The sequence below is a fragment of the Heptranchias perlo genome, chromosome 4, assembly GCF_035084215.1.
Source record: "Heptranchias perlo isolate sHepPer1 chromosome 4, sHepPer1.hap1, whole genome shotgun sequence".
NCBI classification, from domain to species: Eukaryota; Metazoa; Chordata; class Chondrichthyes; order Hexanchiformes; family Hexanchidae; genus Heptranchias; species Heptranchias perlo.
This window is the reverse complement of record NC_090328.1, coordinates 46965667-48119099: the sequence shown is the minus strand read 5'-3', so window position 1 is coordinate 48119099 and position 1153433 is coordinate 46965667. Positions and strand designations below refer to the sequence as shown.

The 1153433-nt window shown below is 43.2% G+C and overlaps 8 protein-coding genes and 1 long non-coding RNA gene across 33 annotated transcripts; 4 read left to right on the top strand and 5 right to left on the bottom strand.

The window, feature by feature from the left end:
* Nucleotides 1-190650: 190650 nt before the first annotated feature.
* On the bottom strand, nucleotides 190651-536938 carry LOC137320906 (centromere protein F-like). 5 transcript variants are annotated; one of them, XM_067982890.1, is made up of 12 exons: nucleotides 536906-536938; nucleotides 361390-361545; nucleotides 360974-361023; nucleotides 330738-330837; nucleotides 328921-329009; nucleotides 323577-323691; nucleotides 285310-285432; nucleotides 260529-260759; nucleotides 228050-228208; nucleotides 214546-214693; nucleotides 198435-198578; nucleotides 190651-191826 (listed from the first exon to the last, which is right to left on the bottom strand). In XM_067982890.1, exons 2-12 carry the CDS (start codon nucleotides 361498-361500, stop codon nucleotides 191306-191308), a joined length of 1791 nt encoding a protein of 596 aa, XP_067838991.1. In that variant the 5' UTR covers nucleotides 361501-361545; nucleotides 536906-536938; the 3' UTR covers nucleotides 190651-191305. The 5 variants fall into 5 exon arrangements, with proteins under 5 accessions (XP_067838991.1, XP_067838989.1, XP_067838990.1 ...); XM_067982888.1 differs by lacking the exon at nucleotides 536906-536938 and adding an exon at nucleotides 465963-466061; XM_067982889.1 differs by lacking the exon at nucleotides 536906-536938 and adding an exon at nucleotides 431138-431244.
* On the top strand, nucleotides 430994-472295 carry riok2 (RIO kinase 2 (yeast)). Of its 5 annotated transcripts, XM_067982894.1 has the most exons (11): nucleotides 431158-431310; nucleotides 431503-431621; nucleotides 438607-438745; nucleotides 446448-446564; nucleotides 447122-447297; nucleotides 453496-453584; nucleotides 454488-454679; nucleotides 457802-457894; nucleotides 459258-459767; nucleotides 463515-463611; nucleotides 471435-472295. In XM_067982894.1, exons 2-11 carry the CDS (start codon nucleotides 431556-431558, stop codon nucleotides 471594-471596), a joined length of 1641 nt encoding a protein of 546 aa, XP_067838995.1. In that variant the 5' UTR covers nucleotides 431158-431310; nucleotides 431503-431555; the 3' UTR covers nucleotides 471597-472295. The 5 variants fall into 5 exon arrangements, with proteins under 5 accessions (XP_067838996.1, XP_067838995.1, XP_067838994.1 ...); XM_067982893.1 differs by lacking the exon at nucleotides 431158-431310 and having other exon boundaries at nucleotides 431438-431621; XM_067982895.1 differs by lacking the exons at nucleotides 463515-463611; nucleotides 471435-472295 and having other exon boundaries at nucleotides 430994-431310; nucleotides 431434-431621; nucleotides 459258-459774.
* On the top strand, nucleotides 493255-554310 carry LOC137320909 (protein limb expression 1 homolog). The gene is made up of 6 exons (XM_067982898.1): nucleotides 493255-493336; nucleotides 512230-512393; nucleotides 537236-537376; nucleotides 544572-544667; nucleotides 552673-552750; nucleotides 553639-554310. Exons 1-6 carry the CDS (start codon nucleotides 493255-493257, stop codon nucleotides 553939-553941), a joined length of 864 nt encoding a protein of 287 aa, XP_067838999.1. The 3' UTR covers nucleotides 553942-554310.
* A 6392-nt stretch (nucleotides 554311-560702) lies between these two features.
* Nucleotides 560703-605852, bottom strand: LOC137320904 (2'-5'-oligoadenylate synthase 1A-like). The gene is made up of 9 exons (XM_067982886.1): nucleotides 605713-605852; nucleotides 603603-603806; nucleotides 597036-597228; nucleotides 581673-581863; nucleotides 575851-576011; nucleotides 572494-572618; nucleotides 569781-569970; nucleotides 567578-567787; nucleotides 560703-565240 (listed from the first exon to the last, which is right to left on the bottom strand). Exons 2-9 carry the CDS (start codon nucleotides 603759-603761, stop codon nucleotides 565084-565086), a joined length of 1386 nt encoding a protein of 461 aa, XP_067838987.1. The 5' UTR covers nucleotides 603762-603806; nucleotides 605713-605852; the 3' UTR covers nucleotides 560703-565083.
* LOC137320905 (uncharacterized) lies at nucleotides 605770-637712 on the top strand. The gene is made up of 3 exons (XR_010962672.1): nucleotides 605770-605896; nucleotides 620844-620918; nucleotides 637536-637712. It is a non-coding gene; the product is annotated as an uncharacterized lncRNA (long non-coding RNA).
* lnpep (leucyl/cystinyl aminopeptidase) lies at nucleotides 610884-718367 on the bottom strand. Of its 4 annotated transcripts, none has more exons than XM_067982882.1 (18): nucleotides 717753-718367; nucleotides 687738-688581; nucleotides 685533-685671; nucleotides 675480-675614; nucleotides 672450-672570; nucleotides 666505-666659; nucleotides 655868-655981; nucleotides 652610-652741; nucleotides 640129-640260; nucleotides 637554-637726; nucleotides 632088-632185; nucleotides 629929-630115; nucleotides 625045-625201; nucleotides 624211-624395; nucleotides 619951-620112; nucleotides 619020-619160; nucleotides 614461-614542; nucleotides 610884-613086 (listed from the first exon to the last, which is right to left on the bottom strand). In XM_067982882.1, the coding sequence occupies exons 1-18, from the start codon at nucleotides 717772-717774 to the stop codon at nucleotides 612955-612957; spliced, it is 3111 nt and encodes a 1036-aa protein (XP_067838983.1). In that variant the 5' UTR covers nucleotides 717775-718367; the 3' UTR covers nucleotides 610884-612954. The 4 variants fall into 4 exon arrangements, with proteins under 4 accessions (XP_067838983.1, XP_067838984.1, XP_067838985.1 ...); XM_067982883.1 differs by having other exon boundaries at nucleotides 718228-718367; XM_067982884.1 differs by lacking the exon at nucleotides 717753-718367 and adding an exon at nucleotides 716120-716137.
* A 15734-nt stretch (nucleotides 718368-734101) lies between these two features.
* Nucleotides 734102-786640, bottom strand: erap2 (endoplasmic reticulum aminopeptidase 2). Of its 3 annotated transcripts, none has more exons than XM_067982880.1 (19): nucleotides 786373-786634; nucleotides 781248-781770; nucleotides 778348-778486; nucleotides 777209-777343; nucleotides 769961-770081; nucleotides 769283-769437; nucleotides 764386-764499; nucleotides 764167-764298; nucleotides 762442-762573; nucleotides 760216-760284; nucleotides 759331-759506; nucleotides 759112-759191; nucleotides 758119-758302; nucleotides 753181-753337; nucleotides 751158-751342; nucleotides 750470-750631; nucleotides 746922-747062; nucleotides 738140-738221; nucleotides 734102-735992 (listed from the first exon to the last, which is right to left on the bottom strand). In XM_067982880.1, exons 2-19 carry the CDS (start codon nucleotides 781748-781750, stop codon nucleotides 735840-735842), a joined length of 2820 nt encoding a protein of 939 aa, XP_067838981.1. In that variant the 5' UTR covers nucleotides 781751-781770; nucleotides 786373-786634; the 3' UTR covers nucleotides 734102-735839. The 3 variants fall into 3 exon arrangements, 2 of the variants coding, with proteins under 2 accessions (XP_067838981.1, XP_067838982.1); XM_067982881.1 differs by having other exon boundaries at nucleotides 786382-786634; XR_010962670.1 differs by lacking the exons at nucleotides 734102-735992; nucleotides 738140-738221 and having other exon boundaries at nucleotides 746981-747062; nucleotides 750332-750631; nucleotides 786373-786640.
* Nucleotides 786609-883516, top strand: LOC137320900 (endoplasmic reticulum aminopeptidase 1-like). 3 transcript variants are annotated; one of them, XM_067982878.1, is made up of 20 exons: nucleotides 786609-786755; nucleotides 803147-803208; nucleotides 809027-809738; nucleotides 812730-812868; nucleotides 816372-816506; nucleotides 817682-817802; nucleotides 823015-823169; nucleotides 832214-832327; nucleotides 837454-837585; nucleotides 840347-840478; nucleotides 842907-842990; nucleotides 845449-845618; nucleotides 849126-849205; nucleotides 852812-852995; nucleotides 857001-857157; nucleotides 863603-863787; nucleotides 866486-866647; nucleotides 870187-870327; nucleotides 874823-874904; nucleotides 875839-883516. In XM_067982878.1, the coding sequence occupies exons 3-20, from the start codon at nucleotides 809212-809214 to the stop codon at nucleotides 875989-875991; spliced, it is 2853 nt and encodes a 950-aa protein (XP_067838979.1). In that variant the 5' UTR covers nucleotides 786609-786755; nucleotides 803147-803208; nucleotides 809027-809211; the 3' UTR covers nucleotides 875992-883516. The 3 variants fall into 3 exon arrangements, with proteins under 3 accessions (XP_067838979.1, XP_067838980.1, XP_067838978.1); XM_067982879.1 differs by lacking the exons at nucleotides 786609-786755; nucleotides 803147-803208 and adding an exon at nucleotides 806625-806728 and having other exon boundaries at nucleotides 845452-845618; XM_067982877.1 differs by lacking the exons at nucleotides 786609-786755; nucleotides 803147-803208 and adding an exon at nucleotides 806625-806728.
* Nucleotides 883517-884435: 919 nt separating this feature from the next.
* On the bottom strand, nucleotides 884436-1084110 carry cast (calpastatin). Of its 10 annotated transcripts, none has more exons than XM_067982868.1 (50): nucleotides 1083937-1084109; nucleotides 1065102-1065161; nucleotides 1016073-1016138; nucleotides 998054-998107; nucleotides 996006-996062; nucleotides 992591-992716; nucleotides 989997-990080; nucleotides 972293-972382; nucleotides 969824-969919; nucleotides 969405-969467; nucleotides 968317-968442; nucleotides 965722-965778; nucleotides 963032-963121; nucleotides 958967-959062; nucleotides 958547-958609; nucleotides 957471-957596; nucleotides 955298-955354; nucleotides 950658-950747; nucleotides 949145-949240; nucleotides 948741-948803; nucleotides 947697-947822; nucleotides 945226-945282; nucleotides 936200-936289; nucleotides 932124-932219; nucleotides 929868-929930; nucleotides 928784-928909; nucleotides 926476-926532; nucleotides 924127-924216; nucleotides 922604-922699; nucleotides 922181-922243; nucleotides 921097-921222; nucleotides 918974-919099; nucleotides 916252-916308; nucleotides 911752-911841; nucleotides 910065-910160; nucleotides 909567-909617; nucleotides 908483-908608; nucleotides 904821-904877; nucleotides 903351-903440; nucleotides 900085-900180; nucleotides 899573-899635; nucleotides 898522-898647; nucleotides 897005-897061; nucleotides 896189-896278; nucleotides 892040-892135; nucleotides 891534-891584; nucleotides 890573-890671; nucleotides 888695-888781; nucleotides 887375-887442; nucleotides 884436-885060 (listed from the first exon to the last, which is right to left on the bottom strand). In XM_067982868.1, the coding sequence occupies exons 1-49, from the start codon at nucleotides 1083976-1083978 to the stop codon at nucleotides 887389-887391; spliced, it is 4104 nt and encodes a 1367-aa protein (XP_067838969.1). In that variant the 5' UTR covers nucleotides 1083979-1084109; the 3' UTR covers nucleotides 884436-885060; nucleotides 887375-887388. The 10 variants fall into 10 exon arrangements, with proteins under 10 accessions (XP_067838969.1, XP_067838967.1, XP_067838968.1 ...); XM_067982866.1 differs by having other exon boundaries at nucleotides 891522-891584; nucleotides 1083937-1084108; XM_067982867.1 differs by having other exon boundaries at nucleotides 891522-891584; nucleotides 948753-948803; nucleotides 1083937-1084108.
* Nucleotides 1084111-1153433: the final 69323 nt, after the last annotated feature.

Below are 1153433 nucleotides of genomic sequence, written 5' to 3'. Positions count from 1 at the left end.
ATGTATGCAGTTATTCAGGAGAACAAAAAACTTTAAAACAGTGCAAATATCACTAAGTAGAAAAATGTCAACAAAATAATTTGTAGAATTTTGTCTAATTTTATGCTGTTCAAAAAAATTGCAAGAAACAAATGACTTGTTTGAAAATATTAGCTCTAACATATTGGCTGCAAAACTCCCAATTTTCATGACAAGAGTAGAGCAAATGTAAGCATGGATATTCATTTATGAAATCTGTACTATAATCATCTTCAGAAATCCATACAAGCATTAGGAGCAGGTCTCAGGATGTAACTGTAATTAAATAACAGATTACTGAGCTCACTGTTTATATTGATAAGGCTGCTTGAACATACATCAGAACCCCTAAGGATCAGATTCTCATAAAAAAATAATTAATGTGGTTGTCCCGCACTGTTTGTTGTAAAGACTATAAAATGAAAGCCTAACAAAAAAACTAAGAATACTAATAAGGATAAAGCCTCTGCACTTATCAAGAAATGAACATGATAAGTGGAATAAATGAAGCATGTCATGGGAAGATGGGATCAAAAAGATTAGGGAGGTGCGTACCTGGTACTGTCTGTCGTGCTGAAGAAGAAAGGGTGAAGAGAACTGGTCTCACATGTTTTTGGATGATATATTGTATTATGGACAGCCTGAGGGAGGGACAGACAACCCAGGAATTTCCTGCATAGGCCATCATTTTTTTTTCTACTTTATAACAGAAACTGAATGTATGAATAAAAAAAAAGTCACGTTTCCAAATTAATCAACCAATTATTGTTCATATGATTCAATTAAACTTGTCATTTAAAATCTCCTGAAAGAAAAGAACATTTTTTTGGTGGGGGTGGGGGGGTGCAGGTGAGGAAAATATAGCCCACGTAAAAGAGCAAATGGAGACATGGGCCTAAATTTTAACCCCACAAATGGGTGGGTTAGGGGGGGTGGAAAGGGAAAAATTGTAAAAAACTGATATACAACTGATATACTCACCTCCAACCTGCCCACTTCCGGATTTAACGGAGGCGGGTCGAGGGTCAGGCGACCAACCCGTTCTTAGGAGGCGGGTCGGTCAGCGAAAGCTTTTAAGGAGGTTGCAGGCCTCCATTTTGACAGGTTTTTTATTTTTAACTCCTGGGTCCAGGATTCCAGGCCTTCTACTTCATGCCACGTAACAGGAGGCGAGAAGGTCCAGATCAACAGGTAAGTGCCTTTATTGTACAGCATGTGGGCCCGGAGGAGCAGGAGTGCTTCCCCCAGGCCCAACAAGCCTACCTGCAGCGATCCCACACACCCGATGGACCAATCTCCCCATGATCTCCGACCCTGCCACAATCTCCAACACCCCCCCCCCCCCCGGTGATCCCCAACCCCGATGACCGACATCACCGATGGCCCATGACGGACCCCCCGATGATCGCCGATGACTCCCCCCATGATCCCTGATCCCCTGATAACTTCCCCAATGACCCCCAACCCCACTATGAACGACCTCCCCGATAACTCTGCCTGATGACCGACTCCCTCAATGACTCCCGACCAGCCGATGACCCCCAACCTGCCCAGATGACAGATCCCCCTGATGACTCCCAACCATCTGATGACCCCCAACCCCCCGATGTCTGACCCCCTCGATAACCCCCTCCCCCTCCCTCCATGACCCCCCGACCCCGATCTCACCCCCCATAACCGACCCCCCCCCCCATTTAAGACTTACCTGCTAGGATCTGCTTTCTGGCTCTTCTCCCGTCCGACTGACGGCCAGCCTTTCAATCTGGCTAGCCTGTCGGGCGGGAAACTGAAAAAAATAAATTAAAGACGTCCTAATGTCAAAATCGTAAGGACACCTGGGAAACACATACTTCCCATTTTCCACCCCCACCTCCCCCCAGCCCTCTTCCCAGTTCTGGGTTAAAATTCACTCCATGGTAACTTTTTGGTGACAAATACAATGTTCACAAGCTGAAAAGAAAAAACATAAATGCTATAAATCTCCAATAAAAACAAAAACACGCTGGAAACACACCGCGGGTCAGTTGGCATCGGAAAGAGAAAGAACAGTTAATGCTGCAGGTGGAACCTTCCATCAGAACTGATATTGCTTATAGAGTAAAGAGTTTGTGAGCTTCATAACAGAAAGTTAAAATTATGACACACACACAAGAAATTGCTTCCAAGAAAGATTTTGTGAAAATATTGGGGGTAATTTTCACTTTGGGCACGGGTGGAAAGCTGGTGGTTGCAGATCAGCCGCCCATTGTACAACCTTTAATGAAAGGAAGATCGGGTGAAATGTATAACAGACAGCCCATCTGTAACTGCCAGTTTTCCGCCCGTGGCAAATGTGAAAATTGAACCCCCCCCCCCCCCCCGCACTGTATTTCATTTCGGGGTTTTTAACTACAGATACCCTCCTCGGGTTCAGTGTTACTTATAAATACATTTGCCATCCAGTACAAACCAGAATGTGCCTTTACCCGCTCAGTATCCAGGTAAATATAGAGAAGCCTTGCCACTGTGCTCCATATCCATATCATTTGCTGCCATAAGATTGCTTCAACTTCGGTAGATGGAAGAATAACACTCTATCAGACCATAGCTCAGGCTACAAAGTACTAAATAAATGTATTGATCATAAGACAGGTAAAAGAACATTACTCAGTACAAATAGTATATTCATAGTAATTACAAGCTTTTACCAATCTCCTTGAAATGTCAAAAATATCAAACACTGCATGTTGTGCTAACTCTCAACATAAAATCCTCGTAGCACAGTTGCTTACTTATTACATGTTACTCAGCATCAAACAGACTTAGGCAACCAAATATGAATCTATAACCTGTAGCTTCTGACCATAGAGTGATGTGTTAAGGTTCTACAAAGCATCATGGCCCCCTCTCACAAGCCTGACTCAAGTCTTTGACACAACATTGCTGTCAAACAAATTTATTATATTAAACAGATCCCCAGGATGTCAATCACATAAGACGTTTGAATTGAATTGAATGGCTTGACCCACTGATCATTTCCAAATGCTTTAAATGATCTGTGAGAAGGCTCTGTACCCAAGGACAATGGCAGCAATCAACCTACACATCTCAAGGCTTTGTCCTGAGGTGTGTATATTAGCTAGTTTGTGATGTGTATTCTCTGCAACCTGAGAAACACATATCAGTGACTAATTTTGACCCTGTGTATACTCTGACCAGCAAAAAAGAATCCAGTAAATAGTCAACATAGACAAAATGTTATTTTTGTCACAGAATGCAAGATAAAAGTTCTGCAACTCAGGCTTCTTAATTCTAACAAATTATATATTTACTCATTTTTGATTTGTAGATATAAATTCTAGTTTTGGTCTACCTTCAACCGAAAAATCAATACAATCCTTCATTTAAAATTTGAAAAATTCATTTACTGTTCCTCCATTCTTCTCTTTCACTTTTGAAAAGGGAATTAAGACAAAGTAATGAAACAACTCTATTTCTCGCATCTCAACTTATAAACGTTACATCAAAAGCATCAGTCTTCAATAATCATAATACCCAAAATTATCAATAGGAAGGAAGTATTATGGCAACCCAGGAGGCTTACATAAGTAACTGCAGAACACTCTAATTAACAGGATTAGAAGAAGCAAAAAGAAAAGTCCTATAAAAAGGTCAAAAGAGAGTATGCAAGGGAACGGTGGAATGTCAAGCTTATTTCAAAAATGAAGAATAACTAATGACATTGTCAATCATGAGTTATAAAGGTCACCTTTACTCAAGGAATAATTAGAATTATATTGTAGCCCAGCTTGTATCCTGTTTAAGTGCCAACTTGGCCAGTGGTGGCACTCTTGCCTCCGAGTCCGAAGTTGTCAGTTAAATCCCCACTCCAGGGACTTGAGCATGTAATCTAGGCTGATACAACAGTGCAGTACTGAGGGAATGCTACAGTATCGGAGATGTCATCTTTCAGATGAAACATTGAACCGAGAACTTGTCTGCTGTTCAGGTAGAGAAGAACAGAGGAGTGAGTTCTCTTGGTGTCCTAGCCAACATTTATCCCTCGGTCAAAACCTCCAAAAACCGATTAATTGGTCATTTATCTCGTTGTTGTCTGTGGAACTTTGTAGTCCACAAATTGACTGTTGCGTTTGCCCACAAAACAACAGTGACTGCACTTCAAAAGCAATTCATTGGGTGAAAAGTATTTAGGGATGTTTTGAAAATGTGAAAGGCAGTTTATAAATGCAAGTTTTTTTTTCTATATAATGATATAGGATAATTACATTGGACATACAATATATTTTGTTGAACCTTTATGTTGGGAGGGGGAGGGATCAGTCATCGGTGGGGGGGGGGGGTCAGTCATTGGGGGAGGGGGGTCAGTCATCGGGGGTGGGGGGAATTGGGATCGGGGGTCATTGCAGGATGGATCAGAGGTCAGTCACAGGGGGAGGGGGGGGTTTAGTCACCGAGGGGGGAGTTCGGGATTTGGGGTCATGATCATTGGGGGAGGGTCAATAGCGATCGTTGGAGGGGGGAAGTCGCTGCAAGTAGGCTTGTTGGGCCTGGGGGAAGCACTCCTGCTCCTCCAGGCCCACAAGCTGTGCCAGAAAGGCACTTACCTGCAGTTTCGGGCCTCCTTGCCTCCTCTCACGTGGCGTGAAGGAGGAGGCCTGGGAATCCTGGACCCCAGAGGCTAAAATCACAAAACCTGAAAAGATGGAGGCCCGCAGCCTCCTTGAAAGGTTTTAGTGGACCAACCTACCTCCTGAGAGCGGGTTGGTCACCCGCCCCTTGTCCCGTCCCCGTGAAAACCAGAAATGGGCGGGTTGGAGGCGGGTTTGAAATAATTGCAATTTTTAATGCCCCCAACCCACCCATTTTTCGGGGTTAAAATCATGTCCTTAATCTTACAGGACGATCACTGCAAAAATAAAGTTACTTTGCCTGTGAGGTGCTGAAGCACAATAAACATTGAGCTTGAAATATTGCTTTCTGCTTTGGATACTGACTGGCCTGCTGTGCATTTCCCACATTTTCTATTTGTGTTTCAGATTTCCAGCATTCAGAGTTTTGCCTTTTATCTCTAAATATTTAGCCCCAAGAGTCAGAAAAAGAATCAAAATCCCGTCCTTTGAACAGAGGGAAAAGCTGCCATTGCCTTCTTAGTTCTGTGGAGCAGGTTATAAATGTGGCATTACTGCTGTTAAGGAGGCTGATTGTGGCAGGTTAATGGCAGCACCTGGGGAGAGAGGAGCTCTGGTCACAAATCTCATGCTATGTGATTAATTTTATAATGTAACTAGCGAGTGATGTGAAGAGCAAATTAACTGTTCGCTTGAAGTTAGTTTCCTTTTAATAATTACAAATGCTGCACTTTCCTTCTTCAGCTGGCCAGCCATCCTGCTGATTCCTCTAATAGTTGAATCCGTCATCATGAGGACCGAGATCATGAGATGGATAGAGTGTCAGTTTACAGGAGGTGGTAACTTTGAATCAAGCCTGAGTCTGATTTACTGAGCCTGCTCGATATTCTCTGTTTAAATGACTGAGTTCAACAATGTTTAAACATTTAAAGAAAAAAACCTGCAATTGCGTAGTGCCTCATCATGTTTCTGAGAAACAATGCAAAGTGCTTCACATAAAGTGCAATCACTGTTTAATTAGCACATTAAATAAAAAATAATAGCTCTATACATTGGGATATCATAATATGCTGTCAACTCTATAGTGAACAGTGAAACCTAACATGACACTTTCACCTTGGTAGATGTAATACAATTGGCATCAGTGCCCCAATGCAAAGGAGGGGAAATATCAACCAGGGTTCCCACTGCTGATCTCCTCCAGTGACCCTAATTGGAAATATTTGCGTGAAAGTTGGAGAAGATCTGGATCATTCCCGTCTGTGATGCCTCCCACAGGAATGGCCTGCCAAGACTCAATGTGCAGGCTCAGATGTAATGAATGATGACGTGGGTAAGGTACCAGAGGGCAGCTGGTATCTATAAAACTGTACCTCAACAAGAGTCAAGTATGAATTATTGCCTATTACAAGAGAGAACAAAATTTGAGGAATACTAACATTGGGAATAATAGAAAAAACCTCTACATTTAAGCCAGCACTAACTGAAACAAGGAGGCTGGCAAAGAGCTAGCATCGCATCTTGTGGCATGGTACCAGCTTTGAAGAAAGTATTTGGACTGCAAACTGCAGGCAGTAAGGTGCTGTAATATTATCACTATAAAAATATATACAGATTTATTACCCATGAATAGTGCAAAGCTTTGATGTGAAATACAACACTGGCTGGCATAACATTACTGTAGAGTAAAAATAACAGCATGATATACATATTTTTTTGAACAGACCCTGACTTGTAGCTAGGACAACGAATGTTACATGATGCCACCTGAGTTGTGTTTTTGCAGAGCGACCTATTTTTGCGAATGGTTAAGAAAGGACAAAGTTGAGTAAATGTGAAAATGAGGTTACTGAACCATGAAGCAGGATGCTGCACCCTTCTATTGTGTTACTCGTTGGAACAGCGCCAGGAATCAACTAATTATGATACACAGCAGAGACCTGGGTTCATAGAGAAAGAAATCATTCCTGCAATGATGTCAAAAGAACAAAAACCTTATTAAAAAAGATTAACGTAATTATTTTAAAATTCTACTCAGTTAAACAAAGCGAATCCCTAAACGTTAAATTTTAAAGCAGTACAATGATATTACTTCGGGAGATAATGTTAATGCTCTAGCCTTTATTACAGACGGCCCTTGTCATCTTAACAAGGTAATGAACTTAATAGACACAGCAGTTGTGAATGAAAGACGCCTCAGGCGAGCTGACAGCTTATCCTGTTTTATTCAGTGGCTTCATTAAAACAGAAAATCATGCTGCCGATATTATAGAATATAAAAGAGCTACTAGGAAAAGCTGAGAATGGGTTTCTTTATTCTAGGCTTCTAATTATCTGTATGATCTCTCTGTTAAAATGTAATTTAATTTGGCTGGAAAACACATCTGTAACTAGCTCTGAGTTTGACAAATGAACACCCTGGGCTTGATTGACAATCTATACCTAAGTCTTTAGAGTTTTATGTAGAGTCAAAGATAAACTAAAAATATTTGCAATTAAAGTGTATGCAACATAATCATCATAAACACCATCATCCTATTGCATTGTTATATTTTTGACTGGCAGTTGGTTTATATCCATTGAGTTGGAATACTATTTGAAAAACCTAAATATGCGTTTTCAAGACTATGTTAAAATATAATGAAAAATCCAGGGACACGAATAGCAATGTGATGAAGATGCGAGGACTATGCCCTGAGTTCAACACCACTCAAGGGATTTGCTGAATGCTTGCTCAACTGTAAGGAGTAAATAATTCATTTACTTCATGCTGTGTACAAGCAGAGTACAGTGTCTTTGAAAGTTCACAAATTGGTGAATAATGAAAGAGTGCTTACAGATGGGATGTATGGCATAACTTATTTAAAAGACATCTAAAGTTAGAAAAAGACATTCAACCTCATTCCTCTTTGCATACTGTTCGAGTTATTAATTTTGTGTCGCTGAGGCCAATAATCTTACAATATATTCTACTCACAGCTATTTTAAATCATCATAATGATCTATAAGTAGAGTGAAAAATACAAATGAACATGACTGTGGACTTGCAAAAGTATAAATAAAAAGCCAATAAAAACAGAAAATGTTGTCAGTGCACAGCATCTGAAAGAGAAAATAGTTTTTTTAATGTTTCAGGTCTGACATTTCAGGTCAGACTGGAGAAGCTCCTTTAAATGACTGATCAAATCAAAGAGGTGAAAGGAGAGCAACGAGAGGTCAAGAGTTTAAATCTACTAACTAATTTCACAAAGGAACACGAGTAGGTTTAATAAGCTGTTCTCTGCCTTTTTGTGAAAATAATTAGCATATTTGAACTCTTTGGGCGCTAAATTGGGCTGCGTAGTGCCTGTTGTAGGCGCTACACGGATACCTAAGCCCCGAAAATGGCGTCCGAGATGCGCGCACACACTTCTGTCGCGTGAGGTGTGCAGGATGCCATTTTGGTATAGGTGGTTGCATACGTACACCTAATGAATGCCGGCAGCATGTAGGGTAGGGGGATTTTGATGTAAATCAGTGTACAACGCTGATTTAAAGGGACCGCTGTTCTTTTGGAACTCCACACTCCAGCCAAAGTACTGTCTTAACCTCTCACAGCTGAACAGGTCTTAAACGGCATGGAGGACCCTCCACCAGCACTATGTAAAGGGATCATGCAGGAGTTGCAGGTTAGTTGGTGGATTATTGCTTTTGGCTGCTGATGCATATATATCTGTTTTTAGAGGTCTCCTACACTTGAATACTAGGACTAGGGGACATAGCCTAAAATTTAGAGCCGGGAGTTTCAGGAGTGAAGTTAGGAAACACTTCTACATGCAAAGGGTGGTCGAAGTTTGGAACTCTCTTCCGCAAATGGCAGTTGATGCTAGCTCAGTTATTAATTTTAAATCTGAGATTGATAGATTTTTGTTAACCAAAGATATTAAGGGATATTGGGCTAAGATGGGTATATGGAGTTAGGTCGCAGATCAACCATGATCTCATTGAATGGCAGAACAGGCTCAAGGGGCTAAATGACTTTCTCCTGTTCCTATAATAAAGTTTCAATACTCGACAGTAAGTGGGCTGGCTAGCTGACAGACAATAGTAAGGGCACTGGCGGAGTGGCAGGGGTGGGACAGGAATGCTGTCATCCTGAGAGAGGACAGCAGGTTCATGTTCCATGGAGCCACTGCCACTTGCTGCCTCCAGATATGCGCCACCTTCTCCTGGAAGCGGGACGTGTGTCAGTGAGTGTCCTGCAAAATATTCGGGTGATGTGACTGTCATGGTTGAATAGCTGCCAGTGTGTGTGACGTGTGAGTTGTGGGTGTGTGGCTTGCAACAGTGGCAATGTGTGAGGGCGAGAGGAAGCATCTGTTTGGAAGAGTTGAGTACTGATTGAAATAGTCTGTTGGTAGGTAGGATATGTCACTTGAAACTTGAACTCACACACCTTGACAACTCATGTTAAATCTTTGAACTTCTTCCTGCACTGCATCCATATTCGTGGTGCTATGCTCCTTGTTTTGACCTTGTTCGCTACTACCTCCCACTGCCTTGGGAGCATATGCCTGGGGGGACCTCTTGCCTCCCCCATTAGGATATGGGATGCCCGTCCTTCTGTCCATCTCTCGTGCATCATCAGAGAACCTTGGTGCACGCTCTCTCACAGGCCCAGTACAAACTCAGATCAACAGATTGGTGGGCTCTGTCGTGCAGATTGGAGGATGTGGGATGTAGTTTTGTGAAACCTTTATTCAATATTTTAAAATAAAACAACAGTTTTTAAACGTATGGACGAGACTTGCATTTGTATTTTACGTGTGCGATTTCTGACCTCCATTTGGACTCCGTTCAGACCTATATCTTATATTTTGAAAAATATAAGGGTCCTACAAACTTTGAGCGGCCAAGTTGTTGCTTATTAAAAATTCCAGAGTTCCCATTATCACCATTCTTCACTATAGTCCAGCGTAGAATTACTTCCCAATGGACTTAAAGCACTTCCTGTCGCCACAGTGTCCCTCCCCTTTAAGAGGTGCAGGCTGCCTTTATGTGGTGCTAGCCACTCCCGATATCAGGGCCCCCTGCTGGTGGGAAGCACAGGAAGCACTGGCTGCACGCAGCAATCATAGAAATCATCAGGCAGCACGACTGTTACGTGCTGCCTGCTTCGCAACCAACGGGCGCTGGTTAATCACGCACCGCGATCCCAGCGCCTGTTTTCGGGGGTTACCCAATATAACCCCCATCAACTCTACCTGTTTCCCCTTCCCCTCTTTTTATTGGTAAATCCTATAAAGATTCTTGAATGTTGAGCTATCTTTGTCTTTCAGATGTATTTCTATGATTTTGTATTTCAGATTTCCAGTATTTGTGGTTTTCTTTTTATCTTTAAGTAAAAAGGCAATGGCCTTAAATTTCCTCAAGGACTGGGGCAAACTGCCAGCTTAATTGAGGCAGGTGGGCCCTAGTGGGGGTAGGAAATGTGGTAGGATGCAGTAACCAGGTCGTTGCTCCGAAGAAACTGACAATGGGACTTCCTATGGGAGCGGGGCAGGCGGTAATTGGGTGTGGTCCCTTGAAGGCTGAAGTAGAAAAAGAGGTGGGACCAGGGGGAGGGTGGCATACGCCAAAATTCCCATTAGTCCCGCCTCTGGTGGCCCCATTGAACCGTACACCTGCAAGAAGCTAGTGTACAGGATTTTTCTGTGGCAGAAGTGAGACCCGCAAAGCATCCAGTCCAGTTTCATGGCCTGGAACACTTAAGAAGGACAGATTTGGCCCTAGAGAAATCAGCCTATATGTAAAGGGACTCATGCATAATATAAAAATATTTTGATAGCCAGACCAGCCACCTTTGCAGGCATGTAGCTGCTTGAACCATACATTCCCATTCCCAGTACCTAGTTGTCACTCCAGCAGTGCCGATACTGGGCCAGTTGCCCACTAAAAATACATAAATTGCTTGACCACGGAAAATTCCAATGAGGTTAGGGTGAAAGGTCACCAGCAGATCAGAACTCCCGCTCTGCCCTAGTTACGGTGGTGGAGTGGGACTGTAGGTTCCCAGGGACGAATCTTTTGTTATTATTTGATGAATGAGTGGGTGCCCTCTAAGGTAACTGATGTCTGCCCTTGGAAATGGAGTATATTTTTTAATCCAATGACATTATTCAGTACTCATAAATTTGACATTTGAGCAGGTCCGTGTTGACGATGCAATCCTTATACACACCAGCAGAATCTTTACCTCATTCTTCAGATGAAAGGTTCCTCTTCGTATCACAAGGCACATTCATTCTGCCCTTTACTTTCATGGGTTTTTAGAGCTCAGGCTGCAAATTGAAGTAATTCTGTAGAAACAGTAGTAAAATCAATGATCCTTAACAAGATTCTTCCAGTCTGGATTTGAACATCTGCATGTAGAGGTAAAGATAATGCACAATATTGCTGTTTTAACTAACAGTTCTATCTAAAAAGTAATACTTGATATCCATAATAATTTCTAATGTACTTTTTAATTTTTATGTTGCAGGTAGAGAGTTTGTGTGATATTTGCATCCAAATGTTACTTGCACTCAGGTCAATACATTTAAATTGACTATAGAACTATTGGTAGCATCTGGGAATATATTAGGAAATTTAACTTTTCAAGGCTCTAGAGTGTCCTGTACTGTTTCCTTTCAAAATCATGTACCTATTTTTACATCAATTCTATACAGTGAACTGTTGTTTGGCAAAACTACAAGATAGTATAGAAATAAACATAAGAAAGTATCCACTTAACTACACTCCAGGTAGTTTTTGATTGCACAGAAGAATTGAAGATGGTACAAAAACTGCATACAAACCACTGAGATTTTTTGAAAGATTAAGGTCTATACACATTGGGGTCAATTTTCATTGCCTTCGCCTTATGTTAACCGCCTCAAAATGGGGTTGGTGACCTTACCACCCTGTTAACACCAGCGATGCGGCTAGCTCCATTTTGAAAGGGACCTACCACCGTGTGTCCAAAATACCCGCCTGTTTCAGGCAATGGGCCCCTTTTAATATGGAAATGGGGATCTTATGACATAAATAGGATCCCGATTGCCATTTTAGGTCAGAACTGGTCAGAGCCTATGCTGTGCACACTCTGACCAGTTCCATGGGCGATGGGACGAGTAGGCCTGACAAAGGTAAGTGTCGAATTATTTATGCGGGCCCTGGAGGAGCAGGTCGGTCACTCAAAAGTCAAAATGAATCCCATTGTCTTCATTTTGATGTGATGATGTAATGTAAGCATCAGGTTTCCTGTTATAATAAGTTTTTCAGCAGTTTTGGCTGGCAGCTTCCAGTCCTGGAAATACTTCCAACAGGAAGTTCCTATCCAAACAAACAGTGGTAAAATAATATGCATTTTCAAAGAATGTTATAAGCCTGTGTGTCCATTTGAACATAGAACGAAAACAAAGGAAAAATAATTAACTTAACGCCATGTCAAAAAAGTGGACTTTGCCCTTCATTTCAAACTCTGTTCAGGTTGAACAAATGTACCATACAGTTTTTAGTCAGCCATGAGTTGAAGCTTTTGAGGTTTGTTGCTTTGCAGTCATTGGTCAGTGTTAATGTTGTGTTTGAAATTACGCAACAATGAATAACGCGGTGTGTTTTGTTCATTAATATTGCATGCAGGGTAAGCTTGGGTAGAGGAGAAGTCAAATGTCCAAATTTGACACAATGCCCAAGACCATTGAAACTTCACATCGTGTCTCTGACCAGTCAAATTGCTAAACTTGACACAATGCCTGTCAATTTATGATTGAAGTTCACTAAAAGTTTGCAAAATATAACTGACCCAGTATTGCATTGTTGTAATTCCACCATATATAGTTCTTTGAATCTTGTGGCCTAACTTCATTGGGAATTGCAGTGCAATGTGCACAGACTTAGCTTTTCAGTGATGCTTTGTGTAGAGCACCACAGTTCATTATGCTGCAAAAGCAGTAAATCAGCAGTGCCAGAGATTTGTTTATGCTAGGCATCTTGTGTTTGTGCCAATGATTTTATGATCAATGACTCATGCTTCCAGTAAACTGCTGCTGTGTCTATGACCTCATAATAAGGAGTGAGGAAGCAAGCTCAGAATTTACAGCAGAATCTGGGTTTGACTTGGCGAATTTAAGGAAATAAAACTGTATTTGATGATACGGTTATTTGGAAATCAAAAATGAAGCTAAGTATAAATAAATAGAAGAAATGATGGAATATCGATGGCTTATGAAACATTAACCACACGTGACACAAGGGTTCTGAATTCATTTGTGTCAATGACACTCATCAGCAATATTACTTAACATCATTCAATTGCTTATTTTCTGTAATCCACAGTTATCTCTCATGTATCATCTATTTATCATGGGGTATGCTTTCTGCTACTAATACCCATGGAGGTTGGTGTTAAATAGGAGTGAAAAATTAGGAAGAAACACTAGTAGTGTCACTTATGGTTTTAACACTATATTCCAAGTTTTCTAACCTGTGGAAAAAAATGTATTAGCACTGATATTTTGGCATTAATTACTGCCCACTGCTTAATAATGCCAATTCAGGGTTTGTGAAAGACTTTTAATGCTGATTGGTGCCGTTTTCCTTTGGGGACAATAAATAGTTCAATGGTGCCAGTTGTTTCAGTCTGAGTTGGAGTTATTGTGTCTCCAGGATAGAAAACATGATGATGCAATATGTGTTGTCCTGCATCACTGCAGGAGTCAGAGGGCATAATGGGTGCAAAGACTTCGTAAAACACTCACAACTATTTGCACCAATTATCCCAGGACAATGCATTGAAGCCAGGAAGTGGTTACTTGTCCGTATTTGAGGAGCATTGCAAGTCAAGGCTGAGGCTATCCAACCTGTGCCACCTACCGAACAATACGATGCAGAAACAGTCTTCAGTCAGGTCCCCTTCCCTTCCATATACAGCAATGGAGAGAGAGTGGGGCAGTGGGATTAGTTTTAGATTCCTCTAGTAAAGAGCTGGTACAGAGCAGATGGGCTGAATGGCCCTTTGTGCTGTAAACTTCTATGGTTCTATTTTCAGAGAGTCACCTATCTCTATCTGGCAGTCTGTGCTTTCCTTCCAAAATGAATTTACAATGAAGGTCAGACTGAGTTTTCTCCATATGCAGAGATCGTCATCATTTATTGCCCATTTGCATATTTCAGTTGTCACACCATAATTGTATCTTGTCATATCGGCAACAAGATGCTTAAATTATACTGCGGGCAGTTTGTCATAGATAGCAATCCATATCTATTCTTTGACCCTCTATGTATTAATGTTGGATTACCTTTGCTTTTTTGGACAGCTGCTGGAACTTCTTCTAAAATTTATTCCCAGTCTGTGGTCAGGAGCACAAAATTCACTAATCCCACACTTCTAGTAGACAGTTGCACTTGAAGGAAGCACAGATTGGAGAGAGGGGGCTTCAAAATTGTAGCTCTGATTATCTGACCCACGCTCCTTTCAAGTTCAGTTCCTTGGTAGGAGGATTGGTGAACTCATCCTGCAGTGTTCACCCTGTTGGCACCTTCATACCAAACTTGCTGACACCAAGCCTTGTAGGTGTTTAAGGCAAAAAGATCCTTTTTTCTCTCCAGGCCTACGTCAATAAGCTAGGATAGAGAGCTGCCCATAAAGAGAGCTTTCCTTGCAGGTGACTGAAACATACTAACCCTGAAAATTCACTCTCCACAGCTGGCTTGATTTTACTGAGTGTTACATGTACTAATTCATTTCAGAACACACATCATCAATGGTAAGTTGGGATTGGTAAGATTTCCCATATTAACACTAATGCCAAAATAGTAAAAGATTGTTCCCAGCAGATTATCTGTAGCATTTCACGTGGAAGAAAATTAGCCCTATTAAACCCAAAAAATAGGGATATTAATGCTACGAGAACTGAAAGCAGAAAATATCTGAGGTGAAGGCAGGTATTTTTAATCAAAGTTCTTCTTCACTTTGGCTAATTGATGTACTTCAGCACGTTCAGCTGCTTTGATTCAGTGAACAGCTCAAAACCCCCACCCCCTCTTTTAATAACACAATTGAAAATTGATGGAGCCTTTTATCATTCAAAAAAATACTATGAAGAATAAAAATGTTCCCCTGCTGTTTCATTCATCTCAAATATAAAAATGGTGTGCCTTGGCCTATTCCACACACTTTTTGAATCTTAGTGAATTTATCAGCTGAAAATGTTCCTTATGTTTGCACTGAAACTGGGTGAAAATTTATTATCTGAATCAAGACCGTATAAGCAAAATCTATCTGAGCATGTTGTAAAATTATTCATGACCTTTTACTATAAAAGTCAATGAACAAGACAAATTTATATACAGAACTACAATACCATTTGATTAAGTTTACTGAAGACTGGATGTGCTTGGACAGCTGCTAATGTTGGAGCAACTACTCAGTGTTTTAGTCACAGGAGATATACAAACATTAGGCAAAATATCAACGACAAGACGACATACATATAGTGGAAAATCTTCAATAGTTGCAGTCATTGTGTTTGTCATGAATATGGATTGTGGGTGATAGTAGCCTATAAGTATCTTAGTCAAAGCAACACTATCAATATCATTAAAATGCCAGTTTCTTTGAGGACTGAGCTGTGTACAGATGTTAGAAACAGATAATAGATACTACATAGTAGATTCCTGGGGAATTTATTGTGAAATATATTGCAATTATGCTTCTTTGTGAATCACATGACAATATTACTTTGTCATTAAGAACTCACAGAAAATGATTATCACCTTCTGAAAAAAATGATCGGAATTATTTCTAATTGCTGCTACTTCAAGCAAGCAGCAGACAATGTGTAAACACCCGGCTGTCTCCTAAGTCCAGGACATATTACAACTATCCAGAACTCCACATTATTGGTAAAGAATCAGCTTAAAAATCTTATTGTAAAAGTAACTTAAATATATTTTATTAAACAAAAACAACGGACACTAAGGAGGGAATTAATGGCTGCAACTTAGTCTTGGGGGTCTGCCGACATCCACTTTTTGAATTTCATTCTTATGGTTTATGGCATCGTTAGAACTGTTCAATTGAATTATACTGACATAATTCCTGACCAAGCATCAATCATTCTCTGTTTGTCATCTTCTGATGGTTAGTGCAATGGCCTGGACCTAAGCACAAGTAGATTGGAGTTTATAGAAGAGATAAGTTACTTTGCTTCAACATCTTTTTGATAAAGATGGACCATAAGATAGGAACGAGGTATCATTTTATAACCTTTTTGGGCTTGGTCTGTCTTGGAAACCCAACAGGAGCTCTTTAAAAATTAATTATTTTTCAGAATTGTGAAATCAATATCGAAAATTGAATGATTTTTCTCTCTATTGATCCCATTTGGATAGCACTGCATATGTCAGAAGATATTGGCTCAGAATTTCCTGGAGATTTTCACCAGTGTAATGGGGCATCAACGTCACAGAACCCAATTTACGGCTAAAATGTCCCACAAAATTATGGCGTTACTTACTTACATTACTCCATAAATTCCTGAGACTTTTGCACCACTCTGCCGTTTCCTTTGCCAAAACCGTTGAACGGCCAATTATCATAGCCCCACCCCTGTACTAAAATTAATGGCGAGATCAAGTTTGCTGAATTAATGCTAGTGAGATTGCCACTGTTACGTAGATTGTTGCAGAATGGCGCTAGTCTGATGATTATACAGGAATCATAACAGGAACATCTTTAAAAGAGGCAACATCGTTTCTGGGCATTGTAATACAGTTGATATCTAAATTCTATATTTTCTTGATCAGATTGATTAAAGCACAGCCCATATCATTGAAGGTTTAATGTAATGTAAACGCAAATGTTATTTATATTTATTTCTCGCACTGCTAGATACTGTAATAAAGAAAAAACTAGGTCCATCTTTGAAACACTGAGATTGCCTCTAGGGATGACTATTTTCTGCATTGCTTCTGAAATCACTTTCTGATGTCAATCAGGGATAAAGTACAGCACTTTTTAAAAAAAAAATCCACAGCTCCCAAACATAGCCTCATAGTACAGTGTGAGAGTTACAGAAGAACTGCTATTTTCCAAATAATATTTGTTCTTCTAATTTATAGTAAATATTTATTACTCTATTCAGTAATTTGCGGCTGGATTTTTTTTTATTCTCAGGATAAATTAACAAATAAATTAGGATGAAATTCCCACAGAAATCAACAAGCAAAATGAGTTCTCAACTATCTATTAGCCGTGCTGCTCCTGATTCACGGCTATGCTCGCTGCAGTGTATTCTAATTATTTCCTAGCAAATTCGCCACGGGAGGACTGGACAGCAAATGGTCTAACTTAGAGCATTTGTCGCCAATATCACCATTGCAGTAAATTCCAGGCCATTTGAACCTAAAGCAAATAAGATTAGTTGCTTTATTTCTATTTATGTAATGTTTCTTTTTTGTTTCTTTGGTACATTTGCAAAAAAAAACAAGCATCAAAAATTGATTGGGATTTAGATATTATTCATCCAGATTAGTTGATCAGAACATACGGGATGCAGGATATCTAATAGTATTCTGTTAGGTGTCTCGGTGTCACAAGACTTCAACACATGTATGGGGGCAATTTCACTACCTGGTCATAAATTCTGATTAATAAAGTATTTTTCATGCTTTTCTCAAACTAAGGAGCAATATGTTTTACAGAAACTGAGATATTTCACATTGTTTGAGAGTGTCAGTGATTGAGTTCGTAGAAACAAGAGTGAAATTGTTTTTAGTTTGAAGTGCAAAAAGTTTATAATAAATACAGGTACCTTGTAATGCTACTTTGTAAACCATCATAATCATATTTTTACCTCATATGCTTTTAATGTTGAAATAATGTCTATAATAGTTAATTGCTTAAGGAAGGCATAGATGACATTTTTGACATCGTTGATGAACATTGTGGAATAATTTGGTAACAAAAAGAAAGAAATACCGCAAGTAAAAAGTAGTGTCGACATGGACCTTGATTCTAGCCCTAGGCTATTCAGCATATTGGGAGCAGCTAGACCTTGTTTCAGCTGTTCAAGCTTTTGTCTACTGGCAAATAAGAAGTTCACATGGATTAGTAGCAACTCAAGTTATAGTCTATGTGCACGTTAGGCTTAGCATTTGTCATCATTAATAAAATAACAGACTGATAAATATCTTCTTCAGAACATTAACTGAAAATTACTGAGCAAGCAGACATCACAGCAACATAACATTAAATATCAGCATTTCACGAAGCACCCAAACTTTATTATAATCTAAATTTTTCATTCACACAGTTTGATCTCAACGGTTTAGTTCTTCCAGTGCAGTTCTTTATGCATCAATGGCTAAAATTTAATACCAGCTTAAATTTTTGAGGGCATAAACTGTCAGAGTTCTCCCATATAAGTGAGTTATTATAGTTCTTATCAAACTCAATTACACTCACACATTATATCACTTTGTAGTGGTGAGTTTTTTTTAGGCATCACTAAGAAGAGGCCTACCATATAAATAATCAGTAGGTGGTTTGTATAGTTTGCAGCTCCAACAACACTCAAGAAGCTCGACACCATCCAGGACAAAGCAGCCCGCTTGATTGGCACCCCATCCACCACCCTAAACATTCACTCCCTTCACCACCGGTGCACTGTGGCTGCAGTGTGTACCATCCACAGGATGCACTGCAGCAACTCACCAAGGCTTCTTCGACAGCACCTCCCAAACCCGCAACCTCTAGCACCTAGAAGGACAAGAGCAGCAGGCACATGGAAACAACACCACATGCACGTTCCCCTCCAAGTCACACACCATCCCGACTTGGAAATATATCGCCGTTCCTTCATCGTCGCTGAGTCAAAATCCTGGAACTCCCTTCCTAACAGCACTGTGGGAGAACCTTCACCACACGGACTGCAGCGGTTCAAGAAGGCGGCTCACCACCACCTTCTCAAGGGCAATTAGGGATGGGCAATAAATGCTGGCCTTGCCAGCGACGCCCACATCCCATGAACGAATAAAAAAAAAGATAATATCAATTTTATTACCACGCAAGCCTCTAAACCTGTTGCAAAAAGTAATTTGTACAAATTTTACAGCACCACTGCTCCATACAGTCAATACTATCACAGGACTATTTTAAATGACTGACAGATTGAGAGTCATTAATAATCACTGTGAGTCATTGAACCCAGTACACCATAAAGAGCAGCTGCTCTCAGTGCTACATTACAATGACATGATCTGCTCAACTCTGTGCAGTTGTTCTCCCTTTCATCATTACTACACGACCAGGCAGATTGTAAATCTTCCATTGTTGTACTCCTTTCCTACTAAATATCCTTACTAATTCAAATCCTGAGCCTTTAAATGTTGAATATGTGATTTGATCATATGTACATGCACAAATCCCAGTAATAATATGGAGTACAATTATGTCCAATGAAAAAAAAAGCACATTAAAAATTACTCATTTTAATGAAGCTAAAGATAAAAATAAAGATTTAAACACATTTTTTTTAAAAAGTTATTCTTAAATGTTACTCTACCTTTAACAATGGTTCAGTGTTTTCCCAATAGTTGCTGTACATAGGGTTGCCAACCATCCAGGATTGTTCTGGAGTTTTCAGCAATAAAAGATTAATCTCCTAAACACTCTTGCGAGCAAGCTGGGAGAATAATCAAAGAGGCATTAAAAATGGGTGTTTTTTTCATTTTCTTTTCTTGATTAGTTATAAAAATATTGGAGATGGGAAAAAAGGCTGTTTGACTGGGCGGGACAGTTGGAGGGGGGAGGTCATGTGATGAAACCTCTAGGAATATGTCCAACCAGAGTTGGTAACCCTAGGTATACGAGGTCATAACAACAAATTTTCTTGCATTGGTTGTCATCTTCCAAAATTCTATAGATTATGGAACAGTTCGTGCAGATTGGAGGGTGGCAAATGTAACCCCACTATTTAAAAAAGGAGGGAGAGAGAAAACAGGGAACTACAGACCAGTTAGCCTAACATCAGTAGTAGGGAAAATGCTAGAGTATATATAAAGGATGTGATAACAGGACACTTAGAAAATATCAACAGGATTAGACAAAGTCAACATGGATTTATGAAAGGGAAATCATGTTTGACAAACCTACTGGAGTTTTTGAGGATGTAACTGGTAGAATAGATAAGGGAGAACCAGTGGATGTGGTTTATTTGGATTTTCAGAAGGCCTGTGATAAAGTCCCACATAAGAGGTTAGTGTGCAAAATTAAAGCACATGGGATTGGGGGTAATATACTGGCATGGATTGAAAATTGGTTAACAGACAGGAAACAGAGAGTAGGAATAAATGGGTCTTTTTCGGGGTGGCAGGCAGTGACTAGTGGGGTACCGCAGGGATCAGAGCTTGGGCCCCAGCTATTCACAACATATATCAATGATTTGGATGAGGGAACCAAATATACTATTTCTGAGTTTGCACAAAACTAGGTGGGATTGTGAGTTGTGAGGAGGATGCAAAGAGGCTTCAAGGCGACTTAGACAAGTTGAGTCAGTGGGCAAATACATGGCAGATGCAGTATAACATGGATTGAGATGAGGAGAAATTTCTTTACTCAGAGGGTGGGAACCTGTGGAATTCTCCACCACAGAATGCTGTGGAGGCCAAGTCACTGAATATATTTAAGAAGGAGCTAGATAGATTTCTAGACACAAAAGGCATCAAGGGTATGGAGAGAGAGCAGGAATATGGTATTGAGATAGAGGATCAGACATGATCATATTGAATGGCGGAGCAGGCTCGAAGGGCCGAATGGCCTACTCCTGCTCCTATTTCCTATGTTTCTATGAACGTGTCTCCTGTGGCTTCTGCTACACGCCATTGAAACGGAGGCAAGTTGCAGCAGAAGCTCATTTGGTCCTTTAAACCAGTGATTGACAGATCTCAATAAAAGGTGAGGTATTGCGGCTGGGCACTCAGTTCTCTCAGACAAACGTTTGGCTAGGAGTTCTGTGTGTTTAGACTGAGATTTCTTTGTTGAGACTGAGAATTCTTGTGTTCAGACAAATTTACCTACATATTGGAGCCCCTCAAACTGTCAAGATCAGGATGGGGTTGCAATGGATCTATTCCACAGTACATCTGAGGAGGAGGAAAATGAAGATGGGGAATCCATCGCCAGAGCAGCCGCGCATACATTGCTGCCCGTGATGCCAGGTATTCCCTCATCTCTAACAAGTTCTCATAATAAGATGTACAAATTGAAAACTTTGAAATACTCATGCCGCCGGGAACAACCACCACCACCAACCCCCTCTTTGTACAAAACAGTCCTTCACCCTCGCATACACCAATTGCACATACGCCCAGTGGGTGGCATTATGCCTTGGCATTCATGATGAAGCACATGAAAGGGCGAATTCACAAAAGGGACTCAATAATGGCTAAGACGTGGCAATGGTGGTGACAACGATTAAATTTAATGTGCCATAACAAAAAAAAATAAATTAACAACACGACAGCTCATCAAACACCCTTGTGCCTACCCTCTGTGAATTACAATTACTTAGCCTTTCTCTTCCTACCACTTCTACGTGGTACATCCCCTGTGGCTTCAGCAGAGCTATTGGCAGATTGCTCAGATCCCTGCCCTGACTGCTGAGATGCTCTCGGCCTATTCCCTCTGGGCTTTGGAGCCGTGAGGGCCCCGCCAAATTATGCTCCACCTGCACCTGTGTAGCGGCAGACTCGGCCATTGGGAGAGAAGGCAGCATGTTTGGTACTGGTTGAGGAGGGGGCAACGGGTGAGGCGTAGGAATGCTTTGAGTGGAGTCCCCACTTCCATGTCCCCTTTTGCCATCATCCCTCTCCCAGGCCAGCCCAACATCACTCCCACCACTCTGCTGACCAGCAGGTTGGTGAGCAAATGTGCCATGTTGTAAGGCCACGGCTAAAGTATCTGTCTGACTGTTTAAGGCGGCAGACATGTTGACATCTAGAGTCTGCACAGCTGTTGTCACGGCCTGCATAGACTCATTTGAGACCTGTGCTTGAATCTCAATGGAGGCGACCATTCTCTCCATCGCAGACATTCTCGCACTTACCTGCGGCACCAATCCACTAGTTGGACCCCACCATCCTCTTCGCTATTGTGGAGAGTGTTACGTTGCCTTTTTCCATTACCTCGCAAAGTTTCTGCTGCACCTCTATCATTCTCCTTCTCAACGATGGCCCCTGGGGTTCAGCATCTATATCCAGCTGAGCAGAGCTTGGAGAGGAGCGTGCCCCCCACCGTGGACTCTCCACCAGTGTCAGCTCATGCTCACCTGTGAGTGGTGAATCACCAGGTGAAAACCCAACTAACTGTCTAACAGGACCCACCGAAGTACGAATATCTGCGCTGGTTCATGGCTGTATGCCCTGTGACGGTGTACCCTCAGAAGGAATGAGCTCCTCTGAGGAATCGATTTTTTTCATTTCTGCTGATTCCTCGCAAAGGCATGAAGGTCTTGGAAGACAGCAGAAAGCAATATTAACGATTCATCGCAAATGTGACAATCTTTCCAATGACCATACTGAGGTCTGGCACAGTTACATCATTGATAAAATCATTTCATCATGTGTGTGAAAGATGTTAAAGTTCTGTCACCAACCATCTGCAGATTGCCAGTCTCTCCATCTCCGATAGATAGGCGTGCGGCGGTCCGACTTATTTCCATGGTCTGCTCCACATCTGCCACCTCCATTATGTGGTAGGCCACCTTGAGTTCTGCTCCTCTCCCTTGTGTTTTGTGCTTTCTTCTCCGACAAAGGGAGAAAGAACAGACCTGCAAGTGACTGAAGGTGATGTATTCACCCAATGGATGCATTGCTTTGGGTGAGGCTGAACATGAAAGAGATGCATCAGAGGGTGACTATCAGACAGATACATCACATTGCATCAGGATTGGGGTGAGTGGCAGTGATGGGTGAATAAATGGGCAGTTGAGGAATTGCATAGAAAGTGAAGGATGGTTGCTGCTGCTGACACTTAAGTGGGTGCGAGGAGTTATGTGATGGGATGGACGTGCCAACACAGAGTGACAGGTGGATGTTGTTGAACAACACAGGATGTGGATAAATCAGCAACTGTACTCACTTTTCCTGACCTAATTAGGTCATTAAAACGCTTCCCGCACTGAACCCAAGATCTGGGCACCGTGCTCCTGCTGCTCACCTCTTCTGCCACCTCCAGCCAAGCATTTTTGGTTACAGAACCAGGTTTCTTCCTGCCATCCATTGGAAACATTACCTCCCTCCTGGCTCTCACTGCAGCCAGCAGTACATCCAGGAAGGCATCACTGAATCTAAGGGCAGCCTTTGCATTCCTGGACTCCATTACTCCTGTTTCCTTCAAAATCCATTCTTGGACTGGCTCTTTAAATAGTGGTCTTTAAATCAAGTCATTCGGGTGCGCAGTAGGCCTGCTGCGCAGCTTGGAGACGCGAAACCCGGAAGCAAAGATAATTGCCTGCAATAGAGTTGCGATTGCAGATTTAAATGCACACACTTGACTTCTGGGTTCACCACGCGCAAATCCACCCACCCGCTAAATTCCCGGCTCCAAGTTAAAATCCAGGTTTGTTGTCCAAATCCACAAGCAGTCTGCAGGAGCCTTTGGTGTTCAACACAGGCTGCTCTCCACACTGCTTCTCATCACTACGATCACTCTAATCACTCATCAGTATTGCAGGTCTAGTTGGTCCTGCCTCTATGCTAGTAGTGGCTTGTCCTAATGGAAGCCCGGATACCTTGGGTACTTCTTGCCTACAGGGGAAGTCTGTCATATTTCAAATCAAAAGAAAGACTATATTTTAATTTCTATTTATAGGATCCTGGTCTTCACTTTTAAGTACTATGACAGCTGGTCTAGCTAAAATATACAAACATCATCAGGAAATTACCATTTTTCTTATGCAAATACCTTTTTATTGCAAAGATCATTAAGTGTCGATGTAACTCAATTAGAAACCACTGAACACAACTTCTTTCCTTACTCTGTGAATAATTAATTGAGTAACGGCTTTGCAACTAGGGACATTTTAAAAATATTTGTTCTCAGGATCTGGGTAATGCTGGCAAGGCTACATTTCTTTCAGAAAATAACATTTTGGGATACAGTATATGGGTAATTGGAGACATGACATGTGGCAAGTGTAGCATGCTTGAAAGGAACAGGTGACTTTGGACCTATGGTTCCCAATGCTTTCCACCACTGGAGTTTTCCTCACCTCATTTCTGATCTGTTGTAGACTAATTGATGGAGATTGATTGCCATGATTGGTCAACAACTCCATTATTGTTGTATCATGTGACCACCAATATGGTAGAAGGTGAACTAGCTGAACATTGGTCTCTTTGTTGTCTAGCAATTCCTATGACCCTACCGTTATTGCCCATCCCAAGTTGTCTTGAGAAGGTAGTGGTGGGATTTCTGTTTGAACCACTGACGTCCTTGTGTAGCTGATGTTCCTACGGTGATGATAGGAAGAAAATTCCAGCTTCGTTATCAAAGGAGTTGTGATTGGAGCTGAATGCTGTGGAATCATCAGTAAACATCGCCATTCTTGACCTCACGATGAAGGGAAGCTCATTGATAAAGCAGCCGAAGATGGTTGCACCAAGGATGCTTCCCTGAGGAACTCCTGCAGTGATGTCTTGGGAATGTAATGACTGGCCTCTGACAACCACAACCAACTTCCTTTTAGTTAGCTATGACTCCGACCATTGGAGGGTTTTCCCTTTGACCCCCATTAACTTCAGTTTTTCCAGGGATTCTTGGTACCATACTCAGTTGAATGCTGCTTTCATGATGAAGGCAGCTACTCTCACCTCACCTCTGGTATTGAGCTCTTGCATCCATGTATGGGTCAAGGCTGTGATGAGGTCTGGAGCCATGTGGTCTGGCAGAACCCTAACTGAGCATCAGTCAGCAGGCTGTTGGTGAGTAAATGTTGTTTGATGGTGCTATTGATGACTCCTTCCATCATTTTACTGATGATTGGGAGGAAACTGATAAGGTGGTAATTGGCCAGTTTAGATTTATCCTATTTTTTTGTGGATAGGAAATATCTGGGCAATTTTCAACATTGTTGGGTAGATGCTAATGTCATAGTTGTATTGGAACAGCTTGGTTAGGGGAGCAGCTAGCTCTGTTATGCAGGTCTTTAGCACTACAGTCGAGTTGTTGTCAGGCCCCATAGCTTTTGCTGTGTCCAGTGCATTCAGCCACTTAATGTAATGTGGAATGAACTGAATTGGCTGGACACTGGTATCTATGATGGTAGGGACCTTGAGAGGAGGCTGAGTAAGATTAGTCACTTGGAACCTTTGGCTTGTCTCTTGCACTCACGTGCTGGCCTTCGCCATAGTTGAAGATGAGGATGCTGATGGAGCTTCCTTCTCTTGTTAATTGTCTGGTTATCTACCACCATTCTCAACTGCAAATGGTAACAGAAAAAGCTTTTGCTTTGAGCTGTTGGTTGTGGGACTGCTTAGCTCTGTCTATAGCCTGTTGCATTTTAGGGTTTAGCATACATGTACCCCAGTGTAGTAGCTTCATTAGGTTTGTGCCTCATTCTGAAGTATGCCTGTTTCTGCTCCTGGTATGCCCTTCGACACTCCACATTGAGCCAGGGTTGGTCTCCTGGCTTGATGACGATCAAGGAGTGAGGGGTGTGCCGGGCCCACAGCCCTTCATGCCTAGTTTTAGGCTGCTAGATCTGTCTCACATAGCACGGTGGTAGTACCAAATGATACATTGTCCTCACATTGGAGATAAGACTGGCTTCACAAGAACTGTGCAGTGGTCACTTCCAACACTGTTGTGGGCTTATATTTGTGTCTAGCATCTATCGATGGGCTCCAACATGATTTTTACTTTTGAATACTGTTCCTTCCCATTTGAAATAAAAACAGAAAAAATCTGGAAAGTCCATCAAGCACTTGTAAAGAGAAAAGACAAATCAATGTTTAAGATGTAGACCCTTCGTCAGGATTGAGAAATGAAAGATAAACAACCCTGGAAAATACACAGTCACAAAGAAGAAGGGAAAGAGATAGCAATGATAGTAAACAGAATAAAAGAGACAAATGAAAATCATGATTAAAAGAGGAGAAGAATGTCTTCAAGACTGCCATTCTGAGAAGTAGCAATAGATCAAACAGCTCAGATAAAAAGAGGAAAACTGAAAATGCTGGAAAGCTGAAATAAAAACAGAAAAAAAATGGAAATAAATAACAGGTCAGTCAGCATCTGTAAATAGAAAAGACTGGTAAACATTTTGGGTGTAGGCCCTTCATCACAACTGAAAACAGTTTTACGTCTTGTTTTAACCTGTTTTTTCCTCTTTACAGGTGCAGATAGACCTGCTATTTTCAGTTTTTTCTGCTTTTATTTGAAATTTCCAACAATTGTACATTTTTCTTTTTATCAATTTATTCTTGCTATCTGTTTTGAAATTTGTATGATATCTATCTTTTTAATTACCCTTTAGTCTTTGGAGATCAAAGAGGGAAGGCAAGGTTCTAATCAGAAAGGAATCAATGCTCGCTGGTTCTTCTGTTCCATTGATGTAGAGGTGATTCCCCAAAGGCTCCGTGAGAGTAAACTACACCTTACACATCAGTTTTGTATTATAGAACTGGTTCAGGCTCAATATTATTAGGGAAGTTTATTATTTGTGTATTGAAGGAGGTGTAATTTATAGTTTCTGCAATCAAGTGCAATCTGCTACATTGATTTTCTACTACTACTTCTCCATTAACTTTTTGTCTGTATCCATTGCTCGTTGTACCATAATATTTTCATACTGCATCAAATCAAGTTTCACTTCCCGACCTACATAGGACAACTCTGTTTCAAATAAAACAGCTGTTTCTGGTGTTTACCAAATAAAGACAGGATAGAACTAGAGCTATTGATTTTTACTTATTTTTAAATTTGAATAAACCAGATTTGTAGTTTATAGCCCGTCTGATGGTCTGATAGAATGTAGTATTCTTGCACTAGCTAAAGGCTAGGAGAACGCGAAGGGACTTGTGTTAATTCCAGTGAATAAAGTCCAGTAACAAGGGTGTTTTAATGAACAAGGGCACAAAATATCTGGTGAAGCCCTAAAATGGTAACAGGAGGAACTGGTAGGAACACGTGGTGACTTTGAAGCTGCCCAGCCATTCATGGGCTTCTGCATATATGCTGTCACTGGAGTGTGAGTCCTCGCTTTAAACCACTGATATCTGTGTGAAGTCACCATTGAGAGGTATCTGAATCCGTTCTTAATGGCTGTTCCTGGTACATTTCCAAACAAGTCAAAAGCAAATTTTATCACATCTTGGACCCCAACAGTGGAAATGCAAGGAATCTTACAACACCAGGTTATAGTCCAACAGTTTTATTTGAAAATCACAAGCTTTCGGAGGCTTTCTCCTTCGTCAGGTGACGAAGGAGAAAGCCTCCGAAAGCTTGTGATTTTCAAATAAAACTGTTGGACTATAACCTGGTGTTGTAAGATTCCTTACATTTGTACACCCCAGTCCATCACCGGCATCTCCACATCATGCCCAACAGTGGAAGCATTCCTGAGAGATGCTTCAACTGTGCTCACAGGAAGTTCACCCAGTGTTCTGGCCAACATTACTCCCTTAACCAACACTACCAAAAAACAGATTAACTGATCATTCATCTCAATGCTGTTTGTGGCATCTTTCTGTATGCAAAATGGTTGCTGTGTTTGCCTACATAATACTACATTTCAAAGTAATTCATTCTATGTGAAGCACTTTGAGATGTTTCTAAGATGCGATAAGCCATTATATAAATGTAAGTCTTTCCTTTCACTGTCTGTGTGTCTGATGTGTCCCCTGTAAATGTCACGGATGCTGTACACTGCTCAGTGGCAATTTGCAGAGCAGATATCCTTTGCTTCATGGCATAGCCCAACCGACTGGTAGAATCGGCATATCCATCCAGATCAGCTTGCATTATCTTATGCAATAAGGCAAGTTATGCTCACAAGTAAATGCTTGTGAAGAATCCTCTATTCCATCGGTGGCCCAGTGAATCTTGAAACAGGCATGCGCTCCAGCCACCCTTCTCAGGACCCTACCCAAGATGGCAGGGACCACAGCGCCAGAGTAAAAGGGGCGGTAGGTGACCTGGCCTCATTTTCAGGCTGCTACTGTCCTATTTATGCCAGAAGGAGGCACTTACAATTGGCCCTACTGTTTGTTATTTATAGCACTTACGTACATAGGAAAGGGGTCAATGGGTGATTCAACACCATTAGAGCAGCTTTTTTTTCTGATTTGCCCCTCAGTTGTGGATTAATTGTAACCTATCCTAATACATCTAAGCTCCAGGGATAAACTAATTCCATAATCCTACACTCCCAGTGGAGTAACCACGCTTACTGGGAGAATGGGTCAGAGAAAGGGCAACAACACTGTAGCCCTGATTTGGACCAAAACATCTTCTGATCATGGTTCCCCATTGGAGTGCTAGATCATAGAATCACCCCTTCTATGTAAACCACCATGGGAAAAAATTTACTCTCAGTGAAATAAGAGTGAATTAAACCTCCTGAGGTTAGAATGTGTAAATCTATGAAACCATCAGCACAGTGCTTAGCTGCTGTAAAAACAAAAGTGAAATAATCTCGAGGTTTTGCAGAGGATAAAGTACAAATCACAAGAGACTTAGGCTATAAACTACAAATCAGGTTTATTCAAATTAAAAAAATAAACAGTAGTAGAAAATCAATGTAGTAGATTGCACTTGGTTACAGAACCTATAAATATTGTTGCTATATGAGGCATTGGTCAGACCACGCCTGGAATAGTGTATGTAGTTCTGGTCACCTAATTACAGGAAGGATGCTGTTGCTTTTGAGAGGGTACAGTGGCAGACAAGATGATCATTCCAGAAGCTACCATTAGGAGTGGTTGGCATGTCCCCCAAATCTTTTATTGTGGAGATGCCGGTGATGGACTGGGGTTAACAATTGTAAACAATTTTACAACACCAAGTTATAGTCCAACGATTTTATTTTTAATCCCACAAGCTTTCGGGGGCTTTCCCCTTCCTCAGGCGGTGTGGAAATGAAAATTTCGAATCCTTCGCATTTTAAGATCACATAACAAAGCCTGGTGATTACTGCCCGTTGCCAAGGCAATCACAGTGAGCAGACAGAAAGGTGTCATCTAAAAGGCCACTGAATATACAACCCCCCCAAAAAAAAAAGAGAGACAGAACGAAGACAGTCAATGACCCGTTATATTAAAAACAGATAACATTTGTTCGCTGGTGGGGTTACGTGTAGTGTGACATGAACCCACGATCCCGGTTGAGGCCATCCTCATGGGTGCGGAACTTGGCTATTAATTTCTGCTCGACGATTTTGCGTTGTCGTGTGTCTCGAAGGCCGCCTTGGAGTATGTTTACCCAAAGGTTGGTGGCTGAATGTCCATGACTGCTGAAGTGTTCCCCGACAGGGAGAGAACCCTCCTGTTTGGCGATTGTTGCGCGGTGTCCGTTCATCCGTTGTCGCAGCGTCTGCATGGTCTCGCCAATGTACCATGCTCTGGGGCATCCTTTCCTGCAACGTATGAGGTAGACAACGTTGGCCGAGTCACAGGAGTATGAACCGTGCACCTGGTGGGTGGTGTCCTCTCGTGTGATGGTGGTATCTGTGTCGATGATCTGGCATGTCTTGCAAAGGTTACCGTGGCAGGGTTGTGTGGTGTCGTGGACGCTGTTCTCCTGAAGGCTGGGTAATTTGCTGCGAACGATGGTTTGTTTGAGGTTGGGTGGCTGTTTAAAGGCGAGTAGTGGAGGTGTGGGAATGGCCATAGCGAGGTGTTCGTCATCATTGATGACATGTTGAAGGCCGCGGAGAACATGGCGTAGTTTCTCCGCTCCGGGGAAGTACTGGACGACGAAGGGTACTCTGTTGGTTGCGTCCCGTGTTAGTCTTCTGAGGAGGTCTACGCGATTTTTACGCTGAAAGACGCCCTAGTAAGAACGGGATATGATGCTCGACTCATCGATCGACAGTTCCGACGGGCCACCGCGAAAAATCGCGTAGACCTCCTCAGAAGACTAACACGGGACGCAACCAACAGAGTACCCTTCGTCGTCCAGTACTTCCCCGGAGCGGAGAAACTACGCCATGTTCTCCGCAGCCTTCAACATGTCATCAATGATGACGAACACCTCGCTATGGCCATTCCCACACCTCCACTACTCGCCTTTAAACAGCCACCCAACCTCAAACAAACCATCGTTCGCAGCAAATTACCCAGCCTTCAGGAGAACAGCGTCCACGACACCACACAACCCTGCCACGGTAACCTTTGCAAGACATGCCAGATCATCGACACAGATACCACCATCACACGAGAGGACACCACCCACCAGGTGCATGGTTCATACTCCTGTGACTCGGCCAACGTTGTCTACCTCATACGTTGCAGGAAAGGATGCCCCAGAGCATGGTACATTGGCGAGACCATGCAGACGCTGTGACAACGGATGAACGGACACCGCGCAACAATCGCCAAACAGGAGGGTTCCCTCCCAGTCGGGGAACACTTCAGCAGTCATGGACATTCAGCCACCGACCTTCGGGTAAACATACTCCAAGGCGGCCTTCGAGACACACGACAACGCAAAATCGTCGAGCAGAAATTAATAGCCAAGTTCCGCACCCATGAGGACGGCCTCAACCGGGATCTTGGGTTCATGTCACACTACACGTAACCCCACCAGCGAACAAATGTTATCTGTTTTTAATATAACGGGTCATTGACTGTCTTCGTTCTGTCTCTCTCTTTTTTTTTTGGGGGGTTGTATATTCAGTGGCCTTTTAGATGACACCTTTCTGTCTGCTCACTGTGATTGCCTTGGCAACGGGCAGTAATCACCAGGCTTTGTTATGTGATCTTAACATGCGAAGGATTCGAAATTTTCATTTCCACACCGCCTGAGGAAGGGGAAAGCCCCCGAAAGCTTGTGGGGTTAAAAATAAAATCATTGGAGTATAACTTGGTGTTGTAAAATTGTTTACAAATCTTTTATTGGCATGGATTATATCTCGCTCTCTTCCCCCCGACTCCAAATGCTGGAATTGGCCCCAGCTTCCCATTGCCCCCACCCTCTGCCCGCCTAGCCAACTATATTTATGTGATTATGTCTGTGATTTCAGTTATCTAGAATTTAAATTTCGAGAGAAGGTTAAGGCTTTCTTTGGAAAAGTAAAGATTTCAAGGTGCCCTAATTAAAGTTTTCCAGATTATGAAGGCAACTGACAAAGATTGATCCAGATAACTTGTTCACTATGATGAAGGTTCAAATACCCGGGGACACAAGTTAAAAATGACATAGAATTACATCAAATCTACCACACAGAACAGGACATTTGACTCAACTGGTCTATGTCGGTGTTTATTCTCCACACGTGCCATATCTCACCCTAATCACCCATTCCCTCTATTCCCTTTTCCCTCATCTATGCAGAATTTATTTTTGCACACCTGAATACTATTTGTAACAATGTGGTCCTGTTCACAATTTAATTTATGGCATTATTTCAGATGTTTTCTGCTCTTATCCCAGCTGCAGTTCATCAAGGTGTAATTTTGCTTCTCTTCCTTTCATTGTATTTAGGACATTATATCAGAATCTCTCCATTTGCATCTAATCTGTACTGCAGCGGTACAACCAATCTAATCAGTGAGTTTAGGGTTGTTAATTGTTAATTCCTTTGTTATACTAATATTTGGATGCATAAATTTACAACTAAACTGATAAATTCAATGATTTTAAAATTCTTGTACTTGAGTTTAAATCCCTCCATGGCCTCGTCCCTCTCTATCTCTATAACCTTCTCCTGCCCTAAAACCCCCCTTACCCTCCATTCTAAGACTCTAGCATTTTGCGCATCTCCCTCTCTTCACCCCATCATTGGCAGCTGTGCCTTCAGCCGCCTAGGTCCCACTCTCCGCGATTCCATCTCTAAACTCCTTTACCTCTCCACCTCCCTGTCCCCCTTTAAGACCCTAATTAAAACATAGCACTTCGATCACCTCTTCTAATCTCTCCTTATTTGGCTCAGTGTTCATTTTCCTCACAGCTTAGTGAGCTGCATTGGGATGTTTTTCGATTTTAAAGATATGGCTAGTTGTTGTTGTTAACTAATGTACTCCATAGAAAATCTTTTATGATTTTTCTCTACCTCATTTCTTGAGCATTTGCAATAAAACATTATGCATCTCTTGGACAGGATGGTCAGGAGGTGAAATTTACATAAGTACAAATAACTGCAGATTTGCCTTTGCAGATCAGTGACTTCAAAACATTGCATTTAATGCTTGGAAGATAGCTTATTAATTCAGTTAAACTGAAGAATTTTTATTCTTGGTCAAAATGCTGAATTTGCCAGTATTCTTAAAAACCCTAGGGAGTTTCTGTTGCTGAAATTCTCACCTTAATTAGACTAGATAATCTTCCTTCTCATAAGTCATACATTAGACTAGATAATATGTGTTAGCTTTGTGAATATATAAAAAAAGGAAATGTACATGATATAAATCATTAATGATTATATCCTGTATATCATTTATGGAAACAAAGTTTCTTTCCAATTACACTGATTTAATTAGTTTCCAGGGGACCAACTATATTTAACCATTGAATATTTCCAAGCACACAGGATAAAAATTCTCAGTGATCAATTTCTTGAAATTCAAATGAATAACAAAAATGATATGACACTGAAAACTTATTCCATTAATTCTGCAAGATATGAAAGGTCGCCAAAGCCAACTACAAATGCTTTCAGAAATTAGATGGAACTGAAATGCATCATGCATGTAACTGACTTATTGAATAGCTTTATTACTTTCTTTCACGGGTAACATTTAATTTTAAGCATTTTTCCAAATCGGTAATTTAACAAAGGAGAACTCCTTCACTAAATTTATATTCAAACAGATTGAGCAGGTTGAATGCTGAAATATTTCTTTATTGTACATGAATTCCATTAATATCTATATGTCTAGAAAGATGGCAATCGGCTAAATAAGCATTTTATCGACAAATAATTATTCAGCACCTCCCTGTTTATTCCATTAAATTAACCTCCTGCAGTGCTGGGCAGAACACGTTTGTTTTTCATTGTCCAGCAAGGATTTTATTTGCTAATATTTGAATGCTGGGTGAACAGAAATGAATCTACAAGACAAAACCTAAAGAGTTGGTTCAGTAAAGGAAAAACATGTCTCCCAATAAAAATATCATGAAATAAAAATAGAAAATACAGGAAATGCACAGTAGTTTGCCTTTATTAGGAGACCTGTATCGATTTTTGACTGCGTGATGGACAGAGAACCAAATTAAAGTTAGAAATCCATGTCCAATAGAAAACAACTTGACAATGCTCATTTTACCCCATTTATATTTTAGTGTTTTCTAGCTGATAATGGAGGGATCTACGGGTAGATTTTTTTAACCCTTGGGCAGTCAACTGACGTAACACGCCAGCCGACTGCCTGTTCCGGGGGCAAAGAGGGTAGAGACGTTTTGAGGCCCGGGCCTCATTTAAATGGAACCCGTAAGCTGTGGGTGCCAAACGGTCATCCCGATACAGATGGCCGGTTTTGGGCCTGAGGAATTTCAGTAGGCCTGGGGGGGGTGGGGATGCAAAGTGGAGGAGACAAGCCCAGACTGGCAGCACTCCTGATCATTCTGGCTCCACATAAATATGATGTTGAAAAAGGGGCTGTGTTTGGACCAGCCAGAAGGAGTTCCTTTAAGATCCGCTGCTTCGAGCATGCAACACCAGGATACAAGGTGGAATGTGCAGTGCGAAGGCTCTGTCCATATAGCCCTTAAATTTGCAATCAGGGTCCTGACTATGTCATAGGACGCTGATTTGTATAATCAAGAGTCATACCATCCAAAACAGGCAGGTGCTCTGGTCGCCTGGGGGAAAGATCTTTTCAAAATGGTAGCTGCTGGAGCATCGGCATTAACGGGGCAGTAAGTCTACTTATCCCATTTTGAGGCCTCTACCGCCAATTATAATGGGACCGATTGACCTTGATTCAAGGCTAACATTGCCCCACTCTGCTGGCTGGATTGGAATGTTTGATGGCCTGGCAAAAGGAGAGAATCGTGTTAAATAAAGGGTAATGAAGTTTGCATTTCTGTGTAAATCTTTAAAAAGGGAGAGGTGAACATTTTAAAAAGATAAAAGCCATGAACCTTTGGATTTTGATGTGACTGCTGTACAGAATGTTATCTGAGGCTGTCTATTTCTGTTGAAAAGATGCATAAATTATACCATGGCACTACATGCAAAGAGCTGAACTTGTGAGAAATAAAAGCTGGCAAGCTGCAGTGTGCAGTAAATAATACATTAAAGATACTGCTGTTCACCTGCAGGTCTGCGCCAGATTTCCACAAGCAAATTTAAAGAAGAAGCAGTTTTCATTTTCAAGCTGAATTCAGGAATTCTCTGAACAGAGAAATGTTAAGAGAAAAACTGGAACAGCTCCAGAAAGAAATATCTGATATGCTAATTCAGAAGAGACATGTTGACAATCCAACAAAATCACAATGATTATCGTCACAATTACTTCAAATTATAAATGTTAAAAGCCTATCTTCCCACCCTGATGTAACTGGGATGAAAACCGACAAGTTCAAATGGCATTTCTGGTTACAATTTCGCTTGTCCAAAGATGTGATCTCATTAGGCGGAACTTTCATCTTCAGCGGTGGTGTAAAACGGGGGATATCGGATCGCCCATCTGTTATTTTACTACATTAAAGGTGCTATATGAATGCAAGTTGTTGTTGTTATACAACCCGCCTGATTTTCCTTCCCATTGACTTCAATGGAAAACAAAAATCGAGCATGGTGTTTAACGGATGGCCGATCTTCCCATTATGTTTTCATTGTGTTTTGTGCTACGATTATACTAAATCTGATGCACAGAACTAGTGGTGCAAGGTATCACCTCTACCAATGCCAAACTGTCAATTTTTGAGAAATTGGCAAAATTACTCTGCACTTTTGACATCAGTGCAGTGCAAAAGATTATGCTGCATCAACATTTGACTTGCAGTATGACTGGAGCATTAAGGGTTGCTTAAGTTTATCTACTTAATGGACATTGACGTCAGTGTTTTCAAGTGGGAAAACAATAATTTAGGCAGTAGATTGGTCTAACCCATAGAATTTCATCTGTAGAGACATCATTTATATCCTGACTCAGTCTCAGTCTCAGACAGATTCATCTGGACATATGCATTTATTGCTGTTTGGTTCGACAATCTCAGCTGTGAGGTGTGCTTACTTAACCACATGGAATGTGAAAACAGCATTGGTTTGGAGGTTGCAGCCTCTAGTCAATATGTGACTGATGTTACTAATGGGTAGTTTACAGTTACTAAATTTACAAACACTGTCCATACATACAGCAATACACAGAAATGCGTATTAATTTTGCATGAGCTTTTTTTTTATTTGCTTGAGTTCTGAAAACAAAATAATTGGGCAGAACAATTTAATAAGTTTCTTGAAATTAACCCCAAAAATAAAGGCAGTGATAAGTATTTTCTGTATTTGTTTTGTCAATGGATATTTGGCTGCATCTTTTTCCTTTACCTTTCTGATATTTTCAGACTCTAACATTTTACTTCTTAATTAGTTCTGATCAGCAAGAAATGCTTAAAAAATTACAGCTGTATTTATGCTAAATTTGGATTGGTGGTGCTGGATTCTCCTCCCATTGGCAGGTTAGCGACGGAGCAGGACGAACAGTCACCCAGGAAGCCCCATGAGAGGGTGGTTCAAGTTGTATGGATAAGGTTGCAGAGACAGTCAGTTCTATCTCGACCACCCAAGAACCACCACAAAGTGCTGGAAAAAGTTCAATGATCTCACAAGGGTAGTTAAGGTAATCTGGGCACTGGCGGCAATGCACATCTTCTACCACTTGAACTACCTTCACTCACCTTCTTAACTATCATACTCCTTTCTTGCTCAGCATCTGGGTATCAAGAAAACTCATTAATGCAAAGGACAACCTCTCAAAACATTCAGGCACCATGTGAAGCAACAACCACTCTGTCAACTCATATAGTCTGCCACAGTCTTCAAGCATACTTAATTTAAAGCAACAATGCACCTTCAGCTCTCAATCATGGCACACACATATGCTCATATGGGGCAAGTGTCCATTTCACTTACATTCCTTTAATATTCTCTTCTCCCCCTCCAAAGGATAAGTGTATCCATAACTATCAAATGAAAATACAATCAGAAGAGGAACACCGTCATTCAAAACTCCACAGGAAGAGGAAGCTTTGGAGATCTTAAGCAAACAGGCAGGAGAAGCTATGGAAGATGTCAATGTTAGAGGTGAGGTAGCTACAAAAGGCTGGGCATGGCTCATCATACGTAGTTCCAGCTACATGTAGTTTGTCAAAGTACTTACATGTCCTTACACTTAGCAATGATTACTTAAAGGGGAAATGTCATTTATTGACGATCATTAGGCTACCATTGTGCTCTTCTTTTGCTGCTGCCTGTCCAGTCCCACATCCCCTCCTTCCTGTGCACCATCCTCTTCATCATCATCATCATTGCCTACAGCTTCTGGGCACAGCAAGCCTTTCTTCATCGCAATGTTATGTAGTATGAAGCATTATACAATGATTCTTGAGACTCTTACTGGGCTGTACTGCAGGACTTCACTAGATTTATCCAGGCATCTAAAATGAGACTTGAGAGTTCTTACAGCCTGCTCTATGACACTTCTTGTAGTGGCATGGGCCTCATAATATCTATTGTCCTCCTATGTCTGCAGAAGCCTTACTGGAGTCATAAGCTGTGTTTGCAGGGGGTAGCCCTGATCACCGAGCATCTATCCTGATATATGGCTCCAAGTCGTGAGGGCTGGTATGTTGGATTGTTGCGTGATGAAAGCTTTATGCCAGCTTTCTGGGTATCTGATATTGATGTGCAGGATAAGGTGATTGACATTGCACACTAGCTGTACATTAATTGAATGAAAGCCATTCATGTTCATGAAATTGAGAGAGTTGTAATTTGGGGTTTGGAGTGGCATGTGCATTCTGTTAATTGCTCCTCATACTTATCGGAACCTCGCCAGCCTGTAGAACTGGATGCCTCTATCTTTTTGTTTGTATCCTTCCCAAAGGAAGCAGACAAACTGTACAGCCCTCCTGAATGGAGCATCAGTGACCTTCTTGATGCATTGCCTAACGTGACAAAAGTCATCCGATGATGCCTGAAAACATCCAGTAGCAAAAGGAATTCAAGGCAATGGTGACTTTGACTGCAGAGAACCTATGGCCCCAGTGCAAAAGCGTACTGACTACAGAGCTGACTAAGGATGCCAGTCAAAGTCCTGACAGACCCTCCAGGGCACCAAACAACTTAAATTGATAGGCAGACAAAGTAGAATCAACATTCAGCTGCAGTAATCAAAATGATCTCCTCGGCTCATACTGCAACTTATATAGTAGCAATAATAATTTGGGCTGGGTTTGGTGCAGAAGTTGGGCAAAATTGAGTGGGAGGTTGAATGTGATGGGATAGCTTATCAACGGGCATTAAAGGGGAATGGCAGGATTTTCAAGGTAACTTGGGGCAGTTTTTTAGTGGTTGATTTCAGGCAGTAGCCGTTAATCCCCTACTTTACTTAGTTTCATGCCCCAAAATGGCCAGTAAATTAAAGGAAAATCCCAGTGTGTCTTTCTTCATTTCACGAAAAAAAAATCAGTTGAATTTTGAAACCAACAAATTATCTTACCTGACAGTTAGAAAAGGTTAATGTTAATCACATCCACCTGTGAGATAAATTTTAATTTAGTTAGATCTATAAGACAGAGAGAGACAGAGAAAAAAAGAACAAAAAGAGAGAAAGGCAGACTGATTTTTTTACAAAAAACAAGTTGAATGTTTCTTTGAGAGAAACAGATATGAAGAGAGGGAATGAGGGGAATGAAGGAAGGTAACTAATTGAATTGAGGGGACTTCTGGCCTCTCGGCACACACACTTGAGGGAATGAGTGGGAGTGAGGTGTGAGTGAATGGAAAATTAAAGGTGAGGTGAGAGACAGTGAAGCAGGAGGGAAGGAAGGATACGGGGGTTAAGTGGGTAATTCAAAGATGAAGAGGTAGGGTAGTGATGGCAGTGAGGGGTAGTAGGAAAGGGAATGGGTAACGGGAAGGTGAAGGATTAGGGGTCACAATGGGACCAATGGGTTGGAAGGAAGCATGAGCAATTGAAGGATGGAATGGTAAGGGAGTCGCTGAGAGCCACATTTTCCCATAGTCCTCCCCCCAAATTTAGCCTGCAGCTGTTGGTGGCTCCTTCCCCTGCCATATCATGACATACCACCCACCACCTCCACCTGAAAGAAGAAAAAGAAAAGAAAAAGACCAAGAGAAGCAGAAGAGAACAGAGAGAAGCAAAAACAGCAGAAAGAGACAAGCCGAAAAGGAAAGACAGAAAGAATCAGCAACACAGGCATCAGAGACAGCTAAGAGAGTGACTATGTTCTGCAACTTACCATGTGCAATGCTATGGGATATATATATACTGTTCTATTTGCAGTGTGAAGTTCGCAGTGTAGCAGATGCATCTTAAGAATAAGGCAGAAAAGATGTATTCATTTTTTGTCTAAGAGTAAGTATAAAATGTAGTTGCCTTAAATCAGCTTTTTGCTTTTATTAGACCAGGAATTTCCTCAGAGCTCATCCCGCTCACCACCGTAACTTCACTGGAAATGTGGCTGAGAAACAGGGGTTCCACTACACTTCTGGCAAAGTTATGGCAGTGGAGCGGGAACAGCTCGCAAAAAATTCCCAGCCTATGTTTGTTGTTCATACCATTATTCTGAGGAAAAATTATTTTGAAAAATGGTGTTACACATGGCTGCGGAAAGGAATTGGGAACATTAGGATTGGGCCTTTGCGTTACATGCAACAAAATGGCTGAAAAACAATACGAATAGAAAGAGTTACCTTCACCTAAACATCCACATTTACTTTATTAACTATTATGTTTGAATGAAGAAAGTTTCTTTTCAAAAGATTGATTGAGTAGAAGCTCCCAAAAATCAATGGATGCTTTCTCCAAAGACTCAATTTGTATTTGTTTTAGCCTTGAGGATTAAAACGGCAGATCCTCAGCTTGTTGCTATCCCTTTTATGTGGCCTTGAGCAGCGAGTGCTTAGAATTTAAAACATCCCTCTCCAGATAAGCCAAAAAGCAAGGTGAAGCTGGGTCAGCATAGCTGCAGATAAACCAGTTAATTGAACATGAACCCTTAGCAGCAATGATTCCCTCAAGCGAAACCTTTAGATGCTGGTTGGATCTTTAGCTTAATACATAAGAACTAGGGTCTGAGATAGCACAATTTAGTGATAAAGGCTAAATCTGTGGAGGACACAAAAAAGGACTTTACATATATATGGCGTGAAATGCTTAGTTACAACCAAAATCAAATTGGTAAAGTCAGGTTAAATATAATCCCAGTGGAATCTTTATTAGCTATGACTAGGACAAAAATGTAATTTATTTTGCATTGTTTTATATCTGGTGAATTTATACTTCCATTTAACACTGGATCTCCAAGAATAGCAGCAGCTGACAATAAATGACAATGAGGTTCTCAATGAGGTGATGTAAACCCCAATTTTGCAAAGCCCTCAAGCGAGCATTCCAAAATCAAAGAAAGGACCCCAAGCACCTCATACACTTCACACCACAATCGTAAATCATGAATGAAGCTTATCAGGTGCTCAAGGTCACACACCAGTTCTTGTGTTCATGATTCTGGTGCCTTTCAGGTGTCATAAACATATGCTCAAAGGTCCTGAGGGGTCTCAGCTGAATTTTACACAGATCGGCAACGCTCTGCCCCCCAACGCGAACCTTGCTTGTAAAAAACAAACAGGTGCCGTAGGTCAGGAAACGGCAAAACTAATTTAGTAGGTCTCTTTAAACAGCAGTTTGCAAACTTTATTTTTAGTAGCAATGTATGAAGGTCTCTACATTTAGAAGTTTGCGAGTTTATTTTCTTTCCCTGGTGCACTTGGTCATTTTTTCCAGTGTAGCAGCTGCAGTTAAAGGAGCAAATAGCTGTTGTTTTGCAGGTAGAACTCACTGACGTAGCGACGATAAGGCTGGCTCTGTCTAAACAACCTCTGCTGCATGATCTGGATGAAGAATATCATTTCTCTATGATCTACGGATCTGAAGACACATCTGCTAGGATTCTCCTCTTCAGGGTAGAGTTAAAGCTGGGTGGGACTTCCACCTGATCCTTCGGATCCACCCAAGTTGATCCATTTTCCTGGGTTGGGGTTCCTTCCGTATCCACGGCAGGCGCCTGGAAAATTCCTGCTGCCGAGAGGTAGCCCACCAGTGCGAAGGTCCAAAACTTCCAAAACCCCTGTGCTGTCCCTGCAGCATCAGAAGAGGCGGCGAGGGACCTTAAAATGCCCCAAAGGTTGGATCAAGGCTCCCTCTGAAGGCGTCGACTGAGACCAAGGCCTTCACCAGGTAATTGGTGACTGGAGGGAGCAGAGGACATTAAAAGGCCCTCTCCCTCCTCGGAGGAACCTCAATGCTTACTGCCGCTTCCAACTGACTACCGTCATCTTCTGTATGGCAGCTCTGGTAAGCGGTAGTAAGGCAGACAGGTGGCAAACACAGAAATAGATTTAATTGATGGAGATTAATCCGATACAGCCCGAGACTGAAAATGTGCGGGTCCTCGACTCCCAGTGTAACTGTTGTGATGCGTCCACTGGGAACCTCCGCTGCTGACCTTGCCAGACTTTCCAGGGTCAGGGAGAGCTTTTCGAATATGTATATTTATGGCAAATGCCTATGCCCTATGTCTCAGCTTCGCAACCATATTCCCCCCGGAACCCAAAGACTTCTTGGGTGCCCACCAGAAGAAGGGAGGTGGTAAATGTGGGCCTATCAGCACCACCAGCCAGAAGATGCAGAAGTGAGCCGCCATCAACCTCCTTTATAAGAAGTCCAACAAAATAAAAAAGGGAGCAAAATCTTAAAGGATCCAGCTACGCCACCTTAAACTGGATTACTGGCTGCCCAGTGGCTATCAGGTCAGGGCTGAGGCAATTCCTGGCTTGGAATCTCCTCCCCCCAGCCATGTCCCCTCTGATACAGGTGATCCTGTTTGGGGTGGATGGAGGTTCTGTCTCAAACAATAACCGCCCCCCAGGAATCTGGTGAAGTCTATGATCTGGTGTATCAGTCCCAGATAATTCCTGGGCCTTACACCAAACTCCTGATCTTCTACAGAGAATGTGCCGATCAGGCCCATGTAAATCCGGGGCCAGAATCTGTATCTATCATCTTGCTCAGTGAATTGGTGCTCTGCTCCATGTCCAGGCCTGCTGCTGGTGCTCCTTGGCCTCCCATTCCAACGATAACAATTTGCATTTATATAGCACCTTTAGCATAGTAAAATGTCCCAAGGCGCTTCACAGGAGCGATTATCAAACAAAATTTGACACCTAGCCACATAAGGAGATATTAGGACAGTGACCAAACGCTTGCTCAAAGAGGTAGGTTTTAAGGAGCATCTTAAAGGAGGAGAGAGAGGTAGAGAGCTTTAGGGAGGGAATTCCAGCGCTTATGGCTTAGGCAGCTGAAGGCGCTGCCGCATTGGTGGAGTGATCAAAATGGGGTATGCGCACGAGGCAAGAATTGGAGGTGCACAAAGATCTTGGAGGATTGTAGGGCTGGAGGAGGTTACAGAGATAGGGAGGGGCGGGCCATGGAGTAATTTGAAAACAAGGATCAGAATTTTAAAATCGAGGCGTTGCTGGACTGGGAGCCAAGGTAGGTCAGTGATGATGGGTGAACAGGACTTGGTGCGAGTCAGGACACGGACAGAAGAGTTTTGGATGAGCTCAAGTTTATGGAGGGTAGAAGATGGGAGGTTGGACAGGAGAGCATTGGAATAGTCAAGTCTGGAGGTAACAAAGGTATGGCTGAGGCTTTCAGCAGCAGATGAGCTGAGGCAGGGGTGGAGACGGGCGATGTTATGGAGGTGGAAGCAGGCGGTCTTGGTGATGAAGCAGATATGTGAGCGGAAGCTCATCTCAGGGTCAAATAGAACGCCATGGTTGCGAACGGTTCCTGACCTTGATCCCTTATTCCAGATCCTCATCTCTCTGCTCCCAACTTTGGCTTGTCCGCTCCTGGCCTGGGAATCTCTGCTCCCACACCCATCCTTCTCTTTCGTAACCAATCTTTGCCCCCTCTCAATCTCTGGCTTCGATCCTGAACCCAGCCTCCTATTTCCCGAGCTTCCCCATTCCCAGTGCTCGCCTTGCCATTACCAATCTCAGCCTTTCAGCTGAGTATGTTTTAGCTATTGCCAACTTTTTCTTCTCTGATGTTTGGTAAAAAAATAACTTTCTGCACCTGCTAAGCAGACGATCCCACAACAGAAGACTAGCCCATGCCAGCAGACCTAGTCCCCACAATCACACACACTTGTGCATGCCAGCGGGCACTCCTCCCAAACACACACATACAGACAGGATCTCTCACAACAGCACAGTCCTTGGAACAGTACCTCTCATTCCCTTCCAGCTGCTGCAAATCCTCATGGCCTCCCAACCTGCTCTAATCTCCCCTTTGTTTTCTGGCCATAGGCCCTGGCCCTGCTTTCCCAGCTTTCTCCCATTACCAGCATCCCCACTGCTTTCCAGCCCAACCCTGATCTGCTGCTTCCACCCAGGGCGGAGGGACATCACCGCTCACACTCAACCCAACTATTTCTTCCCACCTCTCCATTGAGATCAGTCTTCCACTCCCATTTAGTCACAAATCCAACTTTGCATCCCCTGCCGCATCTCCCCCTCCCGCTGCATCCCAGTTGCAGGCTATGCCTCCTTTCTAGGCTCCAAGTTTCCCTCTCATTCCTGAGTGTTACAGTGTGTCAGTATGTGTCAGTGTGTCAGTCAGAATCTGTAGAGAGATAAAACATTTCAGACCGTGTCCTTTTTCAGAACAGAACTGGGGGGATTTTCCGTCGGGATTCTCCTGCTTGTCTATGTAATAAATCCTGGAAAAATGGCATAAATGCCGTTTCTCTGAGATTCCACGGATCTTCTGCTGAAGTTATAGTAGACGATCGGGAAAACCACCGCGGAAATTCAGCCCCCTTTATGATTCAAAAGGCCAGTTTCTCCGAAGCAATCAAGTACAGGACGATTGATTACTTTAAGGAACTGGCTTTCAGTTAAAGTGGCCATGTTTTTAATGTTTTAAATTTAGCTCCCTATTCTCCCTGGGCCCACTAATGATGCGGCAAAATGAATTTCCAGCTTCTCACCGGAGGAGGATGCCCCATTGGCACCAAAAATGGCATGGGCACCCGCCAGGAGTATTCGAATGTCTGTAACCATTGGATTTGGGTCAGAGGGGCAACTATAGAGCAGCCGGAAGTTCCATCGCACCTCTGATCTGCCCCCAACAGACCTTCACTTGAATTTCTGGGCCTTAATTTCTAATCGCAAGCATGTGTTGAAAACTGTCTAGTTGAAATGTGTGAACACCACTGAGAAGAGCCATGGACTAGATTTTCCTCTAAGGATGAGCAGTAATCTCGTTTGCAATTCCCAGGACATCTGCATAAATTCTATTCATGAAGGCTGCTGCCTTAAAGGGTTCCAGTGCATATAGCCCATTTTTCTGTTATATCCACACACCAGTCGGCAGCATATCGGAAATTCAGACAGCACGCCAGCAATTTTCTGATCCTTAAAAAGAATGGTTGGAAAATCACAGCTTGTGAGTGCACATTTATATTTTTGAATAGTGCTGCCAGGAAGCAAGGCTCCCAATCAACACCACAGGTTCATAAAATTACCCCATAGTGCCTCATCACATCCTGAGGAGGTCCTGAAGCGGTTCACAACCAATTAAATACTTTTGAATTGCAGTCACTGTTCTTATGTTATACGCGAGGATGATATGAAGGGGAATAGAGCTCCATAAACAGAGTTATGCACATACTGCCAGATGCTGTAGACTCCAATTTTCCTACCCCTGCCCCAATCACCCCAGGACCTGCATCTGACTACAAAGTTATTGAATCCAGTTGTAATTTCTGGGTTCAGTTCATTACCATCTGGTGGGCAAGCACCAGGCACGTCTAACGCCTCGTATTTGGTGTTCACCCAGTAGGAAGTGGGAGAGGTGCGGCAGGCCTTAAAGTGAAACTAGCTTTTGGAATAGTGGCTGCATCAACTGACTTATCATTGGAAGAAAATGACAGGTGGAAGTCGGGGAAGCTGTATGGCCCTGAGATTTGAAAACAAAGCTGTTGAGATTATGCTGCAGGAATCCCAGCAATGGAGCAAAGTTCTTATCCCATAAGATAACCAGCAAGCCTGGAAAACAATTTTATGTGTTCACTAATTTCATCATTTCCTCAGGGCAGTGTCCTAGGCCCAACCATCTTCAGCTGCTTCATCAATGACCTTCCCTCCATCATAAGGTCAGAAATGGGGATGTTCGCTGATGATTGCACAGTGTTCAGTTCTATTCGCAACCCCTCAGATAATGAAGCAGTCCGTGCCCGCATGCAGCAAGACCTGGACAACATCCAGGCTTGGGCTGATAAGTGGCAAGTAATATTTGCGCAAGACAAGTGCCAGGCAATGACCATCTCCAACAAGAGAGAGTCTAACCACCTCCCCTTGACATTCAACAGCATTACCATCGCCGAATCCCCCACCATCAACATCCTTAGGGGTCACCATTGACCAGAAACTTAACTGGACCAGCCATATAAATACTGTGGCTACAAGAGCAGGTCAGAGGCTGGGTCTTCTGCGGTGAGTGACTCACCTCCTGACTCCCCAAAGCCTTTCCACCATCTACAAGGCACAAGTCAGGAGTGTGGTGGAATACTCTCTGCTTGCCTGCATGAGTGCAGCTCCAACAACACTCAAGAAGCTCGACACTATGCAGGACAAAGGAGCCAGCTTAATTGACACCCCATCCACCACCCTAAACATTCACTCCCTTCACCACTGGCGCACTGTGGTTTCCAAGGTTTCTTCGCCAAGGTTTCTTCGACAGCACCTCCCAAACCCACGACCGTGACAAGGGCAGAAGGTGCATGGGAACACCACCACCTGCACGTTCCCCTCCAAGTCACACACCATCCCGACTTAGAAATATATTGTCGTTGCTTCATCGGCGCTGGGTCAAAATCCTGGAACTCCCTTCCTAACAGCACTGTGGGAGAACCTTCACCACACAGACTGCAGCGGTTCAAGAAGGCGGCTCACCACCACCTTCTCAAGGGCAATTAGGGATGGGCAATAAATGCTGGCCTTGCCAGCAACGCCGAAATCCCATGAACGAATAAAAACAAAATTCCTATGGATTCTAGGGCTTTGGAGGCTTATGAGGCATTAAACCACATCATAAGCCTCCAATATGGCAGGTAAGGAAATGCACACTCATTGTGAGCCAAGAGTGCGCCACCTATACTGGCCAAAAATCAATGCTTGAAACCTTTTGCATATGCAAATAAGGGGCCTAATGCCTGTTTGAGGCCCCCACTGCCAGATTGCTTTGCTCTGAGGTAGCCAGCACCGCTACTCTCAGGAACACCAGGCCTATGTGCCGCAAGCAACAAGGTAAGTTTTTAAAATTTACTTACCTGAATGTGGAGCCAGAAGGCGCAGGAATGCTCTTCTAGACCCCTCATTAAAAGAACATGGTCTGCCCCACCCCCTTTCTAACCACCAACCGCCCTTCCCGGCTCCCAATCCGCTCTCCCCCAGGCAACTGATCGCTCCACCCCCCGGTCGCCCGCTCTTCCTCACTTACCTGTGGGCCACTGCCAGCCAGGAGAGACAAATTAATTGTTTGCATTCTAAAAGTACACAGAAACAAGCAAAACAAAAACTATAAAAAAGTCACTTTCAGTTGGACAAAACTGGTTTATTCAACACATATCATTTACTGCATTGATTTTATTCCAGTTGTAAGGCTCCAATGCTGCCTCCTTTACTGACCCCAAATATGAATCTTCTCACTTTCCATGATCCAGACCTTAATATATCATATACTGGCCCAGGTACATATTTTTTTGCCTTGGCATGGCTATGTCATTTAAGCCCATAGAACATATCAAGGAAGTCAGCATTTTTCACAGATGCATTAAATGCTTTAAGAAATAACTAAATTCTCAGCCGATTAACCAATTATTTAACGCATGAGGCGATGCAGTAGTCTTATTAAAATAAGGAAATTATGTTTCTCAGCAGAAAAAAATGTGGTTGAAAGAAAATAGTCTCACATATCCTCTGAAATGAATAATGATGTTCTTTATATAAAAACTATACTTCAATGACAACCAAGATGGATGCATTATCATGGAGATATGAAATTACTTGGGTGTATTCAAGGAGATGTGGATCACAGTGATAAAAAAGGTCATTAAGTACAAAGACCAAAAAGAATGAAAGTGTTATTAAACACTTTGAGAAGCTGATATCAAATTATCCTTCTAATGAATGGTCAGATTCATGATAGGAAGTTTCCATCTTCAGTAACTGATGGTGCTTAAGTTGACAAAAAATAACCATCTAGGAGCAAACGATGTTAAATCTAGGATATCAATTATCCTCTGCCCATTACAATCACTCCAGCAGAGCACCAGATTGAGAAAATTTCTCAGACGATTTCTCCATGTGTCTGAGTGGAATGGAAGGCATTTTCATGATAGCAAAATGTTTGAACAATTTCCTGCCACAGTAATGACTGATGAGAATGAAGCCAAGATAACAAGCACTGCAAATGGCTCCATAACAACTGCACTGCAGTGTATGGTGTAAATTAGCATAGGATTTAAAGAGACAGCAGACTTCTCTTCCGTATATATATTATGTTGTCTTTTCTCACTCTCTTCTTTGACACCCTTGCCTTAAATTAGCCCCTCGGGTCCATAGGATCTTCCCTGGTCAGCAGAATGGGATGTACTAGCCCATGGACATTTTTATGGATGCCATTGATCCTGCTCCACTGTTAACATATAAGGATTGTAAACAATTTTACAACACCAAGTTATAGTCCAGCAATTTTATTTTAAATTCACAAGCTTTCGGAGACTTCCTCCTTCCTCAGGTAAATGTTCAGGATCTCCTTGAAGCCTACGCATTTATACATATAGAACAATACATGGTGTTTACAGACTGCCCCTGCAACTGCCCGTTGCCAAGGCAATCACCGTGTTCAGACAGAGAGGTGTCACCTGCAGAACCCCCGAATACACATTCAACAAAAAAACAAACAGGGAAAAAAAACAGAGAAGAAAAACAGAGAGAGGCAGAAACATCCGGAAGGCAGAGAGAGCCAGCAAATGACCCATTATATTAAAAACAGATAACATTTGTTCGCTGGTGGGGTAACGTGTAGCGTGACATGAACCCAAGATCCCGGTTGAGGCCGTCCTCATGGGTGCGGAACTTGGCTATCAATTTCTGCTCGACGATTTTGCGTTGTCGTGTGTCTCGAAGGCCGCCTTGGAGTACGCTTACCCGAAGGTCGGTGGATGAATGTCCATGACTGCTGAAGTGTTCCCCGACTGGGAGGGAACCCTCCTGTTTGGCGATTGTTGCGCGGTGTCCGTTCATCCGTTGTCGCAGCGTCTGCATGGTCTCGCCAATGTACCATGCTCTGGGGCATCCTTTCCTGCAACGTATGAGGTAGACAACGTTGGCCGAGTCACAGGAGTATGAACCGTGCACCTGGTGGGTGGTGTCCTCTCGTGTGATGGTGGTATCTGTGTCGATGATCTGGCATGTCTTGCAGAGGTTACCGTGGCAGGGTTGTGTGGCGTCGTGGACGCTGTTCTCTTGAAAGCTAGGTAATTTGCTGTGAACGATGGTCTGTTTGAGGTTGGGTGGCTGTTTAAAGGCGAGTAGTGGAGGTGTGGGGCTGGCCATAGCGAGGTGTTTGTCCTCATTGATGACATGTTGAAGGCTGCGGAGAACATGGCGTAGTTTCTCCGCTCCGGGGAAGTACTGGACGACAAAGGGTACTCTGTTGGTTGCGTCCCGTGTTAGTCTCCTGAGGAGGTCTATGCGATTTTTTGCAGCCACCCAACCTCAAACAGACCATCGTTCACAGCAAATTACCTAGCTTTCAAGAGAACAGCGTCCACGACGCCACACAACCCTGCCACGGTAACCTCTGCAAGACATGCCAGATCATCGACACAGATACCACCATCACACGAGAGGACACCACCCACCAGGTGCACGGTTCATACTCCTGTGACTCGGCCAACGTTGTCTACCTCATACGTTGCAGGAAAGGATGCCCCAGAGCATGGTACATTGGCGAGACCATGCAGACGCTGCGACAACGGATGAACGGACACCGCGCAACAATCGCCAAACAGGAGGGTTCCCTCCCAGTCGGGGAACACTTCAGCAGTCATGGACATTCATCCACCGACCTTCGGGTAAGCGTACTCCAAGGCGGCCTTCGAGACACACGACAACGCAAAATCGTCGAGCAGAAATTGATAGCCAAGTTCCGCACCCATGAGGACGGCCTCAACCGGGATCTTGGGTTCATGTCACGCTACACGTTACCCCACCAGCGAACAAATGTTATCTGTTTTTAATATAATGGGTCATTTGCTGGCTCTCTCTGCCTTCCGGATGTTTCTGCCTCTCTCTGTTTTTCTTCTCTGTTTTTTTTCCCTGTTTGTTTTTTTGTTGAATGTGTATTCGGGGGTTCTGCAGGTGACACCTCTCTGTCTGAACACGGTGATTGCCTTGGCAACGGGCAGTTGCAGGGGCAGTCTGTAAACACCATGTATTGTTCTATATGTATAAATGCGTAGGCTTCAAGGAGATCCTGAACATTTACCTGAGGAAGGAGGAAGTCTCCGAAAGCTTGTGAATTTAAAATAAAATTGCTGGACTATAACTTGGTGTTGTAAAATTGTTTACAATTGTCAACCCCAGTCCATCACCGGCATCTCCACATCATGACTAACATATAAGGAGGCACATGTTGGCTACAGATAAAAGGAACCTTGCATCCCATCCAGTTTCTCCCAGATGATCCATACAATAATGGTGAAATTGACCCCATAGAGGAGGTCAGAATGTATATTTCAACTGTGATTGAGGTTTGAACTCAGGTCTCCAGTACTGTAACTATTGGGCCATCCAAATACAGCAATCAGTTGCACAAAAACTTTTTTTTTATTCTCATGCCTCAGTAGTGAAAATGTTTGAACATTTGCCTCCAGGCCAGAAGGTTGTAAGTTCAATTTCAATTCAAGTCTAAGTTGTCGATCATCTAAATTTTCCTACAAGTATTAGATAAGGTTTGTTGGTTCATAGGCTGTTAGAAAGCTTAGTAAACGATAGTGAGGATGAAGAGAATACTGACAAAGCCTCCTTTACCCTGATTGAATCAAATCTCCTGCAGGATAATCATAAAATAGCATTGAGAATTCTCTGGTGAAGAATTTTCACCAAATTTGAAGGCGAAGGATGCAAGTTGGCAATTGTGCAATGAGGGGGCGGGGGGAAACAGAGATGAATTGCAAGAGTATTCAAATTGTATTCTAGATTAATCTAGCTATCGGGCAGGCCTTTTAGCCAGAAAACAAAATCAAAAACCATGTAAACTTTGTTCCGATGCCATGGAAACTGCCTTATAATATAAAAGTAATCTGGGGGGAAAATTGGATAAGGGTCCGTTCTGGGCGATGGTAGTGCGATGCGCTAACACCCCGTGCCCGACGGATCCTGGGCAGGCAAGACGCAAGTCTGGACCCAAGGGAGCACTTACCTGCAATCGGCGTTCCTTTCCAGGCTTTGTATGTGGAATCAATGCAATTTGCACTTTCCACCAACAGAGGGAGCTCAATCTCTTAAAGGGAGGATGTTTCTTAGAAATCTCTTAAAGGTAGCTGGTACGAGTTATTTGCTGAAATTAACAGTCTACTGTTTGCATGGAGTCTGAACAGAGGATCAGACATCGCAAACGTAAAATACAGATGCAGATCCCATCCCTATGTTTACACACTGATGAGTTATATTAAAATATTCAATAAAGGTTGCACACTATTAAATCCCACATCCTCCAATCTGCACGCCAGACCTCACCAATCTGCTGATCTGAGTTGGTATCAGGCCTGCGAGAGTGCATGCACCCAAGGTCTCTAATGCATCAGCAAGGTTCTCTGCTCAAAAGACAGTGGGAGGCAGCGGGGGACGATGTCAATGCCAGGCGCACAGCATCAAGAACATGGATGCAGTGCAGGAAGAAGTTCAATGCTTTGACATGAGTGGTCAAGTGGCGTCTCCTACCAACTGCACCAGGCACAACAGCCCCCATCCCCCACATACCAATAAACTCTTTCCATCAGTACTCAACTCTTCCAATCAGATGCTTCCTCTCACCCTTACACATTACCACTGTTTCAAGCCGCCACCCACAACTCACAGGCCACACACACTGGCAGCTACTCAACCATGACAGGCATATCACCTAGGCATATGTCCCGCTTTCTTGCAGGAGAAGGTGGCAGATATCAAGAGGCTGCAAATGGCCATTGCATTTAGCCCCTCGAGCCAGTTCCACCATTCAATGAGATCATGGTGGACCTGTGACCTAACTCCATATACCCGTCTTAGCCCCATATCCCTTAATACCCTTGGTTCACAGAAATCTATCAATCTCAGATTTAACATTCACTAGTAAGCTAGCATCAACTGCTGTCTTCAGAAGAGTGTTCCAAATGTCTCCCACCCTTTGCATGTAGAAGCATTTCCTAACTTCACTCCTGCATGTCCTGGCTTTAAATGTTAGGCTATGTCCCCACGTCCTAGTATTACAGACCGGGAGACCTCCAAAAACAGTTACAAATGTCTCGGCAGCCAAAAGCAATAATCCAGCAACTAACCTGTAAATCCTGCATGGTCCCTTTAAATAGCGGCGGTGGGGGGTCCTCCAGACACTCTAAGACATGTTCAGATGGTCGGGGTTAAGACTGTGCGTTGAGTTGAGCGTTATGTCCCAAAATGGGGTCTATCACTTTAAATCAGCGTTGCACACTGATTGAAGCCATTTTCTCCCTACTTTACATGATTCCAGCATTCGTTATCTGCGCCTACGCAAACACCTATACCAAGATGGCGTCTGGCGCACATCACACAGGAAACATGCGTGCGCATCCAAGACGCCATCTTGGATGTTGGAGAGGCCATGTAGCGCTGAAACAACAGGCATTACACGGCCCAATTTAGCGCCCTCTGTACCTTCAATAGTCCGGAGGGTCCTTGGAGCATAAATCTGAGTAAAGTCCATTATTTTTACAAAGCTGAAAATCTAGCTGAGATGCAAATCATTCTGCATTACATCAATATCTATTAGGGAGATACACAAACACATTTATCAGCATATTTTTTTTTATTATTCGTTCATGGGATGTGGGCGTCGCTGGCAAGGCCAGGATTTATTGCCCATCCCTAATTGCCCTTGCTTGGTTCAGCAATGCCATAAACAAAATATGATAACCATTAAGATTTTTGGAGGTCTGCAAAAAGTTTTGTGGTCTTGATTTGGATCCAAGTCTTCCATTTGTGTATCCCTATTTCAGACTGACTACACTAAATATTATTTGGTTCAGTATGAGCAAACATGAGGCTACAATATGATCTTATCAGAAAAATGAGATGATGTAATATAACATTGTGACATAGATTTGTGTCAAGATCTTCCATTCATTCGGTTTTATTATTTTCATATTATGTGAAATATTTGCTTTGAAAAATATGATCAAAATGTTTCATCAAAAAACACAACCATAAGGAGAAGTCTGTCACCCATCACCGGTGCTTAGTAATTACCTGTTCGCATGAAAATATTAGCAATTTGTGGCTCTAATGAAGTCTTTGTCAGTTTATTCCAATACAGATCAGGGTTCTTATATTATTCTGCTTAACTTTAATGTGCAGGTTCAGCTGATTATCGGCAGAGTTTTGGTTACTGCTTTGAAGTTAAGCTTCCCAGATCTGATTAGTGAACACCTGAGAAGTCTTCAATTTAAAAAAAAACTGTAGTCAGTTAATTGGTCTGCTGGGGATTGAGTAAGCTCCCTGACCTCCCTGTGCAATAAACTAGTAAAAGTCCTCCAGGCTAGTGTTGAAGTGCAGACAGCACCATATCTTTGTGCTTCTGCACCATTGACACAAATTGCTGTATAAGAGACATGGGCACAATCAGTGCTGTTCAATTGACAGCAGTGGAATTACAGGATAAAACCTTGTCCCTCTTAATCCTGGATTGCAGATAATTTTTACCATCTCACAGTTAGTGAGTGGCAATGCTGCCTGGAGCTGTCATTCAAGTACTGCACAAGAGCGTGTTATCTGTAACTTTTCAGAAAAAGCATTTGCAGCTGACACTTGAAGAGAATGAACACATTTTAGAGAAGATCATTATTGCTCAAAAGCAAGCCCTTAACAAGTAGCTACCAATTTGTTTCCATATAACATTTTAGTGTTGTAACATGAAGGATAGACCCTGGGATTTACAGAATAACCTTTTTCTTTAAATAGGCAAGGACAAGTTCTTTCTGCCCACTCCTAAAAAGAGAAAAATAAAGTAAAAGATTACACAAGGTCAGAGCGCAGTTTACACCTTGGGAAAGTACATGACAAATTATAGGGATTTAGTATATTATAATCCTGTGCATTAATACGTTAGTGATGTAGCATGAAGAACAATTCACAAGATTTACAGATTTTTTTTTTTAAATTGAGAGTACAATTACTCCCTCAACTAGAAAAAATAACAGTTATTACACAAGATATATTGGGGTTGATTCTAACTGGTCCCACTGGGCGGGAAACGGGCAGCAGCAGATTGGTTGCCTGTTTTAACTTGAACTTTCTTTTCAATTGAACGAAAACCAAAATCAAGCAGGATGTAAAGCAGGCAGCCGACCAGCTTCCGCCCATTTCCTGCCCGGTGGGACCAGTTAGAATCGACTCCATTGTTGCAGAATAGTTAGAATCCTTCAGTGGTTTTTTGCTTTAGTCCACCAGAAATATATGGCTATGCAAGTAGGTTGTCGCATACACTGAGAATATTTCAAAAGAATTGTTCCATGACTCTTTCCATTTATCTTCTGCTTTATAAATTTATTTTAAAATCTTGTATTTGTTCAAGGGTTTTTAACTGAAAACCCATGTAACTGCTTTGTTCTACAACAGAATTGGGTTGCATGCAGCCTTAATGCAACATGCCTCAGGCTTAATATTGCCTCAATAAATTATAAATAATAACACCTTTTCTTAGACAAACACAATTGCATCAGATTAGAAGTTACATCCACCTAAAAAATTACATGTTTCCTTTGTGATGTTGTATCTCTCATATCACATCGCCAAAGAACTTCAAATCATGTTATTTTTAAATCACAATTTTATGATAATGTTCAATATAATTGCAAAGTCTTAACAAATTGCCCTTTTATACCTCATTTTACCTGCATTCTCCTCCCAAGAAGAATAGATAAGGTCCATTTCTTACAGTGCTCATGATGGCTCAGTCCTGCGTATGCTGTCATCCCTTGCGCAGTAAAGCAGCTTCACCCTTCTTACAGTATAACCTGGTGGTATATCACTGCACATAATGATGATATATTGTGCAATCTGTGTAATATATACACACACTCTGGAAATATTTTGCTTTGGGTTCTGTAAATAACAGTGGAATTATAATATTAGTTGATAGCAATGGTTTTGCTACTACAAAGTAATACTTTCGTAGCCTTCAACTTGCTGTATTACAAACGTACAGTACTTTATTGATTACAATGTAAATGGTAGTAATATTTATTATTACATATCACTGCACTGTAATTTCAAAGATAACAATGTAATTACAGTACATGTTAGTAGATGGATAACTGCAAATAATTTGGTTGGCTAAGAGTGTCATTAATGCATGATAAAAAGCCCATGTCCATTGCCACAACTAAATAATTTCATATGTTTTAATTTGATCCATCCAAACATGGTAATAATGATCTTTCCAGTCTGTTTTATGCTGTATAGGGGAGGGACCTTGAATAGAACGAGGTTTCAGTCTATGATTCCAGTACAGACTTTGCTGCACTATTTATAAAACCATACTATAAGATACATTATCAGACTCAAGTAATCCAATTGGCTAACAAAGCAGTTTTTAATAGGAGCTAAAAGATCTCATTCCAAGAACAAGCTTGACACTCAAAAGGAAAATATAATAATTTCTAGATTACCACATTTGAGTCATGTTGGATTTTGTTTAAAATACTAATGGTTAGAATGAACATTTCAACGTGTTTTATGCTGGAATGGAGATCTTGAGATTTTTTAAAAATCGGCTGCAGGTTGATCATAATCCATTTTTTGTCCCCTATGGAACATCCACTTGAATCATAATAACTTTGTAAATATGATATTAGAACAAAATGTTAGCAAAATCCTTTTTCTTGACTGGTGTTTCTGAAAATAAGGTGTTTCTAATCCACATGGTTTTCAATCAGAACTCACAGATTTTCCTGTAATTTTATGTTCTTGTATGGCAGGTGATGTTTGTGATACTACATCTTTCATATCAAACAGCTACTGTTCCTCCCTAATAATGACCTTCTCAGCTGTGTGATGAACTCTCACTGATATTAACCCAGTCAACGTTTATGAACAGAGGCAAGGATAAAACAAACTGATATGTTGCATATAAAAGTATAGATGTTCTCTAGGTACTTTGCAGGTTCTTATTGTTTAAGCCTTGTTTGTGCACTTATAGAACCAAAATGGAATCATGTAAATAATTGTGTGCACCTCAAAACTACCTATTATTTTTAGCCCACTGAATTCACCCCCCTCTCCGCCTTAAGGGGATGTACCCTGAACTCCATTATACATCCTCGCTCCCCTACATAGCCTGGGTAAAATTAGGAATTTGCCAAATAGGATATCCTAAGTATAAACCCCCTCTCCCTGTCATGTGAAGTGTGAGCCATTGCTACACTGGCCAACTTCATCCTCAGGCTTCTTTTAGTACCAAACCTTACAGCCTCACAAAACATCCGTTGATCTTCACCTATCCCAGTAAAAATTCTACTGATCAACATTCTGCAGTATTGCGAATAGCATGTCAATCCATGGGTAAGTCAATCTCAGCAAGAATAATAATATTAGAGTCTGACCTTGCACTAGGCACAGTTCAGAAAGTGCATATTTATTTCATGACATATGCTCATCAAAAAAAATTTACAATCATGCCACCTTTTTTAAGCAGCAAAAAAATCTAATCATTCTGCCTGCAGCACATTCCATGAAGTCCGCAGAGTCTATATTACAATTAGTTAAATAGCAATCACCCTGAGCTGAAATTCAAATTATCACTTATTAACACTTGGAACAGTCAATCCCACTGAGATCCAACTGTATTACAGTATATTCATACACACTGTGCAATATGATAAATGGATTGGTAAGGAAGACTTAATAATTCTCACAATTGCACCCGTGCCACAGAGTACAAAGACGCAGATGTGTTCGTGATTACACTGGTAGACAGTAAGTTCCCATCTCATCAGTGTTTTTAGAACAGATGCAAAGTGAAATCAAGAAGCTTGTCCAGAGGAATAATCAGATGATGTGCTGACAAAAAAATAGCAACAGGTTTCACAACAACACAGACAGGGACCTCTGGAGGTCCATTCTTTGGCTGAGGTATAGTACATAGAGCAAGGAATCTCAAGAAAGGAGAGAAAATGTAAAATAACTTACAAGAAAAATAAAATAAAACCTGTTATCTTCCGGAGAAGGGGCTTTACTGTTAAAAGGATGTTGGATCCTGAATCTGGCTGGTGGAGCACTGCCTCCATCCAGATTTCTGTTCAACAGATGTTCACAAGTCTGCAACTAAGAATGTCAGAAATCAGATCACTTGGAAAACTAGTAAGGGAGATAAGATTGCGAAAGAACAAAAAACTTCCCTAATAACATTCATAATGGGTTCATTGATACATAGAAGCATCTCACGGAGGTCAAGAAACCACAAGTGGTCAGCTGATTAAGGGACTAGGGAAATGTTGCTGCTTCCTGTTCTATTCTGGTTGAAGTTACCTTACTGTCCAGCAGAAAGAAGTTGCTGACTGAGGCTGCCTGCACAAATTGCTGGGACATTCTATCTGAGCTCAGTTCACTGAAAGCTGCATGTCTATCTGAGATGATAGAGCATGGAGTGGTGGGAGATTACTGTAGAATGATTACAAGACAGAAAATATTGAACCAGTTCAGTAATCTTTTTTGTTGTGGAATGTGAGATGGCATGCTTAGTGGTGTTTGCTGCCTTTGTGCTTCAAGTAAATGTTTTAGCAGTCTAGAACTCATTGTTGGGGAAATCTTCCTTCTATTATAGATATTGTAGACATCCAGTCAGATAATGGACAGGGAGCTGGTATCAATTCTAATCTTCTTTGTGTTATACACCTTCTGACAATACAAAGAAGATAATAAGATAATAGTGAAGCACTTTGTGAAATTTAAAAGTTGAATTTAATCTTCTCCCTGTATCCTGCTGCCAACATCAATACACAGTGCAGTCGTTTGTGCCAGGGAACAAAACTGTAATCTATTCAGTGGGATGAAGAGCAGCTTTGGGCAGCAAATTAATATTCATCAGCTAACTTAAATGGGTTTCTGGCACTCATTCATGTAGGCATGCCAAAATTATGGGAGTACACCAGTAAAGAACTAGCTTGATGTATAGTGAAGAAAGGTTAAAGAGAACATTTCTTCTATGGTTGTACAGTAGAGACTGTTGGATAAATTGAGTTAAGAAACACTAGGCCCATTAGCAAACCTTGAATCATTGGAGTAAGTATTTTTGTTTAATTGTGAAACATTCTGTAAGAAGATGGTTTAAAACAAGCATGGAAAATACTGGTTCACATAGTGCCATGCATCTTAGCAAGAGGGCCGGTGTACAGAGGAGGGCAAAGGTCCACATCTCTGTGAGGAAAATAACTTACAGAAACCCAAGAGGTCATTGGAAGAGTGCTGAAACATTAGAATAATGAAAAACAGTAAGATTCAAGAGACAGGTAAGTATACAGGTAAGCTAAGCTAGTATAAACATACTAAGACCTGATAATGGTGAAAGGCTGCATAAACACTAAGTCATTAAACAATCCATGGTGGTTTTTGGAGAGTCAGCACAGTAGGATGGTTTACGACCATGAAATAAGACCAGCGGTGCTTACGTACAGAACAACTCAACGGAATAGTAAAGATAAGGAATGCTCCCTCCCAAAAGTTAGAGCTCTCAAGAGGGAATGGTCAGAAGTCCATTGCCACAGGCAGTCCGCAAAGGTCAGGTCTGATCTACCTGGATTTGCGGACAGATCAGGTTGTATTGATTGCTTGTCATTAATATAATCCGTAGACAGTTGTATTATAACTATAATAACTGTTGAATGTAATGTTGAAGACGGCTGTAGTGCAACTCTGTTTTAAGTCAATCTATTAAACTTACTATTTTATAACCACTCGGGCTAGAATCAAGTGGAAGTTATTGTTGATGGATTAACAATTCATAGTTGTGACAGTAACGGGAGAAATCGGCTAACATTCTTTTGACTCAACAGTGAGATTATTTTGCTGTTATAAATATGTTTCAGAAGCTTACCAATTATAATTCGGCCACAAGTGCCGATTGGTGTGTGTGTGTTTTTTTTTGGGGGGGCGCATCAGCATGAGGCCTGGGCCATTTTAATCCCCGAGCCTCATTTGCATTCTGGAGCAGCGTCTCCTGCCCAAACCCGGCTGGAATTACTACCTGACCGTGGGGCAAGAGCTGGATTCCCCGCTGCTGATCTGCGCGTCGGGTGGGCTGCGCATGCGCAGTAAGATCTGTCAGCTGGAGGCGCTCTATTTAAAGGGGCAGTCCTCCACTGACAGATGCTGCAACCAATAGCAAAGATGACTGCATGGAGCAGCCCAGCGGGAAGGCTGCTCCCAGTTTAATGATGCCTCACCCCAGGTATCAATACATGGGGTGAGGAGGAGGGGGAGGACAGAGATCTTCCACCCGGCGGGCGGGAGGAAGCGGCCCGCCTCCGCCACCAGGAAGGCCTGGCTCGAGGTGGCAGAGGGGGTCACCTGCGCCACCAACATATCGCCCACCTGCACACAGTGCAGGAGGCGGTCCAATGACCTCAGTAGGTCAGCCACAGTGAGTACACGTAGTCTTTCCCCTAAACTCCGTCTGCCACATCACTGCCCCCACCCCACATCTCCTTCGGCACTGCCAACACTACTCTGTCACATGACCCCTCATACCCACTCAAACCTCATCCTCATCTTACCTGCACCTACTCACCTCGCCAGTACTCATCCCGCCACTACCACGCAACCCAATCCTCATACAATCTCATGGCTCTATCCCATACTCACCCTCTCGTGTATCTCTCTCATGGCCAGCCTCACTCAACCTGCCACCATCTGGGTGTTTGAGGGTTCGTCATGGTTGTTACTTATATTGAATTTCAGAACAACTCACATCACACATTATATTGGCACCACTACTGCCATGTCTTCATGAATCCTGTCCGGTTTGTGCAATAATGCCCGCTCCTGGGTATCACTATGAGGACCCACCACTGATGCCACCCATTGTGTCACTGCAGAGTGGGTGCAGGTGTATTTGCAGGGCTCTTCTGCGCAGACGACGGAGAGACATCGGCGATGTCCCCGGTTGCACCCTGGAAGGCTGCGGAGGAGAAGTTCGGGAGGGCAGTGGTGACTTTGACAGCGACATGTAGGAAGATGGTGCATGGGCCAGCCAGGAGCAGCTCAGCATGAAAGAGGCTGCAGATGTCCACGGCGACATGTCGAGTGACTCTGAGCCTCCGTGTGCACTGCTGCTCAGAGAGGTCCAGGAGGCTGAGCCTCGGTCTGTGGAACCTGTGGCGAGGGTAGTGCCCTCCGCGACGCATCTCTCTCTGCGGTAGCCCTCCCTCCTGCTGTACAGGTGGATGTGGCACAGCACTCTGTTGTGGAGCTCCACGTGTCAGAGGTGGACGGCATGGATGGCGAGGCTGGTGATGCTGTTCGCCCTCCGAGGGGGTCATGACTTTTTTTTTCATTCGTTCACGGGATGTGGGCGTTGATGGCGAGGCCAGCATTTATTGCCCATCCCTAATTGCCCTCGAGAAGGTGGTGGTGAGCCGCCTTCTTGAACCGCTGCAGTCCGTGTGGTGACGGTTCTCCCACAGTGCTGTTAGGAAGGGAGTTCCAGGATTTTGACCCAACGACAATGAAGGAACGGCGATATATTTCCAAGTCGGGATGGTGTGTGACTTGGAGGGGAACGTGCAGGTGGTGTTGTTCCCATGTGCCTGCTGCTCTTGTCCTTCTAGGTGGTAGAGGTCGCGGGTTTGGGAGGTGCTGTCGAAGAAGCCTTGGTGAGTTGCTGCAGTGCATCCTGTGGATGGTACACACTGCAGCCACAGTGCGCCGGTGGTGAAGGGAGTGAATGTTTATTGTGGTGGATGGGGTGCCAATCAAGCGGGCTGCTTTATCTTGGATGGTGTCGAGCTTCTTGAGTGTTGTTGGAGCTGCACTCATCCAAGCAAGTGGAGAGTATTCCATCACACTCCTGACTTGTGCCTTGTAGATGGTGGAAAGGCTTTAGGGAGTCAGGAGGTGAGTCACTCGCCGCAGAATACCCAGCCTCTGACCTGCTCTCGTAGCCACAGTATTTATATGGCTGGTCCAGTTAAGTTTCTGGTCAATGGTGACCCCCAGGATGTTGATGGTGGGGGATTCGGTGATGGTAATGCCGTTGAATGTCAAGGGGAGGTGGTTAGACTCTCTCTTGTTGGAGATGGTCATTGCCTGGCACTTGTCTGGCGCGAATGTTACTTGCCACTTATCAGCCCAAGCCTGGATGTTGTCCAGGTCTTGCTGCATGCGGGCTCGGACTGCTTCATTATTTGAGGGGTTGCGAATGGAACTGAACACTGTGCAGTCATCAGTGAACATCCCCATTTCTGACCTTATGATGGAGGGAAGGTCATTGATGAAGCAGCTGAAGATGGTTGGGCCTAGGACACTGCCCTGAGGAACTCCTGCAGCAATGTCCTGGGGCTGAGATGATTGGCCTCCAACAACCACTACCATCTTCCTTTGTGCTAGGTATGACTCCAGCCACTGGAGAGTTTTCCCCCTGATTCCCATTGACTTCAATTTTACTCGGGCTCCTTGGTGCCACACTCGGTCAAATGCTGCCTTGATGTCAAGGGCAGTCACTCTCACCTCACCTCTGGAATTCAGCTCTTTTGTCCATGTTTGGACCAACGCTGTAATGAGGTCTGGAGCCGAGTGGTCCTGGCGGAACCCAAACTGAGCATCGGTGAGCAGGTTATTGGTGAGTAAGTGCCGCTTGGTAGCACTGTCGATGACACCTTCCATCACTTTGCTGATGATTGAGAGTAGACTGATGGGGCGGTAATTGGCCGGATTGGATTTGTCCTGCTTTTTGTGGACAGGACATACCTGGGCAATTTTCCACATTGTCGGGTAGATGCCAGTGTTGTAGCTGTACTGGAACAGCTTGGCTAGAGGCGCAGCTAGTTCTGGAGCACAAGTCTTCAGCACTACAGCTGGGATGTTGTCGGGGCCCATAGCCTTTGCTGTATCCAGTGCACTCAGCCGTTTCCTGATATCACGTGGAGTGAATTGAATTGGCCGAAGACTGGCTTCTGTGATGGTGGGAAATATCGGGAGGAGGCCGAGATGGATCATCCACTCGGCACTTCTGGCTGAAGATGGTTGCAAATGCTTCAGCCTTGTCTTTTGCACTCACGTGCTGGACTCCGCCATCATTGAGGATGGGGATGTTTGCAGAGCCTCCTCCTCCCGTTAGTTGTTTAATTGTCCACCACCATTCACGACTGGATGTGGCAGGACTGCAGAGCTTTGATCTGATCCGTTGGTTGTGGAATCGCTTAGCTCTGTCTTTTGCATGTTGCTTCCGCTGTTTAGCATGCATGTAGTCCTGAGTTGTAGCTTCACCAGGTTGGCACCTCATTTTTAGGTACGCCTGGTGCTGCTCCTGGCATGCTCTTCTACACTCCTCATTGAACCAGGGTTGATCCCCTGGCTTGTTGGTAATGGTAGAGTGAGGAATATGCCAGGCCATGAGGTTACAGATTGTGGTGGAATACAATTCTGCTGCTGCTGATGGCCCACAGCGCCTCATGGATGCCCAGTTTTGAGCTGCTAGATCTGTTCTGGATCTATCCCATTTAGCACGGTGGTCGTGCCACACAACACGTTGGATGGTGTCCTCAGTGCGAAGACGGGACTTCATCTCCACGAGGACTGTGCAGTGGTCACTCCTACCAATACTGTCATGGACAGATGCATTTGCGACAGGTAGATTGGTGAGGATGAGGTCAAGTAAGTTTTTCCCCTCGTGTTGGTTCGCTCACCACCTGCCGCAGGCCCAGTCTAGCAGCTATGTCGTTCAGGACTCGGCCAGCTCGGTCAGTAGTGGTGCTACCGAGCCACTCTTGGTGATGGACGTTGAAGTCCCCCACCCAGAGTACATTTTGTGCCCTTGCTACCCTCAGTGCTTCCTCCAAGTGGTGCTCAACATGGAGGAGGACTGATTCATCAGCTGAGGGAGGACGGTAGGTGGTAATCAGCAGGAGGTTTCCTTGCCCATGTTTGACCTGATGCCATGAGATTTCATGGGGTCCAGAGTCAATGTTGAGGACTCCCAGGGCTGCTCCCTCCTGACTGTATATCACTGTACCGCCACCTCTGGTGGGTCTGTCCTGCCGGTGGGACAGGACATACCCAGGGATGGTGATGGAAGAGTCTGGGACGTTGGCTGAAAGGTATGATTCTGTGAGTATGGCTGTGTCAGGCTGTTGCTTGACTAGTCTGTGGGACAGCTCTCCCAATTTTGGCACAAGTCCCCAGATGTTAGTAAGGAGGACCTTGCAGGGTCGACTGGGCTTGGTGTTTTGCCGTTGTCGTGTCCGGTGCCTAGTGGTCCGATGCCGGGTGGTCCGTCCGGTTTTATTCTTATTATGACTTTTCGTAGTGAGATTTTACAACTGAGTGGCTTGCTCGGCTATTTCAGAGGGCAATTAAGAATCAACCACATTGCTGTGGGTCTGGAGTCACATATAGGCCAGACCGGGTAAGGATGGCAGGTTTCCTTCCCTGAAGGACATTAGTGAACCAGATGGGTTTTTACGACAATCCGGTAGTTTCGTGGCCATCATTACTGATACTAGTATTTTAATTCCAGATTTTTATTTAATTAATTTAATTTAATTAATTAACTGAATTTAATTAATTAATTGAATTTAAATTCGCCAGCTGCCGTGGCGGGATTTGAACTCATGACTCTGGATTTTAGTCCAGGCCTCTGGATTACTAGTCCAGTAACATAACCACTATGCTACGGTGGCCCCCATCCGCAAGATGTACATCTGAGGGGGTCCGCAAGGTAGGTACATGTCTCCGGACCCCCGGGTAAGTGTGCAGGTTGGTGACTTTGACCGTCAGGAGGAGGGTGGTGGAGGCCAAACTTTGTCCCAAGTGACAGAGTGGCCTCCTGCAATGGGTGAGGGTCTCCCTCCCCCCACCTGTCAAATGGACCTTTGCAGCTGCCACAGGCTGAGAACGCACCCGATAGCGGGTGGTAAAATCGAGCCCAAAATGTTCACTTGGGTGAGTTAATGGAGATCTGATAGCTCCTTTACCCCAGTAAGAGTCAACACCTTCTGAAGAGAAGAGAAAACTGGGAAAGAATTAAACAAAATGCCTTCTGATGTTGGGATTCTACTCCACTGGCAGTAAACAAACAGTGCAAGGTCTAAGGTAGCACTTCAGCATTTTAATATCTCTCCTGCATCCCCATAGCAAACATCACATTACTGGGGGGGGGGGGGCGGCGGGAAAGAGAATGAAAATCTACTCAATGCAAAATGGGAAAATACCTGTATTTCTTTGTAACAATGAAGGAAGGTGCAACATTAAAATATCCAATTTTTGAGATGTGATTTTAGCAGGTTGTTAATTACAGAGTAAAACAGGAAGTTACTGCTTTTTTTTGTTAAGAGAATTTCAACCCAATTATTTTTCTGTTGCAAAAATTGTCACCATATGGATCATAATTGAATGCAATATTTTGTTTCATAAAGGTAATAAAATCTAACCCTAATTAAATTATACATTTTTAAATATTTGCATTTGGAAATGTTAAACAATGAGAAAAAATTGCATTTTCAAGCACATTTACTAAAGATCAACACAACGTATGCTACCTCTTTAAAATTCAATGTGATTCCAGGTAAGTCTCAGACCTTGTTTTCATGTGTGGTTCATCCTGCACTGCAAACAATTCTACTAAAGAATGATTTATATTGGGTAATAAATATCAATCACCATTTTATTTTCACAGTGTCATTGTTTCTACAAGTACCCAGACCCATTAATCACAGTAGTTTGATTTCTGTTCAGTCTTGGACTGTTGAGCACCCTGTTATGTTGAGAGTAAACAATGGCAACAATCAATGCTTTTCTGAGTCCTGGATCTGAGGGATGGATGCTTTTGTTATTTTTCTTTAACCTAGAGCCTTAGATTGAGGAATTTTGGTGGTATTACTCCCACTGTGCGTCATTCCTCAGGCCCCTGCCACAGTATCCAAACCGCACAGCGATCAGAGGGAGAATCTTTTGAAGATGCCTTTTGCACCCTCCTCTCATCTTTAGCTTTGAAACAGCAGTTGGGTTTGCCGTGAAAAGAAGATGCCCTCCTGCAGCTGCATGACCCTAGTTCTAGGTTTTGAAAATCTCTTTTTAACTTCCTCCCTCCCCCACTCTAAACATGACCTATTGATAAAATGCAGCTTCATTCTAATTGACACAGTTGGAAGATTTTAGATGAACACTGGTGTGAACAATTTGGCATTTTGATGCACTAGCAGCATCAAAATGAGTCTACTGAGCATCCTTTCTTTGATATAGTAAGCTTCTTAGGGACTAAGTAGATTGATTAAAATCCATGTTATATAACATTGATAGAATACTGCTTCAACAAAACCATGAGAATAATTACAAAAAGGATTAAGACAATGTTAAAAAGCAGATGTAATTCAATGACCTTCCTAAAAATAAAATTACTCTATATCCCTATTTACCTTTCCCACAAAGAATTTTCACTCAGTCTTTTTGAAGAGTGGGTCATTTCCGTTGCAAGGTGCAAACTTGATGATATATTTATGTATGATTTTGGCTGTATGGTGATGGTTCGACACTGGAAAACATTTTTATTTTGTAAATGATTTTTCTCCCTGTCCTTCAAAGTAAATCTTACCATACTACACATTGTTCCAAGATAAGAAGGGGCAGTGGATCTGCTCCAACGCCTCTGCCAATACTGCTCTGTGTCTAGCCAATCAAGAGGTCTTTAAACTGGCCTCTGATTATTAGTCCCAAGAACTGACAAAATATAAGCCTCAAGTGTTAGCTACTGCAAACACTTGTCCTGGCTAATATTCATCCCTCAACTAACATCACTAAATAAAACAGATTATCTGGTCATTATCACATTGCTGTTTGCGGGACCTTGCTGTGCTCAAATTGGCTGCCGCATTTCCTACATTGTAACTACACACCAAAATACTTAATTGGCTGTAAAGTGCTTTGCGACGTCCTGAGGATGTGAAAGGCACTTTAAAATGCAAGAGCTTCTTTCTTTCTTTCAAAGCACCCAGATATGGGACTACAACTTTCTTCATTTATAGTTAACCTCCCAACATAGAAAGCAACTAACGTATTGATTTAATAGAATATCGAAGTGAAAGGAAATCAGGCAGCTTGACAGTCATTTGATGCTCTGTTACCATATTTTGGCTTGGAATATCTAATTTACTAAATATATTGGTTGAAACAGCCCATATTGCATGTTTTTTCCTGGAGCACTAAAACCATCATTTTGTTTTATACCTGTGTGAATGAGCATTTACATCAGGAGAAAAGTTTCATTAGGTTACCTGAGAATCCTTGGATGAGCAAGGAATCAGCACCTTCAATTTATCTTGTGTGAACATACTATACTATCTGCCATCGAAAATAATGACCGCCTTATTTTTTGCTCGGTGTGGGCAAACCTCAAGACATGTTTTTTCACCTTTAAGGAGCTGAGTTCTCATTGAACTTGGGGCTGATTAATGAGTATGGTTTCTCACAGATGGCTGTTTAAGAGCCACAAGTGAAATGAGTTACATATAATCTGGTCCTTGGTGCACAAACAAATCTGCAGCACATATTTTTCCACTATTCAGTCATCAGAGCTTATATCTAAGTGAGTTTATATCTAAAATTGAGAGTGGACATAGAAAACATTCACCAAACTTTGCTTTTCTCTTTAAAAACAATCCATTAAATATCAGGGTATTCTCTCCAATTGGCCCAGTATGAGACAAATTCCTAACGGAACAAAAGATCCCAGTTTCAATCCTAGGGTTGTGCTGAGTTAGATTATCTCAGCCAGGGTAGCAGTAATATCCAACTGAGCTCAGCATCCCTGAGCTAGGGAGGAGAAAAATCAGCCAGACTTCCAAGCCCTGATTGCTATCCATTGACTCCTGTTGGAAAATGTGCATTAGATGAGGACAGGATTGGGCTTAGCTGTGATACATCCCATGGTCAAATAACCTCCTGAAAGATTGCTCAGGTCAGGAACTCAACGTACCAGGGAATCCTGGTTTCAAACTGCCACTGTATACACTGTGGCACTGCTTTACCCTTTCCCTTGTTTGTAATGAAAGTCCTGGAATTGTTGGCATCAGTTTTAAAAAGCTATCATTTTAATAACTGCTATTGTTTCTCGTTCGCATGAATACAGCTAACATTGACTGCATTCCTAACCAAGAACATGTCCAGTGTCCTCTCACATTCCTCCACACTGTACACTATTGAAATTTGACTAATGTCCAAATGTCTGAACTTACCACCAGTCATACGTGAAAAAGTTAATTAGAAATGATCAGACAGTCAGCAGTATGTTGTACAAGACTGATGGCAGTTACAAAGCCTTTAAACCCTTTCCCACAGCACAGCCAAATCACTTTGCACAATGCCTCTGATCAAATATTTACTAAAGCCATTCATCCAGAAAGTCAGCTTAGCATATTTTCCAATGTTCTTGACATATTTTCCACATGGGCGAAAAAGCTATGGATAGCTGGCCATAATGTGTAACCAAAAATGTTTCACTTTAACCCATGACCAATGAAAGAACAAATGTTTGAGGTAATCTGAGCACCTTTAAGAGCATAGGCTAAGCTTAAAAAACCAAAGGCACAATGGGTTAGCTCATTGCCCTTCAATTTCTGTGACCTGGCACAAAATGATGGGATAAAAGTCTCCTTGTTGACTGTATGGTGCTTGAAAAGGTATAACCCAGTTCAAAGTGAGTCTAGATCCATAGCACAAAACTGCTCCTAATTTGGCACGGATCGGCACTAAAATTGGCAGCCTTGGATACCCTAAAAGGATGGCTGGTGTAGGGAATAGGAAGGTCACATTAGTGAAGTGGGGAGGGGGTTCAGAGATGGGGCACTTTGTTGGAGTAGCACAGAGGGAGCTTTACCCTGCAGCTTGCCATGGGATATGTGAACTTGGACTGCTTGATGCTGATACTGGGTAGCTGAAATAGGAAAATGTTCCTTTCCCCAGCATGATTATCTGTCTCTTTGATGAGCACAAAATTCACCAAAATAATTTTTTTTTAGGCAGCACAGATCTGGTGCATTATTTTAGCTCCGAGCCGGATATCCAGAGCATTCGCGGATATTCGCGTGGGGAACCCTGAAGCCAAATGAGTGCGTTGCAATCTGTAATCGCAAATCAATTGATGTTGAATATTTGTGCTTTCGGGTTTCCCACATGCCAGGCAGCCAGATTGACAGGCTGGCTGCCTGTCGGAAGGGAAAGGAACCACAAATCGGAGAGGGGGGAGGGAGGGAGAGAGATCATGGGCCGTGGAAGAAATTGGAGGTGTGGTGGGAGCTGGACAATATTGGGTGGGCCTTGGAAAAGATCGGGGTGGGGGGGGGGGTGGTGGTGGTGTCCAGCATTGGTGGGGTGGTGGGGGGGTGGGGTTGGCTGATCTCAGGGACCCTGCCAGCCAGTTGAGCTTATTGGACCTGGGATGAAGCACGCCTGCTCCTCTGGGCCCACAAGCAGTGCAATAAAGGCACACACCTCATGGATCCGACCCTTCCCACCTGCTTTCACCTGACATGAATCGGAAGCGACGAGAAACCCGAACAGGTAAGGTTAATTTGTTTCACATTTCTAATACACAAAAATTAAGTACCTCAACTGTTGCAGTGAGATACATTGCCCTTTTAAGTATTGGCCCGCCGGCTTTAAGTGGGGACGGGACTTCTGGGTTTCTGTTGCGGCGCACACATCCAAACACAACTAGGTTAAACCCGGAAGTGGGCATGTTGGAGCCAGGATGCGGTCCCGTTCCAAAAACCAACCATTTTTACTGCCCAACCGCCCCAACCCACCCATTCTTGGTGGTTAAAATTATTCCCCTTATCTTTCAAACAGTCTGATATCCCTAATTTCTTCTTAAAGGACATACAGGGTCAAATTATACTTATTTTAATCACATTCTCAGTTATTGTTTGATCAATTGTTCTGTTCTTCTGGTTCTTTTTTACTTTAAAAAATCATCCCTGAGACCGCAGTCTGTGCCTGAGAATTCTCCATTGCCATCAGCATACAAAAGGGGCCGATTGGTTGATACATTGTTGTGTAGACCACATGCACCCGCCTCCATAACATCGCTCGTCTCCACCCCTGCCTCAGTTCATCTGCTGCTGAAACCCTCATCCATGCCTTTGTTACCTTTAGACTCACCATTCCAAAGCTCTCCTGGCCGGTCTCTCACCTTGCACCCTCCCCAAACTTGAGTTCATTCAAACTCTGCTGCCTGTGATCCTAACTTGCACCAAGTCCCATTCACCCATCATCCCTGTGCTCGCTGACCTACATTGGCTCCCAGTCCGGCAACACCTCGATTTTTAAATTCTCATCCTTGTTTACAAATCCCTCCATGGCTTCGCCCCTTCCTATCTCTGTAATCTGCTCCAGCCCTACAATCCTTCGAGATCTCTGTGCTTCTCCAATTCTGGCCTCTTGCGCATCCCTGATTTTCATCATTCCACCATTGACAGCTGTGCCTTCAGCTGCCCAGGCCCTAAACTCTGGAATTCCCTTCCTAAACCTCTACCTCTCGCTCTTCCTTTAAGACGCTCCTTAAAACCTACCTCTTTGACCAAGCAATTAGTCACCTGTCCTAATATCTCCTTATGTGGCTCAGTGTCAAATTTTGTTTGATAATGCTCCTGTGAAGCGTCTTGTTTTACTACGTTAAAGGCACTACATAAATGCAAGTTGTTGTTGGTAGAGCGTATTACAAGTGTTAGTTTCAATTTGTCCTGATTGGTCAACCATCATAGATTCAAACAAAATACTGCACTTTCATTGTGACTGAATTAGAAAATGAAATATCTTTCAATAATTGGGAACGTTTTTGTTTTTAATTCATTCATGGGATGTGGGCGTCACTGGCAAGGCCAGCATTTATTTCCCATCCCTAATTGCCCTAGAGAAGGTGGTGGTAAGCCGCCTTCTTGAACCGCTGCAGTCCGTGTGGTGAAGGTTCTTTCATGGTGCTGTTAGGTGGGGAGTTCCAGGATTTTGACCCAGCAACGATGAAGGAACAGTGATATATTTCCAAGTCGGGATGGTGTGTCACTTGGAGGGGAACATTCAGGTGGTGGTGTTCCCATGCACCTGCTGCCCTTGTCCTGCTAGGTGGTAGAGGTCGCAGATTTAGGAGGTGCTGTGAAGAAGCTTTGGCGAGTTGCTGCAATGCATCTTGTAGATGGTACACCCTATAGCCACAGTGCGCCGGTGGTGAAGGGAGTGAATGTTTAGGGTGGTGGCTGGGGTGCCAAACAAGCAGGCTGCTTTGTCCTGGATGGTGTCGAGCTTCTTGAGTGTTGTTGGAGCTGCACTCATCCAGGCAAGTGGAGTGTAATCCATCACACTCCTGACTTGTGCCTTGTAGGTGGTGGAAAGGCTCTGGGGAGTCAGGAAGTGAGTCACTCGCTGCAGAATACCCAACCTCTGACCTGCTCTTGTAGCCACAGTATTTGTGTGGCTGGTCCAGTTAAGTTTCTGGTCAATGGTGACCCCCAGGATGTTGATGGTGGGGGATTTGATGATGGTAATGCCGTTGAATGTCAAGGGGAGGTGTGGTTAGACTCTCTCTGCTTGCCTAAGGAATGTATCAATGGTATCAAAATGGACATGTCCAATGTCATGGGAGACTTTTTTTTAAAAAATAGCTGTCATAGCTATAAAAGTGGAAAAAGAGGATGGAGCAATAACTTTTAGTATATGATTGTAATGGTCTTACGGGGAAGGGAAAGAGTCGGAAGAACTGTACATCATTTCATCATTGTTGGCACACAAAACGGATGTATTGATACAGCCATAAATTATGTCAAACTGTAAGAAAAGTTTGCCTTTTCCATGAAGATGCTGTCCCTTTAGTGTGGGCAAAATTTTAAAACATCATACTTGAAAATTCCTGCCAATATAGAAGGTAGATTAAAACAATAATGGATAACTCAGCACATTAGTGCACCAACTGAATGGTAGGCTGCAGGTTATCATCTGACATTTCCTACACAGGAGGTTGGTGATCTTGATTGAGCCATCATGGGAGGCCCAGAAAGCAAGCTAAAAATATACCTCCAAGAAGATTAAAATGAGAGGCCAAGTCATTTTAGGTCACTTTTTTACACCTCTTCGCATCCACGTACAGCGTAGCATTAGCAGAGTGCTGGGATAAGGCCTTCTGCTCATTATATAAATCAAAGAATGGGGCGTGCTATGGAGAAGGGAGGCCTTAAGAGAGAGAGAATAAATTAAAAGATAAATGTTTTAAAAATCAATGACAAACTATCTGTAACACCTAACAATCCACTAAATGTGCAACTATAACTGAAACATTTCATGCATAAATGAATTTAATTTTGATGTGATTTGTTCTATGTTGTATGCCAATCACAACACTGAAACTGTCACGTTACTCCTGATCACTGTGATCTTATGTCACGTCACCTATAATCCCAAGGGACCATTTGACAGAGAGTATGGGAAATAAAAGTGTCACACAGCTATAATATTTCAAGTCTTCTGTGCTTGAGATACATTATTAGAATAATATCGGAGAGCAGAATTACAACTGATTCATTGCCATCCTGAGCAGGAATTGCCTGGTGTTGTCAGTGGGTGTAAAAAGGAATGGCTGCTTTGTTCTCCAGCATTGTCATCCATTATCTTGGATGAACACATGCATAAATTTATTGAAAATAGTATCAGACTTTTCAGAACCTTGTTCCAAACAGTTACTTTACAAGGAGCAAACTGCTAACTCGCTCTGTGTGCAGTAATGTTACCACTTAATGCGATATCGCTGGCAGTAAAGTATCACCTTTAGTAATTACAGCCTCTCCATTATACTAATAAATACAGCTTTAATAGAATTAAAAGTAAAACCAGTTATGAGAGACAGACCTCATTTGAATAAGCAAGACTGGTATTGTCCCACTTTTTTGGCCTATTTAGGTCAGATTGAAAGTGAAGTTTAATTTCGGATTTACCCCAACGTGTGCATGCTGAGGTAGGTTTTATGGCTGTCCACTCCCAGCGCAGCTTTCCATGATGGGAATGCATATCGGGAAATTGGGGACACAGGTCAGCGTCCCCTGTACAACAGACGGACCAAACCATAAAATCTATTCTATAGTATTGTTTACAAAAACATTTTTTCTTAAATATTAATTTGTTGTTGGACAATAAGCATCATCACCCTTTAGTCTGGTGAAACATTGGATGTACTTTAATTCTATTAAGGATTTTTTGCAAGTGCTGTCCTTTTGATTATGTTGTATAACTATAAAATATTTGTATTAAAGGGCATGTGTGTTTACGATAATTGGTTTTTCATACTATGCCACACCTATGTACAAATTAATTGGTATCAAGCAAACTATCTCTTACATAAACTTTTAAAATGAGGACTTATAGGGTCAAAGACTGTAACATATGCCAGAACACTGAGGAAAGTGGAAATTCTTCACATGGAACACCAGCTTTTTTTTAAAAGGAGAAGTATAATCAGCTAAATTGCACCATAATTCATAAATGTTATAAAAAGGGAGATATTTAAAAAGTGCATTATCACCACATTTATAGATTAGAACTGCTGGTCTGAGGTAACATGGGAGCCCACATTTTGTGCAACACTCCACTTGAAATGACAAGGCGGAGCCAAAATACCTTGGCTTCAGCATCGGTCCAGTGGAGGGAGTCGGTCCTGTGGAGGGAGTCAGCCACAGGCAGGTCCGGGGATGTTGGGTTTCTACTCAGAATCTGCCAGCTGGTAATTTGTGCAGGAGCATGGGGCAGGTGGAAATTCCTCAGCCACGGTCTCCCTCCAGCCCAGTGACCAGGATGTAGGGATGAAATGGTGTACAGATCGATTCAGTGGCACAAGTGGAGGCCACCTGAGGGCCCTGGCCCAGAGCCCCCCAAAAATTGTGGCATCCTTATTTCAAGGATTATAGGGAAATTCGGTGAAATAGAAATAATTTAAAAGGGACTTCTATGTATTAACAACGAGTAAAATGTGGACTGAATGCAGAAACAAAGAAAACAGTATTTATAAACGAGACCAATTAGAATCATAGAATAGTTATAGCATAGAAGGAGGCCATTTGGCCCATCGAGCCCATGCCGGCTCTCTGCAAGAGCAATCCAGTTAGTCCCACTCGCCCGCCCTGTCCCTGTAGCCCTTCAAGTACTTATCCAATTCCCTTTTGAAAGCCGCGTTTGAATCCGCTTCCACCACCCTTTCAGGCAATGCATTCCAGATCATAACCACCCGCTGCGTAAAAAAAGTTTTTAAACGTGTCGCCTTTGATTCTTTTGCCAATCACCTTAAATCTGTGTCCTCTGGTTCTCGACCCTTCCACCAATGGGAACAGTTTTTCTGTGTCTACTCTGTCTAGACCCCTCCTGATTTTGTACACCTCTATCAAATCTCCTCTCAACCTTCCCTGCTCTAAAGAGAACAACCCCAGCTTCTCCAGTCTATCCACGAAACTGAAGCGTGCAGAAAACAGACAGGATTTTCCGCTGCAGCGATTCTGGCACAGGCCAGGAGCCTATACTGGGAAATTCTACATCTTTAGTTTGTGAATATCTAACCATTCATTTTCATGGTTGGAAATCATGGGGTAGGGATGTGCGCTCCCAGCCTGCATCAGTGACACTGAAGTGGAAAATCTCGGCCACTGAATGGTGAGTGAAGATCTCGTGCTTTCAGTGTTGGAACTGAGAATGGTGTATAGATTGCTTCAATTACATATTATATCATCAATATTACCAACAAGGAATTACTATTCCTTTCATAGTTTCAAGTTATTTTTTTAATGCTTTATGTAAGTTATCAGCCAACAGCACTCTGCTAAGACATAAACTGTGTACTGTTCTGATAGGACAATTTGTAGCCTGCAGACAAGACCATTCTCATCCCTTTGCCTAATGCTAAGAGTAAGCATGTTATGTTCTGCGTTATCAACCACTATTCCCAAATGATCGCAAGCAAAAGAAAGATATGCAAGAGAGAGGAGAGGAAACAATATATCAATCTCACATTTTGGCTCTATATTCAAAGAAGCAGGTGCCACATCTTCACTGCTACTCATACTGCTGTGAAGCTGGATAAGTAGGAGCTGCACACTGTTTACTGCCCCCACTGCCTACGTGCTGCTTCCCACTGTCACCATGAGATATGACTGAGTCACTCTAACAGTCAATTGGAGAACGCCAGTGTTTTATTGTAGTTGCATCATCTCCTAAGGCCCATATAATGGATGCAGTTTGCCACTTTTATCCATACTTATGTTTTTGGCACAAGTCAATGCTTCAAGTATGCAGCTTGCCATTGAAAATTTCACATCTACTTTGCCCTACACTATTAATATAGCCTGTGCACCCGGTCCTCAAAATGCTCCTTGCTCCTGTTGGTTCCAGAGGAAAGGATTGAAGGGAGACGTCTTGCCCATTGTGGCTGATGTGTCCCTTCATGTATTTTAGGTGGTCCTTTTATAGTCACAGCTTTTTGTGCTATGACCCAGATAAGAATGCTGGAATGGATCTGGAGATTAAAAAGATGCACTTCACTGTGTCTGTGCCTTCCCACTGTTTTGCATAGGCTGGTTCCAATAGAGGAACCTACCCCTGCCCATATTTGGGCAGCTGCATGATAAAGAGACGCAAACAAGGGAAACATGGCTGAATGCCCTGTTAAGCCCTGGTACCTAGCATTCAGAGATTGGCACAGGGGACCTCAGAACAAAAACCAAAGAGAGGCCTGTGTAGGCAAGATTGAGAGCTCTGCCATGTAGTGAACCCATTAATACAATTTAAATTTCATTTTTTATAAATAAGACTTTTTTTTGGATCAGGCAGCTCGCTGGCTGCCTCTTTCTCCCAAGACCTGCCACAACAATTATTTCTCCCAGACTTGTGTGACTCCCCAAGGAGGCCAGAGAGCCCACCTGCCAAAAGTTTAAGACTCTAGGGTCAAAAATAAGGCTGGGGTTAGGGAGGGCATCCCTGGACCGGTTAGAAGTCCCACCCCACTGGGAATGCGCCCCAAACAAGATGGGGCAGAATGCCTAGGCTGATATCTTACCTGAACTTCTTTCTGTCTATGTTATTCCCCTGGGATGCTTGATCTTCAGCACTGGCAGATTAAAACCCCTTCATTTAAACATCCATGTTATCTTCCTCTTCAGATAGGAGAATAGGTCTTCATCCAAAGCATCATTAAAATATAAGATTAGCAATTCTGAATATTTAACTTTATATTGTAATCATATGAACATACATAAGGGCATGGATAAACCAACAGGTCCACTGATGCTAACCCTTTCCATTAGACAATGCACAACCTTCTCTAACCACTCATAATGTTAACCACTGGGGAGGCAAAGAAAATACATGGCCAATTTCAGGAAAAAAAGAGAAATTCCTCCCTAAGGCACTCAATCAAGCTCCAGGAAACCATGGTTACCTATAGACATACTTCATTAAGCCCACCTCCCCCATTCCTTATATGTCCCAGTGACTTTAGGAACGTAGGAATATAGGACTGCACAATCTCTAATGCGGACATTAGACTAGTGCAGAGGACGTTGAACTCTATTTGCTTTGAAAACCATCAGGAATTCATTTACACAAGAACATCTGACGAAGTGTCATGAAATCTGAAATGTTAGCCCTACCTTCGTCTCTTTGCATTTGCTGCCTGACCTGCTGAGTGTTTCCAGCATTTTCTGTTTTTATGGCAAAACTAATATACTAGCATATGCTAACACTATACGATGACCTACCCGAGTAACATTGTAGAGATAAAACAAAAATTTCATTGCAACAAAATCAATGGTGCGTGCATATTGTGAATTATGATTCATTTGTCAATTTGGCACTGGCAAAAGATCTTAACATGAAGATGGAATATGAACGATGAAATGTCTCAAACATTAAGTATTTTACACAGTGTAACCAGGGAAACACAGATTAGGGTAGTTGAAGATTATGCTGAGCATCTGGTATACCAGTATCATAAGAATAATGAAATTGTCATAATTTCTACAGTAACCAAATCAGGTGCCATCATATTGTCCCCAAGACGTGACTATTTCCTTTCCCTATCCTGTGATTTTTCTGCACTATTTATGAAAGAAAAGAAAGAACTTGCATTTATATAGCACTTTTCATGTCCTCAGGGTGTCCAAAAGCACATTATAGCCAATGAATTACATAGAAGTGTAGTCACTGTTGTAATGTAGGGTAACATAGCAGCCAAATTGGTCACAGCAAGGTCCCACAAACAGCAACAAGATAAATGACCAGGTAATCTGTTTAAGTGATGTTGGTTGAGGGATAAATATTGGTCGGGACACCAAGGAGAACTGCTTTTCTTTGAATAGGATCTTATGTCCACCTGAGAGGGCAGACTAATGTCTCATTCAAAAGACGGCACCTTTGAAAGTGCAGCACTCCCTCAGTACTGCACTGAAGCGTTAGCCTAGATTGCCTACTCAAATCCTGAAGTGGAGCTTGACCCCACACCCTTCTGACTTAGAGGCAAGAGTGGAACCATTGAGTCAAGTCTGACACTTTAACACAAATGAAAATTATTATGTATGGGTGGCATAGCAAGCAATGTGTTGATCTTAAATATGTTGGCATTTTATTTGTGTAGAATTTAAATACGAAAGCGCCATCCCATCCGTTCTTAAAGGTACCTGACTCTTGTCTATTGATGGCGATGGTGGATCAGGGAACTTGTAGATCAACTCCCTGTCCCCTAGTCAAGCACAGGCCCCACACATTCACATAGCTAGATCAAACATTACTTATTGTAATGTAACTGCAAAACACGTCATTTTTTTAAAGATACAGCTCAAGGGGTTCTCTATTGCTTTTCATCTAACAGTACACTGAATTCTCACTGATACTGATACTCCCAATCTATTTATTTTCTGTCTGCAATACTTATTTAAAATAGATTTTTTTTAAATTAATTTTTTGTGCAATAAATAAAGCCCTAAGATTTAATATAGTAACACCAAAATGTCAAATATTACTTTATTTGGAGTTCTAAATTGTGTTTAAATCTATTTGAAGTAATTAGTGAGTCTAATTGTTGATGAAACATATTGATTGAAAGTTATTAAAACTATATAGAATCTGAAATTCTAAGCTTATTCTACACACTGAATTATTGATAATCTAATATTGACCACATAATCTTATTTCTGTTCAATATATATGGTGAACTGAAATAACAGATTCCTAACTTAATACAATCACTTTCACTATATATTCTTGTACAAAATTAAATCTCACAGGAACCATTGCAATCTTCTTTATTACAGTAAAACCAATAACATTTTATTTAAAAATTGATTGCAGAGAGACAGAAGAGGATACAAAGTGTATCCTACACGGAAAATGAAGGTAAAACATTTATGATGTGACATGGAATGAATAGCTGAGCAGGAGGGGATGCCACGAATAAGAATCAGATATGTTTCTGTCCACAGACAGTAATTAAGTGTCATTTCAAATTTAAAATGAAAAATTCAGCATTAAAACTGTAAGACTGGGTGTAAAATCAAAAGCAGCTGTTGAAAGAATATCATAGTGTAATAGCTGTTACTGAAACAATTAACACAAAGAATTGGATTCAAACATTTTTAATTTAATGCTGATTTTTGTATAAGCCTGTGGAAAAGAAATTGTATTTTTATTAATTGATAGAATGACTCCTCAGTACTGACCATTAAATACAATGAAGCCTCCTTTGAGAAACAAAGAACAAACTTTAACCCACCAAGCCCTGTAGCAAGATATGTACCACATCCAAAAAATAATGCATAATTTAATGTTCAGTTTTCTTCAGGGTGCACCCTTTGTGGTATTATGTTTCCTTATATGTACTTTCATTGTATTCTATAATATCCGTATTATGTTTTTGGCTAATATTTAAAGAAGAAAAGTGTACTACTGACCTACTATGCCCCGTTTGGGTACTTTCCAAAGCAATCATTGGAACAGTCTCACACTCAGAACAGTGGCCTGGATTAAACATGGCAACTGCTTGATGGTGACCAAAAATACAACTCAAGCTTAAACCACTTGCTCAGTAAAGCTGGTGCAGGAGTTTGCTTAGAATAAGTACTGACTATGATTTAGGTGTGTCTGTGTTAATAGGAAACATTCCCCCTTCAGGGTGAATACAGAAGGATTTTCTCTATTTGAAAATTACTTCTTTCTTCTCCCCTCAAGCTTGCCACAAACACACATCCCCAAGGAAATGTGGGTGAAACTTTCAAAGCAGAGGGCAAGCTGCTAGATGGTGTCAAGGCAGTTATATGGTGTACTCACCCTAAATCATGTTTGAATAGAATTTTCTTGACATAGGTAGAATTTCACCTGCTGATACTTTTTGAACTCTCGTCACATAAAGGAGTAAATATCTTCTGCTTTCCTTTCTGTACTGCAAATTCCCCCTTTCACTGTAAATACGGAGGGATTCCTTAGACATCCAAGTAAATTGGCATCAACATTAGTTGTATATTAAAAAAAACTGTTTTCCTGGAATACAATATTCCAAACAATATAAATATCTGTATCACTCCCCTATTTATTTCATTTGCTTTTTTTTTTAAAAACAGCTATTTGCGTTTATACATCTTTTCTTCAAATGGCTGGTTAAGGAGCTGTGAACAACTCTGCAGCTTCTGACTCTGATGCTACTGCAGGAAACAGCCATCAGGAGGTGCCTGACTATAGAAGGAGATGGATGGGGTGTCATCTACAAAAATAAAGCTTCCAGTGCAGCACACAAAGGGCAGCAGTCTTTTCCCCTCCTCCAATTTTTCCCCTCTCTTCTAAAGTTGCTAGGGTAGTTCATTATATATTTCAGCTAAATCGGATGGGCGGTGGGGGGCACATGCTCTGCCCTTCCTGGTGATGTCGGCGGGAGGCCTCATCCATTTTAATGGTTGTGTCTCATTATAATAAAATCGCCGAGCTGCCAGCGCTCATTGGGAGGATGGGAAATCCGATGGGGTTGCCATAATTTAAAGGCAACTGCACATCTTAAAGGGGAGGTGTACCTTTCATATGCTGGTTACTGGGACTCGTTTTTCAGAACCTGTTGGCAACATGACTAAATCCAGGTCCTCAGATTTTCGGATGATGACATGAAGATGCTAATTGAGCACGTGAGCAGAAGGAAGGAGGCCCAGGAAAATGTCTCATCAGGAGGAGAGCTCACCTCGGTGCTCGCATTAATGTAGGAGGCCGCCATCAACATAATTGGCAGGGGGAGGGCACACAGCGTTGGCGGTGGCAAGGCTGGAGGCCACGCACAGCAGGGTGTTTGGGCATCTTCCCTTCCTTCTCTCTTGATACCTAACTCTCTCACTCACACACGCATGACAACCTGGTTATGCATAGCATTACCAATTATCTGCTACTGCTTATCCTTACCACTACACGTCAACCCTTGTTCCTCTCCTCTCTTTCTAGGTCAATCAGAAATCTCCAGCCTTACTGCACCACATGCTGAGGAGGAGAAATCTCTCGAAGATTCACCATCACTCGCTCTCACCCTTTCAAGCACCAGCACAGAAACTGGCACTGGGTGATTCACTAAGCACAAGCGAGCAGGAGCTGAAGAGGACAGAGATCCAGACTTCAGGGGCCCAGGCTTTAAAAGAAGGATGATTTTTGTGCACACTAATTGCCGAATGCATTAAACTGCCTGTCAGGGAGCTTCCGCAGAATGCCGGCCAGAACGGAGGAGTCCACTACCACCTTGTCTGGGGTTCTTGTGCATGGCATCAACATTCTGCAATCATCCATGGAGCGTGTGGTCACAACGGACGCTGCATCTGGGCCCTCCATGCAGAAGTCTCTGGCACCTGTAATAGAATCTCTGAAGGATGCTCATAGTGGGACCATGAAGGCACTGGGCTCATCTGAAGGAGCCTGCAGAATGCCATGGTGCAGGCAGTAATACCCTGGACTTGGGACAATCCTGAAATCTGAGAAAATCCATTTTCTCTTGGTCAGCAGGTGCTGGTAATTTAGGTTGGGTGCACAAGCACTTGCGGGAATGGGGGCGGTTGTGGGCTGGTGCGTGCAATGGGGTCTCCCCATCGGTACACGGCCAGCAGGGTGGTCTGCACTTCTGATGTCTATTTGTCTTTTTCTTCCACCATGCTCCAGGGCCACTGGAGTCTTCTCCGCTTTGCCAGATTTTTCATGCTGCCCTCCTACTCTGCTATTCTGCTGTAACTGTTCACACATCCTCTGGGTTTTGATATATCTTTTATTTCTCTAAATTCTCTCATTATCGCCTCCTTTTGTCACACCATTATCACTCCTGCCATTCAATCATCTCCTGTCCTCCATCTAATCACAGACCTTTTTTTTTCTCCTTCCCGCTCCCTTTCCCTGGCTCTGTTCCTCCTAAAACGTAGTTCATCTGGAAAATAGATTCCGATTCTAATGAAGGGTCACGATACCTGAAACGTTAATCCTAACTTCCTGTCTCCACAGATGCTGCCTACTGGAGATGGTCACCTGTCCTAATATCTCCTTATATGGCTCGTTGTCAATTTTTGCCTGATTAAACTCCTGTGAAGCATCTTGGGATGTTTTACTATATAAAGGCACGTTGTTGTTGCCTGAGCTTCTTAAGTGTTTCCAGCCTTTTCTGTTTTTATTTGTGTCTTAAGATTCTAATTTACATATATGTATTAGGCTCCCACCTGTTTCGGGCAGGATTGCTGGCGGCCTACATTGAAATCTGTTTATAAGTCACATCGAGCGGGCCTCAGGCAGTAGTTTTTTTAAAGAAAATGTCAGTGATGTATGAAAGAGCTAGAACTAGGAGGTCTCGCTGAACAATCAAAAATACTGCGCAAGCCATTGAAGTGAGTGTTTAGAACAATGATTGATTGGTAAAGAACATTAATATAATTTAAATTTCAAGTAGTACTGTATATATTGTGAAGGGGGCAACAAAATATAACCATATAGTTTCATTATTTAAATAAGATGATATCATGGGGAGGGGGTTGGTTTTTGTGAGTCTGCTACAGCATTATATAGACTGTATTCCTAGCAGGAAAGAGATGTACTGGTAACTCAGATGGCCTAAATAAGGGGGTGCAGTGTGCTCGGACCAGAGGAATGAAATACAGCTGAGAAATCTTCAGAATGAATGGAGAGGAAAGGAAAGAGAGTCATGTAATAAAATGAATCGTTTCACCACTGGAAGTTAGTTGCCCTTTAAATATGGTCATTCTTTCAGTATTCAAAAACTATTAAAAATCATGCATTGTTATATACAATTTTACATCCAATCTGTAAGTAATATAATTGTTAAATATCTTATCTTAATAACAATCTTCAATTCAGCCCTTCAGCTGTCAATTTAACTCTTTACAAGTCTCTAATTGATAATTAACAGTATTTATGGAAAAGCTCCATAACATGTTGGCTTTCACTTAAATCTTCCATCAAAGTCTGTTAAAATTTCACAAAATGCTGGTGGCTGTCACTATCAGTTACTACTAACTTCTATCAAACTCAACACAGTATTGTATGGGTCTGGGTGTTGGCCAGAACAGTTGAAAAAAAAACACTGAGGTATGTTCTGTTCTTTTTTTCCCCCTTACAGATGTCTAAAGAAATTTGTACTCTCTCCTATCAAGAATGCAGAGCTGTAAAATACATGTGTATTGGACACATGTGTGAACTCGGCAATTAGCTGGCCAATTGAAGGATGCCATGGTGCCCTGAGGCGTTTTGTCCAGTATTGCTACAGAGGATATACAGATGATACAAAAAGTGCGTCTACCTGTCTTCCAACCTATGCTTAATTTGCTAAGATAACACACACACACAGTCTATTATTACTATTGAATCGAGAAGATTTGTGGTCTGTTTAGGAAATAATATATTACAAAGAATAATAAATAAATGGCAGAGTTTAAGTGAGTTGCAATTTTGGTGTATTCATACACTGCTTGAACTCCATTTATGGTTTACAACATCGCAAGAACTGCTTGATTGAATTATAGCCTTGTAGCTCGTGGCCAGTTATTTATTACCCTGCATATGTTTTCACATGTATGATCCCAGAGACAATATAAGTATCTAGCATCCCCATATACCACATTTTGTTTCTTCGCAAGTATGGGAAGAAACAACAGGATTCTTGTGAGGGAGCACCATTTTAGCAAAGTAACTCCAGTGGCACATATCACCTTATCATTCTTATCCAGGATGAAAGTATTACCAATAGCTTTAGTATTTGCATACTTTGTTAGCCATTGTTAGCTTATTGCATTTATGTGTTGCAAAGCTATGTCTGTATCCACTTCAAAAAGGGTAGGTTAATATTTCAATATGAGACTACAAAAAGAAAATATAAGCAAGACTGGAACCTCCCTCTGCATCCCCCCGCCCCACCCCACCCCTCCCCAACGTTCCTCAAACTCATTCACAAAATTCTCACTTCCCCCTCATTTCACCTTCCACCAGTCATGATACTTCTGCCGCAATTAATCTGCTTAACTGCTCCCTTGCCTCTAGCTTTAATGCCCTTATTCCCAGCAAATGATTTGTTGCTTACTCTCTTGTCACTTCCCATGGTATGTCCCCATCATCACTCCCTTATTGTGAGAATGGCAGAAACTCGAGTGTACCTGGTGCACAGCTGGCCAAGGTCAACAATCAGCTTGGCCATGTCAAGCGTTACAATGTTTCATTCCCTTCAGCCCAAACCATCTATTACTCTCGAGGATTATTTCCCAGCCTCCCCCTCCCCCCAAATGGACAACCACCTCCTTAAGCCCCTCTCCCCCCCTACCTCTTACATTCTCACCCAAACACCAAATGCAAGGAGTTCATGGATTTCTTTGTCCCTAAGATTGGGACCATCCTTGCAGCTCCCTCTGCCACTTCCTCCCCTCCTCTCCTGTCAGTCTTCAACCCACTCTAGCTGAGGGCTACCATGTTTTTGCAGTTTCTTGCCCATCTGCCCCACAAACTCAATTTTCATAATGCCCACCTCCTTCTCCCTTGATTCTCATCCCACTTAATTCTCCTTCGTGGCCTCCTTGCAGGCTGACATTGTCAATGGTTCCTTTTCTTCAGACGCTGTCCTCCTTCCCTTTAAGACCATTATCATCAACTCCCTTCTCAAAAAAACTATCCTCAATTCATACTCACTGTTCCATTTCCAAACAGCTTTTCATCTCAAGACACTCAAATGTGTCAACAACTCCCATCTCCATGACCATCCCTCCTAAACATCATGTTTGAATCCTTCCAGCTTTCATCCTTCTTACAGCACCAAAACAGCCCTAGCCAAAGATATAAATGACATCCTCTGTCACTGTACTATCACTCCTTATCCTCCGCAATCATTTCACAATGTTTGGTATGATTGACCATGCCATCCTCCTCCAACACCTCACTGCCGTCGTCTAGCTGCAGCTCTGTGGGACTGCCCTTACATGGTTCCACGCGCACTTAAAAGCCAATGTATCTTCAGTAATGTCTGAGCTTTAAAGCCCACATTCTATCCATCAGCAAGAATGCTTACTTCCATATCTGCAATTTTGCCCATTCACTGCTAAGACCCTTATCCATCTTCACTCCCTCTCTGTCAGAAGGGCAGAAACTCAAGTGTACACTGGCCAAGTCAACAATAAGTAGACCTGGCTTGACCATGTCAGGCATTACCATGTCCCCTCCAGATTTTACTACTCTAAAACTCTGCTTGCTGGCCTCCCTTCCTCTAACTACCATAAACTCCAACTTGTCCAAAACTCTGCTGCATATACCTTGTCCTGCTCACCTATCACCATTGTGCTTGTTGAACTACACTGATTCTTCATTCTCCAAAGCACTCAATTCAAAATCCTTGTCCTCATCTACAAATCCCAATGGCCTTGTCCCACCCTATTTCTGCAATCTCCTCCAGCCCTTCAACCACTCCCAAATACACCAGTATGAAAATCATCCATTAATCGCTACTCCCTGTTTTCTTCCTCTAATCAAATTCCTATCCATGCTGCCACATTCCCATCAATACCACGTTCCTTAATTTTATCAACTAATCTCCTATTTCCTAAAGTAGAACTTTATCAAACACCTTTGAAAATCTATATAGACAACATTCACTTTATTTCCTTTATCAACATACTCCATTATTTTCTCAAAGACCTCAATTAAATCTGTCAGACATGACTTGTGTTTTCACAAATCCGTGCTAACTGGCTTCTTACCTACTACTATAATTATCTATTTTAAAAAAATATATATATTTTTCTGCCTTTTTGAACACTGGTTTTATATTATCGACCCTCCTCTGAAACAACTGCCATATCCAAGGATGTTTGAAGGATTGTGGTCAGAGCCTCTGCAATTTCTTCTCTCACTTCCCTCAATATTCTAGGATGCATGCCATCAGGGCTGGATTCTTTTCCCACTTTGAGTTGCACCAAAGGTTTTAGTACCATTTCCTTATCCAATTGCTCCACCTCCTCCTCTTGTACCTTTACATTCAAACTACCACACTCTTGTAAAATCTGAGGTAAAGTACTCATTTTGTCTCTGCCATTCCTTTATCCTCCATGAAATTTCCTTCCTTGTCTCTAATGGGTTCTACCCTTTCTTTAGCCTTTTATTTGTCTATAAAATCCTTTACTATATCCCTGTTGCCAACCAGTCTTTCTTTATACTCTCTCTTTCTTATCATTTTTGCTTCCCCTTTATATTGTCTCCACCCTGTTTGATTTTCTTTTACATTATTAGCCCTAAATTTGTCACATGCCTTTCTTTAAGACCCATTTTAATTTTAATTTCTCTGCTTATCCAAGGAACTCTATCTTTCACTGCACCCCTTTAATTCTTGTGGGAATATATCTAATCTCTACCCTAACCATTGCTTGTTTGAAAGTTTCCCATTGTTTGTTCACTCTTAGCTGCCAATTTGTCTTTCCAATTCATCTGAGTAAGTTCCTTTATTGATGAATTTATTTTCTAGCCTAGTGCCTATTTCTTTGTCTGCTCACTCTCCTTTTTATTTTTTATATTGAACTTAATTACTGATCCTAATTATGTTATGATAACTATTTCCTAAATGTTCTCCTATCCTTACCTTATCTATTTCATTTCCAAGAATTAGATCTAGCACTGCCTCCTTCTTTGTTGGACTAAAGAAAGACTTGCATTTATATAGCGCTTTTTACAAACTCAGGATGTCCCAAAGTGCTTTACAGCAAATTAAGTATTTTTGAAGTGTAGGCACTGTTGTAATGTTCGGAACGCGGCAGCCAATTTGCGTACTGCAAGGTCCCGCAAACAGTAATGTAATAATGACCAGATAATCTGTTTTTAGTGATGTTGGTTGAGGGATAAATATTGGCCAGGACACCAGGGATAATTCCTCTGCTCTTCTCTGAAATAATGCTATGGGATCTTTTACATCCACCTGAGGGGGCATACAAGGCCTCTGTTTAACATCTCATCTGAAAGATAGCACCTCCTTCAATGCAGCACTCCCTCAGTACTGCACTGGAGTGTCAGCCTAGATTTTGTGCTCAAATCTCTGGAGTAGGACTTGAACCCACGACCTTTCCGCTGGTTGAGGATTCTAGGAGTAGGGGGGCACAGTCTAAAAATTAGAGACAGACCTTTCAGGAGTGAGATTAGAAAACATTTCTACACACAAAGGGTGGTAGAAGTTTGGAACTCTCTTCCGCAAATGGCAATTAATACTAGCTCAATTGCTAAATTTAAATCTGAGATTGATTGCCAAAAAGCTATCAAAGGTATTAAGGGATATGGGCCAAAGGCAGGTATATGGAATTAGATCACAGATCAGTCTTATCAAATGGCGGAGCAGGCACGAGGGGCTGAAAGGCCTACTCCTGTTCCTATGTTTCTAACTCAGAGGTGAGGGTGCTACCCACTGAGCCACGGCTGACACTAAAAACTTACACTAATCTAGAAAACAATGGAGGTGAAATTCAATCTTGGCAGGGACACAAAACAGGCAGTAGCAGATCGTCCCCCCGTTATACAACCCATTCAATTATCCTTTCCATTGGCTTAAGGAAAGGAAAATCAATTGGGGTGTGAAATGGGCGGCCGATCTGTTACCCCTGTTTTGCAGCCAAGCCGAAGTTGAATTTCACCCCCAATGTAGAAAGCCTTCTCCTCTTTCACTGCTTACACTACTTGTAGCCTGATCTATTTTTATATAATTAAAGTCATCCATTATTATGACCATTTCTTTAAGCATTTTTCTTTAATTGTCTACATGTCTCTTCCTCTCTCTCCTTTCTACTGTTCGGCAGTCTATAATAAACTTCCAACATAATAACCATTCCTTTCTTATTCATTGGGCTCAATTTTAGGGGGATATTGTGGGTGCATTGGGGGCGGGGGAGCTCCGAAAATTGCGGAAATCCCATTTGGGTTCGGAAGCCAGCTCCAACCCGCCGACTTCCGAGTTTCCCAGGGCCCCACCTGTGTACGCACGGGTGACCCGAAACTGGAAGTCCCGCCGGCATTTAAAGCTGGTGGGATGGCAGTTAAAGAGCAAAATGTACCTCACTGAGGTACTTAAGGCACTTTACCTATGACAGATTAAGTGATTATAACGATTTTTAACTTACCTGGGCGGCTTGCCTACTGCTTCTAATTCACGCCTGGTGAAACTAGATGTGAAGGGCCATATCAGGGAAAAAGAAACAAAATAAATTAAATAAAAAACCTTGGAAGGAAGTTAAAACACAAAATGAACCTACCTTTGCACCCTGCTCCGATGTCTGATGTCCAATGCCTCCCTCTCTGGTCTGCCCCTCATCACCCACCTCCCCCCCACCGATGTCCCCCTCTTCACCCACCTCCCCCCCACTGACGTCCCCCTCTTCACCCACCTCCCCCCCACTGACGTCCCCCTCTTCACCCACCTCCCCCCCACTGACGTCCCCCTCTTCACCCCCCCCGATGTCCTGATGTCCCCCTCTTCACCCCACCCCCGATGTCCCGATGTCCCCATCTCCCCTCTCCCCCCACCCCGATCTTCCCCTCTCCCCCCACCCCGATCTTCCCCTCTCCCCCCACCCCTCCCCTATCTTCCCCTCTCCCCCCACTCCCCTCCCGATCTTCCCCTCTCGCCCCACCCCCCTCCCGATCTTCCCCTCTCCCCCCACCCCCCTCCCGATCTTCCCCTCTCCCCCCACCCGATCTTCCCCTCTCCCCCCACCCGATCTTCCCCTCTCCCCCCTTTACCTACTGTAGCCCCCCCCAGAATATTTTGTAACCAGGAATGTTTAGCTCACAGTCCTGATGTAGCCTAACCTCTATTAATGCTAAGGTATCATATTCCCCAGAAAAATTTGTAATTATAGCTCAGTGCTGTTTGAGAAGACGACAGCTCTTTAGATATACCCAGGTCGATTTGCCTAGGATGAAACAACATGCAGCTGCTGGGACAAAGGTAAGCAGGTGTCAGATGCCTCAGCCATAATTGCAGATGCGTGTGTTTTCTCTACATAAGTTTCTCATCCTTTTCAAAATTTAGAGCTGCCATAGGAAAGCCAGAATCAATTCCCATGCTGAAAAATTTGTTTGTTACCAATGAAATAACTGTCAAAAAAAAACTATTGTGGGGAAAGGATTGTGCAAAAACAGTCTTGCAATCCCAAACAACAAGCAAAAGCCACAATTAATGCGCTAAGGACAAACAATAGGAAATGTTTAAACAAGAAGTGGCTCCTTATGGTACCTGATTTTTATTTCTATTGGCTTCCAGGCTGCTGCTGGTCAGTCTGGGTCTCAAGAGATAGAGATGGCCCTGTACATTGGAGTGCAGGGTGGTGAGATGGCCCTGCTGTAGCCACAGCCACACCTGGGAAGGTAATGCCTGCCCAGCAACTGGCACTTTTCCAATCCTTTGAGGGAGCAAACTGCATTGGATGGAGCAGACATGTTTGGATGGATGTGTGGTTACCCTGAGAGGAAGCTAGTTCATCTGTTCTTTTTCCTACCATGCCCCAGGCACTAGGCACACCTGCAGGATACCCAACATTATATATGAGAACAGACTGTGGGTTCCACTGAACAGGATGAAACCCAGCATCATGGTTCTCATCTCCACAACCTGTCAAATTCAACACTGACTATCTCTTGTATGTTGCAGCTCAAGGCTTCAATAGCTGCAGTCACAGCATTCAGGAGAGAAACTGTCTGGACTTGATCCCTCTGCCCTCGGGGACTCCCTTGCAGGTGTCCATGAAGTTGCTACATGCTTTAGGGGGTGCATGGCAGTTGTAAAAATCCGTGACTTATTGCTGTTGAGAAGTTAAATGTACTCCTGCATGTCATCTGACAACCACTGCAGGACATTCATCATGGTCTCAAAAGGTGTCATAGTTATTGATTAACTTCCTCTGAAGATTCAGTAGAGTATCAGTCGTTTGCTGTACCGCAGTGGAATGCTGTTCCGAGACTCCCACTTTCATTTGCTCCTTTTTACTTGTGACAGGTGCTTCACAAGGTGATTCTTTCCGCACCTTCCTATCTAGGCGGCCCAAGGTACTTGGATCTGCAATGCTGCCTATGCCAGGTGGAGTGTGTAATGTTTCTGCTGTAAAATGCTCGGGCTTGGCAGCTACCAGATGATGATGCCTCATCTTGGAAGATTCATTAGGAAGAGAAAAGGAAGATGTGTTACAAGGGTTTCAGAATGGAATGCTTCCCAAGAGAGATGCTGTTATGTACAGCAGTACTGAGTGAGAAAGTAAGAATAACAATGAGACTAATAAGCAGCATACCTCCAAACACTCCCCCTGCCCCTTACTGCTGTCCAAAAAAAAAGGTATGCAGACAGCTGTTTAACAATGCAAAGTTTTCAACCGGTGCACATCTGCTTGCTATGATTTTGATCGGCCTTCTAGAAGTGTACACCAGACATCTTGATGTTCGAAATTGGATGATCACTCTTGTCCACATCCCTTCTTGTGTGAGTGCATTCCAATGCAGCATGTATTGTTGGTTCTGGTGGCAGTGGTAGTTCTTGGCACCCCTTCCAACATTTACGTGTCACAATGAAAGTTATTTACGTGGCCCGCAAAAAATGTGCTGATAAATGTAACAAATCATGTGCCAAAAAGTCAACATTCTCAGGAGAGAGAGGATGCCCCCAGTAGAAAATAAATCTCATGCCTTCAGCACTCACATAGCACTTCCTTTAATTTCTATATCACCACTGCTACAAACTATGATTTTTGTGCACTGTAATAAGTGATAAAAGTATATCCGCAGTTTAAGCTCTGACAGACCCGTGTCCCACTGAACTTTCAGTGCAACTTTACGTATCATGTGATCAATATTCAAGATGTGGCGATGCCGGTGATGGACTGGGGTTGACAATTGTAAACAATTTTATAACACCAAGTTATAGTCCAGCAATTTTATTTTAAATTCACAAGCTTTCGGAGGCTTCCTCCTTCCTCAGGTGAATGTTGTGGAAATGAAATCCTCGAAATGAAATCGCATTTATAAAACATAGAACAATGCTTGGTGATTACAGACAGTTTTTTCAACTGCCCGTTGCCAAGGCAATCAGTGTGCAGACAGACAGGTGTTACCTACAAGGTCTCCGAATATACAAATCACCAAAAAAAAGAGATAGAGAGGTAGAAACATAGAAAAAAGACAGCAACTGACCCGTTATATTAAAAACAGATAACATTTGTTCGCTGGTGGGGTAACGTGTAGCGTGACATGAACCCAAGATCCCGGTTGAGGCCGTCCTCATGGGTGCGGAACTTGGCTATCAATTTCTGCTCGACGATTTTGCGTTGTCGTGTGTCTCGAAGGCCGCCTTGGAGTACGCTTACCCGAAGGTCGGTGGCTGAATGTCCTTGACTGCTGAAGTGTTCCCCGACTGGGAGGGAACCCTCCTGTTTGCTAATTGTTGCGCGGTGTCCATTCATCTGTTGTCGCAGCGTCTGCATGGCCTCGCCAATGTACCATGCTCTGGGGCATCCTTTCCTGCAACGTATGAGGTAGACAATGTTGGCCGAGTCACAGGAGTATGAACCATGCACCTGGTGGGTGGTGTCCTCTCGTGTGATGGTGGTATCTGTGTCGATGATCTGGCATGTCTTGCAGAGGTTACCGTGGCAGGGTTGTGTGGTGTCGTGGACGCTGTTCTCCTGAAGGCTGGGTAATTTGCTGCGAACGATGGTCTGTTTGAGGTTGGGTGGCTGTTTAAAGGCGAGTAGTGGAGGTGTGGGGATGGCCATAGCGAGGTGTTCGTCGTCATTGATGACATGTTGAAGGCTGCGGAGAACATGGCATAGTTTCTCCGCTCCGGGGAAGTACTGGACGACAAAGGGTACTCTGTTGGTTGCGTCCCATGTTAGTCTCCTGAGGAGGTCTATGCGATTTTTCGCTGTGGCCCGTCGGAACTTTCGATCGATGAGTCGAGCGTCATATCCCGTTCTTACTAGGGCGTCTCAGCCGAGGGCTCAATTTCTGCCCCACTACCAAAATGGACCCCACTAGTCTCGCGGCGGACACAGAGGAATTCATCAGGAGAATGAGGCTCCGGGAATACTTCCACAAACCCCAAGATTTCAGCAGCGAACCCAATGAGACAATCAACGATCTGGAACAGCAGACAGAGGGATCCGCGGTACAGCAACCGAAGAGGAAAGAGTCACACTGGACTCCTCCGGAGGGTCGCTGCCCTCAGCTTGACATGTATGCTCAAGCTGTCAGGAAATGCGTCAATGCCAGATTCATCAGCCGCACTCAGAAGACAGTCCAGAATGTCACCCGAGCACAACACAACGCCATCAACGCTCTCAAGACCAACCACAACATCGTCATCAAACCAGCGGACAAAGGAGGAGCCATCGTCATACAGAACAGAACGGACTATTGCAAAGAAGCATACTGACAACTGGACAACCAGGAACACTACAGACGGTTACCCGCAGATCCGACCAAAGAACACACCCACCAGCTCAACAAACTGATCAAGACCTTCGATCCAGACCTTCAAAGCATCCTACGTACTCTCATCCCACGTACTCCCCGCGTGGGAGACTTCTACTGCCTCCCAAAGATACACAAAGCCAACACACCCGGACGTCCTATCGTATCAGGCAACGGAACCCTGTGTGAGAACCTCTCTGGATACATCGAGGGCATCCTGAAACCCATCGTACAGGGAACACCCAGCTTCTGTCGCGACACTACAGACTTCCTACAAAAACTCAGTACCCATGGACCAGTTGAACTAGGAACACTTCTCACCATGATGGACATCTCAGCACTCTACACCAGTATCCCCCACGATGACGGCATCGCTACGACAGCATCAATACTCAACACCAACAAGAGCCAATCTCCAGACGCCATCCTACAACTCATCCGCTTCATCCTGGATCACAATGTCTTCACCTTCGATAACCAGTTCTTTACCCAAACACACGGAACAGCCATGGGGACCAAATTCGCACCTCAATACGCCAACATTTTCATGTACAAGTTCGAGCAGGACTTCTTCACTGCACAGGACCTCCAACCAACACTATACACCAGATATATCGACGACATTTTCTTTCTATGGACCCACGGCGAGGAATCACTAAAGAGACTACACGATAACATCAACAAGTTCCATCCCACCATCAAGCTCACCATGGACTACTCCTCAGAATCAGTTTCTTTCTTGGACACACGAATCTCCATCAAAGACGGGCACCTCAGCACCTCACTCTACCGCAAGCCCACGGACAACCTCACGATGCTCCACTTTTCCAGCTTCCACCCTAACCACGTCAAAGAGGCCATCCCCTATGGACAGGCCCTGCGAATACACAGGGTCTGCTCAGACGAGGAGGAACGCGATGGACACCTACAGACGCTGAAAGACGCCCTAGTAAGAACGGGATATGATGCTCGACTCATCGATCGACAGTTCCGACGGGCCACAGCAAAAAAATCACATAGACCTCCTCAGGAGACTAACACGGGACGCAACCAACAGAGTACCCTTTGTCGTCCAGTACTTCCCCGGAGCGGAGAAACTATGCCATGTTCTCCGCAGCCTTCAACATGTCATCAATGACGACGAACGCCTCGCTATGGCCATCCCCACACCTCCACTACTCGCCTTTAAACAGCCACCCAACCTCAAACAGACCATCGCTCGCAGCAAATTACCCAGCTTTCAGGAGAACAGCGTCCACGACACCACACAACCCTGCCACGGTAACCTCTGCAAGACATGCCAGATCATCGACACAGATACCACCATCACACGAGAGGACACCACCCACCAGGTGCATGGTTCATACTCCTGTGACTCGGCCAACGTTGTCTACCTCATACGTTGCAGGAAAGGATGCCCCAGAGCATGGTACATTGGCGAGACCATGCAGACACTGCGACAACAGATGAATGGACACCGCGCAACAATTAGCAGACAGGAGGGTTCCCTCCCAGTCGGGGAACACTTCAGCAGTCAAGGACATTCAGCCACCGACCTTCGGGTAAGCGTACTCCAAGGCAGCCTTCGAGACACACGACAACGCAAAATCGTCGAGCAGAAATTGATAGCCAAGTTCCGCACCCATGAGGACGGCCTCAACCGGGATCTTGGGTTCATGTCACGCTACACGTTACCCCACCAGCGAACAAATGTTATCTGTTTTTAATATAACGGATCAGTTGCTGTCTTTTCTATGTTTCTACCTCTCTATCTCTGTGTTTTTTTTGGTGATTTGTATATTCGGAGACCTTGTAGGTAACACCTGTCTGTCTGCACACTGATTGCCTTGGCAACGGGCAGTTGAAAAAACTGTCTGTAATCACCAAGCATTGTTCTATGTTTTATAAATGTGATTTCATTTCGAGGATTTCATTTCCACAACATTCACCTGAGGAAGGAGGAAGCCTCCGAAAGCTTGTGAATTTAAAATAAAATCAATATTCAAGGCTGTTTAACTGTCAACTTTTTTGTTTCTAAGTTGGCATGTTAGAGTTTATTTTAAAAAATCAATTCCCCAATTTTCCTTTCAAACTCCTTAGATATAACAAAATACATCTTATAAAAAATAGTTGCTCCTTGTTATAAGTCAGATGTGTCTAACATCAATCTTAAGTCTAACCACCAAGTAAATATACTCTTGGAAGGATCACATTACACCTTACTGTTGACAATAACATGAAAATGTAAGAATTTGTATCAGGAGCTTGTATATGAGGACAAAAAAAGGAAGACTTGAAATGCCCTGTACAGATCTTTTGTATCTTAATTTCAAGCAGCTTCACTAGTAGAATTCAGTGAGAAAACACAGATAATTAAAAAATGGTGAGAGTAAATATTCTTTTTTTGTTCATGGTTGCTTTCCATAGATAGATGTCTCACTCTTTTGGAGACTATTTTTGGTGTATATGGCTAGACATTTCAATAGGTCAGAAAACCTGTCCCATTCTTAACATCTTGCGATTAGTAACGCACTGAGATAGACAGCTGTGGATTAACAGAGTCCATAGCAAATAAAAGAATGCAGAACTACTGTTGCTGCAATGAAAAAATTATCTTTTAAAACAAATTTGAAATAGAATCTCATACACGTTGGTATACTGGGGCCAGGATCTGTAAAAGTATATTACACTTGGTAATAGTTACAGACATAGCAAGTTATTTTACTCCATATGCACTTGAAAGTTGCAGAGCAGTTAGTAAATTGTCTGCAGGTGGTCTAGAGCTTTAATTGGTCTGTTGACATAGGTCCGTCTAGCCAATATATCTAAGCTTCTGCCAATCAAGAATCGTGGGTGAGGTTTTACAGTAACATTGTAAACCACTTCAGTGAAAACTTCGGCATTTGATTAAACCATTTTTTATCTTAGACCTTTGTTTTCAAAAATATCACTTATTATTCCACAGCTGCTGGTGAGCCAGGTCACAGTGCAAGATAACAAAATCTTATGTTGTTGAGAAGGATATTGGGCGCTGAATTGGGCCTTGTAGCGCCTGTTGTTTCGCTGGTACGCGGCCTTCTGGCCTCCCGCCTCCAAGATGGCGTCTTGGCTGCGCATGCACGTTTCCAGCATGACATGCGCCGGCCGCCATATTGGCATAGGAGTTAGCGCAGACGCAGATAATGAACACCGGAAGCATTTAAACTAAGGAGAAAATGCATTCAATCTGTGTGCAATGCTGATTTAGTGATAGACACCATTTTGGGACTTAACACTCAACTTAACACACGGTCCTAACCCCGACCATCTGAATGTGTCTTAAGAGTGCCTGGAGGACCCCCAACCCCAAAGGGACCATGCAGGATTTACAGGGTAGTGGCTGGATTATTGCTTCTGGCTGCCGAGATATTTGTAACTGTTTTTGGAGGTCTCTTATACTTGAACACTAGGACACGGGGACATAGCCTAACATTTAGAGCCAGGACGTGCAGGAGTGAAGTTAGGAAACGCTGCTGCATGCAAAGGGTGGGAGAAGTTTGGAACTCTCTTCTGCAAATGGCAGCTGATGCTAGCTCAATTGTGAATTCTAAATCTGAGATTGATTGATTTCTGTGAACCAAGCGTATTAAGGGATATGGGGCTAAGGCAGGCATATGGAGTTAGGTCACAGGTCCACCATGATTTCATTGAATGGAGGAACAGACTTGAGGGGCTAAATGCCACTGCCACTTGCTGCCTTCTGATTTGCGCCACCTTCTCCTGCAAGAAAGTGGGACGTGTGCCTGGGTGATGTGCCTGTAATGATTGAATAGCTGCCAGTGTGTGTGGCCTGTGAGTTGTGAGTGGGCAGCTTGCAACAGTGGTAATGTGTAAGGGTGAGAGGAAGCATCTGATTGGAAGAGTTGAGTACTGATGGAAAGAGTTTGTTGGTCTGTGGGGGATGGGGGGGTGTAGTGCGTGGAGCAGTGGATGCGGCTAGTGGTGCAGTTGGTAGGAGACGCCACTTGACAGTTGACCTCACTCATGTCAAAACATTGTACTTCTTCCTGCACTGCATCCATGTTCATGATGCTGTGCGCCTGGCATTGACTTCATCCCCCGCTGCCTCCCACTGCCTTTTGGGTATATGTCTGGAGGGCCTCTTGCCGCCAAGCCCCCCCCCACAAATATAGGATGTCTCTCCTTCTGTCCACCTCTTGCGCCAAGGCCTCAAATGTAGAGAACCTGAGTGGACGCACTCTCGCAGGCCTGGTACAAACTCAGATTGGCAGATTAGTGAGGTCTGGCATGCAAATTGGAGGATGTGGGATTTAGTAGTGCGCAATCTTTATTCAATGTTTTAAAATAACTCATCAGTGTGTAAACAGAGGGACGGGACCTGCATCTGTGTTTTATGTGTACGATGTCTGATCTCCGTTCAGACTCCGTGCAGACAGCAGACTGTTATTTTTAGCAAATAACAGGTACCAGCTACCTTTAAGAGATTTCTAACAGACAGCCTATCTAATTTTTCCCCCGTTGTTTTTGAACTAGACATTCTACAGGTCAACCTGAAAACAAAGACACTAATCGCTAGACTGCAACCTTCAGATCTATTCAGAATCCGGACAGTTCTACAGACCATAGAGTCACCATACCAATGTTAGAAGAATCGCATTTTGTACCAATAAAGTGTATCATTTTACCTGCTGCTCTTATGATATACTTATTTAAGGACAATTGTGAGGGTCTATGGGCCAATAAAGCAGTTCAAGTGCAATGGCGCCAGGACTATTGCTGAGTGCATTGGCCATTACATTCTTCCATCCTCCTACAACTCAAACAGCTATGCAACAGTATACCATTGTGTTCATGCCCAGATCAGGCATTTTGCCTAACCCTAGCTTTGTCATGGACTCCAAATTTTCTTTCAACTTTCTATGTATTTATTTTGACCCAGTTATTGTGATTGTAAGTTTAAATAGAATACACAGCACAAAACAGGCCATTTGACCCAACTGATCAATGTCGGTGTTTATAAGCCACACGTGCCTCCTCCCACTCTAATTTCTTAAAGAGCTTGCACTATAATGGAGCATCTGTTCATTTAAATAAATGTTCAGTGCACCCACCGCAGCATATGGAGTTAGAAGTTTGCAAAAATTGGGATGGATTATCAAGTGTCAGCAACTCTTAAAGGGTTGCTGGACACCTTTAAAGAGGAACTGGCTACAAACGTACAACATGGCAGAAGCGAAGGTGCAGAGGCAGAACAGCATCATTCCAAGATGTTGCTTTGTAGATGCTACTGCAAGAGGTTCTACAGAGAGGGGTGGATTTTTTTTGGTGTAGACAGGAACTTTCCAGGCAACACTACTGCTACAGCAGTCTGAATGGAGGAGATGACAGCGAGCATTTAAGCTGTCCCAGCTATGGCCCTAACCTGGCAGCAAGTGAGGAAGAAATTTGCTGTGCTTCATGAGGTTACCAAGGCAAGTCTGCTCACATTTTGCAAAATGTAGCAGCGTTATCTTGATAGCACTTCAATATGGGTGTAGTGCAGCATCACAGAGGGTCAATGCCCAGGTCTATTCATCCACGTTCCAAGTGGATAGCTATGCCTTTGTGGGCATTGTGCTTGGTGTTTGTTGCTTGCTATACTTCAAGGGGTAATATGACCACTTTTGTGCCATCAATATTGCCCTGCACTCTGGGGCTTTCAGCCAGATGGTAAAAGTGCTGGGCACTCTTGTATTCCTTATGTGTGTTTTCCATGGGCAAGTTGATGAATTAAGAAACATGGGAAAACATAGCCTGTGTCCTGCATGTGCACTGAGTTTAGGTAATTTGGCAGATATTTTAAAATAGCCCTATTGCATAAAAGTTCAAGTCTGCAGTTATCTTGACTGAGGTTGACAACTGACCCTGCTGCTGAAGTGCTCTCGTGTCTGGCTGCTGGGGTGTGTATTTTTTAGAGATGACAGCTTTAGGGAAATGTAATCTCTGCATATACGTTTTGCCTGTACAAGTACAAATGTCTGGGCCTGTATATGTGACTGGTGGCCTAAGGGTGGGTCCTCATTGCTCTTCTGAGTTCAAACTCACCTACAAATAGAGAGATAAGTCCATAGAGATACACATAGCACTCCCAAAGCAGCAATGATCATTATCTGGGGAAACAGGCACAGTTAACAATATGGTGCAGCTTTAGGAAACTATCAGTTAGGACTCTAATAAGTTTCACTAACATCCTCTTCCCCACAATAATAACATAGCTCAGAAACAGTGAATGATAAACAGCTAAACAGCAATCTAAAAATCAGCAACATACCTTTTAACAGCAAGAACCTTTTTGAAGGGAAGAGGTGTCCCCAGCAGTGCTCATTTTACTTGGCTGTTATTCAGGCACTCCAAACACATTATGGAGACATCAACTAACTAATATAAAATTCAAGCTTTAATGAGCCAAGCATACAACAGATGCTCAGATTTTAACTGCTATCTTAGATGTTTGCCTTCAAAATTATTTACATAGTATTATAATACTGCAACTTTAATAAAAGCCATTTGTTTCTAGTTTTAACTAAAGTTTAATTATTTAATCAAGTCTGATCAGGTTTTTAAATCACTTAATTGGTTCACACTGCTCATTGGACCTTAGCATCCCATAATGCAGGGAATGGGCACCTGATCTGCAGGAATGCGATGAGTGCAAAGGATTATAGTATTGGCTCATAAGCCTTTAAAACTTCTGGTAAAGTCAGGGAAATTTCAGGCTCCTTGACGGTCACATTTAATTTTTTAATCTTTAGTTTGCACACTTTGATGCTGAAACAAACCTTAATATAACAGTAAAAATGCTATTAAATGTCAGGAACAGTTTTATTACTATAATAACGTTTTAACTATCAAATTAAACATTTACAATACAGTTTTGACACTTCATTTATGCTTGTCCTGTCTTTGAGATTCATCCCATTTCAATCTTGGGTCTTGGGTGTACAGGGCACAATTTCAAAATTTGCAGATGGCAAAGATTTGGAAGGGTGGTAAACAGTGAGGAGGATAGTGATAGACTTCAAGAAGATATAGACAGGCTGGTGGCATAGGCGGACACGTGGCAGATGAAATTTAAAGCAGAAAAATACGAAGTGAGACATTTCGGTAGGAAGAACGAGGAGAGGCAATATAAACTAGAGGGCACAACTCTGAAAGGGGTACAGGAAGAGAGAGATCTGTGGGTATATGTGCACAAATCATTGAAGGTGGCAGGGCAGGTTGAGAAAGCGGTTAAGAAAGCATACAGGATCCTGGGCTTTATAAATAGAGGCATCGAGTACAAAAGTATGGAAGTCATGATGAAACTTTATAAATGATTCGGCCACATGGAGTATTGTATCCAGTTCTAGGCATCGCACTTTAGGAAAGATGTGAAGGCCTTAGAGAGGGTGCAGAAGAGATTTACTAGAGTGATTCCAGGGATGAGGGACTTTAGTTATGTGAATAGACTGGAGAAGCTGGGATTGTTCTCCTTGGAACAGAGACGGTTGTGAGGAAATTTGATAGAGGTATTCAAAATCATGAAGGGTCCAGACAGAGTAGATAGAGAGAAACTGTTCCCATTGGCAGAAGGGTCAAGAACCAGAGGATATAGATTTAAGGTGCTTGGCAAAAGAACCAAAGGTGACATGAGGAAAAACTTTTACACAGCGAGTGGTTGTGACCTGGAATGCACTGCCCAAGGGGGTGGTGGAGGCAAATTCAATCATGGCCTTCAAAAGGGAACTGGATAAGTACTTGAAAGGAAAAAATTTGCAGGGCTACAGGGAAACAGCGGGCGAGTGGGACTAGCTGGATTGGTCTTGCATAGAGCTGGCGTGGACTCGATGGGCCGAATGGCCTCCTTCTGTGCTGTAACCTTTCTATGATTCTATGATTTGCTTTTTTCCCCATCTACTCGCTTTTTCCCTATTCTCTCATCGTCCCGGTTATCTATCTTTTCCTGTCCATCAGTTTTGTATATCTCTCTCTTCTATTTTTATTATTTAATGGTTATGTTTAAAATCTAATATGATCTAATCTATCCATTATACACACTTTATCTAAAAGGATAATTGGTTCTAAAAATTCTCCTTCCCATTTTCCTGAGTATCTGAGATTCTACCTTCCATTTCAAAGGTGGGAGATACATAAAAATAAATAGTTTGTGATTATATAAGAACATAAGAAATAGGAGCAGGAGTAGGCCATACGGACCCTTGAGCCTGCTCCCCCATTCAATAAAATCATGACTGATCTTCGACCTCAACTCCACTTTCCCACCCGATCCCCATATCCCTTGATTCCCTTAAAGTCCAAAAATCTATCAATCTCAGTCTTGAATATACTCAACGACTGAGCAGCCACAGACCTCTGGGGTAGAGAATTCCAAATATTCGCAGCCTGTGAGTGAAGAAATTCCTCCTCATCTCAGTCCTAAATGTCAGACCCCTTATCCTGAGACTATGTCCCCTAGTTCTCGACTCTCCAGCCAGGGGAAGCAGCTTCTCAGCAGCTGCGCTGTCAAGCCCTCTTAGAATCTTATATGTTTCAATGAGATCAACTCCTATTCTTCTAAACTCCAGAGAGTACAGGCCCATTCAACTAAATCTTTCCTCATAGGACCACCCTCTCATCCCAGAAATTAATCTAGTGAACCTTTGTCACACCGCCTCTAAGGCAAGTGTATCCTTCCTTAGGTAAGGAGACCAAAACTGTACACAATACTCCAGGTGTGGTCTCACCAAAGCCCTATACAATTGCAGCAAGACTTCCTTACTCTTGTACTCCAACCACCTTGCAACGAAGGCCATTTGCCTTCCTAATTGCTTGCAGTACCTGCATGCTAACTTTCTGTGTTTTTTGTACAAGGGCACCCAAATCCGTCTGAACATCAACATTTAATAGTTCCTCACCATTTAAAAAATATTCATTTTTTCTATTCTTCCTACCAAAGCGAATAACCTTATATTTTCCCACATTATACTCCATCTGCCACCTTCTTGCCCACTCACTTAACCTGTCTATATCCTTTTGCAGACTCTTTGCATCCTCCTCATAGTTTACTTTCCCACCTAGCTTTGTATCATCAGCAAACTTGGATACATTACACTCGGTCCCTTCATCCAAGTCATTAATATAGATTGTAAATAGCTGAGGCCCAAGCACCGATCCTTGGCACCCCACTAAGTTACAACCTGCCAACCCGAAAATAACCCATTTATTCCTACTCTCTGTTTTCTGTCCATTAACCAATCCTCAATCCATGCTAATATATTACCCCCAATCCCATGAGCCCTAATCTTGTGTAACAACCTCTTTTTTTTATTCGTTCATGGGATGTGGGCGTCACTGGCGAGGCCAGCATTTATTGCCCATCCCTAATTGCCCTTGAGAAGGTGGTGGTGAGCCGCCTTCTTGAACCGCTGCAGTCTGTGTGGTGAAGGTTCTTCCACAGTGCTGTTAGGAAGGGAGTTCCAGGATTTTGACCCAGCAATGATGAAGGAACGGCGATATATTTCCAAGTCGGGATGGTGTGTGACTTGGAGGGGAACGTGCAGGTGGTGTTGTTCCCATGTGCCTGCTGCTCTTGTCCTTCTAGGTGGTAGAGGTCACGGGTTTGGGAGGTGCTGTCGAAGAAGCCTTGGCGAGTTGCTGCAGTGCATCCTGTGGATGGTACACACTGCAGCCACAGTGCGCCGGTGGTGAAGCGAGTGAATGTTTAGGGTGATAGATGGGGTGCCAATCAAGCGGGCTGCTTTGTCCTGGATGGTGTCCAGCTTCTTGAGTGTTGTTGGAGCTGCACTCATCCAGGCAAATGGAGAGTATTCCATCACACTCCTGACTTGTGCCTTGTAGATGGTGGAAAGGCTTTGGGGAGTCAGGAGGTGAGTCACTCGCCGCAGAATACCCAGCTTCTGACCTGCTCTAGTAGCCACAGTATTTATATGGCTGGTCCAGTTAAGTTTCCGGTCAATGGTAACCCCCAGGATGTTGATGGTGGGGGATTTGGCGATGGTAATGCCATTGAATGTCAAGGAGAAATGTTAGACTCTCTCTTGTTGGAGATGGTCATTGCCTGGCACTTGTCTGGCGCGAATGTTACTTGCCACTTATCAGCCCAAGCCTGGATGTTGTCCAGGTCTTGCTGCATGTGGGCATGGACTGCTTCATTATCTGAGGGGTTGCGAATGGAACTGAACACTGTGCAATCATGAGCGAACATCCCCATTTCTGACCTTGTGATGGAGGGAAAGTCATTGATGAAGCAGCTGAAGATGGTTGGCCCTAGGACACTGCCCTGAGGAACTCCTGCAGCAATGTCTTGGGGCTGAGATGATTGGCCTCCAACAACTACTACCATCTTCCATTGTGCTTGGTATGACTCCAGCCACTGGAGAGTTTTCCCCCTGATTCCCATTGACTTCAATTTTACTCGGGCTCCTTGGTGCCACACTCGGTCAAATGCTGCCTTGATGTCCAGGGCAGTCACTCTCACCTCACCTCTGGAATTCAACTCTTTTGTCCATGTTTGGACCAAGGCTGTAATGAGGTCTGGAGCCGAGTGATCCTGGCAGAACCCAAACTGAGCATCGGTGAGCATGTTATTGGTGAGTAAGTGTCGCTTGATAGCACTGTCGACGACACCTTCCACCACTTTGCTGATATTTGAGAGTAGACTAGATGGGGTGTAATTGTGTGGCACCTTATCGATTGCCTTTTGAAAATCCAAATATACTACATCCACTGGTCCCCCCCTTATCTACCCTGCTAGTTATACCCTCCAAAAACTCTAATAGATTTTTCAAACACGATTTCCCTGAGATTGCTAAATCTCAGTTCCCGGTGAACCAGCTGGTTAGGACTTGGCATTCTGGAGAATAGTATAGCTACATCTGGCCAGATCAATCTGATGCAATTTTCAAACATTAAATGGAAAGCTGCTGCCTCAAGATAAGTTACCTCATCTGATGAAGCCACAGTTTGATGGATAATCTGTCTTGGTTGCATCAAGGGGTTAAATATTTTAAAAGACACTGATTACATTGGATTAAATAATTAAATCTTAGCTAAAAATGGAAACAAATGGCTTTTATTAAAGTTGCAGTGTTATAATACTGTGTAAAGAATTTTGAAAGCTAAGCTATGCAAATGCATAAATAAATGAAAAACAGTTCAAAGGAATGAACAGATGGCTTGCAAACAATAGTGCCGTGGATCACAAGCTGAATGGAGTGTGGAAATAATTTTATTCAAAAACAGTCAGAAAGCCTGTCAAAACTGCTGAAAATTAAAGGGGGCATAGTGCAACAAAGCAGTGGGATGTGGTTCTATCGCCTATCCTACTGAGTTCTTGATCAGAGCCACAGAGGTGTCAGATACTGCCAAGCAGAAATGCCTCCATACAGTAAAGAGTGAAGGTTGGAGGGCTGTCCTCATCCACCTCCTACCTCAGAGGGGAATTGGTGAACGTCTGGGAGCAAGTTGCCTTCTAGCCTGACCTCACTCGGGCACTGTCAGCAAGTAGACTAGAAGGGTGCTTGAGAAGAAAATAAAAAATGTGAGTCCCTCAAAAAAAATTTCTGTTGAAAAATTCATTTCTTGTTTGCTACTGTAAAGAATGCAAGTGAGCTTTCAGGTTGCTTCCAGATTAGAGAAAGGCATTAAAAACGTAGCCTTGGACATGGTACACTTTGGAGTAATCCAGGCATGATTAGAGTAACATGGTCACCGTTACTCCAGTAGCTCCCACCCATCTGTGCATTTATTTGAGTTACGATGTCTGCTACCACCATTATAAACATATACCTAAAAGAAAGTCACCAGTTGAATTGAATGGTCTAATCAGATTTACAACATTGCCCATTCATCTCGGAAATCAGTTGATATCCAACCTGTACCAATGGGTAGAAAGTGTTTTTCCCCCTCTCCCTTTCTCATCCCCTCACACCTGCTGGATAGTCCCAACCCAATTCCTAGTGTGCGTACTTCCACAATCCAGAAGGCTCCATTATTCCAGTATTCTGGTTGGCAATTGTCTTCAGAGAGGCTGTAATAATGGTTGGTATCAGGGATCGAAAAAAATCACATGGGAGCAATAGGTAGTGCTTTTCTGCAGTTGGAATCAAGGTAAATTATTAAGGTAAAGTGGAGGAATATTTATCTAAGATTTTTGAAATTATTTTTCCAATTTTCACTCTTTTCCCCTTTGGTGCAGAAGACAGCGGGGCCAATTTTGTTTCCTCTCTTCCTCCCTCTGCCTGGGCACCAGGTAGACAGAATGTACTCAAACTGCACACCACCTGCAACGACCTGAAGTATTTATGGGTTCAGATCATTGTCCTGCCCCAAGTGCCCTCGTTGCAGGCCCAACCCCTTTGTAGATCCTTGCACCTACAAATGTGGGTGGAAATGGAAATACAGGCACTGCCACAAACCTGGAAGGCCTGCAGCAGCGGGAATGGCTACTGCGCCTTCTGACAGCTGTCTGAAAATTGTAGCCAGCAGGTCTGCGGGCCAAAAATCTCTTGGGGGGGGGTGCGGAGCGGCTGTTTTTTTTAAATAAAAGGTTGTATTTATATTTTTAGGTCCCACTGGCCTTGCTGCCTGCCCCCTTCTGGATTCTCTGATCCACGTATGCCAGGGACAAGGTCGAGCATCAACTTCTTCTGGTGCCCCTGCATTTGACCAGCCACCTAGTGTACTTGGAAGAAAATGAGGCCGAAAGCAACATGTTCCTCCCACCTCATTTCTATGGTTGCCCCTTGTTTGCACTTAATCCAGGCACAAGCACTCCACACCACCAGGGGGGATGCCCTGGAAATGTTGGGACAATGTAAAAGGGACAGACCCAGCATCACTGGTCTCCGCTCCCTTTACCTTTCCTTTGTAACTGAGAACCGAGCATTCGCAAGACACATTGGACAGGAAATTTGGCCACAGTGCGTACAGTTCCATGGTCAGATGTAACGTTCCGATACTTTGGCTTTAGACCATTCTTCACGTGTGAACTTGGACAGTGAGCATAAACATTGTATGAAATAACAGACTTAGTTGCACAAATATAGTTCAGTATCAAAATAAAAAAATGCTGTTTTAAAAAGTATTTGTAAGTTGCAGCAAGGAAAGTGCACAAATGAGAGAAAGGAAGAGACTATTGAAATATGTTGCTGAAAAATGCTGTTTTCTTCTTTACTGACCATGTTTTTTCAGTCAAATGATGGCAGATATATGTAGGAACAGCTACAATAATTGTATATTAAATCTTGTACCGTTAAATGCACAGATTGTACAATATATAATTACAAAATTTACCAAAAAATAACATATCTTTTACAAAATGCTTTGAATGCTCTGGACCCTGCGTATTGTTCTAACAATGCTTCCCCTTTCCAGCCTTGCAATAGTCAGCTATGAGGCATTTCTGTGCCATCAATTTTCTACTCGTGTTGTCTGTCAGAGTGAGATTGCCAATTAATGATGAATGTGGGGCAGTTTTATGCACTGAGAACAGCTCAGTAGGCTGGCCAGGCTCTTTTCATATATAGCCAGCAGAGAGGGTGGGTGGGGATCTCATTCTGGGCTAGATTCAAACCTGGATCACAGGAATAAAGAGAGTGAAATTGTAGCATGGATTTCACATAGGCACACATACAATGAATTAACATTTGAGTGGCACTTCCTTTGAAAAATCCTCTGCTGTGAAGATAGGTGCCTTTGGATTGCAATGCTGCTTTACAATCTTTGTACAGTCTTCAAATGTTTAGTCTTGCTGATCAAATGCAAAGTTAGATCTGCTTTTGAAGTTATTTGTCAGACACCAAGTGACAAACTCCACAGATGGAATGGTTTCAGCTATTTGCAGTCAACACTGCCAGCAGATCTTGACAGCAACAAAGCACTCCGTCAGTCAATCGCACTAACAACATGAAAAAAGAAGCCTGTTTTAGACTGGAGGCTGAATAAGCTCAGAATATTGTAAGCAAAACATTAGACAAAATGAACACAGACAATAATGTAGACCCCTGAGGGAGCACAGGCTTGGCAAGCTTGCCTCTGTGTTGCATCTACAAACACCTTGGATCTGATATGGCGAATCAATATGGCACTTTTGGATGGGGACATTTTATGCAAGGACCTAGCTGAGATCAAAAATTAGATCTAACATACATAACATGTGCATAACTGCAAGTCTGTGCAAGAAATGTCACTGCTATGTGAAACACAGGTTAATATGCAAAATCACAAAATCCTCCCCAAATAATGACTGATAAATAAATAATCAATTATTTAAAGAAAGAACTAAGTCCAAGTAACAACATTTTACTTTTGTGATTATTTGCTTTTCTCTTCATTTGCTTTTTTGTGATTTGTCCCTTCAGTTGCTCATTTACTCTATGGTTGTATCCAAAGATTGTCATTTTCTAAGAGTTATAGGAAATATAATAATATTGAAATCTGCTATTTGAAGTCTACTGATTAATTTGGATTTTGTTTACATATCCTTAAGGTAAAAATCTTGTTAATATTTTACATTTCGGTAATTAAAAATTCTTTGTTGCAAAATCCTTGATATTTGTGGGGGAAGATAAAGAACTATTGTATTTCTCACAAAAGCACAGTATAGACTTCTCTTTTGGTTGTGATTTAGTAAAATGAAAGCTCTAGGCGATCTTACTCTGGGTTAGCCTTATGCATTGTGTCACACAATAGAAGGAGATGGTTCTTACCTAATACAGCCCCATACCGTGAGGTATCAATGATGCCGTCGTGTGGATGTGACAAGCTGTACTTTCAAATGTGGCGACAGGGAAAAGCAGAGGTTGCATCACTGTAACCGCCTAGCAGCCAGTTGCAGAAGAGTAGTGTGAGGCACACAAGCTGGTCAGTTGACTCTCTCAGCTGGGGATGATGTGCAGTACTGAAATGAACACTAATGGAGTTAGATTATTTTGCTTTTAGAATTCCAATCCTCTGTCACAACAGAATTGAATGTTTTAAAGGTCGCTTACAATTTATTGTGTGGAAAAGTTGGACACTGAGTGCAGTTAAATTTCTTTCTGAGAAGTTGTTACGTTCTCAGAAGTTATGATATAACAATGTATTGTAGCACAGATGTTGCTATATTGCAGTGAGTTGACAGAATTGTAACTACAGGTTCTTCAACTGCACCAGACATATAAAAGCTGTTTCCCCAATGCAGTAATATTATAGTAGTTTGTACCAATCTAAAACTCATATTTGCTTGGGCCATCCTGTGCTTATTCAGAAATCTGCAGTGCACCTAATAACACCACATGATCCAGCAACATGAACAAGATTTCCTGATCAAGTTTGTAAGAAACTTAATCTTTTTAAATTCAGAAATATTATCCCCCTACTAGAATAAAGTCCATATACAGGTTTAAGTAAAACACTTCAATGGGAATGTGAACCAATATTTAAGTTTACACTGTTTCTTTTTAAATTATTACCATTTCACACAACTACATGAAAAATTTTGTGAAAGTACAACGTGGAGCAGATACATACGAACATATGAAAATGACAGACAGGACAAGACCCATTGGTCCATCTAGCCTGTCCCATAAATAGATGCAATGCAATAAATACTTTAAAACAACTGCTGAAATGTTCAGTTAAAAGCACACTTCAAAGTTAGTATCAGCTAGAACCTTCTGCCCACAATGAGATTTCATTAAAATTTAATACATTTAAAACAAATGAACAGACTACATGCTATCCAGATAAGAGATAGCGTTTACTTTCCTTGTGAGTGAGGCCTTGATGAAGCCACGAGTGACTATCAATGCCAGTAATATTATGTATCTTCACAGTATTAGCACCTTCTACACTGCATTGCATTATGGTGATTGCATTTCTGGACAAATCTCCCAGCACTGACTAAATTTGAATAATTAATTTGTTCACCTATAATTAAGATATTTATATTGTTTAATATCCCATAATGCTATTGGATTAACACCCTACTTACATGGAATGGTGTAGTTATCACAATCATCACCCATGATCTGGAATAATTTATGTTTTGTTGCTTTTACTGTGGGATGACTTCCAAAGTATTTTACTTCACTGCAATTATTTTTAGTATTACCAGACCAGTTTTAAAATAATGGAAATCAAATCAACTACTTGAATCCCTGAGTGCTGAGGCCAACATAAGTAGAGGTACGTGTTAATCATGTATTATTTTATTTAGACATTTGAATTGAATATTAATTTTGCTGAGCAATGGGCTCGATTTTACCACCCGCTATCGGGTGCGTTCTCGGCGGGGGGGCCCCCGAAAATCGGGAAATCCAGGAGCGGGACCGGATCCCGCCTCGATCCCGCCCACTTCCGGGTTCCCCGCTGACGCGCCAGCGTGCGCGCGCAGCCCCCGCTGGTGGGAATCCCGCAGGCAATTAAAGCCAGCGGGATGCCACTTGACAATATTTACTTTGCTATTTCAGGTCATTAACTGACCTGATTAAGGGACTATGTGGGATTTTTGAACAACATGGGACTGTTTCCCACACTGGGGGAAACACTCCCAGCTCGAATGGACGTGTTGCAGCTGTCAGCCTGTGGCAGCTGCAAAGATCCATTTGACAGGTGGGGGGGGGGGAGACCCTCACCCATTGCAGGAGGCCACTCTGTCACTTGGGACAAAGTTTGACCTCCACCACCCTCCTCCTGACAGTCAAAGTCACCAACCTGCACACTTACCCCGGGGTCCGGAGACATGTACCTACCTTGCGGACCCCCTCAAATGTACATCTTGCGGATGGGGGCTGCCGTAGCTGCATTCATGACCTCCTCGGAGGGCGAACAGCATCACCAGCCTCACCAGCCTCACCAGCCTCGCCATCCACGCCGTCCACCTCTGACACGTGGAGCTCCACAACAGAGTGCTGTGACACATCCACCTGTACAGCAGGAGGGAGGGCTACCGCAGAGAGAGATGCGTCGCAGAAGGCACTACCCTCGCCACAGGTTCCACAGACCGAGGCTCAGCCTCCTGGACCTCTCTGAGCAGCAGTGCACACGGAGGCTCAGAGTCACTCGACATGTAGCCGTGGACATCTGCAGCCTCTTTCATGCTGAGCTGCTCCTGGCTGGCCCGTGCACCATCTTCCTACATGTCGCTGTCAAAGTCACCACTGCCCTCCCGAACTTCTCCTCCGCAGCCTTCCAGGGTGCAACCGGGGACATCCCCGATGTCTCTCAGTCGTCTGTGCAGAAGAGCCCTGCAAATACACCTACACCCACTCTGCAGTGACACAATGGGTGGCATCAGTGGTGGGTCCTCATAGTGATACCCAGGAGCGGGCATTATTGCACAAACCAGACAGGATTCGCGAAGACATAGCAGTAGTGGTGCCAATATAATGTGTGATGTGAGTTGTTCTGAAATTCAATACAGGTAACAACCATGACAAACCCTCAAACACCCTTGTGCATCCCCTTCATGCTCACGACACGTTTGCCTTACGCTGCCTACTGCACATATGTGATGCATGCCCTGTGGCTGCAGCACAGGTGGTGGCAGGTTGAGTGAGGCTGGCCGTGAGAGAGGTGCACGAGAGGGTGAGTATGGGATAGAGCCATGTGATTGTATGAGGATTGGGTTGTGTGGTAGTGGCGGGGTGAGTACTGGTGAGGTGAGTAAGTGCAGGTAAGAAGAGGATGGGGTTTGAGTGGGTATGAGGGGTGATGTGACAGAGTAGTGTTGGCAGTGCCGAAGGAGATGTGGGGTGGGGGCAGTGATGTGGCAGACGGAGTGTAGGGGAAAGACTACGTGTACTCACTGTGGCTGACCTACTGAGGTCATTGGACCGCCTCCTGCACTGTGTGCAGGTGGGCGATATGTTGGTGGCACAGGTGACCCCCTCTGCCACCTCGAGCCAGGCCTTCCTGGTGGCGGAGGCGGGCCGCTTCCTCCCGCCCGCTGGGTGGAAGATCTCTGTCCTCCCCCTCCTCCTCACCCCATGTATTGATACCTGGGGTGAGGCATCATTAAACTGGGAGCAGCCGTCCCCCTGGGCTGCTCCATGCAGTCATCTTTGCTATTGGTTGCAGCATCTGTCAGTGGAGAACTGCCCCTTTAAATAGAGCGCCTCCAGCTGACAGATCTTACTGCGCATGTGCAGCCCGCCCGACACGCAGATCAGCAGCGGGGAACCCGGAGGAGCAGGTAAGTGGATCCAATTAGTGGTTTGCCTGCTACGATCGCGCGGGAAACCCACTAATTTCACCGGGCACGTTACCCACGCGCCCGCTAGCCCATCCGCCGAGAACCCGCAGCCCTGCTAAAATCGGGCCCAAAGTCTCACATTTTTATTAAAGTTAAATAAATCAGGTTATATGGTGATGAAACTATTTGATTGTGTAATAGGTCAGCAAAGTACACCCATTTCATTGTGAATACAACTTCTAGAGATGGTGCTCCTCTGCTAATGTGATTTATAACTTGCACAGTGAAACAAATTAAAATCAAACCAAGGAGCCGTGTAATTGTGGGCTATTGCAGAGCTAATCTAGGCACCCCACTGAAAGGAAGGAAAAATCAAGGAATGAGTCACCTCCGCTCCCTCACACACTTCCTGGAGCTTAGAGACCAGTCGTAGAGCAGACCTAGCTGAGGCCTGGGTATAGATCGAGTCTGCTTTCTTGGTCAATGTCACAGAGAGGAAAAGGGAGAGAAAATAAATAAAATTCCTACATGCAAGTACAAAATGTGATCTCTGAAACAAAGCATTAAATAGAGATAAGAACATTTTTATATAAACACAGTAACCTTGACTCATTCATATTCCTCAGTCGCCTTTCGCCTTCTAGTTTTCATATTCTTTCTTTCACTATCCGTCTCCTTAACCTCTCTGCTATTTTCCCCAAGATTTGTCTGTCCATAAGCTTTCCATTTTAAAATGCTTTGCCTCCTTCATTATACTTATTACTAATCCCTCCCCATGTGCTCTAAGATTTCCCCTCCAGCCGTATAAGTTTAAATCCTCTCTCGAAGGACATTGGTACCAATTCATTAGCTAAAACACATCACATTTGTAAAGCCTTCCCAGTACTGTACGTCATAATGTGTATCTTGAGCCTGATTCTCACTTAGGTATCAACCTTGGCTCAGTGGTAGCACTCTCACCTAAGTCCGAACACTTTGGGTTAAAGTCCCACTCCCAAAACTTCAGCACTGTATCTCGGCTGATACTTCAGTGCAGTACTGAGGGAGTGCTGCACTCTCAGAAGTGCCATCTTTCAGATAAGATGTTCAACCAATCTCTTGTCTGTCCTCTTAGGTGAATATAAAAGATCCTATGGCACTATTTGAAGAAGAGCTGGGGAATTCACCCGGCGCCCTGACCAAAATCTATCCCTCAACCAACACCACCAAAAATAGTTTAATTGGTCATTTATCTCATTGCTGTTTGTGGGACCTTGCTGCCATGTTTTCCTTAATGACAACAGTGATTACACCTAGGGTTGCCAACCCTTCAGGGTTGTCCTGGAGTTTCCAGGAATTACAGATTAACTTCCTGGACACTGCTGTGAGCAACCCAGGAGAAAGGTCATAGGGGAATTAAAAACAATAGTGCATTTTTTCCATTTTCTTTGAACACTTTTGTTTATTAGTTATAAAAATATTGGAGGTGGAAAAAAAGGCTGTTTGATTGGATGGGGAGGTTGGAGATGGGAGATCATACGATGAAACTGCCAGGAATATATCCAACCAGAGTTGGCAACCCTACACTAATTAGCTGTGAAGCACTTTGGGATATCTTGAACATAAGAACATAAGAACATAAGAAATAGGAGCAGGAGTAGGCCAATCGGCCCCTCGAGCCTGCTCCGCCATTCAATAAAATCATGGCTGATCTGATCCTAATCTCAAATTTAAATTCATGTCCAATTTCCTGCCCGCTCCCCATAACCCCTAATTCCCTTTACTTCTAGGAAACTGTCGATTTCTGTTTTAAATTTATTTAATGATGTAGCTTCCACAGCTTCCTGGGGCAGCAAATTCCACAGACCTACTACCCTCTGAGTGAAGAAGTTTCTCCTCATCTCAGTTTTGAAAGAGCAACCCCTTATTCTAAGATTATGCCCCCTAGTTCTAGTTTCACCCATCCTTGGGAACATCCTTACCGCATCCACCCGATCAAGCCCCTTCAAATTGAGGTTGTGAAAGTCACTATATAAATGCAAGTTCTTTCTTTCTTTCTGAATCTGTGCATTTGTGAGGTCATGATTCTTTGCTATATCGAGAAACAATATTCAAATGTAAATTCTTTTGATTTCCTGGTTTATTACCTTTTAAAGTGGTATCCTTATCAAATATTCCAATTTATTTTGACATGTTAATATAACATATTGTAGAATAAAATACCGTGTTTAATTCAAAAAGATACTTTAGACACATCAGAATATACAAACTTCACAGGTAGTTCATTAGCAGTGCAGTATTTTCAAAGAAGAGTATTCGAAATAGATCTACTTTAGAACTGAATTAATTGCTTAGGTTTAAGTATAAATGAGGGGAGACCTCAAAGGGAGTTGAACAGATGTAATGTATTATGGATGCCCACAGGATACACATTTAAGCCAGTTTCTGAAATTTACTAACTGGTTAGCATCAAGTTCATTTGTACTTATTTGAGGTGTTTGTAATCATTCCAGAGTGAAACATTTCTGTCTGACTCATGGCTGTCACCCTGCTGTTTAACGTGCTGCTGAAGCCCTACCCTGTTCTTTTGTATCACAAAAAATTGTAAAACAATGTGTTGAAACAATGCTGGATTTATATGTAACTACTAATCAGAAGTCTGGCACTTGCACGATCCGTTATCTTGAATACACCGGAGAAGGCAAGGATTTTCAGACAAAAATGTATTGAAATTAGGTTTGTTCCACCGTTTACGCAGTGCATCTAAATACAAATCTGAAATGAGAACATTCATTAAACAGGGAACAAAAAGGTGCAGCTTAATATCTAGTATCAACATTCTCAAGCTTACCCTATTTGTTTTTGAGTAACTCCATTTAGTTGTGTAAATGCCTGTTCTCTGCCTGACTAGATATTTCAACTTTTGCTGACAGTCTAATCCACACCTGATAAATTATATGCACTACCAAATCACTGATAAAAGCAGTAAAAGCCAGCATTATAATAATATCAGGGATGAAGAAATTTTCACTATAAACTGAAACAGCTGGATTAGCAAGTGAATACATTCCCGGTAATGCTAATCTTCCCGCCTCTCTGCTTATCTCTGCTAGCCTCTATTCACCCAAATGACCTAGTTTATTTAGTATTGAACACTCTGTTTGCATAAGAAATGTGTTAATGAAAAGATGGAGGTCTATACTTAAAAAGAATTCTGAAATCCTGATAGTTTTAAATTAAAAAATGGATAAGAAATTATTGACAATATTAAATCCATCATGTGTGGAAAATCTTAAATTGCTGTATTTAAAAGCTTGAGATAAGAAGACTGTAGAAAATTGTATAATAAACCTATTAAAATGTGTGATTGGCATTTTGAAGAACAGTGTAAAAAGTATGCTAAATAGTATTTAAACAATAGATTAGAGGAAAGGCTAATTAAACACTGTGTATTCTCTTGTTTTAAAATTAAAATTCACCAGAACGGTAAAATTAGGGCTCAGACTAGATGGGGAAAGAATGCATGATTAAGAAAAAACAGTTTCTTCCCCAGACCATGAACAATCTTATTCATTGCAGACTATCCAACTTGTTTAAACATGGAAATTGTTGTTTGCGTGCTATTGAGGAGTTAACCTTGGGTTTTGTGACCAACCAATGAGAAGGAAGAAGCACTAATCTTCTTAATCAGCAATTAGGAGACATTCAAACAGCTAAACTAGTAGTGTGAAGGCCAAAGACAGTTGTTTACTGAGCAAAATTACTGTAGAATTCGGAACTGCCGAGGGAGCAAAGCCCTACTGTGAGGAGTCAGAAAGTGAAAGCACACACTTTACGGGATTGATGGTCACTGCTTTCTACTCAGCAGCACCTGAGGCACCAAGCCTAGGAGAAAGTGGCAGAAAGCAGGCAGTTCCAGTCAGCAACTATAGTACGGGATAGGCTGACTTATATGATGGGCTCTCGTATTCCACAGCCCAAGAATGTCTATAGTCATTGGAATCCTAGAAGGCTGTCAGTGAAATCCTGCAGCCAGCTGGCATGTGTACTCCTTCCACTAGGGAATCAATTAGAAGCGGTGGTTAGGTATTAAAGGTAATAAAAAATCCACTGGTATAAAGGGGAAAAACTGAGGCAAATCGCACGAACGTGATTCATACAACACACAATCTATTAATGATCTTACATTTGCCATTATAAATTCCCATGTCCACATTTATAATGTAAACAGCTTATGTTGCAGCACCATCACTGGTGGGAGGATGTAATTACAGTGTAATAACTTTCCATACTGTTCATTCTAAATGTGGACATAGGAATTTATAATGGAAATATAAAAATAAGAACACAATGTTTAACTTTAAAATAGGAACTGTACACTCTGGTCAAATTACTCCACCCTCTAACTCTGCTTCATCTGAAGACCACACTTGGTCTTGACTCCCTGGGGTTGATTTTCACTGTCTTCGCCTGGAGTTTAAACGACAGTAATGGTCTCAAAATGAGGTTGATAGCCTTACCACCCCATTAACATCGGCGATTTGGCGGCTTCATCTTGAAAGGGGCCTACCTCCGGGTGTCCAAAGTGCCTGCCTGTTTCAAGCGATAGGTCCCTTTTAATATGGAAATCGGGGTCCTATGACCCAATTAGGACCCCGATTGCCATTTTTTGTCAGAAGTGGTTGGAGTCTGCACCGTGCACACTCGATCAGTTCCATAGGCAATGGAACCAAAGAGCCCCTTCAAAGATAAGTCTAGAATTAAGTTTGTTACCCTTAGGACTCCCACCCTCCACGATTGTGACCTCTCCACACAACTTATCTTGCTGGCAGATTCCCCGGCCCAAACTTGAGGCCTCAATCTGACAAGCTGCATTGGCACCCCGCAGCTTGCCTGCCAAATTTAAATTGCGGGGGCCTCTTCACTGCCTGGATGGGCAGCCAGCCAGCAAGCCGGTCGGTCGCCCAAAAGGCAATACATTTTATTGATGCACTAAGGTGCTGACTCAGATTTAGCATTCGATTTTTGCAGAAAGAACATATGACATTTTTTTAAAATTTCAAAATATACTTTATTCCATAAAATTTAAAGATACACACGGTTTACACACAGTTCAAATAAAGGGCACAAAATGCAACACAGCAGTTCAAAGCAATGCAGTACAGATCGTATACACCATGATCTCATTGTAACAATTTTTAAAACACAGTGAATATTTTCTAATACATTCTGTGCAATACAGGGTGGAGTGGCCTTACACAGTCCACCCTCTCTGTCCCTTGCAGAACTCTTAGAACGTTTTGTGTTGACCACTGTCTGACGGCCTCGTGGTCGAAGGGGTTCCTCCTCAGGAACTTCTCCACCTGGGACAGGTTGGGGGGGATGGTCCAGCTGGATGGGGCCTCCTGCGCCTGCTCGGCCAGCGTGGCCAGACCCAGTCTTTTCAGTGTGTTGGACAGGTAGAAACTCAGCACGTAGATATTTGGTGTTTGCTTACTGGAGCTCTACACATATCCAGAGGCAGCCACACACAAAGGTGGCCATCAGGGTCAGAGCGGCATTGGGGATGCTCTTCCCCCCTTTGTCTAGGGTCTTGTACATGATGGCCCTGCAGATGCATTCTACCTTGGACTTCCAGACAAAGTAGAAGATAACTCGGGTGACTGTGATGGCAGCCAGCAAGCCGGTCGGTCGCCCAAAAGTCAATAAATTTTATTGATGCACTAAGATGCTGACTCAGATTTAGCATTCAATTTTTGCAGAAAGGACATATGACTTTTTAAAATTTCAAAATATACTTTATTTCATAGAATTTAAGGATATACACAGTTCAAGGTAAATATCACAGTTCCAAACCAGTACAATTCAAACCAAAACACCACAGATCGTACACAAAGCGATCTCATTATTACAATTCAAACACAGTATTTCTTTTGAGTCATGGTGTACAATACAAGATGGGGTGGCCTTACACGCTGGCCTTTCCCCATAGAGCCTTTGCATAGGTCGCACCTCGCCTCACAGCGTCCCGCAGCACGTATTCCTGCACCTTGGAGTGTGCCATTTGGCAACACTCGGTCGTTGACAGCTCCTTCAGCTGGAAGACCAGCATGTTTTGGGTGGACCAAAGAGCCTCCTTCACCAAGTTGATGGTCTTCCAGCCTCAGGTGATATCTGTCTTGGTGTGCGTCCCAGGGAACAGTCCATAGAATGCAGCGTCCTGTGTTACCAAGCTGTTGGGGATGAACCGGGACAGATACCAACGCATCTCTCTCCACACCCTCTGCGCAAAGGGGAAGCCCATCAGGAGGTGGAAGACGGTTTTCCCCTGCCACAGACTCAGGGGCAGCTCACGGTGGTGCTGAGGTTCTGTGCATGTTGGAAGGACCGCACTGGGAAGGCCTTTCTCGCCACCATTCAGGCTACATTCTGGTGCCTGTTGGTCAATTCCTGCCATGAGACGTTCTGCCAAATGGCATTGGCCGTCTGGTCGGGGAAGAAACCGATCAAGTCCACCCCTCTCTGTTCCTTGCAGGACTCTTAGAAAGTTTTGTGTCGACCACTGTCTGACGGCTTTGAGGTCAAAGGGGTTCCTCCTCAGGAACTTCTCCACCTGGGACAGGTGGTGGGGGGTTGTCCAGCTGGATGGGACTTCCTGCACCTGCTTGGCCAGCGTGACCAGATCCAGCCTTCCCTGTGTGTTGGACAGGTAGAAATCCAGCACGTAGTGTCACTTGGTGTTTGCATACACACATCTACACACATCCTGAGGCAGCCACACACAAAGGTGGTCATCAGGATCAGAACGGCATTGAGGACGCTGTTCCCCCCTTCGTCTGGGGTCTTGTACATGGTGGCCCTGCGGACGCTTTCTACCTTGGACCTCCAGACAAAGTGGAAGATAGCTTGGGTGACTGTGACAGCGGAGTTGTGGGGAATGGGCCAGACCCTGGCTACGTAGAGCAACACCACGAGTACCTCACATCTTATCACCAGGTTCCTGCCGGTTATGGAGAGAGATTGTCCCACCCACATACCAAGTTTTTGTTTGGCCTTGGTGATCCACTCCTCCCAGTTTTTTGTGCAGGCCAGGGGCCCACCGAACCAGGTACCCAGTATCTTCAGGTAGTCGGACCTGACGGTGAAGGGGTCAAGGGACCGGGCCTCCCACCTGCCAAAGAACATGGCCTCGCTTTTATTTCGCTTCACTCTGGCCCCCGAGACCAGCTCGGAATGGTCACAGATGCCCAACAGTGTGTAGACCGACCACTGATCGCAGCAGAAGACAGTGATGTCGCCACGTGCAGGGAGGCCTTAACCAGGGAGCCTTCGCTGTCTGGGATCGTCACCCCCCTGATACCTGTTTCCTTCCTGATGGACGCGGCAAATCGCTCAATACAACATATGAACAAGGCCGCAGAGGACAGCCCTGCCTGACTCCAGATCTGATCGGAAAGCTCTGACTCCCACCCATTGATTAGGACTGCACTACAGATGTCCATGAAAAGCAGTTGGATCCAATTGCAGATTCCCTCCCCAAAACCAATTTTGGAGAGCACGTCCATCTTATATGTATGGGATATTCTGCCAAAGGCCTTCTCCTGGTCCAGGCTGATGAGGCAGGTGTTCACCGTCACCCCCCCCCCCACCCTTTCCTGCACGTAGGCGATAGTATCCCTGAGCAGCGCAAGGCTATCAGAGTGTGGAACTGCTGGGTACAGTACAAGTCTAATCTGGGTGCATCACCCGCTCCAGAGCAGACTTGAGCCTGTTGGCGATGGCTTTAGGCAGAATCTTGTAGTTGACATTTGGCAAGAAAATAGGTTGCCAACTTTTGATTTCTTCCCTCTCCCTCTTCCTCTTGTAGATGAGGGTGATGATGCCTTTCCTCATGGACTCTGACATGCTGCCTACCAGAAGCACACCCCCATACACTTCCAGTAGGTCTGGGCCTATCCAGTCCCACAGAGCCGAGTACAACTCCACTGGTAAGCTGTCGCTTCCGGGAGTTCTGCTCTTCTCGAAGGACTGGACGGCCTTTGTCAGCTTGTCCAAGGTCAGTGGCCGATCCATGCTCTCCCGCTCGCTGTCCTTTAAGACTTCTGTGATAGAGGACAGGAAGGACTGGGAGGCCATGCTGCCTGTGGGCTTTGCGTCCTACAGCCCGGCGAAAAGGATTTGCTGATCCTCAGTATGTCGGCCTGCGAGGACATCAGTGAGCCATCTTCCCCTTTCAGGCCGCTGATCACAGATGTCTCTCTGTGCAGCTTTTGGAAGAAGCAGCCCGAGCATGTCTCGCCCTGCTCCATGGAGTGGACTCTGGACCGGTCTTTGAGGCCTCAGAGGCAAAGAACGAGGCTTGATGGCCCTTCACCTCTCGGAGTTCCTCCCTGACATCGACCCCCATCGACTGCAGCTGGAGCAGATCCTGCATGCTTTTCTGGAGTTGTGACACTTAACTCTCTCTCTCTCTTGCCTTCTGAACACCTTTGAGGATGAAGAACCTCTTGATGTTGGCCTTGTTCGCTTCCCACCAGTGCACCATGGAGTCGAAGAGGGGTTTCACGGTTCTCCAACCTGCGTAATCCCTCTTTAGTTCCTTGATGTTCTCCGGGGTCAACAGTCTCACGTTCAGCTTCCATAGCCCCCTGCTCGCCCTCTGGTCCTCCTGTGATTGACAGTTGGCCAGTAGGAGGCAGTGGTCCGGCTGGACATTGGTAGATCTGACCTTGAGCATTGGAGACACAAAAGGGAAGTCTATCCTGGAAAGGACGAATCTGTCTGGCCTGGACCACGTGTATCTCTGCAGTGCTCCGTCTGCAAGGTTGCTGAAGACGTCGCGAAGCTTTGCGTCTTTCACCGTCTCTATCAGGAGCGAACGTATGACATGTGTGGTTTGGATGTCAGCTTGGCTCAGCTGGTAACACTCTTGCCTTTGAGTCTGGTTGTGGGTGCTGCAGCTGATCCCACATCTTAGTTGTGGCGATTGACGAACAAACAATAGCTTTCAGCAGTTTCCGTTTACACAATGTGTATATAATATAATAGAATATAAAAACAAGGAGGTATTGCTGCAGTTATATAAGGTATTGGTGAGACCGCACCTGGAATACTGCATACAGTTTTGGTCTCCATACTTAAGAAAAGACATACTTGCTCTCGAGGCAGTACAAAGAAGGTTCACTCGGTTAATCCCGGGGATGAGGGGGCGGACATATGAGGAGAGGTTGAGTAGATTGGGACTCTACTCATTGGAGTTCAGAAGAATGAGAGGCGATCTTATTGAAACATATAAGATTGTGAAGGGTCTTGATCGGGTGGATGCAGTAAGGATGTTCCCAAAGATGGGTGAAACTAGAACTAGGGGGCATAATCTTAGAATAAGGGGCTGCTCTTTCAAAACTGAGATGAGGAGAAACTTCTTCACTCAGAGGGTGGTAGGTCTGTGGAATTTGCTGCCCCAGGAAGCTGTGGAAGCTACATCATTAGATAAATTTAAAACAGAAATAGACAGTTTCCTAGAAGTAAAGGGAATTAGGGGTTATGGGGAGCGGGCAGGAAATTGGACATGAAGCTGAGTTCGGATCGGTCAATGCCCTGTGGGTGGCGGAGAGGGCCCAGGGGCTATGTGGCCGGGTCCTGCCCCGACTTCTTGTGTTCTTTAGATTTGTGGTTGGGATCAGATCAGCCATGATCTTATTGAATGGCGGAGCAGGCTCGAGGGGCCGATTGGCCTACTCCTGCTCCAATTTCTTATGTTCTTATGTTCTTATGTTCTTAGTGGGGATTACTGAAATTGGCTGAGGAAGATCAAAACAAGTTCTGTGTAGGTTCTCCCGATCTTCCACCGTAACTTTGGCGGAAAATCAGTGGAGATCCTGGAGAAACATAAATGGCCACTTACCCCGTTTCTCTAGGGTTTTTGCTGATCTTCCACTGAAGTCATGGATGGAGATGGGGGATCTCGCATGAAGATTGTGTTCAATACTGTCTGATGTGGAGATGCCGGTGATGGACTGGGGTTGACAATTGTAAACAATTTTACAACACCAAGTTATAGTCCAGCAATTTTATTTTAAATTCACAAGCTTTCGGAGATTTTCTCCTTCCTTTGCCTGAGGAAGGAGAAAATCTCCGAAAGCTTGTGAATTTAAAATAAAATTGCTGGACTATAACTTGGTGTTGTAAAATTGTTTACAATACTGTCTGGACCCACCACTGTGCTACGTATCATCACAGGCACAGCTACTTGGGTTTGACTGAAGAATATTGCCTTTGCAGACTAAAGTTTAACAGGAAGGCAGTGACTGATCTGTGCCATTTCCCACAGGAGGACCCCCTGTATCTAGGTCGAGACTCCGGTCCATTGCGGTGCAGCCCAGAAGTTTCTGTCAGTGTAAGTTGTTACATTAGCAACAATTGTGTGATACTGTCTGGCAATTTCAGGGGATTGCCCACTGAATGCTTGTCATGAAATTGCTGTAGGGTTTTTGAGTTGGCAGAGTGCTGTAGCACACAGACTAAGTGTCAGGCTTGTTCTGCATGTAAACAGAGGATTACTGCTCATTAAGGGGGAGTCCACAAAATTGCTGTCTTCACAACTGCAAATGTGATAATCTTACCCTTGGGCATTAAGGCTCAGGCAGATTCTTGCATGTCAGGAATCTAAAGGCAACTGCAGCAGTGTCCATTAGTTTCTGTAGTTGGAAGGTTCAAATTTATGAGGATTGCTTTCAATGCTTCCCTGTCACTTGATTTAGTGAAGGAGGATTAGCAGGAGAAGGGATGTCAGAAGGAACCAGAGGCATACTGTCCACGGCAGCTGTTCTGCCGCCCATCTCAACTAGAGCACCAGGCATGGATAACTGGCAACGAGTGAGGAGCATTACCTCTGAAGGCTCAGGTTTAGTTACCATCCTTGAAAATGCGCTGTAGCCACTTCCAGACTACCACAGGGGGCATCAGCAGCGTCAGCCAATTTGCTGCCAAACATATATCAAGGAAGTCATAGATGCATTATTCAGCAGGGCTAACGCTTCATCTCTTTCACCACTGACCAACAACAGAATTCCCACATTTTATCCCGCAAAACTGAAAACATATATTATCGAGTAGGCAGAAATTCTCTCATGAACCTTTAAGACCTGATTTTAAACCGGCCTCCTCCCACACCCGCCCAGCAGCAACAGTGCGGGTGGGGGGGGGTTAAGATGGCGTTCCCGCACTCCACCCCCACCCCCGCATATTAACTTGCCAGAATTCAGGCATGGGGAGCCGCCCACCCCAAAGAAGCAGATTCCTAATTTTTACGGCAAAGTTGAGCCCCGCACTCCATTTTCACTGCAGGCCCAACTAAATGCCACAGTCTCAAACTCGACAGTGAAAAGTAGCAGCAGGCAGGATCCTGGGCACAGGAGACCAGGTAAGTTAATTTTTTTTACTTTATAAAGGTTCCTTGTGGGCCAAGCCCGGGCTTCCCACTCCCCCTCCCCTCCCCATTCCCACCATTCCTGACTTACCTTGCCAGGGACTGTTTACATGGTTCACAGTGGTGGCTTGACCGTCCCCCACCTCATAAATATTGACTCCCGCCTGCCAGCGGTGACACCATTCCCGCCGGGCAGGAGTCAGTATCGGAGCACGCTAATGGGGCCTGGGAGTTAAAATCACCTGGTCCTCATTCTCCAGGGGGCCGGACATGCTTCCCGGTTCAGCCCCCGCACGCCTGATTCCCGGCCCCAGTTACAATTGGGGCTTTAGTAACCCACAGTAATTCTCTGAATCACAGAACAACTTTGATTTTTGAATTTTTTAAATAATGCAATGTTTAAATCCGAAGACATGAAGATCAATTTATTTAAACGTTAAAAAAAATTGTTGGGAAAAAGAATTGTGACATGTTTATGGTCTAGTGCCACATTGGATAGCGCCACAGGTACTGGTAGCAGCATAGGGTGCTCTAAGTTGTTACTTTAATGTAATTGCCTGATGGGATGACAATTGGCCTTTAAGCTCCCAACTCATAAATCTTGTAGTTATTTATATCCACATCTCCCATTTATTTCATGCAATCTAGCACAGTTTGTGAATTTATGATCAACTTTCCTCTGGATGTTGTGACAAGCACATCAACCACTATGGCATTTTAAGACAAGCAAAAATGATTTACATTAACGTTTTCTCTAAGAAGAGACAAGTGAGAACCCCATCCTTCTTTATTCTGGCACTGGTGCCTTGTTGTCGCAATTTCTAGTGCTAACGCTTTTGAGATGGAGTTGTTCCATAAAGAATGTAATTATACTGCTATTTATATATTGGTTCAAAAAGTGTTTGTCCTCAAAGAATAATCAACCCCGAAAATACTTGTCCATCTTAAAAAAGTACACCATAGTCTTTATTGGTGTGAATGGTGTGGATCAAAATACATTTGTTTCCTGCTGTGACTTTTTAATGGAATTTGTATGGCCTTTACTGAATCCAAATTATCTAGTTCTTCATTCCAACCAAGACTTTGTTGATGGATGAGATATTAACTTTAGCAATGCATCACATTTTTGTTTTCAGAGTCTCTCAGCAATATAAAGTAACTGAAATCAGACCTACTAATTTAAACTCAAGCAGATTGTTGACTGGTGAGAATGGATCTGTTAACACTATTTACACTCATTCCACCTGAAGCCACTAACAACTATCAGAGAGGAAGCCCATTCATCCATTTGTCCCTCCTGTCAAGGATAGCTTTAGCACCCACCCTCAGGGCAAAAGAAAGTGTTGCATCATCCTTCAACTGTACTGCCCCAAACTGATATTAATCAAAAATATTGAATTCTACATGAACAATCTTCAATAGGTCACAATCCAGCTTAATTCTGTTCTCTTGATTTCTTTTAATATGTATATGAATGTGCTCTTATAGGCTTGTCCTTATAACATTCCTGTTGTTTTTTAAAGAAAGAAAACACCTTTCACATTTTCAGAATATCTCAAAATGCTTCACAGCCAATTACGTACTTTGAAAGTGTAGTCATTGTTGCAATGTAGGAAAACGTGGTAAGGTCCCACAAACAGCAATGAGATAGAAGAGTAGTTTTAGTGGTGTTGGTTGAAGAATAAAGGCTGGCCAGGATATTAGAAGAACGCCCCTGCTGTTTTCAAGTAGTGCTATGAGATGCTTTATGCCCACCGGAGCGGGCAAACAGAGCCTCTGTTTAAAAATGGCACCTCTGACAGTTCAGCACTCCCTCAGTGTCACACCCAAGTGTCAGCCTAGATTACGTGTTCAGCATCCTTCTGGAATGGCGCTTGAACCCACGAGCTTCTGACTCAGAGGCGATGGTGGATTTCAGCAGGACCTTTCAGCACAATGTGTTTTATTAGATTTAAAGCATGATTGAAAAGTGAGGTGTGAGAGTGGTCGAATAGTTCAATTGACAGTGAACCACTGGACCAGTTCTTAAAATAGACGTCTGCTATTTGAAGTTGATTTTTCTATCACAAAACATGGATAGTACTTGAAGTCAGCTGCTTCTTTTAAATGGGAAGAATTTAAAGGACCCAGCAGCTGATACCAGGTATTGTTCCAAAATGTTTTTTTCCTCTGCAGCAAGTGACTAACCAATCATTAGAGAAAGAAGTTTGCAGAAGAATTTTAGTGGGATCATTGTAGAAAGTAGCCTAGCCCTTTGCTCCATGGAGGTCATCCCTTGGAATCCCTTTATATTTGGCCGAGTTAGAGGAAGAGAAGGAGGAGGAGGAGGAAGGAAACATGGATAGTGCTGGAGGGCGAGAACGTGAAGGAGGGTTGTTTGCAATTGCCCTAAGTCTCTCAATTAAGTGTAGAGGTCATAAACAACATTCCTGAACTTAACTATAGAGCAATGCATGAGGAGGCCACGCTCTTCCAGGGAAGAATCATAGAATCATAGAAGCAGTGACATACTTATTTTGTCCGCTCCAAGAAGGCGTGCAGCCAATCTCCAGGACAAGTATGGCACTACCTATTACAGTAAGGATCACTGCAGCCCTGATTTAGTTTTGCCTCCAGTTCCTTCCACATTGCCATGGGGTACATCGTAATATCAGCCAATCTGCAGCTCATACAAATATCAAACAGGTGACTGATGCCTTGTTTTCAAAGCCAAACACCTTCATCAGTGTCCCATTTGACATCTAAAGCAGCAGGATAAGGTAGGATTTCCCCAAGTTCAGGGCATCAAAGATTTCACACATATAACCCTGTGTGCTGCTGCCCACAGTGCTGTAGCCTTCATGATTTGAAATGAGCTATCAGTCTTGGCTCAGTGGTAGCACTCTCGCCTCTGAATCAGAAGCTTGTGGGTTGAAGCCCCACTATAGACATTTGAGCAGCTATTCTAGGCTGACACTTCAGTGCAGTACTGAGGGATGCTGCACCATCGGAGGTGCCATCTTTCAGATGAGATGTTAAACCAAAGCCCTGTCTGCCCTCTCAGGTAGACATAAAAGATCCCACAACACTATGCTAAGAAGAGGTGAGTTCTCCTGGTGTCCTGACCAACATTTATCCCTTAACCAACACCACTAAAACTGATCTCTTTGCTGTTTGTGGGATCTTGCTGTGTGCAAATTGACTGCTGTGTTTCCTTACATTACAACAGTTACCACAATTCAAAAGTATTTCATTGTCTGTGAAGAGCTTTGGGATGCCCTGAGGTCATGAAAGATGCTATATACTTGCAAGTTCCTTCTTTGTGCATCTGATTCCATTCTGCCAACATGCAGCTAGTCTGTGACCATCTGCAATAGATGCTGTAGATCACTGCCCACTTTGACAGCAGCTGGCGTGAAGCCTTTATTTTAGGCCAATTATCCATTCTCCCATTGTTTGAGCCTATGCACACAAGATAACACACTACTATCAGCACACCTGGTGAGGTAATTGAATTTCTTTTGGCACTATCACTAGGTGCTGGTGTATATGCTGCTGGCATTAACATGATTGGCAACCTCCTGTCAAGCATGTTCTCCAATTCATAGTGAGACACCGCAGTCATCCAAGGAAAACAGGATGTCCCTCCTCTCTCCAACTTGCTTCACCTAGATATCCAGAGTTCCATCTAAAAACTGAAGCACTTTGCCTCTCCCTCAACTGCTGAAAGACACGTCAGTTCACCCCAAGAAAAATGCATTGCCCCTTTAAACTGCTGCAGACCTTTAAGACCTGCAGCAACACCCAATTTCTCACTCTCTAATGGATGAGCTGCTTATCCCAAGCTCTTTTAATGCTCGCGGCTTACCCACAAAATGCTAAGGAGTGCGAACCTGGAAACTCTGTCTCATTCAACTCTGCTTCAGAGTGACACTCCTGTAATGCTCGCCTGCTCACCTCCCACTGGTCCCAATCAGTTTAGCTTCAGTTCTACATAAACTGATTTGTCTAGTCAAAATTGACAGCTACAAAGCAGGAAGGCTGAAAACAAGTATAATGACAAATAATGAAGTCAAGCAAATGCAATTGCCTCCCAGTGAGAAGTTAATATATAAGAATAAGATGCGAGCAGCATCAATGTTTCTGTTATGGTTATTTTGTATCAGGTTTTCTATTTCTGTGTGAAGTATGTAGCATGAGTCTGATATTTTATCTCTGCAACATACTGTTGAGAAGTAAATTTTGTAAAAATAAGAAATGGCAAATAGAGCAACTGATGAGACCGTTAAAAGGAATTACTCGAGCATAAATTCATCTTGGGCGATAGAGCAAAAAGGACAATAGCGAATCGGCCACCCAATTTTCCACTGAAGTCAAAAGAAAATTGGGTGGAGTGTAAAGTGGGCTATCAATTTACATTACCACCCAAGGCGAACTTATACTCCATTGTCTCTGGTGGTGTGTGTGTGTTTCCATGTGTATTTCTCTGTGTGTGTGTGTGTGTGTGTTTCTGTGTGTGTTTGAGTGTTTCTGTGTGTATGTGTTTCTGTGTGTGTGTTTGTGTGTGTGTGTGTGCGTGTTTCTGTGTGTGTGTTTGAGTGTTTCTGTGTGTATGTGTTTCTGTGTGTGTGTTTGTGTTTACGTGTGTGTGTTTCTCTGTGTGTGTGTGTGTGTGTGCGTGTTTCTGTGTGTGTGTTTGAGTGTTTCTGTGTGTGCGTGTTTCTGTGTGTGTGTTTGTGTTTACGTGTGTGTGTTTTTAAAAAATTCGTTCACGGGATGTGGGCGTCGCTGGCAAGGCCAGCATTTATTGCCCATCCCTAATTGCCCTTGAGAAGGTGGTGGTGAGCCGCCTTCTTGAACCGCTGCAGTCCGTGTGGTGACGGTTCTCCCACAGTGCTGTTAGGAAGGGAGTTCCAGGATTTTGACCCAGCGACAATGAAGGAACGGCGATATATTTCCAAGTCGGGATGGTGTGTGACTTGGAGGGGAACGTGCAGGTGGTGTTCTTCCCATGTACCTGCTGCTCTTGTCCTTCTAGGTGGTAGAGGTCGCGGGTTTGGGAGGTGCTGTCGAAGAAGCCTTGGCGAGTTGCTGCAGTGCATCCTGTGGATGGTGCACACTGCAGCCACAGTGCGCCGGTGGTGAAGGGAGTGAATGTTTAGGGTGGTGGATGGGGTGCCAATCAAGCGGGCTGCTTTATCTTGGATGGTGTCGAGCTTCTTGAGTGTTGTTGGAGCTGCACTCATCCAGGCAAGTGGAGAGTATTCCATCACACTCCTGACTTGTGCCTTGTAGATGGTGGAAAGGCTTTGGGGAGTCAGGAGGTGAGTCACTCGCCGCAGAATACCCAGCCTCTGACCTGCTCTCGTAGCCACAGTATTTATATGGCTGGTCCAGTTAAGTTTCTGGTCAATGGTGACCCCCAGGATGTTGATGGTGGGGGATTCGGCGATGGTAATGCCGTTGAATGTCAAGGGGAGGTGGTTAGACTCTCTCTTGTTGGAGATGGTCATTGCCTGGCACTTGTCTGGCGCGAATGTTACTTGCCACTTATCAGCCCAAGCCTGGATGTTGTCCAGGTCTTGCTGCATGCGGGCTCGGACTGCTTCATTATTTGAGGGGTTGCGAATGGAACTGAACACTGTGCAGTCATCAGCGAACATCCCCATTTCTGACCTTATGATGGAGGGAAGGTCATTGATGAAGCAGCTGAAGATGGTTGGGCCTAGGACACTGCCCTGAGGAACTCCTGCAGCAATGTCCTGGGGCTGAGATGATTGGCCTCCAACAACCACTACCATCTTCCTTTGTGCTAGGTATGACTCCAGCCACTGGAGAGTTTTCCCCCTGATTCCCATTGACTTCAATTTTACTCGGGCTCCTTGGTGCCACACTCGGTCAAATGCTGCCTTGATGTCAAGGGCAGTCACTCTCACCTCACCTCTGGAATTCAGCTCTTTTGTCCATGTTTGGACCAACGCTGTAATGAGGTCTGGAGCCGAGTGGTCCTGGCGGAACCCAAACTGAGCATCGGTGAGCAGGTTATTGGTGAGTAAGTGCCGCTTGATAGCACTGTCGACGACACCTTCCATCACTTTGCTGATGATTGAGAATAGACTGATGGGGCGGTAATTGGCTGGATTGGATTTGTCCTGCTTTTTGTGGACAGGACATACCTGGGCAATTTTCCACATTGTCGGGTAGATGCCAGTGTTGTAGCTGTACTGGAACAGCTTGGCTAGAGGCGCAGCTAGTTCTGGAGCACAAGTCTTCAGCACTACAGCTGGGATGTTGTCGGGGCCCATAGCCTTTGCTGTATCCAGTGCACTCAGCCGTTTCTTGATATCACGTGGAGTGAATCGAATTGGCCGAAGACTGGCTTCCGTGATGATGGGGATATCGGGAGGAGGCCGAGATGGATCATCCACTCGGCACTTCTGGCTGAAGATGGTTGCAAATGCTTCAGCCTTGTCTTTTGCACTCACGTGCTGGACTCCGCCATCATTGAGGATGGGGATGTTTGCAGAGCCTCCTCCTCCCGTTAGTTGTTTAATTGTCCACCACCATTCACGACTGGATGTGGCAGGACTGCAGAGCTTTGATCTGATCCGTTGGTTGTGGAATCGCTTAGCTCTGTCTTTTGCATGTTGCTTCCGCTGTTTAGCATGCATGTAGTCCTGAGTTGTAGCTTCACCAGGTTGGCACCTCATTTTTAGGTACGCCTGGTGCTGCTCCTGGCATGCTCTTCTACACTCCTCACTGAACCAGGGTTGATCCCCTGGCTTGTTGGTAATGGTAGAGTGAGGAATATGCCGGGCCATGAGGTTACAGATTGTGCTGGAATACAATTCTGCTGCTGCTGATGACCCACAGCGCCTCATGGATGCCCAGTTTTGAGCTGCTAGATCTGTTCTGAATCTATCCCATTTAGCACGGTGGTAGTGCCACCCAACACGTTGGATGGTGTCCTCAGTGCGAAGACGGGACTTCATCTCCACGAGGACTGTGCGGTGGTCACTCCTACCAATACTGTCATGGACAGATGCATTTGCGACAGGTAGATTGGTGAGGACGAGGTCAAGTAAGTTTTTCCCTCGTGTTGGTTCGCTCACCACCTGCCGCAGGCCCAGTCTGGCAGCTATGTCCTTCAGGACTCGGCCAGCTCGGTCAGTGGTGGTGCTACCGAGCCACTCTTGGTGATGGACATTGAAGTCCCCCACCCAGAGTACATTTTGTGCCCTTGCTACCCTCAGTGCTTCCTCCAAGTGGTGCTCAACATGGAGGACTGATTCATCAGCTGAGGGAGGACGGTAGGTGGTAATCAGCAGGAGGTTTCCTTGCCCATGTTTGACCTGATGCCATGAGATTTCATGGGGTCCAGAATCAATGTTGAGGACTCCCAGGGCCACTCCCTCCTCTGACTGTATATCACTGTACCGCCACCTCTGGTGGGTCTGTCCTGCCGGTGGGACAGGACATACCCAGGGATGGTGATGGAAGAGTCTGGGACGTTGGCTGAAAGGTATGATTCTGTGAGTATGGCTATGTCAGGCTGTTGCTTGACTAGTCTGTGGGACAGCTCTCCCAATTTTGGCACAAGTCCCCAGATGTTAGTAAGGAGGACCTTGCAGGGTCGACTGGGCTTGGTGTTTTGCCGTTGTCGTGTCCGGTGCCTAGTGGTCCGATGCCGGGTGGTCAGTCCGGTTTTATTCTTATTATGACTTTTCGTAGCGAGATTTTACAACTGAGTGGCTTGCTAGGCCATTTCAGAGGGCAATTAAGAATCAACCACATTGCTGTGGGTCTGGAGTCACATATAGGCCAGACCGGGTAAGGACAGCAGGTATCCTTCCCTGAAGGACATTAGTGAACCAGATGGGTTTTTACGACAATCCGGTTGTTTCATGGCCATCATTACTGATACTAGTATTTTAATTCCAGATTTTTATTTAATTAATTGAATTTAATTAATTAATTGAATTTAAATTCACCAGCTGCCGTGGCGGGATTTGAACTCATGACTCTGGATTTTAGTCCAGGTCTCTGGATTACTAGTCCAGTAACATAACCACTATGCTACCGTTCTCTGTCTGTGTGTGTGTGTGTGTGTGTGCGTGTTTCTGTGTGTGTGTTTGAGTGTTTCTGTGTGTGTGTGTTTTTGTGCGCGTGTGTGTGTATTTGTGTCTATGTGTTTCTATATGTTGTGTGTGTGTATGTGGTGCAGCTGCTTAAACTCATGCAGAACTGAGCTACTGGTCGTGCCACTGATTTTCCTAGCACCAGCAGCCACAACACTGACAATACCAGAGAGAAAACTGAATCAGCGATGCTTAACGTTACAGGCTGGCCAAAATGGAGCTACACTATTATGAAATGTCTTTCACAACTTACAGCATGTGTTAACCCATAGGGAAAATATACAATAGTTTAGAAATCACTGGTGCTGATATTAATGGATGAATTCTTAATGCATTTGTACAACATTGCTTTGTCCACTCATTGAAAATAAGCATGATGAATATCTGCACAAAAATACAGGCCTGTCATATGAATATAGTGTCACAGTGACCGCTGTGGCTCAGTGGTAGCACTCTTGCCTCTGAGTCAGAAGGTTGTGGTTCAAGTGTAACTCCAGAGACTAATCTCGGCTGACACTGCAGTGCAGTACTGAGGGAGGACTGTACTGTCAGAGGTGGCATCATTTACATCTTTCGGATGAAACATGTAAATGAAGTTCCCGTCTGCTGTCTCAGGTGGTCGTAAAAGATCCCATGGCACTTTTCGCATGCTGCAGTCAGCTGTGAACCAAATTTGTAAAAGGGCGTTAGGCATCCGATTTGCATAGCAATAGACCTAATGGCAGTTTCAGGCTAGCGCCCTGGGCAACTACAGGGCACCCTAACCAATATGGCGTGCGGCACATACCTTGCACTGAATGAGCGCCTGCATGCCATACTGGACCCTTCAGTGTCAGTTTCTTGCCTCAAAAACAGATGCTGTGGGATCCAATTTCTAGGATTTAGAGTTTTCATAGCATCTTCTTTTTATGTGGGCAGCTTGCACACGGCCTGTGACCGGCACTGCACCACGTTGATTAACGTATGATGATGCAGTGCAGAGGGAACCTTGAAGAAATGCAACTGGAAGTTCTTGGACAGCATTATGGGAGCTGAGACCTGACATTGTAAATCCCTGTCCACATTTCTGATTGATTGCACTTTGCATTTGGCCGTTCCTGGGAGACGAGGGCCAGAAAATCAGCCCTATAATTTTCACTTCAAGGTTACACAAGAACAATAAAATAGGAGATGAGAACATATGACATAATCTATTAGTGTCAGCTTTGGCTCAGTGGTAGCATTCTTACCTCTAAGTTAGAAGGTTTTGGGTTCAGAGGCTTGAGCACATAATCTCGGCTGATATCCCAGTTTAGTACTGAGGGGATGCTGACTGTTGAAGGTGTAGTCTTTCGGATGAAATGTTAAACCAAGGTCCCGTCTCCTCTCCAGGATGTCATAAAAGATCCTATGAGTTCTCCTGGTATCCTGGTCAACATTTATCCCTCAACCAACACCACTAAAAACAAAGTATCTGGTAACTTATGCTATTTGTGGGGCTTTGCTGTGCCCAAATTGGCTATTGCATTTCCCCATATCATAACAGTAACAATATGTCAAAAGTACTTCATTGACTGTGAAGCACTTAAGGGCAGTCTGAGGTCATGAAAGATGCTATATAAACGCAAGTTCTTTCTTTACTATAAAATGCAGTGTCTGATCAGTAAGTACTTCAAATACAATGAATTACTTTGAAGTGCAGTCATTGTAGATTTGTAGGCAAACACAGTCATTTGGCATAGAGTAAGGTCCCACAACCCACAATGAGATGAATAAGTAGTTAATCTTTTTTGGTGATGTTGGTTAGTTGAATATAGAATAGTTTAATTTTTAACAACTCTTTGCGTTGGACTACTCACAACATTGTATAACCATCAGCATCTTCTGTCTATGTGGATCAGTCCACATTCATGAAGGAATAATTTATATCTGCATCTACCCAACTATGTTTTTTAATCAAAATAAAAATGCTTTGATCGGCATGCCAAAGAATATTTGAAGGGCTCACATTGTCTCCCTGCTTTCATTTAATTTTCCTAAGAGAATACTGTGAAAAATGAATTCTCTTTGACATTTAATCTGATTTTCTCAACACTCAAAATGAATCCTCCAGGGAATGGATGTCCCTGAGCATTCTGGTTTCATTAGCCAATTCCAGGTTTCATAGTTTATGCTTCCTTGCTCATGCCTTTAACCTAAGGCAGACTGATATAATTCTGATACCCAGCTTTTCAAGTCTTTTGGGAATTTTTTCGACACAGTTAAGATACATCCAATATGGCCTAATATTTCATGAATTACTTCTAAATATTGTAACGATATGCATTCGCAAGCAACTGTTTGGAATAATTATAGGCATCAAAGTTGAAAGATGAAATTCTGCAAGGATGGAAAGTATTTTAAATCCAACCACATTTTGTGAATAAAATAATTTTGAGTCTCAAACCTTATATTCATCATAAAAAGGTTATAAAAACCAAAAGTGCAAGATTAATACTGTTTATTAAACATTAATTAAAATGAAAGAACTGTTAATTAAAGTATACAATGGGAAAGAGAAGATATTGAAAACTTGAGAGGCAAGTTTAATACAGTCTAATCCAGTTTAATACTTTAAAAAAATATTTTTCTCCAACACAGGTGCTACTTGTGCCTGTGAATTCCTTAAGATGAGAGGCTGGGATGGACTCTGCCACAAACAATACAATAGGGTAGATTTTGGTCTGGGCCAATCAATGGGGATTGATTTTACCATCATAGAATTTTGCACAAAAGGATAGAACAAAAAAGGCATACCAATGAGATCAGGTAGTACCAGAGCTGGATGGTCACACTTGCTATTATGCCACCAACCATATCTACAGGACAAGGCACAACTACCTGACAATGATAGCTGCCTCTGAAAGCTCAAATTCAGTAGAGAGGCAGTTGCAGAACTATGCCATCTGACACAAGGAGACCTGCTGCCAACCTCCTCTATAGAAATGATACTAACATCAGTAGCCAAGGTCAACTCTGCCCTCAATATTAGTATCACTGCCTCCTTTCGGGCTAGCAGTGGGGAGATGTGCAATATCAACCAATTTGCTGAACCAAGATGTATCGAACAGCTGAATGATACATTATTAAATAGAACCAACACTTTTATCTTCTGTCACACTAAATACCATCGGGGTGTGACATGGCTGACCAATTTAACTGCACTTCTGAATTTCTCAAAGCACAGAATGTCATTGATGCATCCATGTTGCTTTCTGGGCTGATTCCTGCTCCTACTCTGGCACCACCACTTCTTTCTCCTCATCTGTGCATTGAGACAAACCCAGTGTAATCTTCTCAAGCTGTTTTGGTGTTTGTAAAAATTGGTGAGAGAGATGCAGGATGCTGAGAGATGCCGACTTGCTCCAGGCCATTGGCAGTGCTGGCAATTTGTTCCTTCAGGCATACAATAACACAAGAGTCAATTATGTTACAATGCTGGCTCCAAGAGATACCGTCAAACAGTGCATGCATCGCACTATATTGTGTGTGATGATTTGTGGTTGTTTGCATGTGAGTAAGGAAAACAAGACATAACAAGAATAGGAGGTTCTAGTCATGAGCTTGAGGGACGCCTTCAGCCTCATCTTCGTCTAGTCCCTCAATGCTCACACAGTCAACAATGCTTAAAATGGCCTCCTCATTGGAGGCCGAGAAGGATCATCCATTCGGCACTGCTGGCTGAAAATGGTTGCAAATGCTTCAGCCTTGTCTTTTGCACTCATGTGCTGGGCTCCGCCATCACTGAGAATGGGGACATCCCTCCCGTTGGTTGCTTAATCGTCCACCACCATTTATGACTGACTGTGACAGGACTGCAGAGCTTCAACCTGATCCGATGGTTGTGGGATTGCTTAGCTCTGTCCACTGTTTAGCTTACCTGTACTCCTGTGTCGTAGCTTCATCAAGTTAGCATGTCATTTTCACTACACCTGGTACTGCTTCCGGCATGCTCTTCTACACTCTTCATTGAACCAGGGTTGGTCATCTGGCTTGATGGTGATGGAGGAATAAGGGATATGCCGGGCCATGAGGTTACAGATTGTGATGGAATACAATGCTGCTGCTGCTGATAGTCCACAGCACCTGGGTGTCTAGTTTTGGGCTGCTAGATCTATTATTAATCTATCTCACTTAGCACGTTGGTAGTGCTATACGACATGATGGAGGGTGTCCTCAGTGTGACGACAGGACTTGGTCTCCACAAGAACTGTGCGGTGGCCACTTCTATCAATACCATATTGAATAGATGCATTTGTGACAGATAGATTGGTGAGGATGAGGTCAAGTAGGTTATTACCTTGTGTTCGTTTTCTCACCACCTGCGGCAAGCAGTGTTTGGTAGCCATGTCCTTCAGGATTACCAATCCATTATAGGTGATTGACATTGAAGTCCCCCACCCAAAGTACATTTGGTGCCCTTGCTACCCTCAGTGCTTCCTCCAAGTGGTGTACAACATGGAGGAGTACTGATTACTTAGCCAAGGGAATCAGCAGGAGGTTTCCTTGTCCATGCTTGACCTGAAACCATGAGACTTCATGGGGCCTGGAGTCAACGTTGAGGACTCCCAGGGCCACTCCCACCTGACTGTATAGCACTGTGCCCCCACCTCTTGTGGGTCTGTCTTGATGGTGGGACAGGACGTACCTAGGGATGATGATGGAGAAGTCTGAGACATTGGCTGATAGGTATGATTCTGTGAGTATGACTATGTTAGGCAGTTGCTTGATTAGTCTTTGTGACAGCTCTCCCAACCTTGGCACCAGTCCCCAGGTGTTAGTGAGGAGGACCTTGCAGGGTCAACTGAGCCTTCTCGACTAGGTTGCAGCTGAGTAGTATGCCCAGTTTTATCGTTTTTATTATTTGTAGCAGTTTGATACAACTGAGTGGCTTGTTAGGCAACTTCAGAGGGCAGTTAAAAGTCAACCATGTTGGTGTGGGTCTGCAGCTGGACTGGGTAAGGACGGCAGGTTTCGCTCCCTAAAGGACATTAGTGAACAAGTTGGGTTTTTACAACAACATAACAGCTTTATGATCACTTTTACTGATACCAGCTCTTTATTCCAGATTTATTTTTATTTTTCGTAAACAGAATTCAAATTCTCAAACTGCCATGGCGGGATTTGAACTCAGGTTCTCTGGATCATTAGGGACATTAGGAACAGGAGTAGTCCATTCAGCCCCATTCAATTAGATCATGGTTTATTTGTACCTCAACTCCATTTACTCACCTTTGCTTCATATCCCATGACACCCTTACCTAACAAAAATCTCTCTATGTGAATCTTGAAAGGTCTGATTGTCCTAGCATCCACAGCCTTTTGAGGGAGAGAGTTCCAGATTTCTACTAACCTTTGTGTGAAAAAGTGCTTCCTGATTTCGCTCCTGAGTAGTCTAGCTCTAATTTTATGTCCCCATGTTCTTGATTCCCCCACCAGAGAAAATAATTTCTCCATATCTATCCTATCAAATCTTTTTAACATTTTAAACACCTCGATAGGATCACCCCTCAACCATCTAAACTCAAGGGAATACAAGCCAATTTTATGCAACCTGTCCTTACAATTTAACATCTCTAAGCCCTGGTATCATTCTGGTGAATCAGCACTGCACCCCCTCCCAGGCCATTATATTCTTCTTGAGATGCGGTGCCCAAATGCCGCTATACTCCAGATGAGGTCTGACCAAGGCTTTATACAACTGAAGCATAACTTTCTCCCTTTGTATTTCAACCCCCTGAGATAAAGGCCAACAATTCATTAACCTTTTTGATTGCTTTTTGTACCTGTCTACTAACTTTTAATGATTTGTGTACTTGGACTCCCACATCTCTTTGCTCCTCTACAGTTCCTAGTTTCTGACCATTTAGAAAATTCTCTGATTTATCTTTCTTGGGTCCAAACATTTGTCCACATCAAACTCCATTTGCCACAGTTTTGTCCACTCACTTAATCTGTCTATGTCCCTCTGCAATTTCCTGCACTATTCACAGTCCTTCCTTACTTAGTGTCATCTGCAAACTTGGATATACAAATGCTCTTTTCCTTCATCCAAGTCATTAATAAATATGGTGAAAAGCTGAGATCCCCGGAGAACACCCCTTTTCACATCCCGCCAATCAGAGTACCTACCCTTTGTCCCCCTTCTCTGTCTCCTACCTCACAACCAATTTCCAATCCAAGTCAAAAGGCTACCCCCAATTCGATGCGCTCTCATTTTTGCTATTAATCTTTTATTGAATGCCTTCTGGAAGTGCATATAGATAACATCCATAGACACTCCCTTATCTACCTTATTAGTGACCTCTTCAAAAAATTCACCTCGATTAGTCAGATATGACTTACCCTTAGCAAAGCCTTGTTGGCTATCTCTGATCATCTCATATTTGTACAAGCGCTCAGTCACTCTATCCCTAATGAAAGATTCTAGTAGCTTCCCCACAACTGATGCTAAACTGAGAGGCCTGTTGTTAACTAGTTTCTCTCTCCCACCCATCTTAAATAATATTAGGACATTTCCAATCTAATAATATTAGGACATTTCCAATCTAATAATATTAGGACATTTCCAATCTAATAATATTAGGACATTTCCAATCTAATGGCACAATTCCTAAATCAAGAGAACTTTGAATGTTTATGATTAATGCTTCTGCAATTTTCTCATCTACTTCTTTTAATATTCTGAGATGGAAACCATTAGATCCTGGAGATTTAGCTATCCTGTCCCATTACTTTCTCCGTTACCATTATTTTTACTTGTATTGAATCTAATTAGTTCCTCCCCTTGATTTATTTTCAGTTTCACTTCTATCACTGGTATTTTATCCCCTTCTTCTACTGTGAAAACAGATACAAAGGACTAATTTAATAAATCTGCCATTTCCTGTTGTCCTCTTCACCTTTCTTTCCTCCTTTTAAAGTGCTCCTTAAAACCTAGGTCTTTGGCCAAGCTTTTGGTCACCTGTCCTAATATCTCCATACGTCGCTCGGTGTCAAATTTTGATGATAATGCTCCTGTGAAGCACTTTGGGACATTTTACTATGTTAAAGGTGCTATACAAATGCAAGTTGTTGTTGTTGTCTATTACAGTATCACCTGCATCTATCTTTAATGGGCCCACATTTCCCTTAGCCACTCTCTTACTCTTAATGTATTTATTAAAACTTTTACTATTAGCCTTTATGTTACATGCAAGTTTTTTTATTCCTTTTTGCAGCACATAATATTTTCTTTGTGTCACTTAGTTGCTTTCTATATTTTTCCCAGTCTGCTGGATTACCACTTTTCTTGACATTTGTACAAGTCACTTATACTGTATCTTACCTCATATGTTGATTATGGCTGATTGACTATACAAGTGGAACCTTTGCTCTTTAGGGGTATGTATTGTCTTGTATTGTACTAAATACCGCTTTGAATACCTCCTACTGATTCTCTGTAGGTTTACCTGTTAACAACTCAGCCCAGTTTAAAGTGTTCAGCTTACGTATCATTCCTTCAAAGTCAGCCTTAAGGTTAATACTTTTGTTTGTGTGTGATCGTTCTCCTTCTCAAACTTAATGACAAGTTCTATCATGTTATGGTCACTGTTTGCAAGATGCTCCCTTACTGTCAGTTTATTAATTAATTCTAGCTCATTACTCATTACTAAATCTAATTTGGCCTGGTCCCTTGTCGGTTCTAAAACATATTATTATAGAAAACTGTCCTGGATACACACTAGAAATTCATTGCCTTTACGACTTGAGCTGTTTTGCATCTCCTAGTCTTTGTGAAAATTAAAATCTCCCATTATAACCGCATTGCCTTTTTTAACTGCTTCTCTGATCTCCATATTTATGAATCCCGCTGCTGCATCACTGCTGTCAGGAGGTCTGTAGACAACTCCCACCAGAATCTTGCATCCTTTGCTGTTTCTTAATTCTACCCAGAGTGTTTCCACTGTCTGCTCACCCTTACTGATATCCTTTCAACTGCTGTAATGTTGTCTTTTAGCAATATTGCTACTTCTCCTCCTTTCCCTATCCTTTCTAAAGACCGATGGCATATGGGATACTTGCCTTTATTAGCCGAGGCATAGAATATAAGAGCAAGGAGGTTATGATGGAGCTGTATAAAACACTGGTTAGGCCTCAGCTGGAGTACTGTGTGCAGTTCTGGTCGCCACACTACAGGAAGGATGTGATCGCTTTGGAGAGGGTGCAGAGGAGATTCACCAGGATGTTACCAGGGCTGGTGCACTTCAGCTATGAAGAGAGACTGGGAAGATTGGTTTGTTTTCCTTGGAGCAGAGGAGGCTGAGGGGGGACATGATTGAGGTGTACAAAATTATGAGGGGCACAGATAGGATGGATACTAAGGAGCTTTTTCCCTTCGTTGAGGGTTCTATAACAAGGGGGCATAGATTCAAGGTAAAAGGCGGGAGGTTTAGAGGGGATTTGAGAAAGAACTTTTTCACCCAGAGGGTGGTTGGAGTCTGGAACTCACTGCCTGAAAGATTTGTGGAGGCAGGAACCCTCACAACATTCAAGAAGCATTTGGATGAGCACTTGAAATGCCATAGCATACAAGGCTACGGACCAAATGCTGGAATATGGGATTAGATTTTTTTTTTTTAAATTCGTTCACGGGATGTGGGCGTCGCTGGCGAGGCCAGCATTTATTGCCCATCCCTAATTGCCCTCGAGAAGGTGGTGGTGAGCCGCCTTCTTGAACCGCTGCAGTCCGTGTGGTGATGGTTCTCCCACAGTGCTGTTAGGAAGGGAGTTCCAGGATTTTGACCCAGCGACAATGAAGGAACGGCGATATATTTCCAAGTCGGGATGGTGTGTGACTTGGAGGGGAACGTGCAGGTGGTGTTGTTCCCACGTGCCTGCTGCTCTTGTCCTTCTAGGTGGTAGAGGTCGCGGGTTTGGGAGGTGCTGTCGAAGAAGCCTTGGCGAGTTGCTGCAGTGCATCCTGTGGATAGTGCACACTGCAGCCACGGTGCGCCGGTGGTGAAGGGAGTGAATGTTTAGGGTGGTGGATGGGGTGCCAATCAAGCGGGCTGCTTTATCTTGGATGGTGTTGAGCTTCTTGAGTGTTGTTGGAGCTGCACTCATCCAGGCAAGTGGGGAGTATTCCATCACGCTCCTGACTTGTGCCTTGTAGATGGTGGAAAGGCTTTGGGGAGTCAGGAGGTGAGTCTCTCGCCGCAGAATACCCAGCCTCTGACCTGCTCTAGTAGCCACAGTATTTATATGGCTGGTCCAGTTAAGTTTCTGGTCAATGGTGACCCCCAGGATGTTGATGGTGGAGGATTCGGCGATGGTAATGCCGTTGAATGTCAGGGGGAGGTGGTTAGACTCTCTCTTGTTGGAGATGGTCATTGCCTGGCACTTATCTGGCGCGAATGTTACTTGCCACTTGTGAGCCCAAGCCTAGATGTTGTCCAGGTCTTGCTGCATGCGGGCTCGGACTGCTTCATTATTTGAGGGGTTGCGAATGGAACTGAACACTGTGCAGTCATCAGCGAACATCCCCATTTCTCACCTTATGATGGAGGGAAGGTCATTGATGAAGCAGCTGAAGATGGTTGGGCCTAGGACACTGCCCTGAGGAACTCCTGCAGCAATGTCCTGGGGCTGAGATGATTGGCCTCCAACAACCACTACCATCTTCCTTTGTGCTAGGTATGACTCCAGCCACTGGAGAGTTTTTCCCCTCATTCCCATTGACTTCAATTTTACCAGGGCTCCTTGGTGCCACACTCGGTCAAATGCTGCCTTGATGTCAAGGGCAGTCACTCTCACCTCACCTCTGGAATTCAGCTCTTTTGTCCATGTTTGGACCAAGGCTGTAATGAGGTTTGGAGCCGAGTGGTCCTGGTGGAACCCAAACTGAGCATCGGTGAGCAGGTTATTGGTGAGTAAGTGCCACTTGATAGCATTGTCGATGACACCTTCCATCACTTTGCTGATGATTGTGAGTAGACTGATGGGGCGGTAATTGGCCGGATTGGATTTGTCCTGCTTTTTGTGGACAGGACATACCTGGGCAATTTTCCACATTGTCAGGTAGATGCCAGTGTTGTAGCTGTACTGGAACAGCTGGGCTAGAGGCGCAGCTAGTTCTGGAGCACAAGTCTTCAGCACTACAGCTGGGATGTTGTCGGGGCCCATAGCCTTTGCTGTATCCAGTGCACTCAGCCGTTTCTTGATATCACGTGGAGTGAATCAAATTGGCCGAAGACTGGCTTCTGTGATGGTGGGGCTATCGGGAGGAGGCCGAGGTGGATCATCCACTCGGCACTTCTGGCTGAAGATGGTTGCAAATGCTTCAGCCTTGTCTTTTGCACTCACGTGCTGGACTCTGCCATCATTGAGGATGGGGATGTTTGCAGAGCCTCCTCCTCCCGTTAGTTGTTTGATTGTCCACCACCATTCACGACTGGATGTGGCAGGACTGCAGAGCTTTGATCTGATGCGTTGGTTGTGGAATCGCTTAGCTCTGTCTATAGCATGTTGCTTCCGCTGTTTAGCCTGCATGTAGTCCTGAGTTGCAGCTTCACCAGGTTGGCACCTCATTTTTAGGTACGCCTGGTGCTGCTCCTGGCATGCTCTTCTACACTCCTCATTGAACCAGGGTTGATCCCCTGGCTTGTTGGTAATGGTAGAGTGAGGAATATGCCGGGCCATGAGGTTACAGATTGTGCTGGAATACAATTCTGCTGCTGCTGATGGCCCACAGCGCCTCATGGATGCCCAGTTTTGAGCTGCTAGATCTGTTCTGAATCTATCTCATTTAGTACGGTGGTAGTGCCACACAACACGTTGGATGGTGTCCTCAATGCGAAGACGGGACTTCATCTCCACGAGGACTGTGCGGTGGTCACTCCTACCAATACTGTCATGGACAGATGCATTTGCGACAGGTAGATTGGTGAGGATGAGGTCAAGTAAGTTTTTCCCTCGTGTTGGTTCGCTCACCACCTGCCGCAGGCCCAGTCTAGCAGCTATGTCCTTCAGGACTCGGCCAGCTCGGTCAGTAGTAGTGCTACCGAGCCACTCTTGGTGATGGACATTGAAGTCCCCCACCCAGAGTACATTTTGTGCCCTTGCTACCCTCAGTGCTTCCTCCAAGTAGTGCTCAACATGGAGGAGGACTGATTCATCAGCTGAGGGAGGACGGTAGGTGGTAATCAGCAGGAGGTTTCCTTGCCCATGTTTGACCTGATGCCATGAGATTTCATGGGGTCCAGAGTCAATGTTGAGGACTCCCAGGGCCACTCCCTCCTGACTGTATATCACTGTACCGCCACCTCTGGTGGGTCTGTCCTGCCAGTGGGACAGGACATACCCAGGGATGGTGATGGAAGAGTCTGGGACGTTGGCTGAAAGGTATGATTCTGTGAGTATGGCTATGTCAGGCTGTTGTTTGACCAGTCTGTGGGACAGCTCTCCCAATTTTGGCACAAGTCCCCAGATGTTAGTAAGGAGGACCTTGCAGGGTCGACTGGGCTTGGTGTTTTGCCGTTGTCGTGTCCGGTGCCTAGTGGTCCGATGCCGGGTGGTCAGTCCGGTTTTATTCTTATTCTGACTTTTCGTAGCGAGATTTTACAACTGAGTGGCTTGCTCGGCCATTTCAGAGGGCAATTAAGAATCAACCACATTGCTGTGGGTCTGGAGTCACATATAGGCCAGACCGGGTAAGGACGGCAGGTTTCCTTCCCTAAAGGACATTAGTGAACCAGATGGGTTTTTACGACAATCCGGTAGTTTCATGGCCATCATTACTGATACTAGTATTTTAATTCCAGATTTTTATTTAATTAATTGAATTTAATTAATTAATTGAATTTAAATTCGCCAGCTGCCGTGGCGGGATTTGAACTCATGACTCTGGATTTTTAGTCCAGGCCTCTAGATTACTAGTCCAATAACATAACCACTATGCTACCGTACCCCGTCAGGGCTTGATGGCCGGCGCGGACACGATGGGCCGAAGGGCCTCTATCCGTGCTGTATAACTCTATGACTCTATGGGCTTGATTTTGGCATCGTGTTTCCGGCGGGTTCCCAGCGGGGTGGCCCCGAAAATCCCGATATCCGGTCACGTGACCGGATCGCGACGAAATCCCGGCCACTTCCGTGTACCGCGCTGACGTGCGGGGCTGCGCGCGCAATTAAAGCCAGCGGGGTTCCACTTGAGAGTATTTACCTTGCTTGTTGTGGTCAGTTAATGAGCTGAAGCAGCTGTCAAAAGAGGAAGTGTGGGATTTTAGGTTCAAGGCAGTGAGTTTCCCACACTGGGGGAAACAGTCCCTCCTCAACCAGGCGTTTTGCAGCCAGCAGCCTGTGGCAGGTGCCAAGGTGCGCTCCACGGGGGAGACCCCTCACCCACGCAGGAGGCCACCGCGTCACATAGGGCAACCCCTGCCCTCCACCACCCCCCGCCAAGCCAGAGGACAGACCGACACGAAACCGCAGCCCCAGTCCGAGGACCCACCCACCTACCCTGCACAACCCCTCAGACCAACACCTGCCAGATGGGTGGTGCGTTGACATCGTCGGAGGACGAACAGGATGACCAGCCCCAGCAGCCTCGCAGTCCACGCCGTTCGCCTCGGAGACGTGGGGCCCCCCAACACGGTGCGGTGGCAAACCCACCTGCACAGCAGGAGGGAGGGCAACCGCAGAGAGAGATGCGTCGCAGGAGGCACTACCCTCCGCACAGGGTGTACAGAGCGAGGCTCAGCTTCATGGACCTCTCCGAGGAGCAGTGCATACGTCGGCTCAGAGTCAATCGCCAGGTAGTCGCCGACATCTGCAGCCTCCTTAACGACGAGCTGCTCCCTGATGGACCAAGCAGCATCTTCTTACCTGTCGCCGTCAAAGTCACCACTGCCCTCAACTTCTTCGCATCCGGTTCCTTCCAGGGTGCCACCGGGGACATCACCGGGGTCTGTCAGTCCTCTGCACACAAGTGCATAAGGCAGGTCACCGATGGGTTGTTCCGCAGGGCCTCGCACTACATCAACTTCGCCATGGACGAGCGCAGCCAGATGGAGAGGGCGGTTGGATTCCATGCCATGGCTGGCTTACCACAGGTACAGGGTGTAATCGACTGCACCCACATCGCAATACGGGCACCTCCGCATGAGCCAGGGCTGTTCATCAACAGGAAGGGGTATCACTCCATGAACGCCCAGCTCATCTGTGACCACTGCCAGAGATTCCTACACGTGTGCGCCAGATACCCCGGCAGCTGCCACGATGCCTTCGTCCTCAGGGAGTCCGCCGTCCCGCCCATCCTGCAGGCACCCAACGCCGGCAACGGCTGGCTCCTCGGCGACAAGGGGTATCCCCTCCACACGTGGCTCATGACACCTCTGAGGAACCCCATCACCGAGCCGGAGCGTCGGTACAATGACAGCCACACTGCTACCAGGTCTACAATTGAGCAGACCATAGGGCTTCTCAAGATGCGCTTCAGGTGCCTTGATCGTTCTGGGGGAGCGCTGCAATACACACCATTCAGAGTGGGACGAATCATAGTTGTCTGCTGTGCCCTGCACAACATGGCCCAACAGAGAGGGGTGCCGCTGGAGGAGGCCCCATCCACACCCGCCACCCACATTGAGGAAGGCGAGGGCGAGGAGGAGGAGGAGGAGGAGGAGGAGGCGGAGGAGGAGGACACGCCAGAGGATGGTGGACGACCCATGCGCCGAACCACGACTCACCGGGATGGTCGCCGGGCCAGGGAGGCACTCATACGTCAACGGTTCTCCTAGAGTCAGACACTGCGAGGCGCTCGCATCTCCTCACCTGCACATGCGAGCGGCCATACCAGCCCCCTCCACTGAAGAGTGTTGCCAGTAATCCTGCACCCACAGCAGTGTGCCCAATGGGCGGCAGCAGGTGTTCGCCGTCATGATGGCCTCCACGGAACGCACCTATTGCACAGGCCGCGGAAGAATGGACGAGAGGTGGCAGGAGTGGTGAGAATAGAGTATTTAATATCTCCAATGTGACATGATATAAAAAAAATGTACAAATTAATAGACACCCTTGTGTATTCCCTTTGTGATTATAACGCCTTTGCATTTCTTTTCCGGGTACCCCTACGTGGTGCTACCCCTGTGGCTCCAGCAGAGGTGGTGGCAGGTTGCTCGTGTTCTCGCCTTGACCGGGTAGATGCTTTTGGCGGACGGCCCCTGGGTTTTGGTGCCCGTGAGGGCACCTCCACAGACTGCTCTTCCTGCACCGGGGCAGGGGCAGACTCGGCCACCTGGAGAGGAGGCACCATTGCGGGTACTGGTTGAGAGGTGGGCGACGGGTGGGACGTGGGGGCGCCTTGAGAAGCGTCCCCGCTTCCATGTCCCCGGTCACCATCATCCCTCTCGTGGCCTCGGTCCACATCACCCCTTCCACCCTGCTGGACGGCAGTTTGGATGGCATGTGTGAGGCCTTGCAAGGCCACCCCTAGTGTATCCGTCAGCCTGTTGATGGCGGCGGAATGTTGCTCACCCTGAATCCGTACAGACGTTGTCAGGGCCTGCAAGGACTCGATCTGGAGCTGTGCGTGACGCTCGAGGGAGGCCAGCCTGTCCTCCACCGCAGACAGTTCCGCACCTACCCGCGACACTGTGTCGCCGGTACCCTCCTGTGCCTGCGCCACCAATGCCCGCATGCAGGAGTTGGACTCCTCCATCGCCTGCGCTATTGTGGACAATGCGCGCGGCACCTCTCACAGTACCTCAGCAATTAGCTGGTGCCCCTCGACGACTCTCCTTTTCACTGGTGGCCCCCTGGGTTCAGCATCTGGGTCCGGCTGAGCAGAGCCTGGAGATGAGTGCTCCCTCTGTCGCGGACCCTCCGCGGCTGCCCCTGCCACCAGGGTCTGCTCATGCTCACTCGTGCGCGGTGACTCACCAGGTGCTACCCCAACTAGTTGGCGAGGGGGACCCACCGAGGTGTGTGTCTCTGCGCTGGTGGATGGTTGGCTCTGATGTGACGATGCACCCTCAGAGACCGCCATGTCCTCTGAGGAATCGCCCTCCTCGATTGCTTCACACACAGACGGACCTGCAAGAGAACAGAGGGCACTTTGAGGCATGTGGACCAACTTGACAGTGTGCCTGATGGCAGGTGATGATACGGTCACTCGCGATCATGGGTGTTGAGTGTCAGCTTTCCCTTACCGGCCGTTTCGGCAGCGACACACTCGCCATCAGCCACCGACAGGCAATGTCGCGTGCGGGCGAGGTCGAGCACCTCCACCTCGGCGTCGGTGAGCTCCACCACTTGCGGCGGGCCACCTCCGGTGCGTGCCCTTTCGCGGTTGTTCTTGCTCCTCTTCTCCTGTGAAGGCAAAACACAGATGTGTGAGTGGGTGCGTATTGCATCGTGAGACGCATCGAGCATCGGTGTGGTGGCGCAGATGGATGGGAGGATGCGTGGGCCACGTGCCCATCCCATTGCATGGGGATTGGGGTGTGTGGTAGTGTTCGGGTGGGGTCAGGGACGGTGGGTACTTGCGTGCACGGCGAGGATGGTGAATGAGTGGCTGTGAGGATTGCTGATGGAGCGCAGTGGTGGCTGTGCAGGAGGGGGTTGTGATCTGTTTGGCGTGATGGTGGGGATGGGATGTGGGAGGGTGCGTTGGTGTACTCACCTTGCCAGACCTAGTCAGGTCATTGAAGCGCTTGCGGCACTGCTCCCAAGTCCTTGGGGTGTTGCCCCTGCTGCTCACCTCCGCCGCCACCTCTGCCCATGCCTTCCTGGTGGCGGTGGCAGGGAACTTGCGTCCATCTTCTGGGAAGAGCGTGTCCCTCCTCCTCCTCACGCCCTCCAGCATCAGCTGCAGTGCTAGGTCTGAAAAACGGGGCGCAGCCTTTCCCCTTGGCTGAGCCATCGTCAGAAACCTATTGACTGCAGTAGGAGGGGCTTTGGGAGACTGCCCCTTTAAGTGGAGCTCCTACATCGCGTCGACGGCACTGCGCATGCGCAGCCGGCCGGCACGCAGCTGGGGAGCGGAGAACCCGGAAGCACGGCTTAATCGGTCCAATTATCCTGCGATCGCGTGGGGGACGCACACGATTAGCCGTCCGCGTTTTCCACGCTCCCGGAGGACCACCCGCTGGGAACCCGCAGGCCTGCTAAATTCGAGCCCTATGACTCTATGACCTTGTACCCTGGAATATTAAGTTTGCATTCATGCCCAACTTGTAGCCATGTCTCTGTGATGGCTACTACATCGTGCTCTTTGAGCTGAATTTGTGCTTCTTATTAGTCCAGTGCTGTGGATTACTAGTCAAGTAACATAACCACTACACTACCGTACCCTCACAGATCAATCAGTATTTGAAAGAGAAAGATGGGTTAATGTTTTGAGCGAGACCCTTCGTCTGATAAAGAAGGGTCCCAACTGACATGTTGACCTACTTTATTCTTTCAGATTATGACTGACCTGCTGTACATTTCTAGGATTTTTTGTTTTGATAGAAACAACAATATTACCAGCTCAACAATAATACCACATTAATAATTGTTGAATATTTGCTTAATTTGTGATAAATAAAAAAATGTGTCCAGTCCTTGTTTATGTCAGAGTTAGATTGATTTGCTAAACATCAACTAACACTGTTTCCTTCCATGAGTGTATTGCCAATCAGAGTCCACTAACATGCAGTATAATGCAGGTACGCAAATTATGTAGACTAAAAATAAAATACCCGTTAAAAGTCCAATCGTTTTCGTTAAGATGGGGTTCCAGACTTTCTGGCATGATTTCATTGAGGTACACAGAGAAATTTATTGAAAATAATTATAAATTTTATCAGCACTAAATGAGTTTACAAAATGAGTTTTCATCAATAATCCTATAATTGTGGTTCTGGGAGTTAATGTATTCATTGAGAGATAAAATTGGCAAGGTGCTCAATGTTTATCATCCACAGGTTCAGGTGCTTTTAAATATTCATATTTTTCTTCATTAAGCATTCATCTGTCATTTTGTTGTCTGATTTCCATTTCACTGCACGTAAGTAAAAGTAAATGCCATTGTTGTCTAAAGCAATTTTGCTCAGATGCAATTACGATAGTTGTATTTACTGCAGTTTTGCCCAGAGTTCTTTCAGATAAATGTGGCACCTACGAGCTGGGGATCATACTCCCCATGTCACTGCACAGAATAGCTCAGGCATTACAAAGATCACTTTGATATATCAGTTTATGGCCTATGCCTGGCACGTTTTAGATTAATGAAAGTGTTTTGAAGATGGTAATTACGTGGTGTTAACATCAATAGTTTGTTTTGCAGACTGTGGTGCTGTAATTTCTGTGCACGTTTTTGTTCTGCTTGATTAAAGGTCTTAATAGTGTTAAAAGTGACTGGAAAAGCAGCTTGAAAGTTACTTTTATAAGAAATAGTTTTGGAGAAACCATAAAAACCTAACGAGCGACATCTTTCTTGATACTTTAATCATATGTATAAAACTGCTAAACTTCCATCTTGGTGTCCCTGCAGCCTTTGGTCTCATGTCCCCCTTGCAAGCTCATGAAGAATTTTTAAATGCTGGGATCACACAAGATTGAAGTGGACAGACGTACAGTGAAAGGTTCATATTACAGTGACGATACAATGCGCACTATCGATCAGAATGGACAAAACATTTGATTTTACCGGACCTGCATATGAGAAAGCTGGTGACATGTTGCTGTAAAGGAACTGTGACATCGGGAAAATCTGCTCACAACAGGGTATATGCACATCAGAATCTTATATAAGCAAGTTTCCACGTATTTGAAAAAGAAAGCTACACGTTACAAGGAATGCTAATTATAGGACCAATGCCGACATTGTGTTTCATTATTCATGTATTATTTGCATAATTTAAGAGGATAATATCAGGTTTGGTGCACTTCCAAAGCATTTCCAAAACCAACATACTGCGGATGCTGGAAATCTGAAATAAAAAACAGAAAATGCTGGAGAAGCTCAGCAAGTCAGGCAGCATCTGTGGAGAAAGAAACAGAGTTAACGTTTCAGGTCAAAGACCTTTCGTCAGAACTGGAAGATGTTAAAGAGTTAAAGTATTTAAGCAAGTACAGAGCCAGGGAAAGTGAAGGGTGGGGGAGGGAAGGAAAGAACAAAGGGGAATGTCTGTGATAGGGTGGAGGGCAAGAGTGATTAAATGACAAAAGGGATGATGGTGCAAGGCAAGGAAAGTGGTAATAGGACAAGTTAAGAAACAAAAGATGGGTCTAGAGTAGCTGTAAACGGCAACAGCAGAACCATAACCAGCAGCTGCAGTCCAATTAAAAAAACAGCATTCCCAGCTTGGTACAGTGTAGTCCCCTTTGAAGCAAGGCCATAAAGTACTCCCTGCTAGTATTCCCCTGTCCATCTGTTTGTGTACCACTGTGTTTGTAATGGAGATTGATAAGAAATGTAACTTCTCATCTAAGTTAGTTATATTTGGGAAATGGTTAGATTGATAGAAACAAAAAGTTGAGCTTAAATTTCAGAGAATTCAAGTGATGATAATAGCCTAAAATGTCACCATGAACTTTCACACCATTTTTCCTGCATCATTACCAACCAGATTACATTTATAAAAAATCTATGAAATTTAATTCGCCCTAGTGCAATGATTGTGTTAAATTAGTGTTAATTTTTTGACACATAAGTTTACTCAATGCCCTTTCCTGCAGGTCGGAACCATTACAACTAATGCACAATTGAAAAGCCAATCAGAAAATATCTGCAATAATGGTGCTGAACCATTTATTAACCATCATAATGGACATGTAAATGCTAAAAATAACCCTCAGTAGATCAATCCAGCTGTGGAGTGCACAATTTTGCTCACTCATAGAGGGAACAAGGAAATTCCAAAAAGCATTCTTCATGCAAGATTCAGATTACAGCGAAATGGCCTTGATACATTGGAATCTGTAATAGGTGTGGTAGGCTGTCACATGGGAGATAAATACAGCATCTATTATCTGATGTACTTGGAAAGATATCTGGAAGACGAACAAGTTGAAATAAAGTGCCACGGTAAACAATGATCTTTATCTTGCACTGCTAAGTATAGCTGTCAATTGTTTTACATTGCTATATATGGTTATGTAGTAATTATATGACACTGGTAAAAATGGCTATCCAAGGAGGTTGCAAATTTCAGATATATATAGATGCCAGCCTTGGCTCAGTAATTGCACTCTTGTCTCTGAGTCAGAAGGTTCAAGCCTCATCCCAGAGCATATAAACTAGGCTGACACTTCAATGCAATACCGAGGAAGTGCCTGTACTGTCAGAGATGGTGTATTGTTAGATGATATGTTAAACCAAGGACCTGGCTGCCCTCTCAGGTGGATGTGAAAGATACCATAGCACAACTTGCACATAACTCCATGGATATATTGAGGAATGATCTTCCAGGATTATGCACCCTGGTGGCTGGATATCTGTAGGAGGGTCCAGATCTCCTGTGCTGCTGCCTTATGCGCCCAGCATCCCAGACTGCATGCTGTTCCTCCTCCACCTATTCCAACAAATAAATCAAAAAGAGGAGAACCCTCAAAGGGAAAAAAAATATTTTGTAGCCTTCGCCTAAATTTTAGGGAAATTCCCAAAGCAAGAAACAATCTCAAGGGATATTTTGAAATAAAGATAGGAGCCTCAAAAATAAAGTGAAAAAAAGACCACCTCACGGTAAAGTAATGACTCTCTAAATAACACCACAATGAAACGCAGAAATTCACCTTTAGGATTCCAGCATCAATCTTCCTCAGCTGCTGTTCTAAGTTAGTACAAAAGCACTTTATATTTATATGATCACTTTAATGTAGAAAAATGTCCCAAGGTACTTCATAGAGGTGTAAGAAAAATGAAATGCCAAGCCAAAGAAGGAGGAATTAGGAATGGTGACCAAACGCTTGGTCAAAGAGGATCTTAAAAGAAGAGAGGGAAGTGCAGAAACAGAGGAGTTTAGGGAGGGAATTCCAGAGTGTGATCTAGGTCGCTGCAGGTGTGGCCACCAATTGTGGGATGAAGGGAGGAAGGATGAACAAAAGGCCAGAGTCAGAGGATTGGAGACTTCGGAGGGTGGGGGCTGTAGGCTTGTAGGAGGTTATGGAGATAGGGAGGGGTAAGTTCATGGAGGGATTTATAATGGCATATCTTAAATTGGCAGATCCTGGGGCACTTCTTGGGAATTTAGGATGGATGATGTTATGCTGGCCTAAAGTAATTATTTGCATGGCTGTACTCTTGCTATAGAGCTCAACTTACACCCTCCTGATAAAATTTAGAGTGGAACTTAAAGGAGTTATTAAACTGATGAATCCTCTCTCCTACTCAAATATCAACTGCCCCAAATAGGTTGGAAAGATTTATGCCTTACCAATCTATCAGAATTTCGGGGCCACAGGTAGTAACGAATGCAGAAGGTCCATCTCCTATTACCTTAAGCCTCTCAGGCCAACATTTCCTCTTCTCCTGATCCTCCCCCTCCAAAGCGTCTAGCAAGGAAACCCTTGATGCTACACCAATGCTACTACTATGTTCACTAAAAGACTTCTTTTTGATTAGTTCTGTAAGCTGTCACCTGCTTTACTCATCTTTCCAACTCTGCTTGCTCCCTCTGGTTGATTTTATGTCAAATTTAATTGTACAGAATTAAAACTATGTGTGAATTATCATGGTATCATAATAGGCACAGTGCAGGAGGAGGCCATTCAGCCCATCGTGCCTGTGCCGGCTCTTTGAAGGAACTATCCAATTAGTCCCATTCCCCTGCTCTTTCCTCATAGCCCTGTAAATTTTTCCCTTCAACTATTTATCCAATTCTCTTTTGAAAGTTACTGTTGAATCTGCTTCCACCACCCTTTCAGCAGTGCATTCCAGATCTGGAATGAAGTAATTCCTGTGTAAATTTGCACATTTTCTGTTAATTGCTGCTTAACAAGCAAAAAATATGTTAGCACTGGGTCAGTGTGTTAATGTGTATTACTCCTAAGAGAAAAATTATGAGTCTGGGTAAAACCTGCTCAGCTAACTCTAATCTACAAAATGACTACCTTAATACACATTGAGCACATGTGCTGGTTCTAATGCTCAGACCAAATTAAACCTGACTGTAATAGCTTGGCAATGATGAATTTTAAGACATCATAATTTCAGATTAAGATTTGCTTCAACAGTGTGAGCTCAATGCAAGTGTTCATAGGTCCTTCTTATTTAGAAATCCTTATGACTGCTTGGAGACATAAACAAATGGATGCTGCGAGCTGGACTGCTGGCTTCCTTCGAATAGAATAAGGCTTCCCATAACGACCCCATGGAGAACTGACAACTCTCACTGCTCCAACGTGAGGCAAATTGGAACCCTGATTGCTACAAAACCGCTTGGATGTAAGCCTTAAAATTAAAGTTGCAGGAGCATTACACAGGAGAACAAAAGTTGCTGGTTCGCAGTAAAAGCCTGGGGTCTAACAACGTAACAGAAACTAGTTTTACTTCTTTGTTCCTTTCACTAAAATGTTTGTTGAGTTTTTGTGTTCATCAAGATGGGGGATGCTGGTGTTGGAGAATGAAATAGTTTCCCATTTCGGGCACCAAATATTAGCATCAATAATCAGGTTAGATAAAGTAGGATAGATCCTTTTACATTACTCCAACAACGTATCTTAGCCTCAGAGCAGCACCAATATGACATTTGCATTTTCCACATCAATCATCATCGTCTCTATGAGTGAGGGTATATCTTCTGCTCCCATGCAACAATGACACAGGCACTGAATCCAAAGTCTGCAGAGTTGAATGGACAGCGTACTAACTCTCTGTACTGCTGTGTCTCTCATTCTATTTACCTTTCACACAGAATAGCTAAGCAACATAGACTGGAAAGGTCTCTGTTTGGTCCTAGTCTGTGCTGATTTAACTTTAGCTTTTAAGTGAGTTTCTGTAGCAATGTTCAGCTAGTAAAAGGGATTCTAGTCAGACAATGGGGTTGATATTAATGCAGAGGTGGGATCTGAGCGGGGTGGGGGGGGGGGGGCGATAGCGGGCACGAAACACAGAAGATCATGGGATGGGAGGGAATGTCCGATTTCAACAGGGATGCCTCATTATCATTTTACTTCCAGATTTCGTGACTCCAATGTGCGTGAGCGGGTGTGCTGTGCACCTGCATGATGCGATTTCACCTCGACTATTTAGAGGGCCAGTGCACAGATGGAATTTGGAGGAGTTGGGTGCATTGTAGGGAAGACAAGAATTTTGAGATAGAGTCAGGAAGAGCAAAGGCTGCACCCTGGTTTAATGAAGCGTCACTTGATATACTGCTGGGTGCAGTGAGGGCGAGGAAGGAGGTCCTATTCGTAATGGCAAGAAAAAATCTGTTGTGAAGAAGGCGTGACTAGAGGTGGCTGAAGAGGTCAGCAGCAGAAATGTAGTGCTCCGTACCTGGATTCAGTGCAGGAAGCGGTTTAATGACTTAACCAGGTCAGGAAACGTGAGCACAGTTGCAGATTCACTTACATCCTGCAGTGCCAACCCTCCCCGCCCCCCCCACCCCCCAACTCTGTCTTGTCAAGCGTACTCATCACATCACTCTTCACCCCCACATAAGTTTCAGCAACGTCCATCATTCTGTTTCAATGCACTTCCTCACCTTCCCCTTTTTCCGCCACTGCAACTCGCCCCAATCCTTATGTAATGTGATACCACTCAGTCAGCTCATCCAATTCTCAGCACACATCCTCAAACGGCACTGTCAACACATTCCTCAAATGCATACCAGTGTCACTCTGATGTATCTGCCTGATAGTCACCCTCACCGAATGCACTGCATCCATCGGATGCACACATGCCTTATAGACACTTATAGGTCTGACATGCCCTCTTGTAGGAGAAGAGAGCTCAAAATATATGGGAGAGGGAGAGGACCGGAGGTGGGCCACCACAGATCATCCAGTTGACATCTGCAGAGCAGGAGGCCAGGGAGATAAGCGGGATCTCAGCATCCCTGAGCATCGGAGATGGCGAGACTTGGACTTCACTGCTGCATGGTGACAGCATTAAATATCTCTGACCCACATCTCATACCAGACTAAGTCATATTGACTTGATTTCAGCACCAAATGAAATAGGATCATCTTAATCATGTGAATTTCAACATTTTTACACTTCCATGACTAAATCATATCTGTCTCTTCTCGCCTCCAGGGTCATCACGCGAAGAACAGCAGCCGATGCCCTTTGCGGAAGGCGTTTCCTCAGAGGAGCTGATTCCTTTTGAGGGAGCATCATCGCAGGCTTACCAGGCGGCAACAACAACAACAACGTGCATTTATATAGCGTCTTTAACATAGTAAAACGTCCCAATGCGCTTCACAGGAGCGATTTTCAAACAAAATTTGATACCGAGCCATATAAGGAGATATTAGGACAGGGAGCTTGGTCAAGGAGGTAGGTTTAAGGAAGATCTTAAAGGAGGAGAGAGAGGTAGAGAGGGAGAGAGATTTAGGGAGGGAATTCCAGAGCTTAGGGCCTAGGCAGCTGAAGCACGGCTGCCAATCGTGGAGCGATTAAAATCAGGGCTGCACAAGAGGCAAGAATTGGAGGAGCGCAGAGTTCTCGGAGGGTTGTAGGGCTTGAGGAGGTTACAGAGATAGGGAGGAGTGAGGCCATGGAGGGGTTTGAAAACAAGGATGAGAATTTTAAAATTGAGATGTTCTCAGACCAGGAGCCAATGTAGGTCACCGAGCACAAGGGTGATGGGTGAAGTACAGATACGAGCACTTGGATGGGTCCTGTTAGACAGTTAGGTGGGATCTCACCTGCTGAATCACAGTTCACAAGTGGACATGAACAGAGAGTGGTGATAGGAACAGCTGTGGAGAATTCACGTCAGAAGGCACACTCCTTTCCAAGCTCAGCTCAGCTGGATAGAGATGCTGAACCCTGGGGGCCATCAATGAAAAGGAGAATGATAGAGGGACTGCAGCAAAAGTGCGAGGTATCGGCAGTCCTGCCAGGCAGAATTTCCACAATATCAGAGAGGATGGATGAGTCCAGCTCAAGAATTTGTGGATTGTTGTCGCAGGCCATTGCGAAGATGTCTTCCATGGATAGAGTGGCCTCCTCCATGGAACTTGAATCATGGCAATCTAATCAGTCCCTGCAGACCCTGGCCATGGCCGTGCAAACCACGGATGTCAACATTTCTGCCACCTCAAACAGGATGACAGATACATTAGCTGTGGTCTTCCACGCGTCACTGATCTGCACCAAGCTGCTCTCCCGCAGAGTGGTAGGAGTGATGTGCCGCTGGCCCAGGAAAGGGATGATGGCGAAAGGGGACGTGGACGTGGGGATTCCACTCAAAGCGTTTCCATGTCTCACCCATTGCCCCCCCCCGCCCCCCCCACAAATCAGTACCCTTAATGCTGCCTCCTCTCCCAATGGCCGAGCCTGCCCCAGCACAGATGCAGGTGCAGCAGTCTTTGGCGGGGCCCTCATGGGCTCCAATATTCAGAGGTCATTGGCTATGAGCATCTCAGAAGTCAAAGCAGGAATCTGAGCAGCCTGCCTCTACCTTTGACGCAGCCACAGAGGTTGCACCACATAGGAGCAGTAGGCAAAGAAAAATAAAAGTTTTGTAGTGAACATGGGTGTTTATGAAAATGTTGTATTAGGAAATTTCATTTATTTATTCACATAAAATTTATTAATTTGCATTACTTTCCCGTGTTCACCATTCTTGCCTGGCGAATGCCAATTTGGGTTTTCAGTTGCTTGGTGATGAATGTGAAGATATGAATTGACTGAGACCAATTGGTGCATGTGCAACGGGTGAATGGTTGGTTACAGGACTGCTTTGTGTCAATGGGGTGGGGGCAGGGGATGTGATAGCTACTTTGGCCCAGTGTGAACCTAACTGAACCTTCGATCTATTAGCTATAAGCAGCAATGTGATCGGCTGGTCTGGGGTTGGGGGCCCCATCTTCATCTTCGTCGTTCTCCTCCTCCTGCTTGTTCTCCTCCTCTCTTTTGGAATAATCATCAGATGATGAGTGCTGAGCGGCTTGTTCCTCGTGCACCTCTAGTCCTTGCTGCGGAACGTTGTGCAGAACGCAGCACACCACGATTATCCTAGAGACCCTCGCTGCTCGATGATACATCTGATTGTCATATGGTTTGCGTTGTTTATTGGTGGGGTTCCTCAGAGGTGTCATCAACCAGGTTTGAAGGGGGTATTGTTTGTTGCCTAGCAGGGTGATTCCAGGTACAAACAGGTTGGGGATATTGGACTGCCGCAGTATGAAAGCATCATGGCAGCTCCCAGGGAATCTGGCACAGATCTGCATGAACCTTTTCTTGTGGTTACACACCAGCCGAACATTGATGGAATTAAATCCCTTGCATTTGACGAATACTCCTGGTTGATCTGATGGTCCCTGGATTGCCATGTGTCTTCAATCGAGGTCACCCTGTACCCGTGGGAAGCCAGCCAGAGATGACACGAATCTGAGTGCCCTTTCATTCTGTCTATTGTCATCACAGGGGAAGTTTACAGTCCTCCCAGCCCTGGCAAACAATCCATCCACTGCCAGCCTTACGCATTTATGTGCAGCTGACTGGAAGACCCTTGATATGTCTCCAATAGCTCCCTGGAAGGAACCAGAGGCAACAAAATTGAGGACGGTGGTAACTTTCACAGTCACCGGTAATGCATGGCCACCAGGTCCAGCAGGGAGCAGGTCGTCTTCTAGAAGGCTGCAGGTATCTGCAACCACCTGACGTGACAATCTCATCCTCCAGAAGCACTGCTTTTCCGAGAGGTCAAGGAAGCTGAGCCTCTGTCTGTACACCCTGTTACATGGATAGCGTCACCTGCAAACTTGACCCCTTTGATCCTCCCCTCTCTGTTGCTCTACCTCAGGCTTATCCACCTGCAGCACCCTCCACAGCACGCCCTTGCTGCTGTGGATACTGATTGTCTTCCTTGTCCAAGGTCCAATCTAAAGCAGCCATGATGCCACCCACCCTGATGTTCTCTGTGTGAACACCTCCAAACTGTACAAATATGTCTCTCACAACAAGTACTCTCACCAAATCATTTACCAGAGGAAACTGAGAAAACAGCTGTGTGCACTGAGACTTCATTCATATCGGGACTGCTGACCTTTATTGATCCCCATGAAGTGCCGCTCAATCTCGCCTCCATTTCACTGACGAGTTTCCCAGGAAACCCGTGCACGAGGCATTAATTTCAAATCGCTGCCAAAATCTCAAGAAAGGAGCCTCATTTAAATATTATAATGATGGACCCGCCTCTCCAGAGCGGGTTACTTGGACGCCTCGATATCCACTGCGGTTAAAATGGAAACAGGTGCGTTCGCAGTGGGTTTCGCGAATTTGACGATTTAAAAACCTCCCTCTTCCCCCGACCCTCTCCTGCCCGTCGTGCGGGGATTAAAATTCTCTCCCAATGTTTTAGCTGATAAGGAAGCCACAAAAATGTCTCTGTTAGCTCTAGCCTCAAAAAGGCATCCGCCATAGATCTGAAAAATTACGGAGTATGTCAAGTTATGGGGAATTATTCTTGTTAAAATTGAAGTCCAGCATATTGGATGAGGTAATACTTTGAAACATGCGGTTTCTCATGTAGCTAGAGTGAAAGAAAGGTATAAAAAGAGGGGTGTTAGAACAGCACTTCAGAATTCGACAAGGCTTGGCCAGCCAATTCCCTCAAGCTCGAAACCTGTGACGCCGTGAATTCTCCAGTATTTGGTACTGTAAGTGTCTCAAGTACATGTGTAATTACTATTAGTAATGATTATCATTGTATATGTGTAATTGTTGGTAATGATGGTTATCATTGTATGCTTAATTCCTATGAAAGCCAATAAATGCCTTTGAGCCCTATTATCTTGTGGAATAACTTATAAATTTATAAGTAAGAACATCCGTTCTCTAACAGTCCCATATGTGTGGTCTGTGAAGAAAGGACTGGGCTTGGCAATGATCCCTCTCCTGTTCAAACAGGCTGCAAACATGCACTGCCTAGGCCCACATACGAAGAATGGCCACTTGGTCAAGTGCCAGAGGGACATATTGGGCTCGATTTTACCAGGCCTGCGGGTTTCCGGCGGGTTGGGTTTCGGGAGCGTGGTCAACACGCTCGGTGAAATTAGTGGGTTGCCCGCGCGATCGTAGCAGGCAACACATTAATAGGAATCAATTACCTGCTCCTCCGGGGTCCACGCTGCTGGTCTGCGCGTCGGGCGGGCTGCGCATGCGCAGTACGATCTGTCAGCTGGAGGCTCTCCAGTTAAAGGGGCAGTCCTCCACTGACAGATGCTGCAACCAATGGAACAAATTTCAGCATGGAGCAGCCCAGGGGGAAGGCTGCTCCCAGTTTAATGATGTCTCACCCCAGGTATCATCAGATGGGGTGAGGAGGAGGGCGAAGACAGAGATCTTCCACCCGGCGGGCGGGAGGAAGCGGCCAGCCTCTGCCACCAAGAAGGCCTGGCTCGAGGTGGCAGAGGGGGTCACCTGCGCAACCAACATATCGCCCACCTGCATACAGTGCAGGAGGCGCTGCAATGACCGCAGTAGGTCAGCCACAGTGAGAACACGAAGTCTTTCCCCTACACTCCATCTGCCACAACACTGCCCCAACCCCACATCTCCTTCGGCACCGCCAATACTACTCTGTCACATCACCCCTCATACCCACTCAAACCCCATCCTCATCTTACCTCCACCTACTCACCTCGCCAGTACTCATCCTGCCACTAACACACGACCCAATCCTCATACAATCTCATGGCTCTATCCCATACTCACCCTCTCGTGCATCTCCCTCACGGCCAGCCTCACTCAACCAGCCACCACCTGTGCTGCAGCCACAGGGCATGCATCACATATGTGCAGTAGGCAGCATAAGGCAAATGTTTCGTGAGCATGAAGGGGGTGCACAAGGGTGTCGGAGGGTTTGCCATGGGTGGTACCTATATTGAATTTCAGAGCAACAAACAGCACACATTATATTGGCACCACCACTGCCATGTCTCCGCGAATACTGTCTGTTGTGTCCAATAATGCCCGCTCCTGGGTATCACTATGAGGACCCACCACTGATGCCACCCATCGTGTTACTGCAGAGTAGGTGCAGGTATATTTGCAGGGCTCTTCCGCGCAGACCACTGAGAGACATCGGCGGTGTAGCCGGCTGCAACCTGGAAGGATGCGGAGGAGAAGTTGTGGAGGGCAGTGGTGACTTTGGCAGCGACAGGTAAGCACTTGTTGCTGGGGCCAGGCAGGAGCAGCTCGGCATGAAAGAGCCTGCAGATCTCCACGACTACATGTCGAGCGAATCTGCGCCTCCGTGTGCACTGCTGCTCGGAGAGGTCCAGGGAGCTTCGCCTCGGTCTGTGGACCATGTGGCGAGGGTAGTGCCCTCTGCGATGCGTCTCTCTCTGCGGTAGCCCTCCCTCCTGCTGTGCAGGTGGGCGTGCAACAACCCCGTGTTGGGGGGCTCCACATCTCTGCGGCGGACGGCGTGGACTGCGAGGCTGCTGGGGCTGGTCATGCTGTTCGTCCTCTGAGGGTGTCCACGCACCACCCATCTGGCCGTTGTTGTTCTGAGGGGTTGTGCAGGGTAGGTGGGTGGTTCCTCGGACTGGGGCTGCAGTTTCGTGTCGGTCTGTCCTCTGGCTTGGCGGGGGGTGGTGGGGGGCAGGGGTTGCCCTCTGTGACGCGGTGGCCTCCTGCGTGGGTGAGGGCTCTCCCCCGTGGGGTGCACCTTGGCACCTGCCACAGGCTGCTGGCTGCAACACGCCTGGTTGGAGAGAGACTGTTTCCCCCAGTGTGGGAAACACGCTGCGATGCAGGTGAAATCCCACACTTCCTCTTTTGACAGCTGATTCAGCTCATTAAATGACCTCAACAAGCAAGGTAAGTACTCTCAAGTGGAACCCCGCTGGCTTTAATTGCCTGCGGGATTCCCACCAGCGGGGGCTACGCACGCAGCCCCGCACGTCATCGGGGAACCCGGAAGTGGTCGGGATCGCGGCGCGATCCGGTCACGTGACCTCATATCGGGATTTTCGGGGCCCCCCCGCTGGAAACCCGCAGGAAACCCGACCCTAAAATCGAGCCCATTGGGTCCATTATTGTTGTAACATGTGACTACCAAGATGGTAGAAGACGAATTAGATGGACCTTGGTCTTTTTTCAATTAGCAATTCCTATCTTCTGTAAGTTAAAAGTGTGGAAAATCAATTGGGCTCTGTTAAGAGTATGCAATTCTCCTTGTTCAATTTTCCTCCATGTGTTCCACCTAGGTGATTATTTAAGGCCCAGACTCCAAGAAGAAGAGGGGAGAAAATTACCAGAAAGAAAACTTAGAGAAGAAAAATAAATCTCTTCTCTAATGCATATTTCCATGTCATTACCTCTATAGAAAGTGTTGGGTTATCCCTACTGTGCAAATAACCCCAATGGTACATCTGAGATTTGATGTGGAAACATTCCTAGCCCTAAGCAGCTATAGAACGGTAAACAAATTACAGCTAGGAGGCTTTATTCTGACTATAATTTCATAAGAAAGTAAGAACTGTCATCTTAGGTTCTAACTATAAACTGAAAATACACACATGGTCATTTGTTTTCCAATACCCCAAGCACACAATGATTTAAGTGACGGTGCCCCCTCCTCACCTCTCCCATTTTTTACATTTATTTTTAAAATAAACTTTAGCCTGCTAAAGAAATAAATAGGGAAAAGTGTTTATGACTTACACTTTCCATCTTTTGAATATAATCATAGCCTGCAGCTAGCCTTCACTTTGAATGATATTCAGGGGCTCTGAGAATTGAAGTGGCTTTACCTCAAATTTAACGATACTCACACAGACATTATTGTCTCATACAATTCACGAATGTCAAGTTTTATTGCTGTTGTATTTCCAGTAAGCTGTTTATAGCATGGTAGCCCCTCAGTACAAGTTTCTGATATATCATGACCTCGAATAAAACAAACATTGTTTATGGCACTGTCATTAATATAGAAATGATATAAAACATCCTCTCTAACAAGCTCTTAGGCTGTAACATACCTTTTTTTATAACTCCCAAAGAAAGCAATGAGAGTCACTACCGTACATCACCAAGTACAAAAGTAAACAACTCTGCAACTTATCATTTTAAAGCACCAGTGTTGACAGGAATTTTTTTTGTTTGCAGCAAGAATATCCCTTTCAAAAATAGTTGTTTTGGCCAATCAAAGATGGCAACAGAATTTGAGTCCAACACTGTCTTTGCAATAATTGTGATATTGATAGGTTTAAATGGCAGCACCAGGAATTTCCTTGGTGGTTCTCCTGATCATAGAAGCATAGAATGGAATCATAGAATGGGGTTACCGCACAGAAGGAGGCCATTCGGCCCATCGAGCCTGCACTGACTCTCTGCAAGAGCAATCTAGCTAGTCCCACTCCCCCGCTCTTTCCCCGTAGCCCTGCAAATTTTTCTCCTTTAGGTACCAATCTAATTTCTTTTTGAAAGCCATAAATGACCCTGCTTCCACCACCCTTTCAGGTAGTGCATTCCAGATCCTAACCTCTCGCTGCGTAAAAAAGTTTTTCCTCATGTCATCTTTGGTTCTTTTGCCAATCCACTTAAACCTGTGTACCCTGGTTCGCGACGCTTCTGCCAGTGGGAGCTGTTTTTCTTTATCTAGTCTATCTAGACCCTTTATGATTTTGAACACCTCTATCAAATCTCCTCTCAACCTTCTCTGCTCTAAGGAGAACAATCCCAGCTTCTCCAGTCTATCCACGTTACGGAGGTCCCTCATCCCTGGAATATTCTAGTAAATCTTTTCTGCACCCTCTCTAAGGCCTTCACATCCTTCCTAAAGTGCCGTGCCCAGAATTGGACACAATGGGCCCGATGTTAGCAGGGCTGCGGGTTCTCGGCGGGGGGGCTATCGGGCGCGTGGGTAACGCGCCCGGTGAAATTAGTCAGTTTCCCGCGCGATTGTAGGATCCAATCCACTAATTGGATCCACTTACCTGCTCCTCCGGGTTCCCCGCTGCTGATCTGCACGTCGGGCGGGCTGCGCAAGTGCAGTAAGATCTGTCAGCTGGAGGCGCTCTATTTAAAGGGGCAGTCCTCCACTGACAGATGCTGCAACAAATAGCAAAAATTACAGCATGGAGCAGCCCAGGGGGAAGGCTGCTCCCAGTTTTATGATGCCTCACTCCAGGTATCAATACATGGGGTGAGGAGGAGGGGGTGGACAGAGATCTTCCTCCCGCACGCCTCTGCCACCAGGAAGGCCTGGCTCGAGGTGGCAGAGGAGGTCACCAGCGCAACCAACATATCGCCCACCTGCATACAGTGCAGGAGGCGCTCCAATGACCTCAGTAGGTCAGCCAAAGTGAGTACACGTAGTCTTTCCCCTACACTCCGTCTGCCACATCACTGCCCACATCTCCTTCTGCACTGCCAACACTACTCTGTCACATCACCCCTCATACCCACTCAAACCTCATCCTCGTCTTACCTGCACCTACTCACCTCGCCAGTACTCATCCCGCCACTACCACTCAACCTAATCCTCATACAATCTCATGGCTCTCTCTCATACTCACTCTCTCGTGCATCTCTTTCACGGCCAGCCTCACTCAACCTGCCACTACCTGTGCTGCAGCCACAGGGCATGCATCACATATGTGCAGTAGGCAGCGTAAGGCAAACGTGTCGTGAGCATGAAGGGGATGCACAAAGGTGTCTGAGGGTTTGTCATGGGTGTTACTTATATTGACTTTCTGACCAACGCACATTACATATTATATTGGCACCACTACTGCCATGCCTTCGCGAATCCTGTCTGGTTTGTGCAATAATGCCCGCTCCTGAGGATCACTGTGAGGACCCACAACTGCTGCCACCCATTGTGTCACTGCAGAGTGGGTGTAGGTGTATTTGCAGGGCTCTTCTGCGCAGACGACTGGGAGACATCGGCGATGTCCCCGGTTGCACCCTGGAAGGATGCGGATGAGAAGTTGTTGAGGGCAGTGGTGACTGTGACAGCGACAGGTAAGAAGATGGTGCTCGGGCCAGCCAGGAGCAGCTCGGCATGAAAGAGGCTGCAAATGTCCACGACTACATGTCGAGTGACTCTGAGCCTCCGTGCTGCTCAGAGAGGTCCAGGAGGCTGAGCCTCGGTCTGTGGACCCTGTGGCGAGGGTAGTGCCCTCTGCGACGCATCTCTCATTGCGCTAGCCCTCCCTCCTGCTGTACAGGTGGATGTGTCACAACACTCTGTTGTGGAGCTTCACGTGTCAGAGGTGGACGGCGTGGATGGCGAGGCTGGTGAGGCTGTTCGCCCTCCGAGGAGGTCATGACTGCAGCTACGGCGGCCCCAATCCGCAAGATGTACATCTGAGGGGGTCCGCAAGGTAGGTACATGTCTCTGGACCCCGGGGTAAGTGTGCAGGTTGGTGACTTTGACTGTCAGGAGGAGGGTGGTGGAGGCCAAACTTTGTCCCAAGTGACAGAGTGGCCTCCTGCAATGGGTGAGGGTCTCCCCCCCTCCCCCACCTATCAAATGGACCTTTGCAGCTGCCACAGGCTGACTGCTGCAACACGTCCATTTGACCTGGGAGTGTTTCCCTCAGTGTGGGAAACAGTCCCACTTTGTTCTAAAATCCCACATAATCCCTTAATCAGGTCAGTTAATGACCTGAAATATCTAAATAAATACTGTCAAGTGGCATCCCGCTGGCTTTAATTGCCTGTGGGATTCCCACCAGCGGGGAACCTGGAAGTGCGCGGGTTCGGGGCGGGCTCCGGTACCGCGCCGGAATTCTCCGATTTTCGGAGCCCCCCCGCCAGGAACGCACCCGGTAGCGGGTGCTAAAATAGAGCCCCATGCTTCAATTGTGGCTGAACCAGTGTTTTATAAAGGTTCAACATAACTTCCTTGCTTTTGTACTCTATGCCTCTATTTATTAAGCCCAGGATCCTGTATGCTTTCTTAACCGCTTTCTCAACCTGTCCTGCCACCTTCAATGACCTGTGTACATATACCCCCAGGTCTCTCTGTTCCTGCACCAGCTTTAGAGTTGTACCTTTTAGTTTATATTGCCTCTCCTCGTTCTTCCTACCAAAATGTATCACTTTGCAATTTTCAGCGTTAAATTTCATCTGCCATTTGTCTGCCCATTCCACAGTCTGTCTATGTCCTCGTGAAATTTATCACTAACCTCCTCACTGTTTACTACTGTTGAACATGTTAACCGGATACTCTATTTTTAATTTTTAATTTTAGGAAAGACAAATGCTAAAAATCAATGTGATGTTGTCTCTGAGCAATGCTATGAGAAATCTCAGCAGGAACTCAGCAGAGTCAGTGCATGTTTTGCATAAAATCAGGGAAAATGGGATGCAACTGGACCTGCAGGAAAGCCACTCACAGGGCAAGTGGAAAGCCAAGGCAGATTTCAAGTCCATTACTAGACTGCTTTGTTTGGGTAGTAAGGTGGTGCCAGAGTTTTAGAAAAACAGTCATTTAAGGAAGGGTACTCTTAATGAAAAATCCCTCCCCCAATTAGGGAATAGATCATTACGTTTCATTCAATTCTATTAAGCAACTTCTTTCCATCCCCCACCAATAGTTACGAACATACAAACAATGACGGACAGGTATAGACCCTCTGGTCCATCCAGCCTGTCCCACACAATTGAATCAAAATGTATACACTCCCCACCCCACCCAAAATGGGCTGCTGTAACTTTGGCAGAAGATCAGCAGAAACCCCATTTACATGTCCCTCCTGGATTTCACCAATCTTTCGCTGAAGTTACAGTGGTCGATTGGGAGAACCCCGAGGAAATTCCTGTCTCTAGTTTTTAGTTTGAATAGGTGTGAACTTTGAAAATGATCCATGCACGTTTTAGATAGAATAAGAATTACTATGCCTTGTTTTTCTGCTGCCATCTTTATACTAATATGTCCCTCCCCCCAAGCCCAGGTACAGGCTCAGGTTGTTCTAAGTTGGCATCAAAGTCATGTTGCCTGCGGGATGCTGGCTATAATCAAATGTGAATCAATTCTGTTTCAGTATTTTTTTTAATCAATACATGTGGAGAAGTCAGTCACCTGAAGCTGTGACAAATCAAGTTAATGACAATTCTCAGTGCCGTAAAGCTAGCAGAGGTTAGTTTGAAGAGTTGTGCCTGGAACTGAATCAAATGGTCTCCTGAGAGAATTAAGTCAAACAATAGGCCACCTGGACCCCTCCAATACAAAACTAAAGAACTAGGTTTGCACTTTTCAGTATTTGCAATGTAATAGGTAGACCTAGGTTAAGCCTCCAATCTGAAAATTATAAATGCTTCAAACAGCTGCTTGTCTAGTGCTGTTTCAGCACATGAACATTTACACAGCATTTTTCTCTTCTCTCTAGTAGGTGCTAACACATGTTAATGTATTAACAGCACAAGTGCCCATTCTTCATACTGGAGTCTCAACAGTTTTAGCAGGCTATTTGACTGTGGAGAACATCACAGCCAAGCCCAATCTGTCCTCACCCAACAGCCATGCATACACACTTTGTAGCAGGGATCCCTGGATAGCAATCAGGAGTGCAAAATGTGGGTGCTGAGCTCAGCTGCAGCACCCCTACTGACAACCTGGCTGAGATCATTTATCTCAGCACAGACTAGGGATTGAACTTTACTGGTCAGTATCTGATCAGGTAGCATTTACTCACTAAGCCATTGGGAGAGTTTATACAAACAATTATGTCAAAGTTCCCACTGTATGTTGAGCAGTCAGGTACAAAAAAGATCTTGGGCCAGATTTTGCTGTGAGCGGCGAACAAAAGGGAGAGCCAAACAGTGTGGCGCCCTCTACAGGGCATCTTGGATCTGTGTGAACAGGACAAGCAACTGTGTATCTCCTTCACCAATCAGATTGAAGAACCATTAATAACAGCGCAGAGTCAGAACCAGGAAGTGTAAGTTAGAATAGTGAATTCAATGTCAAATCAGGTACAGAAAGAGAAATAGAGAGGGTAAGAAAGATTAGGTTAAGAGACAGAGATAAAAAAGACAGAAAAAAGTTAAAAGAGGTATTTAAGTTTTTTTTAAATGTCCAATAATAATTAAAAGCTGAAGGAATGAGACTCCACACTTGTAAAAGTTAATTTTCAGTGCCAGAGAGGTTGTTTGGCAGTAATTAAGTCTTACCACACCGTTAAAAGGGTACTTACACTTGAAATGACTTGAATTAACATTTTCTGGCAAGTTTAGTCCTTATCTATGATGTCAGTACAGGAACTTCACGCTGTTCAATACATTTGAACAGAGAGCCAGCCGTGAGATGCCGTTTTCGCGCAGCTTTTGGAGAAGCATCATATCTTGAACAGCAACTTCCCGATTTCTGCATTTAACTGCGCATGTGCAGTCGGCGGAAGTTACTGTTCGATTTGCACAGAAATAACGGAGAGCGCTGTTAGCCTCACCGTTATTTTTACAGCAAAATCTAGCCCATTGTATATTGGGGTTAAAGCCTACGATCAAAAATCATATAAATTTCTCTGTAAGGCCAGGTCAATCACTCCCCACATACTGACCTATCAATTGAATCAAACTTCATTTTTACAGAGCCCTCCTGTCAGGCATGCAATTTAAGTTAAAAATAAATCATTTACTAATATTTTGTAATTTCATGTGAATAAAATTCAATTGTGTTGGAAGTTTTAATCCATAATAATAATTTGGACAAATCGCCATTGTATTGCTGTAAATGCAAGGTTCAGCTGTCTTAACTACTGTTCATTGATAAACTTATCTCATTCAGATGAAAATGCTAGGAATAGAGTAGAGCTAGGGCATTTAGCTGCAGCTTGACTAGCAAACATTTTTCATTTCATTGCTCCTCATTTTTTGACAAATTTCTGCAGATTTTTCCCTCTAGCCCAGCTGCTATTAAATACCAATGGGTTCCCTACTTTCAGAGCTGTCAATGTTGGAAAAATGTTAGGAGTGAGATTTATGATCAAGAGTGAGATAGGTTGCAAACCCATTTAAACATATGAAGCTATGTTTATTTTTCAGAATTAGACATATCTAACTAAATCATATTTTAAACCAAAATACATGAGTCTCATTCCCAATGTGTGAGACTTGGCTGGGCTGCACTTTTCACAGATTTAGTTTGTTGTGCATGAACACATCTATTCACTCTAGGATCTGTGACAGAAATGCAATGGATTTTTCCTAGGATATTCTTGAAAAAAAATCTTCTCAGTTGGGTCTAATCCAAATATAACCAATCTGCAGTAAATGGTTAATTTGTGTAAGTTTATAATTAACGGTACAGAACAGCTCACTGTGGAATCCGTTTCTAGGAGCACAATACTTTTCAAACATCTGTTTGTGTGTAAGCTACAGATCCAGCCAAATTCACTGATGTAACCACCTCAAGTGATGCCTAATGAATCAGAGTTTGATACCAGCAGCTAACAAACCAAAGGTTTCTGTTAGGATTTGCAAAAGTGAGAGTATCTAAAAAAATAACTGTTTTCCAAAAAATAAACCCTGTAGCTTCTCGCTATAATACTTTTGCACAGCCCAGACAATGTTCTGACAATGCTTGTATTGCATTTCAGAGGTAGGATTACATGCATAAAATGTCTTTTTTTTTATTTGTTCACGGGATGTGGGCGTCGCTGGCGAGGCCGGCATTTATTGCCCATCCCTAATTGCCCTTGAGAAGGTGGTGGTGAGCCGCCTTCTTGAACCGCTGCAGTCCGTGTGGTGATGGTTCTCCCACAGTGCTGTTAGGAAGGGAGTTCCAGGATTTTGACCCAGCGACAATGAAGGAACGGCGATATATTTCCAAGTCTGGATGGTGTGTGACTTGGAGGGGAACGTGCAGGTGGTGTTGTTCCCATGCGCCTGCTGCTCTTGTCCTTCTAGGTGGTAGAGGTCGCGGGTTTGGGAGGTGCTGTCGAAGAAGCCTTGGCGAGTTGCTGCAGTGCATCCTCTGGATGGTGCACACTGCAGCCACAGTGCGCCGGTGGTGAAGGGAGTGAATGTTTAGGGTGGTGGATGGGGTGCCAATCAAGCGGGCTGCTTTATCTTGGATGGTGTCGAGCTTCTTGAGTGTTGTTGGAGCTGCACTCATCCAGGCAAGTGAAGAGTATTCCATCACACTCCTGACTTGTGCCTTGTAGATGGTGGAAAGGCTTTGGGGAGTCAGGAGGTGAGTCACTCGCCGCAGAATACCCAGCCTCTGACCTGCTCTCGTAGCCACAGTATTTATATGGCTGGTCCAGTTAAGTTTCTGGTCAATGGTGACCCCCAGGATGTTGATGGTGGGGGATTCGGCGATGGTAATGCCGTTGAATGTCAAGGGGAGGTGGTTAGACTCTCTCTTGTTGGAGATGGTCATTGCCTGGCACTTATCTGGCGCGAATGTTACTTGCCACTTATGAGCCCAAGCCTGGATATTGTCCAGGTCTTGCTGCATGCGGGCTCGGACTGCTTCATTATCTGAGGGGTTGCGAATGGAACTGAACACTGTGCAGTCATCAGCGAACATCCCCATTTCTGACCTTATGATGGAGGGAAGGTCATTGATGAAGCAGCTGAAGATGGTTGGGCCTAGGACACTGCCCTGAGGAACTCCTGCAGCAATGCCCTGGGGCTGAGATGATTGGCCTCCAACAACCACTACCATCTTCCTTTGTGCTAGGTATGACTCCAGCCACTGGAGAGTTTTCCCCCTGATTCCCATTGACTTCAATTTTACCAGGGCTCCTTGGTGCCACACTCGGTCAAATGCTGCCTTGATGTCAAGGGCAGTCACTCTCACCTCACCTCTGGAATTCAGCTCTTTTGTCCATGTTTGGACCAAGGCTGTAATGAGGTCTGGAGCCGAGTGGTCCTGGCGGAACCCAAACTGAGCATCGGTGAGCAGGTTATTGGTGAGTAAGTGCCGCTTGATAGCACTGTCGACGACACCTTCCATCACTTTGCTGATGATTGAGAATAGACTGATGGGGCGGTAATTGGCCGGATTGGATTTGTCCTGCGTTTTGTGGACAGGACATACCTGGGCAATTTTCCACATTGTCGGGTGGATGCCAGTGTTGTAGCTGTACTGGAACAGCTTGGCTAGAGGCGCAGCTAGTTCTGGAGCACAAGCCTTCAGCACTACAGCTGGGATGTTGTCGGGGCCCATAGCCTTTGCTGTATCCAGTGCACTCAGCCGTTTCTTGATATCACGTGGAGTGAATCGAATTGGCCGAAGACTGGCTTCCGTGATGGTGGGGATATCGGGAGGAGGCTGAGATGGATTATCCACTCGGCACTTCTGGCTGAAGATGGTTGCAAATGCTTCAGCCTTGTCTTTTGCACTCACGTGCTGGACTCCGCCATCATTGAGAATGGGGATGTTTGTAGAGCCTCCTCCTCCCGTTAGTTGTTTAATTGTCCACCACCATTCACGACTGGATGTGGCAGGACTGCAGAGCTTTGATCTGATCTGTTGGTTGTGGAATCGCTTAGCTCTGTCTATGGCATGTTGCTTCCGCTGTTTAGCATGCATGTAGTCCTGAGTTGTAGCTTCACCAGGTTGGCACCTCATTTTTAGGTACGCCTGGTGCTGCTCCTGGCATGCTCTTCTACACTCCTCATTGAACCAGGGTTGATCCCCTGGCTTGTTGGTAATAATATAACCATTGTTATGTAGTACATCATAACCAATTTATGCATGCTGATTTGGTGTCAGTGCAAATTAGGCCCATCTAAGAGGTTAGAATAATGATGGTGGAGATATGGATGCAGGCTGGGTCACTCCACGCAGATATAGACAGAACTGAACAGCAAGTGGACAAGTGATGTGGTGTCTTCAATCCCAAGAAGACCAAATCAATAACTATGTCAAGAAAGATTGACTGTGATATTGTCTGGCCACCTCTACTCTATAAAGATTGCAGACTCTCTTAGTAACATGTGTTCAATGATTTGGCTTATATACAGAAACAAACAAGTGGTGTAGATGGATGAAAGAAATGGTGAAGGAGTAGAAATCCTCAAGAAAGTTAAACCCTACTTGTGACGATCAGCAACTTGATATTTTGGATTAGATTTTCCTACTTGATGTTTGGTGGTATTAGGCAGAGGAGGATGGGAAATGAGGTGGGAAGACCTATTGCCGGATCCTCACCTCTGAAAAACAATACTTAAAATTTTCATCCCCCACCTGCAGCAGGAATTTCGGTGCTTGATCCTTGACTACTCCATTGCCCTTAAAAGATGGCAAGTAGGTGGACGAGGGAAACCGGCCAATTTCCCTACCTTTCTACTGCAGTACTGCCAACCTCTGTAAGACCTGTACAGGGGTGGCAGTACCTGCTTTGGCAATGGCAAAAGACCACTGAAGAGCCCGGTACCGGCCACTCCTCCCTCTCTGCTACCCCCATGACTGTGGGAACGTGGCCAGTGACTCATTCAGAATCGTTGTAAAAATTTGAATGAAAATCTTCGGGATGCTTTCTTTTTGTTCATTCATGGAATGTGGGCTTCGCTGGCAAGGCCAGCATTTATTGCCCATCCCTAATTGCCCTTGAGAAGGTGGTGATGAACCGCCTTCTTGAACCGCTGCAGTTCATATGGTGAAGGTACTCCCACAGTGCTGTTAGGTAGGGAGTTCCAGGATTTTGACCCAGCCATGATGAAGGAACACTGATATTCTGCAGTTTTAATGACGGCTCCTCCTCTTTCTTGCACTGCAGTGCCACCAAATTTCGCTGTTTAGCAGTGGTGGGCTCCTTCTCCATGACAAGAATCCCACTGGGAGCCTGCCCCACATATTTAATGAGCTCTGACCCAGGGAAATGGGTCTGGATTGAAGGCAGGGTCGGGCAATGGCTGGAAGGTTCTCTCTCAAAGGAAAATCCAGCCCTTTTCTATACTCTCACGAGCTTTCATGAGACATCTGTTCGCTTTACAGTTGTCTGAGTACACCTTGATAGGGTACCTAACATACAAGAAACTAATAGTAACCTAGAGACTGAATTCTATTTGAACCCTTCCCTCTGTTTCAACTGTCCTGTCCCCAATTCTGCCCCTTGCAGCCTTCAGTACTACACACAATACGAATCCCATTCTACCTGTTGTTGCATAATTTTGTTTTAAATCTAAAAAAGTTGTTTGCCCATGCATTAAAAACAAAAACATGACTCTAAGTCAGAACTTGACCACTGAGCAGCTGCTCTTCTACAGACTTGTGGTATAACTGGAGCAGTTCCACTCAATCTGCCTTTGTTGTTTACAAGTATTGAGTTAGGTATAGCCTATCAGATCTCGGGATTACCATGGCAATACTAAAAAAAAATCTGAATAAAATTTTCATGCACCGGTGTAAATGTTTCTTATTTGCGTTTTAAATCACAATAAATTCAGATTGAGCTGAAATGCTGCTTTGTTTTTCTTAAATACTTCCCCATACCATTTAGAAGGTCAATTTACACAGTTTGTAAGGGTTTCATCTTTTCCCCTTGTTGCTGGTTTGGAAATTGTTCCCTAGAACCAGAGGAGAAACTGAAAACAACGGAAATAGTTTTATGTTACACTACAAAACTCATTAGTTTCTCCATTTTCAACAGAATCGCGAACAAACAAAGCACCTCCTCTACATTCCAACCCTCCCAAAGACAGCATTATAAAGACAATCTACTGGTTTTAATTTAAAATCAAATACTACCATCATTGTTACAAAACAGCCCTTATGTATACTTAATAAAAATCCTGTTTGTTTAAAAATGCTTTTACATGTTGTAAATTCATTTTCTATTACAATGATATTATTACCTTTCATAATTATATTTTATTGAAACTGGTGAATCCTGTAGAAAACACAGAGGTGTAAGAAAATGTTTGTAGATTTTCTTACAATTTTAATATACAACTTGCGTAGGACTGCATAAGGAATTTTACTGCTTTAATTTGGAGCTTTGCCAACACATTTATCTTTCTACAAGGACCAACATGATTTATACTGCCTGACAAAACACGTGGAGATTGTTCCTTTTACATGCGTATAGATAGAAAATAAAACTTTAAAATATGGTTGACTGTGTTTATATTTTAGGAAGTCATTAGCAGATTATATTCCTGTAAGTAAACAACTTTCAGGATATTATATTAAAAAAGAAAATGAGAATAATCAACATCAATTGGATTCAGAGGAAATGGTTGGAAGAAAGCCATCTACACGTGAAAGCAGCTAATAAATTAGGTTTATAAATTATTCACAGCTAACCATGGAATTTCAGGAACAAAGTCTTTAAAAAATTAAGAGCCCCTGGCAGAAAGACTCAAAAGAGGTTTTTTGAGCTGCCAAAAAGAAGAATGCACCAATCACATCATAATGAATTTCAGTTGCGCAGCTGTCTGTGAAAGGAGGCCCATATAACTCAAAAGCAAATCAGTGACAAATCACACTGCCATTTGTTTCAGCTCAAGCTGTCCTGCTGATGAGCCTGCTGTTTTTATTGTCTCCTGAGCCTAGGGATACAGTGAACAGGAGGAAGGATACGCTCAGGGAAAAATAACAGGCTGTGCTAAGCATCTTTCTTAAGACTTCCAACATTATTTGTGTTTCACATTTCCTAAAGATTGCAAGAACTAAGGCTACACCTGTGCACTAGAAGCAGAAGTATGAAAAATTCTTCGTTAAAATATCTTTGCTTGCCAATTTTAATGTGTGCAATGGTTTACTATCTGCCTGAAGATCTGAATGGCCTAATGTTGTTGAACGGGTATGAGTGCAGATAGATTGCTCACATTATTAATTTGGATTTTGTGCCTTGCAAGGTTGGCCTTGCACATATGTAGACACATGAGGCTCACGCAAGTAAAAACATTCACATGAATGCCATAAAGCACTTCTACCTAACTGAAGAGTCCCCTTATTCTTCATTTACCTTTCTGGGAACAATCTCCTTTGAAGAAATAAGACTGAATCTTTTCCTTTTATAACTACTTGTTATTCCACACAAATACTTGGGAATGCTTTTCAAATCAGTAACAGTTAGGGAAGATAAAATCTTGGAGACTTAAAAAAAATACTTTTTAAAGTCAATCTTTAGACTATATAAAGAAGGGCAAGTAGCCATTTTATAGGTTTTATTTGGCAGGATTTAGCTAAAACAAAGCGCTACAGACTAGCCAATAATCCTTTCACTTGAAAGGCAAAAAAAAAGACCCTACAGAGTGAAAAGGCCCTCTCACTCTTTAGCAAGGCATCTTTCATTTGTATTAGGAGGAAAAAAATGAATGAAGAATCATAGCCAACATGACATGATTAAGGATCATCTACCAGATTAATCATAAAAAAGGGTCCTCTGTAGTTTCATGGTCACTCATAAGAACTGCTCTCAGATTAGCTAGCTCTCTTGTGAGAAAAAGACTGACAAATGTGAGTTCAAACCTATTAGCAGCAACAGTGTTGGACAAATGTGGCACTTTCTTTTGGTCCAAGGGCATCTTGGAGGAGAAAGAGGGATCCCCAGGTCATATTGTGAAGGATGAGGTATGCGTTTGGTGCCACATTACGACAGAGATAAAGTGGTTGAGAATGGGTTGTACATGAACTTCTGGCAGCCCAAATGAGCTTTTCTTGAGCTACCAATGACCGTTGTAGAAAAGTGGTCTTGGAGGTTAGAATAACAAATGAGAGTTTAAAAAAAGGTAAAGGAGGAAGGCCAAGTAAAGAATCCACAGAGGGAACAGGCTCAATTATCTCATGCTGAAAGAAAATTGACCACAGCCATAAAGAGGCAACTTCATGGCCATCATCAGTGTGAACATTACAACAGCTGAAGTAACTGAAAGAAAAATAAATGAGCTTAGAAAACACTTTTAACATGCTTAAATTAGGGCGTTTTTAGGAGCTAAACAATATTCTCTTTAACTTTAGGAAATCATAAACTAACATTTGGAAGTACAAAGCTGTTAAGTTCCTTAAGCGAAGAATTATCTCACCTAATCATCAAGCACTACAGCTGTCAATTCTGGATGAAATGGCTACGAGAAACCTGGTGCTGGGTAATACTTCAACATCTGTGCATATACCTCCTTTATTGTCAAAGGAAAATATGAGGTTTACTGTGGTACATCAATGGTGTGTGTAAATAATACTGTGTAAAAAGATGTATATAATTGCACTGAAGCATCACAGTGCACCATAGAATGATAGAAGTTTACAACATGGAAACAGGCCCTTCGGCCCAACATGTCCATGTCGCCCAGTTTATACCACTAAGCTAGTCCCAATTGCCTGCACTTGGCCCATATCCCTCTATACCCATCTTACCCATGTAACTGTCCAAATGCTTTTTAAAAGACAAAATTGTACCCGCCACTCACCACCCTTTGAGTGAAAAAATTGCCCCTCTGGACCCTTTTGTATCTCTCCCCTCTCACCTTAAATCTATGCCCCCTCGTTATAGACTCCCCTACCTTTGGGAAAAGATTTTGACTATCGACCTTATCTATGCCCCTCATTATTTTATAGACTTCTATAAGGTCACCCCTTAACCTCCTACTCTCCAGGGAAAAAAGTCCCAGTCTATCTAACCTCTCCCTATAAGTCAAACCATCAAGTCCCGGTAGCATCCTAGTAAATCTTTTCTGCACTCTTTCTAGTTTAATAATATCCTTTCTATAATAGGGTGACCAGAACTGTACACAGTATTCCAAGTGTGGCCTTACTAATGTCTTGTACAACTTCAACAAGACATCCCAACTCCTGTATTCAATGTTCTGACCAATGAAACCAAGCATGCCGAATGCCTTCTTCACCACCCTATCCACCTGTGACTCCACTTACAAGGAGCTATGAACCTATAGTCCTAGATCTCTTTGTTCTATAACTCTCCCCAACGCCCTACCATTAATGGAGTAGGTCCTGGTCCGATTCGATCTACCAAAATGCATCACCTCACATTTATCTAAATTAAACTCCATCTGCCATTCATCGGCCCACTGGCCCAATTTATCAAGATCCCGTTGCAATCCTAGATAACCTTCTTCACTGTCCACAATGCCACCAATCTTGGTGTCATCTGCAAACTTACTAACCATTCCTCCTAAATTCTCATCCAAATCATTAATATAAATAACAAATAACAGCGGACCCAGCACCGATCCCTGAGGCACACCTCTGGTCACAGGCCTCCAGTCTGAAAAACAACCCTCAACAACCACCCTTTGTCTTCTGTCGTCAAGCCAATTTTGTATCCAATTGGCTACCTCACCTTGGATCCCGTGAGATTTAACCTTATGCAACAACCTACCATGCGGTACATTGTCAAAGGCTTTGCTAAAGTCCATGTAGACCACGTCTACTGCACAGCCCTCATCTATCTTCTTGGTTACCCCTTCAAAAAACTCAATCAAATTTGTGAGACATGATTTTCCTCTCACAAAACCATGCTGACTGTTCCTAATCAGTCCCTGCCTCTCCAAATGCCTGTAGATCCTGTCTCTCAGAATACCCTCTAACAACTTACAGATGTCAGGCTTTTCCCTGCTGCCCTTCTTAAACAAAGGCACATTTGCTACCCTCCAATCTTCAGGCACCTCACCTGTAGCTGTCGATGATTCAAATATCTCTGCTAGGGGACCCGCAATTTCCTCCCTAACCTCCCATAACGTCCTGGGATACATTTCATCAGGTCCCGGAGATTTATCTACCTTGATGCGCGTTAAGACTTCCAGCACCTCCCTCTCTGTAATATGTACACTCCTCAAGACATCACTATTTATTTCCCCAAGTTCCCTAACATCCATGCCTTTCTCAACCGTAAATACCGATGTGAAATATTCATTCAGGATCTCACCCATCTCTTGTGGTTCCGCACATAGATGACCTTGTTGATCCTTAAGAGGCCCTACTCTCTCCCTCGTTACTCTTTTGCCCTTTATGTACTTGTAGAAGCTCTTTGGATTCTCCTTTGCCTTATCTGCCAAAGCAATCTCATGTCCCCTTTTTGCCCTCCTGATTTCTCTCTTAACTCTACTCCGGCAATCTCTATACTCTTCAAGGGATCCACTTGATCCCAGCTGTCTATGCATGTCATATGCCTCCTTCTTCTTTTTGACTAGGGCCTCAATCTCCCGAGTCATCCAAGGTTCCCTACTTCTACCAGCCTTGCCCTTCACTTTATAAGGAATGTGCTTACCCTGATCCCTGGTTAACACACTTTTGAAAGCCTCCCATTGCTCAGCAGAAATCGAAAAGTTCCAGGCACAGACTTTGGTGCCGATTTTCAGAAGCGGAGTAAGTGTGTTGGGGGTGGGGGGGCTCCTAAAATGGTAGAAATCCGGAGCGGGTTTGGCAATTAAAGCCGGCAGGATGATGATTTACTTAGTTTGTCAGATAGTTGAGGTACTTCAGAGACCTCATTGAGTGGACATTTTGGCAGGGGTGCAATTTTGAAGGATCCTCAGCACGTTTCCCGTGCTGTGGGAAACACTCCCTGTTGAAGCAGATGTGTTTCCACCAGCAGCCAGTGGGAGATGCAAATGATTATTTGACAGGTCGGGTGAAAACCTTATTATTGCAGCAGGGCACTCTGTCACTTCAGACAAATGTAAGGAATCTTACAACACCAGGTTATAGTCCAACAAATTTATTTTAAAATCACAAGCTTTCGGAGATTATCCCCTTCTGACGAAGGGGATAATCTCCGAAAGCTTGTGATTTTAAAATAAATTTGTTGGACTATAACCCGGTGTTGTAAGATTCCTTACATTTGTCCACCCCAGTCCATCACCGGCATCTCCACATCACTTCAGACAAAGGTTTGGCTGCAAGACCTTTGTCTTTTCACTCAAAATTCTTACTTTACACCGAAAACTCTGCTGTGCAAACACACTTACCTACTTTGCGGACCCCCTCAAACTCACACAATCAGGATGGGGGGAATTATGGCTGCATTCATCACTTCACCCGAGGACGAGCAACATCACCAGCCTCGCCAGGCACTGCGTCCACCTCCGCCACTTGGAGCTCCACAACACAGTGCTGCGCCACAGGCACCTGCACAACAGCACGATGGCAACAACAGAGAAAGCAACGTCGCAGGAGGCACTACCCTCACAACAGAGTCTACAGACCAAGGCTCAGCTTCCTGGACCTCTCTGAGGAGCAGTGCATACGGAGGCTCAGAGTCAGTCGCCAGGTAGTCACGGACATCTGCAGCCTCCTTCATGCCGAGCTGCTCCCGGCTGGGCCGAGCAGCATCTGGATCATTCCAGGGTGCCACCAGGGACAGTGTCGGGGTCTCTCAGTCATCTGCACATAAATGCATAAGGCAGATCACCGATGGCTTGTTTCGCAGGGCCTCGCACTACGTCAACTTCCCCATGGATGACCTCAGCCAGACGGAGAGGGCAGTGGGATTCCATGCTGTGACTGGCTTCCCACGGGTGAAGGGTGTAATTGATTGCACCCATATAGCAATACAAGCACCTCCACACGAGCCAGGACTGTTCATCAACAGGAAGGGCTATCGTTCCATCAACACTCAGCTCATCTGTGACCACTGCAAGAGATTCCTTCACGTGTGCACCAGATACCCTGGCAGCTGCCACGATTCCCTCATCCTCCAGGAGTCAAACATCCTGCCCCTCTTCCACGCACCAAAAACCCGCAAGGGCTGGCTCCTCGGGGACAAGGGGTACCCCCCTGCACACATGGCTCATGACACCTCCGAGGAACCCCACCACCGAGCAACAGCGTCGATATAACAACAGCCACATTGTTACTAGGTCTACAATTGAGCATGCTGTAGGGCTGCTTAAGATGCGCTTCAGGTGCCTTGATCGTTTTGGAGGAGTGCTTCAATACGCACCAGACAGAGTGGGACACATTATAGTCGTGTGTTGTGCCCTGCACAACAGAGCACAACAGAGAGGGTTGCCGCTTGAGGAGGCCCCATCCACATCTGCCACCCACATTGAGGAGGAGGAGGCGGAGGGGGAGGCAGAGGAGGAGGAGCGACCCATGGGCAGAACAGCGGCTCACCTAGCTGCTCGTGAGGCCAGGGAGTCACTGATATGTGAACGGTTCTCCTAACATCAACAGTGTGAAGATTCCAGTCCTCACCACCTGGACAGAGCAGCGACCAAACCAGCAGCCCCCCTCACCACCCTGCACAAAACGGACCCGCAACTACACATACACCCAATGTAGAGTGACCCAATGGGTGGTATCAAGCGTGGGTATTCATGGTGAACCTCATGAAAGGGCCTTATTACAGAAGCCAGTCAAGAATGGCCAAGACGTGGCAGTAGTGGTGACAATAATAATATTTAATGTGCATTTACAAAAAGCAAATATAAATAAAAAGCATGACCAATCATCGAACACACTTGTGCAGTCCCTTCGTGCTCACCAAACCATTGCCTTTCGCTTCAGACTACTGGTGCATCCCCTGTGGCTGCAGCAGAGGTAGTGGCAGGTTGCTCTTGTTCATGCCCTGATCAATTAGATGCTTTGGGCCTACGCCATCTAGGTTTCGGTGCTCGTGAGGGCCCCTCCAAAGACTGCTCCACCTGCACCTGTACAGGGGCAGACTCGGCCACCTGGTGAGGAGGCAGCATTGCGGGTATTGGTTGAGAGGGGGGCAACGGGTGAGATGTGCGGGCGCTTTGAGTGGCGTCCCCAATTCCACGTCTCCTTTCGCCATCATCCCTCCCCTGGGCCCGACCCACACCACTCCTACCACTCTGCTGGACGACAGTTTGGAGGACATGTGTGAAGTCTTGTAAGGCCAGTGCTAGTGTATCTGCCCGCCTGTTTAAGGTGGCAGAATGTTGTTCACCCTGAGTCCATCGGGCTGTTGTCAGGGCCTGAATAGACTCATTTGTGAGCCGTGCTTGAAGCTCCATGGAGGTTAGCCTTCCCTCCATCGCAGACATTCCCACACTTACCCGCGACACTATTTCAGAGATGCCCTCACGTCCCTGTGATAGTATCTCAGAGATTCCCTCCTGTACCTGTGCCACCATTCCACTCATGCAGGAGTTGGACTCCTCCATCCTCTGCGCGATTGTGGAAAGTGCGCGTGGCACCTGTTCCAGTACCTCGAAAATGTGCTGCTGCCCCTCGATCATTCTCCTTTTAATGGATGGCCCCCAGGGTTCAACATCTGTGTCCAGCTGAGCAGAGCCTGGAGAAGAGTCCTCCCATCGATACAGACTCTCCACAACTGCCCCTGCCACCAGTGTCTGCTCGTGCTCACGTGTGTGGTGCAACCCCAACTAAGTGAGGATGGGGACCCACCGAGGTGTGTGTATCTGCGCTGGTGGATGGCTCGCTCAGATGTGACGGTGCCAACTTAGAGGCCGGCAGGTACTCTGAGGAATTGCCCTCCCCCGTCACAGCGGTCGCTGAAGGCCCTGTAAGAGAACAAAAGGCAATATTAAGCATGATGACAGATGTTAAGGTGCTGAAGATGGCAAGGCATGTTAACATCAATTGATATTGTGTGTGCTGAATGTTAAAATTCTGTCACCAGATGTTTGTCGGGTGCCAGTCTCGGTGTCCCCGACGGACAGGCACTCGAGGGTGCGGCTCAGCTCCAGCGCCTCCTGCTCCGCGTCTGTGAGGACGACTATCTGTTGCGGCCCCCCTCCGGTCCTCGCCCTCTCCCGTACATTCTGGGCTCTCTTCTCCTATAAGGGGAGAAAGTAGAGAGGCGTGAGTGAGTGATGATGACGTGGCCAACTGCTGGATGCATTGGTTAGGGTGCGGCTGACCGTGAAAGAGATGCTTCAGAGAGTGAGTATGAGACAGAGACATGACAATGTATGAGGATTGGGTTGAGTGGTAGTGGTGGGGTGAGTACTGGGGAGGTGAGGAAGTGGTGAGTAGGTGCAGTTGAGTTGAGGATGAGCTTTGAGTGGGTGTGAGGAGTGATGTGATAGAGTAGGTTGGCTGTGCAGAATGAGTTGTGATGTGGAAGACGGAATGTGGGAGAATGAGCCGTGCATGTTTCCGACGGCAAACCCGGAAACCACGTTAAGTGGCTCCAATTTACCCGCGATCGCATGGGGAACGGACGGATTTTACTGGGTGGGTTACCCACGCACCCAAATGCCCCCCTGCTGCCATCCCACCTCCCTGTTAATATCGGGGCCTTTGTGTCCCTCTAAGTCAGGGAAAAGCAGAGTTGTGAGGAAAACTAGAGCTTAGTTGTTAATCTGTCATGAAGCTGAGGCAAAATAGATTTTCTTAGCAGTACTTGAACTTAGTAACATGGAAAATTGAATTTAAATTGCTATGCAATGTCTGCACTACCAGCTGTTCAATTTGGATTCTGAGATGTACTGCCTTATATAATTGCAGTTAAACAGTAGTCTGAGGAGCTTGTATTGAGTTTGAGAAATTATATAAAGTGAAATGTAAAATTGATAAATAGCCATAAGTTCAGTTCTTCTTAATTTAGAAGGCCTTATGTTTTTATTTTATTTTAAATTTAAGCTCTATTGTTAAGCTACACTAGACATAAGTTTGTGATGAGGATTTGTAACAATTAGTTATAAAAGAATTTAGTAGAAAAAGTGTCCCTGAACAAGACATCAAGGAAATAAATAATCATCAGTATAAATACTGAATAAATACTCAGAATTTGCAATTTAAAAAGTCTTTGTTTTGAAATGACCATCGTTTTTACTGAATTTGATTTGACTTTACAGAAGCAAAGCTAGGCTGTGAATATTGTATTTGTAATGCATCCACCTCAATGAGGGTAAAATTCAACTTCGTTGGGGTCACAAATCAGCCGTCCATTATGCACTCTGCCCGACTTTCCATCAAAATCAATGGAAAGGAAGAACGGGCGTAGTGTATAATGGGCCTCCGATTCACTACTGCCCATTTTGTGCCCCCACCAAAATTGAATTTCACCCCAAATTTCTGCTTCAAGTGATTATGCGTGACAAAGACATCAGCTGAATGTCTCAGAGGTATGGAAACCCATCTCTGTGCTTAAGAGTCTCTCAACTAAACCAAACCAGTGAGAAATTCACAGAGGTAGAATTTCTGTTTGCTGATATGGTGCACATTCTGTGCCTACCAGTGCATTTTAATCAGCTCAAACTCCATAGTTTGCCACCACAGAGCACTCTAAAGCTTCCTAGTGTGTGTCCAGCTAGGTCTACTCTAACCATTAGGGCATTGGCTTTTAGGGTTATCTGGAACCAAGTGGGATGAATTCCACTCCCCAGTGACAGGCCCACCTCTAAAGGGCCACTCATGAGCTAGGATCACCGATCAATCAATAGTGCACAGGAGTACTACAGACCTGCGTAGCTCAGATTTCAAAATACTGGTCTGTAATAGAAGATCAACTTGGTTCCAATTTCCCATTGCAAAGCATGTCATCTTGCAATGAACTTGACCCTAAAGAGACCCCATTTACCTTCCCCATTCTCCAACAGGCTAGATATTAGAGTAAACAACAAACAACAATAACAATTTCTATTTATATAGTGCATTTAATGTAAAAAAACAGGATGCTTCTTTGAAGGGGTATGAGAAATAGATGCTGAACCAAAGACAGAACTGGAAGAGTAACCAAAAGATTGATCAAGAAGATGGGTTTTGAGGAGGTTTTGAAAGGAGGAGAGGGAGCTGGAGAGGCAGAAGCATTTCAGGAGGGAATTCCAAAAAGCAGGACCCATATGGCTGAAAGCTGTGATACAAATGGTGGGACAAAAGGATGGACATACACAAGAGGCTGGAGGTGAAAGAACGCACAATCTAGGGGATATACAGGGCTGAAGGAGATTACAGAGATACAGTAGTGTACAGCCATGGAGGAACTTAAAGAGGAGGATTTTAAAATTAAGCAATGAGAGATGGGGAGCCAATGTAGGTAAACAAGGACTGGAGTGATGGGTGAGTGGAACTCTGGAGGGTATAAAGATGGGTTTTAGTGGTGGAGTAGCAGATGTAGGGTGAACAGCTGGTACCAAAGACTCTTCTTGAGCAACATAGAGAGCTGCACAACTCACCATAAGAGGGACACTGTTCTTCTGAGCATTGCATGGACACACCCCATCGACCGTCGGTGTCACCATTTTGAAGTGTGGAGGTTCAGAAGAAACTGCTTACTTCTTTATAATCCAATCAAGGCAGGCACTGAACCCCAGAAAAATGAATGCCTATTCACATACCCAGACTCAGTGATGCCTTCCAGCAGAGTTTCCTCATCAATCAGAGATATGTGAGGAATTTTAACTCCCAGGCCAGAAAACGACCGAACGAGCGGCTGGCCAGTTCAGTAGCAGCAGCAGGAGATCCAAGGCAGAATTTTCACTTCCAGCCAGAAAGGGAGCAGGGGGGATGATTTTCGGGTGCGAAATCCTGGAAGGTAAATGGGCAGCTCATGATCTGCGATCATGACCTTAATAAGGCCAATAAATTTTACTTCTGGGTTTCGTGCCCGGCAGCCAGCCTGATTGACAGGCTGGCTGCCGGACTGCTGAGGCTCAGAGCGGGCGGCCAGTTTCGACCTGTACAGTGTCTATGATTATGTGATCCTTACTCAAGATAAAGTTGTTGTGAAGACTGATATTCAGATTGGAGTTCCTTCTGGATTCCATGTCAGAGTGGCTCCAAGGTCTGGATTGGTAGCAAAACACTTCATTGATGTTGGAGCTGGTGTTATTGATAAAGACTACAGAGGAAATGTTGGTGTGGTTCTGTTCAACTTTGGCAAGGAAAATTTTGAAGTTAAAAAGGGTGATCAAAGAAGATCGGAGGACGCTGGAGGTCAGGTGAAGAGTCAGAGGTAGGTGGGGGTCCACCATGGTGGGGGGGACTGCCGATCGTGGTGTTCCTGACGGCCAGGTGAGTTTGTTGGGCCTGGATGAAGCAGTCCTGCTCCTCCAGGCCCACAAGCAGTGCAATGAATCCGGATCATGGATCCAGCCCTTCCTGCCTGCTTTCACCTTCGGAAGCGATGGGAAACCCGAACAGGTAAGGTTAAATTCATTTTATTATTCCAATATACAAAATATTAAGTACCTCAAGTATCGACCCCCCCCCACCCCCGGCTTTAAGTGGGGGCAGGACTTCCTGGTGTCTGCTCTCCACACGCAGACAAATCTGCCTGGGTTAAACCCAGAAGTGGATGAGTTGGAGCCGAGATGTGGTCCCGCTCCAAAAAGCTGTTATTTTAACCTCTCACCCACCCCCAGCTCACCCGTACCTGGGGGTTAAAATTTAGCCCCCAGTCGATTATAACAGTTGGGCCTCATTAATATTTCCCAGGCCAACTTCCTGACCAAAATGGCCGGAAGTTGGCAGAAAGAAGCTGCCTAGCTGTTAAAATCAGGCACCTCGGAGGCTTCCGGCCGGGCCCAAGGTAAGTGTGGGGATGGGGGGAGGTGGAGAAATGGGGGTTCCAGGGCGGTCCTGCTCCTCCTGGCCCCACAAAGGAAATAAATAAGCTTACATGGAGGGGCCTCTTCTCCTGCGAATGCTTCTCCCAGTAGCTTCAGCCTGTCAGGAAAGCCACAGCTGCTTCTCCATTCAGATCAAGGTTAAAATGGCAGTCGAGTCCTGATGGCGGTATTAGGGCCCGATCTGCATATTTAATGAAGAACTCTGCCGGTTTTGGGCGGGTGTCTTTGGCACCTACATTTAAAATTGCAATTGGCAGGATTGGGGCGGGAGACCAGCGGGTAAGTCTCCTGCTCCATTTTAACTGCCCCCCCACCCCGGTTTCTGCTGGGCGGGGGGTTAAAATTTCCCCATGATTTCAGCGTACTGGAAGGACCTCTGCAGTATATGTTTGCCATGGAGCTGCTTAGCGACAAATTAGTGTAGGCCAGAACTTTCTCTGCAGCCCTTTCACCTCTTTTTATCCACAAATCTATTTCTCATATGGTCTGAAGGAAGTCATTTGTTGCACATTTTTGGACACATATTTTATATGCCAGAAGATTAATGTGCATTGGGATTTGGCTGTCATTTAAGAAAATCAAGAAAAAACAGAATGCACTTTACCACTTCTTATTGCGGTCATGGCATCCACCAGTATTCGCAGTCACTGATACAGGAACTAATTGGGAAAGATGCACTTGTACCTTCCACTCGGTACCTTTGACATCCCCTCTTGAGTTGTGCAGAGTCACTGCATCTACTATCATATCCCACTGGTTAACCCATTGTTCGGCACAATGCTCTCTCCAGTCGCCATGGTACCAACATAGGTTTGTTGAAGAGTGCAGGACTTGTCAATCATGGCATGAATCCAGAGGAATCCTTTTGTCCATAATTGACAACAGATTGTAGCCAACTGAAAAATTATTTAGAATCATATTTATGCAATCATGAGCCCTTACAGATAAAAATAACCCACTGATCCAGTTTCATCTCCCTAATGATCCTCACAATGTGCTACATCATAATCTACCTTCATTGAGGATACTGACTGTTCCAAAGAGAGTTCAAGTATTACTTTAAAGGTCCTCTGCCTTTGACTAAAATCTGAGCTTACCTACAGTTATCTTAGTGGCTGAATTGCTAGCAATCTGTAGTTTAAGTTTCTTTTTGACTTTGGCTGCAGAGGCAAGAAAATCATTGGTCACATCACCTGCCATCAAGTTTACCCTACCGGCAGCCACATAGTCCTGGTGCCAGACTTTCTGGTCAGTAATATCTTTGAAACTATTGAAGCATAACTAGACTGTGGCTGCTACAGTTCTGTTTTGGAAATATTCTATTTGCAACATTTTAAATCCAATGGCTTTACTTTAAATGATTACACATAACAAAGACAACAACTGTGGTCACAGCCCAGAATCCATAAAGATTAAAGATTTTGAAATTCACAGTAATGCTTCTGTTTAAGCTCAGAAGCTTGGGCTTGTATTTTGATGCACTGATTATTGGTTCTGCGATACTTAGGCAATGGTGTCAATGAAGGTTAAAGTGGATAAACCACACATCTCACAGGATTTCATTCTGATTAAGACATCATCTTCAATTTGACTCTGTACATAACCCATTAATTGCTCCTTAGTCATTTCACTCAAAGGTTAATTGTTATGCAAAGTAATTTTAAAAATGTAAACAATAAATGACATGTAGGAACCAATTTTAATTCACTAAAACCAGATTACAGACATCACAGTATTCTGAGAAATATATTTATCTTCTGTAACAACTGCCTCATTGTAGGAGTGCACACAGCACAATTACTCACCAATACTTCTGCTGAAGGTCTCATAATTGTGAAAAGCAAACCCTGCATATAGACAGTGTACAAGTTAAAACTTAAATGAACGGTGGCTCAGAAATCACACTGAAAACTAAAAAAGGACAAAACACAAATCACAAGTTTTAAATGAACTTAAAATTGGAGACAGTTGATTAATCTAGCCCCAATAGAAGTGACTAAGGTTTTCCTTCTGTTGGTTACAATTGAATTTGGGTAGTTTTCACTAAGGACCAGTTCAAAACACACAACTATTGTCTACTTACTAATTCATTGTCATTTTAAATTAATTTTACTCTGTTAGGCCATAAGGACAGAGAGAGTGTGTGAAGAATGGAAATATCACAATGTACAGTCGAAGATATGGTACTGAGGCTGAAGTTGAAATACAATTTGACCCCACCCATATTTGATTTAAGAAAATAGGATACTGTCACTAGAGTCAAAGTGGAAAGATATTTAATTATCTATTAGCAATAATAGCAGCTTTGTTGCAATTCAATGTAATAATTATTCTTCACTTTGAAACATATACTAAATATTCTGCCCGGACAGCTGGGCTTCTGAGAATAAAGAAATATATTTTGTTGCAGAACATTTGAAATGAGATAAAACATTGTACTGGCAACTCAAGTAAAATGAGAAATATAAATTCCATTGTAAAATGAAAACGCATTGAAAACCATGCGCTGATTTCCCTGAGCCTGCTGGAAACGGTGCAGAGTGGTGCTTCTGCCCACCCACGTGACACCGCCAGAAACCCATCTCATTTTCCTGCGGCACGCCCAGTTAGTTATTCAGGGTGGGCTTGGGGCAGCATTCCTGCTCTTAGCAGACCTACTGCCACTGGGAGGGACGGAAATGTTGTGCAGCTGCAGTGTTTAAAATGCTGCAGCTGCTTAAAAGGAAGGCACTTTGTCAAACCAGGACTCATGAGCCAGAAGGTAAAGAATTGAAGGATGGCAGAAGGAGGAGCAGCCTCAAGGGGAGAGGGTTCAGCTGCTGGAGAAGCCCCCAGATTCTCAGATATCTTGGTGGATGTCTTAGTGGGGTAAAGGGAGGAGGGATGCACAAGAGGCTGGAGTAAGAGGAATGGAGAGTTTGGGCTGAAGGAGGTTACAAAGAAAGGTTTTAAACACAACAATGAGACTTTTAAATGTGAGACACTGGGGAACTGGAAGCCAATGTAGGTCAGTGAGCACAGGAGTGATATGAAAGCAGGACTTGGTGTGGGATAGCATTCAGGCAGCAGAGCTTTGGATGAGCTGAAGTTTATAGAGGATGGAAGTATGGTCAGGAGAACATTGGAATAACTGAGTCTCTTTATAGTGCCATACCCTAGACCTTTAGGCACAAGGGGTAGACACGGTGGTAAGAAATTGTAGTAGTTAGCACCGATATTATGTAGAAAGTAAAATATACATTTCTCAGCCAGAAGTGTTTTTTTTTAGCTGTAGTACATGGATATCTGTTGTTTGTGGTTGTACAGCAAGAGAAAGATTTATCCCCGAAAAGGACAAAGTTCAGAAGCATTGGGGAATAGTGTTCATAATTGGGCAATGAGGTGGTCATGGTCTTAGATGTTTTACATGAGTTAGCTTAATTAAAATCAGTTAGAAATAGTTTCCTGTCGCCCTTCTTAGGCTGCAGGTAATGTTTTTTTTTGTTCCATCTCATCTCTTTTGCACGTAACTGCCTCATATTCTGATGATGGTGGCACTGTTCCTTCTTCATCATCCTCATCTGCAACTGAAAGAACTAAAACTTTTTGAAATGCATAGCAGTGCAGCATGCAGCTGGCCATAATCATTCCTCATAGCCTTGCTAGGCTGCATTTCTGGGCTCCACCAGGCACCTGAAACGACAGTTCAGTAGTCCGATCATCTGCTCAATTGCAATTTGAGTTGTTCCAAGAGCCTCATTATACCTGTTCTTCCCTGCTGAGCATGGATGCCTTAGAGGTGTCACCAGCCAGGGCTGTAGAAGGTATGATACAAAAACAGAAAATGCTGGAAACATTCAGCAGGTCTGTCAGCAAATGGCTAAGAGAATAGATAGGATAACAGTTTAGGTGTAGACCCTCCAACAGAACTGGAAGAAATTACAGATGAACAGCATTTGAAAAGGAACAGAACAAAGGGATGGGGGAGGAAAACACACCCACAAATAGAGCTTGCTGATTGATGTGACTGAGGTCACCCGAGGCAGTCTCAAAGGACAGGGTTGAATAAAAATTCACAGTTGTGGTCATTTCTGTAGCTAACGATAAAGCTGTGCTCTTGGTGATGTGAGGTTCAAGTCTTCAGCCAACAGCTGGTGACACTCCCCAGTGGCCTTGAAGAGAAGCGCAGCCTTCTGAACAATTGCTGGTGTGTGAATTTGAGGTAAGGGGCATGATTTTTACTCGGAGCCGGGAATAGAGCGGGGTGGGAAAATTTTTGCGCGTGAAACCCAGAAGTTAAGTGACCTTGTTGGAATCTGTGATCGCAACTTAACTGAAGTCAAAAAATTTTCCTTCCAGGTTTCACGTCTCCAAGCTATGCAGTGGGCATATTGCACGAGAGCAAGGCCTCCACCCAGATTTAGAGATGGTTCCCTTGAAGTACTGCTGGGTGCAGTGAGGACCAGGAGGGAAATAATTTGCCCCATCATGGGGAGGAGGAAACCCGGTTCTGCCACCAAGAAGGTGTGGCTGGAGGTGGGTGAGGAGATGAGCAGCAGGAGCATTGTGGCCCATTCTTGGATGCAGTGCAGGAAGTTCTTTAATGACCTAAGCAGGTCAGGAAAAGTGAGTACAGGTGTTTACTCACCTATATCCAGTGGTGTCCAGCACTCTCTCTCACTCTGCCTTGCCAAGCGTACTCCATCTCATCACTCCTCACACCCACTTAAGTTTCAGCAACACCCATCCTTCACTTTCTACGCACTGTCTCACCTCGTCATGTATCCATCCACTGCTGACACTCACTCCAATCCTTATGCAATGTGATGCATCAGTCTCAGTCACCCTCACTCAATGCACTGCATCCATCAGGTGAATACGTCACCTTCAGTCACTCACAGGTCTATTCTTTTGCCCTTTGTAGGAGAAGAGAGCACAAAACACAAGGGAGAGGGAGAGAACTGGAGGTGGCTCTCCACAAACAGTCCAGCTCACAGATGCAGAGGAGGATGCCATGGAGATTAGTGGCATATCTGCATCCCTCTCCATCAAAGATGGAGAGATTGGGTACTCACAGACGCCTAGTGACAGAATTTAAACATCTTTCATACACATGATGACTTTATTTCAACAATGACTGACTGAACTATGAGAAGACTGAGTATAGCCAAGATTGTTACATTGACATGACTAATTCATGTCACTTTATTTTGTCTTCCAGGGCCTTCACGCATACAAGAACAATCATCGGAGATTGAAGACAATGATTCCTCAGAGGAGCTCATTCCTTGTGAGGGTGCATTGTCACAGGACATACAGCTATGCACCAGCACAAATACTACCACTTCGGTGAAACATGTTACACAGTTAGTTGGGTTGTCACCTGGTGATTCACAATTCACAAGTGAGCATGAACAGACACCGGTGGCAGGGTCAGCTGTGGAGACTCCACGTCAGAGGGTGCGCTCCTCTCCAAGCTCTGCTCAGCTGGACACAGATGCTGAACTCCGGGGGCCATCGTTGAGAAGGAGAATGATTGAGGTACAGCTGCAACTTTGCGAGTTACTGGCAAACGTGCCACGCACACTCTCCACAATAGCGGAGAGGATGGAGGAGTCCAACTCCAACACTAATGGATTGTCATCACAGGTAATTGTGAGAATGTCTGCCATGGAGAGCGTGGCTGCCTCCATGGAGGTTCAAGCACAGCTCATAAATGAGTCTATGGCCATGACCACGGCCGTGCAGGAGATGTCTGCCACCTTCAACAGGGTGACAGATACCTTATCTGTGGCCTTACAAGGCGTCACTGATCTGCGCCAAGCTGCTGTCCAGCAGAGTGGTAAGAGAGATGTGGCGCTGGCCCAGGAGAGGAAATCGGGACTCCACTCAAAACGTTCCCTCGTCTCACCTGTTGCCCACCCCTCAACCAGTACCTGGAATACTGCCTCCTCTCCCGATGGCCAGCTCTACCTCTGCACAGGTGGAGGTGAAGCATTCTTTGGTGGGGCCTCACGGGCTCCAAAACCCAAAGGTCGTAGGCTGAAAGCATCTCATCAGTCAGGGCAGGGATCTGAGCAGCCTCCTCTACCTCTGCTGAAGCCACAGGGAATGCATCACGTAGAAGCGGTAGGAAGGTAAGTTCAAGCAATTGTAGTTCACCAAGAGTATGCACATGGGTGTTTGAAGAAGTGTTATGTTGTGAAGTTTCCTTTTTTTTAATATTGGCGCATAAAATTTATTGATTGGCACCACTTCTATGTCTTGCCCATTATTGCGTCCTGAATGAGAACTCGTCCTTTCATTTGCTTCATGATGAATGCCAATACATGACGGTACCCATTGGCTGGATGTGAAATGGGTGTTTGTGTGGTTACAGGACTGTTTTGTGCAAAGTGTGGGGGGCGGGGGGGGGGGGGAAGGGGGTCGTTGGTGGGTGTGCCAGCTGGCCTGAGTAATTCAATTTTTTTTTCCCGTTCTGACTAACAGAACTTGTGAGAGATGAGGGCATCCCGAGCAGCAATATGCACGGCTGATCTGGTGATCGGTGCCCCATCTTCATATTCCTCCTCCTCCTCTTCTTCTTCAATGTTGTCGCCATCAGAGGATGATTGATGAGTGCCTTTCTCCTCCTCCATCTCTAAACCTCATTGCTATGCTACGTTGTGCAGGATGCAGCACGCCACAATGATGCTGGTGACCCTCACTGGCGAGTACTGAAAGGTGCCTGAAGTGCATCTTCAACATGCCTATGGCTTGCTCAATGACACACCTAGTGGTCATGTGGCTCTGGTTGTAGCGCTCTTGTGCCTCGTTGGTGGGGTTCCTCACAGGTGTTGTGAGCCAAGTTTGAAGGGTGCATCCCTTGTCTCCGAGTCTGTCTCCTGTTTGGAAGAGGTCTGGAATGTTGGACTGGCACAGTATAAATGCATCATGACAGCTGCCAGGGAACCTGGGGCACACCTGCAAGAATCTTTTCTTGTGGTTGCACAACAGCTGTGCATTGATGGAATAAAGACCCTATCGGTTGATGAAAACTCTTGATTCATGTGGTGGTCCTCGGATTACACTTGTGTGCAATCGATTGCACCATGCACCCATGGGAAGCCAGCCAAAGAGGCGAAACCCACTGTCTGTTCCTTCTGGCTGATGCCGTCACGGGGGAAGTTCACGTAAGTGGACACCCTGGCAAACAATCCATCTGTTACTTGCCTTATACACTTATGTGCAGGCGACTGACAAACCCTGGAGATGTCACCGGTGGTCCACTGGAAGGAGCAAGAGGCAAAGAAATTGAGGGCTGTGGTGACTTGGACAATGACGGGCAATGCATGGCCACCAGGTCCTGCAAGGAGCAGCTCTTCTTCAGGGAGGCTGCAGATGTCTGTAATCACCTGCCGGCTCAATCTGAACCTGCGTAGGCACTGCTCCTCAGATCAGTCCGGGAAGCTCAGCCTCTGTCTGGATACCCTCTCACGTAGGTAGTACCTCCTGCAACCTCAGCCCCTCTGTTGCTCCACTCTTTGCTGTTCTCCACTCAACACTTCTCTCTGCTGCTCTCCAGATCTGTGTTGTGCACTTCTCTCTTGTGCGCCTGCAGATCCCAACACAGTATGACATGGCTGCCATGGATAGTCATTTTTTCTCCTCAGATGTCCTCTCGAATACATCCATTGCGCCCCTCAGCCTGATCTTGTCAGTTTGAAAGGCTCCAACGTTTTGTAAAAGCTGTCTCAATAACGAAGTTAATTGCTCCGCTAACGACCTGCCTGCTAGGACTAATTGGGGACGCGACCTCGGCGAGTACGTTGCGCACACGCATCCAAACGCGCCCATGTTAAACTGGGCGCGTTGGAGCCAGGTTGCGGTCGCAATCCATAAAGCTGTGATTTTCACCTTCTCCGCGTCCCCAACCCACCCGTTCTTGAGGGTTAAAATTCCTCCAATGACCTCTGAGATTGGTAAACTTTGTTGAGAAGGCATCTACGTGTTGGGTGTAGTCACCTTCTGGAGTGCCTCATTCTCCTAGTCTTTTACACATTATCATCATCCTACTGTCATAGAAAAATCCAGTATTTCCAAGAAAGATTGACATAAATTTTTGGGGGGGTGGGGGGCACAGGAAGGGGGTACTCGAGCCCTGTAATGGGCGGCTCACCCAGCCAGGTCGGGGACATGGAGGCCATGCCAATCATAAATAAAATTTCCCGGACTCCCACCTGTCACCCTGCCATATTCACTACCTGGCTGGTGGGTGGGACCAGGAATTTAGCTGCAACAGGCTGCAGCTGGGAACGGTCCCTGGCAGTCAATGGGCCTAATAATTAGGAGGGCTAGGGATTCCTTCTTTGTGATCACATTGGAGGTCGGTAAGGGGTGGGGATTCCTTCTTTGCGATGTGTGATGGGGGATGGATGCCAGGGCTAAGGCGCGGGACTCCCCCTGCATTGACGTTACAATTGTATCGCGGTGCTGATGACATCATCGGGAGGCAACTTTTGAATCTTAAGTAGGCCCCCGCCTGCTTATAGCAGGAGCCTTGTCCAGGGCTTGAATCACTGCCATAAATATGATGGTAGCCGGGAACGTGGTGGGTTGAAGGCGGATTTCGATTTTTAGGATGTTAACCCCTTGCCCGACTCTTTCCTGCTCATCGTGGGGTAGTTAAAATCGAGGCCAGTCTATCTGTACAGCGCTAATTGACTGTAAAGCGCTTTGGGAAGTCCTGAGGTCATGAAAGACGCTATAGAAATGCCAGTATTTTTTATTTCTAATTTTATGTTGGGGACCGTTCCCTTGGGTCCTTGGGCTCCCGACCTGATTTTTGCTCCTGCCAGTCGGCATTGATGTGACTCCCATCAGTTTCGGTTCTCGATTATTTAAGTGAAGCCCAGGAGTTAAAATGACCCGGGCCTCATGCTGAGCTCCCCGTGGGAGTATTCCTCCTACTCTGCACCTCTGAACGTTTCCCCAGTTAAAATCGACCCCTTAATTTAAGGAGTAATATTAAATGCGCAAAATAAGTAAAAATGCTCTGAAAATTGCAATCCTTTCTCAGTCCCTGAAAGATTTGCAGGTAAGAAAGAATTCCAGAAATAATGGCTTCCTCTGGTCCTACCGCCTCTGGGAAAACCGTACTTGCCTTCACAACGGAAAATTTGTTGTGATGTTGTTTTCTGAGGAATGTGTAGCCGCAGAAACAAAGTGAAATAGCAGGGTCCATTAAACTACACTCACCTGCTGGCATTTATACAGGGCAGGGCGGACTCAGCACGGGGACACAGTCACTGGCAGGAAAATACGGACAGGTTGTTTTTTGGGTTGGAGTTGCTGCAGAACGCCTCACTGCACTGTTTTCCTTTATTTACCTCTGTGAAACAGCCCAAATGTTTTTCCATAGTTTTACTATGTTAAGCACTGCCTGTTTGTTAAAACAACTCCAGCATAAGGCAGCTTCCAGATTTTCAAATTAAATGTAAGGCAACATAAAAATCTTCATGAAGTTGGTTGGAACTTCTCAGTTCTTTAGATTTTATTATTTTAATTTTAAATTATAGCTGTAAAGAGCTTTTTGATGTTCTAGGGTGCATTTTTCATAAGAAATGTATTTGATGTCATTACAATATTATCCAAACTTTACAGACTATGATTTATTTACAATGGCATAAACTGCAGGGCAGACGGTAGGAAGAAACAATATAAAGGGTTAAAGAACTGAATCTCAAATTATGCTTCTGAGGATCCCTTTGAAATAAGGGCAGTTATTATCGTTGTAAAAACAAAACACTTTAAATTTGAATATTAAAAATCTATACTGCACCCCTAAATTGAGTTTACATTCTAACTTCTAGAAATAAATAAAGCTAACTTCCACAAGGAATATAATTTATATTTGAATTTGTCTTGCTGATATTAAAAAAAATTGTGTTTGATAGGAAGTAGTGACTGCACTGTTAATAATTATTGGTCCAGAATTTGCTGGAGCAGGTCCCATTAGTTAGACTTTTTCCCTCACCCTTCAGCTCGAAATATTTTTGCACTGAAAATTGCTGGAAGTGCGAGCTGATAATGAGGGCAACCTTGGTGAACTACGGGTCCAACAGTCTAATTCCTTAACCAATGAGACTTAAGGATTGAAAAAGAAAGACAGGAATGACGGAGAAGGAAATAGGGTGAATTAGAGTTAATTCAGATACAGAAAGAGAAATAAAGAGAGGGAAAGATTGGACTAAAAGATAAAAAAAGGGACAGAAAGTAAAAGTAAGAAAAAAGTTTTAAAATTTAAAATGTGAAAAATCTCTAACAACAATTTACGACCTGTAGGACTGAGACTCCACAGTTTCAATTGTTCCCTTTCTGGGCCGGAGAGGTTGAGTGGCATTGTAGGAACATAAATCTCGTCGTTAAAAAGGTACTTACATTGTTAAGTACCAGCCCTAACTTTCTGCGGCAAGTTTAATTGGTAATTAATGCACAAACGCAGCAATTTATTGAAACTCATGGGGAGGTTGAGGGTGAGCTGCCATTTTCACAAGGCTACGGCGGAACAGCGCAAATCTTCCAGCAACTTGTGGCGATTCGCAACTCATGGGGTATTCTCTGGACGAGTTACATGCTAAATTAAACATTAACGCATTAAACGTGCCGTTATTTTAAGAGTATATATCTTTTGGATTTGTTACAATAATTGGCCTACAATTTATTAAAAAATTCTTTGCAATTATCTTTAATTTAAATACATGCTTATTTTTCTTGAACTTTTACATTAGCTTTATAATAGTTTCACATTTTGAAGTAATACTTCATATTCTGGAAATTTCATACTAAAACCACTATAATCAATACTGATTTGTGCTATAAAATTTAATTTTCTTTATGTGCATTTCTATTTTCAAATCCACTCGTCTCATGGTTTTTTTATAATTGCCATGTAGAATATTAACACACAAAATAGATCCTGATTTTATGTAAAATCTATGTATTCGCAAAAGAATACAAAATAATTCTAACATTTGCAATAATCCAGTCTATCAGAATCCAAGTAATAACGGTGACATGAAGTAAAACTTACACTTATTTTATGGATAGGCATTTTGAACACTGAATGCAAAAATTTACTCTATTAAGGATGCAAGCATTCTTGTTCACATGTGTGGTCTTTTGTAGTGTAATACAAAAATGATGAAAATACCAGAATTATAAAAATAGATATGAACTCTGAATGACACCAGAAAAACAAGTTTCTAAGTGCTCTCCATTTCCTGAGGAAGCTCCAGTACACTTGCTGCCCAGGGAGACATTCCAGTAAGCCATTAACCCAGGTCTCTTGATTTTTTTTTACTCATGAACTGTTACTAATTTCCAAATATCAGTGTGCTATGTGCAGGAGATCTATTGCCTAGTCCTGCCAAGGTGGCCTTTGTTGTATCATTTTGGTCTTGCTTTTCTGGGCCGGCTTGGCTCTTCTTTGACTGATGTGTCTCTCGGAGCTGCACTGCTTAGAGGGATCATCTTGTGAATCGAAAGCTGTATTTACGCTCTTGTTAGTGAAGTTAGACATCCTTAGTGCCCCAGATCTCTGTTTTAAAGAAGAAGCTGTTGTAGCTGCAGTTGTTTCAGCTGTTAAGCTGTTAAGTTCTTCCCTCGTCTCGTCTCGTGGTGAGCTTGCAGCCTCATCTACTTTTACTTTTTCATCTGGTCTTTCGGACTGGGAGGCACATTGTGATGAATGTCCACCATCAGTTCTTTTCTCCATCTTCTCTTTTCTCAGATTTTGAAGAGTTTTTAAGGCATGATTGAATTCTTCCTTCAATGTTTCATGTTTACTGGTCAATGAGTCTCGTTGATCTGTGCAATCTTTGAGACAGCATTCCAAGGAAAGAAAGAATTCCTTTCCAAACCTGGATAGAGCTTCATCACCTTTAAAAAGAAGAAAATAGAAAAATAGCAATCTAGGTTTAAATTGGAACAGACATTCCATCCCAAGTGGAACAGTGAGAGAGATTTACTAATTTCAAATTATCACAAAGAAAAAAGACATAAAACAGCTATAACTTTGACAGGAATAGGTATGTAGTTGTATGTTTTTAAATCTCTGGTTCTCAACAAACCTTTATAGACACTGATAAGCTGCACAGAACAAAATTGGGAATTGAATGCAAAACTACAACAAAATTACATTAAAAATGTAACTCCTACACTGTTCATTAAATGAAAGAAAACAAACAGTTTGATGGCACTATTACCAAGGTGGTGTGCATGGTAAGCTGCATCATTAAAACTTATAAATACAAGTCCTATTAAGTGAACAGTAGCTCTTTGGCATTGCACCAAACCATTAACATGACAAGTTTTCTGTTAATTTAAAGGAATACTAGTATGTGGAATAATACTGGATTATCCCTGATGATAAAAAGAATATAAACAAAGTTATAAAGAAGACTGAAGGGGGTATTAAAAGGGGCGTTCTCCAGGTGCTAGGCGGCCTCCTAAGGTAGCCTCCTAAGGCCCCAAAATGGCGGGCATGAAGCACGTGCACACTTATGATGGGAAGTGCACCACCCACCATATTGGGTAAGGACAAACAAGTGGCGTCCTTTACATGTGCCTGAAGCAGGCGTTAGGCCCTTTGCATATGCAAATAAGGGGCCCAACACCTGTTTCAGGAACCCACTTCAACAATGGTTTGCTCTGAGGCGGCAACCCTAAACATTGCCTACATAGAGAAAAAGGTAAGTACCTACCACCACCATCCCAATCGCCGCTGATCCCGGCCCCGAGTTGCCCAACCTCCAGGTCCTGGCTCCAACTTCCGAAGACAACCCCCGGCCCTGACCTCCACCCCCCACAACCACCAATAGCGATCCCTGCGATGCCTGCCTCCCTGGCTCCAGATGCCTGCCCGACCCCTGATGCCAGCATCCCCGGCCCACAATGCCTGCCCGACACACGATTGCTCATTCCCCGGTCCCCAAGGCTGCCAGACATCCGATGCCTACCCGACATCCGAATGCTCATTCCCTGGCCCCCGATGCATTCCCAGCCCCCTGATTCCTCACTCCCCGAGCCACACGATGCCTTCCCAACCCCCCCATTGTCTCCCTCCTTGAGCCACCCGATGCCTGCCTGACCCTTTTCTCACCCAACATCCATATATGTACAGATAGCAATCAGGTTGCGAACTTTTTTTTTTATTCGTTCATGGGATGTGAGCATCGCAAGCAAGGCCAGCCTTTATTGCCCATTCCGAACTGCCCTTGAGAAGGTGATGGTGAGCCGCCTTCTTGAACCGCTGCAATCCGTGAGGTGAAGGTTCTCCCACAGTGCTGTTAGGAAGGGAGTTCCAGGATTTTGACCCAGCAACGACAAAGGAACGGTGATATATTTCCAAGTCGGGATGGTGTGTGACTTGGAGGGGAACGTGCAGGTAGTGTTGTTCCCATGTGCCTGCTGCCCTTGTCCTTCTAGATGGTAGAGGTCGCAGGTTTGGGAGGTGCTGTCAAAGAAGCCTTGTTGAGTTGCTACAGTGCATTCTGTAGATGGAACACATTGCAGCCACAGTGCGCTGGTGGTGAAGGGAGTGAATGTTTAGAGTGGTGGATGGGGTGCCAATCAAACGGGCTGCTTTGTCCTGGATGGTGTCAAGCTTCTTGAGTGTTGTTGGAGCTGCACTCATCCAGGCAAGTGGAGAGTATTCCATCACACTCCTGACTTGTGCCTTGTAGATGGTGGAAAGGCTTTGGGGATTCAGGAGGTGAGTCACTCGCCGCAGAGTACCCAGCCTCTGACCTGCTCTTGTAGCCACAGTATTTATGTGGCTGGTCCAGTTAAGTTTCTGGTCAATGGTGACCCCCAGGATGTTGATGGTGGGGGATTCCGCGATGGTAATTCCATTGAATGTCAAAGGGAGGTGGTTAGACTCTCTCTTGTTGGGGATGAACATTGCCTGGCACTTGTCTGGCACGAACGTTACTTGCCACTTATGAGCCCAAGCCTGGATGTTGTCCAGGTCTTGCTGCATGCGGGCATGGACTGCTTCATTATCTGAGGGGTTGCGAATGGAACTGAACATTGTTCGCTGAGGATTGCACATCGCCATTTCTGATCTTATGATGGAGGGAAGGTCATTGATGAAGCAGCTGAAGATGGTTGGGCCTAGGACACTGCCCTGAGGAACTCCTGCAGCAATGTCCTGGGGCTGAGATGATTGGCTTCCAACAACCACTACCATCTTCCTTTGTGCTAGGTATGACTCCAGCCACTGGAGAGTTTTCCCCCTGATCCCCATTGACTTCAATTTTACTAGGGCTCCTTGGTGCTACAATCGGTCAAATGCGGCCTTGATGTCAAGTGCAGTTACTCTCACCTCACCTCTGGAATTCAGCTCTTTTGTCTATGTTTGGACCAAGGCTGTAATGAGGTCTGAAGCCGAGTGGTCCTGGCGGAACCCAAACTGAGCATCGGTCAGAGCATTGGTGAGTAAGTGCCGCTTGATAGCACTATCGACGACATCTTCCATCACTTTGCTGATGATTGAGAGTAGACTGATGGGGTGGTAATTGGCCGGATTGGATTTGTCCTGTTTTTTGTGGACAGGACATACCTGGGCAATTTTCCACATTGTCGGGTGGATGCCAGTATTGTAGCCGTACTGGAACAGTTTGGCTAGAGCCGTACTGGAACAGTTTGGCTAGTTCTGGAGCACAAGCCTTCAGCACTACAGCTGGGATGTTGTCGGGGCCCATAGCCTTTGTTGTATCCAGTACACTCATCTGTTTCTTGATAAAACGTGGAGTGAGTTGAATTGGCTGAAGACTGGCTTCTGTGATGGTGGGGATATTGGGAGAAGGCCGAGATGGATCATCTACTCGGCACTTCTGGCTGAAGATGGTTGCAAACGCTTCAGCCTTGTCTTTTGCACTCATGTGCTGGACTCTGCCATCATTGATGATGGGGATGTTTACAGAGCCGCCTCCTCCCATTAGTTGTTTAATTGTCCACCACCATTCACGACTGGATGTGGCAGGACTGCAGAGCTTTGATCTGATCCGTTGGTTGTGGAATCGCTTAGCTCTGTCTATAGCATGTTGCTTTTGTTGTTTTAGCATGCATGTAGTCCTGTGTTGTAGCTTCACCAGGTTGGCACATGATTTTTAGGTATGCCTGGTGCTGCTCCTGGCATGCTCTTCTACACTCCTCATTGAACCAGGGTTGATCCCCTGGTTTGTTGGTAATGGTAGAGTGAGGACTATGCCAGGCCATGAGATTACAGATTGTGCTGGAATACAAATCTGCTGCTGCTGATGGCCCATGCGCCTCAAAGATGCCCAGTTTTGAGCTGCTAGATCTGTTCTGAATCTATCCCATTTAGCACGGTAGTAGTGCTACACAACACGTTGGATAGTGTCCTCAGTGTGAAGATGGGTCTTCATCTCCACAAGGACTGTGCGGTGGTCACTCCTACCAATACTATCATGGACAGATGCATCTGCGACAGGTAGATTTGATGAGGACGAGGTCAAGTAGGTTTTTCGCTCGTGTTGGTTCCTTCACCACCTGCTGCAGGCCCAGTCTGGCAACTACGTCCTTCAGGACTCAGCCAACTTGGTCAGTAGTGGTGCTACCGAGCCACTCTTGGTGATGGACATTGAAGTTTCCCACCCAGAGTACATTCTGTGCCCTTGCTACCCTCAGTGCTTCCTCCAAGTGGTGGAGAACTGATTCATCAGCTGAGGGAGGGCTGTAGGTGGTAATCAGCAGGAGGTTTCCTTGCCCATGTTTGACCTGATGCCATGAGATTTCATGGGGTCCAGAGTCAATGTTGAGGACTCCCAGGGCCACTCCCTCCTGACTGTATATCACTGTACCGCCACCTCTGGTGGGTCTGTCCTGCCGGTGGGACAGGACATACCCAGGGATGGTGATGGAAGAGTCTGGGACATTGGCTGAAAGGTATGATTCTGTAAGTATGGCTATGTCAGGCTGTTGCTTGACTAGTCTGCGGGACAGCTCTCCTAATTTTGGCACAAGTCCCCAGATGTTGGTGAGGAGGACTTTGCAGGGTCGACTGGGCTTGGTTTGCCTTTGTCGTGTCCGGTGCCTCATGGTACGGTGCCAGGTGGTCCATCCGGTTTTATTTTTATTATAACTTCTCGTAACAAGATTGTACAACTGAGTGGCTTGCGAGGCCATTTCAGAGGGTGATTAAGAATCAACCACTTTGCTGTGGGTCTGGAATCACATATAGGCCAGACCGGGTAAGGACGGCAAGTTTCCTTCCCTAAAAGACATTAGTGAACCAGATGGGTTTTTACGACAATCTGGTGGTTTCATGGCCACCATTACTAATACTGTTTTTTTATTCCCCATTTTATTTAATTAATTGAATTTAAATTCCCCAGCTGCCGTGGCGAGATTTGAACTCATGACTCTGGATTATTAGTCCAGGTCTCTGGATTACTAGTCCAGTAACATAACCACTATGCTACCGTACCCATAAGTACTGTAATCCAAATGAACAATTTTTCCCTCTTTAATCCAAGGACACTGAGGCTAGCTGTATCAGCCCTACTGCTGCTGCAGCTAGAATCAGTTAACCCAGCACAGATCCGGGGATGAAACTGAACGTAGAACCTTTCTGGTTTGTATGACTCAGCTATTTATTCACTGCCTCAGTCCAATTGAGCCATTTTCAATGGTGAAATTGTTGTTGAAGGTCTAACATGTTGCCACTATCTATTGAAATTTCAAGATTGTCACCCCTGCAAATAGTTAATTGCAATCAAAAAGAACACTTAAAAATATGTAAATGCAGCCCTCTTCTCAAAAAAGGGTAATAAAAATGATGATAAGAAATTATCAAAATTATATTTAAATTTCTCAAACAGGCACAAACTTTCACAAACATATAATTAGTTTGACAAGCAATGTCAAATCTTATTAACAAAATACTTATTATTAATTGTAAGATTGAATCTCACATCACTTGGTTCATCCTAAAAGGATGGGATCTTTAGTCAGAGCCCTCCAAGCAAATCTGTTTAAAGTTCTATTTAATTTTCTCCATTTATAAATTCTCATTCATTTACCGTGCTGCTCATTTGCACTGCTGGAGACATAAATATACTCTTGATCAAATCAATTAAAATTTACAGCCTTTTTTCAATGCATCAAACTATAAAATCTTGGATGAAATTCTACACTGGCAAAACCAACACCACAGTGGCAATTTTCCAAGTTTGCAATCCCAGCAGGGAGCCTGCTTGGCAGAAGTTAGAATTTGGGAAATTACCCCCAGATGTTAGATGTTGATCTTAGTGAGCAATAGATGATTTTTAGTAGTGAGAATGCAGAAAATTTGAATAATTATCTTGAGTACCATAGAGCAATATTGCACAATTTTGCACAATGTTCAACTGGGTTAATGTGCAATTAATTTTTCTCAGAAGAGGCAAAATACAATTAAAATAAAACATAGTAACATGATGTAATTACAATAACTATGTAACAATAACAATGTTGCTTTACAATGCATGTTTATAGAATACTGTAAGCTTGCTACAATATCACAAGAGAAGAATGACCACCACTCTGGCAATACCTACTTTCAAATGCACAGACAAGCCAATGTTTTTGCTGTGTACTTTGCGTTGCTGCCATGCCAAGATACTTTCTCTGTCACCCATGAAATGTAGAAAGATGCAAACAGCAAGCATGCTGCCAACAGACATCATATGCATGCTGCAGGTTCGGAGACTCACATGAGAAAGGCGTTGGGCTATGCACCTGGATGACACATTTTTTCTCATAATCCTTATTTTAACATACATCCCATTTCTATGTACTTGCAGGAGAAATCATACATAACAGGTGCCAGCAACCGGAGATGGGAGGGTGTACAGGAAGCATAAAACTCTGCAGATTGTGGGCCTGTAGGCAATCAAGGGCCTCCCCCAGGATCTGGGCTAATACCATGCTTTGTTCATCATTCTTTCTCTCCAAACTCAGTTATTAATTCATTGAAATACAGACAGACTGTGGCTTGCAGCAGCATCACACACAGGCTTTTTGCAAACATGTGACTTGACCTCTGTTGAACCCAGTTGTTGTTCTCATTGCAGCTAATTTAAATGGGCTGGGCAAGCACCAGGAAGGCCTACCAACTCCAATTTAATGCTTGCTCCAAATAGGGGTGTGAAGTTATGTGCTGAAGGCCTGCAATAGGGCAAAATTGAAGCAAAATATTGTGCCCATGGCTATTGTCAAAACAACAACCAAACTGCCAACACCACACAATGCAGCCCTGTTGCACTAAAAAATGGTTCTACCTGTATGCTTCTGGCTGCCCTGTCACAGATTCTCTGGTCTGAAGATACAGCTTAGAATGGCTGATGTCTACTTTCAATGGACGTTCTGTTACTCAGGCATCTGCCCAGTGTTGCAAATATTATTTTCAGAATGATTTAAGGGACAATACATATAGTGCTTATGAAATCGTGATGTAATTGGTAAAATATGTAATTTCTTACCATCACTCTGTTGATTGTGGAATGGTGTCAGTGCATTCACCGCATCTTGCATTTGTTCAGCATTGTTTTCAAAAACTGTTAAAAAATCTCTCAGTGCTGCTTCGGAGGCTGTCTCCTTAAGATTCGCATATGAAGTTAGCACTTCTGCAAATAAAAAGATGCTCTTAATAACTGTTATGACTATACAGGATAAACAAAAATAACTTTTTAAATAAAGATTTGAAAAATATGAAGCCTTTAAATGATTATAATTGTCTCACTATTCTGTGCTGTCGATGCTTATGAAAATAGCTGTAAAACACAGCTTTGCAGTGATCCTAAGGATAGTGTATGAATGCAAATTAAGATATTAACAGTATAGAAATGGTAAATCCAGCACACTACTTCAAACTAAACTGATAGAGTAGGGCAAGGATGTGGTAAAAGATAAATTTAGGATTGATGTCAGGAAGTTTTGTTCCACCCAAGGAATGATCAACACATAGAATCGTAGAAAAGTTACAGCACAGAAGGAGGCCATTCGGCCCATCGAGTCCGTGCCGGCTCTATGCAAGAGCAATCCAGCTAGTCCCACTCCTCCGCCCTATCACCATAGCCCTGCAATTTTTTTACTTTCAAGTACTTATCCAATTCCCTTTAGAAAGCCATGATTGAATCTGCCTCCACCACCCCCTCGGAAAGTGCATTTAAGATCCTACCCACTCGCTGTGTGAAAAAGTTTTTCCTCATGTCACCTTTGGTTCTTTTGCCAATCACCTTAAATCTATATCCTCTGGTTCTTGACCCTCCAATGGGAACAGTTTCTCTCTATCTACTCTGTCTAGACCCTTCATGATTTTGAATACCTCTATTAAATCTCCTCTTAACTTTCTCTGTTCCAACCCCAGCTTCTCCAGTCTATCCACGTAACTAAAGTCCCTCATCCCTGGAATAATTCTAATAAATCTCTTCTGCACCCTCTATAAGGCCTTCAAATCTTTCTTAAAGTGCGGTGTCCAGAATTGGATACAATACTTCAGTTGTGGCCGAACCAGTGTTTTATAAAGGTTCATCAGGGCTTCCTTGCTTTTGTACTCTATGCCTCTATTTATAAAGCCCAGGATCCAGTATGCTTTTTTAACCGCTTTCTCAACCTGCCCTGCTACCTTCAACGATTTGCTGTACCCCTTTTAGAATTGTGCCCTTCAGTTTATATTGCTTCTCCTCATTCTTCCTACCGAAATGTATCACCTTGCATTTTTCTCTGTTAAATTTTATCTGCCACATGTCCACCCATGTCACCAGTCTGTCTCTATCCTCTTGAAGTCTATCACTATCCTCCTCACTGTTCACTACACTTCCAAGTTTTGAGTCATCTGCAAATTTGGAAATTGTGCCTTGTGCACCCAAGTTTAAGTCATTAATATATATCAAGAAAAGCAGTGGTCCTAGAACCGAACCCTGGGGAACACCACTGTACACCTCCCTCCAGTCTGAAAAACAGCCTTTCACCACTACTCTCTGTTTCCTGTTACTTAGCCAATTCTGTATCCATGCTGCTGCTGCCCCTTTATTCCATGGGCTTCAATCTTGAAGACAAGCCTATTATGCGGCACTTTATCAAACGCCTTTTGAAAGTCCATTTACACCGCATCAACTGCATTGCCCTCATCGATCCACTCTGTTGCCTCATCAAAAAACTCTATCAAGTTAGAATGGACTTATAGGGCAAAATTTTCCTGCACCAGTGGTGGAGCATCAAACGTAGCAGGCGACTTATGAGAAAATCATAGGTGCATTGCCCATCCACTGATTTAAATGGATCATAATTTAAATCAATCAGCTATACACATGACCCTGCTGATGGCACAGGATCTCAGAAAATTTCACTCACTGAGCCATAGAGGTTTATAGCATGGGAGGAGGCCATTTAGTACATGCCAGTTTTTTTTTTAAGAGCAATCCAAAACTAATCCCATTGCTCTGCTCTCTGCCCATAGCCCTTGATCTTGCTCTGCTTTAAATGATTATCTACTCTTTTCTTGAATAATGGAATTGTCTTTGCCTCAACTACTCCCTGTAGCAAAGCATTCCATGGGCTAATAAATAACTGTGTATAGACATGTTTCCTAATTTGTCTCCTCACTCTCTTAGTGACAATTTTAAATCGATGGTTACTCGTCACTGACTGCCCAACCAGAGGAAATAGTCTCTGCCTGTTCATTCTATCAACACCATTTATAATTTTTAAAAGTTCTATTAAAGGGCTGATTCTGCAGTTGGGGCCAGCACAAGGAGCACAGGGAAATTAAAGAAAATTTCTACAGCGACCTTCACAAACTCAGGACGTCCCAAAGTGCTTTACAGCCTCCCTCAGTACTGCACTGAAGTATCAGCCTAGATTATGGAATGAGACTTGAACCCACGACCTTCTGTCTCAAAGGCAAGTATGCTACCACTGACACTTGAGTGTGGGAGCGCACAGCAAAAATAATTCTAATACAGTCTTCGTTCAGATTTTTAATGTTGTACTCATATTCTTTTGTTAAGTGTTCATAATCCATCTTTCTTGTGTTAGCACTGTCCACTACTCTTGATATTTTAAAAATCTGGATTATGCTTCCTTTCAATATTCTTTCCTTCCACGAAAACAAATTGAGCACTCTGGATTTCGCTTCATAAATGAAAGCTCCATAATCATTCTTGTCATTCAATCTTCTAAATGTGCCTTGCCAATGGTCTATTTAGAGTTTGAATAATATTTCAATAGATAGTACACAATTTGACTTGCTGATAACAATTTCACTTTGACTGGATACTTTAAGTGGATAGCCACTAATCCCAGCCAAATTTTTTCTGTCAATCGACATTACTTTATTAGACACACTTTTCATGCTTCCTGTTCCAATGTGTATAACTGTATATTTATGTATATTAGTTTTGTTTTCTATTTCTTGTCCTATCCATTTAATCAGTCTGGATCCCTTTTAATGCTACCACTCTCAACATGAGTGTTATTCCATTTTACTGTATATGCTTTCATTGTAAATGTGTTCCATTCTGTCTGAAAAACTACCGTAAAGCTGCACTGTTGTTTGAAGGAAAGGAATCCTGGTTCACATTAAAGAATATGTGTAGTTTAGATCCAGATAAGCCTTTTTTAGAAACACAAGAAGTCCTGAAAGGTTGATTAACTCTTGAAAGTCTGTAGGTACATTTTATTGAAACTATAATGACACCCTTAAAGGTAGCCCAAATCGAAGGGATGAAGGTCTGCTGCTGACTGTTAGAATCTAATCTAAGGTTGGACCATCTCAAACGATAAAAATGACCATAATTTGGCAAAAAATGACCAGAAGCACAATAAGGATGTTGATGAAGGAAGTGGAAGTGTCACGTTGCTGAGGCAGGAGGTGGTCTTCTGTGTTTATGGGCTAGGCGCATTGTTAGGCCGAAGCACAGGGAGCTTTACTGACTTCTGACCTGTGGCATACTTGACGTGACAGTGCTTGCTGGATGCCAAAAGCGGAAAATTACTCCATCTCCTTGCACTGTCCTTACTCATCTGGATGAGAACAAAACCCATCACAACTAAAAAGCTAAAAAAGTACGTGCGGGTAGCACAACCTCAGATTACGAATCACACCGGCCTCTGTGCTCATTTGGGGTCAGGTATGGGGACAAGTTCAGTAGAAAGCCCAACACATCTTGTTTCAGAACAAAATGTTACCAGTAAAATAGGGTCAGACAACAAGGTCATCTCATATGACTGGCTTAACTCCACAGTGGCAGGTCTAAAGCAGAGACAAGCAGCACTCTGTTCATTATATTGTTTTAAAGAAATTATTTTCAACACTATGTAAAGTTCATGCCTGCAAATTGTTGGTGACAGAGTCTTTATTAGTGATTTTACTGCTAATAATGGCAATGAATTTTTGGCAAGGAATTTAATATGGAGTTCCTGTGCTGATAAAAAAAAAAGAAACAGTCAAAATAAAATGTCCACTAATTAAGACACTTTACTGCCATTAAAAACTAACTCTGTAGCTGCCATAATTCCAAACTAAGATCAGAAATCAGCTGACAACACTATGTAATATTCACTTTCCATAACAAAAAAAAAGTTTAAACACAGCTGTAAAAGGCACACTTTCATTGATAAAGACCACCTGCACACCACACAGAGAGACGATCGTTTTCAGAATATCTTTTAACTTAATTTGTGAAAAAAGTAAGATTTTTCACTTGCATCTGTATTGCTCACAAGTTTCAGTCTTACAACCAAACTACTGATCGTCTTTTATGCTTCCAATTGTTTAACAATTATTGTTCATTATTGATAATAACTTCATTATTTTAATAGCTTCCAGCTTTTGACTATCAATATGAGATTAGAAAGTTAGAATGGAACAATGGCTGCTAAAATGTAGATCCTCATTTGCTCATGGGAGGAAAATTAGTTTGCTACTGAAAAAGAAGAGAAAATATTCTGGAGAGGTCTTTACTACTTAAATAATAATCTTTAATTCTGTCATCTTTGCACTATTCAAAAATCTATCATTGTTTCCTTAGATACACATTCAAGTGTCCTTTCATTATTTCATAGAAGTGTTTTCAGATGTGTAATGGAGTGCTAGTTGCAAACTAGTTAAGACTGGACATTTCCTTACTCAAGGGAACCATAAAACTAAAAAGAGTGTTATACAGGAAAGCCTTGTTCACTGAGCGATAAATTATAGTGGTGTTCTATGTTATGAGGATATAATGCAGAACCAACTGCATTTTTGATCGCGGGTGGGGGTTTCCTTTCTCCTTTTTAAAAAAAAATCTCCCTTTCCTCTTTTGTGATTTCTCTGTGCTGAGCACCCTCTGCAGGTGAGAGGTCAGATGCAAATCCTCTGCCAACTCTGCTCTCTGAAATCAATTGCTAGGAGGTGAATGAGCATGACTTTGGAATAACTGTCCTTCCGGCTTCCCTCCCTTCCTGTGTTTGGTCTTTGTTTAGCACCGAAGTTCCCACAGTGGCACAGCTAAGATTAGGAACTCAGTGTAGGGACCATGGTAGTGAACCAACACTTCACCAATCCATTAAGTTTGCTGGTGTTTCAATGTGCAGTGGCACCGTGGTGCCTACAATGCAAAGGGAATTGTTATTGGTTCATAATTTACTTTTTATTCCTTCTGAAGCATTCAGTTATAAGCATTCAGTGTAAACAATGAGTAAACCACTGCTGAAAACCAACAATAAGTCACCGCTAAATAGATTACTTCACAGTTAGCTACTCAGAACAACTAAATGCCTATGGACATTTGCACACAACAAATTGAATATTTTCATATGTATAGAATGGATTTATAAGATGCTTGGCTACTGAACTGCTGTAATACTGCTAAAGTAGTTCCGTGAGTAATTATGTGTCTCCATCTCAGCTCCCTTTGCTCTCTGTCCTCTGAATTCACAACCCCTCTTTTCTTTAGTAGTGCTGAGACAATGCTGCCTTGTAAGGTGCCTGTTAAGGTAGACATAAAAGACCTTCTAGCCAACATTCTTATCTCAACTAACACCACCACTTCGGGTAAGCGTTCTCCAAGGCGGCCTTTGAGACACACAACGCAAAATCGTCGAGCAGAAATTGATAGCCAAGTTCCACACCCATGAGGACGGCCTCAACCGGGATCTTGGGTTCATGTCATGCTACACGTAACCTCACCAGCAGAAAAAAAAAGTTATCTGTTTTTAATACAACTGGACATTCTCTCTCTCTGCCTTGCGGGTCTCTTTCTCTCTGTCTGTGTAATTTGACCCATTGTGTATTCAGTATACTGGGACCTACTGTTTTCCGTGGCTAACCTGTCTGAACACCAACGACACCTTTGATTGGTGTGATGGTGTCCCAGCCTAATATAAGATATGCGATTTGAGAACCTCTCATTCACTCACTCACCTGACGAAGGAGATAATCTCCGAAAGCTTGTGATTTTAAAATAAAATTGTTGGACTATAACCTGGTGTTGTAAGATTCCTTACATTTGAACACCACCAAAAACAGATTAACTGGTCATTCATTCAACTGATGTTTGTGGGACCTTGTTGTGTGAAAATTGGCTGTTGCATGTGCCTACATAACAACAACAACTTGCAATTTATATAGCACCTTTAATGTAGTAACACGCCCCAAGGTGCTTTACAGGGGCGTTTTCAAACAAAGTTTGACTAGGAGAATACACTTCAAAAGTAATTAATTGGCTGCAAAGTGTTTTAAGACAGCCTGGGGACATGACAGACTCTATATAAAAGTAAGTCTTTATGTTCTTTACGACATATCAAGAAGAAGGGCTAGATACAACCAAAGTTAAAAAAACTAAAAAAGAAAATAAGGGGGACATTTTCTCTCTCCCCACTGGGCAGGAACAGACTGGTTAAAAATGGAGCGGCTTTGGTGATATCTAAGGAAATGATAGATGATTCACTGAAGTATTCAAGAGCAGAATTTCAAAGGCGCTTAACATCAGGAAAATCAGAGGTGGAACAACAATGCTGAAAATCAAACTAGTAATCACGGATTAGGCTAGCCATTCAAGGTGACGGATAATTTGAAAGTTAACAGCAGCTTCCATAATTTTAGAAAGTATTCAGATGAGAGCAGTAGGGCAGTATTTGGAAGAGTAACAGAGATTATTACCCTTCTAAGAGATAAGTTTAACAGGAGTAAATTTTTAGCAAACAAGAAGACAGCAGTTGATACTACTTGTCAATAAAGTTACATTTATCAGTACAAATAGTGGATTCACAGAAGTTATGAGCATAGGGTTGGTTTGGGGTGAGATATGCAGAACGTCTGCAAAAAAACAACAGAACGCAGGCAATCAGTTACTTTCTTTACCAGACATCCTGTTTGCTATCTGATGTTCAGAAAAGAAGCCATCTTGCCAAAAGAACCATTTTTCCCAAGTGAGGGTGTGACTGATAGATTAGGACTTCAAACATTTTGTTTGTCAGAATTGGTATCAATCAGGGATCTCATGTTTAGTGCATGTACCTTGCAACCCTATGTTGTACAGTTTAAACTATCTCCAGTCTTCCACACCAGAGTTCATTCTTGCTGATTAAATGGTTTTACAATCTGTTAGGTTACTTTTACTATGCAGCTGCACCATAAAACTATCCACAGCATTTTGACTCAGGTGCTTGAATGGGAAAGCACCACGGGAAGGAGAGCAGGTGGTGGAAGAGTGAATCAGGGTGTCATGAAGGAAACAATGGAAGTTGGGAGGCAGGGCTAGATACCATTTGGTGGTGGGATCATGCTAGAGGTGGTAGAAATGGCAGAAGATGATTTGTAGAATGCAGAGGCTAGTTGGAAGATAAGGATAAGGTTCATAGTTCTCGGGGGGGGGGGGGGGAGGGGAGAAGGGGTGGGGGCAGAACCATGGAAAATGGTTCTGACCCGGTGAAGGATTTTGTCCACCATGGTGGATGAGAATCCTTGGCTGGGGCAAAAGGAGAACATTTCGGAGGCTCTGGTGTAAAAGGTGGCATCATTAAAGCAGATATTGGGAGACAGAGAAACTGGGTGAAGGGAATGCAGTCCTAACAGGAGTCGAAGTGGGAAGGAATGAATCAGTGGGCTTATAATAGATGTCAGTTGAAAGCCCATTCTCAGAGATAGAGGTCCAGGAAAGGAAGAGTCAGAGATGAACCACATAAAGGTAAGGAAGGGTAGGAATCAGAATCAAAATTAATGAAATTCTCTAAATCAGGGTGAAAACATGAAGCAGCCCCGACTCAGTCATCAATGAAATGGAAAGAAAGCTCAGAGAGAGGACCTGACCAGGCTAGAATAACATATCTTACAAAAAGACAAGTATAGCTAGGACCCATGAATGTTCCCATATCAGCACCTTTTATCTGGAGGAACTGAGTGGAGCTAAGGGAAAAATTGTTGACTGTAAGAGGAGGTTCATCAGGTGGTAGATGGAGACTGGTTGGGCTATTATTCAAGGAAGAAGCATAGGGCCCAAAGGCTGTTCTGGTGAGGGGTGGAGATGTAGAGGGACTGTATATCCATAATAAAAAGAGGACAATTAGGGCCCGAAAACCAGAAATCATTAGAATGGCAGGGGGTATAGGTGGATAGGGACTGGACAAGGGGGAAAAAATAGTCAAGATAAGAGGAAATAAGTTCATTGGGACAGGAGCCAGTTGAAATAATTGGTCTACCGTGACAGTGCCGTTTGGCACTTTGGGGAAGAGGTAGAAACGGGCTGTGTAGGAATGGGGAACTCTGAGGCTGCAGGTGCTTTGGGGAAGATTTCTAAAGGAAAGGATATCAGTAATGGTCTGGGAAATGATAGCTTGGTGTTCAGTAGTGGGGTCATGGTTCAGGGGAGGTAGAAGGAGTTGTCAGAGAATTGGCATTCAGCCTCAGCAAAGTAGAGGTCCTTCTACTATACAACAACAGCACCCTCTTTTTCATTGGGTTTAATAATGATGCCAGGATTGGATCTGCGAGAATGGAGAGTTGCCAGTTCAGTGGGAGATAGATTAGAGCGAGTGAGGCAAGTGGAGAAACTGACACAACTGATATCACACTGACAGTTCTTGATAAAAAAAATCATGAGAGGGTAGGAGACTAGAAGGAGGGGTCCTGGTTAATCAGGGAGACTGAAGAGAGGAGAAAGGGTCAAATGTACAGGGGAATGCCTCCTGACCAAAAAGGTAGGCATGGAAGCAAAGGTGATGGAAGACAAGCTTGATCAAATTCGTTAAGTTGGAAGGGTAGGGGGATGAAGCTGAGCACAATCATTCAGGGTCAGAGAAGATCATGAAACTATGGCAAGGGGTGAGATTGGAAGGAGAATGGAGTCAGAAGAAAGTGGAGGAAGAGAGATCAGAAGATAGGTAGGCATCCAAGAGTAGTTGAAGCTTGTGGTCCTTGCTACCTGAAAGAAAGAAAAAAGTTCTAATGCTGGTCTATTAAAGTGTTTAGTCTACCATCTTCCAAAGTTGAGGACGTGAAGGCAAACAACATAACAAGTGGCCAAAATACAGTAACAAGGGTTTTCTGATCAATCCATGATTTGCTAAAAATTACCTAAATATTGGGCAGGTAACTTTATTGAGACCTTTGATGAAATAATGGAGAGGATTGATGAGTGTAGTGCAGTTGATATTGTGTATATGGACTTTCAAAAGGCATTTGATAAAGTACCACATAATAGACTTGTTAGCAAAATTAAAGCCCATGGGATTAAAGAGACAGCGGCTGTATGGATATGAAATTGGCTAAGGGACAGAAAGCAGAAAGTAGTGGTGAACAGTTGTTTTTCAGACTGGAGGGAAGTATACAGTTGTGTTCCCCAGGGTCAGTATTAGACCACTGCTCTTTTTGATATATATTAATGATCTGGACTTGGGTGTACAGGGCATAATTTCAAATTTTGCAGATGACACGAAACTCGGGAATGTTCTAAACAGTGAGGAGGATAGTAACAGACTTCTAGAGGACATAGACTGGTGAAATGGGCAGACACATGGCAGATGAAATTTGACGCGGAGAAGTATGAAGTGATTCATTTTGGTAGGAAGAATGAGGAGAGGCAATATAAACTAAATTATACAATTTTAAAGGGAGTGCAGGAACAGAGAGGCCTAGGGGTGTATGTACAGAAATTTTTGAAGGTGGCAGGGCAACTTGAGACAACTATTATAAAAGCATATGGGATCTTTGGCTTTATTAATAGAGGCATAGGCCCCGATATTTACTCGGAGCCGGGAAGATAGCGGGGGGGGGGGGGGGGGGGGGAGCAGGAGGATTTTAGGACGGGACCCGCACGTCGTGACGATTTTGAAGGTAGAGCGTTGTTTAAATTTTTGCAACAGGTTTCTCACCCAACAGCCAGCCAGATTGACAGGCTGGTTGCATGTCGGGTGGGCGGGAAAACAGCTGGGGAGAGATTGGAGTCTTCGAGGTTTGGATGGTGGGATGGGGTGGGGTGTTGGTTGAGCAGGGATCGGGGTCTTCGGGATTTGGATAGGGAGCCGATCGCTGCTGGGGGGGGAGGGTAGTTAGACATGTTTGGGGGAGGAAGTCGGACATCGTTGGGGGGGTGAAGTCGGACATCGTGGGGGGGGGGAGTCGGACATCGTGGGGGGGGGGAAGTCGGACATCGTGGGGGGGGAAGTCGGACATCGTGGGGGGGGGGGGAAGTCGGACATCGTGGGGGGGGAAGTCGGACATCGTGGGGGGGGATGGGGCGTATCGGATATCATGGCGGGGAGTCAGCCAATCGCGGGGTGCGTAAAAGGTAAGTTTGGTATACCGTGGGGCAGCACCCCTACTCCTCCTAGCCCACAAGCAGTGCAATAAAGGCACTTACCTCATGGATCCGGCCCTTCTCGCCTCCTTTTACCTGCTGGGATTTCCCCCGCGGCCCGGGAAACCCATACTGGAGGCGTTAAATTCTAATGCCTAATGAATTCAGTTTAAAATCGCCACATCAACATCTGCTAATCATCTAAATTGCTCTGATAATTACTGACCCGCCTGTACTAATTATCGACCCGCCTCTGGCAAGTAGGTTACTCACATGCATCCAAATGTGCCTCTGTTAAACCCGGAAGTTGGAGCCCAGTTGTGGTCGCGCTTCAAATTTCTATTATTTTAACTTTCCACCTGCCCCCAAACCCACCCATTCTTGGGGGTTAAAATTCCCCCATAGAGTATAAAACTAAGGAAGTTATATTAACATATGATTGGCACCTGTTATAGACCTCCACAAATTGCTACGGCTTCTAGCCTGGGCCCAATTTGCATTATGGGAGACTTCAACTTTCCTTATATTAAATGATCCGATGGTGAACCATTTACAGAGTAGCTGAGACTTTTGTAGACACCACGAATGACTGTTTCCTTACACAGCTTGTTGGTGAGGCAACTAGGGATAAACAAATTCTAGATCTGGTTTTTAGCAGTGATCCTAGTGCTGTATCAAACCTCTATGTGGGGGAACACCTGGCCAGCTTTGATCATAAAATCATTAGGTTTAATCTTATTGGCCAATCCAAGGCTGCAGCCAATATAATGCTGGCCCTGATCTTAAGAGGAATAACTTTACAAAAATGGCTGAAGATCTGGCAAAAGTTGACTGGGCAACCCTACTAGATAGACAATCAAGTACCGAGGACAATCGGGTCTATTTAAAACCATTCTCAAACAGAATGAAGCCATATATGTCACAGTGTTTAAAAGAGTCTCAACGGCAATTAGGGATGGGCAATAAATGCTGGTCTTGCCAGCGATGTCCATATCCCAAGAACGAATAAAAAAAAGGCACATGGTAAAACAAAATCATTATGGTTGATGAGGAATGTTCCGAGGTAAATTCGATTGAAACAGAAGGCATTCTACACACTTAAGGCATTTAACCCACAGGAGAACAGGGAAAAGTATCACCATGCAATTAAGGGAGACAAAAACAGCCATAAAATTAGCCAAGAGATCTCTGGAAAAAATGATGGTGCGTAATTGCGGCAATAATAGCAAAAGCTTTTTCAGCTATGTCAGAAGTCAGAAGGCCATAAAGTAACATATAGGGCCACTAAAGGATATTGTAGGGCAGATTCAAACAGATTCTCAGGTTATGGCAGAGCTGTTACATGACTATTATGCATCAGTCTATACTCATTTAGATGATGCTTTTGTTCCAGATGAGAGGTGCTCAGTATTGAACAGCATTATTAATATTAAAATAGATAGTAATGTCATCTTGGATAGATTAGGAAAGCTCAATATTGATAGGGCTCCAGGTCCAGATAATATCTGTCCAAGGGTGATTAAGGAGATGGTGTAGGTACTCTGAGAGCCCTTTGCCCATATCTTTAATAGTTCAATAGAGTCAGGGATAGTTCCCTTAGACTGGAAGCTAGCTCATGTAGTTCCTATTTTCAAAAAAGGACACAAATCAGAGTCAGGGAACTGCAGGCCTATCAGCCTGACATCAATCATTGGGAGGATGCTAGAAGGGATTGTAAGGGATGCCCTCTACGATCACTGGGAAAGGGAAGGGGTCATTAGAAATTCACAACACGGCTTCCGAAGAAATAGGTCGTGCCTAACAAATTTGATAGGGTTTTTTGAGGAAGTCATTAGGGTAGTGGATGAGGGAAATACAGTAGATATTATCCACCTGGACTTTCAGAAAGCCTTTGATAAGGTACCTCACACTAGGTTATTTCACAAGATAGAATCTTGTGGTATCAATAGAAATTTGAAAAGCTGGATTAGGAATTGGCTCCAATCCCGCAGCCAAAAAGTTGTTGTTAACGGATGTGGTTCAGCTTGGAGACATATTACTCGTGGTGTCCCCCGGTGATCGGTTCTGGGCCTGCCACTCTTCACGGTCTTTATTAATGACCTGGTGTTGGGAATATGGTAAGTAAGTAAGTTTACAGATGACACCAAAATCTGTGCAAGGGTTAAGACGGTAGTGCAGTGCAATCAAATCCAAAAAGATTTAAATATGCAAGGGGAGTGGGCCACACAATAACAAATTGCATTTAATTTAGATAAATGTAGTGTCATGCATGTTCGTAGGGCCAACACAGAATACACGTATCAATTGCAGGGAACGATACTGAAAGAGGTTGAGAGAGAAAACGATCTTGGTGTTATTGTGCACAGATCACTAAAGGTTCATGACCAATGTTGAGAAACTGTAGCTAAAGCTTACAGGGTATTGGGTTGTATTGATAGAACCATTCAGTCTAAATCAAAGGACACCATTTTCAAAATATATAGATCGCTGGTCAGACTGCATCTAGAGTACTGTGCCCAGTTTTGGTCCTCACACATAGCGGGTGATATAGTGGCCTTGGAAAAGATCCAGGTGAGTGCTACAAGAATCATTCTGAGCTTAAAGAACCTCAGCTACTTAGATAGGCTCAAGGACCTTGGTCTATTTACTTTAGAGCAGCATAGACTTAGAGGTGACCTGATAGAAGTCTATAAAATAATTAAAGAGCTTGATAGTGTCCCTATTGATAGATTATTCCAGTTTACCAGATTGGGGAGGACCACGGGACATGAGTTTAAACTTTGTAAGAGTAGGAATAGACTGGATGTTCGGAGGTTCTTCTTTTCCCAGAGAATTGTGAGCCTCTGGAATACACTGCCGGCTGGCGTGGTGAGTGCTGACTCTCTGCATGCCTTCAAGAGGGAGCTAGACCGGTTCCTGACTGGGGCAGAGATCGCATCATATAAAAGGTAAGTGTTTTTACAGATAACACTTGGTCAATGTCATCTTCTGGACTGGTTTTGATCGCCTGAGGGGCTCAGACAGGAATTTTCCAGAGTATTTTTTCCCTTATTGGTCCTGGGTTTTTTCACTTTGTTTTTGCCTCTCCCAAGAGATTACATGGAGGTAGGAAGAATTGTTGGCCATGATAGTCTAGCCATCGTGATGTGGGACAGACTTGATGGACCAACTGGTCTTTTCCTGCCCATCAATTTCGTATGTAAACACTGGTTGGGCCTCAGCTGAAGAATTGTGTTCAATTCTGGGCACCACACTTTAGGAAGGATGTCAAGGCCTTAGAGAGGATGCAGAAGAGGTTTACTAGAATGGTACAAGGGATGAGGGACTTCAGTTATGTGGAGAGACTGGAGAAGCTGGGTCGATGTCCTTAGAGCAGAGAAGATTAAGAGGAGATTTGATAGAGATGTTCAAAATCATGACCGGTTTTGATAGAGTAAATAAGGAGAAATTGTTTCCAGTGGCAGAAGGGTCGGTAACCAGAGGACACAGATTTAAGGGGCATGATTTTTATCTGGAGCGAGGAAGAGAGCACGGGGGGAAGATTTTCAGGCGCGAGACCTGGAAGTAAAGTTGGTGGGTCGGAATGTGCGATTGCAACCTAATTGAAAGATTACAATTTTACTTCCGGGTTTCCCGCACAACAGCCAGCCAGATTGACAGGCGGAAAAGCAGCCGGGGAGCAAATGCCAGGTAAGTTAGACATCGCGGGAGGTGGAAAATGGGGGGGCTGGAGACATCGGGGGCTGGAGACATCGGAGGAAGACTGGAGACATTGGAGGAGGGCTTATCGAAGGCTGGAGAGATTGGAGGAAGACTGAAGACATTGAAGGCTGGAGATATCGGAGGCTGGAGACATCAGGGGCTGGAAAAATCAGAGGAAGGCCGGAGACATCGCAGGGGGTCGGACATCGGGGGGAGGTCTTGGACGATCGCGGGGGTCTGATCATGGCAGGTAAGCTTGTGGGCCTGGAGAAAACACTCCTGTTCTTCCGGGCCCACAAGCAATGCAATAAAGGCATTTACATGATGAACCGGCCCTCCTCACCTCCTTTTACCTGGCGAGGTTCACGAGCCCTGGGAAAGCCGTCCTGGAGGCGATAAATTTAAAGCTTAATTACATTCAACTAAAAAACTCTACTTAACATCTCGTAACGAAGTTAAGTGCCCCACTACATACCCGCCCACTGGCACTAATTGGTGACACGACTTCTGCAATTCGGCTCCGCGCGCGCATCCAAACATGCCTACGTTAAACCCAGAAGTGGACGCGTTGGAGCCAGGTTGCAGTCGCGATTGCAAAATCTAGTATTTTCACCTCCCACGTGACTCAAACCCACCCCCCCTCGAGGTGGTTGGCAAAAGAACCAGAGGCGACATGAGGAATTTTTTTTTACACAGTGAGCTGGAATTCACGCCTGAAATGGTGGTGGAAGCAGATTCATTAGTGACTTTCAAAAGGGAATTGGATAAATACTTGAAGAGAAAAAAATTTACAGGGCTATGGGAAAGAGCAGGGCTGTGGGACTAATTGGATAGCTCTACCAAACAGCTGATACAGGCATGATGGGCTGAATGGCCTCCTTCTGTGCTGCATCATTCAATGATTCCATGATTCTGTTGGTAAAGACATGCTCCACAACATAGGGAGCAAAGGCTCAGATATGGGAGACAACAAGCTCAAGAAAAATATTCAGAGTAAAAACCCAAAAATGTAACAACCAGCCAAAACTGTTTATGAACACAAACAAAAGTCATGAATAGTAAGTCACCCAACATTATGACATTAATTAAAGTTTCTTTGAAGCATAGTTGGGTCAGCAAAATACTTTAGTATCTGTGTAAAAGATATTAGTATCTATATGAAAGACATTTAGATGCTCCTTAAAGCTTACCTCTTTGACCAAGCTTTTGGTCACCTGTCCTAATATCTCCTTATCTGGCTCGGTGTCAAATTTTGTTTGAAAATCGCTCCTGTGACATGCCTTGGGACATTTTACTATGTTAAAGGCGCTATATAAATGCAAGTTGTTGTTGTATCTGTATAAAAGACATTAGTATCTGTACAAAAGACCTTAGTATCTGCACAGGAGGCCTTAGTGTCTATGCAAAAATGAAAATGGGGGATTTGCTAGTGCTTAGGACCCAAATACTTCAATTTATGGTCAAAGCAGTTTAGTATCCATCATTTGTCAGTAACCTACATTTTATCCCATCTTTTAATTTGCAAAAATATTTAACTAAAATCTTACTCTACAATAACTAGTGCATTTCATTGAAAAAGTCACCTTTGATCCTGAGAAGTTATTTTGTACAATTGTTTTTATTTTTTAAAAGAATTGTATTGATGTTTTTAAAAATACAAAGATGATACACATCAGAAACCAATAGGTAACCAAAAATAACCACCAAGAGACATCTGCCAACATAACATTTGTGGTGCTTGTCAGTTTAGAAGATGACAAGCACCACAAATGTTATGTTGGCAGTGACATAAGAAGATCATTTCACATCAGCCACCATTCTCCAACATTTACTCAAGTTATATAAAAACAATAAAAAGTAATCTTTTAGAGGACTAAAAATTATCTTATGCAAGTTTGTAGCTATGTTCAGGTGCATTTACTGCTTATGTATGGAACAAGATAACATACTGCATCATTATGTTCACAATGTATTTTGGGCAGGCATATATATTTTGTGTGAAGGTAATCTGTTAAGAAAAATAGTTCTGGTAGCAGCTCATTGTACGTTTATCCTCACCAATCAGCACTGAAATCTAGTGAAATTGTTCATAGTTATATAAACATGTACCTACCTTGCAGTGGTAAACATAGGACCTTTGCCACATTGTCTTGAAAAGCACGGTATGCCTCCTTGATTCCTTGGAAAAGTGCCTCTGTGTATTTCACCTGAATGTCATACATGGATTTGTGGAAATCCAATTCGACTTGCTGAGCTTTAACCTACATGACAGGAAAGTGTTAATATGAAATTTAGAGTAAATGCTTGCTTTGTGAATCATCTGTTCTGACTGCAACAAATGACGAAGCATAGTGTTGTAAAACCAGGGTATTAAAGTCAGCTATGTTTTAAACCTCCATGTAATATTCGAACATCATTTATATAGTATGATATTTGTTAAGACTAATAACTAAAAAATTAAATTATTTGTGTGACAGGATACATTATAGACATGGGAAAGAAGTGTTGGACTAAACGATTCAAATTTACACGATTAAAAATAAGCCTTCCCTGCAAATTGGAAACGGCCCATTTGTACCAACATGCTGCTCCATGATTGGGATTACACAGTTCAGGATTCCCCACCTGGTCAATTTCACAAACCTCATTTGTCCAGCAAAGTGAGACACTTGCCACAGGGAGGAAGAGGAAATCAGAGGGCATGTCAAACCAGACTGCTCTCAAGCATCTTAAAGCAGCCAGTTAAAATGTTGCCATCCATATGGGTATTGCCACATTTTGTTACAATCTACATAGGGATTGGTACATTTTACATGATTTTAAACAAGCATGGACACAGGAAAGAATTTACAAAATTTAGAGTATTTTGCACCCAACTATCTAAATGTCAAGGCTGCAATAAGGAGACCCAGGAGAATGGGAGTGGGGATTGACAAATTCAAAGTGGCAGATGCAATGGATCAATTTGTGCTTTGTAGAGCAGAGAGTTTATGTTTTTAATCCGAAAAACTCAGAGGGCATGAGGCATCAACATCAGTTGATTTCCAACTGACAAGCAGCAAACTGATGCAAATGCAAGCAAACAACACAGCCAATAAATATCTTGAGTAATCTCCTGGATAGGACAGTAGAAAAAAAAACTTTATGGGCTGTCAGAATGTAGTTGGATGCTATGCTGGGAGAACCAGGGTACTAAAGGAATGAGCTTTGGTGGACCAAACAGCCTTTTCTCATCCCAAACCTTTTTGATGTCTTATGTGAGTGAGAAAAAAGGATGTAAAAAAAATTAGAAAAATAGCAAACAGGGACAAAAACAGAACAAAGAGAAAACCAAGGAAGAGTGCCAGAAAAACAACAAAGAGCATGAAAATAGAAACAAGAGACAAACAAAGGAGACTGAGAAGAAAAGTGAAAGGGGAGGATAGTTGGAATAAAAACATTAAAAAAACAGCAAAGCGAACTAGATGAGAAACCAAAGTAAAGGCAAACAATAAGTTAAATAATTGAATAACGTCATAATCTTCATTTAATATTTTCCTGTATACAAGAGAGAAGTAAACCAGCTATTACCTTATTTTTACACTCATGTTTATACAGGGAAACCAACAAAAGGCACAGAGAAGGCAAAAATGATTGTATACAAGCAAAATCTGATCATACAAGAGATAAAAATACAAATGATGGAAATTAGAAGTAGAAAGAAAATTCTGGCAATGCACAGCGGGTCAGTTAGCATCTGGAAGAAAAAGACAGCTTAATATTTCAAGTGGTACTTTTCATCAGAACATGACATGGTCAAAAAGTAAGCTCCTTTGAATGGACTGAGCAAAAGAGGCAGCTAATGGATTTAATAGTCTGTAAGCAGATCTTAAATGGCAGGATAGATATGAAAATGGCAGTATATATTCTATAAAAAGGATCACCTCAAACATCCATGCAAAAAGGCATTAGAAAGCCAAAAGGCAAGTTAAACATGACTACAATGGAAAGGAAAGCAGCGAGATGTGAGTGGGAAAATCCAGCAGACAAATGAGAGAGGCAAGTGATTGATCGTTGGTTGCCTTGATGGCTGTATAACACCTTGCACTTGTGGGAAGCCAGCTACTGCAGTAAATCCCACAGACCCTTTCATTCTGACTGCTGGCATCCATTGGGAAAGTGATCTCGTCATTACCCTGGCAAGAAGGGCATTAGTGAACCATTTTAGGCATTTATGGACTGCAGGTTGACTAATGCAAGAACTATCACCAGCCTGGAAGGAGCCCAAAGCAAGTTAAGGGCACTGCTGCTGAAGCTCCTGTTGCTCCTCTTCCTGCAACCAAATTAAAGAGGCAAGAATGACACCAGTCATAACATTTGTGCATATTGAGGGTGTAGAAGCAGAATAAAACCAATCTCCAGGCAAACTCTTCTATGGAAATCCAAAAAACGCTATAGCAAACAGAAACAGCAGCAATAGGAGGGAGAGAGAAAACAGAGAACTATAGACCGGTTAGCCTAACATCAGTAGTAGGGAAAATGCTTGAGTCTATTATAAAGGATGTGATAACAGGACACTTAGAAAATATCAACGGGATTAGACAAAGTCAACATGGATTTATGAAAGGGAAATCATGTTTGACAAACCTACTGGAGTTTTTTGAAGATGTAACTGGTAGGATAAGGGAGAACCAGTGGATGTGGTTTATTTGGATTTTCTGAAGGCCTTTGATAAAGTCCCACATAAGAGGTTAGTGTGCAAAATTAAAGCACATGGGATTGGTGGTAAAACACTGGCATGGATTGAAAATTGGTTAACAGACAGGAAACAGAGAGTAGGAAGAAATGGGTCTTTTTCAGCGTGGCAGGCAGTGACTAATGGGGCACCGCAGGGATCAGTGCTCGGGCCCCAGCTATTCACAATATATATCAATGATTTGGATTAGGAAACAAATGTAATATTTCCAAGTTTGCTGATGACACAAAACTAGGTGGGATCATGAGTTGTGAGGAGGATGCAAAGAGGCTTCAAGGTGATTTAGACAAGTTGAGTGAGTGGGCAAATACATGGCAGATGCAGTATAACATGGATAAATGTGAAGTTATCCACTTCAGAAGGAAAAACAGAAAGGCAGAGTATTATTTAAATGCTGATAGATTGGCGAATGTTGATGTAGAAAGGGACCTGGGTGTCCTTGTACACCAGTCACTGAAAGCACACATGCAGGTGCAGCAAGCAGTTAGGAAGGCAAATGGTATGTTGGCCTTCATTGCAAGAGGATTTGAGTATAGGAGCAAGGATGTCTTACTGCAGTTATGCAGGGCCTTGGTGAGACCACACCTGGAGTATTGTGTGCAATTTTGGTCTCCTTACCTAAGAAAGAATATACTTGCCATAGAGGGAGTGCAGCGAAGGTTCACCAGACTGATCCTTGGGTTGGCAGGACTGTCGTATGAGGAGAGATTGGGTCGACTCGGCCTGTATTCACTCGAGTTTAGAAGAATGAGAGGGGATCTCATTGAAACATATAAAATTCTGACATGGCTAGACAGACTGGATGCAAGGAGGATGTTTCCCCTGGCTGGGGGGCCCAGAACGAGGGGTCACAGTCTCAGGATACGGGGTAGGATATTTAGGACTGAGATGAGGAGAAATTTCTTCACTCAGAACCTGTGGAATTCTCTACCACAGAAGGCTGTGGAGGCCAAGTCACTGAATATGTTTAAGAAGGAGCTAGATAGATTTCTAGACACAAAAGGCATCAAGGGGTATGGGGAGAGAGCGGAAATGTGGTATTGAGATAGAGGATCACCCATGATCATATTGAATGGCGGAGCAGGCTCGAAGGGCCGAATGGCCTACTCCTGCTCCTATTTTCTATGTTTCTTTACCAATGATCTGAATGCTTGCAGGTGAGTGCCCCTTTAAATATCGCTTCCATTTGTCGTTTGGAAACTAATCCTGCTAGATTTTACTCACTGAGTTCAACACCGGGTAGGACTTCAGTTTCTGCTGTTAAAATTTCATCGGGATCCTAATGACATCATAGAATCCTGATTTGCATGCAGTAATGAGGTTGCTTTAGGCAGGCACCTTAGGTGCATAAAAAACTGTGTGGTTAAGATGTCGGCGGCAGGTGGCAATCAAGCAGAAATAGGGCAGTAAGTTCTCTGATACAATTTGAAAAGAGATTAATGATGCAATTAGGAAAGAGATTGACAAGCAGGACCTCAAAGGTATTAATCTCCAGATTACTCCCGGAGCCACGCGCTAGCGAGTATAGAAATAGGAGGATAGAGCAGATGAATGCGTGGCTGGAGAGATGGTGCAGGAGGGAGGGCCTTAGATTCCTGGGGCATTGGAACTAGTTTTGGGGGAGGTGGGACCTGTACAGGCCGGATGGGTTGCACCTCAACGGAGCTGGGACCAATGTCCTCGCGGGGAGGTTCACTAGAGCTGTGGGGGGGATTTAAACTAATTTGGCAGGGGGTTTGGGCACCAGGATGTAGCATTGGAAAGGAGAATCAAGGTGCACAAAAGATTGGGAGAGACAGATAGCGCTAGAGTAAGAAATAGTACGGTATTAGTTGAGATCAGACTGAGAGAGAGTACAAGAAAGTCTAAGATTGGTTTACAATACATGTGTGTAAACGCATGAAGCGTGGTAAACAAGGTTGGTGAGCTGCAGGCACAAATAGCCACATGGGAATATGATGTTGTGGCAGAGACCTGGCTCAAAAAAGGGCAGGATTGGGTACTAAATATTCCTGGATATAAGGTGTTCAGGAAAGATAGGGAAGGAAAGAAAGGAGGAAGGGTGGCAGTATTGATTAAGGGGAATATTGCAGTGCTGGGGAGAAAGGATGTCCTGGAGGGGTCAAGGACAGAATCTATTTGGTTAGAGTTAAGAAACAAAAAAGGTGCCATTACATTACTGGGTGTATTCTATAGGCCACCAACTAGGGGGAAGGATATAGGGGAGCAAGTTTGCAGGGAAATTACAGAGAGTTGCAAAAGCCATAGAGCAGTGATAACAGGGGACTTGAACTATCCTAATATAGACTGAGATAGTAATAATATGAGGGGCAAAGAGGGGGAGGAATTTTTGAAGTGTGTTCAGGATAACTTTCTTGGCCGGTACGTTTCCAGCCCAATGAGGAAGGAGGCATTGCTGTATTTGGTTTTGGGGAATGAGGCAGGCCAAGTGGAGCAAGTGTCAGTGGGGGGACATTTAGGGAACAGCGATTATAGTATCATAAGGTTTAGAATCGCTTTGGACAAGGACACGGACCACAGTAAAGTAAAAATACTCAATTGGAGGAAGGCCAATTTCTGTGGGATGAGAACAGATCTGGCCTGGGTAAATTGGAATCAAAGATTGGCAGGCAAAACTGTAATTGAACAATGGGTAACCTTTAAGGAGGAGGTGATTCAGGTACAGTCTAGGTACATTCTCATGAGGGAGAAAGGTAGGGCAACTAAAGCCAGAGCTCCCTGGATGACAAAGAAGATAGAGAGCATGATAAAGCAGGAAAAAGAGGCATATGACAGATGTCAGGTTGATAACTGAAGTGAGAACCAGGCTGAATATAGAAAGTTCAGAGGGGAAGTGAAGAAGAAAATAAGAGGGGCAAAGACAGAGTATGAGAATAGAATGGCGGCCAACATAAAAGGGAATCCAAAAGCTTTCTATAGGCATGTAAACAGTAAATGGCTAGTAAGAGCAGGGATGGGACCAAAGGAGAACTATGCATGGAGGCAGAGGGCATGGCCGAGGTACTAAATAAGTACTTTGCATCTGTCTTTACCAAGGAAGAAGATGCTGCCTGAGTCGCAGTTAAGGAAGATGTAGCGGAGATACTGGATGAGCTAAAAATTGATAAAGAGCAGGTACGAGAAAGGCTAGCTGTACTTAAAGTAGATAAGTCACTTGGTCCGGATGGGATGCATCCTTGGTTGCTGAGGTACTGGCCATAATCTTCCAAACATCGATAGATACGGGGGTGGTGCCAGAGAACTGGAGAATTGCAAATGTTACATCCTTGTTCAAAAAAGGGTGTAAGGATAAACCCAGCAACTAGAGGCCAGTCAGTTTAACCTCGGTGGTGGGAAACTTTTAGAAACAATGGGGGTAATTTTACCACCCGCTATCGGGTGCGTTCTCGGCGGGGGGGGGGCCCTGAAAATCGGGGAATCCCGGAGCGGGACCGGATCCCGTCTCGATCCCGCCCACTTCCGGGTTCCCCACGGACACGCCAGCGTGCGCGCGCAGCCCCCGCTGGTGGGAATCCCGCAGGCAATTAAAGCCAGCGGGATGCCACTTGACAGTATTTGTTTAGCTATTTCAGGTCATTAACTGACCTGATTAAGGGATTATGTGGGATTTTAGAACAAAGTGGGACTGTTTCCCACACTGGGGGAAACACTCCCAGGTCAAATGGACGTGTTGCAGCTGTCAGCCTGTGGCAGCTGCAAAGGTCCATTTGACAGGTTGGGGGGGGGGGGGGGAGACCCTCACCCATTGCAGGAGGCCACTCTGTCACTTGGGACAAAGTATGGCCTCCACCACCCTCCTCCTGACAGTCAAAGTCACCAACTTGCACACTTACCCCGGGGTCCAGAGACATGTACCTACCTTGCGGACCCCCTCAGATGTACATCTTCCGGATGGGGGCCGCCGTAGCTGCAATCATGACCTCCTCGGAGGGCAAACAGCATCACCAGCCTTGCCGGCCACGCCGTCCACCTCTGACACGTGGAGCTGCACAACACAGTGCTGTGACACATCCACCTGCACAGCAGGAGGGAGGGCAACCGCAGAGAGAGATGCGTCACAGAGGGCACTACCCTCGCCACAGGGTCCACAGACCGAGGCTCAGCTTCCTGGACCTCTCTGAGCAGCAGTGCACACGGAGGCTCAGAGTCACTCAACATGTAGTCGTGGACATCTGCAGCCTCCTTCATGCCGAGCTGCTCCTGCTGGCCCGAGCACCATCTTCTTACCTGTCGCTGTCAACGTCACCACTGCCCTCAACAACTTCTCCTCCGCATCCTTCCAGGGTGCCACCGGGGACATCACCGACGTCTCTCAGTCGTCTGCACAAAAGAGCCCTGCAAATACACCTGCACCCACTCTGCAGTGACACAATGGGTGTCATCAGTTGTGGGTCTTCATTGTGATCCTCAGGAAAGGGTATTATTGCTCAAACCAGACAAGATTCGCAAAGACGTGACAGTAGTGCTGCCAATTTAATATGTAATGTGAGTTGCTCAGAAATTAAATATAAGTAAAAACCATGACAAACCCTCAAACACCCTTGTGCATCCCCTTCATGCTCACGACACGTTTGCCTTACGTTGCCTACTGCACGTATGTGATACATGCCCTGTGGCTGCAGCACAGGTAGTGGCAGGTTGAGTGAGGCTGACTGTGAAAGAGATGCATGAGATGGTGAGTATGAGATAGAGCCAAGAGATTGTATGAGGATTGGATTGAGTGGTAGTGGCGGGATGAGTACTGGCGAAGTGAGTAAGTGCAGTTAAGATGAGGATGAGCTTTGAGTGGGTATGAGGGGTGATGTGACAGAGTAGTGTTGGCAGTGCAGAAGGAGATGTGGGGTGGTGGCGGTGATGTGGCAGACGGAGTGTAGGGGAATGAGTAAGTGTAGTCACTGTGGCTGACCTACTGAGGTCATTGGAGCGCCTCCTGCACTGTATGCAGGTGCGCGATATGTTGGTGGTGCAGGTGACCTCCTCTGCCACCTCGAGCCAGGCCTTCTTGGTGGCAGGGGCAGGCCGTTTCCTCCCGCCCGCCGGGGGGAAGATCTCTGTCCTCCCCCTCCTCCTCACCCCATCCAATGCTACCTGGAGTGAGGCATCATTAAACCTGGGAGCAGCCTTCCCCCTGGGCTGCTCCATGCTGTAATTTTTCCTATTTTTTGCAGCATCAGTCAGTGGAGGACTGCCCCTTTAAATAGAGCTCCTCCAGCTGACAGATCTTACTGCGCATGCGCAGTCCGCCCGCCGCGCAGCTTAGCAGCGGGGAACCCGGAACAACAGGTAAGTGGATCCAATCAGCCTGTGATTGCGCGCGGGGCAGACTGATTTCACCGGGCGCGTTACCCACGCGCCCAATCGACCCCCCGCCGCGAACCCACCGCCATGGTTATATCGTGCCCATAGAGTACAAAAGCAAAGAAGTCATGATGAACCTTTATAAAAAACTGGTTCAGCCACAACTGGAGTGTTGTGTCCAGTTTTGGGCACCGCACTTTAGGAAAGATGTGAAAGCCTTGGAGAGGGTGCAGAAGAGATTTATTGGAATGATTCCAGGGATGAGGGACTTTAGTTATGTGGATAGACTGGAGAAACTGAGGTTGTTCTCCTTGGAACAGAGAAGGTTGAGAGGAGATTTGATAGGGATATTCAAAATCATGAAGGGTCCAGACAGAGTAGATAGAGAGAAACTGTTCCCATTGGCGGATGCGTCAAGAACCAGAGGACATGGATTTAGGGTGATTGGCAAAAGAACCAAAGGTGAGATGAGGAAAAACTTTTTCACACATTTAGGATCTAGAATGCACTGCCAGAGGGGATGGTGGAGGCAGATTCAATTATGGCTTTCAAACGGGAACTGGATAAGTACTTGAAAGGAAAAATTTTTGCAGGGCTACGGGGATAGGGCGGGGGAGTGAGACTAGCTGGATTGCTCTTGCATAGAGCCGGCAGGAACTCGATGGGCTGAATGGCCTCGTTCCGTGCAATAACCTTTCTATGATTTTAATTTTATCTCCACTACCATCCCGTTCCTATCTGGTCGGGGGAGTTAAAATCGCCACTAAATTTTCAAAATAAGCCTAGAAAGTATTACTACAGGACATAAATGGAAATTAGTGCAAAGTAAATTTTATTATCAGGAAGACCTTCTTTACTCAAAGACCGTTAAATGTTTGGAATAATCCACCAGACAGGGTAATAAAGACAAACACATTAGGATTGTTCAAAATACAACTGGGTGCTGTGAGAGGGGTTTTAGGATACTGCATCCCTGACTTTTCCTTATGTTCTTCTGTAATCTCTTACATACATACGAAAATAGCGGAGAGGAAAAAACCCACTAGTCCATCTAGCCTGTCCAACATAGGTGCAGATACTCTCTACTCAACCAGAGCCATGTAATCTCCTGGAAGGGGCAAAAGATAAAAATCCAGGCCAATTGGGAAAGAAAACTGGAAAATTCCTGTCCGACTCTTTCAGGCGATCAAAACTATCCAGGACATCACATTGACCCTGATTTATATTACAGGGTACGAGGTGATCTCCGCCCCCACCAGAAATGGGTCCAGCTCTCTCTTGACAGAATATAGCTAATCAGCATTCACCACACAAGCAGGCAACCTGTTCCACAGGTCCACCATTCTCTGGGAAAGGAACAGTGAATTTGATTAAATTTTTTGAAGAAGTCAACAGGATAGTGGATGAGGATAACCCAGTAGACATTGTCTACCTGGACTTTCAGAAAGCTTTTGATAAGAAACCTCTCAAGAGGCTTCTACACAAGATAGAATCTTGTGGTATTAGTGGTAATCTGCTACGGTGGATTGAGAATTGGCTGAATGCCTGTAGGCAGAAAGTTGTTATAAATGCATTTGGATTTCTTAAAGACCAATTACCAGTGGTGTCTAGCAGGGATCAGTGTTAGGACCGTTGCTATTTACGTTGATGACCTAGATGTAGTTGTTGGGGGAATGATCCTCAAGTTTATGGAACAGGCTGGATGGAGCAGTAAGTCTTTTCCTGTCTGTTATTTTTCATATGTTCATAAGACATAATTATAAGAATGTACAAAATATCCTAAACCGTCTGTCCTCATCTTTTATTAAATTAAATTAAAAATTTTATCATATGCTATAACACCATTCAGATATTTTAACAGCATTTAATCTGCTAGTATAGATAGGTAGCTAGAATTAATTTAAAAATAACAGGGTCAGAAGGCTTTTCTAAATCATAAAAGCAAGCAAAATGATAAGATTTCAGAGAATGAGAATGATTTAAAATGCATTATTCCTTTTTGGTGGTTTTATAATTTTATGATACAAACCATAGGATATAAGAATGCTTGAATAACATTTGGCCATTTTAATAATGTCCCAAGATTCATCTCTATTTAAAAATGTTCTCAGCTCAAGTGGTACATTGTGTTCGTCAATGAACTTGAAAGAAAAATGCCAACTTTAACAGCATAATTTCTATTATCTCTTAATGAATTTTGAGTTAAACATACATCAGTAAATATAATACTCATATTAAACTGCCATAGGAAAAAGCCCTAGACTTTACTCAATCAGCAGAAACAATATATAAAATCAATAATGTCAACAAATAGTCTTGACCTACCTGTATGTTTAAAGCACCAATTAGAGCATTTGCTGCACTGATCGCAAATAACTTCTCTTTATTAAGAAAGTAGAGTTAAGAAAACTAGTAATATCCACCTCAGCCAAGCAGTCAATGGGACATGCCTTTTAGCAGCTGGGTGCTTCACCAAAGAAACAGAGATAGCTAAATTTATTCTTGTGCATCTCATTACGGCTATGTACAAAACAGTGTCAGTATCTTTGTCCAGTTAATGTTATCCAGCAAAGGGCTGAAGGGGACTTAACAGGCACAGGGAGAGGAAAAAAAGACCCACTTACACAAAAAAGTAAACTTCAGGAAGTGCTTAAAAAGGGTCTACAGTCTCGTCACTGCATTTCAGCCCTAGACTTTACTGAATCAGCAGAAACAATATATAAAATCAATAATGTCAACGAATAGTCTACTTGACCTACCTGTATGTTTAAAGCACCAATTAGAGCATTTTAAAAAATTCATTCATGAGATATGGGCATCGCTGGCAAGGCCAGCATTTATTGCCCATCCCTAACTGCCCTTGAGAAGGTGGTAGTGAAAACTGACCACGTAGGGATTCTCAGTGAGCCGCCTTCTTTAACCGCTACAGTCTGTGTGGTGAAGGTACTCCCACGGTGCTGATAGGTAGGGAGTTCCAGGATTTTGACCCAGCGACGATGAAGGAACGGCGATATATTTCCAAGTCAGGACGGTGTGTGACTTGGAAGGGGACGTGCAGGTGGTGGTGTTCCCATGCACCTGCTGCCCTTGTCCTTCCAGGTGGTAGAGGTTGCGGGTTTGGGAGGTGCTGTTGAAGAAACCTTGGCAAGTTGCTGCAGTGCATCTTGTAGATGGTACACACTGCAGCCACGGTGCGCGGTGGTGGAGGGAGTGAATGCTGCACTGATCGCAAAGAACTCTTCTTTATTAAAACTAGTTAAGAAAACTAGTAATATCCACCTCAGTCAAGCAGTCAATGGAATATGCCTTTTAGCAGCTGGGGGTACTTCACCACAGAAACAGAGATAGCTGGATCACTCGGTTTGTTCCAGTGTATTTCATTATGAAATTGATGGCTTCAAAGTCTCAGGCCACAGCAAGATCTCACAAACAGCAATGAGATAATGACCAGATAATCTGTTTTAGTGATGTTGGTTGAGGGATAAATATTGGCCAGAACACGAGGGTGAACTCCGCTGCTCTTCTTCGAATAGTGTCATGAGGTCTTTTACCTCCACCTGATTAAAGGAGTGGTGAAAGATGTAACAAGCACCATTAACGCAGAGGAGCTCTGTGTAAGTTTTTAGGGCAGGGGAATGAGCAGGTCACTGGAATCACTGAGTAATTAACTCATTCCTCAAATTTCTTGCTGCAGGGTGTTAAGTTGGCCCTCCTTCTTTTGCTGCTTTCTTGTCTGATCAGGACTGCTGCTGCTGCACCTCCTCAAAATGCAGGCCTCTCTGCATGGCTTTGTGGCATAGGAAGCAGCGCACCACTATGATGCAGGAAATTCTTTGTAGAGGAGCCCCCAGACCTGAACCTATGCTTCACAGCTCAATGGTGTGCTCAATAATTATCCTAGTGAACCCCTGGTTTTGATTATACTTGTGTTGCTCAGGCATGGTGGGGTTGCGAAGGGATGTCATGAGCTATGTGTGCAGGGAATATCCTTTCCTCCCAGCAGCCATCCTGCTGGAAGGGTTGAATATTAGGGGAACGGTTGACTGTCGCAGGATAATACATCCTGACATCTGCTTGGGTATCTTGCACAAACTTGCATGATCCTATTTCAGTGTTTGGAGACTACCTGGACATTAACTGAGTGGCAGCCTTTCTTATTCACGAAGGCTGTTGACTGGTGTAATGGTGCCCTGATGACAACATGTGTGCAGTCAATGATGCCCTGGTTGTAGGGGAAACCAGCCACTGCTGCAAATTCCCGAGCTCTCTTGTGGTGACTGTTGAGGTCAATGATGTACTGGTCAGTCCTGGTGAACAGGGCGTCTGTGACCTGCTTAATTTGGCTGTGTACTGCAGACTGGAAGATGCGGCTGATATCCCCTATAGCAGACTAGCAGGAACCAGTGGCAAATATGTTGAAAGCTGTGGTAACTTTGAGAGCCACTGGCAAAGCACGGCCCCCTGATCCAGCAGCCAGCAGGTTCTGTTGCAAGGGACTGGAATAGCCTGCCTAGAGAAGCGCAGCCTCCTGATGCACTGTTCTTTGGTTAGATCCAAGAAAGTGAATCTTGGCCTGTATGCTGTGTGCTGGGTATGGCCTCCCATGAGCAGCCCCCCATATCTTTTGTCTTCTAATAGGCCCAGCTGCTGCTCTTGCTGGTTGCTGAGGCTGCTGCAGCAACTGTTTCTCCATCCAAATGAAACAGCCAATAATAGCACCCATAATAAGCAGATAAAGCCTACTGAGGGTAAGTAAAGCAAAAAATACCAGAAAGAAGTGATCTGGAAGCTGGAAACTCTCCTGGCAATCCAAACAGCACAATAGCACTCAAATCTTATGGTCCACTTACCTTCCTTTAGATTGGAAAATTGCATGTCACTCCGCTATTTAAGAAAGGTGAGAGAGGGAAACCAGGGAGTTATAGACCAGTTAGCCTAACATCTGTTGTCGGGAAATTACTAGAGTCTATACACCGGTAAGTTCTATACTGTTAATGTAACCACCCAACGCCCTGTTCCTCTTGGATTCAAATCGGCTGGCTCTAAAGACTTACATTTATATATGTTTCTCAGAAACACCCAAAGTGCTTCACAACTGTTATATACGCAAATGGTGCAGAAATTTCCCATAAAGATCCCATAAAGAGCATTAATATGTATTTGGGAAGTAAATTGGCCAGGACACCAGAGAACTTCCTGCTCTTCTTCAAATAGTGCCATGGGAATTTTAACATCCACCTGACAGGACCTTATTTTAACATCTCATCCAAAGGATGGCACCTCGAACAATCTAGCATTCCCTCAGTATTGCACTTTAATGTCAGCCTAGATTACATGCCTAGGTCCAGGAGTGGGACCTGAACCCTCAGCCTTCTAACTCAGAAAAGAGGGCGATAATAACTGAGCCAAGTTAACACAGAAGCAAGCACTGGAGAGTGAGGTTATCAAAGCAGAAAATTAAGACTCTCGGTTCTAAAGTTTAAATATGTCAGTGCATTTTTAGGATATTACAATTTTAAATCTATTTCTGGCACTATATTCTCACAATTTTTAGTTTGATCACCTGCTGCATAACCATTAGCCTGGAGTAGTTTGCTGCTTTCACCAAGGCCTCAGCAGCCCTCTTCACCTGACGTTGAATGGTACCTTTAGGAAAAGTAGGCAATGCTGATAGCATATTCTCCACAGTAAATTCCTGGCAGACTGCATGTTCCAATTTTACCTGTAAAAAATTACATGGTCAATCATTAAGAATGCCTTGCACCATCATCCCTTTTGTCATTTAATCACTCTTGCCCTCTACCCTATCACAGACCTTCCCTTTTGTTCTTTCCTCCCCTCCTTCCCACCTTTCCCTGGCTCTGTAATTGCTTAAAAACTGTTAACTTTTTAACATCTTCCAGTTCTGACGAGAGATCATCGACCTGTTTCTTTCTCCACAGATGCTGCCTAACTTGCTGAGCATCTCCAGCATTTTTGTTTCTTTAAGAATACAGACAGTGTTTGGGTGTTAGAACAATTCATACTAAAATTAAACAAAACATAAGTGAAAGCAAATACATTTTATACTGTGCAGAATAAATTATTCACATAGGTAGTGAACATCTGTTTAAGAAATGATTCTTTTTCTAGGCTGCGAGTCCATTATCTAGATGTGGCGTAGGTAATGCAAACAGCATTTTCAAACACATCAGCTCAACCACTCTGAATAATCAAATTAATATCCCTCCAATAAAAAGGGCAAATAAACCGGTAAAACAGATGAGGAAATGTTCACAAAAAGATGATCACTTTTAAAATATGACGAAAAGGCTTAAGGTTAAAAGCTTTCTCATCTTGTTGCTTACTGTTAAAGGTATTACATCTGTGTGTCTACATAGCAAGATTGTGAATGATCTGGTGAAAATTTGTAACTGAATTACAGTGACACAATGAAACATAATGTAACCTCATTTTGATTCACAATAGAAAGCAATTAAATTATTTGTTGGTGTTGAAATAACATCAGAAAATTCTTTACATTTACTCCATGGGTAATAAATTCACAGTAAGGTACAGTGTTGAAGGAATAAATTATTATATGTAGGATCTGTAATAACATCTGTAAAGAAATGCAACAAAATTTGGTGGTATGTTGCACATACTCTGTACATTTTCCTCCTATTGCAGCACTAATCCTGGAAAAGATGGCTCCTGACCAGTCTTGTACATTTTTCTAGCCATTTTTTCTTCAAGTATGATACATATTCAGCACCCTTATTTAAAAGGTTTATATGTTTAAATTTCCTAAGTAACTTTCACCATCACTACCTGTCTTCTATTTGTACCCATTTACATGCTCTGATTTGCTGTTTAGCTGTCTGCCAATTAACTGCAAATTAATTGGTTGAACTCAAGTTAGAAATCCTTGGTTCCTCTTTGAGGCAGAACTTTGATCCTCTTTGATAGATTAGGCATTTATATCTTAGTCTTGAATCGGTCAATTAACTTTTAGTTACATTTAAAGACAGTATTATCTTGTGCATATGCATAAAATAAAAACATTTAGCACAAAAACTATTCTGTACAGAATGGAAATTGAATGTTTCTTTGGGTACAGGTCATTTATTATCCTTATGACACTCTTGTATGTGAGTATAGATAATGTCAGTAAGAAAGATCAAACTTTGAAATAGGTGGAACTGAAAATGTACATAAAAGATTTATTACTAAAAATATCGACTGAGGTGTACAAATGGTTAAGTAGGTGCCCCTGCCATTGTGCAATTAACAACCCCTCCATCACCGGTGCACTCTGGCTGCAGTATGTACAATCTACAGGATACACTGCAGTAACTCACTAAGGTTACGTCGACAGCACTTGTCTTCCCTATGATCTCTACCACTGAGAACAATATGAGCAGAAATGTTATGGAAACACCATCCTGACTTGAACATATATCGCTGTTCCTTCATCGTCACAGGGTCAATATCCTTGAATTTCCTACCTAATTTCACTGGGGGAGCACCATCACCACAACGACTGCAGCGGCTCAAGGAGAAAACCCACCATCACCTTCTCAGGGCATCTTGGGATGGACAATAAATGCAGCTTTGCCAACATCGTCCATATCCCAAGAGCAGTTTTTTTTAAAAAAAATTACTATTTCATGTCTCAATTATTATTTTTGATATATTTCATATGGAATCCTGATAGAACGTGAAATAGGTGGAGGGAAGCAGTGCACTTACTAAGAGGATGCAACATAAGAAGGTGATGAGCTGTCATTCAGCAAGATAAAGAGTAAAATAAACATGAACCAGTGCTCAGTGGGGTAAATGAAGGAATAGGGAGGAAGATAGTATAGTTTTAGCTGATGAAAGTCACCTGATCTTTTCTAAATTAAATAGTCAACTCAATATTGAATCTCTAGCAAGAATGAATTGAAAAAAATAAAACACTGTATGAGTTTCACTCACTGTTCCAAATGCTGAGGTGTTTGATTCTGCTGCTAGATTATTTGAGGAATCTTACAACACCAGGTTATAGTCCAACAGTTTTATTTGAAAATCACAAGCTTTCGGAGGCTTTCTCCTTCGTCAGGTGAGTTTTTTTTGGGTTATATACATAAATAGGTGATTAATTTTGCAAACATCATGTAAGTTTTGGACATTTAAAAAAATACATTATTTTATTTTAATTTGTCAACTAAGCATAGGAAGCTTATGATTAAATAGTAATAATAGAATACCCTGGAAATACATAGCACGGGTGAGTTGAAGTCAGGTGGGAGGTGAAAATTGTATTTTTATTGATCGCAACTGCAACCCGGCTCCAAAGCACCCACTTCCAGGTTTAAAGTGGGCATGTTTGGATGCGTGCACGGAACCGAATCGCCGAGGTCGAGTCCCCAATTAATGCTGGTGGGCAGATCATTAGCGGGGCAATTAAGGTAGTTAGGAGCTGCCAACTACTTTATTTTAAATTGATTTTAACACATCAAATTTAACGTCTCCAGCAATGGGTTTCCCGTTTCTCAATCTCGCCAGTGAAACGGAGGCGAGATTGAGCCACAGTTCACGTGGGTATTTAAACTTTTAATTGCCCCATCTGAATAAAAGCTCGGTTAATGCAGCTGGTCTCTCAGTTCCATCTGGCAAACATTTGTCAGAGAGTTCTTGTGTTGAGACAGCTTTTGCAAAACTTTGGAGCCTTTCAAACTGACAAAATCGGAATGGGGGGGAACGCAATGGATGTATTTGAGAAGACATTTAAGGAGGAAAAAAATGAACATCCACGGCAGCCACGTCATGTTGTGTTGGGATCTGCAGGTGCACAAGAGCAAGGTGCACAACAAATATCTGGAGAACAGCAGAGAGTAGTACTACGGCTGTAGTGCTGAGGACTTGATATACAGCCTTGGTCCAAACATGGACAAAAGAGCTGAATTTCAGAGGTGAGGTGAGAGTGACTGCCCTTGATAGCAAGGTAGCATTTGACCGAGTGTGGCACCAAGGAGCCCTAGTGAAATTGATGTCAATGGGAATCAGGGGTAAAACTCTCCAGTGGCTGGAGTCATACCTAGCACAAAGGAAGATGGTAGTGGTTGTTGGAGGCCAATCACTTCAGCCCCAGGACATTGATGCAGGAGTTCCTCAGGGCAGATGTCCATCTTCAGCTGCTTCATCAATGACCTTCCCTCCATCATAAGGTCAGAAATGGGGATATTCGCTGAGGATTGCACAGTGTTCAGTTCCATTCGCAACCCCTCAAATAATGAAGCAGTCCGTGCCCACATGCAGCAAGACCTGGACAACATCCAGGCTTGGGCTGATAAGTGGCAAGTAACATTCATGCCAGACAAGTGCCAGGCAATGACTATCGCCAAGAGAGTCTAACCACCTCCCAATGACATTCAATGGCTTTACCATTGCCGAATCCCCCACCATCAACATTCTGGGGGTCATCATTGACCAGAAACTTAACTGGACCAGCCACATAAATACTGTGGCTACACGAGCAGGTCAGAGGCTGGGTATTCTGTGGTGAGTGACTCACCTCCTGGCTCCCCAAAGCCTTTCTACCATCTACAAGGCACAAGTCAGGATTATGATAGAATACTCTCCACTTGCCTGGATGAGTGCAGCTCCAACAACACTCAAGAAGCTCGACACCATCCAGGACAAAGCAGCCCACTTGATTGGTACCCCATCCACCACCCTAAACATTCTCTCCCTTCACCACCGGCACACTGCGGCTGCAGTGTGTACCATCCACAGGATGCACTACAGCAACTCGCCAAGGCTTCTTTGACAGCACCTCCCAAACCCGTGACCTCCACCACCTAGAAGGACAAGGGCAGCAGGCACATGGCACTACACCACCTGAACGATCCCCTCCAAGTCACACACCATCCCGACTTGGAAATATATCACCGTTCCTTCATTGTCGCTTGGTCAAAATCCTGGAACTCCCTTCCTAACAGCACTGTGGGAGAACCTTCACCACACGGACTGCAGCGATACAAGAAGGCGGTTCACCACCACCTTCTCAAGGGCAATTAGGGATGGGCAATAAGTGCTGGCCTTGCCAGCGACGCCCACATGCCATGAACGAATAAAAAATAAAAGAGAGGGGAGATGAGTGGAGAACAGCAGAGAGGGGAGCAACAGAGGGGCCGAGGTGGCAGGAGGCATTACCTACGTGAGAGGGTATAAAGGCAGAGGCTGAGCTTCCCGGACCTCTCTGAGAAGCAGTGTCTACACAAGCTCAGATTGAGCTGGCAGGTGGTCGCAGACATCTGCAGCCTCCTTGAAGAAAAGCTACTCCCTGCTGGACTTGGTGGCTACGCATTGCAGTAAAAGTCACCACTGCCTTCAATTTCTTTGCCTCTGGCTCCTTCCAGTGCGCCATCAGTGACATATTCAAGGTGTTTCAGTTGTCTGCACAACTGTATAAGGCAGATAACGGATGGGTTGTTTGCCAGGGTGTCCGCTTAAGTGAACTTCCCCGCGATGACAATTGCAAAAATGAGCAGGCAGTAAGTGGGTTTCGCCTCTCTGACTGGCTTCCCACAGGTGCAGGGTGCAATCTATTGCACACACGTGGCAACCCGAGGACCAGCACATGAGCCAGGAGTCTTCATCAACCGAAAGGAGTTTCATTCTATCAATGCACAGCTGGTATGCAACCACAAGAGATTCATGCAGGTGTGCGCCAGATTCCCTGGCAGTTGTCATGATGTGGTAACACTGCGCCAGTCCAACATACCAGACCTCTTCCAAACAGGAGACAGACTTAACGGCTGGTTCGTTGGAGACAAGGGATGCTCTTTTCAAACTTGGCTCATGACACTTGTGAGGAACCCCACCAATGAGGCGCAAGAGCGCTACAACCAGAGCCACATGACCACCAGGTGTGTCATTGAGCAAATCATCAGCATGTTGAAGATGTGCTCTAGGTGCCTGGATAGGTCTGGAAGCGCTCTTCAGTACTCACCACAGAGGATCTCCAGAATCATCGTGGTGTGCTGCGTCCTGCACAACATTGCGCAGCAGAGGTTTAGAGGTGGAGGAGGATGAAGGCCCTCGTCAATCTTCCTCTGTTGGCGACAACATTAAAGAAGAGGAATAGGAAGAGGTGGCCGGGGACGAGGAGTAGGAAGAATATGAAGTTGGGGCACCTATCGCCAGACCAGCCATGCACTTTGCTGCCAGGGATGCCCTCATCTGTCACAGTTCTGTTAGAGTGGGAAAAAAGAGACATTGAAATACTCAGGCCGGCTCCTACCACCACTACCAAGCCCCGTCCCACCAACAGTCCTTCAACTACGCAAACACCCATTGCACATCCGCCCAATGACGCGCGTCATGTATTGGCATTCATCGGGAAGTAAATGAAACGACGACTTCACACACGGGACGCAATAATGGGCAAGTCGTGGAAGTGGTGCTAATGAATAAACTTTATGGGGGAAAATTCGATAGGTCCTATTTTCAGGCACGGATAGCGTGATCCGCTATTACCCCGCGCCCGATGTCCCCTACGCAGGCAGCACGTGAATTTCGAGCTGCCTGCTACTTGCCATGATATCTCCATGCAGCCAGCGCTACCCGCGCAACTGAGAGACTGCACGGAGAATGAGGAGGTCGGAAATGCAGTGCACATTTTAAATGGGATATGTGCAGTCCACTAAGAGGAGCGAAAGATGGCTAAGAGGATGGCAGGACAAGTCCGAGAGAGGGCCCCTCGCTTCTCCAATGATGCACTGGAGGGCCTGGTGGAAGGGGTGGACGAAAGGAGGGGCAACATGTACACGCAGGGTGGCTGGAGACACTCCAGACTGTACCTCCACAGGCATTGGCAGGCTGTGGCGCAGGAAGTGAACACCAGGAGCATTGCACCACTCATGTGGGTGCAGTGCCGAAAGAAGTTCAATGATTTGACACGAGTGGTCAAGGTGAGTGAATGCAAGTATCAAGTGGCACATCCTAACAACTGCACCACTGCTCCACACATCACACTCCCCATCACCCACCCACATGCAATGCTGCACTTGGCATGCTGCATCTCACCCACACTTGCAGGCCACACAACCACCATTCATAGGTCACACACACTAGCAGCTATTCGACCAGAACAGGCACATCACGCACACACCTTGCAGGATACTCACTGACACACTGTCCTCTGTCTTGCAGGAGAAGGTGATACATAACAGCCGGCAGCAGGAGAGACCTGAGGGTAGACGGGGACGCTTATATGTCCTCACCCCCCAGAGGAGACAGTGCTTCGGATCATTGGGTGGGCCGTCGCTGCAGCCGTGACAACATGCCATGTTGGAGGACCCGATGAAGGGGGTCTCTGCATATCTAATGCTACTTCTCCTTTCCCACATCTTCCTCCTCCCATAATCTTTTCTGACACACGTGCTGCAGATGCTGTCGGCACGCACGTCTTACTTGCTCCTCTCCCCGCTCCACAACCCAACCTGTTTCCCTTCGTCATTGCAGACACCCAACAACACATGGCGGCATGGTCCAAACAGGAGGAGGAGGAGGGGGACACTGAAGCCACACTGTAACTCGATCTGACACTTGCATCCACCAGTTCAGAGACTGACACTGCATGTTGTTTAGAGGCTAGTTTTGAGGAGGGATCTGCACATGGTGAGAGACCAGGCACAAGTGCGCAGAAGCCGGGGGAGGGGGAAGCGGATACTGCAGGTGCCAGCTCGCCTGAGGGTGAGGTTGCTCACTAGTTCTGCTGCAGAGGAGTCACATGAGGACTTCAATGGGCCAGGCTACAGGAGATGGCTGATGGGCGTACACCACCAAATGCTTGGAGCACTGGAAAGCCTGCCAGAAAGCCTGCGCACAATGAGAAGGGGCATGAAGGAGTCCAGCTCCAACTTGGCACAGGGCTTTGCGCAGAGCTTGGAGTCCATCCTTTCCAACATGGAACGGTTGCTACTTAGACTGCTGCACTGTAAGCTCAGGCTGCTCCAATGGAAGCTCAGACTGCTGCTATTGTGGCTCTGGGGATCACTGTGGAACGGGGCTTCCAGGACGTCACAGCACTCCAGCAATCCGTTCTCCAGCTGATCAGGATTGCTGGGGCACCGCTCCAGGAGAGTGGCAGTGGCACCATGGCAGTCGGACCTGCTGTCCTCTTTCAGGATGACAGCATTCCTGCTCCCACCCCTGCCACTCCACCAGTGCTTTTGTTGTTGCCTATTGGCCAGCCAGACCACACTGCTGCAGCCCATGTTGACATGGTGCAGTCTGAAGCCAGGCCCTCCTGACCCAGAGCTGCTCAAGGTCATCCTCCAAGGCCATCTGCACGCTCATTGAAGGCCAGCTGCCTCCCACCATCTATGCTCCAGCCACTGGCAAAACATCTCGTAAGAGCACTAGGATAGGTAAAGGCACATGAACAAAAGGCACTAAGGGAATGCACAGGGTGAATAGTTCTGTTCTGTTTCCATAATTTCATTTATTCATTGATAAATGTGACTTTGTATTTGCATTTGGTGGTGGCTTTTATTTGTGCGATAAGCAGAAGGGGAAATCAAGGTGCAATCAGTTGGAAGGCCATTTGATTGTCTTGTGAGAGCTGAAAGGTGGGGAGTCATAGAGTCATAGAGTTATACAGCACGGATAGAGGCCCTTCGGCCCATCGTGTCCGCGCCGGCCATCAAGCCCTGTCTACTCTAATCCCATATTCCAGCATTTGGTCCGTAGCCTTGTATGCTATGGCATTTCAAGTGCTCATCCAAATGCTTCTTGAATGTTGTGAGGGTTCCTGCCTCCACAACCCTTTCAGGCAGTGAGTTCCAGACTCCAACCACCCTCTGGGTGAAAAAGTTCTTTCTCAAATCCCCTCTAAACCTCCCGCCTTTTACCTTGAATCTATGTCCCCTTGTTATAGAACCCTCAACGAAGGGAAAAAGCTCCTTAGTATCTATCCTATCTGTGCCCCTCATAATTTTGTACACCTCAATCATGTCCCCCCTCAGCCTCCTCTGCTCCAAGGAAAACAAACCCAATCTTCCCAGTCTCTCTTCATAGCTGAAGCGCTCCAGCCCTGGTAACATCCTGGTGAATCTCCTCTGCACCCTCTCCAAAGCGATCACATCCTTCCTGTAGTGTGGCGACCAGAACTGCACACAGTACTCCAGCTGTGGCCTAACCAGTGTTTTATACAGCTCCATCATAACCTCCTTGCCCTTATATTCTATGCCTCGGCTAATAAAGGCAAGTATCCCATATGCCTTCTTTACCACCTTATCTACCTGTTCCGCCGCCTTCAGGGATCTGTGAACTTGCACACCAAGATCCCTCTGACCCTCTGTCTTGCCTAGGGTCCTCCCATTCATTGTGTATTCCCTTGCCTTGTTAGTCCCTCCAAAGTGCATCACCTCGCACTTTTCCGGGTTAAATTCCATTTGCCACTGTTCCGCCCATCTGACCAACCCATCTATATCGTCCTGCAGACTGAGGCTATCCTCCTCGCTATTTACCACCCTACCAATTTTTGTATCATCAGCGAACTTACTGATCATACCTTTTGCATTCATATCCAAGTCATTAATGTAGACCACAAACAGCAAGGGACCCAGCACCGATCCCTGTGGTACCCCACTGGCCACAGGCTTCCAGTCACAAAAACAACCTTTGACCATCACCCTCTGCCTTCTGCCACTAAGCCAGTTTTGTATCCAAAGTGCCAAGGCACCCTGGATTCCATGGGCTCGTACCTTCTTGACCAGTCTCCTGTGGGGGACTTTATCGAAGGCCTTACTGAAATCCATGTATACCACATCCACTGCGTTACCCTCATCCACACGCCTAGTCACCCCCTCAAAAAATTCAATCAAATTAGTCAGACATGATCTTCCCTTGACAAAGCCATGTTGACTATCCCTGATTAATCCTTGCTTCTCCAAGTGGAGACTAATTTTGTCCTTCAGAATTTTTTCCAATAATTTTCCTACCACTGATGTTAGGCTCACTGGCCTGTAGTTCCCCGGTTTTTCCCTACTCCCCTTCTTGAATAGGACTGTTGGTGAGTAGGGTGATGTAGTTGACATTATTGATTGTGGGCGTGCATCAGGCGAGCACCTAGAGCCCTTGCAGACAAGGCGTGTGGTCCCTGTTGCACCTTTGCGTCTTCCTCCACTTTCTCTTCCGGCTCCTCCCCCTCCTACTCCTCAGCCTCTTTCTCCTCCTCCTCCTCAGCCTCCTTCTCCTCCACCTTTGGCTCAGGGTCTTCTCGGATCTTTGGTGGTAAAGGCTGGTCCCTCATGATGGCGAAGTTGCATGCAGCATACCACCACGAATCTGCCCACTTGTTCAGAGGAGTACTGCAGGGCTCCTCCAGGCTGGTCCAGGCAGCGGAAGCGTTGTTTGAGGAGGCCTATGGTGTGCTCCATGTGTTGCATGTGGCAGCATGGCTCTCATTTTAGGCCTGCTGTGCACTGTGCATGGGTTCGTGACTGGAGTCATGAGCTACGGCATGAGGGGATAGCCTTTGTCGCCCTGTAGCCAGCCTTTGACTTGCCGAGGCAGTTGAAAGATAGCTGGCACATTGGACTGCCACATGATGATGGCGTCATGACTGCTCCCAGGGTAGCGGGCATCGACCTCCATGATTCGATGCATGTGGTCGCACACCAGCTGCACATTTAGGGAGTGGAAGCCCTTTTGGTTGACGAAGACGGCCGAGTTGATATGCGGGGCATGCAGGGCAATGTGCGCGCAGTCAATGGCACCCTGCACCTTGGGGAAGCCAGCAATGCGAGCGAACCCTCGTGCTCGCTCATTCTGCTTGTCTCTGTCAAGAGGGAAGGTGATGAACCTGTTCCTCATCTGGTACAGTGCGTCTGTGACCTCCCTTACACAGCAGTGCTCTGCATACTGCGAGATGTTGCACGTGTTGCCATGAGAGGCCTGAAATGATCCTGAGCCGTAGAAATTCAGCACCACGGTGACCTTCACAGCCACAGGCAATGCTGTCCCTGCCCTGCTTTGAAGCTGCAGTTGTAGCCGCACCAGTTGACAGATCTTAGTCATGGCTTCCTTGGTGAACCTCAGGCGTCGGATACAATCCTCCTCGGTCATGTTGAGGTAATAGAAGTGGTCCTAGAAGGTCCTCATTGGATACGGCCTCCCGCTCAGTGCCCTGCGCCTCCTCGTCCTCCCTTTCCTCACAGCTTGACCTGCTGTGCATGCTCCCAGTCGTGCTCAATGCCCAGCGGGAGCCTCAGGGTACTGAGTTAGAAGATCAGCCATGATCATTTTGAATGGCGGAGCAGGCCCGAAGGGCCGAATGGCCTACTCCTGCTCCTATTTTCTATGTTTCTAACAGACCACCCATGGTTGCCAGGGATGTTGTTCAACCATGGTTGTAACTTTCCGAACCGTAAGGCAGTACCTGCCAAACTACTCTCAAATGTATTCTAGGAACTCTCAGTAAGTATAGGGAGCTTCAAAAAACACTTCCTATTCCACCAGCAGCCAGAAGCAATAATTCAGCGACTAACCTGTAAATCCTGCATGGAACCTTTAAATAGCGCTGGTGGAGGGTCCTCCAAGCATTCTAAGACACGTTCAGGTGTGCGTGGTTAAGACTGTGCGTTGAGTTGAGCGTTAAGGTCCAAAATGGAGTCTATCACTTTAAATCAGTGATGCATACTAATTGCATGCATTTTCTCCCTATTTTACATGCTTCCGGCGTTCGCAAACTCCTATACCAAGATGGCATCTGGCGCATATTACGCTGGAGAAGTGCGTGCGCAGCCGAGACACCATCATGGATGCTCGCGAGGCTGCGTAGTGCCGTAACAACGGGCGTTATACGCCCCAATTTAGCGGCCACAGTGTTAATATTAAAAAAGGGAAACTTCACAACATAACACTTCTTCAAACACACGTGCATACCCTTGCTAAACTACAATTTCTTGAAGTTATACTTCCTACCGCTTCTATGTGGTGCATCCCCTGTGGCTTCAGCAAGGTTAGAGGCAGGATGCTCAGATCCTTGCCCTGACTGCTGAGGCCTACGATCTCAGTGTTTTGGAGCCCACGGGGGCCCCGCCAAAGACTGCTCCACCTGGGAGCGCTTTGAGTGGAATTCTCCTTCCATGTCCCCTTTCACCATTGTCCCCTTTCGCCATCGCCCCTCTCCTGGGCCACAGCCACATCACTTCTACCACTCTGCTGGAAAGCAACTTAGTGCAGATCAGTGATGCACTGTAAGGCCACAGATAAGGTATCTGTCATCCTGTTTAAGGCGGAAGACATGCTGGCTTCCAAAGTCTGCACGGCCGTGGTCATGGCCTGCACAGACTCATTTGAGAGCACCACTTCAAGCTCCTCGGAGTCGGCCTTGTTCTCCATGGCAGACATTCTTGCAATTATCTGGGACAACAATCCACTGGTGTTGGAGTTGGTCTTCTCCATCCTCTCTGCTATTGTGGCGAGTGTACGTGGCACATTTTCCAGTGCCTCGCAAAGTTGCAGCTGTACCTCAATCATTCTCATTCTCAATGATAGCCAGGGTTCAGCATCTGTGTCAGCTGAGCGGAGCTTGGAGAGGAGTGCACCCGCCGACGAGGACTCTCCACAGCTGCCCCTGCCACCAGAGTCTGCTTATGCTCACTTGTGAGTTGTGAATCACCAGGTTAAAACCCAACTAACTGTGTAAGAGGACCCACCGAAGAGCCAGTATCTGCGCTGTACGGCTGTATGTCCTGTGACGGTGCACCCTCAGAAGAATTGAGGTCCTCTGAGGAATCGATGTCATGCATCTCCGCACATTCTCCTTGTACGTGTGAAGGTTTGGAAGACAAAAGAAAGCAATATGAATTAGTCATGGCAAAGTAACAATCTTGAGAATCACCATACTCAGGTTTCTCATAGTTCAGTCATTGATGAAATTAAGTCATTAAGTGTGTGAAAGATGTTTAAGTTCTGTCACCAGCCATTGGTTCCCAGTCTTTCCAACTCCGATGGAGAGGGATGCAGGTGTGCCACTTATTTCCATGGCATCCTCAACAACAACAACAACAATAACTACTTGCGTTTGTCTAGCACCTTTAACGTCTCAAGGCACTTCATAGAAGCGATTATGAAACAAAATTTGACACCGAGCTACAAAAGGAGATATTAGGAAAGGTTGGACAAACAGGTAGGTTTTAAGGAGCATCTTAAAGGAGGAGAGAGAGGTAGAGAGGCAGAGAGGTTTAGGGAGGGAATTCCAGAGTTTAGGGCCTAAGCAGCTGAAGGCACGGCTGCCAATGGTGGAGCGATTAAAATCGGGGATGCACAAGAGGCAAGAATTGGAGGAGCACAGAGATCTTGGAGGGTTGTAGGGCTGGATGAGGTGACAGAGATGGGGAGGGGCGAGGCCATGGAGGGATTTGAAAACAAGGATGAGAATTTTAAAATTGAGGCGTTCCCGGACTGCGAGCCAATGTAGGCCAGTGAGCACAGGGTGATGGGCGAACGGGACTTGGTTAGGATACAGAGTTTTGGATGAGCTCCCTCCATGGCCTCGCCCCTCCCTATCTACCTCACCACCACTTCCCTCGACCCCTCCACCGTCTCTGATTTGTCACACTGCTTGTCTGACATGTAGCACTGGATGAGCTAAAATTTCCTCCAACAAAACATAGGGAGGTCTAAAGCCATTGCCTTTGGACCCCGTGCAGTCCTCCTCTGCATCTGTCAGCTGGACTATTTGTGGCGAGCCATCTCCAGTCCTCACCTGTCCCTTGTGTTTTGTGCTCACTTCTCCTACAAGGTGCGAAAGAACAGACCTGTGAGTGACTGAAGGTGACGTATTCACCTGATTAATGCATTGGGTGAGAGTGACTATCAGACAGATGCATCACATTGCATTAGGATTGGGGTGAGTGGCAGCAGTGGATGGATACATGGGGAGGTGAGGAAGTGCATAGAAAGTGAAGGATGGGTGTTGCTGAAACTTAAGTGGGTGCGAGGAGTGATGAGATGGAGTACACTTGGCAAGACACAGTGAGAGGGGATGCTGGACACCACTGAATGTCAGCAACTATACTCACTTTTCATGACCTGGTTAGGTCATTAAAGCGCTTCCTGCACTGCAGCCAATACTGGGGCACAATGCTTCTGCTGCTCACCTCCTCAGCCACACCTTCTTGGTGACAGAACCAGGCTTCTTCCTCCCATTGCTGGGGTAAATTATTTCCCTCCTGGTCCTCACTGCACCCAGCAGTACTTCAAGGGAACCATCTGTAAATCTGGGTGTAGGCCTTGCTTTCTTTGAATCCATTGCTTCATTTCCACCTTTCTCCTCCAAAATCCATTTTTCCATTGTCCCTTTAAATAGTGAACTTCAGGTCGCGTCACGCGGGTGCGCAGTACGCCCGCTGCTTAGCTTGGAGACGCGAAACCCAGAAGCAAAAACTACTGGCTTCAATTAAGCTGCGATCACAGATACTGACACACTCACCTCACTTCCGGGTTTCAAGCGTACATATCTCCTCTTCCCGGCTCCAGGTAAAAATCATGCCCCTTGTCTCAGAATACTTTCTGTTAACATAGGTCACCACTCTATGCTCATGCTCACATCTTTACTTGGGGCTGGCAGAAACCTACTTTAAGATCAATAATTTCTGATTTTTAAAACTACAAATGGAACAAGGGGCACAGACATTTCTTCTTCTGCCAAGTTACTACAAACCAGATTAGCACTATAGTACAAAAGGAAGTTCTAACTTTCATAGCTAGCAAATTGAATGATTAATGACTTAATATGAAGAAAGATAAATAAATGTTCAGTTGTTTTTAGTGTTAATAGAGCTGGCCAAACAATTTTGTGTCCTGCTGCAAAGTAATTTCTAACACTGACTTCAACCGTTCTGCCTTTTGAAGTGAGGAGGAGAGCTTTGAGCTGAGGCAAGGATGACTAACATTACAGATATTTCTTTATCAAAAGTAAACTGGGGGTGTGTCCTGCTGTACAATCATTTATCTTTTTATTTTCCCTCCTTTTTGGTACATTTTCCTTTTCAAAATAATTGATTTGTTCAGAGAAAAGAAAGTACTGTATCATAATGTGTCAATATTACAATAATCTCTACCTGAGGAACCACCTTATGTACTGAATAGGCTGCGTTTCAAGTTTATTTGTTAAAGGCACAGTTCCGATGTAGTTTATCATCATTATATTTATTTACCAGAGTTAAAGTGTTATCACATGTTTTGACAAACACACAAGGAAGAAAAAAGTCAAAACAGAAAGCATTAATCTAGAGATTAGATATAAAATCAGAATGGATCAAGGCAGTCAAATGTAATCTTAATGTACTCCATAAAATATCTCTTACAGAAGCTAATAAAGATAGATTAATTAACAAATTCACCTTCCATTTTGATAAATATATACAGAAAATAGTTTCTTTGTATTACTAAACACTTCCAGTTTAAGTGCTGCTACAAATGAAGACAGTGGTAAGATTTTAAGGGATGTTAAAATGAAATGTTAGGGGAGGAAATGGGGAAATAGTCCTGCACTGCTCCTGACCCTCTTCAATTTTAAATGCTAGCTCAAGTTTTCTCAGCTCTTGGCTCTGCACTTTGCAGATCTGCCATGCTTTTTGGCATGTTGCATTTGAAATGCTATCCCTGGCAGCCAGCTGTGTTCCTGGCTTTCTCACGCTCCCATGTCTGCCAAATGCCTATGGACATCCCCTAGCTAAAGAAATGCCCTGGTACTCGACCCCACTCACAAAAAAATGTCCTGAATCATAGCTTCACTCCCTACCAGGCCCATGTAGCTGTTTCTTTAGCCCTACCCTTGCTCTCTTCCCAGATACCATTCTGGCCCTTGCCTTGCTGCGGCCTCTCTGTTCTTGCAGCATCTGCATCAAGAGGTGAGTCTTCTCCCTGCCCTTGCAGCCATTTCTTTAGGCCTAGTCTTACTCCCACCCAGCCCCTGCCCTGCTGTGATATAATAATACATCTTATATTATACAGTATAACATACCTATTGTTACACATCAGTATATTATCCGACACACCGTAAGCAACGCTAAGGAAGATATAAACAGCGCGGAGAGAGCGAGAGTTCAGTCGGTGAGCGGCGGGAGAGAGCGAGACCAGAGCGGAGATATAAACAGCGCGGAGAGAGCGAGAGTTCAGTCGGTGAGCGGCGGGAGAGAGCGAGACCAGAGCGGGGATATAAACAGCGCGGAGAGAGCGAGACCAGAGCTTACTCTGAGAGCGAGACTCTGAGACCAGCGGCAGTTCGGGGTGACGTCACCAGTCAGAAAGTGACGCGGCACAGGGGAGGCAGCTGATTGGTGAGTAGGTTCAGGTGAGTATTTCTACCATTTTACTGTAAGTAAAGTAATAAGAAAGGGAAGATCTGCAGGTTTTATAGCAGATAGTGTTTTTTTTTAGTGAACCTAGGTCCCTAGTATAGTTAACATTTTCTAATTTCAACGTAATTTAAAAGGGGTAACTAAGCTAAGGCAAGTCATGGCAGCAGACCTCGCACCCGTGATATGCTCCTCCTGCAAGATGTGGGAAGTCATGGACACTACCAGTGTCCCTGCCGACCATGTGTGCGGGAAGTGTGTCCACCTGCAGCTACTGACCGATCGTATCTCGGAGCTGGAGCTGCGGGTGGACTCACTGTGGAGCATCCGCGATGCAGAGAAACTCGTGGATAGCACGTTTAGCGAGTTGGTCACACCGCAGGTAAAGGGTATACAGGCAGGAAGTGAATGGGTGACCACCAGGAAGAGTAAGAGATGCAGGCAGGTAGTGCAGGGGTCCCCTGTGGCCATCCCCCTCTCAAACAGATATGCCACTTTGGATGCTGTTGGGGGGGATGACTTATCAGAGGAAGGCAGCAGCAGCCAACTTCCTGGCACCACGGGTAGCTCTGCTGCACAGGCTGGGAGGAAAAAGAGTGGCAGAGCTATAGTGATAGGGGACTCAATTGTAAGGGGAATAGACAGGCGTTTCTGCGGCCGCAACCGAGACTCCAGGATGGTGTGTTGCCTCCCTGGTGCAAGGATCAAGGATGTCTCGGAGCGGCTACAGAACATTTTGGAGGGGGAGGGCGAACAGCCAGCTGTCGTGGTGCACATAGGCACCAACGATATAGGTAAAAAAGGGGATGAGGTCCTAAAAGCAGAATATAGGGAGTTAGGAGGTAAATTAAAAAATAGGACCTCAAAGGTAGTAATCTCAGGATTGCTGCCAGTGCCACGTGCTAGTCAGAGTAGAAATAGGAGGATATTTCAAATGAATACGTGGCTAGAGGAATGGTGCAAGGGGGAGGGATTCAAATTCCTGGGACACTGGAAACGGTTCTGGGGGAGGTGGGACCAGTACAAACCGGATGGTCTGCACCTGGGCAGGGCCGGGACCGCTGTCCTAGGAGGAGTGTTTGCTAGTGCTGTTGGGGAGGGTTTAAACTAAAGTGGCAGGGGGTTGGGAACCTGAGCAGGGAGAGAGAGGAAAGCGTAACAGGAAGGGACAGAAGGTATGGAGTAATAGGTAAAGTGTTAAAAAAGGAAAAAGCAGGAACTAAGCATCACAAAACAGATTTGAAAGTTCTTTATCTGAATGCACGTAGCATTCGTAATAAAATGGACGAGTTAACGGCACAAATAACTACGTATGGGTATGATCTTGTGGCCATTACAGAAACATGGCTGCAGGGTGACAACGACTGGGAATTAAATATGCCAGGGTATTTAACAATCAGGAAGGACAGGCAGGAAGGAAGGGGAGGTGGGGTGGCTATGTTAATAAAGGAAGGAATCACTGTAATACAGAGAAATGATATTGGGACAAAGCATCAAGATAATGAAACAGTTTGGGTGGAGATAAGGAATAATAAGGGAAAAAAAACATTAGTGGGCGTAGTATATAGGCCTCCTAATAGTTGCAACTCTGCTGGAAGAAGTATTAATCAGGAGATAGTCGGGGCATGTAATAAGGGAACAGCCATAATTATGGGGGATTTTAATTATCATATTAACTGGACAAATCAAATTGGGCAGAGCAGCCTTGAGGACGAGTTCATTGAGTGCATCAGGGATGGATTTCTTGAGCAGTATGTAACTGATCCTACAAGGGGGCAGGCAACCTTGGACCTGGTCCTGTGTAATGAGTCAGGATTAATTAATAATGTCCTAGTTAAGGATCCCCTTGGAACGAGCGACCACAACATGGTTGAATTCCATATCCAATTAGAGGGTGAGAAGGTTGATTCTCAAACAAGCGTACTGAGCTTGAATAAAGGAGACTATGATGGTATGAGAGCGGAATTGATTAAAGTGGACTGGGAAAATAGATTAAAGGGTAAGACGGTACATGAGCAGTGGTGTTCATTTAGGGAGTTATTTTACAACTTTCAAAATAAATATATTCCACTGAGGAAAAAAGGGTGTAAAAGAAATGACAGCCATCCGTGGCTAAGTAAAGAAATCAAGGATAGTATCCGACTAAAAACAAGGACATATAAGGTAGCCAAACTTAGTGGGAGGATAGAAGATTGGGAATTCTTCAAAAGACAGCAAAAAGTAACTAAAGGATTGATTAAGAAAGGGAAGTTAGATTATGAAAAGAAATTAGCAAAAAATATAAAAACAGATAGCAAGAGTTTCTATAGTTATATAAAAAGAAAAAGGGTGGCTAAGGCAAACATAGGTCCCTTAGAGAATGAGACCGGGAAATTAATGGTGGGAAACATGGAGATGGCAAAAATGCTGAACAAATATTTTGTTTCAGTCTTTACAGTAGAGGACACTAAGAATATCCCAACACTGGACAAACAGGGGACTCTCGGGGGGGAGGAGCTAAATACGATTAAAATCACTCAGGAGATGGTACTCAGTAAAATAATGGGACTCAAGGCGGATAAATCCCCTGGACCTGATGGCTTCCATCCTAGGGTCTTGAGGGAAGTGGCAGTAGGGATTGTGGATGCTTTGGTGATAGTTTTCCAAAATTCCCTGGACTCAGGAGAGGTCCCGGCAGATTGGAAAACTGCTAATGTAACACCGTTATTTAAAAAGGGTAGTAGGCAGAAGGCTGGAAATTATAGGCCAGTTAGCTTAACATCTGTGGTGGGTAAAATTTTGGAGTCTATTATTAAGGAGACAGTAACGGAACATTTAGATAAGCATAATTTAATAGGACAAAGTCAGCATGGCTTTATGAAGGGGAAGTCATGTCTGACAAATTTGCTTGAGTTCTTCGAGGATATAACGTATAGGGTGGATAAAGGGGAACCAGTGGACATAGTGTATTTAGACTTCCAGAAGGCATTCGACAAGGTGCCACATAAAAGATTATTACTTAAGATAAAAAATCACGGGATTGGGGGGTAATATTCTGGCATGGGTGGAGGATTGGTTATCGAACAGGAAGCAGAGAGTTGGGATAAATGGTTCATTTTCGGACTGGCAACCAGTAACCAGTGGTGTTCCACAGGGGTCGGTGCTGGGTCCCCAACTCTTTACAATCTATATTAACGATTTGGAGGAGGGGACCGAGTGCAACATATCAAAATTTGCAGATGATACAAAGATGGGAGGGAAAGTAGAGAGTGAGGAGGACATAAAAAACCTGCAAGGGGATATAGACAGGCTGGGTGAGTGGGCGGAGATTTGGCAGATGCAATATAATATTGGAAAATGTGAGGTTATGCACTTTGGCAGGAAAAATCAGAGAGCAAGTTATTTTCTTAATGGCGAGAGACTGGAAAGTACTGCAGTACAAAGGGATCTGGGGGTCCTAGTGCAAGAAAATCAAAAAGTTGGTATGCAGGTGCAGCAGGTGATCAAGAAAGCCAACGGAATGTTGGCTTTTATTGCTAGGGGGATAGAATATAAAAACAAGGAGGTATTGCTGCAGTTATATAAGGTATTGGTGAGACCGCACCTGGAATACTGCATACAGTTTTGGTCTCCATACTTAAGAAAAGACATACTTGCTCTCGAGGCAGTACAAAGAAGGTTCACTCGGTTAATCCCGGGGATGAGGGGGCGGACATATGAGGAGAGGTTGAGTAGATTGGGACTCTACTCATTGGAGTTCAGAAGAATGAGAGGCGATCTTATTGAAACATATAAGATTGTGAAGGGTCTTGATCGGGTGGATGCAGTAAGGATGTTCCCAAAGATGGGTGAAACTAGAACTAGGGGGCATAATCTTAGAATAAGGGGCTGCTCTTTCAAAACTGAGATGAGGAGAAACTTCTTCACTCAGAGGGTGGTAGGTCTGTGGAATTTGCTGCCCCAGGAAGCTGTGGAAGCTACATCATTAGATAAATTTAAAACAGAAATAGACAGTTTCCTAGAAGTAAAGGGAATTAGGGGTTATGGGGAGCGGGCAGGAAATTGGACATGAAGCTGAGTTCGGATCGGTCAATGCCCTGTGGGTGGCGGAGAGGGCCCAGGGGCTGTGTGGCCGGGTCCTGCTCCGACTTCTTGTGTTCTTTAGATTTGTGGTTGGGATCAGATCAGCCATGATCTTATTGAATGGCGGAGGAGGCTCGAGGGGCTGATTGGCCTACTCCTGCTCCAATTTCTTATGTTCTTATGTTCTTACTAATTCTTTAAAAGTCTTGTGTATTGCATGCAGTCCTGTAAAAGTGTCACAATTACTTCCCGTCAAACTTTTGTTTCATGCTTTGTTGATAACACCTGTATTATTATTTAATTGCACATTCTGCAACTTATTGTGAGTAACAGCATGGGAGATCTGCTAGTTATATATATTAAGCTATATTTATCATGTAGGATTACCCAGAAAGAGCAATGCTTTACTTGGAAGAGCTGAGTAGAATTATCACTTCTTCCTAAGAGGCAACTGATGGGTTTTCCAGAATTTTGAAACCATAAAAATTTAATGTAATTTGTCATCCTCACTCAACTGAAAGCAATATCCCTTTTCACTTCATCTATGCATCCAAGCTTTTCCCATTGCGTTCCTCTGACATACTTCCATTCACTCCATGTTTCCAGGATATCCCTGCCTTCCATGTCTGAGAAATCTTTTCTCTGGGATCCTGCCCACCTTGGCCTAAATTTTAACCCCACGAACGGGGGGTTGGGGGCAGATGGGAAGGTAAAAATTGTAAAAAACTAAAACCTGACCTCAACTTGCCTCCGACCCGCCCACTTCCGGTTTAACAGAGGCGGGACGAGGGTCGGTCGTTCATTTTGACAAGTTTTTTATTTTTAACTCCTGGGGACCGGAATTCCCGGGCCTTCTGCTTCATGCCATCTAAGAGGAGGCCAGAAGACCCAGCTCAGCAGGTAAGTGCCTTTATTGCACAGCTTGTGGGCCTGAAGGAGAAGGAGTACTTCCCCCAGGCCCAACAAGCCTACCTGCAGCATTCCCATACACGCGATTGACCGACCTCAACCCCCCCCATCTCCACCATCCCCCCCACGATCTCCGACACCCCCCCCCCATGATCTACGCCGTCACCCCCCCCCGATGACTTCGACTCCCCCGATGACCCCCGAACCCCCCCCCCCCCCCACAATCAAAGACTTACCTGCTGGTATCCACTTCCTGGCTCTTCTCCCGTCCGACTGACGGCCAGCCTGAAAATCTGGCTGGCCTGTCGGACAGGAAACCGACAAACAACAAATGAAAAGTCATCCTTACGTCAAAATCGTAAGGATGGCCATGAAACCCGTAAATCCGGGTTTCCCGTTACGAATTCACCTCTTCCCGGCTCCGGGTTAAGATTTACCCCCTTGTGTCACTTGCTGACAACACACGACATTTTTAGGTCCACTTACACATCAAGATGTGCATCTTACTAACAACAAAAATCCAGTACAGTGCTTCTATGCAGTCTAACCTTGGTTATAGCAACCTAAGTGAGACCAGCTGAAAGTGGTGGTCTAGCATTGTTTTTTTTCAGCTGGCAATAGTGTGAATGCTATTAATACAAAACCTATATGATATAATCACTGATTTAAACAATCGGCATGCTTCACTTTTAAAGTTTTGAAAGGCAAGCATGACTACTATATCATCTTTAGGTTTTGGTAACGAAATAAATATATTAATAAACATTACTGTTTCTGCATATTTACATTTTACAGACAATGCAGCCAAACTTCAAATGTTTTGTATTGCAATATCCAAGCCTTCACTGTTTGGAAAAAAAATACGCTAAGCTAATTCTAACTCTTGTAGAAGCAAAAACAACATAAAATCCAAGTGCATGCATAGGTTACAGCAGAGCTCTAATTCGTTACTTCCCTTGTTAGTGGTACAAATAACCAGGATAAATTGGTGTTCTTATTGAACCACTACTTTACGTCAGTAAGCTTGGTATAACAGATAGCTGACACCTGCCCGTTGCTTATTTTCCCTTCGAGGTTGTTGCTCTTGCAGAAACAAGGGCCCCGATATTAGCGGGGAGGTGGGGTGGCAGTGGGGGGGGGGGGCCGATTGGGTGCGTGGGTAACCCACCCAATAAAATCTGTCCGTTTCCCACGTGATCGCGGGTCAATTGGAGCCACTTAACGTGGCTTCTGGGTTTGCCATCCAAAAGCTGCACAGCGGGCGGACTGCACACCCGCATCACAGGCTGTCAGCTGGAGGAGCTCTATTTAAAGGGGCAGTCCTCCAATGGCTGCTCCTGGAGCAAACACCCATCCACTACAATGAAGCAGCACAGGGGAAAGGCTGCTCCAAGATTTAGCGATGCCTCACTCCAGGTGCTACTGGATGGGGTGAGGAGGAGGAGGGATGTCTTCTACCCAGCGGACGGGAGGAAGTGGCCTGCCTCTGCCACCAAGAAGGCCTGGCTCGAGGTGGCAAAGGAGGTCACCAGCAGGAGCAACATCTCCTACACCTGGATCCAGTGCTGGAAACACTTCAATGACCTAACTAGGTCAGCCAAAGTAAGGACACTTACTCATTCTCCTACACTCCGTCTTCCACATCACCGCCCCATCCCCCGGCTCATTCTGCACTGCCTACATTATATCACATCACTCCTCACACCCACTTAAGGCTGATCCTCAACTTACCTGCACTCCCTCACCTCCCCATTAGTCACCCCAGCACTACCACTCAACCCAATCCTCATACAATGTCATGGCTCTGTCTCATACTCACGCTCTGATGCATCTCTTTCATGGTCAGCCATACCCAAGCCAATGCATTCATCAGTTGGCCACGTCATCATCACTCACTCATGCATCTGTACTTTCTCCCCTTATAAGAGAAGAGAGCCCAGAATGCACGGGAGAGGGCGAGGACTGGAGGGGGGCCACAACAAATCATCGTCCTCACAGATGCGGAGCAGGAGGCGCTGGAGCTGAGCCGTACCCTCGAGTGCTTGTCCATCGGGGACGCCGAGACTGGCACCCGACAAACGTCTAGTGACAGAACTTTAACATTCAGCACACACAATATGAATTGATGTTAACATGCCTTGCCATCTTCAGCACTTCAGTATGCTCATCGCAACATGACACATCTGTGATCATGCTTAATAGCGACCACTGTGACGGCAGAGGGCGATTCCTCAGAGGTCTTGCTGGCCTCTGAGAGTGCACTGTCACATCTGAGCGGCCATCCACCAGCGCAGATACTCAAACCTCGGTGGGTCCTAGTCCGTAGTTAGTTGGGGTCGCACATGGTGAGTACAAGCAGATACTGGTGGCAGGGGCAGCTGTGGAGAGTCCGCGTCGGTAGGAGCACTCCTCTCCAGGCTCTGCTCAGCTGGACACAGATGCTGAACCCTGGGGGCTATCCTTTAGAAGGAGAATGCTTGAGGGGCAGCAGCACATTTGCAAGGTGCTGGAACAGGTGCGCTCTCCACAATAGCGCAGAGGATGAGGAGTCCAACTCCTGCATGAGTGGAATGGTGGCACAGGTACGGGAGGGAATTTCTGAGATACTGTCACAGGAACGTGAGTTCATCTCTGAGATAGTGTCACAGGGATGTGTGGCCATCTCTGACATACTGTCGTGGGTAAGTGCAGGAATGTCTGCGATGGAGGGAAGGCTAGCCTCCATCAAGCTTCAAGCACGGCTCACAAATGAGTCCATTCAGGCCCTTACAATGGCCGTTCGGACTCAGGGTGAACAACATTCTGCCGCCTTAAACAGGCAGTCAGATACACTAGCACTGGCCTTAGAAGGGTTCACACACGTCCTCCAAACTGTCTTCCAGCAGGGTGGTAAGAGTGGTGTGGGCCTGGCCCAGGGGAGGGATGATGGCGAAAGGGGACATGGAAGTGGGGACGTCACTCAAAGAGCTCCCACGTCTCATCCGTTGTCCCCCTTTCAACCAGTACCTGCAATGCTGCCTCCTCTCCAGGTGGCTGAGTCTGCCCCTGAACAGATACAGGTGGAGCAGTCTTTGGAGGGGCTCTCATGGGCACCAAAACCCAGAGGGCGTAGGCCCAAAGCATCTAATCGGTCAGGGCATGAACAAGAACAACCTGCCACTACCTCTGCCGCAGCCACAGGGGATGCACCATGTAGAAGTAGTCGGAAGCGAAAGGCGAAGGTTTTGTAAGCACATAGGGGATGCACAAGGGTGTTTGACGGCTGGTCATGTTTTTTATATATTTTGTTTTTTGTTAAATGCACATTAAATATCATTATTGTCACCACTACTGCCACATCTTGGCCATTCTTGACTGGCTTCTGTAATAAGGCCCTTTCATGAGGTTCACCATGAACGCCCACACTTGATGCCACCCATTGGGTCACTTTACGGTGGGTGTATGTGTAGTTGCAGGACTGTTTTGTGCAGGGAGGTGGGTGGGGGAGGGCTGGTGTGGGCGCTGCTCTATCCAGGTGGTGTGAAGACTGGACTCTTCACACTGTCTGACGAGAACCGTTCACATATCAGTGACTCCCGGCGTCACGCGCAGCCAGGTGAGCCGCTGTTCTGCCCATGGGTTGCTCCTGCTCCTCCTCCTCCTTCTCAGCCTCCTCCTCAATGTGGGTGGCAGATGTGGATGGGGCCTCCTCAAGTAGCGCCCCTCTCTGTTGTGCCATGTTGTGCAGGGCACAACACACAACAATAATGCGTCCCGCTCTGTCTGATGCGTATTGAAGCACTCCCCCAGAACGATCAAGGCACCTGAAGTGCATCTTGAGCAGCCCTATAGCATGCTTAATTGTACTCCTGGTAGCGATGTGGCTGTCGTTATATCGACGCTGTTGCTCAGTGGTGAGGTTCCTCAGGGATGTCATGAGCCACGTGTGCAGGGGGTATGCCTTGTCCCCGAGGAGCCAGCCCTTACAGGTGTTCAGTGCATGGAAGAGGGGCGGGATGTTGGATTCCTGGAGGATGAAAGAATCGTGGCAGCTGCCAGGGTATCTGGTGCACACGTGAACGAATCGCTTGCGGTGGTCACAAACGAGCTGAGTGTTGATGGTGTGATATCCCTTCCTGTTGATGAACAGTCCTGGCTCGTGTGGAGGTGCTCGTATTGCTATATGGGTGCAATCGGTTACACCCTGCACTCATGGGAAGCAAGCCACTGCGTGGAATCCCACTGCCCTCTCCGGCTGGCTGAGGTCATTCATGGGGAAGTTGACGTAGTGTGAGACCCTGCAAAACAAACCGTCAGTGACCTGCCTTATGAACTTGTATGCAGACGACTAAGCGACCTCGGCGATATCCCCGGTAGCACCCTGGAATGATCCAGAGGCGAAGAAGTTGAGGGCAGTGGTGACTTTGTTAGCGACAGTTAAGGAGATGCCGCTCGGGCCATTCGGGAGCAGCTCGGCATGAAGGAGGCTGCAGATGTCTGCGACTACCTGGTGACTCACTCTGAGCCTCCATATGCACTGCTCCTCAGAGAGTTCCAGGAAGCTGAGCCTCGGTCTGTAGCCTCTGTTGCGAGGGTAGTGCCTCCTACGACATTGTTCTCTCTGTTGTTGCCCTCCCCGCTCTTGTGCAGGTGCCTGTCGTGTAGCACTGTGTTGTGGAGCTCCACGTGGCAGAGGTGGACGCCGTGCAAGGCGAGGCTGGTGATGTTGCTCGTCCTTGGATGTTGCGGTGAATGCAGCCATGGCGCCCCCTATCCTGACGGTGTGAGTTTGAAGGGGTCCACAAAGTAGAGTTTTGGGTGGAAAGTAAGAATTTTGATTGAAAACACAAATTCTTGCAGCCAAAACTTTGTCTGAAGTGACAGAGAGCCCTGCTGCAGTAAATGAGGTTTTCTCCCCACCTGTCAAATAAGTATTTGCATCTCCCACTGGCTGCTGGCTGAAACATGTCTGTTGCAACAGGGAGTGTTTCCCACAGCACGGGAAACACGCTGAGGATGCTTCAAAATCGCACCCCTGCCAAAATGTCGAGTCAATCAAGTAGTTCAAGTGCTTCAACTAGCTGACAAACTATGCAAAGTATCATCCCGCATGCTTTAATTGCTGGCGGGACTTCCACACTCGGGAGGCGCGTACGCACCCGGACGCATCACTGGGGAACCCGGAAGTTGGCGGGTTGGAGCCGGGCTCTGAACCCGCTGGGGATTTCAGCAATTTTCGGAGCCCCCCGGCCCCAACGCACCCACTCCTTCACCCGAAAATCGAGCCCAAGATGTGCAATGGGGTCTTTGCATTCTCGGTGCTTGTGAAAGGAATAACTATTTGCATTGCTACTAAGGATATTTGGAGAATGCCCCCACCCCACTATATGCTGCCTATTGCTGTAAGAGCAACGAATGAAAGATATAATGTAGGTGGGAGACTCTCTTCAAGTTGACATGGTGCAGTCAGGAGGGGTTTTCAAGGTGCCATGGAAGGAAAAGAGAATATGAAGTGGACAAAGCACCAACCAGTTTCCTTCCTCTATTAGCCATTATGGGACTTTTGACCTTGATTATGAGTGAAGAGAACTTTCACCTCTTATCTGGGTCAGGAGTGGATGGTCATTATAATTAATGGGAAGTAGAGAGTGTCAGCCTCCTGAGGTTTGGTTGTAATGGCAGAAAATGGGGGATTTTCCAAATAGGGATCAGCTGGGGCTCGGGTCAGGAGCACAACTCAATCATTAATTGAGGAATCCCAAGCTGCTTAATAAAATTGTTCTAGAAAAGAAACATATTGGGCAGAACTACTTTCTCCAAGCATGGTTTGTGAGCAGATACCCATTAACAAAGTCCAGCAAACAAACTGTACAGGTAGAACTAGGTGGCAGGGGGGAGATTTTCCTTGCACTATTGGGGTGATTCCATGGTCCAGCGGAAAGCAGATTTGCAGGGAACACATCTCAAGAAATTGCTAGCATGAAACCTGTAGTTTTCTGCTTGTTAGAATTAATGAACCCATGATTGCCACTCCCTGCTGACAGCATTGTGTGGAATCACCATGATAGGTTGTAAATGTGCTCTTTATTCTTATATTTACAATTTTACTACAACCTTCCCCTATTGTGTAAACTTTTTACAAGAAACTATAAAATAAAAAGTGGCCAATATTTTTTGCTTAAATTACTACGGCTTATTACTAAAGGTATGCTGGTCTTGTTTAACACATATTATGTGATAAATGGAAAAATAGGTCCTTTTATCATTACAATAAATCTCTTGGCTTTCATGCAAAAACATCTGATTCTATTATGTGATGTAGGAAACCAGTCTGCAGTATTTTTTCTAGGAAATCAAGAAGGTAGTTTTCAGTGACAGTAGTAGTAAGCCCCTATTCGATGTGAAAATATAAAAGAGTAATCTGGTTAGGGCTTTGACATTGTTGCAAGTCTCAATTGTCAATATTTCCAAATTCAGCTTTCTCCTTCAAAATGGATGATGGCACCTGAAAAGTTCAGAGAGAAAGGTAAATAAAGTGTTTTAAAGTTGTGTTTTTAAATTAAAAAAGGATTAGATTATACAGTTTGGGTATATTAACAATAAAGTAAAAGTAAAGTTAAAATAATAAAATTAGGAGTAAGAAACGGGGAAAGGTGTCAGACTTTGCTCAGTGGTAGCACGTTCGTCTCTGAGTCAGCAAACATGCAGGTGCAGCAAGCAGTTAGGAAGGCAAATGGTATGTTGGCCTTCATTGCAAGAGGATTTGAGTACAGGAGCAAGGATGTCTTACTGCAGTTATACAGGGCCTTGGTGAAACCACACCTAGAATTTTGTGTGCAGTTTTGGTCTCCTTACCTAAGAAAGAATATACTTGCCATAGAGGGAGTGCAGCGAAGGTTCACCAGACTGATTCCTGGGATAGCAGGACTGTTGTATGAGGAGAGATTGGGTCGACTCGGCCTGTATTCATTCAAGTTTAGAAGAATGAGAGGGGATCTCATTGAAATATATAAAATTCTGACAGGGCTAGACAGACTGGATGCAGGGAGGATGTTTCCCCTGGCTGGGGGGACCCAGAGCGAGGGGTCACAGTCTCAGGGTACGGGGTAGGACATTTAGGACTGAGATGAGGAGAAATTTCTTCACTCAGAGGGTGGTGAACCTGTGGAATTCTCTACCACAGAAGGCTGTGGAGGCCAAGTCACTGAATATATTTAAGAAGGAGCTAGATAGATTTCTAGAAACAAAAGGCATCAAGGGGTATGGGGAGAGAGCAGGAATATGATAATGAGAAAGAGGATCAGCCATGATCATACTGAATGGCGGAGCAGGCTCGAAGGGCCAAATGGCCTACTCCTGCTCCTATTTTCTATGTTTCTAGAAGATCGTAAGATCAAGCCCCACTGCAGGACTTGAGCACATAATCTAGGCTGGCACTTTACTGCAGCACTGAGGGAGTGCTGCACTGTCAGAGGTTCCAGGTACGAACAGATTTGGGATGTTGGACTGCCGCAGTATGAAAGGATCATGGTAGCTCCCAGGGGATCTGGTGCAGACCGGCATGAACCTTTTCTTGTGGTTGCACACCAGCTGAACATTGATGGAATGAAATCCCTTGCGGTTGACGAATACTCATGGTTGTTCTGGCGGTCCCTGAATTGCCCGCTCATTCTGGCTACTGTCATCATAGGGGAAGCTTACATACCTCCCAGTCCTGGCAAACAATCTATCAGTCACCTGCCATATGCATTTATGTGCAATCGACTGCGAGACCCGCGATATGTTTCCAGTAGCGCCCTGGAAGGAACTAGAGGCAAAAAAACTGAGGCTGGTGTTGACTTTCACATGGCCACCAGGTCTGGCAGGTAGCAGGCCTTCTTCTGGGAGGCTGCAGATGTCTGCGACCACCTGACATGACAACCTCAGCTTTTAGGAGCACTGCTCTTCCAAGAGGTCAAGGAAGCTGAGCTTCTGTACACCCTGTTACATGGGTAGCATCTCATGCAAACTCGATCCCTCTGTTGCTCCCCTCTCTGTTGTCCACCTGCAGCACCCTCCACAGCATGCCCTTGCTGCTGTGGATACTGATTGTCTTCCTTGTCCAAAGTCCAATCTAAAGCAGATGACACCACCCATCCTGATGTTCTCTGTGTGAACACCTCCAAACTGTACAAATACGTCTCTCACAACAAGTACTCTCACCAAACCATTTCCCAGAGGGAACTGGGAAAGCAGCTGTGAACACTGAGCCTTTATTCACATCGGGACTGCTGACTTTTATTATTGGCTGATCTCCTGTGGCAATGCCCATGGGTAGCCTAGAGCCTGCAGCACAGTTATAATGTCCACTTTTCTAATTAAGGTGACTACTCAGGTACTCCCGATGGGGAAATGGTCAAAATCAGGCCTGAGGTCAGTTACAGTCCATTTTTTGATGTTGGAAATTTCTCCAGATTGACAGCTATGTGGCTTCTCCTTTTGGGGAGAGGCCAGTTTATCTCCAGTCAAAAAAACCAGCACAAAATGATTTAGCTTCTGACATTTTTTGTATACTTTTTAAGAGTATTCACTTGTGACCTGTTAGTATTTCAAAGAAAGTTTGACATCTAAAATGCAATATCTAGAGTTTGATGAACTCTCTCAAAACTTTTATATGGAAAATGCTGATAATGTGGTTCCGGTGGAAATGATGCTCTTTGGGTGCTGTATGTGCCTTCAGTTCTGAGAGCTGATTTCTTGCTATAGTAGGAGCACAGCCCATTTACATGATATTATGGCGATCTCAGAACACAGCACATGATGCACTGAGAACACATCAGGATCAAGGTGGGGTTATCTAGTGCAAGGAGATCTAAAAAGGCTGCTGGATACCCTTAAAGCTGTTCAGTTGCTGAAGGGAATAAATAGGTGGAACAAGCAGAACAGTTCCATTCCAGCATGCATCTTTGGAAGGGCTGTCCTTTTTGAGCTAAGGGACATCCACTAGTGAAGAGCAGTGTTGGATGAAGGTGAGTGAAAGAGTCAATGCTGTCTCACGTATGCACCAAACCTGAGAGCAGGTGATGAAGAAATTTGCTGGCCTCTGAAAGATTGTCATGGCTCACATTTTGATTAATGTTACAATCTCTTTGGACAATGCATCCTAACAACACTGCACTGTAACTTGGTGGAACATCACAAAGGGAGAATGCACAGCACTCTAGCAACTCTTTCCAAATGCACAGTCCATGTTTAAATAGAGCACCCCACAATGTTGCCATGCTAATGCGTTTGTCCTGTGATCCACTGAATATGGCAAGCAATGAACATCAAGCATACTGGTAACACAAAGTTTATGCATGCTGCATGTTCACAGACTCACATAAAATGGCTGCTCTGCTGGACACTTGGATGATATATATCTTCCCTCAGATTCTTCACTCCTTCTCTCTGGGCCTTCTTTTTGTCAGAGTGATACGGTCCTACTAAAGCCTGAAAATATTCTGAGTTAGAGTTGGGCTTGTATATCTCTGTGATGAAATCCTCACAACTCCTTGCGTCATCCATTGATGTAATTGAAGGTACCAGCACAGATACATCCAATCTGGAGGGATCAGTAAGTGAGCTGCAGGAGGGAGCTTGGCGACGTATAGAATACGAGTCAGGAGGAGCAAATGTAGGTGGAACTGGAAAAGCCGCAACCTGCTGGACAAGGGGTCAGCTCAAAGGCAGTGTCAGCTTCTGAAATTCGGGATTTGGACAGCGCCTGCCTACAAATCGAGTTTGGGAGATCAGCAGTTTATATAATTTGGCCAAACAGCCGGTACAATTTGGGGTTCTATGAAGGATGCCCACAAGACATATTTGAACAGTGCTGCATGACCACTTGATGAGCAGTAAACCACCATAGAGAACATGGTCACTCCAGGGTCCTCTACAGCAAAGCCTCCCTTAGCTGAGGTCCTATGCTCGAGCATAGTTTCCATCACAAATTCTCTGACTGAGGCTGTATTCTTGATTTTCAATTGCCCAATTGCCAAATTGCCCGTTTCTCAGGCCAAGAACAGGTGGGCGGCAAATTAAACACCTCAACAACAACAACAACAACTTGCATTTATATAGTGCCTTTAACATAGTTAACAAAATTTGTCACTGAGCCACATAAAGAGATATTAGGACAGGTGACCAAAAGCTTGGTCGAAGAAGTAGGTTTTAAAGAGCATCTTAAAGGAGGACAGAAAGGTAGAAAGGCAGAGAAGTTTAGGGAGGAAATTTCAGAACTTAGGGCCTAGGCAGCTGAAGGCACAGCCACCAATGATGGGGCGATGGAAAGAAGGGATGCACAAGCGACAAGAATGGAGCAGTGCAGGGATCTCGAGGGGTTGTAGGTCTGGAGGAGGTTACAGAGATAGGGAGGGACCAGGCAATGGAGGGATTTGAAAACAAGGATGAAAATTTAAAATTGAGGTGCTGCCGGACCCGGAACCAATGTAGGTCAACAAGCAAAAGGGTGATGGGTGAACGGGACTTGGTGCGAGTTATGATATGGACAGCAGAGATTTTGAAGAGCTGAAGTTTAAGGAGGGTGGAAGGTCGGCCAAGAGAACATTAGAATAGTCGAGTCTGGAGGTAACAAAGGCACAGATGAAGGTTTCAGCAGCCGATGGGTTGAGGCAGGGTCAGAGATGGGCGATATTACAGAGGTGGAAGTAGACATCTCCTCCATGCTCTACTGTTTTTTAAAAATCATCAAATTTTCTCCCCTAATGGAGACCTATGGTGATAACACTGATGGAAAAGAGCTTTCTGCATCCCAGAATGCACCCATTTAGTTTAATGGGGCGGGTTTGCAACTTTTGAATGGGCCTGGTAACTGATCTGGAATTGTGCCCAGGCAAAACACACTAACAGCAAAGTATGCAGAATTTTCAGTCAGTAGTGTATTTTCCTGTGGTTGGGTGGCTCCAAGTTGGCTCCCATTTTGACTGGGCATTCCAACCTTTATTAAAATGAATGGAGTTGCCACTAGATGGAGGCAGCTCCTCCCCATCAGTAATATCACAGGAGTGGCCTGGAAGGAAGGAAATCTGAAAAGGTGAGTCTTCAGCAGGAAATTTGCCTATTTTTAAAAATTGGTGTTGAATATTATAATTCTTACAAAGATATGGGGGGAGTACTTTGAAGAAAATATATTTCCCCCAGACTTTCTTTCCCTCTTAATACATACCAACAGTAACTGGACTTCAAAAGTAATTCATTGGTTGTGAAGTGCTTTGGTACATCCTGAGGACTTGATAAGACACCATATAAATTCTAGTTTAGTTTTTCTTTAAGGCACATTGTAGAGGGAGCTTGTAGTGTATCTAATTGATGCTGCACCACATTTGGAAGAGCTTGATGGTGGCACCAGTTACAGAAATTGAGAAAAGATTTTATTCCTCAACCCTGACCTCCCTCAATTGTACAATTCAGCAAAAACAGATTTCCCCCCTTACCCAAGTTGTTTTAGTTATTTCCAAAATAACTTTGGTTTTAATTCAATTTCAGAAAGTTATTTTCAAAAAATGACTAAAAGGACCTTGCTGTGTTCAAAGGGCAACCGGGTACTGCTTAAAAAGAAGTCTGGCTGCAAATACATTGTCAAGGATAGACCAAACCCTATTTCAGAAAAATATGGTATTCTAAATCATCTATTATTTTCTGCAACCCTTAAACAACTAGACTAGACTTCTGTAATTATTATATAGAAAAGGTGACAAACACACTCACCCAAGGGGCAGAAGGCACAATCAGTGTGAGGGTCAACAGATCCATGCAGCACTCTTCCAGTGATTGGTTGCATGTGGTCACATGATTTAGCAACCTGGCATAGACAACGCCAGGAAGGATATGACAAACCTGCTCATGAAATTCTTGGCCTGGTGCAAGAATAAGACTCAGTGTATGTTTGATTGCATTCAGATGTCTGTAAAGCTTGCATAGTTTTGATTCCAGGTTGCCCTACAACACATGGAATTAAAAACAGGTTAAGTAATTTACTGAAATTCAAAATATAAAAATTGTTGACAAGAGGCATAAATATTTACTCAGCTCTGATGAGCTCGTTTACGCAGGTTAAATGAAGGGAACTGAAAATATAACAAAAATGAAAGGTCTTCGACCTGAAACTTTAACTCTGTTTCTTTCTCCACAGATGCTGCCTGACTTGCTGAGCTTCTCCAGCATTTTCTGTTTTTATTTCAGATTTCCAGCATCCGCAGTATTTTGCTTTTAATCAAATATTCTGGACAGCTGAGAGGAGCCGAGCCGAGCGGAGGGAGCGTCCGATAAAAGGCGGGATTTCAGAGCGCTGAGAGGAGCCGAGCCGAGCGGAGGGAGCGTCCGATAAAAGGCGGGATTTCAGAGCGCTGAGAACAGCTGAGAGGAGCCGAGCCGAGCGGAGGGAGCGTCCGATAAAAGGCGGGATTTCAGAGCGCTGAGAACAGCCGAGCCGAGCGGAGCCGAGCGGAGCTGCGACCGAGTTCGAAGTGACGTCAGGAATCAGATCGGGACGCGACACAGGGGAGGCACCTGATTGGTGAGTAGGTTCAGGTGAGTATTTCTCCTTATCTACAGTAACTGAAGTAAAAGGAAAGGGAAGGTCTGCAGGTCTTATAGGAAGTAGCGTTTATTTTTTAGTGAATCAAGGTCCCTAGTGTAGTTAACATTCTCTAAATTGAGAACAATTTAAAGGAGTAAACTCCTTAAAGGGAGTGGTAAGTAGTTTTTCTTTCCTTTTTTTTTCTCTTGACATTGTAGTTGTTCTTAAGCTAATTTAAGGGTTAAGTCATGGCAGGAGATCCCAGCGCCGTGTCATGTTCCTCTTGTGGGATGTGGGAATTCAGGGCTCCTTCCTGTATCCCTGATTCCTTCACCTGCGGGAAGTGTGTCCAGCTGCAGCTATTGTTTGACCGCTTGACGGCTCTGGAGCTGCGGATGGACTCACTTTGGAGCATCCGCGATGCTGAGAAAGTCGTGGATAGCACGTTCAGTGAGTTGGTCACACCGCAGATAAAAATTACTGAGGGAGATAGTGAATGGGTGACCAACAGACAGAGGAAGAGTAGGAAGGCAGTGCAGGGGTCCCCTGCGGTCATCTCCCTCCAAAACAGGTATACCGTTTTGGATACTGTTGGCGGAGATGGCTCACCAGGGGAAGGTGGCAGTGGCCAGGTTCATGGCACCGTGGCTGGCTCTGCTGCACAGGAGGGCAGGAAAAAGAGTGGCAGAGCTATAGTGATAGGGGACTCGATTGTAAGGGGAATAGACAGGCGTTTCTGCGGACGCAACCGAGACTCCAGGATGGTATGTTGCCTCCCTGGTGCAAGGGTCAAGGATGTCTCGGAGCGGCTGCAGGACATTCTGGAGGGGGAGGGTGAACAGCCAGTTGTCGTGGTGCATATAGGCACCAACGATATAGGTAAAAAACAGGATGAGGTCCTACAAGCTGAATTTAGGGAGTTAGGAGTTAAACTAAAGAGTAGGACCTCAAAGGTAGTAATCTCAGGATTGCTACCAGTGCCACGGGTTAGTCAGAGTAGGAATGACAGGATAGCTAAGATGAATACGTGGCTTGAGAGATGGTGCAAGCTGGAGGGATTCAAATTCCTGGGCCATTGGAACCGGTTCTGGGGGAGGTGGGACCAGTACAAATTGGACGGTCTGCATCTGGGCAGGACTGGAACCAATGTCCTAGGGGGAGTGTTTGCCAGTGCTGTTGGGGAGGGTTTAAACTAATGTGGCAGGGGGATGGGAACCGATGCAGGAAGTCAGTGGGAAATAAAGTGGTGACAGAAACAAAAGGCAGTAAGGGAGAGTGTACAGAACATGACCGGACAGATGGTCTGAGAAAGCAGGGCAAAGACCAAGGGAAGTCTAGATTAAACTGCATTTATTTCAATGCAAGAAGTCTGATGGGCAAGGCAGATGAACTCAGGGCATGGATGGGTACATGGGACTGGGATGTTATAGCTATTACTGAAACATGGCTAAGGGAGGGGCAGGACTGGCAGCTCAATGTTCCAGGGTACAGATGCTATAGGAAAGATAGAGCAGGAGGTAAGAGAGGAGGGGGAGTTGCGTTCTTGATTAGGGAGAATATCACGGCAGTAGTGAGAGGGGATATATCCGAGGGTTCGCCCACTGAGTCCATATGGGTAGAACTGAAAAATAAGAAGGGAGAGATCACTTTGATAGGATTGTACTACAGACCCCCAAATAGTCAACGGGAAATTGAGGAGCAAATATGTAAGGAGATTACAGACAGCTGCAAGAAAAATAGGGTGGTAATAGTAGGGGACTTTAACTTTCCCAACATTGACTGGGACAGCCATAGCATTAGGGGCTTGGATGGAGAGAAATTTGTTGAGTGTATTCAGGAGGAATTTCTCATTCAGTATGTGGATGGCCCGACTAGAGAGGGGGCAAAACTTGACCTCCTCTTGGGAAATAAGGAAGGGCAGGTGACAGAAGTGTTAGTGAGGGATCACTTTGGGACCAGTGATCATAATTCCATTAGTTTTAAGATAGCTATGGAGAAGGATAGGTCTGGCCCAAAAGTTAAAATTCTAAATTGGGGAAAGGCCAATTTTGATGGTATTAGACAGGAACTTTCAGAAGTTGATTGGGAGAGTCTGTTGGCAGGCAAAGGGACGTCTGGTAAGTGGGAGGCTTTCAAAAGTGTGTTAACCAGGGTTCAAGGTAAGCACATTCCTTATAAAGTGAAGGGCAAGGCTGGTAGAAGTAGGGAACCTTGGATGACTCGGGAGATTGAGGCACTAGTCAAAAATAAGAAGGAGGCATATGACATGCATAGGCAGCTGGGATCAAGTGGATCCCTTGAAGAGTATAGAGATTGCCGGAGTAGAGTTAAGAGAGAAATCAGGAGGGCAAAAAGGGGATATGAGATTGCTTTGGCAGATCAGGCAAAGGTGAATCCAAAGAGCTTCTACAAATACATAAAGGGCAAAAGGGTAACTAGGGAGAGAGTAGGGCCTCTTAAGGATCAACAAGGTCATCTATGTGCGGAACCACAAGAGATGGGTGAGATCCTGAATGAATATTTCACATCGGTATTTACGGTTGAGAAAGGCATGGATGTTAGGGAACTTGGGGAAATAAATAGTGATGTCTTGAGGAGTGTACATATTACAGAGAGGGAGGTGCTGGAAGTCTTAACGCGCATCAAGGTAGATAAATCTCCGGGACCTGATGAAATGTATCCCAGGACGTTATGGGAGGTTAGGGAGGAAATTGCGGGTCCCCTAGCAGAGATATTTGAATCATCCACCGCTACAGGTGAGGTGCCTGAAGATTGGAGGGTAGCAAATGTTGTGCCTTTGTTTAAGAAGGGAGGCAGGGAAAAGCCTGGGAACTATAGACCAGTGAGCCTGACATCTGTAGTGGGTAAGTTGTTAGAGGGTATTCTGAGGGACAGAATCTACAGGCATTTGGAGAGGCAGGGACTAATTAGGAACAGTCAGCATGGTTTTGTGAGAGGAAAATCATGTCTCACGAATTTGATTGAGTTTTTTGAAGGGGTAACCAAGAAGATAGATGAGGGCTGTGCAGTAGACGTGGTCTACATGGACTTCAGCAAAGCATTTGACAAGGTACCGCATGGTAGGTTGTTACATAAGGTTAAATCTCATGGGATCCAAGGTGAGGTAGCCAATTGGATACAAAATTGGCTTGACGACAGAAGACAGAGGGTGGTTGTCGAGGGTTGTTTTTCAAACTGGATGCCTGTGTCCAGCGGTGTGCCTCAGGGATCGGTGCTGGGTCCGCTGTTATTTGTTATTTATATTAATGATTTGGATGAGAATTTAGGAGGCATGGTTAGTAAGTTTGCAGATGACACCAAGATTGGTGGCATTGTGGACAGTGAAGAAGGTTATCTAGGATTGCAACGGGATCTTGATAAATTGGGCCAGTGGGCCGATGAATGGCAGATGGAGTTTAATTTAGATAAATGTGAGGTGATGCATTTTGGTAGATCGAATCGGGCCAGGACCTACTCCGTTAATGGTAGGGCGTTGGGGAGAGTTATAGAACAAAGAGATCTAGGAGTACAGATTCATAGCTCCTTGAAAGTGGAGTCACAGGTGGATAGGGTGGTGAAGAAGGCATTCAGCATGCTTGGTTTCATTGGTCAGAACATTGAATGCAGGAGTTGGGATGTCTTGTTGAAGTTGTACAGGGCATTGGTGAGGCCACACTTGGAGTACTGTGTACAGTTCTGGTCACCCTATTATAGAAAGGATATTATTAAACTAGAAAGAGTGCAGAAAAGATTTACTAGGATGCTACCGGGACTTGATGGTTTGACTTACAGGGAGAGGTTAGACAGACTGGGACTTTATTCCCTGGAGAGTAGGAGGTTAAGGGGTGATCTTATAGAAGTCTATAAAATAATGAGGGGCATAGATCAGGTCGATAGTCAAAATCTTTTCCCAAATGTAGGGGAGTCTATAACGAGGGGGCACAGATTTAAGGTGAGAGGGGAGAGATACAAAAGGATCCAGAGGGGCAATTTTTTCACTCAAAGGGTGGTGAGTGTCTGGAACGAGCTGCCAGAGGCAGTAGTAGAGGCGGGTACAATTTTGTCTTTTAAAAAGCATTTGGACAGTTACATGGGGAAGATGGGCATCGAGGGATATGGGCCAAGTGCAGGCAATTGGGACTAGCTTAGTGGTATAAACTGGGCGACATGGACATGTTGGGCCGAAGGGCCTGTTTCCATGTTGTAACTTCTATGATTCTATGATTCTATGATTCTATGAAAAGTTGAAAACTGCATATGCTAGAAATCTGTAACAAAACCAGAAAATGCTTTAAAAACACAGCAAGTCAGTCAGCATTTGTGGAGAGAACAAATAAGTTAACTGGCCGGAAATTGCTTGAAAAAGAACAGTGAGCTCAACAGCGCTCTCCATTGTTAGTGGCCAAATGAAAGTGCAAGTTCCGGCTTTCGCACATGCGCAGACAAATGCAGAAATCCGGAACTTGCTCTTCCTGGTTTTCCGGCGATCTGTCAGCTTCACCTTAAAGGGCTATTGCCGGTCTCAATCGACAGAATCAACGCATCAGCACCAATTAACTCTTCTCCCCAGCTGGAAACTAACTAATTTCGCCACAAAACAGGTAAAATATACCAGGGGTGAAATTGGGCCATTTAGCACTCATTTTGTGGGCTAAATACCCCTGGTAAAGGGGTTTGCGAGTTAACAACCACCAGCAGCATGTAGAATAGAGAGACGATGACATGAATCAGTGTGCAATACTGATTTGAAGCAACCAGTGAAATTTTGGAACACCACACTCCAGCCAACTCTCTATTGAATATTGAAACTTTAGCCTAGTTTCCTATACTAGGCTAAAGTTTCAATATTCAATAGAGAGTGGTCTGGCTGGTCTTGCAGTACTTTTAGTGGCATTTAAAAAAATTGCTTCCAGACATGGGTAGCCTGGTAGGGCTTTCTCTGGGAATTGAACATGACTGGGAGAAGGAAGAGAGGTCACACAGAGCAGGACAAGCTGCTGAAGGAGGGAGGAGGAGGAGCAGGACACTCAGCAGGAGGCCATATCTGCAGAGGGTCTTCAGGGAGCAATTCTCTTACCTCAACTTCAGCGCTGACCTGTTCATCAGATGCCTTCGGTTCACTAAAGAGGTTGTGACTAAAAGTTGTCAACTGCTGCAGCCACAACTGCAGCCTCAAAGTGAGGCAAGGACAGCATTGCTTGTGGCTGTCAAGGTAACTATGGCTCTTAATTTTTATGGCTCTGGCTCCTTTCATGCTGCTGCTGGAGATATAAGCAATATCTCACAGTTTGCAGTGCACTGCTGTATAAGGGAGGTCACTGAGGCTCTCTACGCAATGAGAAACAGATTCATCTCATTCCCTCTTGCCAGGGACAAGCAGAAGGAGTGAGTACGAGGTTTTGCTTGCATTACAGGTTTCCCGCATTTTGCCAAGCTTTCTCCTCATCTGAACTCGGCGATATTCATGAACAGAAAGGGATTCCACTCCCTCAATGTGCAGCTGGTGTGCGACTACATGCAGCACATCACACAAGTGAATGCCCGTTATCCTCACAGCAGTCATGATTCCTTCATCCTGCGGCAATCCTCTGTTCCACATGTATTTCAACCAGTACAGCAAGTAAAAGGCTAGCTACTATGCGACTAGGGTTATCCCCTCATGACATGGCTCATGACTCCGGTCAGGAACCCACGCACACATGCACAGCAGGCCTACAATGAGAGCCATGTTGCCACAAGGAACATCATAGAACACACCATAGGCATCCTCAAACAACGCTTCTGCTGCCTGGATGGCTCTGGAGGAGCCCTGCAGTACTCAGCTGAGTGGGTAGCAAGATTTCTCGTTGTATGCTGCATGCTGCACAAGCTGGCCATTATGAGTGAATAGCCCTTGCCACCGCTTATCAGGCGAGAATCTGAGCAAGAGGAAGAGGCAAAGGAAGAGGAGAAAGAGGCAGAGGAAGAGGCGGAGGAGTATGTGGCGGAGAAGGAGGAAGTGCAACAGGAAGTGGAGGAAGAGGAAGGGAGGCTACAACGTAGACAGGCCCTTTCTGCCAGGGCTCTGCGTGATCAGATTATTAATGAGCGATACCAGTAACCTCAACGACAACTCCCCATTCACCGACAGTCCCACACTCCTTACCTTTCCTCTCTCGCATGACCATCAAATCGTCCTCCTTATAATTACACTACTTTCTCCCTCAGCTCATCGCAGAAATAAAAACCACCACCGAATGCAAATTCAAATACAAATTTATCAATCCAATCATTAAAAAAAGCATACAAAATGAAACTAATCACCCTAGTGCATTCCCTTAGTGCCTGATTTTGGTGTGCCTTTACCTTTCCTAGTGCTCCTACAAGGTGCTTCTCCAGTAGCTAAAGCATGGGGTGGTGGAAGGCTGCTGAACTTCAATTGAGGAGGCTGCAAATGGGCTTGGAGGATGACCTTGACCAGCTGTGGGCTAAGAGGGCCCAGCTTCAAACTGCACTATCTTGGCCCGGGCTGCAGTAGTCTGGTCTGGCTAGCTGACAGGCAACGGCAAGGGTACTGGCGGAGTAGCAGGGGTGGGAGCAGGAATGCTGTCATCCTGAGAGAGGACAGCAGGTTCATCTTCCAAGGCGCCACTGCACTCTCCCTGGGCTGCGTCTCAGCAATCCTGGTGGTCTGTTGGAGAACAGATTGCTGGACTGCTATGATGCCCTGAAAGCCCCTTTCAACAGTAGTATCCAGAGCCACAGTAGCAGCAGTCTGAGCTCCCAATACAACAGTCAGACCTTTGATGGAAGATGTTTGTGCTGCAATGGAAACTGTGACGTCGGTCATCAGACGCTGCATCATGGTGGGTTCTCCAGGTGTGCTGATGGAGGTAGCTGGAGCTGGACTCCTCCATGTTTCTTGACATTGTGTGCAGGTTTCCTGGTCAGGCTTTTTAATGCACCAAGCATTTGGTTGTGTACACCTTCTTCTGTAGCCTGGCCCATCGAAGTCATCATCTGAATCCTCTGCAGCAGAACTAGTGTGCGGCCTTCCCCACCAGCGAGCTGGCACCTGCAGTATCCTTTCCCCCCGCCCTTGCTCCCGTGCACTTGTGCCCGGTGTCTCACCACGTGCAGATCCCTCCTTTATCCTAGCCTCTAAAGTATGCGCAGTGTCAGTCTCTGAGCTGGAGACTGCGAGTGTAAGATCAAGTGACGGTGTCTCTTCATCATCACTGTCTTCTTCCACTGTCTCCTCTGACTGGGAAGGTTTCAGTTCTTGGGTATTTGAAATGACATAGGGACACGGGTTGCGTTGTGGTGAGGGAAGAGGAGAAAGTAAGAAGTGCTTACACCATCTGCAGCGCGTGAGACAGAAAAGATTGTGGGATGAGGGAGAAGTACGAAGAGAGAAGGAGGATTAGGTATGCAGAGACCCTCATCACCGATCCATCCAGCACCACCAGTAGCCATGGCCTCAGCGATGGCCCTTCCCATGATATCGCCTCCATGGGAGTTAAGACGTGTAGGCGCGCTTGTCCTCCTCCAGTTCTTTCTTGCTACCTCCTGTTATGCGCCACTTTCTCCTGCAAGAAAGAGGGAATTGTGTCAGTGAGTGACCTGCAAGATGTTTAAGTGATGTGGCTGCCACGGTTGAATTGCTGCTAGTGTGTGTGAACTGTGAGTTGTGGGTGTGAGGCTTGCAACAGTGGTAATGTGTGAGGGTGAGATAAAACATCTGATTTGGACGGTTGAATACTAATTGAATAAGATTGTTGGTAGGTGGGTAATGAGGGGTGTAGTGCATTGAGCAGTGGATGATGCTAGTGGTGCAGTTGGTACGATATGCTACTTGAAACTTGAACTCACTCACCTTGACAACTCGTGTTAAATCTTTGAACTTCTTTCTGCACTTTATCCATGTTCTTGGAGCTATGATCCTGGCATTTACCTCCTCCACTACTTCCTTTTACTGCCTCTTGAACATATATCTGGGGGGGGGCCTCTTGCCCCCCTGCAGATACAGGATGCCCCTCCTTCTCTCCACCTCTTGCACCAAGACCTCTAGTGCATCATCTGGGAACCTTGGTGCACGCTCTCTCGCAGGCGCAGCCATTCTTCAAAATATCACAGCACAGATTCAGTTTTGAAATGACTCCTACCACTTCTTGCAGCCACCATGCACCTCCCCTTTATCATGTGCAGGCTGCCTTTAAGAAGCACGAGCCACTCGAGATAGGGACGCCCCCTGCTGATGCATGTAGCCAATCAACAGCGCAGGTAGCACTGGCTGCACGCAACAATCATTTAAAACAGCAGACAGCACGAATGTTACATGTTGCCTGCATCGCAACAAACGGGCATGGGTTCACTATGTACCGGGATCCCAGCGCACATTTTTGGGGGTTATCCTATTTAAGCCCCATTAGGTCTAAACCACGACTTAATGACTGCCAAACAACTAAAAATTAACTTTTAAAAACGTGGAGTCTCATTACTCCTTATTTTAATAGTTTTTGGTCATTAAAAAAAAATTAATTGTCTCTTTTGTTTAATTCATTATTTCTTACCCTCTCTTTTTCTCGCTGACTAAACCTGTTTTTACAAATGATTTTATTGTTGTAGCTTTCACTTCCTGGTTTTTACACTGCAGGGGAGGGGAGAGAGTGATCCTCTCGCTTCTCCCAGGGTTCTAGCTTCGCTGGAGTTAATGCTGGGCTCTTCTCAACTTCCTATTAGAGGAAGTACCCGCAGTAAAGATCGTGGTAAGTTAGTGGGTTAGTATAAATCTATGGAGCGTTCGTCGCTCAGAGCAACTTACAGGCCAACATTTCAGGCATACAGCCCTTCATCAGATGCTGAATGACCTGCTGTGTGTTTCCAGAATTTTCTGTTTTTGTTGCAAAAATAAAGACATCTATTTCAGATGTATTAAAAAGAGGTTCACAGCATGATGTAATGATGATCCTAGGCAGCGGTCACACTAATCCCTTAAGTGAATAAACAAGTGAATTCAAAGAGCAAAATGTCATGGCTACACATTTTTCATTCAACCTTAAAGAACAATTGTCAGACCTAAATGAGATGTACAAAAATGACATTTAAAAGCACATATGGACCTGGGTAGTTCTGAACACTCACCAGTATTATTCAACTTTTGAATAATGTTAAATATCCCGGGCAAAATACAAAGAGGAGCAGGAATTCTCCGAGGGCATGATTTTAGCACCTGTAATCAGGTGCGTTCCTGGCGGGGGGGCTCCGAAAATCGGGGATGCCCGGGGCGGGTCGCGAGCCCGGCTCCAACCCGCCCACTTCCGGGTTTCCCACAGACGCGCTGACATGCGCGCGCAGCCCCCGCATATGGGACTCCCGCCGGCAATTAAAGCCGGCGGGATGCCACTTAAGCTATTTATTTTGGTGTTTCAGGTCGTTTACAGACCTGATTAACGTGATATTTTAGGAGGGTTGGGGTTTTACATACAACTGGGACTGTTTCCCGTATTGGGGGAAACACTCCCAGTTCAAATGGACGTGTTGCAGCCATCAGCTTGTGGCAGCTGCAAAGGTCCATTTGACAGGTTGGGGGGGGGGGGGGAGACCCTCACTCATTGCAGGAGGCCACTCTGTCACTTTGGACAAAGTTTGGCCTCCACTACCCTCCTCCTAACAAGAAAATTCACCAACTTGCACACTTACCCAGGTGTCCAGACACATGTACCTACCTTGCGGACCCCCTCAGATGTACATCTTCCGGATGGGGGCCGCCGTAGCTGCAGTCATGACCTCCTCGGAGGGCGAACAGCATAACCAGCCTCGCCGGCCACGCCGTCCACCTCTGACACGTGGAGCTCCACAACACAGTGCTTTGACACATCCATCTGCACAGCAGGAGGGAGGGCAACCGCAGAGAGAGATGCGTCGCAGAGGGCACTATCCTCGCCACAGGGTCCACAGACCGAGGCTCAGATTCCTGGACCTCTCTGAGCAGCAGTGCACACGGAGGCTCAGAGTCACTCGAAATGTAGTCGTCAACATCTGCAGCCTCCTTCATGCCGAGCTGCTCCCGGCTGGCCCGAGCACCATCTTCTTACATGTCGCTGTCAACGTCACCACTGCCCTCAACAACTTCTCCGCATCCTTCCAGGGTGCCACCAGGTACATCGCCGAGGTCTCTCAGTCGTCTGCACAAAAGTGCCCTGCAAATACATCTCCACCCACTCTGCAGTGACACAATGGGTGGCATCAGGTGTGGGTCTTCATAGTGATCCTCAGGAAATGGTATTATTGCACAAACCAGACAAGATTCGCAAAGATGTGGCAGTAGTGATGCCAATATAATATGTGATGTGAGTTGCTCAGAAATTAAATATAAGTAAAAACCATAACAAACCCTCAAACACCTTTGTGCATCCCCTTCATGGTCACGACACGTTTGCCTTACGCTGCCTACTGCACATATGTGATGCATGCCCTGTGGCTGCAGCACAGGTAGTGGCAGGTTGAGTGAGGCTGACTGTGAAAGAGATGCATGAGAGGGTGAGTATGAGATAGAGCCATGAGATTGTATGAAGATTGGGTTGAGTGGTAGTGGCGGGATGAGCACAGGTGAGGTGAGTAAGTGCAGGTAAGTTGAGGATGAGGTTTGAGTGGGTGTGAGGGGTGATGTGACAGAGTAGTGTTGGCAGTGCAGAAGGAGATGTGGGGTGGGGGCGGTGATGTGGCAGACAGAGTGTAGGGGAATGAGTAAGTGTACTCACTTTGGCTGACTTACATCGGTCATTGCAGCGCCTCCTGCACTGTATGCAGGTGCACGATATGTTGGTGGTGCAGGTGACCTCCTCTGCCACCTCGAGCCAGGCCTTCTTGGTGGCAGAGGCAGGCCGCTTCTTCCCACCCGCCGGGGGGAAGATCTCTGTCCTCCCCCTCCTCCTCCTCACCCCATCCAATGATACCTGGAGTGAGGCATCATTAAACCTGGGAGCAGCCTTCCCCCTGGGCTGCTCCATGCTGTAATTTTTCCTATTTCTTGCAGCATCAGTCAATGGAGGACTGCCCCATTAAATAGAGCTCCTCCAGCTGACAGACCTTACTGCGCATGTGCAGTCCGCCCGCCGCGCAGCTCAGCAGCGGGGAACCCGGAACAAGAGGTAAGTGGATCCAATCAGCCTGCGATTGCGTTCGGGGCAGACTGATTTCACCGGGCGCGTTACCCACGCGCCCAATCGCGCCCCCCGCCGCGAACCCGCCACCCTGGTAATATCGGGCCCCTAGTATCCCAGCCAACATTCCTCGTGAATAAAATCTACCATTACTGTTTTATTTTTATTTCAATGGAAATAATGGGCTGCTGATTCACCATCAACCGTTTTACATTATCGCAAAATGTCTAAATTACCCGGTGTGACTCCACTTCGTGTCAGCTACCTTATTTATTTTAGCTGCTAACCTTAGTCCCGTGAGGTGCTTCCTGAATGAGATGAGGCTGGGTGTAAGTGGCTGGGATGGTTCCCCTTTGGAGCCTTGGAGAGCTGAGCTGATTCTTGTCTTGGGAAGCTGTTACGAAGTGCTCAGAAGTATTTTTAGATGGGGAGAATAGATTTTTGTGGTACTTCCTTGTAAATATTGTTGTTTAAAGTAAAAATGACTTGAAAACATAGAATTTTGAGTTCATTTTTGTGTATGTGTTCAACTTTTGGAAGTTGGATGATGGCAGGGGAAATGAAGACTTCTGTATGATGAATGAACTTGGCAAAAGTCTTGGACAGTGATGGACTTTGAGAAGGTGTGGGGGATGAACATGCCGGTGTGAAGTGACTTTATTTTGATGAGTCAACCTTCATTTTCTGAAGGAACTAGGCTATCAATTGTGCTCTCCTGTTCCACTTCCTTTCATTCCTGCGCCCTTCCTCATGCTGTGGGGTTGCAGGTGTTGCCTCTCCCTCGTTGTCATCGTCATCATTATCTTCAGGTTCCAAAAGCAAGAAGTCTTTCTTCATGGCAATGTTTTAAAGCACACAACATGCCACAATGATTCCGGAGACTGTGGCTGGGCTGTACTGCAGTGCTCCACCGAATTTATCCAGGCACCTAAAATGAGATTTCCGAACACTCTATGACACTTCTTGTGGTCGCATGGCCTTATCATATCAATTCGCCCCAGGTATCTGTGGAAGCCTCACTGGAGTCATCAGCCATGAGTAGAGGGGATAGCCTTGGTCAGCAATTAACCACCCTGATACACGGCCTTGAGAATGGTAGATTGTCACATGATCAAAGAGTCATGGCATCACCCGGGGTATTCGCATGATCAAGTAGGATCAGGTGATTAGCATTGCACACTAGCTGCACATTGATGGAATGGAAGTCCTTTCTGTTCATAAAATAGATGAGTTTTCATAGGGGGCTTTGAGTGCACGAGTTCCATCAATTGCCTGTAGCCAGCTAGCCTATAGGTTTGGATTGCTCTTCCTCTTTCCTTTTCGATTTTTATTGGAAGCAAATGAATTGTACAGAGCTTATGAAGAGAGCATTTTATGCCTTTCTTGAGGCAGCAATGAGTTGCTGGCTAATGCGACATAGGTCACCTGATATTGCCTTGAACGATCCTGATGCAAAGATGTTTAAAGCAATGGTGATCTTGACTGAGACAGACAATGCTGTTCTCCTGCTGGAAATAGGCTGCAGGACATCAGCCAGCATATTTCCCCAATAGCTCAGAAAGCCCCAGTAGTGCAGCTTTGTAAATTTTGGTGACTGAGTGTTCACATGTAGGGAAGAGATACTTTCTACGATGCCTCATGCAAAGGGTCTCTAATCTGGTCACTTGGGTGTCCTCCTCCTCATAACACAAAAATAAAAGTATTCCCAAAGTGAAATCTATGTCTAGAGTGCTAAGCAGTACTTTGAGCAGAGCTGAGTAAAGGTAGCAGCAAATATTCAGTATGACCATTCAAAATGGCTGCCTCCAAACGGTACATGCCACAGGGATATCTCCTGCAGCTATTACTGCCACATTTAGAGTGACATTAATTATTGGGGGTGTTTTGGGACATAAAGGGGAATGGGTCAGAGAGGTTGGCCACACCCCCTTGACCTTATTTACATGGGGCAGTAAGCACTTCCGGTGGGTCATAAAGGGGACTGGTGGTTTTTTGGAAGAAGAATGCAGGTGCAGTGTTTGGGGGGCAGATTTGAGGCAGTTGCCTTAAATAACCGATTCTGCTCTTTCTATTGGCCCAAAATGAGTGTTAGCTCTGAGGAAAGTCCCTCCCAAGGTGTCACTAATATGGCCACAGAGAAAACTGAGGCTCAGACCATCGCTCTCCATTGGCTGAGTGAAGAAGCATGATAATAAGAGTCAGCAGAAGGCTCCCAAAGGGGGATAGAATGACTTTGTAATTGTATGAGTTGGCATAATATATCTTAATTTAGTTATAAAGATTTCTCTACTTCACAATCTATCTATCTATATTTAAGCATTTGCATAACTATACTCAGAAAGAGAAACGGTAACCAAAAAGACTTATATTGTCTTTGCAATTCCTCGCTTTACCCTATGGGAAACACATGTATTTGTGTGTGAATGTGCTTAAAAGCTTAAAAAAGAGATTTTTTGTTTATTCATGTAAGTGAAAATATTAACACAAATTTCTTTGCAGGTACATTTTGCTCTGATGATTTGCAATTTTAGATTAACTTTGATAAGTATCTTACACATAGCAGTATTCTATCTTGTTCACAGCTAATATTTCCTTTCAAGATGTTGTTGATGATATGATGCTAAGCCACTAGAGTTGCCACTTTTGAATTAGGTTCTTAGTTTAAGCTCTAGAAGACAGGTTACTTTCGGGAAGATCAAATACTATGTGCATTAGGAATCATCTCCCGTACAGATTTGGGATGAATTATCTTTACAGATGTAAAAGAATATGGGACATATAACTGAAAGTATAAAAACTCACTACTGAAAAGCATAAAGCATTTGTGGGACTACTATGATTTAATATTTTGAGCAGGGAAGAACAATGCAGAGATTTTGATCTCATGTATTCATTATCAAGACTTGTAAAAGGTTTACAATTTAGGGTCATCATTCAGTGACCTCAGTGATTGGGTGGCTGATCTTTTATCACTGGAATGACTTTAACTGTGTAATTCTCACACATGGCATTAAAGTCTGTTTAACCTTTGCACTTAAATTTATACTATAATATGCTCAAACATTTTAAGAACACCAACATTTTAAAATTATAAACAGGCAGATTGTTATTACTCCACTTTCAGGGCATTGTTTGAGGTATAGTGGAATTTTCTTTTCTTGTTTTTACACAACAGAGAAATTTTAAAATGTCCTTTAAACAATATATAATTAGACTAGTTTTGCAAAAGAAACTTTGTTTGTACAGCAAAATAAAGTATTAAATACATGTGTTATATTAAAAAGTATATAAAAACTACATGGTCCATTGCTTTGTAGTGTTGTTGATATGGTTCAGCACTGAAGAAATACACCTTATGATAAAATCCTACAATGGCCTTATCCTCATGTATTCATCTGACAAAAATACTCCCCATGACTAATTTTAAAACAAAATACTTAAAACAAATTTTTAAAAACATACCATGAGGCAGTTGTCATTATTACTATGCTCTTCCAAAGCTTTGCACAGAAAGATGGTGTTCTGCCTCTAAGCTCCCAATATGGTTCATTGCTTTCAATGGGCAGTGGGACAGCCAGTAATTTTCCTAGTTGGCACTGCCAGTACGGAAACTCACCTGCCGGCCACGCATATTGGAAATCATGGGTGTGCTGCCTCTGATCCCCCAATATGAGCAGCTGGTAGGCAAGACTCCTCACTGGCAGCACAAACTTGGGAAATTAGCCCTGGCAAACTTCTATGATGCTAGAGCTTTGGAAATGAAAAGAGGGCTGGAGCCTCAACCAGGTAGCCTTGCCATCAGTTTACTTTTTTTCATAAATATACATACTTGTAAATAAGTATTTTGTTTTAAAGGTTAATCATGTGGGTGTATTTGTCACATTAACATCCAATGATAAAGCCAGTTGGGGCTTATTCTATGGTATTCCTTAAATATCTCTTTACTGTACAAATTCCAAAAATAACTGTTAGTAGAGATAATAGACATTTATATTTGAGGGTTAGATAAAAATGCAAACATTTAAAAAAATTGAAATGTATCTTTCTTAATCTGTAATTATGCCTGCTAGATAAAACTATAATCTCTTCATTCACTGTGAAGATTCATATAATTATACTGCTTTCTATACCACAATGTTATCGTTTACTAGTCACTGATGATGTGCTACCATTAGCACATAATCCACATAATCCACCATGAGACCACAGAGAGTAGGAAATGGCAATAGCAATAAGCTGAATCTTTAAAAATACAGTACAAATATAAAATAATACATTATGTACAATGATTTTTTAATGTTTCTGTTGCAGTATTACAAAAAATGCCAAGTTCATTTGAAATTCTAAAACCAGGAGAGGGTCAGTTAAGTCTGCTTTATGATGAAGGAGAGAGTTTTCAAGAGGGCAATGACTTTACATCAATCACTTTTGGCTCTGCTCCCTTTCTCCTTCCCTTTGGAGGAAACTAACTCCTGTCATTTGTTGAATGTGTCAAACAGAGATGCAGGAATTTAATGAACTCAACATCTGTTCTTACTGGTTGTAGAATGTTTTAGGTTATAAAATGGGCATCAGTCCCAATCAAACACACCAATGAAGTATGCTGATATACAGCAACATATGTTTCATTGTGGCGTTTGTACACAATAACCATGATTTCCCATGACGTTGACACAGTGAGACAAGATCAAGTGTAACCTTCAGGTGAAGTGGGGTTAGAGGGTGGAGGATAATTGGACCAGGGCATTCAGATGTAATGCAGATAAAATTCCCATTTTAAAGTCAAACATTCCTTCCTTATTTTACTTTGATTTTATATTATTAATTATAAGTTAAATAGCAAAACTTAGTGCAATTTGAAAAGCAAAAAAAGTAGATTTGGTTGGAGCTTAGGAGTACAGACTGAGGAGCTGGGAGATGTAAAACTAATGTACTGCAGCATCACCACTGGTGGGAGGGTGTAAATATATTGTAGCAAGTTTACAGGGGCAGTTTCCATTATAAATGTAGACACAGGAATTTGTGAGGAAGTGCGCACAAACATATATGTATTACTAGTCGATTTCCCATGGTGATACACACAGGGAGATGATACCAAGTGCCACCTTCAGATGAAACAGGATATAGGGCAGGAAGATAGTTGGACCTGGACACAGACATAATTCAGTCCCCATTTTAAACACATGTATTCTATCCTTAGTTTATATTTCAATTATAAATTACTATGCCCACATTTATAATGGAAGCTGCCCAAGTAACGTGCCATGCTGTAATTACACACTCCTGCTAGTGATGCTGTTGCAGCTCCTCCACTGATGGGAGGGTGTAATTATAGTGTGGCAAGTTTACATAGGCAGTTTCCATTATAAATATGGATATAGGAATTTATAATGGAAAAAATTGACAGGAAGTGCACAGACATAAGAATTTTAATGTATTACTTGTCAATCTTCCGCAGCGCTGCATACGCTAAGCCGGAGAATATGGTCATTCTCTTATCTTCTCTTGACGTTTCTATGTCTCAAGCTAGCAAAAGATCACATTTATTTTTACATTATATCTTGAATTTTGCAAACTTTAAATTAAACACAAGTCTTTGGAAGAACGATCTTTAGTGCTCAGCTTGGCTACGGAACTGGCAGGGGTGCTGTATGCTCACAGTCATGCTGATTGGGGTACTTCTTTTCCCCTGTATATGGGTGGCTGGCTGTACTTGGGGGCAGTGAGGGGGTTGTGCTGAGTGAGCTGAATGAGCTGCACACTGCTTGGTATTTCCTCAGCTCCAGACGGACACAACAACTAAATTGCTTTGGCCCGTAAAGCCATATTGATCCCAGCCGAGCACAACCATGTTAAGAAGCTTTATTGTATTCCTCCTGTAAGCATTATATATTCAAAATGTACAACCGACTTCAAAAATAAATCTAAATTTAAACTCTTGAAGATTTAATATTAGGTTTCACAAAATTAAAAAAGCTATCTCTAAGTCATTTATTGCTCTACATTATGAACACCAGAACCTTGTGTAAAAGTTTATACTGATAGGAACATGGGAAGATAAGAGCAGGAGTAGGCCATTTAGCCCCTTGAGCCTATTCCACCATTCAATGAGATCATGGCTAATCTATGACCTAACTCCATATACCCACCATGGCCCCATATCACTTAATAACAACTTGTCCACTCTTTCCACCTACTAATAATTTGCACATTTCAAACAAAATATACGAGTATAAATAGTGCAAGAGTAATAAATGTATTCAAACCTAAGGAAAACTAAATTAACTATAAAGCTTTTATGAATAAAAGTTTTGCACAGTTCCCTCCACAAATTCGTAATTTTATTTTCTCCCCCTTTTAGGGTCCTTGTAACACTTTCAGCTGAGATGGCAGGATACAACTTGTCCACAGGCCTCTGTCAAATGGCTGCTCTTGAACCAGGCGTTAATAGGTGGATGAGAATAGTGAGGGCTAATCTTCCCTCCTGTCCTTTGGAGAAGCAGCTCCAAAATGACCAGAATGGCCACAGCCACTTATATCCTACTGCTTCATCATGTGTTACTTTAACACACCAATGCACTGTACAAAGGCAGCTCTTGTATTGCTTCTTTAATTTATAGATGTTAGATAGAGATGGCAGTGCAGGTGGTGTGCCGCAATTGCAGTATGTGGGAGTTTGTGGAGAGCAGCATGATCCCCAGGCAACCATATCTGCAGTAAGTATCTACAATTCGAGGATCTGCGGCTCATAGTTGTTGAGTTGGAGTCCAAGGTGCAGACATCACAATGCATCAGGGAGGGAGAGAGTTACACGGACACTTTGAGCCAGGAGGCAGTCACACCCCTTAGATTAGGTAGAGGTTTAGATTTGGTTAACGGTCAAGGACAGGAGGATGTGACTGCGAGTCAGGCAGGTAAGGGGAGTCCAGATGCAGTGGTGGAGGAGCCTCAGCCTTTGCCCTTGTCCAACAGGTAAGAGATACTTGCTACCTGGTACAGGAGGCCATTCAAGTGGGGGGAGCGAAAAGGTGGTAGTGTTAGGGGATAGTATAGTCAGGGGGATAGATCCTGTTCTCTGCAGCCTCGGCAGGAGTCCCGAAGGCTGTGTTGCCTGCCCAGTGCCAGGGTTAAGGATATCTTTGATACCCGGAGGAGAACTTGAAGCAGGAGGGGGAGGATCCAGTTGTCGGGGTCCATGTAGGAACCAACGACATAGGTAGAACTGGAAATGAGGTTCTGCTGAGGGAGTTTTGAGGAGCTAGGGTCACAATTTAAAAGCAGAATCTCAAAGGTAATAATCTCTGGATTACTACCTGAGCCATGCGCAAATTGTCATAGGATCAAACAGATTAGATGGTTAAATGCGTGGCTGAAAGAGTGGTGTGGGAAGCAGGGGTTTCGATTCATGGGGCACTGGCACCAATACTGGGGAAAGAGGGAGCTGTTCCGTTTGGACGAGTTCGACTTAAACCGGGCTGGGACCAGTGTCCTGGCGAATCGAGTAAATAGGGCGTTAGATAGGGCTTTGAACTAATAAGAGGGGGGGAGGGTTCAGGTAAGAGTAAATTTATAAGTCGAAAGAGAAAAGTCAAGGCTGTAGAGCAGAGTAACAATTTGGGTAAAAACAAGCAGGTTGTGTCAGGAAGGGACAGAGAGTTTAACAAAGATAATAGGGCATTAGTGACTGAGGTCACATCAGGGAAAAAATAGTAAAAAGTTAAAATTAAAGGTACTATATCTGAATGCACGAAGCATTTGTAACAAGATAGATGAATTAATGGCACAAATAGAGATAAATGGGTTTGATCTAGTAGCCATTACTGAGACATGGTTGCAGGGTGACCAAGGTTGGGAGCTAAATATCACAGGGTACTTGACTTTTAGAAAAGATAGGCAAAATGGAAAAGGAGGGGGGTAGCCCTGATAATAAAGGATGAGATAAAGGCAGTAGTGAAAAAGTATCTTGGCTGAGAAAATCAGGATGTAGAATCAGTATGGGTGGAGCCAAGAAATAACAAGGGGCAGAAAACACTGGTGGGAGTAGTTTATAGGCCCCCTAATAGTTGTGATAGTGTTGGACATGGTCTAAATCAGGAAATTAGAACAGCATGTAACAAGGTTAATGCAATAATTATGGGGGACTTTAATCTTCATATAGACTGGGCATATCAAATTGGCAAAAGTAGTTTGGAGGACGAGTTCATGGAATGCATTCGAGACAGTTTCTAGAACAATATGTTGAGGAACCAACTAGTAAATAGGATATTTTAAATCTAGTATTGTGTAATGAGACAGGGTTAATTAGTAATCGTATAGTTAAGGATCTTCTGGGGCAGAGTGATCATAATATTGAGTGATTATAGAATTTCATATTGAGTTTGAGAGTGATGTAGTTAAGTCCGAAACTAGGGTCTTAAATTTAAACAAAGCCAATTATGTAGGTATGAGGGGCAAGTTGGCTAAGGTAGATTGGGAAATTAAATAAAAGATATGACGGTAGATAAGCAATGGTGAACATTTATAGAAATAATTCCTAATTCTCAATGAACATACATTCCTTTGAGGAATAAAAACTCCATGGGAAATGTGATCCAACCATGGCTAACTAGAGAGGTTAAGGATAGTAGCAGATTAAAAGAAGAGGCTTACAATGTTTCCAAAAAGAGTAGTAAGCCTGAGGATTGGGAGGGTTTTAGAAATCAGCAAAGGATGACCAAGAATTTGATGAAGTAGGAGAAAATTGAACATGAGAGTAAGCTAACAAGAAATATAAAAACAGATTGTAAGAGCTTCGTCAAGTATGTAAAAAGGAAGAGATTAGCAAAAGTAGACGTGGTACCCTTAGAGGCAGAGACAGGAGAAAACATGATGGGAAATAGGGAAATGGCAGAGACATTAAACAAATATTTTGTCTCTGTCTTCACAGTAGAAGACACAAAAAAAATACCAGAAATAGTGGGGAACCAAGGGTCTAATAAGAATAAGGAACTTAAAGTAATTAATATTAGTAAAGAAAAAGTACTGGAGAAATTAACAGAACTAAAAGCCGACAATTTCCCTGGACCTGATGGCCTTTGTCCTAGGGTTTTAAAAGAGGTTGCAGAGATAATAGATGCATTGGTTTGCATCTTCCAGAAATCCACAGATTCTAGAACTGTCCCCGTGGAATGGAAAGCAGCAAAGGTAACCCTGCTATTCAAGAAAGGATGGAGAGAGAAAACAGGGAGCTATAGGCCAGTTAGCCTGACATCAGTAGTAGGGGAAATGCTAGGATCTATTATTAAGGACGTAGTAACAGAGCACTTAGAAAATCATAATATGATTATGTGGAATCAACACGGTTTTATGAAAGGGAAATCATGTTTGACAAATCCATTTGAGTTTTTTGAGGGTGTAACTAGCAGGGTAGATAAGGGGGAACCAGTGGATGTAGTACATTTGGATTTTCAAAAGGCATTCGATAAGGTGCCACACAAGAGGTTATTACACAAGATTAGGGCTCATGGGATTGGGGGTAATATATTAGCATGGATTGAGGATTGATTAATGGACAGAAACCAGAGAGTTGGAATTTTCGGGTTGGCAGGTTGCAGGTTGCTGGATCAGTGCTTGGGCCTCAGATGAGGGGACCGAATGTAATGTATCCAAGTTCGCTGACAATAGAAAGCTAGGTGGGAAAATAAGCTGTGAAGGAGGATGCAAAGAGGCTGTAAAGGGATATAGACAGGTCAAGTGTGTGGGCGAGAAGGTGGCAAATGGAGCATAATGTGGTGAAATGTGAAATTATCCACTTTGGTAGGAAGAATAGAAAAGCAGAATATTTTTTAAAAGGTGAGAGACTAAGAAATGTTGGTATTCAGAGGGATTTGGGTGTTCTTATACATGAATCACAGAAAGTTAACATGCAGGTACAGCAAGCAATTAGGAAGGCAAATGGAAGGTTAGCCTTTATTGAAAGGGGGTTGGGGTATAAGAGTAAGGAGGTTTTGCTGCAATTATATACGGCTCTGGTGAGACAACACCTGGAGTACTGTGAACAGTTTTAGTCTCCTTACCTAAGGAAGGATATTCTTGCCTTAGAGGGGGTGCAATGAAGATTCACTTGACTGATTCCTGGGATGAGAGGATTTTCCAATGAGGAGAGATTGAGTAAAATGGGCCCATACTCTTTAGAGTTTAGAAGAATGAGAGGTGATCTCATTGAAATGTATAAAATTATTAGAGGGCTTGACAGGGTAGATGCTGACAGGCTGTTTCCCCTGGCTGGAGAGTCCAGAACCAAGGATCATAGTCTCAAGATAAGGAGTCGGCCATTATATCGGCCAAAATAAGGACCTAGATGAGGAAAAATTTCTTCGCTCAGAGGGTTGTGAATCTTTGGAATTTTCTACCCCAGTGGACTGTGAATGCTCGGTCGTTGAGTATATTCAAGACTGAAATCGATGTATATTTGGACACTAAGGGAATCAGGGATATGGAGATAGGGCGGAAAAGTGGACTTGAGGTAGAAGATCAGCCATGATCTTATTGAATGGCGGAGCAGGCTCGAGGGGCCAAATGGCCTACTCTGCTCCGAGTTCTTATATTCTTACTCGGTAAAACACACATACTGCTGGAGCCTTCAGCAAAGAATTTATGGGGATCATGTTTGTACTTACTGCAAAATAATACAAAATCTACAGAATCTTAAGCCACAATTATTAATTAAAATATCTTAGCAACCACCAGAATGTAATTTATTGCCTTAGTAAACTTATGAAATGCATATTCGTATTTTCACACGAGAACATAAGGGTTTCATTTTCTACAGCTACTAGCTTGAATTCAAGGGCTAACCTATTATTTCACATATTTTAGCTTCGCAAAGATTAGCAATGCCATTTATATACTAATATCAATGCATGCTATGACTTCTGACCCACAAGTGTTCAAGCCACCATTTAATGCTATAGTGCTAGGGGAGAACAGCTGCCCACAGCTGAATTAAGTCCATGACCATTCCCCAAGGTATTTTTGATTTTTTATTAAGCTGCAGACTAGTTGGAATCTGGTAGGGTGAATTCCGAGACTCATAACGTCACGGACAAGACTCCTTTTCCAGTAAAAGAACATAAATAAAATAACTCCCTCATACAAAGAATTTGGTGGGATCTTCCAGCTGTTGTTGGGCTATTACGTTGGAATATTAAAAACTGGCACAAATTTATAAAACTATTATGCAATTGTGAGTAGCACCATTCTACCCTCTTTTTACAATGCTTCACTCCCTCCAAAGCTGAATCTTTCAACAGTTGCTAAAATAAGAAAATCTGCATCATTGGCAAAAACAAATCTTAGCTCCCGGGGTAATGATATAAAGTAAGGACTCAAATCAATTATAATTAGACACTGCAGACACTTTTATATTTAAAGCACAATGCATTATTTTTCAAGCATCATCAAGCATATTACAGAAGTATTGGAAGCATCCAGGGCTGAACTTTGAAGTCTGTTACATTTAGTCATTAACCAGGTGTATTGCATGATGGAGTGCACTTCATGAATAATTTAGCATGAAAATAATTTATAACCAACCAGATAGTCAAGATAGTCAGGTTGGAATAGTGTACTCAAAAGTACAATCTAAGAAAACTGGAAACTGTCACTGCAAATTTGTTCCAGTTGGAAACTGATAGGTCAGGTCCTTGACACAGGAAAAAAAACGCAATATGCCCTTTCCCCAGTTTCTTTGACATACAGCAAATTTTTCCATCAGACACTTCAAAGTCACTGCCTCTGCAGTTAGTGGTGAATACAGTAGGGCTGAAAAAATTGGATTCTATAAAAATCAACAGCTATAAAGGTCACAGACACAGCTGCACAATTTCAGCTGCATCTCCAGCATTCAATTGTGATTACTGTCATCAGTTCAGGTCTACACTTACTAATATTGGTCCAGTAAACTCTTGTGCTGTGAAACTCACATGCAGGTGTGTTCATGAGGGTAATTCATAAAATTTAGATTATCATAGTTATTTGTATTCTGTGGAGTTTAGTGAAACAGCTGCATGGAAATCATAGATTCCAAAGAAAAACTTAAAGACCCGTATGATTTTAATGTTTGTATTCATGAGCAAGGTTGCGCAGTGATTCCAGTGGAAAACAATTGGTTGGCCTTTCTTACAATGCATAAACTAAAAATGCAACTCTATTTCTTACAATGAAGAAATATTTGTGTGGCACTGTAATTTAAATACTGTACTAAGTTTAGTATCATATCACATTAAATGTGCCAACTAGCCATGAAGATAAACAATAACAACTTGCATTTATATAGCACCTTTAATGCAGAAAAACTTCCCCAGGTGCTTAATCAGACAAAAATGGATGCCAAGTCAAAGAAGGAGATATTAGGAGGAAAGCCCAAAAGCTTGGATAAAAAAGTGGGTTTTAAGGAGGGTCCAAACAGAGATAAGGAGGGATGAGGCCATGAAGGGATTGAAACACGAGGATGAGAATTTTAAATTGGAGAGATCGGGGGCTGGGTACCAAGATAAGTCAGCAAGGACAGAAGTGATGGGTGAACGGGCCTTGGTATGAGATAGGATACGGACCGCAGAGCTGAATTTAGAACTGAATTTACAGACTGTGGAGGATAGTAGGCTGACCAGGAGAGCATTGAAGTAGTTGAGACTGGAGATGACAAAGATAAATATTAATTGTAGTGCTGTTTTTATTTTTATCCAGCTCAATAGTTATCTTATTTCTCTAATTCATTCAAGATTAAACTACCATCTCAACATTGACTGTCTAGACTAATGTTTCTTACATTTTCACTTATACTTACCACATGCTGAAGGTTCAGGTTATCCATCCTGCCATAGCAAAGATCTAGGAGAGTCACAGGTTGTTTAGTCAGATTCCTTCCTGACATCAGCCACTGCAAGGAAAGGTTCTCTACACTTGTTGCCTATAAGAATTAAAAAAATATTTGTTTGAATAATCAAGTTGATTGGATTTTATTTCCACATAGAATGAAACACAAAAGTTGCAAGCACTGCTAAGTACTTTCAATAAATAGCATAATAAAATGGACTTTAAATGTCCAAATTTGACAACCTATGGCTGTGAGAGCTCATTTTAAATGTACCATCAGTAAGCAGTACCTTTGTAAGCATCTTTGCTAATCAGTCTTTCATAAAAGTCAAATTCTTTTGAGAGGTGATCCAACATTTTATTCACTGTGCCATTTAATTAATATCAAATTACAGATAAATAATTTTAAATCAAACTGATGAATGGTTTTGTTACTTGAGCTTTTATAGACAGAATGACAACAGCAGTTAAACAAACCAGTCCGATGCTGTCCATCAAAATTTCACAGAATAAAATGCAAAAATCTGCTGAATCTGTATCTGTTCTCCCTGTAGAATGCAAAAGGAGATTCTGGTATTGTCTGCATGCTGGGAAGGCAGCCGGGGTTACAAGGAGCAATGAATTTCTCAAATTTGAACTTCATGCGATGTGAATAAAAATGCAAAAAAAACAAAAGAGGTGACATCTTGGGGATTCCACAATACTTCCTTAGGGGGTTGGTTACTAAAATGACCTAAAATATTCAGTGCTGAAAGAATACAAACAAAACTATTTACCATATTCTAGTGAAAATTTACAAACCTAATACTCATTTTAATAGCTTATCAGCAATTAAAATAGCAAACCCTCCTGGCACTCACAGTATTTGGTTTAGAGGGGGGATTTTCTTGAAGCAATTTTTCAAAGGACTTGTTCAAACCACCACAGGACAAAAATAAGAATGATCAATGTCTTTTAAAAAAAAGAAAATCAACACATGCACTCAGTTATACACTTAAAAGTAACTATGCAATTAATCATGTTTTTTCCACTTAATGCAGACTGTGACTAACGTGGTATGCTGAGATTTGAATTTGGAAATGAAGGTTAACCTCTTCATTAGAAAATTATTCATGGTGCTTGAAGTAGCGTGATAAATTCTGCCACAGTCAGGGTTTGAGATGACATATTTGGGATGAAATAAAGGAAATTACTTTTTAATGTGATTTTTCTACTTTCCTTTTACCCCTTGAAAAAGAAGGTTCACCCTTCAGCCTTCTCAAAGCACCATGTCAAAATACCAATATGTTGAACTAAAATCCAGTAAAAAGGCTATTCATTCCTGGAGAGCATACTCCAGAATGCTTATTTAAAACTTGTTTCCATTTATTCACTCAGCATTAGCAATAGATTTTATGGGGGTAATTTTAACCCCCAAGAACAGGTGGGTTGGGGGCGGGTGGGAGTTGAAAATAGTTGTTTTTTGGGTCGCGACCGCTACCCGGCTTCACTTCCGGGTTTAGCGTGGGCGCGTAGAAGTACAGGCTTCCCACTGGGAATGCAAAATCCGAAAATTTTTCAGGTGCGACCCAAAAAAACAACTATTTTCACCTCCTACCCGCCGCCAACCCTCCCGTTCTTGGGGGGTAAAATCACCCCCAATGTCTTTTTCTTTTAAATTTTATGACCTATGTAGTTTAAAAGGCAGATAACAAGAAAGGTATATTTCACTTTGGGGTGGTAACAATAACATAAAAATTCAATGTGATTAAACTGCTGAGCAAAAGCAATAACAAATGTTTTTTCATTAATCACTTCTAGTCCCAGTTTTGTTCACAGACTCAAATATGAATCAGTAGAATCGCAGGGGTGAAGGGGGAGCCTGCTTGATAAGTGCTTGCTAATGATTGTGAAAACTTTTACAAAGGCCTAAGAAACACGGGGCCATTTTCCATCATTTTAATGCTACATGCATGCCAGTTTTCCAGGTGTTAGTGTGAAGGACCTTTTATAAAGGTACATCATAACCTCCTTGCTTTTGTACTCTATCCCTCTATTTATAAAGCTCAGGATCCCATATACTTTCCTAACTGCTTTCTCAACCTGCCCTGCCACCTTCAACAATTTGTGCATTATACCCCCAGATCTCTCTGTTCCTGCACCTCTTTCAGAATTGTTTATTTAGTTTATATTGCCTGTCTTCATTCTTCCTATCGAAATGTATTACTTCACATTTTTCTGCTTTAAATTTCACCTGTCACTGTCCGCTCATTCCACCAGCCTGTCTATGTCCTCTTGAAGTCCATCACTATCTTTTAGAAAAGATAATCCGGGACAGAATTAACAATCACTTAGACGAGGGTGGATTGATTAGGGAAAGCCAGCACAGATTTGTTATAAAGGCAAATAGTGTTTAACTAACCTGATAAGAGTTTTTTGATGAGGTAACAGAGAGGATAGATGAGGGCAATGCAGCTGATGTGGTGTATATGGACTTTGATAAAGTGCCGCACGGTAGGCTTATCATCAAGATTGCGGCTCATGGAATAAAGGGAGCAGTAGCAACACGGATATATAATTGGCTAAGGGACAGGAAACAGAGAGTAGTGGTGAATGGTTGTTTTTTGGACTGGAGGGAGGTGTACAGTGGTGTTCCCCAGGGGTCAGTTTTGAGACCACTGCTTTTCTTGATATATATTAAAAGACTTGGACTTGGGTGTACAGGGCACAATTTCAAAATTTGCAGATGACACAAAACTTGGAAAACACAAAACAATGAGGAGGATCGTGATAGACTTCAAGAGGATATAGATAGGCTGGTGGCATGGGCGGACATATTGCAGATGAAATTTAACACAGAAAAATGCAAAGTGATGCATTTCGGTAGGAAGAACGAGGAGAGGCAATATAAACTAGAGGACACAACTCTAAAAGGGGTACAGGAACAGGGAACAATTTCAAAATTTGCAGATGACACAAAACTTGGAAGGGTAGTGAACATTGAGGAGGGTAGTCATAGAATCACAGAAATCACAGAAAGGTTACAGCACAGAAGGAGGCCATTTGGCCCATCGTGTCCACGCCGGCTCCATGCAAGAGTAATCCAGCTAGTTCCACTCCCCAGTCCTTTCCCCGTAGCCCTGCAAATTTTTCCTTTTGAGTATTTATCCAGTTCCCTTTTGAAGGCCATGATTGATCTGACTCCACCACTCCCTCAGGCAGAGCATTCCAGATCCTAACCACTCGCTGTGTAAAAAAGGTATTACACAAGAAAGATGTGAAGGTGTTAGAAAGGGTGCAGAAGAGATTTACTAGAATGATTCCAGAGATGAGGGACTTTAGTTACATGGATAAACTGGAGAAGCTGGGGTTGTTCTCCTTGGAACAGCGACAGTTGCGAGGAGATTTGATAGAGGTATTCAAAATCATGAAGGGTGTAGACAGAGTAGATAGAGACAAACTGTTCCCATTGGCGGAAGGGTCAAGGAACAGAGGACACAGATTTAAGGTGATTGGCAAAAGAACCAAAAGGTGATATGAGGAAAAACGTTTTTACACAGCGAGTGGTTATGATCTGGAATGCACTGCTTGAGGGGGTGGTGGTGGCAGATTCAATTGTGGCCTTCAAAAGGGAACTGGATAAGTACTTGAAGGGAAAAAATTTGCAGGGCTACAGGGAAAGGGCGGGGGAGTGCGACTAGCTGGATTGCTCTTGCATAGAGCTGGCGCAGACTCGATAGGCCGAATGGCCTCCTTCCATGCTGTAACCTTTCTATGATTCTATGACTATCCTCCTCACTGTTTACTACCCTTCCAAGTTTTGTGACATCTGCAAATTTTGAAATTGTGCCCTGTACATCCAAGTCCAAGTCATTAATATATATCAAAAAAAGCAACGGTCTTAGTACCAAACCCTGGGGAACACCACTGTATACCTCCCTCCAGTCCGAAAAACAACCGTTCACCACTTAGAAACATAGAAAATAGGAGCAAGAATAGGCCATTTGGCCTTTCGGGCCTGCTCCGCCATTCAAAATGATCATGGCTGATCATCTAACTCAGTACCCTGTTCCCGCTTTTTCCCCATATCCCTTGATCCCTTTAGCATTAAGAAATATATCTATCTCTACTCTCTGTTTCCTATTACTTAGCCAATTTCGTATCCATGCTGCCACTGCCCCTTTTGTTCCATGGGCTTCAACTTTGATGACAAGCCTATTATGCGGCACTTTATCGAACGCCTTTTGGAAATCCACATACACCACGTCAACCATCTCTGTTATCTCATCAAAAAAGTCAATCAAGTCGGTTAAACAGGATTTTAAACAATCTGTGCTGGCTTTCCTTAATTAATCCACACTTGTCCAAGCGACTGTTAATTTTGTTCCGGTTTATCGTTTCTAAAAATTTCCCCAGTTTAGAGTTTAAACTGACTGGCCGGTTGTTGCTGGGTTTATCCTTATACCCTTTTTTGAACCAGTCCTCTCGCACCACCCCTGTATCTAAGGATGATTGGAAGATTATGGCCAGTACCTCTGCAATTTCCATCCTTACTTCCCTCAGCAACCTAGGATGCATCCAATCAGGACCGGGTGACTTATCTACTTTAAGTACAGCTAGCCTTTCTAGTACCTTCTTTATCAATTTTCAGCCCATCCAATATTTCAACTATCTCTTCATTTACTGTGACTTTGGCATCATCTTTTTCCTTGGTAAAGACAGATGCAAAATACTCATTTAGTACTTCAGCCATGCCCTCTGCCTCCATGCATAGATCTCCTTTTTGGTCCCTAATCGGTTCCACCCCTCCTCTTACAACCCGTTTACTGTTTCCACGCCTACAGAAGACTTCTGGATTCTCTTCTATGTTAGCCGCCAGTCTATTTTCATTATCTCTCTTTGCCCCTCTTATTTCCTTTCTCGTGTCCCCTCTGAACTTTCTATATTCGGCCTGGTTCTCACTTGTATTATCAAAGTGACATCTGTCATACACCCCTTTTTTTTCTGCTTCATCTTACTCTCTACCTCTTTTGTCATCCAGGGAGCTCTGGTTTTAGTTGCCCTACCTTTCTCCCTCATGGGAATATATCTAGACTGCACCCGAACCATCTTCTCTTTAAAGGCCGCCCATTGTTCAATTACAGTTTTGCCTGCCAATCTTTGATTCCAATTTACCCGGGCCATATCCATTCTCATCCCATTGAAATTGGCTAATTAGAATATTTAAGTGATGTGGCAGCACTGTTCTTATACCTCCCACTTCTGAACATTGTCTCTACAGCAATTGTAAATGATGCCCAATGTAACTGGGTGTCCATGGTTGTTAGGTACTGAGTAGCAAAAATAAGTGAATTTGAAGGGCCAAACAAATATTGTTTTTGTGGTTTTGAATCTATTTCTGGCCTGTTTCCTTATTTTTTCTTTGTTTTTTTTTTGCCCCTAGCACTTAAGTTCTCCTGAGCCTTTGTGCCAATTGCTTGAATTATTATTTTTTTATCCAAAGCACCATTAGTGCCCTCAATGGGCTTTCCAATGGGCATCTTCCTATCTGAGGTCCTGCAAGAAAGAAGAGGACCACCAAAGGCATACCAGGCATGTTTGACAGAATGAGTGGTGCTCTAATTACATCCTCTGGTACCTGCGCACCTGCTACTGCACACAGAGGCAGATGACTAGGGTTCCAGTGTACAACTTAAAATTTGACAGTAAACCCAATGGTATAGATACACGTGAAGCCTTACAGGCCACACCTACCAACATGGCACAGTCCACATTTGCAGGCATTGTATCACCAATCTGGCAAAGGGCATGGGGAAGTGTCTTCACAGGTTTTAGGTCATCAAAACCATATGCAGAGCTGTGCCCTTTGCTGTAAGGATATCTCCTTTTATTTTGCACCATAAGGCTAGCACATCAAGTCACAGAACCAGTCAGCTACAGATTTATGCCTGCACATAGGGCTTTCTTTCCCTTCATTTTGTCTGTCACTCTTAGCCCCCTGCCCCATCAGCCTTGACAAATATTGCTAATCAGTTGATGTACTTTTTGAGCCTTTCCAAATGCTCTCAGAACTTTCTCTCCCACTCCCACCCCACCATTGTGAAACTTCCCATTAATTGCCTCCAGCCCTTTAAACTTCACTTACACACAAATTTCTTTTACACTATGAGTGTGTTCCTTAAACTTGCTCCAGTATGTACCTGGATTTGTGAATAAGGTTGCAAATGAGCTGACCCAGGAAATTTGAGTGCCAGTAACACATTCTGGGGGTGAAATTTGTTTTGGGTGGGGACACAAAATGGGTGGTATCGCATCCGCCACTGGTTATACCTAGCCAATGGATCTGAATATCGGACGGGACGTATTACCAGCGGCAAATGCGTTACTGCCTGTTTTGTGTCCCCGCTCAAGTCAAATTTCACCCTTTATCACTCAGGTAAAATGAGCACCTGTTCTTAAAATTTCAGATATGGCTTGCACTAGAAAGGGAAAATAGGCCCTGTACAAAAAATAGAAACACGTTTCCTAAACTTCCATTCAAGTTTGCAAGCTAGCATTGGGAGTTAGGATGGAGAGTCACAAAATCCACTCCCATTAAGCAGAGCAAGTGATTTGCTATTGCTTAGGTCCTGTCAGAAACTGGCACTTTCCCTGCCCCCGTGGCTTTTTATGCAAAATTGTGCTACTCAGGTAACAAATTACACAACACAGTCAGTGTACATATTCCCAGGATTTGTCACACTACGACAAAGCAATTGCTCTACCATAAGTTTTGCTCACTCAATGTCTGATCAGTTAGGTCAGTGTTGTCAGTTAAGTGCCAAATCACGGGCACGATTTTAGCATGGAGCCGGGAACTGAGCGGGTGAGTAGATTATTGCATGGGAAACCCGGAAGTCAAGTGAGCGCGTCAGAATGTGTGACTGCAGCTCAATTGAAGGCACTTAATTTTACTTCCGGGTTTCGTGGCTCCAAGCTGCGCAGCGGGTGTACTGCGCACCCGGATGACACGATTTGAAGTCCAATATAAAAATGGATTTTGGAGGAGTAAGGAGGAAATAAAGCTATGGATGGACATAGAGAAAAAGCAGTACCCAGGTTCTCGAATGCGTCGCACGTTGATTGATGGTGGTTAACGTCCTCTCCGGGTTTCGCACCCGGCAGCTAGCCTGATTGACAGGCTGGCTGCCATCAGGAGGTGCAACGTGAGTGCGGGGGTGGGCGAGACAAAGAGAGAGCCAGACGTCATCGGGCTCTGGAATGGAAGACGGGGGGGGGGGGTGGTGGTGGTGGGGGGGGGGGGGGGGGGAGAAAATAGAAGGACCAGCGCTGGGCTGGAAGATCGGGGGCAGGAGAGGGGAAGATTGGGGGGGGGGGGGAGAGGGGAAGATCGGGGGGGGGGGGAGAGGGGAAGATCGGGGGAAGAACGGGAGGGTGAAGAGGGGGACATCGGGAGGGTGGAGCAGGAGACATCGGGCATCGGAGCAGATTTCAAAGGTAGGTGCATTCGTGTTTTCGCTTCCTTGAATGGTTTTTTATTTATTTTATTTAGTTTCTTTTTCCCAGATCCGGCTCTTCACGCCTGGTGAAACATAGGTAGGACTAAAAAAAAGGATCTGCTGAGAGAGTTTGAGCAGCTAGGGACTAAATTAAATAATCTCTGGATTATTACCTGAGCCACGAGCAAATTGGCATAGGGTCAATAGGATCAGGGAGATGAATGCGTGGCTCAAAGATTGGTGTGGGAGAAGTGGATTTCGATTCATGGGGCAATGGCACCAGTACTGGGGAAAGAGAGAGCTGTTCCATTGGGACGGACTACACCTGAACCATGCTGGGACCAGAGTTCTAGCGAATCAAATAACTAGGGAAGCAGATAGGGCTTTAAACTAAATAAGGTGGGGGGGCGGGGGTCCCGGTGGAGAGAAATCTAGAATTCTAAAGAGAAAAGACAAGGAAGCAGTGCAGGAAAGTAATTGGGGTAAGGATAACCAGATTGTGTCAGGAAGGGACAAAGCGTACAAACAAAAGACAACAAATAGGGTCCGGGTAAGAAAAAATGGTAATAAGACAAATAGGGCCATAGTACAAAGAAATGTTAAGATGTCTAAAAATGTGAAAAAGATAAATCTAAAGGCACTGTATCTGAATGCACGAAGCATTTGTAATAAGGTAGACGAATTAACAGCACAAATAAATGTAAACGGATACGATATAATTGCGACTACGGAGACATGGATGCAGGGTGACCAAGGCTGGGAGTTGAATATCCAAGTGTCATCGATATTTAGGAAGGACAGGCAAAAAGGAAAAGGAGGTGGGGTGGCATCGTTAGTAAAGGATGAAATCAGAGCAATAGTGAGAAAGGATATTGGCTCAGAAAATCAAGATGTAGGGCCCGATAATACCGGGGTGGCGGGTTCGTGGCGGGGGGCGGGGGGGCGATTGGGCGGGTGGGTAACGCGCCCGGTGAAATCAGTCTGCCCCCGAACGCAATCACAGGCTGATTGGATCCACTTACCTGTTGTTCCGGGTTCCCCACTGCTAAGCTGCGCGGTGGGTGGACTGCACATGCGCAGTAAGATCTGTTAGCTGGAGGAGCTCTATTTAAAGGGGCAGTCCTCCACTGACTGATGCTGCAAGAAATAGGAAAAATTACAGCATGGAGCAGCCCAGGGGGAAGGCTGCTCCCAGGTTTAATGATGCCTCACTCCAGGTATCATTGGATGGGGTGAGGAGGAGGGGGAGGACAGAGATCTTCCCCCGGCGGGCGGGAGGAAGCGACCTGCCTCTGCCACCAAGGCCTGGCTCGAGGTGGCAGAGGAGGTCACCTGAACCTCCAACATATCGCCCACCTGCATACAGTACAGGAGGCGCTGCAATGACCTAAGTAGGTCAGCCAAAGTGAGTACACTTACTCATTCCCCTACACTCCGTCTGCCACATCACCGCCCCCATCCCACACCTCCTTCTGCACTGCCAACACTACTCTGTCACATCACCCCTCACACCCACTCAAACCTCATCCTCATCTAACCTGCACTTACTCACCTCACCAGTACTCATCCCGCAACTACCACTCAACCCAATCCTCATACAATCTCATGGCTCTATCTCATACTCACCCTCTCATGAATCTCTTTCACAGTCAGCCTCACTCAACCTGCCACTACCTGTGCTGCAGCCACAGGGCATGCATCACATATGTGCAGTAGGCAGCGTAAGGCAAACGTGTCGTGAGCATGAAGGGGATGCACAAGGGTGTTTGAGGGTTTGTCATGGTTTTTACTTGTATTTAATTTCTGAGCAACTCACATTACATATTATATTGGCACCAGTACTGCCACGTCTTTGCGAATCTTGTCTGGTTTGTGCAATAATGCCCTTTCCTGAGGATCACTATGAAGACCCACAACTGATGCCACCCATTGTGTCACTGCAGAGTGGGTGTAGGTGTATTTGCAGGGCTCTTTTGTGCAGACGACTGAAAGACCTCGGCGATGTGCCCGGTCACACCCTGGAAGGATGCGGAGAAGTTGTTGAGGGCAGTGGTGACTTTGACAGCAACAGGTAAGAAGATGGTGCTCGGGCCAGCTGGGAGCAGCTCGGCATGAAGAAGGCTGCAGATGTCCACGACTACATGTCGAGTGACTCTGAGCCTCCGTGTGCACTGCTGCTCAGAGAGGTCCAGGAAGCTGAGCCTCGGTCTGTGGACCCTGTGGCGAGGGTAGTGCCTTTTGCGACGCATCTCTCTCTGCGGTTGCCCTCCCTCCTGCTGTGCAGGTGGATGTGTCACAGCACTGTGTTGTGGAGCTCCACGTGTCAGAGGTGGACGGCGTGGCCGGCGAGGCTAGTGATGCTGTTCGCACTCCAAGAAGGTCATGACTGCAGCTACGGCAGCCCCCATCCGGAAGATGTACATCTGAGGGGGTCGGCAAGGTAGGTACATGTGTCTGGACACCGGGGTAAGTGTGCAAGTTGGTGAATTTCATTGTTAGGAGGAGGGTGGTGGAGGCCAAACTTTGTCCAAAGTGACAGAGTGGCCTCCTGCAATGAGTGAGGGTCTCCCCCACCCCCACCTGTCAAATGGACCTTTGCAGCTGCCACAGGCTGATGGCTGCAACACGTCCATTTGAACTGGGAGTGTTTCCCCCAGTATGGGAAACAGTCCCAGTTGTTTGTAAAATCCCAACCCTCCTAAAATATCTCGTTAATCAGGTCTGTAAACGACATGAAATACCAAAATAAATACCTTAAGTGGCACCCCGCCTGCTTTAATTGCCGGCGGGTGTCCCACATGCGGGGGCTGCGCGCGCATGTCAGCGCGTCTGTGGGAAACCCGGAAGTGGGCCGGTTGGAGCCGGGCTCCCGACCCGCCGCGGGAATCGCCGATTTTCGTGGCCCCCCCCGCCAGGAACGCACCCGATCGCGGATGTGAAAATCGACCCCGTAGAATCAGTCTAGGTGGAGTTAAGAAGCAACATGGAGCAGAAAACACTGGTGGGATTGTCTACAGGCCTCCAAACAGTAGTGGTAATGTAGGGGATGGGATCAAACAGGAAATTAGAGATGCATATAACAAGGGTACTACAGTAATCATGCATGACTTTAATCTACATATACACTGGCCAAACCAAATTAGCAATAATACTGTGGAGGATGAATTCCTGGAGTGTGTACGAGATGGTTTTTTAGTGCAGAACTTTGAGGAACCAACTAGGGAACAGGCTATCCTGGATTGGATATTGTGCAATGAGAAGGGGTTAATTAATAATCTTGTTGTGCAGGATCCTTTAGGGAAGAGTGACCAAAACATGATAGAATTCTTCATTAAGATGGATAGTGAAGTAGTCCAATCCAAAACTAGGGGCCTAAATCTAAATGAAGGAAACGACGATGGTATGAGGAGTGAGTTGGCTATGATAGATTGGGAAGCTTCATTAAAAGGCAATGGCTAACATTTAAGGAACGAATGCATGAATTGCAATAGTTATACATTCCTTCCTGGCACGAAAACACAAAAGGAAAAGTGGCCCAACCATGGCTAACAAAAGAAATTAACAATAGTATTAGATCCAAAGAGGAGTCATATAAAGTTGCCAGAAAAAGTAGCAAGCCTGAGTATTGGGAGCAGTTTAGAATTCAGCAAAAAAGGACCAAGAGATTGATTAAGAGGGGAAAAACAGAGTATGAGAGTAAACTTGCAAGGAACATAAAAGTCGACTGTAAAAGCTTCTACAAGTATGGAAAAAAGTGGCAGGCAGTGACTAGTGGGGTACTGCAGGGATCAGTGCTTGGGCCCCAGCTATTCACAATATATATCAATGATCTGGATGAGGGAACCAAATGTAATATTTCTAAGTTTGCTGACGACACAAAACTATGTGGGATCGTGAGTTGTGGGGAGGATGCAAAGAGGCTTCAAGGCAATTTAGACAAGTTGAGTGAGTGGGCAAATACATGGCAGATGCAGTATAAAGTGGATAGATGTGAAGTTATCCGCTTCGGAAGGAAAAACAGAAAGGCAGAGTATTATTTAAATGATGATAGATTGGGAAATGTTGATGTACAAAGGGACCTGAGTGTCCTTGTACACCAGTCACTGAAAGCAAACATGCAGGTGCAGCAAGCAGTTCGGAAGGCAAATGGTATGTTGGCCTTTATTGCAAGAGGATTTGAGTACAGGAGCAAGGATGTCTTTCTGCAGTTATACAGGGCCTTGGTGAGACCACACCTGGAGTTTTGTGTGCAGTTTTGGTCTCCTTACCTAAGGATATACTTGCCATAGAAGGAGTGCAGCGAAGGTTCACCAGACTGATTTCTCGGATGGCAGGACTCTCGATGAGGAGAGATTGGTTCGACTCGGCCTTTATTCGCTCGAGTTTAGAAGAATGAGAGGGGATCTCATTGAAACATATAAAATTCTGACAGGGCTAGACAGACTGAATGCAGGGAGGATCTTTCCCCTGGCTGAGGGGTCACAGTCTCAGGGTACGGGGTAGGACATTTAGGACTGAGATGAGGAGAAATTTCTTCACTCAGAGGGTGGTGAACCTGTGAAATTCTCTACCACAGAAGGCTGTGGAGGCGAAGTCACTGAATATACTTAAGAAGGAGCTGGATAGATTGCTAGACACAAAAGGCATCAAGGGGTATGGGGAGAGAGCAGGAGTATGGTATTGAGATAGAAGATCCGCCATGATCATACTGAATGGCGGAGCAGGCTCGAAGGGCCGAATGGCCTACTCCTGCTCCTATTTTCTATGTTTCTATCTATTTCATCTGTCACAGGTAAAGTGCCGTAAGTTCCTCAATGAGGTACATTTTGCACTTTAACAGTCATCCCGCCATCTTTAATTGCCGGCAGGAATTCCGTTTTCGGGTCACCCGCGCGCACACAGGTGGGTCCCTAGGAAACTTGGACGTCGGCGGGTTGGAGCCGGCTTCCGAACCCGAGCGGGATTTGCGCGATTTTTGGAGCCCCCCGCCCCCATCACACCCGCATTTGCCCCCTAAAATTACCCCCATGGTGACTTTTTTTCATCAAGCACTGAATACTGACAGACATTAGAATGGTGGTTGGCAAGATTGTCACTTTGCCAATGAATAATTAATATTGTTCTGTTGTCGTCCAGGGCCCTCACGCGCTGAAGAAGATCGCAGTGACATGGAAGAAACATAGAAATTTTACAGGAGGCCTTTCGGCCCATCGTGTCCATGCCGGTGGAAAAAGAGTTACCCAGCCTAATCCCATTTTCCAGCACTTGGCCCGTAGCCTTGTAGGTTATGGCACTTCAAGAGCATATCCAAGTACTTTTTAAATGTGATGAGGGTTTCTGCCTCTAACACCTTTTCAGCCAGTGAGTTCCAGACCCCTATCACCCTCTGGGTGAAAAAAATTTTCCTCAGCTGCCCTCTAATCCTTCTATCAATTACTTTAAATCTATGCCCCCTGGTTATTGATCTCTCTGCTAAGGGAAATAGAATGGACAGGATGGACCTATCTAGGCCCCTCATAATTTTATACACCTTAATTAAGTCACCCCTCAGCCTCCTCTGTTTCAAAGAAAACAACCCCAGCCTATCCAATCTTTCCTCATAGCTAAAATTCTCCAGTCCTGGCAACATCCTCGTAAATCTTCTCTGTACCTTCTCTAGTGCAATCACATCTTTCCTGTAATGTGATGACCAGAACTGTACACAGTACTCAAGCTGCGGCCTAACTAGTGTTTTATACAGTTCCAGCATAACCTTCCTGCTCTTATATTCTATGCCTCGGCTAATAAAGGAAAGTATCCTGTATGCCTTCTTAACCACCTTATATATCTGTCCTGCTACCTTCAGTGATCTATGGATATGCACTCCAAGGTCCCTCTCTTCCTCTACACCTCTCAGTATCCTCCCATTTATTGTGTATTCCCTTGCCCTGTTTGTCCTCCCCAAATGCATTACCCCATATTTTTCCAGATTGAATTCCATTTGCCACTTTTCTGTCCACCTGATCAGTCCATTGACATCTTCCTGCAGTCTACAGCTTTCCTCCTCACTATCAACCACGCAGCCAATTTTTGTATCATCTGCAACTTCTTAATTATGCCCCCTACATTTAAGTCTAAATCATTAATATATACCACAAAAAGCAAGCGACCTAGTACTGAGCCCTTCAGAACCCCACTGGAAACAGCCTTCCAGTCATAAAGACGCCCATCGACCATTACCCTTTGCTTCCTGCCACTGAACCAGTTTTGGATCCAATTTGCCACTTTCCCTTGGATCCCATGGGCTTTTACTTTTTTGACCAGCCTGCTATGTGGAACCTTGTCAAAAGCCTTGCTAAAATCCATGTAGACTACATCAAATGAGATTGATTCCTCAGAGGACCTCATTCCTTCTGAGGGTGCAACGTCGCAGGACATACAGCCATGCACCAGCACAGATGGCGCTTCCTGTCGGTCCTGTTAGCCAGATAGTTGGGTTGACACCTGGTGATTCAGCACGAGCAAACACCGGTGAGCTGTGGAGAGTCTGTGTTGGAGGACGCACTTCTCTCCAAGCTCCGCTCAGCTGGACACAAATGCTGAACCCTGGGAGCCATCTCATGAGAAGGAGAATGATTGAGGTACAGCTGCACCTTTGTGATGTACTGGAAAAAGTGCCATGCACTCTCCACATTAGCGGAGAGGATGGAGGAGTCCAACTCCAAGTTGTTGTCACAGGTAAGTGCGAGAATATCTGCGGTGGAGAGCATGGGAGCCTCCATTGAGCTTCATGCACGGCTCTCAAATGAGTCTATGAACATGGCCGTGCAGACTTTAGGTGCCAACGTGTCAGTGGCCTTAAACAGGGCTAGAAACACTTTATTAGTGGCCTTACAGGGCATCAGTGTTCTGCAACAACTGCTGTCCAGCAGAGTGGTAGGAGTGATATCGTGCTGGCCCGGGAGAGGGATGATGGCGAAACGGGACATGGAATGGAAACTCAACTCAAAGCGCTCCCACATCTCACCCGTTGCTATCCCCTCAACCACAATGCTGCCTCCTCTCCAGATGGCTGAGTCTGCCCCTGCACAGGTGAAGGTGGAGCAGTCTTTGGTGGGGCCCTCAGGGGGTCCAAAACCCAACTGTTAGGGCAGAGATCTGAGCAGCCTGCCTCTACCTGAAGCCACAAGGATGCTACACGTAGGAGCAGGAGAAAGCATAAGGTAAAGCAATTGTAGTTCACCAAGGGTATGCACAAGGTTGTTTTAAGAAATGTTATGTTTGTTCATGCTCCTTTTATTTATATTGGCACATTACATTTTTTGATTATCACCACTACCATTTCTTGCCCATTATTGCGTCCCGAGTATCAAGTCGCCCTTTCATTTGCTTCATCATGAATGCCAATACATGCCAATACCCATTGGGTGAATGTGCAATGGGTGTATGCCTGGCTGAAGGAACGGACGGTCAGTGGTCATCGTGGTGCTTGTGACAGGCGGTCTGAGTATCTTAATTTCGTTATTTTATTAATCTCATTATGAGAACCAGTGAGATATGAGGGCATCCCTGGCAGCAATATGCATGGATGGTAGGCAATGGGGATGGTAGGCAATGGGTGCCCCATCTTCATTTTCCTCCTCCTCCTCATCCTCTTCTTCAATGTTGCGGCCAGCAGAGGATGCTTGAAGAGCGCCCTCATCCTCCTCCACCTGTAACCCTCTCTACTGCGCTGTTATGCAGGATGCAGCACACCACGATTATTCTGGACACCCTCGCTGGCGAGTACTGAAGGGTTCCTCCAGACCTATCCAGGCACCTGAAGTGCATCTTCAACATCCTTGTTCAATGACACACCTGGTTTAACTACCTTTGCGCCTCGTTGGTGGGATTCCTCATAGGTGTCATGAGCCACGTCTGCAGGGGGTATCCCTTGTTACCGAGCCAGCCGTTAAATCTGTCTCCTGTTTGGACGAGGTACGGTATGTTGGACTCGCGCAAAATGAAGGAATCATGACAGGTGCCAGGGAATCTCTTCCTATGGTCGCACACCAGCTGTGCATTGATGGAGTGATAGCCCTTTCGGTTTATGAAGACTCCTGGCTTATTTGGTAGTCCTCCAATTGCCAAGCGTGTGCAATCGATTGCACTCTGCACCCATGGGAAGCTGGCCAGAGAGATGAAACTCACCGCCCACTTATTCTGGTTGATGTTGTTGCGGGGGAAGTTCACGTAATCGGACGCCCTGGCAAACAACCCATCCATCACCTGCCGTACACACTTATGTGCAGACAATTGAGAGACCTGGAGATGTCACCGGTGGCACCCTGGAAGGACCCAGAGACGATGAAATTGAGGGCAGTGGTTGCTTTTACTCTGACAGGCAATGCGTAACCACCAGATCCAGCGGGGAGCAGCTCTGCATGAAGGAGCATGCAGATGTCTGTGACCACCTGGCGACTCAATCTGAGCTAGCGTAGGCACTGCTCCTCAGAGAGGTCCAGGAAGCTCAGCCTCTGCCTATATACCCTTCCACGTGGGTAGTGCCTCCTGCGACCTCAACCCCTTTGTTACTCCCCTCTCTGATGTTCTCCATGTCCTTGTTGTGCACCTCTGTTTTGTGCGCCAGCGTATCCCAACACAGCACGCCATGGCTGATGTGGATGTTCATTTTCTTCCTCCTCAGATATCCTCTGGAATACATCCATTGCGCCCCTATCCTGATTTTGTCAGTTTAAGAGGCTGCAAAGTCGTCCGAAAGCTGTCTCAACAAAGAACTCTCAGTCTCAACACTAGAACTCTCAGCCAAACGTTTGCCTGAGAGAACTGAGAGACCAGCTGCAATGCTTCAGCTTTTATTCAGATGTGTCAATCACAGGTTTAAAGGGCCAAATAAACTTCTGCATGAATCTCGCCTCCGTTTCACTGGCGAGATTGAGAAGCAGGTGAGGCTAAAGTTGTTTCAGACTTAGAATCCACAAAAAATTAAGTGGGAACAGGACTTCTGGGTTTCGGATGCGAGTGCACATCCAAACGCGCCTGGGTTAAACCCGGAAGTGGGTGTGTTGGAGCCGGGTTGCGGTCCCGCTGATGAAATCTACAATTTTGACTACCCACCCGCCCCCAGCCCACCCGTTTTTGGGGGTTAAAATTCCCTCCCAGATGTTTGAAAAGTATGAGAATCTCAGAATTATTTCAGCTGAATTGTACTTGGGTGATTTTCTACCATTGCCAATATTGAATTCATGTTTCACAAATTTGACAAAGGGAAATCAGCTACCAGCCATCATTTTGATATGTGATTATTTTAATAGATTAGTATTCAACAGAGAAAATGTTCTTTGAAAATCAAGAAAAATTACCACAAAGTATTTTAACTTATATTACATCAAAGTAAAAATTACACCAATAGATCTGCAAAAGATTCCTAAAAATTGGGTTTACTGAGGTAATTTTGCAAATCTGTGCTGCCAGTGGGAAATCTCATCTACAGAGCAAATTGGAAACTGGGTGCATGCTCTCTGCGATTTTCTGATCATTTGTGGTTGAAAAACTGCATGCAGCGCACATCTAAATGTTCAACTTGTGCTGCTAACTGTTGAGACTCCCCCAGCAGCACAGTCTTAGAAAATCTACCCTTATATAAAACTGTAGCTATTTTTTGGTAAAGTGGACAAAGGCTTGGTTCTCAAGATGCTCATGAATCAAAAACCAAGGAAGTTGCTTTTTCCTTTTTGTCTGAGGCATGTAAACTGCAATAGATGATCATTCGACTCAAATCTAGTCTCTATTCCAAAGCTTGTCTCGCTGCCAAGATCACCATCTGGTATGTACCTCTGTGAGTTATTGCTGGAGCTCCTCAGGAGACTCATTTCCTGAACTCCTGCTCCCAGCAGGCAAAGGATGAGCCAGAAACCTGTCAGTTTACTGCAGGGGAACCTTTTTGATGTCACCTGGCAACCATCACCTGAGCCTTTCATTTGACTGCGCTGTTACAGTTATCACACACTGTTAAAAAGTAACATGGTACAAAGTGCAAATCAGGAACTAACAGACATCACATCTGTTCCTGTCAACTACACTGCATTTATAAATAACTATTGTGCATTGTTTGCCACTAATTGACTTTTTAATTTATCACACAAATGTCCTTGTTTCACCTTAAAACGGGAACCTTTTTCACCTCCAAAGTCTGGAAAATCTTAATTTCTTCACAATCCTGTGCTTTTCAGTATCATTAAGAAAGCATTATTTGAAGATCAAACAAGGGTCAGGGTTGACAAATCTTCAGAACAGAAATCTAGCAGAGAAATTCAGACCCAATTGGGATTGATTGTTTTGCATTCTATCCCATTATATTCCTAACTTATTATTCCATTTACAGTTATTTGGAACTCTGCTCCACGTGTTTTAATTATAAATTTAAAAAAAACAAAAATTTACTAAAATATGGGGAGCAAGGAACTTGTATCTGGGAGCACATGGGGGCTAAGAACACTAGGGACGTGAAGGGGGCTTGGGATGTGAGAATACATTTGAGGGTTGGGACAGGATAGCACGTGTATTTGAGCATGGAACCACTGAGATGAGTCAACTGAGAGAGAGGGAGAGAGAGAGACCTTGTTAAGGGTTGCAGCAGTACTTCAGAGAGGGCCTGAGGTTTGGGAGTATTTGGAGGTGCTGGGTTTGGTGTGGTCTTATCAATTTGCATTAGGTGGAAAGGGTTTGGGAGCCCAGAATTGATGACAGCCACAGGTGGAGGCAGATGACCTGCACAGAAAGGTCCAGACTTTTTGATACTGGCAAGTACATCAGAAAACTGAAAGCAAGGAAAATAATTGGGCATCAAGTCCGCACTTTATATACATTAATTATATACAATACATTATGCACTCTATCTTGGACTTGACCTAGTCCATTTAATATCCTGAGAAAGAAGTTCTACAAAGTTTCTCCCAGCTCCCAAAGGCAAATGAAGCAAAACTGCAGAATAACTACCTTTGTCTGCCATGGTCCTTTCAGTTCACAAGTTGTCATGCTCTACAAATCACTTGTTTATATCTATACTTAAGTAGTTTATGATCAACATAACATTCCATTATGGTTTTTAACTACTGCCTCACAGGTATTTGCTATTTTAAATCCCTGTCTACCAATATCTACAATAACAACTTGCATTTGTATAGTGCCTTTAATGTACAAAAACATTCCAAGGTGCTTCATAGAGGTATAACAAAAAAAGACACCAAGCCAAAGAAAAAGATATTAGTTGGGATGACCAGAAGAAGAGGGGATTTTAAGGGGACTTAAACGAGGAGAGGGTGTCTTGAGAGGGGAGGGGATCAGGGAAAAGAATTCCAGAGCGTGGGGCCTAGGCAGCTGAAGTCAAGGCTGTGAACAGTGGAGCGCAGTGAGAAGGGGATGCACAAGAGGCCAGAGTCATAGCAGCAGAGGGTTTGGTTTGGGGGGAGTTTGGTTATAGGGCTGGAGGAGGCTACAGAGATAAGGAGGGGTGAGGTCATGAAAGGATTTGATCACAAAATTGAGAATTTTAAATTTGAGCCGTTGGGGGACCATGAGATAATACAGGATAGAGAGGACAGGGGTAATTGGCGAGCAGGACTTGGTGCTGGAAAGAATATAGGCAGCAGAGTTTGGGTGAGCTGAAATTTACAGAGGGTGGAGGATCGGAGGCCAGACAGAATCGGAATAGTCGAATCTGGAGGTGACAAAGGCATGGATGAGGCCACTGAATTTAATGTCCAACCCCTCCACCACTGGCACACTGTGGCTGCAGTATGTATTGCAGCAATTCACTAAGATTACTTCAACACAACCTTCCAGCTCTGTGACCTCTACCACCAAGAAGGACAAGAGCAATAATATCATGGGAACACTATCAACTGCCCAATAACAGGAATTAGTAAAACACGAGTCTTAATTGTTTAGTAATGCTGCTTTCTGTTTACTGAAAATCAATTAAGGCACCAAGATTTAGCTGCTGGGGAAATATGCTTCAAGTGTACTTTTATTTATTACTGGAGGATCTTCCTGAGCATTGGTGACCTGGAGATCAGAGGGTGGGTGTCTAGGCTGGGAGTGGGACAATTAGAGCATTTATCTGCACTAAGAACAGAACCATTGGAATGTGTCCACTTGAATAGGGAGTGGAGCCAAAGCATTTGTAGGTGCCAAGAAACAATATTTCTAATAATACATGCTGGAATGGCTCTCTGTAGCTATCATTGGACCAGCCAGCCTACTGATTAGTGGGTATACAGATCCAGGACCCAGTGGGATGGCGATGACTAGAACAGACCTGCCTGAGGCAGTCTTCCCTCAGGACAACAGCACATGCTTGGCATTCAACTTTCCCCCTCAGAGCACCACACCAATGACACATAGGGGGCAACACTAAACTGCCCGGGCACAGGCTCCATTGATGCAGCCAGCAGTAGCTCCCTCACAGCAGCAAGCTGCCCCGAAATAAGGGCCACCTTAGTCCTATGAGCCTCTTTAAACACAGGGTCAACCAAGACTAGAATAAGAGAAAGAAAGGCACATTTAGACACCCAGGGAAAGCAGTGTCAGGAAAGAGTAAGGTGGCATTTGTTCACTTTGGAGTTTGTTGTATTACTGTAAAAGTTCAATGTCTCTCGATGATTTCACACTCACACAGGCAGTCGGAAGCAAGTCCAAGGCTGTGTACTCTGAATACAAAATAATAAAGTCATTTATTGGTGCAGAAATGACTTCAAACTTTCAGCATTCTTCAGGCTCAAAAACCTCCTCACTTTTGCTAATATCAGACAATCCTAACAACAGCTGCGCCTTATATTTCTCATTATAACTTGCTCCTAGAACATTGCGAGCATAAAACCAAAAAAATGGCGCAGAGATATTCTTGGTTCAGGCTCCCTGGGCCAGAAACACAATCTATGTGGAATTCCCAGTATCCCTCCGGTACCATCACTGAACAGCCAAGCATATACTACAGCATAAAGGCAGTGCTATTCTAAGAAAACACAAACACCAATGTCACTCAAAGTACACTGGGAACGCAGCACTAATATGCTAATGATGGAATCTTGAAAATTGCAGAGCGGTCCCCTCATTATACCAGTGGTGCAAGTGCACTGTGCAAGATGCACCAGGAGCACAATTTCATGCCCACAGTCAGTTGCTGGTTCTTGATTGGTAACTTGGAAAAAAATTGAGTGATTTGATTTGTTGGTTGCCTGAATTACTGGTTTGTGATGACTAGCTTTTCCTACCTGTCTAGATTTGAGTGAATCAACCTGGTTAACTTAACAGGGAGTAGTTCAGTAGTTATTTGAGCAATTCAAATACAAGTGTGACAGCCATTTTGCCTGCTGGACACTTCGTCGTGCAATGGACAATTTTTCTGTGTATCACCTTGCACACTAGATGCAGGACTTATAATTAATTTTGAGTTTCTTAGTTTATGTTCTAACATTTTTAAAATATTTACTGAACAGGTGCCACTTCATATCTTCTTCAGTCATACAAATATATAAAGTGATAAAATTTTGCTGCCTTCCCAAAAATTTATATATATTTTTTACAATTTCAATAGCTAGCCTAGGTTTAGTATCTATTCAAAGAAAAACATTTACAGATGCACTACCTATGATTATTCCAAGCAACTGAATTTCACAATAAATTCTAACAGACTACATGCATATCTCCGGCAATTATCTCCGTATTGCCAACCAACCTGAACCTAGGACTGACCTCCTCTATTGACCTATTACCCACTGCCTGCAACACTGATCTTGAAAAACCTCACACCCCAACATGATGTGCATGTGCATATTTTCAATGCATAGTAAATTAGTTCCAAGTGAGGAGCTTTAAATTATGGGACTCATTCTACTAATGGATATTATAGATAAACCCATTTTTCTCTTTAACACATGCAGTTTAATTCAAACAATTAACAGTAAGGAACTGCGCGAAATAATGCATTTGCTAATTACTAGGGAGATATCATCCAACAGCAACATATAAACATTCACCCTTTTTTTAGGGAAAAGCCCTGAAGGGGGTGCTTCATAATAAACCAATCAATTTTTCATGCAAATTCAACAGTAGTTTCTAAAAGGTCTGGAAGTGAATTCATTATTTATATAGACTTTTCCTTCAGGGAATTCAAGTCCAGCTGTGATCTAGGAAAAATACTAATGAGTATTAAAGTTATAAAATTATTAGGATAGGGTTAAAAAGTCATAAAAATGCACCTGCAACATTTACTCTAAATATATCAACTAAAAATAAGCAACTTCATTTTGGAGAAAAAATATAATCTATTTAATCATTATTTGATCTTCATATTGTGGAATAATAATTATATATACATAGTCAATTCCTCTTAATTCAAAGTTGTTTCATTCAAATTAACTAATTATTCAAGTTTTTTAGCACCACATTCCTACTTTGCTGTTTCTTTTTACATTGCACAAGTCAAATTATTGGATAATTCAATTTTTAGCAGAAAGAACACGTTTGAATTATGAGAAGCAGACTGCATAAAAATGATTTCAGAGTTTTCCTCACCTACATCATTGTTGAAGCAAAATTTCACAATATTTCAACAAAAATACTTTCATCAGATATAGCAGAACATACATTGTGAACTTTGTTTTAAAAAAACAAAAAGTTATGATGTTAGACTAGAAGGTTTCACTAAATGTGAAAAAATAAATTCTTAAGTAATTGAGAGTGAAAAATGTTCTTTTTGACTCAGACTCCTATTTACATTATTTCCTATTATTTTGTACCAATACACCAAATAGCCATTGCCCTATGGCACCTGAGATATCAGATGACTATTATTCTCCAATACTGTTGGCCTCCTTACCCACTCAGTCAATCCTTCATGAAGTGGCACTGGGTATTTTATTTTAGAAACAGCAACAGGGGAAAAATATTTTCCATGAATTAAAATAACTGATGCTTGGGGATGAAATATAATCATCTCATTGGCTTTAGATTTAACTATTACACAATATAGATATAAGCAGATTTAACTTGGATTGCGACTACAGGACACAGGTTTTAAATTAACAAGCCTCAAGCAAGACTAGAGATTAGAAGATTTTTTTTTCTCCAGAGTAGGGTTATGTGTAATGTGTTCCCAGCAAAAACATTTGATACTGTGTGGATTAACTGTTTAAAAAAATGCTGAATACATATCTGGACAGGTACAAAAAATAATTAAAAAGGCTAATGGAATGTTGGCCTTTATCTCAAGGGGGCTGAAATACAAAGGGGAACATGTGTGCGCAGCCATGGTGCCATCTTCCACTTCGGGAGGCCATGTAGTGCCGAAACAATGGGCACTAGGCGGCCGAATTTCTAGCTCTAGTTCTTCTGGTGAGGGAGTCCAGAAGAAGGGGTCATAACCTTAAAATTAGAGCTAGCCCATTCAGGGGTGATTTCAGGAAGCACTTCTTCACACAAAGTGGAAAAGCTGTTGAGGCTAGGTCAATTGAAAATTTCAAAATTGAGATTGATAGATTTTTGTTAAGCAAAGTTATTAAGGGTTACGGAAACAAGATGAGTAGATTGAGTTAAGATACAAATCAGCCATGATCTAATTGAATGTCGGAACAGGCTCGAGGGGCTAAATAGCCTACTCCTGTTTCTATGCCCTATCTGATTAGGAGCAGGATTGATGTTTGTAGGGGTAGATATAGACTGAAATAATCAAATACTTCTTGGGGCATGATGGTTCTTGTGTTACTGGGGCTGGAGGGTTTGGGGTTAGGGGTTGTTGTCTATGGATGGCAGCTGGCCAGGGATAGTGGAGATGTGAGGATGGAAAGGTGTTCTGCCTTTTGGTTAATTATCTTAGGGGACCATGGAGAATATATGCAGAACTTTTCCACAAGATAAAATGGGTGGAATAGAGTGCATAAAACAGTAATTATATGGTCTGTAAAAGGAGCGGGCTTAATGGGTTGAATGACCTTTTCTTGTTTCATATTTTATTATAGTCTTATGTTATTCATAAACATGCAAACCCCAAATCAACAAGGTCACCTCCCAAATAAATCTCTAATTCACATCTTTGATCTACCTTCTTCTTGGGTTAAATTCGATATCATCATCATTGAGTATTATATACACAGGCACATACAAAATGGTATACCTCAATTAATCTGTAATATTAAAGTATCATTTCTGTTAGGGCCCCACTGATAAGAGTAATACCCAATTAAGTTCCATGTGTAATGCTAAAGATCCTGCCAAATTTTGTTTCCTTCAGTCACTTTTTGATCACAAGCTAGTTCCTCATTCAGATTCTTGGCAATATAATCTCAAAATGTAAACACATAATCGTGTACATCTTATATAAAGACTACTGGATAGGTGAGAGTGATTACAAAGAAATAATCTTGTTGAGGATTTCAGCTAATTTAATAAACCATGACAGCAAAATTAACTGTCATCTGAAATTTGAGGTGAGATTATTTTATTCTACTCACTCTCTCCCAACCAATATGCCTTAATGTTTATTTAACATTTATATATATTTTACATGGCATCAATATTGTGAAGTCATTATTGCAGTGAATTATTGGGAAATTAAACTATTTAATAATCATATTTAAAAATACAGCACTGCCTTTCAAGGCTGTAACACACCTTTTCATTCATAAATCATTTTCATGCCATATAAAGTCACCTGAACGACAAAAATATCATAAGAGAATCAGAAGGTAAGCATATTCCCCTCAGCTAAAGCCTACTCCAATGGAAAAATTTGCCAAGTGGTATTGATGACACAATTGTAAAGTATAAAAATTGTCATAAATATGAAATATTTTGCCTGATATGACTGTGATTCACAGTATTGAATAAATGTTTTACACCACGGACTAGCGATATTATTTTCTGGTAATCAATTATAACTCATTTTTCAATAAACCTACTGGGTCTGAAATTCTGGGAATCTCAGTCCACTGGTGGAAGCTTGATGGAAGGGAAATCTCACCTAAAGACATAGATCCCACCCCTTTTCGGGGATGGGGTCACCAGCACGTCATGGTGCTTCAATGGCACTTACCCCAATCCATCCTTGTAAGGCAAAGTGGCCCATAGCTGGTCTGCTAAAGTCCTCTTAAGACTCTTACAGGCCAAAGCAATTCTAAGTCTGCAGCTCTGAAGGAAGCCATTCTTCTTCTTTGAAAAAGGTAATCAATCTCCTCTGGGATCGATAAGATCTAGGACCTTTCAAAGGAATTCAACACTCCATACGAATAGCAGCTGGCGAGGTTTGTAAGCAGGACTTATAAGGGCGTAATGGGCGGACAATCCGTCTACTCTCCGATTTGAATTTCGGGCACACTATGAGTAGGTCATAAGCATTATCCTTCAATGTAGACAACCTCGGCTATCAATGGCACAGAGTGCACTTGTTGGTTTACTTTTGTATTGAGATAATGGGACGTCGCGAAGCATGTCCCATAGCAGTTCACACCTGGATGTTGGAATGGGTTATCATTGAATATGCCCATCAGGGGGACATAGCTGAAGAGCTAGAACAGAGCACCAAGCTTCCACACTAAGGGTAAGAGAGTTCATTCAAAGTGGTAACTTTGAATGGCAGCTCGAACAAACAATCCTCAGCATACAAAGTTGAGGAAGGAATCAGATGTCGGCCTTTGTGTGTGTCCTTCTCTCTTTCTAAAGAAGCTTGGCCAGTCTGAGTTTGAAGCAACCAGACATATGGAGAGAACTCGCCCTCTAGTCATCCAGAGGAATGAGGTATAAACACATATAACCGGTAAGAGAAAAGGGTAGTTAGTGTTAGTTAGTTCAGGGCTTGCTAACTTGTAAGTGAGTCTAACCCATAACAGGGGTAAAGTTGCATGATTCATTATTTTTCTTGTTGCTAGGAGCGTTAGGAAATAGATGTGCCTTACTGGAAACATTTATTCTGTTTTCATATAATTCAAGTAAAATAAATTAGATTGTTGGTTCACAAGTGGCCTTCTGAAAATATGGAACACATTGCCCAGTGATGCAATAAGGGATCTAATGTTAAAATCCCTTGGTCTCATTATCATTTAATTGGATATCATACAGTAAAGGTACTTTCTAGATTGTAGGAGAGATGAGGTTTGTTAACAGGAATGGCCAGTGTCGCTAAACCAGAGAAAATATCTAGTGCAGACCCATAAATTTGTAACACTGACCCAAAGCTGAATAAAACAACCTCAAGGTTTGCCATGCAGATATTGAATATAAACTCTGGAGTTTATAAATTCCTCAAGTTTTGCTCTCAATTTATCAGCTGGGCCTCAGGTGCAAAATCAGCACAGAATTTCTTACAAACTTTCATCCCAGCACCATCCCATTCATGCCAAAATATGGGGCAGTAGGCAGACAAAAATCACCCCCCCCCACCCCCTCCATCTCAAGTATGTGATATCTGTTACCAGATAAGTGAAATTTGCTTCTTCCTCCCACTTAAATGTTACCATGTTATGAAGTCTTGAAGAATTATGACCATTTCTTGTGACCACTCAATCAGCTTTTGTTATAAATCAATTTTTTAGTCAGTTAATTTTCAACAGTGTAAGAAATAATTCCTAAAACCAAAACTGCTGCTCACATAGCAGAAAATCTTAAAATAGATACAAAGACAAAAAGGCTCTGAACAAAATGCAATAACCTCCCAGCATGAGATTAATAAGAATCGTTACTATTAATGAAGGAATAACATTGTAACAAAATCCTTTCATTACCAACTTTAGTTTGGCAGCCAGAACAAATGATAACAGGAAGTGGCAAAGCAGGGCTTCACTCCAAAGAATGTGTTAATTTTGGGGAAATTGAATGATGATCCTTTTTGTATTAAACTTGTTAGGAAATAATGAAGTCACTTTCACAGCAACTTTAATTACAGTACTCATTTAGACTTAGCTGTGAACAAATGTATCTGACTGCTCTAGGACAGCTGAAATATGAATACATTAAAACTGAATACAAATATCACATGCTTTCAGATGGGCATATTCTTTCAATCGTGTGATTTTAATCTATAAAACATGCTATGCCTAATTTAAAAAGCACAAGTAATGGTATAAAACTCTCCATTGAAAGTATTTTTGTTCCCTCCCAATATATAGTTAATCTGACAAAACATGACATTTACCTGAGGAAGGAGGAAGCCTCCGAAAGCTTGTAGATTTCAAATAAAAATCGTTGGACTATAACTTGGTGTTGTAAAATTGTTTACAATTGACAAAACAAAAACATTCCAAAGGCTATATGTGCATGAAAAATTGTATTGGAATAGTCACACTGGTTATAAATGGTTAATAGGGAAGGATGACATTTTTTTTATTCGTTCATGGGATGTGGGCGTCGCTGGCGAGGCCAGCATTTATTGCCCACCCCTAATTGCCCTTGAGAAGCTGGTGATGAGCCGCCTTCTTGAACCGCTGCAGTCCGTGTGGTGAAGGTTCTCCCACAGTGCTGTTAGAAAGGGAGTTCCAGGATTTTGACCCAGCGACGATGAAGGAACGGCGATATATTTCCAAGTCGGGATGGTGTGTGACTTAGAGGGGAACATGCAGTTGATGCTGTTCCCATGTGCCTGCTGCTCTTGTCCTTCTAGGTGGTAGAGGTCGTGGGTTTGGGAGGTGCTGTCGAAGAAGCCTTGGCGAGTTGCTGTAGTGCATCCTATGGATGGTACACACTGCAGCCACAGTGCGCCGGTGGTGATGGGAGTGAATGTTTAGGGCGGTGGATGGGGTGCCAATCAAGCAGGCTGCTTTGTCCTGGATGGTGTCAAGCTTCTTGAGTGTTGTTGGAGCTGCACTCATCCAGGCAAGTGGAGAGTATTTCATCACACTCCTGACTTGTGCCTTGTAGATGGTGGAAAGGCTTTGGGGAGTCAGGAGGTGAGTCACTCACCGCAGAATACCCAGCCTCTGACCTGCTCTTGTAGCCACAGTATTTATGTGGCTGGTCCAGTTAAGTTTCTGGTCAATGGTGACCCCCAGGATGTCGATGGTGGGGGATTCGGCGATGGTAATGCCGTTGAATGTCAAGGGGAGGTGGGTAGACTCTCTCTTGTTGGAATTGTCATTGCCTGGCACTTGTCTGGCGCGAATGTTACTTGCCACTTATCAGCCCAAGCCTGGATGTTGTCCAGGTCTTGCTGCATGCGGGCTTGGACTGCTTCATTATTTGAGGGGTTGCGAATGGAACTGAACACTGTGCAATCATCTGCGAACATCCCCATTTCTGACCTTACGATGGAGGGAAGGTCATTGATGAAGCAGCTGAAGATGGTTGGGCCTAGGACACTGCCTTGAGGAACTCCTGCAGCAATGTCCTGGGGTTGAGATAATTGGCCTCCAACAACCACTACCATCTTCCTTTGTGCTAGGTATGACTCCAGCCACTGGAGAGTTTTCCCCCTGATTCCCATTGACTTCAATTTTACTAGGGCTCCTTGGTGCCACACTCGGTCAATTGATGCCTTGATGTCAAGGGCAGTCACTCTCACCTCACATTGTTAAATTGCAAATTAAAAGGAATCTACTCAATAAAATTAGAACACAGAAATAAGTGAAAATGAAGAAGATTACAATAAATATGCTCCAAAGATCATTTTATCTAAGAAAATCGTGGTTAAAATATATTACAATCCTACAAAACATTCTAAATCCATTAATGGTATCGTTCTGATGCATACATTAACAATGTTGAACGACTCAGAAAAAAAATGAAGTCTCAGCAGCCACCTAGTGGAAGTGTAGTAAATGGCAAAGTACACAATGCAACAATAAGACATTAAAAATACAAAAACAAATTAAACCTACATGTTATTAGCTCTAGTCCAATTAGATTGTTCTCAGCAATTTAAAAGCAAACCGTGTTTAATAAGGCATCCCATAGGAGGATTGTTGATAAAATTAAGGCACACAGTACTTAATAGTTTTAAAACTCACAGGAAACCATGGACTTGATTTTCGGACGCCCGAGCGAGTGCGTTCGTGGCGGGGGGGGGCTCCAAAAATTGGAGATTCCCGGGGCGGGTGCGGTGCCTGGTTCCAACCCGCCCACTTCCGGGTTCCCCAGTGAAGCGCTGACATGCGCGCGCAGCTCCAGCATGCAGGACTCCCACCAGCAATTAAGGCCGGCGGGATCCCGCTTAAAGCAATTGATTTAATACTTCAGGTCATTAGGTGACCTGATTTTGAGGATATTTTAGGAGGGGTGAGATTTTGATCCAAACTGAGCGTGTTTCCCGTACTGGGGGAAACACTCCCAGTTGAAATGGATGTGTTGCAGCCACCAGCCTGTGGCAGCTGCAAAGGTCCATTTGACAGGTGGGGGAGACCCTCACTCATAGCAGGAGGCCACTCTGTCACTTTGGATAAAGTTTGGCCTGCATCACCCTCCTCCTAACAATAAAATTCAACAACTTGCAACCTCAACCCCGGAGTGCAGATACATTTACCTACCTTGCAGACCCCCTCAAACGTACATCTTCCAGATGGGGGCCGCCGTAGCTGCAGTCATGACCTCCTCGGAGGACGAACAGCATCACCAGCCTCGCCGTCCACCTCTGACACAGTGCTGTGACACATCCACCTGCACAGCAGGAGGGAGGGCAACCGCAGACAGAGTTGCGTCGCCAAAGGTACCACCCTCGCCACAGGGTCTACAGACCGAGGCTCAGCTTCCTAGACCTCTCTGAGCAGCAGTGCACACGGAGGCTCAGAGTCATTCGACATGTAGTCGTGGACATCTGCAGCCTCCTTCATACTGAGCTGCTCCCGGCTGGCCCGAGCACCATCTTCTCACCTATCGCTGTCAAAGTCACCACTGCCCTCAACAACTTCTCCTCCGCATCCTTCCAGGGTGCCACTGGGGACATCGCCGGCGTCTCAGTCGTCTGCACAAAAGAGCCCTGAAAACACACCTGCACCCACTCTGCAGTGACACAATGGGTGGCATCAGGTGTGGGTCTTCATGGTGATCCTCAGGAAAGGGCATTATTGCACAAGCCAGTCAAGAATGGCCAAGACGTGGCAGTAGTGGTGCCAATATAATATGTAATGTGAGTTGATCAGAAATCAAATATAAGTAAAAACCATGACAAACCCTCAAACACCATTGTGCATCCCCTTCATGCTCACGACACGTTTGCCTTACGCTTCCTACTGCACACGTGTGATGCATGCCCTGTGGCTGTAGCACAGGTAGTGGCAGGTTGGGTGAGGCTGACCGTGAAAGAGATGCATGAGAGGGTAAGTATGAGATAGAGCCATGAGATTGTATGAGGATGGGGTTGAGTGGTAGTGGTGGGATGAGTAATGGCGAGGTGAGTAAGTGCAGGTAAGATGAGGATGAGGGTTCAGTGGGTGTGAGGAGTGATGTGATAGAGTAGTGTTGGCAGTGCAGAAGGAGATGTGGGGTGGGGGCAGTGATGTGGTAGACGGAGTGTACGGTAATGAGCAAGTGTACTCTCTTCGGCTGACCTACTTTGGTCATTGGAGCACCTCCTGTATGCAGGTGCGTGATATGTTGGTGGTGCTGGTGACCTCCTCTGCCACCTCGAGCCAGGCCTTTGTGGTGGCAGAGGCAGGCCACTTCCTCCCATCCGCCAGGGAGAAGATCTCCTTCCTCCTCACCCCATCCAGTAGGAGTTGGAGTGAGGCATCATTAAACCTGGGAGCAGCCTTCCTCCTGGGCTGCTCCATGCTGTAATTTTGGCTCCTTTCTGCAGCATCAGTCAGTGGAGGACTGCCCCTTTAAATAGAGCTCCTCCAGCTGACAGCCTATGATGCGGGTGCGCAGTCCGCCCGCTGCGCAGCTTTCCAGCGCGAAACCCGGAAGCCAAGTACCTTCAATTTACTTGCGATCGCGTGCAGAGCACCCCGGATTCACTGAGCGCGTTACCCATGTGCCCAGTCGACCCTCCCACTGCCAACCCGCCTCTCTCCTAATATCGGGCCCTATAGGTCAGTGAGCTGGACGTCCATTGTGGGTAAAGTCATGGAAATCCTGATTAAAAATAAGGTCATCGAGCATCTGTATGGAAGTTAAATCATAAAAGATAGCCAATGCGAATTCATGAAGGAGGTCTTACCAATCTAATTTATTGATTTTCTTTGAGGGTGTGACAAAGGAGCTTGATAGATATAATGCAGTGGATATGGTGCACTTAGATTTCAGTATGGCCTTTGGTACAGTTCATCTGTAAAGGCTAAAGATAAAGAAAGTGGGTGTCAGTGGGAATATTTTACAATGGATATGTAATTGGTTGACCAATAGAACTCAGAAGGTGGTGGTACAGTGATTGTCACCAGCCTGGGAGAATATTGCCAGTGGAGTTCCACAGGGGTCTGTTTTGGGATCTCTTTTGTTTAATATCTTCATAAATGACCTGGAGTTAGGAGTCACAAGCGCAGTAGCTAAATTTGCAGATGTTACAAAGAAAAGGATGGTGGTAGACTGCAAAGCTGAACAGGATAAGCTACAGGAGGATTTGAATATACTTGAGAATTGGGCAGACAGATGGCAGGTGAAATTCAATGTAGACAAATGCAACATGCTTCACATGGGGACAAAAATTCCAGGAAGAGACTAAGTTAAATGGAAAGTAAATAACATATACGGAAGTGATCTGGGGGTCCTGATTGCCAATAAATTGAAGCTATCGCAACAATGCTCGATGGCAGTCAATAAAGCAAATCAGATGTTCGGATATATTAAATGATCACTATTGAGCCAAAATAGTGAGGTAACCCAGCCACTTAATAAATTATTGGTGTGACTGCACTTAGAATACTGTGTACAGTTCTGGTCGCCACAGTACAAAAAAGACATTGTAGCTTTTGAAAGGATATAGAAGCAGGCAACCAGAATGATTGAGGGAATGGAGGGATTGGATTATGAGGAGCAATTATATAAATTAGGCATGTTCTCAAAGGCAGGTTGAGAAGTGATATGATTGCTGATTTTAGGATTCTAAAGGAATTATATAATGTAGACTATGACAAGCTGTTTCACTTTGTCCAATACAGTCGAGTCAGAGGACACAGCCTGCATTTGAAAGAAAGTAAATTCAAAATTAATCTGAAACATTGGCCTCAATATTAACACCTCCACGATGGGCGGGAGAGGGTCGGGGGGGTAGGTTAAAAAGTGAAACCCACGTAACTCGACCCCAACAAGCCGTGCACGCTGCCATTTTTACGGCTGCAAATATCGGGATGTCCAAGTGTCCTGCTGTGTCATGATTATTAACATATTTAAATTGGGCTCCTACAGTTCAATTGGGAGACCGATTAAAGGACATCTGTGGTCCAAATGAAGCCCCTATCCATTCGGTCTCCCAGCCTGTCCAAGGCAGAGGAGATGGTGGAGCCCATCGCCTGCATGGGCCCAGCATGAGCATCCGTCAGAGATGCTATTACTGGTTTTACAGACACCTGCAAGCAAGGCCCAGCTGTAGTGTCCATTGAGGTGGCCATATTCTCCATGGTTAACTGTCGAGAATCAATGTCATGTTCACGAACCCCACAAGTTGATAGTGGACTACTCCTCACTCTTCACTATGTGGAAGGTCTCTGGCAGGCAGTACAATACATTCAGCCATTGCTGGTGCATGGAAGCATCTTTCTTTTAAAGACTGGACCCCTAAAGCCTGAATCTCGGTCCTCTTCAGCTGAACTAGGATATGAGTTTACCTCCCGGTGAGCCATTTCCTGTGTCCTTACCACCTGAACCTGCTCACTTGTGCTCAGTGAATCACTCAGTGCAGACCCCACTAACTCACTGTACCAAGCAGGATGCAAATTTCTGTGCTGGTGCTTGGAAGGGTGAGAGCGTGTAATGGTGCCTCTTTGGGAGGGATCTCCGCGTCAGTGCCTGTAGGACCTAAATTATCCAAAGGATCTGGAAAAAGGACAGTGACAAGGGTTAGCAAAGATAAGCAGTAGCAGATGAATGGTAGCGCAATGTTGCACCAGGTTGTCATGCTAAGAGAGAGTGTGTGTGTGTGCGCGCGCGCGCTAAGTAGAGGGAAAAGAAAGGAAAATTGCCCAAACAACGTGTGCCTCCTGCTTGGTCATTTTCAATGCTGCGTGCCCTCTCTCTGGCAATGTTGTCAATGGCTGCTTTTTCCATTTGTCTCAGAGTTTACAGTGTAGCAGGGCCTCATCCTATTATTGTACTCTCCCATCTGTTGTGTGTCAGCTGCACCTGCAAGAACAGTAGCAATGGAATAGTGTGTGCCCTATTGAAGAGTTAGATGTGTGAGGCAGATTAGCATTGTGTGTATGAGAGGAAGAAGCAGCAAGTGTTGGTAAAAGGGATAGTTGTAAGGGCAGTAGCTGGTGGCAGCATGTGAATCCAGAGAAGGAGGTACATTGATGTGTCTCGTTACAATTGGATGAGAGGCATGGGAAGCGGAGGTAGGCAAAGATGAATAGTTTTGAGGCCAAAGTAGCGTGGTTCAGTGCTGTAGAGAGTAAGAGAGATGTGAAGGGGAATCTTACCTTGGCAGTTCTGGTGAGGTCATTAATTTCTTTTTGTGCTACATCCAGGTCCCTGGAACAATGCTGCCAGCATTGACTTGCATAGCCAACTCTCCCCATTGTTGTTGACTAATTTGGCGAAGGGACTTGAAAGGATCTCCTTCCTGTTACTCACTCGCGTTACAAGCGCCTCCATGGATGCATCGGAGAATCGGGGAGCTCTGGATAGCAGCATAATGCCCCTTGCTTTAATAACTTGCTCTCCACTAACCACCACTGAAAAATGCAGGCTGCTTAAGTAGCGCCCGCCCCACCAGATTTCCTGCCCTTCCAATCGGCAAGCTGCCTATAAGCAGCACAATTAACACTGACAGCTCACCTACACAATGTTAATGAGGCCTGACCACGTAAATTGATCCGGCCTTCCACCGAGTGCCACAGGCAGTCGATATACGCCCAAAATGAAAATTATCCCTTCCCCCCACCGTGTCTTTGAGTGTTCACTTATTTCATCCCATATCATGGCCTCCAGAGGTTTACCGACAACTGAAGTAAAATTAGTTGGCCTATAACTGTCCAGCATATTCTTTCTTCTTTTCTGAATAGGGCAGCGACAAAAATTAAACATTTTTATCTTTCAAGGATTAGTTATTGGATTTTTTTTCTTGCTGGTCCTAGCCCACACAGGTTTAAAATTAGATACCGCTTGCTATTTATTTATGTGAGCTGTAAAGAATATATATTATGGTTTAGTATATCAACGACATTAAAATGCGTCTTTGGTTAATCCTGTGGAACAAATGATAGTTAAATATGCTAATGTATGTCGAGTGCAGAGCTATTAATACCATTCTGTCCAGCAGTGTACCCGAGAGCTCTCTGAACAAATGTGACTTTCCTATAATCAATGTGGTTGGAACAGATCAATGGATTTCTCAGAATGGGGTTAAGCCATTTAATTCAAACATCCCATGTGACTGACAACCTGGGGATTTTTTTTAAATAATAGGTTTGATTGACAGCCCAATCTGAGGTGAAGATATGAGTCACTTTTGTGAGAGGGGCAGGGCCATGATGTTTTGTCGGCCACTAGATGGACAATCTTACAGCCAGCAGCTTCTGATGTTCACCAGTCAGTCTGAAGCCAGGGGCATAAGCTTAGTCAGAAGATTCTGTGGTAGCAAACAGTAAGGTATAAATTACCATGATTCCATGGTTAGTTTAAGGTTGAGGGTCTGCACAGGAGAACAACATCTTTGTTGTTTTGACATTTCGAGAATAATATAGGTAGTATTTCATGTAAATATACCGTTTGTTCTGAGCACTGTTCATAGACCTCTTTAGCGATCAGTATATTTGCTTGTTGGTTTATAGATTGAGACATATCTGAAAGAGTGTATATTCTTCTTCCTACTGAAGACAAGAAGATCATACGGCAGCCTGAGGTATATTTGAATAAGATGGTGGCCAGGTAAAGGACACTTTGGTTCGTAGAGGATGTGTGGATCCACTTACTAGAATGATCAGTGATGCTAAATCCAAGGGAAAACCCACCATGTAAAATTTGACACCCTCCAGTCCTTTGGCATAAATCCACTATCTTATCCCAGCCCCCTTCAATATTCTGGGAATGCATATCATCTGGGACTGGTGTTTTTCTATTTTTAGTTTCTATTAACTTTTTTAATACAGTGTTCTTCTGAATATTTATCTTCAATAATGGCTCTTTCACATCATTCGCAGGTATTCATACACTCCTTTTTTCATCTTTCTCTGCAAAACTGATGCAAAATAATTATTAAGCATATCATCACTTTCAGATACAAGATGGCCCTCTTCATCTCCAAGGGGTTCCACCACTTCTTTGGCAACCTTTTACTTCTTGCATGCTTATAAAAGCACCTATTCATTACTTTTTCAAGGACAACTCGGGATGGGCAATAAAGGCTGGCCTTGCTAGCGACCCCCATATCCCGAGAATTATTTTTAAAAAAACTTATCACTTCCTATATGTTCACTACCAGACTTCATTCATACACCCTCTTAGCCTTTCTAGCCAATTTCTAAACCATCCTCTGAATCCCTACCACTTCAAATAGTGCCATGGGATATTTTACGTCGACCTGAACAGGCAGACAGGACCTTGATTTAATGGGCTCGATATTAGGAGGGCTGCGGGTTCGCAGCAGGGGGTCGACTGGGCGTGTGGGTAACGCGCCCAGTGAAATCAGGGTGCTCCGCACGGAATTGCAGGCTAATTGAAGCCACTTACCTTTGCTTCCGGGTTTCTCGCTGTAAAGCTGCGCAGCGGGCGGACTGCATAGGCTGTCAGCTGCAGGAGCCCTATTTAAAGGGGTAGTCCTCCAATGACTGATGCTGCAGAAAATAGGAAAAGTTACAGCATGGAGCAGCCCAGGGGGAAGGCTGCTCTCAGGTTTAATGATGCCTCACTCCAGGTATCATTGGATGGGGTGAGGAGGAGGGAGAGGACAGAGATCTTCCCCCCAGCAGGCGGGAGGAAGTGGCCTGCCTCTGCCACCAAGAAGGCCTGGCTCGAGGTGGCAGAGGAGGTCACCTGCACAACCAACATAATATCGCGCACCTGCATACAGTGCAGGAGGCGCTGCAATGACCTCAGTAGGTCAGCCAAAGTGAGTACACTTACTCATTCCCCTACACTCCGTCTGCCACATCACCGCCCCCACCCCACATCTCCTTCTGCACTGCCAACACTACTCTATCACATTACTCCTCACACCCACTCAAAGCTCATCCTCATCTTACCTGCACTTACCCACCTCGCCAGTACTCATCCCACCACTACCACTCAACCCCATCCTCATACAATCTCAAGGTTCTATCTCATACTCACCCTCTCATGCATCTCTTTCACGGTCAGCCTCACTCAACCTGCCACTACCTGTGCTGCAGCCACAGGGCATGCATCACATATGTGCAGTAGGAAGTGTAAGGCAAACATGTCGTGAGCATGAAGGGGATGCACAATGGTGTCTGAGGGTTTGTCATGGTTTTTACTTATATTTAATTTCTGAGCAACTCATTACATATTATATTGTCATCACTACCGCCACGTCTTTGCGAATCTTGTCTGGTTTGTGCAATAATTCCCTTTTCTGAGGATCACTATGAAGACCCACAACTGATGCCACCCATTATGTCACTGCAGAGTGGATGTAGGTGTATTTACAGGGCTCTTTTGTGCAGACGACTGAAAGACGTCGGCAATGTCCCCGGTGGCACCCTGGAAGGATGCAAAGGAGAAGTTGTTGAGGGCAGTGGTGACTTTGGCAGCGACAGGTAAGGAGATGGTACTCAGGCCAGCCGGGAGCAGCTCGGCATGAAGGAGGCTGCAGGTGTCGAGTGATTCTGAGCCTCCGTGTGCACTGCTGTTCAGAGAGGTCCAGGAAGCTGAGCCTCGGTCTGTAGAACCTGTGGCGAGGGTAGTGCCTTCTGCTATGCATCTCTCTCTGCCGTTGCCCTCCCTCCTGCTGTGCAGGTGGATGTGTCACAGCACTGTGTTGTGGAGCGCCACGTGTCAGAGGTGGACGGCGTGGCCGGCGAGGCTGGTGATGCTGGTCGTCCTCCTCCGAGGTCATCACTGCAGCTACGGTGGCCCCCATCCGGAAGATGTACGTTTGAGGGGGTCCGAAAGGTAGGTAAATGTGTCTGGACACCGGGGTAACTGTGCAAGTTGGTGAATTTTATTGTTAGGAGGAGGGTGGTGGAGGCTAAACTTTGTCCAAAGTGACAGAGTGGCCTTCTGCATTGAGTGAGGGTCTCCCTCCCATCCCCCCCAACCTGTCAAATGGACCTTTGCAGCTGCCACAGGCTGATGGATGCAACACGTCCATTTCAACTGGGAGTGTTTCCCATAGTACGGGAAACAGTCCCAGTTGACTTGAAAATCCCACCCCTCCTAAAATATCATGTTAATTGGGTCTATAAACGACCTGAAGTACCTAAATAATTACCTTAAGTGGCATCCCGCCGGCGGGAGCCCCACATGCGGGGGCTGCGTGCGCATGTCAGTGCGTCACTGGGGAACCCGGAAGTGGGCGGGTTGGAGCCAGGCTCCGGACCCGCCCCGGAAATCCCCAATTTTTGCAGCCCCCCGCCACGAACGCACCCGCTCGGGGGTGCGAAAATCGAGCCCAATGTCTCATCTGAAAGACAGCATCTCTAACAGTGCAGCACTCCCTCACTACTGCATTGATGCGCCAGCTTAAAATGCGTGCTCAAGTAAGGCTGAACCCATAACCTTCTGACTCAGAGAAATGAGCGTGCTACCACTGAATCAAGCCGGCACTTTTCAGAGTGCTTTTCAATTCATCGTCCAGAAAGAAAGGAGAATACATGAGATGGCAGATATATTACAGTAGCTGGTATGTTCAGCAAGTGTTCTATGTTGCCATCTTTGGGTCACGCTATCATTTAACTAGATATTACACGGTAAAAGGTGCCCTCCAGATCATAGAAGCACACCATGTTCACTTACAGGAGTGACCAATGACACTGAACCCAAGAGAATATCTGTTCTCGTCCCCCCACTCCCCGCAGCATCCGCTCCCCCCTCACCTGCCGGCCGGCTGAATGCGGTAGCCAGCCAGATATTCTCATCAGACTGGCGAGCTGCAGCAAGACGCCTTGAAAGTAGCTCAGGCCAACCGACTGCCACGCTGGCTGGGCGTCACGGGAGCACTGCCAACATCGCGCCTATTCGGTGCCCCACCTAAAAGTGTCCCCCTAAGTGACCAAAACAAATTCCACTTTTATTTTTGTATCATGTGCTGTATAATTACAGAATGCATGCAGGAAGAAAGTGGAATACCCAATCCATTCTACGTTGAAGAAAACCATTATAACTCACTAGAAACTTAACATCGCTGATATAATTAGTCACAAGTTATTTCTCACATGTGGGATAATATTAGTATTTGTTTTGTTATCCATTTTGCATCTTTTACTTATAATCAATTTACACTGATATTTAGACCATTACATTATCAAATGTAACAACCACAGGAAATTAAATAAGGAAGTCATTATGACCTAACCACTGTACATAGCCCAGCTGCTTACCTAGTCATACAATCGATATGTTTTTATATCATCTTCAAAGTATGCTAAATTTGAGAATACTATTTTAGTGAAACATTCTTTCAGCTGCTACTTGTGTGATTGAATAAGAAACTAAGAACGCTTCAGCTTTTGTTTGGCTTTCATCTTACTGTTTGGCATTTTTGCAGTCTATTTTGAAGGGCTTGACACATTCCAATAAGCTGCATCAGTTCGGCTCGTGAAACTGGTACTTCAGATGTGGGACTTTCAAAGCTTAATAAGGATCTGTGGAGAGGTCAAACATTAATATACTGTGTTATAAAAATGTATCTAATTGTTAGAGAACATTTCTACCACCCAATGCATTATGCCAAAAGTTTACATTCACTGCTCAAAACAGCATTGCTTCAACAGCATGAGGAAAAATCACACAGTGTATAAAAATGTTTATATTTGTTCATTCTTCTAATCACTAGGAGAAATCAGCCCTTCCAGCAGCTAACAGAAACCCATGATGATGGATCTCACATTTGGAAGGAAACAGCTTCATTGAGGTTTATGGCAAGTGCATCAGGGGTCGCTCCAGAAAGAGTGTAGAGAGGCATCATTCCTTTTCTCGGAATGTAACCTGTAGTTGGAAAGTGATTTAAAAGAAATGTTTTCAAGCTTTTCTGTGAGGGGGGACTCCCTACAAATAATAACACATTCATGGGGACTCCTGTCCTAACTTCCCAAAGACAGTGTTAACTTTCCAATGCAAAAACAGTGATAACATTACAGACAATGGTAGAGGGTAATTTTTACCTTCATCACTTGGGCAGAAAACTGGCAGAGCAGATCACCCACCCATTACAGAAGTCACCTTATTTCCATTGAAATCAAGGTGAAAATTACTCCCTTGTTCTTTGAGTACACAGTAAAGGAGAATGTCAATGAATACAGTAAACAATATAAATTATTTGACAGACAAACAAAAATCTGATGATCTAATGAACCCATGTGTTCTCTTGGGAATTCGAGTTTGAAGTCTGATTTTAAAATTCAGAATTGAACGGCTCACCCAATGGGTCAGTGGGTAAGTACGTATGGTGTTATATTAAAACATACAGATCAGGACACTCCCAGGTTCAATCCCTTGTCTCCGCCAAGTTAGCTGATCTTAGCCAAGCAGCACTGAGGCCACTACAACTGGCTACATCTTCCTGGGCTCAGGAGGGCAAAAATTACCATCCAGTCAGTAATCACTGTTTTAGAGCGTATATTTGTGGACATCATGTGAGAACAGGAATGGGTTCGGCTATGATACTGGCATCTGTGGATCAATACCACAGGCAGGTGAATAAACATGTTTTTTATATATATGTAAATTATTATTATATAGGGAATTATATACTTTACATTGAAAATGAGGGATTTCAGTTCCAATTTTGGCAACCAGTGTTCATTATTGAGCACTCCTTGGATGGGTACAACATTGCCATATGCTGAGTAAGACTTTGTCTAATGTGCTACAACAGCATGCTTTAGCACCATCCTCAAAGAATATGTTGTATTGCAATAGTATATATTTTTATTTTTTTCCTTCTTTTTCCACCAATTTTCTTCTCTTCGCCTCTGTTCTCTTGAAGGCTTTGACACTTTGTTAGGATATGGTTCCATGGGCACTAAGTGCCCATTTGTAACTTTGTATGTTAGCTTATACTTTGAGAGCAAAATATTTGGTTATGAGAGTCAGCACCAAGGCCAAGCTCAATACTGTCCTCACCCAATGTTCCAGTCAGGAGCAGGTCAATCTTACCCTCCCTAAGCTAGGAGCACCAAGGCTAACAACAGTGCTCCTGAGATCAGATAACTAAACACAGACTGGGGATTGAACCTGGAACATCCCTGGCCTCTATGGCTCATCTCCTTAATACTTGAGCCAACCCCGAATCCATCAGAGGATTGCAGTGTGAATTTTTCTGTTCTCTCTAGCCTACTATCCGTTTTTACTTGCTATTTTTTGCATTGTCAAAAGCTAATGACAGCTAAAGAAAATTTGAAATCATTATAATTGCAGAACTGTTGCTAAATAATAGATAATCCTATCTAGGTTAAGTGTTCTATAAGTAGTTATTTATTATCCCGTTAATTTATATTACAAAATACCACTTTAAGTAGTCAGCCAAATACAAAAGATCTATATTAAAGTAAGCAAAACAATGATAATTTCCAGCCCAGTCACCCATTTCCGAAAGTAACTACATTTTACTGTGTTATTAGTGTAAATTAATGGAATAATAATTGGGGAATCCATTGGTTAACAGTGCAGATGAAAAAGTTAAAAGTGGTAATAATTACAAAAAATTATAAATGCTATAAATGCAAGGCAGTCTTGGCTCAGTGGTAGCACTCTCGCCACTGAGTCAGAAAGTCGTGGGTTCAAGCCCCACTCCAGAGACTCGAGCACATTATCTAGGTTGACATTTCAGTGGAGTGCTGAACTATCAGAGATGCTGAGGGCAATTTTAACCCCCAATATCAGGTGGGTTAGGGTCGGCTGGGAGGTCAAAATTGCAGGTTTTTAAATTGCAACCGCAACCCGGCTCCAACGCGCTCACTTCCGGGTTTAACGTGGGTGCGTTTGGATGCGCTAAAGGAACGCACTGGTTGAGATCGCGTTCCCAATTAGTGCCGGCGGCATGTATTTAGCATGGCACTTAATGTCGTTAAGAGACGTTAAGTAGCGTTCTTTTAACTGATTGATAATTAACTTTAAATTTAACGCCACCAGGACGGCTTTCCCGGGGCTTGTGAATCTTGCCAGGTAACAGGAGACGAGAAGGGCCATTTCATACAGGTATGTGCCTTTATTGCACTACTTATGGTCCAGGAGGAGGAGGAGCGTTTCCTCCAGGCCCAACAAACTTACCTGTCATCATCGGTCCCCGGCAATTGGCAGACTCCCACAATGTTCGAGCCGTCCCCATTACCAAGTTCTCACCTCCCTCCTGTGATCGCCGAGCTCTCACCTCCCCCCCCCCGCGATCGCCGAGTTCTCACCTCCGCCCCCCCCGCGATCGCCGAGTTCTCACCTCCCCCCCCACGATCGCCGAGTTCTCACCTCCCCTCCGCCGCGATCGCCGAGTTCTCACCTCCCCGCCCCGCGATCGCCGAGTTCTCACCTCCCCGCCCCGCGATCGCCGAGTTCTCACCTCTCCCGCGATCGCCGAGTTCTCACCTCTCCCGCGATCGCCGAGTTCTCACCTCTCCCGCGATCGCCGAGTTCTCACCTCCCCGCCCCGCAATCGCTGAGTTCTCACCTCACCCCCGCGATCGCCCAGTTCTCACCTCCCCCACGATCACCGAGTTCTCATCTCACCCCCCACCCATCCACAGGAACCCCCCCCCACAACAATCCAGCCCCCGAGGACACTGATCTCTCCCCAGCTGCTTTCCCAACTGTCGGCTGGCTGCCGGGCGCCGAACCTGGAAGTGAAATTTATTGCCTTCAATTGATTGCACAATCCGATCCATTCACTTTACTTCCAGGGTTCCCACCTGAAAATCTACCCCACCCTCACCCACTCTCTTCCCGGATTCAAGTAAAATCATGCCCACTGTTTTTCAGATGAGATGTTAAACTGAGATCCCATCTATCCTCTCACATTGGATGTAAAAGATCACATGGCACTTTCCAAATAAAAGCAAAGGAGTTTCCTGGCCAACATTAATGCCTCAACCAACGTCATTAAAACAGATGATCTGGTCATTCATCTCATTGCTTTTTGTGGGACTTTACTGTGTGCGAGCTGGCTGCCACATTTCCCTTCATTACAACAGTGACTACACTTCAAAAGTACATAACTGTCTATGAATTGCTTTGGGGCATTCTGAGGATGTGAAATGCATTAAGTAAATGCAACTTCTTTCTTTGTACAGAAATCTAACAATAAAAAGAAAAAGTACTGGAAATACTCATAAGGTCCATCAAGATCTGAAAAGAGAAAATAGGTTAATGTGTCTGTAACAGTAGAAAACATTCAGACACCACAAAAACTTCAAACCGATTTCAGACTGCCATTCCGAGGGATAAAAGAAACCCCCATTAAAATGCCTCTTTCCCGAAACAGCTGCCAAGGATACTTCATCTCCTGATGCTGCTCAGTCTCTCCTTCACAGTGCATCTCTTTTGCTCCAGAGTTGAAATGTTTGTGTCCCCAGTAAAGGAACAAAGAAATCAGTTTCCCCAGTAAAGAAATGACCTGGCCCACCATAACTCCATTCCCTGTCCAGGTAACTGAAACAGCACAATTTATATTTTTATAAAGAAAGCCATGGGTGTTATTGTGTGCATAATGGGAAAAATAAAACATAATGGAGGAAACTCTTAAGTTAAAAAAAGACATTGGAAAGGAAAGACCAAGAAATATTGTGAGCATGAAGCAAATAATTTATTGGGCCATAATTTGCTGCGTTTAGGTTTTAAATTTTTGGCGTGGCAAGTTGCTGAAAGTGCAAGCTGATAACATCATAGTGAGGGAATCAAGGCAACTGGGACCTGAGTGAACAGGGCAAGCAACTGTGTCGCCTTAACCAATCAGATTGAAGGATTGTGAAATTAACAAGGCAAGGCCTGAGGAGGAAGTGTAAATCAGAGTGGGTGAATTCAATGGCAAATCAGGTACAGAAAGAGAAATAAAGAGAGGGAAAGAAAGATTGGATTAAGAGAGAGAGAAAAAAAAGAGAAAGGAAAAATAAAAAAACATTTTTTAAATTTTAAGTATTTCCAACAACAATTAAAATTTGAAGGAATGAGACTCCACACTTGTAATAGTTAATTTTCAGTGCCAGAGAGGCTGACTGGCAGTAATTAATACATATCACATCATTAAAAGGGTACTTAGACTGAAATGAACAAGAGTTAACTTTCTCTGGCAAGATCAGTTTGTATCTACTGCGCATATACAGCAACTTCACGCCATTCAATGGTGAGCCAGACAGCGAGATACCATTTTTGCAAAGCTAACGGCAGAATGGCGCAACTTCGACAGCAACTTTTGGATTTTTGAGTTTAACTATGCATCTGCCCCTTGCCTGAAGTTGCTGTACCATTTGCAGACAAATAATGGCGTGCGCCATTAGCCTCACCATTGTTTTGACAGCAAATTATAGCCCAATGTTTAATTCGTGAGTGCTGTTTTGCAAAAAGAAACATTTTAATGGTATTTTTTAGTCTCCACAAATGGCAAATTTAAGCAGACAAATGAGAATCACTGGTGTCTCTGTGAGAGGGCCTCTCTGAGTAAAATTGTCAATTTTGTGCCAATTTGTACTTACTTTTGTATAATTTTGTGTTGTGAACTTGAATCTACCAGGAACTGGATTCACACTGTTAAAGCTCATTTCAAGTGGAACACTTGCAGCTGGCACAGACAGATGGGCTGGATTTGAACCCAAGGACTGTGTGCTAATACTGCACCATTCAGTCTCACAAGAAACAGAGCTTTTTCATACATTCTATATTGTGTTTACCTGAATCGTTCATTTAAAGGTTCTAAAGCATTCTCTATCTCCAACATCTGAGTAGCTCTTGAACTCAGTCCTTCTGTAAGTAGCACCACCTATTTAAAATGGTACAACAATTACACATTCTGTAAACACCAGCTTATGGAAATTATTTGAAAATGACTATTAATAACAAGCATGCAAGATCAAGAGAACTAGGTTATAATCTAAATCTTGTCCAAATTATGTACAACTTTGCACAACTTTTTGGAAAAGAGTGACTAGGATGAATCTGGGATCAAAGTTACGAAGGTTCACGGAACAGCAGAAAAATAGGCTATTTAATTTGGACTGTAAACATTGAACTGGAGGTTTTGAATATAAAAGCAATAAGCCTCAAAAAAGACTTGAATAAGTATCCCCATCCCCAACACAGTAATAAATATGTGGAATAGATTCAAGCAGTTAATGTTGGGTTGATTAACACTTTTGAAAAGATGCTGCGTGAATATCTGATTAGGAATGGGATTAAGGATTATGAGTAAGTACAAATGCAGGAATGATTTATGGAACATGATCGTTCATGAGCTCCTGAAGCATGAAAATGCCAATGAAAGCAATTGGTCAAGGATAAACAATGTAAAATACAATGTTAGATAGAAATTCTGGAGTTTCACTTGGTTTACTTTAGCAGGACATCAGGAAACTTTGATGAGCCTGTCCTCGGCGAGATTAAATGGATTGACTGTGTATGGTTTAATGGGCCAAGGGGCTTCTTTTGTTCCTTTTTTTATGTTTTTACATTTTTACAAAGAGAAAAACACAACAGGATTTGACTTTCACCTTTAAGTGGTGGTGGGTAAATAATAATTAAGAATCTATCATTTTTATGGAAGAGGTCATCATAGCTTTTTTAATTAAGCAAAGAATAAATAAAAGACAAAAAGTATAGCAAAACTAACAAAATCCTTTAATTTCCCATATGGGATTGTGTGGAACTGGTAGGAATTAATTTTTTTCCTAAGTGACAAAATCATTAATTATTCACACTGAACTTGAAGAAAGGAAAGCACAATATAAGGTGGCAATCAGATCAGGGTCAGTACAAATAGCTCATAAAACATGATGCAAGTTGATTGTCCAAGGTCAGATACTTGCACCTGCTTGTACTTCATAAGTCAATATAGCCATATGGTGCAAAGTAAAAGAACAGATTAAAATTATTTCAGTTGGTACCTAGCACAAATTATACAAAAATAGCTCCAGTTACCAGTTTAAACATGGCTGATATGATATAATTTCTCAAAATGTTCCATATGCTTTCTCTTACTTCCTCTCACAAAAACAGCTGGTTTCTAAAGAGGATTATTTGCAAGTACAATTTGTACCGTATGTGATTACATCATCACAATGAAATACAAAAAATATTTCATAACATTGATATCACAAGTGAAAGCAACAGCACTGTGGGAAACAAAAATTCAGCAATTCACAATCTACCAATTTAGCTTAATTAAACTTTACATCTTTTATTATTTGAATTCTAATTATTTACCTAGTGTGTGGTATACATGAAAAGCAGCCAGCTATTTACAGCCTACTCATAGAACCAACCTGATAATTCATGAGCAAGCTATCACATCAGTCCACTCACAGGCTATAAATCATATTCCCAGGCTCCTTATCAGGTATCCTCTATTTTCCTCTTCCCTTTGTGAATAGCCCAAACACTTACGTATTCATTTAAAAAATAAAAAGAGAAGCAGCAAAAATGAAATCTGTTCCAAAAGGGAAAAAAAGGTATTTGAAACCAGTTCGTAATATTCTCTTACAAATTACGTTACCTGTCTCTCCAGCTGCATTATTTGAGCCTTTAGGAGTGTTACACGTCTTTCATCATAGTGCCCATTCCACCTTTCTTCCAGCAGCTGCTGATATTGCCATCTTTAAAGCAAAAGACAAAAATAATTTTAATTTGTAGCAGAAATTATAATTTATTTTGTTGAAAATTATGAACAGTTTTTAAAAAAAAATAAAGGAATGCTTTGCTTCAAGGAATAGTTCTCACTTGTTAAAATTTAATACGAGTTTAAAGTACAATGGTATATCCCTTTCAAGTTAGGATGTATAAAAGGCAATTAGGCTACTTACAGGATACCATGGAAATCTGTACAATCCTAATTAAAGGTAATCACCAAAATATAGTTAGATTATATTTTACATATCCACAATGGCTTTATACACTTCATTGTAGAATTTGATAAATCTCTACACTTATACAGTAGTCTTACTGGCTATTTGTGAATCTGCAAGTTGCCTCTAGCAGCATTAAATATAGCTAAATGATTTAAAAACATGGGCTTGTGACCTAAAATCCATAAAATAATGTGTACTATTGTACTATGGTAACATTAGCTCTATTTTGAGAAGGCAGCAAAATCAGGACTGCAGCTGCCCTTTGCACAGTTGCACTTATGGAGGCAACAGGGTTAGCTACTCCCTTAATTTATGAACAAGGCAGGCAATTCCAATCACACTCCATGTGCATAAGCCGTGTTTACTTGACAGAACAACATATTCTCCAAAAAGTGCTAAAAATTCCAATCAGCCTATCTATAACTACTTCTTAGCACCATGCCGAACCTTGGAGTCAGCTAACTTACTTGCTTGAGTGCCTAATCTAATACTCCTACAAGGTGATCCTTCTGTGAAATTAGGCTCAGCGGTGAGTGGCAGGGCTGGGTCTCCTAGAGGCTTAGAGCCCTGAGGTGACTCTCTTCTCAAGGATAGAGCTGTTTCAGAGAGACTAGCTTCCAGCAGCCTTTTTCTTGCAGTGGCAAAGGGTACCAGATCCTTGTCTGAAGCTCTTGTGTGTATGGGCACGGGAGGGGACTTGAAGGCAGCAGGCTGTTTGTTATGGTCCAGATCGACAGCACCAACTGCTCCAACTCCTTATAGCCCACTGGTGCTAGGCACACGCTCTGAGGTGCTATTGATAGGTATCCTTACAGACCAAATAGTATTAACAAGGTCTTGGAAGCAAAAATGGCATTCAGGCTGACCCTCTATTGAAACAATGGTAGCTGCCATTCTGGAAACCACCGTCTTAGAAATTGTTCCTGGCACCTGGATGCTACAATAATCTCATGGGCTATCACTGTCTCCAGGTGTCCTGCAAGTCATGGGAAACTTCCTACAATGTTTTGGAGTTGTTCCTGCCACGTAGGGACAATTTAGATATAGCATTTGGTAAGAAAGTAGGAGAAACACACCTTACAGGTTTACCAAGGGAAAGCACTTTATACTGTAAATATTAAATAATAAATTTAGAGCACTTTACTAGTCCTTACAGTTTTTGGGAAGAACACATTAAAGTAACAACTGATGATTGGATAGCATAACAGCTAAGCTACAGTAGAAGGAAATGCACAGCATGCTGTTTCTGGATGCACTGTGTGGTGTTTCATTCATCTGCAATACTTATATAGGGAACAGATCTGGGAATTACTGGAAGGAGTTCTAAATGAGAGACTGCCGTACCAATCTTTATGTCTACAACTCTGCTTGCTCTATTTCCTGCCCCTGTTTTACTGCTGAATCATAGGCCTTTTCTTTGTCCTGCTGTATACTTACTCTCTTTGTATATCAATATGCAGCAGACTGTGATTATTTTGGATATCTTTGCTGCGCTATAGAGAAGCTCACCGTCAAACAGCAGAATCTTTGTTACAGCATCTGAATGATGTGCTCTACAGCAATTTTGGTGAGGCATGTGATTCATTCTACCAATGTTCTGCTGCTGTTTGGGAGTTTCTCAATGCGGTCAATAGCCATGGCTGTGAAGAATAGCCCCAGTCTCCCAGCAGCCATCCACCCAGTCTGTCAGAGTCCCTTTCCTTTCCTCATCTTTGTGCTGTCCCTTAGTGATATCATCTGTAGGCACAAAGTTAGCTTTCATATGTATGCTGTTGACACCCAGCTCTCTGTTTCCACCATCTCTCTTGATCCCTCAACGGCATCTGTCCTGTCAGACTGCTTGTCCAATAAAGTATCCAGACAATATCCATATGGAAAAGTTAGTTTTCAATTTTGCTATCTTCACTGAGAAAGGAGAACCAGAGGGTCTATATAGCACACCTGAAGAGCACCAGCAGTAAATACTTCCACTTGAACCAGCAATTGGTACAAACATTACTGGAGAAGTGCATACCAATGTGGCTGATGAAGTACAGGATCAGCCACAGAGCACTGGTGAGGAGGGGCAGGTTGACAATGGGCTAGTTGGTGCTGCGTAGCTTACTAACCATTGCGCTCTAATTCCCACTATGTGCTGCTAGTGCATCGAGCTCTAGTCTCGGGGCAGCGAACTACAAAATCTCCTAGATTGCACTTGACTTTGACTCGCTTGGAGAATGATTATGGGCAAATATGAGAGAGGAATACCAAGACGTCATAGGTGATCACTGTTCTATGCTCAAGGCAATCAGTTTGACATTTAATGTCTTCTAGTAGTGATATACATGCATTAGTACAGAAACAGCCGGTTGACATACATGCCAGCAGCAGTTTGTGCCATCACACAACCCTGCGCAAAAGACAGGAGACACTGCTTGTGAAAGCAACAACTCCATAGCCACTCCAGCACAGGATACCCTCGGCTCCAATGCAGGTGTATCAGGGTGAATGGTAGATCCAGGTAGCAGACCTTTTATATCCCCTACAGCTCTCCAGTTGGCGCTACAGCCATCCACTACTGCTATTTCTTAGCCTAGGACATACTTAGTGGCACATAGAAAATCAACAGAGATGCTCATGACACATAAGGAGCAAACCATGGTAAACCTGAATAACTGCAAAACATTTATTCATATTTCAATTATCTTGCCGTTTGACATTCTTACACTGTGCAAAGAAGCATCAGCTGACCAAAAAACAAAATGACTGACTCCTGAGATATCCCCTGTGGGTGCCTAAAGTTAGCTATGAGAAAGAAGTGATGACCTTCACTACCACTGACTGTCCCTGCAGATCTTCTTGGAAAAAGTGGTATACCTAAGGGTACAGTAGCATAGTGGTTATGTGACTGGACTAGTAATCCAGAGTCATGAGTTCAAATCCCGCCACGGCAGATGGCAAATTTAAATTCAATTAATTAAATAAAAATCTGGAATTAAAATACTAGTATCAGTAATGGTAGCCATGAAACTACCGGATTGTCGTAAAAACCCATCTGGTTCACTAATGTCCTTTCGGGAAGGAAACCTGCCGTCCTTACCCGGTCTGGCCTATATGTGACTCCAGACCCACAGCAATGTGGTTGATTCTTAATTGCCCTCTGAAATGGCCGAGCAAGCCACTCAGTTGTAAAATCTCGCTACGAAAAGTCTTAATCAGAATAAAACCGAATGGACCACCCGGCATCGGACCACTAGGCACCGGACACGACAACGGCAAAACACCAAGCCCAGTCAACCCTGCAAAGTCCTCCTCACTAACATCTGGGGACTTGTGCCAAAATTGGGAGAGCTGTCCCACAGACGAGTCAACCAACAGCCTGACATAGCCATATTCACAGAATCATACCTTTCAGCCAACGTCCCAGACTCTTCCATCACCATCCCTGGGTATATCCTGTCCCACCGGCAGGACAGACCCACCAGAGGTGGTGGTACAGTGATATACAGTCAGGAGGGAGTGGCCCTGGGAGTCCTCAACATTGACTCTGGACCCCATGAAATCTCATGGCATCAGGTCAAACATGGGCAAGGAAACCTCCTGCTGATTACCACCTACCGTCCTCCTTCATGTTGAGCACCACTTGGAGGAAGCACTGAGGGTAGCAAGGGCACAAAATGTACTCTGGGTGGGGGACTTCAATGTCCATCACCAAGAGTGACTCGGTAGCACCACTACTGACCGAGCTGGCAGAGTCCTGATGGACATAGCTGCCAGACTGGGCCTGTGACAGGTGGTGAGCGAACCAACACGAGGGAAAAACTTACTTGACCTCGTCCTCACCAATCTACCTGTCGCAAATGCATCTGTCCATGACAGTATTGGTAGGAGTGACCACCGCACAGTCCTCATGGAGACGAAGTCCCGTCTTCACACGGAGGACACCATCCAACGTGTTGTGGCACTACCACCGTGCTAAATGGGATAGATTTAGAACAGATCCAGCAGCTCAAAACTGGGCATCCATGAGGCACTGTGGGCCAGCAGCAGCAGAATTGTATTCCAGCACAATCTGTAACCTCATGGCCCGGCATATTCCTCACTCTACCATTACCAACAAGCCAGGGGATCAACCCTGGTTCAATGAGGAGTGTAGAAGAGCATGCCAGGAGCAGCACCAGACGTACCTAAAAATGAGGTGCCAACCTGGTGAAGCTACAACTCAGGACTACATGCATGCTAAACAGCGGAAGCAATATGCTATAGACAGAGCAAAGCGATTCCACAACCAACGGATCAGATCAAAGCTCTGCAGTCCTGCCACATCCAGTCGTGAATGGTGGTGGACAATTAAACAACCAACGGGAGGAGGAGGCTTTGCAAACATCCCCATCCTCAATGATGGCGGAGTCCAGCACAAGAGTGCAAAAGACAAGGCTGAAGCGTTTGCAACCATCTTCAGCCAGGAGTGCCGAGTGGATGATCCATCTCGGCCTCCTCCCGAAATCCCCACCATCACGGAAGCCAGTCTTCAGCCAATTCGATTCACTCCACGTGATATCAAGAAGCGGCTGAGTGCATTGGATACAGCAAAGGCTATGGGCCCCGACAACATCCCAGCTGTAGTGCTGAAGACTTGTGCTCCAAAACTAGCTGCCTCTCTAGCCAAGCTGTTCCAGTACAGCTACAACAATGGCATCTACCCGACAATGTGGAAAATTGCCCAGGTTTGTCCTGTCCACAGAAAGCAGGACAAATCCAATCCGGCCAATTACCGCCCTATCAGTCTACTCTCAATCATCAGCAAAGTGATGGAAGGTGTCGTCGACAGTGCTATCAAGCGGCACTTACTCACCAATAACCTGCTCACCGATGCTCAGTTTGGGTTCCGCCAGGACCACTCGGCTCCAGACCTCATTACAGCCTTGGTCCAAACATGGACAAAAGAGCTGAATTCCAGAGGTGAGGTGAGAGTGACTGCCCTTGACATCAAGGCAGCATTTGACCGAGTGTGGCACCAAGGAGCCCTGGTAAAATTGAAGTCAATGGGAATCAGGGGGAAAACTCTCCAGTGGCTGGAGTCATACCTAACACAAAGGAAGATGGTAGTGGTTGTTGGAGGCCAATCATCTCAGCACCAGGACATTGCTGCAGGAGTTCCTCAGGGCAGTGTCCTAGGCCCAACCATCTTCAGCTGCTTCATCAATGACCTTCCCTCCATCATAAGGTCAGAAATGGGGATGTTCGCTGATGATTGCACAGTGTTCAGTTCCATTTGCAACCCCTCAAATAATGAAGCAGTCCGAGCCCGCATGCAGCAAGACCTGGACAACATCCAGGCTTGGGCTCATAAGTGGCAAGTAACATTCGCGCCAGATAAGTGCCAGGCAATGACCATCTCCAACAAGAGAGAGTCTAACCACCTCCTCTTGACATTCAACGGCATTACCATCGCCGAATCGCCCACCATCAACATCCTGGGGGTCACCATTGACCAGAAACTTAACTGGACCAGCCATATAAATACTGTGGCTATGAGAGCAGGTCAGGGGCTGGGTATTCTGCGGCAAGTAACTCACCTCCTGACTCCCCAAAGCCTTTCCACCATCTACAAGGCACAAGTCAGGAGTGTGATGGAATACTCTCCACTTGCCTGGATGAGTGCAGCTCCAACAACACTCAAGAGGCTTGACACCATCCAAGATAAAGCAGCCCGCTTGATTGGCACCCCATCCACCACCCTAAACATTCACTCCCTTCACCACTGGCGCACAGTGGCTGCAGTGTGTACCATCCACAGGATGCACTGCAGCAACTCGCCAAGGGCTTCTTCGACAGCACCTCCCAAACCCGCGACCTCTACCACCTAGAAGGACAAGAGCAGCAGGCACATGGGAACAACACCACCTGCACGTTCCCTCCAAGTCACACACCATCCCGACTTGGAAATATATCGCCGTTCCTTCATCGTCGCTGGGTCAAAATCCTGGAACTCCCTTCCTAACAGCACAGTGGGAGAACCGTCACCACACGGACTGCAGCGGTTCAAGAAGGCGGCTCACCACCACCTTCTCGGGGGCAATTAGGGATGGGCAATAAATGCCAGCCTTGCCAACGATGCCCACATCCCATGAACGAATAAAAAAACCTCAGTAACAACCTCCCTGGTGAACCTGAATCTCCTCACACACTGCTACAAAGGCATGGCCTGGTAACTGACTATTGTGGTAGACCTGCAGCTTAGGGCAGTACCTAGTGTGGGTCATGCATGCCCTAAGCCTCTGTGCCCTCCCCTACTTCTCCACAACTATATACCCACCAGCGGCTATTATACCATTCTCTTTAATAGAAAATCCTTCTGCACTATTCACCAAGACTTCCCGTTTGTTAAATTCACTCGGCTTGAAATTTCTGAGAGGCCTTGGGAGAGCGGAACGGGGCAGAGAGAAACTTCTGTCCGCCCACTACATATATCCCTAACCATGACCATAAACCTGGGGTAAGGGTCACTTAAATCCTTTGGGCGAGTGAGTGTCTGTGCCATTTCTGGTGCAACTAGAGCACTCACTTGAGTGGGGGAGGGAGGAATTTCACTGTGACACCTTGGCTGAACATTAATGGAGTCCTCAGGGTTCTGGAAAGCAGAGTAAAACATTTTAAATGATTATGCTGGCTTTTTCTGCACGTTTCAGCAATGTATTTGACTGCTCTGCAATCAATTGAATTGATGATACTGGCCTTTAAGTTTTAAACCACTTCCACACCCCAATAGCAACAAAGGATGCTAGAGACTCAGACATCCATAGAAACATAGAATGATACAGCACAGAAGGAGGCCATTTGGCCCACCATGCCTGTGCCTGCTCTTTGAAAGAGCTATCCAATTAGTCCCACTTCCCTGCTCTTTCCCGATAGCCCTGCAATTTTTTCCCCTTCAGGTATTTATCCAATTCCCTTTTGAAAGTTATTATTGAATCTGCTTCCACCACCCTTTTGGGCAGTGCATTCCAGATCATTACAACTAAAACTAGCTGCGTAAAAAAATGTTTCCTCATGTTGCTAATTAACTTAAATCTGTGTCCTCTGGTTACTGACTCTTCTGCCACTTGGAACAATTTCTCCTTATTTACTCTATCAAAACCCCTTCATGATTTTGAATACCTCTACCAAATCTCTCTTAACCCTCTCTGCAATAAAGAGAACAACCCCAGTTTGTCTGGTCTCTCCCCATAACTGAATTCCTTCATCCCTGGTACCATTCTAGTAAATCTCCTCTGCACCCTCTCTAAGGCCTTGACATCCTTCCTAATGTGTGGTACACAGAATTGGACACAATACTCCAGTGTTTTATAAAAGTTTAGCATAACTTCCTTGTTTTTGTACTCTATGCCTCTATTTATAAAGCCAAGGATCCCGTATGTCTTTTTAACAGCCTTCTCAACTTGTCCTGCCACCTTAAAGACTTGTGCACATACACCCCCAGGTCTCTCTGTTGCTGCACCCCCTTTAAAATTGCACCATTTAGTTTATATTGCCTCTCCACATTCTTCCTGCCAAAATGAAGCACTTCACACTTGTCTGCATTAAATTTCAGCTGCCACGTGTCTGTCCATGTCACCAGACTATCTATGTCCTCCTGAAGTCTGTTACCATCCTCTTCATTACCAAATTTCGTGTCAGCTGCAAACTTTGAAATTATATCCTAAATATCCATGTCCAGATCATTAATATTTATCAAAAAGAGCAGAGATCTCAACACTGACCCCTGGGGAACACCACTGTATACTTCCCTCCAGTCTGAAAAACAACCATTCACCACTACTCTCTGTTTCCTGTCCTTCAGCCAATTTCTTATCCATACAGCCACTGCCCCTTTGATCTCATGGGCTTCAATTTTGCTAACAAGTCTATCATGTGGTACTTTAGTAAAGACCTTTTGAAAGTCCATATACACAACATAAACCGCACTACCCTCATCAGCCCTCTCCGTTACTTCATCAAAGAACTCAATCATGTTAGTCAAACACAATTTGCCTTTAACAAATCCGTGCTAACTTTCATTTATTAACCCATTTTTTCCTAGTGTCAAATAATTTTGTCCCAGATTTGTGTCTCTAAAAGTTTCCCTACCACCGACATTAGGCTGACTGGCCTGTAGTTGCCGGGTTATCCCTCTCCCCTTTTTTGAACATGGGTGTAACATTTGCAATATCACCAGTCCTCTGGCACCACTCCCATATCTAAGGAGGATTGGAAGATTGTGGCCAGAGCCTCCATAATTTCCACCCTTACTTCCCTCAGCATTCTAAGATGCATCCCATTCGGACTGGGTGACTTTTCTAATTCGAGCGCTCCCAACCTTTTAAGTACCTCCTCTTTGTCTATTTTTATCCAATCCAATTTCTCTACCACCTCCTCCTTTACTGTGACAAAGGCAGCATCCTCTTCTTTAGTGAAGACAGGTGCAAAGTACTCATTTAGTACCTCAGCCATGCCCTCTCCCTCCACAAGAAGATCTCCTTTTTGGTCCCTAATCGGCCACACCCTTCCTTTAACTACCCATTTACTACGTATATGTTTATAAAAGACTTTTGAGTTACCTTTTATGCGACCTGCTAATCTATTCTCATACACTCTCTTTGCCCCCCTTTTTTCTTTTTTCAGTTTTCCTCTATACTTTCTGTATTCTGCTTGGTTCTCGACTGAATTATGAACCTGACATTTATCATAAGCCTCCTTTTTGTGTTTCATTTTAATCTGTATATCTTTAGTCATTCAGGGAGCTCGAGCTTTGAATGCCCTTCCTTTCCCCCTCATGGAAATGTGTCTAGTCTGTACCCAAACTATCTCCTCTTTGAAGGCCTCCCATTGCTCATTTACTGTTTTACCAGCCAATCTTTGATTCCAATCCACCTGGGCCAGATCGCTTTTCAACTCACTGACATTAGCCTTCCTCCAATTAAGAATTTTCACATTTGATTGTTTCTTGTCCCTTTCCATAACTGCTCTAAACCTAATGATATTGTGATCACCGTTTCCTAAACACTTCCCCACTGAAACATGCTCCACTTCATTCCCCAGAGCTCGATGCAGAACCAGGTGTCAAATGTTGCTAAGGGAATAAATGAGTAAAATACATTATATAAGAACATAAGAACATAAGAAATAGGAGCAGGAGTAGGCCAATCGGCCCCTCGAGCCTGCTCCGCCATTCAATAAGATCATGGCTGATCTGATCCGAACCTCAAATCTAAATTCATGTCCAATTTCCTGCCCGCTCCCCGTAACCCCTAATTCCCTTTACTTCTAGGAAACTGTCTATTTCTGTTTTAAATTTATTTAATGATGTAGCTTCCACAGCTTCCTGGGGCAGCAAAGTCCACAGACCTACTACCCTCTGAGTGAAGAAGTTTCTCCTCATCTCAGTTTTGAAAGAGCAGCCCCTTATTCTAAGATTAGGCGTGTGGATGAGGGTAACGCAGTGGATGTGGTATACATGGATTTCAGTAAGGCCTTCGATAAAGTCCCCCACAGGAGACTGGTCAAGAAGGTACGAGCCCATGGAATCCAGGGTGCCTTGGCACTTTGGATACAAAACTGGCTTAGTGGCAGAAGGCAGAGGGTGATGGTCGAAGGTTGTTTTTGTGACTGGAAGCCTGTGGCCAGTGGGGTACCACAGGGATCGGTGCTGGGTCCCTTGCTGTTTGTGGTCTACATTAATGACTTGGATATGAATGTCAAAGGTATGATCAGTAAGTTCGCTGATGATACAAAGATTGGTAGGGTGGTAAATAGCGAGGAGGATAGCCTCAGTCTGCAGGACGATATAGATGGGTTGGTCAGATGGGCGGAACAGTGGCAAATGGAATTTAACCCGGAAAAGTGCGAGGTGATGCACTTTGGAGGGACTAACAAGGCAAGGGAATACACAATGAATGGGAGGACCCTAGGCAAGACAGAGGGTCAGAGGGATCTTGGTGTGCAAGTTCACAGATCCCTGAAGGCGGCGGAACAGGTAGATAAGGTGGTAAAGAAGGCATATGGGGTACTTGCCTTTATTAGCCGAGGCATAGAATATAAGAGCAAGGAGGTTATGATGGAGCTGTATAAAACACTGGTTAGGCCACAGCTGGAGTACTGTGTGCAGTTCTGGTCGCCACACTACAGGAAGGATGTGATCGCTTTGGAGAGGGTGCAGAGGAGATTCACCAGGATGTTACCAGGGCTGGAGCGCTTCAGCTATGAAGAGAGACTGGGAAGATTGGGTTTGTTTTCCTTGGAGCAGAGGAGGCTGAGGGGGGACATGATTGAGGTGTACAAAATTATGAGGGGCACAGATAGGATGGATACTAAGGAGCTTTTTCCCTTGGTTGAGGGTTCTATAACAAGGGGACATAGATTCAAGGTAAAAGGCGGGAGGTTTAGAGGGGATTTGAGAAAGAACTTTTTCACCCAGAGGGTGGTTGGAGTCTGGAACTCACTGCCTGAAAGGGTTGTGGAGGCAGGAACCCTCACAACATTCAAGAAGCATTTGGATGAGCACTTGAAATGCCATAGCATACAAGGCTACGGACCAAATGCTGGAATATGGGATTAGAGTAGACAGGGCTGATGGCCGGCGCGGACACGATGGGCCGAAGGGCCTCTATCCGTGCTGTATAACTCTATGACTCTATTATGCCCCCTAGTTCTAGTTTCACCCATCCTTGGGAACATCCTTACCGCATCCACCCGATCAAGCCCCTTCACAATCTTATATGTTTCAATAAGATCGCCTCTCATTCTTCTGAACTCCAATGAGTAGAGTCCCAATCTACTCAACCTCTCCTCATATGTCCGCCCCCTCATCCCCGGGATTAACCGAGTGAACCTTCTTTGTACTGCCTCGAGAGCAAGTATGTCTTTTCTTAAGTATGGACACCAAAACTGTATGCAGTATTCCAGGTGCGGTCTCACCAATACCTTATATAACTGCAGCAATACCTCCCTGTTTTTATATTCTATCCCCCTAGCAATAAAAGCCAACATTCCGTTGGCCTTCTTGATCACCTGCTGCACCTGCAAACTAACTTTTTGATTTTCTTGCACTAGGACCCCCAGATCCCTTTGTACTGCAGTACTTTCCAGTTTCTCGCCATTAAGATAATAACTTGCTCTCCGATTTTTCCTGCCAAAGTGCATAACCTCACATTTTCCAATATTGTATTGCATCTGCCAAATCTCCGCCCACTCACCCAGCCTGTCTATATCCCCTTGTAGGTTTTTTATGTCCTCCTCACTCTCTACTTTCCCTCCCATCTTTGTATCATCTGCAAACTTTGATATGTTACACTTGGTCCCCTCCTCCAAATCGTTAATATAGATTGTAAAGAGTTGGGGACCCAGCACCGACCCCTGCGGAACACCACTGGCTACAGTTTGCCAGTCCGAGAATGTAACATTTATCCCAACTCTCTGCTTCCTGTTAGATAACCAATCCTCCACCCATGCCAGAATATTACCCCCAATCCAGTGATTCTTTATCTTGAGCAATAATCTTTTATGTGGCACCTTGTCGAATGCCTTCTGGAAGTCCAAATACACTACGTCCACTGGTTCCCCTTTATCCACCTGTGACTTACCTCCACCTGTGACTTACCTCCATAATTTATAATGCATTATAATATGCCCATCCTTTTGTGGCTGGGAATTTGATAAACCTGCCTCCAAAAGTGGAAGTATTTCTGATGGACCGAAAATGGGCAAAGCCCTGGCGAATCTAGGGTCTGCCCAAAATTCCATCCAACACTACACCCCCCACCTCCCGCCCCCCACAGCCAGGGCATCCAAAAACTACCCTCTCAACATCAGGAATTTCAGGCCCACTAACTCCAGGTCTGAACCCAAAAGAAAACACTTTTTGATTTGACTGCAGCTGCGAAATGCTGCATAAATTCATCATTAACAATCTTTACAATTGGATAATAAGTCAATCAATTGTTTCTGTGGTTAAATTTTGCTTGCTTAAATCTGATGTTTCTGCATGCAAAAATGTGTTTTTCAAGTTTCTTTTTCATGATGCTGTGCCTCACATCTTCCAATGAGTAAATCAATGTCATTTATTTTTCCTAATGCATGTTCACAAATCTCAACATCCACTTCAATATTTAAAACATTTTGGGCACTAAATTGGGCTATGTAGTGCCCATTGTTTCAGTGCTACACGGCCTCTCCAACATACAAGATGGCGTCTGGCGGACGTTTCCTGCATGACGTGCGCCAGACGCCATCTTGGTATAGGAGTTTGCGCAGGCGCAGAAAACGAACGCTGGAATTATGTAAAGTAGGGAGAAAATGGCTTCAATCAGTGTGCAACGCTGATTTAAAGTGATAGACCCCATTTTGGGACTTAACACTTAACTCAACGCACAGTCTTAACCCCAACCATCTGAACGTGCCTTAGAATGCCTGGAGGACCCCCCACCAGCACTATTTAAAGGGACCATGCAGGATTTACAGGTTAGTGGCTGGATTATTGCTTCTGGCTGCCGAGACATTTGTAACTGTTTTTGGAGGTCTCCTACACTTGAATACTAGGACGCGGAGACATATCCTAACATTTAGAGCTAGCACGTGCAGGAATGAAGTTAGGAAATGCTTCTACACGCAAAGGGTGGGAGACGTTGGCAGTTGATGCGAGCTCACTTGTGAATGTTAAATCTGAGATTGATAGATTTCTGTGAACCAAGGGCATTAAAGGATATGGGGCTAAGACGGGTATATGGAGTTAGGTCACAGGTCCACCATGATCTCATTGAATGATGGAACATGCACGAGGGGCTAAATGCCACGGCCACTTGCTGCCTCTTGATATGCGCCACCTTCTCCTGTAAGAAAGCGGGACGTGTGCCTGGGTGATGTGCCTGTCATGGTTGAATAGCTGCCAGTGTGTGTGGCCTGTGAGTTGTGGGTGGGAGGCTTGAAACAGTGGTAATGTGTAAGGGTGAGAGGAAGCATCTGATTGGAAGAGTTGAGTACTGATGGAAAGAGTTTATTTGTACGTGGGAGGTGGGGGGGTGTAGTCCGTGGTGCAGTCGGTAGGAGACGCCACTTGACAGTTGACCTCACTCATCTTGACCACTCATGTCAAAGCACTGAACTTCTTCCTGCACTGCATCCATGTTCATGATGCAGTGCATTGACTTTGTCCCCCGCTGCCTTTTGAGTATATGTCTGGAGGGCCTCTTGCCCCCACCCTCCACAGATATAGGATGTCCCTCCTTCTGTCCACCTCTTGCACCCAAGGTCTCTAGTGCATCAGCAGAGAACCTTGATGCATGCACTCTCGCAGGCCTGGTGCCAACTCAGATCAGCAGATGGGTGAGGTCTGCTGTGCAGATTGGAGTACGTGGGATTTAGTGGTGTGCAACCTTTATTCAATGTTTCAACATAACTCATCAGTGTGTAAACATAGGGATGGGATCTGCATCTGTGTTTTACGTGTGCGATATCTGATCTCTGTTCAGACTCCGTACAGACAGTAGACTGTTATTTTCAGCAAATAAGAGATACCAGGCACCTTTAAGAGATTTCTAAGAAACATCCTCCCTTTAAGAGATTGAGCTCCCTCTGGTGGTGGAAATTGATTCCACATGCAAGGCCTGGAAAGGAACGTTGATTGCAGGAAAGTGCTCCCATGGGTCCAAACTTGCATCCTGCCTGCGCAGGGTCCGTCGGGCACGGAGTGGTAACCCCGCCCAAAACGGACCCTTATCGAATATTTCCCCCCTTGTCTTTTTTGGTGACTCATATGCATGTGTGAATTTTAATTGGTCTGATGGGTTGGTTTAATAGAAACTATGCCATCATTGCAGTATGTGTAGTTCATCAATACTGCATCCTGACAGATAGATCCATGCAAAAACACTACAATGTACAGACAAACTTTTCTCCATATCGGTCAAGATTCTCAAACACCGAAGGCACACAATTTCTTCAATCATTTTTTTTTACTGAAGCACATTTGTAGCTTACTACTTTGTTCAAATTTTCAATCTCTTCCTGCTGAAACATTATTTCCCCATTTCTTTGGAAGTCTATTTTCTTTGCATTGTGGTATTTTTATAGATTCCACTTTGATATTATATATAAAGACTCAGTCAGCCTGCTGTTACACTAGAGGTTTAATACAAAACTACAACAGTAGATGCAACTAGCCATCACAAGACATTCTGCACCCAAGCCTCACTGTACAGATACTTCTAACTCCTGAGCTCTTTTAAAATGGCAGCTTCAATATTTATTAATACTGTATATAAGCTCAACTCTATAAAAAGAATGTACCATTGTTATGATCCCCACTCAACACAACTTCAATCAGATTAATTCACACTCACCAATACTCAACACAACTTCAAATCACTTGACATTTACTTCAAATCATTAAGCATTTAAGAAATTCAAAATACGAACATACGAATTAAGAGCAGGCGTAGGCCACTCGGCCCCTCGAGCCTACTCCGCCATTTGATAAGATCTTGGGTAAGCTGATTGTGTCCACAACCCTACTTTCCCGTCTACCTACTATAACCTTTGACTTCCTTGTTAATCAGGAATCCATCTAACTCAGCCTTAAAAATATTCAATGACCCTGCCTCCACCGCTCTCCGGGGAAGGGAGTTCCAAAGACTCACGACCCTCTCAGAGAAAAAAATTCTCCTAATCTCCATCTTAAATGGGAGACCCCTTATTTTAAAACTGTGGACCCTAGTTATAGAATCATAGAAAATAGGAGCAAGAGTAGGCCATTCGGCCCTTCGGGCCTGCTCCGCCATTCAAAATGATCATGGCTGATCGTCTAACTCTGTACCCTGTTCCCGCTTTTTCCCTATATTCCTTGATCCCTTTAGCATTAAGAAATATATCTATCTCCTTCTTGAATGTATTTAATGACTTGGCCTCAATTGCCTTCTGTGGTAGAGAATTCCACAGGTTCACCACCCTCTGAGTGAAGAAATTTTTCCTCATCTCAGTTGTAAATGGCATACCCCGTATCCTGAGACTGTGACCCCTGGTTATGGATTCCCCATCCATCGGGAACATCCTCCCTGCATCTAGTCTGTCTAGTCCTGTTAGAATTTTATATGTTTCGATGAGATCACCTCTCATTCTTCTAAACTCTAGTGAATATAGGCCTAGTCAACCCAATCTCTCCTCATATGTCAGTCCTGCCATCCCAGGAATCAGTCTGGTAAACCTTCGTTGCACTCCCTCCATGGCAAGGACATCCTTCCTTAGATAAGGAGACCAAAACTGCACACAATACTCCAGATGTGGTCTCGCCAAGGCCCTTGTACAACTGCAGTAAGACATCCCTGTTCCTGTACTCAAGTCCTCTTGCAATGAACGGCAACATACCATTCGCCTTCCTAACTGCTTGCTGCACCTGAATGCTCGCTTTCAGCGACTGGTGTACAAGGACACCCAGGTCTCATTGCACCTCCCCTTTTCCCAATCTATCACCATTCAGATAATAATCTGTCTTTCTGTTTTTACAACAAAGTGGATAACCTCACATTTATCCACGTTATACTGCATCTGCCATGTTCTTGCCCACTCACCCAACTTCTCTAAATCACATTGGAGCCTCTTTGCATCCTCCTCACAGCTCACATTCCACCCCAGCTTTGTGTCATCTGCAAACTTGGAAATGGTACATTCAGTTCCCTCATCCAAATCATTGATATATATTGTGAATAGCTGGGGCCCAAGCACTGATCCCTGCGGTACCCCACTAGTCACTGCCTGCCACCCGGAAAAAGACCCGTTTATTCCAACTCTCTGTTTCCTGTCTGTCAGCCAATTCTCAATCCATGCCAGGATATTCCCCCCAGTCCTATGTGCTTGAATTTTGCACACTAACCTCTTGTGTGGGACCTTATCAAAAGCCTTCTGAAAATTCAAGTACACCACATCCACTGGTTCTCCCCTATCTATTCTACGAGTTTCCTCCTCAAAAAACTCCAGTAGATTTGTTAAGCATGATTTCCCTTTCATAAACCCATGCTGACTTTGTCCAATCCCGTTAATGCCTTCCAAGTGTCTCCTACAAGGGGAAACATCCTCTCAGCATCTACCCCTTTTAGTCCCCTCAGGATTTTATATGCTTCAATAAGATCACCTCTCATTCATCTAAACTCCAGTGTTAACAGGCCCAACTTGTCCAACCTTTCCTCATAAGATAACCCCCTCATCCCAGGAATCTGTCGAGTGAACCTTCTCTGAACCGCCTCCAAAGCAATTATGTCCTGCCTTAAATAAAGAAACCAAAACTGCACACAGTATTCTAGATGTGGTCTCACCAATGCCCTGTACAACTGTAGCAAAACATCTCTACTTTTATATTCCATTCACCTTGCAATAAATGACAACATTCCATTTGCCTTCCTAATCACATGCTGTACCTACATACTAACTTTTTGTGATTCATGTACTAGAACACCCAGATTCCTCTGTACCTCAGAGTTCTGCAATCTCTCTTCATTTAAATAATATATTGCTTTTCTATTCTTCTTGCCAAAGTTGACAAGTTCACATTTTCCCACCTTATACTCCATCTGCCAAACTTTTGCCCATTCAGTTAACCTATCTATATCCCCTTGCAGACTCCTTGGGCTCAATGTTAGCAGGGCTGCGGGTTTGCGGCGGGGGGGGGGGGGGGTTATTGGGCGCGTGAGTAACGCGCCCGTTGAAATTAGTCAGCCCCCCGCGCAATCGTAGCCCGATTGGATCCACTTACCTTGTCACAGTCAGCCTCACTCAACCTGCCACTACCTGTGCTGCAGCCACAGGGCACGCATCACATAGGTGCAGTAGGCAGCGTAAGGCAAACGTGTCGTGAGCATGAAGGGATGCACAAGGGTGTTTGAGGGTTTGTCATGGTTTTTACTTATATTGAATTTCTGACCAACTCACATCACATATTATATTGGCACCACTACTGCCACGTCTTTGCGAATCTTGTCTGGTTTGTGCAATGATGCCCATTCCTGAGGATCACTATGAAGACCCACAACTGATGCCACCCATTGTGTCATTGCAGAGTGGGTGTAGGCGTATTTGCAGGGCTCTTTTGTGCAGACGACTGAGAGACGTCGGCGATGTCCCCGGTGGCACCCTGGAAGGATGCGGAGGAGAAGTTGTTGAGGGCAGTGGTGACTTTGACAGCGACAGGTAAGAAGATGGTGCTCGGGCCAGCCGGGAGCAGTTCGGCATGAAGGAGGCTGCAGATTTCCACGACTACATGTCGAGTGACTCTGAGCCTCTGTGTGCACTGCTGCTCAGAGAGGTCCAGGAAGCTAAGCCTCGGTCTGTGGACCCTGTGGCGAGGGTAGTGCCCTCTGCGACGCATCTCTCTCTGCGGTTGCCCTCCCTCCTGCTGTACAGGTGGATGTGTCACAGCACTCTGGTGTGGAGCTCCACGTATCAGAGGTGGACGGCGAGGCTGGTGATGCTGTTCGCCCTCCGAGCAGGTCATGACTGCAGCTACGGCGGCCCCCATCCGGAAGATGTACATCTGAGGGGGTCCGCAAGGTAGGTAAGTGTGTCCTCACACTGGGGTTACGGTTCCAGTTCGGTGAATTTTATTGTTAGGAGGAGGGTGGTGGAGGCCAAACTTTGTCCAATGTGATGGAGTGGCCACCTGTCGAATGCACCTTTGCAGCTGCCACAGGCTGCTGGCTGCAACACCTCCGTTTGAACTGGGAGTGTTTCCCCCAGTATGGGAAACAGTCTCAGTTCAGTGTAAAATCCCACCCCTCCTAATAAAACAGCTCTATCAGGTCTGTAAATGACCTGAACAAGCAACATAAATACTTTCAAGTGGCATCCCGCTGGCTTTAATTGCCTGCGGGATTCCCACCAGCGGGGGCTGTGCGCGCACGCCGGCGCGTCAGTGGGGAACCCGGAAGTGGGCGGGTTGGAGCCGGGCTCCGGTCCCGCTCCGGGATTCCCCGATTTTCGGAGCCCCCACGCCAGGAACGCACCCGATAGCGGGTGCTAAAATGATGCCCCTTATGTCCTCTTCACAACTTACTTTCCTACCTACCTTTGTGTCATCAGCAAATTTAGCAACCATACATTCGGTCCCTTCATCCAAGTCATTGATATAGATTGTAAATAGTTGAGGCCCAAGAACTGATCCCTGTGGCACTCCACTCGTTACATCTTGCCAACCTGAAAATGACCCATTTATGCCTATTCTCTGTTTCCTGTTAGCATGGATAAAGGATTGGTTAGCTAATATGTTACCCCCTACACCATGAGCTCTTATTTTTTTGTAGTAGCCTTTGATGTGGCACCTTGTCAAAGGCCTTCCAGAAATCCAAGTACACCACATCCACAGAATGCCCTTTATCCACATTGTTACTTCCTCAAAGAACTCTAATAAATTAGTCAAACACGATTTCCCTTTCACAAAGCCATGTTGACCCTGCCTGATTGCATTGAGATTTTCTAAGTGCCCTGCTATAATCTCCTTAATAATAGATTCTAGCATTTTCCCTATGACACATGTTAAGCTAACTGGCCTGTAGTTTCCTGCCTTCTGTCTCCCTCCTTTCTTGAATAGAGGAGTTACATTCACTATTTTCCAATCTGACCTTCCAGAATCTAGGGAATTTTGGAAAATTAATACAAATGCATCTACTATCTCTGCAGCCACTTCTTTTAAGGCCCTAGGATGAAGTCCGTCAGGACCTGGGGACTTGTCAGCTTTTAGTTCGAATATCTTTTCAGAAGCCTTTCCCTGGTGACTGTAAATGTTTTAAGTTCCTCCCTCCCTTTCACCTCTTGATTCACAATTATTTCTGGCATGTTATTTGTGTCCTCTACAGTGAAGACAGACACAAAATATCTGTTCAATTCATCTGCCATTTCCTTATTCTCCATTATTAAATCCCCAGACTCACTCTCCAGAGGAACAGCGCTCATTTTACTTATTCTTTTCCTTTTTAAATACCTGTAGAAACTCTTACTATCTGTTTTTATATTTCTAGCTAGCTTTCTCTCGTACTCTAATTTCTCCCTCATTATTCTTTTAGTTATTCTTTGCTGTTTTTTATATTCTGTCCAACCTTCTGACCTGCCACTAATCTTCGCGGAATTGTATGCTTTTTCTTTCAATTTGATACTATCTTTAACTTCCTCAGTTAGCCACGGATGGTACATCCTTCCCCTAGAGTCTTTCTTTCTCACTGGAATGTATCTTTGCTAAGTGTTATGAAATATCTCATTAAATGTCTGCCATTGCATCTCTATTGACCGATCCCTTAACCTAATTTCCCAATTCACTTTAGCCAGCTCTGTCTTCATGCCCTCTTAATTGCCCTTATTTAAGATTAAAACACTAGTCTTAGACTTCCTCTTCTCTCCCTCAAACTGAATGCGAAATTCAATCATATTGTGATCACTGCTACCTAGAGGCTCCTTTGCAATGAGGTCATTAATTAATCCTGTCTCATTACACATCATCAGATCTAGAATAGCCTGCTCTCTGGTTGGCTCTGGAACATGCTGCTCTAAGAAACTGTCCTGAAAGCACTCTATGAACTCATCTTCCAGGCTACCTTTGCCAATTAGATTCTTCCAATCTATATGTAGATTAAAATCACCCATGATTATTGCTGTTCCTTTCTCACAAGCCCCCATTATTTCTTCCTGTATATCCTATCCTACAGCGTGGCCTATAAACCACTCCTACAAGTGATTTCTTGCCTTTACTATTTCTTATCTCTACCCAAACTGATTCTACATCTTGGTCTTTCGAACTAAGGTCATTTCTCTATTATACTCATGTCATCCTTAATTAACTGAGCTACCCCTCCACCTTTTCCTAGCTTCCTGTCTTTCTGAAACGTCAACTACCCTTGAATATTCAGGTTCCAGCCTTTGTCATTTTGCAGCCATGTCTCTGTAATGGCTATCAGATCGTTCATATTTATTTCTATTTGAGCTGTCAATTGTTCCATTTTGTTACGAATGCTATGTGCATTCAGACACAAAGCCTTCAGTGCTGTCTTTTGACTATTTTTGCAACCTCTAGCCTTATCTTTTTTTTATTATTCGTTCATGGGATGTGGGCGTCGCTGGCAAGGCCAGCATTTATTGCTCATCCCTAATTGCTCTTGAGAAGGTGGTGGTGAGCCGCCTTCTTGAACCGCTGCAGTCCGGGTGGTGAAGGTTCTCCCACAGTGCCATTAGGTAGGGAGTTCCAGGATTTTGACCGAGCGATGATGAAGGAACGGCGATATATTTCCAAGTCAAGATGGTGTGTGACTTGGAGGGAATGTGCAGGTGGTGTTGTTCCCATGTGCCTGCTGCCCTTGTCCTTCGAGGTGGTAGACGTCACGGGTTTGGGAGGTGCTGTCGAAGAAGCCTTGGCGAGTTGCTGCAGTGCATCCTGTAGATGGTACACACTGCAGCCACGATGCGTCAGTGAAGGGAGTGAATGTTTCGGGTGGTGGATGGAGTGCCAATCAAGTGAGCTGCTTTGTCCTGGATTGTGTCAAGCTGCTTGAGTGTTGTTGGGGCTGCACACATCCAGGCAAGTGGAGAGTATTCCATCTCGCTCCTGACTTGTGCCTTGTAGATGGTGGAAAGGCTTTGGGGAGTCAGGAGGCGAGTCACTCACCACAGAATATCCAGCCTCTGACCTGCTCTTGTAGCCACAGTATTTATGTAGCTGGTCCAGTTAAGTTTCTAGTCAATGGTGACCCCCAGGATGTTGATGGTGGGGGATTTGGCGATAGTAATGCTGTTGAATGTCAAGGGGAGGTGGTTATACTCTTATTGGAGATGGTCATTGCCTGGCTCTTGTCTGGCGCGAATGTTACTTGCCACTTATCAGCCCAAGCCTAGATGTTGTCCAGGTCTTGCTGCATGCGGGCTCGGACTGCTTCATTATCTGAGGGGTTGCGAGTGGAACTGAACACTGTGCAATTATCAACGATCATCCCCATTTCTGACCTTATGATGGAGGGAAGATCATTGATGAAGCAGCTGAAGATGGTTCGGCAAAGGACACTGCCCTGAGGAACTCCTGCAGCAATGTCCTGGGGCTGAGATGATTGGCCTCCAACAACCACTACCATCTTCCTTTGTGCTAGGTATGACTCCAGCCACTAGAGAGTTTTCCCCGATTCCCATTGACTTCAATTTTACTCGGGCTCCTTAGTGCCACACTCAGTCAAATGCTGCCTTGAATGTCAAGATGTGGAGATGCCGGTGATGGACTGAGGTTGACAATTGTAAACAATTTTACAACACCAAGTTATAGTCCAACAAATTTATTTCAAATTTCACAAGCTTTCGGAGGCTTCCCCCTTCCTCAGGTGAATGTTGTGGAAATGAAATCTTCGAATCCTTCGCATTTATAAATCACAGAACAATGCCTGGTGATTACTGCCCGTTGCCAAGGCAATCACAGTGAGCAGACAGAGAGATGTCACCTACAAGGCCACCGAATATACAAACCCCCCAAAAAAAGAGAGGCAGAGACATAGAGACATCCTGAAGGAAGACAGCAAATGACCCGTTATATTAAAAACAGATAACATTTGTTCGCTGGTGGGGTTACGTGTAGCGTGACATGAACCCAAGATCCCAGTTGAGGCCGTCCTCATGGGTGTGATTTATAAATGCGAAGGATTCGAAGATTTCATTTCCACAACATTCACCTGAAGGAGGAAGCCTCCAAAAGCTTGTGAAATTTAAAATAAATTTGTTGGACTATAACTAGGTGTTGTAAAATTGTTTACAATTGAATGTCAAGGGCAGTCACTCTTACCTCACCTCTGGAATTCAGCTCTATTGTCCATGTTTGGACCAAAGCTGTAATGAGGTCTGGAGCCCAGTGGTCCTGGCAGAACCCAAACTGAGTATCGGTGAGCAGGTTATTGGTGAGTAAGTGCCGCTTGATAGCACTGTCGACGACACCTTCCATCACTTTGTTGATAATTGAGAGTAATTGGCTGGATTGGATTTGTCCTGCTTTTTGTGGACAGGACATACCTGGGCAATTTTCCACATTGTCGGGTAGATGCCAGTGTTGTAGCTGCACTGGAACAGTGTGGCTGGAGGCGCGGCTAGTTCTGGAGCACAAGTCTTCAGCACTACAGCCGGGATGTTGTTGGGGCCCATAGCCTTTGTTGTATCCAGTGCACTCAACCATTTCTTGATATCACATGGAGTGAATCGAATTGGCTGAAGACTGGCTTCTGTGATGGTGGGGATATCGGGCTTGTTTTTACTCCCCTGTTATAAGTTTACTCCTTCTCCTCTGTTGCTGGAAGGAAGGGGTATAGTGACATAGAATCACCGTCTTCTAGCTCTCCATGACCCCGTTTAAAATCTCCCCAGGCTCAAGTGATTGCAATAGGATCATTCCCATCCTTTATGGGCCCTAATTCTCTAGCCAATGCAGGTGCCTCCACTGGTTTTATTGGTGTACTGTCAGTCACCTGTAATGTAATCACGTTGTGTTGGCTTCGCCTTACACTGGTGGTAATCATTTTGACAGGCTGGTTTTCCAAGTCAGTGCAGAGTTGGTTACACCCTACGCTGGTGGTAATCACTTTGATGGGCTGGTTTTCCCAGTCAGCGCAGGAGGGATTACTATAACATGCTGCTTCTCGTTCTAACAGGTCTCCTCCTACTCCGGTCATAATTCTTCTGTGTTAATGAATTGTCACTATACTATTGATAGGTCGCAATGTCCTTACACTCCCCGAAGGTTCCCTTCCTTAACTGACTAGGCGATATCGGTCCATGTCAGTACTAGGATCTCACTTACACTAAATATGCCAACGGCTATTGTGTCAGTCTCCTGGCTGGCTCGCCAATTTGGAGTCAATTTGACTCTATTCAATTGTTCGAGACTGACTCCATAATGGTTAATAGCCATATGGCTTCATTTAGCACAAGTAAGCGTCAATACCGTACAGTATTGAAGCAGTAGTTTACAAAGCACAATTGAGAATTATATTACCCGTTGTCCTTTGGGTAGAGGTTGCTACTCCGTTCCACTCCGTTCCCTCATACACAGACTCTCATTCTCGTTTACCCGCTAGGTACCTTCTTTTCTGTCCTTTAAAACCTGACTCTAGCAAGGGATCTCTCTTTTATGCTACTTTTGGGGGTGGGCACAGGGGCTGTTACTGACTCGGGTGTTTACCCAATCGGGGTCCTTCTAAAGGGCGAGATGGCCAATGAGGCATTGTGTATTTCTTTAGACAAAGGAAGAAGAGTCAGCCCACTTCTTATCTCTTTCTTTGATAGGCAAGGGATGATGGAGTGGCCCCCCAATATGTCATACCTCTCTGATTGGCCAATCACCAGTTCACACACTCACAAGTGCCTGGCCTCTCACCTTATCCTGTTATATTTCGCTCAAGGCCAATGTTAGCAACTTTGAGTCCATTATCTCATACTCCCTGTCTTGTCCCAGGCTGTTAGCTCCAAGACTTCATTGTCTCATATGGACAGCTAGCTCCTTATCTCGTGGGCATGATTGAATAACTTGTTAATGTAGCAATGGTTACTGCTTGTCTCCTGTGCCAGAAATTTCATATTGTCTTTAATTGTATTAAGGGATTTTAAGGGTTTTTGTAAAGCTTGACAGATTCTAGGTTGTATGGTTAATTACTATATACTTGCTTGATTAGTACAGATGGGAAAAAAGTGCTCATATAAGGATAGCAAATGTTACATGTCAAAAATACATGTGGTACAATGAGTCAAGTTACATGTGTGGTTACAGCAATACATTTGTTAACAATCATCAGATATATGTTTGATTAATACAAAGGTGAATTACACAAAATACATGTTCAATACAGATTCAACAGTTGACGGTATAATCTTACAGTTTGAAGGTTGAGCATATTTTTATTATCCATCACTTGAAACTCAAACCTATAAATGGCAGGAATGGCTATGATGATGATTGTTGACAATGATGATTATTTTTCTCTTACAGGTGAATTCCGGTGAGCACCAGCAGGGAGCAGACCTGCGAGGAGCACCAGAGCGGCGCCAAGTTGAAAAGCGGCGAGGCAGTGGAGAGGCCTACAATACCAGCGGGGAGCGGACCTCGGAGGAGCACTGGAGCGGCGCCAAGTTTTAGAGCGACGAGGCAGTGGAGAGGCCGACAGTACCGGCGGGGAGTGGACCTGGGAGGAGCACTAGAGCAGCGCCAAGTTTAAAAGCGACGAGGCAGCGGAGAGGCCTACACTGAGACCCTCACTGAGACCAGCGGTGGAGTTCCAGAGGTGACGCCACCAGTGAAAAAGTGACACGGCGCAGGGGAGGCAGCTGATTGGCAAGTAGGTTCAGGTGAGTATTTCTACTATTCTACAGTGCAGTAACTAAAGTAAAAAGAAAGGTAAGGTCTGCAGGTCTTACAGCAAGTAGCGTTTTTTAGTGAATCAAGGTCCCTAGTGTAATTAGCATTCTCTAAATTAAGAGTAATTTAAAGGAGTAAACTCCTTAAAGGGAGTAACTAACGAACTTAATCTAAGGCAAGTCATGGCAGCAGTGCTCGCACCCGTGATATGCTCCTCCTGCGCAATGTGGGAAGTCATGGACACTACCTGTGTCCGTGGCGACCATGTGTGCAGGAAGTGTGTCCAGCTGCAGCTACTGGCTAACCGCATTTCGGAGCTAGTGCTGCGGGTGGATTTACTGTGGAGCATCCGTGATGCTGAGATTATTGTGGCTAGCACATTCAGTGAGGTGGTCACACCGCAAGTAAAGATTATGTAGGCAGAAAGGAAACGGGTGACCACCAGGCAGACCAAAAGGACTAGGTAAGGAGAGCAGGAGTCCCCTGGGGCCATCTCCCTCACAAACAGATATTCCGCTTTGGATATTGTTGGGGGAGATGGCTTATCAGGGGAATGCAGCAAGAGCCAAGACCAACTGCACAGGAGGGAAGGAAAAAGAATGGGAGAGCAATAGTGATAGGGGATTCCATCATAAGGGGAACAGATAGGCGTTTCTGCGGCCGCAGATGTGACTCCAGGATGCTATGTTGCCTCCCTAGTCAAGGATGTCACAGAGCTGCTGCAGGACATTCTGAAGGGGGAGGGTGAACAGCCAGAGGTCGTGGTACCAACAACATCGGTAAAAAAAGGAATGAGGTCCTGTAAGCAGAATATAGGGAGTTAGGAAATAAATTAAAAAGCAGGACCTCTAAGGTAGTAATCTCAGGATTACTCCCAGTGCCACGTGCTAGCAAGAGCAGAAATAGGAGAATAGATCAGATGAATGCGTGGCTTGAGAGATGGTGTAGGAGGGAGGGGTTTAAATTCCTGAGGCATTGGGACCAATTCTGGGAAAGGCGGGACCTGTACAAGCTGGACGGGTTGTACCCAAGCAGAACCGGGACCAATATCCTCACGGGGGCATTTCCTAGTTCTGTTGGGGAGGGTTTAAACTAGTATGGAAGGGGGATGGGAACCAAAGGGAAGGTACAGATAGGACGAATTCAGACCAGGAAACGGGAAGCAGAAAAGCCATTAGTGACGTAGTTAGCGACTCAGAAAAGCAAAAGAAGCAAAGGTTAAATAGTGTTCAGCACAGGAATTTGACGGGGTTAAAGGGTATATACTTCAATGCAAGGAGTATTACAAACAAAGCAGATGAGCTAAGGGCACAGATAGAAACATGGCAGCATGATATCATTGCTATAACGGAAACCTGGCTTAAAGAGGGGGATAATTGGCAGCTCAATATCCCTGGATATAGAGTTTTCAGGAAGGGTAGAGTGGGTGATTAAAAAAAGGAAGGGGGGAGGCATTATTGGATAAAGAATCAATTACAGTTGTGAGAAGGGATGATATGCTAAATGGATCATCAATCAAGGCCATATGAGTTGAGCTAAGAAATAAAAAAGGGGCAGTCACACTACTAGGAGTTAGACCCCTGAATAGCGAAAGGGAGATAGAAGAACGAATATGTAGGCAAATTTCTGAGTGCAAAAATAAGAGGGCAATAATAGTAGGGGACCTCAACTACCCTAACATCAACTGGGATTTAAACAATGTGAGGGGCACAGAGGCTGCAAAATTCTTGATCGGTGTCCAGGAGAACTTTTTTAGCCAGGACGTGACAAGCCAAACAAGAGGGGATGCAATTCTAGATTTAGTGCTGGGAAATGAAGATGGGCAAGTGGGTGAAGTGGCAGTGGGTGACCATATTGGCAATAGTGACCACAATTCAGTTAGTTTTAGCATTGTTATGGAAAAGGACAGAGTTAAATCAGGAGTAAACGTTTTAAATTGGGGGAAGGCAAATTTTACAGAACTAAGAGGTGATTTGGCAGAAGTGGACTGGACACAACTACTTGAGGAGAAATCAGTGGCAAGCCAGTGGGAGGCACTAAAAAAGTGAAATTCTACGGGTACAACGCAGACACGTCCCCTCAAAGAAAAAGGGTGGCACTTCCAAATTTAGAACCCCCTGGTTGTCTAGAAATATATGGGGCAAGATGAAGCAGAAAAAGAAAGCTTATGACTGTCACAGAAAACTAAATACTGAAGAAAGCCTAGAGGAGTATAGAAAGTACAGGGATGACATAAAAAAGGAAATAAGGGAAGCAAAGAGAGGGCATGAAAAAATATTCGCTAGTAAGATTAAAGTAAACCCAAAGATGATTTATCAGTACATTAAGAACAAGAGGATAGCTAAGGAAAAGGTGGGGCCTATCAGGGATGATAAGGGTAACTTGTGTGTAGAAGCAGAGGATGTGGGTAGGGTTTTAAATGAATATTTTGTCTCCGTATTCACAAAGGAAAGGGATGATCCGGACGTAGTAGTTAAAGAGGAGAGGTGTGAAATATTGGATAAGGTAAACATTACGAGAGAGGAAGTACTAGAGGGAGTGGAATCCTTGAAAGTTGATAAGTCACCAGGGCCGGATGGATTATTTCCTAGGCTATTGAAGGAAGCCGGGGAGGAAATAGCGGATGCTCTGAGGACCATTTTCCAATCCTCACTAGATACATGGGAGGTACCGGAGGACTAGAAGACTGCAAACATAATACCACTGTTTAAAAAGGGTACGAGGGTAAGGCCGAACAATTATAGGCCGGTCAGTCTTACCTCAGTGGTGGGCAAACTATTAGAATCAATACCGAGAGATAGGATAAACTGTCACTTGGAAAGGCATGGTTTAATCAGGGATAGTCAGCATGGATTTGTTCAGGGAAGGTCATGCCTTACAAATCTGATTGAATTCTTTGAGGAAGTGACATGGAGGATTGATGAGGGTAGTGCAGTGGATGTTGTCTACATGGATTTTAGTAAGGTATTTGACAAGGTCCCACATGGCAGACTGGTTAGAAAGGGAAATGTGGCGAATTGGATCCAAAATTGGCTCAGTAACAGGAAACAAAGGGTAAAAGTCGATGGATGTCTTTGCGAATGGAAATCAGTTTCCAGTGGCACGGCACAGGGCTGAGTATTGGGCCCCTGGCTGTTTGTGGTATATATTAATGATTTGGACTTGAATGTAGGGGGCATGATTGGCAAATTTGCAGACGACACAAAAATTGGCCGTGTAGTTGATAGTGAAGAGGATAGCTGTAGACTCCAAGAAGATATCAATGGGTTGGTGGAGTAGGCGGAAAAGTGGCAAATGGAGTTCAACCCGGAGACGTGTGAGGTAATGCACTTAGGGAGGGCAAACAGTAAAAGGGAATATGCAGTAAACGGGAATATACTGAGGGGTAGAGGAAGTGAGAGACCTTGGAGTGCATGTGCACAGGTCCCTGAAGGTGGCAGTAAAGGTAGATAAGGTTGTGAAGAAGGCATATGGATTTATCTCCGTTATTAGCCGAGATATAGAATACAAAAGCAGGGATGTAATGATGGAACTGTATAAAATGCTGGTAAGGCCACAGCTGGAGTATTGTGCGCAGTTCTGGTGACCACATTACAGGAAGGACGTAATTGCTCTGGAGAAAGTGCAGAGAAGATTTACAAGAATGTTGCCAGGGCTTGAAAATTGCAGCTACGAGGAGAGATTGGATAGGCTGGGGTTGTTTTCCTTGGAGCAGAGGAGGCTGAGGGATGACTTGATTGAGGTGTACAAAATTATGAGGGGCCCACATAGAGTAGATAGGAAGTACCTGTTTCCCCTTGCGGAGAGTTCAAGAACTAGAGGACATAGATTTAAGCTGATTGGAGGAAGGATGAGAGGGGACATAAGGAAAAACTTTTTTACCCAGAGGGTGGTGGGTATGTGGAATTCGCTGCCCGAATTGGTGGTAGAGGCAGGGACCCTCAACTCTTTTAAAAAGTACCTGGACCTGCACCTGAAGTCCTGTAAGCAGCAGGGCTACTGACCGGGTGCTGGAAGGTGGGATTAGAATGGGCACCTGGTTGTTCTTCGAGCCGGCGTGGACATGATGGGCAGAATGGCCCCCTTCTGTGCTATATCTTTTCTATGGTTCTATGGTTCCTTTCTAGTCACCTCTGAAATCCTACCATATTATGATTATATTTTTGCTGTACATGTTTTTCCACGGTCATTTTCAGAAGTACATTTTCAAGGTAATGAATACCTAGGTGTGCTGTGTCTCTTGCAAATATACAAGGAAAATATGAAAGTTACATAATGTATAATTTGTCCATTGCTATCTTTGCTTCTCTTAACATGCCTTCAGCAAAGAATTATGCTCTGATCTGTGATCCCTTGAAGGATTTCCATACCATTTTGAAATTACTGGCCACAGCTATTTTTTTCCCTGCATGGCCAGTAAATCTTGTAAAACTGTTAAACTTAGTAAATATTCTTAATTTAATCTATACTTACATTAGGAGCCCCATTAAATTTGAAAATCCCATATAAATGGTAACACTGTTCTGTAGCAGACAACTTCCTAGTAAGAGTAGATGCCTCAAACTGTTCTTTGGCCAGTTAAATGTGGATCCACTGATCATATGAAATTTCTGAATAAACATTTTGAAATAATGCTGGAAACACCTTTCACAGTTAAGAAAATGTGCTGTTGCCTTTTATGATTTAAAATACAGTTGCTTTGATGGCACAAAGGAAGCCATAATTTATACTAGAGTTCTGCCATAGCTGGAAGAAACCAAAGTAAGGAGATAAACTACACATTGATAAGCGTGAAGCTCCATAAAATATTTTTCAGTTTATAATGATGATTCTAGAAACTAAAATAACAGAAAAGGCCACCTTAGTTTTCTGGGTCGAAAACCAGTTTTTGAAAGAGTTCCAAGTGACCAACAGAGATGCCCATTTTCTCAATTTGGCACAAAATACTTTCATGTTATGAGAAACTTACAAAATATTCTCATTCTTGTTTTCAAATCACTCCATGGCCTTGCTCCTCCCTATCTTTGTTACATCCTCCAGCCTATGAGATCTCTGTGCTCCTCCAATTCTGGCCTCTTGCACATCCCCTATTTTCTTTGCTCCACCATTGGAGGCCGTGCCTTCAGCTGCCTAGGCCTTAAGCTCTGGAATTCCCTCCCTAAACCTCTCTGCCTCTCTCTCCTCCTTTAAGATTCTCCTTAAAACCTACTTCTATGACCAAGCTTTTGATCAGCTGTCTTAATATCTCCTTATGTGGCTCGGTGACAAATTTTGTTTGATATTTGCTTCTGTGAAGTGACTTGGGACGTTTTACCATGTTAAAGGCGCTATATAAATGCAAGTTGTTGTTACTAAGGATGGACAAGACAGATACTCAAAAAGCATAAGCTACCCCACTTCTGTAGTCTTGGAGAAACCTATAAATGCAAGAACTTTGAAACGTGCAAAATCTGACTTAATTGAAAAAAGTTAAATTGAAACAACTAGTGAATACATTCATTTTAAATACTGAACAGAAGGACTTACCTTAAATCTTCCAACTCATACTTCAACTGTTTGTTCTCTTCTTTCAGTTTCTAGTTAACAGAATTAATGCAAAGATGTATCTTAGTATGAAACATAATGCTTGTACGTATTAATCACATGTGCTGCACATGCCCCTATTCAATTTTTATTTTTAACAGGGCTCAGCATTTCTTCATAAAAGTGACGTGAAGAGGACAAACTTAAAGCACATAAAAGACATGATGCAGGAAACAAAATTGGTTGTGAAATTCCACCTCTTTGAATCACAAACAGGATGTTCCCATATCCTGATTTATCAAATCGGTTCAGAACAGCTTCTAATTACACCCCTGAAAGCGAATTTAATTTCAAAAAAGTATGATTTCTTACATTAATTTTCATTAAGAAACACTAAAAGAATATATATATATATATACCTGTATGTCAATGTCTGCCATTGTAGGTTTTCTAGCCTGAGGTTGCATTTGGGTTTTACAACCTTGCTCCTCAGATTTCAAGAATGATGTGCAGTGGCAGTTGGAGCTCATAGAAAGACCACTGCCTGGAGGATATTTGGGTAAACACTTTCCCACCTAAAATATATTTATAAAAAAATATAACTTAAAAATTGAAAATACAAATTTTGATAGATATGTATTGTCATGGAATCCAGGATAGGCAACGTTACTAAACTGATTTGTAGCACATTCCTTTAAATTATACTTCCAGAATGATGTTGAAAGAAGAGCATGGACATGTTGGTTGCATTTTTCAGAATCATTGAAAAAATTAAATCTACTACATACTGTGAAATTTATTAGTCTGGTGAAAGAATACTTTTTTAACCTATCTTAGAAATATATAATTTGATAATGCTTGGCATTTCACAGTGCTCAGTGTATTAAGAATAACATTGAACACAGGTTTGGTTTTAGATCCGAACAGTTGTTTGCAAAACTCAAAACTTTAACAAAATCACCTAAACAATTTAAAATAATACCTCTATTTAGGACTATCCGTATTGGTCATTTTTTTGAAGACATAAGAGTAAGCAAAACAATGCTTTTTACACTCTTGTGAAAAAAGTAGTTGTATAGTGCATTCTTAATAGTTCTGAAATCTAACCAATTAATCAACTCCAATCTGTGGTAATTAATTATGGTAATCAAATCTTAAAATAATAGATACAAATGCTGATTGATCATTAAGTGACTATTAATCATTAAACTTGGCAGTATGGGGGCAATATGGTGCCGTATCATATTTGATTTGGCTGTTCATATGAAGGTCCACAGAACAACTCTTTCAGCAAGGCAAACTGAAACATAAGAATGAGTCCAAAAGCAGCCTTGGGTATGACTTTGCAATATTAAGGAAGAATGAACTTTCATGTCCTCAGGATGTCCCAAAACACTTTACAACCAAGGGATTACTTTTTGAAGTGCAGTCATTGTTAAGTAAACAAGGCAGCCAATTTGCACACAGCAAAATCCCACAAACAATACATCAACGAATGATCAGATGATTTGGTTTTGTTGTTGGTTGAGAGAGAATGGTGGCCAGGACACCGGAATAACACTTCTTCAAACAGTGCAATGGGATAATTTTTAAAAATTCATTTTCAGAATGTGAGCATTTATTGCCCATCCCTAGTTGCCCAGGGAAGATAGTATTCTTTGTAGCAGTTTGATACAACGGAGTGGCTTACTATACCACATCAGAGGTCACTTAAGAGTCAACCACATTGGTGGGGACTGGACTCACATATAGGCCAGAACAGGCGAGGACGGCAGGTTTCCTTCCCTAAAGGACATTAGTGAACCAGTTGGGTGTTTACGACTATCTGACAGCTTCATCGTCACTTTTACAGATACCAGCTTTTGATTTCCAGATTTTTTTTAAGAGAATTCAAATTCTCAAGTAGAAAAGCAGTTAGTGACGTAGTTAGCGACTCAGAAAGGCAAAAGAAGCAAAGGTTAGTGTTCAGCACAGGAATTTGACAGGGTTAAAGGGTATATACTTCAATGCAAGGAGTATTACAAACAAAGCAGATGAGCTAAGGGCATAGATAGAAACATGGCAGCATGATATCATTGCTATAACAGAAAGCTGGCTTAAAGAGAGGAATAATTGGTAGCTTAATATCCCTGGATATAGAGTTTTCGGGAAGGACAGAGTGGGTGATAAAAAAGGAGGGGGGGTAGCATTATTGGTTAAAAAATCAATTACAGTTGTGAGAAGGGATGATATGCTAAATGGATCATCAATCGAGGCCATATGGGTTGAGCTAAGAAATTAAAAAGGAGCAGTCACACTACTAGAAGTGTACTATAGACCCCCGAATAGCGAAAGGAAGATAGAAGAACAAATATGTAGGCAAATTTCTGAGTGCAAAAATAAGAGGGCAATAATAGTAGGGGGTCTTCAATTACCCTAACATCAACTGGGATTCAAACAGTGTGAGGGACACAGAGACCACAAAATTCTTGATTGGTATCCAGGAGAACTTTTTTAGCCAGGACGTGACAAGCCAAACAAGAGGGGATGCAATTCTAGATTTAGTGCTGGGAAATGAAGATGGGCAAGTGGGTGAAGTGACACTGGGTGACCATATTGGCGATAGTGACCACAATTCAGTTAGTTTTAGCATTGTTATGGAAAAGGACAGAGTTAAATCAGGAGTAAACATTTTAAATTGGGGGAAGGCAAATTTTACAGAACTAAGAGGTGATTTGGCAGAAGTGGACTGGACACAACTACTTGAGGAGAAATCAGTGGCAAGCCAGTGGGAGGCAGTAAAAAGTGAAATTCTACGGGTACAATGCAGACACGTCCCCTCAAAGAAAAAGGGTGGCACTTCCAAATTTAGAGCCCCCCGGTTATCTAGAAGTATACGGGGCAAGATAAAGCAGAAAAAGAAAGCTTATGACTGTCACAGAAAACTAAATACTGCAGAAAGCCTAGAGGAGTATAGAAAGTACAGGGATGACGTAAAAAAGGAAATAAGGAAAGCAAAGAGAGGGCATGAAAAAATATTAGCTAGTAAGATTAAAGTAAACCCAAAGATGATTTATCAGTACATTAAGAACAAGAGGATAGCTAAGGAAAAGGTGGGGCCTATCAGGGATGATAAGGGTAACTTGTGTGTAGAACAGAGGATGTGGGTAGGGTTTTAAATGAATATTTTGTCTCCGTATTCACAAAGGAAAGGGATGATCCGGACGTAGTAGTTAAAGAGGAGAGGTGTGAAACATTGGATAAGGTAAACATTACGAGAGAGAAAGTACTAGAGGGAGTGGAATCCTTGAAAGTTGATAAGTCACCAGGGCCAGATGGATTATTTCCAAGGCTATTGAAGGAAGCCAGGGAGGAAATAGCGGATGCCCTGAGGATCATTTTCCAATCCTTACTAGATACATAGGAGGTACCGGAGGACTAGAAGACTGCAAACATAGTACCATTGTTTAAAAAGGGTACGACGGAAAGGCCGAAAAATTATAGGCCGGTCAGTCTTACCTCGGTGGTGGGCAAACTATTAGAATCAATACTGAGAGATAGGATAAACTGTCACTTGGAAAGGCATGGTTTAATCAGGGATAGTCAGCATGGATTTGTTCAGGGAAGGTCATGCCTTACAAATCTGATTAAATTCTTTGAGGAAGTGACAAGGAGGATTGATGAGGGTAGTGCAGTGGATGTTGTCTACATGGATTTTAGTAAGGTATTTGACAAGGTCCCACATGGCAGACTGGTCAGAAAGGTAAAAGCCCATGGGATACAGGGAAATGTGGCGAATTGGATCCAAAATTGGCTCAGTAACAGGAAACAAAGGATAAAAGTCGATGAGTGTCTTTGCGAATGGAAATCCGTTTCCAGTGGTGTGCCACATGGCTCAGTGTTGGGCCCCTTGCTGTTTGTGGTATATATTAATGATTTGGACTTGAATGTAGGTGGCATGATTGGTAAATTTGCAGACGACACAAAAATTGGCCGTGTAGTTGATAGTGAAGAGGATAGCTGTAGACTCCAAGAAGATATCAATGGGTTGGTGGAGTGGGCGGAAAAGTGGCAAATGGAGTTCAACCCGGAGAAGTGTGAGGTAATGCACTTAGGGAGGGCAAACAGTAAAAGGGAATATGCAGTAAATGGGAATATATTGAGAGGGGTAGAGGAAGTGAGAGAACTTGGAGTGCATGTGCACAGGTCCCTGAAGGTGGCAGTAAAGGTAGATAAGGTTGTGAAGAAGGCACACGGAATGCTATCCGTTATTAGCCGAGGTATAGAATACAAAAGTAGGGATGTAATGATGGAACTGTATAAAATGCTGGTAAGGCCACAGCTGGAGTATTGTGCGCAGTTCTGGTCACCACATTACAGGAAGGACGTAATTGCTCTGGACAGAGTGCAGAGAAGATTTACAAGAATGTTGCCAGGGATTGAAAATTGCAGCTATGAGGAGAGATTGGATAGGCTGGGGTTGTTTTCCTTGGAGCAGAGGTGGCTGAGGGGAGACTTGATTGAGGTGCCTTGATAGCGTAGATAGGAAGTACCTGTTTCCCCTAGCGGAGAGTTCAAGAACTAGAGGACATAGATTTAAGCTGATTGGCGGAAGGATGAGAGGGGACATAAGGAAAAACTTTTTTACCCAGAGGGTGGTGGGTATGTGGAATTCGCTGCCCGAATTGGTGGTAGAGGCAGGGACCCTTAACTCTTTTAAAAAGTACCTGGACCTGCACCTAAAGTCCTGTAAGCTGCAGGGCTACTGACCGGGTGCTTGAAGGTGGGATTAGAATGGGCACCTGATTGTTCTTCAAGCCGGCGGGGACATGATGGGCCGAATGGCCCCCTTCTGTGCTGTATCTTTTCTATCGTTCTACAGTGGGAATTTAACTCATGTTCTCTGAATTACTAGTCCAGTAACATAACCATTACACTAAGATGTAAGGAATTGGAGAAAGAGTTTCTAATGCACACCAACTGACAACGTTGGCGGAGGCCTGCTGTACCCTCTCGGATGCAAGATTTGTATGGCAAAGGGAGAAACCCGCAAGAGGAAATGGGGAAGCAAAAGAGAAATGCCAGCCCTCATAGAAGTATACACACTCTAAAAGATACTGCAATTTGTGGGTCATTCCAGTATCAGTAACACTACAGTAATAAGAAGCTTGGGTAACTTTCTTAGTTGAGGTTTTACCCAATATATTTACTGTTTACTCAGACCTATACGGATTTATGCAATATCAACCAAAAAAAGCTTGTCGACCTAAAAAGCATTTTTTAAAAATTAATAATTCTTGTGCTCTTATGCAAAATGATGGAGGAGCTTCAGGTAAGCACTGGAGGAGAGGAATGTTCAAATGAAAATTTTTGAATCTATTGTATAGCTTTTTATAAAGTAAATTAGTCATTGTTAATACTGTAGTGTACAGTTTAGGATTTGAACATAAAACACTTATTTTAGTCTTTTGGGAATGCTGAAATTGTAAATTTAATACAAGGCTTGCACAGATGTTTTTGGGAGTTTGGCAGCTGGTGGTATTAGTGAGAAAACCAACTGTGTCGAGGAAGCGAGAAGAACATCAGCAGTAATGTAATAAAACTAATTATGTTCTCTATGTGAAATAATAAATTCAAGAGATTACATAAGTTTTGAGCCAGACCATATGGAATACTGAATGCCCGCAGGGGAAAAAAAGCCTTTGAAGCCCCCGGGGAGGGAATGGTGTATTTATTTTAGCTGATTTGGAGCAAAACCCCAAGGTAACCATAATGATGATGGTCACTGCATCATAAAAATACATCTATTTAACATATATTTACAGTCATTTAGAAGAAAAAGTAAAATAACACTATAATTCAAACCAAGGTACCCAGTTTGCACCATAATATAATTTCTGAAAAATCCCATTTATTCAATGAATGTGTGCAGTTAAATAAACTATTACAACTATGCATTTTAAAGTCCCAGATCCCTTTTGGACTTTGCACTCCATGCAATTGTAAACAGTAATGGAGTGCAAACATTCTTATGGACAAAACAACATAACATATGTATTCCTAATAGAAGAGGGAATGTAATGATTATGACAGTTGCATCACCAGAATTCATTTTCCCTACATTACAACAGTGACCACACCAAAAAAAAAGTATAATTGGCTGTAAAGCACTTTAGGATGCTATGAAGTCATGAAAGGTGCTATATAAATGCAAGTTCCTTCTTTAGTATCTATCATAATTGTTTTTAGTAAGAGTTGAGTATGAAACACAGTCTTGCCTGGTATTGGGTTTCTTCTTTTTGTTAATTTTAGTGAAAAAGTAGGCATGAGTAAAAAATGAGTGAAAAATCGTCATCAAAATGCGTGTGGACTATTGGTCCACTTTTTGTACTGATCTCAGGATTCTTACCCTTCCAAAACAGGATTTATGAACATGAGTGTAAACTGAAAAATGAGGAACTCGTATAACTTTCCTCAGCTGCGGAGTTAAATTGAAAAGTATTTTACTTCAAGGTAAACTCATAGAATGGGGAATCTATACAGCCATAGGCATGTGAGTCTTACAATTTATTGTAGGGAACAAGTATAAGGGGAGAAATTGGTCTATGTCACATTCGATTTCTGGGCACTAAAAGGGTGTTCGGACAATGAATTGCAGACGGCGCTATCCCGTGCCCCATCATTCCCGGAAGTGCAGCAGCTGTCAAACTGGAAGCCACCACACCTGAGTGTGTAGGGCGACCATCTGAAAAAGGTGCTAGACCCCCTTGAATATTCTAATCAGGGGCCTGACACCTGTTTTAAGACCCCGCTACCAAACTCAGCAGAAACTGGGCAGAGCATGCATCGCGTACGCTCCGCTTAGTTTTTCAGGGTCTATGCGGCCCACCCAGCGGTCTTAAAAAGTGACTGCTGGAGGCTGCTGGCAAATCTATTTTTAAACACACTAATGTGGAGCCAGGAGGAGCAGGAGTTCTCGTCCTGGATCCACAAAAGTACTGCAGGCTGCTGTCGGCCCCGCCAACTCTCCCACCACCCCCCAACAAGAACTAAGCGCGAGCCGGCTCAGCATCCAAGGCGGCCAATTTTGTAAAGGCCCAGACCAGCGAGCTGCATTGTGCACCCGATTGGTTTCTACGCCTTGCTGGTTTTATGGAAATGAGGCCCAAGGCCCAATTTGGAGCAAGCCTCAGGCTGACGTCCTTGGGCGTGCGTTCCAGGTGCGCCACCTACTTTGAACCAGTTTTCAGTGCAAAACTAATTCTCAACCATTATTTCTAATAGAGGCACTAGATTTATTTCTGCTGATGCAATTGCCACCACAGAAGTGAAAGTGCAGTGTCATGGACTTTGAGTCATTCTCAGGTCAACTATTCTCATTCAGGTTCCATGTCAAGATAATGACTAAACTATTTATTTATGATTTCAGTTCTCCACAACAAAACAAATAAAAAATAGATTGCTTTCTACAGATGAAAAACAGCAGTTTAGGAATGAAAAGATTTTAAAACAGTATTAAAAATGTGCATCTCCACATGTTATTTAACAAAAGTAGATTTGGTTGCTGCTGTGAATATCTTCTATTCAGATTCAAAAATTCATCCTTTTTTCCTTTCATTATCCAGGAAAAGAAATGAAAATGCAGCAACTTTGAAACAAGTTATTCTTGAATAAGGAATGTAATTCAGTTGCTTAGAGAGCAGAAGTGTAACAGGAATGTGGAATGCCAGGAGAGCCTTAACTATGGATCAGAATAAGCACAACATTGATAGCATAAAATATGCAGCCTCCCTGATGACCCAGCGAGTTTATCATGTAAGTAACTAATCCATACAGATAAGGAAGGTCATATTTTCAATTCCCAGAAGGTGTAATCTGGTTTGGGCAGACGCCTTCACTTCCCGGGGGGGGCGGGGTTCGGGGAGACTGAAAATGGCCGAAGAACCTTTCATGTCTGGGGACGTGGAGATCCTGCTGGACTTAACAGCAGGACCTCATTATTATTTTTTGGTTCCGTTTCCCATCCGGCAGCCGGCAAAATTGACAGCCTGGCTGGCAGACAGGAGGGAAAGCTAGCGGCAGTAGGCCGCAGCTGGAGAACATTGGGAACGGTCCCCGGCATTCGGGTGGGGGGGGGGTGGGGGGGTGGGGGGGGGTGGGGGAGGATGGTGAAGGTCAGCCATTGCAGCAGGGTGGAGAGAGAGGTCATTGGGACTGGAAGTGGGGGGTGGGGGGTGGGGGGGGGTGGGGGGGGTGGGGGGTGGGGGGTGGGGGGGGGGGAGTTCGGCAAAACTTGATAGGGGGGGAATGGAGTGGTTGTGATCGGCGGGGGGAGGCCAAAGGTTTCCTTGAGGAGCCTGGGGTAGCACTCCTGCTCCATCTGGCCCACAAGGAGTGCTGAAAAAGCACTTACCTTGTGGAGGCAGCAGCTCCCGCCTCCCTTTCACTATCAGGTTTCCCAACCTCTGGGAAATCCACGCAGCAGTAGTGAATTTTAAATTGGGCTCTCAATTGCCTCTCCACAGCGGGACACCCAGCGCCACAATATCTGCTGCCGTAAAAAAGGCAGTGGGTGCGTGCGCAGCATATTGGGGCACAATCCCCATATTTAAGTCTTTAACCACCCCCTCCCCCCCAAACCGCTCCCGTCCGTCGGGGGGGGGGCGGGTTAATATTAAGGCCGTAAAGTTACATAGAAATTACAACATGGCAAGAGGCCTGTCAGCTGTATATCCTCAATACAAGCAGTAGTTCTAAACCCAGGTGTCCACCATATTTCCATATCCTTTTATTCCCCTTTCTTTCCACCACCAACCTAACCTATTCTTAAATATTAACATGATCTCTGCTTCAATCACTATCTCTGGTAGTGTATTCCACAGCCTCACAATCACTTGTATAAAAAGGTTTCTCCTGCTCTCTGTCCTAAATCTCTTACATTCAATATTATATCTAAGTCCCTTTGTTCTAAATCCCACAATTACTGGAAACAGTCTATTTCTATCGACTCTGTCCCATCCTTTCATAATTTTAAATACCTCTATCAAATCACCCCATAATCTCTTCTGTCCTGAAGAAAACAGCCCCAATTTTTCAAGTGTTTCTTCCTATTATTACCAGACTGAATCAGATTATTCATAACCTCGGCATCCTATTTGACCCTAAGCTGAGCTTTCGACCCCCATATCCTCTCCATCATAAAGACTGCCTACTTCCACCTACGTAACATCGCCCATGGAATCATAGAAAATTTACAGCACAGAAGGAGGCCATTCAGCCCATCATGTCCGCGCCGGCCGAAAATGAGCCACCCAGCCTAATCCCACTTTCCAGCACTTGATCTGTAGCCTTGTAGGTCACGGCACGTCTGGTTCACATCCAGGTACTTTTTAAATGAGTTGAGGGTTTCTGCCTCTACCACCCATTCAGGCAGTGAGTTCCAGACCCCTACCACCCTCTGGGTGAAAAAAAATTTCCTCAGCTCCCCTTTAATCCTTCTACCAATCATTTTAAATCTATGCCCCCTGGTTATTGACCTCTCTGCTAAGGGAAATAGGTCCTTCCTATCCACTCTATCTAGGCCCCTCATAATTTTGTACACTTCAATTAAATCACCCCTCAGCTTCCTCAGTTCCAAAGAGAACCCCAGCCTATCCAATCTTTCCTCGTGGCTAAAATTCTCCAGTCCTGGCAACATCCTCGTCAATCTCCTCTGTACCCTCTCTAGTGCAATTACATCCTTCCTGTAATGTGGTGACCAGAACTGTACACAGTACTCAAGCTGTGGACTAACCAGTGTTTTATACAGGTCCAGCATAACCTCCCTGCTCTTATATTCTATGCCTCGGCTAATAAAGGAAAGTATTCCATATGCCTTCTTATCACCTTATCTACCTGTCCTGCTACATTCAGAGATCTGTGGACATGCACTCCAAGGTCCCTCTCTTCCTCTACACCTTTCAGTATCCTCCCATTTATTGTGTACTCCCTTGCCTTATTTGCCCTCTCCAAATGCATTACTCACACTTCTCCGGAGTGAATTCCATTTGCCACCTTTCGTTCACCTGACCAGTCCATTGATATCTTCCTGCAGTCTACAGCTTTCCTCCTCACTATCAACAACACGGCCAATTTTTATATCATCTGCAAACTTCTTAATCATGCCCCCTACATTTAAGTCCAAATCATTAATATATATCTTAAAAAGCAAGGAACCTAGTACTGAGCCCTGCATAACTCCACTGGAAACAGCCTTCCAATCACAAAAGCACCTGTCAATTATTACCCTTTGCTTCCTGCCATTGAGCCAATTTTGGATCCAACTTGCCACTCTCCCTTGGATCCCATGGGCTTGTACTCTTTTGACTAGTCTGCCATGTTGGACCTTGTCAAAAGCCTTGCTAAAATCCACATAGACTACATCAAATGCACTACCCTCATCGGCCCTCCTTGTTACCTCCTCAAAAAATTAAATCAAGTTAGTCAGACAAGACCTTCCCTTAACAATCCATGCTGACTGTCCTTGATTAGTCCGTGCCTTTCTAAGTGATGGTTATCCTGTCCCTCAGAATTGATTCCAATAATTTGCCCACCACCGAGGTTGGACTGGCTGGCCTGTAATTACTCGGTCCATCCCTCTATCCCTTTTTAAACAATGGTACAATGATAGCAGTCCTCCAATCCTCCGGCACCACGCCTGTATCCAGTGAGGATTGGAAAATGATGGTCAGAGCCTCTGCTATTTCCTCCCTTGCGTCTTTTAACAGCCTGGGATACATTTCATCCGGGCCTGGTGATTTATCTACTTTCAAAGATGCTAATCCCCTTAATACTTCCTCTCTCACTAAGTTTATCCCATCCAATATTTCACACTGCTCCTCCTTAACTACAATGTCTGCATCGTCCATCTCTTTTGTGAAGACAGACGCAAAGTATTCATTAAGAACCATACCAACATCTTCCGCTTCCACACATAGGTTATCTTTTTGGTCTCTAATAGGCCCTACTCTTTCCTTAGTTATCCTCTTGCTCTTAATGTATTTATAAAACATCTTTGGGTTTTCCTTGATTTTAGCTGCCAATATTTTTTCATGCCCTCTCTTTGCTTTCCTAATTTCCTTTTTAATTTCACCCCTGCACTTTATATTCCTCTATGCTTTCTGTAGTATTGAGTTCTCGGTGTCTGACATAAGCTTTCCTTCTCTGCCTTATCTCAGCCTATATACATGCGTGGGGCTCTAGATTTGGCAGCCGCACCCTTTTTCTTTGTGGGAACATGTTTACTCTGCACCCCTTGAATCTTCCCCTTGAATGCCTCCCTCTGCTCTGACATTTATCTTCAAGTAACTGTTTCCAGTCCACTTTTGCTAAATCACTTCTTAGCTTAGTAAAATTGGCCTTTCCCCAATTGAGAACTAGAACTCCTGTTCTATCTTGTCCTTTTCCATAACTATGCTAAGACTAACCGAATTATGATCACTACCACCAAAATGCTCTCCCACTGATACTCCTTCCACCTGCCCAGCCTCATTTCCTAAAACTAAATCGAGAACTGCCCCCCCCCCCCCCCACCTTGTTGGGCTTGCCACATACTGGCTAAAAAAGTTCTCCTGAATGCAATTTAAGAATTTTGCACCCTCTATACCCTTCACACTGTTTGTGACCCAGTTAATATTAGGGTAGTTGAAATCCCCTACTATTACCACCCTTTTTTTGCACTTCTCAGAAATTTGCCTACATATTTGCTCTTCTATCTCCCTCTGACTGTTTAGGGGTCTATAGTACACTCCCAGTAGTGTAACTGCTTCTTTTTTGTTCCTTAGTTCAATCCATAGGTCCTCATTTGATGATCCTTCTAACATATCATCCCTCCTCACAGCTGTCATTGTTTCTTTAACCAAAATTGCCAACCCCCTCCTTTTTTATCCCTTTCTCTATCTCTTCTGAAAACCCTGTAACCAGGAACGTTGAGCTGCCATTCCTGCCCCTCTTTAAGCCATGTTTCTGTAATAGCTAAGATAGCATACTGCCTCATATCGATCTGTGCCCTCAGCTCATCTGCCTTATTCACTATACTCCTTGCATTGAGGTATATACCTTTAAGGGCTACCAAACTCCCTTGCTGTTTATTTTCTAACCTTTGTTTCCTCTGCCTTCCTAAGCCATTTACTAATTTTCTGCCTTCTATCTCCAGTTCGGAATCTGTTCCATCTGAATCTACGCTCAGGTTCCCAGCCCCCTGCCAAGCTAGTTTAAACCTTCCCCAATAGCACTAGCAAACCTCCCCGCAAGGATATTGGGCCCGGCCCTGTTGAGAGGCAACCCGTCCGGCTCGTACAGGTCCCACCTCCCCCAGAACCGGTCCCAATGCCCCAGGAATCTAAAGCCCTCCCTCCTGCACCATCTCTCCAGCCACGCATTCATCTGTTCTATCCTCCTATTTCTATACTCACTAGCGCATGGCACCAGGAGTAATCCGGAGATTACTACCTTTGAGGTCCTGCTTCTTACTCTCTTTCCTAAATCCTTAAAATCTTCCTGCAGGACCTCATCCCTCTTTCTACCTATGTCGTTGGTACCGATATGGACCACGACCTCTGGCCGTTCACACTCGCCCTTCAGAATGTTCTGCAACCACTCAGTGACATCCTTGACCCTGGCACCAGGGAGGTAACATACCATCCTTGACTCACTTCTGCGGCCTCAGAAACACCTGTCTGCTGTCCTAACTATGGAATCCCCTATCACTATTGCTCTGCTGACCTTTCTCCTCCCCCCCTGTACAGCTGGGGTCTCCATCCCTGCCTCAGCTTATCTGCTGCTGAAACCCTTATCTATGCTTTTGTTACCTCCAGAATTGACAATTCCAATGCTCTCCTGGCTGCCCTCCCATATTCCACCCTCCATAAACTTGAGCTTATCCAAAACCCCGCTGCCCGTATTCCAACCTGTACCAATTCCCGTTCATCTATCATCCCTGTGTTTACTGACCGACATTGGCTCCCAGTACATCAACTCCTCAATTTAAAAATTCTTATCCTCATATTCAAATCCCTCCATTGCCTTGACCCTCCCTATCTCTGTAACCTTCTCCAGCCTTACAACCCTCCAAGGGCTCTGCGTTTCTCCAACTCTGGCCTCTTGTGCATCCCCACTCTTATCGCCCCACCATTGGCGACCGTGCCTTCAGCCGTCTAGGCCCTAAGCTCTGGAATCCCTACCTAAACCTCTATATCGCTCTTTCCTCCTTTAAGATGCTCCTTAAAATCTACCTCTTTGCCCAAACCTTTAGTTACCTGTCCTAATATCCTAATATCTCCTTCTTTGGCATGGTGTCAATTTTTATCTGATTATGCTCCTGTGAAGCACCTTGGGACATTTTACTACATTAAAGGTGTTATATAAATGCAAGTTGTTGTTCTTTGTACTTCCTCATGCCAGATAGCATCCCAGTGAATCTGCGCTGTACCCTCTCTATTGCCTCAACATCCTTCCTATAGTGTGGAACCCAAAACTGCATAATGTGGCCTTACTAAGGTTTTATATGGATTCACCATTACATCTTGACTTTTATATTCTAAATGTCTTCCCATAAAACCCAGAATTCCATTAGATTTATTATAGCCTTATCCACTTGAGGTGCTGCTTTTAATGTGACCCTGAACTCCCAAATCCTTCTGTTCTTCCATGTGTCTCCTACTTTACTATCGTCTACAAATTTGGACACCACTCCCTCTCTCTAGCCCTATATCCAAATCAGTGATGTAAACAGTGAACAGCATCAATTCCAGAACAGAAACCTGTAGAACACCATTATCCACTTCTAGCCATTCTGAGAAACTGCTCTGAACTCCGACTCTGTTTGCTCCCTTCTAACTAGTTTTTAATCCAATTTGTTATCCTTCCTTTATTTCCATACTCCTCAATTTCTTTAACAGTTTCCTGTGTGGAACTTTGACACTGGCTTTCTGAAAGTCCACGTACGTCAAATCCACTGCATTTCAACCCATCCGTCATATTAAACAGATTTTGAATGGAAGTTAGGTCCATTTTTTATAAACTTTTTTTTAAACCCAAATTAATTTAAAAAGCTTTCCAACCACAAATGCCAAAAACAGCCATGAATTTTTGATCTTTTCGGTTGTGAAAAATCTAGGCCATTGTAGTCACATATCACTGGTAAAAATCACAAAAGAGCTAGTGAGTGTGAAAGGAGAGCAAGGTGTTGTAGAATATCCATTGGTCTGGTTTTAGGCAGACTATAAATAGACATTTCTCCAGTGACTAAAGCAGAAGGATACAAATTCAATTGCCCGTTCTCCAGGTGTAAAATGGTCGTTAAACCTATCGATTTTGTGGTAGGACGTCCTGTGCTGGAAATGTGCCCGGAATGTGGTGGCTGCCATATTGGTTCGGGCGCTCCCTGGAGATTCTGAAATGAACGCTCAGCTGATTATAATATTTAAATAAGGGTCCTGTGCTTTAATTAGAACCCGTTTAGGAAAATAGTGCCTGGGAATGTCTGATTCCCTCATTCTTAATCCCACCCAGCAAAACATGGTGGGAATGCTCAGGAAGCATGCAGATGCAGTGCTATTTAAAGGGACCCTCATCTCCATTAAGGTAATTCTCTGGATAATTGTTTAAGGTTGCTGGTGATTTTTGGAGCCATTTTTTGGCTGTTTTGGCTGAGTTTTGGTAGTTTTTAAGAACAGAGCTGTTGCAGAGCTGACTTTTGGCTGCAGCTCCACTGTTTTCACTATATTGACAGCAGTAAAATTTGGAAGTATGGTGATATTACTGAGTTTGCCATTGAGACTATCACACCAACGGGAACATCAGCAGCATCAAGCAAGGCAGCACAGATCTACGGAGGCTCAAAGAAGACGGCGAAGGATGGAAGGGCACAGGAAAACTTACAGGGTGCGGATCTTCTAAAACAGAATGTCATTCCTGAACATGATAGATGAGCAGTGTACAAGGAGGCGCCGCTGCAGCAGACAGGCAGTAACTGACCTATGTCACCTGTTGCAGCAGGAATTGGCGCCAAACACCAGGACATTCACAGCACTGCCAATAGCTGTAAAGGTAACTATGGCCCTCAACTTCTATGCCGCAGGCTCTTTCTAGGCTGCAACAGGTGACATCAACATCATCAGTCAATTTGCTGCACCTACGACCATCAGACAGGCGATGGATGCTTTCTTTGCAAAGAGATAGCGATAGATCAACTTTCCTATTAAGGCTGCCGATCAGGAGCAGAAAGCGCTCGGATTTGACTGCGTTGCTGGATTTCCCCAGGTTTATCAGCAGGACATAATTGACTGCAGATGCGTTACCCTGTATTCGCTCCATCTTAACCAGCCATGTTTTATAACAGGAAGGGGTTCCACTCCCTGATCATGCAGCTGGTGTGTGACCACAGGCAGCTGATAATGCAAGTCCATGCCAAGTTTTCTGGCAGTGGTCATGATGTATTCATACTACACCAGTCCTCAATACCCTAGTCTTCCACCCAGACCAGCGGGTGTCAGGCTGACTCCATCGAAACAGGGGGTATCCCCTCTACACCTGTCTCATGACACCTGTCAGGAACCCGGGCACAGACGTGAAGCACCGATAAAATGAAAGCCACACAAGAACAAGAGCCTAAGAACCACAGGCATCTTCAAACAAATATTCTGATGTCTGCACTGCTCTGGAGGAGTCTGAGCGAGTCTCCAGATTTGTCGTGGTTTGCTGTATGCTCCAACATTGTGCCATCCAGCGAGGCGAAGCCTTGGATCGGCCAGAGGAGAAACAAGTGGAGGGGGAAGACAAAGAAGGAAGCAGAGGATGATGAGGAAGACCAAGGCCGAGTAGTGCTGCCAGCTGCCAGAGCTGTAAGGCAACAAATTATTGAAGAGAGATTCTTTTGAGCAATCCCTCCTATCCCCAGTGCAGTCCCTCCTACCATTTGACCCAGTCCTCCACCCATCATCTGAATGCGCTCACACACTACTATCTCATGAGTGTTCCTGTTACATAACTATGAATATGAAGACCAATAGCAATCCAACAAAAAAACTTTACTTCACATCTTGTACATTTCCCATTCTGGATTTAACAAATTTTTGTTATCATAATGCTGAACTGAAATCACCCTAGTGCCTGGCCTCTGTGCTCATTTACCTATTGTGGTGCTCCTGTGAGGTGCCTGTTGGTGGTAGGCTGCTGAACATCCGCTGAAGGCAACTGAGATGGTGATGGTAGATGACCTCAAGCAGCTCTGGCCGTTGATGCTCCGGCTGCAGGTTGCTGTATCTCGGATTCAGCCAGGATAGTGTGGGTCAGCTGACTGCGAGGAATCAACAAGGGCACTGGGTCAGAGGCTGGCGGGGGAGTAAGCTTGCTGTCACCCTGAAAGAAAACAGCATTAGGCTCTCCCATGGAGCCAATGCCACTGTTATGAGTCTGCGCCTCACCAATCCCACTGCTCTGCGTGAGAATAGAGTGTTGTGATGCTCCGGAAGCCCCTATCCATGCCCTCCACACCTGTTCATGCTCTCCTTCATGATTTGAACACCTGAGGAGATGCAAATGAATTTCAATATAGATAAGTGTGAGGTGGTGCATTTTGGTAGGAAGAATAAGGAGGCCACATACTGCTTGTAAAGTAAGAATCTAAACGGGATAGAGGAGCAAAGGGATCTAAAGGTACAGATACACAAATCACTAAAAGTAGTGACACAGGTTAATAAGGCCATAAAAAAAGGCAAATCAAGCACTAGGATTCATTTTTAGAGGGATAAAATGAAAAGCAAATAAGTTATGTTAAACTTGTATAGAACCTTGGTTAGACCACACTTGGAGTACTGTGCCCAGTTCTGGTCTCCATATTATAGAAAGGATATAGAGGCATTGGACAGGGTTCAAAAAAAGATTCACATGGATAATAGAAGTGAGAGGATATCCTTATCAGGAAAGGCAAAACAGAAAAGAGAAGACTGAGGAGTAACTTGTTAGAGGTCTTTAAGATAATGGTAAGGTTTGATAGGGTAGATGTAGAAAAAATGTTTCCACTTGTGGGGGAGTCCAAAGCTCGAGGTCATCAATATAAAATGGTCACTAATAAATCCAATAGGGAATTCAGGAGAAACTTCTTTACCCAAAGAGTGGTAAGAATATGAAACACACTACCACAAGGAGTAGTTAAGCCAAATAGCATAGATGTATTTAAAGGGAAGCTAGATAAGCACATGAAGGAGAAAGGAATAGAAGGGTATCCTGATAGGGGTAGATGAAGTAGGGTGGGAGGAGGCTCGTGTTGAGCATAAACGCCGGCAAAGACCGGTTGGGCCGAATGGCCTGTTTCTGTGCTGTAGTTTCGATGTAACTCGATGTACACCCCGGTGCTATGATGGCAGCAGTCTGAGCTCACAGCGAAGCTGTCAGCACTGTCACCGATGGCTCCATAATTGTGGGCCCCCTGCAGTGTTCATAGAGCTGAACACTCATTCCACAGTTGACTGCATGGTCTCGTAACTCTGTGGGATGACCACACACAGGTTTCAGCTGGACTCTTCCCTGCTCTATAGCATTATGCAAAAGCTTGCTGACAGGCAGGCCAGTGCACTTAAAAGGTCCTGGTGGAGAGCCATCAGTCGGCTTCTGTAGGCTGCACCCTTGAGGTTCTTATCTGTGCACTCTGCAGCAGGGCTGGGTGCGCGCTCTCCTGGGTCGTCCTATCCCCTGCCTGTGTTCCTGTGCATTAGTGCCGAGTGAGTCTCCATGTGCAGACTGTTCCAGCCTTTCCTCTATCTATATGGTCGAGTGATGGTGTGTCTTCAAGCGTGTTGCTCTCTTCCAGCTATTTACCCACTGGGCTCTACATGTTCTTTACCTGAAAAGGAAGAGATGGACAAGGGTTAGCCTTTAGTAAAGGTAAGCAGACAGACGAGTGGCTGCTGAAAGCAGCTGCACTTTGTCATTGATAGTGTGTGAGGGTGAGATTTCCGTAAGAAGGGACAGAGTATAAAGTGGCCAAGAACCCTAAAGGACACATCCTCCAGTCTCGCCCTCGTCCTGTTCTCACTTGTTCCCTGTTATCACATGCAAGCTTCTCCTGCAAGAAAGAAGGGAGAGTGTTTGTGCTTTCCTAATGAGATACTTTGAAAATGTGCATGTCAAGGTAGAATAGCGGTGCTGGTGTGTGAACGGTGGGGAGGTGTGAGAAGGTGAAGGAAATAATAATGGAAGGGAAGTGGAGGGAGAAATATGTAGGCAAATCTATGAAATGAGTAATAAAACATTGAATAATAATCATGGGAGATTTCAACTATCCCCAAATAAAGTGGCAAGGAGGTAGGGAAAGGGGAATGGAGTTTTTACAGTATGTACAGGACTCCTTTCTTACCCAGAAGCCCAACAAGAGATGAATCACTGCTGGATCTAGTAATGGGAAATGAATTGGATCAGATAAGCGAAGTAAACATGGGGAAACATCTAGGCAATAGCGATCATAACATAATACGGTTTAAAATAATTATTTGAGAAAGACATAAGTAAAACAAAGACCAAAGTAATAGATTGGAAAAAAGCTAGTTTTGAGAGGTTGAGAATGGAACTAGGGAAGGTAAACTGGAAGAAAATTTTGACAGACAAAGAGATAGAACAGCAATGAGAAATATTTTAAAAGGTGATCAATAGAGTTCAGGAGAAATATATTCCTCTAAAAAACAAGAACAAACTAGCCAATAATGAATAAGGGAATATGAAGAGGTTAGGAAAGGTGCCAAAAAAACAATTAGGAAAGCAAGAGGAACTACGAAATTAAATTATCAAGGAATATAAAAAGACATAGTAAAACATTCTACAGACACATAAATAACAAAAGAAAAATCAGGATAGGGGTAGGGCCACTAAGGGATGCAGAAGATAAACTCACAGGTAATGACAGTGATATGACAGAAATATTGAATAGTTACTTTGCCTCATTATTTACCAGGGAGACTAAACAAGGTGGCATGACATTAGAAGAAGAGATCAAAAAAGAAATAAAGACATTCAAGACATAAAGTGTGGGGGGGGGGGGGAGAGACAATTGATAAACTAATCAAATTTAGAGAGGATAAAACCCTGGTCTGGATGGATTGCATTTGCACTTGCACATATTAAAAGAAGTTAGGGAGGAGATAACAGAGGCATTATTACATATATATAAACATACATTAGAAAAGGGAGTAGTGCCTGAGGACTGGCGGACAACTAATGTTATTCCTATATTTAAAAGGGGAGATAGAGCAAGTCCAGGTAATTATTGACCAGTTAGCTTAATGGAAAGATAATGGAATTTTTACTCAAAGAAAAACATCTAGAAAACAAAAATATAATAAAAGAATAGTGAGCACAAATTTCAGAAGGGAAAGTCATGCTTGACCAACCTTATTGAATTCTTTGAAGCAGTAACGGAAAGAGTAGACAAGGGTAGTGCAGTAGATGTAATATATTTGGATTTTCAAAAGGCCTTCAATAAGGTACCGCATTGTAGACTCATGACTAAGGTCATAGCATGTAGAGTCAGGGGACAGATGGCAGAATGGATAGCAAGTTGGCTACAAAACAGAAAATAGAGAGTAGGGGTTAAGGGTAGTTGCTCAGACTGGCAAGAGGTGGGAAGTGGTGTTTCACAGGGATCAGTGCTGGGACCACTGTTGCTCACAATTTACATTAACAATTTGACTCAGGAATCAGATGTACAATTTCAAAATTTGTGGACAACACCAAATTGGGGGTGTAGTTAATACAAAAGGAAGAATGCGTTAAGATGCAAGAAAACATTAATAAATTTGCAGAATGGGCGTGTAATTGGCAAATGAATTTCAATATAGATAAGTGTGAGGTGGTGCATTTTGGTAGGAAGAATAAGAAGGCCACATACTGCTTGGATAATAAGAGTTTAAATGGGGTAGAGGAGCAAAAGGATCTCGGGGTACAGATACACAAATCACTAAAAGTTGTGACGGAGGTTAATAAGGCCATAAAAAAGACAAACCAAGCACTGGGGTTCATTTCTAGAGGGATAGAATTGAAAAGCAGAGAAGATATGTTAAATTTGAATTGAACTTTGGTTAGACTACACTTGGGAGTACTGTGCACCGTCTGGCCTCCATATTATAGAAAGGATATAGAGGCATTGGAGAAGATGCAAAAAGATTTACAGGGATGATACCAGAACTGAGAGGCTATACTTATCAGGAAAAACTAAACAGGCTGGGGCTGTTTTGTTGAGAAAAGAGAAAGCTGAGGGGTGACCTGACAGAAGTCTTTAAGATAATGATAGGGTTTGATAGGATAGACATAGAGAAAATGTATTCACTTGTGGGGGAGTTCAAAGCTAGAGGTCATAAATATAAGATAGTCACTAACACATCCAATGGGGAATTCAGGAGAAACTTCTTTACCCAAAGAGTGGTAAGAATGTGGAACGCGCTACCACAAAGAGTAGTTGAGACAAACAGCATAGATGCATTTAAGGGGAAGTTAGATAAGCACACGGGACAGAAAGGAATAGAAGGATATGGTGATAGGGTTAGATGATGTACGGTGGGAGGAGGCTCTAGTCGAGCATAAACACCGGCGTAGACTAGTTGGGCTAAATGGCTTGTTTCTGTGCTGTAGACTTGATGCAATGAAGAGAATGGTGGGTGAAGAGTGTAGCATTAGGAGCAGAAGGAGCTGGAGTGATGTGTGCTGCTGTGAATGGAGAAATGTGCTGGTAATCGGTGGAGGGAAGGGTTGTGAGTGCTGGGGCTACAGGTAGTAGAGAGTTAGGCGAGGGAGTAATGTGAAGTCTGAGTTAGGAATCTTACCTTGGAAGCCCTGGTCAGGCATTGCAGCCAGGTCCATGAGGCACTGACCCACTCTACCACCTCTGCCGAGCAGCTTGTCTCAAAACCCTCCTGCCGCCTGGTGGGAAGAGGATGTCCCTTCTCCTGCTCACCTCCTCCACCAACACCTCCAATGTAACGTCTGAAAATCTTCCAGCTTTTATCTGCCTGCCATTTCTATAAGTTGAATTGAATGTAAATTGCTTGCAGCCACAGTGCACCTCCCCTTTAAGAGGTACAGGCTGCTTTTTATGGTGTCAGGGATGCCCAATTTCTCCGCCCCCATTAGGCGACCGGCCAATCAATAGTGCAAGTACTGCTGGCAGCCCACCTATTTTATGATTATAATAAGGGCCTCCTCACCCATTTTGCTTCCTAGCTGCGCTCAAGTGAATTTCTACCCCAGGGTCTTTGAACTCTGAACAAGCGTGCTTCTTACTTGTAGTGCTATGTACTTTTGCAACCAGACATAGTCACCAAAATACAGCTCAACATTTTTTTTAGAAAGAGGGTAGTGGTGTTTGCCAACTCTTTTCAATTTACATTCTATGAGTTACACAGAAGTGCATAATAGCTGCTCCAACCCACAGGTACTGCTGAGCTGTGCTGTAGGTGCAGGCAAGGAAGTAGTTTTACTGCTATTATGTTTCAACACATTCAAGAACAGTTTCCCTGTCACACAATCAAAATAATTAGCGTTTTATTACAGATGTAACATTTCTAAAAAGTAAGAACTTTACAAAAGCTTCAACCAGGTGAAAACCTAACCTATCAGAAAAACAATAGAACAATATATCTGTTTTTTTACATCATTTGATAAAGGTGATCCAAAATATGTATATTTGATTAACATATTTTTGGCTATTTTTTCTTATATAACCTTGTACGGCATTTTTGTTCACTTTTGACTTAATGACTGTCCCTATAAATTCTGTCAAAGTACTTAAGCAGTTTAAAAACTGACTAGGGCTTAATGGCCTAGAAATTGCTGGATAAATAATGGCAAATTAACGGCACCGCCATTATTAGTTCATAAAAAATCCACCAATTTATGGCGAAGAAAAGATACACCATGAGTTCCAATTCGATACAAATTGCTGGATGATTTGCGTTACTCGTTAGCCTCAACAAAACCGAAAAAATTGTAACCGCGCCTTGAGCCTCTCCATTGAAATTAGTTGCATGTCATGAAATTACTGCATTTGCGCCGTAAATGCGAATTAATCTTGCCATTTAGGGCTGGTAATTCTTGTCGTAAGGACCCTGTAAATTATGTGATTTATGGTCCTGACATGAAACTCAACCTTGGAGGTCCAGAAAGGGAATAAATGAAGCTGTGGAGTCTCACTCCAGCAGGTAGTGAATTATTCCTCGAGGCTTTTTAAACTTTTTTTTAAACCTGTTTTGGCAGTATTTTTGTACCAGTCTTGCCATCCACACTCCTGTTAGTGTTGGAAGGCAATAATTTTCAGGATGCAAAGCTGTTTTGACACTCAGAAATCCAAATTAGATAGATTTCTTTCAGAAAATAATTTTGGGATACAGGAATGAGTAAGAATATTTGTACATTTCGCACACCTACCCTGCCATTCACTCATTATTAACTTCTCAAGGACCAATACAACAATTCCCAAACACAACTGGGTTACAGTGTCCTCTTAGTCTGCTTGTTCTTTTAAAATTTTTTCTTACTTTTTCTTTGCCTCTTTTTTCTCTCTCTCTTAATCCACTTTCCTTCTTTTCCTCTCTTTATTTTTCTTCCTGTATCTAATTTGATTCTAACTCACCCTATTTCCTTTCCGTCATTTGCTCTGTTTTTTCTCTATCTTTAAATTTCATTGGTTAAGGAGATAGGCAACTGGGCATGACGTTCATGAGGTCCCAGATGTGACGTTGACATCGCTGCACCATCAACAATTCACATTTCCAGCAATTTGCGGCACAAATATAGTGCAATCTGAACGGTGAGGAAAAAGTTAAATTCACATCGCGTATCGCAAGAGGCGCCATTCAAGAAATTTCTGGGCCAATGTAGTTCCCTACATTACAACAGTGACTACAATTCTGAAGTGCTTCTTTGGCTGTAAAGCAATTTGGGATGGCCTAAGGTCATGAAACGTGCTATATAAACACAAGTTCTTTCTTTCATATTTTAGTATCAAGCCGATATTGATATAATGTTCTAGGTTTCATCAGTTACAGGTTGGAGAAAGGTATAATATAAACCTAAACAATGTTATGCATTTGACTGACAATTCCTTTTTGAATTTAAGAGGTCATATATTCAAGATCCAGGAAGTCCGAGAATTCATCTGTGATATAAAAAAGATTGTTCTGTTCAAATCAGAGGTCGTTGGAACATGCCATGAGATGAGACAGTTTTAAATCTGAGTATCAGCAAATACAACTTTTATTAACTCTTGCAATGTACGTTAACAATTGTGATCAGTGTCTTTTGGCCCAATACTTCCACTTAGTCAAAACATATGTGCCATCTACCTTCTCCCCTTATAATCTTCTAAGTGTTTCCCTAAGAGAAGAAGGAAGTGAGGAGGATGGTTCGTAGGTGTCAATGCTTGTCTCTAGGGAAAAAGCTAATGAGAAAGCGGCTGCCTCAGTCTGAACGATCGGCTGCTCAACTATAGTCCTTTGAGTGGGGTGGTGTGGAGGTGGCTTTGTCCCCAGAGACATCTCCATCATCTATGTCAACTACTACCCTTCCTCTTCTGCTGAAATTCACTCAGCATAGCCAGAGATCTATAGGGGAGAATATCTCTCGGCAGCACTGAGGTTATTAAGCCATGCACTATGGCTGCCTCCATCTGATTCCTGAAAATGGTGAATTCAGTGGAGCTGGAATGCTGCAGATTGAAGCTCATAGCACCAGTAAAAACATTTCTGAGGGACGCTAAGCCTGAACTTAGAATCTTGACCAAAAGGTGCTTCACTGCAAATGGCTCTGGAGTAGCCACATTTCTCTCGATGCTCTGCAGCTCAGTCATGCAGCACTGTACAGAATTGGGTTGTAGACTCCTCATTTGATGCTCCCAAACTACAGATTTGCTTGGTTCAGTCTCAAATGGTTCCATGAAGTGCTGATGTTGAGCTACCAAAGAGGTCCAAATCCCTAGGCATAGCAAGGAAAGGAGGTCTTGAAGTAGCCCTTTGGCCAACGGATTGTTTTTCCTGCAATTTCACATGCACTTTCTTCTGCTCACTCATGCACAGTGCTTCACCAAGTGTTCCCTCCTGCAATTAACCAACAAAGATCCTATGGAATGGATATATCTGTGATGATACTGTGAGGTGCCAGGCTGAGTTTGTACAGTTGGCTCAACGGTCTACTCCTCTTGGGCACCTGGAGATGCAGAAGGAGAACATATTTCACAATGTGTGCAGTAAGAGATACCTAGAAACGTGGCTGCATGTGCAAGGATTGCAGTGTGTTACAATGAAATGCTGCAATGTGGGCCTATGTATGAAGGAATGAGTGACTACCGAGATAAGCAATGAAAAGCAACGCATACTAACTGTGAACTTGGGGCAGGCCTCCAAATTCACTCCCCCTCACAATGCTTCTGTTGCTTCCATGCTCATAATCTCAAAGGCCCTTTCCTCAGAAGGATTCGAGAGTCGTAGTTTAGATGAGCCCCATCTCAGCAAGTGATGCCTGCTGTTTTGTGCAACATTGTCCAGTAAGCAGATATAAAAGGGACACATGTAAGAAAGGTGATTATGAGAGAATATGAGTTCTACCAAAGTGCCCAGAACAACAGCCACTGTATGTGAATGTGAACACACAGCTGTAAGGATGCTTGGTGCTCTAATCTTGATCCATTTAATAACCAAAATGGGCAACACTATGATATGACAACATGGCACAGTAGAACAGAAGAAAATTAGCATGCCTGTGCATTTACAAAAAATCAGGATTTGGCAAAGTTCCTTGCATTCTCCCTCTGTGATGGCGTACGAAGTTTACAGTGAGGGGCAATAAAGAAACTGGGGAAAACCACCTATGAAGATGTTGGTAGTCCAAAAAAATTCTTACTGACTTGCTCCCAAACTTAGATCACATTGACAAGCTTCATCAAGTCCATTCGTGCTGCTCAGGCTGTACTCTTCATTGGTAGGTAGCCCTCTACATCAAATAGAGCCACCGTTCACTGCAGGATTTCCTACAGCAGGATCTCCAAAGCCTTGTTGCTGAATGGGATCATTCTGACTCAAACCATTTTCAACAAGAAAAAAAAATACACCTCTTTAGGGCAGCTAATAGCACTTTAAGAGCTACTGCAGCAGGAAATTCCAGCCCCAACCAAGGTGTACTGCCAGCAGTTCATGTGCAATGTGCTGCGAGCACTGTCCAAGTATGATAAGCTGACCTTGCATTAATGGGTGATGTCAATCCTATGGGAAATATTACTCTCAGCATTAATTTATTTTTCAACTTCCCACAGTATTTTTGCATTGAAAAGCAAATATAATTATAACCTAACATTTTTATACATTGAATGAATGGGAATTAGGAAACAAAGACACAAATGACATACAGCGCAAATGACCAAGATGCTAGTTAATTATGCATTCACATTCACTCATTGCATAGATATCAAAAAACATCATCTAATTTTTAATGTAGTTAACAATGAACATACAAACATACGAAATTGATGGGCAGGAAAAGACTAGCTGGTCCATCAAGCCTGCCCCGCACCATGATGGCTGGACCATCATGGCTAAACATATCTTCCCTCCCAAGACCCTCCCACTGACACCTCCCCTCGTCCCCTCACACCCACCCCTGCAGCCATGTAATCCCCTGAGAGGCAAAAAAAAAAAAATCCCAGGGCCAATAAGGGAAAAAATACTCTGTAAAATTCCTCTCCAATCCCCTCAGGCAATCGAATCCAGTGAGATCACATGGGCCAAATGTTATCCATAAAGACAATTTCCTTCTATATAATGTGATCTCTGCCCCAGTCAGGAACCAGTCCAGTTCCCTCTTGAAGGCATGCTGAGAGTCAGCACCCACCACACCAGCCAGCAATGTATTCCAGAGACCATAAGAGATAGGAGCAGGAGTGGGCCCTCGAGCCTGCTCTGCCATTCAATGAGATCATGGCTGATCTGATTTTTACCTCAAATCCACTTTCCCGCCTTTTCCCCATATCCTTTGATTCCCTTGCTGATCAAAAATTTGTTTAACTCAGCCTTGAATGTATTCACTGACTCAGCCTCCACAGCTTTTTGGGGTAAAGAATTCCAAAGATTCACGACTCTCTGGGAGAAGAAATTCCTCCTCATTTCTGTCTTAAACGGATGACCCCTTATTCTGAGATTATGCCCCCTAGTTTTAGATTCCCCCATGAGGGGTAACATCCTCTCAGCATCTATCCTATCGAGTCCCCTCAGAATCTTGTATGTTTCAATAAGATCTCTCATTCTTCTAAACTCCAATGAGTATAGACCCAACCTGTTCAATCTTTCCTCATAAGACAACCCTTCCATACCCGGAATCAACCTGGTAAACCTTCTCTGAACTGCTTCCAATGCAAGTATGTCCTTCCTTAAATAAGGGCACCAGAACTGCACGCAGTACTCCAGGTGTGGTCTCACCAGCACCCTGTACAGTTGTAGCATGACTTCCCTGCTTTTATACTCCATCCCACTAGAAATAAAGGCCAATATTCCGTTTGCCTTCCGAATTACCTACTGAACCTGTATGTTGACTTATTGTGTTTCATGTACGAGGACATCCTGATCCCTCTATACCTCAGCATTTTGTAGTATTTCTCCATTCAAATAATATCTTGCTTTTTTATTTTTCCTCCCAAAAAGTGGATGATTTCATATTTTCCCACATTATATTCCATCTGCCAAATTTTTGCCCATTCGCTTAACATGTCAGTATCCCTTTGCAGACACTTTGTGTCCTCATCGCAACTTGCTTTTCCACCTATCTTTGTATCATCAGCAAATTTAGCCACAAGACACTCATTTCCTTCATCCAAGTCATTGATATGGCTCATAATTCTCTGGGAAAAGAAGAATCTCCTAACATCCAGTCTATTCCTGCTTTTCCATAGCTTAAACTCGTGTCCCCTGACCTTCCCCAATCTGTTAAACTGGAATAATCTATCAATAGGGATGCTATCCAGCCCTTTAACTATTTTATAGACCTCTATCAGATCTACCCTAAGATTACGCTGCTCTAAAGTAAATAGATCAAGGTCCTTGAGCCTATCTGAGTAGCTGAGGTTCTTTAAGCTAGGAATAATGCTTGTAGCTCTCCTCTGGACCTTTTCCTAGGCCACTAAATCACTCGCCAAGTGGGGGGACCAAAACTGGACACAGTACTTCAGATGCAGTCTGACCGGCAACCTGTATAGTGTCAAAATGGTGTCCTTTGATTTATACTGAAGGGTTGTATTAATAGAACCAAATACCTTGTTAGCTTTAGCCACAGTTTCTCACATTGGTCATGAATCTTTAGTGATCTATGCACAATAATACCAAGATCTTTTTCTTTCTCACCCTCTTTCAGTATCTTTTTTCAGTATTTCCCTGCAAACTGTGCAACTTCATTGAATTTCTACGTATCTGGTTTATCACAACTATACTAAACATAGACTGATAGATTGCCCTCATTTTTAATAGTGCTGCTGGGAGGTTCTTGCAAATGAGTGGTTACATCACAAAAGACACTTTCACCCCTGTTCTAGTTTAGAATTTTGTGCCATTGCTCCCTGGAGCTCTTTTGTGGGTCCTCAGTCAACAATGTGTCACCATGCAAGACTTAGATTGCAATTTTTTTTTAAAAACATGCGATACTGGCAGATCGTCAGTCTGTCCCTTTCATTACAATTGAATTTGTTGCAGAAAAAAGCATTATTAAATGGGGTAGATTTTATAAATTTAGCATAGAGCTTTGCCCAACAGGAATGCATATTAAGAATTTTGGCAGCGGAAGTTAGTGTACCCATCGCATCAGTCTTCACTAGAGAAGAGGATGTTGCTAATGTAGCAGTAAAGGAGGAGATAGTAGTGATATTAGCTAGGATAAAAATAAATAAAGAGGAGGTACTTAAAAGATTGGCAGTACTCAAAGTAGAAAAGTCACCCAGTCCAGATGGGATGCATCCTACGTTACTGAGGCTCTAGCCACAATCTTCCAATCCTCCTTAGATATGGAGATTGGAGGATGGCAAATGTTACACCCCTGTTCAAAAAAGGGGAGGTGGATAAACCCATCAACTACAGGCCAGTCAGCCTAATATCGGTGGTGGGGAAACTTTTGGAGACAATAATCCAGGACAAAATGAATTGCCACTTGGAAAAGTATGGGCTAATAAATGAAAGTCAGCACGGATTTGTTAAAGGAAAATCGTGTTAGAATCATGGAATCATAGAATCGTTACAGCACAGAAGGAGGGCATTTGGCCCATAAGCCCGTGCCAGAGCCCATATGCTTTTTTAACTACTTTCTCAACCTGTTCTGCCACTTTCAAAGATTTGTGCACATATACCTCCAGGTTGTTAATTGTATCCATATGATTTATATCAATTAGTCTTAATTGTATTCAGGTGGTGCATATCAATTGGGGACTCTTTTATATCCATTTACATGAGAGCTTATCTAGGGTGTGGTGTGGGTAATGTTGATCTCTGAATAAAGGCTTGGAAGCAACTGAAGACTAGGCTCTAGTATTTTATCCTTCACTACTTGGCTATCCAATTTGTAACACAGGTCTCTCTGTTCCTGTACCCCCTTTAGAATTGTACCATTTAGTTTATATTGCCTATCCTCGTTCTCCCTGTCAAAATGTACCACTTCGCACTTCTCTGCATTAAATTTCATCTGCCATGTGTCCGCCCATTCCACCAGTCTGTCTATTTCCTCTTGAAGTCTATTACTATCCTCCTCATTGTTCACTACACTTCCAAGTTTTGTGTTATCTGCAAATTTTGAAATTGTGCCCTGTATACCTAAGTCCAAGTCATTAATATATATCAAAAAAAGCAGTGGTCCTAGTACGGACCCCTGGAGAACACCACTGTTTACCTTCCTCTAGTCCGAAAAACAACCGTTCACCACTATTCTCTGTTTCCGGTCATTTAGCCAATTTCGTATCCATGCTGCCACTGCCCCTTTTATTCCATGGGCTTCAATTTTGCTGACAAGCCTATTATGTGGCACTTTATCAACTGCCTTTTGAAAGTCCATATACATAACATCAACCGCATTGCCCTCATCAAACCTCTCTGTTACCTCATCAAAAAACTCAATCAGGTTAGTTAAACACCATATGCCTTTTACAAATCTGTGCTGGCTCTCCTTTATTAATCATGCTTGTCCAAGTGACTATTAATTTTATCCTGGATTATTGTTTCTAAAAGCTTCCCTACCACCGAGGTTAAACTGACTGGCCTGTGTGTTTGACTAACTTGGTTGGGTTCTTTGATGAAGTAACGGAGACGGTTGATGAGGGTAGTGCAGTAGATGTGTATATAGGGACCTTCAAAAGACATTTGATAAAGTACCACATAATAGGCTTGTTAGCAAAATTAAAGCCCATAGGATTAAAGGGACAGTGGCAGCATGGATACAAAATTGGCTAAGGGACAGAAAGCAGAGTAGTGGTGAACGGTTGTTTTTCAGACTGGAGGGAAGTGTACAGTGGTGTTCCCCAGGGGTCAGTGCTATTTTTGATATTAATGACCTGGACTTGGTATACATGGTATAATTTCATGGTTTGCAGATGACACGAAACTCAGAAAGGGAATCAAGGGATATGGGAATAGGGCGGGAAAGTGGAGTTGCGGTCCAAGGTCAACCATGGTCTTATTGAATGGCGAAGCAGGCTCAAGGGGCCACATAGCCAGCAAGATATTAAGGGGAACTGAAAGGGTAGATAGAGAGAAACTATTTCCACTGGTTGGAGATTCTTGGACTAGGCGACATAGTCTAAAAATTAGAGCCAGAACTTTCAGGAGAGAAGTTAGGAAACCCTTCTACATGCAAAGGGAGGTAGAAGTTTGGAATTCTCTTCCGCAAACGGCAGCTCAATAGTTAATTTTAAATCTGAGATGATAGATTTTTGATAACCAAAGGTATTAAGGGATATGGGGCTAAGGCGGGTATATGGTGTTAATTGTATCCATGTGATTTATATCAATTAGTATTAATTGTATTCAGGTGGTGTGTATCAATTGGGACTCTCTTGTATCCATATGTAAGAGAGCTTATCTAGGGTGTGGTGTGGAGCTCTGTGAATAAAGGCTTGGAAGCAACTGAAGACCAGGCTCTAGTATTCTATCCTTCACCACCGGGCTATCTAGTTTAGAATATATGGAGTTAGGTCACAGATCAGCCATGATCTCACTGGATGGCAGAACAGGCTCGAGAGGCTCCTGTTCCTATATTCCTATTGATAAAAAAAAGAACTTGGATTTATATAGCACTGTGTCGTATCCTCAGAACATTGCAAAACACTTTTCAATACATGTATTGCTTTTTGAAGTGCAGTCAATGTTATATAGTCAAATTGCACACTGCAAGGTCCCCCAACAGCTTTAATAGAAATCCCAATGTTAAATGACAACACTGATGTGTATCCATTCGCTGTCACACTACTAAGTGGCACTGTATTATCTTTTCTCCACAAATTAATCAAGATGACAGGAGGGAAGAGAGAGAGATATACAGACTGTGTCCTCCCCACCCCTCACTACAGACAAACACGGGAAATTCCAACCAGTGAGCCAAACTTCACATTCCACCCCCAGCTCTGCTGGACCTCAGGTTTGCCTTCAACAGAATTGTCAAGTCATTGCTTTCCCCTCCAGAGTGAAGCCAGACCAAAGAACCTCCCCCCATGCTACCAACCCTCAGCAGTCCCATCACAGTCCTGCTAAACTCTAGGAATCCCACCATAATATTGCTAAAGCCCAGAACCATTCATGGTGCTGTTAAAGTGCAGGACTGCCCCCAGCTAAATTTAATTCCCCCTACTCAATACTACTAAATACTAACATCAGTAATCTTTTTGAGTGTTCTTGTGATTGTCCGTTTATGCGTCTATCTGGGGTTTCCACTGATTTTCCACGAAAGTTATGGTGGCCGATCATGAGAACCCTTCAATCAACAACCCTGGAAGACAATTCCACAGCCTCACAATGCTGAATAAAAATGTTTCTCTTGCTCTCTGTTCTAAATCTCTTATATTTAATGTTGTATTTATGGCCCCTCATGCTAAACACCTCAACTACTGGAAACAGACAGTCTGGTGCTATCTGCCCTGTCTGTCCTGTCCCAACCTTTCATAATTTTAAACACTTTTTATCATACTGCCCCATAATTTGCATTGTTCCAACGAATACAGCCCTAATTTTTCAAGTTTTCTTTCATATTTGTATTTCCTCATACCAGGCATTTGTGCTTCATTATAGTACGGTGGAGATCTGCTACTTTAAACATTAATTTTAAACGGTCAACATTTTGCTTCACACAGTCTATTAACAAATACATAAATATATTTTACTGCTAAACTAGTTGGCTTTTGATGCTAAAAATTAAAATTAAAAAGGACCAGAAAAGACTTTTTTTATAATAGGCACAATAAAAACTGACATTAAAGTTCCTTATCTATATCCACTCCTCCCTACTCCTCACCCTGTGCTATTGACATCTTGACATAGCCTTTTCCCATAATAAATGTTGACATAAAACTTGCAATACAAAAATCATGACACAGGAAGTATGGTTAATATGGACAGGAAATGCATGCCAAATGCAAAACTTTTATATACTGCTGATGTTACAAAACTTAATTTTAGAACATCCTGAGGCATATAAATGCAAGTTGTTTCTTTTTTTCCTTTCTAGTATAAATTTTCTATGTTGTATGAACTTTGATGCATTACTAAATACTTGAAGGGAAAAAATTTACAGGGCTATGGAGAAAGAGCAGCGGAGTGGGACTAATTGAATAGCTCGCAAAGAGCCAGCACAGGCACAATGGGCCGAATGGACTCCTCCTGTGGTGCACCATACTATGATACTATGTTCCTGGCTATAACTGGCTGTGCAGTAACAATGATGCCATGGACTATTATTGGCATATACATTAGGGAGCAATGGATACATGATACTTGCTGCAGCCACACTGCTTTCATACAGTGAGTAATGGGAATGGTGTTGCTCATTTGGTGGTGCAAAGAGTGTTTTATACTGAAAAATAAAAGGGGATAAATTCAGATCTAGCTCCAGGCGTACCTAAAAATGAGGTGCCAACCTGGTGAAGCTACAACACAAGACTACATGCATGCTAAACAGCGGAAGCAATATGCTATAGACGGAGCAAAGCAAATCCACAACCAATGGATCAGATCAAAGCTCTGCTGTCCTGCCACATCCAGTCGTGAACGGTGATGGATAATTAAACAACTGACAGGAGGAGAAGGCTCTGTGAACATCCCCATCCTCAATGATGGCAGAGCCCAGCGTGTGAGTGCAAAAGACAAGGCTGAAGCGCATGCAACCATCTTCAGCCAGAAGTGCTGAGTAGATGATCCATCTCGGCTTCCTCCCAATATCCTCACCATCACAGAAGCCAGTCTTCAGCCAATTCGATTCACTCCACGTGATATCAAGAAACAGCTGAATGTACTGGATACAACAAAGGCTATGAGCCCCGACAACATCGCAGCTGTAGTGCTGAAGACTTGTGCTCCAGAACTAGCCGCGCCTCTAGCTAAGCTGTTCTCGTACAGCTGCAACACTGGCATCTACCTGACAATGTGGAAAATTGCCCAGGTATGTCCTGTCCACAAAAAGTAGGACAAATCCAATCCGGCCAATTACCGCCCCATGAGTCTACTCTCAATCATCAGCAAAGTGATGGAAGGTGTCGTCGACAGTGCTATCAAGCGACACTTACTCACCAATAACCTGCTCACCCATGCTCAGTTTGGGTTCCACCAGGACCACTCAGCTCCGGTCCTCATTACTTCCTTGGTCTAAACATAGACAAAAGAGCTGAATTCCAGAGGTGAAGTGAGAGTTACTGCACTTGACAGCAAGGCAGCATTTGACCAAGTGTGGCACCAAGGAGCCCTAGTAAAATTGAAGTCAATGGAAATTGGGTGAAAACTCTCCAGTGGCTGGAGTCATACCTAGCACAAAGGAAGATGGCAATGGTTGTTGGAGGCCAATCATCTCAGCCCCAGGACACTGCTGCAAGAATTCCTCAGAGCAGTGTCCTTGGCCCAACCCTCTTCAGCTGCTTCATCAATCACCTTTCCTCCATCATAAGGTCAGAAATGGGAATGCACACTGATGACTGCACAGTCTTCAGTTCCATTCGCAACCTCTCAGATAATGAAGCAGTCCGGCAGTCCGTGCCTGCATGCAGCAAGACATGGACAACATCCAGGCTTGGGCTGGTAAGCGGCAAGTAACATTCGCGCCAGACAACAAGAGAGAGTCTAACCACCTCCCCTTGACATTCAACGGCATTACTATCGCCAAATTCCCCACCATCAACATCCTGGGAGTCACCATTGACCAGAAACTTAACAGGACCAGCCACATAAATACCGTGGCTACAAGAACAGATCAGAGGCTGGGTATTCTGTGGCAAGTGACTCACCTCCTGACTCCCCAAGGCCTTTCCACCATCTACAAGGCACAAGTCAGGAGTGTGATGGAATACTCCCCACTTGCTTGGCTGAGTGCAGCTCGAACGACACTCAAGAAGCTCGACAACATCCAGGTCAAAGCAGCCCGCTTGATTGGCACCCCATCCAACACCCTAAACATTGACTGCCTTCACTACCAACACACCGTGGCTGCAGTGTGTACCATCTACAGCATGCACTGCAGCAACACCCCAAGGCTTCTTCGACAGCACCACCCAAACGCGCGACCTCTACCACCTAGAAGGACAAGGACAGCAGGCACATGGGAACACCACTACCTGCACGTTCTCCTCCAAGTTACACACCATCCTGACTTGGAAATATATTGTCATTCCTTCATCATCGCTGGGTCAAAATCCTGGAACTCCCTACCTAACAGCACTGCGGGAGAACCTTCACCACACGGACTGCAGCGGTTCAAGAAGGCGGCTCATCACCATGTTCTCAAAGGCAATTAGGGATGGGCAATAAATGCTGGCCTTGCCAGCGACACCCACATCCCATGAATGAATTAAAAAAATATTTTCCCCTTTTATTTTTCAGTATAAAACACATTGTGCACCACCAAATAAGCATAGCCATTCCCATTACCCCTTGGCACTAGCCTGCCAGAATTTCATATGAGTGACAGAGGAGAAATAGCTTTAAACAGTATATTACATAAGTCATTTCAATTTCCAAGATAGATACACAAAGGACCTTTTCATACATAAATGCAAGATACTAAATGTCTTTTTGGACATGTGGTTCATTGGACAGGTAAACAGCGTCATCTTTGTTTTTTTTTAAATATTAATTTGTAATCGTATGTATTATAAATACAACACTCCTCCATGAAGTATTGTAGAGCATGGAGATATGAGCAAGGCACTTAAATTATAAGTGATTCCTGAGGCAGGCTATTTATGCAGCCTTAATCTGCATTCGGTAGTTTAAATCGGAGAGGCTGGATTAAGTGAAGCTGAGCTGTTCACAATGCAGTCTGAGTGGAGCACCTCCAGGACCATAAATACATCTTTGTCTTGTGCAGCTGCTTATTTCAAAGCTACTTGCATTAAAGGCACTGTTTGCTTTTCTACCCTACCACTTGTTCATCTTATGTTGCAGGAAGAATGATGCTTTTATTGTATTCAGAATGGAGCTAATATACAAGATTAAGATTTAAGCTTAAAATATTCAGGTGAAAAACCAAGATCCACCGTGCAAGGTGGCATGGACTTTAAAAAGAGTGAGATAGAGAATGAACTAAATCATTAAGCATTGGTTAGACTGTGACAAACTTGGGTTTTAAAACCCTAAAGATCATAGAATGAATAGAAAACCAAGGAAAGTAAGAAGTTCCACAATTTGAGTACCTGGGAAAGAATGAATTAGACTATATTAATTGGTTAAAACTGCTGAGACTTTACAACATATTGTCTCTGAAGTGTTCCCAGGGTAAAGTTTACTCCAGATATAATATATACTGTGGTTCAGAGTTTATGTGAAGCTCAGAATACACTATATTTTCTTGAAGGTTGGAATATGCCACATCAGGTCCACTCTGACCTCTGTCAGCATAAATCAGATAAAACTTTTGATCTGAATTGCCAAGTTTGAGTATATTCCATCCCCCTTGAAACTTTTTCTTACATTAAAGACACTGCAAATGTACTGACAAGATGTAGCTGTTATCACTACAAATTAGCGAGTCTTATGGAAATTAAACTCAGTTCAATAAACTTCAACTGTCACTGTTAATGATGATAATTTACATTTATATATAACTTGAAAATAATCCCACAAAGTTCCTTTGAGTGACCAAAATTGTAATTTAACACTTGTAATTGAAAATAATTTAAATTTTGGTTCTGATTACTGTTTTTAGGATTCTAAAGGAACTAGATAATGTAGACCATGACAAGCTATTTCACCTTGTCCAATAGAACCAGAGGACACGACCTGTGCTTGAAAGGGAGTAAATTCAAAACTAATCCGTAGAAGCAAAAGTGAACGAGTGGTCAATCTATGGAACAGACTCCCCAGGGAGACAGTTGATTCATTTAATTGCAAATTAGATAGATTTCTTTCAGAAAATAACATTTTGGGATACAGTATATAAGTAATTTGAGATGTGACATGTGTTAAGTGTGGCATGCTTGGGATGAAAAAGGTGACTTTGGGCCTATGGTTCCCAAAGTTCTCCACCACAGGGGTTTTCGTCGTGTCACTTCTGGGTCTGTTATAAACTAATTGAGAGAGATTGGTTGTTATGATTACTCAACAACTCCATTATCATTGTATCATACGATTACCAGGATGGTGGAAGGCAAACTAGGTGAACCTTGGTCTTTTTTCTTTTGGAAATGCCTACTTTCCTATGTTAAAGAATACTCTGTTGCACTTTGGAAAGCTGTAACATGTTTTAATTGGCTCCTATTAGGCATATCAACAGATCAAACCAGATTGCTGCCAATATATATGTAAGAAGACTAAACAAACAGCTTACCACTTCACATTTCATTATTCACTTTTGATAGAAAGCAGTTTTGAGGATAATTTTGAATGACATTTCCTGCTATGCACCTGGTACAATGGAAATTTGGAAAGGCAAGTTACAGTACACCACAAACTCAATGTCAAACATAGTACATTACTGCAGAAAAACAGGCTCAAACAAGACTGATTCAGAAAGGGTGAGATCATTAAAGATAAGTTCATAAAATTACTCCATATAGTATTTGAAAGCGTTTAAGTAAATTTTGATCAACAACTTTCTTTCTCAGACATATGCAACACTACTGTGAAAATGCAAGCACTTACTTTTTTTCCCTCCCACACCTTTCATAGAGGTGAAGAGACACTGTACTGGTGAATGTGAGTAAAACCTTGAGGGAATCAGCAAGAGGACTTCTGACCCTCAGGAAAATATAGGTTTCCCAAACAAAATCAGATGTTCAAAAATCACACTATTTATAGAAGCAAACAGGACCTGAATGATGCATTCATTCATTCATTCTACTCCCATTTGCTGGTATGTTTATACTTTAATATTGCTGGTTATATGCAGCCTGAGGATACAAATTTTGTTTCAAACTCCACCTGATAACATATGAAGTTCTGCTCCAGTGATCCCAAAAATAGGGAACAAAGCTCCTAGCCTATCATTCACTCTACAGAAGAATCCCAAAGTTGCTCAGGTCTGCTGTTGGCATGAGGTCTCATTGTGGGTGAGCAGAGGTTAAAACTTTGGAATCGAAAAAGCAAAGCTGTACAACTGGCCAGCATTTGCTTAGTTGATAAGAAGGAATTATGATAATGAGGGCACATGCTGAAATTCACATTGTTTAGGCGAGCTCTGTCCCCACCACTCACTTGTTTATTTAAAATAGCCACTTGGCTAATCCACTGACCTTGCCTAGCCCAAAATTGGATTTTTAAAGCTGTGTAACATTCCCAAAGGTTAATGATTACTTGTGCTTTTTAGAAGACGCGTTAATATTTATTGCGTATTAACACTGTTTGTTTACCACAATTTCCTACAGTATCACTGATTGCTACTGCAAGGATGGGAGCTGAATATCCAAGGGTATTCAATATTTAAGAAGGATAGGCAAAAAGGAAAAGGAGGTGGGTGGCGTTGTTAGTAAAGGATGAAATCAGAGCAATAGTGAGAAAGGATATTGGCTCAGAAAATCAAGATGTAGAATCAGTCTGGGTGGAGTTAAGAAGCACCGAGGGGCAGAAAACACTGGTGGGAGTTGTCTATAGGCCTCCAAACACTAGTGGTAATGTAGGGGACAGCATCAAACAGGAAATTAGAGGTGCATGTAACAATGGTACTACATTAATCATGGGTGACATTAATCTACATATGGACTGGCCAAACCAAATTAGCAATAATACTGTGGAGGATGAATTCCCGGAGTGTGTATGAGATGTTTTTTAGACCAGTTGAGGAGCCAACTCGGGAACAGGCAATCCTAGATTGGGTATTGTGCAATGAGAAGGGGTTAATTAACAATCTTGTCGTGCAGGGTCCTTTAGGGAAGAGTGACCATAACATGATAGAATTCTTCATTAAGATAGAAAGTGAAGTAGTCCAATCCGAAACTAGGGTCCTAAATCTAAACAAAGGAAACTATGAAGTATGAGGAGTGAGTTGACTATGGTAGATCGGGAAGCTTCATTAAAAGACATGACGGTGGATAGGCAATGGCTAACATTTAAGGAACAAATGCATGAATTGCAGCAATTATACATTCCTTTCTGGCGCAAAAACACAAAAGGAAAAGCGGCCCAACCATGGTTAACAAAAGAAATTAAGGATAGTATTAGATCCAAAGAGGAGTCATATAAAGTTGCCAGAAAAAGTAGCAAGGCTGAGGATTGGGAGCAATTTAGAATTCAGCAAAAAAGGTCCAAGAGATTGATTAAGAGGGGAAAAATAGAGTATGAGGGTAAATTTGCAAGGAACATAAAAGTGGACTGTAAAAGCTTCTGCAAGTGTGTAAAAAGAAAAAGATTAGTGAAGACAAATGTAGGTCCCTTATAGTCAGAAACGGGAGAATTTATAATGGGGAACAAAGAAATGGCAGAGCAGTTAAACAAATACTTTGGTTCTGTCTTCACAAAAGAGGAAACAAATAACTTCCCAGAAATGCTAAGGAACCAAGGGACTAGTGAGAAGGAGGAATTAAAGGAAATTAGTATTAGTAAAAAAAGTGCTGGAGAAATTAATGGGACTGAAAGCCGATAAATCCCCAGGACCTGATAATCTGCATCCCAGAGCACTAAAAGAGGTAGCCATGGAAATAGTGGATGCAGTAGTTGTCATCATCCAAAATTCTATAGATTATAGAACAGTTCTTGCAGATTGGAGGGTGGCAAATGTAACCCCACTATTTAAAAAAGGAGGGAGAGAAAACAGGGAACTACAGACCAGTTAGCCTAATATCAGTAGTAGGGAAAATGCTAGAGTCTATCGTAAAGGATGGAATAACAGGACACTTAGAAAATATCAGCGGGATTAGACAAAGTCAACATGGATTTATGAAAGGAAAATCATGTTTGACAAACTTACTAGAGTTTTTTTTGAGGATGTAACTGGTAGAATAGATAAGGGAGAATCGGTGGATGTGGTTTATATGAATTTTCAGAAGGCCTTTCATAAAGTCCCACATAAGAGGTTAGTGTGCAAAATTAAAGCACATGGGATTGGTGGTAACATACTGGCATGGATTGAAAATTGGTTAACGGACAAGAAACAGAGAGTAGGAATAAATGGGTCTTTTTCGGGGTGGCAGGCGGTGTCTAGTGGGGTACCGCAGGGATCAGTGCCCCAGCTATTCACAATATATATCAATGATTTGGATGAGGGAACCAAATGTAATATTTCCAAGTTTGATGACGACACAAAACTAGGTGGGATCTTGAGTTGTGGGGAGGATGCAAAGAGGCTTCAAGGCGATTTAGTGAGTGAGTGGGAAAATACATGGCAGATGCAGTATAATGTGGATAAATGTGAAGTTATCCACTTCAGAAGGAAAAACAGAAAGGTACAGTATTATTTAAATGGTGATAGATTGAGAAATGTTGATGTAGAAAGGGACCTGGGTGTCCTTGTACACCAGTCACTGAAAGCAATCATTCAGATGCAGCAAGCAGTTAGGAAGGCAAATGGTATGTTGACCTTCATTGCAAGAGGATTTGAGTACAGGAGCAAGGGTGTCTTACTGCAGTTATACAGGGCCTTGGTGAGACCACACCTGAAGTATTGTGTGCAGTTTTGGTCTCCTTACCCAAGAAAGGATATACTTGCCATAGAGTGAGTGCAGCGAAGTTTCACCAGACTGATTCCTGGGATGGCAGGACTGTCGTATGTGGAGAGATTGGGTCGACTAGGACTGTATTCACTCGAGTTTAGAAGAATGAGAGGGGATCTTATTGAAACATATAAAATTCTGACAGGGCTAGACAGACTGGATGCGGGGAGGATGTTTCCCCTAGCTGGGGGGTCCAGTACTAGGTTACAGTCTCAGGATACAGGGTAGGACATTTAGGACTGAGATGAGGAGAAATTTCTTCACTCAGAGGGTGGTGAACCTGTGGAATTCTCTACCATAGAAGGCTGTGGAGGCCAAGTCACTGAATATATTTAAGAAGGAGCTAGATAGATTTCTAGACTCAAAAGGCATCAAAGGGTATGGGGAGAGAGCGGAAATACGGTATTGAGAAAGAGGATCAGCCATGATCATACTGAATGGCGGAGCAGGCTCGAATGACCTCCTGCTGCTCCTATTTTCTATGTTTCTGTGTTTCTATCTTTCAGCAAACAAAGTACTGAGGATGGGAATTCTTTTGGAGGTTTCTATTGCACTTCATGATTTGGATGAGAAAAACAAGATCATGATGGGACAGCAAATACAGATGCAACAAAAAAAAACCTCAATTCTTCCGTCCCTGCAAACTCCTGCCCCATCTCCAACCTCCCTTTCCTTCCAAAGTCTTTGAACAGGTTGTCACCTCCCTAATCTGTGCTCATCTTTCCCTCAACTCCCTGTTTGAATCCCTCCAATCAGGTTTCCGCCATTACCACAGCACTGAAATGGCCCTAACCAGTCACGTATGAGATCCTCTGTGACTTTTTTCTTTATTCGTTCATGGGATGCAGGCGTCGCTGGCGAGGCCAGCATTTATTGCCCATCCCTAATTGCCCTTGAGAAGGAGGTGATGAGCCGCCTTCTTGAACCGTTGCAGTTCATGTGGTGAAGGTTCTCCCACAGTGCTGTTAGGTATGGAGTTCCAGGATTTTGACCCAGCGACAATGAAGGAACGGCGATATATTTCCAAGTCGGGATGGTGTGTGACTTGGAGGGGAACGTGCAGGTGGTGTTGATCCCATGTTCCTGCTGCCCTTGTCCTTCTAGATGATAGAGGTCACGGGTTTGGGAGGTGCTGTCGAAGAAGCCTTGGCAAGTTGCTGCAGTGCATCCTGTGGATGGTACACATTGCAGCCATGGTGCGCCGGTGGTGAAGGAAGTGAATGTTTAGGGTGGTGGATGGGGTGCCAATCAAGCAGGCTGCTTTGTCCTGGATGGTGTCGAGCTTCTTGAGTGTTGTTGGTGCTGCACACATCCAGCCCAAGCCTGGATGTTGTCCAGGTCTTGCTGCATGCGGGCACGGACTTCATTATCTGAGGGGTTGCAAATGGAACTGAACACTGTGCAATCATCAGCAAACATTCCCATTTCTGACCTTATGATGGAGGGAAGGTCACTGATGAAGCAGTTGAAGATGGTTGGGTCTAGGACACTGCTCTGAGGAACACCTGAAGACATGTCCTGGGGCTGAGATGATTGGCCTCCAACAACCACTATCATCTTCCTTTTTGCTAGGTATGACTCCAGCCACTGGAGAGTTTCCCCCCGATTCTCATTGACTTCAATTTTACTAGGGCTCCTTGGTGCCACACTCGGTCAAATGCTGCCTTGATATCAAGGGCAGTCACTCTCACCTCACCTCTGGAATTCAGCTCTTTTGTCTATGTTTGGACCAAGGCTGTAATGAGGTCTGGAGCCCAGTGGTCCTGGCGGAATCCAAACTGAGCATCGGCGAGCAGGTTATTGGTGAGTAAGTACCACTTGATAGCACTGTCGACGACACTTTCCATCACTTTGCTGATCATTGAGAGTAGACTGATGGGGCGGTAATTGGCCGGATTGGATTTGTCCTGCTTTTTGTGGACAGGACATACCTGGGCAATTTTCCACATTGTCGGGTAGATGCCAGTGTTGTAGCTGTACTGGAACAGTTTGGCTGGAGGACAAGTCTTCAGCACTACAGCCAGGATGTTGTTGGGGCCCATAGCCTTTGTTGCATCCAGTGCACAACACGGACTGACCATGGTATATTATTTTTCCTTGTTCTCTTCGATCTCTCTGCAACCTTTGACACAGTCAACCACATCATTGTCCTCCAATGCCTTTCCTCTGTTGTTCAGTTTAGTGGGACTGCCCTCACTTGGTTACACTCTTACCTATCCAAATGTAGCCATAGCAATTCCTTCTCTTTCCACCGCACATCATTATCTTCGGAGCCGTCAAACGATCTATCCTCAATCGCCTTCTCTTCCTCATTTACATGTTGCCCCTTGGCAACATCATCTGCAGACATGGGGTCAGCTTCCACATGTACGAACGTCCAGCTACACCTCTCCACCACAGCTCTTGACCCTTTCACTGCTTCTGTGTTGTCAGACTGCTTATGCAACATCTTGCACAAGCTGCAACTTCTTCCCGTTAAACATTGGGAAGATCAAAGCCATCGGATTCGGCCCCCGCCACCAGCTCTGTACACTTGCCACTGATTTCATCCCCCACCCTGGCCAAAGTCTCAGGCCGAACAAGATTGATTGTAACTTCGACGTCCTATTCAACCCCAGGCTGAATTTCCAGATCTATATATCTGCACCTCTAGATCTCTCCAGAGATGGAGGAAGCAGAGTTGCGGCAAGCTCTGATTGATAGCTGCTTCCAGTAATTTGCAGATTCTGTCCCTAAACAAGTATTGCAGACCAATGAAACATAACAGTATTCCCAGAAATGGGTGGTCCATTTCCATCTACTATAGTTTAATTGCCATCTTACAACAGAAGGGCTGCACAGTGGATCCCAGAACTTAAGGAAATAGCGCATGAAGACAGACTTCTCTGGGTCTTTTCTTTCTTGAAAAGATTGAGAGGGGATATGATAGAAGTGTTTAAAATTATGAAAGGTTTGGACAAATTGTATTCAAGTAAACTTTTCTGCCATGTACAGAATTTAAGCACAAGAGGTCACATTTACAAATTACGGACAGCAAAAGAAAATAGGAAATGCAGGAAGAACTTTTTTTACTAAAAGGTGGGGTGGGGGGGGGGGGGGTAAGTACATGGAACAGATTACCAGCACGGGTTGTGGCACAAGAAACCTTAATGAATTTCAAGAAGGAACGATACAGATTCTTATCAATAAATGGGATTCAGGGTTATTAGGAATGCACCCAAAAGGATACTGTGGATAGGTAAGCTACATGGATCAAAGGTTTTCTCTTACCTGAAACTGTTACTATGTTACCATCCTATTATCAGTTGGAACCTTAACATGCCGTTCCCAACAGAAGCAGTTTGTACTAAGAAGAAATAAAATGCTTCAAATTAAGCGATATTTAAATAATGATGTGCTTTTACTCTCTAAGCACCGTGCTTCCTCTTGATGACCCTAAAAGGTGTGTTTCTTCCACTGCTTACTTTACTACTATATCTAAGTGATTCCTGAGTGAGAGGAGCGTGGGGCCAAAAGTTTTTGTGAAAAGATGAGTTACATTTCTTACCTCATCTCTTTTTTTGTAATCTGTGGTGAATACCCTCTCTAGGTTGATGTTTAGGGTTTGTGCATTTTTAAATATCAAGAATCATCAACTACACTTAAGAAGAAGCTTAAATTTTTTGTTATTTTATGGTCCACTAATGTCCAACCCTTCTCCCGCCAATCAGCTTGGAGTCATGTTAAACACCTTGCTCACCTAATGTATGGTCCAAATCCTGCCCAGCCAACGTGCAGTTCAACACTTCCTCTCATCTATGCCATACCTTTCCTTCACACTCAATCATGTAGATCAATTTTTCTATGCATGTGCTATTGAGGAACAAAACTAAGTTTGCATACATCAGTATTCTTCCCCCACTACATTCCTATAAATGCAGACAAGAATGTGTAGGCAAATTTCTGAGACGTGCAATAATAATAGGGCAGTAATAGTAGGGGATTTCAACTACCCTAATATTAACTGGGATACAATCAGTGCAAAATGTATAGAGGGTGCAGAATTCTTAAATTGCATTCAGGAGAACTTTTTTAGCCAGTATGTAGCAAGGCCCACAAGAGGGGGAGCAGTTCTGGATTTAGTTTTAGGAATGAAGCTGGGCAGATAGAAGGAGTATCAGTGGGAGAGCATTTTGGTGTTAGTGATCATAATTCAGTTAGATTTAGCATAGTTATGGAAAAGGACAAAAATAGAACAGGAGTAAAAGATCAAAATTGGGGAAAGGCAATTTTACTAAGCTGAGAAGTGTTAGCAAAAGTGAACTGAAAAAAGCTACTTTAAGGTAAATCAGTGTCAGAGCAGTGGGAGGCATTCAAGGGGGAGACTCAAGGGGTTCAGACTAAATATGTTCCCACAAAGAAAAAGGATGGAGCGGCCAAATCTAGAGCCCCCTGGATGACGAGGAGCATACAGGGTAAGGGAAGGCAAAAAAAAAGCTTATTTCAGACAACAAGAGTTCAATACTGCAGAAAGCCTAGAGGAGTATAGGAAGTGCAGGGGTGAATTAAAAAGGAAATTAGGAAAGCAAAGAGAGGGCATGAAAAAATATTGGCAAGTAAAATTAAGGAAAACCCAAAAATGTTTTATAAATACATAATGAGCAAGAGGATAACTAAGGAAAGAGTAGGGCCATTTAGAGACTAAAAAGGTAACCTATGCGTGGAGGCGGAAGATGTGGGTATGGTTCTTAATGAATATTTTGCATCTGTCTTCACAAAAGGGGTGGACGATGCAGACACTGTAGTTAAGGAGGAGGCGTGTGAAATATTGGATGGGATAAACATAGGGAGGAAGTATTAAGGGGTTTAGCATCTTTGAAAGTAGATAAATTGCCAGGCCCGGATGAAATGTATCCCAGGCTGTTAAAAGAAGCAAGGGAGGAAATAGCGGAGGCTCTGACCATCATTTTCCAATCCTCCCTGGCTACAGGCGTGGTGCCAGACGACTGGAGAATTGCTAACATTATACCGTTGTTTAAAAAGGGAGAAAAGGATAGACCCAGTAATTACAGGCCAGTCAGTCTAACCTCAGTGGTGGGCAAATTATTTGAATCAATTCTGAGGGACAGTATAAACTGTCATTTAGAAAGGCACGGATTAATCAAGGACAGTCAGCATGGATTTGTTAAGGGAAGGTCGTGTCTGACTAACTTGATTTAATTTTTTGAGGAGGTAACAAGGAGGGTCGATGATGGTAGTGTATTTGATGTAATCTACATGGATTTTAGCAAGGCTTTTGACAAGATCCCACGTGGCAGACTGGTCAAAAAAGTAAAAGCCCATGGGATCCAAGGGAAAGTGGCAAATTGGATCCAAAATTGGCTCAGTGGCAGGAAGCAAAGGGTAATGGTCGACGGGTGTTTTTGTGACTGGAAGGCTGTTTCCAGTAGGGTTCCGCAGGGCTCAGTACTAGATGCATTCCTTTTTGTGGTATGTAAAAACATAAGAAATAAGAGCAGGACTAGGCCTTACGGCCCCTCGAGCCTGCTCCGCCATTCAATCAGATCATAGCTGATCTTCAACCTCAACTCCACTTTCCTGCCCGATCCCCATATCCCATGATTCCCTTAGAGTCAAAAAATGTATCTATCTCAGCCTTGAATATACTCAACGACTCAGCATCCACAGCCCTCTGGGGTAGAAAATTCCGAAGATTCACAACCCTTCGGGTGAAGAAATGCCTCCTCATTTCAGTCTTAGTACTCCAGGTGAGGTCTCACTAAACCCCTGTACAATTGTAGTAAGACTTCCTTACTCTTGTACTCCAACCCCCTTGCAATAAAGGCCATTTGCCTTCCTAATTGCTTGCTGTACCTGCATGCTAACTTTTTGCGTTTCTTGTACCAGGACACCCAAGTCTCTCTGGACACACACATTTAATAGTTTCTCACCGTTTAAAAAATATTCTGTTTTTCTATTCTTCCTACCAAAGTGAATAACCTCACATTTCCCCACATTATACTTCATCTGAAACCTTCTTGCCCAGTCACTTAAACCAGTCTATATCCCTTTGCAAACTCTTTGTGCCCTCCGCAGAGCTTACTTTCTCACCTAGCTTTGTATCATCAGCAAACTTGGATACATTACACTCGGTCGCTTCATCCAAGTCATTAATACAGATTGTAAATAGCTGAGGCCCAGGCACTGATCCTTGCGGTACCCCACTGGTTACAGACTGCCAACCTGAAAATGACTCCTTTATCCCTACTGTCTGTTTTCTGTCCGTTAACCAATCCTCTATCCATGCTAATATGTTACCCCAACCCCATGAGCCCTTATCTTGCGTAACAACTGTTTATGTGGCACTTTATCGAATGCTATTTGAAAATCCAAATATTCTACATCCACTGATTCCCCTTTATCTACCCTGCTAGTTACATCCTCAACAAACTCTAATAAATTTGTCAAACATAATTTCCCTTTCATAAAACCATATTAACTCTGTTTAATCATATTATGATGTTCAAAGTGCCCTGTTATCACTTCCTTAACAATGGATTCCAGCATTTTCCCGACGACTGATGTAAGGCTAACTGGCCTGTAGCCTGTTTTCTCTCTTCCCTCCTTTCTTGATGGTATATATAACGATGATATTAATGATTTAGACTCAAATGTAGGGGGTATGTTTAAGAAGTTTGCAGATGATGCAAAAATAGGCTATGTGGTTGATAGTGAGGAGGAAAGCTGTAGACTGCAGGACGTTATCAATGGACTGGTCAGGTGGACAGAAAAGTGGCAAATGGAATTCAATCCGGAGAAGTGTGAGGTAATACATTTGGGGAGGTCAAACAAGGCAAGGGAATACACAATAAATGGGAGGATACTGAGAGGTGTAGAGGAAGAGAGAGACCTTGGAGTGCATATCCATAGATTACTGAAGATGGCAGGACAGGTAATTAAGGTGGTTAAGAAGGCATACAGGATACTTTCCTTTATTAGCCAAGGCATAGAATTTAAGAGCAGGGAGGTTATGCTAGAACTGTATAAAACACTAGTTAGGCCACAGCTTGAGTACTGCGTACAGTTCTGGTCACATTACAGGAAAGATGTGACTGCACTAGAGAGGGTACAGAGGAGATTTACGAGGATGTTGCCAGGACTGGAAAATTTTAGCCATGAGGAAAGATTGGATAGGCTGGGGCTGTTCTCTTTGGGACAGAGGAGGCTGAGGGTGATTTAATTGAGGTGTATAAAGTTATGAGGGGCCTAGAGTGGACAGGAATGACCTATTTCCCTTAGCAGAGAGATCAATAACCAGGGGACATAGATTTAAAGTAAATCGTAGAAGGATTAGAGGAGAGCTGAGGAAAAAATTTTTCACCCAGAGGGTGCTAGGGCTCTGGAACTCACGACATGAATGGGTGGTAGAGGCATTTAAAAGGTACTTGGATATGCACTTGAAGTGCCACAACCTACAAGGCTACGGACCAAGTCCTGGAAAGTGGGATTAGGCTGGGTAGCTCTATTTCGACCGGCATAGACACAATGGGCCGAATGGCCTCCTTCTCTGCTGTAAATTTTCTATGTTTCTAAGAAGAAAACTTCCTTGCAGCTGACAGAGAAACAAGGACCATTCCAGCTAGAAACAAAGCTGGGCTTCTGTGTACTATGCAAATATTTGCTAGATTCCTCCTGTCAGCTGTACAAATGACCAAAGTGTACATAAATAGGATCCTCTGGAAGCAGTTTTCAAGTATAAACACTGCCCTCTTTGGCAAATCACACCCTCTTCGGGCAGAAGTCCAACCATCAACCCGATGACTTTTATTTCAAAAACAAGAAAAGTTACTGTATATACCCTGCAGGCCTTTCTCCCTTCTGTCATTGACAAAATGGCAAAAAGCCAAGTATTACCTACTACACTCAATTTAACATGTTTAAAGTATGCATATGCTGCCAATGTTACGTATCATTTATTTATTATTTCCCTTTTTTAATCCCCGAGAGGAAGGGAAAAAGTCAGCTCAGGTTTCTATTCCAGATTGCTATCTAGCAAGGCTTGCAAAATGCGCATGTATAGATGTTGGCTGAGAACAAAACTGAGTTAGAATCATAGAATGGTTACAGCACAGAAGGCCATTCGGCCCATCGAGCCCATGCCGGCCCTTTGTAAGAGTGATCGAGTTAGTCTCATTCCCCCATAGCCCTGCAAATGTTTTTCCCTTTGAGTATTTATCCAATTCCTTTTTGAAAGCTACAAATGAATCTGCTTCCACCACCCTTTCAGGCAGTGCATTCCAGATCATAACTACACCCTGCGTAAAAAAGTTTTTCCTCATGTCACCTTTGGTTCTTTTGCCAATTACTGTAAATCTCTGTCCTCTGGTTCTTGATCCATCCGCCAATGGGAACAGTTTCTCTTTATTTACTTTATCTAAACCCTTCATGATTTTGAACACTTCTATCAAATCTCCTCTCAACCTTCTCTGCTCTAAGGAGAACAACCCCAATTTCTCCGGTCTATCCACAGAACTGAAGTCCCTCATCCTGGAACCATTCTAGTAAATCTTTTCTGCACCCTCTCTAAGGCCTTCACATCCTTCCTAAATTGTGGTACCCAGAATTGAACACAATACTCCAGTTGTGGCCGAACCAGTGTTTTATAAAGGTTCAACAGAACTTCCTTGCTTTTGCACTCTATGGCCCCGATTTTTAAAGAAAACTGCGGGTGTGTTGGAGCAGGGGGGGGGCTGCGAAAATCAGGAAAATCCTGAGCAGGTGAGGAAGCTGGCTCCAACACACCAACTTCCGGGTTCCCCACAGACGCATCTGAGTGCGCGCACGCTGAATGGATGCCGAAGTCCTGCCGGCAATTAAAGCCGGCGGGATGATAGTTAAAGAACCAAATGTACCTCACTGAGGTACTTAAGGTACTTTATTTCTGACGCAGTAGGTGGTTGAAACGATTTTAAACGTACCTGGGCGGCTTTCCCACAGCTTCCGATTCACAACTAGTGTGAAGGGCCGGATCAGACAAAAATAAACTAAATAAATTAAATTAAAAAACTACTGCACAAAGTTAAAAAACAAAATAAACCTACCTTTCCACCCTGATCCGATGTCCAATATCTCTCTCTCCGATGTCCCCCTCTTCCCCCCCCCACCGATTTCTCCCTCTCCAATGTCCCTCTCCGTCCCCGATGTCTCCCTCTTCGATCTCCCTCTCTACCCCCCCGACCCGATGTCTCCCTCTTCGATCTCCCTCTCTACCCCCCCCGATGTCTCCCCATTCGATCTCCCTCTCTACCCCCCCCCCGATGTCTCCCTCTTCTATCTCCCTCTCTTCCCCCCCGATGTTTCCCTCTCCGATGTCCTTCACTTCCCCCCCCCTGATGTCCCTCTCTCCCCCCCCCGATGTCCCTCTCTCTCCCCTACCTCACTCCCCCCCCCGATGTCCCTCTCTCCCCCCCCCGATGTCCCTCTCTCCCCCCCACCGATGTCCCTCTCTCCCCCCCCGATGTCCCTCTCTTCCCCCCCCGATGTCCCTCTCTTCCCCCCCCCCCGATGTCTCCCTCTTCGATCTCCCTCTCTACCCCCCCCCCGATGTCTCCCCATTCGATCTCCCTCTCTACCCCCCCCCCCGATGTCTCCCTCTTCTGTCTCCCTCTCTTCCCCCCCGATGTTTCCCTCTCCGATGTCCTTCTCTTCCCCCCCCCGATGTCCCTCTCCCCCCGCCCCGATGTCCCTCTCTCCCCCCCCCCCGATGTCCCTCTCTCCCCCCCCCGATGTCCCTCACTCCCCCCCCCCGATGTCCCTCTCTCCCCCCCCGATGTCCCTCACTCCCCCCCCCCGATGTCCCTCTCTCCCCCCCCCCGATGTCCCTCTCTTCCCCCCCCGATGTCCCTCTCTTCCCCCCCCGATGTCCCTCTCTCCCCACCCCCCGATGTCCCTCTCTCCCCCCCCCGATGTCCCTCTCTCCCCCCCCCCCCGATGTCCCTCTCTCCCCCCCCCCCGATGTCCCTCTCTCCCCCCCCCCGATGTCCCTCTCTCCCCCCCCCGATGTCCCTCTCCCCCCCCCCGATGTCCCTCTCCCCCCCCCCCGATGTCCCTCTCTCCCCCCCCCCGATGTCCCTCTCTCCCCCCCCCTCAATGTCCCTCTCTTCCACCCCCCCCGATGTTTCCCTCTCCGATGTCCCTCTCTCCCCCCCCCCGATGTCCCTCTCCACCCCCCCCCCCCGATGTCCCTCTCTCCCCCCCCCGATGTCCCTCACTCCCCCCCCCCCCCGATGTCCCTCTCTCCCCCCCCCCGATGTCCCTCTCTTCCCCCCCCGATGTCCCTCTCTCCCCACCCCCCGATGTCCCTCTCTCCCCCCCCCCCCCCGATGTCCCTCTCTCCCCCCCCCGATGTCCCTCTCCCCCCCCCCCCGATGTCCCTCTCCCCCCCCCCCCGATGTCCCTCTCTCCCCCCCCCCTCAATGTCCCTCTCTTCCACCCCCCCCGATGTTTCCCTCTCCGATGTCCCTCTCTCCCCCCCCCCGATGTCCCTCTCCACCCCCCCCCCGATGTCCCTCTCTCCCCCCCCTCAATGTCCCTCTCTTCCACCCCCCCCCGATGTTTCCCTCTCCGATGTCCCTCTCTTCACCCCCCCCCGATGTTTCCCTCTCCGATGTCCCTCTCTCCCCCCCCCGATGTCCCTCTCTCCCCCCCCCCGATGTCCCTCTCTTCCCCCCCCCCGATGTCCCTCTCTTCCCCCCCCCCGATGTCCCTCTCTTCCCCCCCCCCCGATGTCCCTCTCTTCCCCCCCCCCGATGTCCCTCTCTCCCCCCCCCCCCAATGTCCCTCTCTCCCCCCCCCCCCCGATGTCCCTCTCTCCCCCCCCCCCGATGTCCCTCTCTCTCCCCCCCCCCGATGTCCCTCTCTCTCCCCCCGCCGATGTCCCTCTCCAATCTCCCCCTCTCCCACCCTGATGTCCCTCTCCGATCTCCCCCCCCTTTTCCCCACAATCTCCTCCTCTTCCCCCCCCCCACCCCGATCTTCCCCTCTTCTCCCCACCCCCCCCCCCCACCCCGGCCTGATCTTCAGCGCCCTCCACTCTCTGTTCCAGCGCCAGATGACATCTTGCTCTCTCTCTTTTTCTCCCCACCAACTACCCCACCCCCCCACACCCACCCCCCGGCTTGACGTTCCTGTCGGCAGCCAGCCTATTAATCAAAAGATACGTTTTTTTAAATTCAGGTTTGCCACGTGCACCTTCACCCCCACCCCGCCAACCCACCACCCTTTTAAAATTGAACCCTATGTCTCTATTTAAGAAGCCCAAAATCCTGATAGCTTTTTTAACCACTTTCTCAAACTGTCCTGCCACTTTCAAAGATTTGTGCACATAGGTCTCTCTGTTCCGGCACCCTCTTTAAAACTGTACCATTTAGTTTACATTGTCTCTCCTCGTTCTTCGTGCCAAAATGTATCACTTCGCACTTCTCTGCGTTAAATTTCACTTGCCATGTGTCCGCCCATTCCACCAGCCTATGTCCCCTTGAAGTCTATTGAAGAGTGGATGACACAAAACTTGGAATGGTAGTAAACAGTGAGGATAGACTTCAAGAGGATATAGACAGGCTGGTGGCATGGGCGACACGTGGCAGATGAAATTTAACGCAGAAAAATGCGAAGTGATACATTTTGGTAGGAAGAACAAGAAGAGGCAATATAAAATAGAGGGCACAATTCTAAAAGGGGTACAGGATCAAAGAGATCTGGGGGCATATGTGCACAAATCATTGAAGGTGGCAGGGCAGGTTGAGAAAGCGGTTAAAAAAGCATACTGGATCCTGGGCTTTATAATTAGAGGCATAGAGTACAAAAGCAAGGAAGTCATGATGAACCTTTAAAAAACACTGGTTCGGCCACAACTGGAGTATTGTGTCCAGTTCTGGGCACCGCACTTTAGGAAGGATGTGAAGGCCTTAGAGAAGGTGCAAAAGAGATTTCTAAGAATGATTCCAGGGATGAGGGACTTCAGTTACATGGATAGACTGGAGAAGCTGGGGTTGTTCTCCTTGGAACAGAGAAGGTTGCGAGGAGATTTGATAGAGGTATTCAAAACCATGAAGGGTCTAGACAGAGTAGATAGAGAGAAACAGTTCCCATTGGTGGAAGTGTCAAGAACCAGAGGACATAGATTTACGGTGATTGGCAAAAGAACCAAAGGTGACATGAGGAAAAACTTTTTCACACAGCGAGTGGATAGGATCTGGAATGCACTGCCCGAGGGGGTGCTGGAGGCAGATTCAATCGTGGCCTTCAAAAGGGAACTGGATAAGTACTTGAAAGGAAGAAATTTGCAGGGCTACGGGGATAGGGCGGTGGAGTGGGACCAGCTGGATTGCTCTTGCATAGAGCTGGCGTGGACTCAATGGGCCGAATGGCCTCTTTCCATGCTATAACCTTTCTATCATTCTATGATTACTATCCTCCACACTGTTTACTACACTTCTAAGTTTTGTGTCATCTACAAATTTTGAAATTGTGCCCTGTACACCAAGGCATTAATATATATCAGTTTAGCTGCAATAATCCCCGCAATCAGAATAGTATGCTGACAATAACCATCAATGCTCACACATGAACAATGGCCACTTGGACTCAGCACCAGAGGATGACCAGAATTCATAAATTGCATCTCAGCAGAGAGTTTACACTTTCAGGAAAGGAGGGGAGGAGAGAAAATTGGTAAGAAAAAAATCAATCTGTTGGGTTTCTTCTTTGGCCTGTACAGCAGGCATATTGCAGATATTAGATACCTTAATATCTCAGATGAGGAATATAATGCCAGTACAGGTGATAAGCCCCAAGTGCAGACCAAGCTCAAGTTCAACTGTATGGATAATAATGAAGAACTGTTGACATATGTGATCCATTACTCAGATCTTGAATTACAGAATAACATCAAAATCATTTTATTAACAAAATAAGTACTAAAATACATCAATAGCTTTATCTATTGTTGAAAAATGTAAGTTGAATAATTTATAGTAAGGTTCATTCACCAGAAGGTGAATAAGGTTAAAATACTCCCTCACATTTTTGTTATGATTAAGATCTGAATACTCAATTTTATGAAGGTGATATTTTGTTTTATTCTTAAAGCACGACAATGTCTACTAAGTACAGTCCACTGTTAATTGCTCTGTATTTAATTGCAGACCTTGAAATAGATACTAATTTCATAATCTACCAAATTTAATAATGTCAGTGTCTGAGGGAAGTGGTCTATGATTCGAGTGGATGTATTGGAGTTGATGTAGCCCACTTTTCAAAGTTTAAAAGCCAGCAAAAAAGAAACTGTACTTCAACAAAGAGTCTCAAATTCAAATACAATAAACACTAGTATGCTCACTGATACTCTGACTATAACTACAAATATACAATGCAAGAAATTTTGAAACCTAGCCCATTCAATGTGACATACTTTTTGTTTGCAATCATTTATTTGAAATCTGGATTGTACTCTCTTACTCCTCTTCTCTCACCCTCCAGTTTCCTCTTCCCTCTCTCACTGCCTCTTTCACTTCCTATTTCATTCTCTATCTCCCCATTCCTCTCACATTCCTGCTTCTTGTTTCTATCCCTCATTCTCTCTCTCATTCCCTGTCTCATTAGTTCTTCCTTCTCATTCCATGTCTCTCATTACCCTTCTCCTTGTCCCTATTACATTCCTTCTTTCCCTGTATTTCTCAGTCCCTATCTTTTGTACAATTACTGAATGGCTTTCTTCTCATAAACTGTGTCTCCACTCTAGGTAGCAGAATCTGTCATTGTCTGCTGCAGTGCCTGCTGAATGTTTGTGCTTATAACAGTGGTGGCAAGGTCACTTCCCATTTGCTTCTTTGCTGGGCTATGAACTGGCTTATTGTTTAAAAACAGAATATGCGCAGTAGGACCCCTGCTGGACACTGTAGCTAAAATCAATTCTTTTACTTTGCAATTAAATCAAAATATATTGGTTAGCCAGATCAGAAGGTGAAGAAGGCTGTCTGTTTTGTTAAGCTAATCACATCCTTTATATTAAAGAAGAAAGAACTTGCACTTATATATTGCCTTTCATGTCCTCAGGATGTCCCAAAGCACTTCACATGCAGTGAAGTATTTTGGAAGTGTAGTCACTATTGTAATGTAAGGCAATATGGCAGCCAATTTAAGCGCAGCAATTTCCCACAAATAGCAATGCAATCAATGACCAGATAATCTGTTTTTGATGGTGTTGGCTGAAGAAAAATGTTGGCCAGGACACCAAGAGAACTTCCCTGCTCTTCATTGAAAATTGCCATGGGATCTTTTAAGTCTACCGGAGAGGGCAGACTTGGTTTAACATTTTATCCGAATTCCGGCTCCTCCGACAGTGCAGCACTCCTTCAGAATTGCAGTGAAGCCTCGATCATGTGCTCAAGTCTCTGGAGTGGGGCTTGAACCCATGACTTTGAGTCAGGGGTGAGAGCACCACAACTCTCACCTCTGTTTGTCCTTGTTAGTCTGCATCTCTCATTGGAATTGAGAACACTGATAGGTGCTTAACAATGCATTCAAAGAACTGCACTTCAGCCACAGAACAGTCACATGCAGCTCAGAAAAATGTCAGTTGGCTACCCCTGTAGTAGAGGGATGAGCTTCTATAGGTAGAATCTTATCTTTGACATTTCTATTGTTCTTAATGTCAAAATATTTAGGTCCTAAGGCAAAATGTAGAAATCTGCTTGTTATTGTCTGGCTTCTCCGACTAGAGGGAGCACTAATATTAGGTAAATATTACATCTCCCTCTGCTGGCACAAACATGTACTGCAGTAAAATATTCCACTTTGAGAATTTGATGGGCCAGAATTTGCTGTCAAAACAACAGTGAGGCTAATGGCGCTCATCGTTATCGGAGCATAGGAACAGGAGTAGGCCATTTAGCCCCTCGAGCCGGTTCCGCCATTCAATAAGATCATGGCTGATCTGTGATCTAACTCCATATATCCGCCTTAGCCCCATATCCCTTAATACCTTTGATTAACAAAAATCTATCATCTCAGATTTAAAATTAACAATTGAGCTAGCATCAACTGCCATTTACGGAAGTGAGTTCCAAACTTCTACCACTCTTTGCGTGTAGAAGTGTTTCCTAACTTCACTCCTGAAAGTCCTGGCTCTAATTTTTAGGCTATGGCCCCTAGTCCTAGACTCTCCAAACAGCAGAAATAGTTTCTATCTACCTTATCAGTTCCCCTTCATATCTTGGAAACTTTGATCAAATCACCCCTTAATCTTCTAAATTCCAGGGAATACAACCCTAGTTTGTGTAATCTCGCCTCGTAATTTAACCCTTGGAGTCCAGGTATCATTCTAGTAAATCTATGCTGCACTCCCTCCAAGGCCAATCTTTCCTTCCTAAGGTGCGGTGCTCAGAACTGAACTTGGTACTCCAGGTGAGGTCTAACCAGGGCTTTGTATAGCTGTAGCATAACTTCTACCCCCTTGTATACTAGTTCTCTAGATATACAGGCTAGCATTCCATTCGCATTTTGATTATTTTCTGTACTTGTCCATGACATTTTAATGATCTGTGTACATGGACCCCTAAGTCTCTTTGGACCTCCACTATCTCGAGCTTTTCATCATTTAGAAAGTACTCTGATCTATCTTTTTTAGGTCCAAAGTGGATGACTTCACAATTGCCTACATTGAAATCCATTTTCCATAGTTTTGCCATTCACTTAATCTATTAAGATCTCTATTATTTATGAGCAAATGCTACAGCAACTTCAGGCGAGGGGCAGATGCGTGGTCAAACAGGATATGCAAAAGTTGCTGACCGGTGGGTCACTCCACCGTTAGCTTCGCGAAAAAGGCATCGTGTTGTTGCTATATTTGCACAGTAGATACGAACTAAACTCGCCACAAAAAGTTAAATCTTGTCCATTTCAGTCTAAGTATCCATTTAACGATGTGATAAGTGTTAATCACTGCCAGTCAAACTCTGGCACTGAAAATTAACTATTACAACTGTGGAGTCTCATTCCTTCAGGTTTTAATTGTTGTTGGAGATTTTAAAAATGTAAAATTTAATTTTTTAAAACTTTTCCTTTGTCTCCCTCTTAATCCAATCTTTCTTTCCCCTGCTTTATTTCTCTTTCTGTACCTGATTTTCCATTGAATTCACCCACTCTAATTTACACTTCCTTCTCAGACCTCGTGCTGTTAATTTCACAATCCTTCAATCTCATTGGTTAAGGACATACACAGTTGCTTGCCCTGTTCACTCAGGTCTCAAGATGCCCTGTTTCCCTCGCTGCGATGTTATCAGCTCGCAACTCCAGCAACTTGCCATGCAAAAAATCAAAAAATCTAAAAGTCTAAACAGGCAAGGGAAAACCTAACTAACGGCAGACACAAGAATGTAAGAAATAGGAGCAGGAGTAGGCCATATGGCCTCTCGAGCCTGCTCCACCATTCAATAAGATACTGGCTGATCTTCCACCTCAACTCCACTTTTCCGCCCTATCCCCATATCCCTTGATTCCCTTAGTGTCCAAAAATCTGTCGCTCTCAGTCTTGAATATACTCAATGACTGAGCATCCACAGCCCTCTGGGCAGAGAATTCCAAAGATTCACAACCCTCTGAGTGAAGACATTTTTCCTCATCTCGGTCCTAAATGGCCTACCCTTTATCTTGAGACTATGACCCCTAGTTCTAAACTCTCCAGCCAGGGGAAACAGCCTCTCAGCATCTACCCTATCAAGCTCTCTAAGAATTTTATACGTTTCAATGAGGTCACCTCTCATTCTTCTAATTGATATGCTTCCTTATAGTATATCCTTCCTTAGGTAAGGAGACCAAAACTGTACACAGTACTCCAGATGTGGTCTCACCAGAGCCTTATATAATTGCAGCAAGACCTCCTTACTCTTATACTCCAAACCCCTTGCAATAAAGGCTAACATACCATTTGCCTTCCTAATTGCTTGCTGTACATAGAAACAGAAAATAGGAGCAAGAGTAGGCCATTCAGCCCTTCGGGCCTGCTCCGCCATTCAAAATGATCATGGCTGATCGTCTAACTCTGTACCCTGTTCCCGCTTTTTCCCTATATCCCTTTAGCATTAAGAAATATATCTATCTCCTTCTTGAATACATCTAATGACTTGGCCTCCACTGCCTTCTGTGGTAAAGAATTCCAAAGGTTCACCCACTCTGAGTGAAGAAATTTCTCCTCATCTTGGTTCTAAACGGCATACCCCGTATCCTGAGACTGTGACCCCTGGTTCGCGACTCCCCAGCCATCGGGAACATCCTCCCTGCATCTAGTCTGTCTAGTCCTGTTAGAATTTTATATGTTTCCATAAGATCACCTCTCATTCTTCTAAACTTTAGTGAATATAGGCCTAGTCAACCCAATCTCTCCTCATAAGTCAGTCCTGCCATCCCAGGAATCAATCTGGTAAACCTTCATTGCACTTCCTCCATGGCAAGGATATCCTTCCTTAGATAAGGAGACCAAAACTGCACACAATACTCCAGATGTGGTCTCACGTAGGCCCTGTACAACTGCAGTAAGACATCCCTGCTCCTGTACTCAAATCCTCTGGCAATGATCGCCAACATACCATTCGCCTTCCTAACTGCTTGCTGCACCTGAATGCTCGCTTCCAGCGACTGGTGTACAAGGACACCCAGGTCTCGTTGCACCTCCCCTTTTCCCAATCTATCACCATTCAGATAATAATCTGCCTTTCTGTTTTTACAACCAAAATAGATAACCTCACATTCATCCACGTTATACTGCATCTGCCATGTTCTTGCCCACTCACCCAACTTCTCTAAATCATATTGGAGCCTCTTTGCATCCTCCTCACAGCTCACATTCCACCCCAGCTTTGTGTCATCTGCAAACTTGGAAATGTTACATTTAGTTCCCTCATCCAAATCATTTATATATTGTGAATAGCTGGGGCCCAAGCACTGATCCCTGCGGTACCCCACTAGCCACTGCCTGCCACCTGGAAAAAGACCCGTTTATTCCTACTCTCTGTTTCCTGTCTGTCAACCAATTCTCAATCCATGTCAGTATATTACCACCAATCCCATATGCTTTAATTTTGCACACTAACCTCTTGTGTGGGACCTTATCAAAACCTGCATGTTAACTTTCCGTGATTCATATACAAGGACACCCAAATCCCTCTGAATACCAACATTTCTTAGTCTCTCACCTTTTTAAAAATATTATGCTTTTCTATTCTTCCTACCAAAGTGGATATTTTCACATTTCCCCACATTATACTCCATCTGCCACCTTCTCGCCCACTCACTTATCGTGTCTATATCCCTCTGCAGCCTCTTTGCATCCTCCTTACAGCTTACTTTCCCACCTAGCTTTGTATCATCAGCAAGCCTGGATACATTACACTCGGTCTCCTTATCTAAGTCATTGATCTAGATCGTAAACAGCTGAGGCCCAAGCACTGATCCTTGCAGCACCCCACTAGTTACCAACCCGAAAATGACCCGTTTATTCCTACTCTCAGTTTTCTGTCCATTAACCAATCCTCAATCCATGCTAATATATTACCCCCATTCCCATAAGCCCTAATCTTGTATAACAACCTCTTGTGTGGCACCTTATCAAATGCCTTTTGAAAATCCAAATATACTACATCCACTGGTTCCCCCTTATCTACCCTGCTAGCTACACCCTCAAAAAACTAATAGCTTTGTCAAACACGATTTCCCTTTCATAAAACCGTGTTGATTCTGCCTAATCGTATCATGATTTTCTAAGCGCCCTTTACTACGTCCTTAATAATAGATTCTCGCAGTTTCCTTACTACTGATGTCAGGCTAACTGGCCCATAGTTCCGTTTTCTCTCTCCCTCCTTTCTGGAATAGCGGGGTTACATTTGCTACCTTCTAATCACAGGGACCATTCTAGAAACAAGGGAATTCTGGAAGATCAAAACCAGTGCATCCACTATCTTTGCAGCCACCTCTTTTAAAACCCTAGGACATAGGCCATCAGGTCCAGGGAATTTGACAGCTTTTAGTCCCATTAATTTCACCAGTACTTTTTCTTTACTAATCTTAATTACTTTAAGTTGCTCACTCTCATTAGATCCTTGGTTCCCCACTATTCCCCGAATGGTTTTTGTGTCTTCCACTGTGAAGACAGATACAAAATATTTGTTTAACGTCTCTGCCGTTTCCTTATTCCCCGTTATAATTTCTCCCGTCTCTGCCCCTAAGGGACCCACGTTTACTTTCGCTGTTAGACGACCTGTCACAGCAAATTCTGGCACGATATGTTTTCCAAATAAAGACCCCCTCTCTTGCTTGCAATCCCCCATTCAAATATATGTCAAAGAACGTATGGAATTATCTTGGGTTGGTTCTTCTACTGGTTTGCTTGAATCAGTAAATTTAATTTACAATCTTCACCTGGGTGAAGTATTGATTAAGTTCGGATCTTCATCCTACAAATTTACAAGACAGTTACAGATGAGGAAGGCCATTCTAGCTCATCCATTCAGAAAGAACCAATCCCCATCTCATGATCAAATTGTTTCTAAAATGATTCCAGGACTTTTGACTCCACTACCATACCAGAAGTACATTCTATGTGTTGTAAACAATTTTACAACACCAAGTTATAGTCCAGCAATTTTATTTTAAATTCACAAGCTTTCGGAGATTTTCTCCTTTCGGAGATTTTCTCCTTCCTCACTTCTATGTGTTGATCATTCTTTGTGTGAAGTAGGACTTCCTGACATCAGTCCTAACTTTGCCTTTCAATAATTTCAACTTGTGCCTCTTTGACCTACTGTCACAGCTTAATTTTAAGTAATATTCTGGATTTTCTTTTCAATTCAATATATTATCTTGTATAATTCTATGATATTCTCTTTCAGTTATCTCCTTTCAAAACTGAAAAGCTCAAGATTCTCCAGTCTTTCATCACAACTCAGTCCTCTGACGCAAGTGATCTGTCTCATGAATCTTCTCTGCAGGGCTTGAATGTCTTCCTTGTGTCCCGTTAATGAGAATTAGGTACAACACTCCAAGTATGGTCTGACTGGAATACCATACACAACTCATCCGGATCAATGTCTGAAAAACCATTGGACAATTATCTCTGTCTAGCATAGTACAGCTAAGCCTACATATACTGCGCTTCTGGCATTAACCAATATTGGCTAAATGTGTAACTACAAAAGTGAACGATGACATATTTTTGTGAGGGAAGAGCTGCTAGTTGAAAACCTGCAGTGTATTGCCAGCATAAATGCACATTTTCACTATTAGCATTGAACTGTTATAGACGAAATGTGCCAACGCCATTAAATGGCAACCAATTACCTAGAGACTTGAGTACATAATCTAGGCTGACATTTCAGTGCAGTACTTAAAGGAGTGCTGTACTGTTGGAGGTGCTGTCTTTCAGAAGAGACTTTAAATGTAGGCCCTGTCTGCTCTCCCAGATGGATGTAAAAGATCCCACAGCACTATTTGAAGAGATGCAGGGGAGTTCTTCTGATGACCTGGCCAACGTGTATCCTTCAACTAACTGTACTCAAACAGATTATCTGGGCATTTATTTCATTGCTGTTTGTGGAACCTTGCTGTGTGCAAATTGGCTGCTGAGTTTTCCTACGCTTCTAGTGCACTTCATTGGCTGTGAGGCACTTTGGGGTATCCTGAGGTCATGAAAGGCATTACATAATTGCAAGTTCTTTCTTTATCCAATCAAAAACAACTCGGGTTTGGCAGAGAAGGCTAAACAACTCACAAATTCTATTATCAGAAATATTTTCAATAATACAAGCTCCATCATTAGTGAAAAAGCCCTTTTAAGAAATACAATTCCCCACTACTTTTGCCAACTCTTCCCCATACTGTGACGGTTTCCCCTGCCTTTGCGACCAGAACATCCCCAGCCCCAACTTCATTGTCAAAGCCAACTTAGAATCTGGTTGAGGGGGATCAAGGGAGGGGCAGGGGCTGCATTTCTTGAAAGGGCTTTCCCAGCAGTGACTCAGGGAAAACAATACTATTTAGCTGAGTAATACAGCATTCCCCAACTTGTTAGTAGTATTATGCATGACCATTCAGAACATTGAGGGACAGAAGAAGATGGCATATAATTTTTTTTAGAAACTGGCAATACCATTTTGGTAGAAAATTCACAACAGCAGACTTTCATTTCTATCTTCCTTCAGGATTTCCCTGATGGTATAGTATTTTTCTCTCCCTTTACAGGTGGATAGGAAGGAATAATTAGTAAGAAATCATAATATTTCCTTGCAATCACTACCATCTGAACTCCTCCATTGGATTATTTAATTGTCATCACTTCAATTTATCAGAGTTTGTGGGGATCAGTTTTATTTAGCTTTTGGTCTTTTTTGTGTTCCTAGTCCACAGGTTTCATGGCAGAATCAGTGGTCTGTAATGTTATGTCAGGTGACACTTCAGGATGTCCTCACTCACTGAATCATACCTGCCAAGGCTCACTTGTTTGGAGGGAGTGTCATTCACTTTGGTTTAAATGTCATTCCAATTTTGATAAATATCACTCTGAAAACTAAACACAAGTCCATATATGTAAACGGGTTTATAATCAGTCCCATATTTTTTGATCATACAAATCTCAATCTTAACAGTTCCCTGATCTTGATAGTTAAACTGAAAGATTGAATTTGTAAGGCAATCACTGCAACATTACCCATGCATATTAACCTTTTAACCCTTTTAACAATATGGTAAGTCTTAATTACTGCCAAACAACCTCTCTGGCACTGAAAATTAACTTTTACAAGTGTGGGTCTCATTCCTTCAGCTTTTAATTGTTGTTGGAGATTTTTTTAAATTTAAATAATTTTTTTAAAAACTTTTTCATTCAGTCTCTTTTATCTGTCTCTCTTAATCCAATTTTCTTTTCCTCTGTTTATTTCTCTTTCTGTACCTGATTTGACATTGAATTCACAATTCTAACTTGCACTTCCTGGTTCAGACTCTACGCTGCTCATTAACGATTCTTCAATCTGATTGGTTAAGGAGAAATACTGTTGCTTGCCCTGTTCACACAGGTCCCGGATGCCCTGTAGAGGGCGCCATGCTGTTTGGATCTCCAGTAACTTCCAGAGCAAAAGCTCATGGAGAGTACGTGGGCAAGGACAAGTCCAACGAACAGCAGGCGCCATTCATTCGCCACTCACAGTATATTCTAGCCCATTATCAGGCTACTTTCAAAAGCGATCAATTAAAAGTATCCTAATGGTCTCTTCGGTGCGTAAGTTGTACTGCTAATTCACTACATAATTTTAAAAATCTTACTTTTGAATTAAACAGTGCAATCTATACCACATAATATAAAACAGCATTGTTTTAACAATTTAAAAATAGATATATTAAAGAGTCATTCTGGAAATCAGAAGAAGTTCTTACCTTTTTACAATTTTCAACCATTTCCATTCATTCCACATGACATTAAGAAATGGCTAAGTGCACTGGACACACAGTCCAGAAAGACAAGAGCAGCTATGATGTGGGAATACCATCACCTCCTGACTTGAACATATATCACTGCTCCTTCATTATCGCTGGGTCAAAATCCTGGAATTCCTGACCTATCACCACCATAGGAGCATTATCAACATAAGGACTGCAGGTGAAGGCCCATCACCTTCTCAGGGCAATTAGAGATAATCAATAAATGTGGCCTTGCCAGCATCATCCACATCTAGTGTACAAATTTTAAAAAAGACCTATTTTGATATTTCAAAATATTTAACACAACTTCACAGCTATGAAATTCCTAGGGCTAAGAGGGCCCACGCTCGACGGGGGAAGAGAGAGAAAGCGGAATTTGGGACTGGGTTCTGCTGGATGTCCACACGTTTTTAAAAAAGCATTGTAAAATACAGGAGGAGGGTGCAGGTGCTTCTTTTGCCTACCCCCTTCCGTTCTGATGTCACTGAAAGTTTACAACATTTTCTTCTGGGGTTTCATTTTTACGTGACAAATCCCCAGGACCAGATGGTTTCTGTCCCAGGGTTTTAAAGGAAGTAGGTGAGCACATTGCAGATGCCTTAACTATAATCTTTCAAAGTTCTCTAGATTCTGGAACTGTTCCTCTAGATTGGATAATTGCACATGTCACTCCGCTTTTTAAGAAAGGAGAGAGAGGGAAACCAGGGAATTATAGATCAGTTAGTCTAACATCTGTTGTGGGGAAAATGCTGGAGTCTATAATTAAGGATAAGGTGACTGAACACCTCGAGAATTTTCAGTTAATCAAAGAGTGCCAGCATGGATTTGTGAAAGGTAGGTCATGCCTGACAAACCTGATTGAATTTTTTGAAGAGGTGACTAAAGTAGTGGACAGGGGAATGTCAATGGATGTTATTTATATGGACTTCCAGAAGGCATTTGATAAGGTCCTACATAAGATACTGTTAGCTAAGATAGAAGCCCATGGAATTGAGGGAAAAATACGGACTTGGTTAGGAAGTTGGCTGAGCGAAAGGCGACAGTGAGTAGGGATAATGGGTAGGTACTCACATTGGCAGGATGTGACTAGTGGAGTCCCGCAGGGATCTGTCTTGGGGCCTCAACTATTCACAATATTTATTAATGACTTAGATGAAGGCATAGAAAGTCTCATATCTAATTTTGCCAATGACACAAAGATTGGTGGCATGGTAAGCTGTGTAGATGAAAACATAAAATTACAAAGGGATATTAATAGATTTGGTGAATGGGCAAAACTGTGGCAAATGGAATTCAATGTAGGCAAATGTGAGGTCATCCACTTTGGATCAAAAAAGGATAGAACAGGGTACTTTCTAAATGGTAAAAAGTTAAAAACAGTGGATGTCCAAAGGAACTTAGGGGTTCAGGGACATAGATCATTGAAGTGTCATGAACAGGTGCAGAAAATAATCAATAAGGCTAATGGACTGCTGGCCTTTGTATCTAGAGGACTAGAGTACAAGGGGGCAGAAGTTATGCTGCAGCTGTACAAAACCCTGGTTAGACCGCACCTGGAGTACTGTGAGCAGTTCTGGGCATTGCACCTTCGGAAGGACATATTGGCCTTGGAGGGAGTGCAGTGTAGGTTTACTAGAATGATACCCAGACTTCAAGGGTTAAGTTACGAGGAGAGATTACACAAATTGGGGTTGTATTCTCTGGAGTTTCGAAGGTTAAGGGGTGATCTGATCGAAGTTTATAAGATATTAAGGGGAACAGATAGGGTGGATAGAGAGAAACTATTTCCGCTGGTTGGGGATTCTAGGAGTAGGGGCACAGTCTAAAAATTAGAGCCAGACCTTTCAAGAGTGAGATTAGAAAATAATTCTACACACAAAGGGTGGTAGAAGTTTGGAACTCTCTTCCGCAAACAGCAATTGATACTAGCTCAATTGCTAAATTTAAATCTGAGATAGATTGCTTTTTGGCAACCAAAGGTATTAAGAGATATGGGCCAAAGGCAGGTATATGGAATTAGATCACAGATCAGCCATGACTCACCTCCTGACTCCCCAAAGCCTTTCCACCATCTACAAGGCACAAGTCAGGAGTGTGATAGAATACTCTCCACTTGCTTGGATGAGTGCAGCTCCAACAACACTCAAAAAGCTCGACACCATCCAAGATAAAGCAGCCCGCTTGATTGGCACCCCATCCACCACCCTAAACATTCACTCCCTTCACCACCGGCGCACTGTGGCTGCAGTGTGCACCATCCACAGGATGCACTGCAGCAACTCGCCAAGGCTTCTTCGACAGCACCTCCCAAACCCACAACCTCTACCACCTAGAAGAACAAGAGCAGCAGGGACATGGGAACAACACCACCTGCACGTTCCCCTCCAAGTCACACACCATCCCAACTTGGAAATATATCACCGTTCCTTCATCGTTGCTGGGTCAAAATCCTGGAACTCCCTTCCTAACAGCACTGTGGGAGAACCGTCACCACATGGACTGCAGCGGTTCAAGAAGGCAGCTCACCACCATCTTCTCAAGGGCAATTAGGGATGGGCAATAAATGCCGGCCTCGCCAGCGATGCCCACATCCCATGAACGAATAAATTTTTAAAAATGGCAGGGCAGGCACAAGGGGCTGAATGGCCTGCTCCTGTTCTTATGTTCCTATGTTCATTTACCGTTTTCAGAGAATGATGGTAAGAGTCATGGAATTCCATCCCCAAATCACTAGTAAAAATCCCAGAATACCATTTAATAAAAACAGAATTTGACTTTTCAATGTTATAAGTCAGTGGTCTTCATGGTATAAACAACCCTATTTTAATACCGGGATGAATTTCCACATGGGTTTTCCTATTTGTTTGCCATCATTTCATCAGAAGAGCTGAGAAACCCCAGAAAAATGTTTTTCCAGAGTTTCCATGGTCCTTCAACTGCTCCGTCATAACTTTGGCGAGAGACTCCCCGTGGAAATTCACCCCCATGATATACTCTCAGCATGAACAACATCACAGGAGATCTGCTAGTATTTTTTAAAATGATGTTGGTGTTATTTTAATTTTTTGCAATACATTGACCATGCAGGATAAGGTAAGTATAAGAGTTTACCTAATATGAGCTTTTCTTAAAGCTGCAGTTACCATGAGAATTGTTTTGTACATAGAATTTTTAAAATTTTCAAATTGGTTTACTCAATATAGCTAGTGGCAAAATAATTATCTTTCAAAATATATATTTTGCACAAATAATTTCATTTGTTTGGATTTTCACATGTGTGCCCCTAAATTGTCATCAATGCTGGGGAGGGAATGAGAAAGGAGAAAGAGTGACATTGTTAGGGAACAATGGACTGGTAACAAATGAGACGTAACTGTGTTTAATTGTTATTTCATTAACACACATTCTAACAAATGAAAGAAAAAAATGAGTATGTGAACTTATTCAATTCTATTGTTTAATTTTTATCTCTTCTGATGGCTGGGGCATAATTTTAACATGGCGGCGGGAACTCAGCGGGTGAGTGAGCGTGGGAAACCTGGAAAAATTTGCTGCACGTCAGCTCGAGCGATCACGGCTAAATTGAAGGCCCTTAATGTTACTTCCGGGTTTTGAGTCTCCAAGCTGTGCAGCGGGCGTACTGTGCACCCAAATTACGTGCTGTGAACTGGAGTATTTAAAGTTCCATTGCAAGCATGGATTTTGAAGGAGAAAAGAGGAATCTTCAGAGATGAAGCATCACACATGTAAGGCAGCATCCCTTTTAACAACTCCTCTCTTGAGTTGCTACTGGCTGGTGTCAGGAGCAGATGGGAAATACTATACCCGGCTGACCAGAGGAAGCGCCACCAAGAAGATGTGGCTGGAGGTGGCAGAGGAGCTGAGCAGCAGGAGCAAGGTGGCAAGGTCGTAGGTACAATGCAAGAAGCGCTTTCATGACCTAACCAGGTCAGGAAAAGTGAGTACAATTACCCCCCTCTCATTCTGTCTTGCCAAGCATACTCCATCACATCACTCCTCACATCCACTTAAGTCTCATCATCAACTTACCTTCACTTTCTGTGTACTTCCTCACCTCCCCATTTGTGAACCCACCAATCCCACTCACCCCAATGTGAAGCAATATGATGAATCTGTCTGATACTCACCCTCTGATGCGTCTGTTTCATTGTCAGCCTCACCCAAAGCAATTCATCTATCGGGTGACCACGTCACCTTCACTCACTCACACGTCTGTTCTTTCTCCCCTTGTAGGTGGAGAGCGCAAAATGCATGGGAGAGGAGTAGGAGTGGAGGGGGGCCATCACAAATAGTGCTCCTGACAGATGCGGAGGAGGTGGTGTTGGATCTCAGCCGCACGGTTGAATGCCTGGCCGTCGGAGATGGCGAGACTGGCAACCCGCAAACAACTGGTGACAGAACTTTAACATCCTTCACACACATCATGAATTGATGTTATCAATGATTGACCTGTTGCACACCTCAGTATGCTCATTGCAAACTAACTTCAGCAATGATTTTTAATATTGCTTTATGTTCTCTTCCAGGGCCTTCAAGGATTGATGACGAGGCAGACGATTCCTCAGAGGAGCTCAATTCCTCTGAGGAAGTACCGTCACATCACATCCAGCCATGCTCAAGTGCAGATACTCACACTTTGGTGGGTCCTGTTAGACGGATAGTTGGGTTGTCACTTGGTGATTCAACACTCACAAGCGTGCATGAGCGATACTGGTGCAGGGCCAGCTGTGGAGAGTCCGCATCGGGAGGGGCGCACTCGTCTCCAAGCTCTGCTCAACTGGACGCAGATGATGAACCCCTGGGGGACATTGTTGAGAGTGAGAATGATCGAGGTAACAGAAAAGGTGTCACGCACACTCTCCACACTAGCGGATAGGTTGGAGGAGTCCAACTCCATCGTTAGTGGATTGGTGATGCAGGTAAGTGGGGGAATGTCTTTGATGGAAAGAATGGCAGCCTTCATTGAGCTTCAAGCACAGCTCTCAAACGAGTCCATGCAGGCCATGACAACGGCCATGAGGACTCTGGATACCAACATGTCTATCGGCTTAAGCAGGCAGACAGAAACTTTATCAGTGGTCTTAGAAAGTGCCACATCTCCTCACCAGCCTTCTGTCCAGGAGAGTGGTGGGAGTGATGTTGCGCTGACCCGGGAGAGGGATGATGGCGAAAGAAGACATGGAAGTGGGGACTCCGCTCAAAGCGCTCCCACGTCTCACCCGTTGCCCCCACCCCCCACAACCAGTACCCACAATGCTGCCTCCTCTCCCGACGTCAGAGTCTGCCACTGCACAGGTGCAGGTGGAGCAGTCTTTGGCAGGGCCCTCACGGGCTCTAAAATCTAGAAGGCCGAAAGCATCTAAGCAGTTAGGGCATGAATCTGAGCAACATGCCACTACCTCTGCTGAAGCCACACATAATGCACCACGTAGAAGTGCAAGGAAGAGGAAACCTAAGATTTTGTAATTACCAAGGGTATGTACAAGGGTGTCTGAGAGAATGTCATGTTTTTCATTTATATTTGTTTTTTATTAAATCCACATGAAATGTTATAATTGTCACCACCACTGCCACGTCCTGCCCATCCTCGAATCCCTTTTGTGAAAGCGCTTTTCATGTGCTTCATCATGAATGCCCAGACATGATGCCACCCATTGGGCACGTGTACAATGGGTGTTTGCGTGGTTGAAGGACTGTTTTGTGCAAATGGAGGGGGGTGGGGACTGGTATTGGTGATTGTTCCAGGCGGTCTGAGTCGTTCATTATCTTCACGTTGCAGATCTCATTATAAGAACCTGTTAGAAATAAGTGAATCCCCGGCATCACGAGCAGCCACATGCGCCGCTACTCTGGCGATGGGTTCCCCATCTTCGTCCTCCTCCTACTCATAGTCTTCTTCAACGTTGCCGGCAGATGAGGATACTTTGTGAGCGCATTCGAGCTCCTCCACCTGTAACCCTCCCTGCTGAGCAATGTTGTGCAAAACGTAACACATGACTATTATTCTACACACCCTCACCGGTGAGTACTGAAGGGCTCTCCCAGATCGATCCAAGCACCTGAAGTGCATCTTCAGCATTCCTATGGCTTGTTCAATGACAGACCTGGCGGTGATGTGTCTGTCGTTGTTCTGCTGCTGAGCCTCATTGGTGAGGTTTCTCACAGATGTCATGAGCCACAAATGCAGGGGGTATCCCTTGTCTCCAAGGAGTCAGCTCTTAAGTCTGCCTTGTGCGTGGAAGAGGGCCAGGATGTTGGACTCGTGCAAAATGAAGGCATCATGGCAGCTACCAGGGAATTTAGCACACACCTGCAGAAACTTCCTCCAGTGGTCACAAACCAGCTGCGCATTGATGGAGTGATATCCCTTTCGGTTGATGAACAGTCCTGGCTCATGTGGTGGTCCTCGTATTTCTACGTGTGTGCAATCAATTGTGCCCTGCACACATGGAAAGCCAGCCAGAGAGTTGAAACCCTCTGCCCTCTCAGTCTGGCAGATGTCATTGCAGGGGAAGTCGACGTAGTCGGATGCCCTGGCAAACAAGCCATCCGTGACCTGTCATATACACTTATGTGCAGACAACCGAGAGACCCTGGAGATGTTACCTGTAGCACCCTGGGGGGATCCGGAGGCGAAGAAATTGAGGGCAGTGGTGACTCAATCTGAGCCTGCATAAGCACTGCTCCTCAGAGAGGTCCAAGAAGTTCAGCCTCTGTCTGTAGACCCTCTCACGTGGGTAGTGCCTCCTGCGACCTCGGCCCCTCCGTTGGTCCCCTCCCTGCTCTTCTCCAGGTCCTTGTATGCACCTTGTGCACCTGCAACTCCCAGAGCTGCACGCCGTGCCTGCTGCGGATGGTGATGTGCCTCCTCCTCAGATGTACTGTTGAATAGATCCATTGCGCCCTCCCCATCCTGATGTTGTCAGTTTGAGGGGGTCCAAAACGTAAGTAAATATGTCTGAACACAAAAATTCTCAGTGTGAATAAAGAAATCTCAGTCTAAACATAAAGAACACCCTGTCAAAGGTTTGTCTGAGAGAACTGATTGCCCTGCTGTAAAAACTCACCTATTATTCACATGTGTCAATCACTGGTGTAAAGGTCCAAATTAGGGTCAGCTGTAACTCGCCTCTGTTTCCATGACGTGTTTCAGAGGCCACGGGAGACATGTTCAGGAGAAGTTAAAATGATTAGCATAACTCAATACACAAAAAGTTCATCCCTTTAAGTACGTTAATTTGCCCTTTAAATATTGGCTTCAAGTGCCGGTGGGACTTAGGGTATCAGAAGCACACGCGCATCCAAACGCGACTCGGTCAAACCTGGAAGTGGGCATATTGGACCTGGGATGCGGTCCCGCTCTGAATTCGCAGAATTTTCACTCCCACCCGTTCTTGGGAGTTAAAATTTAGCCCCTGGACTCAGTAATGTTTTGCTTCTATTTTTAAAATTGGCATAATACATGTACTTCATACAAAGTTAACATGCTATTCCGACATACAGGGTATATTTTAAAATGCTGAAAAATGCACCCAAGTGCCACATCAACATTTTCTGAAGGAGCATGGCCTCTATACCTGAAAAAAAATTACAGCTTCAGCACTCATATCGCCCAGTGGAAATTTCTAAATCTGCAACTCCTACAAATCATACTTTTTTTCACTTTTTCCTGCAATTCAACTTGGATGCATTTACCAAAGGTAACAGCACAGATGTCAGCTCAGATTTCACACAATGCGCATCACTAGCAATCCCCATATCTCCAAAGCCTAAACCTTTACTCCTAACCTTAAACCCTAACCCCAACGTCCCCCAACCCTAACCCGAGTTGGGTGCATGACGTAGGATGGCTGCGGTGTCCACTGTCACCCCAATACAAATTATGGAAATGTTGTGTATACTTGCAGCTGAAGTCATGACAAGCCTGTGTCCTGCTGCACTTTCACTGTTAACTACTTTTTTCAACCCTAACAGGATTATTTCAGTGCTGAGTTGTCAGCTTCTTTTGAAGTTGTTGTTCAGCTACTAGGTTGTTCCAAGGAGTTGATTTACTAGGACAGGACAGCCAGTTGTGCGTGTGCGTGTGTGTGTATATATACACACATAACAACAAAGCAGCAAATACTCAGCAGGTCAGGTGGGCATCTACCCAGAAAGGAAAGTAGGGTTAGTGTTTCAGGTCGATGCCTGACCTGCTGAGTATTTCCAGCATTTTCTGTTTTTATTTCAGATTTCCAGCATCCGCAGTATTTTACTTCTTATAACAATAATGCACACTGGCTTATACTCACCTGTATCTTTGGCGGTAGGTCTTGGCTCTAACTAATTGCGGCGTTAAATGGAAGCTGTAAGTAACTCCGCTAACACATCAACGCTCCACCTTTTCCTTCAAACTGAGCAACCGTCACCGCGGCCTCGCAGTTCCTCGAAGCACAAAACAAACCTCAGAATAAACCATCCAAAGGTAATATGATCTGCACTAAAATATTCTGTAATTATTTTTTTAAAATTCATACCGGCATTAAAATAATTTGATTCGTCTTTATAAGCTGCGATTATTATTCTTAACTCGATGATTTTTTTAAAGCGTAATTGAGGACCTGAGGGAGTGATATGCGCGCGCGGTAGTGATCTGGCGCGTGTTGCTGTGCTTCAGGTTTGGAATTCGGTGGAGATTTAAACAAACCCAACGTTCTACGGTTCAGTGCGATGGGGAAGTTGAACGTGGTGTTGTTGAGGTACCTCGACAGAGATGATTTCAGAGTGCTGGTTGGGGTAAGTCCCATTTGTGTCTCTATAATCTACTGGTGTGTTGGGTGATCTAGGCCTATCTATCTTCCCTCCCCCTGGCCCGTTCATTTTACGCCCGTAGCCCAGGTTGTGCTGCAGCAAGTTGGACATGTGGTTATCGATGGGGGTGAGTGATTTGGTAAGACCGGATACCCCGCGACAAATCCTGCCGGTTTGTACGCTCGCTGCGATTTGCTACCTGACCGGCACAATTTCATATTTTTAAAAACCCTTGAGGTTTAATGAAATTGCTGGTTTCTGAATGATAAATTACTTGCCCTAGCTGTAGATTGTACATTTGGTAGCAATGTCGTCATCAGCATCATGTGGAGATGCCGGTGATTGATTGACTGGGGTGGACAAATGTACGGAGTCATACAACACCAGGTTATAGTCCAACAGCTTTATTTGAAATCACAAGCTTTCGGAGCTTAGCTCCTTCGTCAGGTGAATCGCCTGACGAAGGAGCTAAGCTCCGAAAGCTTGTGATTTCAAATAAAGCTGTTGGACTATAACCTGGTGTTGTAAGACTCCTTACAATCATCATCATCATGAGGTGGGCAAGGAGGTGAAGGGAGATAATTTTTGATATTTTTTCTGAAATAATTTAGTAGCAAAATAGTGCATTATAAACATGTAATAAAATATAACAGCAGCTCTAGATGCACACCTGTGTGCCTTCCCCATTGTTGAAGGCACTGACTTTTGCTGGCAAATAATTCCATGGGGGTAGAGTTTTCGCTACTTTTGTGCCCAGATTCCAGCGCAATTGGCTGGACCAGTGCAAAGGTTTGGGGAATTTTAAACATGTAAGTTATGCCCAAAACCACTTACATTGTGTTTTGTGCAAACTTTTTTACGCTTGTTCAAGATTCAGTTGGCCCGGATTAGGCCCTGCCCACAGAACTGGCTGCCACAACCCCTGGTTGACATTGTGAGTTTCCGCTGGTTGTGCTGGTTCAGGAAGGCTCTTTAAATTGTGCTCATTTTCTTAGGTGCATAGACACTAGTAGATATGTTTTTTACAAATTTTTTCATATCAAAAAAGTTTAATTTTCTAAGAAACTGACTAGTGTGTTTCAATTGAACTAGTAAATGGTTCTGCATAGTTTTTTAAAGTCATTTTCAGTGATTTTAAATCCAGTTACACTCAGATGAATGGGCACATTTATTTAAAAAGGCTTTTTTTCCCCTGATTAACCCATTTTCAGCTGTATTAATAAAACTGCATCAGTTTACCACTCTTTAAATACATCAAGGAATAGTTTTTAATGGAAAGAAAAAGAAATTGGTTAATACAAGGCAAATGGTGTTTGACTAACTTGATTGAGTTCTTTGATGAAGTAACAGTGGATTGATGAGGGTAGTATGGTTGTAAAGTACCACATTATAGACTTGTTAGCAAAATTTGAAGCCCATGAAATTAAAGGGGCAGTTGCTGCATGGCTATGAAATTGTCTAAGGGACAGAAAGCAAAGAGTAGTGGTGAACAGTCGTTTTTCATAGAATCATAGAAGTTACAACATGGAAACAGGCCCTTCGGCCCAACATGTCCATGTCGCCCAGTTTATACCACTAAGCTAGTCCCAATTGCCTGCACTTGGCCCATATCCCTCGATACCCATCTTACCCATGTAACTGTCCAAATGCTTTTTAAAAGACAAAATTGTACCCGCCTCTACTACTGCCTCTGGCAGCTCGTTCCAGACACTCACCACCCTTTGAGTGAAAAAATTGCCCCTCTGGACCCTTTTGTATCTCTCCCCTCTCACCTTAAATCTGTGCCCCCTCGTTATAGACTCCCCTACCTTTGGGAAAAGATTTTGACTATCGACCTTATCTATGCCCCTCATTATTTTATAGACTTCTATAAGATCTCCCCTTAACCTCCTACTCTCCAGGGAAAAAAGTCCCAGTCTGTCTAACCTCTCCCTGTAAGTCAAACCATCAAGTCCCGGTAGCATCCTCGTAAATCTTTTCTGCACTCTTTCTAGTTTAATAATATCCTTTCTATAATAGGGTGACCAGAACTGTACACAGTAAGTGTGGCCTCACCAATGCCCTGTACAACTTCAACAAGACATCCCAACTCCTGCATTCAATGTTCTGACCAATGAAACCAAGCATGCTGAATGCCTTCTTCACCACCCTATCCACCTGTGACTCCACTTTCAAGGAGCTATGAATCTGTACTCCCAGATCTCTTTGTTCTATAACTCTCCCCAACGCCCTACCATTAACGAAGTAGGTCCTGGCCCGATTCGATCTACCAAAATGCAGCACCTCACATTTATCTAAATTAAACTCCATCTGCCATTCATCGGCCCACTGGCCCAATTTATCAAGATCCCGTTGCAATCCTAGATAACCTTCTTCACTGTCCACAATGCCACCAATCTTGGTGTCATCTGCAAACTTACTAACCATGCCTCCTAAATTCTCATCCAAATCATTAATATAAATAACAAATAACAGCGGACCCAGCACCGATCCCTGAGGCACACCGCTGGACACAGGCATCCAGTTTGAAAAACAACCCTCTACAACCACCCTCTGTCTTCTGTCGTCAAGCCAATTTTGTATCCAATTGGCTACCTCACCTTGGATCCCATGAGATTTAACCTTATGTAACAACCTACCTTGCGGTACCTTGTCAAATGCTTTGCTGAAGTCCATGTAGACCACGTCTACTGCACAGCCCTCATCTATCTTCTTGGTTACCCCTTCAAAAAACTCAATCAAATTCGTGAGACATGATTTTCCTCTCACAAAACCATGCTGACTGTTCCTAATTAGTCCCTGCCTCTCCAAATGCCTGTAGATCCTGTCCCTCAGAATACCCTCTAACAACTTACCCACTACAGATGTCAGGCTCACTGGTCTGTAGTTCCCAGGCTTTTCCCTGCCGCCCTTCTTAAACAAAGGCACAACATTTGCTACCCTCCAATCTTCAGGCACCTCACCTGTAGCGGTGGATGATTCAAATATCTCTGCTAGGGGACCCGCAATTTCCTCCCTAACCTCCCATAACGTCCTGGGATACATTTCATCAGGTCCCGGAGATTTATCTACCTTGATGCGCGTTAAGACTTCCAGCACCTCCCTCTCTGTAATATGTACACTCCTCAAGACATCACTATTTATTTCCCCAAGTTCCCTAACATCCATGCCTTTCTCAACCGTAAATACCGATGTGAAATATTCATTCAGGAATGTGTGGAGGAAAGTGTGCAGTGGTGTTCCCCAGAGGTCGGTGTTGGGACCATTGCTCTTTTTGATATATATTAATGATCTGGACTCGGGTGTACAGGACATTATTTCAAAGCTTGCAGATGATACGCAACTCGGAAATGTAGTAAGCAATGGGGACGATAGTAACAGACTTCAGGAGAATGAATTCACCTGAGGAAGGAGGAAGCCTCCGAAAGCTTGTGATTTTCAAATAAAATTGTTGGACTATAACTTGGTGTTGTAAGATTGTTTACGTTTGTCAACCCCAGTCCATCACCGGCATCTCCACATCATGTCTATTTATAAAGTTCAGGATCCCGTATGCTTTTTTATCTGCTTTCTCAACCTGTCCTACCACTTTCAAAGATTTGTGCACATATACTCCCAGGTGACTCTGGTCCTGGTCCTAGTACCAACCACTAGTGAACACCATTGTATACCTTCCTCCAGTCTGAAAAACAACCATTCACCACTACTGTTTCCTGTCACTTAGCCAATTTTGTATCCATGCTGCCACTGCCCTTTTATTCTATGGGCTTCAATTTTGCTGACCAGCCTTCTATATGGCACTTTATCAAACACCTTTTGAAAGTCCAAATACACAACACCAATTGCATTACCCTCCAACCCTCTGTTACCACATCAAAAAAACTCAATCAAGTTAGTTAAACCTGATTTGCCTTTAACAAATCCATGCTGGCTTTTGTTTATTAATCCATACTTGTCCAAATGACTATATTAATTTTGTCCTAGATTATTGTTTCTAAAAGCCTTCCCCCCCCCCCCCCACCCCCGAGGTTATCTGACTGGCCTGTAGTTGCCGGGTTTATCCTTACACCCTTTTTTGAACAAGGGTGTAACATTTGCAATTCTCCAGTCCTTTAGTATCATCCCCATACCTAAGGAGAATTGGAAGATTATGGCCAGCACCTCTGCAATTTCCACCCTTCCCTTAGCAACCTAGGATGCATCCCATCCAGACCAGGTGGCTTATCTATTTCAAGTACAGTCGGCCTTCCTAGTACCTTCTCTTTATCAATTTTTAGCCTATCCAGTATCTCAACTGCCTCCTCCTTTACTGTGACATTTGTAAACAATTTTACAACACCAAGTTATAGTCCAGCAATTTTATTTTAAATTCACAAGCTTTCGGAGGCTTCCTCCTTCGTCAGGTGAACATCGTTCACCTGACTAAGGAGGAAGCCTCCGAAAGCTTGTGAATTTAAAATAAAATTACTGTGACATTGGCAGCATCTTCTTCCTTGGTAACGACAGATGCAAAGTACTCATTTAGTACCTCAGCCATGCACTCTGCCTCCATGCATAGATCTCCTTTTTGGTCCCTAATCGGGCCCGCTCCCCCTCTTACTGTCCATTACTATTTATATGCCTACAGAAGACTTTGTTAGCCACCAGCCTATTCTCATACTCTCTCTTTGCCCCTCTTATTTCCTTTTTCACTTCTCTGTACTTTCTCAGCCTGGTTCTCACTTGTATTATCAACCAGACATTTGACGTACCCCCCCCCCCCCCTTTTTCTGCTTCATCTTACTCTCTTTCGTCATTTGCTTCTGGCTTTGGTGGCCTACCTTTCCCCCTCGTGGGACTGTACCTAGACTACTCTAACCATCTCCTCTTTAAAGGCTGCCCATTGTTCGATTACAGTTTTGGCTACCAATCTTTGATTTCAATTTACCTGGGCCAGATCTGTCCTCAATCCACTGAAATTGGCCCTCCTCCAATTAAATATTTTTACTCTAGATTGCTCCTTGTCCTTTTCCATAACTGATCATTTTGGCAGGAAGAATGAGGAGAGGCAATATAAGCTAAATGGTACAATTTAAAGGGGTGCAGCAACAAAGAGACCCACGGATGTACGTACACAGGACTTTGAAGGTGGCAGGACAAGTTGAGAAAGCTGTTAAAAGGCATATGGGATCCTTGGCTTTCTAAATAGAGGCTTAGAGCACAAAAGCAAGGAAGTTATGCTAAACCTTTTATAAAACACTGGTTAGGCCCCAGCTGGAGTATTGTGTGCAGTTCTGGGAACCACACTTTAAGAAGGATGGCAAGGCCTTACAAAGGGCACAGAGGAGATTTACTAGAATAGTGCCAGGGATGAAAGACTTCAGTTACATGGAGAGACTAGAGAATCTGGGGTTGTTCTGCTTCGAACAGAGAAGGCTAAGGCAAGATTTGATCGAGGTGTTAAAAATCATGAATGGTTTTGATGGAGCAAATAAGGAGAAACTGTTTCCAGTGGCAGAAGGATCAGTAACCAGAGTTCACAGATTTAAGGTAATTGGTAGAAGAACCAGAGGCGGTATGAGGAAAAAAAATTTTATGCAGCGAGTTATGATGATCTGGAATGGACTGCCTAAAAGGGTGGTGGAAGCAGATTCAGTGGTAACTTTCAAAAGGGAATTGGATAAATACCTGAAGTGGAAAAAATTGCAGGGCTATGGGGAAAGAGCCGTTTGGCCATGGGCATGATGAGCCGAATGGCCTCCTTCTGTGCTGTATGATTCTATTCCACCTACTACTGGGCTTGTCTGTTGGAAATTGGTGGACCCAGTAGCATAGGAAACTCTGGGAAACTCTGCTGCTTCTGCCACATTCAAACAAGACAAACCCAGCAGCATCGATAAGAGTAGAGCTGGGGAGTAACAAACCAATGCTGGAATCTGATAAAGGGAGCTACCACAGAATTTATCGGGGAGATTCGGGCTAGTTTTAAAAGGGGAACCGTTCACAAGTTTCCTGATACAAAAATGTACAGTGGAGATGGGAACTTAGATTGAATAAATATGGTGAAGGCCAATTTGGATACAAGGGGTGCAATGGGCACACTTATAGCAGATGTTCTTCAATATAGATAAATGCACTGTGATGCATTTGGAGTTGGGTAATTCTTTACATGTGTATACATTGCAGGGATATCTGCTAATGGTTGCAGAGTAGGAAAGGAACCTGGGAGTTATAGTGCCTGAAACATTGAAGGTCCACAAGTAGTGTAATGAGCCAATGGGAAAGTAAATTAGGTGTTAAGACTTTTTGCTAGGACTATTATAGTATAAAACCAGGAATACTATACTTGGGTTGTACAAGGCCTTGGTTTTGGTTACATGATCGGAGATATTGAGGTCCGGAGGAGGGTGCCAAAATTATATCCAATCTTAGGCTTTTAGCTATCAGGAGAGGTTCGAGCAATTGGGGGAGGGTTCATTGGAGGTGTGATTGAGGGTTTAAAAGTGATTAAGAAACATAGATTTTATCTGGTTTGATAGGTTGTTTGAGTTAAAGTGTTGGATTAGATGCTAGGAGGTATTCCTTTTCACAGAGTTATTGACCTCTGGAAAGATTACCAAAGAACATGATGAGTATGCATTCCCTAAAAACCTTCAGCAGGGAGCTGGACAAGTTCTTGAGAGCATTTTAAGTTATAAAAAGTAGGCTATGAGGTACTTGTGTTTAATGATACTCATGAGTCACAGCAGTCTCCAGGAACTCACTTGACTGCCTTCAGGGACAGAGAGGGATTTCCTAGAGTTTTTCTGGAATTTTTGTGGGGTTTTTTTGCCTCTCCCAGGAGGTTGCATGTTGGGGAGGGGTAGGTTGGTCACATAATTACTTTGAAATTTTTACTCAATAATGCAGTGGATCCTGAGTTATCTTAATTATTTTATTCTAAGTATCTTAAGTTACCATTTTCAGCTTTTTTTGTTCTAATAATGTACAGGTTGAAATGGGAATGAAGAATCATGAAATTGTTCCACCCAGTCTTATTGCTTCAATATCAAACCTTAAACATGGTGGATGCAACAAAGTCCTGCGTGAACTGGTAAAACACAAACTATTGGCTTACGAACGAACAAAAAGTAAGTTTGGTATAGAAATAACAAATGAAATCATTTGCCTTACATTATTTTACATACCAGCTGCTATATATACCACATTTTACATTCTCCATGTAAACCCTGGTCTTAGCTATATTTTGAAATTTCAACTATTTTGTATTTTTCAAAAATGGCACTCCTTTTATAATTCAGTTTCTCTTTTTTATTTTTGTCTGTTTTTGTGTCTTTCAGCTTTAATTTATGCATTGGTAGATTTTAGGTAATCAAATACAATAATTTCAGTGAATAAATATGCACACAAACAAATATTTCTCCCTTATCAGTGGTGTATGGAGGGAAGTATGCTTGCATTACCTGTTGACCTTTTATAAGATCATGCAGCCTCTCGAGCCTGCTCCGTCATTCAATCAGATCATGGCTGATCTTCGACCTCAACTCCACTTTCCCGCCCGATCCCCATTTCCCATGATTCCCCTAGAGTCCAAAAATCTATCTATCTCAGCCTTGAATATATTCAATGACTCAGCATCCACAGCCCTCCGGGGTAGAGAATTCCAAAGATTCACAACCCTCTGCGTGAAGAAATTCCTCCTCGTCTCAGTCTTGAGTGGCCGACCCCTTATCCTGCGACCATGCCCCCTAGTTCTAGACCCTCTAGCCAAGGGAAACAATCTCTCAGCATCTACCCTGTCAAGCCCCCTAATAATCTTACTAGTTGTGATATTATTAGTCTTAATTTTATGTTACTGATGTTCATATGAATACCCCTTCCATCTTAGCAAAATTACACTTTTTTGCTAAATCATGTTCAATAGCTTGTGCTGTAATAAGACAACAAAATAAAGGTCCTGAATATGTACGTCTAACGTAATTCCCTTGTTTTCAAATTAGTGATTTTACGGCGCTGCAGTTTAATTTTAAGTTTAGCCTCAATTTTTAAAAAAAAACTGACTTTGGAATACCCATTTGACTGTTGGACTGTAGCTGCACAATTCATAGTGATGATGATTAGGTTCAAAAAACATCAGGCTGGTTTTTTTTCCCCCTGATTTTTGCCCCTGGGGAAACCTATTCCCCAGGCATACAGGTCAAGACAAAAGGGGCAAACACTGATCACATTGGGTTTTGGCTCCCCTTATGTTGCCCTGAGATTTCCAGGCTTCCCTTGAGGGGCAGAAACAGCGCCTATGCCCGCAGTAACCTCTGTTTCCTGAAGTTAAGTCCATGGGGGGGGGGTGCCCATTTCTAATGACACCCCAAGAAGCGGTCAGGGGGCGGGGAGTGATTGCACCTGGTAGCAAGCTGAAGACAGGCCCAAAGGTCGGTAGCCTTTTTTGTTTTTGGAAAGTTGCATATCCATTTTTGGGCTTCAGTGCCTTGTGGCTGCTCTTCTCCAACAGCAGCCAGGCCTGAGGTCAGTGAACAAGCCTCCTCCTTTTCCTGCCTCTAGTTCCTGGCACAATTCCCTGCCAGTGGCAGGCCTGCACCAGGGATGAGATCAGGTCATGTTAATGGCCTGGCCTGACCTACCAAAATCAGGCACAGCACATTTTGGGCCTGTCAAGCATCTGGGCAGGGATGGGTTTTGTGTCAAGAAAATCAGCCACAGTTTTCTGCAGACTTTTAAAGTGCCCAGTCAGGATATACCTAAATGCCACTATTTTTCAATAATGAACCATCTAATGTAATATATTTGAAACATTTTAAAATTTTCACTTTCCTGACTTTTTTCCCCATCCCTTTCCTGACACACCTCTAGTCACTGATTTCCAAAATTTTCACTAACTTTAGTGCAATATTTGAAGATTCACTATAAACACCTCAAAAATAGAAGGGAAAAAAACATAACCATCATTCTCTCCTTACAGGAAGTGGGGGGAAGGAAGTGTAATCAAGGTGTTCCCATAGCAACACCTTTTTATTTGGAGGAAGTGAGTGGACTCTATTCCCTTCTCCCAGTTTCTCTGTCGCATCTGTTCTGACTATGCCACCTTCCACACCAGTGCTTCTGATGTGTCTTTTCCCTCAACCGAGGATTCCCCTCCACTGTACTTGACAGGGCCTTCGACTGTGTCCATCCTATTTCCTGTACTTCTGCCCTCACCCCTTCCCTCCCTCCCAGAACCATGATAGGGTCCCCCTTGTCCCCACCTTCCACCCCACCAGCCTCCGAGTATCATCCTTTGCCATTTCTGCCTCCTCCAGTGCGATCCCACCACCAAATCCATCTTCCCCTGCCTTTTTCAGTATTCCGAAGGGACCTCTCCCTCCGCGACATCCTGGTCCACTCTTCCTTCGCCCGCTCTCGCCACAGCACCTTCCCGTGCGAGCGCAGGAGATGCAACACCTGCCCTTTCACCTCCTCCCTTCAAGCCATCCAGGACCCAAAACACTCCTTCCAGGCAAAACAGCGATTTACTTGTACTTCTTTCAATTTAGCACACTATATTTGCTGCTCACAATGTAGTCTCCTCGGGAGACCAAACGCAAATTGGGTAATCGCTTTGCTGAAAGCCTCCGTTCAGTCCGCAAGCATGGCCCTGACCTGCCGGCGCTTGCCATTTTAATTCCCCGTCCCACTCCCACTCTGACCACTCTGTCCTTGGCCTCTTACACTGTTCCAATGAAGCTCAACGGAAGCTCGAGGAACAGCACCTCATCTTTTGATTAGGCACTTTACAACCTTCCGTCTCAACGTTGATTTCAGTAACTTCAGATCATAACTACTGCTCCCATTTTTTTTGGACAGCAGTGCTGGTAACGATTCTGATGTTGCTATTTCCAGCTCCTCTAGACCCATCTTTTAATTCTTTTCCAATTACCACCCTCCTTGCCTTGCACCATCATCCCTTTTGTCATTTAGTCACGTCTGACCTCCACCCTATCAGAGACCTTCCCTTTTCTTTCTTCCCTTCCCTTTCCTCCCCACCTTTCCCTGGCTCTGTACTTACTCAAAACTTGTTTAATCTTCAAATTCTTCCAGTTCTGATGAAGGGTCATCGACCTGAAAAGTTAACTCCGTTTCTTTTCTCCACGAATGCTGCCTGACTTGCTGAGCTTCTCCAGCATTTTCTGTTTTTATTTCAGATTTCCAGCATCCGCAGTATTTTGCTTTTGATTTACCCTTAAATAGTGTTTGGATCTTACAATTGAAGTAACTAAGGAAAATAATCAGAGCATCAGTGTGCATTCTCACACATTGGTGAGATGTGACTTTGCACTTGTGAAACTTCTAAATTTTTCTAGATGAGTCTCAAAAAAGGAGGAACAATTGAAGGATGAGATGCTGTCCCAGATTACTGTTGCTTGCTTCCTCGTAGCTGATGTGCTGGGCAGAATTAACAGGTGTCTGGAGCAAGTTGTCTGCCTGGCTTTTTGAAGGTGCTGCAGAGACCAAAAAATTAAAAGGGGAGAGAAAATAAATGCCTAACATCCTTCCCACAAAAAAAAAATTCAGGTTTCACTTGCAGACTTTTTAAAAAAGTTCCGATACAATCTCTCAATACAGTGGTATCTTAGGGATATGGATATTGCAGTCCTGCATAACACAACTGCTTAAGTACAAGTGGAATAAATCAACTTACTATGTGCCAGTTTCCAAACCAACCCATGTAAACTAGAAATGGGAACATTCTGGGAGGAATATTCTTCGAATACAGAAAGACTACAGTAGCTTTTACGTTGTGCAGAATGTTTAAGTCACATCACAACTGTAGAAATGCTTAAATTAAATTCACATAAAATTGAAAAGATGTATCTTAATTCACAGTATAATGGCGTTGAAATAAACTCAAAACAGAAAATTCTGGAAACACTCAATAGGCCAGGCAACATCTATGGAGAGAGAAATAGAGTTAACGTTTCATCAGAACTGGAAGATGATGGAGATGAACAGCTTTTAAGCAGGTGCAGTGCCAGCGAAAGGGGTGCGGGGATAACAAAAGGGAGAGGTTTATGATGGGGTAGAGGGCAGCGGTGATTTTTAAAAATTCTTTCATGGGATGTATGCGTCGCTGGCAAGACCAGCATTTATTGCCCATCCCTAATTGCCCTTGAGAAGCTGGTAGTGAGCCGCCTTCTTGAACCTCTGCAGTTTGTGTGGTGAAGGTTCTCCCACAGTGCTGTTAGGTAGGGAGTTCCAGGATTTTGACCCAGCGACGATGAAGGAACGGCGATATATTTCCAAGTCGGGATGGTGTGTGACTTAGGGGGAGGAACATGCAGGTGGTGGTGTACCCGTGTGCCTGCTGCCCTTGTCCGTCTAGGTGGTAGAGGTCACTGGTTTGGGAGGTGTTGACGAGTTGCTGCAGTACATCCTGTAAGTGGTACACACTGCAGCCACAGTGCGCCGGTGGTGAAGGGAGTGAATGTTTAGGGTAGTGGATGGGGTGCCAATCAAGCAGGCTGCTTTGTCCTGGATGGTGTCGAGCTTCTTGAGTGTTGTTGGAGCTGCACTCATCCAGGCAAGTGGAGAGTATTCCATCACACTCCTGACTTGTGCCTTGTAGATGGTGGAAAGGCTTTGGGGAGTCAGGAGGTAAGTCACTCGCTGCAGAATACCCAGCCTTTGACCTGCTCTTGTAGCCACAGTATTTATGTGCCTGGTCCAGTTAAGTTTCTGGATAATGGTAACCCCCAGGATGTTGTTGGTGGGGGATTTGGCGATGGTAATGCCGTTGAATGTCAAAGGGAGGTGGTTGGATTCTCTCTCATTGCAAATAGTCATTGCCTGGCAGGAATGTTACTTGCCACTTATCAGCCCAAGCCTGGATGTTGTCCAGGTCTTGCTGTCCGTGCCTGCATGCAGCTTCATTATCTGAGGGGTTGTGAACGGAACTGAACACTGCAATCATCAGCGAACATCCCCATTTCTGACATTATGTTGGAGGGAAGATCATTGATGAAGCAGCTTAAGATGGTTGGGCCTAGGACACTGCCCTGAGGAACTCCTGCAGCAGTGTCCTTGGGGCTGAGATGATTGGCCTCCAACAACCACTACCATCTTCCTTTGTGCTCGGTATGACTCCAGCCACTGGAGAGCTTTCCCCCTGATTCCCGTTGACTTCAATGTTACTAGGGCTCCTTGGTGCCACACTCGGTCAAATGCTGCCTTGATGTCAAGAGCAGTCACTCTCGCCTCACCTCTGGAATTCAGCTCTATTTTCCATGTTTGGACCAAGGCTGTGATGTGGTCTGAAGCCAAGTGGTCCTGGCAGAACCCAAATTGAGCATCGGTGAGCAGGTTATTGTTGTGTAAATGCCGCTTGATAGCACCGTCGACAACACCTTCCATCACTTTGATGATTGAGAGTAGACTGATGGCACGGTAATTGGCCAGATTGGATTTGTCCTGCTTTTTGTGGACAGGACATACCTGGGCAATTTTCCACATTGTCGGGTAGATGCCAGTGTTGTAGCTGTACTGGAACAGCTTGGCTAGAGGCGCAGCTAGTTCTGGAGCACAAGACTTCACTACAGCCGGGATGTTGTCGGGGCCCATAGCCTTTGCTGTATCCAGTGCACTCAGCTGTTTCTTGATATCAGGTGGAGTGAATCGAATTGGCTGAAGACTGGCTTCTGTTATGATGGGGATATCGGGAGGAGGCTGATATGGATCATCCACTCGGCACTTCTGGCTGAAGTTGGTTGCAAATGCTTCAGCCTTGTCTTCTGCACTCACGTGCTGGGCTCTGCCATCATTGAGGATGAGGATGTTCACGGAGCCTCCTCCTCCCGTCATTTGTTTAGTTGTCCGCCATTCATGACTGGATGTGGCAGGACTGCAGAGCTTTGATCTGATCTGTTGGTTGTGGAATCGCTTAGCTCTGTCTATAGCATGTTGCTTCCGCTGTTTAACATTCATGTAGTCCTGAGTTGTAGCTTCACCAGGTTGGCACCTCATTTTTAGGTACGCCTGGTGCTGCTCCTGGCATGCTCTTCCACACTCCTCACTGAACCCAGGGTTAATCCCCTGGCTTGTTGGTAATGGCGGAGTGAGGAATATGCTGGGCCATGAGGTTACAGATTGTGCTTGAGTAAAATTCTGCTGCTGATGGCCCACAGCGCCTCATGGATGCTCAGTTTTGAGCTGCTAGATCTGTTCTGTATCTATCCCATTTAGCACGGTGGTAGTGCCACACACAACACGTTGGATGGTGTCCTCAGTGCGAAGACGGGACTTCGTCTGTACAAGGACCGTGCGGTGGTCACTCCTACCAATACAGTCATAGACAGATGCATCTGCAATTTCGTGAGGACGAGGTCAAGTAGGTTTTTCCCTCGTGTTGGTTCGCTCGTCACCTGCCGCAGGCCCAGCCTGGCAGCTATGTCCTTCAGGACTCGGCCAGCTCGGTCAGTAGTGGTGCTACCGAGCCACTCTTGGTGATGGACATTGAAGTCCCCGACCCAGAGTACATTTTGTGCCCTTGCTACCCTCAGTGCTTCCTCCAAGTGGTGCTCAACATGGAGGAGGACTGATTCATCAGCTGAGGCAGGGCGGTGGGTGGTAATCAGCGGGAAATTTTCTTTCCCAGGTTAGACCTGATGCCATGAGATTTCATGGGGTCCGGACCCCATGTTGAGGACTCCCGTAGCGCCACCTCTGGTGGATCTGTCCTGCCGGTGGGATAGGACATACCCAGGGATGGTGATGGAAGAGTCTGGAACGTTGGCTGAAAGGTATGATTCCGTGAGTGTGGCTACGTCAGGCTGTTGCTTGACTAGTCTGTGGGACAGCTCTCCCAATTTTGGCACAAGTCCCCAGATGTTAGTGAGAAGGACTTTGCAGGATCAACTGGGCTTGGTTTGCCTTTGTCGTGTCCGGTGCCTAATGGTCCGATGCGTGGTGGTCTGTCCGGTTTTATTCTTATTGTGACTTTCTGTAGCGAGATTATACAACTCTGAGTGGCTTGCTAGGCTATTTCAGAGGGCAATTAAGAATCAACCACATTGCTGAGAGTCTGGAGTCACATATAGGCCAGACTCGGTAAGGACGGCAGGCTTCCTTCCCTAAAGGACATCGGTGAACCAGATGGGGGTTTTTACGACAATCCAGCAGTTTCATGGCCACCATTACTGATACTAGTTTTTTAAATTTAATTAATTAATTTAATTAAATTAACTGACTTTTATGTGATGGTGGTGAAAAGCAAAATGAGGTGATAATGAGACAAGTATAGAAACAAAAGATGCATCCAGACGGGATGTAAATGTTTACAGCAGAGGAGGAAAGATGCATGGAAAATCTGGCAAAGATAGTAAAGGGCCTGTGGCCCGGAGAGTGGCAGCAGAATGGCAGACCTCCCCGTTGACTGTTTACCAATAAGGTATCCCCACATCAAGCACCCGCCTGCACCTTGTCCACTCCCAGTGGCTCTGGTACAGCCATTCTCCATTCCCAGCTCCTGCTGTCCGAGAGAAAATGAGAATGGTGGTTAAGTTGTTAAACGTAATGTTACGGCCGGAATGCTATAAAGGGGCTAGTAGAAAGATGAGGTGCTGTTCCTTGAGAGGCTCAATGAAGCCTCTGTTGAGCTTCATTGGAACAGTGCAGGAGGCCACGGACAGAGGTCAGCATGGAATGAAGAATTAAAGTGGCAATGACCAGAAGCTCAGGGTCACGCTTGCAGACTGAAGAGAGGTATTCAGCAAAGCGATCGCCCAATCTGTGTTTGGTCTCTCTCTTTTTGTTGTCCATTTTGGCTCATCATAGGTTCTCTTTCAGGTGTCCAGGGTTATCGATTGACAAATGCCGGATATGATTACCTAGCTCTGAAAACTCTTTCTTCTCGAAATGTCCTTAATTCTGTTGGAAACCAAATGGGTGTTGGCAAAGAATCGGGTAAGAAATAGAACAATTCACCTTGCACAATATTTGATAATTAAGGAACCATTTTTTTGATTAATTGTAAGGCTAAAGTAAATTAAGTAATTAAATGTATGTGGTTCAAGGGTAAGGCCCACCACTATCTTCTCAGGGCAATTAATGAGAGGTAATAAATGTGGTCTTGCCAGTATCGCCAACATCTTTTTTTCTCTTTCTCTCTTGCTCTGTTCTCTTTCTCTCTCGCTCTTTTTCATTCTCGCCCTTGCCCTACTTTTTTTTTTCTCTAGCTCTCGCCCTCTCCCTCTTTTCCTCTCTCCCTTGCTCTTGCCCTCCTTTTCTCTCTTCCTTGCTCTCGCCCTCCTTTCTTTCTCTCTACCTCTCTCCCTCCTTTTTCCCTCCACCATTTCCGGCCCCAAGACTCTTCACTTCATAATGTAGGTATCTCTTGTAGTAGACTGCTGGTCCATTTGTGGTCCAGCTGCAGTACATTTACCTTTGAGGTTCTAGAAATTTAAAAATGTGTCTGATCTGATGCATCGGTAACTTAGTTTGTTTGCATTGATCTATTGCAGATATTTATATAGTTGCAAATGAAGAAGAGCAACAGTTTGCTTTAAAACTGCATAGATTGGGTCGTACATCATTTCGAAATTTAAAGAACAAACGAGACTACCACAAACACAGGCAAAAAATGTCATGGCTTTATCTCTCCCGTCTTGCAGCAATGAAAGAATATGCATATATGAAGGTATTTGATCCTTTTGAAGTGGTACTAAAAGAACTGTACAAGTGCATCTGATTTATTTTCCAAGATCGTCCTGCGAATGTAAAGGGAATTTTCAAAGCAGAAGTTATCTGTGAAAGGAAAGTGAGATGCAATTCAGCTGGCAAACTAGAATGCTGGTGTACATTCTGTGGGTATGTTGCTCTCATTACAGTTGCATACCAAACAAATGGTATGCTATCATTACAGACTGCTTTCGGCAGGGGTTCTCCCATTGTAACTTCGGAAGATCAATGGAAATGCCATTTACACCATTTCTCTGGAGTTTACGTTGATCTTCTGAAGTTATGGCAAGAGAACGAGGAAGCCCCACACAAATTCTATCCCTGTGTGCTTTTGCTCTGAATGTAATGTACAAGGGCAGTGAAATTTGAATTTCCGTTTTACTCATTGTCTGACCAACTGAAAACCTTATTACTTAGTTTTAACTCGTCTGTGGAAATTGTTATCATCCTCCACGTTACCATCTATCTGTCTATAGTAGTTTTAAAAATCTTGCCTCTGCCATTCTGTGCCATTTGACTTCCTGTTATCGTGATTTTATCACACCTTTTGTGTCACTGTTTTCCATTTATAAGTTTCTACATCACCATTTATAATGGAAAACCCCAGTGCAAGCTCGTATTGTGCACAATCGGGCCATTATGTCCCACAGTTCTCAATGCTTTCTGAAATTATTTTCGTCTGCCATTTTTCCCCTAGTAACAGAAATTCCCAATGTCCAAACTAAAGGTTTAACCAAAAAAAAATGTAAAATCAAAAAAGTCATGTATTTCACAATAACATTACTAAATTTATCAATTGAATTGCCTTTTGTGTCTTAATGTCTTCATTTAAGTCTTTACTTTAAGGCCTCAGCCTCCACTCTACTAGGTATCAGCCTTGATTCAGTGGTAGCGCACGCGCCTCTGACAGAATATTGTGGGATCAAGCCCCACTCCAGAGACTTGAGGGCATAATTTAAGCTGACACTCTGGTACAGGCAGAGAGTGCCATACTGTCGGCAATGCCATCTTTAAGATGAGATGTTAAACCATGGCCCTGTCTGCACGCTCAAGTGGACGTAAAAGATCCCATGGCACTCTTCAAAGACGACCAGGGAGATCTCCTGGTGTCCTGGTTAATATTTATCCTTCAACCCATATCACTGAAACAGTTTAATTGGTCATTTATCTAATTGCTGTTTGTGGGACCTTAAGCTGTGCAATTTGACTTGTATTCCCTTGATTGAGATTGAGAGGTGATCTGATTGAGGTGTTTAAAATGTTAAAAGGAGTTAATAGGGTAGATATGGAGAAACTATCTCCTCTGGTGGGGGAATCAAGAACAAGGGGATATGATCTTAAAATTAGAGCTAGGCCATTCAGTAGTGAAATCAGGATGCACTTTTTCACACACAAGATGGTAGAAAATTGGAACTCTGTTCCCCCAAAGGGCTGTGGATGCTAGGACAATTGGAGCTTTCAAGGCTGAGATGCATTTACCTAACAAAAATCTATCCAGGGATATGGAGTAAAGGTGGGATTTGATACTTGTGCCCAGAGCTGTGGTGCGGTGATCTGAATTGTGCATTCTGAGCATATGCATGGTACCTAATTTCCCAAGATGCACCAATACCACTCAGTCAGCTGAGGAATACTTTTTCTTTAGCTTTTAATATTCTCTGCTCAAAAGTTTTTCAGAATTAGTTGAAGAAAAAGCTAGAGGACAAATTTCAAAAGCTTTACTAAAAGGTTTTTTTTAGAAAGTGTATGTATAACGAGTTACATCGAAACTACAGCACAGAAACAGGGTATTCGGCCCAACTGGTCTATAATGGCCTTTATGCTCCACATGAGCCTCCTCCCTCCCTACTTCATCTAACCCTGTCAGGATACCTTTCTATTCCTGTCTGCCTCATGTCCTTATCTAGCTTCCCCTTATATGCATTTATGCTATTTGCCTCAACTACTCCTTGTGGTAGCGTGTTCCACATTCTTACCAGTCTTTGGGTAAAGAGGTTTCTCCTGAATTCCCTATTGAATTTATTAGTGATTATTTTATATTGATGACCTTTAGTTTTGGACTGCCCCCACAAGTGAAAACATTTTCTCGACATCTATCAGGTCACCCCTCAGGCTTCTCTTTTTTTTCTAGAGAAAAGAGTCCCAGCCTGTTCAGCTTTTCCTGATATGTATATCCTCTCAGTTCTGGTATCATCCTTCTGAAGCTTTTTTGCACCTTCTCCAATGCCTCTATATCCTTTCTCTAATATGGAGACCAGAACTGTGCACAGTACTCAAAGTGTGGTCCAATCAAGGTTCTATACAAATTTAACAAACTTCTTTTGCTTTTCAATTCTATCCCTCTAGAAATAAACCCTAGTGTTTGATTTGCCTTTTTTTTGTGGCCTTATTAACCTGCATAGCTACTTTTAGTGATTTGTGTATCTGTACCCCTAGCTCCCTTTGCTCCTCTATCCCGTTTAGACTCTTATTATCCAAGCAGTATGTGGACTCATTGTTCCTACCAAAATGCACCACCTCACACTTACCTATATTGAAATTCATTTGATAATTACACGCCATTCTGCAAGTTTATTAATGTCCTCTTGCATTTTGACATTTTTCCTTTGTATTAACTACAACCCCCAATTTGGTGTCATTCATAAATTTTGAAATTGTACTTCCGATTCCGGAATCCAAATCGTTAATGTAAATTGTGAACAACAGCGATCCCAGTACCAATCCCGGTGGAACACCACTTCCCACCTTTTGCCAGTTTGAGTAGCTACCCTTAACCCCTACTCTCTGTTTTCTGTTTTGTAGCCAACTTGCCATCCATTCTGGTACCTGTCCCCTGACTCTACATGCTCTGACCTTAGCCATCAGTCTACAATGCGGTACCTTTATCAAAGGCATTTTGAAAATCCAAATATATTACATCTAGTGCTTTACCCTCGTCTACTCTTCCTGTTACTTCATCAAAGAATTCATTACGGTTGATCAAGTATGACTTTCCTTTCTGTAACCCTAGCTGACTATCCTTTAATATATTACATCTTTGAGTAAGGATTCCATTATCTTTCCTACCACAGATATTAAGCTAACTGGTCTATAGTTCCATGGACTTGTTCTGTCTCCCTTTTTAAATATAGGAATCACACTAGCTGTCCGCCAGTCTTCTGGCACTATTCCCTTTTCTAATGAATTTTTATATATACGTAATAGTGTCTCTGCTATCTCTTCCCTAATTTCTTTTAATATTCGTGGATGCAATCCATCTGGACCAGGGGTCTTATCCTCCCAAAGTTTAATTAGTTTATCAATTATCTCACCCCTCTTCCCCCACCTTTCTATCTTACATGTATTTTGATCATCTTCTATGGTCCTGCCCAACTTGTTATTCTCCCTGGTAAATATAGCAGCAAAGTAACTATTCAATATTTCTACCATTTCGCTGCATTACCTGTGAGTTTATCGTGTGCATCCCTTAATGGCCCTATCCTTCTGATTTTTCTTGTTGTTCATGTGTCTGTAGAATACTTTACTATTTCTTTTTATATTCCTTGATAATTTAGTTTTGTAGTTTCTCTTTGCTTTTCTAATATTTTTTGACTTCTTTCCTGACCTCTCTGTGTATCCTTTTGTCATCCTCTCCTTTATTGTCTATGTACTTAGAGTATGCCTTTTTCTTTAGTTTCAATTGTATCCTTGTCTCTTTATTCATCCATGGTGTTTCATTACTGGCTAGTTCTTCCTTTTTAGAGGAATATACTTCTCCTGAACTCTCCATCACCATTGTAAATATTACCCACTGCTGTTCTATCTCTTTGTCTGTCACAGTTTTTCCAGTTTACCTGCCCTAGTCTCAGCCCCTCAAAATTAGCTTTTTTCCAATCTATTACTTTGGTCTTTGTCTGTCTTATGTCTTTCACAAATCATTATTTTAAACCTGATCATGTTATGATCGCTATTGCTTAGATGTTACCCTCCACTTACTTCTCTTACCTGTTCTGGTTCATTTCCTATTACTGGATCCAGCAGTGATTTCTCTCTTGGGCTTCTTACGTACTGGGTAAGAAAGGACTCCTGTACGCACTGTAAAAACTCCATTCCCTTTTCTCCTTTCCCTACCTCTTCATCTTGCCAGTTTATTCGGGGGTAGTTGAAATCTCCCATGATTATTATTCAATTTTTTTACAGATTTCATAGATTTGGCTTTATTTCTTCCTCCACTTCCCTTCCACTATTAGGTGGTCTGTAGAATATACGTATTAACATGATTGATCCCTTCTTATCCTTTGTCTCAATCCATATCGATTCTGTTTCTATCTTAATGTCACTTATGTCCCATATTTCTATTGCCATGATGGTGTCTCTAATTAGTACAGCTACCCCACCCCCTTCTTCCTTCCCTATCCTTTCTAAATATGTTATTTCCTGCAATACTTAACTGCAAGCCCTGTTTCTTATGTAACCATGTTTCAGTTATCCCTAGCACATCTGGCTCCTCTATGAATTATTACCTCTAGTTTCCCCCGTTTTGTTTTGGAAGCTGTGCACATTGCTGTACAGGCAATTTAATTTGATTTAGTAATTGTTCCCCTCCCTTTTGTTTGTAACAGTCATTTTGTACTGATGTTCTATCACTATTTGTTCCACATATTTGTAGTATATGTGAAAATGAAGTGTTCTGATTGCACACCTGTTTTTTGTCCTCTAAACATTAGAATATGAAAGAGAGAGTGAGGACTGGATGGGGGGGTGCGGAAATGTCTTTTTTTTTCATGTACTGTTATTTCAGTTTTCTGAGGGGGAGAAAATTGAGCTTTGAAGGTAACTAATTGCCTCACCCATGTTTTATTGATGGTTAGAAAAGGCCAATGCTTGCATTTGAATGGCTTGCACTTGAGACCAAGATTCTTATTTCTAACACCTCTTGAGGGTAGTGGAGTGAGTGGGAGTGGATGGAAAGTTACGGGTGAGGTAAATGACTGACAGTGGAGCAAGGTAGGATAAAGGGGTTGAGTTTGTAATTCAAAGGGAAGATGTAATGGTAATGATAATGAAAAGGTGAAGTGGTAAGGGGCACGAAGGGGGCGAAGAGGTAGAGGGGGAAGTAATTTAGGAAGGGATGGGCAGGGAGCCGGTGGAAGCCACATTTTCCAATTATTCTCACCCCAAATGTAACCAGCTATCATTGGTGGCTCCTTTCCCTGCCATACCATATACCATCTACCACCTGAAAGGAAAGAAGAGTTAAGAGGAAAAAAGAGAGAGACTGAATGAGAGGAGGAGTGACCAAGAGAAACAAAGATAGCTGAGACAAGTAAGAGAGAGACTATTCTCCACTAATTGTGTGCCATGGGAGATCATTTTTTTTTCTATCATGAATTCCTTAGTCCACATTTATAATGGAAACTACCAATGTAATCTTGTCAAACTGTAATTACTTCCTACTCACTCCACTCTCCAGCACCAATACTGGCAAAAGGATATAATTACAACATGAGCAGCTTGTAAGGGCAGGTTCCATTATAAATGTGGACATAGAAATTTATTGTGGAAATATAAAAAGGACAGACTATATAACTTTAAAATAGGGTCTGCGTGCCTTGTTCCAATTATCCCGTGTTGGCTAACGGCACCCCTTATTGAAAACGACACTTGGTCTTGACTCCCCTTGTGCAAGATCCACTAGTCCATTATATATAAAAATCTGCTGGGTGGGTCACAACATTCCATTTCAAAACATAGAAAACTTCTACTTTATGGGAAAAACCATTGTAAAACACTCCACGTGAACCTGTAGTTCCAGTTACACTTGTAGATGTCACTGTGATAGGCCTGTAAAATGTTCAAAGCCTTATCACTTAACATACAGTATCAGTAAATGATATTGTAGTTGGGTCAACATGCAGTTCCATTGCAAAGCCACTGGGTGTCGGTACAGGAATGTTCAAACCTTTATCACAGGCCATCAATGTGAAGACCAAAAGTAGTGATGTGCAATTTTTAAAAAAATATAATTTAAATACGACTCACTGAAAAGTCCTCACTTTTTCAATTTATGATTGATTAATGGTGTCTAACTGATCTTAAGCAGACTGAATGTCCTGCCGTACGGCAGCAATCTTGATAAATTGCGAATATTCAGTTATATTGTTTTATTTGTGTCAAGGCATTATATGACCGAGGATTCCCTGTTCCCAAACCAGTGGACTTCAACAGACATGCAGTGGTCATGGCGCTCATAAATGGCTACCCCTTGTGAGTATCTGCATTCTTTCACAAAATTTTGAGCTTGCTCTGAAAGAGTTTCTTTCAGATATTTTGGATGTCAGATGGCAACTTTAACACTACAAAGCAGAGCTAGGGGCAGAATAGTCTCTGTTACAAGGTCGGTCTCTTCTTGTAAATTGTTAAGTTTGTCCTGTTATTATCTGAGGCTATTTTGTACAGATCTCAAAATTTCATTCAGAAACTTGAGTCAAGTAACTGATCTGTTTATGTAGCTGCAATCACATGATCAGTCTGAGGTTTGAGGGGGTTATAGTGACCTTTAGGTATGATCCTGAAAGGTTCAGGCTACAAGTAAACCGCTTCAAATTTATCAGGAGATGCTGCCTTAAGTACCTCGATCCACAGAATGGAAATGCCATAAATAAATGTTAAATTCAATGTGATAATAGCTGTAAGTTAGTTGTGCTTATTAAATAATTTTTCTTAAGACCTTATTACATTCAAATATGGTTTATATATGGCAATTCAAACCTGTATCTACAAAAAATCGCACAAAGGTGCGGTGGTCTAGGTCTAGACCCAATGAAGAGGTAAGTATCAGTTTTCAGTAACCACTCCAGAAGACGTTTGAATTTATTGAGTGCATTATCAAAGTATTAAGCAACATGTACTTATGAACTTGAAGTATTTTCACTATAATGCCATCATGCTGTGAGTGGTATTTTTTTTAAATAACCATATCCAGAAAATGTACAAAAGAATTTGCCTTAATTTAAGACTTTCTACTTTGTAATACAGACTTTAAAACATTTTTTCTCTGAAGCAAAATTCCAGTGTCTTTAAGCAAAAACACACCAAGTAGAATGAAAACTTCTGTATTCAAAAAGTTCTTTAATCACCAAAATGTCAAATATATTTATTTTTGATTAGGTGCCAAGTTCGCCAGCTTGATAATCCTCCAGCAACTTATAATGCGTTAATGGATCTTATTGTGAACCTTGCTAATCATGGTTTAATTCACGGTGACTTCAACGAATTCAACTTGATGTTAGATGATGAGGATCATGTCACAATGATTGATTTTCCACAGATGGTATCTACATCTCATCTAAATGCTGAATGGTAAATGCAAAACCAAAAAGTGGAATTTTTTTGTGGCTTTTTATTTTCCCTTTTTTATATTAGGTGGAGTAATTTACTGCAGATTTGGAATGGATGCTATGCTGTTTCTCACACACATGATGCAACACCAGTGTTCTGACTTGCATCCTGCTGCTTATTAAGTCATTTGCAATTGCCTCATACAGAGGCACATTGTCAAAGTAACACTTGACTTCCAGCTTTTCTTTGAATTGATAGATGCATGCGATCCTTTGATTCATATAAAGCTGGTAGCATCTGTGCATGAAGTATTTTGATCTTGGCCCAATGGGAAACCATGAATTTAACACATCTAGTGGTTGGGATCTGGAATGCACTGCCTGAGGGGGTGGTGGAGGCAGATTCAATCATGGCCTTCAAAAGGGAACTGGATAAATACTTAAAACGAAAAAATGTGCAGGGCTACGAGGATAGGGCGGGGCAGTGGGACTAGCTGAACTGCTCGTGCATAGAGCCGTCGTGGACTCGATGGGCCGAATGGCCTCCTTCCGTGCTGTAACCTTCTATGATTCTATGACAAAAACTGTAGACTGTATGAAGAATGTACACATTGTAGGACAAAAAAGTCTGTCACCATCTGAAATGATAGGTTTATGTTTTGGGTAGACGCCTTTTTGTCAGGTGTTCTGATGAAGGATCTCCACCCAAAATGTTAATTTATCTTTTTTTTTCTTTTCAGGTGGTCATGGACCTGTTCTGTACTTTCTGCTTTTATTTAAAACATCCAGAATTTGCAGTTTTTTTTCCCTCTATTGAGACAAGGGGGTAAATTTTGACCCCCAAGAAATGGTGGGTTGGGGGCAGGTTGGGAGTAAAAATACTTCGTTTTCAGAGCGGGACGGTATCCCGGCTCCAACACGCCTGCTTCTGGGTTTAACGCAGGCAGGTTTGTCTGCATGTGGAGAGCAGACACAGGAAGTTCCGCCCCCACTTAAAGCTGGCAGGCCAATACTTTAAAGGGCAATGTACCTCATTGAGATACTGGAGGTACTTAATATTTTGTGTATTTGAATAATAGAATGAATTTAACCTTACCTGTTAGTGTTTCCCATCACTTCCCATTTACGCCAGGCGAAAGCAGGTGGGAAGGGTCGAATCCATGAGGTGAGTGCCTTTATTGCACAGCTTGTGGGCCCAGAGGAGCAGAAGTGCTTCATCCCAGGCCCAACAAGCTCACCTGGCTGACAGGACCCCCGTGATCGGCCGATTTTTTTAAATTTTTTTTTTTACATTTTTTTTATTACTTCTCCCTTCCTCCCCTTTCCTCCCTCCCCACCTACCTCCGACTCTTCACTCGACTTCCAGCGACCTCTGATCTCAGCCCCCCGATCTTCTCCCTAGCCACTGATCACTCCTTCCCTTCGATCCCGGCTGCAGGCCTTCCTAGCCAATAGCCAGCCAGCCTGTCAATCAGGCTGGCTGCCAGACGCAAAACCCGGATGTGCCATTGATGGGCCACAGTAGATCGCAACCCGCCCACTTCCTTTCCGGATTTCGCACCCGTTTAAACCCCCCACCCCCAAAACTCCCTTCCGGGCTGGAAGTTAAAATTTACCCTAAGGAGTTTGTAGTATTTACTTTTCAGGGTGGCTGGAAATGATGCTATAGCGCGATAGGACTCAGACTTGTCCTCTCAATTTCCCGCATGATGAATTCTTAATGGCACTGTTAAGGAAAGGCACTCAGTAAATGCAATATCCTTTCCAAGAGGAAGGAGGAATTGGGGTTGAAAGAGAGGGGGAGAAATTCCTCATCCAATATTGCTTACTAGTATTTAGTTACAATCCAAGTGGCTTTCCTGCCTTCTCATGTGAAACAGTGCACAGTACCAGATGACTTGCATAGAATTACATAGAATGTACAGCACAGAAACAGGCCATTCGGCCCAACAGGTCCGTGCCGGTGTTTATGCTCCAAATGAGCTTCCTCCCTCCCTATTTCATCTAACCCTATCAGGATACCCTTCTATTACTTTCTCCCTCACGTGTTTATCTAGCTTCCCCTTAAATGCATCTATGCGAGTCACCTCAACTACTCCTTGTGGTAGCAAGTTCCACATTCTAACCACTCTCTAGGTAAAGAAGTTTCTCCTGAATTCCCTATTGGATTTATTAGTGACTATTTATTTTATATTTATGGCCCCTAGTTCTGGTCTCCCTCACAAGTGGAAACATCTGTCCTTTCAAACCCTTTAAAATTTTAAAGTCCTCTATCTGGTCACACCTCAGTCTTTTTTCTAGAGAAAAGAGCCCCAGCCTGCACAATCTTTCCCAATTAGGTATAACCTCTCAGTTCTGGTATCATCCTAGCAAATGTCTTTTGCATCCTCTCCAGTGCCTCCACTTCACTACCACCACCACCCCCCACCCCCCCACCCCCCAAATAAAATGGAGACCAGAACTGTTCACAGTACTCCGTGTGGTCCATCCGAGGTTCTATACAAGTTCAACATAACTTCCCTCCTCCTCAACTCTGTCCCTCTAGAAATGAGCCCCAGTGCTTGGTTTGCTTTTTTTATTTCCTTATCAATCTGCTTGCTTGAAGGGGGAAAGTACAAAATTGTGTGCTGCTTTTTTCTTTCCTCCCCAACAAGGACATATTCTTAATGTTTAGGGGATCTGGCACCTATGAAAATTCAGTAAGATTTTTTTTGTTTTGATTGGCGATGCATATAAATATTTTTTTTTAAATTTGGAAAAGTCCTGAGGGTCTATCGAGATTTATTTTAGATTTCTGAGTTTGGTGGGTGGGGGGTGGACACTGGCAATTAAAATATAAAAATCAAAAGTTAACAATGATCAGAAAATAAAGATGAATTGGTAGTCTTCAGTATACTCTGCAGAAATTTGGTTTGTATAAACATGAAACACTTTTTGCGAAGTATTGGCCTCTACATAAATAGAACATAAGGTTTTATTGAAAGTATAATTTTCATTTATACATGGAAAGAAAATTTTTAATTGTATTTTTAAAAAAAAAGAATGAAAACCTGGGGGAGATTTTTAGGAAAAATTGGTTTAAAAACCTGCATTGCACAGCTCTTAAACCAGTTTACTGATTGATATTTTTATCTTCTCTTTCAGGTATTTTAACAGAGATGTAAAATGTATCCGTGATTTTTTTATCAAACGCTTTAATTATGAAAGTGAGCTTTATCCAACATTCAAGGACATCAGGTTAGCAATACCTGTATAAGTTAATATCTTCTTGTGGAATTTAATATTGTAGATTTATGGTGCTCCTTTGGGTGTAAATTAATAACTATCTCCATACTTTGGACTTCTTGTGGTTGTATGTTCAAAAGTTGTCATTTTCTGCCCACCAATAATGCAGTTTTGCAATATACAGCCCATTTTATTAATTTAAAGTGCAAATGATCTTAAGCCAGAAACTTAATGTGACCAAGTCAAAGGAATCTGGTATGGCTGCAGTTGTCAAGATATAATATTTCCTTAATTGGTGTGTCCAAAAATATAATTATCACAATTTTAGTTAACTAGATCACCATAATACTGGCAGCCTAGATTAGGCTTATGCATCCGAAAGTATTTTTCCCTCATTTTCTCCACTTTTTTCATGAAGGTGTTTTTTTTTCTCTGGTACAGTTGTGTAGGCACCAGCAGCCATGTATGAGCCTAGATAGTGTTGGCTGGCTATTCAACCACAGTGGGTATCACAGCCAAACCCCATCCTGACTCTCACATCTACACAGATGAACTTTCTTAACATCCCTCTAAAATCCTTCATCAGTTTTCTCTTATTCCTCCCCCACCCCCCTCCTGTTTCCTGAACTTAGGCACTGATGCCAATTGTAGTATCTTAGCTGCTCTCTTGGGTGATATCAGCTAACTCAGTACAGACCAGGAATTTAACCTGGGATATCCTGGCTTAGTACGACTCTAAATCTGCTGACCATAACTATGATGTCTCCCCAGTTGTTCAGCTCTAATCAAACAAAAAGTATTGCCAGTTTCCACACATCCATTATATTAGATTTTTTTTCAATGCATTACATTTTCTAAAGTTGTACTTGCACCAAGTCTAGTAGCAACAGCACTTTATCCTTCTATTCAACCAGTAACATGACCGGATGATACTCACGGTTAGCTTTTCAGATTCACGTTATGATTTGACACCACGTAACTGTAGGGTGCTTACAGCTCTGAGTTTGTCAGTGACTTCAAAACAGAAAATAAACTAAACTAAAACATAATGCATTCTTAGGCTTAAAAAATTGATTAAATATAAGTGACTTAAAAAAATGACTAAGAAATTGTTTCTCTTGGTCTCGCTCACACTTTGTTGAAAAAAATGTAATGCGTTCATCACGGGAGCTGGTGGATATCCTCTATATAGCCTTGTACAAAGTTATGATACGTGCAGGAACCCTTTTAAGTTTAGAGTGCATTAACTCTTCATTCTTTAGCTCTAATGCTTCTCTCCTCCCCCTTCCCATTGCCTTGCAACAGAAAACAAATTTTAGTATTGCTACATGTATTCCTTTTTATATTATCTGGGTTCCTTCTCCATCTTCTTTAGGAGGGAGTGTTCACTGGATGTGGAGATAGCAGTTAGCGGTTACACAAAAGAGCTGCAAGAAGATGCTGAGCTGCTACATGCTCCAGGCCCTGAAGAGGAAGGTGATGAGGCTGAATTTTCAGAAGATGATTTGGATGATGATGAAAATACATTTTCAAATAAAACATCTGAAAGCAAGGATTTGCTTCCTGAAAATAAATCTGATTCTGAAGAGTTTCCTACTTCTAATTACAACATGATTGAAAAAACATATAAGGAAGGTGCTGGGAACAATGAAATTGAAAATATTGATCTGATCAAACTGAAAATAAATGCAGAAGAAGTTGAAAGGCAATGTACAGAAGCAGTTGGTGCTGTTGAGCTATCTGGAGATGTTAAAGAACATAATCTTGAACATGCCACTGAAACAGTGCATCAAATAGGCCAGAGTGATGAGGCTTTAAGAGATGAAGACGAATGCCCAGACTTAGTTGATCTGTCCACTCAAAACAAGGAATTTAAACCTTTTAGGTACTAATTCAACAGTGTCTAATCTGCCGTGTGTGTGTTATATATTACACACACACACTTTGGTACTGACTCATTTTCCTTTTATATCTGGTATCCAAAGTGATCTGCAGACCAATTTCCAGATCAGTCTATGGAGCAGCTGTGCAGTGCACTAATAAACTGCATAATTGAAATGGTCCATGCAGTCCCTTACATAACGGGAGACTGGAATTGACGAGTCCTTTAGGGGAGGGGGAATGATGATTATGATCAATACATTCTATTTTACAGAAGGTTTTAGAAATTATATAGTTTTGGGTTGGGGGAGCAGGAAAATATTTTATACTGAAATTATTTCCATCATTTTTTTAATATATACATTTTTCCTCTTCCTGTTCTCGCCAACTTCCATATGCATATTCTAACAGGAGTCACTGGATAGTGATCACAACAAAGAACTTTTGTTTTGCTAATGCCTCCACCATACCCAGTAAGACCAGTTGTGACGCCGCTATTGCTGAGATCAGGCATTCAACCTGGACTCTTCTGGTCTTTATGGGTAGTGACTTTCAACACTAGGTCATATGGGCAGTTTTCTCGTTTTTGATTGGGAACATAATGGATAATGGCACTAACTCATTTGCTTCATGTGGCAGTTAGTCCTCCTTCATGTACATCTATTAACATTGCTGTTTTCACAGTAGACCAGTGATTTTTCAGACTTTTCTGTGTAAGGAATGCAAATATTGACAAACTCCTATGGACACTCTTCAGAGAGATCACATCAGTACCTTTTGAGTTACTATAATTGCAGAAAGTGTTCATTTTTAATTGTATACAACAACAGAAGCAACATGTTTGTAGGTCAACAAATAGAGAAGAAATAAAGAATACAGAACTCTCGACATTGTACTCGCACACTATCCCAGCCACAAGGCTGACAAAAATTTAATGACCGTGCAAATTCCCTAGGATGATCTTGCAATTTGAAATGCAGTTTTGTGGAAGACGATAAGACATATGAGTACCACGCAAGCAGGAGCTTATTCAAATTGTGAGGGACTCGTTTCTAAAAGAGTACGTTAAGGAACCTACAATAAGTAAAGTAGAAGGAAGGGGAACAGTTGGGATCTAGTGATCTTAATGTTCCTACATTGTGGGTAGAAAACAAAAGGAAGCCAATTAAAAAGCTAAATTTTAAATGAGCTGATTTTAAAAGTATGAGAAGGCATGGTCATGGTAAAATTAATGGTACTAGAAGAAAATGATGTGGAAGGAAAGCGGGATAGCCAAAGGAATTCATCCCCGAAATAGGTCAGAGACAGAATAAAAGTTAGGCTTACTAACAAATGTTGTTAAAGGCATTTGGTAGACCGACAAAGAATACGGCATTTTTGAATGTTCAGGAAAGGAACCAGATAAAGAGATCCATAAAGGTAGGCTGAGGTAAACCAAGAAACTAAGGGCTGCAAAGAGCGATCACAAAAAAAACTTGGCTAGAAACTTGAAGCAGAACAGTAAAGAATTCAAGTGTGTCAGGAGTAAACAAAAGGTGCAAAGAGGGGTTAGCCTGCTGAAAATGACAGTGTGGAAGCTGTGTCTGAAGATAGAGTAATGGACTCGCACCAGATCCCAAGGAATTGAAAAATAGAAAATGTGACTTCCCCACCTTCAAAAAAGGGGTGAGGGATGAACCATCAAATTATAGACCTGTAAGACTTGCTTCTACTGTTGGTAAAGTGTTTGAAAGTATGAGGAGGGATAATTTAAGGGACATGAACTAATCCAAGACAGTCAGCATAGTTTTAGGAGTGAGAGGTCGTGCTTAACTAATTTACTGGATTTCTTTGAAATGATGAAAAACCTAGTAATAGGGGAGAGAGTGTGGATATTATCTACCTGGATTTAAGGAAGGTATTTGACACTGTTCTACATAATTGACTAATAGATAAGGTCCAAGCCCATTGGATAGATGGGAATGTATTAAAGTGGTTGGTTGGTAGTCAGTTCTGAATAGTAGTGAAGGGCAGCTATCTGGTTTGCAGCCAGTTACCAGTGGAGTGCCATATGGTTCAGTGTTGGAGCTGCTGCTATTTTTATAAATGATTTGGAAGGGATTGTATCCAAATCAGTAGGCAATACCAAACTGAAAGGAGTGACCATTATGAATATAAATGCGTATAATTCAAAAGGACCTTGGCAAGCTCAATCAGTAGGTGGAAAAATTGCAGATGCAGTTTTATACAGGGAAATTCAAACTTAAGATTTGGCAGAGGTAAGGTTGTCATGGATTATGTGCTAAATGGGAATGTACTTGAGTATTGGAGCAGGAGAGAGATGGGTGTCACGAAAACTTTCAACACAATATTCCCAAGCTGTTTTTAAAAAAAACAAACACAATGTTGGGATGTGTAGCAAAAAGTGTTATGTATAAATCCAGAGAAGTCTTGTTAAAACTATATTCATCCCTGGTCAGGCCACATATAGAGTACTGCATGCACCTTTGTCTCTATCAAAAAGGATATTCAATTATTGGAGGGGGTACAGAGAAGGGCTATCCAGTTGATATGAGAATGACAAACCTGGTTCTCTGTCTGTGAAAGTGGAGTCACAGGTGGATAGGGTGGTGAAGAAGGCATTCAGCATGCTTGGTTTCATTGGTCAGAACATTGAATGCAGGAGTTGGGATGTCTTGTTGAAGTTGTACAGGGCATTGGTGAGGCCACACTTGGAGTACTGTGTACAGTTCTGGTCACCCTATTATAGAAAGGATATTATTAAACTAGAAAGAGTGCAGAAAAGATTTACTAGGATGCTACCGGGACTTGATGGTTTGACTTATAGGGAGAGGTTAGACAGACTGGGACTTTTTTCCCTGGAGAGTAGGAGGTTAAGGGGTGATCTTATAGAAGTCTATAAAATAATGAGGGGCATAGATAAGGTAGATAGTCAAAATCTTTTCCCAAAGGTAGGGGAGTCTATAACGAGGGGGCACAGATTTAAGGTGAGAGGGGAGAGATACAAAAGGGTCCAGAGGGGCAATTTTTTCACTCAAAGGGTGGTGAGTGTCTGGAACGAGCTGCCAGAAGCAGTAGTAGAGGCGGGTACAATTTTGTCTTTTAAAAAGCATTTGGACAGTTACATGGGTAAGATGGGTATAGAGGGATATGGGCCAAGTGCAGGCAATTGGGACTAGCTTAGTGGTATAAACTGGGCGACATGGACATGTTGGGCCGAAGGGCCTGTTTCCATGTTGTAACTTCTATGATTCTATGATATGATTCTATCTCCCTTGAAATGAGAGGGGATATAATGAAGTGTTTATGAAAGATTTAGACACATTTGATTCAAGTATGCTTTTCTGCCATGTACAGAATTTAAGCACAAGGAGTCATAATTACAAATTAAGGGCAGCAAAAGAAAATAGGAAATGCAGGAGGAACTTTTTTTTACTAATAGGGTGGTAAATATGTGGAACAGATTACTGGCATGGATGGTGGACCAAGAAAACCTAAATGGGTTTAAAGCGGAACTAGACAGATTCTTGTCAACAAATGGAATTCAGGATTATTAGAAATGCAACAAAGGAATGCTAGATGGACTGAGGTCTTCTGCTTGATCGTGTTACTATGTTTTGGTACATTGTGTCTTGGATTCATGCAGTAGATCCATAATATATTTTCATGGTTTATTGATGTATCTGATTCATGGAATGTAGTTAATTTGTTGCAAGTTTTAATAATGGTAATTGCTTTTTCCATTCTGTAGGGATGAACTAAGCTTGATGTACACTAATGAGCACAGACAGAGAACCACCAGTGTGAGTTCTGTAGGCAGCTTGCTGAGCACTTCAACAATCCCACCGGTAAGTTTGTATTCAAAGATCCCCTTCCTAATTTTTATTTTCAATAGTTGTCTACATTAATTAGCCCTTCTTTCAGAACCTACATAACTTTCAAGTGTTCTAGCTCCATATCATTCCTCCGTCTTGCTGAATGTTTTACTAGCTAAAGCGTGCCCATGATTGTTTTGTTTGATATTTTTAGCATGATGTCAATGATCTTGTCCTTTAGGCTTCAAAGCACAACTTTTCCCAGCTGAGTGGTAGATTAGCAGGTGGTCTGCTCTAACAGTGCCACTCTGTATTCACCCTCTTGAAGATGAATGTGAGTGACTTGGATGGACTACCAACTACCACTAGGGTACTCAGCTGCTTATTCTCCCTGAGCTACCTGAAATTGGTAGCTCAGCAAAAAAGGAGTTTCAGACATCAACTCCATAACACACCGTGTGTGCACACAATCTCAGAATACTTACAAACGACGTTTAGGGATTACCTATTAACTGAATCTGACTGAACAAAAATATAATATATGTCAGCTATAATGCAGGGTGTAATTTAATCTTATGTATTTTTTTTAAAAACTAATGCCCGCGTGCACTTCCTGTCACTTTTTTCCATTATAACTTCCTAAATCTACATTTCTAATGGAAACTGACAATGTAAACTTGTCATGTGACTATTACCCCCAACCTCTTCCCCCCCCCCCAATCCCCGTGGAAGAACTACAACACCATCATTGACAGGAAGGTGTAATTACAGTGTGACGAGGTTACACAAGTGGATCCCATTATGAATGTAGATGCAAAAATTTGTAACAGAAACATATAAAATTGAGGATAGAATGTATGACTTTTAAATGGGGTGAATGACGTGTGTGTCCTGATCCACTTATCTCCTGCCCTTGAACACCACTTCACCTGAAGACTGCACTTCATCTTGTCCCTGTGTGCGATATCACAGGAAAATGACTCATTTTAAGATAAATGTATATTAATGTATGGGTGTTACTGTCAGCTGAAATTTTTTTTTTAAAGATATGAGTAAATCGATGTGATTTGAATGATGTCTGTTTACTATGGAAAACTTGATCTATATGAGAGGGTGGTGTTAGTCTAAATACAGATACCAGTATTAGCTGGAATGTTTTATTGAAATGTTAGTACTGTCTGGGACAGAATTCAGTATGTAAATCCTGAGCACAGCTAACTCGACCTGGATTCACAGTTTGTGGTTGGTTGACAGGAATTTGACTCTGCAAGCTAAAATTGTGGGAACTTAAAGAAATTGAAGTACATGCTGAGTAGATTCATTCTCTTTTTTTAAAAGAAATGGCCACTAAATATTACGCTTAGTAATATGAAAATTGAAACTTGAATCAGTGAATGATCAAAAACCAGTTCATGTCTGTGGCCAAGAACATTGTTAATACAACAAAAATAAAAATATGTGGTGCCCAAAATTTCCCCAGCATAACTGTCAAACAAGGGGTTAAAAATGGGGCGGACCTCCATCCCGCCGGATTCCTCCGCCCCCCCCCCCCCCCAAACTGTTTGTGGAGAGGAGACCAGGAAGTTCATGCAAGGGAGGGGAGGAAGATGGGCGGATCTTCCACCTGCCCTCTAAAGCTGGGGAGCATGTCTGGGGAGTTCCTAAAGGAGACAAATCCACGTTCAAGGTCAATCAGTCCAGTTAGATTTGGGAAGCAAGCCTAGCCCAGCAAGTGTAAAGCTGACTAATCTTAAACTCAGAGCCAGTCAGAACCAGGAAACTGACCAAGAAAAATTATGCCTGCCCATTAAAGTGGGATAGTGTGGCATGCTTTCTTTTTCTGATTCACAGGGAGGATTTGAAATGAACATAAGTGAGTTTTGCTTTTAACCATCGGTCTGTACATTCACTTTCTGTCCATAAGATAAAGCAGCTTAACAATGCATATATGGCTTAATCTCACTAAAGTGTTTTCAGTCTGCCTACTGAAATAATGGACGCGTGCACGAGGGCAGATGTGAAAGACACACTGTTCAGTTCAGATCTCAAGGGGTACTAGTACAGGAGTAGGCCATTCAGCCCTTTGAGCATGTTGCTCCATTCAGTTAGATTATGCTGATCTGTACCTCATCTCTGTTTATCTGCCTTTGCCCAATATCCCTTAATACCCTTACCTAAGAGACATCTATCTCAGTTTTGAATGTTATCCCCCCCCTGGGTTGCACTATTGTTATGCCCCCAGGTTAAGCTATCATATGATTCGATATTAGGCAGTAAGGACACACTCCTGAAAGTAGACCCAGGGACTGCTTGTTAAAGTACTAGAGCTGCTGACCAAGAACATTTCTATGTCAGACCTAAAATTTGTAACAATCCACCCCTACCTTAACCATGGCTCAGTTCAATAACTTCATATATCAAGACTGTAAGTTCACATCCTTTGTGACAAAGCAGTAAGACTGAGTTACTTTTCAAGTAAAAAGGAAAATACTACAGGTGCTGGAAATCTGAAACATAAAGAAAATGCAGGTCAGTTAGCTTCTGTGGAGAGAACCGACTAGTTGATGTTTTAGTTGCTAACTCTTCTTTAAAACTGAGGCAGGCAGGCATATGTAATACAGTCAGAAAAGGAGGGGGGATGGTTTTAAGATTTTTATTTTAAATGGACAAACCCAGAGAGGAATCATGAGTGAAATGATGTAACCTCAGTCAAGCAATAGACAGAAACATTAAGACACTGAAGAGACAAAGGGTGTCAAAATAACCAAGGAAGTGGAAGACCTAGAGAAATGGGATAGTGGGAAACCCTGAGGGTGGGGTGTGAAATTAAAACAGGTTTGAAAATGAGGATATAGATAACGTCTGAAGTCATTGTTCAGATGAAAGGGTTGCAGGGTGCCTAGAAAAAAGATGAAATATTGTTCTTGAAGCTTTCATTGAGCTTCATTGGAACTGTGTATGAAATCCAGAATGAGAGGGGAGTTAACTGGGTGAGTCACAGCTAGTTCAGGGTTGCACTCGTGGACTATTGCTGAAGGGGAAAAAAAGAGGAAAATTTCAGATACGGGAAGTAAAGTCATCAGAGCAGATCAAGGGAGACACAAAACTGGGAGAATGGGATGGAGACTTTACAAGAAGCATACTCCAGGTAGTTGTGGGAGTTGGTGGGCTTAGAAAGTCAGTGGAAAGCCCATCCTCAGAGAAAGAAGTCCAGTAAGATGGAATTGGTGATGGATCACGTGAGGGTTGGGTAGAAATTGGAAGGTTAGTTAATAAAGTTCTCAAGAGTAAGAGCAAGGAACAACTTGCATTTATATAGTACCTTTTAATGTAATAAAACATCCCAAGGCACTTCACAGGAGCATAATTGGACAAAAATTGATTCCAAGCCAAAGAAGGAAACATTAGGACAGGAGACCAAAAGTTTGGTCAAACGGGTAGGTTTTAAGTAGTGTCTTTAAAGGAGGTGGATTGTAGAGAGGAGTAAGGAGGGAATTCCAGAACTTGGGGCCTAGACGGCTGAAGGCACAGCTGCCAATGGTGGGCCGATGGAAGTGGGGGATGCGCAAGGCCAGAGTTGTAGGATCGCTGAGTTCTCGGGAGGGTTGTATGGCTGGAGAAGATTGCAGAGATAGGAATGGCAAGGCCATGTAGGGATTTGAACACAAGGATGATGATTTTAAAATTGAGATGTTGTTGGACCAGGAACCAATGCAGGTCAATGGGCACATGTTTGATGGATCAACGGGACTTGGTGCAAGTTAGGATACGAGCAGCAGAGTTTTGGATGAACTCCAGTTTATGGAGGGTGGAAGATGGGAGGGTGGCCAGGAGAGCTTTGGAAAAGTCAAGTCTGGAGGTAACAAAAGCATTGATGAGGGTTTCAGCAGATGAACTGAGGCCGGGATGAAGATGGCTGATATTGTGGAGGTGGAAGTAGGCAATCTTTGTGATGTTGAGGATATGGGGTCGGAAGCTCAGCTCGGGGTCAGATAGGACACAAGTTGCGAACAGCCTTACCAATGGCTTCAGTTTTCCCAATGTTAGAGGAAATTGTGGCTCATCTAAGAAACAGCACTCTCAGTTATTAATGTAGCAAAAGAGGAAGTCTGGGATCTGAAAGATCGCCAGAAGAAATGAGGTCGGTCATGATCTGGAAAATAAAGACTATAGTAGTGGGGTCATGGTCCAGAGAGAAATGGGAGGAGTCATCAAGAGTGTTGGCAGTCGGTCTCAGCAAGGTAGAGTTCTTTCCTGCATGCAACAATGGCTCCCTCTTTGTCAGCAGGTTTGATGATGTCACGTTTAGAACTGAAGGAATGGAATGGTGCAAGCTCCTCAAGATGAAATAGAGTGAGGAAGAGGAATAGAGAAACAAACAGCTGATATCATGGCAGCACTTTTCAATGAAAAGATTGAGGGAAGGCAAGAAGCCAGAGGGAGGTGTCAGCAAAGGCTGACAACAGGAGAAAGGGTCAAATGCATGACAGGGATCCTCCTTGCCAAAAAAGAATGTATTGAGGTGAAAGCGACAGAAGAAGAACTCAGTGTTGTGTCCAGCTCGAAATTTGTTGAGGTGGGGACATAGGAGGATGAAGTTTAGGTTCTTACTGAGGACATATTTAGGATCAGAGAGGAGTAGGTCAGAGGGAATAGTGAAAATCCAACATGTGGTAAAATTAGAAAGAGAGGATTGGAAGGAGATGAAAGGAGAGAGATATTAGGAAGTAGGCTGGCATCCAAGAGTTGGTATCTACAAGGAAGAAAAACATTTTTGTTAAAGTGCCAAATAAGACTGAATATGATATGGAACTGAGGACGAGGACAGCTACTGAAGAGAAAGCTTGAGAGCATGCATGACTTAACTATTTCTCCTGGCCCTTGTTGTTGCCGACATTGTCAATGGGTCTCTGTGCTTAGACATTATCCCTTCCCTTTTCAAAACCACCATCATCCCCGGTTCAAAAAGCCCACCCTAGACCCATCTCAATGATCCTCAAATGTGTCATCCATGCCAAGTCTCCCAAAACTCCCTGTTCAAATCCCTTGAGTCCGGCTTCCACCCCGCTTACAGTATCAAAACTGCCCTGGTCAACAAACTCTTCTGGGTTATACTTCCTTGTTCTCTTCGACTCCTGGAATTGTCCATGCATGATTCCAGCCCTATCCGTTCCAATGCAGCTAACACATCTCTACCAAAGGCTGCTTTTCCGATTTCCACATAGACACCTCCAGAGTCCCCTAATGATCTGTTCTTGGCCCCTTCCTCCTCTTCTACATGTTGCACTTCAAAACCATCATTCACTGGAACCAGGTCAATTTTGATGTATAGATTGCCCAGCCAGACCCCACAACCACCTCTGTGCTGTCAGACTGCCTGTTGGCACAAAGACACAGACACAAAATTGATGGTTTCTAACTATGCCTCCAATAGCAATGCTTTCTCTGCTTGTAGTGAAAACACCAAATGCAGAGATGACAAACAAAATGGCTACTGCCTGACTAAACAGTTGATCTATTTTTAGAAATTGTCTTGTGTAGCCTGTATTCTCCACATCTCAGTTATATAGTAGTGGTATTTGGTTTGTCAGTATTTCACTGTTGCAGCCTAAATATATGCCATATATTTGGGACTTTTTTGTTAAATTTGTTTAGGGATTTATGTATTCTGTTTTTATTAAAATTTGGTCAGTTGGGGTCTGAAATGTAGAAATCCATTATGTTTACAAGCCTACAAACAAAGCTAATGAGAATTTCTGTTTGCTTGATGCTGACTGCACATTTTCTTCCTGGAGAGACATACCCACCTACCTAAACCCAGCAAGTTTAGATGCATTTAAGAGCCCAGGTTTTGGGGACCTTCAAGTGTGTGCATGGAGTTTAACCAGCTAAAACTATGCAGTTCAGTGCACTCATATACTCTGCTATTTGTTCAACTAAGGACCCACCTACCCATTAATACATTTGACTTGCAGGATAATCTGGAGCTGGTGGTAAGAACTGAGTCCCCCAATGACACATTTACCCCTCTAGGTTCCAGGCTGACAAGTCAATCATTGTTTTTTCTGTTTATTTTGTCGTGCTCATTTCTATATTTTTTTATTTTGCTCCTGATCTGTGCATTGCTGTAGGTTTATAATCTTTTTTTAAACTTCTGTGCATTTGGGCATGAGGTGATATAGCAGGAAAGGAAGCTGCCAAGATGTAGGTTATATTTGGCGGTGGTGAGGTTGGCTTGCAGCCTCCGTGACGGTCTTTGTAACCTGCCCTCGATCCCACCTTTCTTGCTTCCTCTCCTACCCTTTCTGCTTCCAACTACAATATGACCGTCTCAGCACTGCCACCTCCTGCTCATCTGTTGCCAGAGCTCATGATCAGCCAATATTCATTCTCTGCCTACCATGATCTTTTACCCCATTCACTAATTTGTCTTCGTAGTCCCTACTGTTCCTGTCTTTTCCCCTTTTATCCTGTGTTCTTGCCTTCTGTTCACTATAATCCATTATCCTCTCCCTTCCCTACCTTGTTCCCATCTACTTCACCATTACTCTGGCTCCCATATCTCCTCCCCTGCTGCTGTTATTGTGCCCTCATCCCTCTTAACTGTCGCTATCATCTGTCCTCCTATCCCTGTAGTAACCCCTTTCCCCCATAACAGCATGAGCCCAAAAGGCAGAGTAGGGAATAGGGTTGCCAATCCTTCCAGATTGCCTTTTTTTTTTAAAAAAGTGAACATTTTACCATAGTAAAGATTTTGTAATTTGTCCTATTGTTTTTCTTCAAATTTTTAAAAAACTTTTGAGCCTATTTCATTAATACAGCTGTGTGAATGGTACATTCTGGGAAATTAGATGCACTGCACATGGATAGACTGTACAATCCAAATTCAGCTCACAGTCACAGCAGTCGACAAAATATCAAGTCCAAGCCCAAGCTTTTGGGAGAGGTTAAGGCCTTCAATCATTAAAAGACACAAAACACAATTCAGTGGATAAATTTTATCATGTTACTGTATGTAATATGTAATATTTTGCATTTTCTATTCTATTTAAATCCTTATTTTTGGACATTAGAAATTTCAGTTCCTGGAGGAAAAAATGGCAATTGAAACAAAAAAATTCAGACAGCATTTTTAAATGATTTGTGGGAGCCTGGTGGCTAAATTGCACATTCATAAGGTGATATATTCTCACTATAAGATAGCTGCTATTGTATGCCACACAGTGTGACAACTTTTAACATTGAAAAGGCCTATCACTGCACCCCCTCAACAACAACACAACTTACATTTATATGAATGCCTCCCCTCCGTTGTCCAGCTGGGTTGGGACTACTCTCGCCTGGTTCCATTCCTATCTATCCAGTCATAGCCAGAGAATCTCCTGCAATAGCTTCTCTTCCCGCTCCCGCACCGTTAACTCTGGAGTCCCCCCAAGAATCTATCCTTGGCCCCCTCCTATTTCTCATCTACAAGCTGCCCCTCAGCAGCATCATCAGAAAACGCATCAGATTCCACATGTATGCTGATGACACCCAGATCTACCTCACAACCACCTCCCTTGACCTCTCTACTGCCTCTGATTTGGTCACGCTGTTTGTCTGACATCCAGTAATGGATGAGGGAAAAACAGAGTAATGGGTACTGCAGGTACTTAAAATGAGTTGTCGATGAAATGCACAACCCCCCACCCCAGTTATTGAATATAGAAAAAGGTTATTGAAATAATAATTAGCAAAGAGTAAGTATTTACTTTGAAATCAAAAACCAGTACAGATAATGTTTCTAAATGTTACATGGTCTACTGTTGTTAATTTACTTTAAATTGAATTTCAGACGTTGTTTGTTTGCTTTTTAGGATGTGATCAAACGGAAAGTTAAGCAACAACTGACCAAACAGCAAAAGGTGGCAATCAGAAGACGTTTACAGAAGGGAGAGGCCAACATCTACACCAAACAGCGACGAGAAAACATGCAGACCATTAAATGGAGTGCTGATGCAGAAAGCTTTTGGGGTTAGAAGGGGCCTGTGGAAGTTCTAGAATCCCAAGAAACTAAGTTTAAATGAATGCAATGGAAAATTAATCTGAAAACAAATTTGCAGTGATTTATTTGTATTTGAATTAATTAATTAAATGTTCTGGCTATATAAAAACAAATTGTACAATATGGTGGAAAATAAAGTTTTGAATTCAATTTTTAAACTAATTGATAAAGTGAACTTGTAAACACTTAATAGTTGAGCATTTCAGACTGATTTTAAAGGGTTTACCTTCTTATCCATGTAGTTAATCACAAAGCCCATAGTTAGAAATGTCAAACTGGTAAATCCTGTAGCGGTATTTTGGAAAAATGTATGGATCCACTTTGACATTGTGCCAATGAACTCCTGTTTTTATCCATACAACAACAACTTGCATTTATAGAGCACTTTTAACATAGTAAAACATCCCATACAGCAGAACTGTTGCATTTTGTAACCTATTATTTTAAATTATATACTATAAGATCACTACCTTCCTTAAGAGTCTTGTGTTTTATGCCAAATCTGAAAGTGGGATGTATATTGATTAAAATCAAATCTCTATATTTTGATGTACTGGATCTATCAAAGTTGAAGTAATTCTGTTTAATTAGCTCACTGCTATTGGTCTGGTGAAAGAGTTTTGGACTAATAAAAAGAGATGACAATATCACCATTGTCACTATTTGCCCAATATTTCAAAGCTGTATAATCCTTTGTGGTAGTAAAGATGAGGGATATTAGTTTGTGAAATGAAATGTTTTCACATTCCAAGTACCAGTGTTAGCAGTAAGCATTTGCAGGTCATTTATAGTACAGCTAACTGCAGAGTGAAGCTTCTATTCTGCCCTGCCTTTTTGAACAGGACAACCTCTTGCCCCCACCCATAACTGCAACACTGTTACGTTTCCACTTCCCACTCCAGTCGTCACTGTGTCCTGTTCGAGTGAGATTGTGATTATTGCTGAATTGGAGGCAGTTTTGTGCTGAAGGCCCACACCTGGTATAATCTGGGGTGATATTGCCCACACTTCTTTTCAGCCTTTACAGCCAGGAGACAGAGAGAGGAGACAGATACCCCCTCATTCTGGGCTGAACTTGAGGCCAGGTTTCAGAAGTGAATTGACAGTGTTTAATCTGCTTCACCATCCAGTCCTCATACATTTTCAGTCCAAAAGGTTAACCTATCTGCTACAGCAATAATAAAAGATAGTTCCCTTTTTATTTGAACTTTGTCATTTTAGTGCCATGGTAGCACCACATTGAATTTTACTTAAAATGTTGTTCTATGCTAATACATTTAGTCATGCCTAAATTGTTTTCTTACATTTTAACTGTCAAGTCTTAATTAAGCAGAAAGCTGGCCTGTTTAATAGATATAAGCACAACTCCTGAGGTGCTGCTCATATAAAAGTATGGCATTTGATTTGTTAACAGGAGTTTATGCCATGTATAAATGTAGTGTGTTCAACCGAACTATTTGCAAATTCCGTGCAGTATGATTTGCAAAGTGTTTCACAATTTAAACAAAAAAGGATTAATAACTAATGCCCTGTTACACTTGAGGCTTTCTCAAATACCTTGAAGTGGCTTAACAAGTTTTGTTAAGCAAAATGTTTACAGAAATTTGCATCTCTTATTCTCTGGCATTGGGTTGATGTAGCCCAGATCTAACAGTTAATCCCAATCTTAGTAAGTTGTTTGCTGGAGAATGCATAGAGGATGCCCATTAAATTCCAGTTGGTTTGAAAGGCAAAAATTATTCATTAAACCACTTTGTGCAGACTAAATAATCACAAGTTATTACAGATGAGGAAGGCCATTCGACCCGTTATTTCATCCAGCCAGAAATACAAAGTTCCCTCCCACCCCCAATAACAGCATCCATTTTTACCTCCTACGGTCTAGAAGTGAATTCCATGTATTGGTCATTCTTTGTGTAAAGAAAAACATCCTGATAATAGTTGTAAATTTGCCTTTTATTTGTTTGAACTTAACTTAGACCTTTGATACTAGGGTTCAGTCTCATGGCTTCTTCTCTACACTGCCTCCAGTGCTTGAATGGGTCTCGGGTGGCAAAACCCATCAACTGCCTCCCTGACCTGACTTTGATTTAGCTTCTGGAGCTGCTGCTGCTGCCTGCTCCTCCCTGCCCACTACATGCAAGTACCAATAGGGGAAGCCCCAATTTCCCTCCCATCCATCCCTCTTACCACCTATTGATGACCCCAACTGTTTTAAATGGTGGTGGGTGCCTAGTGGAAACCGCTTCTTACTTCATTTCACCCCAGTTGCTTAACTGCTGAAGGTCTCTGCTCTTTAATGCTGGCATCACAAGATGCCCTGAGGCCTGGTGGTGGTTCTTTAGAACAGCTGGAGGAAGAAAAGGGAAAGGGTAGTTAGGATGGGTTGATGAAAAATAGAGTTCATGTGCCACTTTCAGTGGAAGTGACCTGATAGTTTTCTGATGGGTGATGCAGTGTTCAGTTGGATGAGAGAGAAGCAGTATGTCATCATGAGCAAGAACTGCCCTCCTCCTCGCATATCTCTGATACCCTATATGGCCTTCTTTCCGCCCCCCCCCCCCCCCCCCACCTTGGATTTGAGGAACATGCTCCTCATAGTGGGTAACAGAGAGAGGTTTGGGGGTCTGCTGTCTCAGATTGTGAACTGTTTTGACCATGACCTGCACTAAAACTCAGGCATTAGCATGATGGGTATCATTTATCAAGCAATTATGGGAGTATTTATGAGCCCACACTACCAGTAGGGAGCCTTGCCTACTGTTAATGCAAATTGAAAATTTTGGCGTACACAGCTTTTCCGGTTGGAAAATCATGGATAGTGATTTGTGGTGCTAGCAGAAGAGGGTCTCTAATGGCAGTACAGACTCATAAAATTATCCATAACGTTCCAAGCAAGGTGGTTAGTTGGGTGAATGCATATAAAGCTGTGAGCAAAGGAACACTTACAATGAAGGCTAGGGGTCCAAAACACACTACACTACATCCTAGGCATTGATCATAAGAAATTTGAGCACTTTAACCTCTCCTCACACAGTGTAAGTGGAAGACATGCTTAGTACAGCACATTCTTGGAAGATGTGACCAGCTCTTCTTACTTTGCCACATTCGATAAGCCCATTAAACCTTTTCTGACACTAGCTGTGGCCATACGTGCGGTGTTGGAATAGGCAGTCAGTACCTTGGCCATTTCCATCCATTGCCCCTGTATTGCTCTCGTTGAGGCCCTGGATCACACTATGCCAAACCGGGCTTCCTTCTGTCTTACTTCATTCAGTAGCACTGCAATAGCTGCATCTGAGAATCTAGAGGCTGTCTGCTCTCCTACAGATCTGATAGATATTATTTCACCAGTAACCTTACTGTTGTGCTTTCAAGGTGTTATCTTCAAAATCTGGATTCTATCAAATGCTGGAAATGAAATAAAACATAAAATGCTGGAAATGTACAGCAAATTGGTCAGCATCTCAAATGTCCCACCTAAAATGTAAACCTAGGTTCCATTTCCAGGTGCTGACTGATCTATTGTGCATCTCCTATTTTGATTTCATGTTGCCATAATTTTGCAAAGGCAGCAAAATTGGGGCAGCACCATTTACACTATGGGCATACCTGTGCTGGTAGCAAGGAGGGTTGACATCACCGAATTTTGCACGGTTAGCTTTCTGCTCACTTTAATAGCCTCCTTGCACCTGAAAAATGGCTGGCAGTGCAATTGGCTGGGGGGGAGGGGGGAAATCCAATGAGGCAGCAGTGCCCAACTGTTGATGAAATTAAAGGGAGGGAGTTTTTTGGTGTGGCTAAAATTCTGCTTGCATTGAAAGAATAGTGACTAGCTGTAGAAAACATTGGCACAGTTGTGTGGAGAAACTAATGCCTGGAAACATAAGTATTCCCCAGTTATTGATGAAACTTCAATCATGAAGGGTCTAGACAGAGTAGATAGAGAAACTGTTCCCATTGGCAGAAGGGTCAAGAATCAGAGGACCTAGATTTAAGGTGATTGGTAAAAGAACCAAAGGTGACATGAGGAAAATCTTTTACACAGCGAGTGGTTATGATCATAGCTTTCAAAAGGGAATTGGACAAGTACTTCAAAGGAAAAAATTTGCAGGGCTATGGGGAAAGGGCGACAGAGTGGGGATAGCTGTATTGCTCTTGTAGAGAGCCAGCACAGCCTCAAAGGCCCTAATGGCCTCCTTCTGTGCTGTGCTGTGCTATGATTTCTATGATTCTGTGACACCATGGAGATCCTGCCCCAGAAGTGCATCGAAGGAGGCTGAATCTTTTTGGAGAAGAAGGCAACCCTCCTGTGAACACAGAGTACCCCGCTGGATGTCAACCCAGTATTCAGACACCGTATCTCTCATCTCCCCTTGCCAGGACTGTCTAGATTTGGACTTGAACCCATAACCTTCTAACTCAGATGGGAATGCTAGGTTAGGAAGTAGGAAAGGCATATTTTAGAGAGTCACCAATGGGAACCGTAGTGATAGACACTAGAAGCATTTCATACTGTAAATAGCATTTAATACATTTTGAGCACTTTATTCTTTAGTGCAGACAGTTAGAAAGGGCCATATTAAGGAATCAACTTACAGTGGGATAGTGATGGAAATGTACAGCATGTTATTTTGGAATACTCTGTGGGGTTTCATTTGTCTGCAATACTTGTGCAGGGGCCAGATCTGGAAATTACTGGAAGCAGTTCTAAACGTGACTGCTACACCAATCTTCCAAGCTGCACATCTGCTTCCTCCATTTCCTCCTTTTCCTCATCCTCCTTTGCAGCAGCTGGGCCTCTTCATCCTGCTGCATACTTACTACTCTTTGTATTGCAACATGAAGTAGACCGTAATTATTTTGGACACTTTTTCTGGACTACAGAGGACAATGCCTGACCAGTCCAAGCAGCGGAATCTTTGTTTTAGTATTCGATTGGTGTGCTCTACACTAATTCTCATCGAAGCATATGCTTCATTGTACCTCCATTCCATTGCTATTCAAGGATTTCTCAGTGAGCTTAGCAGTCATAGCTGCGGAGGATAGCCCAGGTCTCCCAGCTGCCATCTGTCCAGACTATGAGCCTTCAAATAATGGGGGTATCATGGATTCCTAGGGTTACCTGTCATACCCCAGGTGCTGGGTACTACTGCAAAATGACTAACAATTTACATGAGGGCATTAAGGAATGTGAAACCCACTGGTATGGATTAATTATGTGCTTCCTGGATTTGTATTATGGCGTTTCTGTAGTCAGACACCACATGAACATTAATTGAATGGAAGCCCTTTCTATTGATTTAGGCCATGGGTTGATGTAAGAAGCCCTTATGCCCACATGGGTTCTATGACCTGTACAGCTGATGCCTCCTTTCAGCAGTGACAGGGACATGTTGCAAACTTGAAAACATAGGGAGTAAATTTCCACAGGGCTTCTTGTGCCCATCTGTCATAACTTCAGCGGAAGATCCGCGGAAACCTGGAAGAAATGGCGTAAATGAAGAAAAGTACAGGACCAGAGAAGACTCCATCTGCCCGGTCCCAAAAACTAAAACCCCTCAGTCATCCACTCAAATATCCTATCTAATTTTCCCTTAAATTTTTCTTCACTATCCACCTCCACTTTTCTTCATGCTTTCCCTCCAACATTGCTGTCCAATCCAATTTCCTGAGCTCACCACTCCTTTCAAAACGTGATTTTTCTAAAGTTGAATGGTTCTATTGTATTCATTTTCTTTTCTATCATAAGCCTAACCATAAACCCCACCATACTGTGGTCACTGTTGCTAAGGTTAATTTAACATTTAACAATATAATATTATGTCTAACATTATATTTCTCTCATTTTGCATCCTTTTTAAGTTGATCAACATTCATCAAAATGGAAAGACATTTTATAACTTTCTCATACTATACTGTACAATTACTGTCCATATCTGCTGTCTCAGCTTCAAGTACTCAGGATGCTAAGCTAAATGCTTGCTCTTTCCCCTCCCTAATAAGCTTTTCTTTATGATCCTGATCAGTTTTGATGATGTTGTACCAGCAAAATAGAGGCACAATACCACAGACAAATGCTAAGAGTGACGTCTTAGGGCTTGGACGATGGTTGGGATAAATGTGGTTCTGAGTGCGTGCATATATCCAGCAATTGAGAGCTGAGTCTTCAATCAGATTGTGGAGTTAGCTGAGGTATTGCAACTTGAGGCGGGTGTGGATGGCAAGTCTCTCCAGTTGGGCTGGCATTTCGCCAGACTCAGCTCCAGGTACTCATTGGGATCGAGGCTTTGAGACTGCACTACTGCGCCATCGCTATAGATTTCCCAACCTAGCCTTGGTAAAGTGAAGCCATAACAACAGCATCTATTTTTGTAAACATTTCCCTTAATTGACAACAAAGCCCTTGGTCCAATTACTCCACCTGACCTGGTGGTTTACGACAGACACCCCTTCGTTCCCCTCATCCCTCTCAATAGGGTTTTCCCCTTATCTGTACCCAGACCAGACTGGTGTAACACCATTGTAATAAAGTTCTCTCACATAAAAGGCTAATCTCCCTTCCAGTTTCTCTTTACTATCTCTATAAAGTAATCTGTACTCTGTCAGCGGGTTAGTCAACTGTGAGGAGAGGGAAATCATCGTCAAATGCAATTCTGTCCTTACCTGCAATTCCAGCTGGTGTCATTGGATAGAAACTTGGAATGAGGATCCTGGCAATTTTACTCTTTAACCCATAAGAGTTGAAACCAATTGTAGCAATCCTCCATTGGATATGCAAATAACTTAAACCACAAAATTCTAGCAGATTCAGCTCTGCAAAAGCATCAGCGAGTGCAACTCCTGACACATGCACTCAAATCCAGCACCTTGTGGAATTTTAGGGCCATATTTTTTAATAGAGAATAGCCTCTCTATTAGAGCTTTCCACACATATTGAATAAAAATGATACTGTACATTTCTGTGTTCCTATTTGGACACAAAGTGACACTTAGCAATGAGTGTGTAGTAAAGTACCTCCCTAACTAATTGCTTTGCTCTAATGTTTTTACCTCTTCAGACCACCCATAATCATGCATTTTTTGGAGTCAAGAGGTTTTATTTGTATACCTATGTATAACTGTCATCACCATTCTATAATCAGCTTAGAGAAAGTATGACTTAAGTGGAATGAGCCAGACAATGTCAATTATCTTTTCCCCCTAGATGAACAACTCACTACCACTTGGCACTCCCTTCCAGCAGCCCAACCAAGAACTGATGAAATTCACAGTTGAGGAAAACACATAGACAACTCACAAGCTTCTGGATGGTGGTTATGCACACTCCATTGCATCAGTTTCCTGGCTGTCCAAATATTATATAGTAGTATTTGTTGAGTACGTGTAAAGACCATAAAATGCTTTTGCCACCCTGTAAACCCAATTTCTCATTTGTCCTTGCTGGTCTCCCACCCTCCACAAACACCAGCTTATCCAAAGCTCAACCGGCCATATCCTATCTTGTACTACATTCTGCAATACGTCTTGCTCACCTATCACCCCCATTTCCATTAACCTATATTTAAAATCCTTGTCCTCATCTTCAGATCCTTCCATGGTTTGATCCACCCTATCTCTACAACCTCCTCCAGCCTTGTATCCACTACCTCTACCTTTGCTCCTCCAACTCTGGCCTTTTTGTATCTGCCCTTCCTTCACCCCACTATTGGTGGCAGTGCCTTAAGCCACCTCAGCCCTCTGGAAATTTCTATTACTTATTGCTCCACCTTTAAAAACCTTCTCAAAATCCATCTTTTAAACCAAGCTTTTGATGACCTCCCCTAACTGTCCCACCATGGCTCAGCGTCTGTTCCTTTATCCTATTTTTCAAATTTAACCTCCAACTCGCCCCCCCCCCCCCCCCACCTTAGCACCTTAGGATGTTTTCTACATTAAAGGCACTATATAAATGCAAATTAGTGTTGTATAAGCAGAGAGGGACAAGCAAAAGCTAGAAATGGCTGCCCACGAGGAGAGGTAGCACATGTAACATACCATCAAGTCCTGCCCCTTTGCCTCACAGTGGGTCTCTCATATCAGGTATGGTTACCTGCTAATGACAATAGAGACAGACAGCCTAAGGGTGCTGAGGTTTGGTGGGGAAGCATTGATAGATGTGTTCTATCTCCTTCAGGAAGACATCTGAACAACATGAAATATCCATACGGTATTGCCATCAAGGTCAGTATGACTCTTAATTGTTATGTATTTATGTTTAGCCCCTGAATAGCACACAAACAACATTTTCTGGGCTATAGACTTTACTCACACATAAACAAGGTCACAACTACCTGCTCATTGTGCAGACATACTATCAGCAACTTCTCTTACAAGGATTTTACCTATTAGCTGCAGGTAAATCAAAATGATCTAGCCTTCCATAATCGACTCACCATGTTTGTCAAATGTACCCTGTCTCACACACAAAACTATTTTAGATCTAGGCTGTATCCATGTATCCAAGCTGGCATGGGCTTGATGGACCAAATGGCCTCCTGTGCTGTTACCATTCTATGATTGTATGATTCTGAGTTATTTTCATGCAAATATTGTTTCAAATAAAGTTAGATTATGGTAGGATTGCTTGTAATGACTGAAATACCGCGTCATCTAAAATAAATCTTTACTTCTACTATTGTAGTATTATTTAATTATTATTTTAAATGGTACAAAGAATCAGAAAAATAATGAGGGAAACAGAAAAGCAGATTATAGATAATAATGGGACTCCTTACCTTCAAAAGGACAATGATGGATTAGAAATGATTTACTTATGTATGAAGTAGATAGAGCACTAAAGATCAAATAGGTCATTCAGAGGATAAATTATATAGAAACATGGTATTAGGAAATACCAGATGTGTTAAATTAATTCTTCACATCAGTCTGTAGGAGTGAAGACTGGAAAATTCCAGATCCAGTCAAAATGGCTTGGGAATCTGTAACAAATGCAGAATTCAATAAAGCATGTGTTATGAAGAAATTCAAAGCATTAAAGGCTGACAGGACAACTGAATTCCAGAACCCTCAAGGAAATGAGTGAGGAAATAAGCAAGGTTCTGACGGCTAATATTTTCAGGAGCTCAAGAAATATTGTGGTCCTTCCTAAGAACTAAAACATGATTCACATAATCCTGATTTTAAAACAAAGGATAGGACATGAATTAGAGAATTCTATATTAGTTAGTTTTAACATGCATAGAAGAGTAAATTGTGCCATTCTGCTTTACAGGATGCTATTAATGCTTGTCTGCAAAGGATGGTGCATTAAATGTGGCAAGCATCAAAAACTAAGCACGCTGGCAACACATGCTGCATGTTCGAAGATTACAGCTCATATTTCTCATTTCATCCTTTTGTTTCCATTTGCAGCAGAAGTGCTACATATAACAGACAGCAGCAAATGCAGACTGGAGGGGTTTCACTTCAAAGACCCTTGATTCTACGAAGAGAAGGCACTGGAGATTCTGAGTATGATGGAAATAGAGGGAGTGGAGGAGCAGATGGTCAAGGGCGTCCCTGAAGCTCATGGATAATACCATCCTTTGTTTTTAATTCGTTATCTCTGTACTCAGTCGCTCACAAATAGGCCTTCACCTCAGCACTCCAGCATTACACAACAGAATATCTTGCCTTGTAAGCTCTGTTTCAAGGCCTGATTTAGTGCCAGCATTGCAAAATATCTTCTTCTTGTGCTTTTATAGGTGCCCAAGAGGCTGACGTAGCAGAGCCCAATACCTGATCTCAACCCCACAGCACTCCTCCAGGTACATCCGCATTACCCACTCCTACAGGTGCATCCGCTTCAGCAGAGTCAGTTAAGTGAGTTTTTTTTCTATTCGTTCATGGGATGTGGGTGTCGCTGGCGAGGCCGGCATTTATTGCCCATCCCTAATTGCCCTTGAGAAGGTGGTGGTGAGCCACCTTCTTGAACCGCTGCAGTCCGTGTGGTGACGGTTCTCCCACAGTGCTGTTAGGAAGGGAGTTCCAGGATTTTGACCCAGCGACAATGAAGGAACGGCGATATATTTCCAAGTCGGGATGGTGTGTGACTTGGAGGGGAACGTGCAGGTGGTGTTGTTCCCATGTGCCTGCTGCTCTTGTCCTTCTAGGTGGTAGAGGTCGGGGGTTTGGGAGGTGCTGTCGAAGAAGCCTTGGCGAGTTGCTGCAGTGCATCCTGTGGATGGTACACACTGCAGCCACAATGCGCCGGTGGTGAAGGGAGTGAATGTTTAGGGTGGTGGATGGGGTGCCAATCAGGTGGGCCGCTTTGTCCTGGATGGTGTCGAGCTTCTTGAGTGTTGTTGGAGCTGCACTCATCCAGGCAAGTGGAGAGTATTCCATCACACTCCTGACTTGTGCCTTGTAGATGGTGGAAAGGCTTTGGGGAGTCAGGAGGTGAGTCACTCGCCGCAGAATACCCAGCCTCTGACCTGCTCTTGTAGCCACAGTATTTATATGGCTGGTCCAGTTAAGTTTATGGTCAATGGTTGATGGTGGGGGATTCGGCGATGCTGTTGAATGTCAAGGGGAGGTGGTTAGACCCTCTCTTGTTGGAGATGGTCATTGCCTGGCACTTGTCTGGCACGAATGTTACTTGCCACTTATCAGCCCAAGCCTGGATGTTGTCCAGGTCTTGCTGCATGCGGGCTCAGACTGCTTCATTATCTGAGGGGTTGAGACCTTATGATGGAGGGAAGGTCATTGATGAAGCAGCTGAAGATGGTTGGACCTAGGACACTGCCCTGAGGAACTCCTGCAGCAATGCCCTGGGGCTGAGATGATTGGCCTCCAACACCACTACCATCTTCCTTTCTGTTAGGTATGACTCCAGCCACTGGAGAGTTTTCCCCCTGATTCCCATTGACTTCAATTTTACTAGGGCTCCTTGGTGCCACACTCGGTCAAATGCTGCCTTGATGTCAAGGGCAGTCACTCTCACCTCACCTCTGGAATTCAGCTCTTTTGTCCATGTTTGGACCAAGGCTGTAATAAGGTCTGGAGCCGAGTGTTCCTGGCGGAACCCAAACTGAGCATCGGTGAGCAGGTTATTGGTGAGTAAGTGCCGCTTGATAGCACTGTCGACGACACCTTCCATCACTTTGCTGATGATTGAGAGTAGACTGATGGGGCGGTAATTGGCCGGATTGGATTTGTCCTGCTTTTTGTGGCAGGAGGGAGTATCTAGTGAATCACTGAGCATATGTAAGGAGAAGCAAATGTAAGTGCCAGTGAAGGAGGCGCAACTTAATATCTGGATGGTCAACTTGAGGCCTTCTTCAACTACTGAGCCGAGATATTGAGACATCACATAGCCTGCCTATAAAGTTTCAGATTTCACCATTAGCAGTCATTTTAGAGTGTGCTGAGTAGCCTACAAAGTTTAGTGTGTCTCTTGAGTAGAGGAATAGAGGAGCAGAGAGACTTAAAGCTTTCAGATGCACAAATCTTGAAAAACAAAAGGACAAGTTCATACTGGTGTAAAAAAAAGCTTATGGGATCCTAGATTTTATAAATAGACGTTTTAGAATACAAAAGTAAAGAGGTCATGCAAATCATTGGTTAGTTCGAAATTAGAATATAGTGCCCAATTTAGGGGCCCGATTTTAGGAGGAACATCAAAGCATGGAGAGGATGCAGAGGATAGCACTAGGGATGAGAGACTTTAGTTATGAGTAGAGACTAGAGAAACAGAGGCTGATTTCATTAGAAATAAAAAAGTTGAGAGGCGATCTGATAGAGGTTTCTAAAATTATGAGGAGTTTAAGTAAGTTAAAGCAAAAATTATTTCTCCTGGTTGGTGAGTCAGAAATTAGACAGCATAAATTTAAGATCATCACCAAAAGAATGAAGGGAGAGGTTCGGAGAATTTTTTAACGCAGAGGATTGTTAGGATACGAAATACCTTAATAGAAACAGTATTGGAAGTGAATAAATATTTGAAAAATAAAAATTTAAAAGGGTATGGGGAAAGGTTGGGAGAATGGGATTAAGTGGATAGGTCTTTCAGAGAGCTGGGACAAGTGCAATGGGCTGAATTCTTCTGTGATGCAAAATCTATGATTCTATGCCTGCACCACTTCCAGCAGGAGTTGTGGGATAGGGATCAAGAGCTAGGACTATGGCCAATTTTCCCCTCACTAACCCAGGGGGACTGAGACCAACTGTACTGCCCCACTGCTGCCGTGGCTGAGATCAGCTACCTCAGCAGAGATCAGGGATTGAATCTTTTTTGGTCTGTATGGCTCAGCTCCTATACTGAATTAACTTGCTAAGCTATCAGAAAAGCCTCCAATAAATCCATTCTGGCATTCCTATCATTTTAATATTGTTCTGAAAGCAATGATATAGAGTGGGTAGGTCGTTCTCCATCATTTGTGCCTTAATGGGCTAAAACTTTCCTATCAAAGCAGATATATTAGAAATAAATTGAATTGTTGAGTTAATTCTCTGCCTGGATAATTTTAAACCAAGAACTTCATTCAGTACTGTGTGCAAAAGTTCCTCCTGGCTTGTTGGGCTTTGGACTGTGATCTCTTGATAGTGGGAACACGTACAGCTGCCAGTTAGCTAATACTGCTAAAAATCATATTACTAAACAGACTTAGCGAAATAACAGATGGTGCCAATAAAATGCAACGACAGCAGCGAAAATTGTTGGCTCTGCACTCCCTGCTGTCGCCCCACTTTTTCTGTTGATACGAGGGTTCAGTACACTGCCAATGATGAAGGCTTTGGGACAGGTAAATCCACACAATGAAGCATGTTCATTGCTGGCAACACCATCATTTTTATTTTCAGCATGCCGCAGACTATGAAGATAATCTTGATGGTGAATGAATGGAGCCACTGTACAGCTATTTCTCAGTATTTGCCAAACACTGCAGCTCCAAAGTGCCTCTATGATAGAATCAGTGCATATGTGTATGACTGAAGAGGACAGGATCAGGTTTGACTATGGTTATACCCCTCTCCCCCAGCTAAATAACCTTCTGAAACTCACTGAATAAGCTCACATGTGAAGAATGATCATTTGGCTGAGGTACCAGAATATTCCTGGATCTGTACTCCAACATGAAGCACCATCCCTCGAGGTGGCCACTTGGTCCAGGACAGATTGAAGAATGGAAATGCCTTGCGACAGCACCCCACACATGCTAGAAGTGGACTCCTCCATTCTTTCTGCCAGAGTGGTCAAAGTGTTTGGTGGGCCTGCCAATAACTCATACATTCGCTGGTGTGCTTCAAGCATTTTCTTTTTCATGGCTGGTCCCCAGAGTTGCAAATCTCTGTCCTGCTGAGCAGGGCTAGGAAAGGACAGCACAATTCGGCACGTCATCTACTGGGCTGTGCCTGCCACCACTATGCACTCCTGCTCACTTGTACCGTGTGACATACCAGGTGAAGGCCCTTCTACTTTGCTATCAACCCTGCATGGAATGCAAATCTCTGCACTAGTGCCTGCGAGGGATATGGTGCATGATGCTGGATCCTCAGGAGGGATGACTTCCTCTGAGGTGCCTTCTTCCATAAGAGGCAAGGATTGTTCTTGGTGAGAACCAGGCAGAATACAGACAGTTCAGAGGGGAAGTGAAAAAGGAAATAAGAGGGGCAAAGAAAGAGTATGAGAATAGACTAACGGCCAACATAAAAGGGAATCCAAAAGTCTTCTACAGACATGTTAACAGTAAACGGGTAGTAAGAGGAGGGATGGGGCCGATTAGGGACCATAAAAGAGATCTAATCATGGAGGCAGTGGGCATGGCTGAGGTATTAAATGAGTACTTTGCATTGGTCTTTACCAAGGAAGAAGATGCTGCCAGAGTCTCGGTAAAGGAAGATATAGTTAAGATACTGGATGTGCTGAAAATTGAGAAAGAAGAGGTACTAGAAAGGCTAGTACTTAAAATAGACAAGTCACTTGGTCCAGATGGGATGCACCCTAGGATGCTGAGGGAAGTAAGGGGGGAAATTGCGGAGGTACTGGCCATAATCGTCCTTAGATACGGGGGTGGTGCCAGAGGACTGGAGAATTGCAAATGTTACACCCTTGTTCAAAAAAGAGTGTAAAGATAAACCCAGCAACTACAGACCAGTCAGTTTAACCTTGGTGGGGGGAAACTTTTGGAAACAATAATCCGGGACAGAATTAACAGTCACTTGGATGAGTGTGGATTGATTAGGGAAAGCCAGCACGAAATTGTTAAAGGCAAATCATGTTTAACCAACTTGATAGATTTTTTTGATGAGGTAACAGAGAAGGTCGATGAGGGCAATGCAGTTGACGTGGTGTATATGGATTTTCAAAACATATAGCGTTTGATAAAGTGCTATATGGTAGGCTTGTCATCAAGATTGCGGCCCATGAAATAAAGGGGGCAATAGCAACATGAATGCAGAATTGGCTAAATGACAGGAAACAGAGAGTAATGGTGAGCAGTTGTTTTTCGGACTGGAGGGAGGTGTACAGTGGTGTTCCCCAGACGTCAGTGCTGGGACCATTGCTTTTCTTGATATATATTAATGACTTGGACTTGGGCGTACAGGGCACAATTTCAAAATATGCGGATGACACAAAACTTGGAAGGGTAGTGAACAGTGAGGAGGACAGCGATAGACTTGAGGAGGATATAGACACTGGTGGAATGGGCGGACACATGGCAGATGAAGTTTAATGCGGAAAAATGCGAGGTGATGCATTTCGGCAGGAAAAATGAGGAGAGGCAAGATAAACTAGAGGGCACAATTCTAAAAGGGGTGGAGGAACAGATGGATCTGGGGGTGTATGTGCATAAATCGTTGAAAGTGGCAGGGCAGGCTAAGAAAGTGGTTAAAAAAGCATATGGGGTCCTGGACTTTATAATTAGAGGCATAGAGTACAAAAGCAAGGAAGTCATGATGAACCTTTATAAAACACTGATTCGGACACCCAACTGGAGTATTATGTCCAATTCTGGGCACCGCACTTTAGGAAGGACGTGAAAGCCTTAGAGAGGGTGCAGAGGAGATTTACTAGAATGATTCCAGGGATAAGGGACTTAATTTACGTGGATAGACTGGAGCGGCTGGGATTGTTCTCCTTGGAACAGAGATGGTTGAGAGGAGATTTGATAGAGGTGTTCAAAATCATGAAGGGTCTAGACAGAATAGATAGAGAGAAACTGTTCCAATTGGCGGAAGGGTCAAGAACCAGGGCGCATAGATTTAAGGTGATTGGCCAAAAAAAACAAAGGTGATATGAGGAAAAACTTTTTTACACAGCGAGTGGTTAGGATCTGAATGCACTGCCTGAGGGAGTGGTGGAGGCAGATTCAATCATGGCCTTCAAAAGGGAACTGGATAAGAACTTGAAATGAAAAAATGTGCAGGGCTACGGGGATAGGGCGGGGTAGTGGGACTAGCTGGATTGTTCACGCATAGAGCCGGCTTGGACTTGATTGGCCGAATGGCCGCCTTCCATGCTGTAACCTTCTATGATTCTGTGATTCTATGATGTAAAGGACCTAGAGGAAAAAAGAGAGAAGAGATAGGATGGCCATGAGAAGTTGGATAAGAGCACATGAAAGGCTTCACCATATTGGTTGAGGTCTTGAAATTGGCTGAAGGTGCAGTTGCTTGTGGTAGATGAAGAGATACAAGTGAAAAACAGTCACCCTGCTCAGTGGAGCCACCAACCTCACCATCTCCAATACTGTCAGTGTTGCATGCTCCACTAATCTCAAGTGCTTCTTCCTCTGCCTGCGTAAGAGTCACCAACTAGCATGGTCCTCCATTGGTCCTGTCCCTCGCCCTATTATTGTGTGCTTTTGTCTCTTGCAAAAGGGCTAGGAGAGAGTTATGAGTGGCTAGTGAAGATGTGTGGTGCTTCTGGATGTAGTGCATAATGTGAAAGTCTTTCATATTTAGTTTCTTTTACTGCAAAAATTCAATCATTCTCTGAACTTAATCAATACTGAACATTAATGTAAATTCAGTGAGTATACACTTCCAGAGCAAAGCCTTGCTATATGGAAACATGAGTTGTAACACAAGAGCCTTGATTCTCTGACCCACATTCCCGTCTGGCGACACTGCTTTGGGAGAGCAGTTTGTTGAGTTTGCCTTAAATTATCAACCTTTTCCTTATTTCAGTCTTTAAATGTAAGTTTGGAACTGTTCAAGCTTTGCTCATATTGGCCTGGATTTTCTGTTTAGTTGCTCGTCTCAGCTAAAGTGGTGTGAGGAGGCACAAAACGAATGTGTAATGAAACCCACACTGTTCCGCCTTCTCTAGAGGCTTGGGACCAAGTTGCCCATATGCATATTGATGAACATCATTCCAACCTGGCTCAAAAAAAAATGATTTTCTTTAAAAACAGTGATCCCCATGCTAGGTGACATTGTAAATGGTTCCCTTTCCTCAGGTACTGTTGCCCTCCCTTTCAGAAAACCCACCTTTTACCCCTCTGTCCTTGAAAACTACCACCCCATCTCCAACCTCCCTTTCCTCTCTAACATTCTTGAACACACTGTCACCCCCAAATCCGTGCCTTTCTCTCTCACAGCTCCCTGTTTGAATCTCTCCAATCTGGTTTCCACTCCTCCCATACCACTGAAACAGCCCTCAACCTCTCTGCAGCCTTTTTACACAATCGACCATAACAGCCTCCTCTAACCTCTATTCTCCCTTGTCCAGCTCAGTGGGACAGCCCTTACTTAGTTCCACTCATTGGCAGAGCATCTCTGTGAAATGCTTTGGGATGTTTTTCTATGTTAAAGGTGCCCTATAAATGCAAAGCCAACAGCTAAGGATTTAAAAGCTGCTGCCAATCTACAAGAAACTTCCCTCAATCATCAGCTTCTAATTGACCTCTTTTCCCCAACGGAACACCAAAGCAGTAGCCTTAAAGGGACAGCCCAGGTTAATCACAGCTCTCTCTTGGCAGCTAAACATCACAGCCATGCAACAGGCTCACAACCAACACCATGGGAGATTAGTTAGTATGGGCAGAAAATTAGAACAAATTAACAGAGAAAAAAATAATTAGCCATTCCACTCCACTATCCCCATTTTGTTTTTAAAGAAATTCCAATTTTTTGAGACAAGTTGAAATGAAGTTCAGGCACTTTTTCGACGTCTGGCACAAGCCCACAGAAAAGTCTATAAAATTTCATACTAAACAAATTATGTATATACTTAGGAGCAAAGCTGTGTATTCTGGTTACATGTGTGCTTTCTCTCAGTGTTGCTTATATAGTTATGCAGAGTAATCATCATCAGTACATGCAAATTAAAATGAAAAGGTAGCCATAAGTTACTCCTTTGATACAGACAAAATTCCTATTTGTCTTCCTTTCTTACATCATCAGACAGCGAGTAACATTTTCCATATAACTATGACAGCTGGAAAATAAATACCAGCTGATTGAAAGAGTCTGTCTAAATAAAGAGCTTCCCATATAAAGGTTCAAAGGTGAATCTTTGCTCACTTTTTCAGCTCTATATCTCAGCACAAACATAAACACATTCATTCTCAGGAAAGTATGTTTGTTTTAACTTTTGTGGTACAGGCAATGGCAATGGCTAATATATTCTCAAAATACATCATCAGCAGGATTCCAGCTATATCTCGTGTCATCCCGGGTCATGAATGGGTTTATGTAGTAACTGCACTGACAGTTCCAAATTTACATTTCAAGTGCAGTCTTTTAAACATTCTACACTTTAACAGGATGTATCCTTCAGGTATTTGAAAGTTAATGTCAAGAAGGCCCTCAACATCCCCAACCAAAATGTCTTACTTGTTTTCATGTCTTTGAAATTTATTCATCAAATTGGACTTAAAATATTTTCCAAACCTTTAATGCCAATTTGTACAAGAATTTGATGGTTTAAAATTATGTCGACACTCCATATATTGTTAGTTTTTCACTGACATTACAAAAATATTTGATGGCAGGATTCACAAAATTTATGCCAACTTTACAATTTAGCTTAAATGCTTTGAAAAGAATTACGTTTAACCTATAGCTGTTGCAGTGTAATGTTTATTTAAACCTGTTCCCATTTGTGTGAAAATGTGAAAAATATAGTAGAGAATATAACTTTGCAACCTTACTTACATAAATATATTTCAAAAGTGGATGTCCAAAAAAGGCTTACACATCAAACATTACATATATTTAAGGAACTCTCAGAAAGCCTGCATATACATCCAATAGCCCAAGGATTAGTTTAATGCATGGCACTCCTAGAGGATAGATAGATCATTTAACTGGCTGTATTGTTTCTGTGAAACAGCCATTTTTTTTAAGATGCTGCAAGGTGTGGATTTTGTTGATGTAAGCAAGCTATTTAGTATTGTGAGTGCAGAACCAGAGGACATGCGTAATCAAGTGCAGCTAGACATTATAAGAATTATTTTTCTACACAGAGCAGTTATGTGGAACAGACTACCATGAGAAGTAATTAATGCTGTATCAATTATCTTTTCTTTAAAAAGAGCTGGATAAAATCTGGTTAGGTATAATTTCTGACCGGCATTGTTACCACACAAACAATAAATACACACGCACTAAATTCCTCTGTGTGTTCTTTTACTACAGGTGTTAATTGGGCAATTAAGTGGTACAGAGAACCATACAGAGAAATTTAGTACAAGCAGGCTCTTTGCCCCTCCACTGCCTTTGTATTGACAGACTGTTTCTTTGATATTTAGTCTTGGATGAGCTGCAATTTCTTCCAGTTGAACATTGGGAGGATTGAAGCCATAGTCTTTGGCCCCCACCACAAACATTGTATCCTTGCCACCGATTCCATCCCTCCCAGGCCATTGCCTCAGGCTAAACCAGACTGTTCGCAATCTCAGCATCCTATTCAACCTATGTACTCTTCATCACAAAAAACGCCTAATTCCACTTCCATTACGTTGCCCGCTTCCACCCTTGCATCAGCCCATCTGCCACTGAAATCCTCATCCATGCCTTTGTCACCTGCAGACTCAACTATTCCAATGCTCTCCTGGACGGCTTCCTATTCTCCACCCTCTGTAAACTTCAGCTCATCCAAAACTCTGCTGCCCATATCCTATCCTATCCTGCACCATCCAATCCTATAAGCAAATGGGCTGCAATAAATTGATCTGTGCTAGTGTCAATTGAGTGGCAATATTATCTGGGAATTGAGTAGATTGTGTCCAATCCTTGCTTCAGTTCTCTCGGACATTCAAGTTGTTTCCCCTAGAATTTTTCCTAATGATCTTTGGTGTGCATTTAATGGCCAAGTAATAGTGAGGATTGAAAATTGTGCAGCAATTGATGTCCCAAATCTGGTAAGTTGGTGTTGAGTATTTGCCCATTTTATGTCCCTTTTCAGTTGTGATTTAGCTAGAGTATTTTGCCCTTTGTGGTGTAGTGGTATATAATTCACCTATTTTCCTTGGTTGGTTTGTTCCATCTGTAGACAGAGGAATGTCTGTCACCAATATCTGGTGGCTTAGACATATTGGCCCTGAATTTCCTCTGGGTTCTAACGGACTCTTGCCTTAACTCAGGTGGCAGGGGAGAGGGCCCGGGAGCAGACACAAGGAGACATATGCCAGGAGTTCCCATTTTCCCAGCTCAGTTGGGTCCCAACATAGGAGCCGAGGTTAGTACAACAAGTGAGTTGAGGCTTACCAGGCTCCAGATGGGCACAAGTGGGCCTCACTAGAAAGGTCCAGATGGGAGGAGCAAATTTTCTCTTAAAAACCAAACCTGGGTCAGTCTTCTTTGCACAGGGAGCTGAGGGGACACACAGTGGGATCTGTTAGGGACCTGGGCAACCCCCTCCTGATGATGGACAGGCGCCAGAATTTCTGACTGAATGGTGTAAATGGGCCCTGGATATGCACCCGCAGTAGCGTGACACTGCTAGCCCCATTCAAATTAGATGCTCTCCCGCTGACCCCGCAGTCTCCAGTGGACGCGATCTCAGTATAACCACCAGGATCGTGGCCCACAGACTTTTGCGGCTATTGTTTTAATGGGAAGGAATTTGTCCCAATTTTCAGGGACAGCATAGATCAGATCTTTCACTTCATGAATACCTAAATTTTAGGACCTTAAAATCAAAACCTAAGGTTAAGTCATAAAGAAACCAAAGCACATATCCTAACTAAGGAACACAACATTAACTCAGACCTTATTTGTCAGTCACTGCTCTGCTCTGAAAGACTGGATTATGGTTCTATTACGTTGTGCAACAGAGCATGCTCTTTTGAGAAAGACGACTGCATTCCTACAGCAACATCAGTGATGCTTAGCATTGCTATTGACAAGGGGGTTTGTTAATGTAACAGCAGACATAATGGAGAACAGTATTATTTCATAAAATAAAAACAGAAAATGTTGGAAACACTCAGCAGTTCAGGCAGTATCTGTAGAGGGGAACAGAATGTTTCATGTCGATGACCTTTCATCAGAACAGTATTATTTTATAATTGATCATCAACATCAGCAATATTATTGCATTTATAAAAATAAAGTATCATGTACAGTCTTTAACCACTTGAGGACTGATTACAGTAGCATTTCTGTTTGAAATTTAAAGAAAAAGATTATCATGGTTTTATCCTATTCATACTAAGTTATGAATTAATTTTTTGGGCTTTTTTCCATTTCTCTAAACTTGTTTCATAATACTCAACTGCACAAAAAATGTAGAAGTTCTATAATAGAAATACTGCATATATCTGTTCAAAAAAGAACACAGAGCACATTCAGCACTGTCATGGTTTGATTCTAGGCAATGATTATCGAAATTCTAATCCCTCAGACAAGGCTGTGAAGTTTCTAAATTGATGTCATTTTGTACTTTTGAGACATGGGTGGAAAAGATTTTAAAGCACCATTCATTCTGGAGTCGGATCTAGTGCAGGAGGTCTGGGGTGCAGAATGAAATGGAGGTGATCCATGCTGCCTATGCTTTCAACCAGATCAGCAACAGCTTTTCCAACAAGAAGACAGCTATTGAAACAAAAGCTTTTTACTTTGGTAAGGGCAAAGGATTCAATGATTCGATCTTTATGCCAACTGAAAATTCACTGCACATTTTTGACTTAAAGTAACAGATGAAACTCAGTTATATTTTGTATTTCTATTAAACTCCCCTCCTTTCCTTCCTGCAGATGCAAAGTTTTGATGTTAACTTTCATGGTAATCCTAAATGGGCAGTTTGAGGTGTTCACCTCCCACTATGCAAATACATATCTGTGCTTCAAATCTCCGAAACAAGCAAAGTCTTTGACTGCTGGGTCAGGCAAAGAATTTCTTTCACATGATTAGGTGTCTGTCAGTGGGTGTGTACGTCAAATAGGATGAAACAGTAGAAATGAAGCCTGTCAGACAGCTTTACAGCTAATTAGCTCACCATACTACAATGGTGAGCAAGCCAGGGATAAGGACCCCTGGTGGGCTTTTCAGACTACTCAATGTCTGATTGGCAGATGTATACAACAAGCCTTACTAGTCCATACTGCATCATTACACTTCCACAGCAGCTCAGTGCAGAGCTAGAGTAATTCAGGCATGAGAGAACTGCATGTGTGTAATCTGGAGAAGACAGGCACAAGATGGATAATAGACTGAAATCTCTGCAAGATGTGGTCTCCTCACTGCTGCCTGACAAAAATCCTGCATTTGTCTTTAAAGACTGTGAGTAAACTTTGTACAGCATTTGAAAAAAAATTGCAAATTAATTGTGATGTATTTATGTGCCAATAGCAAACACTAAATTACTTTAGCAAGTCCACGGGCTCATGGTATGCTGTATCATGTCAGTTTGCAAATAATACATCTTTCTACTGTAATAATATTCAATATTTAGAAGACTAATAAATCAAAAATACAAATTTATTTTGAGCTAGCTCATGTGAAAAGATCTGGTTGTATTTCTTGTTATCTCTTGATGTTCTTTTGCTATTTAAAACAAACTCATTCTTGTGAAATGGAGCTGTACACATACCAAGAACAATATTTCAGTCTGGTTTTCTTTACCTCCTAGACCTCATTGAAAGTATTATTTAAATAGCTGACTGTGCAAACAACGATGAGACTTTTTGGAACAAAAAGTACTTTATTTCAAAGTAATCTAAATACTACTGTGTATGTATAAAGGTATGATGTGGAGATGCCGGTGATGGACTGGGGTGTTATAGTCCAACAGTTTTATTTTCAAATAAAACTGTTGGACTATAATCTGGTGTTGTAAGATTCCTTACATTTGTGTAAAGGTAGTTAGTTCTGCTGTGCACCCTGAAGGGTATCTGTGTTAAATCAATTGAGGTGGACTTGCAAGCAATTTCTCACATGAAATATAAAACATGTTAAAAGGATAGTTATTGTTATTCATTTGTTTTATAATGGCAGTCTCTGCATTTCTGAAATTTTGCAGCTCTCTAAAATTCACAGTAATAACTGTTATATAATTATATGGGACTACATTTGGCCAGCACCAAGGGATACTCCATAAATTAAGTTTGTGGTATTTGACTGTGATTAGTCCTTATGGTGCACACGATGAACTTCAAAAGTATGGCAGTTGTAATTTACTGTGTGCTGACAGAATTTTCCTAACTGCATCTTCATTGAAAGTGGGATCATGACTTGCAAATAATGCAGTGCTCTTTTTAATAGCCAAAATAAATTGAGCATTACAAATTATACTTTTTATGTTAAACTGTACAGCTACCAATAATATTATCTATCTGTAAAATTCATTGGATAGTAATATGAATGTGGATTCAAAAGATTAAAACAAATAAACTATTCTACCCTTATTTTAAATAAATAAATCAAAGATGTTAAACAAAAACAACAGAATTCAGGCAAATACAATCACAAACAATGATGGTGAACAGGATGAAAGAGGCAAACAAAGATTACGAAGAACAGAATTTCTGCAAGGGAGGCATTCCTGGAAGCAAAGAGGCAATAAATCAAACAGTACAAATAAAAAAGAATAAAACTGCAAACTGGAAATCAGAAACAAAAATAGAAAATGTTAGAAATACACAGCAGGTCAGTCAGCATTTGTGGAGAGAAAAGGCAGGTTAGCATTTCAGGTGTAAAACTCTTCCTCAGAACGGAATTGTTATGTAGACCTGCTCTATGGGGTAAATTTTAACCCCGAAGAACGGGTGGGTTGGGGGCAGGGTGGGGGGCAATAAAAATTTTTAAAGTTTGGAGCGGGAACGGATCCCGGCTCCAACCTGCTGAATTCCGCATTTCACCCATACGCATCTGGGTGCGCACGAGCTTCAGAAACCTAGAAGTCCCGTCGGCTTGACATTTAAAAGGGCAATTAAGGTATTTGAAGGAGTTAAAGGAATTAAATTTTAGTGTATTGAGGCAGATAAATGATTTTAACTCTACCTGAACGTGTTTCCCATGGCCTCTGAAACACAACATAGAAATGGAGGCGATTTGCAGCAGGCAGCCATTTGGACCTTGACACCAGTGATTGACACGTGAAGAAAAGGTGAGTTTTTGCAGCAGGGCAGTCAGTTCTCGCAGACAAAACTTTGGCTGGGAGTTCTTTGTGTTTAGACTGAGATTTCTTTGTTCACAATCAGAATTCTTGTGTTTACACATATTTATCTACATTTTGGACCCCCTCAAACTGACAACATCAGGATGGGGGGCCAATGGAAGTATTCAGCAGGACATCTGAGAAGGAGGCACATCAGCATCCATGGCAGGCACGGCGTGCAGTTCTGGAAGTTGCAGCTCCACAAGACGAGGTGCGCCACAAGGACCTGCAGAAGGGCAGGGAGGGGCCGAGGTCGCAGAAGGCACTACCCTCGTGAGAGGGTCTACAGACAGAGGCTGAGCTTCCTGGACCTCTCTGAGGAACAGTGCCCATGAAGGCTCAGATTGAGTTGCCAGGTGGTTGCAGACATTGGCACGCTCCTTCATGAAGAGCTGCACCCTGCTGGATCTGGTGGGCATGCATCACCCGTCGCAGTTAAAGTCACCACTGCGCTCAACGTCTTTGCCTCCAGATCATTCCAAGGTGCCACCAGTGACATCACCAGGATCTCTCAGTTGTGTGCACATAAGTGTATACGACAAGTCACGGATGGCTTGTTTGCCAGGGCATCCAACTACGTCAACTTCCCCATCAACGACATCAGCCAGACTGAGAGGGCAGAGGGTTTCCACTCTCTGACTAGTTTCCCACGGGTACAGGGTGCAATTGATTGCACACACGTAACAATCCGAGGACCTCCACATGAGCCAGGACTGTTCATCAACCGAAAGGAATATCACTCCATCAATGCACAGCTGGTTTGTGACCGCCAGAAGAGGTTTCTGCAGGTGTGTGCCAAATTCCCTGACAGCTGCCATGATTCCTTCATTTTGTGCGAGTCCAACATCCCGGCTTCTTCCCTGCACAAGACAGACTTAAGGGCTGGCTCCCTGGAGACAAAGGATACCCCCAGCAGACGTGGCCCGTGACACCTGTGAGAAACCCCACCAATGAGGCACAGAAGCAGTACAACGACAGTCACATCACCACCAGGTCTGTCATAGATCAAGCCATAGGAATGCTGAAAATGCGCTTCAGGTGCCTGGATCGATCTGGGGGAGCCCTTCAGTACGCATTAGCAAGGGTGTGTAGAAAAATCGTGGCATGTTGCGTCCTTCACAACATCACTCAACAGAGAGGGTTACCGTGGATGAGGTCCCATGTGCTCATGAAGCAGCCGCACCTGCTATCAACATTGAAGAAGACGAGGAGGAGGAGGGGGACAGACGATGGGCAAACCATCGGCAGAGCAGCGTCTCACCTGGCTGCTCATGGTGCCAGGGAGTCACTCATATTTGATAGATTTTCATAGGGAGATCGGCAAAGTGACAACAGTCACGTACTCAGACCACCTGGAATGACCACCACCAACACCAGCAGCAACCCCCCCACCCCACCAGATTGCACAAAACAGTCCTACAGCCACAAATACACCCATTGTAAACGCACCCAATAAGTGGCATCATGTCTCGTTGTTCATGATGAAGCACATGAAAGGGCACTTTCACAAAAAGGACTCAAGAATGGGCAAGACGTGGCAGTGGTGGTGAGAATCATAACATTTAATGTGCATTTAACATAAACCAAATATAAATGAAAAGCTTGACATTCCAACAGACACCCTTGTGCATTCTCCTGGTGATTACAAAACCTTCGCATGGTGCATCCCCTGTGGCTGCAGCAGAGGTAGTGGCTGGTTTCTCAGATTCATACCCTGACTGCTTAGATGCTTTCAACCTACGACCTCTGGGATTTGGAGCCCATGAGGGCCCTGCCAAAGACTGCCCCAACTACACCTGTGCAGAGGCAGACTCGGCCATCTGGAGAGAGACAGCATTGCGGGTACTAGTTGTGGGGGGGGGCTTTGAGTGAGACGTAAGTGTGCTTTGAGTGGGGTCCCCACTTCCACGTCCCCTTTCACCATCATCCCTCTCCTGGGCCAGAGCCACATCACTCCTACCACTCTACTGGACAACGGCTTGGAGGACATTTATGATGCCATGTAAGGCCAGTGCTAATGTATCTGACTGCCTGTTTAAGGCAGCAGAATGTTGTTCACCTCGAGTCCGCACGGCCGTTGCCAGGGCCTGAATGGACTCATTTGTGAGCCGTGCTTGAAGTTCAATGGAGGCTGTGATTATCTCCATCGCAGACATTCCCGCACTTACCTGTGCCACCAGTCCACTAATGCTGGAGGTGGACTCCTCCATCCTCTCCGCTGTTGTGGAGAGTGAGCATGGTACATCTTCCAGTACGTCGCAAAGGCGCGTCGATACCTCTATCATTCTCCTTTTCAAGGATGGCCCCCGGGGTTCAGCACCAATGCCAAGCTGAGCAGAGCTTGTAGAGGAGTGCGCCCAGCAACGCGGACTCTCCACAGCTACCCCAACCACCAGTGTCTGCTTGTGCTCACTTGTGTGTAGTGACTCACCAGGTGATAACCCAACTACCTCTCTGATTGGACCCACCGAGGTATGAATAGCTGCGCTGGTGCATGGTTCACTGGGATGTGATGGTGTGCCCTCAGAGGCAGGAGCTCCTCTGAGAAATCGCCCTCGCCCATGTCTTCAGTCCTTGATGGCCCTGGAAAAGAACATATTAAGAATCATCGCAAAAGTGATGATGCGATGAGCATACTGAGGTGTGCAATGGGTCAATCATTGATAACATCAATTCATGTTGCGTGTGAGGGATGTTAAAGTTCTGTCACCAGACGTTTGTGGGATGCCAGTCTCGGCATCCCCAACGGCCAGGCACTCCACCGTTCGGCTTATTTCCAAGGCCTCCTCCTCCGCCTCTGTAAGGGCCACGATTTGTGGTGTCCTCCCTCCAGTCTGATTCCTTTCCCTTGCATTTTGCGCTCTCTTCTCCTACAAGGGGAGAAAGTACAGACATGTGAGTGAGTGAGGGTGATGGGGTCACCCAATGAATGCATTGCTCTGGGTCAGGCTGACAATGAATCAGATGCATCAGAGGGTGACTATCAGACAGATGGATCACATTACATCAGGATTGGGGTGAGTGGGAGTGGTGGGTGCACAAATGGGGGGGGGGGGGGGGGGGGAGGGCACAGAAAGTGAAGGTAACTTGACACTGAGCCTTAAGTGGGTGTGAGGAGTGATGTGATGCATTAGGCTTCACAGGGCAGTCTGAGGGGGGCAATGTTCACCACAGAATACAGGTGAATCAGTAACTGTACTCACTTTTCCTGACCTGGTTAGGTCATTAAATCGCTTCCTGCACTGCGGCCTTGACCGAGGCACCATGCTCCTGCCACTGACCTGTTCGTCCTCCTCCAATCATGCCTTCTTGGTGGCAGAACCAGGTGTCTTCTTCCTGTCAGGTAGGTATAGCACCACCCTCCTGTTTCTCACAGCAGCCAGTAGTATCTCCAGGGCAGCGTGCGAGAACCTGGGTGCTGGCTTTGCTCTTTGACGTTCCATTGTGCCTTTTCCTCCTTTCACCTTCAAAATTGTTGCATTGGCTCCCTAAGTAGTGGGCTTTAAATTGGGTCATACGGGTGCGCAGTCCGCCCACTGCGCAGCTTGAGGACGCGAAACCTGGAAATTTAATTAAGTGGCTTCAATTGAGTCGCGATCGCTCGGGAACACGCGCAAAATTTTTTTCCGGGTTTCCCACCTGCTTATTCACTACCCCCCCCCCCCCCCCCACTGCTGAAGTCCTGCCTCATTGTTAAAACTTAGGTCTGTATTTCCAGCATTTTCTGATTGTGTTTCTCAATTTCCAACATTTGCAGTTTTTTCTTACTTGTACAGATTAAAAATGTTTATGTCTCATTCAGCTTTTGAAACCACTGCTATATTAATATAGTTGGAAATATTTACTAACAACTTTATGCTTCAGCAGAGAAAGGCTGAGCTTTGAGTGTGCTACATATTTTGTGGTGTTATTGTTTGTGTAATACTTGATAAGATAAAAGGTAACTCATTCCTGGTGTTGAAAAGCTTGTCATGTTGATGCAATCCATTTCCAAACTGTGTAAAGCTGTTCCGTAATCTCCTAGCACCAGTTCCAATCAGTACAAAAGTTAAATATTCAGCTGACCACAGAGGGCTTTAATAGGATTTAATGGAAGAATTTATTTGTTCCCATATTTTTCATTTTCCGCTCAGTCTCAACGTTATCTGGACAGAGCTACTTGTACCAGAAGAATTATCTCCAGCAACAGCCATTCTATTTACTTTGGTAAATACTAAGAACCAATTTTCCTTTGTGATTAACTTCACGTGGTATATGTCAAAATCAGGTTTGCTGAACACACTTCAGTCTTTTTGTAGTTATAACTTGGATACCTTTTCAAGCTTCTTATGATTAACCTCAGACAAATTCTAAACTGAAATGAAAATTCTAAGCCTGGGATATTGTCAGATTTTCTTTTAATTTTATATTTTATTTTTCACGTTATTTATATCTAGTATTGCTAAATTTCAACACTGAAGTTGCAATTTTCAAATAATATTAATTGAAAATCTGCCATTGATACTGCAGAAAAACTTCTAAGAACACCAGCATGGTGTTGGCTGAGAGTTACAATCCTACTGTCATCTACAGTACTTTGTTACTGATTGAATGGCAAGATACAGATAAGTAATGCAGGATGTTATTTAGATTTGATCTCCGAAAGGCACTAAACCTTACAAAAGAGTCTCTTTGAATGAATCCCATATTTTTGAAACAAAAGCTAATTGTGTTTTTAAAAACAGCCACCATCATTTTTTTGCTATGTAACTAATATTCAATGATGATGAAGTCCATAGACTAGTGGGACACCATTTTTATCAATCACAGAACACTTAAGATTTAAAATATGGAGCTAGCAATGGGAAACATATGCAGTATATGTACTTATGACTTTCCATACATCAAGCTTAGAGCCCGATATACATAAATATTGCTTTTTCAACTGCCAGAGTCCTGTCTTAGATCTGACTGATTCTGCATTTGATGCATTCATTGACACAAACTCTGAGGAACTGTTTTGAATGTTTGAACACCTTTTTATTCTCAGAAAACAGCAAACTGAGTACAAGGAAAACAGAAGCTGAAGTAAAAGTTTGGAAAGCAATCCATCAGAGTTTTCTATAAAGCTAGGCTTAAGCAGACATTTTGCAACAAAAAATTAAAAGACGTTATTTTGTGAATTCTATCTTTTCATGTAAACATTTCAGTAGTAGAATTAACATTTCTGGAAGCTGTTGTGTTTATTTCAAATTATAGAAATTTTTGCAAAAGGATACAAGAGGGCGATAACATTTCAAAACTGTCAAAAGTGATAAAACAACATTACTGTTGCTTGTAAATTCCGCAGATTTCTCCATGGCATTTGAGCAATTCAGAACAGGTGTCATTAATTCGGAGGTGTACAAAACTTACCAGGCTTGTTCAATGACATTCAGAAAGGTTCAAAAGTTCCACTACTAAGGGTTTTTTTGTGTTTGTATTTATGCATGGGAAGAGAATAATGGTGTAATACTGTACTACTTTCCAATTAGTGAATAAATGGAAAGGCTTTAAAAATGTTGCATATATGTAGGAAATGATTTAATTTATTTTTCAATCTTTTGGGAACTTTTAAAGATTAATTAAAAATATTTTTGTAATATTTTGTCCTTTTTTTATTCAATCTCTTACTTTAATTCCTTTCTATTACTCTTTTCATTCTTCAATTGTTTTATCCGAAGAACTGTAGTGATTGAATTATCTGATTACTTACCTGGAGAGCAGAACAATAAGTTTGAATTCTGAAAGCTTCATCGGCAACCTGGGGGATTAGTAAATATGGCACAAATAGACACAGAGGTTTCCTCACTTACAGTTAAACAGAAAATGAGATGGGACTTACGATGAATGCTAAAAAAAAATAATGCCAAGGTGTTCTTAAACCTAAGAATGACCATAACATGATAGAATTCTTCATTAAGATGGAAAGTGAAGTAGTCCAATCTGAAACTAGGGTCCTAAATCTAAACAAAGAAAACTACGAAGGTATGAGGAGTGAGTTGGCTATGATAGATTGGGAAGCTTCATTAAAAGGCATGACGGTGGATAGGCAATGGCTAACATTTAAGGAACGAATGCATGAATTGCAACAATTATACATTCCTTTCTGGCGCGAAAACACATAAGGAAAAGCGGCCCAACCATGGCTAACAAAAGAAATTAAAGATAGTATTAGATCCAAAGAGGAGTCATATAAAGTTGCCAGAAAAAGTAGCAAGCCCGAGGATGGGGGCAGTTTAGAATTCAGCAAAAAAGGACCAAGAGATTGATTAAGAGGGGAAAAATAGAGTATGAGAGTAAACTTACAAGGAACATAAAAGTGGACTGTAAAAGCTTCTACAAGTATGTAAAAAGAAAAAGATTAGTGAAGACAAATGTAGGTCCCTTACAGTCAGAAACGGGAGAATTTATAATGGGGAACAAGGAAATGGCAGAGCAATTAAACAAATACTTTGGTTCTGTCTTCACGGAAGAGGACACAAATAACTTCCCAGAAATGCTAGGGAACCAAGCGACTAGTGAGAAGGAGGATTTAAAGGAAATTAGTATTAGTAAAAAAATAGTGCTGGAGAAATTAATGGGACTGAAAGCCGATAAATCCCCAGGGCCTGATAATCTGTATCCCAGAGTACTAAAAGAGGTAGCCATGGAAATATTGGATGCATTAGTTGTCATCTTACAAAATTCTACAGATTATGGAACAGTTCTTGCAGATTGGAGGGTGGCAAATGTAACCCCACTATTTAAAAAAGGAGGGAGCGAGAAAACAGGGAACTACAGACTGGTTAGCCTAACATCAGTACTAGGGAAAATGCTGGAGTCTATTATAAAGAATGTGATAACAGGACACTTAGAAAATATCAATGGGATTAGACAAAGTCACCATGGATTTATGAAAGGGAAATATATATCAATGATTTGGATGAGGGAACCAAATGTAATATTTCCAAGTTTGCTGATGACACAAAACTAGGTGGGATTGTGAGTTGTGAGGAGGATGCAAAGAGGCTTCAAGGCGATTTAGACATTTAGACAAGTTGAGTGAGTGGGCAAATACATGGCAGATGCAGTATAATGTGGGTAAATGTGAAGTTATCCACTTCGGAAGGAAAAACAGAAACGCAGAGTTTTATTTAAATGGTGATAGATTGGGAAATGTTGATGTACAAAGGGACCTGGATGTCCTTGTACACCAGTCACTGAAAGCAAACATGCAGGTGCAGCAAGCAGTTGGGAAGGCAAATGGTATGTTGGCTTTCACTGCAAGAGGATTTGAGTACAGGAGCAAGGATGTCTTACTGCAGTTATACAGGGCCTTGGTGAGACCACCCCTGGAGTATTGTGTGCAGTTTTGGTCTCCTTACCTAAGAAAGGATATACTTGCCATAGAGGGAGTGCAGCGCAGGTTCACCAGACTGATTCCTGGGATGGCAGGACTGTCGTCTGAGGAGAGATTGGGTCGACTCGGCCTGTATTCACTCGAGTTTAGAAGAATGAGAGGGGATCTCATTGAAACATATAAATTCTGACAGGGCTGGAGAGACTGGATGCAGGGAGGATGTTTCCCCTGGCCGAGGGGTCCAGAACGAGGGGTCACAGTCTCAGGATACGGGGTAGGACATTTAGGACTGAGATGAGGAGAAATTTCTTCACTCAGAGGGTGGTGAACCTGTGGAATTCTCTCCCACAGAAGGCTGTGGAGGCCAAGTCACTGAATATATTTAAGAAGGAGCTAGATAGATTTCTAGACACAAAAGGCATCAAGGGGTATAGGGAGAGAGTGGGAATATGGTATTGAGATAAAGGATCAGCCATGATCATATTGAATGGTGAAGCAGGCTCGAAGGGCCAAATGGCCTACACCTGCTCCTATTTTCTATGTTTCTATGTTTCTAAGAAAACAATCAACAGTTAATGGAGGTCTTACTTTGTTCTCAGAGCAGGCAAGTCTGGGGGAGCAGGTCATTGAGGGTAATTTTTTTTAAGTATTGCTGATCATTTAGATGCAAACTATTTTGCATGCAGTTTTCAATTTCTTGTTAAAAACCATTGGAGTATTTGTTATTAAGCAAAAATGTTATTTTCATAAGTGAATGTTTTGATGGATTTATTTTATTGATAATTATAGGTTCAGCGATAAGGCCCATAGTGCAAGACAGCACCACTATCCAACAACAACTTTCATTTATATAGCTCCTTCAACATAGAAAAAGATCCCAAGACACTTCAAAGAAGTGCAATCAGACAAAAATCGACACCAAACCAAAGAAGGAGATATTAGGAGGGGTGATCAAAGTTGTAAAAACATAAAAGACAAGATGAGGTGATAGTTTAAAAAATTGAAGATTGTATGAATAGGGAACAACTGGCAAAGGTAACAAGTACTAATTGAGGTTAGATGTTGCACAGCTTTAAGAGCCAGGAAAAAAATGAACTAGGGCAAGAGGCTGTGTGACATGCTTTGATTTTAGCACAGTGGAGATGTGGAGAGGAAGAGAGTCTAGGGCAGCATCTTTGCAGCTTGGAACAAATTAGAGAAGTTCAGAGCAGCAATAACCATGATAGGATTAATAAAGTAGAAAAGGACTAGAAAAAATGCAACAATAATGTTGGATGCTAGGGGGAGTATGTGTGTGAGAGAGAGAGATTCCTTTTTTCTTATAAGTGTGTGTGAGGTGCTAGAAGAGCTTTATAGAGAGTTAAGAATGATTGATGGGAAAAGAGGTGTTTGGCATGAAAGAGGAAACTAGGCTTCTTTGAAGCTGTTTTTGCAATGGAGATCTGGAAGTTCTACCTGAGGTCGGAGAAGATAGTGAGGTCAAGAATGTTGATCAATGTGGAAGGACTAACCGAGGTGTCATCACCGATTAGAAGTGGTAGCGCTGGATTAGACTTGTGAGAAACATGAAAAATCAGTGTCTGACGAATTGAAAGAAAGAAGATCTTCAATGGCACGGGGAGGATAAGATGTAGTGATTCAGCCATTGCACAGAAACAGGCCTGGAGATTGTGAGCACTAATGGAATACAATCTGAAAGAGGTTGATGAATATTGCATGGAATCATTAGCAACAATAGATAGGATTAGATAATGAGTGTAGGAAGTCACAGATATGGGGCATCATTTTAGCACCCGCTATCGGGTGCGTTCCTGGCGGTGGGGCTCCGAAAATCAGGGAATCCCGGAGCGGGTTCAGAGCCCGGCTCCAACCCGCCCACTTCAGGGTTCCCCACTGACGCGCCGGCGTACGCGCGCAGCCCCCGCAGGTGAGAATCCCGCAGGCAATTAAAGCCAGCGGGATGCCACTTGAAAGTATTTATGTTGCTTGTTCAGGTCGTTTACAGACCTGATTGAGCTGTTTAATTAGGAGGGGTGGGATTTTACACTGAACTGAGACTGTTTCCCATTCTGGGGGGAACACTCCCAGTTCAAACGGAGGTGTTGCAGCCAGCAGCCTGTAGCAGCTGCAAAGGTGCATTCGACAGGTGGCCACTTCGTCACATTGGACAAAGTTTGGCCTCCACCACCCTCCTCCTAACAATAAAATTCACCGACCTGGAATCGCAACCCCGGTGTGAGGACACACTTACCTACCTTGCGGACCCCCTCAGATGTACATCTTCCGGATGGGGGCCGCCGTAGCTGCAGTCATGACCTCCTCGGAGGGCGAACAGCATCACCAGCCTCACCAGCCTCGCCGTCCACGCCGTCCACCTCTGACACGTGGAGCTCCTCAACAGAGTGCTGTGACACATCCACCTGTACAGCAGGAGGGAGGGCAACCGCAGAGAGAGATGCGTCGCAGAGGGCACTACCCTCGCCACAGGGTCCACAGACCGAGGCTCAGCTTCCTGGACCTCTCTGAGCAGCAGTGCACACGGAGGCTCAGAGTCACTCGACATGTAGTCGTGGACATCTGCAGCCTCCTTCATGCCGAACTGCTCCCGGCTGGCCCGAGCACCATCTTCTTACCTGTCGCTGTCAGAGTCACCACTACCCTCAACAACTTCTCCTCTTCCAGGGTGCCACCAGGGACATCGCCAACGTCTCTCAGTCGTCTGCACAAAAGAGCCCTGCAAATACACCTACACCCACTCTGCAGTGACACAATGGGTGGCATCAGTTGTGGGTCTTCATAGTGATCCTCAGGAAAGGGCATTATTGTACAAACCAGACAAGATTCGTAAAGAAGTGGCAGTAGTGGTGCCAATATAATATGTAATGTGAGTTGGTCAGAAATTCAATATAAGTAAAAACCATGACAAACCCTCAAACACCCTTGTGCATCCCCTTCATGGTCACGACACGTTTGCCTTACGCTGCCTACTGCACATATGTGATGCATGCCCAGTGGCTGCAGCACAGGTAGTGGCAGGTTGAGTGAGGCTGACTGTGAAAGAGATGCACGAGAGGGTGAGTATGAGATAGAGCCATGAGATTGTATGAGAATTGGGTTGAGTGGTAGTGGCGGGATGAGTACTGGCGAGGTGAGTAAGTGCAGGTAAGATGAGGATGAGGTTTGAGTGGGTATGAGGGGTGATGTGACAGAGTAGTGTTGGCAGTGCAGAAGGAGATGTGGGGTGGGGGCGGTGATGTGGAAGATGGAGTGTAGGGGAACGAGTGAGTGTACTCACTTTGGCTGACCTACTGAGGTCATTGGAGCACCTCCTGCACTGTATGCAGGTGGGCGATATATTGGTGGTGCAGGTGACCTCCTCTGCCACCTCAAGCCAGGTCTTCTTGGTGGCAGAGGCAGGCCGCTTCCTCCCACCCGCCGGGGGGGGAAGATCTCTGTCCTCCCCCTCCTCCTCCTCACCCATCCAATGATACCTGGAGTGAGGCATCATTAAACTGGGAGCAGCCTTCCCCCTGGGCTGCTCCATGCTGTAATTTGTTCTATTTGTTGCAGCATCAGTCAGTGGAGGACTGCCCCTTTAAATAGAGCTCCTCCAGCTGACAGAGCTTACTGCACATGCGCAGACCGTCCGACGCGCAGATCAGCAGTGGGGAACCCGGAAGACAGGTAAGTGGATCCAATTGGGCTGCGATCGTGCGGGGGGCAGACTCATTTCACCGGGCGCGTTACCCAGGTGCCCAATAGCCCCCCCCCCGCCGTGAACCCGCAGCCCTGCTAACATCGAGCCCATGAAGAAGGAACAGTGTGGGAGAGACCACAGAGCCTGGGGAATCATTGAATTAATAGTAAAAGAGTCACAGGGTCAACCATCAACTACAGAATGGCTAGAGCAACTTGAAAGGAAAATAAATAATTATGAACATAGCTTTGATGGGAGGCCATTTGATGGCAACTTATTTTGGTGTACACAGTGAAAGACCAGCAAGATCCCATAAAAGGAAATGAGATTAGTGACCAGTTAGCAGTTTTAGTGATGTTGGTTGGCATAAATATTGACCAGGACAGCTCCCCTGCTCTTCTTTAAATAGTGCTATGGGATCTTTTACATCCACCTGAGAGGGCAGATAGGACCTTGATTTAACATCTCATCTGAAAGACAGCACCTCTGACAGTACAGCACTGCCTCAGTACTGCACCGAATCATCAGCCTAGATTATGTGCTCAAGTCCTGGATTGGGACTTGAACCCACAACCTTCTGACATAGTGACCTGAGAGTTACCACTGAGCCAAGGCTTACACTGTTTAGCCTGCAAAAGCTCTGGTCTGCAGTTAATATTCTGCTGATCCAAAGTGATGGTGTCAGCATGGTGCAAGACTACATTTAAACCAAATGAACACAACTGTTAGCTTCCGGATTGTAGGGAACAAGGTCTGCTTATGGGATGTGCTATGAAACCATTGAGATGGTGCTACAAAAAACTTAATTGTAACAGGATGATTACAATTAACTGTAATAAATGACATTTTAATATGGATAATACATTGAATATGGTATTGTGCACAAAATAAAAACTGTCGAAAACAGTTGAACTAAACCAGTCCAAAAAATGGACTTTGCCCTTCAAAGATTGTTCCACTCATAAGCGTTCTAGAAAAATTCCGGTGAAAATATATAATTTCAGCAGAACAGAATGCAGTAAAAATGGCATATTTTAAAAGTTTGCATGGTGAGATATTGAGCTTATTCTTATAATTGCTTTATGGAAATGTATTTCCCTGGACATTAGCACGATTTTAGGCCCCTGTGTTATAAATTAGGATCTGCTGTAAATATCTTTATGTTGAATGATGTCAGTCGCACCTGTAAGAAGTCTGAGCAACTTTTATGGAAGTTGACACACCTGCTTTATATCTATTTGTACGACAGCATTAACCAGGGGTGTAACAATGGACCACCCTTGTGACCCGAATCACATATCCATGTCTTTTGTGCCTGTATTTTTTCAATTTCTCAGACAATGGACCAGGTTTACCTTTTTAGCCTTGAAAGGAGACAACTGAGAAGTGACCATATAGAGGTATATGATAGTAAATGGTGTGGCTGATGTTAGGAAGTGATGAATACATGATTTGGACTTCAGGGGCTCGATTTTACCACCCGCTATCGGGTGCATTCTCGGCGGGGGGGCCCCGAAAATCGGGAAATCCAGGAGCGGGACCGGATCCCGTCTCGATCCCGCCCACTTCCGGGTTCCCCGCTGACGCGCCGGCGCGCGCGCGCAGCCCCCGCTGGTGGGAATCCCGCAGGCATTTAAAGCCAGCGGGATGCCACTTGACAATATTTAGTTAGGTATTTCAGGTCATTCACTGACCTGATTAAGGGACTATGTGGGATTTTGGAACAACATGGGACTGTTTCCCACACTGGGGGAAACACTCCCAGCTCGAATGGACGTGTTGCAGCTGTCAGCCTGTGGCAGCTGCAAAGGTCCATTTGACAGGTGGGCGGGAGACCCTCACCCATTGCAGGAGGCCACTCTGTCACTTGGGACAAAGTTTGGCCTCCACCACCCTCCTCCTGACGGTCAAAGTCACCAACCTGCACACTTACCCCGGGGTCCGGAGACATGTACCTACCTTGCGGACCCCCTCAGATGTACATCTTGCAGATGGGGGCCGCCGTAGCTGCAGTCATGACCTCCTCGGAGGGCGAACAGCATCACCAGCCTCGCCATCCACGCCGTCCACCTTTGACACGTGGAGCTCCACAACAGAGTGCTGTGACACATCCACCTGTACAGCAGGAGGGAGGGCAACCACAGAGAGAGATGCATCGCAGAGGGCACTACCCTCGCCACAGGTTCCACAGACCGAGGCTCAGCCTCCTGGACCTCTCTGAGCAGCAGTGCACACGGAGGCTCAGTCACTCGACATGTAGCCGTGGACATCTGCAGCCTCTTTCATGCCGAGCTGCTCCTGGCTGGCCTGTGCACCATCTTCCTACCTGTCGGTGTCAAAGTCACCACTGCCCTCCCGAACTTCTCCTCCACAGCCTTCCAGGATGCAACCGGGGACATCGCCGATGTCTCTCAGTCGTCTGCGCAGAAGAGCCCTGCAAATACACCTACACCCACTCTGCAGTGACACAATGGGCGGCATCAGTGGTGGGTCCTCATAGTGATACCCAGGAGCGGGCATTATTGCACAAACCGGACAGGATTCGCGAAGGCATGGCAGTAGTGGTGCCAATATAATGTGTGATGTGAGTTGTTCTGAAATTCAATATAAGTAACAACCATGACAAACCCTCAAACACCCTTGTGCATCCCCTTCATGCTCACGACACGTTTGCCTTACGCTGCCTACTGCACATATGTAATGCATGCCCTGTGGCTGCAGCACAGGTGGTGGCAGGTTGAGTGAGGCTGGCCGTGAGAGAGATGCACAAGAGGGTGAGTATGGGATAGAGCCATGAGATTGTATGAGGATTGGTTTGCGTGGTAGTGGCGGGGTGAGTACTGGCGAGGTGAATAGGTGCAGGTAAGATGAGGATGGGGTTTCAATGGGTATGAGGGGTGATGTGACAGAGTAGTGTTGGCAGTGCCAAAGGAGATGTGGGGTGGGGGCAGTGATGTGGCAGACGCAGTGTAGGGGAAAGACTACGTGTACTCACTGTGGCTGACCTACTGAGGTCATTGGACCGCCTCCTGCACTGTGTGCAGGTGGGCGATATGTTGGTGGCGCAGGTGACCCCCTCTGCCACCTCGAGCCAGGCCTTCCTGGTGGCAGAGGCGGGCCGCTTCCTCCTGCCCACCGAGTGGAAGATCTCTGTCCTCCCACTCCTCCTCACCCCATGTATTGATACCTGGGGTGAGGCATCATTAAACTGGGAGCAGCCTTCCCCCTGGGCTGCTCCATGCAGTCATCTTTGCTATTGGTTGCAGCATCTGTCAGTGGAGGACTGCCCCTTTAAATAGAGCGCCTCCAGCTGACAGATCTTACTGCGCATGCGCAGCCCACCCGACACGCAGATCAGCAGCGGGGAACCCGGAGGAGCAGGTAGGTGAATCCAATTAGTGGTTTGCCTGCTACGATCGCGTGGGAAACCCACTAATTTCACCGCGCCTGCTAGCCCATCCGCCGAGAACCCGCAGGCCTGCTAAAATCGGGCCCTTTCACTCATTGAGGCCACAAGGATGGCTGTTGTGGGAAATGGAAACTACCACAGTGGGAGTTCATAAAAGTGCCACTAAATTGATAATCTCAAACAGAAAGGCCATAAGAATGGCTGGTATGGGAAGTGGAAAAGTTCACACTGCTGCAGTAAGGGCTGCACTTATGAATTTTGGGCTAAGGCACATTGTTGGGACAGTGTATAGGGAGCTTTACTCTGTGTCTGGTGCACTATAACTAAGCTGGGAGTGCTTGGTGCAGACAATGGGGTCCTGAAATAAAAAGTGTTCCATTCCCTCGTACCAACATCCTTTGATGCCATAAGCAAAAAATTCATTAAAAAAAAGGTTAAGGTTCACATGATGGCCTAGAGGGTAAAGATAATACCCAGGGAAGCACTGAGTCAGATAGATCTCAATCGGGGCATACGCAACTCATAGGATTCAAATTTCAAATTTATCTAGAAGTTGGGTTGACAGATAGTGCTGGTTCTTACTTAAATATATTATGGAACTGGTCTCCTGCATTGCAGAACTATGACAAGAATCCTATAACATGTAAGGGAAGATTAGGACAGGACTTTGCTTAACATTCAGATAACGTATTTGCATAATTTGCATAAAAATCACTGTGAGCAGAAGGGAGAATAGCCACAAGTAGTACCATGGCACTGTGAAGCAAATGATTACCTAGAGTAAAAAGGGCAACACCAACAATGTGAACAGGTGAATATTAATTGTGGGAATGCCATAATTTGGGGGGTTGATAGCAGCCACAACTGGTAGTCCTGAATAGTGTGTTGCCTTCCAGGTGCCAGCGTAAGAAACATAAAAGAAGGTGAAAAAGTTTTTGGGAAGGGAAGATAAGCAGCCAAAAGTTGTGGTTAATGATCTAGGAAAAAGCACAATAAAGGACTTGCAGGGGGGGTTTGAAAAGTTAGAATCAAAGCTAAAGACTAAGACCTGAAAGGAAGTATCTAGGGAGAGGGAGATTAGAGGCATCAATATGTGGTTTAAGAAATGGTGTAGAGGGGAGGATTTCAGATTTAAACAGGGTTTTTTTAATTGTGAGGACATGACTCCATCATCTTTTTGCACTGTGCACAAATTGGCTGCCATGTTTCCTATATTACAACAGTGACTACACTTCAAAAAATACTTCATTGGCTGTAAAGCACTTTGGGACGTCCTTAGGTCGTGAATGGCACTATAGAAATACAAATCTTACTTGCAAATTTTTCTCCCCAACTTTTTCATTTAACACATGCCACATTTTATCCATATCCGAGAGAGGGACCACACGAACTGTTCATAGGCCAATACCTTTCAAACTGGCTGTAGGGAATGCATGAGAACAGCGTGGAACTGGCTCTGCCTGCAATTTACTTTCCCTATCTGCACAGAAGTGCCTCGCCTTTGTGGACATGACAATGTTGGTAATTTAGTGGGATAGAAACTGGACCTCGTTGCACCTGTTTTACAAGAAACAAAAGCCAATTTTGGGGACCAATGTCCTGCACCCGAAGGACACCTGAAAGACATCTGTCCCGATATTGGGTCAGGGCATTTTTCAGGCATCCCTTGCATATGCAACTGAGAAACCTAACACCTGTTTTAGGCACTCTCGCAGAAATTAGATTGTGCCAGGCCTGCTTCGCTCAGGATTCTTCAATGGCTGCTGCGGCCTAAGCAGCGGCCACCAACATGAGGTCAGTTATTAATATACAAATTTTCCAAAAACGTTACTGTAGAGCCAGGAGGAGCAGGAGTGCTCCCCTGATTTCACAGAACTCGCGATCAGCTCCACCCCCGTTGCTGCTCCAACACCCCCACTCCCCAACCCCCGCCCCGCCCCCTCCAGAACTTACCTCAGGGCTGCCAGCGGCAAAGCAAGTAGCCTGACATTCATCTATTCAAAATTGGTGAGCTGCCTGTGGAGGTGCGTTGCCCAAATAATGTAAATCAGGTCAAAGGCTGAATTTCGTCTGGCCTCAAGCCTTCCGTTTCAGTGCGCACTGAAGACAGGCCACTGGTTATGCGCTCGAAAATAGGCCATAATCAATTTTTACCCCACTGTGCGGAGGAATCACAGCAATGAACCTTATCCTGGCACTCTGTGATGAACCAGTCCATGAATTAAAGGCTCACATTAAAGTGTAATCATGATCATTGTTTAAAACTGGAACCAGACCATCGAGTGTAAGTATTTGTCACCTGTATTCAGCAGTCATTTTCAGCAACTAGTTGTTCAGGTTTAAAGGGTGTGTGTAATACAAACTTCACTGTGCATTGCTCTGTCTTAAAATGTTATAACCTAAATAGTTCATATTCAAATCAAAAGAATAAATTACATTTGTTCCTATTTAATTGGTTTATCTATTAAAAATTCATTAGGCGAGAATAAGAAATATGTTTGCTGCCTTTTCCTAAACATTTTAAGATGTCCCTTGTTTTGTTTTTGTACAGTGAATGTGGTAGAAACATTGCAGGAGTTTTGGGAGAAGAAGAGAAAACAAGGAGCTGTCTTTAAGAATGGAAGTCTTGTGGTGTACGAGTCAGTGCATTCCCCTGTTGCTCCATATGTATGTTATGTCACTCTGCCAGGAGGCAGTTGCTTTGGCAGCTTCCAGGTAACACTCACTTACATTATATTTAGCACTACACAAGTACATTGTGTTATAGTCCGTACTTTAACAATGGTACTTTTTTTCCAAGTACTCTTACACTCTCCTTGGATTTTTATGCATCTCCAAAGTGCTGGCTGAATGAAAATATCATTGAATCGTAGAATGTTACAGCCACAGGCCATTCAACCCATCAAATCAGTAATGTGTTGCCATTCAACATTTTATTAACATCCTTGACATTTGCCATGATACTTGATGCTGACAAACTATTACATTAAATTTATAATTATTACAAGGTCTTTGTCAGAAGATGCTGCCTAGCAGCAGACATTAGTTTTTTAAAAACAATTTCTCTTCATCAGGGTCAAGACAAAAGGGAGATCTGTTTGGTTCTCTTTCTGTACATATTTGTACTGTAAAACTAAATCCTCTCAGTCTGATAAATGTTCCTTTGTCAATATAAAGTTGATGATGGCTCCCTTTATTGAGTCTGTCTATGTGGAATGATATTGTAACATGAGGTGAAAGTGTAATTTAAAGCAGAAAGTCCAAACGTTTTTTTTTAACCTTTACAAGGACACACCCTACAGTATGTTAACAAACTGGTTCAACACACAGAAGTAGCTGAGTCCGGTCACATATCGTTATAGATTGCCAGGTATTCTTATTTTCACACCCATATCTGATTATGATCCAATTTTCCTGCAGAATTTGGGAATTCCACGAGATGTGTGCCCACTACTCTACAAGTAGATAAATTGAATAATCCATGGTGAGCACCTTCTGGTCATACCCATCATTCCCCACATCCCAAGTTCACAAACTCGGTTGGGCTGTCAGTGGAAGAGTTGAGTGGATGTGAAGCGATTCATATCAGAGAGCAAAAATCAGAGGGGGGTTTCCTCACTCACTCCTCAGTGACAGCTACAGAGTGTTGTCACAGGACTTGCAGCAGCTTAACAGGAATGATGCATAGCACAAAGGAACTAAAAAGTGGAGGATATATTGCAAAACTTACAAAAAATAAATATAACAATAAACAGCACTTCTAGATGCTTTTCTTGTGCATATACAGGGCCTGAAATTGCTGCGTTCCCCCTCTGCCGCCAGAAGTGCAACAGGGTGGAACTTCTGTCCACTGACTGTCCAGACCGTTGACCCCATCCCCAAACTCCTGCGACAAGGTCATTTTACTATTCAGGGTGAGCAGCCCATGCTTGTAGAGGCTTGACAGGGCTGCCCTGCTCGAGTTGTCAGTGGAAGCAGCACCCTCCTGCCTGATGGGGGGAACTCAGGGTCTGAATAAGTTGAAAAGGTAAGAAATTTAAATAATTCCCTATAAGGAAACCAGCGCCTGCATTCTGAGGTAATTAATCTTCTCCGGTAAGTGATTATCTTTGATTATAAAATTTTTGGAACCTTTGGAAGGCCCAACACAGAACCCACATCTGCTCTCAGCAGCATGAGATCAGGACTATCAGGTAGTGTGCTGGGCAGAATTCCTGGAGTATAGAATCATAGGGAGAAAAATTGGATAAGGGTCCGTTCTGGGCGATGGTAGCACCCCGCGCCCGACGGACCTTGGGCAGGCAAGACGCAAGTTTGGTCTCAAGGGAGCACTTACCTGCAATCGGCGTTCCTTTCCAGGACTTGCATGTGGAATCAATGCAATTTGCACTTTCCACCACCAGAGGGAGCTCCATCTCTTAAAGGGAAGATGTTTCTTAGAAATCTCTTAAAGGTAGCTGGTGCCTGTTATTTGCTGAAAATAACAGTCTACTGTCTGCATGGAGTCTGAACAGACATCAGACATCGTGCACGTAAAACACAGATGCAGATCCCATCCTTATGTTTACACACATATACAAAAGGGTCCAGAGGGGCAATTTTTTCACTCAAAGGGTGGTGAGTGTCTGGAACGAGCTGCCAGAGGCAGTAGTAGTGGCGGGTACAATTTTGTCTTTTAAAAAGCATTTGGACAGTTACATGGGTAAGATGGGTATAGAGGGATATGGGCCAAGTGCAGACAATTGGGACTAGCTTAGTGGTATAAACTGGGCGACATGGACATGTTGGGCCGAAGGGCCTGTTTCCATGTTGTAAACTTCTATGATTCTAAAACATTGAATAAAGGTTGCGCATTACTAAATCCCACATCCTCCAATCTGCCGATCTGAGTTGGTACCAGGCCTGCGAGAGTGCATGCACCAAGGTTCTCTGCTGATGCACTGGAGACCTTGGTGCAAGAGGTGGACAGAAAGAGGGACATCCTATATCCGCAGTGGGGGAGGGTGGGGGGGGGACAAGAGATCCTCCAGACATATATCCAAAAGGCAGTGGGAGGCGGCGGGGGACGAAGTCAATGCCAGGCGCACAGCATCATGAACATCGATGCAGTGCAGGAAGAAGTTCAATGCTTTGACATGAGTGGTCAAGGTGAGTGAGGTCAACTGTCAAGTGGCGTCTCTTACCGATTGCACCACACACTATACCCCCATCACCCACATACCAATAAACTCTTCCCATCAGTACTCAACTCTCCCAATCAGATGCTTCCTCTCACCCTTACACATTACCACTGTTTCAAGCCGCCCACCCACAACTCACAGGTCACACACACTGGCAGCTATTCAACCATGACAGGCACATCACCCAGGCACACGTCCCGCTTTCTTGCAGGAGAAGGTGGCAGATATCAAGAGGCAGCAATTGGCAGTGGCATTTAGCCCGTCGAGCCTGTTCCACCATTCAATGAGATCATTGTGGACCCGTGACCTAACTCCATAACCCGTCTTAGCCCCATATTCCTTAATACCTTTGGTTCACAGAAATCTATCAATCTCAGATTTAACATTCAGAGCCTTCCAAACGTCTCCCACCCTTTGCGTGTAGAAACATTTCCTAACTTCACTCCTACATGCCCTGGCTCTAAATGTTAGGCTATGTCCCACGTCCTAGTATTGAAGTCTAGGAGACCTCCAAAAATGGTTACAAATGTCTCGGCAGCCAGAAGCAATAATCCAGCCACTAACCTGTAAATCCTGCATGGTCCCTTTTAATAGCGCGGGTGGGAGGTCCTCCAGGCATTCTAAGACACGTTCAGATGGTTGGGGTTAAGACTGTGTGTTGAGTTGAGCGTTCAGACCCAAAATGCTGTCTATCACTTTAAATCAGCGTTGCACACTGATTGAAGCCATTTTCTCCCTACTTTACATGATTCCAGCGTTTCTTATCTGCGCCTGCGCAAACTCCTATACCAAGATGGTGTGGGGACGCACGTTACGCAGGAAACGTGCATGCGCATATAAGACGCCATCTTGGATGTCGGAGAGGCCGTGTAGCGCCGAAACAACGGGCATTACACGGCCCAATTTAGCGCCCATAGAATCTTACAGTACAGAAGGAGGCCATTGTGCCTGTGCCGGCTCTTTGAAAGAGCTATCCAATTAGTCCCACTCCCCTGCTCTTTCCCCATAGCCCTGCAAATTTTTCCTTTTCAAACATATATCCAATTCCCTTTTGAAAGTTACTATTGAATCTGCTTCCAACATCCTTTCAGGCAGTCCATTCCAGATCATAACAACTCGTTGTGTAAAAAAATTTTTCCTCATCTCCCCTCTGATTCTTTTGCCAATTATCTTAAAACTGTGACCTCTGGGTAGGTGCCCCCCTGATACAACCCCAAAGTCTTTGCAGGAAGTAAGGGAATTGGACGTAAGAAACACCTACTCTCTATCAGGATTTGTAACAGAATGTAAATGGTGCAGAAACTTGCCAAATCCAGCTCCTCCTCCATATTCCAACAGCCATGCAGGTGTGTAATGGCCGAGTTCTACCCTCCAGCAACCCAGGAATTTCGGGCCCATGGTATATACACCCACCTGTACTTTCTGGATGATTTATCTATTTATCTTCACATGAATGAAAACACAGTAAGGGCAGTGTAGAAGTAGTGAAATTGTGATTTTTGCTAAACAGTAGTTATAGTAGTTATACCTGGTTACACTCGGCATGTGCCATTTAATGCACAAATGTCACTTGTGTAATAGGATGCATGTATTGAAAGTTTCAAATTTGTTGCTGGGTTATGTCTTTAGGGAGCCTGTAAGTATTCCTACAAGCATTTCTATATTCTACCTGTTCAGTGTCACACAGGCTGTCCCAGCTTTTGAATCGCGCTCCCAATGCAAGAGACACTGGGCCTCCAGTACAGACTGTTAGTTTATTGTTATTGGGACATGAAGACTCACCTGTCACCTCTCTTGTATCCCAGTGGACCACAGCTGTATTTATTTTCCTACAGAGTGCAGGAATTCCCATATATAGGGTAGTACAGCTCCACAGAGTTGTAAATAGAATCTATTGTATTCCACGTTACCCAAATATCCCTTTCTGCTTACAGCTTATAACTCACTCATCACTGTAACGGTTGAATTATTCCACCAGTTTACTTAGGAAAAGAGTAGTCATACAATGCAGGCTCTCATAGATTATTTGCCATATTCACAATAATTCATTTTTATTTCATAACCAAAGTTTTCCAGATGGTCTTTGCTGTGATAATCTGGTTTGGTCATTTTTTTAAAATTCAAAACTATACAATACCCACATCCAACAGAGCCTCCTCTGTCTGTGCCATTGACCACAAACTTTATTCTAACCCATGACCTAATCAGTACTATTGGTCAGGTATAGATTTCCTAAATCAAATGTCTCTCATTATGAACAAAAACCTTTTAGGTCTCCAGTTGAAATTCTGATTGATCCTTGTTATAATCGTCACCAGAAGTATCTTACATCAGCAGGCAGCAGCAGATAGTAATGCTGGTGGGAGCCATATTTCTTCTTCCTGCTGGTGAACCTTTTTATTATCCAACTCCCCAGCCAGGCCATCTGGAGCAGCAGGAGCCCAGGAAACCAATCTGCCAGCTGGAGTTGCAGATATTACTTTCTTTAGGTTAAAATCCACATGCATCAGTTTTTATATTGTATTTGTGTGTGCAAATTCCCAGTAATATCTTAATACAGTTCATGCAAATTTTTGCTGAGTTCCAGTTTTACTGTTTATATGATCAGTAATAGTATAACAGCTAGTTTTATTGTATGCAAGTTAAAGGAGAAAACGTTGTCAGTTCCATGAGGTTCTTCCCTCCTAACAATTCCTTCTCAGTATTTTGAAAAATTCTAATGCCTGTACTGCCCTGTTGGCAGATTATTCCAAACATTTATCACTCTTTGAGTGAAGAAGTTCTTCCTAAAGCTGTCTATAAATTTATGTCCTTTGGTCCCACTTTCCTGGTTTACTTTGAAGGAAGATACTGGGTTTATTTTATCTGTGCCATTTAATATTTAAATACCTCAGTGAGCCTCCCCCTTAACTACTTCGTTTATAGACCTGACAGCTTGAGTTTCTTTAATCTTTCTTCAAATCTTATCTTCTTTACACCAGTGATCATTCTTCTTGCTCAGTTCTGCACCATCTCCAATGCCTGTACTTCTTTTTTTATATAGCATGGTTACCAGAACTCCAGAGAATTGTAAAGTCTTAGCATGAACTCTGTAGACTTATACTCTTGTGTTGAATGTATATCCCAGCATTCTATTAACTTCCTGAGGTGTGGGAGGAGCGGGAGAGGGATCCCAGTCTCTTGGAGTACTGGGAGAGGGGTACTGGTTGTGACCATGGTAGAAGGGTGGACTGGGAGCTTTATGTTAGTATCTGGGATTCTCTGGCAGGTTTTGGGAATATTGGGATGGAAGGTTGCTGAATGTGAGAGGACTGGGAGGGAGATCTTGGGGTTGGGAACAGTGGGAGTGGTGTGCAAGGTGCCATTGATAAAGGAGTGACATTAGGCGTTTTCTCTGAGACAGATCATCAGTAGCAACTGAAAGCAAAAGCGTGGATGCTAAGGGCAGATGGACAGAAACAGTGAGAGGCTGGAGGAAAGAGTGTCAATCTGATAAGAAGAATTAATTCCTTTTATGCCCAGAAGTGTAGAAAAGGGTTTCCTCAGCAGTGACCTGAGGAATGAATCCTGAATAATTAAAATAGATACAGCTGAGTCACAAAGCCCTTTTTAGAAACCCACCCCCTGCCATTGCTATACTCCTCCCCCCACCGTGACCAGACCACGAGCCCCAACTTGACACATGTCAACATTATGTTCTTAAGTGGGTTTAAGGAACTTTAATCCAGTTTCTGGTAGTATCTGTAAATGAGGCTTTCACAGTTGTGTGGAGGGGGACTTTGGGCCTCGAAGTTGGAGGTCAGGTTCGAGATCTGGAAACTCCCACAGGGAGTATAGTGTGACGCCTGGGCCATTTTAACTCATAGCCCTCATTTAAATAATCCAGGACAGTCTCCTGCCCGAAACCGGCAGGAGTGATGTCAGGGCCGGCGAGTGGGAGTAAAAATCAAATCAGGAGCCTGAGGAAGCTGAGGATCCAAGAGACTGGTACCAACATAAAGATAGCACTGGGCAGGGGCTTTGGAAGCTGATGCTGGCACCGGGAGGGCTGGGGAGTCCCAAAGACTTCTTGTGGGACCAAGGGCAGCACTCCTGCCCCTTCTGGCTCACGAGTATTCCAGAGATTCTTTTAAACTTACCATGGCCTATTCCCATGGTGGTTCAGCTGTCAGAGTTGGCCCTGTGCGGGCCTCCCGAATCCAGAAGTTAAAATGCAGTCGTGGCACCGATGACCATCATTGGGCTGCAACTGTTTGATGTAAAGAGGGCGCCCATCTGCCGTGCCTGAATTAAGGTAAGTAAATATGGTGAGGGCAGAATACGTCGGCAATGTGTGAAAAAGTGCTTCCTGATTTCACTCCTAAATAGCCTAGCTCTAGTTTTAAGATTATGTCCTCTTGTTCTCGATTCCCCCACCAAAGGAAATAGTTTCTCTGTATCTACCCCATTGAATTTCTTTATAATTTTAAACACCTTGATTAAATCACTCTTGAACCTTCTAAACTCAAGGGAATACAAGCCAAGTTCATGCAAACTGACTCATAATTTAACCCTTTAAACCCTGGCTGTCATTCTGGTGAATATACATTATATGTCCCTCCGAGGCCAATATATCTTTTCTGAGGTTCAAGGCCCAAAATTGAATGCAGTACTCCAGATGGGATCTGAATTGTTAAGTGTAATCATAGCTCAAAAAAGTGTCAGAATATATGGAAGATTTTTAATAGATAATTGTCCTTGGGAGAAGAGGGGAGACGGTTGGAGGAGAAATGTAAAGAGTTATGAAAACTTAAAACTAATATTAAACTGATTACTATATTGCAATGCAAAAATATATCCTATCATACTGGAATAGTATTTACAGCAGTTCAGAGGTGAAAGAGCAAAATCTAACCTGCATTTGAAGCAGACGGTGTGACCTTATGTGTTTTGTTAGTATATCACTCTTTTACTGTGGACAGGAGACTCAACATACAGCACAATAAACACATTGGTTTGTGGATATGAGTTCATCATTCTGGGTCAGGACTTCTCATGTGAGCATCAACACTCTTACTGTGAAGTCACCAATTTTACAGGCAGCAATTTTAACACATTAACCATGTTTTTCAAAGCAGCAGTATCATTTATTAACTGATGGGGAAAAGTATTGCAATATTTGTGCTGCAGTAGATATTGCATTTGCTGCTATGTGAACTTTCACCTTCTTAACTAAAATTGTTGCTATGGAATTGAAGTTTTCATTTCTGACTCTTTTCAGGAACAAGAGCTGCCTGAAAAGTCTTGAAAGGATTTTTTTTATTTTTTTTATTCGTTCACGGGATGCGGGCGTCGCTGGCAAGGCCGGCATTTATTGCCCATCCCTAATTGCCCTCGAGAATGACAATAATTCTTTTAAAAGTGTTCATAAATGCACATGCCCACAATATTAACAAAAATAATGAATTCTAGGCAGGATTTAAAGCCTTCTCCCCTGCCCCCACTTTCTACTTTAGTATTCAGTTTTATCTTAGCCAAAATAAACTCTGGCAACTCTCCTATAGACTCTGGTTTCTAACTCATAATTACCTAAATGCTGAATGGCTGGCAGTGAAAAAGAATCTTAAAACTGGACCAGCTTAATCCATGTTTCATGAGCACTCAGTAGCTTTGTTTTTCCTATTATCTTTAATAAATAAAATACGATATTATGCAACGATGGAGTTTGCATTGATAATTTATGTGGATTTCCATTCAAGAGTAATCTCTGGGATAATGTTTCTGCCCGCACTATTAAAGGCACATTGGACACTAAATTGGGCAATGTAGCGCCCGTTGTTTCAGTGCTACACGGCCTCTCCGACATCCAAGATGGCGTCTTGGATGCGCGCACACGTTTCCAGCGTGACGTGCGCCAGACGCCATCTTGGTATAGGAGTTAGCACAGGCACAGATAATGAACGCTGCAATCATGTAAAGTAGGGAGAAAATGGCTTCAATCAGTGTGCAATGCTAATTTAAAGTGATAGATGCCATTTTGGGACTTAACACTCAACTCAACGCACAGTCTTAACCCCGACCATCTGAACGTGTCTTAGAGTGCCAGGAGGACCCCTCACCGGTGCTATTTAAAGGGAACATGCAGGATTTACAGGATAATGGCTGTACTTTTTGTTCTGGCTGCCGAGACATTTGTAACTGTTTTTGGAGGTCTCCTAGACTTGAATACTAGGACTAGGGGACATAGCCTAAAATTTAGAACCAGGACATGCAGGAGTGAAATTAGGAAATGCTTCTACATGCAAAGGGTGGGAGAAGTTTGGAACTCTCTTCTGCAAATGGCAGTTGATGCTAGCTCAATTGAGAATTCTTAATCTGAGATTGATAGATTTCTGTGAACCAAGGGCATTAAGGGATATGGGGCTAAGGCGGGTATATGGAGTTAGGTCACAGATCCACCCTGATCTCATCGAATGGCGGAACAGGCTTGAGGGGCTAAATGCCACCGCCACTTGCTGCCTCCTGATATGTGCCAGCTTCTCCTGCCTGCAAGAAAGCGGGACGTGTGTCTGGATGATGTGCCTATCGTGGTTGAATAGCTGCCTGTGTGTAGCCTGTGAGTTGTGGGTGGGTGGCTTGCAACAGTGGTAATGTGTAAGGGTGAGAGGGTTGAGTACTGATGGAAAGAGTTAGTTGGTATGTGGGGGATGGGGGGGTGTAGTGCGTGGTGCAGTTGGTAGGAGACGCTACTTGACAGTTGACCTCACTCACCTTGAGCACTCATGTCAAAGCATTGAGCTTCTTCCTGCACAGCATCCATGATCATGATGCTGTGCACCTGGCATTGACTTCGTCCCCCACTGCTTCCCACTGCCTCTTGGTTATATGCCTGGAGGGTCTCTTGCACCCACCACCCCCCACCCCCACCCCAGTGGATATAGGATGTCCCTCCTTCTGTCCACCTCTTGCACCAATGCCTGCATCAGCAGAGAACCTTGGTGCATGCACTCTCGCAGGCCTGGTACCAACTCAGATCGGCAGATTGGTGAGGTCTGGCATGCAGATTGGAGGACGTGGGATTTAGTAGTCCACAACCTTTATTCAATGTTTTAACATAACTCATTAGTTTGTAAACATAGGGACAGGAGCTGCATCTGTGTTATGCATGAGCGATGTCTGATCTCCGTTCAGACTTTGTGCAGACAGCAGACTGTTATTTTCAGCAAATAACAGGTACCAGCTACCTTTAAGAGATTTCTAACAGACAGCCTGCCTTTAAGAGATTGGAACTCCCCCTGCTGGTGGAAAGTGCGGATTGCATGGAATCTTCGTTCAACGCTGATTTCCAATGCAGATTGCAGGTAAGTCCTCAGGCCTGACGAAAATCTCGTCCTGCCTGTGCAGGGACCATTGGGCGAGGGGTAATAGCGGATCATGCTACCCCGCCCAAAAACAGGCCCTATCCAATTTTTCCCCCATTAACTTTAAACAGATTAAATGCAGCAGCAGAAATGTGAGTTCACTGCAACTTTTACAATAACTCAGTTCTGCACTTTTTCAAAGCTGTGATTCATGATCAGGGACATTTAGATATATGTGAACAAATACTACAATTGATGCTTCTCATTTAATGCACTGCAGAGCCTATGGCAGCCCAGTCTTGGTGGGAATATTGTTGCCTATAGTGAATCTGAGACCCACCTGAAGAGATGAGGGATGAACTTCGCAGGGATTCTCCTGCTCGTCCAACGTAACTTTGGCAGACAAGTCGAGGAAACCCAAGATAAACACCATTTACACCATTTTTCTGGGGTTTCCATGGCTCTTCTGCTGAAGTTACGATGGACAAGCGGGAGAACCCCCTCCTCCCCCGCAGAAATTCATCCCCATGATATTCACTGGTGCTCCTGCTAACAGTGCCCTGAGGATAATGTAAATGTTTCTGCTGGAGGCACTGACAGCCATCTTGCCTCACTGAGTTAAGTGGTTGAACCTGCTTACTGGCTAGAACTTCCCTCAACCACTGGGAAAAGTGTAAACAAAGCCACAAGCTATTGTTTTGCTGTTGTTCGAATGCTGTAGAATTTGTGCCACAATGTATATGGGGGCCACAGCACTCAGCTATTCGGACAAAATTGTAGAACATTTCTTTAAGCAATTCTGCAATATAGGAACATAGGAACAGGAGTAGGCGTTTCAGCCCTTCATGCCTGCTCCGCCATTTGATAAGATCATGGCTGATCTGTGATCTAGCTCCATATACCTGCCTTTGGCCCATATCCCTTAATACCTTTGGTTGCCAAAAAGCTATCTATCTCACATTTAAATTTAGCAATTGAGCTAGTATCAATTGCCATTTGCGGAAGAGAGTTCCAAACTTCTACCACCCTTTGTGTGTAGAAATGTTTTCTAATCTCACTCCTGAAAGGTCTGGCTCTAATTTTTGGACTGTGCCCCCTACTTCTAGAATCCCCAACCAGTGGAAATAGTTTCTCTCTATCCACCCTATCCGTTCCCCTTAATATCTTATAAACTTCGATCAGATCACCCCTTAACCTTCTAAACTCTAGAGAATACAACCCCAATTTGTGTAATCTCTCCTCGTAACTTAATCCTTGAAGTCCGGGTATCATTCTAGTAAACCTACACTGCACTCCCTCCAAGGCCAATATGTCCTTCCGAAGGTGCAGTGCCCAGAACTGCTCACAGTACTCCAGGTGCGGTCTAACCAGGGTTTTGTATAGCTGCAGCATAACTTCTGCCCCCTTGTACTCCGGTCCTCTAGATATAAAGGCCAGCATTCCATTAGCCTTATTGATTATTTTCTGCACCTGTTCAAGACCATGTGTGCGGGAAATGTATCCAGCTGCAGCTACTGACAAACCGCATTGCGGCACTGGAGCTGCGGATGGATTCATTAAGGAGCATTCGCGATGCTGAGAACGTCGTGGATAGCACGTTTAGTGAGATGGTCACACCGCAGGTAAAGGTTGTACATGCAGGAAGTAATTGGGTGACCACCAGGCAGAGTAAGAGGAGTAGGCAGGCAGTGCAGGGGTCCCCTGTGGCCGTCCCCCTCTCAAACAAATATACCGCTTTGGATATTGTTGAGGGGGATGACTTATCAGGGGAAGGCAGCAGCAGCCAACTTCCTGGCACCAGGGGTAGCTCTGCTGCACAGGCTGGGAGGAAAAAGAGTGGAAGAGCTATAGTGGTAGGGGATTCTATCGTAAGGGGAACTGACAGGCGTTTCTGTGGCCGTAAACGTGACTCCAGCATGGTTTGTTGCCTCCCTGGTGCCAGGGTCATGGATGTCACTGAGCGGCTACAGGGCATTCTCAAGGGGGAGGGTGAGCAGGCAGAGGTCGTGGTCCACATTGGGACCAACGACATAGGTAGGAAGGGAGATGAGGTCCTGCATCAAGAATTTAGGGAGCTAGGTAGCAGATTAAAGAGCAGGACCTCAAAGGTTGTAATCTCTGGATTACTCCCAGTGCCACAGGCTAGTGAGTATAGAAATAGGAGGATAGAACAGATGAATGCGTGGCTAAAGAGTTGGTGCAGGAGGGAGGGTTTCAGTTTCCTGGATCACTGGGCCTGCTTCTGGGGAAGGTGGGACTTGTACAAGTCGGACGGGTTGCACCTGAACCAGAGCGGGACAAATATCCTTGCGGGGAGGTTTGCCAGCACTGTTGGGGGGGGTTTAAACTAACTTGGCAGGGGGATGGAATACAGAGTGGAGCTACAATAGGGGGTGATGTGCAGCCAAATATAGAGAAAAAAACAAGTCAGCTTGGAAGACAGGGCAAATATGTGAGGGCAAGGCTGGATGGCATCTATTTTAATGCAAGGAGTCTTGCGAATAAGGTGGATGAACTGAAGGTGTTGATAAACACATGGGAGTATGATATTGTTGCTGTCACAGAGACATGGTTGAGGGAGGGGCAAGACTGGCAGCTCAATATTCCGGGGTACAGAATCTTCAGGCGAGACAGAGGGGGAGGTATAAGAGGAGGGGGGGGTCGCAATATTAATTAAAGAATCAATTACTGCCATAAGGAGGGATGATATATTAGCAGGTTCCTCTAATGAGGCCATATGGGTGGAGCTTAAAAACAAAAAGGGGGCAAGCACTTTGATGGGAGTGTACTATAGGCCCCCAAACAGTCAGGGGGAGATAGAGGAACAGATATGTAGGCAAATCTCAGAAAATTGTGCAAATAATAGGGTAACAATAGTGGGGGATTTCAACTTCCCCAATATTAACTGGGATACTCAGAGTGTAAAAGGCTTAGAGGGTACAAAATTCTTAACGTGCATCCAGGACAGCTTTTTGAGCCAGCATGAAGAAAGTCCTACAAGAGAGGGGGCGGTACTGGACCTAATTCTAGGGAATGTGGCCGGCCAAGTGGAAGAAGTGCTAGTAGGTGAGCACTTTGGTGACAGTGACCATAATTCGGTGAGATTTAAGGTGGTCATGGAAAAGGATAGGGAGGGGCCGGAAATAAAGGTTCTAAATTGGGGGAAGGCCGATTTTAATAGGATAAGGCAGGATCTGGCCAAAATGGACTGGGATCAGCTGCTTGTAGGAAAATCCGCATCGGAGCAATGGGAGTCTTTCAGAAGAGAGATTGAGACCATACAATGGCAACATGTTCCCGTAAAGGTCAAGGGTGGTTCCAAGAACTCCAGGGAACCTTGGATGTCAGGGGATATATGAGAATGGATTAGGAAAAAAAGGAGGGCTTTTGGCAGATACAAAAGGCTAAAGACGGAGGAAGCCCTAGAGGAGTACAAAGAGTGCAGGGGGATACTTAAAAAAGAAATTAGGAGATCAAGGAGGGGCCATGAAATAACACTGGCGAGCAAAATAAAGGAAAATCCTAAGATGTTTTATAAGTATATTAAGGGTAAGAGGATGACTAGGGAAAAAATAGGGCCCATTAGGGACAAAAATGGCAATCTGTGTGTGGAGCCGGCAGATGTAGGAGGGGTTCTAAATGAATTTTTTGCATCTGTTTTCACTATGGAGGAGGACGATGTAGACATAGAAATACGGTAGGGGGACTGTGATATACTCGAACATATTAACATCGAGCGGGAGGAGGTATTGGCGGTTTTAGCAGGCCTAAAAATGGATAAATCCCCAGGCCCGGACGAAATGTATCCCAGGCTACTGTGTGAGGCAAAGGAGGAGATTGCGGGGGCTCTGACACATATATTCAGAACCTCTCTGGCCACAGGGGATGTGCCAGAGGACTGGAGAACCGCTAATGTAATACCATTATTCAAGAAGGGGAGTAGGGAAAAATCGGGGAACTACAGGCCAGTGAGCCTAACATCAGTGGTAGGAAAATTATTGGAAAAAATTCTGAAGGACAAAATTAGTCTCCACTTGGAGAAGCAAGGATTAATCAGGGATAGTCAACATGGCTTTGTCAAGGGAAGATCATGTCTGACTAATTTGATTGAATTTTTTGAGGGGGTGACTAGGCGTGTGGATGAGGGTAACGCAGTGGATGTGGTATACATGGATTTCAGTAAGGCCTTCGATAAAGTCCCGCACAGGAGACTGGTCAAGAAGGTACGAGCCCATGGAATCCAGGGTGCCTTGGCACTTTGGATACAAAACTGGCTTAGTGGCAGAAGGCAGAGGGTGATGGTCGAAGGTTGTTTTTGTGACTGGAAGCCTGTGGCCAGTGGGGTACCACAGGGATCGGTGCTGGGTCCCTTGCTGTTTGTGGTCTACATTAACGACTTGGATATGAATGTAAAAGGTATGATCAGTAAGTTCGCTGATGATACAAAAATTGGTAGGGTGGTAAATAGCGAGGAGGATAGCCTCAGTCTGCAGGACGATATAGATGGGTTGGTCAGATGGGCGGAACAGTGGCAAATGGAATTTAACCCGGAAAAGTGCGAGGTGATGCACTTTGGAGGGACTAACAAGGCAAGGGAATACACAATGAATGGGAGGACCCTAGGCAAGACAGAGGGTCAGAGGGATCTTGGTGTGCAAGTTCACAGATCCCTGAAGGCGGCGGAACAGGTAGATAAGGTGGTAAAGAAGGCATATGGGATACTTGCCTTTATTAGCCGAGGCATAGAATATAAGAGCAAGGAGGTTATGATGGAGCTGTATAAAACACTGGTTAGGCCACAGCTGGAGTACTGTGTGCAGTTCTGGTCGCCACACTACAGGAAGGATGTGATCGCTTTGGAGAGGGTGCAGAGGAGATTCACCAGGATGTTACCAGGGCTGGAGCGCTTCAGCTATGAAGAGACTGGGAAGATTGGGTTTGTTTTCCTTGGAGCAGAGGAGGCTGAGGGGGGACATGATTGAGGTGTACAAAATTATGAGGGGCACAGATAGGATGGATACTAAGGAGCTTTTTCCCTTCATTGAGGGTTCTATAACAAGGGGACATAGATTCAAGGTAAAAGGCGGGAGGTTTAGAGGGGATTTGAGAAAGAACTTTTTCACCCAGAGGGTGGTTGGAGTCTGGAACTCACTGCCTGAAAGGGTTGTGGAGGCAGGAACCCTCACAACATTCAAGAAGTGGAGATGCCGGTGATGGACTGGGGTTGACAATTGTAAACAATTTTACAACACCAAGTTATAGTCCAGCAATTTTATTTTAAATTCACAAGCTTTCGGAGATTTGCCTGAGGAAGGAGAAAATCTCCGAAAGCTTGTGAATTTAAAATAAAATTGCTGGACTATAACTTGGTGTTGTAAAATTGTTTACAACATTCAAGAAGCATTTGGATGAGCACTTGAAATGCCATAGCATACAAGGCTACGGACCAAATGCTGGAATATGGGATTAGAGTAGACAGGGCTTGATGGCCGGCGCGGACACGATGGGCCGAAGGGCCTCTATCCGTGCTGTATAACTCTATGACTCTATGACACTTCAATGATCTCTGTACCTGAACCCCTAAGTCGCTTTGGACATCCACAGTTTTTAACTTTTTACCATTTAGAAAGTACCCTGTTCTATCCTTTTTTGATCCAAAGTGGATGACCTCACATTTGTCTACATTGAATTCCATCTGCCACAGTTTTGCCCATTCACCTAATCTATCAATATCGCTTTGTAATTTTATGTTTCTATCTACACTGCTTACAATGCCACCAATCTTTGTGTCATCGGCAAACTTAGATATGAGACTTTCTATGCCTTCATCTAAGTCGTTAATAAATATTGTGAATAATTGAGGCCCCAAGACAGATCCCTGCGGGACTCTACTAGTCACATCCTGCCAACGTGAATACTTACCCATTATCCCTACTCTCTGTCGCTTTTCGCTCAACCAATTTCCTAACCAAGTCCGTACTTTTCCCTCGATTCCATGGGCTTCTAACTAAGCTAATAGTCTCTTCTGTGGGACCTCATCAAATGCCTTCTGGAAGTCCATATAAGTAACATCCATTGACATTCCCCTGTCCACTACTTTAGTCACCTCTTCAAAAAATTCAATCAGGTTTGTCAGGCATGACCTATCTTTCACAAATCCATGCTGGCTCTCTCTGATGAACTGAAAATTCTCGAAGTGTTCAGTCACCCTATCCTTAATTATAGACTCCAGCATTTTCCCCACAACAGATGTTAGGCTAACTGGTCTATAATTCCCCGGTTTCCCTCTCTCTCCTTTCTTAAAAAGCGGTGTGACATGTGCAATTTTCCAATCTAGAGGGACAGTTCCTGAATCTAGAGAACTTTGAAAGATTATAGTTAAGGCATCTGCAATGTGCTCACCTACTTCCTTTAAAACCCTGGGATGGAAACCATCTGGTCCTGGGGATTTGTCACTCTTTAGTGGCATTATTTTCTTCATTACTGTTGCTTTACTTGTGTTAATATTATTGAGTCCCTGTCCCCGATTCAATATTAGTTTTCTTGGGATTTCTGGCATGCTATCCTCTTTTTCTACTGTAAATACTGACGCAAAGTAATTACTCATCATGTCCGCCATTTCCCCATTGTCAATGACAATATCCCCACTTTCAGTTTTTAAGGGGCCAACACTGTCCCTGACCACCCTCTTTTTCCTAATATAACTATAAAAGTTCTTCGTATTGGTTTTGATATAAAGAAGCTATAAAATAAACTTTGAAACTGTTGAAAAGTGGAGTTGTATAAATAGCAGAAGCCTAAGATGTCTGCCCAGAACTACCATCTTTCATACTCCTGAACCGAATGCTTTTTGTGCACAGAAATCCCTGATAGCAATACCCTTTTAAATATTTGTTGTGCAAGACACCTCTGGATGTAGCACCTGACAGTTGATAATAAAACGGGCCCAAACCAAAATCTACTCCTTAGAAGGTTTATCACTTATCTGCTGCTCCACAACCTGCTGCTGACAGTTTGAAGTGAATGCTGATTTTTAAAGGCTGCATCTGAAATTTCCTCCCTGCCCCCCCACCATGCATTACTCCCATTTTATAGGAAACATAGAAACAGGAGTAGGCCATTCAGCCCTTCGAGCCTGTTCCATCATTCAATTAGATCGTGGCTGATCTATGTCTTAACTCCATTTGCCCGCCTTGGTTCCATATCCCTTAAACATTCTTACCCAATAAAAATCTCAGTTTTGACATTTTGATATGAATCTCAGTTTTGACATTTTCAATTGACCTAGTCCCAACAGCTTATTGTGTGAAGAAGTGCTTCCTGACATCACCACTGAATGGCCTAGCTCTAATTGTAACCCTCTCGTTATGCTGCACTAAGACAAGTTAGTATGCAAATGAGCTGACATTGTGAATTATGGTGGGGCCAGCAATGGACTGTATTGGTAGGCATAAGTAAGGAAAGATTGGAGAAAGGCAGCTGCTTAACTATGATATGAGGTAACTGAAAGAGTAGATCTTATAGAAGTAGATAAGATACTATATGGTATAGATAACTTAAATCCAGAGCACTATGTCAAAGTAAATCAAGACACTAGGACAGAGGAGGCTGAGGGGTGATTTAATTGAGGTGTATAAAATTATGAGGGGTCTAGATAGAGTGGATAGGAAGGACCTATTTCCCTTAGCAGAGCGGTCAATAACCAGGGGCATAGATGTAAAGTGATTGGTAGAAGGAATAGAGGGGAGCTGAGGAAAAAAAAATTCACCCAGAGGATGGTAGGGGTCTGGAACTCACTACCTGAAAGGGTGGTGGAGGCAGAAACCCTCATCACATTGAAAAGGTACTTGGATATGCACTTGAAGTGTCGTAACCTACAAGGCTACGGACCAAGTGCTGGAAAGTGGGATTAGGCTGGATAGCTCTTTTTCGACCGGCACAGACATGATGGGCAGAATGGCCTCCTTCTGTGCCATAAATTTTTCTATGTTTCTAAGGAGGCATAGGCTAAAAGTGATAAAAGAATAATTTAAGGTAGATTTAGAACTTCTGTATATACAGAATGATTGACATTTGGAATGATTTTCTGGATAGTGTAGTGATGTGATTTAAGATTTAAGATAGTGTAGTGATGTAAGATTTTTTTTAAATTCTGGATGGATGAGCTAAAATTGCCTGAATGGCCTTTGTCATTTGTACCTATCTTGTGAGCCTTTTTCTCATTGTCAAATATGCAGCATCATGACATAAATCATGGTTAAGCATATCTTTGCAATGTCAACTCTCATCGTAAAATGGCAAAAATGATATGTGGCCCCTCTAGCTATTCTCCCTCCCTGGTAATGAAGATAGCCACTTTTAAGAAAATTAGGTCCTCAACAACTCATGAAGCATTGGTTTGACTGATTGTGCCTTTCCTGATTTTATTCAACATGGGCCTAATGAAAGGGCTCTGGTAATAAAAGAGCTGGTGATAAAAGAGCTAAGTGGTTACCTACTTTGAGTCACAAATCATCCTTTGGCACAAACCCTTCCTCTTTATTATACCCTCTGATCTATATACCTGACTTGGTTTTCTTTCTTTCAGTCATATACAATCAAACTTCAAAAGAAACAGCATCTCATTAGTATTTTCCAAAGTGCAAATATTCCAAAGTGTGCTAAATTCTGCCGTGATTTGCTTTCAGAAGTCCATTACACAAGTGAGGAAAACATTTTCACATTGAAATATACATCCTTTTAATTGTCATTGCTTCTCTTAAAACTTCACCACCGCCACACAGTGGCTGCAGTGTGTACCATCTACAGGATGCACTGCAGCAACTTGCCAAGGCTCCTTCGACAGCACCTCCCAAACCCGCGACCTCTACCACCTAGAAGGACAAGGGCAGCAGGCACATGGGAACAACACCACCTGCACGTTCCCCTCCAAGTCACACACCATCCCGACTTGGAAATACATCGCCGTTCCTTCATCGCATTGGGACAAAATCCTGGAATTCCCTTCCTAACAGCACTGTGGGAGAACCTTCACCACACAGACTGAAGCGGTTCAAGAAGGCGGCTCACCACCACCTTCTCAAGGGCAATTAAGGATGGGCAATAAATGCTGGCCTTGCCAGCGACACCCACATCCCATGCACGAATATAAAAAAAATGGATAGTGCTAAATGTGATGGAAGGTCCTGTTATCTGACTTTGATTAGATGATGGAGAAAAAAAAGTTGTAATTGATTAAGTTTATTATCATTGCCCTTTGTTTCTCTGCTGTGTTAGACTAAGAATCAGATCAGTGCACTTATTGGCAGTTACCTGTTAATTAGATAGTTGTATGAGACCCTTAGATACATTGGAGGTAATTTTTGTCTTAACATTGATCTATTCACGCTGAAAAATGGGCGGTAGGCAGACGAAAATTTTTAAGAAACTTACCGCTCACTGCCCAACTCGATTTTGAGGGCTAGACTAAATCAGGCAGAAGCCTCAATAAAATATTTAAATCAATACCTATGCTGTTCGCATGATCCCAAAGCAATTTTGGTCTTCCACTGGGCATTGAGCAGTTGATGTAATGGTCCTTAAGGGAGTTACTGCAGACCACTCCAGAAACGCTAAAATAAAAGCTGTGGTGTTGATTTTTGTGAATGCTCCTCCTGACCTTATGATAATTTTCCCATCCGCAACCAGTCCCTCCCTGCCCATCCTTCCCCGGGATTGCTTCCAGATCCTTTAAGCACCCATTTCCAGCTCAGCTCCGTGGAGGAGCCACCAGATTTCTTGCCCCCTGTCCGATCGCAAGCTGTCTGTCAATGCTTGTTTGATGCTGGCAGCTCACCAATACCATTCTAATGAGGCCCAAACATAAAAATACTTCAGGACCCCTGCTGGTGCCCTTAGGTAAATGGGGGGACCACACAGACGATGTGCAACCAACCTGAAAACCAGCCCCTTTGTAAGTTTCAAAAGCAACACTCAGGGCAGTATGTTTTACTCATGTATTCTGAGTTCTCAATTCCTCTAATTAGATGTCGCCTTCTCTGAAAGGAACTGTGGGAAACCAAAAGAAGGCTTTTACTTAGAAAATGTGAATTAAATAATCCACAGAATTTTGCTTAGTGAATGTCTGAGTCAACAACTCGCCGGAATTCCATTTCTTTCACACCGTAGGCTAAAAATAAAAGAAAACTCATTCCCATTTCTAGGTATTTAACAGCCTTTAGCTAAAGAACTTGGCTAGTCTTGTGTAAACAATGCTCCTGTATCTGGAAGATTTATTGAATTCTATAGGAAAACATTCGACTTGGACGCAGGAAGGAAAATGACAAAATTGCTAATTCAAGTTTTTTCAAGAAAGCTGCCTTGTGTTTCTCCCTTTGGCAATTAATTCTCTACAATTTCCTTCACTCCTCGCCTGAAGTGCTGACTTACGCTGTAATAGGGTTGCACAGCATTGGCAGTGTGCTGGTATCTCGCACAGTGAGTTTGGCTATTTGATTGTGGGAGGATCGCAGCTGAGCCTAACATGTCCTCACCCCACATATGCACACACATACACACACACTTTGCAGCAGGAATTGGATAGATATTAGAATTGAGGACCCAAGGTCATTTTTTTATTTTTGCCTTTCCCAGCCTAAAGGCATTGCGACTACTTGTAACATCCCAATTTCCCTATTTTGTACTTAATACTGTTTAAAAAATGATCTTATCTTTTAGATTTACTCACATAATTTGCAAAGGAAACCAGGGCAACTGTTTTTCTTCATGCTTCTGCAAATGTCAGTTTGGATCAACCACTAGAAGCTGTGCAAAAACAGTCCAGGTTGATCTACTTTCTGCTATTCTTTCTATTCATATGACAAGCGCATCGGTTTCACTGTGCACCCTTTCTAACAGTTTGGGCATAATCTTGAACTAAGCCCATGTAAACTCACATCCACCATGCTTTGAAATTAATCATTATAAGCCATGAAACAACCCCAGAACTGAAACTATCTGATGTGAACCACAAAGTTTGTAACAAAAACATTCCTTTCTCCCAGCCTTTTGTTCAGCATGAATGTGTAATGCTGCGTGTAATGGACTGGCATCCAATTCATATAAAGAACATCACTCTCTTCCCAAATTATAGTTTATTTAAAGCTGCTCCTTATCAGTTTCAAATACAGTGCTTCATGGCTCACTACAATACCAGAGCATTATTTACACCTCCATAGGCACAATGCACAAGCATTTTATCACACTTTGATCTTGTCATGTTTCCACAAAAAGTTACATTTCAACATTATTTGGTTATTTTTTAGGTACTAATTTAAACATTTACATGTCTACAATTTGACATTCTGCATAAATACAGTATGGAATGAAAAATGGTGTAGTATGCAGCTCATCCCACTCTGAAATAAGATTTTATAATTGGTTTGTGAGTTTACAACGGGAGAATCATAGGCCCCGAAATTGGATCGCGAAAAACTAGTGCTGAAGGCTCCAATATGACATGCATGTGCTCAGTCGACACCAGGAGAGCGCCGCATTCAAATTGGTTAAGGTGCCTTGGAGTCATCCAGGGCGACCGCCTGAAACTAGTGTTAGGCCCATTGCCTGTGTAAATGTAGGACCTAGCAGCCATTGGGAAATTAGGCCGTGACTGAGTGCAGCATGCACCGTTCATGCTGCGGTCAGTTTTCTTGGGCCTAAAGCAGCCAAACCAGCACCCTTGAAGGGACCGCAGGAGGCTGTCACCAAAAAGGTAAATAAAAATTCTTTTACTTGCCTCAGTGTGGAGCCAGGATGAGCAGGAGTGCTCCTCTTGGCTCCACATTGAAACTGTGGGCCATTGCCAGCCACCGCTACCACCTGATCTCCTCCCCGCCGCCCCTCCTGGACTTAACATAGGCGTGGTGCCAGCGCCCCCTGCCGGCTAACTTTCCTCTGTGACCGGTGCATGGCCTCTTGCCCCCAGCACAATTTTATGTGGTCCTCTTGCGCATCAGTTTCAGTGCAGCGGTCGTTGCTGCCGTTGGGTTTGAGCCTGAATTTGGGAGTGAACCAATTCCTAGGCCATGGGCTCTTCCTTTTTTATGCAACTAATTATCCAACTACTCACTAATATGCACCTTCTTTATATGTTCTTTATACTATAGGGTTACCTTTGATTACTTTTGATGATAGAAGTACTATGGGAGGCCACCCTGCACTATAAATGGCCTGATGTTCTTACCATCAGAGGTAGCAAAATCTTCCTCCAGCTGAAAGTACAAGCATGGCAAATGTAAATAGTTTGCACCAGTGCCGGTGTTAGATCAACATTCTTGATCTGACAGAGGACCTGTACAGGCAGTAATGTATTGTTAGCAGCTAGATCCACAAATCCATAAATGTAATCATGACTTTACAGCAACTGTGCATGCACAAATTTATAGGTCTATGTTACCAAATCTTCCCATGCACCATAAATGGGCAGAGTTGGTGAAATGGAAACTGACGTAATTAAAGTGATATAACAAAAGAAGTATCAACCTATCACTTGCGACTACCATTTTACCAGACCATGCTATCTGCTGTTCTAAAAAAAATTCAGTGAAAATGCTCGTTCTGGAATCATGTTACATTAAGGATTAGCCAGAATAAAACAGATGTACACTGTGATTTTGGGTCAGATTGTCACCTTTGAATGGATACTTTTAACAGCCATTTGCACTGAATTTTATCCACAGCCTGCCACTGCATGGTTTCAATCAAAAAGCCATTTGTGTTAAGCTTTTGCCTGAGTACAACTGAATGCAAAAGTTCCATCTGTGTGTCAGAGAGTGTGTGTGCGTGTGATTTCAAACCCATTTCTTTAGCCTAAGTATTTTTAAGTTGACAATTTTATTTGATGCAAATAGATCTACTTTTGATTTAGGAAAAGAAACACAGAAAGAAATTTTTTTTTAAAGAAATCAGAATGTAACCAAACACATCTTTACTGCATACTGTCAAATATGACTTTTATATGGGTTGTACTGAGCTGCCTGTATTTAATGGAATTATGAGTGGGTCCTATACTGAGACATCCAAACAAAAAATGTGAAACATATTTTTTTAAGGATATATCAGTCAGGTTTTTGTTTGTTATCCTTTTAATATCTTTTTATTTTTATTTTTTTCTTGAATTGCAGAACCTTAAAGAATGTAAATATGGTCCAAGTAATCCTTCTATCACCCAGCTGGCCAAAATAAACCCCTCTTATAGGCACTTCTGATTGAATACAACTTCTTTGTTTGGTTGTACCTACTGTAAGTGGTGGGCTTATCTAAAAAAATACATTTACTGGTTATTGATTCGGTAATGAATTTGTTTTTGAAGTTCAAAACTTTTACCTGAATTCTGAGTGCTTCAATGGATATCATGTTCATGGCTCCATCATTTATAAACAAAATCTGTGTAATAATTTTACAAACTCATTTGGAACCATCTTAATTAAAAGTTGCTGACTTATAACCCATGAAAGACTAGTTATTGTTAGGGAAATTACAGGAAAAAAACCCCAGGAGAAATCCTCTGATCCATGGTTTAAATTACATAACAACAAATAATCAGGAATGTTTTTCTCCCTCAATTTTGCCCTTCGGGATATCTCAGATCAGGGCTGAACATGAGATCTTTGTGTTGAGCTCATTTCCACACCACACAGTGAATTAATCCATTGAGGAGACTGTAGGAAATACTTGTGATACAGTATAAGTTTTATTCTTTCTATTTCCCTTTTTGAAAGTTATTTTATGTTTTTCTTGTAGGCTGCCTCAAGACAAATATCATCCCTCAAACCAAGAGTGCAGATCTAAGTAATCTATTCCTAGGCCTGTGCTGGTGCAGCTGTGAGGAGGTATGTGACAGTGGAATGGGTTGACTTGCCTCTGATTTCTCTCTCTCTCTTAATCCCTCAAGGCAATGTGTGGGGAATTATAGCTGTGAACCTAGGTCCTTCCACTTCATGACACAATTACATCTGAGCATTTTGTTATCCAAAACCATTGTGGGAGCACCATCATCACAGGGACTGCAGTAATTAAAAGGGAAGTCCCACCACCAGCTTCTCAGATAACTAGGGGTAGGCAATAAATGTGGCTTTGCCAGGGTCGGCCACATCCCGAGAACAAATAATAAAAAAAAGCTGGTGTATTAATCGTTGGGAATTCCTCAGGGGTTCTCCTGATCAGCTGCCATAACTTTGGCAGAAGATCGGCAGAAACCCTGGCTGGATGCGCAAAGGGGGTTTCCGCCAATCTTCCACCAACGTTACATCGGCTAATCGGGAGAACCCCCAAGGAAATTCCTCAGCGGTGATAATCCTTCCCTGTTATGAACACAAAATTCATCATAAGCTTTCCCCTTCAAAGAAAAAAGATGTGGTTTAAGAACGTGAAAGATCTATTCGGAATTGCTTTAAATGCTTTGAATGCATTAATTATGGACACAATGGGAAAAAGTGACCTTTGACATTAATCCAGTAAATCATATCTTCCCAGAGGCTTAAAAGATTCAGAGATTTGGCTATCCGTATCAAACATGGAGCATGAATTGTACACAAAGGCCAAACATGTATCACTACATTTGGCTCTGATACTGGATTAAGGAAGCTGGTGCCTCCTACCTAAATACACACACTTGAAGGGAAGCTACTTATAAACAGATGTGACTTACTAAATAAAATAATGCTCTTACCTCACATCCATGTCACCAAGAAGGGGTGTCAAATGAAAGCCTGACATTTCCTTACAAAGAGAGAAGCAAAATCAGAGAGTAAATCATCTATCCTGCTCTTGCACACCTCCTGGAAACCAGTTATGGAGCATCAGAGGCCGAGGCCTGTAACCACGTCAGCTGGCCATCTGATTAGCTGGTGCATGGGAATACCCCAAAGGGAGGAGGAATATGGGACATAAGCACAAATACAATACTAAACTTAAAAATGTTATTTGCTAACCTTCCATCCTCCAGCATTTATATCTTCCTATTAGTTCTGTTAACTGGTATTACCATTCCTCGGTATAGTACTGTTCAACTAAGGCAGAAGCCAGACGAGATGCAGCCAGAGTAGCCCTGGTGAACTCTGTCTTCAATGAACGGCCCTCTCGTATAATCACAATGGAATTTATCAGAAACAGCGTAGAGGAAGCAGTCGCCTCAGTCAGTGTAAGTACCTACAAAACTACATTGGTTTGATTTCTCTTTAGTTGGTAATAGCAGACATGGATAGAAAACTCTACTACTGCTGTACTTGCTGACTTACAAAACTGACTTTCAAAAAAACAGCCATGTATCTAGGGCTGTGAATGTTCCCGCTCTGCTGCCGTAACTTCACTAGAAATGTTGCAGTAACCCTCCTTCCATTGCACTTCCAACAAAGTCACAGTGCCAGAGCAGGAACAGCTCCAAGGAAATTCCCAGCCAAGGTGCTGTGACACAGAGAAACAAGGTATTGAACTTCATATATGATTATGACATGTAAAAACAAGGAGTTACAGACAGTTGGACTGACAGTGAAAGGTAGCAATAATCCACAACTCTTTTCCTCTGCAACAAATCCCAACTCTTCTACCCCTGAGTGTAAGGAGCCCATGGATTTTTTTCATCTCAAAGAGTGGGACCACCCATGCAAGTGCTTCAACCAATACCTCCCCCTTGTCACTTCCATGCCCCCCAACCCCTTACTCACCAAAACAACCACTTGTCACTCTGCAACTTCTCCCTCATCCAAGCTAATTTCTTCTATAGAAGCTACCTCCTGTGCTCTTGATATCCATTGCACCCAATTCATGACTACTCAAACACCTTTTCTAACTCAATGCTAGCTGACTTTGTAATTGACTCCCTTTATTTAAACACTGACCCTCTCCCTTTCAAAACTGCTGTCAGTATTGAAAAGAAAGGAGAAAGAACTTGCATTTATTCATTTTTTATTCATTCTCAGGATGGATTGGCAAGACCGGCTCTATTGCCCATCCCTAGCTGCCCTGAAAGGTGGTGGTGGGCCTTCTTCTTGAACCGCTGAACAGTTTGATAAAACTGAATGGCTTGCTAGGCCATTCCAGAGGGCAGTTAAGAGTCAACCATATTGATGTGGGACTGGAGTCACATATAGGCCAGGCTGGGTAAGGACGATAGGTTTCCTTCCCTAAAAAACATTAGTGAACCAATTGGGTTTTTACGACAATCCAGCAGCTTCGTGGTCATTTTTACTGGCACCAACTTTTAAAAGAATTATTTCCAGATTTTTTAAAACTGAATTCAAATTCCCAGTCTGCCACATTCTCTGGATTATTAGTCCAGGCATCTGGATTACAAAGTCCAGTAACATAAGCATATAGTACCTTTCATGTCCTCAGGCTGTCCTCCACAGCATATTAAGTACCTTTTAAAGTGTAGTCACTGTTGTAATGTAGGCAAACGTGGCAGCCAATTTGTGCACAGCCAAGTCCCACAAACAGCAATGAGATGAATAATCAGATGACTTTTTTTTGTGGTTGGGCGATGAATATTTGAAAAGAACCAGGAGAACACCCTGCTCTTCTTCAAATAGAGCTCTGGGATCTTTTACAAGTATCTATCTAACATCTCATCTGAAGGGGCACCCATGACAATGCAGCACTCCTTCAGTACTGCACTGAAAAATCAGCCTAGATTATGTGCTCAAGTCCAGCAGTGAGGCTTGAATCTATGACCTTCTAACTCAGAGGTGAGCCAAATTCCTCAAAAAGCTCACCTGTCTGTCTTTACTAACCACCGCCCAATCTCTATGATACCTGTCCTTCCCAAAATCCTTAAATGTGTTGTCACCTCCCAGCTCCATGCTTATCTCTCTCACCACTCCCGGTTCTGGGGCCTTTCCAAGGGCCTCAACAGAGCTCATGCCAGCTCTCGACCAGCAAGGGTTCAGTTAGGCCTTACGAGGGCATAATGGGCAAAATTTCCAGGGTAGCCTAGGAACTCCCCTTGACCTAGGGGGTGGGCAAAAGACTTGCTTGCGGCACCCCTCAGTAGAAATTACTGGGCTTCTTGCACAGGTCAGAATCTCAGTAAAACCGGGTACTGCCCCAAATTCCAGCCTCTTGGTAAGCAATGCACCCACTCGCTAACCTCTCTGGCCCCTAAGATTTTGACTCCATTATCCCTCTATGCCCTCCCTCCATCCTACCTCTGCAACCTTCTCTAGCTTTATGTCCCCTCACACACCCTCCAGTCCTTTGCATCGAACCTCATATCCACCCAACCTCCTTCCACCTCACCTTTGATGGCACGGCTTTCAGCCTTTTCAGCCCTGCTTTCTGCAATTCTCTCCCTAACATGTTTAAATTCTTCCCAGCCTTTAAAATCTTCTCAAAACCATCTCTTCAGCCAGGCTTTATTATAAGCCTCCCACAAAGTTGTCCGTTCCTTTTCCAGGCACCTTAGATGTCTTTCTATGCTAAAGGCACTAAGGAAATGCATGTTATTGATGTTGTTATTGCAGGACATAGGCTTTTCATAATCTTAGCATTACTTTTAATCTAATGGGGAAAAGCCTAAAGTACACAACAGTGCATTTCAAAGCGGTGGTCAATTCAGAAATTTCTGAAAGGAGATGTAAGCACTAAAGATGCAAGATTTATTTAGTCAGGAGGGGAAGGGGGTTTGGGGCATGGCTTCCTCCTCCTGGAAAATTTAGATTTTTGAGGTGAGCAAGATGCAGGAGCTGAGGCCCTACTTGAGGTGCATTTTCCAGCACTTTTGTTGCTTACTGTAATTTTGTCTTTCAAGCCAAAAATAATTTATCCTGGGAGGATTCAGGACCTTTTAACTATGAAATAATAAATAGCTGTACAAACATCAATACTTTACTGGCTCCTTCCATTGGGAAGTTAATCACAAATATGACTTGCTGATTTTTAAACTAAAATCTTTCACAATATGCAACTACAATAACCCTAACTGACAGTGTACTCTTGGAAACTGACAAAACTGACGATGTTTTGTACAGGATTCCATGGCAACTGCCGCCTCCCTCCCATCCATGGGCACCCAGCAGTCTTTCTCTCCTTTGCTGCATTTCACCCAGGAGAATCTGAAGGTTGACCTCATTAAAATTTTGGGTTCTTCTTTTCAGCCTCCTTCCAGTGTCCTGCTCCCTTCTTTGGCAGCCTGCGCCTACTGCTCCAGTGGAAGACATTCTTCAAAAGTGCCACAAAATCCCACATGAGCCATCCATTACAGCTGCTTGACAGTCAACAAAGTCTTGCAAGAAGTTTACAGCTTACATGCTGTGTTCCCTCAGCTTCCTGCTGAAACCCTCAGCCATTCTTGAGCTTTTGAAGGCTACATTTTAAATGTCCAATTTCCCACCCTCATGCAGTATTCTGTGTTATATGAGAGTTGCACTCACTCAAAGCCAGAGGCTATGCAATGAACTGACCCAGTGATTTATTCCAAGGTCAGTGTTGGAGTGAATCGGCAGGTGCACGTCCCAGCTCAGCATTGCCACAATGGGACTCGTTTTTAAATTAAGTTTTTTTTTATTCGTTCATGGAATGTGGGCGTCGCTGGTGAAGCCGACATTTATTGCCCATCCCTAATTGCCCTTGAGAAGGTGGTGGTGAGCCGCCTTCTTGAACCGCTGTAGTCCATGTGGTGAAGGTTCTCCCACAGTGCTGTTAGGAAGGGAGTTCCAGGATTTTGACCCAGCGACGATGAAGGAACGGCGATATATTTCCAAGTCGGGATGGTGTGTGACTTGGAGGGGAACGTGCAGGTGGTGTTGTTCCCATGTACCTGCTGCTCTTGTCCTTCTAGGTGGTAGAGGTCGTGGGTTTGGGAGGTGCTGTCGAAGAAGCCTTGGCGAATTGCTGCAGTGCATCCTGTGGATGGTACACACTGCAGCCACTGTGCACCGGTGGTGAAGGAAGTGAATGTTTAGAGTGGTGGATGGGGTGCCAATCAAGCGGGCTGCTTTGTCCTGGATGGTGTCAAGCTTCTTGAGTGTTGTTGGAGCTGCACTCATCCAAGCAAGTGGAGAATATTCCATCACATTCCTGACTTGTGCCTTGTAGATGGTGGAAATGCTTTGGGGAGTCAGGAGGTGAGTCACTCGCCGCAGAATACCCAGCCTCTGACCTGCTCTTGCAGCCACAGTATTTATGAGGCTGGTCCAGTTAAGTTTCTTTTTTAAATTAAGTGAAATTTATACCAAGTGTACCTCCTAATTTATGTCCAAACTCTGACAATTATGTAAGTACAGTGACATGTAATCTCAAATAAAGGCATTGGTGGTGAATTTCTGCGAGGATTCCCCAATCTCCCACCGTAACTTCAGTGGAAGATCGTCGGAAACCCTGGAACAATGGCATAAGCGGTTGTTTATGCTGTTTCTCAGGAGTTTCCACCGCTTTTTAAAATTGAAATCACAGCAGGAGATTGGAAGAACTCCTGTGGAAATTCCAGGTGTAGGTTTGAAAGGCCACATAGTTTCAGGCACCAAGGGGAGGCGAGATGACAAAAGATAATAGGGCAGCACACGTATTTGTGTGGATTAAAGGGTTGTTTGTACTGATGATATGTGTAGATTGGTTTGTGGCAAGGTGTAGGAATGTCTGGGAGAAAATGTTGCAGAATATTTCCAAAATGGAAGCATTGGTAGTTGTGCAGGAGAGCTAAATGTCAGGACAGGAATGATTTGATGTAATTGCAAAAAGGGGACCATAACGGCAGGAATGGTTTTGATATGGTCACAGTTATTAATTAGTTGAAGTTGTTCCTTATGAGTCTGCCCAGAGATGTCTCGCAGCTGGCAAAGGTTTTATTCTGCAATCTCTTCCTCAAGCAGGGCCTCACCTCCCTTTTGCTCCTCTGGGCATTAATCAGTAGACCTTTGTGAATGGCAAAATTGTGTAGCATGCAGCAAAACATAAAGGCCCGATTTTCACATGAAATTGCTGGTGCGTTGGGGGTCGGGGGGCTGCGAAAATCGGGAAATTCCCGAGTGAGTGAAGAACTTGGTCCCAACCCGCCGATTTCCGGGTTTCCCACAGACACACTAGTGTATACACCGCTTCCCAAATGCGGAAGTCCCGTCGGCAACTAAAGCCGGTGGGATGATAGTTAAAGAACCAAATGTACCTCATTGAGGTACTTAAGGTAGTTTATTTCTGACATAGTAGATAGTTAAACCGATTTTAAACTTACCTGGGCGGCTTTCCAACGGCTTCCAATTCACGCCTGGTGAAACCTGATATGAAGGGCCGTTCAGGCAAAAATAAAGTAAATAAATAAAATAAAAAACCATTGCACAAAGTTAAAAAACAAAATAAACCTACCTTTCCACCGATGTCACCTGTACCCCCTGCAATGATGTCCAATGTCCCCTTCGCTGATGTCCCCCTCTGCCCCCGATGTCTCCCTCTCCGATCTCCCCCCTCCCCCCCCCTCCACTCCCGATCTTCAGCGCCCTCCACTCTCTGTTCCAGCGCTGGATGACGTCTCTCTCTCTCTCTCTCCCCCTCCACCTCCCGGTGTTGCAGCTCCTGTCGGAATCCAGCCTGTCGATCAGGCTGGCTGCAGGGCGCGAAATCCGGAAACAACTTTAATCAACTTCAATTACATCGTGATCGCGTCGGAAAAGGTAAGTGTTTTTTATTCGGGTTTGCAATGCGCACCTTCACCATCACCGCCCCCCTCCCCCACTGCTACCATCCCTCTGTCATTTTAAAATTTAGCCCAAAGATTCAAGGCTCCCTGGCTGGACCTTTACTTGAGCCCTTCCCCAGGTTTATCAAGGCACCTGAAGCATGCCTGCAGAATACCAATGGCCTGCTTATTGACAATCAAGGTGGCACCATGAGCTTTATTGTATATGGGTTGAGTCAGGGTTCTCAGGATCCAAACCAATGTCATCAGCCATTGCTACAGCTATCCAGACACCAGAGCTGGTACGGTGGACTGTCTTAAAATAAAAGAATCATGACAGCTCCCTGGATACAAAGCATTCACATTCATTATGAGGGAATTCAGATTGCAGACCAACAGTACATTGATGGACTGGTACACTATGTGCATTGGAAAGATTATGAACGGAACTGCACCCACAAACAATATATCAGTCATTTGCTTGATACAGTGGTGGGCAGTGTGATGCCTCTGCTATAGATGGGCTGCACGTTTGGGGCAAACAGATTGCATTTCACCTCTAATGCCTCATGAGAGAGTCAGTCTTCTTGAACATTTCTGATTGCTGAGATTGAGATATGACTGCTTGGTCTGTATACGTGGGTACCTAAAAGTGGGTGCCAGATGCCTCTTTTAACACCTGATCAGCCTGGTCTCTCTGTATGACACTTCCAATCCATTTTTTCTTCCTCTTCATAGAGTATTCATCAGCAAAGCAGAACCAATACAGAATCCTCAGAAGATGGTCTTTAGCTCCATATCCAAATGTCAGCAGCTGTCTTGCAATCCCAAACACATTTTTTATGCTGGCTTCATTTCAGGAGGCAGGCATAAGGAGGGAAATTCAACACTGCATATTAAAGTTACATTTAAATATGATTTGCAAGTGGTGGACAATATTTTAGTGAGCACTGTCAGCCATCACATTGTGTGGCAAGGAAAATTTCAACAGGATTTTTGATGGGCAGGGTTTTTGACATTATAACTCCCTGATCCTTTTCTCTCTTCCAGTCACCTGAATTTGCCTGAAAATTGGCAGTAAACATAAAGAAAATCTAGGGCCATGTCTCTCAATATTCCTAGTAACCAATTGGCTGTACAGTGCTTCAGGATATGATAAGATGCTATATAAATGCAAGTTCTTTCCTTTTCTTCACCTCCCACTGAGATCTGGGGGGTGAAATTGGTCTTCAGCAGTAGCGCAAAACAGGCTATAGTGAATCGGCAGCCCGTTTTACACACTTCCTGATTTTCTTTTCCATTAAAGTAAAATAAAACTGATAATACTAAAGGTTTCACACCGCAAAACTGATATTTCCTGATGTCCAACATTAACAGCATTGTGATCACAAAAATAGTACACTCATATCATGATCCTCGAATGCCAATGGAAAAACATACTGCACTAAATGTCATTTATAATTAAAATCAACCGTTTAGTTAGGTGTACATAAATTCAACCCAATAATTCATTCCCATTGTTCAGACCACTTCAGTCTCAGTTTATCATATCTAGATTGCATGCCTAGGTAGTTTTACTGTTTTCACTGAGCAGTGTCTAGGATCATTACTTGAAAGATATTGCTCCCCTTGGAGACTCAGACTGGTTGGGTATCTTCATTGTTAAAATATTAATAGGGCAGATACCAAAAACACTTAATTTTGCAAGTTCCTTTTTTTTCATTTGCTTAAGGGGAGTACAAGTGATGCAGAGGATCCTGGCACAAGCATTGGGGCTTATCACTATATGCTGGAGGCAAATAGAGGCAAAACAATGTTGGAATTTCAGGTAATTTGATCATCATCTTTTCCCTGCCTCTCACTTTTGTAAATTTATTATGGTAGCTTTTCTTGACCTTTGACACCCGGGACTACCTTTTCTTGGGTTTCTGCCCACTTTTCATTACACTGGGATATCTGGGGTTTCCTGGAAGAGACAAAACATATGCAAAAGTGTAGAGTCATCACAATGATGCAAATGAGATGAGAGGGAGCAGTTCAAGCCTCCCGCCTCAGTTTTCTGGCAATGTGGCTGAGGGACACCCAGACACAAGGATGTCTAAGAAGGTTGCGGTTTGCTTGTGCTGGCACCCCTCTCAGACCAGTGGGTCCTCTAATTATTTGCAAAGTTACTCACCTGATCATTTTCTCTCTCTCCCTATGGAATTTGTCCGGTTTCTATTTAGTGCTATACCTCCTGCTAAGTGACTCAGCTGGGATCAGTAACTCACTGTGTGAAGGACAGAATCACATTTCTTTCTAGCATATCTGGTTAACACATCTACCTACTGCATCAGCAGGAACTCACCTTGTTCAGAGACAGTACTGTGGGCTCGATTTTACCGGCGGGTTTCCTGTGGGTTTCCAGCGGGGGGGCCCCGAATATCCCGATATCCAGTCACGTGACCGGATCGCGCCACGATCCCGCCCACTTCCGGGTTCCCCGATGACGTGCGGGGGTGCGTGCGTGGCCCCCGCTGGTCGGAATCCCGCAGGCAATTAAAGCCAGCGGGATGCCACTTGAGGTTATTTATTTTGCTTGTTCAGGTCATTAACTGGCCTGATTAAGGGACTGTGTGTGATTTTGGGGAAACATGGGACTGTTTCACACACTGGGGGAAACAGTCCCAGTTGAACTGGACGTGTTGCAGCCGTCAGCCTGTGGCAGCTGCAAAGGTCCATTTGACAGGTGGGGGGGGAGACCCTCACCCATTGCAGGAGGCCGCTATGTCACTTGGGACAAAGTGTGGCCTCCACCACCCCACTCCGGACGGTCAAAGTGACCAACCTGCACACTCACCCCGGGGTCCGGAGACATGTGCCTACCTTGCGGACCCCCTCAGATGTACATATTGCGGATGGGGGCCACCGTAGCTGCAGTCATGACCCCCTCGGAGGGCAAACAACATCACCAGCCTCGCCATCCACGCCGTCCACCTCTGACACGTGGAGCTCCACAACAGAGTCCTGTGACACATCCACCTGTACAGCAGGAGGGAGGGCTACCGCAGAGAGAGACGCGTCGCAGAGGGCACTACCCTCACCACAGGGTCCACAGACCGAGGCGCGGCTCCCCGGAACTCTCCGAGCAGCAGTGCACACGGAGGCGCAGATTCACTCGACAAGTAGTCGTGGAGATCTGCAGGCTCTTTCATGCCGAGCTGCTCCTGGCTGGCCCCAGCACCGTCTGCTTACCTGTCGCTGCCAAAGTCACCACTGCCCTCCACAACTTCTCCACCGCATCCTTCCAGGGTGCAGCCGGGTACACCGCCGATGTCTCTCAGTCGTCTGCGCGGAAGAGCCCTGCAAATACACCTGCACCTACTCTGCAGTAACACAATGGGTGGCATCAGTGGTGGGTCCTCATAGTGATACCCAGGAGCGGGCATTATTGCACACAACAGACAGGATTCGCGGAGACATGGCAGTGGTGGTGCCAATATAATGTGTGATGTTTGTTGCTCTGAAATTCAATATAGGTAACACCCATGGCAAACCCTCCGACACCCTTGTGCATCCCCTTCATGCTCACGACACGTTTGCCTTACGCTGCCTACTGCACATATGTGATGTATGCCCTGTGGCTGCAGCACAGGTGGTGGCAGGTTGAGTGAGGCTGGCCGTGAGGGAGATGCACAAGAGGGTGAGTATGGGATAGAGCCATTAGATTGTATGAGGATTGGGTTGCGTGTTAGTGGCGGGGTGAGTACTGGCGAGGTGAGTAGATGGAGGTAAGATGAGGATGGGGTTTGAGTGGGTATGAGGGGTGATGTGACAGAGTAGTGTTGGCGGTGCCGAAGGAGATGTGGGGTGGGGGCAGTGTTGTGGCAGACGGAGTGTAGGGGAAAGAGTAAGTGTTCTCACTGTGGCTGACCTACTGCGGTCATTGGAGCGCCTCCTGCACTGTATGCAGGTGGGCGATATGTTGGTGGTGCAGGTGACCCCCTCTGCCACCTCGAGCCAGGCCTTCTTGGTGGCAGAGGCAGGCCGCTTCCTCCCGCCCGCCGGGTGGAAGATCTCTGTCCTCCCCCTCCTCCTCACCCCATCTGATGATACCTGGGGTGAGGCATCATTAAACTGGGGGCAGCCTTCCCCCTGGGCTGCTCCATGCTGTAATTTGTTCCATTGGTTGCAGCATCTGTCAGTGGAGGACTGCCCCTTTAACTAGAGAGCCTCCAGCTGACAGATCGTACTGCGCATGCGCAGCCCGCCCGACGCGCAGACCAGCAGCGCGGACCCCGGAGGAGCAGGTAAATGATTCCAATTAGTGGACTGCTACGATCGCGCGGGCAGCCCACTAATTTCACCGGGCGCGGGGGCCACGCACCCGAAACCCAACCCGCCGGAAACCCGCAGGCCTGCTAAAATCAGGCCCTGTGTCTCCAAGGGCCCGATTTTACCAGGGGTGCGGGTTCCCGGTGGATGGGCAAGCGGGCGCGTGAAATTAGTGGGTTTCCCGCGCGATCGCAGCAGGCAACACACTAATTGGATCCACTTACCTGCTCCTCCGGGTTCCCCGCTGCTGGTCTGCGCGTCGGGCGGGCTGCGCATGCGCAGTAAGATCTGTCAGCTGGAGGCGCTCTATTTAAAGGGGCAGTCCTCCACTGACAGATGTTGCAAGAAATAGCAAAGATGACTGCATGGAGCAGCCCAGGGGGAAGGCTGCTCCCAGTTTAATGATCCCTCACCCCAGGTATCAATACATGGGGTGAGGAGGAGGGGGAGGACAGAGATCTTCCACCCGGCGGGTGGGAGGAAGCGGCCCGCCTCTGCTACCGGGAAGGCCTGGCTCGAGGTGGCAGAGGGGGTCACCCGCGCCACCAACATATCGCCCACCTGCACACAGTGCAGGAGGCGGTCCAATGACCTCAGTAGGTCAGCCACAGTGAGTACACGTAGTCTTTCCCCTACACTGCGTCTGCCACATCACTGCCCCCACCCCACATCTCCTTCGGCACTGCCAACACTACTCTGTCACATCACCCCTCATACCCACTCAAACCCCATCCTCATCTTACCTGCACCTACTCACCTCGCCAGTACTCACCCCGCCACTACCACACAACCCAATCCTCATACAATGTCATAGCTCTATCCCATACTCACCCTCTCGTGCATCTCTCTCACGGCCAGCCTCACTCAACCTGCCACCACCTTTGCTGCAGCCACAGGGCATGCATCACATATGTGCAGTAGGTAGCGTAAGGCAAACGTGTCGTGAGCATGAAGGGGTGGCACAAGGGTGTTTGAAGGTTTGTCATGGTTGTTACTTATATTGAATTTCTGACCAACTCACATCACACATTCTATTGGCACCACTACTGCCATGTCTTCGCGAATCCTGTCCGGTTTGTGCAATAATGCCCGCTCCTGGGTATCACTATGAGGACCCACCACTGATGCCACCCATTGTGTCACTACAGAGTGGGTGTAGGTGTATTTGCAGGGCTCTTCTGCGCAGACAACTGAGAGACATCGGCGATGTCCCCGGTTGCACCCTGGAAGGATGCGGAGGAGAAGTTCGGGAGGGCAGTGGTGACTTTGACACCGACAGGTAGGAAGATGGTGCTGGGGCCAGCCAGGAGCAGCTCGGCATGAAAGAGGCTGCAGATGTCCACGGCTACATGTCGAGTGACTCTGAACCTCCGTGTACACTGCTGCTCAGAGAGGTCCAGGAGGCTGAGCCTCGGTCTGTGGAACCTGTGGCGAGGGTAGTGCCCACTGCGACGCATCTCTCTCTGCGGTAGCCCTCCCTCCTGCTGTACAGGTGGATGTGTCACAGCACTCTGTTGTGGAGCTCCACGTGTCAGAGGTGGACGGCGTGGATGGCGAGGCTGGTGATGCTGTTCGCCCTCTGAGGAGGTCATGACTGCAGCTACGGCGGCCCCCATCCGCAAGATGTACATCTGAGGGGGTCCGCAAGGTAGGTACATGTCTCTGGACCCCGGGGTAAGTGTGCAGGTTGGTGACTTTGACCGTCAGGAGGAGGGCGGTGGAGGCCAAACTTTGTCCCAAGTGACAGAGTGGCCTCCTGCAATGAGTGAGGGTCTCCCCCCCAACCTGTCAAATGGACCTTTGCTGCTGCCACAGGCTGACAGCTGCAACACGTCCATTCCAGCTGGGAGTGTTTCCCCCAGTGTGGGAAACAGTCCCATGTTGCTCAAAAATCACACACAGTCCCTTAATCAGGTCAGTTAATGGCCTGAAATAGCAAAGTAAATATTGTCAAGTGGCATCCCGCTGGCTTTAAATGCCTGCGGGATTCCAACCAGCGGGGGCTGCGCGCGCTCGCCGGCGCGTCAGCGGGGAACCCGGAAGTGGGCGGGATCGAGGCGCGATCCGGTCCCGCTCCTGGATTTCGCAATTTTCAAGGCCCCCCCGCCGAGAACGCACCCGAGAGCGGGTGCTAAAATCGGGCCCCAAGAGTCTCCAAGACATAACGAGAGAGGAAGTACTGGAGGGACTGGAATCCTTGGAAGTTGATTAGTCACCAGGGCCGGATGGATTGTTTCCTAGGCTATTGAAGGAAGCGAGGGAGGAAATAACGGATGCTCTGAGGATCATTTTCCAATCTTTCACCAGATACAGGGGAGGTACCGGAGGATTGGAAGACTGCGAACGTAGTACCTTTGTTTAAAAAGGGTACGAGGGAAAGGCCGAACAATTGTAGGCCGGTCAGTCTTACCTCGGTGGTGGGCAAACTATTAGAATCAATACTGAGAGATAGGATAAACTGTCACTTGGAAAGGCATGGTTTAATCAGGGATAGTCAGCATGGATTTGTTCAGGGAAGTTCATGCCTTACAAATCTGATTAAATTCTTTGTGGAAGTGACAAGGAGGATTGATGAGGGTAGTGCAGTGGATGTTGTCTACATGGATTTTAGTAAGGCATTTGACAAGATGCCACATGGCAGACTGGTCAGAAAGGTAAAAGCCCATGGGATACAGGGAAATGTGACGTATTGGATCCAAAATTGGCTCAGTAACAGGAAACAAAGTGTTAAAGTTGATGGATGTATTTGCGAATGGAAATCCGTTTCCAGTGGTGTGCCACAGGGCTCAGTGTTGGGTCCCTTGCTGTTTGTGGTATGTATTAATGATTTGGACTTGAGTGTAGGGGGCATGATTGGCAAATTTGCAGATGACACAAAAATTGGCCATGTAGTTGATTGTGAAGAGGATAGCTGTAGACTCCAAGAGGATATTAATGGGTTGGTGGAGTGGGCGGAAAAGTGGCAAATGGAGTTCAACCTGGAGAAGTGTGAGGTAATGCACTTAGGGAGGGCAAACAGTAAAAGGGAATACGCAGTAAATGGGAATATATTGAGGGGGGTAGAGGAAGTGAGAGACCTTGGAGTGCATGTGCACGGGTCCCTGAAGGTGGCAGTACAGGTAGATAAAGTTGTGAAGAAGGCATATGGAATGCTCTCCGTTATTAGTCGAGGTATAGAATACAAAAGCAGGGATGTAATGATGGAACTGTATAAAACGCTGGTAAGGCCACAGCTGGAGTATTGTGCACAGTTCTGGTCACCACATTACAGGAAGGACGTAATTGCTCTAGAGAGAGTGCAGAGAAGATTTATAAGAATATTGCCAGGGTTTGAAAATTGCAGCTACGAGGAGAGATTGCATAGGCTGGGGTTGTTTTCCTTGGAGCAGAGGAGGCTGAGGGGTGACTTGATTGAGGTGTACAAAATTATGAGGGGCCCACATAGAGTAGACAGGAAGTACCTGTTTCCCCTAGCGGAGAGTTCAAGAACTAGAGGACATAGATTTAAGCGGATTGGTGGAAGGATTAGAGGGGACGTGAGGAAAAACTTTTTTACCCAGAGGGTGGTGGGTGTATGGAATTTGCTGCCTGAATTGGTGGTAGAGGCAGGGACCCTCAACTCTTTTAAAAAGTACCTGGACCTGCACCTAAAGTGCTGTAAGCTGCAAGGCTACGGACCGGGTGCTGGAAGGTGGGATTAGAATGGGCACCTGGTTGTTCTTCAAGCCGGCGCGGATACGATGGGCCGAATGGCCACCTTCTGTGCTGTATCTTTTCTATGGTTCTATGGACTGTGTCAGACCACAGCTTTCAGTTTATCAGCTTGGTAAAATGCATCTCCTCTGCATTCAACTATTGTACAGTAGGCACAGCTGCTTAACTGCTCATTAGTCAAATGAATGGAAAATAATTCAGTGACATGTTTTAGAAAAGAGGAGATTCAGGGGTGATTTGAAAGATATATTTAAAATTATGATGGGATTGAATAGAGTAGATAGAAACAGACTGTTTCCAGTGACAGAGAGTGAAGGGACATAGATATAAAATTAAATGTAAAAGATTTAGGACAGAAAGCAGGAGAGCTTTTTTACAGAGACGGTTATGAGGCTGTGGAATGCACTACCACTGGTAGTTATTAAAGCAGAGACCACGTCAACATTTAAGACTAGGTTAGATAAGTGGTCGAAGGAAAGGGGAACAAAGAGATATGGGAAAAGGATGGGCATATGGGATTAGGACTACTGCTCTTGTGGTGGATAAACATGAACATGGACTGGTTTGGCCAAATGGCCTATTTCTGTGTTGTAATTTCTATATAATTCTAAGTGATTGTCATTTTCCTAAAACTTATGAATTGATTCTCATGGCCCATAACTTATACTTATTACCGACTGGGAGAAGGACAAGACAATCCCATTCTTGTTTTGGTGTTGAGCGCAAGCTGAATCGCTGTGGCTTATTTTCTCATACCGCCCATGAACACATGGAAAGTAGAGAGTATGATCTAGAGACCAATAAGAAAAAAACACTTGACAATTTAATGTTACTTTGCAGCTTGTTTTATCACCTCAGCTGAGACTATTTTTCTGAATCTGTTTCGATTCATTCAATACAGTCATTAAATTTACTATTGTATATATACACTAATTCCTGTACTAGAATCGTAGAATGATACAGCACAGAAGGAGGCCATTCGGCCCATTGTGCCTGTGCTGGCTCTTTGAAAGAGCTGTCCAATTAGTCCCACTCCCCTGCCCTTTCCCCTTAGCTCTGCAAGTTTTCCCCTTCAAGTATTTATCCAATTCCTTTTTGAAAGTTATTATTGAATCTGTTTCCACCACCCTTTCAGGCAGTGCATTCCAGATCATAAGAACTCGCTGCGTAAAAAAAATTCTCCTCATCTTGCCTCTGGTTCGTTTGCCAATTACCTGAAATCTGTGTCCTCTGGTTACCGATCCTTCTGCCACTGGAAACAGTTTCTCCTTATTTACTCTATCAAAACCCTTCATGATTTTGAACATCTCTATTAAATCTCTGCTCTAAGGAGAACAATCCCAGCTTTTCTAGTCTATCCGCGTAACGGAAGTCCCGCATCCCTGGTACCATTCTAGTAAATCTCCTTTGCACCCTCTCTAAGGCTTTGACATCCTTCCTAAAGTGTGGTGCCCAGAATTGGACACAATACTCCAGCTGGGGCCTATCCAGCGATTTATAAAGGTTTAGCATAACTTCCTTGCTTTTGTACTCTATGCCTTGGTTGAAAAAGCCAAGGATCCCGTATGCTTTCTTAATAGGCTTCTCAACTTGTCCTGCCACCTTCAAAGATTTGTGTATGTCCACCCCTAGGTCTCCCTGTTCCTGCATTTCCTTTAAAATTGTACCATTTAGTTTATATTGCCTCTCCTCATTCTTCCTACCAAAATGCAGCATTTCACTAATAAAGTAAATAATTTAATTTTTTGAACTTTGTAAGTTATTACTTCCATTCTGCCAGTGCTCTTTTGCTCTCTTTTTTGCAGGAATTGATGACAGTCTTTCAACTGTTACACTGGAATGGAAGCTTGAAAATTCTGAGAGAAAGGAAGTGTTCCCGTCAGGTAATGTTTTAGTTACCAAATCAGGCATGAAGAAATGATTAGCAGCTGATGGGCACTCCAGCAAACTAAACAATTTGAAGCTTAACACTTCACTTAAAAAAAATCGGAACCCAATATCCGTCCTGCAAATGCTGGGTATGCCTATTAGTCTTTAACTTTAAACTATCATTCCTTTGCCTCTGATCCACTTCCTCACTAGTCTGCTGCCCTGGCCTTTGCTCTCTTACTGTGGCCTTTGCTCCATTCTCTCCTGATCCTTTGCCTTGACCTCTGATCCAGCCCTTCAACTTGCTTTCTGCTGCTGCAATCTTTCCCTGGTTTCTATCATTATTCCTTGACCCCTGAACACCCCAGAACAACGCGTATACATGTCTCACTGCTACACCCAGCAAAGGCTGTACTCAAGTGTGGCTGTCACAGTCAGCAAAACATGTATACAGGTATATCTGTCATACCAGCATTGCTTTGACACGTGTCCAACTGTCACCCCAGTACTGTCTGTACACATACCCACTGGCATACCCTGTATAGGGTGTGCATGTGCGTACCTGTCATAGTCAGCAGTAGAAAAAGTGCAGTTCAGTATCTCATTAGCAGGGAATGTATTTCAACATCAGCACAGTCACTAGTAAAGTATGATATATGTGTTTCTCATCAAAAAGTACACTCAAGCAAGAAATGCAAAATGTGAAATATGTTAGACAATAACTTTTCATAAATATATACTGTGAAACATCTTTACTATCATCTTACATTATATCATAATCCTATTACAAGAGCCCAAAATATTAAAATATTTCTAACTGATTTTTATACCATAAGTGACAGTGCCCACATTATAAAACAAATGTATTGTTTTAAATGGTAATCTTCTTTTCCTTTCCACAGGATGTCATTTCCTATTATTCCAAGCAATCTTTGGATGACTGTATGAGAAGTCAGATGGCACTAGATTGGATTTTGAAAGAGAAGAAGATGCCAGGCATTATCTCTCAGGAGCTCCAGTCTTCGCTCAAAGACCTAGAGAAAGCTGGGGAAACTGGACGTGAGCTGCGGTTCCACAAAGAAAAGAAAGAAATTCTGACGCTGGCTCTCAGTCAGATTGCGTCAGGATCTGACAGTGTTCAAATGTGTGAACAGAACATGTGTGATCCCAATTGGTTAGGATTGTGCACAAATTTAGCAACCTAGAACAATTAATTCAAGACAGGAATTTATAACCATGATCAAGATAACATGTGCTTTTCTTACATAAAAGCTCCTCCTGACAGTATTTAAAGATCAGCAACCAATACCTGGACTGGCTATGGAGACCATTATCTTCACAAAACCTTGCAGTTACCACAGCAACATGTGCATAGCAGTAATATGTAGAAGACAGTGTAATAACTAATCTAGGAATAATCTGCACAAAGAAACCATGTAAGGCCTGGTAACCATCGTATAGCGTTCCAATCACGTTATTTGTTCGTGCCACAATGTTTGTATTATCATTGTTATTGTTGTATTGTTATTTATGTTAGAACTGTATCTTGTACACACCTAGTTCAGCTGTCTCACTGCACTAGTACTAAGTGCAATTTTGCTAGATAAACAAAGATTCACTTTGCATACAGAATTACATAGAAATTACAACATGAAAACAGACTGTTCGACCCAACCAGTCTGTGTTTATCCTCTGCGCGAGCAATAGTTTTAATCCCATGAGCCCACCCTATTCCCATTTCTCTTTATTCTCTTTTCCTTCAACCACCTTTCTAATTTATTCTTAAATTTTAACATGAGCCAAGAATATTGTTGGGGCTTCTCTCGCTCCATTGCCATAATTTCGGAAGAGGTTCAGGAGAAACAGGATTTCAGTCAAAGTAATGTGGCAGAGCGGGCGAAGCCCCAATGGAAATCCCCCCCTCCCCCCCCCCCCACCCAGTCTCTGCTTCAGTCACTAAATCTGGTAGTGCATTCTATGCTTCACAACTCCGTGTAAAAAAAAAGTTACTCCAGCTCTCTGTCTTAAATCTCTTGCATTTAATTTTATATCTATATCCCCTCATTCTAGACCCCTCAATCACTGGAAACTGTCTGGTTCTATCCACTCTGTCCTATTCCTTCATGACATTAGACACCTCTATGTAATCTTCTTTGTCCTAATGTAAACAGCGCCAATGTTTCAATTCTTTCGACATATATTTCTATATATTCCGCTGATCGCAAGCATACATTTTGTAAGGAAGAATAAGGAAAGGAAATATACACTAAATAGTAAAACTTTAAAAGGAGTACAGGAGCAGAGACACTTAAGGGGTAATTTTAACCCCCAAGAACGGGTGGGTTGGGGTTGGGTGGGAGGTTAAAATAATTGCTTTTTGGAGCGAGACCACATCCCGTCTCCAACGCGCCCACTTCCGGGTTTGACTCAGGTGCATTTGTGTGTGTGTGCACAACAGACACCAGTAAGTCCCGCCCTCACTTAAAGCCAGCAGGCTGATGCTTAAAGGGGCAATGTACCTCATTGAAATAGTTGAAGTACTTAATTTTGTAAAACAACTTTAACCTTACCTGTTCCGGTTTCCCATCGCTTCCGATTCACGTCAGGTGAAAGCAGGAGGGAAGGGCCGGATCCATAAGGTGAGGGCCTTTATTTCACTGCTTGTGGGCCCAGCGGAGCAGGAGTGCTTCTTCCAGGCCCAACAAGCTCACCTGGCATGACATGACCCCGTGATCGGCCGAACACCTGACGGTGGACCCCCGCTCTTCAAGGCTCACCAGATGTTGTCCATGTCCCCCCACCTCCCTCCCACCACCCCCCTGCCCCCCTCTGGTTTGTTCAAGGCTCCACGATCTCTCCCTCTCTCCCGCCCCCCTCTCTGATTCGCGGCTCCTTTTCTTCCCGACAAGCAGCCAGCCTGTCAGTCTGGCAGCCTAGCGCTTGGGAAACCCGAAAGCACAAATACTTACCTTCAATTGAGTTTCAACCGCAGATTGCGGCGCACTCAATTGGCTTCTGGGTTCCCCACGCGATTATCTAGGGACAGACTGGATTTCCGGCTCCTGCTAAAATTATGCCCTTAGAGGATCAAATACACAATCCTTAAAAGTGGGAGGACAAGTTCAAATTCACCCCCATTATGTTCAGTTTTGGACACCCTACTTTAGGAAGGATGTCAATGCCATGGAAAGGATATAGAACTAGAGGGCATAGTGGCAGGATAAGGGGTCATTTAAGACTGAGATGAGGAGGAATTTCTTCACTTGGAGGGTTGTGAATCTTTGGAATTCTCCATCCCAGAGGGCTGTGGATGCTGAGTCGTTGAATATATTCAAGGCTGAGATAGACAGATTTCTGGACTCTAGGGGAATTAAGGGATGTGGGGATCGAGCAGGAAAGTGCAGTTGAGTTCGAAGATCAGCCATGATCTGATTGAATGGTGGAGCAGGCTCGAGGGGCCATGTGGCCTACTCCTGCTCCTATTTCTTATGTTCTTATGTAGAAGGGATTCACTAATGATGATACTGGGGATGACAGGCTTTAATAATGAGGAAATACTAGAGAAACTGATGTTCTTTTCATTAGAACAAGAAGTTAAGAGATCTAACAGAGATGTTCAAACTTATAAGGGTATTTGATAAGCTAAACTAGGAAAAATTATTCCACAAGTCTCTGAGTCAATAACTAGATGGCTTAAATTTAAGATCATCACCAAAAGAACAAAGGGAGAGGTTAATTTTTTTTTCACTCAGTGGGTAGTTAGGACCCTCCCAGAAATAGTGATGGAAACAGAATCCATAATAGCTTTTAAAAGGGAAATGCCTAAATATTTAAAATTGAAAAAAATTAAAGGATATGGGGAATAAGCAGAGGAATGGGACGGAGTGGATAGTTCTTTCAGAGAGTCTGCACAATTGTGATTGAGTGAGTGGCCTCATTCTGTGGGGCTGAAAATCCGTAGAGATTCTGCCAATCTTCCGCTGTTACTCCGGTGGGAAACCAGTGAAACACCCTGGAAAATAGAGAGACCTGGTTGCACTAGGTGATCTTCATTTCCAAGGGTATCCGATATGCCTTGTTAGAGCCAGAACCTCCACCTGACCCATAAAGGCAAAAGTGGTATGGTGTGGCAGACCCAGGGGAGGGTAGTCCCTATGCCAATAGTTCCCAGAGGTCAGTGCACTGAGTGAGTTGAAGTGCAACGGCATCCAGATGGGTAAAAGTGGATCCTACCACTGTGGTCCAGGACAACAAAGTGTTCTGGACTCCTGAAGACAGGGGGCTTTTAAAGAAAATTCTAGATCAGCACCCTTTCACAGGGAGTTGAGAGAGACATAGTTGTTTGGCGGCGGGGGGGGGGGGGGGGGAAAGAAAGAGTCTGGGCAACCCTCCCCCTAATCCAGCAGGTGCTGCATTTTCCTGCTGCATAGATCAGATGAACACAGGAGACACCCCAGTAGTGGCACTTGCGTCTGCCTACCTCATGCACAACGTATGTCCTCCCACTGACCCTGTAAACTCCAGCAGGGTCAGCACTGGCAGGCGCAATGCAGTTAGGCATCAGCTGGAGCATTGTGTATAATTCTGGGCACCACGCTTTAGAAAAGATGTCAAAGCCTTGGAGAGGGTACAGAGGAAGTTTACCAGGATGATACCAGGGATGAGGAACTTCAGTTGTGTGGAGAGATTGGAGAAGCTGGGATTGTTCTCCTTAGAACAGAGAAGGTTAAGGAGGCCTAATAGAAGTATTCAAAATAATGAAGGGCATTGATAGAGCAAATAGGGAGAAACTGTTTCCTCTGGTAAGTGCGGCTAGTAACCAGAGGTCATAGATTTAAAATAATTGGCAAAAGAACTAGAGGGGAAATAAGGAGAATTTTTTTCACACAGAGGATTGTTAAGATCTGGAACGCACTACCTGAAAGGGTGATGGAAGCAGATTCCATAGGAACTTTCAAAAGGCAATTGGACATGTACTTGAAGAGGACTAATTTGCAGGGTTATGGGGGAAAAGCTGGGGTGTGGGACTAAATTGGACTTTCAAAGGGCTAGCACAGGCATGACGGGCCAAATGGCCTCCTTTTGTGCTGTAAGATTCTGTGATTCTATAACCACCAGGATCATGTTCTGAGGAATTTCAGGCCTTATGATTCTTTGATTAGTATTCGTGAAGAGATTATTTGAAAAACATTTAGGCTCTGAAATTATGCCGTGGGATGATGAGTCCAAATGTTTAACACATTTGCGTGGAATTCATAGGAACGTAGGAATTGTTAGACAAAAAAAGACCAAGGTCCATCTAGTTCACCTTCTACCATCCTGGTAGTCACAGAATACAACAATAATGGAGTTGTTGACTAATCATAGCAATTAATCCCTATCAATTATAAAAACAACAGACCCAAACATGAGGTAAGGAAAACCCCCGTGGTGGATAGACGTTCCTCCCTTTGCTATTTCAGTGGCACTGTTAATCCACTTATTTTACCAGGATAACACCTCAATGAAAATAATGGAGAGATGAATTTCAGATGAACACATTACGAGTTAATACTATCCCACAGTGTAATTTTAAGACCCTAATATGTGTTCAGAAGACATTTTTCAGTGTTTACTCACTGTGTTTGTCTCATTTGTCCGTGAGCTGAGAATCAGCTGATTGCTCAGCTGTTGCAGTGTTAGCCAGCAACAACTAATTTGCTGGGTCACAGCTCACAGCCCATGATTCCAATGATCCCCATCGGCAACTTTCACAGTGCTGATCTCAGCAGAGCTGCTGGCTTATAAATTCAGTTTTCCTGCTGACAGAATTTAAATCATAAGACCGTGGAAATTTAATCTTCAAGAAATGGCAAGATTTTGGCAGACAGTTGACTTAGAGGGGTTAAAAATGAGTTTAAAAAGCAGCCAACTTCCTGGATATCTGGGTGGTCGAGTTGGTGGGACATAAATTGTGCAGTTAAGATTGGTTTCAAAATGGAAACTTAAAAAAGTATCAATTTAGCAAGGACGTTTACGTGAAATTCCAATGTAAGCTCCCTATTAGGAATGAGCATTCAGAAGTTGGCTTTGATGACATCCAGGTGATTAAAGGCCAAACTTTAAGAGTGGTCAATTATGTGGGCACAATGAAGCTGAAGATGGGTGATTGGAAACCTGAACATCTTTGTTTCAACTATCTGCTGTAGAAGATCTGAAGCTCAGCCCGATATCCCTTTGAGCACTAAAATACCTTTACAGTTTTAAAAGTATGCATGTATTATGGTTATGGAAGTGTGCTGTAACTACCAAGGAGCAGGCACGCTCTGCATCAGTAATAACTGGGCACAGGCATACTTTTACTGCAGAATTAAGTACACAATGACTCAAAGCTTGTGCTGTGAGGGGAGCCTAACCTTTCAAAGCTAAGCTGTTTCAGGCTTTTAAAACACAGACAGCTGCTTCTTCTTCTTGCTGCCAAAACATTGACGAGAGAGAGGGAGAAAAAAAGAAAGCTCTCTTGAAACTCCAACCTTAAACTGATGAGATAAGGGTCCAAGTCCATCACAGTTAGAGTGAATGTTTACCCTTTGATTTGTGAGCAGGAGGCTCTCCAACACTGCTTAACTGAGCCCATGCTGTGCAAATGGAAAGGAACAACAGCTGGATCCTTAGTTTAATCACTCCTGTGATGCGCCTTGGGACATTTTATTACATTAAAGGTGCTATATAAATGCAAGTTGTTGTTGTTAAGTATTGACCTATTCACAATAGCAGCAAATATTTGAGACTGTACATAATCTCTTTGGATACTAATTAACCTTCAACTCCCCATTATGAGCCTGAACAAAATTTCAGGCTGATGGCTTACTGTTGAGAAAAAGTGCTGAATCTAGCATTACAGCAAATTTCTGAGTTAAAAAATCCAGCTCAGGCAACCCAGGCAAATTGCAATTTGCCAAAGTACTAAGGCCATTAGTCATGAGCTCGGGTGATGCATGCATTTATCTTGGCACTGTATCAGTCAACATCCTCAATCTGCCTCAGTGATCACTCTATCAGAGGGACATAAGGACTCCTCTCAAAGGTCTGGCCTCTGTTTTACAGCCTAGATTAGCAACTCCTTAGGTGGTAGGAAACTTGAGATTGGACTTTTCCTTTCCCAGGAATGGGTTTGTGTCCTTGTCTTACAGGAAATAAGTGGAATGGTTAATGACCATTGCCTAAAGTTCTGTGGTTACTACATAGTTGAAGGTCCTAAGGGCACAGATACAAGTGGGGCCCTAAGTGTGGACCTGATCACTGATCAGGACCCACCTGCAGTCGAGTTGAGGCTCATTCAGATATCGCTGTCTGGAAAAAGATACTTTAAGGGATCTGGACATTGGCTTGTGGGATCAGTAGTATATTCCTCAGAAGTTGTGCAATGCTGGGCCCCACAGGATCCTGATGACTGTAGGTATATCTCTGGATGCCTTGCTTGGAATGTGCAGAATAGGTGTTGCAAATCCCTCTGGCAATGGTGCTCTCTGCTTCCTTTCTTACACTCACTAATTATGTGGCATTGGCATGGAATTTAGAGGGATACAGTAATCAATCATATAATTGTGAATAGCTTGTAGCATCCTTTAGTTTCCAACTATATTGTTCAACATCACTGGGAAACTTTGGATCACTGGCTGATTACTTTTTTCATTAAAAGGGCAATGTTTTTACTCAAGATATTTTTTGGGTTCTTTGTCTCTGACCACTTCCATAGGTGAATGCCCCCATGTTCTAAAGCATGCTCAGATAGCTAAGTAAATTAGTAATGTGTCCAGTGGCCGAACAGAGAACCCTCTGCACTTCATTTTGGCTTACTGCTTTGATCATGCATCCTCACATGATCCTCCTTGATGTTGGAAGGCAGCAGAATAACATTACACACAATTGTGACTATATCTTTATCTGCTAAAGAAATTTATTAAACAGTAAAAGAATCAGTAAACAGAAGCAGTGGCACACCATTAATTTTACAGTAGTTATTAAACTTAATTATCACCTCAAGTTAGTAGAAAGTAACAAATAACTGTGACTGCTGCTCTGAACTATGTAGGGATGAAAACCCACAGAGCAACATTCCAGAGTAAGTGCTGAGATACCCTCAAACAGGATCTCCGGTGCTGACAGGAATGGAGCTAACGTTTGAATGGAACTAAAAGACAAAGATTCGCTTGCAGACCTTAGATAGGAAAAGTGATGGGACAATAGTTTGGAAAGGATGGGTTTTCTGACTGGGATGTGATAACTAGAGTTTTGAAGGAGAGAGAGACAGCGTCTGTGAAAAGGGAACCATTAACGATATCTGCCAACATGGGGGCCAGGAATGGGAGCTGAATGATCAGGAGTTGGATGGGGAACTCTCACACTTGTTAGGTGTCTAACAATCAAACAGTGGCCACCTTCCTTGGGAGGCAAGTAAGGTGTTTTTGGATTTGAGACGACTCCAAGATAACACACCTAGTGTCGGAAATTTAAAACCAAGTCAACTCTTTGTGGCAGACTCAATAATCTGAACCAGGCATTTCTGCAGTTCTCTAATGCACTGTTAATGATCGACCAGCCAGCCTGGAGGAGTAAAGCTGTCACTGGAGGCTGGGGTTCTTCTCACTTCGCTCCAGATAACCTTAAAAGTCACTGCTGTATGGGTAGGGTGATTTGAGCTAAACAAGCAGAGTAGTGCTTACCAGTGGTCTGTTTCATGTGGTTTTAGTTGGTTGAACTCCAAAAGTACCCTGTGCACACTTAGGAGTCCCTAAGCCGTGGCCTTGCTAACCCACACCTAAGAGGGGAGGGATGGGGGGAGGGGGGAGGGGGGAGAGAGAGGGTGTGTAAGCTATATTGGGAGGACAGAAATTCTACAGGTGCAGATGGAGAGGCAAGAGAGTGTCAGCATTAATGGGGGAAATTACCAAAATGAACTGGTGGAATTGAGTGTTCCAGCTTGAAAAAAAAGACTATCCTTTATATAACACCTTTCATGGCCTTAGGATGTCCCAAAGCGCTACACAGCCAATGAACTACTTTTGAAGTGTGGTCACCGTTATAATGTAAAGCTTTACTCTGCTGCTATGTTGGGTCAGGTCTTGGACAGAAATTTGTTTTCTTCTGGACCAAATTCCATTTCTCCACTGGCTTTTGGGCTTTATTGTGGCCTGCACCTTTGCTGCCTTTTCTACTGAGACTGTATTCTCTGCTAGACAGCCTCTATTCCAGTATCTGGCCTGCTTCTGTGGGCTCAGTTTTCTGCTTCTCTACTGAGCAAGTACTGATCTATTCCTCCAAGTGCCCATCCTGCTCTTGATTCTACTCCCATGCTACTGAATGATCTCTGCTTTGTTGCTATTCACTTGCTTCCTGTGCCTGCCAACTCCACTCATTCTTCAGAACATCTGCCTCACCGTTTGCTGGACTGGGTTGGATCGGCTCCTCAAGCTTTCTGCTGCTCCTGGTCTTGTGTACTCCTCACCTCCCTGCAGCTGTTCCGCAGGCCAGATCTCTCATCTGCATGGGTTTACCTTTCACCCTCTCCTGGCTCCCTGAACTTCACTGCTCTTTGCCTTCATTCCCATTGTTCCTCATTCCTCTTTTGGTATATCAGATCCGTTTGTGATACTGTTAACACCTGAGGCCACGACGCACCTTCTCTGGACCCTTGGGTCAACCTCTGCTGGCTTATGGTTGATTCCCCATTCCTCTTTGGCCCACTAATTTCACTGGACAACTGATACTTTCCCCTTCGAATGGTTCCTGGATCCACTTACTCTCCAAATAAGGTAGTGGAAATTTGGAGGAGGAGAGGAGTGCTAGATTGAATTGAGGAGGAGAGGGAGAAGAGTGCCAGTACGATTTGGAAGGGTTGGAAGAAGAGTGTGCCTCTGTGAAGAGGTGGGGCGTTGGATGGAGTACAGTGTCTTTGTGAACTGATATTGGGGTGGGGGGGGGATGGGGGGTGGGGGGTGTAGATTGGAGAGACTGAATGTTGAGATAACTTCTAGAGTTGTAATGGTCTAGTTGGCCTGTTAAAAATCTGTCAATTGCGAAAAATAAAAGTGCTTAAAATTAACCAGATTGCTTCATTTTTAATATAAAAGCTCAACATTTTCCAGGGCAGCAATTTTGTGCCATTAACAATTGGATTACACCCTAGAGACTTTTATTTACTTATGTTTTTCTTCAATGTAAATGGAGCAACGTTATGTATCCCCACAGCATAAGGTATAAAGTCTGTGAAGTGGGTCAAAATCCTGGAACTCCCTTCCTAACAGCAATTTTTTTATTCGTTCATGGGATGTGGGCGTCGCTGGCAAGGCCGGAATTTATTGCCCATCCCTAATTGCCCTTGAGAAGCTGGTGGTGAGCCGCCTTCTTGAACCGCTGCAGTTCGTGTGGTGAAGGTTCTCCCACAGTGCTGTTAGGGAGTTCCAGGATTTTGACCCAGCAACAATGAAGGAACGGTGATATATTTCCAAGTCGGGATGGTGTGTGACTTGGAGGGGAACATGCAGATGGTGTTGTTCCCATGTGCCTGCTGCTCTTGTCCTTCTAGGTGGTAGAGGTCACGGGTTTGGGAGATGCTGTCGAAGAAGCCTTGGCGAGTTGCTGCAGTGCATCCTGTGGATGGTACACACTGCAGCCACGGTGCGCCAATGGTGAAGGGAGTGAACGTTTAGGGTGGTGGATGGGGTACCAATCAAGCGGGCTGCTTTGTCCTGGATGATGTCGAGCGTCTTGAGTGTTGTTGGAGCTGCACTCATCCAAGCAAGTGGAGAGTATTACATCACACTCCTGACTTGTGCCTTGTAGATGGCGGAAAGGCTTTGGGGAGTCAGGAGGTGAGTCACTCGCTGCAGAATACCCAGCCTCTGACCTGCTCTTGTAGCCACAGTATTTAAATGGCTGGTCCAGTTAAGTTTCTGATCAATGGTGACCCCCAGGATGTTGATGGTGGGGGATTCGGCGATGGTAATGCCATTGAATATCAAGGCGTGGTGCTTAGACTCTCTCTTGTTGGAGATGGCCATCGCCTGGCACGAATGTTACTTGCCACTTATGAGCCCAAGCCTGGATGTTGTCCAGGTCTTGCTGCATGCGGGCTCAGACTGCTTCATTATTTGAGGGTTTGCGAATGGAACTGAACACTGTGCAATCATTAGCGAACATCCCCATTTCTGACCTTATGATGAAGGGAAGGTCATTGGTGAAGCAGCTGAAGATGGTTGGGCCTAGGACACTGCCCTGAGGAACTCCTGCAGCAATGTCCTGGGGCTGAGATGATTGGCCTCCAACAACCACTACCATCTTCCTTTGTGCTAGGTATGACTCCAGCCACTGGAGAGTTTTCTCCAATTCCCATTGACTTCAATTTTACTAGGGCTCCTTGGTGCCACAATCGGTCAAATGCTGCCTTGATGTCAAGGGTAGTCACTCTCACCTCACCTCTGGAATTCAGCTCTATTTTCCATGTTTGGACCAATGCTGTAATGAGGTCTGGAGCCGAGTGGTCCTGGCAGAACCCAAACTGAGCATCGGTGAGCAGGTTATTGGTGAGCAAGTGCCGCTTGATAGCACTGTCGACGACACCTTCCATCACTTTGCTGATGATTGAGAGTAGACTGATGGGGCATTAACTGGCCGGATTGGATTTGTCCTGCTTTTTGTGGACAGGACATACCTGGGCAATTTTCCACATTGTCGGGTGGATGCCAGTGTTGTAGCTGTACTGGAACAGCTTGGCTAGAGGCACAGCTAGTTCTGGAGCACAAGTCTTCAGCACTACAGCTGGGATGTTGTCGGGGCCCATAGCCTTTGCTGTATCCAGTGCACTCAGCCGTTTCTTGATATGACGTGGAGTGAATCGAATTGGCTGAAGACTGGCTTCTGTGATGGTGGGGATATTGGGAGGAGGCCGAGGTGTGGGAGAACCTTCACCACACGGACTGCAGCGGTTCAAGGCGGCGGCTCACCACCACCTTCTCAAGGGCAATTAGGGATGGGCAAAAAAAAGTTATTTGTTTTCACACATCACAGGCTTATAATCAGGGACATTCTTGGGTTGTTAGCTTTTTTGAAACAATTGGTCAGCTTTTGCTAATTTGCTAGGTCAGCATGTACGATACCGATCCAGAGTCCTAGAAATCGAGGTATCTTAGAAGGCAGGAGCTCATGTCCCTTCTTTCTCACTTGTGCACAGGCATCAGAATTAAGTAAAATGCTCTATTATATTAATTTATTACATAAATGCCACACCTTTTCCTTTGTAACTTATTTTGTAGTTACCTAGGGAATACTCTGATACATATATTGTTCAGGTGAAAATAAAATGAATGTCACCAGTTATTGGTGAACAGCCATGGATCCTTTGCTTGCATACCACTGAGAAGTGGCTTCAGAAGACTTTGACGAGCTACATGAGTTACTTCATCCCAAGCATTGCTATTTTCACAGACATTGAATGTGGGGTTAACTGGATCCAAAACAAAAGGTCTGGAATTGAAAACAAACAATATCAATATTTAAACTTACTTGGAAATTTCAAACGTTAAAATAAGGGCCCTAAAAATCCTCAGACCAACAATCCAACCTTCAATGCCGATCACAGTGTATTTCCTGAGGTCAGGAGGAGGTTTCCTAATTTGCTGGTAAATGGCAGGCATCTATGCCACTAGGGTCACATGGTCTGTAAGACCCTGGAAATATTGAAAGGCGTTGTCTGGATTGCCCATTCATTGACCCATTTCCCATTCTCCTCCTATGACAGATGCCCAAGAAGCGCCCATGGGTGCCTGCTGGCAGTATTCAAATTAAATGACCCCGCTCTGATGCCAGATAGTCCGGTGGTGCCAGCAGTGGAGGTCACTGGCACCCGTTCCGCTGCACTTCCATCAGCGAAGCAGGGCCAAAGATGTTTCAGCCCCTTTGTCTTCACAGTGCGGTGATCACTCCTACCAATGCTCTCAAGGATAGACATGTCTGCATTGGTGTGGATGAGGTAGGTTACCCCTCCATGTTGGTTCTTTTATCAATTTATGCAAGCCCAATCTGGCAGCTTTCACGACTTGATCAACTGAGTCAGTGGTGGTACTACCAGGCCAGGCTTGGCAGTGAACATTGAAGTCCCCCACCCAGAGTAGATTCTGTATCCTTGATTCCCTTAGTGCTTTCTCCAAATGGTGTTCAACAATTGAGATGGGGGGGGGATGGGGGTGATCAGCCAGAGGATTCCTTGGCATTGTTTGACCTAAAGCTATGAGCTTTCATGGGGCTAGAAGTGAACGTTAAAGATTACTGCATATTACTGTGCCCCACCTCTGGTGAGTTATCCTTTCAATGGGACAGGACATACCCAGAGATGGTGATGGAGGATTCTGGAATGTTGGTTTGTTGTTTGACTCATCTGTGGGACAGCTCTCTCAACTTGGGCTTCAATCCTCAGATGTCAGTGAGGATGACTTTACAGGGTTGACTGAGCTGGATTGTCCGAGTCCTGTCCTAAGATAGTGTGAGAGTTGCTGGAGATATTCTTTTTTTTAATTCATTCATGGGATGTGGGCGTCGCTGGCAAGGCCAGTATTTATTGCCCATCCCTAATTGCCCTTGAGAAGGTGGTGGTGAGCCGCCTTCTTGAACCACTGCAGTCCGTGTGGTGAAGGTTCTCCCACAGTGCTGTTAGGTAGGGAGTTCTAGGATTTTGACCCAGCAACGATGAAGAATTATCAATGTGTTTCAGAATGAGTTTTTTTTACAACTGAGTGACCTGGTAGGCCACTTCAGAGGGCATCAAGCGTCAACCTAGTATGGATAGAGTCATGTAATGGTTGGATCAGGGTGGCACGTTCCCTTCCTTAAAAGGACATTAGTGAACCATTTGGGTTTATTACAACAATCCGGCAGTTTTCATGGACAATTTCTTGGTGCTAGCTCACAAACTACTAGATTTATTGAATTCACTTTCACAACTTGCCAAAGTGGGATTTGAACTCATGACCTCTGGGTTACTAGTTCACTACCATAAGCACTTCACTACCATACCCTAAGGACCATTTGTTAAAACATTTACCATTTGAAGTTCAGGATAGTGTATTGTTAGTGCAGGTGAACCTGTAGCAGTTGCATCTATGCTAAGGAATTTGAGTAATGGCTTATGCCCCAAAAAAATCTCAGTATCTTCACAAGACTTTGCTTTGTTCAAGTTTCTCTCCTTTTCCCCCATCCTCTCCTTAAAGTGCCGACTCTTGCTAGGCTACGGATCTACGGTAGCCAGCAGCTTCTGGTACCATGCTCAAGTGGCCATTCTTCATGTGTGAGCCTAGACAATGAATGCTGGCAGGCTATTTGATCATGAGGGTTTCACAGCCAAACCCAATCTATTCTCACTCGATATTCACATACGTATATTTTCCAACAGCAGTCACTAGTCAGTGACAAAGGGGTAGGAATCCTCGCTGATATTCTACTCTCTAGTCCAGGGGTACTGAGGCCAAATTTAATGCTCCAACTGTTGCAGTGGCTGAGATCAGCTATCTCAGCACAGAGCAGGAATCAAATCTGTAACTTTCTGGTCTGTATGGCCTAGTGTCATACAGGCTACCTACTAGGCCTGATGGGCTAGATTTACTAGACTTATCAGAGCGCATCTAAACACTGAGAGAAGTATAACATAACAGGAGGAACTCAATGACACCGATTGTGTCTATACATACATGCTATTATTTCATTTAGAGGGGCATCTGATTTAGATGTGTTTTTAAATGAGTGCAGAGCCCAATTCAGACCAGCCCAAATTCATGCTTTGGTTTTGTTAACTTATTCTTAGTTATTTACCTGCTTTGTTTCTGAAGTACTTTCTTCACAATATGAAAGTTTTCATCATAGTGCTCACACCAGATGATGAAAATGTCAGTGCAATTTACCAGGAACTTGAGTACTGCTCGGAGGCCTTGGACAAAACTGAAAAATATGGGCTTTCCTGCCAGCTGCCAGACGTAGATGGTGATAAGTTCCATGGCATAAGAAGAAGGAAGCCTCCGGAATCTATGATAAAATATTAAATTAACTTTACCAATGTCAGGAACAGAAAATTACATATTTTTATAGCTAAAATGGGCTCTAATACATCAGCATCTTAAGACCACTAATGCTGCATTGAGATTGATTGTCAGGAACTCAACCCAACTGAGCATCTTTTAACTAGTAATATATGTCAAGGCAGCCTTAATCAAAGTCACCCACAACATCCTCTGTGACTAAAACCATTGTGTATTTTCCCACCTTGTCCTCTTAAGCCTCTCCAAAGTACAACAAAGTCAATGACTCCATCCTACTCCACTATCACTCATTTATGATCTACCTTTGGGGGACTGCCCTCAACTGGTTCCACTCCTAAGTGCCCCAACAGAGTCAGCTTATCTCCAGCAACAGCTTGTCCTCCAAAATTCATGTTATTCATGCACTAAATAGGTTTACTATATCTATCGTAAAATATACATCTATGGAAACTCTTGTGTACAAACATATAAAACCAAAACATTCCAGCTTGTGGCACAGTCACTTCCAAAGTATCTCATGCTTCCATCCTTAGCCAACTCCTTTTCCTCATTTATATACTGCCCACTGAAAACACTATCCACAGACATGGCGTCAGTTTCGATATGTATGCTGATGACACTCAGCTCTACTTCTCCACTGCCATCCTTGATCCTACAATCGTCTATGTTGTCTGACATCAAGTTGTGAATAAATCAAAATGTCCTTCAGCTGAATATTCGGAAAACTGAAGTCACCTTATTCAACTCCTGTCAAAAACCCTGTATCCTTTTGCTCCTGACACTATCCCCTTACCCAACTGCTCACTCAAGCTGAAGCAGACAACACACAGCCTTAGTGTGCTGCTTGACCCTGAGCTGAGTTTCAAACCACATAGCCTATCCATTGCCAAGACAGCATACTTCCACCTCAAGAACACTGCCCATCGTCACTCCTATTTCACCCCTCCACAGCTCAAACAATTATCAATGTTTTTTTTAACCTCAAAACTTGACTCTTACTGGCCTCTTGAACTCCTCCTTATATAAATTCCAACTTGACCAAGACCCTACTGCCTGTATCCTGTCCTGCACTAGGTCTCGTTCACCCATCAACCCTGTCCTCATGGGCCTCCACTGTCTCTCTGTTTCTGAACTCAAGATCCTCATTTACAAACCCCTCAATAATTTTGCCTCACCCTATCTTTGCAACCTCTACCAGTCATACATCCAACTTGTTCCCTATGGTTAACCAAAAGTGGGTTATGGTTTAATTAGAACTTTTATATCTTATATCCATGTTTCAAGGCTTAGTGGAGTATATATCCACTGGCAACATTACTAATCATCTTCATGGCTGGATGTGATAATGAAGTAGTATTTCTCCTGCTACATTTCCTCAAATAATTTTCCTTAAATAATTTTCCTTAAATAATGATTGGAATAATTTATTAAATAGCTTTAGGCAACTAGATTATTGCCTCAGATTGTAACCGATCACTTCACAATTAATATTTGTGATACAGGAGGTGTAATACTAGAACTTCAAAAGTACTGAACTACTAGGATGTTAACCACAGGGTGGAAATTACTGTTGGTGATGTTATTGTGTAAATGCTTAATTTGCTCATATCAAATTGCTCTCTGCAATTTCTCTACATTGCAACAGTGGTTAAATTTCAAAAGTATTTAATTGGCTATGAAGTGCTTTGGGATGTCCTGAGGTTGTGAAAGGCACTATATAAATGCAAGTTCTTTCTATGACTGGTCACATTAAATCATTTATTTTTAGTAGGTTAATGCCTCCACTAATATAGTGGAGAGATAATTCTGACTGAGCATGACCATAATTCACATGATAAATAATATCTATTATATTGTATCTTTTTAAACCAGACAGTTTATCAATTTGATATAAATTTTCTAAAGCTAAATAGTCACATTATACTTTTATTAAACATTACAATATAAAAAGAAACAATCTAGTGCTAATATATACAGACCTATTGGCCTCAGTGGGCTTAGCGAGTGAGGTCTTAAACCAATGTTTAACCAGACGAATTAAATCCTTTACACCAACGGTAGATACCTTCACAAAATCCACCTGGTATTGCAGCAGAGCGATTGAATAAAGCTGGATTTTTACATCATCCCCACAATTAAACAGTTGTCGATATAAGCTCCTTTTAACATCTGTACAATAAAAAAAATGAAATCTCTCTTGAAGAGGATATTGGAATAAAAACAACAAAAACAGAAAAGAAACAATTGCAGCTATATATCAACATCTGTGGGTCTGTGGAATTTGCTGCCCCAGGAAGCTGTGGAAGCTACATCATTAAATAAATTTAAAACAGAAATAGACAGTTTCCTAGAAGTAAAGGGAATTAGGGGTTACGGGGAGCGGGCAGGAAATTGGACATGAATTTAGATTTGAGGTTAGGATCAGATCAGCCATGATCTTATTGAATGGCGGAGCAGGCTCGAGGGGCCGATTGGCCTACTCCCGCTTCTATTTCTTATGTTATGTTCTTATGTCACAAGTATCTCAAAGAGTTTCACAAACAATAAATTACTCTGAAGTGCAGTAATTGTTTTTAATGAGAACAGGAGAATTTTGCACATAGGTCCTGGAGTGGAATTTGAACTCCCAACCTTCTAACTCAAATGCAAGAGGTATATTAACTGAACAAAGCCTGCATTTAAGAGGAAAAATCTCAGCCACCTCACACACTCCTGCCTAGGCAAACCAAAAGCTAGGTTTCAGAGCACATTCTTTATACACTGGTACCAAGGGGAAGCACTGTGGAACAAAACACTAGACACACAAATACACACAATATGATTTCACATTAAAATTAGGGTTGCACTAAAATTGTTGTTCATGCAGACTGTTATTGCAGTGGTCAGATATTATAGTCAAGAGCAGTTCTCCTGAATAAACCTTGTGCAGTTTGCAATGGGTTGTCTTCTGCTATTCTTATTGAAACATCTTGCAAGTGAATGTTGCCTTCTATGGGAATTGCAATGATACTTTCATTTTAAGATAGTCAACCATACCAGCACTCCTTGAAATCTGTTTAGGTTTCCAGGACACAACTTGAGCACTAGTATAATGAGCTCCATTCCTGCACCATAATCAGAATTGATCCAGTGCTGCTGGTAGTTAACAAGCTATAAGATGAGAAAGTGGAATCGATTTCTATTGACATAGGCCAAGGCATTGAGCAAGAGAGTACATTGGGGTCATGTGGGTGCAATCTATGACTCTGTAGGCCTTTGCAAACCCTGCCACTCTCTAAAATTGTAGTAGGTTGTCACACTGCTGCCAATTGCCTATTGGGAAGGAAATGAAACTTTTTGTTCTGACAAACAATGCATCCATGACTTGCTTAATGTGTTAGTACATAGGCACTGCAGGCCCCGACCTAGTGACAGCCCGGAATGACCCCATAGCATGAAAGTTCAGGATGGTCGACCACTGGCAATGCAGTGTATCAGGTGTAGTTGGGATGGAAAGATGTGAAAGTTGTCTTCATGTTCTGGCATGAATGGAAGTTTTGAGAGGTTTTTCACACAGAGAAGGGTTTGTAGAGGGAAAGGAGAAGATGTATTCAATTTGGTCAATGCAGTAGCCAGATATTGTAGTCTCTAAGAGTAGGTCTCTAGTATGAGAGTAGCATGAATGTCTGTTGAAGGTGGCAATGGGTTATCCTCTTCAGGCTGCTGCTACTCTTGCTGCCTGTGCCTCTGAGGCTCGATCATGAACAATAAATGGGCACTTCCTTTACCCACTGGTAATGACAAGGGAAAATGCGACAGGCAAAAAAGGGGGCTGAGATCCAGCATAACAGAATTCTGTTCATTTTTCTGACTGGGTTCACCTGATTTATGGGTGTAAATTGGGTAGAGCAGGAGATAGGGCTTCTGATCCTTTGTGTCATCACCCACTAATAAATATGGAAAAGTACCAAGGAAAAGAAAACAAGCCAAAGCATTAAGGAAACAGATAACCAAGACCTTATTTTACACAAGAAGTTAAAAATAAAAATAGCCATATGGAAAAAGACATCGTAAAGAAAATGGAAAAAAATGTAAGCCAACAAAATAAAATTATTACAAAAAAAATCTGATGGCATACAAAGAGGAATATACCAGAAAAAACACTACCCCTGCTCCCATGTGATCAGTTATTGTCTAGTTAATTTTATTTTACATATTGACTGGAGATAGTTACCCCATTCGAAGAAAAACACAGCACCTTCCGCTTAAATACAAATGCTGAAGTCATAAGCAAGTTATTTGTCTTTCTCATTTGTGGAATATACTTGGTAACCCACTGACTTTTTGGGAAGAATGAAGTGTTGCGAAACTAAACCTAGGTAACAGGAAGTCATGATTTGGTGTTCCATGTGTGCCTTAAATAGAGAAACATTAAGACAGTAACAGCTTTACTTGGAAGCCACCAAGGAAAAAGTGTAATATTATTACTTAATTTGCTCCGAAGAGTAATATATTTCCCAAAAAATATTTGTATGAAAGGCCACCATATGGAAGATACAATGGAGTATTTATTTAAGTGATTCTCACAGATGGTTCTCAATCTTTGAAAAAATATTCAAGCTGTTTAAAAGATGTATTCCTTTTAATACATTGCCTACAGCAAAACACATTATGTTCTTAGGTCAAAATAATAGTGGAAAATAAAATGCAAACCTTGGGATGGAATGGATCCTAATAAATCATAGCAAAGCATAACATCAAAGTGGTGAATATGCAGATCTTTGAAACACTTGAACTGAAATCGGAGAGAAAGTGAAGCCTTCTTTTCCATTAATACCCTGAAATGAAAAATAGTTTGTATCATATGTGCATATCACCATTTAAGATACTGGGTGGATGTTGCTGTGTCTTACTATATCCCACAATGTATTCATGAAATGTAGACAGTATTAGCACATTTATTTTTAGTACAATGGTTCTAGGGTGTGGGAATGGGGAAAGGGTGTACATCTCCAATGAAAGGATTTGGGAAGAAGCTTGTAAGAGATTGCCTCAGAGCAGTGAAGTCAATTTTCCATTCAATTGGAAAGCCCAGTTTTCATATTCCTCTGTAGAGGTATTTTTGGGCCCAAAAGACGATTGGCCTCCAACAACAATAACCATTTTTGTATCAGGTATGACTTCAGCCACTTATGAGATCTGACACCCAATTAATCTGTTTTGCTATTGCTTCTTGGTGCCATCCTCAGTTGAATACTGCCCTGATGTTGAGGGCATCTACCCTCGCCTCTCCTCTACTTAAAATCATAGAAAATTTACAGCACAGAAGGAGGCCATTTGGCCCATCGTGTCGGCGCCGGCTGAAAATGAGCCACCCAGCCTAATCCCACTTTCCAGCACTTGGTCCATAGCCTTGCAGGTCACAGCACTTCAGGTGCACATCCAGGTCATTTTAAATGAGTTGAGGGTTTCTGCCTCTACTACCCTCTCAGGCAGTGAGTTCCAGACCTGCGCTGCCGTCTGGGTGAATACTTTTTTCCTCAGCTCCCCTCTTATCCTTCTACCAATTACTTTAAATCTATGCCCCCTGGTTATTGACCTCTCTGCTAAGGGAAATAGGTCCTTCCTATCCACTCTATCTAGGCCCCTCAGAATTTTGTACACCTCAACTGAATCACCCCTCAGCCTCCTCAGTTCCAAAGAGAACAACCCCAGCCTATCCAATCTTTCCGCATAGCTAAAATTCTCCAGTCCTGGCAACATCTTCATAAATCTCCTCTGTACCCTCTCTAGTGCAATTATATCCTTCCTGTAATGTGGTGACCAGAACTGTACACAGTACTCAAGCTGTGGCCTAACCAATGTTTTATACAGTTCCAACATAACCTCCCTGCTCTTATATTCTATTCCTTGGCTAATAAAGGAAAGTATTCCATATGCCTTCTTAACCACCTTATCTACCTGTCCTGCTACCTTCAGGGATCTGTGGACATGAACTCCAAGGTCCCTCTCTTCCTCTACACCTTTCAATATCCATCCATTTATTGTGTATTTGCTTGCCTTGTTTGCCCTCCCCAAATACATTACCTCACACTTCACCGGATTGAATTCCATTTGCCACTTTTCTGCCTACCTGACCAGTCCATTGATATCTTCCTGCCGTCTACAGCTTTCCTCCTCACTATCAACCACACGGCCAATTTTTGTATCATCTGCAAACTTCTTAATCATGCCCTTTACATTTAAGTCTAAATCATTAATATATACCACAAAAAGCAAGGGACTTAATGCTGAGCCCTGAGGAACCCCACTGGAAACTGCCCTCCAGTCACAAAAACACCGTCAACCATTACCCTTTGCTTCCTGCTACTAAGCCAATTTTGGATCCAACTTGCCACTTATAGGTGCAGACAGTGTTTTTGGTTAGTGGGGGATTCTTGCTTATGTATCAGCAATTATCGATATTGATGTTGCAATTGATAGCCAAATGTCTGTATATAAGTGATTTGGTGTTTCTAGAAAGTGTGACCATGGATCCAGGACTATTGTGATAGTGGCCCAGTTGTAAGGAATAGATAGGAAAAGGTCACCCATACTAGCTCTGTCCATAGATGTCTTGCAACTAGCAAAGCGTTCTCCTCTCCAATCTCTTCCTGCAGTGGGGCCTTGGGTGTCTGTTCACCCTGCTGGCCTTGCATTGCTTTCTGTTCATCATCTGGGTATGCTTCAGGAGTCCACTGAAGAGAAAGGTTGGGCAACCTGTTTAACACCACAATAAACCTTGACACCTTGGCTGGGCTGTATTGCAGAGCTCAAGTAACCTGAAGCACTCCTTTAGAATGTCAATAGGCTGCTCTGTTTTGATTCTGTTGGCACCATGAACCTCATTATATCAGTGTTCATCTGTGGTCCTACGGAGCTGAACATTGGTCATAGCCACTGCTGCGAAGGGTAGGCCTAATTTTTAAGGAGTCACCTACACACCTGCCTCTCAGCTGCAAATAGTGGTGGAATAGTGGCAGGGGGTGGGGAGAACACCCTGCACAACACAATATTACCCAAAATAGAGAATACTGTAAATATACATGCACGCCAGTTAGAGTCAGAAAGAGAAAGACAGGTTAACTGATCAGTCTGATGAAAGGCCCCACCTGAAACTATGGGCGGATTTTGCTGTAAAAATAACAGTGAGGCTAACAGCGCTCACCATTATTTCTGTGCAAATCAGGCAGTAACTTCCGGCGACCACACATGCGCAGTTAAATGCAGAAATCCGGAATTTGCTGGCCGAGATGCCCTGCTCCTCCAAAAGCTGCGCGAAAACGGCATCTCACTGCTTGGCTCCCCATTCAAATGTATTGAATGGCATGAAATTCCTGTACCTACCTGAGATTACGGACTAAACTTACCAACAAAAGTTAGGGCTTGTCTATTCCAGTGTAAGTACCATTCTAACGGCGTGATAAGTCTCAATTATTGACAAACAACCTGTCTCGCATTGAAAATTTACTTTTACAAGTGTGGAGTCTCATTTCTTCAGGTATTAATTATTGTTGGATATTTTTTTAAAAATGTAAATTAAATTTTTCTTCCTACTTTTTCTTTCTGTCTCTTTTATCTCAGTCTCTTAATCCAATCTTTCTTTCCCTCTCTTTATTTCACTTACTGTGCCTGATTTGACATTGAATTCACGATTCTAACTTATACTTCCTGGTTCAGTCCTTGCACTGCTCATTAACGATTCTTCAATCTGATTGGTTAAGGAGATACACAGCTGCTTGCCCTGTTCATACAGGTCCCAGATGCCCTGTCGAGGGTGCCACATCGAATGGATCTCTAACTTACAGGAACTTGCCGTGCAAAAGCCCGTAGAAAGTCTATGGGCAAGTGCAAGATTAATGAATGGCTAGCCCATTCGTTCGCCGCTCACAGCAAAATTCAGCCCATTAACTTACCATTCCTTTTCAAATGCAACAGATCGGCATTGTGTTTCCCATCATTTTCTATTTTTATTTCATATTTCCAGCATTCATAGTCTTTCCTTTTTTAAAAAACAGCCCTTTGTCTTACCTGTTGTTCATTACAGATGTCTTCAAATTATTCTCCAGGCCACACAGCATGAATGATATTTTCTCTTTGCAGTCATCAATGCTCATAAATGAGGAACTAAATATCACAACATCAATATCAGACCAGCCTCTGGTGTCTGTCCCTTTGAAATAAGATCCACCCTGTGAAGATATATTAAATACATTACTATACAGGATCAAATACACTCTCCATACCTATTTAAACAATACCCTCAAATATATCAGGGATATTGTGCAGGTAGCGTTACTGGTATATTTTCTAAGACCCATAATTTATAAATCCTAAGGACACAATTAACTTATGAAGTTTTTAGGATGAATAAACTAAACCTGGTAACGTTTTGCTGCCAGTGGAATATATGTAAATTTAAATTAATATATTCTTAAAAAAACAAAAAAGGGTGCATCAAAGGATACAGTTCTGTAGATAAATGGAGAGATTAAAGGGCCAATTTTCTAGAGATTTCCTCCATGGAGCTCTAGTGGATAATAAAAGAGGAAATAGAAAGGATTTTTAATGAGTATATTAAACATGAAAGAATAATTAAAGAGATAGTAGGAATGAAGGGGGAATTTAATATGGTGATATTATGTAAATATTTTGCATCATGTTTTACAAATGGCAGTGGAAGTGAGAATGTAGGTGTGTTAGATGAGGGTTTGGAAAAATAGTTAGCAGTAACTGTAGAAAAGAAATTGATTGTGAAAAAAAAATAGCAGAACTCAATAAAGTGGATAAATCACCAGGCCCTGATAGCATGCTGCCTAGGCTGTTAAAGGAAGTCAGAGAGGAAATAGCAGAGGCTCTAATCACAATGTTTCAATCCTCCTTCAATAAGCAATTTGTGCCAGAGGACTAGTGGGCAGTCAATGTAACACCTCTATTCAAGATGGGAGAGAAGGATGAACCAGATAAGTGTCGACCAGTAAGTTTGATGTGGAGATGCCGGTGATGGACTGGGGTGGACAAATGTAAGGAATCTTACAACACCAGGTTATAGTCCAACAGTTTTATTTGAAAATCACAAGCTTTCGGAGGCTTTCTCCTTCGTCAGGATTCAGCAATGGTAATGCTGTTGAATGTCAAGGGGAGGTGGTTAGACTCTCTCTTGTTGGGGATGGTCATTGCCTGGCGCGAATGTTACTTGCCACTTGTGAGCCCAAGCCTGGATATTGTCCAGGTCTTGCTGCATGCAGGCACGGACTGCTTCATTATCTGAGGGGTTGCGAATGGAACTGAACACTGTGCAACCATCAGCGAACATCCCCATTTCTGACTTTATGATTGAGGGAAGGTCATTGATGAAGCAGCTGAAGATGGTTGGGCCTAGGACACTGCCTTGAGGAACTTCTGCAGCAATGTCCTGGGGCTGAGATGATTGGTCTCCAACAACCACTACCATCTTCCTGTGTGCTAGGTCGACGACTTCTTTGGCAGTCCCTCAGGCTCGAGGATGACTTACTTCCACTCCGAGAGGGTGGGTTCTGCGGTGGCTGAATAGTTCAATTCTGGAGCCACAGACTCTGCCACAGGTGGGGCAGGTAGTGTTTGATAAGGCGGGTGGGTGAGACGCGCTGGATTCTGCGCGCTCTTTCCGTTGCTTACGCTTGGCCTCCACATGCTCCGCTCAGTGATGCTGGAGGTGATTGGCGCCTTCGCAGATGCTTCTTCTCCAGTTTGGGCATTCGAGGGCAAACGGTTCCCACGTGTTGGTGGGGATGTTGCTTTTTTTTTAAGGGAGGCTTTGCGAGTGTCCTCTGCCCACCTAGCAATCACCTGCCATTGCGGAGCTCGGAGTAGAGCACTTGTTTAGGGAATCTTGTGTCTGGCATGCAGACAATGTGGCCCGCCCATCGCAGCTGGTTGGCGTGACCAGTGCCTCGATACTGGGGATGTTAGCCTGGGAGAGAACGTTCACGTTGGTACGCCTATCCTGCCAGTGGATTTGCAGGATTTTGCGGAGGCAACGTTGATGATATCTCTCCAGGGATTTGAAGTGTCTGCTGTACATTGTCCATGTTTCTGATGCGTACAGGAGGGTGGGGACCACAGCTGCTCTGTAGACCATGAGCTCGGTGCTGGATTTGAGGTCTCGATCTTTGAACTCTCCGTTCCTCAGGCGTCCGAAGGCTATACTGGCATATTGGAGTCGATGTTGAATTTCATCGTTGATGTCTGCTCGCGCTGAGAGGAGGCTCCCGAGGTATGGGAAATGATCCACGCTGTCCAGAGGCTCACCGTGGATTTTGATGGTCGGGGGCAGTGTTGAGTGGCAGGAGCAGGCTGGTAGAGGACCTTTGTTTTCCTGATGTAGCCTGAGACCCATTCCCTCATACGCCTCGGTGAATGCGTCGATGATGGTTTGTAGCTCGGCCTCTGAGTGTGCGCACACGCAGGCGTCGTCTGCATACTGCAGCTCGATGACAGAAGTTGGGGTGGTCTTGGTTCTGGCCTGGAGGCGTCGAAGGTTGAACAGTTTCCCACTTGTCCTGTAGGTTAGCTCCACTCCAGCGGGGAGCTTCGTGGTGATGGGATGGAGTGTTGCAGCGAGGAAGATGGAGAAGAGCGTTGCTGTGATGACGCAGCCCTGCTTGACCCCAGTTTGCACTCGTATTGGGTCTGTGGTGGATCCATTGGTGAGGATCACGGCTTGCATGTCATCGTGGAGCAGGCGGAGAATGGTGACAAATTTCTGCGGGCAGCCGAATTTGAGGAGGATGCTCCACAATCCCTCACGGTTGACAGAGTCGAAGGCCTTTGCGAGATCGAAGAAGGCCATGTACAGAGGTTGATGCTGCTCCCTGCACTTTTCCTGGACTTGTCGTGCGCTAAAGATCGTGTCCATTGTGCCTCTTGATGGGCGGAAGCTGCATTGAGACTCAGGGAGGAGCTCTTCGGCCACTGGAAGGAGGCGGTTGAGGAGGATTTTCGTGATGACCTTGCCCGTGGTGGACAGTAGGGAAATCCCTCTGTAATTTCCACAGTCGGACCTATCTCCTTTCTTGAAGATGGTCACAATTACGGAGTCTCTGAGATTTTCCGGCATGCTCTCTTCCTTCCAGACAAGAGTGATAAGGTCATGTATTCATGTCAAGAGTGCCTCTCCACCGTATTTTAGTACTTCAGCGGGGATTCCATCTGCACCGGGGGCCTTGTTGTTTTTCAGCTGTCGAATGGCTTTTTCGACCTCACAGTGGGCTGGGGTTGTGCTGAGATGGTGGCGGGTAGCGTGTTGCGGGATGGTGTCGAGGCACTTGGTTGAGGAGGTCCTCGAATTTGTGCTAGGTATGACACCAGCCACTGGAGAGTTTTCCCCCGATTCCCATTGACTTCAGTTTTACTAGGGTTCCTTGGTGCCACACTTGGTGAAATGCTGCCTTGATGTCAAGGGCAGTCACTCTCACCTCACCTCTGGAATTCAGCTCTTTTGCCGAAGTTTGGACCAAGGCTTTAATGAGGTCTGGAGCCGAGTAGTCCTGGCGGAAGCCAAACTGAGCATCGGTGAACATCTTATTTTCTTACTGATATTATAACAGGTGTTTAGTTCACCCTTTAGTTAAAGCAGCATTTTGTTAAATATTTAGTTACAGTAGGTATTTGCTTAGGCCGTAAATTTACAATGGGTATTAATTTAAACATTTGGTTCACAGCAAGTATTTGATTAGCAGTAAACTTAGTCAGCTTCATGCTGCAGGTGTACTTTATAGCTGGAAATGGCATTAGGCATTTAGGTAAAGATTATAAATCTACAGAGCACTTAAATTGTTCCTGGCACAAACATCTCACTGTGCATTAGTTGTAGCTGATAACAGTTTAGTCCTAAGTCACCGTATCCTTCTGTAGATTGACTTTGTCTTCCATCAGTTAACTACAGTAGCTTGTGGTACTTCCCTGTCTATATCCATTTCTATGGTTCATCTTCACTTCCAGGTGCAGCTATCCAGCAAGGTTACTGCAGTACTATGGTTATGTCTCATAATCATACTCTGAGGCCTGAGTTAAATACTGTGTTGATAAATTTTATGATCTTTATTTCTGGCAGGTGAATACAAAACCTCTATTAAGCTTACAACTTCAACTCTTAAGCTCTTTTTGCTGGCCTTTTTGACTTAAATTCACTCTGGTAACTGGACTTGGGCACTTTCAGCTTGCTCAGGGGCCTGACATTATCTGAATGCCTGACTGGTGTGAGGAATGCCCAACCAACTTGCTGACCTCTGCCTCCTGCTATTAATTAAGTCGACTCTGCCTTAGCTGACTGAACTGACCAAGCAGAGTAAACTGACTTCTGCCTGCTGACTGACTGGGAGGCAAAAGATAATCCTTTATATATCATAAGTTTCACAGATGTTCAAAGCCGAATGCCAGTTAAGAAATTTTAAGTAGGCAACTGAATCCCTTTCAATCTACCAATCAATTCTGAAAGGAAATGTCGGAAATTCTGGATGGTTAATTGTCACATGTTCTGATGACAGCAGAAATCCTGGCCATGTTTTTATCTTTTTACTTCCAAAAGCATTTTATCCACAACTGCAACCATAAAACTGGCTTTGATGTTTTGGTAAAGGCCATCTCTGCAAGCTACTTGACTGGTTTCAGAAACCAAATGATCCAAATATAACCTTAGTGTCCCCAAGTCATCTGTTACCTGTCTGTGAGAAACGCCTTTGTTTTCTCATAAAGTTGTTTTCCCAGAATTCAGCATTAACCCTTCAGGTTTCACAAAATCCCATAATGTGGTTCTGAAAGCCTACTATGCTACAGCTTTCCAGAATTCATTACTATGATTTGAGGAACCGCTATACTACAATCTCTATCTAGCAGGCATATCTACCAGGGGGACCATATCTACACCAAACCGGGATGCCTCCCATTGCATAGCAAAGTGTACCACAGACATATGAACTTTGAGGGGGAAAGAATATATGGTCCTCACTAATTTGTTTAACTTTCATAATCTCTTGACCTAGGACACCTAAAGGCCTAACAACCTGACACCTCAACATCAGATATTTCAACATGCAGAAAAAAGGTGTCCCGTATCAGGATCCAAAGTGATCTCTATCAAGAGTCCCACATAAGTGAAGTTAAGCTCAACCATAAAGGCAATTATTACCTTAACTTCTTCAAATTGTAGGCCAATATATTTAAACTGTAGCGATATCCATAAAATGTGAGAGCGGGTGCCAATCTCACCATATTTCCCCTAGCACACATCAAAAAATTAGGGCCACCAGTGGTACAGATGAGCTGGAGTACATTAGGATCTACTTGCCTTTATGCAAACAATTACATGTGGAAATTCTGGGAATGGCCTGGCATATACCGTTCCAATCCTCAGCTGAAAAGTCTTTTAAAATTGGCCATCCACATCTTTTGAAACTTAAATTAACCATTTGGGTCAACAGAAAGCAAAACAGAACTGATGTTCACAAGCAGAACCAACTGAAAAGGTATTCGAAGTCAATACTTTTCAGGAAACCATGACAAACTTTAATGAATTTGCTTTCAAATATTTCACACACAATTTAAAAATAAAAATCTCACCTCAGAGAGATGGTAGGTTGAATTCAAGGTCGCTCATAACTTTTTGTTATTTTTGGCATTTATGAGCCGTCAAAATTGTACCAAACACACAACTGCAATGTTATATACACTTACAGTCTGACCATTCTGGTTTACGAAGACTTTAAAAATAGTGCTATTTCCATAAAACTTTTATAGACCAACTGCAAACTGTCTAACATTAACCACAATTCACTCCCTCCAAATAAAACATTTTTGAAGATAGCACACAGTACCTTGATGAGTCTGGTCACAGATGTGGGACAGCACTCTTGAATTAAGTCAATGAGTTTTTCTACTTCTCCAGCACAAGCCATTCTCACGAGTCCCATTTCTGGTCGAAGATACGTTTCCATGAATTTTTGTAATAGTTGTGGGCTTCTGTGATCCAATATACTGTCTGGGGAGAATGCTGTTGACATTCTTGCTATAAAATGTAGTCAAAAGTTCTGATTAAATGAATAAGGAGAACCTACATAATTGGCAAATGAAAGCTATTTAAGTAATTAGCCAAATTAAAGTGCTTAAAAATAGAAATAAATAAACAATTTTTATTGCTAGATTACCCATTTAAAACATTTTAAAGCTGCCAGTTTGTATCACAGACCAAGTTTAACACCTTAATCTTTTCATTAACTAGCACAGTTCAATCTCTATAAATACTTAACTATGCTGCTAATAAATGTTATACTTGATTTGGAATGGACCATTATCCATTTAATTCTATTATTCAGTCTAAAAAACACCATGAAAATACCGAACATAAACATTTTACAGAATCGTATTCAGGGCTCTAAAATGTGCTGCTGTAACTGAGTGAAATTTGACAGTGGGCTGACTCAACAGAGTATACTGAAAATTCAGAAATATTTATACTTTTGTTTTAAGCTGCATGTTTGGATTAATAATAGTGTATAAAAGCAATGAATGGGAAGTGGCTTTCTACAGTGGATTTCCCCGTATAGATTGCTTACTATGGGGGTAATTTTCTGAGTTTGTGCTACCTTGTGCACATCAGAAAATCACATGCTCAACAATGGTCTTCAGTCTCCATTCAAGGTCTCTGGTCGAACCAGACTGTTCACAATTTTGGTGCCCTGTGCGACCCCAGCTGAGGTTCAGACCCCATCTTAAGACTAAGACTATCTAATTACACCTCCGTAACACTTCCTGGCTCCACCCTTACCTCAGCCCATCTGACACTGAAATCCTTATAGATGCCTTTGTCACCTTCAGACTCAACTATTGCAACACTCTCCTTACTGGTCTCCCATTTTCCACCCCCATAAACTACAACTTGTCCAAACCTCTGCTGCATAAATCCTGTCCCACGTCAAGTCCTACTCATCCATCACCCCGTCCTTGCTAACCTACATTGATTCCTCATCCACCAACACCTTAGATTTAAAATCCTCATTTACATTTTTAAATTGTTCCATGGCTTTGCCCCACCCTATCTCCACAACCTCCTCTAGCTCCATATCTCCTCCACTTCCAAACATTTTATTCTTCTGACTCCGATCACATGTGCATCTCCCTTCCGTTCACCTCGCCATCAATGGCAAGGCCTTAAGGCACCTGGGTCCTACCCTCTGGAATTCCCTTCACCTCTCCCTTCCCCTTTACAAATTTCCTCAGAAATGATTTCTTCAACCAAATTTTTGGTCACTCCTCCTTATGCTTCGTTCAAAGTCTGTTTTTCATTCACTTATTCTGTGAAGTGCCTTGGGATTTTTTTACATTCAAAGTGCTATATAAATGGAAGTTATTGTTGTCGATTTTAATGGACAGAGAATCATGGATAGCATGCCCACGATTTACCAATATGCCCAGCTGGTCCCCTCATTGGTAGTATCAACACAGAAAATTGGCCATTATATCTGTTCAGTTCCAACTGATAACATACCATATTGAAAATAAATTGCTAATTTAAACATTCAACTTTACACAGCAAACCAAAACAAAATGTTAACATTTTATTTTTATAGACTATTTTGTAATAATTTAAGAACAAACTACTTTTTTTCCCATTCTCAATTTTATTTAGCTTACACTTTGCAAGCATCATTCCCAGACAAAATGCTGGGAGGTCACCTGCTTTTACATCCCTTGACTTCAGTTTGGTTAAGAAATTTAAAGCTTCAGCTTTCTGGGGTTTTTTGTTTGCCAAGTTTTACTCCTGAAGGCCTTGACTATTAATGGCTTACAGTTCCACAGGCAGAAGATACCTTTCAGGACCGTACCCAAGTGGCCTTTACTCATGTGCGAGCTTTGACTATGGTGTCAGCCATGCATTTGACATGGGGGGAATTCCAGCTCAGGCTGATCCTGTCCTCACCTGACACACACACGCCCACACACTCAAAACAGTGCTTACTGAATGGCGATTAGGACCCTCGCCGGTAGTATCAACTTAGAAAATTGGCCCCTATATCTGTTCCTTTCCAATTGACAATATACCGTATTGAAAATAAATTGATATTTTAAACTTTCAACTTTACAAAATGATCACATTTTATTTTATAATCAGTTAAGAACATAAGAAACATAAGAACATAAGAAATAGGAGCAGGAGTAGGCCAATCGGCCCCTCGAGCCTGCTCCGCCATTCAATAAGATCATGGCTGATCTGATCCTAACCTCAAATCTAAATTCATGTCCAATTTCCTGCCCAATCTCCTGGGGTAGCAAATTCCACAGACCTACTACCCTCTGAGTGAAGAAGTTTCTCCTCATCTCAGTTTTGAAAGAGCAGCCCCTTATTCTAAGATTATGCCCCCTAGTTCTAGTTTCACCCATCCTTGGGAACATCCTTACCGCATCCACCCGATCAAGCCCCTTCACAATTTATATGTTTCAATAAGATCGCCTCTCATTCTTCTGAACTCCAATGAGTACAGTCCCAATCTACTCAACCTCTCCTCATACGTCCGCCCCCTCATCCCCGGGATTAACCGTGTGAACCTTCTTTGTACTGCCTCGAGAGCAAGTATGTCTTTTCCTAAGTATGGACACCAAATGCATTATTCCAGGTGCGGTCTCACCAATACCTTTTATGACTGCAGCAATACCTCCCTGTTTTTATATTCTATCCCGCTAGCAATAAAAGCCAACATTCCATTGGCCTTCTTGATCACCTGCTGCACCTGCATACTAACTTTTTGATTTTCTTGCACTAGGACCCCCAGATCCCTTTGTACTGCAGTACTTTCCAGTTTCTCGCCATTAAGATAATAACTTGCTCTCTGATTTTTCCTGCCAAAGTGCATAACCTCACATTTTCCAACATTGTATTGCATCTGCCAAATCTCCGCCCACTCACCCAGCCTGTCTATATCCCCCTGTAGGTTTTTTATGGCCTCCTCACTCTCCACTTTCCCTCCCATCTTTGTATCATCTGCAAACTTTGATATGTTACACTCGGTCCCCTCCTCCAAATCGTTAATATAGATTGTAAAGAGTTGGGGACCCAGCACCGACCCCTGCAGAACACCACTGGCTACAGGTTGCCAGTCCGAGAATGAACCATTTATCCCAACTCTCTGCTTCCTGTTAGATAACCAATCCTCCACCCATGCCAGAATATTACCCCCAATCCAATGATTCGTTGTCTTGAGCAATAATCTTTTATGTGGCACCTTGTCGAATGCATTCTGGAAGTCTAAATACACTACGTCCACTGGTTCCCCTTTATCCACCCTGTACATTATGTCCTCAAAGAACTCAAGCAAATTTGTCAGAGATGACTTCCCCTTCATAAAGCCATGCTGACTTTGTCCTATTAAATTATGTTTATCCAAATGTTCCGCTACTGTCTCCTTAATAATAGACTCCAAAATTTTACCCACCACAGATGTTAGGGTAACTGGTCTATAATTTCCAGCCTTCTGCCTACTACCCTTTTTAAATAAGGGTGTTACATTAGCAGTTTTCCAATCTGCCGGGACATTTGCTGAGTCCAGAGAATTCTGGAAAATTATTACCAAAGCATCCACAATCCCTACTGCCACTTCCCTCAAGACCCTAGGGTGTAAGCCATCAGGTCCAGGGGATTTATCCGCCTTGAGTCCCATTAATTTACTGAGTACCAATTCCTTAGTGATTTTAATCGTACTTAGCTCCTTCCCCCGCTAGAGCCCCCTGTTTGTCCAGTGTTGGGATATTCTTAGTGTCCTCTACCGTAAAGACTGAAACAAAATATTTGTTCAGCAATTTTGCCATCTCCATGTTTCCCACCATTAATTTCCCGGTCTCATCCTCTAAGGGACCTACGTTTGCCTTCGCCACCCTTTTTCTTTTTATATAACTGTAGAAACTCTTGCTATCTGTTTTTATATTTTTTGCTAATTTATTTTCATAATCTATCTTCCCTTTCTTAATCAATCCTTTAGTTACTTTTTGCTGTCTTTTGAAGACTTCCCAATCTTCTATCCTCCCACTAAGTTTGGCTACCTTATATGTCCTTGTTTTTAGTCGGATGCTATCCTTAATTTCTTTACTTAGCCACGGATGGCTGTCATTTCTTTTACACCCTTTTTTCCTCAGTGGAAAATATATTTTTTGAAAGTTGTAAAATAACTCCTTGAATGAACACCACTGCTCATGTACCGTCTTACCCTTTAATCTATTTTCCCAGTCCACTTTAATCAATTCCCTCTCATACCATCATAATCTCCTTTATTCAAGCTCAGTACGCTTGTTTGAGAACCAACCTTCTCATCCTCTAATTGGATATGGAATGTAACCATGTTATGGTCACTCATTCCAAGGGGATCCTTAACTAGGACATTATTAATTAATCCTGGCTCATTACACAGGACCAGGTCCAAGGTTGCTTGCCACCTTGTAGGATCAGTTACATACTGCTCAAGAAATCCATCCCTAATACACTCAATAAACTCTTCCTCAAGGCTGCCCTGCCCAATTTGATTTGTCCGGTTAATATGATAGTTAAAATCCCCCATAATTATAGCTGTTCCCTTATTACATGCCCCGACTATTTCCTGATTAATACTTCTTCCAGCAGAGTTGCAACTATTAGGAGGCCTATATACTATGCCCACTAGTGTTTTTTTTTCCCTTATTATTCCTTATCTCTACCCAAACTGTTTCATTATCCTGATCCTTTGTCCCAATATCATTTCTCTGTATTACAGTGATTCCTTCCTTTATTAACATAGCCACCCCACCTCCCCTTCCTTCCTGCCTGTCCTTCCTGATTGTTAAATACCCTGGCATATTTAATTCCCAGTCGTTGTCACCCTGCAGCCATGTTTCTGTAATGGCCACAAGATCATACCCATACGTAGTTATTTGTGCCGTTAACTCGTCCATTTTGTTACGAATGCTACGTGCATTCAGATAAAGAACTTTCAAATCTGTTTTGTGACGCTTAGTTCCTGCTTTTTCCTTTTTTAACACTTTACCTTTTACTCCATACCTTCTGTCCCTTCCTGACACGCTTTCCTCTGTCTCCCTGCTCAGGTTCCCAACCCCCTGCCACAGCTTTGATGCTGGGTTAATCGCCTTACGCCTTCTAGTTTTTATTTTATCTGTCGTGCCTAAAGAACAAACTACTTTATTCCCTGGCTCTGTTTTTTATTCGTTCATGGGATGTGGGCATCACTGGCAAGGCCGGAATTTATTGCCCATCCCTAATTGCCCTTGAGAAGGTGGTGGTGAGCCGCCTTCTTGAACCGCTGCAGTCCGTGTGGTGAAGGTTCTCCCACAGTGCTGTTAGGAAGGGAGTTCCAGGATTTTGACCCAGCGACGATGAAGGAACGGCGATATATTTCCAAGTCGGGATGGTGTGTGACTTGGAGGGGAACGTGCAGGTGGTGTTGTTCCCATGTACCTGCTGCTCTTATCCTTCTAGGTGGTAGAGGTCGTGGGTTTGGGAGGTGCTGTCGAAGAAGCCTTGGCGAGTTGCTGCAGTGCATCCTGTCGATGGTACACACTGCGGCCACAGTGCGCCGGTGGTGAAGGGAGTGAATGTTTATTGTGGTGGATGGGGTGACAATCAAGCGGGCTGCTTTGTCCTCGATCTTCTTGAGTGTTGTTGGAGCTGCACTCATCTAGGCAAGTGGAGAGTATTCCATCACACTCCTGACTTGTGCCTTGTAGATGGTGGAAAGGCTTTGCAGGGTCAGCTTATAAGCTGTTAAATCTCTAACTTTTTCCAGTTCTGATGAAAGGTCATTGACCTGAAGCATTAACTCTGTTTCTCTCTCCACAGATGCTGGGTGTTTCTAGCGTTTTCTATTTTTAATTTTAGATTTCCAGCATCTGCAGTATTTTGCTTTTGTTTTAGTGATCAAGACCAGTAAGCTTGGAGACTTTTCCCCTCCCTAATCCTTGGTATGCTGAGACCCCCCCTACTACCAACTTAGCACAGATTGGGGGACTGAATAGGAGTCCTCTCTGGCCTATATGATTCAGCCACACTTGCTGAGCCACTGGAGCACCTATCTCCAGCTTTGTAACCAAGCCGAGCGGAGCGGAGGGAGCGTCCGATAAAAGGCGGGATTTCAGAGCGCTGAGAGGAGCCGAGCCGAGCGGAGGGAGCGTCCGATAAAAGGCGGGATTTCAGAGCGCTGAGAACAGCTGAGAGGAGCCGAGCCGAGCGGAGGGAGCGTCCGATAAAAGGCGGGATTTCAGAGCGCTGAGAACAGCTGAGAGGAGCCGAGCCGAGCGGAGGGAGCGTCCGATAAAAGGCGGGATTTCAGAGCGCTGAGAGGAGCCGAGCCGAGCGGAGGGAGCGTCCGATAAAAGGCGGGATTTCAGAGCGCTGAGAACAGCTGAGAGGAGCCGAGCCGAGCGGAGGGAGCGTCCGATAAAAGGCGGGATTTCAGAGCGCTGAGAACAGCTGAGAGGAGCCGAGCGGAGGGAGTGTCCGATAAAAGGCGGGATTTCAGAGCGCTGAGAACAGCCGAGCCGAGCGGAGGGAGTGTCCGATAAAAGGCGGGATTTCAGAGCGCTGAGAGGAGCCGAGCCGAGCGGAGGGAGCGTCCGATAAAAGGCGGGATTTCAGAGCGCTGAGAACAGCTGAGAGGAGCCGAGCCGAGCGGAGGGAGCGTCCGATAAAAGGCGGGATTTCAGAGCGCTGAGAGGAGCCGAGCCGAGCGGAGGGAGCGTCCGATAAAAGGCGGGATTTCAGAGCGCTGAGAACAGCTGAGAGGAGCCGAGCCGAGCGGAGGGAGCGTCCGATAAAAGGCGGGATTTCAGAGCGCTGAGAGGAGCCGAGCCGAGCGGAGGGAGCGTCCGATAAAAGGCGGGATTTCAGAGCGCTGAGAGGAGCCGAGCCGAGCGGAGGGAGCGTCCGATAAAAGGCGGGATTTCAGAGCGCTGAGAGGAGCCGAGCCGAGCGGAGGGAGCGTCCGATAAAAGACGGGATTTCAGAGCGCTGAGAGGAGCCGAGCCGAGCGGAGGGAGCGTCCGATAAAAGGCGGGATTTCAGAGCGCTGAGAACAGCTGAGAGGAGCCGAGCGGAGGGAGCGTCCGATAAAAGGCGGGATTTCAGAGCGCTGAGAACAGCTGAGAGGAGCCGAGCCGAGCGGAGGGAGCGTCCGATAAAAGGCGGGATTTCAGAGCGCTGAGAACAGCTGAGAGGAGCCGAGCCGAGCGGAGGGAGCGTCCGATAAAAGGCGGGATTTCAGAGCGCTGAGAACAGCTGAGAGGAGCCGAGCCGAGCGGAGGGAGCGTCCGATAAAAGGCGGGATTTCAGAGCGCTGAGAACAGCTGAGAGGAGCCGAGCCGAGCGGAGCTGCGACCGAGTTCGAAGTGAGGTCAGGAATCAGATCGGGACGCGACACAGGGGAGGCACCTGATTGGTGAGTAGGTTCAGGTGAGTATTTCTCCTTATCTACAGTAACTGAAGTAAAAGGAAAGGGAAGGTCTGCAGGTCTTATAGGAAGTAGCGTTTATTTTTTAGTGAATCAAGGTCCCTCGTGTAGTTAACATTCTCTAAATTGAGAACAATTTAAAGGAGTAAACTCCTTAAAGGGAGTGGTAAGTAGTTTTTCTTTCCTTTATTTTTCTCTTGACATTGTAGTTGTTCTTAAGCTAATTTAAGGGTTAAGTCATGGCAGGAGATCCCAGCGCCGTGTCATGTTCCTCTTGTGGGATGTGGGAATTCAGGGCTCCTTCCTGTATCCCTGATTCCTTCACCTGCGGGAAGTGTGTCCAGCTGCAGCTATTGTTTGACCGCTTGACGGCTCTGGAGCTGCGGATGGACTCACTTTGGAGCATCCGCGATGCTGAGAAAGTCGTGGATAGCACGTTCAGTGAGTTGGTCACACCGCAGATAAAAATTACTGAGGGAGATAGTGAATGGGTGACCAACAGACAGAGGAAGAGTAGGAAGGCAGTGCAGGGGTCCCCTGCGGTCATCTCCCTCCAAAACAGGTATACCGTTTTGGATACTGTTGGCGGAGATGGCTCACCAGGGGAAGGTGGCAGTGGCCAGGTTCATGGCACCGTGGCTGGCTCTGCTGCACAGGAGGGCAGGAAAAAGAGTGGCAGAGCTATAGTGATAGGGGACTCGATTGTAAGGGGAATAGACAGGCGTTTCTGCGGACGCAACCGAGACTCCAGGATGGTATGTTGCCTCCCTGGTGCAAGGGTCAAGGATGTCTCGGAGCGGCTGCAGGACATTCTGGAGGGGGAGGGTGAACAGCCAGTTGTCGTGGTGCATATAGGCACCAACGATATAGGTAAAAAACAGGATGAGGTCCTACAAGCTGAATTTAGGGAGTTAGGAGTTAAACTAAAGAGTAGGACCTCAAAGGTAGTAATCTCAGGATTGCTACCAGTGCCACGGGTTAGTCAGAGTAGGAATGACAGGATAGCTAAGATGAATACGTGGCTTGAGAGATGGTGCAAGAGGGAGGGATTCAAATTCCTGGGCCATTGGAACCGGTTCTGGGGGAGGTGGGACCAGTACAAATTGGACGGTCTGCATCTGGGCAGGACTGGAACCAATGTCCTAGGGGGAATGTTTGCCAGTGCTGTTGGGGAGGGTTTAAACTAATGTGGCAGGGGGATGGGAACCGATGCAGGAAGTCAGTGGGAAATAAAGTGGTGACAGAAACAAAAGGCAGTAAGGGAGAGTGCACAGAACATGACCGGACAGATGGTCTGAGAAAGCAGGGCAAAGACCAAGGGAAGTCTAGATTAAACTGCATTTATTTCAATGCAAGAAGTCTGATGGGCAAGGCAGATGAACTCAGGGCATGGATGGGTACATGGGACTGGGATGTTATAGCTATTACTGAAACATGGATAAGGGAGGGGCAGGACTGGCAGCTCAATGTTCCAGGGTACAGATGCTATAGGAAAGATAGAGCAGGAGGTAAGAGAGGAGGGGGAGTTGCGTTCTTGATTAGGGAGAACATCACGGCAGTAGTGAGAGGGGATATATCCGAGGGTTCGCCCACTGAGTCTATATGGGTAGAACTGAAAAATAAGAAGGGAGAGATCACTTTGATCGGATTGTACTACAGACCCCCAAATAGTCAACGGGAAATTGAGGATGAAATATGTAAGGAGATTACAGACAGCTGCAAGAAAAATAGGGTGGTAATAGTAGGGGACTTTAACTTTCCCAACATTGACTGGGACAGCCATAGCATTAGGGGCTTGGATGGAGAGAAATTTGTTGAGTGTATTCAGGAGGAATTTCTCATTCAGTATGTGGATGGCCCGACTAGAGAGGGGGCAAAACTTGACCTGCTCTTGGGAAATAAGGAAGGGCAGGTGACAGAAGTGTTAGTGAGGGATCACTTTGGGACCAGTGATCATAATTCCATTAGTTTCAAGATAGCTATGGAGAAGGATAGGTCTGGCCCAAAAGTTAAAATTCTAAATTGGGGAAAGGCCAATTTTGATGGTATTAGACAGGAACTTTCAGAAGTTGATTGGGAGAGTCTGTTGGCAGGCAAAGGGACGTCTGGTAAGTGGGAGGCTTTCAAAAGTGTGTTAACCAGGGTTCAGGGTAAGCACATTCCTTATAAAGTGAAGGGCAAGGCTGGTAGAAGTAGGGAACCTTGGATGACTCGGGAGATTGAGGCACTAGTCAAAAAGAAGAAGGAGGCATATGACATGCATAGGCAGCTGGGATCAAGTGGATCCCTTGAAGAGTATAGAGATTGCCGGAGTAGAGTTAAGAGAGAAATCAGGAGGGCAAAAAGGGGATATGAGATTGCTTTGGCAGATCAGGCAAAGGTGAATCCAAAGAGCTTCTACAAATACATAAAGGGCAAAAGGGTAACTAGGGAGAGAGTAGGGCCTCTTAAGGATCAACAAGGTCATCTATGTGCGGAACCACAAGAGATGTGTGAGATCCTGAATGAATATTTCACATCGGTATTTACGGTTGAGAAAGGCATGGATGTTAGGGAACTTGGGGAAATAAATAGTGATGTCTTGAGGAGTGTACATATTACAGAGAGGGAGGTGCTGGAAGTCTTAACGCGCATCAAGGTAGATAAATCTCCGGGACCTGATGAAATGTATCCCAGGACGTTATGGGAGGTTAGGGAGGAAATTGCGGGTCCCCTAGCAGAGATATTTGAATCATCCACCGCTACAGGTGAGGTGCCTGAAGATTGGAGGGTAGCAAATGTTGTGCCTTTGTTTAAGAAGGGCGGCAGGGAAAAGCCTGGGAACTACAGACCAGTGAGCCTGACATCTGTAGTGGGTAAGTTGTTAGAGGGTATTCTGAGGGACAGGATCTACAGGCATTTGGAGAGGCAGGGACTAATTAGGAACAGTCAGCATGGTTTTGTGAGAGGAAAATCATGTCTCACGAATTTGATTGAGTTTTTTGAAGGGGTAACCAAGAAGATAGATGAGGGCTGTGCAGTAGACGTGGTCTACATGGACTTCAGCAAAGCATTTGACAAGGTACCGCAAGGTAGGTTGTTACATAAGGTTAAATCTCATGGGATCCAAGGTGAGGTAGCCAATTGGATACAAAATTGGCTTGACGACAGAAGACAGAGGGTGGTTGTAGAGGGTTGTTTTTCAAACTGGATGCCTGTGTCCAGCGGTGTGCCTCAGGGATCGGTGCTGGGTCCGCTGTTATTTGTTATTTATATTAATGATTTGGATGAGAATTTAGAAGGCATGGTTAGTAAGTTTGCAGATGACACCAAGATTGGTGGCATTGTGGACAGTGAAGAAGGTTATCTAGGATTGCAACGGGATCTTGATAAATTGGGCCAGTGGGCCGATGAATGGCAGATGGAGTTTAATTTAGATAAATGTGAGGTGCTGCATTTTGGTAGATCGAATCGGGCCAGGACCTACTCCGTTAATGGTAGGGCGTTGGGGAGAGTTATAGAACAAAGAGATCTGGGAGTACAGATTCATAGCTCCTTGAAAGTGGAGTCACAGGTGGATAGGGTGGTGAAGAAGGCATTCAGCATGCTTGGTTTCATTGGTCAGAACATTGAATGCAGGAGTTGGGATGTCTTGTTGAAGTTGTACAGGGCATTGGTGAGGCCACACTTGGAGTACTGTGTACAGTTCTGGTCACCCTATTATAGAAAGGATATTATTAAACTAGAAAGAGTGCAGAAAAGATTTACGAGGATGCTACCGGGACTTGATGGTTTGACTTACAGGGAGAGGTTAGACAGACTGGGACTTTTTTCCCTGGAGAGTAGGAGGTTAAGGGGAGATCTTATAGAAGTCTATAAAATAATGAGGGGCATAGATAAGGTCGATAGTCAAAATCTTTTCCCAAAGGTAGGGGAGTCTATAACGAGGGGGCACAGATTTAAGGTGAGAGGGGAGAGATACAAAAGGGTCCAGAGGGGCAATTTTTTCACTCAAAGGGTGGTGAGTGTCTGGAACGAGCTGCCAGAGGCAGTAGTAGAGGCAGGTACAATTTTGTCTTTTAAAAAGCATTTGGACAGTTACATGGGTAAGATGGGTATCGAGGGATATGGGCCAAGTGCAGGCAATTGGGACTAGCTTAGTGGTATAAACTGGGCGACATGGACATGTTGGGCCGAAGGGCCTGTTTCCATGTTGTAACTTCTATGATTCTATGATTCTATGATTCTATAACACAGTCTTAACATTAAAGAAAGTTTATTTCCTCCTTTCACTAACGTAAAAATCCACTTATAGTGCTCATTCTGATAGAGAATTTCGGTTCCATTTTTCTACTTCCCATAATTTGAATAGTTAGTTTTCAAATGCCTGCTTGGGTCTTAATGTAATTTTTTTCTTTTTTAAAAATGACTTTTTCACAAATCCCAAACAAATGTGAAGTCGCATTCATTATAAATAAGTAGGAGACGCCAAAGGAAACTAAATGACATTTGTATACCAAAATTAGAAAAGGGCCTTGATTTTCCCCCGTGAGGGGGTTATTGCCAGAAGTGTGTCAGGACAGCACTCCTGCTTGCTGGTATGACACTGGTCTGACCTCAATTGCACTCTCTTGTGTCAGCGTAATTTTAATGTTATGGGCAGGCTCTCAAGTGCTATTCCCTCTACCGGGGCAGCTTTGAGGAAAATATTTAATAGGGTGCTGCAGCTTAAAAGGACAGCTCAGCCAATATTTGGTTCAAGAAATTGTACTACTGTCAGAAAAGAAAGGATTTAGGAAGCTGCTACATCAGGAAACAGAGCCCTCAAATTTTCTGATTCTTCCACTAAGGTTTAGTTGGGTGAAATAAGGCATAGGAAGCAGGAAATCTTTGGCTCTAGGGAAGGAGACCAACCAAATGGATGGTGCATGCCCAGTGAAAGGAAGTGGTCTCGGTTGGGTTGCCAACCCTGGTTGGAGGCATTCCTGGAGGTTTGAACATGTGACATTATGACCACGTTGCATCTACAAATATTACTGCACTTATCTTATAAAGTTTGGGACCCCTGTAGTTGAGTATCTTTGCTTGTGGTTTCGCGCCAGCAGTTGTTGTGTGAGAAGTTCTGATAACCAGAGGGCCACCCGACCCGGCGAAAAAGGGAAATTGAGGGTGAGGAAGAGGAGAGCCGAAGATGAGGGAGCGATTCATAGGAGGAAATCAGAGGTGGGAGGAACTTTGATTTCACCAGTAACTAATAGTAACTCAATGAAATTGCACTGACAGTCTATTTGTAACTGGTAGCAATATGTGTAATGCCCCAATATCCTACCTGTAATTAGTAATGATCCTATCACCCGTTTATATTCATCCTGCAACTGCAGCCAGAATCCGCCTGTACTGCACAAGGTGTGGTCAGGCTGCCCAGTCGATGCCACTTTTAACAGGTCCCATCTCTCTTCCTATTTCCTTGGACTCTGGTTTGGACAGATGTGTGAAGGTGACAATTCTAAACTGAGAGCCTAAGTCAGCGCCAATAAGTACTTGGACTTCACATGTCAAAACAGGCCAGCACAGGCCAACCTGAATCCAAGTAAGAGATCTCACAAAGGGCAGCGGGCATCTTGTTTGGGGCACTTCGGCCCAGAATTTGCTGTCAAAATAACGGTGAGGCTAATTGCGCTTGCCGTTATTTATGTCCACGTGCTACTGCAACTTCTGGCGAGGGCTGATGCGCAGTTAAACGCGGAAATCCCAAAGTTGCTGTCCGAGCTGCGACGCTCTGCTGTTAGCTCTGCAAAAACGGCATCTTGCTGTCTGCCTCACCGTTGAAATGCATCGAGCGGCATGAAGTTCCTGTTTCTGCACAGTAGATACGAACTAAACTCGCCACAGAAAGTTAAGTCATTTCAAGTCTAAGTATCCTTTTAATGACACGATAAGTGTTAATTACTGACGTCAACCTCTCTAGCACTGAAAATTAACTATTACAAGTGTGGAGTCACATTCCTTCAGGTTTTAATCGTTGTTGGAGATTTTTTTTTAAATTAACATTTTTAAAAAACTTTTCCTTTCTCATTCTTCTATTGCTCCAATCTTTCTTTCCCTCTCTTTATTTCTCTTTCTCTACTGATTTGACCATGAATTTACCCACTCTAATTTACACTTCCTTCTCAGTACGTGCGCTGTTAATTTCACAATCCGTCAATCTGATTGGTTAAGGAGATACACTGTTGCTTGCCCTGATCGCTCAGATCCTAGATGCCCTGTAGAGGGCGCCGCACCATTTCCATCTCCTATAACCGGCAACTTGTGGTGCAAATATCATCAGGATTAAATGGACAAGGGCAAGTCTAACTAATGGCAGATGCCATTCGTTGCCCTGCTACAGCAAATTCTGGGTCAATGTGTTGTAGCATCCCGTGGCTTAATAGTCCTCAGTGCAAAAACCTTCTAGTGAGAATCCTCAGTTTCCGTCCCCTTGTTCCCCATTTGCCCACCAGTGGAAACAATTTTTCACTATGTGCCCAGAGTAAAGTCCCTAGGTTTCATTCACCGCTTTACTCCCTGCGCTGCTCCCACTCACGTTGTTGCTGTTGCTGCGCCCAGCTCCACAGGAAATGCTGGGCCCCACACCCACCCCCAACCCTACCCTCTCTCTCTACTTCCCCTGCCCGAGCCCCAATCCCCCCGATCCCCATTCCCCAATCTCCCTCTCTCCATAGTCCACTATTTTCTAAGTTAAAGGTGTTATATAAATATAAATGTTGATGATGAACTATGCATTTCATGCAAACATTACCTTAACACATCAGTGGACAGTTTTGGTTTCCTTACTCCTACTTATGTTTTTATGGCAGCTGAATTTCTGATGTTGTATATGTCCCTAATACAGGGTGAAAAAAGCCAGTTGCATAGAAGTTGAGTGTCATTGTAACTTTGGCTAACATTGGCAATGCAGTGCCTCTGGCAGAGGTAGGCTCCAGCTCTGGGCTAAATTGGTGGCATAGCTCCTCTATTGCCTCACAAGAGAAACCTAGTCTTCTTGTGCACTACTGATTGGAGAAGTTTACAGTGAGTAACTGTAAACATAGAAGTGTGGGTGCCAGACACCTCCAATCGGGCTTGATCAGCCTGGCTTCCCTGCATTGTCCTTCCTCATCCTCCTGTCATTCTCACCAACACACAGGTAAAGGGGAATTCCTAAAGGAAACAACATTGTGTTCTGTGCTGACGGTGGAAAAGACAGCAAAAAAAAGGAGCAATTCTGAATGTATCAACAAGCTTGAGATGGAAACAGCTCAAAAAAATAAAATATAGAAGCTTTCAACAGTAAAGTATAAAATTTTAAGAATGTGGCGTGCATATCCACATCCACCTGTCGGAATGCCTTTTTTATACTGGTGTTGAATTCGAGAGGTGAGCCACAGGTGACAAGGGAGGGAAATTCAAAGTGGGACATGTATGTAAAATTGAAATACAATTTATATGCGTTGAACTGGATTTTGACAGGAGCTGGATGGTCACCAACATCGCATTCAGAGGAAAATTGTCACGGGGCTTTCTCCGAACAGGGAGTCAGCACTATAATGTCTTCCAGCTGCCCTGAATCCACCCAAAAACTGATGGTAATCACAAGGAAAATCTAGGTCTAAGAGTTAGAACTCTACCTTGAAGACAATAAAGTTTGGAGTTAGTTTACCCACAACAAAGGACCCCTTCCTGCTAAGCTAGTACACAACAAATATCTTTGAATAATGGGATTTTTTGAATGTAGTTTACCTCTTTGGCTGGCTGTAAAATGATGCTCCTGCCTCTCATGTTGCTCCCTGCTGTGGATGGTTCCAAACACTCTGCCGCACATCCGGCAAGACACACTCTTTTCTGATGCCACAAACTTGTCCTCTCGTTGCAAGGGTTCATCCCAGTATGGATGCTCATGCGACAGATTACGTTTATCTTTGTAATGTACAGTCTACAGGTGAAGCATAATATATTGACTACATATACTTCTAAATTATTACTTTCAACTACCAATGTACAAAACAAAAAAAATTGTTAGCAATAAATTTACTGGTTGTGATATTGTACAATAATGATCATTTTTAAGTGCGCTGCTTACAAGAAACCTACAAATTTTTTGCACAATTTTATTAAAATCATTACATTTTCACAAAGGTTTTGCATGATTACCTTAGCAAAATGCTGGCATTTTCTATATTTTCATAAAACATGGACTTTTTGAGTCCTGTGACAATCAGATGTGTATTAGAAAAACAGATGGACAGTTTCTTTTAAAATAAGACAATCTATTGAAAATGTTTACTATCATAAAAGAACAGTTGATCATGGAAGAGCAATATACTCTCAATACCTCACTTGACTTGTATCACATACTTTACCACACATCCCAATTGAAATCTTAAAGCCTATTCTGCACCAACTGAAAGCTTATCCTTGCTGACCACCTCTCCTTATTTAAAAATGGAACTCTGCATGAAAAAGTCAGACAATCAGCTAATCCTATTCACAGTCAGCATGTTACTTTGACAATAATTGCATTATCTTTTAGAATGTTATAATTTGTAGCAGTTTTAATCCACAACTGATAATTGGAATTTATACAAACACTAAGTAGTGAATATATATTTTGTAAGCATCTCAGCCAATATTGCAATATTAATTGTTTTCATTAACATTTCAGTTCTTTTCTAAAATCCTGACGTGCATATACTACACGTACACATATCCATAAGATGGTAATCAGGAAAATTGTTTCAGCATTTGTTACAACTAAGTGCTTCTAATTTTTTGATTACATATTTCCTAGGTTTGGAGAGAGCACAAGTCTGATTTTCACTGGAGGATGCCCCCCGAATATGGGTTAGAACCCAGTTCTGCTAGGGTTCAACTCTGTTTAGACCAAATCTTCAAATTCCAGTCGGGATGTGGGGGCGGGGGAGAAAGGGGGCAGATGTTCCGCTGGGCCACCATACGACAAGGGGGCGCATTGGGAGGAGAGATCTTGGGCTTTGCCAAGAGATTCCTCCCTTTACTCCCTTGAAAGGTCTTGACACAACTCACGTCAATTGAGACCTTGCACTCGTCGCTTTGAGGCCCCAAACCTTTACTAGAATTATATCCTTTGTGACTGTGACTGTGGTAAACTATCCCTCCTCATCCTTCTTGACCTGTCTGCAGCCTTTGACACAGTTGACCACACCATCCTCCTCCACGCTTCTCCTCCGTTGTCCAGCTGGGTGGGACTGCCCTTGCCTGGTTCCATTCCTATCTATCCAGTCGTAGCCAGAGAATCACCTACAATGGCTTCTCTTCCCGCTACCACACAGTTACCTGTGGAGTCTCCCAAAGGATCGCTCCTTGGCACCCTCCTATTTCTCATCTATATGCTGCCCCTCGGCGACATCATTCAAAAACACACCAGGTTCCAAGTGTATACTGACACCCAGCTCTACCTCACCACCACCTCTCTCGACCCCTCCACTGTCTCTGATTTGTCATGCTGCTTGTCCGACATCCGGTATTGGATGAGCAGAAATTTCCTCCAATTAAATATTGGGAAGACCGAAGCCATTGTCTCCGATCCCTAGCCACCAACTCCGGCCCTCTTCCTGGCCACTGTCTGAGGCTGAACCAGACTGTTCGCGACCTTGACATCCTATTCGACCCTGAGCTGAGTTTCCGACCCCATATCCTCTCCATCACCAAGACCGCCTGCTTCCACCTCCATAACATTGCACGTCTCTGCCCCTGCCTCAGCTCATCTGCTGCTGAAACTCTCATCCATGCCTTTGTTACCTCTAGACTCGACTATACCAATGCTGTCGTGGCTGGCCTCCCCCTTGCACCCTCCATAAACTTGAGATCAACCAAAACTCTGCTGCCCATATCCTAACTCGCATTAAGTCCCGTTCACCTATCACCCCCTATGCTCGCTGACTTACATTGACTCCTGGTCTGGCAATGGCTCGATTTTAAAATTCTCATCCTTGTTTTCAAATCACCTCCATGGCCTCGCCCCTCCCTATCTCTATTACCTCCTCCAGGCCTCCAAGATCTCTGCGCTCCTCCAATTCTGGCCTCTTGTGCATCCCCGATTTTCTTTGCACCACCATTGGCGGCCGTCCATTTATCTGTCTAGACCCTAAGCTCTGGAATTCCCTTCCTAAACCTCTCCGCATCTCTACCTCTCTCTCCTCCTTTAAGAAGGTGCTGAAAACATACCTCTTTGGCCAAGCTTTTGGTCACCTGTACTAATACCTCTTTATGTGGTTCGGTATCAAATTTTGTTTGATAATCGCTCCTGTGCTCATTAAAGGTGCTATATAAATGTAAGTTCTTGTTGTTGTTGTAGAATCAGGTAATAAATTCTGCATGGGGATTAATTATCTTCTCTAGCAACAGAATGGTTCCCAGTGGAGCTGAAGACTTGCTGGGGATTTTTCTTCTTTGGCTCATTTGGGCCTTAGGATGTTGCGTGTAGAGCAGCTAGGCAACACTCAACCTTAGGAGGGCGGACTGGGATAGATTGGGTCGGGGTGGGAGTCAGTGATTTGCTATTGCAGGGGCCAGCAGCCTGTCCCAGATATACAAATGACCTAGTTCCAGTCTGGGACTAGGGCAGGCGGGGGTTCTGCTCTGTTGTACTTACGCAAGCAGAGCAGGTTCACAGAAATTTTCTGGGCAATAAATTCTTGGAGTTAGAAAGTATCAAACCAAAAAAGAACAGCTGTTTCTAGTTTTAGCAGTATTTTCCATAGCATTATCTAAATTGGACCGATAGCGGTTATGTTACTGGGCTAGTAATCCAGAGGCCAGGACTAAAATCCAGAGTCATGAGTTCAAATCCCGCCACGGCAGCTGGCGAATTTAAATTCAATTAATTAATTAAATTCAATTAATTAAATAAAAAAATCTGGAATTAAAATACTAGTATCAGTAATGATGGCCATGAAACTACCGGATTGTCGTAAAAACCCTGGTTCACTAATGTCCTTTAGGGAAGGAAGCCTGCCACCCTTACCCGGTCTGGCCTATATGTGACTCCAGACCCACAGCAATGTGGTTGATTCTTAATTGCCCTCTGAAATGGCCTAGCAAGCCACTCAGTTGTAAAATCTCGCTACGAAAAGTCATAAGAATAAAACCGGACGGACCACCCGGCATCACACCACTAGGCACCGGACACGACAACGGCAAAACACCAAGCCCAGTCGACCCTGCAAGGTCCTCCTTACTAACATCTGGGGACTTGTGCCAAAATTGGGAGAGCTGTCCCACAGACTAGTCAAGCAACAGCCTGACATAGCCGTACTCACAGAATCATATCTTTCAGCCAAAGTCCCAGACTCTTCCATCACCATCCCTGGGTATGTCCTGTCCCACCGGCAGGACAGACCCACCAGAGGTGGCGGTACAGTGATATACAGTCAGGAGGGAGTGGCCCTGGGAGTCCTCAACATTTACTCTGGACCCCATGAAATCTCATGGCATCAGGTCAAACATGGGCAAGGAAACCTCCTGCTGATTACCACCTACCGTCCTCCCTCAGCTGATGAATCAGTCCTCCTCCATGTTGAACACCACTTGGAGGAAGCACTGAGGGTAGCAAGGGCACAAAATGTACTCTGGGTGGGGGACTTCAATGTCCATCACCAAGAGTGGCTCGGTAGTACCACCACTGACCGAGCTGGCCGAGTCCTGAAGGACATAGCTGCTAGACTGGGCCTGCGGCAGGTGGTGAGCGAACCAACACGAGGGAAAAACTTACTTGACCTCGTCCTCACCAATCTACCTGTCGCAAATGCATCTGTCCATGACAGTATTGGTAGGAGTGACCACCGCACAGTCCTCGTGGAGATGAAATCCCGTCTTCGCACTGAGGACACCATCCAACGTGTTGTGTGGCACTACCACCGTGCTAAATGGGATAGATTCAGAACAGATCTAGCAGCTCAAAACTGGGCATCCATGAGGCACTGTGGGCCATCAGCAGCAGCAGAATTGTATTCCAGCACAATCTGTAACCTCATGGCCCGGCATATTCCTCACTCTACCATTACCAACAAGCCAGGGGATCAACCCTGGTTCAATGAGGAGTGTAGAAGAGCATGCCAGGAGCAGCACCAGGCGTACCTAAAAATGAGGTGCCAACCTGGTGAAGCTACAACTCAGGACTACATGCATGCTAAACAGCGGAAGCAACATGCTATAGACAGAGCTAAGCGATTCCACAACCAACAGATCAGATCAAAGCTCTGCAGTCCTGCCACATCCAGTCGTGAATGGTGGTGGACAATTAAACAACTAACGGGAGGAGGAGGCTCTGCAAACATCCCCATTCTCAATGATGGCGGAGTCCAGCACGTGAGTGCAAAAGACAAGGCTGAAGCGTTTGCAACCATCTTCAGCCAGAAGTGCCGAGTGGATAATCCATCTCAGCCTCCTCCCGATATCCCCACCATCACGGAAGCCAGTCTTCGGCCAATTCGATTCACTCCACGTGATATCAAGAAACGGCTGAGTGCACTGGATACAGCAAAGGCTATGGGCCCTGACAACATCCCAGCTGTAGTGCTGAAGACTTGTGCTCCAGAACTAGCTGCGCCTCTAGCCAAGCTGTTCCAGTACAGCTACAACACTGGCATCCACCCGACAATGTGGAAAATTGCCCAGGTATGTCCTGTCCACAAAAAGCAGGACAAATCCAATCCGGCCAATTACCGCCCCATCAGTCTACTCTCAATCATCAGCAAAGTGATGGAAGGTGTCGTCGACAGTGCTATCAAGCGGCACTTACTCACCAATAACCTGCTCACCGATGCTCAGTTTGGGTTCCGCCAGGACCACTCGGCTCCAGACCTCATTACAGCCTTGGTCCAAACATGGACAAAAGAGCTGAATTCCAGAGGTGAGGTGAGAGTGACTGCCCTTGACATCAAGGCAGCATTTGACCGAGTGTGGCACCAAGGAGCCCTGGTAAAATTGAAGTCAATGGGAATCAGGGGGAAAACTCTCCAGTGGCTGGAGTCATACCTAGCACAAAGGAAGATGGTAGTGGTTGTTGGAGGCCAATCATCTCAGCCCCAGGACATTGCTGCAGGAGTTCCTCAGGGCAGTGTCCTAGGCCCAACCATCTTCAGCTGCTTCACCAATGACCTTCCCTTCATCATAAGGTCAGAAATGGGGATGTTCGCTAATGATTGCACAGTGTTCAGTTCCATTCGCAAACCCTCAGATAATGAAGCAGTCCGAGCCTGCATGCAGCAAGACCTGGACAACATCCAGGCTTGGGCTCATAAGTGGCAAGTAACATTCGCACCAGATAAGTGCCAGGCAATGACCATCTCCAACAAGAGAGAGTCTAACCACCTCCCCTTGACATTCAATGGCATTACCATCGCCGAATCCCCCACCATCAACATCCTGGGGGTCACCATTGACCAGAAACTTAACTGGACCAGCCATATAAATACTGTGGCTACGAGAGCAGGTCAGGGGCTGGGTATTCTGTGGCGAGTGACTCACCTCCTGACTCCCCAAAGCCTTTCCACCATCTACAAGGCACAAGTCAGGAGTGTGATGGAATACTCTCCACTTGCCTGGATGAGTGCAGCTCCAACAACACTCAAGAAGCTCGACACCATCCAAGATAAAGCAGCCCGCTTGATTGGCACCCCATCCACCACCCTAAACATTCACTCCCTTCACCACCGGCGCACTGTGGCTGCAGTGTGCACCATCCACAGGATGCACTGCAGCAACTCGCCAAGGCTTCTTCGACAGCACCTCCCAAACCCGCGACCTCTACCACCTAGAAGGACAAGGGCAGCAGGCGCATGGGAACAACACCACCTGCACGTTCCCCTCCAAGTCACACACCATCCCGACTTGGAAATATATCGCCGTTCCTTCATTGTCGCTGAGTCAAAATCCTGGAACTCCCTTCCTAACAGCACTATGGGAGAACCGTCACCACACGGACTGCAGCGGTTCAAGAAGGCGGCTCACCACCACCTTCTCGAGGGCAATTAGGGATGGGCAATAAATGCCGGCCTTGCCAGCGACGCCCACATCCCGTGAACGAATAAAAAAAATAAAAAAAATTTAATGTTGAAACAGTGGTATCACAATTCCAAAAAAAACTTACAGCACAGGACATACTAGGTCTCACAACCTTGAAATGCGACATGCTTTCTCACTCAACTGTCTATATTAATCTAATGCAGGAAATTAATTTTTCTCTTTTATAATTTCTAACCTTCCTCGCTTGTGGAGCTCCACCGTATACTAGATGTTAAATCATAGAGAATGCTTTCCGATACACACCTCTTCATGTTCCTTCAGCTTCTCTCGCAGTACTTCAATCCCACACTTGTCACAGTACACTCTTCCAATATGTTTAGCTTGAAAGTGATGCTTTAGGGCTGTTTGACTGGCAAAGTCATTGCCACATCGCACACAGTTGTAGGATTTAATAGCCTGCATTATCCTATGACACGTCCATCAGTTTCCGAAGCCCATCGAGAAATTCTGCAAATATTCAACAAACATCAGGTAAAATGATTACATGAAATGCAAGTGAAATTGTAATTTGATTGAAAATGGCAGAAAAGACTAACTGGGGTTGCTATTTGGATACAGGAAAATCTAGGTGACCTTTTTTTATATGTCTTCGGTTCAAAAAAAAACACGTCTGAAGAAAATTTTAGCATCATCTTTGTAATTTATCAGGGTTGAATTTCCGTGGGGGTTCTCCCGATAATTTGCTGTAACTTCAGCAGAAGATCCACAGAATTCCCGGAGAAATGACAAAAAACACAGTTCATGCCATTTCTCCGGGATATCTGCAGATCTTCCGTCGAAGTTACGGCAGACAATTGGGAGAACCTCTACAGAAATTCTTCCTCACTTAAGCAAGAGAAAATATAAAATAAGAACACAATAGGTATAGGACAAGGAAAGACCACGTATAATTTGCTCTGTCATGGATTCTATTCCATCTGTTTAATCACCCAAGGATAAAATTCTGCTAAATAAATGCTTGACCAGACTATTCACGCAAAATGTCATAAACCACACAAACTCCATTTTTCAACTCTGACCAATTGCTATCTATAGCTTTTTCTAAGGTTCTAGCAGAGCAGGAACCATTAGGTCCCATGGAGCATTTGATAATCCCTAGGAGATATTTGTCTAGTTTTGAAGGAGTTAATCAACACTACATAAATTGCTTCTGCTGCGAGTCTATTCCACATATTTTCTACTCTATGGGGGAAATTTTAACCTCTAGTCTTACCTCAGATTTGTTAATTCTGCATTCGTGACCTCAATATCTGTGCTCACAAGTCCAAGTTAAATGACCTGCTTACAGTTACATTATTTATGCCTTTTAGCATATTAAACATACTGGCCCCAAAACTCTTGGGGCTGGAGAGGATGAAAAGTCTGATTTCTGCCTGGCAGTGGGGGGGGGGGGGGGGGAAGAGGACTAGGAATTTGGGGTAGAATCTAATTACACTGGGATTCCACCCCATTTCATGTGGCCCTTTAAATTCCAGTGGGATAATCATCCACCCTCGCCCCCCCTCCCCCATCCCCATCCATCCCATCTCCAACAAGAGGGCATGTCCAAGGGAGTTTTCAGGCTACTCTGGGAATTCCACCTTTTATGATCTCTGTAGGCCTCAGTGGCGGTCATGCCATCAGAGAACTGACTTGAGTCCTTTTGAGCTTGTAATAAGGCTTCAGGCCTTTAAGGAAGGTAATCAAGCCTGGATGCTTATTTGCTCCATTGGGATCAAAAGAGGTGAAGAACAGGAAACCTTTTTGGGATGTTGCTTCATCATTCTGGTAGCAATTTGGGCCAGGCTCTGCTAATGCACCTTCCCTAGTCATGAAAATGGCCTTTTTCCCAAGACCTGGGAGAGGGTATCTGGCTTGGGGCTAGGGCAGGTCGGGGCTCCGTGTGGCCATACTTGTGGCAGTGGAGTAGAGCCACAAGAATTTGGGGATTCTTGTTCATTTTTCCACTTTTTACCTTCACCAATACAAGCAAGTTTAGATCTCTGATTATGTCTTCAGAACTAAAAACCCCATGTCCTCCAATTATCCTGGTTCCTCCTCTCTGAATTTTATCAATGCCAGTTTGAGGAAAGAATACCTACATTTGCAATATTCCAAATATGGTCTTACTGACAATCTAGAAATATATATATTTAGAATATTTTAACATTTATCAAATGCCCTTGAAGTGCCTTACTGTATACAGTTTCACATTATCATGAACATTTCTAGTCAACCAAAACCGTTTTCCTTACTAATCTAATACAAAATGTTTTATAAGATCATACAAATGGCACTACAAAATTTAACTTAATAAGAACCTACGCCAAAATAATTTTCGGAATTTATCCATATTCCTCATAAGAATACCCACCTGTATTGTTTGACAGCAGTGCGCTACTAGTTCTGTAGTAATTGGGGTGGTAGCGGAGAGACGGACACCTTGACCTGTGCGTGTTCTTTGTTAACAGCAATAACCAACACCTCAGCGCTCAGGAAGTTGCAATCTGGGCAGTAGACGCATGCGCCTTTATAAAAGGCAATAAAGCAACCGAAAGGTAAGCAAAACAGAGACCGTGTAACTTTAAATGCAGAATCTTTATTATCAACAGTAATAAGAAATGCCGACACTTTGTCGGGGTCAAGTGAAACGAGATACAACATAAATAGAACCCGGCAGCCGAGCTCGAGCTGAGCGTCCTGTTACCAGGGAGACGAATCGATAGCAACTCACTCCTGAGCACCTTTCACACTGGCAAAATATCTCTCCAATATGCATTAGCCGGTGTTAGTGTGTTTGGCCGACGAATGATTGGTTACTGCTCAGTATTTCCAAGCATTGTATTTACACAGCAGGGTGAATTTTATACTCCCTCCCGCCTCGCGCCGCACCCCAGTTTCTCTCCATTGATTTATGTGCGAGACCCCGCTGGCAGTGCAAGGTCTTCACAAAAACTTACCCGCAGCAGCTGGGGTGAAACAGTCCAACTACAGATCCCAGACAGCGGTGTAAACACTGCCCTCTGCAGCTCAGACTCAAGGCTCGGAGACCTGCCCCGGTAAAGAGCATTAAGCATCCGACATTAAATATTAGAATGCTTCAAACCGATTGAGAAAGAAGGAAGATAGATTGGGCTCGGCTGTAAATCGGCTCTTCGACGAAATCAGAAGCAATTTAGTCTCCGTTTGGGGACTTGAAATGTACTATTAGAAAAAAAGTCTAGTTCCATTTTTGCTTAATGAATAAAACTGTTACACAGGAACAGGAATAGACCATTCAGCGTCTTGAGCCTGTTCCACCATTCAATTAGATCATGCCTGATTCATATCAACTCCATTTGCCCATCTTTGCTCCATAGCCCTTGATGCCCTGTCCCACTGAAAAAAAATCTATCAAGTATAGTCCTGAAAATTTCAATTGACCTAGTATCCACAGCCTTTTGGGTCGCTCCAGATTTTCACTACCCTTTGTCTGAAAAAGTGCTTCCTGATTTCACCCCTTAAATGGCCTAACTAATTTTATTAGGCCTGGTTGTTCACAAGTTTCTCTATCTACCCTATCGAATCCCTTTATAAATTTTTTAAACACCTCCATTGGATCGCCTCAACATTCTAAACGCAAAAAGAATACAAGCCAAATTTATGCAACCTGTCCTCAATTTAACCCTTTACTCCCCGGTGCATGCTGGTGAATCTGCACTGTAATGTAATATTGCAGATGGGGTCTGACCTGGGCTCTCATTCAATCCCCTTGAGATAAAGGCCAACATTGTATTAGCCTTTTTGATTACTTTTTGTACCTATGCCCTAGCTTTTAGTGCATGATGTGTGTACACGGATACCTACATCACTTTGCTCCTCCACACCACCTAGTCTCTCACCATTAAGAAAATGTTCCGATTTATCTTTCTCTGATCCAAAGTAGATGACCTCACACTTCCCCACATTGAACTCCATCTGTCAGTTTTGCCCACTCACTTAGTTGAAATGGCAGGTAGTATGTTTAAACAGTTATTTCCATTTAGTACAACCTCAACAGAAGTGCTTCATTGATTTATAACTTTGCAACTTGGATTCATCTAATTTTCCCATTGATAAAAGACTCAACATTAGAAGCATCATACAACTTCTTTAAAGGGAACTCACATAAATCATAATTTTCTAAAGTTTATTCACACAATCCTTGTTCATGTATTCTGAACTAACTTTGCAGAGCAGCCAGAATGTAATGTCTTTTCACTTCCATCATTTACTTTCTTCCCTCCAATACATCACTGTAGCAATGTTATGTTCTGTAGCTGTGTGAGGTTGTAAGTTGCCAATGTTGTTAATGAAATTGGCAGATTGCATTAAAGATCAAGATTCTCTACCATCTCTGCTATTGTATAAAATATAAAAGGAATGTTTGTGTTCCTTACCATGAATTAGGAACATCAGAACAATGGAATGCAGTGACCTAGAAAAGACCATTATGGTCCATCTGAGAGGTACCAAAATTCAAAAATATCTCATACCTCTCAAATCACTTATTGTGCCAATAAAAATCCAGCTCCCTTATGAATTGGCTGAAATTATCCACCTCAATTATCTCCAGGCAATTTGTTCCAACCACATAGCAACCGCACATGGAATTGTTAAATCTAAATAGTCTGGTCATTTTCCATCCTCAGCGTTCCGAGCTTATGTCCCTTGGTTACATCATGGCTACGTCAAACAATTTAGCTGGGTTCAATTTATCTGGATAGATGATTTTTATTTATGATTAGTTGTTCTAAACTACCTCAAAATCAATAAGTTTCTTGAGATGCTAAGGTCAAACATTCATAAATTTATTCAGTATAATAGGTATACATTTAAAAAATTGTACTTACAGCCACACCCGATAGTTGGGGACACTAACTCATTACAGTTCTGAGCTCAATATTCAGGTTGATTAAACCCTTCAAATCCAAATCCTCAATAGTCTGCTACTTTTTATACATTTCTGAGCTACAAGTTCTTTACCAAAATTCCCAGATAGGGCAAGCTACACAGGTCTCGTGTCATGTTCACATGGCTTTTTACCTTTGAACTGCACAGTAGTGACTAATGGGTAATTTTACAATACTTTTGTTGATTGACATGGGTGAAGCAGTGAACATCTTGCTAGTGTCTAGCATTATTCTCTCTCATGGTCTATGCTGATAAAAATGCAGGTGTTTATTTCAAGTGGGGGCTTTCTTGCTTTCTCTCAAATGCTTTTGGTATTACATTTCTGCCTGTGATAGTGTACAGAAGCTATATTTTAACCCTCTTTTACCAATGTCTCCTAATGATACCCCTTAGAATTGAGAATTTTCATAATATTTCTTCTTTCCAGTGTAAACATTCCAAGCTTACCTGTTCTGTCCTCATAGCCCAAATATCTAAGCCCCAGTATGTTCTCACTGTAGTACTGAGCAGAACTGTATATTGTACTCTAAATGAAAATGACTAGTGCATCTATTAGTGATTACCACAAGACTAGCTATGCATTCAAAGGCCTTAAAATAATGCAGTGGGTTACTCGTATACAAGCATTTAATTCATAATTCTGAAAATCCTCTGGTCCTATTTTAGTGGAGGCATGAAGATAAATTTGTTAACACTGCTGCTAAAATTGCAGCATAATTTTAGCACCCAAGATTTTACTTGCCTTATTTCTTGTTGCACTCTACACTAATCACTTCAACAAATTATCCATTAGTATCCCCAGATCTCCTTCCTGTGTTGTGTCCTGTAGTTTACCACCATTCTTCTATTTTAACTACTTTTCCCCCTTCAGCAGTCTCATCACATTTGCACACGTTAAATTACATGTTGTATCAGCCCAATTCCCCTATATCTTTTGCAATTGCAAAACTGCACTCATTAAATTTAAAAATATTACTTATCACTTAAATTTGTCGATAGGCATCGTCACAAGCAGTGCAATAGTTCAACGCGGCACCCACCACCACCTTCTCAAGGCAGTTAAGGACAGGCAATACATGTGCACTTACCAGCAGGTACCACATCCACAGGAAAAAGAAAAAAAACTTTAGGAAGGATGTCAAGGCCTTAGAGAGGGTGCAAAAGAGATTTACTAGAATGGTGCCAGGGATGAGGGATTTCAGTTATGTGGAGAGACTGGAGAAGCTGAGGTTGTTCTCCTTAGAACAGAGAAAGTTAAGGGGTGATTTGATAGAGATGTTCAAAATCATGAACGGTTTTGACAGTATATAAAAAGGAGAAATTTTTTCCAGTGGCAGAAGGATTGGTAACCAGAGAATACAGATTTAAGGTGATCGGCAAAAGAGCGAGAGGCGATGAGGAAACTTTTTTTAAAAAACGCAGTGCGTTGTAATGATCTGGAATGCACTGCCTGAAAGGGTAGTGGAAGCAGATTCAATAGTAACTTTCAAAAGGGAATTGGATAAATACTTGAAGGAAAATTTTATTTATTTATTTTTTTAAAAAACAGGACTACGGGGCTAATTGGATAGCTCTTTCAAAAGAGCCGGCACAGGCACGATGGGCCGAATGGCCTCCTCCTGTGCTGTACCTACTATGAAACTATGAAATCAGGGATGTGATCGAAATAAGGGGCATGTATAGGTACTTTTGCTTGTGAGAATGTTCCAGAGGGAGAGGCTTTTAGTAGGGGCAATATTAGCAGAGGACACCAAATCAAAAGTTCCCACTTAAATCGAAGACTAGCTGAGCCTAAACTCTCGGAAAAGTCAGGGGGATTACACTAATCGGCAGGTGTAATCAGTGAAACAATGCCAATTTGAATATCACAGACTGTACTCAGACTTTTTAGAAGAATACTTTAAATATGTCATTTTGATTTCAGGACTACTTGGTCGTCAATCTGGCAGCCTATTGCATCGGCGTAATTTTATATACAGCGTAATTTTCCAACTTTACACTCCCAGCAAGGCTTCTCATTGGAAGCACAAAATCAGAAGATCACACATATAGTCTCGTTAGAGTATAGTAGAGTTTGCCATTCCCAATAGTTTGCTTTCTATAGAAAAGCAAGAAATGATTCTGCATTTAATTTTACAACATGATGTCTCTTTGCACATTTGTTTGCAAATCCAACAAAATGTCACCTTTATTTGTGCTGTCATACATAGCCTACATTATTACCCCAAAATAGAGTGAAGAGAAAATTATGTAAAAATTGTGCCTGGATGAACTATATTGGGAATGTCACAGCCATAGTACAAGTTGTTCATACCTCAAAACAACCCAGTTCATCTAAAAGAGGGTTTTCAGACTACAGATTTCTGACAGGAATTGAACAGCCCAAGTTAGGCGGAGTTTTAGCTTTTAACCAATATTTTCATGTCAAATTAAATAGGGTAGCTAAAATGCAAGTATGCAAGAGTTTATAAAATTATACACAGAACTAATTGCCAGAGTTGTCTATTCAGAAACTCTATTATCAAATAATTTATTTCTACTTCACAAAATGCACCAGTGTTTTTGCATTACATGTCTTGTTTTCAGTTCAGTAATAAGCAAATACATTAGTCCGAAATTCTAATAAAATTTATTAATCTGCCTTATGGAAGAAAGAAAGGGAAAAAATACTTCAACATGTTTTTCATTATTTGTAATAGACCTTACTTATTACAGGCAAATATTGTGCAATCATACAAGCTTGAAAGAATACAAACCAAACAGCTTAAATACATATAACATTATGGGAATTCTAATAGTTAAAAGATATTTGAATTTTTGTAAAGAGGCTGTAAATTGGGATTTGTATAATTCACATTTTTATTAAAATCTCAAAAAATAACTTGTAGGCTTCCAACTTGTAGCACTTTTGTTTTCACTCTAAAGCATTAAACTCCTATAAACCACAAACATATAATTAATGCATTACCACTTTACACCTGAGAGATGAGCAATGTCAATACAGTAGCAACATTTTGGGTAGATGCTCATTACCGTTCCTTTTTGTTTTTCAACTCTGAATATGGCTTCCAATTAATTTGCAGATGTGCAGGGTAAACCATTTACCACTTATTTCTAGTTCTACCAGCAACAAAAGCAACTTTAACGATTAGAAATGAACAGTTTTGGAAATTTGCTAATAGCAATTATAAAGAAAAAATGCTCACCTGATAGTCAGCAAAAAAACAAGAAGTAAAGGTCAATACACAAATTACTTGTGTCATAACTGTACTTTTGTGGATGAGTATAATTTGCACAGGTCCTCCAATTTTTCCTCAATTTACTAAGAGCGTGATTACATGCATTACCTGTAATCAGTCTGACTTGTCAATTAACATTCCATAATCCACATTATTAATGAGGTCTATACCTGAGGTTAATAAATGAATTTAACACCAGAACTAGCTACATTCTTTGCATACTCTTGTAGATCATTCTCATAGTTCAAAAGCAATACCTAACTTCCATAAATTGTAAATTGATTTTGCATTTTTTTTGCCAGGGTTACCATTTGGTAGAATATTTATTGCAGTACATTCTGAATTATAGTACAGATGTAGCTTTTTACTAATCCTGTTAAAGTCTGATTGGTTTTCTTGTGTAATTCACAAACACCAATTGTATTTAAAGCACAAATCTGTCAAATACATATAGATGGCTGTCGGTGAGATATGTAGCACTAATTCAGGAAGTGGTTCTGATGACATCGCAACTCATGATAGGAAAGCTGAATAGTTCTTCACAGAACCCTAGTATAAAAACTGCTATCATAAGAGTGTCACAATTCTTCATAATATATAGTCTATAGCTTTTTAAAAAAAAACTATTCATATATCATTCAGTAGATGCAGGTGATGAAAAACAACTGAAAATGTATAACAGCTAGGGCCACTGGTTTATGACGACTGGATTAAATCAAATTCTTGTTTTGTGGGATCCTAAGATTTAAAAAAAAATGTTTTGGGGATCACATTCCACAATTCCATTCTTTTTTTTGGTCAACAGTGGCCTCGATAAAGATGTAGTAATTGAAGATATATGGGTTCATATGGCTGGTATTTCTAATGCAATACAGGGAAATACACCATACACTATATATTATGATTGTTTTTGTGTTGGTAGGAGGAGGTCATGACTATGCTTCACAAAGGAGTGAGACTCCGCTTTGCATTATGACAAGGGCCAGCAGAAATGTGACACACAAAGCACTGTCCCAACATGTCTAAAACCTAATTGCGAGAGTACCTTTTACTGCAATGAAAAATGTAAAATAAACTTAAATTGCCAAGTAAGCTGAACACTGTCTTTATCTGTTACATGACACACATTCTTGACCTTCCCACTCACACTAAATGGTTAAAACCAGTAACCCATAATGACAATGTTTTGCCTAATAAAAATGCTTTATTTTTTTGTAAATACATTCACCCATCACCAAATTCCCGCAGTTTGGTCTGCAGCTCCTCACAATCACAATTAAAATTCAATGCCCGAACAGTAACAGTTGCCCTGAGCTAAGTACAACCCTCCAATAGTGCAAACTGATGATATTGCGAATGACAACTGACTTCATCCTGCTTTATGCTACTGCAATTTAGCATCACTTAGCACATAGGTGTATTTAATTTACTGAAGAGAATAATTTCTATAGCCACATTTCCAGGTTTTTCAAATTTTTGTCCATCCATTGAATGTTCAGGCGAATTATCTCAAGTGCCTCTTGGACAGCCCGCAGCTGTGAACCCTCGTCAGTCAGTGAATCAAAAAATGTTTGGACCTGTGAAATAAAAGACATTCGTTTTATTTAGGAAAAAAAACAAATTTCGTAATCAGACTGTAGGGATGCAAGAAGATTTTTTTTTTTTTAAAGTGACTACATAAAATATTTGCTTGTGCTCACATCTTTTACTTAAATTTAGTGCACACAAGTTCTGCTCTACGTAATAATCCACTGGATAATCTTCAATTTCACAAAGTGTTCACATAACCTTACAAGAGATAAATAGACAAGAGGAGGTTAGCTCAGGCCAAAGGTCAGTGAAAGGGAAGAAGGATTATGGTATTGCCTGGCATCCAGGAGTTGGTTGAGATTCTAAACTTTTCTATCAGAGGAAAACAATATTTTGTTAAAGGGACAGTTGAGGGGGAAGGATGATCAAATTGTTCTGGTGCTTAGTTTCACAATTATAGACTGTCTTGCAACAGCATCAAGTACAGAGTGTGCACATGCGTGTGTGCGAGAGGGGAGACAAAGAAAGCAAGAAAGAATGCACGTGCCTATACAGTGATTCTGAGACAGAGGCAGGCGCTGAGGAAAGAAATATGGTTATGAAAACAGTTTTGTGCACATATACAAGAGAGCACACGATTTTCAGCAAGTGCAGTTTTGATCATCACAAATGTCCTTACCTGGATTGGACTAAAAACTACCTTTATGATTAACAGGTCCATTCTCACTTACTCCTGATTCTATTTTACATGGAGCTTTTTAAGCCAAGGCTGATTTGCATCCCATGAGTAGACATTTCTTTGCAAGTATATGTTTGTCAGGAATCCTGACTTAAAGATGGCTTCCTCATGGAAAAGCTTACAAGTACTAAACCACTATTACTATGCTGAAAGATTCTCAAATGCAATAAATTAACTAGCTGACTGGTCTGGGGGAAGAAAGCATGGACCATGAACCAATCACAAGATTGACATCCTGTCAGAATATTTTATTTTATTTCCTAATTTGATCCATGATCTGGAATGGCTGAGATACTGAAGTTAAATGTGGCATACCCATGACAAATCATTTGATCTGGGCAGTGTGTTTTTCCTTAAAATGCTTGACATAGGCACCGACATATGCAGATCAGTGTCTGTATGGTAAACATGGAGATGGTAAATTTATATTTAATACCTGCTTTTTACTATTAACAAAATTTAAAGCACACCATATTTCAAATCTTTTTAGGCCACATACCATTCCCCACTCAATAAAACATGCTGGCAACCCATTCCAAGGCCTCAGCTATTCTTAATCAAGCCACAGTGATATACACAAGCATACTTGACCAACTCATAGCACGGTCAATTGAATTCATGCAACAAATCTAAGATGGATTGAAATGTTTAGTAACCTCTGCACAATTAAAAAGCTACTGACCTCAGACAGGTGGCTCTTGGTTGAAAATTGTGATGTTGTTTCAGCAATAATGGCTTGAAAAGGAAATGATCCAAGGTGAAACCTAGTAATAAGAGTGTGAAAAAAAAGAGAAAACCACATTTAAAATGCTTTTATTAGTCTAAATACAATAACTTGCATTTATATAGCACCTTTACATAGGGAACATAGGAACAGGAGTAGGCTACTTAGCCCCTCAGCCTGTTCTATCATTCAATGAGATCATGGCTGATCCGTAACCTAACTCTATATACCCGCCATAGCCCCATATCCCTTAATACCTTTGGTTTTTACCGTAGGGAAAAAAAAAATCCAAGACATTCAGCAGATGTGCAAGGAAAAAAAGTGCCGAGCCAAAGGAGGAGATAATAGGAAGAGTGTGAAGAGGTTTTTTTTTAAATATAAAAGGAGGTTCTTAAAGGCGATGGAGGTGGAGAGACACAGGGGTTTAAAGGAGGGAATTGCAGACTGTGAGGCCTAGGCACAGCAGTCAATGGCAGGGTGAAGGAAGTGGGGGGGGGGGGGCGAGATTCATACTCGGTCAGAGGAATGGAGAGTTCAGGAGTGAAGTGTAGGGCTGGAGATGGTTACAGAGATAGAGGGGAGGCAAGGATATGAAGGGACTTAAACACAAGGATGAGAATTTTAAATTTGAGGCATTGGGGTCCATGAGTCAATATACGTCAACGAGGACCTGGGTGATAGATGAGCAAGACTTGGTGTGGGATAGGATACATGCAGTAGAGTTTTGGATGAGCTAAAGTTTACGCAGGGTGGAGGACAGGAGGCTGTCTGGAAGAGCATTGCAATAATTGAGTCTGGAAGTGATAAAAAAAAATGGATAAGGGTTTCAGCAGCTGAGGGTGGGGTAGAGGCAGGTAATGTTACAGAGGTGGCAGCAAGAGGTCTTTGTGATGGAAAGGATATGGGGTCAGAAACTCAGTTCAGGGTGACTAGGATGTCAAGGTTGCTAACAGTCTGGTTCAACCGGAGACAGTGGCTGAGAAGGGGAATAAAATCAGTGGCAAGTGTACGGAATTTGTGGTTGATGGCTTTGATCTTCCCAATGGAGGAAATTGCAGCTCATCCAGACCTGGATGTCAGATAATACTGTGGCATTGTAATCTATCTCTTTAACCTCCTCCTGCCCTACAACCCTCAGATTTCCACGCTCCTCCAAATTCTTGCCTCTTGTGCATCCCCAAATTTAATTGCTCCACCAATGGCAGCTGTGCCTTCAGTTGCCTAGGCCCTAAGCTCTGGAATTCTCTCCCTAAACCTCTCCATCTCTCTCTCCTCTAAGTCGCTCCTTAAAATCTACCTCTTTGACCAAGCTTGTGGTCACCTGTCCTAATTTCCTTATGTGGCTCAGTGTCAAATTCTGTTTGATAATCGCTCCTGTGATGCGCCTTGGAACGTTTTACTACATTAAAAGGTGCTATTTAAATGCAAGTTGTTGTTGTAGTAAAGTAGAGCTGGGTGTAGTCTGACTACGTGACTTTGATTTTAATGGAACCTATGTGGGGTGAGGAGGGACAGTTAAAATGGAATGAGGGACTTATCCACTCCTTTCCCACCCCAACCTGACTGACTGCAATTTTAAATTGAAGGTGGCAAGGGCACCCGACACAAGCCATTGGGGCCCGATCTGCCATTTAAACTTAAGTCCCGAGTGGGGGAACAGAGATGGTTTCGCTGCCAGGCCAAGCCTGCCAGAAGCTGGATCAGGGGCCAGAAGAGGCACAATAAGATTGAAAAATTTTTTATTTTTTAAAGTTTCCTTGTGGGCCAGGAGAAGCAGGAACAATTTTAACGGCCGGGCAGCTACTTTTGCCAACTTTCCGGCTGTTTTAGTCAGCAAGCAAATTTAGGCTAGCCATTAAAATCAGCAGTGTCTAGACATCACTTTGGTTTCCGATGTGCCACCCACTTTGGCTTTCACACACATTGTTCCCGCACTCCCATTAAAATCGGGGCCCATGTCTTCGGATGATGTCACGGAGAAGCAGCATAGAGGAATAAGTGGGGGGGCGGGGGGGGGGGGGGTGGTAAGGCAAGGATAAATCCTTGGGGACCAGAGGTAACAGTGTAGGGGTGGGAAGAGAAGCTATTGGAGATACACTGCCTAAATTTTTGAATACTTTTACACTTTGATACTTATCTCCTTTGTTTAATTTCCACGAAGAGATGGTGGAGATGGAGCCTGCAATTGCATGCATACTCAACCAGTTTTTCCCTGTGTTAACAACTTACATTCAGATAGCACCATTAAAGTAGAAAAACGTCCAAAGGCATTTCAGAGGCGGAGTCAAAAAATATTGACGCTAAGTTGGATCTGTTCTGGCATAAGAACAGAAAATGCTGGAGAAGCTCAGCAAATCAGGCAGCACTGATGTTCTGTCACTTACCATTGAAAACCCTCTCTCTCAGCACCCCATACAGGTATAACAGGTACTGCAGTTAAATGTTAACAGTTCTACAATGGGTTTTGGTATTGAAGCATCCAGCCAACATCCAGAGTGGGAGGGAATAACAGCAAACAAAATAAAACTGTCCGCCAAATTCAAATCATATCTATATACGAGAAATAGGAATTGTTTCCAGACAATATCATTTTGGGAGGTCAGAAGACAGTAGACCACTCAAACGAAGTTCTCAGAGTTGGTATTATCTGAACCTGAGAGAGATTACCTACTGCCAATAAATCATTCCGAGGTATAGTTTATTGTCCACATTATGCTTTTTAAACTGAAACAAAAAGTTTAGAGGGGTAAACTGCATCAATGCAAGTACTGGTAGTTAAAGGGTGATTAGCTTTATGGAAGAGTGTTTGACAGGCTTTTTTCTGTGATTGCCAAACAATTTGCATTTAATTGCATTAAATCACAGTGCCTGAGAAAGAGACGAATATTGGAGAAAGAGAATGAGAAGAGTGATATTATAATGGATCACAAGAAAACCTTAGATAAGTTAGTTAAGCTAAAGGGAAACAAGATGCGAGGGTCCTGAGGGAGATGAAGAAGGAAATTGTAGAGGTCCTAGAATTTAAATTTAAGGTTTATAGAGTGCTGTTGGACTGGTGATTGGCTACTTCAGTACCCATTTTTAAAAAAGGGAGACAGAGCTAATCCTGGTAATTAGAGGCCAGGTAGCTTGACATTGGTGGTAGGGAAAATTTGAGAGTCTTCAGTTATGAATGAAGTTACTACGTATCTAGATAAAGAGAAGAGAAAATAGTTCAAAGTACTCGGCATGGATTTAAAAAAACAATTATGCTTAATAAGCCTCAGAATTCTTTGAGGAGTTAACAAACATGGTAGATGGGGGAAATGCAGTGAAGGGACTTTAGGAAAATAACTGACAAGATACCACACAGGAGATTACTAGAAAAGTTTGAGGGGTATGGAAGAGAAAAATGGCAATCTGTATTAGAAGGGAGAAAACAGAGACTAGCAGTTGGGCAATTCCATCACCCTTCTAGAGTATTTGGAAGTGGGTAGTACTGTCCTATAGGGTTCAATTCTGGGGCCATTTCTGTTCACTGTGTATATCAATAATTTGGATATAGACCTAGAAGGAGAGTTGTTAATATCTGCAAAATGATACCAAACTAGGGAGGTATAGTTAATTCTTTACAGGACCAAATAACCTGCAAAGGGATATTGGTAAGATAAGGGAAATGGGTAAGATGTGTCAGATGGAATGTATCAGTAAATGTCAGGTGATTTTAAAAAAATTTAACGGCAGTAATTATATTTGAATGGAAGTAGGCTCATGGCTGTGGAAGAGCAGAGTGATTTGGTACATAGCGCCTCGGGTTGATAAGGCTGTAAAAAAAACACACTAATGGAATTCTGGTTTTTAATCACTAGGTATAGAATATAAAAGCCAAGAGGTAATAATGATAAGCCTATATAACACATTAAGACCTAATTTAGAGTACTGTGTGCAGTATTGAGCTCCACACTATCTAAAGCCTCAATATCCTGCTGCCTGATATGAGGAAAGATTTGAAAAATTGGGCTGTGTGTTAGAACGGGTTAAGGGACACTATGATAGAAGTGTTTAAAATTATGAAATGATGGGATAGGACTGTTAGAAACAGACTGTTTCCAGCAGCTGAGGCATCTAGAACAAGAGGCCATAGATACAAGGTTAAATCTTAGAGATTTAGAACAGTGGATAAGAGAAACTTCTAGAGTTGAGTCTGTGGGATTCACTTCCAGGATTAGTGGTTGAGACAGAGAGTGTCAAAATTCAAGATTAGATTGGCTAAATGGATGAAGGAAAAGGGGGTGAAGTGATATGGAAACACTGAGTAAATGTGATTAGGACTATTTGCTCATATGGAGGGTAAACACTGATTTAAACTTATGTATTTCTATGGATAACAAGGTTTGCAAAGTAATGTGAAAGTTTTCATAAAAAGGATCTGATGGCACCACATTTTGTTATGAATAAATACATTTAAAGTTAACTTTAATGAGCCCTTAATGTACACACATTGTAAATGCAAAAGAAAATCAATATCAGGAACCTACTTTTTAACCAGATTATCCCAGTTTTCCTTAACAAAATCCCAAGCAAAGAGATATCCGACTAGGCTTCTGCTAGAAGTAGCAAGAATAGAGGGTAGTTCCTGTGTCCTTATCATGCCATGTTGCAAGCTGTCATACATCAACCTAGGAAATGAAGCATTAATATTCAGTTTAGTATCTGCAAAGCAATACCTAAAAGTAAACAATACATGAATTAAGGAGGGATGATCCAGAGATGTGTGGGCTGTTAAAACCATAAAACATTTCAGAAATTTAAGTAGAACCTCTGCTCTAGGTCTAATTTGTTTAGTTGAGGATTTGATTACTTAATTTTAAACATATGGGAAGAGTTCCTCTGCTATTTGTAGAGAAATTCTAAACTTTTTTTTATAAAAAGGTTATAATTTTGCTACAAATAGCACAGAGAAAACCCCTTCCAAAATGCCTGCCTTCTCCAAGACAAATAAGTATATAACCATGAGGTTTTTCACTATTATTTTTTCTAGAAAACAGATTTTATTATTTGAGCTAGAGAAAAAAAAATACATAGAATTATGACCAAGTCCCTTCTGTGTTGTTCTGTCCCCATCAAGTTTTAATAATATTTTGTTTAAAAATTGAATGCTAATAAGATTTAACATGCAGTAGTCAAGTTATACATTACTTAGGTTCATACTATAGGCCCTTATGGACAAAACTAACAGTATTTCTTGAACAAAAACAGAAGATGATTATGTGGGAAACACTGAGGTCAGTCTGCATTTTTGAAGAGAACAGGCAAGCTGAAACATATTATAGATGAGTAGCATTTCAAAAGGGCCAGAACAGGGAAAAAGAACACACGTTAGAACTGTTTCCATGCTGATTGTTGAAATAAGAGCATATTCACAAACAGTTACTTGACATGAAAATGGAGAGTTGGTGTTCTACAAACCAGATCAGCTGCTGAGCACCGTTGGTTTTTGCCATGGCTATCAGCATTTTGTTTTTCTCTGCGTCCAACTGCAAATGATTATACATCTGGAGTACGAATTCCCAGCCCTCAATGTTACGTGCTCCAACACTGAAGATCGTTGTCATGAGATCTGTTGGTAGGCTGCAATAAGAAAGTGAAACAAAGTTACCTGTACTGAAATAGGAACAGTAAATTAAGAAACATGGTTAGAAGTTAAGGAAATCTTAAAGTAAAATGCAACTTGTGGAATATCTATTTCGCACTAATGGTACACTTATGGAATAAACTGTCCACCAACTCAGTGAACGTGAACCCAACTGCAGCATTCAAAATAAAAAAAAAGAGGAAGTTGGTGTTTAAACATAAAACAGTCTGAATGTGCCCTGGACGTGAACATAAACCAGATAGGCTGAATGGTCTTTTCTTTTCCACCCCATCAAGTTTCTATAAAATAAGCTTTGAAAGCACAAAACATTCTTGTTAGCAATAACGTTCACAGTAGTTTCAGAATTTGTACCAATTTGAATTTACAGCTCCACATAAGTTCAGTCATTTATTTACAAATCCATTTGCACAATTAATATTGTATTTATGGTAACAAATAGGAGTTGAATAAATGCATCATTCAGATCTCTTCTTCACCAATACTAGTCACCCATTTTCAAAAAGCTGAGTTGGTCTCTGGTCAGATGTAGTTTCAGTAATAGCTTTCCTATCCTGATAAAAGTGCATACAGCAAAGACTGCAATGGCCAAAATACATGGCTTTTGGAAGGTTTAGCTAGGAACACTCAATTAGTTTGATCATTTATCAAAAATGTAGTGAGTCTGGGGCTAGAGAGCTGAATAACTGACAAGTTTTTTTGCTGTTAGGAGGTGAGGAAATTGTGCAGCTTGAACAGAAATTTGGCAAAGACGACAGAGTGGACCTCAAATCGGCAAAAACAGGTAAGTGTGTGCATGCTGACTATGTTGTGAGGGTTTAAATGACTGTACAAACAAAGGGCAATCAAGTTGCAAGAGGCCAGCGGGGGGAGAAGGCAGGTGATTGAGTGCAGGGAGTTTGGCCTGAACTGGAGTTCAGCACTAAAATATAGGTGGCTTGAAACTACTTTTGTTATTTGAGTTTCCAAGTGCTCGGAGTCCATTTACTATGACAGGACAGTGGGAACTTGCATAATATGGGAGTGTCTGAAAACTGAAAGAATGTGCAGAAACCGAGTGTTCAGGACAACTTCAGGTATATGAGGTGTTTCCAGTTGGATTCATTCAAGCTAAAAGTTACTGAACTTGAAAAACAATGGGAGATAATTATATGGGAGAATGCAAGATTCGTCGAGTAGATATTGCTTGCCAGCCGCCCGAAAGTTAAACTCACCCCTTTTAAATCGAAAGACATAGAATACAAAAGGCAAGGAGGTTAATGTTGAACTAGTGCAGGAGCATAGTTAAGCCACAGTTTGAGTATTGTGTAGTTTTGGGCCCCCCATTATAGGAAGGATATAAAAGCAATACAAAAAAAAGTTGCAGAGTAGATTTCTAGGATGTTCCAAGGGATGAGAGGTTTTTTCCTTAAAATCATTCAAGGGATGTGGGCGTCGCTGGCAAGGCCAGCATTTATTGCCCATCCCTAATTGCCCTTGAGAAGGTGGTGGTGAGATGTCTTCTTGAACCACTGCAATCAGTGTGGTGAAGGTTCTCCCACAGTGCTGCTAGGTAGGGAGTTCCAGGATTTTGACCCAGCGACGATATATTTCCAAGTCGGGGTGGTGTGTGACTTGCAGGGGAACGTGCAGGTGTTGTTCCCATGTGCCTGCTGCCCTTATCCTTCTAGGTGGTAGAGGTCGTGGGTTCGGGAGGTGCTGTCGAAGAAGCCTTGGCAAGTTGCTGCAGTTCATCCTGTGGATGGTACACCCTGCAGCCACAGTGCGCCGGTGGTGGAGGGAGTGAATGTTTAGGGTGATGGATGGGATGCCAATCAAGCGGGCTGCTTTGTCCTGGATGGTGTTGAGCTTCTTGAGTGTTGTTGGAGCTACATTCATCCAGGCAAGTGGAGAATATTCCATCACACTCCTGACTTGTGCCTTGTAGATGGTGGAAAGGATTTGGGGGAGTCAGGTGGTGAGTCACTCGCTGCAGAATACCCTGCCTCTGACCTGCTCTTGTAGCCACAGTATTTATGTGGCTGGTCCACTTAAGTTTGTGGTCAATGGTGACCTCCAGGATGTGGGGCATTCGGCGATGATAATGCCGTTGAATGTCAAGGGGAGGTGGTTAGATTCTCTTGTTGGAGATGGTCATTGCCTGGCATTTGTCTGGCGCAAATGTTACTTGCCACTTATCAGCCCGAGCCTGGATGTTGTCCAGGTCTTGCTGCATGCGAGCACGGACTGCTTCATTATCTGAGGGGCTGCAAATGGAACTGAACACTGTGCAATCATCAGTGAATATCCCCATTTCTGACCTTATGATGGAGGGAAGGTCATTGATGAAGCAGCTGAAGATGGTTGGGCCTAGGAACTCCTGCAGCAATGTCTTGGGGCTGAGATGATTGGCCTCCAACAACCACTACCATCTTCCTTTGTGCTAGGTATGACTCCAGCCACTGAGAGTTTTCCCTGATTCCCATTGACTTACAGTTACGAAGAGATACTTGAGAAGTTAGTGCTATTTTTTCAGTAGAGCTGTTAAGGTTGAGGGTTAGCCTGAGAGAGGTCTGCATGATTATGAAGGGTATGATTATGAAAACAGTGAGATTGTTTTCACTGGTCAGCAAGGCTGTATCAAGGGGCACTAATTTAAGATGATCACAAAAAGAATTGGAGAGGTTGTAAGAAATTTTAGAGGGTGGTTGAATGTAAAATCCATTCTTGAAGCAGAGTCCTTAAATTCTTTTTAAAAGGTAAGTAGATAGTTGGTTTCAAACAGAAGCATGAAGGAATATATGAGGAACGGACAGGAGCGTGGGGTTAGACTGGGTGGCATATGTTGAGAATAATACCTATACAGACTTAACGGATCTCAGACTGGCCTGTTTTTCTGCTGTAACATTCTACTGTATAATTTAGAGTCCAAATATTTAACCTTGGTCCTTAAATTAAGGACAGGTGCAATGCAATCACTACTGCATTTGATATCGTATCCAAGGCAATACATAAGCTAGCCAGGCCAGCTGGTTTGAGATTGCTATAATCATAAAACAATCATGGGGATTTAATTAACTTTTTAAAATGTGTCTAGATATTCATCAAATCAGGTCACATGCCACCACCAAACCTCTCAAGATAATAATTCACAAAAGGTCAATTAGACACAACACATAGTAAAATAGGATTTTCAACTAGAATTTTGCCATGAACAGACTGATGTTGAGTGAATTTTCATTGCTTAAACTTCACAGATTAAGCCCTGGAACCATCAGCTCTCTGTAGGAGGCAGCGTTAAGTGGGATGGGTGTGCGTCTCAGCTTAAAAACTGAGCATGCCACTTCAATTCTTCATTATTTTTTAATTTGGATCATACTTAACCCCAATTTTTTCCATTGAGAAAAAAAATTGGCCTATGCATCCTCTTTCCAAAATTTAAAATGGAGCCGGAATGTGTCCACCTCAGCAAGCTGGCAAGAAGGGTTTGCAGCAGTGGCAGGAGTTCAAGAGGTCACGGAGGGGGGGGGGGGGGGGGGCTGCAGTTAGGACTTAATGACAGGTAATTGCACTTCAACTAACCGCAATAATCAACCCGCTTAATGTGGTTTAAATGGTAGCTTTGTAATTGACGCCTATGGTCAGGGCCACTTTACCAGATATAGGCAGCTGTCCTGGATAAGCGGGGACTGTGTAACTGGTGGGGCCTGTCATGAAATAAACATGTGGTTACAAAGCAGGGTGAATTACCAGAGTTTATGAATTCCCCCTTTGGAACATCATGAAGTTGTGGAGGGCACGACGTAAATGCAAGTTCGTTCATTCTCTTTCTATCTATTGGACTTGCACGCTGAACTACATATGACCTCTGGTGATACTATACTATGGAGATTACTTTTTTTGAAGATCAATAATGTCACATTTGTAAGATATGCTGAATAAAACACAGATGCAGTTCAAGTATAAAGCAATAATATCTATTTCTGCAAAAATTGTCAAAAGAAAAATCATTAGAAATTCAAAGTAGAGCCTATTGGCCTTTTGATACTTGAAAAGACAAAAAACAGCAGGAAGGTAATGTCAGATTAACTACTTACAGGCTTAAGTCTTTGGCATTCTTCCACTTGGTAAACAGTTCAGTTGCATTCTGGATACAGTTACCATAGTTATAATCACAAGCAACAGCAAGAAGTGTGGAACGAAGTTGCCTTTCAGACAGTGATCCATTGTTACTCCAGGTCTGTTGATCAATCAGGTCTCCAAAAATATTTAAAATATATTTCTGCAATATAGACAGGTGCAGTTTGGGTAGGACACACAAAATTATACCAGCTCATCAGTAGTAAAGCTCATCTTCCACAACACAGTCCTATTCCAAGTGGTTCAGAACATGACATTTAATATACTATACAGACAAAAGACACTAGAAAGGTAAAAATTGCTCAGAAAAATTTCATATGTAAAAAGAAAAAGGAACGGGTTTAAAACAAATCACTGGCTATGCCCAATTTTATGCTCTAAAAAGAAAGCAAATTAGCATAAACAGCATTACAAATATTGACAGTTGTGAGAAAAACAAAAAAAGGCTTTTTCTGTATTCTTCCACAATTACATTTGTCTGATAGTTAAGATTCAATGTCCTTCAGTTATGAGCTATGTAGCAGGTAGAATACAGTAGTTCCACAAGTCTGCTCGAGACCATATAAATTTACAAGACACTAAGACCTTTCAGCTTTAAAGATAGCCATGCCTTATTTGTATATTCCAATGATGAAAATTTTAACCTAGGACTGAAGGAGCATATTCTATCAAAACATTTCTGAAGTTAGAGCATCTTGGAATAAAAAAAAGCAGCTGAATTCCTGCCTTTGTAAGGGACAGTGGTACAAAAATAACAGCTTTGGTTCTCCAAGGATTAAAACAGCAAATACCTTCAGCCGACCGGCAAGGAGCAGCATTCCCCTCTTTTGCACAAGCCTGTAGATATGATCGAGCTGAAGCAATGTTTCAGTTATTGGTGCAGTACTGCATTCATTCTTCATATATTTGGTCATGGACAATGCCTTTCTAATTGAGATTTTCCCTGCACTAAGGGTTATGAGAGAAAAAAAAACATTAGTCCATACAACTCAGGAATCAAAGCATGTATTTTTAATTGCACTGTGGCACGTAAAGCATTATTCACAGCCAGAATAGTGTTCATAGAAACAGAGCATAGGAGGCCACCATTTGGTCTATCGTGCCCATGCCGGCTCTTTGAAGGAGCTATTTCAGTTAGTTCCACTCCTCTGCATTTTCCCTATAGCCCTGCGAATGTTTCCTTTTCAAGTATATATCCAATTACCTCCTGAAAGTTACGACTGAATCTGCTGCCACCACCCTTTCAGTTAATGCATTCCAAATCATAACTCGCAGTGAAAAAATTATCCTCATCTCCTCTCTGGTTGTTTTGTCAATAATCTTAAATCTGTGTCCTCGGCTTACTGACCTACCCGCCAGTGGAAACAGTTTCTCCCTATTTACTCTATTAAAGCCCCATATAATTTTGAATATCTCTATTAAATCTCAACCTTTTCTGCTCTAAAGGAGAACCACCCCAGCTTCTCTAGTCTCTGCACATAACTGAAGTCCCTCATGCCAGGTATAATTCTGGTAAGTCTCCTCTGCACCCTCTCCAAGGCCTTGACATCCTTCCTAAAGTGTGGTGCCTTGAATTGGACACAGTACTCCAGCTGAAGCCTAACCAATGATTTATAAAGATTTAGCATGACTTCCTTGCTTTTGTACGTGCCACTATTTATAAAGCCAAGGATCCTGTATGCTTTTTAAAAAGTGTTCTTTACCTCCTTTACTGTACTAAAATATCCAAGAGAAAAGTGAGCATTCATCATTACAAATAGTGATCTGATAGGTTGCCGTTTGACCAAGTAAATGTATTCTCATCTTTGGGAGTCTGAAATGCCTTTAGAACACTAGATGCAAGTATAAAACTGGAGAAGCCCAACATTGAAAGCGCAAATTAAAGAAATTTAAGGGCAACTATCATGCTTGTGTTTAGTCTGAATCTTGATCAAGAGGTGCTCATACTGAGAAAACAAATATCACCAGAATACCTCCAGTGTGATCTGAAGCACCAAGAAAATTTTGCTGGCCTAGGGCATGTGAGCAACACAAGTAGTGTATATTATAAGGGTGGCCCCACATGCAAATGGAGACAGAAATACTGGAGGGAAAAATTAATAATAAAGAAAATATCCCAGGTGAGGTAGCAGATACCTGACTTCATATATAAAATGAGCAAATTTCCCAGTGTTGTTCACAGGGCTGAAGAACAGCTTCCACTGTTTGCCTGCTGCACCCAATTGCAGGGTAGGTGGGTTTTGAGTGATGGGTAGAAAGCAGCATTAAGGCTTAGGTTTGGAGTGTACAGATAGAAAGGCTGAGCATTGGGAAGGTGATCAATTTAGGAAATAATCAAATTAAAAAACTTGAGTCCGAGAGTGGAGCATGGGCAGGCCTGGAACGGTAATACAGGCGGAGGTGAATGCAGGCTCTTTAAAATTGAATCGAAAGCCTGTAGGGGTGCCTAAATATTTCTACTTGAGCATAAATAGCATTGCATGCTTGTGCAGGTAATCTCGGCCTTTTTATTCCTCAGAGCATTTAATTCAAAACAGAATTCACAACATTTAAATCACCAATATCAAAAAGCTTTCCTCAAACCTGAGGTTGGAGGTGGAGGAGGAAGGATCATGGGGGCTGTATCATGAGAATTGTTCTTGCTGCAATGAGATTGAGTATTCCTTTTTGGGGTGGAATGTGATTGGGGGGGAAAATTAAAGGGGAAGAAAGGCTTTATCTAATAAGACTAGTTAATAATTAAAGTAGAAAATAACCAATTAGAGAAGTAGAATAACTAAAGACTTAACCAAATGATGAAGATGATATTTAACTAATGAGCAAGAAAACTTGATTCAGGCTTGGCTGTTACGACAGATTATAAAGATAACAATGAAGAAGTCATCCTTCATTTAACTACAGTATTCTATTTTTTAAATCAGTTTATAAATTTTTTAAAAAATTAATAAAGTTCCTTTAACAAAGATTCCAAAACAAAATAGGCACTTTTGTAGTTTTAATGTCGAGAAGCCATCAATATAAAATAATCTTCTGAAATTAAGCAACATTACATGGAATTGATGCAATATTTGGTTGTACCAGGCACTTAGTATGTCCTTCTCACCATTAAGCCCAGTTACAAATCATAGAAAGATTACAGCATGGAAGGAGACCATTCGGCCCATTGAGTCCGTGCCAGCTCTATGCAACAGCAATCCAGCTAGTCCCACTCCCACGCCCTACCACTGCAATTTTTTTCCTTTCAAGTACTTATCCCGGTCCCTTTAGAAAGCCACGATTGAATCTACCTCCACTAACCCCTTGGCAATGCATTCCAGATCCTAGCCACTTGATGCGTAAAAAGGATTTTCCTCAAGTCACCTTTGGTTCTTTTGCCAATCACCTTAAATCTATGTCCACTGTTTCTTGACCTTCCGCCAATGGGAACAGTTTCTCTATCTACTCTGTCTAGACCCTTCATGATTTTGAATACCTCTATCAAATCTCCTCTCAACCTTCTCTGTTCCAAGGAGAACAACCCCAGCTTCTCCAGTTGTGCCCTCTAGTTTATATTGCCTCTTGTTTTTCCTACTGAAATGTATCACTTTGCATTTTTCTGTGTTAAACTTCATCTGCCACATGTCTGGCCATGCCACCAGCCTGTCTGTATCCTGTTGAAGTCTATCACTATCCTCCTCTTGTTCACTACCCTTCCAAGTTTTGTGTCATCTGCAAATTTTGAAATTGTGCCCTGTACACCCAAGTCCAAGTCATTTATATATAGAATCATAGAATCATAGAAGTTACAACATGGAAACAGGCCCTTCGGCCCAACATGTCCATGTCGCCCAGTTTATACCACTAAGCTAGTCCCAATTGCCTGCACTTGGCCCATATCCCTCGATACCCATCTTACCCATGTAACTGTCCAAATGCTTTTTAAAAGACAAAATTGTACCCGCCTCTACTACTGCCTCTGGCAGCTCGTTCCAGACACTCACCACCCTTTGAGTGAAAAAATTGCCCCTCTGGATCCTTTTGTATCTCTCCCCTCTCACCTTAAATCTGTGCCCCCTCGTTATAGACTCCCCTACCTTTGGGAAAAGATTTTGACTATCGACCTTATCTATGCCCCTCATTATTTTATAGACTTCTATAAGATCACCCCTTAACCTCCTACTCTCCAGGGAATAAAGTCCCAGTCTGTCTAACCTCTCCCTGTAAGTCAAACCATCAAGTCCCAGTAGCATCCTAGTAAATCTTTTCTGCACTCTTTCTAGTTTAATAATATCCTTTCTATAATAGGGTGACCAGAACTGTACACAGTACTCCAAGTGTGGCCTCACCAATGCCCTGTACAACTTCAACAAGACATCCCAACTCCTGCATTCAATGTTCTGACCAATGAAACCAAGCATGCTGAATGCCTTCTTCACCACCCTATCCACCTGTGACTCCACTTTCAAGGAGCTATGAATCTGTACTCCTAGATCTCTTTGTTCTATAACTCTCCCCAACGCCCTACCATTAACGGAGTCGGTCCTGGCCCGATTCGATCTACCAAAATGCATCACCTCACATTTATCTAAATTAAACTCCATCTGCCATTCATCGGCCCACTGGCCCAATTTATCAAGATCCCGTTGCAATCCTAGATAACCTTCTTCACTGTCCACAATGCCACCAATCTTGGTGTCATCTGCAAACTTACTAACCATGCCTCCTAAATTCTCATCCAAATCATTAATATAAATAACAAATAACAGCGGACCCAGCACCGATCCCTGAGGCACACCGCTGGACACAGGCATCCAGTTTGAAAAACAACCCTCGACAACCACCCTCTGTCTTCTGTCGTCAAGCCAATTTTGTATCCAATTGGCTACCTCACCTTGGATCCCATGAGATTTAACCTTATGTAACAACCTACCATGCGGTACCTTGTCAAATGCTTTGCTGAAGTCCATGTAGACCACGTCTACTGCACAGCCCTCATCTATCTTCTTGGTTACCCCTTCAAAAAACTCAATCAAATTCGTGAGACATGATTTTCCTCTCACAAAACCATGCTGACTGTTCCTAATTAGTCCCTGCCTCTCCAAATGCCTGTAGATCCTGTCCCTCAGAATACCCTCTAACAACTTACCCACTACAGATGTCAGGCTCACTGGTCTGTAGTTCCCAGGCTTTTCCCTGCCGCCCTTCTTAAACAAAGGCACAACATTTGCTACCCTCCAATCTTCAGGCACCTCACCTGTAGCGGTGGATGATTCAAATGTCTCTGCTAGGGGACCCGCAATTTCCTCCCTAACCTCCCATAACGTCCTGGGATACATTTCATCAGGTCCCGGAGATTTATCTACCTTGATGCGCGTTAAGACTTCCAGCACCTCCCTCTCTGTAATATGTACACTCCTCAAGACATCACTATTTATTTCCCCAAGTTCCCTAACATCCATGCCTTTCTCAACCGTAAATACCGATGTGAAATATATCAAGAAAAGCAGTGGTCCTAGGACCAACCCCTGGGGAACACCACTGTACACCTCCCTCCAATCCAAATGATTGCTCAACATACCTTGACCGAGTGCAGCAATGCTGATTAACTGACAATAATACCAAAGAGATATATATGCTGTAATGCATTGAAAGTACATAATAAAACTAAAGATAAAAGGGTCAAAGCAGCTGATTACCTTGCAAGCACAAAGGCATTATTGATGAAGGCGGCTCGGTCCTGGTCACTGAGAGCTAAATGATTATTTTGTAATAATCCAATTAATTCCTTTGAGGTGTTCCCATCATAATGTACGATGTAATACCCACTCATATTCAAGTTAAACTTCACCCAGGTCACATTTGTTTCTTTAAGGTCAATGGTGTCTAGTGGAAAATAAAATAAACATTTCTATGAAATTGCTAGTTCACTGATGAAACAATGCTAAAATGTGAAACTTTATTAATAAAAATGTCTGTTGAAATTAATTCAAAGTACAGAAGGATAATGGTTTTGTATACAAGCCCTCAAAAGGCTTGCGTTTTGAACTATATAGCTTGCCTGATAGTGCAGCAAATTTATTCATGAGCAGCTGAGTCAAGCAGATCAGGAAGATCCCAGGTTCAGTCTCAATCAGGCCAGTGGCTGAGTGCTATAATTGGCCCCAGTGCCCTATTTGAGAGTGTAAAATGGGCTAGGCTTCCTGTTCCTGATTGCTATCTCTGGTAGAAGTGTAGACGTGTGGCCAAGTGAGGACATCATCAATTTTAGCCACAATGACCCCATGGTGAAATTGCCTCCTGGCCAGTCAAGGCTCAGCTGAAGACTGGAAGACTCTCTGTACCTCAGCAAGATTTCAACATCTTCAGATAGGAAGGGGGGTGGGGGGGGGGGGGGGAGTGGAAAAGAGAGAAGAGGGGGGAGGAAGGGGAAACAAAGAAACCAATATATAAACCAGTTGGCTGGGAGGGGGTCTATGAGGATGTAGCAATGAAGGAATTTATATGGGGTCATAAACTATGAGCACAGCTCAAGTGGTTTACCTAGTCAGAAACCCAAGATTGTGTACAAGCCATTTATGCACTTCAAATCAGTTTTACAATAATTCATAATACCTTCCCTTTCCCATTATGCCTCTGCAGAGAGGACAGCAGGGATTCTGCTCCCTGATTTTTGATAATGCTGCTGTATAGGCCACTAGAAAGTACATGAGTGTGGTCTGGGTTGACTGGTGTTGTGACTTAGTTCCTTCCTGGTGGGAAATGCATGTCCTTTGCTCAGCAAATCCCCATTGTAGAGATTGGCAATTCATCAAGTGCAGAATTATGAGCATGGAGCTGCATGCTACTACTCTGAAGTGCAACTTGAAGGAGCTCCAGCATATTGTGCCAAGGCATCGCTAACTGTAACTACATTTTAATTTTACTACTGGCCTTCATATTTTGAATTTCTGCTAGTTATCCACTTGCCACTTTGGATTCAACTCATGTTACACAATATATTCATGACATTGAGTACTCTGTGGTAGAAAAAAAATCACATGACAGGACCATCCAGTGATACAAGTAAGCTTTTTTTTTAAAACAGTGGGTGTATATGGAAAATGTAATGCTGGGGAGTTAGGATGACACTTCACATTAAATCACATCAACATTATGTGACCAATACCACAATGTTCCAATGAATCCATTCATATTCAATTTTAAATACATTCTGGAGTGAGACTACAAATTGCTAAGCAGTGTTTATCATCCATAGTCAGAAGAAAATAGGAAGACTTATTCTGTTAACACCAAACAAAAATATAAATGAATGTAATAATTATGTATAATTTTAAACAAACAATGCAAATTGTATTCATTTTCAAATTATTAAATAACTTGTTTGTTCTGCTTTGGCTGGATACTTTTACATAATCAGCATGGATAAAATAGGGTAGAAATGTACTATTTTGAAAAGCAGTGAACTAAACATTCATACATACTTTAATACATAAAGACTGAACATTAATCAACTGCCAACTATTAAAAGCACAAGAATGGAGAATTTATTCTTCATTCCAATAGGGCAACAAAAAGTAACATTCTAAGCATAAATGAAATGTGCTAGTCAACAGTTTGAGAACAAAAAATTTATAATTTTAAATAAAAGTATCACTATCTATATACAGAGACTCTAGACTTTGAGATAATTAAAAGTATGAGTCGAGGTCACAATCTCATATTCCAGCATAACCCCTGAGAGATTAATGACCATAGTCCCAGTAAAACCTGCCTGGTCACTCACCAAAGCCACAGTCAAAGGTGCGAAGCAGAGCTTCATATTTACTTTACTTCCTGAAGTTAAAAAAAAAATCACCTGTTTTGTTCTTAAGAAGCCATGTTTTGATACACTTGGGTTGGGTATAATTGCTACAGCTGCTGGTGATGTACGTCAGCGGAATGTGCCACAGGTAACTGAGAAAAATCAAAGCCATAGCTTCAATCAGTATCACTTTGTTGAAAATACTAAATAAAGATTAGACTAGAGAAAGCTAAATAAACTAAAACATGTCAGAAAATATTAAGAAACTAATCTTTAAGTTTCGAACTGTGGTACTTAAAATCATTGTCTCTCTAATGCAGTAGTCACCTATAGTGCTAATGGAAAACATAAGAATTTAGTTTTTCCATGCACTATTAAAACAATCCCAACTTATCAACTATTTATAATATATTCAGTTGTTACAATATCCCCTCTCTAATAAAGCAAAAGTAAAATACCCAGGTTCTTACATGCAACTCATTCCAACACTTTTTACTCCCTATTGCTGCTTTAGAGAAGGGCTTCCATATGAATCATTTATTGCACCCTCTTTGCATTATCCTATGTGTATCTCAACCCGTCACAAGGTCAATTATAAAACTTCCTTATATAGGAAGCGGAGATCCAAGTTCCTTTCAAGGTCAGCAATGTATTGAGAAAGCGGTCCAAAAATTTGCGTTCACAGTCCATTGATTGGAGGAATGGTATTGTTGGACAAAGTGTTTAACATGGCTAGCCTCGCATTGTCCTGATAACACACCTTAACCTTGATTTCAGAAATAGAAGTTTCCTGTGGCATGAGTGTAACTGTGCTCCTCATACTTTAAATTAGGACTGTTCCAAGGAAGTGGCATGCTCTGAGCAGATTTTATGAAACAAGATTTGGATACATTAAAATTTGGATCAATGCCTCTGGAGTTTATATGCATAGCGGTTCACAATTGCAAATGGAAACCCACACCCCCTTCTTCGAACTCAACTTTAGGGTAGATTTTTTGTTAAACAAAATCTGAAAAAAATAAATTTGTGTACACCTTGGCCTAGATTTTCCAATACAGCAGATCCTGACTCATCTTCAGCAGCGAAGGAGTTCTGGCCATCACATGGATGCGCCCTAGATTCTGGCTGATTTCCTAGGTCAGGGTCACTCACGTATTTGCAGCTGGCTAAAGCACTTTGAACTTTTTCTCTCTGAAATTTATTTTTAAATGTTAGAAGAAATTTATGCCATTGTGTCACTTACACACCCGCGGATGGACATATTGTATGTTCCTATTCGCTTCTGACAGGTGATGGGGAACATCAGAAAACCAGGGTAGCGATTCTCAAAAGAACCTCCTGAGAGGTAGCCTAACGAACAGAAAATCTAGGCCTTTTTTTAAATCTGGAACTGTTTCACCAGCAAAATGCCCACTGGTTCTCCACATTCCAAAAGTGGTCTAAAAGATTTTGATAAAGACCATCATATGCTAAGTATCCTTAAAAAGTAAATCCAAGTGAATTTAAAAATGAGCATTGTGAAAAGCTCACCTAAAAAATATTAGGAATCTTACAACACCAGGTTATAGTCCAACAGTTTTATTTGAAAATCACAAGCTTTCGGAGGCTTTCTCCTTCGTCAGGTGAGTGTGTGATTCCTTGAAGGTTACCGCATATATAGTCAGAGAACAATGCCTGGTGATTACAGATAATCTTTCCAACTGCCCGTTGTCAAGGCAATCAGACAGACAGACAGAACATACAGACATCCAAAAGGAAGAGAAAGAGACAGAATGACCAGTTGTATTAAAAACAGATAACTCCTTTTTCGCTGGTGGGGTTACGTGTAGCGTGACATGAACCCAAGATCCCGGTTGAGGCCGTCCTCATGGGTGCGGAACTTGGCTATCAATTTCTGCTCGACGATTTTGCGTTGTCGTGTGTCTCGAAGGCCGCCTTGGAGAACGCTTACCCGAAGATTGGTGGCTGAATGTCCTCGACTGCTGAATGTCAGGACATTCAGCCACCGATCTTCGAGTAAGCGTTCTCCAAGGCGGCCTTCGAGACACACGACAACGCAACAACGCAAAATCGTCGAGCAGAAATTGATAGCCAAGTTCCGCACCCATGAGGACGGCCTCAACCGGGATCTTGGGTTCATGTCACGCTACACGTAACCCCACCAGCGAAAAAAGTGTTATCTGTTTTTAATACAACTGGTCATTCTGTCTCTTTCTCTTCCTTTCGGATGTCTCTCTCTCTCTGTCTGTCTTTGGGTTCGGACCGTTTGTATATTCAGTAGTCCTGTATGTACTGTCTCTCTGTCTGATTGCCTTGACAACGGGCAGTTGGAAAGATTATCTGTAATCACCAGGCATTGTTCTCTGACTATATATGTAGTAACCTTCAAGGAATCACACTCACCTGACGAAGGAGAAAGCCTCCGAAAGCTTGTGATTTTCAAATAAAACTGTTGGACTATAACCTGGTGTTGTAAGATTCCTTATATTTGTCCACCCCAGTCCATCACCGGCATCTCCACATCATGGCTACAAAATATTGGGAGTATTGATTCCGGTTCATGCCTTCATAGTCCATGTGCAACAGATGCCCTTCAATGTGGATAATTGCATTGGAGATTTGGAAACGCCAGACGTGTATGTATAATATATGAGTGCCCACTAAAGGTTACAAGCAGATGAGCGATCTGGAGCTGGCGTTGATAAATCTTTGAGGGTCCACAAGCAGGTGTGAGTCGTCCATCAGGAAGGCAAAATGGATTTTAGGTTGTATTGTTAGGGCAGTGAAAATTAAAATTAATACTATATTGAGGCTGTAGAAGATCTTGGTATATTTGGGAGTGTTGTGCCCACTTTAGATCCCCACACTGAGCAGGTGATGGAGGCCCTGGTGGAGAAGATACAGAAAAGGGCAACCGAAATGATACCCAGTCTTGGCTAGCAGGATAGGCTTAGAGAGTTGGGGCTATTGTCATTAGAGAAACTCAGGCTTAGAGGAGACATGATTGAGGTTTTTAAAAACGACGAAGGGATTAAATTCTGTCCAGCTGGATAGGCCAATTTGAAATTATGATTGGGACTGAAGAACCAGGGCACATGAGCACATGCAGAGTTAGGTCTGATGTGGGGAAGCATTTCTTTTTGCAGAGTCTTGTTCTCTAGAACAGATTACTGAGACAAGTACGAATTACCTGCGGTACTTCAAAAAGGGAGCTGGACAAATTCCTGACAGGAGGTTATTTCAAGTTAAAAAGGATTAATTGCTGAGAATAGTGAGACTCATGAGTTACTTCAGTCTCCTGGAGATTGCTTGGAGGGGTGAGAGGAATTTCCTAAATTTGCTACAAGATTTTTTTTGGCTTGGAGACAGACGGTGGTGGTGTGGGGGGTGGGGGGAAGGAAGGGTCAAAAGTGTACGTGGCTGCAGCATGTCCGGATAGGACAGACTTGGTGGACCAGCTAGTCTTTCACATGTTCTAGGAAACACCTATAGATTTGTTCTTTTGAATATGAAAGTTCGTCAAGATCACTTAGAAGTGTCAATTATTAGTGCAAGCACATTCATCACAGCAAGGAAAATCCACAAATTAAATGTTGGCAAATCTGTCAGAAATTGATTTCAAAAAACAACATTTTGGTAATTGAGAGAAATGTATTGTGTTAACAGAATAAATCTTGGGGACCTGAAGTTTATTAAAAATAAACTAGTCATGTCATGCCCACCTGAGCATCCTTATGTCTGTATCTGTTATTTCAGTATGAATGGAGCAACCAGACAGCTTAAGCTGCAGACTGCCCATTTTTACACTTTTTTTGAACAGTTGAGCTTATCCAAGTGAAGGATCACAGAACACATTTTCCATTTTTGTCACTCAAAAATAACATGAAATACTTCTAGGCCAGGTACAGTACAGACTCCAGAGTAACATTTCTTAATTCTAAACTCAAACTCTACTGAATCAGAGCAAGGCTGCCAATCCTCCCACATTGTCCAAGTGTCTCCCGGAACTGAGGATTGATCTCCAGAGCACTGCTGTGAACAACCCGGGAGAAAATAAGCAAATAAAAGTGCCAGTGAAGCAATGAGAGGAGGCAGAACTTTGATGGGCAGGTGCAGAGGCTAATAGGCACAGGGTGGGGTCAGGTTTCCACTCGCAGATTAGATTGTGCTGGAGCCCGCTCACGTTTCCAGATTAAGATTATTTGCATGAGGTCGTTGAGTGCTGGATAGGACTTTCATCCTAACATTGGTACTCCACCAATAAAGGACAGGAATTTGTATGACACAAATAGCATCAGGCCCTATCCCATCAGCTTTCAAGTGAATCTGAGGTGGACACAGGGCTGGTAATATGCTCGTGGGTGCACGTATCTTCGTCACCACCCCCCACCCCCCCGCTTTCTGGACAGTCAGCCCAGCATTCCTATTTCCATTCCCTCCTCCCCCTTTGACTGCATCTTTTTCTAAATCTGTAACCTACCTGTGAGGGAACGATCAGTTCACTTTGGCACTGAAGTGGTTGGAAACCACTGCTGGACTTTCTCCCCTCTCTTCCCCCTCCCCCCTGAATACATTTTTTCTTCACTGAATACTTCAATGAAAAATGACAAATTTAGAGAGTGTGAAATGGTGTTTAAATTCCCTCCGTTCAGCTCCCAGTGCCTGTGTGTGTGGCAGAGTTGCCAACCCTCCCAGATCACAGATGCTGTCTGACTTGAACGTTTCCAGCATTTTCTGCTTTTGTTTGAGATTATAAAGTATTGACCATCTTTGATTTCATGGAGGTTGTGGAAGATCAGACAGCACAACTCTCAGGGATGGTAGGGAAGTACATCTGGAGGCACCCAGGAAATTTTCCAATACCCAGTGAGCAAACATTTTTTAAAAAAATAACAGGCTCACGAGGAGCAACAGCACTCAACTACAGGGAACCCAATTATAAAAAGGTAAATGCAATAACATTTGTAAACTGCAGGCAAGTGTCATGTCATCCCAGGAGTATGTCCAACCAGAACTGGCCACCTTACACCAGTGTGGATTTTTCCATTTTCCTATACAATGTGCCAGTTATCCACATGGGTCATGAATGACCAAACTCATGTTCACATACAACCAACTGAAAGACTGTCATCGTGTCAGTCTGAACCTTATTCAAACTCAGGGGATTACGGAGTAGTGTATTTATTTACTTTGCCACTAAACTCTTCCTTCCCCCTCCCCATCATGTTCCAGGTCTAAAAAGAGTAAATACTTCAACCTGTGTGTTGATACATTTTATTTTGCCAGCAAACCATTGCACGTTACCGGGAGGGGACAGAGATGCTTGTTTAAAAACAGTGACATTAAAACACGATGCTGAGTCCCCTACTCGCCAAATTTAGAGCAGCAGTGAAATTAGAATAGCACTGAATAAAAGTTTCTTACATAAACTCTTCACTTGAGGAGTTCAAGGGCAGAAGACAAAATTTTGAATCTTCAATATCATGTTAAAATTATTTTCAGGAATTGCACCGGTTGTACCTGGAATCGGGTGAGGATGATGGATCCTGTGAAATGGAGATCCTGAGGAAACGTTCTTGACTGAGGTGAATTTTATTAGCAGTTGTGTCTAATTTAACAGTGACCACTGGGAACCCTGTCTGCAGTGTCCAAGTTTTCATCATTTCTTTCATATTTAAATCTACACTTTTAACCTGTGAAATAAATACAATGTACTGAGAGATTTGACCAAAGCACAACCAGCTTACTCAGCTAAAGATTAGTTATCTACTGGCAGCATACAGTATAAATATTGGGAAAAATGCATACATTTAACTTATTGACTGTACTAAGACTAGTTACTGGTGTAATATGTTATTTGATAAATATAATTTTAAAAAGACACTAAGTAAATCAAGCAGATGTGAACAAATCTGGAGTCCTCATATTTTGGACACCACAGAACTAAGCTCCATTGGGATACAGTTAGTTTAACAGAGTTTCTGGTATTAAGAAAAAACAATAATACAAACTTCAGCACCAACACTCAACTATTCTACAACTGAATTCAATAGCACCAGAGCATAACAGTGGTTTCTCACAGTAATGTCAGCTCGTTTGTGGACAGACTGACAAAAAAAGTTATCAAAAAAACCTTCACAATTCAGACAGATCTTATAAAGCACTTGAACGGCAATATGTTTTGTGGGGTTTTCCTCTCCATTCATTTGGCATTGAGCAGGTCTTTCCCTGTTCAGCTGGTTCCCACCCGAAAGATTGCAACCTGAAGACAAAACTGCTAAATTCACTGAGACCGGCAGCCATGAAGACCTATGCTAGCCGCGCCTCTAGCCAAGCTGTTACAGTATAACTACAACACTTGCATTGCCCAGGTATGTCCAACGCACAAAAAGCAGGACAAATCCAATCCAGTCAATTACCACGCCCATCAGTCTACTCTCAATCATCAGTAAAGTGATAGCACTGTTAACGACAGCTTCCATCAAGTGGCACTTACTCACCAATAACCTGCTAACCAATACTCAGTTTGGGTTCCGCCAGGACCACTCGGCTCCAGACCTCATTACAGCCTTGGTCCAAACATGGACAAAAGAGCTGAATTCCAGAGATGAGGTGAGAGTGACTGCCCTTGACATCAAGGCAGCATTTAACCAAATGTGGCACCAAGGAGCCCTAGTAAAATTGAAGTCAATGGGAATCAGGGGGAAAACCCTCCAGTGCCTGGAGTCATACCTAGCACAAAGGAAGATAGTAATGGTTATTGGAGGCCAATCCTCTCAGTCCCAGGACATTGTTGCAGGAGTTCCTCAGGGCAGTGTCCTAGGCCCAACCATCTTCAGCTCCACATGCAAACTCAAACTACCATTCTTTATGAGGCTCAACAGACAGCATCAGGAGGCTATTTAACTGGGATGGGAAACATCACAGGAAAACCCAATACCTTCCTCGTGCGACATGCACACAAACACCTTTCCAAGTGGATTTGCTGGATAGCTGCAAGGAGTGGGAAGCCTGGCATATTTCCCCCTACCCTAGCAGAGGTGTACAGAGCAGTTGTAACACTCCTGCTGTCACTGCAGGCAAGGTCAGTTTACTTAAAAGACCAAAGAAAAACAGGCTGTTTTTTGGCTAGCAAAATGGACTATATAGGAGACATTCTAAAATTTGTTTTTTTAAAAATTTATCGGCTTTGGGTGGAGGAAGAAATATGTGCTTTTAAAAATTCAAGCAATTTGTCCTGAACTGGTTGAACAGTTGAACTTTTACCAGGCAACCATCTTAAGTCAGTCTTAAACTCTTAATGTAAGGGTTTAATATAATCATATATAAATGGAATGTATGAATTACAAGACAGATGACAAAATTCAAAACACTCCTGCCCACTTCTCTCTACTCAAATGATTGGTGTGGTGTTTATTTTCAGAAGTATTAAGAATAGAACATTTCCCACTCTCCCCCCCAAGTAACTGCTAGATTAGAAATGGGATAGATTGGCAGAAAGAGATGGGCGGGCACTACACTATCCAAAGAGGAGCAAGGGAGCTATCCTTTGTGCCGAGGGCAACATTTATCCCTCAACTAACAGAGATTAACTGGTCATTTACTGTTTGTGGGGCCTTGCTGTGGAAAAACTGGTGGCCGCGTTTGCCTACAAAACAGTAACTGCAAAAGGTAATAGATTTCATGTGAAGCACTTTGGGATAGCCTGAGGATGTGAAAGGCGCTATATAAATGCAATTTCTTTTCTCTACTGAGACAATACTGCAGAAGTGTTTGATGCTGTAAACTAAACAGACTGCTGCACCTTATTTATTTTGTCACCATTACCAGCCGTTGGTAACTGTAGAATTTAATCCTGTCCATACTATTACAATCTTCCTGGAGATGAAAAAAAACCTTAATCTGATTTACCAAATCCCTCAGCAGGCACCTTGAGCAGTCATATGCAGATGTGCCTTAGCTCCAAGCTGTTGTCATTTAGATTCTCTACATTTGATTACTCAATATTGTTTTGTTTGAATATCTACTACTTCATCTGAAAAGATCAAAATATTTAGTCCGAATTTATAATAAACATTAAGAAAGGGATACTTACTTTAGCAATACTGTTCCACAAGTCTTCATTTTTAGTGTTCCCATACATATGTTCATTTAAGTATCTCCCAATCCCTTGCTGGAAAACAGTTTCATTCAGGAAGTCCTTCAACATCAACAGAATGGAAGCCCCCTGGAGGAGAAAGGGAGGAAATTGTTGTTCATTTTGAACGTCCTTCTTGAAATGCAAATTGCTTTGATCCTGAAACAGTTGGATTTTACAGAATTCCACCACTCCTGCAGTTGCAGGCTCAAGGCAATGTCTTTTCACTTGTGTAGGTCTGTAGACACTTACATGTTTCTGTTTTTCTGACTAACCGAGGCTGCAATGGACGGCAATTCAATACTAAAATTCAGTTGGAGACTTAATGATAAAATTCCTGAAAGACGCAGATGAGCCAGTTGCAGTGAGGTCCTTAAAATAAACAAGGACCATCAACAAAAGCATTGTTTTTGAACCCTAGATATATTGAGGCTGGTGCACCAACTAAAATTTATCAGAGTACTAATGGAAGCATTTCTGGTGCCAGTTATATCACCAGCTTCTCAGGGCAACTAAGGATGTGCAATGAATTGCCAGCAACGCCTATATCCTGAGAATAAATTTTTTAAAAAGCCACTTGCAATGATCTCTATTTTAATCTTTCTTGTGCACATATTTGAAAACTGTATTTTTTTCCAGTTATGAAACACAGGACCATAGAATGCTCAAGCACAAACAAGCCATTCAACCCATCAAGTCTGTGCCCATGCTTTTCTCCAAATGATCCACTTGGTCTAATCGCACTCTCCTGCTCAATTCCCATTCCCTTCAATATTCATCTTTTTCAACCAACTATCTAATTCTTTTTTTAAAAAGGAACTTTTGTACACTTTCAACAACGATTTGTAGGAGAATAAAGAAAAAAAAACTTTAGAAATCATCCCTTCAATTCTTTTGGCGATTCTATTAAGTTTGCGCCCTCTCATTGTTGTCGGACCAACTAGAGAAAACAATCTATTATTTAGCCCATCAAAATCATAATCACGCCTCTAGCCAAGCTGTTCCAGTACAGCTACAACACTGGCATCTACACGACAAAGTGGAAAATTGCCCAGGTATGTCCTGTTCACAAAAAGCATGACAAATCCAATCCAGCCAATTACCGCCCCATCACACTACTCTCAAATCATCAGCAAAGTGATCAAAGGAGTTATCGACAGTACAGGTTACTCTCCAATAACCTGCTCATCGATGCTCAGTTTGGGTTCCACCAGGAACATTCAGCTCCAGACCGCATTACAGCCTTGGTCCAAACATGGACAAAAGAGCTGAATTCCAGAGGCGAGGAGAGAGAGTGACTGCCCTTGATATCAAGGCAGCATTTGACAGAGTGTGGCATCAAGAAGCCCTAGTAAAATTGAAATCAATGGGAATTAGGGGGTAAACTCTCCATTGGCTGGAGTCATACCGAGCACAAAGGAAAATGGTAGTGGTTGTTGGAGGCCAATCATCTCAGCCCCAGGACATTGCTGCAGGAGTTCCTCAGGGCAGTGTCCTAGCCCCAACCATCTTCAGCTGCTTCATCAATGGCCTTCCCTCCATCATAAGTTCAGAAGTGGGGATGTTTGCAGCATTCAGCTCCATTCACAGCCCCTCAGACAATGAAGCAGTCCGTGCCCGCATGCAGCAAGACCTGGACAACATCCAGGCTTGGGCTGACAAGTGGTAAGTAACATTCGCGCCAGGCAATGACCATCTCCAACAAGAGAGTCTAACCACCTCCCCTCGACATTCAAAGGCATTACCATCACCGAATCCCCCACCATCAACATCCTGGGGGTCACTATTGACCAGAAACTTAACTGGATCAACCACAAATACTGTGGCTACAAGAGCAGGTCAGAGGCTGGATATTGTGGCAAGTGACTCACCTCCTGACTCCCCAAAGCCTTTCCACCATCTACATGGCACGAGTCAGGAGTGTGATGGAATATTCTCCACTTGCCTGGATGAGTGCAGCTCCAACAACACTCAAGAAGCTCAACACCATCCAGGACAAAGCAGCCCACTTGATTGGCACCCCATCCACCACCTTAAACATTCACTCCCTTCACCACCGGCACACCACGGCTGCAGTGTGTACCATCTACAAGACGTACTGCAGCAACTCGCCAAGGGTCCTTCGACAGCACCTCCCAAACCCATGACCTCTACCACCTAGAAGGACAAGGGCAGCAGGCGCATGGGAACAACACCACCTGCCGTTCCCCTCCAAGTCACACACCATCTTGACTTGGAAATATATCGCCGTTTCTTCATCGTCGCTGGTTCAAAATCCTGGAACTCCCTAACAGCCAGCATTCTGGGAGTACCTTCACCACACAGACTGTAGCGTTTCAAGGCGACAGCTCACCACCACCTTCTCAAGGGCAGTTAGGGATGGGCATTAAATGCTGGTCTTGCCAGCGACGCCCACATCCCATGATTAAAAAAAATTCAGAATTTCTAAAGACATAATACTTAAGATTTAAATGAAATCTTGTACAAGTTCAACACTACTCTCCTTACTTGCTGGATACATAACCAAGGATTCTGTTTGTCTTTATAGCCTTATCTACTTTCATTGCTATGACTTGTGCATTTGCACACCACAGTCCCGTTGCTTCTTTATTCCATTTAAAATATAACTATTTAAGGTTTATTTCATTTCCCGATTCTTACTCCCAAAATATATTATTTCACATTAATCTACATTGAACTTTATCTGCTATCTACTTGTCCATCCTGTAGGCCTTCTGCAGTCTTCACAATTTTTGCCACAATTTCCTATACCCCCACCCCACAAATTGATGTCAAAATTTCAATACTGTTCCCTCAATTCCCAAATCCAAATTATTTATGTACACAGTAAATAAGAACATCCCACACATAGACCCCTATGGAATACCACTCACCACACTTCTCCCTTCCAAGAAACTTAGTTTTACTGCTATCCTTTGCTTTCAGCCTTCCAACCTTGTCTATATCCATGTGGGAAGATTTGCCTTAATTCCATGTGCCATTATCTTCACCATAATTCTCTTATGATTTACATGGATTTTCAAAAAACATTTAATCACATCCACTGCATTTTCTTTATCCATCCTGTTATTTCTTGAAAAATTCTGTAGGGTTGGTCAAGTACGATCTGCTTTTTAGAATCCATGCTGTCTGGCTCCAATTAACGCATGTTCCTCCAAGTGCTTAGTCATTTCATAATATAGACTCCAGTAGTTTACCAACGGAAAGTATTACTAACCGGCTTATAATTTCTAAGCTTACCCTTGTCTCCTTTTATCAAAGAGGGAGTCACATTTTCCTCCTCCAGTCAACTGGCACAAGTTTTCTTTCCTCAGAATTATGGAAAGCTATAGTAAGGACATCTGCTATTCTTTAGCTTCCTTCTGCATTTTCAAAAGTACAAAGTAAGGACCTAGTGCTTTATCTACCTTAAGCTTAAGTGCAGTCTTTAGTTAGAAGGTTGTGGGTTCAAGCCCCACTCCAGAAACAAGCACATGAATATAGTATTAAGGGATGAGATGTTAAACAGAGGTCCTGTGATCCTTCATATCACACACTGCTTAAGATTGCAAGTGGGTGGGGCCATGCAGCTACAATCAGAATTCACCTGCCCACTTTGAAAACAGCTGCTGTGATAGGTGCAACATGCACTGTAGTCTGATAATTTGTTGTTAAAATACCTCTATCTGGTATATTGCTAGCAGTAGAATTGCTATGTTAGAAATTCCATGAGCTGCAGGAATACTACCTTAAGTCAGAATTGTTCAGAATTAACTAACTTTTATATAAATTCAAAATTTATGGGAAAAAAAGTTACTCTAAAAAAGGAGTTAAAATCCAGTAAGGAAACAGCTTTTTTAAAAAAGCTCTGCTTCATGATTTATAATATCTATACAGTCCTATATTAAAAAAAAGAGGCTGGGGAAAGGTATAAACACAAAAAAAGTGCCATCCAATGAACCCTTCTGAGAACTGGATGTGTATGGACACCGTGATACCCTCCACTGTCAAGTAGCCTGCTAGCACTCTGTCTAGGCAGACATTTAGAATGACCATTTGGGAAAGGTGCTCAATGGCTGCTGGCACACATGAAACCACAGATCAGCAAGGGCCAGCACCTTGAGGAAAAGGAGAGAAAAAAGGGAAAAAAAGTGGGTTCAGAGAGGAGAAGCAGAAAGTAAAACAAATGACCTTATTTCCTAGAATCAAGTTGGAATTCAACCAAAGCTGACTGAAGACAAGTGTTTTGTTTTATCTCCTGCGCTTCCACTATTGTTGGCATTTGCTGAAAGGAGCTGTGGAAAAGTAGATCTAAGGATATCCTCGGGGGAAGGCAGGGAAAAAAAAGAGAAACAAGAGATCACATTTCCTAGCTGCAGCAGGCTAATTGTTGACCTTTCAATTCCACCCACAGGGGGAATTCATTTTTCTCACTCGCCCACACTGCAACCGCCGTGGGGAATTGAAAGGTCAAACAGTACATGGGGGAGGGGTTGGACAGAATAAAGCTTTTGCAATCATTAATAGTGAAATACAAAGCAAACACTTCAAAGTGTTATACATGTTATACATATCAATCAGGTTGGATCTTTAAAGCTTTGTCCCCAGCAGATGGCAGCTGTTCCTAATTGTGTAGTTTATGCTTGTAAACTAAGCTCAACAACACATCAAATGATTTGATAAGGGCTTTGCAAACAGGCAAACTCTGCTCCTGATTGGCTGGGAGTGATGTAATAATTTATGAATATTACATTTTAAGTGATATTAATTTTTGCTTTCACCGGCTATTCCTACAAATAAAGTATCAGCACCAGACAATAAATATCATTGTCTAGGCAGGAAAGTAAGCTGTGAGGAGCACACAGAGTCTGTAAAGCAGTATGGACAGGTTAAGTGAGTGGGCAAGATGGTGGCAGATGGAGTATAATGTGGGGAAATGCGAGGTTATTCACTTTGGTAGGAAGAATAGAACAACAGAATATTTTTTTAAATGGTGAGAAACTATTAAATGCTGGTGTCCAGAGAGACTTGGGTGTCCTCGTACAAGAAACACAAAAGGTTAGCATGCAGGTACAGCAATCAATTAGGAAAGCAAATAGAATGTTGGCCTTTATTGCAAGGGGGTTGGAGTACAAGAGTAAGGAAGTTTTACTACAATTGTACAGGGCATTGGTGAGACCTCACCTGGAGTACTGAGTTTTGCTCCTTATCTAAGGATATACTTGCCTGAGAGGGGGTGCAACAAAGGTTCACTAGATTAATTCCTGGGATGAGAGGGTTGTCCTATGAGGAGAGGTTGAGTAGAATGGGCCTATACTCTCGAGTTTAGAAGAATGAGGGGTGATCTAATTGTTTCCTATGGCTGGGGAGTCTAGAACTAGGGGGCATAGTTGTAGGATAAGGGGTCGGCCGTTTAAGACCAAGTTGAGGAGGCATTTCTTTACTGAGGGTTGTGAATCTTTGGAATTCTCTACCCCAGAGAGTTGTGGATGCTGAGTCATTGAATATATTCAAGGCTGAGACAGACAGACAGATTTCTGGACTCTAGGGGAATCAAGGGATTTGGGGATCGGGCAGGAAAGTGGAGTTGAGGTCGAAGATCAGCCATGGTCTTATTGACTGGCGGAGCAGGCTCGAGGCGCCGCGTGGCCTACTCCTGCTCCTTTTTCTTATATTCCAGACCTTGTGCTTGAAATCAGGCAAAATTAATTGTGCTCTTGAACTCTCCAGCTGTTTGGAATAACTGGTTAGAGTGGTCAATATCTGATTTTAAATATAAAAAAACTCAATAATGTTGCATTTCAAGGGCCCATCTTGGTTAAATGCAGCAGCAACCCTTTAACCTAGCAAAATGTCCCAAAGCACTTAACAGTTGGATGTTGGACCTGAGCAGGAATAGGAGAGGTGGTTAGGTGTCAAAAATGCATTTAATTTAGTGAGTTTTAAGGAGGATTTTAAAAGGTGGGGACAGATGTGATGAGAAGGGGTTTAAACAAAGAAAGTTTGTGTGTGGGAACTTGCATCAATTTGTGCACAAGGTCCCACAAATAGCAATGCGATGAATGAAAAGATAATTTTTTTTTGGTGGTGCTGGTCGAGGGTAAACATTGGCCAGGACACCAGAAGAAATCCTCAGCCATTCCTCAAATACTGCCATGGGATCTTTTACATCCACTTGAGCAAGACGACAGGGCCTCAGTTTAATGCATTATCTTAACGACATCACCTGGAACAATACAGGACTCCCTTTGCACTGCACTGAAATATCTGATGAGATTATGTGCTCAAGTCCTGGATTATGTGCTCAAGTCCAAGTTCGGGAACCCACGACCTTCTGACAGAAATGCCAAAGTGCTACTACTGACTAAGGCAGAGGGTACAGGCAGGGATGCAAGACTGGGTGAGGTGGCTGAAGGAGAGTGCAAAGATAAAAAGGGACAAAGCTGCAAAAGGGAAATGAAGATCAGAACAAGGATTTTAAAATTGATGCACTAAGGAACAGGGTGCCAATGTAGATTGGTGACAATTAAGCTGATAGGCAAAGAGGATTTTATTCAGACCAGGATGCAGTCTGTGGAGTTCTGGGTGATGTTAAGTTTATTGAAGGTAGAGGATGGAAGGCCAGTGAGGGAGCATGGGAAAAGTTGAGTCCTGAGGTGACAAAGACCTGGATAATGGTTTCAGGTGCAGTGCATGAGAGACAAGTTCAAGGGTAATCACAGCAGTTTTGACAATGGGGTAAACAATGATTGGAGAGAGGAAACAATTGGGAAAGGAGAGGATGCCTTTACATTTTTTTTTGGGTCAGACAGGTGTCTGACACACATGGAAGGAAACCCATCATGTTTTAAGATTCTCCAAATCACACTACTGGGATATCTACACCCATAGTTGGATTTTTGTTTGCCCAATAGGAAATGCACACTCTCCCACACTAAGACACATCCCACTTACCCAAGCACGGAGAACTTAGACACAGGTCGGCAGAGCCAAGTCTTCAGGGCCCATTCTATCTGCTTTCTGGTGCTCGTCAGCTATGATCACCCTGTTCATTGGGGCACTGGCTTCCAGGGTTATCTAGAATCAGATGGGAAGAATCCCAGGCCCAGTGACAGGGATGTGGAGTTCATCTCAGAATCAAACATGACAGTGAGGTTGTGTACTATCAGCCTCAATCTGAATCACTGCAAACAGTGATCTGCAAGCATGGATCTGCTGTTCCACAATTAGCCACAGACAATTAGAGATTGACTTGTAATCTTCTCTCCCTCCCGGTGAAGAAATACTTTGCTGCCGTTCCCATTGAATATACAACCACACTTGGACACTCCACACGTGGAATTATTAGGTTTGAACTACTTCTTGCCACCTGGAGGCAAACCCACAATTTATGTACAACTTTAATACAAAAATCTAATTAATAGGAGGCATGGCAGGGTGGTGAACATGTACAGGCCGGACGGGTTGCACTTCAACGGAGCCGGGACCAATGTCCTCTCGGGGAGATTCGCTAATGCTGGGGGGGGGGGGTTTAAACTAGCATGGCAGGGGGATGGGAACCCAAGTGTAGATTCAGATGGGACGGATTCAAAACTGGAGATAGTAACTCTACAACAAAGGAGTTTGGCAGTGCTTAAATGGTATGTACCTCAATGCGAGAAGTGTAGTGAATAAGGTAGATGAGCTGAGGGCACAGATAGACACATGGAAGTATGATATCTTAGCTATAACTGAAACATGGCTTAATAGGGGTAGGAATGGCAGCTCAACATTCCTGCTTACAGGGTTTTCAGATGAAAGAGAGAGGGGTGGCAGTATTGGTTAAAGAAGCAATTACAGCTGTGAGGAGGGATGATATGTTAGAAGGATCTTCAAATGAGGCCATATGGGTTGAGCTAAGGAACAAAAAAGAGGCAGTCACACTATTTGGGGGTCTATAGTACACTTCCAGCAGTCAGAGGGAGATAGAAGAGCAAATATGTAGGCAAATTTTTGAGACGTGCAAAAACAATAGGCAGTAATAGTAGGATTTCAACTACCCTAATATTAACTGGGATACAATCAGTGCAAAAGGTATAGAGGGTGCAGAATTCTTAAATTGCATTCAGGAGAACTTTTTTAGCCAGTACATAGCAAGTCCAAGAGGGAGGACAGTTCTGGATTTAGTTTTAGGGAATGAAGCAGGGCAGATGGAAGGAGTATCAGTGGGAGAGCATTTTGGTGGTAGTGATCATAATTCAGTTAGATTTAACATAGTTACAGAAAAGGACAGAGATAGAACAGGAGTAAAAGTTCTCAAATGGGAAAAGGCCAATTTTACTAAGCTGAAAAATGATTCAGCAAAAGTGGACTGGAAACAGCTACTTGAAGGTAAGTGTCAGAGCAGTGGGAGGCATTCAAGGAGGAAATTGAAGGGGTTCAGAGCAAGCATATTCCCACAAAGAAAAAAGGGTGGGGTTGCCAAATCTAGAGCCCCCTGGATGACGAGGAGCATACAGGATAAGAGAAGGCAAAAAAAAGTCAGACACCGAGAACTCAAGCCTAGATGAGTATAGAAAATACAGGAGTGAACTTAAAAAGGAAATTAGGAAAGCAAAGAGAGGGCATAAAAAAATACTGGCAAGTAAAATTAAGGAAAACCCAAAAATGTTTTATAAATACAAGAGCAAGAGGATAACTAAGGAAAGCGTAGGGCCTATTAGAGACCAAAGAGTTAACTGATGTGTGGAAGCAGATGATGTGGGTATGGTTCTTAATGAATATTTTGCATCTGTCTTCACAAAAGAGGGGGATGATGTAGACATTGTAGTTAAGGAGGAGGAGTGTGAAATATTGGATGGGATAAACAGTGAGAGGGGAAGTATTATGGGGTTTATCATCTTTGAAAGTAGATAAATCACCAGGCCCGGATGAAATGTATCCCAGGCTGTTAAGGGAAGCATGGGAGGAAATAGCAGAGGCTCTGACCATCATTTTCCGATCCTTCCTGGCTACAGGCGTGGTGCCGGAGGATTGGAGGACTACTAATGTACCGTTGTTTAAAAAAGGGAGAAAAAGGATAGACTGAGTAATTACAGGCCAGTCAGTCTAACTCAGTGGTGGGCAAGCTATTGGTTTATCCTGTCCCTCAGAATTGATTCCATCATTTGGAAAGGCACAGATTGGTCAAGGACAGTCAGCATGGATTTGTTAACGGGAAGGTCGTATCCGACTAACTGGATTGAATTTTTTGATGTGGTAACAAGGAGGGTCAGTGAGAATAGCACGTTTGATGTCGTCTACACGGACTTTAGCAAGACTTTTGACAAGGTCCCACATGGCAGACTGGTCAAAAAGGTAAAAACCCATGGGATCCAAGGAAAAGCAGCAAATTGGATCCAAAAGCTCAGTGGCAGGAAGCAAAGGGTAATGGTCAACAGGTGCTTTTTTGACTGAAAGGCCGTTTCCAGTGGGGTTCTGCAGGGCTCAGTACTAGGTCCACCATTCCCTGTAAGATGCGCGCGTGCGCGACCGCGCAGCAGTCCGTTGTGTGCTGCGCACTTCAGCACTCGGTCCGCACACCAAACATGGGCCAGGACTCCCAAAGTGGAGGTCACGGCTGTGCTGACTGTTATGGTTTTAGTAGCACCAAGCACTGGGATTTTAGTTTATTTCATTATCCTTGATCCAAACATGTTTGCTCGGCTTCCAAACCGGAGATCATAATTAATGGTGGCTGCACCACCCAGCATGCGGCACGGTACAAAATGTACCCTATCTAAATCAGTGGAGCCCACGCGCAGGCACAGGAGAGGCTCATTGTTGGGCAGCGTGTACTGAGCATGCACAGACAATGGAAGCTGCGGGAAGAAGTGTAGCCGCTGCAGGCAAGAGGATTGGAGGGAGTAGGTTAATAAACCCCAGGGGGACCAAGCCCAGGTTTCACAAACACAGAGTACGGCCCCGAATATAAAAATGAACATTATCCTCCCCTCGCTACCCGCCTGTTTCCGGTTTCTCCCCTTTCGTTCCGGCCTAACTCACAACGAAAGGCCCGTGGCCCCTCGCATGCATGAAACTCTGGGACAGAGAGGAGGTGCTGGGAATTCTCAGCCAATCAGGGAGCATCTGTGAATGAAGGAGAAATGGTGACCGGTCAGGGAGCATCTGAATGAAGGGGAAATGGTGACCGGTCAGAGACCAGGCTCCAAACAGTATACTGTCCGATCGATCAATAAAGAGAGAGATAGAGTATATATATTTCATTGGACAAAGTGTATATATATGAAGAAATAGTGTACGCGCAAATTTGACAAATAGTGTACACGCGCAAAAACACACACACACACAAACTGATTTGAGTTTCCAATCAGAAAACTTCAGCAAACGAGGATTCAGTAAAGATTCAGTGAGGAGATGCATTCAATTAAATGAAATCTTTTCACATCCAGTGCAAATTGTGGAGAACTATTACTTTAGTCTAAAGACAAACATATTTAAGGCATTGGTAGCAAATAACATTGGAGGGAGTCTACAATTAGTGCAATTAACACTTTTTGTCACCATCCTATTTGACATTAGCTTCTGAAGTAAACTACAAATGAACCCAAATTACCTGGCATTTTGTAATAATCATTTGTAAATGTGAAATATGGAAATTAATAAATTAAGTAATTCTGACAGATCTTGTGTAATACTACAACTGTGCTAAAATATACTTTCCAATCACACTGGTACATTGTAATCCAAACAATGAAATTGATTTAAATTGTTTTATACAACTGCTACCCAAAAGCCCTCAGTTGCCCCAAGGATTGTCTCTTTTTAATCTTTGTCTGTTGCCTTCCTCAGTTCAAGTTCTTCATGAGCAAACTGCTCCCTGCCTTACATAGAGGCAGTCAAAAATAACGAGACCTGCAAGACGTTCAGTTGTAGTGCAATAACTTTTTAAACCCTGCTGCGGATTCAATGGTGGGTGGATGGGTGGGGCGGCAGCAGCTTTAATTAAATTGTTCCCCATTCCCAAATTCACAATGACTGATTTGACAGCTGTTTTGTATTTGACTCAATTTAAAAATTCTGATTGATGCCAACAGAAAAAAAAGTTTACAGAGTCATTAAGCTGATGGGAACAATTCTAATCAGATAATTGTTAATAAAATATAACGAGATTGGTCTGCTCAATCCTAGTGCAACTTATGAAACCCATTTCATAAATTATATAAATCGGTCAATAACATTAAATTGTTACAATTACCCATTATTTTATACATTTGTTCTGTTTGTTACATACTCTGACTAAAGTTTTCTTAAAAGATGTTCTATTCAAAGTTGTGATTTATTTATTTTTACAGTGGTGTACGCAGCCTTTATATCAGTGCACAAACCCAAATTCATTCCGCACATGACCGAAAAAAATTAGAGGGAACATTGACTAGGTCCCTTGCTTTTTAAGAAATATATTAATGATTTAGACTTAAATGTAAGGGGGCATGATTAAGAAGTTTGCAGATGATATAAAAATTGGCCGTGTGGTTGATAGTGAGGAGGAAAGCTGTAGCCTGCAGGAAAATATCAATGGACTGGTCAGGTGGGCAGAAAAGTGGCAAATGAAATTCAATCTGGAGAAGCGTGAGTAATGCATTTGGGGAGGGCAAATAAGGCAAGGGAGTACACAATAAATGAGAGGATACTGAAAGGTGTAGAGGAAGAGAGGGACCTTGGAGTGCATGTCCACAGATCTCTGAATGTAGCAGGCCAGGTAGAAAAGGTGGTTAAGAAGGCATACAGGATACTTTCCTTTATTAGCCAAGGCATGGAATATAAGAGCAGGGAGGTTATGCTAGAACTGTATAAAACACTAGTTAGGCCACAGCTTGAGTACTGCATATAGTTCTGGTCACCACATTACAGGAAAGATATGATTGCACAAGAGAGGGTACAAAGGAGATTCACGAGTACGTTGCCAGGACTGGAAAATTTTAGCTATGAGAAAAGATTGGATAGGCTGAGGTGGTTTTTTTTTGGAACAGAGGAGGCTGAGGGGTGATTTAATTGAGGTGTATAAAATTATGAGGGGCCTAGATAGAGAGGATAGGAAGAACCTATTTCCCTTAGCAGAGAGGTCAATAACCAGGGGGCATAAATTTAAAGTAATTGGTAGAAGGATTAGAGGGGAGCTGAGGAAAATTTTTTTCACCCAGAGGGTGATAGGGGTCTGGAACTCACTGCCTGAAAGGGTGCTAGAGGCAGAAACCCTCAACTCATTTAAAAAGTATCTGGATGTGCACTTGAAGTGCCGTGACCTACAAGGCTACGGACCAAGTGCTCAAAAGTGGGATTAGGCTGGGTGGCTCTATTTCGACCAACACAGACACAATGGGCCGAATGGCCTCCTTCTGTACTGTAAATTTTTTATGTTTCTAAGATATTATTTGTATAAATGGACTTTACTTATTACCTTTTCATATGAAATTGAATCAAATATTTCCTCAATTTGTTCAGCAGTTTCAACTCGAGTGGAGAGTGGGTGGGATGAATTCATTGAATCCTTCTCCATTGCCTTGAAGCGAGTTTGCAAAAAGCGGTCACTCTGTAAACAAAGCACAAAAACAAAAAAGGAATGAATTGCCTTCCCAACTTGCTATTATTCTGGATGAAATGACCAAGTACGAAATGGACAGAGATGGTATAAATCTATCTGAAAATCAGACTGTATATTATATTTCTGTAAGATACAAGCAGGTGAAAAGAGATACTGCATCTTCCAGTATCTTCAATGAGTAGCTTGCATTTTACAGAAATACAAAAAAGGTAAATAGAGAGATCCCATGCTCCCAGTAAAGAGCCTGGTTGAATGGAAGTTCAGGTTGGAAATCAGCAATACTCTGTTGCAACCCTATCCCCAACCTGTGCTTCCAATGAGCAAAACTCCCTGCTGAATGCACGGGATTACAAACTTATTCTATAGTTTCCAGTGACTACAATACATAGAAAGTGCAAAACAAGAAACGGACAGATAATTAAGTCTATTCCTTCCACACGATGTACAATTTGTCCTCGCATGCACCCTACCCAATTTATTTAATCTCTTGAACAAACACCTGCAGTTTTAGCCTGACCCCTTCTTCCACACCCCCCAAAATAAAATCGAACAAAACCCACAACATCTATCTCACCTTTTATCCTACATTATTCAACCTGGATTGATTGCTAACCATGGAAGGTGGGAGAGAAAACAGGGAACTACATCAGTAGTAGGGAAAATGCTAGAGTCCATTATAAAGGATGTGATAACAGGACACTTAGAAAACATCAACGGGATTAGACAAAGTCAACATGGATTTATGAAAGGGAAATTGTGTTTGACAAACCTACTGGAGTTTTTTTTTTTGAGGATGTAACTGGTAGAATAGATAAGGGAGAACCAGTGGATGTGGTTTATTTGGATTTTCAGAAGGCCTTTGATAAAGTCCCACATAAGAGGTTATGTGCAAAATTAAAGCACATGGGATTGGTAGTAATACACTGGCATGGATTGAAAATTGGTTAACAGACAGGAAACAGAGTAGGAATAAAAGGGTCTTTTTCGGGGTGGCAGGCAGTGACTTGTGGGGTACCACAGGGATCAGTGCTTGGGCCCCAGCTATTCACAATATATATCAATGATTTGGATGAGGGAACCAAATGTAATATTTCTAAGTTTGCTGACAACACAAAACTAGGTGGGATCGTGAGTTGTGAGGAGGATGCAAAGTGGCTTCAAGGCGATTTAGACAAGTTAAGTGAGTGGGCAGGCAAATACATGGCAAAATGTGAAGTTATCCACTTTGGAAGGAAAAACAGAAAGGTAGAGTATTATTTAAATGGTGATAGATTGGCGAATGTTGATGTACAAAGGCACCTGGGTGTCCTTGTACACCAGTCACTGAAAGCAAACATGCAGGTGCAGCAAGCAGTTAGGAAGGCAAATGGTATGTTGGCCTTCATTGCAAGAGGATTTGAGTACATGATCAAGGATGTCTTACTGCAGTTATACAGGGCCTTGGTGAGACCACACCTGGAGTATTGTGTGCAGTTTTGGTCTCCTTACCTAAGAAAGGATATACTTGCCATAGAGGGAGTGCAGCGAACGTTCACCAGATTGATCCCTGGGCTGGCAGGACTGTCATATGAGGAGATTGGGTCGACTCAGCCTGTATTCACTCGAGTTTAGAAGAATGAGAGGGGATCTCATTGAAACATATAAAATTCTGACAGGGCTAGACAGACTAGATGCAGGGAGGATGTTTCCCCTGTCTTGGGGGGATCCAGAACAAGTGGTCACAGTCTCAGGATAGGGGGTAGGACATTTAGGACTGAGATGAGGAGAAATTTCTTCACTCAGGAGGGTGGTGAACCTGTGGAATTCTCTACCACAGAAGGCTGTGGAGGCCAAGTCACTGAATATATTTAAGAAGGAGCTAGATAGATTTCTAGACACAAAAGGCATCAAGGGCTATGGGGAGAGAGCGGGAATATGATATTGAGATAGAGGATCAGCCATGATTATATTGAATGGCGGATCAGGCTCGAAGGGCCGAATGGCCTACTCCTGCTCTTATTTTCTATGTTTTTAAGATGTAATTTCCATGGTTGCGGCAATTGAGAAACCATTGTTTCATGAAGGTATTTTATCTTTATATTATCTTTGTACATTTCTACATAGAATAGTCAAACCTTTATTTATTATGTTTTTAATTACTGACTTTGAGAATCTTTTCCACACATCCACCGGAAAAAAAATTATTGCTATGCCCATTTTCAATCCAGAAAGCTCACTATACCATTAATTCTGTGACCCTTGTCTCACACAGAATTTGTCAAATGCTTTTAGAATCCAACAAAAATGGGACCTGGTGGATATTCGAGAGTTTCCACAGTACACTGCTGACCTCTGCTCTGAATTTTGAATGTGCTACATGGCTCCTTCCTTCCCTGTGCTGCTAAAGAACATGATTAAACAGGCTGGCTCCACTGATTTTAAATTTGGCAGTTCCATAGAGGTCAGTGCAGCACAGGCTGCCAATGGGATGTCTGGAGAGGATCACGACCTTCCGATAGCACTTACCTCTACAGCTTGGGAGCATATTGTTGGAGTGGTGGAGCATTTTTTTGGTTAGATGTCTGGTTTGTGGCAGGTCCAGCAGCAGGCATCACTGGCGGGTTGATGGGGAGTTGTAAGCAGGCAGATCAGCTACTTGACAAGCCGTGCCAGTCAGTCAATTTTGCCAACAGGACCAAGAGGTGAGTGCTGCTGAGAATTAGCAATCACCTCTCCTCCTCACAGACAATTTTCAAATAGAATTGGCCTCACTGGCACTAGCAGCACAGTTTTATGGACTGCCTGCCTCCCAACCAGATCATCACAGGCTAGATTCCAAGAGCAGTCGGTTGCTTAGGCACACTAATACATTTGTGTTTACTTTGTTTTTGACTGCTAGAGTGCCTCATTATAGTGGAATACACCATCTTAGCCTATTACCCACAAGCTTTTCTTTTTCACGGAAATAGGGACAGGAGATTAGATTTTTGTGCTTCCTTCAGCTGTAAGATAGACCACACCCAGCTCCATGCATGGACTGTAGTGATGGAGAAGTATCAAAAGAGAGTCTCAAAACATCCTCTTCCCCCTTTAATGACAAGATGAAGCACAAATTTTAAAAAATATTTCACTTACCACTTTGAGTTCAGGGAATATTTTTTCAAGTGAAAAAAATTCCATAAAGGTGGCAAATCCTTCATTTAACCAAAGGTCATTCCACCATTCCATAGTCACCAGGTTACCAAACCACTGAGAAGGAAACAAATTCAGGAAATGTAGTTATTTTACATTCATTCTAATGTCAAAAATCTACAATAAGAGGTACAGTAATAGATCTGGGGGCATATGTGCACAAATCGTTGAAGGTGGCAGGGCAGGTTGAGAAAGCGGTTTAAAAAAGCATACGGGATCCTGGGCTTTATAAATAGAGACAGAGTACAAACGTATGGAAGTCATGATGAACCTTTATAAAACACTGGTTCGGCCACAACAGGAGTATTGTATCCAGTTCTGGCACCGCACTTTAGGAAAGATGTGAAGGCCTTAGAGAGGGTGCAGAAGAGATTTACTGGAATGATTCCAGGGATGAGGGACTTCAGTTATGTGGATAGACTGGAGAAGCTGGGGTTGTTCTCCTTGGAACAGAGACGGTTGCAAGGAGATTTGATAGAGGTATTCAAAATCATGTAGGGTCTAGACAGAGTAGATAGGGAGAAACTGTTCCCACTGGCGGAAGAGTCAAGAAACAGAGGACGTAGATTTAAAGGTGATTGGCAAAAGAACCAAAGGCGACATGAGGAAAAACTTTTTTTGCACAGCGAATGGTTAGGATCTGGAATGTACTGCCAGAGGGGGTGGTGGAGGCAGATTCAATGGTGGCTTTCAAAAGGGAACTGGATAAGTACTTGAAAGGAAAACATTTGCAGAGCTACGGGGATTGCGGGGGCAGTGGGACTAGCTGGATTGCTCTTGCATAGAGCCGGTGCGGTCTCGATGGGCCGAATGGCTGCCGCCTGAGCTGTAATCTTTTTATGATTCTATAACAAAGGATGAATTCCCCATTAAATAGGCTAAATGCCTTAGTGCTGACAAACTCCCTGGATATTTTGAACAGTGGTTACCTAGATGCATTAATTGCAAATAAGAACTGAATCATGGTCCTAGTCTTTTTTTGTAAGCTGACTCATTAAATTCTAGAAGGCCACAGGCTGTAGGCCTTGGAAAATGATGAGCTAGCTTGGGGAATGTTACAACTTATTTCAAACTGATACAAGGATCTCTTATCTCATCCCTGAACCCATTAGCCAGCATCACCAGGGACGTTAAGCAGTCAGTCAGTCATCTCGTCGCAGGTGGCCAACAAATACATGCCCATTGCAGCGAGGATCATTCTATTCATGTGGATATAGCAAAGGGAGCCTGTGGAGAATGTATTCCGGAGAAAAGGGGTAGTCGGTGTGGTTGATAGACTTGTTTGCAAATCCATGCACGAGAATATGTCAAGGACACGGCCTCGTTTCCTGTGGTCAGAATTAGCAAAATAATAAAAAGGAAACCCCTGGTCAGGAGCAGTTGGGTTCTGAACAAAGGACTGACACACACAGGTCTTGGGCTGGAGCTGGAAGCTAAAAATGCAGGCGATCAAGCCTTGCATTCAGAAGTTGTTCAGAGGAGAAAGGAATGCCAAAAAATAAAATTGGCCCACAAAAGGGACAGGATGCATAGTTTATTTTTTTTCATGTTTTGCGAGGAAAGAAGTGAGATTAAGTAAGTGGAATTTGCTTTGACTGTTATTCTATGTTCACTTGCTCTCTTCGAAATAAAGCAGCTTAACAATTCATACTTGGCCTCATCTTACCAATCGTTTCTAAGTCTGCCTTGAAAAACATTGATGTGGAGATGCCGGTGATGGACTGGGGTTGACAATTGTAAACAATTTTACAACACCACGTTATAGTCCAACAATTTTATTTGAAATTCACAAGCTTTCGGAGGCTTCCTCCTTCCTCAGGTGAATGTGGAAATGAAATTGTGGATTTCATTTCCACATTCACCTGAGGAAGGAGGAAGCCTCCGAAAGCTTGTGAATTTCAAATAAAATTGTTGGACTAGAACGTGGTGTTGTAAAATTGTTTACAATTGAAAAACATTGACGCAGCACACAAGGGTACATGAGAGAAACATGATCTCACATTCAGATCACAAGAGGGTCCTATTGTTACTTCTCTATATTACACTGTTGTATTTAAATATTGGGCAGTGTAGGCACTCTCCTGAATGCAAGACACTCAGACTGCTTAAGGAAATGACTAGCACTGTTATACCCAGAGTATCTAAGGCAGACACAAAAAACCTGTACCCCTGGGCTTGGTATGTCTATCAAAGGCTCTGCTACACATGGCTGTGAAGTTGCTATCTGCTCCATAGTGCACAGCAATTGTGAAAATCCCTAACGTATTACTGAGAGGTTGGAGTTACACTGTTGTACATTTTCCAACAACCCTTCCTGTCTCAGATGTCGTCGTGAAGGCCTTTTGCTCATCAATCTGCTCCCTTCTGGAGGCCTGGTAGGATACTAGTCCCTCGCCCAAACAGCAGTGGAACACCTTGGTTAGAACTGTAGGCAGTTGCTGTCTGTTCCGCAGATGCTACCTCCACTTTCTCCTCCTGCTCACTTGTAATCAGTGATTCACCTGATGCTCTCTAAAGCCCCAATTTGGGGGGGAGTTGGGGGGGGGGGGGGGGGGGGGGGGGAGTGCGGGGAAGTGAGCGTGGTGCTGACGGGGTGAACATCAGGCTCACCCCAGCTCACCAACAGGAGGCCGGGTCATTTCAATTCCTGGGCTTCATTTAAATAAGTTAGGCCCGACTCCCACCCAAACCTAGCGTCAATGATGCGGTGCCAGTAGGCAAGCATGGGACAAGACCATTGCTGGGGACCCCCGGGAATGGTCTCTGGCAATGGTAAGGGCGATCATGGGGGAGGGAAGCAGGGCTGTTGAGGCCCTAGATTTATTTGTTAGACCCAGGAGAAACACCCCAGCTTCTCTGAGCCCACAGAAACCTTTTTAAAGCCAAATTAACTTATCTTTTGGGCCCTCTTCTGAGCCTGCTGCTTTTTGGCACCCATAGTTGCACACGAGGCCAGGTGCCAGCCACACTGAAAACATGTTAAAATGGTTTCAAAGTTTGAATGACGTCATCAGACCCTGACTTTTGCATTTTAATTAGGCTCTTGCTTGCCTGGAGTGAGGGCCTGAATCGCACCGGTAAAAATGGTGAGTGGCGTGAACCAAGTGCAGACGCGGCTGTGTATCACGCTACCATGATTTTAACCCTCTGCCTAGTCAGGCTTGGGGCTGGTTAAAACCATGGCTTAAATTCCTGGGGTGCTTGGATCTGTATTGGTGATTGCACCAGATAGAGTATGTTTTTTTTAAAAAATTCGTTCATGGGATGTGGGCGTCGCTGGTAAGGCCAGCATTTATTGCCCATCCCTAATTGTCCTCGAGAAGGTGGTGGTGGCATGATACATGATAGTGTTCAGATGTGCCATCAGCTGATGCTGCCTCATTTTGGGAAGATCCTATAGGAAGAGAAAGGGAATATCAGTTAACGAGGATTTTAGGATGGAATGTTTCCTAAGAGTCAAGAGGCAAAAACATTGTGTGCCGTGCTGCTGTTGTGCAATGCATTCCTCTCATGGAATGAGACAGCATATTAAGGACAAGACTAATAAAAGGGAGCATACCTGCTTGGTGGCAGTGCATCTCCAACCTCGCTCTCGTCTACTTCTGGCAAAAATACCACGTGCCGTTTCCTTGAATGGAAGCAGCTCCTTCAAATTTGTTGGTTGTCAGTCGGTGGCGTATGCATGCAAGGTGGTTGTGAATATCCCTCTCTTGGAAGCATACACAAGACATTCAGATGTTAGGAATTTGCAGAGCACCCAGATGGCCATCCCTGTAGCCAGCCTGCATTCCTCCTTGTTTGAATGCATTCCTATGGAGCACACAGGCAGTTTCTGGTGGCAATGCTGGCTCATAGCACATTGTTCCAAATTTTTTTAAAGCTGTGTACCCCACAAAATGTTTACCTAACAGCTTTCTGAAATAAAAAAAGTGTAGAAAATGGAAAACTTGTCTTCATGCTTTGCATACTATTTCCCAGAGGATGCTGCAGCTCAGTTTTTTGGTTTCTGCCATGTGTGCTAGGTTCCAATAGCAATAATGTGTGCAAAGTTGGGTACATTTACCAAGGTGCTCCTCATGGTATCCCAAGATTTATTATTCATTTGCTCCCCAGATATGGAATGTATTCACCTTGATCTAGGCACCCACAGTAAACAGTGGAAGTTTTCCAAATATTTCTTCTTCCATACATTCTCCACCACCACCCCCCCCCCCCCTCCCATTGTACAGCTTTGCCACTTTTTCTGCCAGTTTTTGCAGTCTTTTGACCTCACAAAAAAATACCCAACTTTTTAAGGACGAGCAGCAGCCTTTTGAGCCTCACTGGATTCTCTCCCACCCCCAACTAATTGGGCTGAATAAGCTCTAGACTAGCTTTGCAAAATCCAAAGGGGCCAGCTCTCTCTCCACTACAAGCACAAGTCTGTCTGCACCAGTGGGACTGTCCCTGATTTTGTTTCAATCATCTAATCTGGGCTAGTGTCTGCACCCAGACTGCCCCACCCAGTGCTGTGTGCTGTAAAAGTGCCAACTGGGCTCAAGTACCAACAATATGCATCAGTAACAGTTTAAATATCCCCTTTATATACACATAATTTTCACCAATATTGTAATCACATTCAGTAGAATGCATTTCCCTCTTAAAGACTGAATCTTGGCATCAGTGCCTCTTTCAAAAACATCAGTCCAATAAAAACATAATTAACATACCTAAACAAAAAGCAAAATGTTGCATATGCTGAGAACCTGAAACAATTAGCATCCTTGTTTCTCCCCAGTTATTTCTGCTGATAACACCAAGCGAATTTATATGAAAGAGTTTGAGCCTGACAAGAAGATCTGAATTAACATCGACAGTTGAAGTGCCAATTGCAGAAACACCCCAGGTTAAATACCTTCTCTGCTGATATTAACTGAGCTCTCATGCGCTCATTCTCAGTAACTTCTCCCAATCTACATTTCCTTAGCACTTAACACTTCAAGAGGAAATGCACTGTTCAATATATGGATAACACCCTCTAATCTCCAGCTACCAAATGTCAATGTGGTTAAAAAACAGTTTCAATGTAAATGTTTCCCACTCACTGAACACAGCAGCGATTGCTGTGGAGAGATTTTTGTAAATTTTACAATCGTCAACCCCAGTCCATCACCGGCATCTCCACATCATGTGGAGAGATTAACAGACTTTGATCAACAACTTAGCAATGTCACACTGCCTGCTACGGTTTGAAATTATGTTAAAAGATATTTTCTCCGCGCACCCCACCCAAAGTATTGTTACCCTTATAAAATTTAAGTAAACCAGTTTTTCCAGAATAGACTATACTCATTATTTTAAAAAGGCTTTCCAGACTGACACTCAGAACTTGAGTATGTATTGAATGCCAGCAATAACAAGTGTGACACCTGCTGCTGTCAAAAAGGTTGATAATTAACTCTTGCCTATCTAAAATGGTTTGCTTTTGAACCTAGCTGGATGATAAAAATGACACTGCATTATATTCAGGTACCAACAGTATTCTCTACACAAAAAAAGCATTGTTATAAGCCACAGGCGGAAAAAAAGAATTAATGGGAGTAGTGCAAGGCACGAAGTGCCTGGACGGGAAGGACACATGTTTCAAACATTACTCTGCTCAGTTCCTGACCTGAGCCATCCTGAGCAGGGAGACGCACAACAGACCGATAATTTTTCTGGAAAGAGGGTGGAGGATGGGGCAATAAAAGACAAGATGGTAGCTCACACCCTCCAGCATCCACCCAAGACAGCCCCTGGTAGAGGTCTGAGTAGGCCAACTAAACACCTTCTCAGGTGAAGGTGGACTGAAGAAACACAGGAGCTACTTAACACATGGAAAAATATCAAAAAACAGAAAATGTTAATCAGGATTATTTTTACTGCTTTACTCTTAAAAAAAAAAGTATACTGAGGGCAGAAATCCCAAGTGTCTGAAGTGGATCAGCACTACAGCGGGTTGGTACAAGACTTCAAATAAAGCTTGTGGGGCTTGAGACAGCAACACACTGAACGTTCATAGGAAATAAGGAAGCATGTAATCTGCCAGACAATGAGCCTTCCTGGCAGATCGAAAAATGAGGTGTTTACATCAAAACCTAATTAATGTCAAAGTACTGTCACTTTTATGATAATTCGATTTGCCAGTAACTATGCCTGTCTAAATGAAACAGAAGACTAGTGTGTTAAAACAAAAATAGTTCCTGTGGGTGCCTAAGCCCAATGCATGAAAATTTAAAGCAACAAAATGCTCAGATATACTGAAACCAAATGTTTAGTAATCTTTACAAAAAGGTTCATGTCTGCCTGAATAACAAAGTTCCAGAACAAACTTCAGTAATGTTGATGAGGCAAGGCAGACAAATCCCAATATCCATTTCCTAGTTCAGCAAAAATAGGTATAACGCAAGATGCTAAACACACACTTGTGGTGCCTGAACATTCCCATTCCATAATGAAACTGTTGAATTTTATACTCCTTTATTAAGACTGCAGTTATAGTGCACATAATTTTTCTTTTGTTACTTGTTTATATACGCTGTAACTCATGCTCAAATCCCTCAAGACCTCACCGCCCCCCCCCCACTTTTTTGAGACCTCTTCCAGCCCTAAAACCCCTCCCCCACAAAGAATTATTTGTTCCTCTGACTCTGGCCTCTTGTGCATCAACTACCCCATGCCTCTTCATCCCACCAATAGCGGCCATGCCTTCAGACACCAAGGCCCCATGCTCGAATTCCCTGCCTAAACTCTACTGCCTCTCCACCTCCCTGTCCTCCTCAAAACCCCCATTTGACCAACCCTCATACCACCACCTCCTTTGGTCAGCGTCCATTTATTTCTGATTACACCTCCATGAAGCTTCTTATAGCATTTTCCTACATTAAATGCATAAGATGCTGACTAATCTACAACACACCAGACACCTCTGATATGAACAAAGGCAATCATCTAGAAGGCCACTCATAGTACAAGATTTTCTACATAGAGGTAGAAATTCAACTGGGTCCGTTTCTCGCTAAGATTCAGCGCTACGCATCAGCACGTGCCCCAACGGAGAGGCCAGAAGTCAGTGTGCTTGCCTCACTTACTTTTCATTGGCAGCTGCAGGGGCCGCCGAAGAATTACGAGTGGGACAAGCAGACATCTGCTCCGCACAACTAATTTTACAGAGGGGTCTTCCAACAGATGTTAGGCCCCTAATTTAAATATGCAAGGGACCTAATGCCTGTTGTAGGCAGCTGCGTGCAAAGCCACCTACACCAATATGGCAGTCCTTGTAACACAGGCGCTGATCGGGCACACGCGCAATTTGAGCCCCAAATTTGGTCCTTCTTGCCCCCATTTTCTGCCCACAAAATGGGTGCCACAAGGACCAATTTCTATCCCAAAAGATCATTCTATTAGAAGTGTATGGTGTAGACATAATCTCATTCATCAACAAGCCTGGAAAATGCAATAAATAAGCTGTTCAATTCACAGCATGTGGTTTTATTTTTGTTCAATCGCCAAAAATGTCACATTAGGTATTAAACTTGTATGCTCCATAAACATAGTACAACCATTAGTATTTAAAATTTTGAACTTTCTAAGTCATAGTTCCCCCACCAACAGACATTTTGTTTCAAATCTTTATTTTAATCTTCTTATAACCTTTCTTCCTGATTCACCCTCTGGCAAGATCCTGGAACCCCTCTGGTCATCATTCACCAAGGTGAAACATTGCACCCAAGAGAAAGCTTCACAAATGGTCCATTAATTAAGTCAGTTTTACTCTAATTTATAATTAGCTCAGGTAAAAAGGTGAGGGATGTCAAGTGTTAAACAATTAACCACATTTAGCACCGAGTATCTACACTGAGCGCTCCCAGGTCAGGAATATCACAGCCAGATGGACAGTAAAGCTACATTCACCCTGGCCCAATAGCAAACTATGCCATGCCTCGGAGTAGGCTTAGTGGTAAATTAGGGGCAGTTTAGTGCAGTAAATTTCTACCTAATTGGAACTGGTTGAGACAGCCCAACCTAATGTCACATTGCACCCACACATTTGGCAGAGAAGAAACTCATCCAATTTGCCTGGCTGGATTCCAACACAAGTCCCAGAGATCAAATGATGGTAATTTAATCCTCTATATCCTCTTCCCCTTCCCCCAAAAATTCTTGTCAATCCAGCTCTTCAATAAAGCTACTAGTTCCAAAAATAATATGGGAAAGATTTTTTTTTTTAATATATATTATTTGTTCATGGGATTATGGGCATTGCTGGCAAGTCCAGCATTTATTGTCCATCCCTAACTGCCCTCAAGAAGGTGGTGGTGAGCCGCCTTCTTGAACCACTACAGTCCATGTGGTGAAGGTTCTCCCACAGTGCTGTTCGGAAGGGAGTTCCAGGATTTTGACCCAGCGACGATGACGGAACGGCGATGTATTTCCAAGTCGGGATGGTGTGTGACTTGGAGGGGAATGTGCAGGTGGTGGTGTTCCCATTTGCCTGCTGCTCTTGTTCTTCTAGGTGGTAGAGGTCATGGGTTTGGGAGGTGCTGTCGAAGAAGCCTTGGTGAGTTGCTGTAGATGGTACACTGTAGACAGTGCGCCGGTGAAGGGAGTGACTGTTTAGGGTGGTGGATGGGGTGCCAATCAAGCGGGCTGCTTTGTCCTGGATGGTGTCGAGCTTCTTGAGTGTTGTTGGAGCTGCACTCATCCAGGCAAGTGGAGAGTATTCCATCACACTCCTGACTTCTGCCATGTAGACGGTGGAAAGGCAGGAGGTGAGTCACTCGCCACAGAATATCCAGCATCTGACCTGCTCTTGTAGCCACATTATTTATGTGGCTGGTCCAGTTAAGTTTCTGGTCAATAGTGACCCCCAGGATGTTGATGGTGGGGGATTCGGCGATGGTAATGTCGTTGAACGTAAAGGGGAGGTGGTTAGACTCTCTCTTGTTGGATGTGGTCATTACCTGGCACTTGTCTGGTGCAAATGTTATTTGCCACTTATCAGCCCAAGCCTGGATGTTGTCCAGGTCTCGCTGCATGCGGGCTCAGACTGCGTCATTATTTGAGGGGTTGCAAATGGAACTGAACACTGCAATCAGCGAACATCCTCATTTCTGACCTTATGATGGAAGGAAGTTCATTGATGAAGCAGCTGAAGATGATTGGGCCTAGGACACTGCCCTGAGGAATTCCTGCAGCAATGTCCTGGGGCTGAGATGATTGGCCTCCAACAACCACTACCATCTTCCTTTGTGCTAGGTATGACTCCAGCCACTGGAGAGTTTTCCCCAATTCCCATTGACTTCATTTTACTGGGGCTCCTTGGTGCCACACTCTGTCAAATGCTGCCTCGATGTCAAGGGCAGTCACTCTCACCGCGCCTCTGGAATTCAGCTCTTTTGTCCATGTTTGGACCAAGGCTGCAACGAGGTCTGGAGCAGAGTGGTCCTGGCAGAACCCAAACTGAGCATTGGTTAGCAGGTTATTGGTGAGTAAGAGCCACTTGATAGCACTGTCGATGACACCTTTCATCATTTTCCTGATGATTGAGAGTAGACTGATGGGGCGATAATTGGCCGGATTGGATTTGTCCTGCTTTTTGTGGACAGACATACCTGGGCAATTTTCCACATTGTCGGGTAGATGCCAGTGTTCTAGCTGTACTGTAACAGCTTGGCTAGAGGCGCAGCTAGTTCTGGAGCACAAGTCTTCAGCACTACAGATGGGATGTTGTCGGAGCCCATAGCCTTTGCTGTATCCAGTGCACTCAGCTGTTTCTTGATATCACGTGGAGTGAATCGAATTGGCTGAAGACTGGCTTCTGTGATGGTTGGGATATCGGGAGGAGGCCGAGATGGATCATCCACTCAGCACTTCTGGCTGAAGATGTTTGCAAACGCTTCAGCCTTATCTTTTGCACTCACCTGCTGGGCTCTGCCATCATGGAGGATGGGGATTTTCATGGAGCCTCCTTCATCCATTAGTTGTTTAATCGTCCACCACCATTCATGACTGGAATCTCTGCAGTCCTGCCACATCCAATCAGCCTTTCCTCTCTCCTACCTTCAGCAAATGTTTACCCCTTTCTCCTAGCAAAGACAAACCCCTTGGGGGAATGCTAGAGTGCTAAAGTTAGAGTGACAACTCTTTTTTTCCTGCAGAGATCAAGGAGATTTAGTTGAGGCACACGTGTATCATCTGTTAATCAAACACCATCATTAGTGAAGGACTTCTGCTACCAGAATGAAAGTTAGTTCACTTTGTATACACTGCATTTCTGTAACAAAACGAGGGGAAAAAATTGCACTGGCAATGTCTTTTCTGCTCATGGAATAATTGTGAGTTTATGGTGCAGGATATGAGAGTGCATAGTCAGTCTGAAGATACATATTGTAGCAGGACAACAAGCACAGTACATAGAAATTAGCACCATCAGAATTTGAGTGTTTTTGGCTATAGGAATATTCATGACAAATTACTTAAATAGCAATTATACTTCTGTTGCTCATCAGCTGCTTAAAACATTTATTTGAAAATACATTAGTGGATTGAGCTTCAAATACCTGATGAGCCAATTCATGAGCTATCACCATGGTAACTATCTGTTTGTCCAGTATTGATGCAGTCTCTTCTCTGTAAAGGAGTGCTATTTCTCTAAAAGTGATTAGGCCCCAATTTTCCATGGCTCCTGCTGCAAAATCAGGTATAGCCACCAAATCTAGGAAAGGAAAAACACACTTTTTTTAAACCAAGGAATGTCAAATGGTACATCGAGTCTACAGCACAGAAACAGGCCATTCAGCCTAACTGGTCTATGCCAGTGCTTATGCTCCATACAGGCCTCCTCCCACCCCTCTTCATCTAACCCTATCAGCATATCCTTCTATTCCTTTCTCCCTCATGTGCTTATCTAGCTTCCCTTAAATGCATCTATGCTATTTGCCTCAACTACTCCTTGTGGTAGCGCATTACATATTTTGCCACTCTGAACATAAGAAATAGGAACAGGAGTAGGCCATACGGCCCCTCGAGCCTGATTCACCATTCAATCAGATCATGGCTGATCTGCGACCTCAACTCTACTTTCCCACCCGATCCCATATCCCTTGATTCCCCGAGAGTCCAAAAATCTATCCATCTCAGCCTTGAATATATTCAATGACTCAGCATTCACTGCCCTCTGGGGTAGAGAATTCCAAAGACTCACAACCCTCTGCGTAAAGAAATTCCTCCTCATCTCAGACTTGAATGGCCTTTAGGTAAAAGAAGTTTCTCCTGAATTCCCTATTGAATTTATTAGTGATTCATATTTATGACCTCTAGTTTTGGACACTCTCACAAATGGAAACATTTTCTCTGTCTACCCGATCAAACTCGCATTATCTTAAACATCTCCATCAGTCCCCCTAGAGAAAAGAGCCCCAGCCTGTTCAGCCTTTCCTGATAAGTATATCCTCTCTGTTCTGGTATCATCCTTGTGAATCTTTTTTGCACCTTCTCCAATGCCTCTATATCCTAGTTATAATATGGAGACCAAGGGGTAAAGTTTAACTGAGAGCCTGGTTGGGGGGGGGGGGGGGGGAAAAGAGCGGAGGGAGAAGAGAAAAAAAGAGGTTTTGCACCCAGCCTGATCGATAAGCTGACTGCCTGTCAGCAGCGAAAGGAGCTGCAAATCAGGGGGGGGGGGCAGGGAAAGAGATAGAGATCATCAGGCTTGGAAAGAAATTGGGTGGGCGGTCAGCTGATCGCAGGGGTCCTGTCAGCCAAGTGAGCTCGTTGGGCCTGGATGAAGCATTCCTGCTCCTCCGGGCCCGCAAGCAGTGCAATAAAAGGCACTCACCTCATGGATCCAGCCCTTCCCGCCTGCTGTGAATAGGAAAGCTGAACAGGTAAGGTTAAATTTGTTTTAGTTGTCCACTACACAAAATATTAAGTACCTCAAGTGTCTCAATGAGGTACATTGCCCTCTTAAGTATCAGCCCACTAGCTTTAAGATGGGGCAGGACTTACTGGTGTCTGCTCTCCACATGCAGACAAATCTGCCTGGGTTAAACCTAGAAGTAGGCATGTTGGAGCTGGGATGCGGTCCCACCCTGAAAACGGTGTATTTTTACTCTCCACCCGCCCCCAACCCACCCATCCTTGGTGCTTGGTTTGTTTTGCTTTTCTAAAAAAAAAATGGCCTTATTAACCTGCATCTCTACTTCTTGTGATTTGTGAATGTGTACCCCTAGATCCCTTTGCTCCTTTACCCCATTTAGACTATTATCCAAGCAGTATGTGGCCTCTTTATTCTTCCTGACAAAATGCACCGCCTCACACTTACCTATATTGAAATTCATTTACCAATTACATGCCCATTCTGCAATTTTAATGTTATCTTGTATTTTGTCACCTTCTTCCTTTGTATTAGCTACAGCACCCATTTTGGTGTCGTCCTCAATTTTTGAAATTGTACTTCTGATTCCCAAGTCCAAATCGTTAATGTAAATTGTGAACAGTGGTCCCAGCACCAATCCCGGTGGAACACCACTTCCCACCTTTTGCCAGTCTGAGTAGCTACCCTTAACCCCTACTGTTTTCTGTTTAGTAGCCAGCTTGCGATCCATTCTGCTACCTGTCCCGACTCCACACGCTCTGACCTTAGTCATGAGTCTACTATGCAGTGCCTTATCAAAGGCCTTTTGAAAATCCAAATTTAGCATTACAGACAAATGTAAATAATGACTAAAGTAACTGATACCTTGTCTTCTACAAAGTTAATTTAGTGAGCCAGAGTTCACTAATCCCCTCCTAATCAACAGAGCAACGTTTCAAAATAAGTGTTATACCAGCAACAAATTCAGACATTGCAGATTTTTTTTTGGGTATCAGTTTGAGCTTGTAACCCATTACGTCCAGCAGACATCTGTAGGTTTCCTGTATACTGTACTCAGTTTAGAATCCAAGATTGCTGGAGACCCAGCCTTAATCTACAGGAACAGTAGCACAACTGTAGGCAAGGTAATGGTATCAAGGCATATGGATCAAAGGCAGGAAAGTGGGGTTGGCCTACAAATCAGCCATGATCTAATTGAATGGCAGAACAGACTTGAGAGGCTGAATAGCCTACTCCTAGTACTATGTTCAGCCCTACATTGTATGTGCTCACAGTGCAACATAATTCAAAATCCCATGTTGCACACCAAGTACCATATGTACTGAAGATTTGTTAATTTTTTTAAAAAATAAATGGGAATCAATAAGTTTCTTACCTATTTGTCCACTATCTTTAATTTCAAGACTTAGCACATGCAAGCAACTACAGTACAGAATAGCTGTGAGCTCACACAAAGCAAGCAGATTGAACAACTGATTTCTTTGAAGGTGCTGAAGGTTTGAACAGTTGATCAAAACAAGGACATGAATTTTGATATGGCTTTAGGGACAGGGAATGATTGAGGGGGATCTCCTGGTTTTATTAATTACAGGAGCATACACAGAGACTCTGTGTTGATATGTCCTTGCCCAGCAGACTGAGAGAATAGCACACTTATCATAGGCAGAGAGAGAGAAAATGAAAACAAAGGCCTCATTTTAACATTCAGGACCTGACTCCCATCTAAACTCGGCAGAAATCACTGCCTGGCCGGTGGACAGGAGTGGGAATTCGGGCACAAGGAAGTCTTGGTTGGAAACCCACAGGAATGGTCCCCAGCGGACAGATGCGGGGTCGGGGCGAGGGGGGAGGGGGAGGAGGAGGAGGAGGATGCCTGGCCCCCCCCCCCCCCCCCCCCCAAGGTTTCCTTGTGGGGCCTAGAGAAGCATTCCTGCCACAATGAAAAAATACTTAAAACTTAACTCTTCTGGCCCCCGATTCAGCTCCTTGCAGGTTTAGCCCGATGGAGAAAGCAATCACTGCTTCCCCAGACAAGTCTCCGCTTAAAATAGATCAGGCCTCGATGAAATCATTGGAGCCTGTTTTGCATATTTAAAGAGAATCCCGGTGGCTTGGGGCTGGTGTCCTGGCCACCTGCAATTTTAAATTTTAGATTGGGGAGTGGAGTGGATAAGTTCTCCACGCCATTTTAAATGCCCCCTCCAGGCAGGGGACAATGGAGTTAAATTCAGGGCCACTGTTTTCCTCATCTCTATGAGAAAATTTAGAATAAAAGTTTAGAAATTTACATAATTGAGGGACCCAGCAGCTGTTTTAAGCTGCCACCAGGGTTGCCCAAGAAATGGCACGACCCATTTTCTGGTGGGACGTTTGTCAGGCATCCTTGGGACACTGGTCCCCAAACTTGGAGTTTATTCTAGGGGTGGACGTGGAAGGAGGCAGCGATTGTGGGTGGTGGGAAACACAAGAGGTCAGAGATGGCCTTGTCTGTGATTGAGACCATGAGAGTAGAGAGGCTACATGAGATGGCAAGGTTGACAATGTGGTCGTGAATATAAATAGGAGAGTTTATATGGCGGGAGGTGGTCAAAGGAGAACAGTGAAAGCAGAGGAGAGAGGGAAGGTAAGTTGAGATGGAGATTAAAATCATTGAAGGTGAAGAGTCTCAGAGGCTGAAGGAGAAGAGGGAGGATATCTCAGTGAGAAACTTGGCGTGGGGATGGGGAGGCAATAGAGAACGAGGATTTCAAAAGGAGACACAAATGGGGTGGAACAAGGTTGGTGCTTGAAGGAGAAGGTATCAGGAACCCCCCACAAGGTGTGATTTGGTGATCAAGGGCCACACCACCACCCTGGCCCTTTGGGCAGTACAGATGGTGGAAACTATAGGCTGGCAGGGAGGCTTCAATACGAAGGAAGATGTCGTCACCCGCAAGCCACATTTCCAAAGCTATGATATCATCCACATTAAGGGCCACGTTCGTGCATCCAAGGGCACACTGGTGGGTGCTATGCGCGGGACGTGTGAGAGTGTAACCTTCCGAGAATGCCAGGGGAGGCACAGAGGGTATCTGCGGGGCTTCAAGCCTGGGATAGTGGTAGGAGAGTAGGAAGACATAGGAGTAGTGATGGGTTGGCCACCACATGGTGGGGGGGGGGGGGGGGGGGGGGAAAGAGGGGGTCCTAAATGTGATGCTGGGCCATGGTTGATAACCCAACAAAAATTAAACTCAATTGGCAACTCTCTCCCTGTAGTACGACAAGTTCTGCATTGTTAATAAATGTAAAAGGCCTGCTTGCTTTGTACCATGTTTAGCTACATTTATCCTGTTTAGCTATGTTTATTATGGCTTCAACAGTTTACTTCTGCAGAAAAATATAATTTTTTGCTCAAAGTGACAGCCGTTATTGCTGGAGCACTCCTGGGTTATGTATAGCACAGCTCTGGTAGAGTACCAATAAATTTAAATCTAACCTCTGAAAGAATGCTATTTCCCTCAAACTATCAGAGTGAGATTACCAATTTAGTGCTCAATTACAGGTAGCTTTCCCCTCCCCCTTCAACTGTGGGCACTTGTCCACTAGGAAATGTATCGAGACTGCTGAAATTAATTTCAATTTGGACCTTACAACTGAGTAGTGGAGATTTTCATCCTATTGGTCTGCACTGAAATCATGCCAAGCTCTTAGAGATGAAAGGGCAGTGATCTGACTCACTGTACCATCCATTCCCCGGCACCTAATTTACTTAGGTCAGCACAAATTGAATAGAATTCTGCTCAGCCTTTGTGAAATTCTGAAAACAGCTGCATCTGGAACTGTAGAACTTTGGAATTACAGTCTGGTCTACTTGGAATAGATTGCAGTAAACAAACAGTTTTCATGGGCTCACTTAGGGGCGTAGATTCTTACAGTGTCTGCTGAAATAAAACTAATAGAAAGTTTGTTTAAATGTTACAGTTGACATTCAGCAAAACAATTTCTAACATGCAGAAATGAATCTTGAAATATAATGGAATTCAGGGTTCAACAGAAAAAAAAAAACTGATGCTTGCTCTCTTTGGCAATATGGATTGTCGGCTAAGTTGAAGTATACTTGTATGGTGTGGTAAGGGATCAGGCCATGAAGATAATCCCTGCAAGTGCACATTCCAACACAGAAGTCAGTCAGCGAAAGGAACATGGAAGTTGGCCATTTTATGACTCTCCTGCTCACGAGTCCAAATGTTGTTCCTTTAACAAAATCAAAACACTTCACTGCGTTAACTTTGCCGAGCTTTTTTTTGTAAAAATCACATCCAACTGCTCCATTCAGGACTAAAGATTTTCTCCAGTGTGCTGTAGCATTACACACGAGTGGAATATGCCTTTCAAGCATGTGCAGTCACAGGCTAATATACAGTCAGTAAGCTAAAACCTGAGTGGAAGATTTAAAACTGAATCATGCCTGTGATCCCAGTGTCAGGGCACACCAAAATTTAATCTGGAAGGGACACCGTATGACATTCCAGCACTTCTCCAAATGTCATTCATGCAGAAGAGATATTAGGGCTATTATCAGTTTCAGTTATGGACAGACAGCAGCAGCCTGTTTAGGCTTTGTTAAAAGCTGTTTTTATTTTACCTTACCTAGTTTCTTTAAGGGATAGGATATATTGAAGTAGCCCTCATAAAACTTCAGAAGCTTCAGTGCTGCTTCCAATGCATAATGCATTTGATCCATCTTGTCAGGAACAGCATACACTGATACCTAGTCAAATTCAAAAAGAATAAAAAGAACATGATAAGCACTAAATCAGAATTGCCGAACCACAAGAATTACATCACCGGAAAGCCTCTTGAATGAGATGAGCCTACTGAACATTAGCCTAATTGGAAGATCATGAAACAAGGTCTAATGGCTGCAGATCCCTCAATCCCATCCCCTTCCCTCAGTTTATTGCTTACCTTTGCTCCAAGAGGGAGGATACAGTAGTGCCATTTGACTCACAGTGCTTGAAATTGGCCTTCTTGCTGGGTTCAGAACAAAACGGGTAGCACCCACATTGCAAGGCAGCCCACCACCGCAGCTAAACGTTGTGCACTTAAGAGTCCTGGCAAATTTACACCACTGATCAAGACCTGAAGGACATAGCTGCCAGATCCAGGCCTGCATCAGGTGGTGAGAGAACCAACACAAGGAAGTAACCTACTCAACCTCATCCTCACCAACCTACCTATTGCAGACATATCTGTCCACGATAGCACTGATGGAAATGACCACCATACAGCCCTTATTGAAAACAATGGAGACGAGTCTGTCAAGATATCCTCTATTGTGTAGTGTGAAAGTACTGTGCTAAGTGGGACAGATGAAAGACACAGCTAGCAGCCCAAAATTGGATGTCCATGAGGAAATGTGGGCCATAAGCAGTAGCAGCAGAATTGTATATTACCACAATCAGCAACCTCATGGTCCGGCACATCTCTTATTCCTTAATCTACCATCAAGACAGGACATCAACTGTGGTTCAACATGGAGTGTGGAAGGAGCAGCATCAAGCAAAGCTTGGAATGAGGCATTAATCTAGTGAAGCTAAAATACAGGGCTACCTAAATGCTAAAAAAACAAAAAGCAGCAGGCTATAGACAGAGCTAGGCTGTCCCACAATCTATGGATCAGAGACAAGCTCTAGTTCTACCACATTCTGTCCAGTATGGTGGAGGACAATCAGGCAACTAGAGAAGAAGCAGCTGACCGAACATTCACATCTGCACCCACGGTGGAGCCTAGCATGAGTGCGCGAGAAGCGTCTGCAAGTGTCCTCAGCCAAAAGTGCCACGTGGATGATCCTACACAACCTTCGCCTGGAGGGCCCCATCATAGATACCAGTCTCCAACCAATTTGGTTCACGTCACAGGAAATTAAAGAAGCAGCTGAGTGCACTGAACATAAAGGCTATGGACTCTGACAATATCCCAGCTGTAGTGCTGAAGACCTGTACACGGAAGATAGCTGCTCCCCTATCCAAGCTGTTCCAGTACAGCTATGACACTGGTGGAAGATTGCCAGGTATGCCCTATCCACAAGTAACATAAGAAATAGGAGCAGGAGTAGGCCACACGGCCCCTCAAGCCTGCCCCACCATTCAAGGAGATCATGGCTGATATTTGACCTCAACATCACTCTCCCATCCGATCCCCATATCCCTTAATTCCCTAGAGTCCAAAACTCTATGTATCTCAGCCTTGAATATACTCAACCACTCAGCATCTACAGCCCTTTGGGATAGAGAAGTCCACATTCTTGGAGCAACTGGGGATAGCATGGCTTTATGAAGGGGAAGTCAAGCTTGACAAATTTGCTTGAGTTCTTTGAGGACATAACGTACAGGGTGGATAAAGGGGAACCAGTGGACGTAGTGTATTTAGACTTCCAGAAGGCATTCAACAAGGTGCCACATGAAAGATTATTGCTCAAGATAAAGAATCACTGGATTGGGGGTAATATTCTGGCATGGGTGGAGGATTGGTTATCTAACAGGAAGCAGAGAGTTGGGATAAATGGTTCATTCTCGGACTGGCAACCAGTAGCCAGTGGTGTTCCGCAGGGGTCGGTGCTGGGTCCCCAACTCTTTACAATCTATATTAATGATTTGGAGGAGGGGACCAAGTGTAACATATCAAAGTTTGCAGATGATACAAAGATGGGAGGGAAAGTAGAGAGTGAGGAGGACATAAAAAACCTACAAGGGGATATAGACAGGCTGGGTGAGTGGGCGGAGATTTGGCAGATGCAATACAATATTGGAAAATGTGAGGTTATGCACTTTGGCAGGAAAAATCAGAGAGCAACTTATTATCTTAATGGCGAGAAACTGGAAAGTACTGCAGTACAACGGGATCTGGGGGTCCTAGTGCAAGAAAATCAAAAAGCTAGTATGCAGGTGATCAAGGCGACCAACGGAATGTTGGCTTTTATTGCTAGGGGGATAGAATATAAAAACAAGGAGGTATTGCTGCAGTTATATAAGGTATTGGTGAGACCGCACCTGGAATACTGCATACAGTTTTGGTCTCCATACTTAAGAAAAGACATACTTGCTCTCGAGGCAGTACAAAGAAGGTTCACTCGGTTAATCCCGGGGATGAGGGGGTGGACATATGAGGAGAGGTTGAGTAGATTGGGACTGTACTCATTGGAGTTCAGAAGAATGAGAGGCGATCTTATTGAAACATATAAGATTGTGAAGGGGCTTGATCGGGTGGATGTGGTAAGGATGTTCCCAAGGATGGGTGAAACTAGAATGAGGGGGCATAATCTTAGAATAAGGGGCTGCTCTTTCAAAACTGAGATGGAGAAACTTCTTCACTCAGAGGGTAGTAGGTCTGTGGAATTTGCTGCCCCAGGAAGCTACATCATTAAATAAATTTAAAACAGAAATCGACAGTTTCCTAGAAGTAAAGAGAATTAGGGGTTACAGGGAGCAGGCAGGAAATTGGACATGAATTTAGATTTGAGGTTAGGATCAGATCAGCCATGATCTTATTGAATGGCGGAGCAGGCTCGAGGGGCCGATTGGCCTACTCCTGCTCCTATTTCTTATGTTCTTATGTAGACAATAAACATGGCCTTGCCTACATCACCCACACAAGTAAAAACAATAGTTGGGACTTACCAGAGTTCCACTTGCAGTTTCCTGGCTGACGTTCTTCAATTCAGCCACTATAAAGGCCACTAGATAAGTGCTCATTCTAACACTTTTCATAAACATGTCTTGAAACAGTCCATTGCCATCTGAAATAGTGGTATTCTAGAACAGATTACAGACAAATATATTGGACATCATTGAAAATATCCAGAGTGTTTTAATCAGATTTTGCAGTTTTAAAGAATGCCTAACTTGTCAAAGGAATACATTCCTTGCATTTTTTCATGCTGAAATTGGTGGTTTAGATACAGTGCTACAGAATCACATACTCAGCTGGAGAACCAAAATAAAATCCCTGTATGGGCATTCACACTTGGGCTGAAGCACCATTTGACAAACTGTGGAGGGTAAAAGGTGTCTGCAGAGACATCCTGAAGCTCAATATCCCTTCGAATCTCCACTTTTTGGGGGAAAGGCAAAGAAAAGTGAGGAGTTTCTTCACTGTTCAAAAGTTGTTTTACAATAGCAGCTTTGGAAATCCGTTAGTTTTTGTGAACTCTTATCACATTACAGTTTTGAAGTCCGAGTTTTGTTCAGTGTTAGAACGCAGCTGTAACAATTCACCATGGTGCAGTAGCTTTAGATTTTTTTCTTGGGTCAACCTAGTGTCTGCCTCATACAAACCCACAACCATGCTTAAGAGTCTCCAAACTGAACTACAAAAGTAAATAAACAAATAGAATTTATGTTCACCCGATATGGAGTTTCCGCATTTACTACACAGAGACACAGCTACTTATCTAATCCCAGAGAGTTTAGGGACTCAAATATTCATAGAGGAGTTTAACCAATTAAAACTACACAGCCTACCAGCATAGGGCACTGGTAAATTTACACCCTAGATTAATGTAATGTAATCTGAAGCAAAGTGGAAAAAAATCCGAGACTTCCTCAAATATTACAGTCTGTTACAGAGGAGAGTTAATTCCCAAATCTCATCATCAGGAATATCATCTTGGAGCCAATTTAATCCCAGAGACCTTACTTTCCTATCCATCCCTGCTCCCCCAGGGGAGAATCACTACCTGGTAATTAGACAATTGACAAATATTATGAGCAAACAGCAGGAACTCATGCTGAGCAGAATAGTGAACACAATTCACTATGAAATGAAAGATTTTTGGAGTAAGCATCAAGATAGCAATTTGAATGCACATTATTGAATGTACTATGCACACATACAGGCTGTTAACAGAGGGTTCAACCTAAATGAAGGCAAAAATGGCTGAAACCACAAACAGGAAGATGTGCCTGTAACAGGAGGGCTAGAGGCAGCTGTGTTTTTCCCACTGTCACAAATTAGTATTGGGGTTTAGCAGAATCAAAACAGTTACAAACATAAAATCCGGGAAGGACCATGGGGGCGGGGGGGGGGGGGGGGGGCAAGTTTTGTGTGCGAGCAGTAAACGGGCATGCAGGATGAGTGCACCAACCGCCCAGAGGAGTCGGTGGAGGATCCTTGTGATTTTCCAACATACCCCTCATTAACATGCGATAGGCAAGCAGCCAGCGAAGACATGCTTCCTGTAGACAGCTTGTTAACTTGGGAGCTTCTCAAGAGCCTGCAGCAGCAGTTTATAGGGGAGATTCAGTTTTTGTGTTGCACAGAAGCAGCAACACTGTAGAGCAGCAGGCAATGAGTTCAGAACCTAAAGCAGCCTTTGAAAATACACAAGAAAAATGTCTCCAAAAAGCTCTAAACAGCTTCACCTACACACGAAACAAGAGCAGGAATAGGCCATTCAGCCCCTCGAGCCTGAGACCATCTGAGGATTACTTTAAACAATCACTGCAAATAGCACCTCAAAACTTGTACCACCCATGGTTTTTGGGCAGGAGCAGGAACTGGCGGTAGTCAAGCGGTGAGGGCGGAAGATGGTGTCGGACTCTCAATGACATCACTTAACCTGTTTGCATGTATTAATAAGGCACCTGCCCATTTCAGATGGAAGCTCTGGCTACCAGGATACAGATTCTCCTAAAAAAAAAAATCAGACTGCAAGTAAAAGCGGCAGTATATGGGCTGGACTAGCGGCTGCTATCACCCTGTTTCTGAGCGTAAATGGGGTGTTGACTGGACAAAAATTGCCCCCATTGTTCTCTTAACCTTTTAAATTTGCAAATCCACAAAAAGTTTTAAGATTTAAAAAATATTTTGACACTTATAGAACAAGTCAGAATTCCCCAATGTGTTTTGATACATTTAGCTAGAACAGCCCCCATTACTGGATAGTTTGTTGTTACCCAGCATCTATTGTGATAGACAAGCTACAGCCACTTGAGCAGGGTACCAGACAGCCAATGATGTCCATAGAAATATACCCCAGCATGAGTAACAGTCTGTAGGATAGTGGGGGGAAATACTCATGGTGAGATTCTCTTGTTTTTTTTTTGATTTTTTTAAATCACTCATCTGGTTTCTTCTCTGATGCCCAGACATCTAGTATACTGAGATTGACTCACCTATGGTATTACAGTAGAATTGAACTCTCAGTATTAGTGAAGATAGCTTATACATAATGATTGTAATTTCCAACAAAAGCCTTCAAATATTCCCCATGGGAAGAACAGCAAGAATCAATGATTTCCATTTGTATTATATTGTATAACTTTTTAAGGAAACAGGATGCCTTCCCATTCTATTTTAACCACTGCAATGCATTCTATTCTGGATCCCACTTTCAGATCACCACCAGACTAGTTTGGTGGCTAAAAAATAAGCTCCTCAGCAATCCAATTCTCAGCAGGGAAATGCTTCTCACGCCATCAGAGGAGCTGGAACATAGAAAATGTATTTTACAGCACCACAGATAACTTTGGATAATTTGAATGAACAAACTCTTGTTTTGAAGTTCAAGTTTAAAGGGCCTTTATTTGCAGTGAGTGCCTTGGACATGTTGTGCCTTTAAAATAAATGCATTATGGATACACACAATGCCACTTTTGTCTTTATATCAAATATTTTTGTGCCAGTATATCCAATGCCTAGTCTGTGGATGCTCTAGGTGGTAATGGTTGTTGTTTGAGCTCCAGGGGACAAGGTATAGCTCTACCCCAACACTATTTTGAATCCAAGCACAGAGATAGGAGGAGATATGTCTTCATCAGAAGTGTAAGTAGTAGGGCATGTGACACATTTTCTTCCTCTGCGTTCTAATGGAGGCAGAGAGGTGGCAAAAAAAACCAAAGACATGTAATCCATCCAATTCTGAGAGTCTGCTAAAGGGAGGGGATGTTAGGTATCTATTATCTGAGTCAGAGTCCCCAGCAGTATAGCAGAGCTTTCACTTTGCATCATTTATACCAGTGTTGTCCAACATATTAGCCGCTAGCCACATATGGCTAATATATGATTAATTGCATTTTTGATTAGTAAATAAGTCAATATTGAAATGAATTTTTGATATATATATATATATATATTACTGACTTTGACTGGTGCACATGGCACAATTTCAAAATTTGCAGTTAACAAAATTTGGAAGTGTACTAAAACAGTCAGGATAGTCATAGACTTCAATAGGGTATAGGCAGGCTGGTGGAATGGGCGGACCACATGGCAGATGAAATTTAACGCAGAGAAGTGGGAAGAGATACATTTTGACAGGGAGAATGAGGAGGCAATATAAACTAAATGGTACAATTCTAAAAAGGGGTACAAGAACAGAGACCTGGGGGATATATGTACACAAATCTTTGAAGGTGGCAGGACAGGTTGAGAAAGCAGTTAGGAAAACATATGGGATCCTGGGCTTTATAAATAGAGGCACAGAGTACAAAAGCAAGGAAGTTATGTTGAACCTTTATAATTGTAAACAATTTTACAACACCAAGTTATAGTCCACCAAGTTATAGTCCAAAGGCGAACCTTTATAAAACACTAGTTCAGCCACAACTGGAGTATTGTGTCCAATTCTGGGCACCGCACTTTAGGAAGGATGTGATGGCCTTAGAGAGTGCAGAAAAGATTTACTAGAACGGTTCCAGGGATGAGGGACTTCAGTTATGCGGAGAAGCTGGGGTTGTTCTCTTGAGAGTGAAGGTGGTAAAGAGGAGATTTGATAGAAGTTTTCAAAATCATGAAGGGCTTACATAAAGTAAATAAAGAGAAACTGTTCCCGTTGGCAGAAGGGGCGAGAACCAGAGGACACAGATTTAAGATGATTGGCAAAAGGAAAACCATTTTTACGCAGCGAATAGTTATGATCAGGAATGCGCTGCCTGAAAGGATGGTGGAAGCAGATTCAATCATGGCTTTCAAAAGGAAATATTTGAAGGGGAAAAAAATCTACAGGGCTACGGGAAAAGAGCAGGGGGAATGGGACTAACTGGATTGCTCTTACAAAAAAGAGCCAGCACGGGCTCGATGGGCCGAACGGTTACAGCACACAAGGAAACCAGTGATTCCATGAATAAGAGACACTATTGGGCATGTGATCTCAATATTCATATTTGCATGGTGTATGCATGTACACTTCAACCTTTTTGAGCATTTGTTGGCAAAACGTTAATATAAAAAGCAGAGTGTGAGAGTGCTTTACTTCTTTGGTTACTGCTTATTGGTTATCTTCAAAAATGGTGTGTAACGTGGGCGTAAACTCCAGACTTCAGCACCAAGGAAAGACCAGCAACAATGCATGGAGAGGGAAGCTGTCATCATGGTCAGCTCGACCAAATTGGGCTTGCTTTTTCCCCAAAAAAAGCAAACCCAACCAATATCCATGCAGGGTCCGTCATGGCAAAGGGCAAGCAGCATCCAGCTGTGTTCAGAGAGAGCAAGGTCTGTTGCATCAATCACTCTGATAAAGTCAAAGCACCACTCAACAGCTGGACAAAAATCTAGAAGTTGAACCAAAATGTGGCGTGTCTGATAAATTCATGTAGGAATTCCAAACTTTGGTGAAAGAGAAAGACTGCAAAGTTTCACACTGAATGGTGGTAGAAGTTTGTTAAGTAAATATACACATCAAGTACATTAACCTGTATTGTGTGCAAGGTGTTTTCTACTATAAATAAGCATTTGTGGCTAAACTGCTGTTGCCATAACCACACATGTGGCCAACATACATTTAGACATTCACTTACTATCCTCTTTCAAAAATAATTCACAGAATTCTAATTTTGAGAACTTATTATGGTCAAATAAATCAGAACTCCAGAAATAGTTTTGGGACTTTACACGTTCTTTTTAAAATTCTTTTCTTTTTGGGTCTGTATTGAAAATATGTTTGGGCATTCTGCTCACATACCTCTGTCATAGAAGACTTGGAATGGAGCGGAGGGGTGTGGGAAGGAGCGGGAGAAAGAGTTCTTAGAGATTTTTTCCTCCCGATCTCATTCTCTCTCGGCAAATACCGAGAATCCAATCTCTGCTTCTCCCAGTGGCAGTCACGAGTTAGGCAATTGATTGGTGGAATGCAGTTTGTAAACACTGTGGGCAACCATGCCCACATAACCCAATATTGATTATTCCTGGCATGCATGAAAGGCATTTAGCCAAGCATCTGATCCCATTTGACTCCAGCTGTCAAAGATTGTGCTCTTGGTAAAGACTATTACGAACAGCCTCTTGTCCCCCACTCCCAAAATATAAAAATACTTCTCTTTTCTTACTGCTCTCCCCTCATGAGACACAGTATCTCCACTGGGGTGAAGACAACAGACAAATAACATATATCTGGGCCTCTGCCAATGCTGCTTCAACACCACCTCTCAATTGTACAAAACATCTTGTTCAAAAAGATATTTCAGCACAGAAGTTCCACTTCCTCCACCCACTCTTTCCTCACACTCATCACTCTAAAAACATGCTTAAAACATCTCTGCTGGTTACAAATAAAAAAGAAAAACTGCAAATGCTAGAAATCAAATAAAAACAGAAAATTCTGGAAATATACACCATCTGTAAAGAGAAACAGCAAGTTAATGTTTTGGATTCCTTTTACGGATGTGTATTTCCATCATTTCCTGTTTTCACTTCTTGTATTTATTCCTGGTTTACTAGATGTGGTGGGGGGGGGGGGGGGGTGAGAACACCAAGTAGCTTTTATATAGTTATTCTAAAGCAAGTGGATGCTGCATTTCCTCACTTGATACCATCATGGGAAGATGCAGAGTAGAGGTAGGCATTTCTCCCACATAGAGGGAAGGAAAAGCAAAAGATCCAGTCACCCTGAGCTGCTTTCGCACACGAGCTAGTGGCCAGCTACAAACAGCCATTGGCGGAGGCCTTGGGAGGATGGCTCCTGCTTGTGCTCTCAACCAGTGAAAATATGTGCTGTGGAGAGCCTTCAGGAAAAACGGAGGTATAAAACCAAAAACAGACACTATTTTGAGTACAAAGAAAATATCCCTGCACTTCCCAGAGTATGAAATGCTTTGTAATGTTAACAGTTTTGAAAACAGCCTAATCGTTACTACGAGGGACCATTACTGCTCTGAACTTTGTATAATCAGGTCTTCAGACTTAACATTTTCAGTTCTTCACATAGGATTGTAATACAATTAATAATGATGCTGGTTTTAAATTTCTGCCACCATCTCAAATCAATTTTTATAACAAGAATTTTATCAAGTGAACTTGTTGCCTAACTTAAGTATTGGAAATGGAATGTTTAGTAGGAGAATATTTTTTTTAAAAACTTTTGAACTGCAGTTTCTTCCATGCTGTGTTCACACAAGTATGGTACCAGGTATCTCAGACAGGGCAAACTGCTTGCGATAGCATTTCTCTCCGGCTCATTTTTGCTGATTTATACACTTCTGCACTAATCACTTATTACTCCCAGTTTTATGCTCTAGGGAATGCATTCACCACAGAGCCATAATTAATTTAAACGCATTACTTTAACAAGCCAGTTTTCCCCTATTTATGTCAAAGAAGCCAGTTCTGCTAAGTGCACTGTAACAGCATCAATTAAAATGAGCACTACAGTTCACACATACATTATATAAAGTAATGGCTTCAGTGTGCATTAAAGAACTTGCATTCATGTAGCTAATTAAAAACGTACTGCAAATGCTGGAAACCATGCAAAAACAGAAAAAGTTGGAAACAGGTTAGTAAGCCAAGCTGATGCAAGTTGTGGATGCTGAATGCATTAATCTGACCCATTTGCTCATGAAATGCTGTTATCAAACTCTTGTTAATGTATATGTTTTAGCAGTCTTGAACTACGCTTTATCATTATAGGAAGGTACAAGATTCCTACCACTGGACTGTGACACTTGAATAATAGGAGTCAATGTCACGATCACTGGGAAACATACATGAGTGAAATAAAAGGGTGAGGGGTTAAAATTTAGTCTTCCCACTTATTCCAACAGTATCAATCTTGATACGGCATTGTTGTGTGGGCATCAGGCATAGTCTGCACTTACTGATGCAAAGTACCAGAAAAGTGTCAGATCATTTGTCATGGCCAGGGAAGTGAACATCACAACAAAACCCAGCATCTCAGCCTCACTTGACATCTAAACAAGCACTTTACAGCAGGGACCGTTTGATAGTTAACCTGTCTAGGAACCCTGATGCTTTCTCTTTTGCCTAACCAAAAAGGACACTGAACACAGTTCTAGCACATCGGCTGTAATCAGCTAAAGCTAAAGGAATCAAGCTCCGGTCTATTGCGGATTATATGCCACTGGGGAATACATTTAGAATGAACCAAAGGGAAATTTTTGAATTTTTTTTAATATAAAAAGAAAATTGCCAAGTACCAGAGCTATGGGTGGAGCAGTTCATGCTATTTTGAGAAGTACGAATAGTGCAAAAACAATATCCCACTCCTAGCATTAACCATAACTTCTAATGCTGCCGACAAGGTAGGAAATGGTGTTCTCTCTTTATTCTACTAGTTTTCTCCTCTTCCCTCCTCTCGAAAACACTGAATCCATACTGGGGTACACAGACATTAATACCTTGCCCAAGTGGCCACTCTTCAAACCACTGTTCAGGCTCATGTATGAAGGCATCACAGGCAAGCGCAACCCTGACCTTACATGGTGTTCACACATATCCACTACCGGCAGCGGTCACCGGATGGCAAAATCGGCAGTGGGAACCCGGCGTGTTTTAAATAGTTAGGCCAACTGTATTGCCCAATAATTGAATTTGTGGTACCTTCCTGGTCTAGAACTTCATTATCTATAAGTTCCCTACCCTCTCCAAAGACCTTGCCTCCTAAACACATGTCCATCGCCCCCACAACTCCATATTCAAATCTCTTCAATCGAAATGGCCCTAACCAAAGTCACAAACACATCCTCTGTGACTGTGATTCACTATCCTTCCTCGTCCTATTTAACCTCTCTGCAGCCTTTGACACAGTCGACCACATTATCCTCCAAGGCCCTGTCTGCCCTCTGAGATGGATGTAAAAAGAACTCATGGCACTATTTCGAAGAAAAGCAGGGGAGTTATCCCCGGTGCCCTGGCCAATATTTATTCCTCAACCAACATCACTAAAAACAAATTATCTGGTCATTATCACATTGCTGTTTGTGGGAGCTTGCTGTGCACAAATTGGTTGCCACGTTTCCTACAAGAGTGACTACACTTCGAAAATATTTAAATTGGCTGTAAAGCACTTTGGGATGTCCTGAGGTTGTGAAAAGCGCTATATAGATGCAAGTCTTTCTTTCTTTTCCTCAAACATCTCTCCTCCATTATCCAGCTCAGTGGGACTGCCCTCACTTTGTCCATTCTTATCTATGCAATCGTAGCCAGAGCATCTCCAGCAATGGGTTCACTTTCCATACCCGCACAGTTATCGCCAGAATCCAACAAGGATCTATCTTTGGCCCCCTACTCTACATGTTGCCCCACTGCAACGTCTGAAGACAGGGCCTCAGGTTCCTCATGTACCCTGACAACACCCTGCTCTCTCACCACCAACTCTCGACCCCTCCACTGCCTCTATACTGTCAGACTGCTTGTCCGACATCCAGTACTGGATCAGCAGAAATTTCCTCTACTTAAACCATTGGGAATGCCAAAGCTATCGTCTTTGCCCCTTCCCACAAACACAGTTCCCTTGCCAGCTATTCCATCACCCTCCCCCGCCATTGTCTGAGGTTGAACCTGACTGTTTGTTACCTCAGCATCCTATTTGACCACAAGCTGAGCTTCCAACCCCATATCCTCTCCATCACAAAGACTGCCTACTTCCACCTCCGTAATATCGCTCATCTCCCCCCCCATCTTCTGTTGAAACCTTCATGTTTTGTCACCTCCAGGCTCAACTATTCCGAAGCTCTCCTGGCCAGCCTCCCATCCTCTACTCTCCACAAACATGAGCTCATCAAAAGCTCTACTACCCATATCCTAACCCGCACCAAGTTCTGCTCACTGACCTACATGAATTACCAGTCCCCCAGCACCGCAAATTTAAAATTCCCATCTACATGTTTCAATCCTTCCATGGCCTCACTTCTCCCCATTTCTGTAAACTCTTCCAGTCCTACAACCCTCCAAGAACTCTGTGCTCCTCTGACTCTGGCCTCTTATACATCCCCCACCCCCTTCGTCCCATCATTGGTGATTATGCCTTCAGCTGTCTAGGCCCCACACTTTGGAATTCCCTCCCGAAACCTCTCCCATCGATCCTCCTTAAAACTCATCTCTGATCAAACTTTTGGTCATCCCTCCTAATTTGGTCAGTGCAATTTTTGTCTGATTATGCTTCTATGAAGCATCTATGGATGTTTTTCTAAGTTAAAAGGCACTATATAAATGAAAGTTGTTGTCCTTGTATTCACTGTTTAAGGCAGTTAAGCCTGAAAATTGTATTTTTGCATTTATATTGTAGCTTTTGATACATTGTACATATTCCCATAGGGAGCAAAGTTTTAAAGTTATGCAGTATATTTTGTTAAACTGCATCTCAATTTACTGGATTTATAAACCTTCAACCCAGTAAATTACAATAAGCTATCAATTGAGGGATGAAGTGCATTTGAAAACATTATTTTCTGGGGCAAGATAATTAAAAGAAAAAAAAAACCTTTTCTTTAAGGTACCTTCTGCATGTTGGATAATGAGATGTGGTCAGCTTCCCTGGTTATCTTGATCGTAAACGTGGCCTTAAATGCTGGTTCATCAAAGCACGGGAAGGCGTTTCGTGCAGCAAATGGCTCAAATTGAGTGGCTGCCAATATTCTGTAAAGAAGAGAAAAACATGATCCACAGCTTCTTCAAAAGACAAACTATACTTTTTCTACACAGATCTAGTACAATTCCTGAACCTACTCGAATGCAATTTAAGATTACAGAGATTCTTCATACAAGGGTCCAATAAACTGCGATTAATTCCCATAACATTGCAGCCTGCCGCATTCACTGAGGCCTTCTCATTTGATGTAAAATAAATCAGATCATGAGAGAGCAGAAGATGACATTCAATAATGAATAAATATGCAATATCAAAATGAAGTTGAGTGAAAGCTGGGATTAGTGTTTTTTTTGTTTGTGATTAATATTTAACAAGGCAAGGAAGCAGGATTGAGCTAATTTAATGCTTTTCCTCTTCCACACCCAATACACACTCATTGATCATATAAACACAAGTTAGTTGAAATTTAAAATCCTTTCTAGATTATTGAACCAATGGACAGAATTCCTCTTTCCCATAAAAATTAGCTAGACACCAAAATGAGTAGCTGTCAGAGTGGAATTCTCCCCACAGTACCACCACTAACAGTCAATGCCAGAAGGAGCATGCCCATACTAGTCAGCAACATGGCAGAAACAAGATTTATGCTCAACTAAACTTTTGTCAACGAGGTATCCTGTCATGGCTGAAGACTAATGCTGTTTGTTTTTAAATAAAAAAGCAAGGTAAATAGCATATCTCCATATAGCTCATTGTTAAATGCACCATCAAGGGGGGTGCTAAGTCCTACAGACCAGGAATACCCCAGGTCTGATCCTTGCTGAATTTACTGACCCCAACTAAAATAGTTGAAATATTACAACTGCCTCTAATTGCTAATCAGAGATGCCTTCTGGAAAATGTGTGTGCGGCACCATAGACATAGGGCAAAGATACAGTTAAATGGTCTGACATTCACCCCCTCAGTTCAGAACGAACAATGGCCACTAAAGACAGCCCAGATTGGAGGGTAAGAATACTAGAAACTGAAAGAAAGCTGACCATACCCATTTCATTTACAACTCAGAAGATATTTTCATTTTGTTTGAATTCTGACTCAATATTAAGTTAGATGAGAAATATTATAACAAAGCCCACACAAGCTCAGATTTCCTTATTTTTAACATTCTTCTGGAAAATGATGTGACCGAACTGAATTCAGAATTGTTCGAAGCTCAGCTCAGACACAAGACTCAATCCCAAAACAATTCCAATTCCACTGGCTGCTAAGCAGGTACACAAGACTGATTACCAAAACCTGTGCACCAAACATGACCACCACCTCACCTAAACAGTTCTCTCCCTCCTGCAGCCAGTTTGCAATCTTTTGTCAGTGAACAAAGTTTGAGAAAAACAAAAAACTTTAAAAGAATTATTATTGTACACAAGAGCTTCTTAAAGAAAAATCAAAATAAAGTTTTTTCAGCTTCTGCTCACGCTGTGGCCAAATCACATTGGAAGAACAATGCGATGTTGGGGTTGTGAACCTTTCACAGAATGGAGAGAAGAGGTAAAGGAGGTGGTGGTCGTCATATTTTCAGTCTTTTTCAGAAAAAAAAATTTTGTTGGATAATGCTGACAAGGCCACACTTATTGCCCGTCTCTTGCTAGGTCACTTCAGAGGGTACTACAAATCAACTATGTAATGTGGACTAGGACTGGTAATGTAATGTGTAAGCCAGACTGGGTCGGGGAGGCAGATTTCCTTTTCTGAAGGAACCACTTGGGTTTTTAATGACAATCTTGCAGCTTGTATGGCCAAGTTTACTAGTGCTACCTCACAAATGACCAGATTTATTGAATTCACATCTATACTGCAAACTGCCAGTTTTTGGAGCCACTAGGCACATTGCTAATACTGATTGGCATACTTTGAGAAAAGCAACAGATGTGCCAATAGGTGAGTCAATAAGGTGGTACAAACAGCTGTACTGTAAGACAACAGTGCACTACAGTCTAAATCAAACACAAGTGAGCTGGCTTATTTCCTTCAAGTGCCTTTAAAGACAATATACAAAAAGCAACCTATCAGGAAATAATAATTACATTGTTAAAGATACAGGAATTGGTTTACCTTGTTTTGTTTTTATCTTGATAACTGCTTTTGTAAAATCCAGATAAACCATCAGACAGGTTTGCTGAATATTCCAGATTCAGAATGTATTTTTCTCCTTTTAGCAATATTGGATTAACCTTAATTGCAATTTGCTGATGTGGTGGATACTCCAAAACCTTGACATCTTTTGGCTGACTGGTTGCTTCTGGAGTAAGGGTTGCCTTGGTGATTTTGAGACCCAAGCTGTGGAGGGTGATGTTGTTAGTATCCTCCTTGATTAGGAGGCTTATCTGTACAAAGCCTGTGAAATTCATGGTGGTGAGGTTGGGATGCAAAGCAATTTCATAATGCACTGGTACAACAGCATTAGGCAATCGCATCTTTGGCCAAGGAAATACCTGACCATTGGTTGTCAAGGGATATATGAGCATTAAAGTTGTGTTCTTTTTATGGCAGCCTTCTTTGGTGAAGGTACATTTTGGCAGAAAGTAGACTACCATAGCTATAGAGAGTATAATTACCACAACAAATGCTCCAACAAGTACAGTCCGAGCAGAAGGTACTGAGCATGGTCCTCCTGATGCTTCCCTGTTATAAACCCCTGACATGTTATTGCGGTGATTGGAACTCCTGTTCATGAATGACATGCCTAGCAACCTCGCAGATGATTCATAGTCATCTTCATCATCCTCCAGGTCATGTTCTCCCAAGCCACGTACCAGCAACCGTGAACTACGTGGCTCGTATTCAACATCATCAGGTTCCAGAGGATGAAGGCGCGGTTCCTTGGCCAAATCAATGACATCAGGCTCTTCTTCAAACATACTGTTTTCAATCATGTTTCTGGGCAACTGGGCCCTCTCTGAAAGACAAAAAATAGATTCAAATATATTCAGCATGTTTTACACACTCTGGCACTACACTAATCACCTCCAGCAGACTCAAGGCCAGATTTTCCACTGTTGATAGTCGGTTTCCATCAAACTATAAAATGAATATTGGATACTGAGCATACCTCATTCAATTAGTACCCTCTATATTAGAGGCCAGTTCTTCAAAACAATTACCCACTATACCAAATTCATGATTCAGATATGAAATTGTATTAGGGGCACCCTAAACAGCAAGAGCCAAATGTTCAGAAGAGATGGGAGTAAATTGGACTGGGGGCAGGGGAGAAGAAAGGTGCATTTGGAGACTATCGTAGTCAGTCCAAAAATCAATGGAGCAGTCATACTATTTTGGATGAAATAATAAGTGTTAATACAATTTCAATTTTTGTAAGTCTATAAAGAGCACAAGGTTTGACAGGGTTGAAAATGATTGTACAATTCTGGAGCCTTGTGCAATTCCAGGACTCTCAGGGCCACAATGTTTGGACTATAGCACTGAACCATGTTGGTTCTACTCCATGGAACACAAGCAACTGTACTAAAATTAAAATCTCAAAAATGGAAATAAATCCCACCTTAACAATTTTCTTTCCCCTCTTTCCACCCACTCCCTCCCCTCTTGAAGGTGAAGTGTAAGGCTCCATAGTGTCAGCACTCAAGTATCAGGTTCAAGTAGTCATTATTCACCTTTAGCTAACAATAGGCTACCTAACTGAGAAGGTCACCACAGCCAAACCAGATCATGTTCTCACTACATGCACACATACTTCAGCAGGTGTTACTGGAGGCGAGTAGAGCACATCTGTGTCTCATTCCTCATCTCCTTACCTGAATACAGAGATCAACTGTAGTGCCACCGCTGTTACCGTGCTGAAACCAGGAAAGTTCTAGATTTAACCTCAGTCAGTGCTAACTCAGCACTGATCAGGGATAAAGCCTGAATCTTCCTGGTGAGAATATGGTGTAATACCACAATAAAGTAGTGAAAATCTATTAATCCATCAGGTGAAGCTTAGAAGCCAAGATACATCTTCTACACAATAGAAGTGCTGATATTCTTCACAAATCTGAACACAATGCACAAAATGAACTCAATCATGTGGTGTATAAATATAAAATCAATATGTCAAATGGACATGCTCTACAAGTGTCACCACAGACAAGAATACAGACTGATCAATTAACGTTATACAGTACTGAAGTCTTAATAGTTTGACCTGCCTTTTCCTGTTAAAAGTTTAATCACAGCAGGTACAGTATTACTTAGCAATGTGAAACCACATTTTCTAAATAGTCAACAAGCCAGTGCAAAATCTTCTAGACATGTCTAAACAAATTCAGATGATACCTGCAGTTTTAGCAAAAACCGTCAACATACCAAAATTCTGACATCAGTGGATAGAAGAAAGTTAAAGGAAGGCAGCATTGTTTAAAAAAATTAAGGTACAATTTATTAAAAGCTTCTAAAATGCCCAGAAATAGGTCTCTCTCCTTTTACAGCATCCATCATCTGTCTTTTATTAAAAAGGTTATCTTTTTCCAGAGTTACTGCATTCAAAAAAAATGTAAAATAAAAGTTGAGATACTGGATGGACTAAAAATTGATGAAGGAGGTACTAGAAAGGCTAGCTGTACTTAAAATAGATAAGTCACCCGGTCCGGATGGAATGCATCCTAGGTTACTGAGGGAAGTAGGGTAGAAATTGCGGAGGTACTGGCCATAATCTTCCAAACATCCTTAGATACAGGGGTGGTGCCAGAGGACTGGAGAATTGCAAATGTTACATCCTTGTTCAAAAAAGGGTGTAAGGATAAATCCAGCAACTATAGGCCAATCAGTTTAACCTCTGATAGTGGGGCAACTTTTAGAAACGATAATCCAGGTTAGAATTAACAGTCACTTGGACGAATGTGGATTGATTAGGAAAAGCCAGCAGGATTTATTAGAGGCAAATCGTGTTTTAAACTAACTTGATTGAGTTTTTTGATGAGATAACAGAGAGGGTCGATGAGGGCAATGCAGTTAATGTGGTGTATATGGATTTTCAAAAGGAGTTTGATAAAGTGCTGCATAATAGGCTTGTCATCAAGATTGAAGCCCATGGAATAAAGGGGGCAATGGCAGCATGGACACAAAATTGGCTAACAGTAGTGGTGAACGGTTGTTTCAGACTGGAGGGAGGTGCAGAGTGGTGTTCTCCAGGGGTCACATCTGGTACCACTACTTTTCTTGATATAGATCAGTGACTTCGACTTGCATATACAGGGCACAATTTCCAAATTTGCAGATGACAAAACTTGGAAGGGTAGTAAACAAACAGTGAGGAGGATAGTGATCGACATCAAGAGGATAGACAGACTGGTGGCATGGGCGGACACGTGGCAGGTGAAATTTATCACAGAAAAATGCAAGGTGATACATTTCAGTAGGAAGAATGAGGAGAGGCAATATAAACTAAAGGGCACAATTCTAAAAGGAGTACAGGATCAGAGAGATCTGGGGGTATATGTACACAAATCGTTGAAGGTAGCAGGGCAGGTTGAGAAAGTAGTTAAAAAAGCATATGGGATCCTGGGCTTTATAAACAGAGGCATAGAGTACAAAAAGTAAAGAAGTCATGATGAACCTCTATAAAACACTAGTTCGGCCACAACTGGGAGTATTGTCCAGTTCTGGGCACCACATTTTAGGAAAGATGTGAAGGCGGCCTTAGGAGGGGATGCAGAAGCGATTTACTGGAATGATTCCAGGAATGAGGGACTTCAGTTACGTGGATAGACTAGAGAAGCTGGGGTTGTTCTCCTTGGAACGGAGAAGGTTGCGAGGAGATTTGATAGAGGTATTCAAAATCATGAAGGGACTAGACAAGAGTAGATAGATAGAGAGAAACTATTCCCATTGGCGGAAGGGTCAAGAACCAAAAGACATAGATTTAAGGTGATTGGCAAAAGAACCAAAAAGGTGACATGAGGAAAAACTTTTTTAAAAAGTGAGTGGTTAGGATCTGGAATGCACTGCCAAAGTGGGTGGTGGAAGCAGATTTAATTGTGGCTTTCAAAAGGGAACTGGGTAAGTACTTGAAAGGAAAACATTTGTAGGGCTACGAGGATAGGGCAGGGAAGTGGGACCAGCTGGACTGCTCTTGCATTGAGCCGGCACGGACTCGATGGGCCGAATGGACTCCTTCCGCACTGTAACCTATGATTCTGTAACAAAATTGATATTTGGAATTATTTTAAGTTCCAACCAGTCACTTATACATTGTCCACCAATGCCAATTCTGCCAGACATGTGATGAGCATTCCATCACATTCCTAACTTGAGAATTGTAGATGGTGGTGGGAAAAAAAAGGGATCTCAAACTGCACAGTGGATTGGTTCAGTCTGGCAGTGAATAATTCCTTCTTATCCCCTAAAGAACTCAAATGGGGTTGATATCGCAAAGATGCACAAACAAAAACTTGAGTTTCTGGGATGTGGAACTTTGAATACTACTTCTTGAACTCAATAGATCCAGGGCTACTTGGAACTACACTGTAAAATTGCAATAGCTCATCAGAAGCAGCCATCAAAAAACCCTAGTACCAGTCTAGCACTGAAGCAACCATCCTCAAAATCAATGAACAGATCAAAATTCTGGCTACATGCTTCAGCATGGTACAAACCAAATATAAAAAGTGAGTGGGGGAACATTGAACAAAAAGTATGCAACAGCTGACTAAAAGGGGTGAAATTTCTCCATAAAAAAATCCACGATATTAATGATCCATCAAGATTGCAGATGCATGCAGCTATGGAATGTGTGATTTTCATGAATGAAATTATATAAGAGAAAAAAAATTGCCTTTTTAAAAAATGTGGAATTTCACTACCCAAGTTGTATAACATCACCATTTGATTATTGGTCACAAAGAATCATTTTGATCACCAGTTGCTCACTATACTATGCAGTACATTTTACAGGTGTTTGTGTATTACATGAATTTAATATCTTGTCTGTGTTGAATTAAATCCCCTGGTCAACCTCAGCCCACTCTAGCAGGGGTGGCACTAAGCATAGGCTAGATGTTGCCCCATGAGGAAAAGGAGAAAAAAGGGTCAATCACCCTGGGCTGCTTTTGTAGATCTTCTGTTGTAGCCTTTGCTAACATGGTAACTTATGTTAGCAAAGGCTTGGACAAGCAAATTATTTACTTTTTGGCTGGGACTACATGTGTGTGATTTAGGAAGATCAGAGAAAGTAGTACATGTTATAATGCCTGATTTGCATCAACAGGTGTGCACTACTACAAATCGCAAAATAAATTGCCTGCCAGGTTCCAGATTTTGTTCCTAAACAGCAGTCAGGTTGTCTTCCAAAAGGCAGGACGAGCTCACATAAGCAAAAGCATTTATCCAGCCCGGGGCGAAGCGGCATTTTGAAAAGTGCATATATGCCTTGGGTCACATGGGAACTTTTCAACCATGGTCAAGTCTTCTTAATATTCGGAAAGAGCAGATGTTCCTGCCTGCTCTCCTAACATTAAAAGTTAATACCAAGAGAGTATTGGAGTTTGCACGAGCAGAGTTCTGTTGTTAGTGCACTTAGTCAGAAAGCTTCCCAAACTACTCCTGTCTGACCGTTCGTAATCCTGGCAGGAGGCCAGAGGGACCAAAGAAGCACCCCATTTTTGTACTAATGCTATTGATCTGGAAAGAGGCCACTTTTCAATTGATAATCCTGTTGAGTCTGTCAGTTGTTCTTTGATTGGGGAGAGTTCTAAGTACATTAGCTACAAGTGTATTCAGAGTCTAGGGAGAAAATAATTGAGCCTAGGAAATAAAAGACTGGCACTAGGCTCGAACAGTTTCTTCATAAGGGTAGCACCTTGTCCTTTCAGCAAAGAACTTCTGTGCCATTCAGCAGTTGGTGTTAGAGTACCTCCAAAGCAAGCACTACTTCCAGAAGCTAGCAATGTTTTGTAAGAACATGGTGGGGATCTCAAAGACTCTGCTATCACAGAAGCCAGTCTTCAGCCAACTTGATTCAATCCACATGATATCAAGAAACCGTTAAATGCACTGGATACAGCAACGGCTATTGGCCCTGAAAACATCCTGGCTGTACTGAAGACTTGTGCTCCAGAACTAGCTGCGCCTCTAGCCAAGCTGTTCCAGTACAGCTACAACACTGGCATCTACCTGACAATGTGGAAAGTTGCCCAGGTATGTCCTGTCCACAAAAAGCAGGACAAATCCAATCCGGCCAATTACCGCCCCATCAGTCTACTCTCAATCATCAGCAAAGTGATGGAAAGAGTCATCGACTGTGCTATCAAGCAGCATTTACTCACTGTTGCTCAGTTTGGGTGCCACCAGGACCACATTATGGCCTTGGTTCAAACATGGACAAAAGAGCTGAATTCCAGAGGTGAGGTGAGAGTGACTGCCCTTGACATCAAGGCAGCATTTGACCGAGTGTGGCACCAAGGAGGCCTAGTAAAATTGAAGTCAATGGGAATCAGGGGGAAAACTCTCCAGTGGCTGGAGTCATACCTAGCACAAAGGAAGATGTGATGTGGAGATGCCGGTGATGGACTGGGGTTGAAAAATGTAAGGAATCTTACAACACCAGGTTATAGTCCAACAGTTTTATTTGAAAATCACAAGCTTTCGGAGGCTTTCTCCTTCGTCAGGTGAAGTGTGGGATTCCTTGATGGTAGTGGTTGTTGGAGGCCAATCATCTCAGCCCCAGGACATTGCTGCAGGAGTTCCTCAGGGCAGTGTCCTAGGCCCAACTATCTTCAGCTGCTTCAATGACCTTCCCTCCATCATAAGGTCAGAAATAGGGATGTTTGCACAGTGTTCAGTTCCATTCACAGGCCCTCAGATAATGAAGGTGTCCGAGCCCGCATGCAGCAAGGCCTGGACAACATCCAGGCTTGGGCTGTTAAGTGGCAAGTAACATTTGCGCCAGACAACGACCATCTCCAACAAGAGAGTCTTAACAACCTCCCCTTGACATTCAATGGAATTACCATTGGCAAATCCCCCACCATCAACATCCTGGAGGTCATCATTGACCAGAAACTTAACTGGACCAGCCACATAAATACTGTGGCAACAAGAGCAGGTCAGACGCAGAGTATTCTGCGGTAAGTGACTCACCTAAGCCTTTCCACCATTTATAAAGGCACAAGTTAGGAGTGTGATGGAATACTCTCCACTTGCCTGGGTGAGTGCAGCTCCAACACTACTCAAGAAGCTCAATACCATCCAGACAAAGCAGCCCGCTTGATTGGTACCCCATCCACCACCTTAAACATTTACTCCCTCCACCGTGGCTGCAGTGTACACCATCCACAAGATACACTACAGCAACTCACCAAGGCTTCTTCGACAGCACCTCCCAAACCTGCGACCTCTACCAGAAGGACAAGGGCAGCAGGCACGTGGGACCACCACCTGCGCGTTCCCCTCCAAGTTACACACCATCTCGACTTGGAAATATATCGCCGTTCCTTCATCATCACTAGGTCAAAATCCTGGAACTCCCTATCTAACAGCATTGTGGGAATACCTTCGCCACACTGACTGCAGCGGTTCAAGGCAGCTGCTCACCACCACCTCAACGGCAATTAGGGATGGGCCATAAATGCTGGCCTTGCCAGTGACACCCACACCCCATGAATGATTAAAAACCCACCCCATCAGAGCAGTGGCTTTCAAAGTCGTGTGGAGAAGCCCTTACAAATATTGACATGCTCCCAGGGACTTGTCCTAACTTCTGGAAGACAACATGAATTACCCAAAAAAGGAAAACAGAGCAATAATTGCAGAAAACATATTAGTAAAAAGTAACAGAAAATTGTGCCATTTAGTCAACGATTAGAGAAAAACAGATGTAGATGACTTCAGACTTCTAGTGCCTGAGGAACCCCAGTATGAATATCTCTGCTCTAGAACTGCACACACTCAATCCCCAAGATACCCATAAACACACCCCTGCCTTGTAACCTCCACACTGACAGAATTCACAGAATGGGAGCAAGACCTAGGCCATCAAATAAACCATCCCAAAATCATTTACAGTAAAATAAGCTGAACATAACCACACTCCATGCAAGATTCTGCCCTTCCTTGGCATATTAATGCTGGCGAGGACAAGGCCAGACTGACATGCTAAAGCACACATTTTTGTCCTGCCCCCCGATCCAATCATTATGGGCTGTGCTCTGGGATGCCACAAAGACTAAGACCAGCAGTGATATGCCCACAGAACCATTTACTTGTCTACTAGGTCTGCCTCCAGGAGGTGCAAAATCCACTTGAGATGCACAAATTAGCAAAACTCACTGCTTGGGGCTTGAGAAGATGTATTCCCTGCCCCTATTTTGACAACTTCCTATCTAATCAGAATCATGTGGATTAAGTACCTGTGGGACAGTTGGCAGTCTCCAACTAGAACCAAAAAAGTACCAAGCAGTCTCAGACCCTTCCCCGGGGGCCCACACAGGTCACTTCTTACAAATAACGTGGGAAAGGGGAAACAAGCTGGTGCCAGATAGTCAACAGGAACGCACCACCAAAAGCTCCCAGCTCTCTCCCATGAAAGAGTGTGACCCAATCCAACAACACATTCAGAAGGATAGCCCAGGTCCCCTTGTCCAGCTGTATTATGTGTGTTGTCTCCTCCACCATGGCATCCACAATTTTGAAACATGCAAACTATGCCATCAATGTACCCTCCTGCAAACACCACAGTAATATTATATCATACTATTGTATCAATTCGTAAACCAGTATATGATTTGTCTTTCACAAAAACTTTTTTTTTAAAGTTTAGACTTTGATCATTAACTGATTTTTTTCCTGTTTGAATTTGTAAGTAATAATTGGCTTCTTGAAAAAGGGTTTTTAAAATAACTCAGCAATATATCAAGGGACTGCCAACGGTGGATACCGGTCTCAGATCTGTAACAGCATAACTGTGGCCAAACAAAATCAGTAAAGATTTGAAAAAGCTTCAAATGCAGATCCATAAATATAGCTGAGCAGAAGTTTTCCCTTTGCATTGATGCCTGCTCCAAATTTGGTGCCAAAATCCAACATCTCTTCATTCCTGAACTACACAGTAGCACAAATAAAACCAGCAGTGTGATGCATGTGGTCCAGTGGCGCACACATCTGGCTGTAGCTGGTTTGGTTTCAGACAGCACATCCTTGATTTTAATGTTTAAGCTGATAATGAATCCGATTCACATATGACAACTGATATCACACTGCACACAATATGACCCTCTGTTTGCAAATGATAGATTGCCAATGATTCCGTTCATTCCTTACAGTCACATGAAGCGCACTGGGTATGTGACTTCCTGTGATTTTTCAACTAAACTTGATTCTCTCTTCTCCTCCACCCCCCCCCCCCCCCCCACAATAATGAAAAATGTAGTTTTGAATGAAAAAAGCATGCCCATTTTGTAAGCTGAATTCTGGAATAAAACACAAATCAGAAAGTCCACTCATAATGCATGATGAAATGACAATGCATTGGAGGTGACCTATGCATGCACTAAATCTTAAAAAAACAAAATCATTTTAGCAAATAAACCTTCTACTTTTACTGTGGCTAGAACAGAAATCTTTCCAGGTTCCAGAAAAAACAATGGGCATCTTCGCCAGGAACACAACTGTTCTCATGTCACAGCATATTTGTCTATTCATCTGGAAAATGCTACTTATTCTTTCTACTCCTTTTAATTGGCACTAGTGCCGCAGTTTTGACCAATACAACTTGCCCCTTCAAACCAGATTCAAACAAACAAATTGGGACAATTTTCCAGACATCAGTAAATGTTTTATAAAATTTTGGCTATTTGAGAAATTAGAGCAAACCTAATTGAATTTTTTGAGGAAGTAACTGAAGTAGTATACAGGGAAATGTCTATGGATGTAGTTTATATGGACTTCCAGAAGGCATTCACCAAGGTTCCATATCAGAGACAGCGAGGTAAAATTAAAGCTAATGGAATCGAAGGCAAATTATCAACCTAGTTAGGAAATCGGTTAGGCGGTAGAAGACAGTAGGGATAATGGGATGTACTGTAATTGGAAGGAAGTGACTAGTGGCGTTCCACAAGGATCTGTGCTGGGGCCTCAACTGTTCATTATATTTATTAATGACTTAGCGAACCATATATCCAAGCTTGCCGATAGTACAAAGATTGGTGGCATAGTAAATAGTGCAGACGGGAGCATAAAATTAAGAGACACTGACGCTATGAAGTGAGTCGGCAAAACTGTGGCAGTTGGATTTCAACGCATGCACGTGTGAGGTCATCCATTTTGGACTAAAGGATAAACTCGAGCATTTTTATTTTAAAATGGGGAAAAGCTAGGAACAGTGGAGGCTCAGAGATTTAGGGGTCGATATACACAGACCAGGTACACATCGAACAGGCTATTGGAATGTTAGCCTTTAGGACTAGAGGGCTAGAATATACAGGGGAGGAGGTTGTGCTACAGCTTGCGATAGATCAATAGATCGGAAGAGGAGGAGAGCACAGATTCACCAGAATGTCATCAGGGCTCCAATGGTTAAATTATTGGGAGAGATTACATAAACTAGGTTTTTTAGGATTTTGAAAGGAATTGATAGGGTAGAGAGAAAAAACTTTCCCACTGGTGGAAGAGTCTAGGACAAGGGGATATAACCTTAAAATCAGAGCCAGGGCATTCAGGAAAGAAGTTAGGAAACACTTCTTCACACAAAAGGGTGGTAGAAGTGTGGAACTCTCTCCTACAAGTAGTAGATGCTAGCTCAATTAATAATTTTAAGTCAGAGATAGATAGATTTTTGCTAGCCAAGGGATATGGAGCCACGGCAGGGAAATTAAGTTAGGATAAAGATCAGCCATGATTTTACTGATTGGCAGAACAGGCTCGGGGCTGAATGACCTACTCCTGTTCCTATGAGTTCTCCTAATGTCCTGGCCAACATTTATCCCTCAACCAACATCACTAATCATTTCTCTCATTCCTGTTCCTTACTGTGTGCAAATTGGCTGCCATATTTCCCTACATTACAAGAGTGACTTCAAAAGAACTTCACTGGCTGTGAAGCACTTTGGGACATCTGGACGTCATGAAATGCTTCTTCGACAGCACGTCCCAAACCCGCGACCTCTGCCAGCTAGAAGGACATGAGCAGCAGGCACATGGGAACAATACCACCTGCACGTTCCCCTCCAAGTCACACACCATCCAGACTTGGAAATATATCGCCATTCCTTCATAGTCACTGGGTCAAAATCCTAGAACTCCCTTCCTATCAGCACTGTGGGAGAACCGTCACCACACGGACTGCAGCGGTGCAAGAAGGCGGCTCATCACCACCTTCTCAAGAGCAAATTAGGGATGGGCAATAAATGCTGGCCTCGCCAGCGACACCACATCCCATGAACGAATTTAAAAAATAAATGCAGGTTCATTCTTCGTTTTTCTGACATATGTGGCCAAGTGGCTTTTCTGTGGGCTCCAGAACTGTGTATAGACAGAAGGGACAGCATTAACATAATTTGTTTGACGTATTCCTCAAACATTTGTTAGTGTCATGAAGGATCCTTTTCTGCACATCCTGTCACCCAACTGCAGAGATGTGTTTGATCTCTGCATAGGCTGAGTGTGAAGAAGTGCTTCCTGACTTCACCCCTGAATGGCCTAGCTCTAATTTTAAAGGTTATGCCCCCCCTTTTTTTGGACTCCTCCACTATCAAATCCTTTAATCATCTTAAACACCTCAATAGATCACCCCTTAATCTTCTATACTCAAGGGAATACAGGCATAGTCTAGGCAACCTGTCCTTGTAATTTATTCCTTTTTAGCTGTTGAAGCAGGAGGGAGGGAGGGAAATTGTTTAATTGACATCAGGTTGCACATAATTGACGAACAGATCACAAAAAGATAGTATAAGAATTTCAAATATCAAATCATGAGGACAAATGATATAGTAGAGATCATTGGTTGAACATTATATAGCATGTACATATGGAACAGCATTCTGTTAGTTCACAAAATAAAGCAAAATGGAACACCCACCAGGGTCAGATGAGGCACTAGGTCCCTACTCCAGATGGTGCAATATTACAGCCATTTATGCCAAGGTCTTTTTCTTTGACCAAATCATTGCTGTGCAACTTGTGTGCTTTTTTTTTTGCCTCAACACATCAAAGGTCATTAATAAGCTTGCAACAGTCATCAACCCATCACCTAACTTTAGACACTTTTTAACTTTTGGGCAATTATCTATGATCCCATTTAATGGCCATCTTGCATGCTTTTCTTTTTTGTTCCCAGAAATTAGTTGAGTAAATTATTAAACTGTTTCACCAAAACATTGAATGCCAGGTAGGAAAAATGTGGTTTGTGCTGTGTATGTTACTTCAGTACCACCTTCCACTGTTTCTTGCTTAGAGTGGAAAAAATAACTTTGCAGAGATCAAGTGACTTTTGATAGTTTCAGGTGGTAAATTTTTAGTCGGCTATTGGGTGTTAATTGGTAAACGTTGGGCAGATTCTTTTTTCTCCTTAAAAAAAAATGTAAATTCTGGTCCAAGTGCCTTTCTGCCTGATACCTGAAAATAGCACCTACAATAACATCTACCAGTACTGTACTAGAATCAACCGAGAGGAGGCAGACCGAACAGGCAGTGATACTCCAAACTTTTTCAACCAGCCTGCCATAGGTAGAATTATATTCTGTTCTAATCAGTTATAAACTAACACAAAGTTCCATCCAATTCTAGCTGGCACAGAAACCACAAGTAACTCAAATGCAGAATCACAAGCCTGAGACTGTGAACAAAGTAGGTGTGATTACCGAGCAATTTCTAGCCCACATATGCAATGGAGATGCTGCTCTTTATGCTTGTGTGGAGTACACAACTTTGTATTTGCAAATAGGCTGCCTTTCTTCCATACTTTGCTCTAATCCAGGATACCTAGGAACAATTGAACCATCCCATGTACCCTTTGAAGGTCCAAATCTTGTAATCTAAAATACATTAGAAATTTACATGCTCAAAAAAAAAGCCCAATTAACTATGAGAAGCCAGTTCCATTAAAAGTTTACAGCCAGAATTTAAAAAAACATTAAAACATGTTATTGCTGTGAATAATGTACACGTTACATTGAAGATGCTTAAATATGTGACCAGATCATTGGTTGTTTTCCTTCTTAAACCAATGTTTCTTTACAGTAGCAAAACGCAAAATGACAACTCAATATGTGTAAAATGGCCACAGTGCTTCCTCCCCTCACCGACTTCCTTAAAAATAGACCCATTTGATATGGTTAGTTTGCAGAACACAACAGGCCACGTAGACTCAATTATGGGGAACAGGCAACAGTTCTAGCAACATTTCCTACACCCAACAGCATTTAACACACAAACACTCAAAGATATATATTTAATGATTATGAGCTTTCATAGAAAGATGTGGCAGTTTTCCATTGGGGGAACTTACAGGCACAGTACAATTAGTTCACCTGCTGAGCTGATGTTAATTCAACAAATGAGCAGGTTTTGGCAGCATGTGTTCAAAATGAGTTTGCTGCAATTGTTACATTAACTGGCTCAGTTTCAACATTGACAGGAGGGTGCTGCCGAGGAGCACAGGCTCCAGACAGACCAAGTGCCCATCCAACCAACAACCAATGGGACTTTAAAACTTTACAGCACTGCACTCACCATCTCTAATCAATTCTCGCTCACCGAAAACTTCAAGGCTTGATTGTTTCAATAAATCATTACAAGTACAAAAAGGTGGTCAAAAGTTAGCAAGAAATTAATTTAAATATAATTTTCAATACAAACACAAATAGGCATTGCACACAATTTTTAAACTCAAATTCTAGTTTGATCTTGTTTTCTTGGATTTTGAAACTCAGAAGGGGGATTACACATGCAAGAACAAATACTTTGGTTCTAATGCCATAAATCTATAAATCAGTTTTTCAAAATCTGGATATAGCAGTTAGTGAATCAAGCTGAACAAATTCACTTCTGCACTCTTCAGAGCCTGGATTAATATGGTCAGCCATTACTTGACCAGTTAAGCCTTGAGACAGGAAATGAACATTATTGCAGGCAAGTCCTGATCAAGTCCTACTGAACAGTTACCCAGCAGAAATGAAAGGTCATCGACCTGAAATGTTAACTCTGTTTCTCTCTCCATAGATGTTGCCTGACCTGAGTGTTTCCAGCATTTTCTGCTTTTATTTTAGCATTTATGTTCACTGCTGCTACAATTTAAAAAAGGTAACGGTAAGATTGACACCCCCAATATTTTTAAATGGCAGAAAATATATCCTAATTGATACCATTTCATCAGTTTGACACAGGTTGCTAGCTGCAGCACTTTGCATTAGCAGATAGCTCCACTATGGGATTTGGGAAGTAGGGGACAGGTCCCCAGAATTAAAGTCAGGCTTCTGATCCGGAAGCAGATCAATGTAGCTACCACAACAAAAAGTGAGCACTACCATAATCCACCCTGTCAGCCAGAGTAGCACTAGCAGCTATAAGATAAAAGGCTATAATCAGAGATATGAAAATAAAGCACAAACTATTTCAAGAGACTATTTCAAATTAGAAATAAAACTGAATCCAAACAATTTGTTACTTCCTCAAATAGTTAATTTTTTATTAACATTTACAGCCGACAGTACTTCCACTGTGGCTATTCTTGTTTGTTGTGAGGATGTTCTGGACCTTTTGAGGTCAAGATGTTTTGTGATAAACACTGACCTTTGTTTTGAATTAGCAAGACTATCAGTAACCTGGTTACTGTAATTTAATTAAATTCCCATAAAAAGAAAATTAATTAGGATGAGATCATTAGAGTCAAGCAGCAGACTGCACTCAAAACTTAATTATTTCAACATCAGTCTCCTATATACAGTTGAAGGCCAGGGTGAGAGGAAAGAGATTGTAGCCTTGATGTACAACCTGGACAGCAGAGATTGAATTAAAAAAATAACTTATCCCATCAGTTTCATGATAGCTGGTCTGTCAACAATCTACTCATCCATCCAGTCTGTGTAGCCTATCAGTAGACTTGATGACATCAATTTCTAATTGAAAATATTCTGGTATATAAATTACTTTAAATTCCACTGATGGTATATAAATTACTTTAAATTCCAGGGACGGTTGGGAAACTTTTTTCTAGGTATTGCTGCAGTTATATAAGGTATTGGTGAGACCGCACCTGGAATACTGCATACAGTTTTGGTCTCCATACTTAAGAAAAGACATACTTGCTCTCGAGGCAGTACAAAGAAGGTTCACTCGGTTAATCCCGGGGATGAGGGGGCGGACATATGAGGAGAGGTTGAGTAGATTGGGACTCTACTCATTGGAGTTCAGAAGAATGAGAGGCGATCTTATTGAAACATATAAGATTGTGAAGGGTCTTGATCGGGTGGATGCGGTAAGGATGTTCCCAAAGATGGGTGAAACTAGAACTAGGGGGCATAATCTTAGAATAAGGGGCTGCTCTTTCAAAACTGAGATGAGGAGAAACTTCTTCACTCAGAGGGTGGTAGGTCTGTGGAATTTGCTGCCCCAGGAAGCTGTGGAAGCTACATCATTAGATAAATTTAAAACAGAAATAGACAGTTTCCTAGAAGTAAAGGGAATTAGGGGTTATGGGGAGCGGGCAGGAAATTGGACATGAAGCTGAGTTCGGATCGGTCAATGCCCTGTGGGTGGCGGAGAGGGCCCAGGGGCTATGTGGCCGGGTCCTGCTCCGACTTCTTGTGTTCTTTAGATTTGTGGTTGGGATCAGATCAGCCATGATCTTATTGAATGGCGGAGCAGGCTCGAGGGGCAGATTGGCCTACTCCTGCTCCAATTTCTTATGTTCTTATGTTCTAACCTTTTGTTTGAGAGGAAGTTCAGTTATACTCCATGCAGGATAGATTTTGCTGCTCCTGGGGCAGTGTGAAATCAAGCTTAAGTGTTAAGCACGTGTGTAAAGCATCCAGGGTTTAAGTGGATGAAGGAGCACTGATGCTAGACCAACAAAATTTGATTCAACTTTACCTATCAGGCAACCTCATTTCTCCACTTAATTTCCAGTGAAGCATTCATTTTACTTTCTAATTTCTCCTAGACTTTTCCTTCCCTAACTGTGTACATTTGGCCACTTTTTTTTCCCCACTCTCTTGGGTGGAAGAACCGCACTTAGGCCTCTACCAATGCTGCATGAGTCAGCCACGAGAATGTCCACGGAGTCAGTCGAGATACAGACACTCCTTGATTTTTCCTTCCATCCCTGTGCAGAGGCATCGGACGTGTGCTGATATTTCCCAAAGCAACATGGACGAGATCCCACATTCAGCTAAGTAGTGATCAAATCTGCATCACACCATCCATTAGTACTACAATGTGCTGAAGCAGTCTCCATTTTTAAAAAGCTTATAAACCAGTACTTATCCTAATCGCTAGCTAATTCCAATGAATTTAATGCGCTTTAAAAACAGATAAAAAGGAACACTATTTGTAGAAAAGTGCGTTACTCGGTTAACAATTAACAGATATATTCTGTATCCTCCTCATACACGGCCCCAGAGTCATCGTTCCCAGAAGCTCAAATCGCAGTTATGTGTAATTACTTGAAATCATAAAAGCTGCCTCCACATATAGGAATGAGTAGTCCATTCAGCCCCTCGAGCCCGCTCCTCCATTTGATAAAGATCATGGTTGATCCGTGATCTAACTTCATATACCTGCCTTTGGCTCATATCCCTTAATACGTTTGGTTGGCAAAAAGCTCTGTCTCAGATTTAAATTTAGCAATTGAGCTAGTATCAATTGCCATTTGCGGAAGAGAGTTCCAAACTTCTACCACCCTTTGTGCATAGAAGTGTTTTCTAATCTCACTCCTGAAAGTTTTGGCTCTAATTTTTAGACTGTGCCCCCTACTCCTAGAATCCCCAACCAGCGGAAATAGTTTCTCTCTATCCACCCTATCTGTTCCCCTTAATATCTTATAAACTTCAATCAGATCACCCCTTAACCTTCAAAACTCCAGAGAATACAACCCCAATTCGTGTAATCTCTCCTCGTAACTTAACCCTTGAAGTCCGGGTATCATTCTAGTAAACCTACGCTGCACTCCCTCCAAGGCCACTATGTCCTTCCGAAGGTGCGTTGCCCAGAACTGCTCACAGTACTCCAGGTGCGGTCTAACCAGGGTTTTGTATAGCTGCAGCACAACTTCTGCCCCCTTGTACTCCAGTCCTCTAGATATAAAAGGCCAGCATTCCATTAGCCTTATTGATTATTTTCTGCACCTGTTCATGACACTTCAATGATCTATGTATCTGAACCCCTAAGTCCCTTTGGACATCCATTGTTTTTAACTTTTTACCATTTAGAAAGTACCCTGTTCTATCCTTCTTTGATCCAAAGTGGATGACCTCACATTTGCCTGCACTGAATTCCATTTGCCACAGTTTTGCCCATTCACCTAATCTATCAAGATCGCTTTGTAATTTTATTCATCTACACTGCTTACAATGCCACCAATCTTTGTGTCATCGGCAAATTTAGATATGAGACTTTCTATGCCTTCATCTAAGTTGTTAATAAATATTGTGAATAATTGAGGCCCCAAGACAGATCCCTGCAGGACTCCACTAGTCACATCCTGCCAATGTGAGTACCTTCCCATTATCCCTACTCTCTGTCGCCTTTCGCTCAGCCAACTTCTTAACCAAGTCCGTACTTGTCCCTCGATTCCATGGGCTTCTATCTTAGCTAACAGTCTCTTATGTGGGACCTTATCAAATGCCTTCTGGAAGTCCATATAAAAAATATCCATTGACATTCCCCTGTCCACTACTTTAGTCACCTCTTCAAAAAATTCAATCAGGTTTGTCAAGCATTAGCTACCTTTCACAAATCCATGCTGGCTCTCTGATTAACTGAAAATTCGAGGTGTTCAGTCACCCTATCCTTAATTATAGACTCCAGCATTTTCCCCACAACAGATGTTAGGCTAACTGGTCTATAATTCCTTGGTTTCCCTTTCTCTCCTTTCTTAAAAAGCACACTAAATAAAAGGAAGGTATTCTGCAGATAGGGACTCTGGACCCCTATAATACTTACACAGTATCACATTGCCACTAGAATAATATAGGTGAGGTTCTTAGATGTTCCAAAGGTGGAGATTTAATTTTTTTTTTAAATCTGCTGCATAGTAACCGCCTCCACCACTGACAAGCTTCATGCATGTGCTTTCAAAAAATAAATACAAGCCACTGAAATTTTCAGCAAAAGATGTTTTTAAAATGTAATTCTTCATTAATAATTGATGCCCTAAATGAGAGAAAAACAGTCACAACCATTCTGCAGCATTTTTAAAAAAGATACATATATTTCAAATATCTACCCATTGTTTAAAGATGCTGCAGCTCAATTCAAAATGCACACATCTCTCTCCCCTCAAAGTTCCAGGACAGCTATATTTTTTGATAGACAAATAATCCATAGAACACTTCTCCAGCCTTATAAGCTACAACATGTTCAAGCCATAATTATATAGACCTAACTTATCATGTTGCATTCAGACTGAGCGAGCACATAGTTGGCAAATTTTCTTGTGACAGAAACAAAAATAACTCCTTGCATTTATATAGTGCCTTTAATGTAGGAGAACACCCCAAGGTGCTTCACGGAAGCATAATCAAACAAAAAGATCAACATCTAGTTAAAAGGGGAAGATATTAGGACAGATGACTAAAAGCTTGGTCAAAGAGGTAGGTTTGAAGGAAGGTCTTAAAAAGAGAGCGCTACAGGGAGGGAATTCCAGAACTTCTGGCCTAGATAGCCAAAGGCAAAGCCACCAATGGTGGAGTGAAGGATACGTAGGTCAGAGTTGGAGTAACGCAGTGTTTTCAGAGAGTTGTAGGACTGATTTCTAGGAGTAAAGGGAATTAGGGGTTACGGGGAGCGGGCAGGAAATTGGACATGAATTTAGATTTGAGGTTAGGATCAGATCAGCCATGATCTTATTGAATGGCGAAGCAGGCTTGAGCGGCCAATTGGCCTACTCCTGCTCCTATTTCTTATGTTCTTATGATTTGAACATGAGGATGGGAATTTTAAATAATATGTTGGTGGACCAGGAGTCAATGTGGATTAGCGAGCATGGGGGTGATGGGTGAGCAGGACTTGGTATGGGTTAGGATACGGACAGCAGTTTTGGATGAGCACAAGTTAATGGAGGGTGGAAGATGGGAGGCCAGCCACCAGAGCATTGGAATAATTGAGTCTGGGAGGTAACAAAAGACATGGATGACAGTTTCGGGAGCAGATAGGCTGAGGCAGGGACAGAGAGGCATAGAGGCATAGGCGGAGACAGCCGATGTTATCGAGGTGGAAGCAGACGGACTTTGTGATGGAGAGGATATGGGGTTGGAAGCTCAGGTTGGGGTCAAATAGGTTGCAAAGAGTCCAGTTTAGCCCAACAGTTGCAGAGAAAAGTGATGAATTCTGTGGTGAGGGAACAGAGTTTGGGGATGGGGAGGGACAAAGACTATGGCTTCAGACTTCCCAATGTTTAATTGGTGGGAATTGCAGCTCATCCAGGACTGGATATTGAACAAGCAGTCTGACAACACAGAGGCAGTAGAAGGGTTAAGAGAGGTGGTGCAGAAGTAGACCTGGGTGTCATCGGTGTACATGTGGAACCAAATGTCAAGCTTTCGGATGATGTTGTCGACAGGCAGCATGTAGATGAGGAATAGGAGGGGGCAGGAATAGATCCTCGGGGTACTCCAAGGCAACGGTGAAGATGAGTTCAGAGAGAGCATATGGGGAGATAGGAGAAACTAGAGATAGATCCGGGTTCAGGGCTAGGTAGGCAAGGGGAAAGGGGAAAGGGGGAGGGAAGGGAAGGGAGAAAATGCAGCAGAGGTAGCTGACAGGACGGTCTCAATCTTATTGACAAAGAAGTCTATGAGCTCATTGTTTTGGGAGGTGAGGGTGAAGTGTCAGGGAAGAGGAGTTTAAGGAGATGGTTGGCATTGAAGAAAAGCAGCCAGGGGTTACCCTTTACATTCCAGGATGATTCTGAAATAGTGGGCAGTTTTAGCAAAGGAGAACAAGGCCAATAGCGCTTGAATATTTTCCAGCCAGATCTGACGACGAATGGCTGAACTAGTTGTGCGCCAGATATGTTCAATTCTGCGTCCCTTGTTTTTGAGGAAGCAAAGATGGGGGACATACCAGGAGAAACAACCAGGGTGGGAGAGAGTAAGAGAAGTCAACTTTATGTTTTGCTTGATTGCTAGAGCTGCTAACCAGCTGGGGATACAGCCACTCCTCCACCCTCACATAGAACACTAGTATGAGCAAAGATGAAAACAGAAAGCAAAGATTACTGTAATACCGACAGATTATTTCTCAAAAGTAACTTTTCTTTATTTTAGAACAAACTAGACAAGATTCAAAGCATTATGAGTAAGATGCCATGCACAAATTTAAGGCTGATCAAGACTGAAGGGGATACGGACAACACTGAGGCCTTTTATTTCCCCCTTTCATGACAAATAGAAGCTACAATTAGTGGTCACTAATATTCTGTTAATTTTGGCTGTATATTTGTGGATGTGTGGACGAGATCGAAAATTGAGCACGTAAATAGAAGTGCTTCATGGATTGCCTGCAGAATGAGTGGATTCTCCCAAAGTTGCAATGTCTGGTGATCTGCTGAATCAGCGATCATATACATACAGGAAGCAGTATAAACTAGACTGCATCTTCAACCTCACAACATCAGCCACATAGCACCAAATGTGATATTTTCATTTCCTCTACATCAGACACCCAAGTTTCATTTTTAAACATAAGTGCAGAAAAGTGGCTCAATTAACTAAGATATAGTCAACTGACCCCGTACGGACAAAATCAATATAAAATGTTAAAAAAGAAAGCCTTAAAACAAACCATGTACATAATATTGTAGGATCCCTTGTTTACAAATCATTTTATATATAATGTCATTTGGATACTTCAAGTAGGCAAGACTAATGAAGAGCATACTGCAAATAAATCTAGCAGAACAAACTAGCCAGTAATGAAACACCATGGATGAATAAAGAGATAAGGATAAAATTGAAACTAAAAGGCCTACACTAAATACACAGAAAATAAAGGAGGATGACAAAAGAGAATAAAGAGAGGTTAGGAAAAAAGTCAAAAAACAATTAGGAAAGCAAAGAGGAACTATGAGATTAAATCATCAAGGAATGTAAAAAAGTATTCTACAGACAAATAAATAACAAAGAAAAATCACAGGTAACAACAGTGAAATGGCAGAAATATTGAATAATTACTTTGCCTCTGCATTTACCAAGGAGACTAACAAGGTGGGCAGGACATTAGAAGAGATCAAAAAAATATTAAAACATTTAAGATGGGGGGGGGGGGGGGAAGAGATTATTTGGTAAACTAAATCAAACTTAGGGAGGATTGCATCTGCAAATATTAAAAGTAGTTAGGGAGGAGAAAGCAGAAGCACTATTACATATATATAAAAATTCACTGGAAAAGGGAATAGTGCCAGAGGATTGGCGGACAGCTAATGTTATTCCTATATTTTAAAAAAGGACAATAGAACAAGTCCAGGGAACTATAGCCCAGTTAGCTTAACGTCGCTAATAGGAAAGATAATGGAATCTTTACTCAAAGATGTAATAAAAAGACATAGTGAGAATAAAAATATAATTTAAAAAGTCAGTGCAGATTACAGAAGGGAAAGTCAAGCTTGACCAACCTTATTGAATTCTTTGAAGAAGTAACAAAAAGAGTAGACAAGGGTAATGTAGTAGATGTAATATATTTGGATTTTTAAAAGGCCTTCAAGAAGGTCCCACATTCTAGACTCATGACTGAGGTCAGAGTATGTGGAGGCAGAGGACAGGTAGCAGAATGGATAGCAAGCTGGCTATAAAATCGAAGAGAGTAGGGGTTAAGGGTAGCTACTCAGTCACGCAAAAGGTGGGAAGTAGTGTTCTACAGGGAGTGGTGCTGTGACCACTGTTGTTCACAATTTACATGAACGATTTGGAAATCGGAAGTACAATTTCAAAATTTGCAGACAACACCAAATTGGGAGGTGTAGTTAATACAAAGGAAGAATGCATCAAAATGGGCATGTAATTGACAAATGAATTTAAATATAGATAAGTGTGAGGTGGTGCATTTTAGTAGGAAGAATAAGGAGGCCACATATTGCTTGGAAGATAAGAGTCTAAATGGGGTAGAGGAGCAAAGGGCTCTAGGGGAACAGATACACAAAGCACTAAAAGTAGTGATGCAGGTTAATAAGGCCATAAAAAAGGCAAAACAAGCACCAGGGTTCATTTCTAGAGGGATAGAATTGAAAAGCAAAGAAATGATGTTATATTTGTGTAAAACCTTGTTTAGACCACATGGAGTATTGTGCACAGTTCTGGTCTCCATATTATAGAAAGGTAATAGAGGCATTGGAGAGGGTGCAAAAAGATTCACAAAGATGAAAGGATGAACAGGCTGGGCCTCTTTTCTCTAGAAAAGAGAAGGCTGAGGGGTGACCTGATAGAGGTCTTTAAGATAATGACAGGGTAGACAGAGAAAATGTTTCCACTTGTGGGGGAGTCCAAAACTCAAGGTCATAAATATAAAATAGTCACTAATAAATCCAATATGGGATTCAGGAGAAACTTCTTTACCCAAGGAGCAATCGAGGCAAATAGTATAGATGTATTTAAGGGGAAACCAGATAAGCACATGGGGGAGAAAGGAATAGAAGGGTATGCTGATAGGGTTAGATGAAGTAGGAACAGAAGAGGCTCGTGCAGTATAAATGCCAGCATAGACCAGTTGGCCGAATGGCCTGTTTCTGTGCTGTAGTTTCACTAACTCGATCTAGCTCCCTTAAAAAAAACACTTACAGCCCAGTAGATTTGCCTAATGGTTGTTCTCTGTTCTTATATTCACTAAATCTTGGCACAAACAAACTGCTGGAACAGCACATAGCTCACCAAGCAGTACTACAGCATATTGGCAACATTAACTACAGCATCATCGATGACCATATTCATGGTGAAGACCCAGTAGTGATCTAGAAGCCTTTATTGAAAATGTGATTTTTAACCCATCTGGTCTGCTTCAGATTCAAACCTATGTTAGCAGAGGTGAGAGAATAGGGCTACACACAATCTCCATGTGCCAGACTCTAATCCTCCAGTGTGCCTGTATATTAAAAAAACATTGGAAAAAAAAAAGGTAGTAAAATATCATTGCTACAAACTTGTGGGGATCAACAAACTAGTTAGTTCTTCATGTTCATCTTTAAAGTCCTCCACTGACTGTACAGAATTGAAGAACTTTCTTTAGTTGTATAGGATAAACACCCCCCCCCCTCAATACAATGGCTCAGCTGCACCCCATGTGATGACACAATCTTTGGTCTGTGTCAAACTACCTAATCTGAGCCAGGACACCAGGACAGAGGGATGGATGGAGTGCACGTGGAAAACACACTACCATCGACCTCAGTATCCTCATTGGTGCTGATTAAAACAGGCTGGCTTAACTCTCATATGTTTTTGATTGCGGAGTGGATTAGCAACCCTCTCTGGTGTATAGGAACTAAAAAAAGACCTACTACTGGCAAAATGTGCAATCACACAGAGGTGTACTTGTTCATATTTCCTGAACAGGATTATTTGATAAACTTTCTCTAGAATGGACAACAGCCAGGACTACGAGAAAAAGAAATTAAAAAATGAAAGATGCATGACAAACCTGCCAATTACAGATTTCTACTAGATACCATGATAACCAAACTAGGCCAAACCAAACCATTAATCGAGCAACACTGCCATTTGAAACACATAAGTGTATCTGAACAAGTTTAGTTTGTAAATACAGGAAGGTTAGCCATAAGGTCTGAGGTAACATCTGTTCCTGTTAAATCTTATAACAGAGCCTTATTATTGTTCAAATCAGACTCATCTGAATTATAAAGAGTTCTGCATATTGTATCAGAGATAGCGATCAGTAATACAAATAAAAAAAGAATTTGAAAAGGTAGGGGTGAGAGGGTCAGTGTTTCATTTTAAAAATTCCATTTTTTTTTCCAAACAAGTTAAATCAGCCTGGAAGGCATGCAGTCCCAAGCAATAGTTTTACAATATAATCTTGAAGGCGATTCTTTATCGTTCTGCCTTCAAGCTGCAACTAAGAAAAGTGAAATACTGTAAGCATCTTGAGCAGCTGGAGGGAGGAAATCACTATATGATGAGGTTTCCTGAGGAGGTGGGAAAGGAGACCCTTGCCTTCTTCATTTCCAACAACGTTCACCTGAGGAAGGAGGAAGCCTCCGAAAGCTTGTGAATTTAAAATAAAATTGCTGGACCATAACTTGGTGTTGTAAAATTGTTCACAATTATTTAAATAATATGCTAATCTTTAACAGAACCAGCTAGTGTGAAAGTAGGTGCTGACAGTTCATGACATATTCATTGTGGAGTTAACCCTAGGCAGTTTAAATAATTATATCTATGGTGTGATACAGGTCGTTTCTAGATTAAAACAAAAATTAATTTATAGCATTTTGGGTAGTTGCCACAACCATTTCATGTTTTATTTTAAAAAGTACTGTCTGAGGGGTGAATGTCAGGCTGGTTATACTGTGCTACCAGTCTGCAGAATGTAGTTCCTGGCTGGCAAGACTGCAGTTGCACAATGGTCTGCACATGAATCATATTCCTGCCACCATGAGAGCGCTCAGAGAATGCACTGATAAATTTTCAATGTTTTGAGAGTACAGGTGAGTGTTCACAAACAAAAACAACATTTTATAAACATTTAAAAGATTTGATCCAATAGAACCTGACTACATATACCCACATACATATATTACACAGATGCACATTCAATTAGGCTAGTCAGCTAAAAAAAAACAAAAACCCACAAGATTGGGGAGGGAGATTTAAGGTTAAAAGCAGAAACCAACCATTATGATTCAACTCGGCATTTGTTTTCAAGCAGAATCGATTCAGCACAAGATATCACCCATTGTCCTTGTATTTGAGAAGTCTCTTGAAGCATCCTCCATTGTATAAACCATGCTGGAATGCCAAGGTTCCACCAGCATTTTTTAAAAGTTCAGTGTTGGCTCGTAAAAAAGATCTAAATCATTAAATCCTAAACCCTCATTTGATTCACAAATATTGGGCTTTTATGCAATAAAAACATTTTCTTTCCTTTTACCTACTTCATAAAATTACAGTAAAGCACATCCCCAAAACAAGTATTGTGGCTGGCTGTGACGCCAGCGATGCCCACATCCCATGAACGAATAAAAAATCTGGCACTCACCCAACATATTTTGATGAACAAAATTCAGAAATATGGGCAAGTTCTGCTAACGTTTATCTGCACCAATTTAGACACAAGGCAATTCAATCATACCCACCTTTTATAGTCTTATCGCATCTCAGAATTACAGAGCAAAGAAAGGGGCTGTTCGGTCCAACTGGTCGATGATGGTTGTTATACTCCACATGAGCCTCCTCCTACTCAAATTACCTCTTTACTACCCTGCCCCCATATCTCTCTATTCCCTTCTCCCTCATGTATGCATCAACTCCCCTTAAATGAATCAGTGGTATCTGCTTCAACCACTCCATGTGGCAGTGAGTTCCACATGCTCACCACTCTGTGTAAAAAAAAACACTTGATATACAAATAAATAATTTGGAAGTGTAGTAACTGGGGGTATGCAGGCAAACATGGCAATTATTTTGATTACAGCAAGATCTCCCAAAGAGCAATGAGATAAATGACCAATTATCTGGTTTTGGAGAAATTGGTTGAGGGAGAACTGTCACAAGGACACCAGGAAAACTCCTTGCTCTTCTTCAAATCATGCCATGGAGTTTAACATCCAGCTGGACCACTGGAATCTGCAATTGAGGCCTTGGTTGAAAATCTAATCTGAAGGATGGGATCTCTGAATGCAGCACTCCCTCAGTAATGCATTGGAGTGTCAGCCTAGATTATGTGCTCAAGTCCTGGAGGGCTTGAAGCCATAACCTTCTGACCCAAAGGCAAATGCACTACTAACTGAGCCAAGCTAACACACTTGCGTCAACACTTATTCACGCACAAGCTGAAAGATTTTGAGATCACGAGTGCAAGTATTCTGTTCATTAAATTGCAGACAGATACTTTACCCAGCTCGCAAACGTTGCAGAAATCAATGAAAAAAACCAGATTTATAAATACATGGAATCACAGCACTCCCAATGACACCAAATACACTGCACACTCCCCAAAAAAGTGTTCTTTTAATCCACACCTCCAAGAGCAATGCTGCTTTTGACAGCAACATTAATCCAAAAACAACCATGTTTTGGGGTGCTGGTAAGCTGCAATAAAAACACATTTAGATCACAATACAAAATATAAATCAAAATTAAAACAATGGCAACATTTCAAATTGCAAAGTTTAGCTGTCATACATGCAACAGTCTGTTTACTAAACGAACAATGTTTGAATAGGGTCATTCAAAATGTTTTCAGCCAAGTTAACAACTTGCATTTATATAATGCCATTAATGTAGTAAAACGTCCCAAGACACTTCACAGAAGCATTATCAAACAAAATTTGACACAGTCATATAAAGAGATATTGGGAAAGGTAGCCAAAAGCTTGGTCAAAGAGGTAGGTTTTAAGGAGCGTCTTAAAAGGAGAGGGGTTTAGGGAGGGAATTCCAGAGCTTAGGGGCTAGGTAGCTGAACATTGCCAATGGTAAGTTAACAATAAGTGTGTTTCACCTTGTTTCAACATTTTTATACAAAGTATCAAATTACATTCACTGTTTCTAAAAATGGTTTCCTTGGTTGTTAGTCCCGTCAGTTAGACCATAAGAGATAGGAGCAGGAGTAGGCCATTCGGCCCCTCGAGCCTGCTCCGCCATTTAATGAGATCATGGCTGATCTGATTTTTAACCTCAACTCCACTTTCCCGCCTTTTCCCCATATCCTTTGACTCCCTTGCTGATCAAAAATTTGTCTAACTCAGCCTTGAATGTATTCAATGACTCAGCCTCCACAGCTTTTTGGGGTATAGAATTCCAAAGATTCCCGACCCTCTGGGAGAAGAAATTCCTCCTCATTTCCGTCTTAAATGGGCGACCCCTTATTCTGAGACTATGCCCCCTAGTTTTAGATTCCCCCATGAGGAGTAACATCCTCTCAGCATCTACCCGATCGAGTCCCCTCAGAATCTTGTATGTTTCAATAAAGAGTTTAAATACAGTAAACAAACAATAAACAGTTTCTCCATTGCTCGAGAAAAAGGGGCAAGGCTTAAACACAAAGTCCTGGCATGCTCTGTGAATGGCCAATCTTGTCAGGGATATAAAACAATCTGCTTGTTGTGAACAAAATAATGTTCACCCACTTACAAAAACTGTCCAGGTGAAGGAAAAAAAAAGGTACATCCATAAACTAAAAACAGCAGGACTCTGTGCATACACCCTAACCAGTCAGCAGCTGCGCATACATGATCATGAGCTGCAGACAGAAAAAAATTGACAATCCGCAACTGCACACATGAAAAGAAAACAAAAAACCCTCCAAAACAGACCACCAAAAAATCATGATAGTGCATCCATCCACCATGTACATGATAGGCCAAGCCACAAACTAAAACACTCCAAGGTCATGAAATGACCTCAAACATACAACTCCAGACTGGAACAGGCCTCCAAACAAAAAAAAGTGTTAATAAAAGAAACTCAAAATGCAAAAAAAGGCAAGTTTAAATCATGTTAGAAAATATGCATTTTTGAATGTTTAATGTAGTTGAAACCTTAAGTTTCCATACTATAAATGAGAAACCAAACATGGTGGCTGAAAGGATATTCAAAAGACTATTTTGGGGCAATTTCATTGGTTCTACATGTTACTTTCATTGATAGATTTTTCTCATGTTTGATTCATTGCTTCCATACATCCTCAGTCGTATTCAACAGGTAGCTTCAACAGACACTATCCTCACATTTGATTTATATGCTTTCTACCTCTTCAGTTGTAGCTGTTTAATGTATATAAAATTTGAGCCAATTAAATGCAAGTGTTACAGAAATAGGAATGCATGACACACTAAGGGGGGGGGGGGGAGGTGGGTAAAAATGGAGGAAACGGTCAACATTTTACCAAATTCTTTTGTTCCTAGCTTCAAATACGACTCTTCTCATATCTCAACCATGCAAGGCCTTGGCTGAGCAGGCAGGAGGTTGCATCAAGGTATACAGTACAGGGAACTACCACAAAATGCATTTCTTATTGCTGGATTCTACTCATTTGCTACTGAAGTTTTTCTTTTTAGTTGAATTTTGCTAAAAGAATTTGAATTTAAAAATGTTTTCGGATTAACTGCAGTGAAGACTTACAATTCATAAACACGAGCAGATTGGGATACCCCGAACACACACGAGGATGTCGATCTGCACTCCAGTACAACAGCTGCTTGCATAGATCGGGCGGGGGCCCATAAATCAGAAACACTTGAGCAGATGTCTTTATGGAACACCCTCTGACCTTTACAGGGAATTACACAAACAAAACAAAAGTACCTTGCTTTTTCAAATAGTGCAATACAAACTGCGCTCCCAAACACGATGTCCATCTGCACTTATAATCCATCACTTAGAATGAATGACAAACTAAACTACAGCAGCTGTCGTTGACTAAAATACAGGCTTTTTTAAAAAAAACGATCTTATGAAATATTGCTTTAAACTTGAAATGCTATTATTTTTGCACTGTAGAATAATGATTTGTTGAAATTCCTACACTTAATTGAAATATTTGCAGCAAATGAACTTAGTACTTCCATTGCTTCCTTCATTCAGAACACAGAATTAAATGGTTAGGATGTGTTACAAGACTTTTAATACACACAGAATTTAACTAAAGTAGTTTAGTCATCCGCCCTGGTTTTATAGCCTTAAGCACACTGCCAGCCACATATTCATTTCATTTTAAATGTATTTTTAACTGCTACAGTTTCTTCATTTGATTTTATCTGGATAATTTTTATTGCCACAATCAACTTCTTGCTACTGCTCATTGGCAAAGCTAGGTTAGTTTTGCCCTGCAGATCTACATCACACAAAAAGAAATGGAGAATGTTTTGCAATATTAATGCTCAATCATGGTTATGAATAGGATCAGCTGGCTGAAAGAACAGATGTCAGAAATAATAGATACTTTTAAATAGAATTAGAAAAATTGTGTTTCTGTGAAACCCTCTCTTATGGTTCCTGGCTTAGCATCAGCATCAATATGTTGCAAAATACCACCTCCCTAAGCCAAGGAATTATTCCAGCAATAAGAATGGAAGACGTGAGACAATGAAAAATGGTGAAGGATATCGAATTACAAAAATGTGTTCAAGGCTGTAACGTACAAATGTATGCATGCAAAAACCGAGTGCATTACACAACTTTGTAACAAATCCTTATCTCAGCACACATTATATTTGTGTATGATTTTACCAGTTTGATCCTGAGCACCAGCATTTGCCTGTTCACAAGAAATCACATATGTTTTAGGGAGGGCGGTGAAGTCCTGTTGAAAAAAGGGAAACGAGGGATGCCGGCAGGGAGAAGCATCGAACCACACAGGGAAGTGGAAACAGACTGACTTATCAAATTGTATCAGCTTAGACTTAGAAAAAAACTTGGTGAAATGAGGACCTTATATACACTCCACATATGGTAAAAATGGTAAGGTTAGCCTCACCCAAAACTGAACCAAGAATCAAACCTAAATTGTATCCGTTGCCGAACTGAAACGTTAAAAAAAAGCAGATTTCACAAAGAACCCATAACCGCAGTGGTTTGGATTTGAAAATACCCAACGCAATGCGAGCAATGCGACTGGGTCCTTTTTTGCCTTCTCCATCACTCCTAGTGTTCCTCGCCCAACAGTTGTTACCAAGTTTGCAACATTTTTACCACCAACCAGTGATCCAATGTCACGGCCACAAATTCATTGGCAACATTCACACAGCTTACTCACCGCTCTGGAAATGTGGATCCATGACCGTACCCTGGCACTTAGCTCCCTCTATTCGGATCCTTTCGCAGATCTATTTACCAACCAGGTCAATGCTATAAACGGTGACAGGAGCAAACAAAACGCACCCGAGTGCAACCGCCAGTGACTAAATTAGGAAATGCATAATGACTGTCACAATTAAACTATAATGCGACCCATTTTTTGAGAAAATGGTGAAATGTACAACGCCTCCTCGATGAGAAGAAAGCGCTCCTGTTTATATGACCGCCTCTTTCCAAACTGCAGGCTTTAAAGCAAACCCGACGTCGACCATCTTAACTTCTGTATTTCCTTCTTCTTTTCCACTCACAAGCTATGGGTCGACTGACGATCTGCCCGTTGGTGCACACTGCAGAGGTTGTCAGTCAGTTACCAACTTTCAGATATATAACACACAGGTCCTAATATACCAAGTGACATTCGGTAAGAAACTCACTCAGTCATTTTTTGAAATCTATTTCCATGTGTGTGAATCCTAAAAAAAATAAACACACAGTTTCCCGTGTTTAAATGGAGCGGCAGCCTGCGCCAGTCTTACTGATTATAAATGTCATTCAAACATTTGTCCCTTGTTGGCAGCTGTATATCAGCAAGGTTGTTACTCATTCCCAACCTCGCTTTTATTTGGGGCGGGGCGAGCATAGCGATGTTAGGTTATAACCACTGTTTACATGTTTTTTCAGAGTGGTTAACAGTGAATTTGCTGAAGTACCCCAACTACTGAGCTTGACAATTGTAAACAATTTTACAACACCAAGTTATAGTCCAGCAATTTTATTTTAAATTCACAAGCTTTCGGAGGCTTCCTCCTTCCTCAGGTGAACGTTGTTGGAAATATAACTTGGTGTTGTAAAATTGTTTACAATTGTCAACCCCAGTCCATCACCGGCATCTCCACATACTGAGCTTGACCCTGCCTTCATCTGACTTCCACACTTTATAGTTTTATCCCATAATCTGGTTTAGCAACACCAAAATCAGTTGTAGCACTTTAATCAGCTAATTCAATTCTGACCAGAATGAACCTGAAGACCTTCCTTGTTCTGTAGGACTCAGTGCCACATCACATGGTGTATTTACCCACTGAGCTGAAATTGTTGAACTTCAAATCATCTTTTCTATTCACTACAAAATATAACAGTAAAATGCAATGTTTAGGCATCTAACATAATACATTCCTGGGACTGTTGCTGTTTATATTATTTTAAATTATTTCAATAAAGATATGAAAAATATACAGGTTAAAATTACAGTCAGTGATGTTATCAATCAAATGCATAACATTCATACAAAATTCCTCTCGTTGCTGTTAACCCATTTATTTAAGCATTAAGCACTCATATAATATCACCAACAAGAATTTCTACTCTATAATGATTACATTTTCAGATACTACCAAGTTTTGTGAAAAAGCAGGTTGTTCAGAGAAAAGATGTTAAGAATGGGATAAGGAATACTAAGAGGGAGAATGAGAAAAAAAATCAAAACGCACCAAAATGAACGATAAGGTTTTTTATAAATAGATCAGTAAAAAGAAAGGTTAAAAGCGAGATGGGACTCCTGAGGGGAGAGGATTGTCAATTTGTAGAAGACAATCAAAAAATTGCAGAGGTACTTCATAAGGACTTTGCATGGGTTTTACTAAAGAGAAGGATATTGGAGAGGAGGTGAATGTTGAAGTGGTTGAGAGTGAGAGGAGTAATATTGCGATGGATAAACGGATAATTTTAGATAAGTAGATTAAGCAAAGGGAAGACAAAGTGCCAAGGCTTGAGAGGATACATCCTAGGATCCTGAAGGAGTTGCAGGAGAAAATTGCAAAGTCCCTAGAAATTATATTTCAGGGTTGTATTGAGTGTGGATGTGCCAGAGAATTGGAGAATGGCCAATGCAGTACCCAATTTAAAAAGGGAGATAGAGCTAATCTGGGTAATTTCATAAAAAAAGAACCATCAGAAATAGGAGCAGGAGTAGGCCAACAGCCCCTTGAGCCTGCCCCACCATTCAATCAGATCATGGCTGATCTTCTACCTCAACTCCACTTTCCCGCCCGATCCCCATATCCCTTGATTCCCCTAGAGTCCAAAAATCTATCCGTCTTAGCATTGGTGAACATATATTCAATGACTCAGCATCCACAGCCCTCTGGGGTAGACAATTCCAAAGATTCACAAACCTCTGCATGAAGAAATTCCTCCTCATCTCAGTCTTGAATGGCCAACCCCTTATCCTGCGACTACGTCCCCTAGTTGTAGACTCTCTAGCCAGGGGAAACAATCTTTCAGCAGCTACCCTGTCAAGCCCCTTAATAATCTTGTATGTTTCAATGAGATCACCTCTCATTCTTCTAAACTCCTGAGAGAATAGGCCCATTCTAGTCAACCTCTCCTCATAGGACAACTCTCTCATCCCAGGAATTAATCTAGGGAACCTTCATTATACTGCCCACAGGCCAAGTATATCCTTCCTTAGATAAGGAGACCAAAACTGTATGCAGTACTCCAGGTGAGGTCTCACTAAAGCCCTGTATAATTGTAGTAAGACTTCCTTACTCTTGTACTCCAACCCCCTTGCAATAAAGGCCAACATGTCATTTGCTTTCCTAATTGCCTGCTGTACCTGCATACTAACGTTTTGTGTTTCTTGTACAAGGACACCCAAGTCTCTCTGAACACCAACATTTAATAGTTTCTCACCATTTAAAAAATATTCTGTTTTTTTACTCTTCCTACCAAAGTGAATAACTTCACATTTCTCCACTTGCCACCTTCTAGCCCACTCACACTTAATCTGTTTATATCCCTTTGCAGACTCTTTGTGTCCTCCTCACAGCTTGCTTTCCCACCTAGCTTTGTATCATCAGCAAACTTGGATACATTACACTCGGTCCGATCATCCAAGTCATTAATATAGATTGTAAATAGCTGAGGCCCAAGCATCGATCCTTGCGGCACCCCACTAGTTACAGCCTGCCAACCTGAAAATGACCCATTTATCCCTACTCTGTTTTCTGTCCTTCAACCAATCCTCTATCCTTGCTAATATATTACTCCCAACCCCATGAGCTCTTACCTTGTGTAACAATCTTTTATGTGGCACCTTATCGAATGCCCTGTGAAAATCCAAATATACTACATCCACTGGTTCTCCTTTATTTACCCTGCTAGTTACAACCTCAAAAAACTCTAATAAATTCATCAAACATGATTTCCCTTTCATAACACCATGTTGACTCTGCCTAATCACATTATGATTTTCTAAGTGCCCTGTTACCACTTCCTTAATAATGGATTCCAACATTTTCCGGACAACCGATATTAGGCTAACTGGCCTGTAGTTCCCTGTTTTCTCTCTCCCTCCCTTCTTGAATAGCAGGGTAACATTTGCTACCTTCCAGTCCACTGAGACCATTCCAGAATCTAGAGAATTTTGGAAGATCATAACCAATGCATCTGCTATCTCTACAGCCACCTCTTTTAGAACCTTAGGATGTAGGCCATCAGGTCCAGAGGATTTGTCAGCTTTTAGTCCCATTAGTTTGTCCAGTACTTTTTCTCTAGTGATAAAAATTGTTTTAATATCCTCACTCTCATTTACCCCTTGGTTCCCCATTATTTTTGGTATGCTTTTTGTGTCTTGTACTTTGAAGACAGATACAAAATATTTGTTTAACGCATCTGCCATTTCCTGATTCCCATTATAATTTCTCCTGTCTCAGCCTCTAAGGGTCCAACGTTTACTTTTGCTACTCTCTTCCTTTTTACATACTTGTAGAAGCTCTTACAATCCGTTTTTTTATTTTTTGCTAGTTTACTTTCATATTCTATTTTCTCCCTTTTTATCAATTGTTTGGTTGTCCTTTGTTAGTTTCTAAAACTTTCCAAATCCCCAGGCTTAGTTCTCTTCATGGCAACATTATAGGCCTCTTCTTTCAATCTAATATTCTCCATAACTTCTTTAATTAATTATGGGTGGATCAATTTTCCCATGGAGTTTTTATTTCTCAACGGAATGTATATTTGTTGAGAATATTGAAATATTTCTTTAAATGTTTGCCATTGCTTTTCAACTGTCAAACGCTTTAATTTAATTACCCAATCTACCTTTGACAACTTGCCCCTCAAACCTGTGTAATTGGCTTTATTTAAGATTAAGACTCTAGTTTCTGACTTAGGTATGTTGCTTTCAAACTGAATGTGAAATTCTATCATATTATGATCACTCTTCCCCAGAGGTTCTTTTACGGCGAGATTACTAATTAGCCCTATCTCATTACATAATACATGATCTAAAATAGCCTGTTCCCTGATTGGTTACATGATGTATTGCTCTAGGAAAATGTCTTGAATACATTCCATGAACTCATCTTCCAAACTACCTTTGCCAATTTGATTTTTTTTATTCGTTCATGGGATGTGGGCGTTGCTGGCGAGGCCAGCATTTATTCCCCATCCCTAATTGCCCTCGAGAAGGTGGTGGTGAGCCACCTTCTTGAACCGCTGCAGTCCGTGTGGTGAAGGTTCTCCCACAGTGCTGTTAGGAAGGGAGTTCCAGGATTTTGACCCAGCGACAATGAAGGAACGGCGATATATTTCCAAGTCGGGATGGTGTGTGACTTGGAGGGGAATGTGCAGGTGGTGTTGTTCCCATGTGCCTGCTGCTCTTGTCCTTCTAGGTGGTAGAGGTCGCTGGTTTGGGAGGTGCTGTCGAAGAAGCCTTGGCGAGTTGCTGCAGTGCATCCTGTGGATGGTACACACTGTAGCCACAGTGCGCCGGTGGTGAAGTGAGTGAATGTTTAGGTTGGTGGATGGGGTGCCAATCAAGCGGGCTGCTTTATCTTGGATGGTGTCGAGCTCCTTGAGTGTTGTTGGAGCTGCACTCATCCAAGCAAGTGGAGAGTATTCCATCACACTCCTGACTTGTGCCTTGTAGATGGTGGAAAGGCTTTGGGGAGTCAGGAGGTGAGTCACTCGCCACAGAATACCCAGCCTCTGACCTGCTCTTGTAGCCACAGTATTTATATGGCTGGTCCAGTTAAGTTTCTGGTCAATGGTGACCCCCAGGATGTTGATGGTGGGGGATTCGGCGATGGTAATGCCGTTGAATGTCAAGGGGAGGTGGTTAGACTCTCTCTTGTTGGAGATGGTCATTGCCTGGCACTTATCTGGCGCGAATGTTACTTGCCACTTATGAGCCCAAGCCTGGATGTTGTCCAGGTCTTGCTGCATGCGGGCTCGGGCTGCTTCATTATTTGAGGGGTTGCGAATGGAACTGAACACTGTGCAGTCATCAGCGAACATCCCCATTTCTGACCTTATGATGGAGGGAAGGTCATTGATGAAGCAGCTGAAGATGGTTGGGCCTAGGACACTGCCCTGAGGAACTCCTGCAGCAATGTCCTGGGGCTGAGATGATTGGCCTCCAACAACCACTACCATCTTCCTTTGTGCTAGGTATGACTCCAGCCACTGGAGAGTTTTCCCCCTGATTCCCATTGACTTCAATTTTACTAGGGCTCCTTGGTGCCACAATCGGTCAAATGCTGCCTTGATGTCAAGGGCAGTCACTCTCACCTCACCTCTGGAATTCAGCTCTTTTGTCCATGTTTGGACCAAGGCTGTAATGAGGTCTGGAGCCGAGTGATCCTGGCGGAACCCAAACTGAGCATTGGTGAGCAGGTTATTGGTGAGTAAGTGCCGCTTGATAGCACTGTCGACGACACCTTCCATCACTTTGCTGATGATTGAGAGTAGACTGATGGGGCGGTAATTGGCCGGATTGGATTTGTCCTGCTTTTTGTGGACAGGACATACCTGGGCAATTTTCCACATTGTCGGGTAGATGCCAGTGTTGTAGCTGTACTGGAACAGTCTATATGCATGGTGACTGCATTTCCTTTGTTACAAGCTCCTATTATTTCATGATTAATACTCTGTCCAACGGTATTGCTACTATTAGGGGGCCTATAAACTACTCCCACCAGTGTTTTCTGCCCCTTGTTATTTCTAATTTCCACCCATACTGATTCTACTTCCTGATCTAAGCCAAGATCCTTTCTCACCACTGTCCTTATGTCATCCTTTATTATTAGGGCTCTACCCCCTCCCTATCCATTCTGCCTTTCTTTTCTAAATGTCATGTACCCTGGAATATTTAGTTCCCAACCTTGGTCATTTTGCAACCATGTCTCTGTAATGGCTATTACAGGCCAGTTAGCTTTACATCTGTGGTAGGGAAAATTTTAGAGTCTTTAATTAAGGATGAAATTGCCATGTATCCAGATAAAGAAAAAATAGTTAGAATATGCCAGTGCAGATTTCAAAAGGGACCATTCCATGATAGGTGGGCACCGCAAGACGTTCATTGCATAATTGATAGATACAACAAAATACTGATTTAAGTTTAAATCTCTATTAATTTGATTCTATCCAGTTAGATTACTTTTGGTGGTGCCCTCTTAAAGGGGGCACTTGTGGTATTGATTCTTTGACCAGTGACACTAGGGAAACCCAGTGCAACCTTTACCAGTCTAATTAAAAAAGGCAAAAGGGACAATCGTGCTCGACAAACCTCATAGAATCTTTTGAGGAGTATACATGAACTTTAGCAAAGCCTTTGATAAGGTACCACATGGGAGGTTACAAGAGAACATTAAGAGGTATGGCCTGATGTATATTTCATGGGATCAAATTCCCTGCAAGGTGAAGCACCTCAAGAATACAGGCAATACTGCCTGTACTTCCCAAATAAGAACACAAAGACATCTAATGCCAAATAAGAATACAAAGGCAACTATTCCCAAATAAGAACACAAAGACAACAATTCCATTCCCAATACTTTATTGCAGTACCATAAGCCACCTATACATTAAACTTATACAGAAATGCCAAACCACTATCTCCCCAACACAAGATAGACATGGAGATTTCTCCAGCATTAACATTCTAAGAAGCTGGTAAAAACAAGGCTCCCTCCAAACCTTCATCTCAAATGTAGCCAAATACAACAATTGTTAGAACTTTCATTCTGATGGTAAATGTTTGGTTCAATACTTTAGATTAGGGCGTCAACAAATGTTATCAAAATGGTGCTTCCTCAATTCCATTTCAACACTGCACTTCTATTTACAGAAGATAGTATTTTTTTTGCGTGGGGGTGAGTTAAAAACCATTCCAACATTCCAACATTGTCATCCATTTTGGACCAGAAAAGGAAATATCTGAGTATTTTTTAAATGATGAAAAGCTGGGAACAGTGGAGATCCAAAGACGTTTAGGGGTCCATGTACACAGATCACTAAAATGTAGTGGTCAGGTACAAAAAATAATTTAAAAGGCTAATGCAATGTTAGCCTTTTATCTAGAGGGCTAGAATATAAAGGGGAGGAAGTTTTGCTACAGCTATACAAAGCCCTGGTTTGGCTACATCTGAAGTACTGTATACGGTTCTGGAATCCGCACCTTAGAAAGGATATATTGGCCTTGGAAGGAGTGCAGCACAGATTCACCAGAATGTTACCAGGGCTCCAAGGGTTAAATTATGAGGAGAGATTACATAAAGTAGACTTGTATTCCCTGGAATATAGAAGGTTAAGGAGTGATTTGATTAAGGTTTTTAGGATTTTGAAAGGAATTGAAAGGGTAGATAGAGAAAACCTTTTCCGCTGGTGGAGGAGTCTAGGACAAGGGGATATAAGCTTAAAATTAGAGCTGGGCCATTCAGGAAAGAGGTTAGGACATACTTCTTCACGCAAAGGGTGGTAGAAGTGTAGAACTCTCTCCCACAAATTCACCTGATGAAGGGGATAATCTCCGAAAGCTTGTGATTTTAAAATAAAATTGTTGGACTATAACCTGGTGTTGTAAGATTCCTTACATTTGTCCACCCCAGTACATCACCGGCATCTCCACATCATCTCTCCCACAAAAAGCAGTGGATGCTAGCTCAATTAATAATTTTAAATTTGAGATCGATAGATTTTTGCGAGCCAAGGGTATTGAGGGGTATGGAGCCAAGGTGAGTAAATGGAGTTAGGATACAGATCAGCCATGATCTCATTGAATGGCGGAACAGGCTCGAGGGGCTGAATGGCCTACTTCTGTTCCTATATTCCCATGATCCTATGATGGACATTTCAGGTCGATGACATTCAGATAAGGAATCTGATGGGAGGTTTGAAGGGGTGGGCAAGAAGTGAGAATCCCTACGTGGTCAGTTTTCGGTAAAATATTAAAATGCCTACGTGGCAAAGAAGCAGAATGCAAAATGGTTAGAAAGGGTTAATTAGTTAGTAACTGAGATTGATACAAGTGGCCTGGCCCTCCTGCTGGGCCATATGTTTGCTTAGTCAGCAGGGTTGCATGGTCTTAGCAATGTAGAGTCTTTGATGTGATTCAAGGACTGGTCTGAATGTCTCCATGTTTATGGCAGATCAATATAGGTAACGAGCTTAGCCAAAGTTGAAAGACATTCCAGGTTGGGAGATAAGGAACAGAAGGAACAGGGAAGAACATTCTAAGTTGGAAGATGAGGAAGTATCCCCTTTGATGTCTAACAGCAGCATGATCAGCACATGGACGATTTATGATTGGCCGGAAATAATGTAACCTCGCATGGCAACCTATGCCCGGCTTATGATTGGTGTTGACCCTCGTTAAGTATGTTCCAACCCTATTCATCTGTATAAAAACGTGTGGATTTCTGTATGTTTCTTGTTCTTGCTCTGCCAGCATAGAGGGACTCTATCAGGAGTCCAAATCAATGCTGCAGACTAAGAACCCTGCTATTAAAGATGTGTTGAACTTTAAAATGTATTCGACTTCAGTTTTTACTGAACCAGACTGAGGGGAAAGAATCCGGATCGTCAGAAGGACCAATGGTATTCTATTGCCCAAACTATTACAGTGCATATTAAAAAGGATATAATATGCTTGTTTTCATCTTAGCTTCAATAAACAAAACTTTAGAGTAAAACACTACAAACTTTGTTAATGCCCAATCATTTGGATAGGTTAGGTAATATCAATATAAAATCTACAGCAAAGTTATACCACAGGGAAACACAGTGCATCAGTAAAAAGCACTTTTCTTGTCAGCCAATCTCTATTCAATTCCTCATCTCGGTTCACAATGTTGTAAATTGCCTCTTCCTGTCACCTGACACAGATGCTGTTAAATCCTTAACATGAACACTCCAAAGTCGAGGAGCAATATGTGTTTATAATTTAGATAAAATGATGTTTGCGAGCAACCTGGTTAAGCCCAGGATTGAAAGATATTAGGGGGAGAGGTAGCAAGACAAAATGGTTTTTGAAGATAATTCCAGAGAGCATGGATGTAGTAGTTGAAAGATCAGCCTCCGGTTTTGGAGTGGACTATGCAGGGAATGAGAAAAAATACTGTCAGAAGAATGGAGATGTAGGCTGGAGAAGATTGATCAAATAGGGTGGTGTTGACGATCCGGATTCTTTCCCCTCAGTCTGGTTCAGTAATAACTGAAGTCGAATACATTTTAAAGTTCAACACATCTTTAATAGCAGGGTTCTCAGTCTGCAGCATTGATTTGGACTCCTGATAGAGTCCCTCTGTGCTGGCAGAGCAAGAACAACAACATACAGAAATCCACACGTTTTTATACAAATCAATAGGGTTGGAACATACTTAACGAGGGTCAACACCAATCATAAGCCGGGCATAGGTTGCCATGCGAGGTTACATTATTTCCGACCAATCATAAATCGTCCATGTGCTGATCATGCTGCTGTTAGACATCAAAGGGGATAACTTCCTCACTTTCCAACTTAGAATGTTCTTCCCTGTTCCTTCTGTTCCTTATCTCCCAACCTGGAATGTCTTTCAACTTTGGCTAAGCTCGTTCCCTATATTGATCTGCCATAAACATGGAGACATTCAGACCAGTCCTTGACTCACATCAAAGACCTATCATTGATAAGACAATGCAGGCCTGCTGACTACGCAAACATATGGCCCAGCAGGAGGGCCAGGCCACTTGTACCAATCTCAGTTACTAACTAATTAACCCTTTCTAACCATTTTGCATTCTGCTTCTTTGCCACGTAGGCATTTTAATATTTTACCGAAAACTGACCACGTAGGGATTCTCATTCCCCCCTTTTATCATTTTATGATAACCAATTATTACGGTGCTCACTGGTTCTGCAGGTTCTGCAGTGCAGCAACATTTAAGTAAGCAATAAACTATAAGAATTATAACAATGAATATGACTAGCCCTTGAACTAGAGAAGTCCCAATAGAACACAGACATGTTTCATCAATACGCCTTTGTACTCTTATCTGTTCTCAGGAACAGACTCCTTCTAAACATCTCTCAAGTAAGCTGCGAATGTCCTTGGTCAGCTAAACCTATTCATGTTAGTTTGAAAAGGCTAACATAGTCAAATATCCTATGGTGCTTTATATTTTGTTTCCAGCCTAACTAGACTGAATGGTACCTTTCAGACCATTTTACACCTGTGAATTGGTGCCCTCCCCATTACATCCCTTAATCCAAATTCTCCCTACAATATCCCGCTAGATGCTGTACCTCATCTTAACCAGGTTCCCTTCGTGTTGGCCACCAGTCCGGGTGGAAGAGAGGCAGAGCATCTGATAATCCTATCAAACTATAATTGTCTTCCCTTTTACATGCACCTTACCCCAGCGGGTGCTACTCCCAGTACCATTAAGATGTGTTCTTAGTTGAAACCACAGAGACAATGGGGACATTCTCACCCAGGCTCTGTTTTACTATCTTTGCCAAACCCTTCATCCTCTGCTTACATTTATTACATGCAATGAAAATCAAGAAGCACATTACAACAAACTGCACTACGACTAATACATGTGAAATTAATCTAATCCAAGGATGGATCTGTATATTCAGTCCAAAATTCCAGAGGTCATTTCACCAGGTGGTGACTTTAATTTGGTCAATGTCATGCTTAATGTTTTTATTGTCCTGTTGTAGGTTATAATAAACCTTCTGGGAGAGGCGTATCTCCATTCGCAATGCTTCCAAGTATTTAGGCAACAGGGGTGTCAGATACCCAAATGTGTCCTGATATTCTTTGAAGTCCTTTCTGACATTCTCAGAAACTTGTAAGGTGGTGAGGTTATGCCGGTGTATCTCTACCAGTTCCTCGGGTCCAATCCGAACCAGGACTTCAGAAATGGAGTAGAATTCTGGACTTAAAATATCACAAGTTAGATTGGCATATTTAAACGTTTTCAAATTAGTTGTAACACAATATTCGCCCTCTCCGGCATATACCACTTCAGTGGGTTTTAGATCCGCCTCTAGGACCTCCATGGTACAGTTAATATCCTGATTGGTACCGGTATTATTAAACCCACACTGTGCTTCTAGGCTGTGTCCAACACTATGTGGACACACAGTGACAGCATGTCTAGTAACACATCCCTTTAATTTTGTTCCAGCCAATCTGCTTAAATCTACGTCCTCTAGTTCTTGAACCCTCTGCTAGGGGAAACAGGTACTTCCTGTCTACTTTATCTGAGCCCCTCATAAGCTTGTAATTTTGTATCCATCGTGCGGATATCTTCTAAATATTGTTTCTCCCAATTTTATTGTTAACTGATGGGAACCTAACCCTGAATTTTGGAAATCCAAATTACTGTGTCCCTCTTTACTTTAATTTCAGTCCTTTTGATTGATACCAGTGTTTCCTGACTGTTTCATTAATTAGTTGGTTTCTCTATGGACCATGTGTCAGTGCCTTATTTAAAAGGATTTCTCACTCGCCTGGACCACATTAACCATTTTCCTGTTGTGCTGTTGTCAAGTAACTGAGCCTGTCTGAGACTCATTCTTCAATGTATCTTCTTCATGTATCTCCGCATACTAGCAGCATCTCATAGGAATGAGCTTAGTGTTCTTGGATATTAACTTTCTGCTGGCCAGTCTCTTCTTCCTCATGGTATTTCCGAACATTTTCCATGGCACACATCATATGTCCTGTAGGATTCAGTCCTGTAAAAGCAACTGGTTTGTTTAAAGAGTGGTTGCAATAGCTCACCAGGCCATAGGCCTTTGTAATCATGTTCTTCATCCTGGTCTCCGTTTCAGATGATGGCAACATACATTTGTATCTTTTATGTCCACTGTAGCCATTCTTAGGTTTTCAGGTTATCTTATCAAAAAGATCAGGGGTGTCTAGAGTGCTTATCTCCCCCTGCATGGTCCCGATGTCAGGGTAGTGGCCAGGCTATTGAGTGTAGTTTTCTCATTATTCATTATAGGCAAGGACACAAATATCTCCACGAGAAAGCTATCAATTTACTATTCTCAACTACACTTTCCTGACTTCCACTAGATTGTATATTTATGCCAGATTGATTTTTTTTATCATGCCCAATTCAATGACTTTAGAGAAATTCACATATCTCCCCACCTCGAGCATTCTGTCTCGGAAGACAACAAATAGGCTAAAACAAAACAAATCAAAATGTTTTCAAAAGAAGAGAATCAGGTTGATATCACCACGCTGTGACATTTGGTATCCGCTGATGTCTGCAGCTAAAGTCTTAAATCTTTAACACCACTGGATCGTTACCTGCACCAAATTTCTCCAGCAAAGGTTGCACCGTAACTTTGTAATTACTCTTGGTAATCCTGCACCATCAACACTCACGTGGTCCCAAAAAAAAAAACCAGGGTCACCTGTTTTAAAAGAAACACAGAAAATCCATTGCGGCTCTTCTTGAGAGCCCAAGTGATTAATTTGTCAAATCTTCATTTATTATTTATTTATCCAAAGGAATAATCCCTATACCCGAAACAAATTTAGAAAACAAAACAGGAGAGAGAATTTGCCTAGTCCCACTCTCTCCCTCTCTCTGAAGCACGCAGCCTGTCTGAAATAAACACTGTCTCTTCCACATACAGATGTACACAGGGCTGCAGACTGGAATTTCTAACTCCAAGTCCTGATCTCTGTGTTTTCAAAATGTAACCACATTAAGCAGATATCATTAGCAGCCGCCTGCTAAGATACGTTATATTCCTCTTTTATTAATTTATTAATGGTTTGGGCATGTGTTTCTAGCACTGTAGCTATCCTTTGCAAATATATGGTCAGCATTTGATCCTCAGACAATTCCTTATCTGTATTTTCAGTTATCTTTTAATATATCATTAATGCGAGACCCTAAATCTCTGACCTTTTGATCTAATGTTGTCAAATCAATGGTGTTAACAACTGAGGCAAAGGCAGTTGCTATATCACTTATCACAGATCTTTACGTCTCCATATTTGCCTATCTCTTTTTACGATGTCCACCTCCATTCCATGTCGCTCTTTGTTTTAACACTTGAGTTAGGAGGTGTTGATCTAATTGTTGAGTTTTCTTAGCAGTCTCAATGCAAGTTATATAATTTGTCAGGGAAGATCTCCCCTCTTTGGTCAGATCTTGTATTCTACTATTAATTTCATATAAAATTGAATAGCCCCAGAACTTGTCAAAACTTCCTTATCATACTGTGGCAGGGTAAAACTGATAGGCGTTTAGTACCCTGTGTCAGTACATAGCTCAAGTAATGGACTTCCAATTGTCTAACCTATGCTTCCTTTTCATATGATTTGTTTTACATTCCTTTCTTATCAATTTTTCACTGTAGCGTGAAAACTTATATCTCAGTCAATTGTAGCCTTTGGCATTTCCGAGTGATTGGGACAATTTTACTAATATAACCTATACCAATTGTTACCTCATGTTCACCTGTGTTCTGGGCAAGCCTCAGACAGTTCTCAACCGACTGGGTCATTTCTATCTGTTTGAACTGCTCTTGGCATGACAGTCTGGCTTCTTGGGATGGAAGGGGTTAATATTAACTTGCTCTTGTGGTAGGAGTAACTTGATCCTTCTCCCTTTTGAGATTAAGTTCCCACCTTCAAAATTTCACTTCACACAGGTTTGACTGATTTTTTTACTTCTCACATTTGTGGATTGCTTTATACTATATTTTTGCACACTATTTTTTCACATACTTTTAGTGGATGTGATTATAATCAACGCTCCGAGCTGTTCCAGCTTTCCGACTTTTCCTATCACAGTGATACCAGATAGTTTTTTAATGTATCCCGTTAATTTTTAACCTCTTTTTAAACCACAGCCAATCACAAAATAAACATTCAAAATGCCAATTTTTTTAAGATCCCATGTCTGGAATTTAACATGCCCACACTTTATAAGAACCAGAATTTAATAGGTCACTTAACCTCAATAACTCCAATTTTAATTCGGCAGTATCAGAATTAAACACACGACAAGACAGATACATTACACAAAGGAAGAAAACACACAAGACACAGTAAGAAGGGGGCGTAGCCCACAACACCGACAAAAAAAACACTGATCAAGACAGGCTTTTTAAAGGGACAGTACACTTAAACAACACAACCTTTCTTTTTCGGGTCTCTGTCTTTTAAACATTTGTCTAGTCACTTAATTCTATCCATATTTTTTTACAGTACTGTCTCCATAAAGCAATTAGTTCTTTGGCTGAGGTACCTCTGTTATTTTCCAAATTAATTCCTGAGCCTTTTTTTCCGGCATCTAAGTTTTATCAATAGTTCCTGTTTATATCCAATCATCAGGAACTTAAACCCTGACTACCCTCAGTGATATTAACCACTGACCTACCGCTTACAAGTTATTCCCTCAGTGATATTCGACCACTGACCTCTTCCTGCTATTTCTGTGTATTCGCCAGACTGACCTGAATCTTGTAAGGACGCACACGAGTGTTAGCGATCGGACGATTCGTCGTCAGACTGACGGATTGGAGGAAAACCGACATAGTAAATTAAGACTACTTACATCGGGGCGCCATTTCCTTCCTCCGTGTCTGAGATAATCCGCCTCTTACTCCGCGAACTCTCGGTGAACAACCGTTAAGATCCCACCGCTGCCACCAAATGACGATCCGGATTCTTTCCCCTCAGTCTGGTTCAGTAATAACTGAAGTCGAATACATTTTAAAGTTCAACACATCTTTAATAGCAGGGTTCTCAGTCTGCAGCATTGATTTGGACTCCTGATAGAGTCCCTCTGTGCTGGCAGAGCAAGAACAACAACATACAGAAATCCACACGTTTTTATACAAATCAATAGGGTTGGAACATACTTAACGAGGGTCAACACCAATCATAAGCCGGGCATAGGTTGCCATGCGAGGTTACATTATTTCCGACCAATCATAAATCGTCCATGTGCTGATCATGCTGCTGTTAGACATCAAAGGGGATAACTTCCTCACTTTCCAACTTAGAATGTTCTTCCCTGTTCCTTCTGTTCCTTATCTCCCAACCTGGAATGTCTTTCAACTTTGGCTAAGCTCGTTCCCTATATTGATCTGCCATAAACATGGAGACATTCAGACCAGTCCTTGACTCACATCAAAGACCTATCATTGATAAGACAATGCAGGCCTGCTGACTACGCAAACATATGGCCCAGCAGGAGGGCCAGGCCACTTGTACCAATCTCAGTTACTAACTAATTAACCCTTTCTAACCATTTTGCATTCTGCTTCTTTGCCACGTAGGCATTTTAATATTTTACCGAAAACTGACCACGTAGGGATTCTCAGTGTGAGGCCATGGAGGGATTTGAAAAACTGGACAAGGATCATGAAATTGATATGCTGGGGTAAAGGAATTAGTGGAGCTTGATAAGACTGGAGGTGATAGGTTGGCTGGACTTCGTGCAGATGAGAAGTTAGGACAGAGAGTTTTGGATTAGCTGCAGATCAATCCTTAAGGTGATGAAGATGTGGATAACGATTTTGGCAGCAGGGAAGGTGGGTGAGAGGTTAGGCACTGTGTAAGCAGGCTACATTTTGGAGGTGACAGACAATTGGCAATGTGCTATATGTGGGGAAGCAAACCATTGGTGGATTTGTACTGACTGCATTTGGATAGGTAGGAATGGAATCAGAAGATACCTGCACATAGACTCTTTGATACTGCTCTAGTCAGACTAGTTATATTAGGATTGCCAACTTTCAGCAGGTCCAAAATTGGACAGGGGTGGCACTGGGGCCTGAGTTAAGAAAAAGACTGTTTAAAAATTGTATTAAGACCTCAACATTCAAGTGGTATGGGGTGCTTTTACTTCAATGAAATATACAGCTCAATTTTGTTGTATACAACATTTTATATTTATCACTATCAGAATTATTCAAGTGTTTTAATCTTGCCAATTTTCTCTCCTGAAGTGTTAACTTCTTGACAATGATGTAAAATAAGTTCCATGCATGACAGTCACCCTTGTGCAAGTAACTTTTATTCATATGCAATCCTTGACAGAGAATATTGGCAGAGTATTTCACCATGAGAAGGCATCATAGCTAAACCCAATCTTGTCTTCAACCAATGTCCATAAAGGTTTATGTTTTTAACATTTCTTCTCATGATGTGGACACATTTATTTTTCCAGTTGTTCTAAGAATGTTTTAGGTGATAAGATCTTCTACTGTGTTTTGTTTAATGCCAACAGAACTTTAAACACTAGCTGAATTATTTAAAGGAGAACAATACAATGGGAGAAAGCATTTTCAATGTTGGGCATTCCCTCTGTATGACTCATCATAAAATGTTGGGAGAAATCCCCACAGTTGGTAATGTCACGTTCCCAGGCTGAAAGGAAGCCACTCCACTGTTATGTGCAATGGATGTGTGAACAAGTAGTTCTCATTAACCTGGAAACATGGTTTAGCCTCCACCCTTGTCTAGTATCCAATCTGCTCATGGAAATTGGGGCGAGTAGGAGGAAATATGTCCAAATTATGGTTCAGAATTAAATACTATGTAAATGCATCTTAGATACAACACAAAAGGTGTAACTCTGGGCGCACAGCACTGTATTATGACTATTGTTCAGAACAAACAGGTTTATTTTCAGCTGATGAATGTAAAAAAATCAATTGCAACAAAGAGTTTAATAATTTCTGCAGTCAATTATGGAATCATCATGTGGCTTGAAATAAAAACATATTCCTTTCTCAAGTCAATCATAAACAAAGACTGTAATGGGAAAGAATTGAACACACAGTTTATTCTATTGACGAGGAAGCGACAATATAAACATTTATTTCATGAGTGGAGTATGCTGAGTATTTCACTGTCCTCAACATGACATGCTTTTTTAAAAAAAATAGGAATTACATAGAAAGTGTTTGAGTAGATCCTGATAAGCAACACCTGCAATTCCAAAACTTGCTGCCAATATTTAGAGGCCTTCTTCGATCAACTGGAGATTGGAACTTGGCAGTGAGAGTAGCTGTGACAAGGATCAGGCATATGTAGGATACCAAAGTGGGATAAAATGGAGGAACTGGGTTATGTAAAAGAGTTTGCGGAAGAAAATTGGCATGAAGCTCATTTAAAATAAAATTTTTAAGGTTAGTCAATACTTTCCTTTTAGAGGCCCAGGGCCTCAAATCTGCAGTGACTGGTTTCTGGTAAAGATAGCAGAATTTATTTTTGTTTAAGCATTGCAAACTGTTTAAGCATTGCAAACTGAACTAAACTATAATTTAAACACTGAACATTTGTGAAAAAAAATCAGAATTTTTGCAGTACAGATTTTCATTTAAATAGCCTCCCAGTTCCACAGATTAAATAAGTAAATATTTTATTTATTGTGGGCAAATGATTGATTTAAATGATAGGGTAGTTTGTCACAGACACTGGCCTCATTTAAAATAACAAAACTAACAGCACACTGGCAGGTGCGTATGTACAAGTTCCATGGGGGAGCAAATGTCAAGTTTTGGTTTTAATGTTTTCCCACGATTATAGAATAACCTTTTATTACTGTATGGATTATACAGTATTCATAACAATGTATTTGCTTCACTTTCTACAGTCTGATAACCATCCGTGGGCACATGACTACTTTAACAATGGCAATAATCACTTTGACAAGCGTTAAAGCCTATATTCTGGAACCACTGAAGTGAAGTGAAAGAAATAAAATGCTAGTCAATGATCTGTCAAATCCTTTACGGGTTTACAATTATATTCAGTAACCAGCTCCTGAGGATATCCAGATTCCTCTCCAGCCACCTGATGTTCTTCTGAATGGTTTCCAAGGCAAGCTGGGTAGATCTCAGCTGGAAGGTCTGCTCCTTGATAGAATCAAAAAACATTTCCACCTGAAAAACAGACATTGGGTTGTTTTTATAACTTGAGTGCCTATAACCATAGAACTTTAAAAAATGCTAACTTTCTCTCCTTCTGTAGAGTGTCAGAATGTTACATATTTATTATTGTAATATTTGGAGCAGCTGCTTTCATATTGCCAGTTAATAACATTGAAAAAAACTGGAGGAGTGTGTGGCAAAATAAAATGGAATTGAAATGTCTTTGTAAAGTCATCATTATAAAATGAGGGGCTTAGTGACTTACAAAAAAGGCCATTGTGGGATGGGGTGATAACGCAGCACATTGCAGACTTAATGCTGCACCATAGAAAGGTAAGATGTGTGTTCATGCCTGTGATTCCTCACATGCCAGTTACCAAAGTTAACTGTGCTGTCACAGGGAGTTGCTGGATGGGTGATATCCATTCTTGCAAGATAACACATGGCATAAGAGCACAGGAGGGGGAAAGAGCCAAATTAATAAATAAAAATGGATTTGAAATATGACATATTAGTATTTTTATTCAGAAAGACTAAGGGCTGGATTTCCCTCCTCCAGCGGGCGGTACCTCCGCCCATTATGCCCCCGACCCAGTTTCCTGCGTAGGGAGGTCATTATCCATGTGGGGTGGGCTTCCAACAGGAACTCTGCTATCAAGAGGGAGCCTGTCACTGCTGAAGAGGGAAACATGGGTGGTGGAACATCTGCTGCAGTCCCAGAAGAGAGAAACTTAAGAATTTAGGAACAGGAGTAGGCCATTCAGCCCCTCGAGCCTGTTCCGCCATTTAATTAGATCATGGCTGATCTGTACTTCAACTCATTTGCCCATCGTTCCATATCCTTTGATACCTTCACCCAACAAAAATCTATCCCTCTCAGTCACGGGAAGCCATATAAAGGGAGCAGAAAACCCCAAAGGTGTGAGGAGTCCATTTTTTTAAAAGACCTTGGACTTGGCTGAGGCTTAAAATAGGTAAGAGTGTGGGGCCAGTGGAGAAGGAAATGTGCCCACTACTGGGCTCTCTCCTTCCATAAGGGCCATCAACAGTTCTTCTGCCACTGCACCATAGACTATCACCATTCTTCTCCTGGCAGTCTCTGAAGTCAGTGGCAGTAGCAGCGAAAGGCAGGAAAATCAGGACGGGTTGCCAGGGCTGTCTTTTCCACTGTCATTTACACATGGCAGGGTGGTCAAGGTGTGTGTGATTGGCAGCTTTCCCTACTGAGGCAGGGGAGGAAAATCTAGGGTGGACGTGCTGTGGTTGGCGTTGCTGCCCAATTTTCCGCTGCTTTTGGTATAGCGGAGAGGAATTCAGTCCTGGAAATCCAATCTCTGGACAGTTTGACATGAAAACTAACCAAGTGGGAGGTGTCCTCAAATCACTGTCATGGAGGGAGATGTCAAATCACAATGCAATAAAAAACAAAACAGACTTCCAACAGTATGGCCAAATCAGCAAAAACAAATTTAAGAGAAAATTGGCGGAAATGATCAGCACAATTACAGCTGAGTCAGAAATGATACAAAATTTTAATTTCAGTATTAGTTCTGTTATTGAAACCCCATTACCACCCTTAGCAAATATTACAAAAATGGCAGAAGATGCAAGAGGGAAGTGAAAGGAGCATAGCAACAGATTTTTAAATAACCAACAAATGCTCAAATACTCAAGTGAATTATGATGTCACTGTTACACCCACAGTAAATGCAATTGCAAATTCTTCAGTTTAAATATTTAGGCTCAACAAGGTTTAAAATGTTGGTATTCTTCTCTCTACAGCCAAAGTCAAGCACTCTGGCCACAAGTAGCAGAAGATACATATAGAAAACCGCTCCCTCTCCCCTCCTCTGTGGTGTGCCTTCACACCAATCTCAGAAGCAAACCCCTACTGCATCAGTGTGATATTACTATTGACCAAATCAGATATCTTTATACCCTCTTTGAGTGAGACTGATAATTAATGGCTAATTATGGCCACTGGGTTGATACTGCCCAAATTAACTTGTGTGGAAATTGCAGAGCAGAGACTTTCATTATATAATTCTGTGCTTTATTTGACTAAGTGAAAGAGGTAAAAGGGCAGTGTGAAAACTCACTCAGCCTCCCCAATCCCTTTCACTTTGTAAAATAGGTATAAAATTAGAGAATTTACTTACCTCTTCCAATTCTTCTTTTGATGAAAACCGAGATGTTGTTCCAATTATAATCCATCGAATAGTAAACGAGCCAAGCTGAAATCTGTGGTGATATGAATGCAATTTTAGAGGCCTGCACACAGGTGCTTTTAAAAAAAAATTATTCCAGTTGTTGGACGACTTAGGCTGTAGTTCAATTTTGCTAGAAGTCAAATCTGTCTAATAGAACTGATCCAAATGTTTCAGCTTTCTAATTACTCCAAGTGCTTAAACATCTGAAAGACATTCTAGAGATAGATTTGAGTTGGCTTCTAAATGCAAATGTCTTCTTACTTCTAAGGTTAATAAAAACATAGAATGAGTTAAGAAAACAGAATTTGGGAAAGAATGAATACACAAATCTGGGGGAATTAAGAGCAATGCAAAAGAGGAGCGGAAGAAAGATTAAAGAATGGAAAATATAAAACAGCAAATTAAAAAAAATAAAACTTCAATGGAAATGAATTAAATGGAAAAAAATTAAATATGAGTGGGAAAGCAACTTTTTGAGGTGTCAAAAACTAGGTAGCACACGGAATGTAGAAATTGGTCTTTTGGTTCAATTTAGTTTGATAGAATGTAAGAATTATGTTGTGCTTTGAAAAATATAAGCAGCAGGTTAACAGAGTGCATTGGAACAGTAAAGTATTGCCTGTAGATTTGTGCCTGGGATTTCTCTTAGTCATTTCTCAATATCAGCCATGCTATGCATGTGGTGTGTGTTGGGGGGGAGGGGAATACAGAGTGGAAATCAAAAGATTTTGCACAGGGAAGAGAGAAAAAAAGTTATTGTACATAAAAACTTTCAAATTTAAACATTTGATAGATAAAATATTTCTTCCAACACAACACTGTTTAGGTTAGTGCACTTTGGATAGCATTAACTTGTAGGTCTGAGCAGAATTAGCATAACACATTCAAACACAGGACATTTCTCCTGGACTGCACCAACAGTCTTTGTGCAAATAAAAACTGGGGTAGAAAAATTGGTGGCATGCTGAACTGAATCATCAAATTTGTTAATTTGCTAAAAATGTTTCCCAAGTGTTAAGATCCTACGAAGTCATTTAGTAATTTTGCTCTCTGAAGTGATTAAAATACATTTTGTTCTAAGAAGGCAGTGTTGGGTCTGAGTAGTGATTGTATAATTGAGTGACTTTTAAGCTACATTAGAGGGTATTAAGAGTCAACCATGTAATGTGGATCAGAGTCACACAAAGACCAGACTGGGTAGGAGTGGCATGTCTTTTTCATTGAAGAACATTAGTGAACCAGTTGGGCTTTATCAGTACTATGTCAATTTTCATGGTCATTTCTGGTGCTACTTAATTTAATGTCACAATTCACCAGGGTGGGATTTGGACATACAACTTCTGACTTACTAACTTGGTACACAGTCCCCACTGCTTATAGCGGGCACATTTGCGCATGTACTATAACCACTAAACCGTTATGTTCACTGCAAGTGTTCCTAACAACATGATTAAAAACAGAAAACTTCTCAATTTGTTTCATGATTTCTCCCCATCATTTTATAAAATACTTTTCAAACCTCTTGTTATTGTTACATTGAGGGTTAAATTGGTTAACCCCTGAAACCGGGCACAGGTATCGTGATCCACGATAAACCCGCACCTGGTGCTTCCGATGCAGGCAGGACGAGTCCTGCCTCAGCACTTACCTCAGACAAGTGGTGGGGGGGGGGGGGCGGGGGGGGAGGGGGGGAGCAAGAGGCCCTCCAGACATATGCTCAAAAAGCAGTGGGAGGCAGCAGGGGACGCAGTCAAAGCCAGGCGCATAGCACCACGAACATGGATGCAGTGCAGGAAGAAGTTCAATGCTTTGACATGAGTGGTAAAGGTGAGTGAGGTCAACTGTCAAGTGACATCTCTTACCAACTGCACCACTAGCCGCATCCACTGCTCCACGGACTACACCCCCCATCATCCACATACCAACAAACTCTTTCAATCAGTACTCAACTCTTCCAAACAGATGCTTCCTCTCACCCTTACACATTACCACTGTTGCAAGCCACCCACCCACAACTCACAGGCCATACACACTGACAGCTATTCAACCATGACAAGCGCAATCACCCAGACACACATCCCGCTTTCTTGCAGTAGAAGGTGGCACATAACAGGAGGCAACAAGTGGCAGTGGATTTAAGCCCTCAAGCCTGTTCCGCCATTCAGTAAGATCACGATTGGTCTGTGACCTAACTTCATATCCCTTAATTCCCCCCCCCTTCTTGGTTCACAGAAATCTATCAATATCAGATTTAAAATTCACAACCGAGCTAGCATCAACTGCCACTTGCGGAAGAGAGTTCCAAATTTCTCCCACCTTTTGCGTGTAGCAGCGTTTTCTAACTTCACTCCTGCACGTCCTGGCTCTAAATATCAGGCTATGTCCCCGTGTCCTAGTATTCAAGTATAGGAGACCTCCAAAAACAGTTACAAATGCATCAGCAGCCAGAAGCAATAATCCAGCCACTAACCTACATGGTTCCTTTAAACAGCTCTGGTGGTGGGTCCTCCAGGCACTCTAAGACATGTTTAGATGGTCGTGGTTAAGAGAGTGTGTTGAGTGAGCATTAAGTGCCAAAATGGTGTCTATCACTTTAAATCAGTGTTGGACACTGATCAAACGCATTTTCTCCCTACTTTACATGATGCCGGCATTCGTTATTTGTGCATGCACTAAACCCTTTACCAAGATGGCGACCGGCGCACGTCACACTAGAAGTGTGCATGTGCATCCAAGACACCATTTAGATCTCCAGGGGGCCACTTAATGCCAAAACAATGGGCGTCAGAAGACCCAATTTAGTGCACATTGAGTCTACAGCTCAGAAAGAGGCCATTCGACCCAACTGGTCCATGCCGGTGTTTATGCTCCACACGAGCCTCCTCCATCTATCCTATCAGCATACCCTCCTATCTAGCTTCCCCTTAAATACATCTATGCTATTTGCCTCAACTACTCCTTGTGGTAGCACGTTCCACATTTTCACCACTCTTCGGGTAAAGATATTTCTCCTGAATTCCCTATTGGATTCATTAGTGACTGTCTTATATTGATCCTATATTATCTGTCTCTAGTCTTGGACTCCTCCACAAGTGCAAACATTTTCTCTACGTCTACCCTATCAAACCCTTTCATTATCTAAAAGACTTCTATCAGGTCGCCCCTCAGCCTTCTGTTTTCTACAGAAAAGAGCCCCAGCCTGTTCAGTCTTTCCTGATAAGTATATTCTCTCAGTTCTGATATCATCCTTGTGAATCTTTTTTTGCACCTTCTCCAATTCCTCCATATCCTTTTTGTAATATGGAGACCAGAACTGTGCACAATACTCCAAGTGTGGTCTAACCAAGGTTCTATACAAGTGATTTGTGTATCTGTATCCCGAGATCCCTTTGTTCCTCTACCCCATTTAGACTCTTATTATTCAAGCAATATCTGGCCTCCTTATTCTTCCAATCAAAATGCACCACCTCACACTTATCATAGAACCATAGAAATTTACAGCACAGAAGGAGGCCATTCAGCCTATCATGTCTGTGCTAGCCGAAAGAGAGCTATCCAGCCTAATCCCACTTTCCAGCTCTTGGTCCGTAGCCTTGTAAGTTACGGCACTTCAAGTGCACATCCAAGCACCTTTTAAATGCGATGAGGGTTTCTGTCTTTACACCCTTTCAGTGAGTTCCAGACCCCTACCACCTTCTGGGTGAAAAAATTTTTCCTCAGCTCCCCTCTAATCCTTCCACCAATTATTTTAAAACTATGCCCCCTGGTTATTGACCCCACTTCTAAGGGAAACAGGTCCTTCACTATCTAGGCCCCTCATAATTTTATACACGTCAATTAAATCTCCCCTCAACCTCCTCTGTTCCAAAGAAAACAACCTCAGCCTATCCAATCTTTCCTCATACCTAAAACTCTCCAGTCCTGGCAACATCCTCGAAAATCTCCTCAGTACCCTCTCTAATGCAATCACATCTTTCCTGTAATGTGATGACCAGAACTGTATGCAGTCTATCCATATTAAAATTCATTTGCCAATTACACAGCCATTCTGCAAATTTATTAATGTCTTCTTGCATTTTAACACATTCCTCCTTTGTACTAACTATACCCCCCAATTTCGTGTTGTCTGCAAATTTTGAAATTGTACTTCCGATTCCCGAGTCCAAATCATTGATGTAAATTGTGAACAACAATGGTCCCAGCACCGATTCCTGTGGAACACCAGTTCCCACCTTTTGCCAGTCTGAGTAGCTACTTTAAACCCCTAGGGTCCGATATTAGGAGAGCGGCGGGTTCGCAGCCGGGGGGGGGGGGGGGGGGGGGGTGCGACTGGGCGCATGGGTAACGTGCCCAGTCAAATCAGGGTGATCCACACGCAATCGCAGGCTAATTGAAGCCACTTACCTGTGCTTCCGGGTTTCGCGCTGGAAAGCTGCGCAGCGGGCGGACTGCGCATACGCAGTATAGGCTGTCAGCTGGAGGAGCCCTATTTAAAGGGGCAGTCCTCCACTGACTGATGCTGCAGAAAATAGGCAAAATTACAGCATGGAGCAGCCCAGGGGGAAGGCTGCTCCCAGGTTTAATGATGCCTCACTCCAGGTCTTATTGGACGGGGTGAGGAGGAGGGGGAGGACAGAGATCTTCCCCCCGGCGAGCGGGAGGAAGTGGCCTGCCTCTGCCACCAAGAAGGCCTGGCTTAAGGCGGCAGAGGAGGTCACCTGCACCACCAACATATCGCCCACCTGCATACAGTGCAGGAGGCGCTTCAATGACCTAAGTAGGTCAGCCACAGTGACTACACTTACTCATTCCCCTACACTCCGTCTGTCACATCACCGCCCCCACCCCACATCTCCTTCTGCACTGCCAACACTACTCTATCACATCACCCCTCACACCCACTCAAAGCTCATCCTCATCTTACCTGCACTTAATCACCTCGCCAGTACTCATTCCACCATTACCACTCAACCCAATCCTCATACAATCTCATGGCTCTATCTCATACTCACCCTCTCTTGCATCTCTTTCAGGGTCAGCCTCACCCCACCTGTCACTACCTGTGCTGCAGCCACAGGGCATGCATCACATATGTGCAGTAGGAAGCGTAAGGCAAACGTGTCGTGAGCATGAAGGGGATGCACAAGGTTGTTTGAGGGTTTATCATGATTTTTACTGAAATTTAATTTCTGATCAACTCACATTACATATTATATTGTCACCACTACTGCCACGTCTTTGCAAATCTTGTCTGGTTTGTGCAATAATGCCCTTTCTTGAGGATCACTATGAAGACCCACAACTGATGACACCCATTGTGTCACTGCAGAGTGGGTGTAGGTGTATTTGCAGGGCTCTTTTGTGCAGACGACTGAGAGGTGTTGGCGATTTCCCTGGTGGCACCCTGGAAGGATGCAGAGAAGTTGTTGAGGGCAGTGGTGACCTTGACAGCGACAGGTAAGAAGATGGTGCTCGGGCCAGCCGGGAGCAGCTCAGCATGAAGGAGGCTGCAGATGTCCACGACTACATGTCGAGTGACTCTGAGCCTCCGTGTGCACTGCTGCTCAGAGAGGTCCTGGAAGCGGAGCCTCGGTCTGTGGACCCTGTGGCAAAGGTAGTGCCCTCTGCGACGCATCTCTCTCTGCGGTTGCCCTCCCTCCTGCTGTGCAGGTGGATGTGTCACAGCACTGTGTTGTGGGGCTCCACGTGTCAGAGGTGGACGGCGTGGCCATCAAGGCTGGTGATGCTATTCATCCTCCGAGGAGGTCATGACTGCAGCTACGGCGGCCCCCATCCGGAAGATGTACATTTGAGGGGGTCCGCAAGGTAGGTAAATGTGTCTGGACACCGGGGTAATTTTGCAAGTTGGAGAATTTTATTTTTAGGAGGAGGGTGGTGGAGGCCAAACTTTGTCCAAAGTGACAGAGTGGCCTCCTGCAATGAGTGAGGGTCTCCCCCCCGACCTGTCAAATGGACCTTTGCAGCTGCCACAGGCTGATGGCTGCAACACGTCCATTTCAACTGGGAGTGTTTCCCCCAGTACGAGAAACAGTCCCAGTTGATCTGAAAATCCCACCCCTCCTAAAATATCAGGTCAATCAGGTCTGTAAATGACCTGAAGTACCTGGTTAATTACTTTAAGTGGGACCCCGCTGGCTTTCATTGCCGGCGGGAGTCCCAAATGCGGGGGCTGCGTACGCATGTCAGCGCGTCACTGGGGAACCCGGAAGTGGGCGGGTTGGAGCCGGGCTCCGGACCCGCCCTGGGAATCCCTGATTTTTGCAGCCCCCCCGCCACGAACGCACCCGCTTGGGGGTGCGAAAATCGAGCCCCTACTCTCTGTTTTCTGTTTTGTAGCCAACTTGCTATCCATTCCGCTACTTGTCCCCTGATACCACGTGCTCTGACCTTAGTCATGAGTCTTCAATGTGGTACCTTATGGAAGGCCATTTGAAAATCCTAATATATAACATCTACTGCATTACCCTTGTGTACTCTTTCTGTTACTTCTTCAAAGAATTTAATAAGGTTGATCAAGCATAACTTTCCCTTCTGAAATCCATTCTGACTACACTTTATTATATTTTTGTTTTCTAGATGTTTTTCCATTACATCTTTGAGTAAAGATTCCATTATATTTTCTACAACCAACGACGTTAAGCTAACTGGTCTATAGTTCGCTGGGTTTGTTCAATCTCAGTTGTTAAATATGTTATTCTCTTTTTTTGTCTAGAATTGTAAATGTGAGGTCATCCACTTTGGTTCTGAGAAAGACAAAATTGGAATTTTTTTTTAATGGTGAGAGACTAGGAGGAGTGAAGGGATTTTTTTTTATTCGTTCATGGGATGTGGGTGTCGCTGGCGAGGCCAGCATTTATTGCCCATACCTAATTGCCCTTGAGAAGGTGGTGGTGAGCCGCCTTCTTGAACCACTGCAGTCCGTGTGGTGAAGGTTCTCCCACAGTGCTGTTCGGAAGGAAGTTCCAGGATTTGGACCCAGCGACGATGAAGGAACGGCGATATATTTCCAAGGCGGCATGGTGTGTGACTTGGAGGGGAACGTGCAGGTGGTGTTGTTCCCACGTGCCTGCTGCTCTTGTCCTTCTAGGTGGTAGAGGTCGCGGGTTAGGGAGGTGCTGTCGAAAACCTTGGCGAGTTGCTGCAGTGCATCCTGTGGATGGTACACACTGCAGCCACACTGCACCAATGGTGAAGGGAGTGAATGTTTAGGGTGATAGATGGGGTGCCAATCAAGCGGGCTGCTTTGTCCTGGATGGTGTCGAGCTTCTTGAGTGTTGTTGGAGCCGCTCTCATCCAGGCAAGTGGAGAGTATTCCATCACACTCCTGACTTGTGCCTTGTAGATGGTGGAAAGGCTTTGGGGAGTCAGGAGGTGAGTCACTCGCCGCAGAATACCCAGCCTCTGACCTGCTCTTGTAGCCACAGTATTTATGTGGCTGGTCCAGTTAAGTTTCTGGTCAATGGTTACCACCAGGATGTTGATTGTTGGGGATTTGGCGATGGTAATGCCGTTGAATGTCAAGGAGAGGTGGTTAGACTCTCTCTTGTTGGAGATGGTCATTGCCTGGCACTTGTCTGGCGCGAATGTTACTTGCCACTGATCAGCCCAAGCCTGGATGTTGTCCAGGTCTTGCTGCATGCGGGCACGGACTGTTTCATTATCTGAGGGGTTGCGAATGGAACTGAACACTGTGCAATCATCAGCAAACATCCCCATTTCTGACCTTATGATGGAAGGAAGGTCATTGATGAAACAGCTGAAGATGGTTGGGCCTCGGACACTGCCCTGAGGAACTCATGCACCAATGTCCTGGGGCTGAGATGATTGGCCTCCAACAACCACTACCATCTTCCTTTGTGCTAGGTATGACTCCAGCCACTGCAGAGTTTTCCCCCTGATTCCCATCATGTCCATGCACACAAACACTAAAAGCTAGATACAAAAGAGCAAAAGGGCAATCAAAAAGGTGAATGGAAAGTTGGCCTTTATCTCAAGAGGGCTGAAATTCAAAAGTGAGGAAGTGATGTTTCAACTGTACAGAGCCTTGATCAGACCCCACCTGGAATACTGCGTTCAGTTTTGGAGACTGAACCTCCAGAAAGATATATTGCGCTTGGAGGGGCTGCAGCGCAGATTCACCAGAATGATATCAGAGCTTAAATGGTTTAATTATGAGAACAGGTTGCATAAATATGGCTTCTAGTCCCTTGAGTCTCGATGTTTGAGAGGTGACCTAATCGAGGTATTTAAAACGATAAAGGGTAGATACAGAGAAACTATTTCTTCCGGTGTGGTAATTTAGAATAAGAGGGTATAATCTTAAAATTAGAGTTAGGCCATTTAGATGTGAAATCAGGAAGCACTCTTTCACACAGAGGGCAGTGGAAATCATGAACTCTCTCACCCAAAAGGCTGTAGGTGATGGGTCAATTGAAATTTTCATGACTGAGGTTGATAGATTTTTATCAGGTAAGAGTATCAAGGGATATGGAGCAAAGGCAGGTAAATGGAGTCTATCTATCTATGTAATTGGAGTTGAGGTACAGATCAGTCATGATCTAATTGAATGGCGGAACAGGCTGGAAGGGCTGAATGGCCTACTCCTGTTCTTATGTTCCATAACTGTGTTGTGGTTCCAACTGACATGTGAGGTAATACTACTACTGAAAGAAAAGAAACAAAGACTGTACAATTCTTAAAAGGTACCAACTTCTCTATCAGGTTGTGCCAGTTTTCCTTCACAAAATTCCAGGCAAGGAGTTGTCCAGATGGGTTACTGCTTACTGCCACAATAATATGGGCAAGATTCTGCAATTTGATGACATCCCCTTGCATGCCAAGTTCCAACAGCCTGAGGGAGACAGAAGAAACACACAATGGATCTATTATACTAATTGTTACAATTTTTTGTTTTTATAACCTCCCTTTCAATATTGCAACAGCAGTTTCCATTATGTACTTTATGATTTGCAAGCTATACCTTTTCTATACTCTGTCTTCACTATGTTGTACATGCAAGGAACTAACAAGTATCCCAGTTGCAGTAATCTGATTCTCGGACTAACATGACCTTATACTACATTACCAAATGGCTGACTTTCACTTTGCCTTTTTTTAAAAAATATTCACTCATGGGAATTTTTTCTGACAATCAGCTGTCCAGATGTTTGCCCAGAATAAATTTGCCAAAAATTAAGTGTGGTACAGGAAATGGGTCATGACAGACAAGAAATGCATGCATATCACTGTTCTTAATATATTACCTTGGTGTTGCTCACAATGAGCAGGATGCTTTGTTGTTTTACAACAACAGGGGCATTATGCCATGTAACACAGAATGTATTATTCTACTGGTGAGGTAAAGCTGTGTCCTTTTAGGACCATAAAATCTAAATGCTGTTAAGTAAACACTGGGTAAGGTCAGAATACAATTGTTCTTGAGGCTGTAGGTCAGAACCCTCACTTTCTCTGTTTTTTTTTTAAGTTTGATTGGTAAAGTCGGTTAGAGACATTGAGGTATTTTCAAATGATGGGGACCTTTCCCTACATTTCAAAATGATTCTCTTTATTTCTTTACACTTGAAAAAAATGATTGAAATTTGAGTGTGATACTTGATGCACTATTTTAATTATATCCTGTGGTGCTGCTCATACCAAGTCAGAGGGACATTAAATCACCTGCAATTTCCATGGGGGTTCTCCAGTGGAAGGGCTAAAAATGGCCATTTGTGCAGTTTGTCCAGGGTTTCCACCAATCTTCCTCCGAAGTTACAGCAGAACCCTACAGAAATTCTCCCACAATATAAAGTGTAGAAGTGTGTCCTTTTACAGATACAAAGTCTCACTCTTGTTAAGTAGCTGCTGGTTTCACACACAGGTCAATTCAGAAGCTTCTGCTGTTAAATAAACGCTGAATGAGTTTGTATGTCAATTAAGAAAGCGCAGACAACCTGGCTTTAGTATTTTGTACCCCTGGAGAGTTCCTTTGTTTTTTATACTTTTCTTTGAGGTGTAACACGGAAAGCTGAGCGACACTCAATCTATTCTAGACAGGAAATGCGTTCTAGTTACACTGCTTTTAGATTTTTAAAAATTTGTTCATGGGATGTGGGCGTTGCTGGCGAAGCCAGCATTTATTGCTCATCACTAATTGTCCTTGAGAAGGTGGTGGTGAGCCGCCTTCTTGAACCGCTGCAGTCAGTGTGGTGAAGGTTCTCCCACAGTGCTGTTTGGAAGGGAGTTCCAGGATTTTGACCCAGCGACGATAAAGGAACGGCGATATATTTCCAAGTTGGGATAGTGTGTGACTTGGAGGGGAACGTGCAGGTGGTGTTGTTCCCATGTGCCTGCTGCCCTTGTCCTTCTAGGTGGTAGAGGTCACGGGTTTGGGAGGTGCTGTCGAAGAAGCCTCATGGATTTCCAATGGCACTGCCCATGGAAAGTCCGAGAATGGTACTTAGGGGAGGTGAGTGGATGAGTTGTTGGAGACCGGAAGCAGTGGGTATTTGGTCGGAGACAGGAAGCAGTGGGTGTTTTTGTGGGTTGTTGAATTAGTAGGAATATGAAGGGAGGTTAAGGATGGGTATTTTTTTTTAAATGGATTGCATGGTATTGATAAAGAGCAGCTGCAGTATGAGTAGAAAGCATTTACAGCAGAGTGGGATTATGGTGTGATAGGAGTGGAAAAGGAAATGTGTGCATGTGTGTTAGGGAGTTGCAAAATGCTATAAATGGGATTTCTAATGGGGTTGGGAAGGGAGTGTTAAGGACTTTGGGAGCTAATGTTTGTGAAGTCTTCAAAGGAGGTAATCATATTAAGTGTAGAAACAGTTTTCTATAAAGAAGAAAATGTTTGTCATTAATTTGTATGGAAGAGAGGCTAAAAGATAATTGTGTGCACAAGAGTGGGAAGTGTAAGCAGCAATGATATGAGAGAGGAGCATCAAGCAGGAAAGGCAGGCAGCTCAAGAGTTTAGTTGTGTTAAAAGACAATATTGCCACTCATATTTATGGGAAGTGATGGTAAATATAAATAGTATAATGGCAGATATGGGAGAGAAGGCAAGAGGAGCAGCAAACAAAAGAGGCAGGTGGTTGGAATAGAACATGTAATTTTATATGGGTGAGTTGAGAAGCCAGAAAGGGAAGTCTGAAAGCACATGGATTGAAACAATGGATGGAGGCTAGGATAGATGGATTGGGAAGAGAAAGAGCACCACTGTGGATTGGAATGTAGTTATGGTAAACAGGCTTGTGGACAGCTGCAGCTCAATATTCTGTGGTGCGACAATATCATCTGTGCTGGAGTGGGCGCACTTGTTCATAAAGGTTGCAATTGTTTAATGATATATGCCGGGAGGTAGAGATTGAATGGGGCAGGTAGCAAGGGAAAAAGTTCAGACGGGAGCAGGAGGGAGAAAGAGTCTGGTGAGCAACTCGTCAGAAAAGAGAGTCAGGAAAAAGTCAGCCAGGGGAAAGGTTGCCATGTTGGTACAGATGAGTGGGGAGCGGGTGGTTGGCGGAAAGGGTATGATAAGGAAGTGGAAGGTTGGTGGACTGGAGAGAGTGCTTTTATGGGATGGGTGACTGCCATAGTGTGTATGAGTGGAGGTCAGGGAGAGAGTAGGGAGTGCTAGGGAGATTACGAGATATGGAAGTAGGAGGACTAGCTGCATCCCCATCCTGACATTATACATTGGGATGTGGATGGCAGGATCCCGCCCTCCCCTGGAAATTTGCCAGTGTAATGGCCAGCGGTACATAAATCAGCTTCCATATGTGCCATAGGACCGTATGCTGTTTAGAAACAGACTGACCAGCAAGGGAACAGCAAATTAATCTGTCTCTAAACTTCAAATCTTCAGCCAGACTGGCCAGTGGACCCAGCTCCCACCCATTGGAGTGACAAGAAGCTGCTCCGATATCCCGCCAGGTCTGTGGGCTGCTGGTACAGGTGCCCGCCCTTAATATATAAATAACTCTGTTGCCAAGATTTGAGATGGACACGGTGGGGACAGATCAGCAGACAAGGTTCTGTCCCACTGCAATTACAGCAGTGCAATGGTGGTGCCAGTATTTCTTATTTATTTATTTTCCAAAAACAAAATCAAAAGCATTTACTTCACTGCCTCGGAGCAGAACTGTAACTCTTTCCAAAACCTTTCAGTGCAGACGTGTACCCTTCTGCCACTTTCACACTCCAGCACTTCCCCATTGCAGTATCAGGAAATCCGATGTTATATAAATAAACTCCATTACCGTGCCAATTTTTCTGGATCTCTGCTACTTGCTAAAGCAGACACAATCTTACTCTTTTCAGCACCCGACACTGACTGAATGTATTTGTTCAGAAGGTAGTTCCATCCATCACTGCTCTGGGCACCTACAGAGTAAATGATCTCCAGGACATCTGTCGGCAAACTGCAATACCAACAATAATGTGCTCAGTAAACTAGTGCATCTGTTTGTCAAACTCCATTGTAGACTTCACATAAACAAGCAACAGGTATATGCATGTTTTGAAAGCTGGCTCTTAGTCACATTTTGGGATTTTTGATCATTTTTTCTTCATGGAAAGGATTTTGGGATTGAGTTATGTTTAAGGGTCATGTTTCAAACAAAGTAAATTTGTACAGGCTAGATGGTGATTGAATGGAGACGATTTTCCCACCCATAAAGTCCTTAATGCATCGGTTTCTGGGGCAATATGGATAGAAAATAAAAGCAGAGACCTGTAATGTCTGGTTTCCATCGTTTTTGCACATGATGTGTATTTGTGGAGGCCAAAAAACGTCAATTCCGTGACATTTAAATTATATGGAAATAACAACAGAATATATACTGTGTTACTTTCTGGTCTAATGCTGGGCGATTGGGAGACAGGAAAATTGGCCTCAGTAATTCAAATTCTCTTTTTGTTACGTGCTGTACTTCCACTGTTACTAACCTCATGGTACCATTGGACTTCCTCCACTGATTAAAATAATCTGATGCTTTCCGAACACAAGGAGGGTATTCGAGGTCACAGACAAGTTCCAGGAGATTGGACCGCAGCATTCGCTCTGACACAGTGCCATCATCACTCCATGTCTGTTTGTCGATTAGGTGTTTGAAAAACTCCAGGATATATCTCTGCAACATGACCAACAGCACACAGTCACAACTTCCTGACCCTCTTACATTGAGAGAAACAGTCTGTGGCAAATCTCATAAAATTAACACATGGGAACATTAAAAAAATGCACAAAATTCTTGGAAAAAGTTACAAAAGACTTGCAAAGGAAGACTTGCATTTATCTAGCACCTGTCATGGCCTCAGGATATCCCAAAGCACTTTACAGCCAATTATGTACTTTTGAAGTGTAGTCACTGTTGTAATGTAGGAAACATGGCAGCCAATTTGTGCACAGCAAGGTCCCACAAACAGCAATGAAATAAATGACCAGATAATCAGTCTTTTAGGTGTTGGTTGAGGGACAAATGTTGGCCAGGCTACCGGGAGAATTCCTTTGTTCTTCTTCGAAAAGTACCATGGGATCTTTTATATCCACCTGAGAGGGCAGACGAGGCTTTGGTTTAACGTCTCATCTGAAAGACGACACCTCTGACAATGCAGCACTCCCTCAGTACTGCACTAAAGTGTCAGCCTAGATTATGTGCTCAAGTCTCTGGAGTAGGACTTGAATCCACAACCTTCTGACTCGGAGGCGAGAGTGTTACCACTGAGTGGCAGTGGCCCCTCTGGCTGCCTGCCTCACTACCGCGGCTTTGTCCGCACCTGGGCGGCCCTGGAGAGGAAGCACACAGCGTCTGCTACTATGCTTGAGGCCTTCCACGACCAGTGGGCGCTGGACATGGGCAATAATATTATTATTTAATTTGTTAAGTATCCTTTGGTTTATATGATTTGGGTTTTATTAGTTGTGCCCCTCTAAAAAGGGCAACCCAGTATCTCCTTATCGTTCTATTAAAAGAGGTTACCACTGAGCCACAGCTGACACTATTGTTAAAAAGGGTAATTACAGAGCTCCCCTATGGTTCATTAGATAAATGGAACATGTGGTATGTTGCTGGGAGATGCAGACAAGAAAATTTGCAGGTTCAGTCCCCAGTCTATACTGAGCCAGCTGATCCCAGCAAGGGTTTCAGCAGACGCACTGCAATTAGTTCAGAACCCCTGGCCAAGAGAAGGGAAAAATAAGCAGTTTCCCTCTCCTGATTGCTCTCGAGTGATGTTGAGTAAGGACAGCACTGAGCTTGGGTATGATACTTTCCATGATTGAATAGCTTGCTGCCACTCACAGTAATACATGAAAATGGTCATTTGCGGGGAAAAAAAAGAGCTTCTGCTGCCTACGGAGCCATTCCAAAGCAAGAGTCAACACCCTTCAGAGGATGGGGGATAAAATTAAACAAGAAAATTTCCTAAGTTCCTGGTTCTTTGGCCTCATTTAAAATGACTGGTATGAGTAGATACAAGCAGACCTTTGGTAAAATAAAAAACATGAATAGTGAATCCTCTCTCACACTGAACAAAGTTAGTGTAAATATTGCCAACATATTCAAAGGATTTCTACCATTACAAAATAAAATTGCTGTTTTCAGGCTTGCTTTTGGAAAATTGAAGCTATCAATGTCAGTCAATCCTTTATTGCCAAACGGTTCCATGAGATTGGCCAACATAGTCACATAAAACTCATCTGACTAGTGAGGTCACACATGACCAATAGTTCTTTGTCTATTACAGACAAGCATACTGAGAAACCCCTTGTCGTTTCTAAGTTTCCTTGTCAATTTGGTTCTCTTTTGACCTCAGTACACTTAAATGTATCTAAGCAGTTTGACATTAATGTTAATTGTCCATATTTGCACCAGATAGTCTACCGCTGCTTCACAGTTACATTTTCCTCAGCATCATTTTTATCTTTAGAACACCAGTCAAGTAGCATACAAGGATTAAAGAATCTTACCTTCAGATTCGTTGCAACATCAGTGATGTTTCTTTTCACAACCATTTTGTAAAATACCTCCAGGTAACCCAAACCCTGCAACACTGGGATGGTTTTGCTCTCATGCCTGAGGTAACGGGTCAAGTCAAGGGCTCGGTCAAGTGATAACTTTCCTGCACTAAACACAGTAATAATGACTCATTAAGATTTTCTAATAAAATCAAAGATCACATTTTCTTCCCTACCTCACTCATTTACTCCCTATCATTCATTGTTGATGAGTAAGGCAGGGAATTTGCATCCAGCCTCTGCTGATGTCAACGTGGCTGCACTGATGCACAGGAAAGGGATATGCACGGCTGGCCTAATGATTTTCCTTCATTTCGTCATCTATCCTCCAGTTAGCATCTTCTTTGACAAGCTGGTTTATGATATGTGGGAGCAGATTTTTAGGCCTCCTAATGAGTAGAAACAGGTTGCCAGCACCCCAAAACTGTTCTGAAATAACTTACCACCTCATTCCCGCCATTATGTGACCGTGGCTATCCTCCCCCAGATACTGCTGGACTGCCAGCGCAACCCCAGGTCAGGCAGTAACTCAATTAAAATGCAAATGGGGGTCACATAATGTACATAGGCTCCCAATTGCCATTTTAGGATCGGAGTATGCTTCTTTCAGTATCAGCTGTGGTCTAGCTGAAGAGGATCCCATCTTCAGCTTGCATTCAAATGAGGCCAGGGCCTCAAAATCGTGGCGGTCTCTTTGCTGCCATAGCAGCCCAGCTGGTCGGCCACCCAAAAGCCAAAATCTACCCAATAGTGTCAAGTTTTGGAGGAAACTGGAACATCATCAACTGGGGATAATATAACCCTGTCGGTACATCTAAGGGAGCATTATTTGAGTACACCTCACTTGCATGGAGCCCTTACTGTGACAAGGTCATGACTGCCAGAATCAGTGGACCAAGAGGCATTGGTGGGATGCAGGGTGAGGCACTGGATGGGTTGGTAAACAAGGATGAGGATTTTTAAATGATTGTATTCGAAGCAGGAACCAATGGGAGTAGGTTAGAGCAGGGCCGATTAGCAAGCGGGACTTCATGTGCCACAGGCCGTAGCAGTGAGTTTTGGATGAATCTAAGTTTGTCTAGGGTGGAGTTTAGGAAGCCGGTGAGGAAGGCATTGGAGAAATTGAGTTTGTGAAGTGATAAAAGTAATAAACCTTCCAACAGTGATGGGGTAAAGTAAGAGCAGAGGTGGGCAATGTTGCTGGGGTACAAGCAAGTTGTCTTGGCAATGGACAGGATATTAAATTTGAAGTTGTGTTTAGTTTAAGTGAGCAGCCAAGGAGGGGAATGGAATTCCCAGGATATGGAGTTTCTGGCAGGAGACAAATAGGATCACTTCAATCTTGTCAATGCTCAGTTGGAGAATGTTTTGGCTCAAAACAACTGGAACAAACAACAAGAAAAAAAAAAGAGAGTTCCAACAAGTTTTCTAACAGCCAAACTCTATTGTAAAGTAAATGTAGTGCTATTTTCGAGTCAGTTTTACAAAGCGTTCTTCATATTTTTGGTCCATTGTTCTCATAAATTGGTTCAGGATCACATATATATATGTGATCCTGAACCAATTGGGAAAGAGAGAAAGAAAGAAAACGAGAGAAAGAGCATTTATATAGTGCCTTTCACAATCTCAGGATGTAGGTAGCTGAAGACTAAGCTTGCAGTCTGAGCAAGTGCAGTACAAGAAAGAAAGAAATAACTTGCATTTTATAGTGGCTTTTACAACCTCAGGATGTCCCAAAGCACTTCACAGCCAACAGAGTACTTTTCAAGTGTAGTCACTGTGGTAATGTAGGAAACACGGAAGCCGATTTGCTCACAGCAAGGTCCCGCAAACAGCAATGAGATAATGATCAAATAATCTGTTTTAGTGATGTTAGTTAATGGATAAATATTGGTCAGGACACAGAGAACTCGTCTGCTTTTCTTCGAATAGTGTCATGGGATCTTTTATATCCACCTGAAAGGGATCTCGGTTTACCTTCGAAAGATGACAACTCCAACAGTGCAGCTGGGACTTGAACCCACAACCTTTTGACTCAATGGTGAGCATGCTACCACTGAGCCCAGGCTGACCTTGATAGTAGTTATATAGTGGATATAGATGATGGGGGACAGATGAGTGGAGTGGTTCTTACATAAGCATTAAAGACTTATAATATGGCACCTATGTATTTTGTAAGTCTCTAAAATAATAACATATTCAATCTCCTCAAGTACGTTATTCTATTTATTTAGTGGTCTCTCGTGAATAGATATTTCCTGTTTATTTAATGATGGAAAGTGGTACTCAGGGGTTGTTATCAGTCAATCAAAAAGGTATTTGGTAAGAGCAGAGTTAAATGCTGGATAGGGGGATGTTAGAGGAAGTTAGAGCTGGTCCAGAGGTAGGGAGGAGGAATTGGAAGCTGAAGCAGAGTAAGAGGATGAGGAGGGGAGAGGGAAGATGGGAAGGGTTAGAGGGCTGGTTGTTGGGGGACGTAAAGCAAGGTTAAAGGCCAGAGTGGCCTCGAATGGTGAGGATCAAAGAATGCCAGAGAACGCCAGAGGTTAAAGCTGAGGAGGAAGTGGCTGGACTGCTGCAATCAGTGACACTAGTCTGGCCGAAGAGGAGGAGGGTGGAAGGCAGACCGGGGTTTTTTCCAGCACCCCCCGCCCACCCGGTGGCCAATCTTTATAAAAAAAATAGGTCTCTACACGCCCTCCCAGGCAGATGAATAGGCCAAGAAGCAGCTGACGTGAGCACTCAGCTGGTTGGCCGACTCCCCCACCCCTGCCCCGCTACCAATTTAATGGGCTGCAAAGCTGAAGTGGGTGATGGTTGTGAGCAGGGACAGGGAGCATTGAACAGGAGCTCAGAAATAGCGAGCGGGGCGGGAGGAGCATCTTAATAAACTAAGGCCGACATTTATTTAGTGGGGGGGGGGGGGGGGGGAGAGATATCAGGAGCCAGAGCGGGAAGGCGGAGTTAGAGTCAGAGATCCCAATAAGTTAATTCTTCTTAAAAATTGCTGCAGTGTGCTGACGGGGCAGGGAGAAGTAGCACGGATTGAAAAATAAAACAAAGCAGGCAGCTTTAAAATAGTTTTAGAGACAGAATTGGGGCAGTTGAGCTTTGGTCTGATGTCACCTCACGTTAACCTGTAACATGACATGTCCTCACAGCACCACCTACAGGCAAAATTCCAATGACATATTGGGCTCAATTCTGAAATGGTGGCGGGTTGGCAGCCGGTGGGGGGGGGGGGTGGTGAAGGTGAAGGTGAGCGTGGCAAACCCCCATGAACAAAACTTACCGTTTCCGAGGCGATCGCATGGTGATTGATGATGATTAACGTCCTCTCTGGGTTTCGCGCCTGGCAGCCAGCCTGATTGACAGGCTGACTGACGTCAGGAGCTGCAACGCGAGGGTGTGGGTGGGAGGGGGGAAAGAAAGAGAGAGCGCGAGATGTCATCCGGCACTGGAACGGAAGATCGGGGGGGGGGGTTGAGGGGGAGATCGGGTGGGGGGGGTGAAGAGGGGGGGTCATCGGAAGGGGGGTGAAGAGGGGGGGACATCGGAAGGGGGGTGAAGAGGGGGGGACATCGGAAGGGGGGTGAAGAGGGGGGGACATCGGAAGGGGGGTGAAGAGGGGGGGACATCGGAAGGGGGGTGAAGAGGGGGGGACATCGGAAGGGGAGTGAAGAGGGGGGGACATCGGAAGGGGGGTGAAGAGGGGGGACATCGGAAGGGGGGTGAAGAGGGGGGGGACATCGGAAGGGGGGTAAAGAGGGGGGGACATCGGAAGGGGGGTGAAGAGGGGGGACATCGGAAGGGGGGTGAAGGGGGGGGGACATCGGAAGGGGGGTGAAGAGGGGTGGACATCGGAAGGGGGGTGAAGAGGGGCGGACATCGGAAGGGGGGTGAAGAGGGGCGGACATCAGAAGGGGGGTGAAGGGGGTGGACATCGGAAGGGGGGTGAAGAGGGGGGGACATCGGAAGAGGGGTGGAGAGGGGGGGACATCGGAAGGGGGGGACATCGGAAGGGGGGTGAAGAGGGGGGGGACATCGGAAGGGGGGTGAAGAGGGGGGGACATCGGAAGGGGGGTGAAGAGGGGGGACATCGGAAGGGGGGTGAAGAGGGGGGGACATCGGAAGGGGGGTGAAGAGGGGGGACATCGGAAGGGGGGTGAAGAGGGGCGGACATCGGAAGGGGGGTGAAGAGGGGCGGACATCGGAAGGGGGGTGAAGAGGGGCGGACATCGGAAGGGGGGTGAAGAGGGGCGGACATCGGAAGGGGGGTGAAGAGGGGCGGACATCGGAAGGGGGGTGAAGTGGGGGGGACATCGGAAGGGGGGTGAAGGGGGGGGACATCGGAAGGGGGGTGAAGAGGGGGAGATCAGAGAGGGAGACATCGGACATCGGAGCAGGGTGGAAAGGTAGTGTGATTTTATGTTTTAACGTCGTGCAATGGTTTTTGATGTACTTTATTTTGGTTTCTTTTTGCCTGATCTGGCCCTTCATGCCTGGTTTCACCAGGCGTGAATCAGAAGCCGTGGGCAAGCTGCCCAGGTAAGTTAAAAATCATTCTAAGTACATAATCTGTCATAAGTAAAGTGCCTTAAGTACCTCAATGAGGTACATTTGGCTCTTTAACTATCATCCCACCGGCAATTAAAACCAGCGGGATTTCCGGATTCGGGTTACCCGCGTGCACACAGGTGTGTCGATGGGAAACTCGGAAGTTGGCGGGTTGGAGCCGGCTTCCGAACCCAAACGAGATTTCCCCAATTTTCGGAGCCCCTCCGCCTCCAACGCACCCGCAATTTCCCCGTAAAATTGAGCCCATTGCGACCCACTCACTCCGCGATTGTATTATACAATAGATAGGATAATTGTGATATTTCACAGTACCTGACAAGTTGGAAAGCATTGTGAATCAGATTTGCTCGGTCCTTCTGGCTCAGAAGTGTGTGGTCCTGATCTAGCAGATTAATCAGAGCATCCCATCCAGCACTCTTGTAATGTACAAAGTAATATCCATTCATGTCCACGTTAAATTTTACCCATTGAGATTCTCTATCCAGTTCAATATGATCTGGTTAAAGCAATATTGAGTTAATAAAGCTAATTAGTAAACAGAAATGCTCACAGGTGACAGATCAAATGATGAATGAACAAACTTGTAATTACATGGTGCCTTATCATGCCCTTCGGATGTTCCAGTGTCCTTTACAAACAATGGATTAGTTTTGAAGTGCAGTCACTGTTGTTATGTAGGTATACACAGCAGCCAATTTACTCATAGCAAAGTCCTAGAAACAGCAAATTAATGACCAGATAACCCATTTTCAGGTGGCATTGGTGGAGGGACGCCAGGAAAATACCCTGGTCTACTTCAAATAGTGCCACAGCATCTTTTACGTGTGCCTAAACAGGCAGATCCTCACTTCAATATCTCTAATGAAGGTGGCGACTCCGACAATGCAGCACTCCCTTGCTGAAGTATCAGTCCAGGTTATGTGCTTAAGTCAGTAATGGGACTTGAACTACAACTTTCTAAGTCAGAGGAAAGAGTGCTGCCAACTGAGCCAAGCTGCCAAGTGTATAGTAATCTGAGAACAAGACATTTCAGTGGGAACAGACAACATTTTGTTTTCAAATTTAAGTGATAAATTTAGCTAACGTGCAGTTAAATTGTGTACACAGTGTTACTGGCATTATACTATAAAACCTAATTACATTGTTACGAAAATACTTTAAATTCTATCCAGAGTGAAGACGTTTTAAATTCATTTCACATTGAGATAGGTTTCATAAAATATCATTGTTTTTATTATTTTAAAGACTGGATATGTTTGAGTTGGTGCAATTCTAACTGTAACCAGCAACATAAAACATTCTTACCTGATTTTGTTTTCAGTAGATGTCTACCAATAGTTTTAGAATTGCTTGTGATGTAAGTAAGTGGAACGTGCCATAGGTAGCTGCAAAAGATGGTGAAAAAATGTTTTTCATTCTCAAAATGTTGCAGATTGCATTTAAAACTTTCCCCGCTCCAAAATATATAAGATTTCATCAAAACCAAAAAGAAAATGAATAAGGACACAACTGAAACATAAGTACCCAGATTGTAGTGAGGCCCATGTAGGGTCCTCTGGGAGGACTCCTTTAAGGAAGCGCTCTTGTTGTAGCCTGACTGAACTCCCATTATGCTCAACAATTATCACTGGTATTCCCTGCTGAAGTGTCCATGTGTTCATAATCTCCTTGATGTCTAGGTGTTCCCCTGCATAGCTGTACTGAAGAACAAAAAGGCACAGATGGCAGTTTAGCAAGTGGCTTCTTTTGGAATGTTATTTTTCTCCTTACATTTGTTTTTAAACAGTTAAGACAAAGTGTAAACATACCGCGCACAAGCAATCAAAATTTACTTTTCACCTGATGGTTGTGACTGTGGATTGTATGCTGTTCGGTTACAAATGGTGGCTCTCAGAGATGAAGGTTACATTGACAGAGCTAGTTTATACTTCTATTATGCTCCTAATGACTGATTACATACTGAAATTCAAAGTAGGGACAGGTTCAACTTCCTAAATGTAGAATGATGAGTGGAGGCTGACAACTCCTGTGGGAGACAGCCAGGGAGAGGGAATGGATAAAAAAAATCTAACAAAAATCAAAATCAGAAGATACTTAAAATTTAAGTAGTTTCAAAAACTCTCTCTTTCAGAAAGATGCAATCCTTTAGACCTCAATATATCTTTTTAAAATCACTATCTCAGTAAATTCCTGTAATAATGCATCACGGCAATTTTTCTGATTCCCGAATATTAGGATCAACAGCTGAATTTCAAGGGATCCTAAGATAGTCATGAGATCCCACAGGATTGTAATCATGTAGGAACTGCAGGTATTCATGGTACCTCTTAAGATTTTGCAAGTTGGGTATATGTGGGTGTCACTGAATTTATATAGAGTGCAATAAAGACAAAATTAATCAAAACTTACAGCATTTTTAGCAGCTTGTGAAGCGCTGTAGCAGAATCCACCCGAAGTAAAGTCTTCCTTGGTGCAAGTCTGTTGGGAGTTCAAAATAGTGAGTGTTTTTCTATTGCCTTAACAATCTTATATAATCTTTACAAGATCAAATCTCAGATGCTGAAAAGCCAAGTTTTCTCCAGGAGTTGGGAGAGTTTTATAAGTAGGAGAGCAAACGTAATGATTTTTTTCAACATTCTAATTTTATTTCTGGACTATCTTGTGGGGTGGACAGGGAGGCAATATGGCCACTCAAAAGGACTTTAAAAGCGCTATGGTTTTTTCCTGGCCATTTCTAATTGTTCTTTGTTTGCTTTTTAATGAAAGGAACATTTTTATAAAAAGATAGTCATTTATTTTAGAGCTAGTAAAAAGGAAATTTTTTAGGGTCATTTTTTTTGACTAGGATACTTAAGCATGTTTTGTACTCTATGAGAATGCTGAACATTTTCCCATGCCCTACACACACCTTCCTATATTTTGCCTCATTAGACACTTGGTGGTCAGTAAACTTGTTTAGATAGTTGTCTTCAGAATGATTTAAAATACTAAAAATCACTACAAAATAAGACTCTTGCTTTTATGCAGTACCTGCTAAAATATCTGAGTGGAAAATTGTATTACATTAGAGTCATAGCAAATACTTTTACTGCACTGATATGAAACAAAAGTGATGATAAAGTACATCTCAAATAGTTTGACAGATTAGTAGATAATAGTATATGATGGTATAATCTTTATTTTATTGAAAAATGTGTTGACATTTTCCAGACAATTCATCAATCTAATCTATACCTTGCATCCAAGATTGTCAAAAAAGACAATGGCCAGAATTTTCCTCTAAACTTTTGTGATAAATATGAAGTACCTTTCCCATAATATATCATGTTATTTGCTTTCTTCTTTCTGTCACAGTACATAGAGTTAAAAACCAAATCCACTCACAGAAAATGCCCAGCTTTGATACCCAATAGCCTCAGAACAGCTGTGTTTGTAATAGGTAACTCAAGCCATTCAATTCAAATATAAACTTCCTGTGGGGTTTGTTTAAATATATGTTTGATTGGTAGTTCTATTTGAGTCTAAGAGATACATATTTACATTTCCTTTGTCTTGCCCAAATTTTGAAAGTATATCTCAGCCTGTCTTGTTCCAATTGAGTAGTTAAGTCAAGTAGAAATCCCCCATCACTGGTTATATCACGTGCTCTGTATGATCTTACTTGAGTTCAGAATAAACACTCCACTAAACCGTGGCCTAAGCTACAAAATTCCTAAGCCACAATTCAGTAGGATGTTTATCTTACCACCGTCTGAAGTCAAGGAAGATGATGCGAGGGCATGTAATATAACCAGTAAACCAAAATATAGTGAAGCAAACAAAGAGATACAGATCGGCTGAGGAGACTCCATGAAAGGTCATACAAGAATAATATTCAGGTTCAGTTCACTCTGAAGTTTAGCACAGCAAAACATGGCTGTTATTTTATGTCATTCTGAAGGTGGATAGTTAAGCCTGTAATTACTGCAAATCTATAATGTGTCATAGCTACTGTTCACTTATCCATTTACTGTTTAATAAATCTGTTTAGCAGTTTATAGCTTAATCCATGCTTTAGTGGTGTGTTTAATTTACTCCCTTCCAAAGTCAAGGAAGATCACATAATGGTATACGATATAAGCAATATCTGAGATACAAAGATGAGACACTTCTTTGTCCAAACTCTAGGCTCACTACAAATTACCTGAATATTGGGCATCTAAAAGGTACCTTCTGGTTTGAAGGGAACAAGGGCTCTTCTACAACAGTGCTCTGAGATATAGAGCCTGAGAAAAATATCTGGAGTAAAACCCCAAAACGAAACAGTATTATTGAAAAAGAATTCAAATGTTATAGAAAAGTGGCAATAGGCACCAAGTGATAACCAGATGACAATGGGCTCTATACACAAAGCTATTGTTGGAATACCAAAATGCATTGCTACACTAGTTGTTGAATTAGTCGAGGTAACGGCACAAATGAGTTTCATCTTTATTTTTTCAAAAAGATTGGAAAAATTTGCATTTTTGATAAATTAATTTATTTGAAATATGTTCAAACAATTAACATTTATTAACATTTACCTCCTTTTAAACAAGTGCTGAATTGTTATTCAAATGCACAATTCAATTTTCAGACAATAGAAGAAACTCTTACATTGGCCATACTGTTCCACAGGTCTTCGTTCTTGGCATTCCTGTAGCTGTATTTTCGTAGGTAATGAACTAAGCCACGTTGGAAAACTTCTTCTGTCAGAAAATTCCTCAACATGTGCAGAATGCAAGCACCCTAGATTTAACAAGTAGCAAATGTCAGTTACATACATACAAGTTCTGTATTTAAAGAATGATGTATAAAAGAAAACAAAATTGGGAGCAAAAATAAGTCACATTATGGGGATTAGCCTTCAATATTGTTTAAACCTTGTTAAAAGGTTTTGTTAACAATATTGTTAAAAGGGTTCTCTCCCTGTCGGGGAACACTTCAGCAGTCATGGACATTCAGCCACCGACCTTCGGGTAAGCATACTCCAAGGCGGCCTTCGAGACACACGACAACGCAAAATCGTCGAGCAGAAATTGATAGCCAAGTTTCGCACCCATGAGGACGGCCTCAACCGGGATCTTGGGTTCATGTCACACTACACGTAACCCCACCAGCGAACAAATGTTATCTGTTTTTAATATAACGGGTCATTGACTGTCTTCCTTATCTCTCTCTCTCTCTTTTTTGGGGGGTTTGTATATTCGGTGGCCTTTTAGGTGACACCTTTCTGTCTGCTCACTGTGATTGCCTTGGCAACGGGCAGTAATCACCAGGCATTGTTCTGTGATTTTCAAATGCGAAGGATTCGAAAATTTCATTTCCACACCGTTCACCTGAGGTAGGAGGAAGCCTCCGAAAGCTTGTGGAATTTAAAATAAATTTGTTGGAGTATAACTTGGTGTTGTAAAATTGTTTACAATTGTTTAAACCAGCTTCGAAGGTCAAAAGCCGAAACTAGTTTGCCATTACACCTCTAAGAACAGGTCTATATCCCTCTTCCACCAAAAAACAAAATTGCTAAAAGTTAGACAAATGCCCCCCACCCCCACTCCACCATTAGATCACGAGATCTAATGGCCCCAGCAATCTGCCTGCCAATACTGGAATTTATCAGTGATACATGACTACAGATTGTAAATTTAATCTTGCTAAACCATATTGTAATGTCGAACATTGAAGATAACTTTCTTTATACTAAGCAAAACTTAGCTATTGCTGCAATATTGTGATACACTCAAATTACAGCTGTACCTTTGTTTATTTAGGTTCTTCTGACTGATAGTAAATATCCAATCATTTTACCATAATCCTTATTACTTAACCTTGCAATAGCATTAATTGTATTATTATAGATGTTGTTAAATAAAGTCGTATTAAATTATACAACTTTGTGTCCAACTTTATCTTTGAGGACTCTGGGAAGTAGGAGGTAATTGCACCACTCAGTGTTGTACTGTGGTCCTTTTGCGATTGATTTGGCTTGGTTGGCCATCAATATAACTAGGTCTTGGGTATGTGGGACAAAGGTGACCTAATTTAGGAATCTTATAAACCTTAGGCATGAATGGTACATCTCTTCCAATCTACCAATGTGTCCATGTTAGGATGGGGGGGAGGGGAGATTCATCTGATACTCCTAACAAATGTAGACTACATATTTGAATTTTCGATACAATATTGCTTAGATATGGTGTGGGATTTAGTGTTCATCTATCAGGATATTAACTTGACTAGCAGCAATTGTTAAAGATCTCATCAAAGGCTGGCACTAAGCCAGCTTCATGTTTCAAAGTCCGTGTCATTAGAAAACACATTCCTAATAACTATCCTAAATACCTTGTCATAAGAGACAGTATCAAACATTTCCTTTATCTGAGTTGGATTTTCTGCCGATGTGCTTATAGGACGTGATGAATTCATTGAATCTCTTCCCATTGCTCCAAAACATGTGTTCAAAAAATAATCATCCTGTAAAGATCCAATATTAAAAGAAAGAATTAAACAGAGCCAGGTATCCTGCAATAAAGCAACCAATAGTGAGAAAGGTTTACTCACAACTTGCAGCTCTGGGTAGGTGGCATCGACAGAGACAAACTCCATGTATCTGGCAAAGCCTTCATTCAGCCAGATGTCATTCCACCACTCCATTGTCACCAAGTTACCAAACCACTAAAACAATCATAAGATATTCATTAGGGGTTCAATGAGCACTTTTTTTAAATGATCAATTCTAATTATTGAAATGATGTACTGTGAATCTCTGCTGGGCGGTTATTAATTAATATTTATAAGGTCGTGTTTCCAATTTCAAAAGTGAAACATAATGGTTCTTAGCTAAGGTGTAATAAGATACAGATTCTAATTTGAAAATGGTTTCCTAAAAAGTAATTAAACGCACAGGTATCACCATGTCTCTATTCCAGCAAAGACCTTTGAAACCACATGCTTTAACTTGCACATCTTTCCTTTGGCTATGCTGCATCTTTCTTTTGGTTACTAAGTAATTATCCCACTCTCATTATAATGTTCTCAGTTCTTAAACAATATCCAGTTATAAGGCTACTGAATCTTAGGGATCAATTTTTGGATGGCCAAGCGGGTGCGTTTGTGGCGGGTGGGCTCCTAAAATTGAGGATTCCCGGAGCAGGTCCGGAGCCCGGCTCCAACCCGCCCACTTCTGGGTTCCCCAATGACGCGAATCGGTGCGCGCGCAGCCCCCACATGCGGGACTCCCACCGGCAAGCAAAGCCAGCGAGATCCCACTTAAGATCATTATTTGGTTACTTGATGTCGTTTACAGACTTCGTTAGCTGGAGATTTTAGGAGGATTCGGATTTTGGACTACCTGGAGCATGTTTCCCATGCTGGGGGCAACACTCCCTGTTTAGACAGATGTGTTGCAGCCAGCAGCAGCTGCAAAGGTCCATTTAACAGGTGTGGGGTAAACCCTCATTCATTGCAGCAGGGCACTCTGTCACCTCAGACAAAGCTTTGCCTGCCACACACTCCAAATTATTAAATCATTCCCTAAACTCTGCTGTCCAAACACATTTACCTACTTTGTGGACCCCCTCACACTCACACCGTCAGGATGGGGGGTGGGTCCATTGCTTCATTCATCACTCCATTGGAGGACGAGCAACATCATCAGCCTCGTCAGGCATGCCGTCCACCTCCGCCACGTGGAACTACACAACACAGTGCTGCGCAACAGGCACCTGCACAAAGCAGTCGTGGAACTACACATAGACCCACCGTAGGGTGACCCAATGGGTGGCATCAAGGGTGTTCATGGAGAACCTCATGAAAGGGCATTATTGCACAAGCCAGTCAAGAATGGCCAAGACGTGGTAGTAGTGGTGCCAATATAATATGTAACGTGAGTTGATCAGAAATCAAATATAAGTAAAAACCATGACAAATCCTCAAACATCCTTGTGCATTCCCTTCATGCTCATGAAACGTTTGCCTTACGCTTCCTACTGAACATATGTGATGCATGCCCTGTGGCTGCAGCACAGGTAGTGGCAGGTGGGGTGAGGCTGACCGTGAAAGAGATGCATGAGAAGGTGAGTATGAGATACAGCCATGAGATTGTATGAGGATTGGGTTGAGTGGTAGTGGTGGGATGAGTACTGGCGAGGTGAGTAAGTGCAGGTAAGATGATGATGAGCTTTGAGTGGGTGTGAGGAGTGATGTGATAGAGTAGTGTTGGCAGTGCAGAAGGAGATGTGGGGTGGGGGCGGTGATGCGGCAGCCGGAGGGTAGGGGAATGAGTAAGAGTACTCACTTTGGCAGACCTACTTAGGTCATTGAAGCACCTCCTGCACTGTATGCAGGTGCGTGATATGTTGGTGGTGCTGCTAACCTCCTCTGCCACCTCGAGCCAGGCCTTCGTGGTGGCAGAGGCAGGCCACTTCCTCCCGTCCGCCAGGGAGAAGATCTCTGTCCTCCCCTTCCTCCTCACCCCATCCAGTAGGACCTGGAGTGAGGCATCATTAAACCTGAGAGCAGCCTTCCCCCTGGGCTGCTCCATGCTGTAATTTTGGCTCCTTTCTGCAGCATCAGTCAGTGGAGGACTGCCCCTTTAAATAGGGCTCCTCCAGCTGACAGCCTATGATGCGGGTGCGCAGTCCGCCCGCTGCGCAGCTTTCCAGCATGAAACCCGGGAGCCAAGGTAAGTGGCTTGAATTTACTTACGATCGCGTGGGGAACCCACCGATTTTACTGGGCGGGTTACGCACGCGCCCAGTCGACCCCCCGCTGGCAACCCGCCTCCCTCCTAATATCAGGCCCTTAGTTTCTGATTCGCTCTTTTGTGTTACATGGCATTTGTTCTAAGATGCCTAAGTGTTTATCTCAAATTTATATTGGCAGTGGGTGCTATATTACTGATGTTAATTCAATTTCTACAAGTACAAGCATTTCAAGACTTTTATAAAAGACGGCTCTACGAGTTTATTCAGTGTGTAACCTTAGCTTCAGCACCCTGGGTTAAGAGAATGGAGAGAAGCCAATTTAGCTAGGATTCCCACTCCTGTTTGCTATGCAGTGAACCCTGATGGTTATGTATTCACATGGACATCACAGTGGGACAGCATCAAGCTCAGCTGTGGTGCTACCAGTGGACAAAAAAGCCCACAGAAACAGGGCGGTACAAATTGAACAGGCGTAAAATGGGCACAAAAAGACCAATTTCAGGGACCAATGTCCCACGCCCGATCCAATATCGGATTGGGCCATTTTCAGGTGTCCCTGGCAGTGGCCGCCTAGAACAGGCGTTAGGCCTCTTACTTGTGTAAATGTGGAGCCTAACACTTGTTTTACTCCCCCCTCTGGGAAATTGGATATCATAGGGCCTGCTCCCCTCCAAATTCTTCATTTAAATCATTCCTGTGGAGCAAAGAGGAGCAGGAGTTCTCCCTCAACTCCACAGTATCCCAATCGCCCCCCACCTCATATTAATGAGACCCGAGGCCCAATTGCGGGCTAGTCTTGGGCCTTCCAGTTGGGGCACGTGCTCCGTGCGTGGCATCCATTTGGTGTCTGAAAACAGGACTAAAGGAATTTCAACCACATGCTGTCAAAGCTTGTACATGAATAACAGCCTCTTTTTAAGGTACCAGAAGCCACTATGAAACTGTATCCCAGGAAGTAATTAATACCGGCGAGAAAGGAGAGGAGGTGGAAAAAAAAACAGGGAAAAATGAATAAAGTAAACCAAAAGCCTATTAAAACAAGCCCAAATAAACCTTTTACTGCTCTATTAATAAATAATCAGTCCGAAATATCTGCTAAAGCTGTCTCTTTAATATAAGAGTTATGCATCATGATGGGAGGCCTTGGACTGTACGATTCTGTTGCTCCGTGGCCCTACATTAAGTGTATGTGTGCAGCCAAAGAAGCTAATATTACAGAATGAACAAATTTCCTGGGTGGTGTTGATATTTTGATTCCAGTAATAGCAATATCATCAATAATATAAAAGCCCTTATTAAAATAATCATAAAATAAAATAGATGTTTCATTTGTTCTCAAGCACATGTAATTTCCACAGGGCTTATCTCGATCTCCCGTCGTAGATTCAACGGAGCCCCTGGAGAAACAGCATAAACATTTTTTTATGCCATTTCTCCACGGTTTCTGCTGATTTTCCACCAACGTTACAGTCAGAGATGGGGGAAATGCGTGGAAATTCTCTTCAGTATATTATTTCAAAGTTTATTTCAAATTCAAAGTCTGCAGAATTGAAGAAATTAGACTTTATTGTGGAACTTCTTAAATTATCTTGTACCATTTTTAGGCCACAATAGATACACAGTCATTGTGGTAAATCAATGAAATAAAAATCCGATGGGCTCTATAATAGGCAGGCGATCAACTCTGCCAGATTACTGCCCATGCAGTGAAGACGAAAATACATCCTATTTACTTGTATGGAACACAAGACGCTGGAAGCATGTGATGCATTAAGATATTACTCCAGTGCAGTGTACATGGAATGGTAGGACACAGATTCGGACCAGCGATTGCCCACACTGATGATAATTTAAACTCGACCATACTTTCAGTACCACCTAGCGGCCAGCTCAAGAGCAGCCCAGGGACAGGTTTGGAAGCAGGCGACCTATCATCTTCTTGTCCACCGAATGGTGTGTAATCTGGAGTGACCTAAACAGTGGGAGAATATAAAACTATTTTCTTAAAAAGATCCAATGTGAAACGAGTGTGAACAATTTCAACCCAGATCCCAGTGGATGTGCATCCAAAGCACAAAACTGCCCATGATTTGGGACAAAGTGGTACGAAGTTAGCAATCTTGACCAAAGAGATTGCAAAGATAGCTGTTAAGGGAGTTGGAGAATTCACATTAGTTGTCCCAGAATGGTACTTTCTGCTGATAAATGTGTACCATGGTCCAAATTTTCAGAACCATCAAATGCTAGCTACATGAGTGGTAAAGTTTTTTGTATCCAGCAGTACCACAAAAAAAGTGCTTTTGAGTAACTGGAATTTTTCTTCTCTATTACAACAGAGATAGAAAGTTAAATTACAAGAGAGTAATCTTCATGGTTGGACAGAAATCATTTTCAATAACTACATGGTGGTGATGGATCTACGCTATTTGTCTGAGCTTTTTTTTTTACAAGTAGTTCCCTTGGAAAATTTTGTATATCCTTTAATGCCAAAACAGTAACCAAAACCTGAACAGGTACATAATGAACCTGTGGTCTGGACCAATAGTCTTTTGAGTGAAGTTGTTATTGATCTTGATTAACACTCAATACCAATTTATAATGGAGATGTAATTGCATAATAGACAATGACCGTTTTCAACTATTATGTATTGGATACTGTATTTGGTGGAATTGTGAAGCTAACTAGTATGCAATAAATTCATGAAGCTGGGTACAGGCCGTAATCAATGCACATTATATGAGTCAGACAATACCTGATGAGCCAGTTCATGACCTATCACCATGGTAATCCACAGTTTATCTGATGCTGACGAAGTTTCAGGATGATAGAGTAGAGATGTCTCCCTGTAAGTCGTTAAACCCCAGTTCTCCATGGCTCCTGACTGAAAATCAGGTATCGCAACTAGATCTAAAAATTCAACATTTCTTATTGCATTATTTCTAACACACTGTTTCACTTATATTTTGTATTGATAACAAGAACAATTCTCACAATATCACATAATTTAAGATCTTAAAGAGAAAATGTATTCAAATAATGTACACTTATTTGGCACCTTTAATATAGCAAAATGTTCCCTGGCACTTTAAAAGATAGAAAGAACTTACAATTATATTGCGTATTTTACCACCTCAGGATGTCCCAAAGTGCTTTACAGCCAATGAAGTACTTTTGAAGTGTAGTCACTGAAGGGATTAGATACTGACCAGGAATCCCCCATAGTTTATCAGCCTTTGCTCCCCTATCCAATCCCCCTCCCCCATGTCCCCCTCTCCTCCACCCTTTCCTCTACCCTCGTCTCCCTCCCATCTTCTTCCTTCCCGTTCCCTTTTCCTGGCTCCAATTCTCCCTCTGCATTCTAACCTGCTTGAGCTGATCTGTACAATATCCTTTGCTTCGTATCTATATTGAAGACTTGTATTTGACTTACCCTGCTTTGGGAGTGGGTAGTAGATATTGAAGTAATGTTCATAAAACTCCAGTAGTTTCACTGCTGCCTCCAGTGCATAATGTGTTTGATTCCACTTATCTGGAGCAGCATATATAGACACCTGTTGGAATACAAGATTCACATATAAAAGTCACATACCAGCATACTCAGGAAAATATTATATAACAGAATAGGGAAGTCTTCAGAATTTATTTATCATTATTTTAAGGACAATATCCCCTTCAGAGCTCCAGGATTTAGATGCTCATCCCCAAATCCTAGGTTTAACAGATTTCCAAATTCCTGTATTTTAAGTCAGTCAAAAGTGACAAGCACTTCTGTTTGTGATTCCTAGCCTAGGAATTAGATTACACCCGAATCCTGGTGCAGCGCATGCGCCTAAAGAGGCCAATGGCAGGACCACGGGAACTTACCTTTCCAATGGTAGTCTCCAGAAGTCCCTTTAAGGACCACTGGTTTGGCTGCCAAGCGCCCGAGAATACTGACCGCAACATGGACGGCACAGACTGTAGTCAGTCGCAAATGAATTTTGCAAAGGGTTCCTCAAACAGTTGTTAGGCACTCATCTGCATATTCAAAGAGCCTACTGCCTCTTTCAAGTGTACCCCCTGGACGCCTATGCAAGAGCCTTTACCAATATGGTGGACTGCACACTTCAAGCTGGAAAGACAGCGCACACACCACCCAGCATTTGGACTCTTTGATGCCTGTTTTACTCCTGTAAATTGGGGCTGCGCGATCCAATTTCTAGGCTCTATTTTTTAAGGTGATTGTAAAACGTATGGATCAACAACGGTGTCAATTCTACATAGAGAATAGTCGTGTAGTGGTTGTGGTAATGGACTAGCACCTGACAAGTCGTGAGTTCAAATCCCCCCTGAAGCAAGTCATGAAATTGAATTCAATTAAGTGAGCTAGCACCAGGAGAAAAGATATGAGAACATACAAAAAGATGGACAGGAAAAGACCGACCGGTCCATTGAGCCTGTCCCAAACAATCATGACACAACTAATCATCGTGACCCCTCGTGTTCCCTTCCACTAGCAGCCATATAATTAACTGGGAGAAGCAAAAAAAAAGAGATTAAAAAAAAGATGAATAATCCTAGGCCAATGCAGGGGGAGAAAAAAATCGTGAGATTCCTCTCTGATCCCTTAAGACAATCAAAATAAGTTCAGGAGATTGCAGTGACCCGGAGGTGCATACCCAACATCCCAGCCACCTTTTGTACACAGTGATATTAGCCACAGTAAGGAACTCATTCAGCTCCTTTCTGAACAGTTGCAGTAAATCCACACTCATCACACAAGCAGGTAACTTATTACAAATGTCGATAACCCCCTACATAAGGAAAAGCCTCCTGACATCTAACTAGATCTATGCTTACATAGCTTACATGCATGACCCTTGTTTTCACCTAGTTCAAATAGCCTGTCCATAAAGACACAGTCTAGTCCCTTCATTATTTTAAATACATTGTTTATGCATATAATATTTCACTTACTCAAAGGGTTCTGTGAAGTCCTTACAGACGTTGTTATTTTAGACAACATAGGAACATGAATAGGCCATTCAGCCCCTCGTGCCTGCCCCGCCATTTTTTTAAATTATTCGTTCATGGGATGTGGGCATCGCTGGCGAGGCCGGCATTTATTGCCCATCCCTAATTGCCCTTGAGAAGGTGGTGGTGAGCCGCCTTCTTGAACCGCTGCAGTCCGTGTGGTGACGGTTCTCCCACAGTGCTGTTAGGAAGGGAGTTCCAGGATTTTGACCCAGGGACAATGAAGGAACGGCGATATATTTCCAAGTCGGGATGGTGTGTGACTTGGAGGGGATCGTGCAGGTGGTGTTGTTCCCATGTGCCTGCTGCTCTTGTCCTTCTAGGTGGTAGAGGTCGCGGGTTTGGGAGGTGGTGTCAAAGAAGCCTTGGCGAGTTGCTGCAGTGCATCCTGTGGATGGTACACACTGCAGCCACGGTGCGCTGGTGGTGAAGGGAGTGAATGTTTAGGGTGGTGGATGGGGTGCCAATCAAGCGGGCTGCTTTATCTTGGATGGTGTCGAGCTTCTTGAGTGTTGTTGGAGCTGCACTCATCCAAGCAAGTGGAGAGTATTCCATCACACTCCTGACTTGTGCCTTGTAGATGGTGGAAAGGCTTTGGGGAGTCAGGAGGTGAGTCACTCACTGCAGAATACCCAGCCTCTGACCTGCTCTTGCAGCCACAGTATTTATGAGGCTGGTCCAGTTAAGTTTCTGGTCAATGCTGACCCCATTTGATAAGATCATGGCTGATCTGTGATCTAACTTCATGGGCCTGATTTTAGCAGGCCTACGGGTTTCTGGCGGGTTGGGTTTCGGGTGCGTGGCCTCCGCGCCCGGTGAAATTAGTGGGTTGCCCGCGTGATCGTAGCAGGCAATCCACTAATTGGAGCCACTTACCTGCTCCTCCGGGGTCCGCGCTGCTGGTCTGCGCGTCGGGCGGGCTGCGCATGCGCAGTACGATCTGTCAGCTGGAGGCTCTCTAGTTAAAGGGGCAGTCCTCCACTGACAGATGCTGCAACCAATGGAACAAATTACAGCATGAAGCAGCCCAGGGGGAAGGCTGCTCCCAGTTTAATGATGCCTCACCCCAGGTATCATCAGATGGGGTGAGGAGGAGGGGGAGGACAGAGATCTTCCACCCGGCGGGCGGGAGGAAGCGGCCTGCCTCTGCCACCAAGAAGGCCTGGCTCGAGGTGGCAGAGGGGGTCACCTGCGCCACCAACATATCGCCCACCTGCATACAGTGCAGGAGGCGCTCCAATGACCGCAGTAGGTCAGCCACAGTGAGAACACGTAGTCTTTCCCCTACACTCCGTCTGCCACAACACTGCCCCCACCCCACATCTCCTTCGGCACCGCCAACACTACTCTGTCACATCACCCCTCATACCCCTCAAACCCCATCCTCATCTTACCTGCACCTACTCACCTCGACAGTACTCACCCCGCCACTAACACGCAACCCAATCCTCATACAATCTCATGGCTCTATCCCATACTCACCCTCTCGTGCATCTCCCTCACGGCCAGTCTCACTCAACCTGCCACCACCTGTGCTGCAGCCACAGGGCATGCATCACATATGTGTAGTAGGCAGCGTAAGGCAAACGTGTCGTGAGCATGAAGGGGATGCACAAGGGTGTCTGAGGGTTTGCCATGGGTGTTACCTATATTGAATTTCAGAGCAACAAACATCACACATTATATTGGCACCACCACTGCCATGTCTCCGCGAATCCTGTCTGTTGTGTCCAATAATGCCCGCTCCTGGGTATCACTATGAGGACCCACCACTGATGCCACCCATTGTGTTACTGCAGAGTAGGTGCAGGTGTATTTGCAGGGCTCTTCCGTGCAGACGACTGAGAGACATCGGCGGTGTACCCGGCTGCACCCTGGAAGGATGCGGAGGAGAAGTTGTTGAGGGCAGTGGTGACTTTGGCAGCGACAGGTAAGCAGATGGTGCTGGGGCCAGCCAGGAGCAGCTTGGCATGAAAGAGCCTGCAGATCTCCACGACTACATGTCGAGTGAATCTGCGCCTCCGTTTGCACTGCTGCTCGGAGAGGTCCGGGGAGCCGCGCCTCAGTCTGTGGACCCTGTGGCGAGGGTAGTGCCCTCTGTGATGCATCTCTCTCTGCGGTTGCCCTCCCTCCTGCTGTGCAGGTGGGCGTGCAACAGCACCGTGTTGGGGGGCTCCACGTTTCTGCGGCAGACGGCGTGGACTGCGAGGCTGCTGGGGCTGGTCATGCTGTTCGTCCTCCGAGGGTGTCCACGCACCACCCATCTGGCAGGTGTTGGTCTGAGGGGTTGTGCAGGGTAGGTGGGTGGTTCCTCGGACTGGGGCTACGGTTTCGCGTCGGTCTGTCCTCTGGCTTGGCGGGGGGTGGTGGGGGACAGGGGTTGCCCTATGTGACGCGGTGGCCTCCTGCGTGGGTGAGGGCTCTTCCCCCCCCACCACCACCACCGTGGAGTGCACCTTGGCAGCTGCCACATGCTGCTGGCTGCAACACGCCTGGTTGGAGGGAGACTGTTTCCACCAGTGTGTGAAACACTGCGTTGAAGGTAAAATCCCACACTTCCTGTTATGACAGCTGATTCAGCTCATTTAATGACCTCAACAAGCAAGGTAAGTTCACTCAAGTGGAACCCCGCTGGCTTTAATTGCCTGCGGGATTCCCACCAGCGGGGGCCGCGCACGCAGCCCCGCACGTCATCGGGGAACCCGGAAGTGGTCGGGATCGTGGCGCGATCCGGTCACGTGACTGGATATCGGGATTTTCGGGGGCCCCCCCCCCCCCGCTGGAAACCCGACGGTAAAATCGAGCCCCATATACCTGCCTTTGGCTCATATCCCTTAATAGCTTTGATTGCCAAAAAGCTATCTTATCTCAGATTTAAATTTAGCAATTGAGCTAGCATCAATTGCCGTTTGTGGAAGAGAGTTCCAAACTTCTACCACCCTTTGTGTGTAGAAATGTTTTCTAATCTCACTCCTGAAAGGTCTGGCTCTAATTTTTAGACTGTGCCCCCTACTTCTAAAATCCCCAACCAGCGGAAATAGTTTCTCTCTATCCACCCTATCCGTTCCCCTTAATATCTTATAAACTTCGATCAGATCACCCCTTAACCTTTGAAACTCTAGAGAATACAACCCCAATTTGTGTAATCTTTCCTCATAACTTAACCCTTGAAGTCTGGGTATCATTCTAGTAAACCTACGCTGCACTCCCTCCAAGGCCAATATGTCCTTCCGAAGGTGCAATGCCCAGAACTGCTCACAGTATTCCAGGTGCGGTCTAACCAGGGAATGGAAATAAATGGGTATTCCAAGAAATTACAGATATTTTATTGCAACCATTTTTATTACTGATCAGGGGAATTGATCATGCTGTTTCACATAGCAAGTCAGAGAATTAGGTGTTTTATAACATGATGCATTAACCCTGAACAGCAACCACCCTTCCCACCACCTACAAGAGTTTCTCACAACTGCCCTCCTCAGCAGTGCTTATCTTCACCCCAACCATGTTCCCATTCTTCACCCTCAACAACTGGTTATCTGTCCTCCTCTTTTCCTTTAGTGGGGTCTCTTTCTCCTCCTCTCCAACCAGCCAGGTCCTCAGGAGTCCTCTCTCTCTCTGTCCTTGTCACTTACTCTTCCCAAAAGAGGGATCACCCCCTCCCCTCTCTCTTCTCCTCCCCTGCAACAATGTTATTTCAGTATCTCTCTTTTCTCTTTCCCCATTCCTTGGCTGTAGAGTTGTTCAAATAAATAAAGTTAAGAATTTACTCATTGGAGATGAACTCCTGCCTTTGTGCATATCATTTTTCCTCATTTCTCCTCCATCACTTTCCCCTTATTCTCCTCCTTCACCCATTTCCATTACCTTTAAACTATTTTCATTCGCCCTTTTGCTCCCCTTTCTTAATCCGTTTTATCTCTTTTTCCTGTTTGCCTCTGCTGCAGTTTCGACTGGTCCCTGTTAATATTCACAGTGTCATGTGGGGAGATTGCAGGAGGGTGAATAAACCATGGATAAAGCAGAGGGATTGGGGATGCACCGTAGTCTCGTTCTGGGATGATCTTGCTTCTTTGAACCACTTAGTAACTCCTGGCAGTTCCTCTACTAATGAGGCAGGTGAACAGGCTCCAGTGGATGGACTTGTGCATCCTCTAGGGTGGGGGGGGGGGGGGGGGGGCGGGGAATGGAGGAAACGGGAATGGCCACACTGTCATTTCTGGGAATTCTTCTGATAAAAAAGCCACAGTGGCTTCTGGGAATTGTAGCTCTGGGAATGCCAATGGATAAAATTAATACAAATTTTGTCCACTTGTTTACCACAGGGAGGATGTACCCAGAATTTAGAATGTTCAAAGGTCCAACATGTTACATCATGTTGCTTGTGGTGGAGAGGGGTAATTATTAGAGCTAAGTTTCTGGGTAAGTTTGCAATTTTTTTGATGATTGTTTTTATGTATCATGTTATAAATTTTATTGTTGGGGTTTATAGAGAACCGGGGAACTTTAATGGTGGCTGTATCTTACAGATTTGTTGGTTGAATACGATCAGTGAGAAAATTGGGAAGAAAGGTTTTGTGTAACATGATTGATGAAAAATTAAAATATAACAAATGAAGAAAATGAGCAATTAGAAAGGAAAAATAAAGAGAAGTTTAAATACTTAAGCCTGGACTTTAAGTCCGAACGGGAGTGCGGCAAACAGAGGACTGCGCGGGCAGGAAGTGCCCATGATGTCGCCGGTGTGAGGCCTGTGCCATTTTAACTCTTGGGCCTCTTAACCATGTTCCAACACGGACTACTGCCTGAACCCGGCCGGAATGATGAAGTGGATGGCAGGTGGGGGCAGGATTCACGTGGTAGGAGGCCCAAGGGAATGGTTCCCGGTATAAAGTAAGTGGTGAGGAGGGGTTGCTGGAGATGATTGCGGTTGGGGAGAGGGGAGGGAAGCCGGGGGCAGAGGAGGCCCAAGGTTTCCTTCTGGCACCCAGAGGTGCACTCTTGCTCCTGAGTCCACGTGCAACACGTGAAATTTAAAAAAAAATTAAACTTACCTAGGCTTCTTCTAGAACAGGTCCTGCTTACCATCAGCTTTTACTGGCGGCTCTGGCACTGGGATATGATCTGCAGTTAACAACATGTCGGGGTCTGAATTATGTCATTGGACCTCGACATTTAAATACTAATAAGGTCCCTGCCCGCCCATGGCAGGTGGCCTCAACGTTACCAGAAACCCTGCAGTTAAAATAGTAGTGGGTGCAAACGCGCCAGAAATGCAGCAGTAAAGGCCCAGCCACCATTTTAGCCACCAGCCTACACCATTCCAGCCAGGTAAGCAGGTTTAAAATTGGCCTTTTAGTCAACGAGGAAGAAGAAAATAAACATATAGACATAGTCAGCAGTCATGACATAGATGATGGTTACAACGTAAACAACAGAAACAAACATCCAAAAACAGCATTAACTTCAAATTTCAAAAAGGCAGTTTTTTCTTTCTAACTTTTTAAACCAATGACGTTTTTACTTAATATTTTGGAAGTTTGGAATCACTTAATGATAGCATCGATATGGAGCTGCCTGTCCCTCACCAGATAGGCCAGCAATTGGAGAAGCCACATTCAGCATGTTTTAGGCAATAAAGGGCTAGCACCAACACAAAGCTTACCTTAATTCCTGTTGATGTTATTGCACTGACAGATTTAAAATCACAGATAATGAAGGCCACCAAGTATGTGCTCATTCTTACACTCACATCGAAGTGGTCTTCAAAAAGTCCTCCTCCTAGTGGGAAAGATTTAATCTACAAAAAATATAATCAATAATTTCAGGAGAGATGCCAAGGTATGTTTCAAATGTAGTACTTCCTGGTCTTATGTCGAACATTTGTAGGCACCTTATAATCAAAATGGCCATGCTAGATGTACCAGTTGGAAGTGAATATCTGGATCCTGAAATTCCTTAAGTCGTGTGCCTGGTGGTTATGCTGAGATTGCACCTGATGATGCCCTCCAGTGCTGATCTTGCCAGAATTTGTGGGGGCACGTTATTGAGAGGGCAGCTCATTTGCGTGGGCCAGCTGGGTGCCAGAGCCAATGCAGGTGCATTTCTGGCACCCACCTGCCAATGCCTGCCACAAATTCCAGCGTCTGCCCACCTGCCCGTAAGGGCGAGTATTACTCAGGCCCTTCCCCGACCTCAGCAATGGTCCTATCAACCCCTTGGGTAAGGGGGTTGATTGGCCAAAATTGTTTTTAAAAACAATTAAAATTCTTCCTGGATCCAGGCAGATTGCCTGGCCTAGACCCCACTGGTGAATTCCACATATACCCTTATGGAGGTCAGTACGCCTTACTCGATGTACCGACCGCCACTTTGATACTGAGTCCGCTTCCAGGTTCAGGAGCAGACACTCCTACCTTCAGGAGTCCCTACCTCTGGCTTCACCCCTGGCCATTATTTGTCTTGGTAAAGGGCAGATGCAAGTTCTACCCATTACAAGGTAAAAATGAAACTCCCAAATACAGCTGGAACCTGGTGCAACTGGGTCTCTGCTCTTCACTTACCAGTTACAGCAGGAGAGTACGGAACACCCGCAAAATTTTGCCCCTTGGTATTTTGCAAGTAATAGGGTGTCATTTAGCTGCTAAAAAATTTTAAAATCTGCATTCAGTGATTACCTAGTAATTAAACCATAGCACATTCACACAATGTCCCATTTTGCTGACTACAGGTGAGGCTAAGAAAATCTTATGATTAGAAATAGTGGGATTAAGACAGTCAAATCACAGAATGCATATTTCATACCATGGGCATGTTGGACAGTGCAATATGCTGCTTTTCTCTTATTATCTTGATTGAGAAGTTGGCTTTAAAAGATGGTTCATCAAAACATGGAAAGGCCATACGTGCTGATGTGGGTTCAAAATGGGTAGATGCAAGAACTCTACAAAATAAAATTAATTCATAAAAGAAATTAATTCAAACTATATGAATGTGAAACAAACTGAAAGGCATATTTTTCACTACACTTACATATACTGTTTACACAGTCGGGAATCGTGTGGAAACCAACATATGCCTGGACACCTCTTGAACCAAGGGGAAAGTCATTTAAAATGTCACGTTCAATCATATTCTATTTGAATAATGAACGCTGCATTCAAGTCATCAGCTGAAGTCATAATGTGGATACCTGTGTGTCTACATATCAGAATATATTCATTGCAGCCAATCTTAGTAAGTTCAAATGAGACCCAATAGTCCTCAAATTCCACATAATTTATAGAAAGAAATATAATACAAATGAGAAAAGTAAAAAAAAATCTAACACCCCACAAACCCTCCTAAAACATTGTCGATAACCAAAATACTTCAAAACTCTGATCAGAGAATCCAAATATGTGGAGAGAATAATATAAATTTCCACTATCACAGTAAACAGAATCTTTGTTATCTTTCAGTAGGAGTGAAAATGAAAACTGAATGCTGTAGATCTATAATATGGTAAATTTGCTAGGTATATCGCGCACTCCTTATTTGCACATCACCATTCTGTGACACGCAGTCACGCCTGCAGCTGCACACTTTTATCACTAGATGGAGCACCACTAGATGCCGATCCCCATACCTATACCATCATTAATATATTCCAAGGGAGATTTGCTTTGTCCTGACTTTCCGTGGGAAAAGCCACAAGGGATCTATTAGTTTGAATTAATAACTGGATTAGTCAATGTCTGAAAGATTAAGATTGGTTAATGCCAACTCTGATGAAGGGTTTCCTTCAGAAATGTTACCCATATTTCTCTTTCTGATGCTGATTACCCTGATATACATTTTAGCCATTTTTTGTTTTTTATTTTTGTGATGTATGAGCGAGGATGAATGGAGTTTTTAGGAAAGAGGCTGATTTTCTGGAAGATTTTTATTTACTAAAGATGGACCATTTATTCAGTACATGGTTCTCAACTATACTGCTTGTGATATAAAAACATTTGTAGGGACTGATGGATTGCTGCAGTGAACTAAAATATATTTCTTCCTGTGTGACCGGGACTGAATTCAGCTCAGAAAGATAGAATCAAAATTTCTTCTCTCTAATGGCTTTAAAATAAGTGAACCATCTCAACAGAATCCCAACCAACTGATACCTTGTGTAAAAATAATTTGCTATAAATTTGGCAAAAGTAACTGAGATGGGAAGTGAAAGTACTTCCCTGGTGCAATAGGGAGACTGTTTGGGCTGAGATTCAATGTTGCAGTAATGTAGGGAGAGTTCCACATTGCACATTTTCCGTACTCTACCTATTCTTGGACAAAATGCTAGAACTATTGTGGAAAAGTGGTGCAGTATGAAAATGCCTTTGTATCTCTCAGATGTGACTTCTAATCCACCCCAGATTGATGCATTAATATCTCTTCTCTCTGACAGTTGCCAGGGTTCTAAGTGAATTGAATCCTGGCAGACAGAACTTAATTCCTGATCAGCATGAATTTACACACAAATCTCCCTTTTATTTGTCATATATTGGCAATCAAACTTACAGATGGATAATGTAATAAGTGGTATACTGTGCAGTAAAATTGTTCAAGTTATGGCTAAGGCACATTGTTGGGCCTGACTTTCTCTGTTTTTGGCCTGTGCTGCACCTAACTTGGGAGTGCTTTACAGTGAATTCCAAAATAAAGAAAAATATTTAATTCCCCAAAATCCGTCACTTTGAGCGCACAAAAAAAATCATGAGAAAAGCTATTGAAGTTGGATACAAAATGGAATAGTGTTGCATTCCTTAGCACTATTATCACTCACATTGATGAGATCAGAAAAAAAGATAACCAACTGTAAACTTTAAAATCAATAACCACAAATACTGCTTTGGTAATATCTAAAATGCTTGACAAAGCACTTTTTTTTAGTTTTGACATAAGTTAGCATTTACAGTTGGTTAGCAGACAAAATAATTCCTGTGATGTCAAAAGTGGTCCCTCTGGATGATGAAAGGAAATCATGTGTTCAATAAAATATGACATGTTTCTGAGTAACTGAGGTGAGATATTACTATTAATATATAGATGGATGGCAGTGCCCCTTGTTGAAAGACCTTAGTGAAAGAAAGCTTTTTATCACGTTTAGTGACATTCTGAAATTACTCAACTATCAAGTCAGCTTTCAGAGGTAGTTCCTTGAGTTTTATATAATGAATCAACTGGATTTTCAGAGGAATAAATTAGATCATTAAAATGAAAAACACTGTTAAAGAAAATATCCATGCCAACAGAATTGGCTGTTTTTGAGGTACAGCATCTAGGTAAATCTAAATTGTAATTTAGTTTGGCTTTAGATGTTCTCAAATTTGGGTTTTCCAAATCAAAATTTGAAGTTCAAATTTTAAACCTACAGTACACAGGTCCAGCTTTGAAGTCCTTCTCCTTTGTTCTTGGTTTAATGTCTCATGATATTTACCAATAAAAGTTTTGGGTATGTGCTGGTAAAGCTGATTAATCAACATTTTTGGTTTCCACTTTTTCTAATAATTTCGATAGGAGAGCAAAATATTCACAAAAATCTTCATGTAATCTATACACTGAAAATGTACATGAATTTTAGGTGGTTAAATAAATACAAGATCACACATAAAGTTCTTCTGGAATTATGTGGCACAGTATGGTTCTTAGAGGAATATTGAAATTTATTAATAGCTTACCTTGTTTTACCATCCGGTGTTCGATAACTACTTTTATAAAAGCCATCAAAACCATCAGACAGTTTGGCTGTATAGTAGATGTTAATAATGTACTTCTTTCCAATACCCAGAGGTTCGGCGGTCTCTAATGCTATTTGCTCATGTGGTGGGTATTCCAAAATGTACAAATTACTTTCCGGGTGGGTGACCCCATCTTTTGTTAATGCAATAGTTGCCTTGGTGATTTCCAGATGCTTGCTATGGAGGATGATGGAGCTGGTTTCTTGACTGACAAAAACCTGAATTCTGGCTAATCCGGTGAAGTTCAGAGTGGTCAAATTTGGGTGTATCAGAAGGGCATACTGGACTGGCGTGATCCTATCAGGTAGCCTCATCTTGTTCCAAGGAAATTTCTGACCATTAGAAGCTGAAGGAAAATCTCTATTATCATGGTTACTAGAACACAGGATGACCTGAAACAATATTCCAACAGCCAAGAACAGCATCTTCTGCTTCAACAGCATTCTCCAAAGTGTGAGGGAATCTAAAAGTAGAAAATGTTAGTAATAATGAAATGTCAATAACTTGAACTAGTAGTAATACATTCTGTAAATTATCTAATCCATATTAATAGATTACTGCCAGAGAATCAGAAAATGTAGTAAATCCTGCACAGTTTGCAGTAAAGTACATTTTACATAGTTGCAAGAATGATTGTCCTAAAAGCTTTGTAGGACATTGGTTTTGATATTATGACCATCCAACTACAGAATAGAGCTGCATCGCTGAATGTTCAAATCCTGTGCTAAACAACAAATGTTGTCCTAGCAACCAACCATACTGCAACCAGTGTATCAGAAATCAGAACTAATCTATTAACGTAACCCCTGCAGTTACAGCTGCAGAAGTGATAGAACCAATGGCTTTTTTTCTTTAGAAAATATGCGTCTTCTTTGTGTCATGACATTACCATGCACTGCAACAACCTAATTGCAGGAAATTTCCTCCATTTTATTATTCCTTACCTCTCTCAGTCCTTCTTTCCTCATACAATATTCAGGCATTTAGAACCTAATCCTGACATTACTTTACCACTGTTTCCTGATTTATGCTGCTTTCTCTGATATTCATTTCAACCCCAATGATTTACTGCACAACACAACTTCAACTAGATCTCTCAATAAGAAATAAATCATTCTGAATTCCAAGTTGTATTTTTGTATTTATTTCTGTTTGTATCCCACAATATGGATAGAAAACATATTGAGGAAATCAGTGAATCTAATATTTATCCAATGGGTGCTCCTGATTTTGTAGATAATGAGTGACCTTGTTTGGTACCCAGTGACATGTCGTTTGCACATTAGTCGGTCGGATTTACCCACTGAATAAATAAATGCAATGGATCCAGGGATTCCTTCTCTACTTTTTAAGCCTGAAAACAGAACAGTATTATTCACTTTATAAAACCTGCCTGACTTTGTACAGAATGTATTTTCCCACAAATTGACCCGACAGAAGATTTTCAGCTGCTGTAGCTATCTATATGTTAAAAGTCTTGCATCTGGCATGCACTTCCGATTTTTCATACTTAATTTCTGTTGATACAGCACTGTCTTTACAGAGCAGCATTTCAGAACTGAAGAGGTGCAGAACATACAATTCAAAAACAAGGAGAGTACTGGAAAACTACCATTGGGAAACTACGAAGAACTTATGAAAAGAATCAATCCTGAAAGCCCAGTCAGTCAAGAGAATTTACTAATTAAAAAAGGTAAGGAAAGGATCAAAAAAGTGGTGAACTAATCAAATTACTCAAAACATTTTTTTTCCTTCAGTAGTTAAATGTCCAAAATAAGGGTTTAAACAAAATAAAAACACCAAAATTATATAAATCACAATAACATTATATTTTGTGTCTTTTAATACGTTCATTAAAGTTACTACTTGAAGGCCTCAGTCTTTCCCAAAAGATTTGGTTTGGACTTGGATAATTTTACCCAAAGTGGTGATGAAGGTAGTTGAAGGCTAATCTTGCAGTCTGAGCAAGTGCAATATAGAAGAAAGAAAGAAATATCATGCATCTATATAGCAGCTTTCACTACCTTAGGATGTCCCAACGTGCTTCACAGCCAATGAAATACCTTTCAAGTGTAGTCACTGTTGTAATATAGAAAATGTGGAAGCCAATGTGCGCACAACAAGGTCCCACAAATAGCAATGAGACAATGACCAGATAATCTGTTCTCGTGATATTGGTTGAGGGATAAATATTGGCCAGGGGACTAAGGAGAACTTCTCTGCTCTTCTTCAAAAGTAGTGCCATGGGATCTTTTACATTCACCTGAAGGGGCAGATGGGGTCTTGGTTTAATGTCTCATCCAAATAACAGATACACAGTTTTCCAAGATATATCAGTAGCATTTAGTTAGCTCAAATACTCTAATGTTTCTCTTTAGCTTTCAGCGGTACTTACTTGGTTGTTTTTCAAAATTACTTAAAGTTACAGGAAAAATTTCTATTGGGCTTTTTTTAAAACCATAGTCTGTATAAGCGAGAGACACAGGGAAACAGAAATGGGTAGAGAATTCAAATATGGCAGACCATACTGCTTAAAACCTGCTGTAACTTTGTTTATGCTCAAGTTAAAAACATTCTATATTTTTCTCAAAAGAAAAGTCAAATTGTGTCTCTACATATAGCAATATTTCAGTTTGTGTGATTTTGAAAATGATTTGAACACAAACGGGTTGATGAATTTGAATAGGTTTACAACTAAACTATTAGACAAAAGATATTCATTTCTTTTACTTCAGAAAGCATGACAAGCTGAAAGAGAGAGACAGACAGACAGAGACCTTCGTCATCTTAATTTGAGTTCTTTTTTTCACCAAAATAAAGAACAAATAAATTGAGCTTAGAATGCTTCTCAAACTAATGGCTCTGAGTAGCAGCACTTGTGTTTTGTTGATAATTAGAAAATGTAAAGATTCAAATTAGTGACAGCTGTGTGTGTGGGCGACAGATAGGCAGACATTCAGGAAGCAATCACAAAATACTGAATTCAATATTTACAGAGATCTTGTGTAAATTGATTAACCAGCACTGCCAGAATTGGGATCACAAACCCCCACCCCCACTGTCAGGCCTATGCTGCTCTCTCTTTTTAGCACTGACAGATACTAGGAATCCACCTGTGTGCCACATCACAGTTTGCCAAACCTCAAGTGCTGCCAAAACCCAGGACCGGCAGTCCAGGGATCCCCAACCAAAACTGAGGACCATTCTCCCAGTGCTACCAAAGCTGAGGACTGCACTGAGTCTTCACAGCTTTGAGTTTCACTAGTAACCTTTTGTGTGGAAATTTATCAAACGCCTTTTGGAAAGTCTAAGTACATAGTGTTGTAGGGTTCACCACAGCTGAATTGGGTTGCCACTTGAGATTTAGCAGTAAAACTGTTTATCACCATACCTCTCAAATACTCTAATGTGCGGTGATTTTTGCGGCCTAGAAGAGTCCGCAGCCCATATCTACCTGAAGTGCGAGAGGTTGCAGCCCCTGTATAGTTACCTGAAGGGGCTGCTCCTCAACTTCTGGCTACATTTTAGCCCCACTCTGCTAATCTTTGGCTGCCCAGTGTGGAGGGAGGGGAGGGGTGGGTAAGTCGGAGAATCCTCTCCTGGGCCTGGCTAAAACAGAAATTTGTCGATCCAGGACTGGCTGCCTGCCTCTCTTCCACAATTTTGTCCATGTCCGGGTGGCCCTGAAGAGGGAGAATTAAATGTCCACCGATACGCTTAATGCCTTCCATGACCAGTGAGCCCTGCAGGGTTTGGAGTGCCTTGTAGACAATAATAACATCCTGATTTAGTTGGGAAGGTATCCCTTTGTTTTTGGTGGCACTTGGTGCTTATGTTGGCATCTTTTTAGTTTGATTGGACCATCCAATATTAGTGGTGCCTTGTTGTGATGATTTTTGTTTGGTGACCCTGGGGTAACCCAGTGTCACCCTTATTGGTCCTTCAAAAAAAAGGCTCAAATGCTCTAACATCTTGTAAGAGGGATTTTGATTAGAAAGAACAGACTCATCTGCACTACAAAGTTATGGCAGTCCTGGTACATTATGAGCACTCTACACCTTAATTACGTATTCAGCTGTAAATTAACCCTCTCCAGCAAAAACTGTATTAATTGAACTGAAGGCTCTTTGCATCGTTATTTGTCCCTACTTTACAACCAAGATGTGGTCAAGCATTTCAACCAAACATTACTGAGCAGCTTAATTTTTTAAGGAGAAAGTAAAGTGGAACCCAATCTAAGCACGGAAGCACCTGAAGTCTCAAATTCCGGATAAGTGACCCCCGAACTTTCACGTGCTAAACAGCATGAACCCCCTCAACAATTATGTTGAAAAATAGACTATTACCGACCCTCTAATGAGAAATCTCATCAATATATTGATTAATTGTCGGAGGACGTCCTCGTGGGTCTGCTCCTGGGCCTGTCCAAAGTGGCCATCTACAGGTCCAGGCTAGACGCGGCCCGTGGGGGTGGTCGCTCTGTCTGTCTGCCTCTCTTCCAAGGAATTTCCTGGGCCCGGGTGGCCCTGGAGAGGGTGCACGCGGTGTCCACTGGTATGCTTGAGGCTTTTGCAACCGGTGGGCACCGCCGGGACTAGTGTGCATCCTTGATCATTATAATAAAATTATTATTTGACTCTGTTGTTTATTTGGTTTTTAGATTTGTTTCTTTAAAAAATAAAGTTACACCCTAACCCCCCCTTCTCATAAAAGGGAGCCTAAACATGCAAAAAAATCTTCATATAAAAAGTAACTACACAAATTACTAACAGAAAAAAAGGGGGAAAAAACTTGCCCCTCACTAACCTTTATATAAAAAAATTATGTTGAACAATAGACTATTACCGACCCTCGAATGAGAAATGTCATCAATATATCGATTAATTAGATTCAAATCTGTATTAAGACCCGAAGTTATGGTAGACAACCTGCATGATTTAGTGTCTATTTTTTATGTACACTGTCCCCAACCAAAGGGACCAGGTAGGGGAATTATAGCCGGTACACCTTCAAACTGTAATGATTAAGATTCAAACACTCCACTCCACACAATACTAATTCCTACTTCGCTTACGATTCCTTGTACCAGACAGGGTCGCAGTTCAGTTCAGGCCCATTAACTTCACCGACCCGCCGTTCGCTTTTACCGAGCGAGCTGCATGGTGCCAAGAACACTTTCACTTTCGGCCCCTCATCACCCGGATACACATTTCTTTCATTAAGTGAAACTATTTTGTTTCACCCACAAATGAATGAAATATATATATTTTTTTAAATGGACGGTTTTAAAGAATTGCTTTAATTCTCTGTGGGGAAGATTGGAGACTGACGAGATATTAACAAGCTCAGGACAGAAGGTGAGAAATTAACCAACAGCCCCGGCTTACTCGGAAATTGGAAATATCCCCACCGGAGGGAGCAGCGGGAATCAGAACATCGGTGCAAAAGGTGCAGTATCTGTATCTGCGGGAAAAGAACATGCTTGGGAAACAAGGAAAAAAAATGATAAAATTAACTCTTTAATGTTTTATTTATAATTATTATGCTAATCGATTGCGTTGTCAGACCCTTACATCCAGCTGCCTGCAAGAGGGAAACCACAGAAACCCGGATCTGGATGGGCTCGTGTGGTTTATTTTCAAAATGCCGCTTAACTGGTACTTGAAAAATGAATAGAAACTGAAAATCCCAAATCATTTCCGAACAATTTATTCTATTCACTCATTTTAAGTTAATATAGATAGTTGTCTGTCCTTTTAAATTGATTGGAAGAGAGTATTTTAGGCATCACTTACTATCCCTACTCATGTTTCAGCTTGGTTCAGTAGTAACACATTTGCCTCTGCCTGAGTCAGTAGTTTGTGGGTTGAAGCCTCTTTCGAAGACCTGAGCACATAACTAACCTAGGTTGATAATTAAGTGCATTACTGAGGAGGTGCTGCATTGCCATAGGGCCTGACTTTTGGTTAAAGCCTAAACTGAGGTTCTGCCTGCTGGTTCAGGTGGATATAAGCAGCTCGGCAACACAGGACACTTCGCTCTATGGGCTGTTCCCCAGGACACATACCGAGACAGATATCACCTGCAGCTGGGAGACCATCAACTCAGTGAAGGAGGCCCTTTGGTCTGCCCGAAACCTGCTGGTCTTCCAGCTGAAGGAGCTGTCCACAACCGAGTGTTGCCAACTGACACACTCCAGGGTCCAGGAGTATATGCTGCGGGATGCAATGAAGCAAGGTGCGACCTACGCAAAGGCCCTATGGGGAAAGGCCACCGTATAAAGCCACCCCACCTTGTATTGTACAGAATGTATTAGAAAATATGGACTATGTTTTTAAAAATTGTAACAATGCCATCATGGTGTATACGATCTGTACTGTATTGCTTTGAACTGCAGTGCTGCATTTTGTGCCCTATATTCGAACTGCGTGTATCTTTAAATTTCATGAAATAAAGTATATTTTGAAATTTTAAAAAAGGTGGATATAAAAGATCCCCCGGTGCTATTTGAAGAACAGAATGACCTGAGCATAGTTAACGAACACTATCAAAATAAATTAACTGGTCATTTATCTAATTTCCTTGCTGTGCACAAATTGCTGCCATGTTTGCTGACATAACAATAGTGATATGCTTCAAAAGTCATTCATTGGCCGTGAAGCACTTTGGGACATCTGAAAGGTGTGATATAAATGCATAATTTTTCTTTTCATTAGAAAAAAATACCTTTTAAATTGTCAGCGTATTCACATTTTCAAGTGAAGATTTTATGTTGTAGTACTGCTTGTGATCTAAGTACTTCAATTTAGATCATTATAAGTGTCCTGGGGAACAGCCCGTAGAGCAAAGTGTCCTGTGTTTCCGAGCTGCTTATATCCACCTGACAATGCCTTGATATTGCCTGAGGAGAAGGGATGCTGGGAGTCATGCACAGAACTTGTGCACATGTTAACCCCAGGAAATATCAGGGTAGATTCCCCCTGGGAAAGTGTAGAAGTTGCAGAAGAGGGGACAACTGAAGCCTCAGGTACATGACAGATGGGAGGTCTACAGGGTTAAAACTTTTGTGACTGATTTCAACAGAAGATGGACAATTTTATGGGTAAGTTGAAAGAACCTTATTTAATTATTTCTGATTTCATGTGTTTCTTATAATATACATTGTACATTTTTAGGTTTTTATAGTTGGCTAGATTGGGAATCAAAATGGCCATGAGTTGATTGGTCAGTTCTGTGGTACTTGCTGGTTTGTGAATGGTAGCTTTGGTAAAACAATGAGGGATTTGATTGCTTGGTTTTTGGCTGGACATTTGTTCCTCATTGGTGTCTTTTGCTACTTTTGGTTGATTTCATATTTAGTCAATTTGATTTTTGGTGGCTTAATATTAGGCCAGGAATGATTTTTCTTTATGGATGAGTGATGCTTTGGAAATATGATGCCCTCAGGAGTGGCACCTCTGAGCCCAGACTGTCACATGTGATACCTCTGAGAAATGTGATGCTATGCATGGATGTGAGATGCAAAACTTTTAATTTTGTAGATAGAGCAGAGGTTGCATTGCTTTAGTTAGTCAGAAATTTTCCTTGTACCACCAGCACAATGAGTTCTTATCACTGCAGTTGTTATTATCATGGCAGGCGTGGACAAGGCCATGTTATGAGCCTCTTGCACAATATCCTTTCGTGGAAACAGGAACCATTATTGTGCCTGAGGAGAAAGGAAAGGTAGTTGCAGCCACACAGGAGAACAGTTATTAGGTGAGAGGGCTATATTACCTGGCTGAGATGCTGTATAGGATGTGCTATATAGCATTACCTGAGTAAATAAGGAGGTTCAGGCTCACAAGAAGGCAATCGCAAATCTACGCCAAATACTTTCTCCACATTTGGGAGGGAGTCTGAATAATTCCTACAACTCTGCCTGAAGTCACTGCAGCCAAATTCTTTGCTACAGTGGCTTCCCAGGCATCCAAAGGAGACTAGCACAGTACTGATTAAAGCACCCTCAATATCTGCATCCAGATATACTGTTACTGATGGTTAATGTTTTGTTTTCTCCCTCTCCCCTTTTATAGATGTCTCCCTTATCTCATAAAGGCTCTGACTCATGAAAAGGTTTAGATCCACAGGCACCAAAAACTCCCTGATGCCTCGTCAAGTGCTAAACTTCATGCATGAATCTAAACCAGGAGTGTTGGCGCACACTTCAACCATACAGAGCAACTATTTCTGATACTGTGCTTAAGTGATGTCCACAAACACACACATTTCAGTGGGCCAGTACATTGCACTGTTGGAGGAGGGCCAATTTCAATGGGATAAGAACAGATCTGGCCTGGGTAAATTGGAATCAAAGAATTGGTAGGTAAAACTGTAATTCAACAGTGTAAGATGAAACAGAAAAAAGGGACGTATGACAGATGACAGGTTGATAACACAAGTGAGAACCAGCAGAATATAGAAAGTTCAAAGGGGAAGTGAAAAAGAAAATAAGAGGGGCAAAGAGAGAGTATGAGAATAGACTGGCAGCCAACATAAAAGGGAATCCAAAAGTCTTCTAGCATGTAAACAGTAAACGGGTAGTAAAAGGAGGGGTGGAGCCGATTAGGGATCATAAAGGAGATCTACTCATGGAGGAGAGGGGATGGCTGAGGAACTAAATGAATACTTTGCATCTGTCTTTTGCAAGGAAGAAGATGCTACCAGTAAAGGAAGATATAGTTGAGATACTGAATGGGCTAAAAATTGATAAAGAAGAGGTACTACAATGACTGGCTGTATTTAAAGTAGATAAGTCACCCGGTCCAGATGGGATGCATCCGAGGTTGCTGAGGGAAGTAAGGGTGGAAATTGCGGAGGTACTGCCCATAATCTTCCAAAATCCGTAGATACGGGGGTGGTGCCAGAGGACTGGAGAATTGCAAATGTTACACCTTTGTTCAAAAAAGGGTGTAAGGATAAACCCAGTAACTATAGGCCCGTCAGTTTGACCTCAGTGCTGGGGAAACTTCTAGAAACAAAATTCTGTCCCAGATTATACAGTCACTTGGATGAGTGTGGATTGATTAGGGAAAGCCAGCACGGATTTGTTAAAGGCAAATAGTGTTTAACTAACCTGATGGAGTTTTTTGATGAGGTAACAGAGAGGGTCGAAGAGGGCAATGCAGTTGAGGTGGTGTATATGGACTTTCAAGAGGCGTTTGATAAAGTGCCACACGGTAGGCTTATCACCAACATTGCGGCCCATGGAATAAAGGGGGCAGTAGCAACATAGATACAGAATTGGCTAAGTGACAGGAAACAGAGAGTAGTGGTGAAAGGTTGTTTTTCGGACTGGAGGGAGGTGTACAGTGATGTTCTCCAGGGGTCGGTGCTGGGACCACTGCTTTTCTTGATATATATTAATGACTTGGACTTGGGTGTACAGGGCACAATTTCAAAATTTGTAGATGACACAAAACTTGGAAGGGTAGTAAACAGTGAGGAGGATAGTGATAGACTTCAAGAGGATATAAAAAGGCTGGTGGCATGGGCGGACACGTGGCAGATGAAATTTAAAGCAGAAAAATGCAAAGTGATACATTTCGTAGGAAGAACGAGGAGAGGCAATATAAATTAGAGGGCACAACTCTAAAAGGGGTACAGGGAAATCTGGTGGTATATGTGCACAAATCTTTGAAGGTCTAGACAGAGAAGATAGAGAGAAACTGGTGGAAGGGCCGAGAACCAGAGGGCATAGATCTAAGGTGATTGGCAAACGAACCAAAGGTGACATGAGGAAAAACTGTTTTACACAGCGAGTGGTTAGGATCTGGAATGCACTGCCCGAGGGGGTGGTGGAGGCAGATTAAATCATGGCCTTCAAAAGGGAACTGGATAAGTACTTGAAAGGAAAATAATTGCAGGGCTATGGAGATAGGGCGGGGGAGTGGGACTAGCTGGATTGCTCTTGCATACAGCCAGCACAGACTCAATGGGCCGAATGGCCTCCTTCCGTTCTATAACTTTTCTATGATTCTACCAAGTTGTAAGATGCAATTTTGGTCCCACAATTTTCTCACATAGCGTAGTCCTGATCTGAGCCATGGATTTGGGTTGTACACACTGGAAGCCAACCAATTCCACACAAGAAGGGAGGGAACATTGCAAAGATACCTTATAATAGAACAGCTACAGAATCATATGGGCATGGGTCTGACAATTGATCCCTTATACCAGTGTATGCAGTGTAGCACAGAGAGACTAAAAGACTTGTTAGTAAAATTAAAGCCCATGGGATTAAAGGGACAGTGGCAGTGTGGATACAAAATTGGTTAAGGGACAGAAAGCAGAGAGTAGTGGTGAATGGTTGTTTTTCAGACTGGAGTGAAGTATACAGCAGTGTCCCCCAAGGGTTGGTATTGGGACCACTGCTCTTTTTCATGTATATTAATACCCTGTATACCGAAGTCCAGGTCATAATTTCAAAGTTTGCAGATGACATGAAACTTGGAAATGTAGTAAATAGTGAGGAGGATAGTAAGACAGACTGGTGAAATGGACAGACACATGACAGATGCAATTTAACACAGAAGTACGAAGTGAAGCATTTGCTAGGAGGAATGAGGTGAGGCAATATAAACAACATGGTACAATTGTAAAGGGGGTGTAGGAACAGACAAACCTGGGGGTTCACATACACAAATTGTTAAAGGTGGCAGGACAAGTTGAGAAGGCTGTTTTAAAAAAGCATATGGGATCCTGAACTTTATAAATATGCATAGAGTACAAAAGCAAGCAAATTATGCTGAACCTTTATAAATCACTGGTTAGGCCCCAGCTGGAGTATTGTGGCCAATTCTGGGCACCGCACCTTAGGAAGGATGGCAAGGCCTTAGAGAGGGTGCAGAGGAGATTTACTGAAATGGGACCAGGGACTTCAGTAACATGAAGAGACTATAGAAGCTGGGGTTGTTCTCTTTCGAGCAGAGAAGGTTAAAGAGAGATTTAATAGGTGTTCAAAATCATAAGGAGCAATTGTTTCCAGTGGCAGAAGGGTCGGTAACCAGAGGACACAGATTTAAGGTAACTGGAAAAAGAACCAGATGAGGAGAAGTTTTTTACGCAGCGAGGTATGATCTGAAACCCATTGCCTGAAAGGGTGATGGAAGCAGATTCAATAATAACTTTCAAAAGGGAATTGGACAAATATTTTGTGGGGGTGGGGGGATGGATTTGCAGGGCTATGGGAAAGGGCAGGGGACTGGGACTAGTTGGATAGCTCTTTTAAAGAGCTGGCACAAGCACAATGGGCCGTATGGCCTCCTACTGTGCTATATCATTCTATAATTTGCCGTAAAAATGTACATACTATATGTTAATGCAGTTTAGATTGGGTTCATCATTATCCCAGTAGCAGCTGTTAGTGAGGTCCATATCAATGTCAAGTTTCATTATTTGTTACCAGTGATACAATGTTGTTGCTGTGTCTCAAAGACAATATTGTATCAGACATAGGCATGTGTGTCAGAACAAATCAACATCGCTTTAAAACACATTACAAATTGTTAAGTGATACATTTTGACCACAGTCTTGCTGATTGATACACCCCATAGTTGTGCTTAAGCTTCTTGAATTTTGCCAAACTACTGCAGTGATTTTAGAAATCAGATGTCACCTTTTCGATGTTGCCAAGATGGAGAATTTCAGATAATGCGCACACATTGCTATTCTAACAACCTTACACTAACACTTCCACACTGGACTAATGCATTTACATTAACACATTTGCATTGACTTCTTTCTTGCATATTGATTTCCTCATACATCTTGTTAAATTTGGTATCACCTGCATTATTTCAGTCCATATTATTGATGACCATTCAGATCATGCTCATTATATTCTGATCTAAAATTGTCAGTGATTTTTTTGGATTGTCCTGAATTTTCATCTTCAAAATCCTGATGCAAGTTGTAATAAAACCAGTCTTTCCTACTTCTAGGGGTGGTGTTTGCCTTGTGGGGGGCCTGTGCAAACATCCTGTTTGGGGCCCCTATGTTTTACTACACTATGATACTAAATACTACCTACTTAATCTGATGTCAAATGCACACACATACGATTGTGAAAAAGCATGTTCGTAATAGGTCGTATGAAAATATTTAATGATAAGCGATTGATAACAAAAGAGTAAATGACATTGAATGATTCCAAAGGTCTTGGAATGCTAATGTTATTTCAGTATATGAGCCAAAAGACGACTCTGAGACTAACTTTTTGTGCTTTAGCTGCAGTGAAGTCTTATAAAATATCCGAGCAGTCGTGTGGTACTTGCAGTTCGTAAGAAATGAATTTCATTTTCTCCTTCTCCCATGTCAGCCATGACTGCAGGAGAGTGAGTTCTGAGGTCAGAGCCTGCTGCAGGCTGCTGTGTATCCCTTATATTACTTCCCTTATTATCACTCACTGACTTGCACTCACTCTCACTGACTCACTCCCTCTCTCACTCAGTAACTCACCCATTTTACTCTTATTCACTCTCACCCAGTTTCACACTTAATCTCACTTTCACACTCCTCACTCTCACTTGCTCATATTCACTCACACTCAAGGAAATGCACTCAATCATTATTCTCTTGCACTCTCTCATATACTTTCTCTTACTGTCTCAACTCACCCCCTTTACCCGAGGAGAGCGGGATCTGTTCCCTGATCCCAGGGTGAAAGGATTGTACCCTGACCTCGGAGCGAGGGATTGTACTCCTTTTCATTTTCTCTCTCTTGATCTCTCTGTCTGTCTTGATCTGTGTCTTGACCTGTGTGTGTATCTGTCTCTCTCTCTCTCTCTGTGTCTCTCTCCCACTGTGTGTGTGTCTCTCTCTCTATCTCTGTCAGTCGCGCGCTTGTGCTCTGTGTGTGGCGCTCGCGCGCTTGTGCTCTGTGTGTGGTGCTTGTGCTCTGTGCGTGGCGCTCGCGTGCTCTGTGCGTGGCGCTCGCGTGCTCTGTGCGTGGCGCTCGCGTGCTCTGTGCGTGGCGCTCGCGTGCTCTGTGCGTGGCGCTCGCTGCGTGCGTGGCGCTCGCTGCGTGCGTGGCGCTCGCTGCGTGCGTGGCGCTCGCTGCGTGCGTGGCGCTCGCTGCGTGCGTGGCGCTCGCTGCGTGCGTGTGTGTGTGCGTGGCGCAAGCTCGGCGCCTGTCTCGCTCGCTCGTGACCTCTCACCAACTTGATTGCATTTCTTCCTTGCCCTTTCATTCTATAGGATCCCAGGGACAGGCCCAACACTCACAAGTAGCTCAGTATCAGCAGTGCTAAAGTAAAAGTCTGTCCCTGGAAAAAGCCCCTAAAGTTTGCCCATGACCTGAAGACTCCCACCCGGAACAGATTGCCGCTAACTTCTGCTGCTGGAACTGAGTGCCAGTGGTTCTCTTTCCTTTACCGGAGGCAAATAGTTTTTTTAAAAAAACAATATAAAAGACGCCTGCTTAATAAGATGACAATGAGCCAGCAGACAAATTAAATAACCCTCCTGATTGAGCTAGGTGCTGTACTGCTATCAGCATGCCCCATGGAGCATTAGTGTCCTTTCATTGGATCCATTTTGTCCCCATGTAATTGCACGGCTTGCTTGGCCCCAAGGTTAGCCCTGCCTACCTCCACCACTTATTTCAAAAGTTATGTTTCCCCTCTTAAATTTACATTTCTCCATGACCTGCATCATCCTCTCGCCAAAAGGGTAGGCAGTTGAGCTGGCCCCAGATGCTTCCTGCCACCGAGGTGCACAAGATCAGCCTGAGATGATTCACTGGAAGTGTGGTGGATTATGTTAGATTTAGATTTAAAATTGAGGAACTCTGAGGAAACTCCAAGTCAATATTTAAGTAGGTAGAACAATAGAAGATGGAATTAATAAAGATGTGAATAAAGAATGTACTGCTGATGGAAGGGAAAAATAGGCAACACAAGTACTCCGTGAATGGTGTTAAAATAGCAAAAGATAAAATTGAAAAAGACTTTGAAGTCTTACTAGACCTGACACTCAACATTTCCAGCCAATGCAGAGCAGCAATCAACAAAACCAATACAATGTTGAACCATACAGCCAAAACAGTAGAAAACAAGTCAGAGGAAGTCATGATCAAACTGTACAGTGCTCTATTCAGACTATACCTTGACTGCTGTGTCCATATATGGTCACTGAGACACAAGGGTAACATTCAAGTGTTGGAAGCACTGCAAAGAAAAACCGCAAGGCAAATCTCCAGCCTTAGAGGTCTGAGTTATGAGGAAAGATGAAAGAAATGTGTGCTCTTCAGTCTTGAAAGCAGGCATCTGAGAGGTGATGTAACATGGCATTGAAGATAGTAAATAGTGTGGACAAGGCAAATCTGGAAAATTATTTTAAATTAAATTGCAAGGGGCTACAGGTTGAAGCTGGTAAAAGGCAAGTTTGGTTGTCTATATAGACTTCTGCTCACTGAAAAAGACAAGTGGGAAATCTTGTAGCTTGATCATGTCCCTATTCATTTCACGTTCCAAAAGCCTGCAGTGTGATAATTACACAGTAATGTGCCAGGCACAACAAGGCCAAGCTGTTTGTTTTCAGCACCAGAATGCTTGCACTAACCAGCACAACTGCAGAAAATGTGAGATCCATGAGTTAACTTTGCAACACCATCGCACAAAAGCCTCTTCCAGAGAAAAATGATTACATGTTAATTACTCGAAAATGTAATAACAATGTGGCTGATAAACCATGTAAGGAATAGTAATCAAAAGGTATCAGATAAATCTTTAAGCCTTCTACCTCAATTCCACATCAGATAACTGGCTGGAGATTTACCACCCATGTCTAAGGGTTATTAGATGCTTAAAATCTTGGTTTGCCTCTGAACTGGGTATTATATTAGCCAGTCCAAAGTATATTAATAGTTACACAAACCATATTTACCACAGCAGGGACTAGAGTACACTACTGATTGAAGTAGTTAATCTCTTCTTGCTGAAGTTATCGAATATGGTGTCAAACATAAATCCGTGAACTAACACAATTTTATTAACACATCTAAGATAATATGATTAATAGCATAAGGTTAAATACTAAAGAGTACACCAAGTACTTGAGTAGATACTAACTGACAGTTTAAAAATATTGAAGATACAAACATAGTTTAAAGGTATCAGTAGCTCAGCCTCAACTTATAGGTTTATATAGGAGAATGACCGATGAGGTTACTTTACAGTTAGGTTCCTTATATAGCTGACCAGTTAATAGCTTTGAACAAGTATATCTCGAGTATATTTAATATCTATTTTGCTCGTAAGCTGCTGGCTTTGAACATTATCCCTTGATTTTATACAGTCTTAACCCTCTGCAAAATGACAGCTGTAAAAAAGATCTGAATCAGTGTTACTCCTAATTAAAGGCATCATTGGTACATATAATAATTTTACCAGTACAAATTAGGGCAGTTTCCCTCCCTATTAGTGGTTTGTCCCCACTCACCTGTATAGTATCAAAACTAATTTAGAATTGCTGATATCAGAGAAGCAAAATGATTGCTGCACACACCAGCTGCACAAGTACATTAGCACCAGCACAATAACATTCGTGTCTCTGTGTTGCAAGTTGAAAATTATTTCTAAACAGGCTAGTGAAAGCAATTCTAAATATCTGTGCACAAAATGGGTCATTTTAACTTAGTGAACAATGGATTGTCAGAGATAATTTGATCAAAATAGGAGTCAGGTAAAAGTGGAAAACATGCACTGAGTCTAGTTACACAATATTTACAGCAATGTTCTATATTTATTAGTCAAAGTTTTTGAATTTTTGCCATCTTGTTTTGAAGTATAGGGAACAAATTATTTATCACCCAACAAAACTTGAATCTGATGCTTTCATTAATCTCCTTAGGAAAGACACTTTAGGAAAGATCTGAAGGTCTTAGAGAGGGTGCAGAAGAGATTTATTAGAATGATTCCAGGGATTAGGGACTTCAGTTATGTGGATAGATTGGAGGAGCTGGGGTTGTTCTCCTTGGAACACAGAAGGTTGTGAGAGATTTGATAGAGGTGTTCAAAATCATACAGGGTCTATTCAGAGTAGATAGAGAGAAACTGTTCCCATTGGTGGAAGGGTCAAGAACCAGAGGGCATAGATTTAAGGTGATTGGCAAAAGAACCAAAGGTGACATGAGGAAAAACTTTTTTTACACAGTGAGTGGTTAGGATCTGGAATGCACTCTCTGAGGGGGTGGTGGAGACAATCGTGGCCTTCAAAAGGGAACTGGATAAGTACTTGAAAGGAAAAAAATTGCAGGGCTATGGGGATAGGGTGGGAGAGTGGGACTAGCTGGATTGCTGTTGCATAGAGCCGGTGCGTACTCGATGGGCCAAATGGCCTCCTTTCGAGCTGTAGCCTTTCTATGATTCTATGATTCCTTTCTCTTGGGATTTTGGAACCTCTTGAAGTATGAAGACCAGCATCCTTCTCATGCTCCTGCCATTCCTCATAATGTGCATCTAATTATTTTTTTATAATTACAGGCTGATTCTTCTAATCAATTCAATGCACTGAAACACATTACTGTGCTTAAAACAGTTCTTATCACAGACTGCATGTATTGTAACTAACCACACAGGGCCATTAGACAGCATCCATTTATTAAAATAATTTGATGCTCTTTGAACATATGGAGAAAATCTGAGCTTGGTGCAAGAGATTAGAGCAGGGCTGCCTTTCTGGAACTGATCCATCGTTATTCCAGGACTGATTGTCAGTGATGAATTTGTAGAAGCTGTTGTATATATCTCCAGAGTATAGACACTTGTAGAATGAAAGTTTTTGTTTTGACAAAAAGAAATTATAAATTCATTTCAACCAAATGGTAATTGGAATGGACATGTACCACTTTAAGACTGTCATATAAAAATGACAAATGTATTTATAGAAAGAATTTCATATCGTCAGATTAGAAGAAATTGTTGATGTTGAATTTAAGATGACAAACATCAAAAGATGCAAAACAGAGGAGAAATTGATGCTGGACATAAGAGGAGCAGGCTAAGGTGAGGTGGCCAAAGGCATATCTGAAAAGATAGGTTGTGAGGAGGCTTCTCAAGGTGGGCAGAGGCAGTAAGTCCGAATGTAGGACTGAAGGGTCTGCTATTGAGATGGAGAGATCCACAGGATGCCACAGTTGGAAGAGTGGAGAGCACATGCTGGCATGTACTGATGGGGGTCGATTTTAGGATGGCCGAGTGGGTGCGTTCATGGCGGGGAGGCTCCGAAAATTGGGGATTCCCGGGGCGGGTCCAGAGCCCAACTCCAACCCACCCACTTCTGGGTTTCCCAGTGACGCGCTTAGATGCGCACGCAGCCCCCGCATGTGGGACTCCCGCCGGCAATTAAAGCCAGCGGGATCCCACTTAAGGCAATTAATTTGATAGTTCAGGTCATTAGGAGACCTGATTTGGAGGATATTTTAGGAGGGGTGGGATTTTCAGGTCAACTGAGCGTGTTTCCCGTACTGGGGGAAACACTCCCAGTTGAAATGGACATGTTGCAGCCACCAGCCTGTGGCAGCTGCAAAGGTCCATTTGACAGGTGGGTGGGGGAGACCCTCACCCATTACAGGAGGCCACTCTGTCACTTTGGACAAAGTTTGGCCTGCACCACCCTCCTCCTAACACACAAAATCACCAACTTGCAACCTCAACCCTGGTGTGCAGACAAATTTACCTACCTTGCGGACCCCCTCAAACATACATCTGCCGGAGGGGGGCCGGCATAGCTGCAGTCATGACCTCCTCGGAGGATGAACAGCATCACTAGCCTCGGCGGCCACACCGTCCACCTCTGACACGTGGAGCTCCACAACGCAGTGCTGTGACACATCCACCTGCACAGCAGGAGGGAGGGCAACCATAGAGAGAGATGCGTCGCAGAAGGCACTCCCCTCGCCACGGGATCTACAGACCGAGGCTCAGCTTCCTGGACCTCTCTGAGGAGCAGTGCACACGGAGGCTCAGAGTCACTCCACATGTAGTCGTGGACATCTGCAGCCTCCTTCATGCCGAGATGCTCCCAGCTGGCCTGAGCACCATCTTCTTACCTGTCGCTGTCAAAGTCACCACTGCCCTCAACAACTTCTCCGGATCCTTCCAGTGTGCCACCGGGGACATTGCCGGCGTCTCTCAGTCGTCTGCACAAAAGGCCCTGCAAATACACCTGCACCCACTCTGCAATGACACAATGGGTGGCATCAGGTGTGTGTCTTCATGGCGATCCTCAGGAAAGGGCATTATTGCACAAGCCAGAAAAAATTTGCAAAGACGGGGCAGTAGTGGTGATAACAAATTTTTATGTTTTTTTGCAAAACAAACAAAAGTAAATCAAAAACAGACATTTTGTCTTACACCCTCATGCATCCCCTTTGTGCTCACAAAATCTTTGCCTTACGTTTATGGGAACCCCTACGTGGTGCTACCCCTGTGGCTTCAGCAGAGGTAATGGCAGGTTGCTCTTGTCCATGCCCTGACCGATGAGATGCTTTGCGCAGATGCCCTCTGGGTTTCGGTGCCCGTGAGGGCCCCTCCAAAGATTGCACCACCTGTGCAGGGGCAGACTCGGCCACCTGGAGAGGGGGCAGCATTGCGGGTACTGGTTGAGAGGGGGGCAACGGGTGAGATGTGGGAGCGCTTTGAGTGGCGTCCACACTTCCATGTCCCCTTTCACCATCATCCCTCTCCTGGCCCAGGCCCACATCACTCCTTCCACCCTGCTGGACGACAGTTTAAAGGACTTGTGTGAAGCCTTGGAAGGCCAGTTGTAAGGTATCTGTCAGCCTATTTAAGGCTGAATCCGAACGGCCGTTGTCAGGGCCTGAATGGACTCATTGTTGAGCCGTGCTTGAAGCCCGATGGAGGCTAGCCTTTCCTCCGTCACAGACATTCCCGCACCTACCCGCGACACTATCTCAGAGATGCCTTCACGTCCCTGTGACAGCGTCTCGGAGATACCCTCCTGTACCTGTGCCACCATTCCATTCATGCAGGAGTTGGACTCCTCCATACTCTGCGCGATTGTGGAGAGTGCACATGGCAGCTGTTCCAGCACCTCGGCAATGTGCTGCTGGCCCTCGATGACTCTCCTTTTCATGGCTGTCCCCCAGGGTTCAGCATCTGGGTCCAGCTGAGCAGAGCCTGGAGAGGAGTGCTCCCACCGACGCGGACTCTCCATGGCTGCCCCTGCCACCAGGGTTTGCTTGTGCTCACGTGCGTGGTGACTCACCATGTGCAAGCCCAACTAAATGAGGACGGGGACCCACCGAGGTGTGTGTATCTGTGCTGATGGATGGCTGGCTCAGATGTGACGATGGACCCTCAGAGGCCAGCAGGTCCTCTGAGGAATCGCCCTCTGCATTCACAGTGGTCGTAGATGGCCCTGCAAGAGAACGGAAAGCAATATTAAGCATGTGGACAGATGTTGAGGTGCTGCAGATGCCAAGTGATGTTAAGATCATTCGCTATCATGAGTGCTGAGTGTTAGATTTCTGTCACCTTCTGCTTGTGCACTTCCAGTCTCGGCGTCCGCCACAGACAGGCACTCCAGCGTCCGGCTTAATTCCAATGCCTGCTGCGCCGCGTCTCTTAAAACCACCTGGTGTGGCGGCCCCTCCGGCCCTTGCCCTCTCCTGGGAATTCTGGCATCTCTTCTCCCATCGAAGCAAAACACAGAGGCGTGATTGAGTGATGGTTGCGTGGTGACCCACTGCATGCATTGGTGTGGGTGGGGGTGAGCGTGAGGGAGATGCATGGGAGGGTGCGTGTGAGACATAGCCATGAGATTGTATGAGGATTGGGTTGCGTGGTAGTGGTCGAATGGGAACTGGGGCGGTGAGTAAGTGCAGGCAAGGTGAGGATGATGGTTGAGTGGATGTGAGGAGTGATGCGAGAGCGTTGTGGTGGCAGTGCAAAAGGAGTTGTGTAGTGATGGAGGTGATGTGGAAGACGGAGTGTGGGAGAATGCGTAAGTATACTCACTTTGCCTGACCTGGTTAGGTCATTAAAGCGCTTCCTGCACTGGACCCAGGTCCTGCACACTTCCTCGGCCACCTCCAGCCAGGCCTACTTGGTGGCGGAGGGAGGCCACCTCCTCCCATCTGATGGGAATAGAATTTCCCTCCTCCTCCTCACCCCATTGAGCAGCACCTGGAATGAGGAGTCAGAGAACCTTGGAGCAGCCTTGCCTCTGGCCTGCTCCATACTCCAAAATTGGTTATTTGCTGCAGGAGGAGCATTGGAGGACTGCCCCTTTAAATAGGGCTCCTCCTGCTGACAGCCTGTGATGCGGGTGCGCAGTGCGCCCGCTGTGCAGGTCTGGAACGGGAAACCCGGAAGCACACGCAAGTACCTTCAATTAGGCTGCGATTGTGTACGGAACACCCTTAATTCACTGGCCGCGTTACCCACGTGCCCAGTCGACCCCCCGCTGCCAACCCGCCTCCCTCCTAATATCGGGCTCATGATGCATGTGTGGGACAGTGTAGGATGCTAGGAAGGTTTAGATGAATTGGAGTTTATGTGGGCTGGAGGGCAGGGGTGGGGGTTGTACTGATCGGAGTGTTGAAGAAGCCAAATCTGGTGTGGATGAGGGTTTCAGCTGGGTTGTGGATGAAGTAAGGGTGGAGGCAGATGATGTTGCAGGGATAATAGGTGGTCTTGGTGATAAGATATGGGGTTTGAAGTTCAGTGTGGGGTTAAAAAAGACAATGAGGTTGTGCACTGCTCAGTTCAATGAGCAAGCAGCTGGATGACACCAAAAGCTCAAAATCAGTTTCTGGCACGAGCTGCATATTGCCTCGATGGTAAATTGGAAAGGTACATGACACTTCTGAGATATGCCATTGATTCTCGAACTCAAGAGTATATTACTGTGCTGTTTTTCATGGTTTGTTATTCTTAATGCAAACAGTGTCATTGCAAATTCAAATGGTAAGGACCTAACCAGAACTGTCATATTTCTGAGTACTGAGAGATTCTTTGAATTTGAGGTAATTTTGCGATTTGTTCTCCTAGGAACTGCACCATCAAAAATTATGGGTTCCACCCATTAAAATCAATGGGAATACCAGATTATGGAATTACTACTCAATCTCTCCTTGAAACAAATTATATAAATTTTATTTTTAATTTATATTATCAAAGCGTACTTAGAGTAAAGCTCCCCAAATCACTTTGTACTCTTGTGGAAATAATTCTCGTGGATAAAAATGATGAACTGTGAGCTAGCTATTATATCATTGCCCTTGAAGAGTTGTCTATTTTCATCCAGTGGACTGGAATGGGATATGGTTATTCGAATTGGCAATGATTGATTTCTAGTTCCAGCTTCCTCACTAAAGGAAAATGAGCTAATATTCAATTTCCATCTTAATTCACTTTATGTTCAGTTTCATGTTTTTTGTTGTTGTTGTTTTCATTTGGCTTAGACTCTGGGAGCTGTATTTTCCTTGTTTAATTACCTCTATGTAGACATTTGGCCTATTTTAAATGTATTTTTCCTTTCCCCAAAGAGTGCAGTGACTGGAAGTCATATGACTCATTTTGATCTATTTCTTAATTTAGTTTGATTTTATTTCCTCTCCTTAGGAAGAATTGTGGTTCTGCTCATGCTGTCCTAATTATACAGCTGAGACCTTAAATTTGCAGTGAGTGGAATTGTGGGGCAGATACACATTTATCTAATTTTCTAGGCTTTCTTATCTCCTGGGATTTTTCAGTTTTCAAACTCCTGAGAACTTGTAAAGCATTTTGTATTTTCTGGGACTAATGTCAATTACTTACATTTTATTTTTCAGGCTCACCATCATCTGGCACATCACCAAAAGAGACGAGGAAGTCAGGTTACAATGGTGTTGTGGTGAGCAGCTTTCACATTAGCTTTCAGTAGCAGTGACACTGTAAAGGGCCTCAATGTATGTTTTACTGGCTGTTAATGAATAAAGTTGGAACAGCAGAGGTTGGTAATGAACACTAAGCTGGTGCCTGCCCTCATTCTTCCATCAGGCAACCTTGGGGACCTCTATTCCGAGTTAGGGTTTCTTCCTAATAAGGGGGGTTAGTGCTCTAAAATATATGGGTGTGTCATTGATTTCATTGGGCTGCCTTCTGCAAGACAAGATCAAAATAAATTATTGTCTGATATGCAATCTTGAATGAGGCGCATTTTCCTTCAGTTAAACATTGGAAAGATTGATGCCATTGTTTTCTGTCCCTGCCACAAACTCTGTACCCTGGCCACTGTTTCAGGTTGAAATGAACTGTTAGCAACCTCTGCATCCTATTCAACCTGTGCTGAGTTTCTGACCTAGCTTGAATTTGGACACCACATTAGCCTGTTTTCAATCTACTGGTACCTCACCAGTAACTCCCATCACAATGATTTTCCATTCCTCACAAATCTACTCCCTACTCTCTCTCAACAGTAGGATAAATATCATCTATCTCTAGAGACTTATTTGTTTTGAGTCCTTTTAGCCTATCTCTGTAACCTCCTCTAGCCCAACAACCCTCCGAGATCTCTGTGCTGCTCCAATTCTCGCCTCTTGCGCATCCCCGATTTTATTTGCTCCATCATTGGCAGCCATGCCTTCAGCTGCATAGGCCCTAAGCACTAAACCACTCTGCTTCTCTACCTCTCTCCTCCTTTTAAAGCGCTCCTTAGCAAGCTTTTGGTCACCTATCCTAATCTCCTTAAGTGCCTCGGTGTCAAATTTTGTTTGGTAACACTCCTGTGAAGCACCTTGGGATCTTTTACTGTGTTAGGGGCACTATATAAATGCAAGCTGTTGTTGCATTCAGCTGGTTGGAAACCCCAGAAGCTTTATAACCTTGGGAGTTCAAGAGGCTAGCCATGAACACCTATTAGCTACTCAGAGATTTGCCTAAATGGGTCAAATATTGGTGGTATGGTGAACTGCCTTAAAAAGAAGGCATTGTGACAGATATCTGGGAGGAGAGCAATGGCTTGCATAATGTGATGTTGATAGTTACAAATGAGTTTAATGTTGAGTGAATCGAATCCTTTCCTATTTAGGAATTATCTTGTGTGAGGAAACACATACGGCCTTACAGGTGCAATCCGTAACCCCCTAGACATTTAGAAAGCCTGGTTCTCACTTTATAAGACTGTACAGCCTTCATTCCTATTTTTAATAAATCAATAAAGGTGACACTGGGTGCCCCAGTCTCACTAACAGAAAAAGATCTATAAATGCCCCCTCTTAAGGAGGCATCACGAATATGATTTAAACATAATGCCTAATTAACTAAAAGAAATCTATAACTCTAAATCATAATATTATTGCTTGTGTCAATCAGACACTCTATACCCCACGGTAGCCACTGGTCGCATGGAAGCTGATTGTCCATAGGGAGGGATATAAACTGTGCGGCTCGATTAAACAATGCATCTGTGTACAGCTGATGCACATATTTGCAATGTCCCTAGTGACAGTTTGAAACAATCCTGACACAAAAAGTCCAGCGGGTTGCAAATTTTACAGCCACTGGAAATGCTTTCAGTGGTGGAAAATTGACTGCAGGTCTGCTTTCAGCATGTGGCATAACTGCATCAAGGCTTCCCTGGTAAATCAAAGCCTCCAAAGACATTGCTCCTTGAACAAATGGAGGTGTGTGCATCTCTGTCTTCATATTCTCGTGTGAGGGTACTAGTGGACGGGTTCATTTGCTATATCCCTACTTACCTGACATTCCTCTGTTGGCCCTCTTCTTCTTACTCCAAAAAGCAGAGCTCTAGGGGAATCCTAGATTGTGGCACTACAGCAGCAAGAGCTATAAAAAAGACAGTACTACAGCAACAGCCACAACAGCTCTTCAAACCCCTCTGGCAATATGGCAAAAAAAAAACGAGAGAACGTTCAGCAATGGCATGACAATATAACAATCGCACTACTGGTCTCTTTAAACTGATCTCTGTATGGGATTCAGTGCCTAGCAACCCTGAATAGTCAGCTTATATGAAAGAATAAAGGAAACAAATGGGTAGAGATAATGCAAAGTCACCTGAATGTTTTCATTATGCACTCAACCATATGTATCCATGATGCTTCCTGAATCCATCAGCGGTCCCATCACAAACTTAGACTATGTACCTGCGCAAGGAATTTCCTTGGTGGATCTTCTGATTTTTCTGTTACAGTTGATCTCTGCTCAAAGCCACCCATTTTAAACTTGAAAATTGGGTGTAACCAATCACAAAATCTAGATTACTGTTGGTTTGCCTCAGTTTAAGATTAGTCCTTTAAATTATATATAGATATGCTACACTTTGTGGTAACTAGTGTTACTAATCAACAGAGCAACAGGTTGATTAAAACAAAACTGTCTTATGACTTCAGAACAATACTCAAATGAGCTGATTGCAGAGCCTGGAGTTTCGTCCACATTTGTGTCCACAGAAACGTGTAATTTGGGCGCAAACCAATTACATGGCTTAAAAGGTCGCAGAATTCTGGGCATGAGTTACCTGCGTAATCACAATATGCCAAGTCTTTTTGATCTTTTGCGTCTGTCCATCAAACCCTTCATCCAAACAAATCTCCGCCCACAAAACTAGCCACGCCCCTGACTCTTAAATACCAGTATCCTCCAATTGCGCTTGTTCGGAGATGTCTCATTATCTGACCAGGTTTTTAGGCACTGCATGAGAGTCATTTTTCTGGTCTTTTAATTGCAAATTTTTGAGCATTTCTAAAAAAAATATCGTCACTGAGATCTGCTCTGTATTCTCTTTCTTTTAATGCATTTTTATAGCGCAAGTATAAATCACATAAAAAATTACAAAGCTTCTGTGCTGTGCCTGATGTGCATGAATGGTGGTTAAATGAGTTGAAACTTTAATTTTAAGACTCAAAGGAGAAATATACCGGTGTGGGTTTGGTGTTTCCGTGAGACCCAATTGTTTACACCCCCATTTTAAATTCAGGCTTATTCTAATGAGATTGGCCGGATACTTGGGTGTAACTTGACATCGGAAAAATAAGGGCAACATTGGGCGCATTTTTGGGTCAAACTTGTGTTGCGCCCAAGGAGGAAATTTCAGGCCCTGATGATTTAACTTCCCTGAAACCCCTGAGGTGACCTTTACATTGTGGAGTAAATGCAACATTGTTATTGCATTAGGGACAACCTGATTTCAAAATGTTTTACACCATTTGTTCCTCTTGATTAAAAAAAATGTTACATAAATCACAAAGTGCTGTAAGGTCCCATGGTGCAAAGTTATCACGCAATCCATCAGTTTGTGATCATTTCAATTTCACTTTCACTTCTGATGGGTGCCCAGGATCAATAGGACACGGTTCAGTTTTACAATTGCAGTCTTCCAGCCGCCAGAAAATGCTGTAATATCGATAACGGTAAAGTTTAAAAAATATATTACATGGAGAGCAGCGCGTTAAAAGAAAAGATATTTTCGATCCGTGGACAGAAATAGACGGGGAGAGGAGAGGAGGGGAGGGGAAGGGAAGTACATCGCTGTTCAGTGTGTGGCCCGCTACAGGGGGACTTCCGCCGCCTTTAGTCTTTGCTGCGGATTCCCTGGAGCCGGAGATGCTGCTCAAGTCGTTTGGAAAACGCTCCGACTCGCAGCACCTCCGGCAGGAGCCTCCCCCACGGTGACCACCCAACTCTCCGGGAGCCGCCATCCGTCACTCATTCGGAGAGCCGCTCTCTCTCTCACGGTTTATCCGGAAATGGGACCGATTTTGACTCTGTCCTTCGTTAAAGACTGGCCCACATGTTCAAATGGGTTTGCCGCAGTCTACGCTACTCTCCAGCAGTCACAACACCTTCCCCTCGCTGCAAAATCTGAGATAAAAACCCAAAGTACTGTACTGGGAAACGTACTTCTCCACTCTTGTTGGGCACAGGGCAGTTTAACTCCTTTTCATGTGGCCAGGATGCACAGTTTAAAGCTACTCAGATTTGTTGTTAATAATAAATTATTAATTTAATAAATTATTAACAATAGGCTTGAACAAGTGAGGATATATACTTCAAGAAACTATATACCATTTTAAAAAGAACTCCAGTTCTGTATCTGTTGTTTTAAAAACAATGGGTATCCTAACTCACACCTCCCATTCACCCATCACCCTCTGCTTGCTGACCTGCATTTGTTCTCGGTCCACCAACGCCGCAAATTAAAAATTCTCATCCTTCCGTTCAAATCCCTCCAAGGCCTCATCCATCTATCTCTATAATGTTCTCCAGCCCTATAACTCACCTAGATCTCTGCACTCCGCCAATTCTGGCCTCTTGTGCATCCCTGATTTTCTTCACTCCACCATTAGCAGCCATATCTTCAGCTGTCTAGGCTCTAAGCTCTGGAATTCCCTACCTAAACATCTCCATGTCTCTCTCCTTTTAAGACGGTCCTTAAAACCTACCTCTCTCACCTGTCCTAATGTCTCCTGCTATGGCTAGGTATCAATTTTTGTCTGATGGAGCACCTTGGGATGTTTTACTACATTAAAGGCGCTATATCAATGCAAGTTGCTGCTATTGTGGTAAATTTTCACCTTTAGTGCTTCCTGAACATACCTTCATGCATCAGGAGTGCATATGCAGCATTTGGGTGCCATCTGATTTATGGGCCCATGATTTTCTGTCTGGGCTATAAGTAGTTTGAGATTCCCAATATGTGTTCTTGGCACGTGAAACTGCTCAGTCTCTGTTAATTTTTGTAAAAGGTGTGCGTGTTAGCTTTATTCAGCTGGTGACACTCTTGCCTCTGAGTCAGAAAGTCATGGATTCACACTGCCTTTCAGGTCCTTAGTGTGTCATCTGGGGTGCCACTCCAGTTCAATACTGAGGGAGTACTAGATTTTCATTGGAGAGCAGTTGCTGTTTTTAGGATGAAGCGTTAAATGTATTTACCTACCTGAACAATTGAGCTTGACTTTGCTCATCTGATGTCCGTACATATGCACTTTCATTGGGGGTTGGTGATCAGGAGTGGGAAGTTTGGCCAAGTTCTTTTTCACCTGATCTAGGGGATGCTGAAGTCAGTCATAGTGCCTCCACTGCTTTCCTGGCTGAGATCACTTAACTCAATATAGGTGAGGATTAAAACGTAGGATTGGTCTATATGACTCAGTATTAGACCAGATGGCACATATCCTCACAAAGCTGAAATTTAGATATAACCTCAAAAGTTTCATATTCAAAATCAATACTACACAATATTGTATACAATCTACTCTCTTAATTTGAAGTTGCTTAATTCAAATTATCTGTTAATTTAGATTGAAATCATGGATTTAATAAAAGTTTTAATAAAATGTGCTTTTATTAAAATTGTTCAATTCAAACAACTGGATAATTTGAATTTTTAAGCAAAATCAACTTTGAGTTAACAAGAGTAGACTAGACACAATAGTATATATATTGTCTTGTAATTTCTGAATAGACCACAACAATTGTGTTCAGATCAATATTAAGTATTTTTCCACAAATACAATATAGTAATAATTAAATGGGGTTGAGATACAGATCAGCCATGATCTACTTGAATGGTAGAACAGGCTCGAGTGGCTGAATAACCTACTCCTGTTCCTATGTTCTTATTGGCATGTTATCAACAATGTTTACCTGTAGATAAATATTAAGCACATATAATTCCAAATTTAACTACTTGTTTTTTTTTCATATAGGACATCGTTGTTTCCAGTATGCTTGATTTATTTACAAAAAGCAAGTGAATGACCGAATAGCAATCAAAGGAGGAACAATCTAGACAATTCGATTTAGAACTGAAATTGTTCTGAGCAAATCAGGGAAACTGCAAGCTTCCTTAAACCACAGAAGTGACGACAGCCCCACAACAACTGGCTTCCAGATGGCAACTGCCGGGCATTTAAAATTAATAGGATTCCTTGCAGCTATCATCACCCTTTCAATAGCAGATACCTTAAAAAATGACCAGAGTAGTAAGGAGGCACCAGATTTCCCATTCACATCTGATGGTCAGAAGTTTCCCTGGAACAAGATGAGATTGCCTGAAACCGTTGTCCCAGTGCATTATGACCTGCTCATACACCCAAATTTGACCACTCTGAATTTTTCTGGGTCTGTGAGGGTTGAAGTTTCTGTTGAATCGAATACCAGCTCTATCATCCTGCACAGCAAAAACCTGGAAATCGTCAAGGCAACCATGGCACTACTGAAAGAGGATGGAACGACTGGATCAGAAAGCAACTTGCATGTTTTGGAATACCCACCGTATGAGCAACTTGCACTTCAGGCTGGTGTACCCTTGTACTCTGGAAACAAGTACTTGATTAATATTGACTACATTGCCAATCTGTCCGAAAGCTTCCATGGCTTTTACAAGAGCAGTTATAAAACACAAGATGGTGAATTAAGGTAAAATACATCTATTCCAGTGGCAGAGAAAGAAGAAAAATACATGTTGGGAGTTTGAAATAAAAGAGAAAGTGCTGGAAATACACAGCAGGTCCTGCAGCATCTGAAAAAAGAAAAGACAGGTTAACTTTTCAACCTTAGAACCAAATCGCCTTCCGTTTCAGGGGCTGACAAACTTGCTGCGTATTTCCAGCAATCTGTTTTTATTTCTTACTTTAGTACCCCCACCTGTGTATTTGTTGATTTGATAATTTGTATACTGATTAATGGATTTAGGTTGTTTTACAGAATTACATAGGTTTGTTTCCATGTTGTAATTTCTTTCAGCTTAACCAGTCCATTTTGGTGTCCAGGCACTCCAAGATTGTTCTTGCAAAAGGTGCATAGAACCTTGCAGAAGAATTGTATTGGCAAAGGAATTAATAGGATTCCTTGCAGCTATCATCACCCTTTCAATAGCAGATACCTTAAAAAATGACCAGAGTAGTGAGGAGGCACCAGATTTCCCATTCACATCTGATGGTCAGAAGTTTCCCTGGAACAAGATGAGATTGCCTGAAACCGTTGTCCCAGTGCATTATGACCTGCTCATACACCCAAATTTGACCACTCTGAATTTTTCTGGGTCTGTGAGGATTGAAGTTTCTGTTGAAATGGAAGTAGCTGCACAAATAAGCTACTTGGATATTGCCTAAATAAATTTCCCTTTTTGTTTAAGTTTAAAAATCTTTACCTATAAGCCTTCCAAATGGTGCCCTTGGGACCTGATGGTAGTTTCAGATTTTGGGGGTGAATTTCCGTGGGGGTTCACCTGATCGTCTGCCATAAATTCAGCGGCAGAGCTGTGGAAACCCTGCAAAAACAACGTAAACAGCATTTATCCTGTTTTTTGCAGGGTTTCTATGGCTCTTGTGTTGACGTTACAGTGGACAGTTGGGCATTCCCCCCTTATATTCTTAATTGGGATAAAGTTCCCTTAAACAGCCAATCCTACTGCCTAATATTCAATAAACAAAATTATATCCCTCTCCCCAATATGCAACATGCGTGATGCATAGCGTCAAGTCTGGTTACCAGCTATAAGAGAGCCTGAGTGAAACATAACTCTCCATAATTGTAGTCCTGAACTACTTAAGAGTGAAGAGAATTGAAAATGTAGTTGCATTGGAGAATTCTCTAGTGAATGAAATTCCATTGTCGCTAAGACTGTCATTACTTTTAGCCTGTTATACCTTTTACACTCTTTTTCAACCAATCCCATCCTCTATAGTTTCTTTCCCATTTTCACTTGTGCTTATTACATTCATCTTATCACTGAAGCCTGCCACTTGCTTTCATGAGCCCCTTCTGTCCCAGTTCCTGATCATCCAATTTTCAATTTTCAGTTCCGTGCTTGCTGTCGTTGTCAACCTGTCTCTATTCTCTGGCACCGTCCCTACCTCCTTCAAGGCTCCCCCCAACCCTAAACACCCACAGTCAATCTCTCCATACTCTCCAACTATCACCCTATCTCCAACATTTCTTCCCAAAGCCCTGGAGCATGTTTTTTCCTCACAACTATGTTTGCTACCTGTCCTACCACTCCCTGTTTGAGATCATCCAATCTCGCTTCCATCTGACTTACACCTCTGAGGCTGCAGTGGTCAAAGTCACAAACAAATATCTTGCAACAAAGACCATTACTTTGTGTCTCCTTATTCTTCTCAACTTTTCCTGCTGCCTTTTACACTGTTGACCACTCCATCCTCCTGAAATCCCTCTGCTGCGCAGCTCACCTCTGTGGTCCCGCTCTCTTCCACTCATACATACTACAATTAAAATATTTCCAGCAGTTTTTTTTTACCTTTCCTGGTCACCTCTTGTGTATCCCAGGGCTCCATTCTTGTTCCCTTCCTCTTCATCATTCACATGCTGCCTCCCCAATATCAAACATAAGCATGGGGTGGATCAGTTTCCACGTGTACAGTTTTACATGGTGACACGCAGTTTTATCTCTCAGCCGCCTTCATTGATCCCAAGGCTGCTGTTGTACTCTCCAACTGCTGTCCAACATTAAGACCCAGTCCAGTTTAATGTTGGAACACCAAACCACCGTCCATAGTTCCTGCTAGTTCTTACACGCATAGGTCTTGACCCCGTCAACCTCCCTAACAGCCACCTCATGTTAAGTCTGGATGTGTTCTGCTCAACACCATGCCTCTTTCCCCACATCAGTTCCATTGCTAAGACTGATTTTCTCCCGCTCATATTGTCCCTACCATTCCCCCACTATTGCTAAAAATGTAATCCATGCCTTTTATCATCGCAGGGCTTGACTTCTCTAATGTACACGTAGTTGCCTTCTCCGACTCCATTCTCCAGCAAGTGCAACTCAATCAGAATGCTTTGGCTTATGTTTTTACCTGCAGAATCCTGCCATCAACCATTACTGATTCAAAGGGTATTACATGATGCTTTTCTGATTAGCAATAGTACTCCGTTTAACTCATGTAAGCCTAAATCTCCATTTTAGTCCAACACCCATACTTGCTTGAAGGCAATTGACCACCTTCACCCACAAGAAAAGAATTCAAAGGCATGATATTTATTTTCATCTAAGTGTGAGCAATATTAGTGGACCAGCGCTTGACAAATTTATGATATATGCAATTTTAACATGGGTATTAACTAGCTCGTCTTAAATTGTTTAATGGCTCCACTAAAATAGCAGACAAAGGAATGTCACCTGAACATGTTAAATATTTGGTGCTAATATCTCAAATAGTAATTTCTAGCCTTCTGTTGAAATGTATATAATCCATGATTGTTGGTAATAGTCTGACTGTGGTTTATCCCTGTTGTGGTGGATGTGACAGCAAACTTGAGGCTTACCTGTCTCATGGTATGATTAATTCAGTCTTTTTCTTCTGTGCAGTCATGTGCCATTTTTTCTGTGATACGGACATGTCCTATAGAGGGTTAACTGGTTTTGTTTTCTTCTGTTTTATGCAGAGTGTTGGCATCCACCCAGTTTGAGCCCACTGCAGCACGCATGGCATTTCCATGCTTCGATGAACCTGCTTTCAAAGCCAAATTTTCAATCAAAATACAAAGAGAATCCAAACACCTTGCTGTGTCCAACATGCCCATTGTATGTAACATTTAACTTCCTTATTCACAGAACTTGTTTACTTTCTGGTTATAAATGTTTGGAACAGTTGCATCTTTTAAAAGTTAATCCATTTAGGTTTGAACACATCATATGAGAGGAATTATCAATTAAAATTGTTTAATGGTGAAATATAGGAGTCAGCAGAGGTTCAGCATGTACCAGTGCAGGAAATATTGTAAGGAGTGACTCAACTGTTCAATTCCGCACAGAAGCATAGGTGCACCAACAATTCTCACTTTACTGGACACGTTAGAAAAGCAGCAGAAGGGAGTGTGTGACCTGGAGGACTATCAGGATCCATTACTATCCCAGGAAATGCGAGTACCACAAGTTATAAAGCTATCTTGGCCTCACCGAGAACCACTATCTGAGGAGCTATGCTTCACCAAGGAAGCCATTGTTGAATTGTGCCATCTCTTGCTCCTTGGCTGCAGGTCTGGTTACATCATCAGCACAGCACTGCCAGTAGTGGTAGAAGTAGTGACAACAGTCCATTTTTTTTTTGCGAGTGTCCTAGGCAATTGTAGGAGACTGGGCAAGGATAAGCCAGTTTGCATTTCACTATTGCTATACCTAGATCACAGATGCTGTGTTTGGCATGCTGACATTAAATTCAGTCCTGGTTGCAACAGGAGCTGGAGAGGCACACAGAGTTTCATGAAAGAGCTAGCATTATAAGGGGACAAGGTGCATTGACAGCAATCATGCAGCCATTCATCTCATAGCACTGATCAATTGAAAAGGATATCATTGTATTAACATCCAAATGGTTTATGTCTATCACCAAAGAATTTTACATACCCATGTATGTCTATGCACAACTTCCAGAGAACATCCATGAGCCCCATACTTTAAAGGAATAATGGGTTCCCCACTGGTTGGACCACACCTGGAGTACTGTGTTCAGTTCTGGGCACAGCACCTTAGAAAGGATATATTGGCCTTGGAGGGAGTGCAGTGTAGATTTACTAGAATGATACATGGACTCCAAGGGTTAAATTATGAGGAGAGATTACACAAACCAGGGTTTGTGTAAATTCCCTGGAATTTAGAAGATTAAGGGGTGATTTGATTGAAGTTTTCAAGATATTAAGGGGAACTGATAGGGTAGATAGAGAGAAACTATTTCTGCTGCTTAGGGAATCTAGGACTAGAGGACATAGCCTAAAAATTAGAGCCAGGGCTTTCAGGAGTGAAGTTAGGAAACACTTCTACACACAAAGGGTGATAGAAGTTTGGAACTCTCTTCTGCGAGCGACAGTTAATTTTAAATCTGAGATTGATAGATTTTTGTTAACCAAAGGTATTAAGGGATATGGAGCTAAGGCAGGTATATGGAGTTAGGTCAAAGGTCCACCATGATATCATTGAATGGCGGAACAGGCTCAAAGGGCTAATGGTCCTATTCCTGTTTCTGTGATCATCCTTTATTGCAAGGGGGTTGGAGTATAAGAGTAAAGAGGTTTTGCTGCAATGATATAGGGTTCTGGTGAGACCACACCTGGAGTACTGTGTACAGTTTTGGTCTCCTTACCTAAGGAAGGATGTACTTGCTGTAGAAGGGGTGCAATGAAGGTTCACTAGATTGATTCCTGGGATAAGAGGGTTGTCATTTGAGAAGAGATTGAGTAGAATGGGGTTATACTAACGAGTTTAGAAGAATGAGAGGTGATCTCATTGAAACGTATAAAATTCTTAGCAGGCTTGACAGGGTCGATGCTGAGAGGCTGTTTCCCCTGGCTGGAGAGTCTAGAAATAGAGGGCATAGTCTCAAGATAAGGCGTCGTCTATTTAGGACTGAGATGAGGAAAAATGAGGGTTGTGAATCTTTGGAATTCTCTACCCCAGAGGGCTGTGGATGCTCAGTCGTTGAGTATATTCACGACTGAGATCGATAGATTTTTGGACACTAAGGGAATCAAGGGATAAGGGTATAGGGCAGGAAAGTGGAGCTAAGGTCGAAGATCAGCCATGATCTTATTGAATGGGGGAGCAGGCTCAAGGGGCCGTATGGCCTACTCCTGCTCCAATTTCTTATGTTCTTATGATGCAGGCAGAGTACATGGTATACATCACATTTGGTGCTTCACCACTACTGAAAAACAGTTCTATCAATATAGTATACAATTTTAATTGTACAAAGCAGGAGCTTGTTCCTCTCCTCCACCTGTGTACTGTCTCCCAGCGGATGACCTCCATTTCAACTCTTTGATGGGGGTGAAGAGTTTGACCTTCTGAGAGTTTCCTCCATCTACAATCAATGCCTTTAGTTATGATGCCTTTTTTGCGTAAAGAAAAATCTGCATTTGCTGTGTAGATATTTCATACTGTGTATTTTAGGCTGCATAGCTTGCCTGGTTGTAATTAGCATAGTAAGCTCTGTACAATCATGCTTATTACTTCCCTTTGTGTTGTAATTGAATGCTAGGACAATTGGAGCTTTCAAGACTGAGTTGATAGATTTTTATTAGATAAGGGCATCAAGTAATATGGAGCAAATTCTGCTTGATTCTTTGGTTACTAGTGGGTTGGTCCTCTGCACTGTACATCTACAAATTCTGATTTCTGTGATGTCCTTTTATTTCTTTCAGAAATTGTGCACGCCACACGGTACTATTTATATTGGTTAAGCGTTGTTGCAGGTGGCTTTGGATTAGCTAATCAGCATTTACTTTTCCTTAACATATCTGAGCTTGGAGTATGGTGTTGCATTTTGCTAAACCATGGGCGCTGGGGAAAGAGGAGATCAGGCCTATAGAGAGCTTTGAGAGGGGATTAGGAGACATAGTAAGTAAAGTGAAAAGATAATGAGGAGGTGTTGGCAAGGATACAAGAAGATCGTGGTTTGATTGATGTTATCAGAAAAAGGCAAAATAATTGGATTGGGCATGTGTTAAGTGGGGATGGGATGTTGAAAGAGGCATTAGATGAATGGGTGGGAAGAAAAGAAGGATCTAGACCACCAGAAGAAGGGAGATCATATGAAAGAGAAGCAGCCCAAGACATTGTGGTTTGAAGAAGGGAGAATTGAGACAGAACCAACCTTAGGCCGACCACTGATGATGAATGCCAGAACTACACCATTCCCCCTCCCCCCACAAGAAATCTCAGAATTTTGGGCCCAATAACTTTATTTAAAAAGTTAATTTACAATTGGAATATGGGAGAAATCATTTTGCTACTTTTTGGTGAAATAAGTTTGTCTTGCTAAAAGCCATAACATTCTATGAATAATCTTTTAATGACTAATTATTATGCTGATAGCTGATTCTTCCAGAACAAGCTTTAACAATCGCAAACAATGTAAAAACTGTCTCAAGGCCCTAACTGCCCACGTCCTAGTCCTGAAATGTATTGCAGCTGCCTGCGAGTCCGAGAGCACAAAACAGAGTGAAAGTTATAGGAAGAGAGAGAGATGCCATTTTTTTTCTTCATCCATGAGTATTGCTGTGGGAAATCAACATTTCTTATATTTTTTTTAGATAAACTCTGTTAAACTAGCTGATGGACTCATTGAAGACCAGTTTGATGTGAGTGTTAAGATGAGTACATACCTAGTGGCCTTCATCGTGGCAGACTTTAAATCGGTCAGTAAAGAGACCAAGCATGGAGTTAAGGTGAGCCAACACTTTCTTCAAAGCAGTGCATCACTTTCTAGTCATTATGCCTGGTATTAGCTTTGTATCATTAGTGCATAGGGACAACACGTGTCATATCAATTGAGAAATGCTTTAATGTTGGCTGGGTCAATAAACAGTAACCGTGTGTGTCATTTCAGTTGCCTTTTACATTTAATTATGCCGTAGTTTATGACCTAACAGTGTTGTAACTTAACAACTCAACGTTAAATTTCCATAAAATTGAGGAAATTTGTTCCTTTTGCAAATCATTTAGAAATTCCTTCTTCTATAAATCTAAATCAGTGATTTTAGAATTTGCATATATATGAGATCATAGATTTTATTTTAGATTTTATTTTTATTTCTTTTCTCTTTCTGCCATGCTTCGGGATTGACACCTTTTGTTGAGATAGCAGGCAAAAGAATTTCATACAAGCACATTTATGTTCCTTTAGTAGCAGACTTGTCTGCATGTATCAAGTACATCCTTCTCCAGTTAGAAGTATGAAATAGCCTGGCTAGCATGTTTAATAGGGAGTGTAATTAATGGCAGTCCAAGACTCGAAGGTGTGATTCAGATGGGACACATTGGGTTTACCAGTTTGTTTCTAACCTCACCAAGATGGAACATCTTATTTGCATTTGTCAGTCTTTCTAGTGGCCTATTAAACTATGATAAATGAGTTTGTTTGATTGGTAGCCTTACAATTTGAACTTGTAGTTCTGGTTGGGAGTCATGTGCTGTATTGCTCAAACAACCTTGAGACTGGAGTCCTTTACTGAACTTCAATATTTTATACTTAAAATAAGACATTTTTGAACAAAAGCACCAAAATATGTTGAATTATTTGAACTGCTAACTTTAAACGGTTAAACCTATATTGGCATTATTTGCACAGCTACGTAAACTAGTTGTTTGATAGCTGTACCCTGAAGACCTGTGAAAGAAAATTTTGGCTGACTTCCGGCTTTTGTTGAAATCATTGACAGTACAATGAGAAAGTGATTGATTTCCTCCCTGTTTGCGAAAGCTCTGTGGGACATTTTGCTACATTGAAAGTGCTATATAAATGCAAGTTATTGGTGGTGTTAACAATGATACAATACTATCTCTAGAACTGTCCAGCCATGTTTCAGGAAACACTGAATTGAGTTATTTTTCTCTCTGATAGATCTCAGTCTATTCCGTCCCAGACAAGATCAACCAGACTTCTTTTGCACTAGATGCAGCAGTGAGACTCCTAGACTTTTATGAAGACTATTTTAATATTCCATACCCACTGCCAAAACAAGGTAAAGAACCAACATACCAACTGTTTAGTACATTTAATTATGTTTTTAAAAATTATTTTCCTGTTTGCAATTAATTTCCTCTGTGCTATTTTTAGGCACTGGCTTATGTTTCACGTAAAATTCCTTTTTAAGCTATAGTGCAGTTGTTAAACTGTTTATTTTAATGGGTTAGTTATTGCATTAAAGGGCTACGGACAGGAATTTAGTGCCAAGACATTAGCCAGTGCACTAAAAATAATCCACAAAGCAAATTAAACCTCTGTAAAGCTCTTGTAATTTTTCCTACCACTGTATGCCTCCCCCCCCCCTTCATTTGGGTGGGTAAGATGATCTGCATCTCTCCGATTGTTGCCAATTCTGCTGCATGGTTAGTGTATGCTTCTGTTTAGGACTATTTGTACCCTGTCCATCTAGCTGCAGTGTTTGCTGTTATGCCTCATTTAGCAGCTTGCTAGGAACAGCAGAACTTTGTTGATAGCAGACAGTTTTGAATCTCATTTGAAGCGTAGTTGTGGATATGACCTCATGAGCTCTGGTTGCTAGTCTATTGGAATACTACTGGAGTTAATGGCCTCAAAGAGATCAGGTAATTGCAAAGATGGCAATTATAAAGATGTAAATTGTTTTGATTTTAGTAATCAGAGTTCTAGTAGTGTGCAGTCCTATAAAGTACAAGCAGACACCTCACACTATCAGCCTATATGTAAATGGTTTCCAGTAAAAAAAATTCTTGTCATTACTTGCAGTTGATTCAACATAGAAGCAAAGCTATACCCAGTTGTTTCTGGCTGGTTATTTTTACTTTAATCGGGTGGAACATGGCTCGGGTTGCTTTGGTCCTTGTGAACTGAGTCAGTCTTTTGTAAGGAGTCTTACAACACCAGGTTATAGTCCAACAGCTTTATTTGAAATCACAAGCTTGTGGAGGCTTCCTCCTTCGTCAGGTGTCTGAGATAAGAACATAAATAGGAGCAGGAGTAGGCCATATGGCCCCTTAAGCCTGCTCCGCCATTCAATCAGATCATGGCTGATCTCCGACCTTGACTCCACTTTCCTGTCCGTTCCCATATCCCTTGATTCCCTTAGAGTCCAAAAATCTATCTATCTCAGCCTTGAAAATACTCAACGACACAGCATCCACAGCCATCTAGGAAAGAGAATTCCAAAGATTCACAACCCTCTGAGTGAAGAAATTCCTCCTCCTCTCAGTCTTAAATGGCCAACCCCTTATCCTGCGACTATGCCCTCTAGTTCTAAACACTCCAGCCAGGGGAAACAACCTCTCAGCATCTACCCTGTCAAGCCCCCTTGGAATCTTATATGTTTCAATGAGATCACCTCTCATTCATCTAAACTCCAGAGGTTATAGGCTCATTCTACTCAACCTCTCCTCATAGGACAACCCTCTCATCCCAGGAATTAATCTAGTGAACCTTTGTTGCACTGCCTCCAAGGCAAGTATATCCTTCCTTAGATAAGGAGACCAAAACTGTACGCAGTACTCCAGGTGAGGTCTCACCAAAGCCCTGTACAATTGTAGTAAGGCTTCCTTAACCTTCTACTCCAACCCCCTTTCAATCAAGGCCAACATACCATTTGCTTTCCTAATTGCTTGCTGTACTTGCATGCTAACTTTTTTTGTGTTTCTTGTACGAGGACACCCAAGTCTCTCTGAACACAAACATTCACTAGTTTCTCACCATTTAAAATATATTCTGTTTTTCTATTCATCCTACCAAAGTGAATAACCTCACATTTCCCCACATAATACTCCATTTGCCACCTTCTTGCCCACTCACTTAACCTGTCTATTTTCCTTTGCAGACTCTTTGTGTCCTCCTCACACTAACTTTCCCACCTAGCTTTGTATTGTCAACAAACTTGCACATTGGTCCCTTCATCTAAGTCATTAATACAGATTGTAAATAGCTGAGGCCCAAGCACCAATCCTTGCGGCACCCCACTAGTTACAGCCTGCCAACCTGAAAATGACCCGTTTATCCCTACTCTGTTTTCTGTCCGTTAACTAATGCTCTATCCATGCTACTATGTTGCCCCCAACCCCATGAGCCCTTATCTTGCATAACAACCTTTTATGTGACACCTTATCAAATGCCTTTTGAAAATCCAAATAAACTAAATCCACTGGTTCCCCTTTATCTACCCTGCTAGTTACATCCTCAAAAACCTCTAATAAATTTGTCAAACACGATTTCCCTTTTCATAAAACTTCGTTGACTCTGCCTAATCATATTATGATGTTCTAAGTGCCCTGTTACCACTTCCTTAATAATGGATTCCAGCATTTTCCCGACAACTGATGTCAGGTTAACTGGCCTGTAGTTCCCTGTTTTCTCTCTCCCTCCTTTCTTGAATAGCAGGGTTACATTTGCTACCTTCCAATCCGCTGGGACCGTTCCAGAATCTAGTGAATTTTGGAAGATCATAACCAATGCATCCACCTCTTTTAGAATCCTCCGATGTAGGCCATCAGGTTCAGGAGATTTACTGGCTTTTAATCCCACTAGTTTCTCAAGTACTTTTTCTCTACTGATATTAATTACTCTACGTTCCTCCCTCTCATTAGCCCCTTGGTTCCCTATTATTTTTGGTATACTTTTTGTTTCTTCTGCTGTGATGACAGATACAAAATATTTGTTCAATGCATCTGCTATTTCCTGATTCCCCATTATAATTTCTCCTGTCTCAGCCTCTAAGGGACCAATATTTACTTTTGCTACTCTCTTCCTTTTTCCATACTAGTAGAAGCTCTTACAATCCGTTTTTATATTTCTTGCTAGTTTACTTTCATATTCCATTTTCTCCTTTTTTATTATATTTTTGATCTTCCTTTGCTGGTTTCTAAAACTTTCCCAATCCTCAGGCTTACTACTCTTCTTGGCAACATTATAGGCCTCTTCTTTTAATTTAACACTCGCCTTAACTTCTTTAGTTCACCACGGATGGATCATTTTTCCCGTGGAGCTTTTATTTCTCAATGGAATGTATGTTTGTTGAGAATATTGAAATATTTCTTTAAATGTTTGCCGTTGTCTATCAACCGTCATACCCTTTAATTTCCCAATCTACCTTAGCCAACTCACCCCTCATACCTATGTAATTGGCTTTATTTAAGTTGAAGACTCTAGTTTCTGACTTAAGTACATCACTCTTCTTCAGAGAATCCTTTACTGTGAGATTACTAATTAACCCTGTCTCATTACACAATACAAGATCTAAAATACCCTTTCCCTGGTTGGTTCCATGGTGTACTGTTCTAAGAAACTGTCTCAAATGCATTCCATGAACTCGTCCTCCAAACTATCTTTGCCAATTTGATTTGCCCAGTCTATATGCAGATTAAAGTCCCCCGCGAATACTGCATTAACTTTGTTTCAAGCTCCTATTATTTCATGATTAATACTCTGTCCAGCAGTATAGCTACTATTAGGGGGCTGATAAACTACTCCCACCAGAGTTTTCTGCCCCTTGTTATTTCTTATTTCCACCCATACTGATTCTACTTCCTGATCTTCCGAGCCAAGATCCTTTTTCACCACTGACCTTATGTCATCCTTTATTATTAGGGATGCACCCCCTCTTCCATTCTGCCTGTCTTTTCGAAACGTCAAGTACCCTGGAATATTTTGTTCCCAATCTTGGTCACTTTGCAACCATGCCTCTGTAATGGCTATTAGATCAAACCCATTTATCTCTATTCGTGCAACTAATTCATCTATCTTGTTACAAATGCTCTGTGCATTCAGATAAAGAGCCTTTAATTTTGACTTTCTACCATTTTTTCCTGCTTTGACCTTATTTGCTGAAGCACTATTATTGGTAAACTCTCGGTCCCTTCCTGCCACACTCATTGGGCTTATCTTTACCCAAATCACTACACTGCTCTGTTACCTTGACTTTTCTCATTAGTTTTCTAAATTTCCCCTCATCTGAACCCCCCCCCCCCACCACCTTTTTAGTTTAAAGCCCTATCTACAGCCCTAGTTATTCGATTTGGCAGGATGCTGGTCCCAGCCCATTTCAGTGGAGCCTGTCCCATCGGATCAGCTTCCTCTTTCCCCAGTACTGCTGCCAGTGCCCCTAGAATTGAAACCCCTGTCTCCCACACTACTCTTGAGCCACGCATTTAACTCTCTGATCTGTTTGCCCCATGGCAATTTGTACATGGCTCAGGTAGTAATCCAGAGATTATTACCTTTGAGGTTCTGCTTATTAATTTAGACCCTAGCACCTCAAACTGCCTCAGCAGTGTTGACCGGAGGTCACCGGTTACAGTTATTGGCTAAGTACAAAGAGGAGAAGAGTCAATTCTCTCTTAACTCTCAATTTCTGCAGCCCCTGGCCTACAGCAGTTATATTGAAAAAGCTCAAATATTTTGAGTAATTTAAATGCATTGATGTTTAAATCAATGAGTGACTTTATGTAAATAGCCTCCTTTTATTAATTCTGGGCAGCTGTCCCTTCTTTCCTCAGATTTTAATGTATGATTGTGCACAGCATTGACTGGGTTCAAGAGGCAATTGTACGTGTATCTGGAGAAAGAAAAAGAATTAAAACATATGATTAGAACGAGGGTAGGTGGGGTTGCGATTTATTAAAAAAGGACTGGGTTGTTGGGCATCTTGCTACTCCTAACAGCTCTTGAGCATAAATACACAACAGATGGACGTATTAAGAACTTCTTTCCTATACACATATGGATTTATATGTGCTTTTTTTTATTTGGCATATGTTCAAAATAAATTATTGTAAAAATAAATATAAATACAGCTCCTAATATCACATTAAAGGAATAATATTCAGAAACATTTGTAGCACACATTTGTGATAAATGCTGTCAAGAGGTATCACAGTCTGCATGTATGTGCAAGTATTTTCAAAAATAACTAAACAGAATGAAAATTTGAAATAATCTCTTTATTCAATATACTTATTAATTTTTACGATGTTCAGCACTAACATAAAAAGTTAGCCAGGTGGTGAAGGATAGAATATTAGAGCCTGGTCTTCAGTTGCTTCCAAGCCTTTATTCACAGAGATCAACATTACACATCGTACACCCCCTAGATAAGCTCCCTCCTATAAATGGATACAAGAGAGTCCCCAATTGATACCCTCCACCTGAATATAATTAACACTAATGCCTGCTTGTGCTGTTTTCTTTCCATAACACTGCTGATTTCCTTACAGATTTGGCTGCAATCCCTGACTTTCAGTCTGGGGCTATGGAGAACTGGGGCTTAACCACCTACAGAGAATCAGCCCTGCTTTACAACCCTGAAATCTCTTCAGCCTCTGTCAAACTCTGGATCACCATGATCATAGCGCATGAACTGGCTCACCAGGTAATGAATAGCAGTAAGTTAAAAGTTGCAACTTTGGTTGAAGATTAAAGACTTCACAGGCTAAACTTGCTTCCAGTATCTTGCCTGAAAGTGGAAATTGCAGGAAAATGGAGCGGTGAGACATGCTGAAGCCTCCCCGGCGCAAGCTCGATTTCCCTTCCTCGTCCCCACCATGATTGTCACAGGAGGGTGGCATGGAGAGTGGCCTCCTGTCTCATTTCTCTCCCGTTCACCATTCTTAACACTGTTGCCCAGGACTGCTTGGTGGAAGGTGATGGTAGGCCTGCGGTAGCTGTAGTAATGCTCCCAAAGTGCAGCAACGGGCCTAGCCTCCTCTCTCTACGGTGTTGCCTCTGTTCACTTACCTGTGTAGGCCTTGGTCTCTGCCAAGGCCTATAGGCTGCAGCTCCTGTTGCCTTCTGTTCCATTAAGGACCATCGCTGCCTCTTGTGCTGGAGCGGCGTCCTCGATGCTGGAGTTTCCTTGGTGTTGGTGGCAGGAGCCTGCCATGTATGAATAATGCACCTCGGCACAGGAAAATGGATCAGGATTACAGTGGTGTTGGAGGGGCAGACGGAACTGTCATAGGTCACTTAGTAAAATGATGGTGAGTTTTGTTAAGCAATTTTACCCTCTCCTTCTCTTCTTGCCATTTGTGATTAAGAGGATAAATGTGGACCGGCTTCCAGGCCTCTGCTGTTGCTGCTCTGAATCAGCCACCAAGAGTGGCTCAGGAATGACTTTCCCTCATATTTAATGCTCCTTCACTCGCAAGAGACACTTGGCCTCCTATCACCTGCTTTGACATCATGTGACAGATTTGGACCTCGAGAGTGGGGGAATCAATCCTTGGTCTCATTACGGGGCATCAAGTATTGGTTCTCTAATGTGCTGTGTCACCATACACCTCTTCATATCATAGTAGGTACAGCACAGGAGGAGGCCATTTGGCCTGTCATGCCTGTGCTGGCTCTTTGAAAGAGCTATCCAAATAGTCCCATTCCCCTGCTATTTCTCCACAGCCCTGTAGATGTTTTCCCTTCAAGTATTTATCCAATTCTCTTTTGAAAGTTACCACTGAATCTGCTTCCACCACCCTTTCAGACAGTGCATTCCTGGTCATAACAACTCACTGCATAAAAAAAATTCTCCTCATGTTGCCTCTGGCTCTTTTGCCGATCACCTTAAATCTGTTTCCTCTGGTTATCGGCTTGTCTGCCAAGGGAAGCAGTTTCTCCGTCAAAACCATTCATGATTTTGAACACCTCCATCAAATCTCCCCTTAACCTTCTCTGCTCTAAGGAGAACAACCCCAGCTTCTCCAGTCTCTCCACGTCACTGAAGTCCCTCATCCTTGGCATCATTCTGGTAAATCTCTTCTGCACCCTCTCGAAGGCCTTGACATCCTTCCTAAATTGTGATGCCCAGAATTGAACACCATACTCCAGCTGAGGCCTAACCAGTGTTTAGCATAACTTCCTTGCTTTTGTACTCTATGTCTCTATTAATGAAGCCCAGGATTCTATATGCTTTCCAAACAGCCTTCTCAACTTGTCCTGCCATCTTCAAAGATTTGTGCATATGCACACCCAGATCTCTCTGTTCTTGCACCCCCTTTAAAATTTTACCATTTAGTTTATATTGCATCTTCTCATTCTTCCTGCCAAAATGCATCACTTCACGCCTCTCTGCGTTAAATTTCATCTGCCATGTGTCTGCCCATTTCACATGTCTGCCTGTTGTCCCGAAGTCTGTTTTTTTTTCATACATGGGATGTGGGCGTCGCTGGTGAGGCCAGCATTTATTGCCCATCCCTAATTGCCCTTGAGAAGGTGGTGGTGAGCCGCCTTCTTGAACCGCTGCAATCCATGTGGTGAAGGTTCTCCCACAGTACTGTTAGGAAGGGAGTTCCAGGATTTGGACCCAGCGACGATGAAGGAATGGCGATATATTTCCAAGTCAGAATGGTGTGTGACTTGGAGGGGAACGTGCAGGTGGTTCCCATGCATCTGCTGCCCGTTTCCTTCTAGGTGGTAGAGGTCGCGGGTTTGGGAGGTGCTGTCAAAGAAGCCTTGGCGAGTTGCTGCAGTGCATCTTGTAGATGGTACACACTGCAACCACATTGCACCGGTGGTGAAGGGAGTGAATGTTTAGGGTGGTGGGTGGGATGCCAATCACGTGGGCTGCTTTGTCCTGGATAGTGTTGAGCTTCTTGAGTGTTGGAGCTGCACTCATCCAGGCAAGTTGAGAGTATTCATCACACTCCTGACTTGTGCCTTGTAGATGGTGGAAAGGCTTTGGGGTGTCTGGAGATGAGTCACTCGCCACAGAATACCCAGCCTCTGACCTGCTCTTGTAGCCACAATATTTATGTGGCTGGTCCAGTTAAGTTTCTGGTCAATGGTGACCCCCGGGATGTTGATGGTGGGGGATTCGGCGATTGTAATGCCGTTGAATGTTAAGGGGAGGTGGTCATTGCCTGGCACTTGTGTGGCACAAATGTTACTTGCCACTTATCAGCCCAAGCCTGGATATTATCCAGGTCTTGCTGCATGTGGGTACGGACTGCTTCATTATCTGAGGGGTTGCGAATGGAACTGAACACTGCAATCATCAGCAAACATCCCCATTTCTGACCTTATGATGGAGGGAAGGTGATTGATGAAGCAGCTGAAGATGGTTGGGCCTAGGACACTACCCTGAGGAACTCATGCAGCGATGTCCTGGGGCTGAGATGATTGGCCTCCAACAACCACTACCATCTTCCTTTGTACTATTAATCTCCTTCACATTGTTTACTACATTTTCGAGTTTCGTGTCATCTGCAAACTTGGAAATTATACCATCTATACCCAAATCCAGGTCATTAATATATATGAAAAAGTGTAATGGTCCTAATACTGACCCCTGGGGAACACCACTGTATACTTGCCTTCAGTCTGAAAAACAAGAACACTCTGCTTTCTGTCCCCTAGCAAATTTTGTACCATGCTGCCACTGTCCCTTTAATCCCATGGGCTATAATTTTGCAAACATGTCTATTATGTGGTACTTTATCATAAGAACATAAGAAATAGGGGCAGGAACAGGCCATACAGCCCCTCGAGCCTGCTACGCCATTCAATAAGCTCGTGGATGATCTTCTACCTCAACTCCACTTTCCCGCCCTATCCCCATATCCCTTGATTCCCTTAGTGTCCAAAAATCTATCAATCTCAGTCTTGAATATACTCAACGACTGAGCAACCACAGCTCTCTGGGGTAGAGAATTCCAAAGATTCACAACCCTCTGAGTGAAGAAAGTTTTCCTCATCTTGATTCTAAATGGCCACCCCCTTATCTTGAGACTAGTTTTAGACTCTTCAGCCAGGGGAAACAGCCTCTTAGCATCTACCTTATGAATTTTATACATTTCAATGAGATCACCTCTCATTCTTCTAAACTCCAGAGAATATTGGCCCATTCTACTCAATCTCTCCTCATAGGACAACCCTCTCATCCCAGGAATCAATCTAGTGAACCTTTGTTGCACCCCCTCTAAGGCAAGCATATCCTTCCTTAGGTAAGGAGACCAAAACTATACACAGTACTCCAGGTGTGGTCTCACCAAAGCCCTATATAATTGCAGCAAGATCTCCTTACTCTTATATTCCAACCCTTTGCAATAAAGGCTAACAAACTATTTGCCTTCCTGATTGCTTGCTGTACCTGCATGTTAACTTTCTGTGATTCGTGTACAAGGACACCCAAATCCCTCTGAATACCAACATTTCTTAGTGTCTCATCTTTGAAAAAATATTCTGCTTTTCTATTCTTCTTACCAAAGTGAATAATTTCACATTTCCCCACATTACACTCCATCTGCCACCATCTCGCCCACTCACTTAACCTGTCTATATCCCTTTGCAGCCTCTTTGTGTCCTCCGCACAGCTTACTTTCCCACCTAGCTTTGTATCATCTGCAAACTTGGATATATTACACTCAGTCCCCTCACCTAAGTCATTGATATAGATTGTGGATAACTGACGGCCAAGCATTGATCCTTGCGACACCCCACTAGTTACTGCGAAACTGAAAATGACCCTTTTATTCCTACTCTGTTTTCTCTCCGTTAACCAATCCTCAATCCATGCTGATGTATTATCCCCAATCCCATGAGCCCTAATCTTGTGTAACAACCTCTTGTGTGGCACCTTATTGAATGCCTTCTGAAAATCCAAATATACTACATCCCTGGTTTCCCCCTTATCTACTCTGCTAATTACACCGTCAAAAAATAGATTTATCAAACACAATTTCCTTTTCATAAAACACTGTTGGCTCTGCCTAATCTTATTAGGATGGTATGTTGCCTCCCTGGTGCTAGGGTCAAGGATGTCACGGAGCGGCTGCAGGGCATTCTGGAGTGGGAGGGTGGACAGCCAGTAGTCGTGGTCCATATTAGAACCAACGACATAGGTAAAAAAAGGGTTGAGGTCCTGCAAGGTGAATATAAGGAGTTAGGAGATAAATTAAAAAGCAGGACTTCAAAGGTAGTGATCTCAGGATTACTACCGGTGCCACGTGCTAGTGAGTATAGGAACAGGAGAATAGACAGGATGAATGCGTGGCTGCAGGGATGGTGTAGGAGGGAGGGATTTAGATTCCTGGGACATTGGGACCGGTTCTGGGGAAGGTGGGACCTGTACAAGCGTGACGGGTTACACCCGAGCAGGAGCGGGACCAATGTCCTCGCGGGGGTGTTTGCTAGTGCTGTTGGGGAAGGTTTAAACTAGAGTGGCAGGGGGATGGGAACCTGAGCGGGGAGTCAGAAGAGAATAAAGTTGAGAGCAGCAAGAGAGGGGAAGACCCAGGGGAAATCTACAATACAAATAGTACAAACAGTTGTTCAAGAACAAGTGAAAGGGAAAAGCGTAGAGCAGCGGAAAGAAAGTGTACTTTAGGCACGACAGATAAAATAAAAACTAGAAGGCGCAAGGCGATTAACCCAGCATCAAAGCTGTGGCAGGGGGTTGGGAACCTGAGCAGGGAGACAGAGGAAAGCGTGTCAGGAAGGGACAGAAGGTATGGAGTAAAAGGTAAAGTGTTAAAAAAGGAAAAAGCAGGAACTAAGTGTCACAAAACATATTTGAAAGTTCTTTATCTGAATGCACGTAGCATTCGTAACAAAATGGACGAGTTAATGGCACAAATAACTACGTATGGGTATGATCTTGTGGCCATTACAGAAACATGGCTGCAGGGTGACAACGACTGGGAATTAAATATGCCAGGGTATTTAACAATCAGGAAGGACAGGCAGGAAGGAAGGGGAGGTGGGGTGGCTATGTTTTTATTAAAGGAAGGAATCACTGTAATACAGAGAAATGATATTGGGACAAAGGATCAGGACAATGAAACAGTTTGGGTAGAGATAAGGAATAATAAGGGGAAAAAAACACTAGTGGGCGTAGTATATAGGCCTCCTAATAGTTGCAACTCTGCTGGAAGAAGTATGAATCAGGAAATAGTCGGGGCATGTAATAAGGGAACAGCTATAATATTGGGGGATTTTAACTATCATATTAACTGGACAAATCAAATTGGGCAGGGCAGCCTTGAGGAAGAGTTTATTGAGTGTATTAGGGATGGATTTCTTGAGCAGTATGTAACTGATCCTACAAGGGGGCAAGCAACCTTGGACCTGGTCCTGTGTAATGAGCCAGGATTAATTAATAATGTCCTAGTTAAGGATCCCCTTGGAATGAGTGACCATAACATGGTTACATTCCATATCCAATTAGTGGGTGAGAAGGTTGGTTCTCAAACAAGCGTACTGAGCTTGAATAAAGGAGACTATGATGGTATGAGAGCGGAATTGATTAAAGTGGACTGGGAAAATAGATTAAAGGGTAAGACGGTACATGAGCAGTGGTGTTCATTCAAGGAGTTATTTTACAACTTTCAAAACAAATATATTCCAGTGAGGAAAAAAGGGTGTAAAAGAAATGACAGCCATCCGTGGCTAAGTAAAGAAATTAAGGATAGTATCCGACTAAAAACAAGGACATATAAGGTAGCCAAACTTAGTGGGAGGATAGAAGATTGGGAAGTCTTCAAAAGACAGCAAAAAGTAACTAAAGGATTGATTAAGAAAGGGAAGATAGATTATGAAAATAAATTAGCAAAAAATATAAAAACAGATAGCAAGAGTTTCTATAGTTATATAAAAAGAAAAAGGGTGGCGAAGGCAAACGTAGGTCCCTTAGAGGATGAGACCGGGAAATTAATGGTGGGAAACATGGAGATGGCAAAAATGCTGAACAAATATTTTGTTTCAGTCTTTACAGTAGAGGGCACTAAGAATATCCCAACACTGGACAAACAGGGGGCTCTAGGGGAGGAGGAACTTAATACGATTAAAATCACGAAGGAATTGGTACTCAGTAAATTAATGGGACTCAAGGCGGATAAATCCCCTGGACCTGATGGCTTACACCCTAGGGTCTTGAGGGAAGTGGCAGTTGGGATTGTGGATGCTTTGGCAATAATTTTCCAAAATTCTCTGGACTCGGCAAAGGTCTCGGCAGATTGGAAAACTGCTAATGTAACACCCTTATTTAAAAAGGGTAGTAGGCAGAAGGCTGGAAATTACAGACCAGTAAGCCTAACATCTGTGGTGGGTAAAATTTTGGAGTCTATTATTAAGGAGACAGTAGCGGAACATTTGGTTAAACATAATTTAATAGGACAAAGTCAGCATGGCTTTATGAAGGGGAAGTCATCTCTGACAAATTTGCTTGAGTTCTTTGAGGACATAACGTACAGGGTGGATAAAGGGGAACCAATGGACGTAGTGTATTTAGACTTCCAGAATGCATTCGACAAGGTGCCACATAAAAGATTATTGCTCAAGATAAAGAATCACTGCATTGGGGTAATATTCTGGCATGGGTGGAGGATTGGTTATCTAACAGGAAGCAGAGAGTTGGGAAAAATGGTTCATTCTCGGACTGGCAACCAGTAGCCAGTGGTGTTCCGCAGGGGTCGGTGCTGGGTCCCCAACTCTTTACAATCTATATTAACGATTTGGAGGAGGGGACCGAGTGTAACATATCAAAGTTTGCAGATGATACAAAGATGGGAGGGAAAGTAGAGAGTGAGGAGGACATAAAAAACCTACAAGGGGATATAGACAGGCTGGGTGAGTGGGCGGAGATTTGGCAGATGCAATACAATATTGGAAAATGTGAGGTTATGCACTTTGGCAGGAAAATCAGAGAGCAAGTTATTATCTTAATGGCGAGAAACTGGAAAGTACTGCAGGACAAAGGGATCTGGGGGTCCTCGTGCAAGAAAATCAAAAAGTTAGTATGCAGGTGCAGCAGGTGATCAAGAAGGCTAATGGAATGTTGGCTTTTATTGCTAGGGGGGTAGAATATAAAAACAGGGAGGTATTGCTGCAGTTATAAAAGGTATTGGTGAGACCGCACCTGGAATACTGCATACAGTTTTGGTGTCCATACTTAAGAAAAGACATACTTTCTCTCGAGGCAGTACAAAGAAGGTTCACTCGGTTAATCCCGGGGATGAGGGGGCGGACATATGAGGAGAGGTTGAGTTGATTGGGACTCTACTCATTGGAGTTCAGAAGAATGAGAGGCGATCTTATTGAAACATATAAGATTGTGAAGGGGCTTGATCGGGTGGATGCGGTAAGGATGTTCCCAAGGATGGGTGAAACTAGAACTAGGGGGCATAATCTTAGAATAAGGGGCTGCTCTTTCAAAACTGAGATGAGGAGAAACTTCTTCACTCAGAGGGTAGTAGGTCTGTGGAATTTGCTGCCCCAGGAAGCTGTGGAAGCTACATCATTAAATAAATGTAAAACAGAAATAGACAGTTTCCTAGAAGTAAAGGGAATTAGGGGTTATGGGGAGCGGGCAGGAAATTGGACATGAATTTAGATTTGAGGTTAGGATCAGATCAGCCATGATCTTATTGAATGGCGGAGCAGGCTCGAGGGGCCGATTGGCCTACTCCTGCTCCTATTTCTTATGTTCTTATGATTTTCTAAATGCCCTGTTACCATGCCCTTAATAGATTCTAACATTTTCTCTACTATTTTTATCAGGCTAACTGGCCTATAGTTCCCTGTTTTCTCTCTCCCTTCTTTCTTGAAAAGCAGGGTTACATTTGCTACCTTCCAACCCATGGGGACCGTTGTAGAATCTTGGGAATTCTGGAAGATCAAAACCAATGCATCCACTATCTTTGCTGCCACCTCTCTTAAAACCCTCGGATATAGGCCATCTGGTCCAGGGGATTTGTCGGCTTTTAGTCCCATTAATTTCTCCAGTACTTGTTCTTTACTAATCTTATTTTCTTTAAGTTCCTTACTCTCATTCGACCCTTGTTTCTCTACTATTTCCGGTTTGTTTTTTGTGTCTTCTACTGTGAAGACAGAAACAAAATATTTGTTTAATATCTCTGCTATTTCCTTATTCCCCATTATTATTTCTCCTGTCTCAGCCTCTTAGAAACCCACGTTTACTTCTGCTGATCTCTTCCTTTTTACATACTTGTTGAAGCTCTTACAATCTGTTTTTATATTTCTTGCTAGTTTACTCTCATTTTCAATTTTTTCCCTCTTGATCAATTTCTTGGTGATTTCTAAAATCCTCAGGCTTACTACTCTTTTTGGCAACATTGTAAGCCGTTTCTTTTAATCTAACACTATCCATAACTTCTCTAGTTAGCCACGGTTGGATCACCTTTCCTGTGGAGTTTTTATTCCTCAAGGAAATGTCTTTTGAAAGTCCACATATGTAACATCAACCGCTCTACCCTCATCAAGCCTCTCTGTTACCTCATCAAAGAACTCAATCAAGTTAGAATTCAAACTTCTTTGCAAAATGTATTGAAAAAATATCTACTGATTTTGGTTATGCTAAAGACAGTGGTGTGTAAGCTTACTGGTTGATAAGTGTTGAAATATTGTCTGTATTGTCAGCAGGAGAATACACTCCTTGCTGATTATGTTTCAAAAATATTTCTCTTACAGTGGTTTGGCAACTTGGTAACCATGGAGTGGTGGAATGATCTTTGGCTGAATGAAGGATTTGCTAAATTTATGGAATATATCTCTGTTAACATCACACACCCAGAGCTGCAAGTTGTAAGTATTGACCAGCTCTTTGATGAATATAAACTAGTCAAAGGACCATTGTCACATAGTGGCTACTTCTATTCGTTCATAGAGATTGTAATTAATGATTTGTAACAAACTTCCCACACTAACTTTGACTGAATAGACCAGCTGAACCATTAATTCCAGCTGCTTGCAGAAATTCGATTGGATAATAGACAAGTCATACAATATATGGCACATTGCTTCAGATGCAGAAGTGTTATCTCTCAAGGTGGTGATGCTCCAATGTGCTGCGGTACTGAGTAGTGACACGTAGATTCAAGCTTGCCATCTACACGCAATGAGATCCTGATTGTTGGAAGCGGCTGATGTAGGCTGCAAGTTATTGCTTCGAGTGAGCAAAATCTTGGTGCGAATTACCTTAATCTGCCCGACTATACCTTTTTAGCAGCTAAACCAAAGGTGACAGAAGCTTGGGAGTAGGTTACCTTCCAGCTCTCCTGCCCTTTTAGCCAGGCAGTGGTCCCTTTCACAAGGAGATATAACACTAAAAATGGGTGAAAATTAAGCAACATAAAAATAAAAAGAAATAGCCATTCATATTTAATCATTGAGAAGTTTCATAGACTATGTAGAAATTTGGTTTCTACTGCAGGTTTGCCAAAAACACTGGCGTGAGGTGTGGGTGATGTTTCTTGTTTATTCATTTTAGCTAGTGTAGTTCAGCTATACTCTGGCCCTGAGAAGGAGGTACTGTATATGCATTCTCTGTGATCCAGTTAAGTTGCATGCTTCTTGTGCTGTTTGATAATTGGAGCAGCATGGAGACTGGAAGTTGTGCAGGAGTCCAGGAGCCATTCACTCACTCATTCTTCATATAAAGAGGAAACAGCATCTATCTATCTTATAAAACATATTGCATCTGCGTGACTTGACTTCCTAGTGTGATATTTTTATAATTACCTTTGTCGACATTTACAATGGGTTTTGCCTATATAAACTCACTACTCTGGCGACCAGATTCCCACAAACTGCCATTTTTTTTCCTCAGCATCTGTGATTTCTAACATCCAAAATAAGGGTTTAAACAAAATTTAAATTTAAAAATCTTGTGTCCGTGCGCATTTCCTGTTTGCAAAACTTGACTTCCAGTTGTCATGTTTTTGTTACACTTTTGGTGTCCACTTTCTCCCATTATAAATTCCTCTATCCACACTTGCAATGGATTATGCCTATGTAAACGCATCCCTCTGTGCTATATGGCCATCGGGTTCCCATAAATTATTCAGAATTCTTTCTGAAATTGTTTCATCTGCCAACTTTTTCTCCGTAACTGAAATTTAAAAAAAATTAAAAATACATATTTCACAAAACATGATTAAACTTATCCATTGAACTGTTTTGTGACTTTTATTGTCTTTATTAAAGTTTTTATTTAAAAACCTGAGTCTCTTTCAATAACATGGCTTGAATATTGACTCAGAGCTGTGACTTTGTGAACTGAATAAGGATTGTACAGTCTGAGTATGTGCAGTGTACCTAATTTCCAAGGGGCATTATTCCATTCAGTCAGCTGTACTGATGAAATTTTTCTTTAGCTTCTAGCAGTTTTTGCTCAAAAATTGTTCGAAGAAAAGCCAGAGGACAAATTCCAAAATCTTTATTGAGGTTAAATTGATCTATTCTACGGTCAGTCAGTATATGTTAACAGTTCAAATAGGCAGAGCTAGCTCCAGATCAACTTTTGAATTAATTAGTATATGAAAAAAGGTTTTGAAAAGGTTTTGAAATAAGGACAGACATTTCCCATTGAATACACCATTAAGGACTGATTGTACAGTCAGTTACTTGTATCAGTCACTATTGCTTCAGAAGAATGGGGTTCTTCCAGAGATTCATCTTGCTGAAGCCAAGTTTAAAATCAGCCTTAAAGATCCAACATCACATAAAATAAAATATAGAAACCTACCTATTGTGCCACAGTAACATCATAATTGTCAACCTTGTACAAATGTCATCAAACATCAAGATTTGGAGCACACTGACAGTTGGTGGCCATGCTGAACAAAACCTGCAAATAAAATGGGTACAGCGTGTAAATTTATTATGAATACAATAAGAGTGTAAAGTTTGTTGTGAATACAATAATAGATACCAAAGAATGATTGCTGAACCGTGATCTAATCTAAGGGTCTAAACGACTGTTATAAACTGTAATCTGAATCCTTTGATTTGTCTATTGTTTTGTAATCACTCTAACACCCTTCCTGTTTTGTTGCACGTTTAGGGCTGGTAGCACACTGAGGTTTTCAATGAAGTAGGTCCAAGCGAGCGTTATAAGGCCTCCTGGTGATGTTGGTGGCAACATAAATATATGCATTTTCAAGAGTGGTGGTCTCAAAATTATTCTTCTTTGTGTTAGCCACAGTGCAACTACAGCTGGTAGAAACCAGATAACTTTATTTTTTTTATATTTTCGGGTCTTTTGTACCCTTCTTACTCTCAATTCTGTTCAGCTTCTGTAGTTTGGGTCATCTTAATCAGTGAATCCTAAGTCCTTAGGCCTTAAAAAGTGTGTTCGCTAGCTTTGGTAGCTAGGGAAACTTTCAACAATATAACCCAGAATAATAAATAGAACTTTTCTGTTAGATATTCATAGGATCTCTCTTGTCTTCAATGCATGAACATCACGCATTTTGAATGTTGTAAGTCTGAAACTATTCAAATATATTTAACAAAAAGTGAACAAACAAATAGTAATATTCATTTAAGTACAGTTATATACTGATAGTGGAAATCGTTGCACCTAATAAAAGGATTACAATGTTAAATGCTAAGCTAACCTTTTGTAAATAATTAGATTCAGTTTTAACAAAAATTTTTATCACTGCAGAAGCCTCTACTAATCTGAATTCCCTGTCCTCACCTCTTTTTCCGGTACATTGATGACTGTATCGGTGCTGTTTCCTGCTCTCGCCCTGAACTGGAAAATTTCATCAACTTTGCTTCCAATTTCCACCCTTCCCTCACTTTCACATGGTCCATCTCTGACTCTTCCCTTCCTCAACTTCTCTACCTTCATTTCTGGTGCTAAGCCGTCAACCGATATCTATTATAAGCCCACCGACTCTCCCAGCTATCTTGATTACACTTCCTCCCACCCTGCCTCCTGTAGACTCTGTTCCCTTCTCTCAGTTTCTCCATCTCCGTCGCATCTGTTCTGACGATGCCACCTTCCACACCAGTGCTTCCATAGGTCTTCCTTTTTCCTCAACCGAAGATTCCCTTCCATTGTAGTTGACAGGGCCCTCGACCGTGTCTGTCCTATTTCCCATACTTCTGCCCTCACCCCTTCCCCTCCCTCCCAGAACCATGATAGGGTCCCCCTTGTTCTTCCCTTCCACCCCACCAGCCTCCACATTCAACAAATCATCCTCCTCCATTTCTGCCACCTCCAGCGTGATCCCATCACCAAACACATCTTCCCCCCCCCCCCCCTTCCCCTTTCAGCATTCCGAAGGGACCGCTCCCTTCATGACACACCGGTCCACTCTTCCAACACCCGCCCTCCTCCCTACCGCACTTTCCCGTGCGAGTGGAGGAGATGCAACATCTGCCCTTTCACCTCCTCCCTTCCCACCGTCCAGGGCCCCAAACACTCCTTCCAGGTGAAACAGCGATTTACTTGTACTTCTTTCAATTTAACACACTGTATTCGCTGCTCACAATGTGGTCTCCTCTACATTGGGGAGACCAAACGCAGATTGGGTAATCACTTCGCTGAACACCTCCATTCAGTACGCAAGCGTGACCCTGACCTTCCAGTCGCTTGCCATTTTAATTCCCCATCCCACTCCCACTCTGACCACTCTGTCCTTGGCCTCTTACACTGTTCCTATGAAGCTCAACAGAAGCTCAAGGAACAGCACCTCATCTTTCGCTTAGGCACTTTACAACCTTCCGGACTCAACATTGATTTCAATAACTTCAGATCATAACCATTGCACCCATTTTTTTTTGTTGGACTGCAGCTGCTGGTTATGGTTCTGCTGTTGTCAGTTACAGCTCCCCTTGACTGATCTTTTGTTTCTTAACTTACCACCCTCCTTGCCTTGCACCATCATCCCTTTTGTCATTTAATCACTCTTGCCCTCTACCCTTGCCCTCTACCCTCTCACAGACCTTCCCTTTGTTCTTTCCTCCCTTCCCCCCCCCTTCCCCTGACTCTGTATTTGCTTAAAAACTTTAACTCTTTAACATCTTCCAGTTCTGATGCGAGGTCTTCGACCTGAAACATTAACTCTGTTTCTTTCTTCACAAATGCTGCCTCACTTGCTGAGCTTTTCCAGCATTTTCTGTTTTTAACCTGAACTACATCTGGGGAGCTTCAGTCTGATTTTCTCTCTCTCAGAAATTTCAAACTGGTTTCTTTCTTTTCTTAGATTTTCAAATTGACTCCAAATTCAAACATAACAACTCTTCAAATAGCCCAGAAAAAAAGATATTGAACCTTCCTGAATTTTGAATAACTGACCACTCCGATTTGAAAGCTCACCATCAACTTTACATAAACTGAACCAATAACTCGGCATTGTTTAAGTTTGAGTTAATCTCTGAATCCTGTAAATGACAAAACTTGCAACATTGTATCAAGTTAAAAATAGTACCAGATTTAGAGCTGCAGTTGTTTTTTCAACTGCTTATCTACTATGACAGCCACCAAATCCAAATTAGATGGACAAAAATACTACATTTTTGTTATGCCCTCCTCTTCACCCTCCTGGCTTGATACTTCTATGGGTAAGAGGATTGATTCGTGGTCCGTCCCAGGGCTCTGCCACTGATTCCTGTAACTGGCTGTGAGAAAGCACTAGGGACCAGCCAGGCATAGCTTTGCCCTCTGATTTTATTTCTTCCTATCAGGGAATGCAAAGATTCTGCTCAGTGCCACAGAAAGGGAACTAAGTACAGCAGGATCCAAACCTAAACGGTGGCACTGACCGTTAATACACTAATGGCTCTCAGACATTTGTTCAGCTTTGTTCAAATAGATTACTCATCACCAGTTATATAGTATTGGAAAGAGTCATATATGTAAAGTGTGAATGTGAAATTCAAAGACTAAAGTCTAAATCCTTTTGTTTCTCATAAAGAAAGATTTCTTCCTGGACAAATGTTTTAGTGCAATGGATGTAGATGCCTTCAACTCTTCACATCCAGTATCAACTCCAGTGGAAAACCCTGCACAGATCCAGGAAATGTTTGATGATGTCTCCTATGAGAAGGTAAATAGAAAGAAATTAAACTATGGCTGCTTTAAAACAAGTTACAACTTCAGCAGGGAGACAGAAACAAAGTCATTGTGTAACTCATTACTCAAGTCTTTAAAATACAGTAGTCTATCACATTTATTTGAGGGTGAATGATTAGGATGAAGGAGGGAGCGAGAACTACAGACCTCGGTTTAACATCAGCTGTGGGGAAGTTACTGGAATCAGGAGAGTGAATGAGCACTTGGACAAGTATGAGCTGATCAAAGAGAGTCAACATGGATTTGTGAAGGGTAGGTCCTGTCTGACTAATATAGTTGAATTTTTTGAGGGTGTCACTAACATGTTGGAAAGGGGAGTGTCTAAGAAATGTTATCTATATGGACCTCCAGAAAGCATTTGATAAGATTCTACACAAGAGGTTATTAACAAAGATGTGGATGCATTAGTTGTCATCTTCTAAAATTCTATAGATTATGGAACAGTTCCTGCAGATTGGAGGGTGGCAAATGTAACCCCACTATTTCAAAAAGGAGGGAGAGAAAAAACAGGGAACTACAGAACAGTTAGCTTAACATCAGTAGTAGGGAAAATGCTAGAGTCTATTGTAAAGGATGTGATAACAGGACACTAAGAAAATTTCAACGGGATTAGACAAAGTCAACATGGATTCATGAAAGGGAAATCATGTTTGACAAACCTACGGAGTTTTTGAGGATGTAACTGGTAGAATAGGTAAGGGAGAAACAGTGGATGTTTATTTAGATTTTCAGAAAGCCTTTGATAAAGTCCCACATAAGAGGTTAGTGTGCAAAATTAAAGCACATGGGATTGGGGGGAATATATTGACATGGATTGAAAATTGGTTAACAGATAGGAAACAGAGAGTAGGAATAAATGGGTATTTTTCGGGATGGCAGGCAGTGACTAGTGGGGTACCGCAGGGATCAGTGCTTGGGCCCCAGCTATTCACAATATATATCAATGATCTGGATGAGGGAACCAAATGTAATATTTCCAAGTTTGCTGACAACACAAAACTAGGTGGGATTGTGAGTTGTGAGGAGGATGCACAGTGGCTTCAAGGCGATTTAGATAAGTTGAATGAGTGGGCAAATACATAGCAGATGCAGTATAACATGGATAAATGTGAATTATCCACTTCGGAAGGAAAAACAGAAAGGCAGAGTATTATTTAAATGGTGATAGATTGGGAAATGTTGATGTAGAAAGGGACCTGGGTGTCCTTGTACACCAGTCACTGAAAGCAACATACAGGTGCAGCAAGCAGTTAGGAAGGCAAATGGTATATTTGCCTTCATTGCAAAAGGATTTGAGTATAGGAGTAAGGATGTCTTACTGCAGTTATACAGTTGTAAACAATTTTACAACACCAAGTTATAGTCCAGCAATTTTATTTTAAATTCACAAGCTTTCGGAGGCTACCTCCTTCCTCAGGTGAACGATGTGGAAACTTCATTTCCACATCGTTCACCTGAGGAAGGAGGAAGCCTCCGAAAGCTTGTGAATTTAAAATAAAATTGCTGGACTATAACTTGGTGTTGTAAAATTGTTTACAATTGTCAACCCCAGTCCATCATCGGCATCTCCACATCATGCAGTTATACAGGGCCTTGGTGAGACCACACCTGGAGTATTGCGTGCAGTTTCCTTATCTAAGAAAGGTTATACTTGCCATAGAGGGAGTGCAGCGAAGGTTCGCCAGACTGATCCCTGGGATGGCAGGACTGTCGTATGAGGAGATTGGGTCGACTCGGCCTGTATTTACTCGAGTTTAGAAGAATGAGAGGGGATCTCTTTGAAACATATAAAATTCTGACAGGGCTAGACAGACTGGGTGTAGGGAGGATGTTTCCCCTGGCTGGGGGGGATCCAGAATGAGGGGTCACAGTCTCAGGATAAGGAGTAGGACATTTAGGACTAAGATGAGGAGAAATTTCTTCACTCAGAGGGTGGTGAACCTGTGGAATTTTCTACCACAGAAGGCTGTGGAGGCCAAGTCACTGAATATATTTAAGAAGGAGCTAGAGAGATTTATAGACACAAAAGGGATATGGGGAGAGCGCGGGAATATGATATTGACGTAGAGGATCAGCCATGATCTTATTGAATGGCAGAGCAGGCTCGAAGGGCCGAATGGCCTACTCCTGCTATTTTCTGTGTTTCTATGTTTCTATGAGAGCACATGGAATTGGAGATAACCTTGTGACATGGTTTGATAATTGGCTAGGAAGTAGAAGACAGAAAATAGGGATAAAGGGAATGTTCTTTGATTGGGGGGGGGGTGCGAATGTGACAAGAACATTCTGTTAGCTTAGCTTTTCAGACTCACTAGATATCATAAATATAATCGTATAAATGACTAATATCATTATGTATAAATCAACTTTAAATAATTTCCTCCTGTGGTTGGTTCAAGCTGTACTGATTCCAATCCCTCTATTGACTTGATAAAATTTCCGTCAGTATTTTTAAAAAAATGTTCTTTTGGCCAATAACTAGTTGCAAAAATTTGCATTGTGATAGAACAACTAAACTTGGTGATTTACACGAGGAACCAGGAACTAATGGAACTTGGTAACAATGTACTAATGTCACAACTTGACATAGCTATGTTTACAATGTATGCAGTGTACGTTATTTCCATGTAAAATTCATTGAACAGCAATAGTGATCTGCCGGCATTGTCTGGCAATGCAGTAATGTCATAGTGCAATAGATTAAGGGTATAATGTTTGACTGGTTTGAATTGCAGGGAGCTTGCATTCTGAACATGCTGATGGACTACCTGACGGAAGATGTTTTTAAAGCTGGCATTATTCGCTACCTGCAACGCCATAGCTATGCAAATGCAAAAAGTGAGGATTTGTGGAACAGCCTGACTAATGTAAGCTCGTGTTTCCATATGTAAAATCATTTTTGTTGTTAATGTAGCTCTTGCCAGGTGATTGTCCATGCAAACTGTCTTATACTATTCTCCTTCTTTGCACTCTCGAGTAAAAATTATTGAGGGCATGTACACCACTTCTTTTCCTGGGTCAAGGATGCTAAATAGTAATGGGTGAATTGCAGGGAGAGATAATTTGGTGTAAATGGACAAAATATATTGTATGAAACATTTATTTTTAAGCATTAGTTTAGATTGTTACTTTACCAGCATTAGTCATTTTGATGTGCTCTTCTGTTTTCCCAAAAAAATGCTTTTCAGCTTATTTTATTTCTTGTACTACTCACTATTCCTTCACTAAGTGGCCTGCTGCCAGGTGTCTGCCAATAATCACACTGTAACTAGTGCTATTAGTTGCATGAGATCATCATGGGATGACTTGCCTTCTGATTTTTTCCCCTGCTCTTTGGGCAAACAGCTAGATTCTCTGCTTGGTATCTTGTAGATAGGAAGGCCACAATTTAAAACTTGATGTGCTGGCAGTCTGTGAGCAAGTTGATTTATTTTAAGTTTATTTTTGTGTTTATCCAAGTAAGTGATATCAATATAGATGAAAGAAAAGCTGAATTTTGGAAATCAGAATTTTAAAAAATGAGATTTGTCGGTATTGGCAGATGGAACACCTTTCCTCTCTTTGATTTCCAGTATTAAAATAGCATTAAGGACCTTGACACCAGGTAAACCACAGCCAAAGGCAGAGTAAAATTTTCTCTATTTTGGTCGAAAAAGGTACCGTAATCCCAATTATAGAAGAGACGACCACCGCCACTCCCCCCCCCACTCCCACCCCCATCCTTTGCATCAGTGGGAATTTCTCCATTTCCCTTATTAGCTTTCACATGGCCTCTCTGAGTCAGATTATTGATTTAGTGTCAATTTTTCATGAATAATGTATAGTTTTGTGCTGTGTACAAGGAACTGAGTCACGATGCACCAGACTCATTTTACAAAGAACCTTAACTATCAGAGAGAAAGAGAAAAATTAAATTTTAATTTGATCAGTCTTGGTGGTTTGAAACTCAGATCCTGCTGATAAAATGGCTACATGTTAATACACTACACCATGAAGCTCCCCAGCAAATTAATTTGAAGTGGAATTGTTTTAATTAATCACTTCCTTTTAAAAGATCTGTAAAAATCACTTGAATCAAAGCTTCTGCTATGAATTATAACAGTTAACTTCAGACAGTGTGAATCCTATTTTGGGTATCTTAAGGTCTTTCAGTTACAGTATAGTACTAGGTTAGACTGTGAACACAGGACTAGAGGACACGGGCTTAAAATTAACCAGCCTTGAGTGAGACCAGAGTTTAGAAGACACTTTCTTCCCACTGTAGAGGATTATTGGAACAGTTTCTCAGTAAATACAGTTGAGGCCATGGCGTTTAACTTTTTCAAACAGGAGCTGGATAAATATCTGTTAATTTTTTTTTTCGTTCATGGGATGTGGGCGTCGCTGGCGAGGCCGGCATTTATTGCCCATCCCTAATTGCCCCTGAGAAGGGGGTGGTGAGCCGCCTTCTTGAACCGCTGCAGTCCGTGTGGTGAAGGTTCTCCCACAGTGCTGTTGGAAGGGAGTTCCAGGATTTGGACCCAGCGATGATGAAGGAACAGCGATATATTTCCAAGTCGGGATGGTGTGTGACTTGGAGGGGAACGTGCAGGTGGTGGTGTTCCCATGGCTGTATCAATAACAGTGGAGAGGGGTGTGTGAAAGTAACATGGATGAATATTTTGGACTTTAATTGATTACTTGGGGATCAGTGAGTATTTTTGCAGAACTGCCCCTCAGAAAATTAAATGGAATAAATTCCACGATAGAGAGATCGTACTTGGTTTGTGGAAGGAGGAGATATTAGAATAGTTGACTAAAAGCTCGGTCAAAGAGATATGTTTCATAGGGTGTCTTAAAGGAGGAGAGGGAGGTGTAGAAGCAGAGAGATTTAGGGAGGGAATACCATAACTTAGCGCCTAGATGGCTGAAGGCACAGCCACCATGGTGGGGGCGAAGTGAGGGATGCACAAGAGGCCAGAGTAGGAAGAACGTAGAGTTCTCAGAGGATTGTAGGGCTGGAGAAGGTTACAGAGATATGGACAGGCGAGGCCAAGGGTTTAAACACAAGGATGATAATTTTATAATTGAGGCATTGGTGGACCATCAGCCAATGTTGGTCAGCGAGCACAGTGAGGATGGGTAAACAGGACTTGGTGTGAGTTAAGATACAGGCAGCAGAGTTTTGCCAGTTTTACAAGGATTGAAAAATCAGGACAATGTTATATTTAAGATGATTATTTAATTTTCTTATCATATAAGTAATTCCACTGATGGCAATTGACTAAAAGTAAACCCAGCATTTTCTTTTTCTAGATTTGCCCATCAGATGATACACATGGAAGCAGACTAAATGAACAACAATTTTGCTCAAGAAATCCCGAGTTACGTCCTGGTTCAGTAAGATACCATTTTTTAAAATCCAAATTGATGGTGTTATTTACATAACGATTTTCATTTGGAAAGTAATCTGAATTGAAGTTTTGAAATATAATTGGTTGCTGAAAAGTTTGATTTTTATGGTTGATAATAAAATACATTTGACTTTATTTTTAAAAGCGGTTTTCAGTGTAATTCCGAATGTACTTTATTAATCATCATTTCTTGCACCTCAATATTGAGCCTCACAGAATTTAGATCAATTGGTTTTCTCCAATTTCAAAATAAACTCGTCACTCCTAATGTGGATTTTTGGGGCAACTGTTTTTATTCAATACATCTTCCATCAAAATATTTTGTACACCATTCTAATTTAAGTTTAACTACGTTTTTAAAAAAAAAATTCTTCTCCCAATTTTGATGCCTATTCATTTCCTGAAGGCATTGTCTTACCCTGGACTACTGTTCTGCACGTGCTTTCGGCCCTCCAGCGCATCTTTTTTTATTCTTTCATGGGATGCGGGCGTCGCTCACAAGGCCAGCATTTATTGCCCATCCCTAATTGCCCTTGAGAAGGTGGTGGTGAGCCGCCTTCTTGAACTGCTGCAGTCCGTGTGGCAAAGGTTCTCCCACAGTGCTGTTAGAAAGGGAGTTCCAGGATTTTGACCCAGCGACGATGAAGGAACGGCGATATATTTCCAAGTCGGGATGGTGTGTGACTTGGAAGGGAACATGCAGGTGGTGGTGTTCCCATGCGCCTGCTGCCCTTGCCCTTCTAGGTGGTAGAGGTCGTGGGTTTGGGAGGTGCTGTTGAAGAAGCCTTGGCAACTTGCTGCAGTGCATCTTGTAGATGGTACGCACTGCAGCCACGGTGAGCCAGTGGTGGAGGGAGTGAATGTTTAAGGTGGTGGATGGAGTGCCCATCAAGGGGGCTGCTTTGTCTTGGATGGTGTCGAGCTTCTTGAGTGTTGTTGGAGCTGCACTCATCCAGGCAAGTGGATGGAGAGAAGGTCATTGATGAAGCAGCCGAAGATGGTTGGGCCTAGGGCACTGCCCTGAGGAACTCCTGCAGCAATGTCCTGGGGCTGAGATGATTGACCTCCAACAACCACTACCATCTTCCTTTGTGCCAGGTAGACTCATAGTATAGAATGGTTACAGCACAGAAGTTCGCCATTTGGCCCGTCGAGCCCGTGCCGCCTCTCTGCAAGAGCAATCCAGCTAGTCTACTCCCCTGCCCTTTCCCTGTAGCCCTGCAAATTTTTTCCCTTCAAGTACTTATCCAATTCCCTTTTGAAAGCCATGATTGAATTTGCCTCATGCAGTGTATTCCAGATCATAACCATTTCCTGCGTTAAAAAGTTTTTCCTCATGTCGCTTTTGGTTCTTATGACCCCAACCAATGGAGAGTTTTCCAAAATTCCTAAATGGTCATTATTAATGTATGAGCCTGGGTAGTGAGTGTTGAGAGGATATTTTATCCAGGCAGGGCGACAGTGTCACCACAACCAGTCGTGACTCTGTCCTCACCTGACATCCACACACGGACTTTCCAGTTAGAGTTGCTGAATAGCAAAGAGGAGATCACCCTATGGGGAAAGAGCATGTGCTTAGTATCAGGCAAACAGAAATTCTCAGCAACTTGGTAAGGTGGTGATGGGTTTCTGTGCATGTCAGACACCAGCTGACCAAACCCAAAATACATTTTAACAAAACATATCTGTAGTCCCGGCAACCACTGAGATCAAATTCATGAGAAACCTGCCTGAACAATGTTGTCACTCTACAAATATACAAAAAGAGCTTTGAAAAATGAAATTGTTACAAAATATAACCAAAACTCATATCAGTGCACTAATGCTCAGTGAAACCACACTATCCCTTGATGGCTCATTCGCATGATCATTTTCATACCTTCGCCACCCAAACTCTAGTCAGGCAATGCTCTCAAAATAACTCCCTAGTTAGTTGTGAAGTTCTCACCGAATGTTATTTTTAGAAATGTATCCATTCCATTCACAAATTACTGTGTAATTGAGAAATGTTACTATTTAAAACAAAGTTGAGATAGCAGTGCAATCAGAAAAATAAAGTTAGTAATGTCTAGAAAACAGTTTATTCAAAATATAGGTTGATGTTGCTGAAAGAAGCAGTAAAAGGAACAAGAAAAACAGTACAAAGATACAGAAAAAGGACAATTGCAGTCTCCAAATAATTTGAATTAAGCAATATAAATAATATACCAATGTGGGAATTTAATGGAAAAATTGAATTGTCAGACAATTTGAATTAAGTGGCCTGTGTGAAGTTATTTTATATGCAGTACCTAGGAAAAATGAAAGATGGCAGTATAGTTTGTAATTTTTTGAGCCTCAATATATGACCAGGAGTAACCCAAAAGAAAAATGACAATTTTAGTAACGAGCAGTAGACACAGTATAAAACTTTACAATTTAGTGTTCTTATTTTTATTTTGTAGCAGTGGTTCATGGAAGATGCCCTTGATGTTAAAACAATGATGAACACTTGGACGCTTCAGAAGGGGTTCCCACTAGTAACTGTTACAGTGAAAGGAAGACAAGTCCTATTGCAACAAGAGTACTACCAAAAAGGTTCTCATTTCCAAGATCCAAATTCAGAATCTGCAAGGTATTACTTTTAAATTTTCGTTTAAATTTTCTCTCCTCACTCTGTAATTTATCTCTCGCCTATCTTCTTCCAGCCAAAGCATGCTGACCGCAGATGATTGCACGGTGAAAACAAGAGTTCTTTGGGTTTATTCGGCGTGAGATTTGATATTCATGAAGCTAAAACTGAACTTGATTGTCAAATGTTAATACTGTAATAAACAATGATACAAGAGGACTGCATGATGGTGCAGTTTAGCACATTGCCCTCGACCCTTGTATTTGAATCTAATGCAGACAGATGGAATGAAGATTTCCCCTCTCCACTCATTTGGGGAAAAAAGGTCCTATGTAAAAGGAATGTGAGCAGTCTTGGCTCAGCTCTCAGTGGGCACAGAACTTTCCATAGTTTAGCACTTAATTCACAACCTCAGATAAGCCACAAGGATGGATATGGGAAATAGAAATAGTACTGTTCTGAGATTGGGGCTAGTGCACATTAAATTAGACATTAGTAGATGATAATGCTTGCGTTTATGTGACTTTCTTTTGCCCGCTATTTTAATAGAGGCAATACTGCCAAAATAACTCCCAAGTTAGTTGTGAAATTCTCTCTGAATATTACTTTTAGACATAGATCCATTCCATTCACAAAATGCTGTGCAATTGAGAAATGTTATTGTTTAAAACAAGGTTGAGATAGCAGTGCTGACAGAAAAATAAAGGCCAATAGTGGCACAACTGTGATGGGATTTGCCATGTGGAGAATAAGGAACGCAAGCCCACATCTTCCCATTCTGTGGCACAGTGTACTGCATCTGCAAAATTTCACGTTAACCCCATCACAGTAAACGGAAAATGGTTAATGAACATTTAAAAAAATTCGTTCATGGGATGTGGGTGTTGCTGGTGAGTCTGGCATTTATTGCCCATCCCTAATTGCCCTTGAAAAGGTGGTGGTGAGCCACCGCCTTGAACCGCTGCAGTCCATGTGATGACGGTTCTCCCACAGTGCTGTTAGGTAGGGAGTTCCAGGATTTTGACCCAGTGGTGATGAAGGAACGGCAATATATTTCCAAGTCGGGATGGTGTGTGACTTGGAGGGGAACGTGCAGGTGGTGTTGTTCCCATGTGCCTGCTGCTCTTGTCCTTCCAGGTGGTAGAGGTCGTGGGAGGTGCTGTCGAAGAAGCCTTGGCGAGTTGCTGCAGTGCATCCTTTGGATGATACAAATTGCAGCCGCAGTGCGCCAGTGGTGAAGGGAGTGAATGTTTAGGGTGGTGGATGGGGTGCCAATCAAGCGGGCTGCTTTGTCCTGGATGGTGTCGAGCTTCTTGAGTGTTGTTGGAGCTGCACTCATCTAGGCAAGTGGAGAATATTCCATCACACTCCTGACTTGTGCCTTGTAGATGGTGGAAAGGCTTTGGGGAGTCAGGAGGTGAGTCACTCGCCGCAGAATACCCAGCCTCTGACCTGCTCTTGTAGCCACAGTATTTATATGGCTGGTCCAGTTAAGTTTCTGGTCACTGATGACCCCCAGGATGTTGATGGTGGGGGATTCGGCGATGGTAATTTGACTTATTTGAGCATCCCTTTTAGAGTGTGAAATATCTAAATACTATATAAAAATTTCAAATAAATATCCTGCACATCCCAAATATCTATTTAAGTTACAATGTGCGATTAAACTACTTCTTTGCTGGAGTAGATGACCTGTAGTTTTCAGTCTGACACTGTCTCATTCCGACTTTGGGTATTTTATTTCCACTGTTGAACATATGAATGCATACAACAACTCCAGTGGTTCGATAAGCTTTTTCTTATGTAGAAATGACTTAACAGACAAGGCGGTTAGTATTTTTTATTACACTAGTATGTGCCAGCTTGGTTCAATTAATGGTACTCTTACCTGAATTAGGAGAGTGAGAGTTCAAGCCCCATTCCAGCACTTGAGCACATAATCTAAGATGACACTTCAGCACAGAGCTGAGGGGGTGTTGTCTTGTCAGAGGTGCAGTCTTTCAAATGAGAAGTTAGCCCTGTCTACCAGTTTAGGTAAAAGTAAAAGATTCTATGGCACTATTCAAAGAAGAGCAGGAAATTCTCCTGGCCAACATTCCACTCTCTCAATCACAAACAAATTGATCATTCATCTCATTTGCTGTTTGTGGGACAATAAATACTGTGTTGTCACCATCATCCACATACCAAAAACAAAAAACTCAGGCAATCCAGGCCCAATCAACCCTGTAAATAAATCATTGGATTGTGAAGCACTTTGGGACATTCTAAAGATGTGATAAAGTGCTCTATAAATGCATGTTCTTTCTTTATTACAGTGTTGTTGGTCCCTGCAGTGATATAATCACATGAACCCACCAATCTTTTTTTGCTGAGCCTCCTTTCGGAGATTCATGTCCCAAGCGTGCCCCCATCTTTCTAAGAAACAGTTGTCAGAACTTACAACTTCAGGGGCATAACCTGGCTGTTGCGGAACAGCCACCTGATTGTGCTTCCTGGCTTGAATTCAATGATATTACTGACGGCCAATCTGCTACCGCCCATTTTTCGCCCCCGCTGAAGTTGAAAGTTCCACCCAGTATTTTTGAGAAGTACAAGAGGAGTTTAATTTCTCAGCTAACATAACATATACAGTAATAGTGGTGCCTGTGTAAAACTGGTACCGTAATGTAACCACAGGATCAGATAAGGCTCAACCTATGGGAAGATAGTTATGTTGCAATAAAATGAAAGAAAGACTTGCATTGATACAACGCCTTTCACAACCTCAGGACTTCCCAAAGCGCTTTACAACCAATGAAGTACTTTTGAAGTGTAGACACTATTGTAATGTAGGAAACGTGGCAGCCAATTTGTGTACGGCATGGTCCCACCAACAGCATTGAGATAATGACCAGATCATCTGTTTGTGATGTTGGTTGAGGGATAAATGTTGGCGAGGACAATGGGGAGAACTCCCCTGCTCTTCTTCGAAATAGTGGCATGTAATCTTTTACGCCCATCTGAGTTTAACGTCCCACCCAACTCGTATTTGTTCAGACCCATCGTCCTCCTTGTGCCCCCTGATAACCTTGGCACACCCCCAGTTTGGGAATCTCTGGTGAAATGAGTTACAACACTGTCCTTTCACATCTGGGCTCAACTCAAAATCAGGCCAATGGGATGATTGGCTTCAAGGATTCTGTATGAAATCAATTGTGCACTGAAGTTCTAATGGGTCCACAACACAAAACCGCACATAATTTGGCTCCAAGTTCGCAATCTCACTCGAAGAGTGTGGTAAATGGAAAAATCATCTTGATGAGATAAGGAGGGTTTCTCTGGTTAAGTTACTTTGTTTGGTTAGAGTAAAGGGAGCTCATTCTGCAATTATTTATGCTGACCTGGGAGTGCTTGATAGTGAAACTAGGTGAAAAAGTGTTCCATTCCCCACCATTGACATACCTTGATAAGTATGTAAAGTGACCCCAAAACACTAATATCCTCACTTTATTGTGTTTCTTTTTGTAGTTATCTGTGGCATATTCCATTAACCTACATTACAAGCCACTCCAGAACCATCCAGAGGCACTTGATGACGACTAAAAAGGGTAAATGACATTTATTACTTTTTACTAGTATTTGAGGTTCTTGCCACTTAAATACCACCATATACAATTTTGAGCCAATAATGCAATGCACTGAAGCACAGTGGATGCTGGCTCCCCACACTATTGGGTGTGCAGGACAGAGGCCTCAGATAATGAAGCAGTCTGTGCCTGCATGCAGCAAGATCTGGACAACATCCAGGTTTGGGCTGGTAAGTGGCAAGTAACATTCGCGCCAGACAAGTGCCAGGCAATGACCATCTCCAACAAGAGAGAATCTAACCACTTCCCCTTGACGTTCAACGGAATTACCATCGCCGAATCCCCCATCATCATCATCATCCTGGGGGTCACCATGGACCAAAGACTTAACTGGACCAGCCACATAAATACTGTGGCTACAAGAGCAGGTCAGAGGCTGGGTATTCTGCGGCAAATGACTTACCTCCTGACTCCCCAAAGCCTTTCCACCATCTACAAGGCACAAGTCAGGAGTGTGATGGAATACTCTTCACTTGCCTGGATGAGTGCAGCTCCAACAACACTCAAGAAGCTCGACACCATCCAGGACAAAGCAGCCCGCTTGATTGGCACTCCATCCACCACCCTAAACATTCACTCCCTCCACCACCGGTGCACCATGTCTGCAGTGTGTACCATCCACAGGATGCACTGTAGCAACTCGCCAAGGCTTCTTCGACAGCACCTCCCAAACCCACGACCTCTACCACCTAGAAGGACAAGGGCAGCGGGCACATGGGAACAACACCACCTGCATGTTCCCCTCCAAGTCACACACCATCCTGACTTGGAACTATATCGCCGTTCCTTCATCGTCGCTGGGTCAAAATCCTGGAACTCCCTTCCTAACAGCACTGTGGGAGAACCTTCACCACACGGACTGCAGCGGTTCAAGAAGGCGGCTCACCACCACCTTCTCAAGGGCAGTTAGGGATGGGCAATAAATGCTGGCCTTGCCAGCAATGCCCACATCCCATGAACTAATAAAAAAAAATGCACCTGCGATACTTAGCATGCCACCGGCTATGGTGTAGGGAGCTGAGAGCTTGCATGCAAACCTCATTGCGACCTCAAAAATTATGTAAATTATGTTACAGTATGGCTTCCCCATACTGTAACAGGAACAACTGAGCACTACCCCAGTCGCTGAATATCTGTTTTGCATAGGTGTTTCACGGGAGGCCTGTGGACATTGAAATAATTTTGATCCTGGTGGGTTCCATCCTTCACTTAAGGCCACCCCTATATCTTTCTGCAGATACTGGTAAAATATTGCAAGGAGACTTATGTCTCCAGTGGTTATAGTTGGGAAAATAATAGCAGCAATGAACAAAAAGTCAACAGCCCTTCCATTGCCGCTGGACCCCAACATTCCAGCCCCCACCCCCTGCGGCACTCTCAGTACATCACGTGCCATGCGCTAGGAGCACCATTTGAAATATTTAAATGAACTGACTGTACATCTTTGTGCAAGGTCAGTTCATTCTGGGACAGACACGGGGTAATTTTCAACGTCGGCGGGGAGGTAGAACTGGCTGCAGCGGATCGGTTGCCCACTGCACGTCAATTAACTTCAATGGAAAGGAAAACCAGGTGGCGTCTATAATGGGCAACAGATCTGCTACCGTCAGCTTCCTGCCCCCGCCAAAGTTCAAAATGACCCCCAGTAAGTCCTTAGCAAGCAACAGTCCTGGCTGCGCTGCCCTGTGCATGATATTGACCTCCTTGCTTGATTACTTCAAGATTATTATATAATACTAATTAGACATTTAGTTATATGGCAATTAAATAATTCACAATAATTTTTTTTTCTGTTTACTAATGCACACGAAACGTGCTTTAAAAGTATCATAAATATATTCTGTAAATATTAAGAATGAGCAAAGCTGTAATTTTTTGAGGTTTTTTTCCATCCTTCTCCCATCAATTTCCCCTCTCCTCTCATGAATACATTGTATCACTGTTGAGGCATTCATCCAGGCAATGCACCCTGTGGTACCTCGGCAAATGCCCAATCTTCATTTATGGATCTAGAAAGTGAGGGTTGGTAGGCTATTCACCACAAAAGGCATCACAGCGGAACCCAATCCTGATTGATGTCCACATGCATGATCTCCCAGGATAGTTCACTGGATAGCGATCAGCAGTAAGAACCCCGGCTGATTTTCTACTCTCTAACCCAGGCTAATTGTAGAACCCCTACCACCATTAAAGTCAGCTAACTGAACACAGATAGGGGATCAAATTTTAGACCTTCCTGATATCTATTGCTCAGTTACATATTCCCTTAGATAGTTGGATAATTAGGGAAGTGTCTACATCGCTGCCTTTAAACATACTGAATTCCTTATTAGTACTCTCCTACTCAATCTGAAGCTCTTTCCAGGAACGACTGGCTATGTTAATGATCAATACTGCCAAAATGTACTGAACTGTGTTAGACTCCCAATATATGACTCTCCAAGTGATGTTACCTGTAATGATCTGTGTACTCTGTACAGTGCCATGATTCAGAAAAGCGAGCATTCTATACACTGAATTCAATAATAGTTATAAAAAATCAAAACAAAACTGAATCAATATAAAAATGAATTGATGTGAAACATGGTACTGGTGCCCACAGGGTTCACATTTGCAGATTTGTTTCATTTTTGTCAGGGCCTAAGAAATCTGAACAGAGTAGGCTTAAGCCAAACTAGTTTGGTATAAACAATTGTCTAGGTGTCTGTAAGGAAGGTGCAGCTACTAAAGTCCCTTTAAAAACAATGGGGCTGAAAATTCTTCGGATCAACAGTGCAAGGCTGGTGTAGGAGGTCTGATGAATGGGTCGTTACTCCCAATTCTACCAGCTAGAATTGTGCACAGGGGCCTGGTGTGGGCAGATCTTCTATTCAACGCAAACAGGGTCCCTGTCATCCAAAGGGGTGGGGCCAAAAGAATTCCCCCGCTAGAAATGTCCTCTGCTTCAAGTGTCCTACCAACGAGTGACCTGGATGCTGGGATGAATCCTCATAGAGGTTTGCTCAGCTGTGGATGGGGGTCCATGTCTGAGTTCTGACCTGGACCCCGAAAAGAAAACTCTCACAATTATTCTTTTCAGCCCTGTTTTGAAAGGGTCTGATTGGGCAGCCTTTTAAAAATGATCCAGGCCAGGATCACCAGCTGCAAAATGAACAGTTTGCCATCCCCGCTTTTTTCATCCTCCTCCTTTGGCAGGGGCTACAAGTGCGCACATAGCAGCATGGATGCCCACTGCTGGCATTCGAATTGTGTGAGCCTGCTGAGCCTGGTTACTCTGGTGAGATCAGAGGCTGAGGATTTTTGGCCCCATTGAGCTCAGTTCAATGTGATGTGATTTGCCTTGTGTGGGGAGGAGCAAAGAAATGTGCAATAAATGTGCTCCTTTGATTTCTTTTGTAGAGACCAGATTTTATTAAAAGATTAAAAAGAACAGAGGTAATGGACGCTTATAAGTGTAGCCTTTATAGGCCCACAAATTGGCAATGTTTCTTTAAAACTAGCTTTGACTTATTGCTTTGGTAGACTTGTTCTGCAGGAAGGTTTTGATATGATTTCTCCTCCATTCAGATGTTCTCACTCTCCCGGAGGAAGTGAACTGGATAAAGTTCAATGTGGATATGAATGGCTATTACATTGTGCATTATGAAAATGATGGATGCGATGCCTTAATCAAACTACTGAGAGAAAGTCACACAGTCCTCAGCAGCAATGACCGAGCCAACCTTATTAACAATGCCTTCCAGCTTGTGAGGTAAAGAATGTACCTGCTTTTGAACTTGTTGCCATTTGTTCACAGAGGAGATTCATAAGGAAAGCTTTTGTAGCATTTACAGTTCAATCCTCCTGGATTTTAAAGTTAATCCCGTTGACAAATTTCCTTGAATAATGTGTGGTTAAAATATTCACTACGTTAAATGGGTGGTGAAGAAAAGCAGATTAAAGCGATCTGTGAATGTGGCAGCCAGATAGAACATAGAAACAGGAGTAGGCCATTCTGCCCCTCCAGTCTGTTCCACTATTCAATTAGATTGTGGCTGATCTGTATCTTAACTCCATCGACCTTCCTTGGTTCCGTAACCCTTAATACCCTTCCCTAATAAAACTCTATCAATCTTAGTTTTGACATGGAATTAGGACTACTGCTCATATGGAGGATAAATACCAACTGGACTTTTTGGGCCAAAAGGCCTGTTTCCATTGTGTCATTTGTGTGTAGTTATATGTTTTGGTAAAGTATCCGAAGTTGTTCTGGGGCTGTTATTGCATGTTTTCTTTACCAGTTCTTTTCCTTTTGTCTCTTGGAGATGGTGACTCATGCTGAGATACACTGGGAGCCTTGTGGTACCTCACCCAAGTAGCCATTATGCATCTCGGTGTATTGGTGGACTATTTGCTGCGGGGATCATAACACACACCTTCCAGCAGGAGCCACAGGCTGATTTATCCCCTCCTTTGTTATCCATGCCTTTGTTACCACTAGACTTGACCATCACAATGCTCTCCTGGCCAGCCTCTCATCTTCCTCTCTCCATAAAGTTGAGCACATCCTAACTTGCACCCATCACCCCTGTGCTCGCTGACCTACATTGGCTCCTGGTCCGGCAATGCCTTGATTTTAAAATTCTCATCCTTGTTTTCAAATCCATCCATGGCCTCACCCCTCCCTATCTTTGTAACCTCCTTCAGCCCTACAACCCTCTAAGATCTCTGCGTATCCCCGATTTTAATCGCTCCACCATTGGCGGCCGTGCCTTCAGCTGCCTAGGCCCTAAGCTCTGGAACTCCGTCTCGCCATCTTTCTCTCCTCGTTTTAAGACTCTCCTTAAAACCTGCCTCTTTGACTAAACTTTTGGTCACCTGTTCTAATATCTCCTTATGTGACTCGGTGTCAAATTTTGTTTGATAATGCTCCTGTGAAGTGCCTTGGGAAGTTTTGCTACATTAAAGGCACTATATAAATGCAAGTAGTTGTTGTTAACATGGGAACATATAGACCAGATGTATAGTACCCTGACTGCCTCCCTGGCAGATATTGGCTAACTTCTAGGGATTGAATATTGGTCTGTATTAGTTCAGTAATACACCGCATTTATATACTAAGCCATCGAGGATGTCCCAGTTGTGCAAAATCTAACCTAATTTTGTTCAGTTGTTTTGTTCAGGGCTAACTTGACTGTAGGGAATCTGTGTCATTAGTACCCAGCACATTTCATCCAAGCCCTTCTGTATTCCAGCAACCATCAGGGTCAACTTGAGACATTTGGTTAGTTATGTTCAACCTGACCCAATTGCTATGCCACATAATAATATTAAAAAATGACTAAATTGGATTTGTTTGCTTTGTAAAAAGAAATATTATTGGTATGGACTGAGTGGGAGGAGGCAAATACTGGAAACTAAAATGAGTATTAATGTGGTAATGATTTGTTCGAGAGGATTTTGACTTTTGGGCTGCCGACTGGCAGAACCCCTTTTGCCGGCTGACCGTTCCGGTGGCGAAGAGCCCGCCGCGATTTTGAGGCCCTGGCCTCATTTGAATTTATCAGGCAAGCTGCAGACCCCAAACAGGCATCCCGTGCAGCCCTTGGGCCTCAGGAATGTCGGCTGGCTGTGCGCCGGCAGAGGCCTGCACGTAGGCACTCGGTAGGAGGGGGGTGCGATACCGAAGCGGGGCAAGGCCGGGCCAATTTTAAATAATTCTCTGTTTTTTCCGGATCAGAACCCCAGTACACATTGGCGGAAGGTTCACGTTCACGTCACAAGCTCTGCCCATGCGTCCCTTAAAATTGCAGTTGGTGTCCGAGCTACGTCATTAAACTTGCAGGGTCATTTCCCAAAAATCGGCCCCGATGAGTGATCTTTGCTGCAAAGTAACAATAGATGTGCTAAAATGAAATTGAGTCCTGAAAATGTCTACTGTGTGCCAGAATGGCTTTAACTTACCTTAAAGTGTAAATTAATACATGTATAGTAAATCTTTACCATATCATAGAATAAATAGAAATACATTGCAAATGAGAAAAAAGACACAGAAGCTTTATCATTTATTATACAGCTCTGTGTAGAGATTGTTAAATAGTCATTCCTCCTACATGGATTAATTACTTGCAAAGTACGGTGAAAGCTATTATTACAGTTCATATTATCTGCTTAGATCCATAGAATTACAATCACCAGTTTCCAATCTATTTCATCTAATTCACGTCATCTTATGTGATAGAATCAGTACATAGCATTTTATTGATACAGCATGAGCTTTGATTCATGTATGAGCCTCTGACTTCCCTATGCTCTTATGATCTAGTTTAAAGTATCTCCTTTAACCACACAGTGCTGTGTTCTGAAACTGTAGATGCCAATTGGACAAATGTAATGTGAATTATTCCACAGTGGCTTAGTATATAAATACAGCATGTGGTGCTGAGTAAGAGAGATCAGGAAGGCCCCAGGTTAATTCTGTAGTTACAAAAGGCAAAATACTGCAGATGCTGGAAATCTGAAAATAAAAACAGAAAATGCTGGAAATGCTCAGCATGTCAGGCAGCATCCGTGGAGAGAGAAACAGGCACTGCCTGACCTGCTGAGTGTTTCTAGCATGTTTTATTTTTATTTCGTTCTGCAGTTTGTTTGATTGACAAGTGAAATTCAACAATACAAAGCTCGCCTTATACTTGATATTTAGAACATAAGAACTAGGAGCAGGAGTAGGCCAATCGGCCCCTCGAGCCTGCTCCGCCATTCAATAAGATCATGGCTGATCTGATCCTAACCTCAAATTTAAATTCATGTCCAATTTCTTGCCCGCTCCCCGTAACCCCTAATTCCCTTTACTTCTAGGAAACTGTCTATTTCTGTTTTACATTTATTTAATGATGTAGCTTCCACAGCTTCCTGGGGCAGCAAATTTCACAGACCTACTACCCTCTGAGTGAAGAAGTTTCTCCTCATCTCAGTTTTGAAAGAGCAGCCCCTTATTCTAAGATTATGCCCCCTAGTTCTAGTTTCACCCATCCTTGGGAACATCCTTACCGCATCCACCCGATCAAGCCCCTTCACAATCTTATATGTTTCAATAAGATCGCCTCTCATTCTTCTGAACTCCAATGAGTAGAGTCCCAATCAACTCAACCTCTCCTCATATGTCCGCCCCCTCATCCCCGGGATTAACCGAGTGAACCTTCTTTGTACTGCCTCGAGAGCAAGTATGTCTTTTCTTAAGTATGGAGACCAAAACTGTATGCAGTATTCCAGGTGCGGTCTCACCAATACCTTATATAACTGCAGCAATACCTCCCTGTTTTTATATTCTATCCCCCTAGCAATAAAAGCCAACATTCTGTTGGCCTTCTTGATCACCTGCTGCACCTGCATACTAACTTTTTGATTTTCTTGCACGAGGACCCCCAGATCCCTTTGTACTGCAGTACTTTCCAGTTTCTCGCCATTAAGATAATAACTTGCTCTCTGATTTTTCCTGCCAAAGTGCATAACCTCACATTTTCCAATATTGTATTGCATCTGCCAAATCTCCACCCACTCACCCAGCCTGTCTATATCCCCTTGTAGGTTTTTTATGTCCTCCTCACTCTCTACTTTCCCTCCCATATTTGTCGCCTCTTGCACATGGCATCACAGTTCTGTCCATCAAATCTAATAAGCAATTGTGTAGACAGCTCAATTTAATCATTACTGTGACTATAACTGCATAAAAATGGCATCAATAACAACGTAACGTGTTAAGCTTTGTGTCAATTAGTATAGGGAAGCTGCCACTCGACAAAGCCCTCAACCTGACGCTATATCTGAGGAATGAAGTCAGCACCATGCCAGTATTCCAAGGCATGAATGAGCTTATACCCATTTATAAGCTTATGGAGAAGAGAGAAATGGTGGAGATTGAAAATAAAATGAAGGTAAGATTCATTACAGTGACTTGTGATTGTACGGTTCTGTATATTGTGACACTGACCTTCAGTAAAGAACAAATTTGAATGATATTTCTTGCTCCTGTACAATTTAGTAATGGATTTTTTTGACACCACATTCTCATGTAGTAGCAAAGAATCCAATGTCCAGCTTTTTTCATATACATAAATCCGTTTATACTTGTAATAGGCGAGCTCCTGTGGTGTTGTACATGGGAAGCTGGATTCTCCTGAATTATCACCTGTTCTGGGGCGTAAATGGGTTCTCAAAGGTTACCACCACTAAAAAAAAAACTGCACCAGAATTATCTATCCAAAAAAATTGCCTGTCCCCTTTAAGAGCCACTGAGCCCCCGATCTGTCGTATGTAAGTGGGATCAAGGGCGTTCAGTTAACCTCCTCCAATCTATTTCCCTCCACTTCTACTTCAGGCCTGTCCCATGAAATTCATAGTAGATAATAGACACTGGATGTTAAATTGGGCTGCATAGTGCCCATTTTTCAGGCGCTATTCTGGCCTCCTAAGGCCAAAAATGGTGGGCAGGAAACGTGGGTGCACTTTTGACTGGAAATGTGCTGCCCACCATATTGAGCAAGGAAAAACGAGAGGCGACCTTTACCCACACCTGAAGCTGGCGTTAGGCCGTTTTTATATGCAAATAAGGGACCTAACTCCTGCTTCAGATCCCCATTGCAACTTCAGTTTGCCCTGAGGCCAAAATAGGCGTTCCAGAATTTCTCCCCCGCTCTGTCTGTCATCTTAACTCAGGAGAGAATAAAGAACGAGTCTATGATCTTGTTACACATAGCACGTGAATGAAATTTGATCCTCTGCAACGATGCCATCTGGGTTACTGGAGTATTTACATAATTCAGGAAACACAAAGTGCAGGCTAGAATCTGTAGGTGAGTGACCAAGAGATCTAGCATTAGACCCACTGTTTGATGACGATTTGGGTGATTTCTAATAATGTTCGCATCCATCTCACTTGGGCGCTTTCTAGAAACAATTTCCTGCACGCCTGAACATTAGGAAGTGGTACCCAATCCTGATGAATATTTAAATAAAGGTGCTGCCTGTTTGTGGTGGGTACTTCCTATGCCACTGGTCTCCGTCCTCTCAAAACTATGCCTTGACACAATGTGGGTGGAGTTCTGGTGGGATGAAACTCCCATCCATTTTCTGCCACCGGCCACCTGATTTACATTACTATATTGGAAGGCTGGTGGAGTTGTCCTATATTTTGATTACCTGCTATTTGCAGGAGCATGTACAGATGCAATGGCCCGATATTTACGGGGAGGTGGGGAGGGAGCGGGGTTGTATATTTGTGGGGGGAACCCAGAAATTCTGGGAATGCAGTTGTCCAGCCGAATTTAATGGCAGGACCTCATTATAATTTTTTCCCGATGTTTCCCTCCCGGCAGCTGGCCAGATTGAGGCTGGCGGCTGCCGGGCTGCAAACCCTGCGGTAGAAAGCTGGGAAACATTGCACGTTGGTCGGGAGGAGGGGGGCCTGGGAGAGATAGCGCGGTCGGTGGGGGGAGGGGTCAGACCGGCAATCGGGAGGGAGGGGGGACAGGGGGAGATTGTGGGTTTGGGGGTGGGGGGTCGGCTGACCGCATCAGAAGATTGGCTTGATGGGCTGAGGGGAAGCCCTCCTGCTCCTCCTGGCCCACAAGCAGTGCTCTTAAAATGCACTTGCCTGTTTAATCCGGCTGCTCCCACCTCCCTTTAGCTGCCAGTTCTCCTGAGTCCTGGGAAACCCAGCCCACCAGCGTTAAATTCAAATGGCTGCCAAAATGTGAGGAACGGAGCCTCATTAACATATAATCATGGACCTGCCTCTCCAGAACGGGATACTCGGAAGCCCCGAAACCCGCCGCGGTTAAAATGGAAGTAGGCACGTTCCCAATGGCTTGGGGTTGGGTTTCGCATATTTGCCGATTTTAACCCCCCTGACCCTCTCCTGCCCATCCTGGGAGGGTTAAAATTCCCCCCCCACCCCCCAATTAGTCTGTCGGCATTTATGTACTTACTAGTAGGGTACAGATGCTATAGGAAAGATAGAGCAGGAGGTAAGAGAGGAGGGGGAGTTGCGTTCTTGATTAGGGAGAACATCACGGCAGTAGTGAGAGGGGATATATCCGAGGGTTCGCCCACTGAGTCCATATGGGTAGAACTGAAAAATAAGAAGGGAGAGATCACTTTGATAGGATTGTACTACAGACCCCCAAATAGTCAACGGGAAATTGAGGAGCAAATATGTAAGGAGATTACAGACAGCTGCAAGAAAAATAGGGTGGTAATAGTAGGGGACTTTAACTTTCCCAACATTGACTGGGACAGCCATAGCATTAGGGGCTTGGATGGAGAGAAATTTGTTGAGTGTATTCAGGAGGAATTTCTCATTCAGTATGTGGATGGCCCGACTAGAGAGGGGGCAAAACTTGACCTCCTCTTGGGAAATAAGGAAGGGCAGGTGACAGAAGTGTTAGTGAGGGATCACTTTGGGACCAGTGATCATAATTCCATTAGTTTTAAGATAGCTATGGAGAAGGATAGGTCTGGCCCAAAAGTTAAAATTCTAAATTGGGGAAAGGCCAATTTTGATGGTATTAGACAGGAACTTTCAGAAGTTGATTGGGAGAGTCTGTTGGCAGGCAAAGGGACGTCTGGTAAGTGGGAGGCTTTCAAAAGTGTGTTAACCAGGGTTCAGGGTAAGCACATTCCTTATAAAGTGAAGGGCAAGGCTGGTAGAAGTAGGGAACCTTGGATGACTCGGGAGATTGAGGCACTAGTCAAAAATAAGAAGGAGGCATATGACATGCATAGGCAGCTGGGATCAAGTGGATCCCTTGAAGAGTATAGAGATTGCCGGAGTAGAGTTAAGAGAGAAATCAGGAGGGCAAAAAGGGGATATGAGATTGCTTTGGCAGATCAGGCAAAGGTGAATCCAAAGAGCTTCTACAAATACATAAAGGGCAAAAGGGTAACTAGGGAGAGAGTAGGGCCTCTTAAGGATCAACAAGGTCATCTATGTGCGGAACCACAAGAGATGGGTGAGATCCTGAATGAATATTTCACATCGGTATTTACGGTTGAGAAAGGCATGGATGTTAGGGAACTTGGGGAAATAAATAGTGATGTCTTGAGGAGTGTACATATTACAGAGAGGGAGGTGCTGGAAGTCTTAACGCGCATCAAGGTAGATAAATCTCCGGGACCTGATGAAATGTATCCCAGGACGTTATGGGAGGTTAGGGAGGAAATTGCGGGTCCCCTAGCAGAGATATTTGAATCATCCACCGCTACAGGTGAGGTGCCTGAAGATTGGAGGGTAGCAAATGTTGTGCCTTTGTTTAAGAAGGGCGGCAGGGAAAAGCCTGGGAACTACAGACCAGTGAGCCTGACATCTGTAGTGGGTAAGTTGTTAGAGGGTATTCTGAGGGACAGAATCTACAGGCATTTGGAGAGGCAGGGACTAATTAGGAACAGTCAGCATGGTTTTGTGAGAGGAAAATCATGTCTCACGAATTTGATTGAGTTTTTTGAAGGGGTAACCAAGAAGATAGATGAGGGCTGTGCAGTAGACGTGGTCTACATGGACTTCAGCAAAGCATTTGACAAGGTACCGCATGGTAGGTTGTTACATAAGGTTAAATCTCATGGGATCCAAGGTGAGGTAGCCAATTGGATACAAAATTGGCTTGACGACAGAAGACAGAGGGTGGTTGTCGAGGGTTGTTTTTCAAACTGGATGCCTGTGTCCAGCGGTGTGCCTCAGGGATCGGTGCTGGGTCCGCTGTTATTTGTTATTTATATTAATGATTTGGATGAGAATTTAGGAGGCATGGTTAGTAAGTTTGCAGATGACACCAAGATTGGTGGCATTGTGGACAGTGAAGAAGGTTATCTAGGATTGCAACGGGATCTTGATAAATTGGGCCAGTGGGCCGATGAATGGCAGATGGAGTTTAATTTAGATAAATGTGAGGTGATGCATTTTGGTAGATCGAATCGGGCCAGGACCTACTCCGTTAATGGTAGGGCGTTGGGGAGAGTTATAGAACAAAGAGATCTAGGAGTACAGATTCATAGCTCCTTGAAAGTGGAGTCACAGGTGGATAGGGTGGTGAAGAAGGCATTCAGCATGCTTGGTTTCATTGGTCAGAACATTGAATGCAGGAGTTGGGATGTCTTGTTGAAGTTGTACAGGGCATTGGTGAGGCCACACTTGGAGTACTGTGTACAGTTCTGGTCACCCTATTATAGAAAGGATATTATTAAACTAGAAAGAGTGCAGAAAAGATTTACTAGGATGCTACCGGGACTTGATGGTTTGACTTACAGGGAGAGGTTAGACAGACTGGGACTTTATTCCCTGGAGAGTAGGAGGTTAAGGGGTGATCTTATAGAAGTCTATAAAATAATGAGGGGCATAGATAAGGTCGATAGTCAAAATCTTTTCCCAAAGGTAGGGGAGTCTATAACGAGGGGGCACAGATTTAAGGTGAGAGGGGAGAGATACAAAAGGATCCAGAGGGGCAATTTTTTCACTCAAAGGGTGGTGAGTGTCTGGAACGAGCTGCCAGAGGCAGTAGTAGAGGCGGGTACAATTTTGTCTTTTAAAAAGCATTTGGACAGTTACATGGGGAAGATGGGTATCGAGGGATATGGGCCAAGTGCAGGCAATTGGGACTAGCTTAGTGGTATAAACTGGGCGACATGGACATGTTGGGCCGAAGGGCCTGTTTCCATGTTGTAACTTCTATGATTCTATGATTCTAGTGTTACATGGCTGAGGTACAGAGTATTGTGTTGGTGGTTACCACAGGATGGGTTGTTGGACAGAGCCAATCTCACCTGGTCATGGGCAGCGTTAAATTAAGTTTCTGTTCTTGTTCCTATTTCCTCTCGTCAGCTGCATTTAGTGCCCACAGAGCCCACTTCCCATCCCCTTTCTGAAATTATACCCTCTGCCAAGGAATAACCCAGGCACTGTTAGTTATACTAACCAAATATACAAAACTGTGTAATTGTAAAAACTGTCAATGCAGGTGCCTACAGATGCACCAATAGTATGTAATCTGGAGTGTAGCATGCACTTCATACTGGACCATTACCTGAGAAAGCATGTAAATATGCTCCTCCTAGCACCACATAAATTTTCTTAAAAATAGCAAAAAATTACCTTTTGGAAGCAGCCTTCTGCAGTCCCTTTAAGGACCACTGGTTAGGCTGCTCAACACTGAACGTGAAACTCAATTTTTACAAACCTTTCCAAGCTGCTATGCTTAAGATAACAGGTTTTCTTCATCCTGAGAGTGCATAAACTCATCTTACATTATCTCGTAAGTCTACTTTTGTGTCATCTTCAAGCTAATTAATTTTTTAAAAAAATAACCAACTGTCCCCATATTAAAAAAGAAGTTTGAACAGTTACATATATTTTCAGCAAAAATAAGAGATAAGAGATGTTTCAAAATTATTTTGTTCCTTAGTATACATCACACAGCAGTGACATTTTCCAAACAAAAGAGTTTCTTTTACTAGGCTCTCATTTTAGATACACTGGGGGAGGAGAAATTTTCAACTGCTAGCCATCTATTTCTCATCTGAAAAACTGGCGACCAGCAGAGGAAAATCTGGTGGGGACTCTGGACACCAATTTGAACGCCTGATTCAAATTTCAGGCAGGCCTTTAAATGCATGCCCAGCATACCTTTTTTTTATTTATATGTTGCTTGTTAATATTTGTTTGCTAAGAGACAGTAGGTCAGTGGGATGGTGCATTCTTTTCACTTTGAACCTGAGTTTAAAACTCTTTTTTAGTTTAAAGTAATGAAAGGTCCCCTTATTAGCGGTTGTAAGGGTACCGTGTAAAATGAGTTTACGCACTTTCAAGCCAGGTCCTAAAAAGTGCTTTACCCTGCACTTGGTCCACAGTCTAGAAGTTACCCCGTGCGCACACACTACCACGAGTGGGAAAACAATGATAACCTTCATCGTGAACATAAGAAATAGAAGCAGGAGTAGGCCATACGGCCCCTTGAGCCTGCTCCGGCATTCAATAAGATCATAGTTGATCTTTGACCTCAACTCCACTTTCCCACCCGATCCCCATATCCCTTGATTCCCTTAGAGTCCAAAAATCTATTGATCTCAGTCTTGAATATACTCAACGACTGAGCATCCACAGTCCTCTGGGGTAAAGAATTCCAAATATTCATAACCCTCTGAGTGAAGAAATTCTGCCTCATCTCAGTCCTAAATGTCCGACCTCTTACCCTGAGTCTATGTTCTCTAGTTCTAGACTCTCCATCAGCATCCTCTCAGCATCTACCCTGTCAAGCCCTCTTAGAATCTTGTATGTTTCAATGTGAACATACATGTTCAACAAAATTCTCTTGTTCTCCTTTTCCACTCCAGGCGTACATAGTCGATTTATTTAAGAACCTGATTGACCAGCAATCATGGAGTGATGATGGTTCTGTTTCTGAACGGATGCTGCGCAGTTCACTTCTGGTATTTGCCTGTGTTCGCAAGTACCAGCCCTGTGTTGACAAAGCAGAAGAATATTTCAGGAAATGGAAGGATTCCAATGGTACATTGAGGTCAGTACTAAATAGTGACTGGTAATAACTACAATAACATTTCCCCTGAATAATTATTGTACTTAAAATTCCATGTTTCTTAAGTATGTTAATACAAAATAGCAATTATACTGCAAATCACAGGCATGTAGTGTAGTGGTTATATCACTACACTAGCAATACAGAGGCCTGGACTAATAATCCATGGAACATTAGTTCAAATCTCCCCACAGCAATTTAAGAATTTGTATTCAGTTTTTTTAAAAATCCGGAAGTAAAATGCTGGTACCAGTAAAAGTGACCATGAAGCTGTTGGATTGTCGTAAAAACCCAGCTGGTTCACCAATGGCCTTTCGGGAAGGAAATCTGCCATTCTTACTTGGTCTGGTATGTATGTGACTCCAGTCCCACAGCAAAGTGGTTGATTCTTAACTGCCCTTTTAACTACTTAGTTGTATCAAACCGCTAGAAAGGAAAACAAGAATTAAATGGTACTAGGGATGGGAGACTTCAGTCATGTGGAGAGACTGGAGAAACTGGGGTTGTTCTCCTAAGAGCAAAGAAGGTTAAGAGGAGATATGATAGATGTGTTAAAAATCATGAAGGATTTTGATAGAGTAAATTAGAAGAAACTGTTTCCAGTGGCAGAAGGGTCGGTAATCAGAGGACACAGATTTAAGGTGATTGGCAAAAGAACCAGAGGCGACATGAGGAAACATTTTTTTACGCAGTGAGTTGTTACGATCTGGAATGCACTGCCTGAAAGGGTGGTGGAAACAGATTCAGTAGTAACTTTCAAAAGGGAATTGGATAAATACTTGAAGGGAAAAAAATTTACAGGGCTATGGGGAAAGAGCAGGGGAGTGGGACTAATTGGATAGCTCTTGCAATGAAACAGCACAGGCACGATGGGACGAATGGCCTCCCCCTGTACTGTGTCAGATACTATTATTACTATAAAACCGGATGAACCACTCAGTTGCGATCTAGGCATCAAATCAGGACACAACAAAGGCACACCCAGCAACCCAGTCGACCCTGTAAAGTCCTCCTCACTAACATCTGGGGACTGGTGCCAAAGTTGGGAGAGCTGTCCCATAGATTAGTCAAACAGCAGCTTAACATGGTCATACTCACAGAATCATAACTATCATCCAATGTCCCAGACTCCACATTTACCATCCCTGGGTCTGTCCTGTCCCACTTTTACAAATAAAAATAAAATAACCCTAAACAATAGCAGCCCTTTAATTTTGCTGACTGCCCTTTTCCCATCTTTGTGACGTGTAGGCTTACGTGCTCCAAGACCGTAGTCAGCAGCCTGGCTGCTCACACTCTCAACCTTAAACATAAGGAAGTGAGAGAGGCAGAACTTTGACATTCCAGATCGATGGTGTTTGTAGGACACCTACCAAATCTGCAGAAATTCACCTGGAATCAATTTAATGGAAAACCTGAGCCCTGAGTGCCTGAGGAAAATGATGTTTGGACTTGCTCGAGCTGTGCTGTCTGTCAGTCTGAGTGAGGCTGCCGTAGCCTGGAATTACCAGTGAGCAAACATTCCACAGACCTCATTCTAACTTCCTCTTAAGGGGGGGAAAAAACCCTCCTCAGCTTGTGCAGTATCTCTTGTAAAGATTGTAAGAGCAATGTCGATTTAAAAAAAAAAAGTTTTCAGTGTACAGCAGCATGTGAATCTGGAGCAATGTTTCTAATAGGGTGACTTGACTTAAATTACTGTAATATAACATTCATTTGACTCTCTGACCCCTAATGATCCGTCCACAGAAATGGCCTCAGCTTCATTCCTCTGTGCCCCCATCTGAACTAATTCCGAGCTTGAGTTTACGGCGAGCTCCTCTTCCACTGCCTTTGCCTCTGTGCCTACTTTTTTGGTCAGGAGGTTTTCGCCTGCACATCTGACCCTTTCTCCTGTCTTTAGCCTGCCCACTCCATCTGGATCCTTCATCCAGTCCCCAACTCACTTTTGATGTTTTTATTGCAAATTGCCGACGTGATATCGGTCGTATGAGTTTCTTCACTCGCTCTAATCTATCTCCCTCTGAACTTGCAGCACTCCGTTCTCTCAAATCCCATCCTAACATCATTATCAAAACCACTGACAACAGGAGCACTGTTGTATAGCAGAAGGACCTCTACCTTGCTGAGGCTGAATCTCTCCTGGACCAAGACCCGACTACGGAATAACAAGCCATTGCTTCCCGGTCTGTTCTCACCTCATCTCTTCAGATCTCTTTTCCCCCTCCCGCCCCACCACCGTGGCCTCCAACATCATGGTTCACCAACCCCGCACAACCCACTTCTACCTCCTCCCCAAGATACACTACACAAATGGAACTGTCCTGGTAGACCAATTATTTCAGCCTGCTCCTGTCCCACTGAACTTATTTCCTCTTATCTTTATTCTATTCCCCCTCCCCCCACTTGTCCAGTCCCTGTCCATGTACATCCATGACTCTTCTGACTCCCTCTGCTATTTTAATGAATGGAATGAAAATTGGACAGGTTCTATAATGGTGAGCAACCACTCCGTCAGATGTAGTCCATGAGGTGAAGATGAAAATTTACCCCATTAACTCATCTGTTCCTTCCACAGATGCTGCCTGACCTCCTGACTGTTTGCAACATTTTCTGTTTTTGTTTCATTAATAGTAGAAGTTAAGTTTGTTAAACAGTTATCTATCTCTTTGTATGACAGCTTACCCACTGATGTTGCGTTAGCAATCTATGCAGTCGGAGCCCAGACGACAGAAGGATGGGACTTCCTATTTGAGAAGTACAGACGCTCTCTCTTTAGTTCTGAGAAAAGCAACATTAAGACTGCCCTAACAATCAGCAAAAATGCAGAGAAACTTCAGTGGTAAATTATATTAAGCATTCTGAGTTTAAATATTGTTATTTCCTTAAATGGAGGAAACTTAGCTTGCCTTATTTAAGTAGAGGTTGTCTCAAAAGTAGCATGGTATAGTGAAAATCATAAATTCTCTGGACAAACATTGCTATTGCAGACTGTACTTTATATAGTAATTATCACTATTCTGTAATATCATCTTCTATACACTGTGGTGCTTCTGTTTGTGGTTTGGCTTGTCTTATGCCTGCTGCTATAATTTCACTATCATTGCCATTGTCACTTAATGTTTGCTTTCTCCACTATTTTTAGTAATTTTCAAGTATTTTAGCTATTATCTCTTCCAAGTTAAGTCTTCAAAGGGAAAGTTAATTCTCATTGACTCAGAAAAGCAAATCAGCAACCTAACAATGGGATTAAAATAGAGAGACAGAAAAGTTAAGGAATGTGATATTGTAAGAAGACAATAATTAAAAATGTGGGGAAGAGAAGATGACCAGAAATGCAATGTATTTGTCAACATTGTAGATGCGTGTGAATGTGATTCACTAAACTGGTAAATTAAATGAAATAAGTGAGAGAAAAGATCTGATGAATTTGTCAGGGAAAATAATCTAATCCTTTTGGACTGGGCCGTGGAAGAACATTGGGATCAACCTAACAAGAGTATTCACCAAGAGCACCAGACGAATCTTTAAAACTTTTCACCTCAACTCCTTGGCAAGGCATTTATGCCTAGAAGTCAATGATGCCTAAAATTGGCTCACCAAACTATCTTCCATCAAGCAGATCAGATTATATTAACATTTACACTACCGACCTCCCATCAGGATCCACCCAAGCTACTGACTGAATTAACCCCTCCTTGCCAATTATTAAAGAAGTCGGACAACAAAGTCATGAACCAACAATTATTTGTCAACTTTAGAATCATAGTTAGCACTTAAATAATCAGTAGGTCGGGTTAATTGACAAAATAGATAAGAGATTACAAAGGCAGTTCAGTTATGTCACGGTAATTCAGCATTAATTGTTTGATTATAAATTTACAGTTGAGATCAGTGTCTGAGATTGGTGAGATTAATTTAAGATTAAACTCCTTAGATGGCTGAGAAGTTAACAGTATTAGATAGCCAGTCTATTGAATAGATTAAAGACTGTATGTTCATAGTTAGCAACGTTTCCAGAACTTGTACAACCTTGTCCGTATGAACTGGCATGGTTGAATTGGTTGCCTCGCCTTCCTTTTGAGATGATGGTGTTAGCCTCCTGAGATATCAGACTGATGTCTATAGAGGTGCTATTTGTTCCTCTTGGATCTTTTGCGCCTGAGTAAATTCATTTTCAATACTGGTAGCTGTATCTGGACCAGCTGGCTTAAATCTCGCCTTCCTTGATCTCTAGGAAACCTGTACATCTAAGTGACACACTTATATCTGGGGGTATAACTGTATAATCTTAACTTCTGTAACCTTTCTCTGTTGGATATTCACTGTCTGATTTTACAAATGTAAGGAATCTTACAACACCAGGTTATAGTCCAACAAATTTATTTTAAAATCACAAGCTTTCGGAGATTATCTCCTTCGTCAGATGAATGAATGAAAAGGTTCTCAAATCGCATATCTTATACTATGTTGGGACAGCATCACACCAATCAAAAGGTGTCGTTGTTATTCAAACAGGCCAGTCACGGAGAACAGCACGTCCCAGTACACTAGATATACATTGTGTCTGTTCCATCCCACCATCAAACTCACCATGGACTACTCCTCAGAATCGGTTTCTTTCTTGGACACACAAATCTCCATCAAAGATGGGCACCTCAGCACCTCACTCTACCGCAAGCCCACGGACAACCTCACGATGCTCCACTTTTCCAGCTTCCACGTCAAAGAGGCCATCCCCTATGGACAGGCCCTATGAATACACAGGATCTGCTCAGACGAGGAGGAACGCGATGGACACCTACAGACGCTGAAAGACGCCCTCGTAAGAACGGGATATGACGCTCGACTTGTCGATCGACAGTTCCGACAGGCCACAGCGAAGAATCGCATAGACCTCCTCAGAAGACAAACACGGGACGCAACCAACAGAGTACCCTTCGTCGTCCAGTACTTCCCTGGAGCGGAGAAACTACACCATGTTCTCCGCAGCCTTCAACATGTCATCGATGACGACGAACACCTCGCTAAGGCCATCCCCACGCCTCCACTGCTCGCCTTTAAACAGCCACCCAACCTCAAACAGACCATCGTTCGCAGCAAGTTACCCAGTTTTCAGGAGAACAGCGTCCACGACACCACACAACCCTGCCACGGCAACCTCTGCAAGACATGCCAGATCATCGACACGGATACCACCATCACATGAGAGGACACCACCCACCAGGTACATGGTTCATACTCCTGTGACTCGGCCAACGTTGTTTACCTCATACGTTGCAGGAAAGGATGCCCCGGAGCATGGTACATTGGCGAGACCATGCAGACGCTGCGACAACGGATGAACGGACACCGCGCAACAATCGCCAAACAGGAGGGTTCCCTCCCAGTCGGGGAACACTTCAGCAGTCATGGACATTCATCCACCGACCTTCGGGTAAGCGTACTCCAAGGCGGCCTTCGAGACACACGACAACGCAAAATCGTCGAGCAGAAGTTGATAGCCAAGTTCAGCACCCATGAGGACGGCCTCAACCGGGATCTTGGGTTCATGTCACGCTACACGTAACCCCACCAGCAAAAAGGGGGGAAAAAAATTATATGTTTTTTAAAATTCTCTCTCTCTCTGCCATTTTGAGTTTCTTTCTGCCTGCCTGTGTAATAGACACAATGTATATCTAGTGTACTGGGTCGTGCTGTTCTCCGTGACTGGCCTGTTTGAATAACAATGACACCTTTTGATTGGTGTGATGCTGTCCCAACATAGTATAAGATATGCGATTTGAGAACCTTTTCATTCATTCATCTGACGAAGGAGATAATCTCCGAAAGCTTGTGATTTTAAAATAAATTTGTTGGACTATAACCTGGTGTTGTAAGATTCCTTACATTTGTCCACCCCAGTCCATCACCGGCATCTCCACATCATGATTTTACAAAGGCACCCTTCTACATATATTAGAAACTGAACTCCGAGGGGTAGATTTTAATTTTGTGCGATTGTGTAAAACAGGTGATAGTGAATTGGCAGTCCATTTTACATGATTTTTATTTCCATTGAAGTACATGGAATCGGTAGAGATGTAAAACAGGCTGCCAGTTTGCTACCATCCGTTTTACACTATCGTACAAAGTCTAAATCCAACCCATAGACCTTCTAATACAAAGGCTACTAAAAAAATCTCGAACTAAACTAAGCATGAAGACTGAGACCGAAGACTGAGAACTTTCATATCAAAAACACTCTTTTATATATTCATTTCCAAAGAAACCTCCTCAATTCTGTTGATCAATCTCGTTCTTCAACCCTTTTGGCATGGACACTTCCTACAGCCCTGTTAGTATCTCTGATATAACTTTAATTCCTTCTTTTGTAATCAGGTTAATGGACCAAAGTTTGCAAGGAGATATTGTCAAAACACAAGATCTGCCTTATATCATTGTATTGGTGAGCAAAAATCCAACAGGATATCCTCTTGCTTGGGAATTTGTTAAGAAGAACTGGGACAAGCTAGTACAAAAGTAAGTATTATTATACAAGTTTCTAACAGTAGTTGAAAGTATTTGCATCCATTTTGAGGACAGGTTTTGGAAACTCCTGATCATTTTTTAATGTAATTTATGAAATATACCCCCAAGTCTTTGAGACTCTTGCTGCTGAGAGGACAGGTGCATTTGCTAATGTTGCTTTGGCCAGTCACTAGAAAGAATGAGGTACTGTGTGGGCAGGATATTTTAATTTCCTTTGGTAGGAGATATTGCAGCCTCTGTTTAACATGTCCCTGTTGATGTGACTCAAATGGGAACTGATTAAAATGGGGAATCAGATCTGATCTTCCCTTGCTATGGTGGTCCTTGTTGGTGCTATAATGCTCAGTACCACCACACTTGCTTTCCACACAATGCAGGAACTTTGTAGCATAACCAGTGCATGTCTAAAGTGCCAAAGGGAATTAACAGCCCATACTAACTAAACAGAGAGGTGTAGTATCTGCATAGAAGTTTACAGCACAGAAAGAAGCCTATGGCCCATGGTGTCTGAGCAACTCCAACTAATTATAGGAATGCTTCATTAAGGAAATATTGTTAACTAGCTTAAAATGTTTGTGGAATGTGCCCACCTCCGAACCCAAAGTGGAGATAAAATGTGCAACTGATTCACAAAATACGTTTCTGTGCATATATGTATTGTTGAGTTTTTTTTAAATTGAAAAGATAACAATTGATGGGGAGCATGCACTGAAGAAAATACTGGTACTTTTTGAACTTTGCTTTTGATGTGAGTATCTATTTACCACATCCTGTGTAGCAGAATGAGAGGCATTTTTAAACTTCATTTGATGTTTAACCTTGGTGGTGGGGAAACTTTTAGAAACGATAATCCGGGACAGAATTAACAGTCACTTGGACGAGGGTGGATTGATTAGGGAAAGCCAGCATGGATTTGTTAAAGGCAAATCATGATTAACTAACCTGATAGAGTTTTTTGATGAGGTAACAGAGAGGGTAGATCAGGGCAATGCGGTTGATGTGGTGTATATGGACTTTCAAAAGGCATTTGATAAAGTGCCGCACGGTAGGCTTATCATCAAGATTGTGGCCCATAGAATTAAGGGGGCAGTAGCAACATGGATGCAGAATTGGCTAAGGGACAGGAAACAGAGAGTAGTGGTGAAAGGTTGTTTTTCAGACTGGAGGAGGTGTATAATGGTGTTCTCCAGGGGTCAGTGCTGGGACCACTGCTTTTCTTGATATATATTAATGACTTGGACTTGGGTGTGTTGGGCATAATTTCAAAATTTGCAGATGACACAAAACTTGGAAGGGTGGTAAACAGTGAGGAGGATAGTGATAGACTTCAAGAGGATATCGACAGGCTGGTGGCATAGGCAGACACGTGGCAGATGAAATTTAACGCAGAAAAATGCAAAGTGATACATTTCAGTAGGAAGAACGAGGAGAGGCAATATAAATTAGGGGGCACAACTCTAAAAGAGGTACAGGAACAGAGATCTGGGGGTTTATGTGCACAATTTATTGAAGGTGGCAGGGCAGGTTGAGAAAGCGGTTTAAAAAAGCATACGGGATCCTGGGCTTTATAAATAGAGGCATAGAGTACAAAAGTATGGAAGTCACGATGAACCTTTTATAAAACACTGATTCGACCACAACTAGAGTATTGTGTCCAGTTCTGGGCACTGCACTTTAGGAAAGATGTGAAGGCCTTTAGAGAGGGTGCAGAAGAGATTTAATAGAATGATTCCAGGGATGAGGGACTTCAGTTACGAGGATAGACTGGAGAAGCTGAGGTTGTTCTCCTTGGAACAGAGACGGTTGTGAGGAGATTTGATAGAGGTATTCAAAATCATGAAGGGTCTAGACAGAGTAGATAGAGATAAACTGTTCTCATTGATGGAAGGGACAAGAACCAGAGGACATAGATTTAAGGTGATTGGCAAAAGAAGCGAGTGGTTAGGATCTGGTTAGGATCAGGAATGCACTGCCCGACGGGGTGGTGGAGGCAGATTCAATGATAATCTTCAAACGGGAACTGGATAAGTACTTGAAAGGAAAAAAATTGCAGGGCTACGGGGATAGGGCGGAGGAGTGGGATTAGCTGGATTGCTCTTGCATAGAGCCGGCGTGGACTCGATGGGCCGAAAGGCTCCTACCATGCTGAAACCTTTCTATGATTCTATGATTGCTTTAAACCAATGGTCCTTTTTTCAGTTAACATTCAATACAATATTATACTAAAAATATTCAGTTGGCAAGTTAAATATTTTATGTGTTATATACTGAAATATAAAAATAAATTGTTAAAGTTGCCGTATTCAATTTTTGTACAGACTAAGTTTCAATGAATTGAATGCAGAAGGCAAGTCTGGGGAGTACCTTTTTGTTCAAAGTACTCCACCTCACAAGAAAATGAGACTCACCAACCAGTTTTTCAATTTAATAAAATTTATGTTAATTTGATCACCACCATGCAGTCCTGAGTAAGAGGTTTTGCCTCCTTGCTAGACCATTAAAGTTGGTTCAGTTACAGGTGCATCCTGGGGTGCCCTATTCCAAACAGCTGGGTTTGGAAACGTCATAAGGCCTTGGAGTGCTCCAGACCTGCCTGATTCTGGGAAACCACGTGGACAATGCAATTGGTGAATAATTTTTGATGAAAGTATCATTTCCTTCTGTTTAAAAAAGGAGAAACGCTCTGAACAAAAAGCAACCTCTTTAGACTTTCCGTCTCTTTCAACTGATTGCAGTTCTCTTCCAGGCCACTAGATGGAGAATTTCTGTGGCCGTGAATAACTCCCATGCTGGAGTGTGGACAGGGAGAGAATTGGTAGGACAAGTCCCACCCTGCAGAAAGGCATCTGTTTCCTTAACCAACTTTTTCCCCTCCCCACCTGTTACAGTTCAGGCTTTTACAAATGCCGTATCTTGTGTAAATTTCTGTATGCAGATCAAGATCTTCGATAAACTACTTTTATTCTAGTTGGTGTAGTTCAGGTCTAACAGTAACTCATGATAACTTCTCATTGGGCAGGGTGTAGAATGCCCAATATGTCTTCATCAATCAAGATGACAGAAAATATCATGTCATTAGACAACTTTACACAAGTGAACATAGAAAAAGAGTAAGCCATTTATAGGGGTGGACATCCTGGAATAAATTTGCTGTGCACCTCCTTGGCCTGATTGACCTCAGTGCCGCCTGTCTCCATCTTTGGCTGCTCCCGGCCTGCAGGTGGCTGCTGATTTCCCACCCTTCACCCCCAGAGCACATATAATGATAACACCAGCTACCTCTGATCTCCAGTGCTCCTGGGCGTGCTAGCTGCTCTTTGCTGGTGGGAAACAAGCTGTTGATGTTTTAAAATGCTGGTAGTACCTAAGTCTGTTTAGTAAGTTACTCAGCAAATATATTGTAAGCACTGTCAGTGCCTGCAAACAAGCCTGGGGTTATTGTGGCAATAGGCCATGAAGGGGGAAGGTTGAAAAGAGGGGAGAGGAGGAAAAGGAAGGAGCAAGGAAGTGGGAAATGGTGAGGCAGCTGAGGGGCGACACTGAGGGAAGGGGGAGAAGAATGGGAGATGGAGAGGAGAGGGAGATGAGAGAGGTAGACAGTGAGGGGCAATGTTGGGGATTGGACCTGAAATCGGAAAAGGATTGGAAAGGAAATGAGAAGAAATGGTCAAGGGGAAATGAAGGGTGGGGAACAGAGAGGAAGGTGAAGGGAATAAGTTGAGAAGAGGAAAGAAGGAAGTGAATGGTTAAAATGGAGGCAGAAGCATATGGCGTAAGAAAATAATAAGAACAAGAAGAGTTGAGAGATACACCTAGCAACATGAAAGACAGCACAGACAGGTAAAACAGACAACTACTTACCATGAGGAAAACCAGGATAGATTAATAGTATTTAAAAATATTGATCTCATGCATTTTGTGGTGGTCAGACATGAGGGAGGGGGGGAATAGAATGAGACAAGTTCAGACGTGGGGGTGAGTGAGGGAAGGAGAGATACAAGTTCAGACGTGGGATAGGGAGAGACAGAAAAGTTCAGACCCATAAGATAGACAGAAGTTTAGGCACATGGAGAGACCGAGAGTAGTTTAGACACATGGGGGCAATTTTAGACATATGCCCAAAACAGGCGCGAAGTCGATAGAGTGGCTGCACCATGTGCCCAAAGCCAGCGTCGGGATGTCCGAGCCATTTTGAGGCAGGAAAGATAGAAAAACATATGCAGAATTAGAGAGAAAACCATAAATACACATGGGGATTATATTATAATATAGAGAGAATCATTGCCACATAAAGAACATGGCTTATGGAACAAGTTTTGGTTATTCACTATTATCTGAATGGAGCCACCCATGATGCTGTCTTTTTCAAAAGGTAAAAATAAAACCATTTTGCTCCAGAGCTTCAAGATTTTGTTCCAACAAATTAGGTTGTAAGCCATAAACAATCTTTTCACAGAATGCTCTCATTATTTAATTTAATCCTTAGGTTTGAACTTGGATCACATTCAATTGCACATATTGTGACTGGTGTTACATCTCAGTATTCAACAAAGCTTAAGCTTGAAGAGGTAGGTAGCCAGTCAAAAAGTAAAAATTACCAGTTACCTTTTTTTTATAAATGATGTCTTTTGTACAGTAAAATACAATTGTATATAAAAATAGAGCATCATTCATGTTAGGTTACTTATTCTTTTTACTATCTTGCCTCATATTACTTCATATGTAAAATCAACATAACTATCCAGCAATGCAGAGTCCGTAGCCTTTTTTCTAATTTTCCACTTTTCTCATTTCTTAAGGGTCTGACTCTATATGGGTGACAGCAGCTCTCCAGTACCTCACTCAAGGGGCATTTTTCATATGTGAGCCCAGACAGTGGGGAGAATCTCTCTTTCTCTCTCTCATACATGCATAAGCACACATGTATACACACATACACACACACACACACACTCTGCTATGTGGCAGAGTTGCTGGTTTGCTCCTCCCTAGTCCAGGATTTCTGAGGCCAAATGTGGGCTCCTCTACTGCTGCCTTAACTGTGATCAGCTAACTTAGCAAAGACCAAAAACCAAATTTATGATCACTTTGTCCTTAAGGCTTTGTGCTACCACAAGGCCACTAAGGGAACTCCGCGGTTCCTACTCAAAGGCAGTGTGGTAATGCTTACTTAGCTCGTTCGTTCTCTCCCCTAACCCCCCTTCCCCTTATCCCACTCTTTTGCAGCAGTAAAGTTAGTAACTGATGATAAAAATATGTAACAATTGGAACAGATCACAAGATGTAACATTACAGAACTGTAGAATGTATATTGTGTAAATTATTTGCTTGTAATGTAGAATTTGGAGGAGATATAGTTTAGTGCTGCATTTGTGTGGAACTTGCTGTGTGGTTTGCAGAGTACAGCTGTTTGTAATGTGTTTGTTAACCAGCTGCTTTTGTTTTTATGAACTCCTTTTACTCTCACTCAAAAAGAAAAATCTCAATTAACCTGTTTTATAGGTCCGAAGATTTTTTGAATCTTTGAAGGATAATGGTTCACAGCTCCGGTGTGTCCAACAGGCACTTGAAACAATTGAGGAGAACATCCGATGGATGGACAAGAATTTTGTTAAGATCAGTACATGGTTGAAGAATTTAAAATCCATTGGTTAATTCAATGACCTGCAGCCTTATTCCATTCCTCACCTCCCTTAACGAGACAATTCCTTCCTATAGTTAAAGTTTTCTAAAAGTCTGCACACATACTATCTTAAAGTTGTATCATCATTCAGGTAAAATGATATTTATCAGGTTTGAAAATCAATGTCCAGTGACAATTGGTGATGCAGTAACATCATCATCACTCATCATATCAGGTGAAAAAGAAAAAAGATTAAAAAGAACTATGTGAAGCCCATAGTGTAGTACTTTGCACACCGTTGCAGGTATTGCATCTGCTGCCGGGCGAATATTTGGGCAGGCAGTGCAAAAATTGTGACAGTGAAGTTTTAAAGTTTTTTAAAGCACTTTTGTTTTTGCCGCAGGCACTAAAAAAACACGGTCCACTAAAATTCCACAGTAAAACACTTCAGGCATTTTGAAAAAGAGTTTTCCTAGATTCTAGAATAATTCTAGTTTAAACCTCCCACAGTGTAACTTTTGTAGACTGCATTCTTAAAAGCAAAATATTCAGGTCTGCAGATAACTCCATCAAATAAAAGAAAAGTTCTGACAACAATTATCCTTAAAGAGCATGCCCTGTTAAAACCTTTACTCATCTCTCCTACTGGCATCTTCTCCAACAAAACACTGAAAAGAAACTTATGCCAAGGTAGGGGCTGTGGCAGTTATGAAATCAATGTGATTGGTGATTCTTAGTATCTTATTTAAGAATCTTTGAAGGATAATGGCTGTGCCTTTAAAACAGCTGTATGCAAATAATTAAACGTATTTTGTATGGTTTCAAAACCTTTCTTGTGCCTGTTATTGGTACAAATATAGCATTTTTTTGCCTATGTTAATAAATTTACTTGGCTAGAAAGGTTCTTTTTTATTTGTTCACGGGACATGGGCATCACTGGCAAGGCCGGCATTTATTGCCCATCCCTAATTGCCCTAGAGAAGGTGGTGGTGAGCCGCCTTCTTGAACCGCTGCAGTCCGTGTGGTGAAGGTTCTCCTACAGTGCTGTTAGGTAGGGAGTGCCAGGATTTTGACCCAGCAACAATAAACAGCAATATATATCCAAGTCGGGATGGTGTGTGACTTAGAGGGGAATGTGCAGCTGGTGGTGTTCCCATGTGCCTGCTGCTCTTGTCCTTCTAGGTGGTAGAGGTTGCGGGTTTGGGAGGTGCAGTTGAAGAAGCCTTGGCGAGTTGCTGCAGTGCATCCTGGTGCGCTGGTGGTGAAGGGAGTGAATGTTTAGGGTGGCAGATAGAAGGACTAGGTGCAACGGGTTAGATTCTTAGAGCAGGTTGAAATACAGCCTAGAATGATGGAATAAAAATCTTGTTTGAAGTGAGTTTCAGCAGTGTCAGTCCAGTTCCTACCACAGCACAAAACTGGTATTAAATAGCAATCTGATTCAGAGAGTGCAAAGGATAATTGGTCTGGGAAATGGGAAAATCTCCTATCAGGGATGGTCTTCTGAGGTTGAGGTTGAGCTGTATTGTTAGGGAAAAGAACTTTACTGTTCTAAATCTGACCTGGAATGTCCAATATTGATATTGGGTGTCTGAAGTGGAATATAACTGAATCTCAGCATTAATATCTCACCTTGATGAGGGCAAAAAAATAGGTGGGAGATTAGAGGCAATAAATATGAACTTATTTATTGCAAGTCAGTTTTTGTGACCGCTAAATAAGTTAATATATTGCTTGACACCAATATTTTTTTAAATATCAAAGACTCCACATGCCCTTTCCATCCTTTGAAGGGATAGAAATCCTACAAAACATTCTCTCCTTTTAAGTGCATTAAAAAAAATTAAACAAATGCTCAAGTGACCTGCCCCCAACCTTTACCCTCTGCTACCATTCATCCCAGGCACTGCCTACCACATTGGTAAGCCCTGAAGTTCTGCAGGGGTTCTACCAGTTTCCTGCCATAACTCTGGGGAGTTGGGGAGGGGGTGGGGGCGAGGTAGGACCAGTGGAACTCCCAGGGAAATGGCGTAAACAGCGTTACCTCGGGGGTTCCAGTGGTCTCCCACTAGAGTTACAGTGGGAGACTGGCAGTACCCATGTGGAAGTTCAGAGTCTGAAGCCTGATTACATGCTCAGTTAGTTATTGACCCTTGTTATTATATCATCTAAAGGCTAATCCAGCCATGTTTGTGAGATAAAATTAGGTCCTCTTTTCCCGCCTGCAGATCATCTGGGACTGGCCTTAGTGATGTAATTACATAAACTACTATGTTTTAAGAGTGATGTGGAGATGCCGGATGCCCCAGAGCATGGTACATTGGCGAGACCATGCAGACGCTGCGACAACGGATGAACGGACACCGCGCAACAATCGCCAAACAGGAGGGTTCCCTCCCAGTCGGGGAACACTTCAGCAGTCATGGACATTCATCCACCGACCTTCGGGTAAGCGTACTCCAAGGCGGCCTTCGAGACACACGACAACGCAAAATCGTCGAGCAGAAATTGATAGCCAAGTTCCGCACCCATGAGGACGGCCTCAACCGGGATCTTGGGTTCATGTCACGCTACACGTTACCCCACCAGCGAACAAATGTTATCTGTTTTTAATATAATGGGTCATTTGCTGGCTCTCTCTGCCTTCCGGATGTTTCTGCCTCTCTCTGTTTTTTTTCTCTGTTTTTTTTCCCTGTTTGTTTTTTTGTTGAATGTGTATTCGGGGGTTCTGCAGGTGACACCTCTCTGTCTGAACACGGTGATTGCCTTGGCAACGGGCAGTTGCAGGGGCAGTCTGTAAACACCATGTATTGTTCTATATGTATAAATGCGTAGGCTTCAAGGAGCTCCTGAAACATTTACCTGAGGAAGGAGGAAGTCTCCGAAAGCTTGTGAATTTAAAATAAAATTGCTGGACTATAACTTGGTGTTGTAAAATTGTTTACAAATGTTTTAAGAGGACTTGGATTTATGCTGAATGAAGACATTTTAGTTGCTTGCTGTATTCTAATTTGAATCTGTTCCAATCCTAATGAAACTCACTTGATTAATGAATTAATGCACCACTTTTACAAAAAGAACAATTTGCAGTGTTTTTAGTCATTGAATTCATTTAACATTTACGAGTTGAAATGTTTTAGCAATAATGCCAGTAATTTATTAAATGTGAAGAGCTTTGGAATGTCTCAAGGAGGTGATGAGATGTCATATAAATGCAAGTTTTTTCTTCTTTAAGATGGATTATGGTGAAATAGATTTTTTTTTAGATTAGATTTTTTAACATTAATGTAATATTGTATCAGCTGTGGCTCAGTTGGTAGCTCTCTCGCCTCTGAGTCTGAAGGTTGTGGGTTTAAGTCCCACTCCAGAGACTTGAGCATATAATCCAGGTTGATACTCCAGTGCAGTACTGAGGGAGTGCTGCACTGGCACAGGTATTGTCTTTCGGATGAGATGTTAAACTGAGGCCCTGTCTGCCCTCTCATGTGGGCGTGAAAGATCCCATGGCACTATTTGAAGAAGAGCAGTGGTGGTGGCTAATATTTATCCCTCAACCAACATTACTAAAACAGATTATTGGTCATTATCACATTGCTGTTTGTGGGACCTTGCTGTGTGTAAATTGTCCACCACGTTTCCTACATTATAACAGTGACTACACTTCAAAAGTACTTCATTGGCTGTAAAACGCTTTGAGATGTCCTGAGGTCATGAAAGGTGCTATATAAATGCAAGTCTTTCTTTCTTTCTGGAATGCTAGATTCAGCGTGTAAGAGGTTAACTCCCAAGGCTGCACACAGCATCTTTTTCAACAGTGAGCCAGTAGCCTGAAACCATTTGGATGGTCCATTAGATTTTCCTCAAGATGCATTTTTGTTTAGGCTTGCACAGTAGTGATGAAGTAGTATTTTTGCTTAAAATGTTAGTTAGCAAGAGAGTAATTACGTACAATCTCAAACATTTCATGCTGTTGTGAAAAGATGGCTCCTTGTGACACCTGATGGTCCAGAGTGCCATTCTATTCCATTCGCAGGGTCGGGGACTTAACCACGCATAGACTTCAGAGCCTCATGGCCCCACATCAAAGGGTAGACTCTCAGCTCAGGATAGTAACTTTGATTGACAGCCATTTGTGGGTCCCTTAAAGAAATGGGTAGGTCATTGGTTGGCTGGAACTCTGAAAACTCAGTGGGCAGAACCCCCATTTCACAGACTTAAGTTGGGCGGGAGGGGTGCAGATCACAGTGTTGCCTATCAGAGTTAAGTGATTTTGGCAGCGAGCAGAATATGGCCTTTTGTATTTTAAAACCTGAGCCAACTTAGCTCTAAAGGCTCAACCTAGAGAAGGCCTTGAGAAGGTGACCTTCTGTTTTAGCCACCATGTTTAGAGAGAAAGTAAGTTGCACCTTTATTGTCAAAATCACAGGTAACCCTTGATAGGTATTGGGTTCTGATCCAGAAGATTCATTAGTTGTTAGCTGGATGTTCAGTAACTGATCAAATTCACAATGCATGCGTATTTAACTTCAGGTCAGCAGACTAGCAAGAGTTGAGCTGCAAGTTTATTTTTCAAGGAAATCTCATTTTTTGAAATGGATATTATCAGAACATTTTTGGTTCATTTAAATGACATAAATAGGCCAATCAGACTAAGTGTAGGGAGACTCCTGATTATCCCCTGGTGGGAGACAACCCCTCAATTGTGGCAAATCATCAAGCTTTTTATCTTTGCGTTTTATTTTGTGAGGCACTACTATAGTTTATGATTTCTTATTTCTGGATTGTGAGTATTTTTGCAGATATGGCTTGCCTTTTTGTAAAGTTAGAATCTGAAACGAAGGCTGTCTAGAATTGAAAATTCCCCCACCATATTTTGGTGAGCTATTCAATAACAGCACAGATCTAAACTTTAAACCGTCAGCAGCTTTATCAAAATAGAGAAATGGTTTCTGGTTTCAGTGCTAGCCACACTGTGTGTCTTGATTCAATGTTCCAACTGCAATGTAATTCATTGTTCCTTTCTATTCTTTTAGTCAGAAGCAACTCCTCTTCCAGCTAGCTGTTTCTGAGCTTCTCACTATTGCACATTACTGCCAAGGACATAAACTAATAGGTGTGCTTGCTGTGGAGTAACATGACTGTGCCTGTATTTTCTTCTGATATGGAGCAGTATGAAGCACTCACATCTAAGTTCCTAGGCAACAACTTGTAAAACTTGTTCCCAAGCAGTGCTGAGCAAGCTCATGTGACAGGAAAAATGGACTCATGCCTCACTGGGCATGAAACAGGTACTCATGTGAGATACCAGACCAAATGAAGCTTGAGTGAATATCTTATGCCACTTTTTGTTTCTCAAATGCAGTTAAGAGGGTTGGCATTTTTATTTTACAGGAGGGCTGCTGATTGGAAATGTGTGACTCTCCCTCAATTGGCTACATTCCATTGTATAAACTTCCCCGCACCCACGGTACTGAAAGCATCATAGACCCATATAAACGCGCTGTCAAACTGCAGGAGCTGGTTTCTGGAAAGAGGGGGGGCCTGCAGTTAAATAAAGAAAATTGCTCCTTTTTTGGCGGACAAGGTTATGATCCAGGCCTGGACCCCAAAGGTGGGAGTCCACATGTGCCCTTTGGCAGGCGGGTGAGTCTGGTCTCACCAGGCACATTGCTGCTGATTCTACACCGGGTCCCTCTGAAGGCCAGGGTTGTGGGAACTCCCGAGTCACTGCTCCTCTGATGCTGCTGGTCTACTAACAGTTTGGTGTAGGCTTTGCCCCTGCCAAGGTCTCAAAGAATCCCACACATAAGCCCAGGATCTGGTGTATCTGGATCTCTGCCTAATGTCCATCCCCATTGTTTATAAATGCGGGTTAAAACTAATTTACAGTCCGTATGCTCAAGTAGAACCTGATGGATATTGAGTGCTTTCATCGAGGTGCTCGGTTAGTTCAATCATATCCATGTACAAATTTTCCAGGAGGATGAATAATTGGAAAAATATGTAGTGCCTTATTTCATATGCTGACTGGATTATTTACAACGTGAAATAAAGAGATATTTTGTAGAAAATGTTGGGCCAGAAATCGCTCCCGAAATAACAGAGGAGCTCAACAGTGCACTCAGTTTTTAGTAGTGCAAGTTCCCGCGTTTGCACATGCTCAGTGAAACACGGAAATCGGAACTTGCTCCTGGTGGTTCGCCGGTAATATGACAACTTCGAATTAAAGGGACATCGCATGTTGCAATCAGAGAAATCATTGAAAAAGTGCAAACTTGCTTATCTGCCCAGCTGGAAAATAACTAATTACACCACCAAACAGATACGCTTAAAAGTACCAGGTCTAGACTAAGTTTTAACAGTGCGGTTAGTCTTAATGACTGCCAAACAACCAAAAATTAACTTTTAAAAATGTGGAGTCTCATATTACTCCTTATTTTAATAGTTTTTGGTCATTTAAAAAAAATGTCAAAAATGTTTTTACTTTTCTCTTCTGCTTCTTTAATTTAATTCAATTATTTCTTTGGGTTTTTATAAAAAATAACATTTTTATTTACAATGACATCCAGAATACTAACTTTAAATGAATGAAGTCTGCTTGTCTGCTTGAGCAATGCAGCCTGAATCTGTGGGCGTGACTTCTCTTCCTGACAGATTTTGTGGGCGTGTCTTCTCCTCACAGACTTTTCTAGCTGCGCGGCAACTCACGCTGCTCAGAGGCTGGGTTGATAGCGCACATTTTGTTTAAAGTTCAAATTCAAGCAATTCGACGCCACAGGGCCCGCAGTATTTTCGTTAATTAAATTTGCAGGAGCGGCGGTGAGCGTTGTCTCGCTGCTCTGAGCGATTTCTGGCCCGTTGATTTTGTGATACTGACTGGTGATGGGCTGTAGACGATGTAGCATTTCATGTCAAGATTTTAAACCTAATTCAAACACTGACCTGAGAGTGGCAGTTATACAACACAAACTGGCTCACCGATCATGACGACTAGAGTTTTTGGTCATCTTTTTAGTTTTGTTTAAGGTAGTATTTTGAATACAACTTTCAGCGAAGTGTTGGAATGAAACTTTAGATTGTGTAAGTGATTGAGATAGTAGCTAAAATGAGCTCATGCTGCAGGTAAATTTCTAAGTGCAGCTGGTGATGGGGAAACTAGCCCACCTCCAGTGTACATGGAAAATTATCCCCAATGTCTTCTAAATGTAATCAGCCTGTGAATAAGCAGAGTAATAAGCCATTCACAGTACCTCTACCATAAATAGATACACTTGTGCTACACAGTGTCAGGCTGTTGCTCATGCTGTGATAATACAAGGTTGAAATTAGTGTGCTGTGAACAGGGGCAGATTGGCTCCCCCGAAAGGATGCAGGATTCTTACATAAAAAAACTGGTACTTGCCAAATCCCCTGATTTCCCATATAGCCAGTCTGTATGTGGTAGTGAGTGAACTGTACATTTATGTAACATGATTTCTTCAGATGCAAAACAGCAATTTATTTGTTAGCAATGGATTTCCTAAGTGTGAAAATAAAAGTCTGTTCTTTAAAAATGTTGAGCTTCTAATCGTGTGATCCATTACTTTTGTTTCACTCAGTAAAATTAATTTACTTTCATAAGTAGTCAGAGATCAATATTGTAGAATCATAGAATTTTCCCACACATTTGTTTCTGATACAGTGGAACAGCTTTATTGTCCAGTTCTTCAGCATTTGAATATTTGAACTCTGAATGAGAGCTATGTTGAAAAAAAGTGAAATACTCTTGGTACAGTGAAATTATTTTTAATTTGCCATTAAGCTCTGATCACTAATCTATTATTTTGTGCATAAACAGTATCCGCGACCAGTGAAAATCAGTGCTTCCAGTTTTAGAGCAATAAATCTCAGTAGAGTAACCATATCACGTTCCAACATACTGTTCCACAGTAGCTGCAGGTTTGTGCCTATGCTTCCTCATAAAGCAAATTCCCAATCCCATTTAGCCTGTAAGGGTGAGGATGAAAGTTCCAAGTTCCTGCTACAGGAAACTAGCTAAGGATAATGAATTCTTTTGTAAAGTATGCAGTTACTTCCAAGTTAGGTTCAAAACAAAGAATATTTTTTGCTATTCGAGTTTTTGACTTACTAATTCCACTTCTAAACCTAATCAATGTGGAGAATATCAGATGCTATTTATTGATCTCATAACAGCTTTAATAGAGTATTATTGTCTAGAACAATTTGTCCAATCTTTGAGACAAGAAACATGATGAGGAAGACATTGCTAACTGGACGGTCAGGAGATATTCATCCTCAGGTGAAGAGCCTTGGGCCCGATCTTTTGGGTCCTGCTTATAAACGATGCTTACAGAGTATCACATCAATGTGCTGGGGATGGTCTGAGTATGTTCAGCATTTTTTAAAAAGTACTTTTTCTTGTACTGAAATTCCTCCCCTAAATTAAGTCGAGATACAAATAAAATGACAATCACACTTTGTAAATTCATTGCATTTTATTTTCAGATTCTCTTGTTAACCACGTGATTCAGGTTCTGTAATACACCCAAAGCCATAATCCGGAAGTATGCTTGAACAGTTGCGTTCCAAACAAAATGTTTTATGTGATGCAGCATCAGGAAAAATATAGAATATCTGGACAGCTCTTTCAGCCCTTTACAGTCAAAGTAAACATTTTACTGTGCATAGTCTTTAGACATTTCCTGACTGAGACTGAAAACACAAGATCTGCACAGATTAATGTACTGCGGCAATTGCCTCACATCAAAAATGTAACATTTTTTTGTGACAAAATATTTTAGCGGTAAACATTTCCTTCCCACTTACAAAAAAGATTTAAGTTTTTAAATATATAAATCCAGTTTGAGGACCGTCAGAGAGCATGTAATGTTTTATACAGTGATGTAAAGCTAGAATTAGTAAGTTGAGTTGGAATTTCTATTATGCTCAACTTTGAGTGTTCAATACATTCATTACATCCCCATAAATCGTGTTACAGCAACTCTTTAGAAAATTGAAAGAAAACCACAGATATTTATACAGAGGCACATTCCCAATGAAAAAATAATAATTTGCACAGTGGTCAGTTTTTAAACCAGGACCTGCAGAGGAAGAAAACAATCCGTTAAATTTAAAATACAAAAATAAACCCAATCAGTGCTAAGGTAGATTTTGGTAGAGTTCCCTGATCTCCCACCATAATGTTGGCGGAATCTCCCACCATAATGTTGGCGGAATCTCCCACCATAATTTTGGCGGAATCTCCCACCATAATATCGGCAGAATCTCCCACCGTAATGTTGCTTTACTAGTCTGCAGGACAGCTCTCCAAATTTGTGCGCCAATATCCAGACATTGGTAAGGACAAGACTGCAAGGTTGACTGGGCTGGGATTCCCAACTTCCTATCCTTTTGTCCTCTATTCACGACGATACCTCCGCAGCTGTTGATTTGCTCAAACACTCCCTCACCTCCACCTTTGAAGCCCTTGTCCCCAGTGAAACCTTCAATGTCTCCCATCCTAATCATTCCCCCTGGGACAAGGCCCATCTTCTGTCCCTCAACTCCAAGGTATGCAGCCTTGAGTTTATTTGGCACACAACTGCCTTAGCCAGCAATCACCAGAACTGGACCACACTGTGCTCCACCGAGCCTCGTTCTTCTCCCCCAAAACTGCCCACTACTCTAGGATCCTGCTGGAGGGCAAAGATAACTTCCCCACTTTTTTCTCCATTGTTAACTGTCTCCTTAAACCCTTCTCCCTTGCCCCCTCCACTCTCACCTTGAACAACAAATGGGAGGAACTCAGCATTTCTTTATCACCAAGACAGAGACCATCCATTCAGACCAGCAGCCTTTGCTGCATCCATCCCTTCCCTTTGCAAGCCTCTTCCCCCACCCGCCCTGAATTACCATCTCTCTCTAGTTTTTCTCCCATCACCACCCATTATTCTTTCCAAGCTTATCTAATCCATGAGACCCACCTCCTGCTCCCTCAACCCTTATACCCATTAAACTGCCGACCACCCACCTTTCATTCCTGGTCACCATGCTAGCTGACATTGTAAGTGTTTCCCACTACTGAGTTTCCATTGCCCTCCCTTTCAAACCCACCATCAGCAACACTCCTCATTAAAAAAAACCACCTCAACCCCTCTGTCCATCCCATCTACAGTCTCCCTTTTCGCTCCAACGTCTTTGCATGTCTTGTTGCCTCCCAGATGCATACCCAGCTCTCCCATAGCTCCTGTTTAAATTCCTCCAGACCCTTGCACAGCACTGAAATGGTCCCAACCAAAGTCATGAATGACATTGTCTGTGACTGTGACCATGGTACATTATCCCTCGTCGTCCTTCTTGACTAATCTGTAGTCTTTGACATGGTCGACCGCACCATCTTCCTTTAATGCCTCTCCTTGACGTGTTGTCCAACTTGGTGCTAATGCCCTCACTTAGTTTCACCCTTACCTATTGAATCATAGTCCTAGTACCTCATAGCAATGGCTTCTTTTCCAACTTTACACTATCATGTTGGAGCTCCCCCAAATATCCATTTACATGCTGCACCTTGATCACATCATCAACCGACATGGGGTCAGCTTCCACATGTACACTGATGACGCCTACCTCTACCTCTCCAACATCACTCTCAATCCCTCCACTGCCTCTACGCTTTCAGATTGCTTATTCGTCATCCAGTCTTGGAGAAGCTGCAATTTCCTCCAGCAGGTAACTCATGCGGGTTGGGGGTAGGATCTCGTGGGTGGGAATTGGAGCTGCCCACGCAACAGAGACCTGGACTTTCCTTGTAGGGCCCCACAAAGATAAGCTTAAATCTTACCTTTTAGAGCCACTGTTCCTACCGCAACAGGTTTCACTGAGCGGGTGGCAGTGGCAGATGCCCCGCTCTATTGGCGGTGAAAATGTCACTGGGGTCCTAATGACATCATGGGACCCCGATTTGCATGCATTAATGAAGTTTCTGTCTGAGTCAGGTGGGTGCGTCAGCCGCCTTAAAAAAGGACCCAGCTAAAGCGGCAGCAAACAGGAACAGGTTTTCAGCAGCGATTTTAACTGCCTTGTTCCCATTGGGCAGGGTGGGTTAAAATCACCCTCAATATATCGACAATGTGGGCTTGCAGGGAGGATAAAAATGATGAATAGTGAAAACAACAAACTTTCTGGAATACTGGGGCAACAGTAGGTCTGCAATGAGATAGAAAGAATTATAGGTGCAGTCTTATATGCAGTGGCAAGAAGCCCTGACATACTTAGAGATGCTACAGTTTGAATCTCTAGCTGGTTTATCTTTGCCTCTTTACCTGGGAAGATATCAATATCCTATATGAGGTTAAACAAATGAGGAAATTCTAAGATACTAAGAACCTACTTTGAACATTTCATATTTTTTGTTACCTGTTTTGCAGGCTTTAATGTTTACGACCTTTCTTTGCATCAGATTTAGCAGTAGATTGATCTTTTTTCTGTTTTAAAAGAATAAATAAGGTGAAACAAATATTGCAATAAGCTATCACTATATACGGTAGGTTGAAATATAAAATAGCTTGTTTCTATTCAGATCTTTCCGAGCTCCAAGTTGGAGCACGAACAAGTAGGAAGATACATTTTGCCATGTATATGTATTCAGGCTCTCATTATTTTACATAGTGCAAAAATATAATGATGCAAGACCCTAGTGCTGCTCATTTTACAAACAAAATATATTTGGCTGTCAACTTTGTACGAAGTCTGTGTAAAAAAAAAAGTTGAAATATAATCTTGCAAGTTCTATCTGTGATTATTTATCTCCCTGGGGAGGTAAGTTAAGAGTCCATGACCGATCAATTGTAGTCAGCTGGAGGCAGCAGGTTTGATAGACCAATAAACTCTTTTGATTCCATACTATTCTATATAGCATTTTGGGACTGCAGCCAAAAGTATCCATCCCCCTCAGTCCAAAAATATTGTACCATTTTCATGGTCGGGCCTCATTAAAATTTTCGCAGCAAGTTGTCCACTTGTTTGCAGTGCTGAAAGGCGCCTCGCTGACTGGGGAGTTGGGAGATCCAGTGCTCCTCTGCAGAGCTGCGCTGGTAGTATTTAATAAAAGGGGGGTGCCATGGAGGTTCTGATAGCGGAAAGGACAATTTTTGTGGAGCCAGGAGGAGCATGCAGACATACCAGCCTTCATCCCCCCCACAAATACAGCGACAGGGTGTTGCTCCAAAAGTTTGTTCCCGCCACACACCCCCGCAGGGCAGATGTCCAGATAGTGCCATAAATGGCACAGTGACCACCTTTTATGCTAATGAATTCATCCTAGGGATTTGGGATGGGGGTCATTGCCAGGCTAGACTGGTAAGCAGAAGTCTCGCTCCACCGCAGTTCCAGCTCAAAACCCGAGGCCTTTTCCTTCTAGTGAGAAATCTACCTTTAAACTTGAGCTTTATTCTCATTTATACAGAGGATTTCTGGTGAGGAGAAACTGAAAATCTAATGCATTGCCCAGACATTCAGCGAACTCAGGAATAGTTCTATTCTATTTTTGCTGGTATATATAGACTTTCCAATTTTGGGTCACACAGCTCATGTTTCTATGTAGCAGGCAATTCCTCAACACAATTGATTCACCATTGCATATAAGGTAAAAATTCTACAAAGTTATAAGTTCAGGTGTGAAGTTAGGGATGGTTTTATATTCCACATTAAAGCATTCCTGCTCATACTTGTCTTTACCTTTGGTGATTTAGGTCCTACGTCACTGGTTTTGGGGGGTGTTACGGATGAAGCCGCCTTGCTTACATCTCCAGTTTTATGATCTGCCTGTGGGAACGCATTAGCTCATAGTTACAGGTGCAAAACTGCAGATTTAAACCCATCATCCATAACTTACTGATGCAGTTTGGATGATTGCTTTGTTCAGTGGCATGCATGTGCTCCATGTGGATACTGCTGTAATCTTTCATTGTATGGATACATTTTTTGAGATCTTATTTGAATTCTTATTAAGAAAAACAAAGTAATTTAAAAAAAAGACAGCATATATTTGGAAAATTTAGGCTACAATGCACAAATACTTTTTTTATCCAATGAAGCAAATGTCATTTCACAATGAATATTAAAATAGAAGAGAATTCTGGAGGAATACACTGAATGTAAGCACTCAACCACTCTATGAAGAAAATTATTAAACTTAATGCTAGTTTTATTACTTGCATGGAAACCCCTGAATTGGTGACTTCAGCAGGGCAGCCTAGCAGGGGAGAAGGCCCAATGAGGAAAGTAAACTTGAATTATTCCATTGGAAACAAGTGAGGTCACAACTTCGGACCAGCTTGAGAACTACGCCCGAGCCATGGGATCCCAGGAATCCACACTATTGGATGAATTTCTCCCAATTTATTCACAGTTGGTTGTGAGATATTATTGGTGCCAGGATTCAGGTGCTACCTTTCCCTTTCTGGGATTAAGGAGTTGGGTAAATTTTCCTCTTCTTGCACTTGGCATAAAGGATCACCTGCACACAGTGCATAAAGGAAAATTGAGCAGGGAGAACCATATGTCCTGATTATCTGCCCATTTAATTTAATGGATGAATAATTGGGCAGGCTTTGCTAGAGGTGTATGATCCTCCCCACTCGATTTTCCTCTATTGGCTCTGCCTAGGAGTTCCTTTACGCCAAGCGCAATAAGAAGAAATTAGTTCCAGTTGAAAAGCTAGCACCAGCTCAGGCATAATGGACTGAATGGCTTTCTACTGTGCTGTAAATTCTGTAATCTATGATTCCTTTAGTTTTCCCTCGAGTGACAGAATGTGATTTGGCGGCAGGGCTATTCCACTATGGAAAGCTCAAGTGAAAGGGCTCTATTAAAACATCAGTATGTACATATGCGCATGAATCCTGGTATTGAGAATATCAAACAGCCAGCAAGGCCGAGAACAAAGAATAAAAGATGTTTCAAAAGACTAAGCTGATCCAGTCTGTCTTCAAATTTATGCACGTGCTGTCAGCTCCCTTGGTGCTTTGGTAAATGGAGTTGAGATACAGATCAGTCATGATCTAACTGAAATGGTGAAACAGGCTCGAGGGGCTGAATGACCTACTCCTGTTCCTATGTTATAGGGGAGAAAGAGAAAGGGAAAATCTGCTAGAGAACTGTGAGATGTGATTCTATAATCCATTGCCCGAGTGGGCAGCAGCACTCAGAGTACAGCTTGGGAAATGCAACGCATGATTTTCCATCCACTGATTCTGGATCAGGGAGCCTCTAGGAGGCCAAGGCAAATAGGGTTAATGATGAAAATATGTTCTATGGATCACTTGTATTAAAATGGAGACAAGTACATTACAAACACCCACACATAAAGCACTAAAGGAATAAAAGTAATTTTAAAGTAATTCATTGTTTAGACCCTGTAAATCCCAGGGTCTTAGAAATCCAGCCCTGCTTTTGACAATAATGAAAATAAGCATCGATTAAATACATTTTAGGATATCCAAGAACTATTTTATTCAAATTAGACTGTTTAAGGGTTATTTAAAGAATGAAACATTTTTGAGAAAAAGGATTTTAAGGTTCAAAATATGGAATATTGGTAGAAGTGAGCCATACCCTTTTCTGCTTGGAGATCTCTGCCACAGAATGTGAAGCTGCAGTACAGGAGTCGAAATCTGATGACAGCATGTCTGCCAGTTCAGTCTGTGTCAGTGACTGTCAATAAACATGACCCATTTAATCAGTCTCATACATAATTCAGATAATACAAATCTGAGATACACCAAGTAAAATTAAACCAATTTAAACATAAAGATGCTTCAATTCCACAATACTATGGCAACATTTTTAAAAAATGGCATGGCTGGTATCTCTCTTTACCTCCCTGATTTTTAAATTCTGGTCCTTTTAGGCCCTCACATGCCATGCCCCATTTTCCTTGGTGAGCAGATTACCTCAGCCAGCCTGAGTCAACTGATAAAGCATGTGGAACAGCAGAGTGGGTGGTATATCGATGGTGGTAAAGCACTAGAAGAGCTGGTGAGGGACCTTAAAGGGGCAGAAGCGCCCTGAAGATTGAAGGTGATGTCCCACTGAAGCCTCGGTTGAGACCAGGGCCCTTTAGCAGGTAAGTGCTGAGGACCAAAATGGATGGAGAGGAGTCCACTACAAGGACCTCTCCCTCCAAAGGGGCATCTTAGAAGGTAGGAGAAGTGATGAGCCAAATTTCCTTTCCTCATCTCTGACTTTATGTTCTAAGTACTTTCATGCTGCTCTTGTCCTCCTGCCCAACGTTAAGAAGGAGGCCACACACACTCGCCATTTCTGTTTCTTCTAAAACTCAGAATGTGCAAGTGTGGAATCCTCCAATCTTAGACAATAACTGGAGTATCACTGCCGATCCTAACCCTGGCACTGAATGGAGTAGTATCCTCTAACAAACTTCCACCACTACCCTTAATATAATAAGGACATCAGAATCACTGACTTATGGAAAGGAGTCCTGAAGGGTTTTACTACAGGGAACCAAATTCTCGTTCATGAAAAACCATAATTTGAGCTTTACCTTCCCTGTTACCTTTGGTTTTGTTCCTGGACCAGTAGAAGAAGAGGCCGTTTTACCTTTATCCTGTTGCAAAAAACAAACTTATCAGATTCTTCTTAGGGGCATCAGCAATATTTAGAATTGAAAGCAGCTGGTAAAGCAGCAACACAAATATGGTAAATATGGTCTATAGTTCAGCATCCTGAAGAGAAATCACTCAAGTGTAAATGTGGTGTACACACATCAGTGTATACCTCATTTGATCAGTAAGTTGAATATCCCGCAGCATTTAGTTATTATATAGCAAGATTAATCAATGGAGGGTATTGGACTGTACTGACTTTAGTTTTAGATTAACCATTCAGTGTTTACACTTTTATAATTACTGTGATTTTAGGATCACTTCTGCTATTGTACCATAATTACAAAAGTTTTTTACATTCAAAACGTTTCTTGCTTTTCTGTATTTAGAAATATTTTGAAAGTAGTGAAGTATTAAACAAATATTGACTTAATACAAACTAATTGTTGGACTGAACCTTAGGATCAGGTTGCTCTGTAAATCTGTAATCAGGTGGTATAGATTCTTCAGTTTCCCCCACGAGCTGAGCCTTCTTCTTGGAAGCATCTGATTCCTGAAAATATGAGAAATAAAAATATTTTTAAAAATCAATCAAAATTCACGTAAATATTAAGGCTAAATATCCATATATTGTGTTTCAATAAAATATTTGGTAGAGCTAACTAAATTAAATCAGCATTTCTATAATTATTTAATTGTACTATAAGTCTGATCCCCATCTTCATTCCCTCAAGTTCAAGGTGCAAACTTCAGCATATCTTGTGCACAGCAGGTATAGCCGTCAATCACTGGATGTGCCATACCATTGAACCAAACTGCTTTGTCATTAAGATTTAGATCAATCATTCAGCTGCCTCTGCTGCTACCTTTGCTTTCCCGTGTGCACTAAGCTCTTCCCTGCCCTAGCCCAGAACCAGCATCTATCGCTAGTTTCTGATCTCCCCTCAAACCCTCTCCAAGCTCATCTTGTCCATGAGACTCACCTCTTGCTGACCTGACCCAATTACTATTAAACCGCTGACTACCCCAACTTCCCTTCCCTGGCTACATGCTAGATGACAGGGTAAGTGGTTCCCTCTCCTCAAGTACTGTCCACCTTCCTTTCAAAATCACTGTCATCACTACCTTCCACAAAAAACCCACTCCTCCTAATATCTCCTCCTTTGGCTTGGCGTCCATTCTATGATTACACCTCTATGAAATACTTTGCGATCTTTTGTAGGCTAAAGGCGCTGTATAAATGCAAGTTGTTTTTGTGGGACGCTCAGGGAAGTTATTTCGCCACCTTTCGAACAAGGAAGAATAACAAACACCCTTGTAATTTAAAAAAATTAGTTAATAGGAAGGGCACTGGAGGAAGTAAGAATAGCAGGTCCCATTACTGTTACCATGACACAGTGAAATCAATGGACTGAGGGCAGGATAGTGTCACCAACAGACCGATTTCATATGTACAGATGTATATTAGCTCCAACCAAGAAACAGACTTTGTTGATTAGGTGATCATGACATAGAAACATAGAAAATAGGAGCAGGAGTAGGCCATTCGGCCCTTCGAGCCTGCTCCACCATTCAATATGATCATGGCTGATCCTCTATCTCAATACCATATTTCCGCTCTCTCCCCATACCCCTTGATGCCTTTTGTGTCTAGAAATCTATCTAGCTCCTTCTTAAATATATTCAGTGACTTGGCCTCCACAGCCTTCTGTGGTAGAGAATTCCACAGATTCACCACCCTCTGAGTGAAGAAATTTCTCCTCATCTCAGTCCTAAATGTCCTACCCCGTATCCTGAGACTGTGACCCCTCGTTCTAGGCCTCCCAACCAGGGGAAACATCCTCCCTGCATCCAGTCTGTCTAGCCCCGTCAGAATTTTATATGTTTCAATGAGATCCCCTCTCATTCTTCTAAACTCGAGTGAATACAGGCCGAGTCGACCCAATCTCTCCTCAGACGACAGTCCTGCCATCCCAGGAATCAGTCTGGTGAACCTTCGCTGCACTCCCTCTATGGCAAGTAAATCCTTTCTTAGGTAAGGAGAACAAAACTGCATACAATTCTCCGGGTGTGGTCTCACCAAGGTCCTGTATAACTGCAGTAAGACATCCTTGCTCCTATACTCAAATCCTCTTGCAATGAAGGCTAATATACCATTTGCCTTCCTAACTGCTTGCTGCACCTGCATGTTTGCTTTCAGTGACTGGTGTACAAGGACACCCAGGTCCCTTTGTACATCAACATTCGCCAATCTATCAGCATTTAAATAATACTCTGCCTTTCTGCTTTTCCTTCCGAAGTGGATAACTTCACATTTATCCACATTATACTGCATCTGCATGTATTTGCCCACTCACTCAACTTGTCTAAATCGCTTTGAAGCCTCTTTGCATCCTCCTCGCAACTCACATTCCCACCTAGTTTTGTGTCGTCAGCAAACTTGGAAATATTACATTTGGTTCCCTCATCCAAATCATTGATATATATTGTGAATAGCTGGGGCCCAAGCACTGATCCCTGTGGTACCCCACTAGTCACTGCCTGCCACCTTGAAAAAGACACATTTATTCCTACTCTCTGTTTCCTGTCTGTTAACCAATTTTCAATCCATACCAGTATATTACCGCCAATCCCATGTGCTTTAATTTTGCACACTAACCTCTTATGTGGGACTTTATCAAAGGCCTTCTGAAAATCCAAATAAACAACATCCACTGGTTCTCCCTTATCTATTCTACCAGTTACATCCTCAAAAAAACTCCAGTAGGTTTGTCAAACATGATTTCCCTTTCATAAATCCATGTTGACTTTGTCTAATTCCGTTGATATTTTCTAAGTGTCCTGTTATCACATCCTTTATAATGGACTCTAGCATTTTCCCTACTACTGATGTTAGGCTAACCAGTCTGTAGTTCCCTGTTTTCTCTCCTTCCTTTTTTAAATAGTGGGGTTACATTTGCCACCCTCCAATCTGCAGGAACTGTTCCATAATCTGTAGAATTTTGGAAGATGACAACTAATGCATCCACTATTTCCATGGCTACCTCTTTTAGTACTCTGGGATGCAGATTATCAGGCTCTGGGGATTTATCGGCTTTCAGTCCCATTAATTTCTCCAGCAGTATTTTTTTACTAATACTAATTTCCATTAATTCCTCCTTCTCACTAGTCCCTTGGTTCCCTAGCATTTCTGGGAAGTTCTGTGAAGACAGAACCAAAATATTTGTTTAATTGCTCTGCCAGTTCCCTGTTCCCCATTATAATTTTTTTATTTGCTGAATTCTAAACTGCTCCCAATCCTCAGGCTTGCTACTTTTTCTGGCAATTTTATATGACTCCACTTTGGATCTAATACTATCCTTAATTTCTTTTGCTAGCCATGGTTGGGCCACACTTCTTTTTGTGTTTTTGCGCCAGAAAGGAATATATAATTGTTCAATTCATGCATTTGTTTCTTAAATGTTAGCCATTGCCTATCCACCGTCATGCCTTTTAATGAAGCTTCTCAATCTATTATAGCCAACTCACTCCTCATACCTTCCTAGTTTCCTTTGTTTAGATTTAGGACCCTAGTTTCGGATTGGACTACTTCACTTTCCATCTTAATGAAGAATTCTATCATATTATGGTCACTCTTCCCTAAAGGACCCCGGACAACAAGATTATTAATTAACCCCTTCTCATTGCACAATATCCAATCTAGGATAGCCTGTTCCCTGGTTGGCTCCTCAACGTACTGGTCTAAAAAAACATCTCTTACACACTCCAGGAATTCATCCTCCACAGTATTAGTGCTAATTTGGTTTGGCCAGTCTATATGCAGATTAAAATCATGCATGATTACTGTAGTACCCTTGTTACATGCATCTCTAATTTCCTGTTTGATGCCATCCCCTACATTACCACTACTGTTTGGAGGCCTATAGATAATTCCTGCCAGTGTTTTCTGCCCCTTGGTGCTTCTTAACTTCACCCAGACTGATTCTACATCTTGATTTTCTGAGCCAATATCCTTTCCCCCTATTGCTCTGATTTCATCCTTTACTAACAATGCCACCCACCTCCTTTTCCTTTTTGCCTGTCCTTCCTAAATATCGACTACCCTTGGATATTCAGCTCCCAGTCATGGTCACCCTGCAGCCATGTCTCTGTAATTGCTATTAAATCATATCCGTTTACATCTATTTGCGCTGTTAATTCATCTACCTTATTACAAATGCTTCGTGCATTCAGATACAGTGCCTTTAGATTTGTCTTTTTAACATTTTTAGACATCTTAACATTTTTTTGTACTACGGCCCTATTTGTCTTATTACCATTTTTTTCTTACCTGGACCCTATTTGTTGTCTTTTGTTTGTACGCTCTGTCCCTTCCTGACACAATCTGGTTATCCTTACCCCAATCACTTTCCTGCACTGCTTCTTTGTCTTTTCTCTTTAGCATTCTAGATTTCTCTCCACCGGGACCCTCCCCCCCCCCTTATTTAGTTTAAAGCCCTATCTACCTCCCGAGTTATTCGATTCGCTAGAACTCTAGTCCCAACATGGTTCAGCATATGATGCAATAACAGGAATCTTATTCAAAGACTGAAAGTTTCATTTGTACCTTAACCGCAGGACCAGTGTATTTTGGAGTTGAATTGTCTGGTGCTTCTGATGGAAGTGTTTCTGCAAGCAGGTCAAATGCATCTTTACCCTTTAAACAAATAAAAGATTTTTTTAAACATTTCTGACCTCACCTGAAACATATTCTGACAGCAGTGAAATATGTTACTGAAGATGTGCCTGTAATGGCGTTTGAGCCTGCCTGCCTCATACAAATTTAGCAGGGTCAGCGCTAGACAGCAACGACTGGTATTCTCTATGCCAATGCACCGATGGTTGACAGGTAATTCATGAGTTTTTGTGAGTTGGTCCGGTGCTTATGGATAATTTCAGCAAGAAGCGGCATGTAGATAAAGCACAGTAGGGGAAAAGGATTGAACCTTGGCGCATCTGGATCAGGCCGTATGTGTACAGGAAGAGCTGTCATTGCTGGTGAAATGCTGACTAAGTGGGGACAGACAGATTGTTTGCAGAGGCACAATATCTTATCACATACTTTTTTTACTCATTCAAAAGGATAGATTGATGTGCTGGGAATGCACAAAGTCACAGTGGGAGATGTTGGAAGAGGGCAAACAGAAGACAAGGACTGAAATTAAATGACAAGTATGTCCCTCAAATTTTACTTGGTGTGTATGGGACCTGACAATATCTGGTTCCAAAGAACAAAGTGTTCTTTTACAGGTTCAATATCGAGTAGTGGAGTCAATTTAGGTTTTAACCCTTTCTCCATAAATGAGACCACAACCCACTAGCCTGTTTCTGCCACGAACAGATATCCCTATATTTCAAACTTTACTATTGTTTTATAACTTACCATAGCACCACTTTGACTTGCAGAAACTGAGGCAGCAGTTGAAGCTTTTAGAGGTGCCTTTGCAAGGAAGAAAAGAAAATTTCAAGTGTTATTTCATTTTCACTTGTTCAGGTTTCCAAATCCATTTCTACCTCCTTTTTTGTAAGACCTTAAATGTGATGTATCAGCTGTAAACTTAAATGAAATCTAAGACCCAGCACACAAGCAAAATCTTTAAGAATTCTGCTGAAAGGAATGTCAACTAGTTGATTAATCTAAAGGAAAAGGGAATTATTGCAATCTGTAAACCAATGACAGTTAATTCACGAGTTTCAACAAAATCGGGAGAGATGTAAAACAGGCTGCCGATTCGCTAGTACCCGTTTTACACTATCGCACAAAGTCAAAATTACTCCCATTGTTCCAGAAAACTCTCGAGTACATTCTAGAAAATCACTGCTTTTACTTCTTGAACTATTCTGCTTCTCCCAGTCTGTGTAAAAATTAAAGAATCCCATAATAACCATGTTGTTTTTGCTACATGCTGCCCTGATCTTTGTATTTACAAATCACCCCTCCTCTGACATCACTGTCAGGAGGTGTGTAGACAACTGCCACCAGAGTCTAACATCCCTTACTGTTCCTCAGTTCTACCCACATTGTTTCCACACCCTGATTATCCTTATTGAAATCCGTTGTTTCTACTGCTTTAACAGTGTCTTTCATCAACATTGCTACTCCTCCTCCTTTCTCAATTTCCCTGCACTTTTGAAAGATCCTATAGCCTGCAATATTTAGCAAGTGCCAAAAATTACAGTGGGCACAATATTGGTATAACTGCAGGATTGTGGCCCGTAGATCTTCGACCAAACAAACTCCAGTTAAGATCATGAACAAACTGACATCAACAGATGTGAGAATTATTTTAGTCAGTTGGAATGAAGCAAAATCCAATTTCCAGGCAACATGATTGTACTACATACTTGATCGCCAGCTCATACTGCCATAGGAGGAGAGATGAATACGTGATACCTAATTCCACTGTAGTTGTGACTCCTGCCCTGATGTAGCGACATCCACCAAGCAAAGTGAGAGGAACAGAATGCCTGTCGTGATTGGCTCTCTGTGGTGCGCCTCCTCATGACCAATCAAGAGTGGTTTTAGTATTAATCCAGGTCTAAGCCACTCATATTCTTTTTAGGCCTCACAGATGTCCAAAAAAACAAAAGGCGTCAGAGGTGACCTCAGAAGATATGTGTCCTGATTGGAGTGTAATAAATCCCCAGGGAATAAGAGCAATTTACAAAATATATTTTCTTCACTCTACCAAAAAAAAATTGCCTCTTTATGAATAAATGAATGAGGATGACATCGTAAAGTCTTTCTGTTTCCTTCTTGGCTCCGATAATCATTTGCTATTATTGGTCATGTGGCTAGCAGCAACTGATCAGGTTGCAAAACTCGAAACAGGAAGAGGCCCTAAGAATTCCCGACCTACTCCACCTTCAGTTTTTAACTGTTTAAGATAGGAACCATACCTGGGTCTGCATAGAGGGCGGTGCTGCAGAATGAGAAACTGGAGCTGAGCAACTTGAAATTGGAGCTTGAGAGCTGTGGCTGAAGTCTGCTGACAGAGAATCCAGGATGTCACCTTCCGTCATACTCTGTGATAACAATACGATAAATGTAGTTAAAACATCTCAAAGACATTTCAAGAACACAAACAAAAAGGCCTCAAACCCTCAATATTGAAACACAAATTAAGAAACAACTTTACTAGTAGTAATTGCCTGTAACACCATCATTATCCCTCCATCCCTTTAGGTTCTCACATGTCATGTTACCCAATGGAAATGATGGCGGGGGAGGGTGACCTCTGTCAATGCCACTTTTGAGCCAACTACTGGGACATGGAAGAGACAGTTGTGGATAATTTCTCACAGTTCCTTCCTTCTGATGGTTCAGTTCAGCCTGAACTTTTTGTGTCCACAAAACTGCGATGCTGACATTGGAAATCACAGAAAGAACCAATGCACAAATATATACTAAGAAAGATGATCAGTACCTTCGTACATCTGTATGAAAGGGAATATTGAGCTGCATTTTTCTTTAAATGGAACTGAATTTAAACATTAAAGTTACAAGATCTGGAACTGGAACTTGTCAAAATCTGTAATATGGCTTCAATAAACAATAGGAAAAAGCTCTAGGCATAGATGAGTTGATGGGACTGAGTTTTCGAAGGGCCAAATTTCATTTTCTCATCTCTGATTTTCTCATCTAAGTACTTTCATGCCTCTCTTGTCCTCCTGCCCAACAGTGAGAAGGAAGCCACACACACTCACCATTTTTGTTTCTTGCAAAACTCAGAATGTGTGAGTGTGGTGTCCTCCAATCTTGGCCAATAACTGGAATATCACTGTCGATCCTAACCCTGGCACTGAGTGAGGTGGTATTCTTTAACAATCTTCCACCACTCCATTAATATAATATGGTCATGAATGTCACTGACTTGTGGCATGGAGTCTTGAGAGTTTTACTATAGGGAAACAAATTCTACTTCAATAAAAAACATAATTTGTGCTTTACCTTCTCTGTTAACTTTGGTTTTGTTCCTGGACCAGTGGAGGAAGCGGCCGTTTTAACTTTATCCTGTGGCAAAAAACAAACTTAATCAGATTCTTCTCGAGGCATCAGAATTATTCGGCATTGAAAGCAACTGGTAAAGCAGCAACATAAATATGGTAAAATACTTCAGCATCCTAGAGAGCATTAATGCATAACATCAGTGTAAACTTCACTGAATCAGCTAGTTGAACAACCAAGGCATTTAGTTAATAAGTAGTAGGATTAACTAATGGAGGGTATTGGTGTGCACTGATTTCAGTTTTAGAATAACTATTCAGCAATTTCTCTTTAATAATGATCAGATTCCTTATGACCTGTGATATCAGGATCATTTCCACTGTTTCAACACAAATACAGAAGTTTTTTTTTCCGTTAAACCATTGTAGAAATGTTTCTAGATATTCTGTATATAGACTTATTTTGAAGTATTGAAACAATTATTGACTTGGCTCAAACTGATTGTTGGACTGAACCTTAGGATCTGGTTGCTCTGTAAATCTGTAATCAGGTGGTATGGATTCTTCAGTTTCTCCTACTCGTTCAGCCTTCTTCTTAGAAACATCTGATTCCTGAAAATATGAGAAATAAAATTAGCTTAAAAAAAAATTAAAATTCACGTAATATATTCAGCTTCAATATCCATATACTGTGCTTCAATAAAATGATTAGTAGAGTTAGTTGAATTGAGTCAACATTTTTGAAATTATTCAACTGTACTGAAAATGTTGCCTGTAAAAACCTATAGCGGTTGACAGAGATGGCGATGAGCAGGACCTGGAGGATGCCCTATGTGCAGTCCCATGTTATTTAATCCAAGCTGGCATGAACCAGATTGATGTATCGGACAGAGGCATTGATGCTGTACTGAGCCAGGTAAATGAACATGGGAAGGAACATGCAGACATTTACCTGAGTCACAAGATTCTTTCACAAGAATTGGTTCATTTAAAGATTGTGGACAGTGCAAGCCTTCATTTCCTAAATGCACTGCCAGTGTGTGAGGCTCCTCACCATCAGCCCAAACTCAAAGATCCCCATTTTGTGCCACGGAATTTATTATCTAAAGAGGAGAATTCTCCAGGCAAAACAAGCTGCTGCAAAACATTCACCAAGGCTAATGAATGATCGATGAAATATTAAATTCACTAAAGGCACGCCATGGGGAAATGCTTATTTCATTGAAGTTTACCAGTTCCATAGTTTTTCCTGGCTTAGGTGCATTAAAAATACCAAGAGCATCCACAAAATATGCACACATTTGCCAGAAATCTTACTGGTTCTTTGCATTGCTACTCAATCCCCAACTGGTCGTTCCAGTAACACTTTCATTTAAATAAAGATGATAAAACCACCAAACCACCAAACCAGAACCTCCTTAAAAGAATGCAGAATAAACACTAAAAAATGATGTCGCAAATGGTATTATCGCTTTGTCCACAGCAAAACCACAAAGAAACATCCTGCAGATTTCATACAACTATGGAGGAAAATCCAGAAGCATGCTAGAAATGGTGGGAACAAAAAACAAAATATTGCAGACACTGGAAATCTGAAGCAAAAACAGAAAACGCTAGAGACACTCATCAGGTCATGGAATCATAGAAAGGTTATAGCACGGAAGGAGGCCATTCGACCCATCGAATCTGTGCCGGCTCTATGCAAGATCAATCCAGCTAGTCCCACTCCCCTACCCTATCCTCGTAGACCTGCAATTTTTTCCCTTTCAAGTATTTATCTAGTTCCCTTTTGAAATCCATGATTGAATCGGCCTCCGCCAACCCCTCGGGCAGTGCATTCCAGATCCTAACCACTCACAGTGTAAAAAGCATTTTCCTCATTTCCCCTTTGGTTCTTTTGCCAATCTATGTCTTCTGGTTCTTGACCCTTCCTCCAATAGGTACAGTTTCTTTCTATCTATTCTGAGACCCTTCATGATTTTGAATGCCTCTATCAAATCTCCTCTCAACCTTCTCTGTTCCAAGGAGAACAACCCCAGCTTCTCCAGTCTATCCACGTAACTAAAGTCCCTCATCCTCAGAATCATTCCAGTAAATCTCTTCTGCACCCTCTCTATGGCCTTCACATCTTTCCTAAAGTGCGGTGCCCAGAACTGGACACAATACTCCAGTTGTGGTCAAACCAGTGTTTTATGAAGGTTCTTCATGACTTCCTTGCTTTTGTACTCTATGCCTCTATTTATAAAGCCAAGGATCCCGTATGCTTTTTTAACCACTTTCTCAACCTGCCCTGCCACCATCACGATTTGTGTACATATAACCCCAGATTTCTCCAGTCCGAAAAACAGTTGTTCACCACTACTCTCTGTTTCCAGTTACTGAGCCAATTCTATGTCCATGCTCCTACTGCCCCTTTTATTCCATGGGCATCTTGATGATAAGCCTATTATGATGCACTTTATTAAACGCCTTTTGAAAGTCCATATACACCACATCAACTGCATTGCCCTCATCGGCCCTCTCTGTAGCCTCATCAAAAAACTCTATCAAGTTAGATAAACACAATTTGCCTTTAAGAAATCTGTGCTGGCTTTCCCTAATCAATCCACACTCATCAAAGTGACTGCTAATTCTGTCCTGGATTATCATTTCTAATAGGGTCAGGAAGAATCCGTCGAGAAAATACAAGCCAGTTGATGTTTCAGGTTTAAAATCTTTTCTCATTAGAAAGAAAGAACTTGCATTTATACAGAGCCTTTCATGGTCCTTAGCACAACCCAAAGTGCTTCAGAATTACTTTTGAATTGTAGTCATTGCTGTTATGTAGGCAAACAAAACAATCAATTTCTGGACAGCAAGAACCCACAAAGAACAATCAGATAAATGACCAGTTCATTTGTTTTGGTGGTGCTGGTTGAAAGACAAATGTTGATCAGGATAATAAGAAAACAGCCAGTTTCATTCAAAAGATGCACCTACAATAATGCAGCTCTCCGAGGAGTACGCTGACATGCTTCACTCCTGCCAAGGGGAACCCACACTCTTCTGCATCAGGGGTGAGAGTGGTACCATTGAGCCAAGCTGAGGTCCAAGCTGGAGAATAATAAAGATTGCTATCCGATTAATCTCGGTGTTGCTCAGGGGGAGTCAGAGGTTTTGAGACAACCATCGGGGTATTTTGCCAAATAGTATTATGAGGGACACATGTTTATCAGAACAAATGGCTGTCCTGGGATCTTGGAGTAGTGGAAAAGAAGTTTGGGAAATGTGGAAGGCCTGGAGACTGGAAACTGGTGGGGAGTGCGTCTAGTGGCACTCTAGAAAGGGGTCCAGAGTTCTGGGAAACATTGGAAAAGGCCTTGAGAAGCCTGGTAGCATTCGGAGCAGACCTGGTGTCTGAGAGCACTAAGATGCCAGTTTATGGATTTGTTAGCATTGGTCCCCCAAAAGCATTTTTGACTTGGGTTGGTTCACCTCTTGTTGGTTTGTTGCAGGAGTTTAGGGAAGTTACAGCGCCTCCTCTGGAGCAACAAAGAATAACGGGCATTCTTGTGATTTTTTTTAGAGGTAACAGAGCAATCACAGGAGGAGGTAAGAATAGCATTACTGTTACCATTACACAGTGAAGTCAATGGACTGGGGGCAGGACAGCGTCCACCAACAGATCGATTTTATACATACAGATGTATATTAGCTCCACCAAGAAACTGACCAACATATGATGCAGTAACAGAAATCTTAATCAAAGACTGAAAGTTTCAGGAGACAAATTTCATTTGTACCTTCACCGCAGGACCAGTGTATTTTGGAGCTGAACTGTCTGGTGCTTCTGATGGGAGCGTTTCTGCAAGCAGGTCAAATGGATCTTTACCCTTTAAAAATATAAAAGACATTTTTGTAATTCCTGACAAACATCAGCTGAATCATATTCTGACAGCAGCAAAATGGGAAAATTATGCATTTAGTTTCTGCACTCCCTGACAGATGAGTTCAAAATCTGCTTTGTGAAATTTTACACAATGAGAAATATTAGTGGTGAACCTGTTAAAGAAGCAAGTTCATTTTTTGATGTATTTTACTTCATTAACAACGAAGCAATGTTAGGGGTCAGAAACTTTGTCGTGTTCCGGTATCCAGAGTCACTCAGGAGGTGGGAGTGGGGGGTATCTAAATTTTAAATGGTCTGTAAGCTGTGTGTAATTGATCAGAGGACAATCGACAGCATTTGGCCAATGCTCCAAATATAATCTTTTATTTCAGATTTGTCCACTTCTATATGTGTGCCATTGCTGCAAGTGTCCAAGGCCTGCAGGAGCGATATTCATCCACCCCTCAGAGTGGGCTCTCTCCTTCGAAACAAAATCCTGCCAGGAGCCTGTGGAAAATGTGTAAATCCAAAATCCAGCACGGTGAGAGCCGGAAGCCGTGGACAAGCACTAATCCCACTGCTGCAGCGGACAATTTGGCTTGGAACTCAACCCTAATTCCATTTCTCGCTATTGGTTTGTCCCTGACTAGCCCAATCTGAAGAAACTTCATTGCACTCCATAGAACAGACCTTTTGTCCTGCCTTTCTCTCCTCTGCTTTGCTGGTTTTACAGACAAACTGTTCTATTGGTTGCACAGTGCAGTACTTTGGCAAAATTCCGTTGGGGATCCCCTGGAAAATGGCGGAGGGGAGTACACTGAGTGAGCTGAGGCATACCAGCCTCCAGAAGTGTGAATGTTTGCCTCAGCAGTGGGGTGCAGGCCAGAGAAACGGCCGTACCCCGCTCCCCTGCCCCGACACCAAACAACGGGGTATTTTTAAAAATATTTGCAGAAGGCCAAGGAGAATATGTCCGGAGTTGAAAAGGGGCTGCATGAGTTAGAAAGGCTCTAGAGAGGCACAACATCTTAGCTGGGACAAGAAACTGTCACTTATCACAAGCTATTGTTAACTCGTTCAAAAGGGTATATTAGTGTGTTAGGAATGCATAAAGTGACAGTGTGAGATGTGGGGAGAGGGCAAACAATAGAGAGGGACTAAAACTAATTGAACAGCAGGACCATCAAATTTTATGTGTTTTTTATGGGAGACAATAAGATCTGGTTCCAAAGAACAAAGTGTCCCTTTACAAATTCAATACTGAGTAGTGGAGTCAATTTAGGTTTTAACCGTTTCTCCATAAATTAGGTCATACCCCACTGGTTTGTTTTGTTATGAACAGAAATCCCTACATTTCACAGTTTACTCTACTTTTCTCACTTACCTGAGCAACACTTTGACTTGCAGAAACTGAGGCAGCTGTTGAAGCTTTCACAGGTGCCTTTGCAAGAAAGAAAAGAACATTTCAATTGTTAGACCGGGTTTCCAAATCCATTTCTATCAACTTTTTTTGTAAGACCTTAAATGTGATATTATATCAGCTGTAAACTTAAATGAAATCAGAGATTTAGCACACAAGCAAAATCCTTAAAAACTCTGTGAAATGGAATAAGATGTCGACTAGCTGACTAATTTCAAGAGTAGGGGAATTAACTGCAGTCGGTAAACCAATGCAGTTTACAACTTTGACTATGAAAGTTACTAATTGCAATGATTTTACCTACAATGCTATGTTAAGATTAATCGGATAGCAATCTTTATTATTCTCCAGGTACATTGCTTCGGACTTTTCTATTGAAAGTCAGAATATTTTTCAACTCTCAGCTTTAAATAATTGTTTTTTTAGATATTCAAGCTCTTATTTTTACACTTGTGACACCAATAAAGGAATTAAGTTACATTTGCAAAGTTTCATTCGATAAAACTCAGAACAAAAGCCACAATTTGACCTTTAAAATTCTCATTCAGCTCAGACACATCTAGTTTCAATCTTGTTCCCAACCCACCCATTGCCTCAACACTTCACTTCAGGCCTTAGCTTCAGAAATGGCTTCAGTAAATCCAAGTGAAGAGCTGTGAATCTACTCTTCACTTATTTTGTATTGAGGTAGGGGAATCATTATCCCATTCTGATGCTGGTACGACAATAGTCATTTCAAACAGCTTGCGATTGGGATGAGTGCTAGATGCTTTCTAAAGTACAAACCAGATACATCAGGCCTGGTTTTAACCCTGCCCGCTAGGTGGGAACAGAGAGGGCTGATAGTTAAAATGGCTGTCTGGCGCATCCCAAAGCCTTCACGACACATTTGCGTCGTTGCAAATTTAACGCTGCCGACTCCAGTCACGGGGAAGGCGCTCACCACGGGCATGCTGGGGCCTCATCAATATTTAAATGTTCTGGCCACCCTCACAGTAGCCCCCACGAGCTGCACTCATAGCCTGAGTTAAAATTGTAGCTATCCAGTCTAGTGTCATTGAGACCCAAGATGCAACTTTATCTTAACACCTAAAGTAGGGAAACCTTGTACCATCTAAACCATAAAGACAGACTTTTCATATGGATTTGGATACGCCATGTCCTGACCTCAGATGGGAAATCTCAGTTGGTCTTGTAAGGGGCGTTGCCAGGACCAGGCCTGCAGTATCTATGCTGGCAGTTCTCAATTCCCCAACATAAAAAATCTGTTGTAAGACTGGAAGCTGCTAAGCTGTCAGATGAGGCATTTTGGCCTCTAGAAGGACGAAATCAGGCACTGCCAGGGAAGAACAGTGCAGGATACGAAGTGGACTGGACCTTCAAAGAGGTGGACATTTTTTTCTCAATTTTTATTATTGGCCCCCTTATCCATGGGGCGAATGGAGCTGGCAGGCGCCAGAAGTTCCAGCAGCATGGGAACAGAAAAGGTGCCACCATTAGCTTTCTGCTATGCACCTCTCGGCAATGAACTAAGAGTGCTATCATTATGTATCTGGCTGTTCTCGATTTTTTTTTGGCCTCAGTGATACATAAGACTGGAAAATGGGGTTGAGGCAACCTGAGAGAATGTGTGTCCTGATTGGAGTGTAACAAATCCTCAGGCAAAAGGGTGGAAATTAGTTATGGCCCGAAATTGGCCTTGGACCGCATTTCAATAATTTAGGCGAGCTGCAGACTCAGCTCCCCTATTTGAAGCAGGTGAATTTCAGGACGTTGCCTTGCTGGCAACAGGCCCTGGGTATGCTCCTGACCGGAGGGCAGAGGACAACAGAAAAGGGGCCGAATATGGCTCAGCAGTGGCCCCAGGCGTGCTCTGGTGCTGGGAGGAACAATCCTGCACTCCTGCTCCTCCTGGCTCCACATCAACCTTAAAAAAAAAGTACCTACCTTTTTGGTGGCAGCCACTTGCCGGTCAGTATCCATGCCCAGAAAAACCCAATACCTGCTCAGCTCAGGGCAGTCCAAATTCTCTGAGGGGACTCCTGCCCTTCTTGGCTCCAAATCAACCTTAAAAAACAATTTACCTACCCTTTTGGTGGCAGCCACTTGCTGGTCAGTATTCACGCCCAGAAAAACTAAGCGGAGCAAGCTCGAGTCCGGCTCTGCTCAGGGCATCCCAAATTCTCAGAGGGGATCAAAAACAGGCATTAGGCCCCTCATTAGTATATGCAAGGTGCTTATTGCCAGTTTTAGGTGGCCACCCCGTGTTAATTGTATCCGTGTGATTTATATCAATTAGTGTTAATTGTATTCAGGTGTTGTGTATCAATTGGGAACTCTCTTGCATCCATTCATAAGAGAGCGGATCCAGGGTGTGGTGGTGGTGGTAATGTTGATCTCTGTGAATAAAGGCTTGAAGCAACTGAAGAGTAGGCTCTAGTATTCTATCCTTCACCACCTGGCTATCCAGTTTATAACATCCCGGACGTCTGAAGCCAATATAGCATTGGATATTTTTCAGGCATCCTTATTGCGCAGGACACAGACCTGTGAAAATAGTCATTTTTGCCCCTGTTTTCCATTCAAAAAATGGATGCTATGATGACCAATTTCTATTCCAAAAAGTACAGTTCACAAAATAGATTTTGTTATTCTACTAAAAAGACTAGCAGACTTCAGGAGAACATACACAGACTGGTGAAATGGGCAGACACATGGCAGATGAAATTTAATGCAGAGAAGGGTGAAGTGATGCATTTAGAAGGAAATACTACGAGAGGCAGTATAAACTAAATGGTACAATTTTAAAGGGGTTGCAGGAATAGGGAGACCTGAGAGTTCACATACATAAATCTTTGAAGGTGGCAGGACAAGTTGATAAAGCTGTTAAAAGAGCATATGGGATCCTGGGCTTTATAAATAGAGGCATACAGTGCAAAAGCAAGGAAGTTATGCTAGATCTTTATAAATCATTGGTTAGGCCTCAGCTAGAGTATTGTGTCCAATTCTGGGCACCACACGTTTGAAAGGACATCAACGCCTTGGAGAGGGTGCAGAGGAGATTTACTAGAATAGTACCAGGCATGGGGGCTTTCAGTTATCTGGAGAGACTGGAGAAACTGGGATTGTTTTCCTTAGAGTAGAGATGGTTAAGGGGAGATTTAATTAAGGTGTTCAATATTATGAGGGGTTTTGATAGAATAGATAGGGGGAAACTGTTTCCACTGACAGGAGGGTCGGTAACCAAAGGACACAGATTTAAAATAACTTTCAAAAGGGAGTTAGATCTCTACTTTGAAAGGAAAAATTTACAAGGCTACAGGGAAAGAGCAGGGGAGTGGGACTAATTGGTAGCTCTTTCAGAGAGCCGGCACAGGCACAATGGGCTGAATGGCCTACTTGTGTGCTGTATGATTCTAGTCTATGTATTATTTATAAATAAATGAATGAGGATGGCATCGTAGAGCCTTTCTGTTTCCTTATTGGTCCCTGTTAATCATTTGCTATTATTGGTCATGTGGTTGGCCACGACCAATCAGACTGCAAAAGCAAGAACTGGCAGTGTCCCTAAGAGTTTCCAACCTACTCCACCTTCAGTCTTTAACCATTTAAGATAGGAACCATACCTGCTTCTGCAGAGAGGGTAGTGCTGCAGAATGAGAAACTGCAGCTGAGCAACTTGAAATTGGAGGTAGAGAGCTGGGGACAAAGTCTGCTGACAGAGAATCCACGATGTCACCTTCTGTCATACTCTGTGATAACAATACGATAAATGCAGTTAAACATTTCAAGGGCACAGATACAAAGGCCCCAAACCCTCAATATTGAAGCGCAAATTAAGAAACAATTTCATTAGCAGTAATTGCCTTTAACTCCACAATTTCTCCTTCCCTCCCTTTAGGTTCTAATAATGTCAAGTTACTCAATAGAAAGGATGGGGAGGTGACCTCTGTCAATGCCACTTCTGACCCAACTACTGGAACAAGAGAGGGTGGTGGACAATCTCTCACAGTTCCTTCCTTCTGATGGTTCAGTTAGGTCTGTACTTTACGCTTCCATAAAACAGTGCCGCTAACATTGGAAATCACAATTAAGAACAGAGAGAACCAACGTGCAAATATATACTAAAAATAATGATTAATACCTTAGTACATCTAAAGGAAAGAAAAATGGTGAGCTTCCATTTTCTCCAAATGGTACTGAGTTTAAACATTAAGCTTACAAACTCTGGTAACTGAAACATATCAAAAACTGTATCAACCCTTTATGATTTTCAAATCCTTTTTCATTCTGATAGTTATACACACACAAAGATAATGCTCTGGGGTAGGAAAAGTGATGGGAATAAGTTTTTGATGGGTCAAATTTCATTTTCTCATTGCTGATATTCCTTATGTTCCAAGTACTTTCATGTTTCTCTTGTCTTCCTGTCCAACACTAAGAATGAGGCCACACTCACCATTTTTGTTTTGTCCAAACTTTAAAATGTGTGAATGTGGGGTCCTCCAATCTTGGGCAATAACTAGAGTATCACTGCTGATCCTAACTGAGTGAGGTGGTATCCTTTAACAAACTTCCATTGCTTCATTAATATAATAAGGGCATGTATGTCACTGACTTATGGAATGGTGTCGTGAAGAGTTTTACTACAGGGAAACAAATTCTCCATCAAGAAAAAAAATATCAATTGAGCTTTATTTTCTCTGTTACCTTTGGTTTTGTTCCTGGACCAGTGGAGGAAGAGGCCGTTTTACCTTTATCCTGTTGCAAAAAAAAAGCGTATCAGATTCTTCTTAGAGGCATCAGATTTATTTAGAATTGAAAGCAGCAACATAGATATGGCAAAATAATTCAGCATCCTAGGGAGCATTAATGCACAATATCAGTGTGATCCGCATGTGATCAATAAGTTGAACAGCAAAGGCATTTAGTTATATAACAGGATTAATCAATTGAAGGTATTGGTGTATACTGACTTTAGTTTTAGAATAACTATTCAGTAATGCCTCTCTTGTAATTCTCTGTCAGGTTCCTTATGACCTCTGATTTCAGGATCATTTCTACTGTAGCACTATAATTGTAGAAGTTTATTTTTGCATTAGACCATTGTAGACTATTTCCTAGATGTTCTATACACAGACATATTTCGAAAGTAAAAAATTATCAGCACAGTTATTGACTTGGCTCAAGTTGATTGTTGGACCGAACCTTAGGATCTGGTTGCTCTGTAAATCTGTAATCAGGTGGTATGGATTCTTCAGTTTCTCCTACTCGTTCAGCCTTCTTCTTAGAAGCATCTGATTCCTGAATATATGAGAAATAAAATTGTGCAGTAAATCAATCACATAAATATCAAGGTTCACTATCCATATACTGTGCTTCAATAAAATAATTCATAGAGCTAACTAAATGAAATCAACATTTAGGTAATTATTCAATTGTACTGAAAACCTGTCTGCTGTGGTGCCTGTAAAAATCTATACCAGTTGGCACAGGTGGCTATGAATAGAGTTATACCTGGAGAATGTGAAAGGGGATAGCCTTGGAAGATCAATGAGACTCGATGAAATCTTGGTTAAAGGGCAGCAACATTCTATCAATGCAACAGAGAGCTTAGAATTTGATACCTTTGATGCCCTTCTCTACAACAAAACATTTACTCTTTCCCATTCCAGTCGTTCCCCTGGTCTGACATCCATCTTCACACCCTCAAGTCCAAGGAAGGGGTGCAGACTTGAATATATCTGACGCACAACAGTTTTAATCATCCATCACCAGATCTGGTCAAATGACTGACTGGGGGTTATTTTGATTTTGTTCAATAGTGTAAAACAGGTGACAGCAAACAGGCAGCTTGTTTTGCATTTCTCCTGATTTTTTTTCCATTGAAGCCACTGTCAAAATCTACTTCATTGAGTGTAATCAGGCCCCACTCTCTTTTGTGAAAACCGCCCACTAATCCAGCATCAACCAGGAAAGCAAAGATAACCTGTGGCTTCTTTTCTCCACCAGCAACTGATTCCTTAAACCCCTTCCCCCTTCACCTTCACCTCCAACAAATGCAATGGACTCATGAACTTCTTTGTCACTAAGATTTAGAGCATCCATTCAGCTGTTTCTGTTGCTACTTCCCACTGCCCATCAAGATACCTCCAGGCTCCTCTCTGCCCTAACCCTGAAACCACATCTCTCTCTAGTTTCTCTCCTATCTCTTCTTATGCCCTCTCCTAGCTCATCTTGTCCATGAGATTAACTTCCTGCTGACTTGACCCGATTCCCATTAAGTCGCTGACCACCTAACTTCCCTTCCAGGGCGACATGCTTGCTGACATGCTAAGTGGTTCCCTCTTTGTCCTGGAAAATGTAAGGGCCCCAAACTGAACTTTTGCACAGGGCACCTGCAAGGCAAATTCACTCCCGTTCCTCTAAGACTCTCCTAAAAACCTAGGTCTTCAATCAAGCATTTGGTCACTCCTTCTAATATCTCACCCTATGGCTTGTTGTCCATTCTTTGACTACACCTCTATGAAACACTTTGGGAGGTTTTTCAATGTTAAATGTGCTATATAAATGCGAGTTGTTGTTATTGTAGGAGGCTCAAGGCAGTTACACCGCCACCTCTGGTGAAGGGAAGAATAACAGATATTCTTGTAATCTTTTTAAACTAGGTAACTGGGCCATCACTGGTGGAGGTAAGAATAGCAGGTGGTCCCATTACTGTTACCATAACACAATGATGTTAACAGACTGGGGGTAGGACAGCATTATCAACGGACTGATTTTATATGTACAGATGTATATTATTAGCTCTACCAAGAAACTGACCAACATATGATGCAGTAACAGAAATCTTATTCAAAGATTGAAAGGTTCAGGAGACAAATTTCATTTGTACCTTCACCGCAGGACCAGTGTATTTTGGAGCTGAATTGTCTGGTGCTTCTGATGGAAGAGTTTCTGCAAGCAGGTCAAAAGGATCTTTACCCTTTAAAAATAAAATGATCTTTTAAAACTTTTGACAAACATCAGCTGAAACATATTCTGACAACAGTGAAATATGTTACTGACAAAGAACCCACGTAACTGCTGCTTACATATAATGGGTAATTTTCCAACTTCCTCCTCCATTGGGAGTATGAAGTAGAATAATTATGACTTTAGTTTCTACAATCACTGATTGATGAATTCAAAATCTGCTTCTCTGAATGAGATTGTTTCTTGCCCAATAAAAGTTGCAGGACGAGAAGTATTACAGAGGTGAACCTGTTACTGAAGCAAGTACAATGGGCTGGATTTCGCTGTAAAAATAACAGTGAGGCTAATCGCACTCACTGTTATTTATGTGTAAATCGAACAGTGACTTCTGGCGATCGCACATGTGCAGTTAAACACGGAAATCCTGAAGTTGCTGGCTGAGATGCGATGCTCTTCCAAATGCTGCACGAAAGAGGCATCTCACACTGGCTCCCCATTCAAATGAATTGAACAGCGTGAAGTTCCTGCACTGACCTCGCAGATATGGACTAATCTCGCCAAATAAAGTTAGGGTTTGTCCGTTGCAGTGCATGTACCCTTTTAACGGCATGTTAGTCTTAATTATTGACAAACAACCTCTCTGGCACTGAAAATTAACTTTAATAAGTGTGGAGTCTTCATTCCTTCAGCTTTTTAATTATAGTTAGCCATTTTAAAAAAATTCAGTAAAAATTTTTATTCTTACTTTTTCTTTCTGTCTCCTAATTCAATCTTTCCTTCCTCTCTTTATTTCACTTACTGTGCCTGATTTGACATTGAATTCACTGTTCTAACTTATAATGCCTGGTTCAGTCTCTGTGCTGCTCATTAACGACTCTTCAATCTGACTGATTAAGGAGACAGACAGTTGCTTGCCCTGTTCACACAGGTCCAAGATGCCCTGTAGAGGGCGTCACGCTGAATGGATCTCTAACTTAGAGTAACTTCCAGCGCAAAAACTCGTGGAAAGTCTATGGGCAAGGACAAGTCTAACAAATGGCTGGCGTAGTTTGTTTTCCGCTCAGGGCGAGACCCAGCCCAATATTTGATGTATTTTACTTCATTAACACCGTAGCAACGTTTGGGGTCAGGAACGCTGTCGTCTTCCAGTGTCCAGAGTCACTAAGAAGGCAGAGGAGGGAATTTAAATTTTAAGTGGTCTGCAAGCTGACTGCAATCGATCAGAGGACCATCAATGGCACTTGGGTCAATGCGCCAATTTTAATCTTTCAAAATTACTTGTCCACTTCTATAACTGTCCCAGGGGCAGGCTCCATTGCTGCAAGTGTCCAAGGCCTGCAGCAGCGATACTCCTCCACCCCTCAGAGGTGGGCTGTCTAACCAAGAGAAATCCTAACAGAAGCCATCAAAAAACGTGCATATGATTGTGACCCCAAAAAATCCTCCAGGGGCAGAGATGGAAGCCACGGAAGGGCACAAAACACAACTGCTGCAGTTCCAATGGGATTCCTGCTGCACAGGAAAATCTAGGTCACAATCTCAGCCCTAATCCCAATTCTTCCTATTAACTTTTTTTTGTTCATTGGATATGGGCGTCGCTGGCAAGGCCAACATTTATTATCCATCCCTAATTGCCCTTGAGAAGGTGGGGTGAGCCACCTTCTTGAATCGCTGCAGTCCGTGTGGTGAAGGTTCTCCCACAGTGCTATTAGGAAGGGAGTTCCAGGATTTTGACCCAGCGATGATGAAGGAACGGCAATATATTTCCAAGTCAGGGTGGCTTGTGAATTGTAGGGGAAGGTGCAGGTGGTGGTGTTCCCATGCGCCTGCTGCCCTTGTCCTTCTAGGTGGTAGATGTTGCGGGTTTGGGAGGTGCTGTCGAAGAAGCCTTGGTGAGTTGCTGCAGTACATCTTGTAGATGGTACACACTGCAGCCACGGTGTGGCAGTGGTGGAGGGAGTGAATGTTTAAGGTGGGGTGCCAATCAAGCAGGCTGCTCTGTCCTGAATGGTGTCAAGCTTCTTGAGTGTTGTTGGATCTGCATTCATCCAGGCAAGTGGAGGGTATTCCATCACACTCCTGACTTGTGCCTTGCAGATGGTGGAAAGGCTTTGGGGAGTCAGGAGTTGAGTCACTCGCCACAGAATACCCAGCCTCTGACCTGCTCTTGTAGCCACAGTATTTATGAGGCTGGTCCAGTTAAGTTTCTGGTCAATGGTGACCCCCAGGATGTAGATGTTGGCGATGGTAATGCTGTTGGATATCAGTTTGCCCCATGACTAGTCCAAATTTGAAAGTATTTCATTACACTCCATTGAACAGTCCCTTCTTTCTGTCCTTGGGGAGAGGAGCTGGACAACCCACTCTCTAAGGGCACCAGGGTACTGATTTTTCAGCTGCTTGATGTAGGCAGGTGCCAGAGATGCGTCTGTAGTGACACTTGTGCCTGTCCCATGAAAATAAGTGGGGTCAGCGCCGGAGGGCAACAACAGGTGAATTCATCAGCTTCTGTGAGATGGTCCAATGTTCATGGATAGTTTCACCAAGAGGTGGCATGTAGATGAGGAATAACAAGGGACAAGGATGGAATCTTGGAATTGCAGGAGCCGGACTTGGGGGTGCTGGAGGAGAAATCATTGCTGGTGATATGCTGACTAAGTGGGGAGAAGATATATTGTATGGAGAGACACAATATCTTACCTGTAACAAGAAACAATCACCGATCTCACGCTATTGTTAATTCATTTAAAAAGTTAGATTGTTGTGGCTAGAAATACACAAAGTAACAGTGGGAGATGTGGGACAAGCAGGACTCTCAATTTTTTTGTGTTTTATAAGGGATATGATGAGAGTCTAGAACTAGGGATCATAGTCTGAAGATATGGGGTCGGACATTTAGGACCGAGATGTGGAAAAATTTCTTCACTCAGAGGGTTGTGAATCTTTGGAATTCTCTACTCCAGAGGGCTGTGGATTCTCAGTCGTTGAGTATATTCAAGACTGAGTTTGATAGATTTTTGGACACTAAGGGAATCGAGGGATATGGGGATAGGGCAGGAAAGTACAGTTGAAGGAAAGTTCAGCCATGATCTTATTGAATGGCACAACTGGCTCGAGGGGCCCTATGGCCTACTCCTGTATCTATTTTTGGTGAGAAGAGATTTACTAGAATGGTACCAGGGATGAGGGACTTCAGTTATGTGGAGAGACTGGAGGAGCTGGGGTTGTTCTCCTTAGAAGAGAGAAGGTTATGGGGAGATTTGATAGAGGTGTTCAAGATCATGAACGGTAGATAGAGTAAATAAGGAGAAACTGTTTCCAGTGGCAGAAGGGTCGGTAACCAGAGGACACAGGTTTAAGGTGATCGACAAAAGAGACAGAGGCGACATGAGGAAACATTTCTTTATGCAGCGAGTTGTAGTGATCTGGAATGCACTGCCTGAAAGGGTGGTGGAAGCAGTGAAAAAAATCGTAGGACTTTGGGAAAGAGTGTAGGAATGGGACTAATTGGATAGCTCTTACAAGGAGCCAGCATAGGCACGATGGGCCGAATGGCCTCCTCCTGTGCTGTACCTCCTATGATACAATGATCTGATTCCAAAGAAAAAAGGCCAAGGAATTGGACTGGCACCAGAAACCAGCATGAAATGGGCATCACATCAGCCAAAGGCTTGCTGGAAATTGGACCTTGTGCCTTATCTGCAAAATCCAGTTGGCAGTGGATGCAAATCAGGCATCCCAATGCAGCTCAGAGGTCAGGGCCTCAGGGAAATTGGTTGGCTCCAAACCCAAGCCAACCCGCAGTTAGGTCCTGGGAGTTTGAGGGAGTTGAGCTGCAGGGTGGGTGAGCCCAGGCCAGCAGCAGCCCGCACTACTGTTATGGAGCCAGGAGGAGCACTCCTGCTCCTCAACGCTCCAAATAAATATAAGTAAAAGAAAAGCTGGCAGCCTCCAGTGGTCCCATGACGGAATGCTGGTCAGGTCGCTGCAGTCCTGGAAGAATTGAGTGGAGCATGCGTGGCTCATGGTGCACCCAGTTTATGCTGCATTTGGGAATGGGGTCCCAAAATAGGTGTTGGGATCCTGATTAGAATATTCAAGGGGCCTAACGCCTGTTCCATACAGCACCCCGGACACATTTAAGTTGCTAGCTTCCAATTTGACAGCCGCTTCTAGGGAAGATTGGTGGTGAGGGATCGTTCCCGGAAATTGGTTCCCCTTATGCTAATTTTTCGCCCAAAAAAGAGGCCAACGAGACCAATTTCTCCCCCAAAATGTCCATTACAAATACAATGTAGAGTTGTTGCATCAATTTATGTTTTAACGCTGTCTCCATAACTGAGGCCATACCCCACTAGCCTGTTTCTGCTGTGAACAGAAATCCCTACATTTCACATTTTATACTTATTCTGTCACTTACCTGAGCAACACTCTGACTTGCAGAAACTGAGGCAGCCGTTGAAGCTTTCACAGGCGCCTTTGCAAGAAAAAAAAACATTTCAATTGTAATTTCAGTTTCACCTGTTCATATTTGACTACACCAGGTTTCCAAAACCATTTCAAACACCAATTTTAAGACCATCAATGTGATATTAAATCAGTTGCAATCTTAAATGAGATTAGAGATTCAGCACTCAAGCAAAATCCCTAAACAACTCTTTTGAATGGATAACATGTCGACCAGCTAACTGATCTGAAGGGAAGGGGATTTATTGCAGTCCGTAAACCAATGTGATTTACAACACGATCTATGAAAGTTACTAATTGCTTTGATTGTATTTACACTTCAGTATTACTGTTAAACTGGACCGTTCAGAATTCCACAAGTGCATAGCTTTGGATATTTCTAATGAAAGTACAGTACACTTATAAAGTCAGAATATTTTTCAACTCTCTCAACTCTTCAAATAGTTGTTTTTAGATGTTTTGCTGAACTGATTTTTTAAAAAACCTGCAAATCCCACAATTTTTCCTCTGCATCAGATTTGGACAGACCAAATCCAACCTCTTATTTTGATAGGGTATACATTTGTGACACTGATGAAGGAATTACCTTACATTTGCAAGGCTTCATTATATTCTGGTTGGGCCGAAAGCCACAATATGACTTTTAAAATTCACATCCCAACTCAGACACTTCTAGTTTCAATCTTGTTCCCAACCCACCCATTGCCTCAACACTTCACTTCAGGCCCTAACTTCAGAAATGGCTTCAGTAAATCCAAGTGAAGAGCTGTGAATCTATTCTTCACTTATTTTACTTTGTATTGGGGGAGGAGCATCATTATCCCATTCTGATGTTGGCAAGACAATAGTCATTTCACACAACTTGTGATTCAGATGATTGTTAGATGTCTTCTGAAATACAAACCAGTTACATCCAGTCTGGTGTCATTGAGCCCCGAGGTGCCACTGTACCTGACTACCAAAAGTAATGAAACCTTGTAATATCTAAACCACAAGAACAGCATTAAGACAGATTCTTTATACGAATTTGGATACCTGGCTCCTAACCTCGCATGGGAAGTCCCTCTTGGCCATGTAAGCGATGGAGCCTCTGGCCAGCTATGTTGGATGAAGCAGGGCTGGGGCAAGGGATGTCTGTGCTGGGAGTTGGCATTTCACCGGCATATAAAGGACCTGTCTTAAGACTAGAGGCTGAATCATTGAGTAACATAAGAGGTTCTGGCCTGCAGAAGGACAGAATTGGGACCGCGGGGACAGAACACTCCTGGTAGATAAGAGGACTGAATCCTCAAAGGCGAGGCAATTTTTTCCTTAAAGTTTATTATTGATTCCCATTTACAGGGAGCTCGTGGGAGCCATAAGTTCCAGCAGCATGCTGGAGGTGGGTGCCTAGTATCCACCTGTACTGGTGCAGGTCTTCGCCAGCACCATGTTAGTGCAGTGCTCTCAGGGACCCAGTAAACTCAGTCAGGATCAGCACTGGAATGTATCCATGGGCACAATCCCAGTGTAACTGCTGGAATTGCAGCCTGTAGATATTTATCCTCACAAATTGTAATTAACACAATGAGCAAACCACTATCAACAGATATCAGTTAGTTTAATCTTTTAGGAGGAATCAAATCCAATTTCCAGGCAACATGGAAGGACTGAATACTGGAGCACCAGCTCATAGAGCCATTGCGTGGAGAGATTTGCAGACTCTTTTTGATTGCTTATGCCATTCAATAATTGACTTAAGCCTTATGTCTGACAAGGACAGTAGGCGCATGGGAACACCACCGCTTGCAGGTTCCTCTCCAAGTCACACACCATCCTGACTTGGAAATATATCGCCATTCCTACATCGTCGCTGGGTCAAAATCCCTACCTAATAGCACTGTGAGAGTACCTTCACCACACAGACTGCAGCAGTTCAAGAGGGCAGATCACCACCACGTTCCCAAGGGCAACTAGGGACGGGCAATAAATGATGGCCCTGCCAGCGATGCCCACATACCACGAATGAATAAGAAGAAATGTGTGGATATCCACCAAGCAAAATGAGAGGAACAGAAAGCGTGTCATCAATTGCTCTCTGCTGTGCACCTCTCAGTGATGAACTGAGAGTGCTGCTGGTCTGAGTCGAGCAGCAGGCCATTCCCAATTCCTTTTCGGCCTCAGAGACGTCAAAGTGGAGAAAATGGGGTGGAAGCAGCCTGAGGGAATGTGTGCCTTGATTGGAGTGTAACAAATCCTTGGAAAATAAGTGCAATTTACAAAAGATATTTTGTTGATTCTACGAAAGAATTTCTTTGCATCTTTAGAAACAAATGAATGAGGGTACCACTGGAGAGTCTTTGGGTTGATTTTGACTTTGTGCAATAATGTGAAACGGATAATGGTAAATCGGCAGCCCATTTTACATCTTTCCCAATTTTTGTTTAAATTGAAGTCAATGGAAGTAAAAAATCAGGAGCGATGTAAAACAGGCTGCTGATTCGCCACTACCTGCTTTATACTATTGCACAAAGTCAAAATCTACACTTTCTGTTTCCTTATTGGTCTCTGTAAACCATTTGCTATTATTGGTCATCTGTGACCAATTAGATTGCAAAACCAGAAACAGGAAGTGAACCAAGAATTGCCAACCTACTCCACCTTCAGTCTCTAATAGTTGAAGATAGGAGCCATACCTGCTTCTGCACAGAGGGCAGTGCTGCAGAGTGTGATGTTGTAGCTGAGGACTTTGAAATTGGAGCTGGAGAGCTGTGAACAAAGTCTGCTGATAGAGATGTAAGGACGTCATCTTCTGTCATACTCTGCGATAACAATACGATAAATGTAGTTAAACCATCTCAAGAGCACAGATACAAAGACCTCAAATCCTCAATATCGAAGCACAAATTAAGAAACAACGTCATTAGCAGTGATTTTTCTGGTGAAAGTACAGTACGCTTATAAAGTCAGAACATTTTTTAACTCTCATGCATTCAATCGTTGTTTTTAGATGTTTTGCTGACCTGCAAAAAACCTGCAAATCCCACAATTTTCCCAATGCATCAGATTTTGATATTGGCTTCTCCATTTTGACAGACCAAATCCAACCTCTTATTTTGATAGGGTATACATTTGGGACACTGGTGAAGGAATTACCTTACATTTGCAAGGCTTCATTATATTCTGGTTGGGTTCGAAAGCCACAATTTGACTTTTAAAATTCTCATTCCAACTCAGACACTTCTAGATTTTGTATTGGGGTAGGAGCATCATTATCCCATTCTGATGCTGGCAAGACAATAGTCATTTCAGACAACTTGTGATTCAGATGAGTGTTAGATGTCTTTTGAAATACAAACCAGTTACATCCAGTCTGGTGTCATTGAGACACGAGGTGCCATGGTACCTGACTACCTAAAGTAGTGAAACCTTGTAACATCTAAACCATCAGAACATCATTAAGACAGACTCTTTATTTGAATTTGGACACCTGGCTCCTGACCTCGGAGGGAGATCCCTCTTGGCCTTGTACGCATTGGAGCCTTTGGCCATTCCTAAAAAAGCCAGTTATGTTAGATGGAGCAGAGCTGGGGTAAGGGATGTCTGAGCTGGGAGTTGGCACTTCACCTGCTATAAGACTGGAGGCTGATACGCTGAGTCACATGAGAGGTTCTGTCCTACAGAAGGGCAGAATTGGGCACCGTGGAGACACAACACTCTGGGGTAGATAAGGGGACTGAATGCCCAAAGATGCGGCAATTTTTTCCTTATAGTTTATTATTGATCCCCATATACAGGGAGCTCGTGGGCGCCAGAAGTTCCAGCAGCATGCTGGAGGTGGGTGCCTAGTATCCACCTGTACTGGTGCAGGTGTTTGCCAGCACCATGTTAGTGCAGTGCCCTCTCACTGACCCAGTAAATTCTGTCAGGGTCAGCACTGGAATGTGCCAGTATAACTGCCGGAATTGTAGCCTGTAGATATTTACCTTAACAAATTGTAATTAACGCAATGAGCAAACCACTATCAACAGACATGAGTTAGTTCAGTCTTTTAGGAGGAATCAAATCCAATTTCCAGGCAACATAAAAGCACTGAATACTGGAGCACCAGCTCATACAGCCATTGCGTGGAGACACATTTTGATCGTTTAGTCCGTTGAATTGTTGACTGAAGCCTTATGTGTGGACATCCACCAAGCAAAGTGAGAGGAACAGAAAGCGTGTCATCAATTGCTCTCTGCTGTGCACCTCTCGGTGATGAACTGAGAGTGCTGCTGGTATGAAACTAGGAAGAGGCCGTTCCCAATTCCTTTTTGGCTTCTGAGATGTCCAAGTGCAGAAAATGGGGTGGAAGCAACCTGAGGGAATGTGTGTCCTGATTGGAGTGCAACAAATCCTCGGAAAATAAGTGAAATTTTCAAAATATATTTTGTTGATTCTACTAAAGAATTTTTTACAACTTTATAAATAAACGAATGAGGGTAGCATGGTAGAGTCTTTGGGTAGATTCTGACTTTGTGCAATAGTTTAAAATGGATGATAGCAAATCGGCAGCCCATTTTACATTTTTCCCATTTTTTATTTATACTGAAGTTAATGGAAGTAAAAAATCAGGGCTGCCGATTCGCTACTACCTGCTTTATACTATTGCACAAAATCAAAATCTACCCTTTCTGTTTCCTTATTGGTCTCTGTAAACCATTTGCTATTATTGGTCATCTGTGACCAATTAGATTGCAAAACCAGAAACAGGAAGTGAACCAAGAATTGCCAACCTACTCCACCATCAGTCTCTAATAGTTTAAGATAGGAGCCATACCTGCTTCTGCACAGAGGGCAGTGCTGCAGAGTGTGATGTTGTAGCTGAGGACTTTGAAATTGGAGCTGGAGAGCTGTGAACAAAGTCTGCTGACAGAGATGTAAGGACGTCATCTTCTGTCATACTCTGCGATAACAATACGATAAATGTCGTTAAACCATCTCAAAGACATTTCAAGAGCACAGATACAAAGTCCTCAAATTCTCAATATTGCAGCACAAATTAAGAAACAACGTCATTAGCAGTAATTGCCTTTAACTCCACAATTTCTCCTTCCCTCCCTTTAGGTTCCTACATGTCATGTTACACAATGGAAAGGGGAGGTGAATTCAGTCAATGCCACTTCTGGGACATGCCAGAGAGAGTGGTGGATAATCTCTCAGTTCTGTGCTTCTGATGGGTTCAGTTAGGCCTGGACTTTTGTCTTTCTATTAAACAGTGCCGCTGACTTTGGAAATCACAGTTAAGAACAGTGAGAACCAATGTGCAAATATATACTAAGAATAATAGTCAGTACCTTAGTACATCTGTATGAACGAGAAATAATGAGATGACATTGTCTCGAAATGGAACTGAGTTTAACCATTAAACTTACAAGATCTGGAAATTGATACTTGACAAAAACTGCATCAACCCTCTAAGATTTTCAAATCTGTTTTCATTCTGATAGTTAAAGAAATGCAAAGAAAATGCTCTGGGGGGTGGGAGAAGTGATGGGATGTGTTTTCGTTGAGCCAAATTTCCTTTTCTCATCCCTGACATTTCTTATGTTCCAAGTACTTTCCTGCTTCTCTTGTCCTCTTGCCCAACACTAAGAAGGAGGCCCCACACACTCACCATTTTTGTTTCTTTCAAAACTGAGAATGTGTGAGTGTGGGATCTCGAACCTTGAGCAATAATTGGAGTATCACTGCCGATCCTAACACTGGCACTCAGTGAGGTGATTGTTTTTTAACAATCTTCCATCACTGCCCTTAATATAATACGGCCATAAATGTCATTGACTTATGGAATGGAGTCTTGAAGAGTTTTATTCGAGGGAAACAAATGCACCTTCAGGAAAAAAACATAATTTGAGTTTTACCTTCTCTGTTACCTTTGGTTTTGTTCCTGGACCAGTGGAGGAAGAGGCCATTTTACCTTTATCCTGTTGCAAGAAACAAACTTAATCAGACTCTTCATGGGGCATCAGCAATATTTAGAATTGAAAGCAGCTAGTAAATCAATTACATAAATATGACAAAATACTTCAGCATCGCAGAGCGCATTGAAGTGTGACATCAATGTAAATCTTCAGCAATTTCTATTTTGTAATTCTCTGTCAGATTCCCTAATACTTGTGATATCAGGATCATTTCAACTATTGCAGCAAAATTATCTAAGTGTTTTTTTTTACATTAGACAAGTGAAGAAATTTCTCTAGATGTTCTGTATATAGACATATTTTTAAAATCTAAATTGATTGAAACAATTATTGACTTGGCTCAAAGTGATTGTTGGACTGAACCTTAGGATCTGGTTGCTCTGTAAATCTGTAAGCAGGTGGTATGGATTCTTCAGTTTCTCCTACTCGTTCAGCCTTCTTCTTAGAAGCATCTGATTCCTGAAAATATGAGAAGTAAAGTTATTCAAAACTAAAATTTTATAAACATAAATATTAAGGTTCAATATCTAAATACCGTGCTTCAGTAAAATAATTAAGTGAATCAAGTCAACATTTAGGAAATTATTCAAGGTACTGAAAAAGGTGCCTGTAAAAACCTAAAGCAGTTGATGGAAATGGCAATGAGTAGGACCTGGAGGATGCTCCGTGGGAAGTCCTCTGCCATTTAAACCAAGCTTGCACGAACCAGAATGATGCATCAGACAGAGGCATTGGTGCGGTATTGAGCCAGGAACATGGACATGGGAAGGTACACTCAGTCATTTACCTGAGTCACAAGAACCTGCCACAAGAATTGGTTCATTTAAAAATTGCAGACAGTACATTTCTGACGTGCACTGAGAGTGTGTGAGGCTCCTCACCAGCAGCACAGACTCAAAGATACTCATTTTGAGCCATGCAATTCATTATCTAAAGAGGAGAATTCCCTAGGCAAAACAAGCTGCTGCAAAACATTCACCAAGGCTAATGACTGCTCATTGGTTCTGGGATCTGAGACTAATGGGAAGGGAACCTAGAGTCTGAAAGTACTGGGATGGAGATCTCACAGTCAATTAGTACTTTTAGGAGGAGTTGCTGGAGTCAGAAAACACTGATGAGGAGTGGGTCTAGGAGCACTGTGGAAAGGGATCCAGGGATCAGAAAGCATTGGAGTGCACCATCCTGGAGCCTGGGGGTATTCAGAGCAGTCCTAGGGTCTGAGAGCACTAAAATGGCAGGTCTGGGGGTTTTGAGCATTGGAAGGGTCATGGGAGTGGTGCCAGAGTCAGCTGGTATGTTTGGGGGAAGGAGGCAGGAGAATTGGATTTGAACTGTCCTTGGTCCCTGCGGAACATGCTACCACCCGTTAGCCTTCAACCCCCCAACACCTACTGAGCCGTCAGAGAGGAATCCTTCATCACTTCCTCTGTTGTCAGTGGTTATCGCCTTTAAGTTTGTGCCTTAAAGCACTAGGCGTACTGTTAGTGGGTTTACTGAGAAAAACAAACAACGGCAGACAAAAACCTCTGTGGAGCACCTTCGGACATTTTTTGACCCGATATAAGTGCAAGATGCTGTTGTTGTAAGAGGCACAGGGAAGTTACTTTGCCAAGTCTTGAGCAAGGAAGAATAATAGGCATTCTAATGATGTTTTAAAAATAGGTAACTGCTCCATCACTGGAGGAGGTAAGAATAGGAAGAGATCCCATTACTGTTACCGTTACACAATGATGACAATGGACTGGGGGCAGGACAGCGTCACCAACAGATCGATTTTATATGTACAGATTTATATTAGCTCCAACAAGAAACTGACCAACATATGATGCAGTAACAGAAATCTTATTCAAAGACTGAAAGGTTCAGGAGACAAATTTCATTTTTACCTTCACCGCAGGACCGGTGTATTGTGGAGCTGAATTGTCTGGTGCTTCTGTTGGCAGTGTTTCTGCAAGCAGGTCAAAAAGATCTTTACCCTTTAAAAATAAAAGACATTGTTTCAATTTGTGACAAACATCAACTGAAACATATTCTGACAGCAGTGAAAATTATTACTGAAAAAGAACTCAAGTAAGTGCTGCTTACACTTAATGGTAATTTTCCAACTTCCTCCTCCTGGAGGGGAGCTTTGAAACTAGGAGTATGAAGTAGGATACTTCTGCTTTTCTGAATTAGTTTCTTTTTCACATAATAAAGGTTAAAGGACAAGATATATTCCAGAGATAAACCTGTCAATGAAGCAAGTCTGTAATTTGATGTATTATACTTCATTAACATTGTAGCAGCGTTGGGGGTCAGGAACGCTGTCGTCTCCCGGTGTCCAGAGTCATTAAGGAGGTGGGGAGGGGAATTTAAATTTTAAATGGTCAGCAAGGTGACTGCAATTGATCAGAGGACAATCAACGGCACTTGGCCAATGCACCAATTATAATCCTTCAGAATTCCTTGTCCACTCCATTTCTGTCCCAGGGGCAGGTTCCATTGCTGCAAGTGTCCACAGTCTGCAGCAATATTCCTTCACCCCTCAGAGGTTGGCTCTCTGGCCAATAGAAATGAAGCCAGGCACCCTCAACAAAATGTGCAAATGATTGTGACCCTGGAATATCCACCAGGGGGAGAGATGGAAGCCACGGAAGGGCACAAAACACAACTGCTGCAGTTCCAATGGGATTCCTGATGCACAGGAAAATCTAGGCCACAATCTCAGCCCTAATCTCAATTCTCGCTCTTAGTTTGCTCCATGATTAGTCCAAATTTGAAAGTATTTCATTACACTCCGTTGAAAAGACCCTTCTTTTTGTCCTTGGGGGGAGGGGCTGGACAACTCACTCTCTCAGGGCACAAGAGAACGGATTTTCCAGCTGCTTGGTGAAGGCAGATGCCGGAGATGCGCCTGTAGTGACATTTGTGCCCACCTGCTCCTTGACAATAAGTGGGGTCAGCGCCGGAGGGCATGATGGGCAGGATCCCAGCACAACCGTAGACCACGATCTGAGGAATTTCAGGCCCATTCTCTGCAACACTGCAACTACGCTCCAGAGTCCCCCTGATGGGTGACAGGTGAATTCATGAGTTTCTCTGAGTTGGTCCAATGCTCATGAATAATTCACCAAGAGGTGGCATGTAGATGAGGAATAACAAGGGATAAGGATGGAATCTTGGGAATGCAGGAGCAGGACTTGGGGGTACTGGAGGAAAAATTATTGCTGGTGATATGCTGACTAAGTGGGGACAGATATATTGTTTGGAGAGACACAATGTCTTACCTGCAACAAGAAACAGTCACCTATCGCACGCTATTGTTAACTCATTCAAAAAGGTAGATTGATGTGCCTGGGAATGCACAACGTCACAGTGGGAGCCGTGGGACAAGCACGACTCTCGTTGAGATCCGATGGGATCCGATTCCAAAGAAAAAAGGCCGAGAAATTGGATTGGTACCAGAAACCAGCACAAAATAGGCATCACATCAGCCAAAGGCTGGCTGGAAATTGGGCCTCAGGCCTCATCTGCAAAATCCAGCTGACTGCGAGTGGAAATCAGGCATCCCGATGCAGCTCACAGGTCACTGCCTTGGGAAAATTGGTCGGCTCCAAACCCAAGCCAACCCGCAGTTAGGTCCTGGAGTTGGAGGGAGTTGAGCTGCAGGGTGGGTGAGCCTGGGCTGGCAGCAGCCCGCACTACTGTTGTCGAGCCAGGAGGAGCATTCCTGCTCCTCAATGCTCCAAATAAATATAATTAAAAAAACAAGTCCGCAGCCTCCAGCGGTCCCATGAAGGAATGCTGGTCAGGTCGCTGTAGTCCTGGAAAAATTGAGTGGAGCATGTGTGCCTCATGGTGCACCCAGTTTATGCTGCATTTGGGAGTGGGGTCCCAAAATAGGTGTTGGGATCCTGATTAGAATATTCAAGGGGCCGAACGCCTGTTTCAGACAGGCACCCTGGACATGTGGAAGTTGCCTGCTTCCAATTTAACAGGCGGTGCAGTTCTGGGGAAGATATGGGTGAGGGATCGTTCCCGGAAATCAGTTTCCCCTAACGCTAATTTTTCGCTCAAAAAATGGTCCAAAGAGAACAATTTCTTGCCCAAAGTGTCCTTTACAAACAAAATATAGATTCGTTGCATCACTTTATGTTTTAAACCTTTCCCTATAATGAGACCATACCCCACTCGTCTATTTCAACTGTGAACAGAAATCCCTACATTTCACATTTTATACTTATTCTGTCACTTACCTGAGCAACACTCTGACTTGCAGAAACTGAGGCAGCCGTTGAAGCTTTCACAGGCGCCTTTGCAAGAAAAAAAAACGTTTCAATTGTAATTTCAGTTTCACCTGTTCGTATTCTCGTACACCAGGTTTCCAAAACCATTTCGAACACCTACTTTTAAGACCTTAAATGTGATTTTATATCAGTTGTAAACTTAAATGAAATTAAAGATTCAGCACTCAAGCAAAATCCCTAAACAACTCTGTTGAATGGATAACATGTTGACCAGCTAAATAATCTGAAGGGAAGGGGATTTATTGCAATCTGTAAACCAATGTGATTTACAACACGATCTATGAAAGTTACTAATTGCTTTGATTGTATTTACACTTCAGTATTACGGTTAAACCAGACTGTTCATTATTCTACAAGTGCCTAACTTTGGATTTTTCTGGTGAAAGTATAGTATGCTTATAAAGTCAGAACATTTTTTAACTCTCATGCATTCAATCGTTGTTTTTTGATGTTTTGCTGTCCTGCAAAAAACCTGCAAATCCCACAATTTTCCCTCTGCATCAGATTTTGATATTGGCTTCTCCATTTTGACAGACCAAATCCAACCTCTTATTTTGATAGGGTATACATTTGTGATACTGGTGAAGGAATTACCTTACATTTGCAAGGCTTCATTATATTCTGGTTGGGCTGAAAGCCACAATTTGACTTTTAAAATTCTCATTCCAACTCAGACACTTCTAGATTTTGTATTGGGGTAGGAGCATCATTATCCCATTCTGATGCTGGCAAGACAATAGTCATTTCAGACAACTTGTGATTCAGATGAGTGTTAGATGTCTTTTGAAATACAAACCAGTTACATCCAGTCTGGTGTCATTGAGACACGAGGTGCCATGGTACCTGACTACCTAAAGTAGTGAAACCTTGTAACATCTAAACCATCAGAACATCATTAAGACAGACTCTTTATTTGAATTTGGACACCTGGCTCCTGACCTCGGAGGGAGATCCCTCTTGGCCTTGTATGCATTGGAGCCTTTGGCCACTCCTAAAAAAGCCAGTTATGTTAGATGGAGCAGAGCTGGGGTAAGGGATGTCTGAGCTGGGAGTTGGCACTTCACCTGCTATAAGACTGGAGGCTGATACGCTGAGTCACATGAGAGATTCTGTCCTACAGAAGGGCAGAATTGGGCACCGTGGAGACACAACACTCTGGGGTCGATAAGGGGACTGAACGCCCAAAGATGCGGCAATTTTTTCCTTATAGTTTATTATTGATCCCCATATACAGGGAGCTCGTGGGCGCCAGAAGTTCCAGCAGCATGCTGGAGGTGGGTGCCTAGTATCCACCTGTACTGGTGCAGGTGTTTGCCAGCACCATGTTAGTGCAGTGCCCTCTCACTGACCCAGTAAACTCCGTCAGGGTCAGCACTGGAATGTGCCAGTATAACTGCCGGAATTGTAGCCTGTAGATATTTACCTTAACAAATTGTAATTAACACAATGAGCAAACCACTATCAACAGACATGAGTTAGTTCAGTCTTTTAGGAGGAATCAAATCCAATTTCCAGGCAACATAAAAGCACTGAATACTGGAGCACCAGCTCAGACAGCTATTGCGTGGAGACACATTTTGATCGCTTAGTCCGTTGAATTGTTGACTGAAGCCTTATGTGTGGACATCCACCAAGCAAAGTGAGAGGAACAGAAAGCGTGTCATCAATTGCTCTCTGCTGTGCACCTCTCGGTGATGAACTGAGAGTGCTGCTGGTATGAAACTAGGAAGAGGCCGTTCCCAATTCCTTTTTGGCTTCTGAGATGTCCAAGTGCAGAAAATGGGGTGGAAGCAACCTGAGGGAATGTGTGTCCTGATTGGAGTGTAAAAAATCCTCGGAAAATAAGTGAAATTTACAAAATATATTTTGTTGATTCTACTAAAGAATTTTTTACAACTTTATAAATAAATGAATGAGGGTAGCATGGTAGAGTCTTTGGGTAGATTCTGACTTTGTGCAATAGTTTAAAATGGATAATGGCAAATCGGCAGCCCATTTTACATCTTTCCCATTTTTTATTTATACTGAAGTTAATGGAAGTAAAAAAATCAGGGCTGCCGATTCGCTACTACCTGCTTTATACTATTGCACAAAATCAAAATCTACCCTTTCTGTTTCCTTATTGGTCTCTGTAAACCATTTGCTATTATTGGTCATCTGTGACCAATTAGATTGCAAAACCAGAAACAGGAAGTGAACCAAGAATGGCCAACCTACTCCACCATCAGTCTCTAATAGTTTAAGATAGGAGCCATACCTGCTTCTGCACAGAGGGCAGTGCTGCAGAGTGTGATGTTGTAGCTGAGGACTTTGAAATTGGAGCTGGAGAGCTGTGAACAAAGTCTGCTGATAGAGATGTAAGGACGTCATCTTCTGTCATACTCTGCGATAACAATACGATAAATGTAGTTAAACCATCTCAAAGACATTTCAAGAGCACAGATACAAAGTCCTCAAATTCTCAATATTGAAGCACAAATTAAGAAACAACGTCATTAGCAGTAATTGCCTTTAACTCCACAATTTCTCCTTCCCTCCCTTTAGGTTCCTACATGTCATGTTACACAACAGAAAGGGGAGGTGAATTCAGTCAATGCCACTTCTGGGACATGCAAGAGAGAGTGGTGGATAATCTCTCAGTTCCGTGCTTCTGATGGGTTCAGTTAGGCCTGGACTTTTGTCTTTCTATTAAACAGTGCCGCTGACTTTGGAAATCACAGTTAAGAACAGTGAGAACCAATGTGCAAATATATACTAAGAATAATAGTCAGTACCTTAGTACATCTGCATTAACGAGAAATAATGAGATGCCATTGTCTCGAAATGGAACTGAGTTTAACCATTAAACTTACAAGATCTGGAAATTGATACTTGACAAAAACTGCATCAACCCTCTAAGATTTTCAAATCTGTTTTCATTCTGATAGTTAAAGAAATGCAAAGAAAATGCTCTGGGGGGTGGGAGAAGTGATGGGATGTGTTTTCGTTGAGCCAAATTTCCTTTTCTCATCCCTGACATTCCTTATGTTCCAAGTACTTTCCTGCTTCTCTTGTCCTCTTGCCCAACACTAAGAAGGAGGCCCCACACACTCACCAATTTTGTTTCTTTCAAAACTGAGAATGTGTGAGTGTGGGATCTCGAACCTTGAGCAATAATTGGAGTATCACTGCCGATCCTAACACTGGCACTCAGTGAGTTGATTGTTTTTACCAATCTTCCATCACTGCCCTTAATATAATACGGTTATAAATGTCATTGACTTATGGAATGGAGTCTTGAAGAGTTTTATTCGAGGGAAACAAATGCACCTTCAGGAAAAAAAACATAATTTGAGTTTTACCTTCTCTGTTACCTTTGGTTTTGTTCCTGGACCAGTGGAGGAAGAGGCCATTTTACCTTTATCCTGTTGCAAGAAACAAACTTAATCAGACTCTTCATGGGGCATCAGCAATATTTAGAATTGAAAGCAGCTGGTAAAGCAGCAACATAAATATGACAAAATACTTCAGCATCCCAGAGCGCATTGAAGTGTGACATCAATGTAAATCTTCAAGAGAAAAAGATTAGTGAAGACAAATGTAGGTCCCTTACAGTCAGAAATGGGGGAAATTATAATGGGGAACAAAGAAATGGCAGAACAATTAAACACATACTTTGGTTCTGTCTTCACAAAGGAGGACCTAAATAACCTCCAGGAAATGTTAGGGAACCAAGGGTCTAGTGAGAGGGAGGAACTGAAGGAAATCAGTATTAGTAAAAAAAATAGTGCTAGGGAAATTAATGGGGCTAAAGGCTGAGAAATCCCCAGTGCCTGATAATCTATATCCTAGAGTACTAAAGGAAGTGGCCCTGGAAATAGTGGATGCATTGGTGGTCATCTTCCAAAATTCTATAGACTCTGGAACAGTTCCTACAGATTGGAGGGTGGCAAATGTAACCCCACTATGTAAAAAAGGAGGGAGAGAAAAAACAGGGAATTACAGACCAGTTAGCCTAACATCAGTCGTGGGGAAAATGCTAGAGTCTATTATAAAGGATGTGATAACAGAACACTTGGAAGGCATTAACAGGAATGGACAAAGTCAGCATGGGTTTATAAAAGGGAAATCATGCTTAACAAATCTACTGGAGTTTTTTGAGGAGGTAACTAGTAGAATAGATAGGGGAGAACCAGTGAATGTGGTGTATTTGGATTTTCAGAAGGCTTTTGATAAGGTCCCACACAAGAGGTTAGTGTGCAAAATTAAAGCACATGGGATTGGGGAGAATATACTGGCATGCATTGAGAATTGGTTGACAGACAGGAAACAGAGATTAGGAATAAACGGGTCTTTTTCCGGGTTGCAGGCAGTGACTAGTGGGGTACCGCAGGGATCAGTTCTTGGGCCCCAGCTATTCACAATATAAATCAATGATTTGGATGAGGGAACGGAATGTAACATTTCCAAGTTTGTAGATGACACAAAGCTGAGGTGGAATGTGAGCTGTGAGGAGGATGCAAAGAGGCTCCAATGTGATTTAGACAAGTTGGGTGAGTGGGCAAGAACATGGCAGATGCAGTATAACATGGATAAAAGTGAGGTTATCCACTTTGGTTGTAAAAACAGAAAGACAGATTATTATCTGATCGTGATAGATTGGGAAAAGGGGAGGTGCAACGAGACCTGGGTGTCCTTGTACACCAGTCGCTGAAAGCGAGCATTCAGTTGCAGCAGGCAGGTAGGAAGGCGAATGGTATGTTGGTCTTCATTGCCAGAGGATTTGAGTACAGGAGCAGGGATGTCTTACTGCAATTGTACAGGGCCTTGGTGAGACCACATCTGGAGTATTGTGTGCAGTTTTGGTCTCCTTATCTGAGGAAGGATGTCCTTGCCATGGAGGGAGTGCAACTAAGGTTTACCAGACTGATTCCTGGGATGGCAGGACTGACGTATGAGGAGAGATTGGGTCGACTAGGTCTATATTCACTAGAGTTTAGAAGAATGAGAGATGATCTCATTGAAACATATAAAATTCTAACAGGACAAGACAGACTAGATGCAGGGAGGAAGTTCCCAATGGCTGGGGAGTCCAGAACCAGGGGTCACAGTCTCAGGATACGGGGTATGATAGAACCGAGATGAGGAGAAATTTCTTCACTCAGAGGGTGGTGAACCTGTGGAATTCTTTATCACAGAAGGCAGTGGAGGCCAAGTCATTAGGTGTATTCAAGAAGGAGATAGATATATTTCTTAATGCTAAAGGGATTAAGGGAAATGGGGGAAAAGCTGGAACAGGGTACTGAGTTAGACGATCAGCCGTGATCATTTTGAACGGCGGAGCAGGCCCGATAGGGTGAATGGCCTACTCTTGCTCCTATTTTCTATGTTTCTATGTTTCTATTTTTCAGCAATTTCTATTTTGTAATTCTCTGTCAGATTCCCTAATACTTGTGATATCAGGATCATTTCTACTATTGCAGCAAAATTACCTAAGTGTTTATTTTACATTAGACAATTGTAGAAATTTCTCGATGTTCTGTATATAGACATATTTTAAAAATCTAAAATGATTGAAACAATTATTGACTTGGCTCAAAGTGATTGTTGGACCGAACCTTAGAATCTGGTTGCTCTGTAAATCTGTAATCAGGTGGTATGGATTCTTCAGTTTCTCCTACTCGTTCAGCCTTCTTCTTAGAAGCATCTGATTCCTGAAAATGTGAGAAATAAAATTATTCAAAACTAAAATTCACATTAATATTAAGGTTCAATATCTAAATACCGTGCTTCAGTAAAATAATTAAGTGAATCAAGTCAACATTTAGGAAATTATTCAAGGCACTGAAAAAGGTGCCTGTAAAAACCTATAGCAGTTGACGGAGATGGCAATGAGTAGGACCTGGAGGATGCTCCGTGGGAAGTCCTCTGCCATTTAAACCAAGCTTGCATGAACCAGACAGATGCATCAGACAGAGGCATTGGTGCTTTACTGAGCCAGGAGCATGGACATGGGAAGGTACATTCAGTCATTTACCTGAGTCACAAGAACCTGCCACAAGAATTGGTTCATTTAAAAATTGTAGACAGTGCATTTCTGACGTGCACTGAGAGTGTGTGAGGCTCCTCACCAGCAGCACAGACTCAAAGATACTCATTTTGAGCCATGCAATTCATTATCTAAAGAGGAGGATTCCCCAGGCAAAACAAGCTGCTGCAAAACATTCACCAAGGCTAATGCCTGCTCGATGGTTCTGGGATCTGAGGCCAATGGGAAGGGAACCAGGAGTCTGAAAGTACTGGGATGGAGATCTCACAGTCAATTAGTACTTTTTAAAAATTCATTCATGGAATGTGGGCATCGTTGCCTTCTTGAACCGCTGCAGTGTGTGTGGTGAAGGTTCTCCCACAGTGCTGTTAGGTAGGGAGTTCCAGGATTTTGACCCAGTGACGATGAAGGAATGGCAATATATTTCCAAGTCAGGACGGTTGGTTACTTGGAGGGGAACGTGCAAATGGTTTTGTTCCGATGTGCCTGCTGCCCTTGTCCTTCTAGGTGGTAGAGGTCGCAGGTTTGGGAGGTACTGTCGATGAAGCCTTGGTGAGTTGCTGCAGCGCATCCTGTAGATGGTACACACTGCAGCCACGGTGCACCGGTGGTGAAGGGTGTGAATGTTTAGGGTGGTGGATGGGGTGCCAATCAAGCGGGCTGCTTTGTCCTGAATGGTGTCGAGCTTCTTGAGTGTTGTTGGAGCTGCACTCATCCAGGCAAGCGGAAAGTATTCCATCAAACTCCTGACATGTGCCTTGTAGATGATGGAAAGGCTTTGGGAATCAGAAGGTGAGTCACTCACCGCAGAATACCCAGCCTCTGACCTGCTCTTGTAGCCACAGTATTTATATGGCTGGTCCAGTTCAGTTTCTGGTCAATGGTGACCCCCAGGATGCTGATGGTGGGGGATTCGGCGATGGTAATGCCGTTGAATGTCAAGGGGAGGTGGTTACACTCTCCCTTGTTGGAGGTGGTCATTGCCTGGCCCTTGTCTGGCGCGAATGTTACTTGCCACTTATCAGCCCAAGCCTGGATGTTGTCCAGGTCTTGCTGCATGAGGGCTCAGACTGCTTCATTATATGAGGGATTGTGAATAGAACTGAATACCGTGCAATCATCAGCGAACATCCCCATTTCTGACCTTGTGATGGAGGAAAGAAACCTGGGGCGCTAAATTGGGCCATGTAGCGCCCGTTGTTTCGGTGCCAGTTGTCATGTGCCAGACGCCATCTTGGTATAGGAGTTAGCGCAGGCGCAGGTAACGAACGCTGGAATCATGTAAACTAGGGAGAAAATGGCTTCAATCAGTGTGCAACGCTGACTTAAAGTGACAGACCACCATTTTGGGACTTAACGCTCAACTCAATGCACAGTCTTAACCCTGACTATCTGAACGTGTCTTAGAACGCCTGGGGGACGCCCCACCGGCGCTATTTAAAGGGACCATGCAGGATTTACAGATTAGCGACTGGATTATTGCTTCTGGCTGCCGAGACATTTGTAACTGTTTTTGGAGGTCTCCTAGACTTCAATACTAGGACGCGGGGACATATCCTAACATTTAGAGCCTGGACGTGCAGGTGTGAAGTTAGGAAATGCTTCTACATGCAAAGGGTGGGAGACGTTTGGAACGCTCTTCTGCACACAGCAGTTGATGCTAGCTCACTTATGAATGTTAAATCTGAGATTGTTAGATTTCTGTGAACCAAGGGTATTAAGGGATATGGGGCTAAGACGGGTATATGGAGTTAGGTCACAGGTCCACCATGATCTCACTGAATGGTGGAACAGGCTCGAGGGGCTAAATGCCACTGCCACTTGCTGCCTCTTGATATGCGCCACCTTCTCCTGCAAGAAAGTGGGACGTGTGTCTGGGTGATGTGCCTGTCGTGGTTGAATAGCTGCCAGTGTGTGTGGCCTGTGAGTTGTGGGTGGCGGCTTGAAACAGTGATAATGTGTAAGGGTGAGAGGAAACATCTGACTGGAAGAGTTGAGTACTGATGGAAAGAGCTAATTGGTTATGTGGGGGATGGGGGGTGTAGTGCCTGGTGAAGTCGGTAGGAGACGCCACTTGACAGTTGACCTCACTCACCTCATGTCAAGGCATTGAACTTCTGCCTGCACTGCATCCATGTTCATGATGCTGTGTGCCTGGCATTGACTTCGTCCCCCGCTGCTTCCCAATGTCTTTTGAGTATATGTCTGGAGGGCCTCTCACCCACCCCCCCCCCACCCCCCTGTGGATATAGGATGTCCCTCCTTCTGTCCACCTCTTGCACCCAAGGTCTCTAGTGTATCAGCAGAAAACCTTGGTGCACGCACTCTCGCAGGCCTGGTACCAACTCAGATGGGCACATTGGTGAGGTCTGGTGTGCAGATTGGAGGATGTGAGATTTAGTAGTGCGCAACCTTTATTCAATGTTTTAACATAACTCATCAGTGTGTAAACGAAGGGATGGGATCTGCATCTGTGTTTTACGTGTGCGATGTCTGATCTCTGTTCAGAATCCATGCAGACAGTAGACTGTTATTTCCAGCAAATAACAGGTACCAGCTACCTTTAAGAGAGTTCGAAGAAACATCCTCCCTTTAACAGATTGAGCTCCCTCTGGTGGTGGAAAGTGCGAATTGCATTGATTCCACGTGCAAGGCCTGGAAAGGAACGCCAATTGCAGCTAAGTGCTCCCTTGGGTCCAAACTGGCGTCCTGCCTGCGCAGGGTCCGTCAGGCACGGAGTGGTAGCGCATCACGCTAACACCGCCCAAACGGACCCTTATCGAATTCTCCCCCCTGGAGTCTGAAAGTACTGGGATGGAGATCTCACAGTCAATTAGTACTTTTAGGACGAGTTGCTGGAGTCAGAAAACACTGATGAGGAGTGGGTCTAGGAGCACTGTGAAAAGGAATCTAGGGATCAGAAAGCATTGGAGTGCACCATCCTGGAGCCTGGGGTATTCAGAGCAGTCCTAGGGTCTGAGAGCACTAAAATGGCAGGTCTGGGGGTTTTGAGCATTGGAAGTGTCATGGGAGGGATGCCAGAGTCAGGTGGTATGTTTGGGGGAAGGAGGCAGGAGAATTGGATTTGAACTGTCCTTGGTCCTTGCGGAACATGCTACCACCCATTAGCCTTCAACCCCACAACAAAGCCATCCGACAGGCATCCTTCATCACTTCCTCTGTTGTCAGTGGTTATCGCCTTTAAGTTTGTGCCTTAAAGCACTAGGCGTACTATTAGTGGGTTTACTGAGAAAAACAAACAACGACAGACAAAAACCTCTGTGGAGCACCTTCGGACATTTTTCGACATTAACGACCCTATATAAATGCAAGATGCTGTTGTTGTAAGAGGCACAGGGAAGTTACTTTTCCAACCCTTGAGCAAGGAAGAATAATAGGCATTCTAGTGATGTTTTAAAAATAGGTAACTGGGCCATCACTGGAGGAAGTAGGAATAGCAGGAGGTCCCATTACTGTTACCATTACATGGTGATGATGGACTGGGGGCAGGACAGCGTCATCAACAGACCGATTTTATATGTAGAGATGTATATTAGTTCCACCAAAAAACTGACCAACATATGACGCAGTAACAGAAATCTTATTCAAAGACTGAAAGTTTCAGGAGACAAATTTAATTTGTACCTTCACCGCAGGACCAGTGTATTTTGGAGCTGAATTGTCTGGTGCTTCTGTTGGCAGTGTTTCTGCAAGCAGGTCAAAAGGATCTTTACCCTTTAAAAATAAAAGACATTGTTTCAATTTGTGACAAACATCAACTGAAACATATTCTGACCGCAGTGAAATATGTTACTGAAAAAGAACCCAAGTAAGTGCTGCTTACACTCAATGGGCAATTTCCCAACTTCCTCTTCCTGGAGGGGAGCTTCGCCATTGGGAGTATGAAGCAGGAAAAATACGACTTTACTTTCTACAATCACTGATTGGTGAATTCAAAAACTGCTTTTCTGTATTTGATGTATTATACTTCATTAACATCTTAGCAACGTTGGGGGTCAGGAACGCTGTCGTCTCCCGGTGTCCAGATTCATTAAGGAGGTATGTTTTGACTTAAATGTAGAGAGCATGATTAAGAAGTTTGCAGATGATACAAAAATTGTCCGTGTGGTTGATAGTGAGGAGGAAAGCTGTAGACTGCAGGAAGATATCAATGGACTGGTCAGGTAGGCAGAAAAGTGGCAAATGGAATTCAATCCGGAGAAGAGTGAGGTAATGCATTTGGGGAGGGCAAGGGAATACACAATAAATGGTAGGATACTGAGAGGTGTGAAGGAAAAGAGGGACCTTGGAGTGCATGTCCACAGATCCCTGAAGGTAACAGAAAAGGTAAATAAGGTGGTTAAGAAGGCAGACAGGATACTTTCCTTTATTAGCCAAGGCATTGAATATAAGAGCAGGGAGGTTATGCTAGAACTGTGTAAAACACCAGTTAGGCCCCAGCTTGTGTACTGTGTACTGGTCACCACATTACAGGAAAGATGTGATTGCGCTAGAGAGGATACAGCGGAGGTTTACGAGGATGTTGCCAGGACTGGAGAAGTTTAACTATGAGGGAACATTGGATAGGCTGGGGTTGTTTTCTTTGGAACAGAAGAGGCTGAGGGGTGATTTAATTGAGGTGTATAAAATTATCAGGGGCCCAGATAGAGTGGACAGGAAGGAACTATTTCCTTAGCAGAGATGTCAATAACCAGGGAGCATAGCTTTAAAGTAATTGATAGAAGGATTAGAGGAGAGCTGAGGAAAAACTTTTTCACCCAGAGGGTGGTGGGGGTTTGGAACTCACTACCTGAAAGGGTGGTAGGGGCAGAAACCCTCATCACATTTAAAAAGTATTTGAATATGCACTTGAAATGCCATATCCTACAGGGTTACGGACCAAGTGCTGGAAAGTGGGATTAGGCTGGGTTGCACTTTTTCGAAAGGCACAGACACAATGGGCCGAATGGCCTCCTTCAGTGCCTTAAATTTTTCTATGTTGCTGGAGGGGGGATTTAAATTTTAAATGGTCAGCAAGCTGAGTGCAATTGATCAGAGGACAATCAATGGCACTTGGCCAATGCACCAATTATAATCATTCAAAATTCCTTGTCCACTCCATTTCTGTCCCAGGGGCAGGTTCCATTGCTGCAAGTGTCCACAGTCTGCAGCAATATTCCTTCACCCCTCAGAGGTGGGCTCTCTGGCCAATAGAGATCCTGCCAGGAGCCCTCAAAAAAATGTGCAAATGACTGTGACCCTGGAAAATCCACCAGGGGGAGAGATGGAAGCCACGGAAGGGCACAAAACACAACTGCTGCAGTTCCAATGGGATCCCTGCTGCACAGGAAAATCTAGGTCACAATCTCAGCCCTAATCCCAATTCTCGCTCGTAGTTTGTTCCATGATTAGTCCAAATTTGATAGTATTTCATTACACTCCATTGAACAGTCCCTTCTTTTTGTCCTTGGGGGGAGGAGCTGGACAACTCACTCTCTCAGGGCACAAGGGAACGGATTTTCTAGCTGCTTGATGAAGGCAGGTGCCGGAGATGCGCCTGTAGTGACATTTGTGCCCACCTGCCCCTTGACAATAAGTGGGGTCAGTGCCAGAGGGCACGACGGGCAGGATCCCAGCACAACCGCAGACCACGATCTGAGGAATTTCAGGCCCATTCTCTGCAACACTGCAACTACGCTCCAGAATCCCCCTGATGGGTGACAGGTGAATTCATGAGTTTCTCTGAGTTGGTCCAATGCTCATGAATAATTTCACCAAGAGGTGGCATGTAGATGAGGAATAACAAGGGATAAGGATGGAATCTTGGGAATGCAGGAGCAGGACTTGGGGGTACTGGAGGAGAAATCATTGCTGGTGATATGCTGACTAAGTGGGGACAGATATATTGTTTGGAGAGACACAATATCTTACCTGCAACAAGAAACAGTTACATACCGCATGCTATTGTTAACTCATTCAAAAAGGTAGATTGTTGGGCATAGGAATGCACAAAGTCATAGCAGGAGCTGTGGGACAAGCAGGACTCTCAAATTTTCGTGGTTCGTACGGAATCCGATGAGATCCGATTCCAAAGAAAAAAGGCCGAGAATTTGAATTGGTACCAGAAACCAGCACGAAATGGGCATCACGTCGGCCAATGGCCGGCTGGAAATTGGGCGTCGGGCCTCATCTGCAAAATCCAGCTGACTGCGAGTGCAAATCAGGCATCCCGATGCAGCTCACAGGTCTCGGCCTCGGGAAAATTGGTCAGCTCCAAACCCAAGCCAAACCGCAGTTAGGTCCTGGGAGTTGGAGGGAGTTGAGCTGCAGGGTGGGTGAGCCTGGACTGGCAGCAGCCCGCATTACTGTTGTGGAGCCAGGAGGAGCACTCCTGCTCCTCAACGCTCCAAATAAATGTAAGTAAAAGAAAAGTCAGCAACCTCCAGCGGTCCCATGAAGGAATGCTGGTCAGGTCGCTGCAGTCTTGGAAGAATTTAGTGGAGCATGTGTGCCTCATGGTGCACCCAGTATATGCTGCATTTGGGAGTGGAGTCCCAAAATAGGTGTTGGGATCTTGATTGGAATATTCAAGAGGCTTAATGCCTGTTTCAGACAGGCGCCCTGGGCATGTGGAAGTTGCCAGCTTCCAATTTGACAGCCGGAGCGGTTCTGGGGAAGATTGGGGGCGAGGGATCATTCCCGGAAATCGGTTCCCCGAACGCTAAATTTTCGCCCAAAAAAACGGTCCAAAAGAGAACAATTTCTCCCGCAGAGTGTCCTTTACAAATAAAATAGAGAATTGTTGCATCAACCAATGGATCAGATCAAAGCTCTGCAGTCCTGCCACATCCAGTCGTGAATGGTAGTGGACAATTAAACAACTAACAGGAGGAGGCTCTGTAAACATCCCCATCCTCGATGATGGCGGAGTCCAGCACGTGAGTGCAAAACACAAGACTGAAGCGTTTGCAACCATCTTCAGCCAGAAGTGCCGAGTGGATGATCCATCTCGGCCTCCACCCAATATCTCCACCATCACAGAAGCCAGTCTTCAGCCAATTCGATTCACTCCATGTGATATCAAGAAACAGCTGAGTGCACTGGATACAACAAAGGATATGGGCCCCGACAACATCCCAGCTGTAGTGCTGAAGGCTTGTGCTCCATAATTAGGTGCGCCTCTAGCCAAACTGTTCCAGTACAGCTACAACACTGGCATCTACCCGACAATGTGGAAAATTGCCCAGGTATGTCCTGTCCACAAAAAGCAGGACAAATCCAATCCGGCCAATTACCGCCCAATCGGTCTACTCTCAATCATCAACAAAGCGATGCTCAGTTTGGGTTCCGCTGGGACCACTCGGCTCTAGACCTCATTACAGCCTTGGTCCAAACATGAACAAAAGAGCTGAATTCCAGAGGTGAGGTGAGATTGACTGCCCTTGGCATCAAGGCAGCATTTGACCGAGTATGGCACCAAGGAGCCCTAGTAAAATTGAAGTAATTGGGAATCAGGGAGAAAACTCTCCAGTGGCTGGAGTCATACCTAGCACAAAGGAAGATGGTAGGGGTTGTTGGAGGCCAATCATCTCAGCCCCAGGACATTGCTGCAGGAGTTCCTCAGGGCAGTGTCCTAGGCCCAACCATCTTCAGCTGCTTCATCAATGAACTTCCCTCCATCATAAGGTGAGAAATGGGGATGTTCGCTCATGATTGCACAGTGTTCAGTTCCATTTGCAACCCCTCAGATAACGAAGCAGTCTGTACCCACATGCAGCAAGACCTGGACAACATCCAGGCTTGGGCTGATAAGTGGCAAGTAACAATGGCGCCAGACAAGTCCTAGGCAATGACCATCTCCAACAAGAGAGAATCTAACCACCTCCCCTTGTCATTCAACAGCATTACCTTCGTCAAATCCCCCACCTTCAAGATCCTGGGGGTTACCATTGTCCAGAAAATTAATTGGACCAGCCAAATAAAGATTGTGGCTACAAGAGCAGGTCAGTGGCTGGGTATTCTGCGTTGAGTGACTCACCTCCTCACTCCCCAAAGCCTTACTCACCATCTACAAGGCACAAGTCAGGAGTGTGATGGAATAATCTCCACTTGCCTGGATGAGTGCAGCTCCAACAACACTCAAGAAGCTCGACTGGGAGACAGAAAGCAGGAAACTACAGGCCAGTTAGCTTAACATCTGTCACAGTGAAAATGCTAGAATCTATTATTAAGGAGGTTATAGCAGGGCACTTAGAAAATCTCAATGCAATCAGGCAGATTCAACACGGCTTTGTGAAAGGGCATTCGTGTTTGACTAATTTATTAGAGTTGTTTGAGGAAGTAACAAGCAACGTGGATGAAGGGGATCCAGTGGATGTTGTATACTTGAATTTCCAGAAGGCTTTTGACAAGGTGCCACATCAAAGGCTACTACACAAAATAAGAGCTCATGGTGTAGGGGTTAACATATTAGCATGGATAAAGGATTGGTTATCTAACAGGAAACAGACAGTAGCCATAAATGGGTCATTTTCAGGTTGGCAAGATGTAACGAGTGGAGAGCCACAGGGATCAGTTCTTGGGCCTCAACTATTTACAATCTATATCAATGACTTGGATGAAGGGACCGAATGTATGGTTGCTAAATTTGCTGATGACACAAAGGTAGGTAGGAAAGTAAGTTGTGAAGAGGACATAAGGAGTCTGCAAAGGGATATAGATAGGTTAAGTGTGTGGGCGAAAATTTGGCAGATGGAGTATAATGTGGAAAAATGTGAACTTGTCCATTTGGCAGGAGGAATAGAAAAGCAGTATATTATTTAAACGGAGAGAGATTGCAGAACTCTGAGGTACAGAGGGATCTGGGTGTCCTAGTACATGAATCACAAAAAGTTAGTAGGCAGGTACAGCAAGGGATTAGGAAGGCAAATGGAATGTTGTCATTTATTGCAAGGGGAATGGAATATAAAAGTAGAGATGTTTTGCTACAGTTGTACAGGGCATTGATGAGACCACATCTAGAATACTGTGTGCAGTTTTGGTCTCCTTATTTAAAAAAGGACATAATTGCTTTGGAGGCGGTTCAGAGAAGGTTCACTCGACTGATTCCTGGGATGAAGGGGTTATCTTATGAGGAAAGGTTGGACAAGTTGGGGCTGTATACACTGGAGCTTAGATGAATGAGAGGTGATCTTATTGAATATAAGATCCTGAGGGGACTTGAAGGGGTAGATGTTGAGAGGATGTTTCCCCTTGTGGGAGAGACGAGAACTAGGGACCACAAGTTTCAAAATAAGGGGTCTCCCATTTAAGACAGAGACGAGGAGAATTTTTTTCTCTCAGAGGGTCGTGAGTCTGTGGAACACCCCAGAGAGCGGTGGAGGCAGGGTCATTGAATATTTTTAAGGCTGAGTTAGATAGATTCCTGATTAACAAGGGAGTCAAAGGTTATAGTAGGTAGACGGGAAGGTAGGGTTGAGGTCACAATCAGATCAGCCATGATCTTATTAAATGGCAGAGCAGGCTCGAGGGGCCGAATGGCCTACTCCTGCTCTTAATATGTATGTTCATATGTTTGTATGACACCATCCAGGACAAAGCAGCCCACTTGATCGGCACACCATCCACCACCCTAAACATTCACTCCCTTCACAACCGGCGCACTCTGGCTGCAGTGTGTACCATCTACATGATGCAGTGCAGCAAATCGCGAAGGCTTCTTCGACAGCACCTCCCAAACCAGCGACCTCTACTGCCTATAAGGACAAGATGTGGAGATGCCGGTGATGGACTGGGGTTGACAATTGTAAACAATTTTACAACACCAAGTTATAGTCCAGCAATTTTATTTTAAATTCACAAGCTTTCGGAGATTTTCTCCTTCCTCAGGCAAATGTTTCAAGAGCTCCTTGAAGCCTACGCATTTATACATATTGAACAATACATGGTGTTTACAGACTGCCCCTGCAACTGCCCGTTGCCAAGGCAATCACCGTGTTCAGACAGAGAGGTGTCATCTGCAGAACCCCCGAATACACATTCAACAAAAAAACAAACAGGGAAAAAAAAACAGAGAAAAAAAAACACAGAGAGAGGCAGAAACATCCGGAAGGCAGAGAGAGCCAGCAAATGACCCATTATATTAAAAACAGATAACATTTGTTCGCTGGTGGGGTAACGTGTAGCGTGACATGAACACTACAGACGGTTACCCACAGATCCGACCAAAGAACACACCCACCAGCTCAACAAACTGATCAAGACCTTCGATCCAGACCTTCAAAGCATCCTACGCATTCTCATCCCACGTAATCCCCGCGTGGGAGACTTCTACTGCCTCCCAAAGATACACAAAGCCAACACACCCGGACGTCCCATCGTATCAGGCAACGGAACCCTGTGTGAGAACCTCTCTGGATACATCGAGGGCATCCTGAAACCCATCGTACAGGGAACCCCCAGCTTCTGTCGTGACACTACAGACTTCCTACAAAAACTCAGTACCCACGGACCAGTTGAACCAGGAACACTTCTCACCACGATGGACGTCTCGGCACTATACACCAGTATCCCCCACGATGACGGCATCGCTGCGACAGCATCAATACTCAACACCAACAACAGCCAATCTCCGGAAGCCATCCTACAACTCATCCGCTTCATCCTGGATCACAATGTCTTCACCTTCGATAACCAGTTCTTTACCCAAACACACGGAACAGCCATGGGGACCAAATTCGCACCCCAATACGCCAACATTTTCATGCACAAGTTCGAGCAGGACTTCTTCACTGCACAAGACCTCCAACCAACACTATACACCAGATACATCGACGACATTTTCTTTCTATGGACCCACGGCAAGGAATCACTAAAGAGACTACACGATAACATCAACAAGTTCCATCCCACCATCAAGCTCACCATGGACTACTCCTCAGAATCAGTTTCTTTCTTGGACACACGAATCTCCATCAAAGACGGGCACCTCAGCACCTCACTCTACCGCAAGCCCACGGACAACCTCACGATGCTCCACTTTTCCAGCTTCCACCCTAACCACGTCAAAGAGGCCATCCCCTATGGACAGGCCCTGCGAATACACAGGGTCTGCTCAGACGAGGAGGAACGCGATGGACACCTACAGACGCTGAAAGACGCCCTAGTAAGAACGGGATATGACGCTCGACTCATCGATCGACAGTTCCGACGGGCCACAGCAAAAAATCGCATAGACCTCCTCAGGAGACTAACACGGGACGCAACCAACAGAGTACCCTTTGTCGTCCAGTACTTCCCCGGAGCGGAGAAACTACGCCATGTTCTCCGCAGCCTTCAACATGTCATCAATGAGGACAAACACCTCGCTATGGCCATCCCCACACCTCCACTACTCGCCTTTAAACAGCCACCCAACCTCAAACAGACCATCGTTCGCAGCAAACTACCTAGCTTTCAAGAGAACAGCGTCCACGACGCCACACAACCCTGCCACGGTAACCTCTGCAAGACATGCCAGATCATCGACACAGATACCACCATCACACGAGATGACACCACCCACCAGGTGCATGGTTCATACTCCTGTGACTCGGCCAACGTTGTCTACCTCATACGTTGCAGGAAAGGATGCCCCAGAGCATGGTACATTGGCGAGACCATGCAGACGCTGCGACAACGGATGAACGGACACCGCGCAACAATCGCCAAACAGGAGGGTTCCCTCCCAGTCGGGGAACACTTCAGCAGTCATGGACATTCATCCACCGACCTTCGGGTAAGCGTACTCCAAGGCGGCCTTCGAGACACACGACAACGCAAAATCGTCGAGCAGAAATTGATAGCCAAGTTCCGCACCCATGAGGACGGCCTCAACCGGGATCTTGGGTTCATGTCACGCTACACGTTACCCCACCAGCGAACAAATGTTATCTGTTTTTAATATAATGGGTCATTTGCTGGCTCTCTCTGCCTTCCGGATGTTTCTGCCTCTCTCTGTGTTTTTTTTTCTCTGTTTTTTTTTCCCTGTTTGTTTTTTTGTTGAATGTGTATTCGGGGGTTCTGCAGATGACACCTCTCTGTCTGAACACGGTGATTGCCTTGGCAACGGGCAGTTGCAGGGGCAGTCTGTAAACACCATGTATTGTTCAATATGTATAAATGCGTAGGCTTCAAGGAGCTCTTGAAACATTTGCCTGAGGAAGGAGAAAATCTCCGAAAGCTTGTGAATTTAAAATAAAATTGCTGGACTATAACTTGGTGTTGTAAAATTGTTTACAATTATAAGGACAAGGGCAACAGGCACATGGGAACAACACCACCTGCATGTTCCCCTCCAAGTCACACACCATCCCGACTTGGAAATATATCGCTGTTCCTTCATCGTCGATGGGTCAAAATTCTGGAACTCCCTACCTAACAGCACTGTGGGAGAACCTTCACCACACGGATTGCAGCGTTTCAAGAAGGCAGCTCACCACCACCTTTTCAAGGGCAATTAGGGATGGGTAATAAATGCTGGCCTCGCCAGCGACGCCCACATCCCATGAACGAATTTTTAAAAAATTATGTTTTAACCCTTTCTCTGTAAATGAGACCATACCCCACTAGCCTGTCTCAGCTGTGAACAGAAATCCCCACATTTCACATTTTAAACTTCTTTTGTCACTTACCGTAGCAACACTCTGACTTGCAGAAACTGAGGCAGCCGTTGTAGCTTTCACAGGCGCCTTTGCAAGAAAAAAAAACATTTCAATTGTAATTTCAGTTTCACCTGTTCGTATTCTCGTACACCAGGTTTCCAAAACCATTTCAAACACCTACTTTTAAGACCTTCAATGTGATCCTATATCAGTTGTAAACTTAAATGAGATTAGAGATTCAGCACTCAAGCAAAATCCCTAACACAACTGTGTTGAATGGATAACATGTTGACCAGCTAAATAATCTGAAGAGAAGGAGATTTATTGCAGTCTGTAAACCAACGCAGTTTACAACACAATCTATGAAAGTTACTAATTGCTTTGATTGTATTTACACTTCAGTATTACGGATAAACCGGACTGTTCATTATTCTACAAGTTCATAGCTTTGCCTTTTTCTATTGAAAGTACAGTACACTTATAAAGTCAGAATATTTTTCAACTATCATGCATTCAATCATTGTTTTTAGATGTTTTGCTGAACTGATTTTTAAAAAACCTGCAAATCCCACAATTTTCCCTCTGCATCAGATTTTGATATTGGCTTCTCCATTTATACAGATCAAATCCAACCTCTTATTTTGATAGGGTATACATTTGTGACACTGATGAAGGAATTACCTTACATTTGCAAGGCTTCATTATATTCTGGTTGGGCCAAAAGCCACAATTTGACTTTTAAAATTCGCATCCCAACTCAGACACTTCTAGTTTCAATCTTGTTCCCAATCCACCCATTGCCTCAACACTTCACTTCAGGCCCTAACTTCAGAAATGGCTTCAGTAAATCCAAGTGAAGAGCTGTGAATCTACTCTTCACTTATTTTACTTTGTATTGGGGTAGGAGCATCATTATCCCATTCTGATGTTGGCAAGACAATAGTCATTTCAGACAACTTGTGATTCGGATGAGTGTTAGATGTCTTCTGAAATACAAACCAGTTACATCCGGTCTGGTGTCATTGAGACACGAGGTGCCATTGTACCTGACTACCAAAAGTAATGCAACCTTGTAATATCTAAACAATAAGAACAGCATTAAGACAGATTCTTTATATGAATTTGGATACCTGGCAACTGACCTCGGAGGGAAATCTCTCTTAGCCTTATAAGTGGTTCAGCCTTTGGCCACTGCTAAAAAAGCCAGCTATGTTAGATGGAGCAGGGTCGGGGCAAGTGATGTCTGTGCTGGGAGTTGGCACTTCACCGGCATATGAAAGATCCGCTGTAAGACTGGAGGCTGACACGTTGAGTCACATGAGAGGTTCTGGCCTGCAGAAGGACAGAATTGGGCACCACGGAGGCAGAACACACTGGGGTAGATAAGGGGACTGGGCACCCAAAGGCGTGGCATCTTTTCCTTAAAGTTTATTATTGACCGCCAGGGAGATCGCGGGCTCCTGCAGTTCCAGCAGCAATGCTGGAGGTGGGTGCCTAGTATCCATCTGTACTGGTGCAGGTGTTCACCAGCACCATGTTAGTGCAGTGCTCTCACTGACCCTGTAAACTCCGTCAGGGTCAGCACTGGAATTTACCAGTCGGCACAATCCCAGTGTAACTGCCGGAATTGCAGCCTGTAGATATTTACCTTTACAAATTGTAATTAACACAATGAGCAAACCAACAGACATGAGTTAGTTTAGTCTTTTAAGAGGAATAAAATCCAATTTCCAGGCAACGTGAAAGCACTGAATACTGGAGCACCAGCTCATACAGCCATCGCATGGTGGGATTTGCAGAATCTTTTTGATCGCTTAGTCCATTGAATTGTTGACTGAAGCCTTATGTGCGGACATCCACCAAGCAAAGTGAGAGGAACAGAAAGGGCATCATCAATTGCTCTCTGCTGTGCACCTCTCGGTGATGAACTGAGAGTGCTGCTGGTATGAATCTGGGAGGAGGCCGTTCCCAATTCCTTTTTGGCCTCTGAGATGTTTAAGTGGAGAAAATGGGGTGGAAGCAACCTGAGGGAATGTGTGTCCTGATTGGAGTGTAAAAAATCCTCAGAAAATAAGTGCAATTTACAAAATATATTTTGTTGATTCTACTAAAGAATTTCTTTGCATCTTTATAAATAAATGAATGAGGGTAGCATGGTAGAGTCTTTGGGTAGATTCTGACTTTGTGCAATAATGTAAAATGGATAATGGTAAATCAGCAGCCCATTTTACATCTTTCCCAATTTTTATTTCTATTCAAGTCAATGGAAGTAAAAAATCAGGAGCGATGTAAAACGGGCTGCCGATTCGCTGCTACCTGCTTTATACTATTGCACAAAGTCAAAATCTACCCTTTCTGTTTCCTTATTGATCTCTGTAAACCATTTGCTACTATTGGTCATCTGTGACCAATTAGATTGCAAAACCAGAAACAGGAAGTGACCCAAGAATTCCCAGGCCACTCTGCCTTCAGTCTCTAACAGTTTAAGATAAGAGCCGTACCTGCTTCTGCACAGAGGGCAGTGCTGCAGAGTGTGATGTTGTAGCTGAGGACTTTGAAATTGGAGCTGGAGAGCTGTGAACAAAGTCTGCTGACAGAGATGTAAGGACATCATCTTCTGTCATACTCTGCGATAACAATATGATAAATGTAGTTAAACCATCTCAAAGACATTTTACAAGCACAGATACAAAGTCCTCAAATCCTCAATATTGAAGCACACATTAAGAAACAACGTCATTAGCAGTAATTGCATTTAGGTTCCTACATATCATGTTACACAACGGAAAGGAAGGGAAGGTGACTTCTGGGACATGCAAGAGAGAGTGGTGAATAATCTCTCAGTTCTGTGCTTCTGATGGGTTCAGTTAGGCCTGGACTTCTATCTTTCTATTAAACAGTGCCGTTGAATTTGGAAATCGCAGTTAAGAACAGTGAGAACCAATGTGCAAATATATACTAAGAATAACAGTCAGTACCTTAGTACATCTGTATGAACAAGAAATAATGAGATGCCATTGTCTCGAAATGGAACTGAGTTTAACCATTAAACTTACAAGATCTGGAAATTGATACTTGACAAAAACTGCATCAACCCTCTAAGATTTTCAAATCTGTTTTCATTCTGATAGTTAAAGAAATGCAAAGAAAATGCTCTGGGGGGTGGGAGAAGTGATGGGATGTGTTTTCGTTGAGCCAAATTTCCTTTTCTCATCCCTGACATTCCTTATGTTCCAAGTACTTTCCTGCTTCTCTTGTCCTCTTGCCCAACACTAAGAAGGAGGCCCCACACACTCACCATTTTTGTTTCTTTCAAAACTGAGAATGTGTGAGTGTGGGATCTCGAACCTTGAGCAATAATTGGAGTATCACTGCCGATCCTAACACTGGCACTCAGTGAGGTGATTGTTTTTACCAATCTTCCATCACTGCCCTTAATATAATACGGTTATAAATGTCATTGACTTATGGAATGGAGTCTTGAAGAGGTTTATTCGAGGGAAACAAATGCACCTTCAGGAAAAAAAACATAATTTGAGCTTTACCTTCTCTGTTACCTTTGGTTTTGTTCCTGGACCAGTGGAGGAAGAGGCCATTTTACCTTTATCCTGTTGCAAGAAACAAACTTAATAAGATTCTTCATGGGGCATCAGCAATATTTAGAATTGAAAGCAGCTGGTAAAGCAACAACATAAATATAACAAAATGCTTCTTCATCCCACAACGTTATCAATGTAAATCTTCAGCAATTTCTATTTTGTAATTCTCTGTCAGATTCCCTAATACTTGTGATATCAGGATCATTTCTACTATTGCAGCAAAATTACCTCAGTGTTTATTTTACATCAGACAAGTGAAGAAATTTCTCAATGTTCTCTAGTCATATTTTAAAAATCTAAAATGATTGAAACAATTATTGACTTGGCTCAAACTGATTGTTGGACCGAACCTTAGGATCTGGTTGCTCTGTAAATCTGTAATCAGGTGGTATGGATTCTTCAGTTTCTCCTACTCGTTCAGCCTTCTTCTTAGAAGCATCTGATTCCTGAATATATGAGAAATAAAATTATTCAAAATTAAATTCACATAAATATTAAGGTTTAATATCTAAATACTGTGCTTCAGTAAAATAATTAAGTGAATCAAGTCAACATTTAGGGAATTATTCAAGGTACTGAAAAAGGTGCCTGTAAAAACCTATAGCAGCTGATGGAAATGGCAATGAGTAGGACCTGGAGGATGCTCCGTGGGAAGTCCTCTGCCATTTAAACCAAGCTTGCACGAACCAGAATGATGCATCAGACAGAGGCATTGGTGCTGTACTGAGCCAGGAACATGAACATGGGAAGGAACACTCAGTCATTTACCTGAGTCACAAGAATTGGTGCATTTAAAAATTGTAGACAGTGCATTTCCGATGTGCACTGAGAGTGTGTGAGGCTCCTTACCAACAGCACAGACTCAAAGATACTCATTTTCTGCCGTGGAACTTATTATCTAAAGAGGAGAATTCCCCAGGCAAAACAAGCTGCTGCAAAACATTCACCAAGCCGAATGACTACATGTTGGTTCTGGGATCTGAGACCAATGGGAAGGAAACCTGGAGTCTGAAAGTACTGGGATGGAGATCTCACAGTCAATTAGTACTTTTAGGAGGAGTTGCTGGAGTCAGAAAACACTGGTGAGGAGTGGGTCTAGGAGCACTGTGAAAAGGGATCCAGGGATCAGAAAGCATTGGAGTGCACCATCCTGGAGCCTGGGGTATTCAGAGCAGTCCTCGGGTCTGAGAGCACTAAAATGGCAGGTCTGGGGGTTTTGAGCATTGGAAGGGTCATGGGTGGGGAGCCAGAGTCAGGTGGTATTTTTGGGGGATGGAGCCAGGAGAATTAGATTTGAACTGTCCTTGGTCCCTGCAGAACATGCTACCACCCGTTAGCCTGCAACCCCCCCGAACCCTACTGAGCCATCAGAGAGGAATCCTTCATCACATCCTCTGTTGTCAGTGGTTATCACATTTAAGTTTGTGCCTTAAAGCACTAGGCGTACTGTTAGTGGGTTTACTGAGAAAAACAAACAACGGCAGACTAAAACCTCGGTGGAGCACCTTAGGACATTTTTCAACATTAACGACCCTGTATAAATGCAAGATGCTGTTGTTGTAAGAGGCACAGGGAAGTTACTTTTCCAAGTCTTGAGCAAGGAAGAATAATAGGCATTCTAGTGATGTTTTAAAAATAGGTAACTGCTCCATCACTGGAGGAGGTAAGAATAGGAAGCGATCCCATTACTGTTACCGTTACACAGTGATGACAATGGACTGGGGGCAGGACAGAGTCACCAACAGACAGATTTTATACATACAGATGTATATTAGCTCCAACAAGAAACTGACCAACATATGATGCAGTAACAGAAATCGTATTCAAAGATTGAAAGGTTCAGGAGACAAATTTCTTTTGTACCTTCACCGCAGGACCGGTGTATTTTGGAGCTGAATTGTCTGGTGCTTCTGTTGGCAGTGTTTCTGCAAGCAGGTCAAAAGGATCTTTACCCTTTAAAAATAAAAGACATTTTTTCAATTTTGACAAACATCAACTGAAACATATTCTGACCGCAGTGAAATATGTTACTGAAAAAGAACCCAAGTAAGTGCTGCTTACACTTAATGGGCAATTTCCCAACTTTCTCCTCCTGGAGGGGAGCTTCGCCATTGGGGGTGTGAAGTAGGATACTTCTGCCTTTATGAATTACTTTCTTTTTCACATAATAAAGCTTACAGGACAAGATATATTCCAGAGGTAAACCTGCCAATGAAGCAAGTCTGTAATTTGATGTATTATACTTCATTAACATCTTAGCAACTTTGCGGGTCAGGAACGCTGTCGTCTCCCAGTGTCCAGAATCATCAAGGAGGTGGTGGGGGGGTTTGAAATTTTAAATGGTCAGCAAACTGAGTGCAATTGATCAGAGGACAATCAATGGCACTTGGCCAATGCACCAATTATAATCCTTCAGAATTCCTTGTCCACGTCCATTTCTGTCCCAGGGGCAGGTTCCATTGCTGCAAGTGTCCACAGTCTGCAGCAATATTCCTTCACCCCTCAGTGGTGGGCTCTCTGGCCAATAGAAATGAAGCCAGGCGCCCTCAACAAATGTGCAAATGATTGTGACCCTGGAAAATCCACCAGGGGGAGAGATGGAAGCCACGGAAGGGCACAAAACACAACTGCTGCAGTTCCAATGGGATCCCTGCTGCACAGGAAAATCTAGGCCACAATCTCAGCCCTAATCCCAATTCTCACTCTTAGTTTGTTCCATGACTAGCCCAAATCTGAAAGTACTTCATTACACTCCGTTGAAAAGACCCTTCTTTTTGTCCTTGGGGGGAGGGGCTGGACAACTCACTCTCTCAGGGCACAAGGGAACGGATTTTCCAGCTGCTTGGTGAAGGCAGATGCCGGAGATGCGCCTGTAGTGACATTTGTGCCCACCTGCCCCTTGACATTAAGTGGGGTCAGCGCCAGAGGTCACGACGGGCAGGATCCCAGCACAACCGCAGACCACGATCTGAGGAATTTCAGGCCCATTCTCTGCAACAACGCTCCAGAGTCCCCCTGATGGGTGACAGGTGAATTCATGAGTTTCTCTGAGTTGGTCCAATGCTCATGAATAATTTCATCAGGACGTGGCATGTAGATAAGGAATAACAAGGGATAAGGATGGAATCTTGGGAATGCAGGAGCAGGACTTGGGGGTACTGGAGGAGAAATCATTGCTGGTGATATGCTGACTAAGTGGGGACAGATATATTGTTTGGAGAGACACAATATCTTACCTGCAACAAGAAACATTCATCTATCGCACGCTATTGTTAACTCATTCAAAAAGGTAGATAGTTGGGCATAGGAATGCACAAAGTCACAGTGGGTACTGTGCAACAAGCAGGACTCTCAAATTTTCGTGGTTCATACGGAATCCAATGAGATCCGATTCCAAAGAAAAAAGGCCGAGAATTTGAATTGGTACCAGAAACCAGCACAAAATGGGCATCACGTCGGCCAAAGGCTGGCTGGAAATTGGGCCTCGGACCTCTTCTGCAAAATCCAGCTGACTGCGAGTGCAAATCAGGCATCCCGATGCAGCTCACAGGTCTCGGCCTCGGGAAAATTGGTCAGCTCCGCACCCAAGCCAACCCGCAGTTAGGTCCTGGGAGTTGGAGGGAGTTGAGCTGCAGGGTGGGTGAGCCTGGACTGGCAGCAGCCCGCATTACTGTTGTGGAGCCAGGAGGAGCACTCCTGCTCCTCGAGGCTCCAAATAAATGTAAGTAAAAAAACAAGTTGGCAGCCTCCAGCGGTCCCATGAAGGAATGCTGGTCAGGTCGCTGCAGTCCTGGAAGAATTGAGTGGAGCATGTGTGCCTCATGGTGCACCCAGTTTATGCTGCATTTGGGAGTGGGGTCCAGAAATAGGTGTTGGGATCCTGATTAGAATATTCAAGGGGCCTTACGCCTGTTTCAGACAGGCACCCTGGACATGTGGAAGTTGCCAGCTTCCAATTTGACAGCCGGAGCGGTTTTGGGGAAGATTGGGCGCGAGGGATCATTCCCGGAAATCGGTTCCCCGAGCGCTAATTTTTCGCCCAAAAAATGGTCCAAAAGAGAACAATTTCTCCAGCAGAGTGTCCTTTATAAATAAAATATAGATTTGTTGCATCAACCAACGGATCAGATCAAAGCTCTGCAGTCCTGCCACATCCAGTCGTGAATGGTGCTGGACAATTAAACAACTAATGGGAGGTGGAGGCTCTGTAAACATCCCCATCCTCAATGATGGCGGAGTCCAGCACGTGAGTGCAAAAGACAAGGCTGAAACGTTTGCAACCATCTTCAGCCAGAAGAGCTGAGTGGATGATCCATCTCGGCCTCCTCCCGACATCCCCACCATCACAGAAGCCAGTCTTCAGCCAACTCGATTCACTCCACGTGATATCAAGAAACGGCTGAGTGCACTGGATACAGCAAAGGCTATGAGCCCCGACAACATCCCAACTGTAGTGCTGAAGACTTGTGCTCCATAATTAGCCGCGCCTCTAGCCAAGCTGTTCCAGTACAGCTACAACACTGGCATCTACCAGACAATGTGGAAAATTGCCCAGGTATGTCCTGTCCACAAAAAGCAGGACAAATCCAATCCGGCCAATTAACGCCCCATCAGTCCACTCTCAATCATCAGCAAAGTGATGGAAGGTGTTGTCAGTGCTATCAAGCGGCACTTACTCACCAATAACCTGCTCACCGATGCTCAGTTTGGGTTCTGCCAGGACCACTTGGCTCCAGACCTCATTACAGCCTTGGTCCAAACATGGACTAAAGAGCTGAATTCCAGAGGTGAGGTGAGAGTGACTGCCCTTGACATCAAGGCAGCATTTGACCGAGTGTGGCACCAAGGAGCCCTGGTAAAATTGAAGTCAATGGGAATCAGGGGGAAAACTCTTCAGTGGCTGGAGTCATACCTAGCACAAAGGAAGATGGTAGTGGTTGTTGGAGGCCAATCATCTCAGCCCCAGGACATTGCTGCAGGAGTTCCTCAGGGCAGTGTCCTAGGCCCAACCATCTTCAGCTGCTTCATCAATGACCTTCCCTCCATCATTAGGTCAGAAATGGGGATGTTCACTGATGATTGCACGGTGTTCAGTTCCATTCACAACCCTTCAGATAATGAAGCAGTCCGAGCCCGCATGCAGCAAGACCTGGAAAATATCCAGGCTTGGGCTGATAAGTGGCAAGTATTATTTGCTCCAGACAAGTGCCAGGCAATGACCATCTCCATCAAGAGAGAGTCTAACCACCTCCCCTTGACATTCAACGGCTTTACCATCACCGAATCCCCCACCATCAACATCCCGGGGGTCACCATTGACCAGAAACTTAACTAGACCAGCCTCATAAATACTGTGGCTACTAGAGCAGGTCAGAGGCTGGGTATTCTGCTGCGAGTGACTCACCTCCTGACTCCCCAAAGCATTTCCACTATCTATAAGGCACAAGTCAGGAGTGTGATGGAATACTCTCCACTTGCCTGGATCAGTGCAGCTCCAACAACACTCAAAAAGCTCGACACCATCCAGGACAAAGCAGCCCGATTGATTGGCACCCCATCCACCACCCTAAACATTCACTCCCTTCACCACCGGCGCACTGTGGCTGCAGTGTGTACCCTCCACAGGATGCACTGCAGTAACTCGCCAAGGCTTCTTCGACAACACCTCCCAAACTCGCGACCTCTACCACCTTGAAGGACAAGGGCAGCAGGCACATGGGAACAACAGCACCTGCATGTTCCCCTCCAAGTGACACACCATTCCGACTTGGAAATATATCACCGTTCCTTCATTGTTGCTGGGTCAAATTCCTGGAACTCCCTTCCTACCAGCACTGTGGGAGAACCTTCACCACACGGACTGCAGCGGTTCAAGAGGCGGCTCACCACCACCTTCTCAAGGGCAATTACGGATGGGCAATAAATGCTGGCCTTGCCAGCGACGCCCACATCCCATGAACGAATAAAAAAAATGTGGTAAAATGTGAACTTGTCCACTTTGGCAGGAGGAATAGAAAAGCAGTATATTATTTAAATGGAGAGAGATTGCAGAACTCTGAGGTACAGAGGAATCTGGGTGTCCTCGTACATGAATCACAAGATACTAGTATGCAGGTGCAACAAGTGATTAGGAAGGCAAATGGAATGTTGTCATTTATTGCAAGGGGAATGGAATATAAAAGTAGAGATGTTTTGCTGCAGTTGTACAGGGCATTGTTGAGACCACATCTAGAATACTGTGTGCAGTTTTGGTCTCCTTATTTAAGAAAGGACATAATTGCTTTGGAGGCGGTTCAGAGACGGTTCATTTGACTGATTCCTGGGATGAGGGGGTTAAATCCCATTAAATGCTGGCCTTGCCAGCGACGCCCAAATCACATTAACGAATAAAAAAAATGAAGTTTTAACCCTTTCTCTGTAAATGAGGCCATACCCCACTAGCCTGTTACAGCTGTGAACAGAAATTCCTACGTTTCACATTTTAAACTTCTTTCGTCACTTACCTGAACAACACTCTGACTTGCAGAAACTGAGGCAGCCGTTGTAGCTTTCACAGGTGCCTTTGCAAGAAAAAAAAACATTTCAATTGTAATTTCAGTTTCACCTGTTTGTATTCTCATACACCAGGTTTCCAAAACCATTTCAAACACCTACTTTTAAGACCTTCAATGTGATATTAAATCAGTTGTAAACTTAAATGAAATCAAAGATTCAGCACTCAAGCAAAATCCCTAACACAACTGTGTTGAATGGATAACATGTTGACCAGCTAAATAATCCGAAGGGAAGGGGATTTATTGCAGTCCGTAAACCAACGCGGTTTACAACACAATCTATGAAAGTTACTAATTGCTTTGATTGTATTTACACTTCAGTATTATGGATAAACCAGACTGTTCATTATTCTACAAGTGCATAGCTTTGGATTTTTCTATTGAAAGTACAGTACACTTATAAAGTCAGAATATTTTTCAACTATCATGCATTCAATCATTGTTTTTAGATGTTTTGCTGAACTGATTTTTAAAAAACCTGCAAATCCCACAATTTTCCCTCTGCATCAGATTTTGATATTGGCTTCTCCATTTATACAGATCAAATCCAACCTCTTATTTTGATAGGGTATACATTTGTGACACTGATGAAGGAATTACCTTACATTTGCAAGGCTTCATTATATTCTGGTTGGGCCAAAAGCCACAATTTGACTTTTAAAATTCGCATCCCAACTCAGACACTTCTAGTTTCAATCTTGTTCCCAATCCACCCATTGCCTCAACACTTCACTTCAGGCCCTAACTTCAGAAATGGCTTCAGTAAATCCAAGTGAAGAGCTGTGAATCTACTCTTCATTTATTTTACTTTGTATTGGGGTAGGAGCATCATTATCCCATTCTGATGTTGGCAAGACAACAGTCATTTCAGACAACTTGTGATTCGGATGAGTGTTAGATGTCTTCTGAAATGCAAACCAGTTTCATCCGGCCTGGTGTCTGGTGTCATTGAGACACGAGCTGCCATTGTACCTGATTACCAAAACTGGTGAAACCTTGTAACATCTAAACCATAAGAGCATCATTATGACAGATTCTTTATATGAATTTGGATACCTGGCAACTGACTTCGGAGGGAAATCCCTCTTAGCTTTATAAGTGGTGGAGCCTTTGGCCACTGCTAAAAAAAGGCAGCTATGTTAGATGGAGCAGGGCTGGGGCAAGGGATGTCTGTGCTGTGGGTTCGCATTTCACTGGCTGTAAGACTGGAGGCTGACACGCTGAGTCACATGAGAGGCTCTGGCCTGCAGAAGGACAGAACTGGGCACCACGGAGGCAGAACACACCGGATCGCTCAGGGGACTGGACACCCAAAGGCATAGCAATTTTTTCCTGAAAGTTTATGATTGACCCCCATATACACAGGGAACTCGTGGGCGCCAGAAGTTCCAGCAGCATGCTGGAGGTGGGTGCCGAGTATCCATCTGTACCGGTGCAGGTGTTCGCCAGCACCATGTTAGTGCAGTGCCCTCTCACTGACCCAGTAAACTCCGTCAGGGTCAGCACTGGAATTTACCAGTCGGCACAATCCCAGTGTAACTGCCGGAATTGCAGCCTGCAGATATTTACCTTTACAAATTGTAATGAACACAATGAGCAAACCAACAGACATGAGTTAGTTTAATTTTTTAGGAGGAATCAAATCCTGTTTCCAGGCAACATGAAAGCACTGAATACTGGAGCATCAGCTCATACAACCATTGGGTGGAGGGTTTTGCAGGCTCTTTTTGATCGCTTAGTCCATTGAATTATTGACTGAAGCCTTATGTGTGGACATCCACCAAGCAAAGTTAGAGGAACAGAAAGCGTGTCATCAATTGCTCTCTGCTGTGCACCTCTCGGTGATGAACTGAGAGTGCTGCTGGTATGAATCTAGGAAGAGGCCGTTCCCAATTCCTTTTTGGCCTCTGAGATGTCCAAGTGGAGAAAATAGGGTGGAAGCAACCTGAGGGAATGTGTGTCCTGATTGGAGTGTAACAAATTCTTATTGGTCTCTGTAAACCATTTGCTATTATTGGTCATCTGTGACCAATTAGATTGCAAAACCAGAAACAGGAAGTGACCCAAGAATTCCCAGCCCACTCCGCCTTCAGTCTCTAATAGTTTAAGATAGGAGCCATACCTGCTTCTGCACAGAGGGCAGTGCTGCAGAGTGTGATGTTGTAGCTGAGGACTTTGAAATTGGAGCTGGAGAGCTGTGAACAAAGTCTGCTGACAGAGATGTAAGGACGTCATCTTCTGTCATACCCTGCAATAACAATACGATAAATGTAGTTAAACCATCTCAAATACATTTCAAGAGCACAGATACAAAGTCCTCAAATTCTCAATATTGAAGCACAAATTAAGAAACAACGTCATTAGCAGTAATTGCCTTTAACTCCACAATTTCTCCTTCCCTCCCTTTAAGTTCCGACATATCATGTTACACAACGGAAAGGGGAGGTGACTTCTGTCAATGCCACTGCTGGGACGTGCAAGAGAGAGTGGTGAATAATCTCTCAGTTCCGTGCTTCTGATGGGTTCAGTTAGGCCTGGACTTTTGTCTTTCTATTAAACAGTGCGGCTGACATTGGAAATTGGAGTTAGGAACAGTGAGAACCAATATAGATAATCAAATATATACTAAGAATAATAGTCAGTATCTTAGTACATCTGTAAAAACGAGAAATAATGAGATGCCATTAAACTGAGTTTAACCATTAAACTTACAAGGTCTGGAAAGTGCTACTTGACAAAAACTGCATCAACCCTTTAAGATTTTCAAATCTTTTTTTTCTTCTGATAGTTAAAGAAATGCAAAGAAAATGCTCTGGGGGGTGGGAGAAGTGATGGGATGTGTTTTCGTTGAGCCAAATTTCCTTTTCTCATCCCTGACATTCCTTATGTTCCAAGTACTTTCCTGCTTCTCTTGTCCTCTTGCCCAACACTAAGAAGGAGGCCCCACACACTCACCATTTTTGTTTCTTTCAAAACTGAGAATGTGTGAGTGTGGGATCTCCAACCTTGAGCAATAATTGGAGTATCACTGCCGATCCTAACACTGGCACTCAGTGAGGTGATTGTTTTTTTAGCAAACTTCCATCACTTAATATAATACGGCCATAAATGTCATTGACTTATGGAATGGAGTCTTGAAGAGTTTTATTCGAGGGAAACAAATGCACCTTCAAGAAAAAAACATAATTTGAGTTTTACCTTCTCTGTTACCTTTGGTTTTGTTCCTGGACCAGTGGAGGAAGAGGCAATTTTACCTTTATCCTGTTGCAAGAAACAAACTTAATAAGATTCTTCATGGGGCATCAGCAATATTTAGAATTGAAAGCAGCTAGTAAATCAATTACATAAATATAACAAAATACTTCAGCATCCCAGAGCGCATTGAAGTGTGACATCAATGTAAATCTTCAGCAATTTCTATTTTGTAATTCTCTGTCAGATTCCCTAATACTTGTGATATCAGGACCATTTCTACTATTGCAGCAAAATTACCTCAGTGTTTTTTTTACATTAGACAATTGTAGGAATTTCTCGATGTTCTGTATATAGACATATTTTAAAAATCTAAAATGACTGCAACAATTATTGTCTTGGCTCAATGTGATTGTTGGACCGAACCTTAGGATCTGGTTGTTCTGTAAATCTGTAAGCAGGTGGTATGGATTCTTCAGTTTCTCCTACTCGTTCAGCCTTCTTCTTAGAAGCATCTGATTCCTGAATATATGAGAAATAAAATTATTCAAAATTAAAATTCACATATATATTAAAGTCCATATAGGCAGCTGGGATCAAGTGGATCCCTCGAAGAGTATAGAGATTGCCGGAGTAGAGTTAAGAGAGAAATCAGGAGGGCAAAAAGGGGACATGAGATTGCTTTGGCAGATAAGGCAAAGGAGAATCCAAAGAGCTTCTACAATTACATAAAGGCAAAAGAGTAACTAGGGAGAGAGTAGGGCCTCTTAAGGATCAACAATGTCATCTATGTGCGGAACCACAAGAGATGGGTGAGATCCTAAATGAATATTTCGCATCGGTATTTATGATTGAGAAAGGCATGGATGTTAGGGAACTTGGGGAAATAAATAGTGATGTCTTGAGGAGTGTACATATTACAGAGAGGGAGGTGCTGGAAGTCTTAACGCGCATCAAGGTAGATAAATCTCCGGGACCTGATGAAATGTATCCCAGGACGTTATGGGAGGTTAGGGAGGAAATTGCGGGTCCCCGAGCAGAGATATTTGAATCATCGACAGCTACAGGTGAGGTGCCTGAAGATTGGAGGGGAGCAAATGTTGTGCCTTTGTTTAAGAAGGGCGGCAGGGAAAAGCCTGGGAACTACAGACCGGTGAGCCTGACATCTGTAGTGGGTTAGTTGTTAGAGGGTATTCTCAGAGACAGGATCTACAGGCATTTGGAGAGGCAGGGACTGATTAGGAACAGTCAGCATGGTTTTGTAAGAGGAAAATCATGTCTCACGAATTTGATTGAGTTTTTTGAAGTGGTAACCAAGAAGGTAGATGAGGGCTCTGCAGTAGACGTGATCTACATGGACTTTAGCAAAGCCTTTGACAAGGTACCGCATGGTAGGTTGTTACATAAGGTTAAATCTCACGGGGTCCAAGGTGAGGTAGCCAATTGGATACAAAATTGGATTGGCGACAGAAGACAGAGGGTGGTTGTAGAGGGTTGTTTTTCAAACTGGAGGCCTGTGACCAGCGGTGTGCCTCAGGGATCGGTGCTGGGTCCGCTGTTATTTGTTATTTATATTAATGATTTGGATGAGAATTTAGGAGGCACGGTTAGTAAGTTTGCAGATGACACCAAGATTGGTGGCATTGTGGACAGTGAAGAAGGTTATCTAGGATTGCAACAGGATCTTGATAAATTGGGCCAGTGGGCCGATGAATGGCAGATGGAGTTTAATTTAGATAAATGTGAGGTGATGCATTTTGGTAGATCGAATCAGGCCAGGACCTACTCCGTTAATGGTAGGGCGTTGGGGAGAGTTATAGAACAAAGAGATCTAGGAGTACAGGTTCATAGCTCCTTGAAAGTGGAGTCACAGGTGGATAGGGTGGTGAAGAAGGCATTCAGCATGCTTGGTTTCATTGGTCAGAACATTGAATACAGGAGTTGGGATGTCTTGTTCAAGTTGTACAAGACATTAGTAAGGCCACACTTGGAATACTGTGTACAATTCTGGTCACCCTATTATAGAAAGGATATTATTAAACTAGAAAGAGTGCAGAAAAGATTTACTAGGATGCTACCGGGACTTGATGGTTTGACTTATAGGGAGAGGTTAGATAGACTGAGACTTTTTTCCCTGGAGAGTAGGAGGTTTAGGGGTGATCTTATAGAAGTCTATAAAATAATGAGGGGCATAGATAAGGTAGATAGTCAAAATCTTTTCCCAAAGGTAGGGGAGTCTATAACGAGGGGGCATAGATTTAAGGTGAGAGGGGAGAGATACAAAAGGGTCCAGAGGGGCAATTTTTTCACTCAAAGGGTGGTGAGTGTCTGGAACGAGCTGCCAGAGGCAGTAGTGGAGGCGGGTACAATTTTGTCTTTTAAAAAGCATTTGGACAGTTACATGGGTAAGATGGGTACAGAGGGATATGGGCCAAGTGCAGGCAATTGGGACTAGCTTAGTGGTATAAACTGGGCGACATGGACATGTTGGGCCGAAGGGCCTGTTTCCATGTTGTAAACTTCTATGATTCTATGATTCTACTGTGCTTCAGTAAAATAATTAGTAGAATTTAGCGAATCAAGTCAACATTTAGGAAATTATTTACGGCACTGAAAAATGTGCCTGTAAAACCTATAGCAGCTGACAGAGATGGCAATGAGTAGGACATGGAGGATGCTCTGTGGGAAGTCCAATGCTATGACATTGCTGCAGGAGTTCCTCAGGGCAGTGTCCGAGGCCCAACCATCCTCAGCTGCTTCATCAATGACCTTTTCTCCATCATAAGAACAGAAATAGGGATGTTCGCTGATGATTGCACGGTGTTCAGTTCCATTTGCAACCCCTCAGATAATGAAGCAGTCCGTGCCTGCAAGCAGGAAGACCTGGACAACATCCAGGCTTGGGCTGATAAGTGGCAAGTAACATTTACGCCAGACAAGTGCCAGGCAACGACCATCTCCAACAAGAGAGAGTCAAACTCCTCCCCTTGACATTCAACGGCATTACCATCGCCGAATCCCCCATCATCAACATCCTGGGGGTCACCATTGACCAGAAACTTAACTGGACCAGCCACATAAATACTGTGGCTTCAAGAATAGGTCAGAGGCTGGGTATTCTGCAGCGGGTGACTCACCTCCTGACTCCCCAAAGCCTTTCCACCATCTACAAGGCACAGGTCAGGAGTGTGATGGAATACTCTCCACTTGGCTGGATGAGTGCAGTTCCAACAACACTCAAGAAGCTCGACACCATCCAGGACAAAGCAGCCCATTTGATTGGCACTGAATCCACCACCATAAACATTCACTCCCTTAACCACCGGTGCACCGTTGCTGCAGTGTGTACCATCTACAGGATGCACTGCAGCAGCTCGTCAAGGCTTCTTTGACAGCACCTCCCAAATCCACGACCTCTACCACCTAGAAGGATAAGGGCAGCAGGAACATGGGAACAACAACATCTGCATATTCCCCTCCAAGTCACACACCAACCCGACTTAGAAATATATCGCCATTCCTTCATCGTCGCTGGGTCAAGATACTGGAACTCCCTACTTAACAGCACAGTGGGAGAACCTTCACCGCACGGACTGCAGTGGTTTTAGAATGCAGCTCACCACCACCTTCTCAAGGGCAATTAGGGATGGACAATAAAGCTGGACTTGCCAGCGACGCCCACATCCCGTGAACGAATTTTAAAAAAATTTAATCCAGCTTGTAGGAATCAGACGGATGCATCTGACAGAGGCATTGGTGCTGTACTGGGCCAGGTACATGAACATGGGAAGGAACACTCAGTCATTTATCTGAGCCACAAGAATCTGCCACAAGAATTGGTTCATTTAAAAATTATAGACAGTGCATATCCGATGTGCACTGAGAGTGTGTGAGGCTCCTCACCAGTAGCAGAGACTCAAAGATACTTATTTTCTGCCATGCAATTCATTATCTAAAGAGGAGAAATCCCCAGGCAAAACAAGCTGCTGCATAACATTTACCAAGGCTAATGACTGGTCGATGGTTCTGGGATCTGAGACCCATGCTTCATCACTTTCTCCATTGTCAGTGGTTGTTCCCTTTAAGTTTGTGCCTTAAACCACTAAGTGCACTATCAGTGTGTTTACCGAGATAAACAAATAAAGGCAGGCAAAAATCTCTGAGGAGCACATTTGGACATTTTTTGACACTAATAACACTATATAAATGCAAGATGTTGTTGCTGTAAGGCACAGGGAAGTTACTTTGCCAACTCTCGAGCAAGGAAATTTTTTTAAAAATAGGCAATTTTTAAAAATGGGCCATCACTGGAGGAGGAGGTACCATTACACAATGCTGTCAATGGACTGGGGGCAGGACAGCGTCATCAACAGACCGATTTTATATGTACAGATTTATATTAGCTCCACCAAGAAACTGACCAACATACGATGCAGTAACAGAAATCTTATTCAAAGACTGAAAGGTTCAGGAGACAAATTTCATTTGTACCTTCACCGCAGGACCAGTGTATTTTGGAGCTGAATTGTCTGGTGCTTCTGATGGAAGAGTTTCTGCAAGCAGGTCAAAAGGATCTTTACCCTTTAAAAATAAAAGACATTTTTTCAATTTGTGACAAACATCAACTGAAACATATTCTGACCGCAGTGAAATATGTTACTGAAAAAGAACCCAAGTAAGTGCTGCTTACACTTAATGGGCAATTTCCCAACTTCCTCTTCCTGGAGGGGAGCTTCGCCATTGGGAGAATGAAGTAGGAAAAATACGACTTTACTTTCTACAATCACTGATTGGTGAATTCAAAAACTGCTTTTCTGAATTAGTTTCTTTTTCACATAATAAAGGTTACAGGACAAGAAAAATTCCAGAGGTAAACCTGCCAATGAAGCAAGTCTGTAATTTGATGTATTATACTTCATTAACATCTTAGCAACGTTGGGGGTCAGGAACGCTGTCGTCTCCCAGTGTCCAGATTCATTAAGGAGGTGGGGAGGGGGGATTTAAACTTTAAATGGTCAGCAAGCTGAGTGCAATTGATCAGAGGACAATCATAGAATCATAGAAGTTACAACAAGGAAACAGGCCCTTCGGCCCAACATGTCCATGTCGCCCAGTTTATACCACTAAGCTAGTCCCAATTGCCTGCACTTGGCCCATATCCCTCTATACCCATCTTACCCATGTAACTATCCAAATGCTTTTTAAAAGACAAAATTGTACCCGCCTCTACTACTGCCTCTGGCAGCTCGTTCCAGACACTCACCACCCTTTGAGTGAAAAAATTGCCCCTCTGGACCCTTTTGTATCTCTCCCCTCTCACCTTAAATCTATGCCCCCTCGTTATAGACTCCCCTACCTTTGGGAAAAGATTTTGACTATCTACCTTAATCAATCAATGGCACTTGGCCAATGCACCAATTATAATCCTTCACAATTACTTGTCCACTTTCATATCTGTCCCAGGGGCAGGCTCCATTTGCTGCAAGTGTCCACAGTCTGCAGCAATATTCCTTCACCCCTCAGAGGTTGGCTCTCTGGCCAATAGAAATCCTGCCAGGAGCCCTCAAAAAATGTGCAGATGATTGTCACCCTGGAAAATCCACCAGGGGGAGAGATGGAAGCCACGGAAGGGCACAAAACGCAACTGCTGCAGTTCCAATGGGATTCCTGCTACACAGGAAAATCTAGGTCACAATCTCAGCCCTAATCCCAATTCTTGCTCTTAGTTTGCTCCATGACTCGCCTAAATTTAAAAGTACTTCATTACACTCCATTGAACAGTCCCTTCTTTCTGTTCTTGGAGGGAGGGGCTGGACAACTCACTCTCTCAGGGCATAATGGAGCGGATTTACCAGCTGCTTGGTGAAGGCAGGTGCCGGAGATGTGCCAATAGTGACATTTGTGCCCACCTGCCCCATGACAATAAGTGGGGTCAGTGCCGGAGGGCACGACGGGCAGGATCCCAATGTAACCGCCGAGGAATTTCAGGCTTATTCTCTGCACCACTGCAACTACGCTCCAGAGTTGCCCTGATAGGTGACTGGTGAATTCATGAGTTTCTCTGAGTTGGTCCAATGCTCATGAATAATTTCACCAAGAGGTGGCATGTAGATGAGGAATAACAAGGGACAAGGATTGAATCTTGGGAATGCAGGAGCAGGACTTGGGGGTACTGGAGGAGAAATCATTGCTGGTGATATGCTGACTAAGTGGGGACAGATATATTGTTTGGAGAGACACAATATCTTACCTGCAACAAGAAACAGTTACATACCGCATGCTATTGTTAACTCATTCAAAAAGGTAGATGGTTGTGCCTAGGAATGCACAAAGTCACAGTGGGAGCTGTGGGACAGGCACAATTCTCGTTGAGATCTGATTCCAAAGAAAAAAGGCTGAGAATTTGGATTGGTACCAGAAACCAGCACAAAATAGGCATCACATCGGCCAAAGGCTGGCTGGAAATTGGGCCTCGGGCCTCATCTGCAAAATCTAGCTGACTGCGGGTGCAAATCAGGCATCCCGATGCAGCTCACAGGTCACTGCCTTGGGAAAATTGGTCGGCTCCAAACCCAAGCCAACCCGCAGTTAGGTCCTGGGAGTTGGAGGGAGTTGAGCTGCAGGGTGGGTGAGCCTGGGCGGTCAGCAGCCCGCACTACTGTTGTGGATCCAGGAGGAGCACTCCTGCTCCTCGAGGCTCCCCATAAATTAAGTAAAAAAACAAATCGGCAGCCTCCAGCGGTCCCATGACGGAATGCTGGTCACGTCGCTGTGGTCCTGGAAGATTTGAGTGGGGCATGCGTGGCTCATGGTGCACCCAGTTTATGCTGCATTAGGTGTTGGGATCCTGATTAGAATATTCAAGGGGCCTAACGCCTGTTTCAGACAGGCACCCTAGACTTGTGGAAGTTGCCGGCTTCCAATTTGACAGCCAGTGTAGTCCCGGGGAAACTATGGGGTGAGGGATTGTTCCTGGAATTCGGATCCCCTAACACTAATTTTTCGCCCAATAAACGGTCCAAAAGAGAACATTTTCGTGCCCTTTACAATAAAGTATAGATTTGTTGCATCAATTTATGTTTTAACCCTTTCTCCATAATTGAGACCATAACCCACTAGCCTGCTTCAGCTGTGAACAGAAATCCCTACATTTCACATTTTATACTTATTCTGTCACTTACCTGAACAACACTCTGACTTGCAGAAACTGAGGCAGCTGTTGAAGCTTTCACAGGTGCCTTTGCAAGAAAAAAAAACATTTCAATTGTAATTTCAGTTTCACCTGTTTGTATTCTCATACACCAGGTTTCCAAAACCATTTCAAACACCTACTTTTAAGACCTTAAATGTGATTTTATATCATTTGTAAACTTGAATGAAATTAGAGATTCAGCACTCAAGCAAAATCCTCAACAACTCTGTTGAATGGATAACATGTTGACTAGCTAAATAATCTGAAGGGAAGGGGATTTATTGCAATCTGTAAACCAATGAAGTTTACAACACTATCCATGAAAGTTACTAATTGCTTTGATTGTATTTACACCACAGTATTAATGTTAAACTGGACCGTTCATTAATCTACAAGTGCATAGCTTTGAATTTTTCTATTGAAAGTACAGTACACTTAAAAAGTCAGAACATTTTTCAACTCTCATGCATTCAATCATTGCTTTTAGATGTTTTGCTGACCTGATTTTTAAAAAGCTGCAATTCCCACAAATTTCCCTCTGCATCAGATTTTGATATTGGCTTTTCCATTTGGACAGACCAAATCCAACCTCTTATTTTGATAGGGTATACATTTGTGACACTGATGAAGGAATTACCTTACATTTGCAAGGCTTCATTATATTCTGGTTGGGCCGAAAGCCACAATTTGACTTTTAAAATTCTCATTCCAAATCAAACGCTTTTACTTTCAATATTATTCCCAACCGACCCATTGCCTCAACACCTCACTTCAGGCCCAAGTTTCAGAAATGGCTTCAGTAAATCCAAGTGAAGAGCTGTGAATCTACTCTTCACTTATTTTACTTTGTATTGGGGTAGGAGCATCATTATCCCATTCTGATGTTGGCAAGACAATAGTCATTTCAGACAACTTGTGATTCGGATGAGTGTTAGATGTCTTCTGAAATACAAACCAGTTACATTCTGTCTGGTGTGGAGATGCCGGTGATGGACTGGGGTTGACAAATGTAAGAAATCTTACAACACCAGGTTATAGTCCAACTGTTGGACTATAACCTGGTGTAAGATTCCTTACATTCTGTCTGGTGTCACTGAAACCCGAAATACCATTTTACCTGACCACCTAAAGTAGTGAAACCTTGTAACATCTAAAGCGTAGCCACATCACTAAGACAGATTCTTTATCTGAATTTGGATACCTGGCTCCTGACCTCAGAGGGAAATCACTCTTGACCTTGTACGCGGTGGAGCCTTTGGCCAATGCTAAAAAAGCCAGCTATGTTAGATGGAGCAGAGCTGGGGCAAGGGATGTCTGTGCTGGGAGTTGGCACTTCACCGGCATATCAAGGATCTGCTGTAAGACTGGAGGCTGATACGTTGAGTCACATGAGAGGTTCTGACCTGCAGAAGGACAGAATTGGGCACCGCGGGGGCAGAACACTCCGGGGTAGATAAGGGGACTGAACCCCCAAAGGCGAGGCAATTTTTTCCTTGAAGTTTATGATTGACTCCCACATACAGGGAACTCGTGGGCGCCAGAAATTTCAGCAGCATGCTGGAGGTGGATGCCTAGTATCCATCTGTACTGGTGCAGGTGTTTGCCAGCACCATGTTAGTGCAGTGCCCTCTCATTGATCCTGTAAACTCCGTCAGGGTCAGCACTGGAATGTATCCGTGGGCACAATCGTGTTTTGGTTCATGAATTGCGGCCTGTAGATATTTACCTTTTCAAATTGTAATTAACACAATGAGCAAACCACTATCAACAGACATGAGTTAGTTCAGTCTTTTAGGAGGAATCAAATCCAATTTTCAGGCAACATGAAAGCACTGAATACTGGAGCACCAGCTCAGACAGCCATTGCGTGGAGGGATTTGCAGGCTCATTTTGATCGCTTAGTCCATTGAATTGTTGACTGAAGCCTTATATGTGGACATCCACCAAGCAAAGTGAGAGGAACAGAAAGCGTGTCATCAATTGCTCTCTGCTGTGCACCTCTCGGTGATGAACTGAGAGTGCTGCTGGTATGAATCTAGGAAGAGGCCGTTCCCAATTCCTTTTTGGCCTCTGAGATGTTTAAGTGGAGAAAATGGGGTGGAAGCAACCTGAGGGAATGTGTGTCCTGATTGGAGTGTAAAAAATCCTCGGAAAATAAGTGCAATTTACAAAATATACTTTGTTGATTCTATGAAAGAATTTTTTGCATCTTTATAAATAAATGAATGAGGGTAGCATGGTAGAGTCTTTGGGTAGATTCTGACTTTGTGCAATAGTTTAAAATGGATAATGGCAAATCGGCAGCCCATTTTACATCTTTCCCAATTTTTATTTAAACTGAAGTTAATGGAAGTAAAAAATCAGGAGCGATGTAAAACGGGCTGCCGATTCGCTACTACCTGCTTTATATTATTGCACAAAGTCAAAATCTACCCTTTCTGTTTCCTTATTGGTCTCTGTAAACCATTTGCTATTATTGGTCATCTGTGACCAATTAGATTGCAAAACCAGAAACTGGAAGTGACGCAAGAATGGCCAACCTACTCCACCATCAGTCTCTAATAGTTTAAGATAGGAGCCATACCTGCTTCTGCACAGAGGGCAGTGCTGCAGAGTGTGATGTTGTAGCTGAGGACTTTGAAATTGGAGCTGGAGAGCTGTGAACAAAGTCTGCTGATAGAGATGTAAGGACGTCATCTTCTGTCATACTCTGCGATAACAATACGATAAATGTAGTTAAACCATCTCAAAGACATTTCAAGAGCACAGATACAAAGTCCTCAAATTCTCAATATTGAAGCACAAATTAAGAAATAAAGTTATTAGCAGTGATTGCCTTTAACTCCACAATTTCTCCTTCCCTCCCTTTAGGTTCCTACATGTCATGTTACACAACGGAAAGGAAGGGGAGGTGACTTCTGTCAATGCCACTTCTGGGACATGCAAGAGAGAATGGTGAACAATCTCTCAGTTCTGTGCTTCTGATGGGTTCAGTTAGGCCTGCACTTTTGTCTTTCTATTAAACAGTGCTGCTGACTTTGGAAATCGCAGTTAAGAACAGTGAGAACCAATGTGCAAATATATGCTAAGAATAATAGTCAGTACCTTAGTACATCTGTAAAAACGAGAAATAATGAGATGCCATTGTTTCTAAATGAAACTGAGTTTAACCATTAAACTTACAAGATCTGGAAATTGATACTTGACAAAAACAGCATCAACCCTTTAAGATTTTCAAATCTGTTTTCATCCTGATAGTTAAAGAAATGCAAAGAAAATGCTCTGGGGGGTGGGAGAAGTGATGGGATGTGTTTTCGTTGAGCCAAATTTCCTTTTCTCATCCCTGACATTCCTTATGTTCCAAGTACTTTCCTGCTTCTCTTGTCCTCTTGCCCAACACTAAGAAGGAGGCCCCACACACTCACCATTTTTGTTTCTTTCAAAACTGAGAACGTGTGAGTGTGGGATCTCGAACCTTGAGCAATAATTGGAGTATCACTGCCGATCCTAACACTGGCACTCAGTGAGGTGATTGTTTTTTAACAATCTTCCATCACTGCCCTTAATATAATACGGTCATAAATGTCATTGACTTATGGAATGGAGTCTTGAAGAGTTTTATTCGAGGGAAACAAATGCACCTTCAAGAAAAAAACATAATTTGAGTTTTACCTTCTCTGTTACTTTTGGTTTTGTTCCTGGACCAGTGGAGGAAGAGGCCATTTTACCTTTATCCTGTTGCAAGAAACAAACTTAATAAGATTCTTCATGGGGCATCAGCAATATTTAGAATTGAAAGCAGCTAGTAAATCAATTACATAAATATAACAAAATACTTCAGCATCGCAGAGCGCATTGAAGTGTGACATCAATGTAAATCTTCAGCAATTTCTATTTTGTAATTCTCTGTCAGATTCCCTAATACTTTGATATCAGGATCATTTCTACTATTGCAGCAAAATTACCTCAGTGTTTTTTTTACATTAGACAATTGTAGAAATTTCTCGATGTTCTGTATATAGACATATTTTAAAAATCTAAAATGATTGAAACAATTATTGACTTGGCTCAAACTGATTGTTGGACCGAACCTTAGGATCTGGTTGCTCTGTAAATCTGTAATCAGGTGGTATGGATTCTTCAGTTTCTCCTACTCGTTCAGCCTTCTTCTTAGAAGCATCTGATTCCTGAATATATGAGAAATAAAATTATTCAAAACTAAAATTCACATTAATATTAAGGTTCAATATCTATATACTGTGCTTCAGTAAAATAAGGTTCGAGGATTTCATTTCCACAACATTCACCTGAGGAAGGAGGAAGCCTCCGAAAGCTTGTGAATTGCAAATAAAATTGCTGGACTATAACTTGGTGTTGTAAAATTGTTTACAATCAGTAAAATAATTAAGTGAATCAAGTCAACATTTAGGAAATTATTCAAGGCACTGAAAAAGGTGCCTGTAAAAACCTAAAGCAGTTGACAGAGGTGGTAACGAGTAGGACCTGGAGGATGCTCCGTGGGAAGTCCTATGCCACTTAAACCAAGCTTGCACGAACCAGAATGATGCATCGGACAGAGGCATTGGTGCTTTACTGAGCCAGGAGCATGGACATGGGAAGGTACACTCAGTCATTTACCTGAGTCACAAGAACCTGCCACAAGAATTGGTTCATTTAAAAATTGTAGACAGTGCATTTCTGAGGTGCACTGAGAGTGTGTGAGGCTCCTCACCAGCAGCAGAGACTCAAAGATACTCATTTTGTGCCATGCAATTCATTATCCAAAGAGGAGAATTCCCCAGGCAAAACAAGCTGCTGCAAAACATTCAGCAAAGCTAATGATTGGCCAATGAAATATTCACCAAAGGAATGCTACGGGGAAATTATTTTTTCATTGACGTTTATCATTTGGATAGTTTTTAGGCACATTTAGAATTATAAAATTATCCACGAAATATGATCACACTTGTGTAACACAGATTGCCAACACTGCTACTGGTTCTCTGCATTACTGATCAATCCCCAACTGGTCAGTACAGTAGCACTTTCATTTGAATGAAGATGACAAAACCACCAGACCAGACCTCGTTAAAATATGCTGAAAAAACACCAGTAACTGATGTCACAAATGGTGTTGTTGCCTCATCCGCAGCAAAGCCACAAAGAAGCTTTCTGCAGCCTTCATACAATTTTGGAGGAAAAACTAGAAAGAACCTTGAAATGGTGGGCGTTATGGAAAGTAAACGTAAATTTGAAACGCTTGCACAGAGTTTCACCAACCAGGAGCATAAATTCATTAAATTTCTACACAAGGAAAAAAAAACTTGCACTTCCTTGTCTCCAGCACGCACCAAAATACTTCAGAACAAATAAATTACCTTTGAAGCGTTTAAATGTTGGTCAAGACAATAAGAGAACTCCTCTGCCAAATAGTGCCATGGAATCTTTTACATTCAGCAGACCAAACAGAGGGGGCATCTATTTAACGTCTCATCAACAATGCACTTCTGACCAAGCACGCCCTTCTGCTAAAGGGGTGAGAGTGGTGCTACTGAATCGAGCCGAGGTCCAATGGTGTAGCTCGGGGGAGTCAGAGGTTCTGTAAGAATATGGATGTGATACCAAGTAATATTATGAGGGTCACTGATTTATCAGCAGTGGAGACAGCTCTGGGATTGGAGGCCAATGGGAAGGGAACCTGGAGTCTGAAAGTACTGGGATGGAGATCTCACAGTCAATTAGTACTTTTAGGAGGAGCTCCTGGAGTCAGAAAACACCGGTGAGGAGTGGGTCTAGGAGCACTGTGGAAAGGGATCTAGGGATCAGAAAGCATTGGAGTGCACCATCCTGGAGCCTGGGGGTATTCAGAGCAGACCTAGTGAAGGAGAACACTAAAATGGCAATTCAGGGTTTTTTTGAGCATTGGGAAGTGTCATGGGAGGGGAGGCAGAGACAGGTGGTATTTTTGGGGGAAGAAGCCAGGAGAATTAGATTATAACTGTCCTTGGTCCCTGCGGAACATGCTACCACCCATTAGCCTGCAACCCCCCCGAACCCTACTGAGCCATCAGAGAGGAATCCTTCATCACATCCTCTATTGTCAGTGGTTATCGCCTTCAAGTTTGTGACTTAAAACAATAGGTGTACTATTAGTGGGTTTACTGAGAAAAACAAACAACGGCAGACAAAAACCTCTGTGGTGCACCTTCGGACATTTTTCAATATTAAAGTCCCTATATAAATGCAAGATGTTGTTGTAAGAGGCACAGGGAAGTTACTTTGCCAACTCTTCAGCAAGTAAGAATAATAGGCATTCTAGTGATGTTTTAAAAATAGTTAATTGGGTCATCACTGGAGGAAGTAAGAATAGCAGGAAGTCCCATTGCTGTTACCATTACACAGTGATGACAATGCACTGGGGGCAGGACAGCGTCACCAACAGATCGATTTCATATGTACAGATGTATATTAGCTCCACCAAGAAACTGACCAACATATGATGCAGTAACAGAAATCTTATTCAAAGATTGAAAGGTTCAGGAGACAAATTTCATTTGTACCTTCACCGCAGGACCGGTGTATTTTGGAGCTGAATTGTCTGGTGCTTCTGATGGAAGAGTTTCTGCAAGCAGGTCAAATGGATCTTTACCCTTTAAAAATAAAAGACATTTTTTCAATTTGTGACAAACCTCAGCTAAAACATATTCTGACAGCAGTGAAACATATTACTGATAAAGAACTCCATTAACTGCTTACACTTAATGGGTAATTTCCCATTTTCCTCCTCCAGGAGGGGAGCCTCAACACTGGTGTGCGAAGTAGGATAATTATGACTTTAGTTTCTACAATCACTGATTGGTGAATTTAAAATCTGTTTTTGTGAATTAGTTTGTTTTTCACATGAGGGGAAGCACGGTGCAGGCAATGATCAGACTGTTTCGATTACGTTTGGAATAAAAGACTGGAAGCATTGTTGATCGTTAGGTCTGCTTCCAGAAGCATGAGATGGGATTATCGTTGCCGCCTGGTTTTGGCTAAAGTGTAAGATGATATTGCAAAATTGAAGGATGAATTTTGGGAAGATGGGAAACACAGGTTAGGGCAATGGAATTAAGATGTGCTCTGTAATGATATCTGAAAGGTATTTGATCATTGATGCGCGAAGGTGTTCTAAATTGGTTTGTTGTTCACTTCCTTAGCTGTCATTGCCAATTGCCCTGCTGTATCCTCTTCCAATACCTGATCTTTAGCTTCTCTGAGCTCCGGTGCTGGTTTGCCTTCCTTTTCTGGAATTTCCACTTGCAGACTTTTCTGATAACACAGCAGGCAACCACAATTCTGGAGACAATACCAGGGGCATATTGGAGGTCTCTCCCTGACCTATCCATATACTGTTCAGCACTTGAGTGGTTTGTTCTAATCCAAATATGCATAGAACAGACCACTCAAGTGTCATTGTATGATTCCTCTCGAGCTATACTGGTCCTATACAGAGGTGTCATCAACCACGGAAGGAATGGGTAGCCCTTGTCACCATCCAGGGAAATGTCCCTGCTGCTGAAAAAGAGCTGGGATACTAGACTGCCACAGAATGCAGACACATAACAGCTCCCAGAAAAATGTACATTCAGGTGTAATATGTGGTGTTGGTGTTGCACACCAATTGAGCATTGAGGGAGTATTTAGTTAGTTTATGTAGTGTAGCAGAGTAACTGAGGGTCCTGATCCCCAAGTAAGGGTGTGGCCCTTTTAAGAGCGATATGGCCTTTTTAAGAGACCTCATCTTTAAGAATTACAGCTGGAGTGGGTGAAGGCCTGCCCCAGTCAGGTGAGAGTTAAATGGTCGAGGCACACTGGGCTGCTGCTGAGATAGAGCCCCCTGAACACAGCCCAAAGAGGTAGCTGAGATCTGTAAAGAAGCTGAAGGAGCCTGGGACTGGGAAAGTGTACTAAGCATCGCCAAAGGTACTGTGGACTGGGAGAGTGTACTAGGTGTTGCCAAAGTAACTGTAGTGTGACTTTTGTAGACTGAATTTAAAAAAATGTGGTATGAAGTATGAATTGGTCAATGACTATTGTTTATTGTATGAAGAAGGTTATGAGTCGGTAAGACTATGACAGTAGTTTTGTGGATTTATGTATGGGGCACAGATTGCCACATATACCCCATCAATGACCCCAGCTCCCTTAGAAAGCCAGCCATGTGATAAAAGTAGGTAGCCCTTCCATTCATCTGTCTAGGGCCGGCATTAAATTGCATGAAATATGCAGCCCTGGCAAAAAGGGCATTGGTCATTTGACACATACTGGTGTGGACAGTGAACTGGCTGATGTTACAAATGTATCCTGTTGCCCCCCCCCCCCCCCCCACCCCGCCTTCTCGAAGGAGCCAGTCATATAAAAGTGGTAATCTTCTCCATAGTTGAAGCATTCTGACATGTTCAGGTGGTTTGCAGTTCCAGTTGTAGCATTATGTACAACTTTTCCAGGGCCTCCCTGAGGCGCAATTTATGCCTGAAGGAGCGCCTGGGGTGCTAGATGCTGATGGCAGGGTATTGCTGGGAGGATCTGGTGCTGCCTATTGAACTTGCCTTCTCTGGCTGTCTCCTCCTCCTGCTACTCTTCTTCCTCCAGTGTGTGCACCACATATAATGGGATTCCCACAGGGAACTCCATATTGAAGTCTTCACGCACTTTTAGCAAATCCTCCTGTGGCCCCACCCACTCCAAGGGGAAGACAACTTGAAGGCCCAGCCATCAATGTATGGCAAAAACAAATGTTCAAAATTAAAATTATTGCAAATACAAATTACATGAAATCTCAAGTGCAGTAATTCTCCTTTCTGAGGCTATTTCAGTCTTGACCACCTGATCCTAGCAAGCACACCTGCTTGATTCTGGTGCATATTGCTAAGATGTCTGGGAAAGTGGAAATGTTGTAATTTATGATGGGTGACATCATCACATAATCCCAAATTCCTCCTCCCTTACTGGAAAGTTGCCTCATCTTTGCCCTCCCTAATCCAGGAATTTTGGTGCCAGAAGTGTTTGTTTTTGCAGATACAACAGAGTTATGGACTCAATTTAGGTTTTCAATGTTTTCTCCATAAATGTGGTCATAACCCAAATCAGATGAATAACCAATTAATTTATTTTTGGTGATGATGGTTGTGGGAATAATCAGGGCTAAGACATAGGAGAACCCCCCTGCTCTTCAAATAGTGCCATGGGAACTTTTACATCCAATTGAATGGGCAGACAGGGCCATAGTTTATTGTCATATCTGAATGCTGACACCAACAATGCTGCACTCTCTCAGTATTGCACTGAAGTGTTAGCCCAGATAATGTGCTCAAGCCTGTGGTGGGGCTTGAAGTCATAATGTTTTGACTCACAGGCAGGAATGCTACATACTGAGCTAAACTGATGCTGTATTAATTTATGCTGGCCATCATTTTCCCAGAAAGCAACTGAAGTCTCAAAGGCCCATGGTTTGACAAATCTGTTTCTGCTGTGGACAGAAATCACTACATGTCAGATTTCACTCAGCACCACTGTGACTTTCAGAAACTGAGGCAGCTGTTGAAGTTTTCAGAGGTGCCTTTTCAAGAAAGAAAATCTAATTCAGTTTTCACTTTCTCTTATTGGACAATGTTAAGCTTCCAAAGCCATTTCCAATATTTTTTTCAGATTTTAAAAGTAACATTTAATTCCATTTCTAATTTTTAAATGAAATATGAGATCTGGCATAAGGCAAAATCCTTAACAATTTTGTTCAACAGAATAAGATGTCAACAAGTGAAGGAGATTAACTGCAGTCCAATGCAGTTTACAACATGGATTATGAAAGGTTCTGCTTGTGTTTACACTACACTATTAAGATTACACTAAACAGTAATGCTTATTATTCCACATAGTGTGGATTTTTCTAATTAAAGAACAGTTCATTAATCAAGTGACAATATTTTTGAACTCTCAGCTTTGAGTAATTGTTTTTTAGATGTCTGTGGTTACGATTTTAGGATTTGATTTTGAGATGGGGGCTGAAGATCCCACAACAATCCTCCCCCAGGTAATTAGGGCAGGATTCTCCTCTTTACAACAGTAATCCGTGGCCCTGGATTTCTGCCTGCCACCCCAAGACTGCTGAAATATGACCTGTTCCCTTGGGTCATTACAGCTGCAGGACAGGTGTCCGGCAGGATTCCTATCATTACAAGGGCGCCCACTGTGAGGAAGTAAAATGCTGTTGGAACTGCTATTACAGCACCAGTAGTGGTGGTGAGGGTTCCACAGAGGGAATTGAAGGGGGGAAAAAAGCCTGTATGATACCTGCTTTCCCCATTTAGAAAATTCGGGGTCTTACTACCACTTCCTCGAGCCTAATACAACCTTTCAGTAGGCACTCCTGGGGAGTTGTGATAAGAGGGAAAGATGGGAGCAGAGTCGGCCAGGAACCCCGGTCCTGTCCCACCCCCCCCATTCAATGTGGTGGGTGGGGAAGAGACAGCAGGGGAAAGGAAATGGTGCTCAGTGCTGGAAGGGCGAGTTAGAGAAATGGCAACGCAGGGTAGGGTGGGACCTACACCCACCCATGTGATTCCACCAGCACATGGCCACATTTTCCTTGGGTGGGGTGGGGTTAATTTCATATACAAGGCAGGTTTAGAGCAGGCATCCCACTCCTCAGAGAGAGAATGAGCAAGCTTGACCTGAAGTAAGAATTCCAATGGTGGAAGGAGGAGCAACATTGCAAGGGTCTGCAATAGCCAAAGTCGTAACATTTTCTAAAGCTGCAGTGGAGATCATGGGTGACGTAGTTAGCAACATTCAATCAGATTGGAAAACCAGAAACAGGAAGTGGCTCTAAGAATTTCCAACTTACTCCACCTTCGGGCTCTAATAGTTTAAGACAGGAGCCACATCTGCATAGAAGGTAGTGCTGCAGACTTTGAAATTGGAGCTGCAGAGCTGTGGCCAAAGTCTGCTGACATAATCTGTGATAACAATATGATAAATGTAGTTAAACCATAAGAACATAACATGGATTAGGCCATATGGCCCCTCGAGCCTGCTCCATCATTCAATAAGATCATGGCTGATCTTCGACCTCAATTCCACTTTCCCACCCGATCCCCATATCCTTTGATTCCCCGAAAGTCCAAAAGTCTATCTCGGCCTTGAACAATTTCAATGACTGAGCATCCACAGCCCTCTGGGTTAGAGAATTCCAAAGATTCACAGCCCTCTGAGTGAAGAAATTCCTCCTCATCTCAGTCTTAAATGGCTAACCCCTTATCCTGAGACTATGCCCCCTAGTTCTAGACTCTCCAGCCAGGGGAAACAATCTCTCAGCATCAAAGCTGTCAAGCCCTCTAAGAATCTTTTGTTTCAATGAGATTTCTTCTCATTCTTCTAAACTCCAGAAAGCATAGGCCCGTTCTACTCAATCTCTCTTCATAGGACAACCCTCTCATCCCAGGAATCAATCCAGTGAACCTTTGTTGCATCACCTGCAAGGCAAGTATATCCTTCATTTAGTAAGGAGGCCAAAACTGTACACAATACTCCAGGTGAGGTCGCAACAAAGCCCTGTACAATTGTATGATGTGGAGATGCCGGTGATGGACTGGGGTGGACAAATGTAAGGAATCCTACAACACCAGGTTATAGTCCAACAGTTTTATTTGAAAATCACAAGCTTTCGGAGGCTTTCTCCTTCGTCAGGTGACCGACCATTGCGGAAGTGGAAGAACCGACGTCAGGGACGTAGAGACGACGTAGAGACCGAGAGAGAGACAGACACACAGACACAGACACACAGACACGCCTGGCCAGCGTCAGCTCTTCTTTTCCAGTATTATCCTTTATATTCTGTGACCACTCAGGGCGTGTCAGAGAAACTTAGTGGGTGTGCGTTTAGATCCTAGTTTGGGTATAAAACTGTATAACCTGTTGCAAACTGCATGTCTATATCTAACCAGACGTATAAGCTATATGTATATGATCTAACGGCGTGAATAAAGCGAATTGAGAGTTAAGAGAGAATTGACTCTTCTCCTCTTTGTACTAAGCCAATAACCGTAACCGGTGACCTCCGATCAACAAGACCCTTCATGATTTTGAATACCTCTATCAAATCTCCTCACAACTTTCTCTGTTCCAAGGAGAACAACCTCAGCTTCTCCAGTCTATCCACGTAACTAAAGTCCCTCATCCCTGGAATCATTCCAGTAAATCTCTTCTGCATACATGCTAAGGCCTTCACATCTTTCCTAAGGTGCGGTGCCCAGAACTGGACACAACACTCCAGTTGTGGCCGAACCAGTGTTTACTATCCTTAACTTCTTTAGGTAGCCACGGAAAAAAATCACTTTTCCCGTGGAGTTTTTATTTCTCAATGGAATGTATATTCATTGAGAATATTGAAATATTTCTTTAAATATTTGCTGTTGCTTTTCAACCGTCAAACCTTTTAATCTAATTTCCCAACCTACCTTAGCCAACTCGCCCCTTGTACCTATGTAATTGGCTGTATTTAATTTAAGACTCTAGTTTTGGTCATAAGTACGTCACTTTCAAACTCAATGTGAAATTCATCATATTATGATCACTCTTCCTCAGAGGATCCTTTATCTGTGAGATGACTAATTAACCCTGTCTCATTACACAATACAAGATCTAAAATAGCCTGTTCCATGACGTATTGTTCTAGGAAACTGTCTCGAATACATTCCATGAACTCGTCCTCCAGACTGCCTTTGCCAATTTGATTTGTCCAGTCTATATGAAGATTAAAGTCCCCCACAATTATTGCATTACCTCTGTTTACAAGCTCCTATTATTTCTTGATTAATACTACGTCCAACAGTATAGCTACTGTTAGGGGGCCTATAAATTACTCCCACGAATGTTTTCTGCCCCTTGTTACTTCTTCTTTCCACCCATATTGAATCTACTTCCTTATCCTCCGAGCCAAGATCCTTTCTCACCACGGTCCTTATGTCATCCTTTATTATCAGGGCTAACCCCCACTCCTTTTCCATTCTATTCCATACCCTAGAATATTTAGTTCCCAACCTTGGTCACCATGCAACTATGTCTCTGTAATGGCTATTAGATCAAACCCATTTATCTCTATTTGGGCCATTAATTTGTCTATCTTGTTACGAATGCTTCGTGCATTCAGATAAAGAGCCTTTAATTTTAACTTTTTACCATTTTTCCCTGCTGATGCACTATTACCGTTAAACTCTCTGTCCCTTCCTGTCAATCTGCTTATCTTTACTCAAATCACTACACTGCTCTGTTGCCTTGACTTTTCTCTTGATTTGTAAATTTCCCCTCAACTGACCCCCCTTTTTAGTGTAAAGCCCTATCTACAGCCCTAGTTATTCGATTCTCAAAGATATTTCAAGAGCACAGATACAAAGGGCTCAGACCTTCAATATTGAAGCACAAATTAAGGAGAAACTTCACCCGCAGTAATTGCCTTTAACTCCACAATTTTTCTTTCCTTCCTTTAGGTTCCTACATGTCATGTTACCCAACGAAAAGGATGGGGAGGTGTCATGTCAATGTCTCTTCAGAGCCAACTATTAGAACACGAGAGTGGTGGATAATCTTTCTCTATCTTCCTTCTGATGGGTTCAGTTAGGCCTGTGTTTCATGCTTACATAAAACTGCAGTCTGAGATTGGAAATCGCAATTAGGAACAGGGAGAACCAATGTGCAAATATATACAAAGAATGTACTGTATGGGCCATTTGGCCCAACAGGTCCATGCCGGTGTTTATGCTCCCATGTCAGCCTCCTCCCATCTTTCTTCATCTAGCCCTATCAACATATCTTTCTATTCCCTTCTGCCTCATGTGTTTATCTAGCTTCCCCTTAAATGCATTTTTACTAGTCGCCTCAAATACTCCTTGTGGTAGCGAGTTCCACATTCTTACCACTCTCTGGGTGAAGAAGTTTCTCCTGAATTCCCTATTGGATTTGTTAGTGACTATCTTATATTTATGGCCCCTAGTTCTGGTCTCCTGCGAAAGTGGAAACATCTTCTCTACGTCTACCTTTATCAAACCCTTTCATAATCTTAAAGACTTCTATCAGGTCACCCCTCAGTCTTCTCTTTTCTAGAGAAAAGAGCCCCAGCCTATCCAATCTTTCCTGATAGATATAACCTCCCATTTCTGGTATGATCTCAGTAAATCATTTTTGCACCTTCTCCAGTGCATCTTTCCTTTTTATACTGTGGAGACCATAACTGTTCACAGTACTCCAGTGTGGTCGAACTAAGGTTCAGTACAAGTTTAGCATAACGTCTTTGCTTTTCAATTGAATCCCTCTAGAAATGAACCCAAGTGCTTGGTTTGCTTTTTTATGGTCTTATTAACCTGCGACACTACATTCTGATTTGTGTATCTGTACCTCTAAACCTCTCTGCTCCTCAACCCCGTTTAGACTCTTATTTTCCAAGCAGTATGTGGCATTCTTATTATTCCTGGAAAATTGCCCAGGTATGTCCTGTAACAAAAAGCAGGACAAGTCCAATCCGGCCAATTACCGCCCCATCAGTCTACTCTCAATCATCAGCAAAGTGATGGAAGGTGTCGTCGACAGTGCTATCAAGCGGCACTTACTCACCAATAACCTGCTCACTGATGCTCAGTTTGGGTTCCGCCAGGACCACTCAGCTCCAGACCTCATTACAGCCTTGGTCCAAACATGGACAAAAGAGCTGAATTCCAGAGGTGAGGTGAGAGTGACTGCCCTTGACATCAAGGCAGCATTTGACCGAGTGTGGCACCAAGGAGCCCTAGTAAAATTGAAGTCAATGGGAATCAGGGGGAAAACTCTCCAGTGGCTGGAGTCATACCTAGCACAAAGGAAGATGGTAGTGGTTGTTGGAGGCCAATCATCTCAGCCCCAGGGCATTGCTGCAGGAGTTCCTCAGGGCAGTGTCCTAGGCCCAACCATCTTCAGCTGCTTCATCAATGAACTTCCCTCCATCATTAGGTCAGAAATGGGGATATTCACTGATGATTGCACATTGTTCAGTTCCATTTGCAACCCCTCAGATAATGAAGCAGTCCGAGCCCGCATGCAGCATGACCTGGACAACATCCAGCCTTGGGCTGATATGTGGCAAGTAACATTCATGCCAGACAAGTGCCAGGCAATGACCATCTCCAACAAGAGAGAGTCCAACCACCTTCCCTTGACATTCAACGGCATTACCATCGCCAAATCCCCCACCATCAACATCCTGGGGGTCACCACTGACCAGAAACCTAACTGGACCAGCCATACAAATAGTGTGGCTACAAGATCAGGTCAGAGGCTGGGTTTTCTGTGGCAAATGACTCACCTCCTGACTCCCCAAAGCCTTTCCACCATCTACAAGGCACAAGTCAGGAGTGTGATGGAATACTCTCCACTTGCCTGGATGAGTACAGCTCCAACAACACTCAAGAAGCTCGACACCATCCAGGACAAAGCAGCCCACTTGATTGACACCCCATCCACCACCCTAAACATTCACTCCCTTCACCACCGGCGCACTGTGGCTGCAGTGTGTACCATCCACAGGATGCACTGCAGCAACTCACCAAGGCTTCTTCGACAGCACCTCCCAAACCCGCGACCTCTATCACCTAGAAGGACAAGAGCAGCAGGCACATGGGAACAACACCACCTGCACGTTTTCCCTCCAAGTCACACACCATCCTGACTTGGAAATATATCGCCGTTCCTTCATCGTCGCTGGGTCAAAATCCTGGATCTCCCTTCCTAACAGCACTGTGGGAGAACCTTCACCACACGGACTACAGCGGTTCAAGAAGGCGGCTCACCACCACCTTCTCAAGGGCAATTAGGGATGGGCAATAATTGCCGGCCTCGCCAGCGACGCCCACATCCCATGAACGAATAAAAAAAATAATAGGGTGTGGATGGGTTGAATAGTTTTTTCTTTTTTTAAAATTCTTATTCTCTGACAGTTTTGCTACAGGGAACCAAATGCTCACAAAGGAACCTAACCTGCTCAGCTGGCTTAGTTACTGCTGAGCTGGATTCTTGTGGTAGCCCAGAATTGCCCCCAGACTTGCTCCTAAACTGCTGCCAAGATGTGGGGGGCAGCTGGGAAGACAGATTTTTCTATGCTGGGCAATTCTGGCTGATCCAGGTTCCACTCTGAATTGCGACCTCTCCCTCAGCTGGGATCACATGTTTCCATTCTCCACAGCCGCTGGAATATCGGGCTTTTACTGTTTATTGTACATTTCTTTTCACTGTTCTTTTTCCCAAATTCTACTGCTTCACATTTCTCTTCATTGAACTGTATCTGCCACTTATCCGTCCACTCCACTAACCTCCTGCACTCTTCCACAATTTGTCCTGCCCCCTATTTTAGTATCAACAAATTTTTACATAATTTCTTTTATGTTCAAATCATTTTTTAAAATGGGAAACAAGAGGTCCCAGGTGGGATCCCTGGGCTCACTATTAGCCAAATCCTGCCAATCTGAAAAACATCTATTTTCCTTTACTCGTACACATGGAAAAGAAGGTGAGAAGGCCCACCAATACCCTGTCAGTGAAACCTCTTGCAGTATCCTTCCCAACCATGAAAGATGCTAACTCCTTGCTCTTTGCTTTCTGCCCATTAACCACTCCAACCATGTGGCTATTCATTTTAATTCCATGTACCTTAATTTTAATAACAAATCTCTTAGATGTTAAACTAAGACACCAGCTGCCTGTGTCAGTGGATGTAAAAGATCCCAGTGTATTAAGTAAATTTGTTATTTGTGAAACCTTGCTGTATGCAAATCAGCTGCCACATTTGCCTACTTAAGAGTAACTACACTTCAAAAGTAATTCACTGGTTGTGAAGTGCTTTAGGATGCCTGAGGACCATGATCTGCTATATTAATTCAAGTTTCTTTCTTTTCTTCTCTGGCATTCTGAATTTTCTTTTACATAAAAAGGGCCACTTGTTACCCACTGCCACTATTATTGATGTTACTCTGCATCGGAACATAGGAACAGGAGTAGGCCATTCAGCCCCTCATGCCTGCTCTGCCATTTGATAAGATCATGGCTGATCAGTGATCTAGCCCCATATACCTGCCTTTGGCCCATATCCCTTAATACCTTTGGTTGCCAAAAAGCTATCTATCTCACATTTAAATTTTGCAATTGAGCTAGTATCAATTGCCGTTTGCAGAAGAGAGTTCCAAACTTCTACCACCCTTTGTGTGTAGAAATGTTTTCTAATCTCACTCCTGAAAGGTCTGGCTCTAATTTTTAGACTGTGCCCCCTACTCCTAGAATCCCCAACCAGCGGAAACAGTTTCTCTCTATCCACCCTATCCGTTCCCCTTAATATCTTATAAACTTCGATCAGATCACCCCTTAACCTTCTAAACTCTAGAGAATACAACCCCAATTTGTGCAATCTCTCCTCGTAACTTAATCCTTGAAGTCCGGGTATCATTCTAGTAAACCTACGCTGCACTCCCTCCAAGGCCAATATGTCCTTCCGAAGGTGCGGTGCCCAAAACTGCTCACAGTACTCCAGATGTGGTCTAACCAGGGTTTTGTATAGCTGCAGCATAACTTCTGCCCCCTTGTACTCCAGTCCTCTAGATATAAAGGCCAGCATGCCATTGGCCTTATTGATTATTTTCTGCACCTGTTCATGACACTGATCAAATCCGACTGCACACTCGAGGACACTCTCATTCAATAAATGACTACACATCCGTGAAGCTGCTCAATCAGCAGATAGAAATAAAAAAAATTATTGAAATTGCTTCCACATCAAGGAAACAAAGATGAAAATTTGGCATAGCCCTATGAAGTAAAAGTCACCTTTCTACAAAAAGTACCTCAGTACGTTCCAATTCTATAATAGGTAAGCTAATCAGATCTTTCCATGTTTTTAAGATTTGAAAAATTCAAAGATAATTCAACATTGCTTTGATCTAAGAATTCAATAGCTTTCCTCATGCTCTGTTCTACCACGTAAGAAGGCAATGAAGGTAACTGGAAACGGTATGAGATATTGTTGAATTGTTCTTTTCCATGTTGTTACAGCCCCACCTAGTACCCAAACACATTAAAAATATCAAAGTTGAAATAAAGTTACTCTTAGAGAGAAAAGTTATCCTTAAATATGTCCTGAGAGCTAATTTAATGCTGCATACCAGAACCAGCTCCTTGGGTTGTCCATAAGCTGATTTGTAAGGCTCATTCTCTATTATTCTGTTATCTAAACCAAAACAAATATACTATACATAAAGTTACCACTAACAACAATAACAAGGGTAAACACAAAAACAACTTGCATTAATATAGTGCCTTTAATGTAAGAAAACGTCCTGAGGCGCTTCACAAATAGATGTAAGGAAATTGGACTGAGTCGGAAGGCAGAGATTAGGAAGAGTGACCAAATGCTCAGTTATAGAAATATGTAATGAGGCGGCTTTTAAAGATGGAGAGAGAAACAGGGAGACTTAGGTAGAGAGTTTGAAAGAGTAGGATTGAGGCAGCTGAACACTGTGCCACCAACATGGGGTAAAAAGAGAGGGAATGCAGAGAAACAATGTATGGATGTATGACAGTGTGTTGTAACTGAGAACAACTGTATTAAAAAAAAAAATTCACAGTAAATCAAATAGGGAATGCAAATATACCAAATGGTACAGTCAACAGAACTCTTATTCATAGACTTCAATTTTCACAACAAGGTTTCATGAGTACCTTAACCTCAGGCCCAATGTATTTAGGAATTGAAGCATCTGGTTCTTATGACGGAAGTGTTTCCATAAGCTGAACCAGAGCACTCAACATTTTTTTTTATCCTTTCAAAAGATAAAAGGACACATTTCAGTATCAAAACAATATAGATCAAGTTATTATTCAGAATGCTGCATGAAGTGCCTCAAAGTAAACGTTACATTTTGACAGCAATTATTTGTTTATCCACCAATAATCCTCCTCTAGTTGTAATGATTTACCTCAATTTCTGATACTTTTTTCAGAGGTGCAATTACTGCTTTCTTCTGGTCAATACTGGCACTTTCCAAAGACTTGACAATGGTTGCTTTTAAGATGCTTATCTGTTCATCAATCATGTAGGTTACTTCACTCATAATTTGACTTTTCAAATTTACACTCTTATTACATCTTCTAAATGCTTCGGAAGTAAATCCTTTTTAAAGGGCACACTGTTGGCATTTTCTGTATGTGTGCTGCCGGATTGCTTACCGTCCTGGGAGGAGTTAGAGTAAGACTGGACAGTGACAAGTCCATAACAGTTCCTGTTGGAGATGTTCTGTGGAGGTACATATTCAGTAGGTAACAACAACTGCAGAGTCAAATGGTGCCACTTAGTCCAACTCACTGGAAAGATGTAATTATATTGTCGACTTGGTTGTCACAACTTTTCAATAGTGAAAATACAATTCCACTATTCTCCAGTCTTTAATTCTTTTTGGTTCTCTTTACATAAAGGTCACTTTGCTACAACAGGTTCTTCTGGCCCCTAATCCCACCCCTACAGTAAAAATTTAGAATCATACAGCACAGAAGGAGGACATTCAGCCCATCATGCCTGTGCCAGCTCTTTGAAAGAGTGACCAATTAGTCCCACTCCCTTACTCTTTTCCCCAAAGCCCTGCAAATTTTTCGTTTTCAAGTATATATCCAATTCCCTTTTGAAAGTTACTCTTGAATCTGCTTCTGCCACCCTTTCGAGCAGTGCATTCCAGATCATAACAACTCGCTGCATAAAGAAAATTCTCCTTATCTCCCCTCTTGTTCTTTTGCCAATTATCTTAAATCTGTGTAATTCTTAGAATCATAGAAAATTTATGGCACAGAAGGAGGTCATTCAGCCATCGTCTCTGCGCCAGCTGAGAAACGAGCCATCCAGCCTAATCCCACTTTCCCGCATTTGGTCCGTAGCCCTGCGGGTCACGGCTCTTCTGGTGCACATCCAGGTACTTTTTAAATGAGCTGAGGGTTTCTGCCTCCACCACCCTCTCAGGCAGCGAGTTCCAGACCCCCACCACCATCTGGGTGAAAACATTTTTCCTCATTTCCGCTCTAATCCATCTACCAATCACTTTAAATCTATGCCCCCTGGTTATTGACCCCTCTGCTAAGGGAAATGGGTCCTTCCTGGCCACTCTATCTAGGCACCTCATAATTTTGTACACCTCAATCAAGTCACCCCTCAGCCTCCTCTGTTCCAAGGAAAACAACCCCAGTCAATCCAATCTGCCATCATAGCTAAAATTCTCCAGTCCTGGCAACATCCTCATAAATCTCCTCTGCACCCTCTCTAGTGCAATTACATCCTTCCTGTAATGTGTTGACCAGAACTATACGCAGTACTCAAGCTGTGGCCTAACAAGTGTTTTATACAGTTCTAGCATAACATCCCTGCTTTTATATTCTATGCTTCTGCTAATAAAGGAAAGCATTCCATATGCCTTCTTAACCACCTTATCTACCTGTCCTGCTACCTTCAAGGATCTGTGGACATGCACTCCAAGGTCCCTCACTTCCTCTACACCTCTCGGTATCCTCCTTGACCTTCCTGCCAGTAGAAAGAGTTTCTCCTTATTTCCTCTATCAAAGCCTTTCATAATTTTGAACTTCTCTATTAAATCTGCCCTTAACTTTAATTTATCACATCATCTTAAATACACAGGGTACAATACCTAAAAAATCACTAACAAATTTGGTCTTTTCTTTTTCACATCATGCACTAATCTCACACAGTAAATGACTCTTTATTTTAATTTCATATAGTCAACTGGTTATTCTACCCAGTCAACTAAATTTAAAAATTGGTTAATTTTCCTTCTAGATTATTTATAACACAGCAGTACACATTGTACGTTATTATGTAAAACATACAGCAAACATAGCTGAAGAGTCACCCTTAATGTGGCCATTTTAACAACATTATTCAATTTTGCATGGTCCTTACTAGTTTCCATATTCACAGAATTATAGAATGGTTACAACTCGGAAGGAGGCCATTCGGTCCATCGAGTCCGTACCAGCTCTCGGCAAGAGCAATCCAGCTAGTCCCACTCCCCAGCCCTATCCCCTTAGCCCTGCAAATCTTTTCCCTTCAAGTACTTATCCAATTCCCTTTTGAAAGCCATGATTGAATCTGCCTCCAGCAGTACATTCCAGATCACAACCACTCGCTGTGTAAAAAAAAGTTTTTTCTCATGTCGCCTTTGGTTATTTTGCCAATCACCTTAAATCTATGTCCTCTGGTTCTTGAACCTTCCGCCAATGGGAACAGTTTCTCTATATATCTACTCTGTCTAGGCCCTTCATGATTTTGAATACCTCTCAACCTTCTCTGTTCCAAGGAAAATAACCCCAGCTTCTCCAGTCTATGGTATCTAAAGTCCATCATACCTGGAATCATTCTAGTAAATCTCTTTTGCACCCTCTCAGGCCTTCACATCCTTCCTAAAGTGCAGTGCCCAGAACTGAACACAATACTCCAGTTGTGGCCGAACCAGTGTTTTATAAAGGTTCATCATGACCTCCTTGCTTTTGTACTCTATGCCTCCATTTATAAAGCCCGGGATCCCGTATGCTTTCTTAATCGCTTTCTCAACTTGCCCTGCCACGATTTGTGCACATATACCCCCAGATCTCTTTATACCTGTACCCTTTTTAGAATTGTGCCCTTTAGTTTATATTGACTCTCCTCATTCTTCCTACTGAAATGTATCACTTCATATTTTTCTGCATTGAATTTCATCTGCCATGTGTCCACCCATTCCACCAGCCTGTATATTCCTCTTGAAGTCTATCACTATCCTCCTCACTGTTCACTACCCTTACAAGTTTTATGTCATTTGCAAATTTTGAAATTGTGCCCTGTACATCCAAGTCCAAGTCATTGATATATATCAAAAAAAGCAATGGTCCTAGTACCATGGGAAACACCACTGTACACCTCCCTCCAGACCAAAAAACAACCGTTGAGCATTACTCTCTGTTTCCTGTTACTTAGCCAATTTTGTATTCATGCTGCCATTGCCCCCTTTACTCCATGGACTTCAAATCTGGTGACAAGTCTATTCTGCGGCACTTTACCAAACGCCTTTTGGAAGTCCATATACACCACATCAACTGACTTCCCCTCATCAACCCTCTCTGTTACCTCATCAAGAAACTCTATCAATTTAGTTGAACACGATTTGCCTTTAACAAATCCATGCTGGCTTTCCCTAATCAATCCACACTTGTCCAAGTTACTGATAATTTTGTCCCAGATTATTGTTTCTAAAAGTTTTCCCACTACCGAGGTTAAACTGATTGGCCTATAGTTGCTGTGTTTATCCTTACACCCTTTTTTGAACAAGGGTGTAACATTTGCAATTCTCCAGTCCTCTGGCACCACTCCCATATCTAAGGATGATTGGAAGATTATGGCCAGCACCTCTGCAATTTCCACCCTTTCTTCCTTCAGTAACCTGGGATGCATCCCATCTGGACTGGGTGACTTATCTACTTTAAGTACAGCTAGCCTTTCTAGTACCTCCTCTTTATCAATTTTTCGCCCATCCAGTATCTCAGCTCCCTCTTCAATTACTGTGACTTTGACAGCATCTTCTTCCTTGGTAAGGACAGATGCAAAGTATTCATTTAGTACCTCAGCCATGCACTCTGCCTCCATACGTAGATCTCCTTTTTGGTCCCTAATCGGTCCCACCCCTCCTCTTACTACCCATTTACTGTTTACAAGCCTATTGAAGACTTTTGGATTCCCTTTTATGGTGGCCGCCAGTCTATTCTCATTCTCTCTCTTTGCCTCTCTTATTTCCTTTTTCGCTTCCCCTCTGAACTTTCTATTTTCAGCCAGGTTCTTGCTTGGTGAGACCACATAGTGATCTACAATGAACCACTATGGTTCACTGGTATTTCTATTGTACTACACAAAACACTACAAAGACTAACTACAAACAGTGAAATACAGAAAAAGACAATTTCAAGTAAGAGTTGCAGCCAGACATTTCTGCAAACTAATATTAGTGAAGCATTTTTTTTAAAGTGAGCTAGAAAGATTATGAAGATCTTTCATCTAGTTGAAAAAGGTTATTGTTTAATGCTCAAAATGATTTGGTTTAGAAACAAAGTTCATTAAAATTTAGGATTTCCCTCGAGCCATCAGGTTGAGCATGACAAATTACATTCTATGCCTTTTAATTCAAAGCCACATAATTCAAATTTTTTGCATAAATTCCCACGTTGTTATTTATGTTGCTTAATTCAAATTATTGGATAATTCTAATTTTTAGTGCAGAAAATGACAAATATTAGGAGTAAACTGTAAACTGAATTAGAAGCAAGCTTAGGTTTACAAATCAAGCTACTATACCTAAACTGGTTATTTCCATTTAACTTGAATTAAAAACTGCACCTTTCACAGTAAGAATGCAAAGGACAAAATCACAATCTTTGTTTTTGGATTGACAGATCATGATTTTTTTTTTGATTACTATATAATCCAGCCAAAGTCCTACACAGCATTCTCAAAGGCACTAGCATATTCCCTTCTAGTGAAAAATAAAATGCTGTTGCCGGCTGATCAAACTGTCTAGTTTTCAACGGCCACTGTTTCTGTCTTGCTAATCAGTCTCCAACCGGACTCCAGAAGCAATTTCATTTCAATAAATAACTGTACCTGCAACAAACCAGGACGCTCTCAAAGTCCTGTTCTTACAGCAATTAAAATAGCCAAGTTGCTTCAAAATTTGCCTTCCTCATCCACAGAAAGGAGTTAATCTACAGGCCTTCAACAATTCTGCAAATATGAAACCTCAAAATGCAATAGTTTTTTCAAAATAGTCCAGAATGTATTCTAACTTTACACTAAGAATCTAAACTTTATTTTCTTAAAAATTAAAAAAGTAAACATTGGAAAATCAATATTTTTGTCTTCTAATAATTAAATAGTGGTTCATTGGTATTTCCATTTTACTACACAAAACACTAGAGACTAGCTACAAACAGTGAAATACAGAAAAGGGCAATTTCAAGTAATAGAGTTGCAGCCAGACATTTCTGAAGTGGATATCATTCCAACTATATTGTAAAAATGCTAGTTTTGAAGAAAATAAAAACAAAATAAATCCTTAAACTTGCTTTAGCAAGTTATATTAATGCCATACAATACAATGAAACTTTATTGAAAGATTTAAAATTTGTTTGTACCTGAATTTTTGGGTCAGTGTTTTTGTGAACTGAAGTGCCTGGTAATTTTGATTCAAGTGTTTCTGCATGAACTTCCTTTGTATCCTTTTAAAAAAAGAGACATTTTTCAAAATTTAGATCATACTCTACTGAAACATATTCTGAGAGCACTAATGCAAATTACAAGGAAAGAAATTAAAACCACACTACACTCGCTGATCTTGAAAAGTTGTTTCAAAATCTATCTTCCTCAGCATTTTGGAAAATAAGTGTTTTAGAAGATATTAGCAAACTTTATTTTTTACCATTGATCTACATCAATGATTTGCAAACTTTTCTGTGTCAACGGCCTTAAGCAAATATTGATACATGCCTGAGAGCTGCTGTCAAATACTGGCACACTTTAGGGGACCCTGACCTAACTTCCAAAAGAAGTGTCATCTACCCAAAGGAAAACAGTGCTATCATTCCAGAAAACTTATTTTTATTAGTACACAATGACAGTAATAGCATTCCATTAAATCAACAAATACAGAAAGCTGATGATTTTGTCAACCTGCTGGGAGCTGCTCGCAGACTCTCTCCAGAGTCCATGATCCCCAATTTGAAAACCTATGATCCACTATAACATGAGTGGAAATATATCGTGGAAGTCAATCTCAAATAAAAACATATTGTACCTGACCCCAACATGAAATCGTAACATTTCAAAACATGGTCCACGTATTCTCATTATATTCAATTTTTAATAAAATCTTCCCTACTTTTAAAAAAAATGTTAATTTGGATAAGTACATGGTCATCAAGAGTCCTCCTCTGGGCCCCACAAGAAATCCTTGGGCCTACCCTACCCCAAGCTTCAGAATGCCTTAAAACTTCTCCTTCACTTGGGTTCCTTGGTGGCAGCCTCCTGCTGCTTTCACCCTTTCCCACCTGCTTCGTGTCAATGAAGCCTGGGTTTGAGTGGGAGTCGGGCCTGGTCTATTTAAATAAGACCCAGGACTTAAAATTACTCAGGCCTCATGTTGGTGAACCAGGCAGAGTGTGAGGCTTGACCTGCCGACCCCGCACTCACTGCTCACCCCAAGTTAGAATTGGGGCTTTTGAGTTTTTGCCTTCAATGTCATTTTCAAGCATTTCGAGGTTAAGTATAGATATCCCTCGGCCTCATCCTTAACTGGCTTGATTCCATTCATAAAGAATGTACACCAATGTCCAATACTTTTCATTTATCCATATTGAATGTCATCTGCCACTGATACACACACATTTTAGCATGTTCATATTATAATTTCTTATCTGCCTCCTCAGACTCATCTGCATCTCATCCAATTTAATATCATCTGCAAATCTGACCAATTTACATTGAGTTTCTAAATACAAAGCATTGATATAAAATAGAAATAGCCAAACACATTTGCATTTGTACAGTTTTGATTAAATTATTACTTTCAGGCTATATTGCAAGAACTCAAAAATAACCACTGCATTTACGTTTACAGAAATCATGATACCATCCTAACCCTGACTTAAGCATGACATTTTCTTGCAAATAAGGATTCAACCATACCAATTAAAGGCGTTAGACTCCTAATAATTTCTATTTAAAAACCTGACATCATCAATCCCAGCTCAGAAGTGTAGTGGGAGCGCTATTCAGAGTTTGATAAGCTCAATATGTGTCAGTATGTCCTCCTAACTTACAATATAAAAAGCAGCACTCGATGTTCACTTTTAGAACATGTGCCCTAGCTTTACATCTTAATTTGTTGATGGACATCAAATCTACTTACTATTTTGCTGCCAAATTGTTTAAATGCCAGGGTTCAAAATGTGGCCTGTTACAGAATCAATTATGGGTTGTAGAGTAAGTATTCTTGGGTGGCACAAGAGCAAGAGGAGGTGCATGAACCTCAAAATGTAATTCATTGGGAAAAATAATGCACAATAGAATGGACTCATTTACTCTTCTCGCATGCTTCATGTTTCTAATCACTCTCATATTATAGTACCAAAGTTCTGTGCCAGGGAATTGTGTCTCATGAGTGCATACCATCATCCCTCATATTGTTGAGCTATAGATGTCAGCTGTATGAGGGCGCCAGGCACTTTTCCAAAAGCAAGGAGAAGTGATCATCCTTTCCTTTTCTCTTTCTACTTAACTCTCTCACACGCACAATCACACTCAGCACGACCATCGAGTCTTGCATTGTATTTCCATTCATCTACCACTGTGTGGGATCCTTGCGCATGGGATCGACACTCTACAGTCAGCCATAGTGCTTGTGGTCGCCTCAGTGGATGCCGCAGCTGTGCTTTCCCTGCAAGGGAATGTGGCATCAGTATAAGCATCTCTCAGAGAATTGGGACAGGTGGGAACATGGCGATAAGACAGTGCTTCCATTTCGGCACAATTCTGGTCCCGCTGTCGCTCCCATTTTCAAGCACTAACGGGGTGGTAGGGACATGAAAATCACCACCAATATATTCAGTTGAACAATTTGTACACATGAACTAGTTCTCCAAGGTTAATCAACTTCTGCGAAGCATGGCACATGTGATCACTTTCTGGACTCCTTAGATCTTAGGGGGATGTCAGTTATGATGTAAATTACCATTTGAGCAGTCGTGGGTTTTTTTGGGGCCGTTTTGCTCTGTTGGGTAGCTACTGTTGGTGATTGTAGCTGTTTTTCTCCAGCTGCTCCACTAGGTTTAGCTGAGAGATCAGGTGCAGTCTTGGCCTGAAGGAAAGATTCCAAAAGCATTAAAAGCAGAACCATAGAGCAAATATCATGAAAAATCCACAAATGACAAAAGGTTACTTTCTATCAAACAGGGTGAAATTTGTCATGGGCAGTAGAGAAAAACATGGCGATATCGAATCAGCAGCCCGTTTTATACTCTGTCTGATTTTTTTGGGCTGAGTTTAAAAAGGGCTGCCGATTTGCTGTCCCTCTTAGATCTCTTTCAACTTCATCCTTAGCTATTTAAATGCCATTGATGGATTTCCCATTTTCTTCCTTTGTGCAGTCCTTTACACTTGTCATATTAAAGTTCATCTCTCATTGTTCTCCCACCATTTACATATTTTATCCAACTTTTGTGTTTCCCAAGCTGCCCCCTCAGAACCAACTGCCGCTCCTGGTTTGATATTATCTGCAAAACCTTGCCAGCAAATTCCGCTAAATCCATGAACAGACATAGAATTAACGCCCATTTTTGGCCTGTCCTGGGGCAGCCAACAGAAGAAAATGGGGTGGGTAGGCATCATGTTGAATTCCCAACCCGAGAAACTGCCAGGACAATTTTCTTTCATCCCCACTTGAATCAAACTGTACCACCCTCCACCAGCCCACCCACTGCATGCAAATAATGGCAGGAAGGTGTTTTTTGCTGGTCTGCTGCATTTTCCTCTCCTACAGTCCAAGGCTCAGCTCCGGAAAAAAGATTGCCTGTACAAAAGAGGCATGGTGGTCCAGATAAAAGAGAGGAGTTAAAGTATGTCGGTTAGTACTACAGAAGACGGCTGCTTGTTTCTTTGAATGTTAAATACAATTCACCATTTGTTCCACGCTGTTAGTTTAATCACCTACTATTTTTTTGCTTCCTTTATTATTGTCTTCAGCATCTCAGGAAACAATGCGATTGCCCCGGGAACCCCCTGTTCCTCAGCTATGAGGAGGAAGATGAGAAGGATCAGGGGGATGAGTGGGAATAGCTAGGCTGATCCATCGCCATTGTTGCGATACGGCCCCACCCACAGGTATCCACACCTCCAAGTGTTCAGTCCCTGGTGGTCCTATTTGAATCTGTCGCCTAGTCAATGCTTGAGAAGTCTGAGATTCCCTCCAGAGGCAATATCTGAGTTATGCCAGCTGCTTGCCCAGGCCTTGCAGCCCACCTCTTCGAAGAAACACATTTTCAGTGACAGTAAAAATAACCATGGCTTTAAACTTCTATGCCAGTGATTCCTTTCAGGCTACATCAGGGGACATTATCTATATTCGCCAATTGGCAGTCCACCGCTGCATGAAGCAGGTCACCAATGACTTGTTCAGGCGAGCATCGCAGTTCGTCTCCTTCCTGATGGACCTTGAGCGGCAGTGAGAGAGAGTTATCAACTTTTACAGACTGGCTGGATTCCCTCAGGATCAAAGTGCCACCAACAGGACTCATATTGCACAATGGCCCACTTATCAACACGCATTCAACTCTGTCAACCAAGAAGGGTTTAATTCCCTAAATGAGCAGCTGGTTTGCAATTACAATGGCCTCGTAGTTTGTGTGAATGCATGCTACTCTGAGCGCTACAAAAATACATTTGTATTAAGATGGCTAACAACCCCACCACCATTCTAAGAGTAAAGTCCTATGTCTGGATGATTGATCGGGGATCAAGGATACCTTCTGCAGGTGTGGTCGATGACTCCACTTTGGAATCGGGACACCAAAGGAATAGCACCACAATGAGACTGATAAGGGCTACGAGGACAATGATCGAGCAGACCATTGGGATTCTAAAGGCACGCTTCAGGTGCCTGGACAGGTTCCCAGGAGGACTCTGAAGTGCAGCCAGGCTTCTTGCATTGTTGAGGTCTGCTGTATGCTGCACAACTTTGTCATCCCAAAAGGACTGATCATTAATGCGCCGATGATCAGGCTTGGCAGGCAGCTGAGTCTTTAATTGAGGTATAAGTTATTCAGAGGCCCCTCTGCCAAGTAATTGAGGGCACAGCTCATAAGAGGCAGCTTCTGATAGATTACTGTTATGCCTGATGCAAAAACTGAAAAGCAATTTTGCCTGCATCACCCTTTTTGTTACATTGAACCCACCCATTCATGTCAAGATATCCTCAAATATGTTTCAGCACAGTGAATGGAACTAATGAAAAGAACCAACTGTGACATTTATACACTGGATTTGGTTATATTAGAAGCAATTTCTTTTAAGATTATCTTTAGAAAATAGAATTTTTAGTCTAACATCTCAATAAACAGTAGGATGGTGGCTTGGGATTTCATGTCTCCTCCTTGTGACTTCTATACTTCTCAACCAGACTAACTTGACACATCACAATAATCAGTAATCACATATTGGACTACCATTATACCATGATGAATACACTTATAATATTCCTGTCTGTCATGAATTCTTAAACTTTCTACAAAAAATTGTTAACTGACAGAATACAAAATTTCACACTGATGAGGAAAAATTATCGCCTTGCAAAGAAACTTGACTAAATACTCTAATTCAGAATTGAAGTGTTTGGACCAGTTTGAAGTTCAAACAATCAGTCTGCTAAAAGTTGCTGGTGAACAGATGCTAAACATTAACATTTTAAACACGCTACATCCTCCCTTACCAAAAGAGATAGTTATGATCTTAGCTAATTCCTGAACGTAATCAAGGAGTGACCTTCATTTTTAAACTACTTAAAACCAAAATATCCGATCTTTGCTACATTGGGTCCAAAAACATTGTACTGGCCTGCTCTTAAGCTACTTGAGCTTAGGAATGACCAACAGCATCCAAGATCTCCCACAAGTTTAGCCTGCAAGCAGATGATTACTTTTTCTTGTAGAATCTAGTGTTTTCACTAGTTGTAAAGATCATCAAAAAGTTTAGAAAAATGGCAAAATTCACAGCATACAAGCTCTCTGTAATTTGCCCTAAACATAGATTCTAACCACAACCCAAGAAAAGCACCAGCTCGTACACCAATCTCCAATTGTTTCACTTCCCACAGCTCTATGACTGAGATTGCTAACATAGTATAGTCATTTCTATGTTTCATAAAATCAATTTTTAGAGGTCAAAGGGAATTTTTTAAGCAGAATTGTAAGTCCAGATGAAATGCCCAGCAACTTGGAAAATATTTAGAAGTGGTGTTAGCGTTAATACAGAACAATGAAGAAAAATATCAGTTTCAATAAAGGATCAGTACAATGTTTATGATAATTTTTTTAGATGCTTGTATAGTTTTGAACTTCCAATGGTTTAATTACATAAAACAGATTGTACTTTACCTTAGCTGGCTGGGTTATTTTGCCACCAGCAGCATCCATTTTGACAGTGGGTTTACCCTTATGAAAGAATATAAACATTTTGGAGTTAAGAAATATACACAGCAATTTGCTGAAGATACAATACAAAATATTTACATAATTACCAGAAGAAATCTCTTTTTTAAAAAAAATGATATGGGGTCAACTTTGCAATGGTAGCAGGTTGGCGGGGGGGGGGGGCGGGATGGTGAAATTGCGAGTTGCAAACCCGCATGAACAAAACTTACCGTTTCCAACGCGCTCGCATGTTGATTGCTGTTGATTAACGTCCTCTCCGGGTTTCGCGCCCGGCAGCCAGCCTGATTGAACACTACAAATGAGTTTCGGGTCCCTGTCTACCCCATGCTGCTGGAAACTCTGGTGCCTCCCAGTTATTCAGGGAGAGTGCTCAGACCCCACCCTGGACACCCCATTCTCTTCTTCCTTTAAGGGGCGAGGGAAAGGGGAAGATCAGGGGGGAGAGGGGAAGATCCAGGGGGAGAATGGAAGATCGGGGCGGGGGAGAGGGAAAGATTGGGGAGGAAAAGGGGAAAATCGGGGAAGATTGGGGGGGAGAGGGGAAGATCGGGGGGGGAGAGAAGGTCGGGGGAGGAGAGGGGAAGATCGCGAGGACATTGTGGGGGGTGAAGAGGGGGACATCGGGGGGGGGGTGAAGAGGGGGACATCGGAGAGGGAGACATCGGACATCGGAGCAGGATGCAAAGGTAGATTCATTTTGTGTTTTCACTTCCGTCTATGGTTTTTGTTAAAATTTATTTAGTTTCTTGTTCCCTGATCTGGCCCAGACATGAATCAGAAGCAGTGGGCAAGCTGCCCAGATTAAGTTAAAAATTGCTCCAATCACTTACTCTGTCACAGGTAAAGTGCCTTAAGTACCTCAATGAGGTACATTCGGCTCTTCAACTGTCATTTCCATTTTCGGGTCGCCCGCGCGCACACAGGCGGGCCCTTGGGAAACTCCGGAAGTTGGAGTCGGCTTCCAAACCCGAACGGGATTTCTGCGATTTTCGGAGCCCCCCCCCACGCCCCTACAATTGCCCCCTAAAAATCACCCCCTATATGTCAGATATGGGGAAAAAGGAAATATTGCTGAACCCAAATACGTTGCAAAGAATATGTGTGAAATAAAAATTACGGGGACGATTTACATGGTCCCCTTTCTGCTCTGGCTCTGAACAGAGGCAGTAACTTCAGGCCGAGCTGCTCCCAATTTTGGTGGGCCAGGCCATTAATAAGGGTGCAAGTAGACCTCACCAGGGAAGCGGCTTGGACACCTGAAGATGGGAATTATTTTTTAAACAACTTTGTATTGATCCCTTTAAAGGAAGAAGAGAATGGGGAGTCCAGGGTGGGGTCTGAGCACTCTCCCTGAATGACTGAGAGGCACCAGAATTTCCAGTAGCATGGGGTAGACAGAGACCCGAAACAAATTTGTGGTGTTCAAAGAAACCATCGCTTGTAAAGTGCACTGTGTAATAGTCCCTTCACCACCGGCCGCACCGTGGCTGCAGTGTGTACCATCCACAGGATGCACTGCAGCAACTCGCCAAGGCTTCTTCGGCAGCCCCTCCCAAACCCACGACAGAAGGACAAGAGCAGCAGGCACATGGGAACAACACCACCTGCACGTTCCCCTCCAAGTCAAACACCATCCTGACTTGGAAATTTATCGCCGTTCCTTCATCGTCGCTGGGTCAAAATCCTGGATCTCCCTTCCTAACAGCACTGTGGGAGAACCTTCACCACACAGACTGCAGCGGTTCAAGAAGGCGGCTCACCACCACCTTCTCAAGGGCAATTAGGGATGAGCAATAAATGTTGGCCTTGCCAGCGACACCCACATCCCATGAATGAATAAAAAAAAAGTCACCCTTCCTGATGAAAAGGTCTTGTTAAGTATGTTTTTTTTACAAAGATGTTGATTAGAGCTTTTAAAATACTAATGTTTTATAACAAGATGTTGCGACAATTTAAATTATGCACATGCAGTTATTGAAAAATGTTCTTACCTTGCTTGCATCTGCTGACTTGTGTGATGTTTCAGATCCTAACTTTTCTGATGGCTAGAACAAGGGAAAAAAGGTAAATTCGTTTTTAAAAGCAGTACGTTCCTGGTGTTGTATTCCGAGTGTTACTGCATTCAATGATGGTGGAAAGCATGAGTCAGAATTGAATTTTCAGCAGACTTCAATAGTTTTCCACAGTAATATGCATTCACAACAATGGAATATATAATTAAGCATATTTATTAGGATGATTGTGTGAATTTGAGGAGTTACACAAATATACCTGAAACAGCCAAAGACTGGAAAGTACAAACACTCAACTGGATGCAAAAACCACTGTATTTCAGTGGTAAAATAAATAACATGTGCAGACAATTCTTCTGCTACAATACCAGCACTTTTAAAACAACGTATCATTGTTGCTGTAAAGGATCAGTTTTTTTGTATAACACTCTGCCCCTGATAGCCCAGGACTAGTGTGTATGCTTCCTTAAATCAGAAAGAAATACAACCCCCTTCAAACAACTACATTTCCACCATTTCTAAATGAGTACTAGATATAGCCTGCAACTGGTGCAATGGCTCCAACTAAATATCGGCCGCTATAATAGCAGGAAACTTAAAGCAAACAATAAGTGATCTGAATTTTAGTCAAATTTAGAATTTTGCGACTAATCCTCCAAACCAGCAAATTGGGACAACTGGTTTACCTCAGCGTGTATCACTTTTTGCCAAGTTCAAACTGGACGGAGGGGAGAAGAAGTGATATTCAAGTCAGACGGCAAATTCATGACTTGGGTTTTGCTAAATGTTTTGTTGTTTATGAAAATTAATTGGAAACCTCAATAACAAATGCATCCATAAGCTACAGAAGTTAAGTGAAAAAGTACTTTTATTTTATACATAGACATTTGGTACCCAATTTTAGAAGTCTCTGGGCAGCCCACTCAAAAAGCAGATGGTCTTGTCCAAAACTGGATGGATAACAACCAGTCTGGTTAAGAGACAGCAGGGTAGAAATTCATCTGTGCCCGGTTTCGAGCGTGAAAGCAGTGATGTGGCCGTAATGTGCACTCGAACCGGGAGGGCCGGGGCTGACCTGAAACTGAGCCTTGGGCTTCATCTAAATAATCTAAGCAAATTGCCGGTGCTTGACATGCCTTCACAGGCAGCTTGTCCTTGTACAGGAACAAATTTCGGACTGCCCACCTCACCGGCCGTAGCCTCAGCTAAGTTCTGGGAGGGTGGGGGGAAGACGGTGGGATAGGGGAAGATCGTGGCTGCAGCGGGCATCAGGAATGCTGTGGAGTCAGGAGGAGCACTCCTGCTCCTGCAATGTGTAGCATTGTGAGCTCCTACTGTAAATCCCTTAAACTTTCTGAACACAAAGTGCTTCCACATGCTGAATGAATAGCTTGTATGTGACCAGAGGCAAAGAATTCTGCTGGCTAATGCCCATTTTGTGCCCCCCGTTGAAGTTGAATTCACCCCCGTTATCCCTAATTCCTCTAGCCAAGTAGTTTGAAGGACTCATCGATTGCTGCAGATGAAAAAAATAGCAAATCGACCAATTAATTGAAAGGATATCAGCAAAAGTATAGTTCCCACATTAAACTCTTAGTTGCACCTTGATCCACTGCTACTGACAGAGAAGCTTGTTTAATGCAAGCTTTCTTTCTGATGGGGCAAATCCAGCAGAAGTGGCAAGATTTGGGATAGACAATATCACCCTGTCATGGTTTCATGATTTCCCTGCGTAGAAAGGAAGGCAGGTGTTTCTTGTGGAATTTTTTTTATAAACATAAAGAAAGCCAGAGCCTCAACAAAACTGGGTCCCATCCTAAATTCCTCCATACTTGAGCAAATAGCACACCTAATACACCCCCAGAGCGGAGACATTTCCAGGTTGTAGTGTTTCAATGCTTGTTTGCTTCTGTGGAAAGATAGAGATGAAAAACGGGTTTTGTGCTTTAGGCTGTTAATACTTCAAGGATGCCCAGTAACCTGAGGTGGTTAACCCTCTCTCTTTTTCCCACCTATCTGCATAAACTTGGTGACACCTCACCACAACTTCTTGATTTATTTCAACTCCTCCATCTTTTTTCAACTTAAATGGCACTGTCATCCTGACCTTTTACCTTGGTTTCTCAATTAAAAAAGGGAATAAAATGAAAGACTGTTAAAGGCTGTTAATACAATAAAAAAATTATGATAAACTGACAATGACATTTGGGTATTTACACAATTCAAAATACCAAAATGAATGATTTTTGTGGGTGGGATTTGAGTTTCAAATTGAGATTGTAATCTTCTATTACCACTAATTAATTGTTACCACTGAGCTTTACCTCACAACTACGCAACAAGAGACAAGAAGAATGGTTTGACTAGAATTAGATTCTGTGGTCTTCTCATGCAAGTTATCAGGAAGGGCAAATTTATTGGAAGAATGATATTGGAAATTGTGTACTGATGACACCTTTGTTTGAACTTCATCTCGTAAAGCATGCAACAGAACCAACACCAGCACCAGCCACATAGAATGCAGTCCTCCTACCTTCAAAATAAGAAAGGTATTGATAACTCAAATCTGCATCATTCGAGTCATTAGTTATACCTCAAGATTACATCACATTTATCATAATGCATTGTTGGACTAATCAGGGGTAGTTGTAGGAGTTCCCTTGAAATATTTACTGCATTATCCATGTGACTATTCACATAATCAGTAAATCCTCCTGGCTGAATTGCTATTCCTAATTTGGGATTGCCTTCACCTGTCAATGTCAAACATCCCTATTTACATATCAGGGATAATTTTCTGACTTTATGCTTCCTTGGGGAAGCCTACCAGAAGACCAAGACTGGAAACTCAGACGTGCGTTGTGCATGATTTTTCAACCGTTTAGATTAATAGTCAAAAAATCATATGTTTTGCGTGTCTGAATTACTAATACGCCCTCCTGATTGGAAGGCAAATGTGGAGAATTATCCCTCTGATCTCTATGCAAAACTATCAAATTTGCCCCACAGTACAATGGCTTACAGCTGTGTCCCTGGAGAATATGCACTTGTGTAGGAAAGTGAAAACACTATCACCATCTGAGGTTTTTTAAAACACAGTGGATGTCCCATGGCATTGCTCACAATGACTCAAAGAATACACTATTTTATAACGAAAGGAGTGTTCCACCATGTAAGGCACAATGGGCTGCATTCGCCTCCATTATCCTGCCCGAATCAGGCAGGATCAGGCCCACTCCTCCTTACTGTTACGTTCCCGCCCCAAGCTGAATTTCCCTCCCCTAATCCCCTTCTGGGTCCTCCATTTGCCGTCTCCTCCCTGCCCATTACATGTAAATGCCTGTCTTCCATCCCCTTTCCTTCCTGTCTGCTCTATTGCTGCTGCAAAGAGAAAAATCCAGCCTGACGTATCGTAATCTAGGGGGTAAGTAATCTATCTCTTTCACTATCCTTAAATTCTCATTCTTCTTCACTGCTTAGCCTGTTGTTCTCATTCTTCAATTCTTGCTTTCTTTCATTCTCCATTTCTCACTTTCTAAAGTCCTCCTCCAATTTTTGCATTCTATCACTCTTTCACTTTCACTTTCTTTCACTCTCCAGTTCTTGCTCTTTTGCTCTCCTCCTTCACTTCCTGCTCTTTTATTGTCTTTTACCTCCTGCTCATTCTTGCTCTCCTCCTTCACGCTATCGTTCATTCTCCTTCTTCGTCTTGCTCTCTTTTATCTCTCAGTGAGGCAGATGAGTTCAGAAGTACTTGGAGGGAGAAGACAAGTGAGCGTACCGACCAGGAAGCTCTAGAGGTAGGCAGGTTGGGGAGCACTCAAGGTAGGAGGGTGGATGAGCTGGGGAGTTAGGAAGCATTCTGGACAGGCGAGTGAGCAGGGACCCAATTAGACAAGGTGGGCTGAAAGCCACTTGGGATGAGCGGATAAATGAGCAGGTAGGCACTTGCAGGTTGATGGGCCAACAGTAAACACTCAGGGTGGCCATGGAAACCTAGTAGGAAGCATTCACTGTGATCATGCAAGTGGGCCAAGAAGCACTCAGATTAGGCAGGCCATAAATCAGTCAAGATGGGTAGACAGGAGAGTGATCCGGTAGGTTGGAAGTTGCTGTGTTCGGGTCCGCAATTATGCCTGCTGACAATAATTGTGAGCTGTGTTCAGTCACAAGATCACAAATACAGTGAACAAACTCCCTGGATGATAAAAGAGATAGAGAGTAAGATGAAGTGGAAAAAAGGGGCATATGACAGATGTCAGGTTGATAACACAAGTGAGAACCAGGCTGAATATAGAAAGTTCAGAGGGGAAGTGAAAAAAGAAATAAGAGAGGCAAAGAAAGATTATCAGAATAGACTGGTGGCCAACATAAAAGGGAATCCAAAAGTCTTCTACAGGCATGTAAACAGTAAACGGGTAGTAAGAGGAGCGGTCGGGCCGATTAGGGACATAAGAACATAAGAAATAGGAACAAGAGTAGGCCATCCGGCCTCTCGAGCCTGCTCCGCCATTCAACAAGATCATGGCTGATCTTCTACCTCAACGCCATTTTCCTGTACTAACCCTATATCCCTTGACACCTTTAATATCTAGAAATCTATTGATCTCTGTTTTGAATGTACTCAATGACTGAGCCTCCACGGCCCCCTGGGGTAGAGAATTCCAAAGATTCACCAACCTCTGAGTGAAGAAATTTCTCCTCATCTCAGTCCTAAATGGCCTACCCTTTATTCTGAGACTATGACCCCCGGTTCTAGAATCGCTAGCCAGAGGAAACATCCTCCCTGCATCTACCCTGTCGTGCCCTGTAAGAATTTTGTATGTTTCAATGAGATCACCTCCCATTCTTCTAAACTCTAGAGAATACAGGCCTAGTCTACTCAATCTCTCCTCATACGACAATCCCGCCATCCCAGGAATCAGTCTGATGAACCTTTGTTGCACTCCCTCTATGGCAAGTAAATCCTTTCTTAGGTAAGGAGACCAAAATTGTACACAATACTCCAGGTGCGATCTCACCAAGGCCCTGTATAATTGCAGTAAGTCATCTTTATTCCTGTACTCAAATCCTCTTGTAATAAAGACCAACATACCATTTGCCTTCCTAATTGCTTGCTGCAACTGCATGGTCCCTTTGAACATCAACATTTTCCAATCTCTCACCATTTAAAAAATACTCTGCCTTTTTGTTTTTCCTACCGAAGTGAATAACTTCGCATTTTTCCACATTATATTCCATCTGCCATGTACATGCCCACTCACTTAGCCTATCTATATCCCTTTGAAGCCTCTTTGCATCGTCCTCACAACTCACATTCCCACCTAGTTTTGTGTCATCAGCAAACTTGGAAATATTACATTTGGTCCCCTCATCCAAATCATTGAAATAGATTGTGAATAGCTGGGGCCCAAGCACCGATCCTTGCGGTACCCCACTTGTCACAGTCTGCCAACCTGAAAAAGACCCATTTATTCCTACTCTCTGTTTTCTGTCTGTTAACCAATTCTCAATCCATGCCAGTATATTACCCTCAATTCCATGTGCTCTAACTTTGTTCACCAACCTCCTGTGTGGGACTTTATCAAAAGCCTTCTGAAAATCCAAATACATCACATCCACTGGTTCCCCCTTATCTATTCTACTAGTTACATCCTCAAAGAACTCCAATAGGTTTGTCAAACATGATTTCCCTTTCATAAATCCATGTCGACTCTGCCAAATCCTATTATTGTTTTCTAAATGTCCTGTTATCATTATTTGTAATAGATTCTAGCATTTATAATAGATTCTAGCATTTTCCCTACTAACTGATGTCAGGCGAATAGGACTGTAGTTCCCTGTTTTCTCTCTCCCTCCTTTCTTAAATGGTGGGGTTACATTTGCTACCCTCCAATCTGCAAGAACCATTCCAGAATCTATAGAATTTTGGACGATGTCAACCAATGCATCCACTATCTCTATACCCACCTCTTTCAAAACCCTGGGATGTAGATCATCAGGTCCTTGGGATTTATCGACTTTCAGTCCCATTAATTTCTCTAGTACTATTTTTTTACTAATACTAATTTCTTTCAGTTCCTCATTCTCGCCAGACCCTTGGTTCTCTAGTATTTCTGGGAGGCTTTTTGTGTCTTCTTCCGTGAAGACAGACACAAAGGGGTCGATTTTAGGAGGGAGGCGGGTTGGCAGCGGGGGTCGACTGGGTGCATGAGTAACGCGCCCAGTGAATTTGGGGTGCTCCGCACGCGATCGCAGCCTAATTGAAGGCACTTACCTTGGCTTCCAGGTTTCCTGTTCTAGACCTGCGCAGCGGGCGGACTGTGCACCCGCATCACAGGCTGTCAGCAGGAGGAGCCCTATTTAAAGGGGCAGTCCTCCAATGCTCCTCCTGCAGCAAACAACCAATTTTGGATCATGGAGCAGGCCAGAGGCAAGGCTGCTCCAAGGTTCTCTGACTCCTCACTCCAGGTGCTGCTCGATGGGGTGAGGAGGAGGAGGGAAACGTTTCTCCCAGCGGACGGGAGGAAGTGGCCTGCCTCTGCCACCAAGAAGAGGTCTGGCTCGAGGTGGCAGAGGAGGTCAGCAGCTGCAGCAGTAGCATCTCCCGAACCTGGGTCCAGTGCAGGAAGCGCTTTAATGACCTAACCAGGTCAGCCAAAATGAGTATACTTACGCATTCTCCCACACTCCGTCTTCCACATCACCTCCACCACCACACAACTCCTTCTGCACTGCCACCACAACGCTCTCGCATCACTCCTCACATCCACTCAGCCATCATCCTCACCTTACCTGCACTTACTCACCGCCCCAGTTCCCATTCGAACACTACCACGCAACCCAATCCTCATACAATCTCATGGCTATGTCTCACATGCACTCTCCCATTCATCTCCCTCATGGTCACCCCCACCCACACTAATGCATGCAGCGGGTCACAATGCAACCATCACTCAATCACGCCTCTCTGCGTTTTGCCTTGATAGGAGAAGAGATGCCAGAAGGCCCAGGAAATGGATGATGGCGAAAGGGGACATGGAAGTGGGGACACCACTCAAAGCGCTCCCACGTCTCACCCGTTGCCCCCCTCTCAACCAGTACCCGCAGTGCTGCCTCCTCTCCAGGTGCTCGAGTCTTCCCCTGCACAGGTGCAGGTGGAGCAGTCTTTGGAGGGGTCCTCACGGGCACTAAAACCCAGAGGACATCCGCACAAAGCATCTCATCAGTCAGGGCATGGACAAGAGCAACCTGCCACTGCCTCTGCTGAAGACACAGGGGTAGCACCACGTAGGGATTCCCGTAAACGTAAGGCGAAGGTTTTGTGAGCACAAAGGGGATGCACAAGGGTGTTTGACGATTTGTCATGTTTTTTATTTATATTTGTTTTCTTCCACATTCACAATAAATCTTATTATTATCACCACTACTGCCACGTCTTGCCCATTCTTGACTGGCTTGTGGAATAGGTCCCTTTCATGAGGTTCACCATGAACATGCACACTTGATGCCACCCATTGGGTCATTTTACAGTGGGTGTAGGTGTAGTTGCACCACTGTTTTGTGCAGGGGCGGGGCAGGGGGCTGGTGTGGCCGGTCCTCTGTCCAGGTGATGAGGACTGGACTCTTCACACTGTCTGATGTTCGGAGAACCGTTCACGTATCAGTGACTCCCTGGCCTCACAAGCAGCCAGGTGAGCCGCTGTTCTGCCCATGGGTTGTTCCTCCTCCTCGGCCTCCTCCTCCTCCTCAATATGGGTGGCAGATGTGGATGGGGCCTCCTCCCGCGGCACCCCTCTCTGTTGTGCCATGTTGTGCAAGGCACAACAGACGACTATAATGCGTCCCATTCTGTCTGGTGCGTATTGAAGCGCTCCCCCGGAATGATCAAGGCACCTAAAGCGCATCTTGAGCAGCCCTATAGCATGCTCAATTGTAGACCTGGTAGCGATGTGGCTGTCGTTATATCAACGCTGTTGCTCGGTGGTGGGGTTCCTCAGAGGTGTCATAAGCCATGTGTGCATGGGGTGTCCCTTGTCCCCAAGGAGCCAGCCAGTGTTGGGTGCGTGGAAGAGGAGTGGGACGTTGGACTCCCGGAGGATGAAGGAATCATGACAGCTGCCAGGGTATCAGGTGCACACGTGAAGGAATCTCTTGTAGTGGTCACAGATGAGCTGAGTGTTGATGGATCATGGAGCAGGCCAGAGTTGATGAACAGTTCTGGCTCGTGTGGAGGTGCTCATATTGCTATATGGGTGCAATCAATTACACCCTGCACCCGTGGGAAGCCAGCCACAGCGTGGAATCCCATTGCCCTCTCCATCTGGCTGAGGTCATCCAGGGGGAAGTTGATATAGTTCGAGGCCCTGCAGAACAAGCCGTCGGTGACCTGCCTTATGCACTTCTGTGCAGACGACTGAGAGACCCCAGTGATGTCCCCGGTGGCAGCCTGGAAGGATCTGGAGGCGAAGACGTTGAGGGCAGTGGTGACTTTGACAGCGACAGGTAAGGAGATGCTGCTCGGTCTATCAGGGAGCAGCTCGTCATGAAAGGGGATGCAGATGTCCGCGACTACCTGGCGACTGACTCTGAGCCTCCGTGTGCACTGCTGCTCAGAGAGGTCCAGGAAGCTGAGCCTCGGTCTGTAAACCCTGTGGCGAAGGTAGTGCTCTCTGCGACGCACATCTCTCTGCGGTTGCCCTCCCTCCCGCAGTGCAGGTGGATATGTCACAGCACTGTGTTGTAGAGCTCCACGTGTCAGAGGTGGACGGCGTGGCCGGCGAGGCTGGTGATACTGTTCGTCCTCCGAGGAGGTCATGACTGCAGCTATGGCGGCCCCCATCTGGAAGATGTATGTTTGAGGGGGTCCGCAAGGTAGGTAAATGTGTCCGCACACCGGGGTTGAGGTTGCAAGTTGGTGATTTTTTTGTGTTAGGAGGGTGGTGGTGGAGGCCAAACTTTGTCCAAAGCGACAGAGTGGCCTCCTGCAATAAGTGAGGGTCTCCCCCCACACCTGTCAAATGGACCTTTGCAGCTCCCACAGGCTGGTGGCTGCAACACGTCTGTTTCAACTGGGAGTGTTTCCCCCAGTAGGGAAACAGTCTCAGTTGAGTTGAAAATCCCACCCCTCCTAAAATATCCTACAAATCAGATCTGCTAACGACCTGAACTATCTACTTAATTGGTTTAAGTGGGATCCCGCCGGCTTTAATTGCCGCCGGGAGTCCCGCATGCGGGGGCTGCGGCGCATCTACGCACATCACTGGGGAACCCGGAAGTCGTCGGGTTGGAGCCGGGCTCCGGACCCGCCCTGGGAATCCCCGATTTTTGGAGCCCCCCCGCCACAAACCTGCCGGCTCGGACGTCTGAAAATCGAGCCCAAAGTATTTGTTTAATTGCTCTGTCATTTCCTTACTCACCATTATAAATTGTCCCGTCTCTGTCTGTAAGGGACCCACATTTGCCTTCGCCAGTCTTTCCTTTTTACATATCTATAGAAGCATTTACAGGCCGTTTTTATGTTTCTCGCTAGTTTACTCTCATATTCTATTTACCCTTTCTTTATCAATTTTTTGGTTCTCCTTTGCTGAATTCTAAAATACACCCAATCCTCAGACTTACTGCTTTTTCCGGCAACTTTATATGCCTCTTCCTTTGATTTAATACTACCTTTAATTTCTCCTGTTAGCCACGGTTGGACCACTTTTCCGGTTGGGTTTTTGTATCTTAAAGGAATATATATTTGTTGCAAATTATGTATTAATTCTTTAAATGCTAGCCATTGCCTGACTGGTGTCATATCTTTTAATGTAGTTCCCCAATCAACCACAGCCAACTTGCGCCTCATACCTGCGTAGTTTCCTTTGTTTAGATTTAAGGCCCTAGTTTTGGATTGAACTACATCACTTTCAAACTTAGGACCATAAAGGAGATCTACTCATGGAGGCAGAGGGCATGGCCGAGGTACTAAATGAGTACTTTGCATCTGTCTTTACCAAGGAAGAAGATGCTGCCAGTGTCTGAGTAAAAGAAAATAGAGTTCAGATACTGGATAGGCTAAAAATTAATATAGAAGAGGTACTAGAAAGGCAAGCTGTACTTAAAGTAGATAAGTCACATGGTTTGGATGGAATGCATCCTAGGTTGCTGAGGGAAATAAGGGTGGAAATTGCGGAGGTACTGGCCATAATCTTCCAAACTTCCATAGATATGGGGGTGGTGCCAGAGGACTGGAGAATTGCAAATGTTACACCCTTGTTCAAAAAAGGGTGTAAGATTAAACCCAGCAACTATAAGCCAGTCAGTTTAACCTTAGTGGTGGAGAAACTATTAGAAATGATAATCTGTGACAGAATTAACAGTCACTTGGACGAGGGTGGATTGGTTAGGGAAAGCCAGCATGGATTTGTTAAAGGCAAATCGTGTTTAACGAACCTGATAGAGTTTTTTGATGAGGTAACAGAGAGGGTCGATGAGGGCAACGCAGTTGATGTGGTGTATATGGACTTTCAAAAGGCGTTTGATAAAGTGCCGCATGGTAGGCTTGTCATCAAGGTTGTGGCCCATGGAATAAAGGGGGCAGTAGCAAAATGGATACAGAATTGGCTAAGTGACAGGAATCAGAGAGTAGTGGTGAACGGTTGTTTTTCGGACTGGAGGGAGGTGTACAGTGGTGTTCCCCAGGGGTCAGTGCTGGGACCACTGTTTTTCTTGATATATATTAATGACCTGGACTTGGGTGTACAGGCCACAATTTCAAAATTTGCAGATGACAAAACTTGGAAGGCTGGTGAACAGTGAGGAGGATAGTGATAGACTTCAAGAGGATATGGACAGGCTGGTGGCATGGTGGATACGTGGCAGATGAAATTTAACACAGAAAAATGCGAGGTGATGCATATTGGTAGGAAAAATGAGGAGAGGCAATATAAACTAAAGGGCACAATTCTAAACGGGTAAAGGAACAGAGAGATCTGGGGGTATATGTGCATAAATCGTTGAAGGTGGCAGGGCAGGTTGAGAAAGCGGTTAAAAAAGCATACGGGATCCTGGGCTTTATAAATAGAGGCATAGAGTACAGAAGTATGGAAGTCATGATGAACCTTTATAAAACACTGGTCCAGCCACAACTGGAGTATTGTGTCCCGTTCTGGGCCCTGCACTTTAGGAAATATGTGAAGGCCTTAGAGAGGGTGCAGAAGAGATTTACTAGAATGATTCCAGGGTTGACGGACTTTAGTTATGTGTATAGATTAGAGAAGCTGGAGTTGTTCTCCTTGAAACAGAGAAAGTTGCGAGGAGATTTAATAGAGGTATTCAAAATCATGAAGGGTCTAGACAGAGTAGATAGAGAGAAACTGTTCCCATTGGCAGAAAGGTCAAGAACCAGAGGACATAGAATTAAGGTAATTGGCAAAAGAACCAAAGGCGACATGAGGAAAAGCTTTTTTACACAGCAAGTGGTTAGGTTTTGGAATGCACTGCTCGAGGGGGTGGTGGAGGCAGATTCAATCATGGCCTTCAAAAGGGAACTGGATAAGTACTTGAAAGGAAAAAAATTGCAGGGCTACGGGGATAGGGCGTGGGAGTGGGGCTAGCTGGATTGCTCTTGCACAGAGCCGGTGCGGCCTCGATAGGCCGAATGGCCTCCTTCCATGCTGAAACCTTTCTATGATTCTAAGCACAGTAGAAGAGCCAAACACAGCAACAGCTGAGATGAAAACCGATGCATAGGGATAGACTGGGGGTGGACGCGGTGATTATACTGGGTCAGGACAAACTAGGATGGGAAGGACTCCTTGGAGGGGCAATGCAGGACGCTGAAGGGAGCACAAGGAACAGGTCGTGTCAGTTTGGACTGGGTTACTGAAGGGATGCAGGGAACATTGAGCTGAAAAATGCACAGGGAGCAAGTTATTGGAACTCTGGTAGTGCAGCCAAAAAGATGAAAGATTGACATGGATTGCATGTTAGGAACTAAGGCATCAGCAGTAAAATAAACAGGCAACAGTTCTATTCTATGCCATCATCCTTAGGATGGATTACAGGGAATAATTTTGGTTTGGGCCTATAGATCTCCTGAGCAAGGATACATTTGTATAGTGCTGCTTGATAAGTGATCATACAGAGCAGCTCTTGAATGTGATCTGGTAATTTGCTGTCAGAAGAAAAATCTTTCTGTGCCAAAGCTTCTGCATGTTTCTGTATTCTAATCAAAGACATTTTTTCAGTATTTGTGTGCTTGTATATATCTTGTATTGATATTTTCATGAACTGCTATTGTATGATCATCAAGCAGCACTATATGAGCTGTCTAGGCCCAAACCAAAATTACCCCCCTGCCTGTAACCCAAATGAAGAATGATGCATAGAATTTTCCTGCAGTGAACTTTCATTTCAGCCCAGCAGAACTGCACACTGGGCCATATTACTAATCACAAAATGAAGTATTTCACCAACATGTCTGAACAACTAAAAGGTAGTTTCCACAGCATACCACACCCGAGTCACAGTAACAAATATCTACCACAAATGTGGGTGAAATTCTTCCTGTTGTTTAATTTGATGAAAAAGCTGGCGTTAATACTGAACAAGATTTCCTGTTTTGTACTCATGCCTACTTTTTCACTAATATTACTGACAAGAACCTCAGCTCTGAGACGGCCACAAATATGACAGATCCCTGACAAAATTGACAGGATCATCCAGAACTAAAAGTTCGTTAACCACTTAATGGAATGTGAATTTAACAAAATGCTTAAGTAATAGAGCAGCTACTTGCTTAAGGAGAATGCCTAGAAATTGAACTTGAGCAAGAAAGTATACAAGGATCCTTCCTACCTTTAAGAATACACTGCTTGAAATGAACGGTTTCTTTGCAGGATGATTAACCACAAACTCTGAAGCACGATGTGGAAACCTTACGTTGTAACACTAGTCCACTTTTCTCTTTCAAAACATTCACTTTTTCTCCCAATCCCTATCTGCAACATTAGCTTCCATATCCTTGGCTGCGTAGCTATCGTCCTCCACTTCTAGACTCCAAATACTCTCAGAAATTAGCCCTTCATTAAAGTTCACAATGCCACACCCTTCCCAAATAAGTGAACGCACACCTCCCTGACAGAGCACGTCCTGCAGCACAGCTGTTGTACAGCACTTCATCCTTCCTCCTTCTCCACCTACTACCAAGCAAACTCTTCAACAGATGGGTTTTGTGGTTCACATCTATGAGGCTGTGAGAAATGTATATAGATTATCAACAAGCTCTGTAAAAGGGATCCAGCTTTAGAATCAAGGAACTGGATTTTTGAAAGCCTCACATAAGTGAGAAGATCTTAAAAGTTTGGCCCATGTTATTAAAATAAATCTTGTGAAAAGAATTAAACAATCAAGTTATATAGCTAGCAAACTACAGTGTTTTATAACAAATATATTTTTTCATGAAAACTGTGACCATCATTCTTTTATCCCACAAAACACAAAAATCATTAACAAAAATAATCTAAGGCTAATTATATTAGTTTGCGAGGGAGACCAGAACTAGGGGCCATAAATATAGACAGTCACTAATAAATCCAATGGGGAATTCAGGAGAAACTTCTTTATCCACAGAGTGGTTGGAATGTGGAACTCACTACCACAAGGAGTAGCTGAGGTGACTGGCATTTATGCATTTAAGGGGAAGCTAGATAAAAACATGAGGGCGAAAGGAATAGAAGGATATGCTGGTAGGGTTAGATAAAGTAGGAAGGGAGGAGGCTCGTGTGGAGCATAAACATTGGCATGGATCTGTTGGGCTGAATGGCCTGGGTCTGTGCTTTACATTCTATGTAATTTTTTGTAATTCTATATAATCCATTTCCAAGGATGAATAAAAAATTCAATTTTGCTCTATTTCTTTTGTAAGAGCGTCCCTCGTCACTGTTATGTTTAGGCTTTATCAAGATATTTCCTCGTGCTCTGCTGCAAAGACTTTTCCCATAAGTGAGCCCTTGCTTCCCATGAACCTAAGTGTAATTTTACACGTATAGTATCTGGTATTGTAGCATTGCCCAAGGTCAAACAGAAACCCTTGTCACTGGCTTCCTGGCTATGAATGAGCCCTCTTGTGAAATCCTAGACTTTGGAAAGTGTAAGAATAAAACTCTATCAGACCATGGTTTATGCCAAAAACTACAAAATAGGTTTATTAAGAGTAACAGATAAGCAATAGCAGTAAAGAATGCAACAGCTTCCATTACTTTTACAGAACTTTAAACTTATACTCCTTCTTTGGATACATAAAAACAAATGATGTGACACTTTGCTAACTCTACTGATAATACTAAACCTTAACTTGCATCCATACTGTAACTCTTATTGGTGGGTATTCATACTGACCCATGGAGCTCCACAAGATCACCTCCACAAGAGCTGTGGTACAGTGATATACTGGTGAACCAAGACAGGGCCCCAAGCTATACCCCTGCCTGGACACAGAGCTGTCAATCATCTTCCCTGCCTCAGAGACTTCCTGTGGGACCCTCCTGCCACCCGGATAACCATGTTTCTCAAGATCAAGTCTTTCATCAATTAAAGGGAATTAATGTAGTGTATATAAAAACAAATACAGCTGTCACTTATGGTGGGATACAAAGGCTTAAGACCGGCCTCCCAGGCCCTGGTCTCCAGCTAAACAAGTTGTCACACTAACAATCTTTCAGATTCAATGGACTGAAAATTATGCAGAAATTATTGAGAAATAATTCTAGTAAAACAACTCTGCTTGGCTTAGCAATTAAAAAAGTATTAACATCTAGATTTCTCGCACGCATCTGTAAAGTTGTTAACAATGGAATGCTATTTCCGGTCACACATACTGGATATGAATTATACCCCAATTCAACAATGGGCCTATAGTAAATCAGATTATAAATAGTTATTAAAAAATATATAAATGTTCTTATCTTTCAAAATGTATTGAAACTCTCTATTCACCAGAGTCATACTTTTAAAAACTGGTTTAGTGAAGAATTTTCATACCTCATAATTAAGTAATTTTATCATTTAATAGTTAGTGGCAAATACAGGTTAGTCTGCTTTATTAATGTACTGCTTTTGTTATTTCTGTTTAGTTGATTCTCAGATCATCTCATTTTCCCAGTTTTAACATATCCTTTCAATATCATTAGCAGTGTAGATTTTAATACTTGTAATGTTACAAAGTGCAGTTTTGGTTTCCTGCTGAAAACAATTAACCACAGAAATAACAAGATCTTCCAATACTTTTAAGGTGTAGTAGATGATGTTAACTAGGTGTACACAAAAGGACAATACCTCCCACTAGTTATGGATCCCTGTAGGGTAACATACACTTCTTCACATCACTCATTTTGTTAGGCAATTTGTAGAATCAGAGGAAAGTTACATTGAAAGTCAAAGTGAACTAAACCTCCTAGAGAGTAAAAGCAGTAGTGGTTTCACTAAATGTTGTCGTAAAAATTAGAAAAATGGAGAAGTCAGATGGAAGGAGTACAGTATCCGAAACTTATGGCCTATTTTACATTTTTTTCCACTGGTGATTTTTAATGAAACTCTTCAAGTTATACCAACGAAAGTTGCTAAATGCTTAGTGAACAACAATATAATCTCTTCAGCAGTTGTACGTAGCAGGTGGATTTCTCTAAAACATGCAGTCAGTTCGAACATGGGGCTCCTCTATTTACCTTTGTGTGATCATGCAAGCTTTTTAGCACTGGCCATTCGAAGAATTCTCTTTACCTACTAAATGTCCACTTCCACCAATGATAATAATGCTGAAAGAATTAAACTCGTAGGAGGAAGAACAAATAGATTTGCACCATCCCAGCCTCAGCTATGCCATCCTTTTTTCTCTTCATTGTTTTAACTTAGACTTTATTAGCTGGACCAAGAGTCTTACTGACTTGACACATCCTCCCTATAACTATAAAGGTTATACAGGGGGCAAGGCGAATCATTAAATAGCAACGGAATAATAAAAACAATTGTCCAAAGTCTGCCAGCAAACATGCATTTCCTCCCTTAAATTGGAGAAAACCATCTAGCACAGTGCTTTTGACAGGAAAATTCTAGCCTTTAGCTAGTGCTCATACCCAAATTTTTATTAGTGGCAAATTACTGCATTAACCTCAGAAAGTAAAATGTCACAGAGTGTAGCTCACAAATGCCATTTTTCCTGTGATGTGACCAGTGACATGACAGCCGAGATGCAACTCATATACTTGTTGTCTTGTGTGGAATTATTGCAGGTGGCAATAATGAGTGACCTCAGCGACCTTTGACAAAACATTTGCATACCAAAAACTACGGAAATGAAAGTCCGTCAGGTTCGAAAATGGGCGGACGATCCATTCCGCTAGTTTACCGTCCAAGCAATGAAGGAAAAAATTACCCCATAGATGTCATATGAGGACAGGATTAGACTTTGCTATGATGTCTCCAATGGATTCCACTGACCCTCATTGTCAAGCCTAATGTAGGAAGAACAGCCACTTGTACAAGATACTGGAGGGTGCATTAACTTACATCCTAGTATCAGTTATTGACTTCAGCAGAGACGAGAAAGAAGGAAAAAGAAAAATAGAAAACTCAGCTAATACGTAGCTGTTGTGGAGCTTAGCTCCCAATCTCTCTACAGAACACACCCATAAATCTCATGAGTGACAGGCAAGTAGACAGGAAGTGTAAAAAGTCAGATGCAAGGGATAAAAGTTACTAACGTGCTCAACAACACTGAAGTCATCCACCTAGCAACCATTGGCTGCAATGGTATATTACAGGTCAGGGAAGGGTTACAGGATAAAACTTATCACTGTACATAAGGCTAACTTCAAGCAACAAGGGCTGAACAGTAAATGGGTTAATTATAATCAATATTCCATTATAGCATTTGCAATGAAACCAATTTCAAAGCATTTTAACTATGTCCTATGCTTAGTTTGAGGAATGTTTTGAATTTTAACAAAAAAGTGAAAGTAACTCAAGGGCAATTAGGGATGGGCAATAAATGCTGGCCTTGCCAGCGACGCCCACATCCCATGAACGAATAAAAAAAAATGCTAGTTTCAAAATACAAATATATTCGTATAATTTGTTGACAAGTATAATCTTTTCATTAGATATTTATGGCCCATAAATGTAAAATGCAAAATTAAAATCCAGAATTTTTTCCTCTTTAAATATTTTATTTAAATTTGACTTTACAGGTTGGCTTTAACAGCATGAGAAAACATGGTACAAGAAAGGGCCTTGCAGGCCCTCAAGCCTGCTTCTTCCATAGACCACATACAAGCTCACTATCATGGACCACAAATGTAATCAACCAAAAGCTCAGATTATTCATGAACGTCACATCTCCCTGCTATCCTCAAAACATTCCTCTTGTCCTAGAAACACAGAAACCATTAGCTTAAATTTTCTAATCAATCAGAAGGTCCAAACCATTATGTTCTGTGGAGTACTTGAGTAGTTTTGAGAGGGAGGGAGCCTCATTAGACAGGAGCGTGGGTTGGAGATGAGGCTATATTATTATAGGGCTAATTCTGCGAGCCATGCTTCTATCTAGCAAAGCTCCACACTAGCTGGGGAACATCATATAAACACAAATTCTCTCTCCAGAAAGATAGTAATTGAGCTCCTTTGAAAAGGAGTTAATCATCTCAATTACAGCTTCAGATAGGAGTCACTTCATATTATATCACACATACAACTGTAAGGAGACATGAAGTTTAGTCTCGTCCGAGTCTTAACTTTAAATCTGTGTCCTTTCGTTCTATGCTCAAAGTCAAAGCCAAAAAGCGTGCTTACATCTATGGATCATTTATCCTTCTTGGCATTTTAAAACCTGAATAATGCCCCTCCCAATCTTTGGATTAGAATCAAAAGTTATTTAAATATACATTGTCACAAGTCATTATTCAGCACAGTCCCATTTTAATGCTTTGCTACGCAATAGTTATAGGGTAGCTAAACTTACCTTATTAGTTGAGCTTATTGGTTTAGAACCTTCCGCCTTGGGAAGCGGACTATCTTTCTTTTTTTCCTGTGGGGAAGGGAAAAAAGAAATTTTCAGATCACATGCCCAACAACGGTGTCTATTACTCATTTTTTCTTTACTAATCAAAAACGCAATTAGCCACATCTAGATTTCCAATTAGTCACATTTGGCTAGTAACTAATGTATTGCACAACACTGACTTAGAGGCATGGAAGTGTATGAAGGTAGCTTCCAGAGCACCTAAAATATCACTAAGAAACTAGAAAAACAAGACTAGTAAATGAACAATGAAAAAATCAATATGTTTATCTAAGTGCTTTATACTTGAATATACACATAGTACAATTATTATTCCTAACAGGCTCTTTTACCTTAAGGAACTTGCAGAGCAACAACAACCTGTCAAGTTTGGTGAAAAATCAGAAGATTAATTACTGAAGCAATATGTTCTTTGCTAATATAGTTTCTCATTATTATCAAATGAAGATTGGTATATTAATATTCTGCTAATAGACATTACTAGAACATCAGTAATGTATTAAATTTACTTTGTATGTTACACACTCCTTATTTAGACATCACCATTCTGCCATGCCTCTAGGTAGTGTCTCTGTAGACCACCTGCTGCTAAACTCTCATCCATGCATTTGTCACCATCAGACTTGACTGCTCCAACGCTATCCTGACCGGCATTCCATCCTCCACCCTCTGCGCAAACTTCAGCTCATCAATAAATCTGCTGACTGCATTCTATCCTGCACTATGTCCTGCCTACTTATCACTCTTATCCTCGTTAATCTGCATTGGCTTCCAGCCCCCAAGGCTTCAAATTTCAAATTCTCCTCTTTAAGTCGCTTCATAACCTCCCCTACCCCATCTCTGTGACCTCCTCCAGCGATACAATTACTCCCCCCCCCCCACCAAAATCTCCGTTCCTCTGACTCTAGCATCATACAACTCTCCCTTTCACTCCACCATTAGCGACTGTGTCTTCAGCTGCCTAGGCCACATGCTCTGGAATCATGTCCTAAACAACTCTGCCTCTCCACCTCCCTCTGTCCCTTTAAGACCCTCCTTAAAACGCATCTCTTCAACCATGCTTTTCGTCACCCCTCCTAATATCTTGACAACCATTTTTTGAATACGCCTCTGAGAAGTGCCTTGGTATGCTTTTCTATGTTAAAGGCACTATATAATGACAAGTTGTTGTTATTGTCGAATTTTCCATTAAGAAGCTATCTGTCACACAGTCACACCTGCAGCTGCACACTCCTACCACTAGATGAAGCTTCATAAGCTCCAGAACCTGCAGGTCCCTATACCTACAGCATAACGAATGCACTCTGAGGGAAATTCACTTTGTCCCCCACGAGTGATCTACAAGTTATGTACTATATTTCCAAAGTGTGCTAAAAAGCATTCCAGAGGCTAATCATTACTCTATCAACATTTTCCTCCAGTTTGATACCTTGGAGTTTTAAAAAATTGACAACAGTCTAAATAGGATTGCCACCTTCCCTGCTTTGAAGTGGTTTTTGAAGGGCTGCCATTTTCTCACTTTGTTTTTGAGTCTATGATGTGGAGACCTTATTAATTCTTGTTGATAAGATTTTCAATGAAGTTTCATCAGCAGAAACCAAACAACAGAACTCAAGCTATCATCTCACCCCTGCTCTAACCTTATCCTGCCCTTATCCAGTTTCAGACATAGCAAAAGGTGGCAACCCAAAACCTAAATGAACTACCTGATGTAGAGCTATAACATATTTGAGCTCTCCATTTATGAGGCAATAGGTCAATTTTCCTGTCCACCCCTCTCCCCACAACCACCAAGCGCTAGAAAGGTGCAGCATACCAAAGAAACTTTATGTCTCTGAAGGGATGGAATCACCCAAATCTCCAGTCACTGTCCATCAGCAAGACCCTGATGCCCCCCGGAATTGTGCTGGGAACAGGGGGCGGAATCACCAAAGGGCTGCTGCTGCTTTGCTGGCTGCTGATGGACAGTCACTGTGCCGTGGAAGAAAGAGGACCTGCTGCCACAGACAATAGTCAGGTCGCTCCCAGGAACACCTGAGACCCTCTGGTCAGAAAAGGGTGCTGAGGTAGGCCCCAATGACAGGTTTTTAGGGTGGCCCTGTGACAACCCATGGGCGGACAAAGCAGAAAGTGAGGCAAGAATTCCCCTCCCACCTTATTCCAATATTAATGCTGCCCCTATGCCTCTTGCAGGCGCGGCACATTTGTGCCCATTTATAGTTCCCCAGGAAATCCCAGGGCAGCATAGTCAGGGCGGAGACCTGACACAACAGGTCTCTGCCCTCTTCCTTCTTGCTATCTGGGAATCTGAGATTAAGTTCTAACCACATTGAATGTGCCTGTGTGATGAATGAGGTATCTATGTTGGTTGTAGATAGTGGTTCTAAAGTCGACATGGCACAATTCCAGCGTAACCACCTTGATCGTGCCTTCCAATGTTCACCCTGCAGGAATTTACTGGATCAGTAGGAGGGCAGCTAGTTTACATGGGGCCAGTGGGTGCCCACAGCACTATAGGCGCATCTTTAGCACCCGTCTGCTCTTGGAGCTGGAAAATCTAGTGCCTGCCCGTCAAGGATAGGGAAGATTGTCCAGCCACCGCCCCCCCCACCGCCCAAGGCCCCACTGTGCACTCCCCCTCAGCTCCTTCTGCAATTTTTTTGAATGGACCTCCCGGTGGGGCTCACCTGTGCATATCTGGAGATCAGTACATCTCATTTCACTCGGCGTACCGAGCTCCAGTCATACTGAGAACTGAGTAATACTGATTACTGAGTAATCCGGCGTAGAAAGTCCCTACCCCAGCCACGCCTCCTTGATATCATAGGCCATGTAAAGGGCAGGCAGGGGTTCCACCCCTTACAAGGCCGTAACTAGGTCTCTGTCTTTTTCTGGTAAGTTCCACCAGACTCCCACCGGAATTACAGTGGAAGTCCAGCAGAACCCTTGAGGAAATTTATTTTTATTTGGTGTGGGGTACGGGAAAGGGAAGGAAGGAAAGGAGTGCAGAACTAGTTGTTGGGCTAAAATACGAATCTGGAATATGTACAACTGCTGTCCAAAGACACACATGTGGATTGTATTAAGAGTCAAAGCTTTCCATGCCAAGTGAACAATATATTTATATTTTCCACATCAGCAAATTATGACTCATAAGGGCAGTTCAATAAATAGGAGGGAAGTATGCTGCAGCACCACTTTTGATGAAAACTGAACTCACTGCATTGGAAATAAATTCAGCTGGGCAGGCATTAGGAAATACATTTTTGTGGGTACTAGTTGAGAGCAGAATCGGGCTCGTCAGAAGCAGTAAAAATCCATGTCATAAGTGACCGAGAGAGAAAAAATCCACGGCAGAAGTGATCCAGGTACAACTGTGCAGGCCTGCTCTCTGACATTAGATTCATATTTGTGTGTAATAGAAGCAGCCTCGGCAATGAAAGTGCCCGTTAAAAAAAAGCAACCAACAGTTTAAATACCTCCAACAAATATTAGATGCACGCGGCCTTAACAGAATACAAAACAAAATGGTAAATAGAAAGCTCACTCAAGACAGCACAGTTGTGCCTCCTGATGTGGCTCCACAGATTGTGTAATTCACTGATCTCTCTCTTGTATCCTCTATGAAAAATCTGCACGATATGAATCATATTTGGTATCAGTCCAACCTAGTACAACCCATGGAGCTACATTTCCCGGCAGACAAAGGATGGCTCAGAACAAAATGCTGTATAATTGGACTTCACACTCCCAACAAAGACATTTCAGAACTAGTTTAAAACACCGTGCAACATAGCCACTAACCAACAACAAATCTGAATACACACCTCAAAATATTCTGACGAAGATCATCGACCTGAAACATTAACTCTGTCTCTCTCTCCACAGATGTTGCCTGACCCGTCGAGTATTCCCAGAATTTTCTGTTTTTATTTCAGAATTCCTGCATCCATCGTATTTCGCTTTCAAAGAACTACTGTTCCTTTTTGCAGCATTACTCTCCATTTTACATCATAGAAAATGCATTTAACAGGACAGAATGCTGTAGTGCGTTTCTGCATCAAATCCCTTGAGCTGCAGTGATTAACAGTCCATTTGCAATTAATTAATTATCAAGCCAGACAGAGTACTAGCATAGTCATACTTCATCCAGACATCACAAGAGATAAAAAATATATTTTTGGCCATTTAACATGTGTTTGACCAAACCAAATACAAAATCCAAGATTCCTGCAATGTGTTAATGGCTCACAACATTATATATATTTACTAATTCTTTCAGTACTGTGAAAAAAATTCAATTTTTATACCTTCCTTCCTGTTTCCTTCTTGCACCTAATTTGTTCTTACTCAGCTCTATAGGAACAAGGCAGTTTGGGCTAGAGCTGAACAGCCAAGCAGCTTCCTATCAGTCAGCTGCAGACATGTTTTTTCAGAACAGGTCGATGACCTTTCGTCAGAATATTTTGAGGTGTGTATTCGGATTCTGACGAATTTGTGTATATGTGACGAATTGTACACTAGTACAACCCATGGAGCTACATGCCCCTGCAGTCAACGAATGGCTCAGAACAAAATGCTATATAATTAAAACTTCACACTCCCAGCAAAGACATTCGTGTCGAATTCTGTATTCACATTCTGACGAAAGGTCTTCGGCCTCAAATGTTAATTCTGTTTCTTTCTCCACGGATGCTGGCTGACTTGCTGAGTATTTCCAGCATTTTCTGTTTTTATTTCAGACTTCCAGCATCCGCAGTATTTTGCTTTTGATTCAGTGCTTAATTCACTTCCAGGAATGCCCACCTTGAAGAAGTTCTGCTCTTCTCTCCGATCGGATTTCCGTTTGTCTCTTTTACCTTGTTCACCCTCATTACTTTTTGTTTCCTTCTCATGTTTGATCAGGTATCTACTAAATCTCGCTTTCACAACCACATCTCTTTCCTCAGCAACTGTCTCCGGCTCTGACCGTGGGAGCTGCCAGATTGCGATGAAAACCCAACTGGTACACTAATGTCCTTCAGGGAAGGGCACCTATCCTACCCGGTCTGATTTACACCTGTCTCCAGTCCTACTTGGTTGACTCTTAATGTCCTCGGAAATGGCTTAGCAAGCCAATTAGTTGTAAAAAATGTGCTCCAGAAATAGCCGCGCCTCTAGCCAAGCTGTTCCAGTACAGCTACAACACTGGCATCTACCCGACAATGTGGAAAATTGCCTAGGTATGTATTGTCCATAAAAAGCAGGACAAACCCAATCCAGCCGATTACCATCCCATCAGTCCACTCTCAATCATCAGCAAAGTGATGGAAGGTGTCATCAACAGCACTTACTCACCAATCATCTGTTCACTGATGCTCAGTTTGGGTTCCGCCAGGACCACTCAGCTCCAGACCTCATTATAGCCTTGGTCCAAACATGGACAAAAGAGCTGAATTCCAGAGGTGAGGTGAGAGTGACTGCCCTTGACATCAAGGCAGCATTTGACCGAGTGTGGCACCAAGGAGCCCGAGTAAAATTGAAGTCAATAGGAATCAGGGGGAAAACTCTCCAGTTGCTGGAGTCATACCTAGCACAAAGGAAGATGGTAGTGGTTGTTGGAGGCCCATCATCTCAGCCCCAGGACATTGCTGCAGGAGTTCCTCAGGGCAGTGTCCTAAGCCCAACCATCTTCAACTGCTTCATAAATGACCTTCCCTCCATCATAAGGTCAGAAATGGGGATGTTTGCTGATGGTTGCACAGTATTCAGTTCCATTCGCAACCCCTCAGATAATGAAGCATTCCGCGCCCGCATGCAGCAAGACCTGGACAACATCCAGGCTTGGGCTGATAAGTGGCAAGTAACATTCGTGCCAGACAAGTGTCAGGCAATGACCATCTCCAACAAGAGAGAGTCTAACCACCTCCCCTTGACATTCAACAGCATTACCATCGCTGAATCCCCCACCATCAACATCCTGGGGGTCACTATTGACCAGAAACTTAACTGGACCAGCCACATAAATACTGTGGCTACAAGGGCAGGTCGGAGGCTGGGTATTCTGCGGCAAGTGACTCACCTCCTGACTCCCCAAAGCCTTTCCACCATCTACAAGGCACAAGTCAGGAGTGTGATGGAATACTCTCCACTTGCCTGGATGAGTGCAGCTCCAACAACACTCAAGAAGCTCGACACCATCAAGGACAAAGCAGCCCGCTTGATTGGCACCCCATCCACCACCCTAAACATTCACTCCCTTCACCACCGGCGCACCATGTCTGCAGTGTGTACCATCTACAGGATGCACTGCAGCAACTTGCCACGGCTTCTTTGACAGCTTCTTCCCAAACCTGCGACCTCTACCACCTAGAAGGACAAGAGCAGCAGGCACATGGGAACAACACCACTTGCACATTCCCCTCCAAGTCACACACCATCCCGACTTGGAAATATATCGCCGTTCCTTCATCGTCGCTGGGTCAAAGTCCTGGAACTCCCTACACTGTGGGAGAACCTTCACCACATGGACTGCAGCGGTTCAAGAAGGCGGCTCACCACCACCTTCTCAAGGGCACTTAGGGATGGGCAATAAATGCTGGCCTCGCCAGCGACGCACACATCCCATGAAGGAAAAAAAACAATAAGTATAAGAAGGCTCATCGTCATCTTCTCAGGTCATCTAGAAATGTGGCCTTGACCATATCAAGAGAGCAAATGAAAAAAAATAAATCTGTAATCTTATTTCAACCCCTTCTATCTTATTTATTCTTCATCAGTGGTGCTCCACTGACTGAATATAGACCAACTGCAAGCTTTGTTTTCTCCTCAGTTTCCATCAAGTCATTTCTAAAAAGAGAATGGCCTGCAATCGTTCTCTAAACAGACATCAATAATAGAACAAACATACCTCACAGGGATTCTCACTGACCTGAGTTGCTACAATCCATCTGCTCTTTTGAGATAGATGAAAATAAGGTGGAGGCCCACAAAGGCAGTATAGGAAACATACACAAATATACTTTAATGAAAAACTGGTCTGGTGCCTCTTTACTGACACTTGCAGATTTGCTAGGCCAATGAGATCAATATTGTTCATTATTAATCATAGTCGCAGAGTTACACCTTTTGTTTGTTCTTACTATCAGTGAGATAGTAAGAACAAACTAAAGGTGCATGATAAAAGCTAAAATTGGAACAGTTTTCAGATTTTTCTGAAACTTTTTATCAAATCCTAAATGTAACTGAAATCAATGACGAACTCCCATTTAGGTCGATGCAATTAACCTTTCTCTTACACTAATTTCTTTTTCCAAAGGAGCTGTATTTTCTTGCAAAGAATCCTGAAATAAAACACAGCCCATAACAAAGGTAAATAATGGGCTGTCAACCTACATGTTTGCAAATATGATGATGCAGTTAATCTGCCAGTTTTCTGCACTAAGTTAGCTGATGTCAGTCAGTAGAACAATATTCCTTATTGCAGAGCAGGAAAAAAAGTAGCCAGGGTTCCTGCTTCCGATCACCATCTGGCGATCTCAAACTAGTAGAGCATATGCGTTGGCCTTAGTGCAGAGGTTCTCAAATTAATTAGGTTTTGTCGGGGCGGGGTGGGGGGCTGCAACTCACTAACAATATGTACCTGCAATTCATATTTTCTCCTTTGGTGGCATTGTAGGGCTCCGCTCAATTCACAGGCTTGTTCCCACCTCTGCCCTCTCCAATACTCAGGCATTTTGAATAAACCTCAATTTAAATGTGTTTCGTTCACTTAAAAAAAGTTGTTTGCCTTCTGGTCTATACGCCTGTGTGGCATAAATTTCTTTTTGGAACTTCTCATGAGCCATGGGGTCTTTGCTGCCATAAAGAAATAAATAAACAGGAGCAAGTCGGTGACCCCTCACCCAACTCTGCTTCAGAAATCTGTTGAAAGTTTCATTGCCCCGAGTTTTGCAACTCGATGGAGCATCTGTTTGTTTTTTTGTTACAGCGTCAAAGTCCTCATGAGCCACCTGGGTTTAGAGGGAATAGATAAATAGCTCCATCTAACAGTAGAAGTGTGCACCTACAAGCATAACTATGTGACATAGAATGGCAATGCCAAAAATAAAAGTGAGCACCATGCATAGCAAATTTAATTTATGATTGACAAAAAGGTGAACTCTGCAGCCAACTTTCACACAAAGTCCCACGAACAGCAAATTAATGAATGATCAGATAATCTATTTTGTAGGTGTTAGTTGAGGGATGAATGCACACTGATCTAACGCATATTCTCCTTACCTTACATGGTACCAGCGTTCATTTCCTGCGCATGCGCAAACACCTTTACCAAGATGGCATCCAGCGCATGTCACACTAGAAGTGTGCGTGCGCATTCCGGATGCCATTTTGGGACCTAAGGAAGCTGCGAAGTGCCTAAAAAACGGGTGCTACATGGCCCAATTTATAGCCCATGCTTTCCACCTACCCTCAATGGGGTATATCTATAAATGGGCTTTGGTTCAATGTCTCATCCAAAAGACGGCACCTCCAACAATACAGCACTCTCTCAGTACTCCACTGAAGTGCCTCGATTATGACCTGAACCCATAAAATTCTGAATCAGAGGCAACAGTGCTACCAGCTGAACCAAGCAGATACTAAAAACAGCTGACATATGGTGAAGACAGGATTGGGCTCTGCTTTGATGCTCTCCACAGTTGAATAGTCTGGCACTCAATGCCGAGGTTTACACATGAAGAGCACTTTCATAAGGTATTAGAAGGTAGGTGGAAAGCCTGGGCTATAAATTGGGCCGTATAGCACCTGTTTTTTAGGCGTTACGCCGCCCCCTCATGTCCCAAAATGGCGTCCGGAATGCGCGCGCACGCTTCTAGTGTGACGTGCGCCGGATGCCATCTTGTAAAAGGCGTTTGCGCACGCGCAGGTAATGAATGCGGTACCATGTAAGATAAGGAGAATATGCATCAGAGTGCAACACTGATTTGAAGGGATATATACCATTTTGACACTCAACGCTTCAGCCAACGTACTAGCTTAACCACGAACAGCTGAATATGTTGTAGATGTCCTGGAGGACCCCCCCACCCCGACCAGCACTATTTAAAGGATTTATAGGTTAGTTGCTGGATTATTGCTTCTGGCTGCTGATGCATTTGTACCTGTTTTTGGAGGTCTCCTATACTTAAATACTACAACTAGGGGACATAGCCTAAAATTTAGAGCCAGGACTTGCAGGAGTGAAGTTAGGAAATGCTTCTACATGCAAAGGGTGGTAGAAGTTTGGAATGCTCTTCTATAAACGGCAGTTGATGCTAGCTCAATTGTGAATTTTAAATCTGAAATTGATAGATTTTTGTCAACTAAAGGTATTAAGGGATATGGGGCTTAGTCGGGTATATGGAGTTAGGTCACAGACCAACCATGATCTCACTGAATGGTGGATCAGGCTCGAGGGGCTAAATGCCACTGCCACTTGCTGCCTCCTGTTAAGAGCCACCTTCTCCTGCAAGAAAGCAGGACGTGCATCGGTGAGTGCCCTGCAGAATGTTTGGGTGGTGTGCCTGTCATGGTTGAATAGCTGCCGGTGTGTGTGTGACCTGTGAGTTGTGGGTGTGCGGCTTGCAACAGTGGTAATGTGTGAGGGTGAGAGGAAGTATCTGATTGGAAGAGTTGTGTCCTGATTGAAAGAATTTGTTGGTATGTGGGTGATGGGGCTTGCGAGGCCCCATCTGCCCTCTCTGGTGGACATGGGGGATGCCATGGCACTATTTCGGGGCGGAGCGGGGAGTTCTCCCCAGTGTCCTGGTCGGTGTTTGTTCTTTAGCCAACGTCACTAAAGGGGCGGATTGTCTGGTCATTGTCACAATATGGGATCTTGCTGTGCATGAATTGGCTGGCGTGTTTCAATAGTGAATACATTGCAAGGGTACTTAATTGACTGTAAAGCATCCTGAGGTTGTGAAAGGAGCGATATAAATAAAGGTCTTTTTTCTTTCTAAGTTTTTTAATAGAGAGATAGTTGTACCAAAAGGTGATCCTGAGTGTTCAAAGTACAGCAGTGTTCCATTCCTCACCCCTGACCACGATGAGCACAACAATTCACCAAATTCACCAAAAAAGGGCTGGGACCACTGCTTTTCTTGATATATATAAATGACATGAGCTTGGGTGTACAGGGCACAATTTCAAAATTTGCAGATGTCACAAAACTTGGAAGGGTAGTAAACAGTGAGGAGGATAGTGATAGACTTCAAGAGGATGTAGATAGGCTGGTGGCATGGGCGGACACGTGGCAGATGAAATTTAACGCAGAAAAATGCAAGGTGATACATTTTAGTAGGAAGAATGAGGAGAGACAATATGAACTAGAGGGCACAACTCTAAAAGGGGTACAGGAACAGAGAGATCTGGGGGTATATGTGCACAAATCATTGAAAGTGGCAGGGCAGGTTGAGAATGCAGTTAAAAAAGCATACGGGATCCTGGGCTTTATAAATCGAGGTGTGGAGTATAGAAGTATGGAAGTCATGATGAACCTTTATAAAACACTGGTTCGGCCACAACTGGAGTATTGTGTCCAGTTCTGGGCACCGCACTTCAGGAAAGATATGAAAGCCTTTGAGAGGATGCAGAATAGATTTACTAGAATGATTCCAGGGATGAGGGACTTCAGTTGTGTGGATAGACTGGAGAAGCTGGGATTGCTCTCCTTGGAACAGAGATGGTTGCGAGGAGATTTGATCGAGGTATTCAAAAATCATGAAGGGTCTAGACACAGTGGATAGAGACAAACTGTTCCCATTGGCGGAAGGGACAAGAACCAGCGGACATAGAATTATGGTGATTGGCAAAAGAACCTAAGGTGACATGAGGAAAAACTTTTTTACACAGCAAGTGGTTAGGATCTGGAATGCACTGCCTGAGGGAGTGCTGGAGGCAGATTCAATCATGGCCTTCAAAAGGGAACTGGATAAGTACATGAAAGGAAAAAATTTGCAGGGCTACTGGGTAAGGGCGGGGGAGTGGGACTAGCTAGATTGCTCTTGCATAGAGCCGGCGCGGACTCGATGGGTTGAATGGCCTCCTTCCATGCTGTAACCTTTCTATGATTCTATGATAGAGCCGGCACGGACTCGATGGGCCGAATGGCTTCCTTCCGTGCTGTAACCTTTCTATGGGGGGTGTAGTGGATGCGGCTAGCGGTGCAGTTGGTAGGAGATGCCACTTGACAGTTGACCTCACTCACCTTGACCACTCATATCAATGATGTGGAGATGCCGGTGATGGACTGGGGTTGACAATTGTAAACAATTTTACAACACCAAGTTATAGTCCAGCAATTTTATTTTAAATTCACAAGCTTTCGGAGGCTTCCTCCTTCCTCAGGTGAACGAAATGAAATCGTATCATATCAAAGCAGTGAACTTCTTCATATCACTCATATCAAAGCATTGAACTTCTTCCTACACTGCATCCATGCTCGTGGTGCTATGCACCTGGCATTGACTTTGTCCCCTACTGCCTCCCACTGCCACTTGAGCGTATGTCTGGAGGGCCTCTTGCCGCCCCACCCCTGCGGATAAACGATGTGCCTCCTTCTGTCCACCTCTTGCATCAAGGCCCCTAGTGCATCATCAGAGAACCTTGGTGCACGCTCTCTCTCAGGCCTCAGATCGGCAAATTGGTGAGGTCTTGTGTGCAGATTGGAGGATGTGGGATTTAGTAGCGCACAACCTTTATTCAATGTTTTAACATAACTCAACAGTTTATAAACATAGGGACGGGACCTGCATCTGTGTTTTACGTGTACGACGTCTGACACTGTGCGGACCCATATCCCTTTAAGAGGTGCGAGGCACTCACGTGTTATCTGGGCCCCCCTGCTGGTGAGAAGTCACTGAACATCGCACCTAGGCCTGGCTGCTCATGCTGGAATCAGGTAAATGAGGAGGCATGTTGAGTCTAAGCACAGAAAGTAGCTGCACATTCCCATCTGCCTTTGATATGAGCATATCTCCCAACAGAACTTATTACAGTGACAGACATAATGGCCCCAAAATTTACAGGGAGGCGCAGACAACTTGCAGCAGCCGGGAAACCCAGAAGTACGGGGAACACGGAGGTCCTGTCGAATTTAACAGCAGGACCTCATTTAAATTTTTTTTCTCTGTTTCCCAGCTGGCAGCTGTCCACATTGAGAGGCTGGCCAGCGGTCAGACGCGGGAAGGCCTGCGGTATAAGGCCACAGCTGGGGACCGAAGAGGAGGGAGGGAGAGATCGCAGGGGGTGGGGAGTGAGATTGCCAGATGGGAGATCACGTGAAGGGGGGGGCAAGAGATTGCGTGGGGGAAATCGCGGTGGGGGGGGGGGAAATATCGCGGGTCAGCCTGGAGATCACGGGTGGACATCAGAAAGATAATGAAGCTAAGAGGTACATGCCCAAACAGACCAAAAAATACTGGCCATTGATGTGTAGCACATCAAGCAGACAACTGGAGGATTAAAACTAACATGAGAAATAGGTGTTCAGTCCTCTCCCAAACTGTTCTCACTTCACAACTGGCACAAAGGTCAGAGAGTACATCAGACTTTATTTTTCTATATTTGAACGGCAATTACTGCTTTTACAGTTCAGCTCCCTCCATTAGATTCAAAAGAAGCTGATGGGAAACTGCTCTTGAATTATTGGTGTTGCAGTCAGGAGTGAGGGGGGTGGGATTTGCTTTGGCTACTTTGCACAAAAACCCACAATCAATGCTCTCCTGTTAACCACTACACAATTAGACTGCACAGTAAAACCAAGTTTAAATTTAAACCAGTATCTTATTACTCATTCCTCATCTGAATCAATAAACACCCCAGTTTCTAGAAATGACATTAAATAGTAATGGTGCTATAATTAAATATAAAGACAAATTATTTATCCCAATTTGGTTGGAGATCACAAGTTGCAGATTAAAACTTATATTACTTTATGAGTCACTTTCAAATCAGTGATAACAGTAATTGCAAGTTAATATCTAATATGAAACCCCATATCACAGGCAGAGTACCAATATTAAAATCAGAGGCACAGTCAGCAAGTACAAATTATGAAATTAAAGCTTTTGATAACTCCTATAGTTGCATTTTGTTTGGATTGCAAAAGGCTATCAAACTGATTTTGTTTGCTTATTAGTTTATATTGGTTACTACTGCCAGTAGTTCGAATTTTGCGTTTAAACTGCAAGTTGACCAACAGTGTAGTGGATAGCTGTAATTACATTTTGGATAACAGACTAAAATATGTTGAGAGAGTTCCTTCTGACACAATATACTTGTTTAGATGGTGATGGGGCGAAGAAGGTTTGCAAAAACAACCACAGTAGAAAATGAATATACAAAGGGATACATCTTAAAGTGCAACAGCCGTAGGGAAACACCTTCCATGATGCAGAGCACAATGACAATAACTGAGGAAATAAGTGTACTGCTGGTCACACTAGACGATGCATGTTTTTCTTAGTTTAAGAAAAGGATAAGATTGCAAAGCTATAATGTAAGATTATAAGATCTGTTATAATGCATTCACTGCAGTGTCAATGTAACAGCACTGGAATGAAATGCTTTTCCAGGGATTGAGCCTACCTGTGAACTTCAAAGGGCTGATTCTCCGATTAGGCGCTCCCATCAAGAAGTGTTTCTCGAAGGAAGAGCTAATTTGGAAATGGTTTTCCATCCATGAGTTTGATTAAAAAGAAAATCAAGGGCTTCAGGCCCGTGATTTCCTGACCATTGCTTCCTGTGAGCACTTAAGAATCAGCCCTAAATCTCATGCTATCTGTTTAGTCAATCATGAGCCGCACTGGGAATGATATGAAGAAGTCTGCCTCCATTGTCTCAGGTTGGATATTGAATGTGTTACGGTGCAATCTCTACCTTTGGGGAAATGAAGGAGTTGATTCTGAGGCTTATCTTCTGAGACATTTTATTCAACCCCTCAGGAGAATAAATAACAAAAATGTACACAATCTCTTGGAAGAAGCAAACTTGATAAAATGACTGGCCTATTCTCATTTGGTATTTTCCATTCTGATGTAATATATATGAATATAATCATCAGACCTGATCATACATTTACTTTCAAGTCTATAATCCCTAACTAAATGCTTTCCTTTTATCAAAAAAAACAATTAAAAAAAAAAGTGTGATGCTATTGGTAAGTTGGTAACCTCATTCCAAATGAAAAGCTGAGACCTTGGTTTCAATAGAACATCCATGGCCAGATCCCTACAAGATCCCTAAAGTAATTGGTAGAAGGATTAGAGGGGGGTTGAGGAGAAATGTTTTCACCGAGAGGGTGGTGGGGTCTGATACTCACTGTCTGAAAGGGTGGAAGGGTGGTAGAGGCAGAAACCCTCACCGCATTTAAAATGCACGTGATGCGCCGTAACCTACAAAGCTACGGACCAAGAGCTGGAAAGTGGAATTAAGCTGGATAGCTCTGTTTCAGCTGGCACAGAAATGATGGGCCGCATTTTTTTTTACTCGTTCATGGGATGTGGGTGTCGCTGGCAAGGCCAGCATTTATTGCCCATCCCTAATTGCCCTTGAGAAGGTGGTGGTGAGCCGTCTTCTTGAACCGCTGCAGTCCGTGTGGTGAAGTTCTCCCACAGTGCTGTTACGATCGGGAGTTCCAGGATTTTGACCCAGCGACGATGAAGGAACGGCGATATATTTCCAAGTCAGGATGGTGTGTGACTTACAGAAGGCATCAAGGGGTATGGGGAGAGAGCGGGAATATGGTATTGAGCTAGAGGATCAGCCATGATCATAGTGAATGGCAGAGCAGGCTCGAAGGGCCGAATGGCCTACTCCTGCTCCTATTTTCTATGTTTCTATGAACGTGCAGGTGGTGTTGTTCCCATGTGCCTGCTGCCCTTGTCCTTCTAGGTGGTAGAGGTTGCGGGTTTGGGAGGTGCTGTTGAAGAAGTCTTGGCGAGTTGCTGCAGTGCATCCTGTGGATGGTACACACTGCAGCCATGGTCGCCGGTGGTGAAGGGAGTGAATGTTTAGGATGGTAGATGGGGTGCCAATCAAGCGGGCTGCTTCGTCCTGGATGGTGTCGAGCTGGCCTCCTTCTATGCTGTAAATTTCTATGATTCTACGAACATGTGCCCATCTCAAGCTAATTTAAGCACCGGATTTCACTCGGATTTCACTGAGTTAATATTTGCACCAAAATGCAACATCAAAGGGGAAAAAGAGGAAAAGCCAATAGAACCACTTCCCTTTTCCCTGTGACATTGCCACAATTATGTTTATGCAATGCAGTGTATTTGCCACTTTTTATGGTAAATTACATTTCAACTCCTTGTACTTAGAATGTAGAAACTCGTCACAGGCCATTATCTTGTGATCAGTCTTTTACTAAAATTTTCCCGGCATGTTTCTGTACAATTTTAAATATCTCCCTATGAACCTCACTGGGATACTGTCAAAATCTAAACACAGCCAAAACAAACAAATACTATCCAAATGTCAGAAACTCTTTCCTCTTCACAGCTGCTAACTGACCTACTGTGTATTTATAGCATTTTTTGTTTTTATTTTATGGAGTGGAGTGATTATTTTACTGATCTTATTGCATGACACAATACTGTAATCACCAAGCTGATATATATTGACCAGGCAGACGTTATGTCTATCAATAATGTAAGATATCCACTAAACATTGTTTAAGAATTGAGCTCATTGTCTGACCCAATGTTGGTTCTCTCACTAGGTGGCCTAAAGGTCTTTTTGAGTGGTTACAGTAGCACTATCACGTAATATAATTCCATGAAAATATTTCCCATTTAAGCAGTTTACCTTACTGGAGTGTAAACAACTGCAGACTTTTTTTTAAACAGTGTAAGTAGGCATTGCATGAAAATTTCACATTCTTAGCATTTGCTTCATGGAAATCCTACTGTAAACATTGCCTAGATGGGAGTTTAGATTGAAGAAAACAAAAATGTTCCACCCATAGTAATTATTTCAGGGAGTAAACCTACACGCCCCACCTTATGAAAAAATTCACCTTACATAGGTGGTTTGGCTACATTCAAACCAGATAGTAAAAAATAACTGTTGAGACCTACATACAGTAGGGAAAGCTGCAGGTTGAAATTGTTCATTGCTGTTACTCCACGGACCCGATCTCTGCAGATTATCTAATCTCCTACTCTGTTATGGCATCTGTTGAGTTATATTATCCTGTATGCATGCATTATGATGGTATTTTTTGACGTTTCAAATTGACAGATAGATCACAATGGTTACTTCGAGTCCTGTATATTCCTACATTTCTATTCCTTCTTCCAATTTTATTCTAGTAGGAAATTAATCATTGCCCTTTCACCTTAAAGAACCAAGCCAAATAAACTTCAGCTTTGAATTAGAAATTCTATGATCTGAGGAAGAACAGCCAAAGGTCCAATTTCCTTTTTTACTAACAGTGACCAATTTAATTTCTAAAACAAACAAAATTGCACATGTGCAGTTAAAAGGGTTTATGCTTTAGGCACTGGCCTCCAATGGGTATGCATGGAGAGCAGTGTCAGATCAGGACATAAATGGGAGTGGGGGTAGGGGTGGAGAGTGGAATGGAGATCAATTAAGCATCATTCCTCGGTGGACCACTCAATATCTGACTTGATCTGTTATGTGCAAGGTAACATCAGGAGTTTTCATTTTACTGACACTTGAGTACCATATTGAGGAAGTGCTGCTTCGACCTTCAGATTAGATGTTAAATGAGGCTACATCCAAATGATCAGGTGGTTCAGGTGGATGTTAAGGATCTCATGACAATTGCAGAGTTCTCGATGTCCTGGCCAATATTTCTCCCTCAACCAACACCACCAAAAACAGATTAACTAGTCGTTCATCTCATTTTTGTTTGTGAGATACTGTGTGCACTAAATAGCTGCCATGTTTGCCTATAAAACAACAATGGCTACATTTGGGACATTTCTAAGAGATGCTATATAAATACAAGTTTACTGTAGGACTAAAAGAAGAGGAAAGGGCTAAGTGAAGTACTCTCATTGTACATGTACAGCAAGCGTCTATGGGAGGAAAAATAAATTAAGAAATTCAGGACCTCCTTGGAGATAATTATAGTTTATAAAATCTAAAAAATACGTTTGAGGAGAGTACTATGTAAAATTTCCTTCTACTCTAAGTGCCAAAGAATAATGTGTACCAACCAATGATCTCCTTTTAAAAGAAAATATAAGAGGCAGAAAAGAAAATCGATGCAAGGAACTGGTCTTTAAACTAGTGAAAAGAACACAGCAATTTAAAAACCATGGAACAAACAAGCAAACTCTCCCAGTGGAGAGCTGCTGTAGTTAGTTAATTGGTTAGCTAGATTAAACTGGTTCCTGAAACAGTAGCAGAACAGGGCTGACTCATCTGAGTCACAAACAGTAGAAATACAGGGGCCTGTGAGTGCAACCGGCACTGAGTGCAGCGGGCACACAGTGAACAGCTTGAGAGTTTGATAAATGTGGGAGTTCGGTGAAGTGGGGGAAGGAGGTGCTGCTTTGCCTTGCTTTTCCTAACTTTATCCGCAGAGCGACGGCGGACCTGAGCAGCAGAAGACCGAGAACGGGGATAAAAGCAGCAGACCTGCAACAAGAGAAAACTACTGTGCGACGTCACAGGTGAAGCAGATAAGTGATTGTTAGTGACTGTGGGCTGAGCTTAACATAAAGCATATAACTAAATTTTAAAAACTAAACTTAATTTAATTAACCTAATTAAATGAGGTAAATAATTTGATTAACACTAAATTAATTAAATAAATAAATAAAATAATGGCAGAACAGGAGCTGTGTTGCTGCTGCAATATGTGGGAGCTTGTGGACATTTTTGTCCAGGGCGACTATATCAGCAAGTGCCTGCAACTCGAGGAGCTTCGGCTCCGAGTTGAGGAGCTGGAGTCCGAGCTGCGGACATTGCGAGACATCAGGGAGGGAGAAAGCTACCTGGACCTTTTGCTCCAGGAGGCAGCCACACCCTTTAGATTAAATACTTTAGAATTGACAAAAGGTCAGGGACAGGAGGGTGTGACTGCGAGTGAGACAGGTTTGGGGATCCAGGAGGTAGTATTGCAGGAGCCTCAGTCCCTGCGCTTGTCCAATAGATTTGAGGTTCTTCCAACCCTAGTGCACAAGTACGGGGACAGCGGAGAGGATGAGCAAACTGACCACGGCACCGTGGTACAGAAAGCTGTTCAAGTGGGGGGAGTAAAAAGGAAGGTGGTTGTAGTAGGTGACAGTATAGTTAGAGGGATAGACACTGTTCTCTGCAGTCAGAAGCATGAGTCCCGAAGGCTAGGTTGCCTACCCGGTGCCAGGGTTGAGGACATCTCCTCCGGGCAGGAGAAGAACTTGGAGTGGGAGAGGGAGGATTCATTTGTCGTGGTCCACATAGATACCAACGACATAGGACTAAGAAACGACTAAGAAAAAGGTTCTGCTGAGAGAGTTTGAGCAGCTAGGGACAAAATTAAAAAGCAGAACTACAAAGGTAATAAGCTCTGGATTATTACCTGAGCCACGAGCAAATTGGCATAGGGTCAATAGGATCAGGGAGATGAATGCGTGGCTCAAAGGTTGATGTGGGAGAAGTGGGTTTCGATTCATGGGGCAATGGCACCAGTACTGGGGAAAGAGAGAGCTGTTCCACCTGAACCATGCCGGGACTAGAGTTCTAGCGAATCGAATAACTCGGGAGGTAGATAGGGCTTTAAACTAAATAGAGGGGGTGGGGGAGGGTCCCGGTGGAGAGAAATCTAGAATGCTAAAGAGAAAAGACAAAGAAGCAGTGCAGGAAAGTGATTGGGGTAAGGATGACCAGATTGTGTCAGGAAGGGACAGAGCGTAAAGACAACAAATAGGGTCCGGGTAAGAAAAAATGGTAATAAGACAAATAGGGCCGTAGTACAAAAAAATGTTAAGATGTCTAAAAATGTTAAAAAGACAAATCTAAAGGCACTGTATCTGAATGCACGAAGCATTCGTAATAAGGTAGAGAATTAACAGCGCAAATAGATGTAAACGGATATGATTTAATAGCAATTACAGAGACATGGCTGCAGGGTGACCATGACTGGGAGCTGAATATCCAAGGGTAGTCGATATTTAGGAAGGACAGGCAAAAAGGAAAAGGAGGTGGGTGGCATTGTTAGTAAAGGATGAAATCAGAGCAATAGGGGGAAAGGATATTGGCTCAGAAAATCAAGATGTAGAATCAGTCTGGGTGGAGTTAAGAAGCACCATGCGGCAGAAAACACTGGTGGGAGTTGTCTATAGGCCTCCAAACAGTACTGGTAATGTAGGGGATGGCATCAAACAGGAAATTAGAGATGCATGTAATAAAGGTACTACAGTAATCATGGGTGACTTTAATCTGCATATAGACTGGCCAAACCAAATTAGCAATAATACCATGGAGGATGAATTCCTGGAGTGTGTACAAGATGGTTTTTTAGACCAGTACGTTGAGGAGCCAACCAGGGAACAGGCTATCCTAGATTGGATATTGTGCAATGAGAAGGGGTTAATTAATAATCTTGTTGTCCGGGGTCCTTTAGGGAAGAGTGACTATAACATGATAGAATTCTTCATTAAGATGGAAAGTGAAGTAGTCCAATCCAAAACTAGGGTCCAAAATCTAAACAAAGGAAACTACGAAGGTATGAGGAGTGAGTTGGCTATGATAGATTGGGAAGCTTCATTAAAAGGCATGACGGTGGATAGGCAATGGCTAACATTTAAGGAACAAATGCATGAATTGCAACAATTATACATTCCTTTCTGACGCAAAAACACAAAAGGAAATGTGGCCCAACCATGGCTAACAAAAGAAATTAAGGATAGTATTAGATCCAAAGAGGAGTCATATAAAGTTGCCAGAAAAAGTAGCAAGCCTGAGGATTGGGAGCAGTTTAGAATTCAGCAAAAAAGGACCAAGAGATTGAGTAAGAGGGGGAAAATAGAGAATGAGGGTAAAGTTGCAAGGAACATAAAAGTGGACTGTAAAAGCTTCTACAAGTATGTAAAAAGAAAAAGATTAGTGAAATCAAATGTAGGTCCCTTACAGTCAGAAACAGGAGAATTTATAATGGGGAACAGGGAAATGGCAGAGCAATTAAACAAATACTTCGGTTCTGTCTTCACGGGAGCGGACACAAATAACTTCCCAGAAATGCTAGGGAACCAAGGGATGAGTGAGAAAGAAGAATTAAAGGAAATTAGTATTAGTAAAAAATTAGTGCTGGAGAAATTAATGGGACTGAAAGCCGATAAATCCCCAGGGCCTGATAATCTGCATCCTAGAGTACTAAAAGAGGTAGCCATAGAAATAGTTAATGCATTAGTTGTCATCTTCCAAAATTCTATAGATTATGGAACAGTTCCTGCAGATTGGAGGGTGGCAAATGTAACCCCACTATTTAAAAAAGGATACAGAGAGAAAACAGGGAACTACAGACTGGATAGTTTAACATCAGTAGTAGGGAAAATGCTAGAGTCTATTATAAAGGATGTGATAACAGGACACTTAGAAAACATCAACGGGATTAGACAAAGTCAACATGGATTTATGAAAGGGAAATCATGTTTGACAAACCTACTGGAGTTTTTTGAGGATGTAACTGGTAGAATAAATAAGGGAGAACCAGTGGATGTTGTTTATCTGGATTTTCAGAAGGCCTGTGATAAAGTCCCACATAAAAGGTTAGTGTGCAAAATTAAAGCACATGGGATTGGGGGTAATATACTGGCATGGATTGAAAATTGGTTAACAGATAGGGAACAGAGAGTAGGAATAAAAGGGTCTTTTTTGAGGTGGCAGGCAGTGACTAGTGGGGTACCGCAGGGATCAGTGCTTGAGCTCCAGCTATTCACAATATATATCAATGATTTGGATGAGGGAACCAAATGTAATATTTCCAAGTTTGCTGATGACACAAAACTAGGTGGGATTGTGAGTTGTGCGGAGGATGAAAAGAGGCTTCAAGACGATTTAGACAAGTTGAGTGAGTGGGCAAATACATGGCAGATGCAGTATAATGTGGATAAATGTGAAGTTATCCACTTCAGAAGGAAAAACAGAAAGGCAGAGTATTATTTAAATGGTGATAGATTGGGGAATGTTGATGTACAAAGGGACCTGGGTGTCCTTGTACACCAGTCACTGAAAGCAAACATGCAGGTGCAGCAAGCAGTTAGGAAGGCAAATGGTATGTTGACCTTCATTGCAAGAGGATTTGAGTACATGAGCAAGGATGTCTTACTGCAGTTATACACGGCCTTGGTGAGACACCTGGAGTATTGTGTGCAGTTTTGGTCTCCTTACCTAAGAAAGGATATACTTGCCATAGAGGGAGTGCAGCGAAAGTTCACCAGACTGATCCCTGGGATGGCAGGACTGTCGTATGAGGAGACATTAGGTCGACTCGGCCTGTTTTCACTCGAGTTTAGAAGAATGAGAGGGGATCTCATTGAAACACATAAAATTCTGACAGGGCTAGACAGACTGGATGCAGGGAGGATGTTTCCCCTGGCTGGGGGGCCCAGAATGAGGGGTCACAGTCTCAGGACAGGGGGTAGGACATTTAGTACTGTAATGAGGAGAAATTTCTTCACTCAGAGGGTGGTGAACCTATGGAATTCTCTACCACAGAAGGCTGTGGAGGACAAATCACTGAATATATTTAAGAAGAAGCTAGATAAATTTCTAGACACAAAAGGCATCAAGGGGTATGGGGAGAGAGTGGGAATATGGTATTGAGATAGAGTATCAGCCATGATCATACTGAATGGCGAAGCAGGCTCGAAGGACCGAATGGCCTACTCCTGCTGCTATTTTCTATGTTTCTATGTTTCTAGATGTATATTGAAGAATCTCCTTGCCTCATCTCACACTGCACTAAAATAAATATACATAGAATTTCCTGTAATTCCAACCATTTAAAAAACCAAGATTGAAAAAGGCGGGTGGCTAACATGGGGTTAAGTATACATTTCTGAATGTGCTTTCCCCTAAAGTTTCTCATTCGTACATCAGCAAAATTAGGTTTGACTAGCTCTCAAGCAGCATATAAAGTAACAGTGTTTTCAGTTCAGTGTATTTTATTAATGCACAAGAGAATTCCAGTGGTTAAAAGCCTCAACTACTACCTCCTCATTATATATTCTATAGTTACCACTCTAATGTGCCTATTTATTATAGGATCAACATATACTGGCCATTCCCTTATTTCCTCTTCCCTGTCAAATGTTATGGAAGCAAATAGACGTTGTGAGTCTTTGAATGCTGGAGTACACTCCCCAATGACTCAATGGGGAATGGTGTCACATGGTGTGGTACTGAACTATTCAAACCAGGAAAGTCCTAATGTTGGTCTTTGATGAGTAAGCAGAGTGGATATGAAGGAGGTACATTCTTCCAACAAGTTTGTGCTGGTCAAATACCCACTAGCCATAAAACATATCGAAGCAGCAGGACTATACTGTGTTTTGTGAGCAATTTCCTCTGCACCATATCATTAGCAAGACCAAATACAATTGCGCCATATAATACCAACAAATGGCACCATTTGTGTGCTACAGGTGGTGCTCAACTTTCATCACTGTTATATTATTCACTAAATACAGATATTGCAAATGAGATTTGATTAGATGCACATTTGAAGCTGTTTTAGCTCTATCCCACAGCAGCAGTAATGTTACAATTGGGGTCACTTTTTCTCCACCCATTACCCTTGCTACATGGTCTCTGTTTACTGTAGACTACCCATCTGCTAAAACTAGGCAGTGATAGATGCATAATGAGCTAGGTTGGTCCTCCATCTCACAGTCCTGGCTTAACAGTGATGAAAGCACAATATCTTTAAGTGGTCAGCAGCACTCAGACACATGTCTGCTATCATCATTGATGAAGCATGCACCTTAGATACTAGACGTCCCAGCAGATTATGGGGAAGAATAAAATATTCAGATTTCTTCCTCTAATGAGATACAAAACAAGGATGCCTTTTGGTTTTGCACTTCACCCTGGCTGTGGAAAGAAAAATGGCGAGAAATGTGTAAACTAATCAACATAACCTCAGTATGTGCCAGGAGGCAAGGGGAAGAGGATATCAACAGACTAAAGCAACTCTCATCTTCAGTCCTCAAGACGTTCCAAAGTACTTTACAACCAATTAATTACTTTTGAAGTGCAGACACTGTTGTTATGTAGTTAAATGTAGCAATCAGTTTAGTTCTGTGTTAGGACACTGGCAGAACTCTCTGCTCTCGTTCAAATAGTACCATGAGATCTTTTACTTCCACCTGAATAGACATAGACAAGGCCTCACTTGAAAGATCACAATTCCAACAATGCAGCACTCCTACATTATTGCACAGAACCATCGGACTAAATTATGTGAAGTTCAGCAGTGGGGCTTGAACCCAGAGGTGACAGTACTAGCTACTGAACCAAGTTTAAGTTTAAATTATGCCTGCTAGCAGCACTAAAGTCAGGTTCACCATTTTCAGGTTTGCCATCCTGACTTTACAGGCCAGCAATGCACTTTTGACATGAATAGTTAAAACAGAGCTTTCCCCGATACATGCAGTTTCCCATTGTTGATTCATTCGTTCCCCAGAGTAAACACAAAATTTAGTAACAAATCACATAGTAGTGAGTTGCTTTCATTTGAAACTGCTTAGTGATATAAAAGAAGTATCATTATCTTATAGTATTAAAGTTAGTGAGCCATAAATAAAGTGCCAGGTCTTCACAGTTTTAACACTCATGTTCACCTCGTGCTGAGCAGAGTTCCCGTATACACTTAGTTGAATTATGTGTGCTAACTACTACAAGAACTAGGTTTTCCCAATTTATACTTGCACTGATTTTTTTCACTCACTTTAGCAACTGGAGGAATATATATTCGTAATTATATGGTGACTTTGATTCACTTTGTTCAGCTGCATGTCTCGCTTTCATAAAAGGCACTAATTATAGTTTTTTTTTGTTGACAATGAAGACTGCATAACCACAGTCAATGCCACTCAGTGTTTAACAAGAATATTTACATTGGTTTGGCAGCTTTTGCCAGTTTATTTTTATCTGCACAAGAGATGCTCACTCTACTGGGCTAAATCTGCAAGATAGTCAACTAGTTAAGTATAGAAAGGTTGTATAAAGGATGGGGGGGGTGGGGGGTGAAATCTAGCATTGTTTCCTACTGCTGATTTCTATCCAGTGGCATATCATAATAAAAATGAAATTTGACTTACTGAGGCACCATAAACCAATGGCAATCCCAAAACATGGGTAAAAATTCTGGATTGATCACCGCAAAGCAATGGCCTGCCAATAAATAGTCAAACATGGCTAGTGATGGCAGACAAGTTTGAAGGAGAAATTTAAAACCATTTGAGTTGGAATCTAAACTGCTGAGTTTTCATTAACAAACTAAATTGTAACATCAGCAAGGTCTACTCTTAATAGCACTGTTACCACACACTGGGGTGTAACACCAGTGCATCGGGTTTAAAAAGTGGATCTCTTGATCACTTTTTAAACTTACCTGCAATTAATTTAAATGTTTCGATAATGCGGACACTGCCACCCACCTTCTCTAAACATTTAAATCATTCAAGTTTTAAATGTTGCAAGAAGTGGTCTGCATACATGTGTGGCATGTATGCACAGAGCTCTCGCACTTGGGCATCAGAATTAAGAGTTCCAGCCAGGCAGTGTAAAAATGGCACTGGTGGCTGCAACCCAAACTGCTGCCTCTGGTCTGAGATTGATAGCTGAGTATAAATGCAACATCAGTCACTCATATGCAGCCACCTGATACAGTAGAGTAATACAATCACAATTTTGAGGCTAATTTTATACCTCAAAGGATATCATAGAATCATAGAAAGGTTACAGCACGGAGGGAGGCCATTCGGCCCATCGAGTCCGTGCCGGCTCTATGCAATGGTAGATCTCCTTTATGGTCCCTAATCGGCCCCACCCCTCCTCTTACTACCCATTTACTGTTTACATGCCTGTAGAAGACTTTTAGATTCCCTTTTATGTTAGCCGCCAGTCTATTCTCATACTATCTCTTTGCCCCTCTTATTTCCTTTTTCACTTCCCCTCTGAACTTTCTAGATTCTGCCTAGTTCTCACTGGGGTTATCAACCGCCCGGGTAGTTCTGGCTTTAGTTGCCCTACCTTTCTGCTTCGTGGGAATGTGCCTCGACTGTACCCGATCCATCTCCTCTTTAAAGGCCCCCCATTGTTCAATTACAGTTTTGCCTGCCAATCTTTGATTCCAATTTACCCGGGCCAGATCTGTTCTCATCCCATTGAAATTGGCCCTCCTCCAATTGAGTATTTTTACTTTAGAGTAGTCCGTGTCCTTTTCCATAGCTATCCTAAACCTTATGATAATATGATTGCTGCTCCCTAAATGCTCCCCCAATGACACTTGTTCCACTTGGTCCACCTCTTTCCCTAGAACCAAGTCCATCAATACCTCCTTCCTCATTGACTCAGCATCCACAGCCCCCTAAGGTACAGAATTCCAAAAGATTCACAACCCTCTGCGTGAAGAAATTCCTCCTCATATCAGCCTTGATTGGCCGACCCCATATCCTGCAACTATGCCCCCTAGTTCTAGACTCTCTAGCCAGGGGAAACAATCTCTCAGCACCTACCCTATCAAGCCCCCTCATAATCTTATGTTTCAATGAGATCACCTCTTATTCTTCTAAACTCCAGAGAATATAGGTCCCTTCAACTCAACCTCTCTTCATAGCTCAACCCTCTCATCCCAGGAATTAATCGAGTGAACCTTCGTTGCACTGCCTTGAAGGCAAGTATATCCTTCCTTAGATAAGGAGACCAAAACTGTACGCCGTACTCCAGGTGAGGTCTCACTAAAGACTTGTACAATTGTAGTAAGACTTCCTTACTCTTGTACTCCAACCCACATGCAATAAAGGCCAACATGCCATTTGCTTTCCTAATTGCCTGCTGTACCTGCATACTAACTTTTTGTGTTTCTTGTACAAGGACACCCAAGTCTCTCTGAACACCAACATTTAATAGTTTTTCACCATTTAAACAATATTCTGTTTTTCTATTCTTCCTACCAAAATGAATAACCTCACATTTCCCCAGATTATACTCCATTTCTTGCCCACTCACCTAATCTGTCTATATCCCTCTGCAGACTCTTTGGCCCGGATACCCGATGGCCCACGTCTCACCCGTTGCACCCCGCGTGGGTAACCCGCCCAGTAAAATCCGTCCGTTCCCCACGGGTAAATTGAAGCCACTTAACGTGGCTTCCGAGTTTCCCATTGGAAACCTGCGCAGCGGGCGGACTGCGCACCTGCATCATAGGCTGTCAGCTGGAGGAGCCCTGTTTAAAGGGGCAGTCCTCCAATGGCTGCTCCTGCAGCAAAGAACCAAAATTATAGAATGGAGCAGCCCAGGGGAAAGGCTGCTCCCAGATTTACTGATGCCTCACTCCAGGTCTGACTGGATGGGGTGAGGAGGAGGAGGGATATTTTCTACCCAGCGGACGGGAGGAAGTGGCCTGTCTCTGCCACCAAGAAAGCCTGGCTCGAGGTGGCAGAGGAGGTCACCAGCAGCAGCAACGTCTCCCACACATGGATACAGTGCAGGAAGTGCTTCAATGACCTAACTAGGTCAGCCAAAGTGAGTACACTTACTCATTCTCCTACACTCTGTCTTCCACATCACCGCCCCCACCCCACAACTCATTGTGCACATGCCAACACTACTCTATCACATCACTCCTCACACCCACTCAAACCTCATCCTCAACTTACCTGCACTTACTCACCTCCCCAGTACTCATCCCACCACGACCACTCAACCCAATCCTCATACAATATCATGGCTTTGTCTCATCTTTGTGCATCTTTCACGGTCAGCCTCACCCAAACCAATGCATTCAGCGGTTGGCCAGGTCACCATTCCTCACTCACGCCTCTCTACTTTCTCCGCTTATAGGAGAAGAGAGCCCAGACCGGAGGGGGGCCACAACATCAGGGCGTCCTCACAGGAGGCTCTTGAAGTGAGCCGCACCCTCGAGAGCCTGTCCGGCGGGGACGCCGAGACTGCCACCCGACAAACAGCTGGAGACAGAACTTTAACATTCAGCACTCACAATAGCAAATGATGTTAACATGCCTTGCCAACTTCAGCACCTCAACATCTGTCATGCTTAATATTGCTTTCTGTTCTCTTACAGGGCCTTCAGCGATTGCAGTGACGGCGGAGGGCAATTCCTCAGAGGACCTGCTGGCCTCTGAGGGGGCACCGTCACATCTGAGTGAGCCATCCACCAGTGCAGATACACACACCTCGGTGAGTCCCCGTCCTCACTTAGTTGGGGTTGCACATGGTGAGTCACCACACATATGAGCACGAGCAGACACTGGTGGCAGGGGCAGCTGTGGAGAGTCCACGTCAATGGGAGCACTCTTCTCCAGGCTCTACTCAGCTGGACACAGATGCTGAACCTTGGGGGCCATCCTTTAAAAGGAGAATGATCGAGGGGCAGCAGCACATTTGCGAGGTGCTGGAACAGGTGCCACACGCACTCTCCACAATCGCGCAGAGGATGGAGGAGTACAGCTCCTGCATGAGTGGAATGGTGGCAAAGGTACAGGAGGGAATCTCTGAGATACTGTCACAAGGACGTGAGGACATCTCTGAGATAGTGTCGTGGGTGAGTGCGGGAACGTCTGCGATGGAGGAAAGGCTAGCCTCCATGGAGCTTCAAGCTTGGCTCACCAATGAGTCCATTGAGGCCCTGACAACAGCCCTTTGGACTCAGGGTGAGCAACTTTCTGCGGGCAGGCAGATACACTAGCACTGGCCTTACAAGGCTTCACGTGTCCTCCAAACTGTCGTCCAGCAGGTTGGTAGGAGTGATGTGGGCCTGGCCCAGGAGACGGATGATGGCGAAAAGGGATATGCAAGTGGGGACGCCACTCAAAGCGCTCCCACGTCTCACCCGTTGCTCCCCTCTCAACCAGTACGCACAATGCTGCCTCCTCTCCAGGTGGTTGAGTCTGTCCCTGCACAGGTGCAGGTGGAGCATTCTTTGGAGAGGCCCTCACGGGCACCAAAACCCAGAGGGCATAGGCCCAAAGCATCTAATCGGTCAGGGCATGAACAAGAGCAACCTGCCACTACCTCTGCTGCAGCCACAGGGGAAGCACCACGTAAGAGTACTCGTAAGTGTAAGGCAAAGGTTTTGTGAGCACGAAGGGGATGCACAAAGGTGTTTGACGGTTTGTCATGTTTTTTATTTATATTTGATTTTTGTTAATGACACATTAAATATTATTATTGTCACCACTACTGCCACGTCTTGGCCGTTCTTGACTGGCTTGTGTAATAAGTCCCTTTCATGAGGTTCACCATGAACACCCACACTTGATGCCATCCACTGGGTCACCCTACAGTGGGTGTATGTGTAGTTGCACAACTATTTTGTGCAGGTGCCTGTGGCGCTGCACTGTATTGTGGAACTCCACGTGGCGGAGGTGGATGGCGTGCCTGGCGAGGCTGGTGATATTGCTCGTCCTCGGATGAAGTGATGAATGCAGTTATGGCGCCCCCCCCCCCCCATACTGATGGTGTGAGTTTGAGGGGGTCCGCAAAGTAGGTAAATGTGTTTGGACAGCAGAGTTTAAGGTATAAATTAATAATTTTGATTGAAAAGACAAAGGTGTTTCAGCCAAAACTTTGTCTGAAGTGACAGAGTGCCCTGCTGCAATAAATGAGGTAATCTCCCCAACTGTCAAATAATCCTTTGCATCTCCCACTGGCTGCTGGCTGAAACATGTCTGCTCCAACAGGTAGTGTTTCCCACGGCACAGGAAACGTGCTGAGGATCCTTCAAAATTGCACCCCTGCCAAAATCTCCACTCAATGAGGTCTGTCAAGTACCTCAACTACCTAAATAACAATGCAAATTATCATCCTGCCGGCTTTAATTGCCGGTGGGAGACCCGCATTCGGGAGCTGCGCGCACACCCGAACGCGTCACTGGGGAACCCGGAAGTCAGCAGGTTGGAGCCGGGCTCTGAACCCGCTCCGGGATTCCGCCATTTTCGGAGCCCCCCTGCCCACAACGCACCAGCTCAGCCATCCGAAAATCGACCCCTTTGTGTCCTTCACATAGCTTGCTTTGCCACCTAGCTTTGTATCGTCAGCAAACTTGGATACATTACATTCGGTCCCTTCACCTAAGTCATTAATATAAATTGTAAATAGCTGAGGCCCAAGCACTGCGACTCCCCACGCGTTACAGCCTGCCAATCTGAGAACAACCCATTTATTCCTACTCTCTTTTCTGTCCTTTAGCCAATCCTCTATCCATGCTAATATATTACTTCCAACCCCATGAGCCCATACCTTGTGTAACAACCTTTTATGTGGCACCTTATCGAATGCCTTTCAAAATCCATATATACTACATCCACTGGTTCCCCTTTATCTACCCTGCTGGTTACATCCTCAAAAAACTCTAATAAATTTGTCAAGCACGATTTCCCTTTCATAAAACCATGTTGACTCTGCCTAATCATATTATGTTTTCACTTCCTTAATAATGGATTCCAGCATTTTCCTGACGACCGAACTGTGAAAGCTGTCCAAAATCCAGATTTGTGATACTTACTGATCAACCAATGATTTATAAATGTGTATTCACATTGTCCAAGTACTGGAAAAACAAGTCTGCTTCTGGATTCCATGATGTACAACAGCTCATATTAAATTCTGATACAATTTGTGTACTGGAGTTTCAGAAGAGAGCAGCTGAGATTATATAAGGATGAGTCATGAATAGCAAAGAAAAATCAATGAGTCAGGCCAACTGAAGATACAGCCCATTGCAGAGATGCAGCACATTTTATTAACACTCTGTGATCTTTGTACTGAGGTATGTTAATGGATCTTTAGTAACACAACAGTACAGAACTATGATTCCTTTAAATAGTTGTGATTTTTCTATCAACAGTGCACTTGAAAATCTTTCCCTCTTCACAGAAACAAGCTCACTTCAGAAAATCACCAAAACCAGGGTTTAGGGAAAAAAGATCATAACATTTACAAAATGTACTTGACATAATTATATAATTCCCATGCTTTTTTAAACATGGGTACAGACAGGACGCATACATTTCAGTGATATTACCAGAACCACTCCACATCTCAATAGAGTTTGTAATTAAAAACATTTGCTTCGGGCAGCTGCCTCCTCAGCTAAACACCTTACTCTTTACCAAGCACCAGATTGTTATCTATGCTGAAAAGGAGAAAGAGAAGAAAATGCATGGGTGAGAGACAACATAAATCAAGCATGAAAGAAAGAGGGAGTCTGAAGCAGTTTAAAGAGTAATCTAGATGAACAATAATGTCAATTTAATTAAAATTTGCTTGAGCGTCCTCACCCAATCTGTCTCTGGACTGGAACTGGGATTGTCATTCCTTCATGCGAGAAAAACAGCCTTTGTGACATTCGCTTGCATGTACTGTTGTAAATTTATAAAAGATTATTTCAGTCAATGTACTGGAGTTAGACCTTGCTGTTTTGCTGCAAATAAACTCGCTGCATTATTTTCGATGATCTGTTGTTTTGTTTCGATAAACTTTTTTATTGCCAAAAATACCTACCTTTTTCAAAGCACAAACAAAATATATGAAAACCCAAGGAACATGAATCATAGAAAGATTACAGCACGGAAGGATGCCAATCGGCCCATCGAGTCCGCGGCAGCTCTATGCAAGAGAAATCCAGCTAGTCCCACTCCTCCGCCCTTTCCAAGTAGCCCTGCAAATTCTTTCCTTTCAAGTACTTATCCAGTTCCCTTTTGAAGGCCATGATTGAATCTGCCTCCATCTCCCCCTCAGGCAGTGCATTCCAGATCCTAATCACTCACTGTGTTAAAAAAGCTTTTCCTCATGTCACCTTTGGTTCTTTTGCCAATCACCTTAAATCTACATCCTCTGGTCCTTGACCCTTCTGCCAATGGGAACAGTTTCTCTCTATCAGTTTCTCTCTATCTACTCTGTCTAGAACCTTCATGATTTTGAATATCCCTATCAAATCTCCTCGCAACCTTCTCTGTTCCAAGGAGAACAATCCCAGCTTCTCCAGTCTATCCACGTAACTAAAGTCCCTCATCCCTGGAATCATTCTAGCAAATCTCTTCTGCAACCTCTCTAAGGCTTTCACGTCTTTCCTGAAGTGCAGTGCCCAAAACAATAGTCTAGATGTGGCCGAACCAGTGTTTTATAAAGGTTCATCATGACTTCCTTGCTTTTGTACTCTACGCCTCTATTTATAAAGCCCAGGACCCCATATGCTTTTTTAACCACTTTCTCAACCTGCCCTGCCACCTTCAACGATTTATGCACATATACCCCCAGATTTCTCTGTTCCTGTACCCCTTTTAGACTTGTGCCCTCTAGTTTATATTGCCTCTCCTTGTTCTTCCTACCAAAATGTATCACTTCACATTTTTCTGCATTAAATTTCATCTGCCACGTGTCTGCCCATGCCACCAGCCTGTCTATATCCTCTTGAAATCTATCACTATCCTCCTTACAGTTTTGTGTCATCTGCAAATTTTGAAATTGTGCCCTGTACACCCAAGTCCAAGTCATTAATATATATCAAGAAAAGCAGTGGTCCCAGCACTGACCCCTGGGGAACACCACTGTACACCTCCCTCCAGTCCAAAAAAACAAACGTTCACCACTACTCTCTGATTCCTGTCACTTAGCCAATTCTGTAACCATGTTGTTACTGCCCCCTTTATTCCATGGGCTGCAATCTTGATGATAAGCCTACTGTGCAGCACTTTATTAAACTCCTTTTGAAAGTCCATATACACCACATCAACTGCATTGCCCTCATCTACCCTCTCTATTACCTCATCAAAAAACTCTATCAGGTTAGTTAAACATGATTTGCCTTTAACAAATCCATGCTGGCTTTCCCTAATCAATCCACACTCATCCAAGTGACTGTTAATTCTGACCCGGATTATCGTTTCTAAAAGTTTCCCCACCACTGAGGCTAAACTGACTGGCCTATAGTTGCTGGCTATATGAATTTATATCATACTCATAACACTGCCCATAACTCAATCATAACTTGTTAGATAGGACACATATTATGCATTTAATTCTTACAATGTGCACATGTCCATTATAAATTCCTATGTCTACATTTATAATGGAAACTGACTACGTAAATTTGTCAGCTGTAATTACACTGTAGCAGCTCCGTTTTGCATCTCTTAGCTCCTCAATCTGTTCTGCAGAGAAACTCCTACACTCAAACCAATTCTACTTCTCTGCTTCCTAAATTGCCCTACACTTTTCTATTTAATGAATAATAATATCAAATCTAAGTATTATATAAAAGTACGGTTGGAATGTATGATTTAAAATGGACACTGAATTAGGATTGTGTCCTGGTCCCCACCAATTAATGCTGCTTCACCTGAAGACCACATTTGGTCTTGACTCCCTGTGTGCAACACCACGTGAGATTGCCTGGATAATATTAATATTACAAACTGTTTTTATTCAATTTTTTGTCACTTCTTTGACCAACAACAGTTGTCAATGCCAGTTTGGTCTTCACTCCCCATTTACAATGCCATGGGAGACTAATATATACTATTTATACACATATGTAAAAATTATCTTGCAGCTCTTCATCGTGTACCCTTTGCATTTTTTTCTCCATTTACATTGTTTAGAAATCGACTGCATCTCTGAAGGTGCAACCTGAGTTGTGACCAACTGCAGAGGGTGATAAACTGAAGTGGTCATAAAATTGAAGTGCTACAATTCACCAGAGAATGGACAAAATTTACTCCGTATCAAGCAAAATGCAAATCAAAGTGATTTAAGTTTGCATCCCATAGTTGAGAATCGTGGCTCTCCGCACCATTGTTGGTTGCCAAGAATAAGTAAAATTCACTAAAAAAAAATCAAACTTCCACAGTACATAGCCAGAAGTTACACCCTATTCTTTATAGACTTAGTGATCAAAGTTAGTCCAATAATCAAAAGTTTCCTCCATATAACAATTATAAAATGTGTTTTTAAAAACAAAAAAACCTGCCTCAAACCGGCACACCCTTAATAAACAAATTAAAAGCATATATACCTCACCGAAAAATCCTGAGATGATCTGTCCCATCTTGATCAGAATGTGTAGATCCTTATTAGTTCAAGCACTGACTGAAATATTTTTTGGGAGTTCCTATAATGTGTAATGATGGGTGGAGTTTTATTATCCATACAATCAGAAACATGTAAAGTCAGCCGGCAAATCAGGAAGGTCCACTCTTTCAAAGGTTATAGCCATAGCAACAGAGCAACACACATACAACTTCAATTACCAGCTCCTAAAAGCAAACTGCGCACCGACAACAGAATGTCACCCTTCCCCCACAGACTACACCCATTCGTGTCCTGAAAGTCTGTATCAAGGTGTTACAGCGTTTCAATCGACAAAACACATTTTTTCTTTTGCTCTAAGAGGATTGGAATTTTTCAGCCTGTTGCTGAAGAAGTCAGCCTCATAAACAGTGTGCTTTGCTAGGATCTCCGTCTTTACTATATAGGTTTGTGAAAGGAACCAACTTGATGGACCAAATGTCTTATTCTTGTTCCACATTTTCTTTTGTTCACATATCCAACTTGTGAGATTTAGTCACTCATAAATTAACTAGTTCACCTTATGAATTAAGGTAAAATATTGTATAACTTTCTAAACTTACAATAAAAATGAATCTATAAAAGAGAAATACTACTTCCCTGAAAATAATTAGTAGTAAATATTTAATAGCTTTTAGAAACGCCCAAATTAATTCATCACAAGTCTATTGACGCAATTAGTACCAATATATTCACATATTCTGACCTCCAAGGGTGAAGTTCAGTTTTGCATTACCAGAAACAAAGTTTGAAATTCAGAGTATTCTTACCAGGACAATCGTGAAAGTTTCATTCCTGGTTTACACCTGTGATAAATCCAGTTTAATCAGCAAAGAAAAACAAGTTTGAATGACCAAGTTCTGCTATTTTTTTTTGATCAGTGGCATTTCCGACAGGCACAGAAATCCATCGTCATGCTTAAGTGCTTTCATAGAGCCATAGAACTTTACCAGCACTGGAGGCCATCATTTAACCCCTCGTGTCTGTGCCGGATCTGCCACCGAAATCCAAAACTGGTCCCACTGACCTGCTCTCAATCAATATTCTTGTATACTCCTCTGCTCAAATATTTATCCACATTTCCCTTAAATGGTGCAACAGTCTGTAACTAGTCTGTAAGAAAGCATTCTATGCACTAATAATTCTTTGCATTAAAAAAATTCTCAGAAGCTCCCTCCTCACACTCTGTGGCAAATCTAAATTGATGATCTCTCATCACAGTTTCTCCAAACAGAGAAAACAGTTTTTCTTGATTCTCCCAATTAAATCCCTTCACAAATCTAAAAACTTCTATTAAATAGCACCTTAGCGTCCCCTGCTCCAGTAGAAATAGTCCCATCCCTGGAATCATCCAGGTGAATTCACACTGTCTTTGGCTTTAATGTCCTTTCTATAATATGGCCCCCAAAATGGTGCACAGTATTCTAACTGTGACATGACCATTGTCTTGTATAAATTGATCAGTACCAATCAATCAAACCTAAGCCAAAACAAACATTTCCATTTGCCTGATATAGAATGAACATCTCACTTGGAAAATCTAGTTGCATATTGGCACGAAACAAAGCTCAGGAGCCCTAATGTGTAGGGGCACTGCTGGAATTATCTGGAGCAGGAACCCTCCACCCTACCCCAGGATTGTTGATGTGTAGGGGTACTGCTGGAGTTTAACTGTAGCTGGAAGACCAAGATCACCTACTTCGATCTCCGTAACATCGTCCGTATCCGCTCGTCTTAATCCATCTGCAGCTGAAACCCTCATCCATGCTTTTGTTATCTCCAGACTAGACTATACCAATGCTCTCCTGGCCAGCCTCCAATCTTCCACCCTCCCCACACTCCTGCTCATCCAAGTTCTGCTGCCCATATCCTAACTCGCACCAAGTCCCGTTCACCCATCACCCCTGTGCTCGCCGACTTACATTGGCTCCCAATCCAGCAACACCTCAAATTTAAAATTTTCATCCTTGTGCTCAAATCACTCCATGTCCTCGCCCCTCCGTATCTCTGTAACCTCCTCCAGCCCTACAACCCTCTGAGAACTCAGTGTTCCTCCAATTCTGACCTTTTGTGCACCCCCAATTTCCTTCCCCTCACCACCTCCATCATCGGCAGCCATGCCTTCAGTTGTTTAGGCTCTACGCTCTGGGATTACCTCCCTAAATGTCTCCACATCTCTCTCCTCCTTTAAGACATTCTTTAAAGCCTAACTCTTTGACCAAGCTTTGGTCACCTGTCCTAATATTTCCTTATATGGCTCGGTGTCATATTTTGTCTGATAACGCTCCTGTGAAGCACCTTGGGACATTTTACTACATTAAGGTGCTATATTAATGCAAGCTTTTGTTATTGAACAGTGGGTAGATCGAGGCACTCAAATATTTAAAATGGAAGCTATGGCTGCTGTTTCTACTAAGATTTCCTCTCTCTTCAGCTGATTAGGCTCTACACTCTGGAGTGACCTCCCTAAACATCTCCACATCTCTCTTCTCCTTTAAGATGTTCCTTAAAACCTAACTCTTTGACCAAGCTTTTGGTCACCTGTCCTAATATTTCCTTATATGGCTTGGTGTCATATTTTGTCTGATAACGCTCCTATGAAGTGCCTTGGGATGTTTTACTACATTAAGGCGCTATATCAATGTAATTGTTGTTATTGAAGGTTGGGTAGATGTAGGCACTCAAATATTTAAAATGGAAGCAATGGCTGCTGTACTTGATAAGATTTCTTCTCTCCTTTGTCCTCATGTGAGGGCTTGGCAGTGAGCAAACAAATAAATGTTGCCTGGATTTGATATTAAAATGCAAAGGAAGTCAGACCCCATTTGTTCATTTTGTTTGCCTATAAACAGTTCATGATCAGGTTCAGATTAGCTGACCAGACGTCCCTAGGCATATCAAAACCTGAAAGTTCACCCTTTTCTGCCTGGATTTAAAACTTATCTGCCCATTGAGAAAAGAACTGTGGCTTCTTTAAAGAAACTTTAGTGAGGAAAATAGTCGATCTGAGGTGCAAGAAGCTGCATGGACCAGATATAATTACAACAGCCTTTCATCATGTTCTTGAATTCACTCAGTTCAGCTGTATTTCAGGCAACTGCATTAAAACAGAATGTATGTGCTAACATAAAAAGCTCATCAAAATACTTAGTTGAAAAGACTTTGAAAAAGGGCTCTCAGAATTTTGAAATGCTTTGTTATTGTGATTTCAGAAAACAGCCTACATTATCTGGGAAAAGTACTGTATCACTCTTTTATATGCTGACTTAATATATTTCTGTCTATATTTGTTTCCTGCAATAAGCAGGTGCCAGGCATGCTTCGTTTAGGATTCTTCAGCAGCCCCTACGGCCACCAATGAAAGGTAAGTACATTTTTTTAAAAATCTATCGGTAATCATTGCTGATAAGGTGTGTAGGAGATGCAGACCTGTGTATGGAGGCTGATTTTCATAACAAGCACAAATGAAGAGTGCTGGGAGCAAATCTGAATTGCAACACTTTACTTCAACAACACCTCCCTCAGGAGGCATGAGCAGCAAAATTGTGGGACCGTCATTACCTTCAAGTTCCTTTGTTGCCACTGCATCAATATCCTGGAATTCCCTACCTAGCACCATTGTGGGTTCACCATCACCAGAAGGACTGCAGCAGTTCATGAAGGCCCACTACCACCTTCTCAAGGCAACTAAAGATGGGCAATGAATGTGGCCTTCCCACCATCACTCACAGCATAAGAACCGCACAACCTCCCTCTCTCTGTAGCCTTTGCCAGTACTACAACCCTCCAAGAATTCTGTGTTCCTCCAACTCAAACCCCTTGTGCATCGCTCACTTCTCTCACTCCGCTGCTAGACCCTATGCTCTGAAATTCCCTCCCTAAACAACTCCATCCCCCCACCTCCCTCTTCTCTTTTAAGATCCTGCTTTTTTAAAATTCATTCACAGGATGTGGGTGCTACAGGCAAGCTTAGCCTTCATTGCCCATTTCTAATTACCCTGAGAAAGTGATAATGGGCCTTCCTGAAGCACTGCAGTCATTTGGTGAAGGTGCCCTACAATATCATTAGATAGGGAGCTTCAGTATTTTGACCCAGCGACGATAAAGGAACAATAATATATCCAAGGCAGAATGGTGTGTGTCTTGGAGGGGAACTTGTAGAAAGTAAAGAAAGAAGAGCTTTCATTTATATAGTGCTTTTCACAATCTCAGGATGTCCCAAAGTGGTTTACAGCCAATTAAGTACTTTTGAGTTGTCACTGTTGTAATGTATGAAAACACAAGCAAGGCCCCACAAACAGCAATGAGGTAATGAGCAGATAATCTGTTTCAATTATGTTAATTGAGGGATAAATGTTGGTCAGAACACGAGGAACAAGTCCCCTGCTCTTCTTCGCATAGTGCTACGGGATCTTTTACGTCCACCTGCACACTGTAGCCACGCTACGCCAATGGTGGAGAGGGGTGGATGAGGTACTGCTCAAGTGGATGGTGTTGAGCTTCTTGACTGTTGTTGCAGCTGCATGCATACAGGCAAGTGGAGAATAGTCCATTACACTTCTAACTTATGCCTTTGTAGGTGGTGGAGAGGCTTTAGGGAGGCAGGTGAGCCACTGATTGCAGCATACCTAGCCTCTGACCTGCACAGCATATATATGGCTGGTCCAGTTGAGTTTCTGGTCAATAGTGACTTGCTCAGGCTGTTGATGGTGAGGGAACCCAGTGATGGTAATATCATTGAATGTTAGAGGTAGTCATTGCCTGGCATTTCTGTGGCATAAATGTTACTTCCCACTTGTCAGCCCAAGCCTGGCCGTTATCCAGGTCTTGTACATGGTTACGGACTGCTTCATTATCTGAGGAATTGTGAATGGAGCTGTACACAGTGCAATCATCAGCAAACAACCCCTCTTCTGACCGAGGGACAATCATTGATTAAGCAGCTGGAGATAGTTGGGCCAAGAACACTGCCTTGAGGAACTCCTGCAGCGACGTCCTGGGTCTGAGATGATTGGCCTACAACAACCAGAACCATTTTCCTTTGTGACAGGTATGACTCTAGCCACTGGAGAATTTGTCCCCTGATCCTCATTGATTTTAGTTTTATTAGGGCTCCTAAGTGCCACATTCAATCAATTGCTGCCTTGATGTCAAGGGCAGTTATTCTCACCTCACCTCTAGAATTCAGCTCATATCCTTGTTTGGACCAAGGCAGCAATAAAGGCTGGAGCAGAGTGGTCCTGGCGGAACACAAACTGAGCATCGGTGAGCAGAATATTGGGAAGTGCGTACCACTTGATAGCACTTTTGACAACTTCTTCTATCATTTTGCTGATTAATGGGAGAAGTCTGATAGGGTGGTAATTAAGTTTAGTTTGATTTTACCTGCTTTTATCTGGGCAATTTTCCACATTGGTGGGTAGATACCAGTGCTGTAGCTGTACTGGAACAGCTGAGTTCTTGTATGCAAATCTAAAGTACTACAGCTGGGATTTACAGATTTAATATGTTAAAAAATGGTAATGGAAAAAATAATGAGACTGAAGAGTGACAAATCTGTAGGACCTGATGGTTTCCACCCTAGGGAATTAAAAGAAGCAGATGTTTTAGTCATAATCTTCCAAAACGCTCTTGATTCAGGAATTGTTTCCTTGGATTGGAAAATTTCCAATGTCACTCCGTTATTTAAGAAGAGTGGGAGAGAGGTACCAGGAAATTATAGACCTATTGGTCTAACATCAGTCGTGGAACAGTTACTAGAATTAGCACTTGGACAAATATGAACATGCTAACACTATCACAGCTATAATGCTGAAAACTTGTGCACCAGAGCTCATGTGTGTGCTGTGTTTTGCGTGCGTCGTATGTGCATGTTGTGCTTTGCGTGTGTTGTGATTTGCATGAGCCGTGTTTTGTATGCACGCGTCGTGTTTTGTGCATGTCTATTGTGTAAAAATTCATACTTTGTTCAAATTTCTCTTCACATCACCGACTCATGTTAAAGTGGGCAATTTTTTTTCGACAGTACCAAATTCAATCAATTATTCACTACTCCTGCAGTTGTAGAAAAAAACACACACACATACCCAAAGAGCAGAAAAAGTTTTCTCTCCAGCCCAAGGTTCAGAATAAAATACGTTATCTTTAACATATTAGAGATAAACAATGATCTGCAGCATGCTTCAATTTTAGAACAGACTCTTCATACTACATTAACAAAGTGCAGTATTAGTAAACAACATTATACAATGATTGTGAAAATTTGTTTATGACAACATACAAATTAGAAAATTGGTACAATTTATTTCAAATGCTAAATTTATATGCAAATGCATATTGTATAAAACCTAAAACAGATGTTTCCAGGATTTCTTCAACAACTATACCTCAATTTGTTTGACAAATTGGCCAATAGGTGCAACTTAAACTGAAAATTTAACTAAAAAGCCATCAGTCAAAAAGAGGCACAAGTCAACAAAAACAAAACAGAAAGATGTAAAGGCATTATTAAACCAATATACCCATTTGATAACATTAACCAAAAGTTAGATGAAATTACAATTACTTTAAATGAAAATGAATGCAAAAGTCACTGAAAATACCATCGAATGTAGTAAAATTGAATAAAGGTGCTGAGGTATGCACTACTGCAGATTCTACTCATTTTTAAAACATCAACTGCAAGTTGAAATTATGAAATTAGTGAAATTTTCAGAAGATAAAATTAAAATGGAATTCCTTCAGAAATTTTATATACATTATGAATTCATTTTGGAGAAATCTTCAATGGGAACCCTTCGCAGGACCACCCTCAGCATGGAGTGCAGCATGAGCCATAGTATAGTGGATGATTTCCTGGGCGTTCTCAAGAAGGGTTTCAGCAAAGAAATCATAGAATCACAATTTTGTATCCACGTTGCCATCAACCCAGCGTGCCTGTGCCGGCTCTTTGAAAGAGCTATCTAATTAGTCCCACTCACCTGCTCTTACCCCATAGCCATGCAAATTTTTCCCTTCAAGTATTTCTCCAATTCCCTTTTGAAAGTTATTATTGAATCTGTTTCCACCATCCTTTCAGGCAGTCCATTCCAGGTCATAAGAGCTCATGGCGTAATTTTTTTTTTTCCTCATTTCGCCTCTGGTTCTTTTGTCAAATACCTTAAATCTGTGTCCTCTGGTTACCGGCCCTTCTACCACTGGAAACAGTTTCTCCTTATTTACTCTAATCAAAACCGTTCATGATGAACTCCTCTATTAAATCTCCCCTTAATCTTGTCTGCTCTAAGGAGAACAACCCCTGCTTCTCCAGTCTCTCCACATATCTGAAGTCCCACATCCCAGGTACCATTCTGGTAAATCTCTTCTGCACCCTCTCTAAGGCCTTGACATCCTTCCTAAAGTGCGGTGCCCAGAATTGGCCACAATACTCCAGCTGGGGCATAATCAGTGATTCATAAAGGTTTAGCATAACTTTCCTGCTTTTGTACTTGATGCTTCTGTTTATAAAGCCAAAGATACCATATTCTTTTTTTAAAAAACAGCCTTCTCAACTTGTACTGCCACCTTCAAAGTTCGTACACGCCCAGGTCTCTCTGTTCCTGCACCCCCTTTAAAATTGTACCATTTAGATTATGTTGGCTCTCCTCATTCTTCCTACCAAAATGCATCACTTCACACTTCTCTGCGTTAAATTTCATCTCCCATTTCACCATGGCCTCCTCATTGTTTACTACATTTCCAAGTTTCGTGTCATCTGCAAATTTTGAAATTATGCCCTGTATACCCAAGTGCAGGTCATTAATATATCAAAACTACAATCTATGATTCTATGATGTCACAATGATCACAAGCATCTATACCCTAACATGTAGGTTAATATTCGCCTTCCTGCAAATCTGGACTTTTGAGGGGAAGCTGGAGGCTGACAAGTGAGCCTTCATCTGCAATGGTCCTGTACGGGATGTCTGCATGCAAGAAATTGCCTTTCTATCATATGCTCAAGTGCTTATTGTCCACAAGGATTTTGATGTACATCTTCTGGTTCCACGTATTCCCCAGTCACATCAAGTACAGCAGAACAACTATCTTCTCCTCCTAGATCATAACAGCTTGATCCTGTTCCAATCACAATGAAGACACTTTTTCTGTGGATAAGAACCATGTTTTTAAAATTCAAGATGGACTGAATTTATTTAACAGTAAATGCTAAGGAGCAATTTTTAATTTTTTTTTAAAAAGGACTTGCATGCACATTACTGTAATGCATACAATAGCCAAGTCTGTAACATGAAGTATTAGATGTATCCAGTAAAAATAGAAAACAAAACTTACCAGAATCAGTGGAATCAGACAAGGGTCCTTGATCTAAAAGGCAGGATAGTTTGGCCACCCTCCGTTCTACCAGCTCATTTTTCCCCTCTTGGGCCATGTTTGGCTTTCCAAAGTGAGCCTTTTGTTGTTGAATTGTAGGTCATAACATTTCATGCAAAGGAGATTGTCTTTACAGTCTTTCTGATCTATCAGTGCATGATAAGCTGTTAGATCTCTCAGCCATTCAAACTAAAGTATTTGATTGTATCAGCGATAGCAAACAGGAGGTAGACATGGAGTTGAGCACTGATTGGGTGACCTCGCATATCAACATAACTGTAGATCATGTGCATCTGGTGTTTTAAAGTATCTACAATTAGTAACTTTCTTTGCAACAGTTCACCAACCTTTTTAGCGGACTTAGGCTATTGAGGTTGTGATTTTGTGCCAAACATGCACTTTAGCATTTAAATTGCTACTTGATGAGTACTTTCATTTGCCTGAGGAAGGAGAAAATCTCCGAAAGCTTGTGAATTTAAAATAAAATTGCTGGACTATAACTTGGTGTTGTAAAATTGTTTACTACTTTCAACAAGTCATTGAAAAACATGTTATGTATCTACACTTAACACCATTTACCGTCATTTGCTGCCTGAATGAAGTGGAAAAAACATAAGAATATAGGAAAAGTCAAGAGACGGCCATTTGATCAACAAAACTTGTCCCTCAACTAGTTCATCCATCCTAGCATTTAATTGCTTTTTGAACATCCTCTAAAGTCTCCATATCTACTACCATGCCTGACACAATTACAGAATTAATCCTTTGGGTAGTTTTCTTTCATGTCCGATTTAAAATTTACTTTTTACTCCTTTATATTTATGACCACTGATCCAACTTATCTGTTTTATTTTAATATTCTTAAGCAAGCCATTCAATATTATATATAGTTTGAGAAAATCATCCCACAATCATTGTTTCCCTAAGATGTAGAGATTTGAGCTTTTTTTCCTATTCTAACAGCTTATTTTGCGATGCCGACATCATTTTTGAAGTGTGATATACTGAGTGAGCTGACCAGTGCACTTTATAGACTCTCAACAAATCCCCTATAGACTTGTAGTTAGAACAATGAATTACAGGTTGCAGTATTTTATTAACTTTTAAATGCTTCACCCCCATATTGTCTAGACATTCACTTTGATAAGTCCACTGTTATTCCCAGGTCCTTTCCAAGGTTCCCTGTGCTAATTCTAGTCCATTTGATTTGTATTTATGACATACTTTATTTTTCTAATCTGCAATAATTTGCAGATATCTATAAATGTGAATGCAATTAGTATCACACATCTCAAAAGGCATTACAGCTGAAAGTGTGATCTCAAAAGCTTCACACTTAAGTGGGGCAGAAAAACAGACTCAAGTAGCGTTAACTATAAAGATAAGCATCCAACTGTATTTAATTAGTGGGACATTTAAGCCAAAGCAATCAAAAGCCAGTTCAATTCAGAGAGGAAAGCTTCTATGAGCAAGAATCACAAACCACCTAAATTGTACTGTTTCCCCCCTAAACCCAGCAACCGAGAATCAACAACAGGCGCAAAATGAATCTGAGAAAATTGCTGAAATTATTTCTTCACTGTGTTAGGTTGCCAATTTTCTTCAGTAAATGAAAAAGCTAATATCACAAACAAGCAAAAAAGAAAATTACAATGTTGAAAACAAATCAAAATCATACCCATAAAAGTATAATTTCTAATATTAGAAATGCCTGCAAGAATCTTCCACCATATAGGCACCAGGCACAACATTTACAAACAACCATGGTTCAAGCAGTGGAAATACACAAAAGATTTAAAAATAAATCCCCCCCCAACCCGCTCCCTTGATGTTTAATTTTTTTTATTCGTTCATGGGATGTGGGCGTCGCTCGCGAGGCCAGCATTTATTGCCCATCCCTAATTGCCCTTGAGAAGGTGGTGGTGAGCCGCCTTCTTGAACCGCTGCAGTCCGTGTGGTGAAGGTTCTCCCACAGTGCTGTTAGGAAGGGAGTTCCAGGATTTTGACCCAGCGATGATGAAGGAACGGTGATATATTTCCAAGTCGGGATGGTGTGTGACTTGGAGGGGAACGTGCAGGTGGTGTTGTTCCCATGTGGCTGATGCTCTTGTCCTTCTAGGTGGTAGAGGTCGCGGGTTTGGGAGGTGCTGTCGAAGAAGCCTTGGCGAGTTGCTGCAGTGCATCCTGTGGATGGTACACACTGCAGCCACAGTGCGCCGGTGGTGAAGGGAGTGAATGTTTAGGGTGGTGGATGGGGTGCCAATCAAGCGGGCTGCTTTATCTTGGATGGTGTCGAGCTTTGTGAGTGTTGTTGGAGCTGCACTCATCCAGGCAAGTGGAGAGCATTCCATCACACTCCTGACTTGTGCCTTGTAGATGGTGGAAAGGCTTTGGGGAGTCAGGAGGTGAGTCACTCGCCGCAGAATACCCAGCCTCTGACCTGCTCTTGCAGCCACAGTATTTATATGGCTGGTTAAGTTAAGTTTCTGGTCAATGGTGACCCCCAGGATGTTGACGGTGGGGGATTTGGCGATGGTAATGCCGTGGAATGGAGGTGGTTAGACCCTCTCCTGTTGGAGATGGTCATTGCCTGGCACTTGTCTGGCACGAATGTTACTTGCCACTTATGAGCCCAAGCTTGGATGTTGTCCAGGTCTTGCTGCATGCGGGCTCGGACTGCTTCATTATCTGAGGGGTTGCGAATGGAACTGAACACTGTACAATCATCAGCGAACATCCCCATTTCTGACCTTATGATGGAGGGAAGGTCATTGTGAAGCAGCTGAAGATGGTTGGGCCTAGGACACTGCCCTGAGGAACTCCTGCAGCAATGTCCTGGGGCTGAGATGATTGGCCTCCAACAACCACTACCATCTTCCTTTGTGCTAGGTATTACTCCAGCCACTGGAGAGTTTTCTCCCTGATTCCCATTGACTTCAATTTTACCAGGGCTCCTTGGTGCCACACTCGGTCAAATGCTGCCTTGATGTCAAGGACAGTCACTCTCACCTCACTTCTAGAATTCAGCTCTTTTATCCATGTTTGGACCAAGGCTGTAATGAGGTCTGGAGCCAAGTGGTCCTGGCAGAACCCAAACTGAGCATCGGTGAGCAGGTTATTGGTGAGTAAGTGCCGCTTGATAGCTCTGTCGACGACACCTTCCATCACTTTGCTGATGATTGAGAGTAGACTGATGGGGCGGTAATTGGCCGGATTGGATTTGTCCTGCTTTTTGTGGACAGGACATTCCTGGGCAATTTTCCACATTGTCGGGTAGATGCCAGTGTTGTAGCTGTACTGGAACAGCTTGGTTAGAGGCGCAGCTAGTTCTGGAGCACAAGTCTTCAGCAGTACAGCCAGGATGTTGTCGGGGCCCATAACCTTTGCTGTATCCAGTGCACTCAGCCGTTTCTTGATATCATGTGGAGTGAATCAAATTGGCAGAAGACGGGCTTCTGTGATGGTGGGGATATCGGGAGGAAGCCGAGATGGATCATCTACTCAGCACTTCTGGCTGAAGATGGTTGCAAACGATTCAGCCTTGTCTTTAGCACTCATGTGCTGGACTCCACCATCATTGAGGATTGTAAACAATTTTACAACACCAAGTTATAGTCCAGCAATTTTATTTTAAATTCACAAGCTTTCGGAGATTTTCTCCTTCCTGAGGAAGGAGAAAATCTCCGAAAGCTTGTGAATTTAAAATAAAATTGCTGGACTATAACTTGGTGTTGTAAAATTGTTTACAATTGTCAACCCCAGTCCATCACCGGCATCTCCACATCATCATTGAGGATGGGGATGTTTGCAGAGCCTCCTCCTCCTGTTAGTTGTTTAATTGTCCTCCACCATTCACGACTGGATGTGGCAGGACTGCAGAGCTTTGATCTGATCCGTTGGTTGTGGAATCACTTAGCTCTGTCACTAGCATGTTGCTTCCGCTGTTTAGCATGCATGCAGTCCTGAGTTGTAGCTTCACCAGGTTGGCACCTCATTTTTAGGTACGCCTGGTGCTGCTCCTGGCATGCTCTTCTACACTCCTCATTGAACCAGGGCTGATCCCCTGGCTTATTGGTAATGGTAGAGTGAGGAATATGCCGGGCCATGAGGTTACAGATTGTGGTGGAATACAATTCTGCTGCTGCTGATGGCCCACAGCGCCACATGGATGCCCAATTTTGAGCTGCTAGATCTGTTCTAAATCTATCCCATTTAGCATGGCGGTAGTGCCACACAACACGTTGGATGGTGTCCTCAGTGCGAAGACGGGACTTTGTCTCCATGAGGACTGTGCGGTGGTCACTCCTACCAATACTATCATGGACAGATGCATTTGCGACAGGTAGATTGGTGAGGACGAGGTCAAGTAAGTTTTTCCCCCGTGTTGGTTCGCTCACCACCTGCCGCAGGCCCAGTCTGGCAGCTATGTCCTCAGGACTCGGTCAGTAGTGGTGCTACCGAGCCACTCTTGATGATGGACATTGAAGTCCCCCACCCAGATTACATTCTGTGCCCTTGCTACACTCAGTGCTTCCTCCAAGTGGTGCTCAACCTGGAGGAGGACTGATTCATCAGCTGAGGGAGGGCGGTAGGTGGTAATCAGCAGGAGGTTTCCTTGCCCATGTTTGACCTGATGCCATGAGATTTCATGGGGTCCAGTGTCAATGTTAAGGTCTCCCAGGGCCACTCCCTCCTGACTGTATATCACTGTACCACCACCTCTGTCGGTCTGTCCTGCCAGTGGGACAGGACATACCCAGGGATGGTGATGGAAGAGTCTGGGACGTTGGCTGAAAAGTATGCAGCTTTAGCCATTAAATAAAACTTTGAGCTAATGATATTGTTTGGGATGAGGTTTGATTTTGTATTGCAGAGGAATGCAGATAAGTTAGAAGAGATTAATATTTGTGCAAGGCTGCAAGGGGATGTTTAGGACATGTTTTGTTGCAGAACCACAAATCCACCTTGGCAACTAAGGGGAGAAAAGAATTCTCAATCATGTTAATAACCAAGAAATATATAGTATTTTTACCTCTTATCAGGCATACAATAAATCAGTAAATTTGCTGTGTCAGCATTAGGGACAAAAAGCAGTTTCATTTGGCTAACCATTAACATCAGAATCCATAGTCTAGGACCCCAATGACCTGTGAACAGCATCTGAAGAGATCTATTAAATCACTATGAAGTTTTGTCTATCTAAGCCTACTTGCATAAATTATCCTAATCCTTAACGGCAACCGGAATCCAAGATGGATACAGGGAAATTCTGGCCAGAATTTTCCAGTTTTGCTCTCCCCAGCCCACAGTTTTTCAACCATCCATTCATTCTAGGTGGAAATTCGCTGACTGAGTTGGTCAGAAGTGTAAAATCTTCCCTTTGTTTAAATCACAGCCATCTAACTACTCATATCTTTTGCTCGTGTGAATCAGGTTATATATTTATAAGGAGTGCGTGCTTTTAATGATTGTGAACTAGATTAGCAACCATTTCTGTGGTTTTTGGCTTCCTGACAATGGGCATTTACCTTCTCATTAGCATTCCAGGAATCTTCCTCAGGAATACTTTATGTACATTTGTTATGTACACACAATTTAAACACAATTTCCAATTATTGTCACAGTTTGACCTGGGGTTACGTGTGAAAGTCACAGGTGGGGGGGGGGATATAATATCACAAGCCATCATTCCATTTTTTACTAAGTTGTTAAGACTGTGCTCCCCCCCCCAATAAAACTGTTTTTACATCAAAGGAAAAAAAGTATGAGTCCCTAGTCTGGCTGCTGTTTCCCACCCCCACCATCCCACAATCCCACATGGTTGATGATAACCATTCTGACATGCAGAACTCCATAATGATTTGGGCCTTCTATCTGTGAAGACACACCTTAAGTTTGCATTCTTTTTATCAAAGCTATCAATAAGACTCATCTGTTAATACAAATGACTGTCATTCCAAGAAACTGAAAAAAGTTGTATAGTGGATTTTACTGGTACTCAAAAAAATCTGAAGCTTGAAAAGGGTAATTTAACCCATTAGGACTGGGTTGTAGATATTTTAAACAGAGAAAGAAAGGAAACTTACATCTATATAGTGCCTTTCATGACCTCAAGACAGCCCAAAATGCTTCACAGCCAATTAAGTACTTTCTGAAGTGTAGTAACTGTTGTGAACATAGGGAAACACAGCAGCAAATTTGCACACAGCAAGGTCCCACAAATAACAATGAGCTATATGACCAGATAAGCTGTTTTAGTGATGTTGGTTAAGGGCTAAATTTTGGCCAAGACGCTAGGAGAACTCTGCTGCTCTTCTTTGAATAGTGCCATGGGATCTTTTAGATCCACCCAAGAGAGCAAATGGGGCCTCGGTTTAATGTCTCATACAAAAGACAGCACCTCTGACGGTGTAGCACTCCCTCAATATGGCACTGAAGTGTCAGCCTAGATTATGCGCTCAAATTGCTGGAGTGAATGTGTTGCTTCTGTAAACTGTTTATAACTATAAATTAATTAGAATAGTTATTGCAATCTGTATGAAGTAGATCAAGCATGTGATATTTTCTACATTCATGACTGGTCTTACTCGTGAAAGTACTATATATGCTCCAGTGTTAACCCTAGCCTACATAACCCAAGACCTAATTCCTGGGTGTTGAGCAGTCTACTCAAGGATTGTTAATAGAGTTCACAACAGTCAATGATTCTCAATGGTTCAATTACTTCTGAGGCAGAATCTATTTAGGGCAGAAACCTCCTTTGCATAAATCAGGTATCTCACTTAGGTATATTCTAACTGGATGCTTCAGTTTTCTACTGGTATAATTTTTAGTTTTCAACTGGCTAATGCAACAGAGAATGGCCAGTTAATTTTTCTGAAAACTAACCAAAAAATCCACAACCTTAGGGTAACTGGAAAGCATACATCTTGTGAAATATACCTAAATGTAAAGTAACATGCACAAGTGCACCAATCACAACATCCCAGCTACCACCTGGGGAAAAAACTCACAACCACAGATGTGGAAAAAAAATGATCACCTTGACTATGGAATGTTAAGTGTTTTTAATAAATAGATTTTCCATATTTTGGTGGCTCAGTTGGTAAAAGCTGCCTAGCACAGAACTGAAAATCTGAATTTACAAAATCATGCAAAAATACCCATTTTTCCTCTCAACCAGTTAGCCACTGTTTGTGTATGAAAGAGAAAGCCTCCCAACTCTGCTGGAATTAAAGTTTCTGCCTTCACCTCCTAGTAACTCTGCTGGATATTCAATAAGTTTATTACTTTTCTTACCTCTGATGCTTGAGCACTTGTGCCGCCTCCTTGTTTTGATGATGCAGCCTTTTTATCACCCTGTCGGAGAGAAGAAATCAAAATGAAAGTTTAATTACTTCAACCATTTCCAGGGAGGCCTTTCAGATTGACTTATGTGCATTAGAAACATGTTACTTACAGACAATGGAATATATATTTGTACATGCAAGGCACACAAATATAAAAAGCAAAGCAAACTAGCTGCTGAGTACCTTGAACAAGTACAAAAAGTATAGTAGTGCAACTAAACAAAGAAGGTTAAGGAGAGATTTAATAGAGGTGTTCAAAATTAGGAGGGGTTTTAATAGAATAAATAAGGAGAAACTGTTTCCATTGGCAGGAGGGTTGGTAAACAGAGGACACAGATTTAAAATAATTGGCAAAAGAACCAGAGGGGAGATAAAGAGAATTTTTTTTTAACACAGTGAGTTGTTATGATCTGGAATGCACTGCCTGCAAGAGAAGTAGAAGCAAGTTAAATAGTAACTTTCAAAAAGGAATTGGACAAATACTTGAAATGGAAAAATTTACAGGACTATGGGGGAATAGCAGGGGGCTAATCGGATAGCTCTTGCAGCACATGGCCAATGGCCTCCTGCTGTACTGTACGATTCTATGAAATGAAGCTTAGTGAGTCACTGGGATTTCCAGTTTTACATCACAACAAGGCCTTTTAAAACCACTACAATGGCTTCGTTAGTGGCTTTGGTGTCTTGTACATTCTGGAACTAGGGATTTCATAATGGAGAAAGACGAACACATTTCCAGGTAGTAGAGTACAGGCACACATTTATAAAAGAGTCTTTTCCAAGTTTAGTAACAGGGGTGCTGATCAAGTAGACTGCTTTATCCTGGATGGTGCTGAGCTCCAAGTGTTGCAACTGCATCCATCCAGGTAAGTCCTGAGTATTCCATCACACTCCTGACTTGAGCATAGTAGATAATGGAGAGGTCATTTGTGAGCCAGTTTGCATAGTACCCAGCCTCTATTCTGCTGTTTCCACAGTATTGATAGTGCTGGTCCAGTCAAATTTGCATTTAAAGTCATGGGGAGGTAGATGAGCCTTTTTTTGGTTTGAGATAGTTATTGCCTGGTATTTATGTGCTGCAAATGTTATCTACCACTTTCAACCCAAACCTGGTCCTTTTGAAGGCTGGCCTGGGCTGCCTCATCATCACAAGAGTTGTCAATTCAGCTGAACACTAATGAACCGTCAACAAACAGCCCCACTTGTTTATGATGGAGGGAAGGTAATTGATAAAGCAGTTAAAGGTGTTTGGGCCAAAGAGTCCTGACTGTGAGGCCTGGAGGATGCAATAACTGGCCTCCAACAATTGTGACCATCTTCTTGTGCAGATATGATTCCAGCCATCTGAAACAAGCAGGCAGTTTGGACCCCCGGCGGTAGACCCCCTTTGATATGGAGCCAGCCACATCATCAGGGTTAATAGGGCAATATGGCTACTGACCCCAATTTGAGGCTTTTATTGCCCCACTAACGCCAGGTGAATCAAGTGTAAATCGACCCCTATATGAGCACATAGCACTAGCCATTCTGAAAGGTGGGGAGCAGCAAGCAGTAACTGAGATGGTGATTGTATTGCAAATACAATTTTCTTGTTGAAGTATGGCACAATTTCTCCTCTGAATGATTTAGCATCCAAAGAGGTACATTGTGATATTTCAAACATGCTGACAACAATATTTCGTAATGAGATGTAAATATTTTTAAAGAGAGAAATGCTGGTGTGTCAAGGTCACACCGGTTTGCAATCCTGATATACAAGTGTCAGTTGTTTTTTTTGCCCAGAATATTGCAAATGCATCAAGTACAGAAAAAAGTTTAGATATAAATCCAAAGTTTCTTCCCTTTTTATTCAAACTTCTTAAAAACATTTCACACTGAACAATGTAAAGTTCAAGTATCAATAATTTAATACACACATGATACATTGTATAAATATCATTTATTTAATACCATTTAAAATATTCACTTGTTACGGTGCTTTATTTAAATTGGTTTTCTGAATACATCAGTTCTCATTTATTTGTATTACCAATTGGTTCAGCAGTGTCGGCCATGCAGAGAACAAGTGGTCATTGTTTTTTCATTGTGTAATTTATGTAGTGCCAGTCATGTTACCATTAAGGTTTTAAAAAATATTTTTCTGCTCAAGGTGACTGATGTCAATGCTGGAGAATAGAACACTTTTCCACTATGGGCATCCATCACCACCAAGTATTCCAAATCAGGTATAGCACAGCCAGATGCTATATTCTGCTAAATTAATATGCACTAACCAAAACCTCAAAGCACAATCTGCTGTACAGAGAACCACATTTTGTACTATGGCTGCATCCACTAGGAATTTGTTTCAGATTACAGATGCAATTATTCATGAAAGTATTTTCCAAATTGAGCCAAAGTTCCCAGTATCTTCATGAGGCACAGAAAACTCACATACAGACAGCTGATACACTATCATCACCACAGGCTGATATTAGTGTTCCTCACTAAACAATGTATCTGATAAATTTAAATACCACATGTAAGAACCCGAGTATAAACCAAAGAGGCACTCAAGTTCTGTTGGATATGATATTTACATAACACACATACTTATTCCTTGAGGTACTGTGGTCAAGTCAGTGTAATAGACAAAGACTGTAAGGGCTCCATTATGCATTCTCTCTCTCAACAAGATTTCCCCCCTCACCCATTACTTCCAATATTAGAAATGGTTTCATGCATACAGCATGCATGGTTCAGTGTACACAGTGAATTGAATTTAAGCCCTGTTATTATTTAGCTGCCCAAGTCATTGATAATCAAATAACTTTTATCTAAAAATCTCAGCATCATTTTCTTGAGACACTTAAAACAGCAGTCCAAATACAGAAATGAACAATATTTTTGTTGCAGTTCAAGCTAATTCCAAACACTTTCGCATGCTTAATACAAAATTCCACTTCTAGAAGCCTTCACTCATAGGAGCTAAAATATGACCTTATGCAAAGAAATTTTATTATTACAGTATACATTGGAAATGGCATAAGATCTCACTGTACACTCCTTTGCCTGTCAACTAAATAACTCAAGCTGCTAAGCTACAACTATAAATCACATTTATCAAGAAATAAGATTAAACAGATGCAAGAGCAAGCAGCAGATTTCACTAGATTATAAAATCTTACTGAATTTATAGTTCCTGTTTCAAAGTGATAATTATCTTGAAGCTCCAGCAGACCTATGAATTAATATTCTTATTTTGGACCAGGCTTGAGTGATCGAGATTTTACATGAGACTTGATACCACTCATCGATGTCTGCGCTAAGACAAGATCAAAAAATAAATCGCTCACAATTAAATGAAGCGGTCAATCACAAAAAGGTTTCAAAAGACAAACAGTGGCTCACAGATACCAGCCAAGCAATCTACAGAACATAGCCAAAATGTAACAGCCTTGTTCATATCACCTCTGATGGATAATTGCAAATGCCATGGGCATATGTATAAGAATTGGTGACCCGATGATAAACGCCAATTGTTTTTTGTTAAATGAGTGGACTCGGCAACTGTAACGTTTTGGTAATCAACTATATTGTACTGATTTTGTGTAATGAGATAGGATTAATTAATAACCTCATTGTAAAGGAGCCTCTAGGTAGCAGTGATCACAATATGATTGAATTTTGCATTCAGTTTGAGGGAGAGAAGAGTAAGTCTAAGACTAGTGTCTTAAACTTAAAGAAGGGCAATTAAGAGGGCATGAGACAGAGCTGGCTAAAGTGAACTAGGAACTTAGGTTAAGGGATATGTCAGTAGAGATGCAGTGGCAGACATTTAATGAGATATTTCATAATACTCAGCAAAGATACATTCCAGTGAGAAAGAAAGACTCTAGGGGAAGGACGTACCATCCGTGGCTAACTAAAGAAGTTAAAGATAGCATCAAATTGAAAGAAAAAGCATGTAATTCCGTGAAGATTAGTGGCAGGTCAGAAGATTGGACAGAATATAAAAAACAGCACAGAATAATTAAAATAATAAGAAGGGAGAATTTTGAGTACGAGAGAAAGCCAGCTAAAAATATAAAAACAGATAGTAAGAGTTTCCACAGGTATATAAAAAGGAAAAGAGTAAGTAAAGTGGGCATTGGTCCTCTAGAGAGTGAGTCTGGGGAATTAATAATGAAGAATAAGGAAATGGTGGATGAATTGAACAGATATTTTGCATCCGTCTTCACTGTAGAGGATACAAATAACATGCCAGAAATAATTGTGAATCAGGAGGTGAAAGGGAGGGAGGAACTTAAAACATTTACAATCATCAGGAAAAGGGTTCTCAAAAAATTATTAGAACTAAAAGCTGACAAGTCCCCAGGTCCTGACTGACTTCATCCCAGGGTCTTAAAAGAAGTGGTTGCAAAGATAGTAAATGCATTGGTATTAATTTTCCAAAATTCCCTAGATTCTGGAAGGGTCCCATTACATTGGAAAATAGTGAATGTAACTCCTCTATTCAAGAAAGAAGCGAGACAGAAAGCAAGAAGCTACAGGCCAGTTAGCTTAACATCTGTCACAGTGAAAATGCTGGAATCTATTATTAAGGAGGTTATCGCAGAGCGCTTAGAAAATCTCAATGCAATCAGGCAGAGTCAACACGCTTTGTGAAAGGGAAATCGTGTTTGACTAATTTATTAGAGTTCTTTGAGGAAGTAACAAGCAACGTGGATAAAGGGGATCCTGTGGATGTGGTGTACTTGGATTTCCAGAAGGCTTTTGACAAGGTGCTACATCAAAGGCTACTTCACAAAATAAGAGCTCATGGTGTAGGGGGTAACATAATTATTATGGATAAAGGATTGGTTAGCTAACAGGAAACAGAGAATAGGCATAAATGGGTCATTTTCAGGTTGGCAAGATGGAACGAGTGGAGTGTCACAGGGATCAGTGCTTGGGCCTCAATATATATTTACAATCTATATCAATGACTTGGATGAAGGAACTGAGTGTATGGTTGCTAAATTTGCTGATGACTCAAAGATAGGTAGGAATGTAAGTTGTGAAGAGGACATAAGGGGCCCGATATTAGGCAACGCGCCCAGTGAAATCGGGGTGTTCCGCACAATTGCAGCTTGATTGAAGGTACTTACCTGTGCTTCTGGGTTTCGCGCTGGAAAGCTGCGCAGCGGGCGGACTGCGCAGGCGCATCATAGGCTGTCAGCTGGAGGAGCCCTATTTAAAGGGGCAGTCCTCCACTGACTGATGCTGCAGAAAATAGGCAAAATTACAGCATGGAGCAGCACAGGGGGAAGGCTGCTCCCAGGTTTAATGATGCCTCACTCCAGGTCTTACTGGATGGGGTGAGGAGGAGGGGGAGGACAGAGATCTTCTCCCCGGTGGGCGGGAGGAAGTGGCCTACCTCTGCCACCAAGAAGGCCTGGCTCGAGGTGGCAGAGGAGGTCCCCTGCACCACCAACATATCACGCACCTGCATACAGTGCAGGAGGCACTTCAATGACCTAAGTAGGTCAGCCGAAGTGAGTACACTTACTCATTCCCCTACACTCCATCTGCCACATCACCGCCCCCACCCCACATCTCCTTCTGCACTGCCAACACTATTCTATCACATCACCCCTCACACCCAATCAAAGCTCATCCTCATCTTACCTGCACTTACTCACCCCACCACTACCACTCAACCCAATCCTCATACAATCTCATGGCTCCGTCTCATACGCACCCTCTCATGCATCTCTTTCACGGTCAGCCTCACTCAACCTGCCACTACCTGTGCTGCAGCCACAGGGCATGCATCACACCTGTGCAGTAGGCAGCGTAAGGCAAACGTGTCGTGAGCATGAAGGGGATGCACAAGGGTGTTTGAGGGTTTGTCATGGTTTTTACTTATATTTGATTTCTGATCAACTCATATTACATATTATATTGGCACCACTACTGCCATGTCTTTGCAAATCTTGTCTGGTTTGTGCAATAATGCCCTTTCCTGAGGATCACTATGAAGACCCTCAACTCATGCCACCCATTGTGTCACTGCAGAGTGGGTGTAGGTGTATTTGCAGGGCTCTTTTGTGCAGACGACAGAGACGTCAGTGATGTCCCTTGTGGCACCCTAGAAGGATGCTAAGGAGAAGTTGTTGAGGGCAGTGGTGACTTTGACTGCGACAGGTAAGAAGATGGTGCTCGGGCCAGCCGGGAGCAGCTCAGCATGAAGGAGGCTGCAGATGTCCACGACTACATGTCGAGTGACTCTGAGCCTCTGTGTGCACTGCTGCTCAGAGAGGTCCAGGAAGCTGAGCCTCGGTCTGTAGACCCTGTGGCGAGGGTAGTGCCTTCTGCGACGTATCTCTCTCTGCGGTTGCCCTCCCTCCTGCTGTGCAGGTGGATGTGTCACGGCACTGTTGTGGAGCTCCACGTGTCAGAGGCAGACAGCGTGGACAGCGTGGCCGGCGAGGCTGGTGATGCTGTTCATCCTCCGAGGAAGTCATGACTGCAACTACGCGGCCCCCATCTGGAAGATGTACGTTTGAGGGGATCCGCAAGGTAGGTACATGTGTCTGGACACCGGGGTAAGTGTGCAAGTCGGTGAATTTTATTGTTAGGAGGGTCAGAGTGGCCTCCTGCAATGAGTGAGGGTCTCCCCCCACCCCCCTCCTCCCCCCACCCCCCTCCCCCCTCCTCCCCCCACCCCCCTCCCCCCTCCTCCCCTCCCCCCTCCTCTCCCCTCCCCCTCCAATGGACCTTTGCAGCTGCCACAGGTTGATGCCTGCAACACGTCCATTTCAACTGGGAGTGTTTCCCCCAGTACGGGAAACAGTCTCAGTTGCTTTGAAAATCCCATCCCTCCTAAAATATCAGGTCAATCAGGTCTACAAACGACCTGAAGTACCTACTTAATTACTTTAAGTGGCATCCCGCCGGCTTTAATTGCCGGTGGGAGTTCCACATGCGGGGGCTGCGTGGTCCGGGAATCCCCGATTTTCGGAGCCCCCCGCCACAAACCCGCCGGCTTGGGAGTCCGAAAATCGAGCCCAATGAGTCTGCAAATGGATATAGATAGGTTAAGTGAGTGGGTAAAAATTTGGCAGATGGAGTATAATGTGGGAAAATGTGAACATGTCCACTTTGGCAGGAAAAATAGAAAAGCAGTATATTATTTAAATGGAGAGAGATTGCAGAACTCTGAGGTACAGAGGGATCTGGCTGTCCTAGTACATGAATCACAAAAAGTTAGTATGGAGGTACAGCAAATGATTAGGAAGGCATATTGAATGTTGTCATTTATTGCAAGGGGAATGGAATATAAAAGTAGAGATGTTTTGCTACAGTTGCACAGGGCATCGGTGAGACCACATCTAGAATACTGTGTGCAGTTTTGGTCTCCTTATTTAAGAAAGGACATAATTGCTTCGGAGGCAGTTCAGAGAAGGTTCACTCAACTGATTCCTGGGATGAGGGGGTTAAATTATGAGGAAAGGTTGGACAAGTTGGGTCTGTTTAAACTGGAGTTTAGAAGAATGAGAGGTGATCTTATTGAAACATAAAAGATCCTGAGGGGACTAGAAGGGCTAGATGCTGAGGGGATGTTTCCCCTTGTGGGAGAGACTAGAACTAGGGGCCACAGTTTAAAAATAAGGGGTCTCCCATTTAAGACAGAGATGAGGAGAAATATTTCCTCTCAGAGGGTCGTGAGTCTGTGGAACTCCCTTTGCCAGAGAGCGGTGGAGGCAGGGTCATTGAATATTTTTAAGGCTGTGTTAGATAGATTCCTGATTAACAAATGGCGGAGCAGACTTGACGGGCCGAATGGCCTACTTCTGCTCTTAATTTGTATGTTCGTATGTTTCTACGTATGTTCGTATGACATACTTTTTACTGTGTTCTCACGCCTTTTCCATAGAGACAAAAGCACGGCAAAAATTCTCCCAGCCTGTAGCTGCAACAGCCATTTAGGGTGGATACAATACTGACAAGCTACAAATTCCCGTAGATGAAGAGTCTCTTTTGAAAAGAAACGAGACAGATCTCTAATCCACCACATATCCCAAGAATTGATAACACTAGTCTGAGTTTCTTCATTTCAATATCTATTGTTTAAATGCATTAAGAAATCTGCAGTGCCAACATTATACAAATAGGATTTTTTTTTAAAAAAGGAATGAAACCATAACAAGAGACTACTTCACCATTCATGTTCATTATAAAAATTCAAATGAATTATAATTAGCCATTAGGGGTAGGCATTCTGCAAATCCCCCTGCCCAGCTGAGATCATCAATTTACCAAACGTAGAACTGCAATATAATGCCATGTCCATTACTACGGCTGATTTTCAGTGGTTTCAAGCCTACTCAAAAATGTTATTTGAAAAGATCACTTGTAGATAAAAGTAACATGTTTTCTTACGTGTACCAAACATTTGTAATTAGAACTTTAAATAATACCGACTTCGGAACCTAACTCATTACCACATTAATATTCAATAATGCTTGCAGGAATCGTGGTTACTGTTTTCATCACAACTATAGCACTCGTCTACAAATCAATAGGGGGGTACACAGTATATTGAAATTATACCACTTGTTCCATACATCTAAATAAAACAGAGCAGATCACAGGCTGTGCAATTATAGGTACCAAACAGAACAGAATACTCTTTGGCTTGCAAATGAATACCAATTGTTCAATATCATGAAATTGTCAACTATTTTCTCCTGGTCTGATCAACTCCATATATGCCACTTAATTCATCTACCTTTTGAAATAACCAAAATGATTTTTCCTTCAACATTGTGGGTGTCCTAAAATCATTGCCTCATAGAATTGCACAGATACAAACATATTGGCTATTAAACACTTTGTTGCCATTTAGACAGCCTTATTATCCTGTTCACTTAAATTTTCAGAGAAAAGGTTTGAGAGCCTGATTTGTTCCCAAAGAAAACACATCACTCCTAAACTTTCCAAGCCCATTTCATCCTGGCATTTCTTGGAATAAAATCAGGAATTCTTCGAGAAGCAATTCTATGCAGATTTCCTTTCTAAAGGTTACCCAAGAATAAAGCAGTAAGCTGAATTAGTGCCAGTCTGTAAATAGCCATTCGAAACCCTCCTGTCTTCAACACAAACTCGCTGCCTGAACAAACAGTTATAAATGTAGTTTCTATGCACAAAAAAAATCATTTCAAGTTGTTATTTCAGTTCTCAATCTTAAAATCAAGTGATTTGCAGGACAATATCATTGGATTGGAAGTTTCTGAACAACCTGCTTGAAAAATTTGTTGTTAACCAAAGTTCACACTGTAGTGGGCATGATTCATGATGTGACTATGTCACTGAATACATCACTGCATTCCGTTAGAACTTGCAAGGCAGATACTTTGCCCCTTTAACATCCTTTAGTATTTTTGTCCAGCTTCAAAAAAATGTTTGGTAAACATTTTTCATTACTCACTTGCATGTGACATGACAAAAATTACACACAACTCTTCTTCCTCTGTCAATGAAAGAAGATTTGGCAAATACATGTACATGAAAATAAAGAAAGAGCCAGGCAGCTGTTAATGGGGGTGGCACAGTACTAAATACGGCCTCAATCTAATCATGGAAGAACAGACAGCATGCAAAAGGGTAGTGAGGGAGTTTTTAAATGAGCCTACCCATCAACAGTAAAAGAGTTCCAGGCAAGGAGCATGTAAGGGTAAGAAAGCATCCCACATGAGTTTGCAGGGGAGAGTGTGAGTAATTTACACTGCTCTGTTCGAGCTTGGCAGCAGATTTCTGCAACAAATAATAAAGCAACAAAAATATTTTTGAATAATAAAAGGTATTTCTTAATACCAGCCTGCTCCTTAAGATAGATAGCACCTAAACAGCAGCTCAGGAAGGAAAAGGGTAAGGTTTTTATGAGGCAGTCTATCAGTGATCTGCACGCAGCACTAATAGAGGAAATCTGGAGCCAAGCCAGGACACCGCAGTGTAAACAATTACACACGCACCTGCATACTCATGTGGAATGGTACAGAGCAACGCCTCTGGATGGAAAAATTATGAAGCATGCAGCATATGCCAATATTGGATAACTTGGGGTGGGGTTTATAAAGGCATAGGCTTGACCGATCCAGGCAACAGAATCTCTGCTTTAATAGGCCATTGGTGAGCTTGATCTGCCCTAGTGGCAGAATGGACCTCAATGAATCGTCTCTCTGCTGGTGTTTGTGGGTTTCACATTGCTCCAGTGAGTATCCCTGGTCTCCTAACAGCCATCCCTCCATAGCTGTCTTTCTCCCAAACAAGGGTGGTACTGTCGCCAGTCTCAGAATAAAGAGCCGTGGCTGTTTTTTGGGATATCTTGCACAAACCTGCATGACAAGATGCTGGTAGTCACAAATAAGCTGTATATTACTTGAAGAGAATTCCTTCCTATTAATAAATGCCACTGGATTAAGTGAAAGAAGCCCATATGTCCCCAAGTGACACTGATTAGGCCTTGAACATGGGGCATTCCTGTCACCTTAAAGTGCTAGGCCCTCTCCTCATGCTTCTCCTCTCCCTTAGTCGACGTGATACACTCATTTGCCCTTTTAAACATAGCCTCAGTGACCTGATGGAAGTAGCAGTGCACTGTATACTTCCTGATCTGGCAGATGTATCCTACTGCACCTTGGGAGGAGCCAGCTGCATAAAAAAGATTGTTGTCATCTTCACCGCCATAGACAGAGAGGTGCCAGTCCTCAAGAGAGTCTGCAGGGCTTTCTTTAGAGATGGCACAGCTCTGCAACTACCTCCCTGGTGAGGCTCAGCTTTTTGACATCTGCAAGAAACAGTGTCCGGACCTGTGGACAGTCCCTGCTGCACTGCATCCTCTTGTGATGCAAGCGCACCTACCTGTAATGCTGCTGAACTAATTCTTCCTCATTCTCCATCTCATGAAGAGCCTCGGGTGTGGCTCTAGTTGGCTAAGACAGGCAGACAGAAGTGCAGAAAAAAAAGTTCTCCTAAAAATAGAAACAAGTGGATGTTCCACTCCAATTGAAAGCGTACTGAACACAAATTATAACAGCCTTAAACAAAAGCCAAAAAATAAACTGGCAAAACAGAACAAGCAACAAGTCCAGCAATTTCAGAATCAAAAGGCAAGGCGTTTACCTTTTAAGAGTTCCCAGAAGTTGACGTGCAAGCAGTTCTGCCCTCTGCTTGTCTTGGCACACCAGAATTACATTGTGCCAGTGGTGCAGAACACAATTTTCTGTGCTGACTGATCACACCCTGGAACCCTCCATTACGTATTATAATGAGGCCTGCATGATAGAGCAGTTCAAGCTTCATTCACCCGCAACCCCCCCACCCCGCCCAGTGCAAAACCTGGCCAGAGCACATAACCAGTGTAGGGATCAAAATCCTGCTTTTCCACTCCCTCTGTGCTGATGTCAGGGAACACAATTTCAGGCCATTATTTTCTTTTGCTGGGACTGAATTCAGATATCAGCACTGTGAACAGACATTGACCACTGACCAATTTTCAAAACTATCACACAACAAACTTTAGCAGATTTTAATGGAGTGTAAAATCAGGCGGGGTGTAAACAGCGTTACAACTAATCTAGTCAGTTTCCCGACGGATGAGTCAGGTTAAAATTGTCACCATCGTAACAACTTTTTAAACTTTGGGGAATACAGCTCTAATTACAGTGCTGTTTAGTTCCCATTATCTTTAAAACCAAGATGATACAATCATTAAATCCAAAGCAAAATACTACAGATGCTGGAAATCTGAAATAAAAACAGAAAATGCTGGAAATACTCAGCACCTGTGAGAGAGAAACAGAGTTAACGTTTCAGGTCAATAACCTCAGAACTAGAAGAAGTAAAGATTTAACAGTTTTTAAAGCAAGTACAGAGTCAGGCAAAAAGGAGGGGGAGGGGAGAAAAGAACAGGATAGGATGTGTCAACCAGACCACTGTGATCTCGGAAACTAGATCATGCCTGGTGCTTCTATTCTCTGTGATGTTGATCAAGCAGCTCAGATTAAGTCTCATTGACATATCAGACAATCTTGAGTTAAATCATTCTGGTAAGCATATAGTCATCCTTGGCGGTTGGAGTTGGTAAAGATCTGGCAAACCCACACCTCTGGGGGTTATCTAACTGTATACCCAAATTAGTAAAAATGACTGGCCGTTGTTAGTGGTAACGATCAGTTTTAATCCATTAATGGATGATAATATTTGTGATGTGTTGTCAGTTGATGGGAGCAGGTAGCATTGACATCACATCAAAGACTGATGGCCACTTTAGTTAGGCCCTAATCATGTAGTGGTATCATCAGTATGAAAGATTAAGCTTCAACTGCAGGTCAACTGTTCTACTTTACTGCCGAAGGCTAGACGTGACAAATACAGCCAGATGATTCTTCATTTCACTTCTACAACAATGCTGGTGTCTAGTGGACAGGTAAGTGAGCTGTTTGGCGAGTTGTGTTATTTCAGACAAGTAGATTATGAAGATCACAGAAAAATAAACAAATTGCTTTTGGCTTAAACCCATTGTTCCTCTTTTCAAACTTGGCCGTTTCTTTGGATAGAAGTCAGAGGGTCTGGGACAGATGCTTTTCATTTTTAGCAAAGGTTACCATATCTCAGCAAGCATAATTTTGTGTTAAAATTGTCACTGATGAGTCAGGCTGATGAGATGGGCATTTTTGCTGAAGCACACCTAACAACTTTTAAAAACTTTGGCATGGAGAATACAGCTATAAATAAATTCACTGCTCTCTAGTTCCCTTTGTCCTTAGAATGAGAATCATACAATTCCTTGCAAATTCATCTACCTCAGTAGCAATACCCACTATGAAAACTGACTGTTACAGAAGTGAATGGATTTTAATTGTTTGAAATATCTGGCAGAGTATAGTATACAGCCTGCAAAAGCAACATTCGATGCATCCAATAATCAGCTTCCCAAGAAGATGTAGACAATGTAAGATGGACTGTGCTTGAAAGCTTTATGTAATATGATTTTAATTTGACATACTAAAACCTTATTCTTGGATGACTGTACTAGCATATTCTAATGTGGCTGTACAGACCATTCCTCATTCACAAGAACAGGCACTGCCTTACACAAGTGTTAAGTTAGCAAATAACAGTATCTTGAGATTGTTAGTGTCAGCATTGGCTCACTGGTAGCACTCTCTCCGCTTGCGGGTTCAAATCCCACTCCAGAGATTTGAGCATGAAATCTAGGCCAACACTACAGCACAGTACTGAGGGAGTAGTGCATTGTCAGAGGTGTCACCTTTTGGATAATATAATGCGATAAATGACCAGATAGTCTGCTTTTGGTGGTGCTGGCCGAGGAATAAACATTGATCAGGGCACAGCAGAACACTCCTGCTCTTTTTTGAATAGTGTTATGGCATCTTTTGCAATTACCTGAGACAGCAAATTGGTTTAACGTCTCATCCAAAAGATCAAACAACTAATCAGAAAGATGGCACTCTGTTGTTTATCAAACGCTTTGCTGGATTTTAGTGCTGTAGGCCTTTAATTATTCTCAGATAAGGAGGTGGGGAAGGGGTGGAGGTGCAGGGCTTACAAAGAGTCTTGGCATAAAGAGAAAAAAAGGCTAATACAAGTTAGAAAGAGTTAACAAAACTTCATAGCCATCCCAAATACAAATGAGACATACCTTTATCCAAAATGCAAATATGACACACCTTTCAGAGCAAAAAAAATCAGTAGTGCTTGTTTGTTGTAGTTACTCTTTCATTGTGCATGATGTGGAGATGCCGGTGATGGACTGGGGTTGACAATTGTAAACAATTTTACAACACCAAGTTATAGTCCAGCAATTTTATTTTAAATTCACAAGCTTTCGGAGATTTCCTCCTTCCTCAGGCAAACATTTGCCTGAGGAAGGAGGAAATCTCCGAAAGCTTGTGAATTTAAAATAAAATTGCTGGACTATAACTTGGTGTTGTAAAATTGTTTACAATTTTCATTGTGCAGCCATTACAGGATCCCTGTGCTCATTTTCAGAATGCTATGGAGCTGCAAACAATGCAGGAGAGGAAGGACAGAATTTCTAGTCTGACACTTGCAAAACAAAATCCCATTACTGACAAGCTGCCATCTCAGCAGTTATGAAGTAAAGATAAGAGGTCTCCTTACTGGGACGAAATGCATTGTTAGAATTATTTTGGATTACCATTAGATCTCCCATGGGATTCCTCATAGGTAGTGTAGGGCATAGAACTTGAGAGCGGAATAAGGAATGAAAAATGGGGGGGGGAGGGGGGGGGGAAGTGGAGCAATTACTCAACAAATGGAGAACAGGGTCAGGGACCCAGAACAATCACTCAAAGCGGGAGCTGAAACAAACCCAAGCTGAAGCAAAGATGCATCAGGGGGAGTCTCCTATTATCTAGCAACTGGGAGCTACAAATTCCAGAACTAGAAGCCAGGAGAGGAGGTATTTGTAGGGCTGAGGCCAGACAAGATTTGTGAAAATGGCATTATCAGTTTTATATAAGTGTTGTCCAATATGTAAGCCATGATCTTATTGAATGGCGGAGCAGGCTCGAGGGGCTTTATGGCCGACTCCTGCTCCTATTTCTTATGTTCGCTACCAGCCATATGTGGCTAATTGCATTTTTGATTAGTAAATAAAAAAGTAATAGACATTGTCATTGGGCATGCAATCTCAATACTCATATCTGCACAGCGTATGCATGTGTACTTTAACCTTTTTGTGCATGTGTTGGTAAAATGGCAAGATTAAATCTTTTTAGTGGAGTTGGTTGAGGGATAAACGTTGGCCAGGACAACTCCCCTCTCTTTAAACAATCCACCTGAGTAGACAGCGTACCTTGGTTTAACATCTCATTCGAATGCCAGCATTTCTGATAGTACAGTGCTCCCTTAGTACTGCACTGAAGTGTTAATCTAGATTTAGTGCTCATGTCTCTAGAATGGGGCGTGAATTCACAACCTTGACTCAGAGGCAAAAGTGCTACCACTGAGCCAAAATTGACACTAGTAATACACATCTGAAGACTAATAGATACTATGGCTACAAAACACATCATTGACACTAATGAAAACCAGAAGTTGAAAATGCTTTATCTTCAGGTTTACCCAAGAATTGGAATAAGTGTCAACAACCTGTTAAAAGAATACTTTAGAAAAACGTGTTAACTAAAATGCTGCTCTCCCTCAAAGTATATCCAACTAATACTGCACCCCTTAAGTGTATCTCTCCTGCACTCGATAACAATATAATGAAAAGCAAGTACTGATGTCTATTAACTAGGATATGGAAGTGAAGTAGAATCTATCGCTACTCTGCATTTGGCTGGGAATTCAAACTGGTTCACTCACTTGGGAGGCGAGAATTCTACCACTGAACCACCAATGCTGCAATCTGAGATGCTTTAAAATAAAACACAATTTCAACAGTTGCCCGTTTCACATTCTATGGTTATACAATTATATTTCAATATGATGGCATGCAAGATTTACTAAAGGCTAATAAGTATCAAACTTTTGTCATTGTGTATGAATAAAAAAAAGGTAACAAGGCTTTTTTAGTTTTATTCTTCAATGACACATACATACATGTATGCTGCATACATAAAATAAGGTGCACTACCACCAGGCCATTCAGGTCCATCTTTTCAAGGCCCATCTACACTTAAACCTTCCAAAATGAAACAATTGTCCATCATCAGTCTTAGTGATCTGGATTGAAGATTTGAATATATTGTACTAGGTCTTACATCCCTTTGTGTAGTTCTGTTTTTTTTCATCACCCATCTATGTCCCCACAACCGACAGACCTCGAGTCCGCTAATTAGATATGGCCTTTCTCTACTGGCAGGTGCTATTCGCACCACGACTATAGGATTAAACTTTTTTTTGTGAAGTTATTTCCTCCTTCTCCCTCCTCTCCTTCCAAAGCACCATGGCCCAGACTTTGCTGTGAAAATAACACTGAGGCTTACAGCGCTCATCGTTATTTATGTGCAAATCAGACAGCAACAGCCGGCAAGCAGAGATGTGCAGTTAAACGCGGAAATCTGGAAGTTGTTCTCCGCGATGCGCCGCTCCTCCATAAGCTGTGCGAAAATGGCATCTCGCTGTCGGGCTCCCCATTCAAATGTATTGAACGGCGTGAAGTTTTTTTTTTAAAATTCGTTCATGGGATGTGGGCATCGCTGGCAAGGCCAGCATTTACTGCCCATCCCTAATTGCCCTTGAGAAGGTGGTGGTGAGCTGCCTTCTTGAACCGCTGCAGTCCGTGTGGTGAAGGTTCTCCCACAGTGTTGTTAGGGAGTTCCAGGATTTTGACCCAGTGACTAATAGATACTATGGCTACAAAACACATCATTCAGCTGCTTCATCAATGACCTTCCCTCCATCATAAGGTCAGAAATGGGGATGTTCGCTGATGATTGCACAGTGTTCAGTTCCATTCGCAACCCCTCAGATAATGAAGCAGTCCGAGCCTGCATGCAGCAAGACCTGGACAACATCCAGGCTTGGGCTGATAAGTGGCAAGTAACATTCGCGCCAGATAAGTGCCAGGCAATGACCATCTCCAACAAGAGAGAGTCTAACCACCTCCCCTTGACATTCAACGGCATTACCATCGCCGAATCCCCCACCATCAACATCCTGGGGGTCACCATTGACCAGAAACTTAACTGGACCAGCCATATAAATACTGTGGCTACAAGAGCAGGTCAGAGGCTGGGTATTCTGCGGCGAGTGACTCACCTCCTGACTCCCCAAAGCCTTTCCACCATCTACAAGGCACAAGTCAGGAGTGTGATGGAATACTCTCCACTTGCCTGGATGAGTGCAGCTCCAACAACACTCAAGAAGCTCGACACCATCCAAGATAAAGTAGCCCGCTTGATTGGCACCCCATCCACCACCCTAAACATTCACTCCCTTCACCACCGGCGCACTGTGGCTGCAGTGTGCACCATCCACAGGATGCACTGCAGCAACTCGCCGAGGCTTCTTCGACAGCACCTCCCAAACCCGCGACCTCTACCACCTAGAAGGACAAGGGCAGCAGGCGCATGGGAACAACACCACCTGCACGTTCCCCTCCAAGTCACACACCATCCCGACTTGGAAATATATCGCCGTTCCTTCATTGTCGCTGGGTCAAAATCCTGGAACTCCCTTCCTAACAGCACTGTGGGAGAACCTTCACCACATGGACTGCAGCAGTTCAAGAAGGCGGCTCACCACCACCTTCTCGAGGGCAATTAGGGATGGGCAATAAATGCCGGCCTTGCCAGCGACGCCCACATCCCGTGAACGAATAATAAAAAAAAATATTACCAAGTCGGGATGGTGTGAGACTTGGAGGAGACCGTGCAGGTAGTGTTGTTCCCATGTGCCTGCTGCCCTTGTCCTTCTAGGTGGTACAGGTTGTGGGTTTGGGAGGTGCTGTCGAAGAAGCCTTGGCGAGTTGCTGCAGTGCATCCTGTGGATGGTACACACTGCAGCCACAGTGCGCTGGCGGTGAATGGAGTGAATGTTTAGGGTGGTGGATGGGCTTGTACTGAGATCATAGATACGGATTAAACTCGCCACAAAAAGTTAGAGCTTGTCCATCCCATTGTCCAGTTGCAGAAGAACGTCTACAGAAGCCTATCACCACTTTCTTAGGGCAATTAGGCTTGGGCAATAAATACCAGCCACATCCCAAGAATTTTTTTTTTAAATTAGTCTTTAAAAGTTAATATTTCTCAGCACAGAGATACTAATACCTGGAAATTTAAAAAAAGTTTTTGATACTATGATCTGGTCAAATGATAACGAATTAGTAAGGGAGATACAGTCTCCCTGGAATGCTTATGCGCGAAGCAAAGGTCAACGTTGCTGTTTCAGTCAGGCCCGTGAGAAAACACTGAGTGGGAAGAGATACACTTCGCTTCCTATACAACACACGGCAGGAGAAAAGAGTGATACAACTTCGCGTTTTGCAAACGACTTTATCGGTCCAACTGTGTGATAATCGATGGCACGACAAGTTTCAAAACTACTGCTGTACCATTTACAGATTACAGGGTGAGGTCGAAAATGACACACAACTGTTCCAACTCCTCTTGGCCAGTCTCCAACAGGAGCCGCGCTCCTTTATAACGTTTGCCCATTATATGCAAGCTGGATTACTAATGCTCAGGAAGCCTTGATGCAGTTCTCCGGTCTGCCTGTGCAAAACAGCCCAACAATGTGTCAATGTCCCAGACTGGCTGGGAAACCATTTTCTCCCACAGCTCTTTCCCCATTTCATCAGCAAGCCCAGTGATATTTAACACTGTTTCAGCCATGGTTAACGGGAAGAAGAAACTTCTCATTCCTTCCGGATCAGTGCAAGTCCTGTACTAAATCTCGGGGAGGACACAGCTCAACTACCCAAACCAGCAAAGTGGGGGGGACCACCACTAAATAACAGCTTATATAAAACTTATTCCATCAACTGTCCGAGGGGTCCGCGGGCTTAAATGCTGATGTGTTATTAATTAATTAATTAATTAACAGTAAGCGTCCTGCGGTGCATTTCCTCCCAGCGTAATTAAGGAAATGACACAAACTTCATAATGAAGATCAATTAAGGCCAAACAGTCACCAACAATAATTAGGAGTGGGACCAGCGGCGGATCGGATCGGTTTTTGGCCTGGAGTCTTCCGGCAAATCGGAGTTCACATTCCAGCCTGAGCTGGTTTATTAAACTAACAGCGACTGATTCAATCACATTTACCTTTCTGGGGGCTTTAGTTTTCTTTTTGTTCGATTGCGACATGCTTCAGGACATGCACTGAAACTCGAGTACACAAATATACTTTTTCGCAGGCAAGAGCCGAACCGAGACTAACTTCTACCAGCCTCAAACAAGAGGCGCTGGCTCTTTTCCGTCCAAACTTGTAGTAGGATCGAGTTTAGGGCGTGTCTTTTTTCAGTGCTTCTGATTTTTTTTTCTGATCTGGAGCACTCTGTAGTTAAATAGATTTCGCAGTCTTTTTTTCCACATACAAAACACACCACATTTCCTGCCCCCTCTAACTCTAAGGTTAGTGGAGTGATGTCATTTTTACATCAAAAGCAAAATATTGCGGATGCTGGAAATCTGAAGTAAAAACAGAAATTGCTGGAGAAGCTCAGCAAGTGAGGAGAAAGAAACAGAGTTAACGTTTCAAGTTGATGACCTTTCATCAGAACTGGGAGATGTTAACATTTTCCTGTTTTGATGTCATTTTTAACTTTTTAGGCCGACTGACCCTCCACACATAAAATTTGCTGATTGCGTCCAAAGTGGAAACTCCACCCTATAGTGTGTAAATAACTTGTATAACAATGTTCTACTATTACAGTCACCAAACATAGTGAATAATCTTTTTCTACAAGTTTATGAAACTGTTTAGTGGCCCAATGATAACTTTCCCTCCCTTTCAGATTTTCCTTCTGGTTTCTGTTTGGGGTTTATTAAAAGTAACACAGGTGAGAGTGGGAACTCACAGGTGGAGATCACAGGCATGCACTTCCGAGCCATTGCTCTGTGGTATTGTGTGTTGATGCTCCAATGGTGCTGCACTAGCACACTGTCCAGAAAGCTCTACACCATGTCTTACAGCTTTTATTTCTGGAGCCCTGCAAGGCACAATGTGCAAACCCATGAATTAACTACTTTCCAAATATTCTACAATTTTTTCCAACCAGTTGATTTAGAAAATGGTATGTACTAATAATACCTGTCGAATCAGGTTTCAAATGGTATTCAATGATAAAGTACAGAGAAAATATGTTTAAGCTTAATTTCTTCCAAATAGATGCAGACAAACAGTAGTGGGATGAGAGAGAGATTTCCCCCAAAGCAAATATATTGGCCCTGGTATTCTTCTGAGGAACAAAAGACTGACATAGAGGGCCTTGCTAGTGGGTGGCAAATGTGACAGCTGCTCTCACTTTCTATATTTCTGGGATCTCCTACATAGGTCATTGCAGGCCTCAGGAAGTCCACTGCTTGCAATTACACAAGTTACACCATAGCTGCTGTGCTTAGGGTGGCAGCTTGCCATTTCTGTTTCCCCAACACAAACACGCAGCACCAGGAAATAGTTGACTATCCATGCCCCTACATTCTTCCCTAACATCCCAAGAGTAATAGATTGCACATGCATTGAAATACATACCAATTTCCAGAAAATAAATGCCATTCCACATTTACCAAGATTGGTATTCATTGAAAATTGATGTAGTATGTGCTGTACATAATATCATCATCCAGGTATCACTGATTTCCCAGGTTCCTGTCATAATATATTCATCCTTTCCCAATAGCCAATTTGCAAATGTTCTGAGACAGTTAATAGCTTGCTGACAAGCTGTTAGGTGTGCACGAAATTGAATATATTAATATGTACCAACATGTATATATTAAGACACTCTTCCTAATTTTCTTTCTCATTTTCCTTTTTGGGCAGGTGATAATGAATTTGGAGTGACATCTTCACTAATGACTGTATTGCTCCGGACTTCTTTTCTACTACCACCCTTGTCCTCCTTCTGTTCTGCACTTGTTGGTAGAGCTTTCAGCTATTTTGCCCTTATACTCTGGAACTCTCTCTCTAATCCCCTTCCATCTTGTTCTTTCTCTACAGTGCCTTCAATCATCTCCCAAAATTATTCTCAACTACATTCTGCCTCTGGGACATTTAAAAGTTAATGGCATTATATAAATGCAAATATTTGTGTCATCTCCAAACTTTGTGTGTCACACAAAGCATTTTCTTTTTATCATTTGCTATTTTCAAGCTGAAATAGCTTCACCTTGAAGATCAACTTGCACTGGTTGTTAGATTAGCACACCCACCCTTTATCGTTCCAAAAGGTACAAGCAAGACAATTTTCCTAAATTCATTTTCTCATGGCTTCCTGCATTGACTGTAAATACAGATGCTAGTGACTCATTCCTTTATCATAGGCTCCTGTAAATTTGGAAATACTGTGAGATACCATGCTACAAGGAGCATTACAAAACATATTTTTGGCTTCTTGAGATGTGATTCTATAAATATGATAAATGAGATGGTGTTATACAATACAACCCTGAAAGTACACTTTCCACATTGGACATTTTTCTCAGGACAATGGTATAATTAGTGCTTTGGACACATAGTTCTCTTTCATGTGGAATACCTAAGTGTATTCATATGACAGGAGCAGGAGTTTCATGGCCAAACTGCTGTTTTTACAACATTGTTTCTTAAGCCACAAACAACTGAGTTGAATATGATTTAATTTAATGGCCCATTTACACATTTTGTGCAAATTATTTTACAGGTGCAAAATATTTTGTTTTTAAACTTTTAACCTAAATAACTGCATTCATCTATACACTCAAGCTCAAACTAGTGTATGTAGTTAATTTGTACTCAAGTGTTCCAGAAAACTGAGTTAAAGATTAATATCTTTGGACAATTGCTTTTCGGATCAATGAGTCAATGTTAGCAATAACTCCCCACACAAGCAGAATATGTGGGTTTAATCTGTGCTCTACTAGTAAATAAAGAACTTGCATTTATTTCATTGAATCACAGAATCATAGGTTACAGCACAGAAGGAGCCATTCAGCCCATCAAGCCCATGCCGGCTCTTTGTAAGGGCAATCCAATTAGTCCCATTCCCCCGCTCTTTCGAGGTAGCCCTGCAAATTTTTTCCCTTCAAGTATTTACCCAATTCCTTTTCGAAAGCCACGATTGAATCTGCTTCCACCACCCTTTCAGGCAGCACATTCCAGATCATAACTACTCACTATGTAAAAATGTTTTTACTCATGTTGCCTTTGGTTCTTTTGCCAATCACGTTAAATCTGTGTCCTCTGGTTCTCAACCCTTCCACCAACGGGAACAGTTTCTCTTTATTTACTTTATCTAAACCCTTCATAATTTTGAACACTTCGATCAAATCTCCTCTCAACCTTCTCTGCTTTAAGGAGAACAATCCCAGCTTCTCCAGTCTATCCATGTAACTGAAGTCCCTCATCCCTGGAACCATTCTAGTAAATCTTTTCTGCACCCTCTCTAAGGCCTTCACACCCCCCTTTAGAATTGTACCATTTAGTTTAGATTGCCTCTCCTCGCACTTCACACTTCTCTGCGTTAAATTTCATCTGCCATGTGTCTGTCCATTCCACCAGACTGTCTATGTCCTCTTGAAGTCTATTACTATCCTCCTCACTATTTACTACACTTCCAAGTTTTGTGTCATCTACAAATTTTGAAATTGTGCCCTGTACACCCAAGTCCAAGTCATTAATATATATCAATAAAAGTAGTGGTCCTAGTACCGACCCCTGGGGAACATCACTGTACACCGCCCTCCAGTCCGGAAAACAACCATTCACCACTACTCTTTGTTTCCTGTCACTTAGCCAATTCTGTATCCATGCTGCCACTGCCCCTTTTATTCCATGGGCTTCGATTTCGATGACAAGCCTACTTTGTGGCACTTTATCAAATGCCTTTTGAAAGTCCATATACACATACAAATCCATGCTGGCTTTCCTTTATTAATCCACACTTGTCCAAGTGACTATTAATTTTGTCCCAGATTATCGTTTCTAAAAGCTTCCCCACCACCAAGGTTAAACACCTTCCATTTCCTCAGAATGTCCCAAAACACTTCACAGTCAATGAAGTACTTTGAAATATAATCACTATTGTAATGTAGATCACTATTGTAATGTAGACAAAAGTGGTAGCCAATTTGCGCCCGTAACTAGCAGTGAGATAAATAGCCAGAAAATCTTTAGTGGTGTTGTTGAGGGATAAATATTGGTGAGGACACAGGTAAAACTCCCCTGCTCTTTTTCAAATAGTATTACGGGATCTTTTACATCCACCCAAGAAGGTAGACTGGGCCTTGGTTTAATATCTCATCTGAATGTCGAATTACTGGTTCTGCATACTTGTATTTGTTTCACATAGTTTTTGCAGCAGTGTTCAAAGGAATTATTTGGTTAGGCTGTTCAACTAAGCAATAATCCTTGCCTTGATACAAATAGTTTCCTATTAAAAAGAAAATAACTTGCATTTATATAGCACTGTTCACAACCTCAGGACATCCCAAAGTGTTGTACAACCAATGAGTACTCTTTGAAGTGTAGTCACTGTTATAGTGTAGGCAAATGCCAATTTGCACACAGCAAGGTCCCACAGACAGCACTCCCTTAGTACTACACTCAAGTGTCAGCTTGGACTATGTGCTCAAATCTCTACAATGGGGCTTGAACCCACAACCTTCTGACTCAGTAGCAAGTATACTACCTCTGAGCCAAGGTTGACACTCTAATTCCTGCTTTTCCAGGATCTTGTATTCTATGACAACACTGTCTAAAATAGATTTTAACATCACTGTGGTAGACTAATTCCAGGTATAGTATTAGAAAAATATTAGTAAGAAGTAAGGACTGTTGTGCCTCTCTATTTAATCATATTATTATACAGAAAATGGTGAATTCCTTCTTAATTAGCTGAAAGATTCAGGTATTCTGTGAGGTTTCTAATCATCACCAGCTTAATGATCTACAAGGTCTCACATCTGTTTTTGAATGATGGCAGCATTGGTAGTTAAAGAAAATTAGAACATTTTCTAGCAGATCTCCTGTGGTGTTGCTTATGGTAAGTCAGACAATGTGCTGTTCTTTTTTAAGAGTTATGCAATTCCTGTTGCTAAGGTGAAGCAGTGTCCCTTGAAGGTTCAAATTGTTGTTAAGCAAATATAGATTCAAGTCAGTCAGACTATTGTTTGATGAGCGGCCTGTGGAGAAGGAAAAATAGTTGTTAGTTTTAAGTTCCAGGTCAGAAGCACCCAGCATTAAATTACTATCCTTTTCCTTTTTAAAAAGATTGTTTTGCATCTGTAACAAAGTGTAACAACTGGAGTACGATGGACAAAACACATGCAATGCTTTTTGTATATACCTAGCTGATCACCTATTGCATTGCTCACTGTGAATTAGAGGATGCGATGTTTTATAAAAACAGGAGCATTATACCATGAAACAAAATCACAGAGTAACGACAGATGAGGAAGGCCATTTGGCCCATCCATCCAGAGATATTCGAATGACTGCCTTCCCCATTGTCGCATCCAGAGATATTCGAATGACTGCCTTCCCCATTGTCGCATCCAGAGATATTCGAATGACTGCCTTCCCCATTGTCGCATCCAGAGATATTCGAATGACTGCCTTCCCCATTGTCGCATCCAGAGATATTCGAATGACTGCCTTCCCCATTGTCGCATCCAGAGATATTCGAATGACTGCCTTCCCCATTGTCGCATCCAGTTGTTTCTTAAATTATTCCACAGTTTTATTTCCATTACTCTCTCTAGAAGTTTATTCCATATGTTAATCATAAAACATAAAAGGTATCATAATTAGGGTAAGTAATTTGTTGTGGTGCAATAGCCCATGATTTTTCACCTTAGAGCATAACACCCTGTCAGTTTTTCTATTCACTAGCACTTTAATTTTAATCAGCATCAGCTATAGATTTCATGTATTAATAAAATATTTCTGTTAGGACAGTTTCTTTGTACATTCCTAATCACTGGCTTTCTATTTCCTTTTTAAAGATTGTTGGAAGAAATATAGCTGCAAGAAATTTGCCTAGAATTAAATGTGACACAGGAAGTGTGACGTGACAGCAGGAAATGTGTACACACCATTTTTAATCATATTACCATCAGATCTCTCATGTCTTATAAAATTGGGCCGTTTATGATAGATAAACCATAATATCAGGGCCACTGATTTATTGTGACTGAATAAGTTAAAAATGATTTTTATTACATGATAGTCTGGGAATTTTACTGTTGTTTTGGGAATTGAATTCCATGACTCTGTCCATTATTCTGTGAAAACTGTAAATGAGTGGCATTTTTTATATATATTTAATTTTCATCCCTTATCATTTTTAAGCTGAGGATGTACAGCAGGATGGTATGCAAGATATGCCAATTGAAGGTGGTACCAGTTATTTAGCAGTACTGGGGAGATGGGAGCAGTCCTGGTCTTTGGTAGCACTACAGTAACGGTACTGGAATTTGGCAGCATGGAGAGGGGATCTTTTTTACAGCAGCACTGTGGAGAGGAAACCTAGGTTTGGCAGACTGGGGTTGAAATGTAGGGTTTGGCTTACTGGTGGATTCCTGATGTCTGTCAGCAATGAGGGTATGGTGAGGTCCATTTTACAGGTGTAAGCAGATGCCTAAGCGTCCAACATGATGCATTGCTGCCATATTGGTAAAGGCTGCAGTATAGGCGTCCACGCCCAACACCCTTTGCATATGCAAGTAGGGAGCCTAACACCTGTTTGAAGCCCCCTACCCAAAAAGTGAGCAGCCCTAGATGCAACCAGCGCTGGGCCAGCTACGACAAGGAATACCAGGTCTACCTGCACCCTAACCAACGGTTGTGAAAGATACCGCTGGAGGCTACCACCAAAAAAGGTAAGTTCTTAAAAATATACTTACCTGAATGTGGAGCTGGGAGGAGCATTCCTCCAAAGCAGTCCCGAAGACCGTTCTCAGCCCCCGCTCGGCCATCCCCTCCCAATCATCCTTCTCCCCCATATCCGATCCCCCCTTCCCTCCCTCCCGATCGTCCCTCTCCTCCTTGAGGCTCAATTTTGGGTGAGCCTTGGACCTTTGGCTTCTGGCGTGCGCCCCCAATGTGCTGCCTATTTCAGGCACCCTGGGAAATTATGTACACTGCAAACAGGCAGACTACAGGATCGACCATAAACTAATAGAGTCACAGCTCTGGGCAAAAATATCAAGTCCAAGCTCAAGCTTTTGGGAGATGCTGAGGGCTTGAAGTAAAAACTTTAAAGGTATCGAATTGGAACAAATTAGGTGATAAAACCGTGACAGCAGCAAAAAAGCAAAATAAAACGATCAGCTGAGAAATAAATTTTCTATGATTCATTTCAAACTACTTGCTGAAACAATCTCAATCATTTTGTCACCACCTGGCAGCAGTGGAGACATATTCTACACACACAAGGTGTGCACACCATAAATGAGGCAGTTAATAATGGAAAAGGGGACATATGGGGGGTAATTTTTAGCCCCAAGAATGGATGGGGGGGGGATGGATGGGCAGTGAAAATTCTAAGAAATCCCGACTCCAATGTGCCCACTTCCGGGTTTGACCCAAACACATTTGGATCTGCTTCTGATACACGGAAGTCCCGCCAGCACTTAAAGCCAGCGGGCCGATATTTAAAGGGTCAATTTAGGCATTTAAACCACTTGGGGGAATTAACTTTTTGTGTATTGAGTTACACTAACTATTTTAACTTTCTCCGAACATGTCTCCCATGGCCTCTGAAACACGCCATGGATACAGAGGCAAGTTGCAGCTGAGCCTCATTTGGATCTTTAAACCGGTGAGAACATAAGAAATAGGAGCAGGTGTAGGCCATATTGCTCCTCGAGCCTGCTCCACCATTCAATTAGATCATGGCTGATCTTCTACCTCAACTCCACTTTCCTGCCCAATCCCCGTATCCCTTGATTCCCTTAGTGTCCAAAAATCTATCAATCTCAGTCTTGAATAAATTCAATGACTCAGCATCCACAGCCCTCTGGGGTAGAGAATTCCAAATATTCACAACCCTCTGAGTGAAGAAACTTTTCCTCATCTTGGTCCTAAATGGCCGACCCCTTATCCTGAGACTATGACCTCTAATTCTAGACTCTCCAGCCAGGGGAAACAGCCTCTCAGCATCTACCTTGTCAAGCCCTCTAAGAATTTCATACGTTTCAATGAGATCACCTCTCATTTTTCTAAACTCCAGAGAATATAGGCCCATTCTACTCAATCTCTCCTCATAGGACAAACCTTTCATCCCAGGAAACAATCTAGTAAACTTTTGTTACACTGCCTCTAAGGTAAGTATATCCTTCCTCAGGTAAGTAGACAAACTGTACACAGTACTCCAGGTGTGGTCTCACCAGAGCCCTATATAATTGCAGTAAGATGTCCTTACTCTTATTCTCCAATCCCCTTGCAATAAAGGTCAACATGTCATTTGCCTTCCTAATTGCTTGCTGTACCTGCATGTTAACTTTCTGTGATTCGTGTACAAGAACACCCAAATCCCTCTGAATACCAACCTTTCTTAGTCTCTCACCTTTTAAAAATTATTCTGCTTTTCTATTCTTCCTACCAAAGTGAATAATTTCACATTTCCCCACATTATACTCCATCTGCCACCTTTTTGGCCTCTCACTTAACTTGTCTCTATCCCTTTGCAACCTCTTTGTGTCCTCCTCACAGCTTACTTTCCCACCTACCTTTTTATCGTCAGCGATCTTGGATACATTACACTCGGTCCCCTCATCTAAGTCATTGATATATAATTGTAAATAGCTGAGGCCCAAGCACTGATCCTTGTGGCACCCCACTAATTAGCACCTGCCAACCTGAAAATGACCCGTTTATTCCTACTCTCTGTTTTCTGTCTCATTGACATATCTGAATAAAAGGTGAGTTTTTGCAGCAGGGCATTCAGTTCTCTCAGACAAACCTTTGGCTGGGAGTTCTTTGTGTTTAGACTGAGTTTTCTTTGCTCACACTCAGAATTCTTGTGTTCAGACATATTTACTTACATTTTGGACACCCTCAAACTGACAACATCAGTAAATTGCTGGACTATAACTTGGTGTTGTAAAATTGTTTACAATTGTCAACCCCAGTCCATCACCGGCATCTCCACATCATGACAACATCAGGATGGTGGGGCGCAATGGATCTATTCAACAGTACATCTGAGGAGGAGGCACACTCCTTCATGCAGAGCTGCTCCCGACTGGGCCTGGTGGCCACGCATTGCCCGTCACAGTTAAAGTCACCACTGCCCTCAATTTCTTTGCCTCCGGATCCTTCCAGCACACCACTGGTGACATCTCCAATTTCTCTCAGTTGTCTGCCCATAAGTGTATACGACAGGTGACGGATGGCTTGTTTGCCAGGGTATCTGACTATGTCAAGTTCCCCTGCGATGACATCAGCCAGACTGAGAGGGCAGTGAGTTGCCACTCCCTCGCTGGCTTTCCATATGTGCAGGGCACAATTGATTGCACGCATGTAGCAATCTGAGGACGTCCACATGAGCCAGGACTGTTCATCACTCCATCAATGTGCAGCTGGTTTGCGACCACCAAAGGAGGTTTCTGCAGGTGTGTGCCAAATCCTCTGGCAGCTACCATGATTCCCTCATTTTACACAAGTCCAACATCCCGGCCCGCTTCCAGGCACAAGACAGACTTAAGGGCTGGCTTCTTGGAGACAAAGGATATCCCCTGCAGACATGGCTCATGTCACCTCTGAGAAACCCCACCAACAAAACGCAGCAGCGGTACAACGACAGTCACTTCACCACCAGTTCCGTCATTGAACAAGCCATTGGAATGCTGAAGATGCACTTCAGGTGACTGGATCAATCTGGGGGAGCCCTGCAGTACTCACCAGCGAGGGTGTGCAGAATAATAGTTGTGTGTTGCGTCCTGCACAACATCGCTCAGCAGAGAGGGTTACAGGTGGAGGAGCTCGAATGAGCTTATGAAGCATCTTCATCTGCTGACAACATTGAAGAAGACGATGAGAAGGAGGAGGAGGATGAAAAAAGATGGGGAACCCATCGCCAGAGCAACGGTGCACATGGCTGCTCGTGATGCCAGGGAGTCACTCATATCTAACAGGCTCTAATAATGAGATCTGCAAACTGAAGATAGCGAACTACTCAGACCGCCTGGAACAACCACCAACACCAGGCACCCACCTTCATTTGCACAAAACAATCCATCAACCACGCATCATGTCTTGGTGTTCATGATGAAACACATGAAAGGTGCTTTCACCAAAAGGATTCCAGAATAGGCAAGACATGGCATTGGTGGTGACAATTACAACATTTAATGTGCATTTAACAAAAAACAAATATAAATGAAAAACATGACATTCTCTCAGACACCCTTGTGTATACCCTTGGTTATTACAAAACCTTAGCCTTCCTCTTCTGAGCGCTTCTACGTGGTGCATCCACTGTGGCTTCAGCAGAGGTAGGGGCAGGTTGTTCAGAATCATGCCCTGACCGATGTGATGCTTTCAGCCTATGACCTCTAGGTTTTAGAGACCGTGAGGGCCCTACCAAAGACTGCTCCACCTGCACCTGTGCAGCGGCAGACTCGGATGTTGGGAGCGGAGGCAGCTTTGTGGGTATTGGTTGAGGGGGTGGGGGCAATGGGTGAGATGTGGGAGCGCTTTGTGTGGAGTCCCCACTTCCATGTCCCCTTTCGCCATCCTCCCTCTCCAGGGCCAGTGTGACATCACTCCCACTACACTGCTGGACAGAAGGCTGGTGAGGAGATGTGGCACTTTCTAAGACCACGGATAAAGTTTCTGTCTGCTTGTTTAAGCCGGCAGACATGTTGGCATCCAGAGTCCTCATGGCCGTTGTCATGGCCTGCATGGACTCATTTGAGAGTCGTGCTTGAAGCTCCATGGAGGCTGCCATTCTCTCCATCAAAGACATTCCCCCACTTACCTGCACCACCAATCCACTAACGATGGAGTTGGACTCCTCCATCCTATCCGCTAGTGTGGAGAGTGTGCGTGACACCTTTTCCGTTACCTCGAAAAGGTGGAGCTGTACCTCGATCATTCTCACTCTCAACAATGTCCCCCCGGGGTTCATCATCTGCATCCAGCTGAGCAAAGCTTGGAGAAGAGTGCGCCCTCTGATGCAGACTCTCCACAGCTGGCCCTGCCAACAGTATCTGCTCGTGCACACTTGTGAATGTTGAATCACCAGGTGACAACCCAACTATCTGTCTAACAGGACCCATGGAAGTGCGAGTATCTGCCCTGGTGCATGGCTAGATGTGATGTGACGATGCGCCCTCAGAGGAATTGAGCTCCTCTGAGGAATCGCCTTCTTCCATGGCTTCTGCCTCATCATCAATCCTTGAAGGCCCTGGAAGAGCACATAAAGCAACATCAAAAAATCATCATAGAAGTTAGTTTGCAATGAGCACATTGAGGTCTGCAACAGGTCAATCATTGATAACATCAATTCATGATTTGTGTGAAGGATGTTAAAGTTCTGTCACCAGCCGTTTGCGGGTTGCCAGTCTCGCCATCTCCGACAGTCAGGCATTCAACCAAACGGCTGAGATCCAACACCTCCTCCTCCGCCTCTGTCAAGGGCCACTATTTGTGGTGGGTCCCCTCCACTCCTACTCCTCTCCCGTGCATTTTGCGCTCTCTTCTACAAGGGGAAAAAGAACAGACGTGTGAGTGAGTGAAGGTGACGTGGTCACCCGATAGATGAATTGCTTTGGGTGAGGCTGACAATGAAACAGATGCTTCAGAGGGTGAGTATCAGACAGATTCATCATATTGCTTCACATTGGGGTGAGTGGGATTGGTGGGTTCACAAATGGGGAGGTGAGGAAGTGCACAGAAAGTGAAGGTAAGTTGATGATGAGACTTAAGTGGGTGTGAGGAGTGATGTGATGGAGTATGCTTGGCAAGACACAGTGAGAGAGGGTGTCTTTTCACAGGATGTAGGTTAATCAGTAACTGTACTCACTTTTCCTGACCTGGTTAGATCATTAAAGCACTTCCTGTATTGTACCCATGACCTAGCCACCGTGCTCCTGATGCTCAGCTCCTCTGCCACCTCCAAACGCACTTTCTTGGTAGCAGAAGCTGGGCGCTTCCTCCGATCAGCCGGGTATAGTATGGCCCTCCTGCTCCTGACACCAGCCAGTAGCAACTCAAGAGAGGAGATATTAAAACGGGGTGCAGCCTTCACCCAGTGATGCTCGATTTCTGAAGCTTCCTCCTTTCTCCTTCAAAATCCAGGGCTGCAATGGCCCTTTAAATACTTCAGTTCACAGCACGTAATTTGGGTGTGCAGTACGCCCGCTGCACAGCTTGGAGACATGAAACCCGGAAGTAGAATTAAGGGCCTTCAATTTGGTCGCAATCGCTTGAGCCGACATGTGGAAATTTTTTTTGTGTTTCCCATGCGACTATTCACCCACCCGCTGACTTCCCGCCGCCATGTTAAAGTCATGCCCATGATGTCACCTAACATCACTGTGGGAACACCATCAGCACAAGGAACGCAGTGGTTCATGCAAAAGCCCACCAGCACCTTTAGGGCTACTAGAGATTTGGGTAATAAAATGCGGCCTTGCCAGAATTGACCAAATCCATTAGGGGCGGAGACTCCTGTGCTGCATTCCCGATGCATTCCTGCCCCCCATCATAGCCTTTAAGTAGCCTGAAATCAGGCACGGGAATGTGGCCCACTTTAGAGGAGCAGGGGCCTAATTTAAAAGGCAAAGTCCGACTAAGGGCCACACGGTCTCAAGCACATCAGAAAAAGCTGGTGACAGCCAGGATCCTGGTCACAGGAGGGCCATATAAGTTCAATTTCATTTTAATTTTGAAAGGTTCCTTGAGGAGCAGGAGTGCCTTGGGCTTCCCATGCCCCAGTCTTCCACACCCCCCCCCCCAAATCCCGATAGTGGACCTACCCCATCACCTCACCGTCCCTAACTTGCCTTGCTGCAGATTGTTTCTGTGTGATCCCTCAGCGGCCATTTTCACCATAATTTTGATTCGGACTCACCAGCAGTGACATCTCTGGATTACTACCTGAGCCACGTGCAAATTGGCATAGGGACAAACAAATCAGAGAGTTAAATGCATGGCTCAAAGAGTGGTGTGGGAGACAGGGGTTTCAATTCATGGGGCACTGGCACCAGCACTGGGGAAAGAGGGAGCTGTTCCGTTGGGACGGGCTCCACTTAAACCGGGCTAGGACCAACGTACTGGTGAATCGAATAACTAGGGCTGTAGATAGGGCTTTAAACTAAAAAGGGGGGGGAGGGGTCAGGTGAGGGGAAATTTAGAAATCTAATGAGAAAAGTCAAGGCAACAGGGCAGTGTAGTGATTTGGGTAAAGATAAGCAGAGTGTGGCAGGAAGGGACAGAGAGTTTACCAATAATAGAGCATCAACAAATAAGGTCAAAGCAGGAAAGAATGGTAAAAAGTCTAAATTTATCTGAATTCACGGAGCATTCGTAACAAGGTAGATGAATTAGTTGCACAATTAGAGATAAATGGGTTTGATTTAATAGCCATTACAGAGACATGGTTGCAAAGTTACCAAGATTGGGAACTAAATATTCCAGGGTACATGACATTTAGAAAACTCAGGCACGATGGAAAAGGAGGGGTGTAGCCCTAATAATAAAGGATGACATAAGGACAGTGGTGAGAAAGGATCTTGGCTTAGATCAGGAAGTAGAATCAGTATGGGTGGAAATAAGAAATAACAAGGGCAGAAAACACTGGTGGGAGTAGTTTATAGGCCCCCTAATTGGACAGAAATAATAGGAACTTGTAACAAAGGTAGTGCAGTAATCATCTGGGGCTTTAATCTTTATATAGACCGGGCAAATCAAATTGGCAAAGGCAGTTTGGAGGATGAGTTCATGGAATGCATTCGATACGGTTTCCGAGAGCAATATGTCCTGGAACCAACCAGGGAAAAGGTTATTTTAGATCTTGTATTGTGTAATGAGATAGGGTTAATTAGTAATCTCACAGTAAAGAGCAATCATAATATGATAGAATTTCACATTGAGTTTGAGAGTGACGTACTTAAATCCGAAACTAGAGTCTTAAACTTAAATAAAACCAATTATATAGGTATGAGGGGCGAGTTGGCTAAGGTAGATTAGGAAATTAAATTAAAGGGTGTAATGGTTGAAAAGCAAATATTTCAATATTCTCAACAAATATACATTCCATTGAGAAATAAAAACTCCACAGGAAAAGTGATCCACCCGCGGCTAATTAAAGAAGTTAAGGATAGTATTAGATTAAAAGAAGAGGCCAATAATGTTGCCAAGTAGAGTAGTAAACCTAAGGACTGGGAGAGTTTTAGGAACTAGCAAATGACGACCAAAAAATTGATAAAAAGGTAGAAAAGAATATGAGAGTATAGAATATGAAAGTAAAATAGCAAGAAATATAAAAATGGATTGTAAGAGCTTCTACAAGTATGTAAAAAGGAAGAGAGTAGCAAAAGTAAATGTTGGTCCCCTAGAAGCTGAGACAGGAGAAATTATAATGGGGAATCAGGAAATGGCAGATGCGTTAAACAAATATTTTGTATCTGTCTTCACAGTGGAAGACACAAAAAGCATACCAGAAATAGTGGAGAACCAAGGGGCTAATGAGAGTGCAGAACTTAAAGTAATTATCAGTAGAGAAAAAGTACTTGAGAAACTAATGGCACTAAAAGCCAATAAATCCCCTGGACCTGATGGCCTACATCCGAGGGTTCTAAAAGAGGTGGCTGCAGAGATAGTGGATGCATTGATTGTGTTCTTCCAAAATTCCCTAGATTCTAGAATGGTCCCAGTGGATTGGAAGGCAGCAAATGTTACCCCGCTATTCAAGAAGGGAGGGACAGAGAAAACAGGGAGCAAAAAGCCAGTTAGCCTGACATCAGTTCTCGGGAAAATGCTGGGATCCATTATTAAGAAAGTGGTAACAGAGCACTTAGCACATCATAATATGATTAGGCAGAGCCAACATGGTTTTATGAAAGAGAAGTTGTGTTTGACAAATTTATTAGAGATCTTTGAGTATGTAACTAGCAGGGTGGATAAAGGGGAACCAGTGGATGTAGTATACTTGGATTTTCAAAAGGCATTCCATAAGGTGCCACGTAAAAGGTTGTTACGCAAGATAAGGGCTCATGGGGTTGGGGGTTACATTATTAGCATGGATAGAAGATTGGTTAACAGACAGAAAACAGAGAGTAGGGATAAACGGGTCATTTTCAGGTTGGCAGGCTGTAACTAGTGGGGTACCGCAAGGATCGGTGCTTGGGCCTCAGCTATTTACAATCTATATTAATGACAGAAAGTAGTTTGCTGATGATACAAGGCTAGGTGAGAAAGTAAGATGTGAGGAGGACACAAAGGGTCAGCAAAGGGATATAGACAGGTTGAGTGAGTGGGCAAGAAGGTGGCAGATGGAGTATAATGTGGGGAAATGTGAAGTGATTCACTTCGATAGGAAAAATAGAAAAACAGAATATTTTTTAAATGGTGAGAAACTATTAAATGTTGGTGTCCAGAAAGACTTGGGTGTCCTCGTACAAGAAACACAAAAGTTAGCATGCAGGTACAGCAAGCAATTAGGAAGGTCAATGGCATGTTGGCCTTTATTGCAAGGGGGTTGGAGTAAGGGCGTCTTACTACAATTGTACAGGGCATTGGTGAGACCTCACCTGGAGTACTGCGTACAGTTTTGGTCTTGTTATCTAAGGAAGGATATACTTGCCTTAGAGGCGGTGCAACAAAGGTTCACTAGATTAATTCCTGGGATGAGAGGGTTGTCCTATGAGGAGAGGTTGAGTAGAATGGGCCTATACTCTCCGGAGTTTAAAAGAATGAGAGGTGATCTCATTGAAACATATAAGATTCTAGGGGGCTTGACAGGGTAGCGGCAGAGAGGTTGTTTCCCCTGATAAGATAAGAGATCGGCCATTTAAGACTAAGATGAGGAGGAATTTCTTCATTCAGAGGGTTGTGAATCTTTGGAATTCTCTACCCCAGAGGGCTGTGGATGTTGAGTCATTGAATATATTCAAGGCTGAGATGAATACATTTTTGGACTCTAGGGGAATCAAGTGTTATGGGATCCGGCAGGAAAGTGGAGTTGAGATAGACGATCAGCCATGATCTGATTGAATGTCCTATCAGTTTTGGCAACCTATGCTCCTCAACTGGATTTTCTGCCTCTGCTCTCGTCTGAGTCTTTCGCTTCCACTCTATAGCCAGCGCTTCTCCTTTGTTCCAAGAATGCACCAAGTAGAGCAGGGCTCCAGCCCCAGGCCACCTCCCAGAGTTCTCCAAGAATGTAATGTTTTGCATTCTGTTCATGGCTAAACATTAAAATTCTCCACCAGCGTCAAATAGGTAAGATGGATGTGAGAACTTGGACACACTACAACATCAGAGGGCCAGAACTTCACAAGAGAAACACACAAAAAATGCTTCATGCTCATTAGTAAAGTCATTAATTAGTATCCATGGCAATGCCACAGGAGATCAACTAACATTAAAATCTTTTTGGAATAGATCCAAAATCCCCAACCAATTGCTGAAAGACTTTAAAGCGTCCCTCCCTGAAATAGGTGAGTGAAATATTGAACCTGCCACCTAACCAGAATTGTCCACATAAGCAACATTAATAAGATTCTCTGATAGCTGTAAGGCCCTGCAGTGTTGGAATACAAATTAGAATGGGTGGGACTTGCATTTGTTAACAGAGTATGTAATTCATTATTTTACGCACACAATTGTATATAAAGGTCAACATTTGCCTCACTGGCTTTAAACATTTTTGTATTAAATATTGTTGGACCAAAACTTACAGAAAAAACTAGACTACATTTTGTAGTCTATAGATTAAACAGAATATAAAATTTAAGAAAAGCACTTGTAAGGAAAGGTTCCAATTAAGTTCAAAGGAAAATGATCAGATAATACATATTTCACATGCCATTTGATACTATTGTTATTATAATAGTTGTTTGCTAAGTTTAATGTTTCATATATATTTAGTCTGTACCTGGATACAGGGTGCAGTCAATGTGAGATCTGAAATAAGAACATAAGAAATAGGTGCACGAGTAGGCCATACGGCCCCTCGAGCCCACTCTCCCATTTAATAAGATCATGGCTTCAACTCCACTTTCCTGCCCGATCCCCTTATCCCTTGATTCCCCTAGAATCCAAAAATCTATCGATCTCAGTCTTGATTATACTCAACGACTCAACAATCCACAGCCGTCTGGGGTAGAGAATTCCAAATATTCATGACCCTCTGAGTGAAGAAATTCCTCCTCATCTCAGTCCTAAATGTCTGACCCCTTATTCTGAGACTATGGGCGCTAAATTGGGCCGTGTAGAGCCAATTGTTTCGGCGCTACACGGCCTCTCCGACATCCAAGATGGCATCTTGGATGCGCACGCACGTTAGGAGTTAGCGCAGGCACAGATAAGGAAAGCTGGAATCATGTAAAGTAGGGAGAAAATGGTTTCAATCAGTGTGCAACGCTGATTTAAAGTGATAGACACCATTTTGGGACATAACGTTCAACTCAACACACAGTCTTAACCCCGACCATCTGAACATGTCTTAGAGTGCCTGGAGGACCTCCCACCCACGCTATTTAAAGGGACCATGCAGGATTTACAGGGTGATGGCTGGATTATTGCTTCTGGCTGCCAAGACATTTGTAACTGTTTTTGGAGGTCTCCTAGACTTCAATAGTAGGACACAGGGACATAGCCTAACATATAGAGCCAGGACAGCAGGAGTGAAGTTAGGAAATGCTTCTACACACAAAGGGTGGGAGACGTGTGGAACGCTCTTCTCCAGATGGCAGTTGATGCAAGCTTACTTGTGAATGTTAAATCTGAGATTGATAGATTTCTGTGAACCAAGGGTATTAAGGGATATGGGGCTAAGACGGGTATATGGAGTTAGGTCACAGGTGCACCATGATCTCATTGAATGGTGGAACAGGCTCGACGGGCTAAATGCCACTGCCACTTGCTGCCTCTTGATATGCACCACCTTCTCCTGCAAGAAAATGGGACATGTATCTGGGTGATGTGCCTGTCATGGTTGAAGAGCTGCCAGTGTGTGTGGCCTTGTGAGTTGTGGGTGGGCGGCTTGCAACAGTGGTAATGTGTAAGAGTGAGAGGAAGCATCTGATTGGAAGAGTTGAGTACTGATGGAAAGAGTTTATTGGTATGTGGGTGATGGGGGGTGTAGTCCGTGGTGCAGTCGGTAGGAGACGCCACTTGACAGTTGAACTAACTCACCTTGACCACTCATGTCAAAGCATTGAACTTCTTCCTGCACTGCATCCATGTTCATGATGCTGTGGGCCTAGCATTGACTTCGTCCCCCGCTGCCTCCCACTGCCTTTTGAGTGTATGTCTGGAGGGCCTCTTGCCCCCAACCCCTGCAGATATAGGATGTCCCTCCTTTTGTCCACTTCTTGCACCCAAGGTCTCTAGTGCATCAGCAGAGAACCTTGGTGCATGCACTCTCGCAGGCCTGGTACCAACTCAGATCGGCAGATTGGTGAGGTCTGGCTTGCAGATTGGAGGATGTGGGATTTAGTAGTGCGCAACCTTTATTCAATGTTTTAACAAAAGTCATCAGTGTGTAAACATAGGGATGGGACCTGCATCTGTGTTTTATGTGTGCGATGTCTGATCTCCGTTCAGACTCCGTGCAGACAGTAGACTGTTATTTTCAGCAAATAACAGGTACCAGCTACCTTTAAGAGATTTCTAAGAAACATTTCACTTTAAGAGATTGAGCTCTCTGGTGGTGGAAAATGCAAATTGCATTGATTCCACGTGCAAGGCCTGGAAAGGAAGGCTGATTGCAGGTAAGTCCTCGGGTGGGTTGAAACTTGCCTCCTGCTTGCGCAGGGGCCATGGGGGTAATAGCACATCACGCTACCTGCGTCCAAAAAAGGCCCCTATCAAAATTTCCCCCCCATGTCCCCTACTTCTAGACTCTCCAGCCAGGGGAAACAGCCTCTCAGCACCTACCCTGTCAAGCCCTCTAAGAATTTTATACATTTCAATGAGATCACCTCTCATTCTTCTAAACTCCAGAGAATATAGGCCCATTCTTCTCAATGTCTCCTCACAGGACAGCCTTCTCATCCCAGGAATCAATCTAGTGAACCTTCGTTGCACCGCCTCTAAGGCAAGTATGTCCTTCCTTAGGTAAGGAGACCAAAACTGTACACAGCACTCTGGGTGTGGTCTCACCAACGCCCTGTGTGTTTATTCTCTGGACGGAACAATTAGTGTCACTGCCCATGTGATTGATAGGACTATCCAGTGAGTCTTGCTGGGAAGTGCCCATTGTGGATGTCAGGTGAAGGATCAATCTCAGTTTGGAAAATGGCCAACACCTTGGGACTGAAAATCCATGGGAATGATGGAAGAAAAGAAAGAAGGAAGGAAGAAAGGAAGGAACATTTATATAGTGCCTTTCACAACCTCAGGAAGTCCCAAAGCACTTCACAGCCAATGAAGTACTTTTGAAGTGTAGTCACTGTTGTAATGTAGGGAAACGCAGTAGCCAATTTGCACACAGCAAGGTTCTTCAAGCAGATAATCTGTTCTGGTAATGATGGTTGAGGGATAAATATTGACCAGGACACTAGGACAATTCCCCAGCTCTTCTTTAAATAGTGTCATGGAATCTTTTACGTCCACCTGAAAGGGCAGTTGGGGCCTCGGTTTAATGTCTCTTCCAAAGCTTATGGTGGGAGTGCACCAGAAAAGTGACGGATTTTCAGCCCTCTATGGTCTAGGTTTACTCATTAAGAATGACCACCTGGGCGAGGTATGGGACAGCTGCTAATGAATGTGGAACCATAACCTGACATGAGTCAACTCCCCTCAGGTGAAGAGGGGAGAGCATTTTAAAAAGCAGAAATATCTCATTAAAGACTTTTTGTTCCAGGCATTCTTTTACTTTTGAAGATGTTTGTTGTAGAATGTGTTTGTTGAGTCTGATATGACCGATAATACCGTATGGATAGCGCTGCCCAATCAGAAATCAATCTGGAACCCTATGCACATACAGACGAAAAAAACATGTTGGATGGAAGGTAGATTCTATAAATTCTGTTTTATGTTTTATTTGGTTATGGGTCCCTGTTATGTTTTTGGATTTTACACTAAGTACTCTACTTGGATTCATCATTTCCAACTATTCCCAGAAGCAGACCTCACATCTTCTACGATCTAGGTAAGTGATAGAAAAATCCAGGAATTGAACAGAGAACCTTTGCCATTGTTTGCCAACTTATTAGAATGTACCATGTGTCATCACATGATTTCCCCTCCTCTTTGGTAAGTGGATTGAAGATATACTTTATCAAACCAAGGCTCAGGTTATAATCCAACAAATAATTTATTTAACATAAACCAGGTAAACAACTAGTATTCAAAATGCCCGCAAACCCATGGAAATTGGGTGTTGCCAGCAAGGCAACATTTTTGCCCATCCCTAGTTTGCCTTTCTTCCTCCCCATCATTCTCCTCCATCTTTTCTCCCACTTTCCATCCCTTTCTCCCACATCCTCTTATCTACTCCACCCACTCCCTTCTCCCTCCCACGACTACCTTCCTCTACCTCTCCTCCACTTCCCTTAACGGGTCTTGACTACCCGTGTGCAATGCCATGGGAGATCAACTAGCATTAAATAGTACTAGTAATATTTACACTTTACAACTTGAAGCCACTGGCCTTAAATATCTAGACATAAAAGGTCACAAACACCTAGCTGCTTTGTGTTTGAAGATTATGTAATTTGCCCGTTAACAGAAAACTTCCAAAAATGACAAAATGATTATTTGAATGAGGATTGGGATACATTAAGGGACACATTGTCACATAAAGTAATGCGATTACATCATCACATCACTAATTTTGCATGCTGCAATAATTTTAGGTTGAAACTTGCAAAAGAGACAAAAAGAAACTTGCAACAATTCAAGCTACAGCACATATAGGATCTGCTGAAGGGCAAATTCTACCAGACAACTCCCTTTTAACAAACCTGAGTCAATAGAATAAATTAAAGTGATTACTGCAATATCAGCATATTGACTCTGTGGACATCTAAAATTAGCCTATTTATTTATTTTGAATGTTGTTTCAAAATATATATTTGATTTAAAAATCAGCAATCCACTATAACTAGATTTCCCAAGATTAATGTCCAATTGTTAAAATCTTGCCATGTAATTGTTTTATTGTTTACTAGGCTGGATTGTTCATCAGCAATGTAATAGTCTCTAAAAATTAGATGACAATAAGTAAAATCATGTAAAAATAAGGGAAATCAAATCTTAAAAAGAGTTTTCCTGTATACACATAACTCCTTTTTCTCTCTAGGACTAATCTTGACAAAACTGATGAGTACTCTAACAATGATGCATTGATCTAAATATTCAAATTAGCAGCCTGGTGTATTACCTTCAATTATGCACTGAATGTTATGGTGTTCCACAATTAAGTTGTATTCCAAGATCAGAAACCAGCTTGAGACTAAAAATAACAAAAAAAAAGTGATAAACTGAGCAACACATTTAAAAAGCAAAGACCTGTTGAATAATATAAGACAGGCCAGGCGGGCTATAGGCAAATCAATTTAACATTAATAGCAGGTAAGATAGTGGAAACCAGACTAAGGAGTATCTGAAAAGCATCCGTACAGCAATAGCTTAATAAGAAACAGTCATTGTGGATTTAGAAGGGGAAGGCCCTGCTTGACAAACCTCTGCAAATCCTGAGGATGTTACAAGTAAAGTGGATCATGGAAATCCCTATCATATGGTTACAGTAACTTATACTTCCAGGAAACCTTTGACAAGGGACCAGGTTAGAGATTGTTAATATAACAAAGAAATGTGGAAATCCAGGATAGAATGTGAGACTGGAGATGAAATGTGATGAAAATTGGAAATACTGGAAGTACTGGTGAGAGGTGTCGTGTAGCAGGTGATACTGAGCAGAGTATTGCAAGGATCAGTAATTAGACCATGCTTTTTCTCATCTACACACATGATCTGGAGCAGAAACCAATTGTACACTTGTTAATTTTCCAGATGACACACAGATTTAGATTAGTCATGCAAATAGATAGATAGATACATGGGAAATTAAATTTAATCCTGAAAAATGCAAAATTGGGAGAAAAAAATGAGCATACATGATATACAATGACGGGAACTGAATTAACAATTGAAGTAACAATAATACATCACTTTGAATGTCAAGACAATGTGGAAAAGCAATTTAAAAAAGCTAGGAAGAAGAAGGGGGCCACATGCTGCTTGGATCATAAGGGCACGATTTTAAAAGAAATCCGCGGGTGCGTTGGGGGCGGGGGGACAAAGAAAATTGTTTTTTTTTCGAGCAGGCAGGAATCCCGGCTCCAACCCGCCAAAGAGTGCGCACGACCCAGAGTTATCTGGGTGCGGCGCCGTTCCCGAACCCAGAAATCCCACCGGCAATTAAAACCGGCGGGACGATATTTAAACCACTAAATCAAGTACTTAAAGTACTTCAAATGTCCATAAATCCAATTAACAATGAAGGCAAGTGATTTTATCGCTGCATCAACATGTTTCCCGTGCTGTGTGAAACATGGCATTGGAAAGTAGTCTGGTTTCAGCCGGCAGCCATTTGGACATTTAAATCCCTGTTTGACAAATGGGGATAAAAGGTGAGTTATTGCAGCAGGGCACTCAGTTCTCTCAGGCAAACTTTTAGCTGCGAGATTTTTGTGTTTAGACTGAAAATTCTTGGTTCCACTCAGAATTGTTCTGATTACACAAAATTAACAACTTTCCAGACCCCTCAAACTGACACTATCAGGATGGGGGGGGGGGTGGGGGGGGGCGCGATGGCTGCATTCACCACTACATCTGAGGGTGAGGAACATCACCATCCTCGCCAGGCAAGGCGTGCACTTCCGCCACTTGTAGCTCCACAACACAGTGCTGCGCCACAGGCACCTGCACAAGAGCAGAAAAGGCAACAACAGACGAAGCGACATCGCAGGAGGCATTACACTCGCCAGAGGGTCTACAGACCGATGCTCAGCTTCCTGGACCTCTCTGAGGAGCAGTGCATACAGATGCTGAGAGTGAGTCACCAGGTGGTCGCAGACATCTGCAGCCTCCTTCATGCTGAGCTGCTCCCGGCTGGCCCGAACACCATCTCATTACCCATCGCTGTTAAAATGACCACTGCCCTCAACTTCTTCGCCTCCGGATCATTCCAGGGTGACAACACTGGGGTCTCTCAGTCGACTGCCCACATGTGCATAAGGCAGGTCACCAACGGCTTGTTTCGCAAGGCACGCAATACGTCAACTTCCTCATGGGAGTCCATTCTGTGGCTGGCTTGCCACGTGTACAGGATGCAATCGATTGCACCCATATAGCAATCCGAGCACCTCCACCTGAGCCAGGGCTGCTCATCAACAGGAAGGGTTATCAATCCATCAAAGCTCAGCTGGTTTGTGACCACCGCAAAAGATTTCTTCATGTGTGTGCGAGATTCCTTCGCAGTTGCCATGATTCGTTCATTCTGAGGGAATCCAACATCCCGGGCCTCTTCCACACACTGGACAGCCTTATGGGCTGGCTCCTCGGGGACTCATATGTGAACGGTTCTCATAAGTTCACAAAGTGAGAATAGTCCTGTCCTCACACCATCTGGAAAGACCAGCGCCAACACCAGCCATCACTGCCCGCCCCCCCCCATCTGCACAAAACAGTCCTGCAACTACACATACACCCACTGTAAAGTCACCCACTGGGTGGCATCAACTGTCGCCTTTCATGTTGAAGCACATGAAAAGGCACTATCACAAAAGTCTGTCAAGAATGGGCAAAACATGGCAGTAGTGGTGAGAATGATAACATTTAATGCGACTTTAACAAAAAAAATAAATGAAAAAGTAACAGTCTGTCAGATACCCTTGTGCACACCCTTCATGATCACAAATCCTTAGAATCATAGAAATCATAGAATCGTAGAAAATTTACAGCACAGAAGAGGCCATTCGGCCCATTGTGTGCACGCTGGCCGAAAATGAGCCACCCAGCCTAATCCCGCTTTCCAGCGCTTGGTCCGTAGCCTTATAGGTCATGGTGCTTCAGGTGCACATCCAGGTACTTTTTAAATGAGTTGAGGATTTCTGCCCATTCTACCCTTCCAAGCAATGATTTTTCCTCAGCTCCCCTCTAATCCTTCTACCAATCACTTTAAATCTATGCCGCTGGTTATTGACCTCTCTGCTAAGGGAAATAGGAGTTCCTATCCACTCTATCTAGGCCCCTCAGAATTTTGTACACCTCAATTAAATGACCCCTCAGCCTCATCTGTACCAAATAGAACAACCCCAGCCTATCCAATCTTTCCTCATAGCTAAAATTCACCGGTCCTGGCAACACCCTCTTAGATCTCCTCTGTACCCTCTCTGGTGCAATCACATCTTTCCTGTAATGTGGTGATCAGAACTGTACACAGTACTCAAGCTGTGGCCTAACCAGTGTTTTATACAGTTCCAGCATAACCTCCCTGCTCTTATATTCTATGCCTCAGCTAATAAAGAAAAGTATTCCATATGCCTTCTTAACCACCTTATCTACCTTTTCTGCTACCTTCAGGGATCTGTGGACTTGCAGTCCAAAGTCCTTCACTTCCTCTACACTTTTCAGTATCCTCCCATTTATTGTGTACTCCCTTGCCTTGTTTGTCCTCCCCAAATGCATTACCTCACACTTCTCTGGATTGAATTCCATTTGCCACTTTTCTGCCCACCTGACCAGTCCATTAATATCTTCCTGCAGTCTACAGTTTTCCTCCTCACTCTCAACCACACGGCCAATTTTTGTATCATCTGCAAACTTCTTAATCATGCCCCCTACATTTAAATCCAAATCATTAATACATACCACAAAAAGCAAAGGACCTAGTACCGAGCCCTGCGGAACCCCACTGGAAACGGCCTTCCAGTCACAAAAACACCCGTCGACCATTACCCTTTGCTTCCTGCCACTGAGCCAATTTTGGATGCAACTTGCCACTTTCCCTTGGATCCCATGGGCTTGCACTTTTTTGACCAGTCTGCCATGTGGGGCCTTGTCAAAAGTCTTGCTAAAATCCATGTAGACTACATCAAATGCACTACCCTCATCAACCCTCCTTGTTACCTCCTCAAAAAATTAAATCAAGTTCGTCAGACACGCCCTCCCCTTAACCATGCTGACTGTCCTTGATTACTCCGTGCCTTTCTAAATAACAGTTTATCCTGTCCCTCAGAATTGATTCTAATAAATTGCCCACCACCGAGGTTAGACTGATTGGCCTGTAATTACTCGGTCTATCTCTCGCTCCCTTTTTAAACATTGGTACAACGTTATCAGTCCTCCAATCCTCCGGCACCACGCCTGTATCCAGTGAAGATTGGAAAATGATGGTCTTTTAACAGCCTGGGATACATTTCATCCTGGCCTGGTGATTTATCTACTTTCAAAGATGCTAATCCCCTTAATACTTCCTCTCTCACTAAGTTTATCCCATCCAATATTTCATACTCCTCCTCCTTAACTACAATGTCTGCATCGTCCCTCTCTTTTGTGAAGACAGACGCAAAGTATTCATTAAGAACCATACCAACATCTTCTGCCTCCACACATAGGTTACCTCTTTGGTCTTTAATAGGCCCTACTCTTTCCTTAGTTATCCTCTTGCTCTGAATGTATTTATAAAACATCTTTGGGTTTTCCTTGATTTTAGTTGCCAATTATTTTTCATGCCCTCTCTTTGCTTTCCTAATTTCCTTTTTAATTTCACTCTTGCACTTTTTATACTCCTCTACGCTTTCTGTAGTATTGAGTTCTCGGTGTCTGACATAAGCTTTCCTTTTCTGCCTTATCTTACCCTGCGTGCTCCTTGGACATCCAGGGGGCTCTAGATTTGGCAGCCACACCCTTTTTCTTTGTGGGAACATGTTTACTCTGCACCCCTTGAATCTTCCCCTTGAATGCCTCCCTCTGCTCTGACATTGATTTACCTTCAAGTAGCTGTTTCCAGTCCACTTTTGCTAAATCACTTCTTAGCTTAGTAAAATTGGCCTTTCCCCAGTTGAGAACTTGAACTCCTGTTCTATCTTTGTCCTTTCCCATAACTATGCTAAAACTAACTGAATTATGATCCCTACCACCAAAATGCTCTCCCACTGATACTCCTTCCACCTGCCCAGATTCATTTCCTAAAACTAGATCGAGAACTGCCCCCCCTCTTGTTGGGCTTGCTACGTACTGGCTAAAAAAGTTCTCTGGAATACAATTTAAGAATTTTGCGCCCTCTATACCCTTCACACTGTTTGTGACCCAGTTAATATTAGGGTAGTTGAAATCCCTTACTATTACTGCCCTATTGTTTTTTGCACTTCTCAGAAATTTGCCTACATATTTGCTCTTCTATCTCCCTCTGACTGTTTGGGGGTCTATAGTACACTCCCAGTAGTGTAACTGCCTCTTTTTTGTTCCTTAGTTCAATCCATATGGCCTCATTTGATGATCCTTCTAACATATCATCCCTCCTCACAGCTGTCATTGTTTCTTTAACCAAAATTGCCACTCCCCCTTCTTTTTTATCCCTTTCTCTATTTTGTCTGAAAACCCTGTAACCAGGAACGTTGAGCTGCCATTCCTGCCCCTCTTTAAGCCACGTTTTTGTAATAGCTAAGATATCATACTGCCTCATGTCGACCTGTGCCCTCAGCTCATCTGCCTTATTCACTATACTCCTTGCATTGAGTTATATACCTTTAAGGACTACCAAACTCCCTTGCTGTTTATTTTCTAACCTTTGTTTTCTCTGCCTTCCTAAGTCACTTACTAATTTTCTGCCTTGTATCACCAGTTCTGATTCTGTCCCATCTGAATCTACACTCAGGTTCCCATCCCCCTGCCAAGCCAGTTTAAACCTTCCCCAACAGCACCAGCAAACCTCCCTGCAAGGATATTGGTCCCGACCCTATTGAGGTGCAACCCGTCCGGCTTGTACAGGTCCCACCTCCCCCAGAACCGGTCCCAATGCCCCAGGAATCTAAAGCCCTCCCTCTGGCATCATCTCTCCAGCCACGCATTCATCTGCTCTATCCTCCTATTTCTATACTCACTAGTGCATGTTACCGGGAGTAATCCGGCGATTACTACCTTTGAGGTCCTGCTTCTTACTCTCTTTCCTAACTCCTTAAAATCTTCCTGCAGGACCTCATCCCTCTTTCTACCTATGTCGTTGGTACTGATATAAACCAAGACCTCTGGCTGGTCACCACCCCCCTCCAGAATGTTCTGCAGCTGCTCAGTGACATCCTTGACCCTGGTATCAGGGAGGCAACAAACCATCCTGCGGCGGCAGAAATGCCTGTCTGCTCCCCTAACTATAGAATCCCCTATCACTATTGCTGTGCTGACCTTTCTCCTCCCCCCATGGTGCTATGGTCTTGGCTTTGGCTGCACTCTGCAGAGGAACCCTCTCCCTCACCAGTATTCAGAACTGACTACCGGTTAGAGAGTGAGATGCACTCAGGGAACTCCTGCACTACCTGCCTGGTCCTCCTTGTCTGCCTGGTGGTCACCCAGTCCCTCTCTGCCTGCACTCTCTTAAGCTGTGGGGTGACCACCTCCTGAAAAGTGCTATCCACGTAGCTCTCAATCTGCATTGCAGTGATGCCAGATGTCGCTCAAGCTTCTAAATCCTGAGCACGAGCTTCTCGCCCTGGAAAACTCCCTCTTAGCAGCAGGAATTCCCGTGGCAGCCTGCTGTGCACCTCTAATGAGCCTTGACCCAGGAAAATGGGTTGGAGTTGGGGCGGATTTGGGTGTGAGCAGAAGTCCTACCCTGCCAGGACTCCTCCCTGAATTGGTGAATCCAGGTCGTGGGAGTTTATGCTCACATATGAAAAATGCCTATTTGTTCAAGTTACCCTTTGGGTGATTAGCACCTGTGGAATTGTACCCCAGCAAGAGTTAGCACCTCCAGCTGAAGAGGGCAGAAAATAGGGAAATTATAAAATAAAGAAAATAAGACACTCACCACATTAAAGTACATAATGTGTGAGTCTCAGAAAAACTCTGGTGAGATTACTATGGCTGTACAACACCTGGTGTTTCTGTTTGCATTCCCCTGCTGCAAACTTGTCTACACACTGCCCAGTGGTATGTGCATAAACTAGTTGCAACTTTGATTATACACAATATGGGTAACATGGAGACACTCAGTACAGATGAAAGAGTACTCTTTAAAATAAACTTTGGGCTTTTACTCCAATTAATCAATTCTCTGAGCCTTCCAATATTTCTGACTTAGAAAGAGAATATTTTGTATTTTTTCTGCATTTTCTTTAATAATTATGTCTTTGTTTTCGCCACAACCCTGCCTTGCTATTGAAAAAGGAATGTGGCCTCACCCAAACAGAATGCCAAAAATCTTAAGTAATGGAAGTGTCTTCAAATGCAATTGTTGCAGTTGTGCTTCCATAGCCACCTGGTGGTTATTTCTGGCATTTCAGTATATACTTATTGAGCTAATTCACAAAAGACTAGAGAATACAGATGAGTGATTCCATTTGGTCCAAAAAGCTTATCAATCCATGGGTATGTAACTGACTCAAATAACTCCCAGAGTTTTTACCTCTACAACCATTCTTAGAAGTTCATTCCAGGTATTATTCACTCTTTACACGAAGAAATGCTTCCTGACATCAGTCATGAAGTTATCTTTTACCAATTGGTACCTGTGTCCGCTGCAGTCATAGTTTGAATTAAAATAGTAATCCGAGTTTACCTTTTCTATTCGGCTTAGTATCTTATAAACCTTGATATACGTCTTTTCATTCTCTTTAGAATTATTTCTGCACCATATTTATCTTTTGAAGGAACAACCACATCATAGAATCCGAATCATAGAATCATAGACTGATACAGCAGAGAAGGAGGTCATTCGGCCCATCATGCCTGTGTCAGCTCTTTGAAAGATCTATCCAATTACTCCCATTATCCTGTCCTTTCCCCACAGCCCTGCAAATATTTTCCCTTCAGGTATTTATCTAATTCCCTTTTGAAAGTTATTATTGAATCTGTTTCCACCATCCTTTCAGGCAGTGCATTCCAGATCATAACAACTCGCTGCATAAAAAAATTTCTCCTCATCTTGCTTCTTTTGCCAATTACCTTCAATCTGTGTCCTCTGGTTACCAATCCTTCTGCCACTGGGAACAGTTTCTCCTAATTTTGAGAATAGAAACTTTTGTTTTGATGCTATGGGTTGTCTGCACGCATGCCAACATCCACATTTGGTGCGGACAGTTGGTCTGCATGTCCATGTTTGCAAACAAAACACAGCAGGGACCATGCCCCTGTCGCCCTCTGCCCCCCTCAGGGGCTCCTACCTCATTCCTCCTGCGTGACTCTGGCCGCTGCACTATGTGGATGAAAATTTTCACAAGATCAGAAATTCTCCTTCTTTGGCTTTGCGTTGATTAAACTTCTATGGAGTACCTTACCACATTTTCACTATGTTAAAGGAGCTATGTAAGTGTAAGTTGTTGCTGTTGTTGTTGAGAGGGACTGAGTGATGGTGGGAAGAGGGGAGAAGCCAGGAACAACATTTTAGGGAGCAGAAGGAGAGGGAAGAAACCAGGAACAGTTCTTTTGGAGGGGGAGGAGACTGCCAGTAGTAACCAAGAATGAGAGGAAAGAGATCTTCAGCATGAATTGGGATAGGGGAAGGAGAGTGCAAGCTACGGAGGAGAATGAGAAGAAGGAGATTTTTAGCATGAATTAGGATAGGGGAAGGAGAGTGCAAGCTACGGAGGAGAATGAGAAGAAGGAGATTTTTAGCATGAATTAGGATAGGGGAAGGAGAGTGCAAGCTACGGAGGAGAATGCCAGCGTGAATGGGGAGGGTGGGGGGAGAGTGCCTGAATTAACTGCCATGGGGAGAAGAGTACCAGTTTGAATTGAAGGTGAAAGAGAAGAATTCCAGCATGAACTATGGTTGGGGGTGGTGGGGGGTGGGGGGGAGAGAGATACATGTTAAATGGGAGGGGAGAGAAAGAAAATTGCCAGCATGAAGCAGGGGGAGTTAGAAGGGAAGAATAATGTTAGCATGAAAACTGGCAGAGGGAAAAAGAGTGCCAGCTTGAACTGAGGTAGGGGAAGAAGAAGAATTGGGGGAGGGGAGGGAGAAGGAGCCGAGCATGAACTGGAGCGGGAGAGAGTATCTCTGTGAACTGACTGGAGTTGCGAGAGTGATTGTTGAGGTAACTTTTGAATAGGTGATGGATTGGTTGCCCTGTTGAAAACCCCAATGTCACTTTGATAATCCTTTTTTTAAGAATAACAATCTGTCAATTGTGAAATATAAAAATGTTTTAATTAACCAGAATGCACCATTTTCATGAACCCTTGGATCACCGGTGAGGATTTACCTCATTAAGGTGCAATCAGGCTGCTAGTACTGTGAGCAACATAACTCATCTAGTAATAACAAATCAAAAGTTAATCAGTTTTTAATCTATGAAATGATTGTTTTAGTTTTCAAGACTTCAAAGCCTTGATTAACTGAAAATTGCATTTGGAGCTGGTTTTCAGCCAATCAGAAGTCATTTTTTCAGTGTAGCTCCTATCTCCAAATGGATGCTACAACTCTGGAGGGTTTAAATACATTTAAGAAAACAAGTTATGGATTTAAAAAAACATATGTAGTATATTATGACTCAACAATATCCTATTCCAATAAAGAAATAAATAGTCTTCACTCAGTGTAATAGTTATGTTCATAGAATCATAGAATCATAGAAGTTTACAACATGGAAACAGGCCCTTCGGCCCGACATGTCCATGTCGCCCAGTTTATACCACTAAGCTAGTCCCAATTGCCTGCACTTGGCCCATATCTATACCCATCTTACCCATGTAACTGAGTGAAAAAATTGCCCCTCTGGACCCTTTTGTATCTCTCCCCTCTCACCTTAAATCTATGCCCCCTCGTTATAGACTCCCCTACCTTTGGGAAAAGATTTTGACTATCTACCTTATCTATGCCCCTCATTATTTTATAGACTTCTATAAGATCACCCCTAAACCTCCTACTCTCTAGGGAAAAAAGTCTCAGTCTATCCAACCTCTCCCTATAAGTCAAACCATCAAGTCCCGGTAGCATCCTAGTAAATCTTTTCTGCACTCTTTCTAGTTTATTAATATCCTTTCTATAATAGGGTGACCAGAACTGTACACAGTATTCCAAGTGTGGCCTTACTAATGTCTTGTACAACTTCAACAAGACATCCCAACTCCTGTATTCAATGTTCTGACCAATGAAACCAAGCATGCTGAATGCCTTTTTCACCACCCTATCCACCTGTGACTCCACTTTCAAGGAGCTATGAACCTGTACTCCTAGATCTCTTTGTTCTATAACTCTCCCCAACGCCCTACCATTAACAGAGTAGGTCCTGGCCCGATTCGATCTACCAAAATGCATCACCTCACATTTATCTAAATTAAACTCCATCTGCCATTCATCGGCCCACTGGCCCAATTTATCAAGATCCTGTTGCAATCCTAGATAACCTTCTTCACTGTCCACAATGCCACCAATCTTGGTGTCATCTGCAAACTTACTAACCATGCCTCCTAAATTCTCATCCAAATCATTAATATAAATAACAAATAACAGCGGACCCAGCACCGATCCCTGAGGCACACCGCTGGTCACAGGCCTCCAGTTTGAAAAACAACCCTCTACAACCACCCTCTGTCTTCTGTCGTCAATCCAATTTTATATCCAATTGGCTACCTCACCTTGGATCCCGTGAGATTTAACCTTATGTAACAACCTACCATGTGGTACCTTGTCTAAAGTCCATGTAGACCACGTTCCTCCTTACTTTAATCTGAGATATTTATCTATTTACTCTTTTAAGTGAATTTTGTGCTCATCCAGGTGCGGGAATATTTGTGCTTGGGATTTCCATTCTGGACATTGAATATCAACATCAAGCATTCCCAAGCCAGGTATAAAGTTTCTTTACCCTGCCCAGACAACTTGGACCTGAAATCCTGGGAGTCCCACTCCACCGTAGGAAATGCAGCTACCGCTGTAGACCCCATCCAAAATCACAGAGAAAGGGTCGTTTAAATAATCAGGGTGCGTGGTACACACTTATACAGGCACAACAGGGCCGCCTGCCCCGATAGCTGGCAGGAAAATTGGAGTGCCGCCATACTGTTTTAATTGTGATAACGATTCATATATTTCATTGTATCCCAAGTAATTAATATTAAACCAATTATGTAACTTGTATAGTATGAAAATTTTTTTTTAAAATCATTAAAAGAAAATATATATTTATTTAGAAAAAATGCTTTTCTAAGGCTTGGGTTTAAAATAAGAATGTAAGAAGGAACATAAAAAATAGAAGCAGGAATAGGCCACATGGACCCTCGAACCTCCTCCACCATTCAATAAAATCATGGCTGATCTTCGACCCCAACTCCACGTTCCCACTTGAGGTTCACCTTGATGACAGGATAGTGAACAATGACCTGCAACATAGATGTGTTTTGTTCCCCTGCACAGACATTCCTAACACTGGTATCTACATCCTTGAATTATTTTTGAGCTGCCTTGTTGGAACAAGTCATATTAGCTGCTCCTACAACTCAGCCAATACTTTGTTTCTCTGTTGTTGCTTATTCCAGACTGCCTGAATAAAAGCTCCCTAACATGATGATAACATCTCTTTAACATCACCTCAAGATAAATATCATCTGATCATTCTTAGTAAAATAATACCTTGTATTCTATCAAAAGCAAAATACTGCAGATGCTGGAAATCTGAAATAAAAACAGAAAATGCTGGAAATACTCAGTAAGTCAGGCAGCATCTGTGGAGAAAGAAACAGAGTTAACGTTTCAGGTCGATGACCTTTCGTCACAACTGGAAAAAGTTGAAGATTAAACAGTTTTTAAGCAAGTATAGAGCTAGGGAAAGTGGGGGAGAGGAGGGGAGGGGAAGAAAGAACAAAAGGGAAGGTCTGAGATAGGGTGGAGGGCAGGAGTGATTAAATGACAAAAGAGATGATGGTGCGAAGCAAGGAGGGTGGTAATGGGACAGGTTAAGAAACAAAAGATGGGACTAGAGGAGCTGTAAATGGCAACGGCAGAACCATTACCAGCAGTTTCTGTATGAAAAAAAGGGGGTGGTGGTTATGATCTGGAGTTATTGAAATCAATGTTGAGTCCGGAAGGTTGTAAAGTGCCTAATCGAAAGATGAGGTGCTGTTCCTTGAGCTTCCATTGAGCTTCATAGGAGCAGTGTAAGAGGCCAAGGAGAGTGGTAAGAGTGGGAGTGGGACGGGGAATTAAAATGGCAAGCGACTGGAAGGTCAGGGTCATGCTTGTGGACTGAGCGGAGGTGTTCAGCAGAGCGATCACCCAATTTGAGTTTGGTCTCCCCAGTGTAGAGGAGACCGCACTGTGAGCAGTGAATACAGTATACTAAATTGAAAGAAGTACAAGTAAATCACTGTTTCACCTGGAAGGAGTGTTTGGGGCCCTGGATGGTGGAAAGGGAGGAGATGAAAGGGCAGGTGTTGCATCTCCTGTGCTTGCACGGGAAAGTGCTTTGGGAAGGAGAGCGAGTATTGGAGGTGATGGAAGAGTGGACCAGGGTGCTGTGGAGGGAAGGGTCCCTTTGGAATGCTGAAAGGGGAGGGGAAGACGTATTTGCTGGTGACATCGCGCTGGAGGTGGTCGAAATGGTGGAGGATGATCCGTTGAATGTGGAGGCTAGTGGGGTGGAAGGTGGGGACCCTATCATTGTTCTGGGAGGGAGGGGAATGGGTGATGGCAGAATTGCGGGAAATAGGACGGACACCGTTGAGGGCCTTGTCAATTTCAGTGGAGGGGAATCCTCGTTTGAGGAAAAAGGAAGACATATCGGAAGCACTGGTGTGGAAGGTGGCATCGTCAGAACAGATGCGACGGAGATGGAGAAACTGGGAGAAGGGAATAGAATCCTTACAGGAAGCGGGGTGGGAGGAAGTGTAATCAAGATAGCTGTGTGAGTCGGTGGGCTTATAGTAGATATTGGTTGACAGCCTATCACCAGAAATGGAGATAGTGAAGTCGAGGAAGGGAAGGGAAGAGAGGGAGATGGACCATGTGATGGCAAGGGAAGGGTGGAAATTGGAAGCAAAGTTGATGAAATTTTCCAGTTCAGGGCAAGAGCAGGAAACGGCACCGAGACAGTCATCAATGTACCGGAGAAAGAGGTGAGGGAGGGGACCTGAGTAGGACTGGAACAAAGAAAGTTCCATATATCCCACAAAAAGGCAGGCATAGCTAGGGCCCATATAGGTTCCCATAATGACACCTTTTATTCAGAGGAAGTGAGTGAAGTCAAAGGAGAAGTTGTTCAATGTAAGAACATATTCAGCCAGGCGGAGGAGTGTGATGGTGGATAGGGACTGGTTGGTTCTCCATTCAAGGAAAAAGCGGAGGGCCCGCAGGCCATCCTGGTGGCGGATGGAGGTGGAGAGGGACTGGACGTCCATGGTGAAAAGGAGATGGCTAGGGCCGGGGAACTGGAAACTGTTAAAGTGCCAGAGGGCGTCGGAAGAGTCGCGGATATAGGTCAGAAGATAGGAAGAAATAAGTTCCGTGGGGCAAGAACAGGCTGAAACGATGGGTCTCCCGGGGCAGTCCTGTTTGTGGATCTAGGGAAGGAGGTAGAAGCGGGCTGTGCGGGGTTGGGGGACTGTGAGGTTGGAGACCGGTGGGGAAGATCTCCAGAGGACATAAGGTCAGTGATAGAGTGATAGAGTGATAGAGTCATAGAGTCATAGAGTTATACAGCACGGATAGAGGCCCTTCGGCCCATCGTGTCCACGCCGGCCATCAGCCCTGTCTACTCTAATCCCATATTCCAGCATTTGGTCCGTAGCCTTGTATGCTATGGCATTTCAAGTGCTCATCCAAATGCTTCTTGAATGTTGTGAGGGTTCCTGCCTCCACAACCCTTTCAGACAGTGAGTTCCAGACTCCAACCATCCTCTGGGTGAAAAAGTTCTCTCTCAAATCCCCTCTAAACCTCCCGCCTTTTACCTTGAATCTATGTCCCCTTGTTATAGAACCCTCAACGAAGGGAAAAAGCTCCTTAGTATCCATCCTATCTGTGCCCCTCATAATTTTGTACACCTCAATCATGTCCCCCCTCAGCCTCCTCTGCTCCAAGGAAAACAAACCCAATCTTCCCAGTCTCTCTTCATAGCTGAAGCGCTCCAGCCTTGGTAACATCCTGGTGAATCTCCTCTGCACCCTCTCCAAAGCGATCACATCCTTCCTGTAGTGTGGCGACCAGAACTGCACACAGTACTCCAGCTGTGGCCTAACCAGTGTTTTATACAGCTCCATCATAACCTCCTTGCTCTTATATTCTATGCCTCGGCTAATAAAGGCAAGTATCCCATATGCCTTCTTTACCACCTTATCTACCTGTTCCGCCGCCTTCAGGGATCTGTGAACTTGCACACCAAGATCCCTCTGACCCTCTGTCTTGCCTAGGGTCCTCCCATTCATTGTGTATTCCCTTGCCTTGTTAGTCCCTCCAAAGTGCATCACCTCGCACTTTTCCGGGTTAAATTCCATTTGCCACTGTTCCGCCCATCTGACCAACCCATCTATATCGTCCTGCAGACTGAGGCTATCCTCCTCGCTATTTACCACCCTACCAATCTTTGTATCATCAGCGAACTTACTGATCATACCTTTTACATTCATATCCAAGTCATTAATGTAGACCACAAACAGCAAGGGACCCAGCACCGATCCCTGTGGTACCCCACTGGCCACAGGCTTCCAGTCACAAAAACAACCTTCGACCATCACCCTCTGCCTTCTGCCACTAAGCCAGTTTTGTATCCAAAGTGCCAAGGCACCCTGGATTCCATGGGCTCGTACCTTCTTGACCAATCTCCTGTGGGGGACTTTATCGAAGGCCTTACTGAAATCCATGTATACCACATCCACTGCGTTACCCTCATCCACACGCCTAGTCACCCCCTCAAAAAATTCAATCAAATTAGTCAGACATGATCTTCCCTTGACAAAGCCATGTTGACTATCCCTGATTAATCCTTGCTTCTCCAAGTGGAGACTAATTTTGTCCTTCAGAATTTTTTCCAATAATTTTCCTACCACTGATGTTAGGCTCACTGGCCTGTAGTTCCCCGGTTTTTCCCTACTCCCCTTCTTGAATAATGGTATTACATTAGCGGTTCTCCAGTCCTCTGGCACATCCCCTGTGGCCAGAGAGGTTCTGAATATATGTGTCAGAGCCCCCGCAATCTCCTCCTTTGCTTCACACAGTAGCCTGGGATACATTTCGTCCGGGCCTGGGGATTTATCCATTTTTAGGCCTGCTAAAACCGCCAATACCTCCTCCCGCTCGATGTTAATATGTTCGAGTATGGTGATGTTCTGGGAAACTATGTCTTGATGTTCGGTGATGGGGCCATGGTCCAGGGGGAGGCGGGAGGAGGTGTCGGAGAGTTGGCGTTCAGTCTCCGCAAGGTAGAGGTCTGTTCATCACACAACAACAGCTCTGCCCTTGTCAGCACGTTTAATGACAATGTCAGGGTTGGACCTGAGAGAACGGAGTGCTGTAAGTTCAGAGGGAGGTAGGTTAGTGAGTGAGGCCAGTAGAGAAATTGAGATGGCCGATGTCACGCCGGCAGTTCACAGTGAAACGATCAAGAGAGGGTAAGAGGCCTGAGGGAGAGGTCCAGGTGGAACGAGAATTCTGAAGATGGGAGAAAAGGTCCGCTGTGGGGGTGGGGGGGGGGGGAAAGACTCCTGGCCAAAGAGGTGGGCGCAGAGGCAAAGGTGACAGAAGAAGAGCTCAGCATCGTGTCGAGCTCGAAGCTCATTGAGGTGGGGGCATAAGGGGATGAAACTAAAGCCTTTGCTGAGGACTGATCGTTTGGGGTCAGAGGGGATAAGGTCAGAGGGGATAGGGAAAACACGACAAAGGGTGAGATTGGAGGGAGGGATGGGGGTCAGAGGAAAGTGAAGGGGAAGAAGGATCAGGAGAGCCATTGGTATCTAAGAATTGTTGAAGCTTACGGTCCTTGACACCTGAAAGGAAGAGAAAAAGTTTTTTGTTAAAGTGCCAGATGAGGAGAAGGATGAAATGGAACTGCAGAACAGGACAACTGAGAAATAGAGTGAGTCGGTGCTGCTGGAGAGAGAGGGCGAGAGCGTGCATGTGGTGACGCATGGCGTCGCAGTGGTTCAAGCAATGCTGAATATCATGGAGATATCTGTAATCACAGGAGGATTCGAAACATGAAGGATGGAATTTAAGTTGGAATCCACGTGGAATAAGTTGGAGCCGGAGTAAATTGCTGAGGGAAGAGATGTGGCTGTGGAAGTGAGATTTAGAAGAAACCTGATCAAACACGAGAAGGGAAACAGAAAGCAATGAAGGGGAAAAAGGTAAAAGAGACAAACGGAAATCCCGTCGGAGAGAAGAGCAGAACTTCTTCAAGGTGGGCATTCCTGGAAGTGAAGTGGCCGTGAATTAAACACTGAATCAAAAGCAAAATACTGCAGATGCTGGAAATCTGAAATGAAAACAGGAAATGCTGGAAAAGCAGGTGCTGGTAATGGTTCTGCTGTTACCATTTACAGCTCCTCCAGACCGTTCTTTTGTTTCTTAACTTGTCCCATTACCACCCTCCTTGCCCTGCACCATCACCCCTTTTGCCATTTAATCCCTCCTGCCCTCCACCCTATCAGAGACCTTCCCTTTTGTTATTTCCTCCCCCCTCCTTCCCCCCCCTCCCACCCCACCCCTTTGCCTGGCTCTGTACCTGCTTAAAGACTGTTTAATCTTCAACTTGTCGCAGTTGTGATGAGAGGTCATCGACCTGAACCATTGACTCTGTACCTTGTATTCTATCATTGGTTTTCCTGAACCAGTTTAACTAGTTTTAATCATATAATGAATCTCTCTCTTGTAATTCCATTTACATTTGCTTTGTGCTTTGCCAAGTGCTTCCTTCTGAAATTCACTAACCCACCACCCTGCCCCACCCCTAGTACACATATCTGTCCGGTACTTGCCACTGTGGGAGTAAGTAAGCTGTGAGGTGCGTGATTGAGATGGGTCATTGCACTGACATTGCCTTCTCTTGGCCACCTAGAGGAGTAGAAGAACATATTTTAGAGCTTTAGAAGTAAGGCACTCCTTGAAACAGCTTTACATTGCAATGTACAGTATAACCATGTATATCTGAGGGAGTGACTGAATTTGAAGAGAAAGAATGACAAACGAAGGATGATACTGGCCATTAGCTTGGAGGAGGTCTCCGGCTTCATCTTTTCCCACTCCCTCTACTGGCCGTAATCTCCAGGGTCCTCTTTCTCTTGAGGAGTCAAGGGTCACAGCTTAGGTGAACCTCCTCCTGTCTGTATTCACTGGTGCTGGTTATGTGATGCCTCCTCTTTCTAGTAGAAAGAACAGGACCATGTTAGAATAGGAAATATGAAACAAGATGGGGTCGATTTTAACTCAGGTGGGATTGGTGCATGTGGTGACCGAAGCGGGTGGCGCACCTGGAGGAAGAGAGGGAAGCGAGGCTCGGCCGCCTTTAACCGCCAGGACTCATTTTAATATTGGTCATCTGTCTCCTGCCAGAAGCCAGCACTTTTCTTGTATGGAAAACACTGCTCATGATCCAACACCTGACTGTAAGGACATATTGTGATAGTATCTTGGTATTTAGCTTCTGCCTCGTTTTCATGTAGTCTCTTCCATCTATTTCTAACATCTCAAATTTCACAGGGTGTGCTTCACAGGTTCCAGTGATTCATGTTCTTGCCATTGTATTCTGTACTAAGCAGGTGGTTTACCGTGGGGGAGGGGTTTGTAAGCTTCAGTACCTTTACTGCACCCTTTTCTGTCACCTTTATTAGAACTTAAAACTCCTGCTGAGTCTGCATACTTCATGTCAGTGGCCTTCCTTGCTGTGTGAGTTAACAACTTTTACAACATGGACGTAGGATTGGATTTGGAGTCAATTAGCTCATGCATCATTTAAATATATTTTATCTGTTGATTAGTGCACAATTACTGCCAGACTACAGTACCAGAAAAAATGGGGCAGGAAATGAATATTATTTATCAATGTCAATTTACAATATTATTAACACCTTCATAATAACTAACTTCAAGTTTGCATCCAAAAACAAGATTTAAAAGAAAGTAAGTTGTTATGTTGGTTTGGAGTTTATGGGATGTAATATTAATAAACAATGCCAATAATTGATAATTTATGAGGGGTTGGATGAAAATGTTTACAATTTAATTTCAGCTCTGAGAAACAGGGGGGGTGATTTTAAACCCCAAGGATGGGTGGGTTGGGGGCGGGTGGGAGTTGAAAATAGTTGTTTTGTTTCCGGGTTTAACGTCGGCGCGTATAAATACAGGCTTCCCACTGGGAATACCAAATCCGAAAATTTTGTGGTTGCGACCCAAAAAAACAACTGTTTTCAACTCCCACCCGTTCCTAAACCACCTGTTCTTGGGGTTTAAAATCACCCCCATGGATGTTGTTTGACCAGTTGCTCGAGTATTGAGACAAGCTGAAACTTGTGCACAGCTAAGATTTCTCCACTGATCACTCCCTGTGACACACCTAGTACTAAAACAGGTCAAACTCCCCCCGTGCAAGACAATATCTACAATATAAATGGAACGGTGTTTCTGCTGAAAACCCTACAACCACAGATTAGGCATTGACAAACTAATAAGAACAACTCCAGTTGGATAGACAAAAATTGATCTAATTGTCTGCTGATCATAATTGGAGATAAATAAAGTGATTGAATAAGGAGATACCCAGAGGATAACCAAGCAACCACCCTCTTGCTCTACCAATGCTGCTCTATAAGCTGCACAAATAAAAAGCAAGAAACTGCAATTGCTGGAAATCTGAAACAAAAACAGAAAACACTAAAGGGGAACGCTGTCCAAAGCACTCACCTGTCTTTTTCCCCCTACAGATGCTAACTGACCTGCTGCGTGTTTGCAGCATTTTCTGTTTTTATTTCTGTTGTGATAGCTGCTGTGAGTAGTTCGGCAGTGTCTCATTTCTGCCTCAGTGCTTCCTCCTGGTGGTATATTAAATGCATTATCAAACCAGACAGTGAACGGTGATTGACTTAAATGGTGAACAGAAATTTGTGGTTAAAATGCTACAGGACTGATCGGTATTGACAAGCCCAATTTACGTTTCACTAGTGAGATGACCTCATGATTGGCAAGCAAAAATGTATTTTATACTTCCCTTTTAGATTTTTTATTGGTATCATGAATGTGTAAAAACAATTATATCGTGATTTATAAAGTTTAACTTTTTTGTTTCAATATTTTGTACAATGAATCTTTTATGATGACATGACAAAGTCACTTACATCAGAACAGCATCATAAAGAAAATGATAGTTTCAATGAATATTGAAATATCAGTTTGTGTTACATAATTATGATATTTACTAGTAATTTGTTTAAAACAAAGCCTTATTAATGTTGTTGAATTTTATTTGTACTGTGCCATTTAAGCTACTTAAGATAAAGCAAATAATTTATTTGGATTTCTAGAGGTTTCCTGACTGATGTGCCAAAATTACACAACAAAGGCTTCGAGGAAATCGCCTCACATGGAGCAAAAAGATTATAGTGGTCATCCCCTCCCTTATCCTATAAAGTAAACTGAGAGTCAACCACATAGTATGGGACTGGAGTCACTGGGTAGAGGCAGCAGGCTCCCTTCCCTGAAGAACATTAGCAAACCAGTTGGGTTTTTACTAAAGCCCAGCAACTTTCATGGCCATTTTTCTGGTGGTAGCTCACAAATTTCTTGTACCAGATTTCTTGAACTCAGTTTCACAATTTACCATGGTGGGATTTGAACTCATAACTTGTGCAGATAATCCAGTACCAGAACCACTAGGCTATCTCACCGTGAGGAAGGGGTGAGGGGTGACATTGTAAAATTTGCCACAGTCACTCCCGGTAATTCAGGCACAGTGCACCTGCACCACGGACATGTGCACACTCAAATTTTTCATGAGCACAATATTAGGGCTACAGTCTTATTATTGCATCACAGGCAGAACAGATCAGTGTGATGCTTCCAGAGCCTACCAGTAGAATTACTCTGTCATCACACGAGTTGGAAGCCAGGGCTGGTCATGATGGTTTACCTCTCCAACGGAAAAGAAACGTCAAATATTTGGCCTACTATCTTGCTAAAAAAAACATAAGAGCCAAAGCAGCTCTCAAATCTTATGTTATAAGTGCAGAATTCTGAGCTTGGAAAGTTTTCACCTCAAAATTTTTCAATCATTACTGTTGTGTGCTTATCCTATGAAATTCATGCTGATTTTCAACCCCTTGTTGTTAAGGGAAGGGTGCAAGTATTTCAGTTGTACACATATTCATAATCTAGAATTAGGTGTCCTTCACAAATATTGGGCTGCATCAGGGCACTACAGTCAGTAGCTGCACCCTCTCCATTTATAGGGAGCAGGAAAGCCCTGTTGGGCTTTCCTGAAAAGCAAAATGCTGCAGATGCTGGAAGTCTGAAATAAAAACAGAAAGTACTGGAAACACTCAGCAGATCAGAGTTCAGATGAAGGATCGTACACTTGAAATGTTAACCTAACCTTTTTTTCCTTTCACCACAGATGCTGACTGTTTCCAATATTTTTTATTCTTGTTAGCCCTGTAGGATCCCATATACACGGCCTTAGTAAATAGTTTCCAACCATTTTCTTTCTTCTGCTTGCATTATCCCAAAGTGAACTACTGAAAGTAAATAGAATATAACCTAGATCTGTGGAGAACTTTGTTTAAGCTGCACCTTTCCAGGACCACTGGCCACATTTCTTGCTTCCAGCTTGCACAACATTAGGCTCAAAGATATTTCTATATTAAAGGTGATTTCAGAAAATAACTTACCAAGCTCCATGAGACTATAGTTTCTTCAGCTCTGATCCAACAATGTGTTTTTAATCACAGAAGAGCACTCCTACATCGCCATCATGATATAATGGGGGAGGAATTCGATTTGTGGCCAAAATGGGCGCAAAGTCGTTGGAGCAACCGTTACATGCGTCGGTCGGTACTGGCCTAATGCTCAAGACAAATACAGCTTCGAGCCTTATTTAAATGCTGCCGACGAACTCCAGGTGCCCTGTTGTAGCTCACCTGTTGGGGGAGAGTGGGAAATCAACTGGCTCCCATGTGGAAGTGATCCGGGGGTTTGAGATCCTCAAACACACTGGCAGTGGGCTAGATTTTTTTTGTGGGTCCAGGAGGAGCAACCTCTGCTTCTCCTGGGCCCACAAAGATTAAAAACTGAAAATTTCTTGGTCCTTCTGTTAAGCAACCTCCTGCAGTCCCTTTAAGGATCGCCAGTTAGGTCGCTCAAGAACTGGTACAACAAGGCGGAACATGCACCGTGCATGGTCCACTCATTTGGATCTGATTTTCGCATTTGTAGTCCTACAACCAGCATAGGGCCCCGATTTGTATATTTAGGGAGCCCAACGCCTGCTTTAGGTGAACGCTCTAGATGACTATAAATCACTCTAGCCAATATGGCATCCAGCGCATATCCGGTCCAGACTGGGCATGACAGATCACAATGCAAAATTCGGAGGCCTAATGCCCATTTTATGGGTGAAAAACAGGTTGAATTTCTTCCCTGGTATTTCTATTTTCCAAACTAAACATTCTTGAGGCCTTTAAATTAAAATATTAAACTATTGCCAAATTATAGACAATTTCGTGCTGGGGAATTGTGTCCACTAGGAGCAAAACTCATTTCATGTAGTTCGTAGGTTTATAGCTGACAAAGAAGAGACTTTCACTCCACTAGTTTGTTCTATTCAAATTCATGTCACGGAATTGAAATTACAGTGCACTTCCAGTCTCCAAATATATTGGACTGTTTAATGTACATCTTGGATTGTGAAATAGTCTAAAAATAAGTGCAATTTTACCAAGTAGTACGTGCACCAATCACAGTGAAATTGATGCAGTTTTTAAGCAAATGTTTGCAGATTTAATTCCCCTTAAAGGATGATATGACTTCTTGTGGCTGTGTAATGCAAACAATACACTGCAGGATTACTGCTCACTGATAAGGCAGCATTTATTGGCCATCCTCAGTTCCCTTGAGGGCATTAAGAGTCAAACATGTAGTGTGGGACTGGAGTGACAAATAGACGAGACCAGGTAGGAGTAGCAGACCCATCCTCAAAGGATACAGTGCCATTGTATTCAGCTTTTCAAGAGCAATGACATTCTTCCTACATTTGAGGATGTAATGACTTTATAACTATCCCTAGTCCCTTGACCCTGTTGTTACCATGCAGTCAATTAGAATTACAGTCCTGCTCCTCCTGGCCCCACAAGGAAAGATTTTTTTTTTAAAGTTACCTGTTTGGGCTTTTTCTAGCTAGATTGATCTGGTGGTAAAGCCTCAGCCACTGGTTAAAATAACAGTCAGAGTCTGATGATGTCATCAGAGAAAATTCACAGAGTCAAAGAAGGACCCTGCTGGTTTCTGGCAGGTGTGCTTCCCGCCTGCTTAGAAGAACAGATTAAAATTGAAGACTGCGAGAAGAGAGTGAGACTTTGGCGGGTAAGTCCTCTGGATGATTTTAACAGCCCGACCATCCAGTTTCTGCCGGGCAGGCAGGGTTAAAATCACCCTTTATGTCAGCCTTCGATATTAGATTGGATAAGTGGATGAAGAAAAAGGGTATGAAGAGATATGGGAACGGGGTGGGCAAATGTGATTAGAACTATTTGCTCATGTGGAGGGTGAATGCCAACACGGACTGGTTGGGCTGACTGGCCTCTTTTCATGTTGTAACCTCCATGTATTTCTATGTTCATTGGAATCTGAGGACCTGGGAAATGATGCCTCAAGAATAGGCAGACATCGCTCTGATGAATCCTCTGGAAAGCTTCCTTGTTTTCTAGCTCCCAGAGGTCAAGAGGAATTCCAAAGGAATGCCAATCCTACCAGCGGGAAGTTTTGCACACTACAGTGAAATACCTGTGACTGGTAGATGGTAACATAGGAACAGGAGTAGGCCATTCAGTCCCACAAGCCTGTTCCGCCATTCAATTAGATCATGGCTGATCTGTACCTCAACTCCATTTACCCACCATTACTCCATATCCCTTGATATTCTTATCGAACAAAAATCTATCTATCTCAGTCTTGAAAATTTCAATTGACCCAGCATCCACAGCCTTTTGAAGAGAGAGTTCCAGATCTCTACTACCATTTTGTAAAGAAATACTTCCTGATTTTGACACCGCAGTAGCACTGAAGGATAGTAATGCAGAAATGATAGCCATTCGGACAATGGCCTTGCAGAATCGCATGGCTTTAGACTACTTGTTAGCCGCAAAAGGGGGAACCTGTGCACTGATTGGATCAGAATGCTGCACCTACATACCAGATAACTCAGAAAATATAACTAATCTGGCTGAGCATATACAGAAAGCCGTAACAAAATTACACCAAACCCTGGGAGAAGGTTGGTTAGAATGGCTTCTCAGTGGCTCATGGGGATCGTACTTGATGCATGGATTAGTTATTCTAATTGTAGCAATACTTACTTTTGGCCTGATTGTTGCTTGCGTTAAAATCTGCTGTAAGGCAGCAATGGAACAAATTCGAGTATGAGACTCTGCTCAGGCAGAACTGATGAGTGAACAAGGGTTGGTTATCATTAAATGATAAAAGGGGGGAATGAGAATCCCTACGTGGTCAGTTTTTGGTAAAATATTAACATGCCTACGTGGCAAAGAAGCAGAATGCAAAATGGTTAGAAAGGGTTAATTAGTTAGTAACTGAGATTGATACAGGTGGCCTGGCCCTCCTGCTGGGCCATATGTTTGCTTAGTCAGCAGGCCTGTATTGTCTTATCAATGATAGGTCTTTGATGTGAGTCAAGGACTGGTCTGAATGTCTCCATGTTTATGGCAGATCAATATAGGTAACGAGCTTAGCCAAAGTTGAAAGACATTCCAGGTTGGGAGATAAGGAACAGAAGGAACAGGGAAGAACATTCCAAGTTGGAAGGTGAGGAAGTATCCCCTTTGATGTCTAACAGCAACATGGTCAGCACATGGATTGTCTATGATTGGCCGGAAATAATGTAACCCCGCATGGCAACCTGTGCCCGGCTTATGATTGGTGTTGACTCTTGTGTTAATGATGTTCCAACCCCTATTGATCTGTATAAAGGTATGAGTCTTTGTCTTTGTCTTTGTCTCCTTATTCTGTTAGAATCGTTCGGATTCTCTCAGCAATCTGAATTGAAGCTACAGACTAAGATCTGCTATTAAAGTTGTGTTGAACTTTACGGTGTACTCGAATCAGTTCTTGCTGAACCAGACTGAGGGGAAAGAATCCGGTTCGTCAATTTCACTTCTGAATGGCCTGTTTCTAATTTTAAGAATATACCCTGTTGTACTGAATTCCCCAACCAGAGGAAATATTCTCTGTCTCTACCTTATTGAATCCTTTTATCATTTCAAACACCACGAATATATCATCCCTCAACCTTCTATACTCAAGGGAATACAAGCTAAGTTTATGCATGGGCAAAACAAAACAGTAACTGGAACTGAAAAATACCAAAAAAAATATGCTTCAAAATTAAACTAACAGAAGAAAGCTACTAAGTAAAAAGAAAATTACACATGGCAATCCAACAATAATACAGCCTTAAGAGATGCAAGGATGCACTTCCTGTGGTGCGCTACAGGAAGGCCTACCCTTGGCTCTAACCTTTATAGTACAATTGGATAACTAATGCTTTAGAATTTCCAAGGCATACAGGGCACGTCCCAAAATGTCCTAAAGTGTATATTAATGAGGCTTGCACCACGGAGTAGACTGTGTCTCTTGCCACAGTGCTGCCAGGCAGGAAAACCCCAGACAGCATATTTTTGATGCACTTCTAGAACAAGTCTTATGCTGCAAAATTTCCACCCAACCTCCATGCCCATGTGTGCCCCAATGCATGCTGACTCACAGGAGTGGAACTTTAACCCCTTAATTCCTAACTGCTTTCTCTGCGTCGACCAAATGTAATTAAACAATTACAGTTCGCTCTGATGATGATGACTTGTAGTTTCATTAACAAGATTTATACCACTCTGAACTACAGATTAGCTTGTGTCAGGTCCGCTATCAGCTGTGATGATAAAATAGCCTATTATTCCCAGTCTTTCTTTAGAAATGTCATTCTCATTGACATGTAAAAGAAAGTACTATAGAAGGCCGGTATAGTCACCACTCCAAGCTTCTTTTTGACTGCTGAATCAGTTTGTCACCATGACAACAAAAATACATAAGCACTTCAGGTGCTGCATTAGACCTACAACTTCAAATGTTGACGACAGTAACTGTTGGATAGATGGTGAGGTATTCATTAACTGAAGTTATTTCGCATGAAGATAATAAGCTCCAATGCTGCTCATTTAACATAAAACACAATACACACAACTTTTATCGGCACAATGATATTGCTTTTAGAAAATTTCATTTAATTTCAATGGTGCTACACAGTAATTATAAACAATGATTTTCCAAATGATAAATCCTACAACATGCTTCAGAACATAGGAATGTACAGAAACAGAAGCATCTGGTAGTCCCAATGTTTATCTTTCATACCCAGCCATTCCTTTTTCTGGTAAATATCTTTCCGATTGAATTTGCCGACACTGACCATCTCCATGTAATTCCCACTCAACATAAAGTTGTTACATTTGAACTCTCTGCTCACCTTCCCTCTACTGGGTTTCAGTTCATGTCTCTTTGTTATATGGTTTGTGATTATGTAAACATAAGGGGGTAGATTTTCATCTTTTGCCGGCCGACTGTCAGAGCATGCCTGCTGCCTGCCCATTGGGCCAGCAGAGAGGCCCGAGCCATTTTGAGGCTCAGGCCACATTAGCATGGTCCTGGTAAACTGCACAATCCCAACGACCACCATGCTGCAGTTCACTGGTTGGCCATTGGAGGGATTCTGGCTAGCTCGGATGCTGATCCAGCCAGCAGGCAGGTAGGTTTAGGGATCGAATGAATTGCAGAGGTGGACAGCATGCACAGTATACTTGTGGAGCCCAGAGGAGCATTCCTGCTCTACCTCGCCAAACAAAAATGAAATCAAAAACGATCTGGGGCCAGTTTATTAAATTACCACCTGGGTAAGAGCTGTGCGCACTTTGCCCATTTCTCCATAAAAATCGCAACCTGGGTCCTTTCTACATCACAGGACTCTGATTTGCATATTAAAAGGGTCTACCGCTACAAACAAGCAGTCTCTCCGGCCGCTCATCGGAAGGCCCCTCCCAAAATGGCAGCAGCCAGACTGCCAGCGTAAATGTGGTGGTAAGTTTTTGGGCCACTACCGCCCTGTATATGCCAGGCATGCCAACTTAGAATCAGGCCCAGGAGCTCAATTTAGTCTAAACTCTACTGAATCCTGAATAAGATCTTCCCTGAACCTTCTTTTCCACAGTATAAACATTCTCAGTTTCTGTGGGCTCTCCTCCTAGATCGGGTGCCTAATTGAAGATGTCAAATTAGTTGCCCTTGTCAGTATATCCTCAATGTCAAGCAGTCCTCACTGTAGTAGTGCGGCCAAAGTCAGACACAATACGTCAGCTGGAATTGAACCAGTGCTTTGTACAAATTTGTACAAATTCATTATCACTTCCTGGAGCCTATGCACTATCTCTCTGGCTATAAATCCTAAGATCTTATCTTTTTTTTTATTTGCTGCTGCTACATATTCTCCTGGTGGTATCTTTGAGCTGTCCACAAATACCTGACAATCCCTCTCTGGAGATGAAGAGCAGCTGACCAAGTAAATGCCAGCATCACTATGCAGAGGATCTGGATTCAGTGTCAGAATAAGTTCAATGACCTCACAAGAGTAACAAGCACTTTGACCTCATAGTTATGCAGTGGAACAACCAACAATGGCCTGAAGTGTCCCTTTCAACTCTCACATTCTTTCATTATTTATTTAACTTTCCATGGCCCTTTGAGTTCCACTGTAACTTCGCAGAACCTTCTTTTTTCAGAAACATCTTCAATAGGAACCTCAACAGCACAACTTGCCAACTCCTTCCACGTAGAGTACCTGCATGATGCATCTTTCTGTTTTCTCAGCACCTCCGGAAAACATCCTGATGTCTGGGCAGCTCTGTATGTCATGGCACCAATGTTAAGCACTCAATGCGTAGATATAGGGGTTAAATTTGATGACCCCTGAATCCTGGCGCGGGGATCGCGGTGTGCGATTAACCCGTGCCCAGTCGATGCGATTCAGGCAGCACGTGAGATTTGTGCTGCCTGATCATTTACCTGATTCTGGCGCGAGCAGCCAGGCCTAGCTGCGATGTTGAATGACTTCTCACCAGTGGGGGGGGCCTGATATCGCGTGATTGTCTCACACCTCTTAAAGGCAGTCTGCACCTCTTATGTGCAAAATATAAGATACGGGTCCGCACAGAGTCTGAATGGAGATCAGACATCGCATATGTAAAACACAGATGCAGGTCCAGTCCCTATGTTTGCAAAATTATGAGTTATGTTAAAACATTGAATAAAGCTTGTGCACTACTAAATCCACATCGTCCAATCTGCATGCCAGACCTCACCAATCTGCCGATCTGAGTTTGTACTAGGCCTGCGAGAGAGTGTGCACCAAGGTTCTCTGATGATGCACTAGAGGCCTTGGTGCAAGAAGTGGGCAGAAGGAGGGGCATCCTTTATCCGCAGGGGACGAGAGGCCCTCCAGACATATGCTCAAGAGGCAGTGGGAGGCAGTAGGGGACGAAGTCAATGCCAGACACATAGCACCACGAACATGGATGCAGCGCAGGAAGAAGTTCAATGCTTTGACACAAGTAGTCAAGGTGAGTGTGGTCAATTGTCACGTGGCATCTCCTACTAACTGCACCACTAGCCTCATCCACTGCTCCACGCACCACACCCCCCATCACCTTCCTACCAACAAACCAGTTCAATCAGCACTTAACTCTTCCAATCAGATGCTTCCTCTCACCCTCACACATTACTACTGTTGCAAGCTGCACACCCACAACTCAAAGGTCACACACACTGGCAGCTATTCAACCATGACTGGCACATCACCCAAACATCCTGAAGGACACTCATTGACACACGTTCTGCTTTCTTGCAGGAGAAGGTGGCACCTAACGGGAGGCAACAAATGACAATTGCATTTAGACCCTCGAGCCTGTTCCACCATTCAATGAGATCATGGTTGATCTGTGACCTAACTCCATATACCCACCTTAGCCCCATATCCCTTAAGATCTTTGGTTAACAAAAATATAGGGCTCTGGTGAGACCACACCTGGAGTACTGTGTACAGTTTTGGTCTCCTTAGCAAAGGGAGTGTATACTAGCCTTAGAGGTCGTGGAACGAAGGTTCATTAGATTGATCCCTGGGGTGAAAGGGTTGACTTATGAGGAAAGATTGAGTAGAATGGGCCTAAGAATGAGAGGTGATCTCATTGATACGTATAAAATTCTTAGAGGGCGTGACAGGGTAGATGCTGAGAAGCTGTTTCCCCTGGCTGGAGAGTCTAGAATTAGAAATCATAATCTCAGGATAAGGGGTCGGCCATTTAGGACTGAGATAAGGAATAATTTCTTTACTCAGAGGGTTGTGAATCTTTGGAATTCTGTACTGCAGAGGGCTGTGGGTGCTCAGTCATTGAGTATATTCAAGACTGAGATTGATGGATATTTGACATCTAAGGGAATCAAGGAATGTGGGGATCGGGCTGAAAAGTGGAGTTAAAGTCGAAGATCAGCCATGATCTTATTGACTGGCGGAGCAGGCTCGAGGGGCCATATGGCCTACTCCTATTTTTTATGTTCTTATGTTCTAAAACCCTCCCAATCCTCAGGCTTGCTACTCTTTTTGGAAAAAAATGTAAGCCTGTTCTTTTAATTTAATACTACTCTTAACTTCTTTAGTTAGCCATAGTTGGGTAATTTTTCCCGTGGAGTTTTTATTCCACAAGACAAAATCCGTCACTAGATGGCCCACTGAGATCACCAAAGCTGAAGGAAATTTTATAACATTAATAAACCATGCAACATTTATTTGTATAATTCACTTTTTTTTTCAAAAATCTGAAGTCTCAATATTTCTCTGATTAATTCAAAGGCAAAAATAACCCCTAAATTGAATGAATAACATTGCATAACATTTTGGAACACATATTGATTCTCACTCAGTTAATTGCAGATTTTAGCACAAATAGGATTCCTAATTTAACCAACATCAACATCCAATTGACCTGATAAATAAAACAGTAGAATGCATCATTTTGAGATATAAAATTGTAGCAATAAGGTCAGATTTTGCTCTTTTAGCACTTGGACATTCAATCTTCTTTGCCCAATTTTCCTCTCTGCACTCTGGTGAAGTGACCCAGTACATCCAAGCATTATAAGAGGAAAACCTTCCCTTAATGAACTGAGAACCAAAATGCCTAATTGCTTCAGTTCTGTGTTATTTTCTTTAGAAAAGCAGCCCAAATGCAGAAGCTTAAATTCAAAGGGATGGATGCAAGACAGATCCTTAGTTCATTTCAATGGAGATTGCTTATTTGCAAAACCTGCTTAATGGATAAAAGTCCTAAATATGATATTTATTAAGTACTTTTTGTTTATCTTGAGCTTCTAAAAGTTAACTGTCCTTTTTCCTTGGTCTTGGGTACACATTGACAGTCACCAAAATATTATATGAATTTTCAAAAGGCCTTCGATAAGGTACAACATAGTAGACTCATGACTAAGATCAGAGCATGTGGAGTCAGGAGACAACTAGCAGATTGGATAGCAAGCTGGCTACAAAACAGAAAATAGAGAGTAGGGGTTAAAGGTAGTTATTCAGACTGGGAAAAGGTGGGAAGTGGTGTTCCGCAGGGAAAGGTGTTGGGACCACTGTTGTTCACCATTTAGATAAACAATTTGGACTCGGGAATCAGAAGTACAATTTCAAAATTTGCGGACGACACCAAATTGGGGGGGGTGGGGGTAGAGTCAATACTGAGAAGGACTGTGACAAAATACAGGAAGACATTAAAAAACTTGCAGAACGGCGTGTAATTGGCAAATGAATTTCAATGTAGATAAATGTGAGGTAGTGCATTTTGGGCGGAAGAATAAGGGGGCCACATACTGCTTGAATAAAAAGAGTTTAAGTGAGGTAGAGGAGTAAATGAACCTAGGGAAACAGATGCACAAATCACTAAAAGTAGCGACGCAGCTTAATAAGGCCATAAAAAGGGCAAATCATGCACTGGGATTCATATCTAGAGGGATAGATTTGAAAAGCAGAGAAGTTATGTTAAACTTGTATAGAACCTTGGTTAGACCACATTTGGAGTATTATGCACAGTTCTGATCTCCAAAGGATGTAGAGGCATTGGAGAGGGTGCAAAAAAAGATTCACAAGGATGATACCAGAATTGAGAGGATATCCTTATCAGGAAAGGCTGAACAGGCTGGGGCTTCTTTCTGCAGAAAAGAGAAGGCTGAGGGATGACCTGATAGATATCTTTAAGATGATGAAAGGGATGGACAGGATAGACATAGAGAAAATGTTTCCACATGCGGAGGAGTCCAAAACTAGAGGTCATAAATATAAAATAGTTGCTAATAAATCCAATAGGGAATTCAGGAGAAACTTCTTTACCCATAGAGTGGTAAGAAGGTGGAACACGCTACCAGAAGGAGTAGTTGAGGCAAATAGCATAGATGCATTTAAGGGGAAGAACATGAGGGAGAAAGGAATAGAAGGTATGCTGAAAGGTTAGATGAAGCAAGCAGGGAGGTGGCTCGGGTGGAGCATAAATGACAGCATGAACCAGTTGGGCCTGTTTCTGTGCTGTAGTTTCGATGTAACTCAATCCGACAATTTCATTATCCACTGGGGGTTCTCATTCATTCTGATGGATAAATCAGAATGTTTCCCCTGGCTGGGGGGTCCAGAACGAGGGGTCACAGTTTCAGGATACGGGATAGGACATTTAGGACTGAGATGAGGAGAAATTCCTTCACTCAGAGGGTGGTGAACCTGTGGAATTCTCTACTACAGAAGGCTGTGGAGGCCAAGTCACTGAATATATTTAAGATGGAGCTAGATAGATTTCTAGACACAAAAGGCATCAAGGGGTACGGGGAGAGAGCGGGAATATGGTACTGAGATAGAGGATCAGCCATTTTCATATTGAATGGCAGAGCAAGTTCGAAGGGCCGAATGGCCTACTCCTGCTCTTATTTTCTATGTTTCTATGATAATTGAGGTTGCACCAGAAAGGACAATTTTTACAAAATTAGAATTGATAACAAGTAAACAGTTTCCTTACTAGTCAAATTCATACTTGCATACAACTATCTACAGCTGAGAGGACAGATAGGGCCTCAGTTTAATGTCTCATCTGAAGGCGGCACCTCTGACAATGTAGCACTCTATCGGTATTGCACTACCTCCTTAAACCTCTCCGCATCTCTACCTCGCTCTCCTCCTTTAAGATGCTCCTTAAAACTTACCTCCTGTCCTAACATCTCCTTATGTGGCTCAGTGTCAAGTTTTGTTTGATAATCACTCTTGTGAAGCGCTTGGGATATTTTACTACATTAAAGGTGCTATATAAATGCAAGTTGCTGTTGTTGAAGTGTCAGCCTAGATTATGTACTCAAGCCTCTGGAGTGGGGCTTGAACACATGACCATTCCTGACTCAGAGGTGAGAAAGCTACCACTGGGCCAAGGCTGACATCAAGTAATGGTTAGAAAATTATGCTCAATGTGTGCTGGAATATCTGATATGTAGTCTTGATTTGCACTTTTGAACCTTGGTGGGGTCTCCTGCAGTATAAACCTTTGGTCTTCACCTAGATTTCTCAATATTAATAAAATATATAATTTTATATGAAGAAAGTTCAATACTTTGGAGACAATCCTGCGGTATATGTTTCCAGTTTTCAACACAGGAAGTACTCTTTAATAAAAATGTAGCACTCTATCGGTATTGCACTACCTCCTTAAACCTCTCCGCATCTCTACCTCGCTCTCCTCCTTTAAGATGCTCCTTAAAACTTACCTCCTGTCCTAACATCTCCTTATGTGGCTCAGTGTCAAGTTTTGTTTGATAATCACTCTTGTGAAGCGCTTGGGATATTTTACTACATTAAAGGTGCTATATAAATGCAAGTTGCTGTTGTTGAAGTGTCAGCCTAGATTATGTACTCAAGCCTTACCTGACGAAGGAGGAAGGAGGAAGCCTCCGAAAGCTTGTGAATTTAAAATAAAATTGCTGGACTATAACTTGGTGTTGTAAAATTGTTTACAATTGTCAACCCCAGTCCATCACCGGCATCTCCACATAATAAAAAGGACACAGCTTTTCTGGGCAGAAGTGTTTCATTTTGATCTTCCAGCTGGATACAAACAAAATAATACTAATGTTAGTTTAATTGTTAATGTTTCAGCTTGTCCACAATTACTTTTAGGATGGGCTAACTGTTTTAAAAAAACATTATTCTTGTGTTTTTTCAAACAGATTAAATTTCTTCTCTGCTTTCCACAACAGTGCCAGTTTAAGCATAGGAGTTACCAACAGCATCAAACAACAAGTGTTTTTTGTTGTGTATTTTAGTTGCCTGGCTTTTTTATGTCTGTTATTTTTAAGTGGTCTTGAGGTCCAAAGGACTTTGGCGGGGGGGTGTTCTTCCACCCCATTCCCTCAAATTTTTTCAAATAAAATTGGACAAACCCAATCTGGCCAATTACTGCCCCATCAGTCTACTCTCAATCGTCAGCAAAGTGATGGAAGGTGTTGTCGACAGTGCGATCAAGCGGCACTTACTCACCAATAACCTGCTCACCGATGCTCAGTTTGGGTTCCGCCAGGACCACTCGGCTCCAGACCTCATTACAGCCTTGGTCCAAACATGGACAAAAGAGCTGAATTCCAGAGGTGAGGTGAGAGTGACTGCTCTTGACATCAAGGCAGCATTTGACCGAGTGTGGCACCAAGGAGCCCAAGTAAAATTGAATTCAATGGGAATCAGGGGAAAACTCTCCAGTGGCTGGAGTCATACCTAGCACAAAGGAAGATGGTAGTGGTTGTTGGAGGCCAATCATCTCAGCCCCAGGACATTGGGAAACATCCCCATCATAAGGTCAGAAATGGGGATGCTCGCTGATGATTGCACAGTGTTCAGTTCCATTTGCAACCCCTGAGTTAATGAAGCAGTCCGTGCCCGCATGCAACAAGATCTGGAAAACATCCAGGCTTGGGCCGATAAGTGGTAAGTAACATTCGCGCCAGACAAGTGCCAGGCAATGACCATCTCCAACAAGAGAGAGTCTAATTGCCTCCCCTTGACATTCAACGGCATTACCATCGCCGAATCCCCCACCATCAACATCCTGGGGGTCACGATTGACCAGAAACTTAACTGGACCAGCCATATAAATACTGTGGCTACAAGAGCAGGTCAGAGGCTGGGTGTTTTGTGGCGAGTGACTCACCTCCTGACTCCCCAAAGCCTTTCCACCATCTACAATGCACAAGTCAGGAGTGTGATGGAATACTCTCCACTTTCCTGGATGAGTGCAGCTCTAACAAAACTCAAGAAGCTTGACACCATCCAGGACAAAGCAGCCCGCTTGATTGGCACCCCATCCACCACCCTAAACATTCACTCCCTTCACCATCGGTGCACCGTGGCTGCAGTGTGCACTATCCACAGGATGCACTGCAGCAACTCGCCAAGGCTTCTTCGACAGCACCTCCCAAACCCGTGAGCTCTACCACCTAGAAGGACAATGGCAGCAGACACATGGGAACAACACCACCTGCACGTTCCCCTCCAAGTCACACACCATCCTGACTTGGAAATATATCGCCGTTCCTTCATCATCGCTGGGTCAAAATCCTGGATCTCCCTACCTAACAGCACTGTGGGAGAACCTTCACCACACGGACTGCAGCGGTTCAAGAAGGCGGCTCACCACCACCTTCTCAAAGGCAATTAGGGATGGGCAATAAATGCTGGCCTTGCCAGCGATGCCCACATCCCATGAATGAATTTTTAAAAAATCTGTAAGGGGGGAGGTTAAAGTGTACCACTGGTACTGGATACCCACTTGATTAATTTTATACACTTGTGTCACTGGACTCAGTTTATGTTTCCTTATAATGTAATATATAACATGTCGATGACGAAGAACATTCCAGATGGAAACTACTGCAAGAGTCAGAATTTCAATGACTTGATAATGCAGACACCATTACTCCCAGTGCTGATTATTTTGTGAACTTTTGCTTGTTAAACCAAGCGTGAAAAACTCAATTTAACATAGCCCAGAAATGGACTTAATTTCTAAAGCCCAATTTCAAATCATTGTATAAGATTTTAACTTGTAAATTAAAAAGTGATAGTCTGGATTCTGGGGATTGCCTAAAGGTCTTTCAAAAGATGAATTCTTTAACATAGAACATATTATAAAAATCTGAAATGTTTTCAATGATGCATTTTGTGACCTATCCAAATGGCATAATTTGACTTGGGACTGACTTAAGCATTTGATTTGGGTGATTTGGCTTTTGGACCTAATCTATATGACCTTCCATATTTAAAACTCATTTTAATACAAATTATTCAAGCAAATAGATGGAACATCAAGTTAAAGCAGCTGTTGTAAACCTAATCCTGTACGTTTTAAAACTTAGTTTGGAAATCAACAATTTTGGCAAAAAATACATACCTTTGAGTTAACTTTATTGCTTTCTTGTCCATTATTTGGATAAGGAATGAAAAGTGCAAACGAACCTGGATAGTAAAATAGCCACACTTGAAATTAGAAATCACCTGTGGCATTTAGCATTACAGATAGAAGTTACAATTTTTAATATTAAGCTCTTCTAAAAAGTAGTAACTTCAAATATTTTAGTTGTAAACTCAGACATTAAACAGCTTGAATCATGTTTAAATTTAAAGAGGTCCCCACCATCTCCGATGCCAGTCTTCAGCCAATTTGATTCACTCCACAGGAATGCTTAGAAGGAGAAGGGTTGGTAATAACACAAAGAGGTAGGGGAGGCGATGCCAATCAGGCACTAGCAGCGAAAGAAAGGGAAAGGGAAGGGGTGCAAGGAAAGAGTATGATACAGGAACATGATCTTGAAGGCAGGGAATTAGGGGAGGGAACGAAAGGGGCAAGTAGGATACAGGGCATGAAGGAGTGGTTCTAAATGATTGAGGGATTATACTAACCCTTGTCCCTTTTTTAAAAATTTGTTCATGGGATGTGGGCGTCGCTGGCAAAGCCAGCATTTATTGCCCATCCCTAATTGCCCTTGAGAAGGTGTTGGTGAGCCGCCTTCTTGCACCGCTGCAGTCCTTGTGGTGAAGGTTCTCCCACAGTGCTGTTAGGTAAGGAGTTCCAGGATTTTGACCCAGCGATGATGAAGGAACGGCGATATAATTCCAAGTCAGGATGGTGTGTGACTTGGAGGGGAACATGCAGGTGGTGTTCTTCCCATGCGCCTGCTGCCCTGGTCCTTCTAGGTGGTAGAGGTCACGGGTTTGGGAGGTGCTGTCGAAGAAGCCTTGGCGAGTTGCTGCAGTGCATGCTGTGGATGGTACACACTGCAGCCACAGTGCGCCGGTGGTGGAGGGAGTGAACGTTTAATGTAAATGTAAATGTAACCCCACTATTTAAAAAAGGAGGGAGAGGAAAAACAGGGAATTACAGACCAGTTAGCCTAACATCAGTAGTGGGGAAAATGCTAGAGTCTATTACAAAAGATGTGATAACAGAACACTTGGAAGGCATTAACGGGATTGGACAAAGTCAGCATTGGTTTATGAAAGGGAAATCATGCTTAACAAATCTACTGGAGTTTTTTGAGGAGGTAACTAGTAGAATAGATAGGGGAGAACCAGTGGATGTGGTGTACTTGGATTTTCAGAAGGCTTTTGATAAGGTCCCACACAAGAGGTTAGTGTGCAAAATTAAAGCACGTGGGATTGGGAGGAATATACTGGCATGGATTGAGAATTGGTTGACAGACAGGAAACAGGGAGTAGGAATAAACGGGACTTTTTCCAGGTGGCAGGCAGTGTCTAGTGGGGTACCGCAGGGATCAGTGCTTGGGCCCCAGCTATTCACAATATATATCAATGATTTGGATGAGGAAACTAAATGTAACATTTCCAAGTTTGCAGACGACACAAAGCTGGGGTGGAATGTGAGCTGTGAGGAGGATGCAAAAAGGCTCCAATGTGATTTAAACAAGTTGGGTGAGTGGGCAAGAACATGGCAGATGCAGTATAATGTGGATAAATGTGAGGTTATCCACTTTGGTTGTAAAAACAGAAAGGCAGATTATTATTTGAATGGTGATAGATTGGGAAAAGGGGAGGTGCAATGAAACCTGGGTGTCCTTGTACAACAGTCACTGAAAGCGAGCATTCAGGTGCAGCAAGCAGTTAGGAAGGCGAATGGTATGTTGGCGTTCATCGCAAGAGGATTTGAGTACAGGAGCAGAGATGTCTTACTGCAGTTATACAGGGCCTTGGTGAGACCACATCTGGAGTATTGTGTGCAGTTTTGGTCTCCTTATCTGAGGAAGGATGTCCTTGTCATGGAGGGAGTGCAACAAAGGTTTACCAGACTGATTCCTGGGATGGCAGGACTGACGTATGAGGAGAGATTGGGTCGACTAGGCCTATATTCACTGGAGTTTAGAAGAATGAGAGGTGATCTCATCGAAACATATAAAATTCTAACAGGACTAGACAGACTAGATGCAGGGAGGATGTTCCCAATGGCTGGGGAGTCCAGAACCAGGGGTCACAGTCTCAGGTTATAGGGTATGCCATTTAGAACCGAGATGAGGAGAAATTTCTTCACTCAGAGGGTGGTGAACCTGTGGAATTTTCTACCACAGAAGGCAGTGGAGGCCACGTCATTAGATGTATTCAAGAAGGAGATAGATATATTTCATAATGCTAAAGGGATCAAGGGATAAAGGGAAAAAGCTGGAACAGGGTACTGAATTAGACGATCAGCTATGATCATCTTGAATGGTGGAGCAGGCCCGAAGGGCCGAATGGCCTACTTTTGCCACTATTTTCTTTGTTTCTTTGTTTCTATGTTTCTATGTGTAGGGTGGTGGATGGGGTGCCAATCAAGCAGACTGCTTTGTCCTGGATGGTGTCGAGTTTCTTGAGTGTTGTTGGAGCTGCACTCTTCCAGGCAAGTGGAGAATATTCCATCACATTCCTGACTTGAGCCTTGTAGATGGTGGAAAGGCTTTGGGGAGTCAGGAGATGAGTCACTTGCTGTAGAATACCTAGCCTCTGACTTGCTCTTGTAGCCACAGTATTTATGTGGCTGGCCCAGTTAAGTTTCTGGTCAATGGTGACCCCCAGGATGTTGATGATGGGGGATTCGGCGATGGTAATGCTGTTGAATGTCAAGGGGAGGTAGTTAGACTCTCTCTTGTTGCATGCCTTGCTCCTGTTATATCTGGTTTGCAGTACTTCCTTACCCGTACATACGAACATAAGAACATTCGGCCCCTCGAGCCTGCTCTGCCATTTGATAAGATCATGGCTGATCTGATCGCGACCTCAACCCTACTTTCCCGTCTACCTACTATAACCTTTGACTCCCTTGTTAATCAGGAATCTATCTAACTCAGCCTTAAAATATTCAATGACCCTGCCTCCACCGCTCTCTGGGGAAGGGAGTTCCACAGACTCTGAGAGAAAAAATTTCTCCTCATCTCCGTCTTAAATGGGAGACCCCTTATTTTTAAACTGTGGTCCCTAGTTCTAGTCTCTCCTACAAGAGGAAACATCCCCTCAGCATCTACCCCTTCTAGTCCCCTCAGGATCTTATACGTTTCAGTAAGATCGCCTCTCATTCTTCTAAACTCCAATGTATACTGGCCCAACTTGTCCAATCTTTCCTCATAATTTAACCCCCTCATCCCAGGAATCAGTCGAGTGAACCTTCTTTGAACTGCCTCCAAAGCAATTATGTCCTTTCTTAAATAAGGAGACCAAAACTGCACACAGTATTCTAGATGTGGTCTCACCAATGCCCTGTTCAACTGTAGCAAAACATTTCTACTTTTATATTCCATTTCCCTTGCAATAAATGACAACATTCCATTTGCCTTCCTAATCCCTTGCTGTACCTGCATACTAACTTTTTGTGATTCATGTACTAGGACACCCAGATCCCTCTGTACCTCAGAGTTCTGCAATCTCTCTCCATTTAAATATACCTCCTGCCAAAGTGGACAAGTTCACATTTTCCACATTATACTCCATCTGCCAAATGTTTGCCCATTTCTACCCAGCTTCGAGTCCACAAAATGTCTACCTAGCTTCGAGTCATCAGCAAATTTAGCAACCATACATTCGGTCCCTTCATCCAAGTCATTGATGTAAATTGTAAATAGTCAAGGCCCATGCACTGATCCCTGTGGCTCTCCACTCGTTACATCTTGCCAACCTGAAAATGACCCATTTATGTCTATTCTCTGTTTCCTGTTAGCTAACCAATCCTTTATCCATGCTAATATGTTACCCCCTTCACCATGAGCTCTTATTTTGTGTAATATTCTTTGATGTGGCACCTTGTCAAAAGCTTTCTGGAAATCCAAATACACCACATCCACAGAATGCCCTTTATCCACGTTGCTTGTTACTTCCTCAAAGAACTCTAATAAATTAGCCAAACACGATTTCCCTTTCATAAAGCCGTGTTGACTCTGCCTGATTGCATTGAGATTTTCTAAGTGCCCTGCTATAACCTCCTTAATAATAGATTCTAGCATTCTCCCTATGACAGATGTTAAGCTAACTGGCCTGTAGTTTCCTGCTTTCTGTCTCCCTCCTTTCTTGAATAGAAGAGTTACATTCGCTATTTTCCAATCTGAGGGGATGCTTCCAGAATCTAGGGAATTTTGGAAAATTAATACCAATGCATCTACTATCTCTGCAGCCAATTCTTTTGAGACCCTGGGATGAAGTCCGTCAGGACCTGGGGACTTGTCAGCTTTTATTTCGAATATTTTTTTCAGATCCCTTTCCCTGGTGATTGTAAATGTTTTAAGTTTCTCCCTCCCTTTCACCTCTTGATTCACAATTATTTCCGGCATGTTATTTGTATCCTCTACAGTGAAGACAGACACAAAATATCTGTTCAATTCATCCGCCACTTCCTTATTCTCCATTATTAATTCCCCAGACTCACTCTCTAGAGGACCAACGCTCACTTTACTTACTCCTTTCCTTTTTAAATACCTGTAGAAACTCTTACTATCTGTTTTTATATTTCTAGCTAGCTTTCTCTCGTACTCTAATTTCTCCCTCCTTATTATTCTTTTAGTCACTCTATATGCAGTGCTCTACCTCATGCCCTCTCTGTCACCCCTATCATCTCAACCAACTCACTTATGACCCCTGCCATACCTATATCCCCCATCAGCATGACATATTCCATTCATTTATCCTACCTATTCCCCCCTCTCACTGCCACACCACAGCACATTTGACCTTTTTCGTTCCTCCTCTTGGTGTTTGTACTTTTTTGTAGCCTTGCCACTGGTGTTTATGTTCTTTTTAAGTCTAGCTGCTAAAAATGCTTGTGTTATTTTCCAGTCCTGGTATTTGTGTATTTTTTTTAGTTTTATTCACAGTCTTTCTGTTTGTAAGTTTAGCTCTGCTGCTTTCCTTTTACTCCTGCTTCCAGTATTTCCTTTTTAAGATTGGCTCTACTTTTTGCTTTTAGCCCACTCAGTTTTGGCTTTATTAGCATTGGTCCAGGTATTTCTATTTTTCTACTGCCATTCCAGGTATTTGTGTTTTCCTTACTGCCACTCCCAGTGTTTCTGTTTAATGTACAACTCTGTTGTTTCCTTTTTAAATTATAGTCCCAGTGGTTATGTTTCTTTTAATCTCACTGCCATTCTGGCGTTTTTCTTTACCCTTGCTCCTATGGGGGAATTTTAACTCCCAAGAATGGGTGGGTTGGGGGCGGGTGGGTTGTTAAAATAATTGATTTTTCGAGCATGACCACAACCCGGCTCCAACGCGCCCACTTCTGGGATTAATGGAGGCACGTTTGGATGTGTGCAAGTAACCTACACAACGGAGGTGGGTCCTTAATTAGTGTAGGTGGGTGGGTAGTTATCGCAGCAATTATGTCCTTATGAGATGTTAATTAGGTCTTTTTAAATTTATTTTCGCCGACCTTTAAATTTAACGCCTCCAGTGCAGGTTTCCCGGGGCCAGTGAAAAGGAGGTGAGAAGGGACGGATCATGAGGTACGTTCCTTTATTGCACTGCTTGTGGGCCAGGAGGAGCAAGAGTGTTTCCTCCAGTCTCAACAAGCTTACCTCCCGTGATCGGACACTCTTGATCAGCCGCAACCTCCCGACGTGCGAGACCCCCCCCCCCACCAAAAGCATACGAGACCTCCTGACGTGCGAGACCTCCTCTGACGTCCGAGACCCCCCCGGCTTTGTTCTTTTTTTAAAGTCAGCATACCATGAACCTCCTAAGACTCCCATCCCTAATGCTTATAAAAATATTAGCCCAAAAATTCCTGGCAGAATTGGTCCCACCAAAAAAATCCTTCCCCTGCCAAGACTGTGCAATTTTTACACCAGAAAACAAGAAGAATTTTAGTCCATTATTCAGCTTTCCTCCCTAAATTTCCCCTCACCATTCTCTTCGTTGCAACTGTCCTGACTCCCTCTTTACCGCTCCGACTTTATCTCACTAACCTCATCCGTGGTCACCACTTGTCAGCACCAAATTCTGTGGAAGCCCTAACTTTCCTTCTCAAACCTTCTAACACTTTCTATCACTCAACATTTAGCACCCACTCACCACAACAACCTCTTTTTCACTCACTACTACTAACCGCTCCACAGCCTGACTATTGCCTCCCCCTTCCTCCCCTATTGTTTCTTACCTCCCTATCACTGAAAGATTACTTTCCAGCAGAGACACTGACACTCACACAACTATAAAATTCTCTAAATACTTACATTGTGTGGTTGATATAGTGAGAAATTATGGAAGGGCTATAGATTTTCTTGGCCTACATATTTAATAACATTTTACAGTACAATAGAGAAAAATGTCACTTGAATGCACTGATCAATGCACTACAAATGTCGCCGAGCAAAATTTCAAACCCTACATCAGTCTATTCATCTTTAGATCTATAATTGTTCAATGTAAAGAGTGAAAAGGTTGAGATGAGGTTAACCCAAACAACAGTCTTGTGCAGACAGTACACATAAAACTATAGAAGATACTGTGCTGAGATAAAATTATATAACTCGCTGTACCTTAATGTTGGTTTTATTATTCAAAATGGATGAAAGTTACTTGTCACTGAATGTTGGCAACACCAAATTGATATCTCATGATGGACTTCATCTATTAGACATAAAACATTATAAAATAAAAATTATTTATGAACTTTTTTTAATCCTCTGAACTGCAGTTCTTAATTATAAGAAGAACAGTATTTAGATAAGATAGTATACCAAATGTATAAAGGACAAAGTTAGCTTTAGAACCACACTGTGGAAGTCATCGGCTTTTGGGTTTGCAAGAGAATAACTTGTACACATACTGTAGCATCTACTGAGCAGCTGTCTGTTGTCCAAGTGTACTTAACATAAAAGGTTAGCTTTCTGTATTTGTTTTATTTCATGCTCACTGAAATCTGAGCTCTGGGTTACCTGAGTGATCATATACACTGTAAATAAATCCAACTGCACTACTGGAACTGAATATTCAAAATGTCATATTCCACAGCTGTCGAATTGATAAATAATTCATTGCTTCTGAAAAAGCTCAGTGAGATAATGTGAGAGGTGCTAAAGGGCTATGTATTAGAAAATGGGGGGTTGATTATTTCTGCTAATTAAATCATTGGACAGATAGCATGAATAGATTCATTTTGTTCCAAAGTACATACAAAGTATGAATAATTAAGAACAGCTAGTATTAATATTTCTGGGATGATACAATGTAGCATCAATAAACTGATGTGTATTAACATTCAACATATTAAACAATCTCAAATAATTTGCTATTAAAATCTAAATGTTAATAGATTATTCTGTGTTTCGTAAGTTCGTGAAGCACAAATTTCTGATATTTATGACTGTTTTAACTTGTTTAGAATGTTATTTATTCTCCCATTTTTTCCCCTCCTGTCTCGAAGGCACCAATTCATGAATGTTGGTGGCCATCCTACACCTTAACCAAGTGCTATTTTTCTTGTATGAGTCCAGACACCAAGGGGCTAATTTTAAACCCCAAGAACGGGTGGGTTGGGGGACAGGTGGGCAGTGAAAATACTAAGTTTTCAGAGTGGGACAGAATCCTGGCTCCAATGTGCCCACTTCCGGGTTTGACCCAGATGATTTGGATGTCCGTGCGCTTTTGACACCCAGAAGTCCTGCGGCACTTAAAGCCGGCAGAACGATATTTAAAGGGTGAATTTAGGCATTTAAACCACTTAAGGCGATTAGCTTTTTGTGTATTGAGTAACACAAACCATTTTAATTTCTCCTGAACGTGTCTCCCGTGGCCTTTGAAACACACAATTGAAACGGAGGTGAGTTGCAGCCGACCCTTATTTGGACCTTTAAACCAGTGATTGACACATGTGAAGAAAAGGTGAGTTTTTGCAGCAGGGCAATCAGTTCTCTCAGACAAACCTTTGGCTCTGAGTTCTTTGTGTTTAGACTGAGATTTCTTTGTTCACACTCAGAATTCTTGTGTTCAGACGTATTTACCTACATTTTGGACCCCCTCAAACTGACATCAGGATGGGGGGTGCAATGGATTTATTCAGCAGTACATCTGAGGAGGAGGCACATCACCATCCGCAGCAGGCAAGGCGTGCAGTTCTGTGAGTTGCAGCTTCACAAGACAGAGGTGCGCCACAAGGCCTGCAGAAAAGCAGAGAGGGGACCAACGGAGGGGCCGACGTCGTAGAAGGCACTACCCACATGAAAGGGTCTACAGACAGAGGCTGAGCTTCCTGGACCTCTCTGAGGAGCAGTGCCTACGCAGGCTCAGATTGAGTCACCCGGTTAGAGTTAAGGAATAAAAAAGGTGCCATTACAACACTGGATGTATTCTATAGGCCACCAACTAGTGGGAAGGATATAGAGGAGCAAATTTGCAGGGAAATTACAGAGAGGTGCAAAAATATAGAGTAGTGATAACTGGGGACTTCAACTATCTTAATATAGACTGGGATAACAATAATAATATAAGGGGCACAGAGGGGAAGGAATTTTTGAAATGTGTTCAGGATAACTTTCCTAACTAGTATGTTTCTGGCCCAATGAGGAAGGAGGCATTGCTGGACTTGATTCTGGGGAATGAGGTGGGTCAAGTGGAGCAAGTGTCAGTGGGGGAGCATTTAGGGAACAGCGATCATAGTGTCATAAGGTTTAGAATAGCTATGGAAAAGGACACGGACCACTCTAAAGTAGAATCATAGAAGTTACAACATGGAAACAGGCCCTTCGGCCCAACATGTCCATGTCGCCCAGTTTATACCACTAAGCTAGTCCCAATTGCCTGCACTTGGCCCATATCCCTCGATACCCATCTTCCCCATGTAACTGTCCAAATGCTTTTTAAAAGACAAAATTGTACCCGCCTCTACTACTGCCTCTGGCAGCTCGTTCCAGACACTCACCACCCTTTGAGTGAAAAAATTGCCCCTCTGGATCCTTTTGTATCTCTCCCCTCTCACCTTAAATCTGTGCCCCCTCGTTATAGACTCCCCTACCTTTGGGAAAAGATTTTGACTATCGACCTTATCTATGCCCCTCATTATTTTATAGACTTCTATAAGATCACCCCTTAACCTCCTACTCTCCAGGGAATAAAGTCCCAGTCTGTCTAACCTCTCCCTGTAAGTCAAACCATCAAGTCCCGGTAGCATCCTAGTAAATCTTTTCTGCACTCTTTCTAGTTTAATAATATCCTTTCTATAATAGGGTGACCAGAACTGTACACAGTACTCCAAGTGTGGCCTCACCAATGCCCTGTACAACTTCAACAAGACATCCCAACTCCTGCATTCAATGTTCTGACCAATGAAACCAAGCATGCTGAATGCCTTCTTCACCACCCTATCCACCTGTGACTCCACTTTCAAGGAGCTATGAACCTGTACTCCTAGATCTCTTTGTTCTATAACTCTCCCCAACGCCCTACCATTAACGGAGTAGGTCCTGGCCCGATTCGATCTACCAAAATGCATCACCTCACATTTATCTAAATTAAACTCCATCTGCCATTCATCGGCCCACTGGCCCAATTTATCAAGATCCCGTTGCAATCCTAGATAACCTTCTTCACTGTCCACAATGCCACCAATCTTGGTGTCATCTGCAAACTTACTAACCATGCCTCCTAAATTCTCATCCAAATCATTAATATAAATAACAAATAACAGCGGACCCAGCACCGATCCCTGAGGCACACCGCTGGACACAGGCATCCAGTTTGAAAAACAACCCTCGACAACCACCCTCTGTCTTCTGTCGTCAAGCCAATTTTGTATCCAATTGGCTACCTCACCTTGGATCCCATGAGATTTAACCTTATGTAACAACCTACCATGCGGTACCTTGTCAAATGCTTTGCTGAAGTCCATGTAGACCACGTCTACTGCACAGCCCTCATCTATCTTCTTGGTTACCCCTTCAAAAAACTCAATCAAATTCGTGAGACATGATTTTCCTCTCACAAAACCATGCTGACTGTTCCTAATTAGTCCCTGCCTCTCCAAATGCCTGTAGATTCTGTCCCTCAGAATACCCTCTAACAACTTACCCACCACAGATGTCAGGCTCACTGGTCTGTAGTTCCCAGGCTTTTCCCTGCCGCCCTTCTTAAACAAAGGCACAACATTTGCTACCCTCCAATCTTCAGGCACCTCACCTGTAGCGGTGGATGATTCAAATATCTCTGCTAGGGGACCCGCAATTTCCTCCCTAACCTCCCATAACGTCCTGGGATACATTTCATCAGGTCCCGGAGATTTATCTACCTTGATGCGCGTTAAGACTTCCAGCACCTCCCTCTCTGTAATATGTACACTCCTCAAGACATCACTATTTATTTCCCCAAGTTCCCTAACATCCATGCCTTTCTCAACCGTAAATACCGATGTGAAATATTCATTCAGGATCTCACCCATCTCTTGTGGTTCCGCACATAGATGACCTTGTTGATCCTTAAGAGGCCCTACTCTCTCCCTTGTTACCCTTTTGCCCTTTATGTATTTGTAGAAGCTCTTTGGATTCACCTTTGCCTGATCTGCCAAAGCAATCTCATATCCCCTTTTTGCCCTCCTGATTTCTCTCTTAACTCTACTCCGGCAATCTCTATACTCTTCAAGGGATCCACTTGATCCCAGCTGCCTATGCATGTCATATGCCTCCTTCTTATTTTTGACTAGTGCCTCAATCTCCCGAGTCATCCAAGGTTCCCTACTTCTACCAGCCTTGCCCTTCACTTTATAAGGAATGTGCTTACACTGAACCCTGGTTAACACACTTTTGAAAGCCTCCCACTTACCAGACGTCCCTTTGCCTGCCAACAGACTCTCCCAATCAACTTCTGAAAGTTCCTGTCTAATACCATCAAAATTGGCCTTTCCCCAATTTAGAATTTTAACTTTTGGGCCATACCTATCCTTCTCCATAGCTATCTTAAAACTAATGGAATTATGATCACTGGTCCCAAAGTGATCCCTCACTAACACTTCTGTCACCTGCCCTTCCTTATTTCCCAAGAGGAGGTCAAGTTTTGCCCCCTCTCTAGTCGGGCCATCCACATACTGAATGAGAAATTCCTCCTGAATACACTCAACAAATTTCTCTCCATCCAAGCCCCTAATGCTATGGCTGTCCCAGTCAATGTTGGGAAAGTTAAAGTCCCCTACTATTACCACCCTATTTTTCTTGCAGCTGTCTGTAATCTCCTTACATATTTGCTCCTCAATTTCCCGTTGACTATTTGGGGGTCTGTAGTACAATCCTATCAAAGTGATCTCTCCCTTCTTATTTTTCAGTTCTACCCATATGGACTCAGTGGGCGAACCCTCGGATATATCCCCTCTCACTACTGCCGTGATGTTCTCCCTAATCAAGAACGCAACTCCCCCTCCTCTCTTACCTCCTGCTCTATCTTTCCTATAGCATCTGTACCCTGGAACATTGAGCTGCCAGTCCTGCCCCTCCCTTAGCCATGTTTCAGTAATAGCTATAACATCCCAGTCCCATGTACCCATCCATGCCCTGAGTTCATCTGCCTTGCCCATCAGACTTCTTGCATTGAAATAAATGCAGTTTAATCTAGTCTTCCCTTGGTCTTTGCCCTGCTTTCTCAGACCATCTGTCCGGTCATGTTCTGTACACTCTCCCTTACTGCCTTTTGTTTCTGTCACCACTTTATTTCCCACTGACTTCCTGCATCGGTTCCCATCCCCCTGCCACATTAGTTTAAACCCTCCCCAACAGCACTAGCAAACACTCCCCCTAGGACATTGGTTCCAGTCCTGCCCAGATGCAGACCGTCCAATTTGTACTGGTCCCACCTCCCCCAGAACCGGTTCCAATGGCCCAGGAATTTGAATCCCTCCCTCTTGCACCATCTCTCAAGCCACGTATTCATCTTAGCTATCCTGTCATTCCTACTCTGACTAGCCCGTGGCACTGGTAGCAATCCTGAGATTACTACCTTTGAGGTCCTACTCTTTAGTTTAACTCCTAACTCCCTAAATTCAGCTTGTAGGACCTCATCCTGTTTTTTACCTATATCGTTGGTGCCTATATGCACCACGACAACTGGCTGTTCACCCTCCCCCTCCAGAATGTCCTGCAGCCGCTCCGAGACATCCTTGACCCTTGCACCAGGGAGGCAACATACCATCCTGGAGTCTCGGTTGCGTCCGCAGAAACGCCTGTCTATTCCCCTTACAATCGAGTCCCCTATCACTATAGCTCTGCCACTCTTTTTCCTGCCCTCCTGTGCAGCAGAGCCAGCCACGGTGCCATGAACCTGGCCACTGCCACCTTCCCCTGGTGAGCCATCTCCGCCAACAGTATCCAAAACGGTATACCTGTTTTGGAGGGAGATGACCGCAGGGGACCCCTGCACTGCCTTCCTACTCTTCCTCTGTCTGTTGGTCACCCATTCACTATCTCCCTCAGTAATTTTTATCTGCGGTGTGACCAACTCACTGAACGTGCTATCCACGACTTTCTCAGCATCGCGGATGCTCCAAAGTGAGTCCATCCGCAGCTCCAGAGCCGTCAAGCGGTCAAACAATAGCTGCAGCTGGACACACTTCCCGCAGGTGAAGGAATCAGGGATACAGGAAGGAGCCCTGAATTCCCACATCCCACAAGAGGAACATGACACGGCGCTGGGATCTCCTGCCATGACTTAACCCTTAAATTAGCTTAAGAACAACTACAGTGTCAAGAGAAAAAAAAAGGAAAGAAAAACTACTTACCACTCCCTTTAAGGAGTTTACTCCTTTAAATTGTTCTCAATTTAGAGAATGTTAACTACACTAGGGACCTTGATTCACTAAAAAATAAACGCTACTTCCTATAAGACCTGCAGACCTTCCCTTTCCTTTTACTTCAGTTACTGTAGATAAGGAGAAATACTCACCTGAACCTACTCACCAATCAGGTGCCTCCCCTGTGTCGCGTCCCGATCTGATTCCTGACGTCACTTCGAACTCGGTCGCAGCTCCGCTCGGCTCCTCTCAGCTGTTCTCAGCGCTCTGAAATCCCGCCTTTTATCGGACGCTCCCTCCGCTCCGCTCGGCTCCTCTCAGCTGTTCTCAGCGCTCTGAAATCCCGCCTTTTATCGGACGCTCCCTCCGCTCCGCTCGGCTCCTCTCAGCTGTTCTCAGCGCTCTGAAATCCCGCCTTTTATCGGACGCTCCCTCCGCTCGGCTCGGCTCCTCTCAGCTGTTCTCAGCGCTCTGAAATCCCGCCTTTTATCGGACGCTCCCTCCACTCGGCTCGGCTCCTCTCAGCTGTTCTCAGCGCTCTGAAATCCCGCCTTTTATCGGACGCTCCCTCCGCTCGGCTCGGCTTCTCTCAGCTGTTCTCAGCGCTCTGAAATCCCGCCTTTTATCGGACGCTCCCTCCGCTCGGCTCGGCTCCTCTCAGCT

Coding starts and splice junctions, on each gene's coding strand:
- riok2 (XM_067982894.1), top strand. CDS start 431,556: ATGGGGAAGTTGAACGTGGTGTTGTTGAGGTACCTCGACAGAGATGAT. Junction 438,746..446,447: donor GGCTTACGAACGAACAAAAA/GTAAGTTTGGTA, acceptor GTTCTCTTTCAG/GTGTCCAGGGTTATCGATTG. Junction 454,680..457,801: donor TCTCATCTAAATGCTGAATG/GTAAATGCAAAA, acceptor CTTCTCTTTCAG/GTATTTTAACAGAGATGTAA.
- LOC137320906 (XM_067982888.1), bottom strand. Junction 260,760..285,309: donor ACCTGAACCTTCAGCATGTG/GTAAGTATAAGT, acceptor CATGTGTTGTAG/GGCAACCTGGAATCAAAACT. Junction 214,694..228,049: donor GGCTAATGGTTATGCAGCAG/GTGATCAAACTA, acceptor CCTGTCATGTAG/GTTAAAGCTCAGCAAGTCGA.
- LOC137320909 (XM_067982898.1), top strand. CDS start 493,255: ATGGATAATAGACTGAAATCTCTGCAAGATGTGGTCTCCTCACTGCTG. Junction 537,377..544,571: donor AAGCAGTCGCCTCAGTCAGT/GTAAGTACCTAC, acceptor CATTTGCTTAAG/GGGAGTACAAGTGATGCAGA. Junction 544,668..552,672: donor AAACAATGTTGGAATTTCAG/GTAATTTGATCA, acceptor TCTTTTTTGCAG/GAATTGATGACAGTCTTTCA.
- LOC137320904 (XM_067982886.1), bottom strand. CDS start 603,761: ATGCAGGCTATTAAATCCTACAACTGTGTGCGATGTGGCAATGACTTT. Junction 597,229..603,602: donor AGCTGAAGGAACATGAAGAG/GTGTGTATCGGA, acceptor CTTCACCTGTAG/ACTGTACATTACAAAGATAA. Junction 576,012..581,672: donor CTGTGACCAGACTCATCAAG/GTACTGTGTGCT, acceptor ATATCTTCACAG/GGTGGATCTTATTTCAAAGG.
- lnpep (XM_067982882.1), bottom strand. CDS start 717,774: ATGGATCCACATTTCCAGAGCG. Junction 655,982..666,504: donor CTCATGAATTGGCTCATCAG/GTATTTGAAGCT, acceptor TTTCCTTCTCAG/TGGTTTGGTAACCTGGTGAC. Junction 614,543..619,019: donor TGGGATAATCTGGTTAAAAA/GTAGGTTCCTGA, acceptor TCTTATTACTAG/GTTTCACCTTGGATCATTTC.
- erap2 (XM_067982880.1), bottom strand. CDS start 781,750: ATGCTGTTGAAGCAGAAGATGCTGTTCTTGGCTGTTGGAATATTGTTT. Junction 759,192..759,330: donor TGGGCCTCACTACAATCTGG/GTACTTATGTTT, acceptor CATCTTTTGCAG/CTACCTATGGCACGTTCCAC. Junction 751,343..753,180: donor ATGTTGCAACGAATCTGAAG/GTAAGATTCTTT, acceptor GTCATGTTGCAG/AGATATATCCTGGAGTTTTT.
- LOC137320900 (XM_067982878.1), top strand. CDS start 809,212: ATGGCAACTGCCGGGCATTTAAAATTAATAGGATTCCTTGCAGCTATC. Junction 812,869..816,371: donor CTGTGTCCAACATGCCCATT/GTATGTAACATT, acceptor TATTTTTTTTAG/ATAAACTCTGTTAAACTAGC. Junction 866,648..870,186: donor AATGCAGAGAAACTTCAGTG/GTAAATTATATT, acceptor TTTTGTAATCAG/GTTAATGGACCAAAGTTTGC.
- cast (XM_067982866.1), bottom strand. CDS start 1,083,978: ATGTCGCAATCGAACAAAAAGAAAACTAAAGCCCCCAGAAAG. Junction 945,283..947,696: donor TGCCCTCTGTGCAGAAGCAG/GTACGGCTCTTA, acceptor TTTCTTGCAAAG/GCGCCTGTGAAAGCTACAAC. Junction 891,585..892,039: donor CAGAGCAACCTGATCCTAAG/GTTCAGTCCAAC, acceptor TTTTTGCAACAG/GATAAAGGTAAAACGGCCTC.